The sequence below is a fragment of the Pogoniulus pusillus genome, chromosome 8 (assembly GCF_015220805.1).
Source record: "Pogoniulus pusillus isolate bPogPus1 chromosome 8, bPogPus1.pri, whole genome shotgun sequence".
Lineage (NCBI taxonomy): Eukaryota > Metazoa > Chordata > Aves > Piciformes > Lybiidae > Pogoniulus > Pogoniulus pusillus.
This window is the reverse complement of record NC_087271.1, coordinates 2,390,844-3,544,276: the sequence shown is the minus strand read 5'-3', so window position 1 is coordinate 3,544,276 and position 1,153,433 is coordinate 2,390,844. Positions and strand designations below refer to the sequence as shown.

Sequence of the window (1,153,433 nt, the reverse complement as noted above, 5' to 3'; positions counted from 1 at the left end):
GGTGCAATCTGTCATGGTTTTAGCACGTTATAAACGGCTTAATATTTAAGGAAGTAGTGAAGTGAAGATGGAATTTTGTCCTACTTTCAAAACTGGCAGAAAATAGCAGCTTGATTTTGAAGAAGTGTCTAGCTGCCAAGTGAGAATTGTAGTCAGGATCCTCCCTCTGCTGAGGAGCTCTGCAAGGTTCATTTTCCAAGGTCCCTTATCGTATTTTTGCAGGGAATTTTGCTCCCACACAAAAAGCAGGAGATGTAACCATATAATCATGGAATAGTTTGAGCTGGAAGTGACCTTAAAGTTCATCTAGTTTCAGTTCCCCTGCCATGGGCAGGGACACCCCTACTGGACCATGTTGCTTAAGGACTCATCCATCCTGGCCTTGAACACTTAGGACCATAGAATCAGTCAAGGTTGGAAGGGACCATAAGGATCATCTAATTCCAACCCCCCTGCCATGGGCAGGGACACCCTGTCCTAGGCCACAGCCTCATCCAGCCTGGCCTTAAACACCTCCAGGGATGGGGCCTCAGCCACCTCCCTGGGCAACTCGTTCCAAGCTCTCACCACTCTCATGGTGAAATGGAGTAGTCCTGGGCTGGGGCCTCCACAGCTTCTCTGGACAACTTGTTTCAGTGCCTTACCACCCTCATAGGGAAGAATTTCCACTTAATGTCTCATCTAAGTTGAGCTTCTTTTGGTTTGAAACCATTACCCCTTGTCCTGTCACTCCATGCCTTTGTCAGAAGCCCTTCCCCAGCTCTCCTGTAGCCCCCTTCAAACATTGGCAGGCTCCTCTAGGGTATCCCTGGAGCTTTCTCTTCTCCAGGCTGAACAGCCCCAACTCTTTCAGCCTGTAACCTTTCAATCCTTGATTTCTCATGTTTACAAGGCCCCAAATTGTTCTGTGGCTCTTGGGAATGATGCATCTTGTTTTGGATAAAGGGAAAATTGGTCTTGGGTTATTGGGCCATGAGCAGCTTGGGTTCAGATCTTCGTCCTGATGAATGCATCCTGCCAAGCCATCACGTCACAACTATTTAATGTGCTGTGGTGGCTCCCTGTGAAAATGAGCATTTTAAGAGGTCACAGGTGATGGGAAGGAGAAGGAAATGTGAGGGATGTGGTGCTTGTCATGGTTGTGCTGATATATGCTAGCTGGAAGAGTCTGCAGAATCACAGCTGGCACCTGAGGGTGCTGCTCAGAGCCTGTCCCATGAGACTGCTCCTGATGCTCAGCACCACGTGTGTGAGCCAGGCAGAAAAGTTCTGCACTAGGACCAAGAAATACTCCCTCTGGCCAGCTGTTTGCATAGGGACAGGGTAGGGTTAGAGTCTTTCAGTCAGAAACCTGAATGCCTGTGGACATCAGGGTACACAGCACTGATCTGCACAGGACTTCTGTGCCTCAATGTCTGCGATGGAGATGGTGATGGTCCATTTTTCTGCCCTAGCTGCTATTGTGATGCCTTACTCAGCTTCTCTGCAGCTCCCAGCAGAGCAGACCTTTAGTCTTTAGGTACTGGTGTAGGTGTAACTGGGTCAGCAAGGCAGCAAACTGGAGGGGGAGGCTGTTGAGGCAAGGGCATGTCATGATAGCTAATGAAGTGGCCTGTTAACGAAGTACTACTACTTTGGTCATTTCTGGAGCACGATGGAGAAGTTATCTCTGACACATATCCCATGGCCCTTGTCACCTTGCTCTGCACGCTTCTGCTGCTTGAGCTCCTTCTGAGCATTGCCACTGCCTTCTCAGTCACTTGGGCATAGCTAACTCCTGGTCACTGGGACATATGGCAAGTCCTGCTTGTCAGAGGGCTCCCCTCTCTGTGTGAGGGAGCTGGTTATGACTGAGTGTTCTCAGAAATGCCACAACAAAGCAGGTTTAACACAGATCTGCCCTTTGCATGATGTTTTTTAGCTTCCTTAGCAGTGTGGAATAAGCCACGAGCTTTGCACTGTGGTGTCCCGAATGTAGCCTTCCTTCTGTCTTTGCTGCTGGAGGTCTTAGGTGAGATGCTTGGCCTAGAGTGGATGGGGGTTTGTGTAACCTTCCCTGCAGCCATGCCACATCCTGCCCCTTTAGCCAGGTGCTCCTTCTGTAACTGATGACATTGCTACAGGTGGGTGCTGAAAAGGACATAAATAGGATGGACATATGTTTCAGCTAGCAGTGCACTGAGACTGTAACAAAATACAGTGTTTGCTGTCTGGAGAAGGACAAAGTTGATAGGAAATAGAGTTTCATTTTCAGGCTTTTAAGGGGATGTAACAGTGAAGAATAACAGAGCCTTAAAGGAGAAAGCTTCACTGTCCCTGCTGTAGGAGAGCTGTAAACCTCTGAAGCAGGGTTTCATAATGCAACACCTGAGAGCTGTGGCTGCAACAGCTATGGAGTGTGTGCATTAAATAGTTCAGATAAGCCATATCAGTCAGGCTGCTGTCTTTGTCAAGCTCAAAGTGTGTGTCTGCCATGGGATCATAATCATTGTGGTTGGAAAAGGCCTTCAAAATCAGGGAGCACAACTGCTCTCTAACTCCACCAAGTCTGGTGCTAAGCTGTGTCCCTCAGCACCACATCTCTGTGTCTTTTAAACACCTTTAAGGGGTGGGGATTCAACTGTCTCCATGGGGAGCCTGTTCTACTCTTTGTGAATCCTTTCAGTCAGCAAGTTTCTTCTGAGATGCAACCCAAACTTCCCCTGGTGCAACTGGAGATCATTGCCTCTCCTCCCATCCCTTGTCACTGGGGAGAAGAGACCAATCCTCACCTGGCTCCAGCCTTCATTCAGGAAGATGCAGATTAAGAAGGTCTCCCCTCAGCCTCCCCTTTTCCAAGCCCTGTTCCCACAGCTGCTCACCACAAGACCTGTTCTGCACACCCTCCACCAGCCTCGCTTTTCCTCCTTGGTCCTGTTTCAAGCTCCTCTGTGTCTCTTCTCTAGAAAGGGCCACAAAACCTAACCCAGGACTCGAGGTGTGACACCTTACCCATCAGGCCAACATAGTGACAGGACTAGGGAGCAAAGCTGGAGGTGGGGAGGTTCAGCCTGGCTGTGAGGAGGAAGTTGTTCAGCATGAGAGTGGTGAGAGCCTGGAGCAGGTTGCCCAGGGAGGTGGTTGAGGCCCCATGCCTGGAGGTGTTTAAGGCCAGGCTGGCTGAGGCTGTGGCCAACCTGCTCTAGGGTAGAGTGTCCCTGGGTATGGCAGGAGGGGTTAGAACTAGATGATCCTTATGGTCCCTTCCAACCCTGACTGATTCTATGTGCAGAATTGTTATTTGGAAGCAGAGTACTTTGGCTAAGTGTGGAAAGGAGAGAGTCTTGTTTGATTTCTTCTGTACCTCCAGTTTATCAGCACATTGTGTTTGGTGGTTTTGTTGGCAGGGAGCAGGTTATGCCCCTCTTACTCAGACCCAGTGTCTCCCTGCCTAGCACTGTGTGTGCTTGCTCTGATGGCACTGTGTGACAATTTCAGGTGACTGATGCTTTGGCCCCTTAGCACAGGAATGCCACGTTGGATGCTGTGTCTGTTCTTGGACTCATCCACACCTTCAGAGGGATGCTGGTGCATAAAGCAGGATGGAGGACAGGTTAAACCATCTGCAGTGAGAGCAATCATAGAATGGTTTAGGTTGGAAGGGACCTGAAGAATTATCCAATTCCAACCCTCTGCCATAGGCAGGGACATCTCCCCCTAGAGCAGGTTGCTCAAAGCCTCATTCAATCTGGCCTTGAACACCTGCAGGGAGGGAGCAGTGATATTGAGACTGCCACCACGAGTGCTGAGACACTGGAACAGGTCACTCGGGGAGGTTGTGGGTGCCCTCTCCCTGGAGGTGTCCAAGACCAACCTGTCTGGTGGAGGATTTGAGCTAGATGTTCTTCAAAGTCCCTTTCAACCCAAACCACTCTGTGAGAGGAGCTCTCATGGTTCATTAAGATACTGGAACACCATTTGGGTTCATATTCCTTTTGGTGTGTTTGATCATCCTTACTTCCTCCTCCTCTTTCATCACCTCTTCTCCCACAGGCACCTAAAGCTGAAAAGGATGTGCTCACCTTTCACGTGCCAATAGTCTGACACAATGTAGTTCCTCTTCAGAACCATGAGTTTATGTTGGGCCTGTTTACTCAGGTGCTAGACAGTATTTCTGCCTGCACAGATGGTGAGTCTAATACAGGCTTCTGGGTTTGACTTTTATGTTTGTTCACATCTTCATGGTACAACAGTTAACCAGAGAGACAGCCTGGAAGATTGTCAAGTGTGACCTTGGGCCTAATCCTGAGGTGTACAAAGGGTTTGGAAGCCCTTAGGGCACACACCTGAGACCTGGTGTTGGGTAGCCTCCTAAGCACTGCCAACCTTTCCAAATTAGGTGGTTTTTAACTAGCATAGCCACTTCGTTCATCATTTGTCCAAGACATGGCACTGCTGCTGTCAGAGAAGTGAAGTTGGAGATGTAAAATGCCAGGGGCAGCATCAGTCTCTGCCCTGAGTCTGCTCAGTCCTTCATAGAATCACAGAGGTTGGAAGAGACCTCCAAGCTCATCCAGTCCAACCTAGCACCCAGCCCTGTCCAATTAACCAGACCATGGCACTAAGTGCCTCATCCAGGCTTTGCTTGAACACCTCCAGGGACGGTGACTCCACCTCCCTGGGCAGCCCATTCCAATGCCAATCACTCTCTCTGGCAACAACTTCCTCCTAACATCCAACCAAGACTCTGTCCCCTGGCACAACTTGAGGCTGTGTCCCCTTGTTCTGGAGAAGAGACCAACCCCACCTGGCTACAACCTTCCTTCAGGTAGTTGTAGACAGCAATGAGCTCTGCCCTGAGCTTCCTCTTCTCCAGGCTAAACAACTCCAGCTCCCTCAGCCTATCATGTTCAGCTACTCTCTACCAGCTCTCACACGTCCCTCTCTGCTTGCCTGCTCTCAGCCACTCTGTCCCCAGCCTGTAGTGCTGCTTGGGGTTGTTGTGGCCAAAGTGTAGAACCCTGCACTTGGTCTTGTAAAATCTCATCCCATTGGCCTCTGCCCACCCATCCAGCCTGGCAGGAGCTCTGCTGGGCTCTTCTGCATGTGCCTCTCAACTCTGCAATGTACAAATGCTTTCTTCATCTGGTGGTAATTGTTCTTCTGCTTATCAGAATGAGTGGGTTAGAAAGATGGGAGGCAATGAGGGAAGGTTGCTCTCTGTTAGACTGTGACGATGCACATGGAAATGACTTTGTGCAGATGGAAACACAACACTTGCAAGCTGACTGCTGAATAAGTGCAGCTGAATAAAGCTGATGCTTTGAAGCTGGCAGGGAGGTCATCAGCAGGTGTTAAAATAAGCCTTAAAATGTTAGGATTTAAAAATAGGGTCAGTTAAGCAGCTTTAAGACACTCTTTGAGGCTATCATAACCCTCTGACCTTCTTCCATTGAGGATGCTTTCAGTATCCAGCACAGAGCTGCATCGCTGCATGGATGGGGCAAAGAGGACACCTGAAGGAGGATCTTTTCCCAGCACCTTTGTTGCTGTCCAGGGGCTTTGTGACTTTTGCCTAATGATCTTAACATTTTTAATTTGCAGGGAGACTCCCTTCCTGTGTTCTTGGATTGAGTGCAGCCCCAGTGGCAAGGTGGACAGAAAGAAAGCAGCAGCATTAGTGTTATGCAGCAGCTTGTCTGAAAAGAAAACCCAAACCCTTTTAGCAATTCATAGAATCAACCAGGTTGGAAGAGACCTCCAAGATCATCCAGGCCAACCTATCCCCCAGCCCTATCCAGTCAACTAGACCATGGCACCAAGTGCCTCATCCAGGCTTTTCTTGAAGACCTCCAGGGACGGTGCCTAAATCCTCAGTAATAAACCACGCCACTGGAGTGCTGCACATTGTGTCAGTTAACCTCATGCCAGCTGGAGCTGGTCTGTCTGTATGTCAGGAGCAGACAGTGTGCTGCAGCATCTGCTGTCTACAGTTACCTGAAGGGAGGCTGTAGCCAGGTGGTGTATCCAGCCTAGACCTCCCCTGGCACAACTTGAGACTGTGTCCCCTTCTTCTGTTGCTGCTTGCCTGGCAGAGGAGACCAACCCCACCTGGCTACAGCCTCCCTGCAGGGAGCTGTAGACAGCAATGAGCTCTGCCCTGAGCCTCCTTTTCTGCAGGCTGCACACCCCCAGCTCCCTCAGCCTCTCCTCACAGGGCTCTGCTCCAGGCCCCTCAACAGCTTTGTCGCCCTCTTCTGGACACCTTCCAGTACCTCAACATCTCTCTTGAATGGAGGAGCCCAGAACTGGACACAGCACTCAAGGTGTGGCCTGAGCAGTGCTGAGCACAGGGGCAGAAGAACCTCCCTTGTCCTGCTGGCCACACTGTTCCTGATGCAGGCCAGGATGCCATTGGCTCTGCTGCCCACCTGAGCACACTGCTTGCTCATGTTCAGCTACTATCTACCAGCAGCCCCAGGTCCCTCTCTGCCTGGCTGCTCTCCAGCCACTCAGTCTCCATGCTGTAGCACTGCTTGGGGTAGTTGAGACCAAAGTCCAGCCCCTACCCTACCATTCTGTGGTTCCATGGCTAAGTGTTCTTTTCCAGCAGAAGGCAAGCTACAGGAGAGTTCCCTGTTGCACAGCAGTCACCTGAATGACAGGAAAAAGAAAGGAGTAGGGAAAAATGGCTTAATTTTGGTGTGTGTTTGAGAGTTGTTAACTTGCTGGGCCTCACTGGCATGTGCTGGGGACTCTGTCAGCTGCTGTAGAGACAGGTTTCTCCAAACTTGGTTTTGGTGTTTCCTTTTCTTAATGTCTATGTGTACAGCCTCATAGCATGAAGAGCTCTTCTCAGAATGTATAGATGTCTTTATGTGATATACCAATGCAGAAATAGTCAGCTGTGCAGCGTGATTATGTACCCACTTGATGCAATTCTTCCTTCCCCCACCCCCACCCCCCCCCCCCGAATCTAAAGAGAGCTCCTGGTGTCCCTGCACCTGTGTTTGGTCAGCAGTGCCTTGTGCTTCAGGTGCAGATGCTTTGTAAGAGCAGGGAGGTGCTCATGCCCCTGTACTCAGCACTCATGAGACCACACCTCGGGTACTGTGTCCAGTTTTGGTCACCACAGTCTAGGAGGGACATTGAGGTGCAGAGAAGCACAATGAGGCTGGGGAGAGGTCTGGCAAACATCACCTATGAGGAGTGGCTGAGGGAGCTGGGCTTGTTTAGTCTGGAGAAGAGGAGGCTGAGAGGGGACCTTATTGCCCTCTACAACTACCTAAAAGGAGGTTGTAGTGAGGCTGGAGCTGGTCTCTTCTCCTGAATTACTAATGATAGGACAAGAGGAAATAGCCTCAAGTTGCATCAGGGGAGGTTTAGGTTGGCTGTTGGGAGGAAGTGCTTTCCTGAGCCCTGGGGCAGGCTGCCCAGGGAGGTGCTGGAGCTGGTTTGAAAACCCAAGGGAGACGTGCATGTGATTTTTGCTTTGTTTCTTTAGACTATTCCATCACTTATCTTTGCCCAGGTACCACTTACTGAGGCAGTGGACCCAGTGGAGTTGGAGGACTACCTTATCACACACCCGATTACAGTGGAGTCCAGACCCCTGAGAGACCTGCTCGAGTTCCCTCCCGATGACATCGAGGTTGTGTACACCCCCCGGGAGTGTCGAACGCTTGTGTCAGCTGTGCCTGAGGAGAGGTAGGAGGTGGTGAGCTGACACTGGGCAAAGGGGAGCCTGATGAGGGACAGACAGGGCAAGTGCAGAGCTCTGCACCTAGGGAGGGATAACTCCCAACCTGCACCAGTACAGGTTAGGAGTCGGCCTGCTGGAAAGCAGCTTCATGGGAAGGGATGTAGGAGTCCTGCTGGACAAGGAGATACACATGGGACAGCAATGTGCCCTTGTGGCCAAGGACAGTGGTCTTCTGGGGTGTGTTAAGAAGAGTGTGTAACAGGTTGAGGGAGGTTCTCCTCCCCCTCTGCTCTGTCCTAGTGAGGTCACATCTGGAGTATTGTGTCTAGTTCTGGGCTCCCCCCTTCAAGAGAGACAGGGAACTACTGGAGAGTCTCCAGTGGAGGGCCAGACAGTTGCTGAGGGGCCTGAAGCATCTCTGTGTGTAGGAAAGGCTGGGAGACCTGGGGCTGTTGAGCAGCCTGAGAGGGGATCTTGTTCATGTGTATAGATACCTGAAGGGTGCATGTCAAGAAGAAGGTGCCGGTCTCGTTTCAGTGGTGCCCTGTGATAGCACAAGGGACAGCAGGCATTCCTTCCGTAGGCACTTACAGAATCCACCTGGATGTGTTTCTGCATGGCCTGCACTAAGTGATCCTGCTTTGGCAGACGAGTTGGACTGGAGGCCCAACTCCAGAGGTGCCTTCTAACCCCCACCGTTCTGTGATTCTATGGCACCTTGCTCAAGGGTTCTGTATTTGAGGACCTGCCAGGCTGAAGCCCGGAATTTTTGGCTGTCAGTGCCTGACAGGCTGAGCAGAGGTTTGTCCATTTAAGAGGTTGTCAGCACATCTGTGATTCTGAAGGTGTGTTTTTGTTCTCCTAACAGTGAGATGGACCCTCACGTGAGGGACTGCGTGAGAAGTTACACTGAAGACTGGGCCATTGTCAACAGAAAGTGAGTTCCTCTGTGGCTGATTGGTGTTTTTGATTGTGTAGTTAAATGTTTGCAGGTTGACAGCCTCAAAAATGATTGTTCTGGCTGCTGATTCCGTGTGCCATGGCTTTTAGTCTCCCTGCTCAGCTGAACTGATGCTTTGTGCTTAGCTGAAGTGATGCTTTGAAAATTAGATCTCAAAACCCTTTGGGGCATCTTTGGCAATCTGGGCCACTGTAGTCAACGGTTGCTCCTTTAGAATGGTGGAGAAATTAGGGCATGTGACCAAGTGAAATGGCTGTCAGCTTTTCTTTGGTTGGTTTCTCCATGTGTTTTTAGCTCTTTTTAGAGAGTGGTTGCATTGATTTTTGCAACAATGCAAGATTCAATCTGCAGTCACAACCACCTAATAGATAAGTTGCCCTCTGCAGCTTTTAGTGGCTCCCAAAGAGACTTTGAGGAAGTAATTCAAACAAGTAACTGTCAATATTTGGAATATTTCAACATTTACAGTTCAGACACTGTGCACTCATTGATTAATTTATGCAAATTAGCAGGAAGCTTCCTTGGAGTAGCTTCACTTGGAACCTACACTCTCTCAGATGACTGATGACTTCAAGAGTTACTGTCAAGGAGCAAGTGATCCATGTGATGTGCATCCCCTACAAACGACTTGACTACAGCTCTGCCCTTGTGGCAGCTGCTACAATTCACTGGTTTAATGTTGTCCTGAGAACCACTTCAGGGGATGCTGGAGATAGGTTTTTGCAGTGCTAAGATGACCTAATAAAAATGTGTTTTGTAATCTCATACCAAAAAAAAAATTAACCAACACTCAGAAAGAAACTAGAGACAGAGAGATGCTTTATTAACTCCCAACCTTTGTGGGCACAGTAGACTCGGACAGTGTGAGCTATCTAGCCAGCACACCCCTTGCTTTCTCAAGGTCTTTTCCTAGTACCTGGAATACCTGACTGTGCTTCTTGCGCTGAGGAGGTTTAGTTGGAGGCAGCAGAGCTTTCTGTTGGGGGCAGCAAAGCCTGCTGTCCTATGCATATCAGCTGCAAGTTGCATTCTGTGTCGGGGAAGACACATCAGAGTCACCTGAGTAGGTTGAAGTTGTGATGAGTGGTTCCTGAACTGCAGCCAAAATTTGTCTCGCCCTTCCAGAGGAGGAGATGCACCTCCATAAATACCCATGGGAGTTTTGACTTGGATAAATTCTTGGCAGTGTACTGGGACCCTCCTATTGACTTATGAGGTTCAGAATGGACCCTTTAGCTTTCCAAACTCCTGTTGGACCTTAGATGTGGCTAGGTGCAGTCTTAGTCCCTGACTTGCTCAGTGGCTTAGGTCTAAAGGACTTAGGGAAATGGACTTCTAGTATTGATTCAGTATTCTGTCCATCACTTACCAAGGACCTGATGTGAATAAGGGATCTCACTGCCTTGGGTGAGGAAGGATCTCTTAGTCTCAGGTGATGAATCCCATCCCTTGAGAGGTGTCCCCGCTCAAGGGGTAGGTCACCTGCTGTGCAGTCGAATTGCCACCCAGAGGGAACTCAAACTGGCCTCATCCATCACTCTTGCTGATGAAAGGTCTTGTTGCTTTGAGGAGCAACCCTGAGTGGTGTCTCAGCTCAGAGGGAGATCATCTCCGTGCAGCCACCCTGCTGAGCAAGGAGAGCTCAAAGGAGGCTCACTGAGGCTGTCTCCTTCATGGGATAAAGTGGTTGGCTCTTAGTCAGGTAGCCTACAATGGGAAAGGTGTGCACGAGACTCCTTGTACCTACAGCTTTCTTTGTTCCTTGACAAATGAGTCTTGAAGGAGCCACCCACTATTCATGCAGTAATTGCTTGATGGGTGTTGCAAGCTCCTGTGCATCGGTGCTAACTGGGTCGCTCTGCTCCTTTGCGGGATTCACAGAGGAGTTGTTGGCCCAGCTGCAGCTGGGGTCTTCACCTGCTTTGAAGCCTATACCAAACTACTGTTTGTTTGGTTAAGGGGAGATGGAGCACATGCCATCACTGTGCAGCTCTAGGAGCTCCTTTTCCTCCTCTCTTTTGTTAGTCACTGCTAGCACATCCACAGTTTTCACATGTCTGTGTGTCCTTCTGGGGTAGCTTCAGTAGCAGGGCAGGATAAGAACAATTACTTCTAGATGTGACCCCAGCACTGCTTTAGAAGCTGACTTAGAGCATGTGTAGTGAGGCTCTGGCCATATGTGTGTGTAAATATAGACAGAATGCCAGTTGGTACCCAAACATTTGTTAGTCAAAGAGCTCTGATCTTGTCAGCTACAGCAGACAGACTGTTTACTAGCAAGCACTCTTACACCCTCAAGAGCTCTGAAGGATCCAATTCTGCTTGTAAAGATGTTATTGGAAGATGCTCATTTCAGTTGGCCTTGGAAAGTCCCATGTTTTCTAGAGGTGCTTAGGACTCCTGTACTTCCTGCAGCCCTGTCTCAAGTTTTGGTTTCCAAGCTAGTCATGTTGCCTGCTCCAGGCCTCTCCTCGTGCTCTGGGCCTGTTCTAAGCTTGGCATCACAGTCACACATTTTATGATGACCTTAACTGGCCATTGATAATACTTCTTTTGACATCACCCGTGGTTGCTTTACAGTTGAACAGAGTCACATTGTAATGCTGGTTGTTGGGTTATTACCCAGCTACACTGGAGGGTGACTGCCAATACTGTTTGCAGAGAGCAGCTTACACTTTGAGAGGACCCACACTGATAATACTGGGTTTCTTCTGGGATTTTGCTTCTGGGTGTGGGGTCAAAAAGCATGCTAAGAATGCATTTGAAATACTTCTGTTTTCAGATACCACAGGATGGGAACTGGATTTAATCCCAACACCTCAGACAAACAGAAGGAGAGGCAAAAGGGACTCCCCAAACAGATCTTTGAGTCTGACGAAGCTCCAGATGGCAACAGCTACCAGGATGAACAAGTAATGTGCCTTTAAAACCCTGCTGCATAAAAACTAATTTATAGTTGCCTTTAAAAGTGCAGTCCCTTTCCCACTGTAAGCTGCTTTTAATCTGTTGCATCTCAGGACGACCTTAAGCGCCGCTCGATGTCCATCGATGATACTCCCCGGGGCAGCTGGGCCTGCAGTATTTTTGATCTGAAGAACTCCCTTCCAGATGCCCTTCTCCCAAACTTGCTGGACCGAACCCCAAATGAAGAGATTGACCACCACAATGAGGATCAGAGGAAGTCCAGTAGGCACAAGGAGCTTTTTGCACTGCATCCAGCACCAGATGAGGTATTTATTATATACCTGTCGGTGAGACTTAAACAGCGAAGGGCTCAGGGAGTGTGAAAACTGACAGTCTGCCACGGGCTTAAGAGACTCACACAATGGTTTGGGTTGAAAAGGACCTTAAAGATCATCTAGTTCCAACCCCACTCACCATGGGCAGGGATGCCTTCCACTTGACCAGATTGCTCAAGGCCTCATCCAGCCTGGCTTTCAACACCTCCAGGGAGGGAGTATCCCATCCACAACCTCCCTGGGCAACCTGTGCCAGTGTCTCCCCACCCTCACTGCAAAAAAATCATTTCCTGACATCCACCACTCTCACTGTAAATATGTTTCTTCCTAATAATTTCTTTTCCCACCTGGACTCCCCAGCACAAGAAGGACATGGGACTGTTGGAGCCAGTCCAGAGGAGGGCCACGAAAATGCTCAGAGGGCTGCAGCAGCTCTGCTAAGAGGACAGGCTGCAAGAGTTGGGGCTGTGCAGCCTGGAGAAGAGAAGGCTCTGAGGAGACCTTATAGTGGCTTTCCAGTATCTGAAGTGGGATCTACAGGGGGGCTGGGGAGGGACTACTGACAAGGTCTTGTAATGACAGGATGGGGGGTAATGGATTTAAACTGGCAGAGGGGAGATTCAAGCTAGATGTTAGGAAAGGGTTCTTTGCAATGAGGGCGGTGAGACACTGGCACAGGTTGCCCAGGGAGGTTGTGGAGCACAGAAGCACCCAATGTGATCTTTGATCACATTGGGTGCTTCTGTGCTCCACAATCTCCCTGGAGGTGTCCAAGGCCACATTGAATGAGGCCTTGAGCAGCCTGTTCTAGTGGGAGATGTCCTTTCCTATGGCAGAGGGTTGGAACTGGCTGATCCTTGAGGTCCCTTCCAACCTAAACCATTCTATGATTCTAATACCCAGTCTACATCCTTTCCTCCAGCTTCAATCCATTCCCTGTCTTAAGCTCACCTGTAGTTAATATCCATGAGAACTTGGGCTATTTAGTGAGTTGCCTATTTCTTAGCACATGCTCTTGCCATAGATATTACTTTTGAAGATTGGTTCTCTTATGGTTGTATAATCCCCTATATTGTAGAAACATGAAAGGGATTTAATTTAGCATATTTATAGCTTCTGCTGAGTGCCACATGCTGCTCAGCCTCAGATTGAATTTGTTGTAGTGTCTTGGAGGAAAGAAGTGATGCATGTGTCTGCTTCATCATGCCATGAATGGTTTGTGCAAGTGTTGTGTCTCTAATTTCAGGAGGAGCCTATAGAACGACTTTGTGTCCCTGAAGTACCCAAAGAACACTTTGGCCAAAGACTCCTGGTGAAGTGTTTGTCTCTTAAGTAAGTAACACTCCCAACAGACAGCTGCATTGAAACAAAGAGGTTAAGTCTGCCCTGGTATCCAGATGCATCTGGAATAACTCTGCTGCCTTGCTTATTACCCTTGAAGGGGTGTAGCATGGTTTGGTTTTGTTATTGCCTTAAATGTTAGTTCTGTAAAGGAGAAGGTACACAATGCTGTGCATCAAACACTTGTTCTCAAAGCTCTCTTCATATTGCTGTGACACAGAAAGCATTTGCCTTTTCTGTATGACTTCCTAGCCAGTCTGTAGCTATTACCTGATCCTTGCTGCCAGCACACATGCCTCACTGCACTCATTCAGGGCTCTGAAGTTGGTTACTCATGATGCTCAGCTCTGCAATGAGCATGGTTAAAAGGGAGAAAGGAAAGATGAAAAAGGCTTAAGCCTTACAACATAACCAAAGATTTGCCAAACTTTAGGCTCAACAACCTTGACTGTGTCCCTTTAAGAGCGAAGGCTTTATATACTTAGCAAGCATTAACTGGAGGAATAGAAACCTGTTAAACAAGTTTAATGAAGTGGAGCTCCTGAATATAGGGTTACCTGCAGCTGGTTCATTGCCTATAACTCTTCTCTAATAACACAAGGTAAAATTTTACTGTTACTCCCTTGGAGAAATAAAGTACAAAACTGATTTTCCACACTGCTGTATTCATCTTCTGTGTCCTCAGTTAGGTCAACCCTTCTTATTAGAGAGCTCCAGTTAGACTACATTGTGGCTCATAACTGAGATATATGTGTGGGACATATCTCCTGCTTGTAGAGTACTCCAGGACCTAATATAGCCATAGCCATGAACTGATTTTGCAGCCTTTTATGAACTGGAACAACATAATACGGAGCAGCAGTGGAGCTTCCTCTCCAAAGGATGATGTCTTTCAGCAGAAAGAAGTCAGATGCTGGGAACTGAGGATTTCTGCTATTGAAGCATCTCTTGCTGACTGTAAATTTATAGCAAATCTGCCCAGGTCTGTGCTCAGTTGTGTACCACGGTCATCTCTGAAGCTGTCCTAACAGCTGCAGTAATGAGCATTCAAGATCATGCTGTCTGAAAGGCACAAAAAGAAGCATCTAGTCCCTTCCTTAGGGAGAAGGCTTGAGATGACCTAAGCAAGGTCATTTTCAGGTTCACTTCACCTTTATTGCAAAACTGGAGGAGATATCCATGTAGTCTCTTCTTCCCTTTAAGGAAGCTGTTAGGTTGCTCTGCTTAGCTTTCAAACAACACTTGGAAAAAGATGAAAACCTTTGCAGATGTATGTCATATGTCCTTTAGAAGTGTGTTTTATGTCCTCTGACCCTAATCCAACCTTTCTCTTGGGTCAACAAGTTGAAATGGCTTTAGGAAGGCCCAGGGAGTACCAATGCATGCCCTGGTGGAAGGGAGCAGAAATGATGCAGAGGAAGCAAGACTGGAGGAAAAGCTCCTCAGTTTAAGAGGGACAGGGATCCACTGGAGATGGTCCAGTGGGGGGCTACAAGGATGATGAGGGGACTTGAGGGCACTGCCTGATGAGGAGAGGCTGAGGGACCTGGGGCTGTTTAGTCTGGAGAGGAGAAGACTGAGAGGGGATTTAATAAATGTTTATAAACATCTGAGGGCTGGGGGTCAGAAGTTGGGGGGGACCAGGCTCTGCTCACTTGCTCCCTGGCATAGAACAAGGAGCAATGGGTGTAAGTTGCAGCAAAAGAGCTTCCACCTCAATGCAAGGGGGATCTTCTTTACTATAAGGGTCTCAGAGCACTGGAACAGAGTTGCAGAAGAGGTTGTGGAGTGTCCTGGGTGTAAGTTGCAGCACAAAAAGTTCCACATCAACACAAGGGGAACTTCTTTACTGTAAGGGTCCCAGAGCACTGGAACAGGCTCCCCAAAGAGGTTGCAGAGTCTCCTTCTCTGGAGACTTTCAAGGCCTGTCTGGATGTGCTCCTCTGTGATCTGTGCTAGATTGTGTGGTCCTGCTGTGGCAGGGGAATTGGACTCGATGATCTCCTTGGGTCCCTTCCAACCCCTAACATCCTGTGAGCCTGTGAAGATCCCTTTTCAACAGCAGCAAGCCTTAGGTTGGTTCAGCTCTTCCTGACAGCTGAACAGTGGTCAGCCACCACTTGAGTATTTGGAGAGAGGGTAGCTTATTCCTGCTTAGACAATGCAACCCAACTGATTTGCTGTGTTTTGTTTCTTTCAAGGTTTGAAATAGAGATCGAGCCCATCTTTGCAAGTTTGGCTTTGTACGATGTGAAAGAAAAGAAAAAGGTAGGTGTTTAATCACCTGAGTGATGTCATTGTCCCTAAAAACAGCTACTAGGAAAAGAAAATAGGAGAGGAGAAATAGATCTTTATGAAGGCAGTGATGTACTAGTGGTTGGGAGGATGATGAAGGTGTTTCATGAACTGTCCTGTGTGGTGGTGGTCTACTGCTTAGTAAAACAGTTGAAGTATAACAGTTCTGGAGCCCCCAACACAAGAAGGACATGGAACTGTTGGAGCCAGTCCAGAGGAGGGCCATGAGGATGCTCAGAGGGCTGCAGCAGCTCTGCTAAGAGGACAGGCTACAAGAGTTTGGGCTCTGCAGCCTGGAGAAGAGAAGGCTTTGAGGAGACCTTGGAGTGGCCTTCCAGTGTCTGAAGGGGGCTACAGGGAGGCTGGGGAGGGACTATGGACAAGGTCTTGTACTGACAGGATAGGGGGTAATGGATTTAAACTGGCAGAGGGGAGATTCAAACTAGATGTTAGGAAGAAGTTCTTTGCAGTGAGGGTGGTGAGACACTGGCACAGGTTGCCCAGGGAGGTTGGGGAGCACAGAGTCACCCAATGTGATCAAAGATCACATTGGGTGACTCTGTGTTCTCCAATCTCCCTGGAGGTGTTCAAGGCCAGGTTGGATGAAGCCTTGAACAACCTCTTCTAGTGGGAGATATCCCTGCCTATGGCAGAGGGTTGGAACTGGCTGATCCTTGAGGTCCCTTCCAACCTAAACCATTCTATGATCCTATAACCACTTCTCTGAAAATATTATCCCATATATGAGTGCCTGAAATCAGAACTTACACATATTGTCCAATCTTACCTTTCAAAAGTCTCTTCCCCAGAGAGCACTTAAGTAACTGAAACCTTTCATTTAGATTAAGGTTTTATGACTTTCTTAATCCCTTTTTTTTTTGTGATTCAGCTTGCTGTCTGTCCAAGTCATGTTTTAATAATGCAGAACAAAGCCACACCTGCTGAAATTGCCCAAATCAAAACAAAACCAAGCAGTCTGCTCAAGATCTAAGCGACAGGAAACACAGAATACATTTATGGCCCTCTTTATGTTCTGTAGTTAATATTTGAAGAGCCTCTTGCTTTTTTCCTAATTCAAGATATTAGCAGCAGGAGAGAGAAAAATGGTAAAAATATGCATTTTGACATTTATCTCTTTAAGGCTTGGATTTAATGCATTGAGTTTTAAGTTATGTAGATGAGAGTGTGTGGAATATTATGTGAACTTTGTTTAATATTTAAATCACATTTCATAAGCCAATTTTATCATCTCATTCCTCCAAAAGGGTTTTTTTCCCCCCTCCTTTTCCCTGTGCTCTTAACGTTCTGAGTTCTTTAGTGACCTCTGGTGTTGGTAACCAGCTCACGATGGGAGAAAAGGAAGGCTGGATGCAAAATAAGGCTCCCTCCCTGGAGGTGTTCAAGGCCAGGTTGCAAACAAGAGACACTATGACTCTGCCACCCTCTAACTCTCCAAAAGCAGAGAATATCTGATAAACTTTATAGCAAATCACAGCAGGGAAAAAATGCAAGTGGAAAGAGAAAGCAATCTGGGAAGTATTCAGTTTAGTAGCATTTAATGGGAGAAAAGGAAGGGTGGATGCAAAATTAAAGACTCCCTCCCTGGAGGTGTTCAAGGCCAGGTTGGATGAGACCTTGAGTGACCTGTTCTAGTGGGAGCTGTCCCTGCCTATGGCAGGGGGTTGGAACTGGCTGAGCTTCAAGGTCCTTTCCAACCTAAACCATTCTATGACTAAAGGAGATCTTCTGGAGAGAGTCCCAATGGAGAGCTATGAGGATGACTGGAGGGCTTGATCATCTCTCCTGTGAAGACAGACTGAGCTTTGAGGTCCCTTCCAACCTAAACCATTCTGTAATACTATGATTGTGCTAGTTTGAGGCTAATTGGAATATTTTAATGAGGAAAAAATAGATTCTAGGCTGTGAAAAAGCAACGGTGATGATGTCTGCTGCATTCATTGGCTTGCTGAGATCTTGTGATGGTTTGGGTGTTACCTCCACACACACTTAAGAAATCACCCAGACTAGACTCAGCCTACTGCAAATTAGGATGAAACTTTATGTTTGCAGCTTAGCACAATACACAAGCAGGTATTTACAATCTATAGAGCTGCAGACAGAAATAGACAAGTTAAAAAGTGATACAGAAACACAGCAGCCCTCCCAGAAACCAGAGGCCCCAGGAGGGGCTCCCAACCACCCTTCCACCTTTCTCATACCCCTCTACTTTATCCCAGACTTTGCCTTATGCTCAAGGGGCATTTGGAGAATCAGCCAGGGGGATTAGGAAGCAGAGGGATTAGTTACACAGACAGCAGGTTAGGGAGAGAAGGGAGGCAGCCAAAGCCAGAGAGCAACTCTGTTATCTATATTTATGTCCTTGTTTTTATCATCTCAGCAAGCCTGTGAGTGCAGCAGCCATCACCACTGTTTCCTTTTCACAGCCTAGCAGCTAATTCTTCTCACCAAAATATCCCAGCTAGCACAAGCCTGGAAACTCAATGTCTGCCTTCCAAAACCTGTTTGCTTTTGGTTTGTTTTTCTTTTTCTGTGAATGATCTTAGAGCTAATTTCCTATTTCTACTATTAGGTATTTTCAATTCAGACAGCAATTGCATTTCCTAGTTCTGGGCTGGCACTACTCACTTTGCAGGAGCTGGGGGAGATTTTCTGAGTAGTGTGGATTGCTTGCTCCATTTCCTTTCTGCTTTCCCACTGCCCTGCCTTGATTTCTTAATGACAAAACCTTTGTTCTTTTTCTTTTCATACGTGGCTTGAAAGGAGGCACCGTTGCTAGCTTTTCCCCTTGTGGTTTCAAATTGTCTGTTGTGTTTTGTGAAGAGCTTACCAGAAATAAAAAGTGTAACTAATGCTTGAAACCACTCAACTTCCCCTTCAGATTTCAGAGAATTTCTACTTCGATTTGAACTCTGAACAAATGAAGGGAATGCTGCGTCCACATGTGCCCCCTGCTGCTATATCCACTCTGGCCAGGTCTGCTATCTTCTCAATCACTTATCCCTCTCAAGATGTCTTTCTGGTAATAAAGGTAAGAAACACCAGAGAAGTTTTCATTAACACTCTTTCTTTATAAAAGATAACATATAAATGGCTGATTGACTTCTTAGTTTTCCATTTGAGAGCAGGATTCTAGTCTCAAAAGCTGTAGAATTCTGTTTCATTTCACATTTTCTCAGTGTATATAAAAGATAAAATATAAATGACTGACTGCTTGGTTTTCCATTGGAGAGCAGAATTCTAGTCTCAAAATGTGCAGAATTCTGTTTCATTTCACCTTTCCTCACTGGGTGTATTTAAAGGATAACATATAAATGGCTGATTGACTGCTTGGTTTTCCATTGGAGAGCAGAATTCTAGTCTCAGAAGCTGTAGAATTCTGTTTCATTTCACCTTTCCTCACTGGGTATATTTAAAGGATAACATATAAATGGCTGATTGACTTCTTGGTTTTCCATTGGAGAGCAGAATTCTAGTCTCAAAATGTGCAGAATTCTGTTTCATTTCACCTTTCCTCACTGGGTGCATTAAAAGATAAAATATTAATGACTGATTGACTTCTTGATTTTCCATTTGAGATCAGAAATTTAGCCTCAAAAAGCACCAACACTGTAGAATTCTGTTCCATTTTCACCTTTTCTCACTGAGTGTATTTGGTTCCTTTGTAACAGAAACAGCTCAGTGGAGATCTGCATTATTGTGCTATTGAAAACTTGAAAAGAGCACAAAGTTTTGCTTGATAGAAAGCAGCTTTCTGGGGCTTGACCTTGGTTTTCATGTGAGACAATGTGCTGACTCTATAAGATGATAGATGAGTGATTTAAAACAATATATATTGATCTGGCTCTCATTTCAAGAATGATCTATACCCTTAAGCCAGGTTTTCAAATGTCTTCACAGATTGAAATTGCTAAGAGACCGAGATCCATAGCTGAAATAAAATGCCACATTGGTCACTCCTGGAACAAAGTATACAAAGATAAAAGTGATTTTTGCTCTTTATTCATTGGAGTCAGTGAGTGCACTAATGGTACTAGTTCAGCTTGGCATTGGAATCAGTTTTGTTGGCTGGTCTTAGCATAAAAATCAGCCTGTTGTAAAAAGAGGGTTTGAAGATGTGCTTTCAGTTGGCAGGCAGAGGTGACACAGCCTGCTAGCTGGCAGCTCTGAGTAAGGTTTGCACAGTGAAGAAGTTCAGAGGGCTGCAGCACATCTGCTGTGAGGACAGGCTACAAGATCTGCAACTCTTCAATCTGGAGGAGAAAAGCTTCTAGAAGACTTTAGAGTGGCCTTCCAGTATCTGAAGGGAGCCTACAGGAAGGCTGGGGAGGGACTATTGACAAGGTCTTGTAACCAGGATGAGGAGGAATGGGTTTGAACTGGCAGAGGGGAGATTGCAACTAGATGTTAGGAAAGGGTTCTTTGCAGTGAGGGTGGTGAGACACTGGCACAGGTGGCCCAGGGAGGTTGTGGAACACAGAATGGAGAGATTCAAACTAGATGTTAGGAGAGGGTTCTTTGCAGTGAGGGTGGTGAGACACTGGCACAGGTTGAGGGCGGTGAGACACTGGCACAGGTTGCCCAGGGAGGTTGTGGAGCGCAGAATCGCCCAATGTGATCAGAGATCACATTGGGCGATTCTGCGCTCCACAACCTCCCTGGAGGTGTTCAAGGCCAGGTTGGATGAGGCCTTGAGCAACCTGTGGCATGACAAAACAGGTGAGAATAAGGCTTTCAGTAATGTCAGGGCATCCTTTGATCTCCAGTTTTGGGTATGGCTCTCTGAATTCTTTCTCAACATCGTTCTCTGCCTATGCAGACATTCACCCTTCTGATTTATACAAGATAGGAAGGAGAGAGAATTCCCACTTGGAAATGGGGATCTCTCCAAAAGAGCTTGTGACTGCACACAAGTGCTTATAAAACAGTGAGCCAAGAGCAGCTGCTGGCTTAGGAGGTTTTTCCCCTTTCTACTGCAAAAGACATAGTCAGGAGTAAGTACACAGCATGCCTTGCTGGGTGAGTTCTCACTTGGGTCTGACTCACTGGGAAACCACATTTCAGGCAGCTGGTGTTGCTAGTGTAACTCACCAGGGGGTTCAAGGTTTGATGGAAAGTGGTTTGACTCTTTATATTGTGATAGCCTCGTGGAGTTCTACTTACAGGCAAGGAGGAAAGCACTTTGTAAGCATGGGAGAAGCCTGAAGATATTCTCATCTAATAGCAGCATGTGAAGAGTAGCAGGCATGGGAGGGAGGACTTCTGAAAGAAACAGTGACAGGAATGATATTTCTATCAGAAACTGGGTGTTCAGTAGTTTTGTGTTACCCAGGGACTTGAGAAGCAATCTGCTCTTTGGCTAGCTAGATAGTTAATGATTTCATTATTTGATTTGAAAAGACACTGGTTTAAAGTGGTGCTTGTTGTAACTGAGGGCATCCAAGTCACCTCTTTCTGCTGCTGTAGTGTGACTCTGGGGACAGAGTGGCTGGAGAGCAGCCAGGCAGAGAGGGACCTGGGGGTGCTGGTAGATAGTAGCTGAAGATGAGCAAGCAGTGTGTCCAGGTGGGCAGGAGAGCCAATGGCATCCTGGCCTGGCTCAGGAGCAGTGTGGCCAGCAGGACAAGGGAGGTTATTCTGCCCCTGTGCTCAGCACTGCTCAGGCCACACCTTGAGTGCTGTGTCCAGTTCTGGGCTCCTCAATTAGAGAGATGTTGAGGTGCTGGAAGGTGTCCAGCAGAGGGCGACAAAGCTGGTGAGGGGCCTGGAGCACAGCCCTGTGAGGAGAGGCTGAGGGAGCTGGGGGTGTGCAGCCTGCAGCAGAGGAGGCTCAGGGCAGAGCTCATTGCTGTCTGCAGCTACCTGAAGGGAGGCTGTAGCCAGGTGGGGTTGGTCTCTTCTGCCAGGCAAGCAGCAACAGAAGAAGGGGACACAGTCTTAAGATGTGCTGGGGGCAGCATAGGCTGGATGTTAGGAGGAAGTTGTTGGCAGAGAGAGTGATTGGCATTGGAATGGGCTGCCCAGGGAGGTGGTGGAGTCACCGTCCCTGGAGGTGTTCAGAGGAAGCCTGGCTGGGGCACTTAGTGCCATGGTCTGGTTCATTGTCTAGGGCTGGGTGCTAGGTTGGACTGGATGAGCTTGGAGGTCTCTTCCAACCTGGTTGATTGTATGAAGAACAGTGTTCTGAAAATGCCAACACTGAAGGCAGTGAAAGGTGTCTTAAAGACTTAGAAATGAGCTGAAAGTGACTCTAGACCAGGTCAAACCAAAGCCAAGTGGTATGTGTTCACTTTGAACCTACATTTTACACCAGTGATTCAGTTAGAGCTGGAGATTTGGCACTTCAGAGGCTCTAAGAACTTGAGTGCAGTACTTGTTCTCTGACTCACAAAGCGAAATCAACCTTTGACTCTTTGGAAATAATGCTTTTGCTTCCTAATGTTTGCTTAATTTAACCATCCTGGCTGGATACATGTCCTTACAATGGTTCATTTTCCTTTCTCAGCTGGAAAAGGTGCTACAGCAGGGAGATATTGGGGAGTGTGCAGAGCCTTATATGATTTTTAAAGAATCTGATGCAGCAAAGGTAAGGATTTTGTGGTGTTTTGATTGTGGCTACAAACACTTTAAAGGCATTTTGTTACTAACTGCTCTTTTACCTTGGACTTAACAACCATTGATTGTCTTCTGCTGATTAAAGGCCTCCACTTTTGATTAAGAATCTAGTCAAATTCTAAAGGCAAAAAAAGAGTCAAAGACCTTTGAGTATTGCTGCCTTATTGGGGCAGAGTAGTTAAAAGTCATCAGTTTTTGTGTCTGGCAGGGGAGCTGTGTGGTTATGATCAAACTCAGTCATCTGTGATGCCCTGTCCCAAAGGATCAGCTCTGTGCTTATAGGTCAGGTAGAGGCAGGCTTTGATGTGGATTTGTAGTACAATTTCAACTTCTCTGTTGCTTCTGCAGCTTTACCTCCACCTCAGTAGCTCCACCTTCCTCTAGGAGGGTTATAAAGTGGGCAAATTATGTTGACAGGAGGTTTTCCGTCAGGCCTGCTTTGCATTGCAGTGCATTGCTGGCTCTTCTTTTTCTCTGCTGAGGGCTTTTAACCCCCTCCTAATATTGTAAAGAAGGGCCACTCTTACCAGCAGGATGGACTGGATGAGCTTGGAGCTCTTTTCCAACCTGCTTGATTCTATTCTGTGAATGTGAGAAGTGGAGCTCTCACTGTGGTTATCCAGCTCCCTGCCTGGGGACTTCTTAAAGACCTGTGGCTAACAACCTTTCTGTAGCAAAATACTGCTCTTTAATAAGCAGAATTATGGAAAAGTTCTCTCTTACTCTTTTTTTTTTCCCCTCCCTAACAAAACAAGTATTTGAGGAAGGTTTTCAGTTTCCCATGCAGCTCCGGATAACCTGAGCCATGTAGAATCACATCGCAAAAAGCCACTTCAGACTTGATGGAGTAAAACTCTTCTTTTCTTGAAAGGCAGAGGGCAGATGAACTCAGGGGGATTTGACAGGCTATTTAGGGGACTTAAGAGCTTGAAGCCAACTGCTCTGACCATCAGGCTGCCCTCTCTCTGGTACTGGTGGCCTGCTGGCAGTTTGGTGAAGCAGAGTTCCATGTGGCTAGCACTCAGTGGTCCTCCTCTAGAAGGTGCTATTGAAACACAAAGTCATCTCAGGTTAGAAAAGATACTGTTGTCTCTGTGCTCAATGAACCTTTGTTCCTCTTCCTCTCCTTTTAATCTCTCTTGGATTGAATATTTTCTTCCCAGAACAAGGAAAAGCTGGAGAAACTGAAGTGCCAGGCAGAGCAGTTTTGCCAGAGACTCGGCAAGTATCGGATGCCTTTTGCCTGGACAGCCATTCACCTAATGAACATCGTCAGCAGCGCTGGGAGCTTGGAAAGAGATTCCACAGAAGTGGAAGTTGGCACAGGAGGTACAGTATCTGCCATCTGCATGGAGGGAACGTGGACAAATCCAGAGTTTACTGAAGTCTTGATTCATATCGTTGCTCCTTCTGTCGCTTTCCTCCCCCCTGCCCTAGGCCTTCTGATTGTCTTGGGTCATGGTTGAAATACAACAGCCAAGTCCATGATAACAAATGGATTTATCTTTCAAGGATTTTACAAGCAAACCATCTGTTATATTATTTAAAAGCAGACTCCTAAGACAGGGAGAGCGTTACAGGCTGATGAACATTTTCCAAAGGAGTGGATTAATCTTTGTGAACCACATAGCTCATCTGAAACTGCTCTTCAGCATCCCCAAAACTGCCAACTTCATCATCTTTCAGAGCAAGAGAAATCCATAAATCTCAGCACGATAAAGACTTTTATAATAGCAGTAAGGCACTGGGGTGAGGTTGCTGTGAGAGGAGCAGAAGTAGTCAGCTGTGCTTCATAGCCTCCTGATGCCTCAGGAGTGTGATTGTCTTAGCATAACCACCTCTTCCATCACGCTCATTGCATAATTTCCAAGTGCAGCACCTATCTTCTTGTGTAGAAATCCTGCTTGGAAGAAAAGTAGGCTCTTGGACTATTGTTTTCCCTCCCCCTTCATTGTTTTTGGTTTAATCCTTCCCTCTTTCTGTTCTTTGAAGAACGTAAAGGATCCTGGTCAGAGAGGAGGAATTCCAGCATTGTCGGCAGGCGGTCGTTAGAGAGGACCACGAGTGGAGATGAGGCTTGCAATTTGACCAGCTTTAGGCCAGCCACTCTGACAGTGACAAACTTCTTTAAGCAGGTATTGTATGAAGCTATCCAATTAGAGGAGATTCTAATGAGAAGATTGAGAGGGAATCTTTTGAATGCTAATCAACAGCTAAAGGGTGTGTGTGCGGGGGTGAGAGGATGGAGCCAGGTTCTTTTCAGTGGTGCCAGCAAGAGGACAAGGAGCAACAGGCACAAACTGGAACTCAGGAGGTCCCACCTGAACAGAAGGAGAAAATTCTTTGGTGTTAGGATGCTGGAACGCTGGAGCAGGCTGCCCAGAAAGGTGGTGGAATCTCCTTTGCTGGAGAGGTTTCAAACACACCTGGGCATTCAGATCCTGGGCAACCTGCTGTGGGTGATCCTTAGAATCATAGAATCAGTCAGGGCTGGAAGGGACCACAAGGATCATCTAGTTCCAATCCCCCTGCCATGGGCAGGGGCACCCTACCCTAGAGCAGGCTGGCCACAGCCTCATCCAGCCTGGCCTAAAACACCTCCAGCCATGGGGCCTCAACCACCTCCCTGGGCAACCCATTCCAGCCTCTCACCACTCTCATGCTCAACAACTTCCTCCTCATGTCCAGTCTGAATCTGCCCACCTCCAGCTTTGCTCTGTTACCCCTAGTCCCGTCACTCCCTGAGAGCCTAAAAAGTCCCTCCTCGGCTTTTTTGTAGGCCCCTTCTTTATCAAGGAGTTTGGACTGAATGATTTCTAGAGGTCTCTTCCAAGCCCCCCCCTGCAGGGATCCTGTGACTCTATAATTAAGGAGTTGCTCCTTGAGACAGAGTGATTTGGTGACGTGAAGGAAGTTTAAACCTGAACAACTGATTTGTGGCACTTAGAATGCAGGGAGTGTTTGTTCTCTGCTCACAGGATCTCTGAACAGGGGGAGCTATTACTTGCAGTGGGCCCAGGGGTGGATCCTTTCAGTAAGTTACTGTGAATAATTACATTATGGAATTTGAACTTAGGAGCTGGTTTTGACTTGCTGTGCCACAAAGATGCTTTACGATTCGACTTGGCCACTCCAGCCAACAGAACTGGGGCTCCCCAGAGGAGCACCACTCTGCTTTGCTCCACCTTTTTCTGACATGCACTGGAAAAAAAATCCCTTCCTGACCCTTTGATAAACATGTCTGGGGAAATGCACATAGAAGCAAGTTCACAGAACTTGGGGATAACTTCTTTGGGTTAGTATGTGCCAAAAAAGTATTCCAGGTGTTTGTCCTAGCCTAGGAGTTTCATGGCCTCTATCACGATGGTCTCTTAACTCCTTTTGCTTTCATTGGGTGAAGGATAATCCCATTGAGGCATCAACAGGCTCAGAACCAGGTTCAGCAGTGTGATTTGAGGCTGGCATCACACCTCTGGACACATCCAGGGAATCCTGTGCAAACAGAGCATTTCACTTCTGGTACTATGCTACTGATCTTCTTAGCCACAGCTTTTGGGATTTTCCTGAGAAGCAGTAGAAAATGTGATTAAATGGAATAATTTTTTTTAGTTAAGCTTAGAAAATGGTTTCAGTTCATTAATTTTTGCTAAGGTTTGCTTAATGCCACATCTGGTTAAGGACAATTGTTATTTCAATGTCACCTTTGTGTCTCTAAAAAGTGTGCAACCAGATATTTTTGGAGCTGATTTCTCTGTCATTTGGGATACAGAAATGTTGATTCTATATATTGAAGGTTGGTTAAGCTCTACTTTTTTAACCTGTTTGTTTTGGTTCCATGCCACTCTCACTGTGGGTGGCCAGCCAAAGTCTGCTTTTAAATAGAGTAGTGTAAATAAGGAGAAATGCCATCAAGGGCATCAAGTTGTACCAGTGCAAGCCATGCGAGTGGAGAGTGATTCATTGCTCTGCTGCTCCATGCTTTCCTGAAAACCAGTGTGACTGAAACTCTGTCAATGGGATCCCTGGGGTTTCAGTGACACAGAGCAGCACAGGAAATTCCTTTCACTTGGGAATGTTGATAAAATTCAGCTCTGTAACCATTTCACCCACAATGTGGAAAGAAAAGAGGCATTACGGCATTGTTAATGCAGCCGTTCCACTGACTGCGTTCTGCAGCCCTCTTTGTGTTATGCACCAGACCAAACCTGGTCACTAAGTTAGTTATGAGGTACAGAAGCATCTATTTATTTGCTTGGTTGGGGTTGGTTGAATGCTACTGAAGTGAATACTTCCCAGCTTGTTTTCTCTTTCCACTTGCATTTTTTTCCCTGCTGTGATTGGCTACAAAGATATCAGATATTCTCTGCTTTTGGAGAGTTAGAGGGTGGCAGAGTCATAGTGTCTCTTGTTTCTGAAGTGAATAAAATTCTGAGCTAGAATGTGGCACCAAGAAGACTGTCAGCAGACTCCTTCCCCTTCCCAATGTGTCTTAATGCTTCTACTGCAGGTTAAGGCTCTTTCAGACTCACAGCAAAGACTAGGCAGAGGAGGAGGAGTGAGGATCGCTACCCAAATGACAGATACTTCTTCAAACTATTGCACTTGCTAAAAATTGGCTCTCTTGGAGAGATCTTTCAGCAGTCATTCTCAAGTTTTGAAAAAGATAATATTAATGGAGAGAAAAAAGGTTTTCAGTGAGAAGTTCCTGCAGCTGACATGATGATTAATAAAGGGGGAAAAAAAAAGGGAAGGAAATAGGATGGAGAAATGAACTGCGATTTAGAATGTTAATGTGAACCCCTTGTTCTGGGAGGGGAGGCTTTGAGATCAGAGCAAAGGTGCTGTGGTATGAGATGATGAATTCCTTCTCTTGCAGTCCTGAAGGGTTGTTCCCCATTTTTTGTTCCCCCATCCAACAGGAGGGTGATCGCCTGAGCGATGAAGATCTCTACAAGTTCCTTGCTGACATGAGGCGCCCATCGTCAGTGCTGCGGAGGTTGAGACCTATCACAGGTACTGAGCAAGAGCCTTGTGGCTCATGGCTTAAGGTTGTTGCTTAGTCCTTCCCAGTCGTAGAGTGGTTTGCCTTGAACATTAAAGATCATCTAGTTCCAATGCTCCTGCCATGGGTTGGAGCACCTTCTGCTAGACTTGGTTGCTCAAGGCCTTATCCAGCCCAGCCTTGAATATTTCCAGGGAAGGGACACCCAGTTCATAGAATCATGGAATGGTTTAGGTTGGAAGGGACCTCAAAGCTCATCCAGTTCCAACCCCCTGCTATAGGCAGGGATACCTCCTCCAACCTGGCCTTGAACACCTCCAGGGAGGTTGTGGAGCCCAGAGTCACCCAATATGATCAAAGATCACATTGGGTGCTTCTGTGCTCCACAACCTCCCTGGGCAACCTGTGCCAGTGTCTCACCACCCTCACTGCAAAGAACTTCTTCCTAACATCTAGTTTGAATCTCCCCTCTGCCAGTTTAAACCCATTACCCCCCATCCTGTCAGTACAAGACCTTGTCAATAGTCACTCCCCAGCCTTCCTGTAGGTCCCCTTCAGATACTGGAAGGCCACTATAAGGTCTCCTCAAAGCCTTCTCTTCTGCAGGCTGAGGAATCCAAACTCTTCAGTTCTTGGAAACAGATGAAAAAACACTAAAAAAAACCATCAGCAGCAATCCCTGGTGTAGACCTGCAGCACCAAAGATGGTGTTTGGCAGGTTTCTTACTGGTACGCATGCACATGTAGCTCCTGTCACCCTGGGAGTAGTATCTGTAAGAAGGAGGTTCAAATCCCAAAGCTGCTAAACTCAGCAGGGTCTGGGGAGCCTCTGTTTTCCTTTTTATTCACCATGAGAGTGGTGAAACCCTGGAATGGGCTGCCCAGGGAGGTGGTGGTGTCACTGTCCCTTCAAGTGTTGAAAGAAAGCCTGGATGAGGCACTTAGTGCCATGGTTTGGTTGATTGGCCAGGGCTGGGTGCTAGGTTGGACTGGCTGAGCTTGGAGGTCTCTTCCAACTTGATTGCTTCTGTGATGCTATGAATGAGTTCTTTACCATGAAGGTGGTGGAACAATGGAACAGTTTGCACAGGGAGGTAGTTGAGGTCTCATCCCTGGAGATATTCAAGATGTGGCTCAACAGGACTCTGGGCAACCTGATCTGGTAAAGGAGGTCCCTGCTGACTGCAGGAGGGTTGGACTGGAGGTGGGGAGATGCAGACTGGACATGAGGAGGAAGTTGTTCAGCATGAGAGTGGTGAGAGCCTGGAATGGGTTGCCCAGGGAGGTGTTTGAGGCCCCATGCCTGGAGGTGTTTAAGGCCAGGCTGCATAAGGCTGTGGCTAGGGGAGGGTGTCCCTGGGTACGGCAGGGGATTGGAACTAGATGATCCTTGTGTTGCCTTCCAACCTTGCCTTATTCCATGAGTAAAATGCTGCTCTGACTGAGAGGAGATCTCTTTCCTGGCTCCCACTTGGTTAATAGGAGCAGACTCCACCTCTGTTTGAGAAAGGGAAATCAGAAAGGCTGGCACAGCAGCAGTGAATAGTCACTGGTCCCTGACCTGTGCTCTTCCTGACAGTGTTTACTTAACCTGCTCTTGGAAAGCTCTGCTGACAGCAATCCTGCTGCTTCCCCTCCATCCTCTCTCCCAGCTCTCAGCTGGCCTTGTAGGGAGGTTAGGTATTAAGAAAACTTTGCAAAATTACCTTGCTGCAGATGAATCTGGTTATGGTCTGTCATAGCCTCAGGGCAGTTACCACCACCTTTCAAGTCCTTGAATATTGCTCCTAGTTCACTCTTTCGCCTCACTTTTTGTAACCGAACCAATCTTAGGCTCTGTCAGCCCTCCTCAAAAGCTGTGGTTTTTGATTGCCTGCTACTCTCTGCTGGAGTTTCTTCAGTTTGTCCATGCTTTTCTTCAAGCACAGTGCTCTGAACTGCTTGTGCTGCTCCTCCTCAGGCCTCATGCTGAGCACAGCCAACAAATTTGTCTCCACGTGGCGCTGCGCTAATCTATCTTAGAATGGTTGTAGCTTTCTGCTGGATGCTGGCTTGTTGTCACTGCTGTCACCTAGCCCTCTTCTACAGAGCTGATCCATGCCAGTTGCTACTGTTTTATGTGTTTGGCTTCTCCTTAATGCAAGTCCTTTGCTCTTCCTGATGTTTCACCTTAGTCATTTGAAGTCATTTCTCCAGCTCTCCTGTCCTCCAAGTTTTGACAATCATTTTGGCCTCAGTGCCATCCACCCACACTAAGTGTTCTGCCAGTACTGTGTGCTGACTTACTGAGGTAATAATCAATAATCCTGGTGCAGACTGGCTTGCAGCAACTCCTGATGTATCCTTCCAGTTTTCCTGATGAGAACTTCCAGTGTTGTTTTAAATGGTTGGGGGCTCACAGTAGCATTATCTAGACTCATTTCCCCAGCTTGCCTGTGACAACAACCTTTGGGGCTCGTTGAGATTAATCTTTCCTGTTGATTCTTATTATCTGCTACCCTAATTGCCCTAAAAATCAGTTTGATTCACTGTTAATTGTTTGTAGCAAGTCCACATTGTCTGTAATGTATCATCTGTGTGTTTATGCAATTAATCTGTGGGATATTAACTGAAGAAGCAGAGCATGAATATGCTTCTTCTGATTTAAATCAAGTTCTGCTTATTCTAATAAACTCATTTTCTTCTTGCAGCTCAATTAAAGATAGACATATCTCCAGCTCCAGAGAATCCACATTACTGCCTCACTCCAGAGCTGCTGCAAGTCAAACTTTACCCAGACAGCAGAGTTAGACCTACAAGAGAAATCTTGGAGTTTCCTGCCAGGGATGTCTATGTTCCAAATACCACATACAGGTCAGAGTTTTGAAATCTCTTTCACATTTCAGGGCCTGAGACTGGCAAGTCGAGAAATTCCTACCTTATCTGCCTCATTGCAAAACCTGCTCTGTCAGGAGATCTGCTGTGCCAGGGGCACCAAAAGGGTCCAGACTAACACAGCAGAAAATACACAGTCATGAAGGGACAAGCATAAAACTTGCCTGTGAACCATAATGGGAGAGGTTTCTTCATTTTCTAAAGTTCACAGTGGAGTTTAGGTGAATCCACAGTTTCAGGCTTTTACTTTTTCCTTTGTCTGCTGAAGTCATCATGCTCTTACTGTTTTTGTTCCTTTCTGACACATTTGGTGGCTTATTAAAATGAGGGCTGAAAAGAAAGCAAATGCATAATCCCCTCCTTCCTATTTCTATTTTGATTTTAAAGCAATTTCTTTGTTTACAATGCTTCAGAAAGAAAAAATGCTCTTCTGAGGATGTGGAAGATAAGAACTGTTTGAAGTGTACTGGAAAACCATAGCCTCACTCTAACCAAGCCCAGGCAGGGAGCAGATTTCTTTTCATGATGTACTGCTATTCATTTGATGCTTTCTGACAGTATCAAGAAGAGTGTGACCAGCAGGACCAGGGAAATCGTTCTGTCCCTGTACTTGGCACTGGTTAGGTCATACCTTGAGTGCTGTGTCCAGTTCTGGGCTCCTCAATTTAAGGAAGATGTTGAGGTGCTTGAACATGGCCAGAGAAGGGTGACAAAGCTGGTGAGGGGCCTGGAGCAGAGCCCTGTGAGGAGAGGCTGAGGGAGCTGGGGGTGTGCAGCCTGCAGAAGAGGAGGCTCAAGAGAGACCTCTTTGCTCTCTTCCACTACCTGAAACGAGGCTGTAGCCAGGTGGGGTTGGTCTCTTCTCCCAGGCACCTGGTGATGGAACAAGGGAAAAAAGCTTGAAGCTGTGCCAGGGCAGGTTTAGGCTGGACCTTAGGAAGAAGTTCTTCATGGAAAGAGTGATTTGCATTGGGATGGGCTGCCCAGGGAGGTGGTGGAGTCACCATCCTTGGAGGTAAAAATCATAGAATCAGTCAAGCTTGGAAGGGACCATAAAGATATTTAGTTCCAACATCCTACCCTAGATCAGGCTGCCCACAGCCTCATCCAACCTGGCCTTAAACACCTCCAGCCATGGGGCCTCAACCACCTCCCTGGGCAACCCAGTCCAGGCTCTCACCACTCTCATGCTCAACGACTTCCTCCTCACATCCAGTCTGAATCTCCCCACGTCCAGCTTTGCTCCATTCCCCCATGTCCTGTCACTTCCTGAGAGCCTAAGAAGTCCCTCCCCAGTTTTCTTGTAGCCCCCTTCAGATGCTGAAAGGCCACAAGAAGGTCACCTGGGAGCCTCCTCTTCTCCAGACTGCACAGCCCCAACTCTTTCAGTCTGTGCTCACAGCAGAGCTGCTGCAGCCCTCTGATCATCCTCGTTGCCCTTCTCTGGACATGCTCCCACGTGTCCACATCCCTGTTGTAATAGAGGCTCCGGAACTGATGCAGTGCTCTGGGTGGGGTCTCAGCAGAGCAGAGTAGAGAGGGAGAATCACCTCTCTCGCCCTGCTGGCCACACTTCTCCAGATACAGCCCAGGCTCTGGTTGGCTTTCTGGGCTGCAAGTGCACTCACTGCAGGTGTTTAAGAGGAGGCTGGATGAGGCACTTAGTGCCATGGTTTAGTTAATTAGAAGGCATTAGGTGATAGGTTGGACTCTGATCTTGAAGGTCTTTTCCTACCTGCTTAAGTCTGTGTGATTCTGTCCATCTCTGATCTTCCAAGACATTGCACTGCTGAGTGGAATAGTCTTCTTCAGCTGCATCATTTCAGCCAATCTGTTACTTCTTGTTGTAAAAGTTAGATAAATACAAACCAGATTTTCATAAACCAAAGCTTAGCAGAGTTTAGTCATGTTCCACATCTCCTGTATTTTCAAAAGGTTGCTTTATTTACTCATGTTTTTAAGGGGTTGCCAGGTAATTAAGCATGACAACAGTACAAATAAGCATCTCTTCGTTGTAATAAATCCACAAACAGTAGAAATATTTGTGCAGGTTTTCTATAATTAGCACATTCTGTTCACAGTTGTTTCACTCTGACAACTCACAGTTTAAAACCATTTCCTAGCTGCTTGCAAATGTTGAGATAAAAACAAAACAAAACCCAAAAAGGAGTCTTGGAACTGTACAAGGGTTAAGATAGACAAGTCAATATGACTCAGTCCAACTGTAGAACTGGGGTCTGTGTCAGTCAACAATTCCACACCCAAGCATTTCACTTAGTCCTTCTGCCTTAGAGTATTCTGCAGCTGAAGTTACACAGATGTGAATGTCTTCTCAGGAGCAGGATCAATGCTGTCACCTTGCTTGTATCTACAGGGGTTGTTGCTTTGTGCCACTGACTCCATTGGAGATGCCCCACAGGCATCTTCTCTGTTTGGAAGGTGGTTTGCTGTGTGCTCACTTGATCTTTCATTTCATAGTGAGGTGTACTAACAGATTGCAAAGAGGTGACTCTGATTCCATTTCAGGTGAAAAGAAAAGACCTCTTGTTCATTTCAGCAAGCTTTGACTCTTAGCTCTCAACTTTCAGTAAGAAAGCATAGTCTTAATTCTTCCAAGTGTGGTGTCTAAAAGCTGAGACCTGTGCTGGGGCTGGCTTGATGTATGTGTAGACATCTACAGCTGAGGGAGGGCAGTGCTTCAGTGAAGACTGGCTTGAGCTGCACTGCTGGAAACTTGGCAGATGGCTTATTTACCATTTTAGGGTTCTCTGGATTTCCAGACGTGTGTAGAAACAGTCCACAGCACTAACACCAACATGGCAGTGTATGTGTAGACATCTACAGCTGAGTGAGGGCAGTGCTTCAGTGAAGATTGGCCTGAGCTGCACTGCTGTAAACTTGTCTGAAGTACAGAGAACCCTGAAATGGGAAATGAGCCATCTGCCATCTGTGTAGAAACAGTCCACAGCACTAACACCAACCAAACATCACAAGAGTTACTTTACAACACAGAAATGTATTCCCCCCCCCCATAGGTTGGTACTTGCTTGTCTTCTGTAGCCTTTTGCTAGCCCTCCATTTACTGAAACTCTTCTTGTGTTGCCTGCTACACAACCCTGAAACAAATGCAACAGCCTGAAAATCCATTTCCCCAGGGACTATTGTCTAAGACACAAATTGGTGGTGGACTCCTGGGCATTAGAGTTCTGTCCCTGGGGAGGTAAGAGCTCCATGGAAGTTACAGCACATTGACACTGGGGCTAGAGAGAATGTGGTTACTCACCAAACGTGCATCAAAACCATTGCAAATGCCTTGGGTTTGTGTATTGGAGAAGACACCATACAGTGTATGGATTTAAGGCATGCATCTGCTATTAACCATGAACTTCTGTGGTGTAGTGAAGCTCAGTGGTGCATGTTCTGAATGAAAATGCATCAGGATGAACATTCATTCAAAGCTTTTTAGATCTGTTGGGTGTACCATTATCTTGGTTGACTTGAGCAAGTAGTATCTTCCTTTCTTAGGCTTCCAGTACAAGCCTTTTCTTCTGTCCAGTCTTCCTCTTGACCTTGGTGCAACATATTGCCCATTAAGATTGGTTTCCTCACATTCGCTGTGCCACCAGCCCCCTGAGGAAAAATATGGTAATGTCAGGGAGATATTGTGCTCAGTTTCTGAGTAGACAGCTCCCCTTTGCACTATAAAGCTTCTTTTAACCAGCTCCAGCAGAAGTAGCAATTACCCAGGCTACCCACATGAAATGACCCTTGTACATAGACCCACTTAGACTGGCACCAACAGTTGTGCTCCCTAAATGCTGCCACTCAGTTGGGACACTTCACAGTTAGCTCCACACTTCCATGTACTTAGACTGGCACCAATAGTTGTGCTCCCTAAATGCTGCCACTCAGTTGGGACACTTCAAAGTTAGCTCCACACTTCCATGTACTTGGACTAGCACCAATAGTTGTGCTCCCTAAATGCTGCCACTCAGTTGGGACAATTCAAAGTTAGCTCCACACTTCCATGTACTTAGACTGGCACCAATAGTTGTGCTCCCTAAATGCTGCCACTCAGTTGGGACACTTCAAAGTTAGCTTCCATGTTTCTCATGACCCTCTCCAACCCACTTTTTGCTTCGCTGATCTTTTCTCGGGTGCAAATAAATCTCAGCATCTACAGGAGGCTGAGGAACCTTTAGTAAACAAATTCTCTTGGGGTGTTGTTTTTTGGGGGGCTAATTTCTTTGACCATGAGGTTAAATTGTAAGCCCAGTTCTCCTTCCAAAGGACTGGCAGTGACTCTGTGCTAAAGCTGTAAAGTTCACCTCTCTGGAAGTCATTGGCCATCTCCTTTATGGTCACTAGAGCTGAGTAGCATTGTTTGAGACATTAACAACATTGAAGCCTAGAATGCCCTACAAAACTTCTGTTGCATGAAGCTGGTGTCTGGAGGGCAGTTCTGTATCCTGTAGTTTAATCATTAATTGCTTTTTTGCAGTCCTTTGAGTTTTTATGCTGTACACTGTGGCAAAACAGGAAAGCTTCATAAAAGCAAAGAATTAGGAATTCTAGAACCAAGTTAAAGAGGAATATCTTCAGCCTTACATCCTCAGGCTCTTCTGAGAGTGATTACAGGATGTATGCTTGACAGCAGTTAAAATCTCTCTCTGAATGGCAACTCTCCACCCCTCTTAACTTCTGCTTTATAGTTCAAAAAGAGTTCAGAGTCAGCTTGTCTTCATTTTGGGGCTTTTTTGTTTTGCAGAGAGGGGTTAAACAATCCAACCTAGGGCTAGCACACTAGACCAGGCTTCGGGGGAAGAACTAGCCTTTGCTTTGTAGCAGGTGGTGGAGGCACTGTCCCTTGAGGTCTTCAAGAAGAGACTGGATGAGGTACTCAGTGCCATGGTCTAGTTGACTGGGTAGGGCTTGGTGCTAGGTTGGACTGGATGATCTTGGAGGTCTCTTCCAACCTGGCTGATTCTATGATTCTAAGCTCAGAATCTCATCCTGGGGTTTTATTTCATCTGTTCATAGGACTGTTTGGCTTGGAAGGGGACCTTAAAGATCATCCAGTTCCAACCTCCCTGCCATGGGCAGGGATGCCTTCTGCTAGAGCAGGTTGCTCAAGGCCTCATCCAACCTAATCTTGAACACTTCCAGGGAAGGGCATCCATGACCTCCCTGGGCAACCTGTTCCAGTGCCTCACCCCCCTCACTGTAAAGAGTTTCAACCTGTACTGCTAGTTCTGTTTCATGTTTTGGTCTTTGCACAGCCTCGCCTTGAGACTGCTTGTTGTAGAAGCTGCTGCCAGCTGTCTGTATCTAAAGCCAGGCAAATACCAACAACTACCCACTGAAGATCCCAGCATCACCCTGGGACAGAGCACTCAGCATGCTGATACCTAGGTAGTTCTCTGGGCAGTTGAAGTCGCTGCTGGCGTGCGTGCTGTGGTCCGCGGTGGAGAAGCGCAGCTGCGTCTGCTCGGGCAGGGCGTTGGGGATGCTCCCGGAGACGCGCTGCAGCTGCAGGCTGTAGTCTGTCTCAGGCCCTCCCAGGCTGAAGGCATACTGGACGTAACGTTTGTTCTCTCTCCAGTCCTGCAGCTCAATCCTTAAGATGTAGTCCCCTTGCTGAGTGATGGAGTGGGTCTTGTTCAGGCCTAGCCAGAATTCCTCTGCAGAGGTAGAGGCAACAAACGCTGTTTACGGAGTCACAGATTGCATTAGGTTGGAAGGGACCCTCAAAGATCATCTTGTCTGACCTCCATGCGGTCAGCAGGGACACCTCCAGCTAGATCAGGCTGACCAGGGCCACACTGAGTCTGATCTTCAATGTCTGCAGAGATGGCCAGGCTGGATGGGGCTCTGGCCAGCCTGATCTAGGGTGTAGGGTGTTGCTGCTCATGGCAGGGGAGTTGGAACTAGGTGATCCTTGTGGTCCTTTCCAGCCCTGACTGATTCTGTGGGGCCTCAACCACGTTCCTGGGCAGCCTGTTCCACTATTTTACCACTCTGGTTGTGAATTTCCTCCTGCTGTCCAACCTAAATCTCCCCTGCTCTAGTTTCAAAACCTTGTCCTTTATCCTATCACTAGAAGCTCTTCTAAACAGTCCTTCCCCAGCCTCCCTGTAGGTCCCCTTTAGATACTGAAATGCTGCTATAAAGTATCCCTGGAGTCTTCTTTTCTCCAGGCTTCCTTCAGCCTGTCTTGATAGGAGAGGTGCTCCATCCCTTTGCCATCTTGGCAGCACCTAGCACATTTTTCATGTCTAAGCATAGCTCAGAGAGGTCATCAGTATTTGAAAAGCTATGTTCAAAAACCTGTGCAGTGTCAGGACCTAGAGGTGCCAGAGGTGAGGAGTAGGGGACAGAAGTCACTGGGCAGAGAGTTAGTGGGGAAGGGGTGATGTGATCAACTTTACCTCAACCCCCATATTGCTCACACTGCTGTTGAATTTGTTTTTGCAGATAGCCTGTGGGTAGCATGTGTGAAAATAGAGTGTTTAAAGGGACTTATTCATGGCTTTAATTAAATCAATAATATGAGTCCTGGGGACCGTTGATCTTTCCAGAGGTCTCCTGCTCCATTCCTTTTGTTTACTTCTTCTTAATTGCACACCAGTGATCAATAAAAGCAAGAGATAGAAATGAATTGGAGCTTCTCTCTCAACTTTCCCACCTCTTGTGAAACTCTGGGAGGGAGCCCAAGACATGTAAAACACTCCTAATTGGAACTGTGTGACAGATGAAGCAAATGACATCCATAAAACCTAATTGCATTTGTATTTTTTAAGGAAGGAGCTGCAGAACTAATCTGAGGTTTCAGTACCCTTCTGCATGAAGCAAGTTTGACTTGAGAGTTTTTCTATTGCTAAAATTCCTCATCATTATTGTAATTAGTTTCATATATTGTATTCATGGAGTAGCTTACTGTTGGTGCTGCCAGTAGCAGTGCACAACAGGCAACTGCCACGTGTAGAAATGGTGCCATGGACAGAGGCATGGAGTGCAGCCTCAGCAGGTTTGCTGATGACACCAAGCTGTGTGGTGCAGCAGGCAGGCTGGAGGGCAGGGATCCATCTAGAGAGACCTGGACAGGCTGGAGAGTTGGGCACAAGCCAAGCTCATCAAGTTCGGCAAGACCAAGTGCAGGGTCCTGCATCTGGGTCGAGGCAATCCCGAGCACAAATAGAAGCTGGGCAGTGAGTGGCTGGAGAGCAGCCCTGAGGAGAGGGACTTGGGGGTGCTGATGGTGGAGGAGAAGCTAAACATGAGCCAGCAGTGTACACTTCGCAGCCCAGAAAGCCAAGCAGAGCCTGGGCTGCATCAGGAGAAGTGTGGCCAGCAGGGCGAGGGAGGTGATTCTCCCCCTCTACTCTGCTCTGCTGAGACCCCACCTAGAGTACTGCATCCAGTTCTGGAGCCCCTATGACAAGAGGGATGTGGAGATGCTGGAGTGTGTCCAGAGAAGGGCCATGAGGATGCTCAGAGGCTGCAGCAGCTCTGCTGTGAGCACAGACTGAAAGAGTTAAGGCTGTTCAGTCTGGAGAGGAGAAGGCTCCCAGGTGACCTTCTTGTGGCCTTCCAGCATCTGAAGGGGGCTCCAAAAAAGCTGGGGAGGGACTTTTTAGGCTGTCAGGGAGTGACAGGACTAGGGGGAATGGAGCAAAGCTGGAGGTGGGGAGATTCAGCCTGGCTGTGAGGAGGAAGTTGTTGAGCATGAGAGTGGTGAGAGCCTGGAATGGGTTGCTCAGGGAGGTGGTTGAGGCCTCATGGCTGGAGGTGTTCAAGTCCAGGCTGGATGAGGCTGTGGGCAGGCTGCTCTAGGGTTGGGTGTCCCTGCCCATGGCAGGACGGTTGGAACTGGCTGCTCCTTGTGGTCCCTTCCAACCCTGACTGATTCTATGATTCCAAATGGTGTAGCCTAATGGCACTGCCACACATAGAGGTGGCATCTCAAGCAGCAGAAGATGAGGTGGCTGCATAAAATGTTCCCACAATTTACAGGTAAGGAGCAGCAGCCTGATAGATTTTATCACCTTGGAATGTGCAGCACTGCACTCAGTAGGACATAGCTGGGAGGAGATCCTCTGCCAAGTCTTTCCAACACTGAAAAGGTAGGGTGTCAAATATGGGAACTGGAGACCAAGCATAGAATCAGTCAGGGTTGGAAGGGACCAAAAGGATCACCAAGTTCCAGGGAGGAACTGTAGCATTCACAGGTAAAATTGTACCTCAGTTGTGAGCTACTGTCCCGGAATATGGGAGAGGTTGAGAGATCACAGCTCTTTACTGTAGCTGAGTCCACCTGGGTACTGCTGCCAGCGTGGGTGAGGTTGTGACCTGTGCAGTGCCTGAAGGTCAGAATACTTTGTGAGCCAAGGTAGGCTCAGCTCACTGTATGGAAAACAGGGAAAGTGTTCTGGAAGGGGGGCTGCTGGGCAGCACTTGGTGCTATAAGTTGTTTGGAGTTGAAGATTAACAGGGGAATGCGGGCGTTCCCTCACCCTATCCAGCCATGGAAGGGATTGGCCACTGCTTGGAGAAGCTGGAGGAGTTTGTGCAGGGCAGCACACACAGCCTTGGGCTCTCCAGGGGCTTAAAATACTGATGTGGCCGTTTGAAAGGTAACCAGAGAAAGTGACAGCAGCTTGGTGAGGTTCTGTGTTTGTGTGTGTTTTAAAGGCTATGGGAGGTGCTTTCTTCAATAGTGAAAGTCTCAGTAATTCAAGTGGCATTCAAAGTATTCTGGCCTTGATTCAGCAAATGTTTCTAAAGACACATTTGAAAGTGTCTTGGAGAGTTTTAGTGAGTTATTTTTCCTGGTGTTGTAGGAATTAGCTAAGCTGCTCAGATCTGATAGCAGCTTTTGTCTGCTCTCATAGGAATGCCTTTCAGTAAGATGATTCAGCTTCTCAAATCAACTGATACAAAGAAAATGCACCCAAAAAAAGAGGGATATTTTTACCATTGAGGTCACCAAAGCCATTTGTGTAGGCATCCCAGGTTTGGTTGAAGTCTAGTGATCCATCCACTCTGTTCTGGATTACTGTCCAGGAGCTGCCTGCAAATGTGAAGCAAGTTAGAAGCTTGAGTTGAAGTGTCTAAAGCACTAGAAAGAAGATGGAAAGGATCTGAGCCCATCAGCTGCTGATCCACAGGCTGCACTGCTGTGGCTGCCCTTTGTGGGCTTGCTCTCCTCCACAGTGAAGAGGAAACCAGCTTTGCAGTGAAGGTGGCTCTGTGTGAATCCCACTGCCTCTTTGTTTTGCAGCAGCACAGTGCAAGTGACAGTGTCACAGCTGTACAGACAGCAAATACTCAACACCTTTGGCCTTGGCCTTATTACCTGTCCCTGGGTGTGCTCCTGGGGCTCCAGTTTTAAGGTAAAATGAGTTAGGCTGATGAGCACAAGCCCTGTGAGGAGAGGCTGAGGGAGCTGGGGGTGTTTAGTCTGCAGAAGAGAAGGCTCAGGGGTGACCTCATTGCTGTCTACAACTCCCTGAAGGGAGTCTGTAGCCAGGTGGGGTTGGGCTCTTCTCCCAAGCAAGCAGCAACAGAAGAAGGGGACACAGCCTCAAGTTGTGCCAGGGAGGTCTAGGCTGGATGTTAGGAGGAAGCTGTTGTCAGAGAGAGTGATTGGCATTGGAATGGGCTGCCCAGGGAGGTGGTGGAGTCACTGCCCCTGGAGGTGTTGAGCAAAGCCTGGCTGAGGCACTTAGTGCCATGGTCTGGTTGATTGGCTAGGGCTGGGTGCTAAGTCGGATTGGGTGAGCTTGGAGGTCTCTTCTATCTGGTTGATTCTATGCTTCTATGGTCTAGTTGATTGGATAGGGCTGGGTGACAGTTTGGACTGAATGAGCTTGGAGGTCTTTTCCAACCTGGCTGATTCTATGATTCATTAAAGGTTTCAAATCCCTGGTTTTATGCTGAGCAGGCAGTTTCCAGTGCATTGATTTGTAAGGAGATGATGATGTACAAAGCTGTGGGCTTAGAAATCCTCATCTTCCTGAGGGCAAAACTTTTTACATCATTTTAATCAGTGACTGGATGATCTTGGAGGTCTCTTTCAACCTGCTTGATTCTATGAAAGGTATTCAGGTCAACACAGCTAAACAGACCACTGAAGTGCCCTGTGCCACACTTGAGGTGACTCAGCTCACTGGCCTTGTTTTGTTAAGCTGCCCTAGCTGGGTTCTGTTTGTTTCTGAGGGCTGAGAAACACAAACATAAAGAAAATGATAAGAGATAGGAAAGCTCCCAGCCATTTAATCAGCTTGTCATTACTGATAGTGCCAGTCTGCTGGGAGCAGAGCTCCACAGCAGCCAGGCATTGTTGGAGGCCATGTCCACACTGGAGGTGCTGTGGGGGCTGTTGTGGCCAGGTCATGACACCCTTGTTTTCCCAGTTGCAACAAATGTAAGCAAAGGAGGTTTTTGCACGGGGCAAGCTCGTGCCATTCTGTTTACACATCCCAACAAATGACACAGCCCTGCCACGTGGTGCTGTGGCTGGAGATAACCATGTGGAGAGGCTGAGCAGGACGTGCACAGAGCAGCAGTGTGGGGTGCTGCGTTGCAGGGGGACAGAACAGTGGTAGTGGCACATGGGGTAGTGGCAAAAGGAGCAGACAGATGGGGTTCATACAAAGAAAGAGCTTGGGTAGGTGTTGTGCATGCTGGTCCCTGGCAGTTCTGGACCTGTGTGAGACACAACTGCTCACCTACACATGATAGAAGAGTCCTGTCTGCAGGACTTGCCTCCTTGGGTTGGTTTGGTACATGGAAGAATCAATCAATAACCCTTGTTAATGAAACAAAGTATTTGCTGCTTGCTTTTGTGGATGCACTGTGGTGGCATCTTTAATTGTCCATAACTAAGGGGCTTGAGTGTTTTAAGGTACTTAATTTACGTCACAGGAGTGGAAGTCCTTGCCTCAGTAGCAGTGAGTGAAGGGGTATTGAGGAGACATCAGGACATGGGAAACCTGAGTTGAGAGTAGGCAGACCAGTAGAAGCCATGAGGATACATAAACTGTGTTAGGTTTTCTTGCACTTAGGGAAGAGAGAGATTTTTGGCCTATAAGAAAGTACTTATGTGAAAAGGAGACTGTTGCTAGCACAGCTGCCTTACCAAATTTCATTTCACAGTAGACATCAAAGGCTTCTGAGCCGTTGGGCTTGATAGTGTAGACACCGCTGGAGCGCACGCCGCTGTTGTAGAGAGCAGTGCAGTCAGGAGTGACACCTAGGAGAGCAAAGAGCAGACACTTACAAATCCTGGCCTGCACCTGGTAAGTTCTAATCCAGCTTCCTGACTCAAGCTTCTCGATGGAGCTGGGCCAACCCAAAAACTGGAACAGTCTTTGTGCTGGTTTGGATCTCCAGTGTCAGGAAATGGACTGACCGCGGTGGGCATTGGCTACGGCTGCCAGGTTGTAGGTAGGTTGGACCCAGATACATTTTGAAAGTTAGGCAAGTTTTCAGTTTTGGAAAGATGGGAAGGCCTAAGACTGAACTTTCCAAACCTTTCCCAATACCATTCCCATTGCCACAGTTCAAACGTGCCTTTCAACTCTAAAGAAAGCTCTTCCAAACCTCCTAATTAAGCAGTGTGAAGTAAGTTAGTTCTCTGTTCATACTCTCCAAGGCAGGCATCAGCAATGTGAGAAGTGTCAGTACAAGGATGGTCACAGCATGTGTTAGCAAGAGGGGAGTGGAGAATGAAGATTGAGGGCAGGATTACTGCATTGTTGGGCACTGTTCTTGTGTGCCACCCCAGAGACACCTGCATGCAGAGTGGGGCTAAGGACATGACGACATTTCTGCCATAGCAGAACATGCAAATCTTTGTAGAATCATAGAGTAAACCAGGTTGGAAGAGAGCTCCAAGCTCAGCCAGTCCAACCTAGCACCCAGCCCTAGACAATCAACCAGACCATGGCACTAAGTGCCCCATCCAATCTTTTCTTCAACACCTCCAAGGACGATGACTCCACCACCTCCCTGGGCAGCCCATTCCAATGCCAATCACTCTCTCTGCCAACTTCCTGCTAACATCCAGCCTAGACCTCCCCTGCCACAACTTGAGACTGTGTCCCCTTCTTCTGTTGCTGCTTGCCAGGCAGCAGAGACTAACCCCACCTAGCTTCAACCTCCCTTCAGGTAGTTGTAGACAGCAATGAGCTCTGCCCTGAGCCTCCTCTGCTGCAGGCTGCACACCCCCAGCTCCCTCAGCCTCTCCTCACAGGGCTGTGCTCCAGGCCCCTCCCCAGCTTCGCCGCTGAACATTCTGCACCGTTACACAACACTCTCTATTGATTCATAGAAGAGTTTAGATTGGAAGGCACCTTAAAGGTCATCTAATTCCAACCCCCCTGCCATGATCCACTAGATCAGGCTGCTCAAGGCCTGTTCAAACCTGGCCTTGAACACTTCCAGGGAGGGGGCAACCACAGTCTCCCTGGACAGCCTGTTCCAGTCTTTCCTTGCCCTCACTGTAAAGAATTCCTTTTTAATCTCCAATCTGAATCTCTGCTGCTCAAGCTTCAGCCCATCTGCTCTCATCCTATCACTACCAGCCTTTGTGAAAAGTCCCTTCCTGGCTTTCTGGTAGGTCCACTTCAGGTACTGGAAGGCTGCTGTAAGGTCTCACTGGAGCCCTCTCTTCTCTAGTCCAAACAACCCTAACTGTCCCAGCTTGTCTCCACAGGGGAGGTTCTCCAGCCCTCTGATCATCTTCTCGTCCCTCTTATGCTGGGACAGGTGTATATGTAAGATAGGAATTTTCTGCCTCTCCTCCTTTGCTGTTAAAAACCAGCACAGAAGGCTCAGCAGAGTGAGTGCAGTGTGTTGTGTAGGGCTAAGAGAGGAGGTCTCACCGTGAGGTGCGTGTGATCCAGCTGTGGCGGTGCGCAGAGGTAAGGGGGTGGCCTCTGGTTCGCTTTGCTCCCCCGCGAAGGAGTTCTCTGCCAGTTCCTGCAGCTCTATGTGGTTTAGCTGAAAGAACCATAATTACAGACTGTGAATTGCCCAAGGCTCTGAAGGGAGGGGATCCATGTATCAAGCCAAACAACGTGGTGTAGAGAAGACTCTTTCTTCTCTTGTGAATGGAAATCCTTTACCCAAAAAACACAACTTCAGAACCACAACAGTGGATTCTGCCCCATGAACCCCACCTGTGCCACTGCTGAAAGGAGGTAGGATTCATGAGGTGAGTAAATGACCCATCCTCGTGAGGTGTACCTTACTGGGCAAACAGGTTTAAGTTCTTTCCTCAGGTGACATCACTTAGACAAATAATACCAACATCTGAAGAGCACAGAATTCAGTTCCTTAGGCTGAAATGCGTTTTCCTTTCATAGCCTCCTCTCAGGACTCAATTAAATGTGAGGATGTCTCTTAAGCCCAGTGTTACAATGACATGTTTGAACTTCAGAGTATAGTTCCCCCTTGGAGGAGCATTGGGGGAAAAAAGAAAGAGATAGAAAGCCATCATACCTGGGAGACCAACAGGAGAGCAATAATATGATGGACAGTAAGAGAGGGAAAGCAATTATCAGTCAGAAGATAGAGCAGCCTGGTGTTGATAGACAGTATTTCAAAGCTGTATTCTTGGGCATCATGTGAATCACAGAATCCCAGCATCATAGGGTTTGGAAGGGACCTCTGGAGGTCATCCAATCCAACCCCCCCCACTGCTAAAGCAGGGTCACCTAGAGAGCTGGTTGCCCAGGATAACAGTGTTCAGGCAGGTTTGAAACCTCTCCGGAGAAGGAGACTCCACAACCTCTCTGGGCAGCCTGCTGCAGGGCTCCATCAACCTCATAGAGAAGATTTTGGGCTTTTTTATTGTGTTTAGGTGAAACCTTCCTGGTTTCCAGTTTGTGCCCACTGCTCCTTGTCCTGTTGCTGGGCAACAGTGAGAAAGGGTCTGGCCCCATTCTCCTGACACTTACCCTTGAAATCTGTTGTGCCCTGGCCATAGCCCCCAGCCTGGCGGCACTGCAGTATCTCACCCCAAAAAAGAGATCCTCCCTCTACACCCCAAAAGTCTGAGCAGCAGGGGTGAGTGACCCAGTGAGTGGTTGGGCCATTGGCTCCTTCAGTGTTTCAAGAGACAAGAGATTGTGAGAAAGCAGAGGATGCCTGTACCTTGTCCTCCAGCTCCAGTATCTGACTGTGCTGCCTGTCGAGCTGCATGTGCTGCTCCTCTACAATTCGGAGGAGCTGCTTGATGTGGTTGTCCTGCTCTTCCACAAAAGCCTGAGGGCAGGAAGGGAAGGAAGAGAATGGTGGTTAGAAGCAGCAGAAGACCTTCACAGGGGCACTGCTGCCATAACTCTTGCCCTGAGGCCAGTTTCAAAAGGTATAGACCATGTAGCATTTTTATCCCCCCCAAAGGGGTGAATTTCTTTGCCTCTGATCTGAAGGTTCATTTTTTTGGAGACGAAGCTACTGGCAGCTTTGTAAACCTGTTTTGTTATTGCTCTTTCTGGATGATCTTGGAGGTCACTTACAACCTGATTGATTCTGTGATTTCCCTTCCATTTTCACATCAATTCCACAGTTATCTTCTGCAGAGTTGGCCCTCGATTCAAACTGTCACTGATGGAAAAATGGGACCACTTCCCATCATTTAGGCTGTTTGGGATTGTTGGATTCATCTTTCTGCTTTGACACAAGTGTCTGGTATTTCCTCATACATACTGCTTAGGCTTTTTCTGTTTCGTCAAATTAGTGCTTAGCATGATCAAATCATGAACTGGTTTTGGTTGGAAACAGCCTTTAAGATCATTGAACCCAATTGTTAACCCTGCACTGCCAGCTCACCACTAAACTGCGGCACTCAGCACAACACCATTTCAATCCATCAAGGATGGGGACTCCACCATTGCTCTGGGCAGCCTGCACCAGGGTTTGACAGGATGTTGTGGGGGAGAAATTGTACCTGATGTTCAACCTAAACCTCTCCTGGTGCAACTTGAGGCCTTTTTCTCTGGTCATAGAATCAGAGAATCAACCAGGCTGGGAGAGACTTCCAAGCTCATCCAGTCCAATCTTTCACCCAGCCCTGTCCAGTCAACTAGACCATGGCACTAAGTGCTGCATCCAGGCTTTGCTTGAACACCTCCAGGGATGGTGACTCCACCACCTCCCTGGGCAGCCCATTCCAATGCCAATCACTCTGTCTGGCAAGAACTTAGTCTGGTGAGGAAGGCTGGTGAGGGGTCTGGAGCACAGCCCTGTGGGCAAGGCTAAAGGAGCTGGGGGTGTGCAGCCTGCAGGAGAGGAGGCTCAGGGCAGACCTCATTGCTGTCTACAGCTACCTGAAGGGAGGTTGTAGCCAGGTGGGGTTGGTTTCTTCTGCCAGGCAAGCAGCAACAGAAGAAAGGGACAGAGTCTCAAGTTGTGGCAGGGGAGGTCTAGGCTGGATGTTAGGAGGAAGTTGTTGGCAGAGAGAGTGATTGGCATTGGAATGGGCTGCCCAGGGAGGTGGTGGAGTTGCTGTCCCTGGAGGTGTTGAAGCAAAGCCTGGCTGGGGCACTTAGTGCCATGGTCTGGTTGATTGTCTAGGGCTGGGTGCTAGGTTGGCTTGGCTGAGCTTGGAGGTCTTTTCCAACCTGGTTGATTCTATGCTTCTATTCTATGATACTTTAAAGGTTTCAAATCCCTGGTTTTATGCTGAGCAGGCAGTTTCCAGTGTGTTGATTTCTAAGGAGATGATGACATACAAAGCTGTGGGCTTAGAAATCCTCATTTTCCTGAGGGCAAAACTTTTTACATCATTTTAATCAGTGACTGGATGATCTTGGAGGTCTCTTTCAACCTGCTTGATTCTATGTTACTTTAAAGGTTTCAAATCCCTGGTTTTATGCTGAGCAGGCAGTTTGTAGTGCATTGATTTGTAGGGAGATGATGACGTACAAAGCTGTGGGCTTGGAAATCCTCATTTCCCTGATTGCAAAACTTTTTTAATCATTACTAACAGAATTTTCTAAAATTGTGGAAAAAAAAGCCCAAACCAAAGACATTTGATTCCTTTCATTTCTCTAAGTCCACGGAGATTACAGTGGAGAGGAAGGGAAAACCTCAGCTTCAGTTCCCTAACTGCTGATAACAGCATTACAGTTTGCCTTTATGTGTCAGAGTCTACTTACTTTGAGTGAAGAGATTTCTTTTGTCTCCTGCATTGAAGGCTGGATAATGGCCAGTTTAGTGACTTTGTCCTCCAGTCCCCATACTTTCTCCTGCAGCTGGATTTTGTTCTGGATGAGGTCTTCAATCTTTAAGTTCATTTCCTGCGAGAGATTCTTTATCTCTTCGTTGTTGATTTGCAGTCTGGCTGTGGTTTGTCTGAGTTGTTCTTCTTCTTCTTTGATCTCGCTGGTTTGCTGTGAGAGCTCGTAAAAAGACCTATCAAAAATGTAGAGTTTCTGGAAGATGTCATTCATCTGGCCCTTTGTTTTGTGGACAAAGTCTTTAAGGCCATGGCCAAGCTGGAGGAGTCCGTTGGCCAAGATGCGGACGTCATCTAACATGGCAAATCTGGCTTTCATCTCAGGAGACACAGCAGAATCAAAGGAGGAATAATCCTTCTCAGCCCCAGCTGAAGGAGCAAGTGGGGCAATGAACAGAAAGATGAGAACAATTTTCATGCTTTCTGCTTCTCTGTCAGGATGCTGAAACCTTTCCTACAAGCAGTTTTTGCTGTGTGACTGTGCTGGGCTGAAGAATTTAATCTATTTATACTCCTCTTCATTTTGGCAGAGGCAGAGCAGTGAGTTGATCATTAAGCTGTGTGTGTTTAAACGAAGGTTACCCCTCTCAGATGTGTCACATAGAACCACAGAATCATCCACGTTGGAAAAGCCCTTCAGGATCATAGAATCAGCCACGTTGGGAGAGACCTCCAAGCTCAGCCAGTCCAACCTAGCACCCAGCCCTAGACAATCAACCAGACCATGGCACTAAGTGCCCCACCCAGGCTTGGCTTCAACACCTCCAGGCACAGCGACTCCACCACCTCCCTGGGCAGCCCATTCCAATGCCAATCACTCTCTCTGCCAACAACTTCCTCCTTACATGCAGCCCAGACCTCCCCTGGCACAACCTGAGACTGTGTCCCCATCTTCTGTTGCTGGTTGCCTGGCCGAAGAGACCAACCCCACCTGGCTACAACCTCCCTTCAGGTAGCTGTAGACAGCAATGAGCTCTGCCCTGAGCCTCCTCTGCTCCAGGCTGCACACCCCCAAGCTCCTTCAGCCTTGCTCACAGGGCTGTGCTCCAGGCCCTTCACCAGCCTTGCTGCCCTTCTCTGGACACATTCCAGTATCTCAACATCTCTCTTGAATTGAGGATCACCAAGTTCAACCTATAACCCTACCCTACAAGATTCACCTTAAATTGTATCCCTGAGCACAACATCCAAACGACTCTTAAACACATGCAGGGTTGGTGACTCAACCACCTCCCTGGGCAGCTTGTGTAGGTTGGTATCTGGGAAGATGAAATGGAGAGAGGGGCATGTGGCTGATTAAATGGGTTCTCAACTACCTGAAGGGAGGCTGTAGCCAGGTGAGGTTGGTCTCTTCTGCCAGGCAACCAGCAACAGAAGAAGGGAACATAGCCTCAAGTTGTGTTAGAGGAGGTCTAGGCTGGATGTTGTTAGGAAGTTGTTGGCAGAAAGAGTGATTTGCATTGGAATGGGCTGCCCAGGGAGGTGGTGGAGTCGTCATGCCTGGAGGTGTTGAAGCCAAGCCTGGCTGAGGCACTTAGTGCCGTGGTCTGGTTGATTGTCTAGGCCTGGGTGCTAGGTTGGACTGGCTGAGCTTGGAGGTCTCTCCCAACCTGATTGATTCTGTGGTCTAGTTGATTGTCTAGGGCTGGGTACTAGGTTGGACTAGATGATCTTGGAGGTCTCTTCCAACCTGGTTCATTCTGTGAACTTTTGCATTTACCAGACATTCTGCTATAAAATGCTGTTGATGAGATAGCAGTTTTCATACAGTGCTTTGTAAGAGATTAGTTTTTGGTCACAATCTTGATAAAGGCCTGAACTGCTTCTTGTTCATGTTGTATGATTCCTGTTAGTGCCTTGGGAGTGTAAAAGGGTTTATCCTACTGTAGAGCACTGAATGCTGTTATTTTAGTTGTGCAGCTCCTTGGTAAGCTATGAAGGACAAAGTATTCCCAGGTGATTCACACAGCTTGATTCTCATCTTCTCCCATTTTCTGATGTAACTCATGGTGCTGCAGTGGATTTACTTGTCATCTAGTTCAGATTAAGTGAGAAAGTGGGAATTAGGTCCAGAGGTTGCCTGGATGTGATTGTACTACGTTAAGGTTTGTGCAGTAATTTACACCATATAAAGCTTATATTTTAGGAGCTGCTTTCCAGAGGTGGGTGAGATAAATAACACCTCCCATATATTCCTCATCTTAACCATTCTCTTTCCTGCTTAAGATTCACACTACATAAAGCAAGTTTAGGAGTACTGTGAAATAGATGTCCTGCTGTGCAGTGGATCTCTGCATGGAGGTTTGTGTGCTTTTCAAGTAGTAGTACAGTATTAATGAAAGGTATTTTTCTTCTCTGGAATCATTCATAGCAAGCCAAGAAATCAGTCCCTGCATAATGTAGTCTGTGCTTTGGTGGACTTTCAGGGTTGGGTTTTTAGGTTTGGGTTTTTTTTTGTTATATCTTTTCATGTTTAGTAATTCTTCCACCTGGACTTAAAGGGTTGCAGCAGCTCTGCTATGAGGACAGGCTACAAGAGTTGGGGCTTTTCAACCTGGAGAAGAGAAGGCTTTTAGGTGACCTTAGAGTGGCCTTTCAGTATCTGAAGGGGGCCTACAGGAAGGCTGAGGAGGGACTATTGACAAGGTCTTGTGATGACAGGATGAGAAGTAGTGGATTTAAAGTGGCAGAGGGGAGATTGAAAGTAGATGTTAGGAAAGGGTTCTTTGCAGTGAGGGTGGCGAGACACTGGCACAGGTTGCCCAGGGAGGTGTTCAAGGCCAGGTTGGATGAGGCCTTGAGCAACCTGTTCTTGTGGGGAGGGTGTCCCTGCCTATGGCAGAGGGTTGGAACTGGCTGATCCTTGAGGTCCCTTCCAACTTAAACCACCGTTTCAGACCATTTCCTCTCATTTTATCACCAGGTACAGGGTAGAAGAGACTGGCCCTGACCTGGCTCCAGTGTTCTTCCAGGGAGTTCTAGAGAGCAGTATGGTCTCCCTTCACTCTTCTCCAGACTCCACAAACCCAGTTCCCTCAGCTGCTTCTCACCAGACCCATTCCCTAGACCCTTCACCAGCTTTGGTGCCCTACTCTGGGCCTGTTCCAGTACCTCAGTGTCCTGTAGCGTGGGGCCCAAAAACAAAGCAAAGCAGGACAGAGAAGAGCAGAGAGGAGAAAACCTTCTGTTACATGTAAACTGTAGGAGTCAAGGTCTGTATAAACCCTAAGGAGGGATCCTGCATCAGAGAGCTTACAGCTCAGCCAAGTAAAGATGCATATAACAAACATGAACCTGAAGATTTTTCATGCACCTGGGTGACCCTGGTTAAATGGGCTTTAAATGGTTTTTATAGTGGGGATAAAGCAAAGAAAAAGATCTCTGGGTTTTACTGAAGAGAGAAATGTTCCTCGTGGTTAGACATCCCCTCTAAGAGTTAGGATCAGCTCTTAGTGTTTTAATACACTTATGAAGGCTTTAGCAAAATGTCTTCAATCACATTAAATAAATATTTAGAGGAGAGCCTGGTGCCATTATTGCCCTGGCTTGGGAAGCCTTTGCACTTGAGCAATTTGTGTTATGGAAGTAAAAGTACTTCTGAGATCTGTTTGAGATAATTGGGTAAGCTTTGCATATGTTTTGCATAGCATTTTCATAGAGTCATGGAATCAAGCAGGTTGGAAGAGACCTCCAAGTTCAGCCAGTCCAACCTAGCACCCAGCCCTGGCCAATCAACCAGACCATGGCACTAAGTGCCCCAGCCAGACTTGGCTTCAACACCTTCAGGGACAGCCACTCCACCACCTCCCTGGGCAGCCCATTCCAATGCCAATCACTCTCTCTGCCAACAACTTCCTCCTAACATCCAGCCAAGACCTCCCCTGGCACAACTCCAGACTGTGTCCCCTTGTTCTGTTGCTGGTTGCCTGGCAGAAGAGTCCAACCCCACCTGGCTACAGCCTCCCTTCAGCTACAGCAATGAGGTCACCCCTGAGCCTCCTCTTCTGCAGTCTAAACAACCCCAGCTCCCAGCAGACTAAGCCCTAGCAGAAGAAGTGGTAGGAGAACTGCAAGCTTGGTTTAAAGTCATCTCTGCTGTTCAGCATAAATCAGTCCTAAGCATAAGACTGCCTTTAATATAGGGATCCTGCAGCCTGGCTTCACAAATACATTAAAGCCTTCTCTTAAGCACTAATGCTACTTAATAAGAGTTTTATGAGCAATGTACATTTTAAAGTAAATTTCCATATCCATTTTCCTTTTAAAAAGAACATCAAGGAGCAAATGTATTCATGCCAGAGCAAAGTAATTTACTAGAGTCACAAAACTGGCACAGGCCCCTTCTGAAGTAGGAAGAGAGCCATTGATTAGGCAAGGGGACCAATGGGGATGAGATTCAAAAACTTAATTCACCATGAAGGACTTGAAAGGGAAGAAATTCCCACATGCCAGCTAAGCATATTCCTCTGCCTGGAGGGGTGGAAAAGAGCTGGCTTCATGCTGCTGCCCTGTATAGCCTTCTGGAGCTGTACTCTGTAAGGACTGCCCTGGAGGTGGTACCTTTTCCTTCAAGGACTCTTAGAGAATTCCTTAGGAGCAACATTAGCCTGTGTCTGTTTAGCTGGGAGTACCCTTGGGAGCAAGTGGAAATGCCATCAGAGCCAAGTCCTTGGTGGGATTTGTTTGCCAAAACACTGATACCACAAAATGCATCAGGGTGGACAAGACTGTCGAAGGTCAACTCCCCTGCAGTCACCTCTGACTGGATCAGGCTGCCCAGGGCCATGTCAAGTTTGACCTGGAATGTCTCCAGGGATGGGGCCTCAATCACATCCCTGAGCAACCTATTCCAGTATTTCACCCCCCTCATTGTGAAGAACTGCTTCCTGATGTCCAGCCTAAATGTGCCATGCTGCAATTTCAAACCTTTGTCCCTTGTTACGTTGCTACAGCCCTGTCTAAACAGTCCTTCTCCAGCCTTCCTCTAGGTGCCCTTCAGATGCTGCAATGCAGCTCTCAGTCTCTCTGGAGCCTTCTCTTCTCCAGGCTGAACAGCCCCAGATCTCAGCCTGTCCTCATAGGAGAGGTGCTCCAGCCTTCTGATTGCCTTTATGTCCCTCCCAAGCTGCTTCAGCAGGTCTGTGTCCTCCCTGTGTTGGGAGCCCCAGAGCTGGACATAGGACTCCAGATGAGGTCCCACCAGAGCCAGGTGTCAGACAGCCAAGAGTAGCCCAGCTGCTCTGCCAGGAGAGACACCCACTGCTAGCCCAGTGCAGGTGTTTTGGATACCCACAGCATCCAAAAAGCTACCAGATGCCTTCTTCACTGAGCAACCAAATTACTGCCCTCCTGACAATCAAGAAAAGGAGCCTCTTAGTTTTCAATCTGCTGTTGCCAGAACTCTGGTGGCTGCTTTGTTGTGCTTAAAATGCTGTCCTGCTGTGTTTCTCACGGCAGTTCTCCCTGCCCATCTGTTGTCTCTCTGGGACTAAGAACAGTTGGGAACTACTTACAGATGGTGTTGAGATTCACTGAATAGTTCCCAGAGGGGGACAGAGGGGAAGGGAACCTCCTTCCTCTTGCCTTGCAAGCCAGGGCTTGCTACAGAGTTGGTTGCTTCAGTCTTTCATCCCTAGCAGATAGAAGGCAGCAACATGAGTCTCTCACCTAACCATCAGGCTTGCAGTGAGCATCCCTCTGGGTCCCTCTGGGATGCCCCAGCATCCCCTATGTTGGATCCATAGGAGCTAGGGGGTATCCAAGAGGGAATGATGCTGGTCTGGCAGGCAGGGCTGTGTAGAAGATGGGTAGAGGATTTCCAGGATGACCTTGTAGTGATACATAATAATTGATACACTTCTTTAGGGGCAAACAAAGATATGTTTGCTTTGAATAGTGGGGTCTGTTTGCTGAGTGGAATGGTTCAGGGGCTATGGTCTTTTTTTTTGTCTTGATACAGTGTTGTGTTTTTCTCTGTCTTTTTGTGGTCCTTCTGTCTCAAAGGGACTTTGTGCAGATAGAAATGACATAGGGCAGATGGGGGCTTGGAGTGGACAGTTTTGGTAACAGTGTGTGAATCCAGCCTCTGGTTTGTTAATGGGAGCTCAGCAGGGCTAAGGGGATGGAAACCATTGCAGAACTTTGCATCTTGTCACTGCTTGAGTTAATCATAGACGCAGAGAAGTGGAGCTGGAAGGTACCTCCAAGATGTGCCGCTCCAGGTGAAGGCTGCAGTTGCCTGTAAACCAACCTGGGACAGGTGTTTGCCTCATTGGTCCTCTAAAGCTACCTGAAAATGGGAGATTTCACACCCTCCCCAGGCAATCTGTTCTACTGCTTAACTTCCTTACAGTCAGAACATTTTCCCTCCTATCTAACGTAAATCTCCCATGCTGCAATTTCAGCCCATTACGTCCTGTCACCTTCCTGGGGATGAAAGGATCACTTCATCACTTTGGTCTCTGGAGCAGTTCTTTAGGCACCTGGGAGTGCTGTCATTGCCTATGATCCCAGCCAGTCCCTCAGAACATTCCACTTCTGCTTCAGTTATAGAATCCTAGAATCAGCCAGGTTGTAAGAGACCTCCAAGCTCAGCCAGTCCAACCTAGCACCCAGCCCGGTCCAGTCAACCAGACCATGGCACTAAGTGCCCCATCCAGGCTTTGCTTCAACACCTCCAGGGACAGTGACTCCACCACCTCCCTGGGCAGCCCATTCCAATGCCAATCACTCTCTGTGGCAGCAACTTCCTCCTAACATCCAGCCTAGACCTCCCCTGGCACAACTTGAGACTGTGTCTCCTTCTTGTATTGCTGCTTGCCTGGCAGAAGAGCCCAACCCCACCTGGCTACAGCCTCCCTTCAGGTAGTTGTAGACAGCAATGAGGTCTGCCCTGAGCCTCCTCTGCTGCAGGCTGCACACCCCCAGCTCCCTCAGCCTCTCCACACAGGGCTGTGCTCCAGGCCCCTCCCCAGCTTTGTCGCCCTCTGCTGGACACCTTCCAGCACCTCAACATCTCTCTTGAGCTGAGGAGCCCAGAACTGGACACAGTACTCAAGGTGTGGCCTGAGCAGTGCTGAGCACAGGGGCAGAATAACCTCCCTTGTCCTGCTGGCCACTGTTCCTGATGCAGGCCAGGATGCCATTGGCTCTCCTGCCCACCTGGGCACTCTGCTACTTAATGTTCAGCTCCTCTCTACCAGTACCCGCAGGTCCCTCTCTGCCTGCCTGCTCTCAGCCACTCTGTCCCCAGCCTGTAGCGATGCTTGGGCTTGTTGTGGCCAAAGTGTAGAAGCCTGCACTTGGCCTTGTTAAATCTCATCCCATGATGTGAGTTTCAGTTGATCCTCATCCTTCCCAAAGTGGTGTGAGATTTGAGACACTATTCCATCTGAGGCATTCTGAGTATTTCACATCTGCTGAGGCTACAGAGGTTATAAAACCTTAGAATGGTTTGGCTTGGAAGTGACCTTGGAGATCATGTAGGTCCCACCTACCTGGCATTGACAGGGACACCTTCCCCTAGACCACATTGTTCAGTCTTTTAGTTGAGTCTCGTTTTAGAGGAGATATGTAATCTGAAGTACACTGTGGTGTAATGAGATTTAGGGGGGAAAAAAGAGAGGACTGCTCACCACAAGGAAGGTTTTTAACAGGAGGCAGCCTCTCTGCTGAATGAGTAAGCACTTACCAGTGCTTTTCTGTTCATATTTCCTCCCCATGCGAACTTCTCATGGTGTACAATCACTGGTACAGTTCTGGATGTATTTTTCAAGTGCACTTATAAACAGGAACTACTTCAAAGTCTGATGGCAGTCAAATGGCTATTTTTGGTGTCTGAAATAAGGAGCTTGTGTGAGTGTATCAATTTGCCTGTATGGGTGTGCACTAATGTTGGAGAGAAGCCCATCTGGCTGATGGAAAATGTCAACCCCTTCACTATGACTGTTTCCATAGAGGTAAAGGTGTGAACCCTTTCCTCCTCACACAGAGGTGCTCACTTGATGTCTTTGTCTCTTGCAGGAATCTTCTTTATGTCTATCCTCAGAGCCTTAACTTTGCCAACCGCCAAGGATCTGCCAGGAATATCACTGTCAAAGTCCAGTTCATGTACGGAGAGGACCCAAGCAATGCCATGCAGGTGAGCAAGAGCTTTGTGCTCTCTCTGAATGCTGCTGCTGCTGCTGCTAAGGCAGAGCACATGTTGCAGTTGTGAAATCCCTGTGTTAAAGAAAACCTCCCTGAAACCCAAAGTAACATGTTCAGAGCAATATAAGATCACAGTGCTTCAGTACAAGGAGTATATTGCAGAGACTGCCTAGTAACCATGTAGTAGCTGGTGTTTTAACCTGAGCTGCTGGCAGTGGATGCACTTGTGTTTGGACTGGCATCTTTACTACCACACCAGAACAATTCAAGGTGATGGTAGTATTTGTATTCAGGGGCCTCACCTCAAATACTCCATCCTTTCTGGTGTCCCCATCGTGAGAAGGACACAGCTGTTGCAACAAGTTAAGCAGAGGGTGATAAGGTTGGTCCATGGGCTCGAGCACTTCTGCTATGAGGATAGGCTGAAGGATCTGAGGGCACCTTGTAGCTGCCTTCCACTACTTGAAGGGATTCTATAGGAAGGCTGCAGAGGGACTTTTCATAAGGGTGCCCAGCAGCAGGACAAGGGGGGATGGCTTTAAGCTGAAGATGAGAAGGTTTAGACTTCATCTTATGAAGATATTCTCAGTAGGAAGGTGGTGGGACTCTGGAATGGGCTTCCCAGGGAGGTTGTGGATGTCTCCTCCCTGGAAGTGTTCAAGTCCGGGATGAATGAGGCCTTGTGCAGCCAGCTCTAGTGAAGAGGCATCTCTGCCCCTGGCAGGAGGGTTGGAGTAGATGATCTCTGAGGTCCCTTCCCACCTAAGCCGTTTTGTGACCAGCACTTGGTAAAGATCTGTGCAGGGAGGTGGTTACAGTCGTGGTCTTCAGCCATACCTGTGTGTATATTTGTAGCTGGGCTTGTTAAGATGGTGAACATTTCAGTGCCCAAGTAAAACTTCAGCAGTGAAGAGGCTTGTAACCAGCAGATCTAAATGTGCACAGCTGCACAGATTCATGAGTGGAGCTGTAAATAGCTCTGTGGGATTAGGAAACACATTCTTGGCGTGTATTATAGGGAGATTGTGATGTTTGCTTTCTTTTTTTGCAGGTCATCTTTGGCAAATCTAGCTGTCCTGAATTTTCCAAAGAGGCATACACAGCTGTAGTGTACCACAACAGGTAAAGCACAGGTCATGGCCTCACGTGAGATTGCACCCAAAGGAGGTTTTAGCAATGTGAATGTGGAGCAACTCCCCAGTGACTCTGAGTGTTAATTATTTAGCAATGGATATCTGGATAGCACAGCATCTGCATTGTCAGTTGGAACTGTCCTTAGAGCTCTGCCATGACTAGGAGCTGGAGTCTTTGTTTCACAGGCTCAGAGGATGTTAGGGGTTAGAAGGGACCCAAGGAGATCATCGAGTCCAACCCCCCTGCTAGAGCAGGACAATCCTATCTAACACAGATCATGGAGGAACACATCCAGACAGGCCTTGAAAGGCTCCAGAGAAGGAGACTCCACAGCCTCTCTGAGCAGCCTGTTCCAGTGCTCTGTGACCCTTCCAGTAAAGAAGTTCCCTCTTGTGTTGAGGCAGAACCTCTTTTGCTGCAACTTACACCCATTGCTCCTTGTCCTATCCCAGGGAGCAGTGAGCAGAGCCTGTCCCCCCTCCTGGGCAGCCCTCAGATTATTTATAAACATAGATCAAATCCCCTCCAATTCTTCTCTTCTCCAGACTAAAAAGTCCCAAGCCTCTCAGTCTTTCCTCATAAGCCATGCCCTCCAGTCCCCTCATCATCCTCCTAGCCCTCTGCTGAACTCTCTCCAGCAGATCTCTGCTCTGGTACAAATCAGCATTGTGTCAGGGACTGTGCTCCTCAGCACGTAGGCCAGCTCAGCAGATGCTTTAAGTACAAGCTGCATGTTAATCATGAAGATTTATGATAGAAACTGAGGTTAGCATGTGCTTTGGTGCTTGGCTGGAGCCTTTAGGCTTTAGTTACAAACTGGAAGCACTTGCTCTTGAAAATCCTTCAGTGCAGCTGGAGTACAGAGTGCTGACTCTGGCCTTGATGTGTTGATGGTCTTTGTAGCCATCAAAGGAGAGAATTACTTGTTCTGTAGTTAGGAGTTGTGGCCATCTCCACCTTGAGACAAGAGTTTGTAGCTGATGGGAAGCAGCACAGTTCAGAGTGTCTGTGTGAGGAGGGGGCTGCTGCTGCTTCAATTTTACATAGGCTATAGAAGCGTAACTGAAGTTTTTCCAGCTCTTGGTGTTCAGAAAGTGAAGCTTTAAAATCAATGTCCACATCATTCCTTCCTTTAACTCAAAGGATTCACTCTCAAGCATAGGATAAAATAAGCTGCCCAGAGGGGGTGTGAAGTCTCTGATATGGAGACTTTCCAAACCCACCTGGATGTGTTTCTGGGCAACCTGCAGGGGTGCTGGACTAGATGGTCTCTAGAGGTCCCTTCCAACCCCAACATGCTGTGATTCTCTGATAGTAAACCACATTGTTCATACTGATGACTCAGCTGAGGGTCTGGTCTCTGCACAGGTCACCTGATTTTCATGAGGAGATCAAGATTAAGCTGCCAGCCACTTTAACTGATCACCACCACCTGCTTTTTACTTTCTACCACGTCAGTTGCCAACAGAAACAAAACACTCCCCTGGAGACTCCAGTGGGATACACCGTGAGTATCTTCCACTCTTTCTGTTTTCCAGCAGGGAATACTTCCATAGTGCAGGTGTTTGTAGTTTGGTTAGCATCCCTGTCAGCTCATACTGCCATGGGAGAAGTTGAGAATTTGCCAGCCAAGGCTGCAGAGTTCCAGAAGGCTTTAAGAAGTGTGTGGTTTTGGTTTGTCTCTGTTAATTCCTTGCCCTTGCAGTGGATACCCATGCTTCAAAATGGACGGTTAAAGACTGGTCAGTTCTGCCTCCCTGTCTCACTGGAAAAACCACCACAGGCTTACTCAGTGCTTTCTCCAGAGGTGAGTTGTTCTTTCTGCTGAAAATCACATCTCTTAAAAGGAGAGAGGATGTCTGTCTACATGCATGTGTGGTTCTGTGTGCATGGGGGGCACCTCAGAGCTGCAATCCTGAAGGGAGTGCACAGGAAGGCTTCAGAGGAACTTTTCATAAGGGTGGGTAGCAACAGGACATGGAGGAGTGGTTTGAAGCTGAGGGAGGGAGGTGGTGGAGTTGCCATCCCTGGAGGTGTTCAAGAAAAGACTGGATGTGGCACTTAGTGCCATGGTCTGGTTGACTGAATGGGGCTGGGTGATAGGTTGGACTGGATGAGCTGGAGGACTGGATGACTGGAAGAGACCTTCCAGCCTGCTTGATTCTGTGATTCTGTAACGTGCCCAAATGGCCAAGAGAGCCACTGGCATCCTGGCCTGGCTCAGGAGCAGTGTGGCCAGCAGGACAAGGGAGGTTATTCTGCCCCTGTACTCTGCACTGCTGAGGCCACACCTTGAGTGCTGTGTCCAGTTCTGGGCTCCTCAATTCAAGAGAGATTTTGAGGTGCTGGAAGGTGTCCAGCAGAGGGCGACAAAGCTGGTGAGGGGCCTGGAGCACAGCCCTGTGAGGAGAGGCTGAGGGAGCTGGGGGTGTGCAGCCTGCAGCAGAGGAGGCTCAGGGCAGAGCTCATTGCTGGCTGCAGCTACCTGAAGGGAGGCTGTAGCCAGGTGGGGTTGGTCTCCTGCCAGGCTACCAGCAACAGAAGGGGACACAGTCTCAAGTTGTGCCAGGGGAGGTCTAGGCTGGATATTAGGAGGAAATTGTTGGCAGAGAGAGTGATTGGCATTGGAATGGGCTGCCCAGGGAGGTGGTGGAGTCGCCGTCACTGGAGGTGTTGAAGAACAGACTGGATGAGGCACTTAGTGCCAAGGTCTGGTTGATTGGCCAGGGCTGGGTGCTAGGTTGGACTGGCTGAGCTTGGAGGTCTCTTCCAACCTGTTTGATTCTGTGATCTCTGAGATCCCTTCCCTCAAACCTGAGCCATTTTATGATTCTGTTACCCTGCAGGTTCCACTCCCTGGGATGAAGTGGGTGGATAACCACAAGGGGGTTTTCAATGTAGAAGTTGTGGCTGTGTCATCCCTCCACACTCAGGTAAGTGTTAAGAGCAGTCATGCTAACAGACTTTGATAGTGTCTTCACAATTAAAGCACTGTCAGAGTTGATACCATGAAGAGTGTAATAATTACTGGTAGTGAAATTGCAATCTCATGTTCAGTTCTGAGCCAGCAAACTTGCTAACTCCACATTCTGCTCTGAGTGTGTTTGAGGAGTTCTGCTTAAAAATAGGAGCACTTTGGCCTTTGTTGCCAGGGGGCAAATGGGCAGCAGTGTTTTCAGACCTCACACTCTAGTGTTGAATACAACTGATCTAAAGAGGATGCAGACACATGACATTTGCTTGGTTTTCCTTTTTCCTTTCTCCCTCTTTTGTTTCTCTGGGAGGGAGAAGAAAGGAATTTGGGCTAGCCCAAGTCAATTGGTTGACCTCAGCTGAATTAGAGAAATGGGCAGAGCTCTCAGATCTTGAGTTTCTCCTGATTTTGGAGATTCAGTGGTCAGAGACCGAGGGAAAGAATCCATCCACAAGGTACAAATTCATAGCTCTTGTGAGACTCCACTTTGAATACTGCATCCAGTTCTGGTGCCCTCAGACACACAACTGTTGGGAGTGAGTCCAGAGAAAGGCCACAAGGATGACCCAGGGCAGGAGCACTTCTACTAGGAGGATAGGCTAAAGGAGATGGGATTCTTCAGCCTAGAGAAGAGAAGACTCTGGGGGACCATAGAGCTGTCTTCCAAAACTTGAAGGGATTCTTTAGGAAGACTGGGGAGGGGTTTTTCATAAGGGTGTCTAGTGACAGGACAAAGGGAATGGTTCAAAGCTGAGGGAGCGCAGGTTTAGGCTGGATCATCTTAGGAAGAAGTTCTTCAATCCCAGAGTGGTGAGACTCTGGAATAGGTTGCCCAAAGTTGTTGTGGGTGCCCCTCCCTGGGGGTGTTTAAGGTCAGACTGGATGAGATCTTGGACAGCTAGGTCTAGTTGGGAGCAGATGGTCTCTTGAACCTAGAGGTGTTCAAGAAAAGATGGGATGAGTCACGTAGTGCTGTAGTCTACTTGATGGGGTAGGGCGGATGATAGGTTGGACTGGATGATCTTGGAGATCTCTTCCAACCTGGTTGATGCTATGATTCTATGATCTCTGAAGTCCTGTCCAACCTATGCCATTCTGTGCTTAGTTGGCAGTGTGCTAGGTTGGACTGGATGATCCTGAGCTCTCTTCCAACCTGGTTGATGCTGTCTTTGTATTTGTTCTTTGTCTGTTTGCGTTTTTTTGCCCTTGTGTGCAGGACCCTTATCTTGACAAGTTCTTTGCACTTGTCCATGCTCTGGATGAGCACATGTTCCCTGTACGAATAGGAGACATGAGGATTATGGAGAACAACTTGGAGAGTGAACTGAAGAGCAGCATTTCAGCTTTAAATTCCTCTCAGCTGGAGCCGGTAGTGCGATTTCTTCATCTCCTGCTTGACAAACTGATTCTGCTGGTAGTAAGACCTCCTGTCATTGCAGGCCAAATAGGTATTCCATTTAAGTTTCCTAGAGAATTACATAGCTGAAAGTTTGATATGTCCAGCTTGATCATATTTGTGCAGAAATGACAAAGTCTCTTTTTATGTTGGATTTTAGTGCTGCTAATATACCAGGTGGCTTCAAAATAAAAGGTGCCACTGTCCAGCGCAGGGGTGATGCACACAGGAAAGAACTTGTTACTACAGAGCTGTCTAGGGATGACTGGTCAGTTGGTGTCCCCTTTGAGACCATGGAAAGGGGCCTGACTTTTCATAAGCTGGGTGCTCAGTGTTTTCTTACTACTTGAGCCTGCTGAGATGTGCAATCTCTAGCTACTGTCTGCTTCATCCACTTGACACTAGTGGTGTGCCCCAGGGGTCAGTGCTGGGCCCAGTCCTCTGCAATATCTTTATTGATGATCTGGACCAGGAGATTGAGTCCAGCATCAGTGAGTTTGCAGATGCACCAAGCTAGGAGCAGATGTGGATCTGTTGGAGGGTAGGAGAGTCCTGCAGGGCGACCTGGCCAGGCTGGATGGGTGGGCAGAGGCCAATGGGATGAGATTGAACAAGGCCAAGTGTAGGTTTCTGCACTTTGGCCACAACAACCCCAAGCATCGCTACAGGCTGGGGACAGAGTGGCTGAGAGCAGCCAGGCAGGGAGGGACCTAGGGGTGCTGGGAGAGAGTAGCTGAAGATGAGGCAACAGTGTGCCCAGGTAGCCAAGAGAGCCAATGGCATCCTGGCCTGGCTCAGGAACAGTGTGGCCAGCAGGACAAGGGAGGTTATTCTGCCCCTGTGTTCAGCACTGCTGAGGCCACACCTTGAGTCCTGTGTCTAATTCTGGGCTCCTCAATTCAAGAGAGATTTTGAGGTGCTGGAAGGTGTCCAGAAGAGGGCGACAAAGCTGGGGAGGGGCCTGGAGCACAGCCCTGTGAGGAGAGGCTGAGGGAGCTGCGGGGGTACAGCCTGTAGAAGAGGAGGCTCAGGGCAGAGCTCATTGCTGTCTACAACTACCTGAAGGGAGGCTGTAGCCAGGTGGGGTTGGTCTCTTCTGCCAGGTAAGCAGCATCAGAAGAAGGGGACAGAGTCTCAAGTTGTGCCCTGGGAGGTCTAGGCTGGATGTTAGGAGGAAGTTCCTGGCAGAGACAGTGATTGGCATTGGAATGGGCTGCCCAGGGAGGTGGTGGAGTCACTGTCCCTGGAGGTGTTGAAGCCAAGCCTGGCTGGGGCACTTAGTGCCATGGTCTGGTTGCTTGGCCAGGGCTGGGTGCTAGGTTGGACTGGCTGAGCTTGGAGGTCTCTTCCAGCCTGGCTGATTCTGTGATCACTAATTTGTTTAGAATGTCTGCCTTGGTCTATGGGTGCATTTCTGTACTCATTTCTAGAAAAAAATGGAATTTACAAAGTTTATGTTTTGGGCTATGGCTTAATTGGGGGGGAAATAATTAACTGGGAGAAGTATGATCGATATCCAAAGGATATTATCCATCAGTTAACCAAGGACTTGATCCTTGCGTTCGCTGCAGTCGGCGATCAGAGCTGGGCTGATTCCAGAAATCAGACCTGAATTCATTAAATGTGTTGTTAATAAACATGGAAGCTTATCACTGCAGCACCTGTCCTGCTGTCAGGCTGTTTATTAGACACAACTCAAAGACCATGCTTCCATTTTTCATGAGCAATACTTGCTGTGCACTTAAGCTTCACCATTTATGCTTCAGAAGGTGGATGAAATGCACGTTTGGGACTTGCTCGCAGGTACTGCTGCAGTCTAAAAGCAAACTCCTCCCTTGCTCCTTTCAGTTAACCTGGGCCAAGCATCTTTTGAAGCCATGGCATCCATCATAAACAGACTTCACAAGAACTTGGATGGAAACCAGGACCAGCATGGCAGGAACAGCCTTCTTGCTTCTTATATTTATTATGTCTTTCGCCTACCAAACACCTATCCCAACTCACCGTCGCCAGGTACCTCTTCTTTTTCGTTTCAAGTCACAGTCTGTTGAAAGCAGAGCAGGAATTGCTTGCTGCCAGGTGCTCCTTGAGCTCCAACTGCATGGCTGCTTCCCTGCCAAGCCCTGCTGTTAACTTTCTCTCTGATCCACTGTAGCCATTTACAAGATGAGTTTAATTACAGTTAGTAGTGGCAGAGATTTAACTGTTTGATGATCTTAACAGCAAAATGTCACCACTGAACAGACCATAAGGCTAAACTGTGGCAAAGTGCTGGGCTCTGGGGTTTATTTTCTGTGGCACCTAGGCAGATGTGATGTGCTCTTGGCCTCTTCTGCTTCTCAGTCTCTCTCACTAAAACTTTTGGACTTGGATCTGATTCCAGGAAGAGTTGATATGCTGGCAGAGGAGTGTGAGATTCTTGGAAACACATGTGTAGGTACATGAGGGAAACAAATGAATTCCACCCCTGGTGAGAACAAGGGATAGATCAGCATGGGGAAGTGGTGGTCTGAATGACAGCCACAGAAAACCAGGCTTTGGAAGAGCTGTTGTGAACAGCACTTGCTTCTAGTGTGGAGTGGAGAAGCTCTGGGAGAGATTGGGAAGGTGATGTGGTAGAACCAGGGAAGTGATTGTCCCCCTTGATTCAGCACTGTTAAGCACTAGCTTCAGGTTTTGGGTCCAGGGAAGGGCAAGAGATCTGATGAAAGATCTTGAGAACAGGTATGGTGAAGAGTGACTGAGGGCACTGGAGCTGTGCAGTGTGGAGAAAAGGAGGCTGAGGGAACACCATCTGGCTCTCAACAACTCCCTGAAATGAGGTTTGTGCCATGGTGTTGGTCTCTTCTCCCCCAGTAACAAGGATGAGATGAAATGGCATCAAGTTGCCCCAAGGGAGGTGCAGATTGAACAGGGGAAGAAATTTGTTCACCAAAAGGGTTCTCAAACACTGGAGCAGGCTCCCTAGGGAGATGGTTGAATCACTATCCCTGGAGGTCTTTAGAAGAGACAAAGATGTGGTGCCGAGGGGCACAGCTTAGCAGCAGACTTGGTGGAGTTAGATCATGGTTGGACTAAAAGACCCTAAAGGTCTTTACCATCAGGAACAGTTTTATGATGCTACTTGAAATTTTGTCCCATCCCTCTGTAGTTTGAGAGCCTATCCCTTTAGCTCCAGGCATACGTCACGCTGGCTACCTAAATCCACAGGAAGCTACCTCCTTGCTGCAGATCAGGGAATGAAATAGCTTTGTCATCCCATCCCTTTCTCCCTGCTGCTTGCTTTGGAGAACCAGGCAGGCAAGGGCACAGGGAACATTTCCTTATGGGCCAGACCCTACTGAGGTTTGCTGCGCCAGGCTGCTGTAAAGCAGCGTGGAGTCAAGTCTGTGTTGGTCTAACAAGGGTGATGGGCTAAGAGGCTGTTCTTTCATACACCACCACAGGTCCTGGTGGCTTAGGGGGGTCAGTGCATTACGCCACCATGGCTCGATCTGCTGTCCGACCGGCAAGCCTCAACCTGAACCGCTCGCGGAGCCTCAGCAACAGCAACCCAGACATCTCTGGCACCCCCACCTCTCCCGACGACGAGGTTCGCTCCATCATTGGCAGTAAGGTAGGTGTGCACTCCTGGGGGCCTCACAGCAGCTTCAGCACCTTGTATTTAACCTTTAAAGAAAGAAGAGGGAAGGATTTGGCCTTTTTTTCTCCTGTGTCCCTCCTCAGACGTTCTCTGGCAGTTGCTTGATAACACCACTCAAACTCCTCTCCTTCAGAGTAGTTGCTGATCTCTCTAACTTGCTGGAGACCATTCCTGGCAGTGTTACTTCCACAAGTGTGGTGGCTAGAGTCAAGAGTCCTTCTGGGCTTGTCTTCCCAAGGCCAGTGGGACAAGACTGTTTTTACTGCCTCACTTTTCACATGGCCAGCAGCTGCATCCTCTGACCAGCTCTGTTGTGTCTCCACAAACCTTGCATCCTCTGCCTTGCAACCCCGTGATCCTCCTCTTGCCTCCCAAACCAAACCCTCCTCCTCTGCATTCAGCACTAACAGCTGCTCAGGTGCTTTCTCTGCTACTTATGCCCAGAGCAGGTGTCTTGCACTCAGCAGGAACATTCCCAGCCCCTGCATGGGGCAGAGAGAGCATTTTGGATGGTTAATGAGTGAGCCATGCTCCAGCAAGCTGAGACGCAGTGTGGATCTGTGGTGCCCTGAGCTCTGCGCTCACACTGACTCCCCACACCTGAAAGTGACTTTACAATGTGGGCACCTTAGTGCAGAGCATCTGGCTTGGTTTTACTTTTGACTCTGAAGGGCTCATCGTGTCCTGCAGAAGGTTTGTCCCTCTCTGGTGACTTCCAAGTATGTAGGATTGCCACAATCCTGATGTGAGCACTTCAGTTTTGTGCCTAAAGTAGGTGGCATGAGCCAGGGCGCATCTGCTCTACTGGTGATTCCCTTCCCTGAGAGGATTGCTTAGCTTGTTTGAGAGTCTCCCTTTTAATCTTCAAACTGTGATCATTTACACCAAGGCAGTAAAGTTTGCCACCCATGCCTCTTCATTCTTCCAGCACAGATGAATTCCTGAGCCCCTTCAGGGAGCTTTTCTGTTGGATCCTGTGGGAGCTGAGTGAGCAAGTTTGTTAATCAGTTTGACCAGACAGGCTTGACACTAGTTAGTACTGAGTTTTAGAAGAGCAAGAAAAAACAATATTTGAGAAGGAGATTACCAGTTTCAAATGAGTAACAACATAATTTGCTGAGCAGATAAGAGGCTGAAGAAGTGTGAGTAGGCAAGTCATTATTTTTTACATCAGAGTTGGGGCTTAAAAGTCTTAAAATGCTTTAAAGACCACTTCAGTATCTTGCTAATTACAGCACCCTGACCTTTTGTGAAATGCCATAGGCGCTAATGTGCATGTGGAATTTACACAGGCTATCAGAAGTTCAACACAGCCTGGCTCAGTGAATAATGTCACAATGCAAAATGAAGAGAGATTTGCTTCTAGAGATGTACTCCAGGCTTGAAAGAAAAACCTCTTCTCTGAATACTTACAGAGGGAGAAGTTTCTGAGTATCAGAAATTAAGCTCAGGCTGATTATACAGACTTTTGGAGTAGAATCAATTTTTGCTTGTTAGTATCTGTAGACAGAAGTAAGAACCTTCTTGAGATCTTGAAATGAATAAAACAGACCAAAAATTCCTATTCTGTTCTGCCAAGTAATGGTTTAAGCACATATATACAAGCAGAGAGCCTGCACTTCAAATTCTGTAGTCTCTAGAATGTATTGTCAGAGGCTTTCTGGTTTGAAAAACACCAAACAGTGTTTCGTTGTTTGGTGGAAGTCCTGAAAGAGATTTATACGTGTGGCAAATGTGCTTTAAGTCTCCCTTTTAGCATCTTAATTGTGAAAATTCAATTAGTCATCTCCTTCACAGTGATTTGGAAGATTAGAGGAGGTTTTAGGTCTGTGACTCATTCAGCCTCAATTCAGCCTCAATTCATAGAATCAGTCAGGGTTGGAAGGGACCACAAGGATCGTCTAGTTCCAACCCCCCTGCCATGCCCAGGGACACCCTCCCCTTAGATCAGGCTAGCTAGAGCCCCATCCAGCCTGCCCTTAAACACCTCCAGGGACAAGGCCTCAACCACTTCCCTGGGCAACCCATTTCAGGCTCTCACCACTCTCATGCTGAACAACTTCCTCCTCACGTCCAGCCTGAACCTACCCATCCTCAGTTTTGCTCTATTCTCCCTAGTCCTGTCACTCCCTGAGAGCCTGAAAAGTCCTTCCCCAGCTTTTTTGTAGCCCCCTTTCAGATACTGGAAGGCCAAAAGAAGATCAATTCACCAATGAAGGCAAGATGAAATCACAGAAATTCTATGATTCCTATGATTTTATTTTGCCTTCCTTGGGGCATTGAAATTCTATGACTTCTATGATTTTATTTTGCCTTCCATGGTGAATTAAAGCCACATCATTTTTTCCCCCTCTAGAGTAAAGTTATTAGGTGTCTGAAAAGACCTGTGCTCAGATTTTATGCCTTGTTTGGAGATGTGCTGGGAAAACAAACCAACCAAGCAGAAAAGCTGATGGGTTTTTCACAAACATCTTCAATGCCCCTGCCCAGATCCAGTTGCAAGGTGAACCCCAAAGATAGACCAGAATTTAATGGCAGATTGGTGCACCTCTGAGTGGCTCTCTCGCACTCCTACATTTTCCAAAGAGGGAAGAATCTTTCCCTTTTCAGACTTCTACAGAGTGATTTCTGCTTCTGCAAACACAGTCTACGTTTAAACTTTCTCCTCAGAACCAGAGTGACATGATTAGACAGCCCATGAGCAGAAATGTGAGTGTGATAAAGACCTGGTTTTTACAAACCACCAGCTTAGTTCAGCATTCTGCAAAGGCTTTCGACTTTAATTCACAGGGAGGAAAATAAAGCATGTTTATGGGGCTGAGCAAGGCAGGGAGCTTTGATTTATCTCTCCCCAGAAGTAATTGAGATTAAAACACTCTCCTTATGGGTGTTGGGTATTTTTTTACTTCTTTTATTGGACATCCTGAGCAAAATTACAGCATTTGCTGTACTCTGCATAGAGGATAGCTCAGTGGATTAATGGCTTGCATCGCAGCTTACCGCTCCCACACTGAGTTCAACCTTGGGGTGGGTTTCTCTTTTGCCAAGTGAAACAGACTGTTAGGCTTGGTGGACTTTGCAGCTGATGACAGTGGCTGTGGTGAAAAGAGATGCACCTTGGCTTCATGTAATGGGAAAAAGCCCTAAGCTGGCACAAAAATCTAGGATAAAAGCTACTGAGCAGGTGAGGGTCGAAGCCCATGCGTGGAATTTATAAGGAACTGCTTTGTGGTTGTGGCATTCCAAAACTGTCACCATTAGAGCTGGTTCCTGGGACCCAGGAAGATCCACTGCATGCCACTGAATGTTCCTGACTTAGGAGCAGCCTGGGTGGCAAACACAAGCTTCAATTTTTTTTTTCCCTTTTCTTCTTTTTTGAGCATCTTGAGAGAAAGGAGTGGTGAAAGAGGAGGGATCCACAGTAATTTTGCTTCTATGATCCATTGCAGGAGTAGAATTTGAAGTACAAACTAAATTGAGCTTTTAAAAAGCAGGATGATTTTTCCAGTGTTTTGCTTGGCCAAGCAGGTTGGTTCCAGAAAAGGTATGTGCTCTTTCCTCTCTTTACCACAGTGCCCAGAGAGAATACCCAAGTGTCCATGTGGAGTTCTCTTCACAGGGTTACTCTACCAGTGGTGCTGGACTTCGTTATTCCATGAGGAGGAAGCCCTGTGAGAGCTGACAGGCAGATCTCTGGGGCATCTGTTCACTATTCTACCAGTGGTGCTGGACTTCTTTATTCCATGAGGAGGAAGCCCTGTGAAAGCTGACAGGCAGATCTCTGGAGCATCTCTTAATGAGGAGAGGTTGAGAGACCTGGGGCTGTTTATTGTAGAGAAGAGCAGCCTGAGAGAAGAAAGAGCTTAAGGGTGGAGCCTGAGGGGATGGGGTCAGAGTCTATTCAGTGGTGTCCAGTAATAGGACAGTGGGGACAAACTGGAACTCAGAAGGTTCCACCAACACATAAGGAAAAACTATTTAGAGTATGACAGAGCCCAGGAGTAGGCTGCCCAGGGAGTTTGTGGAGTCTCCTTCTCTGGAGGCATTTCAAACCCTCCTGGACATTGCAGCCGTGGGCTGTAGGTGAGCCTGCTTTAGCAGGGAGGATTGGACTGGATGATCTCCAGATCTTCCAATGCCAACCGTGCTGGGATTCTGTGATTCTTCAAAGTTTCTCAGCATTTCTGTGAGAACTGTAGATCTTCTCAAGCAGTCTGCTCTAGGAGTGCTGGAAACCTCAAAGAGCATCCTTTGTGGTTTTCACATCCGTGCGCCGACCCCGAGCTGACTCCATTGACTGAGGTCAATGGGTTGAAACTGAGCCAAGTAAGAGTGAGTTTTCAGGAAGAGGATGGTTTTTGAACGTGAAGCATTACAGATAGGACAGGTTAGACCATAACTGTCACCAGTATTGATGTGGAGATACAAACCAATCCTAGACGAAAAGGTCTCATCAGACACCTGGGAGTTCAGCCTGCTTTAACAGTACTAACTGATGTGGTGTTTGCAGTGTTCCTGGTTTGATTGCTTTTAAGGACTAAACTTTGACTACTGTATGGCATGCAACATGTAATATTTCTTTCCTTTCCCAACTGCTTTCTATTACATGCCCAGGGTTTAGACCGCTCCAATTCCTGGGTAAACACTGGTGGTCCAAAAGCAGCCCCATGGGGATCCAACCCCAGCCCAAGTGCAGAGTCAACACAGGTGGTGTCTCCGGTAGAGGTTTTTCTGCCTTTGTTTTCCCTGATGTTTCCCTGTAGATTATCTTCCTTTCAGTGTATTCTCTGAGTTTGATGGTTTGGTTTTCTTTATTCCTTGAGAGCTTTATGAGTTTTGTTTTATAAATTATCATCTTCTTCCCCCCCCTCCCCCACCTCACCACGCTGCATGAATAAACCCCAAAGTCTGTGAACCTGTCCCCTTCTTTCATTTCAGTGGTTGCTGGTCTGTGAAATGCAAATGCTGTGACTGCTTTGCTTTTCTTTCTCTCTTCACCTTAGTTTCAGCTTCAGGTGGAGCACATTTCTAAGTGGGAACATTAATCACAGCTTCATAGTTCTGTCCACGTTTGCCATTCCTTTCAGTGTTGTGTACCATTTTGCCATCTCCATCCAGCATTTAGTATTCATCGTCAAGTAATCCTTCATGACTGTTTGAGTGGAATACTGTTAAACCAAAATTGATTACCACATGTAAAATTCTGTCTTTAAAACCTGTAAATTTGAGTGCAGAGATTTGCTAGGGGCAGTTGTACCTGTTCTGTGTTGCAAAGTATGAAAGCTTTACGGCAGCTTCGGTCAGAGTAAATTTATTTAGCCCCCGTTGCCTGCTGCTTACCACTGCATGGTTGCCTTTCAACATAACCTCTCAGCTGTACCTCCTGATCAGCCTTCCAGAAATATTTAGCCTGAGTTCACTTGCACTCATGGCAAATTATCTCCCTCAGAAACAGAACTTCAGTGACTTTCTGATTGCCTGTGCCAGCCTCAGCGTCGCCGTGGGGTACATCCCCACGTGCTTAGTCTCTGGTAGATTGAGAGGTACGGACTGAAATTCCAAGTGTTACCTCCCTGAACTATGCATGTTGATGAAATGCAAGGGTGAAAAAGTTTCATGCTTTGCAGCATTAAGTGTCTGTGTGCCTAAGACCCTGCAGATCCTTCCATAGCCTGTATGTCTTAAGCCAACTGGGGGTCAAAAACCACCGTCCTTTCCTTTCGACCCAATCCGCGAACCATGAAGAGTTTGAGGAGGCTTACAAAAAGGTGTAAAGACAGTCCAAAAAGCCTCCAGTTTGGCAGAGTGTTTTTTGTAAACGTGCCTTGTCCTTGAGCTTGAGCAAAACCCATCCACAGCAAACTTTAATGTCCTGTCATCATTCATTCATCTCCACTCCGTAGGCTACGGATCGAAGTTGTAATCGTATGTCTTCGCACACTGAGACGTCAAGTTTCTTACAAACATTAACAGGAAGATTACCAACTAAAAAGGTAGATTTCAGTGAAGACAATTCATATTGTGGGGCAAGGAGGTCAAGTCGTTCTGAAAACATGATGCAATCTATTCCTTTTATTTATAGCCTGATTTGTTGATTGATTTATTCCCCCCCTCCCCTCCCACGCCTCCCGAAGTTGTTAGAAACTGCTGTTGCTTAGCACCTCTGTAGTGAATGTGAAGTCTTCTTGACAGAGTTGAGTTGGGAAGCAATAAAATGATCAGGAGTCTGATTTAATGTTCATGCTGTTTGCAGCCAGTTTATTACTGGCTTTCAAAAGAGATGAGCAGTACTGTCTAGACATGTAAATGGTACTCTCAGAGAGAGGAGAAGGCTTCAAGGAGACCTTAGAGTGGCCTTCCAGTATCTGAAGGAGGCTACAGGAAGGCTGGGGAGGGACTATTGACAAGGTCTTGTAATGACAGGATGAGGAGGAATGGGTTTAAAGTGGCAGAGGGGAGATTCAAATTAGATGTTAAGGTTCTTACCAGTGAGGGTGATGAGACACTGGCCCAAGTTGCCCAGGCAGGTTGTGGAGCACAGAATCACCCAATGTGATCTTTGATCTGTGATTCTGTGCTCCACAGCATCCCTGGAGATTTTCAAGACCAGGTTGGATGAGGCCTTGAGTGACCTGTTCTAGTGTGAGGTGTCCCTGCCTGTGACAGAGGGTTGGAACTGCAGTAATGGGTTTAAAGTGGCAGAGGGGAGATGCAAACTAGATGTTAGGAAAGAGTTCTTTGCAGTGAGGGTGGTGAGACACTGGCACAGGTTGCCCTGGGAGGTTGTGGAGCACAGAGTCACCCAATGTGATCTTTGGTCACATTCTGTGCTTCTGTGCTCCACTACCTCCCTGGAGGTGTTCAAAGCCAGGTTGGATGAGACCTTGAGTGACCTGTTCTAGTGTGAGGTGTCCCTGCCTATGGCAGAGGGTTGGAACTGAATGATCCTTGAGGTCCCTTCCAATCTAAACCATTCTATGATCCTATTCTTGTATGCAGAACTGTGTTAGGTCATCACCCTTCCAGATGTGTGCTGAGCTCAGTTATGTAGATACTAATCCACAGAGGCTCCAGAAAGTGACTGGGCATTTAAATCTCTCACATGGAGGAGATGAGATCCTCCTAAACAGTGTCAGAAAGGCAAAATGCCTGATTGCTCCTGTCATGACAATGTGAGCACTGACAACATCCAGCCTGTGGGTTGGTCCTCCCAAGAAAAGGCATCAAAAAGCTGTTTCACAGCCCCACCTTTCATTCTTACTGTTTTAAGTCCTTTCTCACAGTAAATATGCATCTTTATACAAATCACTTTATATGTCCACTTTTTTACTCCCTTTTTCCTGCAAAAATCAGACCAGGCAGAAAGGTAGAACTTTAAACTAATTTGAGCACCAAACTTTTTGTTTTTAATCTTTTTTTTTTTTTGAGGGAGAGGGTGGGGGTTGGAGGGGTGGAAAATTCTTTTGCCACTAGAAATTCAAGTTTTGGAGCAAGATGCTGTGAAACATTTCTCACCTCACCTACCATAACATCATCCTTCATTGTTGGCTGGGGATTTCTTTAAGGGATGCCACCACTGCTGTCATGTTCCCAGTGACTTATTTTGCTTAACCTCATTGTTTGCCACACTTCCCATGGACAGTGCTACCATTTCTCATGAGGACTGTTTTGTTGAGCTGATCTTGAGGCTCAGGCTAACTCTGGCTTTGAATCTGTGTAGCTTTTCCACGAAGAGCTGGCCCTGCAGTGGGTTGTGTGCAGCGGGAGCGTGCGAGAGGCAGCCCTCCAGCAGGCCTGGTTCTTCTTCGAGCTGATGGTGAGCAGACACTTTGCTTGTTCCTAGAATCAATCATAGGGCAAATTAGGTTGGGAAAGGCCTTCAAGATCTGAGATGGAGCTGCAAAAGCCTTTGCTGTTGGATGCAATTCTTTCTGTTTCTGAATCAGAACTTTGATGTCTTTTCACATCCATCTCCTAAGAGTCCATTAAGTTGGAAAGACCCTAAAGGCCCTTGAGTGTTTGGGTCCTCCAGTGGTGCTACAGAACCCTTCACTGGTTCTAGTTCTGAATTATAACCTTGATGTGTTTTCACTTCCATCTCTTAAGAGCCCATTAGATTGGGAAAGGCCCTCAAGGTCACTGAGTGTTTGGATCCTACAGTGGTGCTACAGTGAGGGGCCTGCAGCACAGCCCTGTGAGAAGAGGCTGGGGGTGTGCAGCCTGCAGAAGAGTTGGCTCAGGGCAGAGCTCATTGCTGTCTGCAACTACCTAAAGGGAGGCTGTAGCCTGGTGAGGAAGCAACAGAACTCAGGCAACCAGCAACAGAACAAAGGGGACACAGTCTCAAGCTGTGCCAGGAGAGGTCTAGGCTGGATGTTAGGAGGAAGTTGTTGGCAGAGAGAGTGATTGGTATTGGAATGGGCTGCCCAGGGAGGTGATGGAGTCATTGTCCCTAAAGGTGTCCAAGCAAAGCCTGGATGAAGCACTTAGTGCCATGGTCTGGTTGATTGGCTAGGGCTGGGTGCTAGGTTGGACTGGCTGAGCTTGGAGGTCTCTTCCAACCTGGTTGATTCTATGGTTGAGTCCAGTCATTAACTCTACCAAGTCCACCACTAAGCCATATCCCCAAGCACAACATCTACATGGCTTTTAAATACATCTAGAGACAGTGACTCCACTACCTCCTTGAGCAGCCTCTTCCACTGCCTGACAACCCCATTGGTGAATTTTCTTGTCATAATACCCATCCTAAACCTCCCCTGCTGCAGCTTGAAGCCATCCCCTCTTGTTCCATCCCTAGTTACTTGGGAGAGGAGACCAACACCCACCTCACTGTAACCTTCAGGCAGTTGTAGAGAGACTGTATTGTCTTCCAGCTCATAGATTACAGCACAGACAGCCCCAAGTGCAAGTGACTTTGTTGTAATTTATGTCCCTGCAGGTGAAGAGCATGGTGCATCATTTGTATTTTGCTGACAAACTGGATGCTCCCAGAAAGAATCGTTTTCCTGAGCGCTTCATGGACGATGTGAATGCTTTGGTCAGCACAATCGCTGGTGATATAGTCTCTCGCTTTCAGAAGGTAACAGCTAAACAATTAAACCTAACCCCCTTCAGAGCTCGGCCACCAGGCCTCCTGCTCGTTCCTCCTGCCTACAGCAGGGCTTGTTTGAAAGCACAGAGTGCTCTTCATTTCCTTCCCTGTTTTTCTTCTCCTCTCTAGGATACAGAAATGGTGGAAAGGCTCAACACCAGTCTCGCGTTTTTCCTCAACGATCTCTTGTCTATCATGGACAGAGGATTTGTTTTTGGTCTGATTAAGACCTGCTACAAACAGGTGAATGCAGATAAATGTTGTGACTTGACTGAGTGGTAGCATAGGGACACAGTCTCAAGTTGTGCCGGGGGAAGTATAGGCTGGATGTTAGGGGGAAGTTCTTCATGGATAGAGTGAGTGGCATTGGGATGGGCTGCCCAGGGAGGTGGTGGAGTCACCATCTCTGGAGGTGTTCAAGAAAAGCCTGGATGAGGCACTCAGTGCCATGGTCTAGTTGATTGGTTAGGGCTGGGTGCTAGGTTGGACTGGCTGAGCTTGGAGGTCTCTTCCAGCCTGGTTGATTGTATGATTCTATGATAGCCTATTGCTCTAACTTCTTTTGGGCAGATGGCAAAGTATGGATGCAGAATTCAGTTGTTCAGGTCTTTTCAGAGCAAGCAAGGCATCCCCAGAGGTGATTTAGAGTTTATGTCTCTCTGATTACACTCCTAAATGTGAATTAGGAGTTAAGTCCCTTGAGTGTGTGGATGTGCAGCAGGAAGGAAGAGTGATTCCCTCTGCTTACCACGCTGAGAGTGATGGAATCAAAAATTAGTAGGAGATTTTAAACTCAGGCTGTTGTGGTTTGTCAGCTTGTCTCTCAAGGACATATTCACCTTGTATGATCATATTGATCACCAAGCTCACCTTCCATCTTTCTGAGGATGCAAGGTCTCCTTCCTCAGGAGGAGAGCTCTTAAGTGATGTTTTTGGAGGCTTATTTGCAGCTTTGAGGCAAGGAAATCACCTCGAACCACAAAGTTTTGTTTGACTGCAAACATCCATGCTGAGACTGTGTACAAAGGAGTTGAGGAGATATCAGGAGCTTAAGCTGGACTCATGGGTCCAGTTCTGGGCTCCTCAGCTCAAGAGAGATGTTGAGGTGTTGGAACGTGTCCAGAGAAGGGCAACAAGGCTGGTGAGGGCCCTGGAGCACAGCCCTGTGAGGAGAGGCTGAGGGAGCTGGAGGTGTGCAGCCTGCAGAAGAAGAGACTCAGGGCAGACCTCACTGCTGTCTACAACTACCTGAAGGGAGGCTGTAGCCAGGTGGGGTTGGTCTCTTCTGCTAGGCAAGCAGCAACAGAAGAAGGGGACACAGCCTCAAGTTGTGGCAGGGCAGGTCTAGGCTGGATGTTAGGAAGAAGTTCTTGCCAGAGAGTGATTGGCATTGGAATGGGCTGCCCAGGGATGTGGTGGAGTCACTGTGCCTGGAGGTGTTGAAGAGAAGCCTGGATGAGGCACTTAGTGCCATGGTCTGGTTGACTGGACCGGGCTGGGTGCTAGGTTGGGCTGGCTGAGCTTGGAGCTCTCTTCCAACCTGTCTGATTCTATGATTTTTGCTGCAGTCTAAAATACTATAACGAAGGGGCAAGAATAGCAACAGCTTTTGAGTTGCTGCCTACTGTGTATTAGCCAACCTACATCTGACCTGCTAATGCATCACACTGTGTGGTCCTCCTACTCATAACTCCCTCCTGAAATCAGAGGACTGTGGATGTGCTATGTGCAGTACATAGTTGTCCATTTGTCTAAATAGAGATGTCTGTCATAGACACCTTACCCTGATTTCTAAGCCCCTGCCTGGGATAGAGATGCCTCCTGCACACTAGCAGTGTGATCTATAGCACAACAGTGATGTGACCATGAAATGATACCAGTTCTTGCTTTGGAAGTGTCTGTAGGGAGCAGTGGTGGGACAGGGTGGGCTCAGGCTGCATTTACATTCTCTCCTGGTCCTAACTGCAATGTTTTGGGCTTAACTTGCCAGGTCTCCACAAAGCTGTATTCCTTATCAAATCCAAGTAACCTGGCATCTTTGAGGCTGGACTTCCTCCGTATCATCTGCAGCCACGAGCACTACGTCACCTTGAATTTGCCTTGCAGCTTGCTCACACCACCTGCATCTCCATCACCATCTGTGTCTTCAGCAACTTCTCAGGTACTCTGTGACAGGGATCCTTTGTGGAAATGCAAGCTGAGCTTTGTTCTGGGACTTAAATCATAGGAGGCTGTTCTGTCATCTCTCTGTTCAGTCTCTGCTTGCTGTTTGTGAAGTGTTTAATTTTTCCTTCCACATTACTTTTATCTTCTTTTGATCTTTTATGAATGAAATAGGAATCCCTATCCTCATACTGACCACACGCTGTCCTTAAGGCCCTAACCCCCTCCTATATGAACACAAATGAGCCATTAAAGAAAATACTTTGTCCAATGTAACCTTTTTCTCCCAAACTGAGGATCTTTCTCGTGCCCTGCAGCTTATTCCTGCCCTACTCAGAATAATGAATTGCAATTAACCAGTGTGGTGTTGAAGTGGATTAATTAGTGGCAAAACGACCTCAACTAAATCAAATTAAAGCTTTCTTTAGCCTGAATAAGAGCTGCCATGCATGAGTTAGAAAGTGTAAAGTTAGTAGTTACTCTTTTTAACTTTACCCTTTTTAACTTTTAAATAAAACTTTCAAGTTTTAAAGTCTGAAAGTTTAACTTTTAAGTTAAGAAGTTAAAAGTACACCTAATCCACTTTTAGAGGTTACTTGGCTTAAGTTCCATAAGACTTAACCTAGTGAGGTGTGGAGATGATAACAAACACAATTAACAGTAGGCTTAATGAGCACATTAAGTGCAGAGTGAGTAGATGTGGCTAGACCCAAACAAAAAAGGGTAAAGGAAGCTCACCTGAGACTGCCTTTAATTCTCAAAGCTGCTTCCCATGTATTCCATAAGCTTTGCCTCTGCATTCCAAGGCTCCAGCTTCTGAAAGTTGGCTTTCATTTGTTTTTAACTGCACAGAGTTCAGGGTTCTCCACAAACGTCCAAGACCAGAAGATCGCAAACATGTTTGAGCTGTCTGTGCCTTTCCGCCAGCAGCATTACTTGGCTGGGCTGGTGTTAACAGAACTGGCTGTCATCTTGGATCCTGATGCAGAAGGGTAAATCTTTACAGTTATTATTTATTCCTCCCCCCCTCCAAGAGTTATTTGTAGCTCCAAGCAAATGGTGGGTGCAAAACAAGCTCAGCTATGGATAGAATGAAAAGGTTGCATCGAGAAGAGTGCGGCCAGCAGGGCATGAGAAGTGATTCTGTCCCTTTGCTCTGCTCTTGTGAGACCCACCTCAAATATAGTGTCCAGTTCTGGTGTCTCCAGCATAAGAAGGACACAGAACTGTTGGAGTGAGTCCAGTGCTGGCCCACAAGGATGTTTGGAGGGCTGGAGCACCTCTGCTCTGAGGACAGGCTGAGGCAGCTGGGGTTGTTCAGCCCAGAGAAGAGAAGACTCCAGAAGGACCTTGGGGCTGCCTTCCAGTACCTGAAGGGATCCTACAGGAAGGTTGGAGAGGGACTTGTCCTAGGGGTGTCTAGCAACAGGACAAGGGGGAATGGTTTGAAGCCGAGGGAGAGCAGGGTTAGACTGGATCTTAGGAAGAAGTTCCTCGGTAGCAGGGTGGTGAGACTCTGGAATAGGTTGCCTATGGAGGTCGTGGCTGCTTCCTCCCTGGGATGTTCAGGGCCAGAGCTGAATGAGGCTTTAAGCAGCCAAGTCTATTTGTGAGGTGTGTCTGTCTGTGGCAGGGAGGTTGGAGTAGATGATATCTGAGGTCTCTTCCAACTTAAGGGGTTCCATGAAATTGGTGAGCTGAGAAGATAAGAAACCTGTTCTTTAAAACTCTTCTTCTTTCTCCCTATCCCTCATATTTCTTTCTTCCTTCCTTAGCCATGACTCTGTAAAAATGACTTCAATCACACTTTTCCAGCTGAGAGGAAGGGGAAGAAATTCCTGCCTGACCCCCCCAGCTGCCACAGTGGCACTGCTGGAGCTCTAAGAGGAAAATAGCTTTTCTCAGCTGTAACAAGAGAATAACTTTCAACATGTAGGAAATCTCTGTTGCTAGTGGGTTTAAATGCTACAATATATATTTTGCCTGTGGTCCTCCCAGCTCTTTTCAGACATAAATTATGCATTGATGAGGCCCCTGTGACTTGCATCAATAGGCAAAGAGAGTCAAGCAAATAGAGTTTGTTGGTGGCTTGCCTGGCTTCTGCAGCAAATAATTTTCTGAAGTAGGAGTGTAGCTTGCAGCTCTGACATCTACTCTGTTACTGGTTTTATTTAGGGCTATGTTCTGCCTTGCTTCTTTGAAATGGGTTTCAATGGGAATTATTGATGGCTTCCACAGTCCTAAGTTCTCTCATAGGCATTTTTCTCAAGGTGGACTCAGAAATATCAGCCAAGTCAACAAATGCTGATGATTCATGGTTAATGCTGTCCTTTTACCAAGAGGTCTCAAGAGATAAACATTAAGGACAAGGAGCAATGGGTGTAAGTTGCAGCAAAAGAGATTCTGCCTCAACACAGTGGGGAACTTCTTTACTGTAAGGGTCACAGAGCACTGGAATAGGCTTCCCAGGGAGATTGTGGAGTCTCCTTCTCTGGAGCCTTTCAAGGCCTGTCTGGATGTGTTCCTCTGTGATCTGTGTTAGATAGGATTGTCCTGCTCTGGCAGGGAGGTTGGACTCGATGATCTCCTTGGGTCCCTTCCAACCCCTAACATCCTGTGAGCCTGGGATTAATTCTGCTTCCTGTTGGAGAAGAAGGTGATGCCATAAATGAGGTGTTGAAGAAAAGCCTGGATGAGACACTTAGTGCCATGGCCTAGTTGATTGGACAGGGCTGGGTGCTAGGTTGGACTGGATAAGCTTGGAGTTCTCTTCCAACCTGGTCACTTCTATGATTCTACATTTGCCCTGGTAGATCCATCATAAGATGTGTACCAGTCTGTTCAGATCTGTTCTGAGTCCAAGCAGCCAGACCCTGAGCAGATTTGTCTCTGCAAGCAGTGCTGTGGTGCTTTGGTTACTATTTGCACTGCTCCTCTCATGATGTCCATGGTGCCCACATTGATCAACATGAAAGGAAAATCAGGATTTGACCCTCTGGATTCAGTGACAAAATTTGGGTCCCCAGAGTGTGTGGTATTGACACAGACTCAGGCCAGGGCTAACAGAGGGGACATTTGGAGTGTGGAAAGATCAATTCATTGCATTGTCAGACAGAAAGATTAGAGAGCTGTGTTTCCTTCTTTCTCTGTGGATCACTCTACCATGCTACCTGCTCTCTTCTGGATAAGAGGAAAAGTGCAGGAGCATGTCCAAAGGAGAGCAGTGAAGCTAATGAAGGGTCTGATGAGAAGCAGCTGGGGAATTGGGGTCATTCAGCCTGGAGAAAAGGAGACTGAAGGGCGACCTGCTTCTCTACGACTCCCTGAAAGGAGTTTGCAGCCAGGGGGAGGTTGGTCTCTTCTCCCAAGTAACAAGTGATAGGATAGGATGTAACAGCCTCAAGTTGTGCTGTGGTTGGTTCAGTTTGAAGCTAGGAAGAATTTATTCCCTGAAAGAGTTGTCAAGCCCTGGAAGAGGCTGCACAGGGCAGTGGTGGAGTCCCTATCCCTGGAGGGATTGAAAAGCTGTGGAGATGTGGTGCTGAGGGGTATGGTTTAGTGGTCCCCTGGCAGTGCTGGGTTAACAGCTGGACTCAGTGATCATAAAGTTCTCTTCCAAAAAGAAATATCCATGTAGCTGTAGCTTTGAGCTAAGCTACTTTGTTTGGATCTATTTTTTTCTATCTACAGTTCCTTGGCCCACAGGGCAGCTTCCCTTGAACTGTGAGAAACACAACCTAGGTGCCACTCCTTCAAAGGAACAACAGGATGACTTGTATTTAACCTTAATCTGAAGGAACCAGTCACTCCAGCAAGCATTTCCTTCCTAGCTGTTAAGGGTCTCACAAATTACACAAGCAATTGCAGGATCTCATTAGGGCTTGATTAAAAAAGCACAGGAAAGAGGTGTAGCTGCAACTAGCTGAAGTCCTCCTCTTTAGTCATTTTAACCCCCCCAACAATCCAGTCCAAACCTCTTGTCTTTTTTTAACCAGAACTCAACTCTACTTTTCAGGTAAAGTGGATACTGCCTGAAATTCAGCACTTGTTTTAATACCTCAGGTCTGAACATTGAAGCTTATGTTCTGCTAATGCATAATGTATGAGCTTCCTTGGCTGCTTCATGCATGGGGTAAAGTTGCCTTCTTGGCCTGGTTTGCCTACAGAAGCAAATAGCTACTGAGATAGCTGCTATTTGCTCTGAGAGAGTTTTGCCTCTGTGTGGTGCTGAGGGAATGGAAAGGAGCAGAGCGAGTTCTTGAGAGATTTGGGGGACTTGGGGGGGGGTGCACAAGCACTGAGGAGACTCATGTGGGGTGCCCTGTCAAAGGGGATGGTGCTTGGGCCATGCCATTGTTTGGTTTTCAGTAATGAGAAAGGCTGGAGCAGAATTGCTTCTTCTACCTCTCCGTTTCTTTGACACCTTGAATTCAGAATCAAGGCTACATAATCTGCTGCTTTGGTTGAATAATTACACAAAGGGTTGGGAAACTGAAGCAGAAAACTTCCTGACCATGCAGTGACAGGAATGTTCTCTCTTAGGAGGGCTTCTCTCTCTGAGTGATGTTAAATAGAAGCAAGCAAACAAAATAACACAACGAATAGTTTCCCACTAAACACACTGTCCTCTCCAGTTTCTCTCCCTGTTTTCTATATTCCCCAAGTTCTCCTAATGGCCTTTAGCAGACTCAGTACTTCAGTGGAGCAGTAGCTGGGGCCTCAGTGTGTGGAAAAATAGTCTAAGAGTGTTGATAGGATATTGGGTCTGCACCTCCACAAGATATTTTCTGGTACATGTTACATGGCACAGCAAAAAGCCAGACCCAAAAATCCATCTTGTGGTGCTTTAGGTGAAGTTAAAAATAAGAAATGGCTTTTTATTATTTTTGTACCCCTTTTGTGAAGCCCTTTAGTTACAAAGTATAGTTTGCTTTGAAGGTATTCACTAATCTGTGTGACCCAACTCTCTCTTGACAGTTTGTTTGGATTGCATAAGAAGGTCATCAATATGGTACACAACTTGCTGTCCAGCCACGACTCGGATCCGCGGTACACTGACCCCCAGGTAAAGGCCCGGGTGGCAATGCTGTATCTACCTCTGATTGGTGTGATCATGGAGACCGTGCCTCAGCTCTATGACTTCACAGGTATTTGATACTCTCTGCTTTCAATAGATCTTTGGCTGCTCGCAAGACCTGAGTGCTCTGGCTTCTGAAGTGGGGCTGCAAACCCCTTTGCTGTTGGATGCGATTGTTTCTGAATCAGAACCTCGATGTCTTTTCACTTCCATCTCCTAAGAGTCAGTGAGGTTGGGAAAGACCCTCAAGGTCATTGAGTGTTTGGGTTCTCCAGTGGTGCTGCAGAACCCTTCACTGGTTCTAGTTCTGAGTTACGAGGGACCTTGCCAGGCTGGATGGGTGGGCAGAGGCCAATGGGATGAGGTTGAACAAGGCCAAGTGCAGGGTTCTACACTTTGGCCACAACAACCCCAAGCAGCACTACAGGCTGGGGACAGAGTGGCTGAGAGCAGCCAGGCAGAGAGGGACCTGGGGGTGCTGGTAGAAAGTAGCTGAAGATGAGGCAGCAGAGTGCCCAGGTGGGCAGCAGAGCCAATGGCATCCTGGGCTGGCTCAGGAACAGTGTGGCCAGGAGGACAAGGGAGGTTCTTCTGCCCTTGTGCTCAGCACTGGTCAGGCCACCCCTTGAGTGCTGTGTCCAGTTCTGGGCTCCTCAAGTCAAGAGAGATGTTGAGGTGCTGGAAGGTGTCCAGCAGAGGGCGACAAAGCTGGTGAGGGGCCTGGAGCAGAGCCCTATGAGGAGAGGCTGAGGGAGCTGGGGGTGTGCAGCCTGCAGAAGAGGAGGCTCAGGGGTGACCTCATTGCTGTCTACAACTACCTGGAGGGAGGTTGTAGCCAGGTGGGGGTTGGTCTCTTCTGCCTGTCAATCAGCATCAGAAGAAGGGGACACAGTCTAAAGTTGTGCCAGGGGAGGTCTCGGCTGGATGTTAGGAGGAAGTTCCTGGCAGAGAGAGTGATTGGCATTGAAATTGGCTGCCCAGGGAGGTGGTGGAGTCACCATCCCTGGAAGTGTTGAAGAACAGACTGGATGAGGCACTTAGTGCCATGGTCTGGTGGATTGGCCAGGGCTGGGTGCTAGGTTGGGCTGGCTGAGCTTGGAGGTCTCTTCCAACCTGCTTGATTCTGTGATTCTCTATGTCGAGATAGTTACTCTCCGCCTGCCTGTTCCCTGCCTGTTCCCTGCCTGTTCCCTGCCTGTTCCCTGCCTGTTCCCTGCCTGTTCCCTGCCTGTTCCCTGCCTGTTCCCTGCCTGTTCCCTGCCTGTTCCCTGCCTGTTCCCTGCCTGTTCCCCCTTTGCAGTGAATGTTTTTTTCATAATACCCAACCTGAGCCTCCCCTGGTGCAGCCTGAAGCCATTCCCTCTTGTCTGTCACTAGTTACCTGGGAGAAGAGACCAACACCCACCTCACTACAACCTCCCAGAGGGGCAGTCCAATTCTCACAGTAATTTGAAAGGATAATCAGAGTTCCTCATCTTCCTCTTGGTGTGTGCCCTGTCAGCAGGTCATTTCAGGGCTGCTTTCCAAAGTATCCTGAAGAGTAGCAGCAGTGAGTTATGTCAGGTCTGGAATGGTTTGGAATTTGGACTTGTCTTGTACATCCTTTGAGTTTAATGGGGCAGTAGAAGTGCAAGTAAGGATTTGGAGAGAAGTATTCAAGGCTTTACTCTCAGAAGGGTTCTGCAAGTAAGGATTTGGAGAGAAGTATTCATGGCCTTACTCTCAGAAGGGTTCCTGAGACTGAGATTTTGTAGGTTGCATTTGAAATTCTTTGTTGTCTCTGCTCTGCACAACCTCAAGGCCCAGTGCTGCAGGGAGCTGTGTGTGATTTTCAGTGAAAGCAGCACTGTGGGGGGAGGCTGGGGAGAGGAGCTTTACCTGTGGGCATTGACTGGATGGACATCTTTCTCAACAGAGAGTCAGAACCAGCGAGGGAGGCCGAGCTGCGTCGCCGCTGATGACTACGAGAGCGAGGGCAGCAGCATGATCAGCCAGACCGTGGCCATGGCCATCGCGGGAACCTCAGTCCCGCAGCTCACCCGGCCCAGCAGCTTTCTGCTCACCTCGTCGGTACAAACCATCCCTCCCTATTCCCTGACCCTCCAGCTGTGTCAGCAAGCAGAGGTTTACACGTGCAGGTCCTGGAGTGGAAGGGACTCGCATCTGTTTGCAGCTGGGTGTTAGAGAGGCAGAGAGGGGAAAGACAAAAGAGGATCAAATCATCTGTGCGTGGGGTTGTGACTGCTAAGCAGGGGTGGAATTCACAGACCTCAGCAAATGGAAGAATTCTCTTTTCTGATCAAGATTCCTCCTATTTTCTTTTTTCCCTGATACAGCAGCTGGGAAGAAAGGGACCTGGGGGTGCTGGTAGATAGTAGCTGAAGGTGAGGCAGCAGTGTGCCCAGGTGGCCAAGACAGCCAATGGCATCCCGGACTGGATCAGGAATATTGTGGCCAGCAGGACAAGGGAGGTTATTCTTTCCCTGTGCTCAGCACTGCTCAGGCCACACCTTGAGTGCTGTGTCCAGTTCTGGGTCCCTCAATTCAAGAGAGATGTTGAGGTGCTGGAAGGTGTCCAGCAGAGGGCAACAAAGCTGGTGAGGGGCCTGGAGCACAGCCCTGTGAGGAGAGGCTGAGGGAGCTGGGGGTGTGCAGCCTGCAGCAGAGGAGGCTCAGGGCAGAGCTCATTGCTGTCTACAGCTCCCTGAAGGGAGGCTGTAGCCAGGTGGGGTTGGGCTCTTCTGCCAGGCAAGCAGCAACAGAACAAGGGGGACACAGTCTCAAGTTGTGCCAGGGGAGGTCTAGTCTGGATGTTAGGAGGAAGTTGTTGGCAGAGAGAGTGATTGGCATTGGACTCAAATACAGGTAATAGAACCACTACACCTGGAGTAAGGCTCCAACCCACCCCCAGGGAGGAGTCAGGAGGCCCTGGGGTCAGGGTCAAGACCACTCTCCCCGGACAGTTAACCCTTTACACACCTCTAAATCTCATGGGCCATCTTCCCTGCTCTCTGCACAGGGAGGGAATCCTCCTGGTTCCCACAGCAGACAGACCCGTCCTTTTCTGCCTTCTCCTCCCTCTACTCCTGCGTCAGGACTTCAGGGTGGATTTTAAGTGAGGCACTGACCCATGAGATAGTGGAGCTCCTCTGCTTAACTCTTAACCTGCTGGAGATGATTTAAGGCATCTTGAGGGAGGGGATGGTTTGCTGCCTGAACAGAAACCAATTCATGTAATGTGGTTGTTTTGGCTCAGACTTCTGCTTTACTCTTGTGGCTTGACTGACTATCAGCTCCAGTGAGCTCTTGGCTTGGCAAAGGGAAATGTTTCTCTTCCAGCTGTCAGCAAAGAATGCCTGTGCACCTTCTTTTCCTATCTGGTAATGACTTTAGGCTGAGCTAGTAGCTGGTGCAGGTGCTTTGGGTGATGACTGAAGTGTTTGGACCCAAACTGCAGCGTGCCAATGTCTCTTTCAGAGCGGCAGGCAGCACTCCACCTTCTCAACAGAGTCCAGCCGCAGCCTCCTGATCTGCCTCTTGTGGGTGCTGAAGAACGCCGATGAAAGCGTCCTGCAGAAGTGGTTCACAGACCTCTCAGTGCTGCAGCTCAACCGCCTGCTGGACTTGCTTTATCTATGTGTGTCCTGCTTTGAATACAAGGTACTGGGTGCTACTTTGTTCTAGCCTCCTGCAGTTCCTCCTGGGGCTAGCCCAAGGAATGGTACACTCCCATCCTTTACATGGCTGCAGAAAGGCATTTCCTGCTTTCTCCCAAGTATTTCCTGTATCCCAAATCCATGTCTCTGTGGTAGCCTCCAGCCTTTTCCCCTGCCTCCTTTTCAGCCATGCAAGTGCCCATGCCATGTTTCTCAGTTCTCAGGCAGCTTGTGCTGTTGGGAAACGCTGCTGCAGGGAGAAGGGATAGCTCTTGGCCATTTTGCTTGCTGTCAACAAGAAGAGAGTTTTCTGCCAATGGCATCCTGGCCTGCGTCAGGAACAGTGTGGCCAGTAGGACAAGGGAGGTTATTCTGCCCCTGTACTCAGCACTGGTCAGGCCACACCTTGAGTACTGTGTCCAGTTCTGGGCCCCTCAATTCAAGAGAGATGTTGAGATGCTGGAATGTGTCCAGAGAAGGGCAACAAGGCTGGTGAGGGGCCTGGAACACAAACCCTATGAGGAGAGGCTGAGGGAGCTGGGGTTGTTTAGCCTGGAGAAGAGGAGGCTCAGGGGTGACCTCATTACTGTGTACAACTACCTGGAGGGAGGTTGTAGCCAGGTGGGGGGTGGCCTCTTCTCCCAGGCAACCAGCAATAGAACAAGGGGACACAGTCTCAAGTTGTGCCGGGGGAAGTATAGGCTGGATGTTAGGAGGAAGTTCCTGGCAGAGAGAGTGATTGGCATTGGAATGGGCTGCCCAGGGAGGTGGTGGAGGCACCGTTCCTGGAGGTCTTCAAGAGAAGACTGGATGAGGCACTCAGTGCCATGGTCTGGTTGATTGTCTAGGGCTGGGTGCTAGGTTGGACTGGCTGAGCTTGGAGGTCTCTTCCAGCCTGGTAGATTCTATGTAGCCATGCTTATCTAGCTAGCAACTAAATCTGTGTTCCTTTCTTCCTCCATGTCTTTAGACAAGGAAGATATTTTGAGTTGTTAATGATTAGAACACATCCCAGATAGAAAGAATCTTCCCTCAGGCTCTCCTTTGAAACTTGCAGGGCAAGAAAGTGTTTGAAAGAATGAACAGTCTGACATTCAAGAAGTCAAAAGACATGAGAGCCAAACTTGAAGAAGCTATTTTGGGAAGCATAGGGGCAAGGCAGGAAATGGTGCGAAGAAGCAGAGGACAGCTAGGTAAGTAAAGAAGTTCTCTGTACTGTCCCCTGTTCCCCTGTCCCCAGGGTTAGCTACTCCCATCCCCAACAAATACTTGCACCCTTCTGGGGTGTGGGATGCTACCCATCAAGATACTCAGACAGCAAGGCCTCTAGGAAGAGCTGTTTGCTGCATGCTTCAGTGGCTCTGCAAAATCTTTATGCTTGTCCTAAGTTCCATCTCCAGGCAGTTTATTTATTACTTGATCTTTTATTTTTTTGGTGATCAGCTCTCACTTATGGATTGTTTTTGCCTGAACTCCTTCCAGTGGAGCATCTTTCAGAGCCACCTTCTTCTATGTCCTGTGCAAAGATCAGAGTGGAAAACAAACTGCCTGGAAATGCCTGAGTATTTCTGCTGACTTACTGAGGCTTGAAATAATCAGTAGTTGGGGCAGCAAGCACCTTCTGGTGATTCTTGCTGTTCATGTTGTTTGGGAGGAAGTACAACCTAGGGATTAGGACAAGAATCAGAGCTGTGCATCCGGGTGCATGTGAGCCAGTCACTGTCAGCTAAGCTAAGCAAATATTTTGGGGGCATAATTGATGAATCACTTCAGAGAGAAGTTTTTCACCTGAATCTGGCCTGATTGCCTTCATTAGTTGATATTCTCCTGCCCTCCCAGCAGTGAGAATCAAGACAGCAAAGACTGAGATAGGAAGGGTACCTGTCCTATGAAGACAGTCTGAGAGAGTTGGAGTTAGTTGTTCAGCCTGGAGAAAAGTCTCTGGTGAGACCTTGGAACAGCCTTGCAGTATTCCAAGAGAGCTGCAGATCTGGGGAGGGACTTTTGCCAAAGGCATGGAGTGACAGGACAAGGGATAATGGTTTCAAATGGGAAAAAGCTAGATTTAGGTTAGACATTAGGAAGAAATTCTGCTCCATGAGGGTGATGAGGCACCAAAACAAGTTGCCCAGAGAATTTGTGGATGCTCCAAGCCTGGAAGTGTTCAAAGCCAGGCTGGATGAGTCCTTGAGCAACCTGCTTTAGTTGGAGGAAGGAACCTAGTAAGAAGAAATTGGACAGGGCTGGGTGATAGGTTGGACTGGATGAGCTTGGAGAACTCTTCCTACCTGGCTGATTCTGTGAGGTGTTTCTGCACATGGTTGGGGGGCTGGAACAAGATGGTCTTTAAGGTCCATTCTAACCCAGACCATTCCATGATTCTAAGGAGCGTTCAGTCCCACCCTGACAACATGACCATGTGCCATTTGAGGACAGCAGTATCAGGCTGCTGAGGATTGCCACACCCAGTCCAGGGAAGGTGCTTCTCTTCCCAGCTCTGAGAGTTACCTCCCTGATTTGAGTGTCTCAGCTGGCTCTCTCTCAGCTCTGCAGTGAGCTGAAATGTGGCAGCACACAAAGCGCTCTGCATCGCTTATGGCACCCTTGTGCACAAAACCCGCTGCAAGTGAAGCAGCCTCTCATGCCACTCAGCAGAGACAGAATTAGTACCCATGCAAATGTCTTGAGCTCCGGGAAGTCATAGTTTGCTGTCATCTGTCACTTGTAAACAGATTGCTAACCATGCAAAAAAAATTAGCATGAGCTGATTGCTGTTGTCTGGATGCTGTCTTGCAGAGAGAAGCCCTTCTGGGAGCGCGTTTGGAAGTCAGGAGAACCTAAGATGGAGAAAGGATATGACCCACTGGCGTCAAAACACAGAGAAGCTTGACAAGTAACTCTGCCTTCTCCTTCCACATGAGCAATGTGACAGTAGCTGTGATAAGACAGGGTCTCTCTCTCCCCATAGAAGGTCAATGGCAGCAGTCCGCTTAGCTCTTAGCAGCTTTGGGCCCTCAGGTGGAACAGGGCCGGCAGTGTGCAGATGGCTTTTAGTCCAGCACTGCCCTCTCTAATCCTTTGCTTCTCCACTGTCCTCTTGCTTGCTTAGATTTCAAAATGAGATTTAAAGTGACTGATCCAATCCATTACCTTCTCAACCCCCTGTAGTAAGCTGTAATTTAGAGAGAAGATGCATTAGCAGTTTTCACAGGTAGCAAATATATCCCACGTCCGATTTGCTTTATTCCATGAGAGCATTCTGGAGCTGTCAAAGCTCTCTTTCCTTTCCTCTCCTAATCCATCACTTTGATTGTTTTTCCACATGTGCTGTGCTTTTAGAAGCCACAAACCAGCCAGGTACTGTAGCATTGGTGTGCAGTTCTAAATTGCCATTTTGTACATCTGCAGATTCAATCATCACAGCGTTGTTTGTGATGCTTGGCAGAAGTTTTTCAGTGTGTGTGTGTGTATGTGCAGCTGATTGGAATGAGCTCTTTCTGCTTCTTACACCCATTTCTTGTAAAATTCCTTCTCTTGGCGTGGTTTTAATCCAGAGGGCTCAGGAGTTATGATTGAGCTTTGCTGTGCACGTTTTCTGTTTCCTCAAATGGCAACCTCCCAGCAAAAGAATTGTTTCTCATCTTAGGAAAGCAATCTCAACCCAGGTGAAGCTCTGAAGAAGCTGAGGAATGGCATCTTCAGAGCCTAGTTGGAGATCAGGCCAAATTTTACCCTTGGAGACATTGATGATGGTCTAGTTGATTGGATAGGGCTGGGTGCTAGGTTGGAGCTTGGAGGTGTCTTCCAACCTGGTTGATTCTTTGATGCCTGGAGTAGCAAGCAGATCTTCACAGCTTCTGGTTGCTTTGTAACCTCTTGTTATGTCGAGTAGTGGCATCTTGTCCAAGGTCCTAGGTCCTGCTGAGGCACTGGGAAAGCCAAATGACCACTCTGCTTCAATCTACTGTTGAAGTGACCTAGATGGAAATTCCACCATAGCACAGCTGTGCACAGAGTAACACCAGATTAAAATTTGGCCTGAAGGACTCATCAGTTTACTGCTGACACTGGGTTTGAGCCTTTTCCTTCCAAGGAGGACCTTATGTACATGTTGAGCAGCTGTGTGAAACGCTGTGATGGTCAAAGGGCAGTATCCTACCCCACAAACCCATCTGAGTAGATAGCTCTAGAAACCTGCTTTTTTATCCCATATTTGCTCACTGTGACCTGGGTTCATTGCACTGAACTCCTGTGGCACTGCAACTGCATCCTGCTTGCTGAAGTAGAGTCTGGCCCTTTGAAACCTGAAAGCAAGGCTTTCCACACCAAGAATTGTGCAAAGCTAATTGCAGGGAGGTTTATTATATCCAGATGATACTATTTTACATAGGGCCAGGTCCCAGGTCTTCGCATTGTGGAGTCTGAAGAGCAGATAAAGCACGTGTGAGACAGCTCCCAGAGGAAGCAGAGTATGTCTGGGGAGGGTTGCTGCAGTGCAGGTCCAAGACCGAGAGAGCTGCAGTCCCCTTTGGTGTGCATTTTGCTTGGGTTTTGTCAGTTCCCATGGGTCACACTCCTGCCTGGCATGAGTCTGTCACAGATGGCACCTGTGACAGGGCAGGCCATAGCTGAGCTCCTTAGATACACTGCTGGATGGTGGCCAAGCGCAGCCTGTGCCGCTGAGGCTAGGTGCTTGTTGCTGAATTCCTGGAGCCAGTGCGAGTGGGTGTATGAACCTCCTAAGGCTTTCCAGGAAAGTGAGTGCCTGGTGTATAACAGCAAGACTTTGCCACTTGTCTTGGAGAGGAAGACACTCTTCAAGAGCTGCAAAGGACAAGGATTGCACTCTCTGTGCTGCAACCGATGTAGCTGCTGGGACCAACCGTGCAGACAGACCAGCTCGCGTAGCACCACCGTGTGTCCATAGCCTATAACATAACCCCATATGTTCTGTTCCTGGTTGTGCTGTTGCATGCCTAACCATGCTACTAAACCAGTTCTGACTTGGGCTTGGATTCTAAACTGTTGCTGTGTTCTTGGGAGAGTAACCAAGTGTTCAGAGAGCAGTGTGATCTCTCCTAGCATGGTCAACGTCGAGCCTGTGTGAGTTTGTGTATGTCAAAGACTGAGTCTTCCTTCCTGTCCCCTTAACAGATGTACTCAAATATCCTCCTAGTGCTGTCCAGTAATAACTACATGAATTGTGTCTGGGAGCTTCCTGCTAACAAGAGAATATTTTGGACTTTCTTAAACAGAAAGTCATTTTGCTGTTTTCTTTCCCCTGGTTAGGTCAAGGGCAGAGATTGAACACGAGGCACTCATCGATGGAAATCTGGCGACGGAAGCCAATCTGATTATTTTGGATACACTAGAGATAGTTGTACAGGTAAGGGTGCTAAGGAGACAGGGATGTACTGGCACTGTGATCACCTGGCCAGGCAGCAGCTTGGTAAACAAAACCTTCCTGCCACCTCTTAATTGTACAGATGCTGTCAGGTCTGTCTGCGCTACAGCGGGAAGTGGGAGCAGTGCTTCTCCTGATCCTCAGCCCACAATAACCTGCTTAGAAATGTCAGTACTTGCCTTCAGTCTTCCCCTTTTTGTAGTATAAGAAGCAGTTGCTCATAGTACTCAGCAATGAACTGTAAAAATCTCCCAAGTCCTGCTATATTCCAGCCACTTCCCCTGGTTCCTTCCTGGCCTGGATCAGGAACAGTGTGGCCAGCAGGACAAGGGAGGTTATTCTTTCCCTGTGCTCAGCACTGCTCAGGCCACACCTTGAGTGCTGTGTCCAATTCTGGGTCCCTCAATTCAAGAGAGATGTTGAGGTACTGGAAGGTGCCCAGTAGAGGGCGACAAAGCTGGTGAGGGGCCTGGAGCAGAGCCCTGTGAGGAGAGGCTGAGGGAGCTGGGGGTGTGCAGCCTGCAGCAGAGGAGGCTCAGGGGTGACCTCATTGCTGTCTGCAACTACCTGAAGGGAGGCTGTAGCCAGGTAGGGATTGGTCTCTTCTTCCAGACACCCAGCAACAGAACAAGGGGACATAGTCTGGAGTTGTGCCAGGGGAGGTCTAGGCTGAGTGTTAGGAGGAAGTTGTTGTCAGAGAGAGTGATTGGCATTGGAATGGGCTGCCCAGGGAGGTGGTGGAGTCGATGTCCCTGGAGGTGTTCAACAAAAGACTGGAGGAGACATTTAGAGCCATGGTCTGGTTGATTGGCTAGGGCTGGGTGCTAGGTTGGACTGGCTGAGCTTGGAGGTCTCTTCCAACATGTTTGATTCTATGATTCTAAATGTGCCTCAGGTCGCTAGGTGCCAGGTCAGCTTCCTGTACCTGTACTTCCCTTGCACAGTGCAGGAAAGCTTCCAGGCTCCTTGGTCTGTGTGCAGAACCCAGCTGTTTCCTCACTGCCCACAGGTGAGCAAGGACACATGGAAGCCTTGTCCTCTGCTTTTGTGGCAAATCATAGAATCAAATAACTGTTTCAGTTGGAAAAGACTTCTAAGGTCATCAATGTCAACTGTTGACTTAACACTACCATAGCTATTAAGTCATGTCCCAAAGTGCCATGTCCACTCCAAGGACAGTGACTCCACCACCTCCCTGAGCAGCCTGTTCCAGTGCCTGACCTCTCTTTCAGTAAAGGTTTTTTTCTTAATGTCCAGCCTATATCTCCCCTGGTACAGTTTGAGTACATTTCCTTCTGTCCTGTCACACTTTACTGGGGAGAAGAGACCAAACCTCTGCCTGCCTGCAGCCTCCTGTCAGGGAGTTGAGAGAACCAGGTCTCCAACCTAAACAACCCCAGTTCCCTCAGCTGCTCCTCATAAGATTTGTTCTCTAGACCCTTCCTCAGCTGCTTTGCCTTTCTCTGGACCCACTCTAACACTTCAGTGACCTTCTTGGAGTGAGGGGTCCAAAACCAACCCAAACATTTGAGGTGTGGCCTCACCAGCGTCAAGTGCAGGGCAAAACCAACCTAAACATTTGAGGTGTGGCCTCACCACCGTCAAGTGCAGGGCAAAACCAACCCCAGCATTTGAGGTGTGGTTTCACCAGCATAAAGTGCAGGGCAAGACCAACCCCAGCATTTGAGGTGTGGCCTCACCAGCATCAAATGCAGGGCAAAACCAACCCCAACATTTGAGGTGTGGCCTCACCAGTGTCAAGTACAGGGCACAATCCCTTCCTGCTCCTGCTGGCCCTACTATTGCTGATCCAGGCCAGGATGCTGTTGGCCTTCTTGGTGACCTGAGCACACTGCTGGCTCGTCTTTGGATGACTAAGTGGGTAATTTCTCCTTGCAAAGGGCTTTTCAGCAGAATTGCTCTGACTTTGTTCCTTTGTCTCTCTCACACACACAAGACACAAAGAGGTCAATTTTTGCTCATGCAACTCTTGGTTTACTTTTGCCTGCAGACTGTTTCAGTGACGGAGTCCAAAGAGAGTATCCTCGGTGGGGTGCTGAAAGTGCTTCTGCACAGCATGGCCTGCAACCAAAGTGCACTTTATCTCCAGCACTGCTTCGCCACACAGAGGGCTTTGGTTTCAAAGGTGAATTCCCTGCAGATGCTATAACATATCCTGGGCAGCACTGATGGAGGGTGGGACTTCTCTTCTTCTTTTGCACTGGGGTTGCTTCACCAAGCATTTATTTTGTGCAGTATTGGTTTTTGTAGAATCACAGAATCATAGAATGGATCACAGGATGTTAAGGATTGCAAGGGACCTCAGGAGTCCAACCCCATGCCACAGCAGGACCATGTAGTCTAGCACAGGTCACACAGAAACACATCTAGATGGGTCTTGAAAGCCTCTAGAGAAGGAGACTCCACAACCTCTCTGGGCAGGCTGTTGCAGTGCTCTGTGACCCTTAAGGTAAAGAAATTCTTCCTCATGTTGAGATGGACCTTGCTGTGCTGTAGTTTACATCTGCTGCTCCTTGTCCTGTCACAGAGCACGAGTGAGAAGAGGCTGTGCCTTCCTTCTTCACACCCAGCTCTTGTATACTGATAAACATGTATTAAATCCCCTCTCAGCCTTCTCTTCTCCATACTAAAAAGCCTCAGGTCTTTTAACCTTGCCTCACAAGGCAGTGCTCCAGTCCCTTCATCATCCTTTTAGCCCTCCATTGGACTCTCTCAGATACATTTAGGTCCCTCTTGAACTGGGGAGCCCAGAACTGGATGCAGTATTTCAATGGATGCAATGATTTGGGGTGGAAGGGACCTTTAAGGTCATCTAGTCAAACCCCTGTGCCATGAGTAAGGCCATCTATATCAGATTGTTCAGGGCCCCATCCAACCTGACCTGGAATCATAGAATCAGTCAGGGTTGGAAGGGACCACAAGGATCATCTGGTTCCATTCCCCCTGCCATGGGCAGGGACACGCTACCCTAGATCAGCCTGCCCACAGCCTCAGCCAGCCTGGCCTGAAACATCTCCAGCCATGGGGCCTCAACCACCTCGTTGGGCAACCCATTCCAGGCTTTCACCACTCCTGTGCTGAACAACTTCCTCCTCACATCCAGGCTGAATCTCCCCACCTCCAGCTTTGCTCCATTTCCCCCCATGTCCTGTCACTCCCTGAGAGCTTAAGAGGTCCCTCCCCAGCTTTTTTGTAGGCCCCCTTCAGATGCTGAAAGGCCACAAGAAGGTCACCTGGGAGCCTCCTCTGCTCCAGCCTGCACAGCCCCAACTCTTTCAGTCTGTGCTCACAGCAGAGCTGCTGCAGCCCTCTGAGCATCCTCCTGGCCCTTCTCTGGACACACTCCAGCATCTCCACATCCCTCTTGTAATAGGGGCTCCAGAAGTGGGTGCAGTAATGCAGAATGGTTCCAGGGATGGGGCATCTACTAAACTGTTGAATTTTCAGGACATGTGGTGTGGGGGTTAATAAAACCTGTCTGGTTTTCACAATCAGTGTCTGTATTTATATGTTTTGAGTTCGAGAGCTGCGTGCAAAGCTCCAGTTCACACAGCCCAGGTGTGATGTGGGTTCCTGCTAGCTGGTAGGAAGCAGGCAGAAGCACCTAACCAGCAGTAAACACAAAGCACAGGTGGAATTTGAGCTGTATAAATCTCACTTAGAATGGGCCTGTAATTTAAACAGTCTCCCAGCTTCTACAGATGTACCGAGAAAGACTCAAAGTTTTAAGCCTGTGAGTTTGGAACTGATGTAATTTGGTCTAAAGTGTAGATGTTGCAGCAAGCTCTAGAGGTGGGTAAAATGAGTTGCCTTTTAGTGCTGCCAGTGAGGGCTTTACCTTACTGTTAAAAGTGAAGTGATTCCAGCTAGCATCGTTCCCCTCGAAACAGGGCTTTGGACTCCTTGCTGAGGATTGCCCTGGCCTTCTGTCTGAGCATTTCTTCCTGCCTTTCCAAGCACTGATTTTTCTCACATGATGCTTTTCCAGTTCCCTGAGCTGCTGTTTGAAGAAGAGACTGAGCAGTGTGCAGATCTGTGCCTGAGGCTCCTGAGACACTGCAGCAGCAGTATCAGCACGATACGGTCGCACGCGAGCGCCTCCCTCTACCTTCTGATGAGACAGAACTTTGAGATTGGCAATGTGAGTATCCTGCTGCACTCCCTAGGTTTATTACATGTAAGCTGCTGGGTGGAGCTTCCTGTGAGAGAGAAGCTGTTGGAGATGTTACTGTGAAAATCAGCATGACATGCAATGGAAAAGAAGCAGCCACAGCCTCCCTGGGCAACCTGTGCCACTGTCCCACCACCCTCACTGCAAAGAACTTCCTCCTAACTTCTAGTCTAAATCTCCTCTCTGCCAGTTTAAACCCATTCCCCCTCATCCTGTCAGTACAAGACCTTGTCAGTAGTCCCTCCCCAGCCTTCCTATAGGTCCCCTTCAACATACTGGAAGGCCACTCTAAGGTGTCCTCGAAGCCTTCTCTTCTCCAGGCTGCAGAGCCCCAGCTCTTGTAGCCTGTCCTCAAAGCAGAGCTGCTGCAGCCCTCTGAGCATCTTTGTGGCCCTCTGGACTTGCTCCAACAGTTCCATGTCCCTCTTATGTTGGGGGCTCCAGAACTGCACACAGTAGTCCAGGTGGGGTCTGAGGAGAGCAGAGTAAAGAGGCAGAATCCCCTCCCTTGCCCTGCTGGCCACACTGCTCTGGGCTGCGTGTGCACTGTTGGCTCACGTGGAGCTTTTTAAGGTTTGCATGCTCTTCAGTGGACAGCTTGGCCTTGAGGGGCTGTTTGAAGGATCTCCCCTCTGCCTTGCTCTCACACAGCTCTAGGTGAGAGCACTAACAGCCACACAGCCTATTCTGTGGCACAGCTATTACGTGTGTCCCTTCTGAAAAGGCAGTGTTAGTAGAGGTGAGTTAGCAATGCTAGGAGTTTGTTTTCATGCAGGGCTTGCCTCTAGTTTCATCTCAGCTCAACTCACAGGCTCACAGATGTCAGGGGTTGGAAGAGACCCAAAGAGATCATTGAGTCCAACACCACTGCCAGAGCAAGACTATACAATCTAGCTCAGGTCACAGAGGAAAGCATCCAGACAGGCCTTGAAAGTCTCCAGAGAAGGAGACTCCACAACCTCTCTGAGCAGCCTGTTCAGTGCTCTGGGACCCTTACAGTAAAGAAATTTCCCCTTGTGTTGCAGTTTCCATCCATTGCTCCTTGTCCTATCACAGGGAGCAAGTGAGCAGAGCCTGTCCCACTCCTCCTGACCCCCAGCCCTCAGGTATTTAAAAACATTGATTAAATCCCCTCTCAGTCTTCTCCAGAATAAAAAGCCCCAGGACCCTCAGCCTCTCCTCATCAGGCAGTGCTCCAGTCCCCTCATCATTCTCCTAGCCCTCTGTTGGACCTTCTCCAGCAGATCCCTGTCCCTCTTAAACTAGGGAGCCCAAAACTGAAGGCAGGGCTCAAGATGAGTACTCAGCCATGTGCACTTGAAATTGTCAAGTCAGTTCCCGGCCTTAACTCTTCCAGCTGGCACTTTGCAGGCATATGTGTGGCTATGGATCACAGAATGCTTCTTCAGGCATCTTTGTTTATGTTGCTTTGGCTACAGCACCCCACAATGAGTATCACAACTTGAAGAACTCACTGGTTCTGGGCCCAGGGACTGTTAGTCAACTGATAGCAGTGAGTTACAAGTGGCTCTAGTTTTTAGGATAGATCAAAGCAAAAGGAGCTGCCTGGGAAGGAATAATAAACTGCACCAGTACAGGCTGGGAGGTGACTGCTGGAGAGCAGCCCTGTGGAGAGGGAGCTGGCAGTGCTGGTGGCTAACAAGTTAACCATGGCACAGCAATGTGCCCTTGTGGCCAAGAAGGCCACTGGGATCCTGGGGTGTATTAGGAAGAGTGTGTCCAGCAGATCAAGGGAGGTTCTCCTCCCCCTCTACTCTGCCCTGGTGAGACCTCATCTTGAGTGAACTGCATTCACTTTTGGGCTCCCCAGTTGAAGAGGGACAGGGACCTGCTGGAGGCAGTCCAGCAGAGAGCTACAAGGATGATGAGGGGACTGGAGGGCATGGCTTATGAAGAGAGGCTGAGGGACCTGGGGCTGTTTGGTCTGGAGGAGAGAAGATGGAGAGGGGATTTAATAAATGTTTATCATTATCTGAGAGCTGGGGAGGGGGGGGGTGGGGCAGGCTCTGCTCACTGCTCCCTGGGATAGGACAAGGAGCAATGGGTGTAAGTTGCAGCACAGGAGGTTCCACCTCAACACAAGGGGGAACTTCTTTATTGGAAGGGTCCCAGAGCACTGGAACAGGCTCCCCAGAGAGGTTGTGGAGTTTCCTTCCCTGAAGACTTTCAAGGCCTGTCTGGATGTGCTCCTCTGTGATCTATGCTAGAATGTGTGGTCCTGCTCTGGCAGGGGGGTTGGACTCGATCTCCTTGGGTCCCTTCCAACACTAATATCCTGTGAGCCTGTAGCTCAAGAGGGAGGTGAGCATCCTCCTCCTTAAGGTATGTGAGAGGAGAGCATGCAGAAGGAGAGAAAACTGACTCTTCTGCAAGAGAACCTTCTCTTGGAACTAAATAGTGCTGTCATCAGAGCATGCAATTCAGCAGCAGCTGAGGTTTGCTCTGAGGCAGCCACTCTCCCAAAACTCTGTTTTCTATCCGATACCTGCCCAGGGGGTGGGCACAAAGAGCAGAGAACTGCTGTTGCAGTGCCACCAGCTCACAGCAATGCTGTAACAATATCTCTGTTGCAGAACTTTGCCAGAGTGAAAATGCAGGTGACCATGTCTCTGTCATCCCTGGTGGGGACATCCCAGAACTTCAATGAAGAGTTTCTGCGACGCTCCCTGAAGACTATACTGACCTATGCTGAAGAGGATTTGGAACTTAGGGAGACAACATTTCCTGATCAGGTAAAACAAACACCCCAAGAGAAGTAATGTGTAGTTCATTTGCAGGCTGTGCTTTAGCCTCCACCCAGAGCTGCAATGTGCATGCATTCCCTGAAAGAGGTACTCGTTTTGCTGGGCTGTTTTTTGTTGACCTGAGTATGTAATTCTGACCACAGAGGTCAAACAGACAAAGATTTGGAGCAGCTGTGGTCCTAATAGCTTGTTCAATATCTTCAGGGGGATTGTATCCAGCATCAGTAAGTTTGCAGATGACACCAAGCTAGGAGCAGGTGTGGATCTGTTGGAGGGTAGGAGAGCTCTTCAGAGCAACCTTGCCAGGCTGGATGGGTGGGCAGAGGCCAATGGGATGAGACTGAACAAGGCCAAGTGCAGGGTTCTGCGCTTTGGCTGCAACAACCCCAAGCAGCACTACAGGCTGGGGCCAGAGTAGCTGAGAGCAGCCAGGCAGAGAGGGAGCTGGGGGTGCTGGTAGAGAGGAGCTGAAGATGAGGCAGCAGAGTGCCCAGGTGGGCAGGAGACCCAATGGCATCCTGGCCTGCATCAGGAGCAGTGTGGCCAGTAGGACAAGGGAGGTTATTCTGCCCCTGTGCTCAGCACTGCTCAGGACACACCTTGAGTGCTGTGTCCAGTTCTGGGCTCCTCAATTCAAGAGAGATGTTGAGGTGCTGGAAGGTGTCCAGTAGAGGGCGACAAAGCTGGTGAGGGGCCTGGAGCAGAGCCCTGTGAGGAGAGGCTGAGGGAGCTGGGGGTGTGCAGCCTGCAGCAGAGGAGGCTCAGGGCAGAGCTCATTGCTGTCTACAGCTACCTGAAGGGAGGCTGTAGCCAGGTGGGGTTGGGCTCTTCTGCCAGGCTCCTAGCAACAGAATAAGGGGACGCAGTCTCAAGTTGTGGCAGGGGAGGTCTCGGCTGGATGTTAGGAGGAAGTTGTTGGCAGAGAGAGTGATTGGCATTGGAATGGGCTGCCCAGGGAGGTGGTGGAGTCACTGTCCCTGGAGGTGTTCAGGAAAAGCCTGGATGAGACACTTAGTGCCGTGGTCTGGTTGATTGGCCAGGGCTGGGTAACAGGGTGGACTGAATGAGCTTGGAGATCTCTTCCAACCTGTTTGATTCTATGATTCTAACATAGCAGTGTGTAGCTCAATTCCCTTTGCCAGCTCATTACAGCAGCATGCTCTTTACAGGTCCAGGATCTTGTGTTCAACCTGCATATGATCCTCTCAGACACAGTCAAAATGAAGGAGCACCAGGAAGATCCAGAGATGCTGATTGACCTGATGTACAGGTAGAGTTCCTGACCGTTGCACAGTAGGGACAGGAGATGTCACTGCTTCACATGGTGTTTGAACACAGCTTGGTACCCACTGCCTTAAGGAGGTGGTATTGTGTTGCTGTGCTGTGGTTCCTAATTTTCCATTAGCAATTACTTTATTTTAAACTTAATCCTCACATTCCACCTGAAAACCACACAACTACTTGCTGGTTGCTTTTGGGCTGGACTGTTGCACAATCAAGCTTGTTTCTGGAGCAGTTCCAGGGCTCAGTGCTCATGGACCCATATGTACCTGTCTGTTGTGTTTGAATGCAGTGTTGATAGGTTTTGTTTGGTGTTTATGTAGCTTAACTTGGATGAAAATAGTTTCCATTCCCCAGCAGTCTGTGACAATCTCGTCCTCCACACAAGCAAACAACTCTACCTGCTTGCATCAGGGAAAACTTAAGGATCTTCCAGGACCTGCTTGCACAAAAGCCTTTTTGGTCATGGTACCTATCACAGTATCCATGTGCAAAAGATATTCCAGAGCCAGGTTAAGATTCCAGCTACCAAACTGCATGGTGCTGTGTGCACAAATGGTCCTGAAGGCTTCTTGGAATGCAGCAGAGGTTCTGTCATGAGCAGCCAGACAGGTCTGCTCTGATTGTCCAACACCTTTGGCTAATACCAGTCTCCAGATGAAATAGGAGCTTTGGAGAAGAGGTTCAACAGTCACCCATTAAAGCATTCTGCCATCAAGGGGGAGCTGCAGTTGCTTGTCTGGTTCAGGTATCTATAAAGTTAGAGTAACTTTCCCTTCCTATGGATTCTTACCTCCTGTATTTCTAGGTATCCCAGCAACGAAGGTGATTGTTGTTTAAGCAGAAGTAACTTAAACACTGATCACAGTTGTTTTCTTTTCATCCAGGATTGCAAAGGGCTATCAGAACTCCCCTGACCTGCGCCTGACCTGGCTGCAGAACATGGCTGGAAAGCACTCTGAGAGGAGCAACCATGCTGAGTCAGCCCAGTGCCTGGTCCACTCTGCTGCCTTGGTGGCTGAATACCTAAGCATGCTGGAAGACCGAAAATACCTCCCTGTAGGGTGTGTTACATTTCAGGTAGGAGTGACCTTCTGATGTCCTGTGGAGTGTTGTCATCTGCTGCTGAGGTAGAGAGGATCTCAGGTGGCAGGTGTACCTGTGCCTGCATGCTCACACTGCACTACAGCAACTGCTGAATATGCTTGAAGACTATCTTGCTTTCCCCTAAGTGTTTGCATCTGGCTGCATGAATCCAGTTGTTTTTATTTCTCCATGTAAGTCATGGGGTCTCAGCCTCCTAGTTGCAGCCAGTCTGCAGTGGGTGCAGTTCATGAAAGTGGTTTTGAATGTGTGGCTTAACCAGGTGTTGAAGTACCCTGCTTGTTCAGAAGGATGTTAAATGAAAGGCACATGGAAGCTGCCTCTTGGAAGAAAGGAGGATTTGTTTGAAGATCAGCTGGCTCTAAAACCACTCATGGAGTGACAGGACTAGGGGGAATGAAGCAAAGCTGGAGGTGGGGAGATTCAGACTGGATGTGAGGAGGAAGTTGTTCAGCATGAGAGTGGTGAGAGCCTGGAACAGGTTGCCCAGGGAGGTGGTTGAGGCCCCATGGCTGGAGATGTTTCAGGCCAGGCTGGCTGAGGCTGTGGGCAGCCTGATCTAGGGCCCTGGCCATGGCAGGGGGGTTGGAACTAGATGATCCTTGTGGTCCCTTCCCAGCCCTGACTGATTCTATGATTCTGTGACAGTATTGAATGTTTTTTGACCTGACTAAAAATATTTTGTCTACCTTCTATCTCCTTAGAACATATCTTCCAATGTTTTGGAAGAGTCAGCAGTTTCTGATGATGTTGTATCACCAGATGAAGAAGGTATCTGCTCTGGAAAGTATTTCACAGAAGCTGGTCTGGTGGGACTGCTGGAACAGGCTGCAGCATCTTTCTCCATGGTAGAAGACTTTAATTTCTTTCTTTATCTTCTTCAGTAACCTTATGCTGCTGGGCAGTATGAAGGAGAATATTTTCTCTGTGACATAACTCTACTGTAACCACTTTATTTGCATGGAGTGGTTGAAGTTTTAATTGTTCAAGTCAGCCCAGTTTGCCATCTGGAGTAAAGTGGGCAGAGAATGGGAGCTGGGATCAAGAGGCCGTTGTGTGTTTCTGGTGTCTTTCACTAGCTCTGCATGTCTGAGAGTTCACAGTAGTCAAGGAAGGAGGAAATACTTTTCCTCCTCATCAAAAAGAGTGGGCTGAGAGCTGTGTGTGAGAGCTCCTACGAGTGTGTCCATTACAAACCAAAGGAATTATTCCCCACAACACAACAGGAAGTATTATTCAGTGGGTTTGAGTACAAAGCAGCAGTAACTCCAGAGCAAAGACCAAGAGCACCCTGAGGGCTGGCTAAGCCATGCAGTGCAGACACTCTGCCTAAAATGGGTTGGATCCCCTCTGTCCAAAGGAAACCTCACGAACACCATCTCATGAAGTGCCAAAAGGGAATCCAGAAGTCTCTCAGGTTGAAAACACAAGCTTCCAGATGTAATTCCCATAGATTTGGTTAGGATCCTGTTTAGCTTATTGTGCCCAGGTTATTGTAGCCCAGTTTTGCCATCCAAAATCTTGCCATCCAAAATAGCCCAGTTTTGTCATCCCAAGTAGCCCAGTTTTGCCATCCAAAATCTTGCCATCCAAACTAGCCCAGTTTTGTCATCCAAAATCTTGCCATCCAAACTAGCCCAGTTTTGCCATCCAAACTAGCCCAGTTTTGTCATCCAAAATGACCCAGTTTTGCCATCCAACATCTTGACATCCAAACTAGCCCAATTTTGCCATCCAACATCTTGTCATCCAAAGTAGCCCAGTTTTGTCATCCCAAGTAGCCCAGTTTTGCCATCCAAAATCTTGTCATCCAAAGTAGCTCAGTTTTGCCATCCCAAATCTTGCCATCCAAAGTAACCCAGTTTTACCATCCAAACTGGCCCAGTTTTGCCATCCCAAATCTTGCCATCCAAAGTAACCCAGTTTTACCATCCAAACTGGCCCAGTTTTGCCATCCCAAATCTTGCCATCCAAAGTAACCCAGTTTTGCCATCCAAATTCTTGCCATCCAAAGTAACCCAGTTTTGCCATCCAAACTGGCCCAGTTTTGCCATCCAAATTCTTGCCATCCAAAGTAACCCAGTTTTGCCATCCAAAATCTTGCCATCCAAAGTAACCCAGTTTTGCCATCCAAAGTAACCCAGTTTTGCCATCCAAAGTAACCCAGTTTTGCCATCCAAAGTAACCCAGTTTTGCCATCCCAAATCTTGCCATCCAAAGTAGCCCACTTTTGCCATCCAAAATCTCCCAGTTTTAATTCTGTTGATAATCTTATTTACTGGTAGCAATGTGTACTGCAGTAGGCTCCTGATTCCAAGGCTGAGGATTTTATTCCATCCACGTGTAAGAAGCAAATGCCCATTCCATCAGAGTGGTCTCTAAGCCTCCTCTTTATTTTGCTGTGTCGTAATTGAAATGCTGTTAATCTGCCTTAACTCCTGGCGTTGAATTGATGGAGCAATCTGATGGACCTTATTTTTTGTAGGCTGGCATGTATGAAGCCGTTAATGAGGTTTACAAAGTCCTTATTCCTATTCATGAAGCCAATAGAGATGCCAAGAAGCTATCTACTATTCATGGTAAACTCCAAGAAGCATTCAGCAAGATTGTTCACCAGGTAATGATTCAAATTCTCATCTGCAGTGTGGATTGTGAAGAAACTTCAAATGCTGAGCAAATCAAAGTTCCCATTAAGGGAAAACCTTTTAAATCAGGTTACACAGGAGCTGTCAAATGGTCACTCACAGGATTTTCTCTCTGAGCACTTCACATGAGAAACTTGGGAGCAGCTTCCAAGTTTCATTGTGACTTCAGAAGTATCCAAGGGTTACAATTTCCAGTCAAGTTTATCCTTCCAGATGTTGTTTTAAACTGGGGTTTGCATGCTGGGGAAAAGACCAAACCGCTGTCTCTTGCCTTTATCCTGGAAGGTAGCTTTCAGAAATGAGGGGGTTTAGTTTGTATGGTGGGGAAGTTACTGAGGGAACCTTGCTGAACGTAGGTGGTGCACGGACCCCTGCCCGCTCGGGGCGCTGCGCACGGACCCCTGCCCGCTCGGGGCGCTGCGCACGGACCCCTGCCCGCTCGGGGCGCTGCGCACGGACCCCTGCCCGCTCGGGGCGCTGCGCACGGACCCCTGCCCGCTCGGGGCGCTGCGCACGGACCCCTGCCCGCTCGGGGCGCTGCGCACGGACCCCTGCCCGCTCGGGGCGCTGCGCACGGACCCAGGGCCCTGCGCGCAGAGCCTGTCCCCATGGGCCCTGCGCACGGACCCTGCCCGCACGGGCTCTGTCTGCTCGGGGCCCTGCGCGCGGACCCTGCCCGCTCGGGCCCTGTGCACGGGCCCTGCCCGCGCGGACCCTGCCAGCTCGGGGCCCTGTGCGCGGACCCTGCCAGCTCGGGGCCCTGTGCGCGGACCCTGCCCGCTCGGGCCCTGTGCGCGGACCCTGCCCGCTCGGGGCCCTGTGCGCGGACCCTGCGCGCAGACTCTGCCCGCTCGGGGCTCTGCGCGCAGACCCTGCCCGCTCGGGCGCTGTGCATTTGATGAGCCAGCAGAAATCTTCAAAGCTCAGCAGGCCTCAGCTAAGCAGGAGATGAGAAGCACTTGGTAAGTCTCAAGAAGCAGCTTGTCTTCCAGGCAGGGTCTGTTGGGTTTGTGCCTTTCTGTCAAGGCAGGGACTCCTCAGACCCTCCTCCAGTGCTACTCCAAGCCTCCCACCCCAACCTGCTGGGCACATGGTTTGTATGTGGGCATAGTTAGCCTTATGCTGCCATCAGCTCCTTGGTAAATGCTGATTAGTGCATCGATTTCCTAGGATCCAGCTGAGGGTCTGGTGGTGGTCTCTGTGTTCTGGCGTGAAACAAGCCAATGGAGCACAGCTGCTGAGTGTCCTTCAGGGCTAGAGAAGGCTGTTTTGAATGCATGATGACTTGTAAATCGTTGAAAGCATTTCAAGTTGATGATACCTTACACTGATGGTCATGTTTTGGCCTTTGAAACTTTTTTTTTTGTGTTTGTTTGGTTTTTATTACACAGAGTACTGGCTGGGAGGTAGGTAACTCCATTTTAGCTAGCAAAGAACACTAATAGAGTTTTCAGACGACTCACGCCAACGCTTAGCCCACATGTGCTAGCTGTGGGTATTTCTGTTGCTGTCTGCTGTTCAAACAATCCATTAACCAAAGAAACACCAATAAAACCCCATCGTGGTCGTAGCAGGATAAGACTTCACAAGAAGCTGTAGGTAGTGCATGGATGCTGATGTGTGCCACTAATGAGGTTCTTTGGTGAATGAGCCACTGTACCATCACTAGTTTGTTTTGACAATTCATTTATGTTTTCTTTTCATCAACATTGACACAGAATGATCATCATCTTCTCATACCATATTTTCACCCCACCCACAGGGGTCGATTTAAGTGATAATGCTCAGAGGTGCTGAACCACAGCCCTGGTTTGCTGCAGGTGCAGACTGCAGCTCAGAGGCCAGGCTGCTTGGTTCTGTCCATTCCAGAGCAGATGGGTTGTGCCCCAGCTGTTTAGCTGGCAGCAAAAGAGCTCAGTTGTGTCAGCTGCAGCCATTTTTGCTGCTTTCAGTTTTGTGGAGGCTCTTTGCTCTCGTTTCTACAATGTCCACCATGGGAACCAGATGTTTGGTTTATAAATGGGCACAGCACAGTTGAGTTTGCTAACTCAGGCCCTAGCCCAGGTGACAGAGTAGGTACTGGAGCATGAAGAAGTCTCAGAAACCCCTTCAGATGCTTTGTGAAGATGTTACAGTCTTTGTTTAGACTCCAGCTGTCCAGTTTAATCTCTGCTTTTCTCTCAACCAGGCAACTCAGCAGGGACCGTTTCACTCCAGGCTTCCACCACAGAAGAGCATTTAAGCCCACACTTCCCAAACTTCTTCTCCATAGTGTGACACAAGTAATATGGGCTGATGATGCCTGAATGTCAGTTTTACTTCCAGCTTAGCAAGAAATGAAATTCAGTAGATTAAAAATAACCCTTGACACTGAAGGGCTGGCCCTCTAAATCGTTTGCTTGTTCTTAAGAGAAGTCCCTGCAGATGAGGCAGCAAACAGCAATGCAGAGTACACCTTGTCAGGGTGAAAACGATACCTGTTCAGTAGCCAACACATCTGAAAGGCCTGTGAGCATCTACTTTGATTAGTCTGCCCCTAAATCGACCCCTGAAGAAAACCTTGTCATTGGTTATGATTCTAACATCACCCAGTCATGTTTTACTGCATGGTAAAAAGGCACCCATGCTTTCAGTTCTCCTCTGTCATCGTGCTCCTTCATTGCCACACTTCTTCTGACCTTTGTGCTTTGTAGCTTTCAGATTGTTGCATGTTTTGCCCTTCTCCCCCCACCCCGATTTTAAATACCTTAATTGATGCTCACCCTTTTTAATTTTAAAGTTTATTTGCTGCCAATTTGCTGCTTGTTTGTTTTGTGGAATTTCCCTAATTAAATACTTTCTGTTTTCTCCTCTATCGCCCCTGGTTGCTGACCCTCCTCCCCACTCTTACTATTGTCTGTTGTGGTAAGTTCCTACTTGTGGAATTTTGGTGGTTTTTTTTCCTCTTTCTCCTTTTTTTTTCCCCCTTCCCCTTCTTGTTTGTTTTGTTTTATGCTGTGGAACCCACCCCCCCCACCTCCAAGTTGCACTTTACCAAAGAGCTATGCCAACACCAGGACCTCTCCTTCAGGTCACAAGGAATGTAGTATTGCCAACTATAAGAGCTGAAGGATCCCAAGTCTGCCACCACAACATTTCTGAGATCTGTTTGAACACACCAAGTGGTGTTTTGGGGTTTTTTTTTGTTCATTGAATGAGTGTTGGAATTGTTCATTGAATAAATGCTGAATGAATTCCTTTTTTTCCTTGCTTTCCAGTTAGGAAAGTTGTCAGGGGAAAAAAAAAAAACAACAAACCCTTTTCATGTTTTGCCATCAAGATTCCAAAATGCTGTTTTAAAACAGCACAGGGTGAGTTTACCACTGAATAGCAGGGCTCTAGGAGTTGATACCTTACAAATATATCAACACTGGGAGGCTTGTAGTAGTTGGCAACACTGCAGAGGACCTCAGGGTTAAAAATTGAGCAAGAAAAGAACAGTGGCAAAACCAGCTGGATTTTGCATTCCATGCAGTGTGTGTGTGTGTGCGTGGAGGAGATGCTTTTATTCCTGCATTCCTCAGGCTGGCTCTGCCTTCAGGCACCTGCTGCTGTGCTGCTCTTGGTGGGGAAAAAAGCAGATAGCTCCCATTAGTTCCTTCCTATCTTGTTGGCAAAGCTTTTTGTGTGAGTGCAAGAGATAACCCTAAAACTTTACTCCCAGCAACGTTGAAAGGTGTTTACCATGCATAATAACAAATCATGACCCTTCATAATCATGGTGGCTGTGATCTGCTCTGCCAGTTCCGTAACAGCTGTTCAGTGTTCACCTTCATTCTCTTCTCCTCCCCAAGACCTATTATTTTTAATTAAAATAATAGGAGACCAAATGCTTTTAATAATTTCTCCCCTCATAGCTGCATCTTTTAGCTCTTTTCAGAAGCAGTTCCATGGAGTATTTTTGAGTTAATTGTTTTGTCTTCTCGGTTGTGATAAAATTGACTCCTGTTATTGGCTGAATTCCAAAGATCTTAGTGCAAAACCATCCCATATTCTACATGCCAGGTATGGAACTGAATTCTCCTAATGCTAGGGAACTGGCAGCTACTGAATATCTATGTGAGGTGCACCTAGAGTCATAGAATTGTAGACTGGTTTAGGCTGGGAGGGACCTCAAAGCTCAGCCAGTTCCAAGCCCTTGCCATAGGCAGGGGCACCTCCCACTCGAACAGGTTGCTCAAGGCCTCATCCAACCTGGCCTTGAATATCTCCAGGGAGGTTGTGGAGCACAGAATCACCCAATGTGATCAAAGATCACATTGGATGCTTCTGTGCTCCACAACCTCCCTGGGCAACCTGTCCCAGTGTCTTGCCACCCTCTGGGGCAACCTGTCCCAGTGATTCTGTGCTCCACAACCTCCCTGGGCAACCTGTGCCAGTGTCATGCCACTGTCGCTGCAAAGAACCCTTTCCTAACTAGTTTGAATCTCCCCTCTGACAGTTTAAACCCATTCATCCTCATCCTGTCATTACAAGACCTTGTCAGTAGTCCCTCCCCAGCCTTCCTGTAGGTCCCTTTCAACATACTGGAAGGCCACTCTAGGGTCTCCTCAAAGCCTTCTCCGCTCTTCTGCAGAGCCTCAACTCTCTCAGCCTGTCCTCATAGCAGAGCTGCTGCAGCCCTCTGAGCATCTTTGTGGCCCTCCTCTGGACTCACTCCAACACTTCCATGTCCTTCTTGTGTTGGAGGCTCCAGAACTGCACACAGGACTGCAAGTGGGGTCTCAGGAGAGCAGAGCAAAGGGGCAGAATCCCCTCCCTTGCCTTTCTGGCCACACTGCTCTTGCTGCAGTCCTGCACAGGGTTGCTGTCTGGGCTGCACTTACACTGCCAGCTCATATTAAGCTTTTCATCACCCCAGACCTCCAGGTCCTTTTCTTCAGGGATGCTCTCAGCCATTTGACACCCAGCCTGGAGCTGTAGATGTTTGTCCCCCAGTAGTTTGTTTCCATCCCCTTGCTTCCAGGCAGAGCTCCCTCAGCATGAGTCATATGTGTTTCATGGTCAATGTGTGCAGGGTTTTGCAGGAAGATGCTTCTCTTACATTAAGGGCCAGTCAGTGTTCCTCCCTGCTGGCTCTTCTCCCTGGCATCCTTGTGATAACTGAGTTCCAGCAGCTGGCTTTACAAGGAAGAGCCAGCATGCCTGGTCTGCATGACGATAGAACCATGGGATCACTTGGTTGAAAAAGACCTTAATGTCCTTGAGTCCAACCATAACCTAACATCTCCCTCTACACAGCTGTTAGACTCCAAGCACCTCAGCTACATGTCTTTTAAACACCTCAGGAACCAGGGCCTGGGAATGCTTCAAACCTTGGAACTCACTCTCCCAAGTTAGGTAGGAGAAAGCCAAAAGCACACGTGGGCACCTGCCTTGTGGCCATGGATTGGAGCAGGAGCTCACCAGCTTCCATGTGGAGTGTGCCCAGGCTCCATGTAAGTTTTGGGTTGCTGCTTTGCATGGCAGTTTCCCTTTTGCCAGACATGATGCTACCTTGGGAAGAAGTTTGAGAAAGGAGTCCTGGAGTCATAGTCTTCTGCCTGTAACAATGAGGCTGAATTAAAGAAAACAGCACAGGAAAAAACAAATCTTGAGGGTGACAGACACTGCATCAGGCTGCCCTGAGGAGTTGTGGAGAGATTCCAAACCCACCTGGCATTGTCATCCCAGGCAACCTGCTGTGGCTGACCCTGCTTTAGCAGGAGGCTTGGACTGGATGATCTCCAGAGGTCCCTCCTATCCATTACCCTGCTGGGATTCTGTGAGGCTGGAAGTGCTGGGCATTGTAAGATTTTAGCATGGGGAACATTCCAAAGTGGTGGTTTTGAAACTGTAGAGATGAGTAATTAAGAGTTCAGTTGCTCATTTCTGTATGGATTCAGAGGAAAGAGTCCAGGGAAATAGGTCCCAGATGTTGTCCCAAATGGTCCTAATAAAACAGTAATAGCTTTAGAGCTGGAGGGTGCACCCTGGGAGATGCTTCTGAGGATAGCTGTGGTGAATCCCTGTAGTCCATGCTGGCAGGTGGAGGTGAATAAAAATCCTCTCTGGAGAAGAGAGGGATGCTCAGAAGAGACAGACTGGAGCATGGTTCCAAGTTGCTGCCCACACCACATGAAGCATCTGGGCAACTCTTGGTACAACTACTCGCTCTAAAATTGGAGCTTGTGTCTGTACACTCCTGCCAGAGCAGAGCTCTCCACATCCCATAGCAAAGCCAAGATGTGGCCTGTGTCTGTTAAGCAAGACTGCTGCTGGCTGTGGTCAGGCTTCACTTCCACTTCAGAGATGGGCATCAGTGAGCTCTGACATCCTGAAGGTGCTTGGGCTGAGTGGCAGTCCTCACCTCACACAAATACAACACCATGCCTTGAGTTAGGGGAGCCCAACCACACCTGGGCAGCTCTGGCATGGCATCCCAGAGGTTCCTCCATGCCAGGAGAACACATGCCAGTGCCTTTTCCAGGCTGAGGTTTGCCTGAGGGATTTTTTCTGTAGTTTGGCTTGTTTCTCCTCTTTCCCTTCCATAGATCATGTTCAGTAGCACCACAAGAGATCAGTTTTGCCATGGCAAAATACTCAGATGCAGAGCAGGCAGGACATCTGTAAGTGCTGTTTGAAACCAAACACTAGCCCAAGTTCAGAGGCATTGAGCATTCTAAACTACATCAGACTTTCTCAGGAGAGTAAAGGTGAACATTCAGAGTTTCTTGCTGAGAGGCATTTCTGGTTTGTGCATGCAGTGTGAGTTGTTTTAACAAAAGCAAAAGTGCCACTCTGGGTTTTTTAAGCACTTCTTTTTTCCTTCTCTCTGTGTCTCTTAAAGCAGTTGTTTTGTTGCTGTTGCTTTCTCCCCACAAGAGTCTTTCTTGTTTCTCTACTTCTGTTGCATTTCTGGGCCAAATTCACCCCTGGCTGAAATGGAAGCAGGTACATGATAGAATGGCTTGCATCTGCTTTCACCAGGAGTGACTTTGGCCCTTTGCACTAGACATTAGCTACTAGAAGCGAACATAACATCTTCCAGTTGACATGCACTTGTGTGTGTGTGTGAGAGTGAGCTGGACACTGACTTTGGCCCAATCCTGCAACTAAGAGAGAGTGGGGTGTGGGGGCTCTGGTGTGGGTAGTTCTCAGGGGAGTCTGTGTGCAGTGTCAGCCCTGCCAGCAGCTGGGCCTCATCGTGCCTGTGCCTACAGGCTGTGGACCAGGCTAAGGGATGTCTGCACAGGGTCTGGAGAGCCTGAAATGATTACCCAAACAAAGGGACTTGCTTTTGACTGTTCCTCAGAGACATCCAACGCTCCCAGGCTCCTCCTGGGCTGGGAAAGGCCATTGCAGGGTTGGGCTAATGCTCGTAACTGATCCCATGTAATTCCATGTGAGTTTATAATTTCATGGTGGTGTTTGCTGCTAAGTACATTCATGCTGAATTCCAGGTGTTTTTTCCTTTCTTTCTTTCCTTCCTTTCTTTCTTTTCTAATTTTTCCCCATGTATTTTAATTTCATTTTCATTTTGCCTACATTGAGGAACCTGCCTGCAGCCATGCTTGGGGTCATGCATATCTCCACGCTGAAATAACCTCTTGTTTCTCCAAACTTAGGATGGAAAGAGGATGTTTGGTACCTACTTCCGAGTTGGTTTTTATGGAACTAAGTTTGGAGACCTGGATGAGCAAGAGTTTGTTTACAAGGAGCCTGCAATAACAAAGTTAGCTGAGATTTCCCATAGGCTGGAGGTGAGATGCTTGTGGCTGGCCTCAAGCTGTCTGTGAGTCACGGGTTAACTATTTTGCATCAGTTGCTGAAGAGTTGTGCTGCCTTAATAGCCAAAGTGATGGTAATTGTTGTGCAAAACCAGCCCTCTGCCTATGGAAGAGAAACAGTCACTTGACTAAGTGGTTTGCAGAGCCCCATGCAGAAACCCCGGGCTGGGCCTGATGTCTCCTGTCCTCTTGCCAGTGCCACCTCTGCAAGAGGCAGGAGGAATGCAGAGGGAGGAGTCTCGCAGGTTTTCCCTGATCTTGCAGCAAGATCATTTGAGAGTTTGTGGCCTATCATACTGTGCTTCCATTTCTTTTCAGCTGGCTGCTGTAAGTGGGGTGACCTGGCCTTGAAAAAAGGCTGAGCTGCATTTCAGGATCTCACTTTGAGAAAGTATTGCTTTTCCCTGTCGTTCTGTGCCCTTCACATGTAGAGATTGTGCCCTCTAAGGCAGCTGAACTCCAGAGCCCCTGAGGTCTGAAACTGAGAGTGGATTATGTGGGCTCTGAAATTTTGAGGACATCACAGCTCTGGAGTTTGGTTAAGCCATGAACAAGGAAAGACTGCTCTAATCAAACTGGGGCTTGGGTGCAGCTCTGGGTACCACACAGTGATCATGGTAACTGCCCAAACGGTTACTGTGGCCTGGGTTTGTGTCTAGACACTCTATAGGAGGGTAGGAGAGCCCTGCAGAGGGACCTTGTCAGGCTGGATGGGTAGGCAGAGGCCAATGGGATGAGATTTAACAAGGCCAAGTGCAGGGTTCTACACTTTGGCCACAACAACTCCAAGCAGCACTACAGGCTGGGGCCAGAGTGGCTGAGAGCAGCCAGGCAGAGAGGGACCTGAGGCTGCTGGTAGAGAGGAGCTGAACAGGACCCAGCAGTGTGCCCAGGTAGCCAGGAGAGCCAATGGCATTCTGGCCTGGGTCAGGAGCAGTGTGGCCAGCAGGACAAGGGAGGTTTTTCTGCCCTTGTGCTCAGCTCTGCTCAGGCCACACCTTGAGTGCTGTGTCCAGTTCTGGGCTCCTTAATCCAAAAGAGATGTTGAGGTGCTGGAAGGTGTCCAGCAGAGGGTGACAAAGCTGTTGAGGGGCCTGGAGCAGAGCCCTGTGAGGAGAGGCTGAGGGAGCTGGGGGTGTGCAGCCTGCAGCAGAGGAGGCTCAGGGCAGAGCTCATTGCTGTCTACAACTACCTGAAGGGAGGCTGTAGCCAGGTGGGGTTGGTCTCTTCTGCCAGGCAAGCAGCAACAGAACAAGAGGACACAGTCTGTAGTTGTGCCAGGGGAGGTCTAGGCTGGATGTTAGGAGGAATTTCCTGGCAGAGAGAGTGATTGGCATTGGAATGGTCTGCCCAGGGAGGTGGTGGAGTCACTGTCCCTGGAGGTGTTCAGGAAAAGCCTGTCTGAGGCACTTAGTGCCATGGTCTGGTTGATTGGCCAGGGCTGGGTGCTAGGTTGGACTGGCTGAGCTTGGAGGTCTCTTCCAACCTGGTTGTTTGTATTCTGTCCAACGTCCTGTCACAGTCTTGGGGACAGAGTGAGTCAGAGGCTGTTCCCAGTAAGCACTGTGCGCAAGATGAGGCCATGCTCAGTTGGAGAGGAGGGGCACTTAGCTCTAGGCTGTGCCATGCTACCCGTTGGTGGGGCCAGAGGGTCGTTTGCTGGCGAGGGTCTAGTGTCACGTTGCTGCCCGCAGCAGCTCAGCTGTGTCACGCTGCGCTGAAAGCAGCGGCGTCCTCTGGGCTTTAAGCGCTGAAACAGAGCCCAGAGCCCAGCCATTCACCCAGCCCTGCAAAGCCACGCTCTGGCGGAGCTCCTGCTTTCCAGCAGATCCCATATTGACCCCAGCGTTCAGCTGAGCTCACAGCCACACACTGAGCTCAAAAGGCCTGTTCAGAGCCATCAGTGTGTGCGGGCTGTTGGAAGGCTCTCGAGTTCTCCTGCCTTGCAGGGCATCAGGCTTGTTGTTTCCTGTGGCCTCTGGAATGTGGCTGATTTAATTCTCCTAGGTTCAGCAGATCACATTCAGCCCCAGCACAGCTACTGTTGCAGGCATGTGGAGCATCACCCTGCCCTTAATATGCCTTTGTCTCTCCAACCCCCACCTCTGGTGGCTGCATTTGGTGTCTCTTTTCAATGCCTTTGCTCTCAATTGTAGGGGTTTTATGGAGAACGGTTTGGTGAAGATGTGCTGGAAGTGATTAAGGACTCAAACCCTGTGGACAAGTGTAAACTAGATCCTAACAAGGTAAGAACACAAGGACAGGTTTAGAGGGAGAACAGATCCTGAATGTATGCAAATGTAATGGGACAAATCCTGCCCTGAATTCCACCAAGGTGGAAGTGAAATCCATGTGTTATGACTGCTCGAGAGGAGAACTGGGACACAACAGTCCCAGCAAAGAATGCACAGTTAGCCATTTCATTCCTGACCCTGTGGGTCAGAAATCACATTGGGTGATTCTGTGCTCCATAACCACCCTAGAGGTGTCAAAGGCCAGGCTGGATGATGCCTTGAGCAACCTCTTCTAGTGGGAGGTGTCCCTGCCTATGGCAGGGGGTTGGAACTGGATGATCCTTGAGGTCACTTCCAACCTAAACCATCTATGTATTCTATCCAGTCCAGGAACTGCTGAGCAGCTAGCAGCACCCTTAGTCCCTGTCAACACGAGTGTGTTCTTTCTGAGTAAAAGCAAGAACCAGACCTGGTTCTTCCAGAGATGACTTCATAGAGTCAGTCAGGGTTGGAAGGGACCACAAGGATCTGCCAGTTCCAACTGCCCTGCCATGGGCAGGGACACCCTCCCCTAGATCAGGCTGGCCTCAGCCTCATCCAGCCTGGCCTTAAGCACCTCCAGGCATGGGGCCTCAACCACCTCCCTGGGCAGCCCATTGCAGGCTCTCACCACTCTCATGCTGAATTTCTTCCTCACCTCCAGTGAGGCAAGGGAGCAAGCGGAGTCAGCGCACAGCTCACAGTGCCAGCTCTCCTCTCCTGGCCCTGTCCCTCACCGTACCCTCCTGGGCTCCTTCCCACAGGCTTACATCCAGATCACCTACGTGGAGCCTTACTTCGACACGTACGAGATGAAGGACAGGATCACTTACTTCGACAAGAACTACAACCTGCGGCGCTTCATGTACTGCACGCCCTTCACGCTGGACGGCCGCGCGCACGGCGAGCTGCACGAGCAGTTCAAGCGCAAAACCATCCTCACCACCTCCCACGCCTTCCCCTACATCAAAACCAGGATCAACGTCATCCACAAGGAGGAGGTGAGGAGCACACTCCTTTGGCTCAAAGGGAAGCGCCCTCGGGATGGTTTGGGAGTTACCTGCCCCCGCCTTCCCCACTCTTATCACCCAGGCTAGACTCAGCCGGGCTGGGAGGGAAGGAATGAAGCTTTCAAGGCACAGCTTAGCACAAGGTACAAGCAGATAGTTACAATATATACAGCCGTATACAAGTTAATGCAGAACCACAGCAGCCCTCCTAGAGATCAGAGTCCCCAGGAAGGGCTCCCAGCCACCCTTCCACCTTCTTTCCAGCCCTCTACCTTATCCTAGAGTCTGCCTTGCGTGCGAGGTGAGTTTGGAGGATCAGCCAGGGTGAGTTAGAAGCAGAAGGATTAGTTACACAGCAAAACTCAGGAAGAAAAGCACAGGCACTGACTCCAGCAGCTGGAGACTCTCACACACCGTCTTACCTGTGTTTGTGTTCTTCTTTTTATCCATCTCAGCAAGCCTATGAGTGAAGCAGCACAGGCACTGACTTTGATAGCTAGAGACTCTCACACACTGTCTTACCTGTGTTTGTGTTCTTCTTTTTATCCATCTCAGCAAGCCTGTGAGTGAAGCAGCACAGGCACTGACTTTGATAGCTAGAGACTCTCACACACTGTCTTACCTGTGTTTGTATTCTTCTTTTTATCCATCTCAGCAAGCCTGTGAGTGAAGCAGCACAGGCACTGACTTTGATAGCTAGAGACTCTCACACACTGTCTTACCTGTGTTTGTATTCTTCTTTTTATCCATCTCAGCAAGCCTGTGAGTGAAGCAGCACAGGCACTGACTTTGATAGCTAGAGACTCTCACACACTGTCTTACCTGTGTTTGTATTCTTCTTTTTATCCATCTCAGCAAGCCTATGAGTGAAGCAGCACAGGCACTGACTTTGATAGCTAGAGACTCTCACACACTGTCTTACCTGTGTTTGTATTCTTCTTTTTATCCATCTCAGCAAGCCTGTGAGTGAAGCAGCACAGGCACTGACTCCAGTAGCCAGAGACTCTCACACACTGTCTTGCCTATGTTTGTGTTCTTTTTATCCATCTCAGCAAGCCTATGAGTGCAGCAGACATCACCATTGTTTCCTTTTTACAGTCTAGAATCTAATTTCTCTCATTAAAATATTCCATTCATTAAAATATTCCATTAGCCTCAGACTAGCACAGCTGTACAAGACCAAGGGAGGTGGATGTTGTTGGATCTCCTGCTCACTATCTCCAGATGAAAAGATATTGTAGTGAGGGAAAAGTTGGACTCTTCTGCCAAGTAACTAGCAATAGGATGGGAGGAAATGGCCTGAAGTTGCATGAGGGGAAGTTTAGGTTGGGTCTCAGGAACAGTTTCTTTACTGGTTGGCAGTCTCAGCCTTAGCAAACAGTACTCTTAGAATGGTTGGACTTGATGATCTTAAAGGTCTTTCCTGACCAAAACAATTCAATGGTTCTAAATTTCCTCTTTCCTGGCTGCTTGCTTAGATCATTTTGACTCCCATCGAAGTTGCTATAGAGGACATGCAGAAGAAAACACAGGAATTAGCTTTTGCAACCCACCAAGACCCTGCGGACCCAAAGATGCTGCAGATGGTGCTGCAAGGATCAGTAGGTACCACAGTAAATCAGGTGAGGATCGCTGTCTGAGTTGGAGAGCCTGGGGTAGGATGTGTCACTCAGTGCTCAGAGTTGGGCTTCACTTCTCAGTTAGCCTGCATTTTTTTAACCAGTTCAGTCTCTGGGATGTGCTATGGGGCACTGGTAGCTCTAGACCAGCAGCTCTCAGTGACTTGGCCATTTGAATAGGAGTCCTGAAAACGTGGTTGAGGGATGGAAAGTGTCTGAGAAGAGACATCCCTCTCTCAGAACCTGCTCCTTCCTGGGGCTCACTGCTGTGTCTGCCTGCTTCTCCTTCCTAGGAGTTTCAGTGCTTTCCCTTTGATTAGCCAGGCTCTGCTGGGTGGGGGTAGGGTTGTGTCCTTTGTGGGGTTTGAGCAAAATGGAAAGCAAAGGTAATGGGTGGAAGAAAACTGGGGAAAATCTGAGGGAGTTAAGAAAAGCTTTAAAGGACAAGCTGGAAAAAGAAAATCAGCTGGAATGTCAATTCCTGGGTTGAGCTTGCAGCGCTGACAAACGCTTCCCTGGTTCCATCTGCGTTGTTTAAGCTCTGTCTTACTTGAGAGTTGAGCAAACTCTGTCAGGAGCCCTTCTAAGAGAAAACAAATGTGGGATCAGTGGGTTTTCTCACGCTGCTCTCCAGAAGCAGAGCTTGGTTTCAAACAGCCTGGGAGAGATGGCAGCTGTCACCCCCTGTGGCGATGCGTGCCAGGCTCGCCAGCTGCAGCTCTTCAGGATGCCTTCCTGTTGCGTCTTACGAACCTCCCTACGTGCAGTGAGCTTCTTCAGCGATTGGATGTGGCAGAGGGTTCTGAGAAACCTGCCTTTTCCCTCTTCTGCTCCTAAAGGGACCCTTAGAAGTGGCACAAGTGTTCTTGTCTGAAATACCCAACGACCCAAAGCTCTTCAGGCACCATAACAAGCTACGTCTCTGTTTCAAAGACTTCACTAAAAGGTATGGAGCATTCTCTTCAAGCTGCCTGCCAGATGCCACCACATCAGGCAGGAGCATGTACACACAGGGGGTGTCTGGCGGGAGGAGTATTCCCATTCTACCCCATCTGTCCAGTTCCCATATGCAGCTGTGTTCCTCAGCAGCCCAGTTTGTTCCTGCTTCTTAGGTGCTGCTGGTCAGTGGCTTCAGGGGCTGAACTCATTGGGCTTTGCTCTTTCTCAGGAAGGAATTGGTGATCACAGTTCAGTTGTGAACAGATATCCCTGCTTCTGCAAACACAGCTGGCCGTGCTGGCACAGCTGAACTCACAGCTTGGCAGGTCAGGAGGAACTTCTGAACTGCCCAGGAGATCTTATGTTCTTCTGAAGGGAATTTCTCCACGCGAAGTGAAAGCCTGCTGGCAGAATTCACCAGAAACATGCTGGCTGCTCTTAAGCAATGCAAGCTGCAGCCTCAGTCCAGCATCTGCTGCAAGCACCAAGGAGTTAAAGAAAAGGCAAACCTGAAGTATAAATGTTCCAAGTAAATAGCTGCAGTGGCATTTCCCTATGTGGCATAAAATCATAGAACCTGTCAGGGTTGGAAGGGACCACAAGGATCATCTAGTTCCAATCCCCCTGCCATGGGCAGGGACACCCTACTCTATATCAGCATGCCCACAGCCTCATCCAGCCTGGCCTTAAACACCTCCAGCCATGGGGCCTCAGCCACCTCCCTGGGCAACCCATTCCAGCCTCTCAGCACTCTCATACTGAACAACTTCCTCCTCATCTTCAGTCTGAATCTCCCCACCTCCAGCTTTGCTCCATTCCCCCATGTCCTGGCACTCCCTGAGAGCCTAAAAAGTTCCTCCCCAGCTTTTTTGTAGGCCTCCTTCAGATCCTGGAAGGCCATGAGAAGGTCACTTGGGAGCCTCCTCTTCTGCAGTCTGCACAGCCCCAACTCTTTCAGTCTGTCCTCACAGCAGAGCTGCTGCAGCCCTCTGAGCGTCCTCCTGGCCCTGCTCTGGACACACTCCAGCATCTCCACATCCCTCTTGTAATGGGGGCTCCAGAACTGGATGCAGTACTCCAGGTGGGGTCTCAGCAGAGCAGAGTAGAGGGGAAGAATCACCGCCCTCCACCTGCTGGCCACACTTCGCCTGATGCAGCCCAGGCTTTGGTTGGCTTTCTGGGCTGCAAGTGCACACTGCTAGCTCCTGTTGAGCTTCTCCTCCACCACCAGCACCCCTAAGTCCCTCTCCAGCCACTCACTGCCCAGCCTGGAGTTGTGCTTGGGGTTACCTCGGCCCAGATGCAGGACCACGCACTTGGTCTTGTTGGACCTCATGAGGTTGGCTTGTGCCCAGCTCTCCAGCCTGTCATGCACTTAATTTCATACCCTTTGTTTAAGTCACATCTTCACAAGTAGAAATGTTGAGGCCCCATCCTTAGAGGCATTCAAGATCAGACTTGATGAGGTCCTGGGCAGCCTGATCCAGTTGGAGGTGTCTCTGCTGACCATGGTGGAAGTTGGACAAGACGATCTTTAAGGGCCCCTTCCAACATGGTGCAATCTGTGAACATCTCAGCCTGCTAATTACTAATCTTTCCTGTGGAAAGCAGTAGATCTGTGCACCTTTTAAATCTTGGCTGTGGGGAGATCAGTTTTTAACTGCTAAACATAACTGGAAAGTAAATTAAGCTGAAGAAGGAGTTGTCACTTGGAAGTGAAATGGAGATTGGAAATATGACAGCCTCTCCTTTCTCCACGGGCAGCAAGAGTTAAGTGAGCCTTTATTACCCAGAAGACAAGCTAGAGCAGGACATTAGGTGTCATGAATGAATGTTGTTATCAAGCCTGTAGCAGGCAGACTCTTTTTTTACGTGCCCAAGTTTCACAGAGGCTTTTCTTTGCCAGATGTGAAGATGCCCTGCGCAAGAACAAGAGCCTGATAGGCCCGGACCAGAAGGAGTATCAGCGCGAGCTGGAGAGGAATTACCACCGGCTAAAGGAAGCTCTTCAGCCTTTGATAAACAGAAAGATCCCTCAGTTGTATAAGGCAGTGCTGCCAGTCACTTGCCACAGGTGGATATTTGATTTTACTCTTTCAGCAGAGACAAAGAGGGTGTAAAACTGGGCACTGGGGTGTCTGATCTTCTCAGTGAACCCATGGCGTCTGTTTGTTTGCAACTGCTTTTGAGTCTACCCCCTTCCCCTTTTGTCAGAGCACATCCCCATCCCAGCAGTTGTGGTAGGTGGCATTTGCAATGCTTCCGTTTCTCCCTGACCTTTTTTGTTTGTTGTGGGTTTGTTTTTTTTTGTCCTGCATCCCATTCTTTTGTAGATTAAAACCCCCCCTCACTGCGGCAGGATTTTGGCACTCGTTCCTTCTTAGCAAAGCTGAGATGAGAAGCTCTAGGGGCAGGCAGGGTGGAAAAATAGTTGATATCTTCCATGCTGGATGACCAGTAAATGGCAGCCTGGGCTTTTTGTTTGTTTGCAATGAGGCTGGACATAAAAGCCCCACTGGGAATGTGTGTGAAGCAGGTCAGAGCCTGCAGCTCCAGCTGTGGCTGAGCAGAGGGACTTTGTTCTAACAAGGCTGCCAGACTAGGGGCAGAAGTCTTTGAGTAGGTAAGTTCCACCTTATCTGTGCCTTGGCAGCAAGGTAAAACAACTCAGTCCAGCAAGACTGCACTGCCCCTGGCATCATGGTCTCACACCACTCTGTGGGGTGTTTGGAAGCATTTGGAGTGCTTTTAGTTGCAGAGCCTGCAAGAGAACTGAGAGAAATGTAGCCTTCAGCTCATGTGCATGCTGCTGGTTTAGAAAACAGCTCTGGTTTTGCCCCTCTCCTCATGTAAGGGCAGTTCAGAGGGAAAGAGCAATGAGGAGCGCCAAAAATGTTGTGAAAAGAGAAACTTGGCAGATTTTCATTATAAAAAGAGCAAAACTTAGCACTGGGCTCGGGATGCTTTAAGCTCTGCCCCAATCATGTGCAGTGTGCTCCCTGTTCTCTGCTGGAGTCAGCTCTTGCTGGCTGGGGATGCTGGGAGTACCAGTGCTGTCCTCCCCATCCAGGTGGGACCCTCACCAGCTTTTTTGTCATGGTAATTGTTTTCTAACCATGTGAAACTCAGCCTGTGCACGCACATTTTCCACTTAGAGATATATTTGAAAGGGTTAAATAAGTTTTTAGTTGTGCAGCTGGTTTATGCTGCTTCTCTGCATACACATGAACTAAACTTGCTGTCAGCTTTCAGCTCAGTAAGCTTTAGGCAGTTGAGTGATCCCAGATACAGACCCCAAACCAGTTCAGTTGGAAAACAATTGGTAGTGTCAGTGGACTCAGATCTCTGTAGTAGCCAGCCATAGAAAACACTGGAACTCAAGTAGCAGAATCACTCACCTCCTTTGGAGGGAGTCCAGAGGAGGGCCACAAGATAGAGATGTTGTGTGTCCGTCTAAGCTGTTGTGGGTCTGATGCTGAGCAATGAACAATCAGGATGAGTAATCAGTCCCTCCTTTTGCTTCCTATTATGGCCTGTGCTCTGGTAGTATAAAGTCTCAGGTTTAGATCCTTAGTATTTGTACTCTTCCCCTTTACTCTGCTCTTGTGAGACCCCTCCTTGAATACAGCATCCAGTTCTGGTGTCCCCGTTATAAGGAGGACACAGCTGTTGGAATGAGTTGAGAGGAGGGCTCCAAAAGTGAACCGAGGGCTGAAACACCTCTGCTAGGAGGAGGAGGGAGGTGAGGGAGCCGAGAGAGCTCTGCTTGTTCCATCTGGAGAAGAGAAGACTCCAGGGGGACCTTAGAGCTGCCTTCCAATACCTGAAGGGATTCTACAGGAAGGCTGGAGAGGGACTTTACATAAGCATGTCTAGTGACAGGACAAGGGGAAACGGTTTTAAAGCAAGGGAGAGTAGGTTTAGACTGGATCTTAGGAAGAAGTTCTTCTGTACAAGGGTGGTGAGACTCTGGAACAAGTTGCCCAGAGAGGCTGTGGCTGCCTCCTTCCTGGGGATGTTGAATGCCAGGTTGGATGTGGCCTTGAGTAGCTGAGTCTAGCTGAGAGGTGACCCTGCCCGTGGCAGGGAGGTTGAAGTAGATGATCTCTGTGGTCCCTTCCAGCCTAAGCCATTCTGTGATTCTATGATTTTTGTGATTCATGGTGGAAAACTTGAGCTCATCATTGTATTTTCTCTCCCTCAGAGACTCCTTCAGCAGGATGAGCCTTCGCAAAATGGATATCTAAGAGAGTTAAACCCCAAAATTTACAAACAAAACAACCCCCCCCCAAAACCCAAGCACTTAAAATTAAGGTGGTTTTGTTTTTTCTTGCAAAGAAAGAGCCTTGTTATCAGCGCTGGGAATCAAAGAAGTTTTATTGTGAAATAAAACTTGGACTTCATCCTGGACCTCCCACACACCTCTTCCTCCATCAAAGTGTTCAGTGGCCAAAAAAACCCCAACCAACCAAAAACCAAATCATTCTGAATTGTCAAATGTAGACTTATCCATGTTTGAATAAGGAAAGAAAAAAATCATGAGAGTGGTCTGCAGAGGCTTGGTGATAAGCTGTAAACTTAACCTGTTTTTTAAGGCCTTTTTATGACTCAAAGGTACACTAAATGCATTTACCTTTATTTATAGCATTACCTAATGTTAAATTTTCTTTACTTCTAGTGCATTTATTTAATTTATATTAGGACCATAAGCAGAAAATGCATTTTTTGGGAAGTTTTTAATGTAGTGATGATGGTTATTTTGATGGTACTATTAAATATGTGAATGTTTACACTTTAACTCCCTGTGCCTTGGACTTCAGAGCTCGCCGTGCCGGGGGAAAAGGTTGAGAGGAAGGTAAGTCTTACAGTCACACTTCTTAACCAAGTGGTGCTTTGTTTTTGTTATCCTCATCCTTTTTTCTGTGTAACTCTGAGTACAAGAAAAAATAATTCCCACTCTAGTGACAACCAGCAACACAACAAGGTACAGGTAGATAGTAGCTGAAGATGAGGCAGCAGAGTGCCCAGGTGGGCAGGAGACCCAATGGCATCCTGGCCTGGGTCAGGAGCAGTGTGGCCAGCAGGACAAGGGAGGTTATTCTGCCCCTGAACTCAGCACTGCTCAGGCCACACCTTGAGTCCTGTGTCCAGTTCTGGGCTCCTCAATTCAAGAGAGATGTTGAGGTGCTGGAAGGTGTCCAGCAGAGGGCGACAAAGCTGGTGAGGGGCCTGGAGCAGAGCCCTGTGAGGAGAGGCTGAGGGAGCTGGGGGTGTGCAGCCTGCAGCAGAGGAGGCTCAGGGCAGAGCTCATTGCTGTCTACAGCTACCTGAAGGGAGGCTGTAGCCAGGTGGGGTTGGTCTCTTCTGCCAGGCACTCAGCAACAGATCAAGGGGACACAGTCTCAAGTTGTGCCCTGGGAGATCTAGGCTGGATGTTAGGAGGAAGCTGTTGGCAGAGAGAGTGATTGGCATTGGAATGGGCTGCCCAGAGAGGTAGAGTCGCCATGCCTGGAGGTGTTGAAGCAAATCCTGGCTGGGGCACTTAGTGCCATGGTGTGGTTGCTTGGCTAGGGCTGGGTGCTAGGTTGGACTTGATGATCTTTTCCAACCTGGTTGCTTGTATGATTCTAGGAGCAGAGACACATCAGATACTGTTCCAGGAGGTAATGCCAGTGGAGTTTAAGCGTGGCTTCTGTGTCTGCTCAGGCATTTCTTTACTTTGAAAGTGGCAGAGCACTGGAATAGGATGTCCAGAGAGCTTGTGGAGTCTCCATCTGTGGAGACATTCAAAAAGGAGGTGATTCTCCCCCTCTACTCTGCTCTTGTGAGGCCCTGCCTGGAGTACAGCGTCCAGCTCTGATGCCTTCAGCATAAGAGGGACATGGAACTGCTGGAGCAGGTCCAGAGGGGACCATAAAGATGATGAGAGGGCTGGAGAACCTCTCCTATGGCATCAGGCTGTCAGAGTTGGGGCTGTTCAGCCTGGAGAAAAAGCTCTGGGGAGACATTGTAGTGGCCTTCCAGTGCCTGAAAAGGTCCTGCAAGAAATCTGAGGAGGGACTTTGTACCAGGGCTTGTTGTGATGGGATGAGAGACAATGGATTGAAGCTTGAGGAAGGGAGGTTTAGACTGGAGATGAGAGGAATAAATTCTTTCCAGTGAGGGTAGTGAGACACTGGCACAGGTTGCCCAGGGAGGTGGTGGATGTTCCCTCCCTGGAGGTGTTGAAAGCCAGGCTGGATGAGGCCTCAAGCAGTTTGCTGTAGTGGGAGGTGTCCCTGCCCATGGCAGGGGGATTGGACCTGGATGATCTTTGAGGTCCCTTCCAACCCAAACCACTCTGTGACTGTATGAAAATGTGCCTGGCCATGTTCCTGTGTCATTTTCTCTAGTCCCAGTCTTCAGAGGCCCCTTCCAACCCCCACCATGCTGCTGCTTCCCCAAGCTGGGACGTCCAAGCAGCACAGTAACCTCATCCTAACTCGGAGGGTGCAGCACAGCTTAGCAGCATACATGCAGCTGGGCTGCTTCTCGTGTCCCTTTTGCGACACAAAAGCAAATGTCAGGGGGAAAGAGACTATAAAAGCTCCCAGCTGAAGTTAAAAGCTTACCTAGAAAGCATTCTTGGCATTCTTAGTGATGGAAAGCAAAACATCTGCTTTACAGCAGTCACCCTGGAAGCTTAACAAAGCACTTCAAGGACACATTAGAATTGAAGCTGAGTGTAGAATTATTAAAGCTAATCCTTTAGATTCTTCCCCTCTCAGTGTTGAGCAAGGGCATTTGGAAGGAGAAGGTGATTAAACACAAGCTTGTTCTGTCTATAGGAACACCTAAATATATAAAACAACCTCCAAGCCTGATAAATGTACTACTTAGAGCAAAACACAACCCTGAGTTTTACAGGGGAGCTTTTAAGGCAGCAGACAGTTACACATCATCACTTCCCATCTGAGGTTATTTCTCTCTTGAAACCTGAGTAGTTTTAACCTTCAGGTCTAACCTGCACATTTGCTTGTGTGTACACTTGTTATGTTTGCTTGGATATTCACCTGTGTGGAGTGTGAAGTGTTACTGAAGTGATGCTCCCTCCCTGGAGGTGTTCAAGGCCAGGTTAGATGAGGCCTTGAGTGACCTGTTCTAGTGGGAGCTGTCCATGCTTATAGTGGGGGGGTGGAACTGGATGAGGTTTGAGGTCCCTTCCAACCTAAACCATTCTATGACTAAGAGGTGGTGGTGATTTCTTTGGAGTTCACAGATACTCCTAGCAACTGTGGCTGCAGCAAGAGCTCAGCCTTCTGCATCAGCACAGGGGATTTAGGGTGGGGAGGGGCTTTTTTTAACCTTCACACTTGAAGTTAGTGAATGCTTGTACTGTTACTGCTGAGCAGGGCTGGAAAGACTGGTTTGGAGCCACCGTGGGCTGTAGGTGCATGGCCTGCCACATATGGATGGCAACCCAGCAGAGTGGTCTGTACTGGGATGGTGCAGGGCATGGTGCTGGCTGGGGTCAAGGTATGTTGGGGAAGGAAGAGCAGTGCTGCAAATTTTTCCTACTTCCCTGGGCTTTTCTGTTCAAACAGCTTCATAGCAATGATGGCTTTTTTGGTAAGCTACCTGTGGTGCTTCTCTCATTTGCTGGTCTCTGATTAGCTCTCTTGAAAATAAGGAGTCCTGAACCAGTTGTGTGCTTTGGGTTGTTACAGCAGAGCTCCTTGTATAAAGCAAAACTACTCCCCTTAAGTGTTTTTGTATACTTTATACTCTTGCCTAAAGCAAAACTACTCCCCTAACATAGTATTTTTATTTCCCCCCCTTGCCTTAAGACATTTGAAAGGCCTATTGCAAAGCCCAGGAGTGTTGACAGGGCTTTAGGAGCTGCATGGGACTCGAGGACTCTCTCAGTGGAAAATACTAATGGAGTGGAGTAGCTTTGCAGGAGCAAAATATATTAACAAAGAGAAAAAGGGAGTGAGATATCCTGATAGCCATGAAAGAGTGAAAGTGTAATTGACAAGAGTCCTTGTATACTGTTTCTTCAGCTAGGGAAAACAGCTCTTTTGATCCACATCTTGCAGAAATGTCTTTTATGGCCCCATGGCAGCATGAGTTTGTCTTAATCAGTACAGTTGTGTCGAAGTCAAATGTAGGCTCACAGAAAGTGCTCAGTCTGGGCAGCCACACTTTGTGGTTTGCATTGCAGCACACTCCTGGCTGTGTGTGCTACAGGACAGTAGTGCAGTGACTGTTCCAGGGGGGTGACAAGTTGAAGAAGTCTCCAACACCCCATCCCACACTATCTGTCTGTACTCTAGGAGTGTTTTTTTCATTCAGCATATTCCAGCTGATGGTGTTTCTGTTCAGCTGCCTAGAAAGAATGTTTCTCTTGAGCTTTACAGTGTTATGGAAGACAGCTGGGGTATCTTGTGGTGACACCCTCGCCAGTATTTTGTTGGAAGAGAATAGTATTTTGTTTCTGTGGAACATTTCCTGTTCCTGCTGTTGAATGAAAGAGATGGGTGGAAAGTGGGGAGGGGGAGGGGAAACCCAACTTTCATTTACAGGCTGAAATTCAGCAAGGTTCATGCTGCAGGCAGTAAAAACTAGCATTCTGTAAGGTGATTTGGCTACCCTTGCAAGGTAAGATTCTGGTGGGGTTTGGGTTTTAGCTGTGTTCTGGGTTTAGACTATGGAATTATGGTGACAATGCTTTGGCTAAGGGAAAGGTCTGAGTGTATTTGTCATTCCAGACTTTTCTCCTCTGCAGAAGGATGACTGCTACAGACATATGCTCAGCATGAGGATATATAAGCAAATTTAGTCCAGCTTTTAAAGTGATGTTTTCTGTAGACTATACAAGCTTCCTAAACTGAAATGTGTTCCAGCAATTCATGGTCATCTGGGCAATGCTGCCAACTCAAGGCAGAAATCAGAGGTCCACCATACCGTGGAGAAGACAATGAAGGTCTTCTTCATGAGTTAATTCCATGTTTTGTCATAATAGATGATAAAGGTTGCAAAAACCTATGCAGTGCAGAATAAACGAGGTAGATCTCTAAGGCTTTGCTTCTAAAGACCCTTTTGAAGGTGTAGCTACAACAAACACAGCCAGGAAACTAGGGCATACTCACTTCTTGGCTATCTCTCCTTCTCTCTTCATGTCATTCCATCCTATTTTGTGTCTTATTTTATAGGTGTTAAGAGGCTGCAGTTGATAAGATTCACTTAAATGGTTTAGCATCTAACATGATTTGGGCTTTTCATCCCTAGGGCTTAGTGCCAAACATTTGGCTTGCTTTTAACCTTTCCCTTTCCCTCTGAACCTTACCTCTAGTCATCAAGTGCCTCCCAGTCAGGATATGCTGTGCAAGAATCAGGTAAAAACCAGAGAATGCTATTTTTTAAAAGCACTTTTAAAGTTTTCCATTTCCCTTAGGTAGTTTCAAGCCATCAGGTGCCTTCCAGTCAGGATCTGCTGTACAAGAATCAGGTAAAGAAGAGAGAATGCTACTTTTTAAAGCACTTTTAAGTTTTCCCTTTGTCTTAAGACAGTTTCCCAACGACCTTCCCTTTGCACTTTGCCCTCTCCAAAGACAAAAATTCTGCTGTAGTCATCTCAGATGCTTAGCATATTGGGTTTTTTTATTTCATATATACATTCATAACAAAGCATCAAAGCCAACTGCCTTTGTTTTCCCACACTTCAGTGAGCTCCGAGTACAAATTAGCTGTTAGAAGGTCATCAACTAAGCTGCAAACTCACCCAAACAGATATGCATATTAGAGGGCTTTAAAGTACAAAATGCTTTTAATTACACTACACACTCCCTCCCTCTTTCCAAGTATTAATCACACCTATTTACACTTTGCTCATTCAACACCTACGCACCAAGATGCAAACGGTTCTGTTAGGTTCAGTTCCTTCCAACACACTAAACGAGGTTACAAGACCCCCCCCTTGCTTTCTTTGCCTTTGTGCTTTTTGAGTTGCACCAAGCAGTATAGAAGTGGAGGAGAATAAACCACAGCCATTTCCCAAAGACTAAATATGAAGTCATAACTTCCCAAGTTACAAAAATACACAACTTGTGCTGAACTCTGCTAGTTAATATATATTTACTCCAGGGTATGAATACAAATAACTTTTATTTTAAAAAAAAAGGAGCTAATAATACAGGAGAGGCATATCTGAGACCTAGAGTTGTGTTAAAACCACTACTGTGTACTGTAGGCGTCATTTAGGTTCTATACAAACGGGTATGTCTACAAGGGTATTAATAGCACTAGTTCTGCAGCATAGAAGTTGTTGTTACATGAGTTAAGTTCTATGTCAGGCTTTAAGTTGAGCCACTTACACCAAACAAACCAAAACAAAGGAAGAGACCAGGAACATTGTGATCCAGTAGCTTCAAAAACAAAAGAGCTGTTTCTTCCAGGTAGTTTTGATGCAAATCAGATCAAGAGGTGTATGCAAATCCTGACTATTTACAGTTCCAAGTGCAGTCTCACTCTACGATTTTCTTATAAAAGAGCAGGTAAGGAGTTGATGTAGAGGACGATGTCGGAGAAAGAGAATTCAGAAAGTCCTTTTCTTCTGTAACCTTCACTTCAGAATCATCAAAGAGCAACCACTTCCCTTCGTACTCTTTCAGGCTCTGCAGCACGTAGAGAGCTTTGTTTTCGAGTCCGCTGGAAGCAGCAGCGTTCTGCTGGCCGTGTTCTGTGCTGCTCCCCGTGCTGCCGCTACTGCTGCTAGACTCGGGATTCCTGCTTTCAGCAACTAGGTTCAGGAACTTGTCAGGGTTAGCTGGTTTGCTGTAGAGGTCACAGTCAGGCTTGCTCTTCTGCCCCCCGAGAAGCCCGACGGCTTCCATGTTCTTTTTGCTCAGGACTTTAGCCGGCTGCGCGTTTCCGTTGATGCGGAAGGAGACTTCCCCATCGTTGTACACTTCCGCCACAGTTCTCGCCTCCTCCTCCTCCTCCTTCAGGGGTTCTGCTTTAATCACGTCGTACATTTGGTCGGTGATAAAATTCCCCTTGTCTAACTCTAGGCTGTTGAGATCTGTAATTTTGACAGAAGCTGTGTAGTGTCCACTGCTAATTGTAATGCCACTGTGCATGACCACTGCAAACAAGCCGTAGGTGTCGTTGGTGGGCTTTGTGCTCCACTCTTCCAGGGACAGTTTGAGGGGCGTCAGTAAGGGAGTGTTTATCTTGGACAGTCCACCATAGCAATCAAACCTTCAGAAGAAAGAGAACATTAAGACCTCTTGCTGCAACAGCTCACAATAAATCCCTTTTTAAGCAGCCCACCAGATCATCTACATGGGCAATATGAATGTGAGTAGTTCCCATTTACCTGTTGCTTCTGAGGAGCAACATCTGAGCCCCCAGGCATCCCTGCTCAGTAAGGACATTTTTATCCGTGTGTAGAACATTACCCCTCACAGCCTAGTAACTAAGTGTGGGAACTGGTTAAGAGATTCCTTTTTTACTGAAGTACTAAACAGTGATTAACCAAATTATTCAGTTATCTTTTGTGCTTCTATGCACTGACACTTGCAAGTTAAAAGGCAAAACTGAACCCTCTTCAACACCCAAAGCGTTGGGTATTTTTTTTCCCCCAAGCCCTTGAAACAGTCATTTGGTAACTAAAAGCAGCATGATCAGTTGGAGGCATCCCTGCAGAGGGTGGAGTGTTGAACCTGTGAGGGTCCTTTCCAACCCAATGCAAGCTGTGAATCTGTAACTCTCTTCTACTTTCAAGTAGCTTTAATGTCACTCAGTCCTTTTTCTCAGGCCACTTCAGCACACTGCAGAGTACAGCCAACGTAAGCAGTGCTTATCTAAGGATGAGTAAGTTAGTTACTAGCATCTCCTTAAAACGAAGGATTCTTTATTAACTGGTCTCTTAGAGAGGCTTTAAAAACTACTACCTAGCCAATTTACTTTGGGAAAGCATCTGGTACGTCCATCACTTTGCTCACAGGGCACAATTATTGCACAATGAGAACAGTTTGAGTCTTTACACTAAGGATCTTCTAAAGAGCTTGAAAAGAAAGTGTTGGCAGTTTCATATTATTGTGTCTTAGCTTCCTTCAGTGACTCTGATCTTACATCATTTCCACCTTGCGTCAGCCCACTTTAATTAACCCTTTTATTTAACAATGTGTTATAATGTCTTAGTAGATTTCAGTGATGATTCAGTCTTGCTTAACTCTTAGGGGGGAAAAATACTGGGGAATAGATGAACCCTGTAAAACTTAGCTCCAAATTGCTTACTACTGTTCTTCTATTTGTATTTTATCATCAGAAAGAGTAACTTAATTTCTAATCCAGGGCAACTGTAGATATGGCATAACAGTATAAGCATAATTAACAAGAGTTCTGCTTTTGTTGTACTGGGTTTAGTTTTCATTCTGCCGTGCTGTTCTGCTCCTGTGCACAGCTATGAACCCTTAGGAACATCAATACATTTACACACACACACAGATGTCCTCAGTCTCTCAACTCTAACTGAAACCTCATTTTAGACCTAAGCTTACATTTGATTACATTAAAAGAAACACAAAGAGCAAATAGAAATAATAGAAGTTTACATCTTCTGAAAATCCCTATTCTGGGTAGCCAGAAATGGAGATCTTCAGAGGAGAGCAAGAAACAGAGAAACTGCTTGCTGATACTTTGGATCAGAAACCCAGTTCCACTCAAGCACACAGCAACAATCATATTCACATGAAACATTAAGAAATAGGCTCTACCTTTCTTCTGAATGAGATCCAGCACCAGAAAGATTTGGAGAGGAGGAAATAAGGGAGGAAATCTTTTCCTATTAGCTTTTTGTTCTTCTTAATGATAAGAATCAGAAGACAGAAAAATTGCAAGCCAAGTACTCTGTCTCCTCTGACTGATGCACAGCAGTTCATACACAACAAACTCCAGCCCTGCAGCTGCATCTTTGGAGGCCATAAGTTAGTGGAACTTTACCCACTGCACTGAATTAACACCTCAAGTTACTTACAGACCCTTAAAGCCTTCAGCTGTTTCACTGCAACACTCCAAACACAGAAGGATGTAAAACACTCCAGATAAACGATTGGCACAGGCACTGCTGTCACCATACAGCAAATTTTGACTGTAACACCACCCTAAAATAAGCTTGCCTTAAAAAACAAAAGTAGGGCTTGGCCTGCTCTGACCTGATGCCATTTCACAAGACACAAATTGTAGTTTGCTCACCAATTGTTATCTTTACATACTGGAACTGCTTCATTAATAGCTTCCCAGTTTGAGCATACATGGCCTGGCCATTTTTTCCCCCCCTCAAACACACTCTTGCTAAAGTGAATTACTCATCCCCAGGCAAATAGATTTTCACACTGGCTGTTTTAGTTAAATAAAGTCCAAACACTCTGTAAGCCAGCATCTAGGAAAAAAAATGAAGCAAATCCCTGCTAGCTGCAAATATTTACATTACTGTTCCACTCTGCTTCATTTCTCTTCCTTTATTTACAACTCAGTTGTCATAAAACTCAGTAGAGCACAACTGGGAAGCAGACAAGAGTTCCAGTTTTTATGGGAGAGAAGTTGTGTGAAGGTTCTTAGATTAAGGCCAGCAAAACAGTCTGTTTCTACTTTCCAGGCAAATCAGTGCTGTCTCATCTCTGAACAGAGTTTAGTTTCCCACTAAATTATTACAAGTTTACCTAAGCCAAGTGGGGTAAGCTCCATCAAGCCCCTTGTTCAAAAAACACCCTAAGAGGGACTCTGGATACCATGGAGTGAGCCAGTCCTCTGCTTTCCCCACCTTGGCCTCTCCCCTACTTGATTTGCAGCTCTACCCCAAATCAAGATGTTCACTGATGATAAGGTATTGTCCAAGATAAAATGGTGGCCAAGCCAAAAACTGGGAAACCATCTTCTGAGCAGCTTCAGCTTCATCACTAACTCCACTTCTACATTTGGTTTTTCCACTCTTACCTCTTGATCTCTGGCTGCTAGCACTTGCCAGAAAACGTATGACACTATTCAGAAGACACCTAAGAAACACCACAAGAGACTGGATTCAGGCAGACCTGGATACAGGTCCAAGTTATTTGGGAGCAAGACCAGAAGACTGCCAGGACAGAAAAAGAGGTAAGTGTTTCAGGAGATGGCTGGTTAACCTGCAACCTGTAAATAGCCTCCTCGGAGAAGCAAAAAGTAGCAAGTGTAAGAGCAAACTGAAAATAACAATCAGGTTTCCTTTTAGGTGGGCATCTTGAGCTGTACTTTTTGACCAGGCTGTAATCATACCAAGATCCCATCTCAAATCAAAAGCTACTCAACAAAAAGTGCGTGGCTTTTTCTCTGCATTGTGACAGTCAATATTGTGTAGAATGACAAAAAGACAATTTTGTATGTTTTGATCTAGACCTGTACAAAGAGATGTCAGCAGACACTAGAGAGAGAGAGAGGTTGGAGATGACCTCTCCAATCCCTTCCAACCTAAGCCATTCTATGATTTGTAGCTATGTTTCTGACAAAGTATAAATACCAAAGCATAGAAGAGCTCTTGCTCTAAGCAAGAAGTCTAGCTTTAAAATCTCACCAAGCTACCTGTAACAAGATCTTAACCCAATCCTTGACAATAGTTATGTCACAATCTGATTTATACTGCCCACAGTCATCAGCACCTCTTGGAGGTTGTCCTCATCTGATAGCTCACGTCTTGTATCTGTACAGGGTGGCAGGTCCTACATATACCAAGTTCTGAAATATGACCAGTGACACAAAGGCTTCATGTGTTGGACCTCCTGCTGGCAGGGTGGCACTGAAGCTCTAAGCAAACCAACAGGGAAATGCAAACCACAAAGAGCAAAGGCCAAGCTGATCTGTGCCTTAGTAACTTGCTGCATGTCACACACAGCAGCTCTGAACTGCGCCTCAGCCATCAGGTGGTAAAACCCAGGATGCAGTGGCAAGATGTGCCTGGAACAGATGCCAACAGGGGGGTGCTGGAACCAACACAAATTTATCTTCCTCTGCTGCATGTGGCAAATTCAATTGCAGGCAGCAAAAGTTATGGTCTGGTATCAGGGAAAGCTGTGAATACAGGCCAGGTCTGCAAATGGGACCAAAATTGTCCTGGCACTCTCAAACCGGTTCATGGTGCGATCATCTTCTGAAAGACCTGGGGTCCTATTTTATCATGGCAGAGAAGTTTTTCCTGATAAAGCCTTCTGTCCTTTTTCATTAGCTGAAGTTCAGTGGAGAAAGAGTTTACTGCAAAATGTGTAGTGTCATGGCATTGTTTTACCTGTGCACAGTGCTGTAGGGGCAGGGGAGTTTTGGTTGGGTTCATTTTTCTCCCTTCCCAAAGGACATTATGAAATCCTTAGTATGATAAAAGGTAAAGGCCACTCTCATAAGAACAGTCTCTTTGGAAAAAAATAAGGACTCCTACAGCATCAAACCGATTGCTCAGCAGCTGAACATCAAAGACCCTGATACTTTTGTATTTTAAAGGATTTCTGTACTGTTGGATCTTTAAGATGTTTATATCCTGATTTTTCTTCCTGCATTTTAAAACTCACATTCACTTAACAGACCAAAGTCCTCGCTGTGGCCATAAAACTCAGGTTTGTTCTCATTGTTCTGCTGAAATACACCTGCCTCTAAACTCACAGAGGAGTTTCAACTTCTAACAAGCATCAGGCTTTTCCAAGCACACACATAAAACAAGTTTTGAGGAGAACACACTTTCACAAGACTGAACAGAGCCACTTCTCTGCCAGTGCTTCTAGCCACCTTCTGAAATCCCTTAACAGAGCCACTTCTCTGCGCTGCTTCTAACCACCTTCTGAAATCCCTTAACAGAGCCACTTCTCTGCGCTGCTTCTAACCACCTTCTGAAATTCCTTAACAGAGCCACTTCTCTGCGCTGCTTCTAACCACCTTCTGAAATTCCTTAACAGAGCCACTTCTCTGCGCTGCTTCTAACCACCTTCTGAAATTCCTTAACAGAGCCACTTCTCTGCACTGCTTCTAACCACCTTCTGAAATTCCTTAACAGAGCCACTTCTCTGCCAGTGCTTCTAGCCACCTTCTGAAATCCCTTAACAGAGCCACTTCTCTGCGCTGCTTCTAACCACCTTCTGAAATCCCTTAACAGAGCCACTTCTCTGCGCTGCTTCTAACCACCTTCTGAAATCCCTTAACAGAGCCACTTCTCTGCGCTGCTTCTAACCACCTTCTGAAATCCCTTAACAGAGCCACTTCTCTGCGCTGCTTCTAACCACCTTCTGAAATTCCTTAACAGAGCCACTTCTCTGCACTGCTTCTAACCACCTTCTGAAATTCCTTAACAGAGCCACTTCTCTGCCACTGCTTCTAACCACCTTCTGAAATTCCTTAACAGAGCCACTTCTCTGCACTGCTTCTAACCACCTTCTGAAATTCCTTAACAGAGCCACTTCTCTGCCACTGCTTCTAGCCACCTTCTGAAATTCCTTAACAGAGCCACTTCTCTGCACTGCTTCTAACCACCTTCTGAAATTCCTTAACAGTGCCACTTTTCTGCCACTACTTCTAACCACCTTCTGAAATTCCTTAACAGTGCCACTTTTCTGCCACTACTTCTAACCACCTTCTGAAATTCCTTAACAGAGCCACTTCTCTGCCACTGCTTCTAACCACCTTCTGAAATTCCTTAACAGAGCCACTTCTCTGCACTGCTTCTAACCACCTTCTGAAATTCCTTAACAGTGCCACTTTTCTGCCACTACTTCCAACCACCTGAAATTAGGAGCTGTGTGTCCCTGATATAAGTTAACTTCAATCTAGAAATCTGTTGTTTGGGTTTTTTTGGTAGGAGAGCTGTTAGAAAGCATTTTCATCTCTTCTGGTTAGATTCCCTTCCCAAAAGCAGAGTGGTTTGGCAATACAGTGATTGTGCATACTCACTCTAAGCCACTAGCAGCAAAGCACTTCAAGTGAATTGTTATCACTTCAGGCATTTTATCGAATAGAAGGCTGCGTTCTGCTTCTGTGTAATGATGGCAGTTCTCACAGAAATACTTATCCTCTCCCACAATCCTTTCCACTGATGCAAACTGCGAAATGGCCCACTTGAGAGTCTTCATTTCTGTCTTTGGCTCTGGAGAAACTGTAAAAAGAGAATTGTTACATTTGCAGAAGCGTTAATGTTTACGTTTCCAGTGCATCCCCACCAGAAAACAACAAAACAAAACAAGTCACTTTTAGATATGTTCAGAAACTCTATCTATTAAATTCTTCCCCACCAGGATGGCAAGACACTGGAAAAAGGTTGCCAAACGAAGCTGTAGAGCCTCCAAGCCTGGAAAGTGTTCAAAGCCAGGTTTGGGTCAAGCCTTTGAGACCCCTGGTCTAGTGGATAGTGTCCCTGCCCATGGCAGGTGGTTGGAACTAGATGATCTTTAAGGTCCCTTCTAACCCACAGGATGTCAGGGGTTGGAAGGGACCCAAGGAGATCCTGGAGTCCAGCCCCCCTGCCACAGCAGGACCACACAATCTAGCCATTCTATAGAATAGAGCACTGAAGCCTTGATTTCAGAAATGGATGAAAAGATCAGTACTTAAAATCCATGGTTTTCCCAAAGCTTCTCTTTAGGGCACATGTACAAATTCTGCTGCCTCAGGTGAACCTATTTGAGACCAGAATTTCACTCTGCAAGGCAACCCTCCAAAACAAGCAGAAAAGTTCCCTTTCTCTTTCAGCATGTCACCAGCAGCCTTAAGCTGTCATGGAGGCAACAAGATCACCTGGCACTGTTAGCAGCATTTCACACAAGAACGCTGCACACTTTGCTCTGAAGCCCTTCAACTAAACAGGGAAGGGCAAAAGTAGTCAAAGCTGCTTCAAATTAAGTTCTTGGGAACTAGAGTTAACTTCCTTGAACTTCAGCAGGTGTTGTCTTGTGTACTTTGGAAAACAGCTAAAAACTAAGTACAGATCCCTAAAACTGGTGAGAGACACCAGAAGATTAACAGTTACAACTATGAAACAGATGTTGTTAAGGTAAGGGCAGTCTAAAATACTGGAAACAATCTATTCTTCACAGTGAATTAACAAAAAAGAGCTGGTTTCTCATTTCATTTATTTAGGAGGGGAAAAGTGCAGGTATTTGTTATAAAAGGAAGAATAAAGCAGAAGGAATTTCTTATCCAGGAAGAACAGAAAGACCCAAACCAAGGAGAAAATACCTATTCTAAGCAGAAGAGCACCTATGTAAGTGAAGGACTGTGAGCACTCTATGCTAGGTGTCTGGATCTGTCTGTGTTATCAGTGCTATTTCCAAAGTCTAAAGTTAATCAGGACAAGAGATGACAAGCCTCTAATTTTAACCAGCACAAACAGGAGCACTGTTCCCTGTTAACTATGGCATTGCCTTTCTGGAGAGCTGGCTGAAGCAGAAACAGCAGAACTCCCTTCTGGTAACTACTTACTTTCAGAACTCTCTTCAGTTTTAGAAAGCTCATCTTCTTGCACTGGAACACTGATGTCCTGAAAATCTTCTCTCCTCTCAGTAAAACACTCACACTCCAAGCATCTTGTTCTCAGCACCAACTGGCCCTGGAACAGCTTCTCCACTAGTTCAAAAACAGCCAGCTCTGTACCTGGAGAAAGAATATGCCAGACTACTTGTCAGGATGCATTTGATTCAAAAGACACTTCAGAACCTGCTTATCCTTGGAGAGGGGAAAAAAACCATCACTGTGTGACAGATGAGGCCCTCTAAGGAGGCCAGACAGAATTACAATGAATAGCTGCTTATCACATGAAGTTTTGACAGTTTCATCTACTCTTAACTAAGTAGGGAGTCTCTTTCTCTTGGTCCTCAGGCTTTTAATTTCTGTTTTAAGAGTTGGTACTTGTTTTAGACTTTTGAAATGTGACTCAGTCTGGAGAGTATCTGCCAGCAATGCGTTGCCTTGTTAGTACAGACCATCAGCCTCCTCAAGGAGCATCCCACCTGTGATTCTAACCTGCTTTCTATTTATTTTCAGTCCTCTCCAACACTTTCCAAGCTCCTTGGTCACTTCTAATCAAATCTGCTGGAGAAATGCAAATCTCACAAGATTGTGCAGTCCTTCTAATTGTTACCAAAAAAAAAACAGTGGGTGGGTCAGAAAATTCCAAATTACTACCTCATGAATTCACAGCGAGGCCCTTCCCTCAGCAGGCATCTTGTTTCATTGACAGGGACAAAATCCATTGCTGCCAGCAAATTGGCATATATATGATACACCCAGTGTCCTTCCCTAGATCTTGGGAGGGCTGGAAATAGGGAAGGTCTTAAAAATAGAGAGGAGGGAATATTTCTAAAGACTTAGAACTTAGACACTGTTTCTAGACTTAGAACACAAGAGACTGTTTCTAGACTTAGAACACAAACCCAGAGCCAGTGGAGCCTGATTCTGGTTACTTTTGACAGTAATCTCCCTTTACATCTCGAGTCTATTTCTGTGGATGGCCAAAATTAGCAATAATACAAACCTGGGTAATATTCTGCCTTTTTAGAGTTTATGTTGTACAATGATTACATCATGTTAAGAGAAATGCCTCTTAATAGCTAAGCTAAATGGGTCAAGTTATAAAGAAACTGCAACAAAACGTTGTATAAGAATAAATTCTCTTTCATAAAAACATTTAGCAGTTCCTGAGAGTTGTATTTAGAAAGCTTTGGGGGCTCAGCCTGAAGGCTGACTCTCAATACCTAAGTTTCTAGTGGGAGGTGTCCCTGCCTATGGCAGGGGGCGTGGAACTGGCTGACCTTTGAGGTCACTTCCAACCTAAACCATGATCTCTGATTCTTAACCATACTAATTTTAAGCCCATTCACTAACCTTCCTTTCTTGGTTCTTTTTCAGTTCCTTTTCCATCATGGCTTTCCACAAAAGACGCTGGGTCATATTCTTCTTTACTACTGTGACCATTTTCACACTTCACAGAGGACTCCTCCAGCTCACAGTCCTCATATTCTTTCCCTGGGTCTTTGGCCCCCAGGTTTGTGGTTAACTTGCCTAGGCTATAAAATTTAGACAGAATACTAGGCTGCTTGCATGAAGATTTTAACCAGTTTAATCTTAGCCGCGACTTCTTCTGCGTGGGCTTGGCGCTCTCGCTTTCACTGGAACACTTGGCGATGGCATCAGTTGGATTTTCAAGCTTTTCTCCTGTTGCTTTCCTCTTTGACCTGGTCTGTCTTTGATTTTCTTCTGCTGCAATTTGCTCTTTTGATACTTTGGATTTTTTCTTTGCGTTGCCACCCTCCGCATCGCTTTTTCTTTTCCCTTTTCCTTTAAGCATCTTGTCTTCGGTCATCTCTCCAGCGTGGCTACTTGGGGCGTTCTCCTCCTCCTCAGCAAGGCTGCCAGTTCCATTGCTCTCAGGACCTTGATGAAGTTTTTCCTCCAGTTTAGCTGCAGGCTCTTCCACAGGCAGTTTGTTCAATTCTTCCTTCTTCAGGAGCTGACAGGTTTCTTGAATGTTACCCAGGATGCACTGCAGAACTTCCTGGGCGTCATGCTGCAAGTAGCCTTCATACATAGGGTTGAGCTCTCTAGTAAAATAAATGAGCAGAGCAATGAAGATTAATTCTTCTTTGCGACCTGGCTAACGTGATTTGAGATTTAAATAGAGGAGTTCAAGATAGTAGAAAAGCAAGGGAGGATCCCCTCCAGGCCTAGAGACAACTCCTCACTGTCACAGGCACCTGTGGGAACGTAGCTACAACCTTATGCATTTGAACACAAGTTCAGCTGCAACCGGTCCTTCTCAGGTGACAGCAAACACTTAGCATACTTATGGTTACAGAACTGTTCTACCTCCACGGGTGGATTTAAGTTTTACTCCTAGAAAATGAAAATCTGCTTTCAAAGTGTATGGCATCATGAGTAAAAGTAACACCAAAAGCCTATTTCCTGTGTCACCCCAAATTTATGACCGTCTACCTCCTGCCAGTCTCTAACGCTGTACGCTGACTTGGGAAGTTCAGGGGGAGGTTCTGACTATGTTTAAGATAATTTGTACCTAAGGGTATTTAGGAGCCTTCGTGGCTGAGTAGCAAGTTCATCTGTGTATTTCTCTGGATTTAATAGAAAGCTGGCTTGAAGCTGCTCGACTGAGAGAATCAAGGAGTGCAAACTGCAGATCAGCTCGTAACTTGCCAGTGGATCTTCTTTACAGTTTCCCTGCAACATAAAAAGAATAACAACACTTGCAGCTTAATCTGCAACAAGTTAATTTTTTTCCCTCCTGTTAGTTTTCTAACAGGTATTTGACAGACTTTGTCTGCTATGGTGAGTTTCAGATAATTCCTCTCTCTTCTGTCAGTAGGAAACAATTGTAAAAGCTAAACTGCCATCATTTTAAACCCATCTTGGCTCAAACTCCAATTTCCATTCCAGGTATTAGAGCACAATTATGTCAAATCTCAGAGGTATGAGGTTTCTTCCTGAATTTTCACTTTCCATCCAAAGTATCATAACTACTTTAATCTCAGAGGCATGAGATTTCATAGAATCATAGAATGGTTTAGGGTGGAAGGGACCTCAAAGATTATCCAGCCCCAAACCCCTGCCATTGGCAGGGACACCTCCCACAGGAACATTTCTTGTTGAATTTCTTCTGTTAAAACTTGTGCTTACAAGTGTACAAACATCGGATATTCAAGCTTTGACACAAGTTCAGACCAACTCAGATGTATCTTTACCTGAAATAGCAGCAAATGTTTTACAGAAGAAATGAGACTTCCTTGCACTCCTCACTAGCACAAGGAACATGTTGTGAGGTAGGTTACCTTTTCTGCTTTTTGCTCTCCTTCATCCTTCAAAGATTCTTTCTTCTTTGAAATGATATTATATAAGTGCTTCACTCCAGTTTTAAAGCCAGGACAAAAATACAACACCTGAAAGCAACAGTTGAAAACAAGACAATCTGTACAGTAAGAGGTTACTCCATGCACAAATCCACATTTAAGATCAAACCAGCTTTGCATCTACCAAGGCTGCTGCGCTGCAGGTGGGGACGCTGGATTACTTGTGGCAGGGAGGTGCCCAGAGCATGCACACTGAAACATTACCCAACCCAGGCAACCTAAGTGCACCCATTTCCTGCTGTAGCATCTTTTCTCCCCCTACTGTAATTAGATTCCCTTCATAGCATATAGAATCACTGAATCGTCAAGGCTGGAAGGGACCTCGAGGACCATCTAGTTCCAACCCCCCCTGCCATGGGCAGGGACACCTTCCACTAGAACAGGTTGTCCAGAGCCATATCCAGCCTGACTTTAAAAGCCTCCAGAGATGGGGCTTCCACGATCTGCCTGGGCAACCTGTTCCAGTGTCTCACCACCCTTACAGTGAAGAACTTCTTTCTAACATCTAATCTAAATCTGCCCTCCTCTAGCTTGGATCCACTCCCCTAGTGCTGACTATCGCTACCTAACACCCAAGGAATTCCCTCCCTCACATCTAGACATCCACGTCGTATCAAACTGGAAATCTCATGCACTGAAGCAAAAGAAAACCATCTTTTCCAGGCCCTTGAACACCACCTTACCTGAAGGATGCTGTTAAGGTAACAGGTGTTGCCCAGATTGTTCAAGCCCACAAAAGGCAACATGTTGTCTTTTTTCTCACAGCTGATAAGCACAGGAGGCTGTGCTGCAGGAACAACTTGATCACTATTCAACAGAGAAAACAATGTAAGAGGCAGTGTTTGAAAACTAATCCTTCTGGTGTGCACACACATCACTCTCCTGGCCAGCCACCATCTCGCAGCGAGCTCATAAAGACCAATACACACAAATCAAAACCACATCAAAGTGTTTCTGAGAGTGTCTGTGGCTGCTCTGGGCACTCACACACTGCTCCACACTTTTCTTCAGCAACACAAAATAGACAAGATTTACAAGAAGCAGGCCAGTCTGCTGTTAGTCCCAGTTCAATTTTTGCAAAGAGTATCTCAAGAGGTTGCTTTAAGCCATCAAAAAACTCTTTAAAATACTTGTATATGTTCTTTGTTCATTCCTAAAGCAGTGCCAAGAGAGACACATCTAGTACCTATTATCTGTTACTGTCCCCTTGCTCCAGATTCACATCGCTTTATTTCTGGATGCAGAACAAAAGGATAAAACTAGAGAGGGGGGGGGGGGCAAATGAACAACTGCACCTGGCACATTACATACAAGTGATACACAATGTACTGACACGCCAGACCAAGTTTTCATCTTTGACTGGCCATGATTAAGCAATGTTTCCTACTTAAATTTCTTCACTCGCTGCAATGAAATAAGTTCAAAGTGTGAAACATTCCATGAAAAACAAAATGCATTAACTTGCAGCAGAAGTAATCTTTAAAAACTGAGAGGGGAAAAAAAGTATTTTTATTTCAATTCATTCAATTCTTCAACGTATTACAAAGTCTATGCCAGCCAGCCAAACAAATATCCAGAGCCTGGCAAACCCGTTTACTTAAAAATAGTCCTCGCCGCTTGCTCTAGTGGCTAGCTCAGTTTAACTAACCTGGCTTAAAGGGTTTTCAGCACATGTTCATGCACACTTATGCAAGCGCACAGAGCACGAGTGAGCGGCTGCAGCAGCACTGTTTACCCATTGCATCAAACGCAACTCCCGTTCGGCTACGGGACTATTTTCACAACCTAATCTGAAAGGCTTATTCGGAGCAAAACTCTTACGTACATCTCAGAGCCTCTGAATTCTGAACTCTTTTGTTCATTTTCCTGGGACTCTGTGAAATCCAGCGCTCTTTTGGCCTCCTTTTTTTGGAAGAGTTTCAGCGAAAGCCTGTTCTTTTTCGAGGGGCTCCCTCTGGCAGGCCCGGTGCTGTCACTCGGCAAGACCCCGGGCATCTTTCCTGAGGGGCAAGGGAGCGGGAGAGGCGGCCGGCCCGGCCGGGAAGCGGTGCTCGGCGCTCACACCTGCACGCACACACGCGAGTCGCCATTTACTTTAGTGCGGGAAACGGGAACGGGGGCTGAAGCTGAGCGCGGCCCCGCAGTCCCCCGCCCGGACCTCCGCCAGCCTCCTCTCCCCCTCAGCATTCCGGCTCGGCCCGGCCCGGCCCTCCCGCTATCCCGCGCCCCCCGCCCTCAGCGTCCCGCCCGCCCGGGAGGCCGCTCGATCGCTCACCCGCCCAGCCCGGCCCGGCCCCCGGGAGCGGGCCCGGAGCCCGGGGGAACGGACGGCGGCGGCGCCGGGGCCACCTCTCCTCACCGCTACATGTTGCCACGGAGCAGGGCACCGCTGCCGGCCCCGCCGGTTGCTATGGAGACCGCGGGGCACCCCGCGCCGCTCTCGCCACTGCGGGACACTTGGCGCGTTTGCCGCGCCGCCAGGACCCGCGCCCGCACCCCTGCGAGCGCCCAGCCGCTCGCGGTCGGCCCGCTCAGGCGCCTTAGCGCCGGCCGCCGCCGCCGCCCGCCGGAACCGTAGGGCCATGGTGCCGACCGCAGTATCTCTTCCATCAGCTTAGAGCGACCGAGCGACACCCCCAGCACGGCCCCGCCGGCCCCGCCGGCCCGCGCCTTTCGCCCGCTGCTGTCAGGCAAACGCCGGGGGCAGCCCGCGGGGTCCTGCCTGTGCGCGCGCGGGCGCTGCTAACGGCCCGGCCAAAGGGCTCGGTCTGGCGCGGGCGGGGGAGGGGAGGCGACTGGGCCGAACCATTCCGCCGAACGCCCCCCCCGCTCCGGCCACGGTGGATTGGTCCGGCCTAGCCCCGCCTCTGCCCGCCTCCGCCAATCACGGCGACAGGCGCGGAGGCCATGGGAGCGCCGCCCGGGCGGGCGCCGGCTGAAGCTGCGGGGAGGGGCAGGCGCTGCCGTTCCGTCCTCCGCTCTCCCGCTTCCTCCCGTCGGCTCGGACGGCGCGGCGCGGCGCGGCACGGCACGGCACGGCACGGCACGGCACGGCACGGCATCTCGCCTCGGCGGGTCCATCCTGCTAACCGCAGCCGGGCGCCGGACGAGGGCAAGCGAGCGGTAAGCGGGTCTGGCGCGCACTGCGAGGCCGGAGGTGGAGCTGCGCTGCCCTTGAAGCCGCAGCCCCATTGCCTTCACGGCTCTCGCCAGCCTCGGCGCCTCCCGTTCGCCACCGGGGGTTGTAGGAGGGCGTTGCGAGCGGGTCCAGACCTCGACAGCCAGGCTGTGTGTCGCAGCGGGGGGAAGGTAGCTAGCCCTGGAGGGGAGGATACAGGGGTCGGCTTTCACTGGCTGCCAGTGCCGACCAGACCCTGCCCAATACACACTCCGGACGAGTTTAAAGTTCCAACCCATGCTCTAAATACAGAAAATTCTATCTCAAGCTTCCTGTCTTTTTCTTTTTGCACTCTTAAATCAAGAATTAGATTTGTAATTAACGGCAGGTCCAAGGGAAAAAGCTTTCCCAGCACAGCTACGGAGGACGCAACAGCTGTTAACTGCCAGGGATCCTGGCAGTGTGGAGCAGTAGACTCACGAAAGATGCCATGTGGGAGGATAGTAGGTATGGCTCCATCTGCTCTTACAGTGGCCCTTACTGAGAAGGTTTGCTGTACAAGAAGGTCAGCAGAAACCTTTATGTATAAACAGTGCCTTGAGTCACAAGAGTGAGGATCATAGAATCAACCAGGAAGAGACCTCCAAGATCATCCAGTCCAGCAAAATTTGAGACTGTGTCTCCATCTTCTGTTGCTGACTGCCTAGCAGAAGAGCCCAACCCCACCTGGCTACAGCCTCCCTTCAGGTAGTTGTAGGCAGCAATGAGGTCTCCCCTGAGCCTCCTCTTCTGCAGGCTGCACACCCCCAGCTCCCTCAGCCTCTCCTCACAGGGCTCTGCTCCAGGCCCCTCACCAGCTTCTTTGCCAGGATGCCATTGGCTCTGCTGCCCACCTGGGCACACTGCTGCCTCGCCTTCAGCTCCTCTCTACCAGCACCCCCAGACCCCTCTCTGCCTGGCTGCTTTCAGCCACTCTGTCCCTAGCCTGTAGCACTGCTTGGGGTTGTTGTGGCCAAAGTGTAGAACCCTGCACTTGGCCATGTGAAATCTCATTCCATTGGCCTCTGTCCACCCATGCAGCCTGTCAGGGTCCTACAGTACTCTCCTACCCTCCAATAGATCCACACCTGTTCCTAGTTTGGTGTCATCTGCAAACTTACTGATGCTGGACTCAATCCCCTGGTCCAGATCTTCAATAAAGATATTTAAGAGGACTGGGCCCAGCACTGACCCCTGGGGCATACCACTAGTGCCAGCTGCCAACTGGATGTGGCACCATTCACCAGCACTCTCTGATGGTTTGGAGTAGATAAGTTACATGTCACACACATGTGGTAGCTGTATATTCATCACACTTTAGGACTCCTACTCTTAAGACTTTTTCATTTAGCCAGGCTAATGATATCTTTTTGTTTTAAAGGCAAAATCCTTGATGGTCAACATAACAAGTGGTGAAATGCACCTCTGGAAATGCATCAAAACAAATTTGAGGCCCCTGTGGCCCCATCAGTAGATGCTCTCTGTGCTTAACCTAGAGAGAAGTGACTTTTTTGTTTTAATAAATGAACTACTTTAATGTCAGTCATGCAGCAAAGGGAACATCTGCAGAGCACACAGTGCTTCAGTTTATGATGAAAGGCCTCAATAAAATGTTTGTGGCTTCACTTGCTGTGAATTAGGAGATTTTGTCATTCCACATATGATGGTGCCTGTGTTTCACAGATTTCATCTGGCTCTGGAAATTGCTCTTTTTTTACTCCATATAAGGTCTTACATTGTTCACAGCTCTCTCTTGGCAGGGCTTGGACAGTGTAAGATGGGAGAAACAACAGAGGCATTGCTGTAGTAAATATGAATCACGAATTGGCTGCTTGAAGTTTATATGCTGTGATGCCACATCATTTAATATCATAGAATCAACCAGGTTGGAAGAGACCTCCAAGCTCAGCCAGTCCAACCTAGCACCCAGCCCTAGCCACTCAACCAGACCATGGCACTAAGTGCCTCAGCCAGGCTTTACTTGAACACCTCCAGGGACAGTGACTCCACCACCTCCCTGGGCAGCCCATTCCAATGCCAATCACTCTCTCTGCCAGGAACTTCCTCCTAACATTCAGCCTAGACCTCCCCTGACATAGCTTGTGACTGTGTCCCCTTGTTCTGTTGCTGGTTGCCGAGGGAGGTGGTTGAGGCCCCATCCCTGCAGGTGTTTAAGGCCAGGCTGGGTGAGCCTGTGGGCAGCCTGATATAGGGTAGGGTGTCCCTGCCCATGGCAGGGGGATTTGAACTAGATCATAGAATCATATGATTCTATGCTTGGAAGAGACCTCCAAGCTCATCCAGTCTAACCTATCACTCAGCCCTATCCAATCAACTAGACCATGGCACTAAGTGTCTCATCCTGTCTTATCTTGACTTTTCTTTCTCTGAAGAGTCTTCTAGAAACAATTTTCTTTGGGAAAGTTCTTTGCAGTCTTTCTGGATATTTTTTTTAACATGGCAGCATGAATTAATGATTACTGCATACCAATATCCCTAAATGTACATATGAGTAATGGCAGACATTACTCTAACAGTCATGCACAGGCTTATTACCCATGTTTTACTTTTCCTTACAGGGTAAAAATCTATGAAGAAAAAGATTTCTTCACAGAGAGGGTTCTCAAACACTGGAATGGTCTGCCCAGGGCAGTGGTGGAATCACCATCCCTGAAGTTAAGCAGTGCATGGATTTGGTGCTTATGGACACAGTTTAGGAGTGCCCCTCAAGTGGGTCACAGGTTGCACTTGGGTGATCTTTGAGGTCTCTTCCAACCAGATGTTTTCTGTGATTCTCATATGCCTGCACATAAAATCACAGAAACATCCAGGTTGGAAAAGACCCTCAGGATCACCAAGTCTAACCAATAACCCTACTCTACACATCACCCAAGGAGTCAAGATTCAGACTCTTCATGTATATATTGAGCTAAAGATTGATTTGCTTGGCTAGTTGGGTTTGTAGAGCTCTGAAGCTGGCTAAATACTGAGCTCCCATTGAAAGTCACCACATTTTCAGACCTGACTTCTGCAGTATGACATTTAGCTCCACTTGGCAAACCTTGCCTGAAGTTCACTGCAGTTAAAAGACACTCAGGACTACAGAGGTTCTTTTGTGTGAGACCACAAGCTTGTGTAAGGAAGTCTTATCCAGGTGGGTGGTACTCAGAAGTCATGTAACTGCTTGGTTGCTTAATAATGAGTTTCATTAGATCTGCTTTATTCTGCCAGTTTGAGTGAGTGGCTGAGGAGTCGCTTCACTGAGCTGGAAGGTGCTGAGCAATCAAAACCATGGTGGCAACAGTGTGGTATAATGACACAGGAGAAGATTGTTTGGACCTTGAATCAGTAACAGAGTGGCATAAACATCAAGGGCAGGAGTCCAGTTCTGCAGGTAAGCTTGTGTTCAGTATGGCAGATCTCAAGTCAAGTGGCAGGATGTGGGCAGTTTATTACTAGTACTGCATTTTAATAAAAGCTATGGAAACAGAAAATCATTTCCTTTGGAAAAGACCTCTAAGATCATCCAGTCCAACCATCAGCCTAAGACTACCATGTCCTGAATCATAGAATCAACTTCCAACTTCATCCAGCCCAACCTAGCACCCAGCCCTATCCAGGGCTCATCCAGCCTTTTCTTGAACACACATATCAGCTGTAATTACAGTCCAGGTCATCACTGGACCTGAAAGTTTATGGCACATGAAGCTCTCTGTCACCACTTGGCATACTCAAGACAGCTTTTTTATGCAGTTTGTGACTTGGTATTAAAAACCAGCATGGCTTATTCCTAGACAGCAAATACAGGAGAAGCAGAAGATCCCCTCACTGGGAAGCAGCTGCACCCACCAACCTAACATGGCACCATGCTGCCCCAAAGGCACCTGCGTGGCTCCATCTCAAGCTCAGCCATCCAGCAGCCTCCTACCTAGAGAACAAGAGGTGAAATCTCCTCTTTACCAGCCTTTCACACTCTCAGACTCTTCTGCAGTGCAGCCTCTTGAAATGTGGCTCCCTGACACTAGTTAATGCAAGGGACTTTTTCCTGTGAGGAAATGGGGATTGTTTCTTTTCTGTATCTCTCCAGAAATAGAGCAACACCTAATTAAGTATTTATGGTGGCTTAACATGTTCAGTAAAGGAACTGTTGACTGCAAGCCTCAAAAGCTTCAGCTTCATACAGTGAAGTGTTTCAAATACAGACCAAAAGGGGAACAGGTGCAAGAGGCAGTAATTGCATACATTCAGTCCTGAGACACTCCGACAGGCAAGGTTAAGATATGTCTAATACTACAGATCTCACAGCCATATGTTATAAAAATAGCTCTGCTGGGAAACTAGAAATCTCCACAGACATGGCCAAAAATAACCACGTGAAATGCCTGGAAAGAGCAGATTCCCTAGAGGTGGGATCACTGGACTCTTGGAGGAAGTCTCCAGTACCAAGCACCTTCCCCTGCAGGTAAAAAACTCCACAACCTTTAGCTGTTGCTGAATCACATCAATTACAGCAGCTTCCCAAGCCTGCAGCTGCATCAGCCATAGGCTTACAAATCTGTCAGAGTCCTCATACTGTCAGAATTCTTTAGTGAACCTTGTGCAGAGTGTACACAGAGAATGTGCTCTTTCAGCAGGCTCAGATCACCTGAGACCTCCCTGCAGTAAGGTCTGCAGCCCACACTGCGCTCTCTGCTATTCACAGCACCAAAACTGATTTAATTCCTCAGGAATACTATTCTTAGTCAAATGCCCCATGGCAGGAAAGGGAAGAAGCCATCCATAACTAGAGAGGGTAGGAGAGCCCTGCAGAGGGACCTTGTCAGGCTGGGTGGGTGAGCAGAGGCCAATGGGATGAGTTTTAACACGGCCAAGTGCAGGGGTCTACACTTTGGCCACAACAACCCCAAGTAGCACTACAGGCTGGGGCCAGAGTGGCTGAGAGCAGCCAGGCAGAGAGGGACCTGGGGGTACTGGTAGAGAGTAGCTGAACAGGAACCAGCAGTGTGCCCAGGTAGCCAAGACAGCCAATGACATCCTGGCCTGGATCAGGAGCAGTGTGGCCAGCAGGACAAGGGAGGTTCTTCTGTCCCTGTGCTCAGCACTGCTCAGGCCACCCCTTGAGTGCTGTGTCCAGTTCTGGGCTCCTCAATTCAAGAGAGAAGTTGAGGTGCTGGAAGGTGTCCAGCAGAGGGCGACAAAGCTGGGGAGGGGTCTGGAGCACAGCCCTGTGAGGAGAGGCTGAGGGAGCTGGGGGTGTGCAGCCTGCAGCAGAGGAGGCTCAGGGCAGAGCTCATTGCTGCCTGCAACTACCTGAAGGGAGGCTGTAGCCAGGTGGGGTTGGTCTCTTCTGCCTGGCAATCAGCAACAGAAGAAGGGGACACAGTCTGTAGTTGTGCTAGGGCAGGTCTAGGCTGGATGTTAGGAGGAAGTTGTTGGCAGAGAGTGATTGGCATTGGAATGGGCTGCCCAGGGAGGTGGAGGAGTCACCGTGCCTGGAGGTGTCCAAGCAAATCCTGGCTGGGACACTTAGTATCACAGTATCATGATCTGGTTGATTGGCTAGGGCTGGGTGCTAGGTTGGACTGGATGAGCTTGGAGGCCTCTTCCAACCTGTTTGATTCTATGATTCTATGAACTCCCTTGAGGGTTGGCAACCAGCTAGGAAGGTTCAGTTCCTGTCTTAATAATAACAATAATAGTAAATATCTAAGTCAGGTGGTGAAAGCCTGTAGTGAAACCAGATTCTTGTTGCCCTTTCCCCCTCTTACATTGATCTTTGAAACTGAGACCCCTTTAAACTCAAACTATTGGTAGCCCTTGGGTGGGATCCATCTCACAGGGGTTCAGGCAGCAGGGCTGACCTCTTGCCATGGAATTTCACCTAGCAATTTCTGTGGCAGGAAGAAATCCTCTGAGCAGGCTGGCTGGCTTCAGAAGCAAATTAAAGTGCCTGTGGCTTGACAAATAAACATTCTGAAAGTACTTAATGACTCACAACCTCGCCTAAGAACAGTTGAACTCTGCAAGACCAAAATACATAGTGGGGAATATGGCCTCTGACACTGCCCAAGCACAGGGCTGAAGGACACGGGGGGAGAAGTAGAGGGAGAGGCTGTGGCTGCATTCCTGCCATCCCCTCCCAGCTCAGGGTGAGCTGCATCTCGGGGGAGCTTCTTCAACCATGGAAGAATAGAAGCATAGAATGCATCAGATCAAAGTGCAATAGAATCACAGAATGCATGGGGCTGGAAGGGACCCTCGAAGGTCATCTTGTCCAACTCCCCCTCCCCCTTGCAATGAGCAAGGACCTATACAATACATAACAACAGCTTCCCCCCCATAAGTTCACCTAATGTGTTTTTAAACGAGTTCTCATGTTTCATTTAGACACACACAGCAATGTGATCCTTGTTCATCCTGGTTATTTGAAAGGGCTCTTGGATTGAAGAGGAGTCACAGAAGAGTTGTGCATGTCCTAGTTACACTTCTGAGCACCTAGCATTTCACAGGAGAGAGACTCTCTGTCTTCAAGTCACTGAAAAAGTAAAACCTCAGGGCCTGAAGCATCAGAAGTGTGTCCAGCAGGTGGAGGGAGGTGATTCTCCCTCTATACTCTACTCTGCTGAGACCCCACCTGAAGTACTTCATCCAGTTCTGGAGCCTCTATTACAAGAAGGATGTGGAGATGCTGGAGTGTACCCAGAGAAGGACCTCGAGGATGCTCAAAGGGTTGGAGCAGCTCTGCTATGAGGACAGACTGAAAGAGTTGGGGCTGTGCAGTCTGCAGAAGAGGAGGCTCCCAGGTGACCTTCTTGTGGCCTTCCAGGATCTGAAGGGGGCCTACAAAAAAGCTGGGGAGGGACTTTTTAGGCTCTCAGGGAGTGACAGGACTGGGGGGAATGGAGCAACGCTGGAGGTGGGGAGAGACAGCCTGGAGATGAGGAGGAAGCTGTTGAGCATGAGAGTGGTAAGAGGCTGGAATGGGTTGCCCAGGGAGGTGGTTGAGGCCCCATGGCTGGAGGTGTTTAAAGCCAGGCTGGCTGAGGCTGTGGGCAGCCTGCTCTAGGGTAGGGTGTCCCTGCCTGTGGCAGGGGGGTTGGAACTGGCTGATCCTTGTGGTCCCTTCCAACCCTGACTGATTCTATGATTCTAAGCAGAAAACTGCTTTTCATTCTGTTTGCTCCCAAGTGTGGGTTTGGGGTGGTTTTTTTAGGTATCTATTGCTTGCTTTTCTGGGGCAGGCTTGCAGAAGTGTGTTCTGTGAACTGCCATCTCTTTACTTCTCAACCACCCTCCCCCTGGCCCCACGCACACTTCTTACTGCTTTAATCTAACCCCAGGGAAAACAGAACAAGACACAAGCTCAGCTGAGTGCCTGCGACCGCAAGAGCTTCCTGTAGGTGCCTGAAGTTTCTGTCGCAAAGCCTCATTGCTGTCATCGAGGCTCCGGGATTGCCGCGGCTTTGGGGATGAGCCTAAGGGACGGGTAATGGTTTATCTGTGCCCTCCCAGGAGCTGCAGATGTGCTGTGCCTCAGGGGCCATGGCTGCACACCAGAGTAGGTTTGTTGTTCAGGAACAGGAGAAGAAAATAATGTAGGAGTTATGTCCCACCTCCAGTGGTGCCAGAAAAAAAAGTGCTTGCTAATATGATCCCTTGCTTTTAGTCCCTGCCAAAATAACCTGAACATCAGGGCTTGTCCTTCATGGCACAGAGCCCAAAGGCTCCCCTCAGACATGCTACTCTCTTGACTCCTTTATGGCCTGTTAAAATCATCAGGAAATGTCTGCCTCTCGTTCAGCACCTGAGCCCCTCATGGGGAGTGAGGGCAGACCCAGCTGGGTGCCAGCCCTGTCTGTGCAGAGTCCCAGTCACTACACAGGAGACTTCATCCCTCCTTGTTTCACTGGTGCCAGGTTTTACCTGTGGTGTGACTGCCTGGGCATTGCAAGGTCTTTGCTCTTGCCTGGCAGCTGGGCAGCAGCTGCAGCCAAACCTTCAGATCTCCTCCCAAGGCTGCAGGCGAATACCCAGGAGGTGCAAACTGTGGGACCACTAGATCCTGAGGTTTAAAATGTGTTTTGGCTCCTCCCAAAGGAAAAGGGAATCACAGGGGCCCCATTTGTCCCGGGTGGATGCTAAGTTCACAGCCCAGATGGAGGCCACACGGCTGCTTCCAGCACTACTGAAGCTGCTGCTCTCCCACGCTCCAGAGCAGCCAGCAGCAGGGCTGAGGTTTGCCTCTCTGTCTCAAGAAGAGCAAAAGCAACAGCTTCATCCAAGTTTCTGGCTTGTGTTATAAATAGTGTGCTCAGAAGGACTAGGGCAGTGATCATTCCCCTGTATTCAGCTCTGGTGATGCCACACCTCAAACCCTGGGTTCAGTTTCGGGCCCCTCACTTACATGAAGGGCACTGAGGTGTTAGGGCATCCAAAGAAGGGCAGCAAAGCTGGTGAAGGGTCTGGAGAACAAGTGCCTTGAAGGGCAGCTGAGGGGACTGACTGAGCCTGGAGAAAAGAAGGCTCAGAGGAGACCTTCTGGCTCTCTACAACTCCCTGAAAGGAGGCTGGAGCCAGGTGGAGGTCAGTCTCTTCTTCCAATAAACAAGCAATAGGACAATGGGAAAGAGCCTAAAGTTGCACCTGGGGAGGTTTACATTGAACATGAGGAACAATTTCCTCCCCAGAAAGGTTGTCAAGGCCTGGAACTTCCTGCACAAGGCAGTGTAGGAGTCCTCATTCCTGGAGGGATTTAAAAAATCCCTTTAAAATCCCATTAAAAATGGGACTTGATTTGACATTGGAATGGGCTGCTCAGGGAGGTGGTGGAGTCGCTGTGCCTGGAGGTGTTCAAGCAAAGCCTGGATGAGGCACTTAGTGCCATGGTCTGGTTGATTGGCCAGGGCTGGGTGCTAGGTTGGACTGGCTGAGGTTGGAGGTCTCTTCCAACCTGCTTGATTCTATGAAAAGCTGTGTTGGTGTGGCTCTGAGTGACATGGTTTAGTGGTGACTTGGGTTTATGGTTGGACTTGATGCTCTCCAAGAGCTTTTCAAACCAAACCCATTGTATGATTGCAGGACATGAAGCTATTATTGCAGGGCACTGAACTACTGCTATCTGCCTAGAAACAAAAAATGCCGTTACAGTGATTGCTGCAAGTAAGGGAAGAGAATCCCATGGGTTGAGGGGCACATGTCTCAGCTGAGGCACATGAGGAAACCCAACCCCTCAAACTCAGACTGCATTTCCTTTAAGTTCTCCACGCAATGATATGAAGCTGCAAGGGGCCGATATAAAGCAGAGAGCAGCTGGAACAGCACAGATTTTGCAGCCCCCCCCCGCCGCTCTTGATCCGCATCTGTGCAAGCAGGAGGAGCTGCAAAGTGTGAGTAGAGCACGAAACAAGCAGCACCCGCTACGATAGCCCCAAACAACCCCACCCCACCCTCCAAAAATGTCTATTTCTGGCCTCCCAAAGCAGCCGCTCCTCTCCCTTCCACAGCCCGGCCCCGCTGCCCCTGGCCCCCGCCCCGCTCCGCCTCCGCGCCCCGCCCGCGGGAGGCAGCGGGGCCGTCGGTGCCGCCGCGCTGTGCCCGCCGAGTTCCGCTGCTCCCAGGTACTGCCGTGCCGGGACGGGGGTAGGGGCAACAGGGAGAGGGAAGCTCGAGGGGGGTCGGCCTGCGGCGGGGACAGCGGGTCCCGGCAGCTCGGGGCGGGGGACGGGACGCCGCCGCTTCCCCCTCGACGGCCCGGGGACTGTCGCGGAGGGGAGGGATTGTCTGGGAAATGCCCGGGGGATGGTGCGGGGATACCTGGGGAGGTGCACCAGTGGAGCCGCAGAGGTGCTTCAGGAGTGTTCGGGGGTGCTGCAGGCCAGTGCTGGGGATGCGCTGGGCGTGCATCAAAGGGTGCTCAGGGGTGTTCTGGGGGTGCCCCAAAGGGTGCTCAAGGAGTGTACTGGAGGATGATCTGAGGGTGCCTTAAAGGGTCCTCCAGTGGTGCCGTGCAGGGATGCTCCAAGAGTGTGCGCCTGGGAAGCTCAGGAGACACCTGGGAGCACTCTGGAGGGAGCTTGGTGGGTGTTGGAGGGGTGCTCAGAGGTACCTGGGAGCACTCTGGAGGGCGCTTGGTGGGTGTTGGAGGGGTGCTCAGAGGTACCTGGGAGCACTCTGGAGGGCGCTTGGTGGGTGTTGGAGGGGTGCTCAGAGGTACCTGGGAGCACTCTGGAGGGCGCTTGGTGGGTGTTTGAGGGGTGCTCAGAGGTACCTGGGAGCACTCTGGAGGGCGCTTGGTGGGTGTTGGAGGGGTGCTCAGAGGTACCTGGGAGCACTCTGGGGGGCGCTTGGTGGGTGTTTGAGGGGTGCTCAGAGGTACCTGGGAGCACTCTGGAGGGCGCTTGGTGGGTGTTGGAGGGGTGCTCAGAGGTACCTGGGAGCACTCTGGAGGGCGCTTGGTGGGTGTTTGAGGGGTGCTCAGAGGTACCTGGGAGCACTCTGGAGGGCGCTTGGTGGGTGTTTGAGGGGTGCTCAGAGGTACCTGGGAGCACTCTGGAGGGCGCTTGGTGGGTGTTTGAGGGGTGCTCAGAGGTACCTGGGAGCACTCTGGAGGGAGCTTGGTGGGTGTTTGAGGGGTGCTCAGAGGCACCTGGGAGCACTCTGGAGGGCGCTTGGTGGGTGTTTGAGGGGTGCTCAGAGGTACCTGGGAGCACTCTGGAGGGCGCTTGGTGGGTGTTGGAGGGGTGCTCAGAGGTACCTGGGAGCACTCTGGAGGGCGCTTGGTGGGTGTTGGAGGGGTGCTCAGAGGTACCTGGGAGCACTCTGGGGGGCGCTTGGTGGGTGTTTGAGGGGTGCTCAGAGGTACCTGGGAGCACTCTGGAGGGCGCTTGGTGGGTGTTGGAGGGGTGCTCAGAGGTACCTGGGAGCACTCTGGAGGGCGCTTGGTGGGTGTTGGAGGGGTGCTCAGAGGTACCTGGGAGCACTCTGGGGGGCGCTTGGTGGGTGTTTGAGGGGTGCTCAGAGGTACCTGGGAGCACTCTGGGGGGCGCTTGGTGGGTGTTTGAGGGGTGCTCAGAGGCACCTGGGAGCACTCTGGAGGGCGCTTGGTGGGTGTTGGAGGGGTGCTCAGAGGTACCTGGGAGCACTCTGGAGGGCGCTTGGTGGGTGTTTGAGGGGTGCTCAGAGGTACCTGGGAGCACTCTGGAGGGCGCTTGGTGGGTGTTTGAGGGGTGCTCAGAGGTACCTGGGAGCACTCTGGAGGGCGCTTGGTGGGTGTTTGAGGGGTGCTCAGAGGTACCTGGGAGCACTCTGGAGGGAGCTTGGTGGGTGTTTGAGGGGTGCTCAGAGGCACCTGGGAGCACTCTGGAGGGCGCTTGGTGGGTGTTTGAGGGGTGCTCAGAGGCACCTGGGAGCACTCTGGAGGGCGCTTGGTGGGTGTTTGAGGGGTGCTCAGAGGTACCTGGGAGCACTCTGGAGGGCGCTTGGTGGGTGTTGGAGGGGTGCTCAGAGGTACCTGGGAGCACTCTGGAGGGCGCTTGGTGGGTGTTGGAGGGGTGCTCAGAGGTACCTGGGAGCACTCTGGGGGGCGCTTGGTGGGTGTTTGAGGGGTGCTCAGAGGTACCTGGGAGCACTCTGGAGGGCGCTTGGTGGGTGTTGGAGGGGTGCTCAGAGGTACCTGGGAGCACTCTGGAGGGCGCTTGGTGGGTGTTGGAGGGGTGCTCAGAGGTACCTGGGAGCACTCTGGGGGGCGCTTGGTGGGTGTTTGAGGGGTGCTCAGAGGTACCTGGGAGCACTCTGGAGGGCGCTTGGTGGGTGTTTGAGGGGTGCTCAGAGGTACCTGGGAGCACTCTGGGGGGCGCTTGGTGGGTGTTTGAGGGGTGCTCAGAGGCACCTGGGAGCACTCTGGAGGGCGCTTGGTGGGTGTTGGAGGGGTGCTCAGAGGTACCTGGGAGCACTCTGGAGGGCGCTTGGTGGGTGTTTGAGGGGTGCTCAGAGGTACCTGGGAGCACTCTGGAGGGCGCTTGGTGGGTGTTTGAGGGGTGCTCAGAGGTACCTGGGAGCACTCTGGAGGGCGCTTGGTGGGTGTTGGAGGGGTGCTCAGAGGTACCTGGGAGCACTCTGGAGGGCGCTTGGTGGGTGTTTGAGGGGTGCTCAGAGGTACCTGGGAGCACTCTGGAGGGCGCTTGGTGGGTGTTTGAGGGGTGCTCAGAGGTACCTGGGAGCACTCTGAACAGTGTTCTGGGAGATGCTCAGGGCTGCTCGGCCACTCGAGTGAGTGCCAGGTGGCAGGAGCAGCCCTGACTCAGCCGAGACAGGGTTTTCGCAGTGCACCCCGGGTGCGGGATGGGGGCACAGAGTGCGGCCGGGCAGTGGAGAAGGGCGGGAAGGCACCGAGCCCTCGCGGGACTCCAGGTGTCTGCGAGGGCCGGGAAGGGCCTGCAAGCCCTGGGCGACGCAGTGGAAGTCTCTAGGCCCCCAGAGCAGCCAGAGTCGCATTAAGCCTCAAAGCAGAGGCATAAAACTCACCCCAGCTCTGAAGATGTGACTCAGACAAGCCCAAGCCTCCGCAGCCGCTTTCGCCTGTCTCCTCGCTGGCTTTCCAGCCGCCCGAGCTCAGGAACTCTTGGCTCTAAGCGGTGCCTGTCTGTGAGCGCGGCCCGTGCCTGGGCTCCCTCAGCTGCCTGTCCTCCGGGGCTCGGCTGCAGAGCGGGGCCAGCCTCGGCTCCAGACTTCGGCATCCTGGAGAGGCCAAGAGAGGGGCCGCTCCAGCCGCGGGTTTGGCAGCGAGCGGCCGGGCGGGCAGTGCCTCTGGCTCGCCGGCAGCCTCGCCTCGCCTCTCCGCGGCGGTCGCTGCTGCCGGGGCGGCTCCGGGCGGCGCAGCTGTGCCGGGCCGGGCCGGGCGCGCCTCGTGCGGGCGCTCTCGTCAGCTCCAGCTGCGCCGCTCCCGACCCCTGCTGCGCTCCGGCCGCGCTGCGGAGACACCGGAGTGAGCAGGGAGCAGCTGCTCTGGGGTAGACCACTGCCTGAGGCCTGTGCAGGGTGCTGGGTGGTCCACGGGAGGATCAGTGGTGGTAGGAAATGGGTTGGATAATCTGCATCAAGTAAGTTTAGGATGGAGGCAGTTGTGGTCTGGTTGCTCTGGATGTGATGTTCATTGCCCAGACATGGACTGTGCAGGGTTGTCTTGTTTTCCTCCCAGCTCTGGGATGTGGCACCTCTAGGAAGGGTTTCCTTTGTCCAGATGCTAACAGAAATCAAATATTCCCAAATTTGGTGTCCCAGATGATGGTGGTGAGTACCAGAAAACATGGCATGTGCAGGGTAAGCCTGCAGACTGCAGAGAAAAGGGCAGCACTGTGAAAATAACAGCTCTTGTCTTTGCACCCATCTTGTAGTCTTCCTGGTGTTCTGTCTTTGATTTGGGATAAACTCAATGGAAAAAGCTGACCTCTTAGGTGGTCCCAAAACAGTCAGTGAGGGGAGAGAGCACATAACCTGGGGCCTGTGATGGATGATTTGCCTCTTTGACTGTAATGTTTCAGAAGTAAGTATCTGCCAAAACAAACAGCAACCTGGCCAGGAAATCTGTGGTGGAGGGGGTGTGATGGTTTGGGTGTTACCTGACCCCCCACGCTTTAGAAATCACCTAGACTGCACTCAGCCAGCTCTGGAAATTGCATGAAGCTTTTGTATTCCCAGCTTAGCACAATACACAAGCAGATATTTACAGTATATATAGTTATATGCAGAAATAAACAGGTTAAAAAGTCATAGGGAAACACAGCAGCCCTTCCAGAAACCTGAGTCCCCAGGAGGGGCTCCCAACCACCCTTCCACCTTCTTCCCACCCCTCTACCTTATCTCAGGCTTTGCCTTACATTGAAGGTGAGTTTGGAGAATCAGCCAGGGGGGTTAGGAAGCAGGTGGATTAATCAGGTTAGGTTAGAGAGAGAAATGCAGCTCAAAGCCCAGGCAGTGACCAAATGTCTTACCTGTATTTAGAGTCTTGTTCTTATACCTCTCAGCAAGCCTATGAGTGAAGCAGACATCACCATTGTTTCTCTTTCACAGCCTGTAATCTAGCTCTTCTCACCAAAACATTCTAGCTAGCTTCAAACTAGCACAGGGGGGAATCAGTTGATGGATTTGTTAAAACAATCTTGGAACTGGAAGATAAGATGGGGTGGAGCCTGTTGCTGCTGTGGACACTGTCAGTCTCCTGGTGCAGTTTCCAAACCACTTATGAACAGGAAAACCAGGGCCATGTTCAGCTCCCTTCCAGAAACTGGTTTTGGAGGAGGTGTTGTCTGCCAGGCACAGAAATCACCCCCCTCATGCAGTGCTGAGGCTGTCCTGCTCTGACAGGCAATTCAGTGTCCCAAAGTCTCCCTCCGACCTCAGCTAACTGAAATACCCCACTTCATATTTATTCACCACAGAGCAGGAGCACAATGTTGCTTCCCATTAAACAGTCTCTGTGCCCCTCAGCATGGGTGTGTGTTGGGAGGGAGAGGTTTGGTCTCAAAACATCCTTCCCACTAGGAGCAGTTTTGAGATGCTGCAAGCTGGACAGTGCTAGATGGATACAAGCTCGTTCATAAGCTCTTTGCAGGTTCAGGTCCCTCCCACTGCGGTTTTACAGCCTCCAAATACTTTGAGAGTTGCATTTTTCTCACCGAGTGTTGCACACCAAGTCTTGGGGCTTCTCAGGGAAGCTCTGGAGAAGCACTGGGGGTGAATGCAGAAAGTAAGAAAAATAATCATGGACTGAGTTGGGTCGGAAGCGACCTTAAGGATGATCCAGTTCCAACTAGATGTCCCCAGCAGGGACATTTTCAACTGGATCAGGTCGCTCAGACCTCCATCTGACCTGGCCTTGAGCACTTCTATGGATGCAGCATCCACAGATTGTTTGGACAGCCTGTCCTCTGTCCCACCACTCTCAAGGTGATTTGTCCCACAGCTCTCACAGTGAAGAATTTCTTCCTTACCTCTAATCTCCATCTCCCCTCTCTCAGTTTAAAGCTGTTACTGCTTGTCCTGTCACTCGATGCCCTTGTAAGTATGGGCAGTTATTGTATTTTCCATTCAGTGCCCCATATGACAGGGGTTGCATGACTCTGCCTTGCTCAAGAGCAGTGAGATGTGGATTTCGATCAATAAAGCCCTGACCTTGGCTCGAGGGTGCAAAGGAGCCCGTGGCTCAGGGCAGAAAGCTGCAACTGTGCACATTCACATGCTGCTGGTGCACAGGGGGAGAGGGATGGGGAGGAGCTGGCTGCAGAGAGCTTCCTCGGTCCTATTTATTTTAGATCTCAGTGGAATTCACATTTCCAGTGCTGTGCCGCGGGAAGCCTTCAGTTCTGCCCATCCCAGGGTTTAGACAGCACATGAAAAAGCAATTATTATCCTTATTGTCATAATGCAATGTCCAAGTGGACAATTTTGTGGAGAAACATGAAATAAAGTAAAGAACCCACCTGCAGGCAGAGGATCCAGTCTTCCAAAGGTGATTGTCATAGATTCATGGCTGCAGCCAGTTCCTGTGTCCATCAAGGCCAAACGTGAGCCTTGGCGCAAGTGAGAAAGCTGGAAATAACCTAAAGCCTGAGCATGGTTAAAAAATGGAGGAAAAGATCAAAAACAGGCAGGAAACCCTCCCCACAAACTGGGTGAGCAAGTGGGAAACGTGGCTGCAGGTCTCCAGGCTCCCAGCATCCACATAGGAATCACTGGCAGAGGAAGAAGGTGGCACATCCATCCCCTCTGTGATCCTGATCAACACGGGGACTGGTTTCAGGTGGCCTGAACAGTGACTATTCCTGTTTGAAGAGGCTTTTTAAACCTATTATGGGTATGAACAATCTGAGTCTCGTTGTCTTGGGGCATTAATCAGTATAAGGTGACCCTGTGTCTCCATGGGGGTCTGCAGTGGTTGTCCAGGCAAGAGGGGAAAAATAGGAATGCAGAAGTCTTTCCTAAGAACTGCTGTGAGTCCTGCTTTCAGGAGCTGTGTTGAGGATGAGACCTTTTTATCTGGGTCAGACTGGACAGACACTGTATTGCCAGTCAGCTTTCACAACCACAACTGCCCTTTTTGGCAGTTTCTCAGGCTGGTTGCTTTAGGAAGCCCTGCTTGTGTGTCAGGATGGGTTCCTTCAGTTCCACAAGCTCCACTGTTCCGTTCCTCAGTAAGCACCAAGGGGATCAGACCTGGAGCAGTGCCCTTTCTTCCCTGCGCTGCCCTGTCTGTCTCAAGCCTTGGCAAACAGCTGAGCAAGAGCAAGGTGGAAGAGCCTTTCCTAACATGCAGGAGCGACTTGGTTTGATGGTTCTCTTCCACACCCAGCTTCTGAAAACACCCAAAGTGTCCTATTTTTCTTCAAGAAATGGAAGATGTTTAGAGCTCATCTTGTGCCAAACCACTCGTTCCTGGGTGTGGGACGAGCACAGGATGCCTAAGGATGCACCAAACCCTGGCCAAGTCAAGGACATCCCCCGCTTCTTCCTGAGTGTGGGACGAGCACAGGATCCCCAAGGATGCACCAAGCCCTGGCCAAGTCAAGGACATCCCCCACTGTTACAAACTTGCTACCAACTTCTTTGGCCACATGGAAGTTATTTGGTATCGTGGCAGCAAACTTGACCTGTCCCACGGTCAAGGAAATGGAAAACAGCAGCTCGGAAGAGACCAGAAGCCGAAGGAAGGCTTCGCTGGTTTCCGCTCCCGAAACTTGTGGGATTGAGGCAAAAAAGAGTAAACATTAGAAATGAGACACTTTAGATCTTTGTCTGCCTTCTGACCGTGGAGCGCGTTCACATCCTGCCTTCTGCTGGTTTTTCTCATTGCCTGGCTCTGGGAGAGGAGACTTTAGGGGAAATGCCACAGTTTCCAAGGCATAGGATAGAAGCATGAGAATCGACCAAAGCTTTTGTAAGACTATGGCTGGAATGAGCTGAAGGTCAATTGGAAAAGAGGTTATCAGAGGAGGGATTGAATGTGATCGTTCTCCCCTCCTGGTGAGCTATAAAAGGCAGCGAGGGGTTGGATATCTGATACCTTCGGGTCTCATCCTGACCCCTGTCTAATGGAAATGCTGGCAAGGAAGCTGGTGGCATTTATTAAACAGCAATAAGCAGCTTTAATAAAAGCAGCATCTGCAGAAGTTTATTAGTGCCATTTGAAAAGGTGCCTGAAATGGCTGTTTAAAGCCCAGTGGCTGCCGAGGGTTGTCTGCTTACGCTGAAAGCAATCGTTTCCTTTATTGAGTGGCTCTGGGTTCATTATGCAGATTTCTCAGGAGCCCACTGCTCTCTCTAACAGCAGTGAGGCTCCACACGCCTCCAGGGTGCTTTCTGTAGGAGCAGTGCTCCTGTTGCCCAGCCAAGGAGTGATTTGTTGCAGTCCCCATTTTCAGCCCCTCTCTCCAGCTTCACCTACATAATTTTTCACAGAGGATGGTGGCTGGTGGAGGGCTGAGCACATTGATGGGAGGCCAGCACAAACCTCTCCATCAGTGAACCACCAGCTGATGGGTTGAAGAAGGAGCTTGTCCCAACCACTTCCAGCTCCCAGTTCTTGTCTCAAGGAGCTCCAGGCAGGCAGCATCTGTGTGAGCTTCAGCCTTCATTGTGCAAGAAAACATTGGCCCAGTCACTGCAGGGTACCTGTTGCTGTAAGCCTGGCTGTGCTTACAGACACCCTGAGACAGAGGGTGAACTCTAAGCAGGCATCTGGACTGTAGAATCAAAGAATGCTTTTGGTTGGAAAAGACCTTGAAGATGATTGAACCCAACCGTTAACCCAGCACTGCCAGGTCACCACTAAACTATGTCCCTCGACACCACATCTCCATGGCTCCAGGGGTGGGGACTCCACCACTGCCCTGGGCAGCCTGTTCCAGGGCTTGAAAACTCTTTCAGGGAAGAAATTTTTCCTCACGTCCAACTTAAACGTCCCCTGGTGCAGCTTGAGGGTGTGTTCTCTTGTCCTTTTGCTTGTTACTTGGGAGAAGAGACTGACCCCACCTCATTCCAACCTCCATTCGGGGAACTGTAGAGAGCAATGAGGTCTGCCCTCAGCCTCCTTTTCTCCAGACAACCCCAGTTCCCTGAACTGTTCCTCACAAGACTCGTGCTCTAGACTATGCATCATTTTACTCCCAGAGAGGTTAAAGCCTTCTGTCCTTTTGCTCATCGTGCCTTTTCACCTGCTGCCTCTGCTCTCCCCATCAGTGCCTGGGTTTGCATCCCTAGCTCTAGCCCCTGCTGCACTTCTGCACGTGCCATCGGGTAACTCCAGCAGGGAGGGAAGCCTGCCCAGCCGGGCGTGGCTGCCGAGTGCATGCGGACTGGGACTGATCCAGCATGCCAGCTCGCTCCTCTGGGTGCTGAAAGGTTTACAGCAGCAGACTTCCTGGGGCTCAGGCATCGTCTGGCCTCCCCACTTTAATTTTGGGTCTGCTCACCTGCCTTCTGCCCTTTGACAGACAGCATGGAGCAGTGTGCCCATACACACTCTGGTCCCAGGTGCTGTTTCTGAGGATGCCAGGAGGTGCAGGGCTTCTGACAGCGATGGTTGCATGATGCCAAGCGCACTGAGGAGGGAGGCTGATGGGCTCCCAGGATGCCAGATCTCTTACAGCAGAAACCCTCTTTCATAGAATCAACCAGGCGGAAAGAGACCTCCAAGCTCAGACAGTCCAACCTAGCACCCAGCCCTGGCCAATCAACCAGACCATGGCACTAAATGCCCCATACAGGCTTTGCTTGGACACCTCCAGGGATGGCAACTCTACCACCTCCCTGGGCAGCCCATTCCAATGCCAATCTCTCAACGACTTCCTCCTAACATCCAGCCTAGACCTCCCCTGGCACAACTTGAGACTCTGTCCCCTTCTTCTGTTGCTGCTTGCCTGGCAGAAGAGACCAACCCCACCTGGCTACAGCCTCCCTTCAGGTAGTTGTAGACTCTTTGCTCTCTCTTTGGGAGAACCTCCTGACAACTTCTTGCAGTGTGAGCCAGGGCTTTAAACTGCTTCTATTTACTACTTTAATGCCACAAAGTTTCCAAACTCTTTTTTGTTTGGTTTTTTTTCCTTCCTTCTGGAAGGAAGCTCCTTCCCATGCCTGTACCAACCACTCACAGCCCACTGCTGCACCACCGAGATCCCACCCGTGTGGATGTCCCCAGCAGACTGGAAATGAGTTATTTTTCTTCCTTTACAGTGAAAACAGAATTGAAAACTCTGTGCAACAAATATTCCCCGAGAGGCTATACTTATTCCTGGTATGTCCACTTGCAATAACAGCTCGGCTGGTTGTTGTGCAATCCAGCAGACCGCCTGGATGGACCAGGTTTGGGTGTAACCCTTTGGGTACTGGGGATGAGCTCCGTTTGTCTGTGGGTCTGTGTAGCAGAGGGGTGTGGGGAGCTGTGGGGTTAAGACCAAACCTGCTGTCTCACAGCAGTTCTGCTTGGGGAGAGAAGGGAGGCAGCTGCTTTGCCCGTTGGCCCTGTGAGCATCCAAGAGGGCAGTGGTGGTCACGGTGGGAATGGGCCAGGGCCAGTGGGCCAGCTTTTGAGCCGCTTTGTGGCTGTCTGTTTCCTATCATCCATGGGAGCAGACTGCAAAGCAAAATCCCCCCTGACAGCTGTGGTGTTTAACACAAAGCAGCAGCAATTTCAGGCCATGACCTCAGTCCTCGCACTTGTGGGACAATCTCAGGCCACGGCCAGGTAAAACTTTTCCCCATTTCATAGAATCATAGAATGGTCTGGGTTGGAAAGGACCACCAAAGGTCGTCTAGTCCAACCCCCTCTGCAGTAAGAACTAGATCAGGTTGCCCAGAGCCCACTCTGTGCCAGCCCCTTGGTCAAAGCAATCAAAAGCCAGTCATAGCCCCATCAAGCACCAATGCATAATTAATTAGCATTTTTTTCATCCATTCATAGTTACTTATTTAAGGGGCATAGACTCCAAAGACCTTCTTCAGACCCACGAGGATTACATCTGGGAACAACTGTAGCTCTTCTATGCGCAACTGCAATGCAGAAATGCTCCCAGTAGAAGCTTCCTGCTGGGTCTTTCCTGTGGGAACACAAACCAAGTCTTTTAGGCTCACTTGAAGAACAGCACCACATAAAACTATGTCTGTTTTCCCCTCACGGAGAACACAGGCAACAACCCCCTAGGAAGGCGCTTGGGAAGAGGGGCACAAGCGTAACTAAAGCAGAAAATATTTGGAGCAGACCTGAAATAAGCCAGCGTGCTCTCAAGTTCCTCTTGAACCCCCAGCACAGTAATTGCTTGTGAAAGCAGCAAGCTGTCAACATGGAGTCACGTCCCTCTGTGGTGTGGGATGCTGGAGCTGCGTGGGAAAGGCGGCATTTAGGCGGCATTTAATGGGAAAGGCGGCGTTTAACCGGCTGCTGAAAGGAGGGGGTTATTTTTCATTCCCTGGGCAAGAAGTTAACCCGTCTGTGCCTTGGGGAACGTTAGCAAGGCAGAAAGGCTGCTGTTTCTCTTCACATCCAGGCTGTTTTGCTTCCTGCAGAGGCAAAACTCCTCTGCTTTTCTTCAAACTTGATCCGTTAAACTTACACTTCGTAGTTGCACAAGCACAGGGAGCCCTCAAGGGTGCCTGCAGCTCTGCTCTGCAGGCAGAGTCATGAAATGTGTTTTTCCCTGCTAATGTGAGCATTGTGGTTGCCCTGTTTGTTAAGCGATGGGAAAGGTGCTGGTGCTGCTCTGTGATGTGAGTCCTTGGTGAAAGCCCCTGGCAGAACCAGGTTCCAGTGGCAAGCCTCCACTTTCCAGGATTTTCTTTGCCAGCCCTGGAGCAAGTTCACAGGTCAGTGTTTGATCCCCTCTGCCTTTGCAAGCCTGAAGTTGTTGCAAGTTCAGTGCAGACGCTGAGAGTATTCTTTTCCCTGTCGTCAGCCTGGGCGTGCAGCACTGCGGGATGCCCGATGGGAACCCCAGCCCAGGGGCTTGGCATGGGCGCTCTGCCCATCGCGGCGCACAGAACCGCGCCACGGCTGCTCTGCCAGCTGACCCCTGCCCTCCATTTGAAGTTTGCATTGATAACCTTGCTGCAGAGGGCTGGGACGTTTTATTTAGAGTCTCCCACTGGCACCCGCGGGAGTCTGGGGCGGGGGCTGCCTGTCCCCGCTCACAGCAGCACGGAGCGCCGAGCATCCTCCCGCCGTGCTGCGGTTCCGCACGGCCGCGCTCCTGCCATCAGCCTGTCCTGTTCAGCATCTCCTGGGGACGGCGGCTGGCTGGGCGCGACGTGAGGGGCCGTGGTTTCCGTCCCACTGACGGGAGCGAGGCTTCAACAGGATGAATCGGGGACGCTGAGCCCTTCTGCAGCTTCTCAAGACGCTGGCTCCTAATCGCGGCGGGCGCTGGCGCTTCCTTGGGCGAGGCGCGCAGCTGCATAACTAATGAATGCCTTCAGCCCGGGAGGGTGCAGCATGCGGAGGGCGAGCTGCGGCCGCAGCCTGCAGCACCAGGTACAGTCAGAAGCCCATCGTTAATAATTGACTGTCTCGTCAATAGCTCTCCCGATAAAGCAGGCAGCCCGCTGACAGCCCAGCTCGGGGTGGGGGGAGGGTTGCGTTGTATGGAAGAGATAAGTACGCTGCGAGGAGCCACTCGCTGTGTACGGCGGGCTTGAACTGTCCCCGGAAAGGTCGTGGGAAATCGATGGGCTGCTTTATTGGAAAATTAATCCCTCTTTTGTGCTTCTTGTTGGAAACTTGTGCTTGCTTTCTGAGCAAGGTCACTGCGCAGCTGACCAACTTTTTTAGCAACTGGAAGAGGCAGGTTTGCTGCTCCCAAACCCTTCGCTGCCAGCTCTTGGCACGGGAGAAGATGCTTTTGAGGGAGGGAAGCGCTGCTGCTTCCTGGTGGGCTTGCAGGTGGGAGTGCGAGAAGGTAACACGACGAGGTGCTTGTCTAGCCAGAGTTTCTTCCTTCCAGCGTGAAATGCTAAAGCCGTTGCTGCAGTGCAGGAGAACATGACAGGCAGAGCTCAAAAAGCCGTTGTGGTACAGCTAACGAGACTGTGCTAACGTGCGGCTTGGCGAGGGGGGATTGCCACCTTATTTACAGGCACGGGGTTAAACGTTTCCAACTTCAAGTGACTAGTGAGAGCCTCTGGGAGAATGAAATCCATACACGTTGTCTTTGTGGTTGAGTGAATTGTTCTCTAGATCTGCTGGGGTGTGATGGTTCTCTCCTTTCTGCTGGCTGGAGTGGAGGGGGGGAGCAGGTGGGTGCTTACATTGCCTGGTGAGTGGGACAGAGCAAGAGAGGGATTAAATTTGACTGTAACGAGGCAGTGGTGGAGACAGTGCTAGTGAAAAAGGTAAAGTGTTGTCCCTGCAGATGGGCTGCCCTAGGGAGTAAGCCCTAGGGTGCTGGTGCCTTTTGGCTTCTTGATTTCCATTTCTGTCTGTCTTTATTCCTGCTGGTGCCTTTTGGCTTCTTGGTTTCCATTTCTGTTTGCCTTTATTCCTGCCTTGAGAACAGCAACCTAATTCAGGTCTGGATGCATCCTCCTCACAGCCTTTCTGTCTAGGAAAGGTGAAAATCAGCGATGCTGTGCACATGGCCATGTCGCCTGCCCAGAGAGGGACATAAGTGTTCTGCAGTTTTAGTCCAGAGAGGGCAACTCAGCAAATAGAGAACCTGATAGGGGTAGCCAGGTGGGGGTTGGTCTCTTCTCCCAGACATCCAGTGACAGAACAAGAGGACACAATCTCAAACTGTGCCAGGGCAGGTTTGAGGTGGACATTAGGAAGAAGTTCTTCACAGAAATAATGATTGCCCATTGGCATGGGCTGCCCAGAGAGGTGGTGGAGTCATCCTCCCTGGAGGTGTTTAAAAGGAGACTGGATGAGGCTCTTAATGCCATGGTTTGGTTAATTAGAAGGGTTAGGTGATAGGTTGGACTCAAAGATCTCAGAGAACCTTGTTTTTTGGCTCAAAGCCATGCACCCCCAGGCCTGAGCCACCCTGAGGGGGGACAAGAGAACATGAGCAAGCTGGTGGGAAACATTCAGCATCCTTTCACGAGGTGATTTGGAAGTAGATTGGTCAAAAGAGAGAACTTGTAGTATCAATTTGGGCTGCAGAGTTGGGACTCAGCCAGCTCATGAACAAACTTGATTAGATGTAATTATCTAGTTATGAAAAAGCATCCTATTCACTAGCTCCTAAATAAATGCCCTGGAAGAGTGAAGTGTAGCTGTTCAGACTGGAGCTGGGGTCTGTAAGTGCTCCATAATTGACTGTTATTGGAAAATAAACAAACCCCCCAACATTTGAGAAAGAGATCTGTGTTGGTTTTGGCACAGGCTGTTTATTGGCAGGAGGAGAGGGGGAAAAAATCACCCTTTGTAGCACAAGTGCGGTTAACTGGAGAGCACAACAGGAGGCTGCTGGTCAAAGTGTTTCAGAAGTTTCCATGGTGTTCTGTGGGCATCAATGGTGCCATCCAGACATGCAAGCATCAAGGAGGTACCAACCCTGGAGGTGCTTTTGAGAGTTTTCATGTTCTCCCTCCAAAGTTTCTGTCAGGGCTGTGAACTGACAATAAACTTGCCCACCTGAATGACAGAACTCAATGTTTCATTTAACGGTTTTGCTCTCTCAAAACATGTGTCCTGTGATGACGACATGGCAGGACTTGGCTTTGTTTTCCTGCTGGTCTTCATTAGAGTTAAAGCATGTCAGGTCAATGCTTCTAGAAGAGAATGACAGCATCGCCTGTATACCCTCTACCTCTTTGTCTGTACTTCATGTCCTGTTATCTTGCTGTTGCCACAAGAAGAAAGATGAGTTGTACAATGCAAAACCAATTATGTGATAACAGGAGTAGTTAGAAGCTGCAGAATGGAGAAGACTGACAAGACAGAGTTGCTCCTGAGACAGTGAAGCCAGAGGTCTCCAGAGATGGTTCTGCTGGTGGATGTTGCAGAACAAAAAGTAGAAAGATGAACAAGGTGAAGTGAGGGGCTGGAGGCCCTTCAGAGGGGGATCTGCAGGCATGGTCAAGTGCTAAAGCCCTCTTAGGCAAAACACTGCCATCAGAAAGTGAATTCAGAATCTGATGTTTTGATCAAAGAGATGAATGGGAGCAGGGTTCTGGAATAAGTAGTCCTGGACATGTCTCCAGCTGCCTGTGGCTGGCTCAGCACAGGCTTTGAGGTCCTTGGTCTTACGCTTGAGAATCTTGCATAGCAAAGGGATGGATGCACTGAAGAAGCAGAGATGGATTCCCAAGCTGCTGTGGCACCAAGGACCAAATTAGACACTTGAAGGACTAAACAACCCCCGCTCCCTCAGCCCTTCCAACCCTGACTGATTCTATGTCTGTGTCTATGAAGCATGAGTTGTTGTCACTGGAAACAGGAACTATTGATCTAAGCATCTTGAAAGTGCTTAGCAGACACAGTCAGGCTGCAGAATATGAGAAAGATGAAGGGGAGTTGCCTCAGAAGAGTTATGAGGCTTTAAGGAGAGATTAAGTTCAGAACATGGAGCTATTTTACAGGAATTAAAGTGTCTGTTTTTTTCTTTCAAGGGTGAAGTGACTCATCTACCCTAGCTTGTCAGAGGATGTTTCACTGACGGCCCAACTGGACCACACCATGGAGAAGACAGATGGTATGGAAGCTACAGGATGTTTGCTCACTTGTTTCTGGGAAAAAAAAAAAACCAACTCGCCCCCAAAGTAATTTCCTTACCAGAAACACTGTAAATAACCTGCTGTAGGGGCATGGTAAGGCCAGGAGATGAGAAATGCATGGTTCATGTATTATGCAGACCTCCTAAACCACAGCAAAAACATGGTCACGGCAATCGGTGCGGCACATATTCGTCCTCCTGTCCTCTGCAGCGTGTAGGCAGGGCAGATCTCTGCTCCCACCCTGCCTTTGCCCTTGTGCTGTGTTACCCTGTGTGATGTTGCCTCTCTGTTCCTCCTCTGACTTTCACGTGCTGCTGCCCATCAGAATGGTGCCTGCCTCTCTGTGATGAGCAGCACCGAAAGCTGTGCCAAATTCTCCCAGTCCCCACACAGCTGCTGCACTGGGATGGAGACAGAGCAGCTGTGAAACAGTTTTTGTCCTGGTCAGGCTTGGTCGTCTTCATCCTCACCGAGCTGTGGCTGCTTGCTCAGAGGTGGAGGGCAGCCTCAACCATTTTGATTTCAGGGATGTGCTGCATAAAGAAAACAGAGCAGCAGTGCAGAGGTTTAACTATTCAGATCCTGGAGCATCTCTCTTATGAGGAGAGGTATAGAGAAGCAACCTGGGGCTCTGTAGCCTGGAGAAGAGCAGACTGAAAGGGGATCTTCTCAATGCTCAGCAAGAGCTAAAGGGTGGAGGTCATGAGAATGGGGCTGGGCTCTTTCAGTGGTGGGCAGTGACAGGACAAGAGGCAGCAGGCACAATCTAGAACACAGGAGGCTTCACTTGAGCTTAAGGAGAGAATTCTTTGCTGTAAGAGTGCCAGAGCTCTGGAGCAGGCTGCCCAGAGAGGTTGTGGAGTTTCCTTTTCTTCAGAGATTCCAAACCCACCTGGACAAATGTGATCCTGGACAACCTGTTGGGGGTACCTGTGCTATAGCAGGGAGGTTGGACTGGATGATCTCCAGAGACCCCTTCCAACCCCTACCACTCTGTGATTCTTTGATTCAGTGACACAAATTTCGGGTGGGAGGCAGTGGTGAATTTTGGCAGCCTGCATCTGACTGCATGAAGTTGTATCAGTCTGGGAACCTGGTGCTGCTGGAGCCATGCCATTTGCTTCAGACAGCAGGTGGGCAAACATGCTGGCACGCATTTCTGTGGCCATTTTCTTCAGGTAGAAGCTGTGCTGGGTGCCGTGCAGCAGGTCACCTTGGGAGGCACTTGCTTCACCCCAGCTGCTGCTGCCTGCATTTCCAAGGGATGGTTTATGCCCCGGTGTTTGCAGATGAAACAAAGCAATGATTTTGCTGCTTAATGTGCACTGCTTATGCCACTGAAAAGGGAAAACCAAACCCAATGCCTTGAAAAATGCAGTTGTTACAGATTGGTTCCACCTCCTGGTTCTGAGCTGGATCTATTACTCGTCAGGCAGCTTTTCCCACTGAAGCAGGTGCGTAGCTGCACCTGCAAAACCTGCTCTTTGCTTAATTGCCAATCACAGCCACGATTTCAGCAAACTTTCAGCTTCCTCCATGCAACAATTACCTGATCCACCTCTGAGAAACTGGATCGGACCTTTGCATGTGCTGCTGCATCTCTGCACAGCTGCAGAAGCCTCCACAATCATAGAATCATAGAATGGTTTAGGTGGGAAGTGACGTCAAAGCTCAACCAGTTCCAACCCCCCACCATAGGCAGGGACATCTCCCACTAGAACAGGTCATTCAAGGCCACATGCAACATGATGGTGACCTGCAGCCCTTCACCTGCCTGAAGCTGAGGTGAACAAAGCAGGGAACGGTTTCATCCTGCTCTAAACATGCTCTTTGTTCACATGTTTAATTGTCTCCAAGGCTGAAGCATCTCTTGGGTTTGTTTGGGGTTGTTTCAGCAGATGGCCAGCCACCCAAGCCCAACGGGGAGAGGGAGCAGCCCCGCAGCCTCCCCTACTCTGTGGAGACACCCTACGGCTTTCACTTGGACCTGGACTTCCTCAAGTACGTGGATGACATCGAGAAAGGGAACACCATCAGAAGGATTCACGTCCACCGGAAAGCCAAGCAGCCCAAGTTCAGCACCCTGCCCCGAAACTTCAGCCTGCCTGAGAACGGCTCCCGCGGCTGCACGTCCGCTCCCAGCAAGAGCTGGACGGACACCTGCTCCTTCCCCCAGCGCAAGGCATCGCTGGGAGCAGAGGAGACCTCTCGTGCCCTCCTGCCCGGCGAGGCAGCCCTTCCCGCGGCTGATGAGCCGAGTTACCGGAGAAAAGCGCTTCTGGCCGAGACGCGGCGGCAGGTAGAGCTGGGGCGGCCTCAGCTGCTGCGAGCCTCCAGCATGCCGGCTGCATTGCTACCTGGCCAGCCTCTGCCAGGGGATGGGGGGGTGCCCTCGCCTCTCTGCCCACCTCCCCAGCACTGCCATGACCAGAGAGGTTCCGAAAGTGTGCTTCACCCTACAGCCCGTTCACCCAGCTCCAATGGCATCATGTTACATCTCCCCCAGGAGATGAGCTCGGAGCAAAATGTCTCTGTGGGGCAGAAGGAGCATCCTGGTGGAGGGAGCCCAGGGCTGGGACAGATGCAGCCCCACTGGCAGACTCAGCATCCCGCGGCACCACAGCTACAGGTGGTGATGGAGAGCAGAAGTGAGGAGAGCGATGCCGTCGATGACGGTGGTTGCTCCACCTTGGCTAGGAGTGAACAAGCCTCACTGGCTGTCCTCCAGCTTGCAGAGGAGAACATGAGCCCTGGGGAAAAGGAGCTAAGTGTGAGTGAAGTAGCTCCAAAAATGCTGAAGAAAGCAGAGGAGGGGAGTGTCAAGGCTGGAGAGAACAAAGAGGGCTGTGTTGCTCAGCCTCATGATGCTGGAGAGCCTGGTGGGGTCGCCAGGCTGATGCAGCGCATTGCTGCTCTGGAGGACCAGCTGGGCAAGAAGAAGGAAGAGCTAGAGCAGATCAAGGCAGTGCTGGAGCAGCAAGGTCAGGAGATCAAGGATAAGGAAAAAAGCATTAAGTTACTGGCCAGCTCCAAAGCTCAGCTGGAAGAGAAGCTGCTTAGGGAAAGCACCAAAGAGGGCAAGCTGCCACCCAGGCAGAGCAGTGGGGCTTTGCAGTGCCAGGATGCTGCAGTGAACACCGACCTCTCAGAGGTAACCAGGGCCAAGCAAGCCCATGATAAAGGCATCAATGTGAATATCCCAGTCTCCACCAAATCCATAGGGTGCAGCATCCAGAGAACAGACAACGAGAACACACAGACGATGGAGGTGGGCGGTTGGAGAGATCAGGGACTGCCAGATGCCCATGCCAGTGTCAGTGGAGCAGGACCTGGACATTTGGGTGAAGCCGACGTTGAGGCTGGACTTCATGCCCCATGCTCCACCCAGCTGAAGACAGCTGAGCGCTTCGGCGACGCCAATCAGAATCACAGGAGTGACTGCCGTGCCCAGGCTCTCACCGCGTGCGCGGCCACCACGGAAAGCTACCGAGCAACGAGGAACGGCTCCGACGTGGGTGACAAGGAGGCAGGAGATAAACCTCCAGATGGGCTGGAAGAGGAAGGTCCCCCTGGCCACGAGGATCTCCCAGCTGTTGACCCCATTGGCCAATATGTAAAAAAGATCCAGGAGCTTCTGCAGGAGCAGTGGCTGTGTCTGGAGCACGGCTACCCCGAGCTAGCGAGCGCTATCAAGCAGCCGGCCTCCAAGCTCAGCTCCATCCAGAACCAGTTAGTTAATTCCTTAAACTCGCTGCTGTCTGCCTACTCTACCCGAGGGCCTGCCGATAAGGAGAACTCCAACACACACTATCAACAGTTGGGTAAATAATACTGGCATAGGCTCAACGTGGCCAGGCCACAAATCTTCCCATTTCTTCAAGTGTTGAGCAGGAGCGATGAGGTGGGATGATGAGTACCTGTCAGATCAGAAATAGCCTCTCCTCTGAAACGTGTATGAGGAAGGCAAATCTCTGCACTTCATTAGCTATGTGATCTTAAATGATAAAAAGAAAACAAACCCACCTAGGAGCTGATAAAGCTTGCAGCTCGGTTATATGCAGGATCAGCTTCCAAAAGTGGCTGCACTTGTGACTGTTCCACCAATTAAGCTGGTTTTGTAATTGGTTTGAGCAAGAATATGGGTTTCATGCTCATCTGGGGTATATCAGCATGGAGTTTACCAGAACCAAACCTAGTTCAAGCTAACTCAGCAACAAGGCTGGGCAAAGTCCCATCCCCACTTGTAGCTCTTTGTCTCAAATAATTTTAGCTTATATGAAGATGAGGATCCAAAACCAAAGGTTGCCTGTTCGTGGTTTGAGAGGCCTTGCAAACAGATAAGTGACCTATTAAGAAGTTTCATCTAAACAGGAGGAGGAACTTTTTTACTTTGAGAAGCAGAGCACTGGAACAGGCTGCCCAGAGAGGTAGTGGAGTCTCCTCCTCTGGAGTCATTCAAAACCCACCTGGGTGCTGTCCTGTGCAAACTGCTCTAGGCAAACCTGCGCTGGCAGAGTTTGGAGTGGATGGTCTCCAGAGGTTCCTTCCAGCCCTTATAACTCTGTGATTACTTGTAAGCAGTACATAGTGAGACTACTCAAAGCCTCACAGAAAGGAGGTGGTGGAAGCCCCATCCCTAGAGGTCTTTAAGGCCAGGCTAGATGAGCCTCTGAGCAGTCTGATCTAGTGTGAGGTATCCTTGCCCATGGCAGAGGGGGTGGAACTGGATGGTCCTTGAGGTCCCTTCCAGCCCTGACAATTGTATCATTTTGTGAAGGACTGATCCATGTAGTATTTAGAAGGTGTATATAGGAGATTGCCAATATATTACTATTTTAAAAGACAGAACAAAAAATATATTCTCAAATATATCTTATACCTGCAGGGCACATATCTAATTCCCAAGGCCCTGCCTTTATATTCCTAGTCCCTTGGAGGTGTCTGAGATTCACATTTTAAGGGTGGCAGGGCAGGTTCATCCATAGCATTGCAAGACATAAGATGAAGTAAACTGCTTTGTAGTTTGTTGCTAGATGTTGGGAAGGATCACTGACAATCATGGCACACCTGCTTAATTAATCTCTCATTTTGTATTTTGCTAGAAACTTCTCCAACCACAAGTCTTAAATCTATCATGAAAAAGAAAGGTTGTGGTTTCCATGCAGAAGGCAATGAGACCAAAAAGAATCTTCAGTTTGTTGGGGTAAATGGTGGGTAAGCATCTGTTCAGAAGATAAAACTGCCTTTTTAACATGTGATGTCCTCTCTATGGCTGAAGGAGTCATTCTTCTCTTCCCCCTCTTCTCTCCTCCAAACCTCTTGATTAAAAGGCCATTTGAAATGGAGCCTCTTTTCTCTCTTTAATCCAGCACTTGATAACCTGTCAGTAACCCTGCAGAAAAGGTGTTGGTGTGTTCAGAGCAGTGAGGGACACCCTGAAGACTCTCTGCTCAACCATCTTTTGAGGCTTCATCCCATACCCATATGGGTCCATGGGAAGATTCCCACTAACTTTGGTGGGTTTTAGAGGAGGTCAGCATTGCCTGGATGGGCACGCTGCTGCTAACCTGCTTCCATGCTCCAGCCACAGCCAAACAAAAGTTGGTTCAGGGGCTGAAAAAAGACTATTTCAGTCAGTAAGGAATCACCTAGGGGTGAAGCAGACATATTTTAAAGTTGTGCTCCAGCCCCCTGTTCCCTGTGTATCCAGTATCTAACAGTCTTTGGTCTTCGAGCTAACTAGATGCACCAGCCTGTGCTGTAGACACAGCTCTAAGAGCAGCACTGGCACATCTTCTACCAAGCAGTGTGTGTGCTGGCATGAGGAGGGCAGGATGCATTGCACTGCCCTTTCACTCTGCAAACAGCTATGTGTGCAAGTTTGGATGCTGGTTTCTGCTGCCATGCTTCTCCAGCTTCCCAGCTTGATGGCTGCTGCTGTTGGGTTCATCAGGTGTTACTCCTATTGCTTAGACCTTCTTCTGCCAATTGAAATAGGTACAACTTTCAGCAAGCAGAGGACTCTCAACTAGTTCAAGAGCAGCTTTGGGCGGTGCCTCAGAGTGAAACATTCTGATTGTGGAAGATGCTGTTGGCATTAATACTTATGGACAACCAGAAGAGAAGTCTGTCTAGTAGAGCAGCTGAAATGGTGGCCTCAGGTCCATGTTGGAGCTGAAAACCAAGATGTTGTCTAGCGGTCCTCAAGGCTGCTGACAGGCTGCCCTTGCCATAAGGTCCTCGCTTTCCTCAGCATGATGGCAGCTCTCAGCAGGGAGGTGCCACACAACCCTCCACTGGCCATGATGGGTCTTGTGTGATGGACATCCCTCTAAACCAGACGAGTAATCCCTGAAGTAACCTTGCCTGCTGCTAATTAACTGCTTCTGTCACCCTCCAGACTAAACCTCAAGTTTGCTTGTGGCTCTAACCTTTTAACTTTGCATATCACTCTGGGCTTCATCCAAGGCCCATTGGAGTCAGTGGGTGTCTTCAATGAGTCTTGGTCAGGCCCTGCAGTTGCAGCTGGGGAAGGAGTGAATAACATGTGGTGTCCTCAAATAGCTATGAGACAACTTCAAGTGAAGACACAAGCTGTGAGGACAGCCCATCAGATGGTGACATGGAGAGTGAGACGGAGAGAAGATGTGACAATTTGGAGCCCACACAGGTGGAAGATGGAGGTGACAGCAAGGAGGCTTCACCAGGGACCTCCTCACAGGAGAAATGTGAGGATGATGGCCTTCAGGAACCGTCAACAGAAGCAGCACCTTGCACTCAGCAGAAGGCTGACAGGTAACCAGAAAACCAGCCCATGGTTGTGCTGTCCCTCAGACTCACAGCACTGCACTCAGTTGCTCCTACAGGACTGGGGTAGGACTTTGTCTGCTTGGTGGAAAGGCAGCTGCTGACCTCCACAGACTTGGGAAAAGGCTTGAAAGAGTTAAATAATGTTTGAGTTACTACAGAATCTAATGGGGATTGATTTAGGCCCTAGACTTGACTGTGTGAAAGGTGGAGAGAGTCACGTTTGGGGAGAGTTAGCTCATTTCTCCCCCCTCATGGAAAATTCCTCACTGAAGTTCTTTGCAGAGTCAGGAATACAATTTTTTCCCCCACCTTTTTAAGGATTCACCTAACAGGTGAAGTTGAGCATAAAAATCTACAAGTCCAGGCTGAAACACTTCTTGAAGTGCTTAGCACTGTACCTGTGGCGAGTTAGCAGGGCAACCTGTGTCTGTGAAGTTAAGCACTTAAAGAAGTGTTGAATGTATTCTGACCTCGCCTGTGTGTTCTCCTGCCTGCTTCAGTCCCTCCTGCAAGTTCTGCCCCACGGTGGATTTACCAAAGCGTTTTTCCCTTCAGATCCAAACCCTCTGAAGCTTTCCTTGCCGACTGCCAGCTCCTCAGCAAGCACCTCTCAGAAATCAGGACCACAAGTGACAAGCATCTGGTACGGATTGCTGCTTATTTTTCAATCCCATTTCAGATGTGGTTCCCACCCTCTGTTACACTTTAATGGGTAAGATGAGCTTTGTGGCTCTTTGCAGGCTGCGCTCTAGCATGCCACAGCCAGCTTTGTGATGAGAGGGGAGGGAGGTGGCCTCTGAGTCATTCTGAATAGCCAAAAAGAAAGAGAAAGGGGGAAAAAGGCAAAAAAAGAAAATGCTTTCTCTGCTTACTCATTCAAGCCACCACAGGAGATTCCTTTCCCCTTGAGTTGTAGCAGTAATCCCAACCCCACAAGCCATATGGCAGCTGAGTGACGCCAGAGCACAGGAGGCAGTGGCGTGGGGCGAGGAGAAGGGCGGCCCCGGCTGGCTGGATGACTGCCCCAGGGTAACGCTGAGCCCTCGGTGTTTCTAGCGGCACGTCCTGAGCGCTGTCTCCCAGGAGTGGTTCCGGCTGTCGAGCCACAAGAACTCCAGCACGGAGGTGCTCGCAGAGTATCTCCAGGAGCTGGCAGCCATCCAGCCCCAGCTCCTGGAGATGGTGGTGAACCTGGCTGACAGGAACGGCAACACCGCTCTTCACTACAGCGTTTCCCACTCCAACTTCCCAATTGCCAAGCTCCTGCTGGACACAGGTAGGAACAGCCTTTCTGCTCAGCCATGGCGGGGGGGATATGGCAGTTACTTTATGTCACTTTTGCCACTGGACTTTAGATGACCATGGTGTGTAGAGCTAAGTAGTTGATGCCCATCAACAGTCCCATATGTGGCAGGTGGTGAACAAGGTCCGGGGTCCTCTCAAGGAGTTCAGTCATGAGAAAAAGGAGATGGGACAGAGGTGGGCCTGGGCACCAGCTACAGCTTACAGGCATGGGAGTCATCCAGTAGACATGCACCAAGCTGAGGTCCATCCAGGAAACATATGTGGGGCTAAGGTCCACCCAAGATACAGGCATGAGGCCAGGTGCCACCCAGCAGGCACTGTTGGTCTGAAGACCAGCATCCTCCCCCATAGCTTGGCCCTGGGCCCCATGAACACAGGCATGGGAATCCCAGCTGAGGCTCCTCAGGGTCATTAAAGCTCATTGGTGCTCTCAGAACAGCAACATACCCTGAGATCTTTGCAGTCTGATGTTGGGGATGGCTCAGGATCCCCTCTGGTTGAGGGGTGTCTCTCACAGCCACAGTCCAGGTGGGATGGCACGGCTCCACCAGCTTCTTGTAGCAGCAAATGTCACATCATAGCTTGGAACAGGACTCAGCTGGCTGGAAGTTAAAGGAACGAAGCTTTATATTTATAGCTTAGCACAATATACAAGCAGGTATTTACAATACATACAGAAATAGACAAGAAGTAATACAGAAACACAACAGCCCTCACAGAAACCAGAGTTGCCAGGAGGGGCTCCCAACCACCCTTCCACATCTCTACCTTATCCCAGAGCCTGCCTTACATGCAAGGTGAGTTTGGAGGATCGGCCCAGGGGAGGTAGAAGCAGAATTAGTTGGGTTATGCAGCCAAAGCCCAGGAAGAAAAGCAGAGGCACCGACTCCAATAGCTAAAGACTCTCACACACTGTCTTATCTATATTTGTGTTCTTAGTTTTATCCATCTCAGCAGGCCTATGAGTGAAGCAGACATCACCATTGTTTCCTTTTCACAGCCTATAATCTAATTTCTCTCATTAAAATACTCCAATTAGCCTCAAAGCAGCGCAGAGGGTAACAAACTCATCCCCACAGCCCTGCAGAAAAAGGCTGTGTTAAACTATTGAACTTTGGGCTCCCGCTGCAAAGAAAGAAGTCTCAGCTGAGCTTGTGTCCCCCACGCCGAGGAATAAAGGCTCTTTGGCCTTTTCTCATGGGCCAGACAATCTGCTCAATGTTAGGGAAATGGCAGATTATCATACACATCTGTACCCTGATTGTTGCCGTGCGGAGCCGCGGAGGCTTGTCCCCTCCTGCAGCTCAGTGCCCCAGGCGGCCGAGCCCTTGGGACAAGGCTGGCCCTGAGCCCCAGCCTGTTAGACACGGCTCATTCCTCGTGATGGAGTTGGAAATAGACTCTTTGGGGGTGAAAAGTGAGTGAAACTGAGCCAGGGTGGATTTAACCCTCCCATTCGCTGCAGGAATCAAAGCAAACGGCCCAAAGCTCCACAACTCAAGGCACTAATTATCCCCTCCCCTTTTCTTTGTTTTGTGAGATGGTCTTCAAAGTTAATGAAGTTGACCTCCACAACTGCAGTAGTGCACTGAGGGCCCTTTAATGCTGTGCTCACAGACACTAGACACTTAACAGAGCTAAATCTCAGTGCTCAGTGCTGTCTGGTTATGGAAACTCCTGTTGCTGGGTCGAGAAGCTGACATCAATCTGTGTTTGTGGGTGCATCACCCACCAGGTGTGTGCTGCCTGGACCTGCAGAACCGCGCCGGCTACACGGCCGTGATGCTCACCCCGCTGGCAGTTGCTGAGACAGCTGAGGACATGGAGGTGGTGATGAAGCTGCTGAAGGAGGGAGATGTCAACCTGCGAGCAGCCCAGGTGTGTTCCCACAGTTCTGCTGGCGCATGGAAAACTGAGCCTGGCCCCCACACGGGATTGTGCCATGGCTGTGGGCAAAGCCATCCGCAAAGGGACTCCTGCTGAACTCGTAGCCTGAGAATCATAGAATCAGCCAGGTTAGAAGAGACCTCCAAGCTCATCCAGTCCAACCCAGCCCTAGCCAGTCAACTAGACCATGGCACCAAGTGCCTCATCCAAGGAGCAAGCAAACAAAGGCTCAACATTTTGCAAAATCATTTTACTGAGCTAAAAAATGTGAAGTCTGAAGAAGTGATGCCAAGGAGGAGCAGTGTGGGATCTAGGGAGGTTTGCTGGTGAGCAGTGCTTCAGAGTCATGACTTGCAGTCTCAGACATGACAGTGGAATCATCCAGCTCCACTTCCAAGCAACTGTAAAGGTTAGACATGCCAGGAGGACCCAGCTAGGGGCTAGGTGGCTAGGCCATGCTGCTGCTAATAATAATCATATGCACTAAAATGTGCAATATGGAATCATCAGAGGATTTGAGGTGCAGCCTTGCCAGTGCCCAGAACACAAGCATGATTACTGCCCTGGTCCTGCTGGCAACACATAATAATATGGATGATGATGAGGATTTATTTGTCTATTATTGATGATGAGGGTGATGATGTAACAGCCTGGATGTTACAGCTATAGGACTATATAGGGCTATACGAGGCTGGTGTGTTGGAGGTGCTCATCCTCTCCCTTTGTGCTTGCAGGGGGGCCAGACTGCCCTGATGCTGGGGGTCAGCCACGAGCGGGACGACATGGTGCAAGCCCTTCTCTCCTGCCAGGCTGATGTCAACCTGCAGGATGAGGAGGGGACCACGGCGCTGATGGTGGCCTGCAGGCAGGGCAGTGCCGACATTGTCAAGCTGCTCTTGGCCCAGCCTGGCTGCCAGGTCATGCTGACAGACAAAGTAAGGCTCAGACACTCCCCACTTCTCACCAGCTATGTTCTCCAGACCCTTCACCAGCTTTGTTGCCCTTCTCTGGACAGGCTCCAGCACTTTAATGTCCTTTTTGTAATGAGGGGTCCAAAACTGAGCCCAGTAATAATAATAGTAATAATAGTAATAATAATGATAATATATCAACCATGTTGGAAGAGACCTCCAAGCTCATCCAGTCCAATCTAGCACCCAGCCCTGTCCAATCAACCAGACCATGGCACTAAGTGCCTCATCCAGGCTTTGCTTCAACACCTCCAGGCACAGCCACTCCACCACCTCCCTGGGCAGCCCATTCCAATGCCAATCACTCTCTCTGCCAGGAACTTCCTCCTAACATCCAGCCTAGACCTCCTCTGGCACAACTTGAGACTCTGACCCCTTGTTCTGATGCTGACTGCCTGGCAGAGGAGCCCAACCCCACCTGGCTACAGCCTCCCTTCAGGTAGTTGCAGGCAGCAATGAGCTCTGCCCTGAGCCTCCTCTGCTGCAGGCTGCACACCCCCAGCTCCCTCAGCCTCTCCTCACAGGGCTGTGCTCCAGGCCCCTCAACAGCTTTGTCGCCCTCTGCTGGACACCTTCCAGCACCTCAGCATCTCTCTTGAAGGAGAGAAGCCCAGAACTGGACACAGCACTCAAGGTGTGGCCTGAGCAGTGCTGAGTACAGGGGAAGAAGTTGAGCCCAGTATTTGAGGTGCAGCTGAGTGCAGGGACTCAATCACTTCCCTACTCCTGCTGGCCACACTAATGTCTTCATCTCTTCCCTCCCCACAGGATGGTAACTCAGCCTTGTCACTGGCCCAGCAAGCTGCCCATGGGGACATTGTCATGCTGCTGCAAGCCCACATTGAGCAGAGCCCATGACTGAGCTGGGAGAAGAAACAAGGACCGAGAGTGGGAAACAGAGAGGTCCTTCTTGTAACAGCCTCCCTGCTAGGACAATGTTGTAGGTTTCCATTCGTGCAGGGGCATGACCTCTGTCAGCCATCTGCATACATTCCCTGTGCCTAATTCTCCTCATTAAGCCTGCTTACATTCCCCTGATCTCTGACCATTGCCACAAAAGGACTCTGAGCTCTCCTAGATGCTCCTCCTGGTGTAGACTTGGCAGGTGAGTGAGCAATGCAGAGAAAAGCACACTAGAAAAGCAGTATTTAGTCTTTTGTAACCTTAGACTATGGCTGTCTTTTTAATCAACAACTTAACTGTATCTCATTTAACTTGTAAGTTTCTGTCCTGATATTTATTGTGAGCTATTCTGTAGCTGCTGGCAGGCAGCATTGCTCCCTGTGTGTAACAGCAAACACAAGCTGGGTGGATTATGTAAAGTATAAAATCCTGTTTATGTTTGCTCATGTGGGTCTGATGCAAGAATGAAAAACCAGTGCTCTGGGAAAATGTTTGAGCCCAGCAGGCCCAAACACACAGACATTGTTTTGGCTGTGCTCAGCATTACCACATGGCTCTGCTTTCTTCTCATGAAGGCTGAGCTAATGGGGAAGTGCAGCTCCTTGGCATGCACCATGCAGCTGTGCTTGCAACACTGAGGCTCAGCAGATCATAGAATCAGAGAATCAGCCAGGTTGGAAGAGACCTCCAAGCTCAGCCAGCCCAACCAATCACCCAGCCCTAGCCAATCAACCAGACCATGGCACTAAGTGCCCCAGCCAGGTTTTGCTTGGATGGTGAATCCACCACCTCCCTGGGCAGACCATTCCAATGCCAATCACTCTCTCTGCCAGGAACTTCCTCCTAATATCCAGCCTAGACCTCCCCCAACACAAATGGAGACTCTGTCCTTTTGTTCTGTTGCTGGTTGCTTGGCAGCAGAGCCCAGCTCCACCAGACTACAGCCTCCCTTCAGGTAGTTGTAGACAGCAATGAGCTCTGCCCTGAGCCTCCTCTTCTGCAGGCTGCACACCCCCAGCTCCCTCAGCCTCTCCTCACAGGGCTGTGCTCCAGGCCCCTCACCAGCTTTGTCGCCCTCTGCTGGACACCTTCCAGCACCTCAACATCTCTCTTGAATGGAGGAGCCCAGAACTGGACACAGCACTCAAGGGGTGGCCTGAGCAGTGCTGAGTACAGGGGCAGAAGAACCTCCCTTGTCCTGCTGGCCACACTGCTCCTGACCCAGGCCAGGATGCCATTGGCTCTGCTGCCCACCTGGGCACACTGCTGCTTCATTTTCAGCTCCTCTCCACCAGCACACCCAGGCCTCTCTCTGCCTGGCTGCCCTCCTGCCACTCTATCCCGAGCCAGTAGTGCTGCTTGGTGTTGTTGTGGCCAAAGTGTAGAACCCTGCACTTGGCCTTGTTCAATCTCATCCCATTGGCCTCTGCCCACCCATCCAGTCTGGCAGGGTCCCTCTGCAGGGCTCTCCTACCCCCCAACAGTTCCACACCTGCTCCTAGCTTGGTGTCATCTGCAAACTTACTGATGCTGGGCTCAGTCCCCTGGTCTAGATCATCAGTAAGGCTACTGAACAGGCCCAGTCCCAGCACTAATCAGGTTAGCCCAAGCGTGGCATGGTGACACCACAGAGTCCCATCCTGGGATGCATTAGCACTACCTGAGAGCTTTGTGGAAGAACTTTACTGACAGATGCTTCTTGAGCAAGCATCTGCTTTTTGCTTTCCCTCATGCTCAATAGTCAGATGCCCAAAGCAACTCCTCTGTAAAGCCACTGCACGGTTTAGCTGCTGGAGCTGCACCAAGGCGTTCCCCCTCCACAGGGTACCGGTGTGGCTGGCTCAGCATCACCTCAGCTCATACACAGGGCAGGGATTCTTTTTTCCTCTTAAATCCCTTCTCTGCTGACAAAGAGGGAGGTCTCATGTCTTTTCCAAACACCTTTCCCTTGTCATTTAGGCACTATCTGCCAGGAAATGCCCTTTTTGTGAGGCTGTATTGCATCAGAACCCAGTGCATTCTGTCTGTAGGCTCTGGTGGACCTGGATGCCATCCCCAGCTGAGCTGGTGTGTAGGGCACCACTGTAATAACAGATCTACTTGGCATCACTGAAAGCATAGCTCTCTGGTTAAGCAAACTACTTCTCTTTTACCTGTATAAGCAGAAGTTAACCCTGGAATTACTGTGGTTGAAAGTCAGTTCACATTGTGATGAAGTCTCCCTCAAAATGAGTTTTTACCTTTCCTCATACTGCAAAGTCCATACCAAGAGCTTCTGTCCTCACTCTGGTAAGAGGGAGGGCAGGACAGCCCCCTCCCCCCTCCCATGCTCTGTTTCCTTCACATTTTCAGTCAGAAGCATTTCTCATCTCAAGTGTCTCATTTTTGACTCAAAATGCAGTTACCTCCTTTATGTCTAAATAAATCTGATTGGAACCTCACCTGCTGTTTGCTCCTGTGCCTGTCCCCATCACTGCAGTGCTCTCCTAACAGATGGACAGACAGACCATGAACAGCAACAGGGTGGGGAAGGACAACCCTCAGCCCATGGTGGCTGCACATACCTGCACATTACTAAAATCAGTGCTTTCTGAGGGGTTTCTTCAGCTCAGTGACCCTTAGGATGTCCTAGGTCTCAGTTCACCACAGAGAGATCTGCATTCCTGGGTGTTAGCATGCGGCACCCAGAGCCAACACAGGCTCCTATTGCATCACCACCACAGACTCATACAATAGTTTTGGTTGAAGGTCACAGAGTGCAACTGTTGGAAGCCAACACTGCCAGGTCACCACTAAATCATTTCCTTCAGCACCACAGCTACACAGCTTTGAAGTCCCTCCAGAGACTGGAACTCCACCACTGCCCCGGGCTGCCTAGACCAGTGTTTGAGAACCTCTTCAGTGAGGAAGTTTGTTCTAATATCCAACCTAAACCTGCCCTGCTGCACCTCGAGGGTGTTTCCTCTTCTCCTCTTGCTGGTTTCCAACCCTCCACCTGACTCCAGCCTCCTTTCAGGGAGTTGTGGAGAGTGAGAAGGTCTCCCCTCAGCCTCCTTTTAGCCAGGGCAAACAACCCCAGGTCCCTTACAAGGTTTGTGCTCTCTTCACCAGCTTTGTTGTCCTTCTCTGGATGCACTCCATCACTTCAATGGTCTTCTTGTACCGAGGGGTCCAAAGGCCCCAGCTGCAAGCAAAAAGAGCCCAAATACCACTTTGTAAGCATTTGCATTGAAATTTCCCTCCCCCATGTGATGGTTTGAGAGTTACCCACTCCCCACTCTTATGAAATCACCCAGACTAGACTCAGCTGAGCTGGCAATTAGAATGAAACTTTACAGCTTAGCACAATACACAAGCAGGTGTTTGCAATCTACACAGCTGTAGACAGACAAGTTAAAAAGTAATACAGAAACACAGCAGCCCTCCCAGAAACTAGAGGCCCCAGGAGGGGCTCCCAACCACCCTTCTACCTCCTTTTCACCCCTCTACCTTATCCCAGACTTTGCCTTACCCTCAAGGTGCATTTGGAGGATCAGCCAGGGGGGTTAGGAAGCAGAGGGATTAGTTACACAGACAGCAGGTTAGAAAGAGAAGGGAGGCAGCCAGATCCAGAGAGCAACTCTGTTATCCATGTTTCTGTTCTTGTTTTTATCCATCTCAGCAAACCTATGAGTGCAGCAGCCATCACCATTGTTTCCTTTTCACAGCCTAGCATCTAATTCTTCTCACCAAAATATCCCAGCTAGGCTCAAACTAGCACAGCCCTGGCAGCTCTGGAACTGCACTGTCAGAGAGGAATCTCATTCCAACTCTCACTGCTTCCCAGAGAGAGAGATCAACTTTCTGGCTTCAACACACCAAGTGTGGGAGATTTTCTACTAAGGATGAGGGTGGCTTTGGGTGGTGTCTGCCAGATCAGATCTCTTGTGCTGTTGGGCTCACCACAGAAGGATTTGAGGCTATTATTTTGGGGGTACACTACAGCTCTGGACTTTACTATCTCTCCCCCTCCTTTCACATGGCCCTTTCCCACTCCCTGTCCCTGCAACCCAGGCTAGTTAACTACATTCCCAGAATGGTTATTTTCATTCCTTTGCCTCGTAGTTCCTCTTTTCCCCTCAAACCATCTCCCTGGGGAGGAGCAGCTCCTCCGCATGTATGGAACCGGGGGACCATGGATAGTTTGACACTGCCTTTGCCATCTCCCAGTGCCCAGCATCCTGCTGCCAAAGGGCCAGATTCCACAAATCAGAGAGAAAATCCTCTGTGAAGGTCTCAATGCCACAAAGAGCCCCAGGCCAGCTTTAGTTTATGTATTTTGACACCATGGCAGAGATCAAGCTAAATAAAGGCATGCACAAACACATGCACACTGCAAGTGCTCCACGATATAAATGGAGACAGTTCAGTCACAGCAAGGAAAGAAATGAATCTCCTGATCTTTACAGACTCACCATCTTGGAGCTGATAAGAAAAGAATGAGAAACTTCAGCTGAACACGATTTTTCCACTCCTATGGCTTGCTTCTGCTGTAAGAAGGAGAGCAGAGGCTCTGATGGTCTCATTCAAAGCACCTCCATGTATAAGCCTATTTTGGGTCTATCAGGCCTACCACGACAAGGAGAGTGCAGATGACCTCAAGCCCGATGTGCACACAGAGCCCCATGCACCTGGTGGCCACAGCCTCCACAGCTAATTAAAGGAGCAGCTGCTCCAGGTGGTGTGGACATGCCTTGGCTCAGCAACTTGGACATCTGTGGGCAACTCCTGCCCACTGCCCCTGCACAGTGGGTGATGAGCAGGTGCTGGGATGAGCTCTTGAGAATTAGCACTGGGGGGAGAGGCAAAACCAATGATGGGCAGCTTCCTTGGGTCTGACTCAAAACACAGGGCATGAAGCACAATCAGTTCTGCTCCCTGCCTCCTTCCCAGAGTCCTGGAGGAATTGGCTGATAGTTACAAAGCCACTCTCCACCAATAAATCTGCTTTCAGTATTCTCATTACAGAGGGAGAGACAAGTCAGATTGGAAAGTAAGAGCAAAACTGGGCAGGTCAAAGTAAAAGGGAAACTCGTCTATGGAAGGACCACACTGTTTCCCCTGCACCATGACCTGTGCCAGCTTCTGCTGTGGTGACAGTGCTAGCTGTTATCATTTACAGTCCATCTTATGATGGATAAATCAAGCCAGTGATGTTTGAAAAGCCCTGGCAGTCAGCTGGTACCCCTGGAGACTAAAAGAAGGGGAAATTTACACCCATTTTAAATAAGGCTGGAAAGGAAGACTCAAGGAACTAACAACCTGCCAGCCTCACCTCCATGTTGGGAAGATCATGGAATAGATCCCCCCACAGAAGCTCTGCTAAAGCACACTGAGGAACCAGGAAGGTGATTCATGACTTTACTAAGGGCAAGTCTTGCCTGACCAAGCTGATGGCTTTCTGCATCAGCGGACAAAGGGCAGGCAGTGGATGTCATCGATCTGCACTTCTGGAAGGCTTTTGACTTAGTCCCCAGTAACACTCCTCTCTCTAGGTTGGAAAGATACAGATTCAATGGGTGGACTGTTTTGGACTCCCCAGTTCAAGAGAGGCAGGGACCTGCTGGACAGAGTCCAGTGGAGAGCCACAAGGATGCTTGGGGGACTTAAGCATCTCCCCTGTAAAGAGCAGCTGAGAGCCCTGGGGCTGTTTAGTCTGGAGAAGAGAAAAACTGAGAGGAGCTCTGATCAATGTATACAAATATCTGAAGGGTGGGTGCCAAGTGGCTGGGGCCAATCTCTTTTCACTGGTCAGCAGCAATAAGACAAGCAGCAATGGCTAGAAATTGAAACAGAGAAGGTTTCACCCCCAACATGAGGAGAAACTTCGTATAGTAAGGGTGGCACTGGAGCAGACTGCCCAGAGAGGTTGTGGAGTCTCCTTCTCTGGAGACTTTCAAAACCCACCTGGATGCATTCCTGAGTGACCTACCCTAGGGGATCCTGCCTTGGCAGGGAGGTTGGACTGGATGATCTCTGGAGGTCCCTTCCAACATCTAAAGTGCTGTGATTCTGTGTGATCCTCCAGTCTTGCTCATCACCTTTCATCTTATCACCCAGAAGCTGCCTCACTGGTGGTTTGGATGGTGGCAGCTCAGTGACTATCAGCTAATACTTTTAGAAGAGATGAATGTCCCAGCAGGAGAAGCAGACTCATTTGCTGAAGAGGAACGAGCTGCCACAGGGACAGCAGGTTGGGCACACCAACAGCATCTCTGCTTTGGGGGTCAAACTGACCCCTAGCATCGTGCCCCATCCCCACGGCTCAGCGTGGAGAGGTCACTTGGCCTTGCTTTTGCCCAGGGTGGAAGATGGTTATCATGAGGGGAGAGATGTGCTGTGGTTTGATCTCCTAGAAAGCTCTTCTTGGGGTACCCAAGTGTCTCTCTTGTTTATTCACAGGGGGGAAAGCCAGCTCAGAAGTTTGAGAGTCGGCGTTTTCGGCTGAGAGGATGAAGCATCTCAGCGCATCCCTCGGGACAGCCCCTCGCAGGCCGCGGCTGCAGGCAGCAGAAGTGCATTGGTTTGTCAACTGCTCCATCTAGTGCCGCTCCAGCAGAAAAAGCGCTGGGAGAACAGCACCCGGAGCCGCCGCCGCTGGCGCCTGCGCTGCCTTCCCTGCCTGATGGTGGCTGTAGGGGTTCGGCGAGGATGTGCCGGGTCCTTGCCTTGGTCCAGCAGCGGTGACATCCCCTGGTCCAGTGGTGGTGGCAGGCAGGTGTCAGGGTCTCCCCTGTCCCCTGCTAGGTGGGAAGAAAACGAGGAGAACAGAAGCTCTACATGATTTCTTACTAGCATGCAGAGAATACTATGTCTCCAAGGGCAGGGGTTTATCTCGAGAAAAGTGAAGGAAAGGCTCTGCAAGAGTGGATTTTGAAGCTCTATCAGGCTGAACTCAAGCCATGGAGGAGATGAGGACCAGCTGCTCACAGCACTGAGTCTCAGGTGTCACCCAAAGAGCACCTTACTCCCACATCCTAGTTTGAGCTACAACAGCAGCAGTTCTGTTCAGAGGTTTTACTTTCCAGCTCGGTCTCTGCTCAGTGAGGCACCTTCTGCAGTTAAGGACAGGTTTTCACAGCCAGCTGCTGCTTCTAGCTGTGAGAACACGATGGGGAGAGTCCCTGCCAAGAGCTGGGCTGCAGCAAGGCTCAGCCTTGGATTTGCTCCTGTGCAGCCCGGGGGCACTGCCACAGCTTGAGTGCCACATCGGGGTGCAGTTAAGTGAAATGGTCGCACGGGCAGGGAGTAGGCAACACTACAAGTGACCCCAAGCTGACCAAGAAGGGATTCCATTCCACATGAGTCATATTCAATGTAAAGCCAAGGGATCACAAGGATTAAGGCTCTTCTTAAACAGCTGGGACCTCAGAAGAACTCTCTGTTCTCCTGTCTTTCATCCTAATCCATGGGTTTCTGAAACCAGTTACTGAATGCCATTGCCATCTGCTACTGAATCCAGCCTGGACTCTGGGGAACCCTCTGGACTGAGGGTGGTGAGACATATGCCCAAGGTGGTAGATGGGGGCACCTACTAGTCCAGGTTAAGTTTTCCATTTCATAGAATCACAGAATCAAGCAGGTTGCAAGAGACCTCCAATCTTATCCAGTCCAACCTAGCACCCAGCCCTGGCCAATCAACCAGACCATAGCACTAAGTGCCCCAGCCAGGCTTTGCTGCAACACCTCCAGGCACGGCGACTCCACCACCTCCCTGGGCAGCCCATTCCAATGCCAATCACTCTCTCTGCCAACAGCTTCCTCCTAACATCCAGCCTAGACCTCCCCTGCCACAACTTGAGACTGTGTCTCCTTCTTCTGTTGCTGGGTGCCTGGCAGAAGAGCCCAACCCCACCTGGCTACAGCCTCCCTTTAGGGAGCTGCAGACAGCAATGAGCTCTGCCCTGAGCCTCCTCTGCTGCAGGCTGCACATCCCCAGCTCCCTCAGCCTCTCCTCACAGGGCTGTGCCCCAGGCCCCTCACCAGCTTTGTCACCCTCTGCTGGACACCTTCCAGCACCTCAACATCTCTCTTGAAGGAGAGGAGCCCAGAACTGGACACAGCACTCACAGAATCACAGAATGTCAAGGGCTGGGACCTTGAAAGATCACCCAGTCCAACCCCCCTGCAGAGCAGGTGTGGCCTGAGCAGTACTGAGTACAGGGGCAGAAGAACCTCCCTTGTCCTACTAGCCACACTGTTCCTGATCCAGGCCAGGATGCCATTGGCTCTGCTGCCCACCTGGGCACACTGCTGCCTCATCTTCAGCTACTCTCTACCAGCACCCCCAGCTCCCTCTCTGCCTGGCTGCTCTCCAGCCACTCTGTCCCCAGCCTGTAGTGCTGCCTGGGGTTGCCATGGCCAAAGTGTAGAAGCCTGCACTTGGCCTTGTTAAATCTCATCCCATTGGCCTCTGCCCACCCATCCAGCCTGGCAGGGTCCCTCTGGAGGGACCTAGCTTGGTGTCATCTGCAAACTTACTGATGATGGACTCATTCTCCTCATCCATAGGTCATAGGCTGGAGTTGATGATCTCAGAGGTCTGTTCCAGTCTCAATAGTTCTGTGATATCTCTGTCCCTCTGGAACTTGGGAGCCCAGAACCGGACACAACACTCCAGATGTGGTCTCACCAGGGCTGAGCAGAAGGTGAGGAAAACCTCCCTTGACCTAAACTTGTCAAATGAAGACATCTCATGCAACAGATATTAACAGTGACTTAAATCAGAGAACCAAAATCAATAAGCCCACAACTACTTATGCAACCGAGCTTTATTTAGAATAACCTTTGAAGTCATAAAATGTCTGATTTTACTGATATACAGAAACATACAATCAGGAGGCTTCATTGCTTTGTTTTTGTTTTTTTTTTTGTTCCCTTGCACAGAAATCAAAGTTTTAAAGAAACCAGAGCACCTCAGCCCAGAGAAGCACGATGCAGATTGAACTCCTGTGCTCCTGTACATCCAACACACGCTTCTCTGCACGGGCACTGGTTTATCAATTAGTTGCAATATCATTTTTGGCAGTAATATATTCAACACACAAAGTGCAAATTACAAGAAGCAAGAAAATGATTGCTCTTTCTCTCTTTCTCACTCTGAGCAATGGAGAAGTGCAAAATATCCCAGGCCATACACTGTACTCTTGATGGGTATGAAGAGTATGTGCACAACAGGCTAATAAATAGCTCTGTGAAACTTCACAGATGAAACGTGGCAGCATCTTAAAGTAGGAATGCAAGGGTTATAAAAACATCATCAGAGCAATCATTATGTTTGGTCAGGAATTCCAGAGGGTGCCTCTTCCAAGTTTCACCTACCTGCCTTTAACTTCTCATACCTTGGATATTTCTGCAACCAAAGGCAGCCTGTTGAGGATTCTCCAATGTGCTACATCTGGACTGATCCCTGGGCTTCTACGACTGAGGTTCCACTTGGCAAAGCAAATGGTACAGTGGGAGTCCACTGAAAGTGTGAAGTCTTTTCCAGGCACTGGTAATGGAATACCCACCCATGGTTCCAGCAGGCTAAATGCACTTTGTGATTACCTAAAGGAAACTTTGCAATGAAATAAACAAAGCTATTTCAATGAGAGCTAATCACGGCTTGCTTGCTTTGGTGTAGTTTATCCCGCCTCAAAACTTGCTCTTTCAAGGGAAGTGGAGGACTACTCACCTCTGGCTAAGCCATACTGAACAGCACTACCTTTAACAACCCCTGTGCTACTTGTTTATTACTCAGTCATTATTCCCCAGATCTGGAGTCTTAACTTCATTCCAGGGATTGCTGACAGAAAACAAGCAGCCAATTTTGAACCCTGCCCACTCTTCATTTCTCTCAGCAACACGATCGTTATAAACGATACCAACCAGTCCAAATCAGACTGGGCTGCTTCCCCTAAAACCCTACTGCTCCTCTGGATAGGAAAATTAAACCTCAATGACTTGCACTGCCATTAATCTGCCTGCCAAATTAATTTGCTACATCACTAAGGCCACGGTCATATAATCACTGCAGGAATGGCTGTGACATGGAATGGAGTTGCTAACTTTGGGTTGAACGTTCTTGCGTCCCATCTCCCCCATGCAAAGTGGGATAGGCCTTGGGATTGATCCTCATGGGCTTCAGCACACTTGCACCTAACATAGCTTAAACCAAAAGAAATAGCTGGGGGCTTTGACTGAGCTGTCCTGACTTGCTGGAGAACATGAAGGAGCCCTGCCCTGGAGAGGATGGACATGGCAGCCAGCCCCAGGCAGACATCACCTTAATCTGCCACAGCGATCACCTCCCCACTGCCTGGCATTAACCAAATCTGAACTCCAGCAGCCTCAGGAGAGAAGCATCCTCTGTGATCCGTGAAAGCCTCTTCCCCCACTATCTGATGCTGGGGAGAGTCTTGGAAATGCAAAACAGTTTGCTGGTTTGGATTAACTTCATCAAAGCCCTAAAGACGAGGTGCAGAGGGACTGCTCACCACCACTACTGGAATCACGGGATCGCGCCGCCGCAGCTAACTTTTTGTCTTCATTAAAGTTTCAGGCTGAACAATTATGCTGCAGCTTGGCACAACAACAACAACTGCCTTTGTGTGCCACATGCCTGGCATACATCGGCATGGTTCTTCTTCTTTAAAAATATAATTAGAACAGAACCAGAGAGGTTGTTGCTGTTCATGCTGCTGAAAGAGCTGAAAAGGCTCAAATGCTTTCAAAGCCTAAAAAAAGAACCTACCCTTCCCTCTCTCCCCCTAGTTTTTTTCTGATGCTAAAGGCAGCGAATTGACACATCACAGTAATTACCTCTGACTAACTTCCACAGACCTACCCAAAGAGATAAACATGAGAAGTTCACATTTGACTATCAGCCTTACTGTGCCGAGCACAACTAATTTCCCAGAGGAGAGTTTGATATTTCATCATTTGGAACAGTGGTAATTTAATTACGTTGCTAATGTTTTCTGGCATACTTGAAAGGACAATTAGCATAAGTAAATCATGAGTGAGATGACAAGTCACTCGGCATCTCTTTCTGCTCATCAGATGAGATGGGCTGATGAGCTGAATTCTCTTTTGTCTCTGCGAACCGACTGCAGGTTCAGCAGGTGCGAGTGGGGTTCAGACCTAGCGGGGATACACTGCTGGCTCAATCAAGTCAAAGGGGACCTTGCTCTTTGAGGTTTCTTTGTTAAACTGGTCCAGAGAAACCTCAAAAGCCACCAGGCACAGGGGAGGTGGGGGGGGAGAAAGGCTTAAATGAAGCTCGAGACGCACACTACCCTTTCTGGCGATGGGGTGAAGGCTGATTCGGTTTTGCCAGGCTTTGCTTTACATCCTGCCGAGGGCTGCAGGGCAGCATTAGAGCTCTACTGATGGTCTGCAGTAACTGCGTTCAGGACAAGACTGTTAGTGTTACGGTTCCCTTCTGGCGCTTCAGAATGGCCACAGCTTGCTCGTGAGTGACACCTTCCAAAGCCTCCCCGTTCACCGCCACGATCTGGTCGCCGCGCTTTAGTCTGCCGTCGTCCGCAGCTGCTCCCTGCAAAGGGCAGAGCCGTTCGTTAGCGGCCGGAGGCACTGAGGAGCCCTCCTGCCTCTCGTCATGCTGATGGGTGAAATGAGGAGGGATGTGGTGCTGGAAACCCTACCTAACTGGGAGGGGAAGTGACAGTGATGAAGCCTCCTTGACTGCTTAGACTATTGCCCTGCTGGCTGACCCAACCCTGCATGGGCTGGGGCAGCGTGGATGGGTGATGAACCCCTGGGAAGAGGAAAACTGGCTCATCCCTGAAAAAAATGTGGTGTGAAGGCTGGTTCTGGCATTTGGGATTATGGAGAGGCTTGTTAAAGCAGCTCTGAAATGTACACCACAACCAGTGCTCAGAAATGGGTTTACATCTGGGGAGGAGAGGGACACAGAGGTCATGCAGCAGAACAGCCTGGGCACTGCCCCAAGCCCCAGATGGAGCCAGGCTCTGCTGAAGGCCCTGAGAAACTCCCACAGAGCTTTAGAAATAGCTGCTCTTCTGCAGAAGCCTCAGTGTGGCTCTTTTACCTGAATCCTAAGCCCTGCCCTGCCCAGAGGTCAACTCACGGCACTGATTTCTGCCCTCCACAGCCCCACCAGTGACTGCAGTGTTTGCTAGCTAGGATTTCTCAGCTGTTTCTACATCTAGAAACTTGTAAATCTAGGCATCACTTTACAGACACAAAGCCTTACCATAATAACAACTGAAAACTGTAAAAAGACCAGATACTTGTGGAAAAATATCCCTAATTCCCACTGTTTTCCTCCCTCCCCACCCCCTCCCATTTCCAGAAGTCTCTTCAGGTGGCCACCATGCCTGATGCATCTTGTTAGCCCTCACTGAGTGAGGAGATGGGTGGGAAAGAGAGCACTTTCCCCTCCACAGCAGTGACCATTCTGGGGCTGTGCTATGTTTCCTCCTCAGCCTTGGTAAACAGAGCTGCTGTTGCAGCTGCTTGGGACTCTCAAGTCCTCTCCTGACACGAGGCTGGGGTCAGAGATAGGCTGAGACAGCCACGCCGTGAGCAGCTCCAGCACACAGGAGCGGAGCCCTCGTGGAGAGGCATGAGAGAGAAGCTGGAAGCAAGGGAGGACAACTAGAGCCAGGTCTGAGGTGTAAGCAACTCATCTTTGAGCCACCAAGTATAGTGGTTTTGGTGGCTTTTCCTCACTGAGGTAGCTTAACGCTGGTTTTCCACTGAGATGCAGCATCTCTGCAACTGCCTCCAGTCCTGTGGAGTGGGAAAAGTGATGTGTGCATTCCCCCTGAAAAGGCTCTTTGAGATTTACAGATACAAAACTGCCTCATAAATATTTTAATGTGTAAAAGCAAATCTCCCAAGCACGCAGAGCAATTCTGCTGAGATAAAGTATCTTGTTTTGGCCATCGGTGCCATGAAATATAAACTGAGGAGCCAGCTCTGAGATCTGGGTCCACTTACTCACATCAAATGCACTTCCAGAGTACATTTGACTTTCTACTCCATAATATATTCTCCAAGCCAAATCTTAGCTTTAAAGATAATACAGAAAAGGGGGAGAAAACAACAACAACAAAAAAAGAGAGATACCTTGGCAAATATAGTCTTGACATAAATGGGCAGGTCTCCATGGGGACTTCCATACCCCCCTACAATACTAAATCCCAGTCCATCAGAGCCTTTCTCCAAAGTAATAATCTTAGGCTGAGGTGCTCTGAAAACACAACAAATATCACTTAGAATAGCAAGGTTCTGTCTCTGGGGAACACAGAAGGAACACTTACAGAGACACTGATCTGTCGAGAGGGGTTTCAAACAGTCACAAACTGCCACTCTTGCCCTTGCACTGCACCACGGTCCTGCAGAGCTCCCAGTTCAAACACTGCTCTGGGTACTTCAGCTCCTCACTTGGAAAAGCCTTATTTTCACCAAGAGCTCAGCAAGAGCACTAATCTCTGGCACAGCAAGCCAGGCTCTCCTCAGCGGCAGTGGCTGCACGTGCCTAAGGGAGGGTTTGCTTCCTCAGCGGCCATGCTGTCATCTTCAGCCTGCACAAGCACCAACTGCAACAGTCTCCTGGCAGCATGACTTTATTTTATGACTGGAGGGGAATGAGTCTAACAGGGTGCAGCCAGGAACTCTGGAATGGGGCAAGAACGGGCCGGAGGGCCTGGCCCAGGCCCAGAGAGTGGTAGTGAATGGTGCCACATCCAGTTGGCAGCTGGCACTGGTGGTGTGCCCCAAGGATCAGTGCTGGGCCCAGTCCTCTTCAATGTCTTTACTGATGATCTAGAGCAGGGGATTGAGTCCAGCATCAGTAAGTTTGCAGATGACACCAAGCTAGGAGCAGGTGTGAATCTGTTGGAGGGTAGGAGAGCCCTGCAGAGAGACCTGGCCAGGCTGGATGGGTGGGCAGAGGCCAATGGGATGAGACTGAACAAGGCCAAGTGCAGGCTCCTACACTTCGGCCACAAAAAGCACAAGCAGAACTACAGGCTGGGGACAGAGTGGCTGAGAGCAGCCAAGCAGAGAGGGACCTGGGGGTACTGATAGAGAGTAGCTGAAGATGAAGCAGCAGTGTGCCCAGGTGGCCAGGAGAAACAATGGCATCCTGGGCTGGCTCAGGAGCAGTGTGGCCAGCAGGACAAGGGAGGTTCTTCTGCCCCTGTACTCAGCACTACTCAGGCCACACCTTGAGTGCTGTGTCCAGTTCTGGGCTCCTCAATTCAAGAGAGATGTTGAGGTGCTGGAAGGTGTCCAGCAGAGGGCGACAAAGCTGGTGAGGGGCCTGGAGCAGAGCCCTGTGAGGAGAGGCTGAGGGAGCTGGGGGTGTGCAGCCTGCAGCAGAGGAGGCTCAGGACAGACCTCATTGCTGTCTACAACTACCTGAAGGGAGACTGTAGCCAGGTGGGGTTGGGCTCTTCTGCCAGGCACCCAGCAACAGAACAAGGGGACACAGTCTCAAGTTGTGCTGGGGGAGGTCTAGGCTGGATGTTAGGAGGAAGCTGTTGCCAGAGAGAGTGATTGGCATTGGAATGGGCTGCCCAGGGAGGTGGTGGAGTCACTGTCCCTACAGGTGTTGCAGCAAAGCCTGGCTGGGGCACTTAGTGCCATGGTCTAGTTGATTGGCTAGGGCTGGGTGCTAGGTTGGACTGGATGGTGTTGGAGGTCTCTTCCATCCTGGTTGATTCTATGATTCTGACCTCACTGCAGGCCACTGGCTAACAACATCTGACCTACCTCATGCACCATAACTTTGGGGGCTAACTCCAGAAACCCTCTCCACCTTGTACACCACTTAGAGTCTGAATTGCTCTTCAGGGGCTTCTAATATCTACATCAAGCAGAGGGAGAATTCCAGAAGGTTTTTACGGTCTACAATGAACAGAGGAAGAATTTTGGAAGATTCTTTATGGTCCACACTGGACAGAGGAAGAAGTTTGGAAGGTTCTTTATGGTCTACATTGAACAGAGGAAGAAGTTTGGAAGCTTCTTCACGGCCTACATTGAACAGAGGAAGAAGTTTGGAAGGTTCTTTATGGTCCACATTGAATAGAGAAAGAAGTCTGGAAGGTTCTTTATGGTCCACACTGGACAGAGGAAGAAGTCTGGAAGGTTCTTTATGGTCTACATTGAACAGAGGAAGAAGTTTGGAAGGTTCTTTATGGTCCCTATTGAACAGAGGAAAAAGTTTGGAAGATTTTTATCATCTGCACTGGACAGAGGAAGAATTGTGGTGGAATTTAGACCACTCAGCTCTATATCCACCCCAAACTGGAAAACAGAAAAAAAGTCATTCCCATGCACTTAGAAAGAACTATTGTGGAGAAAAGCTGTTTGGCATCTTCCACCTATACAAAGGTGCAGGCTGTGATAACCACCATCTAGCCACTTCTTCAGGACAGAAGGAAAACATACACCTAATTCTGCTTCCTATGTTCACATTCAAATTTCCTTGCTCTTTTGAAATGAGAGTAAAAACTCTTTTGTGAAACAAGCAATTCTCCTTTGAGAGCAGCAACAAAACCAGCATCTCACATTGTAAGGCTTAGAGAATGCAGCACACAAAAAGCTTAACTTTTCGACCCAAAACCCCCTGAGGTAGGGCAGCAACTTGCATCTCAGCTTCTTAAAACAAATAGAATGAATCAAAGGATGAAAATGAAGAACATAATGAAGCTAATGAAGCAGAATGAAGATCAAATGGATTTCAGAATGATAAGCTGGCCGAAAAAGCACAGGATGGGGAATGACACAGGATGGGGAATGATGCACGGCCATGAGAGGGTTGCATCTCTGACTTGCATCACCATAGAGAAGCATTGTGTGTGTGTAAAACTCTTTTTAATCAGACTCTTTGGAAGCACAGAGCTATAAAGATTCCAAAGACAAAGTTTTGGGGCATCTTTTGAAGCATCTGTCTCTGCTATCAGACTTTTTAACACTTCCTGCCTTAGCCTGCCAATGACAAATTATTTCTAATGGCTATGACCACTACTCCTTTCAGGCAAGGAAGCCAACAGACAAGGGCAGAACTATCATGGCAGCACAACATGCTAGCAAAAGAGATCATGTGGGGAGGGGAATGCCTGTAACTAGTGCTTGGCAATGCATTTTGTGCTTGTTTACTCAAGCTCTTTCTACCACTAGGTGAAGATGTACACGAGTGCATAATCAGCTTGGAGAAAGCCAAGGTTTTCATTTTGGAGGTGATGGAAAATCAGAGACAAGCAATGGGAGAGACTTCCTTCACCAGCTCAGGCTTTTCCCTTGTATGGCAGGTAGAAAATCACCTCAGCTGTGCAGACTAAGTACAAACTTACTCGGGATCCTCAGAAGGATGCTCAGAAGAAGAGTTGAGGTTGCACCCTGCAGACATGCTCTCCAGCTGGGTGGCAATGGCACTGATGTTGGTGTCAGCCACAACCTGAAGAGAAAGGATACAATGAAATATTCTGTGTGTTCACTTAATACCAAAGACAACTTGGCTCAGTGTATAGAAAACAGCTGACACTTTAGGAAAATCAATTGCTAAGGATTTTATCCAAGCAGAGTCCAAATACAAGTCCCACTAATTCAATGCTTTCCAACAAAAAGTAGTAGTAGCTTTTGGGCTTTAAAGGAAAGGTCTTCAATCACATTCTGTGCTTCTGTGCTCCACAACCTCCCTGGAGGTGTTCAGGACCAGGTTGGATAAGGCCTTGAGCAACCTGTTCTAGTGGGAGGTGTCCCTGCCTATGGCAGGGGGTTGGAACTGGATGATCCTTGAGGTCCCTTCCAAGCTAAACCATTCTGTGATTGTATGTCTAGAATGGCTTTTCAAGATCCCCTGCCTTGCCCTGCTGGCCACACTGCTCTTGCTGCAGCCCAGGACACAGTTGGCTGTCTCCCTCCTTTTAACTTGAACGCTCACACTTCTTCCATCACAGTGTTTCCCTCTTTATAATCACTTGGAGCCAAGTAGTGGTTTTCCAGGCAAGGAAGATTAGTTCTCATGCAAATTGTGCATCCCAGGGCTCAGGTTGTTGGATGCCCAAAACAAAGGGGTGAATCAGAGAAGATAGTTGCACCTGGCTCAGCCAGCAAAGACACCGTTAAGTTTTTCCTTCCCGTTGCAGTAGGGGAACGAGTGCCAGCCACTATTTCTTGTATTTGGTGGCTGAATAAAACCAGGGCAAAATAAATCTATATTCAAACAAAAAAAAATCTTCAGTTGGCAGTAAGAACATATCAGAGTTCAACAACCTCGTAAAAAAAAAGCTTCCCCTTATCTCATTACTACACCTGCAGAAGAGAAATTAAATTAAACCACAGCATCAAAACAAGCCAAAAGGGATGATTGTTCCCCTGAGACCCTAATCTCCCATTTGCAAACAGCATTTGCAAACTCCTTTAACCATCCTTCCCAGGACGTACTGATAATAAGCCTTTCCACGCCGCTGCACACAATTATCTGACCTTTCAAAGCAGTTTGCCATGAAGTGGTCCAACCTGATAATAAATAGAAGTACTTAATGACACATCACTCATGATTATCACAGCGATAGGATTATGCCATTTAGACTGCTTTTAATCAAAACAAAAAGCAATCTAAGTGATGGAGAAGTACCTGTGGTTAGTTGTGGAAGGCAGCCGCAGCACCGTGCTTTAAGGCAGCCGCAGCATCGTAGAGAGGCTTGGAGTGGTTTGGGGTTGGAAGGGACCTCAAAGATCATCTACTTCCAATCCCCTGGTCATGGGCAGGGACACATCACACTAGAATTGGTTAAGGCCTCATCCAACCTGGCCTTGAACACCTCCGGGGAGGTTGTGGAGCACAGAAGCCAGAAGCACCCAATATGATCAAAGATCACTTTGGGTGCTTCTGTGCTCCACAACCTCCCTGGGCAACCTGTGCCAGTGTCTCACCACCCTCACTCCAAAGAACCCTTTCCTAACATCTAGTTTGAATCTCCCCTCTGCCAGTTTAAACCCATTACCCCTCGTCCTGTCATTACAAGACCTTGTCAATAGTCCCTCAGCCTTCCTTAGGTCCCCTTCAGATACTGGAAGGCTACTCCAAGGTCTCCTCAAAGCCTTCTCTTCTCCAGGCTGCAGAGCCCCAACTCTTGTATCCTGTCCTCATAGCAGAGCTCCAGCTCTCTGATCTCTGATCACATTCTGTGACTCTGTGATCCACAACCTCCCTGGAGGTGTTCAAGGCCAGGTTGGATGAGGCCCCAAGCAACCTATTCTAGTGGGAGGTGCCCCTGCCTATGATAGGGGGTTAAGAACTGGATGAGCTTTGAGGTCCCTTCCAACCTAAACCATTCTATGATTCTACAGTTATGGCTTCAACACTGCTCCCTGCCCACATGAAAAACAGAAGATGCCACCTTCCTTTCAGTGTCTGAAGGGGGCCTACAAAAAAGCTGGAGAGGGACTTTTTAGGCTATCAGGGAGTGACAGGACTGGGGCGAATGGAGCAAAGTAGGAGGTGGGTAGGTTAAGACTGGTTGTGAGTTGTTCAGCATGAGAGTGGTGAAAGCCTGGAATGGGTTGCCCAGGGAGGTGGTTCAGATTCCATGGCTGGAGGTGTTTAAGGCCAGGCTGGATGAGGCTGTGGCCAGCCTGATCCAGGGTAGGGTGTCCCTGCCCATGGCAGGGGGGTTGGAACTAGATGATTCTTGTGGTCCTTTCCAACCCTGACTGATTCTATGATTCTATGATTCCCCTACCAGATCTTTAACAGAGGAAAACAGGCTCTGTTTAAAATATTAAGGCCCTTTGAAGGTAGCCAGCAAATCTGTGGAAGCAACCCTCTTTGTCTGTGTGAGCAGCCAAGTGACAGCCTGCCTCATCAGGAGTATTTTTAACTGCATGAAGAGGTGGAGTTTGCTGTATTACAGCTTTCGAGATGAGCAACTCCAGGGTCTGGAGCAAGCATTCATGTTCTATTCAGGGAGCACTGTTGACATGAGAAGTGGAATTACTCAGCATTAGTAACAATATGATAACTATAATTTAACAGCAAATCCTCAGCTGCTCTGTATCTCTGTATTCCCTTCAACTTCAATGGAACTAGACAAATGCATCATCTGCTCTGGAACTGCCTCATCGCTTTAGCAGGTCAGCAGTGCATGGGCAGAGAAAACAAAGAATAAGCAACTCTAAAACTAAGTTAGAATTTGGACAGAAAGGCAGAGGCCATGGTTTGTATAATAGAACCACAGAATTATTCGGGCTGGAAAAGACCTCTGAGATCATTGAGTCCAGCCTAACACCACATCAGCTAAACCATGCCACCAACTACCACACATCCAGTCTTTCCTTAAAGACTTCCAGGGATGGTGACTCCACCACTTCCCTGGGCAGTCCACTCCAGTGCCCAACCACTCTTGCTCTGAGGAAGTGCTTCCTAATATTCAGCCTGAACCTTCCCTGGCACAGCTTCAGGCCATGCCCTCTTGCCCTGTTACAAGCTGCCTGGGAGCAGAGCCTGACCCCCGCCAGACTACAAGTTCAGGTAGTTGTAGAGAGTGGTAAGGTCCCAGCATCTCCTCATAAGAGTTTCCCTCCAGCTCCTTCACCAGGTGTGAAGAGGAGAGAAATCTCTTAGTTTAATTACTGTGTTTTCTCCCTTCTTGTTCACAGAATCACAGAATTTCTTAGATTGGAAAAGACCTTCAAGATCAGAAACACAGAATCAAGCAGGTTGGAAGAAACCTCCAAGCTCATCCAGTCCAGCCTAGCACCCAGCCCTGGCCAGTCAACCAGACCATGGCACTAAGTGCCTCTGCCAGGCTTGGCTTCAACACCTCCAGGAACGGCCACTCCACCACCTCCCTGGGCAGCCCATTCCAATGCCAATCACTCTCTCTGCCAACAACTTCCTCCTAACATCCAGCCCAGACCTCCTCCAATCATTAGTTTCACACTGACAAGTCCTTGACTAAAACAAAGCCCTCAGCACAATATCTCATCACTGTGAATTGCTGTGGTTGGAAAGGACCACCAGGATCATGCAGTCCAACCTTCATCCCAGCAGCCTTCATCACCAGACCACAGCCTCAAGCGTCACATTCACTCTTCCGTTAAACACCTCCAGGGATGGTGACTCCAGCACCTCCCAGGGCAGCTTGTTCCAGTGCCTGACCAGCCACTCAGGAAAGAACTTCCTCCCAACAGCCAACCTAAACCTCCCCTGATGCAACTTGAGGCCATTTCCTCTTGTCCTATCATTAGTAACTGGGTAGAAGAGACCAGCTCCAGCCGCACTACATCCTCCTTTTAGGTAGTTGTAGAGGGCAATAAAATCCCCTCTCAGCCTCCTCTTCTCCAGACTAAACAAGCCCAGCTCCCTCAGTCACTCCTCACAGGTCATGTTTGCCAGACCTCTCCCCAGCCTCATTGCCCTTCACAGAATCAACCAGCTTGAAAAAGACCTCTAGGATCATTGACTCCAACCTAACCCTTCTAATTAACTAAACCATGGCACTAAGTGCCTCATCCAGCCTCCTTCTAAACACCTCCAGCGATGGTGACTCCGCCACCTGCCCTTCTCTGCACCCACTCCAGCACACACACACACACACAATTTCTTGTTCCTAGTTAGATTGAGAAAAAGCAAACTTGGAAGCTTGTTGCTTTATCATGTGCAGCAACAAGTTATTTTGTTCTCTTTGTTGAGCTTTTATACAATCATGCTCACAGCCTGCATGAATGGCAAGAAAGAATTTCTGAATGGAAATGATTTCTTGCTTTCCCTCTGTGTAATTCCCATCAGCAAGCACCCTGCCATTCTCTGGTGCCTTCTGCCAGTGATGCTTAGGGTTCTTTTTTTGTTGTTGTTCCTTTTCCCTCCTGAACGCCATTTATCTCCCCTCATGCAGCTGCATGTTCAATTTATCACCATACCTGCAGGATAATGCTCCCGTAAGCGTTCTTGAGTAGATTAACCGCATCTGCATGAGACAGCCCATCCAAAGGTTGCCCATTAATACTGACAATCCGATCTCCGACCTGAAAGTACAACAGGAATGGAAAATTACTAGCATTAGGGAAAATTAAAATTAAGGATGCTTAAAAATTCCTCCTGAGCTTGGCACTGCAGAGTCCTGCTTCTCTTTTGCAGGGTCCCCTTTGTGAGAATTGTGTGTTGCTAGCGATCGTTTGCCGTTCTTCAGAGCAAGCACAAAATCCCAACCAACAATGAGCTCAGAGAAAACAAAGGCAGGTTGGGTTTTAGCATTTCCTCTTGCAAGCAGACAGAGGGAGATTTTCACTGTGTGTCCGTCCCCCCATTCAGAAAGGGTTCATCTGTGTCCCTGTCTGCAGAGAGTGCTGCTATCTGCAGAGAGGTTCATATTCTAACAGCCCTTGTTTGCATGTGCTGACTGCAGCACAGGAAAGCTACGCTTCTGATAGGAATCTAATTGATGTAGATGACTTCTTCTGACACATAACAAATGATCCTGCCCCAGGCACTTGGTGCTACTGTGGTAGATACACTAACTGCCCACATCCCATTACACAGGCAGCCTATTGCAAACATCAGCTCTCAGAGACACGGCATGAATGTAGCAGCAGGTACTAATGAATCTCATGGACCAAAGCAATCTTACTTAGCTGATAAATTCTTTTCAATACTAAAGATTCCTTAAAACTCTCTCCAAAACTGGAAGTGTTCACCATGGTTATCCCTGGAAACCCAAATATCCCAGGGCTCTGATAAAAGTGTCTTACTTTGGCACTTCCTTATCACAGAAACATTCCAGGATCACCAACTCCAAACATTATCACTTGAGGGCAGGGATCTATCCAGAGGGACCTGGATGGGCTGGAGAGTTGGGCACAAGCCAACCTCATGGGGTTCAACAAGACCAAGTGCAAGATCCTGCATCTGGGCCAAGGCAATCACAAGCACAAATCCAGGCAGGGCAGTGAGTGGCTGGAGAGCAGCCCTGAGGAGAGGGACTTGGGGGTGCTGGTGGATGAGAAGCTCAACAGGAGCCAGCAGTGTGCACTTGCAGCCCAGAAAGCCAACCAGAGCCTGGGCTGCATCCGGAGAAGTGTGGCCAGCAGGGCGAGGGAGGTGATTCTCCCCCTCTGCTCTGCTCTGCTGAGACCCCACCTGGAGTACTGCATCCAGTTCTGGAGCCCCCATTACAAGAGGGATGTGGAGATGCTGGAGTGTGTCCAGAGAAGGGCCATGAGGATGCTCAGAGGCTGCAGCAGCTCTGCTGTGAGCACAGCCTGAAAGAGTTGGGGCTGTGCAGTCTGCAGAAGAGGAGGCTCCCAGGTGACCTTCTTGTGGCCTTCCAGGATCTGAAGGGGGGCTACAAAAGAGCTGGGGAGGGACATTTTAGGCTCTCAGGGAGTGACAGGACTGGGGGGAATGGAGCAAAGCTGGAGGTGGGGAGGTTCAGGCTGGAGGTGAGGAGGAAGTTGTTCAGCATGGAGTGGTGAGAGCCTGGAATGGGTTGCCCAGGGAGGTGGTTGAGGCCCCATCCCTGGAGATGTTTCAGGCCAGGCTGGCTGAGGCTGTGGCCAGCCTGCTCTAGGGTAGGGTGTCCCTGGGCATGGCAGGGGGGTTGGAATTAGATGATCCCTGTGGTCCCTTCCAGCCCTGACCAATTCTATGATCCCTCATCTACAAAGTTCACCCTTAAGCTACATCCTCAAGCACCTCATCCAAACAACTTTCAAAGACATGCAGGGTTGGTGACTCAACCACCTCCCTGGGGAGCCCATTCCAAAGCCTGACCACTCTTGCTGTGAAAAAAATGCTTTCTAATGTCCATTCTAAACCTACCCAGTTGCAGCTTAAGGCCATTCCCTCTTGGTCTATCATTATTTACTTGTGAGAAGAGACCAGCAGCAGCCTCTCCACAACATCCCTTCAGGTAGCTGTAGACAGTGATGAGGTCTCCACTCCTCCTCCCCAAACTAAACAGCCCCAGCTCCCTCAAGATATTTTCCGGGCCCTTTACTAGCTTTGTTGGCCTCCTCTGCACTCACTCCAGCCAGGGCCTCAAGTTCCAAACTATCAATCCAGATGGCCTTTGGAGATCACTTCTAAACCTCACCAAGCTTGGACTGTGTGATTCTGGTTTCTGTTTGGTGTGAGCCCTAAATGACTCCTACTCTGCAGCTCCCTAAATGCCCATGGATCACACAGAGCATGCTGCTGCTCTCCCTGGGCTCCTCAAGTCAAAAGAGATGTTGAGGTGCTGGAAGGTGTCCAGCAGAGGGCGACAAAGCTGGTGAGGGGCCTGGAGCACAGCCCTGTGAGGAGAGGCTGAGGGAGCTGGGCGTGTGCAGCCTGCAGAAGAGGAGGCTCAGGGCAGAGCTCATTGCTGTCTACAACTACCTGAAGGCAGGCTGTAGCCACGTGGGGTTGGTCTCTTCTGCCAGGCAAGCAGCAACAGAACAAGGGGACACAGCCTCAAGCTGTGCCAGGGGAGGTCTAGGCTGGATATTAGGAGGAAGTTCCTGGCAGAGAGAGTGATTGGCACTGGAATGGGCTGCCCAGGGAGGTGGTGGAGTCGCCGTGCCTGGAGGTGTTGAAGCAAAGCCTGGATGAGGCACTTAGTGCCATGCTCTAGTTGACTGCATGGTGTCTTGGTTGGACTGGCTGAGCTTGGAGGTCTCTTCCAGCCTGGTTGATTCAATGATTCTATACTCACTCTGAGCCTTTGAGTACGTGCTGCCACACCACTGGCTTGAATCATTGCAATGAAGATGGGAATGTCTCCTAATGGACTTCCTTTCCCTCCTGCTATACTGATACCCAGTGCATCATTCGGTCCCTAGAACAAAGCAAAACAAAACATCGTTTGCAACTGGAGCAACTTGCAGCTGACAGCATTCAGGGTATAGCAATGAGCTGTTTGATTCATGGAAGAGGGAGAAAACAGGTTTGACAGGGACATGCATCCTCCCGTGGGCAGGTCCCACTACACAGGCAGGTCCCATTACACAGGCAAGCTACTGCCAACATAAATAATGCCATTTTCTACACTACAAAAAAGGAACAAGTTCAGTTAAAAGTGTCAAGCTTTTTGAATGGATAGAAAATAACTCACTGACCCTTGTTATCTCCACAGTCCTTGGGCCCGTATCTGCTCCTAGGAAGAAAGAAGCAAACAATTAGCTTCTGTAATTAAGAGATAATATAATTAAGAGATAACACTGTCAGGTGACAACGGTCCCTTGCCGTCTAGTCAGAGTTATCACGCAGCAGAAGCAGAGCCTTCCCGTGCCAAGCCAGGCAGCGCTGCTGAGATGAGGAGGAGAGGTCTGTGTGTCACCAAGGCTGAATAGGGCTGGAAGCAGTGGGGCTGGCGGATGCCACCGAGCGCCGCAGCAGCGCTCTGCTGGCCTGGAGAAGAGCCCTGCTGTGCATTTCACTGCCTCGGACACGGCCCTATTGTTCGTGAAGCACCCAGGGGATGGGCTCTGAGGCGGCATTGATTTCCCCTTCCCGTTTGTGTTGTATTAGTAAATAATAGACAGGCAGGGCGTCTGCCTGCCACGGAGCCAGCCACGGGGCCCTGGATGCTAGCGAAGGGACATACCTCACCGTCTGGCACATGACCCTATCACAGATCGATTGATCTGCATCAGACAGAGATAGCAGGCAGTTATAATGGGGTAGAGAGAATTACACAGCTCGAACAGGTATGTACTACTGACCAAAATACCTTCAAACTTAGGGGAAAAAGAGCAAGGGTGGGGGGAGACCAAAGGGGGGCAAAAGAGAGCAAGAGGGGGGAAAAGAGAGCAAGAGGGGGGAAAAGAGAGCAAGAGGGGGGAAAAGAGAGCAAGAGGGGGGAAAAGAGAGCAAGAGGGGGGAAAAGAGAGCAAGAGGGGGGAAAAGAGAGCAAGAGGGGGGAAAAGAGAGCAAGAGGGGGGAAAAGAGAGCAAGAGGGGGGGGAAGAGAGCAAGGAGGGGGGGAAAGAGAGCAAGGGGGGGGAAAGAGAGCAAGGGGGGGGAAAGAGAGCAAGGGGGGGGGAAAGAGAGCAAGAGGGGAGAAAGGAGCAAGAGGGGGGAAAGGGGAAATAAAGAAAAAGGGGAAAAAGGAAAAAAGACAAAGAAACATTTCAAAGGATTGAACTGAACTGGAACTAAACCATTCCTAGACCTCTTTGTGGCCTTTCAGTATTTAAAGGGGCTGGGACAGACTTTTGAGCAGTGCTTGTTGTGACTGGGCAAGGGGGGATGGTCTGAACTAAATGAGATGGATTATGAACTAAATGACTGGATAGAAGGAAGCAATTTTTTACCAGGAGGGTGGTGAGACTCTGGCCCAGGTTGCCCAGAGAGGTGGGAGATGCCACATCCCTGGAACCATTCCAGGTCAGCAGATGTCCCTGCTGACTGCAAGGTAGTTGGACAAGATCACTTTTAAACTCCTCTTCCAACCCAATCCAGGCTGTGATTAAACAGCCTAACAAGCTGATGGGGCAGTCAGGTCCTGGGCTCTGCTTTACCAACCCCTGATTGACAGAATCATAGAGTCAGTCAGGGTTGGACTGATCATCTAGGATCATCTAGTTCCAATCATCTAGTTCCAATCCCCCTGCCATGGGCAGGGACACCTGACCCTAGAGCAGGCTGCCCACAGCCTCAGCCAGCCTGGCCACCAGGCATGGGGCTTCAACCACCTCCCTGGGCAAACCATTCCAGGCTCTCACTACTCTCATGCTGAACAACTTTCTCCTCACGTCCAGTCTGGATCTCCCCACCTCCAGCTTTGCTCCATTCCCCCCAGTCCTGTCACTGCCTGAGAGCCTAAAAAGTCAAAAAGCCTCATGCCTCCTCCACTGCATGCAAATTGGAAGAAGAAATGTCACCTTCTGTCTGTTGTCAGACAGGAGCAAAGGTGACCCAGACAGACTGAGAGCTGGGCGCAGAGGAACCAAATGAGGTTCAACAAGGACAAGTGCAGAGTCCTGCACCTGGGGAGGAATAACAAACTGCACCAGCACAGGCTGGGAGGTGACTGCTGGAGAGCAGCCCTGTGGAGAGGGAGCTGGCAGTGCTGGTGGCTAACAAGTTACCCATGGCACAGCAATGTGTCCTTGTGGCCAAGAAGGCCAAGGGGATCCTGGGGTGTATTAGGAAGAGTGTGTGCAGCAGATCAAGGGAGGTTCTCCTCCCCTTCTACTCTGCCCTGGTGAGACCTCATCTTGAGTACTGCCTTCAGTTTTGGGCTCCCCAGTTGAAGAGGGACAGGGATCTGCTGGAGAGGGTCCAGTAGAGAGCTACAAGGATGATTATGGGACTGGAGGGCACTGCCTGATGAGGAGAGGTTGAGGGACCTGGGGGCTGCTTAGTCTGGAGAAGACTGAGAGGGGGTTTAATAAATGTTTATAACTATGTGAGGACTGGGGGGCAGGAGAGCATCTGAGGGCTGGGGGGCAGGAGAGTGGGACAGGCTCTGCTCACTGTTCCCTGGGATAGGACAAGGAGCAATGGATGGAAGCTGCAGTACAGGAGGTTCTGCCTCAACACAAGGGGGAGATTCTTTACTGTAAGGGTCATAGAGCACTGGCACAGGCTGCCCAGAGAGGTTGTGGAGTCTCTCTGGAGACTTTCAAGGCCTGTCTGGATGTGTTCCTCTGTGATCTATGCTAGATTGTCTGGTCCTGCTCTGGCAAGGGGGGTTGGACTCAATGTTCTCCTTGGGATCTTGTGAGCTTCTGAGGTGGGTCAGAGTACACAAAGATGGAGTCTCTCCACATGCTACTGCAGGGTGTGGATTTGGCACTTGCTAAATCTGCAAACTAGGCACAGAGACCTCATTACGAAACAGGCCTTTATATATTCAAGAGCAACAAAGATATAAATGAAGTGGTGGCAGCTTTATTCCCTGAGAAATCCATTTCTAATGTGAGAACTTTGCCTGTGCTAAGCCTCTGACAAGGACGTCAGGGAATAGCAGGGCACAGGAATTCTGCACTTAAAATAGAGGAGCCATTGCTCTGCTAGCAGATAGAAAAACAATGTCATCTGCTGGGAAGTGTTTGGGCCTTAAAACATCAGTGCTACGTCTCCTGGGAGGCTGAGCAGGCAAATCAGATTCAAGTTTTGCTTTCAAACCGGCACAACTGTAAAGCCAACACCACACAGCTATTCTGACAGCTGCCTGCAGCATACCTGAGTTTCTCTGAGACACATCTGAAGATCTCTTCGTGCTGACAAAATTCTGTAAGGTAGAGAGGACTGGAGCAAGAGCAGGGTGGAAGTGGCTGTGGACATTCTGTTGGTTTGCCTGAAGCCAAAGATAAATCAAAATCTGTGAGTCAAAGTCAAACATTAACCCTGAACCAGCTCCTGCAAGGTATGGGCACAGCTGTGCTCCATGCCAGCCAAGCTGGAAACACCTCATCAGCCACACAAGTGCAAACCCCCTCCAACTTCAGCTCCAAAGGGAGGACCGACCCAAATCTGTCCCTGCATTGTAGGCAACACCCACACCACTGTCCACAGTACTACAAACTGCACTTTGAGTGCACATCTGTCCTGAAAGGCTAATAGGCTTATTAGATGTCCTAGCTTGCCCCACCCTTCTGCTGATGGGGGAAGCAAGGGGGGAAGGAAAACAAGGGCTTGGGCCATTACATCCCCTCCCAAAGTGATAAACAGGTACCCACAGGTGGTTAGGTACTTGTTGGTGTCTTGCCCAAATAAGGGTGAGCAAGCCCTGGGGTCACCTAACATGGTCAATTTGGCAAATGCCTTTCTGATTGGTGAATCTCTGTGGCCAAAGCAGCCTCTGCACTCGTGCAAGGAATAACAATGGAGCTAAGCTGCAAGCAGTTGAGCTGCTTCTGCCTCACTGCTGTGTCTCAGTACGTGCTGCTTCTGCCTTGCTGCCTCTGCCTCACTGCTCTTGGACAACGTGTTCTGCTCTGCCTCATGCTTAGCCCTGATGTTTTGGGCTTGAATTACCTGGAAACTTAACTGCCTCAGGTTTCCCAGGAGAAAGCATTTAAGTGCCTCACGACGTGGCAAGAAGTGCCACTGCCATAGTGCTCTCTGCACAGCTGCAAGAGATGCTGCCTGCACCTCTGCAAACCTCTGTGCCAAGAGGAACCAGGATCAGGTCAGAGATTGTCTGCCCCTTTCCCAGCATCCTGGGAAGATCTAGAAGCATCTGAATGCCTGAGCAGTTCCAACACTGCCACAAAGGAGCCAGGGACTATCTTGAAATGTCTACTCCTCCACATTGAGTAGCACAGACTTTCCCTAGGGCTCCAGGCTGCCTATTTGTAAGTGAGGCAAAGCCATTCTGTGGCTAAACCTTTCCAATTTTCTGATTCTCCTAACTGAATGAATTGCCCAGAAGCATCCTTGTGAAGATTTCCCTGTCCAAATTAGAGCCCAATATTTAACTGATTAGTATCTAGTTGTGGGTGGAGCTTTCCAGAAATAAAATTAATGACATATTTTATGATTCCTGCCTCGTTAATTGCCCCAACCAAATCAACATCTAACATCTAAGTTGTTTGGATCTGCTCTAGAGGAATTAGGATTAAATTCCTTTCCTTATTCCCAGTTTGTCTCAGAATATGAGAGGGGGAGATGATGGTTGCTGCTAAAGCTAGTGGGACTCTTAGAATCACAGAAGAGACCTCCAAGCTCATCCAGTCCAACCTAGCCAATCAACCAGACCATGGCAATAAGTGCCTCAGCCAGGCTTGGCTTCAACACCTACAGGCACAGCCACTCCACCACCTCCCTGGGCAGCCCATTCCAATGCCAATCACTCTCTCTGCTAACAACTTCCTCCTAACATCCAGCCTAGACCTCTCCTGGCACAACTTGAGACTCTGTCCCCTTGCTTTGTTGCTGGGTGCCTGGCAGAATAGCCCAACCCCACCTGGCTACAGTCTCCCTTCTGGTAGCTGTAGACAGCAATGAGCTCTGCCCTGAGCCTCCTCTTCTGCAGGCTGCACACCCCCAGCTCCCTCAGCCCCTCCTCACAGGACTGTGTTCCTTTAGGACAAGCGTGCACGAAGCAGCCAGGACTGCTACCAGCTCTTCTCACGCAAGCTGGGCTAACACTTGCACCCATCTTGTTGCACAGCAGCAATCTACAAGCTCTGTTATTTTATCTGAATGCATTCTCTGATTACAAGGTCCTGGAACTGGCTCTGCTCTTTCACTTGACCAAGAACCTACTCTTATCTCCAGAGTAACATCCTGGGTGCAGGATGAGATGCCTGTGCTGACAAAAGGGAAAGCCTCCAAAGATAGCCGCTTGTGCTGGTTCCCAATGCTTGACCATCCATATACAGCCCTCCTTTTCCCTATCTCCATATCTGACTTTATCTTCAGACTTTGCCCACGGAGGGAACATCATTATCAATTTAGGAAGTGTGTCTGAACAACTGGTTTCACCCAGGGCCAGACCTTTTCAGCTAAGCTGCTTTATACAAAACAAAGATCTGGTCTGTACTTCTGCATCCACAGCAGAGCTTTCTGCCTCTAAATGCATTAAGGCGGCGAATCAAAAGCTCTGGCAGCATTTATCTCGACTGACCAGGGTGCAGCTGTCAGTGACAAACAACAGGCAGAGCACAATTTCCACCTCGAGTTGCCAATTCATGGGTCAGTTAACAGAATTCGCAATGGGCGTGAAAGAAATCACTGTCCTGCACCACAAGGCTTCAATTTCTGCCATCAAAGGTATGCAATGGACCAAGAAAAAAAAAAGCCAAGTGGGGACAAAAGTTCTGGATGCTCTTAGCCAGCAGCTTCTAAAGCACTGCTTGCAGTTGTGCAAATCATTCAGGCTGATTTGCTGCATTATCTGCCAACAGTTTTATAACCCTTGGAAGGGTTTCGCTGAGAAACGTTTCTCCAGTGTTCAAAATCACCAAGTCAGGGAGCTGTGAGATGAAGGCTCTCCAATGACTGGGCATTAAGAGCAGCAATTAAGGTTTCTGGTACTAAATGAATCACTGGTTTCCTGCATGAGCCTCAGTTGCTACACAGAAAAGGGGATGATGTTTGGTTTGGTTTGATTTTCCACCTGGAATCATGTTAGATACTACAGCATTTTCCTTCCTTTTCAGCCACAATTTCAGCCACAGTAAAAGCAGGTGGATAATTTTTAACCATTACTTTTTGGTTACAGTGCTAGTTTGAGCCTAGCTGGGATAGTTTAGTGAGAAGAATTAGATGCTAGGCTGTGAAAAGGAAACAATGGTGATGGCTGCTGCACTCATAGGCTTGCTGAGATGGATAAGAACAAGAATGCAAACATAGATAAGGGAGTTGCTCTTGGGCTCTGGCTGCATGCACTTCTCTCCCTAACCTGCTGTGTGACTAATCCATCTGCTTCCTAACCCCTCTGGCTGATCCTCCAAACTCACTTTGAACATAAGGCAAAGTCTGGGGTAAGGTAGAGGGGTGAGAGGAAGGTGGAAGGGTGGTTGGTAGCCCCTCCTGGGGACTCTGGTTTCTGGGAGGGCTGCTGTGTTTCTCCATTGCTTTTTAACTTGCCTATTTCTGTCTAGAGCTGTATAGACTGTAAACACCTGCTGAGAGACTTGGGACTTTTTTGTCTGGAAAAGAGAAGACTTAGAGGGGATTTGATAAATGTTTATAAACACCTGAGGGCTGGGGGTCAGGAGCAGGGGCACAGGCTCTGCTCTCTTGCTCCCTGAGATAGGACAAGGAGCAATGGGTGTAAGTCGCAGCAAAAGAGGTTCCACCTCAACACAAGGGGGAACTTGTGAGGTGGCTGATCCCACCATAGCCATGGCTCCATAGCCTTTCCCTTAGGCTTTGTGGTGGCTGATCCCACCATAGCCATGGCTCCATAGCCTTTCCCTTAGGCTTTGTGGTGGCTGATCCCATCATAGCCATGGCTCCATAGCCTTTCCCTTAGGCTTTGTGGTGGCTGATCCCATCATAGCCATGGCTCCATAGCCTTTCCCTTAGGCTTTGTGGTGGCTGGTTCCAGCATAGCCATGGCTCCATAGCCTTTCCCTTAGGCTTTGTGGTGGCTGATCCCACTGGTGTGCAGCCTCTCCTGCCTGCTTACACATCAGTGTGAGAAGGAGATGTGCAGGCAACATCTCCCAGGTCCCTGACAGTTGCCCCCAGACAGAGAGGGGTAAAAATACTCCAGAGCAAGAGTGTGGCTGTGAACCACAGCTTGTCTCTCTCAGGGACACTGGCAACTTAAATAAACAGCAAAGCAGTCAGTCTTCAGAAGGAAAATCCATTAAGAAAAGTTTTCTAAGTCATCTTGCCTTGTTTTTCTCCCCTTGCAGTACTCAGCCCTTAATACTACCAGGATCAGTGTAGGAGCTGATTGAGGGGTGCAGGGAGAGGGGGAAAAGCCCTGCACTGATTGAAAAATGAATTGTTGTCCTCGCTTCAGGTAAAAAGCAAGTGAAGCAGGAAATTGCTCTGTGTTTTCTTTGAGAGGAAAGCAGCTCTCATGTGGTTCTGCCACAAGATAGGAGAAGATACAGTTCAGTTTCATTAACTCGTTTTGATTGACAAAACAGCTGCAGAAAAGACAGTCAGCTTTTTTTTTTTTTCCCCAGGTCTAAATAAAACCCTAAATTCTGGGCAGCACTGCTGGAGAAAGATAGGACACAGCTTTGGTGTCTGTGTGCTGGTTTGAGCCTAGTTGGGATATTTTGGCGAGAAGAATTAGATGCTAGGCTGTGAAAAGGAGACAGTGGTGATGGATACTGCACTCATAGGCTTGCTGAGATGGATAAGAACAAGAACATAAACATAGGTAAGAGAGTTGCTCTCTGGCTTTTGGACCTGCACTTCTGTCTCTCTAACCTGTCATCTGTGTGATTAATCCCTCTGCTTCCTAACTCCCCTGGCTGACCTTCCAAACTCACCTTGAATGTAAGGCAAAGTCTGGGGTAAGGTAGAGGGGTGGGAAGAAGGTGGAAGGGTGGTCGGGAGCCCCTCCTGGGGACTCTGGTTTCTGGAAGGGCTGTTGTGGTTCTCTATTACTTTTTAGCTTGTCTATTTCTGTCTATAGCTGTATAGACTGTAAGTATCTGCTTGGATATTGCGCTAAGCTGTTAACAGAAAGCTTCATTCTAATTTCCAGCTTGACTCAGTCTAGTCTGGGTGATTTTAACCAGTGTGGATGGGTGGGTAACACTCAAACCATCACAGTGTGTCAGGAAGACACTCCTTAAACATCAATGACAACAACAAATCCCCTGTTAAACAGCACTTCTGTTTCATCAGCCTTTCAGCATGACGACTGCGCCGCAGTTCAGCACAGAAAATTACTGTGATAGAATATTTTGTTCTGCATTTTCAGCGGAGTCTGTGGAAGGCTGAGCCTTCCTGTGCACTGTCCCCTGTGCCCTGCCCTTCCCAGCTCTGCTTTCTCTACATGAATTTGTCACTAACCTGAGTGGTTTGGGCTGTTTTCCGTGACGACAGCCACGATCCAGCTCGCAATCTCCCAAGCTCGAGATGGACAAGGCCTTGGGCACACTTGGAAAAGAAATCAAAATCAAATGTACAGTATTTAAGTAGACCTAGAATATTTCATGCTCTCCTGGAGAGAATTGTGTTTATATTCAGCACCACGACCCCATGAAGAAAACCACAAGGAATGCTCAAAACATGAACATTTGTATTTAGACAATATGAAAAGAGCCTGTCCTTGGATTAAGGTTTAGTCTGGAGGTTTCTCCCTGTTGCTGAAGCCAGGAGGAATTTTCCTACTGGCAAAGTGTAGATGGACAATTACTCAGTGAAAATAAACACAAAGCTCCCCCCACTCTTAACCAGACATTTGCCACTGAGGCTCACAGAAAACACTTCAGAGTAAAAAGTGCTGCAGAAGAGGGTGAATTTAAGACGTGCATTCAATCCTTGCATCACCAATTTCTAGGTCTTAAACAGGTAAGCTTTTGGCCAGGTATCAGCCCCAACTGGAAAAAGCAAGGAAAGAATTATCTTTTCCCTTCAGAATGAAAGAAATCACATGAAGAAACATCAGTGATGATGGCAGGGGAAAAGCCCTTGCCTCCAGATGTAGTTTTGAACAGAAATAGGTCTGCAGCGTTGCTTCCACCTGGCCTTTCCTCCCTGGTCCGGGCTGAAGTTGCATGGAGGAGCTCACATGAGGCACTGACAGCCAGGTTATCCTTTGCCCTCTCCTCTGAATCAGGCAGCAAGATGCTTTTTATAGTCTGAAAAAGCAACTTCTCCCAAACTGTCCAACTTCAGAGCATAAAATCACTGCTGGAAGAAGCAAAGCTTTGCAGAAACAGAATTCAGCTGCCAGGCTAGTGCAGCAGAGCCAAAGGCATTTTATTTCAGTTCTGCTTTGTATGCCTCTCACCTCTCCAAATATTTTTCTAACCTATGAAATGCACAGTTGCATTTTCAAACGAGTGCCTGAACACTACAGGGGTCTTTGTTTTCCCACTTCATATCATCCTGCTTCTAAATATCCACAGAGAAGTGATTTTAAATGGATCTCCCAAAGTTATTTCAGATGAAATCCCTCTGTCAGTAATCAATTTGAGCTGTCCTGCCTAGGTGTGAATAGCACTCCAGGATAATGACCTTGCATAGTGTCAGCAACTGCAATTCAATCCCTTAAAATGCATTATGTACTCACCTTAAGTATAGTGGCAACAGTCTCTTGTGAGGCATTTCTCATATCCTCTCCATTTACAGACAAAATCTGATCTCCTTGAATTAATCTTCCATCTAAGTCAGCAGCTCCTCCTTTAACAATGTCAGAGATAAACACTCCACTTCCATTTCTAACAATGCAAGAAGCATATGGCTAATTACACAATGCAATATTCTGTGGGAGACCAATTTAGATTACTTGCATTTAACAGACATTAGAAGGAACCTGTGAGCAGAGAAAGGACTACTTTTACACCCCACTCAACTGTTTCGAGTGCAAAGATTCAGTGGGTTCTAAAACCAAGGCGTGTTTTGCTGTCTTTAATGCTGCCTTTCCTCCTCAACTGTTACTTCTGATTGTATGGTCCATAAAGATTCAAGAAAAATATCACTTGGAGAAATAAAAGGTTGGGGATGGGTCTAAGATGGAGTTAAACTATTTCCTGATGTGCCTGATATGAATTATGCAGCCTCGGCTTAGTTTCTTCTGTGCTCTCCCTAAAGATTCAGCTCAATTTCTTTTCTAGAAGCCTGGAGGCCCCCAACAGAAAAGCAGGGAGAAGTCTGCAGAAAAGACTGTTACAGTTTGCACATGAGTTATGCAGTGACAATCCCAGCTCCATGGCTCTTCACCTGCAGCAGGGGCAGCAAGGCTGGTGGAAGAAACAGGCCACACAGACAAGGGAATCAGAAGCGTGGCCAGCAGGGCAAGGGAGGGGATTCTGCCCCTTTGCTCTGCTCTCCTCAGACCCCACCTGGACTACTGTGTGCAGTTCTGGAGCCCCCAGCACAAGAAGGACATGGAACTGTTTGAGCCAGTCCCAAGAAGGGCCACAAAGATGCTCAGAGGGCTGGAGCAGCTCTGCTATGAGGACAGGCTACAAGAGTTGGGGCTCTGCAGGCTGGAGAAGGCTTTGAGGAGACCTTGGAGTCGTCTTCCCAGTATCTGAAAAGGGATACAGGAAGGCTGTGGAGAGACTATTGACAAGGTCTTGTAATGATAGGGTGAGGAGGAATGGGTTTAAACTGGCAGAGGGGAGATTCAAACTAGCTGTTAGAAAAGGGTTCTTTGGAGTGAGGGTGGTGAGACACTGGCACAGGTTGTCCAGGGAGGTTGTGGAGCACAGAAGCACCCAACGTGAACTTTGGCTGCTTCTGTGCTCCACAACCTCCCTGGAGATGTTCAAGGCCAGGTTGGATGAGGCCTTTAGCAACCTGTTCTAGTGGGAGGTGATCCTGCTTATGGCAGTGAATTGGAATTGGATGATCCTTGAGGTCCCTTCCAACCTAAACCACTCTAGGATTTATTTATCAGCTCCAACCTCCTGATCTCCAAAGACTGCAGACACCTCTGTGCTGGTCACAGCAGACTGGGCTGGCTGGTGTGAACTGGTTCCTCTGCAACTCCTAGATTGGATGCTGGGTATCCTTTACCCTGAAGGATGCAACACTTCACAACCTGAACGATAGCCAAGTATCATACAACTAGCTTCAGAAAGCAGGCTACCTCAAAGGTGGAAATCAAAGGCTCGTGGGATGTCAGGGGTTGGAAGGGACCCAAAGAGATCACTGAGTCCAACCCCCCTGCCAGAGCAGGACCACACAATCTAGCTCAGGTCACAGAGGAATGCATTCAGACAGGCCTTGAAAGTCTCCAGAGAAGGAGACTCCACAACCTCTCTAGGCAGCCTGTTCCAGTGCTCTGGGACCCTTACAGTAAAGAAGTTCCCCCTTGTGTTGAGGTAGAACTTCCTGTACTGCAGCTTCCATCCATTGCTGCTTGTCCTATCCCAGGGAGCAAGTGAACAGAGCCTGTGTTCTGCCCCCTTCCTCACACCCAGAAGACAACTCAGTGGCCAGGCTGGATGATCATTATAGGTCTCTTCCAACTGAACTATTCTAATATCAAGGTCGCTTAAAAGGGCAAAGAGAGGGGAAGTTGGGCCTGTGTTGGCTTAGCTGTTATGGCCTGGAGGGCCAACCAGACCCTGGGTTGCAGCAGGAGAAGTGTGGCCAGTAGGTGGAAGGAGGTGATTCTCCCCCATCTACTCTGCTCTGCTGAGACCCCACCTGGAGTACTGCATCCAGTTCTGGAGCCCCTATTACAAGAGGGATGTGGAGATGTTGGAGTGTGTCCAGAGAAGGGCCATGAGGATGCTCAGAGGGCTGCAGCAGCTCTGCTGTGAGCACAGACTGAAAGAGTTGGGGCTGTGCAGTCTGCAGAGGAGGAGGCTCCCAGGTGACCTTCTTGTGGCCTGCCAGGATCTGAAGGGAGCCTACAAAAAAGCTGGGGAGGGACTTTTTAGGCTCTCAGGGAGTGACAGGACTGGGGGGAATGGAGCAAAGCTGGAGGTGGTGAGACTGAGCCTGGACATGAGGAGGAAGTTGTTGAGCATGAGAGTGGTGTGAGGCTGGAATGGGGTGCCCAGGGAGGTGGTTGAGGCCCCATCCCTGGAGGTGTTTAAAGCCAGGCTGGATGAGGCTGTGGGCAGACTGATCTACAGGAGGATGTCCTTGTCCATGGCAGGGAGGTTGGAACTAGGTGATCCCTGTGGTCCCTTCCAACCCTGACTGATTCTATGATTCTATGGTTATCCTCACAAGAGAAGCACTTAGCAATGGCACAGGAAGTTTTGCAAAGGTGGGGGGGCTAGAGAGTTGTGACTGCCATCTGCAGAGTAATTGGCACAAGCTAAATGAATTACTCAGCCCACAATCTGCTCACAACACCTCGGTTAAGCATGGGCACTCTCATTAAAACACTGCTGCAGCAACTTTACTGACCAGGAGCAGTCAGGATAATGATAAGATGATCTGTAATTGGGAAGATGAATTCTTCAGGGCAATAGAGAAGAGGAACCATATGACTCTGACGCACCAACACCCAACGGGTGCTCACCACGGTCAGGCTGTGAATCTCTTCTGGCAGTGCAAGGTTAGCTCTACCAGTGCCCTGCTTCCAGTGATCCAATAGCAATGGCTTAGAAACGCTGCAGCAAAAAAGTCACAGTGTATTAAGCAGCTGCTACCACTGTAGCTCAGATTCTGCTCTGAGCTCGCAGAACTGCTATCTGCAGTGTAGTGCTGTCACTTCGGTGTCATTGAGGATTTGGGTCTAACTCAGCTTCACTGACACTGGCCCCTTTGAACTTGAGGAGCTAAAGCTAACTCACACATCCATTTTTATAGAATGATAGAGTGGTTTGGGTTGGAAGGACCTTTAAAGCTCACCTAATTCAAATCCCCTGCAGTCAGCAGGGACATTTTCACCTACACGAGGTTGCCCAGAGTTCATAAAATCATAGAATCAACCAGGTTGGAAGAGACCTCCAAGATCATCCAATCCAACTTATCACCATCCAGCCCTATCCAGTCAACCAGACCATGGCACTAAGTGCCCCATCCAGGCTTTGCTTCAACACCTCCAGGGACAGTGACTCCACCACCTCCTTGGGCAGCCCATCCATGCAACCTGACCTGAAATGGTTTCCAGGGATGTGGCATCTGCTACTGATCTGGGTAACTTGGGCCAGTGTCTCACCACCCTCACCATAACAAAAATTTTAAAGGCACATGCTGGTACTTGGAAAGAGGAAGGTCTCTCCTCCTATTCTGCAATCAGGAAAGCCTCCAAGTCCTGAGACAAAGCTACACTGAAGCCAGAACAGTGAGATGATGACTCCTGATCTGCACACACAGGGAGCTCTCTGGGGCAACAGCATCCTTTAATGCACACGTGTCATTGCTCTGACCAAGAAGCCAGGACCTGTGCTGTATGGCATGTATGCTCTATGCTCCATGGCATAGTTGAAGACATTTAAACCCAAAATTCTGTTCCTTACAGAGCTGTCCTTGATTCCACAGTCCATGTCATGGCTACGTGGCAAAAAAGCAGCACACTTCTCATTCGAAGAGCAGCCCAAACAGCGAGAGGCTCTTACCGTTTCCCAGCTATGCTGAGCCCTAGTCCTCGGCCTGTTTTCTTCTGGATGTCCACATAGAAAATCTCCAGGTTTTCTTCATCTTTGTAGTGTGCTTCATCTCTATAAACAACCAGCTGCACCTTCTGGGGAGTCTGCCTCAGCGCGGTGATAGCTTCCTCATGGCTGGCATTGCGCAGATCGATCCCGTTCACCTGGAAGAATCAGTGTTTGCTTTCCAAATGACATGTATAAATGATCATCTCATCACGTCCTCCCCTTCTGGGACAGGAGAAATCTGTCACATGGACACCCCCTGGCACTCTGACTTAGTGCTCCCATTTCCAGAGGGCTGAGCTTCTGGATCTCCTACTGAGCACGAGCTCAGTGCTTTGCAGAGTAAATCACAACTACCTGAACACTTTGGCACGTAAGTTTTGTGGGTGTTCATAGAATCAGCCAGGTTGGAAGAGACCTCCAAGCTCAGCCAATCCAACCTAGCACCCAGCCCTAGCCAATCAACCAGACCATGGCACTAAGTGCCTCGTCCAGGCTTTTCTTCAACACCTCCAGGGATGGAGACTCCGCCACCTCCCTGGGCAGCCCATTCCAATGCCAATCACTCTCTCTGACAACAACTTCCTCCTAACATCCAGCCTAGACCTCCCCTGGCACAACTTCAGACTGTGTCCCCTTCTTCTGTTGCTGGGTGCAACAGAGACCAACCCCACCTGGCTATAGCCTCCCTTCAGGTATTTCTTCCTCTCTTTTTAAATGCTGAAACCTCAAACAATGCCTCTTTCTTACAAACAAAGTGGGACATGCTCCTTTGAGCTTCCTAGATCTCTTATTGCTCAGATTCTGTCTCCCCCTGCTTCACCAGGCTGAAGACAGAGAAAGAATCAGAAACGTGAGCAAATGGGAATGGCAGAGGGCAGGCAGGACAGAGGAAGAGGTGATTTTGCTTTGTTCCAATAGATGGCACACAAGACCGCTGCTGCAGCAGCTCTCACTCACACTGCTCTTTAGCAGAAGCTGAGAAGCTTTCAGCATTTCAATTAACTCCAGACAGAACAAGAAGTAGTGGCAGAAACGTTCAAGTCTCTTCTCCCAGGCACCCAGTGACAGAACAAAAGGACACTGTTTAGGCTGGACATTAGGAAGAAACTCTCCACAGAAAAGAGTGATTGCCCATTGGAATGGGCTGCCCTGGAGGTGTTTAAAAGGAAGCTGGATGAGGCACTTTGTGATTTAGTTAATTAGAAGGGTTGGGTGATAGGTTGGACTCGATGATCCTAAAGTTCTCTTCCAACCTAGGTTTAATTCTGTGATCCTATGAAGCATTAAAAACTCCACTATGGCAACTTGCAACCCCATCCCTTCATTTTGTCAAGCATGATCCACAGAGGCCTTTTGAAGTCACTTTGCCAATATTCTGTGGACAAAATAATTTCCAACTTCTTATTTAAAACCAAATAAATAAATAAACAAACCAAACCCAATGCTTAGATACTTCTGGGAAGTCTTTTTAAGGCGGCAGCAGCACCAACTGTAGTAATCAACTAACAAAAGCAATGTCAATCCACTTCATACAATAAGTTTTAAGATAATGGCAATATTTCTTAGGATTTTTAGATATGCAAAGTGATAATCATTCTTGGGTTTACATTAAGATAATTAAGCCTATTCTACAGTAATCACCCCTCTTTCTGTCCTACTTCTGCACACATTTATTTGCGTTCTTTAACACCGACTTTATCGTACTAATCTGAAAGTCAAAGTTGTCTTTTTGATTCATTAGCAGGGCTTTTTAAAAGCTGAAATAAAAACCCCCACAATGTTGTGGCACACAGACATTAGCACTTTCCTGTTTGGCCAGAGAAGCACTCATTAACCTTCCCCATTTTTGCCCCCTAATTACTGTGCTCTGGTAATACACGGTTATTTATGAAACGAAAGCAACGTTCAGCCTTAAACGCTAAAAAAAAACCCCACACACAACCCCACAGCAATATTTTCAGTGCAAGAGCTGTAAAGACAACTCCCCAAGTACCCCTTGCTATTTTTCTAACCCTACACACCAAAGCCTTAATGGCCATACTGGGAATTTGTCCCGATCTGACAGCGAGAGACGCTGCAAGCAGCTGCGCTGAACCCCTGCCTGACGCAAGTTTCATTTGCAGACCGATACTTCCCTCTTAACCCTTTCCCTCCTCCAGTTCCAAGGCTGTTTGTGGGAATAACACAGACATAATTGTCTGTGTTCTCTGGTTTTCTGGGCCACAGCCTGCAGCTCTCCCAGCAATGCCACACGCGGGTGCCGTGAGCTCTGCTGCAGGGATGCTCGCGGTGATGCTGTGGCCACCCTCACCCTCTTGCCCTGTGTTCTGCCAGCTCCATGCTCTGTTCCCAGCAGCACAAAGGTACTGGAGCAGGCCTCAAATGAAAGATTAAACAGATGAATAATACTGAGCTATTGGACATGACAGCTGAACTATGTAATTCGAGGACTGCCTTGCTCAATTAAATTTAATACATTCTCCATTTGTACCTTTCCCTTTATAGGAATATAGAAGGAGATAGGAATGCTCTTGGTGAGAGAAAAGGAGCTTTGGGTACAGGTCCTACCCGACAAGCTCTTTCCCTGGGTTGCACTGAAGCATACACAAGAAGTGTAGAGTCAGGAATATACATGGAGAGAGACTCATTTACCTCCAGAATTTGATCCCCGGCCCAAAGCCTGCCATCTCGGGCTGCTGCCCCTTCTTCATACACTTCATGGATCACTATGGCATCCTGTGGGAAGAAGAGGATGGCGTGAATCCTCCCTTCAAAAACGCCCCAAAATGGGCAGCCACGACCTGCCCCACACAACCCACTGCCCTACTGCAGGAAGGCACAGCGCTGCACGGCAGGAAGAGCAAGGCTGTAACAGAGGAAGGTATTATGTTGGTGTTTGGGGATAAGAAATTAACTGCCATGACCAAAATACAGACAGCTAACGGAAAGGTAAAAAGAATTCAGTTCACCACTTCAGGGTCGCCTTGTCCAAAGCTCCTCAGGCTTCCATCACTTGTATCCACTGGCATTAGCAGGATGTGAACTCCGTGTGAACCACTGTATTAATATCATCTACTTTTTTATGATATTATTTAAAACCAGATTCTTTGGAGCTATGAATATTTTTAGGGACTTGGCAGAGAACTCAGCTTTAAGCAAGAGCCGAATGCCTTGTGGTAAATAGCGCCGGTTCAATCTGTAAGAAATGAAATCCAGAAGAAAGGAACAATGGCAAACATTAGTTTATTACTGAGGTTGGAAAATGTAGGCAGTGGCAGATGTAGCTTCAGGGAAGGTTTCAGTGATTTAATCTTATTGCCAGCAATAGATGTCCCCAAAGAAAAAGCATTACAAAGAACATACTGTTCTCTGGCTGGTGCTTTCCCTTTGCATTGTTCTGGTTCTTTTGGCTTTTTGTTGGGTTTTCTTTTTCTCTCCCCCTGAAACAAATAGGTGAACATCCTGCCGCAGCTCCTCAGCTGCAGGATGGGACGGTGAACTGTGACTTCTCCAGTGCCACCAGCCTCACAGAAGAACCGCCTGTGCTGCACTCTACAGCGGCTCTGGATAAACAGGAGTTGTATCTAATCTTCAGTTAGATACAAAGGTCTTGGATAAGTCATGCTCAGGCAAACAGACCCTCCAAAAACGCTATGATTGTGGTGTTCCTTCACTAGCTTGAAGCATGAGTCAAAGAGGAGCCTTTCCGCAGCGTCTGCAACAAGAGGCAGGGAGGTTAGCAGCGTGCAAGCCCTGCTGTGCACTGCCTTCCTGCAGCAGGAGCAGGAAATAGCTGCTGGGGCAGAACAAAGTACCTTGGTGTTTTGAAAACACTGTTAGATACTACATCTCTCATCACCGAGTTAACTCCCCCCCGTGCTGCCTCACAATCCTTTCCCAGCACACACGGTGCATGTCGAACAGAGAGAAAACTCAAATGCCCTTAAGCTACAGCCTCTGATCAAGACAACATTGAGAGCATTATTCTTTTTCACTCCCACTACACCTTATTTAATGATGTGGACTTGTATCTACAGCCGTCCTGCTGCTGCTGCTGGAGCACAGCACCACTGTCACAGGCTCCTCTCTTTGATTCATAGACACCAGCAAGTGAAAAAAACCAAAAGCCTGGAGGATTCTAATCACAAATGGATTACAGCTGATATAAGTGTCCCAGATGGAGGGGGAAGGAAAAAAAATTACTTTAATCTACATAAATGAAGGCAAAATACTATGAGCTGTGTACCTTTCTCCCCTAAAGGTAGGGGAGAAAATCAAAAGAATGGTTTGATTCAGGAAAAAAGTACTATATGTAGAGAGAATCATGGAATGGTTTAGGTTGGAAAGGACCTCAAAGATCAGCCAGTTCCAAACCACTGCCACAGGCAGGGACAACTCTCATTGCAACAGGTTGCTTGAGGCCTCATCCAACCTGCTCTTGAACACCTCCAGGGAGGTTGTGGAGCACAGAAGCACCCAATGTGATCAAAGATCACTTTGCCTCTGTGCTCCACAACCTCCCTGGACAACCTGCGCCAGTGTCTCACCACTCTCACTGCAAAGAACCCTTTCCTAACAGCTAGATTCAATCTCCCCTCTGCCAGTTTAAACCCATTACCCCTCGTCCTGTCATTACAAGACCTTGTCAGTAGTCCCTCCCCAGCCTTCCTGTAGGTCCCCTTCAAATACTGGAAGGCCACTCTAAGGTCTCCTCAAAGCCTTCTCTTCTCCAGGCTGCAGAGCCCCAGCTCTTGTAGCCTGTCCTCATAGCAGAGCTGCTGCAGCCCTCTGAGCATCTTTGTGGCCCTCTTCTGGGCTTACTCTAACAGTTCCATGTCCTTCTTGTGCTGGGGGCTCCAGAACTGCACAGTGTCCAGGTGGGGTCTGAGGAGAGCAGAGAAAAGGGGCTGAATCCCCTCCCTTGCCCTGCTGGCCACACTGCTCTTAGAACCATAGAATTGTAGAACCACAGAATCAACAAAGCTGGAAGAGACCTCCAAGCTCATCCAGTCCAACCTAGCACCCAGCCCTAGCCAGTCAACCAGACCATGGCACTAAGTGCCTCAGCCAGGCTTTGCTTGAACACCTCCAGGGATGGAAACTCCACCACCTCCCTGGGCAGCCCATTCCAATGCCAATCACTCTCTCTGCCAGGAACTTCCTCCTAACATCCAGCCTAGACCTCCCCTGCCACAACTACAGACTGTGTCCCCTTGTTCTGCTACTGCTTGCCTGGCAGAAGAGCCCAACCCCACCTGGCTACAGCCTCCCTTCAGGTAGTTGCAGACAGCAATGAGCTCTGCCCTGAGCCTCCTCTGCTGCAGGCTGCACACCCCCAGCTCCCTCAGCCTCTTCTCACAGGGCTGTGCTCCAGGCCCCTCACCAGCTTTGTCGCCCTCTGCTGGACACCTTCCAGCACCTCAACATCTCTCTTGAATTGAGGAGCCCAGAACTGGACACAGCACTCAAGGCTGCTGTCTGGGCCGCACTCACACTGCAGGCTCACACACTGCAGGGCTGCACTCACACTGCAGGCTCACACACTGCAGGCTCACACACTGCAGGGCTGCTCACACACTGCAGGGCTGCACTCACACTGCAGGGCTGCACTCACACTGCAGGCTCACACACTGCAGGCTCACACACTGCAGGGCTGCTCACACACTGCAGGGCTGCACTCACACTGCAGGGCTGCACTCACACTGCAGGCTCACACACTGCAGGCTCACACACTGCAGGGCTGCACTCACACTGCAGGCTCACATACTGCAGGGCTGCACTCACACTGCAGGCTCACACACTGCAGGGCTGCACTCACACTGCAGGCTCACACACTGCAGGGCTGCTCACACACTGCAGGGCTGCACTCACACTGCAGGCTCACACACTGCAGGGCTGCTCACACACTGCAGGGCTGCACTCACACTGCAGGCTCACACACTGCAGGGCTGCACTCACACTGCAGGCTCACACACTGCAGGGCTGCACTCACACTGCAGGCTCATGTTTGATTGGTTGGATTAGGAAAAAAAATAGATTTATAGGCAGAGAGACACTAGTGGCAACTGCAGGGTTTTGTGAAATAGCTGAAGCAGCTATTAAGCAGTGGAACAGAGGAACACCTGCATGTCCATCTCAGCAGCACTGCCAAAAATCTCTGCTTCATGTCTTAGATCTTCTCTGGGTTGTGAGGTTTTGGTTGTTGTGGGTTTCTGGTTGTTTGGTGGTTGGGTTTCTTTTAGGTCACCTTTGTTTTAAAGCTGATCATGTAACTCTAAGTCAACAGAAGAGACTTTTGCCTGGGTGAAAGCCAGGATGGTGACAGTGTTTTTTCACCTGAGGCTGATTGTGGGTAACTATGAGGAAGAAAAGCTGAGTCTGCAGTTTTGGACTTCCACAGCACACTTCTAGTTCTTTAAACATTTCACAAAGGAAGGCACTTAATGAGATAGCACAAAATGAGAAGCACCACATGAGCCAGCAGTGTGCACTTGCAGCCCAGAAAGCCAACCAGAGCCTGGGCTGCATCCGGAGAAGTGTGTCCAGCAGGTGGAGTGAGGTGATTCTCCCCCTCTACTCTGCTCTGCTGAGACCCCACCTGGAATACTGCATCCAGTTCTGGAGCCTCTATTACAAGAAGGATGTGGAGATGCTGGAGAGTGTCCAGAGAAGGACCTCGAGGATGCTCAGAGGGCAGGAGCAGCTCTGCTGTGAGCACAGACTGAAAGAGTTGGGGCTGTTCAGTCTGCAGAAGAGGAGGCTCCCAGGTGACCTTCTTGTGGCCTTCCAGTATCTGAAGGGGGCTACAAAAAAGCTGGGGAGGGACTTTTTAGGCTATCAGATAGTGACAGGACTGGGGGGAATGGAGCAAAGCTGGAGGTAGGTATGTTCAGACTGGACATGAGGAGGAAGTTCTTCACCACGAGAGGGGTGAGAGCCTGGAATGGGCTGCCCATGGGTTGTGGCCCCATGGCTGGAGGTATCACAGTATCACAGTATCACCAAGGTTGGAAGAGACCTCACAGATCATCAAGTCCAACCCTTTGTGGTCAGCTTCATCTAGGGCAGGGTGTCCCTGGGCATGGCAGAGAGGTTGGAACTGGATGATCTTTGTGGTCTCTTCCAACCCTGACTAATTCTATGATTCTGTAATTGAAAATACCTGACTAGCTTGTTAAGACAGCATCATTCAACCAGGACAGACCAGGGCAGTGGATGAAGATGGGTTTGGTAGCAAAATGGCAGTGGAACCACGGTAACAGCAGGCTGGGCACACATCCAGGATGGTTAAACCGAGCCCTTCCATACTGTGATGAATCTGGTATTTCCTAACCTCTGAGCAAGGAGCCTTCAATCCTACTTCTTAAAGTTTGTTTTCCATCTGTGGTTGCATTGAAGAGGGTCACCAAACTGGAGTCATCAGCTTTTTGCCAGCACTGCATTATGAAATGTAAACCTGCACATAGCTAAAGCTCAGATTCAGGAACCACCGAATGTTATCGGACTCAACAATCTGCATCATCTGTTTGAAAAGGCAACAATTCAGCACTACCCTGCGGTTCCTGCATGTGTTAGAAGCCAGACCTAGAACTAAAAATACATGTGGCACCAAGAGGTACATTCCTGTTCAGCCTGTGCCTACCCTAAAGAAGGAAACGTCTCCCTGGCCTGCCAAAGCACTGTTTTGCTTAACTAGAGGGTATGTTTCAAAGCAGCGTACTTGAACCGGGCTTATCGAATCGATTAAAACCAGAACGCAGCAAGAGGGCTGTGAGGTTTAAATAGTCCAGAAGCATAAATATGAGGGTCTCACCTTGCCTGGCCTAGAAACTCTGACAAACAGGCATCTTTAATACTTGAGGGATTGGCTCAAAGTACATTTATCTGAGAAGTAATCTTTTTGCACTGGATCTGGATAAGACTCTGATAGTTTTGATCATCCGTGACAAATCACTGCTACCACAGCACTGACATTACTGAACGTTATCCACTCCATCAACATTCTAAAGCACTCTGTGCTGCTTTGAGCCTAGCTGGGATATTTTGGTGAGAAGAATTAGATGCTAGGCTGTGAAAAGGAAACAGTGGTGATGGCTGCTGCACTCATAGGCTTGCTGAGATGGATAAACACAAGAACATAAATACAGATAACAGAGTTGCTCTTTCTGGCTGCCTCCCTTCTCTCTCTAACTTGCTGCCTAACTAATCCTTCTGTTTCCTAACCCCTCTGGACAATTCTCCAAACTCACCTTGAACGTAAGGCAAAGCCTGGGATAAGGTAGAGGGGTGGAGAGGAGGTGGAAGGGTAGTTGGGAGCCCCTCTTGGGGACTATGGTTTCTGGGAGGGCTGTTGTGCTTCTGTATGACTTTCCACTTGTCTATTTCTGCCTGCAGCTGTATAGATTGCAAACATCTGCTTGTGTATTGTGCTAAGCTGTAAATAGAAAGCTTCATTCTAACTTCTAGCTCGTCTGAGTCTAGCCTGGGTGATTTTGACAAGAGTGGGGGGCTGAGTAACACCCAAAGCATCAGACAGTTTAAGCAATAATGAGAGGTAATGTTTCACTCCATCTAAGCCAGCCCTAAACTGGAAGGACTCACACTGAGTCGCTGGAGCATGTCCAGAGAAGGGCAACAAAGCTGGTGAGGGATCTACAGACAACGTCTGGTGAGGAGTGGCTCAGGGTACTGGGGTTGTTGAGTCTGGACAAGAGGAGGATGAGGGAAGACCTCGTTGGTTTCTACAACTACCCGAAAGGAGGTCTCTTCTACTTCCTATCAGGTGACAGAACAAAACAAAATGGCCTGAAATTATGCCAGGGCAGGTTTAGATTTGATACTAGGAAAATTTTCTTTACTGAAAGAGTGGCCAGGCACCAGCCCAGGAGGTGATCAAGAACCATAAAGGTTGGAAAAGACCTTTAAGATCCAGTTCAACTGGAACCCAACTACCATGATTACTAAACCATATCCTGAAGCATCGTATCTACATGCTTCTTGAGTATCTCCAGAGATGGTGACTCTACCACCTCCCTGGGCAGCCTGGCCACTCTTGCAGGAAAGAAATCTTTCCTAACATCCAACCTAATCCTCCTCTGGCACAACTTAAACCAATTTTCTCTCATCCTATCACTAGTTAGTTGGGAGAAGAGAAAACAGTGGCCTCACTACAACCTTCTAGGTGGACATGAAACGCATGGACACGGCACCTCAGGACGTGGTTTAATGGCCATGGTGGTCTTCGGGTGATGGTTGAACTCAATGATCTTAGAAGTCTTTTCCAACTGAAACAATTCCATGAATTGTTTGACACACTCTGTATTCAAACTGTAATGCCTCCTGAAAAGAACAGGACCTATCCTGATGAAAACAATACAAAACATTAATATAAAGGATGAGTTTTGGTGGCTGAATGCCTTCAGTTCCTGCTCACCAGCTTCATATCTAGTTGAGTGCTCAATCTCTCTAGAATTTGAGGCCAAAATAGCTCAAAATCAATTGATCAATCAAGAGGAAGGGAAAATGGCATCAATGTTCAATTAGAGGCTGTGATTTCATAGTGGTTCTATATGCACAAGCCCTGTGAGGAGAGGCTGAGGGAGCTGGGGGTGTGCAGCCTGCAGCAGAGGAGGCTCAGGGCAGAGCTCATTGCTGTCTACAACTACCTGAAGGGAGGCTGTAGCCAGGTGGAGGTTGGGCTCTGCTGCCAGGCACCCAGCAACAGAACAAGGGGATAGAGTCTGAAGTTGTGCCAGGGGAGGTCTAGGCTGGATGTTAGGAGGAAGTTGTTGGCAGAGAGAGTGATTGGCATTGGAATGGGCTGCCCAGGGAGGTGGTGGAGTCTCTGTGCCTGGAGGTGTTGAAGAAAAGCCTGGCTGGGGCACTTAGTGCCATGGTCTGGTTGCTTGGCTAGGGCTGGGTGATAGGTTGGACTGGCTGAGCTTGGAGGTCTCTTCCAAGCTCATTGAGTCTATAATTCCCATCTCTCCCAGTACCAGTTTCATCTAGATTATGGCACTCCACGATATAGCTTGGCAGAGTCACAGAAACTGTTCCTGCAGAAGGTGGGGGGGAAATAAAAATGCTCTCCTATGCAGAACATGGTTGTTTAAAGAAAGATATCCAGCTGCTGAAAGCACATACTTCACAAGGTTTACAAATCCATTCAACAAAACAGAGCTTTAATCTTTGTATATTGTGACAAAGAACAGCCTGGGACCATTACACAAATGGGGAACTAATGCAAAGTTAGAGCATTTCTTGTTTGGGAAGGAAGGATGAGGAATGCAAGCCAGGACATATAAACAGCATTTTCCCATGCCAAACAAAGCCCACATTCCCAGGTGTAACCTCAGACTACCCGATCATGACAACACTGAGAGATGAAAGGGAAGGGAATTTGTCTGCTACAGATGAGGTTGTCATCCTGGGCTGAATGTGCTTGCATTGAAAGGCCTGCAGTCCTGTCAAATGAAGCTGGATGCAGTGATGTTATCAGAGAATCACAGCATCATTCAGGTTGGAAATGACCTCCAAGATCACCAAATCCATCAGTCAGCCCAGCACCACCATGATCACTAAAGCATGTGCCAAAGTGCCACATCTGGATTTTTTTTAAACACCTCCAGGCATGATCATAGAACCATAGAATCAGCCAGGCTGGAAGAGACCTCCAAGCTCAGCCAGGCCAACCTAGCACCCAGCCATAGCCAATCAACCAGACCATGGCACTAAGTGCCTCAGCCAGGCTTGGCTTCAACACCTCTAGGGACAATGACTCCACCATCTCCCTGGGTAGCCCATTCCAATGCCAATCACTCTCTTTGGCAGCAACTTCCTCCTAACATCCAGCCTAGACCTCCCCCAGCATAGCTTGAAACTGTGTCCCCTCTACTGCCTCCCTGGGCAGCCTGACCACTCTTTCAGGAAAAAAATTGCTCCCAATATCCAACCTAAACCTCCTCCTGGTGCAATCTGAGCACCTTTCCTCTTGTCCCATCAGGTGCTGCTTGAGGGAACAAGATCCAACTCACTACAACCTCCTTTCAGTGAGTTGTGGAGAAAAATGAAGTCCTCTCTCAGGCTCTTCTTCTCCAGACTAAACAATGCCAGCTGCCTCAGCTGCTCCTAATAAGAACTGTTCTTCAGGCCCTTCACCAGCTTCCTTATCTATACTGTATGGCTAAAAATAATCACCTGCAAGCCAAGCTGCCAGACATGGCAAGAACAGGCCTGATTTGTCTATAACATACACCAAATCTGCTCTCCAGTGGTAATGCTTATCGAGCCTGCCAAGACATACTCCAGACAGCACTGTGTAAGGATCAGACTTGAGCTGTGCGACAGTTACAGCCCTCACTCTTGCTCTATAAGCAGAATACCACTGTGCCTGCAGCCTTCTTCACCAAGGGGAAGGCACACAAGTGACAACTCTTACACTGACTCTGATAAAGAGAGGTTTTGGCTGTGGAAGTAAAGGTAGACAAGTGGAAGACATCAAGGAGTCTTAGCTGACATCTTAACAAACAAAGCTGGTGAGAAGTTAGGCTAAGTGCAGGGCTCTACACTTTGGCCCCAACAAGCCCAAGCAGCACTATAGGCTGGGGACAGAGTGGCTGAGAGCAGCCAGGAAAAAAGGTACCTGGGGGTGCTGGTAGAGAGTAGCTGAAGATGAGGCAGCAGTGTGCCCAGGTGGGCAGGAGAGACAATAGCATCCTGGCCTCTATCCAGCAGGACAAGGGAGGTTATTTTGCCCCTGGATTCAGCACTGGTCAGGCCACACCTGGAGTGCTGTGTCCAGTTCTGGGCTCCTCAATTCAAGAGAGATGTTGAGGCACTGGAAGACGTCCAGAGAGGGGAGATAAAGCTGTTGAGGGGCCTGGAGCACAGCCCTGTGAGGAGAGGCTGAGGGAGCTGGGGGTGTGCAGCCTGCAGAAGAGGAGGCTCAGGGCAGAGCTCATTGCTGTCTGCAACTACCTGAAGGGAGGCTGTAGCCAGATAGGATTGGTCTCTTCTGCCAGGCAAGCAGCAACAGAACAAGGGGACACAGTCTCAAACTGTATCAGGGGAGGTTCAGGCTGGATGTGAGGAGGAAGTTCCTGGCAGAGAGAGTGATTGGCATTGGAATGGGCTGCCCAGGGAGGTGGTGGAGTTTCCATCCCTGGAGGTGTTGAAGCAAAGCCTGGATGAGGCACTTAGTGCCGTGGTCTGGTTGATTGGCCAGGGTTGGGTGCTAGGTTGGACTGGATGAGCTTGGAGGTCTCTCCCAACCTGATTGGTTCTGTGATTCTAAGTAAATGGCTACTGAGCAGTGAGGGCAAGACAACCTCGCAGAAGTTAGCAGCAATCCAACAATCTGCTTCTGGAAAACACAACTTGCAAAACCTGCACACTGCATTGCCTTCCATCTGAGAGAGGGAAACAGCCCTGAACTCCTGGGAAATCAGATCGCAGCAGCCCCTCGAGCCATGGATATTTTTTTCCACTTGATTTACAAGAACTTCAGAGGGCTGCTAGGGAAAGGATATCACAGTCACCCATCAGCAGAGAGCACACACAGAAATGCAAATGTTAAGAATGAAACTCAGTAAGAGTGACAGTTTAATCTTTGTATCTTCAATGTCAAGAGCTAGCATGGCAGAGACCCCAGGCCATGACCAAATAGGACTGTTCTGATGGAGACTTTGGGGGAGAGGTGCTAAACTCAGTTTCCCATTCAGAAAGATCACTGGCCAAGAGGGCCTTAAAGGCCTGCAGGACCATAAACAGTTGCAAGAGTCTCACAAGCTGTCTGGCTTTAGGCTTGGACTGCTCACAGGTTTTCTGCAAGTTTACAGCTTCTGAGCCAGTCTCTCACTGTTGCTTTTCTTCTATGCAGCTGTTCTTCAGAAAGACAAGCAGTAGCTTGCAACACAGGTGCCCTTTACCATTGAAAATCAGCCCCCAGACTGTTACTGGCAAATGCTAGGAGCAGAGGGTGAGAGAGTAAAAGGACGCAAGAAACGAAGAAGGGTCAGACATTAAGTACCATGGATAGGTTGATGAAGTTCTACCATGACAAAAGGTGGATCACTATCATAGAATCAACCAGGATGGAAGAGATCTCCAAGCTCAGCCAGTCCAACCTAGCACCCAGCCCTAGCCAATCAACCAGACCATGGCACTAAGTGCCCCATACAATCTTTTCCTGAACACCTCCAGGGACGGCAACTCCAGCACCATCCTGGGCAGCCCATTCCAATGCCAATCACTCTCTCTGCCAACAACTTCCTCCTAACATGCAGCCTAGACCTCCCCTGGCACAACTTGAGACTCTGTCCCCTTGTTCTCTTGCTGCTTGCCTGGCACAAGAGACCAACCCCTGAGTTGAGGGTTGGACTGGATAACATTTGAGGTCTCTTCCAAGCGGATGTATTCTGTGACTCAAGATAATCAAGCTCTAAGGGTTTTTGCTGACTGCAGGATTACAGATTTATCTCTTTCCCAGGGCAAGGACAATGTCATTAAGCACTTCCTTTTCAACTTTCATAATATTTTCACCAGTGCAATAAAATTGTCATTTCAGTTTTACACACTGGTTCACAGATGAAGTAGGAACCAAGTAGTTAAAGTAGATAGATAGCACAGATAGTGGATAGTAGCACAGATGAAGTAGGAACCAACTAGTTAAAGTAGATAGCACAGATAGTAGATAGTAGCACAGATGAAGTAGGAACCAACTAGTTAAAGCAGATGGATAGCACAGATAGTGGATAGTAGCACAGATGAAGTAGGAACCAACTAATTAAAGCAGATAGCTAGCACAGATAGTAGCACAGATCAAGTAGGAGCCAACTAGTTAAAGCAGATAGCTAGCACAGAGAGTAGCACAGATCAAGTAGGAGACAACTAGTTAGTTAAAGCAGATAGCTAGCACAGAGAGTAGTACAGATCAAGTAGGAGCCAACTAGTCAAAGCAGATAGCTAGCACAGAGAGTAGCACAGATCAAGTAGGAGCCAACTAGTTAAAGCAGATAGCTAGCACTGAGAGTAGCACAGATCAAGTAGGAGCCAACTAGTTAAAGCAGATAGCTAGCACAGAGAGTAGACAGAACTCAACTGCACAGTGTGTTTTGCTGAAGAATCAGTCCCATATAAGAATCTCCCAGTAGTTAAACTAAACCCATCTGCTGGTTATTACTTGTAGGCAGAGGAAGTTAGAAGACTTCTGTTATGATCTCTGATCTTCCACTTGCAGATCCAAATGGAATGGAAAAGATAAGAGTTCAGCAACAAAAGCTGCAGGTCAGCCCCCAGCAAATCCCTCCACTTCTTAAGAGGGGTTTATCTAATGCATGGTGCTGCACATCCCTCCCCCCCAACTCCAGCCTTCTCACACTCCAGTATTTTGCAACTGCTAGCAGTCAGAAAGCATTAACAGGCCCCCAAAACACCGAGCCAAACACTACTGTTATAAAGCAGGCTCTCCAATGTACAAATGTATTAGTGTGTTAATGTAGAAGTGCTTTACATTGCATGACACTGGAAAACTTCTTTACCTAAGGTCACAACAAAAGGTCTGTTTCCCATTTAAGAACAAGCCCTTCCAAAGAGATGCTGTTCACTTGCCAACTTGCAGAGGTGGTGGGGGGGGAAGATTAATCCACAGCATCAATATGAATATAATTTTTCATACTAAAATACAGATTTATTTTAAGGAAGTGGATAATATTTGTATTACATTTTATAGGCCCCTACAGTTACATCTGGTCCTTATTTATTTAAATTTTATTCAGCTTGCATAATATTTTTGCTTACAGTTATATTCTCCAAGATCAGAACAGCTCAAAACCTGAAAATTCAATGGCACTATTCATTAACATTCCTTTGGTCTGTAGTCATAGACATTTGCAAGCTCTCCTTTGATTCTGAAATAATAAAACTAAGGTAATAAGATGTTTAGTGTAAAAATATATGACTTAAGTCCAAATGATAGAAAGAGCTACGTTCCTGTGAATCACGTGCCAAAGCAAACCTAAGCTCTGCACAAAGCCTATGTGCCCATTTCAGAGGGGATAATAAAACATGGAGCTACATATTAAAATGTTAACTCTCTCCCTCTCATTATTTTGTCCAATTAAAAGAAAAAGATGACAATTTTCAGTGTGCAGGCACAGGAATGCAGGCTAGAAGGAATGCAGGAGACCCTGAAGGCACGGGGACAGGAAGCAATCAGCCAATAGCTTCCACCAGCAGCAAGCAAGATCACAGAATCAGAGAAGCAGGTTGGGAGAGGGGAGGTTCAGGCTGGAAATTAGGAAATATTTCTTCACTGAAATAGTTCTCAAACACTGGAATGGTCTGACCAGGGGAGTGGAGTCACCATCCCTAGAGGTGCTCAAGCAGGGACAGGGTTAGCATTCCTAGAATCAACCAGGTTGGGAGAGGGGAGGTTCAGGCTGGAAATTAGGAAATACATCTTCACTGAAATAGTTCTCAAACACTGGAATGGTCTGACCAGGAGAGTGATGGAGTCACCATCCCTGGAGGTGTTCAAGCAGGGACAGGTATGGCATTCATAGAATCACAGAATCAAGCAGGTTGGAAGAGACTTCCAAGCTCAGCCAGTCCAACCTAGCACCCAGCCCTAGCCAATCAACCAGACCATGGCACTGAGTGCCCCAGCCAGGCTTTTTTTCAGACTATGTCTTAGGTTCAAGGTGAGTTTGGAGGATCAGCCAGGGGGGTTAGGAAGCAGAGGGATTAGTCACACAGACAGCAGGTTAGGGAGAGAAGGGAGGCAGCCAGAGTCAGAGAGCAACTCTGTTATGTGTATTTATGTTCTTGTTTTTATCCATCTCAGCAAGCCTATGAGTGCAGCAGCCATCACCATTGTTTCCTTTTCACAGCCTAGCAGATAATACTTCTCTCCCAGCTATTGCAGCACACCGATGCACAAAGCAGGCTGGTTCTTTTCACGCTGCTCTGAGCTAATGTCCTTCTGGAAGGATGATGAATCCACCAACTTCATTTTACATCATCCCACCAAGAGTCAAAGCAATCCCTCACAATTTCAAGCTAGCTGCCTTCACCACTCTGTCATTAAACTGCCTTCTGCTTTATGAAGGCAGGTGAGGGTTAAGAAGCAATTGCACATTTTTCTCTCTCAACCACAAACTTTTCCTCTACAATACTCAAGCCGTGATTAAAACCTTTGTACTTCTGTTATGGTTTCTTTTCTTTCTTTCTTTCTTTCTTTTTCTGTTTAGGTTGGAAGGGACCTCAAAGATCAGCCAGGTATAACCTCCCTGAAATAGGCAGGGACACCTCCCAAAAGAACAGGTTGTTCGAGGCCTCATCCAACCTGGCCTTGAACACCTCCCTGGGCAACCTGTGCCAGTGTCTCACCACCCTCACTGCAAAGAACCCTTTCCTAACAGCTAGTTTCAATCTCCCCTCTGCCACTTTAAACCTATTCCTCCTCATCCTGTCATTACAAGACCTTGTCAATAGTCCCTCCCCAGCCTTCCTGTAGGCCCCTTCAGATCCTGGAAGGCCACTCCAGGTCTCCTCAAGGCCTTCTCTTCTCCAGGCTACAGATCCCCAACTCTTGTAGCCTGTCCTCATAGCAGAGCTGCTGCAGCCCTCTGAGCATCTTTGTGGCCCCCCTCTGGGCTTGCTCTAACAGTTCCAAGTCCTTCTTGTGTTGGGGGCTCCAGAACTGCACCCAGGACTGCAGGTGGGGTGTGAGGAGAGCATAGCCAAGGGGCAGAATCCCCTCCCTTGCCCTGCTGCCCACACTGCTCTTGCTGCAGCCCAGCACAGGGTTGCTGTCTGGGCTGGACTCACACTGCAGGCTCCTGATGAGCTTTTTATCACCCCACACCCCTAGGGCTTTCTCCTCGAGGCTGCTCTCAGCCATTCCCCACCCAGCCTGTATCTGTGCTTGGGATTGCATCCACCCAGGTGCAGGACCTTCTCATTCTATTGTTCCCCTCTGCAACTAACTTAACAGCATCTATAGCCAATATATTGCTGACACCCTCCTGAGGTCAGTATCTTCCTTTTCATTTGTAGTTACAAAGTAGGCAGATTCCACCAGCATCATTTCAGTCTTAGGTGACCTTCATGACTGTCTACAGCCTTGCTTAGGTCTCAGCTGTCTGCAACTGATGAAGTTACTTTTGCCAGCATCTGAATATAACTGAGGTGAGAAGGGGGAAGAAAGCTCAGCCAGGGGAGAAGCTGTTTATTTAGTGACATGGAAGTCACATTAGCCCTCCTATTTAGCTAGGTTCCCATTGCTGCCTGCAGCACAGCACAAAACAGCTCTCAGCCTTGGCTTTAGTATTACTAACACAGCCTGCTCTTGGCAGCGTGGAGATCCTAGAAGGGTAATTAGCCCTCACAGCTCCAGGGGCAAACATCGAGTCTGGAACAGCTGCAATTTGAAGTCAGTTTTCTTGATTATTCCCTTGCCCTTCCCTAACAGATGGGGTTTATGCAAGGTATGACTCACCTGGACTGAGAGAATGCATCTAAATATTCTTCTGTCAAACTGCATCCCCACCATCACAAAGCTCCCTCTGCTCCTCTGCCAGCTAGAAAACCTTCTGGGCTAACTGAGGTGATTAAAAACCCTTTTTTCCCCTCTGACTCCAGCTTAACCAGCACTCACACCAACCATAGTTAACTGAGTACAGGCATATTCTGTTACACTTTGGAGCATTGCTAAAGTGTTCCAGTTCCCTGGCTTCATGGATCACTTTATTTTACAGATGGAGTACCTGAAGGGTTGTCCATTGCCTTCAAATGCTTTTTATTAAGGTCAGCTGAAAGCAAAACTTAAATAAACAAATTAGTAAAGTCAAAGCAGACTAACCCAGGATAAAAATTCTGCATAAGAGCTCTGTTGTTGTTTTGAATTAAAAAAAAAAGACACAATAAAATATGCTGCTCTCCTTTCTCTCTATGTAAGGTTAGGATAATGGCCACCTCCAGGCTGCTCCATCTCCAAAGACCCTCATGGTTCCTGCTCCTGCAATCTTTTTATGCTTTTATATGGTAGGTGTCTCTTCAGTTCTTAACTGTGGTTTCAAACCCACCCAGGGTTTGCTAACTCTGCCTTGGGGCAAATGCCCCTGTACCAGCCTCCAAGCTGCTGAATCCCCTCCAGCATGTCTGAGCATCTTAACCACTTGGGCAGCAAATACCAAGTCAATAACAAGTAATCAACTCAACCATTGCTAAATTACTCAGCTGGAAGCAAAACAGAGCCCTCACCTACTAAGAAAACGTTTGTGTCTTAGAGTGATGCTTTCTCCATGGACTGCCAAGACTAAAGTCCCTGCAAATAGACAATCCTGGTTGATGGAAAATGGCTTGTTTCAGGTTGCTAACTGGATGAGGCAACACAACATTCACCCACTCCGGGGTGATAATGAGGTCTGGGTGATTTAACCTTACATGCACAGCTGGAGGAGTACCAGCACACCTCTTCTGAAGTGACTCCTTGATGCTCTGTCTGCAGATGATTCATTAAATAAGGAAAACTCAGAGAAACTTTCTAGCAAATCAGTTCCAGAAGAAAAAGCTAAACTAAAATTGAAACTGCCCTTGCCCCAGGGGAGATTTTAGTTGGATACTAGGAAAAACTTTGTTACTGAAAAAGTAGTCAGGCATTGGAACAGGCTGCCCAGGGAGTTGATGGAGTCACTATCCCTAGAAGTGTTCAAAAGACCAGTAAACATGGCACTTCATGCCATGGGTTAGTGGCCATGGTGGTGTTAGGTTGACACTTGGACTTCATCATAGAATCACAGAATCAACCAGGTTGGAAGAGACCTCCAAGGTCATCCAGGCCAACCTAGCACCCAGCCCTAGCCAAGAACCCAGACCACGGCACTAAGTGCCCCAGCCAGGCTTTGCTTCAACACCTCCAGGGATGGAAACTCACCCCCTCCCTGAGCAGCCCATTCCAATGCCAATCACTCTCTCTGCCAGGAACTTCCTCCTCACATCCAGCCTGAACCTCCCCTGATACAGTTTGAGACTGTGTCCCCTTGTTCTGTTGCTGCTTGCCTGGCAGAAGAGACCAATCCTATCTGGCTACAGCCTCCCTTCAGGTAGTTGCAGACAGCAATGAGCTCTGCCCTGAGCCTCCTCTGCTGCAGGCTGCACACCCCCAGCTCCCTCAGCCTCTCCTCACAGGGCTGTGCTCCAGGCCCCTCAACAGCTTTGTCGCCCTCTGCTGGACACCTTCCAGCACCTCAACATTTCTCTTGAATTGAGGAGCCCAGAACTGGACACAGCACTCAAGGTGTGGCCTGAGCAGTGCTGAGTCCAGGGGCAAAATAACCTCCCTTGTCCTGCTGGCCACACTGTTCCTGAGCCAGGCCAGAGGTCTTTCTCCAATCTTAATGATTCTATGGCTCTACAAATGATTTGAAAGAATCAAAAGAGAGTAACTGAGGAATATTGCCTAAGGTTATGGTGAACAACTGGACTACCTGATGATGCCAGTCCTGTATCACACAGGGTCAGTTAAGCATCCCAGACCCATATGGACCCAGTGGGTGTATTCTTGGGCCACTTATCCATGCCACCACTGTCCTACTTTGTGAAATGTAAAAGCTTGAAAGCTGAACTCCATGTCTAACTAAGAGCCACAGCTTGTCCCTGCTCAGAGCTGGCAGCCCAAGCATGCTGGGTTTGCAGTGCCTGTAGCTCTTAGAGCTGTACTGCCCAAACAGGTCTGCAGCATTCACGAAGCCCAAGCATCCTGCAGCTGGAGCAGTTCAGGTGTCCCAGGAGCACTGGCAGCTGCTGAGTGACAATGACAGCCCTGTCAGGTTTATGGCTGCCATTAGTGGTGGTGGAGCTGACAAGCATTTATATACAATTTAGCAAGTGGGAGGACAAGAGGGCAGGATGGTGTCCTGGGGAGCAGAGTCAGAGCCTCCAACCTCGTTTTGGGACGTTTCTGAAAACACTTTGGGTTGGTTGGGTTTTTTTTTTCATTTAAATTCCCACTCTGAGGTTATTTTTACAAGTTTGATTGGACTATAACCAAAACACAAAATTTTCTTCTCACAAATGGAGAGCCCTGTACTTCAGCCAGCTCCACTCTGCAGTTTAATTGCTTTAAAGTAGAGGCCATGTGTTGTGTTCTCTCAGAGGTATGTGGGAAGGGGAAATGAAAGGCAGAGAAGAAAAAAAAAGGTAAAGTTCTAAAAATCGACCCTTCAAATAAAATTAAATAGGATTGCTTAAGGGCTACAGCAGTTAGAAGATAAACAACATGAAGGCAACTCTCAAGGACAATCCTTTCTTCCTCATGTCTTTTGCACAAGTGCTTCTTTCCATCTGATGCTCTCCTGCTGCCTCCCTAAGCACACAGCCACAAGCCTGGCTTAAAGCACAGGTAAGGTTTGGCAGGATTAATGGAGTGGTCATCTTCTCAACAGAAAAACATTTCACTTCCCAACTTCCTGAACAAATTCACCTCCTTATTCAAGGGCTGTGATTATCAAGCCTCTACTTGGTGGTTTCTGATGAGCTTCCTAAGGTTATGAGTTAAAAGTTGCATTCTGTGTTTCATCTTGAAACTGTGTTCTGTCAGAGGGCTGTCAGAGTTAGCATTTCAAAAGCCTGGACTCTACAACAAGTGTAGATCCAAAATACCTGAAGTGAGCCTGAGCCTTCCTGTCACTTATTGACATCAAGTGCATATACTCCTAAAATAGAATCATAGAAGCAACCAGGTTGGAAGAGACCTCCAAGCTCAGCCAGGCCAACCTAGCACCCAGCCCTAGCCAACCAACTACACCATGGCACGAAGTGCCTCATCCAGGCTTTGCTTCAACACCTCTAGGGACAGTGACTCCACCACCTCCCTGGGCAGCCCATTCCAATGCCAATCACTCTGTCTGCCAACAACTTCCTCACATCCAGCCTAGACCTCCCCCAGCACAACTTGAGGCTCTGTCCTCTTGTTCTGTTGCTGGTTGCTTGGCAAGAAGAGCCCAACCCCACCTGGCTACAGCCTCCCTTCAGGCAGCTGCAGACAGCAGTGAGGTCTGCCCTGAGCCTCCTCTTCTGCAGGCTGCACACCCCCAGCTCCCTCAGCCTCTCCTCACAGGGCTCTGCTCCAGGCCCCTCACAGCTTTGTCGCCCTCTGCTGGACACATTCCAGTACCTCAACATCTCTCTGCAATTGAGGAGCCCAGAACTGGACACAGCACTCAAGGTGTGGCCTGAGCAGTGCTGAGCACAGGGGCAGAAGAACCTCCCTTGTCCTGCTGCCCACACTGCTCCTGAGCCAGCCCAGGATGCCATTGGCTCTGATGCCCACCTGGGCACTGCTGCCTCATCTTCAGCTACTTTCTACCAGCACCCCCAGGTCCCTCTCTGCCTGGCTGCTCTCAGCCACTCTGTCCCCAGCCTGTAGTGCTGCTTGGGGTTGTTGTGGCCAAAGCGTAGAACCCTGCATTTGGCCTTGTTCAATCTCATCCCATTGGTCTCTGCCCACCCATCCAGCCTGTCAGGGTCCCTCTGCACTCTCCTACACTCCTACACTCCAACTGATCCACAGCTGCTCCTAGCTTGGTGTCATCTGCAAACTTACTGATGCTGGACTCAATCCCCTCGTCCAGATCATCAATAAAGACATTGAATAAATTCCTAGGAGGAGACTTTAATGAGTAAAGAAAGGAAAGTATAATACCTAACCAAAGCCACTTACTCAGTTTAAGGCAGTAAGCCCTTTGCATTTTTCTCCTCTGCTCTGTAAAGCAGATATTTCTAATTTTCTTTTATTTATATTAATATTTCATGAAAGACATGCACCAGATTGTGTCTGACAGACTGAAATGCATTATCTCCTAATCCCAGTGAAATGAAGTAGGGGGGAAAAAAAAGGCAGAGAGATGACTAATATTGAGATTCTTACTTGGATTTACTAAACACTGGGGAACTTGACAAAAAAAAGTTTGGATACAAAATGGCACATGGTTGGGCAGAGTGAAAACCATGAAGCCTGACTGGAGCCTTCAGCAGAACTCAGATCTCTCTCCACGTCAAACAGAGAAATTCATCCAAACTCAAATGGGAGACTTGGGATAAATGGGACCAAAACCTGACCCTTTTCCAATTTCAGCTTCAATACTACAAAACGAAACCTTCTTTTTCATTTCAACTTCCTTTCCCCCCCACTTTGTTTTCTCTCTTACTTATTGGTCTGGAAAAGGATTTACTGCTTCGCAGCTGTCTGGAGCTGCTGATGTTCTCAGCGCTTCGCTGCATAATGATACAGCACCATATTTTTGGGAACAACTCTATGTAAGAGAGCAGCTCTAATGCCTGAAGCAGGGGATTCAGGAGAACTCAGTGAACACACCTCTGCAGCAGACTTGTTTACTGAAAGAACTGAATTTGACATTTACACTACCCAGTCTGACATTCTGTTGTACTGTGACGCAGCAGCTCTTAAATGTAAAGGGGAATGGAAAGAGAGGCAGAGAAGGGTTTAGCATAACTACCTTGATGACTTCACACTTGATCTGATGCATTTTAATTTAGCTGAAGACATTTTTACTATTAAAAACCAGCATAACCAAGAGTAAGATCAAGCAAAAAGACACAAAGATTACCTTTGGTTTACCTCTGTTCAGGGCTTTCGCAGGCAGGGAGATAAATCACCTTTTAAACAGCTACTAGGCATTTACACTCTCAAGGTAGAAGTCTTAACCTTGCTGAAGTAGCTCTGCCTCTGTGACATTCATTTCTAGTCCAACCACTCTGGTATCTTACCTGCTTGCAACTCTCAATTCACAGTGGTTTAAGAAAGAAAACATAATCTGCAAACCTTTCAATCCGAACAGGAATAGAAAACAACCCCTGTGCCAAAGGCAGAATTATCAGTTTGGAGATTGTAGTTGCTGTTTTCTGCTCCCTGTACTGCACAATTCATTAGAGCAATTAGAGATTAATGGCATCATTAGCTTCTATATTTTCTTTGTCTTTTGTTCTTTTAAGAGACAGTAAGTATTAGTTAAACAGGAACTCACCAGTGGAGTGTCTTTGCCCCCGACGATGCTGAGCCCTAGGCCTGACCGACCCTTCGAAATCTCTATAGGCATCTCCTGCCCTGGAATTATAGGACATGTTGCTGGATCCAAAGGCATTGGAGGTGGAAGGATATCTGAGAACACGAAATGGTAAAGAAATAAGTCACACTATTCAACCAGAAAATGAAAACCATCAACAGAATCGTACAGGAGCAACTACTGAAGTGCTTGTGTTTTGCTCTTCACCTTTACCAGTCTAAACTGAGCTAGAAGACTGCTCTGAGTCACTTCTGAAGCCTCTAAATGAGAAAGGCTCTAGAGGTCTGGGTGTAAATCTTCAGAGTAAATGCCTGGAAGGACACCAAAGGTAAGGTGCAGTCCATTGAGGACAGATAAGCTCATGACTTAGCATCAGACTTGGTAGAGTTAGGCAACGGTTGGATTCTGAGCTTGTAGGTCTTTTCCAACCAAAATGATCCTATGATTCTACATTCCAGCAGCATGGGATGGATGGGATGTCCCAGACTGTCTTTCCTTCTCTTATAATTAAAAAGAGAAACAATCACAGCACTTTAGAGGTTGGAAAGGACCTCCAGAGATCATGGAGTCCAACCTCCCTGCCAAGGCAGGATCCCCTAGGGCAGTTTGCACAGGAATGCATCCCGGTGGCTTTTGAAAGTCTCCAGAGAAGGAGACTCCACAACCTCTCTGGGTAGCTTGCTCCAGGGCTCTGTCACTCTCACTGTAAAGAAGTTTGTCCTTGTCTTACTGCTGCTGACCAGTGAAAAAAGATTGGCCCCATCCATTTGACACTCAGATATTTGTATACATTGATAAGCTCTCCTCTCAGTCTTCTCTTCCCCAGATTAAACAGCTCCAGACTAAACAGCAAAGACAACTTCAAGCTCTCATAGCATAAATTGTAACACTAGAGAAAAAAATACTTTATAAAGTGGAGCAAGTCCAGAGGAGGCCACAAAGATGCTGAGAGGGCTGCAGCAGCTCTGCTATGAGGACAAGCTGCAAGAGTTGGGGCTCTGCAGCCTGGAGAAGAGAAGGCTTTGAGAAGTACTTACAGTGGCCTTCCAGTATTTGAAGGGGGCCCACAGGAGGGCTGGGGAGGGACTATTGACAAGGTCTTGTAATGACAGGATGAGGAGGATTGGGTTTAAATTGGCAGAAGAGAGATTGAAATTAGATGTTAGGAAAGGGTTCTTTGACAGGGAGGGTGGTGAGACACTGGCACAGGCTGCCCAGGGAGGTGGTCATTCTGTGCTCCACAACCTCCCTGGAGGGTGTTCAAGGCCAGGTTGGATGAGGCCTTGAACACCCTGTTCTAGTGGGAGGTGTCCTTGCCTAAGGCAGTGGGTTAGAACTGGCTGATCTTTGAGGTCCTTTCCAACCTAAACCATTCTGTGATTCTACAGTAAACCAAAACAGATTATTGGATGTTCAAAGGAAAAAAAAATCATCTCAGCAAAAGGTATCTGGAAAAAAAAAATCTCAGCAAAGATATCTGGGAAAAAAACAATTAGATCTGTCCTGGGTTAAGGTGCTAAAGACACACTGGATTGGTGGGAAAAGAAGAACTGCTTCATACTATGGCTGGTGACTTCTGCCTCTGGAGAAAGGTAGGTTGGTGCTGGCACCAGGGGGATCTCGTGGAAGTTTCCTGCTACTTTTGTTGAGGACTTGGGTTGTTTGATCTGGTTGAGGCCCTAGATGGAAAGCAGAAGCAAAAGAGATGCATTATCAGTCACAGAGAGTTGTGTTGTGTCAATATTATCATTAGCTGTTGATTATTGCCCCTTACTAAGTCCCCTCTATCCATAGAAGGCAAACAAGTCCTGATCTAGGGTAGGGTGTCCCTGCCCATGACAGGGGGGTTGAAACTAGATGATCCTTGTGGTCCCTTTCAACCCTGACTGATGATTCTATGATTCTAAGTAGTGAGCACAGATGATCTGGGAATGATCCCTTCATACATAAAGGGAAAATCAGGACAACTGTGCTTCCAGAAATGCTCATGAAAGAAACAAAGGCAGGACTTCACCTTGTTTCAGTTGTGCTTCTCCTACCAAATAATGTGCATCTGTGGATGGTTTTGTTTACTTTTAATCAGCAGAGAACATTCTTGACACCTGTGCTGATTTCAGGCAAATTGGAACCAGATGATCCTTGTGGTCCCTTCCAACCCTGACTAATTCTACGGTGTCAAAGGTACCCAGAGATCTCATCTAGTAACTAAAACACTCAAAAGACTCCTCACAGAGTTTAGGTCTGGCATTTGCATGGGCAGAGTACAGCACTAGGACTAGCACAGCATTCCTTACTGTGCTAGTTTGAGCCTAGCTGGGATATTTTAGTGAGAAGAATTAGATTCTAGGCTGTGAAAAGGGAACAATGGTGATAGCTGCTGCACTCATAGGCTTGCTGACATGGATAAAAGCAAGAACACAAAACATAGAGGAGTCAGAGTGTGTGCGTCTCCGTCGCAGTTGGTGCCTGTGCTCTTCTCCCTGGGCTTCTTCTGTCTAACAAATCCTTCTGCTTTCTAACCCCTCTTGCAGATCCTCCAAACTCACCTTGACCATAAGGTATGCTCTGGGAAAAGGCAGAGGGGTGGAAGGAAGGTGGAAGGCTGGCTGGGAGCCCCTCCTGCAGACTCAGGTTTCTGGGAGAGCTGCTATGTTTCTGTATTACTTTTAACTAGTCTATTTCTATCCATAGCTGTATAGATTGTGAACACCTGCTTGGATATTATGCTCAGCTGTGAATATAAAGCTTCAATCCTTCACTGCCAGCTAGCTGAGGCTAGTCTGGGTGATTTCATAAGAGTGGGAGGGCAGGTAACTCCCAAACCACAGTAACTGCCAATCACAGCACCAGCCTGTGGACTATTTTCACATACTTAAGAGAAGAAAGTAATTTTCTAAGTGTCCATCCACAAAATGATTCTCATGGCTCTCCAGTTGACCCCTCCCTTTCATACTGTTCCATTTCTAACCAGAGCAACCCCCCAGACCCCCTCCTTATTGGTTAACATAAGCACACACACACACACACACACACATTTTCTGAGAGCTGCTCCTCTGTATCCTGCTGATCTGCCACCAGTGGTTTGTCAGCTTTAGTCTTCACATCCTAAAAGAGTCAAGAAAGAAAGTGAGGCACATTGAAACTGTCCCAGCAGCTGAAACAAAATATCCTCCACATCTTCAAACCATGATTCTAGACAAACACACTGAGAGCTTTTTTTCACACAAGGACATTTCATAGAATCATAGAATCAACCAGGTTGGAAGAGACCTCCAAGCTCAGCCAGGCCAACCTAGCACCCAACCCTAGCCAAGCAACCAGATCATGGCACTAAGTGCCTCATCCAGGCTTTTCTTCAGCACCTCCAGGGACAGCAATTCCACCACCTCCCTGGGCAGCCCATTCCAATGCCAATCACTCTCTCTTCCAGCAACTTCCTCCTAACATCCAGCCTAGACCTCCCCTGGCACAACTACAGGCTGTGTCCCCTTCTTCTGTTGCTGGTTGCCTGGCAGAAGAGACCTACCCCACCTGGCTACAGCCTCCCTTCAGGTAGTTGCAGACAGCAATGAGCTCTGCCCTGAGCCTCCTCTCCTGCAGGCTGCACACCCCCAGCTCCCTCAGCCTCTCCTCACAGGGCTCTGCTCCAGGCCCCTCACCAGCTTTGTCGCCCTCTGCTGGACACCTTACAGCACCTCAACATCTCTCTTGAATTTGCAGCACAACACAAAGCTAAAGCCCAGAACTCATAAGTGGAAAACCTCCAGTATGAATACAAGGAATAGCAGGAATTAATAAGCCACACCCAACTGTTTTCAAAGCATACAATGTAAGGAAGGGTGTTTTGGGGAGGAGATGATGATGCATGGTCTATGTTGTTCCTATGCAACATGAAGCTTTAAAGTAGAAGGAAGTGTGTCCTCTGGGGCAATCAGGACAGCCTCTAGAAGACAACTGTACAGACCTTTTGGTGCCTACATTAGGGAGGGGCTCAAATTCATCTGCTCTCTTCTTCTCCCTCCCTTTTTTGCTAGCCCTCAGTATGCTGTTAGCACTTAACTGCTTAAAATGCAACATCCAGCTTCATTATAAATGCCTCTAACAATGGCAGTTGAATTACAAGCTCCACGTGTATCACAATTTCTTCCCACATCCTCTACTCTGCTCTGCTGAGACCCCACCTGGAGTACTGCACCCAGTTCTGGAGATCCTATGACAAGAGGGATGTGGAGATGCTGGAGTGTGTCCAGAGAAGGGCCACGAGGATGCTCAGAGGGCTGCAGCAGCTCTGCTGTGAGCACAGACTGAAAGAGTTGGGGCTGTGCAGACTGAAGAAGAGGAAGCTCCCAGGTGACCTTCTTGTGGCCTTCCAGGATATGAAAGGGGACTACAAAAAAGCTGGGGAGGGACTTCTTAAGCTCTCAGGGAGTGACAGGACATGGGGGAATGGAGCAAAGCTGGAGGTGGGGAGAGTCAGACTGGACATAGGGAGGAAATTCTTCAGCATGAGAGTGGTGAGAGGCTGGACTGGGTTTCCCAGGGAGGTGGTTGAGGCCCCATGCCTGGAGGTGTTTAAGGCCAGGCTGGATGAGGCTGTGGCCAGCCTGATCTAGGACAGGGTGTCCCTGCCCATGGCAGGGGGGTTGGAACTGGCTGATCCTTGTGGTCCCTTCCAATCCTGACTGATGATTCTATGATTCTATACTATGATCTTTGCAAGACGTTAATAAAAACCCTTCACTCCCCTCCTCCTACAACTGTTTCTAGGCAGTTACATCATGTCCCACCCTTGTTAGCTCTCAGCCAAAGTTAGGCCACTTTGATCATTGCATTTAGTTATCTTACACCCCGATGAACAAGCCTGATAAACAGCCTGGTTCCCAGAAAAGCTGAGTACCAACTTCAAAAGACAACAGAGAGATTCTGCATCTCAAAAGAATTGCTAATGAAGATGACAAGTCATACACTGTAACAAAAACATAAATCAAATTTTAGGTAACTAAGCTTGAAATACTGGCCCTGGTTCCTGGACTTTTCTGAGGTTAAATCATGCCAGGCCTCACAGGTTGGGTTTGTTTTTTCTTTTTTCTCCCCTGAATTTTCTATTTCTCCCCTTTCCTTTCTCTCTAAGCCTGCTGTAACTATTACCCAAATGGACAGGAAGAGAAAATAAAGATAAAGTGGTGATCTCATTGTATTATCAGAGGTGTCAGGGGAGAAAACAAGAAGACACCGAGCTAGGAGCAGGTGTGGATCTGTTGGAGGGTAGGGAGCCCTGCAGAGGGACCTTGACAGGCTGGGTGGGTGGGCAGAGGCCAATGGGATGAGATTTAACAAGGCTAAATGCAGGGTTCTACACTTTGGCCACAACAACACCAAGCAGCACTGCAGGTTGGGGACAGAGTTGCTGGAGGGCAGCCAGGCAGAAAGGGACCTGAAGGTGCTGGGAGAGAGGAGCTGAAGATGAGGCAGCAGTGTGCCCAGGTAGGCAGCAGAGCCAATGGCATCCTGGCCTGGATCAGGAGCAGTGTGGCCAGCAGGACAAGGGAGGTTCTTCTGCCCCTGTGCTCAGCACTGGTCAGGCCACACCTGGAGTGCTGTGTCCAGTTCTGGGCTCCTCAATTCAAGAGAGATGTTGAGGTACTGGAATGTCTCCAGAGAAGGGCGACAAAGCTGTTGAGGGGCCTGGAGCACAGCCCTGTGAGGAGAGGCTGAGGGAGCTGGGGGTGTGCAGCCTGCAGAAGAGGAGGCTCAGGGCAGACCACACTGTTGTCTGCAGCTCCCTGAAGGGAGGCTGTAGCCAGGTGGGGTTGGGCTCTTCTGCCAGGCAAGCAGTAACAGAACAAAGGGACACAGTCTGCAGTTGTGCCAGGGGAGGTCTAGGCTGGATGTTAGGAGGAATAGGGCTGGGTGCTATGTTGGACTGCATGAGCTTGGAGGTCTCTTCCAACCTGGTGGAGTCTATGACTCTAAGATGAGCAGAACAGCAATAGAACCTGGTGACTTACACCTGTAAATACCTACAGCAAACCCCTGGTTGATTGTATTCCAAAGAAGGATTCTGCACAGAGCTCACATCCATACAAATAATCTCTTTTTTTTTGTGCAATCCATTAGGAACTCAAACCAATCTATTCTACATGGGTGATTAATTCAAGTGATTGAATAGCACAAAACACTTCCTGACTCCTGGAATTCATGGAGGCATTAATTAACTAGAACATTATGTATATTCAATTATTATTTGTAAACCCAGGACACTCTTTGCAGAAGACTTGATGAAGCAGGAAAAAGATGTCTGGGGACAAGCAACCCAGGAATGTCAGGTTTGCTTGGCTGAGGACAGCACACACACACTGTGAGCACACAGCAAGGCCCAGCCACCATGCTCCTTCAAAAAGACTCCTGGACTAAAAGACTGCCTCAGTAAATTTGATGTACCTCTAGGTTAGTCACTTCTCAGCATGCTTAGTACCTTCCCATTCTAAACTTTTAAGACAGAGTCCAGAAAAAAGATCAGAGCTGAGCCCTGCAGGACTTTCAGGTTTCTACTAATGCACAATCTTGACATATTAAGCAACAAAACTCCTCCATCCGTACCAGTGAGCAGTTCACTATTTATTACAGTGCACACTGACAGGGCCACATTAAAGCAGGAGTTATGGGCTTGATGCAGGAATTACTGAGAGTAACTCTATAGCCCTGCTACTCAGGAGGCAAGACTAGATGATGATAATAGAGATTTTGGCCTCAGAATTTATGGACCTATGAATATCAATAAGAATATGATCTACAGGCCCTGTTTACTTCTGAAGCCTGTCACACATGGATGGCAAGAGTGGAAACTCAATCCCCTCACTGGGAAAGAACTCAGGAGGAGGCCAAAATGCCCCATGAACCTCTTATCTCAATCTTTCAACAGGTTATACTAACTGCTTAGTCTGTGACAAGAGGCTATGGATAAAGAGCCTGAGTCCTCTCTTATAGGCACTGGCTATTGTTTGACAAGGGTGCTGTAATACTCCAGTACAATGGTGGAGAGAAAGCAAATAAAGCCAATACTGCATCCAGTTCCGGAGCCCCTGGGACTAGGGGGATGTGGAGATGCTGGAGTGTGTCCAGAGAAGGGCCACGAGGATGCTCAGAGGGCTGCAGCAGCTCTGCTGTGAGCACAGACTGAAAGAGTTGGGGCTGTGCAGTCTGGAGAAGAGGAGGCTCCCAAGTGACCTTCTTGTGCCCTTCCACCATCTGAAGGGGGCCTACAAAAAAGCTGGGGAGGGACTTTTTAGACTATCAGGAAGTGACAGGACTGGGGGGGAATGGAGCAAAGCTGGAGGTGAGGAGATTCAGAGTGGAGGTGAGGAGGAAGTTGTTGAGCATGAGAGTGGTGAGAAGCTGGACTGGGTTTCCCAGGGAGGTGGTTGAGGCCCCATGGCTGGAGGTGTTTAAGGCCAGGCTGGATGAGGCTGTGGCCAGCCTGATGTAGGGTAGGGTGTCCCTGCCCATGGCAGGGGGGTTGGAACTGGCTGATCCTTGTGGTCCCTTCCAATCCTGACTGATGATTCTATGATTCCATAAGCCTCCATTTTCTGAGCTCTAGTCATCATCAAGTATCACTTGAAGTCACTTACAGCTTTGCTGGATATCTCATCAGTCAAGCTCTTCATAAGAACTTCCAAACTTGGGTCCTCTTCGCTGCTGGCAGTTTCTGTGCCACCATGATCCTGGCAGAAAGGATTTATAATAGTTTTTAAACAGAGTTGTGATTCCCTCATAATAGCTAAAGAAAATAAAACCTCAGACAATTTTACCTTTTCCTTTGTTTTTCTAAACAAGTAGCAGCATGAAAAAGTAAAAAGATCCAAGATTAAAACATCCCAACATCAGGAGACAAATAACTGATCTGAGTTTTGAAAGACAGACCTTGTTCTCCACTTGGCTAGCCCAAAGTACCAAGAGGTTGTCCAATACCAGCACTGAGGTGCAGATCTGGGTCACCTTTCAAGGTCAGACTAATTCCTATCACCTGTGAAGACTGCTGAGCTTCTGTTAAGAGGCCTCCTCGTTTTTGTGGCCCTCCTCTGGACTGTTTCAAACACTTCCATGTCCTTCTTGTGTTGGGGGCTCCAGAACTGCACCCAGGACTGCAGGTGGGGTGTGAGGAGAGCAGAGCAAAGGGACAGAATCCCCTCCCTTGCCCTGCTGCCCACACTGCTCTTGCTGCAGCCCAGCACAGGGTTGCTGTCTGGGCTGTGCTCTCACTGCAGGCTCCTGTTGAGCTTTTCATCACCCCAGACCCCCAGGGCCTTTTCCTCAAGGATTACTCTCAGCCATTCTCCACCCAGCCCGGAGTTGTGTTCATGATTGTGCTCACCCAGGTGCAGGACCTTACACTTGGCTTTGTTGAATGTCATGAGGGTGGCCTGGACACAGCTCTGCAGCCTGTCCAGGTGCCACTGGATGGATCCCTGCCCTCTAGCAAGTTGACTGTGCCACACAGCTTGGTGCCATCTGCACACTTGCTGAGGGTGCACTCATTTCTCTGCCCATGTCACTGACAAAGATGTCAAACAGCACTGGTGCCAGCACTGACCTTTGAGGGATGCCACTTGTCTCTGGTCTCCAGGTGGACATTGTGACCTTGATCACCACTCTCTGCATGCCACCATCACACTTATCCTACCCTATTGCTCCATGCAACGAAGCAGGACTCTGTTTATTATTTTCCATGCCAAAATACTGATGATTAATTAAGATAAAGAGTTAAGATAAAGCAAATGATGAGAACAGCACCAGCTAACTATGGCAGCCTGATACTCTCTCACACTAACCAAGCTGTTTAATGTGATCTGACAAGTTTCATGTGCAGTGTAAGACACAATGTCAAATACTCATTTGGTATTGCAAAGATACCTGAAGATATCATTTTGAGACTTAATGCACAGTCAGTTTTGGTTTGCTTTATGTAAAGGCAGGGAGAGCTGTCAAAGGAAAGCAGTGGAGATTCCTGTACAAAACCAGCATCTTTTGGTTACATTTATTCTACAGAATGCAAAGATACTAACTCTAAGTAGAAGCCTGCCCTTACTTACACAACAGACACAATGCAACTAGTAAGAGCTTGCTATTAATGCACGAAATTCAGTTCTCAAGCATCTACCTCTTAAAGGCAGCCACTGAACATTAGGCTGAGCACTTTGGGTTCCACATGCTGAGACACTTGAATTACCATCACAGTGGGATCAAGTGCACTCTCAAGAGAGTTTGCAGATGACACCAGAGGGACCTGCTGCACCTGGGTTGGGCAACCCTTGGGGGACGAAGGGATAGAGAGCAGATGGTAATTTGCACCCACCAGAGGGTCAGGAGGGTGAAGAGTTGGACACAAGCTGACACTGTGCACTCACAGCCCAGAAGCCAACCATATCCTGGGGTATATCCCCAGCAGTATGGGCAGCAGGTGGAGGGAGGGGATTCTGCCCCTCGGCTCTGCTGAGACCCCACCTGCAGTGATGGGGCCAGCTTTGGAGTCTGCAGCACAAGACAGACATGGACCTGTTGCAGCCAGAGGAGGCCACAGCAATGACAAGAAGGCTATAAACCCTCTGCTGTGAGGCCAGGCTGAGAGATTTGGGGGTGTTCAACCTGGAGAAGGCTCTGAGAAATCTTCTGGGAGCCTTTCAGTGCTTAAAGCAGTTGATCAGAAAGCAGGGGACAGACCTCTGAGCAGGGCTTGTTGTGACAGGACAAGGTGGGATGGTTTAAACTAAAAGAGTGAGATCACTCTGCTCTTGTCAGACCCTATCTGGAGTCCTGTGTGCAGTTCTGGAGCCCCCAACACAAGAAGGACATGGAACTGCTGGAGTGAGTATAGATGAGGCCATGAAGATGCTCAGAGGGCTGCAGCAGCTCTGCTATGAGGACAGGCTACAAGAGTTGGGGCTCTGCAGTCTGGAGAAGAGAAGGCTTTGAGGAGACCATACAGTGGCCTTCCAGAATCTGAAAGGGGGCCTACAGTAAGGCTGAGGAGGGACTATTGACAAGGTCTTGTAATGACAGGACAAGGGGGAATGGGCTTAAACTGGCAGAGGGGAGATTCAAACTAGATGTTAGGAAAGGGTTCTTTGCAGTGAGGGTGGTGAGACACTGGCACAGGCTGCCCAGGGAGGTGGTGGAGCACAGAAGCACGCAGTGTGATCAAAGATCCCTGAAGGTGGTCATTCTGTGCTCCACAACCTCCCTGGAGGATGTTCAAGGCCAGGCTGGATGAGACCTTGACTTCTAGTGGGAGGTGTCCCTGCCTATGGCGAGGGGCTGGAACTGGCTGATCTTTGAGATCCCTTCCAACCTAAACCATTCTGTGATTCTATGATTCAGATTAGGGAGAAGGAAGAGATGCCAGTGAGGGTTGTGAGACCCTGGCCCAGGTTGTCACAGAATCACAGAATTTCTTAGATTGGAAAAGACCTTCAAGGTCACTGAGTCCAATCATTAGTTTCAGAGAGTGTCCAGAGAGGTGGTAGATGGCCCATCCCTGGAACCATTCAAGGTCAGGCTGTTTGGGGTTCTGATCTAGCTGCTCAAGTTGAAGATGCCTCTACTAAGGCAAGGGGCTTGAACTACATGAACTTTAAAGGTCCCTTCCAACACAAACCACTCTATATAATGCTGTGCTTTGACCACAGCACAGGATGTGCCTAAACCAAGCTTTGTGGTTCCATCCTGAAGAAACAAACATTAAACAAAGCTGGGAACAAATGCAGGTATTAAAGAGTCAACAAAACTAAAATGAAGTCAGGCTCTGTAAATTGTAGAGTTATTTGCAATCCAGCAGCTGCACCTGGGACAGGCTGCTTTTATGGAGGAGGGAATGAAAAGCCAAAACACCTTACAAAAATGACTCAGAGCCAAACAGAAACTAAGCAGCTCCTGAACTGTACAGCCTTAAGCCTGTATGGAAGTAGCCATCAGTGGTAACACAATCTGGAAAGCAACAGCAAGTGTGCACACAGGAGATGAATCCAGGAGTGTTACCTGGCATGGACTGGTGCTGTGGGACCACTGCAATGCTCATTGAAATATCAGGAGTTTGGTGCACATGAATTTATCAATTCAAGGCAAGAGCAAACCCCAATTCAATTATAAAAGCATCTTTTGCTTTATTAGTTCCAAGAGAAATAGAATTAAAAGGCAACAGTAAGGTCAACCATGTGCTTAATCTAGAAAATGTAGTTACACCACACCAAGATGTCCAAGAGATATCAATGTGGTGACGCTGCAGCGTGACACTGGTCTACACTGGGGCTGAGAATGCAGCCAGAATAAGGACAAACACTGGTAACACTACCACACCAAGGAATTCTTTGCACTAGAACATTCTATGCTACATCATGAGGCAGCAGTGTGCCCAGGTGGGCAGGAAAGCCAGTGGCATCCTGGCCTGGATCAGGAACAGTGTGGCCAGCAGGACAAGGGAGGTTCTTCTGCCCCTGTACTCAGCACTGGTCAGGCCACACCTGGAGTGCTGTGTCCAGTTCTGGGCTCCTCAATTCAAGAGAGATGTTGAGGTGCTGGAAGGTGTCCACAGAAGGGCGATAAAGCTGGTGAGAGGCTGAGGGAGCTGGGGGTGTGCAGCCTGCAGAAGAGGAGGCTCAGGGCTGATCTTACTGCTGTCTACAACTACCTGAAGGGAGGCTGTAGCCAGGTGGGGGTCAGTCTCTTCTGCCAGGCAAGCAGCAACAGAACAAGGGGACAGAGTCTCAAGTTGTGCTGAGGGAAGTGTAGGCTGGATGTTAGGAGGAAGTTGTTGGCAGAGAGAGTGATTGGCACTGGAATGGGCTGCCCAGGGAGGTGGTGGAGTTGCTGTCCCTGGAGGTGTTCAAGCAAAGCCTGGCTGGGGCACTTAGTGCCATGGTCTGGTTGACTGGATAGAGTGAGTGCTAGGTAGGACTGGATGAGCTTGGAGGTCTCTTCCAACCTGGTTGATTCTATGAACACTGAGTAGTAGAGCTCACTGTTTAAGCAGCCCTTGTCTGCTCCTCCAGGGAGAAAGTGAAAAGGAATGGGAGAGTTTGACACTGAAGCACAGGATGAAGTGGTGAACCAGGGCTCTCAGGCTGGGATTGTCTCAAGAGGCTCTTGTGATGCAATCCCTGCACAGAGTGACCACTTTTACCATAGCTAGTTGCTGCTCATCCCTACTTTGTTCCTACAGATGCCAATGGGGAGGTGCCCTGGGGGCAAAGGAACATAGAAGGTGGGGGCTTTCCCCTGAAAAATGCTGACTTCTCTTCTGGAGGAAGATATCAATATCTGAGACAAAAGCTCCTGACCACAAGCACTCTAACCAGCTGAAAAAGGAGTGAGACAGGAGATTACAAGGTTTTCCACTTGGAAATTTTCCTTCCTCCTGTACAGCAGTAACCTGCCATTAACTCCTTCCCAGCCCTTTATTTGATCAGATCAATATAAAAGAGAGAGAGAGAGAGAGAGAGGAAAAGATGCCTATTAGGTCAAGTTCCTACCCAGTGCATTTTATGATTCAGGGATTAATTAGTTGGGGAGCTTGAATTAATAATGAAGTGCTAATTATGATTAATCAATCCAATTTAGCAAGCCCTAATTAAAATAAATAGATAGATAACAGAATAACTCACAATGCTTACCTCAATAGAAGAGTGGGAGCCAGAAGGTAGTGGGAAAGGAGTAACAGCCATCTGATTGACTGCATCTTCACTTCTGTAAAACAAACACCACCACAGAATCACACAACTGTTTTGGCTGGAAAAGACCTCTGAGATCACCAAGTCCAACCATCGAACCAAGACCATCATGGACATTAAATCACATCCTGAAGTGCCACCCCCACAATCTTCTTGAACACCTCCAGGGATGATGACTCCATCACCTCCCTGGTCAGCCTTTTCCTAATATCACAGGTTCACAGGGTACTAGGGGTTAGAAGGGACCCAAGGAGATCATCGAGTCCACCCCCCCTGCCAGAGCAGGACCACACACTCTAGCACAGGTCACAGAGGAGCACATCCAGACAGCAGATGATGCATTTTGATACTCTTTTCAGGAAATCTGGGCTTTTCTTACTCCAGCAGAGCCTTCAGGATGTGTTTTAAGTAGCAGGACATTGGGTAAACCAAGAGCTCATGTTAAACCTATCTGACCTGCTCTGCCTGCTCACATCTCACAGGCCTTGAAAGTTTCCAGAGGAGGAGACTCCACAACATCAAACCTAAATCTTCCCTGGCACAATTTCAGGCCATTTCCTCTCGCTCTATTATCTGATACTAAGGAGGACAGACCAACCCCCACCTCACTATAACCTCCTTTCAGGAAGCTGGAGAGGGCTATGAGGTCTCCCCTCAGCCACAATGGTCAAAGTTTTCTTTTGAGTTGGTTTAGTCCACGATGAAAATACTCTTATGAGCATGAAAAGTAAGTTAGGGCTTACAAGAGCACTTAACTGCTGCTTTCATTCTTTGCTAGCAGACAGATGACATCCCTTCTTGGGGTCACAGCAGTTTCATACAGGACACAGTGACATCAAATCTCTGGGAAATCCTATGCTGTGTAGGTTACCAAAAGCTGCAGTTGGAGTTCATGGTCCCTGCACATCAACAGATGTGCTAAGACTTCAGCAGCCTCTCCTAACACTATCTGTAGGTGTAAATAGGTGGGCATTAAGAAAAGTGTGGCCAGCAGGGCAAAGGTGGTTCTCCTTCCCCTCTACTCTGTCCTATTCAGGTGGCATCTGGAGGACTGGGTCCACTTTTGAGGTGCCCAGGGTAAGAGAGACAGGAAACTACCAAGGAGAGTCCAGCAGATGTTATGAAGATGCTGAGGGGTTCTGTGAAGAGGACAGGCTGAGAGACCTGCAGACTGAGAGGGGATCTGATCAATGCTCAGCAAGAGCTGAAGGGTGGGGGACAAGAAGATAGGGCCAGACTCTTTTCAGTGGTGCCCAGTGATAGGACAAGGTGCAACAGGCACAAATTGGAACCCAGGAGGTTCCAAATGAACAGAAGGAAAAAGCTTCTTTGCTGTGAAGATGCCAGAGCCCTGGAGAGGCTGTAGAGAGACCTCCATACTGAGAGGTCTCTTCTGGAGAGATTCCAGACCCACCTGGACATGGTGATCTTGGGCAACCTGCCACGAGTGACCCTGCTTGAGCAGGGTTTGCTGGACTGGATAAGCTGCAGAGGTCCTTTCCCCACCCCCACCACCCTGGAACCGTGCAAAACTGCTTGCTTATAGTCAAAGGCTCACATGGCTGAAACATAATACCTGCTTTATTACAGCAGATTGCTTTTCTTCTTCTCTGTTCCTATTTGCTGTGGTCTTTTCTAAATGATTCAATATAAAACCAACTTGGAATAGATTCTATAAAATGCATGGAGAAGAAAACAGATGAACATTGATGCCCTCTACATAGAAAGTGTATTATTTTTCCAAGCTGCTTATTATTTATGGCATCTTATTTTCCTTTACCCTCTTTAAAATGCATTCCTAAGCTGACATCTGATTATTCTGTAACTTTCCAAAGCCTCTTTCTAAAAAATATTAAATAGCATTCTGCCTTGCTAATGGTTTTTCTTTGACTGCCATTTCAAATTATCTGGCTTGTGGGGACTGAGCTCTGTGTTTTTTTAGCCTCTGTAAAACTGGACCAAGTAAAATCCTATTTGGGTAACATTGTTTAAGATAAATCAAGAAGAAGAAAAAAAAACAACCCAAATTTTGCTTCAAAACCTCTACTGATGCACCTCTGTATTTTTAGGGTGCACAAGTCACACAGAAGCCAGGAGTGTGATGCAAACTTGGGTTGCTGGAGATGCAGTGTTATCACCCAGGCACTGCTAGCCAAAACATGCCAGAGGAGGAAGCAGTAAGATTGCTACTTTGCAGATAGAGATCTCGAGGCGCAAGGACAGGATTTTCTCCCTGTACTCAGCACTGCTCAGGCCACACCTTGAGTGCTGTGTCCAGTTCTGGGCTCCTCAAGACAAGAGAGATGTTGAGGTGCTGGAAGGTGTCCAGAAGAGGGCGACAAAGCTGTTGAGGGGTCTGGAGCACAGCCCTGTGAGGAGAGGCTGAGGGAGCTGGGGGTGTGCAGCCTGCAGCAGAGGAGGCTCAGGGCAGAGCTCATTGCTGTCTACAACTCCCTGAAGGGAGGCTGTAGCCAGGTGGGGCTGGGCTCTTCTCCCAGGCTCCCAGCAACAGAAGGGGACAGAGTCTCAAGTTGTGCTGGAGGAGGTCTAGGCTGGATGTGAGGAGGAAGTTCCTGTCAGAGAGAGTGATTGGCATTGGAATGGGCTGCCCAAGGAGGTGGTGGAGTCTCCATCCCTGGAGGTGTTCAGGAAAAGCCTGGCTGAGGCACTTAGTGCCATGGTCTGGTTGACTGGACAGGCCTGGGTGCTAGGTTGGACTGGATGAGCTTGGAGGTCTCTTCTAACCTGGTTGATTCTATGACTTCTCATGCAGTGGCTCTTCTGGGTGTGATTTCTGGTCCTATCTCTAACCTTCTAGGTAACAAAAGCAGAATTGTTTCCTTGCTTTAATTTCTGGAATAAAAGATGAGATTAGTCTGTGCTGAAAAACATTTCACAGGAGTGCCTGAAAGAAAGTCTCATTTTATCTCTCAAGAGTTAAGCACATGAAGCTAGCATGTTCTGCTCACTGAAAGGCAGCACTAAATCAACAGCTCTCAGCAGAGCAGCCTATGGGAAATTCAGTCACGGGCATTTGAAATGATAAATCCTGCAGGCAAAGGTTGGTGAATTCATTTACTTATCTTCAACCAAACAGCCACACAATTCAAAGGAACCGGTTCTGAGCCGCTCATTTGTGTACTCGCTCCCAGCCTCTCCCCTTGGCCCCGCTCAAAGCCTTGCAGGAGTCAGAAAGCATGCTAAGATCAGCAGCAGAGTGGCCTGTGATGCAGAAAGACGTGTGCACGGGGCCAGGGCAGAGATCTGAGCAAGCACAGAATCCAGCCAAGAATTTCAGAAGCATTTCACAATTTCCAAGTGCATTTTCCCCGTCAGGCACGTTAGGCAAGGACATCTTTCCTCCTCTTATCTTCACGAGACATCCATCTCATTCTGTTGCTTCCCTAACCTGGAGTAAACCAGCAAATATCAGGTGTCCAAGAGACCTAGCAATTCTTTTCCTTGGCTCTAGAGGGGCTTCTGAAAACAGATTACACAGAGCACAACACCCTGAAAACCAGCACCACCTCTGCAGCTTACCATGCTTGCTGCAGAGCCTGCAATTAGGAACATGCTTGAAAATAACAAGGGATGCAGAAAACTTTCTGAGAAACACAACAGTGTCACATCCAGTGGGCAGCTGGCACTGGTGGTGTGCCCCAGGGATCAGTGCTGGGCACAGTCCTGTTCAATATTTTCATTGATGATCTGGAGGAGGGGATTGAGTCCTGCATCAGTAAGTTTGCAGGTGACACCAAGCTAGGAGCAGGTGTGGAGATGCTGTAGGGTAGGTCCTGCAGAGGGACCTCGCCAGGCTGGATGGGTGGGCAGAGGCCAATGGGATGAGACTGAACATGGCCAAGTGCAGGGTTCTACACTTTGGCCACAACAACCCCAAGCAGCACTACAGGCTGGGGACAGAGTGGCTGAGAGCAGCCAAGCAGAGAGGGACCTGGGGGTACTGATAGAGAGTAGCTGAAGATGAGGCAGCAGTGTGACCAGGTGGCCAGGAGAAACAATGGCATTCTGGGCTGGCTCAGGAGCAGTGTGGCCAGCAGGACAAGGGAGGTTCTTCTGTCCCTGTACTCAGCACTGCTCAGGCCACACCTTGAGTGCTGTGTCCAGTTCTGGGCTCCTCAAGTCAAGAGAGATGTTGAGGTGCTGGAAGGTGTCCAGCAGAGGGCGACAAAGCTGGTGAGGGGCCTGGAGCAGAGCCCTGTGAGGAGAGGCTGAGGGAGCTGGGGGCGTGCAGCCTGCAGCAGAGGAGGCTCAGGGCAGAGCTCATTGCTGTCTGCAGCTACCTGAAGGGAGGCTGTAGACAAGTAGGGGTTGGGCTCTTCTGCCAGGTAGCCAGCAACAGAAGGGGACAGAGTCTCAAGTTGTGCTGAGGGAGGTCTAGGCTGGATGTTAGGAGGAAGTTCCTGGCAGAGAGAGTGATTGACATTGGAATGGGCTGCCCAGGGAGGTGGTGGAGTCTCCATCCCTGGAGGTGTTCAGGAAAAGCCTGGATGAGGCACTTAGTGCCATGGTCTAGCTGACTGGATAGGGCTGGGTGCTAGGTTGGACTGGATGAACTTGGAGATCACTTCTGACCTGGCTGATTCTATGGTTCTATGATTCTGTGACAAAGTGGGGTGCAATGAATTACAAACCCTAGTTTCTCCTTCAGGTACACACTAAACTTGTTTGTTTTCCAGCCACTGGGCAAAGCATCTTTCTGCAGTTTGAAATGGATGCCCATTTTCATGCCCAGCAATTAAAACCCACCACTCCCACTTAAAATAACTCCCTGGGGTGGGGGAAAAAAAAAAGAGGGCAAAAATACCCCCCCCTGCCACCCCGAAGGTTACAAAGTGTCACAACTTGTAATCTCCCCCTGCTAGGACTCGTCCACATTTAAATACTTTAATGCTGCTTCAAAGGAGAATGCTTCAAAGCAGAATCAAAGTGGGAACATATTTTAAAGTGACAGATCTAATAATAAATTGCTCTTTCTGCTCTCCACTTCCGGAAGTGTCCTCAGCTAAGACACGAATTTATTTACAGCTAAAAGGAGCAATCATTTTCTTTTGATGCAGGAGCAGACAGCTCAGAAGTCAGAACTTCACATTCAAACTGCAGCGACTGCAAACGAGCAGTCAGTGCATTTGCCAATAGCTGCTACAGATCCACCTCCAAGAAAGCTGTTCTCAGTTACCAGCACTCAATATTGCTTGAGGTTAAGATGTCTAAACCCTTCACATCCAAGACATAGCTTTAGACTCTGAGAGTCAAAACAACATACAATGCAACTTGTACAGCAGGGAGATTCAGACACTTCCCCTCCATTATCTGACAAAATGGTAAGCTTCCACCACTCCTCTTGCAGCTCCACCACTGGTGTGTGTAAGATGCTGGCTCACCTCTTTGCTGCACTCCTGCACCAGAGAGCTGTTTACATTTCAGCAGTTGCACATCAACTGAACAGGGAAGGAATTCATCACCCCTCCCACAAACATGTTCATTGTTTCTAACTTCTCAGGATGAGTTTCTGAGTGAAAAGGGGAATTAGGTCTGCTTGAAGGTTAGAGTGCCCACTGGTTGTACCAACATCATGACCTAGAGCTCAATACAGAGCAAATAGGAAGCTTGCCTCACTGCAAGAATCAAGATTAAAGAAATAGCATAGAACAGAATCATAGAATCATCCAGGATGGAAGAGACCTCCAACGCCATCCAGGCCAACCTAGCACCCAGCCCTAGCCAACTAGACCATGGCACTAAGTGTCTCATCCAGGCTTTCCTTCAACACCTCCAGGGACAGAGACTCCACCACCTCCCTGGGCAGCCCATTCCAATGCCAATCACTCTCTCTGACAACAACTTCCTCCTAACAGCCAGCCTAGACCTCCCCTAGCACAACTACAGACTGTGTCCCCTTCTTCTGTTGCTGGTTGCCTGGCAGAAGAGACCAACCCCACCTGGCTACAGCCTCCCTTCAGGTAGTTGCAGACAGCAATGAGCTCTGCCCTGAGCCTCCTCTGCTGCAGGCTGCACACCCCCAGCTCCCTCAGCCTCTCCTCACAGGGCTCTGCTCCAGGCCCCTCACCAGCTTTGTCGCCCTCTTGTGGACACCTTCCAGCACCTCAACATCTCTTTTGACTTGAGGAGCCCAGAACTGGACACAGCACTCAAGGGGTGGCTTGAGCAGTGCTGAGTACAGGGGCAGACTAACCTCCCATGCCCCTCTGTCATGTAAGCAGTAAAGACTCTCCAAACTTTAGAGAAGCTCATATCTTGTCAGCTTTACTGGATCACTTACCACACTTTACTACATTTTACTTCCCTCCTGGTCTAAATAGGACCCCTAGATACTCCTTGTCCTTTATCACCAACCAAAGAGAACAACTTCTGATGCTTTGCTCCATCTAACAACCACACCTCTGATGAAGGGGGGAGATGTGCAGCTTAAACAAAGCCAAATCCATTATTACTGACTCATAATTGACTACCACAAACACTTGGCACAAAATAAGCCTAAAGAGAGAAGTATGCAAATACAAATCTAAAGGGATTACTCATTCCACGCTGCATAAAGTAAGCCTGAAGGGAAGTTACGAGTTGTGTGCTGCAAGGCTTCAGCTAAGCTGCCCTGCACTTATCAGAGAGCTGTCTCTGGCACATCAGAGGAATGTCACACACAGCTGGAATGGTCTATGAAGCATTCAAAAAGTTATCTTTCCAGAGATGATAAAGAGAAGTCACAGCCTCAGCCAAATTCAGGTTTGGGGTTTTTTTTGTTTGGTTTTGTTTTTTTATTTGCTCACCAATCTCAGATTTGCAGTTCTTGAGTTCGGGCTCCCTGCTTTTCGTTGAGGATATTTTCTGGTTTCCATTTTACTTCCTCTTAGGTGTCAGGTTTGTGATGGTATAAGCTCACTGTCACAAAACACTAAGAAAATCTTTGCTGAGCACAGTGACTGAGATTCATTACCTGTCTGAAGCAGAGTACCTTGTCCAACCTTCTTCTATGATCAGTACAAAACTCAAGGCAAACCTCAAACCAGATCCACTCAGAAGGGGAATTCAGATCAGCATCTACACCACCTGATTTAGGACAGAATGAACTGATTTGCTCCATTGGAAGTACTTGACAACTGTTCACTAACCAAAGAAGTCCAGATCATAGAATCAACCAGGCTGGAAGAGACCTCTAGATGTCTAAGCCACCAGCCAAACTACCTGCAACTACACAGTCCAGCAACACTAAAAGATGATTTGATAACAGCTTTGTAAGGAGTTAGGGATGCTTTGGGGAGAATAAAAAGTACATCAAGAATCAGAATGAAAAAAAAACAGTAGCTTAGATGCACTTGCACAATACCTTGGTTGGAACAGACCAAGTGAATGAACAACAGAGGCTCTAACCCTTAAGAATCCCACTGGTTCTAAAATCAGGGCATAAAGTCCTGCAGATCACTTAAAACTTCTACTGTCCAGATCCTGCTTGTTGAAAAAAAAGAAAAGATGGAAATCAAGTGAAGATCTCAAATGTTCTCATCTTTGCTCTCCCTCTACAAGTTCCTTTGTCAAAGAGGAACTGAGGGAAACTTTCACACTGAAAAGCTGTGTTGGATTTCTCCTTCATAGAATCAAACAGGTGGAAAGATACCTCCAAGATCATCCAGTCCAACCTAGCACCCAGACTACCCAGTCAACCAGACCATGGGTCTAAGTGCCCCAGCCAGGCTGGGCTTCAACACCTCCAGGCACAGCCACTCCACCACCTCCCTGGGCAGCCCATTCCAATGCCAATCACTCTCTCTGCCAACAACTTCCTCCTAACATCCAGCCTAGATGTCCCCTGGCACAAGTGCAGACTGTGTCACCTTGTTCTGTTGCTGGGAGCCTGGCAGAAGAGACCAACCCCACCTGGCTACAGCATACTTCAAGCATATTTTTAAATCAACAAGAAATGTGCTGTAAAAATCTATATTGCTGTAATGTTTTATGCTGCAGGGCTTCAGAGATGAAACACCTTTTAAAGAAGAACTTGTCGATGAACCAAGTTTGACCTTGGGAAGGTCAAACCCAATCTGGCAAAGACCAATCCCACCTGGCTACAACCTCCCTTCAGGTAGAATAGAATAGAATCATAGAATAGAATCAACCAAGTTGGAAGAGACTTCCAAGATCATCCAGTCCATCCTATCACCCAGTCCTGGTAGTTGTAGACAGCAATGAGCTCTGCCCTGAGCCTCCTCTGCTGCAGGCTGCACACCCCCAGCTCCCTCAGCCTCTCCTCACAGGGCTGTGCTCCAGGCCTCTCACCAGCTTTGTCACCCTCTGCTGGGCACCTTCCAGCACCTCAACATCTCTCTTGAGGAGCTCAGAACTGGACATGGTACTCATGGTGTGTCAAGGCAAGACCTTTGCCTTGTGCATCTCCTTGGAACATCTTTCCTCCCAACAGCAAGAACAGTCTTGTTCTGCATTTCCCCTCCATCCACTTCCAACTATTGGGAGAGCCAAATGCATACAGATATTTTAAATGAGCAACTAATGTTCATATAAACTGCAGCTTAGGTCATCAAAGGTTTGAAAGAGCCCCAATTACTGAACTTCCTCAACTGTGCACTTGTTCCCACATGTGTATGAGAGCAAGGAGGAAAGAGCTCTGGAGAAAACAGGAAAAGTTCAAACTTGCACGCACAGTGTCTGGCAAGGGCTTCATTTTTAAAGCTTTCCCACATGAAAGAATCTAAACAATCAAAGCAAGTAAAAACAGAGTTTACATTATTAAAATATGAGCAATTATGTAAGTTAGAACAAATTTAAAGCAAAAACAATTCCTAAAGCACGACAGCATTTGAGACTCTGGAATATAAAATTTCTTACAGAGGCTCTTCAGCCTGGAGAAGAGAGGACTGTGGGGGGGACCTTAGAGTTGCCTTCCAATACGTAAAGGTAGCCTACAGGAAGGCTAGAAAGGGACTCTTCATAAGGGTGTCTAGAGACAGGACAAGGGGGGAATGTTTTCAAGCTGAGGGAGAGTAGGATTAGACCAGATCTTAGAAAGAAGTTCTTCAGCATGAGGATGCTGAGATACTGGAATAGGTTCCTGGGGAAGTGGTGGCTGCCTCCTCCCTGGCACTGTTAAAGGCCAGGCTGAATGAGGCCTTGAGCAGACGAGTCTGGTTGGGAAGTCATAGAATCAACCAGGTTGGAAGAGATCTCCAAGCTCAGCCAGCCCAACCTAGCACCCAGCCCTGGCCAATCAACCAGACCATGGCACTAAGTGCCTCATCCAGGCTTTGCTTCAACACCTCCAGGGACAGAGACTCCACCACCTCCCTGGGCTGCCCATTCCAATGTCAATCACTCTCTCTGACAACAACTTCCTCCTAACATCCAGCCTAGACCTCCCCTGGCACAACTACAGACTGCGTCCCCTTCTTCTGTTGCTGCTTGCCTGGCAGAAGAGACCAACCCCACCTGGCTACAGCCTCCCTTCAGGTAGCTGCAGACAGAAATGAGCTCTGCCCTGAGCCTCCTCTGCTGCAGGCTGCACACCCCCAGCTCCCTCAGCCTCTCCTCACAGGGCTGTGTTCCAGGCCCCTCACCAGCTTTGTCGTGTCCTGCCCACGGCAGGGATGTTGGAGCAGATGATCTCTGAGGTCCCTTCCAACCTAAGCCAGCCTATGTTTCTATGATAAAAGATAAACAGAGACTCAGTGACAAAGTCATAGCAATGGAAAATGTTAACCACCAAGAAGAACTGGCCAACCTAGTTCTCAGCTCTTGCTTTACCAGTCCTCCGAGTATAAAGATCTCTCTCCTTGGCAGATCATCATGAATATATCAAGAGATCAGTCTTTACACTTACACCTAGAAACAGAAGGAGGGGTTAGGTGACAGAGATTTGTGGGCTTCACTGAGAAGCTATAATCCCATCACCAGAAAGCAATGATAAGGGAACAAATGCCTGCAGTGTGGGAGGATGGCTCTGGACAGCTAACAGATGGTATTGCAATAAGCAAAATCCTACAGCACTTCAGTCTTCAAGCATTTCTCATGTTCCATCACAGCACAAGACAATTTTCTTTTCAGGCATAGAGGTATGCCAAAGAATGAATCACAGAAGGCAAAACAATGGGATGATGGTTTGAAAATCAGTGGCACTCACTTTGATTCAAGAATTCAGACTATATTTGATCAGCTCATTATACAAACACTGAAGCACCAAAGCAGATTAAAGGCAGTTAATTGAGCGTGGATAAAAAAAAACCACAACATTGAAATTGCTGAATCATAAAATTCTCACTGTAAAAGAGCACTCTGATATAAACTGCATCTCCTACCACAGATGGAAAACCCAACTCTGTTGTTTTATTGTACTCAGCACTGCTCAGGCCACACCTTGAGTGCTGTGTCCAGTTCTGGGCCCCTTGATTCAAGAGAGATGTTGAGACACTGGAAGGTGTCCAGACAAAGGCAATGAAGCTGATGAGGGGCCTGGAGCACAGCCCTGTGAGGAGAAGCTGAGGGAGCTGGGGGTGTGCAGCCTGCAGGAGAGGAGGCTCAGGGCAGACCTCATTGCTGTCTGTAACTACCAGGCCTGGGTGATAGGATGGACTGGATGATATTGGAGGTCTCTTCCAACCTGGTTGATTCTATTCTATGATTCTATTCTACCTAAAAGGAGGCTGTAGCCAGGTGGAGTTGGGCTCTTCTGCCAGGCAAGCAGCAACAGAACAAGGGGACACAGTCTCAAGCTGTACCAGGGGAGGTCTAGGCTGGTTTGCTGAAAGGGATAAAAAGCCAAAAAGGAAATAGTTTGTCCCACTGGGTTCATCTTACTTCCAAGCCATCTGAGCTAGTTTGGTAAATTTCAATAGTGGGGAGAGAGCTCCCAAGCCACCACACCTCCCAGCCTGAGTGATTCTAGGATAAGACCTTCAACAGTTCTGGAGCCCCCAACACAAGAAGGACATGGAAGTGTTGGAGCCAATCCAGAGGAGGGCCATGAAGATGTTCAGAGGGCTGCAGCAGCTCTGCTATGAGGACAGGCTACAAGCATTGGGGCTCTGCAGCCTGGAGAAGAGAAGACTATGAGGAGACCATACAGTGGCCTTCCAGTATCTGAAGGGGGGCTACAGGAAGGCTGGGGAGGGACCATTGGCAAGGTCTTGCAATGACAGGATGAGGAGTAATGGGTTTAAATTGGCAGAAGGGAGATTCAAACTAGATGTTAGGAAAGGTTTCTTTGCAGTGAGGGTGGTGAGACACTGGCACAGGTTGCCCAGGGAGGTGGTGGAGTACAGAAGCACCCAATGTGATCTTTGATCACATTGGGTGCTTCTGTGCTCCACCTCCTCCCTGGTGGTGTTCAAAGCCAGGCTGGATGAGGCCTTGAGTGACCTGTTCTATTGGGAGGTGTCCCTGCCTATGGCAGGAGAAGGGAACTAGCTGATCTTTGAGGTCCCTTCCAACCTAAACCACTCTGATTCTGATTCTAAGCCATCTCATCTCAGGATAACCTCACCACGCTGGAGCAATGGGTTTGCTTGTTTGATCAACTGGGGGAGCAGGTTAAATGCCTCTGGATGGCTTACTGTGGAAGGCTACGAAGCACAAGATGCACTGAATCTTAACCAGAAAACATAAAACCAAGTGACACTGTAACTGCAGATCTTTTAGATGGTATTACAAGCTCCTGTAATTAATGAGACCACTGGGAAACTGTGCTGTGTTAAGACCTGTCTCTTGGAACGGGGCCAAAATCAACTGTTTTAAACAATCATCGTCAACTTAATTGAGGAAAAGATGCTCATAAAGCAGAGTGGGAAAGCTTTCAAATGTAAGGGGATGCCTGTGATTCTCACAACACTTAACTGCACTATGTCTCATCAGCAAAAAATTGCAGGAAGGGGTGGGTAGTGCAGCTGTAACCCTACCTGGGTATAAAAAAAGAAGTGTGGACAGATTTTTATGGTGCAGACGCTAAGGTAGGACTTTAGCAGAAAGTCAAAGGCTTGAAGACACATCCTAGGCTTTTTTTTTTTCCCTTTAGAATAAAAAAGAAATCAATGTTGGGTGCAATGAAATCCAAGGTATTTCATGACCATTATTACAGTTCTCACAGAAAAGGCTTTTCTGTGCCCAGAAATTTCTGGCCTTCTTTTGCAACTGATTAAAGAGTTTATGGAAACATCCCCTTGCCCTGCATGTGAACCATAACAGCAGAAAGAGGAAAACCTTGATGCTGTTTCCTGCTTCCAAGCAAAAAGCAGCTTGCTTATAGCTGAGCATCCTTCAGCTGAGAAAAATGAGGCCCCAGGATATCAGAGAGGGCACTTTTATAGCAACAGCCCAAGAATCATAGAATAGAGTCAGTCAGCGTCGGAAGGGACTACAAGGAGCATCTAGTTCTAACCCCACTGCCATGGGCAGGGACACCCTGCTCTAGATCAGGCTGGCCAGAGCCCATTCCAGCCTGGCCTTAAACACCTCCAGTCCCACCAGTTTTGCTTTTACATTCTAGGTCAGCTCAGTGGGGCATGCAGGAGGTTTTTAGGCTGCTGAAAGTTTCTGGAAAACTATAAACCTCCTCAGGCCTTTCATTGGTGAAGGACACATAATGGTGGGGGCTGGAAGGATGGAGTAGGCTAGATATGAGGAGGAAGTTCTTCCCAGAGAGAATGACTGGCATTGGAAAGGGCTGCCCACGAGGATGGTGGAGTTGCCATCCGTGGATGTGTGCCAAAAAATCCTGAATGAGGCACTTAGTGCCATGGTCTAGTTGGTTGGATAGGGCTGAGTGATAGGTTGGGCTGGATGAGCTGGGAAGTCTCTTCCAACCCTGTTGATTCTATGAGATCATCTAGTCCAAAATCCATGCTAAAAGCAGAGTGCCTAGGATCACAATGTCCAGGTCTCCAGTTGGCAGTTGTCACTAGTGGTGTTTCCCAAAGTTCAGTGCTGAGCCCAGTCCTGTTCAATATCTGTATCGATGATCTGGACCAGAGGATCGAGTCCAGCATCAGTAAGTTTGCAAATGACACCAAGCTAGGAGCAGGCTGGTAGGAGAGCCCTGCAGAGGGACCTTGACAGGCTGGTTGGGTGAGCAGAGGCCAACGGGATGAGATGTAACAAGGCTAAGTGCAGGGTTCTACTGGATGAGGCACTCAGTGCCACAGTCTAGTTAACTGGCTAGGGCTGGGTGCTAGGTTGGACTGGCTGAGCTTGGAGGTCTCTGACAATCTGGTTGATTCTATGATTCCAGAGGAGACTCCACAACTTCTCCAGGCAGCCTGGTCCAGTGCTCTGTCACTCTCAAAGGAAAGAATTTTTTCCTCAATGTGTGGATGGAACTTCCTGGGTTCCAGTTTGTGCCTGTTGCTCTTGGTCCCATTGCTTGGTGCCCCTGAAAACGATGTGGCCTCACCTTCAGGTATTGATCAGCGCAGAGAAGATAATTAGAGCATTAATATCTTCATGCACACAAAGACCAAGCCCATTTCTTCCAACGCTCCTGCAGTATGTTATTTTCCCTTGGTGATCCCTGGCCCCCTTCTTCCTCTGTGCTCCAGGATGTGTTCCGGCCACGTTACACTACATGCCTTCCACCTCTAAGAGGACTTGCATGGCTAACAGCGCTTAGGAGGAGGAAAGAAGTATTTCTGCTGCAACCAGTTCCTCCTCGTTTTCAAAGCATAACAAATGTCATGGTATCCTGCTTTTTCCACATCATTAGAGCCCAGAGGAACATATCTGAAACCAGCCAAGCAGCAAACCTACCAGGAGAGCTGAGTCTGCTACACTCAGTGCTTTGTTCTCAGCTGGAAAAGCTATTGCACATGCACGTACCAGAGACGGATGGAGATTCAAGATGCCTGTTGCTGCTCTTATTTACTACAGCTGGCACTGCAGTGCATTAAGCAGTGGCATTTCAATAACCTCAGTTTATATTATAACTATAAAATAGGTTGATAAAGTAAAAAAATAAAGAAATAAACCCAACATTTTCTACCCAACTGCACCACAGAAAAGACTTCTGCGACCAGAACAGTCTTCTGGTTTCTGCCTTTAGTCAATCACATCCCCTGCTTTTGCCATCTGAGGAGTAGGAAGAGGCTAAGTGCAGGCTTCTACACTTTGGCCACAGTAACCCCAAGCAGCATTACAGGCTGGGGACAGAGTTGCAGGAGGGCAGCCAGGCAGAAAGGGACCTGGGGGTGCTGGCAGAGGGGAGCTGAAGATGAGGCAGCAGTGTGGCCAGGAGAGCCAATAGCATCCTGGGCTGGCTCAGGAACAGTGTGGCCAGCAGGACAAGGGAGGTTTGTCTGCCCCTGTACTCAGCACTGCTCAGGCCACACCTTGAGTGCTGTGTCCAGTTCTGGGCTCCTCAGTTCAAGAGAGATGTTGAAGTACTGGAAGGTGTCCAGAGAAGGGCAATAAAGCTGGTGAGGGGCCTGGAGCAGAGCCCTGTGAGGAGAGGCTGAGGGAGCTGGGGGTGTGCAGCCTGCAGAAGGGAAGGCTCAGGGCAGAGCTCATTGCTGTCTGCAGCTACCTGAAGGGAGGCTGTAGCCAGGTGGAGTTGGGCTCTTCTGCCAGGCAAGCAGCAACAGAACAAGGGGACAGAGTCTCAAGTTGTGCTAGGGGAGGTCTAGGCTGGATGTTAGGAGGAAGCTGTTGGCAGAGAGAGTGATTGGCATTGGAATGGGCTGCCCAGGGAGGTGGTGGAGGTGCTCAAGCAAAGCCTGGATGAGGAACTTAGTGCCATGGTCTGGTTGACTGGCTAGGGCTGGGTGCTAGGTTGGGCTGGATGAACTTGGAGGTGTCTTCCAACCTGGCCGATTCTATGACTCTATGGAGCACCCAGACAGAAGGGGCTTATGGAACACAGTCTGCCTGAGAATAGACAATTATTCTCATTTCTCCTTGAAAATCACCATTAAAAGAAAGAGTTTAATCTGACTTCACTACACTATTGATACACCCTTCTTACCATGAGAAGATGACCATATACCAAAGAAAACAGGTGAGGTCTGTTTTCTCCCCATGTTACAGGCAATGTTCCAGTTACTAACATCATCTCAGTGGGAGAATTTCTTTTCACTGCTGCTCAAATGGCTGCCTCGGGTCAAGCCACTGGACCCCAGCAGTTGTCAGGGCACTTTAATGCAAGGTCGAGAGCAGTGACTTGGGAAGTGTGAAGGTAGAGGCTTACAACCTCAGCAGCAGCACTTAGAGAGAGAAACTTTGGTTTTTTTAACACTAGAGAGAAACAAGAATTATCCAGTAATATTCCCAATAGCTACTGGCTATGATCATGAAGACAAACTGTGCCTCAAATCCACTTCCACACAGATGATCCACAAAGAGAAGTTACTCTAGAAAGTTTTGGATTGGAAAGGACCTTTGAAAATCATCTAGCCCAACTTCACTGCAGTCAGCAGGGACACCTTCAACTACAGCAGGTTGTTCAGAGCCCTGTCCAACCTGATCTGGAATGGTTTCAGGGATGGGTCATCAACCCTCTCACATGGGCCAGACTCTTACCACCCTCACTGCAAAAAAAATTTCTTAACAGCCCCTTTAGGTACTGAAAAAGCCACCAGAAGGTCTCCCTGGAGCCATCTCATCTCCAGGCTGAACAACCCCAAGTCTCTCAGCCTCTCCATGTCTCTCCTGTGCTGAAGCCTCCAGAATCAGACTCAGTGCTGTGAGTGAGGCCTCAGCATAGCAGAAGGGCAGAACCCCCTCCCTCCTCCTGCTGCCCATGCTGCTGGGGATCAGCCCAGGACACAGTTTTCTTCTGGCCTGTCAGTGCACAGTGCCAGCTCACATCCAGTTTTTCACCCTCCAGTCCATTACTGCAGAGTCCCTTTCCAGCCCTCCACCCCACAGGTTGTGTTGATACCAAAGGATTACCCTGAAATTAGAACTCAGATGGCCTTTGTCTCAAAGACAATAAAAACCACACACTGAGCATTTCCAGCTCCCAGGTGACCAGAGCTCCCCCACACCCCTCACCACAGCTCTGCAGAACAAGGAGCTTCGCAGCCAGCCGCAGCGCTCAGTGCCGCAGGGCAAGCTGCGAGCAGCCTGCACTCTCCGTGCTGCCTGACAGCACTAAGCTTAGCCTGGGTTTTGGTTTAATAAGCTGTGGTTCTGCCTCCAGAGCTTCCAACCAGTCACATTTTCCACATGCAATTAGGTAATGGTGAGTGAGTTGTTGTACATGACGTTTAATTTTCAATGGCTGGGGAAAGTAACACGGGAGCTGCAGGCAAGATCATTAATCTCCTCTGGATCCTCTGTGCTGCCAAGCATAGCAACTCATTCTTCACTCTGCTAATGCTGCTCTTCCATCATCTCTGGGTATGGTGTACCAGACAGAGCCAGGCAAGGAAATGCACACATTTATATGCATTTGCCCACAGATTATTACAGGGCTCACAGGTAAGTTGTGTGTGCTCAAAGAATATAAACCCATATCAAGTATGATGTATATCTTGGAGGGAAGACTACAGTGTAAAATGGCATGGAATGAAAGTCACACCTGGGATAGCCACACATTTATGAAATATCAATGTATCAGAGCATGTGAGAGTTCTGGGAAAGAGGCAGCTTCTTCCCAGATATCCTGCTCAGGGTCATAAGGGTCACACTTCCTAAACTAGAGAGTGAATGCATGGAGTTGTTCCTAATTCACATAGAAGAGGACAAGTTTTCGTGCTTGGAGTGAAAGAAATTATGCCCATGTGTAATTCTCATGCATCTAAGAGGTTGTTTTAGCTTATTCATAGAATATGATGATTCTCATCATAGAATGATTCTAATCACAGAATCAATCATCTTGGAAGAGACCTCCAACACCATCCAGTCCAAGCTTGCACCCAGCCCTAGGCAATCAACCAGACCATGGCACTAAGTGCCCCAGCCAGGCTTTGCTTCAACACCTCCAGGGACAGCGACTCCACCACCTCCCTGGGCAGCCCATTCCAATGCCACTCTCTCTGCCAACAGCTTCCTCCTAACATCCAGCCTAGACCTGCCCTGGCACAACTTGAGGCTGTGTCCCCTTGTTCTATTGCTGCTTGCCTGGCAGAAGAGCCCAACCCCACCTGGCTACAACCTCCCTTCAGGTAGTTGTAGACAGCAATGAGGTCTGCCTTGAGCCTCCTCTTCTCCAGGCTAAACAACTGCAGCATGGAGTTGTTCTTAATTCACATAGAAGAGGAAAAGTTTTCATGCTTGGACTGAAAGAAATTATGCCCACATGTAATTCTCATGCATGTAAGAGCTTGGTTTAGCATATTCCATCCTACAAAAGCCATCCCTGTGCTCCACAGCAAGGTCAGGTTCCCTCTCTGTACAAGTAAGCCCTAGCTCACATCCATACAAAGGTACCTTTCCCACTACCACAAAGGTACCTTTCCCACTACCACAAAGGTACCTTTCCCACTACCACAAAGGTACCTTTCCCACTACCACAAAGGTACCTTTCCCACTACCACAAAGGTACCTTTCCCACTACCACAAAGGTACCTTTCCCACTACCACAAAGGTACCTTTCCCACTACCACCCAGCCTGTGCTCCATGTACACCATTCCACCCTTGCCTACTCCTCTCACAGCAGCTCCTTTCTCCAGCCTCTGCACCATTTTCACTCTCTTCTGGCAGTCTGGGTAAAACAAGCTGCCCACCTTGTCTTTGTGCTGGCAAAACCAACTTCAAGCACTTCAGTAAGTCATGGGAGAAGGAGCAGGGCAGCTCAGGGTTTCATTTCACAGCTTTCAGCATTCAACTGCTGCAGATTTTTTTTATTTTAATTTTACATTATTAAGGAGAACTCTTCATCTGTTCTGAGAACAGTCAAGGAAAAGGTTTGCTTCAGTTCTAAGAGCACTGAGTAAGTTGAGCATTTTAAGACAGTATATATTGTAAGAGTACAAACAAAAAACTATTCTTACCGTATGAAAACCAGCTTGACCTTTGCTGGGGCAGTCTTAATGATTGCAGAAGCATTCTGATGACTCCTTCCATACAGTATCTGATTGTTTATCTGTTAAAAGACAACGAAGATTCTCATGTAAGTGGAGAAGTATGCATTGGTTTTTATTTCCACCACCACCACCTCCAAATATACTGTGGGATAAAGAGATTAGCGTCACAGAAAATGCAACCCACAAAATATAGAACCACAGAAGCAAGCAGGTTGGAAGAGACCTCCAAGCTCAGCCAGTCCAACTTAGCACCCAGTCCTAACCAATCAACTAGACCATGGCACCAAGTGCCCCATACAGGCTTTTTTTTGTGCACCTCCAGGGACAGCAACTCCACCACTTCCCTGGGCAGCCCATTCCAGGCTCGCTGCAGGGCTCTCCTACCCTCCAACAGCTCCACACCTGCTCCTAGCTTGGTGTCATCTGCAAACTTACTGATGCTGGACTCAATGCACTGGTCCAGCTCATCAATAAAGATCTCAAAGGTTTCTTCCAACCCTGACAACTCCCTGCTTCTGCAATTTAAAAATCCAGTGGCAAGAAGGAAGGCTCAGTTGCATTCTGGCTTCAAGCTGGAGGTGAAACTTCGAGCAAGTTTGTTGACTTAATTTCTCTTACTTTGAAAATGAATGATTCCCTGGGAATGCTGAATGCTTTACAAATTGTTTGGATTTAGTTAAATTAACATCAATTTTTCTAAACATCAGACTTCTTAGATTAAAATTTATAGTCTTTACCCTGGCTAAATTAATCCTATTCACTAGATGGATCAAGCAGTCCAAAATTTAATTAGCTGTGAGCTGGGTCTGTAAGTTATAATTATTTAATTACACCAAAATGAAAGGGTAATCAAAGTAATATATCTCCACAAGGTTTTGGGCTGTCCCACATAGTTACTACAGCCAGTATTAATTTTTCTTTCTGTTAAAAAAAAAGAGTCACTTTCTTTTGCAAGGCAAATTAATGCTCTGTTAAGTTCAGATACCACAGCCATGAGCAAAGCCACTAAAGCCTACTTAAAACAAAGCCAAACTAAAATAGAAGATGTAGGGTTTCATAAGCAACACCACTTTGAAATCTTTCAAATTAAATACAGCAACATGTCAGATTAACCAAATAATACTGCAGGTGTCAAAACCCCACACATCTGTGCTTAAGGGGTTTGTTGGGTGTTTTTCATAGAACCACAGAATCAACCAGGTTGGAAGAGACCTCCAAGCTCAGCCAGTCCAACCTAGCACCCAGCCCTGGCCAATCAACCAGACCATGGCACTAAGTGTCCCATGCAGTCTTCTCTTGAACACCTCTAGGGACAGCGACTCCACCACCTCCCTGGGCAGCCCATTCCAATGCCAATCACTCTCTCTGACAACAACTTCCTCCTAACATCCACCCCAGACCTCTCCTCGCACAATTTGAGGCTGTGTCCCCTTCTTCTGTTGCTCCTTGCCTGGCAGAAGAGCCCAACCCCACCTGGCTACAGCCTCCCTTTAGGTAGTTGTAGACAGCAATGAGGTCTGCCCTGAGCCTCCTCTGCTGCAGGCTGCACACCCCCAGCTCCCTCAGCCTCTCCTCACAGGGCTGTGCTCCAGGCCTCTCACCAGCTTTGTTGACCTTCTCTGGACACCCTCCAGCACCTCAACATCTCTCTTGAATGGAGGAGCCCAGAACTGGACACAGCACTCAAGAGGTGGCCTGAGCAGTGCTGAGCACAGGGGCAGAAGAACCTCCCTTGCCCTGCTGGCCAAACTCCTCCTGATCCGGGCCAGGATGCCATTGTTTCTCCTGGCCACCTGGGCACACTGCTGCCTCATGTTCATTTTCCCATTAGAGAGCAGAAAAGAAAATCCACACTTTGATAAAGAAAAAAAAAAATAGAGAAATAAACTGCTCTAAATCAACCTTAACTTCTTCTCTAAACGTCTCTTTACATAATTTCCTGGATGGAGAACAGAGAAAAGATAAAAACCAGGCTACAGGTATGAGGTCAGGTCAGCACACTTCACTTCAGTCTTTAACATAAGCCTACACTGATTTTATCACCTATCCCCAATGTACTGTTGCATTCACCTACACAAGGTTTAGTTTACAGCTTCATGCCGAAAGTACAAACTCATTGAAATCTGAGCTCTTAAGAGCAAAAAAAAAAGTACATGTGAAGGACTCTTTGCTTCTCAAACTTGAATTTGCTGAAGAGAAACATTAGATATGGAGTTTATGTTTTGTTTTTACTCTGTGGCAGTGGAGTTCCAAATGCTGTGTGGATTTCCAAAGCCATAAAATTAGTATCATCTGATTTTTATGAAAATCAAGTGAAATGATACCCCAAAGCTAGTAAAAGAACTGGCACAGCTTTCTGCAGTAATTATATCCTTGCATTAGGTTCCTTCTAGCCACAGGAATTGTAGCATTTCCAGATCCAACCAGACAATGGGAAAAGTTTCAAGACCATTTTGATCAGTCAAATTATATAGACTGAAACCCCATAAAATACACCAAACCCCCAAATAATAAAGCATAAGGAAAATACTGGAAAGGAAAAAAATAATTAATTAGAATGTGAATAGTTCTCTCCTCACCAAATTTCTTGCCTGGCACATGTTCAAACATGTGCATCATCTAAAATGATCAACAGACCATAAACTCCACAAAGATGTAAAATCTCCTGCCCTGCCTTGCAGCTGAGCTTTGCTGTTGGCTCGGTTGGCAGCTGAGCCTTGTGGTTCCCTACTTAGAGAGTGTGGAAAGGGAAGGAGGACAACAGTCCTGTTCAATATCTTCATTGATGATCTGGATGAGGAGATTGAGTCCAGCATCAGTAAGTTTGCAGATCACACCAACCTAGGAGAAGGTGTGGATCTGTTGGAGGATAGGGAGCCCTGCACAGGGACCTGGACAGGCTGCATGGGTGGGCAGAGACCAATGGGATGAGACTGAACAAGGCCAAGTGCAGGGTTCTACACTTTGGCCTCAACAACCCCAAGCAGCACTACAGGCTGGGGACAGAGTGGATGAGAGCAGCCAGGCAGAGAGGGACCTGGGGGTGCTGGTAGAGAGGAGCTGAAGATGAGGCAGCAGTGCCCAGGTGGCCAGGAGAGCCAATGGCATCCTGGGCTGGCTCAGGAACAGTGTGGCCAGCAGGACAAGGGAGGTTCTTCTGCCCCTGTACTCAGCACTGCTCAGGCCACCCGTTGAGTGCTGTGTCCAGTTCTGGGCTCCTCCATTCAAGAGAGATGTTGAGGTGCTGGAAGGTGTCCAGCAGAGAGCGACAAAGCTGGTGAGGGGCCTGGAGCACAGCCCTGTGAGGAGAGGCTGAGGGAGCTGGGGGTGTGCAGCCTGCAGAAGAGGAGGCTCAGGGCAGAGCTCATTGCTGTCTACAACTACCTGAAGGGAGGTTGTAGCCAGGTGGGGTGGGGCTCTGCTGCCAGGCAAGCAGCAACAGAAGAAGGGGACACAGCCTCAAATTGTGTGAGGGGAGGTCTGGGGTGGATGTTAGGAGGAAGTTCCTGCCAGAGAGAGTGATTGGCATTGGAATGGGCTGCCCAGGGAGGTGGTGGAGTTGCTGTCTCCGGAGGTGTACAAAAAAAAGCCTGGCTGGGGCACTTAGTGCCATGGTCTGGTTGATTGGCCAGGGCTGGATGCTAGGTTGGACTGGATGAGCTTGGAGATCTCTTCCAACCTGGCTCCTTCTATGATTCTACAATTCTTAAAGTCTCTTTAGCACAAGGCTCTCTGGTTTCAATCTATATCCAAAATAGCAAAAATAAAAAGAGAGAGAAGAAAAAAGAATTCCCTCCCATGCAACAGTCCAGAGTGGCCAACAGGCAAATTCAAACAGCAATTCCTGATGACCAAGATTGGCTTTCACTCTCCAGAAAGGCTGTGGCCTCCAAGAGCAAACCATTCAAAGGAGCAGTTTCCTTCCACATCCTGTCCTATATTGCACAAGATAAGCAGGGAGATGGCAGAAAATCCCAACATCAGTAATTCAGCATAACAGGGCTCTGAACAGCTTGTTTATTAATAGAATGTTGACTCTCTTATGGAGAGATGATGATGATAATAACAGGGTGAATTATTCAGCGTGAATAAAACCTACCAAGAGGACAGACTCCTGCAGAGTCCCTGAGCAGCAGGGCAGAACAGCACAGGTACAGCACCTCGGGAACCCGCTGCGGGCCATGCTGGGCACAATCAGCTGCAGGACTAAGCCCAAACTAATAAGATACGAAGCAGGGCAGACACCTGCACTAAACCAGCACGAGTGCGAGGCAGGAGCACCACAGATGGCTTCTGTGCTCGGAAAAAGAACCAAAACAGCACAACTTGCCTCATGTGAAAAATTCATTCTTGAGCACAGGGACCCAATTCTGACCCCAAGGAAATTTTCCACCAAGTGCAAAGGTAGGATGAAAGGACCTTCTCTCCTGAAAAGTTGTTTTCTCCAGCAACATACTCATCCAAAATACATCACAGCAGATGTATTAAAAAAATAATGACCACATATCATTTCTGATGTGGCCTGCATTTCTCTCAGGCTGGGCCAACTTTGGAAACAAGCCAGGATCAAGCCCTCCAAAGCTAAAAGTGAGATGGTATTTCATTAAGTCAGTGACAAAATGATTTTATGAATGAGGAGCTGAGGCAGCATCCCACATCTTTCAAATGAATCCAAGCAAACCCCACTTCAGAAGAAAAATGAGGAGCTAATATCTCTCTATCTCCCTATCTCCCCCTCTCTGACCCTTTAACCTGCAGTCACAGCAAAAATTACCTCAAAAGCTTATGAATGAAGTGGTTGCAAAGTCTAAGAGGATTTTCCCTATGGACTAACTATACAGAGGGACCTTCACAGACAGGATGGGTGGGCAGAGGCCAAGGGGATGAGATTTAACAAGGCCAAGTGCAAGGTCACATTTTGGCCACGTGAATCCCAAGCAGCACTACAGGCTGGGGACAGAGTGGCTGAGAGCAGCCAGGAAGGGACCTGGGGGGACTGGTAGAGAGGAGCCAAAGATGAGGCAGCAGTGTGCCCCAGTGGCCAGGAGAGCCAACGGCATCCTGGCCTGGCTCAGGAGCAGTGTGGCCAGCAGGACAAGGGAGGTTCTTCTGCCCCTGTGCTCAGCACTGCTCAGGCCACACCTTGAGTGCTGTGTCCAGTTCTGGGCTCCTCCATTCAAGGGAGATGTTGAGGTGCTGGAAGGTGTCCACAAGAGGGTGACAAAGCTGGTGAGGGGCCTGGAGCACAGCCCTGTGAGGAGAGGCTGAGGTTCAGGTTGGTCTCTTGTGCCAGGCAAGCAGCAACAGAACAAGGGGACACAGCCTCAAGTTGTGCCAGGGGAAGCATAGGCTGAGTGTTAGGAGAAGTTCTTCACAGAGTGATTGGCACTGGAATGGGCTGCCCAGGGAGGTGGTGAAGGTGTTGAAGCAAAGCCTGGATGAGGCACTTAGTGCCATGGTCTGGTTGACTAGCTAGGGCTGGGTGCTAGGTTGGACTGGATGAGCTTGGAGGTCTCTTCCAAGCTGGTTGATTCTATCTGAGCAGTGCGCAGTGTCCAGCAGCTCAGTCTGCAGGCAGAACATTTTAAACCCCCATATGCACTACCCAAAAGAAGAGAAGTTGAGTTGCTTCATCACTAAAGATTGTCCATTGAGGTCACTGAAGGAGGGAAGGATCCCATGGGTGAGACAAACCACTTCTGCAACTATCTCCCATATTCAGTCTTGAATTCTATGTCTTTTACTGGAGAAAACAAAACAACCTGCATTCTGCCATTTCCTCACTTCTGAGCACTTGGGTGTGCCAATAATGCTCTTTGGACTGATTTTGTTGTAAAAGACACTGTAAGTAAAGCCCTGACCCCTGCATCACTGGCATGGAAGAAGCACAAAAATAATACTGGAGATATTCAAGAGCTATCTGGATGCAGCTGCGAACATCAAGCTTGAGGTTGGCTCTGACTGAGCAAGAGAGATTGGTCCAGATGACCTCCAGAGGTCCCTTCCAGGTCCAACCATTCTGTGATATTGCTACTTTGCTGACCTCTATACTTCTGGGGTATGAGAATTCCTCATGGTTACTGAAACAGTTATCAAACCCAAGCTGCCAATGCAAATGCCCATTAGTTCCACTTCAATGCTCCCCTCATAACACTAAAATGCTTTTAAAGGATAAAAAAACCCAGAGCAGTGAATAATTGACCACTGGTCCGAACATGACTAATGCACAACCCAGTCCTTTGTAATGCAGGATGTTTTGACATCGGATACATACTCACTGGAGACCAGAATGAGGTCACCACGTCCTTTCACAGAAGTAATGGCAGTGGTGACACACCTTTAATTTGCTTGCAAAGGTAAACAAGAGAGGCAGTTACTAAAAGGCCTCTTTGAAATGGAGTTTATTTGGAGTTTGGCATTTTTGAGATGGTGAACACTTTCATTCCATTCACCAACCAGAGCCTGGGCTGCATCAGGAGAAGTGTGGCCAGCAGGGTGAGGGAGGGGATTCTCCCCCTCTACTCTGCTCTGCTGAGACCCCACCTGGAGTACTGCATCCAGTTCTGGAGCCCCCATTACAAGAGGGATGTGGAGATGCTGGAGTGTGTCCAGGGAAGGGCCATGAGGATGCTCAGAGGGCTGCAGCAGCTCTGCTATGAGGATAGGCTACAAGAGTTGGGGCTGTGCAGTCTGGAGAAGAGGAAGCTCTCAGGTGATCTTCTTGTGGCCTTCCAGCACCTGAAGGGAGCTACAAAAAAGCTGGGCAGGGACTTTTCGGCTATCAGAGAGTGACAGGACTGGGGGGGAATGGGGCAAAGCTGGATGTGGGTAGGTTCAGGCTGGACATGAGGAGGAAGTTGTTGAGCATGAGAGTGGTGAGAGCCTGGAATGGGTTGCCCAGGGAAGTGGTTGAGGCCCCATGCCTAGAGGTGTTTAAGGTCAGGCTGGATGAGGCTGTGGCCAGCCTGATCTAGGGTAGGGTGTCCCTGCCCATGGCTGGGGGGCTGGAACTGGATGATCCTTGTGGTCCCTTCCAGCCCCGACTGATTCTATGATTCTAAGATCCAATCTAAACCTACTCCTACTCTCCCCCAGCCTCAAACCATTCCTCTTTGTCCCATCACTAGACAGCCTTGCGAAAAGTCCCTCTGCAGCCTTCCTGTAGGCTTCCTTCAGGTATTAGAAGGCAGCTCTAAGGTCTCCTTAGAGTCTTCCCTTCTCCAGGCTGAACAACCTCAGCTCCCTCAGCCTACCCTCATTGCAGAGGTTATTTATTAGCATTAAAATTTGGTGCTAGGGACAGCAAAAAACCAACATGCATTTGCTGCAGCATGGAATAGGCCTTCATAGCATACATTTAAAAGTAAACCAACAGAGTTCAGCTGGTGTTATTATTACAGTGAAACAAGTCTTTTTTCGTACTCTATCTATTGAGGCCTCACAATTACACAACTCTTACACAGTGACAAATGCTTAGACATTTCTGAGTGCTCCCAAGGTACCCTGAGGCACTCAAATTGCTCTTTCTCAAGTCGAGAAATGCAAGTTAGAAATAGGGGGTCCTCTGATGGCACAGAGAGTTGCTGCAAGATCAAAAAATCACCCCCAGTGGAAAGCTGTAGGTCAGCATATACCTGCTCTTCACCAAAAGCTTCTCTCTAGAGGGAAGGTCTCCAGGGAAGCCTGATTTATTTTAAGTTGCTGAAGCAATCATGTAGTGGAGAACCTCTGCAGGTACTGCAGCTAGAGTGTTACTTTGCAACACTGGCCAAACCCCAGATGAAGTGTAGGAAATCTGTGTTGTCGATCTGAAGGTGAGGAAAGGAGATAGAAGGAAAAGCGAAGGCAAAATAGAATCACAGAATCAACCAGGATGGAAGAGACCTCCAAGCTCAGCCAGTCCAACCTAGCACCCAGCCCTGTCCAAACAACCAGACCATGGCAATAAGTGCCCCAGCCAGGCTTTTTTTTGTATGCCTCCGGAGACAGCAACTCCACCACATCCCTGGGCAGCCCATTCCAGCCAACAGCTTCCTCCTAACATCCAGCCTAGACCTCCCCTGGCACAACTACACCCTGTGTCCCCTTCTTCTGTTGTTGGGTGCCTGGCAGCAGAGCCCAGCCCCACCTGGCTACAGCCTCCCTTCACCTGAAGGGTGTTGCAGACAGCAATGAGCTCTGCCCTGAGCCTCCTCTTCTGCAGGCTGCACACCCCCAGCTCCCTCAGCCTCTCCTCACAGGGCGCTGCTCCAGGCCCCTCAACAGCTTTGTCGCCCTCTGCTGGACACCTTCCAGTACCTCAACTTCTCTCTTCAATTGAGGAGCCCAGAACTGGACACAGCACTCAAGGTGTGGCCTGACCAGTGCTGAGCACAGGGACAGAAGAACCTCCCTTGTCCTGCTGGCCACACTGCTCCCGAGCCAGGCCTGGATGCCACTGGTTCTGCTGCCCACCTGGGCACACTGCTGCCTCATCTCCAGCTACTCTCTACCAGCATCCCCAGGTCCCTCTCTGCCTGGCTGCTCTCAGCGTCTCTGGCCCCAGCCTGTAGTGCTGCTTGGGGTTGTTGTGGTCGAAGTGTAGAATCCCGCACTTGGCCTTGTTCAATCTCATCCCATTGGTCTCTGCCCACCCATGCAGCCTGTCCAGGTTCCTCTGCAGGGCTCTCCTACTCTCCAACAGATCCACATCTGCTCCTAGCTTGGTATCATCTGCAAACTTGCTGATGCTGGACCAAATCTCCTGGTCTAGATCATCAATGAAAATATTGAACAGGACTGTGCCCAGCACTGATCCCTGGGGAACACCACTAGTGCCAGCTGCCAACTGGATGTGGCATCATTCACCAGCACTCTCTGAGCCCAGCCCCCCCAGCCCGTTCTTGACCCACATCAGAGAGAATACTCTGTCTGCTAATGAGCTCTCTTGCCTCACGGGCAAACTTGTGGCAGACACAACTGAAGATAAGAAGTATTTGAAGTTGCAACAGATCAAAACAGATTACAGCCTGAGATTTACTTTCAGGATGGGGAATGTCTCTGTCATCTGTAAAAACACATATGGTAACTCAGGGGGGGATGGGATTTTTTCTAATGCAAGGTGTGAACTTCCCTGTAAAACTACAAATGTACTATGAGGATAGATTTACTATCCCCTTCCTGCCTTTCAGCAGTCCCTCCCAAGCATAGCTTGTGAACATGCTGAGAGCACAGACTTCACTCACAAGACATTAGTTTTCACAGGCCAATGATTTTTGTTTCACTGAAAACACATTTACCTGCCAAAGGCCAAGTTCTCAGTTGGCATAAATCAGTGCAGCTCCTCGCCTCAGTCACCTAATTCCATTTCCAAGCTTTATTTAAGGTTCAAATGATAGCTTCACATATGCCTCTCCCTCTCTCCACATGAATCCTCTTTAGTAGCTAAAGGAAACCCTTACCTCTAGAAGTTCATCACCAATGTGCATCCTTCCATCTCGTCCTGCAGGTCCATCTGGATTGATGCCAACTACAAAGATGCTCATCCGAGAGCGGTCCTTGTTGCCAGCGAGGCTCAGCCCCAGCCCATTTTTGTCCTTCTCGAGCTCAATAATGTGCAACTCTCCTGGTAAGTCTGCATATCTTTGCCTGATTTTTTCTGCAAAGATCAAGAAGCATAACATGAGTTAGAACATAAAGGAACTACCACGCAGATGTTCAAGAACACACAGAAATGCAGTAGCAATGGATGGTTTCTCAGCATTTACTCTTTGTGAACAGAGGGCTTTCTGGCACAGACTCAAACAAGTCATTTGCTGTGCCTCTATCACTCACACAGCAACAGCTGAGCCAGTCACTGCTGGAGTCCCCCAGGGGCCACTGCTGGGCCCAGTCCCATTCAATATCTTCATTGATGATTGGGACCAGGAGATTGAGTCCAGCATCAGTACGTTTGCAGATGACACAAACATAGAAGAAGGTCAATCTGTTAGAGGGTAGAAGAGCCCTGCAGAGGGACCTGGACAGGCTGCATGGGTGGCAGAGACCAATGGGATGAGATTGAACAAGGCCAAGTGCAGGGTTCTACACTTTGGCCTCAACAACCCCAAGCAGCACTACAGGCTGGGGACAGAGTGGCTGACAGCAGCCAGGCAGAGAGGGACCTGGGGGTGCTGGTAGAGAGTAGCTGAAGATGAGGCAGCAGTGTGCCCCAGTGGCCAGGAGAGCCAATGGCATCCAGGCCTGGGTTAGGAACAGTGTGGCCAGCAGGACAAGGGAGGCTCTTCTGCCCCTGTACTCAGCACTGCTCAGGCCACCCCTTGAGTGCTGTGTCCAGTTCTGGGCTCCTCAATTCAAGAGAGATGTTGAAGTACTGGAAGGTGTCCAGCAGAGGGTGAAAAGCTGGTGAGGGGCCTGGAGCAGCGCCCTGTGAGGAGAGGCTGAGGGAGCTGCAGGCGTGCAGCCTGCAGCAGAGGAGGCTCTGGGCAGACCTCATTGCAGTATACAGCTACCTGAAGGGAGGCAGTAGCCAGGTGGGGTTGGTCTCTTCTGCCAGGCACCCAACAACAGAAGAAGGGGACACAGTCTGTAGTTGTGCCAGGGGAGGTCTGGGGTGGATGTTAGGAGGAAGTTCCTGCCAGAGAGAGTGATTGGCATTGGAATGGGCTGCCAGGGAGGTGGTGGAGTCACCATCTCTGGAGGTGTTTAAGAGGAGTCTGGATGAGGCACTTAGTGCCAAGGTTTAGTTAATTAGAAGGGTTAGGTGATAGGTTGAACTCGATGATGCTAGAGATCGTTTCCAACCTGGTTGACTCTCTGATTCCTCAAAGCAGATGTCAGTGACAATGGATATAAATTAGTTCAGTTTCAAATGCAGCCTCACTTGATATTAGAGTAGTTATTTGTCTTTCATCTACCTTTCAAGCATTTCTGTGGCACGGTGCAGTATACTGACAAAGTTATGTGGAGCAAGTTGCATGTTTGTGGATGCTGACAGTTTAATCTGAGTGTCTTCTCACCACTGGCATACAAACATCTAGAATTATCTTTTTCCCCCCTGTCTATTTGTCTTTTCAAAGACAGCTTCATAATGCCACCTGCATCCCCTGCTTCAGCTGGGCCATGCATTAACAAGCAAGTCAAAGTATTTTGCTGTGGCTGGATGTCACCTTTACTACAGAGCCCAAGGTGAAAGAAAGTGCTGCATTATGCATTAAAAAGAGAAATAAGAGATATTTTATGTTCAACTATATCCCTGAGTCAGCAGCAGTAGCTAGATCAATATTAGCTACTACCATTCTACTGGGAAGCATATTTCAGTAGTGTGATTTTTTACCACTGTAGTGAATGTTCCCATGACAACAGAGAAGAGGGGAAAGAGTTGAGGAAGGTGAGAAGGGAGCAACTAAAAGCAAAGAAGAAAAAAAATTGCTGAGAAGACAGACTGTAAAGCAGAGGTGATCCTTCTGCAGTCCCTGTGCAGGCTGACAGGGGGATTTAGCCAAACTTGGGACCACTTCGGTGATTCTCCTCTCCAAGGATCCTTCTTCAGCAGTCTACCAGCTGAAGCAGCCCCTTCTGCTTCAGCAGAGACCACTGGGACATGGGGAGCAGTCTCCTGTCCTCAGCCCCTGACATAGCCCAGAGTGACACAGACAAAAACCAGCTTTCCTGTTGCTGTATTTACAGGCTGGTGTTTTCCTGCCACACTCAAAATCCCCTGTGGCCTGAAGTCTGAGCCTAAAATCCTGAGGGCGTATACAAAGGGCAAGATGTCATCTCTGGAAAGCAGCAAAGCTCTACAGACATCTGCACAAAATCAGAATACCCTAAGAAATGAGAAAGCTTACTTGTTCCTGTCAATTCCATGCCAAAAACGCACATAACCACATTACATGGCAATCCATGTAGCTGTGCAGTGCTTCACTACACTCCTCAGCTAATGGGGTCAAAATGTAATTAGAGGTGTGATTTGCTACTTGAATTTGGAAAGTGGGGGATTTTTTTTTTCCTGTTTAGTATGCAGGATACCTCCTGCTGAAAAACACTAAGCGAGGAAAAGGTCTTGAATATGGTGCTTCTGAAAGTACAGCAGATGCAAGCACACACGCAGCCACACGTGTTTTGTTCACACCACCAAGGTTTAACACTCTCTTCTCATTAAGTGAAGCCCAGAGCTGAAGAGCCCTAAGACATTTTCTGCCCACCACAATCAAACAACTCACTGCAGAGGAGCGAGAAGCTGCCCCAGCTGTAAGAACAGTAAGAGGTCACCAGCAGAAAAGGGAGTTCTTAGTGATTAGACTTTGGTGGATAAAGCAAAGCATTGGTGTTCTGGGGGCTGCTGGTGACTGATTACTGCTGTGCCACTGTTTCTTTCTCTGCTCATTTTACATGGATGAGACATCTCACTTGCTTTTGCTGAGAGCAAAACATGGGTCTAAAGCATGGTTTTAGTGATGGGCACTAAACATACAGAAAAGAAGCGAAGGAGGAAGGAGAACACAAACACTGAAGCATTGGATATCAGGCAGTGACAGGACTGGGGGGAATGGAGCAAAGCTGGAGGTGGGCAGATTCAGACTGGAGGTGAGGAGGAAGTTGTTGAGCATGAGAGTGGTGAGAGCCTGGAATGGGTTGCCCAGGGAGGTGGTTGAGGCCCCATGGCTGGAGGTGTTTAAGGCCAGGCTGGATGAGGCTGTGGCCAGCCTGATATAGGGTAGGGTGTCCCTGCCCATGGCTGGGGGGCTGGAACTGGATGATCCTTGTGGTCCCTTCCAGCCCTGACCGATTCTATGATTGCACAGATGATGCTGCACATCTCCAGAATCTGATTCCAAACTCCTTTCTTGCTTGCCTGTAAATACTCCCTGAAACTCCCAAGACAAGCCTGAGCAGGAGCAGCTCTGTAATACTGCACACACGGACACATGGCTACAGCCTCCATCTGCAGACTACTGCCTGCTGAGCTTGTCAGCAGCAGTACGTCTGAACTCTGCAGTGTTCCCTCTTCCTGGAGAAGCCCAAAATGAGTTTTCTCACCTGGGAAAAATGCTAGCTGTTTGGCAGTACATCTGTGTTCCTGTTCCATGCTGGGCTGAAACTAAAAGCAATTTTTTGTCCTCTAAAAATTAGCACTTAGAGCAATTGCCTGGGATGAGCCCCACCGAAGTTACTGGTTTGCCAGGACTGCAAACCTGGTGAGCCAGTGCCCAGCTCAGCACTCCAGGTGTAGCCAGTAATCCCCCACTGTAGGAACAATCTTTTGGGCAAAGAAAATAATATATGGGTAAAAAAATACCCCAGGGACCTACTCCCTGGGTCATCAAGTTGCTTATTTGTTTCGAGTTGTGTGGTGGCAGGCCTAATAGGCCAAAAATGAGATTATCCATGTCCTGGCTTGCCCAGGCACATTCTTCTGCTCTCCCCCAACTTCTGCTGTGGGGAGAAGCAACCACAGGAAAGAGGACAAATAACCTGGAGCCACTGAGTTTAAGGATTCTGGCTTGTGCCGACATGTCCCTCTGCTCCTCCTCCTTCTGTGCTGGGGGAAGCAACCACAGGAAAGGAAAACAGAAGCCTTAGCTTCACCTACTATGGTCAAGCTTGGCAAAGTGCCATTCTGATTGGCTAATCTATATCCAAAGGTCCAATAGTCTCAGGCTGTATTGGTGCAAAGGGACGAGCAGGTAGCACAATGTGCTACTGCCTCACTGCATCCTGAACTGCCTGAAAACTCCACTGTCTTGAGTGTACCAGGAACAGGCTCTAAATGCCTGCACAGCCAGCATGATACTGTGCCAAGACTGCACAGAGCACTGCATCCTGCCTGCCCCTCTGGAAGGCTTCTGTTGAATCAGGAATCAAGAGGAACCAGGTCAGAGACTATGCTACCTTCCTGAGAAAAGAGCCTGGGAAACTCCAAGGCCTCTAACGGCTTTGAGACCACCCAGAGCAACCCCTCCACTGCCTGAGTGAGTAAACACTTAAAGCCTCCTGCAATTCACTAACTGCCTTCTGCCACAAGCAGAAAGATGCTTCTGTGTCCATCTAGTGGATAAGCAGCACAATTAACCACAAGTGGTATAATTAACCACACCAATCTTCTCTTCCAGTATGATGTTTGCATTTGCTACTTTAAGAAATAACTGCTCTAGATTTGCCTGTTCCCTGCATGTATAAATTTCCAAACCATGCATTTGGAACCTTGAGAATAAGTTTTCTGGTGAGTTTTAATCTTAACAAACCATGTTCATAGTAATTAACAATCTTTGCCTGGATATCAAAATGAATGCAGATAATTCATTTTGCATAATCCATCACGAGTTGCTGTGGGTGTTTTGTTGGGGTTTGGAGTTGATTTTTGGTCTTTTTTTTTTTTCCCTTCTTCTTCCCCAAAAAGCTGTTCCCTGCTGCATGGTTTGAAAAAATTTATACTTACAACAGAAGGAAACCCCTCTCTGTAGACCAAGTCCTTTATTCATAGAATCATAGAATCAACCAGGTTGGAAGACATCTCTGAGCTCAGCCAGTCCAACCTAGCACCCAGCCCTAGACAATCAACCAGACCATGGCACTAAGTGCCCCAGCCAGGCTTTGCTTCAACACCTCCAGGCACAGCCACTCCACCACCTCCCTGGGCAGCCCATTCCAATGCCAATCACTCTCCCTGCCAGGAACTTCCTCCTAACATCCAGCCTAGACCTCCTCTGGCACAACTACAGACTGTGTCCCCTTCTTCTGTTGCTGCTTGCCTGGCAGCAGAGCCCAACCCCACCTGGCTACAACCTCCCTTCAGGTAGTTGCAGACAGCAATGAGCTCTGCCCTGAGCCTCCTCTCCTGCAGGTTTGCACACCCCCAGCTCCCTCAGCCTCTCCTCACAGGGCTGTGCTCCAGGCCCCTCAACAGCTTTGTCACTCTCTTCTGCTGGACACCTTCCAGTACCTCAACATCTCTCTTGAATTGAGGAGCCCAGAACTGGACACAGCACTCAAGGGGTGGCCTGAGCAGTGCTGAGCACAGGGGCAAAATAACTTCCCTTGTCCTGCTGGCCACACTGCTCCTGAGCCAGCCCAGGATGCCATTGGCTCTGCTGCCCACCTGGGCACACTGCTGCCTCATCTTCAGCTACTCTCTACCAGCACCCCCAGGTCCCTTTCTACCTGGCTGCTCTCAGCCACTCTGTCCCCAGCCTGTAGTGCTGCTTGGGGTTGTTGTGGCCAAAGTGCAGGACCCTGAAGCAAATAACTGAAATGGATGGATTAGCAAAATAGAGGAGACTGTGGAGGAAACTGTGAAGATGCTACTTGCTGAGCACCACTCCCACCTGGCAGAAGGGCACTGTTACCAATTTCTGCTGGAGAAGACACAAGAGTGTGTGAACATGTTCATGCACACAGGGACAAGCAGTGACACCCCTGCTTTTAAAACCAAGCCTCCTTTAGCAGAACATGCTGTCTGCTCCCTGAACAACAGAAGGTTCTGGCTCTCACATGCCCCACCTCCTGCAATTAAACACTTCCAAGGGCTGTCCTCACCAGTCAGCCTTGCAGTGTAAATGGTAACGTGCTATTCCCAGTGGTTACTCCTCCAATCTGCATACAAATATCCTTTGGGCATCCAGCTGACTTCCTTTAACACTGGAATTGTATTCTCAGCTCGCCTCTTAATAAGAATCTTCTAAGATTATTTTAAACAAGTATTTACTGCTTAAACAAACATGCAGCTACGGCATCTTCCTTTTAATGCCTTTTTCAGCTGCTTTGGGTGTTGGGTTTTTTCCTCCCCTCCAGCTGGTATCACTTTTCAGTCCTCTGCCTAGCATTGGGGAGCCAGTTAGCATCTGCTTTTGCAAAGAATTCCATTATCTGCCTTCATTACCAGGCACTTTACACAAGGCGATTGTAATTCTGTTGTTGCTGCATTACACACGGGACGTGGCGCTTCTCATTTTGGCACTATGTGGACTTGTTTCCACACTCTCTGACAATATGCCCCTATCACAACTTCTGCAAACAGGGCTCACCAACAATATTTAACCAGCTAAGCTTTCATCCAGTTCCTCTTGAAGACACTATACAGATGTAACATGTAAAAGCATGAGTACACGCTTTAGCAATGGCTCCTGCAATACATTCCCCAGTTATATGAGCAGACAATTACATTGTGAAGAGAAAGCCTGGAAATGGAAGACAAGTGCTTGCAAACAATACGCTGTTATGCTGCTGCATAGGTTTCCCTGCTTCAGCCACTCTCCCCTATTACATTAAACAGAGAGATAAAAGAAATAAATGTGGACAATAAAGCCAGGATATTGGAGTTCGCATGATGGAGCAGCACAACAAATACACAATTTATCTGCGTGAGGAAAAAAAAAACAACCCAGGCACCACTTCTTAGGAAGGCAAGCAGCTCTTGATATCACAAAGATATATAAAGCACTTGCAAAAGGCTTCTGAGAAGCCTTTTTCCCAAACCTGTTGAAATCTCTAGTTAAGTGAGCTGAAAGAGAAGAGGTGTTTCTTTGGGAAATGGTCTCTGCATGTTGCAAATGAGAGTCCATCCAGAAAGGATAAAAGAGGAAAAGAAAAAGCTCTGGATGACTCAGCCAGAGGACAGCATTTAATTCCCAGTGCTCAATATTAAAACTGTCAAGGTAAAACAGAGAGAAAAGAAAGGAGGGGAAAACACCACAGAAAGAGATGACAGATGATATTTGTCTGTAGAAGACGACACTGAGGATCTTACATCTCTCTTGCCTTACTTCAGATAAAGCAACATATGCTGGCTTTTGAAGACCTGACAATGGTCTCATTTATCAGCCTGTGTTCATTTTAATGGTTTCAGCTACCAATTTTTATCACACAGCACATAACATGGTTCCAGCCTTAGCCCTTCCTTAGATTACTGTGCTCAGGCAGCAGTGCTGCATCACAACCAGTTTTTCACTGAGTAATGATAGATATCAGGATGCAGCCAGCATCCACTACACAGAGCCAACCTTGCATATCAAACAAGTAATTCCCTTCTTGATTTCACTAAAAACATTTAAAAACGGGGGGTGGGGTGTGGGGGTGTGGAAAGCAAGAATTCCCATGAAAGCTAACCCTGGAGCTGTGAGGGCAGCATGTCTAATTTACCAATTACAATTTACAAGAACCTAAATAAGCATATTGAAGGGACCATAATTGAACAAATGGGGTTTAGAATTCTCCCACTACTAATAATATAACAAGCTTATTGTTTTAATCTTCCCACTAGCTCTCTATTCAGCTCCAAGGAGGCTGAGAGTTCTTCAGCCCTTATCTCAAAAGCAATGCCCTCGTCTGTTTTCATAAGCTTTAAACTGGAAAAAAAAAAAGAGAGAGAAGAGAATTTCTGTGATGCCTTCTGAAATTGCACAGAATGCTAATTCTGCTCTCAGTGATCAGCAAATACTAGAGAAGCAGGGCTGCTGCATCTGAGACCGGCAAATCGAAACTGAAGAGTAATGAACATGTCATGACCACTCTGCCCCTCAGGAGAAGAGTTTCCTGGGACTCACATCTTTATAAACACTGTTCTCTCCAAACCTGAGGGCAGGGGATCTCTGCAGCAGGATGGGGCATGGTTTCTCCATCCAATCCAGAAACTCAGCATCCCCTCTGACAGCCACATCATCCCTTTGCTTTGCATATGCCTTCTGGAGCCCGCTTACCAAAAGTGAAACAACACTTCTCAGAGACAAGTAAAGCCCCAAGCCCAAGCCTGTCACATATAGGGAAGAAAGACAAAAGAGCTCTAGGGCTGTATCTCTGCCTTTCTTCCTAAAACACTGTGAGCCAAAATACTGTAACATTACCTTTAAATAAAGGAGAGATTGCATGCACAAGGTGCCAGATTGCCAAAGCCTTCTCTAGATGAACAGCTGAACTCTGGGCTTTCACATATAGAACTCACCCAAGCTCAAGAGAAAATCCAGTGTGCATTGAACTGTCCTGAGATAAATGTTCTTACCCTAACTTGAAGCCTGCATCTTTTCTTCAGTTTCATGTGAAGGTTTTGGGCTATTATGTGAGATCTTCAAATTTCTTCTCTTCTAACTGCTTCCTTCAGCTCAGGCTCCCACTCCTTTTTGCTCCTCTCCTGCCATGTTAACACTTGCAGCAGCTTCTCAGCACACACAAGAAAAATTTGGCTCTCCTGCAATGCTTTCCTTAAATCCCACTTGTCCCTCACTCCATTCCTTCTGCAGCGGAAGGTAAAAACCTCTGCTAGTGATTTGCAACCGATCCGTGAAGAAGAGTATAATGAGAGTCTCCACAATTCACTTCAAGTACCATTTCAAGTTTGCTCCTGTGAGCAGGTGACATTTGGAAACAGTTATCACTAATTTTTTCGTCCTATAATCAAGGAATCGTCACACTCGAAGACGACAGCAGAGAGGAAAGCAACGATCAGCCCTGGCTGACAACCAACACGACTGCAGTCGATAACATCAGGGAGCACCCCCAGTGCTTGCACCAGCTCATGTCAACATCTTCAACAAATGCACTCCTTGCCAACAATTTTTTTCCTTATTTCAGGCCCAAAGCTTCGCTCTAAGCCCATGGTTTCATTATACAACATTTATGCCTGTTTTTCCAGTGGGATGGAAGGGACATGGTGAGTCCATTCCGACTGATGTGGACCTGAGGTCTTTTAATGCTTTGAAAAGGAGATCGAATGCAAGTATGGTAAGCAGACATCCTGATGCTAATAATCACTGATTATAAGGAACCTGCCCTCCCTTGCACACAATACTTCCACTCATTTGCCTTTCAAATGATTCATTAACCCTCATCAAAGCACTTGGGTTTCCTCAGCACTGACCTCCTCTGGGTGCTGTGATCTTGCAATCAGACACTCCGGTGGAGCACGGAGCTCAAAGCACCTCTGCTCCAGCTAACAATCCCATAGCTTTACAGGCTTTGGAGGGAAGCACTGGGTAAAGCTGCTCATATGCTTCTTACCTGCTGCTCTGGGACTGATAAACTGGTTGGTTGGCAGAAGACACACCAAATGGGTGCTCCTACTGGAGCATCATACTGCCACTAATTGATTAAATACAGTCAGATAGCAGCAAAGGCAGTTTTCTGTTGGAGAAAATCTCCTATGAGGTTACAAAGAGCTATAGGCAAAAATAAATCACATCATGGAATCAACAAGGTGGGAAGAAACCTCCAAAACCATCCAGCCCAACCTAGCACCCAGCCCTGTCCAATCAACTAGACCAGGGGTCCTCACACTTGTTAAACAGGAGGCCTGTTCACTGTCCCTCAGGCAGGGTCCCTCAGGCACTGCCAGGGCCTGGACTGCAGCTTGGTTCCAGCCCATCAAGGCCATGGGTGCTCAAACCTTTTAAACAGGAGGCCTGGTCGCTGTCCCTCAGGCAGGGTCCCTCAGGCAGGGTCCCTCAGGCAGGGTGCCTCAGGCAGGGTCCCTCAGGCCAGGCTGTAGCTCGGTTCAGCCCAGGGCCGGCGGGTGCCGGGGGCTGCGCAGGCCAGAGGCCAGCGAGCAGATGAAGTGCAGGAAGCAGCTGCTTGGTTTCCCGCCCAAACCCCAGAGGGGGCTTCTGTACCTACCGCCGAGATGAACTGAGGAGCCTGGGGGGCTGTATCCAGCCTGTGGGCTGTAGTTTGAGGACCCCTGAACTAGACCATGGCACTCAGTGCCCCAGCCAGGCTTTGCTGCAACACCTTCAGGGACGGCGACTCCACCACCTCCCTGGGCAGCCCATTCCAATGCCAATCACTCTCTCTGACAACAACTTCCTCCTAACATCCAGCCTAGACCTCCCCGGGCACAACTACAGACTGTGTCCCCTTCTTCTGTTGCTGCTTGCCTGGCAGCAGAGCCCAACCCCACCTGGCTACAGCCTCCCTGCAGGCAGCTGCAGACAGCAATGAGCTCTGCCCTGAGCCTCCTCTGCTGCAGGCTGCACACTCCCAGCTCCCTCAGCCTCTCCTCACAGGGCTCTGCTCCAGGCCCCTCTACAGCTTTGTTGCCCTCCTCTGGACATGTTCCAACACCTCAACATCCCTCTTGAATTGAGCAGCCCAGAACTGGACATCGTGGTTGATGTCTGGAGCCACAAAAGGCCTAACCTAAGGCATCTTGAACTAATTACACCCTTAAAATGTGGGGTAGCCTCAAAAGACAGCTGCTGTAAACCCCATCTTAAAGCTGTTAAAAAGACGAGTGAGAAACCCCTCATTTAAAACACTCTACCATATAACATTGCAGTCTATTTTATTGTGCTGTGTAGCCTAAATCATCTTAGACCAAAATGCTGCAGCCTTCAGACCTTCCCAGCCCACTTGGTGGTGATGGCACCAAGCAGCCCAGAGATAAGGCTGTTATCACAGTAGCCAGGCTCCTGCACACACACCCCAGAGGAAAGCAGTCTTGCTCCTGCTCTGCTGAGGTTTGCCTAACACAGCTCTCGGGGAAGCCAGGAAATGTTAGCAGTGTAAGAACATTGGAAACACTGATTTCCATCTGCAAAGTCTTGAGGAGAAGTGCAATGGCAGTAAGCACACACTGCCTGCACCCCTGGCACGCTGGGTGATGGCTATCACATGGCGTCAACACGGCCACCACGTGTCAGTCATCTGCAGGGATGCAGGAGGTGCAGACACAAACCCACTTTACAGTGCAGTTTGGGAGACCAACCTCACAACTGGGAGAGAAACGCTCCCACTTTTCTAAGCTGCTCTTGCTAGTAGGAGCAGGTTGTCCAGCTTGCTCCTGACCGTACTGCTCTGCTAGGATCTATAATCCATCCCTCTACAGCTGTATTTGAACGCTGCTCATTCATTTGATGGAAGAACAAGAGTGTCTGAGAACAAACAAAGAATGCTGGGGAGCTCTAATCCATTGCTTTTCTGCTTGGTCTCAGCAGAAACAAATGAACAGTGTGAACACTGAAATCCTTCATCCCTTGACAATAACACAGGGTAACTTGATCTGACAGTGTTTCACCTTTAAATAATGATGTTCCCACAAAGCCAGCAGCACAGTCATTATCTTGGACTCTTTCTGCACTGAGTGTGATTACAGACAGCAACATCAGACTATTGTCACAAACTCAAAAGTTTGTTACCTAACAAAGGCTGTTACTGGCTCGAGTGCCAATGTTCCCTGTGATAAGTAATTGTGAAAGGCAGTCCAGAGGTCATCTCACAGAAGTCAGGTTGATGAGACATTTCAGAGAATCATAGAATCAACCAGGTTGGAAGACAGCACCAAGCTCAGCCAGGCCAACCTAGCACCCAGCCCTGGCCAAGCAACCAGACCATGGCACTAAGTGCCTCATCCAGGCTTTGCTTCAACACCTCCAGGGACAGCGACTCCACCGCCTCCCTGGGCAGCCCATTCCAATGCCAATCACTCACATGATTTTTCATTCCTCATTTAAGCAGCTGTGATGAGACCTAACATCCTTTATCTAGATGGGAATGGGATGAGAAAATGGGGAGACTTTTGGACTTAACAACAAAGGCTTTTTGACCAATAAACATAACTCATAGTGATGAGCTCCAAGATCTAAACAAAGCTCGTACAGCCAACTGTGTGCTGGGCTGCAGCAAGAGCAGTGTGGCCAGCAGGGAAAGGGAGAGGATTCTACCCCTTTGCTCTGCTCTCCTCAGACCTCACCTGCAGTCCTGTGTGCAGTTCTGGAGCCCCCAGCACAAGAAGGACATGGAATTGTTGAAAACAGTCCAGAGGAGGGCAGAGAGGGCTGCAGCAGCTCTGCTATGAGGACAGGCCACAAGAACGGGGGCTCTGCAGGCTGGAGAAGTGAAGGCTTTGAGGAGACCTTAGAGTGGCCTTCCAGTATCTGAAAGGAGCCTACGGGAGGGCTGCAGAGGGACTACTGACAAGGTCTTGTAATGACAGGATGAGGGGGAATGGGTTTAAACTGGCAGAGGAGAGATTCAAACTAGCTGTTAGGAAAGGGTTCTTTGGAGTGAGGATGGTGAGACACTGGCACAGGTTGCCCAGGGAGGTTGTGGAATGTGGATTTGGTGCTTCTGTGCTCCACAACTTCCCTGGAGGTGTTCAAGGGCAGGTTGGATGAGACTTTGAGTGACCTGTTCTAGTGAGAGGTGTCTATGCCTATGGCAGGGGATTGGAACTGGATGATCCTTGAGATCCCTTCCAACCTAAACCATTCTATGATAAGGCCTCCAAAGGAATTGCTACCATTTGTGAAACACAGATGAAACCCCATAAAGCTTCCAAAAAAAACCCCAAAGAGTGATACCAACAAGCCATAAATATAAGGAAAGACAAAGAACGTGGTTGTAAAATAGCAGGTGAAGAGGAGGTAATAATACCATGCAGCTGGGCCAAAAGATGGAGAGGAGATGGTAGGAAAACATCCCATACTCCACCATAGCAGCACAGCCTTGTGATGCAATAAAGCTAAGTGAAGTTACTGTGACTTGACCAGGACTGGATGAATTGTTTTGATTAAAAAAGAACCCCACCACAGTAGTTCTAAGTTTGCAGAGTATGTTTTAAATATGCTGTGGCAGCGATTAGAAGAAAAGATTAAAGTTGGATGAGTCATCAGGGACTGTAAAGAAGAGGCAAAACACCACAGAGCTATGCTGGAAGATAGAGTGCAAGTCTTAACAGCCAGAAGAATCAAGGCAGAGAGATTGTGATCAGTTGCTTGAGTTGTGTTTTTAATGATACATTTTAATCCTGCTTAATATGTTAAGTTCTTTGGCTATTTGGCTAAAGACTGATTGTAATCACTACAAACCCACATTTATCTGTGATAAAAGATGGGATTTTTATTGGGAGTTCCTTCTTTAGGCCAACTATGGGGAAAAAATGAAAACAAACTATAAAATCTACTGCAGGTTTGCTGAAAAGCAGAAGATTTATCTCATAGCTCTGGAAGGATGTGATGGAGCAAGTCCAGAGGAGGGCCAGGAAAACGAGGAAGGGGCTGGAACAACTCTGCTATGAGACAGGCGGAGGGAGTTGGGGTTGTTCAGCCTGAAGAAGGCAAAGCTCTATGGAGACCTCATAGAAGCCTTCTAGTATGTGAAGTGTCCTATAGGAAGGCTGCAGAGGGACTGTTAACAAAGGCCTGCAGTGATAGGACAAGAGGTAATGGTTTGTAAGCAGAGAAGAGGAGATTTAGATTGGATGTGAGGATGTCAGCACTGCTCAGGCCACACCTTGAGTGCTGTGTCCAGTTCTGGGCTCCTCAAGTCAAAAGAGATGTTGAGGTGCTAGAAGGTGTCCACAAGAGGGCGACAAAGCTGGTGAGGGGCCTGGAGCACAGCCCTGTGAGGAGAGGCTGAGGGAGCTGGGGGTGTGCAGCCTGCAGAAGAGGAGGCTCAGGGCAGAGCTCATTGCTGTCTGCAAATACCTGAAGGGAGGCTGTAGTCAGGTGGGGATGGTCTCCTCTGCCAGGCAGCCAGCAACAGAACAAGGGTACACAGTCTCAAGTTGTGCCAGGGGAGGTCTAGGCTGGATGTTAGGAGGAAGTTGTTGGCAGAGAGAGTGATTGGCATTGGAATGGGCTGCCCAGGGAGGTGGTGGAGTCACTCTCCCTGGAGGTGTTGAAGCAAAGCCTGGATGGGGCACATAGTGCCATGGTCTGGTTGACTGGACAGGGCTGGGTGCTAGGTTGGACTGGATGAGCTTGGAGGTCTCTTCCAACCTTGTTGGTTCTATGATTCTGTGAATGAGTTCTTCATGGGTAGCTGGTGGAACAATGGAACAGTTTGCACAGGGAGGTAGTTGAGGTCTCATCCCTGGAGATATACAAGACAAGGCTCGAAAGGACTCTGGGCAACCTGATCTAGTAAAGAAGGTCCCTGCTGACTGCAGGAGGGTTGAACTGGGGGTGGGTAGATTCAGAGTGGACATGAGGAGGAAGTTGTTGAGCATGAGAGTGGTAAGAGACTGGAATGGGTTGCCCAGGGAGGTGGTTGAGGCCCCATCCCTGGAGGTGTTTAGGGCCAGGCTGATCTAGGGTTGGAACTAGATGATCCTTGTGGTGCCTTCCAACCCTGACTGATTCTGTGATTCTATGATTATCTAGATGACCTTTGGAGGACCCTTCCAACTCAAACCATTCTATGATATATCAGATCACAGAATGTTTTAAGTCAGAAAAGACCTTTAAAGATCATCTAGTTCAGCTCCCCTCCAGCAACCAGGGCCATTTTCACCTGGAGCAGGTTGCTCAGAGCCCCATTCAACACCACCTGGAATGGTTCCCGTGATTTTGTGACACTGTGAACAACTTCTTCTATGTTCCATATTTTTCATAACATACACACACTGTTCCCTTTTGGACAGGAATTAAAATGCAACTGAAATACAAGCAACAGCTCTGTTAAAAAAGAAACATTGCCTACAAAGATGCCAATTGTGATTAAAAGAAGAAAAAAAAATATGTTCTTATTGCAAAGTTTTCATTCAAAACTGGAAACGTTAAACAAAAGCATTGTTATTCTGGTAGCAGATCGTGGAGGTTCTAGAGTGATCAAAACCATTTTTAAACTGCCTAATTTCCACTTTGTCAAAGCTTTCCTTTTGTTGGTCTTTGGGCCTTCACCAACACCTAGTTAACGATAAACGCTGCGCGGCGACCTCGCAGGAGGTTCTACTGTGGCCACAAACACTTCCATCATTTTCCACCTGACAACTCTCAACTTCACACTCCTAGTTTTTATTCACAGAGCAGAAAAGAAAAAATATCCTTTTCCAGCTCTTAATAAGTTGTTCAAGTTTGATAAGCTATTTCCATTCCCACTGCATTAGTTCAGTAAGGCGTGGAGAGAACAGGTCTTTGTTTCAGGCGGTGGAAGGTAGAAGTACAAAGCTGGTTTTCACTGCAGCCAGTTCTGGGCCCAGCTTGCTCTCAGCTCTCTGGGTGCACACATGCTTGGCCTGAAGTTTTTTCACTTCAGCTATGTTAATAGCTTAGAGTATGCTCAGATCTTTCTGTAGATTGACATTTCATAGAATCAAGCAGGTTGGAAGAGACCTCCAAGATCATCCAATCCAACCCAACACCTAGCCCTGGCCAATCAACCAGATCATGGCACCAAGTGCCTCGGCCAGGCTTTTTTTTAACACCTTCAGGGACAGCAGCTCCACCACCTCCCTGGGCAGCTCATTCCAATGCCAACCACTCTCTCTGGCAGGAACCTCCTCCTAACATCCAGCCTAGACCTCCCCCAGCACAACTTGAGACTCTGTCCTCTTCTTCTGACGCTGGGTGCCTGGCAGAAGAGACCAATCCCTACCCTGAGTTCAGGGGCAGAATGACCTCCCTTGTCCTGCTGGCCACACTGCTCCTGATCTAGGCCAGGATGCCATTGGCTCTGCTGCCCATCTGGGCACTCTGCTGCCTCATCTTCAGCTACTATCTATCACCACTCCCAGGTCTCTTTCTGTCTGGCTGCTCTCAGCCACTCTGTCCTCAGCCTGTAGTGCTGCTTGGGGTTGTTGTGGCCAAAGTGTAGAAGCCTGCACTTGGCCTTGTTAAATCTCATCCCATTGGCCTCTGCCCACCCATCCAGCCTGTCCAGGTCCCTCTGCAGGGCATTAAAGGCAGAAAATGCCTCATTTAAATTAAGTGTAAATGCAATTATATTAAAATTGATGATATCCAGCTTTCAGAGGACATATAGTGACACACTGTACTCTGCTTATAGAACAGACTTGCCCAGCTCCACCACACTTTTTAGGACTGTTCATCTCCCTCAATAGCTTTAATTCAGGCAACGATACAGAATCAGGATCCTGCTAGGTTCACACCCGGTTAGGGTTTCACCAAACCAAATACAACTCCTTGAACACTTACCAACTGCTCTTTGACTTTCAGAATCCTCTCTGCTTTTGCAGTGGACACTGCAGCCACTGCCTCTGACTCCTCAGTGCTGCTGAGAGGTCTGTGAGCTGCTTGAAGGCCATCCCTGCACTGTGGTGCGCTATGCACCCACCTCATCACTGCACATTTCTGTGTAAGCAGTTGAGAAATCAGATACTAGAGAAGAAGCACAGGGCCAGCCCACTCCACACCTCTCCACATCATGCAGTGCTCCTACAGACTCAAAAGATTTCAGAAGAAGTCTAAGTTGGTTCTAGGTCCTGGTTTAAGGGGGTTTTGAGCCATCACTTTGCTCTTGAGTAGTTCTCAAGCTTTTTACATCAGGATTGCTTAGAGGCTTTAAGTACAAATCTGATCTCACGGCTCACTTCTGGCTGCTGAGGAAAAATGACTGCAACATGGGGCAATGCTGCAGTCTACTCATTTCTGTGCCTTGCAACAAACCGAACACATACTTGTCACTTCACTTTAAAGCCTTTTCTCTTAACAACAACGATGCTGCTATAGCTTTCAATATCTTCAGCTGTGATCTTCATATTCCATGCACAATGTCTAATGGATTAGGTGTCAAACAGGTATGCAAGCTAATGGTACAGCCACTACTAGGCAACTGGTGGCTTCCAGTCCAAAAGAGACAAGCAACTCAGAAGACAGAGACCTATTCTCATATTAAGGAGGTTTCTGAAACAGCACTTGCCTCTGCCATGGTTAAGGTAGTACTGACATGAATCCTCAAGATCCCTTTCCCCACCCAGTCACTGAGCTACAAGACATGGCCAAGAGCAAGCACTCATCTTTACCATGGCCCTACATTCCCCTCCCATTTCAGGAGAATCAAAATGCAGCTCCCCTTTACATGCTCTTGTTTCTTGTCAGCCTGGGCAGGTAGTGACAGGATTAGGGGGAATGGAGCACAGCTGGAGGTGGGTAGGTTCAGTCTGGATGTGAGGAGGAAGTTGTTCAGCATGAGAACCCTGCAATGGGTTGCCCATTGAGGTGGTTGAGGCCCCATCCCTGAAGGTGTTTAAGGCCAGCCTGGATGAGTCTCTGGCCAGCCTGATCCAGGGTAGGGTGTCCCTGCCCATGGCAGGGGGGTTGGAACTAGATGATCCTTGTGGTCCCTTCCAACCCTGACTGATTCTGTGATTCTATGAGCTGGCTGGCATTGCTGTGCAGAGCATTATTTGCACAGCCCATGGCTTCTCATCACTTGCTTCAACACTCAGCCTGTGTATTTTGTTGTTAAGATGGCATCTTAGCTCAAGCTGTATCCCAAAGTGAACACCTTTTCTGGCCTGAGAAGAGGATGAAAGAAAGGGACCTAGAGCACTCTAATTTTAGATCAGGGTTTAACTCATGAGAAGTTCCAGGTAAAATGGAGCTGAAGGAGAATGTTACATCCTCCCTCCTCTATTTAAGACCCTCTCATGCTTCTCAGGCCTCTGCATGTGTCATCAACCCACCAGAAACCATTTCTCTTCAATCATGGAGCAGTGTTCTGAGTTGAACAGGCTGAGGAAGGGGAGAGCAACAAGCACCCAAGTACCACAAACAACTGGTGAAGGTGGGAACAAAGATAGGCAAACGGTGCTCCCCATTTCAACTCACAGTTAGATGTCTCATGTTGTGGAGCATCAGCCTGAGAAATAGCAGAGCATTAGAAAAGGATAACAAAGTAAAAACTTCTCATACAGCTGAACAACTAAAATGCAAACTTCCAGGCTAAAGAGAATATCATTTGATTAAAGCTGTTATTCCAAAAGAGAAAGGCACCATTCAAACAAAAAAATAACTTGAATGTATCTCACTAAGATGAGAAAGCAGAAGTTTATTACTTGGTGTAAGTTTAATCTGTCCTATATGATATAAATTGAAAATAAGCTGAATAGGAACACAAAGTCTTCCACTACACCAAGATTCAGTTAGACAGCAGCTTCTGCATTTACACGGCCAACTGCCCTTTTCTTTCTCCATCAGGTGAGACAGGGACATTTGGACAACAACTCTTCCCCCCCCAAAAAATCCTCATGTAGCATCACAAGGCCTATGAGGAGAAGCTGAAGGAGCTGGGGTTGTTTAGCCTGGAGAAGAGGAGGCTCAGGGCAGAGCTCATTGCTGTCTACAACTACCTGAAGGGAGGCTGTAGCCAGGTGGGTTTGAGCCCTTCTGCCAGGCAACCAGCAACAGAACAAGGGGACACAGTCTCAAGTTGTGCCAGGGGAGGTCTAAGCTGGGTATTAGGAGGAAGTTCTTCCCAAACAGAGTGATTGGCATTGGAATGGGCTGCCCAGGGAGGTGGAGTCGCCATCCCTGGAGGTGTTGAAGCAAAGCCTGGCTGAGGCACTTAGTGCCATGGTCTGGTTGATTGGCCAAGGCTGGGTGCTAGGCTGGACTGGATGATCTTGGAGATCTCTTCCAACCTGTTGATTCTATGATTCTATCACCACAGAATCCTTAAAGAGCCGTAGAGTCTCCCTAAACAAGCCATACATCTTATTTAATCAGCTGTCTTCAGACTCCATTCAAGATGCTAATCAGGTTTATGCTGCACTTATGACATCATAACACTTGACAAATTGGATTAAATAAGACAATATTTGTGTATCAGAAATTCTATTCTGATTGGCTTTAATCTCTCCAAAGCCCAGAGTCTGGCAGACCTCCTCTCCACAAAGAGTAAAGAGAAAAGGAGTAGGGTCAGACACCTTTGCTTATCCTACATTTCAAACAAGAGCTGATGAGCAAAGCAGAAGAAAATGACATCACAACCAAGTGAAGAGAGTATTTTAACAGACTTGCTGGGTTTTTTTTTAGTACCAAAAATACGTTATTATAGCAAACAGCTTCTCTTTAATGTATTTAATGAAATAAAGACATTAATGCAATAAGCTTTGGGCATTTTTTAAATGAGCACAATTATAAGCAGGAAATTGATGATGTATGTGAACAGAGGCTTGCAGCACGTCAAGCACTCTCTCCTTTCCTTCTGGCAAAAGAAATTCATCTCCAAGGATTTATCCAAGAGGAAGAGCTAAACAGATAAACTTCACTCTATAGAAGTAGACTTACTTTTTTTCCACTCTGACTGGAGGAGGAAATCAAGTGAGAGAAAGTTAAAAAAACAAATGCTTGAGGGAAAAAACCAAGAGTAGCCTATGGTAGATTTTTTATTGTAATGCTTTTGGGTTGATATCTTTTGTCTCTGGTGGAATGAAGCCGTCAAAAGGGATGACTGAGATGCAGCCACAGCTTGCTCCTCAGGAATAAACACTGTCTTTTGGCTAAGCCAGAACTCCATGGATCCTGCTTTTAATTTTATCTCACTTCTGAATTTAAATGCCCATCTAACCCCTAAAAACTATGGCATGGAGCTTGCTCCAGAAGGCTCATGCTTTGTGTACCTTAATGGCTAACCAAGACATCCATCAGACGGTAACCACGTCAGAAGAGATATCAGATCCTCCAAGCTGCAGTCCAGGGAGTTATGCTCCAGTGTTTATTAATTGTATTTTAATATCTTAATATAAATTAAGTCTAATTCTACTGTGGTAAACCATTTTGTTCTGTTTTCCTATAGGAACAAAGCTTATGCAATCATACTCGGTGCAGTCCAAGCTCCTGCACCAAGACCTTTGAACCTGCTGGCCAACTGGAAGCAAATCTGGTGGTGGAGTGGGGGTCTCAAAGGTACTGTAAAAGGTTCATGAAAACAGGCAGCCAGGCAGAGGAGAGAAACCTGATGAATACCCTGAGTGGGGGAAAGGCTTGGCTGCGAGATCACACTTTATTAAAGCCTCAAAGAACTCCCAGGAGAGAAAGCCCTTAGAAAAGCTCTAGCCACAGGAAAAGCTTAAATCAGAGCTCACACCTTCCCTGACACCCAAAGTCAGTGGAACCGGAGACACGAATCTGTAGGAATCCAGCTTCATTAGCTGCAGTACCCACAGCAGCACTCGTTAAAAGTTTCACAAGCCTGCACTCAAGTCCTGCCTGGAGGCAGTGCGGAGAGCACCCAACCAGCACCTCTGTCCTCCCCTCACCAAGTTCGCTCCGTGCCTCTCCGAGCAGAGCACAGAAAGCAGCCAGGAAGGCACAGGGGAAGGTCTGCCAACACAGGGCTGTGGGGGGACAGGGAGGAGGGGCTGGAGCAGATGTACCCCCTGGCTGCCGTACAGCCCCGGCCGGGGACACTCGAGGGGCAGCTCATCGCTTTGCTCGCTCGCCAGGAGCCAGCCGCTCCCGCTGCCAGCAGCTGGCTCTGCCCTCCCCAGCTGCCGCTCCGCCGCCTGTCACCGGGCAAGTCCGACCCATTTACACCACCACAATATGCCTCCTGCACACACAAAAGGATGACCGCATCCTTCTGTCCCCGAAAGGCTTCGCTGGTCTCCCCATTCCTCACACAAGCCCTTTCAGCCTCTTCCATGGCGCCCGCTCCTAAGCTGCCCGTGCTCAGCCGTGCATGCAGCTCTACTTACTCCCTCGTCCATCATCACATCCCAGTCGCTTCTCATTTCCCCCCTTCCACTCCGCTCCCTCCCCCTTCAGTGACACCTCACTAACACACCATGCTGGCAGGCTTTTCACTTCATAGCTTTCTTCCTTTGCAAACCACTATTTAACAATAACCTTATATCCTTCGATACTTCTAACACAAATCATATCCTTCTCTAGTCCTAACAACTCAATCCTGTAATGAGTACTTGCTGTAAAATTACTGCATTGTCTGTTGAAATGCATTAATGATACACAACAAAATGGGACTGCATTAATCTTCAAACAAGCTGTCATAGCCCTGAGAGAATAACAGGTTCTGAAATGGAGGAGAGACACAGTCAAAACCTCGTGGGGTTTATAACAGATCTCTTTTTTTTTGCCAAACACTTCACAGAAATGCAGCTTCTGGTTCACAACACAGCTCGCATTAAGCTTTACAATCCAGTGCAGAAAACCATCCAGACTCGAAACTCCAAGTGGCAGGTGAACCTAGTGCAGGGTGCAGGAAGGTCCAGCACCACGGGAATCTCATCCCTCCTCCTCCTCCCCTGGGCATCCAGCAGATGAGCCACAGCTGAGCAGCCCCTGATGCCTGTTACTGAACAGTCATGGCTCTACCAGACCAGGCAATTTCAGGACCACTGCACACTGCAGTAGCACAGGATACACTTTGCTGCTGGTTGAAGGTGCAGCTCATGCTGCAGCTTCTTTTGACTCCCAGACCACTTGGAGAGATAAACTTAATAGCACAATATCTCTAAGAACGATTTGGATGGTGTATTCCCTCCCTGCCCTCACAAGCACAGTACAAAGAGCCCTAACTCACTCCACATGGCATCTGTTTGTGTGCATATGCATGTGCCTTCATACTGCCTGCCACTGCCATCCAAGCTCCTTCCAGTTTAGGCCTGTGGCTCAACTCTAAGTAACAGGACACGACGAGAATTTATGCCCAGTATCTTATAACACTGCCAGGAGCATCATCGCGTCATGGCAGTGATGAGTTGCACCTCACTTCAGAGAGGACCTGCTTCAGTCCACTACATAAGCTCAACACTTACAGGTCAGAAAATGCTACTTAACCTTAGGGTTCTGAAATGCCAGATAAAACATTTATAAACACATGATAGCTAACTGCACTTGGCTTTCAGCTGAAATAGTTGAGTAAAACGGTGAAAATGTCTGAAGCATTTAAAAAAACCTCCCCAAACAACTGTTAAAAGCATTTGGTACCTACAAAACAATCACAAAATGGCACAGTGAAGTCAAAGTTTACCAGGCCTGCCTTGAGACATTGTATGCAATTCACCTGTACATCTCTCCACTGGCAGTAGTGCACTCATCATTCCCAAATTTAGGTTGCTGTTGACACAGCAGTGGCTCCTGGCTCTGCACTGGTCTATCTGCATAAAGACATGCAGAAGAGCAAGGTCCTCCTCTGCACATAAGCCTTGTCCTTCTCCCAGACCAAGACCCTAAACAGCCCCCCCTTACCTATCATAGAATAGGTTGGAGGAGACCTCCAAGCTCGCTCAGCCCAACCTAGCACCCAGCCCTAGCCAATCAACCAGACCATGGCACTAAGTGCCCCAGCCAGGCTTTGCTTCAACACCTCCAGGGACAGCAACTCCACCACCTCCCTGGGCAGCCCATTCCAATGCCGATCACTCTCGCTGACAACAACTCCCTCCTAACATCCAGCCTAGACCTCCCCTGGCACAACTTGAGACTGTGTCCCCTTGCTCTGTTGCTGCTTGCCTGGCAGAAGAGACCAAGCCCTATCTGGCTACAGCCTCCCTTCAGGTAGCTGTAGACAGCAATGAGCTCTGCCCTGAGCCTCCTCTGCTGCAGGCTGCACACCCCCGGCTCCCTCAGCCTCTCCTCACAGGGCTCTGCTCCAGGCCCCTCACCATCTTTGTCGCCCTCTGCTGGACACTTTCCAGTACCTCAACATCTCTCTTGAATTGAGGAGCCCAGAACTGGACACAGGACTCAAGCTGTAGCCTGACCAGTGCTACCTATTGTATTCTCCTATTGCACATTTTAACTCACAAACCTCATCACTTCACTTCGCTCCCCCTTCTCCCTTACCTGCTCGAAACAACCCCAGAATAACGATGCCAACATCAACTCTGCTCATGAATCTCAAATTCCAGGTGTGGATCCTGGTAGCAGGTTCCCACAGCACAGGTGGTGTGAAGCTGGGCACATACAGCACTAACCAGATGCCCTTGGTCAGTGGTAACTGAGGTGCCATCTTGCTGCTGAAAACTCACCTGATTCACTGAGATAATCTAGATGGAGATGTTCATCCCTTGCCTTGGGGGACCACACTGAGGGCCCACACAGAATGGGCACAGCAGTTACAGACTGCCTATGCAGACAGCAGAGGGGTGCCAGCACAGTCCAATGTCCTCCACTTTGGAGGGCTGCACTCCTCAGACCTTGACACACATACACTTTTTCTCAAAGACAGCAGTAGAAAGTAGTTGTTTCCTTGCTGATCTCAAACAGCTCAGTGCCTTAATAATCCCTCTAACCACTTTCTGGAGAAGCAGCAACAGAGAAGCACAAGCCACGATCTCTAAGCACTGATGAAGACATGCCCAACCTTACACTAATTATAAAAGGCTCATTATCACTTACAGGGCAGCAGGAAAGAACTACTTCTCCTTTTGCCAGTTGCCACAACATCTCTTCTCATTTCAACGTGGCAAAAGTATTTTGCATTTGCTGATACAATAAAGATGCTTCTCTGATGCAAGCAGCAGGCTTTTCAACAGACATTTATGCATATGTATGCAAATGTGTCTATAGATCTCCTTCCTAAAGTCATTAGTTTGTAATTTCCAGTGAGCATGTGGCCACTACAAGGCAAAAAGGATATTTTTAAAGGTCTACCACCATGTAGTACAGCTAACAAGCCTGCAGACAAAATATTCTGGATGGCTCTTTAAATGCCAGCTATCCTGATAGAGAGCAATTAAATACCTGCTCCAAGCAGGAGGTAAATTGATGACTAGCCCCTACACCACCACACCGACTAAAGGAGAATCAAGTCTTAAGATACAGAAGCAGAAGCTACCTTCAACTTTCTCATCTAGTGAAAGAAGTTATTCTGGACAGCTGCCTGGATTGCTGCAGTGCTGTGCAAAACTGGGTAGCAGCTGTGTAAAGAATAAAATTATTGTCATTTAACATTTTTTACTTTCCCTTCTGTTTAGAGCCTTAATTCCACTACACATTTGGAGCAGCTAGTGTTTAAACCGAGCAGAGCATTTTGGAGCAGAGCTGTTATGCAAATAATCCACTCTCTGGTCTAACTAAAAGCAGTGCTGTGCTGGTCTGGACAAGATACGATGCAGAGTAGTTGCTTTTTAATTTAATTCTCTGTCTCTGTGTGTGTGTGTGTGCAGTGGAGCAACATCATTTGCAATGGCAATGACAAAAGAGAGCTTCCTATCTAACAATCAAGAATCTCAACACAAACCCACCTTTTAAAGGCTGCAGCTTGTCTCTCGTTTATTTAGCATCCGTTTTACATATTTGCAGTTGCAAGTCATTGCAGTGATTGAAGTGATCCTCAATGGGAGCAATAAGCAGAGCTACTCCTCTTACCCTCTCCTAGCAAGTTTGTACCTGTGTATGCAGATTTTGCACCGCAGACATCTTCTATCTGTAAGTTATATGAAATTACTTATCTGTAGCATCTGAGCGAGATCAAAGATCCCAAACAACGTAAGCCACCTGCACCATGCCTTCAACAATGTAATAGCCTTAAACCATCAAGCCAGTGGATTTCATGCCTAGCATTTTAATGCTATTCTCTAGATACCTGGCTTGTGTTGGAGGAAAAGATCATACCTAAGAACAAATGCAGTCTGAAGCAATATTTAAAGATTAGATTATCCTTCATTGCAAAGAGCTCATTTGTTTACTCTCACGTTGCTTTATTCTTGCTTTGCCTCCTTATAGCACGAAAATGCTGAATATTCAGTTTAGGTTCCCCAGCAGCTTTTTTATTTTAGTCTAAAAACATTTACCTAACACATTCTTAACAAGCAAAGTGGAGAAAATTCAGCCATCTGTCTCTACATTACAATAACAGTTATGGAAGAGTCGATTATTCTATACAGCAAGGCATGCAATGCTAGGAACTATCATACTTGAAGCACTGCGTGCTCGCATCAGTTCTGTATATAAGAATGCTGAACACCAGTGCACACAGAAACAATGATTTAGAAAGCAAACACAAGCCAAAATATCTTTAAAAGATAGTAGATGCATTCAATATTCCAATCAGGCTATACATGTCCATGCTTCAAACTGAGAGGAAAAAAAAAAAGCCCACAACGATCCGTGCTGTTATTTTCTTATCTCCAGCACTGCACTGTTCTGAATTAGCACTAAAAAACACTTACAATGACTTGCTGGAAACAAACACAATAGAGAGATAGAGCTGAATCCTTACCTGGGAAACCCCCTTGTACCATTGCTGTACCAGCATGTACTTCAGGATATCTGCATTCCTGACAAACATTCAATGCTGTAAGCAGCTCAAATCCTCATCATACACAGACTCAGTGCCTGTCTTTCTTCTGACGACCTTGGGCCTATTTCCCTGAGATTTTTCTCTCCTTAAGGGCAAACCGTCTGTCTGTTTCTATTATGAGATGCCATCAATTATCTTAATTTCCAGCTACCCACAAGCTAACAGTTACATCTGCCAGCAGATGAAAGTATGCAGGGAGAAGCAGATCTCTGCTTTCCCACATCTGACCCACGGATGCTCCACGGCTGCTGTTTGTGCTCTGGCTTACTCTGCTAGCATTCGAATGACATCTCTATCCCCCAGCACCAGGCACCTCAAAGGGTTGTCTGTATCGCTGTTAGCTGCAGGTACTACCGCGCTTAATGACCCACTGCCTGGCAAAGTAGCAGTTAATAGATGTTATTTATCTGAGCATCCTTTGCATGCAAGCCACAGGGTTAAAAATTAATTTCTCTTAATCAAATGGCTTCATTTAAATGCTGTCTTTGCCAGTGCTGCAAATCTTGCAGTTTCCCCACACTGGTATCTGCTCATGGTGTGGGGTTTGGCTGGGTTTTGTTTCTTTTCTTCTGTTGTCAGAAAACAAAACCAATCTGTCACTATCAGCACGAGAAAGATTCGACTCCATCACAACTTGTATTTTGCTGAAATCTTACCACGAGCAATGTGAGTTTTGCTGCAGTTAAGTGTTGAAATGAAAGGCTGAAAAGACTCAAAACCCTTCATTTAGTCATTAGGGGGGGGCGGGAAATGAAGATGAAATCTCCCCCTACATTTATCAACACACTTTTGGGAAGCCCTTCCTAATTCTCTTATCCAACTGCTGGATTGAAATCGACTCCAAATACTCACTTATTCTGTTAATACCATTCATTTGTTCATTTTTAAAGTTCATTATCCTTGCTATAGAATCTGTACTGCAGCACACACACAAAGCCATCTGTTCAGTGCATTATGTACACAGCTCCAAAAAAAAGAAGTCCCAGCTGCAATTTTACTATTAATTCATCAAAAAGGTAATTTCCTTTCACAGTACTTCAGCAGATGAGGAGAACTCTGTGTGTGATTCACAAATAAAGTGGAGGGAAGCGGGGAAGGAAAGAAGCCAAACCACAGCCCAGTCCGATAACAAAACTAACCCACAACCTCCAACTGCGACGACACCAACATCTTCTACCCTCCTGCAGTACAACAGCTTGCCAGGCTGCACAGCATGCACAGCCCTTCCAGATCTGATGTGGGGGCTGGTTACCAAACTTACAACATATCTGAGCTAATTATGGGTCAGAACAAGAGTGGGAAAAGAAGATTAGCGGCGCAGAGTCGTATTAAATAGAGATTAGCACAATGGAAGTCGTTGCTCTGTTAGGCTAACCCTGCCTCTTGCACCATCTCTGGCAAGCCACTCTGCTACACACACTTGTTACTATGTGTAAGGAAATGGAAGAGTGCAAGTGCTAGCTTTCTCATTATTTCGTGCTCATCATGCCTGAACCATTTTGCCAAGCTACCTCTTCCTCTCTGAGCGTCATCTCTGTTTGCTGTTGGTTGCAGTGACATCTATTGGAGAGGCAGTGTTTGGCCACACAAGCAGCCTCACCTGAAGACTGCTGCTTTTGGCTGCCCACCCCAACAAAGTTAAACTGAAATGAAGAACTGCTTGGCTTTTCTTTTAGCCTGGCTTTGCATGAAGCAGACTCTAAAGAGTCAGGCCCTGGAGAGTCATACTGCATTATCAGTGGGTGTGATGCTGTGGAGTCATTGTTAATAGTTCTGGCACTTGTCCAAAGTGCCAAGGACCTGAGCAGTGCACAGACCCTTCCTGAGGACATATGTAACACTCCAGGTAATCAGGCCATACCTGCTACAAAGTCTCAGCTGAACTCTAGTCCTTTTCTTCACCTTTTGATTTTAAGAGAAGGCACAAAGGCAATGAAGCTGGTGAGGGGCCTGCAGCACAGCCCTGTGAGGAGAGGCTAAGGGAGCTGGGGGTGTGCAGCCTGGAGAAGAGCAGGCTTAGGGCTGACCTTATTGGTGACTACACTACCTGAAGAGAGGCTGTAGCCAGGTGGGGTTGGGCTCTTCTGCCAGGCACCCAGCATCAGAACAAGGGGACAGAGTCTCAAGTTGTGCTGGGGGAGGTCTAGGCTGGACATAAGGAGGAAGTTGTTGGCAGAGAGAGTGATTGGCATTGGAATGGGCTGCCCAGGGAGGTGGTGGAGTCACTGTGCCTGGAGGTGTTGAAGAACAGACTGAATGAGGCACTTAGTGCCATGGTCTAGTTAATTGGCTAGGGCTGGGTGCTAGGTTAGACAGGATGAGCTTGGAGGTCTCTTCCAACCTGTCTGATTCTATGATCCTCCCATGTGAGCAGAGTTCACTGACAGCATGAAAGCTGCTGAAAACCTTAGAATCGCAGAATTTTGCACATGTTTTGGTTGGAAGAGACCTTTAGGACCATCAAGCCCAACCACTAGCACAGCACTGCCAGGTCACCACTAAACCACATCCCTCGGTGTGATGAGGGCAGTCCACTCAGATGCCCATGGGCTTTCTAGCCCAAACTTTACCCAGACAACCAGCAGCATGGGTTTGTCTCCCCTGACCTACCTGCCTGAGTCTCCCCTCTTGCACCCTGCCCAGCTCCAGATTCACCACCAGATGATGAATCAGCAAGAGATTTTAAACCTTCTCCCCAAGAGGAATGCAAAGCTGAAACAACTAGAGGAGGTTTAAAGTCCCTTGCTTTGGTAGGGAAATCACTACTCCTCCAAAAGTGTTTTAGAGAGATAAATCTCTATGCTTTCTTACAGCTTCATTGATTTCTACATTACATGGAGGCAAAACAAAAGGAAGGGGGCATTATTATCCCCTTATTAGATATGGTTAAATATCCTTGCAGACAGGAAGTCTGAGCACAGCCCATTACCTTAGCCACCTTCCACAGTTTTTTCATTATTATCTACTTTTATTGTTTTAAACTTATTAGAAATCAACGAGGTCAATCTCAGTTGAGTCATTTGACTAAGGCTTTTACAACACCACCAAAAAAAAACCACCATAGGAGCTAAAATTAAGGATTTCAGGTTCTTTTGATAGTTGTTTTCATTTTCTCATAGTGATTTTGAAGGTCTTTCTATCAAACTTGCTTCAATCACAAAAGTCTATCTGTATTGCAAAGGCTGTGAATGCCCCAAGGAAATCCTTCCATAACATTCCATTAGGAAACTGCTCTGCCCATCCATTTCCCCTGCTTCTTTTTACTACTGACCCCTCATTACAGCAATGAGCCACAACAGGGTGCACATTAGTCTATTAACAGATTCTTAGTGCACACCTACAGTCATCCACCACTCAGGGAAAACACACCAGTGCCTATTGATGCAGCCTCTAGCACAGCTGCTTCTAAGTACAAACAGCTCCTTTGTATGTTCTCTCCCTCTTGTACTTGTTTTGATTGTTAAAAACAATCCTGTTCCAAACCTGATGTTTTTAAGCTTGGGGGAGCTTAAAAAAAACTCTTAGTGGAGAGTGACTCTTCCTCCACAACCACCTCTGCTGTGGACAAGCATTTCCAGCCTGGGGAAGCAAAAACTCCAGACTTGTATTGTAACATTGTCAGGTCTGGAAGACAAAGCAATTTGAAGGTTTCTTTCATAGGAGAATGCACAACACTTCGTGTTCTACACAGCTGTTATAAAGCATAAACTGGAAGCCTTAAAACAGCAAAGAGTAAACAAGACCCACATCACACAGGGTTAGAGTGGAATACTGATAAAGATGAGTCACGAGAAGAAGAAATAAAACAAGAGGGAATCATAGAATCAGCCAGGTTGGAAGAGACCTCCAAGCTCATCCAGTCCAACCTAGCACCCAGCCCTAGCCAATCAACCAGACCATGGCACTAAGTGCCTCATCCAGGCTTTGCTTCAACACCTCCACGGACAGCAACTCCACCACCTCCCTGGGCAGCCCATCCCAATGCCAACCACTCTCTCAAATAAAACACTATTTTACTGCCTTCAAAGTCTAGCAAAGAAACCTAAGAACTTAGAACATCTTCACTGTGAGAGTGGCGAGAGTGTGGAATGGGTTGCCCAGGGAGGTGGTTGAGGCCCCATCCCTAGAGGTGTTTATGGCCAGGCTGGACGATGCTCTGGACAGCCTGACGTAGGGGAGGGTGTCCCTGCCCAGGTAACCCATTCCAATGGCAAATCACTCTCTCAAATAAAATACTATTCTCAATTTGCCTTCAAGGTCTAGCAAAAAAAATTAAGAACATCTTCACCGTGAGAGTGGTGAGAGCCTGGAATGGGCTGCCCAGGGAGGTGGTTGAGGCCCCATCCCTGGAGGTGTTTAAGGCCAGGCTGGCTGAGGCTGTAGCCAGCCTGATCTAGGGGAGGGTGTCCCTGCCCATGGCAGGGGGGTTGGAACTAGATGATTCTTATGGTCCCTTCCAACTCTGATTGTATGACCTAATAGTGGACTACTGGTTAAAATGAAACTGTAATATAAAGGAGAAACAGGTCTGTAACTAAAGGTCTTGGGTTCAAGAAGACATGTTTAAAAAACACCCAAAACACAGTATCACCAAGGTTGGAAGAGACCTCATAGATCATCAAGTCCAACCCTTTACCACAGAGCTCAAGGCCAGACCATGGCACCAAGTGCCACATCCAATCCTGCCTTGAACAGCTCCAGGGACGGCGACTCCACCACCTCCCCGGGCAGCCCATTCCAGAATGCCACAAAAGCTCCAAACACAAACAAACCACCTGGAACTTCTTCAAACTTCTTACACCACAGAAACACTGAGGACATCTGGAGTTTCTATCTAGCAATTCTATTCCCCAACAAGGACTTAACCCTGTTTGGCTCAAAACCAAGCTTAGACAAGAAAAGGGAGAACACTGACAAGAAATGACTGTTTGTTCCAACAAGTCACCAGTTTCAGTGGTGGAGAAACAGAACTAAAAAGGAGCATTGCCAAAAGGCAAGTGGATTTAGTTCCCACAGGAGAAATTAAATCACTACCAAAATGTTATTCAGCCACTTGAAAGGCAAAACTGACAAAACAAGGAGAGAGTGTGAGGCAGTATGGATGGGACAGAAAGGGAAGAAACATTTTCCAAGTGTGGTAGGAAGATTAACAATACTTTGCTTTCATTTTCAGTATGGGGAATGATGAAGGGCATGGAGACAAAAGATGAGAACATGAGTCAGAAGAAAACAGTGCCCTGGGCTGCAGCAATAGAAGTGTGGCCAGCAGGGCAAGGGAGGGGATGCTCCCACTTTGCTCTCAGCAGGCAAGGAGGGGCTGAGGGAGCTGGGGGTGTGCAGCCTGCAGCAGAGGAGGCTCAGGGCAGAGCTCATTGCTGTCTGCAGCTGCCTGCAGGGAGGCTGTAGCCAGGTGGGGTTGGGCTCTTCTGCCAGGCAAGCAGCAACAGAACAAGGGGACACAGTCTCAAGTTGTGCCAGGGCAGGTCTAGGCTGAATGTCAGGAGGAAGTTGTTGTCAGAGAGAGTGATTGGCATTGGAATGGGCTGCCCAGGGAGGTGGTGGAGTCGCTGTCCCTGGAGGTGTTGAAGCAAAGCCTGGCTGGGGCACTTAGTGTCATGGTCTGGTTGATTGGCCAGGGCTGGATGCTAGGTTGGGCTGGCTGAGGTTGGAGCTCTCTTCCTGCCTGGTTGATTCTATGATTCTATACTGGCCTGGGCTGAGATTTCTGGAAAAGGTGCTCAAGCAACAGGCCAAAGTTCTGAACACACACACACACACAAACACAGACAGACAGAGAGAGAGAGAGTACTGGACTGGAATTTACAGGAAAAAAAGCTTTGTTTTTCAAGTGATCACAGAAAACAGGCTCTATTAAAGCCCCACTCCACAGCTGCCAAGATGCTTAATGTCATTAAGTGCAGTCAGATCATTTCTAACACGCTTTTTACTTCAAGGCCTGAGGTACAAACTAAGTTAAAGCTTCCTGAGCCTGTTTTGGGTCTTTATTTTAGAGAAAGAGAATGAGGTGGGGAAGAATAGAACAGAAAATGCACTCTTGATTCTTGGGAAAGATGGCTACTGCAAAAGCATTCGACTTCAGTCAGTACAAAGGGCAGAGGAGAAGGAGAGTCATCTGAACAGATCTGCTTGCTGCTGCCTAACCTGGTAGGATTGATGAATGCAATATGAGAAGTAGCTTCACCTTTTAGCTATTACACTCAGCTGGAAATACCATTAAGGAGGGCAGAAGAGCTAAAATATGAGCAAGCCCATCAAGAAATGATTTCTGTGCAAAGTATTAACTTTGGTCTAGGAAGCACTCAGATTGAGGCATATCCTAATTAGGTAACTCAGGTCTCAGGCTCCTTATCAAAACTGTCCTTTATCTGGGAATTATAACTTTAATAACAAGCTGAAATCAGTTGGCTGCAGAGGCTTACAGAGTTGGTTTGAAAGCTCAAGATATGTTTAATTAATCATCCAGAGAGTCTGCAATCAAATGCTGCTCCTCACTACCTCTCCCCACAAGAAAACATTTGGAGGTGGCATACTTCAAATAGATGAGATGACAAAACTCAGTACAGGAAAGTTCTGGAAGATGGTTCAAGAACTTGCAGCTTTCCCTTAAAGCAACAGAGGCAGAACTGAACACCCTCTTCTGTGCCTCCATTACTGTTTCCATGAGAACAACCTTCTCAAATCCTTCCCATCTCCACCAAAGCAGCCCCAAAAGTGATGAACCAACCAAACTCATTAATTATCTTGGCTCTAATGGCATATCATTGCCAAGGAAATCAGCGAGAGCAGCTGGAAGAGCTTTCCCACCAGCAGGTCCCAAATTAGGAGCTTCCTTTCTGAATGGAGCCTATGGTCACTTCAAGGTCAAAAGTTATAAAAGGCACCTCTCTGCTTTGGCTTTTCCATAGCTAAGGAAGCAAAAACCTCTCCAAGACAAAAGGTGTTGAGAAAAATCATTGTAGCAAAAAACAACTCACAACCCCTCTCCCCCCAAAAAAAAACCCTCACAAAAACTCCACATGTGTGCTGACTTGGTATAAAGAGGACTCCTAACTGGAGTTTCAGAAGATAAGCTATGGATAACAATATTCCATTTATCCAGAGCTGTAATTAACAAAGGGCAATTTGTAAACCCCCAGAGTACATCTTGTCGTAATTCACTGCAAAACCCACAAGTGGACAATGGCAGAACCTTTCCCATGAAAGGTGCTGCAAGAGAAGGAGATGCTTTTTTTTTTTCCCAGTAGAGTTTTGATAGAACAAATCAGCATATTTTACTTTTTAACTGGAAATATTTATCTTGACCAGCATTGCCTGAAATCAACAGCAAGCTTTTGTGGACAGGGAGCATGCACCAGTGGTTCTCAGCCTACGTCTGCAGTTACAACAGCAAAGCACAACAAAGCAAGCTGCCCCTGCTGACAGCACTGCCAAAGCAAGGACTCTAAACACTATTTAGACATTCTTAGATTGAAAATAAACAGAGTTCTTCCTAGATCTCTTCAGAAGAGCTGAGCTTTATGAGCCTAGCTGAGAAGAGAAGACCTTCTATGTTGCAGAATCACAGAATTTCTTAGATTGGAAAAGACCTGGATGAGGCACTTAGTGCCATGGTCTAGTTGACTGGCTAGGGCTGGGTGCTAGGTTGGACTGGATGAGCTTGGAGGTCTTTTCCAACCAGATTGATTCTATGATTCTATCTTCAAGACCATCAAGCGTAATCATTAGTTTCACACTGACAAGTCCTTGACTAAACCAAATCCCTCAGCACAACATCTAATCACTATGGTTGGAAAGGACCAGCAGGATCAAATCAGCAACCCTCGGTAAGAACATGGTTGAGGATGAGATGCTGCTGCCCCACTGAGCACTACCCAAGCAATACACAGCAGATGCATTTATCACAATCTGATTGTGCTACTCCAACATAATCTGATGGAATGACTGTGGCACTACTCACTCTCTGCACAGGTATCTTCTTCACCCTCCTCTTCATCCATGCTAGCTTCCTCTGTACGTGGTCTTTCAAGTGATCTGTAAGGAGGTGGCAACTTCATGGGAGGTGGAGCCCCATGTTTTCTCTGATGGAATCAAAGACAAAGAGTTACACAGTTTGCATCTTCCATGCAGAACTCTATTTAGTCCCCTGCCCTGCATATGCACATAACACACACAGCACTTGTCAGCAACGCTGAATCCTGCAGCTCCTTTTTTATCCAAGAAGCCAGCACAAAAAGTGCCCCTGAACACCAAAAACCCAAGAAAAGACAATGGTGCATGCATATTTACTTGTTGACAACACACTTGCATGCCACCATCAACGTGGAGGTGTGAACATTAACCAAGGGTTAAAAATCAACACTCAATGATCCCCCATTTCTGATTAGAGGCTCGACAACGGAATTGCCTGGCTACTGATAAATGTCAGGCTTTTAAGTACAAAGCAAGCACTCAATCTCCTAAGTGCATCTACAAACTTCAACCTAACAGTTTATAGATATTTTGGCTTAAATGTGAAAAGAATTTGAGCTATACCTTAACAGTAAAACTCTATTACCTCACATAAATACAGACAGCTCCTATAATGATGCATGTAGCGGCGCATAGCAAGGATGAAGAACAGGCTCTGAATCCAAGGCGCTTCCTCGTCCCAGCCACTGTCTTTATAGCTCCAAGTAACCGGATCGTGCCTCAGTAGGCTACATGATTTCACTCAATTGCATTCAACTCTGTCCCATGCCACCCCACTCCTAATAGCAGGATGCATTTAGAAAGGGAACACCAAGTACGAGAGGCCATTAGAGCAACCAGAATGCCCGTAATTAATTTCTGCTATATCTGGGAAACACAAGTCAACAGCCAACCATCAAACTCTGAATGCATTCTTTTCACTGTGCAGCAGGAAAGCTGAACCTCTGCATGGATTTCTACAGTCTGGAGCCTAGATTTGTATAGAACAGTTGAACAAGCAAACTGCAGTGCAAGCAGCAAGAGAAAACGTGAGACAAGACATTGGGCTGCAGCAAGAGAAGTGTGGGCAGCAGGGCAAGGGAGGGGATTCTGCCCCTTTGCTCTCCTCAGACCCCACCTGGAGAACTGTGTGCAGTTCTGGAGCCCCTAACACAAGAAGGACTTGGAACGAGTCCAGAGGAGGCCACAAAGATGCTCAGAGGGCTGCAGCAGCTCTACTATGAGGACAGGCTACAAGAGTTGGGGCTCTGCAGCCTGGAGAAGAGAAAGCTTCATGGAGACCTTAGAGTGGCCTTTCAGTATCTGAAGAAGACCTACAGGAAGGCTGGGGAGGAACTATTGACAAAGTCTGGTAATGATAGGACGAAGAGGAATGGGTTTAAACTGGCAAAGGGGAGATGGAGATTGCAACTAGACGTTAGGAAAGGGTTCTTTGCAGTGAGGGTGGCGAGACACTGGCACAGGTTGCCCAGGGAGGTTGTGGAGCACAGAAGCACCCAATGTGGTCTTTGATCATATTGGGTGATTTTGTGCTCCATCACCTCCCTGGAGGTGTTCAAGGCCAGGCTGGATGAAGCCTTGAGCAACCTGTTCTACTGGGAGGTGTCCCTGCCTGTGGCGGAGGGTTGGAACTGGATGATCCTTGAGGTCCCTTCCAACCTAAACCATTCTGATTCTATGATTCATCATCCTGTCCATCTAAAACACATCACAAGCAAGTGCTGCATTGAAGACAGCACACCAATAATAAATGAAATTAATCCAATCCAGTAGTAGTAAGAGGTAATAATAAGAGCACTTGGAAACATGGCAGCAGCATCCCTGAGGTACACAACACACCAAATATACCTCCCATTTCTTGCTTGATGTCAGCATAGGTGGAACTGATGAATGAGAAGCTGGACATGAGGCAACAATGCATGACTGTAGCCCAGAAGGACAATGGCATCCTGGGCTGCATCAAAAGAATGTGGCCAGCAGGTTGAGAGAGGTGATTTTGCCACTCTGCTCTGGTGAGACCTCACTTGGAGTACAGTCTCCAGCTATGGGACCTCCAGCACATGAGCAGGTCCAGAGAAGGTCCATAAAGACGATTAGAGAGCTGAAGCACTTCTCCCACTGAAGGCTAAAAGAATTGGGGCCGTATGGGGAAGAGAAGACTCCAGGGAGACCTTTTAGTTACATTTCCCTACCTGAAGGAGACCTAACAGGAAGGCTGTGGAGGGAGTGTTTAGAAAGCTTTGTAGTGACAGGATGAGGAGCAATGCTTTGAAACAGCAGTAGGTTAGATTTAGGTTGGCCATAAGGAGGAATTTCTTTACAGTGAGACACTGGAAGAGGCTGTCCAGGGATGTGGTTGAGGCCCTGGAGACATTCAAAATCCAGAAGATCCAGGAAGCATGGGAGGACTCAAGTTTTACATAACCAAGAAGCGAAAGAGGACAAACCTGCAGCCCCACTTTCAGCTGGACAACTCAGTAGTAGCCCTGCTATTTAGTAGTAACTCTAAATGTTGCCCCTTTGGCTTTTTAAGATGTTTTAAACACTTGTTAGAAGGTCTGTGTGAAATTGCACAAGTCACCTAAGCTTACCCAGCAGCTCAGGACAATCCTCTCCCATTCCTCCTGACTCACTGGAAAGCCAGATGAGTCAGTTGTGCCAGAATACTCCATTACACTCTGGGCTTGTATCAAACACAGCTTCTGCCAGCACAGAGGCAAGAACACAGCTCACAGAGCCAGCCAGCAGAAGAATGTCAATATCTGGTTTGTCCACAGAAAGCTCAATTGTTTTAAGTGGTTTTATATTAATCATTTTCAGTGATAATTTTTCAGACCCCAGAGCAAAAGAGGAGGATAAACACCAACAAATCCGAGAAAACCTCCAGCACTGAGAAGAGAATTCATCACACAAGAAAAGGCAGGTTTTCCAGCAGGATGTGACTGCTTTCAACCCAAAATCTTTTGTGACAATTTGACTAGAAATATCACTGACTCCCCATAGGGACAGGGACTACTAATCCACTAATAGCAACTCTTTCCAACTCAGAGATGCCCCTACTGTAGCACAGTATGGCTGCTTTGTGACTCAAGTGTTCAAAGCTAAAAAGGAGCTCCACATTTACATGCCGAAGCTCTTCTATATTCCACCCACCAGTTTACAGCACCAACAGATGAAAAAGGGCTGAAAAAGGTGAGGCTTCCTCTTTAACCTCCAAATGCTGTAGAATGCCACACGCTGGAGTCCCACAGATTAAAGGCAGCACACTGCAAGAGGCTGAACGCTTTTGAGATGAGAAAGAGACATAACAAAACCACAGCCAGGGGACTGCAACTGCTTCATAATGAGCATTATGCACTGGCATGAAAGCAGGACTCCCACACCTTCCAGCATTTTTTGGAGTAACTGAAGCTCAAGAGGAGGCTCAGGGCTGACCTCATTGCTGTCTACACAGAGCAGACCTCATTGCTGTCTACACCTACCTGAAGGGAGGCTGTAGCCAGGTGGGGTTGGTCTCCTGTCAGGCAACCAGCAAGAGAACAAGGGGACAGAGTCTTAAGTTGTGCCAGGGCAGGTCTAGGCTGGATGTTAGGAGAAAGTTCTTGGCATAGAGAGTGATTGGCATTGGAATGGGCTGCCCAGGGAGGTAGTAGAGTCACTGTCCCTGCAGGAGTTCAAGAGAAGACTGGATGGGGCACTTAGTGCCGTGGTCTGGTTAACTGGACAGGAGTGGGTGCTAGGTTGGCCTGGATGATCTCGGAGGTCTCTCCCAATCTGGTTGATTTTATGACTCTCTGATTGTGCTGTGCAGTAATTGCTTCACAATTAACAGCCCAGCTCCAGACCACTGGGTCATTTCCTTGTTTCACACAGCCACAGGAAGCAGAGGAGACGCAGTGGACTCACTTACTCTCTAACACAATTTCACTGAATTTCAGCCAGCCTCACATTGGAGACATTGTTTGTGTATGTGGTACTATTCCTCTGCTTCTACTAAACAAAGAGAATCAATTTGCCTTTATGTGAAGCAAAGCAAGTGCTTCCAGAAAGATGCCAGGGAGGAGCTGCAGTAAGGACAGGGAGGAGCTGCAGTAAGCAAAGAGTTTCAGCACCCAAGAGAGACCCTCAGAACATTCATCAGAAAGCTGCCTGTAATGACAGGATGAGGAGGAATGGGTTTAAACTGGCAGAGGGGAGATTGAAACTAGCTGTTAGGAAAGGGTTCTTTGCAGTGAGGGTGGTGAGACACTGGCACAGGTTGCCCAGGGTGGTTGTGGAACACAGAAGCACCCAATGTGGTCTTTGATCATATTGGGCAATTCTGTGCTCCATCACCTCCCTGGAGGTGTTCAAGGCCAGGTTGGATGAAGTCTTGAGCAATCTGTTCTACTGGGAGGTGTCCCTGCTTATGGCAGAGGATTGGAACGGGATGATCTTTGAGGTTCCTTCCAACCTAAACCATTCTATTTGGCAGAAAATTGGCAACATTTACTTGACTCAAAGATATTTTGAGTAACACCACACTTCAAATCTCATTTCAGACTTCAGAAGGGGCTTATCACAGATTTATAATGCATGCTAGTATACCACTTGATTTAATAAAACCTGGGTATAGCATTGAAAGGAATAAATACCTTTTCACTCCTGTTGTCCTTCTCTGCATCCTGATCTTTGCTGACTTTGACTCCCTTAGGCTGTAGGGCAGGAACCACCTGAAAAACAATGCACATATTACACATGTTAGAAGGAGCATCAGAGCTGCAAAACAAACATCTGAAACAATAAAGCTACCCAGCTCACACTTCAGTTTGCCTCACAGAGAAAGGCACTGCAGTGCAGATCTTCAATTAGGTATTTACTGCATTCACAAGTGTTCTTTAATCCTTCTAGGGCTCACTGTTTGATACCTGGCCCCATCTCTTCAGTCCATGAAACACTACTCTCAAGTCAACACTGTGGATATCCACCCTGGGTGCAGAGCTCAGCACAGACTCCTGAAATGTCAATTATTCAGAGATCAGCATCACTGAATGGCTTTGGTTGGAAGGACCTTAGAGATCTTCTACCTCTGCTACCTCCTTCTACTCCAGAGATCTTCTACCTCTGCTACCTCCTTCTGCCTCAGAGATCTTCTACCTCTGCTACCTCCTTCTACCCCAGAGATCTTCTGCCTCCACTACCCCAGAGATCTTCTGCCTCCACTACCTCCTTCTACCTCAGAGATCTTCTACCTCTGCTACCTCCTTCTACCTTAGAGATCTTCACCTCTGCTACCTCAGAGATCTTCTACCTCCACTACCTCCTTCTACCTTAGAGATCTTCTACTTCCTTCTACCTCCTTCTGCCTCAGAGATCTTCTACCTCAGAGATCTTCTACCTCCTTCTACCTCTGCTACTTCCTTCTACCTTCCCACTATGGGCAGGGACACCTCGCAGCTAGACTCAGCTGCTCAGTGCCTCATCCAACCTGGCCTTAAACACTCCCCGGGGAGAAGGCATTCACAATCTCCCTGGGCAACCTGTTCCAGTATCTCATCGCCCTCATACTAAAGAACTTCTTCCTAAATCCATTCCCAAAATACTCTCCCTCAGCTTCAAACCATTCCCCCTCATCCTGTCGCTAGACACCCTTATGAAATGTCATACAATCACAAAATCAAGCAGGTTGGAAGAGACCTCCAAGATCAGCCAGTCCAACCTAGCACCCAGCCCTAGACAATCAACTAGGCCATGGCACTAAGTGCTCCATCCAGGCTTATTATGCTAGAGGTACACAGAAATCTGGGGCCTGTTGCATGGACTTCGAGGCAGGTAAAATTGTGTAGCTTTTCTTAATGTGCTTATTAAAAAGTTTCTTGCTTTGGCCTTAAAGATGAGGAAACACCAGAAAGTCTCTTGAAAATCATCTTGCTGCAAACTAACTACAGTCCCTTTGGTGACATTTTCCACAGAGCTGAATCTGACTAATTTTAACTACAGTTTTGCTCATTTGTTCAACAGAGTAGGTATTTAATTATGAAATGTGAACCAATCGAAGTACACAGGGCCAGACTCAATTACACAGATGGCAGAACAGAATGAACACCTAGCCAGCAGATTCACATCTCCTCCATTTCCATCAGAGAAACAAGGCTTCAAATCAAACCAGACAAGTAATTGATCAATCATACGGCCTGGAAGCAGAAGCTCCGACAGAAAAGAAGGGCCATAAAGAAACTGATGGAAGTGACTGAGAAGGACTTCAGCCAAGTTTAAAATAAGATGCATATCATGCAGTGATGGAGTGGTGGAATAATAATGGAAACAAACTTACTTTTGGTAGGCTGGCCAAGCCCTGAACTACAAACACGACAGGATTTCCTGCCTTCTTGATAGCTTCGACTGCTTCCTCGTGCGTGGCGTTTTGAAGGTCTGTCCCAGAAACCTGACAAACAATGGTTGCTTTCATTAGGCAGCCTGTCCGTGGCACTGAGCACTTACATGAGATCACACACACACTTGCAGAAGGTCACAGAAGCATAGAATTGTTTTGGTTGAAAGAGAACTTTAAGATCATCCAATCTTAGCTGTTAACCTACACCTGCCAGGTTCCCCACTAAAGCATGTCCCTCATCCAGGCTGGAAGACACCTCCAAGATCATCCAGTCCAACCTAACACCCAGTCCTGTCCAATCACTAAGTGCCTCATCCAGTCTTGCTTAAACACCTCCAGGGACAGCAACTCCACCACCTCCCTGTGCAGCCCATTCCAATGCCGATCACTCTCGCTGACAACAACTCCCTCCTAACATCCAGCCTAGATCTCCCCTGGCACAACTTGAGACTGTGTCCCCTTGCTCTGTTGCTGGTTGCCTGACAGGAGCCCAACCCCACCTGGCTACAGCCTCCCTTCAGGTAGCTGTAGAAAGCAATCAGGTCTGCCCTGTGTAGACAGCAGTGAGCTCTGCCCTGAGCCTCCTCTGCTGCAGGCTGCACACCCCCAGCTCCCTCAGCCTCTCCTCACAGGGCTGTGCTCCAGGCCCCTCACCAGCTTTGTCGCCCTCTGCTGGACATCTTCCAGCACCTCAACATCTCTCTTGAATGGAGGAGCCCAGAACTGGACACAGCACTCAAGGGGTGGCCTGAGCAGTGTTGAGCACAGGGGCAGAATAACCTCCCTTGTCCTGCTGGCCACACTGTTCCTGACCCAGCCCAGGATGCCACTGGCTCTCCTGCCCACCTGGGCACTCTGCTGCCTCATCTTCAGCTACTATCTACTAGTACCCTCAGCTCCCTCTCTGCCTGGCTGCTCTCAGCTACTCTGTCCCCAGCCTGTAGTGCTGCTTGGGGTTGTTGTGGCCAAAGTGTAGAACCCTGCACTTGGCCTTGTTCAGTCTCATCCCACTGGCCTCTGTCCACCCATCCAGCCCATCCAAGTCCCTCTGCAGGGCTCTCCCACCCTCCAACAGATCAACTCCTGCTTCTAGCTTGGTTACTCCACCTTCACACACACAAAAAGACAGCCCCAATTCCAGTATGAAGAAGTTATGTTCTTCTCTATATTGTAACTTATGCTTATAAAGGTTCACAATAAGTTATTACTTCTGTAGGAAGAGGGCATTTCCCCATTAGATACCAGCCTCTGCTTTCTCTTAAATAGAGAGGAAAATGTTAAAAGAGCTTAAAAGAAAGCAAAAGACAACACCAGGGGTTTCATATGGGTTTTCAATACAGAGTGTTGTCAAGGCTTCATGAAGTGGTGGCAGTGTTTTGTCCTTCTCTCCTCCCAAAGCTGTTTGAGCCCATCTTTGTTTCTTACAATGAAAATGTAGATTATCTGCATTTACCTGAAGTATTTTATCTCCAGTTTTTAAAGCCTTTGTTCGTCCTGCTGGGCTATCTTCCAAAACTTGTTTGATAAAGATCCCTTTAAGTTCTTCTCCATTCTTCAGGCGCTTTATGACTGTTTGTCCACCAACAATACTGATTCCAAGTGATACATGAGGGTCTCTGAAGATCTCAACACTGGGGGGGAAAAAAATCCATGTTGTAGTTTCACAGCTTGAAAAAGGTTTTTTCAACTATAAATGCAAGGCCTTAAATAAATGTAAGCTTCTGCTCTTTAAAAGAAGATTTAATAAAGGAATAGAGCCAGAAGCCTAAGAATGTTCCTGGCAGAGTTTGCTTTTTTTACCTCAAGCAGACCTCACCCCACAAAAAGAGAACTCTGCTGCCTACCCATCCCTACTGGGCAGAGGCTTTTCTTAGGAGAAAGTTCTTCTTCACAGAGAGAGTGATTGACATTGGAATGGGCTGCCCAGGGAGCTGGTGGAGTCATCATCCCTGGAGGTCACAGAATCATAGAATCAACTAGATTGGAAGAGACCTCCAAGCTCGTCCAGTCCAACCTAGCACTCAGCCCTAGCCAGTCAACCAGACCATGGCACCAAGTTCCTCACCCAGTTTTCTCCTGAACACCACTGGATGGGGCACTTGGTCTGGTTGACTGGATAGGGCTGGGTGCTAGGTTGGACTGGATGAGCTTGGAGGTCTCTTCCAATCTGGCTGATTCTATGATTTCAGAGAAAATCTGGGTAAACCAGGCAGATCTTGAAGAAAACACTGATCCTCATGCAGTCTGGAAATGGCAAACACTGCCAAGTGGCACGTTAGACAAATCACAAAGTGTTTCATGCAGCAATCTGAATGCTGACTTCAGCGTTATCAGATGCATATTAATCAGCTTAAGCAGAAATGTTCTGATCATTATTTTACTTGGGACCATAGAAGCAATTCGCCTAAAAATGTTCACAATACAACAAGGATGTGGCTACAACTTGGCTTGGCAACTTGGAATTCTGCCAGGAAGTTTAGGAGAGAACCCCTGGAAAAGGAGACAGCAGCACTATGTGCATTGTTCACACCTAATAGTTATTAAATGAGCAAGAACTTGTAGGTCATCCACAACGTAAACCTGCCAAGCTTTCCCAAGTCAGCTGTATAAATAGAAGGCATAATTCTGTTGAACACCTGTTAAATAGTCACTGTAGCTACAAAAGCCCAAGATACATTAGTACCTTCAAGTTCTTGCCAGAGGAAGGGAGAAAAAAACAACAGGAGAACAAGTCAGGCTCACAGAGGAAAGAAAGACATAGGTAAATGGGAAGAAATAAAGTCATCACATCAACATACGTCCGTGGGGGTCCCCAGTGGCTGAAGTTTGGAGTTTCTTCTCCTTCTCCTTCTTCTCTCTCAGGTAATTCACTAATTGGGGGCAGAGGAAGAGGAGGGATTAAAAAAAATAAACATCACCCATTGCCAGGTCACAATTCCTTCCATAGTTTGTATCTGGCAGCCAGACAGCAATGCCTGCTCACATGGGCCAGCTGAAAGCCAAATGTGCAGAGTCAACACACCAGGCTGGAATTTGGGTATTGAAGTTTAAATGTACTTAAGGAATGCTCTAGAAATAAACATGATGGGCAGGCCAGATTTATAAGCTGCTGTGTGACACACAAATCTTCAGGACATTTACTTCTTCAAAACAACTGTTTGAGCAACTCACATTTAGTTCCTGATAAATATGCTGTGATCCTTAGAGAGGGACATCAATGGGATAAAGCTGGTAGATAAGTAGCTGAAGGTGAGGCAGCAGTGTGCCCAGGAGAGCCAATGGCATCCTGGCCTGGATCAGGAGCAGTGTGGCCAGCAGGACAAGGGAGGTTATTCTGCCCCTGTGCTCAGCATTGATCAGGCCACCCCTTGAGTGCTGTGTCCAGTTCTGGGCTCCCCAATCCACAAGAGATGTTGAGGTGCTGGAATGTGGACCCATTCACCTCAAATACTTGTCCCACCTTGAATACTGTGTCCAGTTCTGGTGTCCCCATCATATGAAGGACACAGAGCTGTTGGACTGAGTCCAGAGGAGAACCATAAAGATGAACTGAGGGCTGGAGCAGCTCCGCTATGGTGATAGACTGAGAGGGCTGGGGTTGTTGAGTCTGGAGAAGAAAAGACAAGACTCCAGGGGAACCTTAGAGCTGTCTTCCAATACCAAATGGATCCTACAGAAAGACTGCAGAGGAGGCTCAGGGCAGACCTCATTGCTGTCTACAACTACCTGAAGAGAGGCTGTAGCCAGGTGGGGTTGGTCTCTTCTGCCAGGCACCCAGCAACAGAACAAGGGGACACAGTCTCAAGTTGTGCCAGGGGAGATCTAGGCTGGATGTTAGGAGGGAGTTGTTGTCAGAGAGAGTGATTGGCATTGGAATGGGCTGCCCAGGGAGGTGGTGGAGTCACCATCCCTGGAGGTGTTGAAGCAAAGCCTCGCTGAGGCACTTAGTGCCATGATCTGGTTGATTAGCCAGGGCTGGGTGCTGGGTTGGACTGGATGAGCTTGGAGGTCTCTCCCAGGCTGGCTGATTCTATGCCAACCAGCCTAGCTGACCAGAAAACACACTGTGACCCATCTAGGAGAAGAGATCCTGTGTGTAGCATTAGAAACTGCAGAGCAGGCTGCTCATGCAACTTTTATACTGTGTGTGACTCACCTATTGACAGAATAAGAATGGATGCATGGAATTCTGTATTCCCCCAGGAAGGCTGAAACAATACATCCCTGCCCACATTTTCCATAGATTCTGAGAGCTGGAAATGCTACTCTTAAACTGTAAAAAGGCAGTAGGATGTTGTGCTGGAGAAATAATCTCCTCTACTGTTGGGCTGCTTTCCCTCTGAGGGAAGATGACAGATCAATTAGGCAAGCAGTGAGGACATGAGTTAACAGGTCCCAAAATCATAATCCACTCCTTCAAAACTGGTGGGGAGAGAAATAGGACACTTGGCAGACGTGGCAAATATCCTCAACCAGCATCAGCTCAAAGTTTCTCAGCACCACTGACAAGACTGATACTTCCTGCACAGGCCTAAGAGCCACGGCTCAACTGCTCTGCTCAAAAGGAAGAACATGGGAAAGAGGAAAATGAAGGGGACAGAGCTATAAAGAGCTATGCAGAGAGCTCCTTGAGCTAGTGGCCAATGCTGTCAGTAAAGCCCACATCCCTCAGCCCCCAGCCACATCCACAGTCTCTTAATTGTGGGCTAAGTGAAGCAGGCAGCAGAGCTGCTTGCACTTTACTCTCTCAGTACTCAGGGGAGGAAGCATGGGAAGTAAATAGAATATAGAATGGTTTAGGTTGGAGGGGACCTCAAAGATGATCCAGTTCCAGTCCCCTGCATTAGGCAGGGACACCTCCCACTAGAACAGGTTGCCCAAAGCCTCATCCAACCTGGCCATGAACATCTCCAGGGAGGTTGTGGAGCACAGTCACCCAATCTGATCACATTGAGTGACTCTGTGCTCCACAACCTCCCTGGGCAACCTGTGCCAGTGTCTCACCACCCTCACTGCAAAGAACCCTTTCCTAACATCTAGTTTGAATCTCCCCTCTGCCAGTTTAAACCCATTCCCCCTCATCCTGTCACTACGAGACCTTGTCAATAGTCCCTCCCCAGCCCTCCTGTAGCACCCTTCAGATCTTGGAAGGCCACTCCAAGGTCTCCTCCAAACCTTCTCTTCTCCAGCCTGCAGAACCCCAACTCTTGTAGCCTGTTCTCACAGCAGAGCTGCTGCAGCCATGTCCTTCTTGTGTTGGGGGCTCCAGAACTGCACACAGGACTCCAGGTGGGGTTTGAGGAGAGCAGAGCCAAGGAACAGAATCCCCTCCCTTGCCCTGCTGACCACACTGCCCTTGCTGCAGCCCAGCACACAGCTGCTGTCTGGGCTGCACTCACACTGCAGGCTCCTGTTGAACTTTTCATCACCCCAGACCCCCAGGTCCTTTTCCTCAGGGCTGCTCTCAGCCATTCACCACCCAGTAATGTTTCAAGGCAAAATTCAGCTCCTGAGGCAAAAGTCACAGTGCTGGCCATCTGGACACATCTTATTCTTTCAAACAGCTTTTGATGATTAGTCAGCTGAGTAAAGCAAAAAGACTGTTAAGATCATTACCTGAAAACCTTCCAAACCCTGCAACCTCTCTCCATACCTGCATGATGCTGTTCTAGGCTGAGCTAATGTGGTTCTTCTCCCAGACTCCAAGTTCTTGGAAAAAGCATCATCTTCCCCTTTTAGTTCTTCCTTGTCAATAGCTTCCAGATCGTCCACAAGCCCAGGTCTCTTGGAGGCTGTCTGAAGCTCTGTACCTGAGGAAGAAAATGTATAGATGGGAACTTTTCCTTCCTCTGCCCCTTCACCTCACAGTCCTCACCCTCAGAAATGGAACTCTTAGCTCACCACGTTCCACAGAGCCCCTCACTGTTTGAATCTCCCCTCTGCCAGTTTAAACCCATTCCCCCTCATCCTGTCATTACAAGACCTTGTCAATAGTCCCTCCCCAGCCTTCCTGTAGGTCCCCTTTAGAGATCCTGGAAGGCCACTCTAAGGTTTCCTCAAGGCCTTCTCTTCTGCAGGTTGCAGAGCCCCAACTCTTGTAGCCTGTCCTCATAGCAGAGCTGCTGCAGCCCTCTGAGCATCTTCATGGCCCTCCTCTGGACTCACTCCAACACTTCCATGTCCTTCTTGTGTTGGGGGCTCCAGAACTGCACACAGGACTCCAGGTGGGGTTTGAGGAGAGCAGAGCTAAGGGGCAGAATCCCCTCCCTTGCCCTGCTCTTGCTGCAGCCCAGGACAAAAGATGTAGGTGACAAAGGATGAAAACCAAACCAGCTTTCTCCTAGCCAGTAAGTGCTGTCTAAGGCAGGTTTTGAAATTCATTTCCCTGATTCTCTACCAAATTTTAACCATCCATCAAAAAGAAGAAACCACACAGACTACAAAGGCAAGATATGGGGCAACTGCATGCCACAGAGTTCACATGCAGAGTGTGGTGGTGGTAGAGTTACCCTCAGAACCTGCCATATTTCTTTGTTTTAAAGTGCAAAAATCTTTATAGTCAGCAGTCAAAAGCGACTGAGAAATTCCTGACATAAACTGCAGCCATTTATGTCTGGAGTCCTGCTGGGCACAGAAGAAAAGGATTCACCACAGGCAGGACAAAGCTGCAGCCACCTCCAGTATCACTTGTGGCAAGTGTAGGTAAAGATTCAGAGAAGAAAGCAAGATCAGGAAGCTGAAGCCTATTTAAACCCAGACTTGCCTTGGGCCTGCAGAAGTATTCATTTGAATAACTTAGCATTTGAAAGAACTTCAATTGGCAAATAAGAAATTACAAGAAATAAATGAAAAGCAAACCCAGAACTTCTTACAAACCTAAATCCATCTTGATTTTTGCTCCTGACTGGGCAGCTTCAATTTCAAATATGTCTTTTTGGTAGCTGCTGTGTGCTGTGGCTCCAGAAAACAGCAAAGCATTTTCTTCACACTACACAAAGGAGGAAAACAATGTCATTAAAGTTAAAAAGCAACAGGATCGACTTATACAGGGCTATGGCATCAACATCTGCTTGTTACAGCAAGCATCCCCATCTTCACAACTACCTCTGCTGTTAGGATAGGCTGAGGCAGATGGAGTTGTTCAGCCTGGAGAAGAGAAGACTCCAGGGGGACCTCAGGGCTGCCTTCCAATACCTGAAAGAAACCTACAGGGTGGCTGGAGAGGGACTCTTAATAAGGATGCCTAGGAACAGAACAAGGAGAAATGGTTTGAAGCTGAGGCAGAGTAGGTTTAGAATGGATCTTAGAAAGAAGTTCCTCAATATGAGGGTGGTGAAACTCTGGAACAGGTCACCCAGGGAGGCTGTGGATGTCTCCTGCCTGGGGGTGTTCAAGGTCAGGTTGGATGAGGCCTTGAGCTACCTGTTCTAGTGGGAGGTGTCCCTGCCTATGGTGAGAGGTTGGAACTGGATGAGCTTTGAGGTCACTTCCAACCTAAACCATTCTATGATTCTGTGATCTTGGACAGCAGACACTGTGTCAGCCACAATGTCAGACTGATGACTCTTGCAAGGAGCTCTGATGGTGCAACTGCTGTTGACACTTGTGTCAGCAAGAGGACATCAGTCTTCCCCAGAGCGAGGGGCTCTGGGAACATGGTGAGATAAGAGTTCCATTTCTGAGGGTGAGGACTGTGAGGTGAAGAGGCAGAGGAAGGAAAAGGTCCCATCTATACCTTTTCTTCTTCAGGTACAGAGCTTCAGACAGGCTCCAAAAGACCTGGGCTTGTGCGAGGGGACTTGCCCCAGCCAAGTCTAGTTGAGAGCCATCCCTGCCCCACCTTAGTTTTTTTCCATATAGAATCATACACCTCAGAAGCTGGGGCACAGACAGCTGAGAGTGTCACTCTCTCTGTGTGTCTGGGAAGTGTATTAACAGAGACTCAGAAAAAAATTAGTTCTCAGAATACTGGAAGAGAACATATTTAATCAGAGTTCCACAGTTTAGCTGGAGCTTTGTCCCCTTCTACTCCTTTGCCCACCAGCAGCTTTGTTACAGTCGCTTCCACTATGTAATTTTTCACTCAGCTGCACAACCAACTGGCTAGAGAACTCATCTGGCTTAAAAATAATGAGGAAAAAAGGGAGCTCCTCTCACTGACACTGCTGCAGAAGCTCCTGAAGTGACACTCTGCGACTACTGACATGCACCATCATAGTGCAGCCTGCAAAAAAAAAGAACTGAGCTGGGAGATGGAAAAGAAGACCCAAGTACAGGACGTTTGGAAATGAAATGCACTAATCACAGAATGTATCTCATTCAAGCAGTTAAATACACAGGCACTAAACAGCCACAAAAACCTTCCAAAAGCTCCAAGAGGACAGACTGGTTCTTCAGCATGAGAGTGGTGAGAGCCTGGAATGGGTTGCCCAGGGAGGTGGTTGAGGCCCCATCCCTGGAGGTGTTCAAGGCCAGGCTGGATGAGGCTCTTTCATAGAATCAACCAGCTGGGAAGAGACCTCCAAGCTCAGCCAGTCCAACCTAGCACCCAGCCCTAGACAAGCAACCAGACCATGGCACTAAGTGCCTCATGCAGGCTTTCTTCAACACCTCCAGGGACAGCAACTCCACCACCTCCCTGGGCAGCCCATTCCAATGCCAATCACTCTCTCTGACAACAACTTCCTCCTAACATCCAGCCTAGACCTCCCTTGGCAAAATCTGAGACTGTGTCCCCTTCTTCTCTTGCTGGTTGCCTGGCAGAAGAGCCCAACCCCTCCTGGCTACAGCCTCCCTTCAGGTAGTTGCAGGCAGCAATGAGCTCTGCCCTGAGCCTCCTCTGCTGCAGGCTGCACACCCCCAGCTCCCTCAGCCTCTCCTCACAGGGCTCTGCTCCAGGCCCCCCACCAGCTTTGTCGCCCTCTTGTGGACACCTTCCAGCACCTCAACTTCTCTCTGCAATGGAGGAGCCCAGAACTGGACACAGTCCCACAGAAATCAAAGTGACAGCCTGTGTGTGACTTGGGAGTGTATCCTTAAAAGCTTTACAGAACTCAACTTCAAGCTGGAATTATTTTGTCATTACCTGTTGCATCATCAGTCTGCTCTTACACCTCACAGGTACTGGACTGCACACCCTTCTCACGCTCTCATCCTATCCCTCCACCACCGCGTGTGGGCAGCCTGATCTAGGGCAGAGTGTCCCTGCCCATGGCACGGGACAGATGATTCTTGTGGTCCCTTCCAACCCTGACTGATTCTATGGTGTCAAAGGTACCCAGAGATCTCATCTAGTAACTAAAACACTCAAAAGACTCCTTACAGAGTTCAGGTCTGGCATTTGCATGGGCAGAATACAGCACTGGGACTAGGCACAGCATTCCTTGCTGTGCTAGTTTGAGCCTAGCTGGGATATTTTGGTGAGAAGAATTAGATTCTAGGCTGTGAAAAGGGAACAATAGTGATAGCTGCTGCACTCATAGGCTTGCTGAGATGGATAAAAGCAAGAACATAAACTTAAGTAAGGGTGCTGCTCTTTGGCTGCCTACCTTCTCTCTCCTTAACCTGCTGTCTAACTAATCCCTCTGCTTCCTAACCCTCCTGGCTGATTCTCCAAACTCACCTTGAATGTTAGACAAAGTCTGGGGTAAGGTAAAGGGGTGGGAGGTGGAAGGGTGGTTGGTAGCCCCTCCTGGGGACTCTGGTTTCTGGGAGGGCTGCTGTGTTTCTCTGTTACCTTTTTAACTTGTCTATTTCTGTCTATAGCTGTAAATATTGTAAATACCTGCTTGGATATTGTGCTAAGCTCTAAATGTAAAGCTTCATTCTAATTTCTGGCCTCTGAGTCTAGCCTGGGTGATTTCTTAAGTGGAGGGGAGCAGGTAACAGCCAAACCATCACACTTACCATTTGATCTTTACTGAATGGATATTCCAGGGACTGTTTCGGACTTAAGTTACCACTGGACCTTAAGTCTGCTATTTCAGTAGTCTCGAGTTGCTTTGCCCATGGTTCTGTGCTGATGCTCCTCTCCAAAGCTGTCTTCTCTCTAACTGATGCTCTGTATTTCAGGAAGTTTGTATCATCTTCATACTCATCATCCACCAACATCTCCCGTTCTTCATCCATTTCTTCTGTTCTGGGTTTCAGAAACTCCTGCATCTCCCAGGACTCCTTCTCACACCCACTGTCATTTTGAGAAAGCTGGAATGACCTTCCCAAGGTCAAACTTGGTTCATCAACAAGTTCTTCCTTAAAAGGTGTTTCATCTCTGAAGCCCTGCAGCATAAAACATTACAGAAAAATAGATTTCTACAGCACATTTCTTGTTAGTTTTAAAATATGCTTGAAGTATGCTGTAGCCAAGTGGGGTTGGTCTCCTCTGCCAGGCAACCAGCAACAGAAGAAGAAGACAGAGTCTCAAGTTGTGCCAGGGGAGGTCTCGGCTGCATGTTAGGAGGAAGTTGTTGGCAGAGAGAGTGATTGGCATTGGAATGGGCTGCCCAGGGAGGTGGTGGAACTGCCATCCCTGGAGGCGTTCAGGCAAAGCCTGGATGAGGCACTTAGTGCCATGGTCTAGTTGATTGTCTAGGGCTGGGTGCTAGGTTGGACTGGATGAGCTTAGAGATCTCTTCCCACCTGGCTGATTCTAAGATTCTAAGTTAGGCCCATATTAAAAGTACACCTTGGTTTTCCAAGTGACAATCTTTTACCTTTCTGTATTTTCTGCAAGAAAACACATCCTCTGACTTACAGCTTTCAAGAGCAGAAGCAAACATCCCAATGTTCCTTCCTTTCTTTTGTTAATTAAAGAAATTGCACAGCTTAGCTTCTGCTGCAGACATTCAGATCAACCAATCTGGACTGAAGATAGGGAAGGAGAATTTCTATGCAACACTAACAAAAATTACATTTTATAGCTATATAAATTTCTAATACATTTACATATATATATAAATATTTTATATTTGTTTGTATAATTTTATATACTTATATAAAATGTAATTAAAATATCTCTGTGCACAGAGTTTATATGTTTTGACTTTATGAATGCAGGGACATTTCTTACCATACCATCAGCCAAACAGCAGATAGCTTTAGTGTAGTTATGCAAGAGTACCAGCAACCAAAGAAAAACCAGAACTCCAACCAAAAGCCACACTTGGTTGTCTCTCCCCTGAGCACACTTGTTTGTCTCTCCCTTGGGTATTCCATACAGTACTTTAACTTGGAGGAAAGGAGAAACAGATGACCCACAGACTCAAAAAGGGGAGGGAAAAGACATAATGAACAGCTCAGTATTTAATTCTCTTATTAGAAGCATAGAATCAGCCAGGTGAGAAAAGACCTCCAAGCTCATCCAGTCCAAACTAGAACCCAGCCCTCTCCAATCAACCAGACCATGGCACTAAGTGCCTCATCCAGGCTTTTCCTGAACACCTCCAGGGATGGCAGCTCCACCACCTCCCTGGGCAGCCCATTCCAATGTCAATCACTCTCTCTGCCAGGAACTTCCTCCTAACATCCAGCCTAGACCTCCCCTGCCACAACTTGAGACTCTGTCCCCTTCTTCTGTTGCTGGGTGCCTGGCAGAAGAGCCCAACCCCACCTGGCTACAACCTCCCTTCAGGTAGTTGCAGACAGCAATGAGCTCTGCCCTGAGCCTCCTCTGCTGCAGGCTGCACACCCCCAGCTCCCTCAGCCTCTCCTCACAGGGCTGTGCTCCAGGCCCCTCACCAGCTTTGTCGCCCTCTGCTGGACACCTTCCAGCACCTCAACATCTCTCTTCAATTGAGGGGCCCAGAACTGGACACAGCACTCAAGGGGTGGCCTGAGCAGTGCTGAGCACAGGGGCAGAAGAACCTCCCTTGTCCTGCTGGCCACACTGCTCCTGATCCAGCCCAGGATGCCATTGGCTCTGCTGCCCACCTGGGCACACTGCTGCCTCATGTTCAGCTACTCTCTACCAGCGCCCCCAGGTCCCTCTCTGCCTGGCTGCTCTGCAGCCACTCTGTCCCCAGCCTGTAGTGCTGCTTGGGGTTGTTGTTTTAGAGACAACTCAACTTTCCACTGATACTTTAAAAAAGTGACAAAATTGAGAGAAAACTTCTTAAAACCCACTTAGGGATCTCACTCAACAGCTTTTTGTTTTGGGTTTTTATCCCTGGAATTTGTCACATGCTTCCCCAGTTTCCAATGCTTTGTGATTCTCCTGAGTTGCTCATGGAGCAAGGCTGCACAGGTGTGCTAATTTCAGCCTAGCTGGGATATTTTGCTGAGAAGAATTAGATTCTAGGCTGTGAAAAGGAAGCAATGGTGATGGTTACTGCACTCAGGCTTGCTGAGATAGATAAGAACAAGAACACATAGATAGATAACAGAGTCTCTCTCTGGCTTTTTGGGCTGCACTTCTGTTTCTATCCTAACTTGCTGCCTGACAAATCCTTTTGCTTCCTAACTCCTCTGGCTGACTCTCCAAACTCACTTTGAATGTAAGGCAAAGTCTATAGTAAGGTAGAGGGGTGGAGAGGAGGTGGAAGTGTGGTTGGGAGCCCCTCCTGGGGACTCTGGTTTCTGGGAGGGCTGCTGTGTTTCCCTATCACTTTTTAACTTGTTTATTTCTGCTAGAGCTGTAGATATATTGTAAATACCTGCTTGGATATTGTGCTAAGCTCTAAGTATAAACCAGAGTCCCCAGGAGGAGCTCCCAACCATCGTTCCACCTTCTTCCCTTACCCCACACTCTGCCCTACGTTTAAGGTGAGTTCAAGGTGAGTTAGGAGGGTCAGCCAGGGAGGTTAGGAAGCAGAAGTATTAGTCAGGCAGCAAGTTAGGTTAGAAAGAGAAGTTCATGCAGCCCCAGAGACAGAGAGCAACTCTGTTATCTACGTTTATGTTCTTGCTCTTGCACATCTCAGCAAGCCTATGAGTGCAGCAGACATCACCACTGATTCATTTTCACAGCCTACAATCTAATTCTTCTCACCAAAATATCCCAGCTAGGCTCAAAGTAGCACAACAGGCATCTCTGAAATGTTCCCCTTGCAGCACTAGCAGAAAGCTTGCCACACACAGAAAGCTTTTTCTCTCTTTTCTTCAGGCCACCAAGTATGAATGCCCAAACCTGATCTTCAAGGCACTGAAAACCCAAACATTGAAACCAGCCTACAGATTCAGGGCTCCTCAATCAAAATGTTTTGCTTTCTGCTTCCTGCCCCTTCCCAGACTCCCCAAGGTACTTCACCATTTCTGACCTCCAGTGTCAGAATCCTGTTTCATTAGATTTGTACATATGCAGAAGGGAAAAAAAAAGCCCACACGCTGCCAGAATGTTCACATAGTTCAAATGAGAGGCAGGACAGAACAAGTGACAGGCAAAGGCATAAGAAAACAATGCAGTAATACTAGCTGGCACGAAGGCAAAACATTAGCAATCTAGAAATTAGCACATTTTTCATAAGCATTAAACATTCCTTTGATCTATTTGACCTCAATCTCAAAAAAGACCCAGCCTGAAGAGATTCTAACTCAAGGCTTCATTTTCCCTTCACTTCCCTTTTGCAGCATCATCCTCCACACACTTCTGTAAGAGGCACCAACTTCGTTGTTGTAGAAAACAGTTGACTTAGCTGAGAAGCACACAGCAATTTGTGTTGCCATCTCCTGATACAGCACTTAGGTCTGGCTAATCACAGACTGCTGCACTGCAGCAGCAGCCGCTACCCAACGGAACAGGGAATACTGCAAACATGACAGTAAAGTCTACTGTTGTAGCATATAAAACCTTCAAGTTCCTTTGTCAGCACCCTGCTAGTGCAGAGGAGTGGAAGCCATCACAACTTACCACTCTTTGCCCTTGTATGAGCAGGCAAGATAATAAAGGACTGGAAATGTTATACTGCTGCTCTAAGCTGCTCATCGATGCTATCCTAAGTAAGGTAAACCAAAATGTAAGCAAATACTTCTGTATTTTGCACAAACTGATTTCAGTTTCTGTATCAGCAGCACTGCAAGAGGAAAATATTATACTGAAGAATACTTAGTACCATTATATTTATTTAGGAAGCAGGGAAAACAATCTGAGCTGGCAGAGGACTAACTGCTCTGCTAGGAACCCTTCCTACGCACCTGGCAAAACAAACAACTCCATTTTACACCAGGAAAATCAGTACATACCATGCCTAAGCTGATCTCCACATGTTACACCTACAGCTACACCATAACACTGCTCCTTTGGCTGGTGCTGGTCACAGAAGATCACAGAATGGGTTGGGTTGGAAGGGACCTTTAAAGATCATCCAGTTCCAAACCCCTGCCATGGTCAGGGACACCTTCCACTAGATCAGGTTGCTCAAGGCCTCATTCAGACTGGCCTCGAACACCTCCAGGGAGGTTGTGGAGCACAGAATCCAACCTGACCTTGAAGACTTACAGGGGTGGAGAATCAGCAACTCCAGGAACTTGTGCCAGTGTCTCACCCCCACCATCATAAAGAATTTCTTCCTACTGCCCAATCTCAATCTGCCCCCTTGGAGCTGAAAATGTCAAGAAGGTCTCCACAAGGTCACTGTTGAAGCACTCAGAGGATTCTAAAGCTGAGAGGGGACCCTTTTCCAGCCTGAGAGATGTTCTTGCAGCCCTTGGGACAAGTTCAGAGGTTTTTCCTCTTGGCTTTCTGTGGTTTGTTTTGCTCCATGTTTGAGATTTGGGTTAGCAGGAAAGGAGGCAACAAGTAACTGCTGGGTTTTATCGTACCCTGCCAGAAGACGTCAGACATGAGGAAATCCTGACGCTGGTGAGGGACCAGGTTGATTTCAGCAGTTTTGCTGTTACAGATTGGTGGTTGGTGAAGCCCCTTCCTGGTTCCTCCTGCAACTGGGGGACCCTGCCCTGGTTAACTGGGGGACCCTGCCCTGGTTAACTGGGGGACCCTGCCCTGGTTAACTGGGGGACCCTGCCCTGGTTAACTGGGGCAGCTCCATCCCCTGCCTCAGGTACTAGAAGAACTGGGTTTGGAGTGGAGGTTTTGCTCCAAGGATTAAGCTGGGCATGCAGGGTGGTGATAGGGAGCACAGAGAGGTGGTAGAGGTGAGGGATGGTGACATTCCTGCCCAGCAAGACCCAGAGGACATGGGGAAATCATGGGAAAAGCCTCTCCATGATGAGGTGTCTGAGTTTTCCAGCATAGCTTTACAATCCAGATGGGATGAATTGGTGGGGGCACACAGGAAAAGAGAACCCCCCTTCCCCAGCAACACAAGACAGAAACAACCTTGCTGCTGGCCTCTCTCCGTTCCCTGGCACCCCCTCAGGAACTCAACATCATCACTTAACTCCTGAATTTTGATACACCATGAAAGCTATCTTTTTGTCCAGAGACAGTCAGGCGAGTTTAACAAGAGGAAAACCTGGAATGTGTCTTTATTACTGTGTTGCAGTACGTATGCACTGCTTGATGCATTGTCCTGTTTTGGTCTAAACCAAATACATTTCCTAGCATGAATTAATAAAAATCTTACAAAGCACTTGAGGAGAGATGAAAATGAAGAAGTATCCATATCTGGCTCACTCTGCACAGGTCAGTGTTGCAATACTATTGCCTGTTGCCCTGCTGTCTCGAGTGTCTCACTACCTTTAGTGCCCTCATCCTCCCACAGCAAGGAGAATTATTTCTCAGAAAAGGAGGAGAATTGAGGAAGAAATTAAACAAATCACTCAAGACCATAGAGGAAGTCTATGAAAAAGAACAGATTTCAAGCTTGCCTTGCACATTAGACTATGTTTCTGCTTTGCTTTATTATAATAAACAGTACTCTGCTTCCATACCTTATTTTCTTTGCAAAGCTGAACCAACTCCTTCTGACTCCTAATAATGTAGCATTCCTGTTTCATATCCAAGGTAACCCAAGGTATTTTAATGACACAGTAAATTTGATAAGGCTGTCTGGGAACTGCACTGGTTAAGTGCTATGCATATGCTTAGTGTTCACAGTACAATCCCTACGCAGTTAGCTCTGAAGAGTCTTTTTCAGAAGGAATCCAGCCTGAAGTCTATCCAATCCTTAAGACTTATCTAAAGGGCACAGAAGTTTTTTACTTTAAAACTGCAAAACCTTAAGCTGACCCAAAAGAGCAGCAAAATACCTGTGGTGCTTCAAGTATTATTGAGAAACTATCTATTGGTTCTGGTGATCCAGGGCTGGTTTGAATGTTGTTGGGATCCAGACCGTGAGCGTTCTTCTCCTCCTCCGTCGCCTCTCCCTACAAAAGGCAGTCAAAATGAGTCTGGGAAACAAAAACTCCCACATTTTCCAACAAGCTAAAAGGGAGATGGGAAGGTTAGAAAATCACATTAAAAAGATGCCATATATGGGGAAAATTAAGACAGTAGCTTTTAATCTTTGAAGAGATTAGTACAGATAGGGAGAAAAATAAGGAGATGTGTAGGAAAGACAGACAAACGCATGGATATGAACAGCAACACACCACATTTTAGGAAAGGAAAGAGTATATTTACAGCTTTGCTACATTTCCATTTCACCACTCCTCTCCCACTCTGAATTACAAGCACTTTCTATTAGATGGTGCTTTGCTTTAATTAATTTTGCCTGGGTGCCCTTGATGAACAATACTGCAGTGTTCTCAAGTAAACGACTGTCTGTTCCCAAGCCCTCATTCTAGAAAAAGGAAATTCTACTTGAATTTACAGTCTTGACTTCAAACAGATTAAGTTTCTTTGATGTCAGTGGAGCTCGAGCAAGCTCTTAGCAGTGTCTTAGAGTGAAATAGTCTTCAGCACATACTTAACTGCTTTGCTTGACCCATGTTACACCTATGCACAGGGTCAGCGGGCACAGGTTAGCCCAGCCCTGTCTTCCACTCCCACATGGATGTTCTTTCAGGAGAAACTTGAGAATGTTGGTTTTCCAGTCAGACCTTTTGGACATTGAGCCAGCTAGAAATTCTGGACATCTCGAGGTGTGTGCATAGCAACTTTGTTGTTTTCCAACTCATACATACTTCTGCCCTGAATTCCTCCCCCGCCAAACACAACGATCCAGTCTACACATGTCACAGAATTAAACAGACAAAAGTTAAATTCAGTCCTTACCACCAAAGGCTTGCAGATTCCAAGAGAAACTGTACCTGGGGGCACAGATTTCAACACTTCCACTGCCTCTGCTAAAGTGGCACTGTCCAAATATTTGTCATTTACAAACACCAAGCGGTCCCCAGGTAAAAGCTCTCCCCCACGTTCAGCCACTCCACCTGCCACCAAAGAGCTGATCACAATGGCTGTTCTTGCTGGATCTAAGGGATCCTGGAGGGGGGAGAGAGGAAAAAAATTCAAGCATTAAAAACAAAGTAGTCAAAGCCCCTAAAAAGATGATGCTTATTTTGAGTTTGTAAACAGTGCTCAAAGCAAGCTCATCGTCTAATGCTACAGAAGTGAAGCTGGCCGAGATGTTCAAAAGCACTGCCCTCTCAGAGTGCCAAACCTTAGAGCTTGTGAAAAGAAAGGCTTGCAGGGGGAAGACAACTCCATCACTTGCCCTATTCATTAGGAAACGTTGAGATCTGAAAGCTGACTGCTACCCTGCCTGCCCTCCTCCTAGACACAGAGAAACGGCCAGGCCAACCTGCAAACAGAAAAACAACACTGGCACTCTTCCACAAGCCTCCATCCAGCCTCTTACGTGCTGATGTTACACACTAACTGCTCTGCCTGCCGCTCAAGAGCTTCAGAGCAGCACAACTGACGGTAGGAGAAATCACTGCAAGATCAGAAACTCAATTAAACATATTACTAAAGGAAAATTAAAAATCAACCCCCCAAAATATAATAATGCTCGCTGTATTCCTGCAGCGCTCCTGCTTTGCCAGACCTGCAGGACTACTTAGAAAAGACATTTTCTCCACCCATGAAGCTTCCTTAACATACAACAGACAGCAACAGAAGGGCAACTACCATAGCAAAGGAACGTTGTAGTGGTGTAGAGACAGGGAGGTGAGGTAGAAAGCATCGTACACATTGGAGGGGCTGTAAATTGATGCAAAGATACTCATTCTCCCCCCTCCCCCCCACCCATTATTAGTGTTTGCCTTCTGCCAGGTACCATCCAAGTAATCCTTGTTGTATTCCTGCAGTGCTCCTGCTTTGCCAGATCTGCCGGACTACTTAGAAAAGACATTTTCTCCACCTATGAAGCTTCCTTAACATACAAGAGACAGCAACAAGGGGCTAACTAAGATTACTACCATAGCAAAGGAACACTGTAATGGCGTAGAGACCAGAAGGTGAGGTAGAAAATACCATACACGTTGGAGGGGCTGTAAATTGACACAAAGATACTAATTTTTTTCCCTCCAGCATAATCTTTTGCCTTCTGCCAGGTACCATTTCTATCATGCAATCAATCAGCCATTGAAAAATTCCTCCTCAATCCAGCCAAACGATCCAGAGCTCTTCCATGGCTAGCAGGAAGACCTGCAACCCGAATTTACAGCTTTTGCTTGTTTGTTTGCTTTTTAAAGATTAGAATTAGCCTTCCTCCCCCTTGCTGAGGGCTAATAAAGTTCAGAAAGGCTCCTTGTATGCGCTAGGTCTTCAGATGCATAATCATGAATTATTTTTCCCTCGGGACTTGCATCTTATTCAGGGCACAGGAGGGATTAAAAACCAACAAAAAGCCCAAAAGGGCAAAACTGAAATCACAAAGACCACCGTGGAGCCAGCACCTCAGTGTTAATCTGAAAACAGGAATGCCTTTTTTAACTCTTTAGTTTTATATACCAACAGACAGCTTTCCAGGGGACCACGTTGGGTTTGGGTTTTTCTTTTTAAGGTATGTGCACTCATGTCAGCAAATGAATCTGTAAAAGGCTGAAATTAGAGAAGTGAAATCTGAGTGCAGCAGGAAGAGCCATGAATTCAAGTAAATACATTACTAATACTTACTCGCCCGTTCCACTGCTTAATCCTGCCATTTTCTAAGCTTCCCAAACACTGGGGATCTGCATGGTTACAGAAGAGCCTTCCTTGTGAGTATCATGTCTTGATAATCAAGCCCAGCAACCTCCCTCTGCTGTGCACTGGTGTTGTGCCTGCTGAACCCCTGCCAACTTGCTTGGGCTGTCCGACTGTTTATGCTCAAACCTGCCTCACACAATGCCGAGGGGAAAGGATTGCGTTTGTTTCAAGCCATCCGTGTTCGGCATATGCTTTGGGTTTGTTTTGTTTCTCAACATTTCCAAGTGCAGGAAGGCCAAAAGAAGAAACAAAAGATGCAAAAATAACTAACTAACTACATAAAGGTTTGGGATTTTCTGCATGTTGAAAATGCAAAGTTGGTGCAGCTCTTTGTGTAGAGATTCGGCTTTGCCTGCCCTTGCCGACAACGCCATGTGAGGAGCCATCCTGATGCCAGCTGATCACAGAACAAACGCTCCATCTGACACAGGCTGTTGAGATGGCTTCAATGGGGGGGGGGGGGGTTACTCTGATGCAAAATGAAAAGAACCTTTTGGACTCCTCTGCAAAAGCAGGACTGTGTTAAGACAGCTATTTTCAAGCAAGTTAGGCACTGCTGACATTAGGGAGGCTTTGCTAATAGAACTAAACTAGCGAGTTCTCCTATCGTGAGCTCATCTTGCCCCGGCAAGCAAGGTTTATGCTGGTTCCCTAAATGGCTGAAAGCTCTCTCAGCAGAACTACACCTTTGCTGACACCACAGCTTTTAGAAGATGACTTTTGCTGGCTTAGCTATATTGATACAAAAAATGAACAAAACTCATCCTTACTGATGCAAATAAGCTGACAGAAATTTGCGAGGGAATGACTGAGCCCCTCATTACGGTGCTGTCGGAGAATGAGGCTCAAACCTTTGCTCTGACTGGCTCAAACCTGCTTTCCAGATGCTAACCACTTAAGAAGGACAAGAGGATTTCACTATTACCTTCTTCTATGCATGTTAGCAGCCTAGCCACCACATTTCTGACGGGTAGCAGTCCTGTTTCCACTCAGGTTTTCACTGAAACAAAATTTTGGCTTCAATAAATCTTCACCTATTGGTAAGAGATCGTTTAGGTGGGAAAAAAGTGTTCTGGCCAGCTTTAACCCTCATGCTAAAAATGAAGGCAGAGTTCCTGCAGGCACAGGCAGCTAAGTTTTGAGAACAGCATGGTTATCTTCACTGCTCTACAACGTGCCCAAGCGTATGCCACGTAACGGAATTGCTTGATGAAGAACAGCAGCAGAAACCATTAGAAAAGGGGCCCATACTGGAAAACGTTGATCAGGCAAAACCAAGCCAGGGCTTAGAATCACACTGCTGTTTTCAAGCAGAGGGAGCTGTTGTACAGGAAGAGAGGAGCAGCATAAACAAGACAGTGAGAGGGCTAAACCAGCAAGGCGAGAGCAGCGCCGTAAGCGCTCGTTAGTAGTGACCACGAATGGCAACGCGATTGCCACGCAGAAGGCAACAAAAGCTGCATGTGAAGACACAGACCTAGGGGATGTCAGGCTACAACTGTGAATAAAGCCATGTTCTCTGTGATTTAACACGAGGCTGAGGGTGACTGTGGGCTGCATTGTGCATTTCTTGCCAAAACAAAAGGCTGCTTTCTGAAACTCTGCCGTACGATTTACACTCAAACCCGAAGGCAGCCTAAAGAACAACACCTGCTAGAGCAAGGCAGCAAACACCGAGCTCACATCCACATCTTGCAGTGCAACTCAACTGTGTGGGTTGTCGCCTTGCCTTTAAAAGAAAGCAGAGCTAGCAGCAGGCAGAAAAGCAGACCCTTACCTTCTATACTAAATGCAGAAGGCAACTTTGCTCCTGCAGTGCCCTGATGGACTTCAGGGCCACCTCCACGTTAACAGCGCAGCTAGAGCTATTTGAGGTTACTAAAGAGTGCTAACTGCTACTGCACACCTACCCTAAGGCTCTTAATTCATTTTACTTGGCTCACATTAAGTCAGATAATAGTGACTTTTAGTCACTAGCAGCCAGGACTGGATTTGAGCCTCTGCTTTAAAGTGAAAGGCTCATTTTCTTGGATGGAGTTAACGTGCTGGGAAGAAACTCCCTCTCCAAACCCAGAGCTAAGATGTTACTGTGATGGGTACTCAGTGACTCAACCTTCAGTAGTTCAAGAACTTATGATATGACTTTGCATTAAAGCAAAGGGAGTATGCACAGTACAGCCCCACACAATTTGGAGAGCTTAAAACCAGCATGAACTGGGCTTGGTACATTTAAAGAAGAACTTTTAACTTCAGTTTACTGCAAGACTCTTTTACACAAATGAATCATTTATGAAGGAGGAAAGGAATCAGACTGCAAACTAAGGCTATCAGGAGACAAAACCTCTTAACTCACAAGCACTGACGGAAACTTTTTATGTGCAAGAAGCTTGCCTCTTGTATAAATGATTAAAGTTGACCACTGCCAGGCACCAGCAGCAGCCCAGTGTGCTGGCCTCCAGGTAACCCTCTGAGGAACTCAAATGTTGTAGCTGTTGTCTTTTCCTTTGTGCTTAAGCCAGCCCTAGAATATATGAACTTGTTTAAAACAGTCACAATTTATTCATACTTAGCACACCATATATTTAACTATGTTAAACCATAGGTTTTTCCCTTCCCCCCTACTGCTCCTCATCAAAAATCCACAAACGTTTCCTGAAGTCCAGGTGTCAAATTTTTCTTCTTATTTTCAGAGCCTCATTTGTTCTGGATTCATTTAGCAGTGCAGAGTCAAGCAGGGGCCACTGCAGTCGCTGCCTCTGGGATGCCTGGATTCAGAGCAGCATGAAGTCTCTTAAAAGAGCCGAGCTCTGCTCAGACCTGAGGAGTCCCAGGAGCAGGTTCGCAGAGCCCTGCGTGCGATGCTGCTGGAGCACGCAACTTCGCGGCGGCTTCGAGAGGGGCACTCAGACCCGCCACGGGCACGGGCGACTCGGGCTGCCAGGGGTCCTCAGCGGGCAAATCGATACAGCTTTCCTCCGCCCCTCACGCTGCAGAATTACAGCGCTAACCACCGACTGCCTCTTTCCCCGTCCTCCCCAAAGCGTGAGGTTTCTGCAGCAGCCAAGAGAGGGCACTCCAGGCCAGCCCAGCTCCCGCACCACCGCAGGCGTTTCATGCTCTGACAAGTCCATCCCCATCTGGCCAGCCCTGGCTGCGTGCGGAGGATGAGGAGCAGCCTCTTCTTGCAGTAGACTGTAGCGATAACTCGATTGGATGTAAGCAGCTACCACGTTTGCTGGGGTTTTGTTTGTGTTTGCCTCTTTTAAAGGCTCATATGAGAATGCAAGACAAAGCTGCGGGTGACTGACATTGACTGCGCAAAGTCACTCTCACTTAGTTACAGGCTATATTAGTTTTGGCATCACTTAAGATCTAAATTCAGCCAGCCTGACTTCCTAGAATATTTCAACTCTCTTCAAGCAACAAACAGCCTGCTGCCACAAAAATACACAGCAAAAATAGCAATGGCAAAAGATCCCAAACGAAACAGTTTGAAACTTTTTTTCCCCCCCTCCACCGATTTTGATTTATCTCAACAATTTTACAAGTGCCAATTTGTATACTGCAGGTTTTTGCAAGAGAGCCAAAACAAACACATGTTAGAGCTCAGAGGTCAGAGCAACCCAGCTTCATTACATTTTGCATGGGACCTCTTCCAGGTCTAACATACATAATCCAGACTTAAAACTCTTCAGTTTGCAAGTGAAGATATCAGACTGAAAGACTCCTAAGCACAGCACTGGAGCAAACTGCAGAAGGATCACACACTCGTCAACAACAAAAAGAGCCAAATGCATTTTATGTTTGTCTTGCTATTATCACAGAATCAAACAGGTTGGAAGAGACCTCCAAGAGCATCCAGTCCAACCTAGCACCCAGCCCTAGACAAGCAACCAGACCATGGCACTAAGTGCCTCATCCAGGCTTTGCTTCAACACCTCCAGGCACAGCAACTCCACCACCTCCCTGGGCAGCCCATTCCAATGCCAATCACTCTCTCTGACAACAACTTCCTCCTAACATCCAGCCTAGACCTCTCCTGACACAACTTGAGACTGTGTCCCCTTGTTCTGTTGCTGCTTGCCTGGCAGAAGAGCCCAACCCCACCTGGCTACAGCCTCCCTTCAGGTAGTTATACACAGCAATGAGCTCTGCCCTGAGCCTCCTCTGCTGCAGGCTGCACACCCCCAGCTCCCTCAGCCTCTCCTCACAGGGCTGTGCTCCAGGCCTCTCACCAGCTTTGTTGCCCTTCTCTGGACACTTTCCAGTATCTCAGCTTCTCTCTTGAATTGTTAAGATACAAATGGAGATTATAAAACTACCTTGTACTATGTAGCACAAAAGCAGAACTGCACATGAAGTCATTTACCTGTGTGCTCAGCATTGTGAAATTACTCAAAACACTCATCCATGCTCTCACCTTGTGAAGTGCCACTCGTTCCCTCTGCAGAGCCACCCTCCACACGCACACCAACAATGCCAACAGGGTGCTAAGTAACCTGCAGCCTTTCCAAAGGCACTAAAATGCTGCCCAACAGAAGGGCAAGAGAAGAGCCAGCTGTGAGCGAGGTGAAATTTCCTCTTTAACAGCCTTCAGTTTTGGATGGGGACTCATGGCCCAAACCTTCTGTTCAATCACTCCACCAAGTGGAGTTGGCCATAGGAAGTGCCAAAAGGTACTCTGAAGCCTGAAAAAAACATCCCTGAGAGACTGCTCCACTAGTTTTTGTTAGATCCACTGCATGGGCAATCAGGCTGAAATGCCAAGATTTGTTTCTGCCTCTTCCACTGCTGTTAGATGGTGGTCAGCAGGAAGAACCCAACACAGAGGCTCTGGCTGTAACAAAGAAATAAACTACAGGTAGTTGTGCTGAAGTCATATAAAATTAAATACAGAACAGCATTCAAGGAGGAAGCTGAACTTTTCTGTGATGGAAGCCAATGCACTGGAAATAAAACATAAGTATTTATTGATCTGCAGTGAGGGAATAAAGCAATGAATTTCAGAAGCTCTAGTGTGCAGCCAGCATTAATCAAAACCTCTGTGGTGGGAAATGTCAGCAAGGAAACAGGAATTCAGAGGGGAAAAAAAACCCACCAAAACACAATACCAAAAACAACATAACAAAACCTCCTGAGCCACACCCAAAGGAGGTGAGAGAACAGCAAAATAAGAGTAGGTGGCAGAATGGGTTTCCCACACTGGGCTTTCAACATCTGTGATCTGAAATCATATCAGTCTCCTACAGCAAGAATGAACACGGTGGCCAGCAATTACTCAAACCCACGTAGGGCTGGCAAGCACTAGGCAGTCAGTGCTCATCTGCTGTGGAACAGGGATACACAGCGGATAGCTGGGACCAAAGTGCCTCCAGGGATGATCAAAAGGGAAAAAAAACAACATCAAGATCTTACACTACTGCTATTCTCAAATAAAAAGATCAAAGGGAGGCACTGAGTGGTGGTTTTGCAAGTGTCACTGAGTGCAGTGGACTCAGGTGCATGTCACTATCTTTTAATTTATCAGACTTCTCAATCAACCTAAGGTTTCAACTGCCTTTCATATTGGCTCTCAACAGAGCTGAAGACACAGGGATTACATTCATTACACTCTCTTAATATCTTCTACTTTCAGACTTTCCAGCTCCAGAAAAAACACACTGAATGCTGACTACAGGGAAAAGCAACAGAGATAAGGGGGAAAAAAAAGCCCAACCCTGAACTCATAAGGAAATGGAGGAAAGCCACTGTGTGATGAGATAAAGGAGTAAGATGTGAGGGAATAAAGAACAAAATACTCAAGAGCTATGGGGGAGATTATACAAGAGATCAGCTCCATAACCTGCACTCAGTTCACATTCTGGGTTTGACCAGCTTTCAAAAAAACAAAATCAAAGAACCCCTGAACTATAAATGCACCAAGGAGCACTTCCACTTTTGAACTGTGCTGATCTCAACACTGCTAACAGGCTGTGGAACTCCAGTATGTGTTCTCAAACAAGCCAGAGCTCTCTGGGTAGAGAGTTTGCATCATGACCAGCAAACACACAGATGATGGGAAGATTTGCTGCAGGAAGAGCTGTAGAAGAAAGCTGGGGAGGTAAACAGGACAGGTTTTGCAACAAGGATCTGCAAACAGTGAGCTGGATCACAGATGACTTGCAGCACTATGGATATGGAGAAGACAGATGGGTAGGCAAAAAGGTGGTTGAGAATTTTAAGGCCACTGTGAAAGGCAGTGAGAACAGACAAAACAACTGTAGCTACAATGCTATTTGGGTTTGAGGAGCAGCATCTTCCAGAAGGGTGAGGTGTTAAGAACACAGAACACCTCACCACTTCCATGAGTTTTCAGAGTTCTTCATGTTTATCCATGGGCACCTCAAATCTCACCACTGCATAACACACTCAGAGCTATCTGGGTTGAGATTTAACAAGGCCAAGTGCAGGGTTCTACATTTTGCCCACAACAACCCCAAGCAGCACTACAGGCTGGGGACAGAGTGGCTGCAGAGCAGCCAGGCAGAAAGGGACCTGGGGGTGCTGGTAGAGAGTAGCTGGAGATGAGGCAGCAGTGCCCAGGTGGGCAGCAGAGCCAGTGGCATCCAGGCCTGGCTCGGGAGCAGTGTGGCCAGCAGGACAAGGGAGGTTCTTCTGCCCCTGTACTCAGCACTGCTCAGGACACCCCTTGAGTGCTGTGTCCAGTTCTGGGCCCCTCAATTCAAGAAAGATGTTGAGGTACTGGAAGGTGTCCAGAAGAGGGCGACAAAGCTGGTGAGGGGCCTGGAGCACAGCCCTGTGAGGAGAGGCTGAGGGAGCTGGGGGTGTGCAGCCTGCAGCAGAGGAGGCTCAGGGCAGAGCTCATTGCTGCCTGCAGCTCCCTGAAGGGAGGCTGTAGCCAGGTGGGGTTGGGCTCTGCTGCCAGGCAAGCAGCAACAGAAGAAGGGGACAGAGTCTCAAATTGTGCTGGGGGAGGTCTAGGCTGGATGTTAGGAGGAAGTTGTTGGCAGAGAGAGTGATTGGCATTGGAATGGGCTGCCCAGGGAGGTGGTGGAGTCACTGTCCCTGGAAGTGTTCAGGGAAAGCCTGGCTGGGGCACTTAGTGCCATGGTCTATTTGACTGGCTAGGGCTGGGTGCTAGGTTGGACTGGAAGATCTTGGAGGTCTCTTCCAGCCTGGTTGATTCTATGATTCTGTCTGGGTTGAGATTTTGCACACCCATTGCCTCACCATCTCTATGTGCTCACTAAAAGACTAAGCACAGCTTTCTCAGATAAGCAGCCCTCAGTTGCAAGGCCTCCTCACATCTCAGCTCTATTATCTTGCCTGTGCTCAGATTTGCCAAGTGTTTAACACAACATCTAGCTACAGTTTTGTCCCTTTAAATTCTCGCCTTCTCTTGCAGGGAGAGGACATCTGTGGAATAATAATGAATTTCTTTGGTTTGGGGTTTTTTGTTTTTATTAAAAGCCATTCTTTCTAGCAGGAAATGAAAAAGAACAAGCAGATTGGAGAATTTGGGGGAATAGGGAAAACATTTCTAAAGGTTAATAATACTACTGCTTAGCATTTATTTCAGGGCTATGCGACAAACCAAAGCAAAACAGATGTTCTCAAGGCTGCTCCAGTTGCCCTGCAAACTCAGGTATTGTCCAGAGCAGCTCACAAAAGACAGGAGAGCCATCCCTGTGATATGCCACTCTGTGCATGAGATTCCTTCTTCAAGATCTCACTGATGACTCCCCCTAAGCCCAGCATCAGGGTATGGACAAACCCTAATGCGACTTTAGAGTCAGAATCATGGAATCAGTCAGGGTTGGAAGGGACCACAAGGATCAATCAGTTCCAACCCCCCTGCCATGGGCAGGGACACCCTACCCTAGAGCAGGCTGCACACAGCCTCAGCCAGCCTGGCCTTAAACACCTCCAGCCATGGGGCCTCAACCACCTCCCTGGGCAACCCATTCCAGCCTCTCACCACTCTCAGGCACAACAACTTCCTCCTCACCTCCACTCTGAATCTCTCCACCTCCAGCTTTGCTCCATCCCCCCCAGTCCTGTCACTACCTGAGAGCCTAAAAAGTCCCTCCCCAGCTTTTTTGTAGCCCATTTCAGATCCTGGAAGGCCACAAGGTGGTCACCTGGGAGCCTCCTCTGCTCCAGCCTGCACAGCCCCAACTCTTTCAGTCTGTGCTCACAGCAGAGCTGCTGCAGCCTTCTGAGCAACCTCATGGCCCTTCTCTGGACACACTCCAGCATCTCCACAGCCCCCTTGTCATAGGGGCTCCAGAACTGGATGCAGTACTCCAGGTGGGGTCTCACCAGAGCAGAGCAGAGGGGGAGAATCACCTCCTTCCACTTGCTGGCCACACTTCTGATGCAGCCCAGGATTTGGTTGGCTTTCTGAGCTGCAAGTGCACACTGCTGGCTCATGCTGAGCTTCTCATCCACCAGCACCCCCAAGTCCCTCTCCTCAGGGCTGCTCTCCAGCCCCTCACTGCCCAGCCTGGATTTGTGCTTGGGATTGCCTCAACCCAGATGCAAGACCTTGCACTTGGTTTTGTTGAACCTTGACGATCTGCATCCAAGTTCTCCAGCCTCTCTATCTACCTCAGCAAGCCTGTGTATCAGTCTATATCTCACGCTGAGATACAGTCTCTTTGATTTCTTATTCAAGTGGTTTCTGGTCTCCCAATGCTTTTAGGATTGCTGCATGAAGGTTTTGGAAACCACCAATCATGGACAGCCTAGAAGCTTCACCAGGAAGGTGCTCAGTTGCATTCAGCACCTCTTCACTCCTGAAAAGTAGCATCTGAGCTGGAATCTAAGAGAACTTTTCAAAAAGCTACACTGAATTCAATTCATGGCAGACTATTAAGAGTTATACTGCAAATGAAGCAGCTTAATATGATTTAAAGGATGCAGAACTTTCCCATAGGGGGAGAGAGGCAAATCCTCCGTGAGATGAGTACCAACGCAGTTGGTACTGAGGCTTACAGAACTTTGATGTTAATGAATGTGGATGGGTTGTAGAGATGGGAGAAAAGCTGCCTTTATCAGTTGTCGCAGTACCAAGCTGATAGCCATTGTCAAACTGCCTTTTAAAACAGCTGTGCAGCTTCTGCCAGTAAGCCACAGGTTTCCATCACATGATCAGGTGAAAATGTGCTTAACAAGGACCTGAATATCCTTCTTTGTTCATAACAGACTTATCACAGGACAGACAAAGCTCAAATTATCACAAGAGGGCAAACGTTTAGGCAGCATCATGTCAAAGCATTCCAGCCCACATCTCACTGCTGAACAATCCAAGCAAAAAAAGAGAATACAACCTAGTTGAACACCACCTTCTACAAGTAAGAAGTCAATTTGCTTTCTTGTAAGTCTACATCTGGAGCCTGTTTGTTTGGGGCATAAAGAGGAAAGATATTTGGAGACACTTAAATTGCTTCACTTCCTGCCGTGCCTGACTATGCAGTGATTCTCTTCTGAAAAAAGAAAACAATTGTTTCCCCTGCTCCCCTGGGAGAAGGACAAAACATAACCTGCTGTATGCACAGCAAAGAAAGCCTTCAGTGCCACAGCCAGAACGAACTGCAAATGATAACAAAGATAAGGCCAGGGAGAAGATGGTTGTGGAGCCTCTATTGCTTGACTACAGCAAGAACCCCTTCAGCACTGACCCAGGCATAATTGATGCTGTTTCATGGAAAGACAGACAGACACAAGCCTGTTAGTGCTGCCATGAATAGGCATTTACACCTCCATTGGTAAGGATGACCTGGACCAGATGAGCCCATGAGCTCCTGCAGCCCCAGAGGTCCATAGGGCAGATGGGTACTGTGCAAACCTTCCCTTTCACACACACAGAGAAAAACACCACCTCACAGGCATTCCTAGCATGTCAAGCCTCTCAGCTCCAACCCTCACCCTCTCCAGTTTCATGCACTTTCAAGCAGCTGCTTTTAAATACCCTGACTTCAAAGCACAGTAAATTAAGCTCCACAGAAAGTCTATTCAGCTTTTTGTTTAATTTGATAAAAGCTCATCAGGCCATTCCAGTTACCTTCTGGTCAATACTGCCCCAAGAAATCTGAAGTTCAGCTACCTGTGGTTTTGCCAGTATTTCTGTAGAGTATTTCTGACAGTATCTGTTGGCCTGCAAGCACCAGGTCTTCAGAGAATGTGGGTTTTCAGGGCTACTTTTGTTCTTTTTCACAGAATCATAAAATCAAGCAAGTTGGAAGAGAGCTCCAAGCTCAGCCAGGCCAACCTATCACTCAGCCCTGTCCAATCAACCAGACCATGGCACTAAGTGCCCCATCCAGGATTTGCTTCAACACCTCCAGGGATGGTGACTCCACCACCTCCCTGGGTAGCCCATTCCAATGCCAATCACTCTCTCTGGAAACAACTTCCTCTCTACAAGACTTGGGGCTCTTCAGCCTGCAGAAGAGAAGGCTTCAAGAAGACCTTATAGTAGCCTTTCAGTATGTGAAGGGGGCCTACAGGAAGGCTGGGGAGGGACTACTGACAAGGTCTTGTAATGACAGGATGAGGGGGAATGGGTTTAAACTGGCAGAGGGGAGACTCAATGTAGATGTTAGGCAAGGGTTCTTTGCAGTGAGGGTGGTGAGACACTGGCACAGGTTGCCCAGGGTGATTGCGGAGCACAGAATCCTCAAACACATTCAGTGCTTCTGTGTTCCACAGCCTCCCTGGAGGTGTTCAAGGCCAGGTTGGATGAGGCCTTGAGTGACCTGTTCTAGTGGAAGGTGTCCCTGCCTACGGCAAGGGGTCAGAACTGGATGATCTTTGAGGTCCCTTCCAACCTAAACCACTCTATGACTCTAACACCCAGCCTATACCTGCCCTGGCGCAACTTCAGACTCTGTCCCCTTGTTCATCCAGACCAACCTATCACCCAGCCCTGTCCTAGCAACTAGATCATGACACTAAGTGCCTCATAGAGACAACCAGGTTAGAAGAGACCTCCAAGCTCATCCAGTCCAACCTAGCACTCAGCCCTGTCCAATCAACCAGATCATGGCAGTAAGTGCCTCATCCAGTCTTTTCTGGATGTCCTGGGACAGGGACAGCAACTCTACCACCCCCCTGGGCAGCCCATTCCAATGCCAATCACTCCTTTTGTGAAGAACATAGACAGGTACAGCAGCAGCCAAAAAAACCCTGACAAAACATTGGTCACATCAGAAAGGATACTGAGAAGAAAAGAAAGGATGTAGTTTTGCTGATACTTCAAACACTGCTGTGCCCACATCTTCACTACCCTCTGCAGACTCTTCTTCACATTCCAGGAAAAATGTAGTGGAATTATAAGAAAAACACAAAGAAGGGCAAAATGATGCAGAGAATGAAGCAATCACCTTTTTTAAGAGAGGATGAAAAGACAGCTCTAGTGCGGGTGGGGAGAAGGTTGAGATTTACAGAATCATGAAGGGAGTAGTAAGTGTAGAACTGCTGTTCACTAAATACCACAATAGTAAGAGAGGTAGGTCCATAAATAGAAGGGTGAGATAGGTCCATAAATGGAACATCAGTAGGATCACACAGTTATACACCATCTCACTTCACCAATACCACAGTTAGAGAGACTAAGAAAGCGAAAGGGGCATGAAAGGCAACAAAAAACAGTCAAAGCAGCATCTCCTCTGTCACTGCTGCAGTTTCATACTACTGGCAGCTTTTTTTTTTCCTCCTGTAGAGGTCTTAATCTTGTGGGATTTTTCCTTCCTCTTGCTCTAACAGCCTAGGATCACCAGCATTTCTCCTGGTTTCACCTGATGCATGCCATGCCCTCTTCCATTATCATTCCTTGCTAAGAGAAAAGATTGGTCTCGGTAAGAACGGTTTCACTCTGACTAGGTTTGACTTTAGGCTAGACAAAGTTACTGTTAAGCTGGATACTTTAATGTCCATTGATGAAGAACAATAAACATGCTCACCAGAGCCCCCTGCATCACAGAGGATCCCAAAGCACTCTACAAACAGGGTACTGGGTCCCTCACTCACCATCAAAACATTCTTGCTGCTAACTGTGCCAGCAACACTACATAAAAGTTAGTTAAGAGGTGAAACAGAGAGCAAATCCTCCAAGTGAAATTACAAGGAAATTAAGGGAGGTAGAGTATATTGCCTCACGGAGAAGTTGGCCAGAAGACTGAACAGCACACCTTTTTAATGGCCAGAAAGGGGGGCAGGCTCCCTTTGCAAGATAGAACCACGAGCAGTGCAAGGGTCTGTGCTGCGCCTGATGCGTTATCAGCTGAAGCAAGCACAGCGCACGCAGGGCCTGTCGGCACAGCTCCTGTGCTCCTCACTCCACAGGCTTTTCATCTAAGCTTTATCAAGAAAAAGCAATGCCCAGCCTAAGAGCTTTGACAAGATCCCAACACAGTGGTAACAATAGAAAAATACACAGAAGATTTCACGTTAAGACCTCTCCAATGTTTCTTATTTAAATAAGCCATCACGCTGGGAGGTGAAAACATATCCAGTGAAAGAGATGGTTCAAAGAACACACAGGATCAGCCTCCCCTCTTGCCAAGTGTTGACCTGGCTAGCAGAGCAGCAGGCTCAGAGATCTGAGATTTCCTAGTACATATCACAAATCAGGATACTCAGTAAAGGGGGAAGAGAAAAAAAAAGATCTTTTTTTTTGATACATCGACTATTAACAAGGTCTTGTAATGACAGGACGAGGAGGAATGGCTTTAAACTGGCAGAGGGGAGACTCAATCTAAATGTTAGGAAAGGGATCTTTCCAGTGAGGGTGGTGAGACACTGGCACAGGTTGCCCACGGAGGCTGTGGAATACAGAAGCACCGAATGTGATCTTCGATCGGTGCTTCTGCGCTCCACCACCTCCCTGGAGGTGTTCAAGGCCAGGTTGGATGAGACCTTGAGCAACCTGTTCTAGCAGGAGGTGGTGCTCCCTGCCGATGGCACAGAGCTGGAACTGGATGATCCTTGAGGTCCCTTCCAACCTAAACCATTCAATGATACTATGAAGCTTGAGGAGGGAAGATTTAGACTGGAGATTAGGAAGAAATTCTTTATAGTGAGGGTGGTGAGACCCTGGCACAGGTTGCCCAGCGAGGTTGTGGAGCACAGAAGCACCCAATGTGATCTTCGATCAGTGCTTCTGTGCTCCACAAGCTCCCTGGAGATGCTCAAGGCCAGGTTGGATGAGGTCTTGAGTGACCTGTTCTAGTGCGAGGTGTCCCTGCCTACAGAAGGGGATTGGACATGGATGATCCTTGAGGTCACTTCCAACCTAAACCATTCTATGACCATAGGAAGCTGAACAATATCCCATATAGATACAGGCCTGTTGGAGTAGTTATTCCTCCCTGCTCTACAAATGTTCCTAAAACTTTGGGATGCCATTAGAGAAAGATTTTTCCCTCTTTGCTCCCAAAGTTTCAGGAATGTGTGTGCATAGCTTGGAGGAGGATCTTATTAAGAAAAAGAAGGCAGCTCTGTTTTAAGCTTCTTAAATCCCTGAAGGCAGACAAAAGAAAACACAGGATGAAGTAGAAATACTATTGATTATGCATAATTGGTATAATTAATTTGTAATTAGTTCATTAAAATATATAGGCATTAGAATTATGCTTGTACATTTCTGGGAATATCCTGCAAGTCACTTGGGATATGCTTATCATTTATTTGATTGATGAAACATTATTAGAAAGACAGCCCATTAAAAATTAATATATGAGAGTAATAATTTCTCAATCTGAGCATTCAGGTTTCTGTGCAGTCAGGTTCCTATTCTTCCTCTCAAAGAGTTTTTTAAGCAAGACTCTCTTTCAGAGTGAGACTTGGGAAGCACAGCACTGCAGACAACAAAGGCACAATACCCTTTATGCAAAGTGTGTAGCCAGTTTGGAGAAAATAAAGTGACAGAGACCTTAAATTTTGTGTCACAAAAGTGTTCAATACATCTAATTCTATAACCAGAAAGATGATGCAAAGGTAAAAAGCCTCAAAACAAAACAGTGTGGCCAGTGAGACAAGGGAGGTTATTGTGCCCCTGTGCTCAGCACTGCTCAGGCCACACCTTGAGTCCTGTGTTCAGCTCTGGGCTCCTCAATTCAAGAGATCTCTCTTGAATTGAGATACTGGAGAATGTCCAGAGAAGGACAACAAAGTTGGTGAGAGGCCTGGAGCACAGCCCTGTGAGGAGAGGCTGAGGGAGCTGGGAGTGTGCAGCCTGCAGAAGAGGACGCTCAGGGCTGACCTCATTGCTGTCAACAGCTACCTGAAGGGAGGCTGTAGCCAGGTGGGGTTGGGCTCTGCTGCCAGGCAAGTGGCAAGAGAATAAGGGGACACAGTCTCAAGTTGTGCCAGGGGAGGTCTAGGCTGGATGTTAGGAGGAAGTTGTTGGCAGAGAGAGTGATTGGCATTGGAATGGGCTGCCCAGGGAGGTGGTGGAGTCACCATCCCTGGAGGTGTTGAAGGAAAGCCTGTCTGGGGCACTTAGTGCCATGGTCTGATTGATTGGCCAGGGCTGGGTGATAGGTTGGGCTGGCTGAGCTTGGAGCTCTCTTCCAACCTGGTTGATTCTATGGTTCCATGCTTCCAACCTAGCACAGACAACTATTTCTTTTCTTTGCCCTGCACTCCAGAGCCTGTTGTATTCACATAAACACACACACTCACAGATATCTCTCTATAAAATTAAGCTGCAGATGATGATGATGAAAAGCGTAAAAGATCTAAGAGGCAAATCCCAGACAAAAGAGCATACTTTCTACATAAATATCTTGAAATTATAAAGATCTGAGATTAAGTGGTTTGCCACTCATTTAGAACTGATTAGAATGCATTTAAATTTAGCTGGAAGTACCACAACATTGCTCATCTCTTTGCATCTGCAAATAAGTAAATAAAAAGCCTGTTATTAAAGCCTTCATTAATTCTGATTATATGAGAACTTAAAAGCAAATCTGTGCATTACTGCTCTGCAAAGACTCCCAGCAACTCTACAGTCAAGCTGGCACTGCTACACAACATGTGTCAGCGAAAATGACTAACGGGATCTATTTTCAGTCATCTTAAATCACACTGGTAAAATATAGAATTAATGGGTTTGCATAATGCTGAGAGTATTTTTTATTCTGATTCATTCCCAATCCCTGCACTATTGTATCCAAAAAAGTGAATTTTGTATCACTTGACATTTATGCACCACAGCTGAAACACATTTTATTAAATGATAATGTTTAGGCAGTGCTCAGATGTGATGTGTATATTATCATGAAGAGAGATCCACCTATTTTATTTCCTCTTAACTATGATGGCTGGAGGTTTACAAAAATAGATCATGTGAGATAGAAACGGAGAATCAACCAGGTTGGAAGAGACCTGCAAGATCATCCAGTCCAACCTATCCCCAGCCCTATCCAATCAACTAGAATCATAGAATCAACCAGGTTGGGAGAGACCTCCAAGATCATCCAGTCCAACCCAGCACCCAGCCCTAGCCAATCAACTAGAATCATAGAATCAACCAGGTTGGGAGAGACCTCCAAGATCATCCAGTTCAACCTAGCACCCAGCCTTATCCAATCAACCAGACCATGGCACTAAGTAACCCATCCAGTGCCCACCTCCAGGGACAGCAACTCCACCACCTCCCTGGGCAGCCCATTCCAATGCCAATCACTCTCTCTGCCAACAACTTCCTCCTAACATCCAGCCTCGACCTCATTGGGTGACTCTGTGCTCCACAACCTCCCTGGGTGATCTTTGATCACACTGGGTGATTCTGTGCTCCACAACCTCCCTGGGTGATCTTTGATCACACTGGGTGATTCTGTGATCACACTGGGTGATTCTGTGCTCCACAACCTCCCTGGAGATGTTCAAGGAGAGATTGGATGAGGCCTTGAGCGACCTGTTCTAGTGGGAGGTGTCCCTGCCTATGGCAGAGGATTGGAACTGGATGAGCTTTGAGTTCTGTTCCAACCAAAGCCATTCTATGATTCTGTAAGTTCTTCAACTGCCATTCTTATACTATTACATTAAATAAACATGTTGAAGCAAATCTGTGTTTACAGGACCCTGAGTGTGCAAGCCTGATGCACTTGTCAGCCCTGATCATCCTGGTAATGCTGCACCTCTAAGTTCTACTTTCCATGCCTTGACTCAAATCCTGACTGAAGCTTTCTATGACCTGAGTGGGATCACAGACCTTAAACCACCAGGTGCCTATGCTTCATTTATTAAACAAAGGTGATGTGGGGCAGTGAGGGGAGAAAAAGCCAAAGACTTGTTAAATTTGGTGCATAGGAAATGATGTTACACTGATTCAGAAAGTTTGCTCACCACACTCACAGCTAAAAAGTCATCCCAAGGTAAAACAAAAGAAAACAAAACTTAGCCTCTCCCCACATTTATCCATTAAACTCAGCTATGAGGAGGAGTTCAATTCAAGATGTTGCTCTTCATCACATTACTTTTCCCTATGCAGTTTCCAGGTCCAAGTGCCAATCTGATTACCCAGTAATCAACATCACAAAACGTTTAAGGCTCTGTACAAGACAAATGATGATAACAACTTTCAGTTTTTAGTTCTACTGAAAAATATACCTGATAGTCCAAAATGCTGAATCCTAAACCAGTTTTGTCTTTCTCCAGTTGAATAACCTTCACATCAGGTGACCACAGTGCTAATTCCCCTTCTTCCTCCTCGGGATTAGTGTCTTCCTCTGTTTTCACCTGAAAGAGAAAAGCTGTAGTTCAAATGCTGTTTTTCTAGTCCTTCAATATTTTGCTTCACATGTGTCCTAAAATACAACCTCACTGAACACCACACATCAAGCTTGCTGCCTTGATACTCCCTTGGGATTATATCCACATGTTTCAAGCTCAACATAGCATACAAATACTCTCCTATTACTCCCATGAACAGTGATAATATTACTAACCTGTTACATCTTGATGAACTTCAGCTGTCCCATGAGATGCATAAAGGAAAAACAGATATCTTAGCATAAAAGATTGAAGCACAGGCAGATCAAAGACCAGATGATCAGGCACATCTGATACTCGTGGCATTAAATATGCAAACAAACAATTCTTATATTACAGCTATTAAAAAAATAGTTTTTAATCTTGAAAAGCAGTTTCTCAGCTTTTCTGCAACCATGGTAAAGAATGAGGAAGAGTTACCTCATTTTGTTGGGAAAGAGCAGCTTCATAAATACATCTTTTGGAAAGGCATATTGTGTTGTCTGACTAAGACGTGTGCTTTGCCAGTACTGCTATCTTCTCAATGTTACCTTTATAAAACAACAGTGTGTGAATCATAGAATTCACCAGGCAGGAAGAGACCTCCAAGCTTAGCCAGCCCAACCTAGCACCCAGCCCTGGCCAAGCAACCAGACCATGGCACCAAGTGCCTCAGCCAGGCTTGGCTTCAACACCTCCAGGGGCAGCGACTCCACCACCTCCCTGGGCAGCCCATTCCAATGCCAACCACTCTCTCTGACAACAACTTCCTCCTAACATCCAGCCTAGACCTCCCCTGGCACAGCTTGAGACTCTGTCCCCTTGTTCTCTTGCTGCTTGCCTGGCAGAAGAGACCAACCCCACCAGGCTACAGCCTCCCTTCAGGTAGCTGCAGACAGCAATGAGCTCTGCCCTGAGCCTCCTCTGCTGCAGGCTGCACACCCCCAGCTCCCTCAGCCTCTCCTCACAGGGCTGTGCTCCAGGCCCCTCACCAGCTTTGTCGCCCTCTGCTGGACACCTTCCAGCACCTCAACATCTCTCTTGAAGGAGAGGAGCCCAGAACTGGACACAGGACTCAAGGTGTGGCCTGAGCAGTGCTGAGTACAGGGGCGGAATAACCTCCCTCGTCCTGCTGGCCACACTGCTCCTGATCCAGCCCAGGATGCCCTTGGCTCTGCTGCCCACCTGGGCACACTGCTGCCTCATCTTCAGCTACTATGTTGCAGTACCCCCAGGTCCCTTTCTGCCTGGCTGCTCTGCAGCCACTCTGACCCCAGCCTATAGTGCTGCTTGGGGTAGTTGTGGCCAAAGTGTAGAACCCTGCACTTGGCCTTGTTAAGACCCCCCAAAAATACTAAAATCTTGCAGCACTAACTTCATCCCAATTTAACTTGATTTCTTTGGAAAAACAGGCCTCTTGCACCTCTAGAGCACTGCTATGAGGCAAAAGGAAGAAACTCTTCTTCCTCACACTCTTCCTCGATACTTTTGACTAAAGAAAGCAGAATTATTGTGAGCTTGCTCTAGCAGAAGGCACCCTCTGCTCACTTCCTATCATTTTCATCATAGAGTCTACCAGGTTGGAAGAAACTCTTCTGGCAGCGATGTGCAAGTGACAGGATGCGTGTGGAAAACCCTCATCATGTAACATCAAACCCCACAGTGGAACAAGTGTTACTGCAACAGAAAGGGCCTTTTACAGAAAGTCTTAATACTGTACACCATATCCATGAAACATTCCTATTTCTTGCCTAACTTTCCACCTTAGAGGAAATGAGATCAGAAAAGATGAGAAGTCAAGGTGTAAATACCTTGTATAAATAGGAACAACCATTACAAGTGTCAAGCTTTAGTCTGGGACTTTAAAGCTTCTGCAATGGAAAGAAACATTAAGTTTCATTTCTTTCCAGTTCTATAAAAACCTACTCAGAACATGGAAGTAATCAGCTAATGGTGGCAAGGATGTGATTTACTCTAATCCAGAGCTCTCACTCACCTATTAAGTGTAAGAATGATGAATGGGATGCTCACAGTCAGCATGCTAGCTTGGTGATTTACCTACCTTGTATTTATAGTACAATGAAGGGTCTCATGACCAGCCTGTACAGCAAAAGCACCACTGTTGCAAAGTGTCTTTCACTGAGAAGCAGCAGCCCTTTACAGACCCAAAGTCACTCACAGAATGCTGCAGGTTGGAAGGGACCTTAAAGATCATGCAGTTCCAACCACTCTGTCATGGGCAGGGACACCTTCCACTGGACCAGACTGCTTGAGGCCACAACCCAACCTGGCCTTGAACATCTCCAGGGAGGAGGCATCCATGACCACTCTGGACAACCTGCTCCAGTGTCTCACCACTCTCACTGTAAATAAACTCTTACTAATGCCCAGTGTAAATATCCCTTCCTCAAGCTTCAATCCACTCCTTCTTGTTCTACCACAGCAAGCTCTTGTAAAAAGTCTCTTAGCTTAGCACAGCCCTGAGGAAAAGGCCCTGGGGGTCTGGGTTGATGAAAACCTCAACATGAGCCTGCAGTGTGAGTGCAGCCCAGACAGCAACCCTGTGCTGGGCTGCAGCAAGAGCAGTGGCCAGCAGGGAAAGGAAGGGGACTCTGCTCCTTTACTCTGCTCTCATCAGACCCCACCAGGAGTATCTGTGCACTTCTGGAGCCCCCAACACAAGAAGGACATGGAACTGTTACAGCCAGTCCAGAGGAGGGCCGTGAAGATGCTCAGAGGGCTGCAGCAGCTCTGCTATGAGGACAGGCTACAAGAGTTGGGGCTTTGCAGCCTGGAGAAGAGAAGGCTTCAGAAGACCTTATAGTGGCCTTCCAGTATGTGAAGGGGGCCTACAGGAAGGCTGGGGAGGGACTATTGACAAGGTCTTGTAATGACAGGATGAGGAGGAATGGATTTGAACTGGCAGAGGGGAGATTCAAACTAGATGTTAGGCAAGGGTTCTTTGCAGTGAGGGTGGTGAGACACTGGCACAGGTTGCCCAGGAAGGTTGTGGAGCACAGAATCACCCAATGTGATCAAAAATCACATTGGGTGATTCTGTGCTCCACAACCTCCCTGCAGTTGTTCAAGGCCAGATTGGATGAGGCCTTGAGTAACCTGTTCTAGTCGGAGGTGTCCCTGCCTATGGCACAAAGGGGTTGGATCTGCATGATCTTTGAGGTCCCTTCCAACCTAAACCATTCCATGACTCTATGATTTATGTGGCAATTTAATACAAACTTGCTCCCTATCACTATATACTTCAGGAAATGTGCATTTAAGACTGAAAAGTGACCTGGATCAGCCAGCAAAGGAAGAGAGAAATGCTGTCCTGATAAGGGTAAATTGCCATATCAGCAGCAATCGGTGTATTTTCCTCAGGAAGGTACTGTCCTCTTCCACAACTGAATGACATGAGAAGCCTACCTTTTGCTCCTGGGGGGAAGCTCCCACGGAGGGTTCATCCACAAGAGACTCTGTGCCATCACCAAACAGCCTCCGGCAGCAAACCAGCGTGAATGGGGGGGGGCACCTCCTTCAGAAACGTGATCGCCTCCCGCCGCGATCTTCCGTACAGCTCAACCCCATTTACCTGCACACCAGAGGAAAGCCACAGCCACACAAAGATCATCCAGAGGTACCAAGCATCACAGAAGTGTTTTCATACACTCACACAATGGGAGGGGTTGGAAGGGACCTCAGAAGATCATCAAGCCCTGTGAGGAGAAGCTGAGGGAACTAGAGGTGTTTAGCCCGGAGAAGAGGAGGTTTGGGGTGACCTCATTGCTGTCTACAACTACCTGAAGGGAGGTTGTAGCCAAGTGAGGTTGGTCTCTTCTGCCAGGCAACCAGCAATAGAACAAGGGGGGACAGTCTCAGGTTGTGCCAGGGGAGGTACAGGCTGGATGTCAGAATCATAGAGTGGTTTAAGTTGGAAAGGACCTCACGGATCACCCAGTTCCAACCCCCTGCCAAAGGCAGGGACACCTCTCACAAGAACAGGTCACTCAAGGCCTCATCCAACCTGGCCTTGAACACCTCCAGGGAGGCTGTGGAGCACAGAAATCTGTGGTGATTCTGTGCTCCACAACCTCCCTGGGCAACCTGTGCCAGTGTCTCACCACCCTCACTGCAAAGAACCCTTGCCTAACATCCAGTTTCAATCTCCCTTCTGCCAGTTTAAACCCATTCCCCCTCATCCTGTCATTACAAGACCTTGTCAGTAGTCCCTCCCCAGCCTTCCTTTAGGTACCTTCCAGATACTGGAAGGCCACTGTAAGGTCTTCTCAAAGCCTTCTCTTCTCCTGGCTAAAGAACCTCAACCCTTGTAGAGAGGAAGTTCTTCACGGAGAGAGTGATTGGCATTGGAATGGGCTGCCCAGGGAGGTGGTGGAGTTGCTGTGCCTGGAGGTGTTGAAGCAAAGCCTGGATGGGGCACTTAGTGCCATGGTCTGGTTGATTGGCTAGGGCTGGGTGCTAGGTTGGACTGAATGAGCTTGGAGGTCTCTTCCAACATGGTTGATTCTATGGTTCTATGTCCCTGTTGACTGTGGGAGGGGGTTGGACTGGATGACCTTTGGAGATCCCTTTCAACCCAAACCATTCTATGATCTCTTTGTTCTTCAGAGGTGCTCAGTCTTGGATGTGACTGCAGAGCAGTTTCACTTTAGCCCCCATTTTCTTCCTGATCACCTCTGCTTTTCCCTTTGTACTCGTTACAGCATAAACACAGCTCCCACTGCTGGGAAACAGAGCTCCTCTTGCACTATAACTCAGCCAAGAAGAAGAATTCAGAGTGGTCTAACTGGCCTCCAAGATGGTAAGAGAAAGCTGCTATGGATATTTTCTCTGTCAGAATTACAGCAACTGCTGAGCTATCAGGCTCATCCATTAGTTAATTATTTAAGCAGAAGTATCTACACGTAAGGATTTTTTAATGCATTGAGAGTGGCAGCATGGTGGAGAGTTACCAGCACTCCTCAGCAAGCTGTGATTGATGGAGAAGAGCTACCACACTCCCAGGCAGACCTGGGGACTCCTGTTTCTTCTTTGGCAGCTGCCAGAAACCAACCTCTTAAAACACACAAGGTGCCCTGCACCCCATTCCTTCACCACAGCACTCTAATTCAGCTGTGCCATCAAGTAGGAGCAAGTCAAATGTTATAACAAAACTAGAAGGACAGAAGGAAGCAATTTACTCCTAAAAACAGAGCACAATGAAATTAGCTAAAATTAGGGTGGGGGAGAAAGGGAAAAAAAAGAACATACCATGCTTTCTATCACAACTCAAACACATCATTAAAAATAATCAACAGCCAACCTCACTCTGTATTAAAAAGAAAAATTCCTTGCTGATCACATTTTAACCCCAACTGTATCAGGCCCAGGTAGAGCTGCTTGTTTGGGGAATGGAGCTGTCACTTTTTCCATTGCAAACCCCTACTTAAAGGGGATTTATAACTTGGCTGCAAAAATCTACTCTGGGCTGAACCTGGCATATATAGTTTTAGCCCCAGAGCACATTTTTATATTGTTGGGTTGGTTTTTTTTTTTCCCCCCAGCTACAGAGTAGGAAAAAAAAAAAGAGAAGTTTATGCTCCCTAGGCCTGGACATATCTGTGAAGTTAATTAAGCACACAGTAATAGCTAAATCTGTTAAAAACATACAATTAAAGTTTCCTAAGTTACTCTGCAGTGCTGCATTATTGCTTTCTGTACAGGTTTTACTTTCTGTTTAGTGGCCAAGGAATTTAAACAACACTTCCAGCATCCCATTAATTCCTTCCTTTAGGAATCAAGTTTTCCTCCATTAAGCAATAACTGAAGAAAACGTTTTGGATCTTAGTGATATTGGTATGAATTTTTGATGTTAAAGGGGGAATGAGAAGTAAAAGCAAGAGAGCTGCATGCCTAACAAATGAATCTTTTAGAAGGCCTCATTCTGTTCCAGTTAAAGTCAATTAAATATGCTTTGCATCCACTATTAAAAAAAGAATGTTCCAGTTAAAAATGTTCCACAAAGAGCAGATATTTAGTAGGAAATCAATGTGTTTTCACTTGCAGGCTCAGATACTGACAGACAGACTTTTACCTACTCACACAAAATCAGCAGTTTATTAATGCTGTCAAATATTTCTCCTGAGCAAAGAGGACTGGGCTGCTCCTGACAACAAAGCTGCCCAAATACCACTTTCTTTATATTTAACCAAACTGATGGACTACTCACACACACAAATGTCTTTCAACACTCAGCAAGCAAGTTATAGTCGTATAGAAACATAGAATCAGCCAGGTTGGAAGAGAGCTCCAAGCTCATCCAATCCAACCTAGCACCCAGCCCTGGCCAATCAATCAGACCATGGCACTAAGTGCCTCATCCAGGCTTTGTCTGAACACCTCCAGGGACAGCAACTCCACCACCTCCCTGGGCAGCCCATTCCAATGCCAATCACTCTCTCTGCCAACAACTTCCTCCTAACATCCAGCCTAGACCTCCCCTGGCACAGCTTGAGGCTGTGTCCCCTTCTTCTGTTGCTGGTTGCCTGGCAGAAGGGACCAACCCCACCTGGCTACAGCCTCCCTGCAGGGAGTTGTAGACAGCAATGAGGTCAGCCCTGAGCGTCCTCTTCTGCAGGCTGCACACCCCCAGCTCCCTCAGCCTCTCCTCATAAGGTTTGTGTTCCAGACCCCTCACCAGGTTCGCTATCCTTCTGTGGACACCTTCCAGTACCTCAACATCTCTCTTGAATCGAGGAGCCCAGAACTGGACACAGCACTCAAGCTGTGGCCTGAGCAGTGCTGAGCACAGGGACAGAAGAACCTCCCTTGTCCTGCTGGCCACACTGTTCCTGATCCAGCCCAGGATGCCATTGGCTCTGCTGCCCACTTGGGCACACTGCTGCCTCATCTTCAGCTCCTCTCTACCAGCACCCCCAGTTCCCTCTCTGCCTGGCTGCTCTCCAGGCACTCTGTCCCCAGCCTGTAGCACTGCTTCATAAGAGGAACTGCTATTCCTCAGATTGTTGGAAATCTTTTCAGGAGTGACAAATAGTAAGAAAGATTAAGCCACCAAAAAGGTTAGTGTCAAATTGCTCCAAACACTGAGCTAAAGGACTAGAGATAGAAATGCCTTCAATACAAATATTATCTGTTAAAACATTTACCTCTGTTAAACATCTATCTAAATATTTATCTAAACATATATCTCTGTTAAAATATCCTGTTAAAACATTCCAATCATGAAGTCACTAAGAGGTCACAGGACTCTGATATTCTGATCATAGAGGAGGAATATAAAACGTGATGAAAAATGAGTGTGGCTTCCAAAGCAGTACTCCCAACTGCTTCCACAACCAACTTGTCCATACAGCCACTGCATACAGAGCAACCAAACTGGAATTTAACTGAAGCATTTGTGAGAAAGATAAGCAAACAACAAGTATATCTACTTGGAGCAAGTCCAGAAGAGGGGCATGAAGATGATCCAAGTACTGGAGCACCTCTGCTCTAAGGACAGGCTGAGGGAGCTGGGGTTGTTCAGCCTGGAGAAGGCTCCAGGGGACCTTTTATAGCTGATTTCCAGTTACTAAAGGGAACCTGTGGGAAGGCTGGAGAGGGACTTTTCACAATGGTGTCTAGAGAGAGGACAAAGGGGAATGGTTTGAAGCTGAGGGAGAGTAAGTTTAGTCTGAATCTGAAGAAGTTCTACAGCATGAAGGTAGTCAGACTGAAATAGATTGCCCAGGTAAGTTGTGGATGTCTGCTCCACAGAGGTGCTCAAGGCCAGGATGGATGAGGCCTTGGGCAACCAAGCGTAGTTGAGAGGTGTCACTGCCTGTGGCAGGGAAGTTGGAGCAGGCAACCTCTAAGGTCCCTTCCAACCTAACCCATTCTATGATTCTGTGATCCCTTTTTTTGTTTGTTTGTTTTGGTGGGTTTTTTTACCTCCAGAAGTTCATCCTCCACTTGCAGAAGACCAAGTGTTGCAGCTGGACCATCCGAAGCAATTGATGATATATAATGATGTCCATCAAATGTGTCAAGCTCAACTCCTAACCTCAAAGTGTGGATAGGTAAGAGCTGCCAAAAGATAGAGACACACATTCTCAGCTGTACTTATCTACCACAACATAAATACAATCAGGACTCAGTAGCTTACCAAGCTAAACAAAGCACATGGAAGGTGATTAAGTCTCCATACTGCCATCATCTGTGTTACAGCACATGCATCCCTATTTCTCCACACAAACTGCCTGCACAAATAAAATCAGCCAGCCTGCCCTTTGGGGGGAAAGGCAATTTGAACTGTATTTTAAATACAGTTACTATAGTGGAAAAAAAAGTGTCTACCCTACCCAACCCAAAAGTTGATTTTTCCACAACACTGAAAGAAATTCCATAATCACCACAAAAATCTCATGACAAGATCTGTCTAATTCCCTTTAGAGCTGCACTACTTCAGAGGTAAGAAAAATATCCACCTAGTGTTCTCTGCAAACAGCCAATAGTACTGGCATCCTTCTTTCTGCAAGGTGAAATCATGGACTTTCTAGGAGCCTCTTTCCTGAGGGTCTCCTTAAATTGGAATTTTTCTCTAAGGAGCCACCAGTGTGTCCTAGGAGTAGTGTCCTGGGTCTGCAGTATGAAACTGATAGGCTAGGCAGGCAAGGCAGCAAAGTCATGGCAAGCTGGGGGGCAGAGATGATCAGCAGTATCTGCTCCTTCAGTGTTGTCATTTTCTGGGGTTTTACCACCGAGGTTGAAACAACCAACTATCCTGGTTTCCACTCAATTCTGGGTGGTCAAGTGAAAGGAACAATCTATTAATCCTCAACATTCCCTCAGACCCAGGTCTGATTTTATGGACTTGCTCAACTGAGACATCCCCACAAATATATAGAATCATAGAATCAAGCAGGTTGGAAGAGACCTCCAAGCTCAGCCAGTCCAACCTAGCACCCAGCCCTAGCCAATCAACCAGAGCATGGCACCAAGTGCCTCAGCCAGGCTTGTCTTGAACACCTCCAGGGATGGTAACTCCACCACCTCCCTGGGCAGCCCATTCCAATGCCAATCACTCTCTTTGGCAACAACTTCCTCCTAACATCCAGCCTAGACTTCCTCCAGCACAACTTGAGACTGTGTCCCCTTATTCTGTTGGTGGTTGCCTAGGAGAAGAGACCAACCCCACCTGGCTACAGCCTCCCTTCATGCAGTTGTAAGACATCAATGAGGTCAGCCCTGAGCCTCCTCTTCTCCAGGCTAAACAACCCCAGCTCCCTCAGCCTCTCCTCATAGGGCTTGTGCTCACCTCCACAGACCTCTTGCACACATCATTAATGTATGTATCTTAGACTGAAATTCATTTCAGCTCTGATCATTTTGATTAAATGGATCTCCCTTTCCCCCAGCCAGGACCACTACAGCAAGCTTCTCTGCAAGAGGATCACATTGTTCAACCTCTGCTCCATTCTGTACTGGCTTCCTGTGATGGTTTGGGAATTCCCTGTCCCTCTACTCTTATGAAATCACCCAGACTAGACTCAGCCAGCTGGAAGTGAAGGAATGAAGCTTTGTATTTACAGCTTAGCACAATATATATTGTGAATATCTGTTTATATACAGCTTTATACAGAAACAGACAAGTTAAAAAGTAACACAGAAACACAACAGCCCTCCCAGAAACCAGAGTCCCCAGGAGGGGCTCTCAACCACCCTTCCACCCTCTACCTTATCCCAGAGTCTGCCTTACATGCGAGGTGAGTTTGGAGGATTGGCAAGGGGGGTCAGAAGCAGAAGGATTAGTTACACAGAAGCAGCCCAGGGAGAACCACAGACTCTGCCAGAGACACACAAACACTCTCTGTCCTGTTTGTGTCCTTGCTTTTATCCATCTCAGCAAGTCTATTAAAGCGCAGCAGCCATCACCATTGCTTCCTTTTCAGAGCCTAGAATCTATTTTTTTGTCATTAAAATATTCCAGTCAGCCTCAAGTTAGCACTCCATATATTGAAAAAAGAGGTACTGGACCACTCCAGAATATTGGCAGCCTTCTCCTGGAAAAGCCAGAGCCACAAACCCTCTAAATCTCTAGAACAAGTAGACCTGGAATTGTGTCCTGCCCTCCTGGTATCACCCTGCCAACATATACTATGAAGGAAATCATGATCTAAGTCATACCTTTGAGTACTTCTGGAGCTCTGAGTCATCTGTAATGGGCATATCCACGTTCACAACCTGAAGAAACACCCAAAGAGTTGTACATCACAACATTTGTTAGCAGCAGGACAATAAAGACTTTACCAGAACAATTAACTCTGGAAAAAAAATGAATGAATAAAGAGAAGCAAAAGAAGCTGTACTTAAGCTAAGTCACATTGGTGCAAAGTAATTTTAAACAGAGGTTAGAAAAACCTCCCAGACAGAGGAATGCAGTGATTATGTTCTATTAGCAGACTCCAATATTATCCTATTCCCAAAGCCCAAGTGCCAATTTCAGTCAAGTTCAGCAATCCTGTATAAACACAAAATGCCATTACACTTGACACAAAGGCCCAAAGTGACTTGCTAGTCAGCATTTGAAAAGCATGACAGCTGAAGTTAGCACTTCAGTCAGCTGACATCCAGACTAAACCACCATCTTCTGCATCAGAGTTTCTAACGTGGCTTGAAATACATGAGCTGAATTGCCAAACGTGAATGCAAAGTGAATCCCAGGCTCACAGGATGTTAGGGCTTGGAAGGGACCCAAGGAGATCACTGAGTCCAACCCCCCTGCCACAGCAGGACCACACAATCTAGCACAGATCACAGAGGAACACATCCAGACAGGCCTTGAAAGGCTCCATAGAAGGAGACTACACAACCTCCCTGGGGAGCCTGTTCCAGTGCTCTGTGACCCTTCCAGTAAAGAAGTTCCCCCTTGTGTTGAGGCAGAACCTCTTTTGCTGCAGCTTACACCCATTGCCCCTTGTCCTATCCCAGGGAGCAGTGAGCAGAGCCTGCCCCCCCTGCTCCTGGCCAGCCTTCAGATGTTTATAAACATTTATCAAATCCCCTCCAAGTCTTCTCTTTTCCAGACTAAGAAGTTCCAAGTCCCTCAGCCTTCCTTCATCAGGCAGTGCCCTCCAGCCCCCTAATCATCCTTGTGGCCCTTTGCTGGACCCTCTCCAGCAGATCCCTGTCATTCTTAAACTGGGAAATCCAAAACTGAAGGTAGTATTCAAGATGAGGTCTCAGCAGGGCAGAGTAGAGGGGGAGGAGAACCTCCCTTGATCTGCTGGACACACTCTTCTTAATACACTCCAGAATCCCGTTGGCCTTCTTGGCCACAAGGGCACATTGCTGTGCCATGGTTAACTTGTTAGCCACCAGCACTGCCAGCTCCCTCTCCACAGGGCTGCTCTCCAGCAGATCACCTCCCAGCCTGTGCTGGTGCAGTTTGTTATTCCTCCCCAGGTGCAGGACTCTGCACTTGTCCTTGTTGAACCTCATTTGGTTCCTCTCTGCCCAGCTCTCCAGGTCTCTCTGGATGGCTACACAGCCTTCAGCTGAATCAGCCAAGCCTCCCAATTAGTGACCAAAAAATCCTCTCAGCAATAACTTCCATTTTTCTAATAGTAGTAAAATAACCATGTTTACAACAGCTCACTTTTTTGTCATGTTGTTCCTTAACATCACTTTTTTATCTTGAAAAGAAACCTTGGAAGGTTATTTACTCCCAATTTTAACTGTATTAAGATGAGATCTTTGGTGATGTACAGATTGGAGTTTGGGGCACTTGAGTATGTTTGGGAGGACTCCTTGCCTTTTTTAACTTTGGAACACAGCTATCCTTAGGGGGAGGGAAATATAAATTCAGGTAACTTGAGGCTCTTTTGGAAATTTCTAGTTTAACAAAGTGTCTACAAAACAACACCAAGCTTCAGCTTTTGGCTTGATTTTAAACAGGGCTTCCAGCATCTTGTTTTCCAGTGCCTAGGGTATTTTTCCCAACAGAGAATCCATTTCATGTCCATTCACTTGTGACTAAATGAATCTGTGACTAATAACTCCTCAGCTCCACTGCCCACGCTCAGGTACCTGGCAACAAACACCACACAGATAGCTCTCTCCTCATGCAGATTTCCAGGGTCCTTTTATATTCTGAGCTGGCAATGTGAGTGCAGCCCAGACAGCAACCCTGTGCTGGGCTGCAGCAAGAGCAGTGTGGGCAGCAGGGCAAGGGAGGGGATTCTGCTCCTTTACTCTGCTCTCCTCAGACCCCACCAGGAGTACTCTCTGCACTTCTAGAGCCCCCAACACAAGAAGGACGTGGAACTGTTGGAGCCAGTCCAAAGGAGGGCCATGAAGATGCTCAGAAGGCTGCAGCAGCTCTGCTATGAGGACAGGCTACAAGAGTTGGGGCTCTGCTGCCTGCAGAAGAGAAGGCCTTGAGGGGCCTTCCAGGATCTGAAGGGGACCTACAGGAAGGGCTGGGGAGGGACTATTGACAAGGTCTTGTAATGACAGGATGAGGAGGAATGGGTTTGAACTGGCAGAGGGGAGATTCAAACTAGATGTTAGGAAAGGGTTCTTTACAGTGAGGGTGGTGAGACACTGGCACAGGTTGCCCAGGGAGGTTGTGGAACACAGAAGCACCCAATGTGATCCTGGAGGTGTTCAAGGCCAGGTTGGATGAGGCTTTGAGAGACCTGTTCTAGCAGAAAGTGTCCCTGCCTATGGCAGGGCACTGGCACTGGATGATCCTTGAGGTCCCTTCCAACCTAAACAGTTCAACGATTTCAGCAGGACCTCAGCTCCTTTCACTGGTGCAACAAAGGATCAGCAACACAGAGGCAGTAAGTGACACCAAACCCTCCCATCCAACACTTACTGCCTCTGGAAAGAAATAATTCTGAGAGAACACCCAAATGCACAGGCACCCTCAGGGTGACTTTCAGGGAGCTGAAGGTAGGAGTGAGGACAGCATGAAGCAGGGATTGCTCTATCAGGCTGAAATCAGACGTTGAGGCGCTGGAGTGTGTCTAGAGAAGAGCAATGAGACTGGTGAGGGGTTTGGAGGGCATCACACGAGGAGCAGCTGAGGGAACTGGGGTTGCTGAGTTTAGAGAAGAGATTTTACTAAGGGGAGAGCTTACTGCTCTCTACAACTACCTGAAAGGAAGCTGTAGTGATGCTGGTGTTGGTTTCTTCTCCCAAGGACAAGAGGAAATGGGTTTAAATTGTGCCAGGGGAGGTTTAGACTAGACATTAGGAAAAACTTCTTTACTGAGAGGTGTTGGAACAGGCTGCCCAGGGAGGTGGTGGTGTTGTCATTCCTGGAGGTGTTCAGGAAGCTGTGGATGTGGTGCTCCAGGAGATGGTTTAGCAGTCATGGGAACTGGGCTATGGTTGGATTTTACAGGTCATTTCCAGCCTTTGTGATTCTAGGATACTAAAGGCAGCTAGACAGGACTATAGGTAGGTACAGAGTACAGTATAGGTAGGTGCAAGAGCCGAAATAACCCAGGAATTACTTTCAAAATGGGATGCTACAACAGTTTTCTTCTATTATTTACAAGGACCAATCGTTAACATTTTCACTCCTGGTATTTCACTGACAGCAGCTGAAGAATTAGAAAGGAATGGTTCCCCCAAGTAAGCAGGTTCTTGGCCTCTGTGGGAAGCGTGATAGCGCTAAGGGAAGTAATATCAGGCCCTTGAAATGCAAGGATGGGAATACCAAGCAACTGAAGTGGGCAGCCAAACAGATTTATTGCATCATGTACATAATCTTACACGAACTCCAGATCTTAAAGGAGTGCTAATGGAAAGAAGAGAAGCGAGTTTCTCAAGGCAATTCTTAAAGCTGCTTTAAATCTTCCAGCGAGTGACTGGAGCGATGGCTACTCCAAGTAGTAAAAATAAGTGTCTCTAAATCAACTGGACAAGCATGTCAAAGACAAACAGGGCATTTTCCTGGTGGTGGTGGTGAGAATTTTTTAAGTCTTCAGGAAGAGCACTGTCTGGAGCCTTTTATCTGTACTCACTGCAGAGCAGCAGTGAATTACAAGTTCAGTCAGCTCCTTAGGACAATTCATCAAAACAATCTTTTGCTTGGCAATTATTTAATGCGAAGTGAAGAAATAGCCAGTAGACTCTGCACCACAAAGCTGCACTACTGTGAATTACTTCCTGTTTTCCCAGCCTGTTTGATAATCATTCTTTCATTCTTCTAATAAAATGTTAAGATACTTTGTGAAACGCAGGAGCTCTCTGCTGAGCCTTTTGGGGTTGTTTTTCTCCCCCACCTCCAGCACTCAATAAAATAAATAGATCATAAATGAAATCATAAAAATACCACATATTTTAAGTGGCTGCTGTGATGCAGATTTAAAAGGTCAGTTTGATTGGCTTAAGTTACTCTTCCTGCCTTGTACCTGTGTAACAATAGCATCTGTATAAACACCATGAAAGAAAAGCCCAACAACTCACCAGAACACGCCTCGGTGTTAAGGGAAACAAGATTTGATGTTACTGTTCTATAAACAGGCTGTAACACTGAGTTCACAGATCTGTAATGTCAAGAAATCACACACATGACTGTAGTTTACTGAAAGATAACATACCATAACTTCATAGTCAGGTCCCAGCAGGTTTTGCCACTTGGCTTTCAGCTCATGTGCTGGAGGGAGTTGGACTCTTCCTGAAAATAAAAGCGAGTATTAAATTGACAAGGATATTGTACTTCCAGAAGTGCATTTACTTCTAAATACTTCAATAAAAACTGAGTGTAAATAAAAGATTAGAGGGAAGCAGCTAAGCTGGGTCTATCAAACAGTGTCTTTCTTGGGAAAACAATGCAACGTGCCAGCTACTGCTAACGTGCGATTTCTTCAGCTGAGAAGCAGAAGAGGCGATGCTTGCACTGATGAGATGCGAGTTCTGCACCATATAGTACTGTAAATAAATCATTCTTTCAGCCTGCAAAAACAAATTTCACATGACTTCCTAATTTGCTGCTATAAAAACGCCTGCCACTCCAGGGAAGCATCATCTCCCACCAGAATGAACCCCCTAAAGAAGTCAAACACCTGACGAGGTATTGCTGTTATCGAGGGGCTGTGTCAGCACAAAGCAGTTGCAGACTTCATTTATACATTTGGCAGGTATAAAGGCTTGTCTAGTTTAATTAGGCCAGTAAGTAACATGAGCTTTAATATAAACTCCAGTTCTAAACCAGTCTTCCGTGGGAACTTGGCTATCTTGACATTTATATCTTTTCAGCTTTCTTACTTATGCAACCAAGGCAGTATTACATTCATGTAAGACAATTTGACAGAGCTAGACAGCATAAAATGACTGGCTGCCCTGCAGTTGACCTCATCCAGAAGCTCAGTGCACATATAAAGTTCCAAGGCAAAGCAATGTTGAGCTGGTAAGAATCAAGCTCTACAGCAAATTCCATCGAGCAGCTACAGCAGCAGCAACTGAGGGCTGAATTACCCAAAACTGGGGCTTTTTTTGTCCCCTACCCTGAATGACTGTGATAGTTTGTCAGATGTCTAGACAAGGCACACCCACTTAGTATTGCTGATGTGTTGCACTGAAACTTAGAATGTAAATCACAACCTCCCATTTTGCACACAAACTGGCGACTCATATCTCAAGGCAGGGAGGGGGGAATTTTAAGGACACCAAGAGAAGCTCAGACCCTACCAACTAGCAAGAGCCAACACAAAAGGGGGTATCAAGCTGCTTCTGCTTTGTAGACAGCAAAGAGGTCCAGAGAAAGGCCACGAGGATGCTCAGAGGGCTGCAGCAGCTCTGCTATGAGGACAGACTGAAAGAGTTGGGGCTGTGCAGTCTGCAGAAGCCCCAACTGCCTCTCAGGCAACTTTCTTGTGGCCTGCCAGTTTCTGAAGGGGGGCTACAAAAAAGCTAAGGAGGCACTTTTTAGGCGTTCAGGGAGTGACAGGACATGGGGGAATGGAGCAAAGATGGAAGTGGGGAGATTCAAACTGGAGGTGAGGAGGAAGTTGTTCAGCATGAGTGGCTGGAATGGGTCGCCCAGGGAGGCGGTTGAGGCCCCATGTCTGGAGGTGTTTCAGGCCAGGCTGGCCGAGGTTGTGGCCAGCCTGATGTAGGGTAGGGTGTCCCTGGGCATGGCAGGGGAGTTGGAACTAGATGATCCTTGTGGTGCCTTCCAACTCTGACTGATTCTATGATTATACAAGCTCTTAAAGACAACCCTCATTACATCATTTCATAACTTTGAAGTTTTCTGCTCATTAAAAGCAAAGATCTAAGATAACTGACACAGCCACATACCCAAGCGTTGTATCTCTTCCCCTCACTTTCTGTCATGCCAGATAGGCAAATTCTATCTGATCTGTACTGAGAAATCACACCCTTCGGAGCCTAACTACTTAATTTCACTTGGAAAATACCCAAAACACCTTTAACCCAGAGGCTCAAGAAGGTGCAGATATTCAAGGATTCCAGCAACTCAGATAACTATTTTCAGTCACCAAAAAGAAACTCCATCAAGAATAAAAACTTGTAAGCACAACCCACCGTTCTATCTGAAATACAACTCCTGAAAACAGGGAAAACAAAATATCCTAAAACTATCAGTTCTGTGTTAAGGCTTTTTTCTCCCTCCACTGAAACGTCTTAAGAAGTTGCCTTTGTGAGCTTTGTGATCAGCCTTGTGGGGCTGATCACTGCCTGTACCTCCCAACTGTAGCAAAATTGTTCTACTCCCACTATTAGCTGAAATACATAGGGACAGACATCTTTTAGCCTTCTTTTCTGCTACTACAGAACTACAGCATGAACACACAGGACCCAAGCACCTAGTCCTCTGAGCAGCCAAACACAGATTTTAAGGTTCACCAGGAGTAACGAATCTCAGGTCAGTGACTGCAAGCTGGGTTCAGTTGGCTGAATACAGATTTTTTTTGTCACTTCCAACATGCATTACCAAAATCTGAGCTCTTCAGAGTAGGCTCATCCCCATTTGAAGCTTCCCCTTTTCCTTCTTTCAAAACACCCTTTGAAGTCTGTGCTGGTAACTTCCCCAGAACTGTGGAAATGGTAGCTGGAGGGATTTGGATTAAACAGATTCAATTCCAACAATATCACTCAATTCACTTTAAATGCTCCTTTTCCCACTCCCCCAGACTAGCTTTTTCCACATGGCAGCTAATAGGAAGTTGCTTTCTAGTCTCTTACCCAGCTGGATTTCTCATGACCTGGGATATATACCACATCTTCCATAAGGTGCAAGGTCCCAGAAGTGAAAACACTTCCCAGGGACAGCTTTCATTAGCAACAGCTTCCAGCCTAGTCTGTCTGTCTGCCAGTTTCATATTTCAAATTAGCAAGTGACAAGAATAAATCACAACTGTATTGCAAAAATAATCCTTCTGGGTCAAAATTCCCAGCATCTTCAAAAACAGGACCTTTTCCTCTTGTCATTTCCTCCTGCTTTCACAAACCCACTCTAGAAAGATGTGTACTGTGCTCTAGTGCACTTCATTAACACACTGCCTTTATCTGCTCTATTGCTGGATATCTTTTCCCAGTCATCTTTAAGTGCCTGACTAGCATCATCCTATCTTTTGGGTTTTGAGTACTGCTGCAAGGCAAAAGAAAGCAGTTCTGCCCAGTCTGCAGTCTTGCAGATGCAGCTGTGAAGTTAATTGCCTCTAGCCTGCTAGCAGAAAGTTTCAGGCCTGGTGCACACTGCATCCCAAACCATGTTGCCTTTGTAACAGAGCTGCTCAATCACAGCTTTGCCTGGCCAGAATTACTATTTAATACCTCTCCAGGAAACACAATTTCATAAGAATTTCACACAACTGGGCTTAAAGGGAAGCAATACATATTTTATAAATCAGACCTTTTCCATTCAACTTCCAAAAGCATTCCCAGAGTTTAGTCAGAGCCTTAAATTAACAGTATTTACTTTAGCACCACCATAATGAAGTGCCAATCACCATGTCCAAAATAAGCACCTATCTCTGGAATTTAAAGTTGGCCATTAAATTCTATGCCAAGGTGAAATCTTAGACCTCCTATTTCAGCAGGAGTAAAATTTGCAGGTATTCTGACTTTTTAACAGAGATACACACACAAAGCTTTTGCAGAACCTTGTAATGCAAAGTTGTTTTCTGACTGTGCAAAGGCTCAGTTTAATCATGCAGTGACAGCTGCATACCACTGCATGCCATCCTGATGAGTTGGTTACTCACTCTCCAAGCCATGCCCCTTGCACTATCCTGCTGGCCCATGGAGGACCAGCAGGGCCAGATGGTATCACAGGCAACACCCAACTGCAAACAAACAACATCTGCACCATGCTCTGAAGAGCTCCAAGGAAGTGGATTATGAGTCACACAATGCTGGAACTGAAGGGGAGCCACTCACAGGTGCAGCTTGGTTATACACTTCTTCTGAAGCTATGGGCTGCAGAGTATTTATGGAGAGGAAGTGCAACCACAAAGCAGCAGACTCCCAAACTATAAAAAGGGCTCCAAAATAGTTTGATTTTCAGCAGAACAAGGATCACTAATGCATATCTAGATAACACATCTTGAAACTAACAGAGTTCGGTAACTTCAAGGCAGGTAAAAGCAATTTTAGTTCCTGGCATAAGCTGATCCTGGCACTGACATCCTGTATTTGTACAGCACTAGGTATTAGCATTATAGAACCAACCAGGTTGAAAGTGACCTTCAAGATTATCCAGTCCAACCTAGCACTCAGACCTAGCCAATCAACCAGACCATGGCACTAAGTGCCCCAGCCAGGCTTTGTCTGAACACCTCCAGGGGCAGTGACTCCACCACCTCCCTGTGCAGCCCATTCCAATGCCAACCACTCTCTCTGACAACAACTTCCTCCTGACATTCAGCCTAGACCTCCCCAGGCACAACTTGAGACTCTGTCCCCTTGTCTTCTCCCAGGCTGGGTGCCTTCAAGTCCCTTCAAGTAGCTGCAAACAGCAATGAGCTCTGCTCTGAGCCTCCTCTGCTGCAGGCTGCACACCCCCAGCTCCCTCAGCCTCTCCTCACAGGGCTGTGCTCCAGGCCCCTCAACAGCTTTGTCGCCCTCTGCTGGACACCTTCCAGCACCTCAACATCTCTCTTGAATTGAGGAGCCCAGAACTGGACACAGCACTCAAGGGGAGGCCTGACCAGTGCTGAGTAGGGGAGAAGAGTAACTGTTCCTGATTTGCCTTCTTTACCACTTCCATCTTTGGAACCAGAGTTTAAGAGGAAGTGTTTCATGGTGTCTCCAGGGTTGAGAGAGTTCAGATTAGGCAAGTGTTTTCGAGAGGAAAGGCAGTTGGACACGGGGACAGTTCACAAAGCTGGCAGGGCTTGCTTTGGGTTTTAGCTGACTTCTGAAGGTTGGAGATCTTTCCAGAAGGCATCCTTCAATTTTCCTACAGATTTCTGGGCTCTCCTACAGGAACTTCTGGGTGAATTGCTACAGCTTGTGTTAAAGTCAGCATAAATTATCCTTATGCCTTGTAGTTTCTAAGAGATGTAGATGTAATAGAGGATTCTAAATTACGGCTGTCAATGAATACCAATTTTTCTGTGATTGTGGAAGATCTGTCAGCATTAAAGACAACCTGGAAACGAGAGAAATGTAGCAGTGCCTGTGTTCCATTCTGGTTTACTTTTCTGTCCAAGCCCTGTAACCAGACATCCTTTGTTGTGACTTTTGCATGTTCCCAGAAAGAGGAAGCCAAAACAGAGGTGATTGAGTAGCTGAGATGTGAGGTTATCAAAGCATTGTTTTAGCTGCATGAGCAGAAAAGATTATACTGATTTATAGTTACAGTGGATGAATAACTTAAGGATTTAGCAGGGGGATGTAGTTAGGGGCAAGAGGACTTACACTTAGAATCACAGAATCAACCAGGTTGGAAGAAACCTCCAAGCTCAGCCAGTCTAACCTAGCACCCAGCCCTGGCCAATCAACCAGACCATGGCACTAAGTGCCCCAGCCAGGCTTTGCTTCAACATCTCCAGTGCCAGTGACTCCACCACCTCCCTGGGGAGCCCATTCCAATGCTAATCACTCTCTGCCAACAACTTCCTCCTAACATCCAGCCTAGACCTTCCTCAGCACAACTTGAGCCTATGTCCCCTTCTTCTGTTGCTGCTTGCCTGGCAGAAGAGACCAACCCCACCTGGTGACAGCCTCCCTTCAGGTAGCTGTAGACAGCAATGAGCTCTGCCCTGAGCCTCCTCTTCTGCAGGCTGCACACCCCCAGCTCCCTCAGCCTCTCCTCACAGCCTTTCTCTGACAGGCTAGGGCACTTGCTGTGGCAGAGACTAGAAAAGGGCAGCACATGCTGTCCCCTGTCACTTGGCCAGCCCTTTTTTACCGTAGGACTTTCTAAGCATGAAGTATTATCACTTTCTACTGAAGCAAACAGCATCTCTGTAGTCAGTTCCTGACTGCTCGTGGTTGGGTTATCTTGTATCACAGACTGCAGATGTCTGCCCTGATGCAAAGAGAACTTTGTGAGGAATTTGGGCTCCTCAATTCAAGAGAGATGTTGAGGTACTGGAAGGTGTCAGAGGAGGGCAACAAAGCTGGTGAGGGGCCTGGAGCACAGCCCTGTGAGGAGAGGCTGAGGGAGCTGGGGGTGTGCAGCCTGCAGAAGAGCAGGCTCAGGGCAGAACTCATTGCTGTCTACAACTACCTGAAGGGAGGCTGTAGCCAGGTGGGGTTGGTCTCTTCTCTCAGCCCTCTGCAGGCTGGATGAGGCACTTAGTGACATGGTCCAGTTGATTGAACGGGGCTGGGTGCGAGGTTGGACTGGATGAGCTTGGAGATCTCTTCCAACCTGGTTGATTCTATGATTCTAAAATTCTAAGTGTAAGCCCTCCTGGCTCTTCTGCCCCTAACTACATCCCCCTGCTAAATCAAACAACTGACCAGTCTGATTGCCAAGACAGACACATGGATGAGGAGTGTAATATACCTCAACTTTACCAAAGCTTTTACACCATTTGTATCAGCATTCTCATTTGGAAACTGAGGAAGTGTGGGTTTGATGGCTCCTAAATAGGCAGAAAACTAGATGGATCACTGGGATCAAAGCCAACAGTAAACTAATGGCTTGACAGCCAGTTATGAGATAGTCAATAGCTACAGGGCCTTACACAATACAGTATCTTCATCAGTCACTTCCATGAGAAGACAGAATGCACTCTCAGCAAACCTGTGGAGAGTGCTAAACTTTGGGGATGAGGTGGGATGGAAGAGTTGACAGGTCCAGCAGAAAGAACTTCACTTCTGAGGAACCCGAATAAAAAGCACTACATTACAAAAGCTAAAGATGGAGTAAACCACAACAGCCCATCAGTACTGAAAAAGCATTAAAGACAACTGTAAAGGCTCCAAAGAGACACTGCAAGATTTCCTATCCACCTGTATTATGTAGAGTCTGCTTCCTGTCATTTTGAAGATTATCCTTCTGTTCTTGGTTTTCCTTGTTCTTAGTGTCCACACTAGTTTCAGGCTCTACAGCTCCAGGGAATGCAAAGGTTGGAACAGTTGGCTGCCCTGTGGAAAGAAATGGAAAAAAAAAAAAATCACATGCTACAAAATACATGAAGTAGGAAGATCAGTAACTACTCTATTTTTTTTGGCTACACTTGAGTTTTGCACTCAATACTCCTGAATCCCTCATTTATGTTTCTTTCCATTTCTCATCAAGTATTTCATTTTCTACAGTGTGCCTTTGCAGAATGCAGGGTTATGTGCCCAGGTGGGCAGCAGAGCCAATGGCATCCTGGCCTGCATCAGGAACAGTGTGGCCAGTAGGACAAGGGAGGTTATTCTGCCCCTGTACTCAGCACTACTCAGGCCACACGTTGAGTACTGTGTCCAGTTCTGGGCTTCTCAATTCAAGAGAGATGTTGAGGTGCTGGAAGGTGTCCAGAGAAGGGCAGCAAGGCTGGTGAGGGGCCTGGAACACAAACCCTATGAGGAGAGGCTGAGGGAGCTGGGGTTGTTTAGCCTGGAGAACAGGAGGCTGAGGGGTGACCTCATTGTTGTCTACAACTACCTGAAGGGAGGCTGTAGCCAGGTGGTGATTGGTCTCTTCTTCCAGACAACCAGCAATAGAACAGGGAGGGACAGTGTCAAGTTGTGCCAGGGGAAGTCTAGGCTGGATGTTAGGAGGAAGTTCTTCACAGAGAGAGTGATTGGCATTGGAATGGGCTGCCCAGGGAGGTGGTGCAGGCACCATCCCTGTGGGTGTTCAAGAAAAGCCTGGATGAGGCACTTAGTGCCATGGTATGGTTGACTGGATAGGGCTGGGTGCTAGGTTGGACTGGTTGAGCTTAGAGGTCTCTTCCAACCTGGTTGATTCTATGATTCTAATTGTTAAGTTAGGTCACTGTAAAAGTAGAGGAAAAATAAAAGTTAGTTGCTGGAAGAAAGGAAAAACCCCAAAACTGTTAAAAAAGGATTACCCCTGTCTGAAGAAGCCGTGGAAGAAGACTTCCTCCTGAGCAAGGTGAGGCGCACAGTCTGTCCCGTGTTACGCAACGCCTCTACCACTTCTTGGTTGGTATAATCCTGTATATTAACTCCATCAACCTAAACCAAGCAAATCACATCACAGGAAAACAATCAGATCAGATTCTCGGGCTGTATCATACACTGTAAGCAACATCCACATCGTTTTGTGTGGAAATTACAGGGTTAGTCACCCAAGACAGCAGCATTTGCAAAACAATCTCATTAAATCAGTCACATCTCACTAATTAGGTAACATCTTCAAAATGGATTTTTAAAAGGGAAACACAACAGTAATTCCTTCTGTCTTCATGGAGCAACAACAAAACAGAATTTACTTCTCTGATATAAATATGCACTGAGTTCCCTCTACACTGGTTTTGCTTCAGGACTATTGTGAATGAAGCTTCCCAGCAAGAGCAGCCAATGTGGAATTCAGTTCATTAGCACTGTTGGTCATCTCCTGGATTTCTCACATGCCTCACACAAGTCCATACACACACACACATATATATAACCATAGAATCAGTCTGAGTTGGAAGGGACCACAAGGATCATCTAGTTCCAACCCCCCTGCCATGCCCAGGGACACCCTACCCTAGAGCAGGCTGGCCACAGCCTCAGCCAGCCTGGCCTCAAACACCTCCAGTCATGGGGCCTCAACCACCTCCCTGAGCAACCCATTCCAGCCTCTCACCACTCTCAGGCACAACAACTTCCTCCTCTCCTCCACTCCGACTTTCCCCACCTCCAGCTTTTCTCCATTCCCCCCAGTCCTGTCACTCCCTGAGAGCCTAAAAAGTCCCTCCCAGCTTTTTTGTAGCCCCCTTCAGATACTGGAAGGCCACAAGGTGGTTACCTGGGAGCCTCCTCTTCTGCAGACTGCACAGCCCCAACTCTTTCAGTCTGTGCTCACAGCAGAGCTGCTGCAGCCCTCTTGAGCATCCTCGTGGCCCTTCTCTGGACACATTCCAGCATCTCCACATCCCTCTTGTCATAGGGGCTCCAGAACTGGATGCAGTACACCAGGTAGGGGCTCAGCAGAGAGGAGTAGAGGGGGAGAATCACCTCCCTCCACCTGCTGGCCACACTTCTCCTGATGCAGCCCAGGCTCTGGTTGGCTTTCTGGGCTGCAAGTGCACACTTGGCTCCTGTTGAGCTTCTTGTCCACCAGCAACCGCAAGTCCCTCTCCTCAGCCAGTCACTGCTCTGCCTGGATTTGTGCTTGGGATTGCCCAATCCTTAAATTAATTCTCATCAGCTCTAATTGAACCCAAAATACTCTGTTCATCTCACTGCTAGATCATGCATCAAGAAGGGCTTTATGTGCAGCTTTCCAGGAGAAAGCACAGGGTTGTATGAATTTTGGCCCTCACAAAAGGAGAAGCTGACTCTGGAAGGTCCGGCACAGCACACATTTGAGAAGCAATTTCAAATCACATCTCTATAAATATTATCTCTTAAAACAAAAAGACTGCATAATTCATTCCTGCTTGAATGCAAAATTGGCCACTACTCAATCACTGTTATGCAATGGGATTTAATTTTCTACACATAAAGCTTCCAGGGTTTTTCAATCTCTATTGTGTCTATTAACATTGTGGTTGTATCCACACTGTGCTAGGCAGGCAGTAAGGAGCATAAACACCATGCCACATCTTGCAAAATAGAATCACAGAATGGTGTTTAGGTTGGAAAAGACCTCAAGGATCATCTAGTTCCAACCCCCTGCCATAGGCAGGGACACTGCCCAATAAAACAGGTTGCTCAAGGCATCATCCAACCTGGCCTTGAACACCTCCAGGGAGGTTGTGGAGCACAGAAGCACCGAATGTGATCTTTGATCACATTCGGTGCTTCTGTGCTGCACAATCTCCCTGGGCAACCTGTGCCAGTGTCTCACCACCCTCACTGCAAAGAACCCTTCCCTAACATCTAGTTGCAATCTCCCCTCTGCCACTTCAAACCCATCATCCTTCATCCTGTCAGTACAAGACTTTGTCAATAGCCCTTCCTGTAGGCCCCATTCAGATACTGGAAGGCCACTCCAAGGTCTCCTCAAAGCCTTCTCTTCTCCAGGCTGAAAAGCCCCAATTCTTGTAGCCTGTCCTCATAAGAGAGCTGCTTAAATCCCATTCAGTTCAAACAGAAGCTGATACTGCTCATCTTTACTTTAGACCAAAAGTCAAGGTTCTCCACTCTGGAACAATCCAAATGCTTCCCCCTCTTTCATAGCTGACTTCTATTTACTGCTTCTTTGAATATAAAAATCATATTTTTAACCACAGCAAGCCAAAGCTCATTCCTGTTACGAACCTACCTAAACAAATAGGAACCACCAAATCATTTCCTCTGCAAAGAAGAGGTTTCATTAGTTTTAGAAAGTTTTCACTCTGCTGTTCTCTCAACTGAGGTGTGTAACAAAATCTTTCTTCTACAACAATATATATAAGCAGACTATTTTACTTACAGCAACAATTTTGTCATAAACATGGATTTGGCCATTGTAGTCTGCAGCACTTCCAGGTATTATATTTTTCACGAAGATCCCTGAAGGTTCTGTTGGCAGGGGGAGGGAAGGAAGAGAAAGAAGTCACTGCATTAACCTCATTTGTTTCTTTTCCTAGTAAGAGTTCTAATTACAGGTTGTTGGAGTTTTTTTCCACACACTACTTCTGGCCAAAGCTGTGATTCTGTAAACCAACAATATTTCAAGTCACCACTCACACAGCTTGACACGGAGGATCTCCAGTGGAAGTAACCCAGCACCACCACCGCCACCTCCACACCGACCTCAATATGTTCCCCTGGAAATGGCTCACAAAAGGCCACCTCCTCAATGCTCCTTGTGCTTACCCAGGCTTTAAACCACAATCACTTAAAGCCATGCTGCATTTGATTTCAGTAGGACTACCTAAGCTAAAAGTAAAGTATGTGCTTAAGTACTTTGATCAGGACTTCAATCACCTTACAGCTAAAGAATGCAGTACTGTAAATCTTAACCAAAAAGGATTTTTTTTCTCTTTAAGAAGATGTTTTTTTTAAGAAGAGAAACGTGGAAATCAGAAAAGCTGTCCTTTGCCATGCTTGATGTTTGGTTATTAATTCCAATTTCTAGCAGGAACAAGGAAATAAAAAGGCAACAGAAGCAGTTAAAAAAATCCAGTTGTGAGCCAAGAGTAACCCTTCCCTTCCACAAACTCCTGCAAGAGATGAGATGCTGCTCTCTAACTCGAGGGAATCTTGACTCCATCCTTCCTTCCCTAAGCCTTCCCCAGACACCTAACCAACACAGCTGGGCCATGCTCAGGAAAAAAATTCTACCTTTCCCCATGGTGTGACACATGCTCCTCTCCAACATTCTCCCAGAGTTCATGGCACTGGCCTGGATTCCTGATTACCAGGACAGGAGGAATGAAGAGGGTTAGAGAGCAACTTCATCCCCCTCACCTTCCCACATCACCTTCTTCTGTCCCATGAGGAAGGGGAGGGGTAAAAAGCACTCCTCTTTTGTGTAAAACTGCATAGTCAACTGAGTCCATTTTAAAGATGCCACTGTTTGTGGAACCAATATTTGAAATGTGAGTAAGCAGCATTAATTTAAAGAGGATTCAGGAAAAACACACAACAGATTCCACATTCCCATATCCTAGCACAGGTACTCTAACCTGTGTGCTCACTCACAGACTTCATCTTATGAGGGTGGCATAGACATCAAGCACAGTAAAGCTGCTTGTTGAGCTGTTTTGTACACACTGAAGGTATCATTTAACAGGCAAAGCAATCTCTGGGGACATCCCATACTGTGATTTTTATATTCTTCTTAAAACATGCTGAACTCTGCCATATGCCAGAGAGGCAAAATGTGGGGACAGAAGAGTCTGATGAGAGACACAGAGAGTGATTGGCACTGGAATGGGCTGCCCAGGGAGGTGGTGGAGTAGTCATCCCTGGAGGTGTTCAAGGAAAGCCTGGATGAGGCACTTAGTGCCATGGTCTAGATGATTGGCTAGGGCTGGGTGCTAGGTTGGACTGGCTGAGCTTGGAGGTCTCTTCCAACCTGGTTAATGATAGGGCTGGGCGATAGGTTGGACTGGATGAGTTTGGAGGTCTCTTCCAACCTAGTTAATGATAGGGCTGGGTGATAGGTTGGACTGGATGAGTTTGGAGGTCTCTTCCAACCTGGTTAATGATAGGGCTGGGTGCTAGGTTGGACTGGATGATCTCGGAGGTGTCTTCCAACCTGGTTGATTCTATGACTGATTCTATGATTCTATATGCAGGAACTGTCTGAACTGCTTCTCTTTCACAGTACCAATGTAAGCAGGTAAAATTCACAAACCAGAAGCTAAATAAAACTCTTGAACAATGTTTGTGGCTGAACTTCACTTCGCAGCAAGTTCTCCAAATACCTTCTTCAGAGATTTTGATGGTTACACTGCTTCAGAGAATCACAGAATCTTAGGGGTTGGAAGGAACCTCCAGAGATCACCAAGTCCAACTTCCCCTGTCAGAGCAGCATCACATAGGGCAGGTCACACATGAGCAGATCCAGGCAGATTTTGAAAGTCTCCAGAAGAGACCCCAGAAGCTCTCTGGGCAGCTTGTTCCAGTGGTGTCTCACCCTCACCATAAAGAAGTGTCGCCTCGTGTTGAGGTGGAACCTTCTGTGTTCCAGCTTGTACCCATTGTTACTTGTCCTATTGCTGGGCACCACCAAAAAGGGCCTGGCACCTTCATCTTGACACCTAACCCTCAGATATTTATAGACATTGGTAAGATACTCTCTCAGTCTTCTCTTGTCCAGACTCAACAGCCCCACTGTCCCTACACACCAAATCCTGCAGAACTCACCCATGTCACTTGTGCCAGCATATCCAACAATTGTTATCCCCAGGCTCTGCCCATTCTTTTTTATAAGTTCCACGTCATAAGTCTCAAAAAGGTTGGTGTCATCCTAGAAATAAAGCACAAGACAGCACAAAACAACTCATCTCCAAATTCTAACATCCTGTGAGCTCTGGTACAATATTAAAGGCTAATTAAAATCTTCAAAAGTGAGCAGGGATTTTGATTTTCCTGTTTTAGAAATGTGGAATCAGTCAGGGTTGGAAGGAACCACAAGGATCATCTAGTTCCAACCCCCCTGCCATGCCCAGGGACACCCTACCCTAGAGCAGGCTGCCCACAGCCTCAGCCAGCCTGGCCTGAAACACCTCCAGTCATGGGGCCACAACCACCTCCCTGGGCAACCTGCTCCAGGCTCTCACCACTTGCATGCACAACAATTTCCTCCTCACCTCCACTCTGAATCTCCCCACCTCCAGCGTTGCTCCATTCCCCCATGTCCTGTCACTCCCTGAGAGCCTAAAAAGTCCCTCACCAGCTTTTTTGTAGGCCCCCTTCAGATACTGGAAGGCCACAAGAAGGTCACCTGGGAGCCTCCTCTTCTCCAGACTGTCTCACCACCCTCACTGCAAAGAACCCTTTCCTAACATCTAGTTGCAATCTCCCCTCTGCCAGTTTAAACCCATTATCCCTCGTCCTGTCATTACAAGGCCTTGTCAATAGTCCCTCCCCAGCCTTCCTGTAGTCCCCTTCAGATACTGGAAAGCCACTCTAAGGTATCCTCACAGCCTTCTCTTCTCCAGACTGAACAACCCCAACTCCTGTAGCCTGTCTTCTTAGCAGAGTTGCTGCAGCCCTCTGAGCGTCCTCGTGGCCCTCCTCTGGACTCTCTCTAGCAGTTCCATGTCCTTCTTGGGTTGGGGCTCCAGAACTGCACACAGGACTGCAGGTGGGGTCTCAGGAGAGCAGAGCCAAGGGGCAGAGTCCCCTCCCTTGCCCTGCTGCCCAAGCTGCTCTTACTGCAGCCCATCACACGATTGCTGTCTGGGCCACACTCACACTGCCAGCTCACGCTGAGCTTCTCCTAACAAACAGCATTTGGAAAGAGAAGGTTCTCCAAAGCCTTTGTCTGTTACAATTACTGTAAAACAATCTGACCTTCAGCTGGGGAAATACAGGGAAAAAAGGTCCCCAGAAAGTTGGCTTCACTACATCTGTGCAACTCTACTCTGGCAAGTCAAAATCACAAGACAGAGATTAGGCAGAATGCACTAAAGCCATTGGTGATACCACAGAGAAAAAACAACCAAGCACATAAGTCTGAGATTGCAAAAGATTAAAGTACATCAAGTTGTTTAGTTTTAGTAATCAGATACAGCCCAAGAGATCAAAAAGAAGGTCTGTTCTCCCTAGTATCAGGTGATATAATGAGAGGAAACTGAATGAAATTGTGCCAGGGAAGGTTTGGGCTGGATATTACTGAAACATTCCTTCCTGCAAGAGCTATCAGGCACTGGAAGAGGCTGCCCAGGGAGGTGGTGGAGTCACCATCCCTGGAGGTGTTCATGAAGTGTGTGGACATGGCACCTGGGGACATGGTTTAATGGCCATGGTAAGTCTCAGTTTGACAGTGGGGCTCAACTGTCTTCTCAAAGTGAAACAGTTCTATGACTCTATGATCAGAGCAAGATCTGTTAAAGTGATGAAATCAAGAGGGATGGTGTCACTGCCAACAGCAAAAAATGGGCCAGGAAACCAGAAAACATTTCGTATGAGTGTGATAAAAAGAGAAGTTTAATCAAATGCTTGCCAAGTACCATCTTTGGAAGGACCTGTATTAAAAGCCAGAGCAAAGTTAACAGCTGTACCCACTTCACTTTTCACTGAAAGAGAAATCGATGGGCAGCTATCTCCCACCTTATCTCACACACACCTCCCTCCACCAGCCAACTCATTAAGCTCATTAAATGCTTCCAACTCTCTTGCACCACAAGACACTGATGGAGATGAAGATAAGTTTTGATGCTCTGTCACTTACCTTTAGTAGAGGGAACTAAACTAGTAAACAAGCCTATAGCAACATCTGAAATGGAGCTATGGCCTTGAGAGTCCTACTGTTCTAACAATCAAAACCCCTTCATAGGCAGGGCTCTGGCACTACACATATTTTCTCTAAGTAATGTTTCTGGTAGAATACAAAACAGTACAAATGGAGTTTGAAAAACCTCAGAAGTAGAGAGTGCCAATACAGTCAGCACCAGTGGGCTGCTAAGATTGCTGCCACTCTATTGCACAGCAGGTATGACTGGGATTTTGTGCCCATACACAGACAAAGCCACTTTTAGATATTCTCTACTACAGCAAATGTAAAGGAAATAAAATACTAATATTAAACTGAAAAGGCACAGACCAAGACCAAAAAAAAAAACCCCAAACACACCCCTCAAAAAAAAAAGCCCAAACCTCCCAACAAAAAAAAGACCCAAATAAACAACAAATGAAACTAAACCCATCTACCAAAAACGCCTTTCTGCTGGTTTGCAAAACAGACAAGGAAAATGTTTCCTATTCCTAAGTTCACAGCTGGTGAAAGCACTCAGGAAACAGAGAGAAATTCAATTATAGGAAGAAGTTCTGTTGTAAATCAGACATGAACTGAAAGGTGGAGCATTAAAATCATCATGAACAGACACATTCAGATTTGCCACTGTTCTTGACTTCAGCAAATGTCTCAACATCAGCAAGAGGAGCATCCTCAAATTTAAACACTATGGCATCATTTAGCTCAGAAAACAATAGCTGACATTCAGAAAGTAGATGAAATTGAAACCTGATTTTTTTCCCCTCTAAACTACATAGCAGGGATAACGAGGACACTGAAAAGACATCCACAAGGAATAACATTTTACAAAGGCTGCGACTTCTACAGTGTCTGGTGTTGATTAGTGACAAACAGGCCTGCCTTTAGAAGCAAGGGAAGGAATCTGTGTAGAGGAAATAAACCATACAGGGCCTTGGAAAATATAGGACATCCAGAAACAAAGTACCATAGAATCATAGAATCAACCAGGTTGGAAGAGACCTCCAAGCTCAGCCAGTCCAACCTAGCACCCAGCCCTGGCCAAGCAACCAGACCATGGCACTAAGTGCCCCAGACAGGCTTTGCTTCAACACCTCCAGGGACAGTGACTCCACCACCTCCCTGCGCAGCCCATTCCAATGCCAATCACTCTCTCTGACAACAACTTCCTCCTAACAGCCAGCCTAGACCTCCCCTGACACAACTTGAGACGCTGTCCCCTTGTTCTGCTGCTTGCCTGGCAGAAGAGACCAACCCCACCTGGCTACAGCCTCCCTTCAGAGAGCTGCAGACAGCAGTGAGCTCTGCCCTGAGCCTCCTCTCCTGCAGGCTGCACATCCCCAGCTCCCTCAGCCTCTCCTCACAGGGCTGTGCTCCAGGCCCCTCACCACCTTTGTCGCCCTCTGCTGGACACCTTCCAGCACCTCAACATCTCTCTTGAACTGAGGAGCCCAGAACTGGACACAGTATTCAAGGTGTGGCCTGAGCAGTGTTGAGTGCAGGGAAAGAATAGCCTCCTCCCTTGTCCTACTGGCCACACAGTACTCATAATCACGATGAGTCTCCAGGAAAGCCTTTTTTTCCCCTGAGTAGATAAGACCACTTTTAGGAGTCTAACCTTAGGTACAACTTGCTCTCTCTCATCCCTTTGCCACTCTTGTTTTCTATTACACCAATCCCCCTACTGAGAGAAGGGCCCATAATACTGACAGCTGCAATCACAGTCATGTTCCTGAGAGATGGAAGATGTGAAGCTGCTGCCTTTGCAATGACTAGGGCCAGCAAGCAAGAAGGTGAGTTTGGAGCTCTATGACTGCTAGTCTGACCTTTAAAAATGCTGCTTCATAACAAAAATTAATAAGATAACTGTCTGCACTCACATTCAAGCAACCAGACAAGAAAGAAAAGGCTACTCAGATTCTACACCTAAATCTAAGCAGCACAGTAGCAGCAGATGGTACACAAGCACAGCTTTGTTTATGTTTCGAGACCTACTGTACACTTAGTGTAGCATTTGTTGATTTTAATTACTCAAAACTGAAGAGAATGACTTCAAAAACAAGAGACTTTGATATGACCATGATAAGATTTGCTAAAACAAGTTTCAAAATTTTTAGCTATATTTCCTATCACAGACAGTAGTGTAGACTATGCAAACATTACACTTCTGTTTCAGGAAAAAAAAGATGACTGTGCTGAATAATTCTGGTGTGGCCACGGCGCTCTGGATTTCAGACTAGGGGAATCCACAGGCAACTCTGAAATCCACTCACAAATGATTGATTAGTAAAAATGTAACAAGCTAAGGAGAACTGAAAGCACCCTTTATTGATAACTGGGATGGAGTTGGTAATTAAATTACCCACACTGAAGTAAAGTCTGCAAAGGTGGCCCTTCCAATCCCAAGATCATTGGTATTAAGAACATACAGGGGGGAAAAAAAGGGCAAATTACAGAAGGAAGGGCTGTAATAATGACCACTTAAATGCACACATGCAATCTCTGGCAACTCAAAAGAGAACTAGGTCTCAACAACACCCTGGTCTCCCCTTTTCTGATCACAGAATTTCTTAGATTTGGAGGAAGTTCTTCACAGAGAGAGTGATTTCCCATTGGAATGGGCTGCCCAGAGAGGTGGTGGAGGCACCGTCCCTGGAGGTCTTCATGAAAAGACTGGATGAGGCACTTAGTGCCATGGTCTAGTTGACTGGATAGGGCTGGGGGATAGGTTGGACTGGATGATCTTGGAGGTCTCTTCCAACCTGGTTGATTCTATGACCTTCAAGATCATCGAGTCAAATAATTGGTTTCACACTGACAAGTCCTCGACTAAACCAAATCACAAGTCACAAACATACTGAAAATGTCATAAAGAGACAGCAGATACTTACATTTCTGTTTTGAAAGGAAGGTAATGCACTGACTGGCCAGCTCACAGGAGTTGGTGGAGTCTCCATAACTTCACACTTCGGGTCTCTTGCAACAATCATCCTAACAGAATTGCCACAGTTCCGCAGCACTTGGGCAACTTGTTCACTGCTCATTCCCTGCACGTTGGTGTCTCCGATCTGCAGGATGTGATCTCCTGTCTGAAGCCTCCCATCCTTCAAAGAGAGAGAGAAAATAAAATCAAAATGTTTCCAGTCTACACAGACAATATCTTTTGCACCACCAAATTGAAACTGTTGACAGGCAACTTCATGGCCATGGCAGCCAGTGCAAGAAAAAAACCACAGAAGCGACCACGATGGCAACATATTAAACAACCTGTTCTAGAGGGAGGTGTCCCTGCTTATGGCAGGGAGTTGGAACTGGATGAGCCTCGAGATCCCTTCCAACCTAAATCATTCTATGATTCTGTAATTCCAGGAAGTGCTTGCACAACCACATACTCTTTTTCCACAGCACTTAACAGTGGTAAATCAACCTTTTCAAGCACCACTATGCTACACCAGTTGAACAAAATCACCCCTAAGAAAGTGGCTATTTCCCTCATTTAGAAGACAATAGCAGCGATGTTTTATGCTCCCACGGGTTAAAGTATTACTGTTTCACAGAACACTCCTCACTGGGGGAGAGTCAGAATAAAAAACATAGCATTTTGATATAGGACTTCAAAAAGCTTTCCTTTGGTCATAAGGAAAACTTTCTTTCCTTTGAGGGTGCCAGAGCCCTGGCCCAGGCTGTTCAGAAAGACTGTGGAGTCTCCTTCTCTGAAGAGATTCTGAACCTGCCTGGGCATTGTGATCCCAGGCAAGCTGCTGTGGACGACCCTGCTTTAGCAAGAGAGTCGAACCAGATTATCTTCAGAGGTCCCTTCCAACCTCTGCCATGCTGGGATTACAGAACCACAGAACACATCCAGTTGGAAGAGACCTCAAAGATCATCCAAGTCCAATGCTCGACCCACCACTGAAGGTTCTGTGGCTTTTTAGAGCTCTTCCTAATGCTTCTATATTAGTCTGTCAACTCTTCTCTCATCTGACTAGCTCCAACTCAAGTGAGCAAATCCACTGAAGGTAATGAGACTCCCTATAAACTATTTTTTAGATGATAATTATGATTCACGACCTACATCATCATTTCTATTATAAGTAAGCATTCATAGGACCAAATCCTCAGCTGGTATCAATCCACACAGCTCCACCACCTTAGGTGCATTGATTTATACAGCAATCATAGCAGAGTTATTCCCAGAACTAACCCAAAGTCATTTACAAACTCATCCAATTTTAGCATATACATGTGCTCATTATTTCACATGTTCTTAACGATGTCTCATTCAGCTGAGAGTGATGTGGTGAGTTCTTAACTTACATGCTTCATTTGTAGCCAAAACACTTCATTCCTTACAGCAAAACAGGTGTTACACAATAATTAAAAAATACTCATTTCTACATGACAGGTTCAGAGGGAGGCAGTCAAGCAAAAGCCAGCATTTTCCAGTGTCTCTGAATCCCCAGTTCTCATTTCCAGCCTATGCTACAGCAATCACCTTAGCCCCTCTCTCTCTTCTTTGTTACTAGAGCCTGCCCACATGGGTTCCAGACCTCAAATATTGTAACTCATCATGACCAAACCCAAGTTAAAAATCCAAATCTGTTTTGCTATTGCATGTGTTCTGCTCCTCAAATGTAGCAGCACTTAGCACTGTGTGTTTAAAGATTAGCAACCAAAGGTTTCAAACTTTACCTGTGCCATTTTGCAAGATACTGGTAAATTCAAAGGGGTTTGCATCAATCCAAATGATCTCCTTGAACTGGTTAGACCACAAAGCAGGGATCAAAACCCACTCAAAAGAGGACATCTTTAATCTAGAAACTAAATTTTGCAATGCAATTACTGCAACAGGGAAGATTCCCTTGCCTGACCAATCATTTGGAGAGCTTGTCCCTATAGATGTTGCCAAATTCTACAGAGGATATGCAAATCCATTAAGAGTATTTGTGTGCCCCCTCAAGGCTGAACAGATCAAAAGTATTGAAGAGCATGAAAAGGTTACAGGCCTGTTTCAGAATTTCTGCCTATGTAGCAATGTACAAGATGCCAAAGAGTGTCTGAGAAACAAGTTAATTCCTATCAGGTGCTGACTTTCTCCTCAATCATACCATCATGATGTATGTTTATCAAGTATGGGCTGGCATTCAGACTCTGATGCTATCAGCTTCCTTTTGTTTCAGTATATTAGTTTATTTTAAGACTTTATTTTTATCCAAACCAGTTAATTATACATTACAATCAAACAAGAAGTGACATAATATAACAAATTACCCGATCTGCTAATCCCCCAGGAACAATTGTTCTTACAACTACTCCACTCGACTTTCCTCCTACGATTCCAAAGCCTAATCCCGAACCATCGTTAATCAGCTCAACGTCTTCAATGTGGCCCCAGTGAATCTGCAATTAATAAAAACAGGAGATTTTCATTTCAGTCAATCTTTGAATGTTCCTCACTTTCACGTGTCCCATGAATGAGCAGAATTAATCAGAGCAATTTTCTCTCTCTCTGCCCCACATAGTGGAGATCTGCTGGATGCGGTTCAGTCGGCTTCATTTCCTTACAAACAGGCAGCAGGATTAATCGTCTGGGTTTTTAAACACATATTTTGTCCTTTGCTTTCAGGTTAACAGGATACTAGGAAAAAGAATGCCTAAGAAAAAGCAACTTCAAAGATTTTCTTGCCAAAATGAAAACTATCCTTTTGTTTTTTCATGAAGCAAGACTACTGCAAACAACAGAGAAAACCAGAGGCAAGGAGCCTGCGCCGGCCTCGTTTTCACTTCACGTCGCCCAAATCCTTACTTCTGCTATTTCAGTTGTATACTCTAAACACCAGCAGTACTCACTGAATTAATAATGTGGCACAATATTCTGCCACACTGAAATGGAAGCATGTTTCTAAGCTATGCTGTACCGTGACCTTATGTTCTACAAGACAATCTGAAAATAACAAAGCTGTTAAGCAACTCAAACCCAGCCAATGTTTCTGTCAGATTAATATCTCATCGAAACCAAAATGGAGCAAAGTAGGCAGATTTAAGCCTTCTGTGAATAAAGGATTTATTAGCATACTGAAAGTCTTTGCCAAAGCCAGTTAAATATCATAAAAAGAAGTTTAAAGATCCCCTGTAGAGATATATATTTGTATTTTATTTTGTTAGTCTGTTCAGTGCAGATCTTTCAATGAAAAAGCAGTTAAAGTTTAATTCTTTCAAGTTTTCAGTGCAATAAACAATATTGATTAGCCACTAAAACCTTCAGATTTCACTACCTCTGTAATAATCATGAGAGAAATAATTACTGACAATAAGGACAAGTGCTGCTCTTTACCAGGTTTTCATCAAAACCTGCTAACATAATAAATTAAGATTCCATGATTGGAAAGCCTGGATTTAGGTGTGCAGTTTGACCAAATTCAGTGAGGCCACCTGGACCATATGCTTTGAACACAGATGGAAGTTTGGTCCCAGCTTATTACATGTCCCAGAGACAATCTCTCCTTGTTCAAGAAAACAAAAGGTTTCCTCAATCAATGAAATTTGCAGGGGAAGGTGGGGGGGGGGGGAATCCCCTGATAAACAAACAGGGATTGAGAGGCTCTCTGACAGACACTTTGTGTTTGTTTTTAAGACAAAGCTTTTTTTTTTGCTTTGAGCAGTTGAAGTTTAAATTGGTTGGGCTATTTCAAGCAGTGCTCACGCTAGGTTATGTTTACACTCTTCTAAGATGTAATCAGAGCACCTTTAATTGCTGAGCACAAGGAGGTTTCAGCTGAGTATACTCATAAAATGCTTTCAGCATAGGCTGGGGTTGGGTGAACAGATCCTGCTGCTAAGAATATGTTGATCTACTAAAGCTTCTGCTATCCCATAAAAACCCAGGATCTATTTTATAACAACTTCATGCAGCTTTGCAACGGAAGCCTTATACTTATTGCACGATCAGTCTAAGTGAAATGTCATCACAGGGAAAATCTGATTAAAGAACAAAATCCCTAGATGTAAAGCTTGCTAACACAAACACTTCCAGCCACAGGGAAGAAAAAAAAATATATACCCAGCATAGGTCAAAAATCTGATTTTTGACAGTATTACAACAACTCACAGTCTCAGGTGGATTTATATCACTTAATAAGACAGACGAAGTTCTGCTGTTTCCTTGAAGTGGCTCCCTAGCAACAACCAGATGTAGAGATCCTGTGGCTTGCTGGAGGAGGGCAATAGCGTGCTGATGGGAAATGTTCTGATCCAATGGGGTGCAATTAATGGCCAGTATGTGGTCATTTTCTTTCAGCCTTTGATCCCTGAACAAAACATGAAAAGCAATTTTCAGATGCAGCGCAGTGACTTCACACCAGGCTGGTGTAATTGAAATATGAACATGCAAAACACAGAGTTATGCAAGGTTAAGTATTTAGATATTAAACCAGCTCTGTTTATCAGGCTCTCTTCACCCACATGCAAACTGCACACAAGCCACACTGTACTGAACTGCAAACAACTCTGTTTATCAGGCTCTCTTCACCCACATGCAAACTGCACACAAGCCACACTGTACTGAGCTGCCCGGCCAGATTTGTTTCCAATTCTATCACGGTACAGAAATCTGCTTTATTGTTTCCTTTGCTTCTATTCAAAGTTCAATTAAACTCCCTCACTTTTTCTTGATGATTCTGAACTGCAGGGCACAAAAAACCCCAAACAATGGGTTTTGTAGGAATACAATGAACTAGAAACTACCTTGATTATGTTTAGCCCAACGTGGTATGATCTCGAAACACCCACAGCTAAGGCTGCAATGTGGGTCTGTGTTCTTCAATCTAAAGATGGACGAGCTGTGTGTTTACACTTGGCTCAAAATGTGCAGCATCAAACTTCAGACAGCAAACCTTCTCCAAGCAATGCACAGTTCAACTTGTACCACGAGAGAACCTAAAGCTCACAGCTAATTCACCCTTAGCGATTAATTTTGGTTTGTGCCAAGAGAGAAGCCATCACTCATCTCCTTTGTTAGATACTCATTCTGAGCACGAGACCAAACTGTTACATAGACAGACACTGCCTGCAAAGCTCTGTAGGAATCCTGAAAAAAAAAAAAAAGCCTCCAGGAGATCTTGTCTCAGAGGCAAAATGGGAGGCATGCTGGGGAAATGTATAAACTCCATGCCAGTAGAACTGCACATCTTAACTGAGGCATCTGAAACTTGCTCTTCGCCATGCCACGTTTAAGGCGTTTCCCAGAAATCACTTTCCCCAAGCACTAACCATATTTCAGATTCTCTCAAAGAAAGTGAGCAGCAGGTCATCAAACCCTAAAGTGAGACATTCACCCTCCTCTGACATCCGGATCAGTCCATCTGTCTCCACTTTGAAAGAGCTTAATATGCTTTTCTTTAAGTGTTCTCTGGTGTGTTCTCTGTGGGCCCATAGCCATTATCATTCCAACCTCTCCCCACTCTTTTTGTCATCCTGTGTTGGCACTTCCTGACATGTGTTATTTAAAAAGTGACACCAGTGACTTGAAATCTAGACACATTTTCTTGAAACATAATTCCAAGCACTGCATTTGTCTCATGCCAGCTCTTGTGGTTTCTACAATCACATTTTATTTTTAAAGGACTGCTCTGTCTTTTGTTGTTGGGTGAAAACCCACAGACAATACAGGGAGAAACTGCCTGAAGCCTTGATTCTATGATGACATCTGTGCAGGGATCTGTCAGGAGGACTGGATCTAAATTTACACAGGAAACAAACAGTAAAACCAACTATAAATAGGGCATTGTCATAGGCACATAAATAAAGAAGCAAGAGAGAGGGAAAAATCTTTCAGGGACACAATGCATAAAAATGCAGACAGAGGCTAATTTTTAATTCCCTTCTATTCTTCTGAGTTTTCTTTTGTTTTTTAATCAGTGCTGAAGAGTCTCTCAAGTGAGTCATGATTTCTGGAAATTCCATTTATGAATGGCTGGGATATTTAAAGCTCTTCTGAAAATCTGATCCTCAAAACAAGAGTCCATTTAGTTGAAAAGCCAGAACTCAAGATACCACTATCAAAATATCCCACCAGCTAACCCAGACAGGGGTGTTAGTCTGACAGCTTGCAGCATGCAAGTTGTGACTTTTCCCTTTGTGGAATCATAGAACTGTTTACGTTGGAAAGGACCTCAAAGCTCAGCCAGTTCCAACTCCCTGCCATAGGCAGGGACACAGCCCACTAGAACAGGTTGCTCAAGGCCTCATCCAACATGGCCTTGAACACCTCCAGGGAGCTTGTGGAGCACAGAAGCACAGAATGTGATCAAAGATCATCATATTGGGTGATTCTGTGCTTCACAACCTGCCTGGGTAATCTTTGATCACATTGGGTATTTCTGTCCTTCACAACCTCCCTGGGCAACCTGTGCCAGTGTCTCACCACCCTCACTGCAAAGAACTCTTTCCTAACATCTAGTTTGAATCTCCCCTCTGCCAGTTTAAACCCATTACCACTCATCCTGTCATTACAAGACCTTGTCAATAGTCCCTTTGCAGCCCTCCTGTAGGCTCCCTTCAGATACTGGAAGGCCACAATAAGGTCTCCTCCTTCTCTTCTGCAGGCTGCAGAGCCCCAACTCTTCTAGCCTGTCCTCATAGTAGAGCTGCTCCAGCTCCCTGAGCATCTTTGTGGCCTCCTCTGGACTCACTCCAATAGTTCCATGTCCTTCTTGTTCTGGAGGCTCCAGAATTGTACACAGGACTCCAGATGGGGTCTAACAGGAGCAGTGTAAAGGGAGACAATCCCCTCCCTTGCCCTGCTGTCCACGCTGCTCTTGCTGCAGCCCAGGACATGGTTGGCTGACTGCAATTTTCCAGTACAATCATAAAGACCTCACCTGTCAGCAATGCTTCCTGGTTGGACTTCCTTGACAAAGATACCAACTTCTCCCAAGGTGGGATTTTTAAGGGCAACCACACTAAATCCAAGACCTCCCACAGAAGGCTTTTCAATTTTTATTGATTCTATTTGTCTCCCCTGATAAAAGAGAAAAAAGAAAAGATTTGCTAATTTTTAATGCAACAGAATGAGCTAGTGTAAAATTTATGAACACTGGGAGAATTATTCTCCTCCTAAGACTAAATAAAGGTGAAACACTGAATATGTTATTTCTATAAAAGCTCCTCCATTTATTATTTTTAATATAGCAGAGTATTGGATATGCAAGCACTCTGAGGTTCTGAAACCTCAGGGAATTTAAGAGCTGCTTTCACACTTCATTCACATTATGAGATGAATTCCAAACTGGATGAAAACTATGAACCCAGTGCTGTCTAGAGCAATATATTTGGGATTTCTGGAAATGCTACATAGCTAAACTAAATTGCTTGTCTTTTGGCTTCCCTTGCTTTTAATGCTGCTTTTTAGGAGTGCATTCAAAAGACTGAAGTTTTTTTAACAGGGAAATTAATTTCCTTCCCCTTCCCTGCAACTTCACACTTCAAGCAACTGCCTGCTTTTCAGTTCCAACACAGGGTTTCTGGGGTTGTTTACTGGGAAATACTACTTAGAGGAGGCGCTGCTACCACAGCTGTCTTAGCCAAAATAATGTGCAGTCTTCGCCACTAAATCTTCTATCTGATGAGTTAATGACACACTAATGAGAAGAATTATGCTCAAAATATTACAGCTACATTAAGGTAGTCAATTAGCAACAGTTACTTAATATAGAAAGGCATGACTAACCAATTAAATTAATGGTTCATAGTCACACAGAACAATGCATTTGTGGTATAAATGCCAATCCCACGTGGGTTGATGTCTACACCTATATGACTTCCATAAGCTTCTGGTACATGCTACATCACATGTTAATGAAATGAGTTTCTGCCTGGCAAAGTTAGGACACACTAAATGAAGAGTTCAATAAAATATCACATGCTAGTTCTTTTAATCATTGTCACTGTTCACATGCTAACGAAGCTGGGACCTTGCCATTTAAAATGTACTTGGTAAAACAAGTCCCTCCATCAAAACAAGCTTCTGCAGAAAATGGCCATTTTCAGTGAACTGTCATCAAACATTTTCTGGCAGTTGAAGAATCTTTTCTGCTTTGTTGTGTTTGGTAGAAAGAAAGACCAAACAAAAAAAAAATTGGCCAAGAATAAAACCCCCAAAAGCCACCAAACCACTGCCTACTGCTGATACTATCTTACACAGGGAAAAGTTATCCTCAGCACTTCCACTCTTTTACAGTCCAGGAAGCACTACTTTCTCAGATCCACAACAAAAGAGGATGTTGGAAAATGTACTCCAAAAGCCTGCAAGAAACACTTTGACATTAAAGGAAAAGCAATTTGTTTCCCTAAACTTGAGAGCCTTACCTTTGCCATCTGTTGGATGATGGTGTTAAATTCATTCACTCCCAGGTTTGGAGAGAAGGTAGATGTTTTGGGTTCAGGTGAACTGCAAGGTGCATAGAGACTCCCAGCAGCAACTGATTTGTCAGCAAACACTAGCAGCCCTCTCTTAGTAAAATCAAACTCTACTGAGCGGTCAGGAGGCATGTAATTGAGCTGTTGAAAATGAACAAAGGTGCAGAAAAGCTATTAAAGCCAAAAGATTTTCACAGAGATCATTTTGTGTGAAGACTGCCAAAGCAAGCAAGCAAGCATACATATGCTCACATGTGCCCATTCACACGAGTATACTCACCTGTATAAATTAGGCCATGTTAAGATGTAAGCTATAACCAAGCTACCATATCAAGTTTAAGTTGTTTTTCAGAAGGGGAGTTCTTTGAATGTTTCAGCTGTGTTTCTACTCTGGTTATTTTCTTCACTTCTTCCATATTTTTCCCTGCCTGTGCCCACTGTCCTTTTTTCACCCTGATATTCCAGAAGCAGCACATGGGAAAACATTAAAGAGGCACTCAAGCACTGTTGCGACTCTCAGGCAAACCTTGACAACTTTGGCAATGAGAATCCAAATTTTTTAAGAGTCACTTAGTCACATGAGAGCCAAAGGCCTGGTCTGCATTATCTCCTCCCCAGGGGGAGTCTAGGGTACAAACTAACTATCACTGAACATGCTATCGCTGATGGAGCTTGCAGTTCAATTTCTCGTCCTGACAGATAAGAAAGGAATGTAGAACTATTCCCAGTGCAACAAAGTAAACTTAAAGATCCTGTCCTGAAGGAGACTGCTCTCAAGAAACACACCTGAAAAGAGTATCAGAAAAAAAAATGTACTTCCAGATAGGATAATTCTGGATATAAAATCCATTATGTCACAGTCAGAAAGTATGGTCTTAGTTATATTTGCATTTTCATACATCTTTAATAGCTTGCAGACACACATCCAGGCTTTGGAAGAAAGCAGCAGATGCAGCACCTACAGAATCATAGAATCAACCTGGTTGGAAGAGAGCTCCAAGCTCCTCCAGCCCAACCTAGTACCCAGCCCTGGCCAAACAACCAGACCATGGCACTAAGTGCCCCAGCCAGGCTTGGCTTCAACACCTCCAGGCACAGCCACTCCACCACCTCCCAGGGCAGCCCATTCCAATGCCAATCACTCTCTCTGACAACAACTTCCTCCTAACAGCCAGCCTAGACCTTGAGACTGGCACAGCTTGAGACTGTGTCCCCTTCTTCTGTTGCTGGTTGCCTGGCAGAAGAGACCAACCCCCATCTGGCTACAGCCTCCCTTCAGGTAGATGTAGACGGCAAAGAGGTCGGTTTGCATCAGTGTCAGTTTGCATTATAAACCAGCCCACACAAGTTCCTTTCACTGCCGAAGCTGAAGCCTGAGTATGTCTGCATCAAGCTTGGTAAACCCTCAAGAGCAGTTTTCTAGATGTTATTTCCCAAGACAGATTAACCATTCTTATGCAAGTCAGCAGGAACTCAGTGATGATGTCTTTTAAGGAGGAAAAGATGTTGCCAGTTAGCTGATAAACTATTTAGCTTCCCTGAAAAACAAAAGATCCCAGTTCCAACTGCGTTCAGAACTCAGAGTACCAAAGCTGATGTCTTTTGCAGATACTTTTTTTTCCCCAACTGATGTAGTTCTCAGCACCCACCTCTTCTTCCACCGTTTCAAAGCACACTGTCCCATGATCTCTTTGTTGCAACCACTCCTCCTTTCAGTACTCTGTAGATACAAGCTTGACCAGAAAAAAAAAAAGCCCAACATTCACTCAGACCAATTTACAGCTTGTTAAGGAGAGCACCATCGTTAACACACGCCCACAGACCCTGGTTTAGATTCCAACATCAGCACAGTTATCATCACACCAACAACGGTAATCCTACACTCACTTGTTCCTTCAGTTGCTTGATGGATTGCTGGAGGGTCAGAATCTGGTTAAACAAAGGGCTCCTGAGTGTGTTTCGTAGAACAGTCAGGTTTTCATTGTGTTGGGAGTCTCTCTTCTCATGCAGTTTTGCTTGCAGACGATCAAGGATCTGCAGCACCTGCTGTTTATCTGCACCAGAAAGTGAAACACGTTAGGAAGGGAGCTTCGTTACTCACTGTTTAACAAGTCACCACTTTCAAACTACATACCTGCAGCAGGGTTTTCAGGCATGTTGAGGGATATTTTTGGAATTACTCAGACGAACCTAGGTGAAGTGGGAAAAAAAATCAGATTAATAAACTATATATCCAAGCAGAATCATAGAATCAACCAGGTTGGAAGGGACCTCCAAGCTCATCCAGGCCAACCTATCCCCCAGCCCTATCCAGTCAACTAGACCATGGCACTAAGTGCTTCACATCCAGTCTTGTCCTGAACACTTCCAGGGACACAGAATCGTTTGGGCTGGAACTGACCATTAAGACTATCAACCCAAAACTACCAAGTTCATTGCTAAACCATGTCCTTCAGCTTCACATCTATATGCTTTTTAAGTCTCACCAGAGATAATGACTCAACCACCTCTCTGGCAGCCTGTTCCAGTGTTTGAGAACCCTTCCAGTGGAGAAGTCCCTTCTAATACCAAACATAAATGGCGTAACTTGAAGCCATTTCCTCCTCTTCCAACCTGGTTGATTGTATGATTCATTCTATCACTTGTTATTAGGGAGGAGAAACCAAGCCTCACCTTGCTACACCTACTTTCAAGTAGCTCTCCCTCTCTCTTATGTCAGCTTGCCTTTTTCTCTTCTATGTCCACGAGGAGCTTTTAAAGAGCAGAATATCCTTTATCACGCTCCTCTGCAGTGCCAAACAACAGGTCTCCAACCGGGTCTGGGGCTGAGGTGGCAGCTTGAAAACAAAAGACATGCAATTAGCAGCAAGATTAAATTTGCACCCTTACTCGCATGTCATTACGGTGAGGTGGAGCCTGTCAGTTTGAAACCTATCAAGGCAGTTAGAGCAAAACATACAGCAGAAACAAGATTTCTTCCCTCAGGAGAAGCTCCTCTGAAAGCAGTCAGCCATTTCGTAGCATGATTTACATAACTTTAACTCTGCCCAGCATACAGCAGTGCAATTTCAGATTGATATGTCTGGAACTATGTTGGAACAAAAATAAGTCATGTGTAGATTAAAAAGCTCTGCATTTACTTTTTAAACCTTGCAGTTTGAGAGTGGAAAGGGTCATAGGAATCTGAATGTAATACCAGGGTAAGCATATCCCAAGGGCTCTTACCCAGCAGCACCTCTGATCCTTTCAGCCCTGCTTCTGACACTGCACTCACACTGAAAACACTGTTGAGGTCTGGCAGGACACTGCTACGTTTAACGAAAGATTCATTATGCAGCTGAACAGCTTCTCTTCTCCTGAACAGTCAGATTAAGCCGATTTATTTAATGAGGAAAAAAAAGTGGAGGTGTGTCACAAACCTCATTTTCAGATTTATGCATCCCTTTACTGTATCTGAGCAGCTTTGGCTCCTGGAAGAATTCCTGCAGAACTTGGTGGGTCTGCGTGGTTTCTACCCAAAGGCCAAGCAAAATGAGTTGGTTTGCAAGAGTATTAACAGATTTAGGAGGTCATTTTAAATCAAACTCCTAGCAAGAGTTGAAGGACCAAACCCATACAAACCCTGAAAGATTTTCAGGAATGCATCTCAACTTTTTTAAAGCGCTGCTGCTTTATTTTCTTTTCCACTTGAAATAAAACACTTCTAAGAGCACAGAAGCCTTTGATTCTGTGCTGAGATCTGATCCTGAAGAACAGATGAAAATATCATTTCCTTATACACTCCTGAGTCTTCAAAAAGATAAAACTTAACCTCTTTGACTAAAAATACTGCAAGAATCTTAACAAAACAGGACAAAAAATATGGAAAAGTGTTCTTTCCTCTCAGTTTAACTTCTCTCAATTCACTTCCCTCCTCTGTTTTTCTACCTCACATCAGCAGTTAAAGAAGGGGGGAAAAAAATAACTGCTAAAGCAAGCAAACCAACATCAGAAAGGGATTCAAAATAACTCCCATAAGGAAAAGTGGTTTGAAACACCTTTAAACCAGCAGCACAGTGAAGAAAAGATTAAACCCAGGGAAGAAATCCAGCATGGCAGGAAACAATATTGAATTGACAGCATCATGCCCATCTAGCAGCTGAAGCCAAGAGGCTGGTCCAGCTCTCCTGCTCTCTTTCATGCATTTTGCTCTCCATCTGCGTTTGCACTCATTCATCTGACCCACAGTGAGCTGGAACACAGAGCTAAACACGCAGATAAAAACCTTCACGTTTTGGTAGGGTGAGCTTTCTGCCCAGTTAGCTCCCGACTGCCAGCACTGCCACACAGGAGGGGGCTGAGATGTGCTGGAGAAGCAGGACCACACCTTGCAGCAGCAGCTGCAGCAATGGGCATTGGTTGCAGCAGCTCAGCTGCACTGACAAACCACACCATGAGAAACAGCCTGCATCGTTCAAACCCTAAGTGCTGTGCTGACAGGCTCAGAGATAGATCTTTTTTTCCAACACAGCAAGTGTAACAATAGCAATGATGATGGGTACAGCTCCAAGACAGATAAATATAAGCAGAAAAATGTAGGTGTGAGATGTAGGCTCCATCCAGGCTAAAAGCCCTCTGGAGAAAGAGGTGCAAAAAGAGGTGGTTGGGGAAAAGATTAAATAAAGTTTCATCTTCCTGCTTGAGTTGCTCCAAGGTGTTGCTAAAAGCCACTGCAGATCACTCTGCCCTGATGGTCACCAAAGTGGACCTCAGGTACAGTTGGTGCAAGAGTTCAAGTGTATACAGTGCTCAGTGCTGGCCCCTGGACAGCTTGTGATGGTTTGTAATTAATTGTGTGTGTGCACAAGAAGTTAAAACCGCCCTCAGCATCTCTTTGTTCTCCTTTCACAAAAATAAGGGGAGTGGGAGTGTTATATTTTAAGTTAAGATCTCCTCCTGGTGTGGAGGAATCCCATTAAATATAAACCAATTTAAAGTTGAGGACAGATCTCTAGGGGTTAGGTTTGGGCACCAGAGAAATACACAACTCCAGGCACTATTCAGCTGCTTCTGTTCAGAGTTTATCATTAAACAATTTTGAAACACTAATGCTAAGTCCAAGCAAAGTGGCAACAGTTACTAAATTAGGAGGTCCATTCCTAGCTGATGATTTTGAAGAATCATCCAAAACACTTTGTTTTGTCTTGTTAAAATCTGTTTCCCCGTTCCAGATTCGACTTCTCCAGCACCAGTCTCAGATTTCTGCAGCGACTTATTTATCTTACTGGCAGACAAAACTGCAAACTTCAGGTCACAACCCCCAACAAAAGTGTAAAATCTTGGGGAAAATAATGCATTTCAGACAGTTGCCTTTTCTAACATCCCAACCTCCACGCACACCCCAGCACAGCATGCAGCAGGATTTTGCGCATCTTCACTTCTGAGAGTTGAACTCAACACATCATAGAGAGCAAGAAAGTTTCACAAGGTTTTGTATGAGATCCTATGACTTGGATCTTCTTCAAAAGCAGACTAAGAAAAAAAGGAATTCCCCCATGCTGATGCCAGCAGAGGTCATCAGAAGAGCTGAAAGGTTTAAGTCTTCCATTGCAATCACCCCACTGCCAGATGCCTGCCACTTGCGCAGAGTGACAAGGGGTGCTCAACCCTGCCACATCCCAGAGCCGGAGGGGAACACAAGGGCCCTGGCAGCAGCCTTGGCAAACCCCTGCCCCCTGCAAAGGGCTGCTGAAAGACAGAGACAAGGGCCTTCCTGCTGGGGGCCGCAGGAGGACACGCTTCAGCCAGCAGATTCTTACACCCATGTCTTCCCATCCACCTAACTACTACAACTGCTTCTGCCCTGTACCCTTCAACTTGGCCTCTGACAACCTCTGTCCTTCCACCAGCAGATGTTCCTGCAAGGAACGTCCTGCCTCACAGTAAGCTCCCGCTGCTCAGCATGGCTGCAGACTTTTGGAACTTAAAATGCCTCTGTGCTAACTACTGCTATTTTTCAAAGGCTTCTAGCACAGCCAGCCTGAGCAGCCTGCCACAGGAACAGCCAAGGGTACATCCCAATCCAAAGTCACCTTTCTGCACTAACGCAGTTGTAATTCTTCCTGGCCCTCTTATCGGGAATGACCGACACAGTGCAGATCATCTTCATCAGAGAGACCTCTGAATAGGAAAATTTCAGTCCAAACAGCTTAAAATTTGGTAAAGGGAAAAGAGCAGTAGCTAGTGTGGTCTTAATCCCAAATTACCCTAACACAGCATCACCTGCAACTCCAGGTATTAAAAACACTATCGTTTGCATGCCATCAAGTGACTACATACTGTGAAACAACGCCACTCTTCAACCACGTATTTTGTTGGCCTAATATTAAGCTCAGTTTTCTACCCTGTAACACACAGAAGAATTCAGTCCCATCAAGCTTAGCAGGCAGACACCTTTGAGAAGAGAGCACCAAGCCCTGCTGTTCCGTGCAGTGCTGCAGTTATTTATAAAATTAGAGCACGGGCTGCCTGCTTCAGGCACTTGAGAGCAGGAAAACAACCAAGCAAATACATCACACATCTGCAGGGCTCTTCAAATCAGCTTCCCCGTTCCAGATTCAACTCTTTCAGCACCATTCTCGGATTTCTGCAGAGACTTATCTTAGTGGCAGACAAAACTGCGAACTTCAGCTCACAACCCCCAACAAAAGTGTAAAATCTTGGGGAAAATAATGCATTTCAGACAGTTGCCTCTTCTAACATCCCAACCCCCACACACACACCAGCACAGCAGCATTTGGCCCATCTTCATTTCTGAGGTCAAAGCTAAGTATTAAGCATCAAAAATCTAGTCCATGGGCAATCTGAGTGTGTCCTGCTGTTACATATGATTAGTGACCACACCAGGAGGAAATAAAAAACCCAAATACCCAAGCTCTGCATCTGTGATGACCAGTCTCCATGCAGATCAAGAGGAGCCTTACTCACTCTCAAGGTATGCTACCTTTTAACAAGCAGAACCTGAGTTCCTACAGACTTCAGCCTGGAGGGAAGCACCAGGTTCTTTGTGGCTTCTCTGATGTCTAAGAGAAGGGTGAGCTTACATAAAAGCCATTCTCCAGAGAGCAGTAACAAACAGGGTCTCAAACTTTCTCTCACAAAGGTCATGGAAAGCTTGTTTCTGATAACTAAATATCATCATGTTCTACTGAAATTAGCCAATAAATCACAGAATGCTTAGGTTGAAAGTGACCTTAAAGGCCATCTAGTTCTGACACTTGTGTTCGTAGAAGTTACTGTAATGACAGTACACGCAACCAACAAATCACTTGACCAGAGCTGTTGGACCTGGAACCATGCTTGCTTCATTTCCCAGCTTCAGAAATTTACAAGCAATGCAAGTGACTCATTTTCCTATTGATTACCCCTAAAAACTCGCTTTGTTAAGAATCTCTGGACAAGCAGTGACGAAAAGCATTGCAAACTGTGCGTAAGTTCCCTAGCACCTCCTCTCCTCGTCATGACACAGCCTCTCCTAGCAAGAGACAGTTCGCATAACAACACGACACACTAAAACGACTCCTGCACCCTGAAGAGCCTTCACCAGCCCTCCCCAGCCTTTACCAGGGGTGTCAGGGAGCTACTGAGACCGTTGGTGCACAAAACCTAAAGGGCTTCGTGGTGGAAGGCTCTGGGTAAGTGCAGGCGGGTGTCCTGCCCATGGCGATGTTCACGTTGAGATACAGGTCAGGTGTGGTGTCCTGCCCATGGCGGTGTTCGCACCGAGATACGGGCTAGGAGCTGAGAGAGCAGGCGATGGCAGGAAACGCTTTTCCCGAAGGTCTAAGCTACAACCAAGCGCTAGCAGAGAGCCTCCGTATCTGAAGAAGGAATTAAACTCCTCCAGAGGAGCCCTCACAAGCAGCTGACTCGACCTGCCAAGGAGAGACGCCCGCTCCCAAACGCCACACCCGCAGCTGCCGGCTCGTCAGGGGCAGCGAGGCCCCCACTCCCGGGCACCCGGCCGGCCGAGAGCAGCCCCCCGCCCTCCCCCGGCCCCGCTGCCTTCACTGCCGGCAGTCACGCCCACCGCCCCAGCCCCAAGGGCCGGAGCCGGGCAGGGAGGAAGGGGCAGCGCCGGGGGGTGCTGAAACGAAGGACTGCGCGGCCGGGCCGCAGGCGGGCAGGGAGCGGCGGGCGGCACTCGGGGCAGGGGCGGCGGGGGCCACCCGCCGCACGGTACCTGCGGGCGGGACGCGCAGCGGTCGGAGCAGAGCGATGGCCGCCGGCTCGCACCTGGGCGGAAGCGGGACGCGGCGGGGCGGGCGCAGCTCACCTGCGGCGCAGGAAGCCGGGCGGCGCGGCGGGGAGCCGCCTCCCGGGGGACGGCCGGGCCAAGGCCTCGGGCGGGGGCGGGAGCGGCCAAACACCGCGTCCGGGGCGCACGTAGCGCCGGTGGCCTTAAATCGGGCCGGCGTCCATTCAGGGCCCGGAGAGAGCCGCACCTCTGGCCGAGTAGTACCGAAGCGCAGGGGCAAGCCCGGAGGTGCTGTGGGGAAAAGCGCACGGCTATGTCCGGGGGCTCCGAAGAGGGGAAGGCCCCAGCATTTCGTTGCTGCTTCTGAAATGGGGACGAGGAGGAGTGGGGTGAGTGCCTGCAGGGTAAGGTTCAGGGCTGAAGCTCACGAACAGGACTTACAGTTTGGCCACACGGACTGCTCGGTGTAGAAGAGCAAAGTTTAAAAGCCAAGTTCACCTGCAGATGAGCCATACCTGCCGGTGTGTTTATAAATCACAGGTATAAATGGTACAGCTGTTAACACAGCCATCAGGCTCCCCAGAGAGGGCAAAGTGTGTGTGTTGACTGGTTTGAGTTGGAGGGATCTTTAAAGTTCATCTAGTCCAGCCCCTCTGCAGTCACCAGCAACTAGAGCAGGTTGCTCAGAGACTGATCCAACCTGACCTGGAATGGTTCCAGAGAGGGGGCATCTACCATCTCTGAGCAACCTGGGCCAGTGTCTCACCACCCTCATTGTAAGCAAGTTTGTGTCTAGTCTACAACTTCCTTTTAGTTTAAAACTGTGACCCCTTTACCCCATCACAACAGCCTCTGTTCAAAAGTCTGTCCTCAGCTTTCTGATCAGCCCCTTTAAGGCCTATAAGGCCTATAAGGCCACAAGGACTCCTTGGAGCCTTCTCTCAACCTGTTGTCACAGCAGAAGGATTCCAGCCCTCAAGATCATTTTCGTGCCTCTGGACCCACTCCAACAGGTCTATGTCCTTATGTTAATATCCTTCCTGCACTGAAGACTTCAGAGCTGGACACAGCACTGCAGGTTGGATCTCACCAGAGTGGAGTAAAAGGAAAGAATCAGATCTTGTAGAGACATTTCTTTTGTATTGGTTTGCAGTAAATTGGTGTCCAAACATGAACTCACAGCTGTTTTGAACTCAAATTCCCACAGAGGCGAGGTAAGCTGTGTGCAACTTCATCAGTACAGCCCCTACCGCTTCCACAGAAGGGAACAGTAAAAGCTGTAGGACAACAGAGCCTTGCGTGGAGTTAAGGGATTGCAACACTTCCTCCATGGAACACCAAACCAGCGATGCAGAACCGCTTCTCGGAGCACACAACCAACACTGCTGCCGGCAGCACTTTGAAACACACACTATGCTACCTGTGGCTTCTCTGAGAAACATGACACGTTGCCTGGGATAGCAATAAAAGCAAAGTTTACCTACTGCCAGTTGAAAAACACAGAGCAGAGGCACTATTTTAGCTGCAATTAATTGCAGGAACTGTGGGGGCTTTCTATGACCAAAACCCATAGGTTAGTCTGCTTTTTTTTCCAAAGATACATATGTACACACATAAAATGGTCAAACTCTCCAAAACCACTTTTCATTCTGCTACACTCTCTGTAGCTCATTTGCAGCACATCTTGCATTAGGATAAGGACTTTAAAAAAATAATCAGAAATTCATTTTCCTTCGTGACTTGGGACCCATTTTGTTTTACTAAGCGACAGCAGTTGCACCAGAGCACGCAAGCTGCTAAGAAGGTACCGTTTTCATCATCCTCTTTCAAACATTCAGGCTCCAAATGCCTAACTTCCCAGCCCTTACTCTCAATTTTAATTAATGTAGCGCTCGTGAGAAGTGACAATTTTCTTGACAGTGATGAACAGCAAGTCGTGTATTTATCCATCCCAGAGATGCACTGGAGACAAAAGAGCCAAGCACTTTTCTAATCAGTGCACCTCAGTCTCGATCTCAGAGGGCTGAGTTCATTACAGAGTGCACTCTGGCCCTGGCCTTTCGCTTCCAGTTGCTGAAAGCAGTATCAATTTTCATTTGCATACTTTGTCTGTTGAACTCTAGACTGCCAATTTAGTTTACGCACATCTCCCAAAAAGCTGTTCCATGGCAATATTTCACATCGCTGGCTGAGCTCTTTGTCAGCCATCCACACATTTCAAATCTATGTTTTTACTGATTCTTGGAATATCTGGGATTGTGACAAACCTTTCCTTGGTACTGACAGACTTATATACGAGTCACCATGCACTTACCAAATTAGTGACCAACAAACCCAAAAGACTGGGTAATGGCAACATTCTCTTTAATACTATCTTGGAGTTGCATTTCGACCTTTTCAATTTCTAGCTCCCTACTTGTTATTCCAGGAAATGCTTCTAGAGTAGATGAAAACTTAAACCAGTAGTGCTGCTTTTCCTGACTATGTCTACCCAGAAAGGTCTCTCCATCTCCTATAATCAATTTGGGATCCCCAGCAGTTCAAAAGTGAAAATTGGCACTTACAAATACTAGAAAAAAAACATGAAATAATTTCCAAGGAAGTGTGAAACAGGAAAGGATGGCACCACAAAGAGCAAATGCTGGTAGAATCACAGAACCATAGAACTGACCACGTTGGAAGACACCTCCAAGCTCATCCAGTCCAACCTAGCACCCAGCCTTAGCCAATCCTCATCCAGTCCAACTTAGCACCCAGCCCTAGCCAATCAACTAGACCATGGCACTAAGAGGCTTTTCTTCAACACCTCCAGGCACAGTGACTCCACCACCTCCCTGGGCAGCCCATTCCAATGCCAACCACTCTCTCTGCCAACAACTTCCTCCTAACATCCAGCCTAGACCTCCCCCAGCACAACTTGAGACTCTGTCCCCTTCTTCTGGTTGCCTGGCAGAAGAGCCCAACCCCACCTGGCTACAGCCTCCCTTCAGGTAGCTGTAGACAGCAATGAGCTCTGCCCTGAGCCTCCTCTGCTGCAGGCTGCACACCCCCAGCTCCCTCAGCCTCTCCTCACAGGGCTGTGCTCCAGGCCTCTCACCAGCTTTGTCGCCCTTCTCTGGCCATGTTCCAGCACCTCAACGTCTCTCTTGAATTGAGGGGCCCAGAACTGGACACAGCACTCAAGGGGTGGCCTGACCAGACCTGAGTACAGGGGCAGAATAACCTCCCTTGTCCTGCTGCCCACACTGCTCCTGGGCCAGGCCAGGATGCCATTGGCTCTGCTGCCCACCTGGGCACTGCTGCCTCATCTTCAGCTACTATCTTCCAGTACCCCCAGGTCCCTCAGCCACTCTATGCTCAGCCTGTAGCACTGCTTGGGGTTGCTGTGGCTGCTTGGGGTTGTTTGAAGAAGCCAAAAGCTTGCCTGCTCCAAGTATCAGTGTTCATTTCAAAAAGAAGGAAAAAACCCAACCAAAGTCACAGCACTGTCCACGATACAATCACAACTTATATGAAAACAAATTCAGGCCATTTCTTTAACCTGGCTGGACACACGGGGCCATCTGACTCACCTAGCTGCCAGGGCATCCTAGTTCAGCAGGCAGGCTTACTGGCAGGTGCTGGCCAGGCGGCACAGGCCATCCCTGTGGACCTCCCCGGTACTTCTGCACACTGGTTTGAAAGCAGCCTGGCCCTGGCCCTCTCACCTCGCCGAATGCGCCATCAGCTCAGCCCGGCCAGCCTAGCCTAGCTGCCCACCGCTCCCAGCGCTCCCTGCCCGTCGTTCTGTCGCAGGGGCCGGGACGACTCGCCTGCCCGTAACGCCAGCATTCAGGGCCAGCCTCAGCTCCCCTCTGCCACCGGGAGAGCGGCTTTACACCTCCCCACGCCGCCTTAAGGCCAAAACTCAAGCAGCGCTCCTCATGCCGACATCTTAAGTAAGGGCAGAGGGGCACCGTTACGTCAGGTGCCAGTAGCAGATGCGGCCATGTTTACTGAGGGCACGACCCCGCCGGTGTCGCCGCCGGGACTGTACGGGCGTCATCTTGAGTGGAGGCACACTGTGCCCGCCGCGCTGCCTGGCAGCTGCCTCAGGAGCCATATTTGCCGAGCTCAACCTCCCCCCCCCCAAAAAAAAACCCAATCCCACCCCAACCGGCCCTCTCAGCAGCCCACGCGTGACCCCCGGGGCCACTAGACCAGGCCCTCCCCGCAGGCAGGGCGACCGATCCCCGCGCCGGGGCCGCTCCTCCCCACGGCGCCACCGGCGCTGGCGGAGTCAGCTGACGGCAGCGGCGGTTTCCATCATGGCTGCCCGGCTGGGGCGGCCGCTGGCGGGACTGGCGAGGGGGAGAGGCGCGGCGGAGGCCTGGATCCTGCTTCTCCTTTGGTTCGCGGGTGCAGCCGTGGAGGGAGCGGCGGGCACGGATCCGCCGCTCAAGTGCGACGAGTTGAGGCTGGGGCAATATCCTGAGCGCGGCCGGGCGGGCGGGCGGCGGGGCTCGGTTGCTATGGCGATGCGGCCTGGGCGGGCGCAGGGGCCGGCGGTGCCTCGCCACGGACCCGGTTTGCCTGAGGGGGTTCGCGTGCCCAGCTGCCTCGGGTGGAGAGGTAGGGGGAAACAGAGGGTGTGAAGCGCTGAGAGGGCAGGGGTGCCCCTCGGGTGGCAGGGAGAGCCTCAGGTCAGGAGCCCGACGGGATCTCAGCTGGACGGGCCGGGACGGGGCACGGTTGCAGCGGCCTAGGTTTATTTGGGGGTTGTACAGTGTGCAGGTTTGGAGCGTCTCTCCGATTATCAGAGACAAACCCATGGGATGAGAGATTTCCCCACCCCTCCACCTTCTTATTTTTGAGAGAAGCGAGTCTGGGTGGCTTTGCACAGCGTTGAGTGCTCCTCCACCGTGCAAGGGGGCAGGACGCAGGTGCTGCCTTGCCTCTGAGTCTCCAGAGGCTCATCAGGCCTTCCCCACAAAATGTCTGTAGATGGTAGCTGACAGTTACTGATGTAACTCCAGATCACAAGTGTCAGGAGAGCAAATCCTGGAAAAGTTAACTTCATCTCCTGTCTTACTTGACCAGGGGAGTTCAGACCTCTGGAAAAGAAGTTCCCGAGTAGTTTTTTCTTCCTAGGCCCAATTCCTGGTGTTTCAGATGCTCATTTTTAGGTGGCCTTTGAATTTTGTGTGTTACTGTGGAGTTCATTTTCTCAACCAAATGCCTCAGTTTAAAGGTACTCTGATGCTGAAATGAGGGAAGAACACTTAGATTGAGCTTGCTACCTTGGTGTCTTGAAGTACAGAGGCAGTGACTGATAAATATTGTAGTACCTTTAGGTAGTGCTGACTGCAGCACTAATTAAACGTGGAGCTTATGCGATATATTGGTGTATTAAATTGGATTAGCAGATTTGCTGTATGGTAATGTGCTGCTCCTATTTGGGGGGATGGGTAGAAACTAACATCAAGGTGCATCTTAAATCCCCAGGGTTTAAAAGGGGTGGAATAAATTACTGTTGAACCTGTTGTAGCGTTTGATATGAGAAATGTTTTCCTCAATTACCTGAACATATATGTGTGATGAGCCTAAAATAGATAATAGCACACAAGAACCAATGAATTGCACAAATCACACAGCATATGGTAAGGATTTCTAACTTAAAACATACATTGACAGTAGCTACATTTTGGAAGTGTTGAATTTATGCATTTGTGTGTCTGCTAGATGAGGTTTATAAAACATGGGATTAGTAATATCATTAGTATGAAAGCCTCAAACACTTGTGTGGATTGGATGCCTTATAAAAATGAATAAATACATTGTCTCCAAGTGGTACTTTTGTAAGTGAGCTTGCTGGTAAATCTCTTCAATGTATGATATTTCCTCTAGGCTCTGTCCTGCACTACTGTGATTAAAACAAACCATTCCTGTCATAGTGATTTTGCATATACTTAGGGCAAGAAATGACATGTGACAGAACAGCCTTCAAAATCTTCTGTTTTTTAGCAATTTTTAAGGAAACATGGTGCCTTCCATCATCAGGCAGTTTTGGTGCCGTGAGGCTCTGTTTTGAAAGCACTGAAGATTTATTTTGATGTTAAGTTCTGATGTACTTTGGAGTTCAACAGAGAGATGCTTAAATTGATCACTTGGTTTACTACATATGTTTAGCTTTTCTGATGTTCTCAGGCATTGAAATAAATAATCTGTGTTTAGCTAATAGTACAACAGTTTCACTTTATCTGCACTCATGTTTAAAGTACATGCATATGCTTCTTGCCTTTCATATTCTGTTTTCCACAAGTGCTGGATAATTTTCTGCACTGGGATGCTCAGGGATAGTGAAGGTTTCCCAAATACTTAAGGATGAAAGTGCTATCCAAAAGGGATCCCGTTTTAAGTTTTCCAGCCCTTTATGTAATTTTTGATGTTATGTCCCTGATTATAAATGGGCAGGTCAGAGAGCAGAAAGCATATTAGATAGTTTGAAGTTGATCGCAACTGACATTGTTATTGACTAACCAGTTACCAGCTTCAGAGTGTGGGAAGCTGCTAAATTAATGGGACAATGGTTGGAAACTGGAGCAGGGTAGATTTAGGTTGGACATCAGGAAGAAGTTTTTTACAGTGAGAGTGGTGAAATACTGAACAGGTTGCCCAGGGATGTGGTTGAGGCTCCATCCCTGGAGACATTCAAGATCAGACTTGGTGTGGCCCTGAGCAGTCTGATCTAGTTGGATGTGTCTCTGATGACTGGGTTGGATAAGATGATTTTTGAGGGCCTCTTCCAACCCAGTGCAGTGTGTGGATCTGTGAATTAATGATTTCTTTGTCTATAGACAGACAATATTTTTACACACAACAGTTTTAGGTTGTGTCTACAATATTTGGAGTTGCTTCCTGTTTCAGTATTATCTAAGTAACAAAAAGTTATTCTTTGGGTCATGCTTGAGGCACTACTGTTTCTGAACACCTTTCTGGATCCATTACCCAAACAAAAAGGGATCTAATTCAATGCCTCCAAGTAGTCTTATTGAACAACAGACTTGGAATCTTATTGGCATGGCATTGACAAGAAAACTGTGGTACTTTCCTACACTCTTACATTTTAACTTCTTTGGATTGCTTTAAGTAAAAGAAACCACTGCTTCCTTACCTCTTTTTTAACAAGAAAAAGTGTAATTTTGGGGGTAATTGTCCTAGATTAGGCACACTGATCAGTAGCATCCTTGTAGGACTTGATAGCAGTTAAATCTAGACATAAATCTATTTTGTTTTAGTCCCTGTGCAATATGGGTAGATAGTTAAAAAAAAAACCTTACAGATCTTAGTCCTTTTGTCTGTGTCTACGGCTGAAAAGTTTGGGAAGAAATGTTGAATGTGGCTTGCAGTCTTGTTGGAAATAACCAACAGGACTCACAAGTACTGAAAACTGTTTGAGTGTAGGTAAAGGACTGGGATTTTTTCCCTTTAAAACAGACTTCATCATTGGAGACTGACTAATATTCTGGTGCTATATTACAGACTTTTAGCAGATGTCACTTTCTGCTGTGATTTCCATTTTGGTTCTCACGGGAGTCAAGCCTCACCTTAGAGTAACAGAATAATTTGGATTGAAAGAGACCTCAGGAAATCATGTAGGCCAACCTTCTGCTCAAAGCAGCATTGGCACTGGCTTCAGACCAGGTTGCTCAGGTCTTTGTGCAGTCAGATCTTGGAAACCTCCAAGGATGATGGTGGCACCACCTCTCTGGGCAACGTATTTCAGTGTTTATTCTCATGATAAAAACGTTTCCTGTACATCAGGTTCAGATTTCCCATTGACTTGTATTGGAGCCAGCATGGAAATCACAACAGAATTAAGACAGCAGTTAGGTTTGTGTATTTTGCTTATTATGTTGCAAGGGAAAAATGAAAGTTAATCATAGGACTGGCTTTAAAAAAAGTAATTTTTAAAAGAAAGTAGTATGCTTTGCATCAAAACTGTTGCACAGTAGAACTTCATTTGTTATTTCACTTGTTTCTTGTTGGAAAACCAGTTACTACCTAATTTCAAATCTTTTTTTTTTGTCTTCAGTTCAATGTCTGCCAGCACCAAATATTACTTGCAAAGATCACCTTGGCATAGAAAGAGTTTTTACGGGACATGAAGTTGGATTTTACAAGCCTATTGCGTGTCGCAATGTGTAAGTACACTGTTGGGGGTTGTAGTCATTTGTTTTCACATTGATGTTTTTCTAAAGCAGTTTGATGTGTTGACAGAAGGAAAAAGGCAAGATAGAACTGTACACATGTTGCCCAGTCCTTAATCCTCTAAGAAACTCTTTTAAGTGATATAAGGATACAACATGCATGCTTATAAGTAAGCCTGTCTCTGCTTTGGGTACATTTAGTTTGTTTAGTTATGTTTGTGCCTTTGTTTTAGCTTATTATTTTATCTTTGCTTTACTTCTTGCTGGCAAAAGAATTGCCCCAATGCTAAGGCTATGTTTCAAATATGCTTAAAATCCACACAGCTGCTGGAAGAAGCTGTCTGAGGACACTTCCCCATCCCTTCCCCTGATACCCCCTTTGTATACCGCATCAAGGAGCTGATCTGGACGTAAACTCGCTTGGATGAGTTCCCCAATTTGAGTCACAGTACAGTTGCTTCAAGTGCTTGTGCCAGCACAAGGATGAGGGCAACTCAAGGATAAGCAAGTGGAGAAAGGAGGACTGGGCTGCTGTCTTCAGTGGCAGTACTGCTTCTTGCTAGTTTAAACTGTGTCTGTAGCTGCAGCTGTAGTATACAGGGATACTGGGGAAATTTAGATCTCCAGTCCCCAAAAATAACTCTTTTAGAGGAACTTTTCTCTATTTTTAAACAACCTTTGTATTTAATCAAATCCTTTGTGAGCCTCTTTCTGCAATGTGAAAATGATGGGCCTAGTTTTTCTAAAGCACATTGTGAGCAGTAGAGAGCTCTGGGTACCAATGAATGTTCCAACTGCCCAGTGCTAATGATCAGTGAACACCTGTCAGTGCCATTTGTTCCTCCTTTTTGTGGGACTCATGTAGGAACCTTATTCTTTTGTCCTACTGGAATCTTTGGAAATTCACACTCCAGTAATATTCACTGGGTGTTCCTTGTCACAGTAGTAGACAAATAACTCTGATGTGATACTTGCTGCTTAATAATTTGCCTAACTCAGAAGTACAGCTCTGCCTCATAGTTTCATAAATATTTTCTCTGTATTTAGCCTGCTCAACAGTCAAAGCTTAGCAAATTGAAGAAAACATATTATTAAATCTAATCAAATTTAAATACTAACAAACTAGACTACAGTCACGTTTTTGTCCACAAACAATTGTGTTTCAGTCCCATCTGTGATGGGGGCTGAGAACAAGATGAGCTACACTGGTTTAATAAGATTTCTTCCTCCTTGAAGTAGGCAGTGATTCTATGTTGGAAGTTATTTTGTGTACATATTTTTGGTTTAATACATTTTCTACAAGTGTTTTTAAATGCAGCTTTTCTCTTCACATGCATGACTCTCAGACATTCCCTCCATGCTTATTCAGTACTTCTCAAAATGCTTCACAGATTTAGTCCTGCCCTTTTTTTTTTATACTTTGACAAGTGAACAGAAAACAGCAGTTAAACACAGGGGAGCTCAGGCTAAATGAGGAGGCCCAGCCAGCACCTGTGGATGGTGTTAGAGCAATCATCAAGCCTATTCCTACATAGCCAGGGGGCCACTAGGCCCCCCGGCCTTTGATCCCCTCCACCACTCACCCACTGTGAATGCACCAGGGTGGGAGACTCACCGGTGGTGACAGAAGGAGGATCCTCTGCCCAGTCAGTCAAGCTTGGGGCAGCTGTTTCTTCTGGGGCTGATTATAAAGGGGAATGAACAAGGAGAGCAAAGTGGTCACACCTGGGGTGGGAAGAGACTGCAACAGCACCCAGGTGCTGTGGGTTTGGGGGAAGATGGGGGAAATGTGGGGTGGGAAAGGAGCAAAGATTACATTCTTCACAGAAAGAGTGATTGGCATTGGAATGGGCTGCCCAGGGAGGTGATGGAGTCACCATCTCTGGAAGTGTTGAAGAGGAAACTGGATGAGGCATTTAGTGCCATGGGTTAGTTAATTAGAAAGGTTAGGTGATAGATTGGGCTTGATGATCCTAGAGGTCTTTTCCAACCTGGTTAATTCTGTGACTCTGTATTCTGTGTAATTTAAAGACCAAATTTATGTGGGCAGAAAAAGTGTCCGTGTTATGCTGTCTGTTACTCGAATGTGACTATTTGAGATGAAATAATCAACCTTTACACTAGCACAAGAGCTGGCCATGGCTCTTCCAGTCTCATGACTGCTAGTATGGCAGAAGGAGAAAAGAATCCTTTGCAGACTTGCTGAAAACTCCAGTAAAATGCAGCTGTGAATGTAAGAGTTCACAGAATCCCACATGGTGGGGGGTTGGAAGGGACCTGTGGAAGTCATCCAGTCCAACCCCTGCTTAAGCAGCCACAGCAGGTTGCCTGGGATCTCAGTGTCCAGGTGGGTTTGGAATCTCCCCAGAGAACGAGATTCCACAACCTCTCCTGGCAGCCTGCTCCAGGTCTCACACCAAAGAATTTTTTCCTCCTGTTCAGGTGGAACCTCCTGGCCTCCAGTTGATCCCCCATGTCCTGTCACTGGGCATCACACAAAGAGTCTGGCCCCATCCTCTTGCCCCCCACAGGTCCTTTATCTGTTGTTGAGCATTGATCAGATCCCCTCTCAGGCTGCTCTTCTCCAGGCTCAACAGCCCCAGGTTTCTCAGCCTTTCCTCAGCATCTTCATAGTCTCTGCTGAACTTTCTACAGCAGTTCCTGTCCCTCTTGAATTGGGGAGCCCTGAGTTACACAGGCATGCCCTTGGTGAAGCCCCAAAGCCAGTTAAAAATGATAGCAAGATTTATATTGCCATCCTTCATATGACCACTTGTTTAAAAAACTAAATCTAATCACTGATCGTTACGTGAGCCTTTCATAAGGCCTTTTCAATGTTATTTTAGTGTTAGAAACATTGCTCTAAGCAGGACAGCTCATAAAACAACATGCCTGCCCTTTCTACTGGTTTTTGGAGATTTTCCAGCATCTTACCTGAGTTTTGATGGAAATTGTAACTTCTGGCAGAAGCAGCTGCACATACCAGGAATGTCCTAGCATGAGTTCATCTCTAGCCTTAGGTTTTGGAAAGAACAAAGCAGCAAATTGCCCTTAGCCAAAACCGTAGTTTAGCAACAGTTCTGGGATCCAGTTACTCTTTTAGAGCAAGTCCAGGAGATGTTACATGTGTCCATAACTAGATGTGTTGAAGTTCATTTGCTCCAAGCATTAGTTCAAGGAAAAGCTTTTACGTACTAATAAAGTTGGTTCAACAAAATACTGGGGGCCAGGATTGCTTTGATTTGCTCTTAAGGTAGATTTATTTGGGGCCAAATTGGCACTGTTATGTCTTTGACATAGGCTGGTCCTGATTGTAACAGCCTTGAGATGTCCATTGTTCAAATACTGCCATTCCAGGCCAGGAAGCCACAAAATGATACTCTGAAAGTGATGAATTCAAGTGTGCACAGTGCATAGAAACCACTGTAACCCACAGCAGTCCCTGCATATTAGCAACTGGTATGGAAGAGCTGGAAGAAAATGCTTTTAACATGGCAGCTGAAAGAAACATGCAGAAAAACAAAGTTAATAGAATGGTTTAGGTTGGAAGGGACTTCAAGGATCATCCAGTTCCAACCGCCCGCCATAGGCAGGGACACTTCCCGCCAGAACAGGTCACTCAAGGCCTCATCCAACCTGGCCTTGAACACCTCCAGGGAGAGAGCAGCTGCAACCTCCCTGGGCAACCTGTGCCAGTGTCTCACCACCCTCACTGCAAAGAACCCTTGCCTAACATCTAGTTAGAATGTCCCCTCTGCCAGTTTAAACCCATTCCCCCTCATCCTGTCGTTACCAGACCTTGTCAGTAGTCCCTCCTCAGCCTTCTTGTAAGTCCCCTTGGGATGCTGGAAGGCCACTATAAGGTCTTCTTAAAGCCTTCTCTTCTCCAGGCTACAGAGCCCCAACTCTTGTAGCCTGTCCTCATAGCAGAGCTGCTGCAGCCCTGTGAGCATCTTCATGGCCCTCCTCTGGACTGGCTCCAACAGGTCCATGTCCTTCTTGTGTTGGGGGCTCCAGAATTGTACACAGGACTGCAGATGGGGTCTGATGAGAGCGGAGTAAAGAGGAAGAGTCACCTCCCTTGCCCTGCTGGCCATGCTGCTCTTGCTGCAGCCCAGGACGTGTTTGTCTGGTTGAATGAGGTTGAGAAGCAAGAAAAAAATCCAAAGAGGAACTGAAAATTGCATCTTTTAGCCAGTTGTAGAAATTCCTTTAGGTAGCTAGGATGTGTTATTTTTCTTTTCAATGGTTTAGCCCATAGTGCATATTTTTGTCTGATAGAGTGAGTAAGAGAATGAAAATATAAGAGTGGATGCAGCCTTTCTACAATACTAACTTGCTTCCACTTCATGGTATATTTCTTCTACCCATCAGTTTGATGTTGCCTAGCTTGCAGGCTGTTCTGTTCTTAAAAGCATCTCAATGCACAGGCAAGTGCTCAGATTAGTACTGGTTTTGATCAGGAGCGTCTCAAATTAAATTGGATTCCTACCTTTTATGTAAGAGTCTTTTTCTACTTTGACTGTCCTTGGAGGGTTGTTGACACTTTGTAGTTCATAAACATTCTCCTCTGGTTTACCTCCACTTTTAAATAAGCCATTGGTGTTCTTTGCAGTGGGAACAAGACAGTTCTAAAGATGATAATTTACATTATATCAGGTTCCAGGAATGCCCTGTACATTCTGTGTTGCTAATAAGCTCTAAGTAACAAATATTGAGGTAGGAGTCATGATTTAATCACTTAATGTTGCCATTAAGTTTTAAGGTCAGTAAATCTAGATAATAAGCAAAAAGGTAGATCTTTATTTGGCATTGCAAGTGCTTAATAAAGGTGCTTGGACCTTTCTCGACTGCTGTCTTTGTGAATCTCTGTTTCAGTCAACTGGCAACCAAGAGTTTAATTTGGGCTTATTAAAAAATTGCTGGCACATAGTAGTGCATGTATCAAAACAGTGAATTATTGAATATTTTAACGTTCTAATTAGGTTTGAAGTTGCTTTTTTTCAAAAGCTAGCAGTTTGTCAATGCAGCAGAGGGTGCAGCAAGTTCTCATATTGAGAGCTGTGTGGTTTTAGTTCTCTTACCAGTATTAAGTTCACAGCAGCAGCAATCAAAAGGTGGTTGGGTGGACACATCAGACAGGTAGCCATTAGTATAAACCACGGAAAGTCTGTTCTATCTGTATTTGGGATGCTTAACTTAAGTTGCACCATCAACAGTTCTTTAGCTTTTGAGTTTGTCCTATTTACTGCCTTTAGAGTGGATACATGGCTTACTTTTTTTGCTGAATCCTTCATGCGGCCTCTTCAACTGGTGGCCATGGTTCATTTCTCCTTCAGATCTCATTGCCTCCTTCAGATCTCATTGCAGTTACTGTCTCTGCTGACATCTCACCTGTCTATGCTGTTCCCCTCGATTTGGCTGCATGTGAAACTAATGTCTACAGACAGGATGCCTGCACCTCTTAGCTTTCTAGGGTTGTCTCAGCAGGGCTAAGCTGTTAGGAAATACTCTGTGAAACTGGGAATGTACCAGCAACTGAATTATGTCTTGACAAGAAATCATGATTCAGTTTCAGAATAATCTGTATTCTGCAAGAGTGTACTGGAGTTGCAACAGCTGAAGTTGCTTTATGGAGGATGTCTACTCAGTTTGAAAGCTTAACATTATGAATTCTGTATCCATTAATTGAAGATAAATAACAAGTCTGTTGTGTATTTTTTTAAACTGAATCAGCAGGCAAATGAGTCACTACTTTAATTCTCAAAAGTGTGAGTGAATGTATTTTTGCAGTCATTGTCTACACTACTTGTTTCTTTTGGCAGAAATGGATACTCCTACAAAGTGGCAGTGGCTCTGTCCTTATTTCTTGGATGGTTGGGAGCAGACAGATTTTATCTAGGCTATCCTGCATTAGGTAAGTTTATTCCTTGTTTTTAATTTGAGGTAAAGCTTATTGTTATGATTGAGTTGTATGTATATGCTTATATTTTGAGTAATAAAGGCTGACAGTCATAGTTTTAATATTTACAACTAGAATTCATGTTTTATTGTCAAGATAAAATCCTGCAGTATCCTCAGCTTGCTCTTCTATTGGAGTGAGTGGTGACACTTGGATAATTGTCCAAAGATAAAATCCTAATAAACAAGCTTGATTAATGCTATTCATAGTTTTCCTTTACATTTGCTTTGCATTGATGTTTACCACAGCATTCTTTGGGAGGCACTGAAACAGAAGTGGTTTTGGCTCCTGTGCCAGCTGCTTGAATGATGCTTAATTTTACCAGAAAGAAATACTGGATAAACTTTACAGAAAACTTTGTCCTTTGGGAGATGAAATTTATTCTGGCACATGCTGCATTCCTTCAGGATAGCTCATAGCATTAAAACAGTTCTGCAGAAGCTGGGACTTTTAATTAGACCTACCTTTGGCCAGTGGTTTTACAAGCTGATTCCTAGGGCGATGGTTATGTTACAACTTAATATGTTGGAACTCTCTTGCTTCTGAAATAGACAAAAGGAGTAAATTCAAGTGCAGATAGCATGGAACAGCGAAATGGACATGTTACTACTACTTCAGCTGGGAACTTTGAGTTTCTGTCCATTGGATGCAAGCCCTTGTGTTTTCAATAGCATTATCTGTCCCTCTCCATAATATCATGATAATATCTCAGTCTTTTTCCCTATAACTCTTATTTTGTGCATCTATTTCACAAAAAGTTACATTTTAGGGAGTGGTCAGTAAGGTGCACCTTTGCATTTCACCACTGGATTGGGAATAATAATTTGCACTAATTATCTTACCATATGTTGTAGTAATTTGGGTTTACAAATCCTCCATTCTCCTATTGAAGTTCTTTATGGCTCATTTGCTTATGCTATTGGAACATGCTGTAGCCAGTAACCAAAGTTAATTCATAAAGTCTTCTTCTAAAGTCAAGTTTTCAAGCTTCTGAGAGATAAAGAAGACAAAAGCAAACAGGTAAGAGCAGAAAAGAAAAAAAATAGTGCAAATCAATACATTGGATTTTTTGACAGTGCTTGGATTGGAATGGGCTGCCCAGGGAGGTAGTGGAGTCGCCATCCCTGGAGGTGTTCAAGAAAAGCCTGGATGGAGCACTTAGTGCCATGGTCTGGTTGATTGGACAGGGCTGGCTGATAGGTTGGATTGCATGATCCTGGAGGTCTCTTCCAATCTGGTTGATTCTATGAATGTGGATTTTTAAGGTCATCCATACCTTGGCAAAAAATGGTTAAGAAAGGTTGATACAAATAAGACCTAAATACACATTGGGTTTTTTTTTCCTTCTGTTTTTGCTTAAAGAGCACACAAACACAACCAAAATATTGAATAGGAAGAACCTGGGAAGGCAATCTCTTCTGCTCCCACACACTGTGAACCAAATCTGAAGTTGTTGCTGCACAAGAACATTACTTTTGCCCAGTTTGTTTTCCCAGTGTGATCTGCTTGTGAAGAAAAGGAAAGTGAAGGGAAAAAAAAATCAACTTTAGTCTACACTCCAGAAATATGTGCTGGGTTCAGCAACAGTTCTACATCCAGCAACGCAATGGAGCAGCCAGTTCCTCATGTAAACTGGAGCTGCTCCTGGAAGCATCAATAGTAAGAGGACTGCTGGGTTCCTAAAATGCCAACTGGCAGTGAGGTTCAGAAACAGAGCTTGAGAGGAGATGGTATAAAAGGCATCACAAATAAATATCTGAAATGGTGACTGCACTCAGTGCAGATAATGACAAAGTAAACTGTTCACCAGAGTTTGACATCATTTATTTGTCTTAACTGCTGTTTCCTAAGGCTAACATTTCTTTAGCTGGCTGTTTCCCTTAAGTTTTGTTCTGCTGTTGCCAGTACTGACACCCAGGCTAAGTCTGGCTGGCTGCTGCAAGGCTCGTGCATCAGGCACTGGGAACAAGTTGTTTTAAACAACCATATACTTCTCCTTTTTGCATGTTTAAGTGGCACCACTTTAGCTGTAATGTGCACATAGGCTTTTCTTCTAATCAGCTGAAAGACCATCCTGCTACTGTAATATATCTTCTTGGTCAGGAGGTATTTTTCCCTGTTCTCTCTGACTACTGTGTTGTTCCATGGAGAGATTATAAACTCCAGGGAGACAGTTTATAAATCAGGCTGGTTTCAGCTTGTCAGCTATGGGAGCAATATCCAGACAGTGGGATGCTCTTCCTGCAGCATGCATGCAGTTATTCCCTGACTCCTCCATACACAGCCTCATAAACAGGGCCTGGGGGAGAGGAGGTGGTATGTGGGACAGATTGCAGCTTCTGAGAGAGGGAGAGCACAGAGGAGAAGGTCAGGAGACCTTGGGATGTTTGACTGAGAACAGACTCATACTTTGGAAAGCAGCTGAGTGGTATTCCTAGCAGGAATTGTGCAGCACAGAACAACTTGAGGCTGTGGGAGGAGGTGCTCCGGGATGCCACGCTGACTGATGTTATCAACGTGCTTTCCTCTTGCCCCAGACGTGTGCCGTCCCCTGTAAGCACAGTAAGGGACATGTTTTTGAGCTGGGAACTCTATTTACCCTGTACACACCATAGCCTACAACTGACTTAAGCGCAGCAAAGCTCCATTCCTTTTCATAATGTCTGTGCCTGGGTGAAGAGGCAAAGCTCTTCACAATGAGTATCTCATTCTCAAAATAAGCTAGGTGTTTGCCTAGGTCAGCTAAAGTGTTACAGTATATATAATACTCATTCTATTATCTGCATTGTACAAGAAAATACTGATATTTAAAAAAAGCCTCATTGTAAGACAGCCTTCTTCTCCTGAAGGCATTTCCCAAATCAAATCTGCCTTGCTTGGCAACTTCCAATCAAACATTTATCTGTTAGTTGCCATTCCTGTATATTTTCTATTAATCTTTCATTTAGTCACATTGGAAAAAAAAAAAACCAAACCCACAAACAAACCCCAAAACAACCCCTCAAAAAAACCTTTTTCAATGCCAGTTAAAAGAGATGTTTCTTTTTATATACAAAGCATATAACCACACAAAATATACAAAGTATATATTTCAGCAAACCTATCAAAGTGATACAAAGGATTGTTCTCCAGAGTAGCACTATCTGCAAATCAGATCAGCATGTGCTACAAGTCATGAGATGGTAGAGAGTTTCTTTCTATTCAGAAATAAATGTTTCATCTCAAGTTGGGATATTTTTTTTTCCTGTCTGTGCCTCAAAGAAATGAAAGTTTCCAGCAATTTACTTAGCAATTTTTGCCTTTCCTTGTTTAAGAATTTTTACCTGCTTCAAAAAAAAAAAAAAAAGGAAGAAATTATCAATGTTTAAAATCTTTAAAGTGTATTCACAGTGGAAATATGAATGTATGATATGAATGTGTGGTTTGGTTTCTACCCCTGATCATTAAAGATCTTCAAGTTTGTTTCTAGATGTGTGTACATATATATATATTTCACAGGATGGGAACAGAGTTGGGATGAGATTTGCAGCAGAAACTTAAGAAGTTCCTAGTAACTGACTTAAAGCTACAGTTCCATTTTATTTTCCCTTTTTTTAGGTTTGTTAAAGTTCTGCACTGTGGGATTCTGTGGCATTGGTAGCCTAATTGATTTCATACTTATTTCGATGCAGGTAAGTCAGGGCTTTCAAAACAAGGTATAAATCTGTGTTTGTTAAAGCTTTGATTTGATTGCTGATTCTGTGTTAGCATTTTAGCCTTGAGAACCTCGATGTATTGAAAAATCAAGGCATTTATTGTAGCTCTGTTTGTAGAATGATGTAATAGAATAGGGATACAAAATAGAAATGCATTTGTTGTTTGAATTAAAAAACAGATTAGCTATCTACAAATACTCCTGAGGAACAGCTTGGAAGCTCTAGCACCATACATTCACTTTGTCAGAACCTGACAAAGCTCTTGATGTGATGCCAAGTGTTGGACTTTGCATGGCAGGTCCCACTCTGCCCAGAATCCTGAAGTTAGGTGTTTCCACGTGCTTTGTACTGATGGAGCCCATCACCCGGGGTGTCCATGCACTGTGCAGGAGGGAAGGCACTGCCACTTTTATTTTCCCCTATCACTTGAGAGCTGTGTCTGTAAGAGCCATGGTGGTTAAATCCCCAGCTGGGCTGACATCTTGTGACATGGCGAAATTGCCAAATTGCCTTATTTTACAGGGAATCCATTTAGGATGAATTCCCCTCTGCCTGTAATGGACTCAGACTGCATTGCAGCTAGAGAAATTGTTTATATGAGTTTCCAGAAAAATATTTGTAAAGTATACATCTTTGTATATACATCTTTTAAAGTATATACAGTCTCAAATTCCTTTCTGCACTATCACAGCGATCTTGCCTCAGATCACTTACAGATCCAGTCGAGAGTATCTTTCATCTCTCCTTATTCAGCTCCCTGGTGACCCCACATCAATTTAGCATTTCCAGAACAAAACAGCCATGATCTTCTCTCCATTCCTTACCTGTGCGCTCTTTCAAAGGTGCTTGTCATCAACCTAATTCTCTCCTGCCAGCTCTCCTTTGTTCAAGGAAAGTGGTTTGGAGCCCCCTCATTTGTTAGCCTGATTTTTGTGACTCAAATCCTCACCAGCTTGACCTAGTACCAGAGCCTGGCTGTGTAATTTAGTTGATTAGAAGCCCTTGGGAAATATTCCTTCTGAGACAGCCCTCACTAAAATAGTTAAACTACAGCATAACTTCAAAATAAATCTAGTTTCTGTTTGACTAATTAAGCATGACTAATTTTATGATGGGAAAATTAGCAGTAATTGAGACATTAGCACAAAGTATATATTTCACTTCATCTTGAAAAGTCTGGGCTCTTTTTCTCTCCTAGATTGTTGGACCTTCCGACGGCTCGAGTTACATTATAGATTACTATGGAGCAAGGCTGACACGGCTCACTATTACCAATGCAACCTTCAGGAAAATGCAGACCTATCCTTAACCCTGGCAGTAAGTGTCACAAATGTGTAGGTGCAGTTTATTTGTACAGGTGGATCCAGTTGTCCACTACACTTGCTGGTGACTTATTAATTACACACACTTCATCAGAACTGAATATTAAATATACATCGAACAAGGATGAGTAAAGATGCACAAATTCCTCAAGCAAATGAGTTTACCTCTAAGGCACCAAGTTCTGACTGCTCTGTTTCTGTGAGCACCTCCTTTGTTGTTAAGCTGTACTGTTTGTGAAATGTGCAGACTTCTGCAAGTTGCACTGATGTTGTTCTGTGTTTGTAAGTTAGTGTTATAGAGAGGCAGAGAAAGAGTTGTTCAAAACAGCTCTGCTGATCTTTACTCTATTGAAATTGATGAGAGTTGTAGCATAGATGGGCCAGGATTACACTTGAGGTCTATTTTCGTAACTGTCAGTGACAGTTGGTGAATGAACTTAAATATTCCAAACCACAGAAACTCTCTTCTCATCCTGTCGAATTAAAATCCTGGTGGCCCTAAATCTTGTGCTTTTGGATCCTGTGGAACTCTGTTAATTGAAATAATTATTCTCATAAAGCTTAAAGACAAATTTTGTGGTCAAGTTGCAAAATACAGTCAGTGCTGATCAGCCATAGAAATATGGATGCATAAAAACCAGAACCATAGGTGACGCGTCACAGAGAAAGGAGGGTGGATGTTGGGATGCCCTGAGGTCAGAATAGGAAATAATCATTCTGCTTATTTTGACAAAAGAATGTAGTGACAGGATGAGGGGTAGTAGCTTCAACCTGGAAGAAGCCAGATTTAGATTAGACATTAGGAAGAAATGCTTCACCACAAAGGTGGTGAGGAACTGGAAAGAGAAGCTGTGGGGGCTCCAAGCCTGGAAGTGTTCAAAGCCAGATTGAGTGGAACCTTGAGCAGCCTGGTCTGGTAGGAGGTGTCTCTGCCCATGGCAGGAGGGTTAGAACCAGATGATCTTGCAGGTCCCTTCCAACCCAAATTGTTCAAATTTTTCCCTCCCTTGCAACTATCCATACCTTCGTTTCCTGAAACTGAAATGGTGCATGTGTTTTACAGCTACAGAATGTCCAAAAAGGGGATTCTTTGTAATAACAGAGCCCTTAAAATGTTCTTATTTTAGATCATTTGCATTTCAGTGAAAAAAAAATTTGGTATTCTTCAAAGTTATTTGACCAAAGTCTTTAACAGCCAAGCCAGGATTTACCTTGACATTCCTTGAAAGAAAAGTATATACACACAGAGGCATAAACCATGTCAACAGAGTCTTCGTGTTATTTGGCCAACTTTAAACATTCCTTTACCTCTTAATGCAAACCACTAGTAACTGAGAAATCCATATGGTAGAAACTTTAGTGTAGATTTTATTCCAAAATTTGGTCTATTCTTTTGTTGTTTGCATGAAACTTCCAATTCTGGGCTCCTCAATTCAAGAGAGATGTTGAGGTACTGGAACATGTCCTGAGGAGGGCAACGAAGCTGGTGAGGGGCCTGGAGCACAGCCCTGTGAGGAGAGGTCGAGGGAGCTGGGGGTGTGCAGCCTGCAGCAGAGAAGGCTCAGGGCAGAGCTCATTGCTGTCTACAACTACCTGAAGGGAGGTTGTAGCCAGGTGGAGTTGGTCTCTTCTGCCAGGCACCCAGCAACAGAAGAAGGAGACACAGTCTCAAGTTGTGCCAGGAGAGGTCTAAGCTGGATGTTAGGAGGAAGTTGTTGGCAGAGAGAGTGATGATTGCCACTGGAATGGGCTGCCCAGGGAGGTGGTGGAATCGCCGTCCCTGGAGGTGTTGAAGCAAAGCCTGGCTGGGGCACTTAGTGCCATGGTCTGGTTGATTGGCCAGGGCTGAGTGATAGGTTGAACTGGCTGAGCTTGGAGGTCTCTTCCAATCTGGTTGCTTCTATGATTCTATGAATGTGTCCTCAAAATGTGTTTTTAAAGGAATGACCAGAAAAATGAGATTCCTAAATAGATTTTTTTTGAAGTGCTGTTTGTGGAGTTTAGTCTCTTCTAAACCTACTTTAAGAGTGGAGCACAGAAAGCTTTGTGAAGAGCTCCTGGTTTTCTTTTTTCCCCAATCAACGTATCACATAACAAGAATAAACCACAAGGAATACTTTGTGCTGAACCTTCATTCTTCCCTTCACACAAGAAAGATGTTTCAGAATACATGCTAATGTGTGTTTTATTTGTGGGTTCAAAGAGACAAGAATGCTCTGTTAGCTTCCTTCCTTCACTTGCCTGATTATTTGTTGCCTCTCCCTTTGGTGTCTCTTTTCACTAAATGCTTTTGTGCTTGTCGGTTTTGTTGTCTGAAAGACTTTCGAAAACAGGAAGTGGCTGCAGAATAAATGTTTGAATCAAATAAAATCTTATGGTTAAGATCATCCTGTGATTTGCCTGCTCTTTGTTTTTTAACCCTGAAGCTGATGATATAGCTGGAAAAATAGAAAGATACCATGGACATTATGATTGAAAAAAAAATGGCCTTGGGCAACTCATCACGGAAGATTTCATTCTAAAATGGATCTCCATGTGTACAAGTAGCAGAGGGCTTGCCTTAATGCTTTCAGCAGTCCATCTTGTGCTTCATTATCTGTAAAAGAATATGGGAGCTATTTTGTGTGAAGCAGATGAAAATATGATTAGTTGTGAGGTCTATCAGATTGTTTGCTAATTCCAGTAACCAAATAGCCGGCAGAGAGAAAGATTTGTTATTTGAAGTTACAGTGTATCTGTAGAGACAGAAGATGTGTGTCAACCAAGCCAGGAAATGAAAATAGCTGTGGGATTCTTTCATCCTGATGATTTCTCTCGAGGTTCTTTAGCCTGGAGAAAAGAAGGCTGATGGGAGACCTTCTCACTCTCTACAACTCCCTGAAAGGAGGCTGGAGCTGGTGGGTTTCGGTCTCTTCTTCTAAGTAGTGAATGATAGGGCAAGACAAAACAGCCTCAAGTTGCACCAGAGGACGTTTATTTTGGACATGAGGACGTTTCTTCCCTGAAAGGGTTGCCAAGCTCTGGAAGAAGCTGCCCAGGATAGTGGTGGAGTCCCCACCCCTGAAGAGGTTTAAAGGCCATGTGGCTGTGGTTTTGAGTGACATAGTTTAGTGGTAGACTTGGCTGTGCTGGGCTAATGGCTGGGCTCAGTGATCTTAAAGGTCTTTTCCCACCAAAATGATTCTCTGATTCTCTGGTTTGTAACAGTAGTGCCTGCTCTCATCAGGACTGCTTTGTCACAGCAATGAGAACAAAGCCACGAGTGACCAGGCAGAGCAATATTTTGAATCTTAGCAAAATGACATTTCTCTAACCTTTAGGTGGTTTTCCACTTGATTCCCTATCTCATACTAGCAACTTTGCAGTCCTTTCACTGCCCCTCCTTTGTCTCTAAGGCCTTTCAGAAACTGGTGCCACAGATGGGGCAACCTTTGGGAACTTGCCTTGGCTGTGTTGGAATGACATTCTCTATCTGAACACACATACCTGCTTTTCTGTGTGCTGATGCTTAGAAAGGGTTAAGTGGACAAGCAGAGAATACTGCAGGGCCAGGAGAGAGTTAGTGAAGACTTTGTTTTCCTCTTGTAATTGTCAGATACAGCATGTTTACCATAAGGGCTGTGAAAAGTGTGATGCAAGATGTAAAGCTCTCCCTCTGTGTTAATAAGAAATTTGCCACAGTAATATTTACCAAAATGTCTGCCCCTTGATGATTTTCTGTGTTGTTGCCTGCTTTAGATTTCTCCTGTCAATCAAGTTGTCCATCCTGGTGTTTCTGTAGTCCTGATTGCTTTGACTGCACTGAAACAATCTCTCTAGATTGTTTTCCCCCAAACAGTTGGAAAGCAATAAGAATAATTAGACAATGGACTGTGTCATCCTCCTGCCTCCTGCCTCCTTCCCTCATAAAATGATATCTGCTGGCCTTGCAGAGCTTCAGGAATCCTTTTAACATTCCAACAAGACAGAAAAGTATTATTCTGTATCTGCAAAAGTAAAGAACATAAAATGTCTGGGCTTCTCAATTCAAGAGAGATGTTGAGATACTGGAACATGTCCAGAGAAGGGTGACAGTGCTGGTGAGAGGCCTCCTGAAGCACAGGCCAATGAGGAGAGGCTCAGGGAGCTGGGGGTGTGCAGCCTGGAGAAGAGGAGGCTCAGAGGTGACCTCATTGCTGTCTATAACTACCTGAAGGGAAATTACAGACAGGTGGGGTTGGTCTCTTCTCCCAGTCAACCAGCAACAGAAGAAGGGGACACAGTCTCAGGTTGTGGCAGGGGAGGTCTAGGCTGGATTTTAGGAGGAAGTTGTTGGCAGAGAGAGTGATTGGCATTGGAATGGGCTGCCCAGGGAGTTGGTGGAGTTGCCATCCCTGGAGGTGTTGAAGCAAAGCCTGGATGAGGCACTTAGCTGATTGTCTAGGGCTGGGTGCTACATTGGACTGGCTGAGCTTGGAGGTCTCTTGCAGTCTGGTTGATTCTATGATTCTATGCTAAGTAAAGGCCAGAGTTTAAAACAAGAATTTGAAGTGCCTAGCCTTTGGAAACCTGCATAAAGCCATTCACTGAAGATGCTGCCACAAGTTAAATCCCAATCTTCCCTAAGCACCAGTGCAGCTCTGTCATTGCAAATACGACTGCATAAACCTGTGTCGTGGTTGTCCCTTCCTCCTCCCTTTTTTTTTTAATGTCAATTTTAGGATTTTCTGCAATCTGCTTAGCCATGATCTGAAAGAGCTGCTGGAAGCCTTCAGCTTTGGGCAGCTGGCATTCACTCACAGAGTGCAAAAGAGGTTGTGCTTAGGTGTGCTTACTGTATGAATAAATTCTTCTGGAGTGTATGTCCAGCCTGGGCATCTTCCTGCAAGAAAGACATCCAGGTGCTGCAGCAGGTCTAGAGAAGGCAGAAGGTTTGGAGAACCAAGTCCTGTGAGGAGCAGCTGAAGTAACTAAGGCTGTTTAGCCTGCAGACAAGTAGGCTGAGGGGAGACCTTCTGGCCCTTATGAACTTCCTAAAAGGAGGTTGGAGCCTGGTAGGGATTGGTTTCTTCTCCCAGGTAGTAAGTGATGGAATGAGATGAAAAGCCTCAAGTTGTGCCAGGGGAGGTTTAGGTTGGATATTAGGAAAAAACCCTTCCTGGAATGGGTTGTCAAGCCTTGGAACAGGCTGCCCAGGGCAGTGGTTGAATCATCATCCCTGGAGGGATTTAAAAGTTGTGTAGATGTGGTGCTAAGGGACATGGTTTAGCAGCAAGCATGGTAGTGTTGGGTTAATGGTTGGCCTTGATGATCTGAAAGGTCTTTTCCAGCCTAAACAATTCTGTGACTCCATGACCTTTCACTAGTGTTTAGAGCTAATTTTCCAGAAGAGAGGATTTAAAGATATTTTAGAAGAAACCCTCTGAGCAGTTATTCCTCCTGTGATATAAATCACAACTATACTATGGCAACTTCCCGTGACAGTATTTGTTCTCCCATTTCCCTCTCCACCACCACCCACCACTCACTACATGAAGATATCACTCCTGCTTTCAGGACCTGATAACACCTTAAATGCTGGGGTTTGTTGTGTTTCCAAAGATATATTACTGTAAGCCTGCCAGTAAAACTTCTCAGCTCCACAGGAAGGTCTTTGTGTTTGAAATGCTCTGTTAGATTTTTTTTGGAGAACATCTGTTGTCACCCCATCAAGAATGGTTTCCTTTGTTCCTCAGGAGTATATTCAGTTATATTTGCTTACACAGCTCTTGTCTGATCACTCTTCGCAGGGTTTTTTTTTGGTTGTTTAGGGTTTTTTTTTTTTGTTTTGTTTAGATTCATTAGGTGTTTAGCCCATTCCTACACTTAAAGCCATTCCTATTGCTTGCTCTGCAGTTTCCAAGCCTGTTTCCTCTAGAAGATGATGTTGAATACAATAAGGTTGGGTGCTTAAGCACCCAGTTGGGGAAATGCCAAAGGCAAGATTTTTGCAAGCCACCATACGTTTGCCTTGCCTCACAGGACTGGCACTAATTGTGTGATTGCCTATTAGTTCACTAATACATCACACAGTCTTTCAAACTCAGTGTCATCTCATCCCTAACTGCTTTCCCATTTTCATCATTATAAATGGTTGCTTCGTGGCTTCTTTGAGAAAGATACATCATTGAAATTAATTTAAATCATGCTTTTTAACCAGCTGCTGGGTTCAAGCCTGCAGCACAGTCTGCTGGGAGGTGAAGAGCAAGAGATCGTAGAATCAATCAACCAGGTTGGAAGAGACCTCCAAGCTCAGCCAGTCCAACCTAACACCCAGCTCTAGCCAATCAAACAGACCATGGCACTAAGTGCCTCAGCCAGGCTTTTCTTGAACACCTCAATGAATGGTGACTCCACCACCTCCCTGGGCAGCCCATTCCAATGCCAATCACTCTCTCTGCCAACAATTTCCTCCTCACATCCAGCCTAGACCTCCCCTGGCACAACAATTGTTCTCTTTGCATCTTCTGTCTGAATCGGGCTAGGGATACCTTAACTTCAGGCATACACCTAAGTGTTTTGCTAGAGTGAAATCTCATCAAGGCTCTTCCCTTCTTGTTCTTCTCAATCCATCTGTGTTACCCAGAGAACCTTCCTGTAGGAGAAAGTTGTGTATGGAAACCTGAGCACTGACAATGTAAATAGTCTATGACATCCCTGTGCCTCAGCTTCTTTACCTCAAAGCTGTGTTCCATTGACTTCCATTCCTATTTCTTCTCAGTTTGTTCATGTATCAGCTACCTTTGGGCATCCTACCACAAGTTCTCAAGTACCTCTAGGAGGAACTGGGTTCTGCAGAGCTGAAGCATGGAGAAATGTGACAGCATGAGGTCAGGGAATCTTGTATGTCTATGAAGTGAAGACATGTTGAGGAGCAGTAGATGTTAGTAAGAAGAGGCTGAAGGCTTTGGTTTCTGCAGAAAGTATGCTTGCAACTTAAAAAAATCAGCTACCTTTGGCCATCCTACCACAAGTTCTCAAGTACCTCTAGGAGGAACTGGGTTCTGCAGAGCTGAATCAAGTATGGAGAAATGTGGCAGCATGAGGTCAGGGAATCTTGTATGTCTATGAAGTGAAGACATGTTGAGGAGCAGCAGTGTCAGTAAGAAGAGACTGAAGGCTTCGGTCTCTGCAGAACGTATGCCTGAAACTTAAACCCGTGTCGCCTCTTTGCCTTCTGCTTCCTGAAGGTGGAGCCAAACCCCCTATCAGATCTCCAAATCTCCTGAAGTTGTTCTTTATCCTACGGCAGAGACTTAGCACTCTGGTATTTTTTGCTTACACAACAGAAAAAAACTCCCCACAGAACTGGAAAGTGGACGTGAGGATTCTGTCTGGCCAAGATGCATTTTGCACCATGCTCACTAGACTAAGACTGTGGCCAAGAAAGAGAAAGGAAACAGAAGAATAAAAAAGGGCAGTCTCAATGCTGTTTGCACCATGTTTGATGAAGCTCTAGTTCCATAAACTGCCAACAAAATACCGTGCTTTAAAAAAAATCCTGCTTGTCTCAAATGCAGACTCTTTTCCCGGGGTTTCTGAGGCTAACCCTTGGTGCTTCATTATCATCTCCAACACCCTCATGCTCCGGTAACTCCCCATTAGACATCTGAATGGCTGCTTTCAAGACTGCAGTGCTCTGAGAAGCACAGTTCTCAGGCTCTGCAGATGCATATGACACAGCAGAATTTTAGGCAGTATAAAAATTATAAAGATCAGTTTCCATTACTGTAATTACTATATAAATCCTGTCTTTAGGAGGCTTAGGACAGGCCTATTTAACCTTGGTTTGAGCTGAGGCTTGGTCCAAGTCTGATAAGTTGAACACCAATTTCTTTTTCTTCTCCCCCCCCTTTTTTTTTCTGTCCTCTGCAGCATCATAACTTAGCAGAGAGCAGGGTGGAAAGGGAGACAGATCCCTCACAGCCTCTGCACTCTGTCTCTGACAGGGTGGTGGCTGTTATTGGGTAGTATACCTGTCCCCAGCCAACATCAGGGCTAAATGAGATGTACATTTTGTTACATCTGCAAAGCACCATTTCTCCCCTTGGAACCTGTGGCTGCTCCTCTTACACAAGCTCTAGTCCAGGACAGGTGTGTGAGATGGCTCGCAGGCAGATGAGCCACAGAGTGCAACGAGAAGCACCTGGGTAAACCCTCAGATCCTACACTCTTTGGAGGGCTGCAGCAGTAATTTGCAACTTTCATGTTGTTTGCACCACCTCGATGAAAGCCAAGGTGTTGGCTGCCCTGGTGCTTCCTCTTCAGGGTAGCTGAGCTGCCTGGGGCTGCGTCCAGCTGCCTTTCAGGTCAAAGCATTCAAAGCTGAGAAAGAAGTTGGCAGCACCATATGCAGAGGTTGGGGATCTCCTGCTCTATTGCTTAAGCATGCCAGACTCTTAGCTGCAGGCCAGACAGAAGCTTTGATATGGATAGCCATTACTTGCTCAAAAGAAAGTCTGGCACAGCACTTTCTATGTCATGAACCTGTTCTGCGGTGGGTGCTTTGCCCTCGAGTAAGTAGAGCCCTAGGAATGAATTTATGCCTGTATTCTGTTTCCTTTACAGAGTCTTCTTCAAAGTTCCTTGGATTTACCGTGGGGAAAACATGGCAAGAACATGTAAGAGGAGGTCGCTGCCTGCAAAGAACTGATGGAGTGTTTCACCTTGAGCCTGACAAGACTGCCCACCATATGGATTGTGTTGGCAGAGGCCTGGAGAATGCAGAGGTGAGGGCTCCGTTTTCGGGCTTTCATTCCGTGGTCCTGTGGGTTACAGCTCTATTAAGAGGATGATGCCTGCAACTTTCAAGTGATTTTGTTAACTAAGTGTAGGCAGTGGCTGTGTCATGCTAACAGCCATAATTGCTGGTGTGTCTAATACACTCTGGAAGTGCAGTATAGTGAATTGAAAAGGTTGTGGTAATCTAAGACTGTTAAAAGGGAAACGTGTGCCTTGTTGAGGGGGGAGGGGTTGGGGGGGTTGGGGAGAAAAACGACTTGCTTGACATTCACTGTCTTCCTCCCAGCTCCTTTGCTAAAGTAGGAACAGAATCGGAACAAAAAAATGTTTGTTTTACAGCTGTACCAAGTTACAGCGTGGACTCGTGCTCCCCCTCCCCTCCTCCTCCTCTCCCACTTGCATCAAGTACATCCTGTACTTTTGGCAACATGTTGACTGGATATTTAAAAGCTGTGAACTGTTCTGAAAGTTTCACATACTGGGTTATGGGCCATGTGTGTTTGATCAAAATTCAATTACTGCACTGTACCATGCTTGGAAACCTATCATCCCAAGTTATGAAGTATGACGAAATAGGCTAATCTAATTGGTTCAGTATGGGAGCAGTATCAACCAAGCTTGTTATGATAAATAGCTTCCTGTGTTAAAGGTTCTCTAGAGCTTAAGTATCTTGGCTCACCTCCCTCTACAAAATAAGAATAGTGTTCCCTGGGAACAGTTACATCACTGTCCCTCTCCTACAGTCACAATTAAAGGTTTGTGGGGTTGCTTTTTTTCATCTTGCTATTGCTAGAAGAGATAAACTGTGGTCATCTCTCCCCTATTGTTTGTTTCCATCTCCTTCCTCTCTCCTGAGGTTAGGTTGTCTTTTGCTCACCACGAGTCTGCCTGTTCTGTTTCAGGGCTAGGTGAGGCAAGCTTGACCAGGAAGCTGATGTGTCAGCACTTCGGTCTGTGTATTTGGAATTTTGGATGTTAAGTTAAACCTGGGAGTACTTTAGTCTTTCTAAGCATCTAATAAGAGAACTTCTGTACATTGAATTTTGTGCTTAGGGATGTGCTATCATCTCCTCAAACCTGGAATTTTAGTTCATCAGTAGTTAAAGACAAATCTAGTGTGCAAGAGCTGGATTAGGACTTGGGGAGGACTACGTTCTAAGCCTGGATTTGTAGTCACTAAATTTGTCACTAAGACAGTGAGCTGTCTCCCATGAGATGATACTGGCTTCGTGCTTTTATCTGGTCCATCTTTGGCAAGAAGTACTTAGCTGGGATTTTGATGTCACAGTAATGGACAGTGTCAAGGGAGGAAAAAAAACCCCAACCCTGGAAAAGTGGCTCCTCATGCTCTGGAGATTCAATTTTTGCCTTTCTTGAGCCACACCCCCCACGTGCCTCCTAACTCAGAAATCCCCTTCAGGCAAAACAATTACGTGATGATCATCTTACAGAGCCATAATGTGGGCCTGATACCACAAGGGCCTTCAATGTCTGTGAAATTTCTCCTGAGAATGAAGTTATTCACTTACTTAAGAGTAGGTAGAAAGAGTCCTTATGTAAGTGAGTCTTCGTATTAGCCCCAGGACTGCCTAATACCTGGATTAAGCCTGTATGGTGATTAATGCCTATTTACTATATCTGTTATCCCACTGCATTTTGCTCTTCAGCCTTGATTAAGCCCTTTGCTTTACCATTTAAAATGTCCTGCTTAACCTTCTGCTTACAAACGTACACAGTGCTGAGGTCTGCATTTTTAACTAGAACAAGTTCTACCATAAATAATAGCATTTAATTTTAAAGTGCAACCGCTTGATTAAATGACAAAGAACAGCCACAGCAAACTGGGCAACGCAGAGTTTTTCCCCAACAAATGTCTGTCTGCAGCCATCTAAGAGAAAAAAGAATATATATATATATACACACCTTCCTGCTGCTGATTAGCACTTTCTGTACACTTCTTCACTTCACATGTGTCTAGAAAATTACTACCCAAAGAGCCTAAGCAGTGACTCTCTGTGATTTCCCCAAATATCTTTTGAAGGAGATAAACTAGATTAATCTCCCTTTATAAAGTTCCCACAAGAAAGCTCACAGACACAGTAGCTTTACCTTCAAAAATAGAATGTGACTGTAGGCACTTATGCTAATCTCTTTTTTGGCAAATCAGCTTTTTTGTATTGAATCTTGCTTGATTGAATAGCACTGGAGCTGCCAGAGTAAATGCTATTATCAATGTACAGTAATTAAGGAAATAGTCCTTGTCACTCCAACAGTGTCCAGGCAGTGCCTCTGTAATAAAGTTAAATGATAAAGAAATCTCTTCAAGCTGTAGGTACTGGACTGGGGGAGCTCTTGATACACGGGAAAATAATGCAGTGTGGCATTCCAGGTGAGGGGGGAAAGCAGAAATGCCCCTGCAATTCAGGCTAACTGCAGGTTTGATGCTGAATGTCTAAAGAGATGCTCAGCACTAAAACACATAATTGTTTAATTTGTTGTGTAATTTCCTGACTCAGGGCAGTTGAGCATCTCCCAGTCTCCACCCTTTAAAAAATGTCTGTGAGGGAGAGAAAAGGGGGGGAGAGACCCTTCCATCATTCAGCAACTTCAAAGACCTTTTTCCCCTTCAGGCAGCAGCCTGCACAAATGATAAACCTTGCTTTATGATCAGCAGAGCTGGGCTCTGCCAAATCCATTCGGGGAGAGAATTTCAGTAAAAAGGACTTGTCATTTCTTCCCCCGCCCTTCCGTTTCACTTTACAGCCTAGCAGGACTTGGGGGGGATCGCAATTGTTCCTGCAGCACCCAAAGAGAGAGATCCCCCAAGGAGAGGCAGAAAAACCTTTGGACATCTCCTGTATTAGAACCTTATCACAGGCAGCAAGCAATGTAAAATGTGGTGAAGCAGGATAACTCTCAGATAGCAGAAATGCCACTTAATAAGCAGAGAACCCTGATGCCTGCTGCCGGAGTTTGAGTTCTCAGAGCTTCTCAGCTGCAGCCACACGTAGAGCTCATTGCAGCAAACTGCTCTGGCCTAAAGACCTGCTGAGGTCTGCAGTTGATAGCAAAGATCTTTTGTCCAACCAAGGTACATGCAGAAAATATGTGGTTTAATGGGCAATAAATAACAAGGGAAGGTATTTAATCAAGTGTGCCGGGAAATAGTGCTCCACGTGAAAATACATTTCAGGAGAGCCAGCCTGAGAAGCAAAGGCTGGGAGGGAGGTGAGGGAAAGGTGAAAGAGTCCATAGCAAGGCTGCTAAGTTTCACCCCACTGCTTGTAAGACACACGCAGAAGGATCCTGTCCCCCGAGCTGCTTTTCCCCAGCAGCCTGTGTCTCATCTCAACTCTGCATCGTAATTTTCATGTTTCCTAAGTCTGGCAGTTTTGCTTGGGTGTATGCAACCAGGGATTTTAACATTCCCTGCGACGCTCTGCTTTAATGCATTGACATTCTGAAGGCTGGGCCTCCTAACCTCTCCATTAAATCTTTGACACAATGAAGTGTCTTCTAAATAAAATAATTCAGAGGGATCGATCCAGTGAACTTCAGGGTGCACCTTTTCAATTATTTTTTAAAGATGGAAGTGGTTCGTGCATATTGAGCTCCAGATTTGTCAGGCTTGGGAGGGAGGGCAGTCACGTCTTGAGAGCAGACCTGAGCTTCACTCCAGCTTGCAGCACCACTCGGAGGGGAGCGAGCACACGAGCTGTTCCCGTGCTTCCAGCACGGCTCCAGACTTGGCTTTGCTGGCTCCTGGGCCTCTTTTCTGCTGCGTGTAAAACGTTCATGTTCTATGTAGCGTTCCAAAGGATTTGGTGGGGTTTTTTTTTACCTACCCCTAGCCTGACCTTCAGAATCATCAGCTTGAATCTGAGCAGAAGTGTTCTGGTCAGAATTCAAATAAAATGATAGCCCAGGCAGCAGGGTTTTTAATTGAGGCATGCCAAATACCAAAGGCAGATGCTTTTTCATTCTGTAGCTCCTGGAGACACGGTCTACTTTTCGGTTTCAAGGACAAAGGAAACACTTATGCAATTAGATGAGGCATGAGATTGTGACATACGGGCTCTTTCCTTAGATAAAAAAGATGTTGGAAAAAGATATTTGACCCCAAGTCCAGAAGCGCTATTAAAATAATGACTGCTCCATAAATCCACCCATAGCCACAGCCCACATTCACTGCCACACTGCCTGTGTCACCCAGAAGGCTAAGAGGATAAAACCCCATGCAACTTACTTGTCCAAATCGTGGTTTGAAGGCCTTACCTTTAAAACAGGATACACCGAAGTGGAAGCCAATTAAGCTGCCAGGTCGACTTCTGCTATCTTCCCTCATTTGACACGTCTGTGGAGTCGGCTCGGATGATATCAAACATGATCTGGCTGTCAGAAGAATTGCATCTCCCCCCCATGCACTCGGCAAAGACAAGGGGATTTCTTGCTCCTCTTCTGAGCCTCACGGGAGCTGATGTTTTAACAGCAACGTGGCTTGCCCAAGGCAACGTGGCTTTTATCTGCTGTCGGGAGGAAACGGTTAATCCCTTGTACATGTCACACCTGAGTCTTCAGCCTTCTAGAAGCACACTTGAACTCCGCAGGAGGAGGCATCACACCTCTTTGTTAGAAGCTGGGTGCACCGGGGGTCTCCCTGTATCTGGAGATGGGGGCAACAGTCAGACTGCAAAGTAATTACAGCTCCTCTGCTTCCAGCCCCAGAGCTGTGATCTGTTTGCTTTGGTCTTAACACTTTACCAAGCAGCTGGAACTGCTGACTGATAATTGCTGTGAGGTCCTGATCCTCCAGAAGAGTGAGGAGCCTCCTCTGTCCTTTGCCTGTTGCTGGCACCATTGCCTTGTAGGAATGATTGTAATTTGGGTTATCAACACCACATGGAGGACCCAAGTCTCAGGTGCTGGTTATTAACATGGCCTATTTAATTACATCCCTTTAAAATATGGTCTGCTATCTGTTCTTCTTCACATAGTGTTGCTTACAGTGAAATGGCAATCTTTTGTCAAACTGGATGATACTGGAACAAATGGAAGGGACTGAAGTGACAGGAAAAATTGCTCTTGTTCTCCCAGCCAGGTCTAGCTGCCATTTTGATTTCTCTCCACCTTGGTGGCTGCCTCTGGAACTTCACAGTGTTCATCCTGCCATACATATTTGCAGAGTCATTAGTTATATGTGACACCTAATGAAGCCCCAAACCACAGTGTTCTTGGTGACATTTCAGGATGCTGGGACCCCTGATGATCCTGGCCAGGCAGCAGCACTCCTCAAACCCTTTCCAGCCCCAGCTGCAGCTCAGATCAATCTGAAGCTGCATCTGTGCCTGTTGGCAAGGTCCCAGCGATGGGCAGTCATAGCACTGAGAGCACCAATGCCAACCCCACCAGTGGAGACACCCCTGAGCTGCAGGAAACAGGGAGCAGCAAGAGGCTGCCTTCGTGGAGATCCTGAAGGTGCAGAACAAGTGATCATAGAATCATAGAGCAGAAGAGACCTTTAAAGGTCATCTAGTCCAACCCTCTTGTAGTAAGCAGAGACAGCAGCAACTAGTCAGAGCCCCAAACAACCTGACCTGGATTGGTTCCAGGGATGAGGCATCCACTACTTCTCTCAGCAACCTGGGCCAGAGTCTCCCCACCCTCCCTGTAAAAAAATGTCTTTGTTCTGTCTCATGTGAATCTCCCTCTTTGAATTCAAACTGTCACCCTGTGTCCTATCCCAACAGGCCCTGCTCTAACGTCTGTTCCCAGCTTTCTGACCAACCCCTTTAAGTATTGAAATGTCACAAGAAGGTCTCCCTGGAGCCTTCTCTTCTTGAGGCTGAACAACCCCAAGTCTCTCAGCCTGGCCTCACAGGAGAGGTGCTCCAGCTCTTGGATCATTTTTGATGCCCTGATAATACTTTCCTTCTTGTCTGCCATAGCAGCAATGTGTCAGAGCACATTATGAAAGAGTTGGGACTGTGCAGTCTGGAGAAGAGGAGGCTCCCAGATGACCTTCTTGTGGCCTGCCAGGATCTGAAGGGGGCCTACAAACAAGCTGGGCAGGGACTTTTTAGGCTATCAGGGAGTGAGAGGACTAGGGGGAATGGAGCAAAGCTGGAGGTGGGCGGATTCAGACTGGATATGAGGAGGAAGTTCTTTACCATGAGAGTGGTGAGAGCCTGGAATGGGCTGCCCAGGGAGGTGGTTGAGGCCCCATCCCTGGAGATGTTTAAGGCCAGGCTGGATGAGGCTGTGGCCAGCCTGATCTAAGGTCAGGTGTCCCTGCCCATGGCAGGGGGGTTGGAACTGGATGATCCTTGTGGTCCCTTCCAACCCTGACTGATTCTGTGATTCTTTTATCAGAGAGATACATCCCAGTGTCCAAAGCAATACAGGGGGCTGATGATCCTTCTGCCACCCACTGAGCCAGCAGCACCCAAAACGCCACTGAGCCTCCCTTGGACTCCTCTTCCCTGGTTCCCAAAGGTCACTGAAAAGCAGAGATTGGTGCCACAGCTTGACTTTAGGCTCTGCTGCCTTGGGCCAGCTCAGCACTCTTGCCAATGAGCTAAAACCTCGTGTAATCACATTACTACCGCTCCCGTTGCTTTTAAGAGAGCTTGTGCAGAACTCTTTTATTTCTGCAGTTTGCACACCCATAAAACCCAGAATACAGTGAGGTGAGGGAGAAACACCATGAATTTTCATCACATCAGTATTTCCTGCACAAATGACGTCGTGACTATGCCCCTGATGAAGAGGAGCAATAAATACCCTCTGCAAAGCTCATATTGCGATGGATGGGAGAGGAAAGAACCATCTGAAAGGTGTCACATTCTGGAAACCTGACCTGGAAAGAAGGCTCCACAATTAACGAGATGGGTAAAGGAGGCTCTGGGTCCTAGCAGAGCCTTTTGATTATCATAAAAAGGGAGTGGGTGCCAAAGAGTTTTAAAGCATCCCACGGATAATCGATGAGTTTTCTGTTGATAGGAAGGACTCCAAGGGGTGCTATTAGCATTCAGGGCAGAGAGGAAGCAGATCTATAGCACAGCTCTCGATAAATACATTGCTGCAGTAAACGTCGTTAGCACTTTGCAATTCACATCTGATCTCTGCTGACCTTTTTTTTTCTTCTCCTAATTAAACCTTTAGCTTGCAAATGAGCCATTTCCTACATCAAACTGGTGTATGGCAAAGGAGGAAATCCAACCCGCAATTTATAGGAGTTGCTGGTGACCTAAGTGTCTATCACAACCTTTCCTAATTGATCTCTCTTTGAATTAAATTTGACCAATTACTTTCTCCTAGGTGAACAATGCTGAAACTATCTTTAAAAGCTGTGGTGCTGCCGGGCGTAGGCAGTGGGTGGAAGATAAGGACCCGATTTGTGCACGCAGGGAGAAAGCTAAAGGCCAACTCCCTCTAGCACCCAAACCCTTTAGTTATCTCAGCCAGCTGCTTTCCCAGAGCACTGTTTGTTTGAAGAAACTGGCTTGAAGGGGTGTGCATGGGAATGACTTTGGATGTTAGGAACAAGTTCTTTACTGTGAGGGTAGTGGAACACTGGAACAGGTTGCCCAGGTTGGTATTTGAGGCCCTATCCCTGGAGATATCCAGGGTGAGGCCTGACAAGGCTCTGGGCAACCTGATCGAGTTGAGAGTGCCCCTGCTTACTGCAGAGAGGGTTGGGCTAGACCTTTCAAGGTCCCTTCCAACCCAGACCATTCTGATTCTGTGATTCTATGACTCTATGATTCTATGATTCTACAACTTGCACTGCTGCTTTTGCAGCCTGTAGCCAGGTGGAGTTGGTCTCTTCTGCCAGGCAAGCAGCAACAGAACAAGGGGACACAGTCTCAATTTGTGCCAGGGGAGGTCTAGGCTGAATGTAAGGAGGAAGTTCTTCACAGAGAGAGTGATTGGCATTGGAATGGACTGCCCAGGGAGGTGGTGGAGTTGCCATCCCTGGAGGTGTTGAAGAAAAGCCTGGATGAGGCACTTAGTGCCATGGTCTAGTTGATTGGCTAGGGCTGGGTGCTAGGTTGGACTGGCTGAGCTTGGAGGTCTCTTCCAGCCTGGTTGATTCTGTGATTCTACATGAAAGCAATGCAAGCCTGCTGTTGCTCCTGCCATCGTCTTGGAGCTTCATGATCAAACCAATCTCTTCCAAGTTGCTTGTGCCCAAGGTCCTCTTCCAGTGGCAGTGATGTAGCAGTCTTTAAAGTCCCTTACAAGTATTCCATCCAACACCATTTCTACCAGCACTGAGGGCTCCAGCAGGACGATGAGGAGAAAGGATGCCCTTGCCCCTGCTGGCCCCTCACAGAGTGGAGAAGTGATGACTTCCTTGCAGCTGGAGCTCCCTCATCCCTGCAACACCCCTCCAGCCCAACTCTGCTGCCCCAGTCCATATTAAAATGAGTTATGTAGGTCCCAGTGTGAAAACAAACAGTGTGTGGATGCATGCAAAGAACAAAAGCAGAACTCAAGGAAAATTTATATCACAGACAGAAGACCGAAGAGGGAGTGCGGAGAATGTCAGCCGCCTCCTACTGCCACCCTGAAGGACCTCAGGGGGGTCTGGCAGGCCTCCTTAGTGCCTCAAAGCACACTGAGATCCTCCCATATGCAAGAAAAATGAGTTACTAGGATCTTTCCTCTGGCAAAGTAATCCACAGGGTTCTGCTTCACCCAGACTGAGTGATGCTCCGGGTAAAAACATCACCTTCTGTGAGATTTACTTTCCAAGCAGAGGTCCTGCTGGCCAGCTGCAGCCCCATCCTGCACCCAGGTGAACTTCAACAACCGCAGATCCTCCAGGCTGAGTGGTTTTTGGCAGCTCCACCACAGTCATGTCCAGGTTTACTTCTGGCTGGTTGAGCAGCCCCCAACACAGCTCCTGAAAATGGACCCTTTGAATCATAGAATCAGTCAGGGTTGAAAGGGATCACAAGGATCATCAAGTTCCAACCCCCCTGCCATGGGCAGGGACACCCTACCCTAGATCAGGCTGGCCACAGCCTCATCCAGCCTGGCCTTAAACACCTCCCTGGGCAACCCATTCCAGCCTCTCACCACTCTCATGCTCAACAACTTCCTCCTCACCTCCACTCTCAATCTCCCCACCTCCAGCTTTGCTCCATTCCCCCATGTTCTGTCACTACCTGAGAGCCTAAAAAGTCCCTCCCCAGCTTGTCTGTAGCCCCCGTCAGATCCTGGCAGGCCACAAGAAGGTCACCTCGCAGCCTCCTCTTCTCCACACTAAACAGCCACAACTCTTTCAGTCTGTCCTTACAGGAGAGATGTTCTGGCCCTCTGATCATCCTCGTGGTCCCTCTCTGGACACGCTCTCTTGAGGTATGGGGGGCTTCAGAAACAACCCAAGAGCCATCCCTGTCCCTCCTCAACCAGAAAACATCAACAACAGTAACAGTAATAGTCCCTATCTCCCTCCATTTTCTCAGGGTCTCAGCACTACAGGACAAGGCCAGCCAGAGTCCCCAGTGCCTCAGGCAATGGCTGGGGAGAGAGGCTGGCCCCACGCCTGGCTCCCACTGCAGATGCACCAAATGCTGCGTGTCCTTCATCTGGCACATTCGAGCTGTAATTGCAACAGCCTGAACTACCACACGGTTTTATGTGCTGATATTTCATGACATTTTATGTACATAATCTGCATATGTTATTTTTAGCAAACTTTCTCCCTGGGACAGCCTCATGTGTGCCACATCTTGTTTCCATGAGCTTGTGCTGCAGTTGGGAGTGGTTTGAGTTTGGGTTTGGTTTCTTTTTTTTTTCTTCTTCTTCCTATTTTTTTCCCTTATTCCCCCTGTCAAGACCAAATTTTGGATAGCAGAAGCAGCAGACACAATAATATTTTTCTTTCTTTTCACAAAGCTGCTTGGGGGGGGGGGGGGAAGAAACCCAAAAATCCAAGGCAAGTGAGATGGTTCAGCTCTCATTTCCAGGCATTTCCTTGCTTGGGATGCCCTGGGGTGAATTACCATCACCCTCAAAAGAAATAACATCCTTCTTGGGTGGAAAAAAGCCTTATTATTGGTGGAAATAGCATCAGGCTTGGTGCTAATGGTATTAGTCTTGGTGGAAGTAGCATTGTTCTTGGTGGTGACACCAGCATTCTTGGTGGAAATAGCATGGTTCTTGGTGGTGACACCAGCATTCTTGGTGGAAATAGCATGGTTCTTGGTGGTGACACCAGCATTCTTGGTGGAAATAGCATTGTTCTTGGTGGTAACACCACATTCTTGGTGGAAATAGCATGGTTCTTGGTGGTGACACCAGCATTCTTGGTGGAAATAGCATTGTTCTTGGTGGTAACACCACATTCTTGGTGGAAATAGCATGGTTCTTGTCGGTGACGCCAACATTCTGGGTGGAAATAGCATCATTCTTGGTGTTAATGGTATCATTCTTGGTGGAAATGCCATTGTTCTTGGTGGCAATAGCATCATTCTTGGTGCTAACACCAGCATTCTTGGTGGAAACAGCATCATGCTTGAATAGTTTTGGAGCAAGGGATATTTTCTTGGTCTTTCCTGGAACTCATTTGTGTGGCTCAGGAGGCTGCAGTAAGTGTTGTGCTCTTGGGTGTTTTTGAGGAACTCTGGCTCCAAGCTGAATGTGCAGTTAGGGAGATGCAGCTCTCACCTGGAGATTCTCAGTCCCTTGTCAGGGAAGACTCCAAACCTTGAAACTTAGGTATGGTGTAAATGTTTGGTGGAGAAAATGTTCCCTGAGAAAATACTGGTTTCTCACACCCAAAGCGTTGGCGGAAACATCTCGGTTGAAACACAAATACAGGCCTTGGGGCACTCCTGCAGTGCTGGGGGTTTGCTGGTCTGTGCATGGAGGAAATGGGTCATGTGGAGTGGAGATGCTCAGGTCACACCTTGAGTGCTGTGTCCAGTTCTGGGCTCCTTGATTCAAGAGAGATGTTGAGATACTGGAATGTGTCCAGAGGAGGGTGACGAAGCTGGTGAGGGACCTGGAGCACAGCCCTGTGAGGAGAGGCTGAGGGAGCTGGGGGTGTGCAGCCTGCAGAAGAAGAGGCTCAGGGCAGAGCTCATTGCTGCCTACAACTACCTGAAGGGAGGCTGTAGCCAGGTGGGGTTGGTCTCTTCTGCCAGACAGCCAGCAACAGAACAAGGGGACAGAGTCTCAAGTTGTGCCAGGGGAGGTCTAAGCTGGATGTTAGGAGGAAGTTGTTGTCAGAGAGAGTGATTGGCATTGGAATGGGCTGCCCAGGGAGGTGGTGGAGTCGCTGACACTGGAGGTGTTGAAGCAAAGCCTGGATGAGGCACTTAGTACCATGGTCTGGTTGATTGGCTAGGGCTGGGTGCTAGGTTGGACTGGCTGATCTTGGAGGTCTCTTCCAACCTGGTTGATTCTATGATTCTGTGACCCAGGGACGAGAGATTCTATGCATGGAAGGGGTGGTCTGTGCAAGGAGGGATGGAGATGAAGGAGTCCACATGAAAACAATGGAGTCTGTTAAGGAAGGAAGGGTCTATGTGGAGTGGAGGAGTCTTTGCAGCGCAGGAGCTCTGCAGTGGAACACAGCTATGCCCAAGCCAATCACACCATTGTGTTGCTTGCAGCAACAAGCTCTTCACCTGAGGAGCAGTCCCCTGGCAATGGTCCCTGAAAGCACCAGTAATGCCCCATGTGCTCAGCCCCTGTGGCTACAGGCAGAACCTGAATGCCCTGAGCAGAGCTTGGCTAAGGTTGTTGCTTTTAGACAGGAGAACACTGCTTCATAAAGTGGCTTTTAGTTCAGAGGCTTTTTGAGCTCCAAAGCTGACCAGGACCTTGGAGTTTCCGCTTGTGCTGGACATCATCATCTCACGGGCTTCATCATCAGGTGGCCGAGTTCTCTGCTCCATCAACCAGAAACTTGTTTGTGCTGCGCTAAACAACAGCTCGTCCCCTGGCCCATCAGATACGGAGAGTTTGTATAACACAGGAGAGGAATTTGTTTAACTTTGGAGTCTCACTTGGCCTGCCTCCTAACGGGGCCGTGGCCAGTGCTCCAGGGTGGGAGGAGCAACACAATCCACAGCCCCAGGACGTGCTGGACATCCCCAGCTGCGGCTGCTGGGGCCGGGGGTGCAACAGGGAGACACGGTGCAGCGGGCGGCGGTGTGAGCACTTCTGGAAGCGCGGTTCAGAGCTCTTCTCAGGCGCTTGGTGCAACAAACCCTCCTCTTTCTGAGGCCTCCTTGTGTACAACTGCAGAAACCAAACAAACATTTGGTAGGACCCCGGCATATGGTTATTGTTTGCTGCAAGGACAGGGGAAAACACAGCTCCCCGACGTGGCAAGAAGGCTGCAGCTGCAAGATCTCATTACAGCGCCGCACTTTATTTAATAAAGCCTCGTCCTGCTGGCCTTAACAACATTTTTCCTTCCCCCCACCCAGCCCCAAGAGGTGGTTTCGGTGCCTTCTGCCGCGATGGCCGCGGCGGGCTCGCGTGTGCCCTTCGTTAGCTGAGGAATCTGCTTCCAATTCCGGCCCTTCAGATTGTATTTTCACAGCCACTCATTAGTCACCCAACGCTGACAAGCCGCTGTAAGCGTGCCATCTCCCTCATTGTTTATATGCAAGTGCAGCCACCAACATGATTTATTTAGGTTTTAATTAAAATCTGTGGATAGGCCAGGGAGTTTTAGCAGGGCCGCTTCTAATTTGTGGTTGCAAGGGGATTAAATAAATAACTAATTGACAGGCATAACCTGATGCCATTTATAGGGTTACCTCGGGTGGGTACCACCTGGTGGTCACCTTGCCACCACCGAGGACCGCGTCTTAGAGCTGAGAGGGATGTAAAAGCTCCACTTCTCACATACAGCCACAGGTCTGGGAGCTCTACAGCAGGGAAATCCATGTCCTGTGGGTCGCACAAGGCCAGCCCCTGCCCCGAGGTGATGGAGAAGTGCAGCAGTGTAAGGGCATGTCTGTAATTGCATGTGCAGCAGCGCTGTGGAGGGAGGTCATAGAATCAGTCAGGGTTGGAAGGGACCAAAAGGGTCATCTAGTTCCAACTCCCCTGCCATGGGCAGGGACACCCTACCCTAGATCAGGCTGGCCAGAGCCTCATCCTGCCTGGCCTTAAACCAGGTGGGTAACACAGGGAGGTGGCCAAGCCTGGCAATTATATAAGCACCAGTCATAGCAACATGGAATCATAGAATGCAAGGTCGGAAGAGCCCTCAAGGATCACCTGCTCCAGCCTCTCCTGGCAAAAGCACAGCCTAGACAAGATGGCTCAGCAGTCTGGATAGCAGGAAAAACTTCTTTACTGCAAGAGTGGTCGAGCACTGGAATAGGCTGCCGAGGGAGGTGGTGGAGTCACCATCTCAGGACATGTCAAGAAATTCATGCAGACGTGGCACTTTGTGACATGGTTTAATTGTCATGGCAGTGGTGGGCTGATGGTTAGACTTGATGATCTTAGAGGTCTTTTCCAACCCAAACAATGTTGTGATTCTCTGATTCTATCTTAACAGGACTGGTGATTTTTTGAAAGCAGATGTTAGGACTTAAAAATGCTTTGGGTGGGGAGGGTCACTTTCTCCAAAACAATCTGGGGTATCTTCCCCAGCTCCAGCATCTTTCATCCCTATGGAGCCTGGGTGCAGAGTTGCACATCTCACAGCAATACTAATTTCTCTTGCCAGTAACTCATGACTTGGAACAACTGGGAGAAAAGGCATGAGGAGATCGTTGGCAGGCTGTGAAAGCTCTGAGAACGTGGCTGCCCTCCATGCTGTGCAGGACCCAGGTACGTGGTGAAGTCCCCATCCCTGGAGGTGTTTAAAAGATGCTTGGTTGAAGAGCTAAGGGACATGGTTTACAAGTTGTGTACAGGAAGAGATTAGGTTAGGGTTGGACTTGATGCTCTTCAGGTCTTTTCTAAGCAGGTGATTCTGTCACCCCCTGTGTGGCTGCCCAGGCAAGGGGCAATGCAGTGCTTGTGCTGGGTGGAGATTTTCTTGCTGCTCATGACATCGAGATGTATTTTTATAAGGTGCAATAGGGCACCAAGACACAAAACTTGTGCCCACTCCTCCCTGAATTACAAATTTTAGGAGCCTCTCTTGGTCTTATACCAGGCTCAGAGCAATTCCTGCTATTACCTGATGTAAATATCTATTAATTAAAGCACTTTGTTAATGCAGAGCATTTACCTAAGGGCCTGTAATGGCTGTTCTTGAGCAATTGCAATCAATCATACAGCTACATATTTTGGGGGGGGGGAGGGTGTATTTTGGAGCTGCATTATTAACCTGAGGACAGTTTCCTGTCCTCAAGCAGACCCTTCCTGCCTCAGAGTTTGCATCCTCCATAAGGAAATTGTTAGGAGGGGGAGTCCCTAAATTATACTAAATAGAATGGATTTCGTCCTGCCCACTCCCCACCACATACCTCTTCTCCCCCTTCTGACTGCCAAGGGCAATTTTGAGACTCCTCACCCACCTGCAGTCCCTGGGAAACACACAGAACAAAATAATTATACATAAAGGAAAAGAAAAACAACAAACCAACCAACTTTGTGCTTTCCAGTGGTGGAAACCCTCCTCAAAGAAAGAATTCATCTTCTGAGACATACACCTTCTAATTTAATTCTCCCCTAAATCAAACAGTGTATTAATCCCCAATAGAAAACACGTTCCAGTTGCACAAACAATATTTAAATGGTATAATAGGGACATCTTTTATAAATACTTCTAACAAATCCTGAACACCTCCCCCCCCCCCACCAATGTGTGGGCTATAATTAATGGAAATGCCAAGTGCCAGCTAACCAGGAAAACTCCAGCATCATAAATCTGCCCTGAGCCTTCTCACACCCACTGATGGATGGGGACTCGCAGCTTAAATATTTAACAATCAATAATTCAAATACCTCTCCTACCCTATTAAATTTGTCACATTTATTTAGAAAGGCAACATCCAGCTGAAGTTTCTCCAAAAGTTGGGCCTCTTCCACCCCATAACAAAAGGCAGCATCTTGGGAGAAGAGGGTTTCTTTAGCTTTGGAAAGGGGAAAAAAAAATGAGGCCCTGGGTTAGGGCATTTCTGGGGGGCAATGAGGGATGGAGGCAGGGGGAAAGAAAGTGAAGCCCCATACAGCAAAACAGTTGGCTACATCTCCTTCCCTCTAATAGGCCTGGATAATGCAGCATGCAGGCAGGTGTTATGTTGTATGAATCACATTTATAGGAACAGTTCCCATTTTCTTCACTGCCCAAGGCAGGGAGCTGCTGTTCAGCCACTGCAGATGAGTATCTCTGTGGCATGGGGTGGGTTGTGGCTCCTGCTCATGCATTGCCTTTCTGGCCTGAGCAAAGAGTGCAAATGACCACCAAGAGTCTGGAGAAAGAGGTGGGTTTGGCTGTGACTTGAGCTGCAAAGATGCGTTGCTTTGCCCAGTGCAAGGGAGCAGTGGGAGACGAAGGCATACATGCTGGTCCAGTGCTGGCAAGCAAGAGGCAATTCACAGAACTACAGAATGTTAGGAGTTGGAAAGGCCTTCTTGACATCGAGTCCAACCTCACTTGCTAAAGCAGGGCCACCCACAGCAGCTTGTCCAGGATTACAATGCCCAGGTAGGTTTGGAATCTCTCCACAAAAGGAGACTCCACAACTTCTCTGGGCAGCCTCCTCCACAGGGCTCCAGCACCCTCAAAGAAAAGAAATGTCTCCATAAGTTCAGGTGAAGTCTCCTGTGCTCTGGTTTGTACCCATTGTCCCTTGTCCTACCACTAGCCACCACTATGAAGAGCCCAGCCCCATCCTCATGACTTCCACCCTTTAGATGTTTATACCCTCTCTGGATATTTAATTTATATCTACCATTCACTGGCTACTGACAGTAACAACAACAACAATAACAGGTCTTCATAGAATCAGTCAGGGTTGGAAGGGACCACAAGGGTCAGCCAGTTCCAACCCTCCTGCCATGCCCAGGGACACCCTACCCTAGATCAGGCTGGCCACAGCCTCATCCAGCCTGACCTTAAACACCTTCAGGGATGGGGCCTCAACCATCTCAGGCAACCTATTCCAGCCTCTCACCACTCTCATACACATCAACTTCCTCCTCACCTTCAGGCTGAATCTCCCCACTTCCAGCTTTGCTCCATTCTCCCCAGTCCTTTCACTCCCTGAAAGCCTAAAAAGTCCCTCCCCAGCTTTTTTATAGCCCCTTTCAGATACTGGAAGGCCACAAGGTGGTCACCTTGCAGCCTCCTCTTCGGCAGACTGCACAGCTCCAACTCTTTCAGTCTGTTCTCATAGAAGAGCTGCTGCAGCACGCTGAGCATCCTCAGGACCCTTCTCTGGACTCACTCCAGCATGTCCACATCCTTCTTGTCATAGAGGTACAGAACTGGATGCAGTACTCCAGGTGGGGTCTCAGCAGAGAGGAGTAGAGGGGGAGAATCACCTCCCTCCACCTGCTGGCCACACTTCTCGTGCTGCAGCCCAGGCTCTGGTTGGCTTTCTGGGCTGCAGGTGCACACTGCTGGCTCATGTTGGGCTTCTTGTCCAGCAGCATTCCCAAGTCCCTCTCCTCAGGGCTGCTCTCCAGCCACTCACTGCCCAGCCTGGATTTGTGCTTGGCATTGCCTCGACCCAGATGCAGGACCTTGCACTTGGTTTTGTTGAACCTCATGAGGTTGGGTTGTGTCCATCTCTCCAGCCTGTCCAGGTCCCTCTGGCTGGCATCCCTGCCTGCCAGCCTGTCTGCTGCACGACACAGCTTGGTGTCATCAGCAAATTTCCTGAGGGTGCACTCAATGCCTCTGTCCATGGCACCCACAAAGATGTTGAACAAGACTGGTCCCAGGACTGATCCCTGAGGGACTCTGCTTGTCACTGGCCTCCACTTGGACATGCACCCATTGGCAGCCACTCTTTGGTTACGGCAATCAAGATCTGACCCTGCATCCAGCCACCCATGGCAAGGAGGGTCACTTTGTCCCCCAAGATCTGCCCATGCATCCAGCCACCCATGGCAAGGAGGGTTCTTTTGTCCCCCAGGATCTGCCCATGCATCCAGCCACCCATGGCAAGGAGGGTCCCTTCGTCCCCCAGGATCTGACCCTGCATCCAGCCACCCATGGCAAGGAGGGTCCCTTTGCCCCTTGGGACATCATTTATTTTAATGGAGCACCAAAACTGACCTGTAAGGTCATGAAACTCCTGGACTCAAATTTCTGGAAGGATTTAAAATAATCATGGAGCTGCCTGTGGGTGAGTGAGGTGGGGAGTGCTAGCCACGGACCCTGTCCTCACCTCCCCCCACCAGCACATGCCTGCAGGCCCCAGCCCAAGTTATGGTGGCATAAATCTCCGTCTCCAATTTATTGCCATAATTTATCAGCTGATGTTGCTGAATGGCCAAGCAGTTAATTTTAAAATGAAGTGGTGCTATTTTCATTAATACCCTTGTGCTAACTACCTAGCAAAACATGCAGAGGCAATTAATGCTGTGTTGCTGAAGTACTGGGCCAATAAATACTTCCAGTCTTGGCTTGTCTTCGGCAGGTAAAAGCCATGGGACAAAGCCACCGCCTTGGTAATGCTGCCCCAGTCCTTTTCTTGCTGCATCTCCATCAACATTTAAATTGAGAGGTTCAGTAGCCAGACTGGCCAGTAGCAGGAATTAAAAGGTCAGTGTTTCACCACATGTGAGCAACTCCATCAGGAGATCTGTGGATCTGTGCAATGACAAGCAGCCTTCACAGAATCAGAGAATCAAAGCTTTGCTAAAGTTGAGGTATATTACACTCTTCATCCATGTGTCTATCTTGGCAACTGGACAGGGCAGTTATTTGGAAAATCATAGAATCACAGAATCAACCAGGCTGGAAGAGAGCTCCAAGCTCAGCCAGCCCAACCTAGCACCCAGCCCTAGCCAATCAACCAGACCATGGCACTAAGTGCCTCATCCAGGCTTTGCTTCAACACCTCCAGGGATGGCGACTCCACCACCTCCCTGGGCAGCCCATTCAAATGCCAACCACTCTCTCTGCCAACAACTTCCACCTAACATCCAGCCTAGACCTCCCTCAGCACAACTTGAGATTCTGTCCCCTTGTTCTGTGCTGGGTGCCTGGCAGAAGAGCCCAACCCCACCTGGCTACTGCCTCCCTTCTGGTAGTTGTAGATAGCAGTGAGGTCAACTCTGAGCCTCCTCTTCTCCAGGCTGCATATGCCCAGCTCCCTCCTCACAGGGCTGTGCTCCAGGCCCCTCACCAGCTTCGTCACCCTTCTCTGGACACCTTCCAGTACCTCAACATCTCTCTTGAATTGAGAAGATGATTGAAAATTTGTGACAGTTGCATATCAGCAAGACAGAAGCCATTCGTTACCTTCTGCATCTAGGGAGAGGGAGATGGAAATATCCAATGTGTCAAAATTCAGTACAAATAATTTGTCATCAACTTGCTTGCTGCAGCTTTGCCCTCTGAGATGCTGGAGTGGGCCCAGAGAAGGGCAGTGAAGCTCTGCAGAGCAAGTCCTATGAGGAGTTGCTGAGGGAACTGGGGTTGTTTAGTCTGGAGAAAAAGAGGCTCAGGGGAGACCTTCTGGCTCTCTACAACTCCCTGACAGAAGACTGGAGCCAGGCAGGTCTTGGTCTCTTCTCCCAAGTAACAAATCATACAGGACAAGTGATTGGCATTGGAATGGGCTGCCCAGGGAGGTGGTGGACCTGCCATCCCTGTGGGTGTTCAAGAAAAAGCCTGAATAAGGCACTTAGTGCCATGGTCTGGTTGATAGGACAGGGCTGGGTGCTAGGCTGGACTGGATGAGCTTGGAGGTTTCTTCCAACCTGGTTGATTCTATGACAAGAGAAAACAGCCTCAAGCTGTGTCAGGAGAGGGTTAGGTTGGACATAAGAAAAAAAATCTTCCCTCAAAAGACTGCCAACCTCTGGAACAGGCTGCCCATGGAAGTGGTGGAGTCCCTGTCCCTGGAGGGGTGTCAAAGCCTTGAAGATGTGTTGATGAGGAACATGGTTTATTGGTGACCTGGCAGTCCTGAGTTAATGGTTGGCTGTAGTGATCTTAAAGGTCTCATCCAATCAAAATGGTTCTATGATTCTAGGAGTGATCACACATCACACTGCAGAGCATCTCTCTGCCAGAACAATGGCTCATGTGCAGGCTTTGGTGTTTATGGCCAGAGTGGAGCTTTCAGGCCATATCTCTTCCCCTGGATGACAACTCAAATGGTGATAAATGAAACCTCACTGAACAAGGGAGTGCCAGGGTGGCAGGCTCCTCATTTTTACACAGCACCTTCATGCTGTGCAGATCTCCCTGGAAGCACATCCCAGTGCTTCTCCTTCTAAGGTGGGCTGCAAAGCACCCACATTTCTCCTCTTACACTTTTTGAACCCAAAGTTTCTAATCTCCTGCCAGTGGGCTATAGTGTGTTCTTCTTGTGTCCCAAGGCAAGCTGACACATTTTGATAGCAATAAATAATAAATGCCATTTATTTCCTTAGGTGCTGATGGAGACCTTTCCTTTGGCAGGAAGAAAGTGAGAAAGAAAAGGTGGAAGAAAAGGAGTGAGAACGCAGGAGATGGTGCCCAAGTCCTAGTCCTCTGGGTACCTGCTCCCAGCATGGCTCTCACCCTGCTTGAGGCAGGGAACTGGATCTCCGTCTGGCTCCTCCACCAAATCCCAGGGAAGCTTCAGCCAAGGGCCTCAGGAATAAAAGGTATAAATAAATAATAGTGAATGACTTTTGCAGGGGGAGGCGATGGATGAGAGCACAGGGGGCAGGAGCCAAGTGTGAGGAAAGGGGAGTGTTAAGGAGAGCTCAGCATCGGCTGCCTAGGGGCTGGTGGGGAGGAACTTTCCTTGTTCAGTGCATCTGCACTGGTTTTAAAGCACATTTTAATTTTCTGGTGTGTATTCATGCAGTGACTGGGGGGGGGGAGGGGATGAGGCTCTCTCCTTCCCTCCCTCCCCTGCATCCCCTACTTGGAGGAAGCATCCAGCTCCTGCTACCCTGTGAGGTAGGTCAGCCCATGCCTGGGCTTGTTTCCAAGCCAAAGAGTCATTGCCACAATTTGGGCTCAGTTTTGCTACCCTGAGATGAGCTTTCTGGCCCACAGTGGGATCCCTGCCCCACTCCTGCCCCCACGCTTCCACAGCTCGCAGAGCACAAGGGGACAAGCACTGCTGCTGGGCCCCTGACTGGAGCACTGCGTTTTCTCCGAGGACACATTTGGCTTTTCCTTCACGTCTAGTCCCTTCATAAGACAAAAAGCTAAATTGAACAGGCTCCAACCTGTCCTCAGCTGCTACAATGTGCACTGGTGCCAGCAGGTGCCACATCTGAGGCAACGACTGGGACGCAGCAAGGGGCACCCCTCCCCCTTTACCCCCCCCCCCCCCCCAAGGACATTAGAGCTGTGCCCAGTCTAATCCTCCCATCCTGGCTGTGTAGCCAAACCCAAAACTACATGGAGGTGTGAGAAAGGAAATAGCAGTGGTTTATGAGTGCTAGAAAACACTCATTTCCTCCCAAATAAAACAGAAGAGCTGGTATGGCAGCTAGTGTTGCCCTGGGAAGGGCTGGGTGTCACAGCGGTCCCTGTCTCCTGCCCCCTGGGGCGGCATGGTGGAGCTGCACCAGCTCTCGGCGCCAAGGCAGAGCGGCTTAAATGCAAGCAGTGCCTGGCTGCAGCTAATACCTGCATGAACCTTCTAAGAAAAAAATGATTGCAGAGTGGAAAACTGCACAGGTTGAAAGGAAATATTTTTTCCAGTTCCACTCAGCCACAGAAACCTTGCAGAGTGATGCAGGACAGCTGGAGTGGAGCAAAGATGCTCTGCCTGCCTGGGCTGCAAGGCCGAGATGGCCAAACTGCTGCCAACATCTGGTACTGGGCCACTTCAGAAATGCCCTAATATTGTCTAAGATTGGTGATTTTTTTATGCTACATTGGAGTAGTTGAAGAATTAATGAATCTCCTCAGGCTTTATCAGATGTGCTTCATGACTTTGGATGATTTAAACTCAGAATGATTATGGTTGGAAGAGACCTTTAATATTTTCATTGATGATCTGGACCAAGGGATTGAGTCCATCATCAGTAAGCTTGCAGATGACACCAAGCTAGGAGCAGATGTTGATCTGTTTGAGGGTAGGAGAGCCCTGCAGAGGAACTTGGGACAGGCTGGATGGGTAGACAGAGGCCAATGGGATGAGATTTAACAAGGCCAAGTGCAGGCTTGTACACTTAGGCCACAACAATCCCAAGCAGTGCTACAGGCTGGGGACAGAGTGGCTGAGAGCAGCCAGGCAGAGTGGGACCTAGGGGTGCTGGTAGAGAGCAGCTGAAGATGAGGCAGCAGTGTGCCCAGGTGGCCAGCAGAGCCAATGGCATCCTGGCCTGCAGCGAGAACAGTGTGGCCAGCAGGACAAGGGAGGTTCTTCTGCCCCTGTACTCAGCACTGCTCAGGACACCCCTTGAGTGCTGTGTCCAGTTCTGGGCTCCACAATTCAAGAGATGCTGAGGTACTGGAAGGTGTCCAGAGGAGGGTGACAAAGCTGGTGAGGGGCCTGGAGCACAGCCCTGTGAGGAGAGGCTGAGGGAGCTGGGGGTGTGCAGCCTGCAGCAGAGGAGGCTCAGGGCAGAGCTCATTGCTGTCTACAACTACCTGAAGAGAGGCTGTAGCCAGGTGGTGCTGGCCTCTTCTCCCAGGCAGCCAGCAACAGAAGAAGGGGACAGAGTCTCAAGTTGTGCGAGGGGAGGTCTAGGCTGGATGTTAGGAGGAAGTTCTTCACAGAGAGAGCAATTTGGCATTGGAAAGGGCTGCCCAGGGAGGCGGTGGAGCTGCCATCCCTGGAGGTGTTGAAGCCAAGCCTGGCTGAGGCACTTAGTGCCATGGTCTGGTTGCTTGGCCAGGGCTGGGTGCTAGGTTGGACTGGCTGAGCTTGGAAGTCTCTTCCAAACTGGTTAATTCTATGATTCTATGAAACTGCTAACACAGCGGTGCCAGGTCACCACTGCACCCTCAGCATGTCCCTCAGCATCACATCTCCAGGGCTTTGAAACCCCTGCAGGGATGGGGACTCCACCACTGCCCTGGGCAGCCTGTTCCAGGGCTTGCCAGCCCTTTTGGGGAAGAAATTGTTCCTAATATCATAGAATCATAGTAACACAGAGAATTTATTGTGTTGCCATGAGATTTGAAATGCCCACTGGTCAGACTAACTCCAACCTAAACTTTCCAAAGTGCCACAAATCTGCAGAGGTTCACTGCAGATTAACTTATCATAGAATCTTAGAATCTAGCAGGTTGGAAGAGACCTCCAAGCTCAGTCAGTCCAACCTAGCACCCAGTCCTATCCAAACAACTAGACCATGGCACTAAGTGCCTCATTGAGGCTTTTCTTGAACACCTGCAGGGGCAGCGACTCCACCACCTCCCTGGGCAGCCCTTTCCAATGGCATTCCATCATTCAAGGATCTGTGCTGAGGTGACACCCAAAGTGATAAGGCACTTTGATGTCTGTGGTGGTGATAGGCTGATGGTTGGACACGATGATTTTAGAAGTCTTTTCCAACTGAAAGAATTCATTGATTCTCTTCTCCTGAATTACTAATGATAGGACAAGAGGAAATGGCCTCAAGTTGCATCAGGGGAGGTTTAGGTTGGATGTTGGGAGGAAGTTCTTTCCTGAGTGAGTGGTCAGGCACTGGAACAGGCTGCCCAGGGAGGTGGTGGAGTTGCCATCCCTGGAGGTGTTTGAGAGTGGATGTGGCGCTTGAGGCTATGGTCTAGTGGGATGAAGGTTGGATTGGATGGTCCTGGTGGTCCTTTCCAACCACAGCGATTCATAGTGATCAGATGTTGTGCTAAGGGATTTGGTTTAGTCAAAGACTTGTTGGTGTGAAACCAATGTTTGGACTCCATGGTCTGGGAAGTCTTTTCCAATCTAAGAAATTCTGTGAGTCTGTGAGTCTGTGATTCCGTTACAGCGACTCAACTTCACCAAACATCCCCAGGATTCGGGATGAAGCTACGGACTGGGAGGCCCTAACCTGACTCAGGTGAGACTGAGAGGTCAGCGCCGTGCCGGGCGGCAATGCCCGCAGCCCTACCACCCGCCCGCCCCGTGCCCCGCTGAAAGTAAGTCACAACACAGCCTTTAGCATTAGCAATTTTTTATTTTCCTTTTTTGTTGCATAGGAAATGCAGTACTTGCTTCCAGTAATTGTATTGTAATGTGAGAAGGTGGTAGCACTAATGGTTGAATACAAGAGTTAAACTAATCCACACCAGCTCAAAAAACCTGCAGAGACTTAGTTGAATAAGAATGGATGCCCACAGTGATTCTCAACCAATTACAATTTTTTTCTCTTTTTCACAGAACACAGTAAAACTAAAATGGTAACTATGAGAGTCAATACAAGTATACTAGAGGCACGAGGGGCCTGACTCATAAAAAGCCAACCGACACAAGATGGTATTAACACGGGGGTCGAGTGAATTTGCAGCAGATCTTTCACACGGCCGGTGGGAATTTTAGCGCCCCCCAAAATTTCCAATTGACGCCGAGGGATTTGGCTGGGCCAGGCTCAGGCAGCGGGGACGGGGCTAGGGCAGGGCTGGGCCGCACGGAGAAACCGTAAGGCCAGCCAAAACCAGGGAGATTTCTCCCGGTCTGTGTTTCCAAAGCACAGAATCTCACAGACCTTTCCCCCAAGGCAGCAGTGGCAGCCGGGCACAGGGCGCCGGCGGCAAGAACAAGCGTTGGCGAATCCCAAGCCGGGTGGCTCTCTTCCTACCATGCTCTGCCTCCAAACTCATCTTTTGTTTATCCCCCCCCCCTCCCCTCTCCATATTAATTTGTGGATGCAGATAAAAAGGGGGGGACTTCACCCCAGACAATTGTTTTTGTTCATGCTCAAGCATAGAAGATTAACTAAGTGGAAAATAGTCTTCCCTAAAAAAAAGGCATACAGAGTACAAAAGTTCACCTTGTGTCCGAGTGTTTGCCGCTACGGAGAATTTCTCTAGAGCTCGGAGGTAGCGATCCAAGGGATTTTTATGGACAAGACCTCTTTTGTAATCAAGCAGCCTTGTCCCACCGTGTCACCACACCCCGGCACAGGCCAGAGTGTGGCACAGGGTCCCCCTCTGCCCTGTCTCCCCTTTTTCTTCCGCCTGCTTGCGCCTGTGGGGTGCGTGGTCCTGCGCTGCCTCACTGCATCCTTCCCATCCAGCCATCCGGCCATCCATGCCTCTCCTCTAGGGTGGTCAGGAGAGGCAGAGAAGGGAAGGAGAGGGAGAGGAGAGCCAGCGCAGGCACACGTGTGTGCCGAGGGAAGCAGGGCTCGCCAAGGCGTGCATTGGCAACGAGAGCCACCCTCAATTTGGGCGAGAAAAGCCCACCAGCCTCCTCCCGTGTTAATAGCAGCGGGGCTTTTATGAATCGGGCCCAAAGTTTGTACAGAGTTTTTGTCTGAAGAAAAAATATTGCAACTGTGCATGAAACTAAACAACCACATGAGGGTTTTTTTTTTTCTTCCTTTTTTTTTTCCTTTTTTTCCTTTTTTTTTCTTTTTTAAAGGTTTTTTTTTTTCTTTCTATATGAGGAAGTCTGGTGTGAAGAAGGGTCAAGCATGGGTACCTGGTTAACCGCTGCCCATTAAGCAATCTCTCGCCACGTGAAGCTCAATCTTGTGTGTGGGTTTGAAAGGACTGTCCCTTAAAATTTGAACTTTATGCATCTGTTCTTCAGAGTAAAACTCTCTGAAATTTTTTAGGGTAGCTTTTTCGAGACGAAAATCTTACCAGGCACGGATTTCTGGTCTCAAAACCACCATGTCCTGCCCTCTAAGGAGAGACAGAAAAGAAATAAAAAGAAGAAAAAGAAAAAAAAAAAGAGAAAGGGGGAAAAAAGGAAAAAGAAAGGGGGAAAAAAGGGGGGAAAAAAAGAAAGGGGGAAAAAAGAAAGGGAAAAAAAGGGGGGGGAAGAAAGGGGAAAAAAGAAAGAGGAAAAATGAAAGGGGAAAAAAGGGGAAAAAAAGAGAAAAAAAGAAAGGGGAAAAATGAAAGGGGAAAAGGAAAGGGGAAAAAAAAGGAAAGGGGAAAAAAAAGGGAGGGGAAGGGGAAAAAAGGAAAAAAAGGGGAAAAAAAGGGGGAAAAAAAGGAGAAAAAAAAAAAAGAGAAAAAAAAGCCCAAAAGACAAGTAATACTGAATTTAAGTAAAATGTATACCTCCAAAATACTGAAAACACCCCAAATGAAGACAGAATTTGCGTTCTCAGTGAAATATCTTTAAACCTATCTGACAAGAACCAAGTCAGGAAAAAAGAGAGAGAGAGAGGGGAAAAAAAAAAAAAAGAGAAAAAAAACAACCAAACAAACAAACAAAAAAAAGAAGACTAACGTAACTTTTTTGAGTAATATTCATACAGCTACTAAGCATTATGGAATAGCATGCAGTAATATTGGTACGGTTATCTTACATCACCTATATCAGAAGGTTCTGACAGACAGCGAAGGCTACCGGTGTAGAAAAAATCTTACTTCAGAAGAGCAATATAATACAGATTTCACAGGCACTACATTTTAATATATCAGGTATTATGCTGGTTTTTTTTTTCTTTTTCTTTTCTTTTTACTTATAATTCTTTCTGTCCTAAAGCTGGCATTATAACAATGACCGAAAAGGCAAGGATCGAAGTAAACGGAAAAGTAGATACCAAAGTTGATATATTCTTTTCTTTTCTCTTTTTTTTTTTTTTGTGTTTTTCCTTTTTTTTTTCTTTTTTTTATCTTTTTTTTTTCTTTTTTATTTCTTCGGATAGATTAGTGCATAGATTTTTTTTTTTTGTTTCTTTTTTTTTTGTGGTTTTTTTTCTTTTTTGTGTTTTTTTTTTTTGTTTTTTTTCTCCCATGCAGATAAAACACTGCTATGCATTTACATCGTTGGAAAGCAGAGTGAATTGAGCCCGAGTTGTCACATTTTTTTTGTGTGTAAATCATTTTGCCAGCCTTGTAATAGCACCATGTAATGGATTTGCATTAAACATTAAATTGATTTCAGAATCGGTGACACAGTATTCACTACAGTTAAGTGCTATGGAATAGCTTCAATGTTACCTGCTATATATCAAAGCAATTTTCATCCCACTGCTTGTTTTTTTATTGGAAAAAAATAAAAAGGAAAGTGTACTCGATACTAATTAGACTTATTGCGCAGCCTTGGACTTGGTGATGGCATCGCTGGGTTTACTGTCAAACAGTAACACATGCATTGACTTCAAGACAAAAATTGGCATTGTAAGCTTGATTTAATGACAAATCCTGCCTAGCAGGCAGTGTGAACTTCACAAGACCTGCCTCCCGACAGACCTCATGAGGTTTGTTGGGGTTTTTGTTGTTGTTGTTGTTGTTGTTTATGCATTGTTTAGGTGCCATTGAAGCTCTCCTTACATTTGTCATGCCGGTTATGGTTTTAGTTTTTTTGTTCGATGGAGGCCTTCTACCAAAGAAAAAAAAAAAAAGAAAAAAAAAAAAGAAAAAAAGGAAAGAAAGGAAAAAAAAAAAAAGATATTTCCAGAGACACAATTTAAAGTACATTAACTGACATCCTTATAAAAAAAAACCCTAACAGATATATTCACCACAAGGAAAAAAAAACAACCTGTTTTAGGCTATGCATCTGGGTTTTTTGTTGTTGTTGTTGTTGTTGTTGTAGTTTTGTACAGTAAATATTTTATAACACTGTTACTACAAAGCTGCAAATAGACGGAACAAAGGGAAAACTAGAGAAAGGCAAAGAAAAACGTTAGAGAGATTTTGCATATTCCTGTGGGCTGACTGAACACTGTGCAGTTGAGAAAACTTGGTGGGTCTGGGTTTTGTTTTTTTTTTTTCCCCTTCGACCTTAAGGGGAAGGGAGGAGAGGGGAGGGGGGGAACAAGCAACAGAGACAAAGTGTACCATGGCTGCCTAAACTCGAAGCCCCAAAGTTCTTTTCTAATCAAGGAGGAAGAATAAATAATAACGGCATTGCCGGGGTGTGCGGCGTGAGGGAAGCAAATGCCCTCGCTCCAGGGGGGGGAAAAAAGTCATCAAACAACCCCAAACCAAACCTGGGGGGAAAAGAAAGGAACTAACTGGAGAAAAAGTCAATTCAGCCTAAGCCATTTCTAGGGCTTTGGATTTGGGTTGGGTGGGGGTTGTGGTGATGCAGGTCAGTGTTTGTGCGCCTGACGCCTTCTGCAGAGCAGGAGCGCAAAAAGTTGTTCGCCTGACTCAAAAGGAACGGGCGGAGCGAGGCGCAGGGCGGCGCGGACCCAACCTGATGCGCGGTCAGGGGGCTGCGGCCGCCGGCCCCAAGCTGCTGCCCCCGTTCTTGCCCGCAGCCTGCACACCCCAAGTAGGGTCCTTCCCCGCCTTGCTTGTCTCCCCAGCTCCTGCCTTGCCTGGGAGGAAGGGATAAAACACTGCTTGCTCCCTACACCTGCACAGAACGGAACTGCTGTGTTTTCTGCGTGAGGGTAAGGTGAAGGACGACTGAATTTAGTGTGTAATACTTTACAACCCCTGTTGGTTAACACCCTTGACCGCCTGCCTCATGTTTTAAAGCCTTTAAAACATTTTTTTCCCTCGCAATTCTGCTCAGAGTTCCCTAACTTTAGCGTCATCAAACTTAATGTGACAAAAATACCTTCAAAAATACAGCATACCTGTAATGTCCATTTACAATGGTTCTTCAGTAGCCTATACTTCTCAAGCATAGGAATATGCTATACCATTGAGAGAAGAAAAATAACTGTATTTAAATACATACCCAAAAAGGGGGGGGGGGGGAAAAGGGGAAACGGGAAAGTTTTGAACTTAAATCCAGTTCCCAAAGGAAAAAAAACCCAAAACAAAACAAAACAAAAATCAAAACAAAACAAAACCCAAAAAAAAAGGGAAAAAAAGGAAAAAAAAAAAAGAAAGCAATTCTATGAACGCTGCCTTTATAACGAACAATCAGAAGTTCCACTAAGCTAATTTGACAGAAGTTTTTTCCTCATTTAAACAACATTACAAAAGTCCTGCGTTATAAAATAGGGTAGAATAAATCAGTGTAATCAATAAAACTATACAACATACAAATTACATTATCTTCTGAGTGGGCAGTTGGATTCTCTCTCTTTTGCAGCCATGACTACAACATGCTCACTAAAAACAACTAACTGCCCAAACTATTGCTTAGTTTGTTTTGTTTAAAAAAGGGTGCAATTTTATTGTATATACAACCAATTTACTGGTAATACCTTGTCTCATAGCAAGGTTCTGACAAAATGTTTGTCTAGGCTTTTTTTCCCTTCACTGTGAAGCACTGAAAGCTGCTATTTTTTTTTTTTAGTGCACATATGTCTTAATAAAGTAATGCCCAGCTAAGTGCTATAGGGAAGGCAAAGGATGCTGGCTAGAGGATGTGATACCATATACTAACAATCACACAATACAATAGAGCAAAATGACTACTCAACCACTTATCAGACACATATGAAAATCCAAAACATTTTATTTTTTTCCTTAAATAGAGAATAACCAGTAAACAATTTTCAGAACTTGGAAGTTTAAAAACGTGCATATAAAAATGGGCATTATATACTTTTATTGAATGTGGATTGATTGCAGTCTGCTAATAAAAATGGGTGTGGGATCTGAAGAAAAAGGAAGTTTGTTGGTTGGGGTTTTTTTTTTTTTTCGTTTTTTTTTTCGTTTTTTTTTTAAGGCTTGCTTGTGAAAGGAACAGTTGTAAAACAACCAAAAGGAAAAAAAAAAATAATAATTGCTTGAAGCAGGGTTCAGCTTAGTGCTTCACAGTTTGACTGCTTCTCTAAGAAGAGCCCTTCCTGCATGTGCATTCAAAAATCACAAAAGTACAAAGACAAACACCTAAAACACACTGCGTCAAGTGCAGCACCAACTTTGGTCAAATAAAAAAAAACAACCCAAAACATAATTAAAAAAAAAAAAAGAAGAAGTAACAAATTGCTAAGCTTTTCTACATGATATAAGCAGGTATTGCATATTTTCATATATCTGGGAGAAAAAACGGGAACGAAATCGGAAAGCGGAAAAATAAAGGGGCGAAAATGAAGGGGGGGGAAGAAAAAAGGGGGGAAAAAGGAGGGGAAAGAGGGGAAAAGGGGGAAAAGGAAAAAAGGAAAAAAGGAAAAAAAAGGGGAAAAAAGGAAAAGGAAAAAATGAAAAAGGAAAAAAAGGAAAAAAGGGGGAAAAAAGGGAAAAAGGGAAAAAAAGAGGGTGAAAAAAAGGGAAAAAAAGAAAAAAAAAGGAGAAAAAAAAAAAGAAAAAAAAGGAAGACTCCAAATAAAATGTAAAATGCAGCAACATCCAAAAATACTGATAATCTAGCATCTACAGATCTCAGAATAGCACTGCCACTGACCATACAGGACAATAAACACTACTCCCTATCTGCGGAACAACTAACAACCCTATTTAGTTCTAGATGTTGAAACTGACGATGGCTGACATAAAAGTCACATTTACAAAAAAAGTGTCTCCAAATGCTTGACTAGGGAAAAACCCCCTTTCAATATAGGAACATGTGCAACAATTCCACAAATAATCGCTATCCAGGGCAAGGCACATTGATATGGAATTTTTTTTTTCTTTTTTTTTCTCTTTTTTTTCTTTTTTTTTTTTTCTCTTCTGTTTCGTGCAAATTAAGAAAACAAAACAACAAAAAAAAAACCCCCCCAAAAAAAAGCCAACAACAAACATTTGGTTTTTGACTTTTTTTTTTGTGTGGGTTTTTTTTTTCTTCAGGGAAAAAAGATGAGGAGCAAAAGTGTCTTCCCAAGAATTTTTTTCAGTTAACTTGATTGTATAGGACAGTAGTAGAAACCCTTCTGAAGGGTCGAACAAACATAGTTTAAAGGCAAGTGCCTGGAATAGGGATTACAATATTGTGTCTTAATGCACTCTACTTTACCCTACATTAACTATATAAAAATTAGTTACTAACACTAGAACATGCAGAGACTTTCTCTGATTAGCAGGACTCGCCAACCAGAACGTATATATATGTATAGTATAGGAAACCTTCTTAAAGTTGCGTGTGAAGCAAAGGGGTGCTCCGCTGTCTGATAGAAAAAATCACTTGCACTCTTTTTTTTATCCTCCTTTTTCTTTTTCCTTTTTTTTTTTTTGTTGTTTTTTTTTTTTTTTTTTGCTTTTTTGTACATAAGATACAGGACGTTTGGGGTCCAAACCTTTCTCTTTTTTTTGTTTTTGTTTTTCCTCCTTTTTTTTTTTTTGTTTCCTTTCTTTCTTTCTTTATTTTTTTTTCTCATCTTCAGCAAGTGCCCTTGCTTTGAACTGGCATTAAGTTTGTTAAGATCAGCATGATTTCGTTTCTGTCAACGATTTCTTCCCAGTCCAGTAAAGGTACCAGTTCAGGGACGTGAAGGTGTTTTACTTTCTGGACTGTTCTCTCTTATTCCCAAGGTGTTTGAGAACTGATAAACCCTTATATTGCCGGAAACACCTCAAATTTGTCAGAATTGGCATAATCCATTACAGTGACTTTTTAGCTTATAAAATTAACAGAGATTATGATTTTTAAGTCTTTTTTTTTTGTTGTTTTTTTCTTTTTTTTTTTTTAAGGTTATGTGCTTTGATAACAGAAAATGATTAATTAGCATTTAATGTAGTTAACATATTGTGGTAAAAGCACCATTAGATTTGTGTGTATTTTTTATGTTTAAGGTTTTTCTGAATTTTCCTTCAGTTTCCAAGGGATACAAGTTTCAACAATTTAAAAAAAAAAAAAAAACAAACATAAAAAGCAAAAAATAGCTCCCCTTTTTTTTTTTCTTTTTTTTTTTTTTTTCCTTGCAAGGCTGTTTTTTTTTTTTGTGTTTTTTTTTTAAAGGTTTTTTTTTTGTGTGGTTTTTTTTTTTTATTATTTTTCTTTTAACCCCAATAATTTAGAGTCCTGGGGCGGAAGGACTTGGAAAACAAAAATAGAATTTTCAACAATCTCTATCTTACAAAGATATTTAGCTATCCAATGAAATTGCACTTTACTCAATTCAAAATTCGATTGTTTTTGATTGATTCCTGTCAGTTTCTGTCAAAGCAGACCAACTTCCCCATTTCTGCGTGAATTTTTTTTTGTGTCATTGTTGAAAATTGTTGAAAAAAATGTTCGCTTTTTTTTTTTTTTCAAATGTAAGTGCAGCATTTCAAACTTTTTTTTTTCCTCTTTTTTTTTCTTTTTTTTTTTTGTGGTTTTTTGTCTTTTTTTTTTTTTTAAGTGAATAGTAGTAGTAGTTCCATGGTGGTTTGGTTTTTTTTTTTTTTCTTTATCTCGCTCTGCAATCGAGTGGAAAAAAAAAAGAATTGTTGACAATGCTCTGATGGTTCATGTTAACGTATCTAAGTGCCGACTGTAAAAAACAAAACCCAACCAAAACAAAAACAAAACAAAAACCCAACAAAAGCCCTGCCCCCACCCTCCAAAAAAAAAACAATGAACCCCAACAGGAAAAAAAAAAAAAAGAAAAAAAAAAAAAAAAAATAAGAAAACCTGCAAATTATTTCTTTTGTTTTTTTTTTTCCCCGATATGTTACAGAAAAACATGCTCTATGTCTGTCTGGTAAGTTATATATTGCAGAATTCAGCTACTACAAAAGTTATAGTTTTAAGTGTGTTTTCATGATTTCTCAAGAAGTCTCACACCTGTATGGGACAAATCGATGAGGATACTGTAAAACAGTTAGGCTCCATATGGAAAGTGTGTTACAACAGCGAGTTGGTAAGCAGCAGCAGAGGCTAGTTCTACTCAGTGTCACCTAATGCTTACACTACCAATGAAACACTTCAAAAGTTATGAAGCCCAACCATTTCCAGCACCATATGAGAAATTACAACAGTCCTAAGTTGTCTAGGAAAAAAAAATAGTGAAATAAAATCTCAAAAAAGTTACGGCCTTTGCCATTCAACCATAACGTTTGCCATTTCCATGTACTAGTTTGCTGTCGGTGTCTGCTCGCCTCCCCTTCCGCCGAGGTGAAGTCGCTGCGCTGCGTTGCTGCTGCTTCCGTGTTACAGAGGTGGGAAGGGGTCTGGTGGTCTGTCCGGTGGGTGGTGGGAAGCGGAGACTTTTATCCCAGGTACCAGGACTGCAAAAGAGAGAAAAGAGCAGAAGCGTCAGCCCCGCTTTTGCTGCTTTCCCAAAGGGCTTCGGGCATCGCCGCCAGCCTCCTCCGCCAAGAGGGGGGCTAATTGAGACCGTGACAAATTGACCTAATTACAAAGCTTAATTAAAAATACTGTACAAATCAATATTTTATTTTTTTTTCCCCTGCTGGACATAGCCACAGATGAACACGGGGGTCATGTCACGTTACAAGTTATCAATCTTTTTAATAGATGATGGCTTGAAGATCCCTCCAGTTCACTTTTGTCTAATCCCCTGAAAAGGCGATACACATTCGCCTCTCTGTGCCATTTATCACCCTGCAGTCGGGGTTTTCTTGGGTATTTAGGCATGTGCCAGCACAAGCATCTGTTGCTTTATGCTGCCCTGCTTCAACTGTCTCACTGGAACAGATGCACAGAAATTCAACAACAGGGCTGTTTTCTTAGGAGAAATGTGGATCGCTAGAGAAAAGCCAGGATAAAGCAAGTCTTGGGCCGGGGCGGGGGGGGGAAGAGTTGATCAGCAGAACTGTCCCACATCTCTGTGCTTCCACACAAAATGTGGATCTCAACTAAGAGCTTTTCTTTGGGGAATTCTTTTTTTTTTTTTTGTTTAATGTAAAATAAGTCTCCTTCCTAACCCGCAAAGAGAGGGAATTCCCTGGAATTTCAGCCCTGTAACAATACCGGCCCTTAACCCAACTGCCCAGATGCCTGGAGAGCAGAAAGCAATTTTGCTCCTCCATAGGAAAATAAACACTGCTGGAAAGCTGGAGTGGGCTCTGCTGGAGTCGGGGCAGTGCCATCGCACCGGGGAGACCCGGCTCGGCCCCGGCGGGGTCAGACCGACCTGAACCCAGGATGAATAAGAGCAGTGTTAGGCCCTGGGACTGTACGCGCCGGGGGATGCCACTTGGCAGTGACATATTGCTGTGGGAATACACCAACAAGCGGCAACTATTTAGCCTGAAGTCAAGTAACACAACCAGAAAGATTCAGGTATTAAAGAGCCGTTGGTGATACCCCAGGTTCTGCCTTGGGCTCCCCTAATATATGAGGTGCCTACGCGTGCGTGCGTCGGCCGATGACAACTTCTACCAACTTCTCCCTCCATTTCTTTTCAGCGTCTGAAGGTGATTGATAGCATCATCAGCCCGAGGAGGATTTATGAGCATTTACAGAAGACTCTGAGGCAAGTTTCATGTGGGACTTGGAGATTATGTGGTCTTGCCATGGAGGTAGGAACCGGTAAAATAAATAGCGCGATTGGAGAAGTTGTCCTGCTTCCAGTACACCTCATTAACTAACTCTTCCTCTGCTCGCCCTTCTGAATGCAAACACAGCCGTCCCCTATCGGCTCCATCTAGTGCCTACAGATTTTATATTTAGACGTACGCAGGCTGCAATTAAGCGAAATAGTTCTCATATGTAAAGTTCATAAACAGAGAGAAGTTCTGGCAGGGTTTGTGAAGCGCTGCCAAGTCCTGTTCCCCTCCCTGATTGCGGGGCCCTACTGATTGGAGGCGGGCGCGGGGAAGCGGAGTGCGGGCCGTGCCGGAGGCACCTCCGACCACCGCAGCCTGCGAACTCTGCCCAACTTTGCCGAGCTGTCCCTTAACGCCTGTCACTTGAGCGTGACTGCCTATAGCCGGGCTGGGACGCGTGGAAGTGCCCAGCAGGGAGGAAAGGGGTTAAAAATTCAGAGCCGATGCTTCAAATCTATATTGCAGATGTCCAATTGGCTCCCATCGCCGCTGGCTGGGCCACATGGCCCACCGGGCCGGGGGTGGCGGGAGCCGCTCCGGCCTCGCCACTCCTCTCCTTTTCGCTTCAAAAGCAGATTGCTTCAAAAAAAAAACGGGGGAGGGGAGGGGGGAAAGGCAGGGGAAAACCAAGCAAAAAGCGAGCGAGCTGCGGTTAACGGAGGTGGGGCTGTCCACGCAGGAGGCCCGGGGCGGCGAAACACCCCCCCGGGGCAGGGGCAGGCGGTGGGACATCGCGGTGGGGCTGCCTTCACCGCCTGTCCGTCCGTCCGTCCGTCCGTCGGTCCGTCCATCCATCCGTCCGTCGGTCCGTCCCCCCGCCGCACCGCGCTCCTTCACGCATCTTGCTATTCAGCCTGTGCCTTGCAGACAAGGTTACCCCAGAGCGGCTCTGTAATCCTTCACTGAAATAGGCTTTATTGATTGCTCTGGTCTATTGTTCCCTTTTCAAGTCCCCCAAGTTCAAGTTCATCCTGGTGTTACATCATGTCTCGTTGCTAGGAGCAACCAGACAGCCCCAGACGTGACTATCATTAGCAAGAGCCGCGCTGCGCCCTCCCACCGCCCGCCAGCCGCTCTGACGTAGCAGCCCCGCTGCAAACACATTGAAGTATTTATTCTGCCTAATTTATGACCTCCACAGCAAGAGAGACCCCCACTCCAAAAACCAACACTGTTGTATATTTAATTAATCTGTCTTTCTCTGGCACTTGGGAAAGTTAGACAAAGGTCTAATTATTGTGCGTCGCTCCCCACACTTTTCTTTTTGGGGTGACTATTTGCATGGGAAAAGAAACGGCGAGGCTGGGCGCGAGTCCCCTCCCTCCAAAACACCTTTTTTTTCTCCCCTGCCCTATTGACATTTCATGAAATACTTTAGCTGCTTAAGGGAATTAGAAAAAAAAAATCTGATGTGAATGTAACTCCTTCTGAGTTGGTATTCAGTAACACAAATCAACTCATGACATGTTTAAATTTAAATGCTAACCACACACTCTGCGAGTTACTTTAAAGGTTAGTTTTTAATCAATAGAAGTTGCTGACTCCGGAGTTTTTAGCGGCGCAGTGCAGCTCTGGGGCCTTTGTCTAGCGCTGGGCTTTCAAACTTTTTTTTTCCTCCCCTTTCCTTGAGATGATTTTAGCAATGATTTGCAGACACAGAGTGCTATTGTGCTCCTGACTAGCAACATGTCAATAAAGGAGTAGAGTTACCATGCACTAGGGTGTCAATATGACTCCTGCAGACACTGCTCAGCCTTAATACCGAGGAAAAAACTTAATTAACCCTTACAGGATCAGCCCGAACCGCACGACTGTTTTCGAAACTTCCCCGGCGGGACTCTGGGTCACCTTTACTGAAAAGCTGCTTTTACGGGACCCACACTCCCAGCACCTCACAAACAGCTGCATCCCGGCAGCCTGTTCTGGCTACCCCACTTCGATGAGATGTTTTATGGACTGAGGCGGTAGAACCAGCAGACAGAGAGTGCATTTACCCACCAGCACCACTCTCAGGATACCGTTTTAATTTAGAGCGTCTTACAGCTGAAACGCACACACAGAATGATCCTCCTTTGCTACTAATCATTTTAATATTAAGATCTCATATCCCTCTCAAGCCTCCTATAGATGTCTAAGTCTTCCCGGATTAGGTCTGAAGAGCACCATTGTCCTTCTGAAGCACCTGTGAAACTTCTTTGCCAGGGGAGAGGAGACGTCTCCTCCGTGCATCAAAAGAAACCATCTAGGCAGCTCATTGTGCATTTGGACCCCGACAGTTTGGATCTGCCAGGGTCTCGGTGCTTTTTTTTTTGCACAGTTAGGGGCTCACGGGGAAAAAAACTGAGCCTGGGTCCCTACGTTTGGATGGCTGAAGTACTTCTTGCCTTCTTTCAGAAGGTGGTGCAGGCTGTGCTCTCACATCTAACCACCTTTTCCTGTTCTGTCCCTTGTTCTGTCTGGCTGCACCCAGATGGAGAAGGGTGTATTGCCTTTCTTAACTTAAAATCTCCATTTACCTCATGGGCACTATCACAGTAGGATGATATTGTCTCCCTGCCTTTTCCTAAAAGGGCCAGTATTTTATTTCCCCTCTATTTACTTTGCAGTACTGTTCTCCCAGCGACTTCAGGGCTAAATGAATGCAGCAGAACTAAAGGTCCTACTCAGTAAAATTACTGCCACGCGGTAGTCGGTGCCACTACGAGTCTGTATTGTCCTGCCCAGCATCTCGTGTCCTTCCCCAGCGCTCAAGGTGAAACATCAGAAAGAATTCTGCAGTCCAGTACGAGATCTTCGCTTCCCTTTCTCCAGTCAAATGAAGAAGTAATCTCATCAGGTTGAAAAGTGCTGACTAAGGATTTAATAAAGTGCCTGCAGATGTGTGTCATCTCTAAGGTATTCAACTCATGTAATGCAAAACAGTTCCACACCGAATGTGCTTATAAAATTCCATTTAACCATTGCAGAGCTCTATTTTACTGTTCTCGGAGGAGTATTATCACACTTCCCACCCACCCACCCCAATTTACAGCACCATGAAAGTTGAAACTCCACGCTGCCAGTATCTGAGAATCCTCACAGTAGTAAGGTTTTATGAACCATAAACAATGTCTACTTGACTGAATCCTAAACAGGAAGTCTGAAATGGCAATTAGGTTTCTTTGATAGCACAAGTCTATTTGTTTCTTCTGCTCTTCTGGAGATAGCAGAGAGACACAAAAATCCTCAAGCCACTTCTGACAATCGGGCCCTTTGTACGGGAAGAACAGCAAGGAAACACTCTGTGATTCAGGATATTTAGATGGAGCAAAGCTGAAAGTGCCTCATTGACTCTGGTAGCAGTTTCTTGCCTGCGTCAGGAGCCCAGAAACAGGCCCATTGTTTATTAAAATCTTCTTAAAGCAGCCTTCCTGCAGGACGGGTTTCACCCCCCGGCTCCCGAGCCTAACTGCGAGCACCGCTCACGTGTTGGAAAACCAGAAAGACAATTAAAGGCAAACTTGGTAAATTGACTTCTACCTGCACATCTCCTGCCCTAACAATGAGACCTTTCAGCTCGCACAAAAAGCGAGGGTTGTAAAGCGGCCCTATCTGTTTTTCAAATTAAGAAGTTAAACAAAAGTCCTCAAGGGCAAAGTTTAACTCTGCGGAAGGAGGTTGTTAATGTGGAATCCAGAACTGGGTGTGACAGTTGGCTCATTTCTCCGGGTGATGTGGGTTATTTAAGGACATTCACACGTTTGAAACTCTGACAAACTCCACACGTAGGAGCTTTTGCTTCACCTAATCCACTTAGGGCTAAGACTGGGTCTGTGCTAGCCATTTTCTTTAGGTTTCAGCCCAGTTTGGCTGCCCAGCGGCGGGATGGGTTGATGCCATCAGGACTTCAAACGCAGCTGCCGCACTGCCATGGCCGTTGCTGCCCCGGGCATGGCTGCGCTTGCAGGAAGCTATCGCTGCACCGGCCCGGGCGGGAAAATCCACCTTTGATAAGAGTCTAAACAAAAAAGCCTTGCAGCTTTAGAGCTCGCCGGCCAAGCGGCTGTTTGAGCGGCAGAGCTGAACCTGAACCACAACCGTTGGGCACCTGAGCGGATTCATCGCGGCGCATCAGTTCAGTCCTATTGCTTGGGGCTGATGTTTCAGTCCCGACAAGAACTTCAAGACAATCAAAAGCATTAACCCTAGGAAAGTGAATTGGGAGGTAACGGGTCCTTCTGTCTGCAAAGATATAATGAGAATAAAGACCTGAGCAGCAAATGGGCCTTTAGTCATCACCTCCTGAGAGCTCTCCAGGAGGCTCTTCCTTGTGGTGGGTCGCTTGAAAGCAAGGGACCAAAAGTAGGGTCTTGATGCAATTTCGAATGGGCTGCCAGGGTCAGTGGAGGCAGTGGCAGCACAGCTTCTGGGGTGAGTGGCTGGAGGGCTCTTGGAGATAAAGCAGCTCCCTTCGGTTTACCTCACATCTGAATTTATCCCACTTTGCTGTTAGTTTCCCCAGAGTTTCTCCAGGCATGAAATGTGATCTTACCCCGCAAACCAAAAGGTGACTATTAGAGACAAGGTCACCTTTGTGCCGATGGAAGTTATTTTCTTGGAGCTGGGATTAATTATTTAGTAATTATATTTTCTAAAATGAAATACCAAAAGGGACATAAGCAGCATGTTGGTCATCCCCGAGGGGACGCAGAACAGTGAGTGAATCTTTTTCTTGTCCAACATCTGCACCCAGGAGAGTCACACTCCCCACTACGAGTGTATTTATGCTGTCTCGAGGAAGATAAAACCCCTCCCGGGAGGGACACAAGTCTCCAGGCGATGTGTACAGTAGCTCTGCATCCAATAGCTTTTGCAAGGATGCCAGTTGTGGCAAACTGCATTAAATTATGTGCAATAATTTTGTAATATGGACTTCTGCCTGCTGACTATTAAAAATGTATAGTAGTCCAAACCACTCCTCTCCCGGGACCAACAAACTCACTTCGGGCAAGATTTCTGCTCGGGTTCAAACCTCAAGTTGGGAACAGCTAATGTTTTGAACTAAATCGCCCCAAACCCTCCCAAACCTATGAAAACACTCTCGTACAGTAACTCCTGCTGTTGTTCCAGACAGCTGAATGTTCCAGCAAAGTGTCCCAGCTGGCCCCAGATGTTTCTTAAGTATAAAGCAATGCTCTGAGCAGTGGACCCCCTGCTGCCCGAACCTGAAGCTCAGCGGATTAAAGATTGACTGTGCTATGACATATTCACATTTAGCCTGAATATAATACAGCAAAGACTTATCAATGGCAAATGTTTGAAATGCAATCCAGCCAGCAGAGTAGGCTGGCACTTTGAATATGATGTATAAATAATGTATGGGAACTTAAGATCTAAATTAGATCTACAGGAAGAAAACTTTCCCTTTTCTCTGACTCTAAAAGGAAAGTTCTCTCACAATGAGGTCATTTTTATGGCCGTCGTCTTGCGGCTTCCAATTTTGCTTTTAGGCAGAGGGTCTTCCTTTTTGCTTTGCGAGTTACAGTTTGCTTCCAGTTTTCCAAAGAGTTAAAGCAGAGAAGTTGGTGTATTTGTTAGCAAACTGACTCTGAAAGCTGCAAACTAACTTCTAAACTTTGCATGGCGTGCTGGAAGCTAACTGCAGTAACGCTAAACCCTAACTCTCGCTGGTTAAAAAAAGATTGGGGGGGGGGGGGGAAGATAGGGGAGTGAAAGAGAGAGAGGAAGAAGAAAGGGAGAAAGAGGGAGAAACAATCCCATTTTGGTTTTTGTTCGAGGACGGCATACTACATAGATCAGAGACTTCTCAAAAAATAAAAACCCCCACTGTACACAAAGCACAGGAAAATGTGAGGAAAAAAGGAAAAACCTAAAAGCAGCTTAGAATGTGTTAACTCTGCCATTCTGTCAGCTTAAAGAGTATTTTATGCTTGATCAACAGCTCTCTTTTATTATGCTTTTCTTTCATTCATTCAAGACATCAAAGACCAGAACCACCAGTGTACCTGATCTACCAGAAGAACTTGTAAGGGTGTTCTAAAGAAACGGGGGTATTGGGAGCCAGACACCCCTGCGGACAAGGCAGTTCAAAGAGAGTATTTCAACAATGATTACATTTTGTAAATCTTTGTACGAGAGACAGCTTATTTCCTGCTTTTTTCATGAAAAATAGATTCTATCCATTAAAGTGAGCCCACAGTATGAAAGTTACTTGAGATCTGAGGTACAGCAAGCGGATTAAGTGGATGGTGAGATGAAATCTTTGAGAGAGGCGATGGCTTTCTCTGATATTTGTCGTTGCCATAAGGTTTTCTGACTGGGATAGAAACTTCTTTTGTTTTTAATCTCTTCCCCCCCCCTCCCCCAATTATTTATTTGTAGGCTTGCTGGTGGCAGCGAAGAGTGTTGTAAAAGCAAACCGAAATGAAATAGAAAGGAAAATTGTAACAAGTAAAGGGAACTAAGAAAACAAATGGCTGCAAAAAGCTTTTGTCACGTTTAAAAGAAAAACTCTCTGTATATATGCGTGTGTGTGTGTGTGTGTGTGTATTTGCCCCCCCTCCAAAGGTTGCAGGCTGGCCATTTAAATCCAGCAGACAACTCTGAAGCGCTTCACGCAGACTCAAGCCAGCTGTTTACTTTTCAAAGCCCATGGTGGTTTCTGCCTTGATAAACTATACAACCTCACACACACACACAGAAGGGATTTTAGCTATGCCAGACCTCATTGCTCTGTCCCAATCTCTTTATGCGCTGTCACAGAATAAAAATGATCCCAACGCAAACCCTGGAAGAATATCTTGCTCCAGAAAGGACATCTTTGTAGATAGTTTCTGAGTTACTGCCAAAAAAGATTTTTGGTGGTTTTTTTTTTCCCCCCATTCATCCTTTCAGAGTTTTGCTATAAACGTAGCCAGAATTGTTCGGGAGTAATCAGAAATGACCAAGATATGACCCACCAGCCAAGTGCAGCTTAGCGGGGGAGGAAGGTGCCCCCACGCCTGCGGCTCGGCCAGCAGCCACTTCTGCCACCACACCTGGGTGACACTCGCTGGCATGGGCACTTCTCCTCCTGCCCTGGTATGCACATTGCCTTTGGCAAGGGAAAAAGGAAATGGCAGTATGGATTTTATCAAAAAAGACAAGTTTAAAACCCGCCTCATGGTTTAGATCTACGGTTGGGATTTAAAAGTAAATATACTGGAAGGAGTTGTTAGATGCTGCACTTTCTGCCTCTCGTTTTACACAGCCTGTGCTTTCCTCTGCTGGAAGCATGGTTACATTTGCTGGAGAGTGCAAGGCTTTGACATTTCCTATGCTGAATCTCACTTCTTTCCTTTTATGAAATAAAGTGTGCATCAGGACTTGACACCGTTTATAACTTCAGGCTGGGCTCTCCCATGGGAACTGGCATGGGACTTTTCAGCAGTTTGCTAGAAAACAGCCATCCTTTTGGGAACAGCCATGAGCCCGCTCCCAAAAACTACAGTGCCTGCATTGTCCTGGGTTTCCCTGTGTCCTGGACATGGCACAAAGCTGGTGGGTGCATGGGGACCCCACAGCCCTGATGCATGAGGACTGCCTAGCCCTGGTGGTGGGTGTATGGGAATCTTCCAGTCCAGCTGGTGGGTGCACAAGGACCCCACAGCTGTGACAATGGGTGCACAAGGACCTCACAGTCCTGACAGTGGAGGTACAGAGACCCCACAGCCCTGAATGTGGGTACTTGAGGAGCCCATGGCCCTGATGGTGGGTGCATGGGGACTCCCTAGCCCTGAATGTGGGTGCGCAGGGAGCCCACAGCCCAGAATATGGGTGCATGGGGACCCCCTAGCCCTGACGGCAGGTGCACAGGGAGCCCAGAGCCCTGAGTGTGGGTGCATGGGGACCCCCTAGTCAGGCGGCGGGTGCACAGGGAGCCCAGAGCCCTGAGTGTGGGTGCATGAGGACCCCCTAGTCAGGCGGCGGGTGCACAGGGAGCCCAGAGCCCTGAGTGTGGGTGCATGAGGAGCCCCTAGTCAGGCGGCGGGTGCACAGGTCGCCCAGAGCCCCGAGTGTGGGTGCATGAGGACCCCCCAGCCCTGGCAGCGGGTGCACAGGGAGCCCAGAGCCCCGAGTGTGGGTGCATGGGGACCCCCCAGCCCTGGCGGCGGGTGCACAGGGAGCCCAGAGCCCCGAGTGTGGGTGCATGAGGACCCCCCAGCCCTGGCGGCGGGTGCACAGGGAGCCCAGAGCCCTGAGTGTGGGTGCATGAGGACCCCCTAGTCAGGCGGCGGGTGCACAGGGAGCCCAGAGCCCTGAGTGTGGGTGCATGAGGACCCCCTAGTCAGGCGGCGGGTGCACAGGGAGCCCAGAGCCCTGAGTGTGGGTGCATGAGGACCCCCTAGTCAGGCGGCGGGTGCACAGGGAGCCCAGAGCCCCGAGTGTGGGTGCATGAGGACCCCCCAGCCCTGGCGGCGGGTGCACAGGGAGCCCAGAGCCCTGAGTGTGGGTGCATGAGGAGCCCCTAGTCAGGCGGCGGGTGCACAGGTCGCCCAGAGCCCCGAGTGTGGGTGCATGAGGACCCCCTAGTCAGGCGGCGGGTGCACAGGGAGCCCAGAGCCCTGAGTGTGGGTGCATGAGGACCCCCCAGCCCTGGCAGCGGGTGCACAGGGAGCCCAGAGCCCTGAGTGTGGGTGCATGAGGAGCCCCTAGTCAGGCGGCGGGTGCACAGGTCGCCCAGAGCCCCGAGTGTGGGTGCATGAGGACCCCCTAGTCAGGCGGCGGGTGCACAGGGAGCCCAGAGCCCTGAGTGTGGGTGCATGAGGACCCCCCAGCCCTGGCAGCGGGTGCACAGGGAGCCCAGAGCCCCGAGTGTGGGTGCATGGGGACCCCCCAGCCCTGGCGGCGGGTGCACAGGGAGCCCAGAGCCCCGAGTGTGGGTGCATGAGGACCCCCCAGCCCTGGCGGCGGGTGCACAGGGAGCCCAGAGCCCTGAGTGTGGGTGCATGGGGACCCCCCAGCCCTGGCGGCGGGTGCACAGGGAGCCCAGAGCCCTGAGTGTGGGTGCATGAGGACCCCCCAGCCCTGGCGGCGGGTGCACAGGGAGCCCAGAGCCCTGAGTGTGGGTGCATGGGGACCCCCCAGCCCTGGCGGCGGGTGCACAGGGAGCCCAGAGCCCTGAGTGTGGGTGCATGAGGACCCCCCAGCCCTGGCGGCGGGTGCACAGGGAGCCCAGAGCCCTGAGTGTGGGTGCATGAGGACCCCCCAGCCCTGGCGGCGGGTGCACAGGGAGCCCAGAGCCCCGAGTGTGGGTGCATGGGGACCCCCCAGCCCTGGCGGCGGGTGCACAGGGAGCCCAGAGCCCTGGCTGCCAGCCGCTGCCGGCCGCGATGTGGCCGTGCGGGCTCCGGCAGCGTGTTGGCAAGTTCAAGTTCAGGTTTAAGCGAAATGAACCGCTCCTCGGGAGCCTGCAGCCAGCCCTCATTTACATGTGATCCCTCTGAACCTCGCCTGCGCCAGCGCGCCCTGTTTCCAGGGCCCGCCGAAGGAATGTTTTACAGTTAGAGCCCGCAGTGCTTTCTCAGGCATTTTAGACCCAGAGGCCCAAGTTTCAAGCTGCAGCATTAAAAGTTTCCACAGAGCTACTGCAGAGAGAGGGAGGAAAAGGGGGGCTGGGGGGCGCTTGGGGGGGGGGGGGGGGGGGGGGGAGGCGGGAAGGAGGGAAATGAGGAGAACAATATCGTCTTAATTGTCTCTCTATAGCTGCACAGTTAAAGTATTACTTTTTAAAGGGACATAATTTATTCTGGAGGCTCGGTGTTATAACAACCAGTGCATACTTTCACCGCGGCGTAACCCGCTCTATTCTTCATTGTGCTCTGGTTTTGTTGCCTCTGCAGAACTCCTCCTTACCCAGTCCCCTGTACTGTACTTACACTTTTAGTCAATTTAAGCCAGCTCCTGCACTCCTCAGGCCAGCAAAACACCCCTAAAACCTCAGCAGTTTTGCCTTGCCCCAGGACTGCAAAAATAATCTCCCTGCGACCACCGTTCTGCCCCCCCCCAGAGGAAAAAAAAAGTTTCTTTAACTTTCCTTGCTTGAAGACAAATCAGGGAAAGTCATCCAAAGAAAACCAACCCCCGGGCTGGGCCTCCCAGGCTGGGTCTGCAGCGAGACAGCCTGGGCGCACACACACACACACACACACACACGCACGTACACTGCCGCTCGGGGGGCTCGCTCCTGGGACTCTCCTTCCCGGTCCCCAGGCTGGCAGGGAGCAGCGCAGCAACTGGAGCTGTGCGAGGGGCCCGCAGGGCTGCGGGGTCCCGGCGGGACGGGCTGCTCGGCCGGCGAGCTGCCGCACAGGCTCTGGCTCTTTGCTTTGCAGTGCGGGGTACGAAAGGAAATTTTCAGCTGCTTTTCCTGACTGCCCCGGGAGTACTTCAGAAGAAGCGAGGGGAGAGAATAACTTGAACTGGAGGGGAAAGTGAATGCTCCCTCCAAAATGCCCCCCGAAGCCTGGTCGGTGCCCACAGTGGGTGTCTGTGCGTGAAGCAGACAAATGAGCAGCCCCGCTGGGAGAGCTAAGGCGGCGTGCACGGCCTGATAAAAACAGGGCAGAAAATAGGGGGCATGAGTTGGCAGAGAGCCGAGAGGGAATGGGGCTGTGGGCAGCAGGAGCAGTGGGGCTGGCAGGGTGCACACCGGGCAGGTGCAGACGGCCAGAGGGATAGCGTGGGAGCTGGGGACTCCAGCAGGAGGAGGCCATCACAACAGAACGGGTTTGGATGTGGGCAGAGGAAAGTTGGGTTTGGAGACCGCAGAAAGGGAAGAGGAATTGGGGGTTTGGCAAGTCCTAGGCGTACTGGGCAAGAAGATCAAAACCAGTCTCCAAATTAACATAGACAGAAATAGGGGCACGAAGGCAGCTCTGGTGTTTTTGCCACATTGACCTCGAAATTGAAGTAGATGCTGAGCTGGAGGAATAATGAATCAGGTCAGCAACGAACCCAAATCTCTCCTTAAAAAAAGAAAGCCAAGAGGCCATTGAGCTGAACAAAAAACCCCTTCTGCACACAAAACCCTTCTGTGTCTGGGTTTCTCCTGATGCTTTGTACCTTGCTAAATGGAACAAACTGCTCTAAGAGAAATGGAAGGCAGTGCACCGTGCCCAGCGCTCAGCCCCCGGAGCGAGCGACTGCAGGCATCAGTGATGGGACCTCTCCCATTACACCGTGGGGAGTCTCCAACCAGGGGCGTGATGGTCAGTGAGTCCCATGCAGGGCCTGTCAGGGTCCTTGGGATTGGCATGACACAGAGCAAGGAAAGGCCACCTCGGGCTTTGGAGATAGCCAGCTTTCCAGAGGAGAAATGGGAAGAGACTTTGCAGCACATGATCTGCCTTTGGATGGGGAAGGATGTATTAGACATGGTTGGCTAAGGGGAGCTGGGTCTTGGCCTAGCTTGGAGTGATTTTCACACATCCTGTGAGATGCCAATGAAAGTCCTGGTGGAGTGTAAAGCCATTAAATGAGAGGAAATTAAACAATTTAGTTACTTCTGCTTCATCATATTTCTGCAGTATGGCAGGCAGAATGAATTACTACTAATGACCGACTTTAGTAATACTAATTAAACTATCTCAATTTAATTAATACTAACAGAGAAAACACAAAATTACTAATGTAAACCTTGAACCGAAAGTCAAAAGGTGCCTCTTTGCTTTTATGACTCACTGAATTTGAGCTTTTGCTCTGAGAACAGACTGGATAGAAGTGGCTCTCTGTACTCAGCAAGCAAACTGCTCCATGGTAGAGAGAATTACAGCTCTCACACACCTACTTCTTCTCTTGTCTTTTTGATGCATTACGACTTTTACTCCTTGTATTCCTGAAAAACCTCCACTACAAGAATCTGAACCCTGCTTTGAGTCATGCAACAGCCAAAGGACCAATAACGCAGCTACCACTGCTGGGACAAATTCTGCCCTTGTTTCTACTGTTAGGAAGACAACGAGGTTATAAAGAGCCCATGGAAAGTCCCTTGCTGGGAATGAAGCAGATGGAATGTAACCTGCCCTATACTATCAGATATAGCCTACAAGACCAGTAAACTGGGGAAAATGCTCAAACTGAACCCATCTCTACACCAAGGAAGATTGCTTTGGAGTCACTGAGAGATAGTATCTGTAGCCACAAATGAAAAGCTCTTGAAATACATGATGGCTGCACTGCAAGCCCTCCCCATGAAGAAACTGTCCATTTTAACCTTTATCTCTTTTGAAACAGACTAGATTTACTCTACTGCACAGAGCTCTAAGCAAAACACCACTATAATTAAACAAAAATGTTGTTGTGTTTCTAAACTCAACTCCTGCCAGGAACAGATTTTCATTGACTTCAACAAACGTCCAGTGGAGTCCAATACCAGGGACTCACAGATGTAATTTTAAGTCAAAAGACTACAAGAAAGTCCTTAAAAAGATTAAGAGCCAAGCAAGGAACTTTATGTGTAAGAGTCGGCAGGCAGGCACTAGTGGTGTTCCTCAGGGATCAGTGCTGGGCCCAGTCCTGGTCAGTATCTTTACTGATGATCTGCACCAGGAGATTGAGTCCAGCATCAGGAAGGTTGCAGATGACATCAAATTAAGAGCAGATGTGGATCTATTGAAGGGTAGGAGAGCCCTGCAGAAGGACCTGGACAGGATGGATGGATGGGCAGCCTGGGATGAGATTGAACAAGGCCAAGTGCAGGATTCTACACTTCGGCCACAACAACCCCAAGCAGCACTACAGGCTGGGGACAGAGTGGCTGAGAGCAGCCAGGCAGAGAGGGACCTGGGGGCGCTGGTAGAGAGTAGCTGAACATAAGGCAGCAGTGTGCCCAGGTGGGCAGCAGAGACAATGGCAACCTGGCCTGGATCAGGAGCAGTGTGGCCAGCAGGACAAGGGAGGCTCTTCTGCCCCTGTGCTCAGCACTGCTCAGGACACACCTTGAGTGCTGTGTCCAGTTCTGGGCTACTCAATCCAAGAGAGATGTTGAGGTGCTGGAAGGTGTCCACAAGAGGGCGACAAAGCTGGTGAGGGGCCTGGAGCAGAGCCCTGTGAGGAGAGGCTGAGGGAGCTGGGGGTGTGCAGCCTGCAGCAGAGGAGGCTCAGGGGTGACCTTATTGCTGGCTGCAACTACCTGCAGGGAGGCTGTAGCCAGGTGGGATTGGGCTCTTCTGCCAGGCAACAAGGCAACAGAAGAAGGAGACACAGCCTCAAGCTGTGCCAGGACAGGTCTAGGCTGGATGTTAGGAGGAAGTTGTTGTCAGAGAGAGTGATTGGCATTGGAATGGGCTGCCCAGGGAGGTGGTGGAGCTGACATCCCTGTAGGTGTTCAGGCAAAGCCTGGATGAGGCACTTAGTGCCATGGTCTGTTTGATTGGCTAGGGCTGGGTGCTAGGTTGGACTGGCTGAGCTCAGAGATGTCTTCTGACCTGGCTGATTTTGTGAGTGTTCCTGCAAAACCTCAAATCTGATTGTTTAGCACAAGCAAGGATGGAAATATCCAATCTCACATAAAAAAATTAATTCCCAATTTCATTCCTTTTTTCTGTTGTTTTAAAAGATGCATTTTTTGTTGTCCTATTCATAAAGATACTGCAGCAAAGCACAAAAGGATGCCTGAAGTTCTCTAGAGCAGCTCCACGCACTGCAGAAATGACAGTGTTCAGCCTCAAAGGTGGTTGCATTTTATTGGTAGTGACTTTGGTTACTCCTAACTCATAATTAAAATTAGGTTCTGTTGGCTTCTGCAATGTATTTAGCTGCATCTCTTCATGTGTAATAACTACTGTTTGCAGAGGTGATGTAAGAGTTGGGTCATGCAAGTGAATATGCCTGCAAATATTATGATTATCGTGGCAGCACTGTTTTCAAAGTTGAATATTAATAACCCAAGGAACTAAAGGCTACCTAGTGAAGCCTACAAGATATGTTCACATTTAGCCTTTGGGATTTTATTAGTTGTTTTTTGTTCACCCTGGTTTTAAATTAAACTTTTCCAGTTCTATCTCTGTTAAAGTAGAATATACCATAAAAACAGACACCTAAACCAAGATGATTTGTTGTTCTAAACTAAAACCAGGTACATTTTGAAAGCTACAGCTCAGCCTGTTGTTAGGAGTCCTTGCTAAGGACAGACACCTTTGTTAAACCTTTCACCAAGTTGCAGTCTTTTTTCTGTTTCTTTTCAAGGCTCAGTCTGTCCATTGTATGCTATTTACATGTCTCTGGGATTATAGAACCACAGAATCAACCAGGTTGGAAGAGACCTCCAAGCTCATCCAGTCCAACCTAGCACCCAGCCCTGGCCAATCAATCAGACCATGGCACTAGGTGCCTCATCCAGGACTTTCCTGAACACCTCCAGGCACAGCGACTCCACCACCTCCCTGGGCAGCCCATTCCAATGCCAATCACTCTCTCCGTGAAGAACTTCTTCTAACATCCAGCCTAGACCTCCCCTGGCACAACTTGAGACTGTGTCCCCTTGTTCTCTTGCTGCTTGCCTGGAAGAAGAGACCAACTCCCACAGCCTCCCTTCAGGTCATAGACAGCAACGGGGTCAGCCCTGAGTCTCCTCCAGGCTAAAGAACCCCAGCTCCCTCAGCCTCTCCTCATAGGGAACACAAAATCTGCTGCAAAATGGAGAGTCCTTCCCTGACCTCTCATCTTTTGGTCCCTTCTTATGAAATTTAGTACCAATTTCAGAGCAAGGTGGTCTGTTTTGTAAGGTGTTCACCTCTGGAGCTTATTTATTCCGTGACCTCTGTGTTAAGGCCATTAAGAAAAGGTGATTCTCAGAACAGAGGTAGCTTAATGTCTATCCACAGAGAAGGATGTAGGGATTGTGGCCTTTAATTTTTGACCTTCATTGCAGATTGTGGTCCTAATCCATTGATTGCAGAATTGTTAAAAAGTATATATGGCAGTTGGCAAAAATCTTAATGTCCCACTAAATGCAAGAGGAATAAATTCAGCTGCTGACCTTTTCCATCCAGGTCACATGTGACACCTACTGGAGTTTGTCAGGCTGGGTGGAATTTATGGAGCTCATCTAGACATCAGCTGCAGAAGCTGAACTTTCATGAAATGTCTTTCAAAGGCACTTCCAAAACCCTTGTAAAAAGTCAGCATGTCTTTTTTTTAAGGGCATATATATGTTCTACTTGCATTTTAAAAGGTCTCATTGTGCCATCTCTGCAAATCTTCAGCACCTGGGAAACCTTGGCTTTTAAATTATTGCTCTTTACAAAACAGAGAAATCAAGCCAGCCATGTAATTATTGTGATTACCAACTTCCAGCAACCCCTTTCCAAGCCTACAGAAGCTGCTGAACCTCTGCACTCTCCTTTCTTAGAATCATAGAATCAACCAAGTTGGAAGAGACCTCCAAGCTCATTCAGTCCAACCTAGCACCCAGCCCTGGCCAATCAACCAGACCATGGCACTAAGTGCCTCAGCCAGGCTTTTCCTGAACACTTCCAGGGATGGCGACTCCACCACCTCCCTGGGCAGCCCATTCCAATGCCAGTCACTCTCTGGCAACAACTTCTCCTAACATCCAGCCCAGACCTTCCCCAGCACAACTTGAGACTGTGTCCCCTTCTTCTGTTGCTGGGTGCCTGGCAGAAGAGACCAACCCCACCAGACTACATCCTCCCTTCAGATAGTTGTAGCCAGCAATAAGGTCAGCCTTGAGCCTGCTTTTCTGCAGGCTGCACACCCCCAGCTCCCTCAGCCTCTCCTCGCAGGGCTGTGCTCCAGGCCCCTCACCAGCATCATCACCCCTCTCTGGATAGGACTCAAGGTGTGGCCTGAGCAGTGCTGAGCACAGGGGCACAAGAACCTCCCTTGTCCTGCTGGCCACACTGCTCCTGATCCAGCCCAGGATGCCATTGGCTCTGCTGCCCACCTGGGCACACTGCTGCCTCATCTTCAGCTACTCCCTACCAGAACCCCCAGGTCCCTTTCTTCCTGGCTGCTCTCAGCCACTCTGTGCCCGGCCTGTAGCGCTGCTTTCTCATGGCCATCTTTCTGCCCCTCTCTGACATCAGCAGCATTGATGGCATGCTGTCAGTCAGGGAAATGTGATGTGATGGTAGCCTAAAGTAGTTGCAAAAGGGGGAAGGAATACAGAGCCTCCTTAGGTGCTGAGCGAGAGCGCGAGATCAATGTTTTCAGTCATCCCTTTGCCGCCATGCAGCACCCTAACTGTCGCAATTAATAATGTAGAAGGAGCTGATTAACTTAAGTAAAGTGCTCTCCAATGTGTAAACACATCAAGATCTATAGGGCCAAAGAGGAAAGAACGAACAAAACGTCATTTTTATATTTTATGTGGACACATTCTTGCTTTCTATTCTGCTCTTGTAACAATTACTGTAGTAGCCACTCTGACAGAGTCAATAAATCGATCTGGGACCTGATGCAGCAGTGAGGCAGACTAATCCAATACAGCATTATCTGCAGTGGAGGCTGGGGGCAGGCGTGGGGTGGTCAGGAAATCAGCCAAGTCAAGTAAAAGCAGCGAGAGGCACATAACTAGAATCTTGCCTTCTGCGTGTTTGATTTGTGTGTGTACGTATGCAGGCTGTGTCTGAACAAATGTGCAGCTCTGCAGGAGGAAGGGGCACTGCCCATGCTGCACCTCCAGTGTCCAAAGATCACAGAATGCTTTGGCTTGTCCAGGACCTAAAAGATCACCTAGTTCAAACCCCCACTGCCACGGGTTGTCATAGAATGGTTTGGCTTGTCCAGGACCTAAAAGATCACCTAGTTCCAACCCCCACTGTCATGGGTTGTCATAGAATGGTTTGGCTTGTCCAGGACCTAAAAGATCACCTAGTTCCAACCCCGTTGTCATGGGTTGTCATGGAATGGTTTGGCTTGTCCAGGACCTAAAAGATCACCTAGTTCCAACCCCCACTGTCATGGGTTGTCATAGAATGGGTTTGGTTGTCCAGGACCTAAAAGATCACCTAGTTCCAACCCCCACTGTCATGGGTTGTCATAGAATGGTTTGGCTTGTCCAGGACCTAAAAGATCACCTAGTTCCAACCCCCACTGTCATGGGTTGTCATAGAATGGGTTTGGTTGTCCAGGACCTAAAAGATCACCTAGTTCCAACCCCCACTGTCATGGGTTGTCATAGAATGGGTTTGGCTTGTCCAGGACCTAAAAGATCACCTAGTTCCAACCCCCACTGTCATGGGTTGTCATAGAATGGTTTGGCTTGTCCAGGACCTAAAAGATCACCTAGTTCCAACCCCCACTGTCATGGGTTGTCATAGAATGGGTTTGGTTGTCCAGGACCTAAAAGATCACCTAGTTCCAACCTCCACTGTCATGGGCAGTGACACCTTTCACTAGACCATGTTGCTCAAAGTCCCACACAACCTGGCCTTGAATGTTGCCAGGGATGAGGCATTCACAGCCTCTCTGGGCAACCTGTGCCAGTGCCTCATCACTCTCACTTTGAAGAACTTCTTCCTTACATCGAACCTAAATCTCCTCTCTTTCAGTTTAAAGCCATTAGTCCTTGTCCTCTCACTACCTGCCCTTGTGGAAAAGCCCCTCTCCAGCTTTTGCACTTCAAATACTCCAGTCACAGGACTCTCTGGTACCACCAGAATCAGCACCCACACAGATTTAAGCGTATTGGCAGCATGAGTGAAGGATTTAAAGATCTGATGACTCTGCCACCGCTCCCAAGTTACAGTATCACAGTATCACAGTATCACCAAGGTTGCTACCCATCCCCTTCTCAACTGCAAATGTCCACTGAAAAACAAACTTAGGAGTGGCCTTCTATCTACTCTGTACCTGAGAACACAGGAGCTGACATTTTTTGTCAGCTTAAGTGGCCACTTGCATCTGGTATTACGTCTCTGAAGGCAGTTGTACTCTTCTTGGAAGGAAGATGCAAGAATCTCTACGGAGAAGATGGACCAAAATGATTTGGCCTGAGGGGAAGCTTCTTCCCAGCCCCATGCAGTAAGTGGAGGGCCTTGCAAATCCATCTTAGCAGGGAATATGAGATCGAAAAAAAATAGAAATGAAAGAAAGTTTCCTGCTGAATGGAAAAAAGAGAGCTGCTTTTTGGCAGAAGTTCTTCAAGAAGGAGAACATAGGCCATTGTTATTATGAAGACTTTTCAATGAAAACACAGAAAATCATTGCCTTTTAGAGTAATTGTTTAGCTAAAGAAAGGTTACACAGCTTGTAGAGAATTTAGTAAGAAATTAAATCTCTCCAGCTCATTCATCATATTTCTGCATTTGCCAACTCTTCCCACCAGGCCCACATTTAGTTCTCCTCTCTCTTCTCCCCTACTGTGGAGCATAAGTAATGGCCATAAAACCCGCAGAAAGGGTGCCTTACGCACAGGCTTCCTGTTTATTGTGAGGAGGGGAGGGAAAAAGAAAAAGCAAGCAATAAGTTTAATTGCTTAGTTTGGGAAATTTGTCTGTGTCCATTGTAAATAGCTGTGTGCTCTATCTGGTGCAAATAAGATGCTTAGTGTTTGCTTCCAAAAAAGCAGGCTGAGCTGCTCACCGGAGCCTGCAAGGAGGAGGAATAAAAAGCAGAGGAAAAAGGATCCTCCCCGCTGAGGACTAACCCAGGCACTTCTCGACTGATTTGGCTCCAGCCCACTTTGAAGATAAGGCCACACAGTGGTACTGGGAAGTTCTCTCTGAATCTTTACCTTTATAGTGCAGTGTGTGCTTTCTTCTTGAGGTGCACTGTTCTCTGCTGCTTTGTAAGAACTGATCTGAGGGGGAAACTTCATACCGCCCCTCTGCACGAAAGCTCAATTAAAGGGGCTTTGTGTGCTGAGCTGAGCAGGCAGAGAAGGGGATGGGAGTTGAGGAGTGACCCTGACTTTGGGGCACCTTTGTATCTCCTGTCTGTGGAGCACACTCTGGACTGTCATTAGCAACTGTGATCAGAGCAGCACGTTCACACTTAGGCTGCACCGGGGACACGTGGCTCCGGAGCTATTATGTGATTAGGGGCACATCAAGAGCACCGCAGCTGCATGTGGGCTCTTTGCTCCCATCATGGTGGAACCATCTCAATTTTAGCTCAGCAAAGGATTCAGCCAACATTTCCTTGACTGATTTTGACAAAAGGGAAGAGTGACTTTAGTATGGGAAAATACAAAGCAAAGGTAGGATCTGAAATCCTCTTTCAGCTTCTCAGGTTCTGAGACCTGCTGATGGCTTGACAGAGATTGACACTACATTTTCTATACAGACTCTCTAGACTCACGTGACGTTTTTAGGGCCATCTCCAGGCCACACACAAGGGTGGAAGGCTGAAGACAGCCCCAACATTCAGGCCACGTATCAGTAGCTTGGTGCCACTGATTCTGCAGCAAAACACTTTTTGCTCAAGGATCAAAACTTCCAGTTGCCATAATAGGGCTGAAGCCCACAACAGTCCCTTCTTCTTCACTGCCCTTCAGCCCAGGCAATTACTATAAATTAAGGGTCAGGTAAACAACTTTCTCTTTTCCTGAGCTCAGCTGTTCATTATAATGATTCTGATTTCCATCGCTGTTTTGGGTCTGTCATTTGCTATGTCTATTGCAAACCTCTAGTAGGAAAGAGACCCATGAGGGAACAGGGTCCATGTATGCCAGGGAGCAATGTAAAAGTCAGATGGGACTTTACGTACTGTGTAACTCTGCTCTGGGTGTTGGAGGAGAGCAGCCCTCACTTCCCATCGTCAGATCTCTGCTAAGCTTGGAAGGAGAGAGATCCCTCTAACTTCAGCAGCTCTAGAAAGCAGCAGTCCCACATCTGTGATTTTGTATCTACTCTGGAAATATCTATTCTTTACCCAGGACAGACATCATTCCGGTGTGGAAATGATGTTCTGAACCTACTACTACATTTGCTGCCACAGGCCAAGGAAAGGAAAGGGACAGTCAAGTCTGCTTAAAAGTGCTTTGCAGTTAAGGTTCTTCCAAAGCCAGGTGTGCTGGCTGAGGGACATTATGGAATATGTAATTCTCAGGAGGCTTAACTGGTTTGAACAAATGCTTCCAAGTTAGTGTTACCTTCACTCATGCTTTGCCTCAGGCTAAGTATTCTTATCCTGGGGAGGAACAGTCATCTAAGCAACACATAGTGCTGGCCTGGTTTATAGTTCTGCTCAGAACTCCAAAATAAAAGGCCTGATCTTGTTCCTGCAGTCTCTCATGTTCCTCTGCACGTCCACTGCAACGTAAGAGGAGCCACAGGCACCCCATGCGCTTCTGAATAGGAACTGCCACACAAAGTGAAGTGGTGGATTAGCTGTTGGCACACTTTGCAGCAGTGCCACCAGATCTTGACCTTGCCCTTCCTCCCTGAGAGCCAGGCCTGTGTGGTCAGAGCCATTCCTGGGAGCTGGGAAAGTGGAGAGAATGAGCAGGGTGCAGAGACAGAGATAGACAGGCAGGCTGTGGTACTCATTAACGAAGCACATCAGCATGGGTGGTGGGGGAGCCCGGCAGTGCTGCGTCCCCTCCTGACGGTGCAAAGGGCAAGGCACTGTGGCAGGAGTTCAGTGAGAAGCAAAGATGGAAAATCCCTGTGAAGCAGGGCACATGTTTCATGTGTCAGAAGCAAAATGTGTGCACTGGTTTCTTTCTTCCATAGGGTGGCAATGGAACCTGGGCACAAAACAGCTACACGGTGTCAGCTGCGGGAGCGGTAGCTCTGGAGAAGCTGCATTAGCTTCTGTGCAAGGTGCTGACTTTGATCTATGAGTCCTGTGTGCTCTGGGGCCGTGCTACCTTCGAGGCTGCTTCCTTGCCTCCCCCCCTGCCTGTGCCACCTCCAGCCGTGGTGAGGGGCATCAACTGCACCACACTCCTCTGAAATAAGCGCCTAGGCAGCAGTAACTGGCTGTTATCACAGAAGGACCATCTACTCTGGAATTTGCCTCCCTCCTTAGTCTGACAGAGCTCACATCTGCTAACCTACAGGACACAGCATCAAGCTCATTTTTTTCTCGTGCCCTTTGTTTTAAAATGCTGCCAGTGAAAAATCGCAGGCTGCAGTTTGCTCTCTAAAAGGACTGTGGACAAGTAAAAACAGTCTCTCCAAAGGCAAACAATTGTACAATTAGATTCGTCTATGCACCTGAGGCAAAGGGTGGGTTTTTGGAGATAAATGCAAGCCTGAAAGAAGCAGCTCTGAAGACACCACTGCCCAATTCAGGGAAGAAGAATCTAAAGAAGTTAGCAATTTCCTTACGCTGTAAACATTTTGCTGAACTGGACCATTTCCCCCTCCTGACTTCCTCTGGATGGGTTTCACAATGTGTATTTTGGTACAGTGCTCTCTAGAAGGCTGGTGGCAAGAGCATGGCTGTGCTTCTGACCTTGCTGGTTTTCATACTTGTTTTTCTGCCTAGATAAGCTTCTTAGACTTTGGGGGTTTGTCTTATACTCTGTTGTGGTGTGCTAGGTACGTTTGAGCCTTTTGTTTCAATTACATCAGTTATATGCTGGGGGGTAGGGATGCCATCCAGAGGCACCTGGACCGGCTGGAGAGGTGGGCCCAGGGCAACCTCATGACATTCAACAAGGCCAAGTGTAAGGTCCTGCACCTGGGTCAGCACAATCCCAAGCACAGATCTGGGCTGGGTGGGAAATGGCTGAGAGCAGCCCTGAGGAAAAGGCCCTGGGGGTCTGGGCTGATGAAAAGCTCAACAGGAGCCTGCAGTGTGAGTGCAGCCCAGACAGCAACCCTGTGCTGGGAAGTATCAAGAGCAGTGTGGCCAGCAAGGCAAGGGAGGGGATTTTGCTTTGCTTTGCTCTCCTGAGACCCCCACCTGAAGTCCTGTGTGTAGTTCTGGAGCCCCCAGCACAAGAAGGACATGGAACTGTTGGAGCCAGTCCCAAGGAGGGCCACAAAGATGCTCAGAGGGCTGCAGCAGCTCTGCTGTGAGGACAGGCTAAAAGAGCTGGGGCTCTTCAGCCTGGAGAAGAGAAGGCTTCAAGGAGACCTTAGAGTGGCCTCCCAGTATCTGAAGGGGACCTACAGGAAGGCTGGGGAGGGACTATTGACAAGGTCTTGTAATGACAGGACAAGAGGTAATGGGTTTAAACTGGCAGAGCAGCAGAGGAGATTTAAGTTGGATATTAGGAAGAAGTTCTTTACAGTGAGGGTGGTGAGACACTGGAACAGGTTACTCAGGGAGGCTGTGGCTGCTCCCTCCCTGAAGGTGTTCAAGGCCAGGTTGGATGAGGCCTTGAGTGACCTGTTCTAGTGGGAGGTGTCCCAGGCTATGGTGGGGAGTTGGACCTGGATGAGCTTTGAGGCCCCTTCCATTCTATGATTGTATGAATTATTTTGTCTTATAAGAGATGAGCTCCACCCTGAGCACTGGTGTAGCAGAGTGGCTCCAGAGCATCACCGGGGAGAGTCTGACAAGGCAAGACCTTGGTTTACTATCCATGATATGATTGCAGCTTTGCAGTCACGTAGTGGCAGAAGCAGGAAGTGCTTCTACTTCTAGAAAACAGTTTCATTGTTTTCTAGAGGAAGGTAAGGGAAATAAAAGATCTGATATTGTGCTCAACTAAGTTTTAGAAAGTATCTGGCCTGGACCTAATACAAAGCATGTTTAGATTAAAGAGTTTTTCAGTAACAGCTGGACAAGAGGGTGCATGATAGACTTTCTCTCTCCCAAGCAGAGAAGAAAACCATACAGTTTCTCAGAGGTTGTAAAGCAGCTGATCCTCTACCTGGGTGCTTGCAGCAGGAGGCAGGTTTTGCTCCGTGCATCCTCGTAACCTCCCAGTAACCTTCCAGCACAGGGCTGCCGGCAGGTAGCGGGGATTAGCTGGAGCGGGCACGTGTTGCTTAGCAGCTGTTTTTAGCATCCAAAGTACAGTTTCCAGGAAGATGTAGGGTAAGTAGGTGGCAAGCAGGACGCAGCCTAGTAAACAAGGTTTAGTGTGAAGTGGAGCTGTAGCACTGTGCGCACAGCACGCTGAGCCCTAAAGGAATTCTGCTCTGCAGAGCAAAGTGACAGCATTAAAGATCAGCAACCACCGTTCAGAGAAGGGAGTGAAGGCAAACTCTGGCCACCAAGAGCAGCTTGCCTCTTTACTGTTACCTGCTCCATGTACTCTGAGCATGTATCATGTGCTTCACAATTACTTTTGTCTCTTGGTTAGGAAAAAAAAACCAACCCAAAACTCAGCAGCCTTTCTTATTGTCGCTGCTGGTGATAGGCTAATCCCTAATTAATGTGATGGGACTTTCCCATTCCTCTGCCACTCTCCTTATTACAAGTCCTTGGCAATACGAGAGAGGTATCTATTACTTAGTCATGAGGTACCTAGACCAGCTTGCTTTTGAAACTAAAGCCTGGGTACCCCAGGCATACTGTATTTCTGATTTGCATGTGGAAAAGGCAGTTAAAAAGCTGATGCCCCCATCTTGCCTGCGAGTCAAGTAGCAAAAGTAAATGATTTATCAAGCAAAGGTTACAACACCTGTGCCTTTTTGTCAACATATACAGAAGATGCCAAGTCAAGTGCTGCTTCTAATAGCTCAAACAGAAATCTAGATTCAAATAACCCCCAGATAGGACAATTATGTGGTGAGCTGCTGGAGTGGCAGCCTGATGGATGGGGTGAGCAGAGGCAGTGCAGGAGAACAAACCAAACCCACTGAAAAGTTCCGGAGCTGCTAAAAGCAGACAAAGCCAACAGCCCTTTGGGGGCTTTTGTTCCTGAGTCAGAACTCCCCCGACTTAAAGCAGGCTATTTCTTGGTCTTTTCTGTTGTGGAGTTTTCATGCTGCTGTAACCGTAGCTGACACAGGAAGATGGCCTTTTCCTAACTAAAATACTATATAAATGCCATAAAATTCCTTTCAGGGATTATGTTGGAAGCAATGTGACAAAATCAGAACATACTGCTAATGGAGACATCTACTGCTAATTTTTCTAATGCCCATTAGGAAAGGCATGTACTGGGTTTAGTTGTTTAAAAGCCACCCAGGACAGAATGCTCCTTGCTCAAATCCAGCCACACTGCTGCACATTTGTCTGTGACTTTATTCCAGTGTTGTGGGAAAGCCTGTGAATGCCCATGTATGGGAAATGTGACTTCTGCTGAATGGTGCTGTCACATCCCTGTGCACGGACTCACTTTTGTGGCATTTGCAAACTAGTAACGATGGTGCGGAGCCAGTGCCTCTAAGTTAAGTGACCTGACCATTTGGAGGACAAAACTGGAGCCACCAAAAGGCTTCCTTAGGGCTTGTAGCTGGGCCATAATTTTTAAAAAGCTGATGCTCAGATACAGTCTCCATTTTTATTTTGTTGTTCCAAGCAGTAAAGGGTTGTTTAACCCTTCTACTTAAGCTCAGCTTTCAGAAGCTCTGAGCGTTCACCGCTTCCTCCTGTCTAAGGGAGCTGTGTGGCCTGGCAGTTAGTGGTCCTCAGGACCCATATCTTAGGCTGACTCCGACTGTACCATAAAAATGCTGATGGAAAGCAGCCACTCCAGCTGCTTTCAATAACACACTTCTATGTGTTTTTTACATTTTCATTTTGGAAGTATCCTCGCTGATGGTCCTGTACACTGATGCCCTGCAAGGGGAGTATAAAAGCATGCCTTTGTTTGCTAAGTAAATCCCAAACCATTGCAGTTAGTAGTTTTTACCTCACTTCTCTGATTTAAAACACAGTCGAGTCCAGAGCAGTTTCATGAATAAGTAGTGAGTTTTGCTGATAAATTATATATTTAGTATCAAGTGGGTTGTGGTGGTGTAATGATGTATAGAAGCAGGGAGATGCAGCTGGAGTCAGAGACTGGAAGTCAGTCTCCTTACCCGCTGCAGCGTGTTTGACTTTAATTGAAAGCTGTGCTTGAGTATTGTTTTTCACTGTACAGCATTGTTATTCGCTATGCTGCATTACATAGAAGCACTTAAAGTAAGGCTAGAGCACTTTAAAATGATTTAAGTCATAAATAAGGAGGGTAAAGGTTTACAGTCAACAAACTTAGCTGGCAAACTTAGGCTGCAGGATGCAAGTTTGAAATATTTTGGGGACTGAATACTGTTGTGCCTTACTACAGAATCAATTTACCAGCCAGAAGTTTTTCAAGTCTTCTGGCAAAGGTAAGTAGCATTCTCCAAAGGGTTTCAAGTTTCCTGAGCTACGAAGAAAAGACCAAATGCTTAAGCAGGATACCTTAACTTTCCTGTTTCCCAGTTTCAGTGTATTTCTGTGCATTCAAGTAGCTTCCAAACTGACGGGAGGAACACGATTAACACGTGAAGGCGGGTGAAAACTTGTCACATACACAAACTGAATGAAGGAAGAGCACTGAAAAGTGGAGTGCAGGCATGGGGAAAAAAGAAAATCAGGCTCTGATGGGTTAAAACAACCCTGCCCTGCTCTGCTAGTGTACTTTCTGTGACCCTATTTAATGCAGAGAAGGTTGGAGATTCGATGTAGTTTAACCTGTGCTGTCGACAGAGCTATAAACTAAAGCCCCTAACAAATGGTACACAAAGACCAGATAGGAAGAAAACACATTGTGTTCACAGGCCTCTGGTTGCAGCCCTGGAAGCTGAAAACTTCCAGCAACGAGCGACTTGCGTGTCATTGGCAGCGCAGGTGTCGAAGTCATCGCAAGGAGGGGTCTGTCTTTGTGCTGAGACTGTGGCATGTGACAGCCATTGATCTGCACACTAATTATTCAGATGCATATAAGCAATTAGAAAGAACTTAGGAGAGCTAAGAGTCCTGCTCCCCAGTTTGCTAGTTATTTGATTGTTAGTCATCACGACCAGCTGAAACCCAACTGACAAATCTCTCTGGCTGCTGACCTTTAGGAGTGTTGTAAGGTAGGCAAGCAATCACCTAGGACGACAAACTCGAGTTGTCCTAAAGCACTCGTTCTGCTGGCTGTTCTCTACCTTCTCTCCCGTGATAACGTGGCATTAGGCACAGACTTAAGTCGTTCTGCTGGCTGTTCTCTACCTTCTCTCCTGTGATAACGTGGCATTAGGCACAGACTTAAGTTGTTCTGCTGGCTGTTCTCTACCTTCTCTCCCGTGATAACGTGGCATTAGGCACAGACTTAAGTTGTTCTGCTGGCTGTTCTCTACCTTCTCTCCCGTGATAACGTGGCATTAGGCACAGACTTAAGTTGTTCTGCTGGCTGTTCTCTACCTTCTCTCCCGTGATAACGTGGCATTAGGCACAGACTTAAGTCGTTCTGCTGGCTGTTCTCTACCTTCTCTCCCGTGATAACGTGGTATTAGGCACAGACTTAATTTTTTCAACATCTGGCTCAAATTAGCTGCTAACAAAACTGCCAACAACTATTTTCTTAATCGACCCTGGGAATTTGATATAGCTTGGAAAAAGCACATTTAAACCTCGTCCTTCTCCTAAGGAAACACAAATGTTTACTCGAGCTCCTGATATGACCATAGCAGGCCTATGGATTCAGTTAACCCAGCTTTATAGGCCTACCTCGACCAGAGTTCTTTTCTCTTTGTGTAAGGAAACAGATGTGCTTGCAATTACAGAACCTCGTGCTCGCTCAAAGCCCACCATGCAGATGGCCAACCAGGAACTGGTTTTTTGACACGGAAGGCGTTGGGGCAGGCTCCAGTTGTATCTGGTGGGGGACTAAGGTGTGCTGTTACTTGAGGGGTCTGTCTGAGCTCTGTTTGTATGTGCAATTAAACGCACTGCCTAGGGAGCAGGCTGGAGCAAAAGTCTTTGAAAACCCAGTCCTAGAGGAACACAAAAACCCCTGTGTGCTAGAAGCCGGTATCTTAGAAAGCAAGAGAGATCTTTCCAGTTACGAAAGCAGCGTTATTGCTACATAAGCCCAAAAAACACAACGGACAAACAAACTGCAAGTGACATTTCGCTGTAGTTACTGAGACCATGTGGGTGAGGTGACAGCAGCAATGCAGCTGGCTCCGCGGGGACACGTTAGAGTACACTGAAGAAGAAGAGGCTGCAGGCATACAGAGAAGTCGAAAGCGGCCCACCTGAGTCTGTTGAGGGATATTTACAAAGCTTGGATCCCGTGGTCCAACACTGACGAATCGGTTTGCGGGGGAGGTGCTGGGTGTCGAGTAGGCTGTGAAGGGAAGGGACACATGCGTTGAGGAAGCGGCACTAGATTGCACACGAACAACACCAAAACACACTGTCTCAGAGCCACCTAAGCAGATGTTTAACATAGAAATGTGCAAACGTTTTAGAGAGCGAGAGTTTGGTTTTAGACACTGGAAAGGCTTGGTCTAAATGATGGGCATATCGACACAGAGGGGACTGGGCTGCTCCTTGGCATATCGACACATGGGGGACTGGGCTGCTCCTTGGCATATCGACACAGAGGGGACTGGGCTGCTCCTTGGCATATCGACACATAGGGGACTGGGCTGCTCCTTGGCATATCGACACATAGGGGACTGGGCTGCTCCTTGGTATATTGACACATAGGGGACTGGGCTGCTCCTTGCCAGGCAGGACGGCAGTGACATGCGCTCAGGAAAAGTGTGCTGGGGCCACCTGCACCGCTCTCCATCCCAGAGAAGGACCCCTCTGAGCACTTCCCTGCTGGGATTGCACTTCTAGCAGTGCTGTCTGACTGATTTCACTCAAACGTGAGGCATCTCTGGCTTTTATGTACAGCTATGAAATTACTGAAGAGCTCGTTAACAGGACCAGACCCTCGTTTCACACTAGTCCAGCATTTTCCTTCGGCCAGAAGTTTTGGTTTTCGTACTGCTGTGGTCTGCACTCTCTAAAATGCTCACTGGATGTGTTTGACAAACTAGGAAGATCCTTTCGGTAAAAAATTAATGGGCTGCAGTTTGACTGGGGTGGTAAGTGCAATCAGTCTGAAGCTGCCTTTAAAAACTGGAATGGCTCCCATAAATGTAAAGCTATTAAATGCAATGCAAGGCAAGAACCCAGATTACTTCCAAACTTGAAGCACTTTAATGATTTTATTGTTGCATTATATTCTCCACTGCAACTGTCCACAATGCCACGTACTTCCAGATCCAAAAGCTTTCAATGCATTTTCAGGCTTCCTCTCATTTGAAAATTCCCCCATGCAATCTTCTCCCTTGTTCAGTTTTCTGCATCTTCAGATCTAAGTTAAATAACCTAAACAGATGCCTTCATGCAAACAGTGATTCTGCCTATTTTGAATATATTTATGGGAATACATTCTGCTGAACAAAATCCCCAGACAACCTAACTATCCAATGAAGAGACAAAAAAACAACGTTAGAAGGAAAAATCACTTGCCAGATTCCAGTCAGGCTAGACATAATGTTCAGGCCTCAATGTTAGAGAAGAATAAAGCAAGGCAAGAGCTGGAGAAGACACTGAGTTGTTGTTGATGTAGGTCAGTTGCCTTTCTGAAGGCAAAAGGTTTGGTGAAGAGGCATGACATTGGAGGAGCCTTTGGTTTAAGGCAGTACTGGATCAGACTAATGCTTCACCCATGTGCCGTCCTCTCTCTTACAGAGGTCATGAGCAGATGCATAGGGAAGAGTCAAAACAGGTCACATATTTACTTTCTCATATTCTTTCCCACCCTCTGGCTATTTTCAGTTCAGGGACTCCCTGTATTTAATGGCCCGCAAGGGATTTCTCTCTGATGAATGCCAAGTCGTGCAAACCTCCATCCCACAGAGCCCTTTGGCGAGGAGTTCCCAAGTCTGTGAGCACACAGGACTGTGTCCTTGCCTCCTCTCTCTTCCCAAGTCTCATGAGCATCTCATGATGCCTACTGATTATAGAATCATAGAATGGTTTAGGTTGGAAGGGACCTCAAAGATCATCCAGTTCCAACCCCCTGCCAGAGGCAGGGACACCTCCCACTAGAACAGATCTCTCAAGGCCTCCTCCAACCTGGCCTTGAACACCTCCAGGGAGGGAGCAGCCACAACCTCCCTGGGCAGCCTGTGCCAGTGTCTCACCACCCTCACTGCAAAGAACCCTTCCCTAACATCTAGTTGCAATCTCCCCTCTGCCAGTTTAAATCCACTACTCCTCATCCTGTCATTACAAGACCTTGTCATTAGTCCCTGCCCAGCCTTCCTGCAGGTCCCCTCCAGATACTGGAAGACCAATATAAGGTCTCCTGGAAGCCTTCTCTTCTGCAGGCTGAAGAGCCCTAGCTCTTTTAGCCTGTCCTCACAGCAGAGGTGCTCCAGCCCTCTGATCATCTTCATGGCATCTTTCAGTAATATCAGACAGCTTCATTTTCTCAAAGGGCATTGCCCTGAAACCACCCCAGGAACTGCCTCTTTTCATTTCCTACTGATCTGAAGAGAGAAATGGCACTGTGGACTTCTAAGAATGAATTCTTCTAAGCTGTTCCCAGTGAGGTGAGCTTTTCTTTCCAAAAAGCTAACACTCTGCTAGTACTTGCAGAAATCATGCAAGGCACACCTTTTCCTTTACAAAGTTTTAAAGGAATCTTGACGTGCACTGATTCATCTTCCTGAGATGATTTTGCAAATTGCAGGGTAGCCTGCGTATTAGAAGTATGAGCAGGTACAGCAGCTGGTGTTCCTATCTGCAAATCAAGGAAGAAGTGAACTGAGTAGATCTGGTGAGATGTTCTCCTGACCTTATTTTACCATGTTCATTTGCTTAGGCATTCATAAAAGCCACAGATTTGCAGAGGGTGCATCTCTGCTGCTAGTGCCAAGTATTGCAGTTCTCCTCTGCTGTTTTCTGGTGAGCTGTGGGGTTTTTCTTAAACTAACAACTGAACTCTTGTGCAAGACTAAAAATTCCCTCTGAAGTGGGGGAAATTAACTTCAAGGTTGAAAATCAAACATCTGTTGTTTGGTTCTTCTTGTCTACTTTCAAGGAAGCAGGATGAGTGGAGAAGCCATTTAATCCCTTAGAACAGGCAAGTTCCACTCAGAAGGGAAGGAACTCAAGATCTTATTTGCAGTTCCCTGTTGGCTGATACTTTAGCTGTGATATCTGGTAGAAAATCAGGGGGAAATCATCAGAACAGTGTCTTAAATGGCTTTTCTGTTCAAACAAAAAATTCTAAAGCATTTGAAAACTATAATAGGCACAGAAGTCTCCTCAAACCTCGCTGGGTGAGTTACTGTGTATTCTTTTCTTCTGTAATGCTCCACACTATGTTTAACTTGCTTTCTGAAAACACTTGGATGTCAGCTTATTTCCTTAAGGTCATAGAACTACACTTCTAGAGCCAAGAAGTGAGGAGTACCCAAGCTACATGTATGTAGAGCAGGCTTTACATTGGACCCTCCCAAGAGGCCATTCCCACGTCACTGTAAAATATCACCAGACCTTTGCAGATTGCAAGGGGCAATTTAGGCTCAGAATACTAAGTTGACAAGGAATCTGGATTAGAAGTGCCTCCTGTTGTGGTGGAAGTTGGTTCAGACAAGGGAACATCACAGAGCACCACCATCAGAGCTTCTAGCCGTATCTGACTGGCTCCATAGAAACACCCTTGCTTGGCATGGAGCTGGGATTCCTGGAAGGCTTGCTACTTCTGGCCCTCTATTCTGACACAGGGACGGGGTGAACTGCTCTCACTGGTGAAAGCTGAGGTATATTACATGTATAGTGTACATACACTTCTGCAGTACACACCCATTACATTATAGTATACAGGCACTGATGACTGGCCTATGATGGAGTCTTCAAGCTCCTTCTTAGGCAAAGGAAAAGCCAAAGCACAGAAAGGAACAGAAGGCAGATCTTTGTCTGATCTCTGTCAGCTTTGCTTCAGGACTGCCTAGATCTATGCTATCTTACACTAGCTGATAGCGGGCCCATTTGGCTTGCACAGAAACATCTTCCTGCCCAGCCTACTCTTTCTGCTACTGGAATTCACTAAGGATTGTTTGCAACATCATAGCCCATAGCCAAGGAAATGAGTGTGATGCCACAAATTTGCTATGATGCCTCACTTCAGGAACAAGCAAAGCAGGAGCTGGCAGAGAAAGAACATTTGCTCACACAGACAGCTTTGATATTTAGCCAAAATGGCAAGAAATTGTATGAAAGACAAGACAAACAAACACTTTTGGGAATGTATTTTAAAGTTGCCTGCAGTAGGAGAATGTTAACTTAAAATATACTTTCCTGAAATAATGTCTGTTAAATGCAGGAGCTGGATTAAAAGGATTAACTGTGGGTGAGGGGTAGGGATGATTTGGCTGAGGGATAACCTAACAGGTTATCTACTACTAGGTCCCACTTTTGCAGACCAAGAGGACATGTGCTTTCCATCTAGCGCAGTACTGGTTTGCAAAGGACTAGGAGTCAGGTCTGCTGCTGTGGAGTTGGAGAGAGAGAACTAACCAGAGGAACGTGGTGCAATACGGCAGCTCCCACCGCAGTGCATTCTGCAGCTGAGCGTCTGAGGAAGAACTGCAAATTCTAACAAATTAAATGATACAGTCATCACCCTCCTTTTTTTATGGATGGGGAAAGGAGGGAGCAGAAAGCTAAAATGGCTTGCCCAGAGGGTGCTCAGGCAATGCATAGCAGAGAAAGGGAGGGAAATCCAATCTGAGTATGAATCTAGCACTACAGCCACAAGATCATTCTTCTCACCCTGACACAAATGCTGTTTAACACGAAAACTCCTTTGTGCAAAGGGACATTAACTGATAATGATCTTGCCCAGCGAGGGAAAAGAGCTAAGTTTCTCCCTGTCTAATGTTGTGAACCTTAGAAAATAACATTTAGCTCAAAAATACACTATAAAAATCACGGTGCACAGGATGGCAGTGTCTTAGGCTCTGCACTGGAATGAGTGCCACGGATTCTAGCACTCGGATTCAGTGGTGATAGTGATAAAGTCCAACTGGCATGTAGTGGAGCTGGTGTTTTCTTTGGGAAATGAGACATTAAACCCAGAAACTGTCAAGTTCAAGGAAATGTTGTGTAGTGTTTGTTCTGGGTTACCAAACAAACAAAACTGAGAAGAGAGCTGAGATAAGATAATTTGGGGACTGCTGCTGATACCACGGATGTGTTCTATTGAAAAGGGTTTTTATAGAGGAAAAATGACCCCTCCCAAAGCTCATTGAATCCAGTCTCCATTGTACCATCTCGCTGGCTGTCCAAAGGGATAGGATTCACAGCTGAAATTTCCAACTCCCAGAGCGTGCCTGGCCACCCAGTAGCAGCAAATCCCCAGTGTGCATCTCCAGGGGCTCTTCCTTCCTTGGACAGCACTAATGTTCGTGTTTTGGTTAATGTCACAGCTGGAGAGTTTCACTATTGCTCTGAGAATCATTAACCACCTTGTGATTTTTAGCTCTCACTCCCAGGAGACCGTGCTGTATTGAACAGCTGCTCCTGGCTCCTGCACCCCTCAGGAGGGCCATATTCCAATTTTTGGTAGGGCCGTAAGTGCATTTTGTTTCTGCAGAGGGCTTTCTGCTAGACCAAAAAAGGGAAGGAGAATGGAGCAAATGCCAACCCCTCTCACTCCGTTTCCTTGGGGGGTGTGTGGGGGCTTCATTCTCCTCTGCACAGCCAAGGAGAGAGTTTGGCCCAAATCTAACATCACTCCTGCCTTTGTTGCATAAGTGACTTTCCAATATCCTCAAGCTCTGTGGGGCAATCAGCCATAACCCAGCGACACTCCCAGAACTGGTGCACTTGAGCGGTTTGTAACCATGGAAAACACCTTTTTTTTGTGTGGCTTTGATGAAACTCTGGTGAATCTGCACTTGCTGTTTGAAGGCTAATATTTAGTTAAGGCAAAAATAAACACAGACAAAAATAGAGGGTTGGGACTGATTGACACGCTCAATGGAGTCCAGCGGGCCCTTCTGGCAAACCCGCACCCTCGCTGCGAGCCTAAGGAGCTTCGGTTTCACTCTTTATGTGGCCAGCCTCTCTTGCTGGCTTTGGTGGATGTATGCAACACTTTGTCTTAGAAAATGTTTCCTATCATCTACTTCTCTGCAAAATGTCTCCCTAAATTAAATTATATGCTTCTTTGCAACTCGAGTCACTGCTATTCAAAGCCGTCACCAAGAAGGAAGATGCATGCCTGAATATGCACGGAGCTATATGTTTAGACATCGGCGTAGCTAATTAACAAACAGTAATTATTTTCCTAATCTTTTGTTTAAATACCATTAACTGGCTGCTCTTGAGAAAACCTCCATTCCCAATTAATGTGGCAGCTGTCTGCTGAGCGCTGAGCCGCAGTGACCAGCCCGAGCCGACACTGATGGCTGGTGTTCTGCAAACTTCAGCTGACAAACACCAGTTTTCCTGCCAGCTCAGAACCAGGCCAGACACACATTTAGCTTGTTTACACGAGTACGGTATCAGAAAAATTAAGTATTAAGATTACTGCTGAAGCCATGTTGGGAATTTTTGTTTTTGCCTTTTAGACACCACACGCTGCCAGTAAACTGAGTCACAACTGTAATGACAAATACACAATGACCTAGTTTCATTTTTCCCGGTTCTGAAGACAAGGAACTAGTAAGGCACCGCTGACTATACTCGCTGACAACTATGACTAAATATTAACCTTTTAGATTCCACTGCTGAATCTCGTTGACAGGACTTAAAAGGCTCTGTCTCCCGCCAGAAAGCATCAAAACTTCCTGAGAGAGCAAGTGTTGGGACTAGGGTCGGAAAGAGTAGCAGGGGGGAGGGAATGAATCAACTCCTTAGCTCACTGAAAATCTGCTGATCAATTCTAGAAGTCCTGGTTCTAGAAGACCATGTTCACAATCTTACCAAACTGTCTCCTACTAAAGCCCATTTTCGTCTCGAAGCGAGCCAGAGCATCTTGCTGAGCTTGCAGTTGTGCGCTGTCGCGCGGCAGAAGGCAAGGCAAAACTCTCCAGAGCTACCAGATTTTAAAGGTGCCCCCCCAGAACCTGTGCAGACCTCCTGAACAGTAGATAAAGCTTTGCAAATGTAGGCTGCGCGTGGTCTGCAGCGTGAATACCTCTTTGCACACCGAGCAGTGGTTGCATATAGCATTTAAATAATAAGCTTGAAAAGCACACAAAGGGATTTGCTCTTTCGATTAGATTGATTTTTGTTTGTGGATGTTATTTGGACTCCCCTCGCTGTGGAACAAGTCCCCTACAGTTGCCATTAAAGCACTGAAAGCTTCCCTTTTGTTTTTAAATGTCAGTTTGAGCATAGCTTCATTAAATCATTTCACAATTAACTCCCTGAACATCCAGACTTTTTTAAAAGCACCAGACCCAGCTGAATCGCATTTGTTTCCCAGAAGAGTGAGTCCAAAGTGGTATCCCCAAGTGTGTATCCAGGAATTTGTATATTTGACTTGTGGCTACACAAAATACATATGGGAGCCGTGTGGGAGGTGGAGAGAGGATTAAAGCTTTCTCCCTGGGCCCATGAAATACCATAGCTTCTTGCCCAAAATGCAGGGCTCGGGAACCAAGTCATAAGGGAAAGATGTCTGGGTAAATCTAGGAAGACTTATTCCCAAAAGAACTATCAATGAAGGGAACTTGAAGGAGTTTGTTAGTTTAGGCCAGTACGTACAAGCAGCAATGTTTTCAGTGAGGCTGTCTGACTTCTATGTAGCATCTAAAGCCCAGCCTGAGGTACCAAAGTGCCTCCTCGTGACCGTCAACAAGATCCCAAAGGTCCGAGGTCTTTGCCACAGCCTAGCTACTGGCCGTGGCTCCTTCCTAGGTGGCTATGTGAAATGCCACCAAAGGCAGAAATGAAACAGTAACCTTCAGCTAACTCTTTTCTCATTAGCAGAGGAGCAGCTGAGAACTTTGTCCGTTATACACAGCAAGCTCTCCTGCTTCCCGAGAGCTGGGCCAAGTCCTCCTCTCTCAACAGCTGACAGCCGGTGACCGCAGCACGTTGCGTGCTGCTGCTAGCCCTTGGTTCCCGCTGCGTCTATACTTACTTGGAGAAGTGGGAGAGGTGGCCCCTCCTTCTGTTGATGTAGTTGGAGGTTTTGTGTCTGGCACTGGCAGAGGCACAGGCCTAGCCATTGGTGGCGGAGGTGGTGGTGGCAACATTGGGGTAGGAAGGAATGGATTGTGCACCTTGCCTTGGCTGCTACCATTGGGCTGCCAAAAAACAAGCAAACAGACAAAAATTATACTAAAAATCAGCTATTTGGAACCTCCAGCAATAACAATCTAGTTGAGAGCTATGTGCAGTACATTTACAATTACTTGAGAGGTGCTGGGTCAAATTCTCCATTGACTTCAACTTGAGCCTGTGATCCTCGTGAAACTATGGACATTCTCTCTTTTAAACATTTGTCCTGCTAGCAGCTGGTCTAAAACAGCCTGGATTAATTCAGCTACTCTTTACATTTCCTGCAGCCACTAACTCGTGCTTAGTGCAAGTCGAGGCAGTATTTTTGACCCCTTTAAATCCCCCAGTTGCATGCCTCTGTTATGCCCTTAGGATATTAGTGCCTAGGACTTGAGTGAGAATTTCTTGAAGATACTGCTCATTAAGAGGAAAAAAACAAGCATTTTTGGTGGTCTTAAAAGTCATGCTGGTATCTTATTACAGGGAAATGAATGAGTGTGTATTAAAGTAACTGCTCTCCCACATCCCTTCTGAGTTAGCAGTAGTGTAGCTCGCAGTTTAGATGCCATTAGGATCGTATGGAGAAATGACTTGAGTTTAGAACTGCTTCATTTTACACATTAGGGAAAAAAAAAACCAAAACCCTGCCTCCATTTAGTCTGGGCTGTGGTCAGTCACAGGCAGATTGGGCCCAGCTATCCAAGTGTGGTCTTTCAATTAATCACCAGAAAAAAAAAAACAACCTAGCCATAAGTAAAAGTGTTTTCAAGTATCACAAAACCAAGAAGCAGGCTTGAGGAAAAAAAAATAAAGAGAGATCCACCCCTTTCCCCCAGCTTCTTCAGTTTACATTTAAAATGTAACCCAGCCTGGACACTTGAAAAACATATAGTTAGATGCCAAATACCATTGCAAAGAGAAAGTAGGGCAGCCTGTGAATCAGGTGTTCCAGTTTAGTGACAAAAATGATGAGATCACTTTCGACAGCACTCTACAAATTGATCTCTCTGCAGTTCTTCTGGCACTGAGCATTGGCTTTTCCACTGATGATAAAAGCTCAGCTTTAAACACAGATCCATATTCTAAGTACTGCTAAAGAAAATAATAGTTTAATTCCTGATAGGGTTTCCATTAGCCTGAATTACTGGGGACAAAACACTCCTACTGGCAAGTGCTTGGGACCTTGTTTTCATTTCACCTGCTTTGGCACTGACAAAAAGGGCCTTAAAGTAGTGTAGGTGCAAATCCCATTTGTGCTAGAGCAAAAAGGGGGTGGGGGCATAAATAAGACTCAGATTCATCTGCGTTTAACTTAACAGCACTCCCACTCGCTTCGAAGACTACAGTTACTGTTGTTTGCAGTAAGGAGCAATCCTTCAGGGACATCTATTTTTCCAACATCCAGTACCTTTAATAAACTAATACATTAGTGACATCTCTCAAACACTATCTTGTCTCACAATTAGGTCCCTTTCCTGCCAAGAAGACCCCTGCTGTATGTTCATTGTGAGTGTGCTAACAGTTCATAATGCTGAATGGTTTGGGATAAATTAAGCAAATGAATACTCAAGGAAAAAGAAAAGCACTATATTGATTTGTTGTCTAGACATAAATGTATCTGCTAACATATTGCAGACATTATTCAAAGCCAGTACTGGCTGCAATAAGTAAAGTCAGGGTTTTTTTTTCCTTCTGCTAGGGAAGGGGAAAGCACTGAGAACAATATAGCTTATTAAATAAGCGTAATAAATTAGATGCTAATAATTAAACTAATGCTCATTAACACTTTCAATCGTATGTATGTCAGGAGGGAAGCAGTAATTTTGCCAGTTATTACTTCATTGGCTGGAAAAGTTACACGCATTACAGTTCATGAAATATTCAGGGCATTATTTTGGATTTGATTTACATAAAATGGATAAATTCTGTAGTTGACCAGAATGCAATTTTAATAATAGCATCAATAACGGCGAAGATGATTCACTTTATTTGATTAAAAAAAAGGGGGGAAAAAAAGGGGGGAAAAAAATGTCATTTGAAGCTTTGGAACTCTGCTTAATTTTTCATAGAGATAAGGGGAAGAGATAACTGCTTACAGAAATAACAAACCATAATAAACTGTACTTTTAACATCTTGAGTTCAAGTACTGGTCAACTTGATCTAAAGTGCTATAAGGCAGTATTTTTTTCTTCTTCTTTTTTTTTTTTCCTTTTTAAAATGAACTTAGCTGATCTGAAACATCTGTTTCTCACCCTCCCTTTTCCTGCTCCTTCTCCCTCCCCCCCCCCTCCCCCTCCCATCCCCAGCTCTCCCCTGAACTTCAAAAAATAATTAATAAAAATGATTCTGCCTTGGTATTTTGTTAACCCTCTTTCCACGAGGGTTACAGCGCATGCAGCAAAGTCATTTGTGGAGGAACCCGAAAGGTCACCGTATCACCAGCTCCTCTGACAGTTTAACTTCATTTCACCACAGTGTGGTTGAGTGGGTGGTTTTGGGTTGTTGGGTTTTTTTTTTTTGGGGGGGAGGGGAGGCTTTTTTTGTTGTGTTTTAAAATATTTGTGCAGTAGAAGCATATTTTTATTCTTTTTTTTTTTCCCTTCCAACGACTGCTGAAGGTGTGTGCCCTGTGTGCAACATGCTGTTAAAATAATCCCATCATCCCATGGTTAATTTTTACATAGGACAAAACACTTCTGAAGAAAGAAAAACGGCTTCCTTACATTTAGGAACCCCACCTGTCCAGCCTGCTGACCAGCGTCGGGGCAGACAAGTTGGACAAACTCTTTCAGAGTCTCCTGAGGATGATAGCGGATTGCTGGGTGTGAGAAGTATGGCCCAGGCTGTTGAATAATGGGTGATGTTGGAAAATGAAGAGTCGATGGTGTTGCATGTGGACTTGCTATAGGAAAGAAAACAAAGAAGTTATAGAGAGTTTTGCCTTTGCAAACAGTTTAAATCTACTGTAGTTGTAGGCTTTGTTTGCACAGTACTGTTTATACATCTGATCTTCACCGTAAATATCTCAGACCACCTTGTGCCCTATGCTCACTTCATCTAGGTCCTGCAAGCAAATGGAGCCAGACGTTTGGAAGGGTTTGCTGTGTTTTTAGTGGACACATATAGAGGAACCAGCAGTCCTTTCTGCAAGTGGAAACTATTCATCACCTTAAGAGCAGTCCTCATCAATCAGGCCATAAAAAACTGTATTTGGGAGATTAGGGTTGATTTAACTGACATTTCATATAACTTGGATTTGCACAGATGAATCCATTTTATATTGTGCTATAAATGGTTGATAGTTTAAAGATGGTCTAACGCTTTCTGTTGTTGGAGGGTTTTTTCCACCTCGGTTTAGGAACATTTCTATTAAGCCATGTGTTTTCATCTAATGAAGATGCACAAAGTGTCGAGATCTTTTTGAAAATTACATGTACATTTCTTCTGAATGACGTGGGGCTGAACTCTTCAGAAAGCCCCCAGTCTGCATTCAGGTGTGTAGTTTAATTTGGTGAGCGCAACGGGCCAGCGAGCCACCTGGAAAATGCACTAGAGTGAAGGTGTAAAGATGTAATGCACACAAGCCTATTGGCAGCTTTTACTCTCAGATGGCTTCTGCAGAGCAACAACTGCAACTGAAGAGCCTTAAGATCTCCTGTTGTATGTCCAGTTCCTTGGCCTTCAAAATCTATTGGGTTGGACCCTTGTTAGTTGTCACCATGAGGTAGCAACTACTGCCACTCGTAGTTCTATGAATTCTTCTTTTCCCCTCTAAAATGAGAATTCACTCCTCTTTTAGAATGGCAAATCAACCCAATGGTGCACAAGCTCGTCTGTAAATCAGAGATTATTTGTCATCATTACATCCCTGTTCCTCCTTAGGCATGCTATCCTAGTCATCTTCCAAGGGTGTCTATGTGCACATACTGCACTTGTACACCACGTAGAACCAATTAGGTAAAAGCTATGCAAGGGAGGTAATATCCTACAGAAACTCACATGCTGGCTTTGAACTAAGTTAAATATACAAGAGGGAAAAAAAAAAGCCTTTGGCACTTCTTGAAAAATTAACTAAAGGTAACTAAAATCAAATACAAATGAGCAAACACTCACTTCATGATGAATGTTATGAGTACCCCTCAGTTAAATAAAAGCTAAAGTCTGCTTCTTCGTCTTGCTCATTGCCAGCTTAATAATAGGACACTTTATCAATATTTTTTTACTTAAGCATTATTAAACCATTAGCAAACTCAGAGCCTGAAGATGTGGATAAGGCATGTACTCAGAGGGAGCGGCAAAGAAACCTCCTGCATTACCCTATAAACGCTCATTAAGGGCTGGCTGGGCAGCAGTTCTATGCACTTCTTTCTCTGTGACTGGGTAGGAACGATTGCTTTGACACCACCACCAAAAAGAGTTGCACTCATGCCTGGGGTGCTGATATGGGATGAACATGAAGCTCTCATCCTTGCTATGAAAAGCTCCCCTTTTAACGTCATTCACCCCACAAATCTTCCCCGCCTTCTCCCCTCACTACTGCTTAAAACATCCACGGCAGAAAGAGAAACATGGGCTGAACGTGTGGTACTGAACAGGAAAACACCCTTGAAAACGCCATGGAGACGAGGAAGCAAAAGGTAGCAGGCAGCCTCCCGTTGTCTCTGGTCAAGGTAGATGTATCCCCAGAGAAGAACCTCCTCTGACAGCGTGGGCTACGTCTATCTTACAGCAGTGAGATACTGTGGCATGTGGGCTGAACTGGAAAACAGCATCTTCCCACAGCTGTGCTGGGCCTGCAAGGCTGCACTTGGGAGAAGGAAACAAGAAGCAGCATATCCCACACTCCTTGTTATGGAAATGTTGACAGTTATTCCATGGCCAAGGCAAACACCTGTGCGCCCTGCCTGCTCAACCTGTCTGCACATCTGGCCTTATCTCTTGGTTTTTTTTTTTCCTTCACAAACCTCGTTAATTATTCCTTAGTCACTTGTAAAACAAATAGTTTTGTCCAGAGTTTGCATCTTAAATTACAGCATCTTTGAAAACTCTTCAGATAAAGAACCCAAATCTTCAAAGGAACAAATGAAGGCTATTTTCCTGTCCCCAGACTCCTGGGAGAGGCTGTAACTTTGAAGTGTGCTATCAAAGGCAGAGATAAGGTAGGATTCACTTTAGTAGTTGTAGGTGTCTAACTTCCAGTCAGTGGAGAACTAAACAGAACTAATGGTGTCTAAGGAGCCATTCACCTCATCCAAACCCAGACCACTGCCTTTAGACTTCACTGGCACTCACACTGGCTCACTGGTGGATGTGAAGGAAGCCCATCAGTACTAGCTCCAAGGCAGATACCTCCAATCCACCCTCAGTTAGGTGAATTCCTCCCTAAGTGTCAGCCTCTAATCTCCCTTACACCACCCCCTAAGGTGTAACTGCTTTCATGACACTTACATCATAGCTGCCTGACAGGTATAAAAGGCATCATCACCTTCTCCAGGAAGCAACAGTCATTTTAGAGCTTGTCAAAATATTTTGCCACGAATATTGATTCAGCTACAGTTGATGGTATGCATTTTGATGACTACAACAAGATTTTCGTTAGCATACAGCACTTCTGTCCTTTTTTAGATATAAAACATAATCTTCCTCGCTTCCCTTGGATCTCCTTTTATAGTTTCCCCTTTCCTTGCATGCCAAATGGAAGATGAAAGATGAAGATAGAATTGAGAAATGAAAATTAATGTGGCAAATATCTAATTAAGGAAAAATTAGATGGAGATGTATTTTTTTAAAAGTGTGCTGTGTGAAAGACATTATTATTATTATTATCAGAAATAATCCTAGGCACATAAGTAGTGGTTCTTTCTCTGTTGCCTTGACTCCTCAGCAAGTCAGGGTGGAAAACAAAGTGGAAAGCATTTGTCGGTGATCTTCCCAAAGAGAGAGAGAGAGAGAGAGAAGAAAAATGAATGCAGAAATGATCAGCAATAATTCAGGAAGGTAAAATGCCACAAGAACATGGTTCTTCTTCAGAGTCTTGGCAAACTTCACAGCACAGCCTTGAAGGAGAAAGACTGGGGGAAGGAAGCGGAGACTGAATAGGCATCGGTCCTCAGTCTGTGCGGACATGAAGGGTTCATTTCTCAGAGCAGATGGATTAGCATCGGAAGTAACGAATGGAATAAGGGTCTCCAAAAGGTTTGTTTCTGCAGTCTCTGACTGGGAAATACCAAATTTCTCAAGTGGAAAAAGGGAGGGCTCTTGGATGAGGGGAAGAATCTACTACTATTACCGATCAACATGACAAGTGTGCCTGTCTTACACTAGAGAGAAGGACTTAAATACTACAGAGCATTACTCTGATGGCTGTGTTGTGGTCACCAACTCTGGTGTATGCAAAAGTGGCCTTGCAAACAATTTCTGAGTGCAGAACACAACTCTGCTTCCCAATATACTGATCCTCACAAACATTCTAATCCGTTAAAGGACACAAGGTAGTGGAGCAGGTTGCTGTTTATCCTGTTTGCCTTTAAAAGGTGCAAGGGACCATGGATGAGCTCCTTCAGTCATGATTTTCAGAGATGCTTCCTGAAAACCATGAAGTCTTTGCTTCCAGAAAGCTACATCTAGGGTGATGCAAACTTTCTTGTGTATGAGGAGGAGCCATGACTGCTGTGCTTCTGGTGGGATATTCCAAATCTCAATCAGCGATTGCAAATTCTTTGGGATTTTCAAATGGAAGATAAAATGGGTCCTGGCCTATTATTTATTTACTTCTTGACTTATTATTTATGTATCCCTAAGCAGCACCGTCCTGCCAAAGCGAATTTCTCTCGGCGTCTTCCAGCCTGTGACATTTATATTTTATTCTTGCCCTCACTCAATGACATAAAAGATAAGTTCTGTGACCTATGAAAACCTGCGTATTCCAGATCAGAACTTTGTTTCTACCTGCTGCAGGTGGGGAGGAGTCGGACTGCTTGGCATTATTAAGCCTGTTCTTTGTGCGCGGGGGTGGGAGGCAGGAAGGATCCCTTCCCTCTCAAGGCAAGCATAAATATTTCAAAGCACACGTGATTCTAATTCCATTGAAGCTCCTCTGAAACATCCCTGACTTTTTATTGAAAGTGAGATGATAATGTATGGTGGCCTGCAACGCAGAGACCAGTGTTTTAAAACTACTGCTCTTGGGCCAAGTGATTATGCAGTGCAGCTGTTGCGTGCTACACTGGATTGCTTCGTGTTTTATGAGTTCGTGGTGCTGTGCAGCACAGAAGTAGGAGGATTTATCAGAAGGCTGAATTCAGCCTTCTGAGTATGCAAGCCTGTCTTGTCTTTTCCCTTCTTGATTTGTAGTAGCCACTAACAAACAAAGCAACCGATAAAGTAAGTTGCACTTATTGATTAGGTTGGCACTGTGCATGTCAGAGGCAGATGAAGATAAGCCATAACTGTGGACTCTCTTCAAGTGCACGATCGGATAAGAAAGAATCAGTTAATCTGAAACAGGTTATCATTTTCTTCAGATATTTAGTACCCTTTTCAGGTCCTTCTCCTGCAACAAAGGAGCAGTCCCACTAAAGACATATGAGATCTTTTCTCCCAGGGACGTTGTGATCACACCTGCAATGCTCAGATAGATTTTTCCAACAGCACAGCCCAACATATGGGTGAGACATATTGAGCACCTTCTATCTCCTCTTCCAAAAAGCCTTGCCAATCCCTTTCATGTCCAGATCATAGAATCATAGAATGCTTCAGGTTGGACTGCTCCAGATGACTGGATAGAATTTCTTTCTTCATAAAGTTGTTTGAAGTCTTTGAAAGGGTCATTTAGTGTTGCTCTTCTCTCACTCAGGAAAAGTCTACCAGCACCCTGCGATCCTCATCTGTCCAAAGAAGCAGTGGTCCAGGGCATCAAAACCCACTGTTCTTTCACAGACATGAGGGTTGGGGCCCATCAGCCCAGGCCAACAGTGGATTGGCTTCATCAGGGCTCAAAACTCAGCTAGCTCCTCTACAAAGTGATAATTACGTTTACTAATAGCTCATTAAACATTGATCAATCTTCCCAGAAATAGTAACGTTCTAATCATAATGCAGTGGGATCACTTTTACCAGCTTGTTTTTGAGGCCATTCTAATTGGCTTCACGACAATTAAGAAAGTATTTTTTTAAAAGTCATTTCCCTGGAAATGTTATAGAACAGTTTGTTCTGCTTAGAGATTCCCACTCCAGGCTTCGAAAAGTCGCTTTAACTCCCTGCGTGCTGTGAGCTTCCTCCTAGCATTTCAGCGATGCAAGTGCCAGTTCAAATTATGCAAGATGTATCCCACCCTTTGTACCCCAAAGGTACTTATTCTGAAAATTGACCATATTAGAGGACTAATTGGCTAAGCCACCATGCTGGCTGATGTGAAACGCTTTCAAACACCGTGAAACAGCTGTGTTTATCGGAAATATGAAGAGCGACTTTTTAATAAGGAGATCTGGCAATAATCCAAATTTGTTGAAAGGAACTTAACACTTCTGTGTATAATACAATACAAGAGGTAAAGAATAGAAGCCTAAAACAATAGCTTTAAGCGCGAAGATTTTTGTGATGAAAGCAGTTACCCAAACAAGGGGGGGGGGGGGGGGGCAGAAAATAATTAAGAAACTTGGGCTGGGATTTGCAGGAGTCCTGAGAGAATTCATTAAGTGCTTTTGAATCTCAATGGGACTCTTTCAAAGATGTCTGAAAGTCCTCGTTTTTCTTACTGCCCAGGAGAGATGGACTTTAGGGTGATAAATGTAGAGCACTCTCTTATTCATGGAGTCAGCCAGACTGGAAGAGACCTCCAAGCTCATCCAGTCCAACCTAGCACCCAGTCAACCAGACCATGGCACTAAGTGCCTCATCAAGTCTTTTTTTGAGCACCTCCACCACCTCCCTGGGCAGCCCGTTCCAATTTAGATTAGCAAGGACTTGCTTCTACTTATATATTGAGCTGCTGAGGGTAAGACTGACCAGTCCTTGGACCAGCCCTTAGAAGGGAACTCAGATGACTGGAAGACTTAAGTATTGCTTAAGCCCCTTAGTGGGCTGTTCAGTAGCATGTCTGTCAGGTCCATGGGTGAGCTAAGTTCAAACTGATCCTGTCTTGGTTTCCCATTTGCAGTGAGAAGGCTGATAAACAATAAGCATAGGTAAAATTTAGGCATTACTGATACTTACTTCCACACTATAGAATCACAGAATCATTTAGGTTGAAATCGACCTTTAAGATCATTGAGTCCAACCATCAAACCCAGCACCACCATGGTCATGAAACCACATCCCAAAGTGCCATATCTACACGGTTTTTGAACGCCTCCAGGACTGCTAACTCCACCACCTCTCTGGACAGCCTGTTCCAATGCCTGACCACTCTCTCAGTCAAGATTATTTCCCCTACTATCCAATCTGAACCTCCCTGGTTTGCGTGAGCAAACACAGATGAAACGCTGACAATGGAATACAAAGAGCTGGGCAATGCAAGAGATAAATAAATACCCTACATATGATGGATGGAGGAGCTGTTCCTGCCCACAGACACCAAAAAGAAGGAATGCATTGCAGAATTATCCATCTCTCAGCTCCAGAAGTCAAATGCAGGTGGTCATCTAAGCACTGCTGAAAAAACAGCCCCATAGTATCTCCAAGTCAGGGCTGCCTATCAGCTGCTTTTTGCTGCTCTGAAGACCAGAGTGGCATAAGGCACCTGGACCCTTTGTTCAGAACCACTCTTTCTGTAAGAGATTTAGCAGCAGCAAGTGGGAGGCAGAAGGATGTTTTGCCAAGGCCCACTGAGTTCCTAGCAAAACGAAAACATGCTTAAAGCTCTGATAGGGTGCAGGGCTTATTGGTGTACTCTGGATTGTTGAGTATTACAGGCTGCTTTTGAGGACCTGTAGAGCTGAACCGAGCACTGTTTCCAGACTCTGGTACAGGCAGGGGGCCAGTTAAGTCAGCTATTTTGAGCAGATTGTTTTAAAACCTTCCTTGGGAGAACAGAATACTACAGAACTGATTGCAGAGGTAGAGAATTCAAAATCATACCTTCAGAAAGCACTCCTCCCTGCCAAGATCATAGCTAGAGGTCAAAAACACCTTAATTTAACCTGTTTGTAGAACTCCTGCTTCGCATCAAGCGCTGGCAACTTTTGCATGTTCTCATTGGTTTTAATACACATGATGTATTCTCACACAGAAGATAAAAACTACTGGTAGAATATATCATGTCTGTCTTATAATGAAATGCAGTTGATAAGTTTACAAGAGAAATGTAAATTCTCTTTAAAAACACAACCTTTATGTGCGTGATGATATAATTCTGCTTTGATACTAAAAAGGGCATGGTAATGGAATCTGTGACTTTGGAGTGATATATTGCTGTTAAGTTAATAGGACTCCACATTCCCACTTCTAATATCAGTGTTTCCCCCCCTCCCCTTTCATTCTGTAGATGGTAAGCTGATACTACATAAACATTGTTAAAGCTATAGTTCTACGCTACAGTAATTCACTTAACTTTAACATGATTTATGGTTCTGTCAATAGGAGGAGGTTGAAAATCCGGAGCTCTGATGCTTAAACATGGGTTCCATATTTAAAGCAATAATGTGCTTTTTGTGTGTGGCTGAAGCTAGAAGAATTTAGCATAAAGCAGAGATAAAAATATTATAGTTCACTGCACTGTTTAAAGCATACAGTTTAACTTCCCATCAAAGAGAGGAAAGGAACTGAACGTGGAATCAGTAAAAGCATGGGCACTTTGTTCCTGCAGCACTTTATTTGTATATGATTTTTTTTTAGGGATGCATGAAATCCTATTAGTATTTTTAACACTCCCCCCCTCCCTTTTTTTTTTTTTCCCATTCTTTTGCTCAGTTAGATCAGCTCCTTTTGTCAGGATGAGTTTAAATCTGGTCCACTGTGTTAATCACCCCCCATTCTTCTTTCTGGCACTTACCCTCCAGGCATTTTGCCTCTTTAGGAGATTAAGCGACCAAGTCATCTTGATGCTCTAACATGTCCTCACTGGAGCAACATATTAACACAACTCCTCTGCAAAAGAGCCCTCTTTAGAAGTTTGCTGCAGGGATGACAAATTAACCCAGCATGGTGTCCCACACATCTATCTCGGTACAAATTATTAGTGTAATAGAGCTTTTAGTTATGCATTTATCTAGTAATTATTGAACGGTTATACAAAACGAAGCTGAGCAATCATGGCCCTTTATGAGGCAATCTCAGTGGGTGGTCTTACAGTTAATTTAGGATAGGACTGTCTAAGCAGTTCACTCACACACAAATTAGCTGAACAGCCTGCTCCTTTAAATATTTCCTATGTCACAGGCTAACTCTTTACAATACAACAAAGGTAGAGTTTTAATTACACGGTTCCTGACTTTTGTTTAGCTGAAGCTTTAACCATTTGCTAGCTTTCCTCTCTGCCTTCCCCTGCATGGGATATAGGAGTGGATGGCAGTTCGGGTAGGGTACCTCCTAATTGCTAAACCCTGACCTTGAGGCCATCTGTTAGGGAACTGTTTTTCCATCAGCATCAAATTATTTCAAAGTGAGGGAGCAAAATCAAAGTCCTCACCTACACCTAGGTTAACAGTTGCCCTCGTTGAGCTTAAAGGTACTTTGCAATCTAAATGATTCTGTGACTCTATTCTGACACTGGAAACTGACTCTATGATTCTACCCTGACACTCTAAACTGATTCTATGATTCTACCCTGACACTCTAAACTGATTCTATGATTCTACCCTGACATTGTAAACTGGTTCTATGATTCTACCCTGACACTCTAAACTGATTCTATGATTCTACCCTGACATTGTAAACTGACTCTATGATTCTACCCTGACACTCTAAACTGATTCTCTGATTCTACCCTGACACTCTAAACTGATTCTATGATTCTACCCTGACACTCTAAACTGATTCTATGATTCTACCCTGACACTCTAAACTGCTTCTATGATTCTACCCTGACACTCTAAACTGATTCTATGATTCTACCCTGACACTCTAAACTGATTCTATGATTCTACCCTGACACTCTAAACTGACTCTGTGATTCTACCCTGACACTCTAAACTGCTTCTGTGATTCTACCCTGACACTCTAAACTGCTTCTATGATTCTACCCTGACATTGTAAACTGATTCTATGATTCTATCCTGATGCTGGAGAACTGATTCTATGATTCTGCCTTGATGTTGTAAACTGATTCTATGGTTCTACTCTGACACTGTAAATTGATTCTATGATTCTACCCTGACATTGTAAACTGGACCCTTGCTTTCTGCTGCCACAACAGCAACGCTTGTCTGTTGGTCAGTTATGCTATTTGTGTTTTCTATTCAACTTTGTTCTCCTTATGCTGTGGCTCTCTTCTCTTTTGGCTGTCTTACATTACCGTCCCATGATCTGAGTTGTCTGTATCAGAACAAAGCTTTGTTTTTGTCAAAATTCAGTGGAACGGAGGATTCCTGTTGACAGAATCGAGGAGCAGCCACGGGTAGTTGTACAGAATAGGCGATTACAGAGCATCCTTTTACACCGTGTAGCTCTGGAGGGAGTTAGTAGGAATTTTCACTTTGATTTGCTGGAAGCTGGCTGACAGGACAGCTAACAGGCACTGATAGCTTGGTGACTCTGCAAAGGATGTTGAGAGAGAAGGGCACAGTGTCTTCCCAGATAGGTGACATAAAGATTTTGCCCCTTTGGCACGAATGGAGAGTACTACCCTGCAGAGTTTCCCTGATAGGCCTCGTCTTGATAGAAATCTCAATGTCAATGCTTGTTATGGAGGAAATTAATATAATGGGAACCACTCCACTAGCTGACTTTCATCCCTTCTTCCCTCTCTGCTCACACACCCATTTGCTTGGGTTCTTGTGCTGTATTTCTTGTTTCTCATAATTGTGTTTCTCCTCCATTTATCTTCCTAACATACCATCTCATTCTTAATTTTCTTTTCTTTCCTTGCCTTTTCTTCCCTGCTTTTTGGCTTGCAGGATCTGTGCTGTCATATTCTGTGGAAATGCTTGAATGCTCTGCAGCACAGGCTGCTGTATATCCTAGGTTTACAAGATCATGGTCAATTTAACGTTTCAGCCAGCTCCAGATATAAAGCCACTAGAGTGTAAGTAGCAGTACATGGAAGCCTAAAACCACTTATGTAAATACTGCTGTCACCCACAGTATTTAAATCCTTCACTGTCTGGTATAGAGTTCAAGTAGGTTAATGCCTGGGAAACTTTGTAAGATGCCAGCAAAATGTGATGGCTTTGCAATACTGGAGTGCTGTGGGGAGCTAAGATGACCACCAAGTAATGTAACTTGCAGGTAACAAAAGCATGCTGCGTAGGAGCTAGAGAGCCAACTGCTTGAATTTCCAATGCTTTGAAAAGAAATTCTAAAACTGATAGTGATGTTAAAGCCACCCTATAGGTGATCAATTTACCATCTGCCAGACACTGAATCCTAACTACCCTGGTCCAGAGAAGACATATGGTGCATTCATAGAGTCATGCCCAAAAAACTGCCATCATCCAGTGCGGCTCCATGAATCACTTTGCTAGCTTATCACCAAAGAAACTTGGATCTTACCACCATCTGTTGGAACTACTGAGGAGTCACGGAAGCATTGGCATCCATGCGCCAGCACTCACTGCACATCTGGTCCTTTGGTCAGCCAGCTCAGATCCTCTCTGCTGGCTATTGCCCAGCTGGGTTGAGTACTGGCAGCAGCACCAATGCAGACAGGAAACTACAGCACAGCCTTCCACACCACGGTACAGTGCAGATAATTTCATGAGGGCAGAGGTTTGCCAACTGGTTCTTTGAATGGAGCACCTTACAGCTAAAAAAACCCTCTCGAGGATCAACTCCTCTTCCAAGCAAGTTTTGTGTCCGAGATGACTCTTCGTGGGGATCACTGGGAAGGGCACCCAGTATCCTGGGATACCCCAGCGTAAGACACGCACTGTGTTTTGAGGACTGTTTGGAAGCATGACAACGATTCAGGAATATTCCTGAGGAGGCATAAATGGCTGGTTGTCAATGACAACACCTGCCATGAATAGTCTGCAGCTTCTTTGCTGCTGTCTGCTTTGCTTGTGCTTTACAAATGCATCTCACAGACACATCCAAGTGATAAACTTGCACATACGAACATCAGAATGAGATTGAACCTTCTTGTTGTTGAAGTTGACTGAGGAGCTCACTCTGATGGAGACCTACTTACTCATGACTTTCTCTGAAATGCCTCTACAGACCAAGGAGTAAGTTCTGCTCTTATTCTTCTTGAAGCCCACTCAGAACGACCTGCCATTGACTATCTACATAATGCCTCTGTACCCAAAGACAGCGCAACATGTCTGCACTGTGTTCCACCTATGGCTTCTGCAGTTACTCATGGTGGACACACTTGGCTTAAAGATGATATCCTCTTACACGATTGCAGTATATTCTTTATGTTGCCACGTTTGATACCTGAAAAGCTTCTCCCTTCTGCTTACTGTCCTAAAGTACACTGGAGGGAATGAGATAAAGAACAAAGCTGGATTTGCAGGAACTAATCCATCCCAGCGTATTGCCCTTTGCTAACAGCGATTGTTGTAGGAGAGAAACAAGCACAGCCAGTGTGCTGTGGAAGAAGAATACTGAAGAGGAATGTTCAAAAAGAACAAAGAACGAAGCCTGGAACAAGATTTTTCCAGGATGATGACACTTAAATCACCCATGGATGGATTCAGAGGGATTTTTCCTGGAAGTCTGCAAGGCTTTGTTTGTGAACAAGCATAAAATAGAAAGAGGCTTTGAAACGATGTTGCCGAAGAACAGTTTTTGCTTAACTTGTTAGGAACCGTGCTGATCAGAAGCTGTGTTACTTCTTCACAGAGTTGGTAAAGACATCTTCTAAACAAACAGAAATTTTGGAACTGTAATCACTGCATTTGCAATTCTGGCTGTCTTTGAGTGTTCTCACACAGCTGATGGATACTCCCCAGTGTAGGGAAAAAGTCTTGTTAAAACAGACTGTAGATGAGATTGAAATAAGACATCACCAGTGATATATTTCCTTTCTCAACCACACAAAAATCCCAAACAGAGAGGGGTCTAAACAGGGGCAGAGGAAAGCATTCAATGATCTTAAAAAGTAAGTGTGAGGTAAAACACAGCTGAATACAGAAAGGCCTATTAAGTAATCAATCAACAACTCAAACCTAAAAGGCTGAACTTCCAGAAGACAGAAATTCAGAGTCAGCTGATGTGCACTGAAAATAATGGTAATGGAACATTCACATTATTCACACTTATATCACCAATTATCAGAGCTTTTAAAAGAAGATATATTTGCCAGATAGCTCAGATCCAAATTTCAAGGGAGATCTGTGTAGAGCTTAAAGATGCCTAAATACCTTCTGAGGATCTAGGTGTGTGTCTAAGGGCAATAAATAATTTTTATGGGACTAACCACAAGGTATCAAACTGCAATAAGTAGATTTAACAAAGCACCAAACCCCACGCAGTGCAGTGCAGTGCAGTGCAGTTCTGACCTTGCTTCAACTCAGTGCAATTCCATCCACTTCTTCACTCCGCACCACCTGGATTGTGCAGACAAAGAGGCTCCTCCTGGTTTGTGCTGCCCTCAGTAAAATCACACCAACGCCAAACAGACATTGCCAAACAACTTCTAGGACAAATTGCTAATGTGCCTTTTTATGCTTCACCATTCCACCAATGCCTTAATAATCTCCTCCAAATGTGACAAAATCTCGTAGCAGAAAAACGTGTCACAACCATTCATTCCTATTTTTGTGTCTTCCAAAGAGGTTCTTAAGAAGTCCATTCATGCCTGTGTGCTACTATGCCCAAGTGAGCTCCTTTTCAAACGTGAGCTGAGCACTGCATTTAGTTTTCTAGGTTAAATGCAAATGCCTCTTTCTAACAACAATGTATAAGCGCATCTCTAGACCCAGAGGACATCTCTTTTACTTGGGAAGACAGAAGGCTACTGTGAAGAAAACCAGCCAAAGCTTTGCAGGAACCAACTTCAAAGGAAGTCCTCTAACAAGGTGGCTCTTCAGCACACTAATACCAACAACACGAGCCCTAAATGACCGGCAGAAACAAAGCCACAGTGCTGGAAGACAGGCGTGGTTCAGAAGTGAGTGATGGATACTTGTCTCAAGTAGCAAGACTCAGTCTACCTTACGGATGGACACAAGCAGAAGACACTCTGAAACACATTCTGTACCTTTCCCCACCCTCATCAGATAAAACCTGAAGCTCCCAGAAACCAGCATCTCCACCGTAGGCACTGTTGAATGGTCATCAGGAGTTCAACCGAACAGCCCAGCCTAGCAAAACCAAACTCAGGTCTTGACAACTACAAGCTCTGGGTGATCAGCTTCTGAAGCACAGCCTGTCCCTGGGTGGGCCACGCGTGGTGAGGACTTTTCCATGTCAAGGCTCTGGGATGGAGACTGAGTGCCGTGGCTAACGTTTAAGCTGCCTGGGGGCTCTTGGGTTAAGCCTCACCTCTGGGTCCTGTAATGACAGGTCGATGGTGCTGTGTGAAAGCCGTTCCAAGGGAGGAGGTCTGCGAAGGCGAGGGACTGCTGAAACCAGACTTCTCTGACTTCTTTAATGTAGTAGGCGATGGCATTCCTGGCAAGAATGATTGATAAGTGCAATTTAATAATGCTAGGTCATGGAACGACAGCCTATGCATTGTGAAAGTGGGTGCAGAAGCAGCTAGATAAACTTAAAGGACAAATGAAATGGAGTACAACAGCGAGCTGGAAGCTCACTTTTTATTTGTGGTCTTTTTTCTTTTCTTTTTGTTTTTGAGGCAAGAGCAGCCATGGTTTGCTCTGAGCAATGAGAACTAAAAGGCAGCCATATCTTTCTTTTAAGTCTGAAATATGGATAAGATGCAGCTTATTATTGCTACTGAAACCTACTCTGCTTTATTTTTAGAAACCTGTAATAGCTGGAGCATTTGGATTTTTACAGGCTTTTTATGAGTTCTGTCTTTCACTCACTGCTTGGGTAGATTATTGCAAATGGGTCTTTAAAATGTGCTGCACGACTCAAGGCACAACTTGAGATTGAAGTTTTCCGAGTTCAAACTTTGCCTCTCCTTACACTGACTTCAAAGGTATTTGAAAGTAATATGTTTGTGTGGTTCCCTTTTGTTTTAATTCTTCTTTTTCTTTTTTCCCCTTTGTTTTTAAAGGGTGAATGGTATTTGTGTCTTGGTATTAGGAATTATTTCAGAGTTGTTATTATGCCCTTGAACTATATCAAAGGCTTCCAATGAAAAGCCAGAGCTAAGTTGCCATTGGGTGAAACCTCTCCTGTGGACAGGAAGAAGTAGTGCAATGGTAATGTGACTAGTTTCTTAGACACCAGGAGAACAGCTCCTGGTGATAGATCACATCAAGCCCATAACACCAAAGAAATTAGCGGGCTGAATATATTGCAATGGGCTCTTAGCATCCAAGCCTCTTCTGCATGTGATTTATGCCCGGTTAAAAGAATATTACAGCATGCAGATGAAGAATATCTATGTGTGTCTTTATTATTCTCTGTATTTTTATAGTTCTAGAGGCATTCTGATTACCTGCACATAATATCCAGTATAGAGAGTACCTCAGACGTTTTGCATCTCCGTAGGGATACAGCAAAACAAAGGTGCAGGATAGTTGAGGTTTCAGGTGCAAAAGCAAACCATCAAATAGTGCAGAAGCTGAGCTTCCACTAGCAAAGTCATTCAACCTTATTTACAACTCTCTGTTTTTTTAATGGAATTTAATTGTTAAAAAGTAAAGAGAGAGGCCTGGATAATATTATCTCTGGACAACATTATTAACTTTATATTTAATAACACTAGTTTTATAGTCCCTGGGAAGTTGATTGTAATATGCAGGAGCCTTCTTGTACTTTATATGCTGCACTGCTGGGGTCTTAATGGTTTCAGTGAGGTTTTGCAGTTTATGTTTCAGAAAGTTAAATAAAGGAAGGGAGTGGTTAGAGTTTCAGTGTTGTACTTGCAGCTTGCTTTCTCAAAACTGCTGTAAGGGTTTGCTCTTGTGTTGGCTTTTTCCTCTTAGCAAGAAAGGTTACTGCTTCATCTTTTAAAAGTAAAAGTGTAGAACTGACTATTGTGCAAGAGAAAAAATACTGGGCAGGGTTTTATTCTTGTTGGTCTTAAGGACTTTGGAGTCAAAAAGGAAAAAGTTTGTTCAGTTCTGGGGGTAAGAGACAAAAGGAGACTGAACTAAGGCATTTGAATGGAATATTCCAGTGCAGCCTGCTGCATGTCTCCTCAAAGGGAATGCTGGGAAGCAGCTTAATTATTGCTCTCTTTGAGTGTCCATATTCAGGACAAGGATACCCTAAAGAAGTAATGGTTCTGTGGACCCAAACTTTCTTATGGTAGAGAAACTGAGGATGAAAGCACTGAATTAGCATCATCCACAAGCTCTAAACACAAAGTCAAGGGTCAGTGGCAGCATTTGTGTTTGGGGAAGGGTAGAAGGACAATGCTGCTGGCAGCAAGGCAATGAGTACATCTCCATGCTGGGCTGTGGAAGGGGCTCAGTTTCCTCCCTAGGATGGTTTAAATGCAGCAGGCTCTATCCCCCTAAGTGCAAGGTATCACAGACAGGACAAGTGACTATTTATGCATGGAGACTAGGGCAGTAAAGTATGCCTGCTGTGAACTGCTCTACCTCTAAAGGTTGGGCAGTACTCTTGTGTGGAGGCACAAAGCCCAGCACACAGCCCATGGCTGTGAGGGCCACGAGCAGAGACTCTGAAGTGGACATGAGTACCTGCACCCTGGGCAAGCTATTTTGGTCCTGGAAGGAGTGAGATCTCCAAACCTACGCAGGACATGGTTTAGCTGGCTCAGGAACACTATGCTTTCCCCATATGCCCCAGCTGCAGGGTTACAGGAAACATCATAAAGCTTCTGAGAGAGTCAAGAAGCTGTTCTTTCACCCCTGTGCTTGACTTATCTAAAGCATGGCCCAGGGAAGGGGTGGAAAGAATGGTAAAATATGGTTTAAGGCTGTAGCAAGTTTATCTGCTCATGTCCAGACACTGGAACTTGAGGGGCTACAGCAAAGCTGATGAATGAGCTTGCACTATGGCAATGATGAGCAGCATCACGTTCCTAAGGGGATGGGTTTTATATGGTCGAGGCAGATGGATCCATGTGAAAACAGAGATTTGAATGCAACACTATGTTGTAAAAATGAGCAGAAAGACAAATTGAAGCACTGATAATTGGTTCCTACTTACATTGATTTGTTATCATCATTCTGATTGCCATTATTGTGGCTACTTTGGTCGCTGTTGTTGTTTCAGAGTATTCTGCAATGTGTTGGTTTGGAACAGCCTACCTCTACCTAATGTTTTTATTTTGTTTGAGGTCTGCAATGACACATTTTATTTTGAGTGATCATATCCATCAGATCTCAGGGAGGAAAAACCCCAATATGGCTGCTTCCTAGTTCAGAAGAATATGCAAACAGGAGCTTAATTACATCACTTAATATTGACCAAGAGAAAGAATAAGATGAGCTTGCCAGCTCATTTCCAAAGCGTGTTTTGTCCTTTAAGAGGGGAGGGTATGACAGAAAGTTAGGCAGTGCAAAGCAATTAGCATCATTCACATTCTATGTTGCGCTAGCATGGTGCTCTAGCAGCAAAATTCAAACATTCTTTGAATGGGTTAATAAAAGAAGAAATACAGTCGGCATGCAAGAAAAAAGGTTTCCAAGAACAAGCCAAAATACGTCCCATTCTTCTAAATTTATCACAGCCATGTCACATTATCCTTGAGACTGCCAGGAATGTCAATTTTTTTTTTTTTCCAATTTAAAAAAAACTCTCTCATTTAGCACCATATGTTTGGTTAATGTGCCTGATATATCCTGCGTATTCTTTAGTCCATCCATTTCTAATACTTGCTTTCTTCTTTCCCCCCTTGCTAAGCCATATGTTACAATGCTGGTTATTCTAGCGACGCTCCTTACAGGAGCTGAGAGCGAGGGAACTCTGCTTTAATCACCCAGAAAATCTGGGATCCAGTGCTACAAGTTTCACTCTCAGGTAAGTGGGCTCAGCCTTTGAGTTAGCTTTGTAGGTGCCCACTGCCTGATGAAAATCAGGCCACCTACAAATAGGAACAACTGGGATGCAGGGGACTAAGATAGGTGACTAAACGTGGAATTAGGTGTTTAATTTTTGGCACCCATGTTTGAGACTCTTGGCTAGTTTTAAAGGTCTTCTCTTTCACACCTAATGAGTTTTAACACATTTAGCGGCCCCCAGTTTGCAGCTTCCCCTCCTGTGTTGCTCAGGAATGCAGGAAATTAAAAAGTTAAAACTGGATGAAAAGGGATGCTGCTGCCTTGCATGGCTTTCCTCAGCATTGTTCCCAAGAGCTAACAGATATTGGGGAGCACTGTGCTCGAGACCAGATTTCAGCTCCTCACCTGGCCCCAAGGAACGGGTAGTGCCAACTCATGAGGACACCTCCGAGTCTCTGCTCTCCTCTGTCTCCTCTCTGGTGCAGGGCAGCAACAAATTACAATCTCCCCCAACCAGTCTCAGCTGTGCTGGCCGGTGAATAGGGAATGGAGCCAAAGATCCTCCCCATTCCCTGCCTCTTTCTATCCATCTGCTCCGAGCAAGGAATAAACAAGAACAGCCAGAACACAACGGCTGGGTAACCCAGGTGGGGTTTAAAAGTGTTTCTAACCACTCTGTGGTTAGACTGTATAGGACTGTTGTCCAAATCACAGCCACACCTGGCACTTCCAGGAAACACAAATTCCATAATTCAGATCTGAGTCTCCTCTGAATGTTATTTAGAGTGCAAGAGAAGAAAATCAGACTTTGCCTATTTTCATCTTATGGCAGCTTTTAACTACAGGGAAAAAAAATGGGGGAAAAGTTAATTGCTAAATAAAAAAGAAAATAAAGGGATTTGTGGCATAAAACACAGATGGAAGTCTGAGTGGGTGTGTTACTTTAAATTACTGTACTCGTGTTCATGTGATTCCAGAAGGAGATGTATGCCAAACATATATGGTCTTAGCCTTGCTCCCATTAAATTGGATTCATGTTATTTTTTTTTCCTCCACTGGACAGAGGGAAGCAGATCAAAGACCATGATGGTGCTAAATGGAACAAGATGTGTACTTCAGTCTTTTTTGTTTTGTTTTGTTTTGTGTTTTTTTTCCCCAAAAGGAAATATTAATTTGACATGGGTTTTTCAGCTGAAAGGAATTTTAATTGCAGTACACAATAAGCAGAAAATTCAGACGACAATAATCTTGAAACTGTTAGCAGCATTATATTTCTATCAAGGAATTTGGGTGCCTTTTCAACATTAGAGCTTTCTGAATTTTCATTAATTTGGCATTTCCCTAAACACACGAGTTATTTTGTTCATTCCACATCATGCATCACACCCTCCTGCTCAATGCAATAATGCAAGCGTAAATGGGGTCCTTGTCCTTGAGAGACTCTGGTTACTGGAGCCATTGCACGGATGTTGAAGTCCCGCAGCAAGACTCTTCCAAAACTCTGCACTTCGCAAACCTCCAGCCCAAGTTTAATCAGGGAACGCACAGGGATACTTCATGTTCCTCATCTTCTAAGGGGCACTGGAGCATTGGGATGGTTTTAATTCCTCTACCTCCTTATGTTTGCCAGTACTAGAAACGCACCGCATAAGAGTCTTCCTTGAGTACAGCTAAAGATCTTCAGATTGTCATGAATGAGGCTGATATATATATTTATATGGACCAGAAAATGATGTGTGAGAATCGAATGCACAAGTCTTTCCCAGAACAAATAAATCACTATGAACCTATTTTCCACACACCTTTGCTCCTTAGCAACCGAAGTACCGAAATCAGGGTTAACTCTGATGGAGGGAATGGAGCCACAGCAGTGTAAGAGGAGAGCAAGCCCCCTCCTCTCCAAATCTACAGCTGTTTATGTATCTCTCTCTGTATGTCCATGCAATTTCACTTCTTGAAGTACTAACATGATTCCAACCACACACATCTAAACAGCAACTCCACCTCAGGACAGCCACAGTGGTAGACCAGCTAACGTTCGTCTCCAAAGGTGACTTTGTATAATTACCCCAATATTCCCAGTAGCTGTCTGCCACTAGACTCTTGATGGAGATTTCATAACAAAAACTATGAATGAAATATGGTCAAGAACTTCATTCTCAAGGGACGCTCTAAGAAGGACTCACAGAAGCTCAGATAGTACCAGGTGGACCATGAATTCAACCACATGCAGAACAAACAGATGATGCAGAAAAAAAACAAAGTTGGCTATTGAAAGAAAAAAACCAAACAAACCCAAACCAACAACCTCTGATATGTGGGAAGAATTTTGCAAGGAATTTTCATCCTTCTGTGCAAATTGTTCCAGCAATCTCACTGAAATCAGTATCAATAGAAATGCTGATCAGCTGCTTTTATGTGTTTTTCTCCTTCACCCCCAGGAAATTCTTAATTTCAGGCTTCTCGAAATTTTGATGGCTACACTGTCAGTCATGGCAAGTCTGTTCTCCTTAGTGCTGAGCAAACTTTATTTGTCATCAGCTGAGATACGATCACACTAACTGCCATCCATCAGTTTGCTGTATTAGTTGCTCCAGTATACACAAAACACAACGCAGATGGAAATTCACTCATCCTAATGAAGTGCTCTTTAGTTTCTACGTTCTGAATGGATGCTTGCTCTCCTGGTCGCATTCTGAGTTACCATCATCGCTGATTAACTACCTGCCAGTGAGTACCTTGCTTCACAGGACTACATCCAGCTTAATAAACTGTGATTTTGCAGCAGGGGAAAAAAAAAATGAAAGCTTCCCCTCTATCCACTTATCAAACTACTGCATATGCATCACCAACACACACAACCTCAAAACTCGACATCTGACAGATCATCAGGAAAACAGAGCTAATCTATCCGTACCCATCAACATCATATCATAGGTGACTGCCAGATACTTAAGAAGCTATCCAAAAGAAATGTCACAACTCTTTTTCAAGACACTACAAAAGGAATGTTCCAAATAAAATAAAGCAAATGCACGTACAAGTAAATGAGCCAAAGAACTTAATAAAAAGAGATTGATTCAAATGAGGACCAGAATGTTCAGAAAGGGCTGAGAGAAAGAGAGGTGCCAAAGGCGCATTAAATGGATTCAGTGGCTTTAGGTTGTAAATGCTTTTGGACTCCTCAGCAGTTTTTAGCCAAAAATGATAATTTTGAGTTAGAATCAAAATTCTGATGTCACTTAGGGAAAAGAAGGTTGCCATTTCTGCTCTGTAGATGAGTAGTGCTTCATTTACAGAGGAGAAATAGCAGGGAAAATCTTGCCTGCACAATCTGAAACCAAGCACTGCAGCATTCACCATTATTTTAAACTCCCCCATTGAAGTCTGCCTGCCCTGGTTTGCTGCCATGTTCATTACCTTCTCTCTTTGTATCTATGTTTACAGCATCATCTGGATTGGTTTAGATCTCTTAAGTCAGCCTTCCATGCCTCTTTGTCACCCAAGTGGTTCTTTCAATAAGTAATAAACCAGTGCTAAACTTATTACCCATTTCTTCCAAATATAATTTAACAAGATTCTCATTTAAAAGCCTTAATGAGAAGTGGGATAAAGAGCAAGGTAAGAGTTTACTTTTCCCTGTGATTTGATGTTATTTTCAGGATCATTTTTTGCATTGTACAAATATATAAAGACTTAATAAGAATACAGACACACACACCCCTTTCTAATGATGTCTTTAGACATCTCATCTAAAATTCATGACTGCATTTGTTTCATTTCAAATGTTATCTGAGAGTTTTTCAGCATACTTAGCAGATCAGATAGAGGAGGCTGGGCCAAACTGCAGCCATCCATAGGAGAATATACCTTTATGTGGGTGCTTTGGGGAGGGAACATCTATAGCTCTAAGGCAAAAAATGCCATCATAAATTTGGATGGCATTTACAAAGCCCTCTAAAAAGTCTTTGCATATGATTATAGCTGAGGTATGATATTTTTGCAAGTAAAAGACCCAGAATAGATTTATGTTTCAACTATATCTTCCTGAGATGCATATGGATGCTAAATTGCAAGCGATACTAAAGGGAATTTTAGTAACTAAAGAGGATGGAGTCAACTTTTCTGGATTTTTATTGGGTGTTTTTTCCCTCCCCCCTCCAAAAAAAAAATCATTTGCTTATTATTTGCATGTCATCAAGAGATCACTGACCACCCAAGCTATATATAACAATGATCTCTGCTGAACGCCGAAGGCATGAGGTGGGAGATGGGTAAATATGGAGATTTTTTCAACCTGTGACCTCAGTTACTGCAAGGTAATGTTTCTAAATGACTTTTACGATGACGAGACTAAGTTTGGCATTAATATTGGGTTTGAAGTCTTAATCGGTCTCCGCTGCCATCGAACATATGCTTTAATTAATAAAAGAGCTGCGGTCAGGATTGAAAATAGCTCAGGTAATTTACCATGGACTGCAAAGTCACCTGATTTCTGCACAATTTGAGGTGGTAGACATTGCTCCGAAGAAAAGGAAGAGTTGCAAACTGAATTCGTGTGCATCCTACCAAAGTGGAATGGGTTTATAATTTGACAGGTCAAGAGTGTGCTCATGGAGCTGTTATGTAGTGCTATCCAGTGGTTCCTGGTATTTTCACCAGATGATTGCCGAGCTTGGGGAGCCACAGGACTGAGCAGTCATCTCATTTCCCCGTGACACAAGAAATAATTTGTAGCTGACCTACAGCTGCTGTGCTCTTTCACTGGAAAGTGTCCATTGCCAGTTGCACGCTGGTGAGCGCCTGCTGGAATGGCACTGGTGACCTGGGGAAGGTTTGGCAGCTCCCATGCAGCAACTGCTTCCCAACAGATCAGCTCTCAGGCAGGTGAGATCAGATAGCTGAAACCAGCCTCATTTTTCTGCTTTCCCAGTGGCTTTAGGATTCTGGGAGGAACAAAGAATTCCCCTGGAAGAAAGGAAATGTTCCCATCACAGAGAAGGCAGAGCACAGCAGTTTGGTGTTGGCAGCGGTTCCAGAGGAGCTGTGTATGACCAGGCTGCCCGCAGGTCTGCTTGCATGATCTGCCCAACACCTCTCTCATCTACTGAGCAATTTAAAAACACATCTGACAGAGAGGCAATGGGCTCGTAGGGGAAACGTCTCTGCAAGTTCCACCAGAACAGGCATGGAAAGGCAGAGGTAACATTTAAGTGCTCCTTCCAGTGCTATCGCTCCGGCAAAGCGCTCAGCACAAGCTCCCTCCTTCCTAGACACCAGAGAACCCACGCGAAGAGGGACAACCTGGTACCTCCCCCCCCAATCCAACACAAAATGTCTATGCACCCAGAACAAGAGCATTGGCATTGTTTGAATAAGCACACCCACCATGTAGTGCTCCGCGGTGGTCGGGGTTTCTTAGATATCCTGATTTTATAAAAGAAAGTAAAAGAAGAAAAAAGAAACAAGGTGAGAGAGAACACTATCATATTTTGTAGCAAGCAGGATACTGTGTGAAATCTTGGCCCAGTGAAGTAATAAAGGGGAAGAAGCTTTTCAGTTTGCTTAAGGGAAGACTTAGGAGCAAATAGTAAAAATTAGCAAAACTCCACATTGCGGGGGGGGGAAAAAGGGAGGCGTTTAGGTTCAATTAGGCTGTGAAAAGGAAAATGGCACTTTAGCTTACTGAAACAAAGGGACAGAGGGAGCTATCAGAAGCAACTTTACAGGATTTGTATGCATGAGGATGCTGCTTCACTGGACCAAGAAAGCTACAGTATGGGACAGGGTTTTTCTTTTTATTAGACACTTTGCTAGGTAGCTTTGTCGAACCTCAGAAACTGCTGCTCTGGCATTACGAAATAATCCTACATAACTTGATCTCATGAGCGTAGGAACACAGAAAAACAGCCATGCCAAATCAGATTACAGGGATCCACCTAGCCCAGTATCCTCACTCTGGCAGGGGTAACTAAGGGATGCCTAGAAAAGAGTCAAAAAGACCAGGGAAAGCATACAGTGCTAACTCTTCAAAATACTCTCCCAGCCTCCAACGATTTGTGAGTCAAGGACTTGTAGGACAGAGTTGAAATCGTAGTAGTAAAGATACTCAAATGCAAATGCATAGATTTACATCCCCTCCCTCCTCCCTCCCCACCCACCCCTCTCCCCCCAACCCCATGGGTTTTTTTTGGCTTTCTACCCCCATGAGATTTCTACCAGTCACACAAAAAGGTTTCACAGTTTGGTGCTGGCAAGTCCAGTGTTCTTGCCACTAACTCTGAGCGAGCTAACAGCTTTCAAGCCCAATGATGTTACGTGCGTAAGAGCATCCAACACTTTTTCCTCCGTAAAAAAACAAGTGACATGTGTGCTGAGGTGCTCTAAGTGAATATACTTTGGGAGATTTGATTAAAAAAAAAAAAAGAGAGAGCAAGACTCTGGCTGCAAATTGATATTAACATTTTTCAGTATATGTGTAAAACACATGTTTCAGAAGAATAGAAGAGAGAAACTGTCACTCACTGGGAAGCTTTAGAGCTATCTGGCTCCCTGGGAAACTGCATGCAACTATTCTGGTGTCCAAGGGTTTGACCAGTGAGTTTCCTCTTCCTGCAAAGAATGAATGCAGAAGTAATAGAAAGTCTGAGGGGGATGATTTTAGCAAATGGCTAAAGATACTCCTGTTCTGCCCACTCCAGCAGGTAGGAAGCAGGTGGTGGTGGTGGTGGAAGAAAAAGGGTGGGAAAGGAGAAACACCTACATTCCCCTCCCAGGAGCTGGCACAGGGGAAGGACAGGAGGCTAACCTAGCAGCACCCTCGCGGCTCAGCCCTCTGAAATCTCTTTGTGATGCTGCATTGACATGCAACGATGCCGACAGGTCACTGCAGTCCCAGCACTGCCACACAATGTCAGGACGTTCTGCTCTGATTCTCCGGGGTCTTGCTGTGAGTCCCTTTCAGGATGGAGCATGGCTCACCGGCACTTGGTGATTGAAACTTAGCACGCTGGGGTGGCTGAGCTTCATTACTGCTGCTCCCAGGAACATAAAAACCTATATGCCCAGACAGCAACAGCAGCTCCTTGAGCTTCCTGCTTTATTTTACTATCCACTTTTCTGGGGAGTTGTTCTGAAGCTTTAGTTTTCTAAGTGAATCGGTGTCTACATGGGAAATCTTTGCTTCATTTATAAAAACATTCAGTAAAAGCAGAGGTCTGGGGAAACAAAACAAAAAAAAAAAAAAGAAAGAGCTTATCCTTACATTTTTGATGGCATATTGACTTGGTGAGAGTCTCAAGGCAGGAGTGATATATTAGGGAGTCCCCTATAACTTTACTTAAAGCAAAAATTAGAAAGTGATCGAAAAAAGTTTTATAGAGGAGAGCAGAAATATAATTTTAAGCCTCTTAAAATTGCCTGAACTGTGAAATCAAGTAATGAACACTAGAAAAGGATCTGTCAGCTGGAATCAAAGCTTAGACTAGTCAGCATTTTCTTCCTAAACCTTATTATGGCAAAGATTTTTCATCTCTGCACTCTGTTCATCCCAACAAATAAAGCGACTTGACCTCCACCTGTTGCTCGGTGAAGTCTGCTGTCATCTCTGACTAAACCCTATTCTTCCCCTTCAAAGCCCTCTGCGCCACTGAGAAGGTGGGAAGACACAGCTGTGCACCGACTCGAGTGGAGACCAGTTCAGAACCAGACAGCGTTTCACAGCACAGATTACAAGCAACAGAGAAGGAAAGGGGAAAAAGAAAATTGGGAAGGGGGGGGGGGAATGCAGTGCCAATGAATTCTGGAAGGGGGCAACATTTTTCATCAATTTAACAATGAGGTTTTCAGGGAAAAGGTCTCCTTTTTCCCCTCTTTTTGTGTGTGTGATATTATGAGCTACTATTTGAAGCAAGAAACATTTTGCTTATGCCATGACAATGAACCTGAGCTGACACCAGAGAGGAAGAAGTGAAGAGCATAATGGAAGCTATTTGTTGTTTCTTTTTGGTTTCATTAAGTTGAAGGCATTAACTGTTTTCAAAGAGGTTCGGCTCCAAATGCACGCAGGTTTTCTGGGCTGAGGAACAAGCTATGGCTATAGGATGTAAGACTGCTTAATAACAATAATATTATGGGACACGGAACAGCAAGGTATGTCATGAGGAAAACCATATAGCTATATAGCAGTCACTTCTTCAAATACACCACCGTGAAAAACCATGTAAGAAGCTTTCTAATACAAAGACATATCAGAAAAAGCCATTTCATATAAAGTTGGACTCCTCTGGGTGATTAATGCTACGTTCAACAAAGGAGACAGTGTCTGTCTAATTACATTAAATACTTATCTTCGAGGGATTGGCAGGGTGTTTCTGCTCAATGTCACTTTTCATGACAATGTAATGATAGATCCGTTTACTTACCAGTGCCATTAGCAAAAATTGTACTGTTTTCTCAACTGCCCTCATATCATGAAAATATTTGATTAACAGACTGTAGCTTATCTAATACTCTAAGCAACATATTCTGCATAGTTTTCTCTCTATTAAAAGAATGCAATTGCAGCTTGTAAAAATTTTATTGCACTCACACGCAAAAAAAATTAGATGAATAATGTGTGATATAGTTCAAGTCTCATTTGTTCACAAAACAGGTTTGTTGGATTTAAAATACTAACTTGCACTTAAAATATGAGTACTTTGGGGGGGGGGGGGGGGGGGGGGGGAAACAAGCAAACAAAGTCAGTACTCTGAGGCACTACTTCCCATCCAGTCTTTAGTTATTATTTCCTTTTCATTTCAGCACATCTTTTGAAACTTTTAATACCTTAGGGGGGAAAAAAAAAAAAGAAAGAAGAAAAAAAGCTTTCATTCCTTTGCTGAAAAATAGATATGGCTATATCCCAAGCCTTTAAAATGCACCACACCACGAACTGGCTCTTCAGAGTCATGCTCTGCGCCAACATACAGAGAACAATAAACCTCTGGAAGAATGTAGAGAGCAAAGACAGTTTATATAGTAACAAGGTAATTCCATAAACCTATATTGAAGAGAAAGGCTGTGATGTAAGGTTCTAGCAGTATGTATCAGCTACCTGATACTTACTAACAAGGTTAAACTGCTATCTGTTTGTCTCAGCACTCTTGGTAATTCACTTTTTAATGGATGGACAGGGAAAGTCAGCAGTGTATGGCACAGATCATTTCAGAAATAGGACAAGACAGCTCACGGCAGTATCTGTTTCTTTCCGTATGATCGCATCAGAAGTCTATCCTTAGCAACTACAATACTTCAAATCTACTCATAAATCCTTTGAGGGGCAGATTTATATTTAAGTAAACCAGGAAATTTGAAAAACAAAGAATCCTGAGGAGGAGGTGTCACTGTCAACTGGTACCACGTATCGTGCATCAGTTCTCCTCTTCTTGGCGTCATACGCCTGTGCAGGAGAAGGCACATGGGAAGCTTCCTTCGGTGAGGAGGTAGGACATCAGCCCCATTTTGTTACAGCTCCTCACGCTGCCATGAAATGGCAGCAGGAACCTACCCAAAATGACTCCTGTTAGGCACAACTCGACACAGCAGCGCAGAATTAACCCAAACCGTCTTCTAAAATCCCTGGCGAGTGACTCTTGCAGCAAGAAGATGACACCGCAGCCAACTGCCACATAGGGCTCTCCAAATTAATAATGGATTTAGGATATTCATTCCCTGAGCTGTGAGGGTTTGGGGTGTGTCTGCAATTATCTAGATATAAGTCTGACACACATTATCCTTCTATCAGTGTCATTTCCCTCAGTAGCCAGCAGATTATCAGCAGCTTTGTGATATTCCAGGTGTCAAAAGAAGAATTAAACCCACAACAATTGCACAAACAAAGGGACAAAAGAGGGGATACGTGGTTCTGAGCCCTGCATATCAATTTAATATGTGCAGCTGACAATGATGCAAATGTCCTCGGGAGAGAGGCAGCAAGAGCTGTGCCCAAACATACACACACCACCGTCAGCAAGATGGCAGGGAACAGAAGCAGTAGGATTCCCAGCCCAGGACACATGCCTCAGCAGGCAAAGCAACCCAACGAAACAATCCTCTGGTTGGGGAGAATTTTGGAAGCACCTGATATGGAAAAAGGCCCTAAACAAGCCAGATGGTACTTTTAGCTGGCAGCAGAAAGTAGGAGACAGCCAAAAACATTACAGCATTTCCCCAAGAGGCCAGCAAATCGATTTTTAACCTTTTTTTTTTTCCTCCCTTTTTAAAGTGACACTATGAATATCAAAATAATGTTTCCCTGCATTTTAAAATTACTAATTTTATGAATAATACACTTAAGAAGGCAACAACTGAAAGAGATGAGAAAGCAATGGATTTTCACTTTCCCAGGCTAGTTGCATATTTGACATCAGGTTTCTATTCAGTCACTGCCGCTGTTTACTCTGCATTAAGTGTCAGGTTTTGTTGAGGGTTTTCCACATAGCATTAAAGAGAAAAATCCTGCAGAAGTAGAAAATCACAGAATAACAGGTTGGAAGGGACCCCAAGGATCATCTGGTCCAACCTTTCTTGGCAAAAGCAAGAGAAATAGCACTGAAAAGAAAAAAAAAAAATCACAATAGCACAACAGTTGAAGGAACATGGGAGAAGAGATGTTTGTAAGGCTGCTTTGCCCTCTTAAAACCTGTCATTTACCCCCTCCCCATTACTTGGTTTCTTAGATGGCAATTTAAAAACAGAGGGCAAACAATTTATTTAATACTTAGAAGTTCCCATTTGGTTAAGGATTTGCATAAGAAATACAGCTGGTTTGGGGCTCTTTTAATTTTTAACATCTCCAAATGGCCAGAATTTGCAATTCCACCTGGATGAAAGGACTCTCTCCAGGAATCAATTTGATGTCACAGCTTCACTTTGACAATCAGAAGCAGCTCCTTGCACAGCATGTTCAGATTAGGTCTGGCCAAGCAGTTTTCACTCAAGGAATGGAAAGAAAAAAAGATGTAGGTTGTAAGGACTGAATGGGGAGAGTGATGCAAAGGAGTCATAAACAAGTGGCAATGACCACAGCTCTTTGCTTCAAAGGGGCACCTCATACCCAAGGCTGGGCAAGTTCAAAAGAAGACTCAGGGTGACGCTTCACTTTCATTTGCTGTTATTTTGGTTAACAGTAAAAGCAAGTCCTACGACAGGGTTAAATCTGGACTCCATCCAAAGTGCTCTCTCCCGCTCAGAGCAAGGTAGTACATTATTGTGCTGCATCACAGATAATACTCCTGGAGATAAACCTGCTGCAATAAAAGGGGACCTTACCCTAAGTGCAAAGAAAGTCCATACATTTCTGTTTTTCAGATCTCATTGGCTGGAAATCCTTACTTTGAAAATTAAGATCTACTTCTCTACTAAACATGGAACTTAAGCCCTTGTCTCTGGCCCTTGCTGATATAAAGTGGCCCCACTCCTTTCAAGACATGAGGACTATGTCTCCCTTTCTTGGCTTTTGGGGGTTCAAAAATCCACACGCACATCCCAGTGAGGCAAATGAAGACTCTGCACAACACAGTAAAACAGCCTATAATTTTCCAGCTAATTTTAGCAACAGGATCTCTTATGTTATGCCTTTTGGTGTGTATCACCCTAAAAATAGCAGCAACCATTGATGTGAGAGAATAGAAGAAAGGATGATCTCACTAGGGCTGTAGGCTGGGCAAGTGGAGGGTGCTGTGGGTTACCTGTTCTCCCTTGAGCAAGAAACCAGAATAAGACTGTAGCCAGTGCACATGCTAGATAAAGATGTGGTGCTCACTTTAAGTCTCTGTAAAGCTGAAAAGTGAAAGAGAACTACTAGAATTTAACTAGCATCCTTTATTTAGGCTGCAGCGTCCTGATTAGAGCCACTCAGCTGTATGGGGTAGCACTGCTCTCATGCTGTGAGCTCTCGGGTTATGGGTCAAGGTTACAGGCTGCTCACTTCGGGTGAACAACATAGCTGCTATCACAGCACATACACATTCCTGCAGGTATAGGATGGCTTTGCAGCCACTCAGCCAAATTGTTACCTGAGCTAAGAGGCTGCGAGACAGATTTCTCTGCTTTCCTATGCTCACTGACTGCTGCGGTCAAAGTGTTGGGGCAGCACTTAACTTGAAAGAAAGTAACCAGGGAATGATTTATTCACTACTTCTAGCAGAAAAGAAAAGGAGAAAAAAGGCAGCCACAAAGGAGCATCAAGCAAAATGATCCGGCAACAGACAGAAGGAGTGGCACTGAGTAAACCTGGAACTTGGCTGCATGGAATGATGTAGAGGTTGAAATAAAGAATGGGATAAAAAACAACTGAGCACATCTCCAGAAGAAAAGTCCACAGAAGGCTGTCAAACACAAAGATGTAAACAGAGCCTTTGACTCATGAAACCAAGCTGTCTGCTGCCAAAATCTATGAGGCTGTGCTCTGAAAAACATCACTAGATGCCTGTCCAGTTGTTGCAGTCTTTCCCTAGGTGTCCACTACCAGCTCTCCTCAAAGATGGCACACTGGGCTAGATGAGCCTTCGGTCAGGCTGTAAGAGCCATTTTTTGCTCTCTGGGGGCAGATCCAGAGTTTTTGTAGGCTGGAATGTGCTGTAGCTGACAGCTGAGAAATAGGAAAACTGCAAAAAAAAAATCCAGCTCAACAGAATTAAGTTCTCAGAATTGTTTCTCACGTGGTGCAGAACCAGGGGAACATCCAGAGTCAGTGTGGTGCACAGTGTGGGAAAGGAGATGAAAAAGAGGTATAATCTGGTCTGCTTCCTGGTGCTGTACCATCTTCTCTGTCCCTCAACACCTCTCACAGCACATTTTACCTTTGGGTGAAGGTATCTCCTTTAAAATAAAGCCTGTTTTTCCCTTCTAAAACAAAGATCAAAATGTGTGCAGACAGTACAGTAGCCTCACTGTGTGCCACGCAGTGGAGCGATGGCTGTACCGGGAATGTTAATAAACAGTGCTGAGAGCAGAACTTCTGCATAGAAAAAAAGGGTGTATGTTACATCTCTCCCCCTCTCCCCTGTCTCATGCAATATTTACACAGCTGTGCTTTGTAAAATGTGTAGGGGAGTTTTTTATTATTATTTTTTGGTAATTTATTTACCTAAGATAGCCCAGCATCTGTTTTGCGGTGAGCTTCCTTCACAAAGTTTCACAGTTGCCTTGACTGAAGCAAAAAGAGGTCATGGTCCCTACTCAGTGATCCTAAAACCATTTGTTTCAACCACTTAGCCATTCCATTTGGCTAATTTGTGTCCTCGCCTGCGTTTTTGGTTTGTCCTCTGCCTGGAAATGGGGGTCCCCTGGGGAGCTGAACTGGCTAGGTGAGTATTTGAGTTATCTGGTTTACAAAATGCAGAGGTGCAGAGGAATTTGCAGTAACATGCATCATTTACTGGCTCTCACTATGTACTGTATATTGGCTCCGAAGACTACTAATATTTTCCAGCTGCCTCCAAAAAAACCCCAAACAAAACAAACCCAAAACCCAAAGCACCCCAGAGTTCAGTGCAGTCTGTGCAGTGGGTCCTTTCCCATGACTGCCTACACAGGTGATGAAGACTTCTCCTGTGTTCTGAAGCCTGAACATTTCTGTACCAGCAGCATACCACGGGAGATAAAATATTGCTTCTGCTTCCCAAACACATTAGAAAAAGCAAGTCTGCTGATCTCAACTGCTAAGACAGCACATGAAAGGAATGCAGCCCATTTCCTAACCAAGATCTAATCTATAGAAGAGTTTATAGATCCAAGTCAACATCCTGAATTGGTCCCAGAAGCAGACAAGAAAACTAGTTCAACTTTTGGAAGACAGGTACAACACTTTCAATGTGTTTTGTCTCATTTTGCAGTTAGACAGTCCCATGCTGCACTATCAGATGATCTTCAAGGAGAACTGCATCAGAAATGTGCCTGGAGCTGACAAAGATTTGTGTTTGACAGACTCCAAGTCAGAGGGGCAAACACAGTCATATTCAAACAGAGGGTGCTTCTGTCCTTCAGAGCTTACCTCTGAAAAACGTGTCTGCTTCTGTCCCAGTACCAAGGAAGCTTACAGATTTCACTAGTGGCAAAAGTGAAGCACATCCCCCAACAGTGTCTCTGCTCTTGTGTGTGTTAAACAGAATGGGTGGCAGAATACAGCTCAGCCAGCAAGGACATCTGAAGAACATTAGATCCGTGCACTGCTAACACAGCTCTTGATGATCTTAGAGGTTTTCCCCCAACCATAACTCTACGGTTAGAGGCATCCCATTATCAGGAAGCACCGTTCCAGCTTTCGCCAGGGAATAGTCTTCCACGCATTAAATCTTTCCTGTCAGTCTGAAAAAAGATCCAGATGATGCTAATTGGGGGTAGAGCCAGAAGCAGCTCAGGTGATCTTATGGCTGTCAACAGCATGCAGAGGACTTGCTCTGAAACTTGGTCATTCAAGTCAGTGCAAATAGTAAATATGGGCAATGATAGCACCAGGCCAGTCAAAACCACAGCTTTAATATCTGAAGCAAAACACTTTCTGCATTTTTAAACTTTGATCTCCTACAGCTCCATACTCCTTTTTAAATGATGCATTTCCTGACATCTGGAGGCAGATGCACAAAGCAGAGCCATAAGATTGACTGGTGGACTCCTCTGGGCCCATACTGAAGGGACGTTTTCCTTGGGGGATTAGAGCAAAGCTGAGGCATGTGCTCTAACACTTGCATGGGATTATTAATTTTATTAAAAATGGAAAGTATGGTTTAAGACTGAACCTCAGGGCCAAGTCTGTTGTGTTGACTGGTGTCTGGGGGGAAAAAAAAGAACCTTTGAGGGATGTGAAAACATCTAGGGCTTTGATCTCAACTGACTTTTCAATCAGTAGTTCTGTTCCCGCCTCAAACATCCTCCCATGGATTGGAGACAGCAATGCCAGCAACATGGCATGCTGTCACAGGTCTCAAGCTCCTGCATGAATTGCCAAAGAAAAGCTGAGCTATGGATCCAGTGGCAATTTGCTGTCAAAATAACCATGTCTGTTACTGCGAACGAGTAGTGCTAATCATTTGACTTGATGAATGCAAAAGACTGACAATGCTGAAGGCACCACCATTGACCTGCTGTGTTTATCCTAGCTCCCATGAGGTTCTTGATCTTTGCTGGCCTTGCCCAATCAGAGCTTGAGTTATCCATGAAGGTGCAGCTCTGGAAAAGTTCTCTTGAAAATAAACAACAACTTGTATTGGTGAGTAACTCATCAGCTATGCAGCAGTCTGATTCTGATTGCCTGGCAGAGAAACACACACATTTTGTGCAGTATCTGATAAAAGATCTATAATGTGCTAACACAAACCTATCATGTAGCACCTGTGACTAACAGATTGTGATATCAAAGTCTTGATGCCTAAGTGCTCCTGTAAATGCATTAAACTTTTAGTGGCAGGAACTGTAGACTGCCAGTGACAAGGAGCTGATATGGTATTTCAGTACAAGTTGATAAGTGTTATTGCTTTTAGAAGAAAAGGGAAAAAATCACGTTCTTGAAAACCACTGGGCAGCTTGTGTTTTGATGGGATACTGTAATGCAGAGAGAGGGATAAGGGAACACATGCACTCTATGAAAGTAATTTGGGAAAAGCTCTGCATTCTACAGTAGTGAGCTCCTGCAGTATGCCCCTGTCGGATGCTTGGCTTCAGCCATCTACCTGCTCACTTGAAAAAAGCTTTGTAAGTGGCAGTGTGCACATGGGGCCATGGTTAACTCCATGCACAAGTGACAGAAGCACAGAAGGTAGCACAGGCCCAAGCAGGCTCTGCTGCTTAGCTACGGATGTTGGAAAGCTCTTACAGAGTGGGGAGAACTGTGTGAAACTATAAAGCCTTGGAGAGGAGAAGAACCATGGGTCTGAGTGGGAACAGGAAAACAGGTGAACAGGAGCAGAAGACCCAGTCACAGTAGACAGTCTAATAAAGGTCAGCAGTTCTTCAGAGAACTTGAACAGTGGAAGATTGCATAAACCCAGGAGGCAACAGTTCCTGTCTGCCACATCTACCGCTCGTGGCATCTCTTCAACTTAACGGCACAAACGAGCCTGACCAAATTCTCTCTGCTGCAGACTAAAATGTTCAGGCCACCCGAGAAACATGATCTGTTTCTGACCTCCCATTCGAACAGCCAAACTATGCCGTGGGCTGGAGGTTTGTCTGGTTGCAAAATGTTCCCACTGTCTTAAGATATTAAGTTCAGTGGAGGAAAACGTGGCAGCGGTGCCTGCTGATACATGTGTCAAGGTACGTAATGAAGCTGCTGCAGAAGGCAGGTCCAACCTCAATGGCTGTGTGAGTGTGCTGCATGACTTTTCTTCACACACTGAGAACTGGAGGGCAAGACAATGTCACATCTGGGAAATACTGAGCAAGTATAATTGGCAGAGATCCTGAATGTAGACCTCCTCTGGTCTAAGGAAGAGACATTTCCTTGGTTTTGTCTTTCTTAAATAGGTCTGTGAGTATTCAAAGTGTTCAACTTAAGGAAATCAATAAAGATCATGAAATTCTAGAGTCTAGTTACAATCCAGTGAAAACTGCCTGCTCCAGCAAGTCACTGAAAAGCAGTGCCAGAGAATGATTTGATATTGAATACACCAGGTCTGAAGTTGAATGTTTTCCCAGGAAAAAGGGATTATTTTTCTATTCCTTATTTTGTATAATACATGGTTCTCATGTTTTTCATCAGAGTTTCTACAGTCAGTCCCTTGAATCATTGGCAGCAACACAGCACAATCATTGGAAAACTCTCTGTGCTCCGAGTTAGTGTGTGGCATCCAGTCTTTTGATGAGCCCATAGACCTTTTGCCTGAGGACAGATCAGATGCACTCTGCATCACGGATGCTGGGTCATACTACACATATTTTATCTTCTAGGAGGTGCCAGGCAACAAATGTATTTAGGACCTAAAGAATGCATAAAGAACACAATCTAGGATCTCCAGTATACCACTCTCTGGCATTTCCAAGATATAATTCCAAACAGACTTTGCAAACAAACTCTTGCGGTCATCTGATCTCTGCCTGAATGAGCCTTTCTGATCTAAGGCATAAATAAAAGTTTCTTAGTAAATATGGGGAAGAATTTTTCTTGCGTGCTGAGAATATGCTAAGAAGAAAGCTCATGCCAGGTTTAAGAAAAGAGTTATTGAAGCGAGAGTTTGGACTGATTGCCTGCGTGTGGTTGTTCCGTAGCCAGCAACGAGAAGAGACTCGGTAGCATTAAATTAGGGGCACTGCCACTCCAGAGTAAGATTTCAGGTCTTCATCTGCATAGAAATTGCTCAGAAATTATTTTCAGACAGTCCCATAGATGGTGACATGAGAACAAGCAGCACTAGCATGAGTGGTGTAGGGAGCAATCATGAGGCTGACTTTAATAGCCTCTTTACTACCAAGGACATGGCCAGCAGTCTAACGGGGAGCTCTCTCCAGCTTGCTGCAGGTTCATATAACATTATCAACCTCATAAGCCCCTGGAACTGTAAATGTGCCTTTCACTCAGTCATGCAGTGCAAGTGGGATTACTAATTCCTTCAGGTTTTTGCACCGAGAGTCTCATTTGATTCATGAGGTTTTCAAGCTGAAGAGAGAGAAAAGCTCAGCACAGAGTGACAGTAGGGGTGCCCCAGGGCCCTGAGGAAAGACTGTGGGTGGATAGTAGGTGCAGCCTGTACTCTTTATGCAGCAGAGACCCTAAAAGTAGGCCCAGGGGAAGCATCCACTGCCCAATCTAAATAGCACACAGCAGCAGAACAGCTAGGGTGGAGCTGAGGCAAGGGAAGGTGGATGATGATGTGGACGGACCATGGAGCTCTATCCATTTTACAGATGGACACAACACTGTAAATTGGGGAAGACTGCAAATGAAGCAGAGCTAATTGTCCCTTCAGATATCTCAGGAATGACAAGGAGGGCCAACATGTACCTTTCCTGGCATTGCTCTCCTCCAAACTAACTTGTACAAAGATCAGGAAGACCTAAGTAAAGAGACTAAAAGGCCACTCTGAATTTGCAGCTTAAGTATTTTTTTCCATGCCACGCTGCAGAAATACAATGGAAGTAAAATTGGCAAATACCACCCATGTGTTACACTACCAAATGACTGACAGAGCACAAGGTGAACATTACTACTGGGCTGAATCAAGAGACTGCATTAAAAACTGTGAAAGCTGAATACTGATATACATTAAACTCCATCTTCTCTTAGTATAGAAATAAAAACCAGACACCTGTAATTATGGCTTACCCTCATTACAAGCAGAGTTGCCACAGTACTGAACACAGGCCAGCTTTGCACAAAGCCAGCCTGGTGCTGCCTTATTTCCTTACTACCATCATCTTTATCCTCTCTTGCCCTTCTTCTCAGTTTACAAGAGTTATGTACTGAAAGTGCTGAGATAAAGTAATGGTAAGGAGGATACTGCAAAAGGTATTTGAAAAGCAGAAGTAATTTACTACATGTCTGCTTTGTTTTACTTCCTAAGCCTTCCTGTTGTGAAAGGAAATTCATCTTTTCTGGCAGACTCCAGCCTTTTTAGGCCTGAGAGCTCCCCAGGAGCTTTTGAGTGCAGGTAAATGGATGCAAGACTCAAGGAGCATAGTACAAGGAACATGGAATTAATGTTGGGTTTTGCTTTGGCTGTCACATCTGACATACAAGGAGAGTGCTACATCCTTGCTTGAAAGAAGTACCTAGATATAAAAAATGCAAGGCTGAGTCTTCTGCTCATTACTAATTGTCTGAAAAGCCAGGAATGGAAGGGTCATACTGCTGGTGGGTGAAGGGTGTAGGATCTACACCCAGCAAAGTCTCCATGCAAGACAGCTGTCAGGGTGCCCCAAGCCCCAGGGCCCCGAGGAAGGACTGTGGCTGGACAATAGGTGCAGCCTGTACTCTGCACACAGCAGAGACCCTAAGAGTAGGCACAGGGGAAGCATCCACTGCCTAATCTAAATAGCACACAGAGTGGTTTTGTCCTCTTCTGTTCTCCTGCCAGTTTGCACATATGTTCCGAGTATACAGCCTGCCCTCCAAAGACCACTTAGAGGGGCAATCACAGGGAAGCAAAGCAGGAAGAAAGTATCCAAAAAGGGAATTTGTTCAAGAGAAAAAAATGGAGACAGATGTAGAGTGACTAGTCACGGCTGGCGGTAAATAACCCTCTGCCTGGAGTGCTCTTTCTCTAAGAGGAGTCCACATATTCCATTCCATATTTCCTTTCTAGGAAGTAAAAGTCTTTGTTTTCCTGGCATTTGTTCATTTTTCCCCCTTTTCTTTCCCCATACACATTTTCATTTCTCTATGGTCTAAAATTGCCTTCTCTTTTCCCTCTTCTCTACCGCAGTGTGCAGCCTGTCAAGAGTGACATTGCTCTACCTCCCCTGCGCTGTCCCAGGCAGCACCTTCCACTACAACCCTCCCATGGTCTCTGTGCCATGAGCACCTCCCTCTGTTTCTACACATGCATAAGCACATGGGTGCTTCACACCTGCTCCTGGGCAATTTTTCTGGGTCAGTCCCCAATTTTTCTCACGTGCCCAGATGAGAATTCAGCAAATGCAACACACAGGGCTAGAATATTCATCCTCTCCCTCCCATAAACCTGTCAAGGCACATAGGCCAAGAAGCTATCTCTGCATAAATCTAAATCTCCTTTGAGGAAGCAATCTACTCAAAGGCAATAAAGCCAAAGGATATATTATTATTTTTGGTGTGGATCCTACTGGGCTGGGAGCTTGGTTGTTGGCTCCTCTCTGAACTTGCCTTCCCAGCCAGAACAGCCATCCCACAGACAAGACTAAGCTTCCTTTCCTTGGTCTGATTTCCTCCTCTCGTCGTTTGGCCAGTAACCCAAAGGACAGGCTTTAATTATGGAGTTTGGAAACCTGGCTTACGCTCCTCTGCCAGCACAGGATAAAACTTCAGTTTGCCTTCTGAACCAGCATCATTCTGCACTGTTGATACCTGCATTATCCCATGCAGCATAAAATGAACCACACGGAAGAAACGCCACGGCAAACAGAAAGACAGGGTCTGTCTTTGAGCTTCTGCCATGAGCTTCACTCAGAAAACCCCCCAACACTGAAGCTCAGAGGGTCTTGTATCCTAAAACTCTGCCATCATTTTGACTGCACATTAAGTAAATGGCAAGGTCTTTTTCTGGACAGGAGAGACTTGGGAAAGGATGGTTCTAAAACAAGTCCAGGTTCCAAAGCTCCCCTCTCATGGAGGAAAGCTGCAGCAAGCCACTGAGTAACAGGGGATGTTAAGATGGTTTGTACAGCTTTTAGATGACCGATATATTTTCTAGGCAGATGCCCCAACCAAGACTCATAAAACATTTTACACTTCTGGAGGAGATAAAGCACCCATGCCAAACACAAAGGGCCAGATGTTAATATCAAATCCAGGTGTGATTCCTGAGCCAAGGCAGGGTACTGTGCACAGATCACAGCAGGATGCGTCCCTCAGCAGAGAGCACCTTGTGCCAGTGACATACCACTCTTGCCCCACCATGGAAGGACACTTCAGTACTGCTTTGTCCTTCACCACTGATGAGCTGTCTCTCTCTAGGTAATCTCTCTGATCATACAGTGACCCTGTTTTACAGGGAAGCTGAGGCAATGAATTTGGAGGACAGGCTGCTGAAAAGCCACAGCAGAAGTCTTGGGGTGGGGCTGCATGGATATAGTGTAAAGGCGGTTTGAAGGTGCATCCCACACAGGCAGGATAAAGCTCTTTTTCTTCATAGCTGTGACAGTGATAGATGGCTGGATGAATTTGAGCTATATCTAGTTGGTACCTGGCTTGAGTCCCTGAAGTTGCAAGGTGATTTTCTGCCATTTTACAAGCAAGACTAAGCAAATTCTGGGCATTTTCTGTAGTAGTGAGGAAGGTCACGAGAACAGAACCACCTTCTCTACTCTGACTTGTTCTTGCTTTTCTAAGCACCTCAGGAAGTTTGATGTGGGCAGCTAGCTGTGCTTCTTTGTGACAGGCACTCAGTGGCACCAAGACTGGCAGAGGTGCTTTGGAGGCACATGGCTCAGCATCTCAGTGCCACCATCTAGTTAGGCCGTGGATGAGACAGAGGTAAGCACCGCATATGGGGAAACCCACCAGAAGTGACAGCAAAATTAATAGCCAACTTCTGGCTGTTGCACAAATGGAGAACATTTGTCATTACAATGAGTACCCCAAACTTTGGGGGGAGCTAGCTGCCAGCCTGACAGTGATGTAGAAGCAGTGACCCAGTCAGCTTTTAGCCATCTGCGTCTGCAGAGGAGGTTGTGATCTCTCCCTTTCAATGGGCGCTGAGCTTTTGTTCGTGTTTTTGCCGCTGCATGAGCAGACTGGTTTAGTGCAAGGTGAAGCTCTGCCTTACATCATCTGGAGCCTGGAGCTGATGGAGGAAACGGCCCCTAGTGTCCTACTGAGCAGCATACCTCACTGAAAACACCAGAGCCCTGGGGACTGTGGCAGCAAGGCAGTCACAGGGAGCCTGGCACTTGTCTGCCTGCAGGTCCACCCTCTCCTCCTGCCAAAGTGCCACATCTGCAGTCAATAAGGGCCCACAAGCTGGCTCCTCCTCATTAGAGGAGAGAGGGCAGCTGGCAGGGGATCCTCCAAGGGCTCCCAGGCACAGGATTCAGTCCCCTCCCAGTCTGGAATAGCCCAAATTTGGTGACTTTCTGGGCATGCTGTAAAGGACAGCTGTTTGACAGGGTCTCCAGAGAAAGCTGTGGGTATGCTTCCTACATGATGAAGGATATAGGTGGCTGGCCAAGTGCCCACAGAACTGATTTTAATGCCATTCAGGTTGAATGTAACTTTTCTGTGCTGTATAGTTCATTATACACAGTGCCCTGGACAATCATGTGCTGTTTCTAAACAACCCAAGCCCGTAGTATTTTAAAGCCAAACAAACATGAAAGAAAGGGAAAAAGCCCATATTGCAAAAGACCCTTTGGGCTGTTCAGAGAGCCTTCTCAAATACTGGGAGGCTGAAGATGAAAGCACTGCTTGCCTCCATCTAACAAATAAGGCTTCTGGTATTTTGTTGGCAATAAATACTTTATTTAGCTGTAAGCAAAAGTGAGGCATTAACTTCATCTCCCCATGTAGCACTGACCCAGAAAAAGATTTCAAATAGTATTCAGCACCCAGGTGATCTCCAGGTAAGTGATCAATGGACAGTTAAGCACGTAACATAACCCAAAAGATGATCAACAGAAGTTCACACACAAAAATTGACTGAAAAAGAGGCAGAGGAGCTGCTTCCTCCACCTCATGAAGTGTCACACTCAGTGATACCTGTTTTGATATGAAGCCTCCAATCACACTTTATAGTATTACAGATTAATAAAACAACTCCTTCTGCAAGTCTCTTAAAAGTCATTACTAAGTGAGCTCAAGTGTTTTATCATGCTTGAAAAGTCCTTCTGCAAGTTTAGGGATATTTAAACAGGATAACTGCAGGGCAGAGCCCTCACAGGTACCGGTTTTTGCTAAGCAATTGTCACCACTATCCCAGAACTGAATCTGGATGTTTCAACAGAAAACAACTGCCTGTCTTCTCTGCATCATTTAAGTACTTGAGCTATTTGGCCAAAACACAGAAGTGACACACTAACAGAAACATTTACAGCTGCAGCAGCAGCAATACTCTACAATACTTTCATCAGAGTGACCTTCTCTCTGAAGAGGTTACAAGCGGTTCAGAACTGGTCACCTCTCTGCAGCATTCAGTGTTCACTGGTAACAAGACAGAGCAACTGGAGATGATGTTCTTGGGCTCTCGGGAGCCATGGCTTACCTGGCTCCACTTCATGCCATCCACTTGACTGGCTGCCACTTCCTGGAGAGCGCCCTTGGCTTGTATAAAACGGCTCCTCACCAGGACTGTCCATCTCATCCTCCACAGACTTGAGACGTTTTGTAGAGCTGAGAAGGCAAAGACACATCATAAGTTCTTCGTGTATGGAAAGGAACAATGGCAATTCTGTTGGAACCCATCTTGCTAGCCCTGCTTTAGATGAACTTGGTTATGCTCTAAGTACATTATCTGTTACAGCTGTAACAGATTTAGGACCTGGAGAAGGGGAAGCACAGCCATCCTGCCTGCCCAGCCTCTCAACACCCACTTGTTTCTGATTTGCTTAATTGCCAACGATTAAGCTTCAGTGAGATACAAACCAACTCTCACACAGTAAAGACTGAAGCCCTAAACACACCTGAGTTTAACACTTTAGCTTTTATAGGAGAACATTCTTCAAAGCACAGCAGAGGTCAATAAAAAGGCAGGAATTAAATTGATATTGTGTGATTTTTGCAATTTGAATGAGTGTGGTAATGACATACTCATTTTAACTGACAGGTTTTTCCACAGCTTATTCTGAATGAGTAATTGTTTATCTTTTAACTAGAGCCATTGAATTAATCCAGACTTCAGTCTTATAAGGAGAGGTGTAAGACAGTGAATTCTTGGTTCAAATGTACCATTCTTGGTACAAATCCTCACATTATCCTACTAGGTATTTTATTCTGCAGCTCTATGCCACTGACTTACTCCCAACACAAAGTTACCTCTGGCTACTGTCAGTAGTGAAGGCTTCCCTTTTGACAGATCACACCTCCCTCTTATAGAATCGACCAAGTTGGAAGAGACCTCCAAGATCATCCAGTCCAACCTAGCACCCAGCCCTAGCGAATCAACTGGACCATGGCACTAAGTGCCGCATCCAATCTTTTCTTGAACACCTCCAGGCACAGTGACTCCACCTCCCTGGGCAGCCCATTCCAATGCCAATCACTCTCTCTGCCAACAACTTCCTCCTAACATCCAGCCTAGACCTCCCCAGCACAACTTGAGACTGTGTCCTCTTCTTTTGCTGCTGCTTGCCTGGCAGAAGAGACCAACCCCACCTGGCTACAGCTTCCCTTCATTCCCAAATGACTGCCTGAAAGACCATTTTGCCAATGGAACATCTCTCTTGAATTGAGGGGCCCAGAACTGGACACAGGACTCAAGCTGTGGCCTGACCAGTGTTAAGTACAAAGGAAGAATCACCTCCCTTGTCCTACTGGCCACACTGTTCCTGACACAGACCAGGATGCCACTGGCTCTCCTGGGCACACTGCTGCCTCATGTTCAGTCTAAAGGCTCAGGAGACAGGAAAGCCCTTTCAGTGGTCTCCGTTGGCCCCTGACTCACACTCTGGGAGTTCTGCAGGGGGAGGATCCTCAAGCCAGAGACACTCAGCTTGGCTCCATTTTCTATAATGAGTTGCACAGATTGCAAGGGGACATTACCGAGAATTCTCTTCTAAGTACTTTTCCAAGGCTGGGCCAGCTTACTTTTTTCACCAAATCTGTATTTTATTAAGACTGAAGCATTCACAAACAGGCTCCTCTGTGTAGGGGAAGAACATATTTAACAGACACAAAATATTCCACTGCCGTTTCTATTGGCTTAAAGCTCCCAGGCTCTCCACCCGAAGTTCTCTGCACAGGTAGGAGCTGGCGGGTATGCGAAATGAGTTTGTGAGGAACAGGAAGAATAAGTCTTGTGGTATGCCTGGAATGCAGGTTTGGCCATTCCTTAAATTAGAGAATTGTTATGTGTCAATAGGGGAAATTGTGTGCATACAATATAATTACCACCTGATAATTCTGCTGACTCTGTATTTAAGAATGTTTTATTTTTTTTTTACTGACTGGGAACAGCCTAATGAGAGGAAAACAAACATATTACCAAGTTATTAACTACCCATGCTGTTTATAATTAGCTCCTTATCAGTGGTAGCTATTTGCAGAAGAATAGAAGAGCAACAACTGAGCTCTTAAGTAACATTAATAACCTCACTTTTTTTGCTTCTGGAGTCACAAGCAAATCCTACCTGAGAAGGGTGCTAATGATTAGCACTGTTGCAGTAGGCAAAAAAAAATCTCCCAAAGCAGAAAGTTTGTAATTGCTGTGTAATGGGAATTGTAGTCACCGAGCTTCATAATGTGCACACTAAGTGCAAGGTGCAGAATGCTCTTCCAATCACTGCAAGCTCTAAGAAGTTACTGCTAAGAGCCTGTGCTAGTTTGAGCCTAGCTGGGATGTTTTAATGAGCAGAATTAGATGCTAGGCTGTGAAGAGGAAACAATGGTGATGGCTGCTGCACTCATAGACTTGCTGAGATATACAAGAACACAAACATAGATAATACAGCTGCTCTTGGGTTCTGGGGGTTGTATGCACTTCTCTCCCTAACCTGCCTGACTAATCCCTCTGCTTCCTAACCCCCTTGGCTGACCCTCCAAACTCACCTTGAACATAAGGCAAAGTCTGGGGTAAGGTAGAAGGGTGGGAAGAAGGTGGAAGTGTGGTTGAGAGCCCCTCCTGGGGCCTCAGGTCTCTGGAAGGGCCGCTGTGTTTCTGTATTACTTTTTAACGTGTCCATTTCTGTCTGTAGCTGCATACATTGTAACTATCTGCTTGTATGTTGTGCTAAGCTGTAAATACAAAGCTTCGTTCTTCAATTTCCAGGAGCTGAGTCTAGTTTGGGTGATTTTCTTAAGCGTGTGAGGGGGCAGGTAACACCCAAACCACCACAGTCTCCTTCTAAAGATATTTTGTTTTAAATAAAACCAACAGCTACATTCAAGTTCCAGAGACTTTGCACGTGTGCACTTGCTTACTGCAAAGCTGGTGGCACTGCAGACCGAGGCAAAAATGTAAGAGGACCCTGGACTGAAGTTAGACTTTCTTGTCATGTCTCTGAAATAAGTGATCTATTTCGGCTGTAGGGGGAAAAAAAGAAATCAATCTTGTTCCTTAATAGTGTTCAAGACTATGAGAGCAACTGGGCTTGTTTATAAATCTGATCTCATGGATGGTTAAAAGTAAATACTGAAAAAACATCCTTGTCTGATAGCTGGCATCTAAGTGAAAATCAAAATCAGACTGGCTAGTCATCTGCATTAACAACCCAGCTTTCCAAAGGCTGAGTCATGAATGCTACATGAAAACTAGAATGCAAAACAGGCTGAGGTCCTAAACCACCTTAGTTTCTCAGACAACACTTTTAACAGTAAGAAAATGAATGTAAGTATATCTTAAGGCTTTTCTGCTAAGACAAAGTGGCACATTTCAATGTGTTTCACATTTTCTTCTGCCACGAGTGAAAGAACCTCCAACAGTTCCAGTGGAACCTCTCCCGGTGCACTGAGATACAAGCCAGAAGTTACACAAGTCAGCAAAGCAGTTTTTCCTAGAAGCCTGTGCATATAAAAAGAACTTTAACAGCAATCCAGCTGAACATTCAGCAATGTGAATCTGAAACTGCTCCACATCTCGAGGCCCCCAAACAGCTTGTCAAAGAATTTAATGGTTACTCTCCCAGATGAGTAATGATGCTAGTCTGGGTTCCTGAGTAACCTGGTAGTAGGCAGAGATTAAATTACCTGGTAGAGGATGTGCTAGGTAAAGACCTCCTCATTGCTCCTGGGCTCATGCTGTAGTATGAAGAACTTTCCAAATCTGAGAGGGAGAAATTAGGGCCTGTTCCTGCAGCTATTGGTGCTGGGGAGACAAAAGAGATTGCAGTCAGTAAGCCATATGAATACACCATGAGCTGCACTTCAAAATCATCATCTTCTTCCTCAGGAGTGTGTTTAGTTTCACAGTGAGAACAGGTGGGACATGGAAATTAGAATGTGCTAATGTTAACTGGCACTGCAATCAAGAGGAGGCAGATTTTATCAAGAATACAACATTCCATGACAGACTCCTCCTTACCTTGCTCCAAAACTACTGCCTTTTTAAAAACAAAACCAAACCATTGCAGCAAGACTCTCTCTAAGCGCTGCTTTTTTATTAGTACCACTTTAACATTTAATGAAACTTGTTGCTTTTAGGACAACATTGCATATATTGGCATAGTTACAAATAGGCTGCCTCATCCCTGTGGTGTGCTTAGCATAATCTATAAGCAGTATCGGCAGAGAAATACACACCTCAGGACCTTTGCTATATATGTGATGTACATCAACAAGTACAGAGGTTACAAATGCTCCTTGGAGAAAGCACACAAACAGATGAGAAACTTGAGTTCTGTTCTGGCTGTGAACATCTGAGCTTTTCTCTGGCCTCTCCCCCAGCTAAAGCAGAGCTAAAGACATCTGTGGTATGCCTCTTGAAAACTTCCATCCAGCAGTCAGCTCCCACTGCTGACCTCTTGTTACCATACCCAGCATCTAAGCTTTACTGCACCCCTGGATCCCACTGGCCCTCTCAGCCACAGGGGCACTATTGTCCCATGGACAGCTTGTTGTCCCACCAGGACTTCCAGGTCATTCTCTACAGGACTGCTGTAATGAAATTAGAACCATAGAACGGTTTAGTTTGGAAGAGACCTCAAGGATCATCCAGTTCCAACTCCCTGCCATAGGCAGGGACACCTCCCACTAGAACAGGTTGCTCAAGGTCTCATCCAACCTGGCCTTGAACACCTCCAGGCTCCAACAGTTCCATGTCCCTCATATGCTGGGGGCTCCAGATAGGGAGTACTCCAGGTGGGGTCTGAGGAGAGCAGAGTAAAGGGGCAGAATCCCCTCCCGTGCCCTGCTGGCCACACTGCTCTTGCTGCAGCCCAGCACAGGGCCACTGTTGCTGCTGTTCAATTGTTTGTTTATATACAATCATCATAAGTGAGCAGAAAAAAGCAGCTAAACAGAGCAGAGTTCAACCTAAGACAAGAAGCCCAACCAGCACCCGTGGGTAATATTAGGAGTAATCATTGAGCTAGTCCTATCGAACCGGGGGGCCACCAGGCCCCCCGGCCTTTGAAATCCCACTCCCAATCACCCGGTGTGCACCATGGGGACTCACCAGTGACGACAGGAAGAGGATCCCTCTGCCCAGTTGGGCAAACTGAAGGCTCAGAGCTTCACAGCACCAATTAAAAAGGGGAGTGGGCAGGGAGGGCAAAGTGGTCACACCTGGGGTGGGAGGAGACTCCAACAGCACCCAGGTGCTCTGAGTTAGGGGAAAAGTGGTGTCAAGTGGAAGAGGGCCAGAGGTCATACAATCAACCAGGTTGGAAGAGACCTACATGATCACCTAGTCCAACCTAGTACCCAGCCCTAGCCAATCAACCAGACCATGGCACTACGTGGAAAATAGGGTGGAAAGGGGGAGGTGGTGCTGAAAGGAGGGAGATGGAAAGAGGAAGATGGGGAAAAGGAAGGAGATGGAGAGGAAAGGAGGAAGATGGAAGGAAAGAGGAAGATGAAAGGAAGGAAATGGAAAGAAAAGAAGGAAAATAGGGGGAAATGGATGGAGAGGAAAGGATGGAGATGGGGGAGAAGTGGGGTAAAAAAATAACGAAAATCAAAACTGGACTGTAAAAAGAAAAAGGTGGTCCTGGTCTGGCAGGGGGGTTGGACTGGATGATCTTTCAAGGTCCCTTCCAGCCCCTCACATTCTGTGTGATTCTGTGTAAGGAATATGCATACCTTTGATTGCCCTTTCCTAGAGCCTTGGCTCTACATCAAGACCTTATGAATTCCTATACACCCTGAAGTTTGAAGGCACAAAGCTACAGACTCCATGTGCCATACTGTGGGAAGAAGAGGCAAGGAATGGAGCAGATTAATGTTAAAGTGAAAAATGCATTTCACCAAAACCAGAAGAACAAAAAACCAAACCAAGGCACTCTAAGGCAAATGGTAGCATACCCACTGCTGCTGTTCCAGTGCTATTTACAGGACAATGCGACTCTGGGAGCTGACAATTGCAGATCATAACATTCTCTCACATTTCAGAGGCACCGGAAAAGGGGACGCACTCGCACAATAAAACGCACAAGTTGGCCTGGAACCTATTGTCTGAGAGCCCTGATTCACAGCAACAAAGGCAAAGCAGTCTCAATGCCACACAAGGATGCTGAGCCAAGTTTAATCTTTGGTCTGAGAATCTGGCCCTTTTTCAAACGTGAAAAAGTCTTTCACTCCAACGGGGCAGGAGTGAGGAAATGAAGACAGGATAGCTCCTATCACCCAGCTAACATGTCTGGGCTCCAACACAGGCTTCTGGGAGTGTTGCCATTGACTGTAATGGGGCCAGTATTTCACCCCAAGTCTTAAGGAGCTCACAATGTCAGATTTGACAGAGGAATAATGTAGCTCTGCAGCTGCCTCATCATCCCCAGAAGACAATTAGTTGTTGTTTGGCAAGGATCTTTTAAGAACGTCATTGAGACAGAAAGGGAACAGCCTGGATAGCCACGGAGCTTGAAAAGCACGGGATGGAAAATGCAGCACGCCATTAAAAGTGGAGAAAATCTGGATCGAGCATTAACAGGAATGAAGTTGGGAAGTACTTTCTGACAAGGACACTCAAGCCCTTTGTTATCTTCTCTTAACTCTCCTGGGCTTCCTGCACACCAGGTATATGAGAGGGTGTGTTAACAGAAAGAAAGAAAAATTAAGCGCGGTAACATTAACTCCTTTTATCAATTTGTGCTTTCTGCAACAGCTTCCTGACAGCAGCTACAAGGGGCTGTAAAACTGATGAATTTGCATGGAAAAAGAAACCGGTGTAAGTAATTTGTGTAAAAGGTAACACGGACATGGACTGCTATAATTTAGACACCCTGCAGATAGCAGACTGCTGCAGTGCGAGCAGTTATGGGTTAGAAAAATGACCACACTGCAGTCAGTCTGACTTGAATGGAAATCAATCATAAAGGTACTCGCTGCAGCATCTACTCCACAGTTTTCAGCAACTTCCTTGCCAAACAGATTTGTGCTCTGTAAACCCTTTGCTGATCAATTCCTCTGCACTCTCTGCATACCCATGCCTAACTTTCAGGTTAAGCACCACTGTTTTCCAAACAGGAACATAAAAAGGCAAGCACTAAATTAAAGCACCGTTTGTTTCTGAGGCATGATGAATTTTCTAGCCACTGCAAGATTTATGAACCAGTTTTATTTCAAACAGATAAGGTATCTAGATAATGCTTCTCTTCTTTCTCTTACTTCCTCCTGTTTATTGCTCTCTCCCCAAATCCTGGACGTTTCTGTTCCAACCCTTGAATTGGTCCTATAGAAAAATGAAATGTATCTCTAGAGCAGGGGTGGAGTAGGAACAACGTACTGCTAACACTGTGTAAACTCAGCACAAAGCAGAAGGGGTTTAATCACACAGTAATTTCCGCCTGGGTAGCTAACATGAAGAATGCTTTGTTTGCCACAGGCCAAACCACCTTGCCAGAGCGAGGAGCCTGTCTGCAATCCGAGGGCTCAGGAACAAAACCCACCTCTAATATAGACCAGCGGATCTAAGAGCAGAGGTCAAAGTGGTTGCCTGGCCCATGCCGGTGAGTACCTAAAAGCCTCTCCACAGGAACCATGATCCTGCCACAACCAGCTCAAGGTCTCTGGCCCTGCAAGAACTGTGGCAAATGTTTCACAGGGCTAAGGTGCTCTGAAATCCCTCCTCTTGCCTGCCTGCAAGGCACATACTTGGTGCCTACCTTTCAGTAAAGGGTAGTTGTACTTTCACTCGCAGTTACCCCACTAACTATCCTAAAACACGGCAATGTGCCAACTTGTAGAGCCCACACTGAGACTGCCAGGAAGAGGTTAACGCTTTTCATCCTCGTGGTGGAAAGTTGCTTCCTGTTCCCGGCTGGAATTTGGTTGAAGCTCTCTGTGCTTTCTGTCTCTGCTTCAGCCTGGGCAAGCTGAGCCCCACCTTGCAGCTCCTGCGTGGGCTTTGGCTGCGGGGAGCTCGCTGCCTGGCATCTGCCTCCTCTCCTCACCCTCATGTTTTGCAGTACAACGCCCCATGGGAGTGGGCACTGGGCAGCCGGCCCAGCCAGGAGGCATCTGAGCCTGCTTCAAATGGCTTTTCATGCTGCCTTTGTGGACTGCCCACCTCACTCAGGCTCAGAAAGCTGCTGGAAGGGAACACTTGCGTTTATTTGCAGGACTCCCTGCCAAAGGCTGCAGCTCCAGAGCAGGCAAAGAGGTCACAGTGGTGCAGATGGTGTCAAAACTCTGTCTAAACGAAACATCTTCATTGTGGCACCTGATAATCCACTGTGCAATCTCCCTGCACCCCTGTTCTTACACCTAGAAATATGCTCTGGCCCCACAAGAAGCAGTGGCATGGTTGGGAAACTCCCCTCCAGCGCAGCTGGCTGTTACATGCTGCAGCCTGCAGAAACTCCAAGCAACAACACTAAACCCACACCATTTCCCCGCTAAGAAATGCTCTGCAGCAAAGTGACCTTCTGATAGCTCAGGAACATCTCTCAAACAGGAAAGGATGTCAGAAGTTGCAGTTGTGAGTCAAAACAATAGTCTCCACCTACGTGCCAGCACCAAGATGTCATCTGACCCAGGGCTCTGACCTGGCGAGGGGTGAGGAGGAAAGACCCCTCTTCCCCTAACGCCCAGCCTGCTGACGTGCACAGGCTCTCTAAGCTCTCAGTTCAGCTGCTGGCATCACACACACACACAAATCCTTCTACAGATGGGACACATTTTGCCTGCTCTCGGGGGCTGCCCAAAAAGAGGAGGAGGAGGGTGGGTGTCCCTGCCTGAGCACCAGCACTGTGCTACTGGTGGGGGCCACCGGGCAGCACTGTCTCTGCCGCCAGCCTGCTCCTTTCACTGCCGGCTTCTTAGCTCAGATCTTCACCCGAAACGTCGGGAAAAATAACAGAGAAATTAACAAAAAGCCCTCTGACTTAACCCAATTGGAATATTTATTTTGAAAAATTTATTGAATTACAGAACAGGAAACCCACTAAATAAAAGCAGCCAGGCTGGCATTTGTCTGCCTTGGAATACAGCTCTCTCTTTTAGCCCTGTTAGTATTTAGTTTCTCTTTTTCTCTCTCCCCCCCCCCAGTTTTTAGGTATTTATTTTTACAAAGGGGCTGGGATGTGACTGAGATGGTTACAAGTATAAGGCTGCAGCAAAGTGATAATGTGTTTAAGGTTAAATGGGAGAAACATGACATTTGACTAATAAACTTTTTCCTGTGTTGTGACTCCATAAACAAAGGGAAACACACTCTGCTGCTGCTGCTGCTGCTGCTGCTGCTGCCGCTGCTGCTGTTGCTGCTGCTGCACCGGGAGGAAAGGGGAGCTGGGTGCCTTTTTTTTCTGCAAAGCTTTTGTTTCCTACACACTGTATGGTTTAGTTTCAGAGGTTCTGCCCAATACAACAGATATGAAATGTGTGATGTTCGTTTTAAAATTACAAGTACAGCCTGCTATTGACCATCTAATTATGCTGAGTTCCATTTATAAACATAGCTAACCACTAAGTTTATAGAGACTTTTTGTGCTGCTTTAATAGGATATTGATCGAGAGCAAGGTTTGAGTGGACTGCCATTGAATTGTGTAATGGCATACAAAAGGCAAGGTCACGGCAACTGTTCACTCTATGCCTGCAGTCTATTTTTTATTATAATCCTTTCTTTATTTTTTTTACCCCTCTTCCTCTCACACCCAGGCCCACACAGTGTGGTTTGGATAGTGGTGCCCTGCTAAGGAATAGAGAGTATCTTTTTAAATGTTAATTTTCATGCTGCTGACTTTACCCTCACTACTGTAGTGCTTAGTATAGCAGAAAACACAGAGGCTGCTGTTTGGAGAGAGCTGCTTTCGCCCAGCCTGGCTTGCACACACATGCTCTGCGTGGAGGAGACTCTTCTCTTCTGGGCTGCAGGAAGGCAGCAGCGTCCTCCCTGCCACTGGCAGCTGTCTGCCTTGCCCAGACCCACCACGGGAGCTGGGGCACCCCACACCTTCCCACAGGCATCCAGCCTGTGCTGGGGCTGGCAGGCCTCTCCTGGCAGTTTGTTTTGGCTGTACCTGGTCACTGGACGGAAGGCGTGAGGAAGTTGTGCTTCCTCTGTCGCACCCACGCTCCGCGCCTGGAGCGGTGGCACACACTTTCATTTCTAGCTTTGCTTCCCAGCGGGGACAGCTTCAGCCCCTGCCTCCATTGCTAAAGCTGCTGCTAACCGAGTCTGGCACCCGCTGCATCCAGCAGCCTCACAACTGCAGGATCCTAAGCTTTCCAAAATGCCTTGGCCACAGAAGTACCTCTTACCTGTGGAGTTACTGTCTCAGGGGTAATTAGCAAGGCCATTCCTGGGTTTGCACAAGGGCATCAAGCAACTACACCTATGCCTCTGTGCTTCTGGTTTCACAGGCTCCTTAGAAGTCACCCTGCTTGCTCCATGCACACAACTGACATCTTGAGACTCAGAGTGTGGCATTTTCAGTCTAGGGTGCAGCCAGAATTCCCTTGTTTATCAGCACGAAGAATGATGTCATTTTGAGAAATAACACAGCACAAAACAAGTATGTTTGATTTGGCTCTAGCCAGTGTGCATAAATCCTAAATCTTTCTTCACATCCTGGGCAGTGCAGTTTATCTGGCTGCTTGAAGGACCTCCAAGGGAGGAGATCTTCCCAGCAGCTCTCTGTGCAGAACAAGCCAAGAGGGTAACAGCTTTCCCCATGCCTCTTTCCCTGCTCTAGCCTGCCACAGCCTCCCAGCCAAGAGGATGGGACTGTACACTTGGCAGTGCCTTGGCCACTGTGGCCACCTTTCTGCTGGCACCTTTTGCAGAGAGTATTCTCCAGTGCCCTGCAGATAGCTGCGCCCAGAGAGCAGAGTATTTTCCTAACAAAGGTGGAGAGGGAGAAGGATTTGCTTGGCCATCCGCTGGCTCACAAACCCATACTTCTCCAATGCTGCTTCTTCTGAGCCTTTTGTTGTCAGCCCAAACCTCTCTAGAGATGGAAGAATGAAGTCTCTATTATCTGAAGGGGTCTGCCCAGTATCTGGAGTGACAGACAACACTTAGAGAGTAGCTGACGCCCTTTGCCTGCTAATGATGTAAGAGAACTGACAGCACGGTCTGCAACACCCACATCAGACGGGGTGGGGAAGGGTCTATCTGTTTTTCATCTGGAACAGTATGCTCTGCTTTCTCTGTTTTACTGGGCTCTGCAAGATTCAGTAGCTGGGGAGCATTTCGAAACAAAATCTGCATCTATCGGAAGCAAGTTTCTGTTACCCAAACAGCCCAGACTTGTTCAATAGCTCCCAGAAACTGTGCTGATCAGCACTGATAGCTAAGACAGATAACGGCAGCAGCTGACCTTTCGTTTGATTAATTCATTGCCCAAATTTGCATGACGGAGACAACCGCCTATTACTTGAGACTCCTTGTCCTGGGGACCTCTGGGAACTTTACCGAGTAAACCTGGCACATCATTGCTACCAACAAGATGAGTTATAGAGAACGCAGCCATGGGCCGATAAACATGTGGCAAAAACACTTCTTTCTGTCATCAGATTATCAAAAGCAAGGATGGAAGGAAAAATGACAGTGGGCATGCACGACGATGACCTCTTTGTAAAGCAAACATGGAGCACACTCAGGGAGGTGTTCAAGGCCAGGCTGGATGAGGCCTTGAGCAACCTGTTCTAGTGGGAGGTGTCCCTGCCTATGGCAGGGGGTTGGAACTGGCTGAGCTTTGAGGCTCCTTCCAACCTAAACCATTCTGTGATTCTGTGAAGAGAGCAGAGACTAAACCTGAGGGCCTCCTACTCACAGATTCACAGAATGGCTTGGGCCTTAAAGACCATTTGGTTCCAAAGCCGCTGCCACAGGCAAGGACACCTTCCGCTAGGCCGGACTGCTCAAGGCCTCCTCCAACCTGGCCTTCAACACCTCCAGGGAGGGAGCATCCACAGCCTCCCTGGGCAACCTGTGCCAGTGTCTCACCACCCTCACTGCAAAGAATTTCTTTCTAATCTCCAGTCCGAGTCTCCCCTCGTCAAGCTTCAATCCATTCCTTCCTGTCATAGAATCATAGAATCAACCAGGTTGGAAGAGACCTCAAAGACCATCCAGTCCAACCTAGCACCCAGCCCTAACCAATCAACCAGACCATGGCACTAAGTGCCTCAGCCAGGCTTTTCTTGAAGACCCCCAGGGACGGTGCCTCCACCACCTCCCTGGGCAGCCCATTCCAATGGGAAATCACTCCCTCTGTGAAGAACTTCTTCCTAATATCCAGCCTATACCTACCCTGGCACAACTTGAGACTGTGTCCCCTTGTTCTATTGCTGCTTGCATGGGAGAAGAGGCCACCCCCCACCTGGCTACAATGCCCCTTCAGGTAGTTGTAGACAGTAATAAGATCACCCCTGAGCCTCCTCTTCTCCAGGCTAAACAGGCCCAGCTCCCTCAACCTCTCCTCATAGGATTTGTGCTCCAGGCCCCTCACCAGCTTTGTTGTCCTATCACAACAAGCCCTTTAAAAAAGTCCTTTAAAGGCTTTCTTGTAGGAGCCCTTCAGGTACTATGTTTAGGCAGGCTTATTAATTCCCTCACTGTGGTGGCCTCTGAAGGAGGTTTTTAGGAAGTGAAAAAAGAAGAGATTGGACTGAGGACATCCTGATGCCTCAAGCTCCAGGCTGTTAATGTGGTGAGCCCGGCTGGTGGCTGCTCATAAGCCGAACTCCCCAGCAGGAAAGTATCCTACAGACTGGTCTCGACTCCAGACGTGGGAACACACAGACAACCCAGTAAGGGTTATATTGAAAAGCACAGTCTTTAACCTTGCCTGCCAGCACAGGCAAACACGCAGCAATTACTTTGTTGCTGTGTTATGTTAAATAGTTCCTTGAATATGAGCATGTGAATTCGTAGTGACTTCACTGGGAACCTGTTGCTAGACTCTACACTAAACATACCCTACTGGGTAGCCACAGCATGTCAGGCTGTGGGCTTCTCAGACCTCATAAAGTAAACAAGGTTACGGCTGGTCAGAACATGTCTGGGGCATCTCCAAGGAAAATCCAGGGTGCTATCAAAAGCAGCATAGCTAAATCAGTTGCTGGCACTCTTCCCTCTGAGTCAGTTCTGAAGTGATATCCCGATATGCTTTGGGGACACTATTTTTGGTAGAGGTGCTGGCTCTTAGACAGGATATAAAACCGAGGTCTTGACCTTTCAGGATTATTAAAGAGCCCATGAAAAGGAGTGCAAACTCCTGTGTCTGGAACAGATAAAAGCTGACTCTCTTTATTTTGCCCACCAACACCTGCTTTCTTACTTCAGATAAAGTTTGTGCCCGTCCTGCTCCCTCCCTGTGTGCAGGTGCCCCACCCTCGGTGCACTTCAACAGCAGCATCTCAGACACAGCTCATGGTTTGCAAGCCATGCTGGATGCTAGGGGTTCTGAGACACAATGTTTTAGTTCAGTTACAATAAAATAGAATGGAAAATTAATAAGCATGAAACATGACGCTGATGAGATCAATGCCAGACTCCCAGGGAGGCTGGGACTGGGGCTGGCTGTGAAGTCTCAAGTCCTGAACGGGGACACTTTCCTAGCAACCCTGTCCTGTGCACACATGAAGCACGGCTGACAGAGTCCAGAGGCAGTTCTGCTGTGTAGGGCTCCTACAGCAAAGATAAGATTGTGGTGAAGTGGGATGCCTTGCAGAGGGGGAGGGTGAATCCTTCTGGATTTCAAAACCCTTACGCTGCCACACTAAAATAAAGTGACATAACATGGGATGTTCCAAGGCTGGTGATAACTTGGTTTTGTCCACCATGGCTGCAAGTACCAGCAACTCAGTGTACCCAGTCCTGTGAGTCAGATGTGAAAGTCTCTGTTTAAACCCTTCAGTAAGTGAATTGATTTCCACATGTGCCGAGCACTCAGCAGCTCCTCTTGACTTCTAAGCCCTCTTAACTGTCCTTCTCACAAAATTCCCACCAGCTGTCAGGAAAGAAAACTTGGGACAAATATCTGCCTCAACCTTTTTCTTTCTGTCTCTCTCTCTGGCACATAGGATTCTGACATTCATGTATCCCCCACTTGCCATGCTTTCCTTGTAGCATCCTATTTTTGAATAGAAAGCCAATTTACTGCTAGCACGAGTGCTTCCAAAAGAGGAAAAACCCCAGGAAGATCCTTACAGAAACTCTGTGTTCTGACTCAAAACCACAGATTCTCCGCTAGATTTGTGCCAGTTAGACTCCAGCACCAGAAGGACTTAAGCTACTTGCTCAGAGTCAGCACACAAACAAATATTCCTGCTGCCTAGGAGCAGAACCATTTTTATCCCTGTCTGTGCTAACCCTAAGGTTTTAAAGTGGCACACAGCTGAGTGGTTCAGCTGGGGCAGAAGTGATGGGTGACAATGGGATGCTGCTGCACAGCTGAAAAAAATCCCCAAAGCACCAGTAGTCTCCCTGCAAGGGACTGTCTATATTCTCTCCTTGGACTATCTGGATTATGTCATAGCAAAATACAATCAATGCACCTTTGATCAATGGAGCAGGGTGGTGACAGGTACTCTTAATTCACTGTTGTTAGTGAGTATTGACAAGCCTGTAATGGTCATGCTGCAGTGTGTCATTCATGCTGGGGGCATTAGCATTCTTTAAAGGTCAAAAAACAAATCCTCCCAGAAGACAAAATTCCATACAGCTAATGGAAAGTGCAGGCTTGGCAAAGCCAAGATGTGCACCTCTGCACAACTGAGATTGTCAGAGCTGAAGCTGGTGCAGTGGTTGGCATTAGTAATCAGTTCATCACTTTGCAGGTGTACAAACACATAGACCCATGGCATTGCTGAACATAATGTGCAAAAGTGGCCTAAGAAAATTTCTAGGCTTCCGTGTGCACAGAGCAGGTCATTTCTAGGGGTCTGGTTGAAGCACAGCCCTGGGTAAACTACTCTTTGTAGGCATTTATCTGCGTTCTGAGCCTGCCCATTCTCAGCTGGGTACCAGACGAGTTTATCAACTGGCAGAATTTAGTTTGTTAATAAATTGATATTGGTTTTATAAATGTATACATTTATTTATATTTTTATTATAGAGAGCTTTAGATTACTGTATAAATATTTATACATTTATAAATGACACTGTTTCGTTTTCCCACATTAAAACACCTGACACATAAACACTGTCTACTGGTAAAAACCATGAGAGTGGTGAGAGCCTGGAATGGGTTGCCCAGGTTTGAGGCCCCATCCCTGGAGGTGTTTAAGGCCAGGCAGGATGAGGCTGTGGCCAGCCTGATACAGAGTAGGGTGTCCCTGCCCAGGGCAGGGGGGTTGGAACTAGATGATCCTTGTGGTCCTTTCCAACCCTGACTGATTCTATGGTAAGTTCTTCACCATGGGGATGTTGAGACCCTGAAATGGGTTGCCCAGGGAGGTGGTTGAGGCCCCATGCCTGGAGGTGTTTAAGGCCAGGCTGGCTGAGGCTGTGGGCAGCCTGGTCTAGGGTAGGGTGTCCCTGCCCATGGCAGGGGGGCTGGAACTAGATGATCCTTGTGATCCCTTTCAACCCTGACTGATTCTACGACTCTATGAACCAGGGAGAGGAGACTCTTCATTTTCAAGATGCTGTATCTGGTTTGGGGATGGGGCACAATAAAAATCAAAGTTAAAAAATAACAAACTAGGATTGCAGAAACCACATAAACCGGTCAGAAAATGACACTTACTTTGTGAGACTCTTACTAGCTCAGTCACACTGAAAACACCTGATGTGACAAAACTGTCCTGGAAGCCCAAATGTCCTGCAAAGCAAACAGAGAGAGAACTGCGATTAGCTTTGAGCAGTTAATGACGGCATTCTCAAATACTTTACTTTCGTTTAGACTTAAAATGTGACATCTAATTTCCCACTTAGCAATAATTATTGTTTATGTAGGTGGGTAACTAGTCATACAGCTATGTAGGCTGCTTTGTGGTTTCTCTCTAGAGGTTAGGAGAGCTAACATGACACATCAGCAGGGAGATTTTTTACATGTTAAAGCATCTCGACAGGAAATCTGAAACAAAAGGGAACTATTTTAATAAACGGTTACCTTGGGTGACCCCTAATGACTTCACAATTGAAATGAAAATACTGTACCTAGGAAACAGATAGGACAGCTAAGTTCCATAATCGTTTTAAACATTATTCTCTAAAGAAACATCTGATCAGGATTATCTACCCATTCATTCAAACAAAACAAGATTTAAAGATGTACTCTTCATTTTGCTAAGGTTACGCTGGGGAAATCTTAAAATAGCTTAAAATTAATTAATGCCTTTCCTACAAAAAAAAAAACCCAAACCAACACCAAAACCATCTCCAAAATATTACAGCATTTACAACTAACTTTCAAAAAGGAAAACAAAATCTCTGCATAAGAAAACTACAGACTTGGAGCTTTGGCCTGTCTTTAGCAACTAGGGCATCTGCTTCCACGCTCGCCTCCCTTGTGCAAGAAATGCCTCCCCACTTGGTATCAGAATGTTATTGCACTTTACATAACAGCATTTTCCTTCTCCTCTGAAAACATGCCTAGCACCAAATGTTCATTTAATTTTCACGGGTATGATCAATTACAAAAGAAGCAGCTTTTGGGCTGTAACCCAGCCGAAGTGCGTGGAGCAGGACACAGCAGTTCACGCGGGATGGGTCTGGGCTTCAATTAGAGGTCTGCAGCTCGTCAGCCAGACTGACCTCCTGCTTCTGAAATCAGGGTCAAAGGAGAAATCTCAGGATAAAGAGATTATGGAAAGAACTGTAAAGTCCTACTTGCTCCCAGGATAAGTGGCATACCTTTTTAGATTGTCCTACTTAGAGTCACTGATTCCAACACACGCACACATGTATTATTGAATGTTTTTGCAGGGGCACCATCTGCTCTGTCATTAATTGTCTGATTCAAAAAGATCTCCCTCCATTTGGGATATCCTGCTGCACCCCATGCTCACCCCAGCAATACCTACACACCTTCCCCTAATGACCACAGCAACAGGACTAACACAGGCTGGCTTTCTTCTCAGGTTATTCAAAAAACCCCCAACATTTGTGGGTGGCTGGGCCCAGGCCAACCTCACGACAAGGCCAACTCTAAGGTCCTGCATCTGAGTTGGAGCAATCCCAAGCACATATCCATGCTGAGCGGGGAATTGCTGAAAGCAGCCCTGAGGAAAAGGCCCTGGGGGTCTGGGCTGATGGAAAGCTGAACAGGAGCCTGCAGTGTGAGTGCAGCCCAGACACAACCCTGTGCTGGGCTGCAGCAAGAGCAGTGTGGGCAGCAGGGCAAGGGAGGGGATTCTGCCCCTTGGCTCTGCTCTCCTCACACCCCACCTGCACTCCTGTGTGCAGTTCTGGAGCCCCCAGCACAAGAATGACATGGAAGTGTTGGAGCCAGTCCAGAGGAGGGCCACAAAGATGCTCAGAGGGCTGCAGCAGCTCTGCTATGAGGACAGGCTACAAGAGTTGGGGCTCTGCAGCCTGGAGAAGAGAAGGCTTTGAGGAGACCTTAGAGTGGCCTTCCAGTATCTGAAGGGGCCTACAGGAAGGCTGGGGAGTGACTGTTGACAAGGTCTTGTAATGACAGGACAAGGAGGAATGGGTTTAAACTGGCAGAGGGGAGAGTCAAACTAGATGTTAGGAAAGGGTTCCTGAGAGCGAGGGTGGTGAGACACTGGCACAGGCTGCCCAGGGAGGTTGTGGAGCACAGAATCACCCAATGTATTGGGTGATTCTGTGCTCCACAACCTCCCTGGAGGTGTTGAAGGCCAGGTTGGATGAGGCATTGAGAAACCTGTTCTAGTGGGAGGTGTCCCTGCCATATTTTGTGACTCTATGATTTCTTCCCACAGGATGGGAAGTAGAAGCAATGTATCTTGAGTGAAGGGTTCCAGAGGGTGACGTGTCAGAGAACGTGCCAGGGACAAAGGTTTGGGAGAGATGTGGAGGAAGGTCAGCCACACATCTCCAGCCAAGATCTCAGCCAATTCTGCTCCTGCACAGTAGAACATCCCTGTTTCTGCGAGCATCCTACAGTGCCAGCTGAACGCAGTTGCTAAGCTAACAGACTCGAGACAAGTTTCTACATCAGGCATGTTTTTATACTTCAGCAATAATGATGAGTTTTCAAACTGTGTATATGTATATCTTTGGGCATCCTTGTGTATGTGTGTATACATATGTATTATGTACACAAACATATAAATATACACAAATCTGTCATGCTCCAGCTGTAGATAAATGTACTATAAAATATTGAAATCGATGCTGAAATTCAACACAAACAAATTCCTCAATCTGCAAACAAGGTTTTTATTTACATCAAGAGAATAAATTTTTCTCTACTTCAAATGAAACAACAAAAAAAAATGTTCTTACAAGCTTTTCATTTTTCCTTATTTTCAAGTTAGAAGTAGCTCTCAGATAACTGTAAACAGCTTTGCCTGCTCTGCTTTGCCTTTTAGCACAGCAAAGGTGATGACTACATCATTCTGCTTTGGAGAGATGGTTGCTGGCCATACACAACGTTTGTTCATTGACAATTTCCCAAGTATTTTTAATAGGAAGAGCTACTTTTCATATGCTGCAGCAGACCTGCCTATTGAATTAAATGATCTGTGAATTAAAAAGAATTCTCTTAGGTCTTCACTGAAACCACTCATGTGCCTAAAATTAAGCATATGCTTAAGTGCCTTGCTGGATCAAGGCCAAGAAGCTTACTACTCCGCAGAGCCCTTGGAAGAGAAGCCAGCCTATGCTATGTAACTTCTCATACTGTGCTCATCATGGCACTATCTGAGCAACTTCCAGAAGTGCATTCAGCAGTGCTAGGAACATCTGTCACGTGTCGGGTTTTTTCCACAGCGCACCATACTGACTCTGCTCTTGGTGTCCACCTCCACCTGCAGTTCTCAGGCAGGTTCCTATCACACGGAGGGCAATGGTGAAATTAAAATAGGGAAGTAAAAACCAAATCACATCTAGGGAAGGAGACTTTGCTGATTTTTAAGGGGAAGTCTAGAGCCCCTTTGTAATCATCCAATAAGACCACGACTGTTGCATGGGTAACCACGTCACCTTAAGCTAGCAAACACAGGTAAAAGCAGAAATCAAACTTCTGCAGGGTGGTTTTAAACACATTCTAGCTCTCAAGGTCCTGCAGGGTGTCAGAGAAGTTGACTACATTCATCCAACCCATATTTTGCTGGGTATGCTTGAAATGTCCAATTCCTGCTGCAGAAGCATTTCTTATGCATGCCCATATAACAGTAATCATTAAACAACAGCACGTCAATGGCAGTGATTAGATTTTCACCCTTCAGTACTGAAAATAAACATTTCACAAATGAAAGGTGAATTTCACAATGCCCCAATTTGTTATTTACTTATGAACATTAGGAAATCAGGGCCTGATCTCGCCAATCACCAGCAATATCTTGATACCCACAAAAGCAACGCCCTTGGCTTAAAGATGTATCTTGAGCTCATCTCGATGCGCGGCTGGGCTGCGAATTGGCAGCTCAGCAGAACCCCATGAAACTTTAAGGGTTTGCCTGGCTGGTTTAGATTGCAAAATCCAGCCCTAAGACTGTAGCTTCTGCTGAGCTATGGCCAGCAGCATGACAAGAAAATGAGAGAAACCAATCAGAGAAGCTGGACATGTGAAAAAGAGAAGGAGTGGGAATAGCAGGCCTGAAAAACACATGAAGCAAACCTTTCATGCCTATTATCAGGGGTCAAAAATGCAAAAATGTGTCAGCTTGGCTGTTCCCCTTAATTCTGAACGAGAGAAAAAAATAGGTAGAGTCAAGCAATTACATATGCAGATGTTAGAATTAACAAGCTCCTTTACTGAAAAGATGATTAAACATCTTGAAAGCTTGCAAGATTTACTTTTCATACAGCACTTTAGGGAAATACATGCACTGTGATGCTCCTGCTAAATATCCCAAAGATAGGACATGGAAATTGCTGTCTATGATCAGGTTATCTCCGCGGCTTTGTGTGACACTCACATTGCAGTAGTAAAGCAGGTGTTCAAAATGAGGATGAGAGAATTTTTACTCACTTGATAGAAAACTAACGGAGCTCATTCACTGAAATTCTGGGTATCAATTAAGACACCTGGTTGGCCGAGGCAGGCCCTGACTCAGCAAAGCAGTTAGAGCACATGTTGAATTTCAATCACATGCCTGACTAAAGCACATGCTGATTTGCCCTGCCAAATAAAGATGGGCTGAGAAAGTTAAGCAGGCATTAAAATACATTGTTGAACCACTCCTTCAGCCCTGGTCTAGGTGCAGCTAGGAGTTAGCTCGTTGCACAGGACCTCACTTCAGCCCATGAGGGTCACTGTCTTTCCCCCAAGGGGGAAAAAAACTCCAGGCTAATAAGGCCAAATTGAACAAAGCAGATCAAGATAGCAACTAATACGTATCATGCCATCGCCCACTGCCAGGTTTGGTATAGACTGTAAAGGCAATGCCACCCTACCATAACAAGCACCACATGAAAATCATCTTTCCATAACTTGACAACTGCTTTAATTGGGGAGAAAACTCATAATGTCATTGGCATATTCTTCCTTTAGATTCCAGCAAAGAAGCCAGAAGAAAAGGCCTGAATTGCTGGAGCCTCATTCTGATCTCAAAGAAGTCTTAAACAAGTCTTTCTACACTTTTCAAATAGAGTTTTACCTAATTTTCTCCTAATTTACACTGGCAGAGGAGAAATCAGGATTAGGACTTGTTGTCTAATGCTATTTGTTTTGAATTATTAAGCAAACATTCCTATTTCAATGAGCAAACGTGTACAAAGGCAACTAACCTTCGTCCTAAAATTGAATTTACAGGGCGAGTATTGTCTGCTTTCCCAATTAATGCTGCAAAAAGGAGTCTCAGATGCTGAGCTACCAATCAAGAGCTTCTGTTGTAGCTTGAGAAAATCATGACTGATGCAATTACTTTTATGTAGAAAGTCTACAGGTTAAAGTTCATCGGGTTATTGTTCCTTAATTGAATATCAGAAGATGTTTTCAAGGTGCTCAAGGTATTATTGTTGTTATTTAATTAGCAGGCTTCCTTGTGTAATCCAACAGAATTAGTTTTAGGGTAAAATAGGTAGATTGCACCATAAATATACAAGGTATTTTCCAAACAGAGAAACAGCTGGGTTCCTGAAATTCAAGCTTAAATAAAACCAGGGAGGAGTTACTCCTTTGAAGATAAAAGAAGTCCAAATCCAGTTATTTCTCTTCCACTACAGTCCAAGGAACAATCTATTAAGCTTTGGAGGACAGCTGTTTTTGGGGGAGACTGTGATTCCTTTTCAGAGTTTTGATCCTTGCTTTCTGATTGCAAGTACCTTCAGCTAGCACCAAAGCCATTTCTGAAGCCTTTTTCGTGTCCAGCATCTCACTATACATAGCCATCTTAAAACCTTAAAATAGTAATAATCAATTAGGGTCTCAAGCCTATTATCTTAACCAAATGCCTGATTAAGTGAAAAGCCCTCTCTGCTCAAAGTGCAACTCGATTCCTTTTGGGTTTATCCTCTATCTAGATAATCCTGTGTTTCACAAACAATGTGGAGCAATAATATTGATTGGAAAATTAATGTCTGTATCACACAGCACACGCAGGCCTTGAGAGAGGGGATGTTATCAGAGGGAATCCAGATCACTCCAAGGACTCCCAAAAGATTACCAATGTCATGCCTGCACTGCCTGAGCAGGATGGGAGCGACAGAGTTAGTCCTAATCCGCATTCCCAGGCAAAACCAGAAAGGACACATTGTGTGTGCTTCAGTCAAGACCTTCAGAACATTTACATTTACACTCTGCTTAAGTGGTAGGCGAGTTTATTAAGCCTGGGCTGACCCAGCTGTGGCAGCCCTATGACTGCATTCCCTCCCAGAAACCATCCCTCTGCCCAGAGACAGGGTCCTGCAGGCAGCCTGGCACAGCAAGTGTGTACCACGCACATGCAAGGGGAGGAAGGTGCACCTCACCTGTGGGAAGTGTACACCTCCAGGCCATGAGTGGGTGGCAAAGGGGAGCACCCTGGGCTGAGACCAGCCACTGCCCAAGCTTTTGTACCAGCTTGCCTTGCCTGGGGCAACAACAGTTAACTATCATCATGAGATACTTGGTCACTATCCACCCAGCCCTATCCAGTCAACTAGAACATGGTGCTAAGTGCCTCGTCTAGTCTTTTCTTGAACACCTCCAGGGGTGGTGACTTCATCACCTCCCTGGGCAGCCTATTCCAATGGCAAATCTCTCTGTGAAGAACTTCCTCCTAACACTGGAAGGTGTCCAGAGAAGGGTGACAAATCTGGTGAGAGGCCTGGAGCACAGCCCTGTGAGAAGAGGCTGAGGGAGCTGGGGGTGTGCAGCCTGCAGAAGAGGAGGCTCAGGGCAGAGATCATTGCTGTCTATAACTACCTGAAGGGAAGTTATAGCCAGGTGGTGGGGTTGGTCTCTTCTGCCAGGCAAGCAGCAACAGAACAAGGGGACAGAGTCTCAAGTTGTGCTGGAGGAGGTCTAGGCTGGATGTTAGGAGGAAGTTGTTGCCAGAGAGAGTGATTGGCATTGGAATGGGCTGCCCAGGGAGGTGGTGGAGTTGCTGTGCCTGGAGGTGTTCAAGCAAAGCCTGGCTGGGGCACTTAGTGCCATGGTCTGGTTGATTGGCTAGGGCTGGGTGCTAGGTTGGGCTGGATGAGCTTGAAGGTCTCTTCCAACCTGGTTTATTCTATGAATTCTATAAATAGTATCAAGCCTATCTAATACAAATGTGGAGATCAAAGAGACCATTTTATCCCAGCTGCAATACCCTGTCCAAGTGAACATCTCTCCCACTCAGATGGAAGACTGCTCAATGGAGCCATATATCACATATAGCTGTTTCAAAATCTCTATTTACCAGCAGATCCCAAATACCCATCCCCTAGAGCTGGCCCAGTGGCTTCATTTTAGCTGCTTTGTCCAAAACACATTCCTCAACATTTTTAAATGATAAGCTTTTAAGTGGTAAATTAGACCACAGTTTTTAATTTGTGGACTTCCTATGGAAGAGCTAAGCAAGATATTAACCATTAGAATTATAGAATCATAGAATGAATCAGGTTGGAAGAGACCTCAAAGACCATCCAGTCCAACCTAGCACCCAGCTAGGTCAATTAGACCATGGCACTAAGTGCCTCATCCAGTCTTTTCTTGAACACCTCCAGGGATGGTGCCTTCACCACCTCCCTGGGCAGCCCATTCCAATGCCAATCACTCTCTCTGCCAGCAACTTCCTCCTAACATCCAGCCTATACTTCTCCCAGCACAACTTGAGACTGTGTCCCCTCATTCTATTGCTGGTTGCCTGGGAGAAGAGGCCACCCCCCACCTGGCTACATTAAGGTGCTAGGGAAACCTCTCTTGCTCCCTGACAAATGCTCCCACTTCTATTTTGGCTTGTTATTTCCAGTTCAATTTGAATGCCAAGGCAATAGCTCACCCCGGACAAATGACACATGTTCTTTGGGAGGAACTGCTGGGCCACACGTCACACACGCCGCTCTTCTCTCCCGCTCGCCTACCTTCGGCTGAGGTTTTAAGAAGCACCAGAACTTTCTTTGTGGCCCATAGCAGGATGGATTAGACCGTCCAGGGCATGTCGTGTTAGTACAATAGAGGAACACTTTTAAGACTTTAAAGTCATGTAATACAATTCTAGGCTGGATCCTTCTTGTTAAAAAAAGTAGAATGGGAGTGATTGAAAGAGAAAAGGGCCAATATTTGACAACAGAAATCAGCATAACCTCCTAACAGCGGCAGTCATGGATGACTGCCCTTTGACCCGGGGAGATTATGTGGGATTTCAATGACAACAGCTGGAAGTGAGCATGTGAGAATAGAGAACACAGATCTGAGGCCTCCTACAAAAGACTGCACAATCCCTGCCCAGATCTGAGTGTTGATTTGAAATTGTTTCCTGGTCCTGGCTTAATAGAGTGTGATAATGAAAGTTTTGTTAACCCTTCACAATATGCAAAACCAGTGGTAAATGATTTGCCTTTTTGGGTTTTAGCTTTAAAAGTCTGTAGCTAGCAGACTGTAAAACTGTGGAGTGCTGCTGGGTTTCATGGGCAGCACTTCTGATACCAGCGCTCGAGTTCAGCTCCGCTCCCCTGCGGTTCAGATACTCTTGGTGGCCATCTAGGATCAATGTCCGAAGGCTCTGGGAGGTGGCTGGGAAAAAAGACTCTCATGCCTTCATGAGGGAATCCACCCAAACCTGCCATGACAGGCGTTCTGCAGGGGTGAATCAGACCAGAAACACAGATGGAACATCTCACTGCACGCTGCCTTTCATAGCCACATCATTAAAAAATCTCTAATAATTACAATGACTAATTATTATCTCAGTATACACAGGGACAATTGTTTGAAACTGGAGCAGAGTTGACTTAGGATGGACATCAGGAAGAAGCTCTTTACTATGAGGGTGGTGAAATACTGGAACGGGTTGCCCAGGGATGTGGTTGAGGCCCCATGCACAGAGACATGCAGTGTGAGACTCGATGTGGCCCTGGGCAGATTGATCTAGTTGGAGGTGTCCTTGCTCACTGGAGGACTGGACAAGAAGACCTTTGAGAGTCTCTTCCAACCCAATGCAATCTGCGAATGTGTCATATGGAGCTCCAGAGTCTGGGTTGTAAATTAGTAAATGTGGAGCAGAGCAAAATGTGACATCAGGCTGGCTGTGTCACCAGCAGCCTCATCCTGCATGGATTCACAGCAGCTTCAGCTCTTGGGAGATTCACCTCATTTTGCATTTAAGTGCAGAGATAGTGGAATTAATGGCAACTTATTACTGCTAATGACCCGATCATCGACTGGAATCAATCATGTCAGGTCCTGTCCAAGTGGAGAGCACGGGGATAGTTCCTCTCTTGAAGGTCTTCTTGAAACATTCAAAGCCCTTCAAGATCATGTTAAAGACCCTGTGCAATGGAAATCATCCCATGATCTAAGGTTTTTGGTACGGTAGTTCATTTCTGATCACTTCTGTACTTTTTGGTACTCATGTGGGTGAGAGATCAGTTAAACTGATGGTTGGACATGGTGATCTTAGAGGTCTTTTTCAGCCTTAATGATTCTGTGATTCTGTGAGATGCTATTTTTGATATAATGATAACAATTTAGACTCTCCCTCTGTATCATATACCAAATTTCATAAAGAAATTGCATTAATATCAATGGGGCCTATAGCTTGAAAAAAAAACCAACAGATGTCTTAAATTAGCATATTTCTGTTTAAAATCCTCAATCCAAAAAGCAAATATTAAAGAAAAGAAGCAAAAAAAAAAAAAACCCAAACAAACAAACAAAAAAAACCCAAACCCCAAACCAAATAATTACAAATGGTCATACTAATTTAGCAGCCTATAAAATAGTGTTCCCCCTCAAAAGCCTTGCAAAGTAAATGAGATGAAATCTAGCCCAGGATAATAATTCTGGAATATTTATGGCATCCAAGAATAAAATGAGTAATAAAGAGAAAAGCCTGCCTCCTTGAAAATAATAATATGAAGGAGTTATTTATCTTCATATTTTCATATCAACCCTGATTCCAAGAGCAATGAGAGCTGAGATCTCTGAGGTTTGCGGTGACATTGCCTGTTGGGCTTCGCAGCTGGAAGCTTGACTCAGTGTCCAAGTGAGCTCAGAGAAACCACCCGGGTTCCCTCAGCCTCCTGGGGATGCTGGCAGCATGTGCTGCTGCAGGGTGCTCCCCAGGCTGCCGGTGACAGGCACCCACCCGCCCACCCTTGCAGGCAAATGGAGGGGGAGACAGGAGAAGGCAGCTACTGCTGTCCTTGTTCATTTCCCCCTGCAAGGCCTTCTTAAAATGAAAGCCCCCAAAGTGATAAGCTAAGCATGGCATTAACCTCAGGACCCCTCAGAAAGCTGTAAAGCCTCCTAGAGAGAATCATGTAAGGACGATTTCTTTACAGCTGGCCATTTTTTGATGTCAGCATTGTGTTTCTGGCACGGCCTGAGAACATCACTTCCTGCTACTCATTTGTCTGAGGCTGATTGTACATGCTTCAACTGCCCTTGCTCCTCTTACTCCTCCTCCTCAAGCAGCAGCTGAAATCTTGCCTCATGAATTTTGTTTGCTTGCTTCTAGGAAGCTGCTGGCAGAAGTAAGGGCTCGTAGGAGCTGACTGTGGGGTTGGATGCTCTTGAGTGTAACATGTAGTCACGTTCAGGTTTTCACACTGATGGAGCACGCCTTGGTGCACGCAGAGTCTACTTGGGTTTACACTACTTCAGATTAGAATTTAGCTCCAGCACTAATGCCCCAAACCTCATCGTCGATGCGGTGTGAAGAACATCAGTGTGAAAATACACGTGAGGGTGTTTGAAAAGCGGCGTGGAGCACTTAGGCATTCAGACTAATGGCGGGCTGAAATAAGCACATTTGTTTCAAATCCTGTTTATAGTTCTGCAGCCCCTCCCTCCTTTAAATCTTCCTCTTAACCATAGTGATGTTTATTGAATACCTGTCATTTCTCCAGCAGCATGTGCCAACAGCGGCTCACCAGTGCCAGGCTGCATGAAAACCCTTCTGTCTCCTATTCTCCAAGGGGCTCCCTTAGATCAACTACTCACCATACCCAATACACTGAAACCCATAAATTTGCAGATACTGCAGTCAAAAATTCTTAACAGGAAAGTGCACCCATTTTGCCCAGTGTAGCATACTGAAATATCACATGGTGAGAAGCATTTCTCACCATGTGTAAACTGTCAATTTGATTTGAAATTAAAATTTTTGATTAACATGAGCATTTCTGAGCCTCCCGCTGGCAGCAGCCCTATTGCTGAAAAGTGACATGATTTGTGACACACATGCTGTACAGAAGCCCCATGCCAGCAATTGTTAAACCCATTTTCATTCTGCTTTAATACGGTATGACACTCAGGAAAATAATTTTAATATTTAGGAGAAAGAGGGTGAAGGCTTAAGGGCTGAAGCCCTTTATGGGTGTAAAGCAGGATTAGAGAAGCAGGAAAGAGAGTCACGGAGGTCTCCCCATCTCGCAAGTCATGTCTCTTTTCAGCAGTAAGGGACCATCTGCAGGAGGCTAAGAAAGGTCCGTGGTGAAGCACAAAGCCTTCTTTTAAATCCAGTTGATATTTCAAACACAGCATGAGGTGCCTTCCACCTATGAATGCCGAGATGCTCATGCACTTCAATAATTAAACCCTTTGGAGTTTCTGCTTTCCGCAGTTAGTTTTTCCTGGCTTTATCATTTCCCTGGAGGTATCAGTGGTCACTGGAGATGCTGACACTTCAGTGGTGACTGACACACGAAAGCGTCAACTTTTCTGACTATTAAAGACTTTTAAGCCCAGAAATCTACCTCTCTTCATGAGGGCAGTGGGAAGATTAAAGATTAAATTGGTTTAAAGAGCTACCAAGTAAACAGAGAAACAGGACACTTTTTGTGGGGACAGACTTTCAGGCTGTGATATATGCAGGCAGAAGACAAAAAAGTTCAGTGGGGATTTTTATAAACGCAAGCCTGTGTCACTGTTGCAAGCTGCTGACTCAACTGTGTCACCTGCACATTTCTCAGAGTGGATTTTTTGGGTTTAATGATTTTTTTCCAGTAACATCATGTTCTGAGGAAGTTTATCATGAAACGAGTATCATGAACAGTCATTCCGAGCAGCAGAACAGCTCTGATAAGTGTCGATGCACATCTGACTTTTCTTTGAGCTCCTAACACATTAAACACTCAGCTCTGCTGGACTCTCTGCTCCTAGTAAACACGGAGTGATTTCTAATTGCCACAACACAACAAGTTGAAAAAGACAATCCCAAACCAAATGGAGTATTTTAAAAATCATTTTAGCTGGTGAAATGAAATACCAGGATAGAACAGAACAGAATAGAACAGAGCAGAATAGAATAGAATAGAATAGAATCAACCAGGTTGGAAGACACCTCCAAACTCATCCAGCCCAACCTATCAAGCAGCCTTGTCCAATCAACTAGACCATGGCACTAAGTGCCTCATCCAGGCTGTTCTTCAACACTGCAGAGACAGCAACTTCATCACCTCCCTGGGCAGCCCATTCCAATGGCAATCACTCTCTCTGCCAACAACTTCCTCCTAACATCCAGCCTATACGATTCAGATGCCCTGGAAGAATTCAGTCCTGAACATAAAGCTGTGGGCTCATTTATGTTAATAACAGAGCTTGAGAATTCAATATGCATGAAAACCATGGTCCTCAATAGAGCTGTGATATGCAGTTATTAGAAGTGTGTATGGGTTCCTTCAAATAAGTTTAAGTAAGCATTGTGTGTAAATATCAACTTTTAATTAGTGTATCACCAAGAAATTTTACAACTAGACTTTAATTATTTTAGGCTCTATAAAACCCTCTCTCAGCTGGTGGTAACTACGTGCACCCTCCAAGGTTACCCTGCAGACACTCTCGGAGCTGAGCAGAGAGAACCTGAAACCCTGTGGACACACAATCAGGGGGCTATAAAAGTTGGTGCTGGGTTGGTTTGATTTTTTTTTTACATTTACAAGTTAGTTTATAGTTACAGGAATAATTCAGAATATGTGGCAGAATTCTCTAGAGAAGCCCAGTGTCCAGGAGAAGCTGGTGGGGCCAGGGTCAGGTGAGGTCAGGCAGCTTTCCCACTCTGCTTTGCTGGGTGATATGGACACAAACCCTGGCAACTTGATCAGCTGTTTCCTCTCATCCTCCCTTTCTGGCACTCCTCTCTCTTCACACCAAGGCACTTTTAAAAGACTGTGGCTGGGCACCACGATAATGGAGGCTACAGAAATGTCTGTTGGAGATTAGATAGTATAAATGCGGCACAAAAATAAGGATCCTGGGCATGGAAGCTAAGTCACAAGGATCAGTCAGCTCCACCTTTCTCCACAGACCTTCCTCTCCCTTCAGAATTGCTGCATTCACTGCCTCTGCTGACATCACCCATGAGCAAACTTCAATACACACTAGACCCCATGCAAACCATGTTACCTATTGCCCTCTCCATTGCAGTGCTTGGCATTTTCTCTCAGGAAGGATGTTACTTCCCTGTTCTTTCTACAGAAATATAATTTCTTGATTTAAATAAGTTTCTGTTCCAAGTAGGCTGACTTCTGCTAGGTTTACATGTTAGTTATCCTTGAGCTGCCTCACCTTGGGCAGCAGGGTACCAAGATAAAACCCTGGAATCAAACTTCGATATACTGGTGGCAGACAAGGCAGATGGGGGTGGGTCTGGAAGCACAATGATACTTGTCTGGGGATGTGTCAAGCTTTCACAAGAGCTTGAGCACAAGACTTGATGCTTATGGATGTAGATCAGGGCACTGTAGGCAAATGCCACATACTCCACAAGTCTGGGCTTGCCCAGAAAGCAGTGACACCCAGTGCAGCATCAGCCTTTCCACAGAGGCACTGCGTACTGACGTCTGCCAACTGAAGGGGTTGTCCGCATTGCCTGCTAGCAGGGAATGAAGAGCCTCCACCAAGCACAGAATCACTGGGTGGCAATCAAGGTCTGCAACAGCTTCCCCTGAGTTACACAGGACACCTCCAGAGAAGAACAAAAGAATGACTAACAAAGGCACTGATGAGTTTCCACAAGGAACATGTCAGCCCCTCATCTGCCTCTGACTGACTGACTCCACTGGGAGCATGAAGACACATGGGCAAAGTACTGCACTCCCCTAAAAGCAACATAACCTCCCCGCAGTGTGATCCAGGCTCCCCTGGCTCATAGCCCAGCCTCTGTCAGGTCTCAGCCTCCTCCATGTATTGAGGAGGAAGCCCCACAGACTTAGCGACTGACTTCCCAAGGACTGATGCACTTGGGGTTAGGCAGGCAACTGCACTTACTGACAGCAGTGGAGAGCCCACAGTGTAGTCGTGGACAATTCCCCCAGCCAAGTCCCAGACTAGCAGCTGAAGTCCAGTGGGAAGAGATTGCTGGATGTGGAGAGCAAGAGCAGACCTCTGCATGATGACTGAGAGTGTTTCATTCTAAGGTTGTGTTTTGTAGGGCAGGATGCCCTGTCTACATTCCTTCACAGACTAAGAATGGACATTTATTAACAAGCGCTCGGGCGGACAGCCCAAAACTGTAGACTCCTGGCCTGGGACAGTACAACAGAGAGGGCCAGTGACCCCCATTTGTGTTTACTGTACTTCTCCAGACACATGTTGGTGTGATGGGGCAGTGGCTCTCTCAGGTTCAGGCCAAGGTCAGGCCACAATACAGACCGAATTCATTTTTTCTGTGTAATCTGCTCAGACTGTAGCCCAAAGAGGCCTCCGAGCTCACCAACTGTAAACAGAAGGGGCAGAGAGGGACTTTCTTACTCCTTATCTAATTTTGTGTGCTCATCCCATGTGTGGCAGATGTGGTGATTCCAGGGGAGGTGCCTCAAAGAACTGAGGAGAGAGTGGTGGGATGTCCTGCTAGAGGAGGCTGCCTCCAGCAACTTAAAGCTCTCTTTCCATACAGAGGTGAGGACCTGAGATGAAACTGTTGCTAGAGGCAGGCTTGATCAGCTGAGCTCACACAGCCTTCTTCCCATGGGAGAAGTTTTGCCTCTCTAGAGCCTCTTCTCTGCAGCAGTCAGCCTTGTGTGGCACAATGCGATACGTAGGGATGCAGAAATGTGGCTGTGAGGTGGAGTACTTGATGTCAGAAGTCCCACCTGTGCGTATCTGGGACACTCTGAAGGTACCACAGGGACTAGAACTTCAAATCTGGACCACTCTCAGATGCCTGGCTCCTCTCCCCAGTGACAGCCACTGGGTTTCTTCTAACAGTACTCTGCATGTGAAGCATGAGACTTTGTACTGTGACTGACTCTACATGAAAGGCAACTTTTCACTGATGGGTGGCAGTTGAGCAGGCAGAAAGAATGAAAATGGAGAAGGAATCCCATTCACAGGGACCTTTACACTAAAGCAACTCAGGTAAAAAGAAAACCCATCCATTATACTTTATAAACCTCCATTTCTTCTCCATTCCTCCTTTGCTTGCATTACTGAAACACAGAAATAAAGGGGGGGGGAAATCATGATGGATGGATTTTGAAAGACTCAGAGTTCAACTCGGGAAGGTTGTGATCCTAACATTTCAGATTCTTATCTCATCGTAATTGGAAGAGCTGAACCTCTCTTGTCTGCAAAATTAGGCAAGGCATCCTGTGAGAATGGGCTCTTTTCCACAGCAGTTTAGTCCCCAGACACATAGAAAGAATGAAAACAAGAAATGGAACAGAACATTTTTACTTTTGAATAATGGCTTCGTTTGGGCAGTTTAGAACATAACTTGACTGGAAGAGTTGAGGAGGAAGTTCTTGCTGCCAGTATGCCCATCCCTAGACACATTCTTCCACAGAGCACATAAACACTTTCCTAAAATGATAATTTATCTAAGAAACTCCCATTCTGTAGAAAGCAAAAGATAAACAGAAAGGGAAGAAAGTACATGTGGGCAGTGTCCACACTGTTCACTCTTCTACCCCAAAGAAATCATACAGTGAAGTCAATGTGCCCTGCTAGATTCACCTTTGCTCTTGCCACAGACTCTTTCTTTGCCTGCTCTGGCTTTTCAGGACGAGCAGGAGAGGGCTGGGTGACTTCCTCTAGCAGCAGACTTTCAGGTCCAGAGCAACTACAGCATTAACTTAAACCATCTCTGTTTTAAACCTCCCTGGGCTCCAACAGAAAGAGATGAATTCCCAGAAGACCCAGTACCTTCACCAAGTACACAGGAAGAGTGAGGACTTCAGGCTTGTGGCTGGCACCTTTATTTTGATGCCCAGTGTTAGGTGGGATGAAATGCAAGTGTTAGTCCATATACTAGCCCATGTTAGCATATACCTGAAAGAAAATCTGCTTTCCTCCCTGGCTCTTGCCACTGGCAATCCGCCTTGACATGCCACGCTGTTCTAGCCTTACCTTTATATCTCGCTACTTTTTGGTGGTCTCTTTGCTTGCTTGCTTTTTAAAACTGAAAAGACTGCAAATTACAAGTACTGCTGAGTTATCCTTGTGCTCCTGTCCTTCCTCTGGTTCATTTGCAGGAGGGAATAATGATCTGTCACCAAGGTAAATTCAGGACCCAGTGAATAATGCCACAGTGTCCCTGCTGCCCATTTCACAGTGAGACATTCTTTTTCAATGATGTTGCATCTCTGTTCTCGTGGGAACAGTTTACGGCTGACATAGCAATAGGGGTAATAACAACTTACATTTATATTGTACCGGGGATGATCTTTTACTTCTCTCTCCTCCTAACACTGGACGACTCTCAGGTCCAGCTGCAAATACACCCTTCGTGGTCATGACAGGCAGCAATCTGGGTTCACTAATGCTGGGCTGCCTCATTCCTCAGCTGTTTGCTCGAGCCTTTTATTACTGCTTTAAATTGAGCTGCAGGCCTCTACCACACCACTGCTCTAAGCTTCCCCTCATGAAAACCTGTGGGGTTCCCCTCCTGCATCAAAACCACAGCCGCCAGAGCCTATCAAGCTGCTGTCCATCCGCTCCTGCTTCTCACCTCTTCCCTTCTTGCTGCAGCCCCAGCTATGGCATGCTCTGCTGTACGCTAAAATTGGTTCCCCTCCGCAAGGCACGGGGGACACGGCCAGCTCTCTGCATTCTGCTTTTGGAAAGTTCCTGAAAGTGAATTCCCTGATTTTTAAGGACCTTGAGGTATATAACATGTGGGAAAATTGCAGGTGGTCTGCACTGCAAAGCTGGTCAGGTGGGGACAACCCCAAACACCAGCAGGTTTTCAGATGGGGATGCAGCTGTCAAAGAGCCTTCTGTTACAGATATGACGTTAAGAGTAAGGAATAGAATTAGAAAAATAACAGGGACAGAGCTCTAGGGTTTCTGTGAGCAAGTTTTACAAGCTACATAAGATGTATTCCTTCCTTCTGATCTTGGGAGAAGGTGGGTTGCCCCACCATGATCTGAAAGATGTTGTTGACATCCTTGTGCCTGGCAAAAGGGTGATAGGAAAATGCTGACACATACTCTGAACCCTGGCTCAGCTTTTAAGACACTGCACCACCCAAGCACCACTTCTCCCTCTGGTGCAGTGGTGCAGTGGACTGGGGGGTGACATGGCGGTGAGCCCAGCGGTTGGGGTGCTGGCCATGAGAGAGCATAGCAAGGCTTTCATTTTCTTGTGCCTCCTTTTGCCAGCAGCAGGAACGAGGTGCCGTCTGCTCATGCCGGAGCGTGGCTTGCAGCAGATCCCCTTGCTTCAAGTACAAGTGAGGGAGGGTGGGAGGTAATGATGAGAGACACTCTAAAGTGATTGCATTAATTGAATCTTATGAAAATGGAAAACAATGGCAGTGTGTAGCAGTGAAACCCCACTAGAACCACGTACATCTCTTGTTTACTAGGAAGTGCTTCACCGACTACAGATTTACTCTGGGGCACAGCAGGAAACTTTTCTCCTTTAAATGTAATCAGCCTTTTTTTTCCCTTTCTTGTTCAGAGAAAAATACCAACTATCAGATCTGTGTTTCCCATCCACTCCTAAGACTCCTCAGCGCAGTGCCTGGAGGTGATAGTGTGAACTCACTCAAGAATGCAAAGACATTTTATAAATCATTTGGTTTCAGCAGGAGGGGGAGAAAGGGAGAAGGCAGAGAGATGATATGGTTTATAGCACATACTCGGCAGTAACTCCCCAACTGTCAAACTTCAGCATTTTCTTCAGTTGCAACAGTGGTTAACAAAAAAATGTTAAGACAGCAGACATGAAATGCACGTAGCAAGCAGCACATTTAATCAACTGGCACCTCTCTACCATCCCATCACCAAAAACTCTCTGGACACTATCAAAACCCAGGCAAAAAAAGTTGTCTAAGTGAAGATATGGCACTGACTGGAGAAAAAGGAGCAGAAACTAATAACATGAAGTGCTGTAAACAGCTTGTGGTGCTCTTTGTGTGCAACATAACAATAGCAGAGCTAAAGGAGCACGTTCACAAGTGTGGCTTGCTCGCCTCACCTTCCTCCTGTCCCCTTTTGCCACGCTCACCAGGCCAATCCTGGGAAAATATTTGTGAGCCATTGCAAATAAAAGTCTCCTTCTCACCTTCCAAGCAATGGATCTGGTATTTTTCCATTTCAGTCACACTATGGCCACGCTTCAGAGGGGATTTTCTTCTCACAGCTTTGTGAGAGTCACTGCAAACTTTCTTTCCACTTCCTATCTAACAACTTTTGCAATTAAAAAGCAATTAAAAAATAGTATCCCATCAAAGTGTCCTGCCTTGACAACAGCAACAGCTCAGCACACAACTTTCAGGAGCTGTGCATTACTCTCCCTGTGCATCACTTTGTTTGTGTACACAACTTCAGCTTTACCAAAGTAAGGCTACTTGGAAAGCACCTGATTAACCCATGGAGCTGCAGTGTATGCAGACACACTGATTTTTTCTGGGTGTGCAAACCAAATATGAGTGTTAAGGCCAGACCCATTTGACTGAAAATCACTCTGTACCTGTAAAGCCAGGTCTGATTCATCCAGGCACTGCACCACACGCAGAAGCCAGAGGAAGGTGTGAATTAACGACTTACATTTCCAGAGTGTAGCTATATATTTGGAAAGGCCCAGAGTCAACAGAATACCTCCTGCCTAGCTCAGGAAGTCAGAACAAAAGAACACATGAGTGCGAGCGAGAAAGCACGATCCCTTATCGCAGCTCTCAGCGGTGGCCCTGAGCTACACTGACATTCACGCCCGAATGAACCAAGCTCTGGCTGAAGCAGCAGAGGTTTTGGTGTTGATGGTCCTAAATATGATGAAGGACAAGTGTGTAAGCAGAAGGAAAAATATGGTTTGTTTTGAAGGTTGAGGCTGGCAGGAGTACAAATTGTGAGAGACTTCTGATGCTCTGGGTGAGCTTGGTGAGCAGCAGAAAGATGTTCCTGATCAGGTGCTGCGGATGGGCAGTTTGCCATCCTTCACCATCACCTTCACCTCCAGTGGGAGAGGAGGATGCTGAGGTGACTGGCAAACACCCTCTTAGTCCCTTCTGTCTCCTGTAGCTTGCACAGCAAGAAAGCCAGCTCTTTGCCAGCTCATCTGCGCAGCACAGCTCCCAGCACACACTTTTAACTTTCAGTGGTTTGACCACAGTGAGCAAAATTTTGGTCAGGGAGCGCTTCCAAATGCATGAGAGCAGCAGCAACAAGCCAGGCTGGATTTTGCTGTTGTGCTCTCTGAGTGGAGGGCTCCCACTCACTTCAGCAGCCGACTGGCACTGCTGCAGAGAGACACTACCTAAATAGATGTGAAGTACTGAATCCTTCGGGTAAGCGACTGATTTCAGAGTGTGCTTTTATCCCCGGGCCCTGTATTTATAGTTCAAGCCTTTTCAATTAATACGCACACCCTAAAAGAATTAAACTACTAATTATCACATTTTACTGTGGTTCACAGAACTTTCATCAGATCTAGTAAATGAAGTCACGGGTTCAGCAGAAGAAGCTCTACTGCGCCAAATTATGTCAAGGCTATATCATGTTGATAATAAAAGATCACTTGGTTGGAAGCCTAACCTAGAAGGTTGGGGAGGCGTAAAAAGTTCACATTTTGGATCATGCTGCTCTGGTGTGGGCGTTTTGTGTTTTTTTTTTTAACTTGGTTATTGTGGAAGGCAATTTTCCTGCAAGTAAGATTTTCCCTTTGTCTTACATTACAGGCGCTAGGAAATTCTTACATAGAAAGACAAACAGATAGGTTTGAGGTCTTATTTTGCAAGTTAGGCCTTGGCATCACATTCTCTTCCCACTAATAAACTTCCTTCTCTACTGGACAGAGAACGAAAGCGATGCCCATACCACAAATAAACTTCTTTCCCTACGTGCTCAGCTTCTTGGTGGGCAAGCACAGCATTCAAAAGCATCTTTCAGCTCGTGGTAGCAATTACTCTGACACAACACAGCTCCTAGCTGTTAATTAAACAGCAAGTCTCTCAAGAAGGCATACCAAAACCCTCTGAAAGCTGGAGATTGCTCAGAGTTTCCCAGCACCTTAGGAGGATTGGTTGAAGGTAGCGCCAAGGCAGCCTGCAAAGGTGAGACATAGATAGATAAGGATGGCATGAGAGCAGAGTGTTGCCACAGCTGCCTGCCATGAGAAGAGGGCACCAATCTGGGTGAGAAAAAGCCTTGGCAGAGCAAGGGAGGGAATCTTGCCTTGCCAAAGCATGGGAGATATCTAGCAGGGGGCTCCTGGCCAGCCCATTTCCAAGCTGCCCTCTAGATGGCCCTTGCTGTTATCTTGCAGATAAATATACACGGGAAGGAACGGAACGGAGCAACAGAGTAAAAACCTACTTTGAAATGACTTAGAATAATGGCAGCTGTATTTATACACCCTGTCTAGTGGAAAGGTTCACTGCCTTTATCCTGTACACACATATGGAGAAATAAAAACATATACTCCAGCCACCTTTGTATTTCTCCTTTCCTTTGCAGCATTCAGCCACTCCAAGCATAATGAACGTTTCATGTCTTTCAAGCACTGCTTTGTCATGCTATAAGCATTCATTTCATGCTTTGAATATTTCCTGTCACACTCGCCTTGGATGAATTTTTTGGTGGAAATGCTTTGCTCGTGAAGGTTAATGGCCAGCAGCAGTTAGAGCTGAGGTCCTCTGGCAACCCTCAAGTCTCTAACACTGCAGGTCACTGACGAGAAAGCCTCTCCACTCGGCCCCAGCAGAGGCTGCAGAACTGCCCCTGAGTGATGACCGTGTATCTTGCCCAAGTGACAGTCAACACCTTCTGCTGTTGCCATCGAAGGGTCCCCTCAGGAGAGTGCCAACTACTGATAAGCAGGCTAAATCCTGAGCCCAGCAGAGGACCTGCTAAATCCTGGAAGCAGTGTAACTGTGCCTCACAATTTGGACCACAAAAATCATTTGACTTTCAGCACGAATCTCAATGAGAATATGGTAATAGAGGGGGAAAAATGTGTTTTCTTTCCTAATCTTTCAGATGCTTTTTCATGATAGTCATGCAACTGGCAGGAAAATACAGCTGGATGCTGTAATGTTCTGGTTCTAGACTGTTATGTTTAAAATAGAGTATTTCTAGTTCTTGTTGGAATCTATCTGTGGTGAAAGAAGATGAAAAAAAATGCAAGACTAAATCACACATAAGTTAAATGTATAACCAGACAGATCTGCTTTTGTTTCTTTTGGGAATGCTGGCTCTCAGAACTGCCTACATGCACTCCCTCCCAGGGGGTGATGAAACACAGGTTGGACCTCATCAGACCTTTGTCATTTGATAGGTCCTGTTAAGGCTGACAGCCGATTCTGCCCAGCCTGTAGGAAGGCAGAAGGAAGCAGTCACACCAGCGCTCTCCTGCTCAGACAGAGCTTTCAAGCCTGGACAAAGTTCCCCGTTGCTGTATCCAGCAGAAAATGATCCATAAGGGTGCAGATTTGCTCAGAATTTGGTCCTGGCAAGTTACAAAGGTGCAAACAAGCTGACATCACCAGGAGCTTTGACTTCAGAACTATCTATGAGATTCCTTATTGAATATGCTAAGTTTTGGGGGTTTTTAAAAGCTTTTCTAAGGAGAGTTAATTTTAGATTAGTCCCTCAGGCTGTGATAACTCCTCAGTGCTACTCTGTAAACAAGAGAGGAGAGTCTTCTTGCATTTATAAGACTCTGATGCAAATGATCCCATGAACGAGGACACCAATAAAACCTTCCAGTACCGTAGTAGCCTGTTTGCAGCTGTGACCGACAGAAAACTTTCTCTGCAAGGCTTGGTTATCTGCTGCAAATGAGGTGTTTCAGGAATGTTAGTCATCTGAGACCATGTGCTTTCAAACCGTACCAGTTTCAGCATTGTGTGTTCAGAGAACTGCTCACGCCCTGCACTCCCCAGCTGGGAATTAAGAGGCCTCTATCCAAGGACAGCTGACCCTCCAGACACCTCAAGTCCTGCTGCACTTGCAGCACATACTTGGTGAGTAAGTGCAAAGCTGGTTGGCATCAAGTTCAGTCACAGCTGAGAGCCTGAAGTGGTGGATGTGTGAGGTTGGGCATGGCCTGAGCAGAAGGGATGCCCTTGGAAGGCAGTCTGGCTTTGCTAAGTTAAAAGCTTGGCTGTCAGAGGAACTGCAGGTCTCTGCTTACAGTGTGGCTGAGTGGTGGGACAACCTCAAAGAACAGTTATGTTTTCTGCCAGTCTCAGCTTGAAAGGAGGGTTTGAAGAGTCAATTCTGCATTCAAGAAGAGTGCCTAACCCTCAGGCCAGGCAGGCACCGCTTTGCACTGGCTGGAGCTACCTCACTGGCACAAACCACAAAAGCCAGGGTCTGGGACCAGGAGGCAAGCATTCAAAACCAGGCTGGACTCTGAAGCCTGTTAACTAAGGCAGAGAGGTCTTTCCACAAGCTGCTTTTGCATTTTACCAGGTTGCACATAATCCCTTCCTTTCTTGCAGCCAAAGCTGTAATAGGCCTGCCATGCCCAGCCTTGCCTGGAGAAGAAGGGAACCTCTCTTTGCATAGGTTCCCACTATTGCTTTCTCTTTCCCTTACAGATTAACGACCAGAATTTCTTCCTTTATGTTTTTAGGCACGGAAAGGTAAGCATACACTTGAACTTCTTTTTTTTTTTTTTTAAATACTCAAGTCCAGCCCTACTTAAGCAAAGAATTCACAGATGATATTTACAAGTCCAGTGTAATTACTGCAGGGTTGAAAAACGAGTTCTGTGAGTTACGGTACATCATTGTTTAGCCTTTCTCTTTTTTTTGAGTGTTACAAAGAACAATATGCCTTTCATTTCCTGCAGTGCTGCTAAGGTACTTGCAGCTCAAAGCAGCGAGAGCACATTAAAACTAAAAAGCATTTGGTTTGGGCATTAAACACTTCTTTAATTTTAGTTTGGTTTTCTTTCTTTTCCCAGATAAATGTCTCTCCCGCTACAGAAATTGTTTTGAGCAGTGGATTTGGCACAGGTTTGTAATCAGCTGTAATAATGAATGCTGTCTTGCTCACTTGAAATGGGAGAATTTACCAACTGGGTTAAAAAGAATTTGCTAATCTACAATTAAAAGTGGCGTGCTACCGCCTCGGAGTTATCAAATCACAGTGTCACACGCTCCAGAGACATCACTTGTCTGTAGGAAATGACACAGCACTCTCCTGCTTTACGCAGCACACTCTGTGTGCACCTTTACGCTGCAGTTATTAATTCACCAGGACCACCACATCAAACGCAAACGTCGCCTGGTGGACGTCTGACATCCATTTGCTGACAGCAGTGACACGGTGCTATGCCACAATAATGAACCAGTTTGTGCTACACCCCTCCTTTGCCCCTCTCCGCCATTAAACTCCGTCTGGAGCAGGGCAGGATTTGACTTTTAATGTTCAACAAATCTCTGAACGCCAGAATCACAAACAGCCCCGCTCTGCAGACTAAAGGGACTGAAAAGTTTTCCTACAAAAGTTGAAAATAATCCTACTTACAAAAAGAAAATCTATCCCATAGCTGTTTCCACAACTGAAAGAGAGAATAAAAGCCCTAGAGAGAGTCCATGGCACTGCTGAGCTGGGAATTCAGTTGTTGCTGATCCCCAGGCATGCAGGCACTTCACTGCGTCAGATTAGCCATTTTGTCATCCTCAGTTCACTGCAAACCAGTTTGTTTATGAAATACAACACCAAACCAGTGCATTTAACAAGCTCTTAAAATCAATAACTCTTCCTTTTTTTTTTTTTTTTGATTGGGTGAATTGCAAAATCACTTTGTGGTGCCAACCGAAATGAAGCTTTTACATACCATTAGGCAACTACAAAAGTGGGGAATTTTCCACACGGGTGTTCCACCCAACTAGTCAGGAAAAAAACCCACCTCATTTGAGCAAAATATCAGGACACTGAACATGCTTCTGCCTTTCGGCTGAAGCTGCTGGCCTCTTTCATCACCCCTCCTGCAAATTCCCTCACCTACATAACAAATAGACAAGTTTTGGGGTTTCTTCCTCTCTCTGAGAAGCTCTTTCCTGTGCTAACAGACCTGAGAGAGCAGCACTGTGCACAACCTTCGGTTACACGTTAGCTTTAACCCCTGGTTCCAGGACAGGACATCTGGACCTTGGACCATGCATGCATGCATGAGTTCCTTCTCACCTGTCTGTCTGCTTTTCATGACCATCATGCTGAGTATCTTTCTCCCTCTCTCTCTAGAAAAAAAAATCAATTTCTGTAAGTTTTTACAGTGGTGATCACCTAAGTGCCTGCCTGAAAACTTATTCTGGCTCAATGAAGGCTGAAGAGAAGGGCAGAGCCGGTGTTAAAAGCCACCACTGAGAAGGGAAGATGTCACCACCAGCTCCTGTCAGTGACAATTCTGCTCCAGAAAATGCAACTGTAAAACTCACTAGAAAGGAAAAAAGATTGCTCCTAAAAAAGAAAAGCTTTCTTTCCCATGAACTTCACTTTAATGAAGGTTAGACATACAGGCTTTCCAAACTAACACACATACAATTGAGGATGACAAATTAAAATCTCTAGCAGGAGGCCTTCTTTTTCAGGGCTGTATAGTTGACCCTTTTGAACCTACATTACTCAAGGTATGCAAAATATATGTGTATAATAAATAGCTCTAGAATTTATGGAGTGGAACAGAAAGGATATTAACAGGCAAGTAGAGAGGCTGTATAACCCTCACAAGGCCTTTAAAGATTTATTCTTTTCAAATGAAGGAATGCATGCATGTAAAAGGTACCACTTAATCGATACACTTCTCTGTGCCTTCCAAACAGGCATGGCAAGCGAGCCCCAATCTGCCCTCGACCTGGTCATTCCCCTTGGCGTCAGTGGGAGTAAGATTATTCACAACACTATTTTTCTTTTCTCCCCCCCCCCCCTTTTTTTTACTTTTAAATAATTCCTCTCTGTGTGGGCTCATTCCTTCTCTCAGTAAAATCAATTATGAGGCTCCCATTGGCTCCGGAGGGATTTGGATCAGGCCCTGTGGAAGTGGGTCTACAGCAAGTGTAGAACAACGCAGTTAATATGATTTATTGTGTCCGTTTCTGTGCGTGCAGTTTTTCATTTTCTGAAGCCTGCAGTTTTGCTTTCATCCTCACGTTCAGTAGATAAGAGCTGCAGATCTGTGTTGATCTACACACTGGGTACACTGCAAGCTAGGGGCTGTGTGTGCTGAGAATGAGCCCAGCGTCTGCCCAGGGGGAGCAACCCCCTTTAGGGCCAACGGTCTGTGTTAGATGCATTTGTAGGAGAGAGAAATCTCCCACACAGGCACTGCAAAAGGTGCAGAATCAGTTCTGCTGGGGTGGGGAAAAATACCCTTGAGTAAAACTGAGAAAAAGAAAAATCCTTTTCCTGTTTATTAAGAAAAAAGAAACAAAACAAAACAAAAAAAGAAGTATCTTTTGCAGGTCACCAGTAAAGTTTCAAGAATTCACTAAAAGCTTGTTTTACAAGGAAGACTGTGGCTCCAAATCAGAGATATTTCATTTCACTAGGCTCTTAGAGATTTTACATTATTAAACACTGGCATTGCTGCTTTTCAGGGCAGTTGTTGAGTAATAGGCTGCCTTAAGACTAAGAAACTGCAGGGTAAGAAGAACTGTGGTTTAATAGCTGCGAAAGAGTATTATCTAAACATGAAAAAATAACATGCTTGCTACCTAATACATTATAAATTAAAACATGATTTAATAAAAACAGGCAACATATTCCCTACCAAAAAAAAAAGAAAAAAGAAAAAAAAAAAAAGGCAGAATTGGCAGAACAAAAATCACAGTTTAGTCAGTTCTTCTCTTAACCTCACAGTCCTTTGGCTACAAATTAGAATTTCTGTGAACAGGATTGATAAGGGAAATTAGGCAGTGTCTTTCAGAAACAACAGAAATGTTTTAAGATGGTATGTTTAGAGAGGAGCAGCACAAAATCTATCAAAACAATGAAATCTTTCATATTTCAGTGGGAGGAAAACACATGAACCCCCAAAAGCCAAATCCTTACCAGCCCCATGAGCCCTATGTTCTATGTCCTATGATACATGCTAGAATTGTAAAGTCGTTTATGTGCCTAAATCTCTTCTTTCCTTAATTCTACCTGCCATTCAAACCCTGATCCAAGCACAGTCTGGCTGTGAATGCAGCCCTTCAACCTCGCTCTCACTTGGAGCTCGTTCAGTTGCTAATGAAGTCCCCAAAACACAGACTGAACACATATCCAGCTGTAGGGATTTGAGGCAAAAGCAGTTAGTTGCTCTGTGAAAGGGCAATCACAATTGTGTTATCATAGGTGCACTACTTCTGTACGATGTGGATTTGCTTATCCCACAAATGGTGACAGGTTCTAGAGACATAAACTCTACACACAGAGTGCCTTTTCCATGTGTGCACAGCAGACTCCAGCACAGTGGACCTCCTATCAACATTTAGGTGTTATTAAAAAAAAAAAAGTCTGATTCTGGAGTAAAAAAAAAAAAAAGAAGAAGAAAAAATATTCACTTTCATTTTGGGAGACATTGTTTCTAAGCCTGAAATATAAGTAGTAAACCCAAACTCAATTGCTGATGGGCCCACAAAAATTGTTGAGGTGTACCTTACTTATACATAGAATCACAGAGTGGTAGGGGTTGAAAAAGGCCTCCGAAGATCATCTAGCCCAACCCTCCTGCCTGAGTAGGATCACTGAAAGGAAGAGAAGCTGTCATCCAGTCCAACCCTCCTGCTTGGGTAGGATCAGTGAAAGCAAGAGAAGCTGTTCCCTTACACACACAATATCCTTTCACACATAGTCCCTGTAAAAATTTGCTAGTCTTGAAGTTTTTTGCTTTACAAAGCAAGCCATTGGCTCAGTAAAAGCTGCTGCTTCTGCTTCAGAATTGCCCCAGTTCCCCAAAGTCACAGTCCTGCTACTGCTTTCAGATGACCCCAAGCCACTGCCACCAAAATAGTGGTATTGCAAACACACAGCGAAGGAGGAGCAACGAGCTGTAGTAGAACCTCCCTGAGCCACTCACTCATAGTAGCTACAACCTTTATAGCGTGTTGATGACACAACACAGACAATACTGACATCCCCTGTGCCAGCTTTGCAGTAGGTGCCTGCCTAAGCAGCAAATACATTTCTAGGTGTGCAGTCCTGGCCTGACACTGCCATCTCTGGGACCACTGCTGCTCACTTCGGTGTAGCAGATTTCTGCAGCACCGGATGGGTCTGCAGAAACACGTTTCAAAGCAACTATTTTGTTTTGCATCACTATCTGAGACCCTGCAGTCTAAAATGATGGCTGGCCACATACTGGAAGTTAGGTACTTCACTGTCTTGTGTGAGAGCATCAATAACCAAAAGGAAGTTTGAAAGCACACAGATAAAAATGAAAGCGATGAAGCCACACATGCCGAGGGAGCCATGACTCATGGCTCCAGGACTGAATGCCTTTGCTATGGAGGAATAAGGATAAGGGTTGCATACAGGAGGCTTTTTAATGGCATCTCCCTAATTAATTTTTTTAAGGGGAAAAAAAAGAAAAAGAAAAAAAGTCTCTCTCCAGGACTGGAGAAACAAATGCTGCCTTAGATTAGTGAAATGGTACCTTTTTAACCATGAGGAGAGTACTTGAGCTATTTGTAGGTATCCCATGTCAATTATTCTAAGTAATCTTTTGATATTAGACACAGGAAAAAAAATCTTCATAAATATGGGCTGTTTTAATATCCCAAAGCAGGAGCAGCAGGTAAGAACTTACCATTTTCTGGCTGGTCCTTAATATCAGCTTCACTTGGCTGGCTGGGACTTTCAGATTGACTTGAATCTGAAAAACATAAAATACAGCCAAAAATTACAGGGTCTGCTGTGGAAAATAGATCAGAGGCGCCAGACTTCCTCAAAAGGCTGAGAGTAGAAACTAAGGACAGGAGTGTTGCACTAGGACGTGCTACAGCGAAAGTCCCGTGCCTAGGTAATATTTTTGCTTGGAAAAAAAGAAAAAAGGAAAAAAAAAAGACAAAAAAAAGGGGGAATCTTGTTTACAGCACTACACAGAGTGCTTGGTGTGTGTGTTAGCATAAATTAAGCTTTGAGAATCCTTCTTTTTAAAGAAGGCATATTTCAACTACTCTCCTACATGTTTTCTTAGAGTGCAGCCTCTCTGTTGTATACAAACCAGAGCCTTAATCCAACACATAGTAAGCCTCCAAACATATTTCCAAGCAGGCATATAAAGGTAACTAAGCAACACTACAGAGTCGTGGTGAGCGTTGTCTACACATTTCTGGGAGGACATCTGCAAAACTGGCAGAAGAGCTGATTTTTGTCCTACTTTGGTGGTGGTTCCGGTACAAGGAGATCACTGCAAAGTATGGAGTTGCCCCTGATTTGAGGTGGTACAAATGAGACCAGATACTTTTAGAGCTTGTGTAAATAGTGTGTCCTACAAGCTCTCAGCCAACACCCTCCAATGAACACAATTTATTTGCCTAAAATAATAAAATGGCCTGTAAAATGGTATGGGTAAATATGAGTGGTTTGCATTTTGCACACATTATTAACTCTACTTTATGTGAAGAGGATCGTTCTTCGCTTCAACAATTATTCTTAGTAGAAGCTTTAGTCAAACAGTAGTTTCCTTCTTAACTATTTCTAGCACTATGAATTGGGGAAAATATCACTTTAAATTGGGAAAAAAGGTGAGGATCTCTAAAGTCCCTTCCAACATTGTTCTTTGCTTCAACAACTATTCTGAGTACAAGCTTTAGTCAAACAGTAGTTTCCTTCTTAACTATTCCTAGCACTATGAACTGGGGAAGAAAGGTGAGGATCTCTAAAGTCCCTTCCAACATTGTTCTTTGCTTCAACAACTATTCTGAGTAGAAGCTTTAGTCAAACAGAAGTTTAATTCTTAACTATTTCTATCACTATGAATTGGGAAAAATGTCACTATGAATTGGGAAAAAAAGTGAGGATCTCTAAAATCCCTTCCAACATTGTTCTTTAGTTCAACAATTATTCTTAGTAGAAGCTTTAGTCAAACAGTATTTTCCTTAACTATTTCTGTCATTATGATTTGGGAAAAAAAGATGAGGATCTCTAAAGTCCCTTCCAACAATCTTCTTTGGTTCAACTATTAGTAGAATCTTTAGTCAAACAGTAGTTCCATTCTTAACAATTTCTAGCACTATGAATTGGGGAAAAAAAGGTGAGGATCTCTAAAGTCCCTTCCAACCCAACCCATTCTATCAATCTATGAACAACCTGCATGAGGAAAATAAAATCTGAAAAAATTCCCTCAAGTTACTGCCTTTTTTTTTTTTGTAATCAATACACATGGAAAAATATTTTGTTGTTGTGCCTCAGGAGTTGTTTTGCACTTTATTTATCCCATTAAAAAAGTTTTTGCTGTGAAACAAAACTTCAGCAACAAACCCACTCGCTCCTGCATCAAAACCACCCCTAACCACGGTAAACCTATCTTCTGACTTCACCTTGACTTTGCCAGAGTTTAGAGTTAGCTTTCTGAAATCTGACCACATTTCAGTGTGAAGTCAGTGCAAGATCAAAAGGTCATGACACTTAACTGTGATTAAATTGAAAATCTTACTTCTGTTGCAACAGAGTGATAACACCACCCCTTCTTTTGCTTTGAGGTATTAATAGCGCTGGAAGAAGCAGTACTACTAATGACCTTGGGTCAAGCAATGCTAATTTATTGCTTTAAAAAGGTTCCTTGGTTTTAAGCAAATGAAGATTTTAATTACCTCAGAGCACTATAAAGAAAATGCCTATTTTAAATATTCAGATTTTTTTTTTTACCTGCTGACTGTATGCATTAGGTAACATTCAGAAGCTTAGAGGACAATCTTGTATAAATTAAAATCTACAAGTGAAAAAAAAAACCCAAACCCAAAACCAAAAAACAACCAAACCTGCTCACAAACCAAATCCTGATCAATTTCAAATGGTGAACATGCCAAATATTTCTCAAAGAAAGCTTCAGCCTCGATATTTCTATTTCATATCAAGAGAAATTCTCCCCAAAAGTGATGCTTCACATTGTGTCCAGAATCCATTTCCTCTTTTGTGTTTATTATTTTTAATAAGTTCTCCAGTGAAGCTCGATGAGAGAAACAAATAAAATAATTTCACTTCTGCAATTTTGTTTTAAATATTGATCTTGTGAGTTCTCTTTAGTCGAAGCTCAGCTCAGCGACAGCAGATTGACCGCTGGGCAATATGCATAGCGCTCTAATATTCTGGACACTAGATTTTGGCAAGAAGTTTTCAGGCTTCTGATACCACAACGGTAGAAACAAAGACAAAATACTAGGAATGCACAATGTTTAGTTAATATTCAAAGTCAACATTCAACAGATTTCATCTTACAGGGCAGGCACGAGGCTTCTGCTTCTCTTTTAGGTGGTTTTTTTCCCACCAGCAAGCCATGGATCAATCAGCACCCAGGCTTTATGTTTAAAGGAGGGTCAGCATTCCATAAAAATTTATATATCTAAAAAAGCTATTGCAGACATATGGGACTCAAAGCATGTTTTTCTTTCAAAATTTAAAACAACCCAGAGCAGCAGCGAGAGGGATGTGAGCTTGGTGGCAGCGGCGGGAGCTGAGCTGAGCGCTGGCAGCCCCTAGCCTGGCACCTTCACTCCACAGCACAGCCCTGCAGCCGGTGGGCAGCGCGCAGCCTCCAGCGCCTGAGCTTGCTCCTGGAGTTTGAGAAACAAAGTACTTTTGTTTGTGTTGAGCGCTGCTTTCCAACACCAAAGCTAGCGGGGCACAAGAGGGACTCTACTGGCCATAGGACATTTGTTTGCAGACTGAATCTTAACCTTCTTCTTTTATCACTCTGGCTACTGTGATAATCTATTTCCTAATTCTCTTTTCCTGCAACCCAACCTTCTGCTGAAATTAAATATCAGTTTCTAAAAGAAAAAAAAAGAGACAACAAAGGCTTCGAGCACTGTGCCTCACGGAGAGGCATGGGGCAAAAAAATCCAGAACAAGGTAGAATTAAAGCCGATCTATACAACAGTAAAGATCACGGGAGGCTACCGAAAACATGCAGTGGGCAAGCGTATGCTCAGCATTGTTATGCAAGGTGGCATCTTGTGGAAACCCTAGATAAGAAAACTGAGTTAAGGCACTTAGCCAAAATGTTTATATGCAGAATTTTGCTTCCCTGATTTTATTCAGATGCCGCAGATGATCTGGTACATATAAATGTGCCGCCACATGGTTAAGGGATTGGCAAAATCAGAGCCGTTGTGTTTTACAGTCTTGCCTGGGACGAGAGAGTCTTGCTCAGCCTCCACCGCTCAGTCTCTGCTTTTTCAGCAGTTGGCAGTAACTCCTGTCGGGGCTTTTTTGTTGGTTTGCACATGGAAACTTTAAAATTCCAGTTTTCAGCATGTTGGTGTTTTGCGGGCTTGGCTTCGAGGGGAGGGGGAGCGTCCTGCTGAGTCAGTTAGCCAAACAGGTGACCAGAGGAATAAATTAATTTTTGCCCATCCATAATTGATATAAATGGAAGATCATTTTCATAAGCATTTGCATTGAATCAATAAAATCACTTAGTATAGAGCGGTTCGACAATTCATTTGATTTTCTCTTTTCTAGATATTTGATAGCCACTCTGCAGAACAGTGTACACTTTATGCCTATTTTCTTTAGCAGCAACACTGCCAGTTAAATTCTACCACCTGCAATAATTAGAGCCATTGGAAAACATACAAAACAAAATATACAGTAGATGCGAGCCCCTCTTGAATCCACGGCCCCCTGCGGCAACGAGTTTCATTGGTGCCTTAAGCTAAGGCTGGTAGGAAGCCAAAGAATCTGTATATTACAATAAAGTGCATGTTATTAAGGGGAGGATTTAAATGATTTCAGATGGAGTTGGAAATATTATGGTGAGGAACCACTCTTAGGATTGCTGATTTAGGAAAAAAAACACCCTTAAAATGAAATAAAAAAGTCACCAAGGAATCTAGTTTTATATTTAAGGAAGCTTAACTTTGAATAGCACAATGGGGTTTATTTGGGGGCTTTTTTAGTTAAAGGAAAGTTAGTGGTTGGAATTTTTAACCCTGCACTAGCCAGAGTTTGCATGAGAATGCACACTGGAGTCCAAGTTACAGGAGGAGAGAAGCTCAAGGGGATCTGGAATCAACCATACTCATGAGGAAACAGGATAAAAAAGCATGTTGAAGCTATTTTGCCCTCTACTTCCAAGAATCAGATATGATTCAGGGATAAAGAAAAAACCTTCCAACAAAACAGACTCATTTTTTCTGAAGTAGCATTTCCTACTACATCTCTGCTCTCTGTTCCTCTCTGGATTTGTCTCTTAAGCGTGTGCTACGCCAGTGTGACCGAGGTGGCTGCACCCAAGACCCAGGTCTGCCTGTTGTGCAGACAAGGACATTCAGCTCCAGCATGGAAGCTCTGGACTTTTCAAGATGCAGTTTTCCCTTTTGAGCTGCAGCTCCAGCCAGGCTGCGCAACGGCTGCATGGAAGCAGGGCTCGCGGCGCTGGAAGGGAGCACTCCATTGTTTGGAAAGAATAAAATCTTCCCAGGAAAGTCTGGCCCGTGGACAGGACCAATGTCAACAGACTGACAATGTTGTTCTTTTTTGTAGACCATGACACCGACGGTGAAGAGTTGTTATGCTCCTCCACCAAAAAAGCCAGCCTTGAGTATAATGGCACTACCCAGTGCTAAACAGCTCTGTGGCTCCCTGACTTTGGAGGAACACTTCCTTGGGCTGTAGCACTTTCTCAACGAGCCTTGTTTTCCAGGGCATGCTGAATCCAGCCTGGGGTGGCAGTGACCAGCAGGGACCAGTCTTATTGTCTGCTGCTCTGCATCAACTGCATTAGTGGGTGTGAAGACTATTTTTTACTTAGGTAGAGACAGACACCACCAGAAACCAAGCTCCCTCCAGCAGCCAGCATGCTAGCTCAGGTGCAGACAAATCTATCCTCTCAACAGTAAAGGTGATCCCCACATCGTGGAGAAAAACAATGACTGGTGATGTCAGATGAGCAAGGCAGCTCTGCCACTGCCCATGCTGAGCCCGCTCTGCAGCTAAATAAAACGGGCTCCCTCTTCTCCCCTGACAGCTCAGCACCTTGCAGAAGCACCAGAGAAGGGCACAAGCTAAATTTTCCATTCATATCAGGTTTGGGAGGTGGTGATGGTGGGGGGATATTGTATAATAAACTGACATATTTTATTCAAGTTTCAGAGTCCTATTTGTAATAAAAAAATTATATGGTTGGGTTGTGTTCATGCAATAAATTTTTCATCTGTAATTTTGGGCACGGATTCTACCAAAGATTTATATACATTAAAAGAAAAAAAATCTAAATCTAAATCATGCCCCCTTTATGTGCAGCCTTACATGGTGAGCTTAAGGCATTTACAAACAGAAAGCAGCACCAGGACCAAGGCTTTTTTTTTGCACTGGCTTTCCCTTCATTATGCATTATAATGTAAACACATAGGGATTGCTCCATATATGCTACAATTATTATTTACAGCTATTTTGGTGGCTACTACTATTTCTTTTAAGGAAGGCCTGGCTCGCTGTTTAACTCCAGCCATGGCTTTCAAGTCAACTTTTATAGGGAGTTCAAAGCGCTTCATTATCATACACCTCACCGTCACACATGCACATATCCCTACCAGATTTCCAGCTTTATTTCATACCCTGCTGTACAGCCCACCCCATCCCTGCAGCTCTCCAGTTAGGTTCTGCAGTGGTAAAATCCCTGTGGTGCCAGCCTGGTTGGGATTGGGTTTTTGTTGTTTTGTGTTTTTTTTTTTTTTATAAGGCGAGGACTCTTAATTCCTGTACACTGGGAAAGAGATTATCTTTGATAATGGAAATGTAAATCAAAGCTTGCTGTTGTTTATTCCAGACAGACATTTGTGTGTTAAGTCTGTTTATCAGGCAACACTTTGTCTAAGCCAGGAAGTAGTCAGCCTTTGTAACAAGATGTATGCAAATGATTTTCCCAGGAGCCCTTGCCACAAAACTTTTGTGGCAAAAAAACCCTCCTTGTTACTCCACCAGTAAGACGCTACTAAGCTACCCCGTAAGTAGACTAGCAACAAAACAGCTAGCTAGACTATGCTGATGAGTTTGAATGAGCCCAAAACATGTGCCCACAGTCTGTTGCTCGGTATTGTAAGCAGACTTTGTGTATTACATCTGTTTATCAGGCAACACTCTGTCTGCTGGGGCAGCTTTGTACCAAGGTAGATGCAAACAAAGATCTCCACAACTCCCTGGCTAACTTTTTTGTTGGATGCTCCATTACTCTCCTCCTCCTAGGAAAGAAGAATGTAAAACTTCACCGACAGGCTGCAAGATGCTAAAGCTGTATCAAAATGTTTTCATTTTAAATCAACTTTCTTTGTTCTCACAAGCCCATAAATGATTTACTGCTATCGTGTGATAGCCTAGAATGTGGGGAATCTGTGTATTCCCATATTTGTTCCTTGATATTACAAACAAGTATTTGATTCACTTCTAACTGTTTGTTTTTAAAACAGTTTACAGCCTTTGATTCCTGCTTACTGATTCATTTCTGGAACATTTTCTATTTATTCCTTTGCAGTAGCAAACGTTAATTTTTACTTAATTCAAATTGTCATCAAAGGCTTCCTTAAGAAATCCCACAGCACAGATTTTATTTGTTATAATAAAATATTCTTAAAGTAAACATCATGCGACTGTGTTGGGTTTTTTTAATTCCAAGAGATACAAAAATCCGTTACCCAAAGGATTCAAATTGGTTCAGCCCTTTTTCCTAGACAAAATAAACACTTTAGGACTTTACTTGTTTGTATTCTCCTCAGTGGTGCTGTATGCATCACCAGCTAAAAACAAAGAAACTTTTAGCTGCTCAGACAAAATGCAGAAGCTCCCCAAACAACGAAGCGGGGGGGGGGGTGGGGAAGCATTCAGAAAGTCTGACAGTCCATTCAATATAGGGATGATGGCCATAATGCATCCAGGGTCCCCTTGCTAATTAAATATGCATTGGCACAGTTTTGATCGATGCAAGCCATGGATCAGATGACACACCTGCAAAATCTTGAGCCCAGAGCTCCCAGGAAAAGGAAAATACAGGCTGTCTCCTTATCTTTGTTTTCAAAGGCTCTCAATTTCTGTGCTTAGATATCTAATTTAATTCTCTCACCCCTCAGCAAACTGGATTAGGAAAGTCAATACTGCCATTGTGCATCGACAGGAACACACAGCTTTCCTTTTATTCAATTTAGCCATGACCTTTAGACAAAGATAATGACAACTGTCTAAAAGTAAGGTAAGGCCTTAAGGAAGACCCTGCAGAGGGGCCCCTCTCGCTTTCTTCGGCTCCTCTGCCTGGGAAGAGCCCGCCAGCCATGGAGCACATTCAAAAAGACGTTTTCTCCCTAGACCACAACAACTATCTTGGCAGAGTTGTATCCTCGGCCACGAAGGGCTCTGTCCCAGCTGGAGGAGCTGGACACCGCGCTGCCCACATGGGACGGCGGCCGGACACTCGTGAGCCATTTACTGGTAGAGGCGGCAACGTCTCCAAAGGAGGTACGCGTGCCAAAGGTGCCGAAGAGAGGCTGCCCTGTCCTGTTTTTCCTGTGGCTGTTAGGGAAACGGTGAAAGGGAAGGGTCAAGCAAGTGTCGGTGGTAACCAGTGCTGATTTCTGATTTCTGCCTGGGATACCTGGGAGGAATTGCAATCCTAGGGCTAAGCGCAACCGCGCTTGGCTGCGGCAGAAGGAGGAAGCGGCAGGTGGATTTTCCTGGAGCTGAGCTGAAGCCAATGGAAAGGACATTATTTTCTGCTAGGTCTTGCATCAATATTTTTACCAGCCTGCCTAGGCCAGAGCATCTTCCTAATACATCTGTACGCAAAGGACAGGGAACATGCTCTAAGCTAACGAACAGCTACCAGGCACTAATCCACTTTGCTACCTACGGATACAGGTTGTACTTGAAGCAGCGACACAGGCATACAAAAATTCATATTCATTGAGCAGCCCAGCTCCACAAAATGTTAGCTGCCATGCTGCACAATGTTTGAATTCTGCAGGAATTTTTTTTTTAGCTGCATTTAAAAATACACTTGGCATTTCTAGCTGTGGACCAATATTTTTCTCATGTCTTTTTATACAGATTTGGAGGGAAAGATATTTGTAATGGGAAAAAAAAATGTGCAAAGTTGGATTGCTAAGTTTCTGTAATCTTGGGAGATGAAATAGAAAAAAAAAAGCAGCCTATGGAAGAGCTACAAGGAACCATATGGATCAACAAGAGCTGCCCTCATATCCCTGGGAAATATAAATTAGCCTACATTTCATCATCATAAACCCCCCCCCCAAAAAAAAAAAAGATCTAATTAGAGTCTCTAGCCTCAGATTCACTTCTTGAAAATTTGCTTATCCCCCTCACAAAATGATTTACAGTACTTCTCTCCATTTCTTCGGAGTGATTTGAATTTATTGAATCATTTCAATTTTTAGAGAGCCTCCATTTGGATCTGTATGGGTTTCTAGACATATGCAGTGCTCAGTTATTTAAAATTAATTGCAGTACAATAATTTTAAATTGCTTCTCACTATAGGAATCTCAAGTGCTTTGAAATATTTGAACCATTCTATTTAGAAGCCATCAAACTTCTAAGCACATGCATCAAAGAGTTGTTTCAAAAGCCAAAGGGCCGTGCTGACGATCCCAAAGTGCAGGTGAGCGCAGCTGCGGGCATGCTCAGTGCGCGCGGATCTGAATTTATAGAACAGTTGCACAAATTCAGCTCCAATGTCAATCTTTAATTAACAAAAACGGATTCTGTAATAATTTCAAAGCACTAAAAGATTTCTGAAACTAGAAAAGCACTGTTATAAAATAATGGCCTGCATTAAAACTATTATTACTTCTAATGTATATTTATAGAACATCCTTTTATCCTGGAAATTAAAACATCTTATTAACATTAAGCTAAGCTTTACAATACCTCTGTGGGAAAGGTGAGCATAACTATGCCCACTTTACGCAGGGATAAAGGAGGCACATAGAGGTTAAGTGATTTACCTTCTGAGGCACAGTTACTAAAAGGAGTAAAAAGCACAGGGCTGAGCTCTCAAGCCGCTGCTCTAGATAATAAAGTCTCATTCCCACCAATACAGCCATTACAATGGCAGCAGCAGTGCCTGCTTAGGAAGCCTTCAACTATATTATGTAGTAAATTACTTGGTAGAGTGGATCCAAAGTCACCTAGAAGGGATATTTCTAGTCACTCTCAGCTTCTGTTTCACTTGCCTATTTTTTTTTCTCATTAAGCATTTTGGAAAACAAGAAATCATTTCTACATTTTTCTCCAGAGTATTTTCCAACTCAGTTTAACAATAACAACAGTATTTAGGGTGACTAAATAGCTGGTTTTGCAATGCCTGACTTCACGTAAAAAGGCAAAGGAAGATGAAATTGCACGATGAGAGGATCTGGGAGCTTTGGTCAAAGACTTCAGGTCTGCTTCTATGCAATTTTACACTGGTGAGTAAACCAACATCAGCAAAGCAGGATTATGTCCACCATATGGTGAGACTCCACTGGCGGTATTACAGTCACCCAATTAATCTCTATCCCCCACCATCCCCTTGTTATTTATTTATTGTGACAAACTCATCCTTATGGGACCCAAGGCAGGGAGCTGCATACTCCCAGGCTATTCTCGTCCATGCCCATCCTCATTCTTTATCCACGCTGCCCAAGTGGTAGCTGGCTGTCTGGTACCTCTCCTCTGGCCAAGACACATGGTGCTACAAGGTCATGACCAAGGAGGCTCTCTACATTTGTCGTAGCAGACAGGAATAAAGTATTTTTCAAACCTGGCCTCCATCAAAAAGCCAAATAAACCCCACTCCCAGACACAACCCTCTTAAACTGCTTTCCACAGCTTGCCTTTCTAACTTCCCACAAATAGCCTGGCTGTTTCTGGAGACCATCAGAGTGCTCGCACATTGCAGCCTGTGCCTCTTGCTAAGGTCCCTCTGCAGCTGGAGCCGTTCAAGACTTTGTCGGCCAGCAAAAACAAAGCAAAACCCTCACCAAATCAACAAACCAGGCAAAAGCCCTCAACAACCTTCTCCTTGTGTTTCAACCTCTCCCACTTCTCTTTCTCCTAAAAGACGGGAGTAAAATTTTCCAGTGATTAAGCAAAAATTGCAGTTGGAGTCCATATATCAAATAGAATGAAGAATACTCAAAAAGAAGTCATATCTCAAAGAATGAACCCACTCTCCCAATTAAGGATTCTTCTATTTCATACAGGAAAAATGGCTGTTGACAACAAAACTGCATGATTATTTAAGTGAACTAATACTCCATGCAAATGTTGCCAATAGCAGGATAATATCAAGTTACCAATGGGACAAAAAATTTAGGTGCTAGGGTTTTTATTAGGGATCTTCACTAGCAGCCTCATTTTCACAATCCTCTTTCATTTTCATGCACCTGACACTTTTCCTCTTTGCTCCCATTTCAGCCCCTGTGAAGTGCATATTTGGTTGTAGTGGCTAATTTTATTTATTTATTTATTCTTTTCTGGCAGATGTCTCTTCCTTGTTCTGTGCACTCTGAGGAGTTCAACGTGGCACATAATTTTTTTCCATTTCAGGTTTTCTTAAGCTTTGAGCAAAATTAAACTGCTGGCAAAAAAAATACATGGATATATAAAATTATACAGCAGTAAAAGCTGCTCAATAGTTCCCTTTCCTCCCTCCCTCTCTTTCTCTTGCCTTTTTTTTTCTGACAATGACTACAGAAATACTGCCACCAGCACAAAGCCTTGCTCCAACTCAGAAGTCAGAGGATTTTGCCCACTAAGAATTGCCACCGATCGCTGCTCTGTGGATATGTTTCTACTCACACAATATTGTAGACTGAGAAGAAGAACAGAGAATTACCATAAAAATCAGGACGTGTTTTGTTGCATCAGTATCATGTTGGCATCAACAACATAGACTTGGGCAAGGGAAAAAAAAAGGCAGCCTTTTGGTAGGCAGCCTACTTGTTCTGTGGATCTGCTCTGTGTGTGTAAGCCACATGAGGTGAAGAGAAAGTTAAAACTGGGAGAGAAGTGACATCCTCCAACTGAGCCACCACAGTAAGCTACAGTGGAATCCAAGATAGAATCCATTGCCAGAAGTCATGGAGGAATGGAACTGTAGCTACATCTTAAAGGACCATTAGGATCATTAGGAATGTACGAAAGAATTGGGCATGCATATATATAAGGTAGGATTCGCTTCCCACACACACACATCAAAAAAGGTTAAGCTTCAAATGTGTTGATTCAGGAAACACAACCTAAAATCCATTTTCACTTGGTCTCAGTGTTGCAGAACTAAATTTTGAGGGAGACAACTGCACCCAGAAAAGTCCAGAGCTCTCAAACCCCATAACCACACTGCGTAGACAAAATTTTAATCAAACTTTTAAAGCCGTGGTTATGATCTGATGAACAGACAGCTTGACTTGATTACATTTTTAAGTTTCAGTTTCTATTTCTGTTTTAAGATGAAAAAGATCATAGAGTGTCAGAAATTTGAATACTGAATAGCAAAAGCTCTTGCAGGTTTAGAAAGCATATAGAAAAGCTGGCAAAAGAAAACGCTATTCCATTGCCACCATCTGCTTTCTGGCATATTGAAGAAACTTTACTAACAGCAACATTTTCTTGCATTAGAATATCTGCTAATTAGTTTTGTTGTAATTTTTTTTGTGTGTTGTGGGTTTGTTGTTTTTTTTTTTTTTTTAGATTACCTTTTACACAGAAGGCAAATAGCCAGGCTTTTTGGCTGGCTACACCTTCCTGATAACATTTTTGGATAAAGATTGGTTTACCTCACTTTTTCAGGGCTCTTTTTTTTTTTCCCCCCCTTCTATCTAAATCCTATCTTTAGCATAGTCAAAAGCCTGCAAAAAACTTTGCCTTGCTGAGACTAAAGAAAAAAACATCAAACATACGAAGTGTTAAAAATCGCTGAATAACTCAAAGGAAAAAAGATAATTTTGAAGGCGTTTTGGCTGAAATCTATTTTCCTTTGAATTGCATGAGTGGTTTAAAATGTTAAAAAACACTACAGAGTGACTAATGAATGTAAAAGAATGATAAAGAGGATGGGTCCAGTTATCAGTGATGTGCCTAAAACAAAATAATTTTGGACAGTCTGCCATGCAAATATTGACTAAAATGTCATAAATAATGTCTGCAACAAAGGGAATCCTGCAAAGGAATATTCTCAGCTACTTAATGCATCGTGGAGTCTGCCTTTCTGCAAGCACTATGTTACAGAGCCTGAGAACTTCAGTTGGACAAAAAGAAAATAAGCTAAAATATCCCAGATAAAAACACTGCTAATGGATTGGGCTGGGGGTTATTTTTTTGTTTGTTTTTTTGTTTTCTTGCTTTTCGGAAACAGACCTTCCTAAAAGTTAAAGGTACAGCATTATATTGGGCAAATGGTTCACTTAAAAGCTGACATTCCAAAGGAAATGAGTTGTCCAACGATTAAAAAGAAACCAAATGATTTGTGGCTCTTCCTTCTGTCATTTTCAACAACATTTTCACCCATTCATTTGCTGGCAGGGCAGAGGCTGCTTGCAGGTCTCTACGATACAGTTGTGAAATAAAACGCAAAGACATAAAGTCTACCATTGGCCTGGGCCAGAGCTGAGAAGATGGAAGAGATTCTGTTCAAGCTGTTCTTAGGACCTAAATCTGTCTCATTTGCAGAGTTCAAATGCAGAAATAGGATTAGAAATAAAAATGCAGTCCTGTGAGAACAATAGCATCAGGCAAGGTATGCAGGAAGGGCTCAGAAGCTACTTCCAAAATCTTGGCGCTTTAGTAATTTTGTTACTTTTTAAATAGTGTTAAAAGATGAACTCAAAATGAGGGATGACATGGAGAGTTGCACTAACTTGCATCTACACGGACATGCCATGCTAGGTGTACTCACAAACACCCCAGTCTCTTCTGAAAGTCTACTCAAAAAATCAATCAAGCAGGGCTACAGCAAAACCTTCTGCATATGTTTTAAAAAATGTAATTTCTAAAGAAAAATTTCACAGCCACAGCGATGACAAATAACAAAGATATTTTACATTTCTAAGGCATCTTTCATCCAAGATCAAAGAACTGCATCGACATTAATTCTCAAAATGCTACTTTGAAATAGGAGTGCTATTAAACCTATTTTATCTTTATCTAGCTTGATCAATTTCCTTTACAAAATGTTAGTTACTGTAGTATTTCTCAAAGAGGAGCTTGATGCTATAGGTTAAGTAACTTGACCAGAAATACTTACTAGAGATCAGTGGCAAAACTGACAACGATTGCTTTGAGGAGTCAAGAATCCTAAACCATTCATCCCTCCTAGACTAATTAAAAATATAGAAGCAAACTGACTCAAAGAGGACAAAAAAAACCTCTACCTTCATGGGACTGAAGCACACCAAAGTAAGTGAGGTATCTGGAATCAGTGGGTACACAAAAGAGCTGGTAGGAAACAGCTGGTGTAGTGTAGGGTAAATGAACAGACAGATAGGTGTGTGTAGGTAACAAACTCCGTATGATGAGTACAAGGATGCATTTGCTACTTTCAGAACCTCTTGGAAAAAAATTAAGTCAAACTTTCTTAACAAAGATGGAAAATGTGCCCACTGAAACATGCAGAGACCAGTGAGAAGGGGCCATGGCAGCAGTCAGAAGCGCTGCCGGCACTTCGGTGCAGGCTGACGCTGCGGAGGGCTGATACCTCCAGCTCAGAGAGAGCCAGAGTTGACCAGCTGCACCCACAAAAAGATTGGTGGGGTATGGGGCAGGGTCTCAGGCCAAGGAATTCTGTTTAGCACTAAACTTAATGATTATTTTAAAATAAATTAAAGGCTGTGTTACAAATAGAATTCAGCCTTTGGGCCAAGCTTCTTCTTGACATAACCCAACCAGAATTAACACCAAGGATAAATTTAGTGCAGTATGTTCATAAGGCTCCTTTTCAAATCATTCCTGCAATCAGGTCGTATGTGGCTATAAATGATATTCTCATGTCTGCTTTGGAACATGGATGAAATGTTATTGACCGTGATCTGGTGCCTCAGAAAGCAACGTGTGCTCTGTGAGTCTGCGCAGTCCCTGCTCCTGATAAAAGCAGCCCCCGTTTGGAGAGATGTGTTTTATAATCCTTTGTGGTTTTGCAGCAGAGGAACTGTTGGACAATGAAGAAAAACATTTCAGCTCCCCTGAAAGTTTGACTGTTCCTTTTCAAACAATACAACACAAGATTTGGGACATACTGCTGACACAGCAACATCAGTGCCTCAAAGAAACTGTGGGAAATGTCAAATTTATGGTCCTATGGGTGATTGGTGGAAGGTTCTCCCCCCCCCTTCAGCAAGCCTCTGTCAAAAACAGAGCCTCTAGAAAGTTTTTGGCTACGTCCCAGCAAAGCAGAAGGAAGCTGTATCCCACACTTCCCTTGGGACTTAATGAAATATACAGCCTCTGGGCTTCTTTCAATTTGGTCTTTCAGATTGCTAAACCAGTGAAAGAAGGATCCTAGCTGTCACAAACGTCACATGTTTGGGGTCACCTGCTGCTCGGGGGTTCTCATGCCAGTTGTTGACATAATAAGCACCCCTTACACTTTAATTACAATTCACAGTGTGCAAACTCTGCAATCTGCTTTAAGGCAGACAGTCTTTTAAATCAACACCAAATTCTACTACTGTTCGAGCAGAAATGGGAGGAAAAAGATGTCCAGCTGACTGAATAATTGTATTCAAATATTTGTGAGCCCAAAGAAAAGTAAGCACCATCCAGTGAAAAGAGCAACTGTATTGCCTGTAACACTTCAGCAAGCCTAGTTAAAACTAGACTTGCTTCTCACAGTCACACAGACAATGCACGTGAGGCATTTTCAGTTGATGAGCTCCTACCACCAGCAGCTCTTCCCAAGGCTCCTGTAACCACAAACCTGAGCACTCAGCTGTGTTTTTCCCCAAGCTCGAAGTGGGATGGACACAATGCCTGACATTGGGATCATCTACGGGAGGGAAATTCTCAAGCCCTCTTAGCACAAATTTCAACAGGACTTGTGCAATGAAAGCCTAAATGGGAAGATGTGTTTGTTTTATTCTGGAACGCTTTATTTAGTCCAGTACAAGAAACATTGTGTCTACTTAAAAATACCTCTTATTTTGAGAAAGAGATGAGAGTGCTCCTGTTTCCCTGACCGCTACCTCTTTTTTAACTGTAACTCTTACTCCTAATAAAGACATATCCAAACCATCAAACTTATATAAATTACACCATCTGCTGAGGAATAAGAGACTCCTCTCCTTATATGTTAGAGAAAGTCCATTTTAGAATTCATGCATCTAAAACTGCCTCCAGGCAATTATATTATTTACAAGGCCTTGGTCAAATCAATCTTTTCCCATGGAAAGAAAAAGAGCCTAAGAGTGGAATGGCACTCTGGGAGTATTCCTGGAAGAAATTCTGTGTCCTCTGTGTTAGAAATTCTGTTGTCTTGTGGGCTCGACAGTTATGGACCAGACTTTCCACCCAGGAAAGTATTCCAGCTTCCTGGTGGCGGCACAAGCTCCAGCAGCTGCGCTCCGCATGCATTCACCCTACGTGCTCTCAGAGAAACAAAGAAGTCAATAGCACAATACGAGGGCCTATTCCTATTGAAATCGACAGGAGCGACTTTGGCCATAGGAGAAGGCTGCTGTTGTCCAACTGACTTCTTAGAGCAAACATCCAATGGGTTTTCACCATATTCAATAGCCAAATGCTGGCAAGCAGCTCTGTTCCCCTCAGCCAAAAGGGACTCAGCCTCCTCCTGCCGCCTTCCTCTCCCTCATCGCTCGCTCTGCTGGTGACCTCAGATAAACCCAAAACGTTTTGAAGTTATCATTAGACTGTGAAGCACTTCAATGAAAATCTATAACCCAAATTTATAGTGTGCATTCAAATGTATTATATATACTCTTAGAACAGGATTTATCATTTAGCTGACCTTTGAAGCACTGATATTTTTAGATCCAAAAAAAATGTGTGTTGATTGTGCTTCAAGCCGGTCCCCTTACAGAGTACCAACTCCTTGATATCCTACTACAGGAAAGATAATTGCAATGAATTTTTATATTTCAGCACATGGGAAGATAAGATTAGACAGTAGGGACATAAAAGCAAACTGCGCCACATAAAAGATAAGTTTCTGAAAGTTACAATTTACACCAAATGTTATAGATGAAAATGTTCAAAGCTATTTATAGGGCCTCGTGCTGGTCCCATTATAAACCACGGGAAGACTGCAAAGAACCAGCACTACCTTTTCCTTAATCACTTTCCCCATACCTATAAACCCTTTGAAATACAGAAATTAAGACTCCTACTAATTCTCATTACTCAGGTGCCTCAGTAACCTCGTCCCAAGGCAGTATGTGCTGCACAGAACTCACTGGCCGAGAGGACTGTTCCTACTCTAATGGGATTATCTGCAATCAAAGGAACTCATCCCACAAGGTGAATGAGCATTTGATTTGCTCCTGCCTCCTCTTTTTGCTCTTGTTTGCCTCTGTCAACAGTGTTTTGTCATATTTTTAAATGATATTTTCCTTCTTTCTTTCCTATGATGAAGCTGCCACCAATAGTAGTTTGGCCAGAGCATGAAATGAGGAATAACAAAAAGACAGAAACATTTACTTGCATATAAAGCATAAAATGATAAAGCTAAAAAGCAAATTGTAAGGAAATACACAAAGCCAAATGATTCATCTCTGTGCCACAGACAACAGACACAGCCATTGCCCACTGAAGGGTACAGGTGCAGCAAAATAAGCCAGTGCAAAGCAAAGTTTCCACCATGGCGGTGAACAAACAACACCCTCTGTAAAGCTGTCCTGGCAGCAGCCAGCACATGGCAGCTGCCCCGTGCGGGTGAGCCCACAGGCTGCTCCCCACTGCCACAGAACCTGAGTGCTGTCAGCACAAGGTAAGGCTCCTATGAACATGCTCAGAAGAGATTTTTTTCTATCAGAGATTAACCATATTTTCTGTTCTCTTTCTCAGACTTAGCCTTCTCTGAGGACTCTTTCTATGAATAGTCTCAAATTTCAGCCACTTCTGATGAAGCCCTTTACAAAAAAAGTGTTGCTAGAAATGTCTGACAAGGGAAAAGTGAGGCTTATTTCCCTACCATACAATTACTAAAAACACATGGTGGAAGAGATTCCGTGCAAACCTGGAGTGTGGTCTGTTTTCCACAAAGACAAGGGAGGAAAAGTTGCGGCCCCAGCCGTGGGATTGGTAAAAGTAGGAGCTAGGAGGGAAGCTGTTTTGAAAGTTTAACTCTATCAGCCAGCGCAGCAAAGAGCAAGCTCTGTACACAACATTACATGTAGACTGAAACAACCCTGCTCTCAGTGTTTGTGGGTGTGAGCTGTGTACAGAGTGTTTGGTGAAGCCCAATTCATGTTCAAAAGAAAATTAAACCAAAGAATAAGTTATTAAAAGGAGCCTTTGAAGCAAAAAAGCAATGATGTGTGAAAGACAGAACCAGAAGAGTTTGTTTAAACACACAGCACAGAAAACAGGAAAAACAGAAATTAGGAAATGAGAAGAACAGTCATGAAGGCACCCAGCAGCCTTTTCCTGGTACCCAGAAGTTCTTATATCTATGAATATTTTATCCAGATTCAACTATCTTTTTCAAGTCCTTCCTATCAAAATTCCAGACATTTCTTCAATAAAATCAGAAAAGTGATTCAGAATGTACTGGTAGAAGACAGAAAATGAGCCGTGTGTGGATATTACAAAGGATCTGTGAACCTTACACCCTTTAGATCTGCTTATTTAACTATTTAGCAGCACCATTTAAAATTTGCATATGACTGGTTTGATGCCAAACCATAAGAATAAAGCAGGAATGTCTCTCTCCTTCTATGAATTCCAAGCTCAGACTTTTTTTACTTACTCCTCAAATGTGAACCATGTCCCCTTCCTAAAATTACTGTGTAGCCCATGATCTTGTTAGAAAAATGTTTGTAAGGCTTTATAAAAGTCTGCCTTTTTGTTCCCTTTGTGAACATGCTCAAAAATGAGATATTTCATGATGGTTCCAAAAGAGGAATTGCTCCATTTAGCAAACCCAAGTCTAAGAATAAGTATCTAAAACTTATATATATATATTGTAAACCCCAGTTCCTACTTGCACTGCAGTGCTCAACAGCACTCAATGAGTAGAAGAATCTGGCCCAGCCTCTTACAACAGTTTTGTCATCCTGAAGAAGTTGTGAAAATAATCTCTTGTGATAAATCCAATCCATGCAAGCCCAGATCCTTCTTCCAAATGTCTCCCAACTTCTCCTCGTGCTGATACATTCTGGTATCGCTCCAGCATCGGGGATGTTCCACGCCCATCCCAGTGAGTAAGGTGGGATTGCTCATCCTATTGACTAACCAAGGTCTCTGCAGTCCTGAGTCAGCAGACAGTTGCAGAGCTCTTGTTTGCTCAGTCTCTGCTAGATACTAATTTTATTATGGCAGGCTAAATAAAACAGGAATAGCAGGGGAGAGCGGGGGCAGCCCACAGGGCAGAGGGAAGGCAGCCAGAGATAGTACAGAAGTTTGCACAGTCGTGGTTTTATATACATGCCCTGAAACTCAAACTTCGGAGTGTGAGTGACAGTGCCATGCAACCCCAGCTATGGCACAGGCGTGTGGTGGTGGACTTTGCCCCTCAAATCCTCCTCCACTTCACACACCAAACATCTACCTTGGAGAAAAGGAGAATGTCTTTCTTGCTAGGTATGCAGTTTGGTCCATAAGCTGAAGAAAAACAGTCGGTTCAAGTGTCACAGCTCAGTTAAATAGAGGCTGAACCCATTAGACACGACAGGCAAGCCTGCAATAAATTATCAGTGTCTTATGCTCCCCCACCAGGCAAAACCCCTTTCAGATTTTTCTCCACTCCTCCTTCAAAAGCAATACCCAGGACATATTCCAGGACAATTTGCTATATGTTGCTGAGATCAAGAAGCAAGGACACTGGAGGGGTGAACGCACCAAATATCTGACTTTGCAGGTTTATCGACTTTAGGCAGGTACCACAATCCAAGCAGAAACCCTCTCCATATCTGAGGCTGTCAAAACACCTGCGGACTGCCCCTGGCTTCATATGATCCAGGAAAAGGCTCTTATCCTTTAACCCTGTTCAGGGACCTCGCTGCCAAGTCCAGCTATCACTAATTGCTGTCAGGACTGCACCTAGGACTGCCACCCTGCAGATCCTCATTTTGCTAAGCACTGTATAAGCAGAGAACAAAGAGAGAGCCCTTGCCTCAAAGAACTAATGATTTACTAGGCCTACCAGGAGAGCAGGACAAGCACAGCATCTTACTCCACTGCCAAGTGTAAATCTTCAGAGCTCTGGCTCCAACTGGTCATAAATAAAAATGGAAAAAAGTACAAAGTAATTCTGTTCACTTTGTTTCATTTCAAACCCTTGAAGGAAAGAATCTATTACATGCATCCAAGTCCTTTAATAGATATAGAAACCCCAGAAATATACAATTTAGACTTAAAATATCACCTTAGATTTAACTACAGTGCCAGTAATGTAATATAAGAAGAAATACAGAGTATTGGCACCCTGTTTTAGGCATAGACAACGGAGTACATCTAAAAAGTGCCTAAAACTAATGCAAAGTGTGAAGAACAGCAAGAATAAAAATTACTGAGCATGTTCATAGTGGGTTGATACTCATGGGTTTGATTAAGCCTTTCCTTTTTTACATCAATCCTAACTGATGCCTACACACTTCAAGCCCATGCTGCTAACAAGCTGCAACACCCTCAGCCAGAGATCTCAGTCGTGCTCTGGCCAGCTGTCCAACTACATATGTGTATCCCAAAAGGTCAAAGAGCTCCAGACACAAAGAGAAGAGCCAACCTTGGTGCTGTGATGGGCTACGTGGACTGGGGGGCTTGTCAGTCCTTGGGGGTCGCATCTCTGAAGAGGGCAGAAAACAGCCTATCCTTCTAGCATCAGCAGGCTGTAGTGCACACACAGACTTGCAGACAAAGAATCAGCCTTTACAGATATTCTCTAGTTGATCCAACCATGATCTTGAAGATGGAGTTTTATTATCCCCCCCTCCCTTTTTTTTTTTTTTTTTTTTTTTTTTTTTTTTTTTTGGTGTGGCTAATTTCTTTATCTATTATGCATTTGAGGAGACTTCATTGTCCAGCTATTTTATTATTGCTACACAAAAAAATATATTTGTGAATGGCTCCATTATTTCAGCAGTTAGCCTTCTGCTGCACAGAAAGTTTCCCTTCTGAACAGGCACTCATTCATTCTGCTGTGCCATTGTACACTTTATGGCTTGCCAGGCAAAAAAAGAAAATAATAAATAAATTAAAAATCTTCTTTAAAAAAGAAAATTTCTTTCAGTGCTCCTATTATTGTAATAGTTTAGAAAGTGGCTTCCACTTTATATCACATCACTTGGGTAAAAGATAGCTACCCATAATAAATCTAGTTATTTTCCAGAGTAGATTGCTCATTAAACACTGTATAGAAAAGAGCCCTCTGAGATTCAGAATAATCCACAAAATGTTTTTAGATATCTCTTTCTACTTAACTAAATAATTGTAGTAATGAATGTGAACCCAGTACTGTGCTTATAAGGTTGAATTAATAAAAACTGAACTTCATGCAAGCCTCAGCTACAGAACATTACACTGCTGAAGAATTTCAGGTGCAAATAATCAGAGATTACTACACCCGAGGGAATTTGCCAGTGGTCATGAATACTCTCAATCTGCTTTTGCCAGGTAAGCAATATATTCTCTAACATGACACAGTGCAGGCCCTGCTGTTTTGTTTCAGAAGTCCTTACTGAACTGGGAAGTTTTCACCCTGTCCTCCTTGCAGTGCTACTTATCTGTAGGTAAAAGAGCCATTGCTTTAAGCAGAGCATTAACAAGATGGAGAATACAGCACATTTTGCTGTTTCCTAGCTTCTGTACTTTGGAATTAGAGCTACAGTAGTCAGCAAACACTTTAAAACAGAGGGGAAAAGGGAATAAATATACATGGTGTCTCTGTGCCTTCCTCAGTCTGGCTGACTCAGTCTGGCTGCTGCTGCTAACAAATACAGATCAGTGAGTGAAAACTCCTAATTTAACTCAGTGGCAAAGTGGTTTTCTGCCTCTTAATTATAATGGGTTCTCCCAGTGATAACTATGCACTAGGTTCCAGAATTTACTGAAACTGTAGTGGCAATTTAAATTGTGGAGTGCTGTGTTACAGAACAGATCTGTAGCTAGATCTGGAATAATTCCATTAAAACCAGTGGAACTACAGAGATTTCTATCAGTTGTGGTATCACTATAACCCTCTTGTAAATAAAGCCTGCATTGTTAATGCTGTCACTGGTGAAGCAAATTCCATAACCCACAGCACTCAGATAACCTAGGCAAGCTGCTGCTAAACTGCACAAATCATCTCTACACTTTTACTTAAAACTGAATTCAGTCACAGTCACCCAGGCTCCACAGAAAGATGAACTGTTGCCTGAGTAAAGGACTTCCTATGTTTTCTAAGCTAAAAAGAACACAGCTCTTAAGAGAAAACTACATTCATTAAAAGCAGGAAAGTTGTCTGAGAGAGGGAATGGCAGAAAACTTGTTCCTGATACCAAATCCAAGGACAAGGATACATTCTGTCCCTGGAAATCCCCCTGCAGCACAGATTCTTTCTTTTTTCCTTCTTTTTTTTTTTTTTCCCTTTTATCCTTTTTCCTACCCTTCCCTTCTGGAGATTGTCTCATGAAGGCAGGTTCCTTAGGATACAAGGCTGATAGCTCTCTTCCACTGCTGAGTAACATGGAAAAAGGAAGGGCCTATTCCCTTTACCACGAGTCTAATTTGAACTGCGAAATAGAGAGTGGCCTCTTCTATCCAATTACAGCATCATTATGAAATCTGCAAGCCCACTGCTAAGAAACTCTGGTCAGGTGTAGCTAGGTTATCCCAGGAGGGATGCAAGCTCACCCTCTCCAAAGGATGTGCAATCTTATCAGTTTTGCAGATAGCAAGTGACCCAACCTGAACGTTCTCTACTAATTGGCAGTGACAAATGGCTTGAGTGAATAAAGTGCCTCCAAGCAGAGGAATTTTATCTGTGTGGACTCCCACTAAGTGAACTTCACCAAGACTCATCATTTTTTTGCCAGTTTCACTCTGTTGAAGCCACTTCAGAGAGGAAGACATAAAGATTTGCTGTCCTGTGCCTGGAGAACAAACTATCCAAAATAAAAGGGGAGAAAGAAGGCCTTGAAATGTACAGCACATGTAGGGTCAGTCTCCACAAAATAAAACCAGGCAGCAGGCACGTGGATATATGAAATAAATAAAAGAGCAGTGCAGAAGAAGTCAAAGGGAGAGTGGCAAAAATGGTAAGAAAAAAAAACAAGCAACTAAGTTAAGAGGTGTTAGGATGAAGGCTAAAATGTTTCCTTGTATGGAGAGAGCATGGGACCTATGCACTGTTAAGGACACAAAAAATTCCTGAGATTCAAGAGTTTTCTGGGTAAAGTTCATCCCAAACTAGACTGCCAGGCAAAGACTTAGATCCTTTGTGAGCTTGAACGGGACTGAGGGCTGCACAGCCTTTGTGCTGATCTCCAAAGATGGGGAGAAGGCAATCAAGAAAGAGTGAACCGCTTAGGAAAAGACACTGAAAAGGAGGGATGAAAATAACTGAATGTTGGAATTGATGATCTAAAAGGTCTCTTCCAAACAAAACAACTGTATCATTCTATTTCTCCTGACGTAGAGGAGCTCTCCACAGCTGTACAAAAGACTGTGCTGTCTGCTAATATCTGCATTTTTTTAACATCAAAAATACATACGTAGAATAATTTGGCTTGCTGGGGTAGCAAGCAGTAGCAAATACTGGGGTTAGGTTACCACATTGATCCTTACGAAAGAAAGAGGTGACATTCAAAATCCTGCAGGATCTCCTCTGTGTACATACAGCCACTTAAGGGCATGATTTTGGGGAACACAGCGATCAATTTCCTTAACTGAGGTACGCACATCAATACTGAAGTACGCAGCCTCCCACCTAGCAGCATAGCACCTTACTGATGAAGAGAAAATCTCTTTGAGAAGCTGCTATTGTTGTTGCTCTTCAGAGTCCCATGTGGTTTTTCCACAGTAATTTTTCTTAACAGTCAACTGAAATCCCCATATTGCTTCCCTCATTCATAGCAAAACCTCACAGCACTGAGAAAACCACAGATACTGTAATAAGTCATGACTCATATCAGCCAACATCACCCAAGTAGGAATTACACATTTTACTGTAAGGCTATCTAGGCCATCTCTACATCTAACATTTTATCTAGGAGAAGGCCAAAACATATCACTTTCAGTATAGCGGGAAAAAGGAAGTTTTTGTGGTTAAAGCAAAGGCCAATGAGTCAGATGATGTGGGTTCTGTTTCCAGGCCTCACACAGACTTCCTATGTGACTTCAGCTGAATCACTCCACTTCTCTGTGCCTCAGTTTTCACATCTGTCTGAAGGATGTCAGAATGTCAGATCCATTCATCTTGGTTTCTCAAATTTTTTGAGACATCTGGGTGGGACATGCAAAGTGTTAGGATAACTACCATGCATCTGTTATTCTGCTGTGAACAGAACAATTATCTGCCTCCCGATGGAGAAGAAAGTCAGTAGAAAGGCCAGCCTCAGGAAAAAAAATAAAAAGAGAGAGAAGAAAGAAGATTTATTCTAGAGGAGCGACTCACCTCTGATTTGACCAGCACAATCACAAGCAAAATAATTCAAAGGATGCAGCAGTACAAAGCCTTGGACAAGTAAACACTGACAGACCTCTGAAATCCCTTGACCTTACTCTAAGTTATTGCATTGTGCTCTATCAGATGCAGCAGTCTTTATTTTAATTCATAATTCATAGGCATATAATTAAATCTTGCACATTCATTTTGAGGGAGCACAATAGCTAAACCACTAACCCTTAAGCACAGTCTAGCAGTGGCATTTGGAGAGTCAGCCACACTCTCTCACCTATGCTGGCAAACACATTACTCTGGCTGTGAAGGAAACCACAATGTGGGAAGGAAAGCCTACAAAAGAATGAAAACAGAAAGTGTCTAAGGCCTTGGCAGAAGGACACTAAATAAAATAGAGAGTGGTGACTCATTTTGGCAGTGAATCCACCTCAACCCCTTCAAAGGCTTTGGCAAGAGTCCTCGGAGGAGACCCCAGGCTTTTGCCAAGCCACAAAACACCACAATTATTATCGCAGCAGTCATCAACAAAACAGATTTTGTAAACTGACTTGTTGGCACATAGATTAAAGAAGCTATAAAAAGGAATAACAGCTGTTTGGGTTGCCCTATGCAGAAAGTTACTATATAAAAAGTACTTTTACACATATCATATATACGTACACATTGACACACACAGATGCACACGATGTGTACATGAGGAATATACAAACAAGCAAAAGTGCCAAGAGCTTCTGCAGGGTTTCATTTCCATCCAAGGGAGATAAATTCACAGGTCTGAAAAGTTGTAAACTAAAAACCTGATCCTCTTCTCTGTCCTACTGGTTTCCACATTTTAGTTTCAATAGAGACCTTTCAATTACACAAAAGTACAACAACATCAGAATCTAGAACTAATAATGGCAACTAAGAGATCTAATTCTCCCCCTACTTAGTGGTGCATAAATCAGAAGGAAATTTTCCAGTGCAGGAGTCATGCTACCACGAGGGGATAAAATGGCTCAGTGAGAATTGAGAGGGGAGCGTCCCACTGGCTCCCAAGTTTTTCACGTTGAAAGGTGATGTTCAGTTTTCATGCAAATAAACAGTTAAGTTTAGATACTCAGTAATGCAGCAGACGATGAGGGTTTGTCTGAGTAGACCTCGAACACAAAGACAAGAATCACACAGCAGATTGAACTCTTCAACTCAAGCAAAAAAGTGGTGATGCACGATTTTGAAGCTGGTGCGTCTGCTGCAGCTAGGTTTAGACTTTCCTAAACACACTGCTTTTTTATTTTGTTTTATTATTATTTCAAGCAGATGAAACATTGCCCTTTAAATTCCTACAGTTTGATTAAAGGAGAGAAAAAAAAAAAAAAGAAAGAGGGATGAAACTGAGAACATAAAATCTGCTCTGATCTTTCTTGAACAGTCTTCACTGAGGACAGCACTGTTCACTTCTAGATTCCACAATGAACTAAAAAAATAAAATGCTATTGATAAGCAAGGCTTTGGGGGGATGTTATTTATTTATGTATTTATTGAACTGCTGTAAATTTTGGTAATGCATGGTATCAAATAACCTGAAAGCAAGTTTCAGGGAATCTGGTATACACATCTCAGTAAATGTGTCTGCCTCAACGAAACTCCATGTGCCCTGACCTGTATCCAATACCTTTTTTAAGAGGCTGTGGGTCTTAATCTCATCTTCTCACCAGTTCAAACTGCATCATCAAAAATAATACTCTGTTCTGCAAAAGTACTATGGGCATAGAAGATGGCTGTGAAAGAGGATGAAACCGAACTAAAGGGATGTTTATAACCCTTACAAAGATATAAAGGCATTGGTTATGGGAGAACTGTGGATATAAACAGCAATATCCCTGGCAAAAGGCATCTGCATCCTTGTGAATTTCCTCAAGGAAACGGATAAGGGCAAAGTACATTTCAGGGTCTTTGCCATTCCTGCAGAAGAAATGATGTGGCCTATTGACCCAGCACTAGTAGAGGATATGCAATAGCAGAGATGAAGCCTTTAGACTTAGGCGTCGATTGTGTTGCTCCTTTAATACCTTCCAAATGCCTGACCGAGGGAAGCTGCTGCATCACCCCTGGAAGACAACACTCGTTCCTCCATTGTTACCTTAAAACGTGAAAAAGTATTCAGGAGGTAATTCAAGACACTGAAAATTCCTAACAGATGGAAATTGACAAGTTGTGGGCTGACAGTGAGACTAGGAGAAACGGAGGTTTTGCTAATATAATCCACCCAAATAAAGGTATTTGCATTGAAAGAGACATTCTATTCAGGCTGTTACTGTAACTACAAATATTTTCCAGCTGCACAAAAGTACCACTTAATATTTTCAGAACTCCTTGTCCTTAGGCAATCTGCTTATTTTCAAGAGCAATTGAACAATTAGCTAGGACTGCCTATATGCACAGGCAAGCATTTAGTATGGGATGGTCAGAATATAAATAAAATTCCATATGCCTTAAGTTCTTAGACCAAACTATTTGCTTTTTACTCTTATCCTTTAGGGTTGTTTTTTGGGTTTTGTTTTCTTTCTTCTCCTTTTTTTAACTGCCACCTTGGACTACATAATGCATTATACAGACACCAAATTAGCTAGCATGCCAGCAGAAGCAGTTAAGTTTCACCTATCCAAGTATTCAAAAAGCTTTCAAGCACACACTGTCTCCTGTGCAGCCCGGAGATCCCTCTTGAGTCTATGCCAAGTCCCTGAAAAGTTGGACACTGCATCCGGTATTTACACTAAGCTAAAATTCTAATCAGCACTAACAGCAGTGTGTTTTAATTCACCCTTATGATTTTATTTCAATCTGCTAAGTAGCACAACTGCCAGAAAGAAACTGCTATAAACTCCAGTAAACAAATGCAGGGGGAAAGGAGGGGAAAAAAAAAATCCCAACAACCACCACCAACAACAAAAACAACACTCAAACTATCTTAAACCTGTTGAAGATAAAGTTTGCACGGCTCTAGACACGCAGCCCAAAAGGAAAGTCTGGCGCTTAGGTCGGAGCTGATCTCTGCTGATTGCTTTACAAATATCTTAGCTTTCACTTTTCTTTTCTTTTCTTTTTTTTTTCCCCCTTCTTAAAACTTTTTGGTTTGTTTTATTTTTTAGCTCCCCTTCCATGTGTTGGGTACTTTTTAGCCAAGGAAGGAAAAGGCTAATGTTATTTTACACCGGCTATTTCACCTCGCGTCCTCCCCTCCACAGCTTTCTGCCAAGTGCTGTGAAAGAAGAACACAGTAACTACTTGAATCTCTGGATGACACTATAAATCCCAGTGCCAAGAGGCCGGTGCCAAGTCCGGCATCTTCCTTATTTTGGGGAGGGGGGAGGAGGAGGGCGGAAATCGTCAGGAAAATTTGGAGAAGTTGGTCACCATTTTGGACCTGTTCAGTGCAGTCAGACCTTGGCAGCCATCTTACAGCTTGGCAACCATTTTGAGAATGTGCCTGGCAAGCTCGCAGAGCTTTGCCGACACTGTTTCAACACAGCGCTGGTTAAATATAGTCCAAACCAAACAATACCGTGCAATATCAGGTACACTCACCCTTCAGAACGCCGCCCGGCACCGCGCTTCGCCAGCACCTCTTTAAAGAGCGAGGGGCAGCGCGCTTGCCGTGGAGGCCGCCCGGGCACCTTAACCCTTTCCCAGGCACAGAGCCGCTGGAGCCTCGGTAGGCCCCCCCTGCCCAGCACCAAGGCTGCCATAAAGCCCTCGCGGAGGAAATACTCCCTCGGGGTGAGCAGTGAAACGGGGAGACCGTGGGCAGCAGGATACAGAAGACATGTTGCCTTTCAGCGCTGTTCAGCGAGGCCCCGGAATCCCCACTGGGGAGCAAAGGCCCCTCCAGAGAAGGAAATGCCATGTCCAGGGATGACAGGGAGACTGTACACAGTGACACGTAAACGTGCAGCTGTTGTGTGAGAAAAACTACTTTCACAGCTTTAATTTCCTGACAAACTTTTCCATGTGCTCCTCTCCCGGAGTCCGAGGAGAAAAAGTCATCCCCGCAGCCAGACCTCTTAACGAAGCCTGTTTCATGAAGAGAGCCCAACGAGAGCTGTAAGCAAACACTTCCCTTTTTCTCCCCACCCCCAAAGACTGGCCTGTTTTTGGGCCAAGCACTTTCCACTCTGGCAGTGCCAGAAGCCCAAGGAGGACTTTGTGCCAGTTGAAGAAAGGCACAGTTGTTAGGAGCCGCTTTGGCCCAAGCAGCATGAAAAGCGTTTTGCAGATAGACGCTCTGGTTGTGAGGAAGACGGAGGAGCTGGGGGGAAGCGTCTCGGCAGCACTCCTCAGGACCTGGGGTACAGCAAGGTACTCTGGCCATATTTCTCTCGCTGTTTTAAACAATCCCTTCTCCGAAGAAGATAATTTTTCATATTTAATGTAGTATAAACACGTTTAATAACTACAGGAGGAATGTGGGGTGAGTGTTTTGACAGAACAAACAGTGCTATCTCCAGGACTGCTTCACTAAAGTTTAGTCTACACAAGCTCTAACTCTTGTCAGCCTATTTGAATAAAACTTACAAGATAATAGATGGGTAAAATTCAACGCTTGGAAAAGAGAGCGTGTGGAGAAAAACAAAAAAGAGGCAAATATTTGAAGGTACCAAACAGTCTCTGAGTATTAAAATGACGTTTTGGGGAAGTATGTAATATCTGAAGACAAATGTCTGTTGGAAATGCTTACTACACACATTACATTCTGCTTCTTATCTTGAAATAATTTAGAGTGGAAGAGAAAAGATCAAGTTTATGCTCTATTAGCATAAAGTTTAAACTATAAGGGGTTTTTGACCTTGAAGTCTGAATTAAATAATGTCTGGGATTTCTATTCTCCTTTCTTTTTTTTTTTCCCTTTTTGAAACTTTAATTTGGGGAGGGGGGGGGGGAATTAAAAGCCAACTAATTAAGTGTAATTTCATAGCGAATGAAATAAATTAATTAAACCATAATTGAAATGACAATATTAAATATGAAAATATTATGCTGGAGTAGATCAGAATAAAGTCTTGACACTGCTGGGTATCTTTTATATTGAAGGACAGTATCCGCAGCCGCATGACGTCAGCCGCGCTGGAATAGTTGGGAATGCATTGATAAATTGCTCCATCGATTCTGTTCTGCTTCACTTACCATAATTATAGCACAGTAATGGATGACATGAGTGATATATTTTTACTTTAGAGAAAAGCCAAGAGTTTGCCTGTTTCTTTATGAGATTAGACCAAATCCTTTCAATTAATACAGCATGATTGATATCTAAAAGTGTACTGGGGTAAGATACTTGCTACATGTGCACATCTTTAAATGTTATTGGTTAAATATTGAAATGGAATTCAAAGAGCAGTTTCAGTGCTTTAAATAACAGTGTCATTTTAGTGATATGAAAGATGTATTGTCACAATATTCAAAGGTTTTTCCAGGCCCACTTGAAGCATTTTGATTTTCTTAGACCTAACAATCACGTTTGCAATTAATATTTGTGCAAGGCAGGACAACTTAAAACATTTGCCTTGAAATCTATAGACACTTTAAAGGATCAGGCACCCTCACTGAAGTCCTACCAACAGTTACATTGAGAGAAGGGCTGAGGGGAGTGGATTATGCTTTTCAAATGATTGTGGTCCAGGCTCAGTTTTCAGCTGCTCCCCATTGAAGTTAACTCCCACTGAAGCCAACTGATGAGGTCCATGTGTACACTCAAGGACAGAACTTCCTTCTGACCACTTGTGTCAAATCCTGCAAACAACTATTCTTAAGGCCAAAGGTGTGAATAAAAAGTAAGCAGAAGGTGGAGAGTAGTCATAGAATCACAGAACGGTTTAGGTTGGAAGGGACCTCAAAGCTCATCCAGTGCCAACCCCCCCCCTCATAGGCAGGGACACCTCCCACTTGAACAAGTTGCTTAAGGCCTTGAACGCCGCCAGGGAGGTTGTGGAGCACAGAATCACCCAACGTGATCAAAGATCACGTTGGGTGATTCTGTGCTCCACAACCTCCCTGGGCAACCTGTGCCAGTGTCTCACCACCCTCACTGCAAAGAACCCTTTCCTAACATCTAGTTTGAGTCTCCCCTCTGCCAGGTTAAACCCATTAGCTCTCATCCTGTCATTACAAGACCTTGTCAATAGTCCCTCCCCAGCCTTCCTGCAGGCCCCCTTCAGATACTGGAAGGTCAGTCTGTGATGTGTTATTGTTGCAGAGGAGTTGCTGCATGGTGCACAGCCATCTCTCCCTTCTCCTAATCTGCCAATCTGTGTGGATTTCCTAATGACAAGACGTAGAGGCATTGGCACTGCTCTGCTCCCAGTATTCCATTAGCACAACCTACTGTACCTCTGAGTGGTCATCCACACAAATAATAGTCCCTTTAAAATCACTTTTTAGAGTATGCCACCAAAGAAAACACATCATAGCCCTAGTGCTTTAGGAATATATAACCAAGTAATCTCACTAAGTAAGGAAGGAAATGCATTCCTAAAGAGGAGATGTGACAGGAGATGAGAGCAGGTGAAGCAGCGAAAACATCAAACCACTGTCACAAAGGACAAATCTGTACTACAGAGATGCATCAGGAGACAACTCTTGCACCAACACTGATAGGACTGCCTCATTAAATGCAGGAAGACCTGCACATTTCTCACAACTCAAGCTTCCATGGATACAGGTCTTTCATGTGAACAGAGGAAATATATGTTGTAAAACACCATACATGCAATATTCTTACAGCTTTAGCTGGTCTGGTTATGGAAGTGCTAACAAAAGAACCCCAAATGGCTGCTTTATAATCAATTAAAACTTTTTTCAGCCAGTCCATTGTACCTTCATGCTGAGCGATTTGTACATAGAGGTGAGCAAAGAATCCCAGTGCTCACAGTTTTGAAGCCAGAAATGTCTGAGAGAGAAAAGGAAGTGACCAAATTGCAGCCATATCTCTCACCACGTTTTTTCAGCAGAGAGTCCAAAAAAGTTCTAAAAATTCTAACCTGTCCCCTCCCTCCAAGCAGTTAGCTGTGGGATTGATCTGTACTTGTAACTGTTGAATTCGCTCCCTTCTCATGTTACAAAGGCTGTCACTGGAAATAAAGTGTAACTTGGGATGGCTGCGGCAGCTATCAAACCTCCTCTGACACATTAGAGCGTCTGAAACCCAGACACCCAAGGTTTGCATCAGAAAACTCCAGCATGTAGCGAACAACTCAAAACCAACTATCGACCATCCTATTGATTTCCAGTGGGGAAACCAAGACAGGAAAAGCTCCAGAAGAGATAGGATTTCTTTTCTTCTCCTCATCGCTAACTTAGTGGCTGCCAAACTCAGGTCTTCTCAGGCTTAAGCCACCAGAGGTTTGTGTTGCAGCTAGCCAGGATGTCTGCCTAAGATAATTCAAGCTGAAAGCAGACAATGTGCAGTGGGAGCTGATTAGCCACTGACTTCCAACGTGACCTGTCTCAGTCTCAAAAGAAGCTTCTTGACAGCGAGATATGGAAGCTACAACACAGAGGAAAAAAAACATGCTTATCTTTTCAGATGGTATATGAAGACATAAGACTTCCATACTTAGGCAATTAAAAGAGACACTTTTTGTGAAGTCCCAGTTTTGGCCTTTCAAACACTTGATCATATACTGCAACAAAAGGTTTCAAATGAGATTAACTCCAAAAACTCTCTAGAGCAAATAGGAAATCCAGTGAGGTTTAAATAAACTTTACAGTAATTCAGAGTATGGAAAGAAGGTGTTAAAAAGGCTGTGTATTTTTCATCTCTTTTTCCTCATCAACAAAATCAATCTGCTGTGTGTTTCAGTTGCTTTGCTGAAAAGTACTCCAGATTTGCACCCGTGCAGCTGAAGGCACTTTTGACCTTACGTGGAGGCTGGGAAAATAATAACTATAGGTGTGATTTTGATCATTCATAATTTAAGAGGAAGTATCTCGTGTTTGCTGCAGATCATCTGTTTCACTCACTGCATTCGCATCTTAGCCAGCGTTTTCAGAACCAGTTCCAAACGAAGGCTTGGTTCTGAATCCCATGGATTTTGCAGCTGAATCCCAGCCACAGGAAGACCCTTTTCCAATTATGAAGTGCATGTTTAGGGTGTAAATACTAGTGCATATTTTATACTGCAAGTCACAATGTTAGCGAAGCACTTGAGAAACCTCTGAAGATCTTCTGTTAAAACCTGATGAGTTTGTTGTAAGCAATCAGAAACAGTTTCTGCCTTTCAAAATGTGACTGTGCTGCAGTATCACTGTAAGACCATCATCTGCTAGTTTTGTTACATTAATGAGCTGCAAGGTCCAAAGTATTTGACATATATGAACTCTTCTGCTGCTCCCCTTTGTAAAGCTCCAGCATTTTTTTACACAGCTCTGCAGGAGCACAGACCATAATGTCTGGAATGTTTTGATCTTATCTTAAGTTTTTAATAACTTTCTTTTTTATATACTACATATTTTACATTTTTTATTGCAAAACTCACTTCGCAGATCTTTACTCTCTCCCAACTTCAGAGAGTTCTGTTCATCTCCAGGTCCCTGGAAGGACAGAAGTGGAAGTGCTGGCCCTCAGCAGCAGCCATTCTGCCCCAAGAAAGCACTGCTGAAGTGCAGGGTACCCCAAGCTCCTTTCCCAGGAGAAGAGGAGCAGAGCTACAGGGCTCTGGTGGGGCCACAGCCAGGACACCAGGGAGGCAGCTGCTCTCTGCGCAGCCCAGCAGACACTCTACAGCTGCTTTCTTTATGGCATTCCCAAGAAAGTGATGTGCCTCTCTCCAGGCAATGAATCCACCTTCTGAGACGCAGGGATCAAATTGCAGTGCACTTGAACAGCCAGGCCGAACCAAGTCCCTGGGACTCCGCTCTTTTTCCTTTTGGTCAGAGCAAGGAGAAAATGGGAGTGCATACATTTAGAGAGCTAGCCAAACTATTATGTAAATACTGCGTGTTGGAGTGGGTATTTTAGTTTTATGGTGGGACAGCAGGAATAAGCTTATAAATCTAAGGCCCAGGGTCAATGCTTAAGAAGAGATTACATCTAAGCTTTACTTACACATTCTATTTTGGATCAACAATTTGCAATGTATTTCTGGAAAAGAGAATAGTCCCTGCTCATTCCTGCTGGCACAGGGCACATGGTAAGAAGCATCTTCCTGAGATGTCAGGGGCTAGCACCTAAGAATGGATGGTAAATTCCCATGGAAGCAGTTGAGACGGCAATCTGACGTGAGCTGCAGCGGGGATAAAACAAAGCTGCTCAGCTTCAGGCCGGCATTTTTCCTGGCTCGTGACACAGGCTTTCATGCAGACTCATCGCCTATCGTACAGCTTGTCATGACCCTTACCCCAACAGCTTCGCCTTAAAGCCAAGAGCTGCGAGGGCTCCTTCCAAAACAAACCCAGACAAAGTTTCTCTGAAGCAATGTTTTTTTCTGAACCGAGCAAGACACAACTTCACTTCCACCCACGTAGTAACCTATGCACAGCCCCTGAGACCTGTGACCAAAGCACATGAAAACACATGCACCAACTACTGCAGCTGCTAAAAGGCAGTCCAGAAGCTGAGACTGGGAAAGAAAAACCATGCAGGAATTTCAAAGAGATCTGAGAGCAAACAGCTAAAGCGAGTCCAGAGGAGGGCCACAAAGATGATCAGAAGGCTGCAGCAGCTCTGCTATGAGGACAGGATCTCAGAGCAAACTGTTAGAGCAAGACCAGAGGAGGGACACCAAGATGCTCAGAGGGCTGCAGCAGCTCTGCTATGAGGACAGGCTACAAGAGCTGAGGCTCTTCAGCCTGCAGAAGAGAAGACTTTGAGGAGACCTTATAGAGGCCTTCCAGTATCTGATGGGGGCCTACAGGAGGACTGGGGAGGGACTATTGACAAGGTCTTGTAATGACAGGATGAGAAGGAATGAGTTTAACCTAGCAGAGGGGAGATTCAAAGTAGATGTTAGGAGAGGGTTCTTTGCAGTGAGGGTGGTGAGACACAGGCACAGGTTGTCCAGGGAGGCTGTGGCTGCTCCCTGCCTGGAGGTGTTCGAGGCCAGGTTGGATGAGGCCTTGAACAACATTTTCTAAGTGGGAGGTGTCCCTGCGTATGGCAGGGGGTTGGAACTGAATGAGCTTTGAGGTCCCTTCCACCCTAAACCATTCTGTGATTCTATGATTCCCAGGAATACCACTAGTTTGTCTGCAAACCTGCACATCCCTGGCTTTTGAGGACGTAAGGTAGAGGTGCCATGACTGCCTAAACCAGGGCCCATATGCTTCCAGCTTTATCACCAACCTCACGAAATGAGGTTGTAAAATAAGAATAACCTTATAACTACACACTCGTACTTGAAGAATGAGATTCTGGGTACACAGACGGTATCAGAAGGGATCATCAAAACATTATGATAGATACTAAAATGGAATTCCTGTTAGGATGTTAACTTACATTTCTACATAAAAGCAGCATATTTAAAGTATGCTTGTTAACACCAGCAGTTATTTCACTGATGGAGAGGCATTCAAAGAGCATTGTAAGGAAGTGATATTGGTAACAAAGAGACTACTTTAAATAACACCAAATGCATTATTTAATAGAAGTTACCAGGAGGGATTAAAAAGCAGTACATGTGGGTTATTTGATTTTGTACTCTAGTGGCAAAGGAAGATATAACAGCATGTTTGGACAGAAGAATCTCAATGTTTGAAACCTTCAGCTGAAGTTCCAGGGCAGAGTTACTGAGTGCAGGCCAGGATTACCCTAACCAGGTTTCCCTCCGGCTTGCAGGGTTTGTCTCCGAGTCTCTCACAAACAGCAGATAACTGCCTGCGATCTCAATGACAAACATTATGCTAAACTCCTTTTTCAGCATGCAAGAGCTTTGCTTTCTCACTCTGCAAACTCCAGACCATTTCCTAGAAGGAAAGGATGTAAGGAGTTTTTGTCAGGAAGCCATTCCTCAGCATACCCCTGCAAGAAAAGGAGGGCGGATACATCTATTTACTTTTTTTCTCCTTGGACTGAGAGGCACATGGCAGAAAACGGAGCGGGATCAAGTCCAAAGAACTATCCTCTTTAAGGATACACTCTGTGGTAGCATCAGCAAGTCTCAGCCAATATTGGCTAACAGTCGCTGTCTGTTTGCCAAGCAGAAGTTTGCCATGTTAAACTGTCACTATAATGCCACCTTGAAGAGGCGTTATCATCACTCTTGCGATGATACACGGCAACCGTGAACGGAAACCGAGGCCGGAGCTCACACAGCTGAACAACAGACAATCCTGGTGCCATGGATAAGCAACCCAACAGACAGTGCTCGCTGCCTGCTTATCTCTGCCACGATCCAGGAGCCCTCTTCAAATGGACATTCCCTGCAGTAGAAATTACACTGTTTTATGACTTTGGGATATGTCAGTTAAAGAATTTTGTTAAAAACACCATGGAAACAGAAATCCATTTTATCATCTCACTAATTTTACTACTTCCTTGCCCTGAGTATAGTATAAAACCACAACAGAAAGCCACAAAATCACTTATGCATCTCTTGGAACTGATACTGACCTTACAAACATTGACAAAAGCTCATGTCAAAAGCATCTTGCCTTAAGAGCTTCACAGGTAAAGGACAGAGAGACAGCCAGTGCATAGTGGCTGCATGGCAGGAGCTGGGTTTCCCCTCTCAATAGACTTCTCCTGATATTGAATTAGGTGTATAAAACCTAGGGAAGAGAGAGCAGCACAGCAGACAAAAGTGCTATGTGCTGCTGCAGCCAAGGCTCTCCATATGGGAAAACACTTAAATAATACTGCTGCATGGCTTAGCTAGGCTTAGCTAGGGTTGCTGCACAAACTCCTCATTAATATGGCAAAGTTATAACCTGAACTTACAGAATGCAGGACCTGAAATTTGATTAGATACAAGGTGGGAACTTTGTTTCAATTTTATTTAATAATGACTGTATAATATTAACCTTGGTAATTGCAGACCAGAAAAGCGAACTTCGCGTTAACGGCACCATATTGATTTTGCAAATGCAAAAGCACAAAAGCACTTTTATGCCTGGGAGATGTTCTAGTTACCACATTTGAACAGTGTCTTGGAGAACTGTATTCTTCATTCAGGAGCACTCCTAAGCACACACCTAACTGCCGGACTCACAAGCCCTGATATCTAACCACCTGATAAAGCCTTCTCTGTAGGGCCCTCAGCTCCCTTCCAATCGAAGCAGCACTCAATACTTCGCAGAGTGGGAGTCAACTCTAAGGGGCCAAATGCAATTTAACTTATTAAAACAGTTTGTTCAATATGTAATCCATCAGTGAATAAATATATTATACACCAATACGTTCTGAACTATTTAGCCAGCTGTATGAAATGTTTCTAATACACTAGCTGACATTTTTTTAATTACACAAATACTTTGGGTAGCAAATAACTGCTTGCTATTTGGCAAGCCCTGCAAATTATGTACAGTTAATTATGTTCAGGTTGGTATATGGGTTATAAATAACTGTGATAAAACTGATACCAATGCTGACAGAATTTTAGTGGAAATCGACATTTTCCAATACTGAAGTAACTGAGAGCTAAGTGCAGAAATACTGCCTCCAGAAAGGCAACTGTAAATGAATAGTGTATGAGCAAGAAAGGACACACTAGCATGCTACATGTTTTTGCCTTCAATTCTTATTCATTTCACATTTTGCCTTAATGTGGACTTTATCTGATGTCATTCCTCTTTTTTGAAGTATCGTTTAAATCACTGACTTTAAAAGTTTCCCGTAGACAGATCCTTTGTAGATTTAGATGTGCATGTGAAACCCAAACTTCAAGTATTAACTCTGAAACCATTGTACAGATCTGTGTGAGCAACCACAGAATCACAGAACTTTAGAGGTTGGAAGGGACCTCCAGAGATCACTGAGTCCAATTCCCCTGCCAAGGCAGGATCCCCTAGGGTAGTTCTCACAGGAATGCATCCAAGCAGGTTTTGAAAGTTTCCAGAGAAGGAGACTCCACAACTTCTCTGGGCAGCCTGTTCCAGAGCTCTGTCACCCTCACTGTAAAGAAGTTTCTCCTCATGTTGAGGTGAAACCTTCTGTGTTCCAATTCATAGCTCTTGCTCCTTGTCTCATTGCTGCTGACTGTGGAAAAGAGCTCGGCCTCATCCACTTGACATTCACCCTTCAGATATTTATATACATTGAGCAGACTCCCTCTCAGTCTTCTATTCTCCAGAATAAACAGCCCCAGGTTTCTCAGTCTCTCTTAGTGGGGAAGATGCTCAAGTCCCTCAGTCATCCTCATGGCTGTCCACAGACTCTTTCCAGCAGGTCCCTGTCTCTCTTGAACTGGGGAGCCCAAAACTGGACACAGTATTCCAGGTGTGTTCCCACCAGGGCAGAGCAGACCACAACCTCTCTAGACCTGCTAGCCACACTTTTCCTGATGCACCTCAGGATACCAGTGGCTCTCTTGGCCACAAGGGCACATTGCTGGCCCATGCAGAACTTGCTGTCCAGCAGGACTCCCAAGGTGTTTCTCCACGGAGCTGCTTTCCAGCAGGGCAGCCCCCAATCTGTACTGATGCCTGTTGTTATTCCTCCCCAGGTGCAGAACCCTGCACTAGTCCTTATTGAACTTCCTAAGATTTGCCTTCACCCAGCTCTCCAGTCTGTCCAGATCTTGTTGGATGGCAGCACAGCCTGAGGGGCTGTCAACAGCTCCCCCCAGTTTTGTATCATCAGCAAACTTGCTGACGGTACACTCAATGCCCTCATCTGGATCACTGATAAAGACTGATAGATTGCAAGCCACATCCTAAGCCAAGCCCTGGGACTAGGGTAGATGGAGAACCTCAGCACACATAAGAGGCTGAACCACAATAGGGCTGTCTAACACGCTGCAGTCATTCGCATTCATTCCAAGGTTCCTGGCTGTGCCATGATACAAAATTCAAACAAAATTTCTAACAAGTTATGGAACTTGAGCTATTCTCCACTGGTTGTAAACCAATCTGTGATGTCAGCCTTGGTTTACCTCAGTCTAACCAAGTCAAAATTTGTTTCAGGCTGTGCCTTATGCAAAGACAAGCCTACCATCTGCTTGGGGTTCAGCTAACCAGCCTCCTTTCCAGACATTCCCTGAAGTAGCAACCTGAATATCACACCTGTTTATCATGACAACTCCCTTTCACAGATCCTTCTGTTTCCCTGTCCTGACTATTATATCACTTAGCATCCTGTAGCAGGCAAGGGGAACATGACCTCTTCCCATACACAAGGGAAGAGGCTGAAATTTTGAGCCATGCTGATGTAGCCTGTCACCAGGTGTGGATTAGCTGTTCCAAGTCAGTGCATGTCACAATGCTTTAAGGATGTGCGGAGGCGTGATGAAATTCAACACAACAACATAGATCCTCAACTTACCACATCCTTGTCTGAAACAGCCATGCCTGGAGGGACCATTTCCCATGTTATGGTATGTAGTAAAATACAAAAACAACCGAAAATAATAACCTCAACAGAACAAAAGAAGACCAAAAAACCCAAAGGAAAATGGATACTTTCTTTGGTGAAAGAACTATTACTAAATGTAAAGCCAAGGGTGAAGGGGAAGAAAGCAAAGGGAAAAAAAATAAAATGAAGAGCACATTCTTCAGCAGGGGAAGTTTCTCCTGTAGATTGGCAGTGAATCACTTAGTAAGTGACATGCCTAAAATCAGGTGGTGGATTATTGGAAATGAAATCTTTGTCCCAGGAAAGCCAACGGCAAAAATCCTATTGATTTCAATGGGGCAGAGTTGTCTCTCCGGACTTAACAGTCAATCATGCAGAATTGGCAACGGTGTCTGAACATCCCTGTTTGTTATTAGACCACGGAAATCCGTATTAGTTTGCTTCAGCTGTGCTTGTGACCAGTGCACCAGCACTCCAGCACTTTTTTTCTTTTTTCTTGGCATGAAGGTGCAAATAAGCAGAGTGGGTTCAATTTTTCAACCCAAGCCACATGAATGAGAGCTTTGCTACTTCTCCCAAGCATTTCAGAGTCCATTTTTCCCCTGAAAGGCATGGGCAGCCTCACCACTAATGGGAGTGCTGTGTTTACAAGCAGAGGGGAACTAAGCCTTTAGTGTTTTTGCATATTGGCAATACAGTATGCGGTTCGGACGGCAGGAAGTGTCACTGGAAAAGGAAGATGGCAAGAAATGGTGGAAGAAAAAAATCTGGTCCTTAGAGGCTAGTACTGCTACAAAGTGTACACAGTCCTCATCTTTCTCAGTCCATCCTGCAGAAAAGCTTTGGCGAGGAACAATCAGCCTAAACTGCGGATACTTAGTATTATAAATATTATACAGCGGTATAATGCTCTCATTTAAACAACTTTTCATGAGCAACCTTTCAAATTTTAAGTGCTTGGAAATTCTTGGATGACAAAGCAGCAGTTTATGACTAATCTTTTTATCTGAAAGCAAAACCGAGTCCAAATAAATAGAAGGACAATAAGAGAGTGACAATGTAGAAAGAATGCGTGTGTGCGTGACGCGCACCCACGCAGAAAAACAATAAACAGATCTACAATAGTGAAGCATGTGATAAGCAAGATACTATTAATATGGTGCCTGGAGCCCATCACTTGGATTAAATATTATATGGAAATCACCACAGATTGATACAAAGCTGAGTAAACAAACGAGACAGAGCGTAGTGGGTATATTTGTCCAGACACGTATTAGTGCAATACACAAAATGGGACCCAGTGAATGTTTAAAGTGAAAATTTGTGATCTGTTAGTATCCCCAAAATGCCCGTAGAACATTATTCTCCCTTTTAACCTTAATTTTTATTCTCTGTCTCAATTTCTGCTCTGCTTCTCCCATCATAGCCCGAGTTACCTACGCTGACAGCCATAGCAGGCCAAGGTAGCACAGATGGGGCGGCTGCAGCTGCATCTCACCTGCCAGACTGCAAAACCCACCGGGACACTTTCCCGCTCCCTTTATGTCTGTCTTTGTGCATTTGCAACAGCGCCTTTCTCTGGGCCTTTATTGAACGTGTCACCGATGCCGCACAGCTACAGCTACCACGCACCACTAATAAGTCACAGATCCACAATCAGTTTCCTAGCGGAGGAAACCCAAGACGGGCCTCCCCAAAAAGCATACCTTGAACATGTCAGTATGGCTTCTGATTTAAAGCAATTCAATATGCCTGGCTCCCCAAAGGCAAGCATGCCCGTAGGGACAAAGAATACCTCAATGCAACTCAACAGCAAACCCTGCTGGATTAAATTGCAGTGCCGGTGGGCTCCACATTTGATCTCGTTTTGCCTTTGTCAGGGAGCGGAGTGGGTGCAGGTGGCGGTGCGGGAGCAGCTTGGCTTCCAGGGCGATGGGAACAATGTGCGGCGAGCCAAGCGCAGCAAAACTTTCCTCATAAAGTTGCTCGTTTTGGGCTTCATGAGAAACTTGGCAAAGTTTCCCTCAGGGCCTGATTTTTTCAAAAGCCTCAACCCCCCTTCCTTTGTTTAAACTTCAATTTTGTGCCTAAAAAATAAGGGGGGGGGGGGGGGAGTCAGTTTTTCCATACTCGGCTTTGCAGGCTGCAAAAAGAGTCCTGCTGCCACCTGAGCGGGGGATTGGCTGGGCAGTGAGATGCCTGCATGCTCTCGCTTACTTCCACAAATAATCCCACCTGCAAATGGAGAAGTTGAGTTTCAAATATCAGGCCTTCAGGTTCACGGATCTTTTGAAATGAAGCTGTGTCAGATTTATGGCTTTGGTGTGCGACCGGAGGAAAGCGTGGCCATTTTGAGCGAGTTCTGCCCAGAGCTTTCCAATCTGAACCGCGGGCTTCACTTCGAGATCAGAGCACAGAAAGTTTTTGCAGCACACGTGTGCGTGCTCACTGAAAAAATATGCCTACCTCCGTAAAGAGAAGCAGACATGGAGCACATGTCTTCAAGAGCCTGCCTTCCCCAGCCTGCAAAGGCAGCTATCACCACCGTATTTATTAAGAGCTATAAAGCGAGGGAAAGTCCCCACGTTACACCGTCCCCAAACTGCTTTCTATTAAAGCAGAAGACAATTACAGCAGACTGCACGCCCTTTACTTTGGATGCAGTTAAAGATTTTGCTGGCTGCTACACCAAAACTTCCCGGGATGTGTTTACTGAATTGAATATAACCAATTTTTTTCCTTCTTCTTTTCTTTCTCTCTTTTTTTTTCTTCCTACCTTAATTTCAATATTTAGAATAGCTTAATTATATCTGATATCTACTAAATGCTAAATTGCTGCCATGGATACTGTACTTGTTTTAAGCTTTGCCCACAACCCAAAATGTAACTAAAGATTAATAGAATGCTGAGATATTTTTGGCTGCAAGTGAAATTTAATGAATAAACATTTAAATAAATTACCCCAATAATGAAACAATATGCCATTAATGCCTCAGCTATGCTAAATGCTTCGCTTCTCTTACAATTCAGGCAAATACTCAGGGAAAGAAATTACAGTGGTGAACTACGTTAAACAAAATCCTTCCTAAACCACACCCATTAAAACAGTGTCTCTACAGTACTGGGAACAAAAACCATGGCTTGTCAGTCAAAGTGTCTAACTGTGGCATATGGGTAAAGGTTTCAGTCTGCTATCTCCAGACTCATCTTATGGCCCGGGTTCAACACTGCTGAACTGCTCTCTAGACAAAAGACGAACTCATTGAAAATGGGTGCTGCGAGCTGTCTGGTCAGCGCGACCACGCAGCCTGCGTCTGGATGCACACAAACTACTGGCATGGGGGAAATGCAATGCACTTTGGAGGGCTTTCGAGTTTCCTAAGAGCTGAAAAAGAAGCAGCCTGAAGGTTAAAGCTGGCTAGTCAGAATGGCATACTTGGCTGCATATATAGCCAGGTGGCCTGGGCATATTGGCAAACAACTGGCAAACTGCCCAATACATATGGCTTAGATTGCTTTGCTCTTCCCATGAAGCCTTCTTAGACTCTTGAGCAAGCATTCATTTTAGAGCAAAACGCATCCAAGTGTTAAATAAAATCTTCCCCCAAATATACTGCATGTAACCTTTTCCTTTAAATAATAAAGAGATAACTATATTAAAACAAACTAATTATATTTTTTAATGAATTCTTACAGAAAACTGACACTCCCCCCAGCCTTTCTCCAAGTGGATTTGCCCTCACTCCTGTTAACTCCTGAAGCACCAAATATGCCCTTTTTCCCCCACACGTACTCCTTTTGAGGGCTAAGCACTCATTACAGCATTTAAGCTCTTAGCACACCATAACTTGCACTCACAGTGAAAAGTCGGGTGCTCGAGAGGCGCTTTAGCAGTGTCCTGCACTGCTGACACCACACAGAAGCTACGGCAGATGTTCAGGGCTTCTCCCAGTCCTGTGGTTACTCTGTGGTTTAGGCAGATAGTTGCTTTTATTAAATGACATTTTATCCATGAAAAGTGCCTTCTCTTAAAAACTTCAAGCCAGGTCCCAACAGAAATTTTAAACTTTAGACAAGTCAAGTGAAGCGCTTGACACACACTCTAGGGCAAGCATATGTTTAAGCATGAATCCTACAGCACAAGTCCTTGTGCTAAGACTAGTGTAAATACTGCATTAAACATTCACAACAGCTTTGGGGAAAGGGCTAAACATATTTAAACAATTAACACATGCTGAACTCCAAGCCAGTGCTTGCATGCCACTGACTCTAAGCAGAGGTTGTGACAAAGGTAAATTCTTCTGAATTAAAAGCATTGGGACTTGTATTGAAAGCTCAGTAAATGCTTAAGTGTTTTGCTGAACTGAAGCCTCAGTTAATGAGAAACAAGAAATAACTCTCCTCAGTTCTAGAGAAAAAGTGCTTGCTTACCCTCATCCCACTGAAACCCCTTTCTGTTTCACAAATGGGACACTGAAGTCTCAAGTACTGTGAGCTAAACTAAGACAATATCCAAAGTTTCATTTTAATGGACTCTTAACTACAGCCCTTCAGCAGCTAAAAAACATCCAAAAAGAGAAAGCAAAAAACTTTTCCAAAAGCTGTTTGAGAGCTAAGAGTGAGTTACCATTCCTGTGCCACCCACAGGTTAATTCTGCATCCCTAATGAATATAAACCTTGATACTAACATGTTTTAATTAAAATTGAGGTCTTGTTAACATTTCCAAGGCAAGTATGTCACCTGCCAGGGAAAGCAAGTTCTAACAACCCAGGCTTCACAGTCTTCATCTCTGAAAGGAAAAATACACACAGCAGATAGGGATTCACAGCTGACTTTGGCCCAAGTCTCCAGACTCTACCTCTGGTCTATCATTTGATCTCCTTGTCATTTTTGGGTTTTGATATGGTTCCCTATCCTCTATTCTTTCCTTGTTTTGTTTATTTGAAGTATGAAATCATCAGGTCAAGGAGCAATTTACTTATATAGATTCTTATTTATACAATGTCTACGTACAAGGAGGACCTGACCTTCACCAGAACCCCTATAAGCCATCATAATATAAATAGCGTACATTATTTACTTAACTTCCTTGCTTCAGTTTCTTTAAGGGGGGAATAATATTTACAGGGATGTTGTGAGGATTAGCTCATTACTTCAAGAGCCTTGAAGATGAAACATGCAATGTAAATGAGAAATATCAAGTATCAGTGACACTGATGAAATTATCATCACCATTGTTAAGAGCGGTGTGCAGGAGTGGAACGGGAAGAGGAACGTGCCTTTCTGTGAAAGCACGCTGCTATAGGCCGAACCATGATGACCTTGGCGCCGTCTTTTCCTTCACCTTCCTCAGCCCCCTCCTCACTGGCAACGAGCATCATTTGGCGCTTTATTAGAACGTCTCCACGCCAAGTTGGACATGCTCCAAGCAGAGCCGTCCTCGGCCAAGGGCAACATGTGAAGTGCTCTCAGACAACTCGGATGGCCTGGATGGAGGAAGAGAGAGGATGGAACAAACAAATCGGGGATTGTTGTTTGTCCTGAGCAGACGTCGTCGCCTGAGCACTTGACAATTATGAATTTCTCTTGACGCCGTAAACTGGAGGCTCTGATGATGGCAGCAAAGGGGAATTTTGTGCCTTGAATCCCCGGCTGCAGCTCGCTATTAGTATGGATTATACGCGCCGCTGCAATTTGTACTGGAGCTGCAGTCCTAACCGTTACGATGGACCAGCGCTAATCTGTTCTTCTTGTACCTTTATCACTTGGGTAAGAAAGATCAAAAGCAACCCAGGCTCTAGGGATATTGAAATTCCGCATCTAGATCTGACTACGTTTGGCAAAGGATCTGTAGGCCAGATCTTTACAGAATTTAGCAGTGTTACTTCATTTAACGCTTCAGGCCTCGTTACTGGGGCAAATCAGAATCCCCCTACCACTGAGTCTGAGCTGGCTGAAATCTGATGATGGTACACTCCAGTACTGCACTGTGAATGTGCTTCCAGTACATAGTGCGAGACACAGGGAGACTGCTGAGCTTTGCAAGGCAAATGAAAGAAAGCCTTTAAGGACAGAGTAGAGTTACCAGTCCTTAGACATAACCCAAGTGTGCTGAATCAAATCAGTGCTTCAGGCTAAAATTTGCTTTTAACCTGGGGAATTGTAACAAACTGACAAGTCAAAGCAAAATGGGAATGGGGCAACGCCATGCAAATCTGAATCAAAGCGTTGCCTGAGCCACTCCAACATGAGTGCAGGCACTGCCCACACCTCAGCCCCCTGCTTGAGCAACACCAATATGCTTGTGTTGCATCATGCCAAGCTGCCCACCAAAGCCCTCCAAAATCAGGCCACTGAGGGTTTGTCCACCTGGCAAACAGCATGAGGTGCTCGAGCAGGGTCTGCTGGAGCCAGCTTTGGGCGCGGGAGCAATCCCACCATACATCCTCCCTTCCCAGCACGGCAGAGGCACATACGAGAGCTGCGGGTGATCTCATTTCCAGTAGTTAAGTGAAGTAAGTGCGTAAGTATGCAGGATTGGGGCCCTGGAAACCATGAAGAAACTGGGTTTCTCTTTTTATTGCAGACAACTGCAGCGCCTGTGGACTATTGCAGCAATGCTTCTTTTCCCCAGAGGAGGACCTGGTCCTGGGATTTTAGGTTTTCTTAATATATAAATGACTTTGTAAGAAACTTTTCATTGAAAATAAAGACGTGGAAAAAAAAGTTTAAAGATATTGCCTAGCTAAGTAAATACACAGATTTAAAGCATATGGATAAAAATGAGTGCTGCTATAAACACAAAGTCTGTTTTTCAGAAGAATTTCACAAAAAAGATAAACTTTTTCTAACTGTATTTTGATTAAAGTTTTGAAGCTGTTTATTGCAAGTAATTGCTTTTCCTCAAAGAAAAACAGATGTATAGATGCAGGGGTTTGTTTCTCCCTCTCCTTTGTGTGAAAACACAAAAGTGTTTCTAGAAAAGAAATACAAGAGCTGAATAGTTTGTGTCATTGTAAAGATAATAAGAAATTAGTGCTTACTGTGCCTGTAAAAGTGCTGGAGACAGTTTCCCCTACCCGTCCTCATGTAGGCAAACTTTCTGAATTCTCTGAGATATAACATCTAGAGAATTATGGGGAGCAAAACTTGCCCTAAGAGCCTCACAAGTTTGGTGTTTGTTACTTTTTCTTCAAAAGAACTTAAAAATCCTTTGAAGTATCACACCAAGTTCTAGGGCTGAAATGTTCTTTGTCTCTATCAGTGCTGGTCTTTACATTGTAAGAAAACTTCTCTGAAAGCAACAGTGCTTCTGGCCCTTGGCTTCAGCAGAATATGGCCCCAGAGCTCATCCACCTTTTTCTCCAAGACAAAAGGTTGTAAAGGAGGCCAAAAGCTCTACGCTTTGATACCGTTCCCAAACATATGGGAACGTACGGCTTCATGCAACTGCATTTAACAGATGTTTAAAGAAAGACAACTAACAGATCCAGAATGTAGTAATGAGGAAAAAAGACAATGTACATAAATTCAGCTGCATGTCTCTTTATAGCGCTACCAATGCCCCGGAGACAAAATGCAAATGAGCCTACTTATTTGCAATATGACACTCTCCATTTTATATTTAATATTTTTGGTCATTACTAAAACTGATTTGCCTCCAAAGTGATTTCTTCTGGCACCTAAATGAAGGAAGATTTACACAGTCTGCAGCGTATTGTACTTTGCCAGTTCAGAGAGTCAGGAAAAAGCCTTGACTATCAATTTCAGATTTCAAAAGTAAGTGAAGAGGCCCCGTGCAGGCTCCACACACAACCTCTGTACCAGGCAGGCAGCCTGGAAACATCTTTCTTTTTTAATTTTGCAACTTCTGAGCCCCAAATTTGAGTTGTAGATAGTTTTGGAGCCCAAAGACCAACTGTTAGGTTTAGCAAACCAACAATGTCTGCTCATTTTGTCCCAATCTTTTCAGCTTAAATATTCACAATGTGCCATTATTACTGAATCATTATCTGCCTTTAGCTCTGACAACAGCATCATAAGGGCTATGAAAGGCTCCTTTCTTCTCATGATTAGTCTCTAAAACATTTCCTCATCTTACAGTGCTTTGCAGCTTCCCAGAATGCACCGCTCAATTACAGTGCTGAAATTAACTGTATGCCACTCTTATTTATTGATAAAAGAATAATCAAGTGCTCCAGCCCATAGCCCGCTTTGGCCACAGGTTTTATATCAAGTTTCAAGTAATGCGTTTTTTAACTCTTTGAATCCTCTTATAAATGGGTGGCATTGTCTGCGGCACGGTGACAACATTGTGCCGCTCGCTGTGGCGCACAAGATAAAGCACCCTTCATTTGCGTGGGGTAATCTTGTTGAAAATAGTCCTGTACGGCTGACACTTTAAAAATTAATCTTGAAAAGGAAGATTTGTTTAGGTTTGGGGTTTTCAGTGGGGCTTTTTCTATCACCAGGACTGATTAGGCTTAAAGAAATCAGATGTAAATAAAAACTAAGATACAGAACTTTGTAAACTTGAGGCTGGAAGTTGCACATGCATGTTAGAAGACGTTGCCATACACGTTGCTGAGAGAGATTACTAAACTGGAGAGGATAATTGGAAGACTTCTTACATCTACCTCTGGGGGGTGTTCCTCGAGTGGCCCGTATTAATTGCTCAGGAATGGAATGCAGAGCTCTGGCTCTCCTACGCGGGCTGTTTTGAAATGTGACATTAAATTGTGATTTAGCAGATAACACGCACAAAGCAAACTGCCCCAGAAACAATGGGCTCGCTTCTCCCGAGCCTGGTGCTGAAATTCCGGTCGACTTCAAAGAGAGTGGACTCGGGCTTCAAGTTCCTATCACTTCTACCAAAGCAGAAAGATTTCTATCCAATACCAAAGAATAATGTGTAATTGGGCGAGAGCTTGGTCCAGTGCAAGAATGAAAATAAAAACACTTTCTAAACCTCAGAGATACTTGCTAAGCCATGTATACATTAATCATTTATACCACATGATTATTGTTCATTATTTGGGCAATAACAAATGGAAGGGTGTGGGGGTTAGTGTGGGTTTTAACAAACCACATTCTATTTAAGCAAAGCCAACTATTAAAGAAAGACCTAACTTGCCAAACCAAGATAAATATGTGCCATTATTATGATCACATAAAAGCTACTACTCTCGGCATTACAGTTTCTCTTATAATTGGTACTATTATAATTAAATGAATGCATATGTTTACAGTTCTTCTTTGAATGGTAAAGTGATTTAGCAATGATGGTGTCTCTAATTTCTTTTAACTGTACTGGCAAACTTCACTTAAACAGTGGTCTAAATACCGCATTGCCACAACAAATTAGGAAAGCATCTAGTAAAGTCTCTATATGTTGTTAGGGAGTTTAAGTGCTTCAGAACAAAACAGCTTCGATATGCCCAGGTGGAAAAAAATAAGTAGTCTTGAGATGCAAGGAGATATGGGAAAAGCCTTACAGAAAGTGTATGCTTAAGCTATGAATACACCATCAGTCACAAATGGCTACAGCCTTTTGTGCAAGACTGATCAAATGTAGAAAATTTTTCCCTAGGAGTATCTGCCCAATCTTAAGTAATACAGTTCAGTAAGACATTTGTAAGCTGTCAGCTCCCATGAAAAGGTGGCAAGACACAAGATATATGTGTAGCTTAAATATTCCAAGCATTTGTTTGCCCTGACACTCTAATCATCATTATACACTAGTGCTAGAAAAGTTATCTGTGGGCTCTTTTGGCTAATCGATTTTGATATCTATCTACCATAAGAATTTGTACGGTACCCATCAGCACGGCGTCCAATGACTTGGGTTACGGAATGAGCCTGAGCCTTGAGTCCGATGAACTGCCGGACTGTTTCCCAGCAAAAGGCAGGAGGACACGTCTCCCGCATGCCAAATGAAGCTTGCAGGGGCTTTTCAAACTCTGCTGTTACAATGGGACTCGCGTTTGGGAGATCTGAAGTGGCTCCCTTGATCCCAAAACCAGGGCAAGTATCATTGGCATTTCCCATTATGGCTGTGGTTGAGAAGGAACTTACCTGGAGGAAAGACTTTTTGAGTTTGTGTTTCTCGTGGTTTGACCCATTTTGGAAAATTTGGGTTAATTTCAGACTCTCCTCTCTCAGTTTTATAGTTCCTGTGGGTTGAGCTGGCACACAAGACTCTGCAGATGTTTTAGTTTGTCTTTGAGATGTTGATCTGGACACCAAAGTTCTCAGGAAAACCCGCATTTGCTGACCCGGAATGAGGGATGGTTGAGAGACAAAAGACAAATGAGCGCAGGCTGAAGCGCAGGGCTGCTCACAAAATGAGGACAGTTTATGGCAGCGTTTCAGCACACGGGCAAACAGATCAGGAGAAAAATCTGTTACATTTCTCTACAAACCAGGTGAATATAACCAGTAGCCCTTGTAAAATCTGCTGGGGTTTTGGGACAGTATGTGTGGGTCATTACTCCAGACGCTTCAGAGAAGGCTAAAGAAAAAAAAACAGGGCTTCTTTTTTTCAACTCTTTCTACTAAGCACAGGCACTAATTCTATTAAGAAAAATAAGGCAAGATGTAATGTTTGAGTTTAATAAGCGAAACACAGCAAATATGTGAACAGAACTTCTGACTTAATATTCTTTAACAGATGTTTTATAAAGCACAGATTTAAAAGATTTGCCTGTCTTATTGTTCTGGCTGTTGCCATATTATGTAGCTAGATTTTCAGTCCCAGATTTTCCCAGCTGTAACGGTTAAATAGTAAGGGGTATAAGCCTGGATACTGTAGGCAAAATGCCCAAAATTAGTCTCTCCCATGGAAAAACACCCCAGTATAAAGGCTGCGGTGACATGGTGGAGTCAATTCTTTTGGCAAAGGAATAATCTCCATACTCTTTAAAATGGCCATGGTCATTTTGATGCACACTATTCTAAGTGTAATGCCAATTAGCAGAGCCTTAAAAATACTTTGCTCCTACAGGCCTGATAACTGTCTTTCTTAACCTTTAACTGACCTTTTTTTTTGGTTTTGCCATGCTCATAAAGTGGCATATGAACTATCAAAGCGAACGACACCAAACATCCATTTGAATGTTATATGTTAAAAAGGAGGAGTGGGACAAAATACCAAATAGAGAGGAAAAAAAAATGAAAGAGGGGAAAAAAAAAAAAAGGAGAAAGGAATGAAACCCAGCTGGTCAGCCAACTTTTAAAAACCATAAGCAGAAAACATGCTCTTCTAATTGGACAGAGAAGACAAGATCTGGAATAGGTGCAATTTTATTACTGCAACAGCGATTCACATAGCCCACGCTCTTTTCAAAGCATGAGCCCCGTGGAGTTTTATCGGACATCTGGAGCGGGGGTCTGGCAAGATGCTGAGGGACTCAGGCTCCCATTGATCTCTGCACTGGCAACAGGCACTCCAGCCTCACAGAGCCGAGCTCTTTCCAAAGGGTAATGGATGAAATATTTTACTCAGAAGTGTGCAGAGAAGGAGATTTTTACTTTGACCCAAGAGGTATAAGGCATGTTTCAGATATTTGGTCTCAAGTCCCTGTGACTTCACAGAAAGTCAGAAATGAAACGGCTGACAAGAGCAGGCTATGGCAGCCAATCTAAAGCTATTGAGTTTTTCAAACACACCTAAAATAGACCATGCTACATTTCATCTAAAACTGTGTGTATTCAAACATATGGCTATGGGAAGAGCTATAGGCAAAGGCTTCTGCGCACACAATGTTTAGCATCTACTTTGAAAATATATCTCACAAGAATTTCAGGAGGCCCCAAAATAGCAAATATTATTTTCTTGATTATTAACATCTTCTCCTTTTATACCAGTCAGTTGAAAAGTATGCAATCTCTGGGTATTTTTGGTGGCCTCTCAATCATGTCAAAGATCATAAGACAAGCAGATGGTGTACATCTGGGCTTACCCAGCAGTAAGGAAAATATCTCCAGCACAGGTAAAATGATAAAGACAGAACTAAACATGTACCATTGTTTTTGGATTTTAGTCCCATCTTTTTGTTTACCTGCTTGGAGCAGGATGACCCAGAGAAGTACAATGGCACACGGCACTTATCACATGGACCAAATAAAGCCTTGCAACACCTCCACTGCAGCTCTTGGCTGCACCACCGGATTAGGCTGCCCCAGCTCATTTAATGCAGAGTCGAGAAAGAAGAAGTTAATGAAAGAGATTTGCAGGGAGGCAATCGGGGTGAGTCTCCCTGGGAATGCAGTGGAGATGTGATGAGGGGCCAAGCCACCCCATAGGCATCAATCACCAGCAGAACGCTGTTTGTCTCTGCAAAGCCACATCTATTTGCACTGAGAACCTGCCACAGCCTCTCAAATATTATTTAGCTTTGTTTTGGCCACATGGTCAGAGTTCACATGAGCAACAAGTTTATGGCCAAAGTCTGCCCTGAAGCACCGTTTTGACCACTTCCATAAGAGCAAAAAATTGCCCTTGGCTTGGCCTGTCCTCATGCTGCTGGGTGAGATTTTAGAAGCCATTTCAAAACCCAGAAGACATTTAAGAAGATTATTAGTAGGGGCCTGTTGCTGTTCTGTGAGGATGGTATATCTGGATACAAGAGATGAAAGTAGCAATATTTATTAAGCACATCAGATGCAGCTATGTGTGCTCTAGCTCCACACTAAACTTGAACCTTTTTTTCCATGAAACTGGCTTCAAAGAGATGGATCACCTTCCTGCTTCAGACATCCAGAGTCTGTCACTAGAAGTCTGACAAGTTAAAGAAGTGTTACTTTCCATCATTAGAACAGAACTATCATTGCACTGAGTGCAAGCCTCTATTGCAAGCACCAGGATGCAGCTAACTTTGCATACAGACTAACTGGGACGCTCTGCAGCTTACAGAGCACTCTGTGCACTGTACCCGGAGTCTAGATGCCACGCATACTTTTGTTTGTTCTTTCTTTTCTTCTTTTTTCTTTTCTTTTCTTTTCTTTTCTTCCCCCCCTCTGAAATACCAAAATATCAGATAGCTGATGACAGGGAAGAAATGTTAACACTGTAGTTTGAAAGTTTTTAACCCTTGCCTTTCATCATCTAACACTTATTCAATCTCATGCCCCTTGCTTCACTGCTTCAAAACCTCCCGTACATACCAAGGCGATGACCACAATGTAAGCTTGTGCACTGACTGATTAGATTTAATTAGATGGATACTTTGTTCGACTGATCTTTCAGCTATAGAAAGTATTGGGTTACTTAACCATATCGGTGAAAACATTGCTTGCACATTTGAATGCGATGGACGTGTGACACTGTTCCGAATTAAAAAAGTGCAATAGTTGGCTCGGTTTTAATGGCTGAAGTGAGATATATAAAGATCTGTTTTAATTGAGCTTGTGGCCCTGGAAGATTGTCTCATTTTTCCCATTAGACCAGTCAGTTGAGAAATGCCTCTGTGTATGATCTCTGTCCTGCCTGTGTTCTTAAACAATTGCCACTACCTTAAACTACTCTCTTCTCCCCCCTCCCCTCCCCTTTTTCTTTTCTTTAAATCTTGCTTCTTTCTAGCTTTTGCCACTGTGTGGTCTTGCTATTCATATCCCACCGTCAGTCCTCATGCAGCACCTCGCAGCGCAGAGCTGGCCGATGTGTTTTCGTGGGACCGGTTCCAGTGGCAAAGCCCCAGTTCATCGATCAGGCGCCGTGCGGCCCGATAGTGCACTGGCACGGAGGGCAGCAGTGGGGCTCTGGCGAGGCAAGGAGCAAAGGATCCCAGCTGAATGCTTTGGCATCGCTGCCTTTCCCCAGTTAAAGTACAATAATGAGCGCAAACCCCGCGCGCTCTGCAAACACAAGGAGCTCTGCTGTTAGCAGGAGCAAAGCAAAGCCGACGTACAACCATTACTTTGAAAAAGTCTACGGGCTAGGTCAGCCTGGCAAAGAAATCCCTCGTACGGCTCTGCTGGCAAACTCCTCTACTGTAACTGTACCTTATACAAATAAAAAATGCTTTTGCCAATAAAGTTCATACTAGGTCCCCCAAAGCAACGGGTTGTTTTGACAGAAATGCCTTTAACACTAAGCCTTTTGCCAGTACACAAATGCTGTACACAAAATGACAAATTTAGAAGTAATACATAATGCTCTTCCTTGAACTAAAGTTTCTGCTGCAGCCACGGTTCTGTTTGAAGGCTAATTTGAAAGATTGTGCTTTTTCTACTTCTCCTTTGGACTGACCTTTTTATTAAAATAAAATATTTTATATTATTTATTGTTTGCTCTTTGCACAGACCTTAGGATGGAGGCAAAGTCTGCACCAAACTTCGGTCTCACTCTGTGGTCAGAGCCATGGAGGACAGTGGTTTAAAAAGCAGCTCTATATAATTATTGTAATCTCAGTGATAGCCAGAGCTCAGCTTCCCCTGGTCAATAATTAGTGTGATTGTGGTTTAATACAGTTTTCTCTGGGTTTTTTTTTTTCCCCCCCTCTTCCCTGAAGCAAATAGAATCTTTTTAGATCAATTTGTAGATTGTTACCCTAGAGGAGCACAACAATGTCAACAAACACTTTTTTTTAATCCCATATTAACTCATTTAATTTGCACACAGATAAAAGCGTGAAAATATTTCGTTTCACAGAGGCAGAGACAGCCTCGTCCCCGGGTGAGCCTCGCTGCTGCTCTGCATCAGGGCTGAGCCTGGACTAGGGAGGCAAAAAAAAAACCCCACGCAAAACCTCTGTGCTGAAAATGAAATCCACATGCAGCCTGAGTTATTTATGCGCTGAAAGGCCCCGATTCTTCGCCGCAGCACCGCTACTTTCTGCTTCAGTGGAACTAAGCTGCTTTAACCTGGCAGCCCCGAGGAAAGGGAATCCCTGCGTGGCATACGGCCACCACCTCCTCCGCTGGCTGGGGGACAGTGGGCACGGCAGGAAGGTCCCAGGGTCCTGGCACGGCCAGGCTGCCAAACCAGCCCTTGGGAAGTGCTGGCAGCCTGCAGTGCAGCCTTGTTACAAACTCATCCCCATCTTGCATAAACTTCTCTGTGGCTGGGCCAGCTCGGTCAGGCAGCTCCTCTGGGTCCCTGGCCATTGCTGGCCCCACACTTGGCTATTCCACAAGTCAAAAGTTCCCCAGGACAGCAGTGCTTGCCAGACCACGTCAGATCTGGAGGAGGTTTCACTCCACAGAGCCCAGCAGAGGACACAGTAGCTGAACACTGAAATACGCTTACTAGGAGGAAAGGGAAGGTGAAAGAAGAGACGAGGAGGAGTGAGGTGAAGCTGAGGATGCCTGGCATGGGCTCTGATACAGGGAATGAGACACAACTGTTAACCACACAGCAATGTGTGTAAGTCACTTTTATCACCAAACTCCACTTGCTCCTCAGATGTATTATGCAACTCAAGTTCCTAAGCCCCATTTCAGACAGGTTACTGCCATCTTACACCAGCATTGTGCAGTAAAGGGGATTACAACCAAGCAAAATTAAGTCTGCCTAACTTGAAGTCTCCTTCAGACAACTGCAGAGGAGCCCAAGAGTTGGCTGCAGCCCACCCCCTGCATTTCCCTGTGCTGCAAGTGTATGGACAAAGGCAGCAATTTAATGAAAATTCAATGTTACAAACCCACTGTATGTGAACAAAGAAGGCAGGGCATGATAGTACTTCAAATACAGTGAGAAATGTGTGGCGCTGACACATTTTCCCTCGGCCACTTCCTCTGCTCTTCTACATACACATTTTTAATGACAGTTCTTAGTTTAATGATTTGGGGTTCTTAGTTTAATGATCTGGGGGAGCGAATAGGCTTTTCATTACTCAACAGGTATAAGAAAACAACGCTGTGATACATGAGGGAGAAAAAAAGGAGATCTCTGAAACCAGACAAGAATTCTGAATCTGAGGGCAGCTAAGCAAAAGATATTAACAAGTCAGTGCTGCAAAAAATTCACTTAATTGAAGAAGGATTCATAAAAGTACCATCTGGGAATACCTAAAGAGCCCTTCTGCAGGATGGAACAAGAGTCTGCAAATGCATCTTTGCCTAGACACCTTGCACATGACAGTACCTTGACTTACAGCATAGATGCACTATAGGAGAACAAATTTGTTTACAACAAAATTGTGGGACTGCTTGCATACAGATAGTTCTCTACATCCTGTTTGAAAAGTAGACTTGGTATTCAATGGCTATTTGAGGAGACACTAGTCATCAGTCAACTGAAGCACATCATCTTGAGTCATGAGTATCTCTGCAGTCGGTAAATAGTTTAAAATCTTGTGCCCACTCCTCCCCAGATTCCATGGGTCTGTAAGCCCTGGGACACCAGCAGGAGAATCTTAGAATCATAGAATCAACCAGGTTGGAAGAGACCTCCAAGCTCAGCCAGTCCAACCTAGCAGCCAGCCCTAGCCAATCAACCAGATCATGGCACCAAGTGCCTCATCCAGGCTCTTCTTGAACATCTCCAGGGACAGTGATTCCACCACCTCCCTGGGCAGCCCATTCTAATGCCAATCACTCTCTCTGGCAACAACTTCCTCCTAACATCCAGCCTGTACCTCCCCTGGCACAACTTGAGACTGTGTCCCCTTGTTCTGTTGCTGCTTGCCTGGGAGAAGAGACTAACTCCCACCTTGGTACAGTGTCCCTTCATTCCCACATGACTGTCTGGAACACCATTTTGCCACAGGGATTTTGCCAATGGAACTTTCTGATCTCAGAATTCAAAGGGAAGGATATGTCATATGCATACACATGCACACACTTACCAGTATAGTAAGTATCAAACCTGGACATCTTGTCTCAGAAATCAATATAACTCCTGCTGCAGGAGGCTGCTGTTATAATTTACTCCCAGTTGCAGGGAGGGAAACAGAGGCACACATATTTGGGATCAGACTCTCAGCTCCAGTCACTGTAAGAGGGGCTTCCCAAGCTCCCAGAGGCCACTCGCACATATTCACGCTACATAACATCAGTCCCAAGTACCAAGATCCTCTTGGAGCAGTGTAGCCAGGACATCTGTGGCCAAGGCATAATCTGAAGCCAACTTTCTGGTGTCCCCAGCCACTGCCTCTACCACAAGGCCACATTTCCGCTACAGATTACACTCAGGCCATTAATCTTTGAAAGAGCAGAATTTGCCACTAATGCAATCGGAAACGCCGGTAAGAAAGGCTCCCATTAACGAAAGGCAGTTTATTGTAACAACTGACTTCTACATTTCTTATCTGAAAATACCTCCCCTGGAAGCTGTGGATACATTACTGGCTTAGAAAGAATTACTAATGCATTAATTCCTGTCAGATTTGTAGTGTCCTAACCCTAAGCTCCTTCACCCACTGACCTGGGCAACATTAGTGAGAACTATATCATTTAATAAATGAGTGCCCGACTGCGCACCGTGCACTTGGGCTGTTATTTGGTCCTGGTGTGAGCAAAGGACACCTGCTCAGGCACTCAGGTTACCACTAAACACATTTCTGGGATCTCTGGTCCGAAAATGAAATGCTTTTCTTTGCCATGTTATGTTTACAGTAAGGCAAAATTACATGTCTACTTTTCTGTAGTAAAAGTAGTTGCCTCCCTTTATCCTCTGTGTGAATCCCGGTGAGTTAATGTTAAAATAGCAAGCATGGAGTGGACTGACTGAAAGTGCAGTCAGGGTTTGGGGATTAAATGCTGTCTTTGGGAATACACTGAAAATTGTCCTGTGTTGTGGCAAAAAATGATTCAGTGGATATTTGCAAATGCGTGGGCTCTCCAGGAGCCAACTGGCTGGGATGAAGGCAGCTATTACATGCGCTCCTGCAGAACCCTGGCATTGCACACGCATGGGAGCTCATTGGCCTGACTGAGTTTGAGAACCTCTGCATGCACGGCCTGCAGCCTCAGGCCCTAAAATAACCAGTCCGTGCACGGGAAGACCATGAAAGCCCAACTCCTTCCCTGCCGCAAGGCAGAAACGGAGTCTCTTCCATCACAGGAAAGGAGAGAACATCCTGACAAATGCCTGCGTTTTGGACGGGTGACAAAGCTGTCATGGGAAAGAGGCAGCAGCTCCCTTCGGAGACGGGAGGTGGGGAGCAGGATCAGGAAACTTCTGAGCTCTTCTGGCAGCCCAGGTCTGGCGCTGGGCCACCGATTCCCCACTCCTCGCAGCAGATCACTGCTTAAACACAAGCAGATTGACACCGAATGCTCAGTGGCTGCTCCACGGTTCCTATGAGACAAATTTAGTATTTGGAGACCTGAGCCTCTTGGAGAGGTTGCACAACCCATATTCACCTCCATAATTAGCACAGCCTGGTACCTCGTGGGTTGTGTCTGCACAGACTGAGCCCCAGCTCATCCTGGCAAGCCACCTCTCCCACCAGCTCCCAGAAAGTCCCTGCAACAGCTTGGAGAAATGCCTCAAGGGGCACACTGCAACACCTACTTGTGGTTGCCGGGCTGGCCCTACGGCGTTCTCCTCAGTTCTCCTCACACACATCATTCACCTTTCTTTATATAGAGATCATATGGGAAAGGGGTTCTGTGTGTATGTAGTGGGTTTGGAGGAAATTAAACTGGAACTGGGACAAAGATGTCTTATAGTGCCATGTTGCACACCCCGTTCTTGGGTTCTGTAAATCATGACCTGCTGTATGTTAACCTGATACAGTCTTCCATGTGCACCTCCCCACTCTTGAAGACAAAGCATTATCCCATGGAGAAATGATCAACTTCTAACGTTCCCAGGTAACTTGTACATTTGAGTTTTGCTCTCCATAAAAAGCATCAGGAATTCATCTTACTTAATTATCCTTTGCTTGGAGCTCCATCAGGTACCTGACCCCCCTGAGAAGCCTCAATGTCAACCATAACCAGGGGAGAGGTGCAAGTACCTCCAGAGAAGAAAGGAGAGCACACAAACACATTGCTTGTACGGAGGCAAGTGCTGCTTACGGCTTGCAGAAGAAGAACTATGCATGCCTGGACTGGGTTATTGATTAAAACCCATACCATTTCTTTAAATTCCTCAGGATTCCAGTATGTTCTTTAAGAGTGCAGTTTGATTTATGATGTTAATGGCTTTCCAGTGCAAACAGTGAATTTCCAGCTTTTAAATATGCATATGGAAATGTTCTAAGAAGAAATCTCTTCATAGATATTAATATGACCAAAATCACCATTGTCAGCAAGTAATGAACTTCAGATGCATGATTTCATGGGCATTTTGTCCTTAATATCTTCTAAAACTTCAGCAGACTCCCACTGCCACCAGCCTGATGCACCACTGTGTCCCTCCACACTTTGGTCGTGCAAACTCCCAAGTTTCACTGGTGTAAGCCTGCAAGAAGCCAGTGAGGGATCAGGCCCTAACACAAAGAGTCGACTGTATACGTTTTTATTATATAATTTATTGTTTTTTCCACTGAGCTGGCTATATTGTTTTATCCATTTGCGTGACAGGATGTCTAGGAAACAGCTGAAAGAATTATTTGCAGTGAATTTAAAACACACTGGATCTGAAAGACGCAGACACAAAACTCTTTGTTGAGCAAATAACAGGGTGCTACCCGTGTGTCAGACTGGGAAACTTAACTCCTTCATATCATAAACTGCACGTATGATAGGTACAACAGCTCTGCCTCCTTGATTGCCTGAGGTGATCTTCCTGACCTGACTTTACCCAGATGGAAGCTAGACACTCACTCAGAGGCCATTCCCAGGACACCAGTGGACAGAGAGCAGGCAAACAGCCTTCCTATCCCAAACACAGCTCCGACCATGGGTTGGAGCTGTCTTCTCCAGCTGCATCCGCCTCTCTCTATGGATGGAAAACACACACACGTGACTTGTTGTGACTAAACACCTACCTCTGAGAAAGCCAAAGGAGGATTTCCCTTTCAAACCTGGAGGTTAAATCTCATTAAACAGTCCGGTAAGAATGAAACCACAAATATTTCCACTGCAAAAAACAAGAGGAGAGGAGCCTAAAGCCTGCAAAAAGGCAGGGATTTCAGAGGTGTGCTCCAAATGCCTGATATCATGACTGCAAGTGTTAACAGTTAGTGCAAGCAGGGGGTACAGATAATGTGATTTTTTTCACCTATCACTGAACATGTGCAAGGAACAAGTCCCCGAGGGTTAGCATGAGGGTGGAGTGGCCTTTTCTTCAGGTTTACATTTTGTGAGTTCAGGGAGGACAATGGGTATTATTTATACATTGTTTCTGGAGGGTTATCATAAGGAAGTGAGCCCTCAAACCAGTTTCGGGTTGCCTCATCACTTAGAGCCAAGACTGAAAGCCACAGCCATGGTTCATTTATTGCTCCTGAGAGCCTTCCTCTGTGACCAGTGATGACCCACTAGAGAGGACATGGGCACGGCAAGTGGTATTTGTGCAGGGCGTAGTCATCTGCATCTAATACTGAGACCTTCAGAGCCACTTGGTGCTTGCATTTCACCTGTGAACATTCCTCACATGTTTAATTAGACCAAGACTTCCACGTACTCAGTTGTCCTGGTCTGGGACGCAAGGAGCAAGATCCCGCCCGAGCTCACTGCTATTGTGCAACAACCAAACTCTGTGCCCTGAAACGACTCACCTGAGCAGTGCATTATTTGGTGGCTGGTGAATACATGCATTTATTGGGAATGCAGACAAGCCATAAGCCTAGAGTTACAGTGTGCTTGTCTTTAAGAAGGTATCTCCACAGTTAATGCTTAATCAAATTTCTTTGAACTGCTGCAAGTTATTGGCCAGCTATTGTATTTACCTTCAACATCCATTTTGATCTTTACAAAAAAAATGAGATCTGCATTTGCGTCACTGAAAAAACATCCAACAACATTGCTTAAGACTTCTATAATCCTTAGGCTCGTTCCCTTTTAACCCAGAAAAGGAAGTTTTTGAAACAGTATCTCCAAATCCAGGGTTTGACAGCCACTGACTAATTAATCTTCACACACTACTGGCATTTCATGGAAGTGGAAACTGAAACAGAGGCAAGTCCCCAAGCTCCTGAGCAGGTCAAAGGCAAAACTAGGATTGGACTTCAGAAAAGCTGATTTCTCCACTAGACACAGACTCCACGTCTAACTTCACGAAAGACATTCACTTTTTGTATTTTTATCAAATTAGAGCAGACTTCATAAAGTGTAAGGAAAGTCATCCTAACAGCTACTTAATTCCCTCCACTGCTACTCACAGCAACCCTGCAAAAAGCCGGCAGTGCATTACACAACAGCCTAAGGTTTAGTGGCAAGGATTTTAAAAGGCTGGACAGACAATATACATTGAAAATAAAACATGCCAGACTCTCAACTATGGAAGGCACAGTGGAGCTGTGTAGTGTTACGCTAGCCAGGAATCTAACTCAATAGCTGGTACAAACATATACTAAATAAAAACCCCAGCAACCAGCTCTGCTGCATAAATAGCATCTCACTGGCTTACTACGCACCAGCAAGTGGCTGCTGAAAGAGAACTGAAAGCAGGCTCTTGGCATTGTCTTGTAAAAAAAAAAACAACAACAAAACAGGGACTGCCCAAAAGAAAGAGACCCAAAATACATCCCTTTCCTTGTGAAAGAGTGGTAAACAATATATTAAAGAAGTTCTGTCTGTTTGGACTTTTTTCTTTCAGGTATATCATCAGTTCTGTAGACAGGTGTGATAGCACCCAACAAAGACTGAGGCTGCACGTTAGAGCTCTGGGACTTGTCTCGTGAACACGAAAATACCATTGGGGTACCTGCTCTGGAAATGCAATGAAACTCACAATAATAGGCAGGGGACCAAGATCATTCCCTATATCCATAATCCCACCTCCCATCCAAGCACTGTCTTTGGGCTCCCCTTTAAAGCAAGGATACTACTGTTTCTGTGAGAGAGACACAAGCTTGGAAGCAAGTGCTTCATGTGGTCCCAGAATGTAGAGCAGGTTAGCACCATCCTTGGCTTCCAAAGCATTGCTTTCCCTCCAAAAGACACTAGAAGGTTCATTCATGTAAGATTCATAACCCACCCTTTAACTTGCAGTGATGTGGGAGCTGGTTCACACAAGCCATGCCTCTGTTTAGAAGATGAACAAACCCAGGCCCCCCTTAGAGACAGGACCAATGTGGTTTTCTTAACAACTCGCCCAAGCTAAACAAGTTCAGATAAGGACAACTGATGTCTGCCACCAACTTCTCACAGCTTCTACAAACTCTGTACCAGGCACTTTAAAACATTTGTATGCCTCACCAGAAGAGAGCTCACAAAATGCCTGTAAGATCCACCACGCTACAAAGATGTGGGAAAAAGCACACATATGTGAAAGAAAATACTTAATAGAAATTATTTCAGCTCCTTTCCCCTCCTCTGTTGTCCCTTTTCTTCTCAGAAAGACAAGCTGTTCCACCACCATCAGATGAAACAAAGCCTTGTTTCCTAGGGATTTCTATTGCATGTCTTCATTCCTCCCAGGACAACATCCTGCGCTTCTCCCCCAACTCCTTTATGATTCATCTTCCCCTTCCCTGCAATGCCTCCCTTCCCGACCTCTGGCCCCCACATCTGGAGGAGCAAGTGGCAGCTTGTGTGTGGTTGCTTCCAAACTCTGTGCGTGCTGATGGACGTGTTGGACAGACAAAGGTAAGGCTCACCCGGCTGACAGTCCTCCTGGGAGGATGTGGATGGGGGTGTCTCTTCCCTGCTCAGCCACCGTTTGCAATAAAGAAAGCAGAATGGTGTCTTTGAGAGCTTTTATCTGTCTGTCACACTGGAATGAAATTAGCCAAAGGGATAAATGTTATGTGAGCTTTACCTACAGACAGAGGGGAAGCTGTTGCAGAAACCAAGCTAAAATATGGAAGAACTGAGAGGCGCAGCTGGGGAAACCACTTCCACTTCACAAATTATCCCAGCCCCCAAACGCCTGACCAAAGCGAGTCCTGGGGCTGAATTTAGCAGCCTGTAGCACGCCTTGTCTCTGCAGCCCACTGGCACCCTCTCTTCAAACAAAGGGAAGAGTATGTCAACTTTTCTATGCAAATACCTTGAAGGACCCAGGAGCTGTGGAGATTCATGGCTTAGGGAAAAGGCTACACCTTAGAGCTTAGTAACCAAGGTTAAGTAAGCTGCATTCACCCCGGGTACAGAACAGCAAGGGCTGGTCTTCAATGCACCGGCAACTTCAAAATGTCTTTCAGTGGCAACCTGACAAGGTTGTGTTTCAACAGGAATATGTTATCTCTCTTTCCAAGGCTGGGCAGGACACTTCCTAACAGACAACTCAACAGGCCCTAACAAGTGATTAAATAAGTTAGGTTTGGGGGCTATGTATTTTTTTCCTTTTCTGTTCCAACACTTAAAGCCCGTCAGTTGAAGCAAAGACCTTGCTCCAGCAGTGCTGATAAGGACAACACGCCCTCACAGGTGGAGCTTGCAGGCACCGAGCTGGATGGGTAGGCAGATATCACCACAGAAGTAATGGCTTTGCCAACACTGATGCCAACAGAGTGTTTCTGCTGGAGAATCAGGGTCGGCATGGAAGGAGCCTTCGCCACGCTGTGGGCCGAGGATGGTTTATGGGGATGGCAGAATGGATGTGGTTAAAATTTTAATCAGGATGACATGTGTTGTTGACATATGGCAACGCACCACCATCTGGATTCAGAAACAGACCTGGGTTTTCAAGCTGTTGCTGGCCAAAGCCAAGAACATTGCTGAGGTGCTAGGTCAGACTGGCTGGGAAGGGTTCTGCCAGCAATCCCTCTTGACACAGTATTGCTTTCATTAAAGCAGCCTGCCTGCCTACCCATCTGAGGTGAAAGAGGGATAAAGTCCATGAAAGGTGGAAGAAACAGCAAGAGGAAAGGTCAAAAAAAGGAGTTGAGCTAATGCACCCACTTTCTGCCCTGCCCCAGCCTCTGCAGTATACTCAGGTTACTCAACTGCAGCCACTTTTTTTGTGGTCTTGTAGGATAAGCAAAGTCTTCGGCTCTCGGCAGGAGCACTGCGGTTCAGTGCGAGGAGTTTCTGCCTGCCTCCCGAGCAGCAGGCATCCAGCACAAGAACAAAGCACCTGAGGTTCAACTCGCTTAACCATTTCATGTCCACTGCAAGCCAAGCATGTGCTGAGTTACCTTTAGTCAAGGCGGAAAGTGAAAGAGAGGGAGGGAAATGGAAGCCAGGTTTCTGTAGACTGATCTAACAAAGTAACAAAAGCAAATGAAAAAGAAAATTCCAAGACAACTCTTGAAAGGTTTAAAATGTCAAAGCAGCTAACATTTTATCCGAGCAGAATTCCTCTGGGATTAGCATGGCTTTCCAGGCATAATGCAGTGTTTTACAGTTCCTCTCTTTTATCCATCCCATTTCTCTTTTTTATTTGCGTAACACTCTCATCAATTAGTGCATCTCTGTTTGCTCTCAAACAAATCCAGTGCTCGTGGCTTAAACTACAGCGCAGGAGAGACACCCAATAAACTCCTGCAGGTTGTGAGCTGCTGCCTCGCTCACATCTGATCTGCCGCTCCTTTGGAAGGGGCTCGACTCTCGGCTTCACTGACCTGAATGCAAGTTGTGGGGGAAAAGAGGGGGGCTCACCATCTCTGAAATTTGGCTCCAAATCATTATGTTGCCATGAAACGTGCCTTAGCCTAACAAAAGCCATGGATTTGGATATACTGGGAAGCATTGCCCTGCGTAACGAGTTGCTTCATAGGCAGACCAAGGAAGCAACTCGTGAGCCAGCATGAGATCAACAGCAGAAATTCCTCTTTCCTTTAGTGAAGCCAGGCTTTCATCCTCTGTCTTCAAAGGGATTACCTATAAAATTCTCAGCTATGAGGGCTTGTGTAATCTCAGCCTAACTCCAGGGAAAAAGTAAAAATTAAATTCTAGAGTCCTCATGTGTGTCTTAATACGACTCCATTCCTCTTACCATGCTTCCCAAGGAAAAAAAAACTGAGATGGCATTGTCATACCTCCACCTTTCTTTTGTTTTGCTTAATGTTTGAAAACTTTGACCCTCGGAGCACAAGAAGATGAGTTCATGAGATAGAGGGCACCTAAGTGCAAGTCCTGAGAAAGGCAATGCAATTAAGAGCTAACGTACGTTTACGTTCCTCCTCTTGCAGTGCAAGGAAGCAGCTATCTTTTAGCATGCAGCTATATTTTAGAATGTATTTTAGCTATACTTTCAAGTTCTTTCAAGCAGCATTATATAGGCCAGATCACACACAGCCCTTTCTATTGTAAATTTCAAAATGAATGGGAATTACATCACATTTTCTTCCACTTTGAGTTCGTTTTTGGAAAGTCGCAAGCAAGTTGGAGATTAACATCAGTCATCCCAGACTTCAGACAACACTGCTACAAGCTGGAAAGTATAGATATTAAAATTTATGTTCACCAGTTGCAAACCTATTAGCTAGTTTGGAATGCACATAGATATTTTGAGCATATCCACCCTAAAAAGCCATAACGTTACGTTCTGCATGTCAATATAAAATTTGCAATGACTGCCTTTTAGATATTAATTTCAGTGAAATAGTCAGCCCTAGTGCCTGCAGAAGGCAATATTAAAAGAAGTATTTTATTTCTCAATCTATATAAAGAAGAGAACTGTTCCCTTGAAAAATGTCCCCTTGATGTGTTTCGTAAATAGGTTAATACAATTCGAAATTAAACTTGATTCTGCAGCATGATATTATGGTGTCAGAAACGCGTTCGGCAGGAAAAGCTGGCATTAATCATGCATTCCAGAACCTAGTTCCTATTTCACCACAAACCAGCAATGCCCACAGAATGCTGCACGGCCCAAATGAAGAGGAAGGAGTTTGTCACCCCAAAGAGCTGCTGTCAATGGCTTAACTGAGCCCTGCACGAAGCCTAGACTGCAGGTTGTCAGAGCAGTGCCATAGACTTCCACCACAGCGCTGGATCCAAGCCGTCTCAAGACTCACAAATTCTCTGGCTGTGCACACTCGGAGCGTGAAAACAAACAAAGCATTGTCAAGGGCTCACACAAAAATTTAGATGAGCTGGAAGAGGGTTAGGCTTTGGGGGTTTGGGCTTGGTTTTTTTTAATGTTCTGTATCCCAACCTTGCACTCTCAAATTTAGTTTGAAGTTGAGGAAAGAGAAAACCTATTGGAAAATTTAGCAAGTGATTCTGACTCTCCTTCAGTCTTCACTTGAACTACCACGGGTTCACCCCTGTGCTAGTTTGAGCTTAGCTGGGATATTTTAGTGAGAGAAATTAGATTCTAGGCTGTGAAAAGGAAACAATGGTGATGTCTACTGCACTCATAGGCTTGCTGAGATGGATAAAACCAAGAACACTAATATAGATAACAGAGTTGCTGTGTGTCACTGGCTGCCTGCACTTTTCTCCCTAACCTGCTGTCTGTGTAACTAATCCCTCTGCTTTCTAACCCCCCTGGCTGAATCTCCAAACTCATCTTGAATGCAAAACAAAGTCTGGGATAAGTTAGAGGGGTGGAAAGGAGATGGAAGGGTGGTTGGGAGCCCCTCCTGGGGACTCAGGTTTCTGGGAGGGCTGTTGTATTTCTGTATTACTTTTTAACTTGTCTATTTCTGTCTATAGCTGTATAGATTGTAAATACCTGCTTGTGTATTGTGCTAACCTGTAAATACAAAGGTTCATTCTTAAATTCCGGCTCAGCTGGGTCTAGTCTGGGTGATTTCATAATGGGGGGGGGGGAAGGTGTGAGTAACACCCAAACCATCACATCCCCAAAGTTAAATGTTTCACATCTCTTATTTTACAAACATAAAAATGCCAAATGAAAAACAACTGGATGCATTATTCACTCAGACCCCAGCCCTTAAATATCATTTTGCCAAGCTATAGCCACCTCACCTTTCTCCTCAGACACCCACACCCCCACTTATCCACTTTTCTCCATTTTAACCTCGTGTCAATGTTTTCTATCTTCTTTTTCCTTTCTCTATTTCTCTCTGCTTCCCTCTCATTCTTACTACCGTTATTACTTAACCTTCAGGTACCCACTTAAGCAACCCACCAAATAGCAGTAATGATCACACAGAGTCAATAGTGTGGTACGTAATCACCTTGCCTACTGTGTTAATGTCAGTTATCTTTTGCTAATGTACATGACATGCTTTATCTTTGCAGAGTGGCAAGAGCCAATTGCACTTTGTTTGCGATCAGCTATTGTCACTGCACCTGGGCTTTTTTTTTTATTCCAATTCTTAAAAGTGCAGTGGTTTTTAAAAAGTGGGGGAAAAAAGAACACATTGAGGTGTTAAAAATAAAAGAAGAGAGAAGAGCAAGATTCTCCTATCACACACAAGCAAACCCATCCCTGAAGATGATGGAGTTACACTGGTCCAGCAATTCTCCTGTGACACCCACGTTGTACAATACCTTTATCTGCCAGCTTACTGCCTGGATGCTACCCAGAGACAGGACACACCACCTAGAGCCCTGTGTTTCCCTACAAGTTCCTTTGTTTACCTTTTTGTTGCCGTTTGAGGATTTTGGTTTGGGTTTTTTGATGGTTTTCTCCTTTTCTTTTCTTTTTTTTTTTTTTTTAGGTACTGGAAGCCAGGTCCTTCCTGAGGAAGAGCAGACTGTGCAAAGGGGATGTATGCCAAAGCTGGACACCGGACAGAGAGGATACATTGCAAAGCTGGATGTTCCCTGAACCTTATGTGCCAAAATGGTAACCCAAGGCAAGCTACATCTCTGGGTGTAAAGCTGATGTAATTTGTATTAACTTCTAATGCTCTGCCGGCAGTAAAGCCGCAGCTCCAGAGCAGGCAGGCAGAGTCCCAGTATTTCCCTGCTTGTTGGGGAAAGAGTTTGTGTTGAAAAGCCAGCTGTGGGGCAGCAGTGGGCTCCGTGGTGCTGCAGTTATCTGTGGGAGGAGGGTGGTTCAGTAATTTACACCGTAACTGCAGTCTGCATAAACAGGTTCTCAGAAACATCCTCTCTGCACTTTAGCTCACTTTTATAATACCACAGGTACACCCAGCCTGCTCCACAGAGAGAAACAATCAAAATATACCCAGGGAAGAACAACTTCTTTTACATTCCTGAAATCTTGTAATAATATTTGCTCTGAAGCTCTCCTGTTCCCTCTACCAGAGACAGAGAAGGCAAGAGAAAGGGATCAAGTGTGTGGATACGTGTACATAGCGAAATAGAGGCTTTTAAACATGTCAAACCCTTATCTGGCCTTGAAAAATCGGCAGAAGAGTTGACTTCTTTATAGCTTTGGGCCATTAAAGCTACAAAATCTCAATTAAAAAGCTGCCAGAAGATTTTTTTTTAAAACTTTGTCCCAGAAGGATATAAATGCAGTTATGAGGGAAAAAAGTCTACTTTTTACATGGAAAGTCCAAACCATAATTACTGCCACGCTTAATGTTACTGCACACCAAGATGACTCTAACTCCCATATCATTATTTTTAATTTACTATTTATTTTGCATTTTCTATTCTGAGCTTGATAAGGCATTAAAAAATCCAAATTAAATAATATAACATATCATTAATACAGTTTATTTCCCCCAAGGCCACGAACACACCAAACCAGTTTGTTTCCCTTTGGTTTATTCTTGCCTGTAAGCAGTTCAGGGCAGGGACAATAGGAAGGAGCGGCGAGCGCACAGCACAACCAGGATCCAACCCAAAATATCACCTTCTGTGGCTACTTGCATCCCTCACGTGAAAAATCTATTAAACCCATTCCTCAGAAGGAAGTTATGGTAGGCTTTTTGAACAGAGTGACAAGAAGACACAAGCCCTTCATTTCTCTCTAGCAGGTCAAACCAGAGATATGGCAGAAGAACCGTGTGTGCTCTTACTGTATTTGCCCTCTTCAGACAGATTTCAAGACATGGTCCAATCAAGGTCTCTGCTTTAGATTTCGGTCTTTATCTCCAACAGCAGTATCTGCCTTAGGAATACACAGGGTTGATAAGAGGGATAAATCCAATTGGAACACTAAGAGGATAGCAATCAGCCTGTGCTCCAATGGATTTTGATCCATTTGGGGGGAGATCAAGCTGTGCCTATGAGGAGGGCAGAAAAAGTCATGAGAGTAGAAAAGGTTTATGCCTGTTACTTTGTGCTCTGGAAAGATGCAGTTCTCAGGGCTGAGGAAGGTTGTTTTCCATTCTTTGCAAGCATGTCCACCATTGCTTGCCAGGGAATGGAAAACAAGGTCTGGCCCATACGGTCCACCAAGAGTATGCTCTGCCCTCCTTCCAGGACTGCTCTCCTGAGATGGTCTCCCCACCAGCAGGAGGACCAGGAGATGTTATTGGACCACTCTGAAACTAGAAAGTTCTCGATACACGTGGGCACATGGTGTTTCTCTGACACCATGGCATACTTGTCCTGGCCAGCTTCCAACTCTTGTAATTACATGCTGCTGACCCAATGACCTCTTGCAGTTTCCATAGGCTGTGTTAGTTTTCACTTCCTATTGTGTTGCTCTGCACTTTCCAGGAGTTGCCATGTGCAGCCCCAGAGACACCTGCATTTTGTGATGAAGCTATGGAATGCTGCTTACCTGCTCGGGGAAGTGTCATTTAACTTATTACCGCAGAGTTGGTTTGGTGCTTGGAGGTGCTACTACAGTGTAAGATGAGTAACAACAACCCCAGGTAATGGTGGTTATTTGAGGAGGAAAGACAGTATTTCACAGTAGGCTCTGCTTCTTTCAGAGACAGACCACGGGAAAAAAGACAAGTTTTTTTCTCTAAAGACCTTTTCTGCGTGGATTCCAGCCCCTCTGATGGCCCCAGTTCAGCAGCATGAAGCTCTGGGTGCTGCCTCTAGCACGCCTTCATTTGTTTTTCGAGGAGACAGGAATTCAAGGAGAAAGTGGGATGCATGAGGCTGGTTGGGGATCTGCTGCAGGGAAGACAGGGTTAAACCAGCCCTCAGCACTATGGGGCATGTTTGAAGGAAGTCTCACAAAAGTAATTTTAACTCCCTCTGTCTTGCTCGCTCCCTCCCTCGCTCTCTCCTCCCCATCTTCTTCCCCCTTTCCTCTTCCCGACCGTACGTTAGTCCCTCACTCTTTGCATTGCACTTATATTTATCCCTTGCTCCATTGAGGCTGTATATTAAAAGTGCCAGTTTCGAGCTCCTGCTGTACAAGAGGAAAGAAAGGAAGGGAAAAAAAAAACCAACCCAGAAAGAAAGGAAAAAAAAAAGTGCTCGTATTCAGTTCCTGTGAGCTCTTGCTCACTTTGAGCACTGTTCCTCTTACACAATAACGTGTTATTTTGTTGAATTTTGGCATCCATCTAGCTTGTCTGGTCAGGAGCCAAAAAATTAGAGTGTGTCAGTCCACCAGTTCCTCTGCAGAGAAGCGCTCCCCTCGCCCAGCGCGTGCTCCGCGGTCCTGGCCCAGGGCCAGCAAGGGAAATCCATTTTACATAAAGAACGCACAGAGCTCAAGTGCTCAGAGACTTTTTACCTACTAAAATAACTTTATGGACAAATGCCAGTCTGCGAGACACACGCGGCAGAGAACATTTGGCACCAAAAAGAAGGTAAAGCGCTCCGCAGAGGTACCAAAGTTTTTCAGAAACGAGGAAATGGCTGTCAGTGCCGTCGTGGCACGCCACGTGACTTGGCACCGCCCGCCCCATTGGCCAGCCCCGCAGCCGAGGCAGCCGCCATGTAAGGAGCGGAGAGCTTCGCCCCTCGCTGCATTCTTAAAATGGCGGACCTGCCGCGCGCCCGGCGAGGCGAGCCAGCCCCAGCCCCAGCCCCAGTCCCAGCCCCAGGGCTTTTTTTTCCTCTTCCCTTCTTTCCCCCCCGTTTTTTTCTTTTTTCCCCCCTCCTTCCCCCTCCACTGAAGTTTTTATAAACCTTTACAGATTTGAGTAGAAACAGATTTCTCACAACTTGCTCTGCGTCTCAATTTCACAGCTCAGCATACACTCAGGCACTGTCAAAAGCTTGACAGCGTTCCAGGGAAAATATTAACTGTAAACTTTCCAACAGGAATTGAAGGCACACACGGCTCCCGTCAGGATGTCCCCTCTGCCAAGCACGGAGAAGGCAATGTTTTCACAGCTTTCCAAAGCTTGCACTGCCGCAAAAGCCACCACGACCCCCAAGATGGTCCCGCTTGGCCGCATCATGGGCACGGTTAAGAGGGATGCCTCCTCTCCAGCAACGAAGCACGCTGCCCGCCTCACACTCGCAGGCCGGACCCGTTGAACACTGCATGCTCTGATGTATAAATATTTGCCTCTGGCTAAAGTTCAAGCAGCCCTCTGTGGCTGCCAGACACAACAGAAAACCAACATCCAAGGGAAAGTGTTTACTGCAGCACTGGCCAAAGCAGTGACTGCCAGCGAGCATGTCACTCGCCTCGGCCCGGCCCGCGGGCGCTTATCGCAGAGTACCTGGCTGGCCGCCATTCTGCGCCTGCCACCCTTCCCGGGAAATGGTTAATTTATTAAAGGCGCCTGTTTGCCCTCGCCTGCACTGAGGCCCTGGCATGAGGGTCCCTGGCATGACAGGAACACATCCTCCCATGCAGCCTCCAGGCATTAACCCTTTGTTAAGTGAACGTCCATAACACAACTAGTTAGCGCGGGTGCTTTCCGCCCAGCTCCACTTCTGGAGTTGAGCTGTTATCTTGGACTCCAACAGGCACGCACACACAAAAGCTTGCAGACAGCTCCTCGGCAGAGCCAACTGCCTGTGCGCGCTGGGAAGAGACAACCAAAAGGCGGTCATGTATGGGATGTCATTTAGCAGTGAAAATACAATACAGAAATACATTTTCTCACTCATCTCCCACCCTCCAAACCAAATGTTACTTGGAGCCTTCACCAAATAAGAGTAGCTAAATCCAAGTTATTCAACTGGTGAATCAGCAGCTTCAGTATTCATAAAAGTAGTAGAGAAAGATAAGGAAAGGAGGGAAGAAAATAAACAAGGGGAACCCTCCAGGAGGCCTGGCTGTGATCAGGGCTGTTGTCATTGCGGTCATCCTTGAAATGGCTTCCCAATGCACCAATAATTCTAGTGTTAAAATGCAGTAAATGAACGCGCCAAGACTTTGCACATCTGACTCGTTTGTGCTGTAAATGAGGCAGATTTTACTAGGAACAAACAGGAAGAAAACGTATTTTGGGAAAACACCTCAGAAAAAGAAAGAAAGTAGGGCCAATAAGGAAGGGAAAAGGAGAAAAAAACCACCAAGCCTGCTTTCATGATATAATTTAACCAAAATGTGAAGAGAGTTATAGAAATAATTATTTCGTTGTTGCCTTTAACAGACACATTTAAACCACTGAAATATTCTACTTCTGCCACAGAGTATATCTACCAAAGTAGATGTTATATAGCAAATTGCATAGTTTGCTGTAGCCCTCAGCTGGAATCAAAATCTTTGCCGCTTATTACATTCTCAATCTAGGTTTAAAAAGTTGCAAATTCACTGTAAGTCCCCACAAATAATCTATCAACTAAGCCTGTTTTCTACTATGAAGTATGAGAGAGTTAACAGACAAAATGTAGTGAAAACTTGAAATTTGAGGAATAACACAGAACATTTCTTAACGAATTTTCCTGTCTAATGAGAGTCCCAACAACTCTGCTTGCCCCATCCAACCTGACAGCAGCCTGCAAGCCGTGAGTGATGTTAGTGCCATCGATCTCCTTTAGACCTAAGAAGCCCAGCACTAATAGTATCAGGACAGACTTCCAGGAGGCCCAAGCAAATCAAGTGAAAGAGGATCACAGAGGAATGTTCTGTTCCTACCGTGAACACGACAGAATTAACTCTGAGATGCTTCCTTCTGCTGCCCTGTTTGTCCGAAAGGTCAAGACGATTAGCTCTTGTGTACTCGGAACCGACCGTCAAAACAAAACCTATGCTAAACCTTCATCCACTTTAGACAGAGAAGAAAGCACACTAAGGAAGGATCATTTAAGACGCATTTAAGGTGTAGTGAGTTATGATTTTTCATTCTGTTTGTTAGCTGCTGTGCAACAACAGCTGCCTGTTAACTTTTTGTTATTTCAAGAAGCTTTTTCTGAAGAGTGATTACCTTCTTCTAGTAAATAGAATGAAAGAAACAAAGAATGTGGATGGAAGAAAGCAAGTCTGATGTTTAAGTCATCAAGCATTTAAAAAAAACGAAACACCACTACACTGGCAAGCCTTATTCATTACAACAATTACTCTATCAGGCAGATTTCTATGGAAATACATCCATTGTTTACAACAGTGAGGATTCCTTTACCAGTTATACCTTTGAAGTCCCAAGATTAAAAAGCAGATACACTGGAAGCATTCAAATTGTCCAAGTGCTTTGATAGGGTGTTTGTCTACATTATGCAGAAGAAAAGGTACTTACCAGATCTTAATTGACTATATATTAAAGAACGATCATAGCAACATATTCAGCATATTACCAACGGGTATGAAATGTTACACCCAATAAATGTTGTGTGACACATACCTAATGGGTATTCTATCACGTTCAAAGAGTATAAAACAAATACAGAAAAAAAACCCATCCAATTGTATCTTTTTCATTGAGCATCAATGTAAATATAGACTGAAGCAATCAAAATGCTGGAAATATAAATATTCCTTTTAAAGCCACTGAATCCATCACTTTACTAGGAAAGGCTTAGCTATGTTATTTGCAATTCCCTCATTGCACAACAATGTACATTACTGTCTGTAAGCTCTAATTTGGCATGGCGCATCATTAATGACCTGAATGGTGGCTGTTTCACACATACATATTTAATTACAACAGCTGAACAAATTACATATTTATGCTTTATAAAGGGGATTGCCAGTCTAATTCATTTGCTATGCATGCAGGTACAGGGCTCCATCTGCAACAGCATCTGCACAACAAGAGCTAACAATTATCCATTGTAAGTGAGTGAGTGTATCTGGTGAAACCTGTAAGAGATGCAATCGTATTAACCACTTCACTGCCTACAAACTAGTATTTTCTCAATGGACCACAATAGTTTAAATAATTTATGAATAATACTATTTTGCATTTTCACAACATCCCTCAGCTGAACATCTCCAAGCACTTTATATGCTATAAAAAATTAAGACTTAAACATTCCGGTGAGGAAAATGCTTCTTATCCCAACAGCGTACGTGGGGAAATGAAGGCACCTAACCCTAAAATGGTTGGTTCCTCAAAAGGCACAATAGGCATCGTTGGACCTGTGCTGGGCTGTGTTATTTTAACCCATGAGCTTGCCCTGTGTGATATGCAAGACAAAAAAATGGTGGCACAAGAAACAGAGTCAGATCTCCATAATATTAATGCAGCAGTTTAAGCCTTAAAAGACTCGGCTTCCATGGGCTTCTGATCATCCTTAACCTACCATCCTGAATTGCACAAAAACTTTTCCTGAACTATTGAAAAAGACCTCCAAAACAGGACTAATGATTTCTAAACTTCATGGAGAAATGGCAAAAGGTGAGAATACTGGAAGAAATATAACTGTGATATAGAGCTTCCAGAAAGAAGGGAAAAGTAGTCCTGACAGGAAGAGTCCATACTAATAATATTTACCAAGTAAAAAATTAACAGAAGAAAACCAAAGCATGTAAGAGAGACAACTGAGCTGCCCGGACCAATTAGTGTTGCTGTGTTGGTGCAGATAGTTTTTGACAAACTAGATAGGTCTATGATGTATATCGAGTAGAATTACAGTGTTAACAGAACAATAGAAGTTGTATATTTAGATTCTGGCAAAGTACTTTAGTGCAAACTCTCCCAAAATTCTGCATGTGCAGCATTATTTTGACTTGGTTCTGAAGTTACGGTGAGGGACTGAAAATTTACTGCAACGTATGAGAATTATGAGCAATCCCCTCCTGAGCCGAACAGACTCATTCAGCGAGGTACTCTGGGAAAAGGAGATAGTCAGAAAGAGTGCCCCCCCCCCTTAGTTAAAAATCTTTGTTAACAGACAAATGGGAAGGGAATGAACATTGTGCATAGCCACCAAACAGATGTTTGATGTACTTCCAGAAGAGCAGAGAAACAAAGAAAGGTGCTAGAAGTTTGGAAGCCGCCTGAGCACAAAATGAATTTAGTTTCAGAGAGATGGGCAAACACAATAAGAAAAGCAAACAATTAACAGGGACTGGATAAAATGAGGAAATATAATGTCAAAAATAAGCATACTAGTGACAGCAAAGAGATGATTATACAAGAGCTTGCAATGCCATATGACGGCAGTGAAACTCAGTCAAACTTCTGGGAGCCCAACATCTTTGAGAGGTGGCAGGTTTCTCATTACTTGGGACATTCAGAAGTGAAGTAGATAATCAGTGCTCTACAGGAAAGGCTATGTACTGAAGAGACAAGATCAAACAAGTCCTTTCCACTTCCAATTTCTCTGGCTTCACAGGAATGTTAAATAGCTCGAGAATTTTCACCTAGCAAATATATAATAAATCTAAGGATCAGCCTGAGTATGGGATTATAGAAAATTATTTCAACTTCAATACCTGAAAGAGGAAGCATTTAGGAGTAAATGAATCAATACTGAAGTTTCCTATTATCATTTACAGGCTGTATTTAGAAATAAATAGGTCTAAATAGGCTACTTGGCATGGGGCAGCTGTAGGTCAACATTCTACATCAGACACTGTAATTTGCCATAAGTGCAGAGGTGCTCATTAATTACAGGGAAATTTGAAAGTATCCCTCAGGCCTGTGCTGTAGCTGCCAAACTGTTCAGTGAAGTGCAGGCACCCTCCAGGAAGTTCTGGTGCTGCTGCTGCTTTAAAGACATGATTGGCCTGTGCAGTACAAAAGATCAGCTGTCCCAGGATGGATATCTCAATTGGAAAAGCTATTTTATCGAATTAACAGCTATGGTGTTCTGTGAGTGCACCAAGTGCCACAGCTGCTTCCATGTCAGCATCCAGCATCATCTGGATCTGCTGGCCCCACTGACTTCCCTGAAACACACTTCTCTGGCTCTCCCTCAGGCAATAGAGAAGAAATATAGGACAGAGCACCACTGGAAAGGAAAAAAAAGAAACCCTCTCTTTTTAGGGCTGTGAATGACAAAATAGGAATTCCAGACATCTCCTTCCCTCAGCAGGGCAGCTCCAACTTCCTCTTGGCCCAACCTGCCCGATATTTCTGGATGCTGGCACCAGTGAGTGACAGAGGGAACTCCACACAGCGCCAAAATCCCAGGCAAGCCAGCATATAAACTCTGCACATCTTTCCTGCTGCATGCAGCTGTATCCTCTGTGATACCTGCCTGAGCAGTGGAGTTCTTCAAAGGTTTTAAACTGCTCCAAAAAGGAACTAAAATATCTTTCTTGTAAAAAAGGGGGGAGGTGCGACTGCTCAGTGGACACATGCCAGGCAACATCTCTGTAATTACATTTTGTTATGTTGCAACGCCTGCTTTTTCTACACCCTTAATTAGGCAAGAAAAATCAGGAGAAAGATCATCCCAATTTCTCCCCAGCTTCCTGGGATAACATTACACAGGATCAACTACTGTACCTAAATGCCCTGTCACAGTACCTCAAGTGACCTTGTCAACTCTGAAAGCTGGTCAACAATCCTCTTAAAGCTGAGGGAACACAAGCCACAGTTTTAACACCACTGCCAGGGAAAGATGCTAGCAAGAAAATAAGATTCATCCATTGTTTATATTCCCCTATTCCCCTTTTAGACATAAGAGTCCAAAAGCAACCCGTCATTAAAGCTACACTTCAAAACAAGGCAGGGGAAGCAAGACTGTCTCCCAAAGAGGCTGCTTACTCCTTGGATTAGATGGGAATGTGCGCAGGGCTGGCAGAGAGACTCCGGGATAAGGCCAGCTCGGCTGCACAGCAGCTGGGTGAGAACACGACATGGCAACAATCTTCAGTCCAGTAAAGTAGTTACTCCTGAAGAGCCCACATTTTAGATATGGATTTTGAGAGCTGATAGTTATTTTTTAAAGTCCTTTACCCCTGAGAATCCAACATTTTAGATAAGGACTTTGATAGCTATTTCATTTTCTTTAAAGTTTTTACTTCTCCAAAGCAATGTTAATTAAAAAACCAATATATACATATATCTACACGGTAGATTTTACTTCTTACTTAATGCTACACATTCAAAACCAGAAGTTTTTTAAACTTAAATATTCTTTCTTTTTTTAAATAATTCTGCCTTTACATAGCAGACAACAGAAGCAGTTCCATTGCTGCATCTATTCTTTGTAAAGATGCAGTTTTCTGCTCTGGAACCATAGAAAAGAATATTCTATTTATAGGAGTAAATCTATTTTTATAATGTATTTTCTGGGACAGTTTGTTTTTGTTTTCTCTTCTTTTGTTTGTTTTGTTTCAGCCAGTTGGAGCGTTTACATGAAAAAAAGATGGGGTCAGTTTGCAACTTGGGATGAGTCTGAATGCTTCCACTGAAAAGCAAAGTGATGGTTTTTACCCCTGTTACGGGACTGAACCATCCTCATGCTTAAGTTGCTCCATTTGCATATCCGATTTTTCCATGCCTCACGCCATAATCAGTCCTCTATGTAACGCTGCAATTTGCAACTGGAGAGATAATAACAGTTTCATAAACAAGATTATAACTCCAGGTATTTAATAAAGCAACAGGAATGCAGGATTACAAAGGAACAACTAAGGTACTGCACTGAAATTCCTCCAGAGGAATTAAAGCTGAACACACACACAGAGACAGAGGAAAAAGAAGTAATTGAAACCAGATTTTTGCACATTTTCCAGCCTTGTTCTTTAGGCAACCATAACTCTTTAGGCTGTCACTGGTAAAATTCCACTCCGATATTCCCCAGACTGTTGCAGCAGGCGCCTGTCACTTCAGTAGCTGCTCCCATGACTGTGATGCTACCATAGCTGCATTCATGCAACACACAATGCTTGAAGTATCAACACAACACACATGTATATATATATATATATATATATATATATATATATATATATATATATATATATATGGGCCTAACGTCAAAGCTAATAATGCATCCAGCTTTGTTGAATTGCCTGGAAATGTGAAGCTACAGAAGCATTTCGTATCTTGCTGTGTACATGTACAGCTGACAAATGTGTTAAGAGCATGGAGTTCAAATGTCAGACGCTGATCCAGACTGGCTGAAGCCTGCTAGGTGCAATGAACTCTCCCCCAAAGAAGTTTACTGTAAGGAGGCCAAGTTGTTCTCCTAAAATAGCCTGTGTTAGCTGGATCCAAGAATTACAGTCCCCTTGGCCAAAGGTGTACAGTTGGGATGACTTCTGCTCCCTCTTGTCAGACCTTCTTGAGCTCAGAACAGTCATGTCTCTCTTAAATTAAGAGAAACTGCTTACAGATCCAGATATTTAATGCCAAACAGGAACAGTGCTGAAAACAAGTCAATATGGGTCAGTCAATGGACTGCGCTGAGCAAGACATGAACTCCTAGCATTTGCCAAGCCTAAGCAGTTGAGAAATGAATCAAAATGTTCCAGGACTCCAAAATATCTTGGAACTTCAAATTTCATCACCACGCTTCATCTCCTGCCCAGGATGGGGTGGGACCAAAGCCCAACTCCAGCCAGTTGATGCTCCACTGGGAGGAGCAACAAGGATCATAGAATAGAATCAAGCAGGTTGGAAGAAACCTCCAAGCTCATCCAGTACAACCTAGCACCCAGCCCTAGCCAATCAACCAGATCATGGCACCAAGTGCCTCATCCAGGCTCTTCTTGAACACCTCCAGGGACAGTGATTCCACCACCTCCCTGGGCAGCCCATTCCAATGCCAATCACTCTCTCTGCCAACAGCTTCCTCCTAACATCGAGCCTAGACCTCCCCTGGCACAGCTTGAGATTCTGTCTCCTTGTTCTGTCGCTGGTTGCCTGTGAGAAGAGCCCAACCCCACCTGGCTACAACCTCCCTTCAGATAGTTGTAGGCAGCAATGAAGTCACCCCTGAGCCGCCTCTTTTCCAGGCTAAACACCCCCAGCTCCCTCAGCTTCTCTTGATAGGGCTGTGCTCCAGGCCCCTCAGCAGAACTTCCAGGCAACACTCTGAGCAAACCCAGAAGAGTCAAGAGGGGGGTAAAAATGTGCAGTCTCTCCCATTTCCCATCTGGTATGCACACCTCACCTCAGGTGACAGACACTATGATTACCAGTGGTTATTTCCCAGCATAACAATTGATTTATTAAATTGATTTGCAGGTAACATTCCTGCTGTGCAGCCTCTTGGTAAAAGCAGCGGAAAGAGCCTCTTAGAAACTGTTTTGCTTTGTTTTGAAAACAATAGAGATGCAGAGCATTGTTTTAGTCTGAATAGTTCATAGCTTAAAAATCTTGTTTCACAAATATATTTGCATTAACCTGTTTGTATTCTACTCCTCCAGAACTTCCCTTCCGCACCCATCTTTGGGGCTCTGCCGTTTTACTGACTTTAGAATCGGGTTCGATGGGAAACTATTATTTTTAATAAAGTTCTAAATGTTCCTTCCTTTCTAAGAAGCACAAATTTGCTGGCAACATACAGCTCTGATTCACAGGAATATTTATTGTGCTGATAATTGAACTCCAGTCATATGACTGAAAGAGGCTAACAACAAAAAAAAAAAAAAAAAAAAAAAAAAAAAAAAAAAAGAAGAGAAGACAAAAAGCTCAACTGTAATTTCTAGACATCTATAAATTTCTTACTCTTTCTGCAGAGAGGAAGCTCCCTGGGGCTTTCTGGATAGCCTCAGTTTTATTTATCACCCACTCTCTTCCAATCTATGAATGCCATAATTCTTCCCCTTGCAAAGAGATGAACATGGCCTCAATCACACGCTCCCCTTGTATCAACCAGACATTGCTAAATAGCAGTTATGGTAATGGAAAATATTGACGACCCAAGGTCTTGCTATCAGTTTCAGTTCCTGTTGGCTAAAACACTCAAATCTGAGGTCCCAACCAGTCTGTGGTTGATTCTAACCACAGCTGCTACCCTTTCACTCAGAGTTTGGAAGACGGACACAGAATCACAGAATTAACCAGGTTGGAAAAGACCTCTGAGATCATCGAGTCCAACCTGTCACCTAACCCCGCTAATTAACTAAACCCTGGCACTGAGTGCTTCATCCAGCCACCTTTTAAACACCTCCAGGGATGGTGATTCCACCACCTCCCTGAGCAGCCCATTCCAATGGGCAATCATTCTTTCTGTGAAGAAAGACACAAGCAAAGGCACTCCTAAAATGACGCTCTAGCAGGACTGCTGGCAGCAGAGGACACGGGAGGGAAAGGACATGGGTCTGACCTCACATTGTTACAGGCAGCCTCTGTGGATCTTAAAACTATTCACTGTGCTGTAAAACTAGTGAGCTTGATCACAGTATCATAGCACTACAGAAATACAAATATTGCATTACTGCAGCTCACACAGAGTGGTAAAACCCAACAGGTTCTGTCTAATCAAAGGTACCTGCATTTCTGAACAAACAAGTGAACATTTGCCCTGTAGCTCATTTCTTACAAGGCACAAAACCGGCTGCTTCCAGGCTCTTAAATGGCTTTTTCAGCTAAATGAGCTCCAATTGGAAAGAGGTCATAAATTTTCAAGAAGACCTCCAAGTAATTTTGAATATACTTTATTATTTTCACTTTACTTTGTCAATGATATTTTTTATTACAAACTTAAAATACTTCTGCAGATTGATTTTATCCTTAGCAGTTTGGAAGATGAAGACTTTTTTTTTTTTCCAGTGCTTTAAAGAGACCTTAATTTAATACCACTATTTTTGGTTCAATCACAATCAAATCTATGTTTATAATGCTTTCCCGTGTCCAAATAGCTTTCTGTGCTCCAGCACACATTGTTTAATATTTCTGCATTAAAAGAAGCTTCTCATTTTGCTCAATCTAGGTGACTCTGCCAAGAAGTATTTCCGAGCATGAATAAACTAGGAAACATATATTCAAATTCAGATTAAAAATATGCATCTTTGAGCTTGGAATGAAGAATAAACACTTGGAATCAAACCCTGGCCCTATTCAGGTCAATGAGAAGAGTTTAAAAGTGAATTGTTTATGATTAAAGAGATGAGGGTTCTAGAATCAGCTTTGCACTCCAAAGATTCCAACCATCGATTGCCCTTTGTTCACCGGTAAAACAGGAACAAAGCCACCCTGCATTGTGGCAGATCATTGTTGGAAATTTCTAAGTGTTGTTTGCATTTTAAAAATCCAAGAGTCACATCAACAATAGGGGACTTGCAATCACTCCTCGGTATTCCCTGGTACCACACCAGGTAGCACCACTGACCTGAAGTTGCACAGCAGCTTGTGAACGTTACAACTGCTAGTTTGGGAAGAACGACCTGTATCTTATTTTTCACACTTTACATGTCTGAACAAACTGGCTTTACCTTTGAAACACCTCTGAGAAGTAAAACTGCCTTGTATCTTCCTGAGTTACAGGTCATACTATGTCTCTTCACCACCACCCTGCACATGCCTTTGACGCAGAGATCTTGACAGCTGTTTGCCTGCTTTAGCTGTGCCAGCTCCCACCGACTGAGCAGCTTTCCCTGCAAGTTAACTTTTCCTTTTACTTGTTCTCAGGCTTTGGGAGGGGGGTTGCATTTTGCCTTTCTTCTCTCCTGCCAAGCAATATGATAAGTTAAACCTTGTTTTCCAAACAAACAGAGAACTTCATGTTAACAAACAAGCCAGTCCTGCTGCAAATGGAAAACATTGATAAGAGAGTATAAAGAATTATTCTTGACTACTGGCCACAACTGAACTTCTTTTCTAGTGAATCATTACAGACGAGTGCACACACTGGAAAATATTGTCATGACAGATACCACCAGACCTTCAGCTGTCACTAGCCTGAAGTGAGCTTGGCTATTAAGGTCCCTTCAAACCTCCCTAAGAACTTTCTGGGGCATCCTAGCTTGGAGCAGTGGTTTCTATCTAAACGGCAGCCCCAAAGAACTGCAGCTGAAGAACATTTCTCACAATTCCTAGTGTGCTTTTTAAAGCCCAGCCTGCAGGTTTTGCCCAAAGCCAGCTCTGACCGGATCTTTACAGCTGCCTAAACAGGAATCCAGAACAAAATGAACTCTTTACTTTGTGGGGGATTCTTTCAGTGTCTTCAGCAATATCCAGCTCCTTTTGTTTTATGTATGTATGTGTATGTGTGCATTTATTACTAGTGAGCAGAATCGGGTGGCCCTGCACAAACACCAAAGCTCGTGAAGGTCCTTTTTAAGTTGAAGTTCCTTTTCAAGTTCCCCTGCACTAAGACACAATTAAAACATCCATGATACAGAAAATCAGTGTCTAGGATGAGAAAGTTGGTTTGCTATGTAATCTCAAAACCACTCTGAGTCCCACTTAAGCCCAGTTTCCCTTTGTGGTCTTTCCATACTGTCACTTAAATGCCAGTTTTGCTATGGTTATTTCAGGGATGTGGATGGATGCTGACATGTTCCAACCACCAGCTTCTCAAAAGCAGTTTAGGAGCCATGCCTGAATCTCACTCCCCTGGGAGCCTGCAAGGTTTCACGAGCTAAGAGTATGCCTTGTTTTGTGCCATTTCATTACCATGCTAGAGAGCCGTTAAAACTGAAATCATTGATACAATAAATTGAATCAAATCTCATAAAGTCCACAGCAGTGTGTACTAGGGCACAATATGGAAATACTAAACCAGCATCATGGATGCAGTACGTTATGCATTATGTAGATCAATCACTGGCCAAATCAGACATGAATCAAAGTGTTGCACGAAGCACAAAGGTAGAAAAGCTCAGTCAGATCGCCCAGCCCACCTCTGTCTCCACAGAATGGTCCCTACAAAGACTTTTTTTTTTTCAGTCCTTTCTCCTGCTTTCAAACAACTCAAACTGAAGGGCATTTAATTTTACCCTTGGGGAGTACTCCACATTTACTAAGCTTCTTTGACGGTATGTTTTTTAGTTGCACTCCCAAGTCCCAACCTAAATTATCCTTCACCCTCCTTAGTGTTCACACCCTTCATATCATCAAAGATCTTTCATATCTTCTCCCTAAGGTGAGCTATACATATTTAGTGCACCAGACTGTGATAACATTATCCTCAGTAAATAGCATATGCATAAGGAACCCATTGACTTAGAGGAAGTCTATCTACAGACCAGGTTGTTAAAGAAATAAGGACAGAGCAATCTGGCCTTAATCTTCACCCATAAATCAATAATGCCAGATACCCTCTGCAATTTCTCTTTGTTCTGACTCTCTGCGGGTATGGTTCCTAGAGCTTCCAGTGGCTGCAAATGGAATATTTTCTGGGTAGTAAAACAGACAAGAGAAAAAGCTGATGAACCCCTTTAAGACAACAGGATGGTGCTGTAAAAGCAATTCAGTTGAGAGGACCTGAGTGGATTCACTGCTGATTTTAGTACGTTTGCTTCTGGTCCTGCTTGGCCATGATGTCTCCATGCCCCTGGAAGGTCACTCAGACCAAAGGTGAGAGCTAGGGAAGGTAACCATGGAGGGAGAACTGTCACTATTGTCCATGGGATAAAAGAAAGGGGGGAATGCAACATTTCTGACCCCAAAATGAGGACTGTCGAGAAGGCCAACATCTAATGGTTAGTGAACAGAGACTCAGAGCTATAAATGCATTGCTTATTCCCACTATAGTCTCTTTCGAACTGGTTCCCCTGATGAATATAAGGAGTATCGATTTTTAAACCCATGTAGGTTCTTAGAGACAATGCAGACTGACTTAATTATAATCAATAAAATTTACAGACAGTGATGCAACCCAGCAGAAGCATTCCTACCAAAAAGTACGGCATGAGAATACTCCAGTTTCCCTATTGCACTGATAGAATATGACCTTAATACATATTTTATTATGTATAGAAGCCTGTCTGTGAATCCATCAGAAGATCACCTACATCTCCAAAGTTACAACTAATTTGGTAGTGTCTACAGTTACCTTTACATATCTTCCATGAGCAAAGGGAGAGGAAAGTTCCATCAGTCTTTACAAGAAGTATCCCACTCCTGCTGGATATTGCCCCTGTTCTTTCAGTCTACTTACTCTCACCATCTCTATCTGAAACTATTTCTATTGCACTGATAAAACACTAAAGGGCAGAGGGGCTGAAGGCGAGATTTATCTCACCTCAATGTGGCTGTTTAATGGCTGGGCACATCTCAAAGCAAGGTGCTGCTGCTGCTCTTTGTGGAGTCAACAGTGACAGGCAGGCGGTTGCGAAAGGATTTTGCTGGGCTGAAATGCCCTCGGGGAGTGCCTCTCCCATCTCACCAAACAACAGAGCCAGCCTAGACAACCACTTTAGACCAAGAACCTAAGATTTAGACAGATAAAACTGAGATGAGATGAACCTAAGAACAAAATATTTGTCTGGATCGCAAAGTCTGTGGCAAAACGAAAGCAGAATTTGACTTGGTTCAGACTAGGACAGAAATTCTTTTCTTGACAAGCTGGCACAAATCAATGGCAGAAGGAGGAACAGGGCAGAAATCTGAATCTAGTGAATCTAGGCTGGTTTTCAAACCTACTTTCTTCTATCCATCTCTCCCCCGTCACCTTGTATCTCTCTGGATGTTTGACCCAGCATTTCCAATATACGGTTACCCTCCAGCCTGTCTGCAGCACACAGTGAAGCGGTCTGTGCAGTGCCAAAATGTCTTAAATGGTGGCAGCCACCCTCACCAGAAGCCATGCAGACACCAGCACAGCACTGTAGCAGGACTATTTATAGATGGGTTTCAGACACACCAGCTCATGCACAGCATTTGGCTAACAAGCTTCCAAAATCCATACTTTGCAATGGCCTACCTTGCAGATACACCACTTTGCACCTCAAGTGTTCAGTGCTCCAAAGTAATGACTCCTACCTTGGCCTACGTAATACCATCAAGCAGAACAAGCTCCTGAGATGACGGCAGCCATCTGAGAGACAGGGGACCAAACACTTCTCTGAGGTTACAGTGCCCAACTAAAAGCTTAGCAGCTGAAGGATGTGGGCTGGGAGAGTAATTCTACAAGAAAACAGTCTGCTCTCTCACACTAACTAATCTCTGCAAAATTGCTGTATTACTAATTACCAGTATTAAATTTGAGAGGAAACAATGAGTACAAACTGTTTGACCACTCATGTGGCCCAAAGCCCACCTTTCTGTTTTCTAAGTGCTTTTGAAACAGTTCTGTACTAATGGTTGTGACTTTCTGTCAGTGATGAATTAGTCTCTGTTGACAGCATAGGCTATCTGTAAGTGTTGAATAAAACCTAAGGAAAAAAAACACAAACAACAAACAAAAAACAAACAAGAAGAAGATACCTTCTTTTGTAAATATCTTTCAGCTGGCACAGTAAATTACATTGATTCAGAAGTGACTCATTTCCAACGCTGCGCACATTAGCAGCCAGTATTATTCAATTTGAGATTTTAATTTATAACATACTCCTGGTAATGTACTCCCAATACATTCCTCACTTCCCTACCCTGTGACTGACAAAAGATGAAAGATCTTTACTGTATAAATATTTTATATTAAACCCTTCACTCTGCTGTATTTCTTCCATTGTCAGTTCCCATTTGCAAATACTACACATTGTCCAAAAAAGTGCTGATGTAGGCAAAGGGCATGCGCTTGTAGGCAGCCCTGCAGCTCCAGGAGCTGCTGCTCAGCTGCCAGGGAGAATGTGAGGGGTGCTCCCTCCCTTTGGGAATGAACTCTGCTGGCCAAGGAAGCAGGTCACCTCAGAGGGCTGGATGTGGCCACACTGCCTGCCAGCCCGGGGGGGCCAAATTCAGGGAGGCTGGCTGGAGTGGGAGCAAGACGCATGTCTGTGGCTTTGCAAGCAGAAATGTCTGCGCATCCTGCTTCCAGCCCTTGACCTGGGTGAGAACGGGAGAGTAAAAATGCCTCTTTGTCAAGTAAACGTTTTACAAACTCTCCTGTCACCTTGTCTCGGGGTGAAACTGTGTCAGCAGGCAAGATTAGATAACTTGACCTAAATCGTACTGGAAATCTGTGGCAGACCTCAGCTCAGATCTCCTAACATCCTGTCTTGCGTATTACTGACAAGACCAACCCTAATCTAGTAGGAGAATCCTTTTCCAAACTGTTACTTAGTAAGGGCTAAATGCCACCACCAGACATCCACGGTAAAACCCTCCTGGCTGAGGTCAGATTTGGCTCTTGTTTCTAACCGGAATCATAGGAGACTTCTAACCACCAGCCACACACACTCCTTCTCCTGACACTTAGTGCTATTCTTGCTTGTTAAGCACTTGCTATCTAATCCAAAAATACTCGCTGTCCCATGAAGTGCACAAACCAGAGGTTATTTATCCTGCTCTGGGCCAGTTCTTTGATGAAATTAATGTTGTTGGTTATTGCTGGGTCTCTGTCAGGCTGCAAAAGGTCCTTTATCCAGCTACTCCTACTTTCTGTGGTGATCCAGAAGAATTATTTTGGGATCCCGCAGCCTGCCCCACACAGGTATTTCATCATTAGATTTAAGGCAGCACGTGTTGAGTGCGTTACCCCACTTAGATACATAAAAAATAATTTCAACTGGGCTAAATTACCTTTTATTATCAACCCTGGTAATTCCACTGCAGCCATTTTCTTGACTGATGTACAGAACACTATGAAATGAATCCTCTGAGAAGAAGATGGAAAAAAACAAGACAGTGATCAATGGATTCAATTAGTTACAGTATAATTCTACCAAGATGGAAAAGATCAAGATGCAATGCAACTTCTCCAGCTCAGCTCACAGAAGTTATGGAGAACCTGCCACCACTTTGGGTTTTTTTTTTTTAAACTGTAAGTACTAATCCACGTAACGCAGAAGGAGAGGAATTACCAACAGTACTCAGCAAAACACTGGCAGTACAGAGAGGCTGTGCCACAGGTGGAGGCTCCGAAAGTGTGTTTTAATGGACTAGATACACATTATGTCTGTATTTCTTCACACATAGAAAGCGTTATAACAACAGAGAGATTTCTCTAATGACAACAAAATAAAACCTTCCCAACAGCACATCCAAGCAAGAAATAACAATGCTGTGGCTACGCTGCAGAGGAACAAATCTCTCCTCTAATAATTCCCTTAACATTTCAAAACTCCTGCTTTCAGCATCTTTCCTGCAGAACGCCAAGAAAGCAGATTCCCTTAATGCGCGGGTCATCTGAATTACACTTTGACTCCGAGGCGCACAAACCTCTCTGCTCTGCGCTATGTGACACCTCCTTGTCACAGGGGGTCACAAAACACAGTCACGTCCCGGCAGCTGATGCCACTTGTGGTAAGTGAGCTGACCGGGAGGCTGTGGTGGGGAAAGGAGGCATGAGGAAGACCATAAAGACACGGTTTAGTTAATCACATTATTAAGATCTTCATCACCGAGAGTACTTAGCACATGGAAATAGGCAGTTTACGGTATCGGAGCGCAGCAATCTGTGTATTACGCCCGGGACATTACAGCGCCGGGAAATATGTAAATGTCATCATCTTAAAAGATAAAGACATGTAGAGAGTAGGGCTTTTTTGCATTTAAAGGAAATAAGATGAATGAATAAAGCTGATCAAATGATTAATAGAATCCATAATCTTAATCTTATTATTTCTAAAGAAGAAAAGGCTGTTCAGTTAAGAGCTGGTTGTCTCCATTTCATTAAGAACAATTATATTCCAACTGATCAAGATCTCCTACACCACACAGCCCTCACAGCAGACCCGGGTTTTATATTTCCTGTCATTTGGGCAAGACAAACAAAGTTGCTGGGGATTTGCAAAGCGAAAGCTCCGGAGATGGGTGTAAACACATTTTAAACAACAGCTCTGAGCAACTCTTCCCCCCACCCCCTGCCCAGCTCCCACCAAGGAACACAATGCAAGGCAACCATGTGCTTGTTTCAAGATGTCTAAATCTCAGCCACGCTATCAATCTGGAAAAAAAAAAAAAAGCGGGGGGGGGAGGGGGGAAGCTTTTATGAAATGTTTTCACACCCTGTTGGGTTAAGAGACAGAGAGACAGTGGGTATTAATCCCATGGATGCTACCCCAAGCTTCCTCTTTGTGGTCAGCAGAGGAGCTGTGTGGCTGGGCAGAAGCAGTCCAAACGTGTGGGTTTTTTCCCCCTTTTACTTTTTTTTCTTAAAAAAAAAAAATCTAAAAATCTGTGTTAAAACAAGAGAAAGTGGACCAGTTACACAGCAAAGCAAAAACCACAGCCAGCCCTCTCTGCTGTTGCTTTCCCCCTAAATGTGGCCTACAGCGATTCTGCTTTCCAAAAAAAGGTTTAATTTAAACCATACAGTGCTACAAGCTGCCACGTTTCCAAATTCCACATTCCTTTCTAATCTGTGCACTTCACAACTGACAAATTCTGCTTCCAGTGGTACCCAGACTAACTGCGACCAAGAAGTTGCTGCTAACCTACCATTCCTCCACTCGACAGAGCACTTGGAACCCCCTCCTCACCTGCCCCCAGTCCTGGGATTTTGCTGAACTTTGACAGTTATCATATTTAAAGGGCCAGATTCCATGTTTGCAGAATCTTCAGCTCAACTTTTCACACAGTGAGGAAAGCATTTCCAGGACTCAGGGCAGGGGGGAATTCCCAGTCTGGTATAAATCCACAAAACTCCCCTGATGACTTTGCAAGAACAATTTGCACCCGCTGAGACTCTGCCCTCAGTTCGCTGTTTGCTCAAGCCCACATGGATAAGGCCATTAGCTCTTCTCCACCAGGCAGCCCAAAGATGTGCAGTGCAGAAAAGTCTTCCCTCATTTGAACTTAAACAAATAACAGTCTTGGAGGGGAGAAGCAGGGCAAAGAATCATAGAACCGCTTTGGTTGGAAGAGACCCTAATTTAAGATCATCGAGCCCAACTGTCAGCCCACCATTGCCAGGTCACCACTAAACCATGTCCCTCAGCACCACATCTACAAAGGGAACATCTTGCATTGTCCCTGAGCCCCTCACTAACACTAGGCAGATGCAAGAAGAGCCCAAAACTTTGCATCCCTGCAGAAGACCTGCTGGGAAGGGATCAAAGGCTTGAAGGACCATCACTGCAGACCCCCTCCAGCTTAGGGACAGTCTGTTGAAGGGTGACTCAAGGGTACCCACCTGGTTAGCAGCAGGTTAGAGGCACACATGGTGCCACATCAGCTGAACTCCAAGCTAGAGAAGGAACAGCCCTGTGGCTGTTTGTGGCTTGTCTGAGGTCCACTGGGAACCCATGTTTCTGTCCAACTTCATGCTTTGTCAGGATAAGGAGCACTCAGGCCACCATCATCATCCTGGAAACTGCTTGCTTACACTTTTTGGCCTGCAGTGCCTAAAAGTTAGCATTTCTAGTTGCCTAGAAGATGTGTTTATTTCTGTCCCAGGATAATTCGGCCCTCCTGCAGCTCTGCGGCACACAACTGTTCCTATGACTTGTCAGTGAAGGACAACAGCCCTTCAGTGACCTCAGGGCTCTCATCTTAACCAACATTAAAGCAACATGATGATTTTAGGGCACATGCACAAGTATTTATTGCACCTCCTGCAGACAACCCGCAGCAATGTGCTGCACGACGAGGCACAGGAGTAAGGAAAAGTGACTGGATGGATCTAACTCTGCTGAAACCAAGGAAGCGCAGCCCGTTTGGGCTCCCACACCTGCTTTCTGGCGGGGCTGCATCCACCATGCAACTCCTCCTGCCAACCCAGAGCACAGGAAAAGCATATGCCATATCTCAAAAATCATGGCATTTTTCAAACTTCTTTTTTTCCCTTTGCCTTCTGCTTTCGGATCCATTGAAGTGCAGGCAATGAACATTTTCAGGCTTTGCTCAGGAGTCAGTAATTCAAGCTTTTCTCTTTTTTCTTCAGCCACCCCTCCTCACCCCCTCTTTAAAAAAAAAAAACAAACAATTTTTTTGGCAACTGAGATGCACATGGACATCTTTGGCTACCTGGAACCTTAAGGAAAACATCAAACCTTTGAGACTCACCCTAAGAGCAACTGCCTGGTAACCGCACGCATCTTAAACCACCATTTAAATCACTGCATAGTTCAGCTCAATGCCTACTTTCAAGTAATGTCAGAAGTTGAGTGTAGAAGGCCAGGTTCTTAGCAAGCATAAATCCATTTAAGTCACAGGCTCTTTCCCTGCTCCAGAATCATTGTGTTTATATTCAGACAATACTCTCGACAGGCACCAGATGAATGTTCTTAGCCTCAGCTCAATGATTTTTCTGGAAATGGAAAGAGCTTAGCTGTGGGATTCCTGCCAGGGTAGAAACTCTGGGATTTTTTTTTCTTTCTTTCTTTTTTTATTGTAGAAGAGCTGGATGCCTATTTCCCTCGTGGCCAAAGTGATCCAAGGGATGTTAAGAAACTCGATCTAGTCCTTCTACAAAAGAGAAATAGTATAAAACTATCTAGCATAGAAGAAACAACCAATATTGATGCAATGCATGCCTTAACCAGTCGGTGAAACAGTCAGATTTACTACTAGCATAAACCCGAATTTTCATCACTTCTGCCAGGGCAGTCCAATAAGGCCTTAATTTTGAGTAAATGTCAGTCATTCTCAGTTGTCCCACAACTAGTCCCATAATGGGATGTGCTAGCCAAAAATGGAAAAGAGGCACAGCATCTGCTTATGTTTAATTTATTTTTGCATTTTGGCGTGTTGTCCCGGGAGAATCAGTGGTTTTAAGTGGTTGTATCTTTTTGAGCCAACTTGCTGTCCTTTGCTAACACATCAAGGACATGTTTCTGGAAATGGAACACACTCCCGTTGAAACCAGAGAGGTGCAGGTATGGCAACCTCAGGTTTTAAAAATTTAATATGTGTTTTTGGAGTGAAATTCCCTCAGTTTCACTCAAACTGAACTCTAGACTCCCCCTCTTCCACAAAACTGTGATTCTCATTAGCAGGAGCTCATGTGCATGGATCGCAGCGAGATGAATAAATCCGCTGAAGGCAGTGGCTAAACCAAAGCCTACTGGGCATCTGTGGCCAGTTACTCTGCATTTACACAGAATCATTGATGACTGAAATCAACCCATTGGTTTTAATAATTGCTACTTTGAGCATGTGTCTGCTGGAGAACTAGCAAGCCTGGCTAAGCCAGGCAGGGCTAAGACCAAACATGAGCCCTGCAGAGCTGCAAGACTCTTAGACCAAGCATGAGATCAGCAGATCTGGAAGACTCTTAGACCAAGCATGAGCCCTGCAGATCTGGAAGACTCTTAGACCAAGCATGAGCCCTGCAGAGCTGGAAGACCCTTGGAAGATGGTGTCTGCAGCAAGCTGCATTGATGGCAATGGTGTGGGTGCCATCAACTCAGCAACACACAGAAGGGAATAATGCATTCACTTTTAAGGCTGGCTAAAGCAAAGAGCAGAGGGGCTCGGTGCACACTTTTGATTTTCAAATGCTAATTTCAATTTAATAGCAAGTCGCTTGTTTAAGAAGTCAAAGTGGTTCTGGAACACAAAGGTGCGTGGATGTTGTTACAACTAAAATGGGGCTGATGGTCGGGTTTTTAACAATTTGGTAACAAGAAAAACTGGTCACATGCTGGGACGTTTTATGCCAAGTCTCAGCCAGAGCAAAATTTTATGGCCAAGTTATAAACCCTTGAAAATAAGGGTTTATAATAGAAATGCTGACAGACCCTTAATTATAGCAGCACTAGCGGGCACTGTTGTAATAAGGCCCACATATTTTCCTCTTTGATCATTATTTATAGGATGCATTGGAAATCATCCCATTTACAACTGTATGCCCGCTCGGCTAGGTGGAGTTTTCTCCATTAAGAAAGGGAAATACAAAGTCGGCTGCTGAAGAAAGCCGGGGGCTTTACCTCCCGGCGTTCCCGCGGCATACCAACCCCGAGCTTCAGGCAGTGACTAATGCCTTTACTCTGCTGGTTTGTATAAGAGGTTGAAGTTCAGGCTGGTGCAGTGCAGCATTCCCCGGGACCTGCTGCCTCTTTAGGCAGGCGATTAATCACTTGATCGATAGACCATATGATTAGGCACTAATAGCTGATAGGAGGAGAGAATAAACAACCATAAATTTGCTTTGTACCGAGTAATCCAAGTGTAAGAGAGGTCAGATAATGGCCACATAAGGTCATGTTGCCTAAGGAGCCCATATGGGAAAGATGGAAGATACATACATTTTTAAATATCTTCAATTATTGTTGTATTGCTGGGCAGGATTTGGGCTGCCGACGAGCCCCTCTGCTTGAGCACAGGCAGTCTGTTGGGCTCCGAAGGAGCCTGATATCAAACAGCCACAGCCGTTTCCACATCCAGAAAGAAAACAACCTCAAAAACCTCAGGGTGTGTGATGATTTCAAACTAAACATCCGTGTCAGCAGAGGTGGGTGTCACTTGACTGACACCAGGAGGTCCAGGTTGTCAGCTCTGAAACTGTGGCGTTGTAGGAAATTGGGGGGACACAGCCGGACCTGCGCCCCCCCACTTAGGTCCTCCTGCCTCTGGGCTCTCCGCAAAGTGCAGGTCCCAGTCCTGGTCCAGCCACCGCCTCAGCTCGAAGCGCCCAGGCAGGATGCTCAGCAAAACAATTTGCCTTCAAAGGGCCATAAATCTCCAGCTCCCCACCCCCCTGCCCTCTGTCCCTGCCTCCTCCTGCCTTTTCTAAGGCTCTCCTCTTCCCCTGCATAAAAAATGGTCTTTTCAGGACTCAAGATGCAAACCAGGTTTACAGCCTTTTTTGTTGTTGTTGGGTTTGTTTTTTTCTGTTACAGTAAACGTACCCTTTGTCTACGGCAACAGATTTGAGAAGAAACAAAAATGGCTGGTTTAAAGGAAGAAAAAAATACTTCAGTCACCCCAACAAAGGCAAGGAGTTTACAAACCTTCCCTGTCAGCGCCTGGACGCAGGCAAAGTACTTACTTCATTAAGTTGAAACAAAAATCAGCCAGTAAAACCGTCAGCTCCGTCTGAGACAACCAGCAGGCCCCTTGCAGCATGTTCCTGATTGACCATCAGCAGACTATGTAAATCGCTTTTTCTGCCAAACAATCGTGGGAATAAATGCCCTCCTTTATCTTTGGGGCTATTTCTAAACTCCCCTTTCTCAATGACTGGACATTCATGGGCTGCAATCTTACTTTGTTGCTTCTCAGTGTTAGTGCATCGCTGCGGGGCTCTGCTGCCTGCACCAATTCCTCCTTTTCCTCTCGCCCCATGTTGTAACGCTGACTCTGTGTAACGACACCTCCCTGGTGTCTGAAACCAGGAGATGAGGATGCTGTTTGCCTCAGTTCTAAAGTGAAGCTGTGCTTCAGATAACGTGGAGGCTCTTGAGTTTCAAAGAGACCGATTGGAGTGCTCGCACAACATCGAGCAATTCAAAATCACTGGAGTGCTGCAAGAACTGTATGTACACTTGACTTTGTGAGAGAGCACATGCCGTGTAGACCTGGGCAAAATCACCACAGAGCTCCCAGTCCCCTTCTTTCCATTTTACATGACACAAGTGCTGCACCACTGCTACCTGCTGTGCACCCAGCTACCTGCTGCACCCACCCAAAGAGCAGCTCCTGATCCGCACGCTGTCACAGAGTTCTTCATGTCCTACCCGCCCCTGCTTTGCTTTGGAAGAAAGGCTTTTACCATTCAACACAAACACACTTTGCTTTGAAGGCCCTAAAGATGATGACTCAATAATTTGGTGGATAACATAAACACCAAGCACCAAGAGAGTCAAGTGCTTGGACAACCAGCTTGGACCTTCATCACAGGGATGGACACTTTCTTTCAGCAAGGACTTTGGAAAACAACTACAGTAATCAGGAAAAAGTGTTCATGTGACCTAACAAGCAGGGGCTTATTTCTTTGCATACTTTTAAAATATAAAGTATCTTCTCTTGCAATATCTATTCTCTTTCCTTTCCAGGTGACACCATAGAGTTGTACCTAGCCAGTCCTGCCATCACTCACATCACTACAGAAGCAAAGGCAACTCCTTTTCCTGAGAAATAGCTACAAGTTTAACTTCAAAAATCTATTTTCTTTTTGTATTCAGCCCTCCTGAAATAATTTGTCCCATCATACCTTAGCTTGGCTCCGTGCTTCAGAAGAGGCACAACTTTTATAACTATAAAGTTATAACTTTTATAACTCCTGCAAATAATATTCATGGGTGTCATTATATTTCAATCCGCCAGTGCAGTTGCCTGCCTTACCCAGCCACTGCATCCTCAGCCATCTGCTCTATGGTTTAATTTTAAACATTAACCTAAGAGTAGAAGGGTGTTTCCCATGATAAATTCATTCAGAACCATCCACTACCTATTTATTTCTCCCATAATCAAAGAAGCAGGAGAACGACCCACAATTATTAGCAAAAATATGAACTATTGGTGATCTGTGCAGCTGGACTCATTTCTCACTAATTAATCTTTTGAGTTTTTCATCAGGAATTGAGTTAAGAGTGAGGGAAAGGAGAGACACACCTATGTGCAGACCTCCCGCTTCCCAACCTTTATTCCCCTTGGTGGTTCAAGCAGCCAGAGCTGCTGCAGAGCTGCTGCTCTGCAGTGTGAGCTCTCCTGTGCTCTTCAAGGATGCTGACATTTATTTAATTAATTCCCCTCCCAAACTGACACAGTGGGCCTGCACTCAAAAAAAAGCAGCACGCATGAATAATGCACAATTTAAACCCACATTATTACAAAGGATGTCAAGTTCACACACTGTCAACACTAATAAACTCCCCAAAGTGCTAAAATCCAGGACACTCGTGTTCTCCCCCCCTCCCGCTTCGTCCCTCCGTCCCTCCTCGAAGGCGGGCAGAGGGAATGCCAGCAGCCTCATGTGGGGCGGCCAGACCGCCCCGCCCCAGGGGAAAACACAACACTTGGGGCTTTCATGCCCTCCTGGACTCACAGATCCCAAACCGATGCTTTATCGCTGTTTGTTATTGCTGTGGTAGGACCCCGCGGGGCCGTGTGGGGGCAGAGGTGGCCCCGTCCCCTTCCCCGGCCACTTGCAATCTAATTTAAGATGTGGAAAAACAAGTGAGTGAGACAAACACTCACAGGAATGGGGTAAGAGTAACAAGGTCACATTGCAACGCTGGCAGCTATTGCCAAACTTGTAAACTATCTGAAAGTTATTTATATATAAAATAATTAAAATCAGCTGTCCCCCTCCTGCTGCCCCCAGCTCACCATCACAGGTTTGCTTGTGCCTTGCACGCCATGCAGTGGGATAATTTTGGAGCTGTGGCAGAGGTGTAGGCTGTAGGGATGACAGCTGGGACCTGACCAGAGAGCAGTGCACACCGCAGCACAGCAGCCAAAACACCTGAGTCAATGAAGTCACCTTCTCTCTGCCCAGGGACTTGGCTGATGGGCACAGGTTTTTTGCAGAGAGCATTTCCAGAGGCACGAAATGGGCACAGAGGCACTGGTAGAACACTGCCCAGTCTAGTGACAACTCAGTCGTTGGACTTGATGATCTTAAAGGCTTCTTTCAAGCAAAATGATTCTATGGTTCTATGACTCAACACTAACTGTTCAGGATTTTCGGAAGTTGAAACTCATCAAAACAACCCAGTGAACAGGATTCAGGAGCTGAACTCAATCCACACCAGTGAAAGAACAAAATATTCTTGGTGCCTGGCAGAACGGAGACTTTTTATGCCTTTTTCCTAACACTATGAAATACTTTCACCCCAGGCATCATTGTGGATGAGAGCAAAGCACAGAGAGAAGTATGAATGCCCCCTAAAGTGTCTGCTAAAGCATTAATAATGTTTAAGACTCGCTATTCTACCAGCATGTCTGAGATGTATTAACATCAGGATGGCAAGAGGTCATCCTCAGAGACATCCCTGATCTCTGCCCTGGGCACGAGGTCATCCTTATCCTACTGCTTCCCTCACATCTTCTCCTGCCCTTACTTGACATGCAGCAGGAGCAGGAGACGCTATGGGCAAATGTGCCAGAAGTGTCCAAACAGCTTTTCAGCATGGAAATGTCCCAACCAGTGGTCTGTGGTCTTTCTGATTTCCATGTCTCGTCCATTCCTAGCCCAACTGCAAGGCTCTGTGCTAGTTAAAGGTGTTTTCCGGAATCACCAGGAGTTAAGGGCTTTGCTGAGTTGACTTGTGAAAACCATCAATGCATTGACCATGTTTGATCCTTCCTACTGCATGTGAGACATTTTGTGATGGAAGAAAGTTTGCAGGTGAAAGCCTGGTCCTTCCTGCCCCCCCAAACAGCAGGCTGGCCCCGTGTGAGACTCTCGATGCAGACACAGAGTGAGACAGGATGTCTTCCCGCAGAAAGACCAACTAAATAGTGTATAATGACAGGATTTCTATTATTGATGCTTCAGCAAATCGTCTTGGATCCTCGGAGGATCAATTAATCATTGGGATTGTCAACACCCAACTCCATGCTTTAAGTTTTTTGCCATCCAACTCTCCCATCCTCCCCTACACACAAATGATGCTGGGGGCACGGTGCCAAACGAAGCGGAAAAAGAAAGAAGGGGAAAGAAAGCACCGAACAGAGAGGCTGTTGTCAGGGCTGGACCCTCGCGTTGGCGAGGAAGATCAAATGCAGCTGCCCCCATGGCTGCATGTGGTTAAGCCCGCAGTGCCTGAGGGCAGGCGGGATGGGGAGCAGCCAGGCAGCCTACGACGGGCACAGATAATTAAATCATCCGATTGCCGGGCAGGCCACATTAAGAAGCTCATCGGTTTGCATGTGGCCCCTTGCTGTGGCCACCCGTGAGCTAAGTCTTGCCTAGATGCTAGTAGACAATTAAGACAAATTGTATGGCTGAAGATCAGACTAGAGCACTGCCAATGCCCTTGCCTGGAAGCTCCGCTGAAGAATGAGGGCACATGTGTGTGGGAACCAAGGCTCGGAAGAGAGCTTTTAATGAACAACGTGCCAGCACTTGTTGCCAGAACACACTCTTCATTTCAGCTCTTGGAGAAAACAAAACCCTTAAAACCAGAGTTTACTACATTTCACTGATCTTCAATATGGCTGGAACTTCAGGATGCTTCTCCTCAAGCTAAGTTTGTATCAGTGAAAATATGCTTCTTGTTAAAGAAACTATTTAAAATGTGGAATCTAAAATCAAGAGAAAATAGCAGACAGTATGTTCAGCTTCAAAATTGGCTTGCACTCAACCAAGTATACCATAAACAGAAGGCAGAACTGACTATTTTTGTCTTAACAGCCCTTGGGTGATTAAAATTTGGGGCCAGAATAAACAATTTTTTTCCCCATTCCTTGCAAGAGAATATGTGACATGGGTTTGGAGTCCGTTCTGATTTTTTTTACTCCCTTCCTAGCTATTAGATGTTTGCATTAGAAATGTTCCCATGTACCTGACAGCAGAAAGGCTGCATTGCACCAGGCACGGTATGAATTATAGGAACACACAGACCACAGTGCCCTGAAGAGATTACTGCACAAGATAAGCCAAAGACAACAACAAAGTACTAAGAGGGAGCAGGTGTAAAGTTAAGAAGGGGAGAAATGCACAAACACAGAATGTATCTTGATGAGGTGTAGTGTCATAGACAATCCATCTGGCCCAAAGACACAGTAATAAGGATGCACCTAGGACAGAAAGGGCCAAATGAGGAGAGGGCAGGTAGCAGGTGAGGAAGACACAGCAGTGCTTCTGAATCAAGGAACACAAAAAGATGGAGGAGAGAGATGAGAGAGGGGGCAGAGCAAAGGAGGTGAACAGAAACACAGTGCTAAGGGAGGCCATGACTGGAGTCAGACATGCTTCACGAGATGGCATTATCAGGGTCAAAAGCCAGGGCTAAAACCAAGCATCCATCTGACAGTGTAGATGGAAGAGACTGATGAGAGCCAGGCCACAGAATGCGCAGCTTTGCAGCAGCTGGGGCTAGTCCACAAGAACAAGCATATGCTGAGGGATGGGCAAGGAAAGAGAGAGGGAGGTACAAATTGTTTGCATGTTTGAGGAGCAAGAAGTTGAAGATGTAGCCCAGATTCTGGCCATCAGTTGGGAGTGGTTCCAGAGATTGAAGGAATGGGAAGAAGCAGTGATGGAAATGGGAGAAAGCAAGAAAGTAACTTTTGATGGTGTTTTGATAGTGTTAAATAATGCTGATGGTTTCACTGCTTCCACAGAAGTAGCTATGGAAAGGGGCTGAGCCATATGACTGAGGGGGGATGAGACAGGGGCAATGGATTGAGCATTATGGGAGCTGAAGCCATGGGAGCACAACTGATGAGAAAGAAAGTGTAAAGAAGGGAGCCTAAATGCGGATTTTGGGATGCCTCCAATACAAGAAGATGAGAGCTTTTGCCATTTACTGAGCTGTCCATAGCATATATGTGAGGTTCATCAGCACACAGATTTATTGGGACACAAACTATTGTCAACCCTCAAAACTTCTTCAGACCTTTTTGAATGTGACTCCCCATCTTTTCACTAAAAACTGCACATGTTAACGTTTGACACATGGACGCCATGGTTCACATTTCACAGTGTAGGAACTGCAGAGCCCTGCTGTGAGGACCACCCCAGCAATACTTATTTATAAATAAGTAAAAATACAGATTTTCTAGAAGCAGCTCTTTAAAGTTACACAGATGTCCAAAATGATGGCAAATAGACGTGATATACAGCGGGTCCAAAGAGCTGTGAAGATCTCAGAAGAGTTCTCAGTCAAGAGAACTCTTCTGTATCAACCTGATACAAAAGACACTTGTGTGTCTAAATAGCATTATATCAAAATAATAATTGAGGGAGAAATTATCTGACAAACTCCCTTCTCCTCATCCCTGTCTTTCTTTCTTTACCCCAAACTGTTCAAATCTGTGTTATTATTTCTGCTTCTTTTAAGAACAACCATTGGTCAGAGCTTCCACTTTCAGCTCAGGGCTATTCTTCCAGGGTAGCATGTTCCCATTCGCAGTGTCAGCAGAAAGGGTTTCTTACTCCAGAAAAGCCACTGCATGTGCAATAAACAAATACCCTTTGACATACTGGTTAATTATATCAGTTAGTGACAATCTCCCATGCATGAATACTGTGCTAATGAAAACACTTTGGCATGCAAAGCAGCATGGATCAAGACATTGAAGTGTCCAAACCTGCAAGCTATAAGCAGTACAACCCATGAAACATAACAGGACTTTGTAGTTATGCTCAGAAGGAGCATGAATGGATGGCAACATGGTGAGGCTGGAGTCTAAACAAGGCACAACATCAGCCTTAGGTGCTGAATGGTTTGATTTCATGTAAAGGAAGCCATAAATTAAGGATGTAATCCTGCATCGCTGGTGACAATGGCAACATAGATTTCGATTGGAGGCATCTGTTCAATACAACCTCTGTATCTTCTATAAAGCACTGGCTTCAGCATTCTGTTGAAGAGCATGGACCCAATCATGCCTCTCAGAGTCCCTATATCAAGTGTGCTCTTAAATCACATTCTCATTCTCTCGTACTCCAACCAAACTAGACACAAAGAAGGGTCTCCATCCTGGGGACTTTTCCCATAGCCCACTTACCTCCCTGTCCCAGTGGTCCACCTCCAAGACTCCCAGCAGCCAAACAGAAGAGCCTCAGGACTTTCCACCGTTAATCCAGGATCCCTCCAGAAAAGGCTCTTCATGTGAGAGTCACTTGCCACATTTCAACCTGCTCCGGAAGAGTGGCTGGGCGGCTGGGCTCCATCTCCCACCCCAGAAGCCAGCGCAGTGCCTCAGCCTCAGCCCTGGCACACATGTGCTGCGCAGATGGACGCAGAGCGTGGGCTGTTGCGGCAAGCCCCATGCATGCTCCCTGCATGCTCCCTGTGCAACTAATTTGTATGTTTACCGCAGCCATTCGTCCAGGACTTCTGAATGTCTGCAGCCAAACACATGGGCAAATGGCTAAAAAGGTGGCAAAAACCTCCTAAGAGGAATGCGCAAGGTAGGCTACACCAATACTGTGGTTGTGATCACCATCTGCACTCAAATGGCCAAAGGCCTTTCTGCTGCTGGATGAGGACCTGCCATTGGAATGGGCTGCCCAGGTAGGTGGTGGAGTCACCACCCCTGAAGGTGTTGAAAAAAAGACTGGAGGAGGCACTTAGTGGCATGGTCTGGTTGACTGGACAGGGCTGGGTGATAGGCTGGATTGGATGATCTCTTCCAACCTGGTTGATTCTATGATTCTCTGCATGGACATGGGGACAAGCTGCCCTTGTCCCCATCAATGCTGACTTCTCAATGCTGTCCTTCATCAGTGCTGACTTCTCTCAATGCCTCCCTCGCTTTGTCCAAACCAGCCCCTTTTTCATTTTCAAAATCTCCTCTTTCAGATACCTGGACTCATCACTCTCACCAACCCCTCGCACGCTCTCCGTGCCTATTGAAACAGAAAACCAATAACCCTCGGAGCCCCAGCCTCCCTCCATCCAGTAACACTATGCAGAGCTAACCACAGCCTTAACGTACTGACAGTTAAACTGCTTTTATCTCTTCTGTTTTCCACCAAGTTCTCACACAATAACCCCCTGTCATATTTTCTACCAATAAAATATAGGAATAGCTAATCTAGTGGCTAACTTTACGGCAATATGAGATCTTCCTTTGTAATGACTTCCACAGTGAAATAACACAATCCCCATCAAAGCCAATCTCTCTGTGGTTGCTAGAAAGGCATCTCTATCTAGACACTTGCCAGCAATTTGGTTTTATCTCCTTTGTCCCCTTGCATCATGGAGAAAAGGACCTTCTTGTGGCCTTTCAGTACTTAAAGGGAGCCTACAAGAAAGATGGAGACAATCCTTTTAGCAAGGCCTAAAAAGACTGAACACCTCCTTATCTGTGGCTAATAGGAGGTGGGGAAGAGCATTCCTTAGCTTTTGCACTTGGATGTCTCTAGGCTAAACAAAGTATTGGAAGTTTTTGGTTGCTAAATGCCTGGTAATCATATGCTTGTTTTCAATGCTGTGCCCTTAAAAAGGGCTAGTCACAGAACCATATGGGTTGGAGGGGGCCTTTAAATGCCATCTAGCCCAACCTCCCTACAGTGAGCACGAACATCTTCAGCCAGACCAGGTTGCTCAGAGCCCTGTCCAATATGATCTGGAATGGTTCCAGGGAAGGAGCATCTACTATCTCTCTGGGCAACCTGGGCCAGTGATTCATCATGCTCAGCGTAAAAAATTTCTTACTTGTATCCAGTCTAAATCTCCCTCTTTTAGTTTCAAACCGTCACCCCTTGTCATGTCACAAGAGGCCCTGATAAAAAAATCTGTCCCTAACTTTCTGATCAGCCTCTTTCTGACCAGCACTGAAGGGCCACAAGAAGTTCTGCCTGGAGCCTTCTCCAGGCTGAACAACTCCAACTCCCTCAGCGTATCCTCATAGCAGATATGTTCCAGCCCTTTGGTCATTTTTATGGCCTCCTCTGGATCTACTGCAACAGATCCACAACGCTCTTGTGCTCATTTGGCCCTTCATCTCCTACATCTTTCCCATTCCCTAGAATCTTTGGAGTCTCATGTAAACCCCAGAGATGCTGCAGGGCTGGAAGGAGCCCGAAGGGGTCTTGGAGAGCCAAGCATGGAGATGTTCCAGTTCATGGAAAGACACTTTTGTGCAAAACCCCTCATAAAAAGTGCTGCACAAACCCCACCCTTGGTTTAGAAAGCTGAAGGCTGATGATGTGAACCTACAGCAAGACAAGAGTCTCAAGGAGAGGTTATCCTCACAATACATACAGAGGGAACTGGTGATAAACAAATATGGATAACAGGAGCTCAGGACTCCCAGCCAGCCCTGGCCCAGGTGCAAGTGGGTTTGCAGGACTCCTACACAGAAAGTTCTTTTGTGAGTTTGCCAATATGGCAAAACCACTGCAGTAAGCTGGGCGAGAAACTGAAACCCCATCAGTGGTCAGCACAGTGCGGCACAGAGCTGAAGGAGGCTGTTGTGCTGTCCTCTGTTTCTGGCCACATCTTTCCAAACCCCTTTCACATGAGACAGATGCTTCTGCTTATGGTTTCGTGGGCAAAACACGAGCCTAAAGCACTTAGGAGGAGGGTGGCTCATTACAGCAGGAACTTGGGTTCTCCAGAGGTAATTTACTGCAGGGAAGGACTTCCCAGTTGTGGCCAGACCAGAAGGACTTTTAAACAACTTTCTTTATGTACCCAGCTTCAGGGACTGGACTGATCATGCCTAACTGCTATGGCTCTTACAGATCGTCAGGTCATCGTGCAGGAAATGCTGCACCACTGTCTCAACAGGGGAACACCTAAGGAAAGTTCATCCTAACTAATTAAAATTGTTAATTTAAAGTGGATTAATTAAACTGCATTAAATCCCTGTGTAAACTCCTCGCTCAGACTTTAAAGTGTCTTTATTAAATTGCTAAAGCAAAATTCAACTAAACCAAATTAAGGCTGTTTCATTTCTAAATGACAGTGTCTACACGAGGACGTAATGCAGTTTAGCTAATCCACTTTAAAGTTATTTCACATCCATTTCAATTGTCCCCATGTAGACAAGCCTGAGGAATCCCGTCACTCACAACAAGCCTGTGTACAAATATGGGTAACAACAAGGCCATTTTTAGATTGCCTTTTTAGGAGATTATTTGCAAATATCCATTTGGACAAGAGAGAAATGAATTGATTTTTGGTGGGACCAGAGCAGGGAAGGACAACACTCGCCTGTGTGGGAGGACAAACGTCCCTGCTTTATCCCCACATTTGAGGAGATAGGGAGGAAAGAGAAGGGACTCACATGGCCACGAAAGCACTTTGCAAACCCAGCTATGTGCCCAAGGTGCCTCTGACCCTATAACAAGAAGACAGTTCTGTTCCCAAGAGGGAAACATGCAGTTTAGGGGTAAATTGTGGAGATGAAGAAAAGAGAGGGTGCATTTGCAGGGAGAGGTTTCACAGAATCACAGAATGCTAGGGGTTGGAAGAGATCTTGAAAGATCATCTAGTCCAACTCCCCTGCTAGAGTAGGATCACTTAGAGCAGGTTACACATAAGCATGTTCAGGGGTGTGAGGGAGTTGGTGGGATAGTAGTACAGGGGATATCTTCTTGACCATCAGAGTCCCCAACCACTCAGCTGTGCAGGGAAGAGTCATCAAAGTGCAGAAATGTATTTTAGTGGAGCTGGGAGAAAGCCTGGGCGGGGGTCGGGGTCGGGTTAGGTTGTGTTCCACCAGGCTGCCAGAGCCAAGGCTATGTGCTTCCAAGAAAACTGCTGAGGACTGAGGTCTCACCGCCCTGGGCCCACAATCCCCCCTGCAACGTCCCAATTTGGGGAGCTGTGCAGAAGGCAAAGGGTTAAGGCAGCCCTGCGGTTTACAATTTAGTAGCAGTCAAGCTCACAGCAGCAGAGACCTTCGCAGGGAGGCTGGAGAGGCTGGAATAACTGCTGGCTGGAGCTGCAGCACGTCCAGAGGCAACGGCAATAAAACCAGAGTGGATTACATCCCTCCAGAAACCCTCCGGAAAAAAAACAGGGAAGGAAAAAAAAAAAAGGAAAACAAAAGAGTGAAGAAAAAAATAAGGGGGACACACACACACACACACATGTGGGGGTGGTGTAAACGAAAGAAAGCAAAAACCACAGATTATGTCTGTTGGCTGTTTTTTGATAAACTGTGCTACAAACACAATGCTAATGAGTGTAAGGGACATCCTCTGTGTGGGGCGGCTGCTTGACCGCATTTTGTCTGCATGTGGCTGATTTCCTCACCCACTGCCAAGCCCCGTGGCATCGCTCCCTGCCGGGGCTTTTCCTTCGCCTCCTCCTCGGCTCGCCGCTCGGCCCTCCGCGGCCGTCAATATTTCACCCAACCTGCGTGAGTCAGCAGTAACTGAAGGAAAGGGCTGCAGGGAGAATAAACACTCCGTCGCCTGGAAACTTTCCCTTCCAAGCGTTTCAGGGTCGCTCTGTGCTGCCCATGTGAGCTCCAGAGCGGGCTTCGGAGCTCTCTTCATATTAAGACCGTTGTGATTTATTTTACCCTGGTTGATCCCAAAGTCCACCCAGCACCTCATGTTAATCTACCTTTTGCTAAAGCCTTAGCTGCCCCCTTTCATCCCGCTGGGTTCTTTGCAAACCCGACGGTGATTGCCTTCCCAAGCCATCTACTGGGTGGTGTATAATTCCTCTAATTAAATCTAAAGGAGAGATGGTTTGGTGGAGCACCATTTCAGCATTTCCCCTCTCGCTTCATGCTGTGGACTTTAATGAGGACCTAAAACACCATCTTGACTTGGCTTTAGTTTCTGGCCAGATGAGCTTTGCTTGTTAAGACGGTCTTCACTTGTCAAGAAAAATAGCTTTATTAAGGTCATGTAAGGCAGAGGGTTTGATTAGAGCTAATCAAGGAAGAAAACCAGACCGAAGTGGTGTGAATCAAACTCACAGCGACATGTTTAACATAACTTCACCTCGCCTATCTGTTGAAAGCAGACAGAAGGAAGATCGAGTTACCCAGAAGAATGCCTGAGCCGGGGGGGAGTACGTACAGCACCGTGCAGCAGTGTATGGCCCCAGAGAGAATCGCACAGCACCGTATGGCACCGTGCAGCACTGTGCAGCGCTGCGCACAGAGCAGCTTAACCCATGTGGGGTTTCCTCAGAGCAAGTTAGGAAACTCCGGCACTGCCACTCTGCTTTTTATGCTGGGGAGCCACCATGCTCGGCACAAGCTAATTGCTGCCTAGCAGCGTGGAGGCAGCCACCGCTGCCCTGGAATCCACATCACACCGGCCTGCTAATCCAGAGCGGTTTCTAAACCGAAATAACAGCGGGTGGCTGCCACTGCCATGTTCCTGACCTAGCAGGTACACTTCAGAACCCTGTCCTGCTTTCCTCTGGGCTGTTTCATCAAGCTTTAGAGAAAATGCAGTGGTGCTTTTCAAATCCCAAGGGCTGTCCTGTCTCCGAGGCTCGCTGTGGCACTGTCTCACTTTTTGGGGGGTTTTATTCGGTATATTTTCCTGTATTTTACCCTAAAGAGCCTGCAGCTGGGAGGCTGCCCTGCTTCCTCCATGCATGCTAACTGCTCTGCTCCTTGCTTTTACTTTTGCTTTGTTTTTACTGCGTGATGTCAACAAATGCAAGCGGGGCCATCTGAGGAGATGGTTTGGGAGAGATAGGACAAAAAACTACAATTATAAAATGTATGTGCTGGTCCCTAAGTTTGAGGAGAAACTTACTGCCCCTGTCAGCAGCCAAACACCACCAGCCAGGCCCTGGAGCTCCATCAACTGCAAAACACCGATGCAAAGCACTTTGGAAAACAAGGGTGAACTCAAGCCTTCAGCACACACAGAGTCCAAGGGATGTTGTCTGATGGGGTCTGGATCCTGCTCAACCATTCCCCAGCTACCAAAAGTAAAACTGCCAACCGAGTCACCTCCACTTTTTGGTTTTGCCTCAGTCCCTGGGTGAAAGGAAAACGCTGACGGATGTTTGAGGCACGGACGGATTAAGCCACAAGGTACAAGCTCTCACAAGCAAAAGCAATTAAACGAGGGCTTTTTGTTGGGTTGGGTTTTTTTAAGAGAGAAGTTAGAAATTCAGGGCTATGGAAGGGGCTTTTTAAGGATAATTTTCTCCAGAGAAGTTCAGGAACTCCAAACATACACAGGGATATCCTGCTTAGGACAAGGCTTAGCATTAAAAAAACACAGTCTAAACAAAAAAGCAGGACTACTCCCCTGCTCCAGCCCCACTGCTCAGGGAAGGATGGACAGGAAATTGCCAGCAGTGGCATGGGGGCTGCTGCCAAGAGGGAGTGTGGAAACAAAAGACCCTCTATTGTGTAGGAAAACCTGACATCCATCCCCTCTGCTATACTCTGAACTCCCATAAACCTTTCCTGTGAGATATGATTTGTGAGAGCTTTCCACATTTGCAGTGCCCTGTGTTCCCCCCCTGCACACGCAAGTGGGATCTGTGCCCACAATGAGCTTCGTACCGTCGATAGCCTTCAGAAGCCCTTATTTCTTCTTCTTCCTCCTCCTCCAGCAGCCTCACCACAAACTGCTATTAAGAAATTAAATATTTGCCCTCACGAGAGGCGGCAGCAGCCCTGTGTTGCACAAAGGGCTGAAGGGGCTCAATTTTCTTCATTACTCTGTTGGTTCGCCTCCAGTGCTAAATAAGGAGCTCTTCTGGTAAAACAGTAATATTTGATATTTCTGTGTTTCTTTTTGAAGCTGTACACTGTAATTGACTGATAGGTCACTCTCAATTAATTACATTTAACAAGTAGAAGACGCAGAGCAACGCTCCCTCCCCCAAATTAATGTCCTTTGGTTATTTAAATAGGTGCAAGTAGAGGGATGGGAGAAGGAACAAGTCGGTAAAGTATCAGCTGTGGAAGTTTGTTGGGAACTTTCCAAAACCCTACATCTGCTTGGCAACAGCTCAGAAAGGGATATGGTTACTCTTTTAACAGCAACACAGCTTTCCCAGGCTACAATATATGAAAAACAGCTTACCCCCAAGCAGGGAAGAGCCAAGCAAGAGCTGCAAAGAACCCCCCCCCGGCCCTGCCGTGAGACCACATCACCTCTCCGAAGCCGGTCGAGGATAAGGGCAAGCATCGATCTCTGTCCCTCAGCCATGGGAGCCCCCCAAGCTTCCCAGGAACCCAGGGGTGGGCCGCACTGCTGTGAGCACCTCAAGGTCCCTCCTAAGACAGCTGGAAAGGTGGCTCCAGGTCCAACTTTTTGGGGAAGGCATGTAACACAACTCTTGTAAGCGTAAGCATCCGTTCACCACAAACAACACATCTAAAGGCACTGTTTTTAATTATAACATTAATTGATCTCTCTCTCATTTATTTTTTTCCAGCTGCTAATTAGAGAGATAATATCTCGGTTGCTTTATGAGCAGTTAGAAGACTCGCGTGGAGATACTTCTGCAGAGGTGGTTGGAGCAAAGAGCAATCGTTGTGCAAAGAGAAGGAATGATTTAGCAGAGTAAATGTTCTATATTTTAATTAATCTCGGGTTAGCCCCCCAAAAAGCATAAAAAAGGAAGGCTTCCTGCAGCCCATTTCGTGAGGGCAGGGAGGCATTAGGAAGATTTAGTGTCTCTGGCAGGTCAGGAAGACACGTTGAAAAATCAGAAGTGAAAACAATAGCCCAAGAGAAAGGGGGAGTGCATTTGGCATGCAATGAGACACTTCTCCATTGCAAGCGGAGCAGGACACATCTGCCCCAGCCCTCCCACACCAGGAGGGATCTGCCGGGAGCATCCCGGCGCCCGACGCCCGTCCCAGAGGCCCTCAGACTCGGCACGTTGCCGTCGCTCTTCCGAAGCCCAGGATCTTTGCCGGAGCAGAGAAAACACGCGTCTAGGAGTAGTTTTACAACTAGGGGAAAGTTCCTGCAGCAGCAGGACACGCGGCTGGCTCTGCCTAGTGTGACCCATTTCTAAAATAATTACAGCCTGAGTCACAAACCTGTTAAGACCCAATTAACAAAAATGTTATGCATCACTGATGCGTGTTTTGTCCAGAACTTTTAATTCCACAGTTTTTCCAAGTAAATTCTCTCTCTTTATTTTCTAGTCATTAAATCCCTTCCCCTGGGTGCGAGTGGTTGCCTTCCCATTGTGTTGCGAAAGGGTTAGCGGGCCAAGAAGTCAGAAGGAAAAGGGTGTCATTACTTGGTGCCACTTTGTGGTGGGGAAAAGAAAAATAAAATTAAAAAAATAAAATTAAAATGAAACTCCTGCCACTCCCAAAACCATCAAGCCCTGAGGATATGAGTGGGTCAGGCTGTGCCCAGCCGTGAGGTGACAGCAGAAAAGGGGCTGGATCTGCCCTGGCCTTTGCAGACAAGAGGAGGCAGTGGAGAGGATTTTATTTGGCAGATGGGTGCAGCTATTGAGCTTATGCAGTAGTGGGTTTTTGGCTGCCCGAGTGGGTAGCCTGTTGTTTACTGTTTATGGATTTGTCAGTTTTAATTATTGTGAAGTGCCCAGATGCTCTGGCGACCAGTGCCATAAGCATTTAGGAGCAAATATATAACGAAATGCACTTGAAAACATCTCCACTTCCTCCTCGTCCCTCTCCTCCCCACCTCCCGGGACACCCCACGGCAGAAACACCATCTCTCTTTGGTGTGGCCATGCCGAACCATTGGACATGGGATGGATGCTCTGCAGAGCATTCCAAACCTGTCCAGTGTCCTCCCACCTTGAAGCTCCATCTCCATCAAAGCCATCCCCATGGTGAACACAGGCTGCCAACAACAGAGGCCCCTTTCACCCCTTGGCTCCACATTTTGCTGTTCCTATCCCCAGCATGGGTCCCGTGCATGTAAATCTGGAAGCAGATCTGCTTCCTTGCACCTTTCTTTTCTTTTTCTTGTGTTTCTTTTTTTTAAGGTTATTGGACTCTGTTTTATATAACAAGGTTACGTGCATGGCCAATAGTATAAATGTGTGCCAGACGCGGCCGTTTCGGAATGCTCCCCCCAGGTTCCACATGCACTTTTCATCTGCGGTGGTAGGGCTGTGAATGGCCGTCTCCGAGCACTCAATAGCCCGCTCTTTCCTGACTCCATTGTAATCCATATTCCTCCTCCCCTACGTGAAACGCTTCACTAGATAAATTCCACTGTATTTCAGAAAGTTTTCCACAGCTCCCTAAGTGTTTCCATATGACACTGTTACTCTACAGGTAACTTGAGTTAGAGCCATTCCTTAAGCAAAAAAACCTCCCTGTAAAATTTTCCACTATCTCAGCAGTACTCTATGTGCTGTCATTAAAGCAGAGCACATATATTTCTGAGCAGGATTTGCAGCGATGTCAGATTGCTCGGTCAGCCTCGGGTTTATAGGTATTTTTTAAAAACCCAGCTTCCTCGCTCAGGTCTTTCGCCTGCTCGTTGACTGAAGGCCTTTTTAAGGGTGGAAGATGCAGCTTTCTAAGCCATGCAGGGCGCAGGCTCAGAGCGTGGCTCGGGCTAGGAGCGGCGCAGATAATGCCAGCCTTGTTCCTGCTGCCTTTTCACTCTGTTCCCAACCCTCCTTTTTTCCACCCATTTCCCTAGGAACGGCAAAATCCCTAAATTGCAAACACCTGCTCCATACATCATCCTCAGGCCTGGCAAGACTGAAACAACAGTAATGGTTGGTGTTCCTACGGGGAACTTCTCCCCAAAACGCTCAGCCCTTTTCCCTGAGGATGGAGGCAACACTGCCGTACGCATAAAAGACTTTAATTTCTGAGTACACTGATGCCAAAAGAGTCACTTCTGTTCTCCAGTTAATCTTTAGCAGTGATGGAGGATCTCCAAAATGAAGGCAAAAATGTGTCATTTCGGAGCAAAGAGCACTAAGGATGGAGGCAAAACCCAAGCTGGGTAAATAGGATCATAGCACCCCGTGCACGCTGCAACAGCAAAACATCTGGCTGGATTCTGGAGAGAGAGAGAGAGAGGCAATCCAAGATGGCAGGAAAGATTAATGATTTTGTAACTTGCTCTGATTTCAATGAACTTTTCTCTGGTTATAATTGAGGTTTTGCATGGCAGATTGGATGCACACTGGGCAGTGGTAAGCTGAGGTGGGGTGCTCTGTCTTTGGAAATGACAGAAGCAATCAGCTCAAAACCCCACCTGTACCCATCCTGCAGAGCCCATTGCACTGAAATAGCTATTTTGCCACTGGTTTAATTAATAACCTATATTATTGGTTAATTTTACACCATCCTGAACTTTTGTCAAGGAAAAAATGGTTAATTTTAGAGTGAATGGATTTGGTGCCACAGAATTAATGAATAAACAACTTTTTTTTTTTAAAGGTATAGGCTCACAGCTCTGCTTTGCTTTGATTAAAGCCCACGGTTTTATTACACAAATAATGTCCATTATTGATAGACTCCCTTACAGACAAAGAATCTCCCCTGTCTTCAAACTGCTTTTTAAAAAGCTATTAAACACTCTGCTCCCATCCCAGGGTTTTACACATGCAAATACACCCCTAAACAGTTTTAATTCTCTTTTTTTCTCCTCATCTATCTCCCTGCTTTCCAGATGGACCACCAGCTTCCCACCATTGCCAGCAACAGCTTGTGTATTGTTTGTTTAAAACAAAGATGACGCATTAAATATCATATACGAGGCGAGGAGAGGAGTTAAGGCTAATACTCCCAAACTGAAAACACTGTGCTAAGCATGTCTCCTGAACACCATTCCAAAGGTTAGGAGAGAGGATCTGGCCACTCTCTGCCTTCACTACACACACCGAGGATCTCCTGCCTCCTGAGAGAGTTAAACTTGTGCGAACGCTCTCCAAATTATACAGGCTAACCAACAATTATGTCATTTCATTCAAACATTCATTCACCCATCATGTGCCCAGATTAAACAGTAACACTTTGTTTGAAACATTCTGCTGAAATTAGCAGAGCAGAATTGCCTTCACCTATATTTAAGCCCTCGGCCCCGCGTCAAACGTAGCCTTGCCTGAACTGGTATAGGTTTAGGCAAGAGTTGAGCACTTTGATATCATTCAAACTCAAATTTCTGTATGCTGCACATACAGATGTGGCTTATTAGATTTGTGCTGGTAGCAACAGCTCTATGCAAGATAGACTCATGGAGATGTGCCCCTGCTAAGATTGAAAGTAAAAAAAATCACAGAATCATAGAACTGTTGAAGTCAGAAGAAGCCTCTGAGATCATGAATCTGAGATAAATGTATAGATGTGAAAAAATGATGAATCTGAGAAGAGATTTACACTGACTTATAGACCCCACAAAAATATTTTCAAGATGTGATAAAAGAAAAACAGTGGACACAAGCTGTAGCTTGGTAGTGTGTTGCAGTGACCAACTTGGAAAAGGCAAAATCCAAGTTTAGGGCTGGCAAGCTTTGTGCCGTTTCCTTCTTCAAGGATGGTGATCCAGGACACAAGCTGGATTTCAATCATAGTCAAGCAGCACAGTAACCAAACCAACATCAGCCCTGTCCTGCACGCTTGTCTGTGATCTCCCAACTACAGGCTGTTGGCAACCCAGCACCCTTTGCCCCAAGCATGAACTGCCACCATGTGCCACAGAAGAGTGCAGAGCTCCAGGATGCCCAAGGCTGGCATTAATGCTAAAATCTGTAGTGCTACCAACATCTCCAAGATGCCAGTTTGCTGCCATCAGCTTTGTGTGACAGGAGAGAATAGCAGGCAGATTGCGTATCTAATGAGCCACACATATTGAAAATCCACAGCAATCTCTGGAATACATGTGGATTTGTCTAAAACTCTCAAATACGGCCTGGATGGTGTCTTGACTGCCAAACCCACAATGAATTCACTGTTGCTGTCACTAATCTCCATGTATGTTACATATGGTTGACATTTTTCTTTAATTCTCATATTTTTTGCATGTGTGTCTATATAAATAGGGTTAAGAGGGAGGCTCAGAGCAGGCAGACAAACAACTGGCTGCCATGCACCGCTTTCCCATTAGGCTCTGGAAAATGAGTGCAAAGTGTGTGATACAAATCTACAGAGGCCCAAACAGCCTATTTTCAAGTGTAGGTGAAGTCTAGGTCCACCCTGGGAACCCAGATGTGCCTTCCTGGCATTGTGTTAAAGCATTCATCCTGAAGTCAGAAGGGCTCCTCCAAGTCCTGCTGAATCCAGTGGGAGTCTCAAAGCATTTCAATACAACAAGAGGCACTTCTCGCACTTTGTCTGTTCTTTCAGGTTATTAATTTAGAACACACAATCTATATGCCTCATCTTAAAGAATTTGGTATTTGCATGATATACATTTGCCTTGACCACTTGATTGGAGTAGGAAGCCTTCCAGAAGCAGGAATAAGCCCCCTTTTATTAGCAATGCAATACTACATGGCGTGCTGGCAGAAAAGTTGCATGTGAACTAAGAAATAATATTTCATGCATTCCTTTTACTTTCTAGGCAAATTTATGCCAGATTTTACTCCACTACAGCATTCTGAGCGGCACTGCTTATCTCTGTTTCAGTGCACTTCTACTAAACAGTAGGTCAGCTGAAAACTTTGTTTACCGCCTGAGGAGAAGCAAATAGTAGTCACGCATGGTTGGCAGGGGCTTGTGGTATGATATATTCACTGCTGTTATATGGCTCATCATATAATTTAAGTCTACTGTAAACAGTCTATTTATGATACACATCCCTTTTGGCCATGTAAATTCCTTGGCTTGTGAGAAGAGTGTTACAGTTATGGGTATGTTCCTCCTACCAAGTGGTGCTCGCCATTCTTAAATGTTCATAGTGAAATGAATATGGGCCCAGAAGAGGAGAAGACCTCTCTTAATTTTCACTTTACATGAACTCAAACTCTTAAGCTAGGTGTTTCTTTGATGGCTCTTTCCCAGGAGATGCACTTGCTCCCTCTGCCTTTTTTTCAGATCTAGGTGTTCCTAAGAGGCTGCTCTCTTGGGACATCCTGTAGCAATTTCCTCCTCTTCTCTGGAAAGGTATAACCTCTCCAATGAGGCTGTGGGGATGGTACCCACAGCAAAATGAAGGTGTCAGTAAGCCTACTGAAACACAGCAACTGGCATGACCAAGGGTTCTAGGGATGGGTGAGAAACTTTGCAGTGAAGAAAAAGTAGCTGTTCCTACCCCACCAGGACTGTTCCACTAGGAACTCTGTTAGAGTTTATCTCTTGTATCACATCATGCCCACAACTAGCTTTTGCTCCAGTTTTGGGAAGAACAAATCTTGAGCCCTGTTACCCTGATGATGTCCAGTGCTGTACACAAGCCCTTCCTAAAGACCATTCATAGTTTTCATTTGTCTCCTTTGTATTTGCCATTCTGATCTTATAGAAGATGATCAAGTAGTCAAGTGGTGTGGACTCAGGAGCAACCTCCTGTTGTGTGCTGCACCTGACTTTGAACAAAGACACTGCAAGTGCATGTGCTGATGCCAAAGATACTGGCCTGTAGTATTGATTTTCTTAACTTCTCAAAGCTCAGGAAGAGCTCTGTGCTGTCTAAAGCCATCGTTTCTCATAAAAAGTCATGTGGTGACTTCCTATGCATCTGCAAATCTCAGAGCATTTCTGAAACCTTACAACAGGGTTGAGTCCTACCACTCGCTCCTCAAAAACTTCCCTTCTCTCAAGGCTTTTATCATAGAATCACAGAATTGGTTAGGTTGGAAGGGGCCTTTAAAGATCACCTAGTCCACCCCCCACTTGCAGCAAGCAAGGACATCTTTAACTAGATCAGGTTGCTCAGAGTCCCATCCAACCTGACCTTTTAACAGACTTCCTTTCTAAAGGGATGTGTGGGTAGCAAAAGGCATTGGAAGTCTCTGGGCTTTTTGCAGGTGCTTGTGGACGTGCAGGCAGGAATAGCCCCAGCCCCGTCCATCAGAGAAAGCACTGCCGTGTTCAGGAGAACAAGAACAGCATTATCCCAGGCACAGTGTCCGTCTGAGCAGATGGCCAGTGGGGGGAGTGGGTGTCATCTACTTTCATTTTTTATATATATGACAGTTTTATAGTTATACTTAAATAAGTTCCTACATCACTGTTACATGGTCTGACCCAAACCAGTAAGTATCTTCTGCAAGGCACGAACAACGGTAACGGTGATAAGATCAGTATCTGCGCTGTGACTGGACTGGGCAATGCCCACATGCTTGGTGTCTGTGCTCTGGAAGCTTTAAACTCTTCAGCAGACAAACAGAAAGAAGAAAAGCAAGAGCGGCACTCCCACTTCAATTCCTGATGAACCGTACTATTACAGAACCAGTTAAACTGTTTGCCCAAGGCCACAAAGAAAGGCTGTGGCAGAGCTGGAAAGGGACCCAACCTCTGCACATTTCCAGCCACGTGCTTTAACCAGTCCAGCGCTTTCTCCTAGCAAAGATTACCATATTCAATACTTTCTTAAGTACTTTTTGAATAATTGTAACCACCACTTACTTTCATCTCAGTGGCTGCGAAAAGCTACATCATCCTTTGGTTTAATTTCTTTCCCTGAGAAGAATTGCATTTGAAAAGAGCACGAGCAAGTCTGAACCTGCTAATTACGCTACAGCACCAGGACGGAAAGAATCATATAAAGGTATTCCTGACGTTGTATATGCTTATGTCAGTCAGGGCCTCTAAAGGGCCAGGAAAAAAATGACTGCAACTTGTTCAAAGTAGACCTTACAAAAACACAGCTGGTCTTTGACTAGTTGTAGGTATTTTGTGCCCATTTTGTGACTACAATAGTGGTTAAAATCTGTCACACTGGAAGTGCAATAAGAACTGCCCTGTTCTTCACAGGATTGGGCTCATCCTCCAAAAAAAAGAAGTGAGCTACAAGAAGAACATGAGGAAGGGACGGATGTGAGAGCCAGGTACCTGCAACAGCTTCTTAGAAATCACAGCACTGATGATCAGTGGTGGATTAAATAAATGCATGTCATAAGAAAGGCTAGATGCAAAACAACAACAACAAAAAGAAAGCAAGAAACAAAACAAGGACCCAGAATGCATCTTTACTTTGCTGAGCCTTGATTGTAACCAACTCACTCAAAGCTTGCTGTGTTCTCCCCATCCATGCTGGGAGCCCACCTGAGAACAAATTGCATCAGCCAGCAAAATGGGTTGCACTCAGTCTCCACTGGCCTGTATGTTCAAACACTCCCAGAGCAGGTCTCAAAGACAACCTGCAGTATTCATTAAATACCAGGAAAGAAAAAAAAAAAAGATGGCAGGTAAATGCCTAATTTACATCATTTAATGTCATGCAGTTTATGCCAAATAACAAAGGAGAATATTGCCTGATGCCAGTTCTTCTGATTAATGTGATCACACTTTATATTTCTTTGGAGCTTCTCCTAATGAAGGGCAAGCAGAAATATCCCCCTGCTAAACACTTTCCAGCTCTGCTTTACTTTCGAGTACTGTCCCTTGTAGCACACATCATTCATTTTGCTGGGCAGCTGCATTTACTTCTATCAGGCGGCTATTAATTATCTAGCCCTAATGGCAAGGTGACAGTGCATAGCACTGCCATCAAGAAGAGCCGATCAGAAAGTTCATGGAGAACCAGAGTTTGAATTAAAATGAGGTTTGTATTTGAATCTTCTCCTCCTTCAGTGAATTTTGTATGTCAGGAAGGGCCTCCATGCCCAAATGGCTGGGACAGAGCTGGAGTGGGAGGGTTGGTCCACAGCCGTTTGGGATAGCTGAAGAAAATGCTTTCTGTGCTTCCTGACCCGCACAGCTGGGTGAGGATTGCTGTTGACAGGCGTCCCAGGGAGAAAGGGAATAAGAAATGAAGAGGCAGGGAAACCCTAAGGTCCTCTGGAAAGGAGGGAAGGACGCGGACTACCCTCTTCTCATTGCATTTAGAGACAGATGTTCTCAATCTTCCCGACTCCGAAGGGTAGGAAGTGGTGAGCACAAGTTGATGAGCTTGGGTAGTCCTGGCAAACAGCACCAGTTTTGTTGTTTGTTTTCTTTCTAACTTTCCGGAGGACTAAAATGAATAGTGGTTTTAGTGGCATTGCAATCTGTCCATGGCATCTTCCTATCAGCTTGAGGGATCTACATCTTCCCAGTGCCCTGGAGGAAAAGCCCAGCTGAAGGAGCAAAGGGCTGGCCTCACAAAGCAGCTCTGGATGAAACTCAGAAGACTCCAAAATCCCACCTCAACCTCAAAACCCCTCACCTCAAATTAGGCCCTTACACACTTCCAGAGCAGATGTTACTGGGACCAGCAGACTCGTATGCCTCTATTAATTCCCTACAAGCACTTTCCTCTTTAAAGGCATCTGGGATCTGCTCTGCCATCACCGCGCGGGGATTTATGTACCTGACTCACATCAGCATTAATGGCAGTTAGACACATACAGCAATTTCTCTCACGCTTCAGGAAGAGAACAGAGCCTTATGGATGAAAAGTTTGCTATTAAGGATTCTTAATACAATGGAAACTTTCTGTCTCTTTTAATTGTAATTTACTTCTAAGTGTAACCGCTCTGGGTTGGGAAAACCAGGATTCAGTCCAATTCAATTATGCAATTCTTGCCACCTGGTAAGCCTTGTTATTTTATAAAGAGTACTGTAGTAGAACTGGCAGATTCATTCATGTTCAGAGCGTAAGCGCCCGTATACTGTGTAATCACCCACTCATAAAAAAAGAGCACGGCGCGAAAGTCAACCGCTCAATTATAATGCAATCTTTAGGGAAGAACACGCAGAACCGGTAGGCAAGATTCATCTTTGGTTCAGATGGTTTGCAATTATAAGTTCACTATGAGCTTAGCTTTTCACAGAGCAGGCTCAACCTCAAGTTAAAACCGAGCTCAAGGCCTGACCTGATTCATGCTGGCACAGTTCAATCGATCAGCACCTACTTGAGAGATACCAGTGGATAATCTCCAGCTGCAGGGCACTGATGAGAGGGGATGCTAAACCACAGGAAGAGTTTTATTGGGCTAATGCACATTCAGTCTGACTTAACTAATGAAGCTGCAACAAGATGGTATAGGAAAGGAAAATACAGCCCTGGCAACTGGGAATGCTTTCACTAGCACCGGTGCATGGGTACATGACAGCTGACCAAAACCTCAGGCCATGCTTTATCCCTGTGGGCTAGCAAGCTTCCCCATGTCCCACTTCAGCTCAAATCTCCGAGCATCACCACCCCTATCGACAGCTCCAGCAGCACCTTACACACACACAGTGGCAGAGGCATGTAAAATGTTGGGTGTTTTTTCCAGCAAATGGGTAGAGAAACAGTTTTACTACCCAGTAGTGAGAGTGTCCAAGGGAAAAACTCTCTTCACCCTCAGCAACTTTGGTCTAAGCCCCAACAAACCTCTTTGTGCACAGGAGGGAGCGACGAGGAGTCAGATGGCCAAAGCATCAGCATGCAGGGCCAGGACTTCCCACAAGCATTGGAAGGTTCTCTAAACCAATTCCCCAAAACCATAACTAGAAGATTAGCTGTGGGTTTACTAAATAAGTAGTATCAACATTTCATTTTGCAACTCTCTTTCTCTGCATTTCTGTATTCCGAGATAAGGGCCAAAACTTGCAGTGGCCTTGGCAAGTCTGAAAGCACTTGGAGAATCCAAGTGGACCAGCCAGCTCTGTCACGGAAGGACAGAGGATCTCTCTACCCATCATCGCTACTGTTACTGCTGTTACCTGGCCTCTTCATATCATTTTACAAACCCTCCCTCCCAGCATAAGAGCTTTCATCCTATAGTGGATGTGATCTCCTCCACAGTTCCCATCCCATCCCGAGCAGAAGGCGATCTCCTCCACAGTCCTCATCCCAGCTGAGGAAACTAAACTGAGGTTTGCCCATGTGTGCAAAGGAGAAGGATGAGGGACACAGAAATGAGTTTTACTAATTCCAGAAGTACTCTATGGACTTCTCAGCTGATAGCTCTGCACCTCCAACAGCAAGAGCAGGATGTTTGGAGATCTTGCACCTTGTAAACAGGAGAAGCACAGCCTCATCATAAAAACGTAGAGTATTAATTAATAGTATAACTTCAGTTTGTATTCTAGCTCTGACATAATGAACCTGCCAATTTTGATTGCAAAGTGAAAACTCATCTCTTTATTTTGGACAAATAGGGTTAAGCTTCTTAAGCAATTCTTTGTTGTTTTGACTTCAACAATTTATGCAAATGAGATGTTAATTAGGGTAATTGTAACTTAAATTATGCTTGTGTAAACCTCTCCATTGGTAGGAAAGTGTGGGAATCCAGACAACTGGTATTTAAAGCAGCTGTACTAACTCACTTCTGAAAGCAAAGCATACCAAGATCACTTTCATGTCTTTACAATTTGTTTTTATGAGGTGATAACATTTTTACAAATACCATCATTTTTGCTTTTTTATATTGTAAGTGACAGTCTGACATTTTACAACTGGCTTATTGAAAACAAGAATTGAGCACTCTCGCTGTAACGGACATTAACTGCTCAATAGAGATTCACATGCTAATGAGGTGAGAGGGGCTCCAGAAAGTTTTGATAAATGCGACACACACTCTAACTAGCAGTGAATGTGAGTTGACAAAGAACATCTACACCAGGGTTCAATAAAATGTAACCCTTTAAATTAATCATACTGGCAGTATTTAATAGAATGCACAACAATCTCTTTTCTGATGGCTATAAAGCAGAAGAAATGCAAAGTCTCGACAAATGAAAGTTCCCACATTTCCCTCTTCACACTGCTACTTTCATTGGAACTTCTGCAATTGTTCAAAAAAGGTAGTTACTGTAAATAACAAAGTAGGAGGTTTAATTGTTTCTTTCTTTTAGAGCAGGATGCTTTTCTTCACATTTATTTGTCTGGATTCTATTGAGCAAATACCCTGACCCCAAAGATTGATCATAAAAAGCATCGCCGATTGTGCTCGGAGGGAAATTTAAGGATACCAGATAGCAAAAAAAGAGGCTTAAAAGACCAGTTTTCTGCCCGTTCTTTTTTTCAACACAACTTGCTATTTCCACACCCCCCCCCCCCCCCCCCCCGCCCCTTTCACTAAATATAGCTTGAAGGAAAACACACTGCATCAGCAGCTAATCAGAATCAGAAAGTGAAGTACAGGGGCTCACTTCATACCTAACTCCACGGACTTTGCTCCAACCAAAGGCAAAATTGGAACTGGACCTCCAGCATCCAAGCAAGGGAGGTGCAAAATTTTCATCCTGGTTGCCTTATAGTTTAATTTTTATTTTCCCATCCTGCCAGTCCTGACCCAAGAACACCGATCATCACATGTGAGATTGTGAGATCTCAGGAAATAAAAGTATGGGAAGGCTGATATTAGCCCCTGCCTCTTTGCATTATGCCATGGCATTATTTCTTCCTAAAGTGACAATCCCCAATACCCTTTTTGGGTTTAGCCCATTTTAATCTTGGCAGGAAGTGTAAATCTGTGTGCTCAGCAGCATCGCAGGCTTGCTGGCTGTCAACATTTTGCCTCCGCCAGTGCTTGAGAAGGTATTCTTGTTATTTCACTGGGGTAGGAGACCTCTCCGTTTGACATCCCCAAGTAGCACATTGTGCCAAACCACCAGCAAATGCACCCTGCTCACTTCAGGTCATCTGAGGAACCAAATCTTTCTCCAGATATGCAACTATATGCAGCTACAAGCAACAGGGGGAGTCCGTTGTAGAGAAAGGGCAAAGAAAGGAAAACATCCATGAATCAACCCTCCTGAAAAATCCTCCATCTGTCTCTCCATCACCTTCGGACTTTCTAAGCTTACTCCTGTACATTTTGAGCTGCTCGGCAGCCCGACAAACCTGCGTTATCCAAACACATGTCTGTGCTCCCCAAGAGGTGTTGGGGGCTGCTCAACTTCTCTCTGTGCAGAAATGGTGAGCCTGGAAAAACGAGCGAGCGGAGGAAGTCGTGCTGCAGCTCAGAAATGGCCATTTAGCCAAATTGCATACCTGTGCTGTGTCAGCTATATGGTAGATTCATCTCATTCCATTGGTCTAATGGATAGCAATTGAATTTAATTAGCAAAACTACTTTGACTTAGTCTCATACTGTGCTGAATGTAATGAAATCTTTCTCCTCTCTCTCTCTCTCTCTCTTTTTTTTCCCCTCAAATAAAGAATGTCCTTAACTGCATTCCACCGTTAGAATATTAAAAGCTATATATGTTACTCCTCAGGACAGACTACAGCCATCCCCTTTCACAGGCTTTAGATTTAGTTATTGTATTACATAACATAAAATAATTAAAAAGATACTTCAATAGTTACACACAGTATAAATTCAATTACCACGATGTCTCCATTAAAAGCACTTTTATAGTATGAATAAAATGCAAATCCTCTTTATGGATCAATACCAGAAACATAATTCTATGCTTCATCCTGAGAAGGAAGTTAGCCTTAATAAATCATCCTCTTAGGTTAAAAAAAAAGAGAGAGAACTTTAAAAGATAAGTATTTGAAGGTAATTCTCTAAAGCAGTCATGATGCTGCCTTTTCTTCTGGGCTCATTTTTCACCAGCAAGGTTCTCAGGCTGCACCTCCTGCTCTTGTGCAAACCCTGCCAAGGAGAAGGATGCTGAGGAGAAGAAAAGCCCCTGCCACGCTCACCGGCACTGCGGCTGCTTGCAGCTCTGTCTGGGTTTATTGATACACCCCAGATCCGGCAGCGAGAAGTTTTGCAGCAACTCATCTCCCTCCCCTGAAATCAAGTGAGATTCCTCCGGATGGGATTGGAGGGAATATCACCACCAAGCCTAACTTTTGCCTGGCCAGGCACAGCAGGACAAGTTCCTATGATTGATTATCGTGGTATCTCTGTATCTCTGACTTTGAACCATAACCTTTTTTGCACACAATGACAGTTGGGACCTACCATTTGCCATCTGTAGAGATGGTGGGGGAGAAAAGGCCTTCACTTACATTAATCAACCAATTAAGAAGAGACTTAAACAAAACACTAAAGCATAATAAAAACCTGACTGCTTAATAAGTTTCTACTTTTAATAGTTGCTTTCCTCTAGTTTTCTGATGGGAGCAGTACTGCTCTGCCCAGCCTCTGCCAGGGACAGAGCTCTGGCTCTGGAGGAGAGGGTCCTCTGTTCCAGACAGGGCCGAGTGCCCTACAGCAAAAAACAACAATAAAAGTTCAGAAACCCGAGTTGAAAACTATAGCTGTGCAACATGGCTGTGCTTTCTCGTCAACTCTGATCATCACAGAATTATTTTCGCAAGGGTAAAATTAGTAACTAATCAAAGCCACAAATCACTGCTTCAGTAAGAATTAACCTTTTCTTTCAAAGCTCAGGGCAGTACCGAGAGACCCCATACATTTCATCTCTGTCCCTTGCCTCGTTGTTGGCAGCACATCCCAAAAGAGAGACCGAAATAGCAGCTGAATAACAGGGGTGGACTCTGCACCCGGCCGCTCCTCTCTCTGGAGGGGATCCATGCACCGAGCCCGAGCAGCTCAGAGACTAATTCTGCTCTCAGGGATGGTGGTAAAATCACTTCTGCACAAGCTGGCAGACAAATCTGGCTTTCCCTTGACGGGTTTGCTAAGTCGGCACCTTGTTCCACACATGCTTTGCAGATGGAACAAGAAGGGAGACCTCAGACCTCCACATTTCTAAAGCACATCCTCATTTGTGTCTCCAGTGGATGAGGGGATGCTGTCAGTGGCTGCTTGCAAGGCCAGGACTGATGTTGGGCTGATACCATCAGGAGGCACCACAGCAACATCTCAAATCACAGCTTGTTTCTATTGCCTCCAGAGTACCCACCAGTGCAGCTCTTGAAAGACCTCTTGACTTGTCTACTTAGTGAAGCTATAGGAGAACACACCTTCATACTGATAAAAGATAAAACATTTATTAGGAGGAATAGTCTTCAACTCACTGCATGTCACACGTGCCTAGATATGCTAAACTATCCCTTCATCATGACGAGCAAATTACAGGACTGTTCTCTGCAAGAGGTGAAGTGTATTTATGGACAAAGCCTCCAAGAACCCCACAAACTACACAAGATCTGATCAGCCAAGGACACATATAGTGTTCCTACAATAAAAACATTTTGGTGATATTTAATTTAGACCAAATCTGTAGAGGCTGGCCAAGATGGTCTCTCTGTCCCCATGCTATGTGTCTCTTTGCCTATTGTTCTTACAATGCACCTGTAAAAAAATAAATTGCAACTTACTTTGTATAATTACTGCAACAAAGTCCCAAGCAATCTATCAATTTGTCATACATTTTCTTCATATTAAGCCTTAAAAAAACCCAACAAACACACACACAAAAAAAAACAATATTTTTTTTTCTTCTACATTTTCAAGGCAATGCAGAAGTAATTTACTTGGCTAAAAAGCAAACAAACAAAAGCATTCCTCAAGACTGCTAACAAGAGGAGTTTGTGGTACCATTTCAGGAGAGCAAATATTCCCCAAAGTGGCAGGTTAAGGTTTTGGAAGGTCTGCAAATCAACAAAATTCAGAGTATCAATAAGCCTGCAATGAATGGGACTTTGGAGAAACTTCCTCTGAGCAGGTTACTCTCATGGAACTTTGCTGAAGCCAAATTCTGCAGCTCGTGAAGCCACCCCTGAAAGAGCGTGCTGTTGCTGGTGGTCTGTCCCCTCCAAGGAAGGGACAAGGACATGGCTGGAGCTCATGGGGTGGCCGGACATTGGGCTGGGTTGTGGAAAAGCGCAGCAGTACCAAAGGCTATTTATTATTAAGGAAAATGCTTTTATCTCTTGATGGCACCCAGAAACAATGAGCAGGAACACAAAGCAACGGGTGGGTGAGAGGGAAGGCGAAGGGAAACCGGGATTATTTCAGCTGGAAACTGGATGAAACGCCAGGAGGAGGGGGATGATTTTGCCTAGTAGTTGAAAAATTCTCCACACTGAGGTCTGCAGCATTTGAGGACCAGCTCTACTTTATAACACTGTGTAGAAACACATAGATATTACCTTCATTTCCATTAGTCCCCAGTAAATGAGCTCCGTGATAAGGCACATGATAAAGCTCTGCTAAGGACTGAAAGATGGAGAAGTCTCTCTTATGAATTACAGGGGGAAATTTTCTCTCTAACTCTCCCCCTTTCCTTCATTGCCTCCTCTGACAGAGGCCCCTGTTTGAGCAAGGGAGCGTCTGCATCCCCCAGATACCAAAGTCAGGTACTGGTCACTGGGTGCCACCACTCTCAGGAAGATAAGTTAATTCAGACGAAGGCAGAATGCTGAGCAATTTCTTTCCATGGTTTTGAAACACCAAAGCCTCGCTCTCCAAGCCCAGCTCATGCTGCCAGTCCTGCTTCTTGCAAAACAAAGACATTGGTTTAGGCTGCAGGAAACCAGGTGTGTTACCATCCCTAATTCAAGCCCAACTGCAGTTGTTGTATTGTCCGGTTTTCAGGATGATCCTGTGTCATTCCCAACATAGGGAAAATCATGTGCTTAATTATCTTCCTGAATAATTCCATGGTATGTGATTTATTAAACAGACTCCTTATTTGTAAACAAAATCAGAGCGGCAAATGTGCGAAGACAGTCTCACTTCCTGGCTAAATAAGAGGCAGACAAAGAGCCCTAATGATGCACCAAAAAAGCTAACCAAAAGTGTACTCTTTAAAAAGATCACCAATTTAATGCTTTTTGTATTTCATTTATCAGCCATGTAGTCATCATTCCCCTCCCTACCACCATCTGTACACACTTTCCCAATAGACCATCACAGCTGTCCCGTTTCTCACACAAACAGTACCTTTTATATGCTTCCCAACTGTTTTTAATAACTGTTCTGTGCACAGCACTGTACTTCCTTTGTTTTCTTTTTTTTTTTTTTAATATGAAAAAGAGATATAATCCAAACAAACAGGTCATCACAGCAATCGGTGTAGGAAGGCAATTAAAATGTTAAATGCTTCCATAGCCATTGACCCATCCTCGAGCCGCACCAGTGGACCCAGCATGGAGCTGGAAAATTCCCTGGAGAAGTTGCTAAGGTGGACAAAGCTCGTCCAAAAAACTATGGATGGGAGCAGGACAGTCTGAGAAATGCTTCATCTCTTTTAACGAGGAAATATTAGTAATATTACATACTGCTTGTGCAACCAGAGAAAGTTTTTTGAGGCTTTGAAAGCACATTTATCAATTCCAATGAGCTGCTGCACATTTCAGAACTGGAGGGAGAGGAACACCCCCCTTTCATTTCACTCTTTCCAAAGAACCTGCGTGCCCTGACTTTGCATCGCCAGCTCTCGTGCCTTCCCTACACCCAGTCCCACTGCTGACAGCAGCACTGCCGAGGCCCCGATTCAGGCTTGCCCACACAAGCTCAGTGGTCCACAGCAGAGATGAAGGCACCAAATGGCCAAGGATAACTCAGTCCCAAGCCCTTGGCAAACAAAGCTACTTGCAAAGGGCAATATCAGGGAGACATCCAGCTGGGGATAGGAAAAGTAGGACTTTCCCATCAATCCATCTCATGGAAAACACCTTACCAACAGGACATTCAATAATGAAAACTCTAAATACTCATTTTCTCCAGGGCAATGTGAACAGCATCCTTCAGGATGGTGCATGGAGCAATACATGTCTCACTCTGCAGTACTCAGTCCTCAGCTAAGTCAGATCACCAAGCTCCATGCTGGGATAGGGATCCTGCTTGCACCATCACCATCCCACAGGCAGAAAGCTTCATGCCCTGGGACTGCTCACTGCTGAGACACATCTCACTTCTGCACAGAAGAGCTTTTATTACTAAAGGTTGTGTGTGGAAAGCAACTGGTCTGCTCTCAGTCCTCATCATGATTTTGACCTCTAGTCAGTCTCCATCATGATTTTGACCTCTAATTTTTGACCAGAAAGAGAACAAAACAGTCCATGTTGAAAGTGGGTGTGGAGTATATTACTCTGCCTACATATTATGCTCGTGCATCCACAGACACCTTGAAGATGCACTTCTGAGATGTAAGCCCTCATCTTCAAATAGCACTGAGCTCCCCAGCTGGGTGTTTATAGATGCATCTGCCTAGGAAGAATCTAAACCAGGTTGCTGAAGATGATGTCCTTCTCTCTGGGAAAAAGACAAAGGTCTTGACCACAAAAAAAACCTGTGCTTTTCCCAATTTCTCCAACAATACCCAACCTACACCCAACAAGGGTTCCAGCTGCTACCGAGGTTGATCCTCCCACAGCCCAGCAAGCCACTTGTGAAGCTTTCACATAAAATGACACAGGCTCAGCCACCACTACTTTCTACTTTTTTAACAGAGAAACAAATGTAAATAGGTTTTTTGGCTATTTTTAATGAAGTCCTCATCATGTCAGGCAAAGTCCTTGTCGTCACACAATAAAAGCATTGCAGTGGCTGTCCTCCCTAGAAGGGATTGCAACAACAACTAGGCTTTAGAAAACCATCCTGATACAAAGAATTCATTCTTCTCTTTTACTTGAAACTACTTTGCCTTAAAAGAAAAAAAAATGAAGAAAAGAAAAGAGAAGAGAAGAGAAGAGAAGAGAAGAGAAGAGAAGAGAAGAGAAGAGAAGAGAAGAGAAGAGAAGAGAAGAGAAGAGAGAAAAACAAAAGAAAAAGAAAATGAAAAGAAGTAATTTAAATTTTACCATAAGTTTCCAGTATCTTTCAGGGATTTGGCCACTTTTTTTCTGTATCAAATTAAATCCATATTGGGTAAAAAGATCAGGCAAAATTTCAAGCAAGTATCCTTAAGATGAAATTTGACTGACAAAGTGTTTTGAAATGAAAATCTCTAGCAAGTGTTCGTATTGACAAGAAATGTAGCAACTACCTAAGCTGCCTTTTGATACCTTAACAAGAGTTCATCCCTGTTCTTTCAGAACATTGCTAAGTATTTTGTACACAGGTACTGGTTTAAACACTGAAAAGGGGAGTTTAACCAGACATGATGTTTATGACAACTGCTCATGTAGCTCGTTACCTGTGCCTTATACACAGGACTAGATTGTAGAATCATAGAATGGTTTAGGATGGAAGGGACCTCAAAGATTATCTACTTTCACACCCCCACCATAGGCAGGGACACCTCCTACTAGAACAGATCTGTAGACAGAGGAAAGTACAATAGAAATGGCACTGCCTTAATACTTTACACTTAGTTTTTGGTCTGTCCTTTCTCCTGAAACCTTCAGCAGACTGTGCACAATGCTTGTGCTCATCCTGCAGCCTTTTCCCCGGCTGAGTACCCCAGTTTAGCACTAGTCCAAGCCCAAGCAGGCTGTCTGAGGATGCTTCCCTATGAAATATCTCTCCCGAGTTTGCAAACATGTATTGCACCTAGTGATGATCCCAGCAGCCATTGGGTGGGTTTCCTGGGCCAAAGAGCACTCCTGCTCTCCCCATCATGTGTTACTTAAGATCATTTAGATTGGAGAAGTCCTTTGAGATCATTGAGTCCAACTGTACTTAACATGAGGCGACAGAGTCTGGGAATAGAAGAGAGATGTGCAGTACAGAGGACGGAGCAGAGCAGGTTTAGAGTTTGGGTAGTAATGCTATGGGTGTGTTATGGCTATGACAAATGGATGCAACCATGGAGCAGGAAAAGCACTGGCTTCAGCACGTCTGTGGCCAGGGCTAAGTGCCACAGTGGCATATCTACAGCTCTCACAGGTGATGTTGCACTACGTTTTATGTCCCATGGAAGGTGTGCTCCATCCCCACACACCCCACAAGCCTTCAGGCAGCGCAAACTCATCAGTGTCACTGTCCAGCTCCTTGCAGTGTCAGTGAGAGGCAGGGATGGACATGACCTCCCACGGCGTGTGTGCACCAGGCAAGTGAGACGGGCAGAAGAAACCCACTGACCTGTGCTACCCAGGTAGTGCCAAAGTCTTCCCACTGCACCCTATGTGGTTCATGCTGGAAAAGACCTCAGTGATATACCCTCTTGTGTTTTCAAACAACCTTTGTACATCACCAAAAAAAAAAAATCAGAGCACCACCAAGTTTTATCTCATTGACCAAATAAACACCAAGCACCATGCTCATGCAATCCTCTCCAGCACAACCAGCTCACCTGGCTGAATAACCCTGCCTTGGACACCCACCAACCCCATGATCATTTTATACTTCACTACAGATATATCTCACCCCAAAACATGAACATGCTGAAATATCCAATCATGTTCTGGCACGCATGCAAAAAAAGAAAAAAAAGCAAGCCCATGGCAACAAAGACGACAGCTTGCCAATGGCAGCTGCTGCACGCACACACAAAATTAAACTATATTCTTCTGGAAAGGGATATTATTATGGCATTTGTTTCCCCTCACCCATCACCCTCACCCATTCCCTCACAAAATAAAGGGCGAAATATCAATACAGATAAAAAATTAGGAGAGATGCATATAAATAATAATAATAAATAATAATAATAATAAAAAAAGAGAGAGAGGTGTTGCCCTGAGGAGGGATAGGATGAAGAATACAGGCTTTAGCAGGACATCCAACTGGGATTGGTGCTGCCCTGAAAATCTGGGCTCACCTGCAGCAGTTTTATGGTACATTGCAAAGAAAACATTCAGCCCTTCAATTGCAGGAGGCCCACAGACGCTGAACGACATCAAGTTTGGTCAAGCTCAGCCCCCAGCTAGAAGACAAATTTCCAAGCACATGCTTATATATGTGTTAAATAGCATCTGAAGATACCTATCTGGGCTGCCTTTCCCTGATGTGGACCTGCTAGATGCCTCCCGTGCTGCTATGCGATGCAGGAGATTGCCATCTCCTCACTTGTGAAGATAAATGTCACATCGGACCTCTGACATCATGTATTCTCCTTGTAATTATTTTTGATATCATAAGAGTTGTACAGGGCACACAATAAAATTAAAAAGTAGAAAGCAAGGTTAATAAGATTATCGTGTTGGTATAATAGGTAATGCATTTTGCAGTCTATCCCTAAATCTGCCCTCTCAAAACGTAATTAAATAACTGTGATTTATATTTTAAAGGAGCGCAGACACGCCGTGTATCCTCCTACCCACGTATGCTAATTGCTTTCAGCCCTTAAAAAAAAAAGCCAAAACCACCACCAAACCAAAATCACACAGTTGTTTGCAGCTTTTTCTTCCTCAAGTGTAAATAACTCAACTCAGGTCCAAGTTACGAACAGCAAAGCCCGGGAAACTTTCAGAATGGCATGCCATTTAAACCCGTCTTGATTTTATCTTACTAAATCTAATGGCACTGATGTGCACCAAAGCCCACGAGGAAGGAGAAATAACTTCCTGGGGCTCTTTGCACCAGCCCAAAGAGCCAACATGCCGGCTGGATGCCACAACGGGATAGCACTCGGACTAGAAGAGTGGATATTAAGAAGCTGGAGAAGAGATCAAGACCCTCATTGGACAAACCTATGGATGTATAGGCTCAGGATACCTCCTCCTGGGCCTCAGCCTGGATCTGCAAGCACTGCAGAGGCGCAGGGACTGCAGGCAACGCACGCCTGCACACTTCACCATAGCCAGAACTCAACTGCGCAGCTCTCCATTTTGCACTTGCAGACGAGAGTCTGGCACACAAAATGGAGGCTCTGGTCTGTTTTACAGACAGCAGCTACGAATCCAGCCCGAACCCACCCGCTCGACGGGAGCCATGTCCTCCTCCTTCATGCCAAGCTGCAATGATGCCACATGGAGGGCTGAGCTCAAGTGCCCACATCCATTGCTGGGTGTGGACATGGACCTATGCTAGCTAGAAACATATCCGAGAAACACAGAATTGCTGTTAGCTCCTCAAAATTAATTAGTGAGTGGATCGGGCAAGGCACTGCCCTTGCAATTGGGCATAAATTACCCCGAAAGAACTTGCTGGGATGAAGTTCACCCCATACACGACAGGCACCATCACGCACACGCTGACCCCAAGTGAGTTTTTTGGTAGCTATCATAATGCAGGTAATAATTAACAATGCTCAAAGAATAAATGAATGAAGAGCATCACATGAAGGGAAAAAACAAAGCAATTTAAATGAATTTTAGCCCACCGACAACCCTCACTGTCATAAGGAAACCTTCAGGGTCGGCTGCTGTTAGGAGGCTAAAATAATTTGCCCTGAATTTACAGCCTGTAATTTAATCAGCGGCTCCAGCCCTTGCCTGCACAGAAGGGAGTGGGGGCAGAGTTGGACCTGTGGTTCCCACAAAGATGCCCCAGAAGCAGTCTCACCAGGGGCAGTCCCCAAGCCCTGGAGGGTCCAACTCTGGGACACGTATCAAAGCACAGGCTTTTGGGCAGAGGTTGAGCAGCAGTCTGGGGTTTGTTTGCTGGTTGCGAAAGTGTTGGCCGGTGCCTGAACCCAAAGCATGCAGGGAAGAAGGAGGAGGAGCTGTGAGGAAGCTCAAGACACGGAAAGCAAGGGATGCCCTTTCCTTTACATCTGAATGGGAAGAAAATACATAATTGTAATAATAAATAGCAGGGTTTAAGAACAATTAGGATTCCACTGTCTCTTTGAAGGGTTTGAAAAGCTGACATGTTTTGGGTTCTCCAGATTCAGCTTTGAGGCCTCAACCAAGAGAAACATTCAGCCCCGCTGTGTACAGCAGTGACCACAACAAAGATTGTGGTTTCTCCCACACTCGACTTAAATAGATCTAAATTAATGCTATTCATCATTGGGTGGAAAAGAAAGGAAATATAAAAGTGCAGTCACTTGTAGACAAGCCAGCACTGGGCAACTTTCTTACCATTCAAAGGCTTCTCCTGCTTCTGCACCTCGAAGCCTGCAGGGGCAGGGAGGTATGGAATAACAGCCCCTATACCGGCCGAGCCCATCACCTGGAAAACATCCTGGGCATACGAAGTACGTCTTTATCCCTTGTTTATTTGTTGTTGCTGCTGTTGTTGTTGTTGGAGAAAGGGGAAAGCTAAACCACATGACTGAACTCCTGCCAGGGGTTCGTGATAGAGCAGACCGTCCTGAGTGCCGCACCAGTTAGTATCTGAATTATCACGGATACTCGCCGGCTCAGTTACAACAGCACCAGAAGAGCAGTTGTCCCACCTAAATCCTGCTTCTGTCAGCTACTGCCCTGCTCATGGCTGCAGAAAGTGCCTGGTCCTGCTCCCCAAAGGGGAGAGCACCAAGAGACTGAGATATCTTTCTGAGCCATGTGGGGTGGATAGATCCCAGAGTTTCATGCATGCCCGTGATACATGGGTGCATGAAATTTGGGGTGTCAAAGATCTTGCAGCTGTCATCTCCCCACCTCTCCTGACTAAGATATAGACCCAAGCTCCCACCACTGACTTATTATAGGCATTTTTAATAAGGCTAAGACAACTTAAAATCTGCCTTCTCCTGGTACAGCTTGAGGGCAGAAACACTGAGAGATATCTCCATTTCACTTTTTTTCTTTTGAACTACAGATGCCTCACTGTGGTAAAAATTAATGGAGAAAAAAAAAAAAAAAACCAACTCTGAACCCCTCTGAACCCCCAAACACTAAAACTCAGCTGAACACTGAACTGAGCAGGGAGACTTATAGAGGGAGAGCGTGTGTAACACCTGCTGGCTGAGCATTTTTTAGTCGGAGCAAAAGTAATTTGTCTGTGTGTAGGGACTATTATCATTGCAAGCAAAACTTTAAGGATCATTTTGGGCATACACTGGACTGACCACATGCTGAAGGTTTTCAGAATCCTTATATATGGAGGGAACATCACAGATGCTTTAAAAGTCTTTAGGTATGTGTAAAAATGGCATAGAGACTACATATTATCTCCACAGAACAAACACTGTTTTGAGTTGTGGTCCTTCTTAACTACCATTATAAGCTGTCTAAACAGCATTTTGGTTGAAACTTGGGAGGAAAGAAGAGGGGGAAAGGAAAAAAAAAAAGAGCCCACTGATCTTACACCTGCTCTTTAGCAGTGGGAAGTGGGTTCTCAATCTGTTAACATGACCATCTGGCCAATCTGCATATCACGGCTATCTGGATTACTGTACGATGGAATGACAATAACATAGCCAAAACAAAAGTAAAATGCATCAAAACCCAACAGTGGTGAGGAGGCCCTTTTGATTTTCAAATTAAATAATAAAGGTGGGATCACAGCAAAGCGAGAAAGTCAGCTGAATAATTAAAAATCAGCCTTCACTACGGCGTAATTAAGTAAACAATATGGTGAGCGTTTCTATAAGAGCCGGCAATAGTTTTCCACCGTTGAACGCTCCACTTTTGCAAAGCAGGGCTGAGGAGTTGAAGACGCTGCGACAGCTCTTTTTGGTGATGTGGAGTATTGTCAGGACACCTCTCACATCCCTGCAACACGCCGAAGCAGCTGCGGCTATTAACAGGATTAATGCAGCAACAATCAATACCAATTGTACTAAAAGATTACAGGCGCACAGCCTGATGTACCTTTCTGACTCCCCCCATACTTCCATGGGCGTTTTGGCTATCTGCGGTCATTTTCCGCATTAGCCGCTCTTTGGGTTATTCCCATGGATGTCTCTTTGCGGTGCCTCGAGTAGAAAGGTCTGAAATCCACTGATGAGAACTTAAAATGAGTCTGCTTAAAGTTCAAGGTCATGTGCTAGATACTACTGCCCAGGCAATTAGCCACAGAGCATATTTAGAGGCTAAGTAAATTCTCACAGTCGCAGAACCAAGGCTGACTTCTTGCATCTTCGCTGGCCTCTACTCTAAACACAAACACAAAAAAGAGCTTGAGAAAATAAACCACTCTCCCTAGATTTTTCTTAAATTTGGGATTTTTTTAAATGCCTTTCTGAAAGATTAAAAGATTTTCTCTGCCACAAATACCTCGCCAGCTTAATTCTCGTCCGGAGCACACAACGATGGCCGTCCGAAAACACAAATCAGGCATTGCAGCATCGCCTCCTGGCCTGCCATCCAGCTTTGTCCACTGGAGAAGTCTCTAAAAACTGTGACCTCTCACAAAATTTAACTACTTCCATTGCAAATCTATTCTCCAATCTGATCACATTAGCAGAAGGGACTCCAAAGCAGTAAAAAACTCCAGAAAGTTCTCGGTTGAGTGCCTACTAATGAACAAAGGTTAACTTTATCTAAAAGGTCAAATGCCTGGTGGCTAAGGTTGTGACCTTAACAACTTAAATTGTGACCTTGCCACGTGCCTAGTATATTGTAGATTCTGATACAGATCATCTGGTAAAGGACCGGTCATAAATTAGCTTTACTGTTCGACTCCCACAAAGAAAACGGTTTGCCACAATGGTTTCCAACTTGTCATTTGATACAAGCTCAGAATAAGTGAAAACTAAAAAGCGAACCCAAGTTCAGGGTATGAAAATGCCACCTGCTTTTAGTTAAGCTGATTAGAAACTGCAAACTGAGAGCAATACTCTAGATTTCAGTAAGTTTTTTGGTAAACCTCTAATCCTCAAATCACCAATCTTCCTTTCCTTGATTTTTTTTTTTAATGAAAATGCCATGTACTTTGCCTATTTGCCTATTTTTATTTTCTCTAGCCAGTTCTTAAAGAGAATAATTTATTTCAGTAGCTTTGTAAGAAGCACTATTTAAATCTGCGCACGTGTTCCCTTACAGATGATAGTGCCCACTGAAGAAAAAGAGTGGATTCAAAGCAATAATTATTGTACATGTTTAGAAGGAAAGGGACATCTCGCTGCTGAAGTCATCTCGAATAAAGGTGACTTGGAAGAGAATACTCTCCCTCTCAAAAAAACCCCAAAACAAACAAACAAAGAAAAAACTCAGAAGAAGAAGAAGAGTGGGAAAAAATACTAAGAAAAAGAGAAGCAAGCACTATGGGTGAAAAGGTCACAATGGTTTTGGCACGTATCTTCGAGCACGTTTCAGAGTCTGTGCCTCCTGCCAATACTGGCAACTTCTCAAAACTTTTAAGGAGGTAAAAACATTGTTTAGTGTTTACAAATCTTCTGTACTATAGCAGATGCTTGTCAAATCCGCTATATGTAAGTTGACCAGCCTACCTAATATTCACGCTGGAGACTTCCTCCTTTATAAATAAGTGGCCCATACATTTGGGGAGCGAGGTCTGATGGAGTTTGAGACAAAGGACCCTTAATATTTTTTTTCCTTTTGTAATTTTCCTGTTGCGCACCCGGCACAAGCTGCCATTACTGCGGGTCTGCGGGAACCAATGGCTGTCAACTTGGCCAATGTTCAGGTGTAACAAAGACTTCTGGGATACATCGGAGGGGAGAAAAAAAAGGGGGAAAAAGGGAGAATAAAAAAAAAAGGTAGCCTATGCATGAGGCGTTTGGTACACCTCTGTGAGGCGATACAGTCGTCGACCGCATTGTGCCACCTCCTCAAAATCATTTTGTCTCCCCTCCCCAGCGAGGTTTAGCAGGGAATGCGCCAGCACACGCTACTGCATTAGGAGCACAATGCGATGCGTGCAATCAGCAAACAACGGCCGAACACGCGAAGCGGTGCGATCTGCACCGTCGCGTTACTGCTTACACAAAACCCCAGATCTACCCAAAAATATAGGTGCCTTGGCCTCACGCTGAGTTTCCACAGTACAACGGACTGTTAGTGCAGTTCCTGCCTGTTGATGATGAAGGTAGAAATAAGAGTTTGCTAACAAGGCTACTGTTTGCCAACAGTGTGCTGATAAGATGGTATATCCCTAATCGCAATATTGAACTTTTACAACGTCTATTACCTGGTGGTTACAACAAGGAGAGAATCCCTTTAAGCTTCCCAGAGTACTTACACCTCTGGGTTTGGTCTCCTTCTCCCCATCCTACATTTTTTGTGACTCTACACATAGGCTAAACCAAGACCGTTGGTTTCTGTTAACAACTTTTGCACTCCGCAGAAGGCTGATTAGGAAACACAATGCGGAGCAGTATTTACTGGCACCGCGCTACATACAAATCTAAACAATAAAAACCTGCATGCTGTACTGTAGAGCAGTAAAAGGCAGCTTTCAGACAGGGATATCAAAGCACTGAGAGTGCATCACCCCGCTCCAATGTGCAGAGGAGGAAACTGAGGCAGACAAAAAGGGATGCGAGTCCCTGGTCTCTTTGGAGCCAGTGATGGAATGAGAGGTGACCTGCAGTGCCCCAGTCCCAACCTCCCTTTGGTTAGCTATTAATTGGTAGTCCTTCCTTTACCATAGCCTGTAATAAATCGCAGAGCAAATAAATAATATTCTACAGTATTTGCCTACCTCCCTTCTGCCATAAACGTGCAGTATGATTTACCAGATCACACCGGAGTGCAAAGTAAATTTTGCAGCTTATCTGTAGGAAATACCATGAGGGTACTCGAAAGTTATTTCCGAACAGGGATTGTACTGTAAAAATCACAGCGGTGACACTGTCTCTCACAACAACCACTGCAGGGACCCAGCAGAGAGAAACTTTGATGTAGCCAAAACTTTCTGCAAGACCCTCCATTGGGTGGGTGGAGGGTCTTGCCAGGTGGCACTGGAAGTGCAAGTTGCCAGCACTGTAATTTCCTTAGCTTTCTTATTGATATATACTTATATAGAAGTGGTTTCCTCTACTGTGATTCCTTTCTCTGCTCTTCGGTTTTTTTTTTTCCAGCCCCTTGCTTGCAAGTCAGGCTGAAGCCCAGGGGGACCTATGCATGCCATACATGAAAAACAGGGCCTAGTACTTCACACATGCACATTTTTCTGCAGTATAATCACTCAGGAGAACTACAATAGCATATTATTTTATCCAGTCACCATAGTACACATCCTCTGAGCACACAGAGTCGCTCTGCGGGCAGGGTGTACTTCGGGCTGGAGTCAGAGACCCCAAGGTTTTCCAATCACCGGCAAAAACCAACTCAGTTCCCCTCCCAATATGCACAATATTACCAAACCAGAAATATGTTTGAAGACCTGCTGCTCTTTGAAGTGTATGAACTGTGATATTTCAGGGGGTGGTTAAATGCCCTTTTTTCCCCATAGGATTACTCAGGGAGTTGTTTCATGGCCGCTTAGACCTCATGACTAGGTTTGCAATTGAGGGGCTGTCTTCTCCTTTCCGTCAGAGCCCAATCCTTCAGGATTTTCACATGCCCACGGCGTGAGGATACCTGCTACTCTTGACCCCCTGGCCTCAGGCACTCCTAGGCCTCCTGGACTACTTTGTGCATAACACATACAAATTTTATTAAATTAAAATAATAAAAAAATATATAATTAAAATCTGCTTTTCCCAAAATCAGGATAAAGGAAGCCGCGGCCGGCTGTGATCCCTCCTAGGACAACATTTAAAGTAACACCTGTGAATGATGCCCGAAACACCGTTAATCCCGGGAAAACAAGAGCCGCTTCTACAGTGCTGCACCTTCAATGCCCACAATAAAAAAAAAAAAAAAAAAGGGGGGGGGGGGGGGGGGCCGAGGGAAAAAGGGGGAGGGAAAAAAAAAAAAACAAGGAGAATTTTGGCACTCTTCTCATTGCCCCGGGAAGTTGAAAACCCACGCTCCCAGCTCCCTCCCCAGCTCATGCAGCCGTTGCCATCAAGGCACGACACCCAGTACAAAGATAAACTGAAAAGTTGTAGAAGGTGGTATAGAAAGGCACTTACCTGCTGCGTGCACAAAGTATGCCAAATATAAATCGAGTTCCTTAACAGAAACTCCTATATGGTGGGGCTGTACGCACAGCCCAGGGTTAGAGCACTGTGGGGACTTTACAAGGCGCTCGCCATCAGTACTTTCGAGCGGAATACCTTTAAATAAAATCACCATAACAAGGTCCAACCTCCAGACCTTATCTGCCTGGCGAAGGCAGTCAATTCTTCTCATCTTGCCCTTCTGGTCTGGATTGGAAAGAACGCAACACGGAGGCTTTTTTCCTGTGACTGTGAGAACAAAATCCTCCCGAAATTCAGGCCTGATATCTTTCCGGAGCTTTGCCAGAAGTCTGGATGCCCATTTTTGCTTTACCTCGGGTTTTTCACTTAGCAGTTCGTCCTTCACGGCTCTCTCTTCCTCTTTTGACATGCGTTTTTCATGTTTTTTGAAGTATTTTCTTTTTCGGGCTTGCAGGTTGAACCACGTGTACGCAAACGCTCGGACGTGAGGCAGAAGTGCTTCGATGAAGGGATGAAATTCATCCTGAAAAAGTTACAGAGAAGGAGTGGTGTCACTGAAATCATCAACAAAAAAGCCTCTAGAAACAGGGCTTTTGCACGAGGCTCTCAGGCTTACTAGGACAGCAAGAAGTAGGAAGGTACTTATGTGTTTTATGGGCCGCAGGACCCGTACGCCTCACCAACAGACCCCAGCCCCGCCACTGCCACTTCCCCACTTCACCTCATACCAACCAAAACTCTCTGCTCCCACTGCCCAAAAGCAAGGTCTGACTTCAGACAAGCACGCAGGAGAAGACGGTGTCATGATTGGGCCCTTTTCCCCATCCCAAGTCTCTTAAAAAAAACAAAAACTGGTAGAATAGGTTAAAAGGTAAAAACCCCTCCGCAAGTCCACTTGCGGAGCGTGTATCTCCCTCTGCTCTCTCCCTGACCCCGCTGCTTGTGGTGTAGCCAGCGTATGCCCGCCAATTTGGCAAATCCTAAACATTTGGATGCCAATCAATGTTTGTATGGGGAAGTCTAAAGTATAGTAAAACTTTCCCTAAGATATATTTGGAAATAGCAGCAGGCAGTACAGTAAAATGCCAATATAGCTGCATACACAAATACAATGAAGGGTGGTTTTCTCCCCACTTCCTTAACAGTGAAGGGAGCAGAAAGTTACGCCGACGATTTCTCCCGCGCACACAATAACTACCCACTAAGATCCTAGGAAAAACAATTCTCAGATTGTAATTTTTTTTTTTAAAGTTTTGTTTATATTTAGCCAAAAAGAAAAAAATTGAGATATGATATTAGCGCAAAACTCTGAACCTTTCTATAAAATAAACAGAAACAGAAAAAATGGGTAATGCGGTAAAGAGAAAACTTTATAACCTGTGCAAATACAGAAAGAATTATTGATTTTTTTTTTCTTCACACATTGTGTTGTACTTTCATATACTTAAAAAGAAAAGCTCTGCTTGGAAAGTTCATTTGGCTATCCAGAGACACTGCTTGCGTTGTGCAATGATAAGTTAAAGATCACCCTTCTTTCCTGGCACAAAAATAATCACCACTAAAATTATGCTGACAATTAAAAAAAGGCAAGACAGAGCCTCTCCAATTTTGTTTTGCAAAAAGAAAAAAAAAAAATACATGTATCTCCTCAAAAAGTACTACATATATCAGTTAAGTATCAAAACATATTACAATATACTGAGGCCAGGCTTCTGTTTTTTCTCCGAATAAATGGATGACCAAACTCCAGGCTACACATTAAAATGTATATAGCCTGTGGGGGCCTGATCCAGCTCTGCATACTGAGGACATCTCTGCTTCCAGAGGCAGAGTTCCTCCTTTCCTCAGGATTGGGCCCTCTAGGAGGGAAAATATAAAGTAATTTCCGCAACACTTTTCCCCTCAGCATAATAAAAGTCACCCCCTGCTTGCCCCTTCAAGACAATACTGGGGGTTTTTCAAATTAACTTTTTTTTTTCCTTTTTAAATTATCCCATGGAGTATGTTTTCTACACAAACCATTTTAGGTTGAGCAAATATTGTTATTAAAACAGACATCTTATTTCCTTTCGACACCTGATTTTAACTTGCATTTTCTTATTGAAAAAAAATAAGAATTGAGAAATCAATAGTAAGAATATCAATCAGCAAAACCCTGTTGTAATTCAAAGCCTTCTGATAACTTACCAAAAGCTTTTACTGCACTTATTGTGCCTAGCCCCTGAATTGTAAATATTTAAATCTATAAGTAATACCACAGCATTTATTTTTATTTTAAACACAAGCAGTTTAAAACTACCCCAAGCCAACACAGTATATTTCATTAGAGTGCAGCAGACAAGTTCTAATCACAAGGACTATGAATGTTTCTAAAATATAAGCAGGTAAAATAAAACAAAATACTCCAGTGATTGGCACATTCCGTTTTTCTTTCCCCCCCCCCCCTCCCCCCTTCTCTACTGGAAAAGATCAGCGTTTCAAATTTCAATAAAGTTAAAAAAAAAAAAAGATTGCTGCAAGTTTGCAGTCGGCAGATTCAAAAAGTGAGAGAAGGCACAATCCCAGCACATGGAGCTGCTCTCACCCACCCGACACGGGCCCGGGGCGGGGGGGGGGGGGAGGTGGGAGGGAATAGATAAAAAGAGATAAAAAATAACAAAAATATAAAAACTACAGGTTCCTACAAGCTATTAAAAATAATAAACCCTCTCTTCTGATCCCTCCTGTCCTTTCCCTTCCCCACTGAGGGAGAGTGAAGGAAAAAAAGGCCTTTTGTCAAGTGGAAGTTTATCTGCGAAGGTACACAGAGAGCAGAGCCTAAACAGACCCACAAAGAGCCAGGGGAAAGCTTCCAGCTTTCCTAGTTTCTAAACATGTCTTGGTACATCCTGAAATATTTTAACTTTTCTGCTTTAAGCAGCACTTCATCCTGCCTGATCTCATGTGCTCGGGACTTTTTTGGCTCCACGTTGGATACTATCCAAGAGAGTCGCTTTAACCTGCGCTGAAGCAGATTTCTACAATGTGAACCTGAAAGGCGAGGTAAAAACAGTGCTCAAAAAACTCCCCAAATCCAACCCAACAAACCACACTTTAAAAGCATTCAGAGAGAGGGAGGAAAAAAATAAAAACAATAAAGAAGTGCTTTTGGGTGCAAAGTCAGGCCCTACGGCTGAAGTAAATGTGGGGCACCGCTGCTCAGCGCGAGAGGTGTGCACGTCCCTGTGTTAGACTCCAATGTGTCTTTTCAAAATGGTGTATGAAGAGAAAAGGTTAATGACTCATAAACAGAGCAACTTTCAAACTGTCTTGGTAAACACAGTGCTCTGCAAAATTGCACCAGTTCAATCTCAGCCGCGAGGTATTAGCAAAGTCAAAGTGGAAATAAAAGCACTCGGGACTGATCAAACAAAATTGGTCTGGAAGCAGAGACCGAGTGGTGGTGGTGGGGGGAGGCAGAGGGTAAGCAGTTTCTGCACAATGCAATTATTTATTTCAGCATTATTACAGTTCACCCTCCCCCAAAAAAAGAAGTTTTGGAAATGTGTCACTGCAAGCGTGCAACCTCGCTACAAAATATCAAGATTTCAAGTAAGTGGTGGGAAAGGAGATGATCTTTGCCTTTCCCCAAGTTAGCTTTAAGGGAAACTTTCAGAGTATTTGATAAAGACATCTGCTTTCACGTCTTGGCGTTGGATGGGTCACCTAAAAATAAAAAGCAGCAGAAAGCTGGGAAAGCGAGAATAAAAAGTTGTTGGTTTGGCTTTTTCCTCATTGCACTCCTCTCCAAAGTTTGAGAATAGAGCTCCTCCGAGAGCAGCCTGTTTCTAAGCAGCACCTACAATCTGGACTGCACGATTCTGCGTGGCTTGCACTGAAATCCCCCTCTGCTCCTCAGTAAGGTGTAAAAAAGATTTCAAAGTGCCAGAAAAGAGAACCCCCAAACCCAGCCCAAAGGCGCCCGCAATAATGTAACGCTGCAAAGGAGTCTTTTGAAACACTGTATTTGTGCTGATCTTTTCAAATTAAGCCAGCGACGAGGACCCTTGTTAATATTTTTACAATCCACTTGCACATAAATCTATAAGGAGATGTACATATGGTTCCCCAACTCTTTCTTAGATCTTCAGCAGATATGTAAAATGCAGCAACGTTTAGCTTTTTTTTTTCCCTGACAGATGATACAAAAATGTTCATGCTCAAAGCTCAGTGCTTGGATACATAACACTCACAAACAGGATTTCTGTTTGTTTTCTTTTTCTAAACCACTTTTGAATGCTTCCCTTTAAATCTGGGACCAAAAGTTTAAAAAAAAAAAAAATTAAAAAAAAAGTCCCCAAACCATAATACTCCATCCCCAAAACTGGTATCAATAAAAGGAAATTGCTTGTGATTGCTCAGGGCTCACCTCTTTTTCCTACAGAAAATGACAGAATCCCCTAATTGATCCTTCGGAGGGAAGAGTTTGTCAGAAGGCCTCTAATCCTTCGATTACTTTTCCAAATGTGCAACAAGAATGTGGGATTTCCACAACTGAGGAAAAGCACCGTGTCTGGCTTTTCCCTCTTTAATATAATATTATATATACACACACATATATATATATATGAGATGAGGGGAGGCACATCAGGACAAGGAGCAACCAGCCCGTGGATTTATTTTCTCTCCTTAATGTGCGACTGGGCCTACCAAACCCGAGCAGCTCCACGTGCGGAGGCAAAGCGATGCGGTGCTGGCTCTGCCAGGAGCCAATTGCTGGCCCTCCTGCAAAAGCAGTGCTAACAAAAACCAGGTATTTTCGCAGAGCTTAATTAAAAGCACAAACTTTGGCCAGGCCACAGCAAGGAGTTGCATCCCGTGTCGTCCGCAAACTCCCTCCATTCTCTGTTTCCTCTCCTTGCCTCTAATCAAGTGTTCGGTTTCTTAAGCCCGGTGTTTCGTGCCCTGCCGGCCTGGCTTCTCCTCACTAGGCACCCAGAAATTTGGGGGGAAGCTGAGGAAGGATGTCGTGAGGCACAAGGGGGATCACGGTGAGGCAAGTGGCTGAAACTTTTGCAGCTCTTCAGACTGCCTGGGAAAGCTGCTTGCTCTCTCTCTGCATTTCCTCGCATTTTTTCTCGACGGAAAGAGCCTGGAGAGGCTTTCTCACCGGGAGAAAAAAAAATATTCAAATTAAATTAATAAGAATAATGTAGTCAAAATCTCCTGCAGGAGGAAATAATCTGGGGTTTGAGTCCACCACAAAGCACTTCCTCGTTAAACCATTATATCCTGCTAATTGAAGGTGTGTAATTTAGCGTCCTGCAGCAGCGAGCGGGGAAAAGGAGGGGGGGGGGGGGGGGGGGGGGAGAGAGGGCGGGGCGGGCAGCGCTACGCGCCGCGCAAGTCGGGGGCCATCGTGGGATGGCCTCCCTTAAACCCCCCTCCGCCTCCTTGCAGCCCCGTCCCACCGCAACCGAGGACCGCAAAAGTTGCGCCGAGTACTGCGGGGTGCCCGAACCGCGGGGAGCGGGATGGGGGCGGGGGGGGGGGCAGCACACAACACATGCGGGGCAAGTTTGCGGGTGTCCCCCCGACCTCCTCCACTCATCTTCGGTCCGGTACCCCAGTTGTAGAGGGCCTGCGCGGGTGCGGAGTCGTGCGGAGCAGAGGCGGCTGCACCGCGGGAGCGTGCCCAGGTGCGGAGGACGGGTCCGCGTCCGCGCCCCAGGGAGGGCGGGAAGGTAGGAGAGAGGAGGGGGGTGACTGAAGTGCAGAGGCAGCGGGGCCGATCTCGCCCGCGTAACCCCGAGTGGGGTGTCCTGCGGCGGTGCGCGGCCGTGCCGTGCCCGGGGCTGCTGGAGGCGCAGCGGCTCACAGCGCTGCCCCGGGGCCGCGGTGCGGGCGGCGGCAGCGGCGGCGGCTGCATCGATCGCGGATGACCAAGCACGGCGGGGCCGTGCGGGGCGTCCCGCAGCACGGCACCCGCCCGGCTATCCCTCCCTCCCATACCCGTCCTTTATTAATTAAACCATTAATAAGTAGACGCCATTAGCCATGTGCCGACACAAATGGCCGTGCGGGAAAGGGGGGGTGGGGGGTGGGATGCAAGCGAAAGGCAACAAAGTTAGTTTTGGGCGAACTGCGTTGGTGCCCCTTCCCCGGCGCGCAGCCCACTGCCAACGACAACCCCCCTCCCGCAGCGCCGGCCCCATCGCGCCCCGGCAGCCGCTTACCTGGGTGAGACAGAGCGGAGAATACATGACTGCTGCGGGGGGCTGCGGTTTGGAGGTGTGCGTGTGCGGGGAGAGAGGGAGAGAGAGAGGGGGAGAGAGAGAGAGGGAGAGGGAGAGAGAGGAGGGGAAAAAAAGAGAGAGAGAGAGAGGAGAGGAGGGGGAGCCCCGAGCCTGCTTCTTGCTTTCACATTTCCAACTCTGCCAAACTGCAGCCAGCGCGGAGCCGCTCCATGAGCTGAACTTTAACCCCGCCTCGACTTTCCCGCACTACGCGCTCGGCATGCCTGCCCTGCGCGCCGTTAAAGGCATAGTCGCCGCACGCTGCGCGCCCCTTTCCGCCGGCCGCGGCCCCCCGTTCCGCGCGCCGCGCTCCGCTTCTGCGCCGCGCCCGCCCCTCCGCGCCCCGCGCTCCGCGCTCCGCGCCGCCCCGCTCCGCGCACCGCCCGCCCGTGGGGGCGGGGAGGGGCGGGGAGGGGGCTGCGGCGCCACCGCCTCCCTCCGCCCCGCCGCCCCGCAGCGCGGGCAAGCCGCGGAGGAGAAGGGAGAGCGGTGCCGGGCTCTCAAAGTTTTGGGGTTGTTTTGTATTTTTTCATGTGTTTGTGGTTTTGTGTTGTGGTTTGGGGTTTCCCCCCACCCTTGTTCTTTTTCACGGCGGTTGCGGATCCGGTCGGCCCTTGGCCGGGGAAGGACGGGGGGAACATACGGGCGCTGCGTTCACAACTTTCCCCATTGCCTTTAGGCACTTGTCATTTTAAATCATGCACTTTATGGTCAGGGGCGCTTATTCCACTTAAAATAAAAATACATAATGTAGCACGTAAACTCATCTGCCCCACTTCCCTTCTCCCCTCTCCCCCATAAAAGCACTCCTTGAAAGTGAAAAAAGCCTAAAATTACAAATGCCCCCCGCGCCTCCTGCCACTTCTGGATCGTACTGTTTTGGCATCGCTTTGGGGTTGGGGTTTGGATGCGCTCCAGCTTGTTCCCGGGGATCTAGGGTGTCCAGGTGTTGTGCGTGGCCGTGTCCCGTCTCACACCTTCCCTCCCCTTGGGAATAGCGTTTCCCATGGATGCGCGACCTCCGCGTCCCTAGGGGGTGGGGACGACACGGGGAAAAATCCGATCCACAGCGGATATAGGGAAAAATCTTTCCATGCAGCTTGTTTAAAAGACGTGGTGGGCTGCTCCGCGGTCCCTTCCGCAACCCACAACTTGCCCCCCCCCCCCTCTCTTCCCCCGCTCTGCACCGTTCGCAGCATTTTGCGGTTTGCACCATTATCTTTAAGTAACTTTTGCCGCCCTTCGGGAAGACTTTTGGCTGCGGGACGGCTGGTTGCGCCCTCTCTAGGCAGGGGCCATGGTCAAGTGCAGCCATTCCGTAGACACGGCACCCTCCCAAAAACAAATGAGGGAGGGGGGCGAAAGCAAAAGCTCCTTCTCCTTCCTACCCTTGGCATTTTTCAGCTCTGAATGGGTTTGAGGGGGGAATAGAGAAGTTGGCTTATTTTCCCAACTCAGCGTTTAGCTTTAAAGAATAAATATTTCTTTGATTTATATATACATATATATATACTTTTATATATAAATAAAAAAGCTTTCTTCGTCTTCTCTCCCCGCTTTTATTGTTGGGGGTCGGGGGGGAGCTAAATCCGGAGGTTTTGGCCGCTTCGTCCCCGCTAGCAGCCCCAACTTCGGCGAAAAAAAGGAAAAAAAAAGAATCCGGAGGGGAAAAAAAAAAGGGAAAAAAAAAAAAAGAAAAAAGCGCGCCCCTCCCCCCCGGGGGAGTTCAAACGTCGCAACACCCACCCCCGCCGCTGATTGGACAGCGCTCGGATACGTCACAGAGCCCCGCCCCACCGATTGGCCCCTGCCGCGGTCCGTCACATCCCGCGTTTCTTTGTGCGCGGCCGCGGGCGCTCCAGACGGCGCGTACGTACGGGGGGAGGGGAGGAGGAGGGAGAAAGGGGCGCAGGAGGAGGGGGGGTAAATCTGTCAAGCTCAGCGGTTTTCACAAATCCCAGTTAAAAAAAAAAAAGAATTAAGAAAAAAAAATAGAGGGGAAAAGAGAAAGAAAAAAAAAAGAGCAACCCCACTGCGGGCATCCGCGCTTCTTCCGCGCCCAGACCCTGCGCAGCGCCCGCCCAGACAATAGCCGCTGCCTTACGCCAAAATGCGGAAATCAGGATAAAAAGCCCCGGAAAATACATGTTTAAGAGGCGCCATGTCCCATGGACAGGTATAAGAGTACGTGAGAAACTTTACGGGGCTCGGACGACTGGCTCCGGTTGGTGACACTTTGGGGGGGCGATTTGTTTTTTTTATTGCTAAAATAAACTTGCAGCCCTTGGGAACCCGGAAGAGAATAAACGCCGCAGCCAATTGCCGCCTGCCGTTAGGTGGATTGTTGGGGTCTTTTTCTTAGGTTTTGGGGGATTTGGGGTTTTCTTTTGGTGTTTCCCAGCCCGGGGGAGGGTTCGCAGTGCGGACTGGGGCGGGCGCTGCCTCTCCCGGCTCTCCCACGCGTGCTCCCAGCGCCTGGGACTTTGCAGAAGTTGGGAGCGATTCGGCAAACGCCCTCCTCCCTTTCCTCTCCATCTTCACACCACCACCACTCCCCTGAACCCCCGCGCCCTCCCAACCCCCGCTTATTTCCGCAATCGCCGCGATTTGCATAGAGACCCGCACCGGAGTGGGGGGAGCGCATGGACATAGCCTACCGCCACTATCCCCGCCCGCCCCAGGACCGGCGGTCCCTGCTGCGGGCCTCCGGGTCTCTCCCGCCCCATCCCCATCCCTGTCAAGCGCCTTCCCAGCCGCGGGGGTCCTCTGCAGGGCTGCTCTGCGGGAGGGCGACGGGGAGTTCTGCGGGCAGCGAGCGCCCCTTGCAAGGGTAACACCTTCTAATCGGGTACCCCCTCCACACCCCCTGCTCAAATAACCCTCTTTTTGCATGGGTAACCCCCCCTTTCCTTCACGGATAACCCCCTCCCTTGCAAGGGTAGTCCCCTCCCCGCAAGCGTTATCCCCCTTCCTTGAAAGGGTAACTCTTGCACGGATGAACCCCTTCTTGCGCGGATAAACCCCCCCCCGCTTCCCACCATGTCCACCCCCCTGCCTGGCAACCCTCCTCGGCGCGGGGAACCCTCACGCCTTGCACCAGCCAAGCTCCTTTGCCCTTTGCTGCAAAGTTACCTGGCACTACCAACACCCCTCTCCCATTGCACGGGCACCAGCGCTGCTTTGCACCCTCCCCCCTGCTTTGGACCCCCCCTCCCGGGTGCGGTGGCGGGTGTAAGCCCCCGCCCCCTCTTCGACCAGGCAAGCCCTCGGCGGGGAGGAACTTTCCTCTCAGCAGCGCGGCCGTGCCTGGCAGCAATGCAGCAGCCGAGAGCCGAGCTGTAAAGTCTCCAACTTACACGGCACCCCTAAAATAGTCCTGATTTCATCCCTGAAAGGATTTCCTGGCTTTGTGTTTCTTAACTAGCCTTGGCCATTTTTGTAGAATAACCCTATTATTCACAGCTCCGAGGGCACAATCTGCTAAAGTCACTTAATAAAAACAACAACAACAACAAACCTCAAACACCCTAAACCTTCAAAGGGCGTGAGAAATAAAAGCAAACAAACAATTGTCTGTAGCGCTCAGCTCCCCTTGATCGTGGATACCCGCTTCATTAACAGCAGAAGCATTATATTCCTTATACTGGAAGCCTCAAGATGCGTGATAATACTGCAAAATTCATTTTGGGAGGAGGGGGGGTGAGTATGTGGATCTGAAGGTTAATTACTACTTTTTTATGACAGAGTGAGACTTTAACTCACACAACTCATAACAAGTGGCATCGTTATCCCTCCCAATTTATTGCTTTTAATCGACCAGAGCAGGTACTTAAAGACACAGAGGGGGGCAGCCCCAACGTATTGAGCAGAGAGACGAAAAAAAGAAATAAGGATGAAAAAGAAATCTCTGATAGTGATTTTCACTTTCAAGTCTGGGAGCCTGAGACCTATGCTGATGACAGCTTAGCTCCCACACTGCAAGTTTCACCTTCTGCACAGCAGCTCTGCTTTCTTGGTCACCTCCTGGTGACCCCTTGGAAGGAGCTCACTGATTCCCAGCAGTCTGGAGACCACAGGTTGGAAACCACTGGGTTTGCATAAACTTGTGCTATTTCGGCGCAGGCTTAAGGTTGTGAGGGTTCCTCTTAGCAAATTGTGGAAGGATGATGTGTACTGCATAAATTAAAACATCATGTCCCCTTGCCACGTGAAAGCATTATTAAAAGAAGCATAATAAGGGATTTCCACCATGTTATCAAGCGTACAAAGAAAACTCCAAATGGGAGGGATGGCTGTCATCGGGGTAGAACAAGCTGGGATTTTGGAGAGCCTTGAGACGCGCTTTGAATAGCCCGTCAGTTGGACAAGGATCAGCGCTGACAATAGCTGGTCTATATGTGGTATGGCCTGTTAACATACAGCAGCAATCATTAAAGGCCTCATCCTGACAATGGGGCTCTTCAGGGCCCTGGGTGATGGTAGTGGCTTTGGGAGAGTCACCACCCTGGCTGCTCGCCTGCCATCAGGGCAGCTTCGTCCTGCTGGGAGCCAGAAGATCTCCAAAATCATGGAGGGCTGAATCCTGATACACTTTACATCAAGGCCTTAGAGCTGCTGACTTTTATCTCTAAAACTACTGAAAGACTCAAATGCCATTTTGGTTGATGGAAATCAATGCCCAGGTGATGTCTCTGTGTCACCTCATGACCCACTATGGAATTAGCTTCAAATCCCAGCAGAAATGTGAAGGAGACATAGGTTAGTGCCATGCCTAACCTGGTCTAACATCCTTCATGTGTATATTCTGAAGCTACTGTAAATGAGAGCAGCCTGAAGACTCTTCAGGGAAGAGGTTGCCTTATTGTTCCACATGTACAAAAAGAACTGAGCATAGCAGGATTTTCCTCCTCAGTCTGAAGGTTCCAAACCCTGATGCAATATAAATAAACACTACGAATGCTGCTGTGTCACCCTTAAACAGAAGGGCAAGTGGGCAGAAGCTTCAATCTCCAGGCTCCAAAGTTCAGGGGGGCAGCTTAAATAGCCAGGCCAATACGTTTGATGGAAAGTCACTTCAGCACCATTAATTTCATGTGAGTAACATTTCTGCATGCAGGATTTTCAGCCCATCACTATGATTCCATCAGGAGAGTGAGAAGGATGGAAAGGTGCTGTAGTCCCCTTCTGAGGGATGAAGGCAGCTGCACCAGAATTTGGGATCTAGGCCATAGGTGCATCTCCAAGGCCGTGTATACATGGAGATGGGAATTAAAGCAGTTGTGCTAAGGGCACATCAGAGTAATGGCACTAAAAAATTGGACAGTCCTCTCCCTTTCTCCTGAAAAATCTCCTGCTTTGAGTTACTGGAGTCATTGCTGCCTGACATGTCCATATGTGGGGCCCTGGCTTTAGAGCCAAGCATACCACAGAAATGCCTGTGGACTTGTAAAGCACTTCCACAGGGTCTCGGGTCTGTTGTGAGATGCACCACAGAGGAAATAACTTCCCTGCAAAAGTGTGCAGAATACAAAAAGGAGGTGAATTGAATGGAGAGAAGGGATAGGCAGCATTTCCCCTCTTGTTTTGCTCTAGATTTTCTGATGGGCAACAAAATAAGTGTTAATACTGTTTTAACATAAATACTGCTTTGCAAGCAGAATCTGTCTGAAAAACCAAATACTGCAAAGTGAAAGTTCTCTGTGGAAGTGAACACGGTTTGATAAGCTCGCTATGATTTACTGACCAGTTTGAACACTGCCCACTGGCCCAACTCTACGGCAGTGCCGGGCTATGCTGTGTGCTAGCATGCATCTAAAAGCCCCTACCCACCATGCTGAGCCCTCCATCCAGATGGATAAACTCCCTGTTCACAACCAGGAAAGAACATGAGTACATAGAGTTGCCCTCAGATACATTTCCTTTGTGCACAGTCCTGTAGTGTTCTCGCTACTGGAAGCTGATGGACACCTCTCACAATGGCACAGAATCATTCTCCGGCAATACCGTGTGATTACAGTATACAGTACGGATACTGCCCTTGTCCTAAATCCAATGTTTTATCAGGCAGTTTGGCAGAAACACTTTGGACCTAATCTTGCACGCCTCAATGAAAGTTTTGCTTGAATAAAGTTTGTGCAAGAGTGGTATAAACATAGTGTGGCAAATAATGTTTATATACCCACACACAACATTTATTTGAGTATATTGTATGTCTGTGCATCAACATTGTGTTTCTCAAAAGGAAAGTGTCTTGTGTAACTGGTATGAGAGCATTTTACACTCAGTTTGGTCATAATGTAAGAGCTGAGACGTAAAAAATGGTGTGAAAAATAAAGCTTAAGAATTTCTAATCAGACTTTGTGAGATTCAGATAACACCAAAAAAGTTGTATCTAAGAGAAAACAGAAATACAGTGCGAAAATGTCAACATTACCTACACTGGTAAAAGCAGCAGTGTGCTTCAGCCCTAACTCACAGGCAGTCCCTCCTGCTTTCCACCGTGGTCTGTAACTTTCAAGATGAGGTGGGCATTATTTCCCCAAATAAATAGCTAACAAAAAATTCTGACAGTGATCTAACTACTTAAGTCATTGCTCAGATTCCCGATCTCTGCTAAAGTTCAAGGAAGAAAAACATAGAACAATCTGAGTGGCCTTTTCAGACAAAAACTCAGGCAACTTTGTACCTCAGTTTAGAGTCAGGCAAGGAGGGCACGGGAACAGGTGCAGGTTTGTTGCTGCTTTTCTGGCACTCTGTGTGTGTGTGGTGCATAATTCATCTGAAAACCTCTTCCGCAACTATGTTTTTCCAAAGTTAAATCTCTGCTGACCCAGAGCACACACCAGGTCTGATTGCTTTCCTCATGGATATGGAGCAGTCAAGTTTTCTATCACAAGTTTTGCCAACTCTGTCTTGTCTCTTTTCTGGTATAAAAATTACCCTTTTCAGTCCTAAATTCATTATACATTAAAACGTGGTGAAGTCTGTACTCTTTGTAGGAAGGACTGGCGCAGTTTAATAAAGCTACTTCAGAAACTCCACTTTTATCCCCTAAGCTTTGACCTAAGTGAACTTCTAGGGAATAAAAAGTAATATTCTTCCATGGTGATTAGTAACTTTTCCCTCCTCTAACTTCTCTAGTTTTCTAGACAACTTCCTAACAAGCAAGGAGTGAGCCATAAAAGTTGTGCTTATCTTGCATGCAAAGGTTGATTGTAAGAACCAACACTTCTGACTAAACCCAACGTTGTTAAAAATCACAGAGCAGAGTGTACCCGGTACATTTTGCTTGCTCTGCCTTTCCCAGTGCCTACAGCTCCTGCAGAACAGCGAAAGAAATGTGTCAGTCTCGGCACGTGAATTTCTTTCTTTCTTTTTTTTTCCCCCCAAGTCTTTATTACTGTAATTCACTGACCTGCCGCATTGTAAACCCTGGCAATATAGATCCCTGGGATGGGCATCCTGTGCTGGTGCTGGATCTCTCTGGACCGGCTGCTTTGTTTTTTTGCAGAAGAGAAGTTTTTCTTTAAAACAAAAAAACCTCCAAAACCCAACAAAACTCCAACAGCCCAGAAGTGTAATCCATGTGGGCTGCCTGTCACAATCACTGCTCTCCTCTCTTAGCAGCAGGGAGAAGGTGAGAGCATCCTCTCCTCACCCGACTGTGGTGTTAACTTCTATACTGGGCTACTGGGATGATTTCCATAGGGTAACCCCGGGAACAGCCAGGCACGATGCACAGGTGGCCTCTACAAAGGGATACACTCAGCTATGGTTTTATTTGGATTGCTGGAAAAACACATAAATCACAACACTATCCCACGTACGTATGCCCAATCTCTTCCCTAACTTCTTGGATGAAAAGGTTATTGCTGAGCCTGTGGAGCAGGTGTACATACGGTCGCAGCGCTGGCAGGGAGAGGCACACAGACTATATTATTCCTCCCTCAGAAAACCGAAAAGCCAATTCTGGAGATCCCCCAGCCCAGCTTCCTCCACCTCCTCCAGAATGAAAAGAAGGAAAAAAAAAAAAAAAAGGCATTTCTTTACAGATATTCTCCCCCCCCCCCCTTTTTTTTAAATCCTCTTCAAATTCAGACTGTCACTAAATATAGAAACTCTTGTAGCCGTACAAAACGTGCATTGCCTCGCAGCTGCTCATTTGCAATTTGTTCTGCACTTAAGAAATAAAAAACAATAATAAAAAAAATCTCTTAATGCTACAAATAAACTTTGGGAAAGTTACATCCCAATAAACAATGAGGTGTTGTTTAAAATTACATGTGCTACTGTATTATTAGGTCTCCACCGACACTACAATTATCTTTTGAAGCTGGCAATAACGTATTAGCTGTTCAGTCAGATGCAGAAATAGACTCGTGTATAAGCCCTCTGCCATTTTATGAATGGAAAATATCTTAAAAGATAGTTTCCACTTTCTTCTTTTGTCTTCTCCTCAGAAGGAGCCCCTGAGCCGAGCCACTTTCCCCCCTTGCTTTAATATTCATCTATATTGTCCATACATTGCGATACATGATTAACTGCCCCCCTTCCCCCAAAAAACACACACACAGCCCCAAACAATACATATACTTATTGGATTAACTACTCAGTCCTCGCTGGTAAGGAAAGCGGTATCCGTGAGCTCTCGCTTTTATTTGCACGTATAGTTGCAGATCTGTGGCATGACAATAAAAATCAACGCGAAAAAAAGGTGAATAAATCCCTATGCGGGCGCGCAGTGTCCGCCGCAGCATCCGCCTGCTCCACGGCAGCATTTTTTACTCGCCGAGGGAGGGAGTTGGCAGCCCCGACGTTTCTGCTCCGCTTTTGCCCCATTTCTGCCCCCGTTTTTCTGCCCGGTCTCCGAGCAGGGACTTCCCGGTGTAGAAGGCAGTGATGGGCGTCGCAGCTCCGTGTCCCCCCCCTTCTCCGGCATCGCATCGCGAGACGGGGCGGGGGGGAGGACAGAAAATAAGGGAAAAACAATAATAAAAACCAAAAACCCTTTAAAGTTTGCTCTTTGATTTTGGTTTGGCTACTGGATTTTAGGTTGATTTTTAAAAAAATATTTTTTGAGGGTGGGAGATAAATAAATAAATTTTTCAACCTGCCATCTCTGCCTTCTCAACCGTTCGCAAAGTCACTGGGAGCCATTTTCATCTAAGGTGCAGGAAAAGGAAAGAAAAAAAAGGCAGAACAGGTTTAAAAAAATTAAAAAGGGGGAAGAAGGAGGGGGGGGGGGGGGGAAGGAAAAATAACCCCCAGGAAAAGCGCAGCCCACACAGGTCAGCACTGTCGCCGCTGCTCCGCGCCCGCGCAACCCCCGCCGCTTGCTCTGGCTTTACCCCCTTCCCCCCCCCCCCCCCCCCATTTTTTTTTCTCCTTGTTTTTCTTTTTTAGGTGGGGGGGGGGTGCTTTTTTTTTTTCCTTCCCCCCCTGCAGTCTCCGTCCGGTGCTGGGGCGAGTCCCGGCAGCACTGCGCCGGCGACCGGCTGATTTATCGCTGCTCCAGCCCCGGCTCGCAATTATGTCACTTTAAATCACGCACATGCGGAGTTTTTGACCCGCTCGGAGCCTCAAGACCCCACTCCCCAGTTCCTCCCCTTCCCCCAAAGAATATATAAAATATATAAATACAAAAAGAAAAGGGTGGGGGAAGAAATCCACGGGAGAAGCGGTACCCCCCGACCCCCGCCGCAAAACAAAGTCTCGACCGAAGTAGCGGAGGCGGCGCGGAGGAAGGGATAGAGGATGGAAGACGGAAGGATAGAGGAGGGGGGGCACCTGGCAGCCGCCGCGCCCCCTCCTCTCCGCGCCCGCCCCCGCCGCTCCCCGCGGTGCCTCCCCGGCCCAGGAGGGGGAAACGGGGGCACCTGCCGAGCCCTCCCGCCCAGCGCGGTCCTGCCTGCCAGCAGCTGCGCTACTGCCGGTGCTTAGCCACACGTATACGGTGTATCCACATATGTGCGTATATATGTATATATATGTGTGTAGCCATACATTTTATGTATGTGTATCTGTGTATATACGGGGGGTTATGAGCTCCAGAGCCCCAGTGGGTCTTTCTCCTGCAGTGGTGGGACACAGACCCTGGGGCAGCAGCCTCCAGCCCTCCCAGATCCACAACAGTGGTGATGTGTACCAAGGCGGGCGCAGTTACTACAGGACTCGACGCCCCAGGGCTGCTCCCACTACGCACATGTCAAACTGGTATAAGTCGAGAGGTCTCTAAGCCCAAAAGGCTTGGGTGAGGGGTCACAGCTTGGCCTCTTCTCACCAGCCTCTTATTTTCCATTTCATCCTTTAACTATAAGCAAAAACCAGAAAATCAGTCTCGGAAATGTTGGTGACATTGCTGACACAGCCTGTGGGGATTTTATCATGGCATGGGCTCCACTAGATCCCCTTGGCTGAACGCAGGGCAGGGCAGGGTGGCAAGAGGGGGAAGTTTTGTGAATGCCTGAATGGCTTCAGCCCACCAGATGTATTTGCAAGTCCCTAAGACTTGCTCTTCTGAGTAAGGGAAGAAGCACTTCTGAGAGTCTGACCTCCAATAGATGCCTAGATGGCTAACCAAGTCTGTGATAAGCCCCTTAACAGTAATGAGGCACACAGAGCAGGACCCTGGTGCTGTTTTCTGCAGTTGTACCTCATCAACAAACTGATTTTAATTATTTCCAAACCCACACTGCTCTCCCTCCCCCACTTCCCACTCCAACTTGTTAAATTCAAGAATTATCGCCAGGTTTTCAGTGTTGCTGAGCTCCAAACCTTGGTGCAAGTGACTTCTGCCCTGTTTGGCGAAGAGAACCCGCCAGCAGGCCTCCTGCCTGTGCAACACAGAAAAAACACTGAATCTCCATGGAGAGTCCTGCCTCTTGCTCAGAGTTTGGAAAGTTGGTAAGTGAAGGAGAAACATACAGAGCAGAGGAGGACCTGGACACCTGAGTGGAAGTGGAGAGTGGCCATGGCCAACTGCCTCCCCTATCCAGTGGAGATTCCAGTAAAGCTCATTTTCTTTCTTTGCAGCAGTGTTCCTATTCCCAAAGACTTCTGAAACACCAGGATGGGATGCTAAAGGGGAAGGACTATAGGGGAAGAAGCCTGCTCCTACGTGGGCCAGCAGTGGTGTGCCCAGTGCCCCCTGGCCATGGGAATGTGAGGGAGGCAACAGCAAGACACCATCTCTCTCTTGCCAGGGAGAGACCCTTTTGCAGTTGCTGCCAGGGTCCCCATTTTTCATCTCATCCTTTGGCAGCTTGGAAGTTTTGGTGGGGATGCACATGTCCCAGCACACAGGGACCCCAGGAAAAAAACACCCCAGAACTTAGATATCCTGGATCACAGGTATTCCTGGGTCACAGGCAGTGCTGTACTAAGGTCTCCTGGCACACAGGTATTCCTAGCTAACATGTACCCCAGCATACAGTTATATCAGTAGTTGCATATCCTAGAACACAGGTATTGTTGGTACACAGGTACACAGATACCCCAGCCCTCAGACACTCCAGGATACAGGAATCCCAGGATAGCACTTTACCTGAACACGGATTTCACAGCACACAAATTGCCAAGTGTACTGTACTTCACAAAGTATTCCACTACACAATTACCCCAGCACACAACTAGCCCATTACCAGGTACCACAGCACACAGCTATGCTGTTACACATGTATCCCATTACACATAGATACTCAGCACACAGTTACCCTGTTACACAGGTATCCCAGCACACAGGTACCCCGTTACACAGGCATCCCATTACACAGGTACCCCAGCACACAGGTGCCCTGTTACATGGGTATCCTGTTACATAGGTACCCGAGCACACAGGTATCCCAGCAGACAGGTACCCTTTTACACAGGCATCCCATTACACAGGTACCTCAGCACACAGGTACCCTGTTATCCAGGTACCCCAACACACAGATAACCTGTTACATAGGTACCCCAGCACACAGGTATCCTGTTACACAGGTACCTCAACACATAGATACCCTGTTACACAGGTACCCTGCTACATAGATACTACAGTACACACATACCCTGTTATATAGGTACCCCAGCACACAGGTATCCCAGCAGACAGATACCCTTCTAACACAGGCATCCGATTACACATGTAGTCTGGTACACAGTTACCCTGTTACACAGGTACCCCAGCACAGACATACCCTGCTACACAGGTAGCCCAGCACACAGGTACTGTTACACAGGTACCCCAGCACCAGAGATACTCTTACACAACACATGTAGCCCAGCACTCAGGGATCCTAGTACCAGTTACTTCAGACCACAGGTACTCAGTGCTCAGACACCCCAATGCACCACTACCTATGCATGTAGGTAGTCCAGCACACAACTGTGCTTGCACACAGATACCCTGAAGTACGTCCCCTAGGACACAGACACTCCAGCAAGTGAGTACCCTGGCACCTAGGTACTCCATCAAGGTCCAGCCCTGGGCAGGACCCCCAGTCATGCCACATGTCCTACTGCAGCACTGAACTGGGCTCATTGGGATTTTTGCTGCTCTCTGGAACAGATGAGGTTGGTGCAATTTGTCTTTAATTACAAACACCATGAGACTGACTCCAAAGGCAATGCCAAAGGCCTTTATAAATTACCAGCTAACTTGATTGAAAAAGCGTGATGGTAGAAAATAACAAAGGTTGCTTCCTTTTGCTGCAACAAATCTGCATTTGGCCCATGAAGGATGGCAGAGGGGCTGAGGCAATGCTGGGTGTCTTCGGAGAAGTTACCAGCAGCCTCTGAGACAGCTGGAATTCATATTAGAATATTTTTAACATGCTCTTACAAATACTTTGGCATACGCCTATTCCACTCCTTTCAATGATGTTGACTTCATTTCCTTTAATATGGGGGGAAAAATGCTACACCAACAAGGCCTCATTAAATTAATAAGGAGAAACAATAATAAATAATTCCAGTTGTGTTACTGCAGGGTTGCAAAACACAGAGCAGGGAATTTGGCTGAGAGAATAGAACAACTCTGCGGATGAGTTTCACCGACCAGTGCATCCATGGGCTCCTCGGCCCGCAGCTCTCCCCTCCTCTCTCCCATCCCATGTTCCATGCCGTGCCGCAGGGGCTCAGGAGCACCTGGGATGATTTGGAAACCGGCCTCACCTACCGCCCCATCGCCCCGCAGCAAACTCAGAGCCCGGGAGGGTGCAGCACCTCCCTGCCCCGGTCTGCTGTGTGCAGGCACGTGTGTACGCGCAGGTAGAGAGCGGGTGCATGCATGCACGTGTTCCGCGTACGCGCACACGCGTGTGTGCGTGCATGTGCCGTGTGTTCCAGCCTGCCCGCGCACACAGGCACGGTGCGCACCTGGCCGCACAGGCCCCGGGCGCGCACCCTCCTGCCTGTGCGCGCACCCCGCCGCGCGCACGCACCCCCGGCCGCCCCGCGCGCCGCTGCTCACGGCGCCCCCTGGAGGCCTGAAGGCGCCGCCCCGCCCCTCCCGCTGCTCTCCACACTCCCCCCCCACCGCCGCCTCCAGCGGCGCAGCGCCCCCTGCCGGCGGGTGAAGTGCAAGGCCCGGCCGTGGCAAGGCGGGAAGCGCGCGGGGGCCTGAGGCGCAAGCCTGAGGCCGGAACGTGAGGCTGGTGGCCCTAGAGGCCCCAGGGCCGCACCGCCTTGACTTTGAGTCTGTGGCAGCCACGGAGGGCATTGCTCAGCCAAGAGTCGCGGCCAGCTTTTGCTTCCAAACCCAGCAAAACCAGGGGGAGTACTTCAGATTAAAGCCTCAAAGTAAAATGTGACTTTAAACAGCTTACCCCTTGCTTTGCCCACCGCTTCCATCAGCCACCGTGTGTGGATGCAATTCTAACAGCGCCAAATTTCCCTGCTCTGCCACAGGTTGGTGCCTCTTGCACTTTCCTCTGGCTCTCTGGTCACCTCCATCATTCCAGAGGGGTTTTGGAGGAGGAGGGAGGAGGCAGACGCCACACTCCCCAGGGAAAGCCGAGCGCAGGCTTCCCGCAGCCCAGCCCCTCCAGGGACACCCTCGGTCTCACCCCTCAGAGCCTGCCTCGAGGGGCACTTCCTGTTCACGGAGGGGTCCTGGAAGGCTACAGTTGGCGCTGAGACACTTCCCTTTATTCACCTAAAGGCAAGGATGCTTCCTCATGTGGCAAAGCAGGTCTCCCATGGGAGACAAAATACTCTCAGTAAAATGGGAGATAGGCAGGTGGCTCCAGCAGCAGGGAACATTAATACACAAGGACCGGCTCTGGCTGCTGCAAATGGATGGCCTTGCAGGGCCTTCACATGCTAATTTGCACCAGCTGTTGGTCTGACCTATCCTGCCAATGGTCCTGGATGTGGATGTGCTTTGTCCTGCTTCCCCGCTCCTAACTGGCCCGGTAAGGGCAGCTCTGGTGCGGTTATTCAGCACTGACCATTAAAAGCAGTAAGGGTTTCAGAGCAAAAAAAGTGTTTATCTGTTCAGCACTACTGTTTTCTGGTATTGGCTCTGAAATGTTGCAAACTCCTGAGTAATCGCTGCCTGCTACCTCAGGTGTTGCCAGGAAGGACATTTCCTGGTGTTCCCATCAGAAACATTGACACATGTACAAGATGATGGAACACTCTGGAGCTATAGACACGTGGATATACCACAGTGTTGGTGTAACTCACAGAAACGTTAACACTGATGCTAGAGAGCAGGCAAATTCTGCACCTGAGTGTGGGCATTTGAGTGATATTTGCCCTGGACGATCTGAGATCAGCTTCCTGAACCTCAACAGAAGTCCAGTTTTAGAGTGTGTAACCTGACAGAGGGCTCCCCAGCGTGCTCCACGGAAAGGTTTTGTGGCTGCTTCTGTGGGTGGCTCACCTTCTGCTATTCACTGCGAGAAAAGAACAGAGTTTTACCCGCTCAGCCCATGTCGGGTTTTAACCCATGTAATAAAATATGACACTAGAGGGCGGCCTGTTAATGTAATTCAATAACGAAGCTGCAGCAGCTGCATATGGAGAGCAGCCCCGCTCCCTGCCTCACGCCAGGACACTGGCTGGAAGCCGTCCTGGGCACGGTGCCTTCTCCTGCTCAGAGACAACCACCACTGCCGCCCCCCACTACCCGAGACGTGGGGAGTATCCAGAGTGTAATACCAGAACCCAGAATAATAAACATTGCTAACAAATCTGACTTGCCAGCAGTCTCGACAGTAGTCCTGCAGTTAGCACTTAGTCCAGCTGGGAGGAGGAGGTGGCAGGAGCTATCTTGTCCCTTCCCCGGTGCCAAACCCTTGTCCAGCCCTAAACCACTGCACCTACGCTTACAGCTAAATGATGGTGCTGTGGTTGCAGTCTGGGTTTAGGTGTCTGCACTGCAGTTCAGTGAATGAAATCCTCACCAATGGATTGCTCTCAGTTTCTGCCCAGCCTTCCTGTGACCGAGGGGGCCCCTTAAAGTGCCAAAGACAGGTTTTCTTGTGTCAAACAAGGTCAGTAGCTGCATGCAATTTAATTAATCAAAGATTGTGAATACTTTTAGAGAACCAGACACAGTGTGCATCAGAAATACCAGATAGTATCAAAGTACCCAGCGCTGTCATTAGTGCTATTTTCATTTTGTAGTGCCTGGATGCTAGGATTTCCTTCTGGCAGGCTACAGAGGGCAATGCCTTTTCTCCCCAGATTTAAAATCTGCCTGTCAGACGTGAGCCAGCAGGCAAAAGTGACGTCAGACTGACTGAGGATAGACCAAGGACGCGGGTCACAGTAGTGTGTGTGCTGGCAGAAACGGGTGATGCTGTAGGCTGTTGTACCACAGGTGGGTTCTAAGGCATCCCTGCAGCTTTCTCTGCAACAGTTTCAAGAAGCATTCAGTGCTGCGAGACTATCAAAGATAATTCAGCAAGTTCAACTTGAAACGAGAGAATGTTTTAAGCTGAACTTCAATGAGACTTTCTTATTGTCTGGAGTAAAAATTGGCCTGAAGTTACAGATGGAAAGAACTTAAATTAGTGGCCGCTGTTCTGAAAACTGATGTTCCTTAGCATTTAGCAATAACATGTCCTCAGTTTTTGCTAAATTGCAAACGAGCAATTAATTTTTCAGCACTTGTGCAGAATACTTTAAAAATGGAAACATGAAAGTCTTCTATTAAAATGAAGCTGATAGTATGCACCTGCCACTAATGTACTGTACACTGTGTCTTCCACTCATTATAGTGATGATTTGGGTTGAGATCAAGAGTCATATAGTGAAAATCACTTCAACACGTGCCTGTTCATATGCATAAACTCCTGTGTACCAGATGGCAAAATATAATGACATCTTAAACAGCTAATTGCATAAACCTTGTAATGCAGATAATTGCTGAACCAAAGTATGAGTTAATAATTTCCCACTGTATTGCCTGGCTTGACACTAATTCTAAAGGAAAGTTGTGACAATTCTAACACACTAAAGTTCACCAAGCGGTAATTAAAACTAGCACTTAAAATCATTCGACTTTCAAACCCTTAATTACAATTCAGTGGAATCACTTTGTAGAAATCTAACATTTATAGATAGTTACATGATAGCCAATATTTCATCATCGTCCCTTTCATGGTGTTCTTCTAAGGCATGCTTCAGGAAGCATGTAGCTCTCTCTGGAAATCCAAGGCTGAAATGATTTCTGCCACTGGGAAACACTTGGAAAGCAGTGGTCAAGGTGAAGAGTGAATGTACTGGTGTTTCTTTTAACAGGTTACATTACAGGCAGCATGACGGGTAGTCGTTTTTAATCACCCCATGATACATAAATGTAAATAAGCAGCAAGCCACTACAATTAAAGGTATCAGCTTTCAAAGAACTATTTGAATTATTTGGGTTGGGTTGATAACAGCCATTCTGACAGGCCTTGAACACACCGGGAGCTGCTACCCTACACAGGGAAAAGCTGCCGTGGGACTGAAATGATGAAGAATGGAAATATAATTAATGATGGTAAATAGAGTTTTAGGAGAAATAAGCCTTATCAGACAAATGCAATTTCTTTCTTTGATGAGGCGAATCAAATGATATGATGAAGGTAAAGACTGAATGATAACGGTCAATGAAGAGATGTGATACTCATTTTTTATGGAGATTAGAATTAACACTCTGTGATATTCTGATCAAAAACCATTAGAAATAGCAACAGAGCATGCACTAATTAGATTAGGAATTGGCTAACAGCCTGTTAAAAAGTAGCAATGAATCAGGAAGCATTATCAAATAGGAGAGTTCTACCACGTTCAGCATCAGGTCAGAAGCTAGTCAACACTATCCCAAATGATTTTGGATATAAACACTGTAAATTCACAGCTGATAAATTTGAGGGTGACAGAAACACTGGTGGAGTGACAGACAATGATGAGAAGGAACACTCCAAGTGATCTCAGTTGCTTGATGAGCTGAGGCCATTCAAACACAATTGTTTTTAATACAGACAGTTTAAGATTATGCAGTTTCAGGTGCTTGCACTTTTAAAAGATTGCTGGAAAACTGGAGAGGGTGCAGAAAAGAGCCACAGAGAGGATTTCAGGGATGAAAAAAGTGCTTGAAAGAGAAAGACTTAAAGCACTCAATCTACCTAGCTTACTGGAAAGAAGACTGAAACATGACATGAGTACAATGTGTAAGTGTGTAAGTAAGTATGAGATCTATCTGGAGGTACCTGCTGGATACCAATGACATTTTTAATCTTTCAGAGAAAAACGGTTAACTGCGACTTGAAGTCAAAGAATCTCAAGTGAGAATTTAGTTTTTATTGAATAGGAAGTGTGGCTGAAGGTCAATGTCTAAGGGACAAAGTGAATACTGCCTTTTTTCTTTCTATTTTCTAAGCAAGACAAGAGACCTGCTGTAACCAATACCAAGTTAATGCATTTAATGCAGTGACGCACAATGAGTTGTAATATATCAAGGGGCTTTCTCTAGCCTTCAGTGCTGTGAGTCTCCATACATCAGCAGAGACATTTCATAAGCATTCGGGAGCAGGGAAATACAGCTGTGCAAAGAAATAATCAAGTAATAACAAGTCTAACACATTTCATGGGCTCTCCAGACCCAGGCCAGGTGTGCCGATATCACACGTTCATATATCTCTAATAATGTTTTGTTTTAAAAGATAGAGACAGAATTTATGTGCTTATGGAGCTGCACAAAAGGCAGCCTCCTACCAGTAGATCTGTCATCTGTGGTCTGCCTCCTGGCATGAAGTAGCAGATTCCTCAGGGCTCTGTGCCTCTGCTCTCCGCTAAAGGAGAAGCAGTAACCTTGGCTTTAGGCATCCTATACCTGGAGATCTGTATATTCACAATATGAACAAGACAGCCCTGAATAAGAGCAGATCATGGTTAGCATACTAAGAGGAAAAATCACCCCAAACCTCTTCTGAAGAGGTTCTCAGCAACTGAATCCCATAGGAAATGCTGGCAATCTCTTGTCTTGCTGCTTACACTGCTTCTTTCCTCTGTGGCCATGTGTACCCGCCACAGCAATTCTCAAACGTGTGTACGTGCTCTTTGCATCCTACAAACCCGTCCCTCTCTCACTCTTCTGCAAAGTTCAACATCTGTCAAAACCATGAGCAAACACAAATGTTTTCAAGACTACAATACCACCACCCAGCGTCTGCAATTACAACTCATTGTAAGGGGACTCACCCCATTGTGTTCAGCTCTGGCATGTTCTCAAGGGTCTCAGATCTAAGTGGTCACAGCAGAGTTCATCCCACTATAATAACCTGTGAGTCCCCAGTGAAAGCTGGGAGCTAAACTCTAGACAATCATATAGCACGGACTGATTCTATGCAGGAGGTCAGAGTAAAGGCTTTCTGCCCTTAAACATATTTATTAGGCCATGAAACATAACTACCAGGTGTCTGTGTTGTTACTAATTTTATGGATGAATGTAATCATATCCAACACAAAATATTTTCATGCTCACATCTCTCTACTGCTCCCTGTGGTCTTTCTAGTCACCCCTGCCGTGGATGGGCAACCCTCTTCCTTTGAGAGAGCAGCACTGGCACATACAGCTGGTGAGGATTAGGCTTTATTTCCCCAGAGAAGGATGCTCCTGGGAAGGGGTGTTCTAGTTGGTTATAACATTTTCACTCTATGCTGAGCATCATCTGTAAAATCTCAGCTCAGGTGACTGAGTCAAGCTCTGCACAGTGACTCCATGCAGTTGAGCTGACATTGCTTCAAGTGCTGCATGAAGAGACAACACAATTTTGTATCTCTATCTCCTAATTACTGACTTGAAGTGGTCTCTCACCTGTCTGTAGTGAGCTGGATTTTACTCCCTAGGGTTTGCCTTTCTCTCACACTAACTGCAAGGTAAATGTGCCTCCAGGTGGTCTTGAGGGCAATTTCAGGACAAGCCTCTATGTAATGCATGAATCTTATTTATCATATATCTATGTCTATATATCTTTTTATATATTGTGAAGGAAGTAATTGATGGTATTTCAGTCTCTGTATCTGCACCATAAGTACTACAACTCATCTATACAGGAGACACTGATAAGTCAATAAGGAGGCACTGATAAGTCAATAACAAGTCAAAGCAAAAAAAAGACACCAAGCAGCATTATTAATAAATAACAAATGGCAGAAGTTTGGGGGACATTCAGATTGTCAGTGGTGACAGAGTCTAGGCAGACAGGGACTTGGTCAGAGATTGATCCAGTGGCTGCTGACCTGCCCTTTGGGCTTGCAGAGGTGCTGGTGACCAACTGTAAGCAGGAAATCGTCCTACTGATCGGCTCAGCGGCTTAAAGACGAGCTGAAGTGATTTGCTGGACAGGATGTAATCTGAGGAACTTCTCTATCTTTGAAATAACTGATAGATCCAGAATGTGGTGGCATGACATGAAGGTGACTTATTTCTCAGTCTGTGAACATACATGGGTCCTCCTTTTTTGTTTTGATAGAAGTCTGATGGGGTTAGGTGATCTTGCAGAAGTGAAAATCTAGAAAATAAGACAGAATATGTTGTCATACATGTTTCCTGCTGTTTGCAGCATAATTTTCTGCTTAGGATTACTGGATACTTACTGTATCAACACACATATAGAGTAAAACAATTTTCTGATCACGGATTATATGGAATCAGAATTCAGTACTGAAAACACAGCATGCATTTTGAGTTTTAACAACAAATACTGCTTAAGCTGAATCTGTCTCCATCTTTCCCTTTCTAACCAGCATTCGCTAACATTCAGATAGTGCTAATGTAATAAATATTCACAAAACATGAACATAACTCAGAGTTCTCCTACCTGGCTGTGGTTGTTTGGTAGTCCTCAGAGGAGGCATCATCTTCTCATCTTCTCTTCAGTTTTTCATCAGAGCGTGAGCCACCACATTTTAGCTTCTCCTAAAACTGCATGCCTGTCTTTGCTATGCATCATATGTGTCCTGATATCCAAAAATATCTGAGACAGACTGAAAGATCTGCTGGGAAGAGTGGGCCTCCGGAATCTGTTCTCTGTGGAGCAGCTGCCCTCTGCCACTAGCCTGATAAAACAGCTTTATAGAATACAGTGTCACCTGGGAAGTGGAATCAGCTCCCAGCACTAGTGAAAGTCATGGGAGGTTTATCACTTTTTCAGATGAACACCTGGAAAGTGAGTTTCTTTATCTTGTCTAATTTGCCTTTGATTTCTAAGACCCTAAGGCATTTAGAGATCAGGAAATTGTTCTGTCTGTATAAAAAAGGCATGCACGTCTCTCCTTAGCATTGGTTCTCAGATTGTTCTTTCACCCACTACGATTGCCATGTGTAAATATTTGCAGGTGCCAGCTGGAACATGGTGTCTTTGTCTTCTCAAGTGCTTTGGCCAGCAGGGGCCCAACAAGCTTTGGTTTACTATGATTAATGTGTTGGCTCTTGGTCTAAATGACCACTGGAAAAAGACATCTTGTAAGACAAGAGGTTTCATTGTCAGTCTTATGGATTGCTTCAGCTCAGGATGTTCCAACACAGTGTTGCTGGAACAGTCTGGACCTGGGTCTGAAGCCAGTGACATACAGGACTGCAATAACTTGCAGTTCAGGTGGTTGAATTCCACTATGGGCACCAGAGCAAGGTAAAGAAACCAGTGATCTTGATCACAGTTAGACCTTATTTAGAAATATTGTTTACTTATCATCCACTTCATATCTCTCCGAGTTTGGTTCTTAATGTGGGCACTTATCACTGTCTTAAAACACTTCAGCAGTGATTGCAGTCTGCTCTGTTAATTGATGATTTCATTGTTCATTACACCTCTTTATCTGTGACTGTCAGGAAAGGTTTTGCTGCTTCAGCTGTATGAGAAAGAACAGTTCTCCAAATCACAACAGGGCTTTGAACTAGACAGTGGCTTCAGGGCAAAACCTGAAGATTGCCTGCAGAAAGAGAACAAACTCTGCAGAGAATTTTGATGTCCATCAGACTGGCTGCTGGAGGCTTTTCAAGTATCAAGAAGCTTCTCAGGAAGTTTCTGCAAGGCTTTGACATTTACAGGGTGGTTGCTCATGTTGCATAACCTCAGGAGCATCATTATCACTGACCTATTGCAGAGCTGCCACTATTTCATGTACTGTGCTCTTCAGCACTGCAACACTTATCAGTGCTTACCTTTGACTGATGTCTTCTCAGTAAGATCTTTTTTTGCTGTCTCTTATTACCATTTAGAATTTAGAATAAAATTAAGACCCAAAAAAAGGCTCTAAAAGTTAGAGAACTCAGTTACAAGCTGTTGTAGATTTTGGGCAAGGTTGATTTCTGAAAGTAACTTCTCATTTACTATTTAGTTCAAAGAATAGATTCTAATCCTGCTTGTATTTTGTGGTTTATTTTCTCAGCTTCATTATCTATCAGTTTCTTTAAATGATTTGGTTTATTCACAGCCTTCCTTAAGTCTTTCCTCCCCCCCAGTTATTTTATCTTGGCGATGGAAGTGATCTCTGTATAGTCAAGCACTACTTTGTGCAGCTCCCATTGGGGCTATTCACATACCCATATGTGCATGCAGTTGCCACTAATGCTCATCAATGAGACTTAACATATGAGAATGGACATGAGAATAGACCCCTTGCTGGGCTCTTGACTACATAGGGGTTTTTTTGGTGTTGATCCACATCACTCACAGCAAACACTGTTATTAGACATCGTTGTACTTAGCGGGACCACTGAACACAACCTTTCGGTCTCACACAGGTGCTCCTTGGTAGGGTACATAGGCTCAAGGGTTTGCAGGTCCAGTTCATAGACATGAACTGGAATCTGAGGTTATTGCACAGCTTTATTCTGTGCATTTCCTTCTGTTTGTTGTCAACAATGTACTTTTCAGCCTCTCCACCGAAGAGAGGACAGAGTTTTTAAAGGTGTGACTTGTGTACTTGGATTCTGTCTGTGACTCCATTTAGGCAGAAGAGACGCAGCTTTAACATTCATACTTGTGAAAAGGTAAAGGTAACTTTGAGCATTTGCAATTGATTTCTGTGTACCTGGTTTCAGCATCTTTAGTGGTTCTCATAGCTGTGGGCTCCCCACTGTGCTGGTATTCATGTGCATTTAAGTTAAGTGATGACAGAACACTTTCCATCACAAAGTTGAAGTCTTCAATATGTTTTGTAAAACTGATGCATCTTGTACCATCTGTAATCCCACTTTGTTGCAATTCAGGGACATGCAAATGTTGAATCATTATTATTTGCTAACCATATGAAAATAATTACTGATTTCAGTGTAATTTGTAATGAACACATGCCCACATCTGAAAGGAGAAAAGACCAAGTCAGATGTGTTCTCCCAGTCTCTTTTCTGCTAGGAAGTTTTTTGCCTTTGAGCCACACGTTGAGATTTTGGAGGGTTATGTTTTTAAAATGTATTATCCTTGGCAATGTTTACTGAGCTATAATTCTGAGTGCACTGGGGACTAGTGAATTCTAACACAGTCAGTCATGGGCAGGAGGAGCTGTGTTTCAATACCCAACCTTTCAGGAATGGAATCATACAATCACCTCACTCTCTGTTTTCAGGCTTTAATGGTGCTAGAAGCATGAACAAGCTGAAAAGAAACTACCATGACATAATGATGTCTGCTTTCCAAAAAATCCAACCCCAACCCCACCAGCTACACTGGGGGGCAGAACCTCATAGCATGGCTGAAATCCTGAATTCAGTCCTTTGGGCACCACGACTCAACTTCTGGCCACATCTCAGGACAGAGCCCAAAGACACATGCCACAACTTCAGCAAGCAGTAACTCTCAGTATGGCCTAAAGCCCAAGGTTGACCAGTGCTTTCTATTTAAAGGGTTGATTTTCAGTGGTCATTACTTTTCCAGGGATTAACCTTTAGAGGACATTTTCCAAAATTCATGATTTTATCAGACCAATTTCTTTCCAGAATGTTTTTATCCAAACAAATTCATCTCTGTCTAAAGAAAGGTGCTAAGAAAAATATACTTGCATTACTGTTCTAGTAGTTTGCCCTTGAAAAGCTCTAGCAATGTTGTGGTTTGAAAGCAACAACCAGGAGAATGGCTGTTTCTTAAGAAATGCTTTGTGATAGCCTCAAAAATCCATCAAATCTGAAGAGCCTCAGGGTTTGCACATGCTCTGCAAAAGTTTTTTAGCATTAAGCTGCTAAACTCAGTGCAGGTTTTATAGTGAACATTTGGTCAGAGTGCACAAAGCCTGTCTCCTTGTGCGGGGGGTCCATGAACACAACCTCCTTTCAAACATTTGCTAACTTTTGAGGACCCAATCTTGTATTCCCAGTCCTGTGAACATCCCTCCTTCACATGCAATTAAAGGCCACTTACAGAGCAAGTAATGAGTTAAAACAACCATGCTGCTGTTGTCTAGTAGGAGGTATGTCTCTTAACTGATACTAATGGATGGCAACTATTAGTTACTCCTACATTAAGGTGCATTCATACTGAAAGTTGGTACTGAGATTACAAAGCATTTGATTAAAATGCAGAAGAATTACACATTAGATATCATGTGGCTGGCTGGAAGTGTAATTTAGCTGAGTCTGCAGATGCAGTCATGCAGGTGCTTCCGTAATTCTGATTCAGTTGGTAAAACTGTCAGTGTTCAGTGGCCCTCAAATGGTGTAACCATCTGTGGTACAGTTCTTTGTGAAAGGAGTTCCTTGTGCTTTTTTTCAGCTACAATCATGGGTTCCTGAACAAAACTTTTACGAGTCAGGCAACACTTAGAAGTCAGGTGTTTTGAGGGGAGGTTACAGGCACCAAGTATTTCAGCCTGCATTTGTTAATCGATGCAAGGAGAGGAGCAAATCTGGGCTCCTTCTGGGGACATTCTCACACTCCAAGGAGGGTTACATTTTCTTATAAAGTCTGGCTTGTGACCGGGTCACACTTTTTGAAACCAGTCTTGCCTTAAGCATCCCCCACAAAACAGACAGGTACTTGGAAAGCAGTGAATTCCCCAGTTTTTATGGGTAGAGTCGTGTTTTCTTAGGCCTATTACTGTTAAATGCAAACGTCACAGCTGCAACTATTGCTACTTCTAGCATTCACAAACAAGAGATGAGGCCAGTTACTTCCAGTGCAGAGCCATAGAGCTAAGCCCAACGTGTAGACGGGTCCACGAGTACCAGCGGAAGCTCCTGCATCCTTAATGACGTGCACAGACACAATTTCTTTGCTCGACTGAGAGCTTCCCGAAGGCAGGAAGCTGTGATTGGAAGCAAAGGACCGTAGACAATAGGCGAGGAAAGCAGGGGCAGAGTTTACAGGGGCAGCGCTGGTTCAGCACAGCGGTAGGGCTGTGGCATGAGAGTTCACAGCGCAACACAGCTGCTGCCCTTCCTACAGCGTTTTCCAGCCCCTAAGTCTCTCCAGCCTGGGAACATCGAGCCCCTCACTGCATTTGGAAGCAGGCTGATGTAACTTTTGGAAGATCACAGACTTCACGTCATCAGAACACAGTGTGAAGCAATCTAGCTAATGTGCAGTTTTGTCTAGAAAATCTTTGAGGGTTGAGCACAATTAAAAAGCAAAAAAAAAAAAGCAAGTCAGAATCAGAGATTGTTTCTTCTTTATCTCCTGGGTCACCATGTTTGCACATTCTGAAAGGGTTACTGAGCTAATTTAGAAAAGATTTTTACTTGCTTTGCATTAAAGAGAAATGAAGACCTCACAAGAATTTTAGTCACAACATATGGAAACAAGAAAAAATCTGTCCTCAGTTGATGAAACATTTATTTATCATTGAAATCCCAGACATTCACATCTAATATGAGGGCAAGGCAAATCTTATGCATAACCTCCTGGAGAATTGAGTTAAAAGCAGTTTTGGATACCTGTAAGCAATTATGCTATCACATTCTCTAACGGATTTAATTTGGGCCAAGTAGCAACTACTGTATGTCCAAAAGATAATGAATTAGAGCAATGCTTTGGCATATCCCCTTTCTGAAATGTTAGCAGCCTCTCGAGTGACTTGAAAAATGGGCTTCAATAAATGGACAGGAAAATATATGCAATTAAATTCAATCAATAAAGCTGTCCTTGACCAAAGTCCAAACATTAAAAACAACTCCAATTGAATTATGAGAAATCCTTTTCTGATTTTAACTAGATTAGTTTAATCACATGTGCACCCAAGTTGTGTGCTGTTCCTCAGGAAGTTTAGGGAAACAATAAGCAATGTACTGCCCCCTCTCTCTCGCCTCAGCCTGGCCCTAGCTTTTCCTGAGGGAAGAGCCATTTTCTTATTAACAAGGTCACTCATTGAGAAGAAAACAGCAGAGGAGGGTCCCAGGTGCCAGCCCTAGCTACCAGCCCTTCTTCTTCTTTTTCCCTTCCACAAAGCTCCTCGCCTGCATAACGACGAAGTTTGAAAACCCTGAAAAGCTACTTAAACTGTGAAAATGCTTTTCAGTCTCAGAGTAACTGGGAGCTTTGTATCCTCCTTCTCTTCCTCTTGAACTTTTCTCTGATATAGCTGAGAATAAATACACTACAAAATCAGAGGTGCTTTAAATTATGGTATGCATACATATAGATAGGTGCAGCCTACAGACATATGCAAACCTGGAAATAGAAATCTTTCAGAAGTAAAAAATAAAGGCAATTAAAAAGTCAGAGGCTTCTGGGGACAAGCTTTTTTCAGCAATCAGATATTGCAAGAACCCTAACACAAGCCACAGTATATATGTATGTGTTCAAATCCCCAGATATCTAACTTGATACACATCAAACAGGGAAAACTTTGAGATTTAACTGTGCTGAACTACCTACCCTAGCACTCTATCACCTCAAAGAGAGCAAGAGATCACCTCTCCATTCCCAGAGGTGTAGGAACAGCTGACAAATAACTTCACAGAAGCCAAACATCCATCAGCTGGGAATCACTACACAAGTCTGCTTGCCTGCAGAAGATCTGATCCAGCCACACCTGTGAGATAACCATTGCTTGGCTGCTTCCCTCAGCTGTCCTGTGCAGTAAAAGTATTCTCTTAAATTCAGAAGGAAAACAGAGTATTAGGTTATTTTAGATCCAACCTTTCGACTGTGAAGCACTTAAGATATGAAATAGGTGGATCTGGGGAAATAATTCATAAGCAGCAAAGTCTTCATGGAATTTTTGCTCTCTGGGGACTTGTGGGTTTTCTGCAGTTCCAAAATCAAGGTTGGATTATCAGATAAGGGTCAGTGGATCTGGAGCTGTTATTTCCTACCCTATAACAAGAGAAGTAAAGAACTACAACCAGGAAGAGGGAGTAAAAGTATTGGTGGCAGTGGCTGCAAGGTCCAAGGCTTGCCTCAGTTTTCTTTCTTCAGCTGCCTGCATGAGCTGAATGGAGAACAGCCATCCCTGTACATGGCTGTGCTCACTCCTGAGACTCTCACAAGGATGTAACTTTGAAACTTGCCTACCTAAGTGACTCTCTCATGGTCAGTTCAAACCCCAACAAAGTGTGGTTCCACACAAGGAAATCTTCATATGGTTGTAGGACTTGCACTGAATGTCACAGCTGCTTGTTTTCTGGCTCCATGGGATGGCTCTTGAAACCTTCCCATGAATGCATCCCCACAAAAGGTGTACCCAGATGTTTAGTGGGATGCAGAGCCAAGGGTGGCAAACCTTACCCATAGAATAATATGAAACATTACAATAAGAGTAATATCACAACTAAACACTCGGCGCTCCATTTACAAGACAGAGGAAATGTGCATCAACTAAGTCACCTACTGACTTCATTTGGACCACGCTGGCTGATGTGCCAAAAGTGTGTCAGAAGATCAAGCCAAGTAGGAAGACAGTGGAAAAAGGCAAATACCTTCCTGCTGACAGCAGAACCTTTGCCTTGGACAATCGTTAGCTGTTTGCACACATACTGTGAAGCCCAAGAAGCTTTGTATTTCCTTAGCAACCAAAGTTGGCACCTGTGATAGTTGTTTTCAGAGACTGACACCAAGAGTTTGAACTTACATCTGTTTCACTGAATCATGGTAAAACAGTATTAGTAACTGCAAAAAGCAGCTCTAATTTGGACAATACCATCCAGATCATTTGCAGCTTGTACTGCCTGTGATTTCATTGCACAGCCCACACGGAAATTACGGGAAGCTGCGCAGCAGCAGAACGTGACAAGTCTTACACAGGCTAGGTCTTGACAGCTTGACCTATTTCCAGCTATAAAACTTGCTTATAGTGAAGTTTTCCTAATGTCTTTTCTAGTTCATTTGTGAAGGATTGTCCACCTGGTGCCTTATCACAGAGTGTGGAATGAGTCCAGGAGATGGCAACAACACGAACTGCTGTGGGGGATAACAAGGACTCTGTTATGACTGGGAACGTTTGCAGTACTATAAATAACTCTATCAATATTGTGATAATGGCACTTTAAAGAGGTCTATTTTACAAGTGTTGAATGTAAGAGAGACCACAGCTGTGCTCATTAATTCTGAAGTGCGCTCCTCTCGCCCTACAATTTGCAGGTGTAACAATAGGAGTGTTGACTCAGTGCAGGTCTAGCTAGTGTTTGGATTGAAAAAAAAAGGTCACAGTAGCATGATTAGTTCTTAACGAGTCTTTATTGTGTTTGGCAGAGGGAAAGCAAATGATGATAGTTTAATTGAAAACAATAAAAGTCGAATGGAACTTTGTTACAGAATTTAGCTATACATAAATAGCTTCTTCCCCCCCAAAGAGCAAGTACCGTAATTGACAGCAGTAGATCTTTTGATAATTAATTGCAGTAAATTATCACTTGGCACAAAGAAGGCATAATTCTAATTAATTTGCAACCTTTCCAGCATAACACTGAATTGAAAATGGCACTGCTGTAGGTTTTTTTTTCTTTCCAAGCTAATATAGAACTGGAGTGCAAACAAAATTGTGATGCTTTCTTGTGTTTTCCTTGTTTGGAGCTGAACCGGGGTGACTTGGTCCTCTCCACACAATTGCTGTACTACACAGAGATGACCCAAATGGGCAGGAGTTCCCTGCACAGTCAGAATTAATCTGCCACAGCATGGGATAATATAATTAGGTACAGAGATCCAGGCAGAGAACTGGTTCAGCTGGGGCTTGTCTGGGACATCAGTGCCTTGATTTGAGGACAGTGAGGGCTGTAAAGTGTCCATTTCATTCTCCTTTAAACCTAGATTTGATTTGAAAAGAATGTATGTGGTAATGCGGACAGGCCAGACTATTTAGGCAGAGCTAAGGACAGCAATATCTGTCAAATCCACCAGCCTCAAACTTGTTAACAGCTTACAAATGGGTCTTCTTCACCTCTGGGAACACAAATCCCTCTTGGCAACTGCAGGGCAGAGCTCTGTGGAAAGTCCTCTGGAGGAGGTATGATGGAGGGAGATCTGTGGAGGCAGCCAGCTAACAGCACAAGTGGCTTTTAACTCTGAAGACTGCCTGTATGCGCTGGCCAACAAATCTATTTTGAGCAGAATACTTCATGAGTGCCTATGGGTGAAGTGCTGCTCCTCTCTCATCATAGCTAGACTTCAAGACAAAGCTCTCCAGCTAATGCTTTGCTAATGGAGTGAAGATCTGGGCCCCAGCCTGTGACTCTGCATGCAGCTCACTGTTCTGTGCCCCAAAACATCTCTGCATCCCTGGGAGATAATATTTACCTCCTGCACATCGGTGTTGTGAGAAGAGATTATCTTTGAGGGAGCACACTGAGGTTCTTGGAGAACGGTTACTAAATGAGGACAAGTATTATCATACATTAAATCAGATCAGCTATTAAAAAGGAGAACAAGTCCTCATATCTGTAGCCCTTGCTACATCAGTTCCTCCCTCCTTTGCTGATTGCTGTTAGCCTTGATAATAATGAACTCAAAGACAACATTAGCAGCCTAACCTATACTATGATTTAATCTTGATTGCCACAGATCAAGGTTTGATTTAATTGCTCTAGAATTAATTACGAAGAGAAACAAGTTATAAAAAAGAATTTTTGCTCTAAATAAAGAAACTGCATTCAACTGGAGTTCATGTTAGAACAAGTCATTAAGCTACAAAAGATTACATCTGGGCTAGAATTAAAGTCAAGCCGATTCATTAACCCAAATGGTAGCCCAGAGATTACCAACATGGTATTTCTGCTTTGGTGATCAAAGGATCAAGGGATACATGACCAGATGACCCTAATTGAAGCAATCTCCACTGAATTTTGTAAATGAACTCCACAGTACTAAGAAGATAGTCTCTAACTTCTGTCAGCGTGGCGAATGAATGTGTCCTGGCAGCTTTGCTTTACACGTGAAGGAAGGAGAAGGAAAGCAAAGGTAATGGCAATCCTTTATGCAGTACAGAAAGCAAGAATATTTTCCTTGAGTTATGGAGGAATCTTACCCAAATTGTTTATAGTTGTCTGTTACAGCTTTTGAAATATAGGGAACTTACAGTCAAAAACTTCATCACTATTGCCCTGTCAATGACCTCATCACACTTGACCTATAGGGAGTATCTTCTGCTGGGTTAACCCATAAATCACCCTGCATGCAAAGCCTTTCTCCCAAAAGCTGAATTAGGTATGATAGTTTTATTGTGTGAGCTACTGTTCACCAGGGACCCAGTAGAAGCTGCTGCCCATATTTCACTCTGGAGTACAGGATGAACTTGAGCTTTAGTCCAAGTGGTGAAAGGCCAAGCCTGTACCTCACTGAACCTAGAGGCTTTTGACTCTGCACTGGGGAGAGCTGCAGTTGCTTTTTTGAGGTAATAGTTGGAAGCATAAACCCAGTTTGTGTTTCAAGTTTTAAATAAGAAAAATACACTTCAGTTCTGGAAAATAATAGGAGTATGACTTCTTTTGAAAGCCTGGTAGAGACATTAGTGAAATTCTTCATATCCCTTTGTGGAAAATCAAGAGCCACTGAGCATAAGAACTTCCTGAAGACAGAGGCTGTAATTCTTGTTATGAAAGAGGAGGAATTGGATGTGATAACTAGTGATGGACAAACTTCAAAAGGTTCAGAGCTTGTGCTTGGTTTGGATAACTGTCCAGGAGCTTTGATGCATGTCCAAAGCTTACGTGGACCTCCTGGGCCTGTAAATATTGGGATGGAAATCTTGCAAGAACAGCTCTCTCAAGAGGCTTTTCTTTTTCAGTATTTTGGGCAAGTATTTTCTTGTCACGCTGGAGATACAACAAAAAAAAAGTAATGACAAGAAATAAGATCTGTTCTTTAAGAGTACTTAATCAAGTCAAAATCAAGAATAAGTAAAAATGCTTCTTTTAAACTGCTTTTCACATCTCCAGACTTTCCTGGGGTTAAGAGGGGCAAATTTTCAAAGTAAATAGGGAGAAATACCTCCTTCTGAAGCTTAATTGTGCTGCAGTCCATGTCAGCTGGGGGCTTTTTCTCATTTTCTCTCTTTCAGTACAATTAAATCTATGTATAGCATACATAAAAGTGCTGTGTAGACTTTGGATAAACAAGATGTAGGTCAAGGTCCCAAGAGTACTGGCATCCTCTGAAATGTGGTTTGTGCATATGGCAATTAACTAAAGTAAACCCCAGCTTCCAAAGGCCAGAAATTCCCACAAACCCTCACCTGTTTGAGGAAGTTCTGGTCTGTGTAAAGTTTTCTAGTTCTTCACAAGGGAGATTGGAGCTGCTGAAACTGTGCCACTTGGGTTCGTAGTAGAGATTGTTTGGTTTATTTGTAGTCATAGAGAATGAAATTTCCTTGAATGGTAAGAAGTGGGCTCCTGGAACTGGTAGAGGTGTATAGCTTCTCTCCCAGGCTGGAGAAACAGAAAGCAGGTACATTTCTGCGAGATGCTTTCATGAATGGCTGGAGATGAATTAGTAGATTCAGTTAGGTTTGTATTTGGAAATGTGCCTGAGCTATTGAAGCCAGGCCTGAGCTTCCTACATATTTGTTTTACCATTGCCAACTAGTTAAAGTGCATGCCATGCCCGAAACACCAGCTTAGGCACTACAGAGTTTCCTGTGACTGAGTAACCCTGGAGTACATGTAAGCTTACTGTCTGTTGTCTTGCCATGCCATGCTCAGGCATGGTGCCAGGGCATGGGGCAGCATCTGCCACTCCTCAGACCTCTGATCACTGAACCTGGCTTTTTAAAACCGTGTGATATTCTTCTGACCTGCAGAGGAAGCTCAGGAGAAGAGATGTATTGATTAAAAGCCCACCACTGTTTCAGGTGTTATCTCCAGGTCTTTTAGGTTCTAGGGGAAGAGGTGTCCTCTGCCCTGCCTCTCAGATGAAAGGTAAAGCCAGTAACACTTTGAAATTGTTAGCAAAGGCTGGTGGGAGAGACTAGAGGAGAAGGTATACCACCATGATGGCTGGGGAAGAGAAATTTGGTTCCTCCAGGGGTGACTTGCAGGGGCAGAAGGGCTAGATGGACTGCTGCCACTCCTGTTTCCTAAAAAACAGTGTGAGAGAGTGCTGGGGAGAGGTGAAGGCTGGAGGAGGGCTTAGCCAGTATACCAGCTCACTTAGGTCCTGGAGATGTGTCAAAAGAAACCACTGGCCTGGACACAGCAGCACATGGCAACTAGTGTGGTTGCAGGATCTGAGGAGGAGCTTCTTTTGAAGTCCAGGATGGTTGGGGCTAAACGGACCTCTTTTAAGAGCCTAATAAAAGGCAGTGTGACTTCCTATGGGCTGAACTTTAAAGAGCTCCTGTGAACACCCCAGAAGGTGGAGTCCACTGATAAGGAGAAGATGATCTACAGGAAGATGAGGATTTGTTCTAGGAAAGAAGCCAAAGCCCTTTGCGACCCATGGTTGATATCTGCCAAGCCTTAGCCCAATATTCTCTCTAAATGGACATGGAATGCTAGGGGTTGGAAGGGACCTCCAGGGATCATCAAGTCCAATGCCACTGCCAAAGCAGGGTCACCTAGAGTAGTCACACAGGAACATATCTGGGTGAGGTTTGAAAGTCTCCAGAGAAGGAGACTCCACGACCTCTCTGGGCAGCCTGTTCCAGTGCTCTGTCACCCTTGCCATAAAGAAGTTTCTTCTCATACTGAGGTGGAACCTCCTTTGTTCTAGCTTGTATCTGTTGTTCTTTGTCCTATGACTGGGCACCACTGAAGAGGATGTCACCTTCATCTTGACACCTACTCCTCAGATATTTATAGATGTTGGTAAGATCCCCTCTCAGCCTTCTCCAAAATAAACAGCCCCTGGACTCTGTTTTCCTTCAGAGGAGAGATGTCCAAGCCCTGCAGTCATCCTTGTAGCTCTCCATTGGACCTAAATCCGCTGGGTTAGTTATTTGAAATGTTAAAGAAGTTGTAGTCTGCTATTTCCATCTACCTCACATGCTGAAGTCATTGCTGCCTGCATTTCTGAGCCAGCAGACCTGGCTGTGCTTTTCTCCCATGGCAGCTCCTGGCCTAATCCAGCTCCAGGTCAATGGGAGTATCTCTGTTGACTTCCGTGGCAGCTGGCTGTGGCTTTGAGGAGCTGGCTGAGCACACAGAGAGCAGCACACGGGGCTCTCCCAATCAGCATTTACAGGTCTTGCATGCTGAAGAAGGTGCTGTAAGCCCAGTAAGCCTGGTTTGGCCTCTTTGCAGTAGCAACACCTAAACTGACTTCCAAATGCTGAGTGTTAAACATCTTTGTTGCTTTAGCATGGGATGATGTCAAGGAACTGAGCACATCCAAACCCAGCCAATGCACACAGCAAGAACTACCATCCGTGTTCAGGAAGCCACAAATCAGATCTCAGGCCACTGTCAGAACCATTTAAATCATCATTGGCCAGGTCACCCTTTCTCTTTCAGCTGCTCACTAGGACACGTTCTGGCATCTTTGTGCTCAGATGGATCTGTATTTTCTCTTCAGTAGTGCATATGAAATCTAATGTATTAATAACTTAGGGAATAAATTTGCATCCAAGCCTCTATTATTTTTGTCTTGTTTTCCTCGTTAACCAAGTCACACCAAGCATACATACGAACCTCCAAATATTGCAGAGCGGTGCAGCAGAATTAGGCAAATCAATTACATATTGGCATAACGGCACTAAGAATAGAGATCTCCACAGAGCTTTGGAAGAGGAGACTTTGCTGCAGATGGAAAAGCTTAGGCACAGAGTTAAAGTTAGCCCTGTGAAAAAAGCACGCGAGGAAAACAAGCATTTCAAATGTCTGCTCATGCACTCAGCCTTGTTTCCCTGGTCGCTTTTTCCAGCGTTGGCCTTTGGCTGCCCTAAAATTGCCAGAGCATTGATTACACACTGCTGAAAAGGAAACTGCTGGAGAGGGTAGAAGATAAACCTCAAAGGGTTTGAGGCATTCAAGAGCTAAGACTGGCTGAGGCGTGCAAATATTGGGTACAACCAAAATGCAACTGGGGCCTTTAATGGGATCAAGGTAGCAGCTCATCACTGCAAAGGCTTCAGTTTCCTGCCATCCAGGAACAGGCACACAACAGAAGACCACCCTTGTCTTCACCAACTCCTAAGCCCAGAGGCAGGTTAATGAAGAAGGAAGAAGTTTTACAGGGCCAAACCTACACATGATGTTTGCTCACGGCGAGATTTGAGAGCTGCTTGTTATCTGTTATCTCACCTTCCCCTGAGGCAGCTGCTGTTTGCATGCGCTGCCTTGAGGACCAAGGTTCCCAGAGAGCAGAGTCTGCAAGTGGGGTGAGCTGCTCACTGCCACTCTCAACTGCTGTGCTGGATGAGGCTACTCATTTTAGCTACTAAACAGGCAAGCTGACTGTAGTTCATGGCTACATAGCATGTGTGGACATACTAGTGGAGATTGGCAGAGAGGCTAGCAAAGCACCCACCAGCTAATGAGGGACACTCAGTGAGGCCTATCATATTTCTTGAGGAACTAACTGTATTGGTAAATATATAGAGAGCAGAGTCAGTGGGAGCACACCACCAGTGAAGCCATACAGAGAACAGGTCTGTAGAGGTGCTCTCTGTATGGAGGAGGAAGGGTCAGTCCCAGTGCTGCTTCAGTTTTGGGCCCCTTGCAGAACTGCAGTGGGTTTTTGTGAGGTGGGAGAGCTATCACCATGCTTCCCACCAGCAACTGACAGCTGCAGAGTGTTGACTCTGTCTTTCACTGCAAGGCAGTGTGCAGCTGGGCAGTATTCCTTACATCTTCCTCAAAAAAATTCAGACTATCTTGGCAGAGGAATCTGCACACATAGCCCTGCAGCCAGAGAGGCAGGGCCTGCTTTGCCCACCTGCCATCTTGCCCAGAGCCACATCTCCACATACAGCTACCTTGTCCCAGCAAGTCTGGGGCTGCTCTGTGGCTTACAGCATTGGTGATGATGCAACTCTGCTCCTGGCAAAGTGTGAAGCTGTAAAGCCCATCTATAGATGGTCTCAGCCAAGTAGCTGATGGCTTACTTATGTTTCAAGTCATGGTGATTCTGGGTGTGATAATGGTGACCCTATTTCCTGCAGAGTCAAAGGCTGAAGAAGGCAGGTGCAAGTTTGGATTGTTAGCGGTGAAGAAAGTCCAGACTTGGAGTTTTGCAGCTGCAAGCCCTTGGATTTTATAGCATGTTAGTAACACAGTCTGAGGGAAATTCACAGCTGAGGGAAACAGCAGGCTTGTCTGTATCTGAAGTGAGATGTGTACACACATACAGTCACTACAGCTGCCTCTAGCAACCAGGCTTAGAGATTTTCCAAAGCACATTGCTTACATATTCTCAAATATTCAGAATTTACTTTTAGTCAATTTTTGGAACCTTTAGTAAATCTTTTATGGTTATTTAGTGACCTGCTCTCCAAAGCTGCTGAGGGTCGATGTGCTGACACCTAGAGAACAGGTAGTAGGAAAAGCAATATGAGCCCTCCAGGAGCTCTGCAAACAAACTTCTTTTAAAGTAGAAGGGAAATAATTTTAAAGGTACTTCAATCAGAACTTTTAAACATGATCATGAGGAACTTGGAAAATCAAGCCTTGTATATTAGTACCCCTAGGAGCTTCTAGACCCCACTTCTAAAAGACCTTTCCTTCATTATGGATATCTGATGAGTCAATATATTTAATCTCTAGTCAAAGGGTCACTCATCTGAGTTCCAAAACATTTCCCCTCCCCCCTGCCCTTTCCTAAGATACACATGGAGTATTGCCATAATAGTTACTCTGCTCTTCTGAATAGTATCAATTGTAATGCTGTAACAATCTGCAGGGGTTGAGGTTTTGCAGCTGGCTGTCTGGTTTCAGCTACTTGGAACCACAAGCATGCAGCCGAGCCAAGTCCACTATCTGCTGCTTGTGGAGGAAGATCTCCCCAGTGGCTTGCCAGCGTGGGGACTGAGCCACCAGATATGGTACAGCTTGGTGTGAAAGAGTAACAGATATCTACAGACAAACTGTAGGTGTCAAAAATAATTGTCTAAACGGATAGCTCCAGTTGGAGAAGGTGAGATAATGTCAGGTGATTGCATTGTACCCCAACTGAGTGATGCTGTGGTGGGCAAGAGGAATTGCTTCCTGGAAATGCCCTCCCCACTCCCTGTTTCTTGTCTGCCGAGGCAGCCTAACAGCTTTTTGAGAGTAGACATGTAGTTTTAAGGCAGTAAAATCTAACTGAGGTGAAGCTACTCTTCATTCCCAGATGTGAGACATGCTCTTTTGGGTAGCTATGGTATGTTTGATGTCAAGACCTTTACAGAGATTTAGAAATGAAGTTGAAGCAGAAACAAATAATCAATAGGATCCTATCTCCCAGGATCTGGATGCTGTGAGTGTCCAGCAAACCTTGGGAGAATCAGCCTAGGCAGGAGTTTTAGGGATACTTTGGTATTAAGCCCTATAACTTTCATGTGATTTGTGCAGATTATAGAAGATAATTCAGGGATCCTTGCCCTGAAATCTCTGTTGCCATTTCCTTGGTGCAACCCAGGGATAATAGCTACCTGTCCACAGTGCTTTGAGATCTCTGGGGGGCTGACGCTGTCGGTGCAAAGTGCAAAGTTGTCACCAATTTCAGACTGTGCTGCAGACAGCACAGCTGCCAGGCCCCTCAGATTTCTGTGACAAAACTCACAGCACAAACTCCTCTGCGAGGTCAGCTGCTGCCTCCCTCCTGCCTTCTGACTGACTTCCCGTGCTGGCACTCAGAGGCTTTCATTTGGAAGCAAGGTAGAGGGTGTGTTTATCCTGGTGCCTGATGTGCTACACTGAGACATGTGCTAGATTCCTTACAGTGCAGCTTCTGAAGAGAGCAGTATCCTGTGTTCCCTGAGTTGCTGGAGTCAGGCTGGGAGCACTGCAGCAGGAGCAGGCTCGCAGGTGCCGCTGGCAGCGTTTTGCGGCTGCTCCAACCTCCCAGTCAGTTGCCCATCTCTCCCAGTAGATGATGCTAAAGCGCGATCGTTTTGAGCAATTTTAAGGAAGCAGGAGATTTTATCAGGGGAAATCCGAGGTGGTAGGAAGGCTTCTGGGGCTTAGTCCTGCAGGAGGAACATGCAGCAAATACCCGTGAAAACCTGGAGGGCAATTTGCTCCTTTGTTGCGTTTGTTAACAGCTTAAAAAGTAACAGGATTAGAACTTTAGCAGGTTTTCAGGATTTGTGAGAAGACCATGATATGCCTACTTTTGGAAGTGTGTTCCTACAGTTCTTACAAGCTGAAGTACAATACCACCATCATTCTGTCCTATGTCATTTCCTGACTCCATTGCCATCACAATGCTCCTCAGCTTTATTTCCACACCGTGGTACTAACCTCTGTTCAGTGCAGCCAGGGTAAATAACTTGGAATGAAATATTCAGTGAAGGTTGTAGCTTTCTAGTTGCTTTGAAACATGCAGAGACATTTCTTTCTAGAAACAAAGCCACATTTTGCCTGTAGATGCTGCCAAAGCTCAGATATGTTTAAGCTCTGGCCATTCTCTGGAGCCAGGAGATGAAGTGGCTCTGGAATGGGAAGTGGAGGCTCAGATGTGCATTTCCCTTGAATTTAGGAAAATTAGAAGGAGTTTGGTCTTGTCTTTCCTGTCATTAGAACTTTGTTGAGGACTTCTGGGGCAGCCAATACAATTGGTTCTGAAGAGAAGTTTTAAAGTTCAAAGATTCATCTGGAGGTTATTAATAAAATCAACAAAAGTAGAAATGCAAACCCAGTATTTTTTAGTGAGGATAAAGTTGCCTGATTTTTTTTCCAGTTGGATACTTTTGTATTCCTATAGCTGGAAAGGAGTTTTTCCCCTTTTAAGAGAAAATGAGAAGTTATTAGTCTCTTTATGAGACTTCTGGCTCTGCTGTAAAGACCCCTTTTAGTTCTTGGCATTCCAGCCATTAGTCCTGGCCTGTTGTGTGGTAGAAAAGGTGCACAAGATCCCTGTCTTCACTGACAATTTAGAACAAAGCATATTTTGGGAAGAGGATGTACAGAAAAACAAACTGATTTCTCTGGATGTCATGTCAGGCATGTGGAGGGGCTCAGAGGAGGAGTACTTGATTCCTCATCAAGTGCCTGGTCTGCTAGACCGTTATTGCTTCTACATTAACAGTCATCAATTATACACTAGGGCTGTATGATATAACACCCCCCACCCCCTTCCTAAATTCCTGTACTCAAACATAATACATGTTGTCAGAGATCCAGCACTGCTGTTGTCGTGTCCCTGACTGAAACACTTCCTTAGCTCAGAATTATATCCTGGGACAGTAAAGAATGCTTCAAGATATATAGATGGGTCTATGAAGCCCTTGGATTAGAATCAAATTGCCTGAAGGAAACTTTTAAGAGCATTTTATCCTCCTTCAAGAAAAAAAGATTCTGCAAATATTTCTGTTTGCAGTTTTCTTGCCACTGTCTGTGTTTGGTTTTCCTGCAATCTCTTGAGTGCACGCTGCTTGCAAGCACCACAGAGGCTGCTTAATAAGTGGAGATGTGTTGCAACCCTTGCTTTCTGGAGATTGTGTTCATCCAAGTGGGCTGCCTTCTTCATCCACCTTGGAAAAAGGTTATCAATGGGGGTGGGACAGATGAAAGTTTTACTGAAGGTAATGAATAGGATAGACTCAGTTCTCTGTGGGCATTTATGGTGATAGATGAGGTGGAGACAAAGCACGGTGGTTATGGAGCAGGAACGTTTACTGACAACAAACTGTAGGAGAGCTGGAAAGCAGCCCGATGGGCTCTTGGATCAAATTCTGAACAGCATTATCCTCCTGGGATTTGGTCACTAGGCAAACAACAACAAGGTATGCATGGGCAGAACGGATGGTGAGATTCAGAGAGAAAGGCTAGGGGAAAGATCAATAATTATATTAAGTGGAGATGAATGTGAGATACAACATCAGACATCTGACACTGATGTGCTCTTTCAGGCAAAATACAAAATTCAATGTATGAGAGCAAAAGGGGATTTCCTTCAGCTGTCTGTGACCCCCAGTATCACTTACAAGTGGAGCTCTAGTGGCCAAAGCTTACTTCATTTGGGGCTTTTTCACTATTTGAGAGTACTTGGAAAAGAAGGATAAATGTGCCTGGTAAAGACTCTGAAGCAGCTAAAAGCAGTTGTGGAATGAATGACTTCAGAGTTTCAGGCTGTTATCAGAGTAAGTGTAAAGTGCTGCCCTTTTAAATATGGCCTGAGAAAATAAAATGAGAGCCTCTGAGCAAAAATATTGACCTCACCAAATGCCTTTGTCTAATTTAGACTGCATTAGCAGTTGTGTTCTTCACAAACTCCTGGGTAGAAGAAGGGAAGGATTTATAGACAGCATTATGTCCTAAAGGGTTCCATACAAAGAAATTACAAAATGCATTTAAAAATACATAATTTGCACTTTTCATCCATAAATTTCCAGAGTGATATTTTTACAAGGAGGACATTACCTAACTCCATGGTAACTAAATAACTTTAAATCAAATGAGACAATTTATGTGTTTGAGAGATGTTTATATTTGAAATAGAACATCATTTAACATCTCTTCGCCTTTCTCTCGCTCTGATTTATCTCCCAGATTTCTGGAGGTCACTCTCATTGGTAGAAGTCAGCATTTGTTGTGTTTTGCAATGCAAAAATTCTTTTCATTCCCTAACACTGGAACAATATTTCATTGAATTGCTCTGGTTTATTAGACTAGTTGCACAGATGTCCTCTCTTCCTGAGCCAGATGTACAGAGCGCTGCTTCCAGCTTAGCCCAAACTGGAACATGTTGACAGAATAACATAACTGAGACCAGACATATTGCATTTTACACTAAAGGTCATGCAAAAAGCACAGGCTGCCTATAGCAGGGGCTGTTTTACATAAACACACATTTGGTTCAGGTTGGGAAGAGGGATTACTGAAAGAATGCTTGGGGAGGACAAGCTATAAAGCAGTTGGGAAGATCTGACAGTTGTGGAGTGAATTGCCCCCAAACTGGTACATCTCCCTAAGAACAAGTGCGAAGAGCCTTGCAAAAGGAAGCAAGAGAAGACTCTCAGAGAGACAAAACTGGAGTTTAGCAGGCAATTTCCCAAGGACTTTTTTTAGTACTGTGGGTTTGATTGAGTGGTGTCCTTCCCTCACTAATACCTTTCACCAACGTAAGAGGAGTAACTGAAAGAGAAAAAGAAATCAAACTGCCTGACAAGGAAGCTGAAGGCAAGGCCAGAATATTTCCAGTGGCTACAGCACGCATCTGGGGAAAAGCTTGAGAAGCAGATATGGATCCAGATGTTACAGATGAGGAAGGATCGTCCTGCACAACACCTACAATTTCAAAGGCTTAAATGACACATTTAGATGAGCTGAAGGAGGAGATGAGGAGCTGGAGATAGATTAATTTCAGGATGAGAGTGCAAACCAGCTTCAGGGCCAAAATTCCCAGTGTTTCTTTGTTAACCAGGTTGGTGTAGGGTGGCAGAAATCTTGGGCCACGGCCATGCTGACCTCAAACTTTGTAAGAGAGGAGTGGGCGCAAAACTCGTCTGAGTTTTGGAATTCACCTGTGACTTGCAGCAAGGTTTGGGGATTTTTACAAGAAACTTAACCCCTCCTAAGGATGCAGCTCAGTTTAATTAATCAGTGTGCAAAAAGTCTTTGAGTGAAAAGTCTGTACAGACTGGAAGTGCCAAGTATTACTGGTGCTATGAACAAATGAACAACAGCAAATGAGTATAAGCATGCTGCAAAGGAGGAATGTCATTAAGGAAAGAGGTCCCATTTCAAGCTGCCAAATACAAAGGAGTGAGTCATTTATTTTCAGTATGAAAAAACATTTCAATGTTGTTCTTTAAGTGATTCTGCTTATGATCATTACTCCTTAGCTAACTGCTATAAATATTTCAGAGTGGTGACATGGCCTTCTATTCCCACCTAGAAATGCAGAAAACGAGGAGAGGAAAACAGAAGAATAAAACCAGTCAGAAAAGACACGTCTGGTTTGCCACACACTAAATACAGTCATCTTTGTCTTCTGCATAGCTTTGCCTTTGCCTCCTGAAGACTTGTGTGTGTGACTCTTCTGTCCCATGCTTTGTCATTACAGCCTGGCCAAGATTTATGAGTTAGTAACTGCCTAAACTGCTGGATCACAAAGCATCATTTTTGTTCTCCCCTGACCTTAGCTATGACCTCTGGGACTGCGGGCAGAGAGAAATGTGTGATTTTGGTACAGGCAGGCAGAGTAACACAATCTGTTGGCACTGCTAAAGCACAGCTTCACGTTTCTGCAACAGAGAGGACATTAAATTGGCCCGCAAAGGAGTTGCAAAGGGTAAGAGAGGTGAAAGGAGTTTCTCTGTCAAACATTTTCAAGCTGTGCCCCAGCGCCCCTGGATATGTTTAGTACTCCCAGTCACAAATGAGAAGATTTGGAGTTAATTATCAGGTTAGTTCAACACACAAGATTCTGAGCATTTTCTGCAGTAGGTGCGATGTGAGTTAAAACCACAGAGATCTATGATACCCGAGGCTTCGGAGCGAAATGCATTTACCTGCTTCCGTTCCTTACAGTGGCTACTGCATTTGCTGTCAGCGTTCTGTGTGATGAGCTGCACAGAACAGGCTGGTCTGCCCCCTCCATGCTCTTACCCATCTGCCAGACCACCCTGCCCTCCTGCACCACAAAGCCTTTTCTCACACACTGCCTTACCTAAACGCCAGCTCTGTCTGCTCCCTGCAGCATAAAATCTTGTCCTATATGCTCACACATGGGGAGTGTTATTACCCAAACAGGTAAGGTTTCCAGAAAGTGGTAAAAGTGATAGCAACTCCATGAAGATGAATCCAAGTACTCCAACATGCCCCTTGCACAGCATGAAGCTTTTCAGCGTGCTCAGCATGTTAAGATGTGGATTTGTCAGGTTCACCTGCATGAAATCTTAGACAAAGAATCTAAAATCCAGTGCAGCACTGTGTCCTGAGGTACAGCAGGATCATGCTACTTCAGATTTTCACTAACCTACATTTACTGACATATCTTAACTCTCTGAAGAAAATATACTTCCAAAGAAGTCAACAAAGAGACACTCATTCAAAACTGGAGCAACACAGTTGCAAACTGGACTCAGATCCTCAGTAGCAGTTGTCTCTGATCCCTCCCCTCCTGTAGGCGATGACAAATGGCAGCCAAAACCTCTGAATGATGCTGCATGAATTGGTTGAGACAGGATCATTAGAAGAACATGAGTTTGCTGAGCAATCTAAGTGACAGGGCTATGTAAGTCGTGTGGCACGCCCACCCAGTGGGCATCACTCTGATAGCAAAGAACATATTTCTTGCTCTTAGAAAGACTGAGATAATGATCTTCCCTTTGGAAAACAAGTTGCAGCTTGTGTCAGGGAAGTAGGGGCTCAAGAAGAGGCAGAAGATGAAGTCTCAGGGCTTGCTGTCTGATTTAGTCTGTTGTTCACTGCACACATAGATTTACCCACCAGGAAAATGGTGAATCACCCACCTAGAGTACGGAGAGTTCTTCATTTGAATTGAGCTATGTGTGTCTACTGCTGGAAACTCCAAGTGTTGTTACGAAAGCCAGCACGTGTCTGATGGGATGTGTGGCCTTTTACCTTGCTGATTCCAGAGAAAAGTTGGCACGGGTTATTGGTGATGAATTTTTCCCAGCTGATGGCTGTTTAGAGAAGAACAAGAAATGACTCAAGGCTCTGAGGAAATTTTTGCCTCTGCTAATTTCAAAGCTGTAATTCTGATTCTGTCTGGAACTGACAGAGGAAACGGATTGTGCAGAGGGTGAGCCTCTTGCAGCACTGGTGTCTTTCTGGCAGGTATGAGGTGAAGATGATTGGTGAGGTCAGTGTGGGATCCCTGCTCCATCTCTACTGACACCTTTAATGCATATAAAAAAGAAAAAAGTTCTGGTCTCCAACTCTGTCACTCAGAGACTTCTTTGCAGATCTATGTTTAATACAAAATAATTATAACTGCAAATTAGGAATGGGGGTGTTCTAGCACCTCCTTACATCTCTCTCCTATGCATCTAAAATAAAAGCAGCATTGCAAAACTATTGTAACCTTCTGCTAGAGGTTCAAGTCAGAAATGAAACTGAGACACGTATTTAGTTAGGCGCAGACATTGTGTGTGTTGGCTTTGCTGCCCCTCTTCTCCTCCCAGCAGGCCTATTTTCTGCACTAAACACTCCAGGGTATTTGTAGCAACTTTAAATAACTGCACGAGTCTAACAAAGCACAGCTGATCTTACTCACACCAGGCTTTTGTAGCACAGCTTTTGGCGCTGCAGAGTACCTGGTCTTCATCTCATTCTGCTGATACTGCTAGTCCTGAGACGAGAGGACATTCAGGGGTGATACCTTACATGAATTGATGGACATTTTTCCATCATTCTCTGTGGATAAATGTTGGCCAGATCAGTGTTTCTCAGGGATTGGTGTGTAGACTGCAAGGGGGCTGCAGCAGAAGCATGCAAGCCAGAGTTCACTGACTTGGATGAACTATGGCTACGTTTGCTAGCTGCAGGAGTTTTAGTTTAGCAAAAGTTTTGCTTCTGTGAGGCCCTCTGATTGCAGCAGGTTCTCAGGCTGGTGGGGATCCAAGGACAAAGAGAGCCTAATCTGCTGAGCTAGCCTTCCCATACAGGCTGCAACTTCTTTCTGGAAAAGCTATTTTCCAGAATTCAGTGGGATTTGCTCTTATTTAAAGGTATTTTGTAACACCCTTTTTATGAGAGCAGTTCTCAAAGATCTAAAATCTCATTTTGGATGTTCAGCTAAGTTATAAAAATGAGGATTTAAAATCAGTGCAACAAACTCTTTCCTAAAACAGTGTTATGAGTCATTCCAAGTAATATCCACATTACGGGAATACTCTCAGTGCCTAAAGCCATAATGGCTGACTGAAGAGCAGGCCAGAGCCTAACTCAGGTCTTGAGATACCATTTAAACATATAATAACATACATGCACATGTATAACATATATACATTGTATATAACATAGATGTGTTATATATCACATGTATATAAAGACTTTAAGCTTGAGGAGGGTGCATTTAGACTGGATATTAGGAAGAAAATCTCTATAGTGAAGGAGGTCAGAAACTGGGAAAGGTTGCGAGGGAGGTCATGGATGCCCCTTCCTTGGAGGTGTTCAAAGCCAGGTTGGATGTGGTCTTGAGCAACCAGGTCTAGTGGAAGGTGTCCCTGCCAATGGGACAGGAGTTTGCAGGGAGTTTGGAACTAGATGATCTTCAAGGTCCCTTCCACTCTAAGCCATTCTATGAATCTATGAATATATGAACGATCTTGATCCTCATTTTTCTAATTATTGGAGTCTTCAGTAAGGGAAAGGAGAGATACAGAATGAAAAATATTACTGCCAGGGCATATTTTACAACCTGAAGTATCTTATTGACTGCTTCAAGGGACTCAATGCACTAAATAAGCATAACTGCATCAGGAAAAGAAGAGAGATTGTTACATGCATTCCTGTGTTTTAAGTTAATGCTGTATGTTTTATGTTACATGTGACTTGTTGAGCTGGTTATGGTTTAGGAAACTCTTGAGAAAGGAAATGGTCTTGACATCTGCAATTTATTTGTAATCAGATCCAGAAACTAAAGGTAAAAAAAACCCAAAAATATAACCCAAAATATTATCTGAGTGTAAGATGGCATTAAACTAGAATAAAATGCTAAATAAATAATAGGGACACAGATGGTAAATAAATATACTAAAATCAATTTAAGATTGTGAAGAATAATTCCAAAGGAGAAAGCAATTGCAAGAGGAGGCAACACAATACATAACATGCATGTGCCTGGGCTCTGTCTGCAGCCACGATGGCTATATCTACCTGTACTGCACTGCAGCGTTCTTCAGAACAAGGACTTGGTCACAAACCTTTAGCACCTCAAACCATTCGTTTTTATGCTGCATGTGTTTTAGAAACCACACAGGAACCTACTGATGTTTGTGCTCTGACTTGGTCACTGTGAATTAGCACATAGACCTACTTATTTCAAACCATGACATAACCAGGATTACACCTTCATAAATGATGCCATGCTTAGCCAAGTATCTCAGGTTAGGTGTATGTGTCTTAAGCACTTCTGGGTCATCATGTGGTCAGCAGGGTATTTCATCCTCTGGTTAATCCCTTGGATACCATGCTATGTTTGCCTTGAGGCTTGTTTCAAGGTCTTGATTAACACCACCACTCCATGCCTAGTTAAGCTGGCAGAAGCCTGTTCTGCCACCAAATTGGGTTTCCTGTCCCCCCTATGCTCTCCAGATGGTTGTTTGTGCTCCCTCCCCCTGTGTCAGCACAGGTGTTTCTCTGACCATGCAGTGAGAGAACAGAAAACTGATCTCAGTGAAAACTGACCTGGTTTAAAGAAGACAAGTCTGTTTTTCAGACAGGCCATTTCCTGGGCTGGGCTCACTGAGTGTCTGTGAGGGGAAGTGATGGTGAAGCAGGAGCAATGTAGGCAGCAAGGGAGAAGGAGGATAGGACTGTCCTCTGCTCAGCTTCTCTGAAGATGGTGAAATGCAGTTTAAAAGTATTTAAGTGGTATCCACCTCTCAGTATCCACTTGGGTCATGGACATCCCTCCAAGACTGCATAAGAAGAGCACTGACACTGCTGAAGAAGCAGCTTCCTCTGGGGTTATCTGCCATATGAGCAAGTCCCTGGGAAATTTGCAGCTGCTGCTTGATAGAAATTGCCCATGTGTATGCCCTTCCCTCACGGTGAGGGAGTTCTTTGTAATTAAAATCAACCCAAACTCTGCTGCTAAATGCATTCTAATTTTAAACCTTTAAAATCTCAAAAGCTTTTACCACTGGTGAGGCTATAGGCTGCAGTAGGAATAACTTGATGCTTGCAAGCTAAACTCCTAAACTCACAGGCTCCTGAGGGGGTGCTGGTAGATAGTAGCTGAACAGATAGTAGCAGTGAGAGCCTATGCCATCCTGGCCTGGATCAGGAGCAGTGTGGCCAGCAGGACAAGGGAGCTTATTCTGCCCCTGTACCCAGCACTGGACAGGCCATACCTTGAGTCCTGTGTCCAGTTCTGGGCCCTTCAAGAGAGATGTTGAGGTACTGGAATGTGTCCAGCAGAGGGCGACAAAGCTGTGAGGGGCCTGGAGCACAGCCCTGTAAGGAGAGGCTGAGGGAGCTGGGGGTGTGCAGCCTGCAGAAGAGGAGGCTCAGGGCAGAGCTCATTGCTGTCTACAACTACCTGAAGGGAGGTCTTAGCCAGGTGGGGTTGGTCTCTTCTGCCAGGCAAGCAGCAACAGAAGAAGGGGACACAGTCTCAAGTTGTGTCAGGGGAGGTCTAGGCTAGGTGTTAGGAGGAAGTTGTTGGCAGAGAGAGTGATTGGCATTGGAATGGGCTGCCCAGGGAGATGGTGGAGTCACCATCCCTGGAGATGTTCACGAACAGACTGGATGAGGCACTTAGTGCCAAGGTTTGGTTGATTGGCTAGGGCTGGATGCTAGGTTGGACTGGCTGAGCTTGGAGGTCCCTTCCAACCTGGTCGATGTTATGAGTCTACGAAATACATCATGAGATGAAATGGGCAGGTTTTAACAAATAATGAGGGAAAAATGAAACTCCTTAAAGTCTTTGAGTGAAGTTCTGTGAAAAAGAATAAAGGCAAAATCCATCATCCAGACCAAGCTAACTTATTTCACTGACAAGTTGGTGTGGAAGAATTTGTTTTTTATTTTGCTCAAACAGCTCATTTGGAATTAAAATTCTTTTTCTTGCCCTGCTGTTTTACCTGCCTTTGAGGTGAAGCATGAAGCTTCCTCTAAATGCCAGCCTGTCATAGCTGGTCCTTAGGATGTTGTTTTAAACATAATTGAATTGCTGGGGTACATTAAACATTGCAGTGTTTTAAGCAGGGGAAATAATTTAATGATGTGGTCTTTAAGACAGTTAATTAGGCTGGCATGTATGAAAGTGTAACAAGAACACCACCTACTGTAAAAGTGAATGTTCTACACTCGGAGCACTAATTCTTCATTGCTTTACCCGGCATGGGAATCGTTAACCCCTTCCTTCTCAAATGATTTTAGCAAAGTTGCTGAGCTGGGAGGCGATGATCACAGCTCTCTCCAGCATTAGCCAGGGGGAAAATCTGAGGGGTAAAATAAATCACAATCGGTTTAAACATCAAGAGCCATCATTTCTGAAAAGATTATTCTGGGGTCTGCTACAAGTCATTTTCATAATGGTGATGGATTTTTTAGTTGGAAATAGTAAGGATTTAAATAAAATTTCTGATACTGTCAGCATGGTTTTTAGAAAATTGCTTGTGGTGACCCTGCTGCAATATTTCTGGCTTGATTTATCCATCATAAGATGGACTGTAAATGATAACAACTAGCACTGTCACCACAGCAGAAAGTGGCGCAGGTCATGGTGCAGGGAAAACAGCATGGTCCTTCCTTAGATCTTTAGCTCTGTGTTTGTGAGAACAGCAAGTGGGATCTGTGTCTCTTGTGCAGCCTTAACTGGGGGCAGCTCAATTCCCCAGATCCCTGGCTTTGGGAGCTCTCAGCACGGGCAGGATTTGCCCATTTGTCAAAGTTTTGCTCGAAACAAGGCAGGACAGAGGTGTCAGAAAGTTGTGCAGGCTTGGATCACCCTGAGACTTCAAACATCATTGCTATCTTTCATCGGGACTCACACAAAGTGTGGTGTATCTTCATCTTTTAATCTTTACTACTTTACCTTGCAGTGGCAAACCCATGATATTTAGTGGCTCTAATAATTGTCCAGGCTGGAAATCCCCAGTCCTCACAGACCTTCTGCCCCTCCTACGGCTAGTTCTAAAACACCACAGAGCTTCTTGTTTGCCATATTGCTGGGTCAGTAGTGAGGCAATTCAATGAGATGACAACCTCTTCCACTGAAAGGATCAGGAAAGGATAAAAGAAATCGGATGGGGAGACAGAGCAAGGTAACTCCTAAGGGAGGAGAGTGTGGTGTTGGCCTGGTTGAAGTCAATAGTGTGCTTGCTCTTCGTTCCACTAACCCCCAGTTTTACTCAAAGTCACTTTCTAGCTTTATGTCTGCTGCTGAAAATGTTTAGCATGGCAAATTTTCTCTTCCAGTCAGAGAGCAGATCTGGTGTTTTGCAAGTGACACCGGGTGCTGGCAGGGACAGGAGCATTCCTGATTAAACAAACTCCCTAATAGACCAAGTCTTGCGCTGCTAAACTCGCATGCATTATTGCACAGGAGGCCAAGCATATTTCAGCCACAATGATGGAGTGGGCAGCACTCTGTCAGATCAATTATGTACAAGGCCCATCTTCCCTATGATTCCCTCGATTTTTCCTCCTGACAGTTCACCTTGTGCCCAACCTTCTGTTCTCGTGGAGGAAAACCTGCAGACAATAGAAAACCTAAGGCTCTTTCTCCTCACTGCAAAATGGCATAAAGTAAACTCTTTCTTGTCAGGTTCCTCATGACTTTTCAGGCAAATTTATCTTCCCCACTTTAGGGGATTTATAGCCTCTCTCTTTCTTTTATTTTTTATGTTCTCTTTGGTAATGTCCTGAAAACAGTGAATGCACATTAGTCTGCTGGTTCCTAGCTACAGTCCCTGTGCCCTTAACAGCATTGCAAGCTGGTGGTAAGGTGCTCCAACCTGCTCCATCTTCATCAGAGAGGAGCTTCTGTGCCCTGCCACTGCCCATTTCTCATGCCAGGGCAGCAGGGGTGGTCTGCACTGGGGAATGGCCCATTCCATACCCTTGCATTGCAAATGGCACTGAATTTGGGCTTTAACAAATGTTTCTTTTCATGGCATAACACACCATTGCCCAGGGCAGATGAGTCCTAGGAGATACTATTCAGTTTCCAGTCAGTTATCTGATGAAAGTGACCTCAGCTATTTGTAATCAGTTCTGCCCTGCAGTATCTGATTTAAAGAATGAGTTTACAAAGTGAGAACCAGTGTCAGTATCCTGGACTAATGCAAAGCTCATTAAACGTGAGTGAAGTGCTGAGTGAAAATGAACTGAGAGGTGTGAGCTGGGGCAACTTCAGAGAACTGTGATGAAGCTGGTGCTACATCTTTTTCCATCCTTTAAGTCCTTTTATACAGCAGGGTCAACAAAATGAGCTTTGTTGGTACCCAGGCTGAAGATGACCAGGAAAACACAGCAAGGAGAGAAGAAACTTTTGAATGGCTCTGGCATTCTGTGAAGAAGATGGAGGTAGTAGAGTACTGGTTTGATTCCTATGAACTGCTTTGCGTGTGAGCAAAAGCAACACAAAGCACAATCGAGCACATTCTTATATGTGGAGTTAGATCCTCCATATGAATAGAAATAGTACCAAACTGAAACAAAGCTCAGACAGATGTGATGTGCAAATTCAAACCAGAAGTGATGGCTATCAGAGACCTCCTGCAATCCTTACAGCAAACTATTGGAGGGAAGCTTGGGATCCTTGGTGGAATTGCTATCCCTACAGATGAGGAGGTTCAGCTTAGCTAAATCATTCCAAGCAGCCAGCGTTTGTGATGTGTGTGAGGGGACAGAGCCTCATGTCTCCCTGCACAAGATAGGAGCTGCCTTGAAGTTGGTGCAAAGAGCATTAAGTGCAGCCAGAGTAGCTCAGAAGTGCTGAGCACAGCCCCTGCTGCAGGGAGCTGAGACTGAAGATGTCACTTCAACTATCAATAAGGACACATATTTTTGGTTCAGACTGATGTCTTCCACCATGCCTTGTCTTCCTACTGACTAACTCCCTTTTCTTACCTCTTCTCTGCTCAAGACTGTTGTCTTTGGACAGGGCAGAAATGAAGTAATTTTTCTACCTGCATCACTTGAACCTGGGGAGAACTCAAGGTCCTTCTAAGGTGGGTTTTCCACACAGTCTTTTTTTACTTCTCCCCATTTTCCCTTTTACTTTGATCTGCCCAGTTCTGCTCGCTCTTTCCAACCTCACTTGTCTCTCCCTCTGTAATGAGGATACTGAAAGCAGCTATATTAGGTCATACATTGTGTCAAGCAGCCACAACGCTCTAGGATCACTGTGTTACGGAGTTAAGACTGCACATTGCAAGTGGCAATATTCATCTGTGAAAAGTCCTTGCATTCTTTGATGAAGGAATAATACTCTCTAAGGCAGACTGAGCAGCTTTGGTCACTGACACCCAAATTGATTTAAAAAGGGTGATCATGCACAATAAAAATCCAGGCTTCCATAGAGAGGAAATCTGCAGTAAAATCTTTTCAAATGTGCACTAGTGCCATGAGGTGGTATGAAATGTTTGCATAACTAATTGCTTCCCCTGTCAATGACTAGAGCAGAACCTTTCTAAAGGAGTGGCTTGGAATGAGCAAGATTTCATCATTAAAGGTACCTTGTGTGTCTTTAGAAACAAAGAGCAATACAATTAATCTTTGCTCTGTGGAAGAAGTCAGCACTTGAGAGATGCAGTCTCTGATATTCAAGGTTTTAGAGATCAACTCTAACGATGGGGCCTGGTGCTGTAGGGCTCTGTGAATTGTTAAGCCTGACTGAACACAACCTAAGGCTTGAATCCTTTTATTTCATACTTAGGCATATTTCAAGTAAATATCTAGAAAAATTTGACTCATAGGTGAAGTCATGACCTCTAACCAGGATCCAGCCCAAGGAGGACAGTGAAAAGATAAATCAGTTAGAAGCTGATGCTTAACCAGAACACAGCCTATGTGACTTTTTGCCTTCATCAGGTGTGATTTGAGAAGATTTAACCCTGTTGCAGAACCTCATAATTCCAGCTCCTACCACTGCTGCCTTTGTGCTGAGTGCACTGGTGGAGGAAGGGGCCAAATAACCTAGATTACTCGTGAATATTTCCATCTGACAGCTCACTCTCTATCTGACAACAGTGCTGTGACAACACGTCTGGGGCAGATTCAACACTATTATGTAAGCCACCAACCAAACCTTTTTTTGAATACATTAAAGGCTGCTTGAGTACAAAACCCACCCATGCAAACCTTAAAATGCAAGGAAATATTTGGCTAAGGAGAGCTTTTGGACACCCCTTTGTGCCCACACATTATAGCAAGCAATCATATTGAGAAACAGCCTCCACAAGGAACTCCTTTGCATTTCCAGCATCCAAGAAATGTAACACAGGCCCAAATTCTTCTGGCAAGAGCAACAAACCTTAACTCTGACCTCAGCTGGAGTTGGCAGTGCCAGCTTTGGAAGGGAAAGCTCTGACTGCCTCTTGTGTGGAAGCAGGCATAGGTGGGAAGTGAGCTCTGAGATAGAGTATTGTCTGCCTGGACAATGTATTGTTATTGAGGTTTTTTGTTTGCTTGTTTTGGTTTGGATTTTTTAAAAAGCAATCTCTATCTACAGCTCAATATCCAACACTTATTGAATCCCTGGCTGTGACCTAGGACTGGTTTTTGGTGCCATCTTTGGTTTCCAGGAAAGGGATGATGATGGTAGGGCTCAAAGATGAAAGACCCCTGTCCTTTTTGGCAGGGCTCTGGTAGGTTTTGGCCTGTGCTACCAGACAGATGGTTGGTGTGAGTGAAAGCCAAACCATTTCTTCCAAGTTGAAATAATTTCTCAGTGCTTCTGGAGCCTTTCAGCATTTCATTTCTGACTTGACCGTTCTGAGCTTGATTTAAATGGAGCACCCATAAGCAGAAGGAATGGTGCTCCCAAAGGGCTCCACAGCACAGTTTGGCACTAGGCTACCTGTGCAGGGAGTGTTTCACAGCTCCCCAGACAACTTTTCCTGTCACTGTTTGGTCCTTTGCTATAGCTGTTTCTACAAGCCAGCCGTCAGTCTGTCTTGGACAGAAGTGGGGACACAGTGGACCTGGGAGAGAAACCACACTTGGAGGTGCAGTCTTCAGAGCTGCAGGATATGGCAGCAGGACTGGATGTTCTTGGGTTTGAATGGCACGTGGCAGGGCTGGCTCCAGGCCAGGCAATGGGATGGCCTGAGACACGTCCCTGCTAGGGCAAGGGCTCTCAGCTTCTGATGAGATATCACTTATGAGGCATATTTCATACTCACAATGGTGGCCTCTCTCACCTGAATGTCATGTCAGTGTCACCAGTTCTTGCTGATTTTGGAGCTCAGCAATTCCTGGGAGCATCTGCCTGGAGGCAGGACAGTGCTTATCAGCATCTTGGTTCTATAGGAGACTGATGCTCCAAACTCCAGCTGAGCTGTTATCCAAAGGCTTTTATCTGAGAAAGGAATGCTTTGCACCCCACTCCTAGAAGACTGCTGATTTTCAGGCCACCAATTCAGACCTAAACCAGACCTAATCAGACTCTGCCTGTGCTTTCTGGAGGCAATAGCAGAGGTCACAAGGTGCAGAAGACTGAGAAGAGACTACTACTCTAGTAGGAAGTACAAAGAGGAAGGGACTTTACACTAATGAAGTGGTTGTGGTACCATTCAGTAGTCATTAACAGGACCATCAATACTGAAAGATAAACCAGTTCCTGTGATGTTAAAAGGACGCAGTGAGAGGGAGCCCCTCACAGAGTGCACAGATGGATGTGTCTATGAATATTGTACCAATTCCTCACGTTAAAACAGAACTTATTTACTTACAGGGCCTGTCCTTCCTTTAATTAAAATGTGACATAGTGACAGAGCTTCCCTAACACCATTAGGGTTAGTGGAGGTACTTTGGATCTGCAGACTTTGCAAATCCAAGCATACTTTACAAATCCAAGCAGGCTTTGGCCTCTCTGGTTTTAAGTGCTTCAGGAAACTTACACTCCTCATACAGGGAAAAAAAAACTGGGCCCAATACTAAATTTCATGATTTCCTCATCAGTCACTGTAAGCAGGCAAAGAAAACATACATTGTGCTGTCAGAGAAAGGAATACTCTCTTTGGGGCTACCAAGTAAGAACATCACATTTCATCTATCTGATATGGGAGGTACTTGATTATTTGTAAAGTCCCTGTGATTCAGCAGTGCTGTGGGCTCTGTGCATCAGAAGCTGATGTGAAGGGATGTTTATTTGAAATTCTTGTCTCTCTTGGCAGCCCACAGTATCTCTGATCCTCAGCAAACTGCTTCCTCTCATCAAGGTCTTTCCTGCATAGCCTGGTTCCTGTAGTCTACCGACCTCCCTGCCTTGGATTGTGAGGAGGTTATACATGAGTGCAGGTGAGATGGAGTTAATTTCAAGCATGAGTCCTCTGAGAGTGGTGTAAATCATCTGAGGTATGACTTACATATGTGAAAATACAGTATTCCTGTGAAATCAGCTGATGGTTAAGAGGAACTTGACCATCATCAAGCATCTGCAGTTAGTGCTGGCTCAGAGACATTAAAGTCTTTCTGCAGGAGACATCTGCAGAGCCACTGATTGTTACGAGAGCAAACAGGACTGATATCTGAACTCCCGTACAACACAAACATCCTCTTTCATGCCTTTTTAACCTCAAGCTTATCTTCTAGGCAATCATTTGCTCCTGGTATGAACCTAGATAGATGAGCTACTTGTAGGCATCTCGTATCTCCTGATAGATCTATGAGGGAAGGGAGACCTCGCTGCTGATTTTTAAATACAGTGTCAGCTTTCATTTTAATGGACATCTGAATCACTGTGCTCTAAGCAAAAGGAGTGGAAATTAGTATAAAAAGAGGGCAAGATGGAAGAAAATAACTTAATTTCTCTTACTTTAGTAGTGCTTTCTAGCCATTGCCCCTGTGCAGTCACACGCTGCTTTCTATTACCCCCTTCCCTGTACTAGCTGCACAAGTAAGAGGCACAGTGGCCCATGACTGGGTAGGTCAGCATTTTTTATTTCCTTTCAGCTCACTCTAATGAAAAGCACATGCATCCAGTAAATCTTGCCTTTTCCCTTATTAAACCAGTCAATGTTCATTACTGAGGTCTGTGCCTGGCTGGGTGGGAATCAATAAGATGATCCTTTTAATCGCCTTAGTAATCAACAAGCTATTTCTTATTTCAATCTCAGCCCAGCAGTCATTGAAATCCAATGATTTATCTGCATTACCCGTGCACTCACGCACATGCTTACAGAGTAGGGAGGTTTTATGTGTGCACCAATGAGAAAGAGAGAGAGAAGCTGAATTTCACAATATAGCTGAAATTATTTGCTTCCTAGTAAGCAATAGGCCCATGCCTGAGATGACTGTGGTGGAGTTGGCTGCTATGGCATTGCCTATAATGCACAGGATGAAGCTGCAGGAAGCAAAGGCATTTTAATGGAGGGACTGACCAAGAGGTTTGTTATACCCGTCCTAAGCCCACCTTCTTTATTTTCCCTTCTTATTCTTATTTCTGCCTCATCCAGGTGGAGAGGGCACTGTGCTGTGAGCTGGTTCAGTACAGCTCTGCTGAGCAACTAGGGGCAAGTTCTGCCCCTCAGTGCCTCATCTTCTGTAAAACAAAGATATTTAGGCTGATTATCTATGTAGAAAATGTGAAGGAATATTGTCTGTGCAACAGCACCTGGATGAATCATGACTGTGTTTCAGGAATAAGTTCTGCTGTCCCCTAGACTCTTCCTGAGCCATACATTCCATCATATGAGCCTCACAATAATGGCATGCTCCAAGCTGGGTGAACCTTGTCTGCACTCCCCTTTACGTGCTTCTACTTCTAACCATAGAAATACTTCAAACTGTCATTTTTGGTTTGATTCATCCTGAACCTGTGTGGAGAAGCCAAGCAAAACAGCCACAAGAAAGCAACAAGGAGAACTGCAGTCTGCAGTTCAAAAATTCCCAGAAGTGGAGGGGTCGCTCACACAAGCCCTTCTTGGCTGGGAAGCTCTGGAGATGTCGTTGGGGCTGGTTGTCTGAGCGCAGATTGTTTGCACAAGGGAGAGAAGCCAAGCACTGCACTGCGGTGATGTTTCTGTATGAAATTTAGTTTGACTGTCCAACCAAAGTATTTGGGCAGGAATGGCAAAACCCTGACCATGTTGACACAGAGATATGGTACTGGGTGACACGGTTTAGCACCAGTCTTGTTAGAGAATGGATTGACTCCATGATCTCGGAGGTCTTCTCCAACTGAAACAATTCTATAGCTGTGTGAAGTGCATAGCAAGTGGTCCCTGGATTTTAGTGATTTTACCCCAGACTTTCTCACTGCTGAAAGATCATTATAGTCTGAATTATGGAGTGTGGTAATAGATGGAAAATTCAACACACAGGGACTTTTTTGTGCTAATTTAGAAACTTTGGGTTGAGGAGAACAAAACCAAAACAAATAAGAGGAAGTAGAGAAAGAAAAAAAAGAAAGAGTCAAAGTGCAAGTGCATCAAGAGCAGGCACTGGAGCATCTTTCAGCTGTGCCTCCTGTTCGGCTGTGCTGTGCTTGGGCTGCAACCCGACACTGCCCTTTTCTCCCCCAAACAGAGCTTTTTCTCATAAAATCCACTCAGGCACTTCTTCTCAAGTTCTTCATACACTTCTCGCAAGAAAAAAGAAATCATTCATATCTCTCTCAGAGAGGCTCGGATTCTTCAGATATTTTCCATTATAAGCTTCTGGCACCATTATTACCCACAGATCGAGTTACTTTTCTGATCTCCCTTCTTTCATCTAGTAAAAATGGATTATTTCATTATTAGCCTGGAACCGTTACTGTTCACAGAGATCAGGTCTGTATATGAACAATGCCCTCCCCAGTATATCACTGAAAGTCCTGTGGCTCTTGTAAGGTTTCCTTTAAACACTAGAACTCTATTTTTTGGTGAGACCAGCGTGGCCGCGCAGTCTCTGAAAGGACATTTCTCTTCTCTGTGTTGTACAAAAGCTTAATATGGTCATTTTGGATAGGTTAGGGAAGATCTTAACTGGTGCTAATCCTATTACTGGCACGTTTGTGTATACAAGGTATATATATGTGTGTATATGAGTATTTCCAGTGCCTAGGCTAACGTTTATTGTAATCTGATTACATTTTCACTTTTCAATTACCTGGGATTTCATATTGCTTCTATGTCAAATCTGTCAGTGTGTTAAGCGAAGTTCAGTGAAAAATACCCACCCTGAGTTGCTCTAAAAATGCCCTGTTTGAATGGTTCAGACAAGGGGAAATAATTTTGGCTGTCATGTTCCTGGTTTCTGTTTTTTCCTGTTCCTCCTCCCCCACTGGATGTGTGTCTGTTCGCATGTAAATCTCAAGAAGGTGTCCAGAAATAAATGCAGGTGGATATTATGAACTGGAAAGAGAATGTTTTCAAGTCAGTGTTAGGAGACACTCCTGCTCTTGTGTTTTCTGCCCTGTTCACTGGTTTCTATGGTGAAAACCATCCCCAGCATCAGAGATCTCAACTGCAGAAATCTATGAAATGGGGCAGAAATCTCCATCTCGCAGGTCCCAGGACTATTCCTCCTCTCCCTCTGGGTCTTTGATGCAGATGGCAGCAGTTGTAAACTCTGATCCCCCTGCCTGCACCTCTGCTTCATCAAATTATCCTTTCATTCCCTCAAAGCACTTTCCTGCAGGAGAATGCCTGTGTGCTGAGAAGTGGCTTAAAGCCACCCATTAATTTTAGCAAGGACCACTAATAATCCCGAGCTGGTGACAACTTCTAGACACCAGCAACATGGACAGCAGCAGAACAGATGGAACGACAGGTAGAGCGCTTGCTTCCCATCCCCACTCCTCTGAGAGAGCTTGAATTCTTTATGTCCTCCATGTGTCTTATCTGTTTAGACTCCATCTGAACCTGTTTTCTACTTAATATGAGACAAATGATTTACCTGAGTCCTGCCTTAGACAGTTCTCACACAAGCAAGTGGTTTCAGCAGATTTAGGCTTTGTTGTATAATGACCTGTTTCCTTCTGCCCTCAACTCATTCAACTGAGCACCTTGCTTCTTTTCACTTTCTCGGTCCCTCTCTTCTACGTGTGCTGTTTCCATCCTCATTCAAACCCATGCCAATGAGGCAAGGGAAGAAAAAAAACCCCACCAGCCACCATGGATGACAGTTGCCTAGGTTAGCTCCTGAATCTGGCATTTCGCAGGGATCCTCCGTTACGCTGCATTACCGCACAGAGGCGAGCGTAACATCTTTGCGGGATGTAGGCTCTTCCAGACTCTTTGTCCTCCATGGTAATGTCCCAATCACGCTGAAGTGCTCCCAAATGTGCGAGGACTATTTAAGCTTTGTAAATGCTGTCCTCCAAAAATCACTCCACATAAATGTTTCATGTCTCTCCTCTGCAATGCACAGGCCCCGAACATTCAGCTGTGAGGGTGTTTATATTTGTGGAACTCTCTTGAACATTTGCTGTGGATTTCAAACAGCTGCTACACTGAAGCACTGGGAATAGTAAGATCATGAATATTCAGGTGAAGCCACTGGAATGAACAGCCGTTAATAGAATAAATGCCTAAACAGTTGTGTAAGGCTTATTAAGACCTATTGGGGCTGAGATAATAAATTCCCTCTTTGACACGTTGCAACTACTGTAGTTTAAACATTTTGGACCACCTCTTCAGAACTGAAAGAAAAAATGATGTTAGTTCTGTGTGATAACACAATGAAACACCTGGAAGGCTTGGCGCTTGGATTGGATTTGGCAGAGGGATTTTTAACATACTAGCTCATCCTCACTTAAAATCGTGGCACTGTATTGTGTTAGTTGTCAAGGTTATCCAGATTACATATGGTCTGGACTGAGCGTGGTTATCTCACTGGAGAACTCATTTTTCCCCCTACATTCCCTTCAAATTTGGAAATAATAACACTCCGGTTTTGCCATGGAGCAGTAAGGTGGACAAAACTCTACTGCACGGAAAGAGAAACTAAAGGAAAAAGAAAGTGCATTCATAGTTGTCTTCTCCCACTGTGGAAACCCAGCAAAGTTCAGGAAACCTGCTGCAGCAGCCTGGCTTTGTGTGTTTACAAAAGATGGGCATTTCTCTGCCTGACATGTCTGCTGTGGGGACACCTCGGTGGCTACAGCAAGCACAAAGCACTGGGTTTGTGCAGCCGCTCGGAGCATCGAGAGCGGTTAATTGTTGCAGGAGAACTGTCTTCTCCTTTGAATTTAGCTGTCACGTTGCATTATGCTGTGCTGTATTGCCTGGTTCTGGCACACTGTGTCACGAAACATAAAATCCAACAGGATGCAGTGTAACTCTTGCAGGTTAAAATTTAAAGGCAAACTCAGTAATATTTGATCAGTTACCTGCTGTCAGTTCAGATAAAGGGCACTTGATCTGCAATAGCAGGGCTAACTTGTTAGGAGCAAACTCGCACACAGCAACACAGGGCTGCTGCCTTCATCCCTGCAGCAGCTGTGAACTGGAAAGTGCTACCAGGGCAGCTCAGGTGCACCTGGAACTTTTAAAAATTAACCCACTTGACTTCTTTTAAAATATTTTAAGAACCTGATGAAACTTCATCCCTACTATCTGTTGGCAATGAGCAGATTCTGGCTAGCTGTTGCAAGAGGAAAATCGCAGGTTACCTGAGAGATCCAAAAGAATGACTTCATGGCACTGAAATTTTTACAACCCCCCCCTGTAACACAGAACACTTTCTGAGGCCTTTCTGCATGCAGTGATTAGCTTTTCTGATCTAGTTGCATGAATGATCTCAGATGTGTTTGTTGACTGCCCTGATGTATGCAGCATACTGTATGAATCAGCCTTCTGCATGAAAGAGAAGCTGGTCAGGATGAAATAAAAGCTAAAATCCCACCATTTCCCCTCATCCTTCTCCCTGCACTCCTGTTTTTCTGTGACCTGTTTATCAATATGAGAACTAAATCTGTTTCGGAAACTTCTGTGTCATGGTTACATTTTGGGAGGAAGGAACAGATGGAATAGATTAATTAGTCAAACTATGTTTAAGTAGAAAGGCATTTCTTTCCATGAGTAGCCAAAGGCTAGACAGAACATATAAGGGACAAGGAGAAGTGCCTCAGGACTTCTTGCCTGCTGGAACTGCTTCACAGTTTAAGACTTTCAGCAGCATAAAGGGCCTTTGATTTCAGCTGCCATTAAGAAGTAGGTCAGGAGGTGGCCGATTTGCAGGAAGGCAACTGCTCCCTCCTGCTTGTTAAAAGTTGTCACTCCAAAACATTTAATACACGTTATTTTATAAGGACTCTGGTGTGTAATGATCCCACTGGCTCGCCCTGCAATATGAAAGGAAGGAGGTGTCCCTGCTGCTAGCATCCATCCACGCACACTCACTCCTGCTCATCAGCAAGTACCTGCCTAATATCATGCACCATCATCTGTCTCCAGTTTTCCAGAGCCTCAGGCGAATGCTCATTTCATCACCTCCCCATTTTCCTGTTTGGAAGATTTGCCACCACACTTCAGGCTCCAGTCTTCCTAGCTGCAGCAAAGCTAGGCCAGACACATCACTGCTTTAGAAACTTCACAAGACTTGGTTTAATGTCAGTGTTATCCTTGCCTGGTGGCACCACCCTATGTGAAAAAAAAGCAGCAACTGGTTTAGAAATCATCTGTCAGCTGGCTTAACAGAGCTAACTCAGGATGGTACCACAGGCTGGCTGTTAGCTGCAAGGCTTTTGGCTTGGGTTCAGTCATGCTACCTAAGAGTAGGTACTTAAGCAAGACACCTACAAGAGGACTGTGGTCATCACAGTAATATCCCTCACTTGCCAGTGGAGAGAAATATGCCTGTTTGAACGTAATTCAGCTACTTTGTGGGCCTGGATTTTGCCACAGACTGCAAAGGGGATCACTGACATAATTGACTTAGCTCCTTGTCAGCTGATCAGCAGGCAGAAGAATTCAGGCCCTTCTTGCTGCTTTGGTTTCAAAGGAGCAGTTCTCACAAGCAATCTTATTTACCAGCTAAAATGTGTCATTCCTCCTCTGACAATCGTTTGGCAATGTGCTTCAGTGCTGTTTCTATTTTTGTTTTCTGTCACGGACAGGAGGGGAAGATGTCAGGAATCTGGGATGGAAACAGTTACTTCAAATAACCGAGTCGGGACAGATTTTGGCCAAGAGGAAGATTTAAATCTAATGCAGATGTAGCTTACTGGTGTCTGGAACAGGAGACATGGTCCCAGTCATAGAGTAGCACCCAAGGCTGGCTCAGGAAGCAAAGGGATGTCTGTCAGTTGGGGAGAAAACTGTTTGCCTAGCCCCCAGCCAGAGGAAATGTCCTGAGACTGCAGCTGGGAGTGTGGGATCAGGGAAAGGATGGAGCTTTGAAAGCAAATCCTGCTGGCTTCTTTTCTTGTTGGCAGAGGAGTAGGGTTGCTAGAAGTACTAGCAGGGTCTGAGAAGGAAGAAGAAAGTATTTTATTTCTTGAGTGGTTTCTGAACATGGGTGTCCGTGCATGGGAGCCAGCAGAGACAGTGCAGCCTCCTTCTCTGGGCCAGGTGGGTGCCCTGGGCTGAGCTGGCATGCCAGCATGCTGCTGGCACAGTGCAGGATAAAACTGGTGTAATCCCTTGCCTCATCACCTCCATCGTCCTGAAACAAGGAGGCAGTTGTGTGCAGACAGGAACTGCCAAATGCCAGAGCCTGTTTCTGAGGTGGCAGTGATAGACACAGCTCTACATCCAGGTGTATAGGTACAGCAGTCCTTGGGCAGAGCTCTGGCCAGTGCTGTTAGCCAGGCATCAAGGCCACAGAAATGAAGCTTTGAATGGAGCTTAGTTCTCCTCAGCATTGCTGGGGAAGCTGACATATGATGGCACAAGCAAGGAAGTGAGAGAAAAACAAAGCTGCTGTGCAGGACTTTCTATAGGCTTGCCTTTCCTTTTCAAGCAGCTTTTGTAGGCTTGCCTTTCCTTTTCAAGCAGCTTTCTCCAAATTTCATCTTAAATATCCCTTGAAATTCACAGTATTGGTCTTGCCTTTTCTACACTTATGAGAAAGAGAAGGCAGAAAAGCAAGGAAGGAAGCAAAAAAGAGGTTGTTTTCCTGGTTATCTTACAGTAAGTCAGGGCACTAAGACCTGGAATAAATCTCACAGAAGAGACTACATGTACTGAAAAAGTGCAGTTTGTGGAGTTTAGTCTCAGTGAGACAGATGGAAGCAGAAAGGAAGAACTCACCAGAGCTCCATTTAGAAAAGCATTATTAAATAGATCAAAGGAACAACATGTAGATTATAGTGATTGCTGTTAGATAATAAGCTAATTTATGGGGGTTGTAAATAATGCTAACACATGCTGAGAAAACCTGGCCTCACAGCTCCCCCTTATCTCACTGCAGGCACCTACTGTTTAAGAAACTCAAAGTGATATTGTTCAAATCCCTTGGCTCTAATTCTTGTGGTTCTTATCAATAAAGCGATATCACACTGCAGGAATGTTGATCTGGGCTCACATCATCTCAAAGCCTTTGAATGCTAAGGCTGAGATGTGGGCCAGATCCATGCACAGGGAATTGAAGCTGATGGAATATAGATCTGCTTTACTGGTGGCCTTTCATAGACTCGTTAGGAACAATCTGGGAACCCTTGGGAGCCTTCATCCCAGAGACTGCAAACCACGGCTGTCTAATTTTAGGATAGGTATGTGGTTATTGGATTCATAATAGCATTAACTCATTTCTCATTGTGTTTTCCTTTCAAGGGAGGAACTAATGGAAGCAGGATTATTTTCAGAAGAGGGTTCTCTGGCCGATAGCAAGTGTGTGCTTGTTGGTTGAGAGTGGGGACACAGGGTCAGGATCCCAGGGGATGTGGTAGCAACATCCTGACAGGAAAGAAGTGGAGATTCTCTAAGTTAAAAATGCTGTTTGCTTGGAAAAGAAAAGTGTCATGACAGGGTATGAGGTTCAGGGAATAAACGTGACTCCTGACTTCAGTACTACCTCTGCACAGTGAATGTGAACCTTTGTGTGGTAGGAAGCACCCTGGGAAATGCCTTGATTGCACAATATCCCCATGATGATGCAGCACACCTGGGTACCTCCTCCCTCTGCTAAGCAGGGTCAGCTAAATGCAGAGGAGTCTGAAAAAGATACTACAGAGCCTGCTGCAGCCATTCTGGAGACACTGTCACGTCTTGAAACCACTGCAATCACCAGTAACCACTGATTTTAACAGTTTGCTACACAGGTGGGTCCACAGCACCTCTTCTAAGTGTGGCACAAAGCCAGCACAAAGAACACCCATAGCTGAAAAACCTGCATGACTGAAATACAGAAGGACATGTCTGTTAAACATACTTGGATCATCATGTAAGTCTGGCTGGTTTGCCTTTCTTTAGTACAGGGGTATCCTTGCTCGTGATCTGGGTTCCATGGATACCCTGAGCAACTCCAACTTTGTGCCTTTAATGCTTGCACTGTAAAAAATGCTGTTTAAATATTCATGCTGACCTTAGAAAGCTATCCACTTGGCCATCTGGAGGACTCCCATCCCCTATCCAGTAGTATTTTATTTTGAAGGATATATTCTGATCACACTGGCTAGGCTAAATAGACTATTGGTCCATTTGTTTTGTAACTGCCATTTAGTTACCCCTCAGGATGTCAGCACAATTTATCTGGGTGGAGGTGAACAAATTCTCTAATAACAGTATGGATAAATAGGGGATGGTTAGGAGGTTACTCATTCCCACTGTCGCTGCTGGGAATGGAAGTGACCTTGTCTGTAACTAGCTAACCTTGCACCTTGCGGCTCGCATGAAAATGCAAAGCAAAGCCCTGCCAGGTCAGAGAGAGAGCCCAGCCTTGTGCTGAAGGGAAAAGAAGTTGCTTGTGTAAGACAGTGCTGGGGCTGTGTGCTGTGCAGGGACGCAGAGTGCACCATGCCCTGGGCTAATGGGAAAATGAAGGGAGAGGCAAGACACTTATTTCAGTAGAAGTGGGGAGGAAAAGGAGCATGTGACCTCAGAGAGGGGCAGGGAGAGGGGGAAATGCTACAACAGACATAGAAGGAGGAGATGTTGCAATCTTGCACCTGGAACTTGCAGGGAAGGACCAGTTCCTCAGGACTGCCTGCCTGTGCTGGCTTGAGAGGGCAACAGAAATGGGGTAAATGAGGGATCACAGTCATCCAAGTTCTCTGAGGGCAATTCTACTGCCCAGGGATCTCCAAAGTCACCTGAAACACCCTCACTAGCAAAAGCCATTTGCTATGCACTGTGTTATGCCTGAGACACTCCAGCAGCATTGCTAACACAAGGTTGGAAGAATTGTTCATGATGAACCATGTTTATTTTGGCCTTTTCTCTCCGGTTTGAGAGTGGGGGCAGCAGCAGTGGTGCAATTTGGTTGATTTATTTATGTTAGGAAGGAGGGTGGAGGAAGGGGGCGTATATCCATGGTCACGCTGACTTTTTCAAGCTGCTTTGGAAGAAAGTGCATGCTTCATTTGCATTCAAACTGCGTCTCTGGTTCCTATCTCTCAGTAATGCTTGAATAGATTGTGGTGTGTACAAACCTGGCAATAACTCCAAGCTGGACTGACAAGAGTTAGGAAACACTGCTTGATTCTTCTATTTTGTTTTACTTTTTTTTAGTCTTGGAGAGGATTTTACTCTTTGCTGCTTGATCATTTTCCCTGTGATTCATCTCCTTTCAGGAAATAGTAATTGACAAAAATAAAGCACTTTGGATGTTATTTAGTGTGCTCCAGCTAAATTCACACAGTCCTGCTTAAGAATCTATGCCCTCCATGCCACATTTGTTTTAAACTCTCAGCCTCCTCTAGACAGATTTTTTTTTTTCTCTCCTGTGCAGGCACAAAAGCACTTTAGTCAGCACAAATTTGGAGGTAGAACAAAAAGCCTGTAATAGCATATCTCATGCTGCTATCAATTTTCCACCAGTGGAGCGCTCCGGTACATGAAGTCCTTTGTCTATATTCAGAAGTCAGCTTCGGTGACATTACACAACCAACTACAACATTATAGTGTGTTCCACACTGTTTTGAATTGTAACTTGAGGGAAAAAAAAAAAAGAAAAGGAGAGAGAATAAAATAAAGAAAAGATGTCTTGGAACATGGCCAGCGCATAATGATTCCAATTTTGAAGAAATCCAACAACCAATTACACTAAATTCAACATTTTCATGTACTATAAGTTTAAAATCTCCCCTAATCAAATAGGGAAACCCTTTTTCCCCATTAAGCTATGGTTTTAGTTACCAGTAGGCCTCTAAAAATCTGTTTCTGCTTAAAAAGAAACCCCTGAAAGGTTATATTTACTATTTGTATGAAAAAGGGTTGAATCATACAATTATAGATTTTAGAATACTGAAGCGAAGTAAAAGAGACTAATCATGATCCCAAATTCAATTTTCAAGCCTTTAATTGATCCCATCCCAAAGGTAACATTCTATCTTAATTGCCAGACTGAAATGGTTGCAATTACATAAAATAAAACTATTCATTGGTAACTGGAAAAAGTCTCCTCATTAAGCACACGACAGCCAGCCTTGAATAGTTGATTGCAAAAGGATGCAACCACTTTGCTCGTATTTCCTTTTCTGGTTAAACTCTCTTCCACATACGTTCACTTGGTTCCAAAAAACCACACACACAAATTGAAGATAGTCCCATGAGGTGTGTCTGTGCTCCCTGCACCTTCTTTGGCAAAGCTACTACCTTGTAGGTGGGGAGAAAGAGCTAGAAGCATCCTGAGTGCTGATCAGTGAGCAGAGCACACTGTGGTGTCTGCAAGGTGTTCTGTGAGAAGTGAGCTCCTCTGGAGATGCTTTAAAGCCTGCTCTGAACAAACTCAGCAAATAATGACTTAACCCCTAGATAAATTGGAAATTGTCCTCTGGGGTGCACACAGGCCCTCCTGCTTTTATAGGTGTCACACAAGGTAGGACTGTGAAAGGCTGGTGTCTTTGCTAGTTTGGAAACCCAAGTAAGAGCAAAGCAAACTAACTCACGGTTTTGGGAGGTGACAGTAGATGTTGGTGAAGCAAGAAGACTGTCAGCTTTTTATCATTGCCAAGAGAGACTGAGCCTCTCTCAATTTGATATCAACACCTGTGTCACTTGGAATGCTGCCTCGCTGGATGCAGAGATCATGTAAATAATTATGAGGTGCTTATTCATTACCAGTCCTCTTATTCTTCACCTTCTGCAAGATAGAACTGTCTAGCAGAGACAAGCACACCCTAGAATCAGGGAGAAGGCATGTGACATTCAGCTGTGGTGGCAGTAGATCAACAGGGCAATCTATGGTGACAAGAAGAACATCTCTTTTTTTCCCTTTGATCTTAACAAGACTGGCTGCCTTTCCAGGAGCTAGTCTCCAGTTGAACACACATCACTTTCCTCCGCTTGGCAAGGAAAGAATCAACATCTGCACTCTGTGGCATACCGGAAGTCAGATGTGATGATCAAAACCTCTGGCCTCAAGTACCTAACAGAAACATCTTCCAAGTAACTTTCCAAAGTAAACCCACCACGTGGAAGTGTTGTAAATAATCTCCTTCTACAACACGGAGAGTTTCCACTCCGAGTGCCATCAGAGTTTGGATTCAGGTTTGGAGCTCTGTTCTACTTGAGACTACATAAAGTCAGCAAAAGGACATTCCCTATCCCAGAGAGCTCACATCGGAGTGGAAGATGAAATATAGAGCAGATACAAACAGATGGAGAAGCACAAGGTAAGACTGAAATGATTATTTGTTTAATAAGCAGCAACTGCAACATGCCAGATGCAGCTTCTCAGTTAAACTTTCCTGTCTACAGGTTAAAGTACTCTGGTTCTACACCAGTGAATTCCAGAATGCAGAACCTGCCACTGGACATGCCCATCCTTTAACATCATATGCATACATCTATCCATGCCACATATATTTCCTGTGGGTACAGAAAACAAATCTTTTAAACATCTAGAAGATGTAGCTAAAGTGATGTAGGAGCCTGAATTTTTGCCACCATAACCTAGGTTTCTGTGTCCCTTTAACAAGAGGACTTAGATCTCCAATGGGACATAGCTGTTCAAGTGCTCTAGGCATGCCAATGCAAGCCAAGTATTGCCTATATATATCTTTAAACATCTGAGCCATTGAATTGCAGTGCTCTGTAGTGATGAATAAATGCCTACTTGGACATAGAACAAAGCTATCTGACTAGCTGAATAGGCAGCATTTGAATTGTACAGAACATACAGGCACTCCGCTAAATGAGTGGCTGTTTGCTAGCTTGATCAATAGGAAAAATTACTCTTTCTCTTTCTGAGCACACAGGATTTGTAGTAAGAAGGACACACATATAAACCCAAAAATCTATTTTTCACAATTGCCTGGGCAGACTTGTGAAAACAGAACCAGGGCATCATTTTGCTAGTGAAATCTCTAAGCAATGATTTAAATGCAGAAATCATTGCTCAGTCCCGCAGACGTTCGAGATCTGTGTTCGTCCTGAAGCATGCAGGCTGGTAAAGCAGGATGCCAAGCCTGACCTACTTTTGTCCCTACCTCATTCCATCAGACCTAAATCCTGGTCCTGTGTTCAGTCTGGAAAACTCTTGTGAATACAAATGACTCCAGGCATGGCTGATAGACTCAGAAGGAGACCGAGTTATGTATTTACTTGAACCCAGCACACTTGGGACTTTCAGGGACTTTGAGGTCGTGCAAAATTGTTCCTCTAGCAAAATCAATGCACTTTTAATGTAAATCAGCTTTGGATCAGCTTCAGGTTTCTGTGGAGGATTGCTTTTCACTCAGTGAGGTGGTGAGACTCGGCAAAAAATACTGGAACCTGAAACTTTCCCAAACTTCACTAAAATAGAAATGAAAGGCCGTGTTCTTAGCTAGCACAGGCGGGTGCAGATCAGCTGTATGACAATTACCATGTAGATCAGCAAGGCTTGCATTTATTTAGCTGGCTGACCCACCTCTCCTATTGATCAGTTTTGCAGCTGAAACCATCACGATAGAGTTTGGCCTGACTGGAGAAGAAAACAAATGAAACGTCAACACCTTCAAACACAACAAACCCACAGATCGTTATTCAGTTTGCTTTCAGAGCACCTCAAAAGCCTCTCCCTTAATGTGGTGGGATCTGAACAAGGCTCAGCTTTGCATTTCTGCCCTAGCATGGAGGAAGCTTCCTTGGGATGGTGTGGAGAAGTCTTTGCCCTTGTTCCTAATGTCACTTAGGGATAAGACAGCTGAGCCAGCACCAAAGGAGGATTGATTGAAGATGTACCCTTGTGAAGACACAGCGGTTGCCTACACTTCTGCTTTTGATGTCTGACTCCAGCTAGTCTAATTTGGGTACCCGGTAATATGCTTGCTTTCTCTGCCAGGTGGAGGTTTGCTGTAACATTTTCATTAGGGACAGACTTCTATGAGAGTTTGTTACCTGATATCAACTGCCACAAACCCGTGCAAAGCTCAGCCTAAACAAGTGAGAGGGAAAACAGGGAATTCTGGTTGTGAATGCAGCAAGGGGCTTGACTTCATTTCCCTTCAAGCCTGGATTTGGTAGGCGATGTCTAATAAATGAGGACCTGCAATGGGAGCAGTTGCTGTGTTGTAACAGAAAGTCCACTGGTGAAGGATGTGTAAACTGGAGACCTTGCAACTGTATTTTTTTGTCACTGAACTACTGTTTGGGTAGATCTAAGAGCTCACACACTGGACAATGACACTGCTTTCATGCTTGACCAATTCTACCTTTCTTCAGCTATCATGAACTAAAATAAAAGAGTAAAATCATAACCCAGGAAAACAGAAGTGATTCAGATTTGCTGAGTAGCCTCAAGTGTACCAGCGCAGGCCTCAAAGAGAGGACCTGTGGTGCAGATGCAGCCTTAAAACCAAAGACAGTGAGTAAAGCTCAGGACTCTGCCAATTACCAAGGAATTCACCACAGAGCTGGGGCAGTACTCAGCTACTCTAATTCTCACTCTCCTTGTCCAGCTGCTGTGTGATGCTGAATCTTTCCTCCTAAACCCTCCTCACCTGTCTTGTATATGCAATCTGATAACGCCACAATGGAAACTTCAGACCTGTGTGGGGTCATTTCATAAAACTCCTTAAAGAAGGTATTTATGTCACATGGAATTGCTGAATCACAGAACACGGTGGAGTTGCCATCCCTGGAGGTGTTCAAGACAAGACTGGATGAGGCACTTAGTGCCCTGGTCTAGTTGATTGGATAGGGCTGGATGATAGGTTGGACTGGATGGTCTTGGAGGTCTCTTCCAACCTGGTTGATTCAATTTGATTCTATTCTATTCTGTTCTATGCTATTTGGGGTTGGAAGGGACATTGAAAGATCACCCAGTCCAACTCCCCTGCCAGAACAAGATCATCTAGGACAGGTCACACAGGAACATGTCCAGGTGGGTTTTGAATATTTCCAGAGAAAGACATTCCACAACCTCTGGGCAGCCTGTTCCAGGGCTCTGTCAACTTCCAAGTGAAAAAGTTTTCCCTTATGTTCCCATGGAACCTCCTCTGCTCCATCTTGCACCCATTGCCCCTTGTCTTCTCATTGGACATCACTGACCAGAGCCTGGTTTTGTCCTCCCGACACTCAACTTTTACCTAATTATCAGCATGAATGAGGTCACCCCTCAGTCTCCTCTTCTCAGAGCTAAAGAGCCCCAGCTCCCTCAGCCTTTCCTCAGAAAGGAGCTGTTCCACTCCCTTAACCATCTTTGATGTCCCTATGCTATAATCAAGTTAATAATCACCATTAGAAACACAGTGCAATGGGAGCACACAAAGCAGAGCAGGTTCCCCTTGGCGTGTAAATTGCATAGCCCTCCACGACGAAGGCATCCTGTATTCTCTTAATGATTATACTTAAATCTCAGCTTTCTTTAATTTAAATCTACTCTATGAAGATTTCAGCAAATGGAAACAAAAGTATCCTTTAAAAAAAAAAAGAAGAGAAAAACCTGACATGATAGCATCCTTCATGCCAGGCTGGCCCTGTTGTGATTTTACATTGAGGGTGCATTTTAATTGATGAAATGTGCTACACAGCACAACTTGAAAAAGTAACAACCTTTAGTTACCATTTGGAAATGTGATGGAGGTGCCAGAAGTTAAACTCTTAGGACTAAATGAAATAACAGAAGCTCCCTATCCTTCCTTGAAGACGCTCATTAGTTTTCACTTTCTCACATTCTGTTTGCCATGGATTTCATCCAAGAATGACGGATGTAGAGTTATTAAGCAAGTGATAGTTTCAAAACTCCAAGTGTCAGTGCTCAATGTGGAAGCTCAGTTACCTTGCAGAGGACAAGAGGCTTAAGCACCAGTAGCCCAGAGCTGGCATAAGTATGGAGGAAATGATCACACGAGAAGGTACTGTCAGAACAGTCTGAGAGACACAAGTCAATTAGAGGAAGAGAAAAATAAACAGAAGAGGAATGTTTGAGGAGTAATCTGGGATTTGAATGCTTCAGCATACACAGGAAACCAGTGAAAAAGAAATAAAAAAAATGACTAAAAGGAAGAGAAAGAAGTACTGGATGGTATGCAGAAGGTAATGAACAAGTACCTGCTCTTAAATCTAGTGCAGGACCAGATGCAGGAGCATCTCAAATACCATAAAGCCTCTTTGAGAGAAGAGGTAACTAATATTTCTGATCAGGTTGTAGCCAGGTGGGGTTTCTCCCAGGCGACCAGCAACAGAACAAGGGGACACAGTCTCAAGTTGTGCCAGGGGAGGTATAGGCTGGATGTTAGGAGGAAGTTCTTCCCAGAGAGAGTAACTGGCATTGGAATGGGCTGCCCAGAGAGGTGGTGGAGTTGCCGTCCCTGGAGGTGTTGAAGCAAAGCCTGGATGAGGCACTTAGTGCCATGGTCTGGTTGATTGGCTAGGGCTGGGTGCTAGGTTGGACTGGATGAGCTTGGAGATCTTTTCCAACCTGGTTGATTCTATGATTCTGTATGTACACTCTTTTCACTTCTGTGGGCCTGCTGACCAGCCATGGCCCGTGGGATGTGCTGTATTGGAAGGGTACACATGAACCTGCTGGAGAACGTAGAGGGCAAAGCAATGCTCAAAGCCTGGCCTTCTCCTACTGGGAAACAGAAAAGCAAAAAGTCTGCATGATCTCTCCCCATTTTGTCTTCCAAGTAACATCACTACCACAGCTCCCTCCTTTTTCATAGATTTATCCACCTCCAGCCCTAGATGAACATTTCATCTGACCCTTTCACTTGTTTCCTACCACACACTGACAAGTCAAGTTCACAGGTCAAGCTATGCACAATTTTGTTCACTTTTTTTGTTGCTTTCCCTGCTTGATGATTTTTCTCACAAACTAAAGTGGAAACAAAAAATAACCTGGAAAGAACTGGTTGTGCAGGGAAATTTTCTGTCCTAGATGCAGTAAAATGCTGATGGGTTCTGAGTGAAAAGACTGTTGGGCAGTTTCTTACTTGATTTCCAGGCTCAAGTGACTTGATGCGTGTCATCTTGAATCACATCCCAGCTCTGGAAGTCTGCCTCACCCAGGCTGGTGGCCTGTTTCCTATTCCACCCCTGAAAGCCAACAGGGTCATATCTAGAACCAAAGCCCTCTGCAAGTGTTTCTCTGTCTAAACCACAAGATTCAGCCTTGTTTGTAAAGAGTGGATTTTACCTTTGCATTGACTTAGACTCATTGTTAACCTCCAGTCTGGTAGTGATTTAGACTGGCAGAAACCTGTCGGAGCATCAACTTCTACTGAGTTCCTGTTGTTGCCAGCTATAGGAATTCAGCTTGGAAGAATTTGGCTTTGTGCAAGCTGAACCTGGTTTTCAGTTTGCTTCAGCCATAGAGCTCAGCTTTAAAACTGTGCCCACTGTACCCCTAAGCCATTTATCTCACCTTTTAATTCTGTTTCATGCAAACAAACCGCACCTGAATTTCTTATACTCAAGCATCCCTTTCAGTTTCCTTTCCCAAGGCAGCTAAAGTGGTGAAAATCTATTTTTGCAGTGCTGCCCTCTGGGGAGTGAGTTTTGGGCACCATAATTCAAGGGATAGAAGCTAGTTGAAGACATGTACTGAGGGGAAATATGAATAATGACTGGAGTGATAGGTAACATGACCTGGTTATGGACAGGAGAAGGATTGATTTCTTCCCTCTCTGTAACTTCCATGTTTGATATTAGCAGGCCGTCCCTGTTTCCTATAGGACACCTTTTGATGAGATCCTATTGGCCAGAGTGGATGAGAAGCAATGGGAGCTGCTAGGAGAGACTTTGGGGTTTGAACATCCCCTGTGAAGCACTGAAAGAGGCTGTCTCATGAGGTCACAGATTATTCATCACTGGAGATTCTGCTAGTATCAGAATGCTGACCATGTTTTTGGACAGCTCAATGTACTAGGTGACCTCTTGGGCTTTTTTCCAGCAAAACTAATGACAAATCCAAGAGGATTTTTTTCCCTGAAAGATAGCATTCTGTTATATTTGCCACCAGGCTGAGCAGAGAAGCCTTTCATGGGTACTTTCTGGAGAGGAAAAAAAAATATCCAAGCCTATTCATTGGTGTCTCACATATGAGTTAGTGGCTGGTCCCTATTCCCATTCCCTGGAGATTTTAAAGCCCTGTTGCAACAGATACTAGGATCTGGCAGTTCTCAGCCTTGGCTTTTGTTGCAGCTTTCCCACTCCCCCTGATCCTGTCTTCTTGATCTGCTTTTTTAGGCACCCACTGCTAGGCCTTTTCTCTTTTTTGGATTCATGCCTGCATCTCAAACTCATCACTATCCTTTCCCATGGGTTTACTGTCAGGTCCTTTGTGTACAGTTATCTGTCAGTGAGGATTTTGTGCAGTCGCAATTTTTCTTGTGCTCTCCAAGCGTATTTTGGGCAGCCCTGGCAGTATTCTCCAAATACATATTTTGCTGGAAGTCCACACATTTATTCTTTACTGGTTTTAGTATCCCTGTAACCTTAATTAGAAGTGTAATTAGATGATGGCTGCTACTCCTTGGGAGCTCCCAAGCATGCACTAATTTATAGCCCACCATTACTCAGTACAAGTCGTAGAAAAATCCATTTGCTGTAACAGCTGTTGCAGGGCATGGATGGGAGACAAGGTGGCAGGCCATTTCTAGAAAGGTCCAGAAGAAAATGAGTGTGATTGAACGTTCTGAATCTAATAGAGTGCCTTCAGAAATGGAGGAGGGCTGATTTATCTCCGCTCTACCAATTAGACCATTATAATCCCTGCCAGTAAGAATTTCTAACATACGGTTTGCTGATGGGTTCATGAAAACAGGGCTGGTCTGAACCCTGAGAAATCCCCTGTGGGATCCTCTGTCCAAAAGCAGGCTTGTTCCTGGCAGAGGTTTGTCTAACATACTCTCTACCATTCTCTGTTACAAGCATCCTGGGCATATTCTAAGGAGGGCATTTTTCTGAACGCATGACAAGGCAGTGAGGTCTGGACCAAGAACGGGGGCAGCAACTATTAAGAAACAAAGTATTTAAAAGCTTACAGTGATACATTCCTGAGAGCTGCAAGAGTGGGGGCAGAGCAGTAAGAGTGGGACTGCACCAGATTTATGGAAACAGAGGTGGAAGAAAGAATTTCTGTCCCAAAGTGCTTGCAGAAATGGGGCTTTTGTCTCCATTTGAACCTGATGGGGTTGTAGGCTTTGTGATTTGGTTTAATTTAACCCAAATCATGTTGTCCATCTCTAATATTGTTCAGGATTACAGGAAGGAAATGCTTTGCAGTGGCAGGTTTTCCTGAAAATCACCAAACATGGGCTGCAGAGTAATGAGCTGCTCTTCCTCGGTCTGTGGTAGGATCGGGTCTGCCTGTTGGGTATGGGTCTGGTACCTTCAGACTGAATGCAGCTGCAGATTCAGTTCTAACTCTATAGGTATGCCTAGTATCTATAGAATAAACTTTCCACCCCTTAGTTAGAATTAAGGTGATATAAATTTCAGAACAGCCCACTAACATTTTCACTACCAGTGTCATTCCCACTGTGCAGGTGAGACAGTGGACGGAAGGAACTCTTTCAGCTTCTGTTGAAATACATGGAAAAACTCACACTGACTTCATAAGAAGTTAGATCAAGTTCCAAGGCTGCATGTCAACATTTTTCTGAGTGGTCCTCCCTCTGCAGAGGGGCCCCTACATCATGTTACATTCCTTCACAGAAAAAAAGGATGTGGGAATTTTTTACCCTTCTAGAGACAGCTCTCTTTGGAAGTCACATTTGTTTTCGCTGTAAGTGCCAGAAAGAAATGGATGTGAAAAGCTCAACAGTCAAACCCTAAACTGCCTTTTATGCTGGCATCATTTTTTTGGAGGGGGGAGGAATGCAGTGTGCATGCACATGCACTCACAGCTAAGGTCTTAATTCTATCTCCAGATGCTGTGCATAATCTAGAGGTTTATCTTAATGAATTATTTCTGTTATTACTGCAGGCAAAGTGAGATTTAATTTGATGTGTGATATATCCCTGGATTAAGTACCCCTTGGTTTTATTTGCTCCATAATGGTGAATTTTTTGTTTATAGACCCATTTTGTAATTACATCTCTGAGCTCTGAAGGGCTACAGCAACACAGCTCCATCCTATAGGAAATCAGGATCCAATTCCCTTCTCCCAGTCCAGTTGTCAGCTGTGACTAGAACAGAAGCTGCACAATATGATGTTCACCATTTTCTCTTGCTTAATAGCAGCTTTGCAGGACAAAGTACATTGAATTGAGAGACTCTCCTTGGCTGAAAAGACTGCTATTAGTACTTGAGAGGTGTTTGCAAAGTCAAAGAGAAGCTTCACCTTGACAAATGACAAGTTTGTGTTATAACAAGCTCCAGGAGCTATCAGTTGAATCCTTCATGGTACCAACACACTGAAAGTGTCACAATACCACAGAGGTTCCAGTGGCTCTACGTGGAGCTGTGGGGCATAGGAGCATGTGGATCAGAAGTTCAGGAATTCTGTATTTCCCAGCTAACCTCTTTTGAGTGGAAGGCTGAAATGCACAGTGCAGGCTGGTGGTAATGGCACTGGGACACTCTCCTGCTAAGTCCATCCTATTCTCTTCTCTCATCTCTTAGCCAAAAGGTCTAGGACCAGCATACCTGCACTGGCTCATGTTCACATCTCTTCAGCACCTGCATTAGAATCATAGACTACTTTTGGTTGAAAGAGACCCTTAAGATCATCGACTCCATACATTAACCCCGCACTGCCAGGTCACCGCTAAACTATTTCTCTCAGCACCACCTCTAAATCTCTCCAGGAATGAAGACTCCACCACTTCCCTGGGCAAAACCCACCAGTTACCAGAAGACAAAAACAACCCTGCCTCAAATCCAACTCATCCACTTCCCTGGTTCTGATGTGGCAAAGCCATAGGGGTACCCAGTCTCCACTATAAGGGGGGTGAAGGGCAGAGGCACAGAGGTCTGAGCTCCCACTGCAGCTCTGTAGAGAAGGGGACAGCACTGCTGTTTCAGAAGCTGTGACAGCTCCAGGACCTAATCCTCTGGTAACATATGGCACTGCACGCAAGCAGAATCGTGTCTCAATGCAATCATGGTGATCTTAATTAGTGCTACTTATAACAACAGAAGTCGGCCTAAGTACCAGGAAAAGTAAGTGGAAGCAAACAAATCCATCTGGGTATTACTGTGCTCCATGGAAGGGGTTGTAGGGGGAGGGGTGTGACCTCTGACTCTTAGCAGCATTGCCTTGTCATGCACACCAGTCTGACCCTTCACTCATAAGCACATAGTAAGCGTTCTGGGAGCATGGACTGACCTCCCTGCCTGGGTGCCCCACGCTGGAGCAGCAAAGCTTTGCTCCCCCCAAAGTCTGGAGTGACGGAGCACTGAACGAGTAACCTGAAGAGGGGATCACCATGGGATAAGGCAGCAGCTATGAAGTTCAAACGGAAGGTCATGCTTGTCTGGGAGGGAGGTGCTGGGTTCAGTGTCTATCCAGAGAGAGTCACACTAAAAAATATGCATGTTTTCTAGAGATACATCACACTGAAGACTAAATGGTTTTGCTTACTGGCAGACAAGAATGTTTGAGGCTGTTAAAGTGCAGAAAGCCTCCAGTTTGTAAAGAGTGCCTGTGGATTTAAGCTGAACAGCAAGTATTTGTAGCTGCTCTTGACGTGTCAGCCATCACACACTTGCACTAAAAGTTTATGTCCACTCCCCCCACCTCCCAGTTAATAAAATTAAATGTTGGAAAGAAAAAAAAAGAAAAAAATAATTCAGTCTTGCCTGGACCAGCACAAGGTGTGGAGTACTCAGGGCTGACACCAAAGCTGTCCTCAAAATCACCTACTGTTTGGAGAGCACTTCAGTAAGATTCAGCTTCCTGCCTTTTCCCAGCTCAGACCAAACCTGTAGTGTTGTTTTACTGCCTTGGGAGTGTGAATTTCAAATGGGCCTTAAGGGTGGAAAGTGATTCTAAAATATTTTTCTAAGAACCCCCAAAACACAAGCAGCAGCTTTGTGAGTGAAAGACTAGGAGTATGCGTCAACATTTGCAAGCATATCTGAGGGATGCAAGGAACATAAATTCTGGGACTTCAAAGTTGTCACAAGGCCAAATTCTTGTTTCCCTTACCCATATGAGCAGTTCTGCTCAAGTCAATGGCTTGAAACTGTTTCTGCAAATAAAATGAGTAAGACTTAGCCTGAAGTCTTCAGAAAATAATATGAGCAATCTTTCTTGCCCCCAGGGAGGAGAAGCCAAGCATTCCTTGGCTTGACCTGTCTCCACACAGCCCATGGAGCAGGATCCACCATACCTACCTACTCAAGTACTGGGTACCCTCATCTCTGCTATCCCTGTGGCTTCTGCTATCCTTGCATCACACTTGGTCCCTTTCCCAGTTGCTTTGCTGGATGAGGGATGCATCACTGGGATCTTTTGCCTATTCATTTTCTGGAAGTGAAGAGGACCATGGACAAGAGGGGAGGGAAGCAGAAGAGCAGAGATCTACCTTTGCCTTTCTCCACAAGTTCAGGTTAGGACTGGGGACAGTCAAGCCCTTCCAGCACTAGTTTTGATTTTAGCTTAGATGTAAGGAAGAAGTTCTTCACTGTGAGAGTGGGGAGACATTAGAACAGGTTGCCTGGAGAAGCTGTGCATGCCCCATCCTTGGAAGTGTTCAAAGTCAGGTTGGATGGGACTTTGAGCAGCCTGGTCTAGTGGAAGGTCATCTTGCTCATGGCAGTGACTTTGGAACTATTGTTAAGGTCCCTTCCAACCCAAACCATTCTGTGATTCTAACAATCCAATCCAGTTTGAGCTCTTCCACTACTGAAGGGGACTGAATAACAGTAACATGCTCAAGAAATTCAACAGAGCTTGCACAGACTTTAAAGGGTCCCATAGAAAATTCATGCAGGTAATTACAGCCCTGATACGAATTTCTGGAGAAAAAAAAATATTGCTGGGTTTTTTGGCAGTTTGGGTTTGGGTTTTTTGTTGTTTCTTTTCCATTCTAGAATCCTTTTCTTTTGCAAGAACTGAATGATAGGTTTGCTACTTGCCTTCTACTGTAGCAAATCATTTACTGCTCCTTTTTTTTCTATGCTAATAAGGTCTAATAAATTTAGCACCACTAAAGAAACTCCAAAGACCATTATTACAGATTTGGTATGTGCAGTGAAAGGCAAATTGTTTGCAGCTATTATTGATCGGAAAAGGCTGAGTTAATGTAATTGCAGAACATAAAAGGAAGAAATATAATAAAAAAGGTAAAATTAATATACCAGTCACAGAATCTGAACTCAGAAAGCCAATAAAAGACGTGTAGTAAAGCACTCCAGAGAAATGAAACTCTTTCACAGTGAATATCAAGCTATCTACTGAAAAGTGCAAATACCAGCGCGGGCGTTCCTCACCCCTCGGACATTTAGCTAAGTCCTCTCTACGCTCTCTGTTTCACAGAAGCAGTGTCTGCAGCTAAAACTACATTTTAGTGCTTGCAAATTGTCAGCAAGGTCTTCACCTGCCTTACCATGGCAGCAGATCTTTGCAGTCTGACACTGGGATGCAGAGTAAGGAACTGGAAAGAAGTTGGTGAAGGAAAATGCTGATTTCATCAGCCTGCGGAGAGGACAGCTAAAAGTGGAACATTTCACGGGGAGCTGGGGTCCAGTTACACAGTGACACAAGGTGTCCTGCAGTGAAATGCCCAACAGGACAGGTACCTTGTTGTGGGAACACTGGTATAATCCAGGTCAAAAATCATGACATTGACCAGAGAATCAAGAGATTAAATAGAAGTAATTCAATATATACCCTTTTAATTTGTTCTGTGGCTGGTTTGGACTTCCCAGAGTTCAGATTTTCAAGTCTTGCTCTATTTCCATGAAGACTCATCCCATAGCTCAGGTTAGTGACATGCTCAACCTCAGGCAATTCTTACTTTTGAGGAACCAAGTCTGGTACATCAGATACTGACTTGCAGCATAGGCAGAACCAGAGGTTTGTGGCAAATCTGCTCTGGTATGAGGACAGGCTACAAGAGTTTGGGCTCTTCAGCCTGGAGAAGAGAAGGCTTTGAGGAGACCTTATAGTGGCCTTCTAGAATGTGAAGGGGGCATACAGGAAGGCAGAGGAAGGACTATTTGACAAGGTCTTGTAACGACAGGATGAGGGGTAATGGGTTTAAACTGGCAGAGGGGAGATTCAAACTAGATGTTAGGAAAGGGTTCTTTGCAGTGAGGGTGGTGAGACACTGGCACAGGTTGCCCAGGGAGGTTTTGGAGCACAGGGGAGGTTTTGGAGCATCAAAGATCACATTGGGTGCTTCTGTGCTCTACACCTCCCTGGAAGTGTTCAAAGCCAGGTGGCATGAGGCCTTGGGCAGCCTGTTTTAGTGAGAGATGTCCCTGCCTGTGGCAGGAGGTTGGAACTGGATGATCTTTGAGGTCCTTTCCAACCTAAACCATTCTATTATTCAATGATTTATCTATAAATCAACTAAAAGCAAGAAAACACCCTCGCTCCTCCAGGTGTAAGGATTAATGAACTTCAGCAACTGACAACCTTGAATCTACTTTTCAGCTGATAGCTTTTGTTAAACATGACATGAAAGAAAACTACAGTTTTTGCTATTTTCCATAATGCCATTTTCTCCCAAAATCCTTGGACAGGCTGAATTTCAGGAAGTGTTCTGGTGGGTGCTGTGGCTTCCAAAGTAGGCTGGAGCTGTAGGTCTTCTTAGAAAGAGAAAAGGAAAGCAAAGCCCTGCAAAGTGTGTGCTCACATTTTCTTCATCAAGAACAGGATTTTCTTGGCCCTTTTAAACCAGGGTGGGAAGCAAGCATATCCTTTTAATGTGTCCATCCAAAAAGAGGTAAAATATAGATCTTTCACAGGCTATATATTAAAAAAAAAAAGAAATGGTGCTCTTAAATGGGATGTCCAATATCTGGTGACTAATGGATGACAAAGAGGTTGCAGGGTACTTTATTAAATGTCCCTAGAGACAAAGCAGTCGATTGCTACTCACCAAGTTGATTTAGAATGATAAAGATTTCTATTTGTAGGAACTGTTCTGGCTTCAGTCAGCCCCTCTTGCAGCTCAGGACACACAGAGATAAAAAGCTTTGCTCTTCCACGGGAAAGTATTTTTCTCTGAACTAGGGCTGACTGTCTTTTTCTGGTTATCATGACAAACCTATCAGAGTAATGGGCTGATGGCCCCAGAACAGCTCTGCTATCTAGGAAGGGAATGATGTGACCTCCAAGAATCATTATGTCATACTTGGTAGCAGCTTTGTTGTTTTATTGGTACTGTTCCTTGTGCTGAAATCATTTGAAAAGGAAATAAAATGCTTCTCTGCATTTATCAGCTGTGAGAGGGAAGAATGCAGTTTCACCTGGACTGCAGCCAAGGGAGGAGAGTGGAAGAGCTAGCCTGGAGAGTGCAGAGGAAATGCTCTGGAATCACTGGCAAGGTGTCCTTGGAAGCCTGAGTCATTGACCAGAGCATGTCTCTGTCAAGAGACCAGAAGCCTCAGATAAGCTAAGCAGAAATTACTTCTTGTTTCTGTGGCCCTGCTTGTTTTGCTTGAGCTTTGCTTTCTCTCCATGATTTCCAGTGGCATAACTTTAAAGCACTAATCTGCAGGCTGTTTTTAAGACACCAACTCCTGTTTGTTCTGCCCTGTCCTGAACTCTCTTAAGCAGTGTGCTTCTCATTTACTGCATCGAGTCCTGTGTCTAGAGCTCAAACCAGACACACTCTAAGTCTACTTCTCTAAACCTGGTATTGTTACCACTGTGATTCCGGTGAGGCTGGGAGTATATCGAAGATAAATTTGTGATAATCAAGGTCAGAAAGAGAACAACAACAGATGAAAGAGATCAGGAATACAGTTGCTGATTAGCAAAGCCCTGTTGTTCCACTCCCTCATGGTGAGCTGACAGCTAAGATTGCAGAGTGACATATTTGCTGGTGCAATACCCAAGGTGGACAAAGCCACCGTGCTTGGGAAGGCTAAATAAAGAGCAATTACAGCTTCAGAGGAAAGTACCTGCAACACGAAAGTTGTGATGGGCTTGAGAGGGTGTCAGAGTAACAGAAGCCCTGGGGTTTCCTACAGGATAGCCACTGATTGAAACAGCAAGGTCAAGATGGATCTCAAGGATCCATCAATCACTGGAGCACAGACTGCAGGCAGGAAATAGCTGGAGCAAAACAGCCACTGCCACAGTGCTGGCTGAGCCAGGCTGCTCGAGCTGGTGTAAGTAAATGAAAGGAAATCATTACAGAAGAAGCTTAGAAATGTTCTAGCATGGCAAAGGCCTGTTAGGACTCATCACACCAGGAGCTGCATAAAAGTTGGTGAAGTAGCTGACTCCCCCTGCCTTTGCCCTGAAGACGGCTAGCAGATTAACGAGAGCAGATATTTGAAGGCCATCACTTTATAGGATGAAGGTATCAATTCTCTGTCTTTCCAGGGATAATCCAGTTATGGGATAACGTGATTTTAGGACAGTCCCTTCTAAAGGACAATCTTTTCAGCCTTGCCTGACTGAAGAGTCTAAGTCCTCCATAAGGACTTATATAAAGAAAGTGGGAAAATCTCAACTTTTACAACCAGTGACCTGCATTTCAGCTGATTTCACCACTCCAATCCAGTTTATTGACATTCTCAGTGCAACCCAGTTATGAAAATATACTGAAAGGTTCACTACCCAAAGAAGTTCACAACCTGCCACGATTGCGTACTACTGTAACACATTTCAGTTCACACTAGCCAGAGGAGAACCTGCTCACACCACTGTTTATCTGTTGCTCTACCTGCTGGTTTTACCTTCAGTGTCTTTACAGAGCAGCAATGTGTCATCACTGAAGTTTCAAATGTGGATAAAGGAAGGAAAAACCAGACTAAATGAGTCCCCCTGAGCCACTGTGAAAAGCAAGCACTGAACTCACAGGAACCAGAGCAATGGTAAAAAAATGGCTTGTCTCCTTAGTTTGCCCTCCTTTCATTTTCACCAAAAACTCCCAAGGAAGGTGCTTATTGAAGAGAAGGTTTTTACACTTCTAACTTCCTAGCAACTCCCCAGGCACTCGTTTTTGGCTTTCTGTATGGAACATTAGCACACTAACAATAAAAATTGTTTCACTCCATGCCAAGAATTAACTAACTGAGGCCTTAGAGGTCAGTGAGGTTCTCCAAAAGCAGACTGTCATTTCCACTTGTTTTGCTTTCTGGACCTAAAAACTCAGTTCTTTAAAAGCAGGCAAATCTTTCTTTCCTTGGGAAGAGGAAATACTTCTGCAACTGATACTGAGCTTCAGTGGTGGCATTTTTGTTTCCTGCAGGAGCACTGAGAAGCCTGAGGACAGTAGAGAAAAAGGAGGCTTTGCAGCACTGAAGCACTGCAAACTTAAGGAATCAGTGTGTTTTCACATGTTAAAAGTTACAAAGTGAGAAAGAAAAGCTGTTTTTATTGAGCTCTGTTTCCACAGTAGTTCAATGCTCCTGTTTGTTCTCACCTTCATCTTTCAAAACACATTTTGTGGTTGCTCACAAAGGGTCCCTCCCACCCTGAAAAAGAAAAACCCTTAATCATTTCCTTCCGTCCCTGTGAACAATTGGTTTGCTGTAGATTCTGCACTCCAGCGAGGTCAAAAATCTGTGTGTGCAGACAGTTTTAACTCAGAGCTAACCAATTCGTGTCCTGCCTGGGGAACACCACTGATATTTTCTGGAATGAAGCGGGAAGTGATTTTTTTTGCCTCGCTTTATGCTTCGAACTATTCCTTTGTATTTAAATGTTCCTTCAGAGGAGAGAGAACTCATTTCCTTCAGAAACTACATCCATCCACCCAAAATTATTTCTACCTGTACATAAGTAATAAGAGATTTCCCAGGTTTTTCCCACTTCTACCCTATAGATTTAATATGTAAACTGGGATCATGTAGAATATATTGCTTGGCACAAGTCAGCAAGGTTTCACCTGTGAGAACACAGTATGAATTCAACCTTTGGCTGCTTGTACTAAACCACAGGGAGAATCTACACTTAAGTGATGTAAAGTTCATAGATTAGACACAAACCCACAAAACCAAACCCGGGGGAGAACATTTAGGCTTGCAGAGCTTGCTGACCTCCTGACCTCATCTTGCTAGAGTCAGTAGGGAAGGAAAGAGCCTTGTCCCAGGGCAAACACAAAGGGAGCACAGTTGTCTCCTCTTGTTACGAGGAGCTCCCAATACTTGGGGGAAGATGCCAAGGCACAAATACCTTTCAAAGGACTGAGTAGTGAAGGGAAATATGATCTATTCTGTGAAGAAGTCAAGGAAAAAGTGGTTGTTGCTCTGGAAAGCAAGTGTGTGGTGCATCAGGAGAGTGTACTTGTTCTCACATTTTACAGTCATACTTGGTTCTGTGTTCCAGAGTTTATATTTAAACATTCATTTAAACTTCATGCACAAAGTACCCAACATCCCTTGCTATCCTCTGCAGTGAATCCTCAGGATTAACTTCATAACCTCAGCATATCACTGATCTCAGCACCACAACAGGTGAGTGAAATTCATACCACACTTTGCCCTTTCAATTTCACACATTTCTCTGTGAACCTTAAGAGATGGGAGGATGTGATTTTGATTTGCTTGGGTTTTCTTTTTTTTGGGTCCGTGGCTTGTTTCTGTGAGTCAGTTTAGGTTCCAGATGATCTGGATCTTACCCTATTATTATGCCTTTGTCAGAGGTCAGCTTGTATCTTACTTCAAACATGAGGTGAGCTATGTTGCTCTGAATGTCAAAACATAGCTCCAAAAAAGCTCTGCTAGGAGCATAGTGACAGCCAAAAGTTCTGATTAACTTCACCTCTTCTGTGGCCTTCTATGATGAAGGCAAATGACTGTGAAATCTTTTCCACAAGGCCAACGGAGGAAGAAGAAGAGTTGGCTGTAACTTTGAGAATTATTATTCCTATAAACCCTTTCACACACTTATCACTTGGGACAAGTGAAGGGCCAAAGACATGCCAAGCAATTACACAGCTACATAGGTCTGTGCACAAGATATTCCACATCACATTGGCTGTAATTCGCGCTCGCTACGTTGGCACCAGCTCCACCTGTGTCAGATGGCAGCAAAGGAAGTAACTTTTCTGGGAGACTGAATCCATCTCAGCTGTGACCAAGCCGTGTTCTTGTTTTGGGAAGTCTGACCAGGAACAGCAACATCTTTCATGCCAAAGTGGAAAATACATTTACAAAACTCAGATTCCTTAGCTGCTGCTTTTCACTTTGCTCCTCAAATTCCCATGCTCAGAGCATGCTGACACCAATGCACCTGGCCACAGCTTCCAGGGGATTTATGCAATAATGCTCAGCCCTAGTTCTGACCTTAGCCAGTTCTTTGTTCCTTGGTGAGAAATTATTTCTAAAAAAGGTTTTTATTTCCCCTCACTACGTATTTGAGTTGAGAGAAACCAGATTAATCTGTGTCCTAGTCTAGCTGCAAAGACAGAAGAATCACCTTCCTCAAATCATTGTTTTCAGTGTTCATGACACAAAGGATCTTGGCAAAGTAGGAAGAGAAGTCAGAATTTTCACCTTTCTTTTACATGTTTGCAGGTCTACAAAAGTGGTGTTGTGGTCATGGGAATGAGTCTTGGCCTTGTGCAGGGCAGGGTTTAATGTTGAACAGATGGATTAACCCCTTTCACCCTGTTGGTGGACTGAAGGCTACTGTTCCCTACTAAGCAGAAGTGGCTCACATCCTCATTTTTCCCAATCTGTTTAGAAGTTTTCCTTCTTTTAGTCTTACAGAGACACAAAGCCTAGTGTTGCCCTAAAAGAGGCCCAGAAAAGGCCACAGCAAGACAGTTGAACCTGTCCTGAAGGGTTCTTGAAGTCTAAAAACATGCAACATTGACTACTAGATAAGTTGGAAGACTTTGATTTTGACAGGACTTTTAGCAATGAGAAAGACAGTTGGTTTTGTTGGTGTGAAATGTGTGTTGACTTGACTCACCAGAAACCATGAGACCAAGTCAGAAGTGCTGAAGATATTGATCAGAGGGCTGGAGCATCTCTGCTATGAGGACAGGCTATAAGAGTTGTGGTTCTTCAGCCTGCAGAGGAGAAGGCTTCAAGGAGACCTTATAGTGGCCTTCCAGTATCTGAAGGGGACCTACAGGAAGCCTGGGAAGGGTCTATTTACAAGGTCTTGTAACGACAGGACAAGAGGTAATGAGTTTAAAGTGGCAGAGGTGAGATTGAAACTAGATGTTAGGAAAGGGTGCTTTACAGTGAGAGTGGTGAGACACTGAAACAGGTTGACCAGGGAGGCTGTAGCTGCTCCCTCCCTAGAGGGAGGCCAGTTTGGATGAGGCCTTGAGCAACCTGTTCTAGTGAGAGGTGTCCCTGCCTATAGCAGGGGATTGGAACTGGATGATTCCTGAGGTCCCTTCCAACCTAAACCACTCTATGATTCTATGTCTCCCTCTCTTTGCAAAGTGTGCCTGTCCAGCTGCGGTGACTGTGTGCTGTCCTCAGCATTAAAAGGTCCAAGGGATTTTAAAGAGCATCTCTATCCTCCCAAAGACTTCCCTATCATTCCATTAACTGCACACAGGCAGGACAGGAAAGCCTCCTCAATTTATCCACATTACATCCAAAGACTGTAACTCCTGTATGCAGATTTGAGTCTGGGACTCTTCTAGCTGTGCCCTTGAAAATCAAGTCTCCCATTGGCCGTGGCTGCACAGACATAGAGCAGCACGAACATGACTACTCTGAGAGTTATTGTAACCACGTTGTCCCAGAGGACTAGTTTGGCACAGCACTGTAGCTGCTTCCTGATATTTGCTTGCCCCAAGAGGACAGAGTACAGAATCACTTCTCCCTCTCCTAGTAATACCACATTTTGTGCTGCTGTTTCTGTGTGTATCTGCCAGTTGCTGCAGGTGCCGAAAAACAAAGGTGAAAACACCCATATGGTGCTTTTAGGTCACAAAACTAACTCCCAGAATCAAAAGCCCCAAAGGACCTGAGTTTTTTCCTTCATAGGAAAACCCAACAACAAATCTATGGAGGTACATCCAAGTGCCAAGGCCTATGAAAGGATTTACTGTGAATGCCTTTTACAAGATTCCTTCCTTATTGGCGATAGCTCCTTTGGGATCCCCTTTACAATATTGCTAATCCCATCTATTCAAAATTTATGATGCACAGTCCCCAGAATACTAAGATGACTTTAAAAGCACAGTGTAGGTTAGGGGCTTGGTGGTTTTATTTTAAGTTATTTGTTTAAGGTTTCAGACAGCAAGCATTTACTGTCCTCACAGGCTTCCTTCTGCAAACAGGAGAGCTGGGAATTCACTTCCATTTGTACGGGGCACTGTGTTTGTGAAAACGTGCACTAGTGCTCTTGTAGAGATCTAGAGGCTAGAGTGAGTCAAGACTCAGGATCAGATGGTAAAAGTGGTTTTGCACAAGGTGTGCCTGCATGCAGGAGTGCGGTCGTGCGTGCAGTGTTTTGCCTGCTCCTTCAGCCAGTGGTGGAGGCACTACGACTGGCTAGGAAATATTACTTCCTTTCTGCACACCAAAGCACACCTGCAAATACAGCTTCTCCCATCTTTGTCATCCTGTGACCCTGGGAACTCCGAAGAGCTGGAGACTATTCTGCAGTTCCCCATTGCACACAGGTAGAAGGAAGAGACTAGGGCACAGCCTAACCACCCAAAACATCCTGCACTGGGAGCAAAAAGCTTTATTTCATATGTGCCAATCCCTCAGCCTCTGACGTCCTTACTACTTAGACCGATACCACACACAGGGCTGCCAGACATATACCTGAGGCAGAAAGGACAGGTCAGTGAGAAACAAGCTTGCTGATTGAGGCAACTAAAAGCTGCTGGTTTAAAAATGTTCTGTTATGGTTTTCCCTATCCTTTTTCTGGATTACTTAATTTGGTGTGCTTAAGACAAAATCCCAAAGAACATGCAAGTTGCACACTGCCTTCCTTCTAACAGATTACTTTTTTTTAAACAAGGTTGGCTTAAAAAAGCTACAAATGCATCAGAAAACCTGCATTTTTTCTCTCTTCTCTTTACCTTCTACTTAAAAGAAGAACACTTTCTCAGTGGAATACGGTCCTGGTTTAGCTTGAAAGCACAGATTTACATCTCATGTCTGAGCCGTGGTGGTGCCTCCTGAGCACAGCAAGAAGTAGTTCACAGGACACTTCCAAACCAGCATTTTAGAAATCTAAACCAAATATCAGCCCTTCTGATGAATAACCCATTCAGTCCCTGGGAATATCAGGAAATACAAGAAAATAGTGGCTCTAATAGTAATAAAAGCAGGAGCTGTCGCTATTAATAGAGGAGCTCTGCACAGTGCACGTTAAATGAAGCTCATTTAAACATGCTCTGGTTTAATTAGATTGAGTTTAGTCACCTAAAAAAATCCCAGCAGAACTTGTGGTGGGGCTTTAGCTGCTGCTCCCTGCTGTGAGCCCACCTGTTTCTGCCAGCCTCGCTGCCCTGGCACTCGTAAAATCCCTACACCGGCTCCATGGGCTGGGGCAGGTCGCAGGGAAGGGTTTCCAGGCTGCCTTGCCACAAGCTTTGGGGGGGGGGGGAGGTTTTTTTTTCAGCAAAAAATGAGATTCATCCAAGATTTGCTGTGCTACGAAAAGAGAGAAGCAAATAGTGCTATGCATCTAACTTTGCTTCGAACAGCGGGGAACAGACTTCTCCTTTTATACTTTACACAAAACCCATCAAAAGAACTACGCTGGTATAAGACAAACCCTCCCCTCAACAGAATAATCTCTCATGTATATATACACACACATATAAAAGCATACACAAACACAGCATATATCAGGAAAAAGGTCTCCGTGCTTTTGGCTGCATATTTGGATGCAGATAAATTCTCCCTCTTGGAACAGTTTCCTTCCCAAGGAGTGCTCAAATCTTGACCCAAATCCCAAGGAAGCAGCATTCACAGGGAGCACCTTTGGAAGCGCAGACCGGGCAGTGAGGAAGCTCCTGTGAGCTACAAACTGGGAGTGTTGGGGACTATTTCTATATAAACAAGCCGGGGATCAGCTGAAGTTGCTGCTCACTGGCAAATGAAAATAAAGAGACAATTCAGAATCAAAGGTGAGTCAGAGAAAAAATATGTCCAATAAGAGGAGGCAGCCCAGACAATCAGTCAGATGCCAAAACATGTGACAGACCCAGAGGCAACTCCAAAACAACCAAACCAACTGCCTGTGGAGTCTGCCAAGGAGCCAGATGCTCCTGCTTAAAAATATCTTCCGCTGCCTCGGCATCTGCATTTTCTGCCTGCCGTCAAAAGAGAGGGGAGGGGAAAACTGGAGAATGGAGCCAGAGTAGGGGCTGGGGGCAGCAACTAATAATACTTTTTGCCATTTTCATTCTTCATTTGCAGTTTGTCATCATGTCAGTGGAGAGCAAAACAAAACCTCAGCCTGGCACAGGCGGGGAAAGGAAAACCAGGCAAAGCCCTCTTTGCAGAGGGAGAAAATACGATGAGGAAGAACTAGTAATTCCACATTGCTGTGGGTGGCACGTTCCTCTTAAGGTGATAAAAAGCTCTAAGCTGCTGGAGTTGGCAGTTACTACCCAAGGAAGAGTCTGCGTGCCTGAAGCCAGATCCCTGGCTGATTGTGCAAGGGCCCTGGAGATGAAGCTGGGCACAGGATACTCCTGCACATAGCTGGGATATCCCTGAGGTGCCTCAAGCTGTTCGGTGGGGATAAACACAGAATGACTTGTGCTGAATGAAAGCATTGCTGCTATCAATCCTAGCTTTTGCTTCAGAGAGGCTGCGGCTGCTCAATAAAGGCTTAAACCCACACTTTTGCAAAGTTAACATTTGTAAAATTACTATTTGTAATTAACTTAGTGAAGACGCAGGATCTTTGTTACTGTAGTTGTTGGTTAAAACCATTTAGTAAAATACACATTCTGAAAACTACCCAGCAGGAAAAGGCCAGGGAAAGAGAGTCAAAAAGGAAAGCATTTGTGCAATTGCTGCCACAGGACAAAGCGAAACGCGAAAAGCATTATCACCTCATTTGTATCGAAAGGCTTTAGCTCTTGCATGAAAGTTTTTCTCAGTGAACGCGCTCCTTAGAAATTCAACTGCAAAACTGTTTTGTGTTTCTTGATTCTTTGAGTGAGGATCACCAGAAATCTCACATGTGGCCTGCCCCTCTGCTGCTGAAGTGATCTCGTGGCCTCGCACCCAAAACCTCCGCGCTTCTGAGTGTTGGATGCATCCCTCCCTGCCCCATCTTGCGCAAAGCCACCGCTGTTGAAGCAGCGAGTACTGAATGAGACTGAGAATACAACACTCTCTGCTGAGGAGTGATCTTGCCTGAAAAGAGTGTTTGTTTTTAAGATAGAAATCAGAACTTGAGCTTCCTTCTGAGCTGCCCAGGTGGGGTTGTTAGTCATGAGGGTTTGGGGCACTAAGTGCACTGAAGACTGCCTCAATCAACACACTTCAAAGCAAGAAACTTGGTACTAAACGACAGGTGTATTCGAGCCCATCGCTGCCTTTTAGGAAGCACACAGCATTGAAAAGTCAGTTCAAGTAGGGCTGGGATAAAATTGTACCCCCAGTCCCAATCTCCTGTAAAAAATAGAAAGATCCTTTTGTGCTGCCTGCCTTGTTTTCCCGCTCGGACGTGTGGTGAGGCTCAGCGATATGGTGTTTGTTTCAGGGCAAGGTTTCACGACGGCTGGTCGCCGGCAGAGAGGGCGAGCTCTGGGCTCGCAGCTTCTCTCTAAGTCCCTCAAGCAATCTGGCAGCCATGGGACTGCCACCACCTTTTCTGCACTGAAGGGCTGAACTCCTCGCTGAAAATCTGTGCTACACCTTGTAGACTAAATTTTGCATCGAGAAGCCATTTGCAGCGAAATGCAATTGCGGTAAATAAATAAGCAAGGGGAGCCAAAGCGGCAGCGTGGTGGATCAGCAAGCTTAGCTCACACCGACGGAAAGAACTTGCGGTGACAAACACATCATGAGAGGCTGGTACTGAAATTGGAAGAATTTTCCTATCTACAGAAACTGACTGATAGCAAAGGAGTTTCTAGTCCCCCTCATGGCACACACAAATGTCTGTTAAAGACATAAATATTTAAAAACAGCAGCTAGACTAAGAGGGTTAGCTTTCATTTCATCTCATTTGGCAAGCATTAGATACACCCACCAGAAATCATTTTATTTGGTGTAATTTAATAGCAGATCTATGGTAGCATCACAGTTTCTGACACGCCGAAACAAAACAATGTGGCCTTTTTTTTCCCTGAAGTTCAGAGTTGCTACAAGGCTGCGTTTCAAATGCTAGATGGAAATCAATAGATTGAGACCTTTCTGTATCAGGCACTTGTTTTCATCCTCTGTCACTATGTTTATTTGCTTTCCTGCACGTAACACAGAGACTTTGATCCTTGTTCAAATATCTGATTTTTCACTTCCCTCCTGTTTGATCTGGTTCTCAGGTGAGAAATATTGGCAAAACCTGTTAAAATTCCACCTGCCAATGGTAGCATCCAGGCTAGCAATATGAAATTACATAAGCTGTGCTATGCCTGCCCTTTGGGTTCTTGCACATCAGAACAAAATTCCCATAGAAATCAATCTGAGATTTTAATTTATTAAAGCCTTTCTCTTCCCCCCCACCATTCCCCACATCCTTAAAGGGGTAAATGGAGATACAGAGGAGTAAGTGAGATAACATCAAACAAAGTAGGTTTTGCCTGGTCACAGATGACCTTCACAATATGCGTTTTGCAATTTTGGGTGGATTAGAGGAAACTAATGATGGCTTTGAAATGAGCTTTTGGATAAAGCTTGGGAAACTCTAATCATTACAAATCCACTACTTAAGAGAACAATTCTGTGTGGCACACTGCAGCTTTAAAGCATACATGCCTTGTTTTCTTTCCTGCTCTCAAGGAGTTTATTTTGCTTTCACTTATTCCAGTCTTCTTATGGGAGCCCAGTGGTTGTTTCCACTTTCTGCCCTTCCTTTTAATTTAAGGGAGCCTATTGTGTTTTTTTTTTTGCCATTGCGTTGCCCTTACAGTGCCTTCTGCATTTGGTTTAGGACTCATAGAGTTAACAGGCTGGGGAAGAGAGAGAGGGGGGGAAAAAAAAAAACACACTTGCATTAAGCCTGAAGCCTGTCACCTTTTCTTGGCAATTACACTGCTAATGGCTGGGTCCCAAGCAAAGTGGCAAAGAATATCTCTTCTCACGTTCCCAACTCACAGTGCATTCCCAAATACCAGATGGTGTTTTTGGAATCCATTTCACTATGTTTGATATGACAATACTTTTGTATAATGTTAAATTATATATAACTATTTCAAATAGCTGATAACAGAACAAGGCAAGAAAAGGAATATTAGATGTAAGGAGGAAAGAGAGAAACCGAAGGTCCTCGTCTCCTGCTGCTGTATCTCTCGTCTCTCAGATTTTTGTGTAATTTGAACAAAAGAGGAAATAAAAATGGTTCAACACACTAGCTCTCACAGTGATACTATACAGAAATGGTGTTGCTTCCTTCCCAGAATCTGGTGTACATCTTAGGACACCTGCCAGCTCTACAGGAGGCAAGTGCAGGATCACAAATAGTGCAGAGAAAGCAGGAAAAAAAATGAAAAAGAGAAAGAAAACCCCAGTCGTGACTAAACAAGCTCCACTGTTCTCTTTACAAAAATTTCCTTCAAATCTTAAGAAAAAGAAATCCTGGAAAATTCAGGAGCACTAAACTGGTGCATCTCCCTTAACTTCAGTGGAGCTACGCCAGGTGACAAGAGCTACACATTTGGCCCAAGATATTTAAGTGGAAGGAACTTGGATCTGTGTAGTAAATCATTTCACCAAAAGTGAAGGCAATCCCTCTTGCCCCAGATTAACTAGTCTGGTTTTGTGTTAACACTGATGGACTTACAGGAGTTGGAAAACATCCACTGGAATCAGGCCTGCAGATTTAGTCGCAATACAATTCATCACTCAAACTGAGGAACAGAAGTAGCTTGGCCATTCCTCAGGAGACAGCCAGGACCTCAGCTTTAGGAGGGACAGAGATTTTCCTTTTGTTGGACACACTACAGACAACTTCTTAAGACTGAGGGGAAAAAACTATTCCAGATAATCTGTGTCCTGTCAGCCTGCCAGTGATGCCACTGTCATCATCAGAATCCCATCCTATAAAGACTGGTTAATTTCATGATTTCTAAACTGAAATTGTTTATTTTCATGCAGACAAAACTTTGTTTTCTTCCTTCTCAGTTGCAGCTCAAGGCACATTTTAACAACCAGCAAGTCTTCAGGATAAATCCTTACCAACAAAAACACTTCCCAAGCTTAACAGCTACATGAATATTGAAGCTATAAGGACACAGCTTCACAAGTAATTTGTCTGGTTCAACCAGTTTGTGTTTTTTTCTCTCCTGCATATGCTGAAAACCTGTGGCACACAATCCAAATGAAGGTTTCATTCATACAGCTATGCATGAGCAACTTACTACATTAGTACATACTTTTTACACAGCAAAATACTGATTTCCCCCCCACCTTGATTACTTATACTACCAGCATACAGTACAGATTATCAAGCCCTAAAAGGATCATACAGATCCAGTGACTACTACATAATTAACAATAACTTGTAGTAATGCAATTTAAGAGTCTTTTTAATGGGCATAGATGGTAGAATGTATAGCCCATCTTTCTTTGTCATCCTAGAAAAGGGGCCCCATGCGGAGCTGCTGGTTGCTGAGTGATGCTTTGTAGTCTGTACCAGACAGTTGCACAGTACCAGCTGCATTGGCAGGTAGCCGAAGTGCAAAGAGATAGCTGCCAAGCTATGCTATACAAAGGAAGCAGTGCCAGAGAGAAAGGGACCTTTGCATGAAATCACCTTTGACCCTGAAGCCAGCATGGATCCCATATTCATCAATTCCAGACAATTGCATCTTTCATTCCACCACAAACTATGATTAGAAAGGGCCCATTTGTGATAGTGATTGTTAGTTTACAGTTCCCAGAGATTGGATTATTTAATCTTTAGTTCTGTTGGCAGCAATATTTTCCCTAACCTTTTGTAATGGCACGCCAGTGATAATCTAACATATGTATATAGGGAGACATACACACGCATACACACAGGCACCTCCCTTCCTCCTGGGTGAGGAGATAAAGATGTGGAGAAAAGGGGAAAGGCACAGTACACAAAACTCACTTTGTTTGGCAGACACTGTACTAATGTAAATTTTCAGAACTGAGTCTGGAAAAGTGCATTTCCCTCCCTGGGCAGCAGTGGCTCAGCTTCTGCCCACGGACCTGACTTTCCTTCCATTCTTTCTGTTTGAGAGGAAAGCTTTTGCTTCGGGACACGTCAGAGGCATTCTTTTCAGGCAACTGCAAATTCCCTCTCTTTTTAACTTCTGTACATTTTAACTGCTTGCAGCACATGCAAAAAAAAAAAAAAAGGGGGAGTGGAATATTAAGCAGACTTTAAATGGACTCATGAGAAAGTGGTTTTGCTTGTCGTTGGTAGCTATCTGAAGGGTGTGGGGGGAGACAGTGCACAGAATAAAAGCAGCAGGGAAGCGTCTAGGCCTGGTTCCTGCCACTGCTCTCCTGGGTGTCTAGCTTTGAAATTGTGAGTCCTATTGAAATCAGTGGCAGAACTCACGAGGTGCACATGCATGGCAGCATTTGCAAGGTTGGGCTTTCAGTAAATGGATCTTCAACAGCAAAGTGCCTCAATATCCTCCCCCCTCCTCCCCCACTCCCCCCTCAACTTCACACAGAGCTTCTCTAAGCAATGAAATCAAGTTGCTGGCACAGTCAACAAGTAGGTAAAGAACATGAGGTATCTGAGACGGTAACTCTTAGCAATGACTTTCCAGAGTGTTCAGAAGAAAAAGAGGTAAAGCTCCCACCAGAATAAAATGAAGGACAAACACTTGCAGTTGGAAGTGGAGAGAAAATGACAAACAAAAAAGGATGGAAGTCTATACAACTTTCATGAAAACCTGTTTTGATCTGATCCTTTGGTCTTATCTCAGAGACGTTAGCTGAAGAGGGAAAAAATCCCTCTACCTGAAGGCTGGCCGTATTGTGCTGCACCTGACTTCTGGCTCACATGCAAGACCGTCTGTTCTTTATTTTCACTCTGTATGAAGCTAATGGAATTTGCAGTTGATTAACCTCAAATCTGGAGTAATGATCCAGCCTGGGACTGCAGCTGGCAATGCTGAGGCTATTTGTACTTCTTAAGTGAGTAAGACAGCAACAAGTATAATGACATGAAGGTAAAGGTTTCAAATAGACAGGCAAATGTCAGAAGTGCATTAAAGTAGTTGAGACGTGACTTGAGAGGGCAGACAATGTCCCCTCTCCCCACAAAGAGGTGTGAGCACCAACTCTTTGAACAATTAATCACAAGGTAATACAATGAGAAGTATAGGGTCACAATTATTCAATATATTCTACAGGGAACACTTAAACCACAAGATTTACCCTTTCTGCACACCGAATCCATGCATTAGCAAAAGGTCATCTATTGAGGAACAGAATCGCAAGAAAATTTAGGAGACACAGGGCCCCTAAAACTTCTCTACAACTTCTGGTTGTTTCCAGGGGGGAGGTAAAGCCTTCATTAGATCAGCAGCACAAAATGGAATTCAGAATAGAATTACACTGCATTATTTGTATTTATTTGTGTCGATTAACTATTCTGTCTGAAGTATGAGAAATGGCAGCTGAATCACTGCACATAAACACCACCAGAAATCAATTCAAGAAGTTTTTGTTTTTCTTAATAGAGACATTTAGGTTTTTCTCTTCAGAATTGTTCAAAGCTTCAATGAACAGAATTACACAAACGTGCACCAAACCTCGGAACTAATTTAGTTTAGCAAGTGCTTCACACATCTTCATTTACTGAACAATGTTACTTCCAAATCATGACAACATTCTTCCTTCCTTTGCTCATGACTAATACAGTGTTACTCAAACCGTTCCTCTTCAGACACTTTAGATCTTTACAAATCCTTTCCTCAGCTTTACCACCTGATTTCTAATTGCAATCAAACTGAGAAAGTTCCTTCCTCCGATGTAAACTCCCCAACCCAAGGCCAATGTCAGGTACTGCTGGAAAAGGCATTGCCCAGCTTTCCTTCCAGGCCATCATTTGGAAGAGGAGCATCTTCAAAGAGGTAGCTGAAATGTGTAAAGAGCTGGGATGAGCTGTGCTTGCTCTCGAGCTCTTGCACTGCTTATCAGATGAAAAAGCCTTCATGTGGTAACTCTTAATGTGGTATCTTGAAAACAGTTTCTCAGTCTGAAGATGATCACCTTTGCCATCCTATAGAAGACTTGTCAAATTAATGACTGCCAGTGGACTTCCCTGATGCTACATTAAGTCTGCATTTTATTTATATATCGTGCATGTAAATATACATGTGCACACACACACACACACTGTGTGTACTATATGTCAACAACTAATCAAAAATTGTTTGCCCACAAGCATATGTGAAAAATTCATCTAAATAATTGTACATTTAATTTTTAATGAAATCCCAGTAATCCATTCAGTCTACCAAACTCCTCTGTAGTATGAAATGATGGTGGGCACAGAGATCTCTGTGTCTTACACAGTGTGAGCGTATGTACCATTTCAGGCATCCTCAGTCAAGTTTTATCACAGCATTATCTTGATTTTGAGATCACTGCTTTTACTTGTGTGCAGAGTGGAGAAGCATATGCTATATGAGCAACCCATAGTGTTTGGCTTAAAGGCAAAATAGAAGTCAGTGATAAATAAACAATAAAAAAACCATCCCAGACTGTAGCTAGGCTGTGGAGTCTTTCTCATCTATCATCACAGAATTATGCAATCGACCAGGTTGAAAGAGACCTCCGAGCTCAGCCAGTCCAATCTAGCACCCAGCCCTACCCAATCAACTAGACCATGGCACTAAGTGCCCCATCCAGGCTTTTCTCAAACACCTCCAGGGATGGCAACTCCACCACCTCCCTGGGCAGCCCATTCCAATGCCAATCACTCTCTCTGGCAACAACTTCCTCCTAACATCCAGCCTAATGCCTCTCCTGGCACAACTTGATACTGTGTCCCCTTGTTCTGTTGCTGGTTGCTTGGAGAAGAGACCAATTCCTATCTGGCTACAACCTCCCTTCAGGTAGCTGTAGACAGCAATGAGGTCATTCCTGAGCCTAGGTCTTTCATAAAATAATTTAGGTTGGGAGGGACCTCAAAGATCATCCAACTCCAACCCCCTGCCATAGGCAGGGACACCTCCCACTGGAACAGGTTGCTCAAGGCCTCATCCAACCTGGCCTTCAACACCTCCAGGGAGGAAACATCCACAACCTCTCTGGGCAACCTGTGCCAGTGTTTTCAGCTCCCTAATTCTCCAAAAAGCTTGTATTCATAAGGAACTTTAAAATAAAGTGCTTCAATTAAACACCTCTCTTCAGATAATGTTGAAAACCCTTTAATTAACATCTAACAGGCTTTTGGAGACAAGTGAGATTTGTTATTCTACTCCATTGATGGAAAGCGTGAGATGTGAAGCAATATAAGTGATAGATATAGCAGACCTCTTCAGACACCAAGGGAAAGATGTTGCATGCCTGCTTGCAAGAACACAAGTTTAAGCAGGCACCTTCATTTTGCAGGTGCAAGCATCTACAGCATCCAAATAATCATACTAAGCCACGCTTGTGCACATTCGTCCTGGAGCATGCACCCAGCAAACTCATTAGACCAAGGAAATTTGCAAGCACGAACACATACATGGAACCACAGGTGTTTGACTATTTCAACCCAAAGCACATGAACAGATGTTCACATCGAATTGAAATTGTCACCATCCTCAAAACTCTGCAGCTCTGTCATTCCACCCTTTTCAGTCTGCCTATTTTTGGAATTCCACAAGGCCTCGTCTCGCACTGATTTGCAGGGTACCACTTCCACTCATTTTGTCTCCAGCCCCTCATCCTGATGAGAGGGAAACCAAAAATTCCACAGCCCATGGATATTTCTGTTCTTAGGCAGCCAGTGGTTCACTTTTTGACTAGATAAACATTTTTCAGTTAAGGTTTTGTGCTTCTCCCCAGTGTTGCTGCACATCATTATTGCAAAGACTTTGCTTTTATGCAGGATCAGTTCCATGACCTTAGAGCAGATCTGAAAACAGTTGTGTTAGACAAGAGACAAAAAGGTAGGCTGTGCCATTCAGAAATGGGAACAACTGGTTCCTGTAAAGGGCTGTGGCTCCCAAGGTTTATATCATGCAAACCCACAGACTGGTCAAGCTGCAAGAGGGAAATGCCACGATGCAAAGCTGTGGGATGCGGCGCACAACGGCGCAGTGCCACAGGGGCACCTTATCAGCCTGGTCTTCAGTTTCTTTTATTTTTTAGAATACATTTGACTTCCCTTTCCTCAGTTTTTGTCAAGGTTTGCTGTAAAGTCTCCTAAAGTATTCCCTCAAATTTTGGAATTGAGCAGATGCAATCAAAAGTGGTTGCACTGCTGCTCACAGGGGACATCTCCTAGGGCTGGCACAGGGCCTTGTTTTGTTCAGCCACGGCTTTTGTCCTATGGCTCTTTGGCTTCCTGCTACGGAGTTGCCTCGGCACAGAGGAGTTTGGGCATCAGAGCTACTAATCTGCAATTCAAACCAACCCTCTGCATGTCAAGAGAGGAAAACGAACCCACAAAGTTATTTGTTTGTGCAGTGGTCCAGTTACTGGAGGACCAGAACAGTTGGTAGCCCATATGTCACTGAATGGGATTTCAAGCAAAGAAAGTGAACCAACTTCAAAGAGAGATTGGGAGACGGAGGAAAAAAGAGAAAAAAAAAATCTTGTGATTCAGTGCCACTACTCAGGTGTAATCTCTTGGCCACAGCATTTCATTATGTCAGAAAACATATTCTCCTATCAAAGCCTGACCTCCTTCCTTCCTCTTTTGCAGTGCCTGTGCCAAATACCCACACCTTGGTCAGTCCCTTCCTTTCTATTCTGCAGACTTTCTCTTCTCAACACCAACTTTAATTAGAAACGAGCAAATGTCATCGCCTGCCAGGCCTTCACCAAGAAAGGGCTCTTTCCAGTGAGGATGGGGAGACACTGGCAAAGGTTGCCCAAGGAGGTTGTGGATGCTCCCTCCCTGGAGGTGTTCAATTCAAGGTTGGATGAGGACTTGAGTGACCTGTTCCGGTGGGAGGTGTCCCTGCCTATGGCAGGGAGTTGGAAATGGATGATCTTTGAGGTCCCTTCCAACCTAACCCATTCTATGAACTTCCCATCATTTCAACCTTCTGTCCTCTTCCCATAGGCCCACATACTTCTGTGGAAGATATTTCCCCTGTTTCTCTGCAGAAGACTTAGCAAGAGCAAAGGGAATGAGTCTCCATAGAAGTGCCATATGCAGAGTTATCAAAACATAGCTCTAGTAAAAAAGTAGTCTCACCTGATTTTACAGGATACAGTCATAATCTTGTAAAAAAAGTTACTACTTTCTTTTAATTTGTTTAAGAACTATTAATGGATTTTTTGAACATGAGGGAATTCCTTGAGTGTGCTAAACGTCTTATGGTATATTTTTTCATTGCACAGGGCACATGGACAGTTGATCTTTTAAGCCTCATTTCCTTAGGAAATCAAGATAAAAGGAGAGGAAGCAACAAGTCCTAAAGCAATGGTTATATGCATTGCAATTTGTCTAAACTTAAGTCCTCATTAGCAGTAGATCATGAGTAATACTTGTGTTGACTTATAATCCTGAGGACTTTTCCTGGTTTCCTTCTTGTAAAAGCTTTGGTGGTTGACTTTCCAGTCACTGCCCTAACTAACCCATATTTAACCTGTTCTTTACCTGTTCTCTAAATTAGCACCACAAAAGAAAATCTCTAGTCCAAAAAAAACCAAACAATCCAATAATTGGCAAGCAGAAGTGAACCTGCATGCATGCTTCTGTTCCTTCAAGAGCAAACAGAAATACTGCCTTGAGTATCAAAGGTTAATTTGAACATAAAAGATTACTTTGGGTCCCTTTGGAATGTTCTTTATGTTTTCTTGATCTAAACCAGTAAGCCATGCTCCACTTCCCATCTTCTTGCTAAAGATGACTACTTTTGAATACCAGCGTATATTCATGCAGAATCAGGTTTGTTTTCTCCAGCTTAGTTGAATTATTGGCTAAAAAAAGGGAAAAAAATCCTTCTAATTTACTCACAAATTCTCTCAGTTGTGTAAGCACTCTGTTAGTGACCACGCACACCCTGTGTGTTCTGAGCTAGTCACAGTCAAAGCAGAAAGGTCTCAGAGCACTATTTGTGCTCTTAATTTCCACGCTGCTCCTATTGACAACCTCAATCCATGTATGCGATTCCAATCGGGTTGTGAAATTAATATGGCTGTTTGCTTACATCAAGGGCAACCTGTACCACTCTGAAAGCAAGGGCACTGCAATTATTGGGAGCAAAAGCCTACAAAGCTTATAGTGCCATCTGTACTACACAACACTTCCACCCAAATCTAGTTGTATTGCTAAACTTTATGTTTCACAGTCTCTGAGAAAAAAAGCACCAAAGAACAACAGATATGCTTAAGTAGGCAAAATATTTTGAACCTCACTCCCTTAGTCAACACATCTATTTCATTTGTTCTAATGATTTTTATCTAATGTAAAATTACTCTTCATTAATCTACTGTATGGAAAATAGATCCAGAAATCTTCATTGTGGTGAACAAAAGTTCTAAAAGCTTTGCACAAAAGAGTTACCGCAGGTTTGGACAACATGTGCTCTCAAGGCACCACCATCAGACCCAGCTCCCATCACTCTGAGATCAGCTGGAGTTGTTGGGAGTGTGGAAGGGCCTCTGCTTTTTGTGTGTGGGGTGAAATCTAAGTGTATTGCATGTGTAAAGTATGAGTATGTCCATGTACAAAGAGCTCCAGCACTCGTGACCAGTTCTGCGATTGCTGCACGCAGTGCTTGTGAAAATGGCATCAGTGGAAATAACAAAGATATTATCAATCCAAACCATGCTCTTGTAAATGAGAAAAATTGTCTTCAGATATCAGCAATGAAAGAGCTTGATTCAGCCTAAAATCATCTTTAAATATTAATTGGTGTCTGTGACCACAGCTGAGGGAGAGGAGCAAAGCAGCACAATGAGATTCTTTCCACATCAGGACTGAAACACGGGGAACCTTTTGGTAAACCAAAACCATTACCTTTTTCCTTTCTTATGAAGGTAGGGAAAACAGATGTTTGCTCCCTTACTTTTAAGAAATTCCAGATTATTTAGGGGTTCCTCATTTGTATGGAAACTGTGGGAATTTGCTGACAGAGTGTCAAGAATATTCTTTTATTTTCATTTCCATTTTCAGTTACCTCCAATATTAGTGGAGGACTTGTCTAATGTAACAGGATTAGACTCCCAGAAGCCTTCACAAGCATCTCAATCAATTTAAAGATCCAGACCTGGTGTGTAAACTGGAGTGTATTATTAGTCCTGCAGCCTTTGGATTCAGACTGAGGTGTCAGACCTTTCAGGCAGTGTCTATCTTTATTGGCTTTCTCTCACCTTGTGGCATTCAATACGCTCTGAACATCATCAGATCTCAATCCAGTGTGTAAAATTAAATGGAGAATGATGAGAAATAGCACGGAGACACCTTAAGTACAGCACAGACTGAGATTAGAAGCCCTCCTATTTCCGCTGCTAAAGACAGGTCCTCCAGATCGTACTACTACTTGCATTGCCCAGCAATCACAATGATTTCATATCCGGAGTCAAGATAAGCTCTAGAAAGAGTAGATGGGAATTAGCAGTGAGAATGAGCTGGCCTGTAAGGGTACAAAGCTGTGCTCTTACTCATACACCTCTTGGTCAGACCATGATCTACACAACATCCTTCTCCCTTGGTAAACAATGGGCAAGGATGCTAGAGCTCCAGTTCCTAGCTCAGAGGGCTGCGCTGGGACTTCAGACAGTTTTTTTGGATGATCTGACTTTCTGGTCCTTTTCTAGGGTGTCCTACAGCTACACCATCGTGTTACAAACAACATGAACATTTGAGGGGAAGAGGGTTGAAAAAGGGTTAACATGGCTCGTTCTCCTCTTACTAAAAATAATGTCATTTCCCTCCCCCTGCCCAAAAGTATCTGTTGCTTGGTTGTTCACATACTGAAGTTAAAATCTATATTGTAGTTCTGTATGATTGAACATGGAATGAATTCTCACATAAAATGACATTGATACAAATTATCTGTAATCCTCCAGTGCTTCGGTGTTATTAAAAAAATATTGGTTTCTAGCCACAAACTACCCTTTTTCTGCAGAAAAGTAAAGGCTAAGAAAACAGAAGTATTGGTACGTTGGAGAAATTGTCCCAATGAGTTTGTAATCCAGTATAAGTTACACAGGACTGATAAGTAAAGGAAGTTCAACCAGACAGTTTAATCCTCCAATTTCCTGTCTTCTAATCAGCCACTGACTCCTCGGGCTTTAAATTAGAAACATTCATGGCAATATTCAGGACAGGTGAAGGAAAAGGAGTAGGAAACAATTGAGGCAAATTCTTGTAGGCAAAAGGAGGCCATGTACAGGAAAATTATACTATGTAGTATGTATAATGATGCACTGAATACATGTGTTGAAGTTACACACGGAGTTTAGCGGCTCTGAGAGCAGGAATTAAGAACATTTATCCAGCAGCTGAACAGTGGATGAACAGACAAGGAGTTACTGTAGAAAACAAAGCAAATCCATGCTACAATGTTACACTCTGTTCACACTTGGCTATTTTTATAGAGACAGGAGCAAGATAATTATTAATACATGTGTGCTTTTCGATATACAGTGAAAGATAAGTTGGAAACACAAACCAGCAAAGCCATGTCTGGTTCAACAGCATGTGAGGATTACCAGGACTAACTTAGATGAAAGTCTATCTGTGCTCATGTAGATATGGTCAGTAATTTAAACAAGAAATGCTACTTTTGAGTGTTTCATACCCCTTGACTTCCTTAGCTTCAACAGTAACAGTTAGCATTCCCTATGATGAAATTAAAGAGTAGATGCACGTTTTTTTTTAATGCCATTTGCCATTAGATACTTAGGGAGGGTTCTATTAGTTCTGAATCGATGGAATTGCTGCTAACATTGGGCAGTTTTCATAAGTGTAAATTACCTGAGTGACTTCAGCTATTCCTCTAGAAATACAGAGCACAGAGGTGTGAAGGAGAACTATCTATCAAAAGATTTAGGGGAAGATTGATGTGGAGTTAGAAACCTTTTGAGTATCAAAATGACCATTTCCAGTCCTGTCCTACTGTCCTGGATAATGTCTCTTTTAACTTCCAGCCTCTCAAGAAAATAAAGGCCGATAGATACACTGCCCTACAGATCGATAGCTGGGTAGTAAAAGTAGAAAACAATTACTTGGGAAGACGACTGGAAGATCTGCTGTAACTGTCATACTCAATAAGAGCAGTTTGCATGCCAACTCATACATGGAGTCATTTCAAATGGCTTCTTAGTTATTAATGAGCCTTTTTTTTTTTTTTTTTTTTTTTTAAAAACCTATTTCACAAAGGAGGATAATTTGGGGTTTTGAAACTGTTTGGACCAAGATAAGACAAATTCTGGTCAAAGTTGGCTCCCAGTCTCTCAGGTAAGTAAACCTGAATCGCTCTGCTCCTCTTAGTGCAGTGACTCCAGGTTGGTGGCAGTGTAAACCTTGAGCAGAATTTGACCCAGGGTCTTGAGTTTGGTATTGTAATTGGGAATTTTCCTTCTTTGCTGCAGATGTATTTCAATAACCCCGTGCAAAGGAATTATGCAGGCAATCTCCTATTAAACACATAAAATAGTCACATCATATTGCCTCGCTAGAGCAAATAATTAAAAAAAATAATCAGCTTGAAATAAATGTTTATAAAAGTAGCACAGCTGCGCATATTTGTCCAAATGCAAGACAGAGAACTGAAACTTTTCCATGACTAACCCTTTAGTGTCTCTGTGACAGCATCAAATTTAAATAAAAAATGGCAATGATTACAAAATAATGACAAATGTTCCAACAAGCTCATTAATCTCACGTCTCCAGGCTGCCATGCCAGTTAAAGTATTTGCTATTACACACATATTGAAAAAGATATAATTCCTTCTTACACCAATTTACAGCCTTTTGGAGGAAACTTTCTGCTCAACTGTCACATTACAATAGTCAAAATAATAACTGTTTCTGCATTTACTTGATTAAGGCATAAGAAAAAATAATTAGGTGTCAGAAGATTGCCTTAAAACTGCGGTGACAAATACAATTATTGCCAAAGTGTACAAAGTCCTCTGGGGTCTACTGGAATAGTTGGAAACATTTGTAACCGCAAGAAAGAAAAATAATGTTTTTCATTTACTTGTGACCCCTTGCTATTTTGGCAAGTAAGAGAAAATATATTAGCCATTCCATCAGATGGCTTGAGAGAAAAACTAGCTGAGATGAAGGAAAGTGAATTAAAGGAGCATTAATAAAGATTATCTATGAAAGAAAATAAGGTCAAAATTAGAACTCTGCATTTTAAAGCCACCTTTCAAAACTGCAAGCTGCTTTGCCCAATGCTAAAATCCATTCATTTTACTAATCATGCAATCAACCAATCTCCATTATCTCCAGCTAGCTAGCTATAAACATGCTACAGACTGGAGTGAAAGAGGGAGAGTGAGAGGTTGAGAGACAGAGACAGGGGGGAAGAGAGAAAGAAAAGAAAGAAAGAGAGAAAGAGAGAGAGCTTACTAGAGCCAGCCTTTTATAGAAAGCCGTTTCTTTCATTATAACAGGTCTTTTCATCAAAGTGACACAGAACCTTTAAATTTGGGCATAATACTCCTGTAAAGTACACAGCCACAGCCTAAAATGGAGTTAGAACCTGCTCTAGAAAGAAAACAAACTCCCTCATTTGACACAAATTGTTTACGATTCATTAAAAAGCAAAATTGCATATCACAGTGCTGGCAGCTGAGTCCATATGGGTGCAAGGGGTATTCACTCATCTCTTTGTATGCTGGCAGTACCAAACCGAAGTTTAGCACTGTGCAGCTGAGATTTTGTGCAGCCAGACGATGCATGAGGTAATTTTAAAAGCTTTATTTGTCTTTAAAATGTTAAAATCTGCTCTCTAGCTTATTTTTGATTAAAAGAGTGTGGTGAATGTGATGAGGTTTGGAGGGGTAGTGGTGGGGGAAGAGGTGTGTGAAAGAAAAATGAGAGATATCTACTTTTTTTTTTGGCTGTATGTTTTAGATTCGCAAGCTGCATGAAAAACTGCTCATTGCTCCATCAATAATTGAAACTTTGTACAAAGATTATTTGCAATTAACACATCTATTGTAAAGATCCTGAATTATTCATATTGATTAAAAATAACATCTCTTTCATTTAGCACAACTTCTACTAAAATAAAAAAGAGGGAGAGGCTGTATTAGTGATTTTTGTTGTTGTTGCTCTCTTAGAAAACAAACGGTGTGACGTTTGAGTTGAAGGAGAACTTTCTGCAATGTTTAAGCTAAACAACAGCATGTGTGGTTATAAAACTGTTTATTTTTAGGCAAGTGCATTACTAGACGTTTCCAGCTTTTTTACATATTATATTCACAGCACTAAAACATCTGTGAAATGGATGTGACCAAAATGAAACTTCCTTGGATGCTTTCTATAGAGCGACAATAACCGCCTAATAACAGTTGAAGGCTACTTAATAAATAATAAACATGGACATACCTCATGGTACAAGCAGCCGATAGACAATAAAAGAGGAGTGGTAATAAAAGAGACAAATGGCTTAGAATAAGGCAAAAATCATAGCGTGATGTAAGTCAGAGGGTTAAAACAGGTCCTTGAAAAGTTTGCTTTAAAAAATTATCCCTAAGAATCAATAGCCTTATTTACAGAGCTTTAACTAGCTGAAGAAAAAAGTCACATGAATAATCAACAGTTTATGTGCATGCAAATACCCCTTCCCCCTCCAACTTCCCCTGGCAGAAAGTCTAATTGGAAAATCAGTACTATAAGTAAAGTGGTTAGCCTTCCCCATTCCCAGTAACCAAAAGCTGCATGTTGCATTTCGCTGGCAACCGCTGGCAAACCTCTAATAGACGGTTAAAAAAAATGAAGAGTTTAGACAAAACAAAAGCAAACGGAAAAACCCCGAGCCCAAACACCTTTAAATACAAGCCACATGATAGACACAATGGCCACCACCAAGCTGCAGAATAAAAACCTTCCGGATCTCACTTTTAAAAGTCTTTCAAGTCCTCAGAGGTCTTAAACTTTCCAAATGATACCAAAATTGGTCCGGGGCGGCGAGGGGGAGGGAAAACCCCCGACTTGTTTCAGCGTATCATACAATGAAAGTGATCATGCCTTGTTTTGTAATTCCACTCGCCAGTCCTTTTTTAACTGATATCTATGTGAAATGAGCTGAGGTTCACGGTCCAGTTAGGAGCGGATAATACATTCATTGTCCTGGCAGCAAACTTTTCCTCTCACTGGAAGAATTCACGCTTGCCACAAGAATAATAATTACAGAAAACTAAAAATGCGCTGCTAACGAATTAATCCCTAACGGACAAGACGCTAACGAGGGCAGTAATGATTTGAGGACTCTCTTCCTCACAACAGGACTTGCATCTTCTGCCACAATGGGCTATTGTACATCCTCCTAACTCACTATACCTCTTATAGATTCAAGATGTCAAAGGTTGTCTGGCCCGGCTGACCATGACATGCTAGTTAACTCATTCTACGGAGCACGTTGGGACTTTATTGAAACTTTAATTGCACCCAAAAGCAGCTAGAGCCAGACTATGTGGGATCTGTAACACATGGCTCCAGGTCAGCACAGCCTGGTAACCTGTTCTAACGTAAACAAGCGGAGGGAAAAGTTAGCTCGGGGTCTCCGACGAAAGGCAGCACCTCGCAAAACACGCTCCTCTCCCATGTGATGATTTTACACCACGACACGACCGCACCGTTCCAGGCTTTTACAGTAATCAACTTGCTTTGTAATGGACTGAACTTTCCACCACCCCTCTTCACAAAATATTGCATGGTAAAAAACACACACAGGCAGGAACGCTCAAAAGCAGCAGATAAAGTAAACCAAACTGAACATCAGGCAGCCGACTGAGAGAAGTTACTCTGCACAAGGGTTTTTCTAACTATTTTTTTGCACACTTTTTTTTTCCCCAAAAAACTTTTTTTTTTTAAAAAAATGTTTGTTTGTTTACTTGTCTTTTCCCCTTAAGGAAAATTGAAAAACTTCCCTCTGGAAACTGCAGTGCACATTAACGGTCTCCAGTTACACAGGGGAAAGCACACAAGTGGGACAAGTGTGAGGCTGCTCTACTGAAGAGTGTGAAAAAAATCAAATGTTAATTTGATAAATGTGAGGTCTGGGACATTTTGTCAAAGAGGGAGGGAAAGTAGAAAAGGGAGAAAAAAAAAAGCAGCCCTGCTGCCAACTCACCATCCACCAAGTTCTGGCCGAGATGTCGTAGCAGAGCTGCCATTTGATGGAGCCGTCGGAGGTTTTCCCTGCCATTATGCTGTCAGCAAGCTTCATCTGATGCTAACTCACGGGAGATAAGACACCTAATTGAGAAAACATTTGCACTGGCATGTTGGGCAACATGTAGCCCGGTCCATACCATATGGAATCATGGGTAAAAAAAAAAAAAATCTCCTTGACAATGAACCAATCTCTCACAGACCCAGTGGCAAGGTGAAGTGGAGATGAAAAGTCATCTGCTCCTAGCACTGTCTTCTCCTCTCTCTCTCTCCCTCTCTCTCCCCCTCTCCTCTCTCACTCACTCTCTCTTTTTTTTTTTTTTTTTTAAATAAGAACCCACTGCTAAACATCAAAGAGAGGCAGTCAAAATTAGGACTTCATCACTCAGATGATTTTGGTCTGCAAGGTTTTTCTTTCCTTTCCCCTTTTCTCTTTTTTAAGAAGAATAAAGAGATTTAATAGGACAAAGGCAGGTAGTGGACTGCGGAGGGAGATCGCCACAGGCTATTAGCCTAAAATTTCTGCTTGACAGATGGAACTGCTTAGAGACTATCATGCAATGTTTTGGGTGTGTGTGTGGGGGGTTTTTTTTTGGTAGAGAAAAAAAAAAAAAGACTTTCAGTCTGATTCAGTATCTGTTTATCGCAACTACTTTTCCCATCTACGTGACTGAGGGGGGGAAAGAAAAAATTACCGATCGGAAAGAAAAAGGAAAAAAGAAACTGCATCTTTTTCTTCCTTGCTTTCATAATTGTGCAGGTAATAATTTAAACAGTGCAAGGCAAAACACGACTAGGAACTGCTTGAGTGAATTTCTCAATTCAGTCACAGAATCTTGCTCTTTCCTTTATTTTTGAAGACATTAAAGTTTTGTCTCTTTATTCCTTCTTGATTTTAGATACTAGATCTTACTGTTCAAGTCAGAGTTCAAATGGCCAAAGTGCTCCCACTGAACAATCACTGAACACTGAAAAATTACTGTCTTTTTTTTTTTTTTTAATGTAGTTTTTCTACCATATATTTTTAAACTGGTTTGTAATGTTACACTTAATACTACCATCAGGTGACAACTATTAAGAGTCAGAGGTTTGTTTCTCCCTCCTGCAAAACTTCCCTGTGACATTCACAATTCACATGAGGATTTATCAGATAGCTTGGAAAAAAGACAACTCCAAAACAAACAGTTTTGAAAAGTTCTGAGATCCTGCTACTGTCCAATAGTAAAATCTCCTCCTGGAAAACCAGAAATATTACATTTTCCCATTTCCATTTCCCACTTCTTCTGGTGCACTGCAAACCCAACAAAAGTATTACTTTTATGACAGCTGACTATTAAATAGCCACTGAATGCTTCCCATTTAAATCACCCTGCTGTATCACAGAGAGAGACAGTTGCTCAGCTATGACCACCACCACCACTTAATAAGAGGGCACTTCACTATGTACAGTAAGAGCCTTTCCTCAAGTGCTCGACAAAATGAACTTCTGAACTGGCAAGCGGACGCTCGCCAGGAAGATTTCCTAGGTCTGTTGAGCTACGGCTAATATAACTTGCTCAAACAGAAACAGCTACACTGCTGCAAATCTCTTCACTGTTTGGACGATGTATTAAAAATATCCACTCTGCTTTAAACAATATCCATTTCTGTTTGTATCAAAAATGGGGAGCTGGTGGGCACACAATTCTCCTTTTGATTGTTTTGTGTACCAACTATTGTTTAACTGTTTGGCTACAGCAAAATGGTAATTCCGGGCTGCATAGATTACAGAACTGTCATTCAGCACAGAACAGAACTAACTTTCATTGAGCTTCAATAATACCTTCAGATTTCTGTGATGTGTGAGATAAGCAAATTATTTAGGGCAAACACAAACCGTTCATGTAATATACAGGGGTTAGTCTGTTTTTACTCCAGCCTTAACAATCTGGACCGCATATATAACTGCCTGATCTCTGCAACTGCTTCACATGCCAGCTTGCTTTTTTGCTGCAGGTAGCAGGTATGATTCCACTGCTATTTATAGGAAAGGATCTGACTAGCATGGGAAGTGTTAAGTTTTAGCCTGAATCCAGGAAGGAGAGGGAAAAAAAAAAAAAGGGACACTGTGCCAGGTACTGTCCTTGCACTGGCTGGCCAAAGCATTTATTGTTGTCTGTTGCTGCAGGTTTGTTAACCTGTCCTTTGTGAGACTTGCTGCTTACTGAAAAATTACCCTCTCTCCAAATAAATATGAGAAATACGAAGTAAAATACCTAAGTAGCAATCAGACTTTGAATCAGTGTCAGGTTCAGCTTTATGCCGCTCTTTCTGCTGCTACCTCCCAAGCCAAGCAACTTACCCACCCTGCTTATTATTTATTTAGTGTTTCATACCCAGCTGTGCTGCATGTCACTCCAACCAAGTTCTGATCAATCTGTTTGGTTCTTCATCACCTCATACAGTTACAGATCAATTGACAAACTTTTGATTGCTGCTTTAATCACTGCTTCGAGACTACTTGGGTCTTCCTACACCAACAGATGACTTTACTTCCTAATATTAATTAAAACCACACTGAATAAGTATTTCTTCAGAAGAGCATCCACGTTTTAGCTTATGAATGACAGAAGCATGAAACCATTTCCTTCCTGATGGTATAGTAGTTATGCCCAAAGAAATGAAGAGAGCTGTTGGTTAACTGCATTTTAAATTCAGAACAATTAGGTGCAGTTAACTTTGCCATTGTTCTTTCTGATGCTGGGGATAGTGGGTTCCTACCCGTAGAGCAATTACTCCTTTCATAAGCGGCTGTTGTTAATAGCATTAAAACAAGATTAAATACAACATGTTAAATATTGCAATTATTGTGGAAAATAAAATTATTTGGTGAGCATAATGGGGAGCAAATCAAGCATTTAACATGATCCAGGAAATGCTACTCCAAACAATTGCATTTGTTTTATGCAATTTTTCCCCTTTGATTGCTGACAGATGCCGTTTTGGAAACAAACATCTAAGTAGTTTTCCTTCAATCAGGAAAAAAAAACCACACACCAGAAAATGGCTACATGTTTTGAATTTAACTCTTGTCAATCAGCATTCTGCACAACACTCCCCGCAAATAGTACTGGGACAAAACGATGCCTTCCAAAGACTAATAAGCCACAAAGATGTTTGCTTCTAAACCAGACTGTTCTGAAGAAACAAAAAGCCTACGTGCAGCATAGACATTTGTGCAGACACAGCTGCAAAATAGAAATGCTTGCAATATGTGAGTGATGTTTCAAGTTAGGAATAAGTTAGGTGTATGTACTTGTGGACTACAGGAGATTTGTTTTCCCAACAGCTTTAGGCTTCGAGCGATAAATGGAAGTACTTTGCCAGTTGCTATTTGACTTCCTGTTGGAGAAGTGGCCAGTTACCCACAAATTATTTGTGTAATTGTTGGGCAGAGTTACCTGCCACAGCACAATGAGCATGAGCATATCCCTCCATCTCCCCTCAGTAGCAGATTTGGATGAGGTCATTGCTGCTATCGAATGTTTGAAACCAAGAATGAATGCTAAAAAAAGGCTAATAAAAGTATATTAATTCAGATGTCTGTACCAAGCTGGCATTTTACAGCCTGCTGGAAACCGAATGCAAGAGAGCATTAGAAGTGTTGGCATAGCATGTGGTTTCTCCAAACGCTGGCTTCTCCTATTCACATCACTAAAAGAAACGTGGCCGAACTGCATGCAGCTCCCGGTGCTAGGCACTTCTGTAGGTTCTTAGTGCTCCTTACTAGATTCATTGTGAGGTGCCCACTGCTCATTAACCCTTCATTCTCTTTGTCTCCCCCTATTTCTTCAGTGGTGATTACAACTGTGTGATTTTTAGATCTGTTCCTAATCTGGGAGGAGTTTTCCTTGGGAAGCCTGCAGTTAGATGAGTTGTGAAGAGGATTTCCTTATCTCCAGCAGTGACAATTAGTTCAAGTGCCACGCGAGAGCCGGCAGTTGATTTTTGGGCAGCCTCTGAACTTGTGCAAAGTTGCTGACAACAAGTGTGTGTTCTAGCTTTTGGAAATCCTATAATCCTGGCTTCAATCAAGAGGATCTGCTGTTGCTGAAGGCATAAACAAGGAGAGAAGCAGCATGTGACCACTGCTCCTGCACCTTCAAGGATTTCTGAGCCAAAATGAGTGCAACAGTAAAGCTTCTATTGGTTACTTAAGACAACACACACATTTTGGATGATCTTGCTAAAGCCAGGAGCCCTTTCTCCTCTGTAGGAAAGTTGTCTTTGCACTCTGCATTTTCCCCTGCAGTTATGTGTATTTCTCCCTGCATCCCTTTCACTCCTCTGATTTTCTTCTTACCATCTGTATTCCCCTTTTGCCTCATCTGAAGCAAGCATCAAGATCTTGTTTCTGACAGAACGGTCTGTCAATATGGAAACACACTGACATCACAGACAGTGCTGTGACTTCATGTCTGAAAGAAACAGGAGGAACAGATGAAAGGAGTGAAAGGGAAAGAATGACACATACAAACATTTAAAAAATATAAGTGAAGATTCTTCTCTACTAGTCCAAAACATAAAGGAACATAAAAACCCAGTTTAAATATAAATATAACCAACTACTTTCTAATCTGTGACCATAACACAACATTTCACCATGCTCTTTACCCTAAGGAGGTACCTGGCCCTGAGGAGCACATGCTTGGTGATGTCCCTGTGACAGCAAATATAACCCCTTGAAAAGAGCTAAATAGAGACTAGTCTGGCAAAAAAGCTAATATCATAGAATCACAGAAACAACCAGGTTGAAAGAGACCTCCAAGATCATCCAATCAAGCACAATGCTCACACATGGGAGAAATCTTTAGATGGAAAGGAGGAGTCTTGCCCTAAACCAATCCAAAACAGCTAAGTAAATGCAGAATTATAGAATTTAAAGTATTCATCAAACTCACAAACTCAATGTTGATGCAGCTGGATCAAAGGTCATATTACTCCACTGTGGTATCCAGAAAATATTGAGTACAGAAAGGGGAAACATCACCTCACTCTCATTTGCTTTGAAAGTTGTTAATATTTCATTCCAGGAAAAGTACCTAACACCAGATTTTTTTTTAAGAATAAGAATTTGGGAGGAGTTAAAAGCCTCCAATTTCCCTTACTATTTGAAATACTTATTTTTGTTTAACATTAGAGGGCATCCAGAAGATAATGCTTTCTTGCCATCTAATAAGGAGATTCATAAGTAGCAGGAGAGGAGCTCAAGAAAACTAAAAGGTTAATATATTCTAACTAGATGTTGGGTATAGAATGTCAGATCTGTCAAATTTCATTACAGTTTGCTGCTCAATGAAAAAGATTTGATTTCTTTTGCCACTGTCCTACTATGTTCAAGTCACACAGTGCCAGCAGCAACCAGCCAACGACCACAGGCTGGCACTGAGCGGGCCCGAGTGGGAAGCCAGCCGCAAGGACCATCTGTTTCCGATTTCTAGCGAAGCCAAGATGTGCAGTGAAGTGCATTCCATTCACCCAGCCAGCCTTCTCCCTGCTCAAGTTATTAGTGTTACAAGTGAAATTATCTCTTCTAAACAGCAGGGGAGCTATAATCCTTATGGAACAAGACTCTAAATAGGGGGGTGGAAAAGAAAGAAAAAAAAAGAGAAGGAAAAAAAAAGGGCAGAATAAAAGCTTCCCCCCACCCCCAAACATCTTTTGTTAGAAGTTGATGATACTGTTTTTAAATGTAATTGCCATGTTCATGAGTTTTGTAATTGTAAATGATGTTTCATTAAGAGCTATATCCTCTGAGGGAAAAAAAAATGTGTATGTTGATTCATGGGATTTAATGTAATAAACCATTCAAACATATTTGGAGTGTTATTTATGAATAAAGTTAAAACTGACAAGATGAATGCTCATTTAAGTCGCTCTAACATTAAGTGCTTCAAAAAACATCATAGGTTTTAAAGCAGAAATTGAAGTGAGAATGCATAAATAGTGCTAATTACATGCTACTTACATTGTTTCAATATGTAATGCATATGTTTAACCTCTCAGAGAAAGGATTGGTCTTGGCAAGGCAATTGGGGGGATTTAAGGGAATGCTAAACTGATAACTGGAGAATGAGCTCTGACATAGGATATTGGTCTCCTACTGTTACCTAAATGCCAGGTGAAACCAAAAGATTTAGAGGAGGGAGGGTGGAAAGGGGGGGGGGGGGGGGGGGGGGGGAAGGGAAAAAAAAAAAGAGGGGAAAAAAAAAAAGAACAAACACAATGAGGTGAAAGTGAGAAGTTTATTTTCAAAGCGGGAAACATTTATCCTTTGACACCATTCCATTCCAGTGACTTTATTTCTAATATACCATGAGATTAATGATGTGGCTACTGTCACCGGGTCTGACGAACACTGGCAGAGCTGGGGAACAGTTGCTCCCTCTGCTATTATTGGACATATTTGTAAATTGGCATTTATAAAATGAACTTGTGCCCTGTGCCAGCCAGTGAGGGGTGGGGGAAGTCTTGTTCATTAGGACAGGGTTTTTGGATATTCTTTCTATTGCATTCTTTATAATGTGCAGTTGGTTTAAGATTGGCTGTTTTAGAAACTTGTTTAAATCAACGTTTGACAGTTTTCATGTCATATAGTAATCTCAATATGACTTTTATGCAAATCAATTGTAGATAATTAAGGAAGCAAATTATCATAATGAAACGGATTCCTGAAATACCAGAGGTGATTCCATACCTAAGCCTTTGCTCAGAGAGGACACAACTACTTAATGTAGCCATAATAATTCACCAGCCTACCCCCATAGAATTTATTCCTTCAAAAGTAATGCTATCATGAAAGAAAACAGAGTTACCTGTTCCATTAGATTTCTTAGCCTGTTTTCATAGGTCTGAAACTACTGTTGTGAGTGGATGATATCACACAAAGAATAACTGTTGAGTCACCTGAAACCTAATTACAAGCTGAGACCCTTCTTCGTTTTTTTTTCCTTTTCTCAGTGGCTTTAGAGAGGCAACTAGACCCTGATTATCTTTGCCCTGGGACATGCCTTGAGCTATGGCAAAGCTGATAACCACAAATGGTAACTTAATTCTAAATGTTCTCTCTGTGTATTCAGAAACATTTGCCATAGCTGCATGCACTGCCTACCTTTAAGATGTCCTGGTTTGCCCTAAGTAAAATATGTTTCAGACTCTCTGGAGCTGTAAGAAACAACTCTTCTGGATCTCTCCATGAAAGCTTAATTGCACATATTGAAGTAGGAAGAGTGTTGCAGAAGGTCCCAAATGACCACAAATGGGAACTTTGTGATTGTAGACCTCAACTACAGAATCTGTGTGGAACACAGCATGGGAAGAAAGGCCAGCAGGTAAAAAACACATAGCGCTGCACATTTCTGTCATTAGCTTGGTGAAATACTGGATGCTGAGTACTGCTTTTTACTCTGTATATTAAGAGGGTGAAATATTAATTCATATAGGCAAAGGCAAGTTTCATATAATTTCATTTGAGTTTGTAGGTTCCTCCACAGAACCAAGAAATACTTTTGGATTCAAAGACTGCAGTGTCACATGGTGTAAGAATTTAATCTCTGGCACTTCTGAATTGTAGTTACCTTTCCAGTTTCTAGACAGGATTTGCTGTGATTTGCTCACAGTAGGAAAAAAAATTTCATGGGGATGGAGAGACAAGACCTCAAAGTCTCCCATGAAATGGCTTTCTTTCATAGGACCTGCTGAGTCCAAGAGTGCTAATGGACTTTCAGGCAGCAGTGCTGTATCAGTTCCTTTTATTGTCTACAGCTACGTAAAAGACTCCTTCATAATGAGACTCTTCTGTGATGCACTCTGCTTAGGGCTGTTCTTGAGGAATGAAGAACCCAAGACAGATGTGGCAGTGACAATGACATTAATCTCAAAGACCAAATCCCTCAAAGCAAAGGAAATATGAACAATTAGAACAATAAATACAGTGAATGAGATGAATTTCTAGGGCCCTCAGTACTCACTTCAGTTCCACACCTGAATTTGTAATTCTTCAGCCATGAATAAGTAAATCCTCTTTCGTTTAGAGAACAAAATTAAAATACTACTAATCTTAAAATCACTCTTGTTTGCTGGCTTGAATGCCAGTAGAAATAGCTTTGCTTCACTTCTTGATTGCCAAACTTGTCCTCTTGATCATATCAGCTGAATGGCAGCCAGAAAGCTGAACACCACAGGTAAATGCCTACAGAGATGTTTTAGCAAAGGCCAAGCTGTGTGCCAGCAAACTGTACAAGCAATTCCAGCATAATCCATTGAAGTAGCTCTAGACTACTGAACAGTTTACAGCAAGATAGGACTTTGATGAACCTAAGTCACTTACACTCTTGTGCAAGCTGTGCCACTGGACATCACATCATGGAAGAGAAACCACAGAATGTAGAAAATTCAGAGCACAACATCCTTTTTTATTGCACTTAACTGGTCAATGACAAAAGAACTTTGGAGGTGAAGTCTGCAGCACTTGTTGTCTCTTCCTATGTGATTCCTTTTATTTTTCAAAACAGGTTATGAAACCCTGCAGGATCAATCAAAAGAGCCAACCCACAAAGAAAAGGAAGAAGAGTTTCAACTAATCAAGATGGAATTTTTTCATGAGTTTACAAGCAATAAACCCCCCCCCCCCCCTACACATTACTTCAGACCCCTGAAAGTCAAATCCAATCCAAAACATGGTGCATTGCAAGCTAAGAGGAGGATGGGTAAAAATACCTGTATATTTTTTCTTGTGCTCACTGGGCATTTCTATCAAAATAAGACAGTATAATCATTATTCATCAGCTCTGATGACCTGACATCATCTTTGTGCTAAGAGATATTCTTTTGCAAAGGATAACTGACTGGCAGGTAAAAAGGCCCCAGTCAGCATTCTAGAACAGAGATTAAAGGATGTAGAAGCAGAGATTACAAAGCACACCTTGATTCACTGCAGTAATTTCCTGATGCAGGGATCCACCATTTAGACAACAACAATTGTTGCCTATGAAGGCTCCTTTAGAGCGTAGAAGTTGCTAACTCAGACTTCATGTTCACACAACAACCTGTGCTGGCCAATGCTGCCAGTTTTTCAGTCTACATGCCATTTGGAATGCCTGTGGGTGAATTGGAGGTGGTTGTCCTCATGCTACTATATCTCTGGTCCCTCACATGTTTTCTTTCAGCTTTGCACTGCCAAAGTTTGCATGATCCCTGAAAGCAGTTTTGATGTCGCACTTCCATCTTCAGAGATTTCAAGTAAGGAATAACTCTGAAGTTGTTCTCCATTCTTGGGATCAGACATGCTTGGTGCCTACCAGCTCAGGAATGCTCTGAAAGTGTTCTTTGAAGCCTAGTTGGTCAGAACAGCTGGAATCTATGCCTGCATTACCAGCAAGCTGCTCTGATACTGTGAACAAAAACACAAGCTGAGTCACAGTAGATGACAATGCTGCTGACAAAATGTTTTAAGCTGCAAACTAAAACAACAATGAGATTATTTATGGACTGCAACTCCTAATGTCAATAAAAGTACTGGATAAATTCCCCTTCATTAGCTGGAAACCTCAGAAGGAAACAGAAATATTCTGGTAAACCACAAGCTTGTTCTTAGCAAATACATGGCTACATTTCCACTGTGAAGGCACATCCAGACTGTTTCTTCACTGGGACAATAAATCTCTTTTATAGACCAGAGTCTATAAAAGCAAGACCTTCAAAGTAAGAGTGTGTGACACATGGCCCTCAAGGCTCCAGAAGATGACATTGGAAAGTACTGAGAGTAGCTTTTTCTTTTTGTGAATGGAAAACAATTTTTTTCTGAGATCTACCACTCCACTCAAACCAAGTGGTTGGAATGAGTCTGCTTCTCTGTGGGAGGTGTTTGCTCTCTTATCTACTGGGCTGCACACATTCCAGAAAGAGCAAGCTTGGTTGCCTGTGGTGTGCTGAAAAAAGAGAAAGAGCACAGAAATAGCATATTACACCTCCCTGATTTCCAAGATTTAGAAAGAGCATGCCTTTCCTTGTCATAGCAAGCTCCAAGGATATCATGCATCAATCCATATGATATGCTGAATACAGGGCACTCCAGTCCTTCCAAACTTCTCACTACAGGCTGGGGACAGAGTGGCTGGAAGGCAGCCAGGCAGAAAGGGAGCTGGGGGTACTGGTAGAAAGTAGCTGAACAGGAGCCAACAGTGTGCCCAGGTGGCCAGAAGAGCCAATGGCATCCTGACCTGGATCAGGAACAGTGTGGCCAGCAGGACAAGGCAGGTTATTCTGCCTCTGTACTCAGCATTGGTCAGTCTACACCTTGAGTACTGTGTCCAGTTCTGGGCTCCTCAATTCAAGAGAGATGTTGAGGTACAGGAAGGTGTCCAGCAGAGGGTGACAAAGCTGGTGAGGGGCCTGGAGCACAGCCCTGTGTGGAGAGGCTGAGGGAGCTGGGGGTGTGCAGCCTGCAGGAGAGGAGGCTCAGGCGAGACCTCATTGCTGTCTACAACTACCTGAAGGGAGGCTGTAGCCAGATATGATTGGTCTCTTCTGCCAGACAATCAGCAACAGAACAAGGGAATACAGTCTCAAACTGTGCCAGGGGAGGTATAGGCTGGATGTTATGTTAGAGAGAGTGACTGGCATTGGAATGGGCAGCCCAGGGAGGTGGTGGAGTCGCCATGCCTGGAGGTGTTGAAGCAAAGCCTGTATGAGGCACTTAATGCCATTTTCTAATTGATTGGCTAGGACTGAGTGATAGATTGGCCTGGATGAGGTTGCAGGTCTCTTCCAAGCTGGTTGATTCTATGATTCTACACTACTAGAAGCTTCATGGAGAGAAAGAAAGGACCCAGAGTTGTCCCATGACAGGAGAAGCACAGTGGCAAACTCCATCAGATCAGCAGGATCAGCATGCAATTCCTTAGAACGATTTTCAAAAGGTGGATAGAGCAGTGAACATGATGCCAAATAATACTGATGTCCCCAGATGTTTCTGGAGGGCATAGTTTCACCTCAGGCTGGAAAATCCAGGCATCACGCTCACAGATTGCCTTTTCCTTCCCCTCAGCACTAATCTGTCTTTACTTTTCCTTTCTAAGGCTGTGGTTCCGTATCTCTCCTGCACCTAATGGCTTGCGAGCTATTTCCAGAACTGAAAATGTGGTACTCTTATCTGTGCAGCATTTTGTTTATAGCATGACACTAATGACATTTTGAATTTGCTTCAGAGAGGGTTTTTTTTTTTAAATGATTGTAAGGACAAGACACACAAACAATTGTGTCTGGGTCTAAGTACCTTCTTAACCCCATTCAATTTATTTCAGATGCCAAGTCCTCAAGAAGGAGGGCCAAGGCCTAATAAATCAGACGTTTCTTCCTTCAGTGTAAGTCACCTACTGGGATCAATAAGAAGCAAAGATAAAAAAGGAAATGTTCTCTTATTTGCATAAATTAATGCAGATAAATAGCTTCATGTAGTAAGGGAGAGCATATTTCAAGCCCTACACTTAGCACAGTAGAAGAGCTTCTTGTATTTGAGCAAGGCTAGAAAAGTATTTGCTAAGCAGGGAATACAGGAATAAGAATCTGGCTTACACCAGAAGGTAAACTACAGAATCCAAGTTCTGCCTTGTCAGGTTCCTGTCAAAGTCTATACAGAAATATTCTCACTTCAGAAATCTTCTTGCAAACTAACAACTATGAACCTGATGCTCAGCTAAGCAGGAACCTGAGCAGATTTCTGGTGCTGGAGCTTTGGTAGCCCTGGTTTGGTGGGACACTCTCCTGCCTGCATTACCTTCCCATTCTCCCAGCTTGAGCAAGGACACTGTTGTGCATGTCCTCAGCCCCCCAAAGCAATGCAAAAGCTATCACAACAGCAGCTTATTTTCTGCTGGATAAAAATTCTCACAGTCTTTAGATTGCAGGCATGAAATAAGCCCTGAATAGAATGCAAAGAGCTACAAGTATACTCACATATAAATGTCTATACAAAGTGTTATTCCAATAATATTATTTACCCACACATTGGCTGGGCAGTCTTGCTTCTGGGTACTTGCCAAGACCAGAAATTTCACCACTACACCATTAAGATTCAATGCAAATAACTGGCACAATATTATGTTGATATGAAACAAAGCAATTAGATGTCTATGAACTGCAGAGACCTTTCAGTAACAGGACAAATCCTAAGTCTTGAAAGTGAATTAATCACAGAAAAGAATTGTTTATCAAAGGATGGGATAATCCCCCACAAACTCGTGCAAGTTCTCAGGTTTCTCTGATGTAACTGAAATAATTATGATATAATAACTAAAGAGAAGCTTGTTGCAAGTATTACAGTGGCAGCTTTAGAAGGAATGGCCTCATTGCAACAAAGAGGTTGCTGGTAGATAGTACACACAACATAGATTTGCTTTTGAATGCAAATATGTGAGCATACATCCATGGCATCTATTCAGATATTCACATAAACCTCACACTGAGTCAGGCTTCCAAATCTACTGTCCTGGCAGGGCACAAATCCTGCCAGGCTGATTTAACCCTTGCTCTCCTCCTCCTATTGCGGTCTGGGAAGTTGAGTAGATAAGCAAACAATAAGGGTTTGAGCTCAGAGAAGCCTTGAGGGCTAGGAGCTTAGCATCACGTGTCAGGTGTCTTGTGCTGCCCCTCAACATGCCTGTGTGGTCACACGAGGCACGAAGCTTTGAATTCTTTGGTGAGAACAAAGATGCTGGTGCCTATTGGCCAGTTTCATTTTCCAAATGATGTATTCAATGGGAGGTGATTCAGAAACTGCCTTTCGGCACTGACCCTTCGCTGGGAACAGCACTTCATTCGTGGCTCATTAACTAGGAATCATGGCAGCCATGTGCCTGCAGCTAGCACTAGCAGCTCAGCAGCAGCAGCTCAGTTCTTCCCTGGACCATTCTGTATTTTCACCCTGGGAACATTATTATGGGTTTTGGAAGAGTCTTTGTAGAGGAAACTTACTCAGGAACCAAACATATTGCTGGAGTTAATGCTGAGACCCCAGAAGCATAGTTAGAATTTTTCCTGGTTTCACATTCCTGTTTTTCCAAGTTCTGATTGTTTAAACTGCTTAATTCTTCATTTACAAATATTCTTTGTGCAATTACTTCTGTCAACTGAAAATCCAAATCACCTCATGGAATTTTACCAGATTTTTGAATATTAATACAAATAATATTAAAACAGAAACTAACAATTCATAACAGATTAATTTCTACCACACCTATGCACCTGAAGATGCTCCAAATGAGGCAGAACAAAGTTCTGTCTGTAGAAAAGCAAAGTGTCACCCCTATGTATTTACCCTGCCAGGAATGGATGTTCTTTTGCCTAGAGCACCTCACTATGTCTTTCAAAAAACCCCAAGCTGTAAGAGGGAAGCATTGGTATGTGTTTGATCAGGAGGTACAACAGGACAATAATCACTAGGTTTCCAGTATGCCTTTCTCTTTATGGTTTTAGTATTTGAGCTATAATAGTGTTGAAACCGCACTCAGCATAGAATCAGCTGGTTTTTAAGGGACCTGCAAGATCATCCAGTCCAACCTACAAACCAACTCTGTCCAATCAACCAGACTATGGCATTAAGTGCCCCAGCCAGGCTTTTCTTCAACACCTCCAGGCACAGTGACTCTACCGCCTCCCTGGGCAGCCCATTCCAATGCCAATCACTCTCTCTGCCAACAACTTCCTAGCAACATCCAGCCTAGACTTCCCCTGGCACAGTTTGAGACTGTGTCCCCTTGTTCTCTTGCTGCTTGCCTGGCAGAAGAGACCAACCCCACCTGGCTACAGACTCCCTTCAGGTAGCTGCAGACAGCAATGAGCTCTGCCCTGAGCCTCCTCTTCTGCAGGCTGCACACCCCCAGCTCCCTCAGCCTCCCCTCACAGGGCTGTGCTCCAGGCCCCTCCCCAGCTTTGTCGCCCTCTGCTGGACACCTTCCAGTACCTCAACATCTCTCTTGAATTGAGGAGCCCAGAACTGGACACAGCACTCAAGCTGTGGCCTGAATAACCTCCCTTGTCCTGCTGGCCACATTGTTCCTGATCCAGGTCAGGATGCCACTGGCATTCCTGCCCACCTGGGCACAATGCTGGCTTCTGTTCAGCTACTCTTTACCAGTACCCCCCAGGTGTCTTTCTTCCTGGCTGCTCTCCAGTCACTCTGTCCCCAGCCTGTAATGCTGCTTGAGATTGTGTCCAAAGTGTAGAACCCTGCACTTGGCCTTGTTCAATCACATCGCATTGACCTCTGCCCCCCATGCAGCCTGTCAAGGTCCCTCTACAGGGCTCTCCTTGCTGGAACACAACCCAATGAAAAAAAACACCCACACACCCTAAAATGACATAGAAACAAGTTGCTTCCTGTAATTGCTTTACCTGAGAATATAGTGATCACCTTTCTCAAAGGGAAAGAGCATTAACTAGAGCTCCCTTGTGCTGGAAGACCAGGGCTCCAGTGAATAATCCAAAAGATTATTCCACTGTGGATTAACCCAGACAATACTTGTCAGAAATGTCACACCACAAACAGGAGCCAAGAACATGTTACTGGGAAAGCTGCCTGGACCACTGTAAAATTAGAGCATTATGTATCAAACAATGCAAACCACTCGTGTAGTCTTCAAGCATACGTTGTTATAGCTGCCTGTATCTTAAACCAAGTAAAACAAACTCTTTTTCCCTGCTCCAGTGTCACATCAGATTGTATTATAATACAATGACAGCTCCACAGGATCTCAGTGGGTCTGGACTGCCCTATTCTTCAGTTATACCTCTGCCAATATTTCACTGACTACCACCTTCCCCAGAGATGAACATAAATGGATGGGACATTTTGCAAGCCCCATCCTCTCATCTCCAAACCTACCCTTGCGCTACCCTTTATCCATTTCATTATCTCTCAAATCTGCAGTCATCAGTTCCCTCAAGTCTGGATCACCTTGCTCAGCAGTCTTAGCCGCATCCAATAGCAACAAACTTATCCCAGAGGTTCTCCCATCTCTCTACATATCCAAGCTTCTGTTCAAACTTCCTTTGCCCCATAACTCTGGCCTCTTTCCTTTCTCAGTGTACTTCTGGTTTCTTTTTCCTCACACTTCATTCTGTTATTCCCTTGACCTGCCCTGGACCTCAGATTATCCTCTGCCTAGCTGCTGTGACCCCCAGTCCAAACCAGCTTTCTCCTTGCATTATTCCCAGGCCTACTCCCATAGGAGTAGAATGGAAATACTTGGTGAGAAATGCTGCTGCTGCATGCAGGGATGCAGCTCAGTGAAAGAAAAACTCAGCTGATAGAAAAAGAGAGCCTGGAAAGCACAGTAATTCACACCAGACTTTAGACCACAGTTCTATCCTGCACCACACATCAGAAAAGTCACCTACACCCTCTGCTTTGAAACTCACCTCTGTGGCAATCTCCAAGTCAGAAATGCTTGAGTCGACCCACTTGGGACATATTGAGACAATGTAACACAAAGATACATAGAGACCAGATCTGCTCACCAGCCTTTACCCTCTCTGCCTTCTAACAGCACTGGTTACTTGGAGTAGAGAAGTTATCTCGATTTATACTGCAGCCAGCACAGAAGGGGCATGAATGTGGATTTGGATTCTGGTCAATTTCATATTACAAAATACATTTTATGCTAAATAAATGCCTACAGAAAAACTTTAACCTACTGTTAAAACCTGTCTCCAAGATTTAATAACAAATGTACTATCTGGTATATAATAGGCAATTCATTCTGCTTTGCATTTACTCTATTTAAAACTTAAAGCACTTAAGGATATTTGGAGACTATCATAAAAATCAATTTCTGCTCTGGTTTATAGTCCAACCACTTAAAGTCTTAATTGCCACAACCCACTTTCTTACATTCAGACTCATAAACGTGGGACCAGCTACCCTAAACTCTGATCATGGGCTTCTCAAGGCTGAACTATTTGATGACCGTCTCCCACATCCACTGTGTCCCCTTGCTTATTTCCTGCACCTACGCATTTACAGCATCAGTTCAGGTTGTTTGCACTTGCTTGAGAACCTGCTGCCTGCCCCCCTGCTGAGGTTGAAGGAGGGACACTTTGGTTTCGCTGAGCGCTATCCCATTTCACTTTACAAATAAACAAACAGCAGAGGAACCGGCAGGAAGTCATGGCCCTTTGGTGAGCAGGGCTCTGTCTCGGCAGAGGGCAAACGAGGCAGCATCATTTTCACCCCAGCACAAAGTCTCTATTCTTAGCTACTTGACCAAAGGAAGAAGCAGAGAGACGACTAGCAAAGCACATCTGCAGGGCTGTATTTCACAGGAAGCAATGCAGCTCCTCTGCAGATAAGTTTCACTGAAGAACAAAGGTTGATTTTGTTCGATGCTTTGCGAGTGATGCCCTGGACCTGCACCTAGCTTTCCAGTGCCTGGAAACAAGGCTTGGAGAATGGAACTTAACTTTCTCTCTCTCCCTTGTTCAAATTAGCCCTATACTAACCATATGAAGAGCACTTAGAAGACACCCAATAATTAAATTCACATTTTTATTTACTGGTTTTGTAAACTACACACAACTCTGAGTTAACTGTCAGGAGAACAGCAGATAAAGCAGTCACACTTAACTTAGTCCCCAGTGCTGAGCTGCCTTCAAAGCTTAAGAAACCAAATGTTTGACAAAGAAGCAAACAAGTGTGCAATAATACATTAGCAGGTGGCATCATCATTGATTGCAAACATATTCAGAGCCTACATAGTTCATGTGTATCGTAACCTCAGAGGCATACTATCACTGGTTTTCCAGCAGCTCAACCTTTCTCATGAGATGAGGTGTGGTTTTGCATGATGCAAGCAGCATTGGATACAGTGGAAAGCAAAAACACGATCATATTAAAATGAAATACTACTGTGTCCAGTTCTGGGCTCCTCAATTCAAGACCGATGTTAGGATACTGGAATGTGTCCAGAAAAGGATGATGAATCTGGTGAGGGGTCTGCAGCACAGCCCTATGAGGAGAGGCTGAGGGAGCTGGTGGTGTGCAGCCTGCAGAAGAGGAGGCTCAGGGCAGAGTTCATTGCTGTCTACAACTACCTGAAGGGAGGCTGTAGCCAGGTGGAGTTGGTCTCTTCTCCCAGGCAACCAGCAATAGAATTAGGGGACACAGTGTGAAGTTGTGCCAGGGGAGGTCTAGGCTGGATGTTAGGAGGAAGTTGTTGCCAGATAGAGTGATTGGCATTGGGATGGGCTGCCCAGAGAGGTGGTGGAGCTACCATCCCTGGAGGTGTTCAGGAAAAGCCTGGATGAGGCACTCAGTGCCATGGTCTAGTTGATTGGCCAGGGCTGGGGGCTAGGTTGGACTGGCTGAGCTTGGAGGTCTCTTCCCATCTGGCTGATTCTATGATTTATGGAATCACAGAACAGGTTACTTCTTGCCCTCTCTTTTAGCCTGAGCAGCATATTCCAGAAGAGATACTGTCAAGTACTTCTTTATAGTTTAATTTTGGTTTAATCTCTATTGTTTGCAATGCTCTTGCCTCATTTAAAGATGCAGAATGAAATTCCTTTCTCTGTCAATTGCGTGCTTTCTTAGGGAAAAATAAAGGACTACTCTAAACTTTATCCTGTAAAAAAGAAATTAGAGATAAAGGTTGAAGATAGGAAGTTTCTAATAAAAATGTACAGGCACTGACACATTTCAAGGAAGGTCAGCTCTCCTCACTATTGCTTGTTTCCACTGTGCCCAGCTCTGCACAAACAGTGCAACGTACTGCAACAGCCTATATCTAATAGTAAGCACAGTCTGAGTTTGCTCCTTAAGGAGACCAGCAGGGTCTTCCCAAAATAGGATTATGGCATTTTGGGAGCAGTTGTGAATCATGATGAGAACAAGGACACTGAGTCTGAGCACTATCACTACAGCAGCTCAGGGAGGTGCATTCTGAGAACTCCCTTGGTGGCTGACTGATTCAGAGTCAGATGGTGACCGGAAGGCAAATGCTGTTTGTGCTGGCTCAGACTTGGTGACTGGGAGCCATGCAGGGCAGATATGATCACCTGGGAAGGTAGGCTGAGGGCTGTATGTTTACTCTGGCTTGGCAGTCTAGAGCTGGAAGCAGTCTTGGTGAAGGAGAAAATATCCAGAACTCCTGGATTTACAGACTGGCAGCCTCTGATTCTTTTTTCCCTAAAGTGCAGTGGGGAAGCTGTCTCTTGGTGGTTATTGAGAGAAATTGTCCTTCAATTTCAGAACTGATAAGATTATTATTACTATTTTTTGTAGCCTAAAATCTCTGCAGACCTCTTTTTAAATGTTTTGCCTTTGGTATGTGCTGTGAATCAGACATAAAAGTGCTCTTTATGATTTAGTCATGTTGTTTAAACATTGCTTTCATGACATTGTATGTTCCTGTGTATAATTTGCATTAGCTGTGGGACTAAATTTGGTTTAACCACTTTCTTTCTGTAAAATAAACAGTAACATGAGAAACAAAGATCTCCTCTCCTCTGTTCCTCTGCCAGTCTTCCAGCCAGTAGAAGCAACTCAAGAGCTAATGGTATGCCATCAGATCTAGTGATTACTAATAGCACAGGGTTACACTGGTGTATTACAGTAGGTTCAGCAGAAGCCATGGTGGCAGTGAGGAGAAGTTCTGCCTGCATCTTTCATAGCTTTCTCTGCAAACCTCAACAACCTCTTTTATCCTTTTCTTTAGGGACCCACAGGGAAGCAGCTGGGCTACTAGATGCATTTGGCAATACCAACTCTTCAGCCTAGCCTCTAGTATATTTAAAATGAATCATGAAAGAATCAGAAACTAATTCATAGCATAGCTAACAACTCCATTGCAACAGACAAACCCCAAGCAGAAACTGAAATGATTCTTTTGCCAAAGGGAATAGCCAACTGCTATTCAGGTAAAATTAACATAACCCACAGAATAAAATGTTTTTCAACTTCCAGGTCATAGCTCATAGAAAGTTCTTAAATTGCTGCTTTTTTTTTTTTTTTTTTTTTTTCCTGCCTATTTCTATCTGAAATGATTCTACTGCACAAATCTGAAGTTTAGGCAGCAACTCTTAGGAGCAATTCAAGTAATATAAGAAAGCAAACCAATTCCCAAAGGTTGGTCTTGTTTTCAGTTTGCAAATGGAAATGCCAACACAGAAGAAGATGGTCTTGGAAGCAAAATTGTAACTTCAAAAAGAAAATAAATAGTCCAAAGAGAATTTGAAGGTGGAAAGACTAAGTCAGAAGATGCAAATCAGAATAACTGGAGTTCCAGATCGGACACATTCAGTCAAGAAAGGCTTACCACCAGGTAGTTAGCACTGCAACCACATCAGTACATTTTTCCTGTAGTATTTCCTGACAGAATATCCAAGATGGGAACCACCTGTGGGATTTTAATGGGACTGGAGGGTCTGCACATCTGCCACAGCATCGGCTAACGCAAGGGTGTAGTGTGCTCTACAGTGCCATCGAATGGAGCTGAAGTCAGAGGCCAAACAAATGACAAGATGTGTCCTCTGTAGGGACATACTTCAATTACACTGCTTGTGGCCTCCTGCTCCTTTTCCATGTCTCTTTCCTCCCTGGAACACAATGGAGGAGGGAAGGAGAATAGCAGGTGACTGCCAACTGGCTCAAGGGAAATTAAATCAAGAATTTCCTCTGAAATAGGACTTTCTAATCCCTGCTCTGATCAGTGCATTGGCCTAAGCAAAGCCACTGTCCTCTGCATTCTGCTCTGCCCCTCTGAAATCCCTAAGGCAGCCATACAGGTAGGCAAATAATCCAATAGCAGGAGCCTGAAGCTAGGAAGTGAAAGCAATGACTCCCACTAGCTGCAAAAGATAGAGTTGTGAGAGAAGGTGTGTTTTTGGAGAGGGGGCTGCTATGGAATGCAATGGAAACAACTGGGAATAGAGCTTTTCCTCTCCCCAGATACCACCCAAACTTTGCTGGTTCAGAAGATATGCAAAGCAGACTGTAATTTATTGTGTCCAGCAAACAAACAAAATATTAAGTGCATTTTTAATGCTGCAGAACCTTTTAAAAGACTTTTAAACCTTTCACCGTGGGACACAATTAAACTTGTTTTGCTATCTGCAACAGGCCTGGCCTCCAAACACATAATTAAGCAGTCACAAATTGCAATATTGGTTTGTTTTGTTCCCACACCACTCAAAAAACTGATAAAAGCTTTCTCCTTTGTCAGTTGTTGCACTGTAATTGACAGGTTCTGGGCAACACAATTATGTGAGTTGGTGCTTGAAGACCACATCCATATCTTCCCATGATTTCTCACCACTGAATATTTCTCAGTGTACTCCATGGTTTCAGTGGTTGTGTGCACTCAGGTAAAGCATCAGCTACAACTTGAAACAGAAAATGTAAAGCTTGTTAAGCATAAAATAATCAGGTTTGTTTCTCTGAGGCAGAGGGCTATGGTTTCCTGTAGCAAATTACTCTAAGCACTGGAAGGACTCATATGCACCAGCATATGCAGAATGACTGGCTAAATTCTGTAGCTCAATTCATATGGACATGGATATGTGTCCTGGAGACCAGAAACACCATATGCTCTAGGAAGCAAGTGCTGAGGCTCCTGTACCATTTTCCATACTCCTCAGACTGCCCAGTGTACTGAACTTCCACAGCTTTTACATGCAAGCAAGAAGTATGCTATTGTGTGTGCCTTGTACAAATCAGAACTTTTTATTCCATGGCAATGTGTGATCTGTATGCAGAAAAATTGCAGAAGATTGTGTACATCATTTAAGAATATTCTTTTCAAGATATCTAGTAGTAGATTTCTGGCACTAGCAATCAACCAGAGAATATTTCCAAGACAATTGTTATTGCTAGAACCTCAATTATTTATTAAAAACCCCTGACATCCCAAGGATGAAAACAGAACTACATCAGAAACACACTTTGAAAGGAAAGAACTGAAGGACACCAACATTCATAGAATGGTTTATGTTGGAAGGGACCTCAAGGATCAACCAGTTCCAACCCCCTGCAATAGGCAGGGACACCTCTCAATAGAACAGGTTGCTCAAGACCTCATCCAACCTGGTCCTGAACACCTTCAGGGAGGTTGTGGAGCACAGAAGCACCCAATGTGATCTTTGATCAGTGTAGAGCACTGGCAACCTGTGACAGTGTCTCACCACCCTCCCTGTAAAAAACCCCTTTCCTAACATCTAGTTTGAATCTCCCGTCTGCCACTTTAAACCCATTACCCCTGTCCTGTTACAAGACCTTGTCAATAGTCCCTCCCCAGCCTTCCTGTAGGCCCCCTTCAGATAGTGGAAGGCCACTATAAGGTCTCCTCAAAGCCTTTCAAATATGATGGACAGTGGTTTAGCAACTTCACTGTCAGTTCCTTCAGGACCCATGAGTCTTCCAAACTACTATCTAGCAAGACTTTAGTACTTAATGTCCCCCAGGACACTTCAAACTACACAGAAAGATTATTTCTGTTAAGCATGCAGCTAAAGAGAGGCTCTTGAATCCCAACTCTGAATAAAGGTCTATGCAAAACATCCAAATCCTTGGAGAATCACCAGAAAGAACATAAGGAAGACACAATACTTCTATGTGCTTTTATGGGTGAGAAGGGGAACCACAGTCTGCTCTTACAAGACTACAGAGACTGTTCACAATCTGGATTTGTACTTATTTTCCAGCAGGAATTCATATGTGCCAAAGACCGAAGGTCCAGACTAACTAATGTCTGGAAAGAGGAAACATCTCAGCTTTGTGTATGTTGTGCCAGGGTGTTTTGCCAGCACTTAGCTCATGAAGTTTAAAGAAAGAAGAATTCAGGGTAGCAAATGAAACTGCTTAAGGAAGCAAGTGATGGGACTCCATGCTGCAGGGTATTCCAAATCATAGACCCAACCAGGTTGGAAGAGATCTCCAAGATCTGCCAGGATAACCTATTACCCAGCCCTATCCAATCAACCAGACTATGCCACTAAGTGCCCCAGCCAGTCTTTTCTTCAACACCTCAAGGGATGGCAACTCCACCACCTCCCTGGGCAGCCCATTCCAATGCCAATCTCTGGAAGAACTTGAAATAGCTTTGTCAGAGCCACAATTCTGCTCTCATCTACAGATGCAAGGCTGCACTTTCAAAAGCAGGAAAAAACAGAGTTTGATTATACTTATATGAAATGACAAGAGATACTTTGCATTCACACCAGCATAAGCTATATTTAGCCCCTAAAATGGATGTTTCAAGGGGTTTAATGCAGTAATAGTTTCATGTGGTTTAAAATAGAGCTAGAACACACTAACAACCTTCCACCCATTTTCCCCCAATATGTAGGTTAGTGTGTCTGTTCCATCAGTGACTGTGCTTTAAATTACCAGCATCTGACTCCTGTGGTTTTGGCAGCCATAGCTTCCTCTAATTAAGAAAGAATTTCTGTGCATTTAAATACAAATCAATAAGGACAGCATTATTCCAGCTACATCCACTAAGGAAGACTGGCTCTAACTGACACTATGGCTGCACTTCCATATGAGCTCTTATTTTCAGGGCAGCACATTGGCCTACATGCAGAAACTCTCTCTTCAGTGAGCGCTGGCATTTGGAGTTATGCAGCTTGCCTGAATGCCAACAGAACAGCCTTCACACCTGAACATCTGACCACATATTTGAGCATTTATTGCACAACTATATGAGGTCTTTGGGAGCTAAACTACAAACTACATGCCACTTGTTAATAATGAGTAATAGGTCACAACCTTTGATTGACATGATCATTTTCAAATAACTAAGTTGTTTTACAGGTTCTGGATCTAATCAAAGAATGAGGAGGCTGTTAACATTATCCCCAAGTGTCTGACAATTAAAAAAGCTTTAAAGCCTTGCTCTGCCACTGCTCAGTGCTTGCAAGTCTGTTCACAATCAAAGAGCATCTTGGCCATCTGTATAAGCAGGCACTGAAACCAGCATGTCTCTGCTGCCACCTTCCTCATGGAGCAACAGTCTTTGAATCTCACAAAGATCCTCTTTTAAATGCTGTTTTTTTTTCCAACTTCACCTTCATTGGGAGTGAGAGCATATTTAGACTTTTCTGCACTTTGATCAAAAGCTAGAAGTCAGGAGAATCACAGAATCACTTAATAGTTTGGGTTGGAAGGAACCTTCAAAGGCCATCTAGCACAGCCTCCCTTGCAGTCAGCAGGGACACCCCAAACTAGATGCTGAGAGCATCTAAGCAACAAGCTGTTTAGAGACCCATCCGACCTGACCCACAATGGTTCCAGGGATGAGACGTGTACTACCCCTTTGGGCAAGCTGGGCAGCTGCCTCACCACCCTCATGGCAAACAATTTCTTTCCTATATCCAGTCCGAGCCTCCTCCCCCCCTTTTTAAGTTTAAAACCATTAGCCCTTGTCCTATCACAACAGGCCCTGCTATAGAAGTCTGTTCCTGTCTAACTGATCCCCCTTTAAGTCCACAAAAGCCAGTATAATGTCTCCAAAACGTGGCTGGTCTGCTCTGGCTGCCTTCCTCCTGTCACTTTATTGTACAGGGACTAGACTATGGCAAACATACTCTGCAGCTAACATCAATCTTTGCTCTCCTTGTCAGCTTCATTTTATCTTTTCAAGGCTCTGTTATAGTGATCAAGGTGGGAGGTACAGGGCAGTGACTGCTGGTGCAGAGGTAATCCCACTCTGCTGCAAAGGATAACTCCCTGCTCCTGGGTACTTTGCTCCCCTCAATCACTTCTGACCTGAAAAGGCAAGTGGTGGCTATGCTTCAGTTCGTCTCTGCATGAAGCTCTGGAGGAGGGTGCAGGCAATTCGAACGGTGTGGGATGGATGTCAGCAAGCTGGGGCATCGCTAGTTAATAGTTCATAAAAATCTCTGGTACCCAGAAGGAGCCTGGTTATGTGACTGCATCAATCTGTTCCAGGGGGTGACCAGAGGCAGCAGAGAGAACCTGCTCTGTGCAACCACTCTCAGTGCTGTGCCTGCTAAGAATGGTGACCAGGCTTCTTCCAGGGCTGCTGTTATGCACTGTAACATCCCCTCATGCAACCAAAACAATTCTATGGTTCTACACTCTAACAATAACAATAAGTGACCCCAAAAATCAAAGGCTTGCAAGAGATAAGAGAGGTTAGGTATCTTAGAGGTATGCTCCTTGGTTTGGGTCAATATTCCTCTCCTGTGCTGAAAAAGAGATGTCAGATTAAACAAAAGAAAAATAAGGCAGTCTCATTCAAATAAGGGGACTGTCATGGAGGTGTGTCCTTGAAGTCAGATTGGACTTGATGACCTCTCGAGGTCCCTTCCAAACTCTAAAGTTCTGTGATTTTCAAAGAAACCCTAGGTCCTGCTGAAGGGATTTTCACAGAAGGGTTTAGGTTGGAAGGGACCTCAAGGATTATTGATTTCCAACACCCTGCCATAGGCAGGGACACCTCCCACTAGAACAGGTTGCTCAAGGCCTCACTCAACCTGGCCTTCAACACCTTCAGGGAGGGAGCAGCCACAACCTCCCTGGGCAGCCTGTGTCAGTGTCTTGCCACCCTCACTGCAAAGGACCCTTTCCTAACATCTAGTTTGAATCTCCCCTCTGCCAGTTTTAAACCCATTACTCCTCGTCCTGTCATTACAAGGCATTGTCAATAGTCCCTCCTCAGCCCTCCTGTATCCCCCTTCAGATACTGGAAGGCCACTATAAAGTCTCCTCAAAGCCTTCTCTTCTTCAGACTGAAGACCCCCAGCTTTTGTAGCCTGTCCTCATAGAGCTGCTGCAGCCCTCTGAGCATCTTCATGGCCCTCCTCTCTACTGGCTCAAACAGTTCAATGTCCTTCTTGTGTTGTGGGCTCCAGAACTACACACAGCAGTCCAGGTGAGGTCTCAGGAGAGCAGAGTTAAAAGAGGTAGAATCCCTTCCCTTGCCCTGCTGGCCACAGGATTGCTGTATGGGCTGCACTCACACTGCAGGTTTATCTTGAGTTTTTCATCAGCCCAGACCCCCAGGGCCTTTCCTCTCAGCCATTCCCTGCCCAAGCCTAGATCTGTGCTTGGGATTGCACCAACACGGTACACTTTGCCAGCTTAACCAATGCATGGGATGTACACAGGCATTCAGACTACTTTGCTGGAAGCCAAATAACAGAGCACTGACTTCTTTTCCATCACTGAATGTTATTTGCTGGTTGACTATAGCAGCAAGCATTGTATGTGGGAGAAATATTTCCTTCATGCAAGGAACACTGGACTTTGTGGGAAGAAACTTCATTCAGAACTGAACTTCTGTCACTCCATTTAGAAACCTACCCCCTTCCTCCTCTTTCTAACCAATATTTAAATTCATTGTTTAACACAAGATGTAAAATATTTCCTGACCTTTGGAAGATGCTTTATTTCTAATAAGGATCCTTTTCAAGAAGGCTTTGAGTACACAAAAGGAAAACTGATTAGACAGCTAAATATCCTCTAATAAGAAAAGTTAATAAGGAAAATAGTTCTGATATTTCTCCCTCTGATAATGGTGCCATTGTTTTGATTTTAGAGGTACAAGTGAAGCCTGCATTCAGCGATGCATTCCCATGACTAAATCACCTGTAAGATTGCATTTTGCATTTGAAAGCTCTTCTACAAGGTTTTTCCCAGAGTAGATGCCCCTACTGCTTCTTTGATGCGGTTAAGCAATTTCACACAATCATGTAATAGATTAAATTAGACTTAGTCTCCCTTGAACGTTTTTATGCGAGGCCTGGGTTATGGATGGAGATCAGCAACATCAGTTCTCATTGAAGGAGCACACTTGAAGGCACTTAGCACTGTGCAGGAAGGGCTTAGATTGAGGAATCAAAAGTGAGAACACAAACCTTGACTTGCACAAAACAAATATGTTCCTCTTTCAGTGATCTTACTCTTTTCCACTGCCAACTATGAGCTGGAATATCAGGTTGTGCAATTTTCTCCTGCTCCCTAAATAACTTTTGAAGATGAGAAAACAAATAAATCCACTCCACTGCACTTAATACCTCATTATAGTACTCTATGAAGGAGACAGAGGATCTGAGTAAAAATAAAAAGGTTGCAAAAGTTCTTTTGTGTAGCCAGTAACAAACTGCCCATTGACATCACTACTGAAGAGTGGAACCAGTAATGGGAAAATTAATACTTAATATTTGCTTTCATCTGTAAAATGTAAGTAGTATTTAATGAAGGCATTAGGTAACCAAAGAAACTGTGGATACTGCCCTGTGAGGAGAGGCTGAGGGAGCTGGACTTGTGCAGCCTGCAAAGAGGAGGCTCAGGGCTGACCCTGCTGTCTACAACTACCTAAAGAGAGGTCATAGCCAGGTGGGGGTTGGTCTCTTCTCCCCAGTAACCACCAATAGAACAAGGGGAGGTCTAGGCTGGATGTTAGGAGGAAGTTGTTGCCAGAGAGAGTGATTGGCATTGGAATGGGCTGCCCAGGGAGGTGGTGGAGTCACTGTCCCTGGAGGTGTTGAAGCAAAGCCTGGATGAGGCACTTAGTGCCATGGTCTGGTTGACTGGGTAGGGCTGGGTGCTAGGTTGGGCTGGCTGAGCTTGGAGGTCTTTTCCAATCTGGTTGATTCTATGATTTTCCTGATTTGTTTATTAGAGATTATAGATTCATAGAGTTCAACTAAGAGGAAAAAAAATCCCACCACCCTTTATCAGACAGTCAGCTCTAAATAACATAATGGAGGACATAAGCATTTCCCAGGAAAGAAACATAATAATGAACCTTGATTTTCTACTACCTGGCTTGTATTTAGAGCCCAGTACAAGGTGCAAACAAAAGCTTCCTTTTGATTTCAGAGGGCTTTGGCTCTATGTTACTTAACAACTTTGGTAATGAAGTGTCTATTGCTTAATGAATGTCCCATTTCACACAGAATGCCAAGTTGGAAGGAACCCCAGGGATCATCTGGTCCAACCTTTCTAGATGATAGTGTAGTTTAAAAGAGCTGGCCTGGCACCCTGGAAAGCAGTCTTAAAACTGATCAGTGTAGGGGAATCCACTACTGAAGAGTTGATTCCAAAATCTGACTGTTCTCAGAGGGAACAGTTCTATGGAGTTCAATGAGACTGTCCCCAGGAGCAGCTTGCACCTGTTGCCCCTTGTCTTTTCTATGTGAATCCTTGTAAAAAGAGAGTCTCCATTGTCCTAGTAGCCACCCTTCATGTACTGGTACATAGTAATAAGGTCTCCACTAGGCCTTCTCTTCTCAGTTTACTAACCCATTCCTCTCAGCCTTTCTCCATATGGCAGGTCTTCCAGTCCTCTCATCATTCTCATGGCCTGTCTCTGAACGCTTTCCCTGCCTGTCTGCATCTTTTTTGTACAAGGAGGACTGAAACTTCTCTGGATATATGGGAAATGTCTATGCTTGGGTTGTCTTCAGAACGAGGACTAAAATAGTCAGATACTGCTTTTTTCAAGAGAAATTAAAATACTTCTCTACTCATAATATGTGCAGGTACAAACATCATTTTAGTGTTGAATTTTGGCTCTTCCCCTGGTGATGACTGCAGGAAGGACTTCCCTTTACTCCCACACTGCCAACCTGCTTGGCCTACATCGCTACTCACATCCTCTTTCCTTCAAGTTACTGTTTGCTTTGTTTTGCTCTGAATGAAACGAAGGAATCTTTAAAGTGAAAGTTATTTGGGTCGAAACAGTAAACCACATGAAACACCCAAAATAACTCTGGTTTGTTTTTTCTTTTCCTAGGCTTACTCAGAATTCTAGCCAAATTGGCAAACGAGATCAGAGCTTCAGGTTGGTGGGTGTGAAACAAAATCCCCCCAAAATCTGAAAAACAAGTCACATGTGCCTAATTTTAAGGACTTCAGTGGAGAACATTAAACAGCTCTGTCTAACAGGATTAAAATAAATTTACCTTCCAGGGGCTGCAACTTCTTCCTCCATGTGCAATGACAGTTTTATTAACATAAGATGATGCAGGATTAGACTGTAAATATTTAAATCCCAATGCTTCCTGGAATTAAATCTGGGAAAGGAAAAATTTCAGACTGTTCCTTACCTAAAATAATCTATTTCACCAATGGGTCTATATGGTCCACTCTTCTGATAGGTGATTTAGGAAATGGGATACTGAGTCACCAGTTAGTTTATGTTTGGTGTAATTTGCCCAGAATACTTCTGAGCAATTAGCACTCTGGTCTGAAGGACAAAATTACTTTGACAAAATCATGCCTAGGGGCTACTCCATGATGGATTCAGAGTCCCAGATTTTCAGTACATGTCTGGGATTGACAGGGCCTCAGTGTGTAAGGATATCCTTTCATGTTCATTTGTGTGATAACCTCACTTTTGTTGGCACAGGGACATGTTGCCTTTTAACCTGACTTAAGGAGCTGGCCCTAGAATTAGTCTTCATCATTTTGGATAGCAAGTTGGAATCAAGATTATTTTGCCAGATGGCATCTAGCCTGTCCAATATGCATTTTACCTGCTCCATAAATATTGATGACTTTAATACATTTGTGTTCTGCCATATGTTTCTTAAAGGTACACTTCCAAAACTTGACTTGGCTGTGTGATTTAGATGAAATTAATCTGCATTCTGTAGTACTATAAACGAGATCAGGATCACATGCATTGTGTTTGTGGATGGAAGACTGAGAATGAGTCTGTGTGTGAGGGCACAAGGGAATAACTCTAGAAGATTTACATTCCTGTTCTGTTCTCAGACTCCTAAGGTCATGGATATTAAAAAGAGACAGTGTGTAGGTGGAAGGTGCTTTCATCATGTAAACCTTATCACACAGAAAGGAGATCTGGTGAGAAGGAACCCCCTGTTCCCAAGACCCTGCCACTTGGACAACGTTGGAAGCATTTTCTCCCTCTCCATGGAGAAACTCTTGTGCTCTGTCAACTCACTGACATACCAAACATCTCCAAGAAAAAAGAAAACAAACTACTGAGAGAGGTTTTTTTAGACCCACAGCTGTGTGAGCACCTCCTAACACACAAGCTGATGTACTCTTCAGATATTCCCCTGTATAAGCACTCTTCCCTACACCTTGCCATTTAAAAGACATACAGCTATATGCTTGCTGATGTTTCTTTGGACTCTGTCATTTCCAAAGCAGATGGGTTGTAGAGTAACAATTTGCCCTCTTCTTGTTTATGCCACTTTCCTGATTCTCCACCAAGGTTACAGACCCATTCACAGCACCGTGACTGAAATGGGAGTGGGGCCAGGGCTGCTGGCAGGAAAAGGAGAGATGTGGGCTAGTGAAAGCCCAAGAACCATTCCCCCAGGCTCTGGTAGCCTTGAAAAAAGCAGCACTGTTTCCAGTGGGAGCAGCCTCATGCCCCACGGCTGGGAGATGTTGGCTTTCACTCACAGCAGTTTTCCCTCTGTTGAATTCACCACCTTGCCTCATCCAGGGTGAGGGGAGGAAAGAAGGCAAGCAGCTTTGCCTCTGCCTCTTTTCACATTACACTTCTGTTACTTCATTTTCCCACTCCAATTAGATATTCTACAATTAATACCTGGATATTCTCTGTGCATTTATTTTTCAAGTTGCTATATTCTGCCATATCATAGAATAATAAGTGCTGCCCTTCAGTGTAAACTGCAGACAATCAGAATGCTACATTTCACTAAATACTAAACAACATACTTAGTGTATTACAACAGTTAGAAATGATAAAGAGATGCCACATTTTATAAAGGAAACCAATATTTTCCATCAACATTTCCCTGGGTTCCCAGTGGAAAAGGGTTTTTTTTCAGAAGTGAAAGTGCTAAGGTCTAAATAATTACAGCTAAGCATCATTGTATTTTGGTAGGAATTTGTGATCATTTCCCACTCAGGTGCACCTTTTTTGGTAGCTACTTTAAAAATACAGAGGTAACTTCAAAAATTATTTAAGACAATATTTGCATACATCAGTATTTTTCCATCTTTAAACAGTTCTGTGTTTTGGTAAAGTTATCTACTCCTCTTTGCACAGGGGAAATAGCACACCAGTGCTCAGCAGCAGCAGAAGGAAAACACAACTAGAAAACTTGCTGAGAATATTTGCAATGTGCTTTGCTTGATAAACAATAACCACTTCAGGGCTGAGCATATAAAAAAGGAGAGCTTAATGGTCTTGCTGATGCATTGGTACATTAAAGGCAGAGGCTCAGTTTGTTGGCACTGAAATCAGACAAAAATCCATCTACAGCACAATAGAAATGTAGGCAGCTAAGTGCTTCAACTTTGCTGCATCAAGTGTAATACCAAATGACTTCAAGCACCAACAAAACTGTCAGGAAGGTCTCTCTGCAAAGTATATTTATGTAAACTCTCTTCAAATTAAACAAATAATTTCCTCATCTTTCTATTTTTATAGCCAGATTCTAAGAGGTTTGGTCTGTGTCTGCTCTCACTACTTAACTGGGCTTTCAACTACATCTGTGAGTAGGGCTATGAATAGAAGTGAGAAGGTTGCTAGGAGAATTCGGAGTCAGAGCCAGGATTAATCCCTGTGCACTAACTAACGACATGGCAGCAGCCACAGAGGTCAGTATTTATCAAAACTTAAACTGACAGTGACAACACTGTCCAGAAATGCAGGCTGCTGGCTGCAAAGAGAGGCTGGGCCATGATGGATGTTTTACATAAGATTTGATTTGCCTGAAGAAACTTGAACTGGTTACATGAAGGTAAAGAGGCAAATGATATTCAGTACTGATGGAAGTGCAGCATCCTTTCTATACATTCAATACACATTAGCTATGCATGTTAAAGCTTGGAAAAATCTCACCTGACCATGTTTAAAAAATATAAATGATCTGGAAGAAAGCCAACAACATCAGCCTGTGAGGGGTTCAAAACCAGGTCAGATCCCTATTAGGTGTAAATCAGCAAAACATCACCAGACTTTACATATCTAAATTAACTTTCACCAAGTAAGAATATATCCTTTCGCTGGTTGGATGAGACAAAGAGAAATCCACATACTACCTTGAAGAGCTGGCATTTCTGAAGCCAACAGTAATTTGTTTTAGCTTGTAATAAGAGCTTTAGAGGTGTTCAGGACTCACTACTGGGTTGGAACAGAATATGCTAATCTGTGCAGGTGCTAAAGCACAGTAACTTGACAGATGTGAATGGGGGAGGGAAAAAAAGTGCTTCTCCATCATTCAGTTCCAATTTGTTGTTTCTAAATGCAGGGAAAGGCTGAAACAGCTCAGAAGGTTTGTTTGACCAAATACCCAACAAGGAATACATAAAATAAAGAAGAAACAAAACAAAACAAAAAAGCATTCTAAGTGTTAGACCAAAACTGCAGTAACATTAGTTGTGGACATGCCATAGCAAATCCGAACTACTGTGGCAGTAGAGCTTAACCAAGCACCTGTAACTCTTTCAGAAGACAGCACGTCAGTCTTATCATTCTTGGGTTTTATTCTTGCTTGAGATGAACAATTTTACCAGTACTCAATTATTTGTTATTTTTTGCAACCATTCAGGTGTGCCTGCAGTTGCTGTGGAACTAAGTCAACAGCTCTGCCTACTGTATGCTGGCACTGTGTTTAAAAACCAATCACTTGTGGAAGGCATCAAGGCCTTGTCCTCAAAAACACCCAAGCATTTGGATAAGTTCACTGCATTCGGATCAGACCTGCACTGGTCACAACAACATAAATGCTGTTGCTTGCTCTGCTCCCAGCAATGTTTTCTTTCTGTTGGTTTGCACCGCAGGCAACAGTTACACAGAAACATCCACAATAGGAAAAAAAAAACAACAATCCCCAGTAATAGGTTAGAGCAAATTGTGGCCAGCAGGGCAAGGTAGGTGATTCTGCCCCTTTACCCAGACCCCACCTGCAGTACTGGGTGCAGTTCTGGAGCCCCAACACAAGAAGGACATGGAACTCTTTGAATCAGTCCAGAGGAGGACCACAAAGATGCACAGAGGGTTGCAGCAGCTCTGCTGTGAGGACAGGCTACAAGAGTTGGGGCTTCCAGGAGAGCTTATAGTGGCCTTCCAGTATCTGAAGGGGGTTACAGGAAGGCTGGGGAGCGACTACTGACAAGGCCTTGTAATGACAGGATGAGGAGGAATGGGTTTTAAGTGGCAGAGGAGAGATTCAAACTAGATGTTAGGAAAGGGTTCTTTTCAGTGAGGGTGGCAAGACACTGACACGGGCTGCCCGTGGAGGTTGTGGCTGCTCCCTCCCTGAAGGTGTTGAAGACCAGGTTGGATAAGGCCTTGAGCAACCTGTTCTAGTGGGAGGTGTCCCTGCCTGTGGCAGGGGGTTAGAACTGAATGATCTTTGAGGTCCCTTCCAACCAAAACCATTCTATGATTCCGCACAGCAGCTCACTTTCCCCCATCATGCATTATTTTGCACTGGTTAACCTGGATTTCCAAGTGTCTTTTTGTCACCTAATGATTTAGTTTTGTCTTTTTATTTTTTTCAAGTTTGCTGTGTTTTTGCACTAGTTATGTACCAAAGACAAGACCTCCTATTTACCTTTTGGAAAGTTAGGTTTCCTTAGCAGTTACACTGTACTGACTGATGTTAAAGCTGTACTCTTGAAGGACACCCATTGGATATTGAATTTCTCCAAATCTTCACCTACTAAACTTTAAGTAATTGTATAGCTTGTTCATTTTCCTCTGTTCTGTGCCTTAGAGCTAAGCAGTCCCTGAATGACCCTGCTCATCCACTTTCTCTGTGACAAGCCCTTTCCTAATTACTCTTCTAGCAAGTTAGAGAATACAACTGGCAACCCCAGAACATCATTTATCTAAAAGAGGTCTTAACAGAAGGAAATATTTATAGGCAGGTGAAACTATCTGTGAGACCAAAATTCTCTCAGGCCTTGCAGAATGGCAAGGGTCACAGTCCCTATCTTTAAGGCTCATGCTAATAGTGTAAAGATGGCTAAAACAACTAGTCTCTGACTTGAGAATGGAAATACACAATCTTTGAAGTGGTTAGAGGAGATATCTAGCCTGAGGGAAGAGAAAAGGTTACACAGGTGTGAGGAGAACATAAGGTATGCTCTGAGAAGACATTATATTTAAGACACACTCAATAACTTAAATGGAAAGTTAGAGAAGTCAGGATTTTATGGTTACATATGATCAAAACAAACGTGTTTGTTGCTTCTAGTTTCAGGTTTAATATGTTCATAGAGTCTCTCCTCTTTGGTGAGACAGTTACACAGATAAGCTAGGGACACATTTCTTTTAAAAAGAGGTTAAGAGCTCTGGAGAAAGAGGACTCTGCAGATAACCAAAGGATCCAACAGCTTTTCAAACATTTTCCTCTAGTCTGACCATAATCAGCTGCCCAAAAATGAAATTAGTTCATCTGGGGCTCAAGGTCAGAAAATTAACTTGGTGAGTATATAAGTTCTCACTGACAGAACTCTGCATCTCCTATTAAAGCCCCTCTAAGGGAAGCAGGCACTGATTTGAGAAGCACATGTACAGTTTTAGTCACCTATGTTCTCATGTTGTCAGTGACTACACTACAGAAGCCAGAGCCTCGACTGTTTCTGACAGACCTAAGCTACTGGGAAGTTGAAACAGTGAAAACACAGTGTTTGTAATTCCTGGGCTGCTGAAGTCTGGAGGAGGCTTAATTCCCATATTTTCTTTTTCCTAATACATATGCAATTTACTTCTAAAGTCACAAGCACTGTGCATTCTGTCACAGAGCTCAGGAGCCCCTTTTATTGTCTGAGGCTTGGATTTATAGTGTTAATATATCATACAATGTCTCCAGAAGAGTAAGGGTATAGAAAATTGATGGGGCAAAACATGTCTTGGTTTGATAACTGAGGTAGCCAACATCAAAACTTTTACTTGCTCCTAAGGTTGTTATTGCTATTGAAAAGCATTTCGTTCTTTGAGGGCTTGTTTCAAATCACTGCCACATCTTCCTTTCGTTCATGTCCCCATAATACAAGTGAATTTTTTTTCTTGATTACCTTCCTCTCTAGACTATTCCAAATCATCCACATTTAAATCACATGCTTCGGACCATCAGCAAAGAACATCTCATATGGGTTTTGTTGCTGAGAATCAGCTTAATTTATAGAATCAACCAGGTTGGAAGGGACCCCCACTTGGCTATGACTTCTCTTTAGGTAGTTGTAGACAGCAAGGTCAGCCCTGAGCCTCCTCTGCTGCAGGCTGCACACCCCCAGCTCCCTCAGCCTCTCCTCACAGGGCTGTGCTCCAGGCCCCTCACCACCTTTGTCGCCCTCTTCTGGACACCTCAACATCTCTCTTGAATTGAGGAGCCCAGAACTGGACACAGGACTCAAGGTGTGGCCTGACCAGAGCAGAGTACAGAGGCAGAATAACCTAACCTCCCGGGTCCTACTGGCCACACAGTTCCTGATTCAGGCCAGGATGGTATTGGCTCTTCTGGCCACACTGCTGGCTCATGTTCAGCTACTCTCTACCAGCACCCCCAGGTCCCTCTCTGCCTGGCTGCTCTCCAGCTGCTCTGTCCTCAGCCTGTAATACTGCTTGGGCTTGTTGTGGCTGAAGTGTAGAACCTGCACTTGGCCTTGAAAAATCTCATCCCATTGGCTTCTGCCCCTCCGTGCGGCCTGTCAAGGTTCCTTTGCAGGGCTCTCCTGCCCTCCAACAGATCTCTCCAATACTGACAGTCCTCCTCCATTTTAGAGTCTGTTACAGTTCTCATAAACAACTTTCTAGAGATCTGAATACATTTTTATTCACAGAGCAACCCACACCATCACCACAATCCTAATAACCTTGTTAACTAAGTAGTTCCACCCAGCACAGCATTTCTTCTTGTCTTCAGAAGTCTTCCTAATAGTGGCACTAATGTGTCTTTCCTGCTGTCTACTTCAAGCAGCAGTTCAGTTTTCCTGTTTTACCTTCTAGGATTGTTTTATATTTGACAGTCAGGTTGAGGAAGTAGGAGAATTGTTTTGTGTTCTATATCCTTCTGCAGATACACTACATGACCCAGACAAATGAAATGGTATTTCTGATTCTAAGGCTATTTCCAAAAGGCAAATCAGAATCTATATGTAAATGTAAAGACAGATAAAAAGAGTCTTAAACCCCTCATATACACTGAAATAGTTTTCAGTACTAGAGTTTCAACCTTCAGTACAGCCATTGTTTAATTTCTCATGTTAAGTCTTCTCTGGTTGAGTACAAAACCAGTGACCTTCACTGAATTATGAGAGCTATTGGGAACACTTTATGCTTCGGTATCTATTTCTTACTCGTGCATTTCCTGACTGATAAAGACAAGGAGGTGAAGACTTAAGTCTGCTGATGATGTTGGGAGGATAAACTGCTGACTTCTGCAAAAGAATGTTGTGTCTTATATTAATCAAAACCCAAAACAAACCAATCCTGAAATAAAAGCAAATGCTCTGTTCCTTGGTTACACAGTATTTCATCTTCCATTTTTGCTTAAAATACTGCCAAAAAGCTAAATAATATGAAAATATTTCCTACAAAACATGGGTAAGTCAAGTTCCTTGATTACATTCTTAGTTCTGGTAAGGAAAGAGATAAAGCTATGCTAATGCACACAAGCAGGATGAGCTGGAAGCCTTGGTGCAGCAGGAAGGCTGCGATGTAGTCACCATCACAGAAAGGTGGTGGGATGCACCACATGACTGGAGAGCTACAATGAACGGATACAGGCTTGTCAGGAAAGACAGGAGAGGGAGAAGGGGTGGCCCTTTATGTTAAGGAAGCTCTTGATGCCTGCGAGCTTGTGACTAATGATGAGCAGATTGAGTGCCTGTGGGTAAAAATCAGAGCACCAATAAGACTGACACACTGGTTGGAGTCTGTTACAGACCACCCGAGCAGGAGGAAGAGATGGATGTGTAATACTACAAACAACTGCAAGATGTTTCAAAACTGTCAGCCCTTGCTTCAGCAGGCAACTTTAACCTGCCAGATACCTGCTGGGAACTCAACACAGCAGAGAGGGGGCAGTCTAGAAGGGTTTTAGAGAGTGTAGAAGATAACTGTGTGACACAGCTGGTGTGCCAGCCTGCTAGGGGTGAGGCTCTGCTCAACCCTCTATTTACAAATAGAGAAGTTGAGCTCAGTTACTGTTATATAGTCTTGCTTGTTCTTTCTAGACCTAGTAATTCCTCTGTAGCACCTTTCCATGACCAAGTGAAGAACTGACTATTATTAAAATTGGTGGTGGTGGTGATGTGACAAGAGTTCTGAATAGCAAAATTAATAAACAATATTAATTTTTGAAAGATAGCACCTTGCATTAATTAATTATCTCTCCATAACACTGCTGGATGTGGTGAAGGCTGTGAATGTCATCTACCTGAACTTCAGCAAGGTCTTTGCCACTGTCTGCCACAGCAAACTTCTGGCAAAATTGGCAGCCCTTGACTTGGGCAGAGATACTCTGTGCTGGGTTAGGAACTTGCTGGATGGTTGGGCCCAGAGAGTGGTGGTGAATGGTGCCACACCCAGCCAGCAGCTGTCACTAGTGGGTGCCCCAGGGATTAGTGCTGGGCCCAGTCCTGTTTAATATCTTCATTGATGGTTTGGATGAGGGGCTTGAGTCCAGCATCAGTAAGTTTGCAGACGACACCAAGCTGGGAGTTTGTGTGGATATGTAGGAGGGCAGGAGGGCTCTGAAGAGGGACCTGGACAGATGGATGCAGCCCAACATCATGAGTTTTAACAAGCCCAAGTGCTGGATTCTACACTTCAGCCGCAACATCCCCATGCAGTGCTATAGGCTGGGGAAAGAATAGCTGGAGAGCAGCTAGGCAGAGAGGGACCTGGGGGTACTGGTCAACAGCTGGCTGAACAGGAGACATCAGTGTGCCCAGGTGGCAAAGAAGGTTGACGGCATCCTGGCCTGCATCAGGAATAGTGTGGTCAGCAGTACCAGGGCAGTCCTTCCGCCCCTGTAATCAGCACTGGTTAGGCCACACCTTGGGTCCTATGTCCAATTCTGGGCCACTCAACTTAAGAAGGATGTTGACATGCTTGAACATGTCCAGAGAACACCAGCGACAAGGCTGGGGGGGCTGGAGCACAGCCCTACAAGGAGCAGCTGAGGGAGCTGGGAATGTTCAGCCTGGAGAAGAGGCAGCTCAAGGCAGGCCACATTGCTCTCTACAGCTACCTGAAAGGAGGCTGCAGCCAGGTGGGGATTGGTTTCCTCTCCCAGGCACCCAGTGACAGCAAGAGAAAACAACCTCAAGCTGTGCCAGGGCAGGTTCTGGGTGAATGTTAGAAGTTCTTTGCAGAGAGAGTGATTGGCATTGGAAGGGACTGCCTGAGGAGGTGGTGGAGTCACCATCCCTGGAAGTGTTTAAGAGGAGGCTGGATGAGGCACTTAGTGCCATGGTTTAGTTAGTTAGAAGGGTTTGGTGATAGGTTGGACTCAATGATTTTAGAGGTCTATTCCAACCTGGTTAATTCTGGGATTCTGTGAAATATTGATGTAAATGGGACAAGTATTTTAACTGAAAGAGGTGCATGATTGTATTGATAGTATTATCAAATGCCTTTTATGCTGGAAATTGAACACTATCATTAATTTTCAAAGCACTGCAGCAGCAGGAAGACTACTTATTAAATCTAAATCACCTTGTGAATGAATTCAATGTTGGAAACACACATGGTTATAGCATTTTGATATAAATGAAGACTCATAACAGTTTCCTCTTCCAGACTCTGTTCCACCATTATGTTTGTTCAAATCAGTTGTTCCCTGTGCAGGTGTACATGCTACAGAAATTTGGCTTGATGCACATTTACCTATTTCATCCAAACACGAGACTTCTTGGGAAGCTCTTAGCTTCCACTTACAGAAAAGGAAAATCACATTATGTAAATGGCAAATCAAAATTCAGCATTAGTAATTGCTAAAAAAATCTCCAAACCCCTGCATATTTAGTGATAGAAGCATCCCAGAACTTCACAGCTCTCATCCTCTCCTGCCGTATGCTGCAGCTCTGCAACAGAAACCCATACCAGTAACTGAAACTGGTGTCAGGCAGAGCCAGAAGGAACAGCTTAAGATCTCAATTTGTAAATATCACTGGACCACTCTGAAATGGGCTCATTCCTGGCTTTGCCTTAAGCATTAGTTGAAGGGCCAGTTCTGTTTCATTTCCCTCTCTTTTCAGCTATTTAGCATAATTAATTTGATCAGCCCAGTGAAAGACTTGCTTCTTTCTCTCATGCTGCAACGATGTAATTTCTTTGACCCCTATTTCAACCTTTCAGATTTAAGAGGTTCACGTAGTTAGCAGTGGTGACTGTTGCACTGTTAGCAGGTATACTGCCAGAATAATTGCTGCAATAGATGGAAAAATGTGTGTATTTCTGTCATGTTGCTCCAATTAAATATCTTTTTAGGCAATTCTATTTAGATAACTTTGGGGAAACAACCTAAGTCCCATAATTTTCAAGACGACAAAGAGCCCACTTATAACAGAATCAACCAGGTTGGAAGAGACCTCCAAGATCATCCAGCCCAACCTAGCACTCAGCCCTGTCCAATCAACTAGACCATAGCACTAAGTGCCTCATCCAGGCTTGGCTTGGACACCTCCAGGCACGGCCACTCCACCACCTCCCCGGTCAGCCCATGCCAATGCCAATCACTCTCTCTGCCAACAACTTCCTAGCAACATCCAGCCCAGACCTCCCCTGGCACAACTTGAGACTGTGTCCCCTTGTTCTCTTGCTGCTTGCCTGGCAGAAGAGACCAACCCCACCTGGCTACAGCCTCCTTTCAGGCAGCTGCAGACAGCAGTGAGCTCTGCCCTGAGCCTCCTCTTCTGCAGGCTGCACACCCCCAGCTCCCTCAGCCTCTCCTCACAGGGCTGTGCTCCAGGCCCCTCACCAGCTTTGTCGCCCTCTTCTGGACACCTTCCAGTACCTCAACAACTCCCTTGAATTGAGGAGCCCAGAACTGGACACAGTACTCAAGGTATGGCCTGATCAGTGTTGAGTAGAGAAGCTGAAAATTGGTCTCCCTGAAAACACTAATGCTGATTTCTGGTGTGCACACTCTGTCCTGGATCAGCAGTACCACAGAATCAACCAGGTTGGAAGAGACTCCAAAATCATCCAGTCCAACCTATCACACAGCCCTAACCAATCAACTAGCACTCACTACACGTAACATGAGGGGATGTACTTTGGACAGCAAGTTGTGTTCTGGCTTATTCTCCTCCACTCTTTAATCATCCTTACTCTTTAAAAAACTACTTTGACTCTCTAGATTGTTTGGGAACAAAAGCTGTGGCAAGTACAGGCTGTATCAGAAGTGCTTCCAGCACTGGCCTGTATTTTTTTTCATACTGAGAATTCAAAGCAGTTTTGGAGGCTATAAATTTATAAGCAACAAGGCAGATGATGGCCCAATAGATCATAGGGTAATAATATACTAATAGGACACACTCTTAGCTGATGTCCATATGATGTCCCAGACAGTCATTGTGGCTTGGGCACATGAGCATCCACCTCAGTTTCATGCTGAGCTCAACCATCCACTTTTTTTAATAGACATGCTCTGATGATAATTGGGGTTTTGTCCAAAGCAGTTGTTCTGTAAGACATGATACTCAAGGTAATACTTTTATTTGTATTTTATGGGCTCTTGTTTTGTTTTGTTTACAATTATCAGTGCCTGCTGTGGGTTCTCTGGAGAGCTTTTTTTTCCTGAAGCAGGTGCATTTTCAGCTCATATAATGGATTTACAGATATTTGGCCATAAATAGATAGTGTTAAATGCTGCTGTAAAAATGAGATAAATGTTTATTACCCAAAAGGTTAATAAAAAAAATCCACCTGGGACCCTCTAGAAAAGAATTAATCCCTTTAAGCCTGTACTGAACCAGTGACAGTTGTGCAAGATTCACAAGCAAATTGCATCCCTAAAACATCCTAAAAGCAGGAAAAAAATCCCAGACTGCATACCACACTAAATGGAGTAAAAGGCATTCATGAGATAAGTGCTGAAATTAGATAATAAATGGTACCTAGTAGCAGCATCTGTTTACACATAACCACTTTCAGCATTAGCTAAGTCCCACGTTAGGGTAGCATTCCTTCCCAACTTTAGTATCAAAAAGTATCATTTTATCACAGTGGTGCAGAAAATCTCAGCTGAAAGACTTCTAGAATAGTCAACAAATAATCCAAAATAGTGAGCAAATAATCCAAAATGTCAGCAGGAAGAGAAAAGAGCTTTTGGCAGGCACAGGGCATTTAATGTATATACAATATTTTCACTGAGTTGCTGAGGTTCTCATGCCTGGTGATAACAGATTACATGCAGTTGCCATTTTACTCCCCTTTTGCCTCCCCTGTCTTGTTTAACAGAGACGTTACATGTAGTGGCTGGGTAGAGATAGAATTTGTTTTCATAGGAGTGTGGATGATAGCAAGGCCATCAGACTCAGCAGTTATCCATAATCAAGGGAAACTAGTATGATATGTTCACACATTACACAGTCCTTTAATGCAAACTCTTCCACACAGCCACCTTTAACAGCCTTTTCTGGGGTGCAGGCAGAACTTAGGTTCTCCCAAAATCAAATTCCTTTTGGCCTCCCCATGTTTTCAAGTGTCCTCGGTCCTTATTTCCAGTCATACTTCACTTCTGATATTTTTTCCTAGCAATAGACAGGGCAGCAATGACCAGATATTCTTGCTAGACGTGATGATTAGAGTTCAGAGTAATTTGGCCCTTTAAGCTCTAAACAACCTGACTGTCATCTCCCTCTTCTGGCTGGCTGATAGAATGAGACAATAAATCTAAATTTGCTTCCCCAAAGGAATTCACCTCCCAAAGGAAGTAGACTTAGGATAGCTATGATAGGTAGATGATTTCCACACCATTTGGCAAGTAAATCCCAGATACTCTTCTCTCATTCTCCTTATTCCAAATGGCTGATGGATTCTATCTGGATGAGGACTGTCTTCTTCAAGGAAGGATGAAGAGCATGCAATAAACTGCATATATCTAAGTGACTGCTTGAAGCACACACTAGAGGTGAACCCAAGGTAAAAGATGCTGACTGAGATGTGAGCTTCCCTACAGCTGCAAACATGCTTCTGGGTGCAGGTTTTTACTCAACATTGCACCATACCTCTATAAAAGGTATTTAATCCACAAACTGCAGCTCCTAAAGTTTTCAAACTCTGTGCAGAAAGGCAACAGTGGTGTGCACCTTCGATGCATTTTGGTAAAAAAAGAATTGCACAAAATCAAAACATGAGTTTCAACACATGGTGCAAACTAAGGAGTTGTGAAAAAAACTTTTGCCAGCTTAACACAAAATACTTTTTTTCTCCATCTCCTAAAGTCAAAGTTACTGGAGCATTTATATGGATGTATTTATTGTTTAGAAGACTGGCTTAGGTTATAGGGATTGTGAGCTTTAAATTCATAGAAGTCCTACAGTCTTTGACTTGTGTATAAGTGGGGATAGCAATGTATCCCCATTAAGGCATGAAAAAAGCCACAGCTAGGAGGTATAATTTGGTCATAGAATGGTTTAGGTTGGAAGGGACCTCAAAGACCATCTACTTCCAACCCCCTGACATAGGCAGAGACACCTCTCACCACAACAGGTTGCTCAAGGCCTTATCCAACTTCGCCTTCGACACCTCCAGGGAGAGAGCTGCCACAACCTCCATGGGCAGCCTGTGCCAATGTCTCACCACCCTCACCGCAAAGAACCCTTTCCTAACATCTAGTTTCAATCTCCCATCTGCCACTTTAAACTCATTATCACTTGTCCTGTCATTACAAGACCTTGTCAGTTGTCCCTCCTCAGCCTTCCTGTACACCTCCTTCAGATATTGGAAGGCCACTATAAGATCTCCTGGAAAGCCCAAGTCTTGTAGCCTGTCCTCATAGCAGAGCTGCTGCAGCCCTCAGATCATCTTCGTGGCCCTCCTCTGGACTGGCTCCAACAGTTCCATGTCCTTCTTGTGTTGGGGGCTCCAGAACTGCACCCAGTACTACAGGTGGGGTCTGAGTAAAGGGGCAGAATCCTCTCCCTTGCCCTGCTGGCCACGCTGGTCTTGCTGCAGCCCAGCACACGGTTGCTGTCTAGGCTGCATTCACACTGCTGGCTCATGTTGAGCTTTTCATCACCCCAGACCCTCAAATCCTTTTCTTCAGGGCTGCTCTCAGCCATTCCCCACCCAGCCAGGATCTGTGCCTGGGATTGCACCAATCAAAACGTTTGATCAAGACTTTGAATCAAAATCTGGCCAGTACCTGAGTAATTTTTTCAGGTCACTGTATTCAAACTCTTTTTATACATGTTCTCCCCAAAAGTCACATACTTGCTTTATGCTGTCTTCTTCCATTTATTATCACTGACAGCTTCCCAACACTACAGAGGTTCCCAGAAAATCACTACTTTATCCTTCCACACAGTAAACCCCCCAAAGACTTTTTCTTTTATTGGATACAAAATGCTTTAAGATCTAACTGTTCCTTTAGACACATCAGTGGTAGTATGTGAGGGAATTTTGAAACTCCAGTTTCTTTTACAGTACTCTGATGCTTGCTGAAATCTATCCTGAATTTAATGAAGTTTCACAGCATATCAGAAGTTTATGGCAGATGCTTCAACCCCCCACAAACTTTGTGATATTTTAAGCTAGTTCATAGCTCCAATTAACTCTGCAATTGTGTATCCCCAGGTTTGGAGTCCTGGGCTGATAAAATAGCCTAATTCCACCCTGAGATTGACAAGTTATTAATTAGGACAGCAGGCCTGTCACAACCTCTAAGCATCACTAGCACTTCCCCTAGCTCCTTGGAGAGATGTATTGTCACCTACTATTGGGATTAAGCTTCTCAGTAGCAAAACACAAGCCTCGGTTATAGCAGTGGATTGAAAATAACTCTATTGGTATTTTTGCAGCCTGCTGGCCTGCATTTCTTCCTGTTTGATTTTATGGCTAAAGTCTCAGACCAGTGAAAACAACAAGAGTTTTGTCTCTCACTGAGGCCAGAATTTCACTCCACATATTCTACAGTGAGTTCTGAGAGAAAGAATGTAATTAAGAAAATAGATTATCAAGTGCAGTGGAACAAAAGAATCCTTAAAATATCCTCAGCTGTCTCAATAATGGAGATAGCAACTTGGATAACTTGGGGCAAGACTTAATCTACATAATCTTGCCATAGTGGCTGAGAAAGCAGCAGCCAAACTTTAATAAACTAATAGTGAGTCATTGTTGTAGGAGAATCATAGAATCAACCAGGCTGGAAGAGACCTCCAGTCCAACCCATCACCCAGCCCTATCCAATCAACCAGAGCATGGCACTAAATGCCTCATCCAATCTTTTCTTGAACACCTCCAGGAGCAGCAACTCCACCACCTCCCTGGGCAGCCCATTCCAAAGCCAATCACTCTCTGTGGCAGGAACTTCCTTCTGACATCAAGCCACAACTTGAGACTGTGTCCTCTTGTTCTGTGCTCAAAGCACTTGTGAAAAACCCACCAGTTAACAGCATTGTGGGAGTCCAAAGTGGAGGGAAGCTTTTACAAAGGACAACTGAAGGGTGACATTCTTGGGACTCCCTGAAAACTGAACCCTTGACACAAAGGGAAAGTGCTTGGGGTTTGGACTCAACAAGAGCTGCATGCTTCCATATTACTGTTTGCATTGTATTACTTCATATTCTCTAATGAGGCTATTATCATACACCGATGATGATTGCGTGCAGCAGCCTCTGTTGACAGCAATGGCAGATTCTGTTTAAGACAGTTCTCAGTTGCATTGTTTGTATCTTCCACCAGCTGCAGAATGCAACAGAATACACACAGCATATGTAGAATCAAGACAAAAAAAATGAGAAAAGACAATTTTTACAGGAAAACAGGCTGGGTTTTCAACAAGAGTACTGTACCCCTTTAGGAACATTCACATTTACTATCATGTACTTTCAAGTCACAGTGCTAAAGTGCTTTTATAACTCTGCTGGTCTAGAGACAGCTGCTTTGTTGGATTAGATGCACCAAAAAAAGCTCTAGCCAATGCCATGTAGGTCACCATGTGGGGTCCTAGCACTTGCCACACTACAAAAGCATTATTTAAGAGCGAATTTTGTGGAGATGCCAAGGGGCCCCTGTAGCATCTGGGTGTGCTGGTTTCTAGTTCATTGCTCAGACAAAAATCCATGGTTTCAAGGCAGAAATTGGAAAGGGTTTAATAGATAGATTTTTGTTCAATGCAGAGCAACATCCAGATTTTAGTCTCCTGTGTATTTATTAATGCCATCAATGTATAGGTTTATAATCACACTTCTCAAAACACATTTAGGCCTGCAGACATCTTGTAGAAATAACACAAGCACATAGAAAAGCAACACCATCAAGAATGTGTACCTAATTGCTTTCCAGCCTGTATAATGCAAATTTTTGCAGTAGAGTTAGTCATAATAATTAAAAAAATCCTACCTTTTCCTGTCAACACTTTATAAGGCTTCTCCATCTTAACACTATTTAACCACTAACTTTGAGCAAAGAAGGACTTAGTCATAAAGTTTCAAGTCATCATTGCAGATTTATGCGTGACCAGTGTAAGATGCATTGATTATCACATATTAGCTAAGATTTCAAGGACTGCCCAAGTGGGGAGATTACACAAAAGCATTTTTCTCTTTTAGGGAAACATTAAGTCTAGGTCATCCTAACAATAGACATGATAGAAAAGTAATGCTATTCATAGCCAGACTGGAAAAACAGAAATCCAACTTCAGCTGGTTCAAGTCCATGAACAGTGTAAGACTCTCCCCTAAACTTCAATTAATACATTGCTATTCTTTACACATTGGTAGACATGTGACATGCTAACTCACACTAACACACCCCAGCAAGACAAGCAACCACATCACAACTCAGATATATATGGTTTTACCTAAATCAAGTAAAACACATAAGCAACTGACTAAAAACCAACAACAGTACAGCATTTGCAAAAAGCTTGAGACACGCGGAGAAAGATCTTTCTTAAGAGGTACACAAGAAGCTTCCATCACCACTTACCCCAAGTTTCCCATTCCATCTTGCTTTAAAAAGGTAAAGAACAATATTTCTTTCCTACCTACCCCATCTGAAGTCTTGCCTCTGCTGAGGAGATAACATGAAGCTCTTCCACACACCACCAAAACCAAAAACTGTTCTGCCATAAAGATATGGCCCTTAGAAACACTTAGGTGCACCTGTGGGCCTTAAAAAGCTTCACCTGGGTATCATTTGGTTCAGTAAGCCCTGTGTTCACCTGCAGAATGTTAAGATCTAATCATGCTCTGTAGGAAAGACTGAGCTCAAAACAGCTTTCGGGTGAAGAAACTTACCAAATGTGGAGACTCAGGTTGTCCCCATAAGCATGAAATGGCAAAATGCCTTTTTTTTTGACACAATCATCTTCCAGAATGGACTTTTATCCTGCAGTGTTTGCAAGGTCTGTGTTTTCTCAGCATTTGAGGCAAAGAAAATGCTCTTGTTGAAATATGAGCTCTTTCTGCGTGCAGAATATGGCATTAAATTCACAGAGCAAAGGAAGAAGTGGTTTACTTGCCTGGAGGGGAATTAAGGAGCAAGAGTAGACACTTAACAGCAAGTTCCAACTACAACTTTTAAGTATAATTGCATACTCTGTGAATCTATGGCAGGGTGGCATCATTTTAATATAGTTATCACAGATTCTTTCTAATATTAAGAGTGATGTGAGTGGAGCTGAGCCTACTGAAAAAGTTCAGTTCCAGGTCTTGATATACTCTCTAATTCTATCGGTCAATTATGCTACAGCAGAGTTCAAATAAAGGTCTGGGGATCTAGAGGATGTAACTACCTTTATTAAAGTATTTCTACTGTAAATACATGTATGGGTCAGGAGACAGTTATCATTTGCTCTTGTTATTTTTTATGAGCCTACTACTATTAGAATAGGCTCTTATGTATAATGATTTAGATGTGTCATGGAATCTTATTTCAGATGGAAACTGTAATGTGAAATAACAAAAAATTACAGCTTAACCTCTGCAAAACTGTTCATTTATGCACTGCCAGTTGTGCATTATACAGAATGTTACAGGACACAACTATAATCCAAGGATCCAAAAGAATTTTGGCTATCCCTTATAAACTCTAAACTCCTTCTTATATAATGGAAGCTGAGGTACACAAAAATGAAGATTCGTGTTTAGTTCAACTTCAAAACTTAACACAGGCATTACCCTTATGGTAATGGTAAAAACATGTGACAGATGATTTCTTCTTGTGTACAGACCTCCTCAGGGTTCTCCTGTCTTCTAGCTCTAACACATCTAGGCCCACATTGGGATTTACTGTCTCCACAGTTGAAATAACACTGATCATATGGCTGCTCTGCAAACTTGACCAGAACATACCCAAGTTAAAAAATACTCCCTTTTGGAGGACTTTTTAGTCCAAGTCACCTCATTGGTCTGGTTTAGAAAGCAGCCCACACAGTTGTGTTATCATAAATATTAGAGTACTGCATTGCAGCTGAGAGTCTGGAATGAATGACTGCAGTAGAAAAGGCAGAGAAATTGTACCACAAAACAGCATAAAAAGCTTCCCAAATTGCTGCCTCCTACTAGAGAGTATTTGAAAAGTCCTTATACAGACACAAACTTCTGATTACGTGCTTCATCAAATATTCTTGATGTTTTCTGGGCTGTGTATATAAAAAGGATTTACTGTAGAAAAGCAGCCACCTCCTTGAAGGAATCCATTAGTTTTATTCTGGTGATGACCATGATCATCCACCAAAATAGAACAAGAAGAAAGCCCCAAACATCAGAAAGCAGAGGATGGAATGACAAGACAGTAATTATCAAACCTTGTTTTTTTCTGCAGATTGTCACTAGATCTTTTACTGGAGTACTGGGTGCAGTTCTGGAGCCCCCAACACAAGAAGGACATGGAACTGCTAGAGTGTGTCCAGAGAAGGGCCACTAGGATGATCAGAGGACTGGAGCATCCCTGCTATGAGGACAAACTACAAGAGCTGGGGCTCTTCAGCCTGCAGAAGAGAAGGCTTCCAGGAGACCTTATAGTGGCCTTCCAGTATCTGAAGGGGGCCTACAGGAAGGCTGGGGAGGAACAAGTGGTAATGGGTTTAAAGTGGCAGAGGTGAGATTGAAACTAGATGTTAGGAAAGGGTTCTCTGCAGTCAGGGTGGTGAGACACTGGCACAGGTTGCCCAGTGAGGCTGTGGGCAACCACAACCTCAGTCAGGCTGGATGAGGCCTTGAGTGACTTGTTCTAGTGGGAGGTGTCCCTGCCTATGGTGGGCAGTTGGAAGTGGATGATCTTTGAGGTCCCTTCTAACATAAACCATTCTATGATTCTGTGAGTCTATAAGTATATGTTTCATATTAAAACACCACTGCCACCAACAGAACTATCCCCTAGCACCATGCTGGCACTGGGGTTGCTGTAATCATGCAAGAAAGAATGCCACTTATTGAATCACTGGATTTTCCTTGGTGGTTTCCCATCCAACACTACATGGCTTGGCTGTGTTTAACTCTCAAGATCAGGCAGGATCTCAGCCAAAGCATATTTTCTTCACCTTCTGACCAGCTGCCATGTTAAAAACACAAGTTGCAAATTCAATTCTACACAATTCTGTAAATTTAAGATGTTCTCTTCTAGCATATTATTGCCCCATTGAGTATCTGAATGATGGTTTCTGGCTAGTTATTTATATTTACCAGTCACCCTATTTTCTCTGTGGTCATTAGTGGAAGCAGAATAATTTTAACATAGATTTGCTTTCATAGAAAGAACCAAAACATTTCAAAATACAGAGTTTCTTCTAAAATGACCTTTGGTGAAGCAAAGGTTGTCCTGAGGGCTTATGAGAAAAGACAAAAAAAGAGATGTACATTTTAGAAATCAGTGAAGCAAGCAAATGCTTGTCCTACGAGCTCTTGGACAACACTGCACAGAGCTACCATATGCTTCCTAGTGCTCCCCTAACTGCCAGCTGTCTCCACCTTGCTCCTTCCAAATGGCAGAGAAGGCAGATGAATTGCCAAAATTGATGTTTTGACCTGCAGTTATAAGCAGCAAAAAGGCTTGGGGTCGGGTTGATGGGAACATAAGCTACATATAAGTGGAGCAAGGACAAAAGAGGGTCATATCATTCAATTGCTGTCGCACAAGGGTAACACAGGGAAAGCAACGTTTCTGCTAAACCAGGGTGACATCAAAACCAAGACTGGATTCTGAGCAATACTTTACAGTCATTTTTCCTTTTCTTTTCATTCATTTTACATTCATTAAAGAAAATGCTAGGCAATAGAAAATCAGATCTCTGCCCTTTGAATTCATGTCGTGTTCTGAATACACATAAGCCTAAACCAAATGAATTGTCAACAAACATACATGCTGAGGAATCCATAGTACAATCACCATACCACAGTCTCCTTCTCAGGATGACACACTTAGCTGTACTCTTCTTGTCCTTTCTTCTACCATTTCTTGCTGCATCAGTGGAGAACCATCATGAGAACACATCATCTTATTTTAGGCTCTATGCCACACTGTGCTGCTTCTCTAAGTGTTGGTACTTCTCTGTAGTGAGATGCACCCCAGTGAATGGCACCCGTCATACAGGAATGGCATGTCCTTACTACCTGTTGGGCTTGGAATGGCTACTACCCAAGCCTACTGACACACAAGGAGTAAATGTACTTGTGTGTATGTGTGTTTCTAAACTTGATAAGGGTCATAGAATCCTAGAAGCATCGAATTGTTTCAGTTGGAAAAGACCTCTAAGATGGAGTCCAACCATCAAGCTGACACCTGCATGGCCATTAAAGCGCCCTTCCACACTTCTATTGACACCTCCAGGGACAGTGACTCTACCATCTCCGTGGGCAAGCCTATTGCAATGCCTGACCAGTTTTGCAGGAAAGAAATATTCAATCTAAATCTCCCCTGCCACAATTTCAGGCCATTTAATCTCCTTCTATTACTTGACACTAGGGAGAAGAGACTAACCTCCACCTCACTCCAACCCTCTTTCAGGAGTTGTAGAGATCAGCCTCTGCTTCTCCAAACTAAACAGTCCCAGTTTCCTCAGCTGCATCTCACAAGATTATTCTCTAGACCTTTCACCAGCTTTGTTGCTGTTCTCTAGACATGCTCCAGCAACAAAACGTCCTTCCTGATGAAAGCCTTTAAATTAAGAGGAAAAAATCCACTAAATAATTTCTCCTTGATTCTGCAACATTGTTAAGGACAGTCTAGAAATCCTCAAGGAACCTCCAATGTCATTAACATTGATTTAATGATTATTTTCCCTGTGCATTGTTATGGTGGTGTATCTGGTGATTTTTTTACTATACCAGCTGGAATCCTAAAGCTTCCTTCCTAGGAAACATTAAATTGGAGAGGTTATGACTGCCTGATTTCAGTTGCTCTCTATGGTATGCATCTCATGGGAGATTTTATGAATTAGAGCTTTTAATAATGAAACACATAATAGGCAGGTGTGAGGCAAAATGTAGGAATACATTCTTATCTCAGTTATAAAATGAAAGCCTGGGAGTAATGCTAACAAACTTTTAAAAGCCTTGAATTTAGTGTGGCCCAGATAAATTGTGTAAGGTTTGGATGTGAACTTAGAGACCATAAAACCTCAGAAACTCTTATGAGTTAGGGCCAATGAAAACCTGGAGACAGTGAATGTGTCACAAACCCTAGGAAAGGCTAAAGACAATTACTTTGGCAGTCTTCATCACCCCCTCAAGGTTTCCTGACCACCAGAACAAAGAGTGAAGGATTCATGTGCTACAACCAGGTCACCTACCAACTGGGCAAGCCCAGACACCAGTATGCAAAAACTTGCTTACCTTACTTTTATCTACTCTTCATACAGAGGCAAGACCTGCAGAACCAGGCTCCTAAGAGGACAGATTTTAGATGGGCCACACTGTGTCTGCATGGTGTCCTTTAATACTTGTTGATTTTCAAACGTGTCATAAAGACAGTTAAACTTCTCAAGTTTTGGTAAAAATCAATATTTGTATATTGAACTGATGAGTACTCTATGGGAGCATTTATCACCCTGCTGACAGCATTAGATATCAGAGAATCTTCAGGAGATTGCTCAAAACCCCTCAGCTGGAGATTTTGTCACTAAAGACTGTTACTCTAAACCACAAATTCACACAGTCCAGTCTTCATTAGGTCCAATTTCCACAGAACTAATTGTTTCAACTTTCTGGTCTTGAAGCTACCCAAAAGCAATTCTAGCCAGACACCATAAATTTCAAGGGGTTGTTCAGGAGTCACAGATCACAATGGCATCAAGTGAATTTCTTCAGCCCTGGAAGACAATCAGGAGTGAAATGTAAGGCTGCATTGCTGAACTGACTCTTCACCAAACAGGATTTTTTTTCACTCTATAGTTTCTTTGCACTGCCAGTTGGATCTGACTTTGTGCTTGGTGCATTTGCTCTTGCATCCTCCAGAACGCTCTGCACTTCTAACACCTCCTTGGTAAAGAGTGGTGCAAAGAACAAAACAGACTTGAATAACAAAATAAGGTAGTGCTCCCTGCGTGTGTTCTGCACACACACACACACACACACACATGCTTATTATTTAAGGCACTCCCCTTCTCCCATCCATATGTTGTTGCTTTTCCCTAATGATGCTTCCACTTTGCCAGTATCTCCTAAAGAGGAGATGCACAACAGCTGGTGAAACAGCACAAAGTCAGGGGAGAGAAGCTATTAGAGGAGTTAACTGGTGAAGCCTGGACACCACTAGGAGACATTTTCCATGTCACTGTGCATTCAGTGTGGAATCTGTGTCATCACATGGTGTGGCAGTCTTGGCAAATCTGTTCCAAAGCTGAGTCTGCTGGCACTTTGCAGCTACCATCATCCCTGCTGTTGTTGCTCTTTGGCTGCCTTGCTGCAAATGTTATTCTCTTGTCACCTCTGCTGCCACACAGACAGAAAGAGCTACGTTCAGCTCTATCTTACATACATAGACTGTCACTAGGCTGAGTGGGATTATTCTGGACTACCTTTGAGATGGCATTTGACAATAATAAGCATTCTGCAAAAACCAGAGGTGTAACTATTCTCTGCTTTCACCCAGGAATAGAGGGAATAGGGAAGGATTTCCCAGTTTTCTTTGGATGTAAATGTGCTCAAGTCACCTCAGTTCAGACGTTATTTTTTTCAGTGAAGATCATCAGATAAAGATTCCCTGAACTTCAGACATTAAACCTGAATTCTTGAAGAGGACAGCAGACCCTGCTGGGAGCAGTAGTTTCTCTTGTGTGTAAATCAGCATAGGAGCTGTCAGAGGCAGTTCCCTCTACATAAAACTGTATTCACTGTGGGTATGCAGTTACAAAAATGGAAAGGCATGAGGACACAGCAGCTCCTGGCTCATTTGTCAAATGTTTGGAACATATCATGCTCCCTGCTCTACCAGACAAACTTGTTTTTCTTACTGTGCTAGGCTTTTTTCTGCATTTCACTGCTTTTCATGTGTCCAATTAAACTGTTCATTATTTTATGTATCTTGAGGACTCCTTCTAGGCAATTACTCTGTTCTGATGCAAACTTTGTACAGACAGTAGGACATTACTTATCAGTCCATCCTGCTGCTCTCATTTACCAGGGAGAGGACACACTTGTTGTTCACTGACCCCTCTGGATTGCAGGCAGCAAATGTTAAAGGGATTTGCTTTATATCCACCCTATGGGAGCCCTTCTCAGTGTGCTAACACATATTTAAACACACCTTGAGGGGTTTTGCTTGTTTTATTTGCTGCTTCTCATTCATCCCCTGAGTTTGCATATAGGCAAAGCCTTGGGCAAGATTCAGGGAGGATGAATTCCTAATTTAGAAAGAAGCTGGTTTGAATGTTCTGAGGCTGGCAGTGAGAGGCCACTTCATACAGCCAGCACACTGACATAGGTTTACAAGCATTCTGAAAAAGCAAGATTCAAAAGCTGGGTTCGCTATCCACATGCCACGTTGTCATGCTAAGACACACAAACTGGGAAGAGTGACAACTGCCTACCAATCTTCAGAGGTTTTCAGAGAAATAGGACTGCTGGGTTTTCACATCTTTTACCCCTTCTGCCTGCTCCTGAATAAAGGCAAACAATAACACCTGTACACCCCCTACCTCTTTTGGGAAATTCCCTGTCTCTGAAAGGTTTCATAAGTTCCATCATTAACCTGAATAACATATATCTGATGCATGCCTTTATTAAAAAACAAACTTAAAAAACCCAAAATTTTAAATCTTTTGCTGTAGAAAATTAAATATTAGTCTTTAAATGTTATTATTTGAGCATCTCTAATTGCAAGGTGCAGCTTTCTCTCCTCTGTCCTGTACAGCTGAATAAACTTCCCAGTTACATTTTTTCCAGCATTGACATCTTTTTAGGTATCTTGCCTACATATTTTACTCTCTTTCTGCTCCTAGCTACTCTATTACTCTGGAAAGCCGGGCCCAGAGAGTGGTGGTGAATGGTGCCACATCCAGTTGGCAGCCAGTCACTAGTGGTGTCCCTCAGGAATCAGTGCTGGGCCTGGTCCTGTTCAATATCTTTACTGATGATATGGACCAGGGGATTGAGTCCAGCATTCAAATGGGCTGCCCAGGGAAGTGGTGGAGTTGCTGTCCCTGGAGGTGTTCACAAAAGGCTGGATGAGGCACTAAGTGTCATGGTCTAGTTGATTGGCTAGGGCTACGTGCTAGATTGGGCTGGATGAGCTTGGAGGTCTCTTCCAACCTGGTTGATTCTATGATTTTCCTGCAACAATGATTCACTATCAGTTTATTAGAGTTTGGCTGCTGCGTTCTCAGCCACTATGGCAAGATTATGTAGATTAAGTCTTGCCCCAAGTTATCCAAGTTGCTATCTCCATTATTGAGACAGCTGAGGATATTTTAAGGATTCTTTTGTTCCACTGCACTTGATGATCTTTTCTGTTAATTACATTCTTTCTATCAGAACTCACTGTAGAATGTGTAGAGTGAAATTCTGGCCTCAGTGAGTGGCAAAACTCTCGTTGTTTTCACTGGTCTGAGACTTTAGCCATAAAATCAAACAGGAAGAAATGCAGGCCAGCAGGCTGCAAAAATACCAATAGAGTCATTTTCAATCCACTGCCATAACTGAGGCTTGTGTTTTGCTACCAAGAAGCTTAATCCCAATAGTAGGCGACAATACATCTCTCCAAGGAGCTAGGGGAAGTGCTGGTCAGGCTGGATGAGCTTGGAGATCTCTTCCAATCTTGTTGATTCTATGCTTCTACGATTCTATGATTACCATTAAGTCTCTGTGGCATTTAGGGATGCTGCAATGTTTTGGAAAACTTGCTCACAGCATAAGAACCAAAGGGACAAAGTTTTCCTTGTCCCAGATACACTGAACATACAGACATGCATAAGCCCCTCTGTACATTCATACAGATTGAAATAATGGTGGTGTTGGCTAAGAGACTCCCTTGAAGCATTTTCTTCTCAAGCAATCAGAAGAGTTCCCTGATACCAATATGAAGTAATTTTTATCTAGTGTGTTTGGACTAACCTAATCAACTTGAAATGACTCTGCATTTTAAATGTACAGCAGCCCAACTAGAACAGTGCAGTACGACTTGGAGCAATTTTACTCTAAACTTTAGCAGACATTGTCTGGTTTAGTTTATCTTTATGGCTGGTTCCTTAGCTTCTGGCAAGGCAAGTATTTAAAAAATGAACATATGTTGCATAAAATGACAATGCATGTAAATTAATTACTTTACTATGACATATACTTCCAGCACAGCCCTCGTTCTGCAGAGCCATCTCTATCGCTAGCAATTCTGATCATGTTCTGCCAAGACTGTGTGGCCACATCTGGCAAAACACAGCTGCATTTCAAAAGTCTTTCATTACCTGCAAGTGTAGGTAAGCAACCTGTGTGAAATAAAGATGAGCTTTCAAATCATCGATCTAATGAGGATGGGGAATATTGTAGCAATTACTGCTCTGGAAGTGGATGCTAGGGTTCATAAACTCTTTTCCTGGGTTATGGAGTGGCTGATTTCTGGGTTCATGTTGCTTGCATGTGGTGCAGGTGCTACTTACTCATCTGCCTCGTTGTAGATACATTTTTTTCTAAGTAACATCACGAAAATACAAAGCATTGTGGTGAACAGCTTAGAAGAGTGCTAATAATAATCATACTTTTCTCTTACTGCTCCCCAAATAACCTTCCTAACTGGATTTTTATTCTTAAAAACTGAAACCAAATGAGAGAGAACAGAATCAGCACTGCCTGAAATGTCAACTCTTAGGAGCACAGCTTGGAGAGCAGACAGATGGACCTAGCAAAAAGCAACTGCACAGAAAAGTGCTATAATCCGTCGGAGCAGCATGTTAGTCGAGAACAATCAGATTCAAAATTGTTCCTCTGAAATTTTCTCGCTGGCAACCAAACATTGTGACTTTTGTCATCGTGCTACGAGGATGAATCAGATGGGTGACAAGAGCCAGGGACTAGAGAGAAAGCAGCAGATGTGAAGACAGAAAAGTGAAGCCAGCACAAAATGCTGCTATCGCTTACGAGGGGAGGCAGTGATTATGGCATTAATCAACATTCCATAATCAATGGCAAAAACCCTGAGGAGTGCCAATATCTATTCATCTTTATTTATGCATATGCCAATCCTTCTTTATAATGTTGTCCCTGAGAGTAGTTTCTAGGTTATAAAGATTGTTGCCATGAAAAGAGATAATTGTAGTTCATGACCTGGAGGCCAAGGTAGTGCATAATAACGCTATTGTACTCTGGGATGTACAGAGGGCTCTATAATGAGGGTGGAATGTAACCAAATACAGCATTCCAGCCTAAAGTCAACAATGCATTTTAAACAGAAAATTCTATCTGTGCTATTAGAAATATGCTTTTGCCAGGATGTAATTACACAGAAAACCAAATTATATCACAGAAGTGATAGTATTCCTGACATCAACAGCCAAAAAAGTACTTTAGCCCAGGAGCTTACTAGACCTGTGAACAATGGAAAGTTGTGCTGGTGAGCCTTTAGCCTGGGACTGAATCCTACCTTTGAATGCATAAGGCTTAACCCTTTCCTTGCCTCTTGGGTAATGTTTTCTGTCTTGTTCACCCCATAATTACAAACATTATCTGCCATAGTTGAAGAGTATTTCCCTGTATAGTACTAAAATACCCTAGTCATAACCCTTAAAATTATCTAAGAGAGAGTCTAGTTCAGCAGCCTTTGAGCCTGCTGTTTCCAGAAGGCTCTGGCTTAGCAAACCAGATAAGGAGGCCTCAGGGATGCCTTGCTGGTTTTGGCAAGGACCATGCTGAAAACCTAAACCAGTTCTGACTCCTCTTTACTGGTTGCCATTTAATTTTGTTTTCAGCATACTTTTAGCATAACACCAGAGTGGGTTTTTTGTACTCAGACATACAGATACTAAGTTGCTTCACACTAAGCTGGAAGCTGACATGCTTTTTTGGAAGACTGGAGCATTAAGAGTTTATGGGAAGTTTTACTTAAAATGATAGACTACTCCCTAGGAGAAAAGACAAGGCCCCTCTAAAGCTTGGAAACTATGCTCCATTTGCATTGCATGGCATCTGAATGTACTAGATTAAGTTGCTTTATGTGATGTTATGTGACTGAATGTAACCAAGTATAACCATATGGTCCATAAAGTAACTTGTGAAATAGACTTGCCTTACTTTGGGAATAGATGTTGCTCATTTATGATCCCCAAAATATTCTGAGTCTGAGTTATTTGCAAGCAGTAGAAGGGAGCTGAGCTGTGTTTTGAGGGCACTGTAGCAGCCAGACAGAATACTGACACCAGTTCAGCTATTAAAAAGTACTTGCAGGTCAAAGATACAGAACAAGGTGTCACGCTGATTGCTGTCTTTGTGTTTGTCAGTGTAGATCTGTTCAGTGTTCCTGACTATGTTGAACTGAGTATTATAAAAATCATCACATCACAGTTCTGGAGCCCCCAACACAAGAAGGACATGGAACTGTTGCAGCCAGTCCAGAGGAGGGCCATGAAAATGCTGAGAGGGCTGCAGCAGCTCTGCTATGAGGACAGGCTACAAAAGTTAGGGCTTCAAAGACACCTTAGAGTGGCCTTCCAGTATCTGAAGGGGACCTACAGGAAGGCTGGGGAGGGACTACTGACAAGATCTTGTAATGACAGGATTAGGAGAAATGGGTTTGAACTGGCAGAGAGAAGATTCAAACTAGATGTCAGGAAAGGGTTCTTTGCAGTGAGGGTGGTGAGACACTGGCACAGGTTGCCCAAGGAGGTTGTGGATGCTCCCTCCCTGAAGGTGTTCAAGGCCAGTTTGGATAAGTCCTTCAGTGACCTGTTCTAGTGAGAGGTGTCTCTGCCTATAGCAGATGCTTGTAGCTGAATGATCTTTGAGGTCCCTTCCAACATAAACCAGTCTATGATTCTATGATTCTGGTGTCTCTCTAAGGAAAAGAATAATCTCAGAATCCAGTTTTCCTGCACATCTACCTGAAGGATAAAATAATGTTTGAAGTGATCTCAATTAATTTCTCTGTAGCCTTAGTCCCTGTCTGCTCTTCATCAGCTAATTCTTTCCCATTATTTTGGTGTGGAGTCTAATCACACAAAACCACAGCAAGATATTTCAGATGCCCACTGTCTCTGATTTGTCTCCAGTAATAATGATTTGTAAACCCTAGAAGCTTTCCTGACAAACCTTGGAAGACTCTATTAGCATTTCCACGCTTGGCATATACAGTGGCATTTGGATGTTATGAAGTCACTACATGTTACTAAAATGGATCCTAATGACAAAGCTAAGACTCAGGTCAGAGTTACTTCAATATTCTGGATTAGCTTGAATTTGGAGCCTGGGACTAGGCCATTATAGAAAGATGCAGGAGTTTGAAACAGAACCTTCCTCAGAATAAAAAAGGCTTGGATTTAGTATTTTTGCTTGAGCCTTTTCCTAATATTTGATTTTGTGGGTTTGTTTGTTGGTTGCTTTTTCAGTTGGTTGGGTTTTTCTATTTTGAAGAAAGGCTGAGCATAGCTGAACACTAGCAACATGCTCCATGAGAACAGAGTTGGAGCCATTGAGCACTTGGTGGTCAGTTGAATCTCTGTTCTTCATTGTCAATAACACTTGTGAAATTAATATTTTAAATACAAGGACAGAGAGAAAAGAATAAACAGTGGATTAATCTGATAATCATAGGGTAATACTGTCAATAACCAGTAACCTCACAGAAAAAAAATGCACTCTCTGGTTCTTAAATATCTTAACAAATATCTTAAATATCTTAAATAATTTAACAAAAATAGTTTAACTATCAGATATATCCTTTCCCAGGTGTCTTTGAGGGAAATAATCATAGAATCATAGAATGGTTTAGGTTGGAAGGGATCTCAAAGCTCATCCAGTTCCAACGCCCTGCCATAGGCAGGGACACCTCCCACTAGAGCAGGTTTGCTCAAGGCCTCATCCAGCCTGGCTTTGAGCACCTCCAGGGAGGCTGTGGAGCACAGAGTCAGATTCTGCACAGATTCTGTGCTCCACAAACTCCCTGGGCAACCTGTGCCAGTGTCTCACCACCCTCACTGCAAAGAACCCTTTCCTGACAGCTAGTTTGAATATCCCCTCTGCCAGTTCAAATCCACTCCTCCTTGTCCTGTCATTACAAGACCTTGTCAATAGTCCCTTCCCAGCCTTCCTCTACCCCCCTTCAGATGCTGGAAGGCCACTGCAAGGTTTCTTTGAAGCCTTCTCTTCTGCAGGCTGCAGAGCCCTAACTCTTATAGCCTGTCCTCATGGCAGCGCTGCTGCAGCCCTCTGATCATCTTTGTGGCCCTCCTCTGGACTCGCTCCAACAGTTCCATGCTTACAGGAAAAAGAGGAATTAAGATTTAAGAAATATAGTCCAATAGTTAGACACTATATGGGGTGGGTGTGGGAATAAAGTTTTTTTGACCTTTGTCCTTTGGACACCAGCTAGATCTTTTTCCTCACTGTAATTGATAAGCATAGCTAAAAGAGAATGACTGATAAGCATAGCTAAAAGAGAATGAGGACATGGCAAGCATGTCCAAATTCTTTATTTACAAGCTTCCTGTTTTCTTTATAGAAAGGGAGAAACCTCCGTGTACTATGCTATTAAGCTACCTAGCACAAATGGTGCCTCCTTTCTGTGACACTTCATGTGGATGTGCAGGCCGTGAGACTATAGATTTATTTTCCCTTACTTCATTGAATGCATATCTGTGAGGCAAGCAGGCACAACCAGGATTAGTCACAGAATAGAACGGTTTAGATTGGAAGTGACCTCAAAGATCATCTAGTTCCAACCCCCTGCCATGGTCAGGGACAATTACTCCCTTAGAAGAATTTCATAAAGAGCATGTGTTTTGCACAGACATTTAGGCATAGACTAAAGATTCATCATTCCTTCCCTAGAATTTTTCTTAGGTCTTTCATGTTATTTTTTTTCTCTTCCCTCTGGTTGGTAAAAAGTTGAACTGTTTCCTCCATAAAATAATGATCTTCCTAAAATAAGAAAATAGAGGCTTCTGACAACTGCATAATGATATTCAAGCTACATAAAATAATCTCAACATCTGTTTCTCTGTCAATTTTCCAAACCCTAACCTACTAATAGTATGCTAGACGGATGCTACAGCCAACTATCACACTATCTGGATCCTTCTGACTAAATCAGTGCAATAGGATGCGAGGCAGCTTTCGTGACAACAGAAAATGAGGAGGGGAGGGGGAAATAGATGCAAAAAAAAATCACAACAACAAAAAAGGAGCATATGCCACCAATAAACATTAGAAGTAAACTCCAGAAAAATAAATGTAAGACCGGTGGTTTGTCAGAACAGATTTGAGATGTGCTGTTTTAGCAGGCAGATCACTTACAAGATGGTTTCTTGTTGATTTTGAATCATAGCTAAGCAATGAAGTGCTAGCTTGGTATAATTCTATTTTTCTGAGTGTGTCTAATCACTGGGAAAATGCTCTCTTCATTGACCTTGACATTTCACCCTGGATCCTGCATCCTGGAACTGCTTTTTATCTGTGGGCAATTATTTTAATGCTAGGAATTCTGCAGTGTGGGCTGCAGAACTAAGCATGTTCTGACATTAAGCATGTTTTATTGCAAGACTATGGCCTTGGTTAATGTTAATAGCTGGGTTTGATAAAATATTTTTTCCTAACTATGTTGGAGTCACAGACAAGATGAGGGAAAAAGAGGCTGCCTTGGCACCAATTTCTATACCAGACTTGAAAAGATCTTCCTTCTGCTAGAAATGTATAATGTAACCAATGATGCTAAGGACCTAAGAATGGCAAACAGAATCACACTGGAGATTCTGCTACTTTCATTTCCTGTCCATAGCAGTATGTATCAGAAAGAAGCATACTCGAATAGAACAAGCAGACAAGTAGACAGTGACAGCTTCTCTCAGGTTCCAATGAGCTGCCCTGTATGAATTTCCAGTGCTAAAGATGTGTTCACACCTTTGTATTGAACAGCCCTTGCTGCACTTTGCTAGTCTCAATTTGAATAATCAGGTTTTGTGTTGCCTTTTCCTTGTTGCCTCCACAGCTGTCTGGATGCTGCCACTTGGAAGAATTAGTTCACTGTCTCTTCCTCTGTGCTATTTAATGTGAAAAGTGAAGTTCATCTGCCTCATACCTCTTCATAGATTCTGCATCTAACTTTGAACTAATTTTAAGTTGCACATTCCCCTGTAGCCCTGATACCTCCCTTTGTCTGTAGCTGCCTTTCTGAATAGAGATGCAGTGATTACATTACAGTGATGACATGCCTGCATTGACTTCTCTGCTGTGCATTGTGCTATATGACAAGGTTTGTTATCTAAAGCCTGTCAGGATATTATTTGTCTGGAAGTGTTTTTTTTTAAAGAAGGAATGTTTTTAATGATAGAAATCTAGGTGTCAAAATGAGACTGAGAAGAGAAAAAAAAGGGAATGAAGTAGCAAACTTTAATGATAGAACACCTTCTAATTACAATAACGCACTCCAGGGCTCAAATTATCAAATGATAATTTACACCTAGGTGATTTGACAGCACTCGGCCTTTGGCCTTCTGCCTAACAACACAATAGGCGTAAATCATTACCAAGTGATTCACACCCTGTCATGCCTTATTGCTTAATTAATTTGTCTAAAAAGCTTTCCATGAGAACTTCTAGCAAACGCCTTTGTTGTACATCTTTTAACACGAGGGTCAGTCCCTGCCCTCTCTGTCATTCTCAGCTCTCATTTCAGCCTCCTGAGCTTTAAAAGCGTCCAGTAAATTTTTGCTTTTACTACACAGTCATTGAAATTTCTGCTTAAATTTTATGCTCTCTTCTTTTAGGTAAGTTCCTCTCTTGTTTTGTGGCTGTCGTATCTGTGGACCCATAGAATCATAGAATGGTTTAAATTGGAAGTGACCTCAAAGATCATCCAGTTCCAATCCCCTGCCATAGGCAGGGAGACCTCCCACTAGAACAGGATGAAGGTTAAACTCATGCCCATGGGAGTGAGGTTGGAATTAGATGATCCTTGTGGTCCCTTCCAACTTTAACTGATTCTATGCTGAGCTTTAGACTGAACAGAGCCTAGAACAAATGATCTTCTGGGTCACTGGAAAATTGCACTTAAGCAGTTAAGATGTTATTTTTGTTAACCAGTAACTGTATGTTTACTCAACCAGGAATAGCAACCTCATATATAATCTCAGAACAAGTAAGGCTCTACTGTTGAGGTAGACATTAAATATTTTGAGTATAAATAATGTATAATGAACTCTTGCAATGATCCAATCCTAAACCCCACCAGTGTTCTGCAGAATAACAAATCTGATGATAGAAAAAAGGAGTTACACGAATTTATGGAAAATACAACTACTTACAGCCATTAGACAGGATGGTCCAGCTGCAGCCCTGAGTGCTTAAGCAACTGATTGCCTCAAATCAGAATATTACACAAGGGGAAGGTCACACTAATGCTATTATTATACTCTACCTTTAGAATTCACTTCTGGCTCCTCCAGTAGAGGAGCCAGAGATGGAACAAACATACAGAAAAGCTTGTTTTATGTTCTTATGAACTTTGATAATCAGAATTCCCCAAGGACTGCCTTCTGCTACAAAATTGAGGAAATATGCCATGAGCCTCTGCAAGGGCAGCATTTGTTCTAGGTGTTTACTCAGGACACTTCATTCCTGTGGGAGTGATAGAGCACTGGCTCAGTTTTCCCAGAGAGGTTGTGAAGTCTCTTTCATTAAGGGATTCAAAACCTGCCTGCATGTGGTCCAGGGCAACCTGCTCTACGTGACCTTGCTTTAGCAGAGGGCTTGGACTGGGTGATCTCCAGAGGTGCCTTCCAACCCACACCATTCTGTGATTCTGCGACATGCAAGCCCTATCCGAGCCCCAAAAATGCTTCCACTGCCAAAATAATTTACTCATCATACAGATTGCCTCTTCTGGGAATGAGGGAACAAACAATGTGTGACCTGTCCTTACATGTGGAATAGTCACTGTTGGAAGATGCCCAGGGTCTGGAATGTTGAGCATGATAGAAAACTGAAGGTAGTGGCCATAAACATGGGAAAAGCTGGAAATCTGAATTACATCTTTGAGTAAGCAACAGTCCCCCAAGGAAAAGCAATTTGGTGGTAATTTTTCTTCTCAATTCTCCTTGTCTGAACATCAGGGTTTTGCACTAATAAGATCGTTGTTCTTTTAAATGTAAAATAAATGGATCACTTTCAGTGAGTGAAGTGGCTCTGACTCAAAAAATTAAGCCCTTTAATGATTCTTGCAACAACAGGCACAATAAGAGGGCCAGAAAGCCACCAATACGTCTCCAATGTCCTTCACTTCATCTAGGACAAATAATGGCCTATTCAAATATTTAGTCTTTCTTGCTTTGACTATCACCTAGAACTAAGCCAAGTGCTTGTTTTGATTTTACTTTACTGATTGTAATTTTCACATGATGAGATGGTTTCTCTCAGACTTCATCTGCTGTCAGAATAGTAACTGGGCTTGGAAGTGTCAGTAAATTATCTCAAGCTATGAAACAGTCATTTTCCATGTGGAGGTTTTGAATGTGTGTACACCTGAATGCAAAATCAAGTTTTGTCCTAGTGTTTATTTTCTTGTATAGATCTGCAATGCTTGTTAGAAACAGACAAAGATTATTTAGGTTGGAAGGGAGCTCAAAGCTCAGCCAGTTCCAACCCCCTGCCATAGGCAGGGACACCTCCCACTAGGACAGGTTGCTCAAGGCCTCATCCAATCTAGCCTTGAACAACACCAGAGAAAAAGCAGCCACAACCTCCCTGGACAGCCTGTGCCAGTGTCTCACCACCCTCACTGCAAAACCCCTTTCCTAATATCTAGTTTAAATCTCCCCTTTGCCAGTTCAAACCCATTCCCTCCTCATCCTGTCATTACAAGACCTTGTCAATAGTCCCTCCCCAGTCTTCCTGTAGGTCCACTTCAGATACTGGAAGGCCACTATAAGGTCTCCCGGAAGCCTTCTCTTCTGCAGGCTGAGGAGCCACAACTCTCTCAGCCCGTCCTCAGAGCAGAGCTGCTGCAGCCCTCTGAGCATCTTGGTAGTCTCCTCAGGACTGGCCCAAACATTTCTGTGTCCTTCTTGTGCTGGGGGCTCCACAACTGCACACAGGACTACAGGGGGGGGTCTCAGGAAAAGAGTGAAGGGGCAGAATTCCCTCCCTTGCCCTGCTGCCCACACTGCTCTTGCTGCAGCCTAGCACAGGGTTGCTGTCTGGGCTGCACTCACACTGCAGGCTCATGTTAAGCTTTTCATCACCCCAGACCCTCAGGTCCTTTTCCTCAGGGCTGCTGTCAGCCATTCCCAACCCAGCCTCTACCTGCTCCTGGGATTGCGCCCACCCATATGTAGGACCTCACACTTGGCCTTGTTGAATTTCATGAGGTGGGCCCCCCTCCAGCCAGCCCAGGTCCCTCTGCATGGATCCCTGCCCTCTAGCAAGTCGACTGTGCCACACAGCTTGGCACAATCTGAAAACTTGCTGAGGGTGCACACAATTCCTCTGTCCATGTCACTGACAAAGAGGTTAAACAGCAGTCAATACATAATACTGGATAGAACAAGCAGGTGAGCTCAGAAGGTAGCTGCACAGAGATCTAGATCCAGCTGTTCCTTTCATTCCTTTTCTTTTGAAAACAGGAAATTCATTCAGTGTCATTTCTTCTCCTACAACTGTTGGAAAATTATCTATGAGTCTGGCTATCAAGTTAAAAAGAAACTTCCTAGGGACCACCCAGAATCCATCCTTGGTTATCCAGGGCAACAGAGCTTTAATGAAAGATTCTATTTTCCCCTTGTTTTCGTCTTAAACTTTAAAAGGCAAGCAGAACCCTTTAAGCACTTAGGCAGCTGCTCAGACAGTAGCTTGCACTGTCAGCCAGCTTGGCCCACACTCTCTGGCTTCCCTTATCTTAATGTTGAGCTCCTTAGTAGCAATGCTGGCTTTTCAGACTCTAAGCCACTTTTGATCTTTTCATTTAAAAAAGCCAGGTCTGAGTGGTTGGATTTTGACAATGCATGTGCCTCCTGCTACTGACTTATTCTTGGCCTTAAAACATGCACTGGAATGCAGCATTAACTGCAGGAAGGAGTTTATTTCTTGGATTTGTGAAACCCTGCTTCTTACATGGATCAGCTTCACAGAATATTCTGAACTTCAAGTAATAAATGCAGCTTTCTCAAGTAAATGAAGCATCTCTACTGTTTGCCAACACTATCTTTAAAACAACAACCAAATGGCAGTTTCCTTTATTCTGTTTCTGAATCCTGATGATCCCAATTTTCTAAGTGTACTGACTCAGACATAGAAAGGGAATTAAACCAGCAGTCTATACTGAAAAGTGGAAGGTGGCAGACAACCTATTTAGGGAGATTTTCCTTCTGATTTTCATTTGAGCACAAGGCTGGGTTTCTACTCGTTAGACCAAATTTAACTGTCACTACACATGGCAAGATAGTCAAAGACAGCGAGACTATAGAAGTGCAGTTGAATTTCATGAGAGTGGCATGGTACAGTCAGAAATAGCTTGCAAATTCTCTGTAAATACTGTATGCAGGAGAGTGAAACAATACTTTAAACAATTTCAAAACAGGATGTCTGAGGGAGAACAGAAACACCAACATTTAATCATTTTGAAAAGAAATTCCAGATTAAAAGTGCCCCTTAAGATTCATCAAACCTTTGGGGCTCATTTCTTGCAATAGCAACCAAAATACTCCACAGCATGCAAGGAAGCCTTGCAGAAAAGAAGGCTCCTGCCGTATGACCCACATGTGACATGGAGCTCAGCCTGACCTTTGAATTGTATCCAGATCTCTGTCGCTAGCACCGCCCTAGCTCTGGCCGCCTTTGCTGAGGAGATTCACCCAAAGATTTATGATATATATTTTTTCCTGCTCTTTGATTCTAATTTGTCTGATAATATAATTGTAGAAATGGAGGTTGAAAGGAGTTTATTCAACTCAAATTCTTTACCAGCACCTTGAAATCATGACCATAGAAATTTGCATGCCTGCCATCTGCACATAAAAACCTTATCTTTGCTCCAGTAATGCTGACTTGGTGAACTTACACTCTCTAGATTTGTTGTCTCTGTGCCACTGCAGGGTACTTGTGTAAACACCAACAATAGGAATAGCAGCAGCTGTGTGTGTCCATCTGAGAGCAGAGTGCACTTGTAATCTCTAATAATAATAGTGACAATATGTAACATTTAAATAAGCCTTTTCATCTTCAAAGTCCTCTGCAAGCACGGGAATTCACCCAACCTCTCTCTGCTATGGATATTATTAGCATCATGGTACAGACACAGGTGACAGAAAAAAAACCAGATTTGCCCAGGGCCAGTTGTGGGATCACTAAAACTTTGTTTAGAGCCCATCAGAAAGAATAACATAAAACTGTGTTCAAAGGGCCACAGAGAGAGCTGTTGCTGTTTGTGTGATGTTGCTCTTTCCTAAGAATTTACAGGGATATATCACAAACATTAACCACTCTAAGAAGAGGAAAAGAGAGAATTTTTAACCAGTGAAAGTCGTTCAGAATTCTCCTGGTGGCAGTTGTGGGTGTTGCTCCAGTGTATTGTGAGGTAGGTTAGATTGATTTGTTGCAGACAAGTGCAGCAGGCTGCAGTGAAAGTGAATTATCACCTGGGTTTTGCTCCACTGCACGTTGATTTAAACCACATTGAATTAAACTGCAACAATCTAGAAGCTTTGGCTCAAGACACCCTCCTATAACTGTATGATCAATCTTTTTATTTGCAAAGGATATTGTTTTCACAAGAACAAACTCCCCTGAAAGACAGAGCTGCAAAAGAGTATCAAAACTGTGCTGCAGTAGCTGAAATACTAAGGCACCACATCTTGGACTGCACCTCTCTCAGAAACATAACGTGGTTTTGATCTAAGCTTTGGGGAATAATGTGGACAAAAAGCCTTTTCAAAAGCAGAGAATAAAAATGGTCTTATTTGAAATTTGAGTATAATAGCTGGAAAAAAATGCCACCCTCATCTTTATTAGCCTGGTATTCAATCCACATGAAGTGAAGACATCATAACACTCCTATTATCACCCCACTGGATGTGGAATGGGTAATAAATGTAAGAAGCACATTACATACTATATGAGAGACCTGATCTTGAGATGCTTATTCCAAGCCACAAGTCCTTTTAACTCTCCTTGACCTCAGTGAGAAACTCATGCTTTCAAGAGCCACTGCACAGTATCCTTTAATTTTACATCTTTGAGTGTGTTGAAAAAAACCTTTAAAAGAAACACTTACAAAATATATTTTCCCACTTTGTTGTTGCTGTCTTATACCTAAACACGATAAATATATATATAGTAGTTGAATACTACATGAAAAATAAAAATGGTGTCTTTTTTTTTGATCTAGGTATTGTAAATGATGTAAGATTAAAGATATTCTGCCAGAAAGAAGCACATTATCATTCCAGAATTGTATTTTTAATTATATTCTGATGTTAAAAAAAATGAAATTAAAAAATTAACTCCCTTACAAGTTCCTAATGTGAGCAAATCCAAACAAGATATTTATTACTGCAGCAGTATAATATTAACTGGAAAAAAAAAGTGGGATCTTTTTCCTAACGAACTACAGCTAATGCTAGAAATCTTCCCATCCAGAGTGCTGTTGATTTTTCTCTTGTTCTTTATTTATAGGAGACAGCTATAAACATACCACTCACTGGCTAATATTCCTACAGAAATGGCAACCATCTGGGTGCTGGGGTGGGTGCACCAAGCCCTAGGGTGCCTTTAGCCAGTTCACTTGAAATCTCGAGTCTGTCCTGTCCTATCACCCAGCAGCAATGGAACATTTGTTCCCGGAAGGGCCGGCACGCTGCCAGCAGCAGGTGTTAGGCTGTCCTCTGGGATGAAGGCAGCAGGCAGGAGCACTGATGTGTGCCTATGACAAGATGTTGCAAATCTGCTCTCATAGCGACGGTGACAGCATCTGGGACAGTGTTGTGAGTCACCATTCTGTAACCATTAAAAACCAGTTGCCAATCCTTTCATAATAATAAATTAAAATATCATTCCAAAATTTGCTGGCCTCAGGAAGAAAAGGAAAGGATTTGTGTACTAATAAACACATGTGTGTGCACTCACACACACAACGCTTTACAGCTCCCATTATCAAACTCTGTGCAAGTGACTGCATATTAAACTAACAGATAGGGTGGACTAATAGGGTGGGTTTGTGGCTACTATTCAGACTGCATTTCAGATTTTCTTAAAGCAGAAGTCAAGAGGAAAATGTTTAAGAGTCAGTAAAAAGTTGAAAACCAGGCATATACAACCTTTGGAATTAATGATTATTGTAATTAATAGATAATTCTATTGATAATAGATAACAGTTGTCCCTATTAAGTCCAGATCCTGAAAGTGTTTTAAGTTTCAGATGCTATTTACGCAGGCTGAAGTTGTGCTTCTTCTGTCTATATTCAAAGCTGAGCAGGGTATTTGGCATTTTACAAGAGGAGGATTTATATAAATATCTGCATGGAAACAGTAATAGATCAGCAGTAGCTGTCTGTTTCCAAAATGTTTGCATAGATCTGTAGGCAGGTGCATAGATATTATTTCCATGCCCTCTTCCCACGGAGATCATACTCTTCTACTTCACTTTATAGTGGATTTGAATAAGGATAAAGCATGTTTTAAAATTTCTTAAACAAGCCATACAGCAAATATTCAAATAATGCAGTGCCTTGATTTCTCTGGAGTCTTGTTTCAGCGAGGCATGCTTATCTTCCTAGTGATCTAAATCCCAATCCTTCCATTTTACTGACCTTTGTTGACTATAACACATGGGATTGACGAATTTAATGACTGAGCCTCCCTTTGACTAGAGGTCTTTTGTCAGCAAGGCTACTGCTTTAATTTGGGCTGATCTTGACCCAGTTCAGATCAATGGCAGAACTGTTAATGATGTCAACAGAGCCAGGGTTTCACCCTTGCCCTTGATACTTACAATGGTTAGCATTATGGTGATGGAGTTTTAAAAGCAGTGCTTATCAACATGAAGGGCTTCAGGAGGAAAATTCAATGCCTCAAGTCATGTTATACCCAACACAATTTAGCCCAAGTAGCTTTTATCATCATGAGCGTTTCCCCTTCATCCATGCTCAGTCTGTGCTTTTCTTAACACCCCATGTGGTTGTTCACTGCTTTTAGTCTACCAATAAGTAATTCACTCACTCACTTCCCTTTACACTTTGCTGCAAGCTCCATTTTTGCAGGTTTTCCTAGTAATATCCCACTCACTGCTGTAGAGCACTTAGCTTGGCCCTTCCACACTTCACATTTTATTTCTTGCCTTTTCTCTCTCTCACTTCACTGTATTTAAATAAAAATTCTATTTTCCCCTCACAAAGGTAATGCTTAAAAGAAAATCAGGTTGCTCTTTTGATAATTTTGAAGACAATAAAATCCTTTCCTACCAGAACAGATTCAGACAATAATTTGACTTAAAAAAAAGAAAATAAAATACTGTAAATGGTAAGACTTTTTTTTTTTCTTAACCTTTTCAGACCACATATTTCTGGTTTCAGGAATGCTAATGCTTTTTTTGTTAATACTTTTAAAGGTTTCTCTCATAAATATTATTCATATAAAACTTGACCTAAACAAGAGTCTCTAGAAATTGTAAGTGATATAGAAAGGGGGAGAGGAAATAATTTGTTTAAATTTGAATGAAAAATTTAGGGGGGAATCAGAGCACTTTTTTCTTTTTATTTTGTGATGGAATTAAAAATCTATTGATCACTCAGTTATTTGTGCAATCTATGGCAAACAGAAAACCAGGGTGCTGCCTGTAGTGGTTAAGATCAAACAACATGCTGCAGCCAAGGTATTCGCACCAGACACTGAGCTAATCTGTTACCTACAATGCTAATGCTGACTTTAAATCAGTCAGACACATAGATATTTACCTCCAGTTATTACAGTGTCTTCAGCATATATACCAGATAAGACAAAACAAACTCTTTTGTGAAAAGAGGACAGACAGAAAAACACAAAAATATTAAGTGCAGCTTTGAACTTCTAATAGTTTTATTTCAGGATTAGCTGCTAGGTGTGTTTTTAGCTACACAACAACATCAAATTCAAAAGGTGCCAATTACCAGTCACCCATTTGACCTCTGCATCTCTAAGTTCTTTTTGGTATTTTTAGCTGAACACTGAAGTTTTCCTTCAGTTTCCCACCCTGTTCACTCACCTGCTCTGTGTTTAAGACCAGATTTTTAAAGCCAGGCATGTACATTTGCACATGTATATCTACACACATCAACATTTGAAAATCCAGCCCCTGGTTGTGCTGGTTTGAGGCTAATTGGAATATTTTACTGAGAGAAATTACATATTTAGCTGTAAGAATAAAAAAAAAAACAACAAAAAAAACAACCACAACACTATCCTATGTCACTCATTCTTCTGCTGACAAATGCAACTAGTCAAAATACAGATAAAATACTCACTTCTCACGCAGATCTCACTTCTCTCTGGTGGTCTGTGTGTGTTTGTATCTGCCTCAACTCTAATCCAACCTAACTCTTTATTTCCCTTAACCTTCTTGTCATCTTTTGACATCTTACCTCAGATCTCTCCAGATTTATCCTGTGAGCTATATGGGGATTGATCTGGTTATTTCTGAATGGAGGGAAAGAGGAGGGATGAGGTTTGGGTCTGGAGCCTCCTGGCAATCTGATTGTTTTGGAGGGGACTTTGTGTTTCTGTATTACTTTTAACTTGTATATAACTGTAAATATTTGTGTATATTGTACATTTATGCTTGTCGACTGTGTTAAGCTGCAAACATAGCTTCATTCCTTAACCTCCAGCTGGCTGAGTCTAGTCTGGGTGATTTCATTGTGTGTAGGGGTTGGTAATTCCCAAACCATCACACTGGTCCACATGAAAAAAAACCCCACACCTCTGCACAACTCTCTTCCAGTGTGAATTCTATAACTAACCCTGAGAAAGCTAAATGATTTATTGAAACCTTCAATAAAGAAACCACATGCTGCATTGTTTTGATGCATTAGATGTGAGTCACCTCTTTTTTTTTTAAGACTATAAATCAGCAGCACAAAGAATTAAAACATGAAAACAAAAGCATATTCTTTAAAGAACAGCCTGTTCTCTAAACTGTTACTCTGCTTGGTGCCAAACCACATTTTGTGATATATCATGTACAACCTCTTATTATGTGTTTTCCTGTTATGCTTTACATGACTTGGAGTGAGAAAACCCGAGTAGTTATGCCCTAGACTTACCACCGACATCAAAGACAGGTCCACTCGTAGATTTGGATCACAGCATGACAGTTTCCTCCAGGGATGATGACTCTGAAAGAGGTGGGAAAGTGTTACAATATTTATCAAAAGAAAGCTGATAAAGCTAGAAATGTGAAATTACAGTGGATCTGTCATCCTTCATGAAACACTTGGTGGACACAGGATGGCAATGACCTTGCTTGCAAAGTGCAACACATACAGAGTAGGGCCACTTCATTCTCATGCAGGCCTAGAATGAAATGACAGTGACCTAAGCTTGAATATGAATATACAATATGAATAACACCTATAATTACTGCTGGTATGCAAATAAGCTTGTAGAAGTAAACATTAAATAGTTCATGTCACACAGGGCTATCTCATATACTGCAATTACTGTGGTGCGGTGTGCGTCCAGCAACTTCCTGCTCAAATCCATGCTGGAATGTTTTGTCTCTAGGCCTCTATCCTTCATCACTAAATGTTCACTAATCCAGCTTTGGAATTCATATTGATGAACTTTCCAAAATGTATCTAGAAGACAAGCCTAACTTTTCAGTACTTTGCTAGAGAGGAAGGTTCAGCAGCCTTTTATACATCTTATTTCTAGTCTTTTGCTGAGCAACAAACTCAGAAACGCTCATAGGTTAGGGAAAAAAACTGGTCTGACAAGTTAGCAATGAAAGGAAGGACTGAACCTGTTTGTACTGAGGGTGATGCTGACAATCAGAAGGTATTTCATCTTTCTGTGCCTTTTAATAAAAAGAACTAAATGAAAATGAAAGTTAGGAATGTTCATTCATTCACCTGTTGCCTAACAACTTTCTCTTTTGATAAAGGCCTCACATTATGCCTGAGCTCAAAGCACAGAAAAATGCTTGAGCCTGCCTCTTGTGAAGCAACTGAGGCAAAGAGCCTGAAGAAACCACAGGCTGCAGCTGCAGACTGGTGTGGGAAAGAATGAGATTTGAGGTGTGAGGAGGTTGACTAGAGAGATGGGGGTTGGACCCAAGAGGTAAAGAGGGCTGAGAGGCAGATTGGAGAATCTGTGGCTAAGCACATGAATGGGCACCACTGTGTGTAAGGAAAGAAGGAAAAGACCAGCTGTGGCAAAGGTGTAAACAAAGCAAGCTGCAATGGGAAGCCAACAGGGAATGCATGTGTAAAATCTGCCACTGCTGTTAACTGTCCCTTTAGCTCAGCTAGAGAGGACCATGCTATGATAAAGAGATCCAGGACTCTAGAGTGACTTGCAGGGATATCAGTGTCACACAAGATCTCTCTTCCATTTTATTTATGAGCCTTTTAGAGCGATGGTAGGCAGGAACTATAATAAAATTATACATATTACAGTGCCAAGAACTCATAGCAAAATAGATTACAGTAGCACTGTTAGTTCTTCAGTTCACGTGCTTTGTATCTTTAATAACTTACAAGTCCTTGCATAGTTCTGAGCTGCTTTGGGATGAATCAGGGTTCTATAGTGAAGTAGGCTCTTCTAGATCTCCACATATTGATAAACTGCAGGTAATAACTAAGGTAGAGATTCCTGGAACTGATAGAAAAGCCAGATCCACTTAAGAGCTGAGATCTGAATTATCTAAGTGCCATTACTAAAGTCATCGTGTGGTGATAGGCAAACCACACAGTCAATGATTTATGGTCACTTACATGTACCTCATTTTCAGGGGGCCCAAGCTGATACTCAAGGGTTAGATGCAGTGAAATGCTGAAGCTGAGGACAAAAGACAGCCATAGTAGTAAGATATAGTTTCACTTGAGTATTTTTATAAAACATTCATAGTAAACCCCAGTATAAATTAAAAAGCAGTATCAGCTATCAGCACTTTTAAAAGATGGATACTATTTTTTTTTGCTACACCAAAACCAGAAAGTAGCCAGAATCAAAAAGTCTCTTTTGTACATATTACTGCTGTGAATTCAGTGGATTTCAAGGAGCAAAGTGACTAACTTCAGTAACTGATTAACATCACTCAGGTGATCCAATTGCTCCAGATATTTAACTTGCTGCCTATTAAGGAAATAATGTCATAAACTCCCAGTTACTGTAGTCAACCTTAATTTAGTGTTTTAATATGAAGATGAAATGGTAAGTATTCTGAAATAATTATAATCATACATCAGGAGACTTTTTTTTCCCTTCTGTATCTCATTTCCCTTCACCTTCTGGTGGTATAACAAAAATAAAGTAAATCTTGATTATCACATAGGTAAATGTTGCTATAAAAAGTGCTATCAAAGAGCTGAAGAGGAAATAATTTACTCTAGGGAGTAAACAGGGCCTGGGACCACACATTGAACTGTGAGGGAAAACAGAAGTATGTCTGTACTACCTGTCTTACCTGCGAATGAAAGAGCAGACAGCCCAGTAAATGTAGCATAATGCACACACAGAAGTTGTACAATCTTACTTTCAGCTTTCTAATGTTTCAATCTTTGAAGTCCCCTGCACTTTTCAACATTCTTTGAATGCTATGTCACTGTAATTACTGTGTTTGCAAAGTGAGATGTGCTTTTTCGGATGGGGTTATTCACTACCAGCTCAGAGCGGGAAGAGAGAGGCTCTGGGAAAGAACAAAAAGCTGCAGGATTGTAGCTTACCTGTTCAGATCTCTTGCACACGTGGCTGGAAGATTTTTCTCCAAAAATGTTCATTCCAGGAGAATATCTTCACCTGTCTGAGAAGAAGAAAAGAGCTGCTGTAACAGCTTATTCCTGAGTAGTTGCCTGTCCAGTTTGTAACCTTGGGCAGGGGCATGGTGAAGGCATACCCAGCTCAAGAGGGAAGCAAATGTGACTTGCACAAGAGTGACCACTGGTGGGAGAAAAAACCCTTATGGTTTTGAGACAGCTTTGGTGCAGTGTGTTTATATCACGGTTAGGCAAAGACGCAGGGTTTGTGCTTGGGTTTTGCAGAAAAAAAAAGAGACAAAACCACAGGAAGAAATGGAGAGGAAAAGGAAACAAGTAAACAAATGCGGTTTTACAGAAAGCAAGGGACAATTTATCCTCAGCACAGCAAGCAAAAACTTGGAAAACATTTGGAAAAGTCAGAAAACAAGTTAAAGTTGGTTGGCAGACTCTGGCAGAGCTGACAGCTAAAACTACCCCTGGCATGCTGACAACAGTGTGGCATCAATCTGTGTGTAACAACCTATCCTTGAAAAGCTCCATCCTGGATTTGAGCTAGCACTTCCTAACCTTTTCTATACCCATCCTCCAAACTGCAGTGCAAAAAAAACAAACCCCAACAAGCTTTCAGATATGGCTTTTAACTCACTGATTTACCTCACAGGAGCACCTCTGAGCACCTTCACGGCAGCAGCCTCCAGCCATGCTCCCTCAGAGGCCTGGCTGCCTCTCAGGCCTTGGCTCCCTCTCTCCGGCCTTATTGGCTGGCAGAGGCCTCCTGTCCCCAGATCCCCACTCATCATAGAATAGTCTGGGTTGGAAGAGACCTCCAGAGGTCATCAAGCCCAATTTCCCTCCCCCAGATCAGCAGGGACATCCTCAGGTTGCCCAGAGCCCTGTCGGACCTCACCTTCATTACCTCCGGGGAACAGGCCTCAGGCACCTCCCTGACAGACCTGTTGCAGTGCTGTCACCCTCACAGCAAAGCATTTGCTCCTAACATCCAATCTAAATCGGATCTGCTCTAGTTTGAAGCCAGTGCCCCTCCTCCTGTCACAGCAGGCCTTTGTAAACAGTTTCTTGGTCCTTCATGTAGGCCCCCTTCAGGGGAGCCCTTCCTCAAGGGCCCTGCCTCAGGGCCGGCAGGCTGGGGAGCGTCTCAGGCAGAAGCTGCTCTGCCTCCGTCGTTCTGGACAGGCAGAGCTGAAGACAGCTGCTTAGCAGTTGCTCATCCCCTCACTCGGGGGTCTCACACCTCACCCGTTGTGCTCGTTTGAGGCTAACTGGAATATTCTAAGGAGAGAAACTGGATGATGGGCTGTGAAAAGGAAGCAATGGTGGTGGTGGCTGCTGCACTCACAGGCTCGGCCGAGGTGTGCACAAGCGAGGGCACAAACACAGGTAAGGCAGAGTGTGTGAGAGCCTCTGTCAGAGCTGGCGTCTGTGGTTTTCTCCCTGGGCTTCTGCTGTGTAAATCAACTAATTCTGCTTCTAACCTCCCTGGCTGAGCCTCCAAACTCACCTTGCATGCAAGGCAGACTCTGGGATAAGGCAGAGGGCTGGAAAGCAGGTGGAAGGGCAGTTGGGAGCCCCTCCTGGGATCTCCGATTTCTGGGAGGGCTGCTGTGTTTCTGTATTGCCTTTAACCTGTATTTTTTTTATATAGCTGTGTATATTTGTAATATATTGTAAATACCTGCTTGTATATTGTGCTAAGCTGTGAATAGAAAGCTTCATTCCTTAATTCCCAGCAGGCTGAGTGATTTCAGAAGAGTGGGGGAGCAGGTAGCTCCCAAACCATCACAGCCATGTTCCCGCTTCTTTAAACCCAGGGCTCCTTTCACAGAAGCACAGAGCTTTAGAGGTTGGAAGGGACTTGCAGAATCATTGAGTCTAACCCCCCTGCCAAAGCAGGATCACCCAGGGTAATTCACACTGGAATGCATCCAGGTGGGGTTTGAACGTCCCCAGAGAAGGAGGCTCCACAACCTCTCTAAGCAGCCTGTTCCAGTGCCCTCCTCACTGTAAAGAAGTTTCTCCTCATGTTGAGGTGAAACCTTCTCTGTTCCAGTTTGTAGCTCTTGCTCCTTGTCTTATTGCTGCTGACCACCAGAAAGAGCTTGGCCCCAGCCACTTGACACCCACCCCTCAGATGTTTGTACACATTGATCAGATCCCCTCTCAGCCCTCTCTTCTCCAGACTAAACAGCCCCAGGTTTCTCACTCTCTCTTCACAGGAGAGACACTTAAGTCCCCCAGTTATCCTTAGGGCACTCTGCTGTATTCTTTCCAGCAGGCCCCTCTCTCTCTTGAGCTGGGGAGCCCAAAATTTCAGTCCCCTAAAGCAATGTTGTGGCAGGAAGATGAGAAGCATTGCGACAACATGCTTATTAATATATCAGACTGATTTAAGCTTCCCAGAGACTCAAAACCTAACAAAACAATAGAATAACAGGATGCCTCCCCCTCTGCTCCACTTTGGAAAGAAAAGAATTAGATGGAGAGAGTGAAAAGGAATAAAACACCCAAAGAACAGTCTTGCTTCGATTTGGGAGTTGAAAGAAAAACTTTAACAATGAATAAAAGGTATTTAAGGTAGTAGAGTTAGAAAAAGGTATAGGGAAGGGGAATCGAGATACAAATATATATACAACCAGACTGATGGCAGATTGAGGAGGAGGAGGTGGTCTCACCATGTGGTAGGATGGCCATATGGAATAAACCAGGAGCAGCAGAAACAAAGGGTGGTGCTATCAGGCAGGCAGGGAGAGCAAAGAGAGAGAGAAAAGAGGAAGTTCCTCTGCCTTTTTAGGGGGTATAGACAGGAAGTGGGAGTGGGCTAATCACTGCACCTGGGGTCAGGTTCAGACCACTCCCAGGAGGGTTAACCCTTTACAATGCTGTAGGGTTACTAATATAAGGAGGGGGATCTCTAATTAATGCTTATAAATATCTAAAGGGTGAGAGTAAGATGGATGGAGATAGGCTCCTCTCAGGGGTGTCCAGTGACAAGGCAAATGGCAGTGGACACAAAGCAGAACATGAGATAGGATTCACAGTATCACAGTATCACCAAGGTTGGAAGAGACCTCACAGATCATCAAGTCCAACCCTTTACCACAGAGCTCAAGGCTAGACCATGGCACCAACTGCCACGTCCAACCTTGCCTTGAACAGCCCCAGGGATGGCGACTCCACCACCTCCCCGGGCAGCCCATTCCAGTGTCCAATGACTCTCTCAGTGAAGAACTTTCTCCTCACCTCCAGCCTAAATCTCCCCTGGCGTAGCTTGAGGCTGTGTCCTCTTGTTCTGGAGCTGGCCACCTGAGAGAAGAGAGCAACCTCCTCCTGGCCACAACCTCCCCTCAGGTAGTTGCAGACAGCAATAAGGTCTCCCCTGAGCCTCCTCTTCTCCAGGCTAACCAATCCCAGCTCCCTCAGCCTCTCCTCGTAGGGCTGTGCTCAAGGCCTCTCCCCAGCCTCGTTGCCCTTCTCTGGACACGCTCAAGCATCTCAATGTCCCTCCTAAACTGAGGGGCCCAGAACTGAACACTGGATAGGCCCCAAAGAAACCTTCTGTCCTTATAAGTCATTAGTGTGATTCTCAGAAGGTCCCCTGTAGTTTTCTGGTGACATGCAGGCTCTTGAATGTTTCTGATGTAGGAAACAGAAGGTTGCCTGAGTAAATCTTAGGCCCAGCAGTAGTCATTTCTACATCACATAGTAGTTCAAGGCACATACCTGCGCACTGTGTTACACTGCTATGTGTTGTTGCATGAAGGCATATACATGAATGCCATGACACTGTCTCTTTGTGAAATTTGCAGCTGCCAAGGCATCCCTACCTCCATACAGCTGTATGGGCTTGCTCTACCTCTTAGCAAATTATAGAATCACAGAATGGTTTAGGTTGGAAGGGACCTCAAAGCTCATTCACTTCCAAATCCCTGCCATAGACAGGGACACCTCCCACTAGAACAGGTCACTCAAGGCCTCATCCAACCTGGCCTTCAACTTTAGCCACAAGAAAAGTGGGTTTAGAAAGTTGTTTTCATACAATGATCTCACATAATGCCACATAAGATGCCATAGAAGTTATACTTTCTGCTTTATTACTAAACCTCCAAAATGGTTTTCTGCTTTGAGACCCTTCAAGTGTACTCAGCTGATGTGTACTTACACAGTTCTTGGGGTTCTAAGACCCCTCTGTGTTTAAATGGCTGATACACAGACAGCCTAAGTTGTCAGTCACTCTCTCCATGTCTGCTATCTATTGCTTGAGAGACTCACCTCCATACACATGTTTACATAATACTTGATGAATGAAAAAACAAACAGAGGCCTTATTTATGCCTGGATTCATTCAAAACAATGAAATGTACAGAGTCAGGAGTCATAGAATCATAGAATGGTTTAGGTTGGAAGGGAACTCAAAGATCATCCAATTTCAAACTCCCACCATAGCCAGGGACACCTCCCATTAGAACAGGTTCCTCCAGGCCTCATCCAACTTAGTCCTGAACACCTCTAGGGAGGTTGTGGAGCACAGAATCACTGAATCTAAGATCGTATTTGGTGATTTTGTGCTCCACAACCTCCCTGGGCAACCTGTGCCAGTGTCTCATCACCCTCACTGCAAAGAACTTCTTCCTAACATCCAGTTTCAACCTCCCCTCTGCCAGTTTAAACCCATTACCCCTCGTCCTGTCATGACAAGACCTTGTCAATAGTCCCTCCACAGCCTTCCTGTAGGCCCCCTTCAGATACTGGAAGGCCACTATAAGGTCTTCTTGAAGCCTTCTCTTCTGCAGGCTGAAGAGCCCCAACTCTTGTAGCCTGTCCTCTTAGCAGAGTTGCTCCATCCCTCTGTGTGTTGCATTTCTAGCAAACAACTTAAATAATTATTTCAGAGATATTGCTTAAAGACAAAAAAACTCTTACATGCTGTCACCAGCCCAGCAGACCACAGCCTTTAGACTCTTAGCTGCTGTGTCTCTAGTCACTGTATTACATGTATTGAAGCATTTATCAGAAAAAAAAGATTACTTTTCTTTCCAGTTTCTCATGTGCTAAAGCCATGTGAATAGTGGGTCTGTTTGGTTCCCAACTGCAAAAACAAATAAAAATTCCATCTTTAACACTTAGGAAACTGCCTATTTTTAGTTTGGTTTCCTATGGAAACAAGGCATCTGTGATCAGGCTGTGTCTGTGCATGTATCTGTCCTTGTGTACCCCCTAATAATTTTTTCATCTTGTGATCTTTTACCATCAAGTGTGACAAAACGACAGAAGTTTCGAGGTAGCTGAATTCTAATGAATTTTATGAGAACAAGTGGCCAGAGAGATGAACAAAAAAAGTGCAGCATTGCCCAGCTGAGGGAAGTCTGCAGCATGAACTTACATTTTATGAGGCTCCAGAGAATCTCTGGAGGTGAGGGCTGCAGTATATAACACTACTATTAAAAAAACCCTTCAATTCAAGGTCACACTTTTATGCACCTCAAATTCAGAAGACACCAGGTTTAATTCATCCCACTGCTCACAGTAGTATTTGTTTAACACTTGCAGAGTCCTCCCTACGACCCTCAGTCAAAAGATTAGAATCCATTCTCTGCTTTCCTGGCACGCAGCAAAGAATCCAGTCCCAGATGCTTTCAAATTTGACATATCATTTGGGTCAGAGGATCAGGGTCATGTGGTACTAATCTGTGGAACCAAAACTCCCCAAATGATGTGGACTTCTGCATCAGAAAGCTTCAGGGAACACCTGGACACAAGATGTCTTTAGGAATTAACCAATGAGTCCTGCAAGAAGAAGATAATGTAGGACTGTACAGGGTTAACCCTCCTGGGGGAGTCATCTTGAATCTTTTGACCTCTCCCCAGGCATGGGTCTGAACACTACCAGGTGATGGTTAATCCACTCCCCCTTCCTGTCTAAGATCCATAAAAGCAGGGGGACTTCCTGGTTGTCTTGCTCCCTTACTGCCTGCCAGCATCACCATTCCTGTTTTTCTGCTGCTCTTTGTATTACCACATGACCATCATTACCACAAGGTGTACAAAATCCATTGCCATCAAATCTGGTTGCATATTTACATATTTTGTATCTTGTTTTCCCTTCCCTATGTTTTTTTGTAGCTTCCCTACTTCATATACCTTGTATTCACTGTTACATTTTTCTTCTTTCACCTTCCAAATTGTAGTGAGATTATTTATTTGGGTCTGCATCCTCTCTCCATCCAATTCCTTTTCTTTTGGGGAAAAAAGGGGGAAGAGGGAAGGGCATCCTAAAAATTATTGGTTCTCTCAACTATGTTTGATTTCTGGGAGATTTAAATTAGAACTGAGACAAGGACTGAGCTCTTCATTTTAAACTGGAATTAAATTAAGTCAGCATATTAAGAAACATATATTAAAGAGTTTGGTTATTGGGAGAACCAAGAGAAGAAATGGAAGCAGTAACAAGATGTGATGCAGGGAAGGGACACTGGTTTAGATTATTGTATTCTTTTCTATTTTATTGTGTTTGTTTTTTGTTTGGTTTTCTTTTCTTTTCTTTTTTTTTTTTTTTTAAATCCATCCCTTGCTATGTCTTCAGCCTTCTTAAAATTGTCCAGAGCTGTAAAACAAGCACCTGAAAGAAGCATCTTTTGGGGCAAGGGATCATACATTACAAGATCTTGTCAATAGTCCCTCCTCAGCCTTCCTGTAGATTCCCTTCAGATATTGAAAGGCTCCTTGAAGCCTTCTCTTCTGCAGGCTGAAGAGTCCCAACTCTTATAGCCTGTCCTCATAGCAGAGGTGCTCCAGTCCTCTAATCATCTTTGTGGCCCTCCTCTGAACTTGCTCTGAAAACTGGAATGGAATAGAGAGTAGTTAGTGCTACATATGCAAAGTTTACTTAGATTGCAGATTAGAGGTGTTCTGGTTGACTTGGTCCAAGCTAACAGTAGAACTGGAGTCATTGAGGTTGAAGGTCAAGATGTTCTTATCTTTCTGAGTGGGATCTGTCTTTACATCTATACTTCTTCAATTTTGGGTCCAAATTAATAAGCTTTATCTGTGAAAGTGCTGCACAGAAAATGTACTGGCCCAAGCTGATGCTTGCCTGGGGCTCGTTGCACTGTTCTCTATTGTTCAATGAAACACATACAAGGCACTTGAAGAGCTGTGACTGTAGATAGGGTGTTACTAGGGAAGCTAGCAAGGCTAGCAAACTGGGGAGAACTGCAGCTTCTACTTTCCCTGGAGACCAAATGTTTTTCAAACCCTGCTAAGGTCTGCAGAAAAATCTCAGCTGATTTGTGTTTTTTTCCACTTTCTAGGCTTATGAAAGCTCAAAATCCCCAGAGACAAATAAGCTTTTCATTATGGAAGTGGTCTTGCTACCAAGAAGACATCCTGGCTGTAGAGATGCTTCCCTACAGTTCTGACAGTAGTCTTGCCTCCTTTTTGTGGTGGACAGAGAACCTTGGGTGAATGGAGATAATGAGAATATTTATCTTCACCAGAGTGTGGTGAGGAGGAGGTCTCATAAAGTAGAGTAATGCTACAGTTGCCACTTTCTACCACATGGCAGTTCTCTTCTAACCCAAACCATTCTATGATTCTATGTTGCTTCATCCCCTTCTAGTAATGTGTTACCAAAACCAGTTACGCTGCTTTTTTTGCTATTGTATGGACATTACAATTAGAGGTTTCCTAAGTTCTGATCTTTATTTGGAGAACTAGTGGAAGCCTTTGGGAAACAAAAATAGGTAGTCATATTTCTGAGACCATTTGCCTGGCACTGAAAGGTAATATCTTTTAGTTGCAGAGTTGCTTTTTCCTTCTAATTTCCACAACAGTTACCGTAATTCATTTTAAAAAGAGTTTGGAAAGCAGTGGATATAATTAATGTATTGATCTAGTTTTCCATTATGTTGTTATCACAGGTGAAAAATGTGCTTTTGATGAAATTGTTGATTAAAACTACCAAAAAAATCCATTATATCTAGCTTACTTTTCCTTACCTAATGAAGCAGATGGATATAAAATGAAGGAATGCCATATTGACCTTTAGGAGAAATATATATGGCATATAACTTGATATCTACAAGATAATTAATACTAATCTGACCTTTTTAGTTTCTGGGCTAGAGTTTTGTTACTAATAGCAGCTACCTAATATGTTGCATGTTTTCACTGAACAGGTCGTGCACTGGCTAAGAGAAGGAAAATGTGGATTAGCTGAAGCTGTTACCAGCATCTCCTTGTTTCCAGCACAAGACAGACACAACTCCATCTTCCTTCTCAACTTTCTCATACACTTTGGTAGGTCAGGAATGTGCATAATGCTTCTTCTCTGGGCAATATGTTTTAAAGAAGGAACAGCAGACTGCTGACCAATGTGAGAAAGTGTAGAAATAGTTAAACTAGCTAAGGCAATTCTGTTACTACATCTGCGACTTACTACTACTATCTCTGCAGCAAAATACTCTCCATGGGAGGATGATACAGACAAACCCTTATCCTTCCCTTGCTCAAAGCATGTCCAGCTTTCCTGCTTATCTGAGCAATAACTACTCTCATTCTACCATGCTGCTTTGTTTTCACATGGCATCGCTCCCCTTTGTGCTGTGAGTGCCACAAGGCTGACCTCAGACTCTTCTGTACGTGCAGAATGCTGCATAACAACACAAGAAGGCTCCACATTTCCAAACCCAAATGTATTCTGCGCTACGAGCACTGGTTGGCGCTGAGCTGTGACTGCAGCCGGCGCTCCAGCCATTCTCATTCAGGCTGAATCCTTGGGTGCCTTCACTCTCTCAACCCCTGCTCCTCCCTTCAAATTTTAGACAGGCTGTTATCAGCAGTTTTCTGCCTGCTATACAGACCAAATGGAAAGGCTCCCCTTTCTCAGGATCACCACCTATAACAAGTTTCTCAGCTTCAGATTTCTTCCCTGTTTCTTTCTTGCCCATACTTCAGAGCATTACCAGGTGCTCCTTTCCAGAGTCTGACTTCTCCCTTAAAGGCCTATTAAATTCTATCTTTTCTCCTCCTCCCATGACTTATCTTATGAATATCCATCCACCCTTTCTCAGTGTCAGTTTCTTGCTTTTTATCATCTACTTATTTCGTACTTTGCCTAATATTCCATCCTAGAGCATTCTGATCCCTTTGGGTTCAAGAGCACTGCCCTTCTCTCAGCTCTTCCAAGCTTATTTATATATACATACACATATATAGATATATATACACATAAATATATACATATATATATTCCCAAGACTAAATCATTATGCAAACTGTGTATGTTCAATCCACAAATTAAATATTATTGAGACTATTTTTATATTTCTTTCTCTTTACAGTCAGCAGCTTAATCATCTCTTCTTCCAAAGCTGCTTGCAACATTTTTTCTAGCTAATATAAATAATGTAAATAATTCATGTATTTAGTAATGATAAATATTCATTTTTCACTTGAACCAGACAGTGGTCGTCTAGATTAAATTAAACTGCTTTGGATTCAACAGCTGGCAATCTACCCATGCCAAATAAAGAATTTTAGTCATACTTAAAGTATGTAACTACCAGAAATGGGAGATGAGGAGGAGAGGAAATGGACTCTCTTACCCAAACATATAACACATCTGTCTATTGACTGTGCTCTCTACAGACTTTGCTACAAGCAAATATATTTATTCCTGGTACAGACTAAATGGGTGCTGAAAGGAAGAATACAGTTTGCATACTTTATGAGCACAGATAGCTATGTCAGAATCTCTTAGTGGTTCTGGAGTTGAATTCTTAGTGAGTCATGCTCCTCTTGCCTGGGGAAGCTCGGTAATTTTGGGTGCCATTGGAAAACAAACCACAGTAAGAAAGGGGTAATGAAAATAGATCCCTTCCCCTGATTAAGCAAGGTCTTTCTATGTAGTTTTAAACTCTGAAATTACAGTTTCATTTGTCCATAATTTTTATTATTAATGAGATCCAGGAGCTTTGTAAGCATGGGAAAGGAGTGAATTTTAAATATGGGAGAGATTCAGGGAGTCTCCTTTGAACATTTGGTGAAATGATTGTTTCCTTCCTCCCTTTTTCATTCAATCATGCAAATATGGTACCAGGGTAGTAGGAAAAGTACAAAACAGCTCATGTTTTCTTTGTTTCCTTGATGTTCAGCTGCCTTCTAGAACCATGAAATAGCTATTGGGCAGAAGGGCTGGGAGCTGGCACATGCTTTCTTGCTCAGGAAATGGGAGTGCACACAGTTATAACTGTTCTGAGGGCTCTGCATAAACCAGAAACATCCAGAAGTCCAAAAACTTACTTCCTGACCAGATGAGGTAGAACCACCAGCCTTTAACAAATCGCAGGCAATGAGCTCTGCAGAACAGGATAGAGAGATGTCTCCAAACAGTTGCTAAAATGCCATTTACATCTTCATGGATAAAGAGGTAATTTTTTAAAATCAATCTGAGATAAAACCATGTTAAAATCCCACTGAAGACAAAGCAGTTGGATTTTAACAAGCATTATGTAGTCAGTGGTAATGAGCTTATTAAGAGTTTCTTAGCCAGGTAACTTGAATTAAATTTATATGAACTGAATTATGGTACTGGTTATTGGGCTAAAGACAGAGTGTGTGTCTTTCTGCTCAGATGAGGCTATTCTGAACTGGACCTGTCAAGTGTGAATGCAAGGTCAAAAGTAAGTGGTTTAGGGAGCCAAATTTTGTAGTGAGTTTTCCCTGATTTTCTAGAGGTAGAGATACAAATAATGTGATGCTTTGGGTTTGGGAGGGCCACAAAGATGATCAGGGGGCTGAAGCAGCTCTACTATGAGGACAGGCTACAAGAGTTGGGGCTCTGCAGTCTGCAGAAGAGAAGGCTTTGAGGAGACCTTAGAGTGGCCTTCCAGTATCTGAAAGGGGTCTACAGGAAGGCTGGGGAGGGACTATAGACAAGGTCTTGTACTGACAGGACAAGGGGTAATGGGTTTAAACTGGAAGATGAGAGAGTCAAACTAGATGTTAGGAAAGGGTTCTTGACAGGGAGGGTGGTGAGACACTGGCACAGGTCACCCAGGGAGGTTTGGCTGCTCCCTCCCTGGAGGTGTTCCAGGCCAGGTGGGCTGAGGTCTTGAGTGAGCTGTTCTAGTGGGAGGTGTCCTTGCCTATGGCAGGGTGTTGGAACCGTCTGATCTCTGAGGTGACTTCAAACCTAAACCATTCTATGATTCTAAGATGGAGGGAATTAAGAGCTTTGGGTCCATGGTTTCCCTGAGAGGCTTCCCCACTTTGCTGGCAGCAGCATCTTAAGTCATAGAAGCATTAATAAAGCCCTTGTACTTTCATCTTTACATGCTTCTGTATTCTTTCCAGCACTGAGCAGAATTTAAGGCAAGTAGGATGTGCCAGCACTGGGAGGCAAACACTGAGATGGCCAGTGGAAATATTCTTCTTATGCATGCTCCCTGTAAGACATAAAACAGTGCTACAGGCTGGTGACAGAGTAGCTGGAGAGCAGCCAGGAAGAAAGGGACCTGGGGGTACTGATACATAGTAGGCTGAACATGAGCTAGCAGTGTGCCCAGGTGGGCAAGAGAGCCAATGGCATCCTGGCCTGTATTGGGAACAGTGTGGCCGGTAGGACGAGGGAGGTTATTCTTCCCCTGTACTCAGCACTGGTCAGGCCACACCTTGAGTACTGTGTCCAGTTCTGGGCTCCTCAATTTGAGAGTGATGTTGAGATGCTGGAATATGTCTAGAAAAGGGTGACAAAGCTGGTGAGGAGCCTGGAACACAAACCCTATGAGGAGAGGCTGAGGGAGCTGGGGGTGTGCAACCTGCAGAAGAGGAGGCTCAGGGCAGACCTCATTGCTGTCTACAACTACCTGAAGTGAGGTTTTAGCCAAGTGGGGTTGTTCTCTTCTGCCAGGCAAGCAGCAACAGAAGAAGGGGACACAGCCTCAAGTTGTGCCAGGGGAAGTCTAGGCTGGATGTTAGGAGGAAGTTGTTGGCAGAGAATGTGATTGGCATTGGAATGGGCTGCCCAGGGAGGTGGAGGAGTCACTGTGCAAGGAGGTGTTCAAGCCAAGCCTGGATGAGGCACTTAATGCCATGGTCTGGTTGATTGGCTAGGGCTGGGTGCTAGGTTGGACTGGCTGAGCTTGGAGGTCTCTTCCAACCTGATTGATTCTATGATTTGCAGATAGGCTGTCTGGAATCACAGCCATGCCTCTGCCTGGTGTTATTTCCTCATTTGTTGTTTTCTCCATCTGCTCATTTATTTTCCTGGTTATGGTTGTCTTCTCTCTGTCTCCATTTCCCCCTGCTCATTTGTTTAAGTAGGAATAGCCTTCCCTCCAGCAACTGTGTAATATTCTTTCTCTTTTATGTATATCTATTTGGTTTGCAAATAGGTAGCTTAAAAAGCTGAGACAAGACCAAGAAACCATTGTGAAAATCCATCATATTCTTCATGTATTTAGACTATATTCCTGCAGATTTTCTCATGCATGGCTGGGAGATAAGGCCTGGCTCACCAATACTGTGTGCCGACTTGTTTTCACCCCAAACATAGATTTTGACAATTATTTCAGGATTCTCCCTTAAAAAAAGGATTCTCAGCCTTTCCATGGACCCACTGTTTGACCTCTGGCCAGCTCAGCTACCTTTCTTCTCCTCTCTCTCATCTGTCCAATCTTTTTGGACTTTAAGCTCTTGAGAGCAGCCATTGTCTCTTAAAGCATATTTGTTTTGTACAGTACCTAGCACTGTGGGGCTCCTGCCTCAGTTGGAACCGCTGGGTGTGACTGTAATGTAAATACTGAGTAATAATAATGGCATATGTGGGGGTGTAGAAACAAGGAGAGAGAGAAAAATATTTCCCCCATTCTTGTCTGCTTTTTGTTGTTGTTCTATTTCCTATTCACAGAAAGCATACAATACTGATTAATGAAAAATTTCTGGCTCCAGTTCAGTATCTGGCTTCAGTACATTTGCTATTTGATATCTGAGATATGTACAACATGTTCACAGTGAATTCTCCAACTGAAAACAGTAGAGTTCAAACCAAGTCAATTAATTCACAGAGTGAATGGATTCAAGCCCAGATTCTCGTGCCTTGTGGAGGCCTCTTTGAGTCTCCTGCCAAAAGATATCTGTTTATAAATGCAGTAAACGTAACTATTTGATACTTATAGCTCCTACAGCCTTATGTGATTTTTTTCCTTGTTATGGCTGATCTCTGATAATTGAGTTACATTTTGCAGACATTTCAGGCATTCTCTGTCTCTCTGTGCTTTCTTCCCCCCCTGGCGCTACAGCTCAGCCAGTGTTTTGGACAGTTTCACATTTCCTTTCTCTTTGTTGCCTTGGATATTCTGGTGAACTGCATCCAAAATCCATACATCCTTCTAGCCAGGCTCTGTCTTAAACCTGCTTTGTGGGTCATGCCTGTGAGCAACCTTACCATTTTTGTGGCAGGAGAGGAGAGAGAAAACCTCACAATGAAAACAACCATTGTGTTCTTCATTGATGATCCGAGAACATTAATAATACATCTTTCTGGAGTACTAACAGTCATGCATTTAGCCAACTGATGTATGCAGTGCAGTAGGCATGCCTGAAAAACATTCATTGCTCATGTGTATGGCAGGTAACTTTATAAACCCAAACAGAAAAAAAGCCATATGTGAGGAACATCTTTATCCATGTGAAAAATTCACTGGTGGGGGGGGAAATTTGGCCATGAGATAAGGGTTAGCTTTAATTTCAGGATATCTATCTTTTATTCTTCAAATTTTATGTTTGTTTTTCATCTCCTTGTGCCCTCTCCTTCCTTTCTGCCTCCCAGTGAGGCTGCCTCAGGGTTCTTCTCACTGTGCCTTCCTCTCTTCTCCTCAGACTCTTTGCCCATTTTTAAATCCAGCCATTCAGCAGATTTGCCTGCTGTCTTTACGCCTGCTATCCTCTGACCTTCTGCTTCTGAACTGTTTTAAATCATCCATCTCAGAGCATGGAATTGTCTTCCTGGCTATTTTGCTGCAACTTAAATGCTTTACAGACAGAAGTTAGCTCCTAACATGTCTTTAATATTTCCCTCATCTCATTTATTCTTTATGATCCTTGGCTGCATCACTCTTTCCTTGCTGCTCAGGTCTGCAGCCTGAGGTGACCAGGTTTGATTCATTCCAGTCTTTGGCCCACAAAATATGGAATTAATTCCTTTCCATCTCATAGACTTCCCATCTATTTGGACCAAAGGAATGACATCAATAAAGATCCTTTTCCTTGCCAATTCCTCAACAAATTCTAATTACTCATCCTATTTTACCTCACCATCCCTACTATTTCATTAATCTTGTGACTCTGTTCTTATCTTTGTCCCTACTGTGTTCTGAAGTCTTCTGCTGCAGCACACATCTATCCCTGCTCCACCATGGCACCTGGACAAGGTGCTCATGAACCAGCATCTCACATGAACAGCTCTGGCTTTTATATTGTTTCTCATCATGCATGGTGCAGTGAGTGTCACAATCTCATTTTGGCTCTCAAATTTCACCTCTGTGAGAACGACAAAATAAAATCAGCAGAAGAGACCTGGAGAGGCAGGATAGCTTAATAATATCCATGTTTTTAAAGTACATTAAAAGTACATACACCATGATGTTACTCCACCACCCCAAGCTCCATGTCTCATTTCTGTTCTAAAAGCCATTACTTGTTTCTTTCTGTGTGTTTCTGCTGCACCCAGCACAATGAAGTCCTGGTCTACTATACAGATGAGTCCAAATCTACTACTACAGATGAGGCACTTAGTGCCATGGTCTAGTTGATTGGATAGGGCTGAGTGCTAGGTTGGACTGGATGATCTTGGAGGTCTCTGCCAATCTGGTTGATTCTATGATTCTCTATCATCATAACTATTGCTGGGAAACAGCTATGATGGGTGAGTGCTCCCTGACACCATGCTGAATCATGACAACTTTTATTTAGCTGCCTGAAGATAAGCAACATGAAGCTGGTACAAATTCAGATTAGAATTATTCTCAGTATTTTCAGACTGGGAATTAGAAGACAGATTGTAGCTGCCAGAAGATCTGGAATGGCCTCACCAAAAGGGTAGTGTTTCAAAAACAACTTAACAGATTAATGAAGAGAAATCATAAACCAGGACATCATGAAGCTTGGTCTGTTTGATTTGCTGATTAATTACTCACAAAAGGGTAATGGAAAGAGATTTGATCAATGAACATGAATTCTGTTCTGTTTATGTGGTATTTAACTAATTCCATCCTTTAGAGCTTCTACTTTCCCCTGAAGCAACAGAACTGGCTTGATAGAAGGTACAGTATGTCACAGACTAGGTGTATCTGGAAGCCTAGTATCTAAATATCTTTTCCTGTTTATAATGGCACATCTTGATTGCTTAGGCAGGACACTGGAACAGGTTGCCCAGAAAGGCTACGGATGCCCCATACCTGGAAAAGTCCAAAGCCAGGTTGAATGGGGCCTTCAGTAACCTTGTCTAGTAGGAGGTGTCCCTGCCCATGGCAGGGGGGTTGAAACTAAATGATCCTTTCCAAACTCAACCATTCTATGATTCTCTGAATGGTGGATTTAGCTCCATAAACTCAGCTAATGGAATCTGGAGTCAGTCCTGCTTCCTCCTGCTCTCACTCGGAGTTAGAGCGGGAGGAAGTTTGCCTGTGGTTTCTGGGAGGCATTTTGTGTCACATAAAATGTGTAACCTGTGATCCATTCTGACTTCAGCACCTGTGCTGGAGTTATCCACATCTGCAGGGACTCTGCAGCAGCCTTGTCACACGACCTTTCCCAGCAGCTTCCACTGCTGTTCACCAGGCATCTCCTGCCTGTGTCTGGAGGCAGTTGGGCTGTGTTTGGCAGATGCTGCTCAGCTGATGGGATCTCTGCAAAGGGTGCTACCACCTTGGGCAGGCAGTAGCACTGCTGTCAGCACTTGCAGGCTGAGCTGTTATTTGTAGTATATTTCGATAAGGAAAGATAGCTGAGGAAATAAGTGTCAAAACTTAAATCATTCCACATTGTAAACTGTTGAACTGCTTTAATCCCACAATAGTTCTGCTTCTTTCAGTTTATTTAAGTTCAGTCACAGCTAGAAAATCAGTTCCTCAGTATTTCTGCAATTGCAAGTAAAACTTGCCAGCAGTCAGAAGGAGGGGAAAAGGTGAAGGTAAAGACTAGAAAATAATGAAATGTCAGCATTACTGTGCTGGTAGCAGATCCCTAGAAAACCATCAAAGAGCAAAAATGATCACGTAAAAGAGGCAGGAATAGCAAATCTAAGAAAGCTCCAGTACTCCCAGGAAGATACAGGAAGAGTTTTGTTAGAAATTCAGAGAAGTCAAGAGCAATTCTTTCTTCCATTTCTCTCTTGAGAACCTTTATTAAGATTATCATTCTAAAGCTGCCACTCCTTGTCTTGAGGAATTCATCTTAAGATAAAACCTTATGTGTACTAATTTAAAGAAAGGCATCCAACAAATTCTTCACTGCATATGTTTTGCATATATATAGGTAGAGTTTCATTCCAGCACTGCTCATGTATAATAGAAAGTGCTTACATAGCAACCTATGATTTCCCTCCTCCAGCTTAGGAAAGCATCAGTATCACGTGGTTGAGGCATCCCACCCCAAAACATGGACATTGAAAAGATGTGAAGCCAAATACCTGGTGGTCAACATCTGACTGAAATGAATGTTCACAAAAACTTCTCAGCAATTTCAAATAAACAAATTGTGGTTTTAGACAAGTTCTGAGCCAGGGGAAGAAAGTTCTACATTCACCCCTTTTTAAGCTGTAAATTAATCATAGCCTCAGAAGCGGCTTCTGTCATGCCACAGGTTTGAAGTCTCCCTCCCCAAATTTTCCTCATACCTTCCCTTCCTTTCATCCTGATGATTAGAGCTTCCCTTGGGATGTCTGCTCCAAGACATGCATATCCAAACAAGCACATTTACTCTAGTTTCTCACAGATCCTCTTTCCTCTCTCAGCCTAGAGCTCCAAAATGCTATTGCTTTAAAAGATCTCCATAAAACCTCTCTGTCCAGCTGCTGCTTTCATGTTTTGCTCATCTCTTTTTCAATACCTTGCTCAGCATTTCTTTTGTCCATTGTTTGATTCTAAAAATTCTCTCTCTGTTAGTGGCTTCTGTCATACTTATGGTAAAGTAATTGCAACTTTGTTCATTGTTGCTCTACTCTCTTCAATGTTTTTAGGGTTCATAAAAGTATGCAGCAACATAAAAAGGAAAAGCTGAAATGAAACAGTCAAATAAAGCTAAGAGTGAGGCTGAGACCTATTTGCAGATGTTCAATAAAGTCAAAAAGAAGCTAATTTGAGAGGATAAATTATTCATAGCTAATTATTTGCTCTTCTTTAATGCTAAATATCCTACTATTCAGCCTCCTGCAGGCAACTCAAGCAGTGATTCCTGAGTTTTTCAACAGCAACCACCACACAGAGTTTTTGAAGTGGTTTAGGTCCCTCCGGGTTGACAGGTGCTACATAAAAAGCAGACAGGATATTGTTATTAAGACTCTTGAGAGTTTGAAGCATAAAGTCCCATAGAATGAGCTGAGATTGTATCTTCAAAACAGACATATTATAGCTTCAATGTGCTCATAGGCTCCAGGCTGTTCTTTTGGCACAGGCTTGAGCAAAGAGGAGTGTGGCAGTTGCTCTGCCCTGGGGCCTTGGTGATTCCAGCTTGGGGCTGCATTGTAGTTCTTCATCTGCACCTAGAGTGCTGTGAGGAGAGAAGCTGAGAACGGATTACTTGTCTGCAGTACACCAAGAGTTTCTGGTTCTCTTATGCACATGCTGACTTTGCTCTTTGCCCAAAGAGCAATGGGTAGGTTTGGGTTCCTGCTCTTTCTCCTTGCTTTCTACCCACCCTAGGGTGCGTGGAAATTGGGCACAAAGCTCTGTTTTCTCACATAAAATGTGAGGTGACAACCTGCAAGATTCTTCTCCAAACACATAGTTCAGTTCTCAAGCTGACCATGGATGGTAATTTTGGCTTTGGATGCTCTGCACTCTGTCCTGTTTTATTCAAGAAATTTTCTACCTCCTTTTTAGCCTGTAATTCAGATCATTCCAAGTCTGGAATATAGTCATCCATTGCTGAACTAAGCTGTATGTATATGTAACATACATTACCAATCCATTAGAATTGTAAATCCAATGTAAAGATTACAGTAGAAAAAGACTTGCTTTCCCTTTTCCTATCCTTTCTTGCCTTTTCTTCCCTCCCCCCCCCTTTTCTCCAAACTGTGTTATTTAAATGAACTCAGACAGCCCAAGTCAGTCCTTTGACAACCTAAGCCCTTCGGTAGTCAGTTCTGCCTGGCACACAGCCACTCACTCCTGCACTTGCCCATAATGAAACCCATTCAAACATATCAGCTCCCTGAGAATGATGTGCCTCAGTCTAAGATTACCATGAAGGAACCTACAAAACAGGCAGCTACAAAATAAGGACTATTTATACATATCATTTTATTTGCATTGTAAAAGGCTCTTCCAACACACAGTGAGTTCCAAGTGATTTCAGGCTGTCTGCTGGAGTGCACTGTACATATTGTATGTGTATTTCTGTGTAGATAGATATGTGCATGCTGCTGGAAGGGTATTAGCTCAGCAACTTCAGAGTCAGAAGAGGCTGTGAGAAGAAGTCGGTGTGTTTATACAGGCAGCGAGTAGTATGTTAAAGGGCTTGTTTTCTGGAAATAAAAGCTTAATTTCATTATCATAATGATGATAACATTCAGGTTTGAATGGTATTAGTTCCTGTTTACATTACTCATGGTGTTGGTCTAAGCTGCATTTGCCATCTAGACATAATGACTATATTTTTTTTTCACAGTTAAGTGGAGCATTTTAGCACAGCTGAATTGCTGCAAGCCTTGGTGGAACAAATCTATTAGTGGTATGGCTTGAAACAATACACGAAAGAGCCCTGTGTGTGGTCTGCTCTACATGCTTTTCACTTCCTTATGTTAAACAATAAATCTCTGAGTCAGCTAGAACTCAGAGACTAACATCCAACGAGAGCCGCATTTTATCTTTTATTCATTGGCAGGAACATAGCTGTAGGAGGTATTCAAATCACACTTTTATTTAAACAAACACAGCTGGATTGCAGCCTCTTAATATAGCAATTCTCTAATGAAAAATAACAACATAGTATTTATCTCTTTTCTTTTGTGCAGCTCTCAATTTGCTAAAATTAGGCAGACTTCAATCCCATACAAAATTGGCATGTTTTCATGACCAGAGCTCATAGCAACTAACTACAAAATTATAATGGGAATGTAATTACAGTAGGGCATGTGAAATACACATCCTTTTGCTGCTGTAAGCTATATGGGGTTATACAATTATGCTGTAATAACATCATTTGTCTTAAAGAAGTCAGACAGCTGATTTCATTTATTTAACTTGAGTTCTCCAGTCATGTGCTGTGTCAGGTTAACTTTGTGCTATACATTAAAGTAACACAGTGTAAGAAGTGAGGGTTTCCCCAAGATGCATTGTTCCCTTGTTGGCACAAGTTAATTTTCTTCTTTGTCCCTGTGAGTGTTTGGAGACAACCAACTTGAGATTCAAGATCTTTGGGAGCCTGAAAAAAGAAAGCAAGGGTTTCTCTCCTGGCTGCTGCACTGCCTGTTTCTGTGGTTGTGATTTGGGGCCAACGGCCTATAATTAACTGCAGAAGGATGCAACAGTATAAAATAGGCCACATGCTGAATGGAAATAATCACCTTTCCCTTTATATGGTGCAATGAATAATATTGGCCAAATGTTCATAGAATCATAGAAAAAGAGACCTCCAAGCTCAGCCAGTCCAACCTAGCACCCAGCCCTAGACAATCAACTAGACCACAGTACTAAGTGCCTCATCTAGGCTTTGCTTGAACACCTCCAGGCACGGTGACTCCACCACATCTCTGGGCAGTCCATTCCAATGCCAGTCACTCTCTCTGGCAACAACTTCCTCCTAACATCCAGCCTAGACCTCCCATGGAACAACTTGAGACTGTGTCCCCTTGTTCTGTTGCTGCTTGCCTGGGAGAAGAAACCAACCCCACCTGGCTACAAACTTCCTTCAGGTAGACAGCAATGAGGTCTGCCCTGAGCCTCCTCTTCTGCAGGTTGCACACCCCCAGCTCCCTCAGCCTCTCCTCATAGGGTTTGTGTTCCAGGCTCCTCACCAGCTTTGTAGCCCTTCTCTGGACACCTTCCAGTACCTCAACATCTCTCTTGAATTGAGGAGCCCAGAACTGGACACAGTACTCAAGGTGTGGCCTGACCAGTGCTGAGTACAGGGGAAGAATAACCTCCCTTGTCCTCCTGGCCACACTGTTCCTGAGCCAGGCCAGGATGCCATTGGCTCTGCTGGCCACCTGGATACACTCTTCCTCCTGTTCATCTACTATCTACCAGTACCCCCAGGTCCCTTTCTGATTGCTGTCCAGCCACTCCATCCCCAGCCTGCAGTGCTGCTTGGGGTTGTTGTGGCCAAAGAGTAGAACCCTGCACTTGGCCTTGTTAAATCTCATCCCATTGGTCTCTGCCCACCCATCCAGCCTATTGCATTTATCCTAGGCAAAGTAAGTACACTGAAATAATCAGGGACTTTGTCAGTCATTCCTATTTCCAGTCTCCTTAGGATCAAGCAGAGTGCCCAGAATATCATATTTCTATGAAAATTAATATTTAGTGACCATTATAAAGATAATTCCAGACAGTTACAGTACACTTGGAGTAGTGGCTTGGAGACAGGAGATTTTCATGAATGGGTCGGGGTCTTGTGATACAAAAAGAGAGGAAAGTGAGCTGCAGTATTCCTGCTCAGATACATTGGGAAGTTGTGTGACTAAGCAGAGAAAGGATGCATAGGGCAGGGAGAATGGCATCTGAGAAATGTCTCCTCTGTGGGAGAGGCTGCTTGTGCATCAGGTGTCTCTTCTAGCTGTTTGCATTTTTTGTAGTAAATATGGATGGGACAATTCAGGCACAAGCCTTAAGGAAAGTCACATGAAGTATTTCACCAAGCACTGAAACATGCACTCCTTTCAAGTCCTGCTTTGTAGCTTGGGACTTGCTCTGGAATATCTCTGGGGAGGTCACTCCACATCCAATTGTGGTTTGAAGAGTTTTAGGGCTGTTCCATGCCTGTCTGAGGAACCAGCACCTCAGACCTGGACCCCTCAGAGGATGCTGTGGCAGAGGACACTGACTTTGCCTCTCTTTTGGACGCAGGGATTTTAAAATATTGGTTTAAATCATGGTTTAACAGCAGATGTGGGTTAATGGGGGACCAAGTGCAAGGTCCTGTATCTGGGTTGAGGCAATCCCAAGCACAAATCCAGGCTGGGCAGTGACTTGCTGGAGAGCAGCCCTGAGCAGAGGGACTTGGGGGTGCTAGTGGACAAGAAGCTCAACATGAGCCAGGAGTGTGCACTTGCAGCCCATAGGGCCAACCAGATCCTGGGCTACAGCAGGAGAGGATGATCAGAGGGCTGCAGCAGCTCTGCTATGAGGACAGACCGAAAGATTTGGGGCTGTTCAGTCTGGAAAAGAGAAGGCTTCCAGGTGACCTTCTTGTGGCCTTCCAGTATCTAGAGTGGCCTACAAAAAAGCTGGGGAGGGACTTTTTAGGTTCTTAGGGAGTGACAGGACTGGGGGGAATGGAGCAAAGCTGGATGTGAGGAGGAAGTTGTTGAGCATAAGAGTGGTGAGAGCCTGGAATGGGTTGCCCAGGAAGGTGGTTGAAGCCCCATCCCTGGAGGTATTTAAGGCCAGGCTGGATGAGCCTGCTCTAGGGTAGGGTGTCGCTGGGCATGGCAGGGGAGTTGGAACTGGCTGATCCTGGTGGTCCCTTCCAACCCTGACTGATTCTCTGATTCTAGAGGTGCTGCTTTAGCTTTCTTTTGTTCCTCACAGTAAATGCTGTCTTTAAGAGCCATGCCATAGTTACAAGCCAGCTAGGATAAAGGGACTTAAGGGTAGATTTGTATAGATTTTATGGTTTTACACCTTGATCCTCTGAATATTTAGGTAACTTCCACTGGTGATAATACCATGAGAGCCTTGGCAATCAGGATATATCAAACCCCAACAGACCAATTTAGTAACAGAATCTGGCAGTGGTGATCTGAACAAGAAGGCATTAATGAAATGTAGCATAGTAGCCAGCTCTGGCCAGCCTGATTTAGGGTAGAGTGTCCCTGCCCGTGGCAGGGTGCTGGTACTAGATGATCCTTGTGGTCCATTCCAACCCTGACTGATCCTATGGTTCTAATAGTTGGACTTGATGATCTTAAAGGTCTTTTTCAGCTTGTGATTCTGTGATCATAACATCATCCTAACCTTCCCTTTGCATCTTCCTATTCAAGCATTGTTAAATAGACATTATGAATTCTTCTTGTTCTTAGTCTATCAAATATCTCTTTATTTGCTTGAAGAAATATGCTGTTCTTGATGAAGGGAGCAAGTTTAGCTTTCCTAAGCAGCCATCAATTCACTGTGCACATGTAATTCCTGATGTAGAGGAGGCTACACAAACTCTCTGTTCATTTCAGAAAGCTGGTGTTTAGCACACTTGCTATAATAGATTCTGAAAAGAGTTCAGCCTGTTTAAAACAACAGCCATATGGTTCTTAACACTGGAGGGCTGGCCAGAAAGTAAATGGATATGACACACATTGTCAATAAGAAGTCATTATAGCATTAAACACACATCTGCAATTTTAAGGACATTTAGGGTCCAAGTCCACATTTGTTCATACATATGGGGCATGGATATCTCATGTGAGCTGAATTTTGACATTATTAGTTTGGATTACAAGCTCCATTACCTAATAAAAACATCCAAATTTTCTCATTTCAATCAAATCCCTTGGGTTTGGTTTTTTTTTAATAATCATAGAATCATGGAATGGTTTAAGTTCAAGGGACCTCAAAGATCAGCCAGTTGCAAACTCCCCCACCATAGGCAGGGACACCTCCCACTAGAACAGGTTGCTCAAGGCTTCATCCAACCTGGCCTTGGACACCTCCAGGGAGGGAGCAGCCACAATCACCCTGGGTAACCTGTGCCAGTGTCTCACCACCCTCACTGCAAAGAAACCTTTCCTAACATCTAGTTTCAATCTCTCCTCTCCCATTACCCTTTGTCCTGTCATTACAAGATCTTGTCAATAGTTCCTCCCCAGCCTTCCTGTAGGTCCCCTCCAAATACTGGAAGGCCACTACAAGGTCTCCTGGAAGCTTTCTCTTCTCTAGGCTGCAGAGCCCCAACTCTTGTAGCCTGTCCTCATAGCAGAGCTGCTGCAGCCCTCTGAGCACCCTTGTGGCCCTCCTCTGGACTCACTCTAACAGTTCACTGTCCTTCTTGTGTTGGGGGCTCTAGGTAGGATTTTACAAGATCTCTGACAAGAGCAAAAGGGGCAGAATCCCCTCCCTTGCCCTGCTGGCCACACTCTTCTTGATGCAGCCCAGGACATGGTTGGCTGCCTGGGCTGCACATGCACACTGCAATATAGGTTTTCTTTATCCCAGACAGCTGTTCTTGAAGGGAGAGAGAACTTTCCTCCACAGTCAGTGTGTGATTCTACTTCCCAAACAGAATGGGGCTCTATTGTTTTTAGTGCTTTCTTTTTTATTTCCCTCCTCTGAAGTTCTCTTGTCTCTCTAAGGTGTTTGTTGGTATGGTTCTTGTTTCCCACATCACCGAGAGTCCAGTTTGCACTATCACAAACCCTGCAAAATTCAACCAGGAGCCACTTGGGTGGAGCAAAACCTTGAGAACAAGCAAAGCTTCTGAACACAGCTTACACTTCTAGAGACGTTTGGCAAGGTGTGGAGGAGAAGAGTAGTCAGTGAGCAAATTCTCCCAGAAAGACATTTGGCAAACACTGTTACTCTTCCAGGGACTGTCCACCCCCAACTCACAGTGAAAAACAAATAAATTAACCTTGGCGTTGTCCTTGAGGAATGAAGCTCAGTCAAAATGATTTCTTGCTATGGATGCCTTGCAGATCATTGTAATGACAAGTAACTTGTCTGGGCACTGTGACAATTTGTGGATTTTGTCTTTGGATGTGAAGTTTCACTGAACACAGCACTCATAAATGCAGATAAATTCCTTTTGGATCTAATTCCACTATGGTCCACTCCACTGTTAGAGATGGGTGTCAAACGTTAAGATGGGATAAAGCACTCAGCTGTTCCAGATGTTTATTCCAATCCATTTGAATAAACTAAGCTGAGGCAGAGCAGCCTCAGGAGAACAAGCTCTCTCACAAGATGTTTGATACTTCCTGTTTCTGATTTTACAAAAAATAAATATTTCTAAGTACTGGTTCAGCTTTTGTGCTTCTATTCCTGATTAAAACCAGGAAATGTGGCATAACATTGAGGAGCCAAACGAAACCAAGGGAGGGAAATCCAGCCACTTCTTGATACTTCACAAGCATCCTAGTTCAGGTTCCCAATTTGCAGAGCTTAAAAAGAAAAGAAGTGGTACCAATTCACAGGTCCAGTAGCATAAGCAAGGAACATAAGGCAAAGGAAACTCATTCCCAAAATGAAGTGTTTAGAAAGTCAGAGTAACTGTACAGTGGCAGTGTGCTGGGGGTTCTGTCATTGTTCTGCAGAAGGAATTTGTGCTAGTTTGAGCCTAGCTGGGATATTTTAGTGAGAGGAATTGCTCTATAGACTGTGAAAAGGAACCAATGGTGATGGTTGCTGCACTCATAGGCTTGCTGAGATATATAAAAACAAGAACACAAACATAGATAACAGAGTTGCTCTCTGGCTTTGGTTGCCTGCCTTCTCTCCCTAACCTGCTGTCTGTGCAACTAATCCTTCTGCTTCCCAACCCCCCTGGCTGATTCTCCAAACTCACCTTGAATGTAAGGCAAAGTCTGGGATAAGGTAGAGGGGTGGAAAGGAGGTCAAAGGGTGGTTGGGAGCCCCTCCTGGGGACTCAGGTTTCTGGGAGGGCTGTTGTGTTTCTGTATTATTTTTTAACTTGCATATTTCTGTCTACAGCTGTATAGATTGTAAATACCTGCTTGTGTAGTGTGCTAACCTGTAAATAATGCTTCATTCTAATTTTCAGCTTGTCTGAGTCTAGTCTGGGTAGTCTTGCTTCACAAGAGCAAGGTGGGGTGGGTAACACCCAAACCATCACAGCATTAAACCAAGCAGGACTTCAAACATGAATGTAAATGGAATTAACAGGGAAGTAGTGCTGGTTTCTAAACAGTGGCCTTCACTTTCAGTGGCCATCAGGAATACCAGTACTGGAACCTGCTGATGGAATTTCACATTTAAGGGACAAAGCTCTGGATGGCCTTAGGAGAAAAAGATTTTTGTATTTGGGTGTGACAGAGTTTGCACTAAATGAAAACTGGAAGAAGCACAATCCTTGCCATTTAGAAGCCTGTCCAAATATGCATATCATGTATCTTTTCTTGCAGGGAGGTCCAGTCTGTCCATTCAGTTTTATGGTGAAATTTGGGATGTCTTGCATATTTTCCATGATGACATGGTGCAGGAAGACTTTTTCTTTGCTCTTATAGATGAACACAGAGTTCATTTGCCAGCACATTGACAGCAAACATAACCACACTCTGTCTGTGTTCCAGTTGGTCAAATTCCATGTGGCTGCATCAATGCAGCACCAAGTTGAAGTTAATGTATTTACTGGCAGGGCTTTCCCATTCAGGCTTGGCATGATGTTAACCATGAGGCTTTGGCCACCTTGGAAAGTGGACAGGTAGAGCCTGTGTCTGTTCACAGTATGTCATATAAGTCCCTGCAACCACTGGAGTACTGGGGCCACTTCCACTTTGAACACCCTTTTTGTATACTTGCTCATTTTCTTAATGCACACTGCTCAGCTGCCTCCCCTCCTCCTTCCTTTCAGCATCACCAGCACAAGGCTAATTTTGATATAAAGCCTGGGGCAACTTGTCAAAAAGTTTAAATTGGATTTTTGATGTATTATATCATCATGCAGAAGACATCAAATGCATTTTATCAGATGCTTTTGCTGAATTGTTAAACTATTAGCTGTGTTTTCCCTCCCAAACTGGATGCAATAACTACTTGTGTTAACGGCTCCTGAGTACCTACACCAACATGGTACTCAGGGCTTACATCCCATCAAGTAATGGTACCTTAGGCAGAGAATATAATGATGGTAGGCAAAGTATTAAACACAGAGCACTAAGAAAGTGTCCTTTTAGAAGTAGGCACAGAGCTGGTTCAAGGTGTAGATCAGCCCTTTAACATGGTTACAGAATGACTGAGCTGTTTGCTTCTGAGAAGTAAAGGTTTTTCTGAGCCTCTTAGTGATACTTTACATCCCAGCTTTCACTGTCAAAACCTGCATTTGATGTCCTGTTTCCATCACCTGGCTTTGCCCCTAACCCCACATTAGCAAGAGGAACGGAGAAGAAAGAATCTAAGTTCTGGGGAGTGGTATGTAGGTTATGTATCCCTGATTACTTCCAGCCACAGTACAAAGAGAAAAACTGAGTAAATACTGACTTAAATTTTTTTTTTGGTGCTTCAGCTTTAAATCACTTAAATCTCACTTTTGAAGACTTCTCTCTATAACCATATTCAACTTTCACAAGCAGCAAAATTCTATAAAGCCTCACATGGGGAGAAGATCTTTTTATTTTAATAAACCTTCCTGAAGTGATTTCTTCTGTGGGGCACTAGGCCAGGAGTGTGTGGAAAGCAAGGAAAGAAAAAGACAGCAGAGCAGACATTGGTCAGCCAGACATAAGCAGCATGTACATACTGCTGAGCTCTCTTCCACAGCACCAGCACGCAGGAGTCTTTGCCTGCAAATATGTTGAGTGCTACCTTACAGATCCAAACAGGCTGCACCTCCAGGGCCTTCCCTTTGAGAGAAAGATGTAAACAAAAAGTGAAGAAGGGTACTCCTTCTTCCCTTCCTTCTTGTTTGCTCTAGACCACATCTGGCAAAATAAAAACCAAACAAATAGAACTGTGGAGACGAAACACTTGTTTTGGTTTCCAAAGACTGCTATTTTCTACATTCCACCTTTAATCAAGGGAACTGTTTGCTCAGAAACCTGCCTTTTCACTCAACCACTTCACTGCCTCATTTGCTGACAATAATAAGATGAAGAGTATGTATTGTTCCTACTTTTCAGTTAGATGTGCTGAACTACACAGCCATGGAAGAGAAGCTCAGGGTTCAGTTCCAGAAGGTACTTCATTAACAAGAATGACATATAACCCCAAACACACTTGGCAGCAACCCGAAAAGGGTTAATGAAGGACCTATTTGCCTCCCCCATCTGTGACAAAGTGCCAATCAAAAAACAGCTGCTATAAAAGCCTGCAGCCCAGCAGGAGGAGGAGTGGTAGGTGGAGAGGTGTTGGAGAGGCAAGCTGGAGGAGGTTAGCCTGCCAAGAAGGGCTGATGGAGCTGGGAAGGGCAGGAAGACTTGATCCTTTGCTTGTTCAGTCCTGGGTTGAAGGAGAAGGTGGGTATGGGGTCCCTGGTCTCCAGTGTGGAGGAAATTTCATCTTTGGGGGCCCTATATATTTGGTCTCTTTGATGGCTGTGTGACCTTCCAGGCTTTGGGGAGCAATTTTGGTGTTAACTGCTATCATAAAAGGTGGGGAAAGGTAGTGGACCCGAAAGAACCTTCCTGAATATTTTCCTGCTCTCAGTAAAGAGGATAAAGCCAAAAGTGCTGAGTAATGTGCTCCCTCACCCCCAAAGTTTAGTTAAAACCCATGAATCTGGCAAGGTATTTGTATCACTTTACCTTCTTACTCCAGAACTTGTATATGGTTCTGCTTACTATGGATGTGCTGCAAATGATTTATGTAGAAAAAGAGACATTCAATGGGTTAGGTTTCAAACCCAGTAACTTCACTTTTCTCTCCACCTTCAGGTGTGCCAGAGACAGAACATAAGCAGAGAACCAGAACTAGCTGGATACCACTGGAGAAGAGGTAGGATTGTGACATCCATACAGTTTTAAGCTTCCTGTGAGGCTTCTCTTCTCTGTGCAATTCCTTACCTCAATCTTTACAGCCTATCTAGATGTGACTGTATCCTGTGCGTGTTGATAAATACAGGAATAATCCTAGGATCTCATTAAACTTAAAAAACAGGTTTGGGGGATGGGTGGAAAGGTCATTTAAATTAATATTAGCACAAAAGTATGCACTGAGGTTGAGAATAGGAAGGCTTAAGGGAGTTTAATGCCTTCAGCAGAATAAGATGTGATAGAAACGATGTGTCAGCTATCAAAGACACTGACTAGGAGCTGAAAATGGCAGTAGGAATACATTAATAAAACTTGAAAACAACAGCTTAAGGTGTTTGGTAGCTTGTTTTCCTTCATATCTGTTGAAGAGATGGAAAGATGGTATGAGAAAATGAAAACTATCCTTCAAGCCTGTTTATGTCATTTATCAGCAAACCTGATCTGGGTTTTGTCAGTGTCACGTTCCTCAGGCATTTAATTTTGTGCTTGTTAGTTTTACCTGCAGAGTACAACAGGAGCCACGTGGCAGATCTGCATATAAGTTAATCAGTGAACTTCACCTGTGTAGTTACTGTTAAGCTTCCCACCCGTGACAGCAATGGAGTGGAGGTTGTAGCTGTCTGCTGAGTGAAAACCAGGCACATCTGCTGCTCATATGAAGTAGGAACTTGTTGAGACTAGAATGGCAAAAGGACTTTAATGCTTCCTGCTGTTGTCCAAAATGTTTACCCACTGCAAGCTCTGCTCACTGTAGTTGGAATGAGACTACTGGAAATGTTGATGTTGGTATAGATTCTTAAATTTTATTTATACTGTGTTATTCTGGTGTCTCTTTGGTACTGTAAGCCAAATCTGCTGCCTTGCGTGGGGTCCTTGTCTGCAACAACCTCCCCTGTGCCAAGCTTACTAAAGCAGTTGGTGTTCAGGATCTTAGCATACCTGCAAGCCACCTTTATTAGTGTGTCTCTGTGGAAAGAGAAAATTACTGGAGGTTATGATCTTGAAGGAAATAGATCATTCTGGGCAAAGCAAGGTTTTATTCTTAAAGAATGGCTCCACTCCATTACTTGAAATTGGAATTCTCAGTCCTTACTAAAACCACACGATATGCTACTCAGGCACCTCTCTGTATACTGTAATTGGGAGCCTTGCACATAGCATAACACAAAACCAGAGCTGTTGATGATGCATACTTGGATGAGTAAATGGGTCCCCCACGTGTATGAGATGTTGGCGGATTCCCCACTGGGATGCTAGGAGACTGGCTCTGTTGAATCTTAGACTGTACCCCCATTTACAACATCTATAGTGCTACTTATGTGTTATTTTCTTAGTCACAAGAACTGTATTTTTTTAAATTGGAAGCTAAGTGTGACTCTAGAAGCAAGGGATGAGTATGCAATAGAAATAATACCTATGACTTAGTGCTGAGTTACTCCATGCTGTTGGTGTCCATGGTGTTGGCCTCCTGTGAATGAGGGTTCTGAGAGAGATCACTAGCTGCTACCCAAGCAATTCTAAGAAGCAGCTCTAGAAAGTAGCTTTGGTTTTCTGTTTGCCATGTCTGCACCTCCACCTCTTCAGTTGCTTAGGAAATATAATTGGGGAAGACATACCTGACAGGTAGCAAAAAAAAAGGGGGGGGGAAAGATCAAGCAAAGCAAAATGCTGATTTCTTCCAAAGATAGAAGTGTTACTACATTGGCTGGGGCTCTCATGTTGCCATGTTAGCCATATAGAAAAATGGCGTGGAAAGGAAAGCTTGAGTGGGGTTGGGAGTTCTCACAGTCCTGTCTTTGTGTTATTTGTGTTTGTGACAGTATCAGCTTTTTCCACATAAATACCCGGAAGGCAAAATTCCATTTTCTTCCCTGCAGAAGCTCCGATAAACAATCGCTTGGTGCCTGCTCTGCAAACTGACCCTCTTCCTGAGATAGAAATGTGAGGGCTTTGCTTGTTGTCAATGAGCCTGTCATGGTTTTCAACATGTTACTTTGCAAGAAATTCATTTCCAGTGATCAGCTTATAAACCTGCCATAAGGAAGTGTGTTTTCACACTAGTCTAGTGTACTTCTTGTTTTCAAACTCTCAGGGACGTAGAAATACACCAGATTTTTGGCAGCACATGGTTTAAAAATCAGCACCAACGTATCTATTGAACATCTCAAATGGGTAAAGGAAAGGGCAGGTTTCATCAGGGGTCAGTAAACAACGAACATCTGCCTTGCCAATCTTTTCCTTTACTACAGTTTTGTGCGGTTCCAAAAATCCTTCAGACATATGTTGAACAGAGTTTCAAAGCACCCAAGCCTCCTGCTTCTGCTGATATTTTGGCCAGTGCTTAACCCTATGTAGTTCAGACAGGATTATTTGCTGACTGCAACCAAATAGGATAGGGTGGATTTTTGCTAGTATTTCAGGCTGGGAAACAGAGGTTTCTGGTTTCCAGAAGGTTAGATGGAGTATGGGCAGAAGCTGTTGAAGTCTCTGGTGCAGTTATCAAGGAGAAACAGATGAGTGAAGTATTAACTGATGTTCTTCACCACTGTTTGTCAGATCTTGGCATGTGACACTTCACGTTAATGTGCTTATTGCAATACATCCATGCCCAGCACAATCTGCCCCAATTGGCCATAATAAATAGTTCCACAGTGGTCTTCAGCCAAGTAAGTGTTTGACCTAATAATGCATCTTATGCTCTGCCTTGGAGCTCAGCACTGCCTTGCTGCGCGGGGCACAACAGAGCTCTCTGAAGGTCAAGCTAAGCTAGTCTGCCAGCAAGGAGTAGCCATCTGGTGACCTCTTGCTTAAAGCATCAGCCTTCATTCCATAAACACTGTCGATGGGTTGCCAGCAGATGCATTTAATTCTGAGCCTGGGCATTGGGAATGGTGTGCAGGGAGAGAAGTGATCCATAATGAAGCTCTGCTCCAGCCCACATGAGGCTTTATTGATAGACTGACACCCAGCAGCAAACAGCAGGTTGGCTCGTGGAGCAGGAGGAGTAACTTACTCATGCTGCTCAGCTCTATCAAAGTGCTGGCAAACTGAAGCTTGTGACTAATCTCCAGGAACAGTCACAAGAAGAATCAGTTGCAACTGTCCAGCATGAACACGATTTGCTTTTAATCTCTCAAACCCAGAAGGCTACAATCTCCTGGCCCAAGTTTGTAGGCAGCAAATGAAAGGGGCCAAAACTAATGTTGGAGAAACTGAGACTAAAGCCTGGTCCCAAGAGCATTTTTTGGCAGTGTGGAGGTGTATGCCACTCTGCTCAATCCTTATTTAATTCGTCTGAAATGTTTATTAGTGTAAATAATGATGCTGATCTTGGAGAGCACAAAAGCCTCACCAAAGACTGAGCAAAAATAAATTGTTCATTGCCCTGTTTATCTTCATCAGGTATTCTGTATCTTAAAATGTTAGTTGGACCTCACAGAGGGCTGTTGGCCTGGCATATTAGTTTAACAATGAAAAGAAAGCATTTCAGGCTGGAGGGGAATTAACTGTATGCAGTTTTGGAGCCCTCAACACGAGAAGGACATCAAACTGCTGAAACGAGTCCAGTGGAGGCCACAAACATGCCCAGAGGGCTGCAGCAGCTCTGGTATGAGGACAGGCTACAGGAATTGGGGTTCTGCAGCCTGGAGAAGAGAAAGCTTTGAGGAGGCTTTGGAGTGGCCTTCCAGTGTCTGAAGAGGACCTGCAGGAAGGCTGGGGAGTGACTATTGGCAAGGTCTTGTAATGACAGGAGAAGGGGTAATAGGTTTGAAGTGGCAGAGGTGAGATTGAAACTAGATGTTAGGAAAGGATTCTTTGCAGTGAGGGTGCTGAGACACTGGCACAGATTGCCCAGGGAGGTTGTGGCTGCTCCCTCCCTGGAGCTGTTCAAGGCCAGTTTGGATGATGCCTTGAGCAACCTGTTGTAGTGGGAGATGTCCCTGCCTATGGTGGGGGTTTGGAATTGGATGATTTTTGAGGTCCTTTCTAGCCTAAACCGTTCCATGGTCTCTTAAAGCACTGTAACAGTGCCATGGAAAGGCCTTTGGCTCACCTCACTAGTGCACACCTCTCATTCTGATTTGGAGAGACGTTTCTCCCAACTCCTCCCTTGACAAAAGGTGGGTTTATTATGGGGTTGATATGTTGCATCTACCACAAAGGACCCTGCTAGCATATAAACCCTCCACCAGTGAACGTGGATTATGCCTGCAAGGCTTTGTAAGAACCAGCAGTTGTGATATCTTTCTCTCTTTTTAACTTTCATTTTAATGTTTCTACTTCTAGTCTCATCTCTCCTCATTTTCCTTCTGTTCCACTCCAGTCTAATGAACCCAACTCATCAGCCATTGGGTGTCAGTTCACCTTAACTTACTCCAAAGGAATTTTTGAATCTTAACAGTAGCCCAAATGCTACCCAGGGTTGGCTTGGGACACAGGGTTGTGACGCTGTCAGAATTGAAAGATGTTTTCCTGTACTAAATGGAAGGGAAAAAAGAAAACCACCCCAAAAAAGGAGGGAAAAAAACCCAGCAAAACAACACTTCCTGTCCCTGGGGAAAAACATAAACAAAAAACCCTGAGCAACCCACACAATAACAAAAAACAAATACAACAAAAAGCACTAAAGAAAAGATAAAGCCCCCAAACCTCTCTCTGAGTTCAATTGAGATCTGCATCAGGTGGGAGAGGTTGTGCTGATAGACTGGGTTTTATCCTGTATGCAGTAGCTCGCTCAAAATCCTCTAGAGGTACAACTGCCCTGAGCTGGTGCTGTTCCTCGCCTACTTTGCATGGTTTTAGGCAATTGCATGTTATAATAAGGTCACAACTTTATGCCTGAGATGTTGCTCTAAATGTTGCTGGAAAAAGAGCTTCAGAATCTGCATCTTTGAAATGGAAAGAGAATTAGAAATGCTGTGGATGTAGTCAAGTAGAATGGCTGATGAGATACTGAGGGAAAATAAAACCCTGAGTAGCTGAACTTTTTGGGTTAGTTTTCCCTAGGAAATGCAGTTCTGTCAGACTGAGAAACTCTGGAAAGCAAGTTGACTGGTGAAATTTCACTCATTTGTATGTTTCTTTCTTGTGTCAAAAGAAAGGTATCTCTTAGCAGTGTTTAAATGTTTCATTTGGACACCATAAAATTGAAGCACTTCAGTTTGCAGCTGCTCATACAATGAACCTCAAGTCATAATGTAAATAGTCTCAAGGAATATTTTGATCCCTTTTTGAAAGTGTTTTTCATGGAGAACCAAGTTTTAGGACTTAGTTTTTATTCTGTGTAAATTAAACAAATGTTCATGATGAAGTCTTGGTCAGATTGCTCTTTGAGATAGGTTATGCAATCATGGAATCATATCATAGAATGGTTTAGGTTGGAAGGCACCTCAATGATCATCCAGTTCCAAACCCCTGCCATAGGCAGGGACACCTCCCACTAGAACAGGTCACTCAAGGCCTCATTCAACATCCAGGGAGGGAGCATCCGCAACCTCCCTGGGCAATCTGTGCCAGTGTCTCAGCACCCTCACTGCAAAGAATCCTTTCCTAATATCTACTTTGAATTTCTCCTCTCTCAGTTTAAACCCATTACCCCTTCTCCTGTCATTACAAGACTTTGTCAATAGTCTCTCCACAGCCTTCCTGTAGGTCCTCGTCAGATACCAAAAGGCCACTCTAAGGTCTCCTGGAAGCCTTCTTTTCTCCAGGCTGCAGAGCCCCAACTCTTGTAGCCTGTCCTCATAGCAGAGCTGCTGCAGCCCTCTGAGCATCTTCGTGGCCCTCCTCTGGGTGTGCTCCAACATTTCCATGTCCTTCTTGTGCTGGGGGCTCCAGAACTGCACACAGGACTCCAGGTGGGGTGTGAGGAGAGCAAGGGGACAGAATCTCCTCCCTTCCCCTGCTGCCCACACTGCTCTTGGTGTGGGTTCTGTCTGGGCTGCATTCACACTGCAGGCTCATTTTGAGATTTTCATCAGCCCAGACCCTCATGTCCTTTTCCTCAGGGCTGCTCTCAGCCTGTATCTGTGGTCTGGGCACACCTCCCTAGCCTGTCCGGGTACCTCTGGATAGGTTCCTGCCCTCTATCAAGTTAACTGTACCACATAGTTTGGTGTCATCTGCATGCTTGCTGAGAGTGCACTCCATTCCTCTGCCCATGTCACTGACAAAGATGTCAAATAGCACTGCTCTGATTTCATTGGGTGAAAAAAACCCTGTAGTTTATTGTGATACTGTTTGAGAAGTATTTGCTTATATTTTAATGTCTATCATGCACAGATTCATCTTTCATGATGAAGCCTTTCTGATAGTGACTTGTGTGTCTTCACCAATGCCAGGGTTAAATATGTAATGACTGAGAGTGTCCAGTATGCCTCTGGTGTCTTGCTGACAGGATTTTTTCACAAACTAGCCACAGAATCATCCACCTTTTGAACAGATAATCATTGAATTTATTTGGCTAATAAGCTGGTTAGGGATTTAGAGACATCAATCAACTTAACTTGGATTTTGCTAACTTTATTGTGATGAGAAACTAAACCAGCACTTCTTACTCCTGCATCCTGGTCCAAAGTAATTCTTTCCCAGCAGTAGCTGGTTATGTTTGAGATAGATGTTCAATGTCTTCAAAGACAGCAGGTGTTGTTTGCTCAAAATCAATCCAAGCTCTTTGAATCACCTTTAGAATCATAGAATCAACCGGGTGGCAAGAGACCTCCAAGATCATCCAGTCCACCTTAGCACGCAGCCCTGTCCAATCAACTAGACCATGGCACTAAATGCCTCATCCAGGCGTTGCTTGAACATCTCCAGGGACAGCGACTCCTCCACCTCCCTGGGCAGCCCATTCCAATGCAAATCACTCTGGCAAGAACTTCCTCCTAATTATTCAGCCTATACCTCCTCTGGCACAACTTGAGACTGTGTCCTGTGTTCTATTGCTGATTGTTTGGGAGAAGAGACCAACCCCACCTGGCTACATCCTCCCTTCAGGTAGTTGTAGATGGCAATAAGATGACCCCTGAGCCTCCTCCAGGTGAAGATGCAGTACTGCATAAACATGATCTGATTGCCTCAGTAGAAAAACAAGGTGGCAAAACATGTATTTCTTTCACACTAAAGCCTCTCTCTGATATCCTTGGTCATACACAATGTACGAGTTTCTTTCAGATGGCATCAAGCAGTAGTGATGTACATAGCCAGTGCAGGTCTCCAGTTCCTGTCTTCTAGTATTGAGTATCCCTTGATGTCTGCCTGGAGAGTTAGAGACTTACTGTTTTGATTCATCTTGGTAACTCGGGTCAGTGAGTAGGGGGAGGGGAGAGAATTTCTCTGTGTGAATCTGGCAGCATTTCTTCCTTGGTTATTTGCAATGCAGAGGTGCACAGGCCAAAACACAGTGTTTTCAGCAGGTCTGTAACACAGCCTTTTCCACAACCAAGATGCAACTGAACTTCAAGTTGGCAGAAAGCTAGACACATGCTTGGGAAGAGCTGCCTACTCCTGGGTTTGGTGTGTGATGTCACCCACAGCCCCTTAGCTGCAGGACGCAAGCACAGTGTCTTTATGATATGCTCTTATCTGGTGATCATGCAAGGAAGTGATGGTGCTGAGCTGAATGACTCTTTCCTAGCTGCCTTGCTCCATACTGAAGCTCTGTTATTACTGATTGCAAGGCATCAGATTGTACTTACAGGGTCAAAGTTCAAGTATCTACTGTATAATTCTCTTGTAGGACTGTAGTGAGGCAAGCTTGTATTAATACCACCTCATCTTGGAAGCCTTCAAAGCCTGTCAGTGCGTCTGATAGTGTTTGGCACTTAGATATGACAGTGAATGGTAATTTGCAAGTGCCTCAAATGGACAGAAAATAGTTTTCATTATTTTTACTTGATGAGGAGTGGTGTCAAGCACTGTGTAAGAGCTTAGATATTATTTAGTCTGTGGTGCTCCCTGACAGGTGGCTGTGAGTGGTACAGCATGTCCCATCCTTGGAGCAGGTCTTGAGAGGTTGGGTTGAGATCCTGGGCTCAGCAGTGACCTTCTGGGTGACCTTGGGTGGAGGAAGCAGCTTGTTTACTGCCTTTCTCAAAATGCTTTGAGAGTTACAGATGGAAATGCTATATAGAGGGAAGGCATGACTGCTGTGTTGATGGGTGTTGGGGAAACATGGGTTACAGGAGGATGAGTGGGCGTAACAAATACAGAAGAGGAGCAGGAAGGCAAGAAGGGGCAGCCTCTCTTCTCTGCTGTTGTGGGACCTGAGTGGCAATGTCTGAGTGCTGATGTACTCATGCCCTTGGCACCAGGACTTCTGACACATCAGACAGTGTACTCTCCTGTTGGCTTTTGCTGCTTCTCTCTGCAGACCAAATGATGTGCTTCTCCTTTGAAGAAGCTGTAATTACAGAAGAGCCCAGCCTGTGGTGGTCATGGATATATCAGCACTTCCACAAACTCCCTTGTGAGGGATTTGCAGCTCTGCTGTTCGTATTAGCCACACAGAGGATGTATAAGCTGCTTGCCCAGAAGTCTTTTTAAAAGTTGAAAAGAGCATAGCAAATCTTAGTAGGCCTTGTCTAGAAGTAAACTTGCACTAATCTGAGAGAGTGATTCTGATGTGGTTTGGTGAGAATATTTCTTATTTGTATGTCCATGCTCCTATTTGGCTTGAGGGTGACTTACCTCAGCCTATCTTGACTTAAATAAACTAGAGGTTATGCAGGAACTTGGTTAGAATTCACTCCTTGTGCTGAACAGATTTGGTATCTATTGGATTAAATAAAAGAAGTTTGGGGGTGTAAGTTGCAGAACAAGAGGTTTCCCCTCAACACAAGGGCGAACTTCTTGAATGTAAAGGTCACACAGCACTGGAACAAGCTCCCCAGAGAGGTTGTGGAGTCTCCTTCTCTGGAGACTTTCAAGGCCTGTCTGGATGTGTTCCTCTGATTTTTGCTAGCTTGTGTAGTCCTGCTCAGGCAGGGAGGTTGGACTCAAACTTCTTAGGTCCCTTCCAATCTCTAACATCCTGTGGTCCTGTGAAGCTTCCAATCATACAGATGAGAGGCAATGTTTAGTCAATCTGTTTTTGAACATGACTGTATTTAAGATGCTACAACTGTGCAGCCACAGCCTAAAAAGACAGGAGAAATACTGAGACTCCAGCTATGTTATTGCTATCATGGTGTTAAAACTCAGAGGAAATAGCAGAACCTCTCAGTTCAGTTTAACACAGAACAGGACAAATATCCTTTTTATCCTCTCCCATCTTCTTTATTGCATTGGGTAGACATAATGAAACATTTGTCTTCTATTTCTGTGAGTTAAGTCACACACACACATACTGAAATAAACAAAAGCTTTGAATGTCAGAGGTAAAGCTGAAGGCTTTTTCCAATGGATGATCTTCAGTATCAGGAATTCATGGTTCAAAAGGCACTTTCCTCTGGTAAGGAGTCTGAGGCACTGTTAATATGTATGGCTTTCCCATTCTAAGAAAATACTTCTGGCAGGAGGAGGGGGGGAGGAGAACAGAAAAGGACACTTCTTTAGAATGGAGATTTCCTTACAGGCAAGGAATACGAAGCAAGATAGGAGGCCTTGCACTGTTATCAAAGGAAGACTTTAATAATCAAGTCAGATTCTGGGATGTCCATAGAATGGTAAACTGACTCTGGGTTCTTGGGCACTTTCCCAGTTCTATTATTTTCTTTTCATGCTTTACAAGCTTTGCAATCCCTTCGTCTAGTCAAGACTTCAGAGTGGAAGTTCTCCTACATAAGAACTTGCCCTTCTGTGCTCCTATAGTGCACAGTGCAGTTGGTTTCATTGATGACTTAGCTCATCGCTAATATTAATATTTATTGCTACTGTTCCTGCCATCACTCAACAAATTGATTAGGAAATGGAGAAGAACATTCTGAGAGAGCCTAACAGAGCCTCTTGATCACCTCTTAATCAAGACCCAACCTGATTTATTACTTTTTTTAAGCCTTTTTTTTCTGTTTCTGAGGACAAGGTAAGTTAGGAGGTTAAGAAAACAGGCAGCTGTCTAAGAAACTATTTTTATGTAGGATATACTTTTATGATGAAAACTGAAATGTATGAATCTGTTTCATAAATCTCTGTTAGCCTATAAAGGGGAGTTTTCCTTCTGAATTGCAAGGATTATTCATAGAATCATAGAATGGTTTGGGTTGGAAGGGACCTCAAAGATCATCCATTTGCAACCCTCCACCATAGACAGGGACACCTCCCACTAGAACAGGTCGCTTGAGGCCTCACCCAACCTGGCCTTGGATACCTCCAGGGAGGGAGCAGCCACAGTCACCCTGGGCAGCCTGTGCCAGTGTCTCACCACCCTCACTGCAAAGAACCCTTCCCTAACATCTTGTTTCAGTCTCTCCTCTGCCAGTTTAAACCCATTCCTCCTTGTCCTGTTGTTACAAGACCTTGTCAACAGTCCCTCCCCAGCCTTCCTGTAGGTCCTCTCTAAATACTGGAAGGTCACTCTAAGGTCTCCTCAAAGCCTTCTCTTCTCCAGGCTGAAGAGCCTCAGTTCTTGTAGCCTGTCCTCATAGCAGAGCTGCTGCAGCCCTCTCAGCATCTTCATGGCCCTCCTGTGGACTCACTGCAACAGTTTGATATCCTTCTTGTGTTGGGGGCTCCAGAACTGCACACAGTACTCCCAGCAAAAAATATGAAGTCTTATGTTAGAATGTTGAATATCCTTAACAATTCTTGTACCTTCATAACCTATAGCTATAGACCTTCTCCTGGCAAGAAGCTCCTCTTGGTGATAGTGCTAATGGAAAGGTGGAGGAGTATTCACCTGATGTTCCTTTGTAATATTGCACAACTGTTGCAATGGAAGCTGAAATTACATTTAAATACAGAACCTGTGGAAGGGGAACTCCAGAACTTCACAGCACTGCTGCTCACACTACTATTACAATAAATATTGGCAGTTTTCAAAGTGCTGTAAAACTTAATAATGTTAGCATCTACATGAGTTCAGTGTGTGTGGACTAGTAACTTTCCAAGAGAGATGCTTAGTAGTGCAACCAAATAGGAGGAATAACTGCTTGTGTGCCCCCAAAGGTGCTCTGAAGGACTAGGGAGGAGAAACTTCAGCACAGAGGTCTTGAAGAAATAAGATGGGGGAAGTGCTGACCCTTTGTGATGATATTCTAATCACCCCATGGCCTCCTCTTCTGCAGGCTGCACACCCCCAGCTCCCTCAGCCTCTCCTCACAGGGCTCTGCTCCAGGCCCCTCAACAGCTTTGTCGCCCTCTTCTGGACACCTTCCAGTAATTCAACATCTCTGAGTTGAGAGGCCCAGAACTGGACACAGCACTCAAGGTGTGGCCTGACCAGTGCTGAGTACAGGGGCAGAAGAAGCTCCCTTGTCCTGCTGGCCACACTGTTCCTGAGCCAGGCCAGGATGCCATTGGCTCTGCTGGCCACCTGGGCACACTGCTGCCTCATCTTCAGCTACTGTCTACCAGCACCCCCAGGTCCCATTCTGGTTGCTGTCCAGCCTCTCCATCCCCAGCCTGTAGTGCTGCTTGGGGTTGTTGTGGCCAAAGAGTAGAACCCTGCACTTGGCCTTGTTCAATCTCATCCCATTGGCAAGGTCCCTCTGCAGGGCTCTCCTACCCTCCAACAGATCCACAGCTGCTCCTAGCTTGATGTTATCTGCAGACTTACTGATGCTGGTCTAGATCATCAGTAAAGATATTGAACGAGACTGGGCCCAGCACTGATCCCTGTCTTCAGAGAAAGATTTAGGTTAGCCAGGGGGCAGGAGACAGTGCACAACAAGCTTCCAAAAAACCAGAGGTTTCTACGTGTTTGATGTGGATCTTGTGCTCTGTGAGGATGCACTTTCCATGCCCATGAAAATAGTCCTGGTTCTTCAGCTTCATCTTGTCAGGCAAAGTGGTAGAGTTCCCCGCAGGGTTTTCTCCTGCAAGACCAGGACTGGAGGTACTGCTTGGCTGAGCTCACACAACTTAATATACAGGAGATAGTTTCTGAAGATTCAGTCAGGTTAACATTGTAGTTATAGCTGAATAATATTGCAGACTTGTTAGACACTCAACCCATTTCATGTTTAATACTTTCAGAACTAATAACTGATTCAGCCTGGGACATGATGAATGTCCATGTCAAAGTCTAATCTTACCTGTTTTTTGTTCCAGCATATTCTGGAGACAAAACATTCTTTTATGACTCTCCTAGCCTATGCATTTTTAAAAACACAGAATAAAAAGTCTTGGCAGCAAGCCACTCACTAGAATGATATTCATTCCAGGAATATTTTTAAGACCACTGCTTGCTGTTCATCCTCCTGGTATTCTTCACTTCACTTTACAATCAAGATATCATTTTCTTATTATCATCTAAAAAGTATATATGGTTTCATCCCATTCTTGTAACAAGACCTAAAATCTATTGATACAAGTTATTTATTTACGTTTATCTATTAAAAAACCATCACAGCCCTTTAAACTTTGCAGAAGAATCACACAATCAACCAGGTTGGAAGAGACCTCCAAATTCATCCATGCCAATCTAACACCCAGCCCTAGCCAATCAACCAGACCATGGCACTAAGTGCCTCAGGCTTTGCTTGAACGCCTCCAGGGATGACAACTCCACCACCTCCCTGGGCAGCCCATTCCAATGCCAATCGCTCTCTCTGCCAACAGCTTCCTCCTCACATCCAGCCTAGACCTCCCCTGCCACAACTCCAGACTGTGTCCCCTTCTTCTGTTGCTGGTTGTCTGGCAGAAGAGACCAACCCCACCTGGCTACAGCCTCCCTTCAAGTAGTTGTAGAGAGCAATGAGCTCTGCCCTGAGCCTCCTCTTCTGCAGGCTGCACACCCCCAGCTCCCTCAGCCTCTCCTCACAGGGCTGTGCTCCAGGCCCCTCCCCAGCTTTGTCGCCCTCTTGTGGACACCTTCCAGCACCTCAACATCTCTCTTGAATTGAGGAGCCCAGAACTGGACACAGCACTCAAGGTGTGGCCTGACCAGTGCCTGAGTACAGGGGCAGAATAACCTCCCTTGTCCTGCTGGCCACACTGTTCCTGATCCAGCCCAGGATGCCATTGGCTCTCCTGCCCATCTGGGCACTGCTGCCTCCTGTTCAGCTACTATCTACCAACACCCCCAGGTCCCTTTCTGGTTGCTGTCCAGCCATTCCATCCCCAGCCTGTAGTGCTGCTTGGTGTTGTTGTGGCCAAAGTGCAGAACTCTGCACTTCAGCCTGGAGAAGAGAAGGCTTTGAGAAGACCTTATAGTGGCATTCAAATATCTGAAGGGGGCCTACAGGATGGGGCCTACAGGATGCTGGAGAGAGACTATTCACAAGGTCTTGTAATGACAGGATGAGGAGGAATGGGTTTAAACTGGCAGAAGAGAGATTCAAACTAGATGTTAGGAAGAAGTTCTTTCCAAGGAGAGTGGCAAGACATTGGCACAGTTGCCTGGGGGATTGGGACTGTGGCTGCTCCCTCCCTGGAGGTGTCCAAGGCCAGGTTGGATGAGGCTTTGAGTGACCTGTTCTAGTGAGAGTGTCCCTGCGTATGGTGGGGGGTTGGAACTGGATGATCTTTAAGGTCCCTTCCAACCTAAACCATTTTGTGTGCACCAGTCAATACTGCCTATACCTAGCATGACTTGGACGTTGGCCTGCAGCAGAAGAGGAATCCTAAAGAATTCCTCTGCTTTGAAGATTTACAGAAATAAGCCCTTGAGGTTACTTTCACTCACAAAATTAATAACATTTGAATAACAATGCTTGGAATAAGAGAATTTGGTCTTAACAAAATGTGCACTTCTTGAAGTGGTTTCAGTTATTGATTGCTGGATTTGCAATAACTCAGATCTTGAAAGCAGCCTTTTCATTTTCATATAGAGACTTTGCAGAGGTGCTTGTTCAGCAGGATGTGCAGATGAACTCTGCATCCAAACATAAATAACTGACTAGGCTCTTTGTTTTTCTGTCATAAAAGTTACCTCACTTGCCTCTCTTGTAGGGGAAAAGCTATTTCGACTTTTTGGATTTGTAAAGACAAAATTACTTTGGCAATCATCGGTGTTGGGAGTGTCTTCCAATAAGAAAGAACCCTTAATTTTGAGGCTGTCATGCAGAGTGGCAAAGATCAAATACCCATACCTGTTCTGAGATTGAATAGTACCTTGTTCAAGGAACATTTCCAAGGTGGCAGCTTGCAAAAATTGTGGGTTATTTTAGGATAGAAAGGAGCCTTATGATCATTTAGCCTTGCTTTGTGGGTCGGAGAAAGGTAGCCATTCCTTTTGGCTGTAAGCCCAAAACTGACATTTCAATGCTCCTATTCTCTTGAAGTGATTTTTCTTTTCAACAGTGTCTTGCTTTGAGAGTACTGCACCTTTTCATGGCTATATGCAGTCCAAAGACAGCTCTGATTTTTTAATTGTTGTGTTTTCATGGGGATAAAGTAAAGCACAGTGACTAATTCTGACCTTTGAACAGCTTATCTAGGAAGGGGACTTCCAGGCTTCATGTCAAGATGTGGTATTATCTGGGGTCAGTATGAAGGCACAAGTACAGACAGTGGACTAACAGAGGGAAAATTGCAGTACAGGTCATGGAGAAGGATCTGACTAGATGCACAAATGATCCCTCCTGGCCTTCAGACTGCTGAATTACTTCATGCATGTTAACCACAGTTTGCAGTAAATGTGTGCAGTGGAAATGACCAACATAATGAAAGAGGCTGTAACACTTTGCTCTATTTCTTTTTTACTTTTCCACACATGAAGAAAATGTCAAAGGAGCTACATAACAAGGCAGCACACCACAAACTGTATCACTGTGCTCTTCTAGGACAGCTTTCCTGCCTCCCTAGCTGTGAAGGACAAAAAGGAGATACTAGTGTGTTTGTACTAGTTAAGGGTTAAGGTATAGAATCAACCAGGTTGGAAGAGACCTCCAAACTCATTCAGTCTAATCTATCTCCCAACCCTATCCAATCAACTAGACTGTGGCACTAATTGCCTCATCCCATCTTTTCTTGAACACCTCCAGGGATGGCAACTCCACCACCTCCCTGGGCAGCCCATTCCAATGGTGAATCACTCTGAGAGGGTTGTTGACACTGCACTTTTGTCTAAAACTGATGAGTTCCCCTTCCAACTGTTGCCTATTGCTAGCTGGCTTGCTAAAACTAATAACATTGCATGCTAGATCCTACTGTGGATCCATCTGCAAACATACCAGGTGCCAATTGCTCTAGGTAGGGTATCTCCTTCCCTGGGGACTTTCAAAGCCTGTCTGGATGCATTCCTCTGTCATCTGTGCTAGATTGTGTGGTACTGCTCTGGCAGGGGAGTTTGACTTGGTGATCTCCTTAGTCTCCTTCCAGCCCCTACTATCCTGTGAGTGTACAGGGAAAGCCTTTTTTTATCTTCCTTTTCCTCGACTGCCCTAATTGTTTCCATGTACTGCAGACTGGAGTTTCTCCCGTTTCATGGACATGAGAGCAATTAGCCAAGAACTTACAAGCTCAGCAAAGTTAGAGGAGTAGTTTATAAACAAATCAAGGTTGCTCCCAAGGCATGTTTTCTCAGTTCCTGTGCAATGGTAAATACAGTCATCTCTCAATTAGCCTGACCAACAAGGGGCAGATGGGACAACCTGGGTAAAGAAAACACAGATACTCCAAAACACATGTAAATGACTCGGGTTCTATGATAAAAAGCCTGAAAGGGAAAAGGTTTGTGGTGTTTTTGGCTTAGGTTCGTGAGTACTAACAAGCTCCCTCACTGGGAAGGTGTACACAGCATGCTGCTGTATCCCTTGGCCTAAGGATGGCAAGTGTGGTGTGAGCATTTCCATGCTGCCACAGCTCTAAGAAATCCCATTTGTTAGTGGGGATGCTGTAAGGGCTGTGAACAAGAGCAATGCCACTGCCATTGCCAGGACTTGTGTTCATGGAGGCACTGCAGGTGCAGCCCCCTCTGCATTTATGGCATTGCTGACCTTCTGCACAGGCATCTTAACTCATTGATGGCAGAGCTCCCTGCATGCAAGGGTTTGCTGGGATCAAATTTGAGTAGCTACTCCTCTACTTGCTCTCAGTACTGTTGTTGCTCTCCCATACTTTAAGAAGCTTCCCTCTGCTATTCTCATATGGTCTACTTGCTAATACTAAAAATGATATTTTCATATGCTTCTCTAAACACACTGCCTGGATCAGGAGCAGTGTGGCCAGGAGGACAAGAGAAGTTATATTTTCCCTGGGCTCCTCAATTCAAGAGAGATGTTGAGGTACTGGAAGGTGTCCACAAGAGGGCAACAAAGCTGGTGAGGGGCCTGGAGCACAGCCCTGTGAGGAGAGGCTGAGGGAGCTGGGGGTGTGCAGCCTGCAGCAGAGGAGGCTCAGGGCAGAGCTCATTGCTGTCTGCAGCTGCCTGAAGGGAGGCTGTAGCCAGGTGGGGTTGGGCTCTGCTGCCAGACAAGCAGCAACAGAACAAGGGGACACAGTCTCAAGTTGTGCCAGGGGAAGTCTAGGTTGGATGTTATGTTAGAGAGAGTGACTGGCATTGGAATGGGCAGCCCAGGGAGGTGGAGGAGTTACCATCCCTGAAGATGTTCAATCAAAGCCTGGATGAGGCACTTAGTGCCATGGTCTGGGTGCTCGGTTGGACTGGATGATCTCGGAGGTCTCTTCCAACCTGGTTGTTTCTATGATAGTATGAAAATTCAGCCTGACTTACCCCAGTGAGCTTTTCTGAGCTTCACAAAGAACATGGTGGAAAGCACCTTGCAAAAAGTTAACTTGTATGGTCTCCCCTAGCCAGACATACTCTGCTGTGTGGTGTTTCAAAAGCTGCTGACCCAGGATTATGCTAGTAAATGGCAGTATGCTAAATCTCTGCAGCCATGGTGTGTGTGTGTGTATAGAAAACAAAAGGATTAAAATAACCTTTAAGGTGGTGTTAGTTAGGTGAAATACTCTGTAGGATTTGCTTTCAAAACTAATATTTATTAGCACATCTGATTTGAAGCATGCAAATATGCTTCAGTGAGACACTAGAATAGGTCGTACTGAGAGGTTGTGGATGCTCCCTCCCTGGATGTGTTCAAGGCCAGGTTGGAAGAGGTCTTGAGCAACCTGTTCTAGTGGGAGGTGTCCCTGCCTGCGGCGTAGGGTTGGAACTGGATGATCCTTGAGGCCCTTTCCAACCTGAACTATTCTATGAATAACTATTCCTGAACACTGAAATGTTCACTCTGAGTTCAAATTCTGAGTTACCACACAACTTGTGGTGTGATTTGTCTTAACTCTGCAGAACTACACAGGCTTGATGCGATAATGTATGCTTACTGTGTTTCAAAATGGACCCTCAAGAAATAAACCCTTCTGATCTAAATGGACTAGAGTATCTCCAGGTTCTCCTTCAAAAGACAAGAGCTTATCTTACACAGCATTTTCTGTTGCTAATGGATGCTGGTTGGTGATAGTTAGGTGGGGATAGTGAAGACATTATGTGTAGGGGTTGCACATAGTTGTAAAGCAACTTGAACCTTTATGATTCTCATGTTATTATGGATGGGAACCTATCTCTATGTCTGGTTACACTGCAGGGCTTCTATCTGGTATCTTAGAATCATAGAATAGTCTGTGTTGGATGGAATCTGTAAAGGTCATCTGCACCAATCACCCTGCAGGGAAACCTTCAACTAGATCAGGTTGCTCAGAGACCTATTGAACCTGACCTGGAATGCTTCCAAGCATGGGGCATCTAGCACATCTCTTGGCAGCCAGTTCCACTGCTTCACCATTTCTGGCCAACTCGTTCCAGAGTTTATTCCTGAGCAGCAGCAACGTTTATGTATATAGCTCCACTGAAGTCCACTGGGCTCCTAGTGAGCACTGTGTGAAAAAGGGCTGGAGAATGAGGCTCTGAATATGCAGCAGGCAGATCACCAGGAGACCAGGTAGATGTGGACAACTTTTCTGCACTGAAACTTTCCATAATCAAGCTTTTGTCTTTTTTGTCACTGCCAAGCCTGGGGAGGATGATGCTGATGCACATCTACTTGGTAACTGTCTAAGGAGTTGGCTGTTTTAAGGAGAGCCAGGTACACGTATAGCAGTTGTCTCCTTAGCACAGAACCTCTTCAGCACTCTAACCCTATACTTTAGTCACTACTGACAGGTAGAGGGCAAATTTGCATAATGAACTGCTTAAATATTCAGTTTTATCAAGGCTTCAAGGCACTATTTGTCCTCCGCATCTTCAATAGCTAGTGACCCTATCGAAATCAACATCATTTGTCAAATCAAATTAGGCTTGTTGTTAATTTCAGACAGTGATGTTCATCTTTTTGATGCTTTCAAACAACTCTGAGGTAAATCCCTGTGACATAATGCTGCTTAGATATGCTAAATGAGTCACTCGTTCAATGCTGCAGTTGTCAGAAAAATATGAAACTTAGCTCTAAGGTAAATATTGTTGGGTCACTTGAAATGTATGCAAATTTGACATTTCTCTGCTGATTAGCATATCTACACATCAAAGTTTCCTATATATCACATCAGATATTTTTGATTCAGGAGAGTTAAGGTCAGTGGCACTTGGCATACACTTTACTTTGCATCAGACAAGATGAGAAATGAAAATCTTCTTAGGGAAACTTTCCAGCTCAGACCTTTGCTGAAACAACATTGCAGAGGAGCTGGGGAAAATAATAGAGGCTTCCATTTTTCAGTGTAAAACTAATAAAGGAATATAAAGACATTATTCACTCAACTGCAAAGCAAAACAAACAAAGGAAAAAAATAGATATTTAGGTGCAGAGAACAAAAAGATTCTCTTAGGCTCTGTAAGGAATTTGCCTTTACAAAGTACATATCTGCACATGTGTATTTTTATTTGCTGTTAAAATGAGTCTAAACTCATTTTAGAAGGTCAGGACATACCTTCTGGTTTTTTTTTTTTTTTCCTTCACTAAAAGCTAATTTTAGAAGTTCCATTTCAATTTGTGGCTCAGATGTGTCAGTAGGAGTTCTGCACTGTCCTTCCACAAACCCACCTGGCCGTGATGGACTGCTGGAGTTCAGAAGTTCATTAGCACAGTAGTTGCTTCCATAGATGTTAATAGAGCTGGTCACAAGAGTTAATTGTTCCCACATTTTGTCATCAGGCCTTTAGAGGTTGTCAGTAAATTGTCAGTGGATTCAGGTCTCCAAAACTCTGAAAATCCATCATGTTCAATGCCAGTCAGGTGTTGGTTTGAGTGGTCCTAGGCTACTGTGCATGTCAGCACGAGAAAGGTTACTGATGTGGCTCCTTTGAAATCCTGATAGCTGGACAGATCTGTGTCCATGAGAGTAAGGAAGTGCAAGCAGGGAGTAGGCACTAAAAATCCCAAGGAACATCTGGTTGGCGAATAAACTTTGTGCATAAGTCCAGGGACTTTCTGCTCTGCTGCATTGGAGTAACTCAGTCATGTAGATAGGAATCTATTTTTTCCTTCCAAAAAGAGTGCAAGTATCTCAGCTGCAGCATCCAGAGAATGCCAGTAAAATTCTGTTTTAAAAATAAAACATTTTTTCAAATTATTGGAGCAGAAAGATGTGTCAGACACCACTAGCATATGTTTATTTTTCTCTTTCTCTCCTGGAACTGAAATATGGCCAGACTCTGTTCCCTCCTCCTTTACATTGTGCATGTCTGTATTAGAGAGACAGACACAAAATTTATACTTGCATGGAGACCTTGCATGCTACATTCCAGAAGTGACCAAATGACTTGAATATTAGAACCCAGAAAATAAGACCCAGGGATGCTGGTTGATCCATTATTACTGCAGGGCATATACCCCCACTCAACCACACCAGTAGTTGATGCTTGATGATAAATCAATAATAGCTTTTACCTTCTAAGTAAAAGATATTTTATTCTCCTCTGCCTTCCCTGTGATGGGCACTAGAAAATCAGGAGCTGTGCTCACATTCTTGAGGCAAGATGTAAAAACTATTTTGGTGTAAGATTCACATTTGCAAGCTGCCCATGCTTCCCATATTGGCAATGATTTTGACGAATGTAAAAAAGTCACTAATATTTTGACACTTTCACTGCCCAACTATGATACCAGCTGGCTGTGAATTCAGTTATTCATTGTTCTGCTGTATTTTAAAGACTGGTCCAGAGCCAATGTACTGGACCAGCTCCATTCATTCATTTTCAAGATTGAAGTTTCAGCTAACTGCAGTGGCCATTTTTCAAATAGATCTGGAAACCTCATCCAATTTAACAGGATCAGGCAGAACAGAAAAAAGTCAAGTGTGCACGGCCATTTAAAGCTCTGCTCTTCCAGGGGAGGAATAGATAGGTTTCAGCAGGACTCAGCCTAGTCTTCATAGGGTTTCTGACTGCTCCCATTTTTTGTTTTAAGCCATGACCAGTGTTTGTTTTTTTTTTCACAGTAAATAAAAAAACACCCAAACCTCCAAACAACAGAAATCACAAACAACCCCACCCCCCCCAAACCCAAAAGCACCTCACCTTTACAATGGTGAGTTGAGAGGAGGGATAACTGTTCTCTGTAAGAAATCACCACACTGGGCTCACACTGCCTGCTATTTACAGGCAGTTCTACAAAAACTAAAACCAAACTCACACGGTTTTGGTTCCTGGTAGGCAAATACACCTTGAAAATGGGCAGAGATGTTGCTGCCTAAGTCCTTAGTGCACTTGCAGTGCAGACCCTTCATAAGTCGAGGCTTTTCCGATCTGAGCAGATACACATCCAAGGTAGCAGGTCCTTTTGAAGTCTCCTTCTTTAACAAATACAATAAAAATGTGCTTACATCTAAGCCTTCTTTATTGTGCCTGCTAACGTTTTACACTCTTGCCCAAAGTCAGCAGCAATATTCATCCCCCTGGCTTGTAACACACTGATTAAAAAACAGATTGCCAGCAGTCATCTGCTATTGTCTGCCTCCTTAAATTCTGTTTCTGGTTTAATTTACTTGATTGTTCCATGCACTATTCATGAGTTCTATAATATTCCAAACTTTAATTTCAACAGATTAATTCTTACTAATTATTCAACATATGAACCTGCACATGAGAATTGTACTGTGTGCACCATCCTGAGGCACCGAATGCAACGTCGAATCGTTTTCTGATTTCAAGTGGAAAACAAACTAATTATGTGGAAATATGATAATATATTGTGCTGCAGGGACCAGCCCTTTGTCTGGCTAGAAATGTTTACTTATGATGGGCTCCCTGTGTTATTTCTTCCAGGAGGAGCTGCCCTTTCTTAATGCATAAACATTATTGACTGGTCCATGATTCTTTACTTCAAGGAAGCTGATTTACATAATTTTGTATTACTTCCGTCTGGTGGAAACAAACAAGACATCCCAGGAAAGTAATCATTGAGCTAGTTGTAGCAATCTTCTGGAAAGAGAAGACACGGAAGTCCTTGGAATTGAAGGATCACTTATTTCCCTTTCGTTTCTCCCAGCTTAGCTTTTTTTTTCTCCTCCTTTTTGAAGCTGTCGTGCAGCTTTACCTCTGCGCTGTTTGATTTGATGCGTATCGGCATCCAGCACTTCAGCACAGCATGGGGGTGCAAATCAGCCAGCAAAAAACTGAAGTAGAGCACACTCTCTCCAGCATTCTGTCAACCTACCCCAGCCCAAGCTAATTGGGTAATGCTGGGACTGTGAAATACTGGGATACTGGATCATTCATTGTTTGGGATAAGTGTGGTGGAGTCCTGCCATGGTCACTGAAGCTTCTGGCCTGTGGAGTTTCAGCCTTACCAGGCTAGAAACTGTGGAAACATGCAATTGTCTGGGTGTTACATGTCCCCCCCTTTAAGAAAATCACCCAGACTAGACTCAGCAGCTGGAAATTCAAGAACGAAGCTTTATATTTACAGTTTAGCACAATATGCAAGCAGGTACTTAACAATATTTACAGCAATAGACAGAAATGTACAAGTAACAAAGGTAATACAGAAACACAGCAGCCCTCCCAGAAACCAGAGTCCCCAGGAGGGGCTCCCAACCACCCTTCCACCCCTCTACCTTATCCCAGAGTTTGCCTAACGTTCAAGGTGAGTTTGGAGAATCGGCCAGGGGGGTTAGGAAGCAGATGGATTAGTTACACAGGCAGCAAGTTTGGGAGAGAAAGGAGGCAGCCAGAGAGGGCAACTCTGTTATCTATGCTTTGTTTCCTTGGTTTTATACATCTCAGCAAGCCTATGAGTGAAGTAGACATCATTGTTTCCTTTTCACAGCCTATAATCTAATTCCTCTCACCAAAATATTCTAGCTAGCTTCAAACTAGCAAAAAACAATAGAACTTAGCTGAAATGCTGCTTGGCTGAAAAAGAAATTTAGTCAAGCATAGAGGGGGGACAGGAATAAGATCTCTGCCCAAAGCAGTGAAATTTTTGCTTCCCATGCCATGTGAAATGTGATACATGCTACAAATTGAAAGGTTGAAATATGTGTTCAGAAATTAATCACCAGAGAAAACTACAAAAATAAAACAGGAGAACCAAATTTCTCAGGGGACCCTGCTCAGTGTGGCTTCATGTGGTGAGTCAGGGCTCTATGAAAACAAACACCAGCAACAAGGGAGAAAGATAAAATCTGGACCCTAGAACTACATTTGAGTAGATCTTGAGTGATGCAAAAAAGTTCATTCCCACTAAAAAGACAACTCTTCAATAACACGAAGGGTATCTTGCTCTCCATCCTTCCATCTTCCCCAGTAACTTTTAGTTTTGAAGTTTAACAGAATCTAATGTATTTCACTTTTTTTTTCTCCATCCCACTTATTTTTTTGCCTCATAGGGTCAGAACAGTTTGCAGATCATTTGGTTTCAGTTTCATTTGTGTATTTGTCGTTATTTCTGCTACTTCTTTTTCTATTATTTCTTGCTGGAGACCCTCAGGGGCAGTTATAGGTACAAATTACTAAAGTAAACAAAATCCTTGTTCAAAAGTTCCCATTATAGGATCCACCTTTTCTGAGGTCCACAAAGAAGCCAGGCATTCATTTGCTCTTTTTGCTCTTCAGTAAATCTAATAGATGGTTACAATTACGTCTAACTTAAAGGGTGAAAAATGAGCTGCTGTGACCAGAAAGTATTTCACTCCTATCTAAATCAATGCCTTTTCTCCTTTGTGGATGATTGGACAAGGCACTTAGTGCTATGATCTAGCTGATTGGATAGGGTTGGGTGCTAGGTTGGACTGGATGATCTTGGAGGTCTCTTCCAACCTGGTTGATTCTATGATTGTGCTGCCTTTACAGCCAGTTAGATACCAGACATCCTCTTATGCCTCCCCAAACCTGATGCCCATTACTGACTGAGAGGAAGGGTGGAAAACAGAACTTTTGTTGTGATGGATTTCTTCATTTGTTCCAAACACTGAGTTTCCAAAGACATGGAACTGTGTCCAGTTCTGGGCTCCTCAATTCAAGAGAGATGTTGTCATACTGGAAATTGTCCAGAGGAGGGCGACAAAGCTGCTGAAGGGCCTGGAGCAGAGCCCTGTGAGGAGAGGCTGAGGGAGCTGGGGGTGTGCAGCCTGCAGAAGAGGAGGCTCAGGGCAGAGCTCATTGCTTTCTACAACTACATGAAGAGAGGTTGCAGCCAGGTGGGGTTGAGCTCTTCTCACAGGCAAACAGAACAATGGGACACAGTCTGGAGTTGTGGCAGGGGAGGTCTAGGCTGGATGTTAGGAGGAAGCTGTTGTCAGAGAGAGTGATTGGCATTGGAATGGGCTGCCCAGGGAGGTGGTGGAGTTGCCATCCCTGGAGATGTTCAAGCAAAGCCTGGCTGGGGCACTTAGTGCCATGGTTTGGTTGCTTGGCTAGGGCTGGGTGCTAGGTTGGACTGGATGATACTGAAGGTCTCTTCCAACCTGGTTGATTTTATGATTCTGTGATTTTTACTTCCACTAAATAAAGAAAAAAAAAAAAAGAGAAAACAAATAGTGAAACCTATTTTCACAATGAAAATGTTCTGAAGGAGACCAGGACAACTCAGGAAGGATTTGCAAATTCAGAGACACAGTGCAGAGGGGAATTTTTAATGTTATTTTTAGGTTTTGTATCCAGGTTTGATACAAATCTACAAAGTATTGTCTTAGGCTCTGGTATGAATTTCCTGGCATCAGATAAAGATGGTTTTGTTCACACTTAATGAAGTGATCAGGGAGGAAAATGGGTCTCTACGGAGGAGATGGTTATTGTCCTCATTTGGGCTCAGACTTGAAGAGTAACTTGCTCCTATGCCCAGAAGTGAAGGCTATGGAAAACTTCCTTGCTGTGGAGTGTCTCTTAATGGTATTTAAATAATTGAAATGTAAATATCTCTGTAACCCAGCAGACTCTTTTCTCTCTGCCACAGCGGTGCTTAGCGTGTTGGAAAGGCAGTGCAAGGAAGCAGAGGGGGAAGGGGGAGGCTTCCCCAATCCCAGAGCATACTACAGATCTTGCTGCAGCCTGCAGCTGTACCACTGGCTCTAGGCTGTGATCTCATCTGATCTCCAGCTCAACCGTGTCAGATCAGGTCAGTCCCTGGCTGAGACATGTTCCTGGGGAAAAACAAAACAAAGCAAAAACCCCAAAACCCAAACAATTGGTGATGTTTCCAGAAGTAAGCAGTGACTGAAGGCAGATAGCTGGCAGTGGATCAGACCTTGCCAGCCAAGGAAAAGATCTTTCTGTCACCTCTGGCTCCACACCTGCAACTGAACCAGCAATGCTTGCTGGCAGTCTGCTGTGGAGTCAGTGGTGCCAACTGTGCAGCACCGTGCACTACTCCATGGAAGTGCTGTTGTTCCATTTTACAGGTTGGGAGTGATGTGATGAAATAGCTTGGTCAGGACAAAGCAAGAACCTTTCTAGCAGTGCAAGAACCTGAAACCTGTCTTCCACGTTCTGAACTGCTTGCTCTGAGGAGGGCAGTCTTCTGCTCTGTGTTCTGAGTCCCTTCAACCCAGCTTTCATAGATCCTCTGCACATTCTTTGCAAGGAGGCAAGGTCCTAATTTATTTGTGTTTTTCCTCAGCACTCTGACTGTGTATGAGTATAAAATGACAAAGGGAAGATCTTCTCACCCCTGCCTGGAGATCTGGGAGCACACTGGGCTGGCCAAAGTGGCTGCCTGAGCAGTGTTCATGTAAAGAGGCAGGACTTGCAGGATGTTGAAGGTTGTTGCAAGGCCTGAAGTCTTTGCCTGGCTGAGGGTACCACTGCTCTTTTCCCCCTTTAGCACTGTTTAAGCCCCAAACTGGGAGCAGCTGGCAGAGTAATGCTTCCTGCACATCTGGGTGCATTACATGATCCCTTTGAGGTCTCTGTGGATGATGGGGTTTAGGGTGCTAATACGTGTGTTGTGGGTTAAAGCTTCTGCACTTGTTAATTCCTGGTGTTTCTGAGCACATGAGTTGATTAAATTTTTATGCCTACTGTAGGGGCTCTTGAAAGCATTGGGAAAGTTTGTTCTGTGGTGCTCTGACTTACCTTGAGCCTCAGATATGCTTTGTTTCTGCAGTTTGGCTGGGGTACTTGATGGTAGGAATTAGGTGGTTTTGCTCAAAGGAGCAATTGGGCAAGAGCCATCCTTGTTGCTGGATACAGGGAGCTTTTTTTCAATCCTGCTCTCTAATAACATTCAAACTCTCCTGGGTTTGCTTTTGGGTTTTTTTTTTCTTCCTGTATGTGAATCCCTTTGGGCTGGAAGGGAGAACTTGTGCTTCCACACTTCTTCCAGGTGATCCCCAGCAATTTTACCTTCCATCTCCTTGACCTGTGCTTTGTTTTTTTCCCTGTATCAGCTCATCTCCACCAGCAGGACAGTGTTTTTTTTCTTTCTATGAAGAACAGGCCCCTTCTCTACTGTGGCTACTTTGGAATAGGTTGCCCAGGGAGATTGTGAATGTTCCCTCCCTGGAGGTGTTCAAGGCTAGGTTGGATGAGGCCTTAAGCAACCTGTTTTAGTTGGAGGTGCCCCTGCCTATGGCAGGGGGTTGGAACTAGATGATCCTTGAGGTTCCTTCCAACTTAAACCATTCTATGATTAACAATCCATAGGAACCACAAGGATGCTAAAAAAAGTATGTCCTCAGCCAGGCTATCTGAATGGAACTATGCCTTGCACCCATGCTGGCTTTGGTGCACAAACCAGCTTCCACAGACTGAGCCTTCTGAAACCACTCTACACCTTGTAGCCATTATTTATGGACATTGGCTGCTCTATTAGAAACTTCTGTAGGTAAGGCTCTGAGCATGAGCAGATTCACCATAGCCACTTTCTGTAGTGTCTTTACAGTGGGTTGACTGGTGCCACCCACACTGCCTTTCACTGGAAAGAAGCCTGCCATGGTTAACAACTGAAGTGATGTATGTTGAGTTGAGGGAGTGACTGATCCAAAGCCTGTTGAAACAAATGCAAAGAATAGCTTTGTCTCCAGCAGGTTTTGGTTCAGGCACAGATTGACACTCATAACATACTGGGGTTTTTCATAATTTTGTGAGAATGCCTTTTTCTTTGGTGCAACAAACTAGCTGAGGGGAGCAGAGAAGAAAGGAAGGAAAAGACAACCATGGAAACTATGCTGAAGGAATTAGAAAATGGATTTAAATTTTAGCTTGTGAGCAAAAGCAGACTACTTTGCTTGGAAAGGGAGGAAAAGTTATTATTTTAATATGTAGCAGGCAAGGACAAGCACAAATCTGACCACGTCTAAGAACAGCAGAGAAGCCTCAGCCTTGACTTGCATTGAAAAGTTCTGGCAAATAGCTGGGTTTAAAAGAAGGTGTGAGAAGGGAAGAGCCAGAACTGGCACAGAAGGCCCTACATGTTTGTGTGAAGCTATACCACACTTAGCTCTGGAGACTTTTTGCCTGATCTGAATGCATATGTTTGATAATAGGAAGTGACATATTTATGTGTCATCCTTACGTTACTTGGGAGGTTTTCAGAGGGTTCAGGGAGTCAATGCAAACAGTTCTGCAAGCTTCTGTGTCCTCCTCACAAAAGCAGCCAGATAATTAAGGGGCTGGCTCTGTAAAGCAGGTGAATCTAACAGCATGGGGAGCTCAGGTGGCATGCAGGCAACCCGGAGATTGCCAATGTATAAAGACAATTCTCTCCTGAGCGGAGTAACTTTGGGTTGTGTTGTGGCAACTGATAGGTTATGAATTATGAATATTAATGTCTGTGTGCATATTAATTTTTATTCTTGGTATTCAAAAAATCAGGGAAATACCCTGAGATTCTTTGGATCTGGGGTCGACAGGAAGTAGTTGCACAGAATTAAACAGCTTAAACAATCAGAACTTGGAAAAATAGGAATGTGAAAACAGGAAAATTCTAGCTATGCTGATGGAGTCTTAGCATTATCTCTAGTATATGTACTCACAGGATCACAAGATTTTAGGGGTTGGAAGGGACTCAAGGAGATCGAGTCCAGCCCCCCACCAGAGCAGGACCACACAATCTAGCACAGATCACTTGTGATGCTTTGGTCCCTGAGTAAGTCTCCTGTACAAAGATGCTTCCAAAAACTCACATGGTCTAGTTGTTTGGATAGGGCTGGGGGATAGGTTGGACTGGATGATCTTGGAGGTCTCTTCCAACCTGGTTGATTCTATGATAATGATCCTGGGGTAAAATACAAAACATTCCAGGCAAAGGGAAGGAGAGAAAAACTGAGATGCTGCTACCGCAAGCTGCGTACAAGTGGCCACTGTGATTCTCAGCGAGCCACTCATGGGGTGCTGCTCCCAGTGGAGAGTCAGGGCAGAAAGACAGTTTCTAAATCACCCCTCATTAAATACATCATTATGGAAATGAAACTGCCCAATAGGCACCAGCATCATTGCTGTGGCCCAGGAATTCAAAGCTTCGTGCCTCGTGTGAGCACACAGGCACATTGAGGGGCAGCACAAGACACATGAGGTGTGGTGCTAAGCTTCCAGCCCTCAAGGCTTTGCTGAGGCCTAACCCTTATTTTTTCTCTTACACCGCTCCTAGACCTGGAACAGGAGAAGGAGAACAAGGGTTAAATCTGCCTAGCAGGATTTATGCCCTACCAGGGCAGGTTGGTCATGCCAAGACTCCCAGTAACATCTGTTTTGTCCTACCTGTTAGTCCTCCTGTGAGAATCACAGCACAATATGAGACTTTTAAGAGCAGTGTTCAGACATCCTCCCAATGATTCTTTGTGTCTTGAGTTTTTCTGATGCTCTCCACTTGAATTGATCATATTTTTTTGTTTGGTTTGGGGGTTTTTTTGTTTATTTTTCTTTGGGGAAAGTTGCCTCTTTTTTTTCATGGGGTAAAGTTGTCTTGGAAGAGGCAAATTGAGAGAAAATTTGGTTGTGCCTTTCAGGGCTCTCTCTATTGAGTTCAGTTTCTTTATAGAATCACAGAACAGTTTAGGTTGGAGGGAACCTCAAAGATCCTCCAGTTTCAACTCTCTGCCATAGGCAGGGACACCTCCCACTAGAACAGGTTGCTCAAGGCCTTAATGAAACTGGATTATGAAACTGGCTGTGCAAGCTAACATTGTCTGTATGGAGACTTCTGGAGCATTGTCATGGAGTCTCTTAGAGAAAATGGCTCTCCTTTGGGTGATTTCTTTCCTTCTAAAAGCTGCTGTGCAGTCAAAAAGGAGATCTATACTTGAACGCAGGGAGATGCAAAGATGCAGGTCTAGGCTGTCCACATTAAAGCACCCTAGAGGGGGAAACAAGCCCCCTCATTTTCCTGCAGGAGTAGACATGAGTAAGGATGTCAGTGCAGCTATGACATCTGTTTACATGGGGATTTTATGCACCTGTTCACTAGGCAATAACAAATGCTTACCATGGTGGTAGCTGTATCACACGGTACATATGCTGCTTCTGACATACATAACACCTCTTTAAGGAAACACATGGCCCCATATGTCATGAGAACTTGTTTACATTCTACAATACAGTAATGGAAAATATGTTTCATAATAAATGTTTTCATCATTTTTGTGTTTCAAGAAAGAATGGGAGTTTTACACCCTAGCTGTCAAGCTGAGTGTCCTCCCTCATTGTTCTCATGGAAAGATGTTTGATTATGGACTGAACTTCCTACAAGATTTCCAAGTTCAGAGAAGCTGGGATCTTAGCTGGTCGGATTGAAGGGCTAACACCAAAGAAATAAGTTAAATTCCAAAAGAAAAAAGAATTAAAAAGTAAGATTAGAACATGGATTTGGAGGAATCAAAGAATTTATTTGGCTTGCTAGCAAGTGACCAATTTCTGGTTCCTTTGGCAAGGGCAAATGCCTCCTATTGCCTTTGTAGAGCTCTTGAGATACTGAAGACACCTCAGAATCCTCATCTTTTAGTTCACTCACCCTGGAATGTGGAAAAAGAATAAATTTACTACATAGCTTTAAAATGAAGCAGGTTCCTGCTCCAAGGTTGTCTTAGTCCTACAACTGATAAAGCTTAAACCTACTAAAATTAATTTGATATGTTTGGTTTTGATCATTCAGATTTTTTATGCCAGTTTAAGGCTTTTCCCTTCTGGTAATTTGTCCATTTTCAATTGTCAGAGTTTTCCACCACAAACACTGCTCATACACAGGTGTCTTTGTCCTCCACTCACTGCTCACTCTTAAGCCAATTTTTTGACCTAAGTTACACTAAAAGTACAGTAAGAACTCAAAAGAAGCAGCTGTGATGTCCTATTGAAGACAGGCTCAAGGGTTTAAAAAAAATCCCTCTAGTGAGAACTATTTTCTTGGGATAGAATCAACCAGGTTGGAAGACACTTCCAGGCTCATCCAGTCCAACCTAGCCCCTAACCCTATCCAATCAACTAGACCATGGCACTAAGTGCCTCATCCAGTCTTGTCTTGAACACCTCCAGGGATGGCAACTCCACCACCTCCCTGGGACTCTTTCCTCTAGCTGTGACTTTCTGGGTTTTACTTTTGTGGAGATGCACCACAAGAGTGAAAATGAGACTCTGTCTTGTAAGGGGAGCCCAACAATTTACAGACAGAACTGAAGTGTGAATGTTGGAGGTTTGTGGACAAACACCTTTTGTTATTTTGCCATCAGGAATGATACATCAATACATTATTCAAATACAGATTTTCTCTGTTTAGTCTTTCTGCAAAGCAGTTTTCATCACTATTTCAGCAGTTCATTTGATATAAAGGAATGGATGAATAACTGATTTATTCCAGAATTTAATAGCCTGAGCTTGGCTCTTTGTGCATAGGTTTAGTATTGGTTAGCAACAAAGAATTTTTCTGAAATTCATAGCATGTCCACCCCAAGTACTCATAGAATCAACCAGGTTGGAAGAGGCCTCCAACACCATCCAGACCAACCTAGCACCCAGCCCTAGCCAATCAACTAGACCATGGCACTAAGTGCCTTGTCCAGTCTGTTCTTGAACATCTCCAGGGACTGACTCCACCACCTCTCTGGGCAGCCCATTCCAATGGCAAATCACTCTCTCTGTGAAGAACTTGTTACCTTTTATCACTTCTATCTCATTCTCCACACGTGTGTATATGAAGAAAACTCAGACATTTGGGGTGTGTTAAGGAGAGTGTCTGGCAGATCGAGGGAGGTTCTCCTGCCCTGGTGAGAACTCATCTTGAATGTTGCATTCACTTTTGGGCTCCCCAGTTTAAGAGGGACAGGGATAAGGGGACTGGAGCACTCCCTGAGAAGAGGCTGAGAGATGTGGGGCTGTTTAGTCTGGAGAAGAAAAGGCTGAGAGGGGATTTAATAAATGTTTGTAAATATCTGAGAGCTGGGGGTCAGGACGGCCAGGAACAGGCTCTGCTCACTGCTCCCTGGGATAAGACAAGGAGCAATGGGTATAAGTTGCAGCACAGGAGGTTCCAGCTCAACACAAGGGGGGGACTTCTTTACTGTAAAGGTCCCAGAACACTGGATCAGGCTCCCCAGAGATGTTGTGGAGTCTCCCTCTCTGGAGACTTTCAAAGCCTGTCTGGATGTGTTCCTCTCTATCTGCGCTACATTGTGTGGTCCTGCTCTGGCAGTGGGATTGGACTCGATGATCTTCTTGGTTCCCTTCCAACCCCTAACATACTGTGAGCCTGGGATCTGATTTTCTTTATTTTAAACTAGCTGTTTGGTAACTCCTTTAAGAGCCTTTAACTGCAGACTTCTGAGAAGTGCATGTTTGTCTGTGTTGGGGTTCTTTTGGGGTTTGCTTAGTTGGGATCTTGTTTGGTTGGTTGGTTGGGTTTTGCATTAGTTTAGATTTAGTTGAGTGCAATATTTATTCCTCTCTCCTAGCCTCCTCCTAGGACTGGTCTGTTTTGGCCAGGCTTGGACAAGTGGTGTAATTTTAGGTGACATAAACAGAAGCCACTGAGCACCTCAAAACCTTATGGAGTGTGTCAATGGTAGAGGGAATATAAAGCTACAAAAAGAGCTCAAACTGCATTTTCAGTGACACTTTGTGGTTTAGGCTTTTTCTGGTTTAGAGTTTCTCAGTGTTAGTCTCTGAGTTCCCTGGGGTTTGTGCAATATCTGCCATGTTACCCATAGGTATTTGAGGACAAATGTTTAGAGTATTGTATGAGCTGAGCATGTTTTTCTGTGTGCTGTTTCAAACAATCTGCTCCAATTTGCTATCACATGAAAGTACCTGTGCTAAAGTAACCTGATGTGCAGAAAGTCAGCAACTGAGCAGCTCTGGCCTGCAGCACTTGCAAGGCAAAACTTAATCTGATTTTTGACTCTGACACTTCAAACTGCAACTCAAAATACAATGAATAAAGTTGGTGAAGGGCCTGGAACACAGCCCTGTGAGAAGAGGCTGGGGGTGTACAGCCTGCAGAAGAGGAGGCTCAGGGCAGAGCTCATTGATGGCTACAACTACCTGAAGGGAGGCTGTAGCCAGGTGGGGTTGGTCTCTTCTGCCAGACAATTGGCAACAGAACAAGGGGGGACAGTTTCAAGTTGTGCCAGAAGAGGTCTAGGCTGGATGTTAGGAGGAAGCTGTTGTCAGAGTGATTGGCATTGGAATGGGCTGCCCAGGGAGGTGGTGGAGTCGCCGTCCCTGGAGGTGTTCAAGAACAGACTGGGTGAGGCACTTAGTGCCATGGTCTGGTTGATTGGATAGGGCTGAGTGCTAGGTTAGACTGGATGATCTTGGAGGTCTCTTCCAACCTCATTGATTCCATGATTCTATGATTTGCCCTATGTTTTTACTCTATTACCACTTCATAAATAGAGCAAGTTTTAAAATATTGGAGTCACATTGAAGTGCTGCATTTTAATCCATACAACTATTTTTTATGTCCTTTAGAAGAGGATGATTTTTAGGCACCAACTGAGAGTACACAAGTATCTTCTAAAACAGTGAGTGTAGTATTGTTTGGGGGAGTTTTGTACAGTAAATATGCTACTGAAATTTGTGGGGAGAGCTCACCTATTACTTTCTCCTATAAACTATACTGTCCTGCCCTATTGCTCCTGTACCTAAGTACAGTCACTAAAAATAGTGACTCTGTACTCACAGCAGAATGCTGACAAGCTTTAAGAATGGGTGAATGGCATCATTTGAAAGAGAAAATGCCCTGAAATCCCTAAGGAAGAACAGTTTCCCAGAACTTTAAGACAGAGCAGAAGATGTATCAGGAGCAGTGTGGCCAGCAGGACGAGAGAGGTTATTCTTCCCCTGTACTCAGGCACTGTTCAGGCCACACCTTGAGTGCTGTGTTCAGTTCTGGGCTCCTCAATTCAAGAGAGAGATGTTGAGGTGCTGGAAGGTGTCCACAAGAGGGCGACAAAGCTGGTGAGGGGCCTGGAGCAGAGCCCTGTGAGGAGAGGCTGAGGGAGCTGGGGGTGTGCAGCCTGCAGCAGAAGAGGCTCAGGGCAGAGCTCATTGCTCTGTACAACTACTTGAAGGGAGGCTGTAGCCAGGTGGGGTTGGTCTCTTCTGCCAGGCACCCAGCAACAGAAGAAAGGGACACAGTCTGGAGTTGTGCCGGGGGAGGTCTAGGCTGGATGTTAGGAGGAAGTTGTTGGCAGAGAGAGTGATTGGCATTGGAATGGGCTGCCCAGGGAGGTGGTGGAGTTGCTGTCCCTGGAGGTGTTGAAGGAAAGCCTGTCTGGGGTACTTAGTGCCATGATCTGGTTGACTGGATAGGGCTGGGTGCTAGGTTGGACTGGCTGAGCTTGGAGGTCTCTTCCAACCTGGTTGATTCTGTGATTCTGAGACTTCATCAATCTGAAGCCAACTTTTTTTTTTTTTTCTTTCCTTCCTTCTCTCTTTCTGACTTATTTTCAAGTCAAGAAACAATATGACAAAAACCTACAGAAACTTGGCAGGGCTGCTAAATAATCATTTCTCTTCCAATGCCTGATCAAGCCGCAAAGAGAAAAATCACCAAGATGAGACAAATTCTGTTTTGCTAAGCGTCCGTGGTGAGCAGCTTCTGAGAAGTCTCATTCCCTCCCTGCAGGGAAGCAGGGCTCACTCAGAGCAGAGCCAAGCAAAAGTTCTGCAAATTGTTATTGTAATGTTTGCATAATGAGATCATATCATTCTCCCCCCACCCCCCTTACGAAGTACAGGTGCAAAATGTAAACACTCTGCTCCCAGAAGTGCAACTTTCCTGAGCAGTCCTTGCAAACTTGACCAGCCAACCATTAATGGGTATTAACAACTTGGGTTGATCTTTTGGGGTTTTGCCTTTAGCAGTCATACCAGTCAAAAATAACCCCCCATCAACTCAAAATCTTGCTGCTCTTTTGCTTTTCGTTCCCTCTTTGTGCAGTGGCTTTTTGCTTTTGTTGGTTTGCTCTGAGGGGTTTTATTTTTGGCTCCTGTTACATTTTTTTGAGGACCATTCAACCTCCAGAAGAGCATCTGCTGGACCCTGAGTGGGGAAGGAAACACGCAGAAGCCTTGCAAATGTAAAAACCATGAGTGGGTCGGACCCCAGATGGTGTTTGCTCTTAACTAGAGGCTCTTTCTCCTTCAAAAGAAGGGAGGTAGCACCCTCTAGCACTGAGCCTTTGCTACCACTCCAATGACAGGCACTGCCAAACATAAATCAGAGGGATAACAGCCTCTGCTGGGGATTCAGACCCACATTTTCCTGCATGGAAGATAAAACCTTTTCTGGTTCTTAATTCAATCACATACCCAACTGGCAATCTTGCATATCAAAATGGGAATCCTGGGAGGCTGCTGGAATATGCAGATCAACAGAAGCTAATTAGCATTTACTTGCAGCCATCCTTAACTGATTGGCAGCACAGCTGTGGGGACCGAGCAGAACATGCTGAGTTGCATATTTGTATGGCCACCTGCCATTTGGTGGGATCCAAAATAGTGTAAACTACCACTTCACAATAACTCAGTGACCTTAGTTTTGAAGTAATATTGAACAGACATATTTGGCTAAGTGTATAATTAGTGCTTATTTCACCTGACATGCAGTTCAACAATAGGCTGTGCAGCAGTACCTTCCTAATTTGACATGTTGATGTCTTAATTGAGATTGACAACTTGTTAGAGAGGTACTATATTTCCAATGCAGACTGAGATCTACCCATCATCACTGACTTTCCTAAGCATATGAACCAATGTGCTCTGCTGCCTTAAAACATATTCCAGCTATTCAAAACTGAACAGTCAAACGCGAGTAGAGCTGGCTGATGTCAGCCCCGAGTCTTGCAGGGCTTTTGTTTGAGTCCTTTTTATTGCTTTGCTCAAAATACTCAGTGGAGTGTGGTGTGACCTAGGAAATAAAAATGTCAGGAAGCATAAAAAAGATAATAAATGGAGAAGGAATGTTTGGGCAGAAGAAATGTCAGCATTGTAGGTCAGTTCAGACAATGGTGGTGAAGTGAAAATGAATGAAATCTGTGCTGGTGATTTACTCTAAACCCCTGAGAGGAGAATGCTGCCTCTACAAGTTAAGCAGAACTCTTTAGCTTGATTTCCTCATCACCCTGTGCTAGTTTGAAGCTAGCTAGAATGTTTTGGTGAGAAGGATTAGATCACAGGCTGTGAAAGAGAAACAAGTGGTGAAGACTGCTTCACTCATAGGCTTGCTGAGAGGTGTAAGAGCAAGAATCCAAACATAGGTAACAGAGTTGCCCTTTGTCTGGGCTGTGGACTGCATTTTTCTCTCTAACCTCACCTTCTATCTCTCTCATTCATCCACTTGCTTCCTAACCCCCTTGGCTGACCTCCATTCTTCCTTAGGGCACAAGGCAACATCTGGGGTAAGGTGGATGGGTGAAAGGGTGGTTGGGAGCCCCTGCTGGGGCCTCAGGTTTCTGGGAAGGCTGCTGTGTTTCTGTATTACCTTTTACCTTGTATATTTCTGTCTGCAACTGCATATACTGTAAATATCTGTTTGTATATTGTGCTAGCTGTAAATATAAGCTTCATTCACATTTCCAGAGCCAGCTGAGTCTAGTCCGGGTGATTTCCAAAGGGTGTGGGGTGTGGGGAACACCCAAACCACCACACATCCTAATCTGGAAATCTGTGTTACCTGTATGTTGGGATATAGAATCATAGAATGGGCTGGGCTGGAAGGGGCCTTTGAAGACCATCTAGTCCAACCCTTCCATGCAGTCAGCAGAGACCTCCTCAAATAGACCTGCTTCCTAGAGCCCTGTCAAGCCTCACCTTGAATAACTCCAGGAATGGGGTCTCAACTACCTCTGCAGGCAAGTTATCTCTTTTTGCAGGCAAAAATAACCAAAACAGATGAAATTTATGTGTCCATGACAGACTATATACTTAAATGACCTCTGTGGATTGGCATGTTTTCTCAGGGTGGCTGGACTGGCTTGTAACAACAAGGAAGGTGATCCTGTTTCAGCCTGCATCCTAGAGAATTGGAAGGAAAAACAACTGAAAAAAAAACCCAAACAAAAAATAATATCTGGGTCTGATGAGTGCTAGAAAGGGCAGAGCTAGGATTTGCTGCTCTGTGTGGATACAGAAGTATAGAGGCAGTGCTGTAAATACATGAACTGATTCTTAGAGTGGTTTAAGTTGGAAGGGACCTAGAAGATCATCTAGTTCTGACCATCTTGCTATGGGCAAGGACACCCTCCACTAGACCAGGTTGCTCAAGGCCCCATCAAACCTGGCTTCTGATACTGAAGGTGTAGTAGTATAGAGAAAAATGATGGAGCTCTTATTTCTGCATTCCCAAAAAGGGGGGCATACCATGTGGGAAAACCCTCAAATCTCTTCAGTCAAACCTATCTCCTTGTTATTCCTATGCCACATTTGGAGAGAAATAAGACCAAAAGTTCATCTGTCATTTCTTAGCTGAGGAATACCATGAACAAAAGGCCTCCTGTGCCTTCATGATCTCCTACTTTTCTTGGTGTCCTTGGGATAAGCACATTTAGAGATACTCTGACGAGAGGCTGAGGGAGCTGGGGTGGTTTAACCTGGAGAAGAGGATGCTCATTGTCTGCAACTACCTGAAGGGAGGTTGTAGCCGGGTGAGGTTGGGCTCTTCTCACAGGCAAACAGTAACAGAACAAGGGGACGCAGTCTCAAGTTGTGCCAGGGTGCAAGGTTGGACTGGATGGTGTTGGAAGTCTCTTCCAACCTGTTTGATTTTATGACCACAAGGCGTTTCTTGATTATTAAAGCCCACACACATATAAAACACATTCCTGACACTGCAAAGGAGTAAGTGGCCAAGTCAAAAAAATCCTTTCCCTGCCCCATCATGAACTATGAGTTGCAATGTGAAGATCCTACCCCAGGCCACTAGGTGCAGATGACCTACTTCTGCAGGAGTGTTTGCTTGATGTTTGCTCTTTGCTATGTTCTCCATTTCACCAATCTTCAAGCTGAAACAGCTGTTGAATGTTACATCAGGAGAGTGATACTGTCCTGGAGGTCTGCTATGAAGGCTTTGCACACATGGCCCTAGAATTGCCTTGGCTCTTTCTGTAGCCACACTGAATCAAACCATCTGCCTTAATCAGCTACTGCAGGAGAAAAAGATCTAAGAACCCCTGCTAGATGAGTACTTCTCAGCTAAGGCTTCATAGGCAATTTGTTGTCATTGCAATCAGCTCTACAATATGTAGTAACTTCTGCAAGGCAATGTAACCTGCTGACCCAAAGGCAACTGTAGGTAACAAGAATTCTCTCTCTGTCCTGGATGTGCTTTGGGTCACACCCACAATTATCACAAAACTGTGTAGTTCTTTCTGGACAGAAAGGTGGATGCCCTCAGGTTGGAGAAGTCATGTGTCAGGAATCTTGCTCCTGCCCAGATGTTGACTTCCCAGAGAGCTGCTTGAACACATTTTGTGAGGATCTGAGCAGGCTTGGTAGCTGGTTGAACATGGAGTGAAAAAGTCAGGGATTTAAGGTGCTGGGCAACTTGACAGCATGTTGGGTATGTTGCTGGGGTAATACATGTAGGAAAAGCCAGGAGCCTAGGGGCATTGGCTGCTGAGCCCCAAGACTCCCATTCATCTGGGACTTCCAAATTCCTGTCTCAGCCAAGTGGAATTTTAATCAGAAACTCATCCAAATGGTTTGATAATTTTTCAAATGTTCTAGATTTCCTTCTTTTCCTTCCAAATCAGAATGAAAACAAACTTGGGAATATTAAAACAATTCCTGTGCCAGAATTGCATATCTTCATCCAACTCTGCTGCTGAATTTGTGTCACAATAGGGTTTGTGACTGAGCTATGTCATGTCACATCATGCTGTGTGAATGACAGCCTGACATTGTAAGTGCTCATCACGGTGCCATATATGTATAAAGATGTTCTACACTCTGCCAACAAACAGACATGGCTGTTAGGGAAAATGTATATTTGCTACAGAAGAGAAGTAGTAGTAAGGGCAAGGCAATGGATTCTTTCTCTATCAGCCTATTGTTGTAGTACTTCAAGAGGGAAAATCTGCTCATGGTATATAGTTACTGAAGGGGCTAATATGCACAATCCACACAAACATCTTCCTGAAGACAGCTGAGCTGGCAGGTGCTGTTAGCTCCATACTGGGCATCTCTGACTTAATGGCTGATGGAATGAGCTGCTAAAGAGTTTCTGATTACCTTTGAGCATGAGCTTCTAGTAAATCACAAAGAAGCAGCCTCATTTGAAATTGAGGCAGGTATTACAAGACTCTGTGGTGAAGATCTCCAGGTGTCCCTGGGGAATACAGCCAACCAGTTCCCAGGCTGCAGCAAGAGCAGTGTGGCCAGCAGGGCAAGGGAGGGGATTCTCCCCTTTACTCTGCTCTCTGGAGACCCCACCTGGAGTCCTGTGTGCAGTTCTGGAACCCCAACACAAAAGGACATTGAAATGTTAGAATGAGTCCAGAGGAGGGCCACAAAGATGCTCAGAGGGCTGCAGCAGCTCTGCTATGAGGACAGGCTACAAGAGTTGGGGCTCTGCAGTCTGCAGAAGAGAAGGCTTTGCGAAGACCTTAGAGTGGCCTTCCCAGCCTTCCTGTAGGCCCCCTTCAGGTAGTGGGAGGGACTATTGACAAGGTCTTGTAATGACAGGATCAGGAGTAATGGGTTCAAACTGGGAGAGGGGAGATACAAGCAGGATGTTAGGATGCTCTTTCCAGTGAGGATGGTGTGACACTGGCACAGGTTGCCCAGAGAGGTTGTGGCTGCTCCTTCCCTGGAAGCGTTCAAGGCCAGGTTGGATGAGGCCTTGAGAGACCTGTTCTAGTGGGAGGTGTCCCTGCCTGCAGCAGGGGGGTGGAACTGGCTGATCTTTGAAGTCCCTTCCAGCCAAAACCATTCTGTATATATATTGACCCTGTGTTGTGTACTCCAGGCAGTGCTGAGTTTTTAACACTTTGACCATGGCACCATACTCTGTCTCCTTTCCAATGAAATAACTTCTTTTAAGAGGCTAGAGAGGCCAAAGTATGCCAAAAAGCTACTGGAACCTGCAGAAGGGTCATTTTGTGCTAAACCTGAGGCTGGGCAGCTTGACTCTGGCAGCATTTAAGCAAATGATCTGCATCTGAGGTTGAAGCTAGTGGAGAAAGCCACTCTACTTCTTTAGGAGCACAGTCTGGAATTTCACATGGTGGAGGTGTCCATCCCTCACATTCAGGTAAGATCCCAGGAGCAGAAGGATAATTCATCAGTCAGGCTGGCTCTGGGACACACCCTTGAGAGACTTTGTCCTGATCTGTGGTGATGCTCGGAGTTAATTGGGGAGCTCCAGTTTGAACACCTGTGCTGCAGGCTGAAGCGGGATGCAGTCCTTGCTAATGACTTTTGCTTCTTTTCCACTATGCAAAACAACAAAAAAGACTAATCTTAAAACTGCTCTTAATGAGTATAACCAGAATATTAACAGTAGTAAACAAGAATACATTTGCTCATAACTTGTCATATCAGTGTAATAAATTAAGCCAGAAACACATTAACATTTGACAGCTTAAACAATGCAGGAAGAAATACAAACCTCCCAGGGACCATGTGAAGCATGTTGGCAGTTTAACAGACATTTGGAGATGCAGATACATATATCAACCTTTCTGAATTTAGTCTTGATAACTCCTTTTCCTCTGTGTGCCAAAACACTGCCGTGTGAAGGCTAATGAGTTCCAGATTTGTTTATTTTTGGTGGCTGAGGCAGATTCATGAGCCCCTTGAACCTCTTTTACCGTGGCCATGTGACGCCAGCGTGCAACACCAGAGGTGGAGACGTCACTTCTATGCTGGTGGATATACGATGTGCTAAGAGATCCTACAAGAAAGATGTGCTTGGCCATCTGATACAAGGGACCAGCTCATATTTCTTTGGGGTGATTTACATGAGTGCATTGTCCTGCTTGTTAGCTTTCATATGTGTTTTATGTTTATGTTCAGAACTGTTACAGTTGCTTAGGGCCACAAAGATGCTAAGAAGCTTTCATTGCAATGTCTGTGCTATATTAAAGAGGAACATCACGAGAATACTCCTCCACCTTTCCATTAGCACCACTACCAAGAGGAGCTTCTTGCCAGGAGAAGGGCTAGAGCTATAGTTCCTGAAGGTACAAGAATTGTTAAGGATATTCAACATTCTAACAATAGACTTCATATTTTTTTGCTTGAAGTACTGTGTGCAGTTCTGGAACTCCCAACACAAGCAGGACAGTGAACTGTTAGAGTGACCCCAGAGGAAGGCCATGAAGATGCTCAGAGGGCTGCTGCAGCTCTGCTATGAGGACAGGCTACAAGAGTTGGGAGTCTGCAGAAGAGAAGGCTTTGAGGAGATCTTATAGTGGCCTTGCAGTATCTGAAGGGGACCTGCAGGAAGGCTGTGAAGGGATTGTTGACGAGGTCTTGTAATGACAGAATGAGGACAGAAAGGCTGGGGAGGGACTATTGACAAGGTCTTGTAATGACAGAGTGAAGAGTAATGGGTTTAAACTGGCAGAGGGGAGATTTAAAGTGGATTTTAGCAAGAAGCTCTTTCCAGTAAGGGTGGTGAGACACTGGCACAGGTTGCCCAGGGAGGTTGTGGAGCACAGAATCATCCAATATGATCTTTGATTACACTGGGTGATTCTGTGCTCCACCATCTCCCTGGAGATGTCTAAAGCCAGGTTGGATGAGGCCTTGAATGACCTGTTCCACTGGGAGGTGTCCCTGCCTATGGCAGGGAGTTAGAACTGGCTGATCCTTGAGGTCCCTTCCAACCTAAAACCATTCTAGGATTGCTTGGAACAAATCTCGCAAATGAAATGAGGATGATTATGTCTCACAGCAAGCCTTCATGTCATTCACTCACCAGCTTTTTCTACAGGAGGTTGCTTTATTCCAAACATTGTTTTGTTGTTTGTTTTTGTTCACATTGTGTGAGCTCTCAGTTAAACACCATAGCTCAGAAAAACCCAAGGCTACCAAAGTAAAACTTCTTCCTTTTGCTTTCCCCAAGCTGAACTCTACTTTTTATTTGGCTCCTTTCTTTTTATTATGCTGCTTTTCCTTTAATTGATGTTTTGGGGGTGTTTATGTTTGCCTTTAAGAGCTCTGGTTATTATTGGTGAAAGGAGGTATTAAATATGCATCTTCATCAAAGGTAACATACTACATTTTGTGTAGACTTTTGTGAGAGCAGAGCATTTCCCTGCCAGAGGTCTGGACAGGTGATTTGTGAACTAATCTTTGCTGTATTTTGAAGGGGATGGTTTGGCTCTATCATGCCCTCAAACCCACAGGTTTGACAGGACAAAGTTAGTGTGAAGACATCTTAACCTAAAGCTATATGAGAGTCCCTGAATGACTATTGTGGACTTGTCTCTCTTGCCATAGCTCTAGAGGTCTGGCCAGGGACAAAAAGGGCAGCCAAGGCACATGCTCAGCAATAGCTAAGCATAGCAAAGTTTAAATAACTGATGAAGACTTTCTGCTCTCAGAGTTCTTTTTCACCATTAGTGGTGTAACAGAGGCTCTGATGTACCTTTTCCTTAGTTATGGTCCAAAAGTAACTTCTTTTTTTTCCCCCTCAAATTGAAATCTGATGTATATGTTTAAGTAACTTTGCCACTTCTTTCCTGTTTTAGGAGATGAATTTGAAATAACTTCTGCAGAAAAATTCCTTCTCCAGCAGAGACTTCTCTGTATCCTTCTGTTTCTTGTAAGTCATAAGTTTTTCATCATTTTTGACAGGTGGGGACAACCTGTATTTTTCAAGTGGGCAGCAAAAGAAGTCAATAATGAATCCTCTCTCCTCTTAGTTTCAGTTAGAGAATGATAATCCAAATGCAGCCAGAAGCACATGTGACTTTCTGTACAAGTCTGATGATACCTGTCCATCCTGGAAGGCTAATAGGCCTATTAGATGTTCTGTCTTGCCCCATCCTTCTGCTGATGGGGAAAGCAAGGGTGGGAGGTGACCAAAGGCCATTATGTCGCCTCCCAGAGTCATAAACAGGTACCCACAGGTGTTTAGGTACTTTTAGGTGTCTTGCCCAAATAAGGGTGTGCAAGCCCAGGAGTCACCTAATATGGTCAGTTTGGTAAGTGCCGCTTTGGTGAATCTCTGCGGCCAAAGGGGCCACAGGCAAGTAACAGAAATGGAGCGAAGCTGTAAGCAGTTGAGCTGCTTCTGCCTGGCTGCCTCTGCCTAACAGAGCTGCCTCTGCCTCACTGCTCTTGGCCAACATGTTCTGCTCTGCCTCATGCTTCAGACCAGCTTAGCACTGATGTTTTGGGGTTAAACTACCTGGAAACGTAAGTTTCCCAGGAAAAGGTATTTAAGCACCTCACGATGCGTGCAAGAGATCTGCCTGCACCTCTGCAGACTTCCATGCCAAGAGGCTTGGGACTGAGATCCTCTGCCTCTTTCCCCACACCCTGGGAAGATCTGGAAGCCTCTCAATGGCCGAGCAGTTCCAACACTGACACAAAGGAAACGAGAACTATCTTGACATTTCTCCTCCACCGCAGTGAGAAGCACAGACTTGCCCTAGGGCTCCAGACTACCTGTTTATAAGTGAGGCAAAACTATTTTTTGGCTAAACTTTTCCAATTCTTCTGATTCTGCTAAATGAATGAATTGCCCAGAAGCATCCTTGGGAAGATTTTCCTGATCAAATTAGAGCCCAAATGGAACTCATTTGTATGTAGTTGTGGGCAGGGCTTTCTGGGAAAAAAACTAACTACATATTTTATGATTCCTGTCTTGTTGATTGCCCCAACTAAATCGGTGTCCCATGAAGAACATGCAATGTATGCATGCCCTTGTAGCCTTTGATTTGGGAAATAGGAGTGAAGACAGGTTTATTAGACAGTCTGACATACATGGAGAAGAGTTTTTGGCATATATGTCCAGAGAAGGGTGGCAAAGCTGGTGAGGGGCCTGGAGCACAGCCCTGTGAGGAGAGGCTGAGGGAGCTGGGAGTGTGCAGCCTGCAGAAGAGGAGGCTCAGGGCAGACCTCATTCCTCTCTACAACTACTTGAAGGGAGGCTGTAGCCAGGTGGGGTTGGTCTCTTCTGCCAGACAACCAGCAACAGAAGAAGGGGACACAGTCTGGAGTTGTGGCAGGGGAGGTCTAGGCTGGATGTGAGGAGGAAGTTGTCGCCAGAGAGAGTGATTGGCATTGGAATGGGCTGCCCAGGGAGGTGGTGGAGTTGCTGTCCCTGGAGGTGTTGAAGAAAAGCCTCTTAGTGCCATGGTCTATTTGATTGGCTAGGGCTGGGTGCTAGGTTGGACTGGATGATCTTGGAGGTCTCTTCCAACCTGGTTGATTCTATGATTCTGTATTAGTAAAACCCCCAAACCTTTACCATTTGATTATTTCATAAGTAATCTAACACCTAGACTCTGGTTTTCTAGGAACTGGCCTTTGGCTCTAGCGATACTAAACCAAAGCCAGAATCTATTGCATAGAAAGAGAGGTACGAAAACAGTTCTGAGTTTCAGTGCTTGTGGCTGGCTGTGTCACTTACTGCATGCCACACACTCCTGTGACAGTCTGATCGAGCTTGGATTCCCCACATACTGTGCATTGTACAAACACACGGTGAGAGACAGTTCCTGGCCCAAAATGTTTGCAATCCAAATAGATGTGGCAGGTGAGAAGTGGATAGTGGGGAGCTTTCTTTTATTATAGATGGGCATCTGAATTGGTGAGAGGTGGAAGTGATTCAGCCCTAGGCAGGAATCTTGCACACTCCAGGTGGTTGCAGATCAGGCTGCTCTCTCCAGTTCTTGTTTCATGACTGCAAAAGCAACTGTTTAATTGTGATTTTTCTGAACTGAACAAGAAGAATATAAAAGGCAAAATGCCACCACACATGGGGATGACAGTCCATTTCTGTACCCTGAGCAATGACTCTTCTTGTTCCAGTAAAAGCTCAACCTCATAACGTACCTTATAACCTGTTAATTATCATTTCTTTCTCTAACACTTGGATCACACTCCTCAATATTTTTAAATATCTATCTATGTGTTTTTTAAGCTGCTGGGTTTGGGTTACACCTTTTCCATATGCCCAACCCACACAATCCCATCAACACTTTCACACACCAGTCAAACACTCTATATTTGTGTGAAACTCACTGAAGGAAAAAAAAATTCCTACTACTACTAATACAAATTCACTGCTCACAACTATTAGTATTTCCCTGAGTGCCACTGAATGAACTTCCCCCAGCTGAATGTCTAACTTTGTTCTGTCGATTCACTAAAGATTTTTGTGGTGTATATTCATAACTACTCCAGTCCCATCACCATGCCTCTGATTTGTTCCTTTTTGCTTGCCAGAGCTCTCTGTGCAAAATGTAATCACTTTCTGTAGGAGCAATCCCATGATACATTTTATCTTCTGTTGTCAGTGAGAATGATGTTCTGAAAGTTGATATACATTGCAACAGCAGGTGTTAAGACAGGCAAGTAGGGAACAAAAGCTCTGAGTGCATGAAAAGGTCTAATAATAGACAATTTGCTCACCTGGCACTGCTGCATGAGCATTCAAGATGAGCTCATTGTTATTTGGCCATGAGCTTTCTGCTGGTGGCATGGATGAAAATATGGAAAATCCAGGTTGTGGAAACAAAGGTTTGCTAATATTAGAACAGCATTAAATGATGCATGACAGAGCTGGGGAGATTGCAGGGTGAGCTGAGGCGTCTAAAGCAGTGAAACAATTCCTTAACTGGGAAAGTGATCGATAAAGACACAGTGGTGTGTATTTCTGCCATAAAACTGTGCATAAACATTTTCAATAACTCTACAACTGGGCAAGCTGTTCAGAGCAGGCTTGCACTCAGAAGAGCACTTCAGGCTTTTTCCAGGCTCGTTGAAAATGGGGCCATTACTTAGGGAGCTCACTGTGAAAAGTAGAGTTATGCAATCTGGTCAAAATGAAATCATCCAGCTATAAAGGCAGTTCTCCAGGTCCTGCCAGCGCTGACAGAACTGTGGAGCAGTGCTGAGAGCGCTGTTACCTTCCACTGGAGTCCCAAGCACAAACTAGGGAGGGATTCATGTCTGCACCCAGAGCAGCTGGTGTGAGGTAGAGGACACATTCCTGGGTGCACATCGAACAACTCTCTTATGTTGGTGATGCTGTGAGCATTTGGGAAGCTCTTTATTCAAGGAGGGGAGCATGCCTGCTCTGGAGGAGAGCAGAGATGGAGTCTATACTTGGCTGTGATTCCCATCCTTCCCCAGAAGATACAGTGAAGCTAGTGCTTCAGTCAACAGGGCAGCACTGCAAGCTGAGAGCCCTCAAAACACCTTCTCCTTAGCACTCATTCTAGGGCCAGGATGCACTCTATATATGCACCTCCAGTACAGACAGCAAAATAGGCATCCTTAATCTTGAGGTGCAATTTCATGTTGCAGTCTGAAGCTGAGGCAATCACATGAGTTATGCCATTATTTGTTATGTCTTTGCTTTCAGAGACCTAAAATCTTTCTGATATTTGTGATTGTCTTCAATTTCTATAGGAAATGTCACAGGACTCTGTGGAGCTTACTCTTGTAAGCCATTTGCCTGGATCCCAGGGAGCTTGAGGATGAGACTGTAAATACCATTGGACCTCTTATGCAGGCTGTGGAGATGAACTCAGATCATCAGTCACAACTGGTGAGATCCCTCTTGGCTTCCATTCTGCTGAAACTTCACTTTATCTTCACGATGTCAGATTGAACTTCTAGTTCTGTAGTTAATCAGAAGTCTAAGTTCCTCAAGATCATGGGTGCAGTTTCCAGGAAACAGTAGACTTATGGTCTTTTCAATTGCCATGTATCAATGAGGCCCTACCAGTGTGCAGCATGCTGGGCTCACTTTTTAAACTGTCTGGGCCAAAGGCCACTTCCTTATTAAGCTTGAACAGTAGTAGATTGACAGTTTTGTTGTCAAGCAGAGCTGGCTTTACACCACTGCTAGCATCAAGTCTGGTATTGCAAACACTTGTGGCAAAGTTAAACTCGTGCAGCCACAGGCCAACATAGCCCTATACCACCCCTCAAAAATCCTCATTAGAATGCTGGGCACTGATAATTTTGCCTACTTGTGAAGTAGTGATTAATGGTTTACAAATCAAGTGCTTAATAACTCCTATTTCAAATAATGAGTATGCTGGAGAAGCATGTTGACACTTATCAACTCCTGTGCTGCTTGAACAGAGCAGTTGTGTGGTGGTGACCTTTGTACTGGTGTGCAGGTTGGTTTGGCCCATATCACAGCATCAATCAGGTTGGAAGAGACCTCCAAGAGCACCCAGGCCAACCTAGCACCCAGCCCTAGCCAGTCAACCAGACCATGGCACTAAGTGTCCCAGCCAGGCTTTTTATTGTACACCTGCAGGGATGGTGACTCCACCACCTCCCTGGGCAGCCCATTCCAATGCCAATCACTCTCTCTGTGAAGAACTTCCTCCTAACATCCAGCCTAGACCTCCCCCCTGCACAACTTGAGACAACATGTCCCCTTGTTCTGTTGCTGGCTGCCTGGGAGAAGAGCTGTGTGTCACTGAAAAGATGAGGACCAACAAGTCAGTTCCTTCATATCATTGGGTTTGTTTTCCACTTCTTTGTGGAAATGTCACCTGAAATTCAGTACCCAAGTATCTAAAGGGAGGTCACAACACCAAGTGCAGATCAGATTGCTTTTCCTTGCAAAACCTCCCTCCCACTTTAGCATTCCAGCCTGACAATATTTTATTGCAGTTACTCAGTACGTAGATAACTAAATGCTTTAAATACTAATTAAAATAGATGATGTTTAACTCTTGGCCTATGTCATTTGTTTATGATGGAAGACAGCAGTAGAGCAGAATCATCCATTTCCATTATCAGCACCATGTTTCTTTACTTCCTCTCTTCCTGTCCAAGCAATACATAAGATCCAGGCAATGGTGTGGGTTTTGTAAACAGCCTTGTTTCCAACAGAATCTTTTCCTCCCCCTTTCCACTGTCTTGACTTTCAATTCACCCTGAATCTACCTTAAAACAATGCATTCTTGAGCCCCCACCACAAGAAGGACATCAAACCATTAGAATGAGTCCAGAGTAGGGCTGCAAAGATGCTGAGAGGGCTGCAGCAGCTCTGCTATGACAGGCTACAAGAGCTGGGACTCTTCAGCCTGGAGAAGAGAAGGCTTTGAGAAGACCTTAGAGTGGCCTTCCAGTATCTGAGGGGGGCCTACAGGAAGGCTGGGGAGGGACTATTGACAAGGTCTGGTAATGACAGGATGAGGGGTAATGGGCTTACAGTGGCAGGGGGGAGATTGAAACTAGATGTTAGGAGAGGGTTCTTTGCAGTGAGGGTGGTGAGACACTGGCACAGGTTGCCCAGGGAGGTTGTGGAGCACAGAATCACCCAGTATGATCTTTGATCACATTGGGTGATTCTGTGCTCCACAACCTCCCTGGAGGTATTCAAGGACAGGTTGGATGAGGCCTTGAGCAACCTGTTCTAGTGGGAGGTGTCCCTGCATATGGCAAGGAGTTGCATCTGGATGACCTTCGAGTTCCCTTCCAACCTAAACCATTCTATAATTCTATGATCCCAACTTCCCTTGTTTTGGCTTGTTTATATTTAATGCTTGCAACTTTGTATTGGAATTGTTTCAGGCCAGACTGCTTGCAGCTCCATTCTCTGTGTACAGCAGTGTGCTCCCATTAATCACAGGAAAAGCTGAGTAAAGTGGTCCAGTCCACATTCTCATTTTGGAAAATTAAAAGGCAATTCTGCTAAATGTTTTCTGATGGAGGGAGAACTGAGATACACACTACATTGTCAGGTACCCTTGCCAAAAATATGACACCGAGAGGCACAATAAATGAATGCATAAATAGAAATTGTTCTGAAAGGGGCAGTCATAAATCACAAAGCCAGTTGCAGGACATTGCTTTCTTGGTGGTACTTGAAATGAGATCTACATGGAATTAAAAAATCAGATTTTCTTGTTTGTTTGCACAGAGATGATATAGAAACTGGAAACAGAATTTCCCTGAAGTAGAATCCTACACAGAACAGCAAACATTAGACTGAGTTTTGCAAAGAGGAGGTTGCCTGTTGAAGAGTGCAAACTAGCAATTTGCTGGAGTAAGAGGTTATTAATCATGCAACACTTAGGGTTTGCAAAGTTCTGGCCTTGGATCAGCGACGCACTACAACAAATTGAATCACTCTGCTAAGAACAGATAAGTCGCTCTGTGAAGTTCTGCAATAGATCTGGAAAGACCTTTTCCCTCACAAAACAGCCTGTGTTGGAATGAAAAACAATCCTATTATTTGCTGTGATCATTTATCAGCAGAATTTGACCTGTCTCATGCTGTCTGTGTAGATATTTTGCCTGGGGTTCATCTACTTGAGTCCTGCGTCCAGTTCTGGGCTCCTCAATTCAAGAGAGATGTTGAGGTACTGGAATGTGACCAGAAGAGGGCGACAAAGGTGAGGAGGGGCCTGGAGCACAGCCCTGTGAGGAGAGGCTGAGGGAGCTGGGGGGGTGCAGCCTGCAGAAGAGGAGGCTCAGGGCAGAGCTCATTGATAGCTAGAACTACCTGAAGGAGGGAGGCTGTAGTCAGGTGGTGTTGGTCTCTTCTCCCATGCAAGCAGCAAGAGAACAAGAGGACAGAGTCTGGAGTTGTGCCAGGGGAGGTCTAGGCTGGATCTTAGGAGGAAGTTCTTCACAGAGAGAGTGATTGGCATTGGAATGGGCTGCCCAGGAAGATGGTGGAGTCACCATCCCTGCAGGTGTACAAAAAAAATCCTGGCTGGGGCACTTAGTGCCATGGTCTGGTTGCTTGGCTAGGGCTGGGTGCTAGGTTTGATCTTGGAGCTCTCTTCCAACCTGGTTGATTCTATGATTCTACTGTGCTTTTGGGTGGAGAAATCACCTGCAGACCACTTCTTTCCTTCTTTTAATCCTAACCATCATTTGCATTAGTAGATGCACAACCTGGGAATCAGAACTAGTGAAAGGATGGGGTCTGCAGAGGTTGTAGGGTGGCTGAAAGCTGGACCTTATTGAAAAAGCCTGTTTTCCTAACAGTGGAGTTCCTGGGGACATGTCCTTGCAGACCTAATCTAGCTCTAGTGTACTTATTACACTAGATACAGGGTGGTCTGTATTCCCAGAAATCTAGCCTAGCCACTCCTCTCTTCTCTTAGAGAATCATAGAATCATTCAGGTCAGAAAAGGCCCCTAGGATCACCATGTCCAACCAGTGACCCTGCTCCAAGAAGTTCACCCTTAAACCGTATCCCTTAGCACCACATCTAAAGGACCTTTAAACACGTTCAGAGATGGTGACTCAAGCACCTCCCTTGGCAGCCTACTAGAAAGAGCAAGTTACAGATTAGTAGTGAAATATGTTTATTGGAAGCACTAATAATTGATGAAAATATAACCCTCCAAAATGATGAGAAGCCAAGTTAAAGGTAATTTTAGGGCAAAGTCTCTAGAAGTGTTTTTAAGTTCTGGATTAAATTTCTGAGTTAAAGAACCAAACATTATTCAGCAGTATGAACATACAGAATCATTCATTAGTGCTGTGGTCACGTTTCACTGCTGTAATTAAAGATTACAGCCACTGGAATTTTTCATTACTATGCTTGTGTGACTTGAGCTAGACTGTATGGTCCTGCTCTGGCAGAGGAGTTGGAGTAGATGATCTCGTTAGGTCCCTTCCAACCCCTGACATCCTGTGATCCTGTGGTGAGGTCAGCATCAAATAAGCCACTCTGTGGAGGTACATCCTTTGGACTCAACTGTGCTATAATATACACTAGCTACAGTAATTCCATGGCCAGCTTTCTGCTGTGCCTATAAGCAGTGGTGTGTAGCTTGGCATCACTATCTATAATTCTTTGTAACTGCATTGGAAAGTACAACCTCGATGAGATTTGGAAACAGGGACCAGCTCATTTATTCAGCTATGGGATCTTAATTCATTTGCTTTGGTTTCACAGTCTGCCTCTTGTCCTGCTTGTTGTTTGTCACACTCACTTCTGCTCTGGCTTTGGTCAAATGAGCTCTTCCTGCTTTCTGTTCATACAGCTTAGGGACAGGCAAGAAAAGTTCCTGGGGCCTTGAAAACACACATTCATTTGGAGAAAGCCAGTTTTGGAAAGGGAGAAGAAATTTGGCAGTCATGAGGGCAATAAAGCAAGAGAGAAATAACCTTCACTTGACAAATCTCACCAGCCCTTTTATCAGGTTGCAAGGAACAATCATAGAACCAACAAGGTTGGAAGAGACCTCCAAGCTCAGCCAGTCCAACCTAGCACCCAGCCCTAGCCAATCAAACAGACCATGGCACTAAGTGCCTCATCTGGCCTTTGCTTGAACATCTCCAGGGACAGCAACTCCACCACTTCCCTGGGCAGCCCATTCCAATGCCAATCACTCTCTCTGACAACAACTTCCTAACAACATCCAGCCTAGACCTGCCCTGCCACAACTTGAGACTGTGTCCCCTTGTTCTGTTGCTGCTTGCCTGGCAGAAGAGCCCAACCCCACATGGCTACAGCCTCCCTGCAGGCAGCTGCAGACAGCAACGAGCTCTGCCCTGAGCCTCCTCTTCTGCAGGCTGCACACCCCCAGCTCCCTCAGCCTCTCCTCACAGGGCTGTGCTCCAGGCCCCTCCCCAGCTTTGATGCCCTTTTCTGGACACCTTCCAGCATCTCAACATTTCTCTTGAATTGAGATCCACATTGAAATCCAAATGTTTCTGAGCAGGATCACTTGCAATCAGCTGCTAGCTGATTATTCAGAGACTAGTCAGAAACTACTGTAACTGTGGTATTCCTAGGTTTTTATTTTGGTGGCCAGATGAGTTTCATTGTTTGTTTCCAAGTATTACTCTGGAAAAGCAGTTTGTGTTATTTGCATTCCTTACCTGAACCACAGCTGCACAATGCAGGCAGCTGAGGTGCTTGGGCAGCCTTTGACCTTCATACACTCACTTTCTGTTCTCATAACTCATTCTCATCCAACAGTGAGTTATTTCCTCAGCAGCAGCAAAGAAGCTAATCTGGTTGCCAGACTGACCAATGTGAGCCAGAGATTTTGAAGCTCAGGAGGTGGAATCAAGAGACTTGGTAATTTTAGGAGTTGACTGAGTTTGTTTCTTTAGTGTAGCCTGCAGGTCTGCCATGACCTGCTAGTAAATAGGTAATAACTAACCACTAACAGTGTCAGCTTCTATTTATTCCCTCTCACTATATTCTGTGTGTGCACTGCAGGAAGAATTCCCTGGTTGGAAAGGCAGAAGGCACAGCCAGCTCCTGCTGCCTGCACAAGTTTCCCTTCCTGTACAAGTCTATGTGGAATTGGTGTCTTGGGCTGCCCCAGTAACTGTGGAACTGCAGGTAAATCACTGTTGCCAGAAGGGAACTTCCAGCCAACCTTTCTCTGTCGCTTGTCCCATGTTTATCTGTGTGACCAACCCGGTCCCTAGCCAGGGATCATTCTCTAGCTGACAAGTTGGCTTTCCTGTAGCAGTCTGGCCTTTCCACAAGGTCACTTAGTGAGGCATGATTGTTGCATATCTCATTCTCTCTCCTGTGTTTCCTTTGGTTTTATCCACCTTGCTAGACTGCCTAAAAGGTAGCTGTCAGAAGATTGAAGCAATAAATTTCATGCTATATCTCCAGTAAGTGCAAGTATTTTCAGCCCATTATTCACCCGACTCCTGGAGTTGGACAGATAGTTTGTATTAATAAAAGATACACTAATATCAAAACATTTTTCAAGCCAAATCTATTAATTACTTTTTCCATTATCTGCTTGGCTCTTCACATGAATAAATGAAGAGAAGCAGAGAAGACAGAGGCATGACACAATCTGTTATGTCAATCACCCTGTGCATCTCAAATTGTTTTCTAGGCCAGTACTAATTTATGGCAGGTCACCCACCATAAATTAATAGTTACTAATAAGTTCTTAAACTGATATAAATTTAATTCAGTGATATTTCTTGAATTAACAATGTCTCGGCCATGAATTGGTCTGTTTATTTTTTGGTGAAAGAGGTAAAAAATCATGGCCAGTTTCAAGATCTATACTCAGAAAACAGAATGAGGGCACATGGTCTCAAGTGATGCTGAGGGAGGTGTGGGCTGGATGTTAGGAGGAAGTTGTTGGCAGAGAGAGTGATTGGCATTGGAATGGGCTGCCCAGGGAAGTGGTGGAGTTGAGTCCTTGGAGGTGCTGAAGAAAAGTCTGGATGAGGCACTTAGTGCCATGGTCCGTTTGATTGTCTAGGGCTGGGAGCTAGGTTGGACTGGCTGAGCTTGGAGGTCTCTTCCAACCTGCTTGATCCTATGATTCTATGAAAACAGCTGTTTTCCTTCATGTGGGTAGATGTTGAATCACTCCTTAATAGCTGGAAAAGAGACAAGATCGCATTTTGTCACCATGCAGTTCATTTCTCCACCTGAAGGGTGAAGAGCTACTTCACACCTCCCACTGGAGTTGCAGAAAGTGTCATAGATCCAGGTTTCTTCTGGCACATCCCAGCAACATTGTGTCCTCTTACAATTCTAGTGGAAGGTGTCCCTGTCCATGGCACGGGGTCCTTGAGGTCCCTTCCAACCTAAACCACTCTATGATTCTGTTTGCTGAGGTCCCTTCCAATCCCCTAATGTGCTATGATTCTGATTCTCTTAAAAGAACTTTAGCCAAGCTTTCTGACTACAGCTCTCCAAAACTGTTTGGATCCATTTTGTCTACTGTGCATTTTGATTCACGTCACCACTGGTCAAAGTTGTTAGTCTCAATGTACATGTTGGTTATTTGCAGTGGCTAAGCTATTAGCATTCTGGTACTGATAGAGCAATGTTGCCAGTGCTGGTGTCATTCACAGAGATGCACAAATGCCCTGTGTCATTTTCACAGAGCAAACTGATGAGAATACTCAGAGCAAAGTGTGACTGATTTCAGCTCTCAGGAATATTTGTATACAGGGTTTTGATTTTACCACTTCAGATACACCTGAGAAATAGTTTAGATTAAGTTAAACCAGCTCCAAGATGGCTTGCAGAGGTACTGAAGCTGTGTGCTAGTTTGAGGCTAACTGGAACATTTTAATGGGAAAAAAAGAGATGCTAGGATGTGAAAAGGAAAGAATGGTGATGGCTGCTGCACTCATAGCCTTGCTGAGATGGATAAAACCAAGAACACAAAAACAGATAAGAGACTCTGTGTGTGTGTGTGTGTGTGTGTGTCTCTGTTGGAGTCTGTGTTTCTCCCTGAGCTGCTTCTGTGTAACTAATCCTTCTGCTTCTAACCTCCCTGGCTGATCCTCCAAACTCACCTTGCATGCAAGGCAGACTCTGGAATAAGGGAGAGGGGTGCAAAGAAGGTGGAAAGGTGGTTGGGAGCCCCTCCTGGAGACTCTGATATCTGGGAGGGCTGATGTGTTTCTGTATTACTTCTAACTTGTCTATTTCTGTCTATAGCTGTAAATATCTGCTTGTATCTTGTGCTAAGCTGTGAATATAAAGACTCAGTCCTTAACTTCCAGCTGGCTGAGTCTAGCCTAGGTGGCTTTATAAGAGTTGGGGGGAGAGTAATTCCCAAACCATCCCAAGCTGGAAGACTGCATGGGTTTAAAGGTGCACACTCATGCCTCTCCAACTGCTAGGAAACCACTCTCCATCACTTTGCATGAGTTCAAGTGCCTGCATGCAGTCACTGATACAGGACTGGGATTACCCCAGTTGAAATGCTCTGAGTGGAGAAGGGCAAGAGCTGCCAACAGCACATTTTGCAGGCATCTGTTGGCTTCAGAGCCTGGCCCTAGCCCCACTGGTGTGAAACAGCCCAAATATTACTGACCCTTCTGGGCATGATGTAAAAAACCATCTGTATGCAACAGCTTTGGAGGAGGCCTGATGGCATGGGCTGTGGAGCTGGATGGAAGGGGCCACATTCTGCCACTTGATTTATTGGCTGGTCACATTAATTTGCTTTGTGCAGGAGGATCATTTTTGTGCCAAGTGGTTATTCCAATTGGACTGTGAATCTAGCTAATTGCCAGAGCACCTAAACCTCATGTTTAACCTCTTATGAAAAGAAAACAAAACAAAAACTTAATCTAAAGCACCTTGCAGAATGACCCTCTTTAGCTATTGACTGGAAGTCATGAAGTGGGACAAGAATTTAGGCCAGGTTAGAATTGTGGGCCCAGCAGTATGTCCTGATATGCAGAGCTTTTGTCCTCAGTGTGCAGACAGGACTTGTCCTAGGCCTGTGTTCAGAGAGGATGCTCATCTTTGGTATTCTCATCTCTGCCTGAGTTTATGGCAGCCCTAGCCCAGGGAGCCCTCTCTTTGCCCTTTGCTCAGTAATTCAGCTGGCAGGGAGAGCATGCTCACAGAGCCAGCTGGAGGAACACGGTCACTCCCAGGTCCTGCTGACCATCCAGCATTAGCACAAGTCCTGTGAGACCCAGCAGGCTCTTCAAACATCCAGTGTGCCTGGCCTTGCTGTTCAGCATCCCCTTGTCATCTGCCTGCTCTCCATGTGAGGTGGGACCGCTTCTGATGGCCAAGCACAAGACAGCTTTGCATCACCTGATGCATCACCCACCCAAGGACCTACTCCCTTGCTGATCTGAAGCACACTATGGCAGGACTTCTGATTTCATTTATTTGTACTGTTATTCACACAGGCTATAGGCAATGTCTCTTTTTTTGCTCCTCACTTTGCTAGAGCAGTTGTTAAACACTTGAAAGCTGCTGGGCACCTGAGATACGTCCTCTTCAGTCTCTTAGGAAGTGATAACTTTGCTCCAGCTTTTTAGCAATGATGCAATAAATTATTCCCCTGCTCTGGAATTTAATTGCACAGTTAAATACGTCATTTACAAGGCTTTTAGCACGCCCTGCTAAACTCTCCAGTTTCTCATCTAATCTCTGTAGGCCATCCTTCCATTTTCAGAGCCTTGCATAGGCTTCATTCCTGTTAAACGTTCCAGTAAATCACAGCAAGGGGGGAAAAAGCCTGACACGTTTCCCTGGAAATGTTCTCTGCAGCCTGAGCTCCCAACCTTGCGGCTTCGCGTTCAATAGGTCAGCCCAGACGCCATTTGTCATTGCTCTTTAATTACCGTGGAACCTCTAATCCAGGCCACAAATTCCTCCCTGCCCAGACTTCTTTTTACTTCAGAATGCGTATCTAATAGCAACCAAGGACTTTTCCTATTTTCTCACTTGGAATCTGTTTTGGGAGCTTGGAATTGCTATCTAACTGAATCAGTAACATCTGTGACTGCGGGGCAACTTGAGTGGGAATAGTTAGAGGGTTAGACAGATTTCCTGCATTTTAAGGCTCTCTTCCTCTGAAGAGACTGCTCTGGGACAATCCAATTGCATTTAATGCTGCTTCTTTCCCTTTCCCCCCATGATGTTTAACCCCATCTTTACTCCTCCTTTTTTCCTCTCTCCCATCCCTCCAAGTTGTTTCAGCTGAAGAAGTAAAAAACAATTTTAAGGAACTATGCCAGCGTTTTGAAGAGTTCCAGTTTCAAACACATGAAAAGGAAAAGTCTGAAGGGATTCCTAGAACTGCATTGCAGCTTGCAGGTATAGCTTTGATTTTCCTTTTGGCAGGCTTTTGCCATTCACTCTTTCATTGCCCTTCCAAGAAGCGCTGCTGGGTGCCTTAAGACAGGTATGCCTCTTACTCTTGGCAGGGGGAGATAACAGGAATGCTACAGTTGGTGCTTTGAAAGATTAAAAGCAACATTTATTCCTTGCAGTACTTTCCAACTTCCTCGAGTGAATTTAAAATCTATTTGGGAGAATGTTTAACTCCTAATGCTGGATTGTAATTTTTGGGGTTGTTTTTAAGTTCTGCACACACCCTACCTGTTATTTAAAGCAACTAAGAGGTGGATGAAAGAGCAGTTCTTTAAAGTGCATTAACTTCCTAGAGCAGTCCTTTCCCTGCCTTGGGAGGAATACCCTCTGCCTCTCTGACTGGTTTCTTTATGATACCTGTAAAAGCTCTGGCAAGAAACGGCCACGCTTTGAGAGCAAGTTTCCATGTCTCAGAAACTTTGTGCTCCTCCCTCCCTTTTTCTCTTAGCAGCAACCATTCTCACTGCTACTCAGGCAGACAACAAAAGTGTCCCTTCCCCACCCTGTGGGGCAGCTGATAAATTATTCATATGACTAATGAGGATTTTGCATTTCCAGGCATTTTTAAAGGCTTGCATCACTTCAGCACCGTTTCTCCCACACCTGCATGCTTCAGGCAGTCAGGTGTTTAAAATTACTGACACTGAGCTTTGCCCCTGCTCCTCCTGCAAGTGCTTTGCTCAACAAGGGAGTCCTGTGGCTATTTTGTCTGTTTGTCTGCATGAGGACTTTTCTGTGCTAATTAGTGTGAGGGGAAAGGGGAATCTGAGAGGGCTGAGCTAATTAGCAGAAAGGATCACATACCTTGCCTTCTATTAATTCTGAAATGACAAGACACAGGTGCACTTTAGTGATGTCTGACTGCAAGATAACATTTAAGGTCCTTTCATATTTACCTTTTTTTTCCTTCCTGTGGATTGATCTTAGTTTAGTATGAGCATATCAGGGGAAAAAATCTCAAAGTAAGGAAGCTCTTGCTGAAATGAAGACCTATATGATGTGAAAGGGCTGATTATGTTTATATTACATCTTCCCCTGTGAAAAAACCCTGAGCCCCCCAGCTAAGCAGGGGAAGAAAGGTCACTGGGACTGAAGAAACAACTGACTCGGTGTCTTAATTCTGAAGGAAATGAGCCCTTTGGAGATGAGAGAGATTTTCTGATCTAGTTCAGTGGAAGGCATGCAACTATGAAAATAACTTTTTCCTGTTATTTGTTTCCTGAATAAAGCAACAAATGAAGTGGTTTAGGGATTTAAAGGCAATAAAAAATAATTTTCCTGTACTTTTGGTTTTGCCTTGAAGTGCTGCAGAGGCAACAGGCAATGCTGTACCATTCTCCTGGGCCATCATCCACAGCATTCTTAAGGGAAAATGAGAGTGAAAGATTAACAAGAAATTAAATGCTTCTGTTATGAGGCAGCCAGACTTCCATGGCTGGGCTGTAAAAGGTTTTACCACCAATGGGGTGCCTGATGGCATTGGTTCCTGAGGTTTTCATCTTTATCCTTTCAAACCATGTCTGCAACCACCTGGATGGAGACTGTAGCCAGGAGGGGGTTGGTGTTTTCTCCCAGAACAGAACAGTCTCAAGCTGAGCCAGGGGAGGTGTAGGCTTGATATTAGGAGGAAGTTGTTGGCAGAGAGAGTGATTGGCATTGGAATGGGCTGCCCAGGGAGGTGGTGGAGTTGCTGTCCCTGGAGATGTTCAAGCAAAGGCCGGATGGGGCACTTAGTGCCATGATCTAGTGGATTGGTCAGGGCTGGGTGCTAGGTTGGACTGGCTGAGCTTGGAGGTCTCTTCCAACCTGGTTAATTCTGTGATACTATATCCACATATTCTTGTCTTGCTGTGATTTTGTCTGTCATTGATATATACAGCAACAGAAGTATGAGCTATGGGCAGCATGAAGAAAGGGTGCTTACACAATTGGGTGGATTCTGCAGCTGAGGTATAAGTGGTGAATTGAGTTTGGCTATAAATGTCCAAAAAAGGACTTCAGTTGGGCTTGTTCCCTAGCACAGGGTCACTGAATTTAGGTCTTTGTGGCCATGAGCAGGTATTCAGGAATGCATGCATAGCTGTGATGGTTTGGGAGTTACCTGCCCCCCCCTTTCTGAAATCACCCAGGCTAGACTCAGCTGACTGGAGGTTAAGGACTGAAGCTTTATATTCACAGCTTAGCACAAGATACAAGCAGATATTTACAGCTATAGACAGAAATAAACAAGTTAAAAGTAATACAGAAACACAACAGCCCTCCCAGATATCAGAGTCTCCAGGAGGGGCTCCCAACCACCCTTCCACCTTCTTTGCACCCTTCTCCCTTATTCCAGAGTCTGCCTTGCATGCAAGGTGAGTTTGGAGAATCAGCCATGGAGGTTAGAAGCAGATGGATTAGTTACACAGAAGCAGCCCAGGGAGAAACACAGACTCTAACAGAGACACACACACACACAGAGTCTCTTATCTGTTTTTGTGTTCTTGGTTTTATCCATCTCAGCCAGGCTATGAGTGCAGCAGCCATCACCATTCTTTCCTTTTCACAGCCTAGCATCTAATTTTTCTCATTAAAACATTCCAGTTAGGCTGAAAGCAGCACAGCAGTGGTAGTCAGTCTTTATCAGAGGTTGTTTTGGTGAAGTCTATGGTCTGGGGACATGGTTTAAGAACCATGGTGGTGTTACTTCAGCGGTTGGACTCAATGATCTTAAGCCGGCTTTTCCAGTCGAAAAACTGGTATCATTCTGTGACTCTTCCTAGGGCTCAGAATGTGCTGAGAAATCTACATCCTCCTATAAACTGCAGTGGTGGTGTGAAGTGTGAGGACTGTAAATCTGTACAGATTATTGGTCACCTGAAACGTCTGTTTCAGAGCTCTGGTGCCTATGCCAGTTCTTCAGTCATTCTTGGACAATAGCTTTGCTCTGAAAGCAAGCCAGCCGAGTAACTTCCTCACACCACAGCAGCAGACACAGAGCATGCTTAATGCCATGCTTACACCAAAAGTCCCTGTTTTGAAGCAGCAGATCCCCGAGGAAGTTGATCAGAAATGCAACAGGGGATTGTTTTTAATGGCTTTTGGGGGAATATTAAGATTTATTCCTCTAAAGACTTACTCAGCATGTTGCACGAACTCCTCTTAGCACACTAATAAGTCAATGTGTTACTGAATGCTTAGCCATTATAATTACAGCCACATGTTGTCCTCTTTACAAATAGGTCTGGCTTAATTGCATCATTTTTCAGCAGGATTTATGTGGCTCTGTTTAATCTAAAATTAGTACATGCACAAATGAAGTACAAACTATTTTCCACCAGTGAACTGTGAAATGTTCTCCAGAATAAAGACATACCAACATGTTCCTGAAAAGATGTAATAAGCAGTCAGGCAACTTTGTGATTTGTGTGTGTCTGCACCTATCCAATTTTGTTAAAAGTAAGAAAAAATAGACTAAAATATACATTCACTGCAAAATGAGCAAAGAAGTCAGTTAAGTGACCTAATTCAAGCAGTCTCTTTTTTTATTATCACCAGTAAAACAAAGGATGGGGGAAAACCATAAATCTATCTCACTCTTGCTACCTTTCAGCACTCATTAAATGCAGTAAGAGCTAATGTGTTTTATATATTGTTTCAATCTGTCACACGTAAATGTCTCACATTTCTAAGATGCTCTCTAGGCCAAGATTGTGTTGGTCTATTCCTTTCAGTTACTGTGATAAATATTCCACATGACCCACGTAGCTATGAAGGGCTAAGGGTGTGCACAGGACATGTTCAACCCGACCTAGGTGAACCTGCTTTGGGAGTGGTGTTCAAGAAAAGATTGGATGAGACATTTAGTGCCATGGTCTAGTTGACTGGATAGGGCTGAGTGATAGGATGGATTGGATGATCTTGGAGGTCTCTTCCAACCTGGTTGATTCTATGATTCTGTTTCTGGAGGTTCCTTCCAACTCCCACAATTCTGTAATTCTGGGATACAGTAGGCAGAAGAGTTTGGGTTAACTGAACCTAGATAAGATACAGTAATTGCAATGCTTCCATATTGATTTAAAGTTTGGAATGTGGTTCCCAAGAGTGGAATTTGGATGCTAAAATATAAATGCATGACCAAAACTCAACTAGACTCAAAAGCTTAATGCTGGCAGCAGATGAAATCCTTTTGCAATTTGTACCTTACAGGGAAGAGTTACTTTGCAAGATCTCCACTCTACTGAAGTCAATGTAGAATGGAGATTGATTTATTGCTTTGAAGAAGTCAAGTAATGCTTTAATCCCCATCCCCCTTTTTCCCTTCCTTCAGAAATAAGCAGATCAGTCCCCGCATATCTCACGTGGTAAATCTGGAGAGATCTGAGGTGAGATGTCAAAAAGACAACATGGGAGGTGGTGGAGTCACTGTCCCTGGAGCTATTCAAGGCCAGCCTAAACCTCCTCTGGCACAACTTGAGACTCTGTCCCCTTCTTCTGTTGCTGCTTGCCTGGCAGAAGAGACCAACTCCACCTGGCTACATCCTTCCTTCAGGTAGCTGCAGGCAGCAATGAGCTCTGTCTTGAGCCTCCTCTTCTGCAGGCTGCACACCCCCAGCTCCCTCAGCCTCTCCTCACAGGGCTGTGCTCCAGGCCCCTCAACAGCTTTGTTGCCCTCCTCTGGATGCTTTCCACCACCTCAACATCTCTGTTGATTTGAGGAGCCCAGAACTGGACACAGCACTTAAGGGGGAGCCCGAGCAGTGCTGAGCACAGGGCCAAAATAACCTCCATTGTCCTGCTGGCCACACTGCTCCTGAGCCAGGCCAGGATGCCATTGGTTCTCCTGGGCACACTGCTGGTTCCTGTTCAGCTACTGTCTGCCAGCACCCCCAGCTCTCTCTCTGCCTGGCTGCTCTCAGCCACTCTGTCCGCAGCCTGTAGTGCTGCTTGGGGTTGTTGTGGCCAGAGGGTAGAATGCTGCACTTGGCCTTGCTCAATCTCATCCCATTGGCCTCTGCCCACCCATCCAGCCTGTCAAGGTCCCTTTGATGTTTGCCTAAGGAGATGTGATGTCCTTTATGGATGTGGCACCACCCTCCTTTCTGGGGCAAATGAGATTTAGGCTACTTTGGTCTCTAGTGCAGAACATGAATCTTGCACAGAGTGGAAACTATCCTGGGACCATGAAGAAAGGGTCTTCAAAGCAATGATCTATTAAACAGAAACAAGGGAAGAAGGGTGTTCTGCCATCTGCTGTGGAGGTTGTTAATTTATGAGGGTCTGTGATTTTTGGTTGCTGCTACAAATCAACAAATGTTTTTGGTGCCATCTGTATGGTTTTGAATGTCTTCAGGTGAAGAGCTTATGATTCTTCTGGTTTTACTGCAGAGCACTGTTTCTCTCCTCACAGAGCAACCTCAGCCTGTCTGCCTGCCAGGGGAGCCATCTCCATCTGCTGAGCACTTGTCAGATGAACTCCTGACCTATGTGAATCTAACACCCTGCAACACCTGTGAGCTGCTCAACCGTGGCCACCAGGCCACTGAGTGACATGGAGCAAGATGCACCCGCAACAGCTTGGAAGAAACTGGGTCACTTTTATATAGGCTTGAATCAAAACTCCTTTTGATAGCAGTGAAGCTGGAAGCAATTTCAAGCCTTTCTTCAGCAGAAAGGCTGCTCTTGACTGTGAATGCCCAGAAATGAACACTGAAATGTTAGCCTGTCATCTGCTGAGCACTTTAACCACATTAATGGAGGCACCTGGACTCAAAAGATTGCAGCTCTGCTCAGGTTTCTCAAGTCAGATATTCTGGTACTTCTGGTACATCTTGAATATGTAGAAGCAGCAAAACTGTCTCAGGAAATAGGGGCATCAGCATGGAACTGGGACAGATGGTGAATGCTACTAGACCAAGCTATGTTTTGATGTTCCCAATGAGAGAGGCTCCTGTAAGACAGTGACACAGAAGGTTGGAAAATGGACGTTTTAAGTGTGGGATCTTTTGGATGCTGAGGACAAGGAGGTTCTCTGCCTCGCCAAGCTGCTGAGGGCAACACCCTGGACATGGGAAATTGTGGGGAAAACTGTTGTCTTGAAAGCTCAGCTTCAGCAGACTCAAGTGGAGCCAGTGGAGAGATCATCACCTGCTTTGAAGACACAGTAAATTACTGCAGACAGAAGTGCAAGTGTTCTTTTAGGTAAGTTCCACATTTTCCTTGTGGAAAGTGGTTTTTTTCCCAACTTGTCCTGCTATCAGTTGATAATTTCCTGTATTGTGAGAGTTTAAAAACATTTCAGAGGACTTTTCTTTGATTTCCAGGCCTTGTTATGGTATGTTGAGATGTTTTCACTTGTCACAAAATCATTCCTGGTGTAACGGCTTTTGCAGTTAGCAAATAATAGAGATAAAATGATTGTTATGGGTTTGAGTTTATTGGGTTCTACAAGATTTACCTTCATATTCTTCCTTCAGGTTCTGCAACTGAAAAGAATTCTTTTATAAACTAGGTGGAGAGTTTCTTTATCATCAATACCTGTAGGCTGTCTGCAGCTAGTTTGGGCTGAGATGAGCTTGCAAAGGATACTTACACCTTCCTGGAACATAAATTAATCTCTAACTTCCCCATGTCAAATTCATGATACACTTCTGCTTTCAGAACAAGGGCAGACATCAGCTAGATTGTCACAAAGGAACACTAAACTGCTGTGAAACAGCATCTGAGCTCCTAGATCGATTCAAAAGGTAGGCCTTCAGACTTCAAAACCTTCTCCTTGTTCTCTGCTCCCCAAATAGCTTTGTGCTGAGATGAAGTGTAGACAAACACACAATTAAACCTAAATATCACTTTCTAATAGGAACTGCTGAGGGGTGTGTGCTATATCCTCTCATAGCAACCACAGGCCACATCTCAGATTTGGAGGCTAAATGGATCCTGTGCAATGGTTTCCATGGTTGCACAGGGTTTCATGTATCAAATAATATTAATATTCCAGTCCTTAATAGAATAACTTGTACAAAGGCAGTGTTTTATTTTTATTGCCTGTCTTAAATTATCACTGTATAAAGGAGTGAATAAAGTTGTAACATGAAAGTGACTAGAAAAAAACCCTCCAAATGTTGTTGAGATTGCTTTAGCATGAACTCAAGCCTCCAGTACCTTATGTAAGCAAAATTGCAAGTGCCTCCTGAGTTGAAATGAGAGGATTTGGATGACAAAATAATGGTTTCTCTTTTTTGCTTTACCAGCTTGTTAGTACCACTTCTCTTAACAAAAGCTGGATTGCCACTTGTTGTCTGACAAAGGTAAATGTGTTGACAGTGGCTGTCTGGTTTTGGAAGAGGTCAGTTATGGCACTGAGACCACACTGGTGGGATCTCTGTCTGGCACTGAGACCACACTGGTGGGATCTCTGTCTGGCACTGAGACCACACTGGTGGGATCTCTGTCTGGCACTGAGACCACACTGGTGGGATCTCTGTCTGGCACTGAGACCACACTGGTGGGATCTCTGTCTGGCACTGAGACCACACTGGTGGGATCTCTGTCTGGCACTGAGACCACACTGGTGGGATCTCTGTTGTAATAACGTGAATTATTTTAAACCCAGTCAATGAAAACTCATTTGAGTGAGTGTCACCTTGTGTGTGTTAATACTGAGTTAGAGATGAGGTGTGGTGCATCAAAAAACTTGTCCAGCAGGTTAAGGGAGGTTCTCCTGCCCCTTTACTTTGCCCCTGTTGAGGTAAGGCTGAGCTTTGGGCTCTCGAGTTCAAGAGAGATGGGCATCTCCTGGAGACAGTTGTTGTGAGGCACTCCAAATCCTTTCTTCCCCTCACCCCCTCCATCTCCAGAGGTGTAAAACTGTTCCACCACCCTTGCCTTGGAGGCTTGAAGGGGAAACAGCACAAGGTGCCCTTTTCCACATGAGTACTGACTTGTGGGAAAATCCATGCTGGAATTGGCTGGGTTCTTCATGCCCGGTATACATATGGCAACAGACACAATGCCTAGGAAGTTCATAATGAGAGTGAGGAAAAAAGCGTGGGTGCAGGTCCCACTTTTCACACCGTTCTGTGCAGTTCTCCTCTAGTCCTGCCCTTGCACAGTTTGTGCCACTCCCCCACGAGTCTGCAAGTTCAGCAACTCGTTAGGTCCACTTAGAATCATAGAATCAAACAGGTTGGAAGAGACTCCCAAGATCATCCAGTCCACCCCTCTCTGCCAGAGCAGGATCACCTATGGCAGATCACACAGGAAGGTGTCCAGGTGGAGTTTGGAATATCTCTAGAGAGGGAGACTCCACAACGCCCCTGGGCAGCCTGTTCCAGTGTTCTGTCACCCTCACAGGGTAAAAATTCCTCCTCATGTTTAAATGAAACTTCCTATGCCTCCAGTTTCCACCCATTGCCCCTTGTTCTGAATAACTCATGGCTGAATGAGGGACAGGATCATGGGAAAACCTTGCTGTGGGGTGTTTGTCCATTTGTTTTACAGGAAGAGACGTGTTCTGGCAGTTCTTTTTGATGTTCCAAGTCTCAGTGGGTATATCCAGCCCTATGCAAACATGGGATGTATCAGTGCCAGTACCACAATATAAAACATGCAGAGGTCTTAAAAGAGTTATTCAGAAATGCAGCAGAGGGCTTAAAGAAATTGTCCAAACCTGTGTGACTTTGATACTTACAATGGTTAGCTGCCACTGAGATGTAATCAGCGCTGACTCCTGGCCTCTGCTCTACAACTGAAAGCCTGTGAGAGTGTGTAGAGCTCTCTAAGCCTCCCAGTGATGTGTTTGTTATCTGGCTCACAGTTGTGCATTAAAATACTGTTTACAAAGAAGAGCTCAGTGGGCAAAAAGGTTAAATTCTTAGCTTGTGTAAAGTGCTGTTTTGCCACTAAAGCCAACAAAGTCTCCTTGTGACGTATCCCAACAGAGGAACTGGTCTCTAACCAATATTCAATGTATTGTTCTTGGCTGTGTCCATGAATATTTCAGGGTGTGCTGAAGCTGAGCTCTGAATGCATTCATTCATAGACCACTGCAAATGATCAAAGGAGAAGCTTCTTGATCTTGTATGTAATAAATCCTCTGCTTTCAGGTTTCCTGAACTGGAGACTATCATAGAAATACTTGTTCCTCACACAGAGATCAGGAAGCTGGACAAATGCCTATGGAAGTCTCTGAATGACTTGGCACGGCTGACAGAGCAGACAGAAGCATCTCAACCTTTGTTCACTGTGGAGCTAGGTATGGGCTGCCTACACAGAACATGTTTTAGAAGATATTGCTTACTGTTTTGGGTCAAACAGCCAGAGGAGAAGAGGTACTCACCTGACTACCTGTCAGACACGAGCAGAGCAGACGTGACAGACAGCTAAACAACCAGTGCGTGTTGGGATAAGCTTATACCTGGATTTCAAACCATTTCTCAGAGAAACATTGCCTAGACTTTTAGCAAGGGTCTCTCTCAGTTTGCAGTTCATCTAGTTTTGGTTTGCTTCCTGCAGGTTTCTTTACAAAACAGTGGAAAATCCTGAGAGTAAAACTGATATGAAAGGAAACTACAGAATCCTCCTTAGACAGAAGAATCCTTTGCCAGGTACACTCACCAAGAATTGCTTACGAGTAATGCTTTCTAAGGTTGCTGTGATGGTTTGGAAGTTACCTGCCCCCCCCACCTCCCACACACACTTATGAAATCACCCAGACTAGACTCAGCCAAGCTGGAAGTTAAAGAAAAGAAGTTATATTTACAGCCTAGCACAATATACAAACAGGTGCTCGCAATACATGCAGGTGTGTACAGAAATAGACAAGGTAAAAAAGTCATACAGAAACACAACACCCTTCCCAAAAAAACTGAGTCCCCAGGAGGGGCTCCCAACCACCTTTCCACCTTGTTTCCACCCCTCTGCCTTATCTCAGACTTTGCCTTGCATGCAAAGTGAGTTGGGAGGATCGGCCAGGGGAGTTAGAAAGCAGAAGGATTAGTTACACAGAAAGCAGGCCAGGGAGAAAAGCACAGACACCAGCTGCAACAGAGAGCCACTGCATCTGTGTTACCTATGTTTATGTTCTTTATACATCTCAGCAAGCCTGTGAGTGCAGTAGACATCACCATTGTGTCCTTTGCACATCCTATAATTTAATTCTTCTCACCAAAATATTCCAGCTAGTCTCAAGTTAACACAGTGGCTTACAATCTGAAGGTACTGGGGAAATCTGGACAAGGAAGACTAATAATGAACATAAAGATCAGGACCTTTTCAGCCTTTGTGTGTGTTTTAAAGGACTATTCCAATGGCATCCTGGGCTGGCTCAGGAGCAGTGTGGCCAGTAGGACAAGGGAGGTTATTCTGCCCCTATACTCAGCACTGCTCAGGCCACACCTTGAGTGCTGTGTCCAGTTCTGGGCTCCTCAAATCAACAGACATGTTGAGGTGCTGGAAGGTGTCCAGCAGAGGGCGACAAAGCTGGTGAGGGGCCTGGAGCACAGCCCTGTGAGGAGAGGCTGAGGGGGCTGGGGGTGTGCAGCCTGCAGGAGAGGAGGCTCAGGGCAGAGCTCATTGCTGTCTGCAGCTACCTGAAGGGAGGCTGTAGCCAGGTGGGGTTGGTCTCTTCTGCCAGGCAAGCAGCAACAGAACAAGGGGACACAGTCTCAGGTTGTGCCAAGGGAGGCACAGAATTGTAGAATCAACAAGGTTGGAAGAGACCTCCAAGGATCTTGGGAGGAAGTTGTTGTCAGAGAGAGTGATTGCCATTGGAATGGGCTGCCCAGGGAGGTGGTGGAGTCACTGTCCTTAGAAGTATTCAAGCAAAGCCTGGATGAAGCACTTGGTGCCATGGTCTAGTTGACTGGCTGGGGCTGGGTGCTAGGTTGGACTGACTGAGCTTGGAGGTCTCTTCAAACCTGGTTGATTCTGTGATTCATTTGCCCTTCAACAACATACAATGCTGGTTTATGGGAGAGGCAGTGCTCAAATCTGATCTCAGCCAAATGAACACTGCCAAATACCATAACAGGGGCATTTCTCTTAGGTACATCACTGTGGATGTTCTCCACAGCATATTGGATTAAATCTTTCAAACCAAAGCTCTCTTCAGTAATGGCTTCAATCTTACAAATCAAAAGCATTTTCAACGAGATCTTCATGATGCAGATCTTTCTTGCACAGGGCAGGAAACCAGTGATAGATGTATTTCTTTCTCCTAAGGGGAACACTTTTCTTGCAGGTTCATTTTTTTTAACTTCTTCCAATGTTTACTATTTTTTTTCTGCAGACCTGCTCACCTTGTCCTGATAATGGTAGGGTTTACCAGAAACCCTCTGCCTGTGTCTGAGCACACATCCACACAACTCTAAAGCCTGTTGATAGGACACTGATGAATAAACTTATTTCCTATTTCAGTTTTGTGTTTAGATGTATATTGCCTGTCCTCCTCCTGTCAGGGAGGGTGATCCAGAGCTCCTGCTATTGCCTAAACAAGAGTGGTCAGTGTGCTCCATCACAGAATGCTTTAGCAGTAGTTAAGATGTAGCTTCTTTAGGTATACAAATCAAGTCCTGTGTGAATTGTTTCCTTTTAATAGGCCAAACCAAACACATTGTCCTGGAAACAGGGCCTGATATCCAGAGGCTAAAGAATTAGGTAGTATGAAAGCCCATAGTAAAGATTGCCTGGGTGTGGGTCTGTGTTACCAGTACCAGTTCCCTGACAGGATCCACATGTATTTACAAATCTCCAGTCAGTTTCTTTTGCTTAGAGCAGCTATTGACTGTTTGACATCTGTTTAATGGTTCTTTACAAAGGCAGTTAAGGTGTTGCCAGCTGTACCTTATTGGCCTGTGTTGTGCTGCTGGGCAGAGAAAGGTTGGAAGGGACCTCAAAGATCAGCCAGTTCCAACCCCCTGCCATAGGCAGGGACACCTCCCACCAGAACAGGTTGCTCAAGGACTCATCCAACCTGGCCTTCAACACCTCCAGGCAGGTTGTGGAGCACAGAATCACCAACTGCGATCCTCACAACCTCCTTGGGCAACCTGTGCCAGTGTCTTACCACCCTCACTGCAAAGAACCCTTTTTGAACACCTAGTTTGAATGTCCCCTCTGTCGGCTTAAACCTGTTACCCCTCGTCCTGTCATTACAAGACCTTGTCAATAGTCCCTCTCCAGCCTTCCTGGAGGCCCCTTCAGATACTGGAAGGCCACTATAAGATCTCCTCAAAGCCTTCTCTTCTGTAGGCTGAAGAGCCACAACTCTCTCAGCCTGTCCTCATAGCAGAGCTGCTGCAGCCCTTTGAGCATCTTCATGGCTCGCTCTGACAGTTTGATGTCCTTCTTGTGTTGGGGGCTCCAGAACTCCAGACAGTACTCCAGGTGGGGTCTGACAAGAGCAAAGAGGGGAGAATCCCCTCTCTTGTCCTGCTGGCCACACTTGCCAGCATGAGCTGGGATGTTGTGGCTTCCTGGTATCTGGACTCATCACATCTCTTTATGATCAGCAGTGTGAAGCACCTTGCCAAGACATAATAAGGAAATAATGGTCAATCACAACCCTTGTCCATTATTTTCTCTACAAAGCACCTGAGATTGTCTGTCTAGATTAAATTTATGCTCTTTATAAAATGTAGAGGGGGCAGGGGGCAGTAGCTTGCTAACATTTTGCCTGCTGGATGGATCTTCGCTAGGAGAAACAATGTCCACCTTGGCATATAGACCAAATCAGTGCTATGAATTCTGAGAAGCCTGCAGGTAGTCTCTCCTCTGGAGGATATACAGGATACATACATGCCTCTCATTCAGAATTCAAGTTGTTTGGATGAATGGGCACAAGCTGAGCTCTTCAGGTTTTCAGTCATGCCTTCCTACACTTAACTGGCCTAACTAATAGAAAAAGTAAAAAAGCAAGTTCCAAAATTGCTCTGTGCATCTGTGCTAAGCTATGGCTCACCCTTCTCTGTGCAGTTGTTCAAGAGGTTAACAGAGAGCCTTGCCCTTTTGAATGGGAATTTTGCCAGCAGCATCAACTGGGACAAGATTATTGACTGTCTGAGGCAAAGCTTAGTTGATAATTGCTGTGTTTAACTGTTAATTCTATAGCATTATCCTGGTTGCTTGTTGATGCATCAAAGAGTTGCTTGATGTCTATATATACACATCCACACATGTGCACACGCTTGCCTTGGGGAATTCACATGCTAATATGGATGCAAAAGACTCCCTAGGCTTGCTTATTTGTAAACAGAAAACGTTGGGACTTATGTCCTTACAAAAGGAGCTGTTACAAACACAACTTGGAGCTGCATTCCTGTCTATATTCATCTTAGAAGCTTATCAGTTCATCCTTGCACAGCCGTTGTTCAAGACACTGCAAAGCTGCAGAAGCCCCAAAGCAGAAGGTAGCACTGCATGTTGGTGACCTCTCACTACAGGCATGTTCACCCACCTGGAGAACTGAACACAGATCATTCCACCCTTCACTTGATAGGACAGTCTTAAGTTGTGCCAGGGGAGCTATAGGCTGGATGTTTAGAGGAAGTTCTTCACAGACAGAATAGGCTGCCTAGGGAGGTGTTCAGGCAAAGCCTGGATGAGGCACTTAGTGGCATGGTCTAGTTGATTGGCTAGGGCTGGGTGCTAGCTTGGACTGGCTGAGCTTGGAGGTCTCTTCCAACCTGGCTGGTTCTATGATTTCTATGTGCTGAGAATTGCTACCTGCCACCCGACATGTCTCCTGCTGGGAAGCAGGTCTATGAAGTAATGGAGCCTGGCTGTCTGCAGCCTGGACTGTTGTACTACATCCAAAGCAAGCTTCCCAGTCAGCAAATCCTGCATTAATCTTTCAGGGTGTGTTTGCTTTGTTTGTTTTGCTAGGCTGAGTTTCAAGCAACTGATAATGTGTTCTCTTGTTGCAGTCCTGTTGCTCAAAGAGAAGTGTGAAGACTGATGCTGCCAAGGTTGGGTGGAATACGAATGTGAAGGGTTATATATGACCTTGCTTCAACATGTGACCTTAAAGTGCTTTCAAGAGCATCTTAATATGTCTGTTCAGGTACGTTTGGGGCAGAGGAGCTGTGGTTCTTCAAAGTCTAATGAGTGCTTTTAAAGATGAACCTTCTCTGTTGGTGTTAATTCTGTTAGTGGAGTTGCCTCACTGTAAATGACAAACATCTTTGCTTAGTAATAATCAAACTTTTAGAAGGTTTGAAGGATAAACTCTGAAGGCTTCTGAGGACTACATAAGACACTTTATTGCTCACAGGCTAACTGCTGAAATGCCTGGAACTTCAGGAGCTAAATGACAGTGTGCCTGGTATGTTCTCACTTGTCCCTGCTGTGCTGCTGCTCTGTCCAGCTGCACCACTGAAGTTACAGCTCTCACAGGCATTTAAAGTCCCCTCCTTCAAAGTGAGGGTTTTTTTTTACATTTCATTTCTCCAAGAAACAGAGAATTTAGATCCCCAAGTATTTTCTGGGATGTGGAAAATTCAAGTGTGATTCTGGAGCTTCTTGAGGGTGTAGGACCTTTAAAAGTAGGAGGCATTTTTCTGGAGTTCTTTTGTGGTTTTGAAGAACTTCTGTGCTATTTGCTGGCTGGCAAAAGAAAATCTAGCAATGTTTCCACCAGTCAAGAGGGTTTTAGTATCTGGGATGAGACCAGAAAGATGCACTGCAATCTTGAGGTCTTTTAGCCTGCTTTTTGTATTCTGAAAGAATGTGACTGGGCAGTCAGTCTGCTAGAAAACAGTGATTTCTATGATGTTGGGATGAGACAAACTCAGTGGATGTTTCATAGAATCAACCAGGTTGGAAGATACCTTCAAGCTCATCCAGTCCAACCTAGCACCCAGCCCTTGCCAATCAACTACACCAGGGGTCCTCAACCTTATTAAATGGGGGACTGCTTCACTGTCCCTCCAACACTGTTGGGGGTCGGACTATAGTTTGGTTCCAGCCCAGTAGTGTCATCCAGGCCAACCTAGCACCCAGCCCTAGCCAAGCAGCCAGACCATGGCAATAAATGCCTCATCCAGGCTTTTCTTGAACATCTCCAGGGATGGTGACTCCACCACCTCCCTGGGCAGCCCATTCCAATGCCAATCACTCCCTCTGGCAACAACTTCCTCCTAATTATCCAGCCTAGACCTCCCCTGGCATTTACTTGCCCCAAAACTTCTGCTGAGAAAGAATCTATAACTTAAAACCTTTTCTGCTGAGAGTACTTCAAATGTAGCAATCCATACAGTGTTAGATGTTTTTAAGTGTATTTTTAAGCAGAGAGTATATATTTTTGTTACATTTAAGGTGGGAATGTACTTGGGCAAAGTGGCTGATGGGGAGAGAGAACAGTTGGAATGGGTTGCCCAGGGAGGTGGTTGAGGCCCCATGCCTGGAGGTGCTTAAGGCCAGGCTGGATGAGGCTCTGGGCAGTCTGATCTAGAGTAAGATGTCCCTGCCCATGGCAGGGGTGTTGGAACTAGATGCTCCTCGTGGTCCCTTCCAACCCTGACTGATTCTATGATTCTATGAACTTCCCTGGCAGCCTGTTCCAGTGTCTCACTACCTTCACTGTAAAGAATTTCCTCTACTCTCCAATCTAAATCTCTCCTCTTGCATCTTAAAGCCATTGCCTTTTGCCCTATCACTATAATCCCTCGTGAAATATCCCTCCCTAGCATATATGTTTGTGCCATAGGGCTGAGCACCGTGGGACAGTTGTGCCCTGTTTTGCAGGTTACTCTCCAGACTGCTGACCGTGATGACCTGAGTGCTGTCCTCCACCTCTTGGTGATGGAAGGTCCCCAACACAGTAGGATATGCTGTGTCAGATGTAAGTTGCACTATGGGATGCACTGCAATGCCTGTAAAATACAAGAGAAAAAATCTCTAGTCAAACTTCTCATATTTGATTCTTTTGCAGATATTCCAAGAAAAAAAAACCAAACATAATTTCTTTGGAAAAGTAGAAGATTTTAATGCAATTTCTATAGCAAGAGCATGCAGACTTCAGACTGGTTACTAAAAGCCATCCCAGTGTATGTCTGAGGTGAAAAAATAATCATGTCACTTCTTTGGAACATGATCTAAAGTTCACTGAAGTGAATGAAAAGGCTCCTGTTGGGTTTCAGTGGCTCCAGCCTTTACACAGTGAACAGAAGACATGTGTCTCATCTGCTTAAATATGAAAATGTTATTGGTAATGTATGTTGATAGAAAGAGCACATGGCAGCTTTCTTCCTGCATTTATGTAACAGGAGGCAAAAGCTACAAAGGTGCAGTTCAGAAACAGCAAGGATGCAGTTGTCTGTTACCAGCATGATCATAGTGACACAATCAAGGTCTAGGAGGTTGTTGAGAGTATTTAATGGATGGCAAAGCAGTAGAAACTGATTTCTGGTTAGAATCACAGAATCAACCAGGTTGGAAGAGACCTCCAAGCTCAGCCAGTCCAACCTAGCACCCAGCCCTAGCCAAGCAACCAGACCATGGCACTAAGTGCCTCATCCAGGCTTTTCTTCAACACCTCCAGGCACAGCGACTCCACCACCTCCCTGGGCAGCCCATTCCAATGCCAATCACTCTCTCTGCCAACAACTTCCTCCTAACATCCAGCCGAGACCTCCCCTGGCACAACTTGAGACTCTGTCCCCTTCTTCTGTTGCTGCTTGCCTGGCAGAAGAGACCAACCCCACTTGGCTACAGCCTCCCTTCAGGTAGCTTTAGACAGCAATGAGCTCTGCCCTGAGCCTCCTCCAGGCTGCACACCTCCGGCTCCCTTAGCCTCTCCTCCAGGTTCATTGCTCTCCATGGGCTTGCCAGAGTGGAAGGAGATTTGTTTGGAGGCTTTTAAACCATTGCTGATTACTACTCAGAATTTCCAAAATAGGAACTGCAGCATTTGGGGTGAAGTTTAAGCCTTTATCTGATCCACAGCTGTGTAACTGTGTCTAATAATACATGTCTTATTTTAAAGGGGGGGATTTTTTAGTGAGGAGAAATCCTAGAAGGGCAGAGCAAAGGAGGTGGAGGGAAGCAGAGATGAGGGGAGACTGTGGCATAAGCTTTCCCTTCTGTTACCTGCAGGCACATTTAAACCAGCTGTTGCTGTATTGAAGAGGTTTTTTTTCCCCTAACATCTAAAATACACATATAAAAATATGATCCATTCATTCTGTCAGCTTAACCAAGTGTTTAGAAACAGCACCCTCTACTTTAAATACTTCTCAAAGGTAGAAATGACAGGAGCTTTGCTCCTGCCATCTCAGCTGGAAGGCAGCCCACATGGTAAGAAAACCTTCTTCAGTAGGACTCGAGCACCTCTGCTATGAGGACAGGCTACAAGAGCTGTGGCTCTGCAGCCTGGAGAAGAGAAAGCTTCCAGGAGACTTATAGTGGCCTTCCAGTATCTGAAGGGGACCTACAGAAAGGCTGGGGAGAGACTATTGACAAGGTCTGGTAATGACAGTATGAGGAGGAATGGGTTTAAACTGGCAGAGGGGAGATTCAAAGTGGATGTTAGGGAAGGGTTCTTTCAAGTGAGGGTGATGAGACACTGGCACAGGTTGCCCAGGGAGGTTTGATCTTCGGTCACATTCAATGATTCTGTGCTCCACAACCTCCCTGGAGGTGTTGAAGGCCATGCTGGATGTTCTAGTGGGAGGTGTCCCTGCCTATGGCATAGTTGGAACTGGATGAGATTTGAGGTCCTTTCCAACCTAAACCATTCTATGAGCACAGCCATTCCTCCTCGTGCAGGGGAGGACTTCCCAAGGTTTGATGTCTTGCTCCAGCAGAAGTGCTGGCTATGGTGTATGATGTTTAGATTTCTGCTGTCTCTACATCTGGAGCAAAGCTGGAGATGGGCAGGTTCAGGCTGGACTTGAGGAGGAAGTTTTTCACTGTGAGAGTGGTGAGAGCCTGGAATGGGTTGCCAGGGAGATGGTTGAGGCCCTGTCCCTGGAGGTGTTTAAGGCCAGGCCAGATGAGGCTGTGGGCAGCCTGCTCTAGGGTAGGGTGTCCCTGCCCACGGCAGGGGTGTTGGAACTAGATGCTCCTTGTGGTCCCTTCCAACCCTGACTGATTCTATGATCTCATGTAGATGCCAGTCATGAGGCCACATGTTTTGCCCACCTCCATCTGGCAGAATAAAGTTGAGGGAGCAGGTCAGCACGGTAGGCGTATGTGAAACCAATGAGGACTGAGGGTAATAAATCCAGAGCAATATTTGAAGTGGGAGCAGCCAAGATGATCAATTGGGAAAGTGGGCAATGCTGCACCTCAGTCCTTCCCTTGCTCCCCTCCCCTCATATTTATAGGTTCCTAATTTCCGCTGGATAATGAATCTCGCTCTTCATTATAATTATGTTAAAAGGTACCAGCATGATGATTCAGAAACCCTTGAAGATATAGTCATATTTTCAGCAACAGATGGATTTAACACTGCAGATGGAGTGTTAAGAGTGCAGGTAATAACAAACTCAGCAATGTACTGTACTGAAATATAATTGGAAAGTATTAATCATCTATTGGTTACTTCAGCTTCACTAAGTAGATGTTTAATTTTCATCAATCTTTTGCCCTGATTCCCGGAAAGTTTTCTTTGTAGACACTGTGGCTTCTAGGTGAAACAATTGCCAGAGTTATTAATGTCTAAGGCCTTGATCTTGCAGGCATGTGCCCGTGGCTTACCCAGGCATGCAGAGTGAAAATCATTTGTGTTAATAAGGCTGTCAGATGGGGGCCTCATTCATATGGCCTAAGTTTCAGCTGGTGACTACTCACTAGTAAAATCGAGACCCTCTCTGAGCTTAGAAACCTACCAACAGGAACAACTGGCTGCAGGATTTGGGGCATTTGAAAAGCACCACTTACTCTGCTCTCCTCAGACACCACCTTGACTACTGTGTGCAGTTCTGGAGCCCCCAACACAAGAAGGACATGAAACTATTTAGAGTGAGTCCAGAGGAGGGCCACGAAGATGCTGAGAGGGCTGCAGCAGCTCTGCTCTGAGGACAGGCTGAGAGAGTTGGGGCTCTGCAGCCTGGAGAAGAGAAGGCTTTGAGGAGACCTTATAGTGGCTTTCCAGCATCTGAAGGGGGCTACAGGAATGCTGGGGAGGGACTACTGACAAGGTCTTGTAATGACAGGATGAGGAGGAATGGGTTTAAACTGGCAGAGGGGAGGTTGAAGCTAGATGCTAGGAAAGGGATCTTTGCAGTGAAGGTGTGAGACAAGCAACCTTGAGTGACAGAATGGTTTAGGTTGAAAAAGACCTCAAAGATCAGCCAGTTCCAACCTCTGGCCATAGGCAGGGACAACTCCCACTAGAACAGGTCACTCAAGGCCTCATCCAACTTGACCTTGAACATCTCCAGGGAGGGAGCAGCCACAGCCTCCCTGGGCAACCTGTGCCAGTGTCTCACCACCCTCACTGGAAGGAACTTCTTCTTAACATCTCATTTGAATCTCTCCTCTGCCAGTTTAAACCCATTCCTCCTCACCCTATCATTACAAGACCTTGTCAACAGGCCCTCCCCAGCCTTCTTGGAGGTCCTCTTCAGGTACTGGAAGGCCACTCCAAGGTCTCCTCAAAGCCTTCTCTTCTCCAGGCTGCAGAGCCCCAACTCTCTCAGCCTGTCCTCAGAGCAGAGCTGCTGCAGACCTCTCAGCATCTTCGTGGCCCTCCTGGGGACTCACTCTAAATATTTCCATGTTCTTCTTGTGCTGGGGGCTCCAGAACTGTACACAGTACTCAAGGTGGGGCCTGAGGAGAGCAGAGCAAGAGCAGAATCCCCTCCCTTGCCCTGCTGGCCACACTGCTCTTGCTGCAGCCCAGCACAGGGCTGCTCTCTGGCTGCACTCACACTGCAGGCTCCTGTTGAGCTTTTCATCAGCCCAGACCCCCAGGGACTTTTCCTCAGGGCTGCTTTCAGCCACTGCCCACACAGCCTGGAGTTGTGCTTGGGATTGTGCTGACTCAGGTGCAGTCCTTTTACACTTGCCCTTGTTGAATCAGGATAATCAGGATATCATTTGTACCATCAGAAAGTTATCCAGGTTTTGGGCATGGAGGGAGTGCTGCTGGGCAAACTTCCACCTCAGGCAGGAAAATATTCATCTGATTTTAGGGCAAGAATAAAACAAAAGTAAGACTCTTCTGGTGAAAACTCAGAAATGTGTTGGGGTTTATGGGGTTTCTTTTTTGGTTGGTTGGTTGGGGTTTTTTTTGCTGATGTGGTAGTTTGTTTCTGGGGGTTTTGGTGGTGGGTTTTTTTGGTGGTCTTAAAATGTATTTCTGTGGGTGGTTTATGTCCATGTTATTCTCTGTAAGCTCAGGCATTAGGTGGAACTCCTGTGGGTGGTTTATGTCCATGTTCTTCTCTGTAAGCTCGGGCTTCTGGTGGAACTCCATCTCTATTGATTTCCTTACAAACCTTCCTTTCCTTGGTAGAGTGCCATGATGGGTATGGACTGATGAGGCTCATAAACAACAGCATTCATTACCTGCATTTAAAGTTTGGCTGAAGGCTTCTGTCCTTTGCTGAATTATTTAGTTGTGTAGTTAGTTGTGGACCTGGAAAATGTAATGAAGAAATGGAATTCTTTCTGGGAAGTTCTCTCACTTGATGACTACAATATCTTCATTTTGGCTTAATGGGGGGAAGAAAGATCAAGTAATGAAATTCAATGTGACTGGAAATAAAATGGAGCATGACTAGAAACCACAGGTGAACGTGCTCAACAATGCCAAACCACTGTGCTGCCTGCTTTCTGACAGGCATTTGTACACCAGGGAGACACAGGCAGGTACTGACCAACGGACCATGATAATCAAATAAAGGCCTTTAACTGGGGTGTCCCTATAAGGGTACTGGTCAGGAATACTTGTTTCTAGCACAAGTCCCATATTGCTGTTGTGCAGAGGGTACAGCTTGTTGCCAGAATGTGAAGATAAAGGATATGGGTTTGGTTAACTTTCACTTACTATCACAAATAGAATCATAGAATGGTTTAGGTAGGAAGGGACCTCAAAGATCCAACCCCTGGCCATAGGCAGGGACACCTCTCACTAGAACAGATTACTCAAGGCCTCATCCAACCTGGCCTTAAACACCTCCAGGGAGGTTGTGAAGCACAGGTTGCTTAGGAGTTCAGTCTCACTGTTCACCAGGAGGACTGGACATTCAGTGCTTGTTTGTGAGGAACAGGGAGAGATGCATTGCATGCTCTCATAATAAGTGAACTTGATACCCATTAAGAAGCTGTCTAGGGTCTGTAAAGGAGGCACTAGAAGGCAAAAAGTGAGGTTCAACAAGGACAAGTGCAGAGTCCTGAACTTGAGAAGGAATAGTAACCTGCAGCAGTCCAGGCTGGGAGGTGACTGCTGGAGAGCAGCCCTGTGGAGAGTGCTGGTGGATAACAAGTAAGCCATGGCACAGCAGTGTGCCCTTGTGGCCAAGAAGGCCAGTGGGATCTTGAGGTGTATTAAGGAGAGTGTGTCCAGCAGATCAAGGGAGGTTCTCCTCCCCCTCTACTCTGCCCTGGTCAGACCTCATCTTGAATACTGCATTCAGTTTTGGGCTCCCCAGTTGAAGAGGGACAGGGATCTGTTGGAGAGGGTCCAGCAGAGGGCTACAAGGATGATGAGGGGACTGGAGCACTGCCTGATGAGGAGAGGCTGAGGGACCTGGGGCTATTTAGTCCGGAGAAGAGAAGACTGAGAGGGGAATGAATCAATGTTTATAAACATCTAAGGGCTGGGGGTCAGGAGAGGGGGGGACAGGCTCTGCTCACTGCTCCCTGTGACAGGACAAGGAGCAATGGGTGTAAGCTGCAGCACAGGAGGTTCCACCTCAATGGGGAACTTCTTTACTGTAAGGGTCACAGAGCACTGTAACAGGCTCCTCAGAGAGGTTGTGGAGTCTCCTTCTTTGGAGACTTTCGAGGCCTGTCTGGATGTGTTCCTCTGTGATCTGTGCTAGATTGTGTGGTCCTGCTCTGGCAGGGGAATTGGATCTCCTTGGGTCCCTTCCAACCCCTAACATCCTGTGAGCCTGTGTAATAAATCCTCTTTAATAAACCCTCCCAGCTCCACCAAAGGAGGCTGAGCAAGGGGGATGCAATTTAAACCACTGGGACCCACAAAAGCAGCAGAGCCTCTGTTATCCCCACATCAACATCAGGACAGTCCCCTTTTACCCAGCCTCATCTTAGGATATGCTGCTTGATCTTTCCAATTACTGTGCTGACTTCCCTCATTTGTGATTCGTGACAAAGTGCTTTTGGATGGAAACTGTAATTCAAGCCAAATCACCAACCACTGCCTTTACTGAGGCCTTTTCTTTGCTAGCTCCAGCTGTGTGAAATATGCTAATGGATCCCCAAATAAAGGTAAATCTCATCCATTTGAAAATTTGATAAATTATTGACACAGGAAAAATGCCCCCAGTTAATCAGTCTGATGGGTTTGTCACCATTTGTCCCTGGAGGATGCAGAAGTAGTGGATCGTGCTTGAATGCTGGTCTGGTCTCACCATTTGGGAGAGAGAAAACAAACATTCCTGCGTCTCAGCTCCTCATCAGTGTCTGAACTGGAATGAATCAGCTATTGAGCTGAAGGAAATGAAATCGAAATTGACATGAAGAAAATGTTCTCCCTGCAGCTGCAGAAGCAGCTATAGTTGTCAAAAGCTGGGGTTTTTTTTGTTCCTTCAGAGACCAGCATTTTGGGTCATATCATCCCATTCAATAGCTGGACTTGATATAAAAATTTGGCCTCTCTCTGCTGCTTTAATATTATTCTTCTTTAAATGTATGGAAGGAAATGTAATGAAGGGTTGTCTTAACTTCAGTTCAGAATCCTGGCACACATTTAGAAAGGAAAACCAGAATACAAGCACTGTTTCTAAATGCTGCTCCTGTTTCTTCCTTGTTCCTTACCACAAGCAGCATTCAGTGGTCTCAGAGCAATTTAAATTTTTAATGAGTTGGGCTTTTTTTTGGTTTTAATTTTGAGTTTTGTACTGAGTAGTTTGTGTGGCAGAAATGCTCCTCTCAGAGTAATGCTGTAACTCAATTGCACAGGCATCCTAAACAACGCTGCTCTTGTGAGACCCCACTTCAAACACTGTGTCCAGGTCTGGTGTCCCCAGCATAAAGACACACAACTGCTGGAGTGAGTCCAGAAGAAGGCCATAAAGATGATCCAAGAGCTGCAATGCCTCTGCTGTGAGTATTGGCTGAGGGAGCTGGGGCTGCTCAGAATAGAGAAGGAAATACACTGTCCCTGCAGGTGTTCAAGAAAAGCCTGGATGAGGCACTTGGTGCCATGGTCTAGTTGATTGGATAGGGCTGGGTGCTAGGTTGGACTGGATGATCTTGGAGGTCTCTTCCAACCTGGTTGATTCTATGATTCTATGAAATACTCCAGGATGACCTTCGTGCTGCTTTCCAGTACGTGAAGTGATCCTAAAGGAAGGCTGGAAGGGGGCCTGTTGTAAGGATGTCTAGCAACAGGACAAGGGGGAATGGTTTGAAGCTGAGGGAGAGTAGGTTTAGACTGGATCCTTAGGAAGAAGTTTTACAGTAGGAGGGTGGTGAGACTCTGAAACAGGCTGCCCGGAAAGATTGTGGATGGCTCCTCCCTGGAGCTGTTCAAGGGCAGGTTAAATGAAGCCTTGAGCAGCCAAGTCTAGTTGAGAGGTGTCCCTGCAGGGAGGTTGGAGTAGGTGATCTCTGAGGTCTCTTCCAACCTAAACCACTCTATGAAGTACTAAGTAGTGTGAGTCATTCTAGAGCATTAAGATTTACAGGACTGCACCCCAGAAGTCTTTGGTTGCTGCACTGAATTACCTGGAATAAATTATTTCCAATTCTCTCATCCAAAGAAGGGTGACGAAGCTGGTGAGGGGCCTGGAGCACAGCCCTGTGAGGAGAGGCTGAGGGATCTGGGGGTGTGCAGCCTGCAGCAGAGGAGGCTCAGGGCAGAGCTCATTGCTGCCTACAACTGCCTGAAGGGAGGCTGTAGCCAGGTGGGGTTGGGCTCTTCTGCCAGGCAAGCAGCAACAGAACAAGGGGACACAGTCTGGAGTTGTGCCAGGGGAGGTCTAGGATGGATGTTAGGAGGAAGTTGTTGTCAGAGAGAGTGAGTGGCATTGGAATGGGCTGCACAGGGAGGTGGTGGTGAGGTCCCTGGAGGTGTTGAAGCCAAGCCTGGCTGGGGCACTTAGTGCCATGGTCTGGTTGCTAGGCTAGGGCTGGGTGCTAGGTTGGACTGGCTGAGCTTGGAGGTCTCTTCCAACCTGGCTGATTCTACTCTTTCAACTACCGTTGCCCTGTTGTCCATGTTGTCTTAAGTGGAGCCTTTATGCAAATGTTGCATTTTTCTGGCCAATTTCTTTGCTGTGCAACTTTGCTAACTTTTCTTTGAAACTGTGCTCAAATGTACAAGGCAACACGACCCAGCTTCTCCCTGCTCCTCTTCTCGTGTATGCTTGGAGAACTAAAAGTGCAATAGAAGGAAATCATCCTGAAAAATGCATTCATAGTACAGGAGAGATCCTGGTATTTGGGAGATGTCTTGCCCAAACCTGATACTCAGTTCTCTACCACAGCAATTACTCTGTAGTGCAGCTATAAAATGTATCAAACTTAGGTTATTGTTGAAGCTGTTCACATGGAGAAGAGCTCTACCTCAACCTGTACTTCAATCTTTCATTCCAGTTCAAGACCTGCTTCTCTTCTTTTCCACCTTTTAGGGTTGTGGTTTGTTTGGTTTGGTTTTAGTTTCCCCATCTGCAATGGCAGCTGCTTCTGAGAAAAGAAAGAGCCTTCCTTGCTGCTTTGCTTTCTCCCAGCAGCACAGTTACTCAGAGTGGACTTTGCCTGATCATCTTCAGTGTTGTGCTGCCTGTCTGAACACCAGTCCTTGTGGGTACATCTTGTGCAAGTAGATGCCTCCTAGTTGCTGTTAAATAATACATATCTGCTTTGACATCAGCTGCATTGACCATTTGTGGAAGTTAAATCTTTGCCCCTTGGAGCTTCTAAAACATTTCCCATAAAAGCCCTTTTGTTTCCTTCAAAGTTTTGTTGTTTTTTTTTTCTTTCTGAATTTTATTTTCTTAAAGATTAAGTTGATTTGGGGCATGACAAAAAAAAGTCACTTTGCCACAGCGCTGAGCCCTGCTCAATCTATAAGACCGAACGTTCCAAGCAAATATCTTTCCTTACATAACTGGTATTTCTTATTTTAATGCAGCACATTTTTAAAGCTGAACTTTGAAGCTCAGCCCTCTCTCATGCTTGGTGGCACTCCCTTATGGAACAGAAGCCTTTTATTCTTTGTAAAGGATTTGTATGCTGTCAGATGAACAGGTGCTAGCACGCACCTGTAGTCTGGCTCCATTGGGAACCAGATTTACTGCCACTCTTTAGAACTGCTTGGAAATTTTTTTTGTACCAACTTCATGATGAAAGAAGAAGGTTTAGTGTAAAAAAGCATCTGCTTTGTATGTCTGGTTTGTTGGGTTGGGCTGTTGTTTTTTTTTTCCCAGAACTAAAAATTGATGTATATCTACTGGCTTGAGAATTTCTGTTCAAAATATCAGCGTTCTGTGGGAAAAGGAGATGGAGAAGATTTATCTGAGGGCTTGTCAAAATTGTGTCCAGACATGGTGATGACAACTTCTGTGTTTTAGCTACTTATCATCATTTGTTGATGTTTTAGGTACTCTTGTTTGATATTTGTACTCATGTTGCTGAAGCAAGTGGCTTATTTAGGGTTTATTCCTGCTTTTGCCGTTGATTTCCTTTGCAATTGCATGAGACGTTGGCTTGGGTTGTGTGCTTGGGTTTAGGAGTTGGTGGGTGAAGGTACAGGGCCGGGAGGATGGTTTGGGAGTTACTTGTCTGTCCCATCCCCCCCATTACAAAATCACCCAGACTAGACTCAGCCAGCTGGAAGTTAAGGAATGAAGCTTTATATTCACAGCTTATCACAATATACAAGCAGGTAGTTACAACACATACTGCTATAGGCAGAAATACACAAGTTAAGAGTGATACAGAAACACAGCAGCCCTCCCAGAAATTAGAGTCCCCAGGAGGGGCTCCCAACCACCCTTCCGCCTTCTTTCCATCCCTCTACCTTACTCCAGAGTTTGCCTTACGTGCAAGGTGAGTTTGGAGGATTGGCAAGGGGGGTTAGAAGCAGAATTAGTTGGGTTACACAGCAAAAGCCCAAGGAGAAAAGCACAGACACTGGCTGGAACAGATAGAGACTTTCGCACTGTCATATCTATGTTTGTGTTCTTGTTTTCATACATCTCAGTGAGCCTACGAGTGAAGCAGATACCACCAGTGTTTTCATTTCATAGCCTATAATCTTATTTTTCTCACCAAAATATTCCAATTAGCCTCAAACTAGCACGGCTGGGGTGAGCAAGGCGACTTGGAGATCTCTTAGCCGTAACTCTGATGTCTCTGGTCAGTGATTATTTTGCAGCGTGAACTGGGTGTTAGCTGCTGCAGAGTACTGCATTACCTGAGCACACAGGATCTGGAAAGGCAAAGTCAGTCCAAAGCCACCACAGAGAGAAACTAAGAAAGGCAGCATATATCATCAGAGAGCAGTAAGAATCTGGCTTTTTGAACTCAGCAAAACAAAGCCTGAGAGGGAGACAGAGTTACCCCCAAGTATCTTGAAGGACTCCACAGAGGGGATAAATAAAACCAAAACTGTTTTGGCTGACAGACTTAAACCAAGCTAGCAATTACAGAATGATCTACCCAGTAGTGGAAGAAGACTCTGAGCAGCCCTCAAAGGGAGGCAAGAAACTTCAAAAGGGGAGCATGGTCTGTCTGTGAAAAGGACTTTGTCCTGACTCTTCATGACTGGAGGGGGGACAGAAGGTGAGAATCAGATCTCAGTGTTCTTTCTTCAAAACTTGAGCTGTCATAATCTCTCCACTGTGGATGAACCACCCTCCAACCCACAGATTTCTAACTCTGTTTTCATCTCTCAGACTGATTTGTGTGTTCCTTCAGTGTGATTTCTGAACCAGTGTTCTCTATTCCTCCCTCAGGTATCATCCTTATGTGGGCACCTTCTCTCTCTGATGGAGAGACACATGCAAATGTTACTGTTCTGATGAAGCTTTTAATAGAATGGTTTAGGTCGGAAGTGACCTCAAAGATTTCCCAGTTCCAACTCCTTGCCATAGGCAGGGACACCTCTCACTACAACAGGTTGCTCGAGGCCTCATCCAAGATAGTCTTGAACACCTCCAGGGAGTTTGTGGAGCACAGAATCACCTAATGTGATCTTTGATCATATTCTGTGACTCCCTGATCCACAACCTCCCTGGCCCACCTGTGCCAGTGTCTCACCACCCTCACTGGAAAGATCCCTTTGCTAACATGTAGTTTGAATCTCCCCTCTGCCAGTTCAAACTGATTCCTCCTCGTCCTGTCATTACAAGATTTTGTCAATAGTCTCTCCCTACCCTTCCTGTAGCCTCCTTCAGATCCTGGAAGGCCACTATGAGGTCTCCTCAAAGCCTTCTCTTCGCCAGGCTGCAGAGCCACAGCTCTTGTAGCCTGTCCTCATAGCAAAGCTGCTACAGCACTCTCAGCATCTTTGTGGCCTCCTCTGGACTTGCTCCTACAGTTCCATGTCCTCGTTGTGTTGGGGGCTCCAGAACTGCACCCAGGACTCCAGGTGGGGTCTGACAAGAGCAAAGGGGGACAATCAGTTCCCTTGCCCCTCATCCACCTCTGCCACCTCATACCACTCGTCCAGTTTAAAACTCAAATGCTGGATTCTTGCCCTTTGACAGTCAGTGTCTCAGAATTCATGTAGCTACCTTGTGTGACATGATTTCACCTTCACATTTACCCTAAATTGCCACTTGCATAGATTTCCTTAAGTCAGTATTTACACCTGCATTGTTTTGCACCAGACAGCAGCGGCAGGACTTACCCTGGGTTGAATCACAGCCACAGTTTCCCCAGTTGTAAAGGCCAACACTCAGCAGGCAGAGGCTGTCACACTGTCACAAACTGGGTTGCATGGGAGCCAGCAGCAACACCTCTGCTCTAGAGATGAGTCACACTGTTTCAAACTCTTTGGCTAATCAAATCGTTTGAGATCTGCTGCTTTACAGACAACATCTAATATTTACTTCGCTTTTGTGCGCTACTTTACTTTTTGGATCCTTTGCCATTAGGATTCAAAGCATATAGACTGCATCTAGTCCAATTTATCCTGTTCATCTTGGCAGTGCTTACAATGCTGACAGCTTCAAGAAAACACTTAATTTGACTAAGTGTTTTCAGTTTACTTCTCAAAATATTTGAAATCATTGAAGCCAGAGTACCCCACACACATAGTTCTGACCTACTTCAGCAAGTTAATTACTATTGGTGTCATCCAGTGCTCTTTGCCTGTGCTGCAGGCTGAAGTAGTTTACCTGCTTAAGGCTGGGCTCAGTGTTTGAGAGTAATTTTCATGGTTTGATGCTTTATAATATATTTTAAAGAAGCTCTTAAAGCAAAACTGAGAAGTTCTGAGGATGTGGTGTGATATGTTCTATTTTGTGCCTTGCTGGGCTGGACAGGGCACTGAGGGGGGCTGAGTGCTGAGCTGCCCATGCAGGTGCTCTCATCTGTATGGTCCCTGTATTTTTATAGCTATTTGTATTCAGTGCTACCCACCAGAGGTGAGGCACAGCAAAGTGGTGTAGAGCAGTCTGATGATTACAGGTGATCATCAAGTTGTGCCAGGGTAGGTATAGGCTGGATATTAGGAAGAAGTTCTTCACAGAGAGAGTGATTTCCCATTGGAATGGGCTGCCCAGGGAGGTGGTGGAGGCACCGTCCCTGGGGGTCTTCAAGAAAAGACTGGATGAGGCACTTAGTGCCATGGTCTAGTTGATTGGATAGGGCTGGGCGATAGGTTGGACTGGATGATCTTGGAGGTCTCTTTCAACCTGGTTGATTCTATGATTCTATGATTAAGAACAGTGGTTCAGTAGCACTGGAGCATGCTGGTGCAGACAGGGTCACCGGCTCCATCTCCATTCTCTGCACAATACACACACAGCTAACTCAGTATTTGTCACAAACCCCTCTGAGAAGGCATCTCACCCTCTGCCTGCTGCAAGCCAACAGGAAGAAATGTAATCTAGGCTTACTGTAATTGCCAAACACAGGTCCTGGATAGGACAAAGTGATTTGATACTGAGGTTTGGTAGCACTGGAGCATCTGTCTGTGATGCTGAGGCAGCCTGAAATTGCCAGTCCTTGCAGGGCAGATGATTGGAACACAAGCCCTATGAGGAGAGGCTGAGGGAGCTGGGGGTGTGCAGCCTGCAGAAGAGGAGGCTCAGGGCAGACTTCATTGCTGTCTACAACTACCTGAAGGGAGGCTGTAGCCAGGTAGATGTTGGTCTCTTCTCCCAGGCAACCAGCAACAGAACAAAGGGACACAGTCTCAAGTCGTGCCAGGGGGAGGTCTAGGCTGGATGTTAGGAGGAAGTAGTTGGCAGAGAGAGTGACTGCCACTGGAATGGGCTGCCCAGGGAGGTGGTGGAGTTGCCATCCCTAGAGGTGTTCAAGAAAAGCCTGGATGAGGCACTTTAGTGCCATGGTCTGGTTAATTGGACAGGGCTGGGTGCTAGGTTGGACTGGATGAGCCTGGAGGTCTCTTCCAAGCTGGTTGATTCTGTGATTCTATGTTACAGCAGCACGAGAGATAGCTTGACTTGGCACATCAATGCCATAATTTTTTTCTCTTAGATTGTTTGTTTTGTTTTGTTTTGTTTTTATATGATTTGCTCAAGACTTCCCTTTCAGAGATGTGTGCTGGCAACTTCCAATCCCACAGAGAAGGGAAGGTCCAGAGCTGCAGTAGGATAAGGAACTTGGGAAAATTCAACTGGTGCGGAAGAGCGAACAAGGTCACTGGTGACAAGGCTCTGCTCCATCTGTGCAGGCACACTCGTGAGCAGAAGCGTTCCAGCAACGTGGCATTTTGTCACAGTATTCCTTTCCTTTTAAATTTCAGTAGCTAGTTATTTGCCTGCCTTTGGTTAGGAGACAAAGGCCCTCTTTGTGCGGCCACACAACGTAGCTATCTCATGTAACCGAGACACGAAATGCAAATTCCTCCAGTAAGACCCCAATGGTGCTTGCATGGTGAAGAAGGAAGCATTGTCTGGCCGCAGGAACAGGAGGTGGTGGTGTGCCCAGTGCCTCTGACAGTCCCAAAAGGTGAAAGAAACCACAGTTTGTGCAGTCTTCTGATAACACTGACATTAAAACTTCTCATGTCCCCATTTTGGATCTCATAGAGCAAGGACCAAAAGCAAAAAATCACTCTGCTGTTTTGTGCAATTCAGCGAAGCATTTTAACCTGCACTTGCTTTGTGCAGCACTCTAGAAGATCCCCCCAAGTGTCTGCGCTGCCCAGGGAGGTGGTGGAGTCACCATCCCTGGAGGTGTTCAAGAGAAGACTGGATGAGGCACTTAGTGCCATGGTCTGTTTGGTTGTCTAGGGCTGGGTGCTAGATTGGACTGGATGATCTTGGAGGTCTCTTCCAACCTGGTTGGTTCTATGATTCTATGGTTTTATATCCATGGTGAAACATTTTGTAATCTTAGGGCTGAGTAATTTGTAAAGGACTTCTACTGGGAGGTGTCCCTGCCTATGGTGGGGAGTTGGAACTGGATGATCTTTGAAGTCCCTTCCAGCCAAAACCATTCTGTGAATATATTGACCCTGTGTTGTGTACTCCAGGCAGTGCTGAGTTTTTCACACTTTGACCATGGCACCATGCTTCATCTCCTTTCCCATTAAATAACTTCTTTTAAGAGGTTAGAGAGGCCAAAGTATGCCAAAAAGCTACTGGAACCTGCAGAAGGGTCATTTTGTGCTAAACCTGAGGCTGGGCAGCTTGACCCTGGCAGCATTTAAGCAAACGATCTGCATCTGAAGTTGAAGCTAGTGGAGAAAGCCACTCTACTTCTTTAGGAGCACAGTCTGGAATTTCACATGGTGGAGGTGTCCATCCCTCACATTGAGGTAAGATCCCAGGAGCAGAAGGATAATTCATCAGTCAGGCTGGCTCTGGGACATGATGATTTTAGGACTTGGAGAAGCTTAAGTGAGTACCATGAAAATTACAAAGAAAGTCTTTTAAGCTCTCTCTCTCTCTCTCTCTTTAAATCTACTTTTCAAAGGAGTGGCAATTTTATTTTTTTTCCTTTTTTTTTTTTTCTGTTGAGGTGAGGTACAGAGTAAATAACTAACTAAAAACCAGTAAAGTTAAAACTAATCCTGCAGCAAAGGCAAAGCTTTTCAGGTATCACTCAGAAATTCATTAGTTCGGAATCAGCGCCCCAACAAGGGCAATAGAAACAGGCATTGTGCAGAGAAACAGCTATTCAGAGCTTAAATTGGTGACACAGTCAGGGGACAGTTTAACCTCTGGCATTAGCTCGAACTGGGCAGTGATACAAGCCAGTGCAGCAGTGCTAATTAATGCACCCTGAGGGGACACAACAAGGCATTGGCCCTGTACACCTGAGACATACTTCTGTCGGCACTGAGGTGCCAATTAGTGTTCTCTCGTAAAAATAACCCATGTTGGAAAAACAAAAAAGGCAAAATTCCAAGTAATACACAGCAAACAAGATTTAGACATAATAAAATGGACTCTAGTGCAGCTCTCTAGTTCATGAATACAGGACAGGACAAGCTCTGTTGTAGCTGCCATTTCAGTAATGAAGAAGCTTCGTTTCTGGTCTGGGCAGCAGCATCTTTGCTAAATTCATCTACCCTGCCTGGCTTGAGAACTGTACTCAAACACATCATTGTGAGGCAAAATCTCCAGTGGAGAACAAGGCCTAAGAGCTCAGGGCCACCCCCTCTGCAACTAGCATGGGGAGATCTGGGAAAGGATCTCTGTCTACACTGATGGTGGACACAAAATAAACCTGTTTCAGACTGGACAAGAAAAGATAAAAGAATTTGATTCTTCTTTTGCTTCTGGCGTAATGTTGTTAGTGCATTGTCCTTTGCAGGCTTTCAGTCTCAATTAACTCAGTAATAAAAATCACCAAACACTCAGCAATCCTCAAGCCCAAAACTGCTGCAGAGAAAATCAAGCTGGTTTGGGAGTATGTCAGGCTCATTTCTTCATTAGGTGACCCACTCTTGATAATCAAGGCAAGGAAGGGTTTTGCACAGCCTAGTTATGTTAATCTGGATTTGCCTCAGTAGGTGTTGTTGGGGTGAATGGAGGATCTTAAATATGTATCTGTGTGAAACATCTCAATGTGTCTGATGAAGATGACCCCAAGGACTTTAACTTCATATCAAAGACAAGCCCTCAGTATGGCTTGCTAAAAAAAGCTCTCTCCTGAGCTGGCTACAAGATCACTGCTGGGATTGCTCTAAGTGAGCACATACCCTACAATGTGCTGCTATTCCTCTACAAAATATTTTATCAGAGTTTCATATGGTTATATTGGGCATGGTTGTATGTGAGACTACTTTATAACTGCCTGGGTGGTAGGAGAAAGGAGCCATTTGGCAAACCAGGCCAGACCAAATGGCATTCCTTGGTTAATCACCAGCTATTAAAATAGCATCAAATCATAGCAACCTATTTGTTTATCATTCAGTGCACAATCTTCTGCACAGTATATTCATAACTGCTGTACCCAAGCTAATTTTAAATGAGCCAACTAAGCTGTTTTCCAGCACTCTCCTGGGGAATGCAACTGTGGACTGATCAATCTCTCTGCTTCTGAGGCTAAGTCCCCACCAAATCAGAGCTGATGACATTGGTGTTTAACTTTGAAATAAGCTGGGTTTGGGTTTAGAGTAATTTTTAAAGCTTGATGTGGTTTTAATCTCTTGCATTAATCTACAAGTCATTCAAACTCCAGTGCTTCCAAGAAGGTTACAGCCACTGCATTCTCTCCAAGTATCTGAATGTTCTGACATCATTGCAGATTCCTTTGGGATTTCTATTAGAGAATACACCTTCAACAGTTCCCTGGTGGTTCCTCTCTTTGTCACCACGAGTTCAGTACATGATGCAATCTTCTTCCTTTTCCTTCTCCCTCTCCCTACTCAGCAATACATCAGTAACTTGGAATTTAGTCATGACATTGCTGATCTTCCATTTCTGAGGCCTGATACCTGCCTGCCAGAGCAAAATTCCTTTATAGCTACGGGGAGCAAAACCACAGAGCTTTGATCTATGAAATGATTAAACAATTTCGGTAGTAAGAGGAAAATGGGAAGAAGGCGTGACAGAAACAGGTACACAATTAAGTTCTTCCTCTGTTTTTATTGCAGTAGAATTTAGGAGCCTTAGAGATGAACCTCTGATCTCAGCATGAGCTGAGGAATTTTAGTGGTACCTGCCCCAAATACAGACAAATAGATGGAGTGTTGAAAATTTGTCTTCTGGCACTGCTGGTGTCCTCCTAATCTAGCTTCATCACCTTTAACATAGCTGCAGAGAAATGAGGACACATTCGTTGGCTTGGCATTTCATTCTGCACGACAGTTGATTGGTCATTTTATCACCAGTGATGAAGTGAAATTAGATAATCTCGATGCCATATGGTACACAGTATTTATAGTTTAGTGTGTTTTCCATATATGTGTGCTAAAGCCTGCTTCAGGGATTTGTTGTGGTCCTTGTGTTTACAGGATTCGGGGCTTGGGTGGAAGAAGAAATTGACAGTTGATAATGTTTGATTTAAACTGATGCATTGGAGACCACATGGGTGATCCCTATTTAAAGTCAATTTACACTTCTCATCCTTCACCAGCAAGGCTGTCAGGAACCAGACCTCATGTCCACCAGCTCTGCTACCTCTGGTAACAACCGGGAGGGAGGGATTCCTGGATATAGAAGGAGAAGCCTGTGAAGGATTGGGGATGCTTAACCTCCACCCCAGCCCCTCTTCCAAATCACCAGCAGCATGAAGTGTCTCCTCCAGGTCTCTGCCACAGGTAGGCTTAACCTGAAAGCTTCCTTCCAAGGCTTACAATCTGTTAAGTTTAACTTTGAGTTTTGTGCTTTCTGTCAAAATGCTTCATTCCCCTTGAAATCCTTATAAATAAGGAGGCACAGTGTTAATTATGTGGGACATGAGTCACTCAATATGTGTCATTATTTTCTCAAAACAAGCCTAAATGAGCACCACAGAAGGGTCTCAGAGACCTGCATTTGGAGCTGACTCAAATGTGATGAAACAGGAGCATGTTCTCAGTCCCAAGTATTAATTGCCTGGTAGCAGTACAAGAGACTTTAGTGAGTTGTACGGTGTGAATACCCTTCATACAGCTTCCTGACTGTTTCTCATCAAAAAGGTCCCCATGCATATCTTCAGCTCCAGAAAAAAGCAGTAGCTGAGCTGTGCTAAGCTTTAGAACAGGCTTGTTGTTCTGCTTGAGACCCACATCCCACTCCTCATCTGTCTCTGCTGCCATGCATTGGTCACTCTGAGTTATAATGGCAAAAACTCTGCCTGGGGCTGGACCAACAATGTTTAAGAAGTGATAAACAGCAATAATGAACAAGAGGGGAGAAGCAATGTTCAATTGTCTTGCAAGAACCTGGCAAGCACTTGAACAAAGAGGAGTTAAATAAGTGTTAATAGCCAGGGTTTTTTTGGATAGGATTCTTGCAGAATATGATTTCATAATCCGCTGTCTCTAGTGAGCAACAAGACCTCTGTAAACACTCAATATTCAAATAGAAAATTGTTTCTTGTAGGCTTCCATGGCACAAAATAAAAGCTCTGTAAATCTGGGCCTCCATATGTGGTTCTCAGCTGGTGCAAGTCCCTGAATGAATTACATGTGAACAGAGAAATTAATGCTACACACATGGTGGCCAAACTTGAAAGCAAAAATTGCAACTGAGAATATACTGCAGTGGGTTGTGAAACATTTGAAGATAAATGGGAGCTTGAGTCCTTGTTGATATAATGCATCATTGATGCATTTCAAGGGGTACACAACTATCACAGTGAGATAGTACAACACTGAGCTCACGTTTGGGAGAACGCGAGGACTCGCTCTTTGAAATCAAAGACTGAACTGAAGCAGAATGCAAACTGCAAAGGCAAATATGCAATGCTGACCTTTCAGCACCACTGTCAACAAAAACTGGGTAAAACGCTTTCCCCTTTTCAAAGCCTGGCACCTTACTTTCACAGTAAATGTATATTCTATCCAGGGTTTGAAATGACTGTGCTCTAAAGCCACTTTTGTTAACCAGTCAACACTGATGATGAATTGCCCAAGAGTTTTGGTACTCCTGAAACGGCTGCGATCTTTTGCTTGTTGGGTTTTTTTCCCCCCCTTTCTCCCCTCAACAGAGGAAGAGGGAAGAATGGGCATGTTAGAGTGAATTCTAAATGAAGACTGTGCCTCCCATTTGCAAAAAGCCAAGCAAAGCAGTAAAAATAATAATAAAACAAATGAAACCCTCTTCAATCCATTCACGAGCTCAAGTGTTTCAAGTAGGCTATAGTACTAAGACAGAGTTCTAAGAGATGGATCAGAGGAAAAGGGCTACTGCTTAAACAATGTCAGCCCATTTAATTGAATGAAGAATTTGTCAGCACTGTATTTTTCCCATGTCCAAGATCGTTACTGTTGATCCAAGGCTTAAGGCCTAAATAGAAAGGGCAACAACTGCTGCGTATTTTGATCCCCCAACAAGCTGTGTCCTCTGAGACGCCAGCGCTCGGCGTTCAGAAGAGTGCTGTGCTGCAAGAGGGCACCAGCAAAAGAGGTAATGAAAATATGTCACCCTTGTGGGTTCGACCTTCCTGCAGCGTGCTGGAGGAGCTGGACTGAGAACTTTTAAGCCCATTGTTATTTCTGTAGCAGTTTATTCGCATTTAACACAAGGACAACTGGGACTGAGATAGTCGACCAAGAATGGGACCCAGAGCCAGGAACTCTCAACCCTTTGAATTGATTTTGCAGAGGTTTTCTTAATATATCTGTTAAGTCTGTAGTTTAGTCCTGGGCAATAGAGAGATGTTCTTTGCTTTATACATCTGGCAAAGAAGTCTTATGAGGAGAGGCTGAGGGAACTGGGGGTCGTTTAGCCTGGAGAAAAGATGGCCAAGGACAGACCTTGTTTTCTACAACTTCCTGAAAGGAGGTTGTGGCAAGGTGGGGATCCATCCTCTCCCTAATAGCAAGTGATAGGACATGAGGAAACGGCCTCAAGACACAGCAGAAGAGGCTCAGGCTGGATATTTGAAGGAACTTCTTGCTGAAAGGGACTAGAATGCTGGAGCAGGCTCCCCAAGGAGGTGGTTGAATCTCCATCCCTGGGGGTGTCTAAAAGGCACACAGATGTGGTGCTGAGGGACATGGCTTAGCACTAGACTTGGTAGAGTGAGTCAGAGAATGGTTAGACTCGATGTTCTTAAAGCTGTTTTTCAACTGAAATGATTCAATTGCTCTATTCTATGATTTTAACTGTTTTCCTCCTCAATTTTTTGTGCCTGTGTTTCCTTTACCTCAGTGGGCAGATTCTGTCTCATACTCCACAACTGGACTGGAAGCAGCCACTGGAATTTGGACAAAACCATTTCAGGTTGGAGCAGGAGGTAAGTAAAACTTGCAAGCTTTAGGCCAGAGTATCTGCTCTATTTTCCCATGCTAGCATGTCCCTCTGTCCCAGCCACCTTGCTACTGCTGCCACCTACATAGAACAAATGGAAATTGGACTGTGTTTTTCTCTCCTGTACCCATACTGGTTTTGTTTATAGATTATTTTGAGGAACTCAAGTGGTCTGTGATTACAAAAGCCACACTTTTTTTTATGACAGCTCTCTTCAGTTTACCTGTTTTCTTGACGAGGGGATGCTGGTGTAGCCAAGCAAGTGACAAGCAGTTTTCTAAACAAATGAATGAAACTAAGTTCTGGAGGGCATAGAGGAGCATTCTTTTTGTTGTTGTTGGATGACAACTGTGATATATCTTGAATAGATAAAATTTTAGTATTATGGTGCCTCAGCTGCAACTGCATCAAGCTCTTGGCTCTGCCCATCTGTTAGAAGATGCTTCCTCGGTAGCAGAAACAGCAGAAGATGATATGTCTGTGCTTCTACTTGCAGTCTGATATTAGCTTAAATTGCTAATCAGTGTCAGCTTGAGTTAGAGGGGCAACTGCTGAGTGGGCTTAGCTGGGATATAAATGCATGTTAACAGGTTTCTACATATGTAGATGCGGTGCTTAGGAACAGGGCTTAGTGACAGACTTGGCAGTGCTGAGTTAACAACTGAACTTCATGATCTTAAAGGCCCCTCCAACCTCAATGGTTCTATGATTGGTCCTTTGACTCTCCGAGTCAGCTTCACCAAAACTTTGGAAGCATGTTCCCACTGGAGTGTCAAACGTAAACCATACCATAACTGCAGCCCTCTGCTGGCAGAGTATTCTCACTTCCATAGACGATGCTAGAAGAAGGATGCTTGAAATTAGTCCTGTCCAGATAGCAAAACTCTTCTGAATCACTACAAAATTCAACCAAATACTGTGTGAATCTTACTGGGTGATAGCTGCTCAACTTACTGAGCACAAACCCTCAATCAGATTTCAGTTACAGCAAGTGTGTAAAGCCTAAGCACCTCCTTTTCCCTGGTGGTGTACTCCAAACACTAAAGTCCATACTTCAGAGGTTGGAACTGCTCTTCCCTCTGATTAGTATGAGTGACACAGAATTTCTGCTTATACTGATGTTGGTGGCATAAAATAAGTTGACTCTGGTGCTGCAGAATCATGTTCTCAATATCCTGAATGCTGAGTGCAGAATCATGAGCACCATGTTCCTTGAAACACACCATACATGAACTAGACCAATTTAGCCACATTTTCATCTGTCAAAATAGGTACGTACAGGACACAGTGTGCACTGGATTTGGTTGAGCTTTCATTTTGGGATTGAGTATTTTACTTGAGGAAATGCCTTAGTGAAATATGTATTACCAGCAATAAGTGGAAGAAATTCTGTGCTTCATGTCCTCTCTCAGCTGATAGATCTTAAAAACCTGCTGTGTTTCAAAGCACCTTTGTCCTTGCTAACAAGCCCACCCATCTCTTTGCCCTGCTTATTAGCTTTTTGCCAGTGATTTTTTTTCAGTTACTAGAAGAAGTGTCTTCATTTTGTCTAAAGTTCAAGGCAAAAGGATATCTTTTTTTCTGTTCCCTCTAGTTCTCCCAAGCTGTGTCAAGGTATGGATTTCCCTCTTGCTGAACACGCGATTTTAGCAGCATTAATTATAGGCAGTTTTTAAGAAGTGTTAAAACAGGTTCCATAAATAGGAGTATTATGACCCAAGGAAATTACTTAGCCAGGTGGAAGGGTCTGCTGCTACTGCATCAACTCAGCTCAGCAAAAAATATCGTAGAATCAACCAGGTTGGAAGAGACCTCCAAGATCAGCCAGTCCAACCTAGCACCCAGCCCTAGCCAATCAACTACACCATGGAACTAAGTACTCCATCCAGTCTTTACTGAACACCTCCAGGGATGGTGACTTCACCACCTCCCTTCACGTAATTGTAGAGAACAATGAGCTCTGTCCTGAGCCTCCTCTTCTGCAGGCTGGACACCCCCAGCTCCCTCAGCCTCTCCTCACAGGGCCTCTGCTCCAGGCCCCTCCCCAGCCTTGCTGCCCTTCTCCAAACACCTTCCAGCACCTCAACATCTCTCTTGAATTGAGGAGCCCGGAACTGGACACAGCACTCAAGGTGTGGCCTGAGCAGTGCTGAGTACAGGGGCAGAATAACCTCCCTTGTCCTGCTGCCCACACTGCTCCTGATACAGTGATAATGTGGCAAAACTCTTCTGGAGTTTTACCCTGGCTGTAGAGTGCCAGCACCTCCACATTTACAGAGGAAGAAGAGAGATGCAAAGAGGTTAGAGACGTGTGTGAGCTGGCTCAGGGATGGCACACTGAAATACAGATGTGGAAGCACAGGGCTCACTAACTCTTCCTTCTGAAACAGGGCAGAGGGACTTCATGACCACACTGAACATTTTAAGGGGTTTTCGTACAATCAGACTGAAAATCTTCTGATTCTTTGACTGACTTCTAAGGCACAAATAGAGCGTAAAGTAGGATCTAGAGATTTCATTTGCCTTCTTGCCTAATTATTTTATGGTGCTTTTACTTAAAATATTATTTCAAGTATTACTTCAAACACTTTATTTTAAATTAGGTGGGCTTGTTTTTTTCCAGGTACTCCAGTTTAACACACTACTTTTTCCAGGTTTGGAGACATTTGCTGCCCAGGGAGGTGGTGGAGGCACCATCACTGGGGGTCTTCAAGAAAAGACTGGATGAGGCACTTAGTGCCATGGTCTAGTTGATTGGATAGGGCTGGGTGATAGGTTGGACTGGATGATCTTGGAGGTCTCTTCCAACCTGGTTGATTCTATGATTCTATGATTTGTGTTTCTTTTGATTGGAGAAATTTACACCCCTCCCCCCCTTCATTGTGCAGTTCAGATGCATTTCAAACTATTTCTGCTCATGCCCAAGCTCTGGTTCTGATATAAGAACCAGAACCAGTCACAAGTTGTGCTGGAGGAGATAAAGGTTGGATGTTAGGAGGAAGTGAGTGACTGGCATTGGAATGGGCTGCCCAGGGAGGTGGTGGAGTTGCCATCCCTGGAGGTGTTCAAGAAAAGACTGGATGGGGCACTTAGTCCTGTGGTCTAGTTGATTGGCTAGGGTTGGGTGCTAGATTGGACTGGATGAGCTTGGAGGTCTCTTCCAACCTGGAAAAAAAACCTAACAAGCAAAGACCCTGTCTGCTCCTACCCCACCACATGTTAAAAGGATGAACATTAATTTTTTTTTCCAAAGTGACTCTTTAATTGAAAAATTAAATATTTAATGAGCTATTTCTGAGGGGCCTGGAGCACACCCCTATGAAGAGAGGCTGAGGGAGCTGGGGGTGTTTAGTCTGCAGCAGAGGAGGCTCAGGGGTGACCTCATTGCTGTCTGCAGCTACCTGAAGGGAGGCTGTAGCTAGGTGGGATTGGGCTCTTCTGCCAGGCAACCAGCAACAGAAGAAGGGGACACAGTCTCAAGTTGTGCCAGGGGAGGTCTAGGCTGGATGTTAGGAGGAAGTTGTTGGCAGAGAGAGTGATTGGCATTGGAATGGGCTGCCCAGGGAGGTGGTGCAGTTGTCGTCCCTGCAGGTGTTCAAAAAAAGCCTGGATGAGGCACTTAGTGCCATGGTTTGGTTGATTGGCCAGGGCTGGGTGCTAGGTTGGACTGGATGATCTTGGAGGTTTCTTCCAACCTGGTTGATTCTATGATTCTATCCAGAATGGAGGGGGGAAATAATCATGATGTTCATTCCCAAGCAGAACTCAGGCAATTGCGTGGTACACTGTCAGTAGTGAGCCTGCACACAGGACACCCTTGAGAGGCGTGCTAGTCTGCATCCCCATCTCTGTTCCCAGCTTTTGGTACCTTATCTGCACCCCTTAACATACAGCCTGTTAAATATCTCTGACACCAGTTCTCCATAGGGGTCCTTTCGGCATCAGTGTGCTTGGGTAAGGTTTGGTTCCGCTCACACAAAGCCTCGTAATCAAAACAAATGGCATTTCTAATTGAGCAAGGCCCTCGTGGTAATGAAGGGCAGCAGCACTGCGGAGATCACTGCTTCGTGTTTCCTCCCCCTGTTCAGGAGACTAAACTAATTTATTTATGAAATCAAAGCAACTCATCAGATCAGCCATCTACCCAGCTAGCTGCCTCGTTTAGCTTCGTGTGTTTGCTGTTTCGTGACACCCAAGTGAACAAGCTATATGTCAATGAAAGCGTTGGCGCTTTATCGTATAGTATAGACTGGTTTGAAGTGCAAAAAAAAAGGATCCTGCAATGGGGCTACAAGCAGTAATTACTTTTTTTTTTCTTCTTTTCTGCTTGTTTTTTTTCCCCAGTGAGCATATGCTGCGGGTGGGAAAGGACCATAGAATGTAAACCGAGGTTTCATTAGCGATGATAAGTGGTAGTCCCCGAGTAAAGGAGGAGAAAGCAAATCTGGGAGCACCTGTAGGCTTCACAGGCTTGTACCCGTGAGGAAGAGGCATGTGCAGAGATGTTCTGAGGGCAACGATGGAATCTGCTCTTCCCCCATAGTCTCCCCTGGGGCCTCTCTGCAAACACAGCGTGTTTGTCAGGCTCAGGCAGTTTGGATGCAGAGTAAATCCCTCTCTCAGCATCTGGCCTCCAGAAACCAGTGGGGTTTTGCAAAGAATCATAGAATCAACCAGGTTGGAAGAGACCTCCAAGCTCAGCCAGTCCAACCTAGCACCCAGCCCTAGACAACCAAACAGACCATGGCACTAAATGCCTCATCCAGGCTTTGCTTGAACACCTAAAGGGACAAAGACTCCACCACCTCCCTGGGCAGCCCATTCCAATGCCAATCACTCTCTCTGGGAAGAATTTCCTTCTAACATCCAGCTTAGACCTCCTCTGGCACAACTTGAGACTGTGTCCCCTTGTTCTGTTGCTGCTTGCCTGCAAGAGCCCAACCCCACCTAGCTACAGCCTCCCTTCAGGTAGCTGCAGACAGCAATGAGATCAGCCCTGAGCCTCCTCCAGGCTAAACACCCCCAGCTCCCTTAGCCTCTTTTCCAGATCAATTGCTCTCCATGGGCTTGCCAGAGTGGAAGGAGCTTTGTTTGGAGGCTTTGAAACCGTTGCTGATTACTACCCATAATTTCCAAAACAGGAACTGTAGCATTGGGGTGTAGCATTTGAGGCTACCTCAGCCTCTCCTCACAGGGCTGTGTTCCAGGCCCCTCAGCAGCTGCAGTGCCCAACTTGTTCCCACTGGAAGCTTTAATATTTCTACCTGAAAGGTAAGAGGGTCTGCTGGGAAACATTTCTGGCCAAATGACTCCCATATACAATTTGTTCTGCCTGTAAAAGTTCTTGTTTTTAACTTTCCAGAACTCTTGATGTGTGACCTGGCTGTGCTTCCTCTCCCCTCACTTCTGCACAGGGGGCAAGGAAATGTGTCCTGTGTGTTACAGACGAGACCAACCACAGCAAACCCTGAGGACTTTGCCGTTCCCACAGGTATACTGAGCATCTCCATCAGCCTCTTTTTCCATCTTAACACAGGGAGAAACCTCTTCCATGTGAGGATGCTGGAGTCCTGGAACAGGCTGTCAAGGGAGGGTGTGGAGTCTCCTTCTCTGGACAGACTGCAAACCCACTTGGACACTGCAATTCTGGGCAGCCTTCTTTCTCTTGGTCACTCTCCTTTAGCAGGGACTAGACGATTTCCAGAGGTGCCTTCCAGCTCCCACCATGCTGGGATTCAGTGATCATCACCCTCCCGTCAGCTTGCAGGCTGATATTAAAGGAACTCGGTGGTGGGAGATGCTGGTGGCGTGAGCTGCTGAGCTCAGCAGTGCTCCATCAGGAGCGCGCAGATTCACAGCCCTGAACTCCAGCAAGGTCTGAGTAATGGCACTTCGGCTGTCCCCGCCGCCTTTTATGGCTGAGCTGCTTTCCGCTGCATCAGGGCTCTGGGGATGATGGAGTGCGGAGCGGGGCCGTAGCCCCCCGCGCGGAGGCCTGGCTGCTGCCGGCTCGGCTCGGCTCGGCTCGGCTCGGCTCGGCTCGGCGCGGCTCGGCTCGGCACGGCTCGGCGCGGCTCGGCTCGGCGCTGAGGGGAGGGCGGGGGCGGAGCACGCGGCAAGCGCGGGCTGCGGATGGCCTCTGCTGGGAGCCGCCGCTCACTGCAGCCGCCGCGGCCCGGGGGCCGGCCGGGCCAGACTGCGCAATCATGCACTCGTTTGGATCGGAAAAGAGCTCCACGATCATCGATTGCAACCAGAGGGAACTGGAGGTACTGCTCGACAGGCGACCGAACATATGTGTGCCCAGGTGGCCGAGGTCAACGTCATCCCGGCCTAGAGCAGAAGCAGTGTGGCCTGTGGCACCAGGGCAGCCCTTCTGGCCCTGTGCTCAGCACTGGTCGGGCCACACTTTGAGTCCTGTGTCCAGTTCTGGGCACCTCAATTCAGGAGAGATGTTGAGGTGCTGGAAGGTGTCCAGAGAAGGGCAGCAAGGCTGGTGAGGGGCCTGGAGCACAGCCCTGTGAGGAGAGGCTGAGGGAGCTGGGGGTGTGCAGCCTGCAGCAGAGGAGGCTCGGGGTAGGCCTCATTGCTGTCTGCAACTACCTGAAGGGAGGCTGTAGCCAGGTGGGGTTGGGCTCTTCTGCCAGGCAGCCAGCACCAGAACAAGAGGACACAGTCTCAAACTGTGCCAGGGGAGGTTCAGACTGGACATTGAAAAGAAATTCTTGCCAGAGAGAGTGATTGGCATTGGAATGGGCTGCCCAGAGAGGTGGTGGAGTCACCATCCCTGGAGGTGTTTAAAAGGAGGCTGGATGAGGCACTTAGTGCCAGGGTTTAGTTAATTAGAAAGGTTAGTGATAGATTGGACTCAATGATCCTAGAGGTCTCTTCCAACCTGGTTAATTCTGTGATTATTTAACTCTGCCAAGCCACTCAGCACCACAGCTATGTCTTTTAAACACCTCTAGGGACAGGGATTCGGGAGCCTCACCTCTCTGGGGAGCCTATTCCAGTGTTTGAAAACTCTGTTTGAGAACCCTTTCTGTGAAGTTTCTTCTAATATCCAACCTGAACCTCCCTTGGTCGAGCCTGAGGCCACTTCCTCTTGTCCTATCACTTGTTACTGTGGAGAAGACACTGACTCCCACCTGGCTCCAGCCTCTTTTCAGGGAGTTGTAGGGCAAGAAAGTCTTCCCTTAACCAGATTTGCCTCCTGGAGGAAGAGGTGAAGCCAGAGCAGTGCCTGGAATGGCAGCTTCTTGCACAAAGCTTTTGCAAGACCTCTGTGGTTTTGCTTTGTTGTACTTGATTTATTTTGCCTATTTTAATCAGCGCTAGCATGCCCAAGAGGAGTAGTGATTGTCCCAATATACTTAGCACTGGGGAGACTGTATCTTGAATAAAGGGTTCACTTTTGGATCCCTTGCTACAAGAAGGACATTGAAGTGCTGGAGTGAGTCCAAGAATAGCAGTGAAGCTGGTGAGGGTTCCCGAGAACAGGTTCTGCAAGAAGCAGCTGAGGACACTAGGGCTGTCTATTTTGGAGAAAAAGGCCTCTGTCTCTCTTAAAACTACCTGAAAGAAGGTTAAAGCAAAGTGGGGATAAATTTGTTTTCTGGTGTAACAAATGAAAGGACGAGAGGAAACCACCTCAAGTTGTACCAGGGAAAGTTTAGGTTGAGCATTAGGGAAAAAAGTCTTCCTGGAAAGGCTTGTCAAACCCTGGAACAGGCTGTCCAGGGCAATGCTGGAGTTACCATCCCTGGAGTGCTTTTAAACATGTCCTGTAAACAGGACTAGGGGGCATGGAGCGAAGCTGGAGGTGGGTAGGTTCAGACTGGATGTGAGGGGGAAGTTGTTCAGCGTGAGAGTGGTGAGAGCCTGGAATGGTTTGCCCATGGCTGGAGGTGTTCAAGGCCGGGCTGGATGAGGCTGTGGCCAGCCTGATCTAGGATAGGGTGTCCCTGCCCATGGCAGGGGGGGTGGAACTGGCTGATCCTTGTGGTCCCTTCCAACCCTGACTGATTTCTATGATTCTAAATGTGATGCTTTGTGACATGTTGTAGTGGTGGACTTGGCTATATTAGGTTTATCATTGGATTCAATGATCCTAAAGATCTTCTTCAAGACAATCTATGATTCTCTTTGCTCCATACGGACAGCATAGGAGCTGCTTCTGCAGTGAACCGCACACTTCCACTGCCCTTGCGCCCTGGCTGTGTTGAAGGCAGGCAGCCACCCAAAGGCATCTGCCAGCACAACTGTGCTCAGATTCCACTGAGGAACCAGATGCAGCAGAGGAGGGGGAAAGAAAAGAAGGGGGAAAAAAAAAAGGAGGAGGGGGGGAAATCCCTTCTGTAGCTTGGCATCTGTGCATCACACGTGCCAAGCAGTGCAGGAGCAGTGGGAGAGGAAGCAGCAGCAGGCTGGGGATTATTTGGCACCCCCACAGCCCACAATCAGTTTGGGTTTGTGCTGAGAAGCAAGGGATGTCCACTAACATGAAGTCTGTATTTCTAAATTTGAACAGCCCATCTTGAAAATAAAAACGTGCCAGTCAGTCAGTTCTGCAGGTTGAGGCCAGCAGAGTTGAAATCCTCCAAACAGAGAGCCTTTCTGCACGCAGGCTAGATGGGGTGTGGTTGTGAGGAGGCGCCTCCACCTCTTGCCTAATTTGGGAGGTGTTGAAGGTGTCCTGGGACCATCCAGCACTGGTGGTCAGCTTGCACAGCTAACAACCCACTCGATTGTTTAATGTTCAAGCAAGTACCAGCTGCTTGAAGCAAGATATAAAGCAGGTGTTAGAACCCTCTGGAAAGTTTGCTGTCGATTACTGTGATTTCCTCTTTCCAACAAAGGCTTAAAAGCTGAACTTTTTTTTTTCAATTACAAATGCATTTTGGCATAAATGCTTGTTTTGCAGCAGGAACCAAACAAAATGCCAGTGGAGGCTGGTGTGTCTAGTTAGAGACTGATCTAATCCCACTCACATTGTTGAAGCTGTAGGGGTATTTGGGCCAGCGGTGGTCTGGGTCAGCTCTGAGTGTGGGTGCCTGAGGCTGCCATTCTGCTGTGGGTATGGGTGCTCCTGAGGTGCTTTGCAGGGCATTTCTGCACCCCCATGCATGCTTTGCTCTCTGGTGGGACAGGATTTAGATAGAAATTGTCTCACTGCTACTGATTTATCAGGAAAAAAAATCTTCCTTCTGCCTTCAAATTTGAGAGAAAGATATTTGTACAAAGTCTATGAAGAGTGTAAACCTTTTCACTTTAAAGGCTGTGTTCTGGGGAATAGTAATGCCTTGGATGAATTTGAGAAGACTGGGATTAAGCTTCACTCTCAAAGTGGTGGATGTTTGGTGCTTCAGTAGATGACAATACCACTGGCAACATGCTTTTGGGAGGGAAATCTGAGGGAAACTGGAGCATGTTGCTTTTACGAGAGGTCTAAAAATCTTATGAGAACAAGTGGCAAAGATTTGCTTTCTGTATTGTCAGTTGCTATGGGTGACTTCTAGTGGATTAAGATTATTTTTTTCTAGGAATGGTTTCTCTTTAATGCAGTCTTTGACATTGAAAAAACATTCAGTTGTGTTTTTTTCTCCCCCTGGTACATTCAAGTACACAGTTTAGCAAACTCTGCGTGTATATACCCAAACATACTCAAAGCGAGGCTTACCCCAGTGCCAATTAAGCTTGTTCCATGAGTAGTTTGATCCCATGTTTCCCCATTACCTTGCCCCAAAATGTGCTGAAGAGTTGCAGATGGGTAGAGAGCCGCACCAGGTCTCCAGGAGCATCATTTCACATCTTCCTGTGGTCACTGACTTTCTAGGTTACTTGTTAAATTTACCTTGTGTCCGCCTGTGTTTTCCTGCCTCATCGAGGGTTTGGCAAGCCAGGGCCACCAACCGAGTGTGAAGCACTTGGATGCTGTGGTGGCAAAGGCTATGTTTGTGCCCAGGGAGCACAACATTTAGGGAGAGCTCTGGCCCTACAAAGCAGACGTGCTGAAAAACACATCATGTATGAGTCTCTTTTAAGTGTTCCCAAAATTTACTGAAGAAATTGCCAGTATCTCACTAGCGATCAGGGCCTCCCATGGGGACTGCTCCAAAGCGTGCCGAGCTTGGCTCGCTCCCTACTCCTTAAGTTAGCCAGGGAATGACTTCCAGAGCCCCACTGTGCTACTTCTGCTCTCGTGTCTGCAGGAATAGCAGCAAGAATAAAGGATCCACCAAGTGGCCTTACCAGGCAGGTCCCACTGCAGAACTGGGCATTGGTATTGCAGTGGGTACAAAGATTTCTCTCAGTGGAAGTAGGATGGGATTTGTGGGACATTGAATCTGTAGTGTATAATGCTCCTAACTGATATTTTAAATTCCAGGGAGTTGGAGAGCTTTATTTTTATTTTTTCTTTTTTGGGGGTGTGGGGATAATATGATTACTGTGGTTTAAGTTTGTAGAAAATCTGGGGTTTTCATTTTGATTTCCCCTTCTTTCCTGTAGGACTGATGCTGCTGTACATGCATAATGACACAGAAAGCCTAGAGGATAGTTTTACCGTGCAGCTGACAGATGGCAAGCGCACAGTCCAAGGGACACTTTACATCTACATCATGCCAGTCAACGATGAAATCCCTCATCTTTCCAGGTTAGCTAAGTGACATTCAGTGCATAAAGGCTTGCAAATAAATAAATAAATGTAAGAAATGGAAGCACCCTATTTCCCCACCAGCATCTCCAAGCCCACCCACAGTGCAGAGGAGACATTGTTTTCATTGCATGTATAATCCCTGAAAATGGGTTTGTAGCAAGGCTGTGCATGCTGCTGCCTGGTGCAGGACCCATGACAAGCCACACAATGCCATCCAGCAACAACTATTCATGCAGAAATAGCTGGTTTGTGGTCTCCAGGCAGAGGCTTGTTTGTATTTAAGTTAGTGGCAAAATTCTGGTTTTCTTCAAATAGGCCACTGCTGCCCCTTTTTCACACTCTACAGCTCTCTCCTGCTTCCTTGATTCCCTTCTGTATGTTTTCTCCATTCTCTTTAATCTATTTTTAACAGGGAATCTTGTTGGGAAGAACATGGTGTGGGTTTTTTTAATATTTAAGGTCCAAAGCCAGTTGAAGGTAGTATTAATGCTCATGTTCCTTTCAAGAGAGCTGAAGTGCCACCTCTGGGAATAAAGCTTCAAACAAAGAGGGGGAAGCTGCACGGGGAGTAATATTAATTAATTGTCTCTGTTCATGAGCAGTAAAGTCCCTCTAACATCCTTTTGCCATAAAATTGTCATAAGGTTTTGCATAGCCTGGCAAGACTAAATGCTGCCATGAGCATACAGGTAAGAGGCTTTTAATTGGTTTGAGGAACGCAGGAAGAAACCTGGTCTGGTGGTGTGCTGTGAGACTAGGATGTGGGAGATGTGGTTTCACTCTATGATCATAACACATGTTTTGCCATAGTTACAGTTTCTAGTCATAAGAATTCACAAGCATTAAGAAAATAATAATCCTGTAGACCTACTGGATCTGTCCACAAATGCCCAATCAAGTCTGAAAAACAGAAGATAAAAATAGTGAGTTTAGGTCTTGTATTATGCAGACCCTTTGAAAGATCTCCATGCACCAGAGGGGGAAAAGCATCAGTAAAGCTAATACTTAGAATCATAAAATCATAGAATGGTTTAAGTTGGAAGGGACCTCAAAGATCATCCAGCTCCAACACCCTGCCACAGGCAGGAACACCTCCCACTAGAATAGGATGCTCAAGGCCTCATCCAGCCTGTCCTTGAACACCTTCAGGGAGGTTGTAGAGCACAGAATCACAGAATCTAAGATCACACTGGGTGATTCTGTGCTCCACAACCTCCTTGGGCAACCTGTGCCAGTGTCTCACCACCCTCACTGCAAAGAACCCTTTCCTGACATCTACTTTGAATCTCCCCTCTGCCAGTTAAAACCCATTACCCCTCATCCTGCCATTACAAGACCTTGTCAATAGTCCCTTCCCCAGTCCTCTTTTAGATACTGGAAGGCCACTATAAGGTCTCCTTGAAGCCTTCTCTTCTCCAGGCTGAATAGCCCCAACTCTCATAGCCTGTCCTCATAGCAGAGGTGCTCCCAGCCCTCTGAGCATCTTCATGGCCCTCTTCTAGACTTACTGAGCAGTTCCATGTCCTCCTTTTGCTGGGGGCTCCAGAACAGTGGAGGAGTCTCTGAGGAGACCTTATAGTGGCAATATAATGGCAAAATGTGACAACATTATAATTTTCCACCAGGTTATGGAGCTGTGAGGGTGCTCCTCTTCTGCACACAGCAACGAGTCTGTCTTGTAGCTTCATCAGAACCCACAAAGCTGAAAGGCAATGTAAGAAAAGCAAAGCACCTGCACATACATGGCAAAGTTTTCTGTCCCCATCCTGTGGGAGCAGATTTGTTGAAATGCTTTTACAAATTCTGTCTTCTCAGTGCTAAGAGAAGCCTGTTCAGGCTTAATAAATTGGAGAAATTGCTCCAAAATACTTCATCCATATGATAGTTCGAGCTCTGTACTGCTGCCAAGAGAAGTGAGACCTGTGGTGTCATACCGAGTAAGTGATGGTCACATGAATTAGAAAAGCTTAGGTACAGATCTCTCACTACTGCAGTCTTCCCCAAGATGTGAAAATGTAGCAGGGAAAATACTAAGCAACATTTGGTTTTTCCAGCCAGATCTGCTTCTTTTGGACACAATCATGGGCTGCGTACCAAGCTGTGTAAGAGAGACCAAAATAACATCTTAAAACAATCTGAGCTTCCTCTTCCATTACTTTGAAATGAGAATCAGAGAATGAATCAGAGAATCAACCAGGTTGGAAGAGACCTCCAAGATCATCCAGTCCAACCTAACACCCAGCCCTGTCCAGTCAACCAGACCATAGCACTGAGTGCCTCGTCCAGGCTTTTTTTTTGAACACCTGCAGGGACAGCAACTCCACCACCTCCCTGGGCAGCCCACTCCAATGCCAGTCACTCTCTCTGGTGAAAACTTCCTCAACTTCCTCCTAACACCCAGCCTAGACCTCCCCTGGCACAAGTTGAGCTTGTGTTCCATTGTTCTGTTGCTGGTTGCCTGGCAGAAGAAACCAACCTCACCTGGCTACACCCTCCCTTCAGGTAGCTGTAGACAGCAATGGGGGCAAATACAGAAATATTATGAGAATCCTTTTAGACTGGAAAAGACCTTTAAGACCATCAAATCCAACCGTTAACCCAATGCTATCAAACTTGCTACTAAACAGAGTACCTTGGCATCAGTTCTAGCCTTAAATACCTCTGAGAATGATGATTCAGCCACTTCTCTATTCAGACTGTTCCAGGGCTTGACAACTCTCTGGGGGAAGAGATTTTTTTCTAGTGTCAAGTCTAAGCCCCCCCCCGGTGCAATTTGAGGTGGTTTCTTCTTGTCTTATCACATGTTTTTGGGGACATCAAACTGATCTAAACTTGCTCCAACCTCCCTTCACAGAGTTGTAGAGAGCAATGAGGTCTCCCCCTCAGCCTCTTTTTCTCCAGAATACACAACCCCACTTCCCTCAGCTGCCCTCAAGATGGTTTGTGCTCTGAAACCATCTTCAACTTCATTCTTCTTCTTGGACTCATTCCAGCACCTCAGTGTCTGTCTTGGAATTAGGGATCCAAAACTGAGCCCAGTATTCAAGGTGTGGCCTCAGCAGTGCCAAGCACAGGGGGACAATCACCTCTCTAGCCCTGCTGGCTATGATATTGCTGATACAAGCCAGGATGATGTTTGCTGCCTTGGCCACCTGGGCACACAAGGTACAGAAGTAACCAAGAAATAGGAAGCTTCAGGAGGAGATGCTGCCCATCTCCCTGTGCTGGGTGCTCTACCAAGGCATCAATGCTGTTGCTGCTATAGGTCATGCAGAAAATCCAGTGAGCTTTTTTTGCAGCACATGCATGTATTTTAATTATCCTTACCTAGCTTTGTTAACTCAGCTAATTTTCTCCTAGCCTCTCTCCTTACTATAGCTGCTTTTCAGCACCAACCTGGAGAATTCTCTTAGTTTGCAGGCACTTCAGCTTCAATCTTAAGGAGAAACGGTGATGCTGGAGGCATTGGGACAAAACTTACACCTTAGGTTTGGACAAGAGAGTTTGTGAAGTGAGCAACCTCTGTGCAAGGTGAAGAGATGCTGAGCTCAAAGTGTGGCTCAAATTGTTAAATCCCCCTCTCTAAATATGTTGTAACTGCTGCAGGGGGGTGGGAGGGTGGGTGTGTGGTGTTGGGGTTTTTTTCACCAATCTCTCCCTTCCTGTGTCTTTCTTTTCTTTATTTTTCTCTCCAGGAATGTAGATTTGCAACTTGAAACAGTTGAGAAAAGATATTTCCAGTGCTGGATTAGAAGCAAACACCGAAGATGCTCCAGGGGATGAGCTTGGCTGAGCTGTCCCTGTGTGCCCACATCTGCAACTGAAGGTAGTGGTGGCTTTATGGCTTTTATTTCTCTGTTTTCCTGGAGGCAAGTGAAATCCCCAGCCAGCTCCTGCAGCAGCAGCAGATTTGTTCTGGAAGCAGTTTAGTTCATGACTTGACTTGGTTGATAGGGAAAGCAGCAAGACCAAACATAAGGTTTTACTGGAAGCTTTGTCCTGTGTGTGGGTGGCTCTGGTAGGTTCCTTCCAGAATTACTTTCTCAGTTCCTCCTTGCCTGTCCTTCAGAGATGCCCACGGCCTCTGCCTGTTTCCCACCTGAAGGTAACATAACTCACCCATGTAACACCAGGGCAAGCTACAAGCCATCCTCCGGTATCACCCTGTAGCATCCCAGCCCTACTGAAGAACAACTAAGGAAAACCTTTGCTTCTTGAGACCAGACCCTAGAAACTGATTCTTGCTACACATCTCCCTCCACTATCCCTCTCCAGAGCAACACATTTTATCTGACTTTTATATCAGTTCACAGAGTCACTATGCCATCTTCTTCCTTTTATAATTAAGCAACTTGAGAAATCCTTTGAGGTCAATAAATTCTGAGGAGGCTTCCATAAAACAGAATATAAAGTGGAGAGCCCTGCCATCAGAAGCCAGTAAAAGTCAGCCTGTATGCGTGACACCTCTGCAAATGGCATTATGTCACTGCCTAATATTAGTAAGAAACAGTAAGATTATGTTTTTTGTTCAGAGCTATAAAAAGTAATGAGTCTCACATAATCTACTGAGGGGAAGGGGAGGGGGAAAAGCATGAGAGGGAAGGAAGGTGACTGTAAAAGTGAACTTCCATTTTTTGTGGGGCATACTGAGTGCATTAGGAAATCTAGCCCGTAACACCCAAACAGACTTTAATGTGCTCTGCCCCATGGCTTTCATTTATTTCGTTTTGCTTTGCTTGCTAGGAACACACACACAAAACCCTTCAGGAGGCAGACAGTCCTGTTTCAGTAAATACAACATAATAATCAGAAGCTGGAAATTATTATGGGGTGGGTGAGGATGGCTTTATTTATCCTGAGTCACAATACAGTGCTGTGAGTGTCAGATGCTGCTGGCCCCAGCTCAGTAAAGCCTACAGCATTATTCCCAATCTTCACAAACAAGGTGGCAGGTTTCCGGCGCTAAATATTTACTTTCTTGCTGTAGGAATGCAGGTGTCCAACCAACAGATCTGTAGAGTCATTCATTTTGGAAGAGGAAGGAAGTGCTCCTCTGAGGGAGGCTTTGTGCTACTGACCTGAATACTCAGGTTGTGTGGGAGTTAAATACGAGCTGTGAGGGCTGGGGATGCAGCAAACCGCTTCCCCGCCACCAGCCAACACGTTCGTCAACAGTAATCTGCTGTAAGGACCAGGCTCTACACGGGCAGCCAAGCACTGTGATTCTGTGATGGTTGGTTGGCTTTTCATCCTGCTTTGTCCTGCAGAAGATGGAAGCACGTTGAAATGGAGTGGGAATAGACTCCTGCAAGCTTTGCTCAGTAAATACCAGTACTAAACCTCAGACTGGGGTGAGGGGGGGAAATATTTTAGCAGTGATATTCTGCAACCAAAGGAGAGGAAGGCGTTTTTTTCACACACCATAACTGTTCACTAATGCATGCATGAACTAACTGTCCTTTCTGTCAAGTGCCTTCATTAGTATTCTTTTTCATTCTGTACAAGAGTTAGTCTGAAAGAGAGATTATACCCAAAGTTGGCTGGCTATCAGTTGGTCCAATTTTATGTGTTTTAAAATCTCTGCTTTTTATAGGGCTAAAAATTCGTTTGAAGCCTCAGTGTAAGCAGCAGTGTGCTAGTTTGAAGCAAGTGAGAATGTTTTGGTAACAGAACTAGATAACGGGCAGTGGAATTAAAAACATGGTGTCAACTTCTCTCACAGTTACGCTGAGAACTCTGGGAAGAAGAAAGACTTTTTCTCCATTTTTGTTTCTCACTCTTGCTTTTGCCTTAGACCTGGTCACATCTCATTAACCCTGCTCCTACTAACCTTGCTCCCTAACCTCTTGGCTGCACATCTATTCTTCCTGAGAACTGGGGTAAGGTTAAGAGGGCCGGGGGGAGGTGTTGGGGTGGTTTGAAAGCCCCTCCTGGGGACTCAGGTTTCCGGGAGGGGAGTTGTGCTTTTGTATTGTTTATCCTTTGTATATTTCTGTATATAATTGTATATAACTGTATATATTGTAAATAGCTGCTTGTAAATTCTGCTAGCTGTAAATAAATTGCTTCATCTATATTCCCAGAGGCCGTCTGAGTTAGCTGGGGCAAATACAAAAGTGTGGGAGGGGCGGGGTAACCCCCAAACCATCACATTTTTTTATTGGCTTTCCCAACGTGGGGCTAGATATTTCAGTGAGTGGAAATTAGCTCTGGGAATTAAGATGAAGCTAATCAAGCAGCTATTGTATTTGGTTGGTGCATTGCTCTGGTCTGGTTTTGTTTTCTTGACATTTAATTGGATAAAAGCTCAAATTGTTGCTTATTTCATTGATCTGGCTTATAATAAGGCTAAAGCTAAGGTTTCAGATATGTTCTGGAGCTGGGGTGATTTTATTCTTGGTTATGCTGGTTTTAATATCTCTGAGAATATTACCAAGGACATTACAGGAGCTCTGGTCAATAATGTGACAATCAATGGAAATTCTGCTTTAAATATGGCTCTAATGAGAGTTATTCAGCCTAAGACAGGAATTCCAACTGTTTGCATAGGTACATGCTCGTGTAAAACTGTTCATCATAGGCAGTACAGAACTAACCGTGACTCTTTGTTGCCCATTCATCAGCTGATTCGTCAACTGGAGAGTCAGGCTGTCATCGAGAAAGCTCATTCACCTTTCAACAGTCCCATCTGGCCTGTGCGCAAACCTACGGGCGACTGGAGACTGACAGTTGACTTTCGTGCCCTCAACGAGGTGACGCCACCCATGAGTGCAGCTGTGCCAGACATGCTGGAACTCCAGTACGAGCTGGAATCGAAGGAGGCTAAATGGTATGCAACCATAGACATTGCTAATGCTTTCTTCTCTATTCCCATAGCAAAGGAGTGCAGGCCTCAGTTTGCATTCACCTGGAGAGGAATCCAGTACCAGTTCAATCGTTTGCCTCAGGGGTGGAAACACAGCTCAACCATCTGTCGCTCAGTCATCCACAATGCACTGGAGAAAGGTAAAGCTCCAGAGCACATCCAGTACATCGACGACATCATTGTGTGGGGCCAAACTGCTGAGGAAGTCTTCGAGAAAGGTAACAAAATCATTGACATTCTGTTGCAAGCAGGTTTTGCCATTAAGAGAGACAAGGTCAAAGGACCTGCCAAAGAAATTCAGTTTCTGGGAGTGCGGTGGCAGGATGGTCGCCGTTACATTCCTCAGGATGTGATCAACAAAGTCTCTACCATGGCTGTTCCCACCAGTAAGAAGGACACACTTTCTTTTCTTGGTGTGGTGGGATTTTGGAGACTACACATTCCTGGTTTCAGTCAGATTGTCAAACCTCTGCATGATGTGACTCGTAAGAGAAACAATTTCGAGTGGGGACCTGAACAACAAGCAGCCTTTGATCAAATCAAACGAGAAGTAGTCCATGCAGTGGGCTTAGGACCTGTGAGATCTGGTCCGGACATTAAAAACATTCTGTACACGGCTGCCAGTGACAATGGTCCAACTTGGAGTCTTTGGCAGAGAGCTCCAAATGAGACACATGGTCGTCCACTTGGTTTCTGGGGACGTTGCTACAGAGGTTCAGAGACATATTACACTGCAACTGAGAAAGAGATTCTAGCAGCCTATGAGGGAGTGAAAGCAGCTTCTGAAGTGATTGGAACTGAGTCACAATTGCTTTTAGCTCCTAGACTGCCAGTTCTTAACTGGATGTTCAAGGGCAAAGGTTCATCACCACATCATGCCACAGATGCAACCTGGTCTAAATGGATGGCTTTGATAACCCAACGAGCACGAATGGGTAATCTTGACCGACCTGGTCTGGTGGAGGTGATCACCAACTGGCCGGAAGGCACAGACTGTTCCAAACCTCCAGAGGAGAAAAGAACTCGTGCTGAGGAAGCTCCTCCCTATGGTGATCTCTCTGATCAGGAAAAGAACTATGCTTTGTTCACAGACGGTTCCTGTCGTCTTGTTGGAAACAAGCGAAGATGGAAGTCAGCGGTTTGGAGTCCAACCAGGAGAGTTATTGAAACGAAAGATGGCGAAGGAGAATCCAGTCAGTTCGCTGAGGTAAAAGCTGTTCAACTTGCTCTTGATGTGGCTGAACGTGAGAATTGGCCTATCCTTTACCTCTACACCGACTCGTGGATGGTAGCCAATGCTCTATGGGGTTGGCTAAAGGACTGGAAGAAGAATGGTTGGCAGAGGAAAGGAAAGCCTATTTGGTGTGCTGATCTATGGCAGGACATTGATGCACGGCTGGAGAAAACTCCAGTGAAGGTGCGGCACGTAGATGCACACATGCCTAAGAGCAGAGCAACTGAGGAACATCAACATAACCAGAAGGCAGACCAAGCTGCTAAGATTGCTCAAGTTGATACCAACTCTGATCTTGACATTGACCTTGATTGGAAACACCGAGGTGAACTGTTCTTAGCTCGGTGGGCCCATGATTCATCTGGACATCAAGGCAGAGATGGAACATACCGATGGGCTCGTGATAGGTCAATTGACTTGTCCATGGACGCTATCACCCAAGTCATCTATGACTGCGACATTTGTGCTGCTATTAAGCAGGCTAAGCGAATCAAGCCCTTATGGTATGGTGAGAGATGGTCAAAGTACAAGTATGGTGAAGCCTGGCAGATTGACTACATCACTTTACCTCGATCTCGTTCTGGCAAGCAGTATGTGCTGACGATGGTAGAAGCCAGCACTGGATGGTTGGAAACCTATCCAGTTCCACATGCTACTGCACGTAACACCATTGTTGGTTTGGAGAGACAGATCTTGTGGAGACATGGAACTCCAGAGAGAATTGAGTCAGACAATGGTACTCATTTCAAGAACAATCTTGTGAAAAATTGGGCCAAAGAGCATGGTATTGAATGGATCTATCACATACCCTACTATGCACCAGCTTCAGGGAAGATTGAGCGCTACAACGGTTTGCTGAAAACCACCCTAAAAGCCATGGGGGGTGGAACTCTGAAAAACTGGGACAAACATTTAGCACACGCTACTTGGTTGGTAAATAGTAGAGGTTCAGTAAACAGAGCAGGACCTGCACAATCAGATTTGGTCCAAACAGTAGACGGTGATAAAGTTCCTGTTGTACATGAGAAGAATCTGTTAGGGAAAACTGTTTGGGTATTTTCTCCTTCGGGTGAAGGGAAACCTGTCCGAGGAGTGGTTTCTGCTGAAGGTCCTGGTCATACATACTGGGTAATGCAGGAGAATGGTGAAATTCAGTGTATTCCACAGAGAAATCTAACCTTAGCTGAGAGAGTTTAAATTCAAGCTGTTAGGAGTTTTCTGTTCTAGGTAACATCGGCGCCCAACACTGAGAGAATCTACGATAGAATCTACAGTATGTGAGCACGAACCCAACATCACCTGGGAGTCCCTGTTCTGAGCTTTTGAATCACCTACATCTGATTGAAGTGTGAACTGAATTGTATATATTGTTTTAATGTAAATATTGGTTTAGATTAGTTTGGATAATTCTCAGCGATACTCTGAGCGAAGTAGACAAGGGGTGGATTGTGCTAGTTTGAAGCAAGTGAGAATGTTTTGGTAACAGAACTAGATAACGGGCAGTGGAATTAAAAACATGGTGTCAACTTCTCTCACAGTTACGCTGAGAACTCTGGGAAGAAGAAAGACTTTTTCTCCATTTTTGTTTCTCACTCTTGCTTTTGCCTTAGACCTGGTCACATCTCATTAACCCTGCTCCTACTAACCTTGCTCCCTAACCTCTTGGCTGCACATCTATTCTTCCTGAGAACTGGGGTAAGGTTAAGAGGGCCGGGGGGAGGTGTTGGGGTGGTTTGAAAGCCCCTCCTGGGGACTCAGGTTTCCGGGAGGGGAGTTGTGCTTTTGTATTGTTTATCCTTTGTATATTTCTGTATATAATTGTATATAACTGTATATATTGTAAATAGCTGCTTGTAAATTCTGCTAGCTGTAAATAAATTGCTTCATCTATATTCCCAGAGGCCGTCTGAGTTAGCTGGGGCAAATACAAAAGTGTGGGAGGGGCGGGGTAACCCCCAAACCATCACAAGCAGCTACTCTTTAGACCCTCAGGTGTGCTGTGGGATATTCATCCCAAATATTTGCAAGTCTCTCAAACGCCACTAAGCTTTTCTGGAGCTCATCAATGCTGGTGGGGAGTGGGGCATAGCACAAGAGCCATCAGCGACAGCTAGCGTCAGGATGAGAAATCATCGGTATTAATGCATGGAAGTGCACCGAACAGATAAACAGAGGCAGCTCTAGAAGGTCCCTCAGCCCTGATGGGTTCTAAGTTGGAAAAGATGCAGTTGTTAATGTACTACGTGATGCCCTGACAGCTTCTATTCCTCCATATTCTAGTGACACCAGGCTCCTGTTCTCCTCAGGCTACTTGCAGTCCTGCTGCCCTTGCATACATCTCAAGTGATCTCTCTAGTTATTTTCAAGAGATCGCTACTATTTTCTAACTTCCTGATACCTCATAATGTTTCTTATCTTGCTATGGATGGCAAATAAAATGGTCAGTAAAGGGCAACTTGCTTATATCCATAAGAGCTGCTCTTGCCTTTTCCTCTTTCCTTTCTGAAATGTTGAGTTTGAAATTTGAAGTGAGAACTTCTGCAGTTACCCAGAGTAGCAAGCTATGAGGTTGCATAGCAAACGCATGTGGGACCAGCACCTCTGATCATGTCAGCAAAGGCTGCCAACCCCTCAGAAATCCTACATGGACCACAGCATAGGTATGGTGCATGGTTTTATAGCCCAGGCACCACCAATCCAAGGCTTTGTGGAGCGAGGCGTTGCTGCACAGTTGCTCTCCACATGTGCTGCAGGTTTGGCACATCTCCGACGCGTTGGACCCTGCTCGTACGTGCTGCTCTGAACGCACCCGCCGCAGACAGCTGGGAAGCCCCCGCCAGCCAGATGGTCGAAAAGCTCCCTGCACCTGAATCCTTAAAAGCATTTGTTCTCCAAAAATTTGTTTGCTCTCCAAGAAGGGTTTAGCCAAGACGTGGGCAGCTTTAACTCTGTTCAGGGGGTTGCTTCATGAAGCTGCACCATGTCCCTGTGCCTGTCCGCTATGAGCGTTACCGTGTCACCTGAGGTGTGAAGCTGCTGCTTGTGGTGTCTAGACTTGTGATTACTGAAAATTAATTAAACTGAAAGAAATTAGGCTGGAAGGGGAGTAGGCTCCTGGGAGGGAAAAATGGAAGAGAAAATAGGATACTGGTGTTAACCCTTTGCAGCTGCTGAAATAGGAGGGGTTCTGAAATGCTCTTAAGGCTGCCTAAACATATTGTTAAGTAGAGAGTTGGTGTGATTTCAGAAGCTTTGATCCTTACACATTCAGACCCTATGCAGGCAGTACATAGCCCAGGTACAATGAGCACATCAGGAACGGGCAGCTTGTTCTCCCTCTGCCCATGTCATTTAAATAAGTCACTTTATTGCTAGCCAGACCTGAAACAACTTGCAGTTCAGCACTGGATTTGAAACAAGCTGGTCTGTCTGTGGATGAGGTCAGGGGTATGGAGGCCCTCAGATGTAATCTCATAGTAAATCGGAGCTTTATGGGAATAGGAGGCTGGGTGGGTGGTAAAGGAAGACTGCTGTTGGTGGACCAGTCTTCTCTTGCTTATGCATAGCTGCTTACCTTTCTTCTCTCTCTTAAAGTCTCTCTTATATAGCTTTTCAGCATGGTATCTGAGTGCTTTGTGCCTTCCCCTTGGCACACAGCCACTGTCTGGCTAGCGAGCAAGTACAAACTGTAACACCTGGGTGTCAGCTATGAACATTAGGGTGTGCTACAATGGACCCATCTGTAGTACTTGGCACATGCCGAAGATTTTTATATGTGGTTGGCTGAAAAGCAGGATCAGAGAGAGAGAGGAGGGAGAGCAGGGGAAGAGGGCTCCACTGGGCACATGGAGAACATCATTTTGGCAAAGGTGCCAGTAGGTTTCCACGGGTTTGTCTGCTTCTTTGCTCAGCTCATGCATTCAATAAAAGTATCCAGGTTGTTTCTGAGAAAAGCAGGAATAGATTTCCCCAAAGAGCAAGCTCAGAAGCTTCACTCTTTGTCTCTGGAGAACAAATCTAATGCTATAACTAAATTTAATAAGAATACATTTAATAGTAATAGATGTAATAAAAACCTAATCTAATAATAACCAGTTTTATTGTTCTTCCAGGTGAACTGGTTTCTCTTGACTGACCTCCCGAACAGAGTTTCTAGCTGGATTTGGAGGAGGGAGCACTGTGATTTCCAGGCTGTGGCACCTTTGAATGGAACAAATTTCAGTCAGGAAGGTATGGACAAGTGCTGCTTTTGGTATTTCACACTTGAGCCCAAAGAGTCAGGGTAGTTTCCAGTTTTACTGAGCGGATAGGAAAAACCTACCTCTATTGGAAAATGTCCATCAGTGAGATATCCCAGCAAAGGTTGGGAATGAGTTTGCAGCAGTAAAAGGAGCTGTAGCATATTACATTGGGTTCACCTAAGTGAAAACTGCAGCACGCTGGAAGGAGGGGAGAAGTGTTTGGTATTTTTTTTCCCCTTTCTGTGGCACTGATGTGTTTTTAAAATGCATGGGCAAAGTTTGTAGTTTATTTCCTTCAAAGAGGCCAAGTCCTCCTGGCATTCTTATGAACAAGCTCATTAGAATAAAATCCATTATGCGCATAACTAATGACACAAATTTACAAATCTGTTGACAATTATGACCACATCCCTCATTGCATTTGCTTGTAGCTCACTGAAGTGACCAGGGGAAGGAGTTCAATCCAGAAGTTTTACAGCTCACGAGCTCTGAGTGCAGCCATGTGAGATTATTTCCCAACTGGATTACAAAGCTGTCATTAGGCAGGGCAACTCGGGAGGACCAGGGCACGAGACCGTAAACTGTTCTCAGGAGACTCAAAGTCATTTTGAAGGCAGGAGATATTCCTGGCTGCAGAGACCATCACTTTTTTCCCCCCTTTTTGGTTGTGTTTTTTTTAGCTAGGAGTGGAGAAAACACATGCGCGCGCGCGGACGAGGGCTGTTCCAAGGAGCGCCTGGCCTCCTCTGGAAATGAATAGAAATCAAATTGAGATGCTGGTGTCCTCAGAGTGTTAAATATTTCCAAGTTCTTGCCAGGCGGGTGTAATTTATTGAATGTAGGGTTTGTGAAATAGTGCTCCTGTCAGGGGGAGATTGGCACCAGAGAAATGAAGGCGGCTAATTCTCAGGGGGTCCTCCCTGGCAAAAACCCTCTATTGAGTCCTCATGCTACTTGTGCTCATAACTGCCGAAAAACCAGGAGTGCCATCTGCAAACTGTGATTCATAAACACTCTGTCAGTCTGCCATCTACCCTGACATCATAAAATAACAAGAAGCAGCATTGTAATAAAGAGAGGAGGTTTGCAGTCGACCAATTAAATGCATCTAATTTATTTCTGTTACAGCTGAGGCTTTATTTATTAGTAAACAGCTGCATTTGTTACACTTCCCCCCCCCTTTTTTTTTTTATCTTTACTAGGAGTGTGCCAACTGGCACTTTTGATAATCCATTAATCCTAAATAATCATCTGGGTACTTCATGGCTGGTAGGGAAGAAAAAAAAAAGCAAAGAAGGTTATTAAAAGTTAAAATGTAACCTTGCAAGGAAGATGGAGAGCGCTTCTCCACCATCCGTGTGCGTGAGTTATGGTGAGCTTAAGTTTGCAGGCCAAGTCCTACATTTAGTTTACACCTGCGAGTAAGTGGCATGGCAGGCAGCTGAAAGGACTATAAATCCCAGAGCAGGATCTGGCCCTGTGGATATTTTTTTACTAAGGCCAGCCCATTTGTGGTACAAGAGGAGCATTTTGCATGCCTTCTCCTTTCTCAGCACTAACTTGATTCTCAGCAAAGCTAAAAATCTGCTAATTGGTTGTCAAAGTCTAATTAGCTGATACCACAAAAAAAAAAAAAAAAAAAAAAAAAAAAAAAAAACAAACCCCTAAAAAAAAAAGAGAGAAAGAAAAAAGAAGATAAGTTTGCCTTTTATAATTGGAGCTGAACCCCCTCTCTCCCTCAGCCTTGAACCCCCTGGTGTGTGTTAATTGAGCTCCAGGACTTTTCAGTGCGTTTTGTTGCTCTCTCCTTTTCAGTGCCCAGGAAGGCTTTGCAGTTAATGAGACAATAATATGTACAATCAAGGAAAAATGTAGAGAATAACTAGACAAAGTCATATGGAATCAGGATGGTGTGAAGGTGTGTGGAGGGAGAGAGTGTTCACCAACCTCCCTCAAATAGCCTCATGGAGTCAGTAATGTCCTGTAATTATTAATTTGCCTTCCTGAGCATTTCTTGCCCCTTACAAGGAGGAGTGAATTTAAGCTCCTGGATGGGAAGGCTGGACTCTGTGCAGGAGTTAAATGAATGTGATGAGGATCCTCAAGAGGCAAACTAGGTGAAACATTGGTCTCTGCTGTGTTTTATTCTCTCTCCGTGTGTGTATAAAGTTATAACACAAAACCTCCATTGTAGCCAAAAGCCAAACGCACCTTGAATTCTATATGGACTCTCACACCTCTATCCTCTCCTGTACCAGCATCTGAGGGAGCTGGGGCTGTTCAGTCTGGAGAAGAGGCGGCTGAGGGAAGACCTCATCACTCTCTACAACTACCTGAAGGGAGGCTGGAATGAGGAGAGGGTCAGCCTCCTCTCCTTGGTGGCAAGTGACAGGGCTAGAGGAAATGGCTTCAAGCTGTGGCTGGATATTAGGAAGTAGTTCTTCACAGAGAGGGTTTTCAAACACTGAAGTGGTCTGCCTGGGACAGTGGTAGACTCACTGTCCCTGGAGGTGTTTAAGCAGCACTTAGGGACACAGTTTAGTTTTGACCCTTCAATGAAGGGTCAAGATTTGGACTGGGTGATCTTTGAGGTCTCTTTCAACTAGATGTTTTCTGTGCCTCCTGTGGCACCCCAGTACCTCCCAGTGGTAAATTAAACAAGGTGGAGAACTCCTGTCCCATACTCATCCCACAGCCGCCTCTGAAGGAGCAGCACACTCTACGCTGTGCCTTGTTTTGGTGGCTCGGTTCTAAAGCCTATTTCTTGTTAAGTATGAAACCCCCAATGTTTAAAAGCAGTGAGCACAGGTGGGTGCTCTATATATGGGTGCTCTTTTTCAATGTGTAGAATAACGTTGAGTTTACTTACTTGGTCATGTTTTCCTCTTTCTCCTCCTCCCATCTTCCTCCTCCACACCTGCTTTCAATCACTCTCCTCTGCCCTGCCTGTCATCCCATCCTCTCTGCTGCTTTTACCACAATCCCACTAATGTTATATTTCAAGTCAAACTTTCAAGCCCACGACATTTAAGCAAAGTGAATACAAAAATCCAAGTGCCTTTGCCAGCCTTGCCAGGCAGGGAGCCGGCACAGCCCTGAGGAACACTCGGGGGATGCTGCCAACCGCTCGAGGTGCAGCCGGTCATGGGGTTTCACCCATCCTAGCAGCTGGAGTCTGTTTTTCCTTTTAAATCTGAAATTTGTCTTTTTTTTTAGCTAAAAAAACTCCAAACCATATTAAGGCCAAATGTTGCTGCTAGATGAACAACTTCAGATGTACGTGTCTGCTTGTCATACATCACTTACATTTAGCAGTGCAAACCCTGACCATGATGGGTATCAGGCTGAGAGAAGGAAAAAAAAAAGATAGAAAAGTGGTGAATCAGAGTACTTAGAAGATGAGATGTGTATTTATTTATTCTTTTGATTAACTTGAGTAGGTTGGTTTAAGTAATACCTGCTTCATGGTAACCAAACTGGTTGATGGCTGACATCCCAGTTCAGCAGTGTACTCAGATCTGTGTGGTTTATGCATGAGTTTGAAAGATTCATCTTTGTGCTCATTAGGGACATAAGGAACCTGTTTTTTTCCCCTGGCATTGAGCAATGGGAGTAGGTAACCTGCTGCTCAATGGAGTAATCAGAAGCATCTTCTCCATGTGATGGGCTTTGGGGGCAACTTCCCATCAGAGCATCTCTCTGGAGTAGATCTGGTGGGGTTAGCAAAGGTCGGGCTCTGTTTTTTTAAGGGCTTGGTATTTTTAAGTTTGACATACTCCTGTTTACAGATCTCTTTAATGGAGCAATGCAGTAGGGTGACATCAGTAACAGGAAGCTTTTCTTAAAGCAAATCACTATCCCTTCCTCAGCATCTCAAAAATGGAAGTATCAAAAGACATCTAAGCAGCTGTGGGAAACCTGGCATCTGACCTTTGTTGCGCATGGGCAAAATGAAATTGGGTTGTCTGCACTTGCCTGTTTCACTGTTGCCTCCATATTTTATTTGTCAGAATTTATTGTAAAGAAGATGAGTCAACACGAGCACTGGATCTCCATAATCGGCTTTAGCATGACTGTGGACTTCTGTAACTCTTGAGCAAAGTGTGTCACCAGCTGATGTTCCATGTCCCTGGCTGGTTCCTAAAGTGTTGTCCCATGCCTTCTCTTTCTAGGTCTGTTATCCTCTACGTTCCTTCTTGATTTCTTTTGGAGACAGTGTGAAAAGGAGTGCTCATTCAATGAGATATCTTAGTCTTCTGCAAAGGTGCAACTAAAAAGGAGCTAGCTGGTGAGAGGCCTGGAACACAAACTCTGTGAAGAGATGCTGAAGGAGCTGGGGTTGTCTAGCCTGGAGAAGAGGAGGCTTAGGGGTGACCTCATTGATGTCTGCAACTACCTGAAGGGAGGTTCTAGCCAGGTGGGGTTGGTCTTTTCTCACAGGCAAGCAGCAACAGAGCAAGGGGACCATCTCAAGTTGTGCCAGGGGAGGTCTAGGCTGGATATTAGGAGGAAGTTCTTGCTGGAGAGAGTGACTGGCATTGGAATGGGCCGCCCAGGGAGGTGGTGGAGGCACTGTCCCTGGAGATGTTGAAGAAAAGCCTGGATGAGGCACTTAGTGCCATGGTCTTGTTGATTGGACAGGGCTGGTTGATAGGTTGAACTGGGTGATCTTGGAGGTCTCTTCCAACCTGGTTGATTCTATGATTCCAACTTCTTCAGCACAGCACTGACAAATTGTTTGATGTTTCATGCTTCAGGATGAGTGAGTCTTGATAATGGTCTTTGCACTGGGTGCAGGTCTGATTATTTTCCTTTCATGGCTTTCCTCATACACAATTAAAATTTGTTGCTCAATGAGGGCAAGCTAACTAATAGTATTTCTGTTCTGAATGACTACAGTGTCCCTGGACTAATTTCCTCAAGTCACTTCTTGAATGCGTCAAGTCACATTCAATTTTTGTTCGCTATGCTAGCTGCAGTGTAGCAGTGGTGTTAAAAGGGTTAACAGTAAAGGTGAGCCAACAAAATGGGGTGGAAACCATGGAAATTCGTGCACATTTTGTTGTGGAAATAAATTTTTAACCCTCCCTAAGTCCTGACAACCACTGTTCTCAGATGTTGCTGGCAGCCCTCTCTATTTAATAGGAACCTGTTGTTTCTGAAAGTCAGTTGGCAGCATAATAAGAATGCAAGAAATAGAAAAAGAAAGCTCCTGCAGAGTCTGGGCTAGAAAAGCCACTATTGTATATTGTTATTAGCAGGTTGACTGACAGTGGAAGCTGATTGACATTCTTCTCTTGGTGTTGTGACATCCTCAGATAAAACCCTGTCTCGGGTCAACTGTTCTGCTGCCACCCTGATACAGATTTGCTTCTAAAAACAAGGAAGGTTATGATAGAGGAGGATAAAGTGGATGTGACCGGGTAAATCATGACTACTCCTCTTCTGTGAAGTCCAGTTGTTCAATTTTCCATCAGCCTCAATTTTCCAGGACTACTCCTTTGTAGATGTTAAATTGTCCTGGCCCTTGGGCGATACGCTGGAGCTCTTCATAAATAAATCTAAATGGAGCCAGAGCCTCTGTTGCTGAGGTTACAGCATCACTATCGGCTTAAAACACAGCGCTTGTGCTTAATGCTTAGTTCATTAACGCATTCTGTCCATTGGCTCGTTTGGGTCTATTAACATAATTGTTCTTTCTAAACAACTGGGTCATTCTCTCTCCCCAAACAGAAAATCAAAGCTGGCTTCAACATTTTGGACAAATCACGCAGGCAGATAAATACATGTGCTCCTCTATAAACTCACCCAGGCTGGGATTAGGTAGAAATGTTGTGATTCCTATTAGCATTGGCCTTGAAGTGAGACTCGCCGTGGGGTGTATTTGAACACAAACAAGACAGCTCTGCAGCTTTTTCTCTCCTAAATGTCTTGTCTGCCTCTCAACTCTCAAGCAAAAATATTTTCACAAGTTATTTTGATTAAAATTTGTATTCATCCTCTGAACTGCAGGGCTGATATTTTTCCTACGCTCTTCTTGTGGCCTGGGATTTAAGTAGGAATGTTCTGTTGGTTTTTTTTTCCCAAATTTCTCTCCCACTGGTTTCCCATTTTACTCTTTTCGTATTTTTTAGGTGACATTGTTCTATTCGCCAAACCTGTAACTTTAACAGAGGGTGACAGGGTGACCTTGACGACAGATGTTCCTCTGGCAACAGATGGCACTAGCAAACCCGAGAAGCTGCTGTATGCCGTCTCCCTGCCACCTGTGCATGGTCAGATTGAGCACATCAATTATCCCAGCGTGCCCATTTCCAGTTACAGCCAGTTGGATGTGATGGCCCAGAAGGTCTCCAACGTCCATGACAATAGCCATGGGGCAGGTAAGGAGTCACTCAGGTGAGAAGACCTCTTCTTTGCTGATCAACGTGCCGGTTGGCCCTCAGCAAGCAAAGGGTTAAGCTTGCATCTCTTTCTCCTTGTACCAGTTGGAACAATGTTTAATGGCCAGTATGGTTGTGGGGAAGAGACTGCTGCAAACAGCAGCGTGATGTCATTTTATCACTACAGCAATTACATACTTTATTAACTGGAATAGTAAAGTCGCATGACCAAAGGCCATAAAGGAATCTCGCAGGCTCAATATTGGGGTGTACCCAGGTAGGCTTTCATGATCAATTAGCAAGCCAAATCAAATGATGGAGGCATACAGAAAGAGTTTGCCATGTTTCTTAAGGCTGCCAGCGGTGGAAAAGGGAAGGCAAAAATTCCCCATCTGCGACTGCTGTTGCTTTCTGGGCAGTTTGTTCTCCTGAAGCAGGGGCGGGGGGAGGAAAAAATAATAATCGTAACATTGTCTGAAATGATCAGGAGAACTTAATCCAGATGGTGGTGTCATTTCTAAGAAAAAGCATATGTTGGCCATTATGATACTTAAATATAATGGTTTTACATTCCTCTAGTGGACACAAAAGGCACACAACAGAGTTGGCAGGGGTTTCTTCATCTTCCAAATGGTGGCGGTGGTGGTGGTGGAGTGGTGGGAGAGTTTTATCTTCCAAATGGTGCATTTCCCAGAAGATGTGGCAGACTCAACTGAGGAGAGCCTGTTGTAAAAGCTGTGCTCCTCTGGAATGTAAATTTGTGTCTTTCTCTAAGTGCTAACAGTGGAGAGGCTTAATTTATTGCCCCCTTCAGATGATCATCATTTTATATTCTTCTGGCTTTTGCTTTTTTCTTCTTCTTCTTTTTTTCCCTCCTCTTTTTTTCTCTTTTGCCTTGCCCTGTTTTTCTTTCTGATTTGCTTTAAAAGTTATTTACGCTCCCTTTGCAGCAAAGTGGGCACTATAACTAATTTTATTCTCACCATGATTAACTATGAATAATTTCCTAAGAAACGAGTCAAATTAACAAGGGGAAGAAGGAATCAATAAATCATGAAAGCGGCCTGTTTCTAAGTGGGGTTAAAACCACCATTAAATAAATCACAGAAAGTAAATGATGACCCACTTGGATACTGGGGGGGGAAATGTCCATTTAAATTGTGGTGAAAGGAAAAAGTGTGGGCTAGCATCTGTGGTCCCCCATGCTGTGAAAGGAGGAGGGTACAAGAGAGGGAAGGAGCTTTGGGGAAGGTCCCTGGGACCAGGCAGAGTAGAGATGTGATTTGCCTGCATTGGTAGTCTACAACTACCTGAGGGGAGGTTGTGGCCAGGAGGAGGTTGCTCTCTTCTCTCAGGCGGCCAGCACCAGAACAAGAGGACACAGCCTCAAGCTATGCCAGGGGAAATTTAGGCTTAAGGTGAGGAGAAAGTTCTTCACTGAGAGAGTCATTGGACACTGGAATGGGCTGCCCGGGGAGGTGGTGGAGTTGCCGTCCCTGGAGCTGTTCAAGGCAGGATTGGACATGGCACTTGGTGCCATGGTCTAGCCTTGAGCTCTGTGGTAAAGGGTTGGACTTGATCTATGAGGTCTCTTCCAACCTTGGTGATACTGTGATACTGTGGTTAGGGAAGGTACCCGGGGCAAGGCAGAGTAGAGATTTTTGCCTGTGTTGGTTGCCACAGCCCACTGTGGGGAGGCAGCCAAACAGGGATCAGAAAAGCTCTGCCTTACGGATGTGGAGGCATAAACGTTGTTATGTGGCACCTTCTGCCTTCATCATCACTCTTTGCAGGAGCTCAGGAATCTAGGGGCTGACCCAGCCTCACCTGAAATACCTGAAATGTTTTCACTCTGCTGTGATTTTTGCCTTTTTCCTGTTGGCTGACTTGGGGCTGGTCACTGTTTAAACTACTTGGAGACAATTCCAGATTTGGGCCCACCACACTGCTTCTCTGGTTTATGTTATAGGCTTTTAATCTTGCATTAGGGATCATACTTTGCCTGATGGCATGCTGAGTGCACTAATGTTACCTAGGGCTAGATTTTCTTCTTCTGCTTTGAGACTTATAAATCTAAATTTTACCCAAGGAAAGCCATCACTTTTGCAGGAGAGTGGCTCATCCATCTTCATGCCAGTATGCAAGACATCTTTCAACTCTAAAAAATTAGAGACCTTCCTGCTTAACTTTCTACAGGAGAGAAGGGGTCAAAAGGCTTAATCCTTAGTTAAAAGAGAGAAAAAAATATGGAAGGGAGAAGCAATACTGCTCTAACCTCCCATTTGCATTTCTTTTTATGATCTTTTCTCCTCCCTGAACACATGCATGAAATGGCACCATCTCCCTGCTTGCTGGGAAAAGGGTACCCATTACCTTACATTATGGGCCAAAGATTGTCAGCTGGTTTAAATCAGCATATCTGTTTGCTCAGACCAGGCTCTAGTCTTTTCAGCTTTGGCTTGTAAAGTTAGTTCATACAGCTGCTAAGAGAGTCTCTTTCCCAATGTGCTTTGTGGTGGTGGGAGCCCATCTCTGTTGTGGGACAGGGAGTATGCCCACTTAGCTGCTATGTGCAGGCTTTGATGCAGGTCTTTTGGCAAAGCTATGCGTGAGATGAGAAGGCCACAAGTCACTGCAGTTGCTCCCTGTCTGCAGCACTCCTGGCCACTGGTGAGAGCAGGCACTTTAGGGCTTCCTCCAAAAATGAACATGAACCAGTGTGTTTAAACCAGGTGTTTAAGGCCAGGCTGGATGGGGCTCTGGCCAGCCTGATCTAGGGTAGGGTGTCCCTGCCCATGGCAAGGGGGTTGGAACTAGATGATCCTTGTGGTTCCTTCCAACCCCAACTGATTCTATGATTCAGTAAAGCCTGATGCCTTCATCCCTTCCCCCAAGCTGGCATAGAACCAGGAGAAGCACACAAACATCTTCACCCTAGTGTCATCTTTGGTGTCCTCAGTGGGTGAATCATGCTTATCTAGTGCTTCTGCACTGGTTTTCTGTCTTGGTCTCTCTCTTTAATAATAAATGCTGCTGAACAGAGCAGTGCTTACAGAGCAACCAAGAATGAAGCCTGTTTTCTTCCCAAGCACTATATAAATACAGCTGAGTACATGTCCCTCAGGCAAATGGAAGTGTGTGGGGAGGAGAGACCCATGTGGTGGCCACAGAGCTCATGTCTTTTTTTCTGGTGTTTATAGGGGACAGAGAGATGGGGGACATAGCTGATGGGTAGGAGCAGAGGAGGAGGAGCAGCAGGGCCAGTGAGGAGTGAGCTGGAAGTTCAAGTAATGGATTGCAAAGGGTAGAACTGGAGTGGATTGGCCAGTTGTACCCACAGGGTAGCTTCCTCTGTCTCCTTGCTTCTTCCATTTCTTCCAAAAAAAAAAAGTTTATGGGCTGGTGTGGGACTGCTTGGCCCGAGGAGATTACCAGTAATCAAGTTGTCTCTGCACAGCCTACAGCCTTGGCCACTCTTAAATATGAGGGAGATGTCCACAGAAGGGATGATCATAAAATCATAGAATCAACCAGGTTGGAAGAGACTTGCATGTTCATCTAGCGCAATCTCTCACCCAGCCCTGTCCAGTTGACTAGACCATGGTACTAAGTGTCCCATCCAGTCTTTTTCTGAACATCTCCAGGGATGGTGACTCCGCCACCTCTCTGGGCAGCCCATTCCAATGCAAATCACTCTCTGGGAAGAGTTTCCTCCTAACATCCAGCCTAGACCTCCCCCAGCACAACTTGAGATGTGTCCCCTTGTTCTGTTGCTGCTTGCCTGGCAAAAGACTGACCCTTACCTGGCTACAACCTCCCTTCAGGTAGTTGTAGAGAGCATTGAGATCACCCCTGAGCCTTCTCTTCTCCAGGCTAAATAAAACCCCATCTCCCTCAGCCTCTCCTCACAGGGCTGTGCTCCAGGCCCCTCACCAGCTTCATCACCGTCCTCGGTACACATTCCAGTATCTCAACATCTCTATTGGATTGAGGAGCCCAGAACTGGACACAGTACTCAAGGTGTGGCCTGACCAGTGTTGAGTACAGGAGCAGAATAAGCTCCTTTGTCCTAGTGGCCACACTGTTCCTGATACAGGCCTGTATCCTGATGTAGGAGAAGCTGAAGGACAGGGCATCAGCTGCCTGCCTCTGCTACAGGGATGTAAAGTGGGTCTAGTAGCTCTGCAGGTAAGGGCTGGTGCTGAGGGAGATGAGTGACTTCTCTTTTGGGCATGAAGGAGTTAAAAGACAGGGTTTAAAAAAAAAATAATCCTTAAACACCCCCCCCCCTCACACACACTGACACACTCTCACAAAACCCTGCACCCTAAATTAATTTCTGCTGGTAATCTATATCGGGTTAAATAACGCCTCATTATTCTGCAACACAGCTGAGGCTTCTCAAAATGTTTATCTTGTTTTGTAACTGGTACCTTCTGGCATATTCCAGTGCCAACTCTCCTAGCTCTTTTGCTATATTTCATTCTCACTATTTTTGGAATGGAGCTGCTGGTTCCAGGTGATTTAATAAATTGCTTTTTTTTGTGTTCCTTTTAACTTACCCATCTGCTCAACACATGCGTAACTTGCAATCTGTCGGCAGTTTGCAGAAAGACAAACTGTCAGAGCTGCATGCATTTGACAACTTTGTTCCCAATTAGATTAGTGGTAATTTTAACAGATTTCAGGGCAATCGAAAAAAGGGATGACATGTTATTAAAGCATCAATTTTGACAGACCCAAGCACATACAATTTCAGTGTAAATTATTTTAAATGCTTTAATTAAAGCTCTGAAAGATTTACCCTTTTAAGCGGTAAGTGATTGCAAGACAAATATAAAGGGAAAGTGGATAACAGAGTTTCCTAAATGGTTTATGCTGTGCATGGCAGTCCACAAGTCACCACCACCATAATCTATGACCGTAATGTTGGAGGCATAGTTAATTATTCATGGCCTCATCTCTGGAGCAGACGTGATTAAGAACATGAGGAGCATTCAGAGATCTAAGCAATACCTATGAAAAGCGGAGTTCAAGCCCCTCTTGGATCAGATGCTGTTAGCAAACAGTTTAGGGGTGTCTCACGTGGTGAATATTTTTATTAAGACACTTTCATTTTTTGCCCCAGTTCTTCTCTGGTTTAGGTAGCCAAAGCCCCCAGTTCTCAGGGTGATTGTAGATTTAGAGCAATTGGAGGTCTTCTATACTTGAAGGCACTTTACAAGCTGTGCAAGTCCTGTAAAAAAAAGGAGAGGGGAAAAAAAACCCCAAACCAACATTTATTATTTAAGCAGAATACAGCACTCTAAATTTGTCACTCCAGGAGCACTCTGCCACATGTGTAGCCCATTTAACCATTTAAATGATTCTGAGAATTATGGCCCTCTTCCAGCAACCTTTGTTCAGGCAAGACCGACCTTGGCTTTGTGGCAAGAGTGCCAGGCTTGGCCCCGCTCATCCAGCCCTTGGGTCCCAGCTGGAGGACCACTGGCTTCCCTGCAGTCACACCTTCATCGAGCACTCAAATGTTGCTCTCAATTGGAGGTGAAAGCTTCCAGGACCATCAGTCCAAGGGTTTTGTTTATTTTCTGTGTGGCTGGCTGTGCAGTGCAGAGCTGTCTCATTTTCAGATTGTTAAATGTGCATATTGCTTTAGTGTATAAACTGTTGCTCCCTCAACCTGCAATGAAAATTTATTTCCTTTTTAATTCAGCCACTGTGGGGCTTTCTAATGCTATCTAAAGTAAAAAGCAACAAGCACACTGTTCCCACCCGTCCCTGTTTCTTAAAACCAAGCTTGCATGCATCTGGTTTGGGGTTTTCTTTTTTCATTTGGGGATGGTTATAACTTGGTAGGACTGAAACTGAAAACTTTTAATTTTTTCTCTTTGGAAGCTGCTGACCCCAACTGCTGCTGTACCAGAATGGAGTGGAGGTGAGAGAAGCTGTGCCAGTGAGCACTGCAGGAAGCTGGTCAGTGCCCCTGATCAGAATGCTGCAGTGAGTTGCATCCGGCACAATGAGTCCACCAAGTAGGACAAAATCCTGATGGAAGTATCTGACCACCTTTGAGACTGTTTTTGATCTTCATGCATGTACTGCCACTCTGCTACTTGGAAGGTCTGTGAATCAAACTTTAAAGGTTTCCATTTGTTGGGACAGCTCCTAAATAATCTCAACCCCCATCCCCTAGTGCTCTTCTCAGCTGGTGTGAATCAACCAGGCTCCATTTAATTCAATCAGCCTACTCAAATGCGCACTGGTTTAAGATCCACCTTACTGTGTGTCGGTCAATGAGCACTGGCCTCTTGGGATGTCTGTGTGCCATGAAAAATCACCTTCCTTCTTAAAAAGTGAAGGAGATGGTGCATCAGACATCAGAGTGTAAGGTCAAGAATCAACCCCCTAATTAATGATGTTAAGAAAGCCAACAAGAGGACAGGACTTCTGTAGTGGGCAATGGGCAAGCACATAAACATGGACAATTGGAGTGGATTGTTTCAATAGTGGTATCAGACCACCCAAACTCATACATATCAAAATGTCTGCATGATGGACAGTGGCCTAAAAATGCTGAGCAGAGGTCCTTCACCTGCACAGCCTCTCAAAACCCCTTTTGTGTATATTTTCTCCTCATCCCGGTGTAGCCATTTCTATTTAAGAGACTGTTGCACATCAGGGCCGATTTAATAAGACAAAAATACTCCCATGGCACAAGGAAGGCAATAGGCTTTTATTTCATTAGTATGAAGTCAATTATGATTTTCCTGCCAGCAGTCCAAGAAATGAGCCAGTAGGACCTGTAATGCAGGTGACTCTACAGTGTCTACCTGATGCACCACCAAATAGTATTGAATAATAAGAATATCATGTAAAAGCTAAGACTTAACGTGAAGGAGGTTGGAGGAAGAAGCCTCTCAAATCTTGTGGTCTTCTCCTTCCTTATTAATGCTTCCCCTTCCAAAGGACTTTAAATAGCTTGGTTCAGAACATGATAGAATGGAGATACTAGAGATCTTTAGGGCGGTAAGGCTGGGGAGAGGTCTGGCAAAGAGGACCTATGAGGAGTGGCTGAGGGAACTGGGCTTGTTTAGTCTGGAGAAGAGGAGGCTGAGAGGGGACCTTATTGCCCTCTACAACTACCTAAAAGGAGGTTGTAGTGAGGCTGGAGCTAGTCTCTTCTCCTGAATTACTGTGATAGGACAAGAAGAAATGGCCTCCAGTTGCATCAGGGGAGGTTTAGGTTGGATGCTGGGAGGAATTTCTTACCTGAGCAGGTGGTCAGGCACTGGAACAGGCTGTCCAGAGGTGGTGGAGTTGCCATCCCTGGAGGTGTTTAAAAGGAGAGTGGATGTAGCGCTTGAGGCTATGGTCTAGTGATTATGCTGAGATGAAGGTTGGACTGGCTGATCCTGGTGGTCCTTTCCAACCACAGTGATTCATAGTGATTAGATGTTGTGCTGAGGGATTTGGTTTACTTAAGGACTTGTCAGTGTGAAACTAATGATTGGACTCGATGATCTTGAAGGTCTTTTCCAACCTAAGAAATTCTGTTATTCTGTGATCTTATTTTCATGATGGATTAGAGTCAAGATGGGGGCTCACAAAGCTTGAAATCTGCAAAACCTCCCAATTTTTTGTGAACTTCTCTAAAGATTGTGGCCCATTGGCATTTCTGAGATCAAATCACTGGTGAAGGTAGTTGTGCAAACTAAGCAGGGCCCTAAAATTGCTTATTTAAACAAGTCACATACAAAACAGAGCAAAACCCCTGCTTGCATGCATATTGAGCTCTGCTGCCTAATCTATTTTATAGTGTTTTGCAATTAACAGGCCAATGTTCATCAGCTGATAAATAATTAACAGCTGTTGTTGTTTCTGGGCCATGACGTAAAAGGCTTACATAGGACAAAAACTAGCTGGAGTTGTTTGCCAGGACTCTAACCAAACACACATGCCCTGCTCACATAAAATAAACCCCACCAAATTTCTCTGAAAAAAATGGCACTTTTTGGTGTGTCTGAGGGGCTCCTCTCTAGGAGCCTGCCAAACATATTAAAAAAGTATGCACCTTCAGCCAGGGGTTGGAAATCTGAGATGAAGGCTTCTCTTTTTTTACTGGCATTATTCAGACAAATGAAGAATTCAAGTGTAAACACGAGGAGGTTTTATGACTCACCTACAACTCGCTAGTATCTAGAGTTTTCCTGGAAGTACACACAGAATTGTTTGATCTTTGCTCAGAATCCTCAGATGTGGGAGGAGAGAGATCTGCGTTTGGTGAGATGAACACATTTAAACAAATGTAATGCTCTGGATGTTATTCATCTGAAATAACTGAAAAATGCCTTGTTGTAAACTCTGGTTACAAATGAGAGGTGCAGAAAACAATGGTTGGGAACACCCTTTCAGTGCATCTTGCTGAACTGTCTCGTGAGCTTGCAACTCTCTTATTTGCCTCCTTACATCTGTTCTGACTGAGGGAAGGGTCTGCACTAGCCATGAATGCCAACGAGAGAAGTACCTGCAACTGCATTTGCCCTGGAGGAGAGCTCAGTGGCTTCCTCCAGAGCTTTTCTGATTTATTTTTATTCTGCATATTCATCAAGCAATTACAAGTGCTCTTGGCTGAGAGGGTGGGATGACTCCTGTTTACAGCACACACAATCATCTATGATTAAGCAAGTTCATACCATGCTCATGAAAAAGTTCACTCTCCCACACAGACAAGTTTTACTTCTGTTGTAAGGGGTTCTACTGCAGCAGAGAAGCACATTGCTGGACCATGTTTTTTATTCACTACTTTCACATAGTTTTTCAGATATCCTAGCTTCAGGCTACGAAGCATCAGAAAGAAAAGGGTCAATAAGTGGAACATGTCTCCAAATTAAAATTGTGAAGTTATTGTAGACAGTTGAGGACAGAAGTGATGTATTTGTGGCAGTGAGTGTCACGGAAGAGGTTTTCAGTCACATCTTGTACTATTTGGAGTTTCCTAAGTGTTGCAGGCTTCATGCCCAGGTATATCGGTTTGCTGTACTACAGCCAAGTGACCAAGGTGTGAAAAACTAAGGCCAGGTCAGTATCTGCCAGGATGGGATGCAGTCTCTCAGCCAGCTGAGGATGGTTGGAAGTGATAATTGTTGCTGTGAGAAAGCAGAGTGTGCTTGTGGATTCTTCTCCTAATTTTTTAAGCAGGGACTCAAATGTGGATGTGTCTTTTAACCACAAACTCTTCCACATTCTCCTCCTGCATGCTGACATCTCCTCTCTCGGGTTCAACTTCACCTGCCTGTTGTGTCTCTCGGATTATGCTGACTCGGCAATGGGTTCTCATCCTGGTATTGGCATGATTGCGTATGGCAAAAAATAGAGATGTTTGCTTTCTGTGCCTTGCCAGCACTGAGACCACTTGCCCTCTGTGGTACATAAATATTGAAAGAGCTGGAGGTCTGTCTTGGCTGTTTTTTTACCCCAGGGCAAAGATACAGATTCAGACTTTGCTCTGGACTCGCATCGCTTCTTGCAGGTTAAATGGCAGTGCCCGGTGTGAGAGATGCTGTATAAATAGAGAGTGACCTGAAAGGCTAACAGTGGGTTGCCTGCCTTCCTGTTGATGGGAGGGGACCCTGGGTGGATAGTGTAAGATTCAGCTCCGGATCTGGTGCATGTCCAATTTGTGCTAGGCTAGACCTTAGGCCAAGCAAAATGAGCATCCGGCTTCCCAGTTAGTCTGACTATTCCCATCAGACATTGGAAGTCCATGGATTTTAGTTTACCAACGTATGCAGAGGGGTGTTCCTTAGAGGTGATTGACTGAAGGGGCTCAGCAACACCGCTGTGCTGCAGTGGGACCATTCGAGTCAAGAGCAAGCACCAGCTACTGTGACTCTTCCTCCAAACCATGGTGCTAAAGTCACAATGGTTAGTGGCTCCTGTTGACTGCTTGTCTCCTATAAAACTCGGCAGCAGTGTGGTCACAGATTGTATTAACTGTACCTGCAGTGACCTCAAAATTTTCAGGAAGGCTGAAAAAGGGGTCAGGAGTGGCTTAGACCAGAAATTACCCGAGTCTTTAGTCAGAGGTGGCCTGTGTACAAGCACAAAATCCGTAGGGTTTTGTCTTTCATTTTTATTCTTTACATTTTTGTTCTTTTTTCCCTTTATCTCTCAGACTTCCCTGAAACCTGTGCATCCCACTGCAGAAAAAGAGCTCTCTTTTAGCAGGGACAGATTTACTTTAAAACCAGGATCACTCTCTCCACTCCAGCAGGGTATGTACCAACACACTGGCAATGGGGTCCCACCACTCTCCCCAGATGTTTGTAAGCCTCCTGGTAGCCATGCAGGCCCTACCACCCACCCACCAAAGGCAAGTCTGTGCCTTTAAATGCCCTCCCCGTGGCGGGTGCAGAGTTTTCTGCTTACTCTGAGCTGACAGGTTTAACATGTCGCCTGCCTGGTCACCGGAGAGAGGCACCTCTGGCAAAAGTTCAGGAGTCAGTGTTTTGGAAAGATTGGTTTGACCAGCTCTCAAGCGAGAGCAAATCCCAGACCAAAGGCAGTCAGATCTTCAACGACATTTAACTGCTGTGGTGCTGTAGCTTGCTGACATCCTTTTAACCTGGAGAGGAGTGCTCAGTGCGTTTAAACCTTCAAGTGTTATTTATTGTTTCTTTTCTACTCTGTTGGCAGGGGCAACCTGGGGTGAAGACAGGTTGTTTTGACTTAATTCTAATGAATTAATTAGGCTTGTGTATGGCTCTGGCCCGAGACCATAGGATGGACTAGCAATTTTGGGTGTTGCCTTGGTATCTAGAGCTCTGTAATATATAGCATTGCAGTAAGGTCATATATTCCCTTATTGCCTCTTCAGGACTTGCTGTTGAAGGGATCTGAAGATTTACTGCCCCTTGCTTTGTAAAACTGCCAGTTCCCAAACTTTTTTCTCATCCTTTGTTATTTACACTGAAGGGTAACATTTTCTTAACAAACCAAACGAGCATGCAAACAGTTAATAGCAAGTGGTGCCCAAATCACATATTTCTTAAACTCGTGGCCTACTTTACTAATCAGTTGTCATAAGATGTCAGATGGGGACCCATCACTGAAGAATTGCAGAATGCAGCCAGTGAAGCAACTAATTGGTTGGACAGTGGTATGGAGGTGTGTGTCCCCAAGGAGCTGAAATGATCAGAGCAGGTGAAGAAAGTTTGGACACATAACCGTCTCTGTAGTATAAAGCCCACACTTGGCTGAATCACAGGGATGCTGAGGGTAAGGGCAGCACAGGCCTTCCATCAGGGACTGTGCATGGCAAGGGACTGCAGTGCCTCTGTTTCCAGAAAGAAAGGCAACTCAGCTGAATGCATGAAGGAACATGACCTGAGATGTGCAGGAATTAGAATAGCTGAGCAGTTGTTGGGTTTCATTTGGGAGAGCTGTAGCTGGCTGGCTTGCTCACTGATGGCTTGTTACTGACTCCTTGAAGCCTTTGCTCCCCAGCCACTGCAAGAGTTGGTGTTGGCTATTCTTTGTTGTCATGTCTACCATCACAGGTAGGTGATGGTCGTTGAGCCAGGAGAGTGGAGAGTCCATTGGCTTCTGCTGTAGATGGGAAGAGGAAGCAGCAGTAAGGGACTCTCAGACCTCTGGAACAAACATTAGAAGCCTCTCTTGTGAGCTAAAAGATACAGAAACACAGAATGGTTTAGGTTGGAAGAGACCTCAAAGATCATCCAGATCCAACACTCCACCACAGGCAGAGACATCTCCTATTAGAACAGGCTGCTCAAGGCCTCATTCAACCTGGCCTTGAACATCTCCAGGGAGATTGTGGAGCACAGAATCACCCAAAGTGATCAAAGATCACTTTGGGTGATTCTGTGCTCCACAACCTCCCTGGGCAACCTGTGCCAGTGTCTCACCACCCTCACTGCAAAGAACCCTTTCCTAACATCTAGTTTGAATCTTCCCTCTGCCGGTTTAAGCCCATTTCCCCTTGTCCTGTCACTACAGGATCTTGTAAATAGTCTCCCCCTGCCTTCCTGTAGGCCCCCTTCAGATACTGGAAGGCCACTATAAGGTCCCCTCAAAGCCTTTTCTTCTCCAGGCTGAAGAGCCTCAGCTCTTGTAGCCTGTATATATAAAATACTAAAGCTTAGAAACATCCATAAGTAGCCTATATGCTCCTTTACCACCAGTTCAGTTCTTTCAAGAGTCCTGTGTGACTTTCTTCCTTTCATCCCACGCCTATGCAATGCACCTCTGCTTCACTCATGGACTTTTGTCTCTCTATACAAACTCCATAGGTGCAGCAGAAAAACAAATCCTCTCCAAAGGGAGAGCTGCACCACCCTGCAAGACCTGAGAGAAGTTCTGCATAGGACACCAGAAAATCTTTCTCAGCAACAACTCACTCTCCCAGCAAAAATGACAGTCTTCCCTTTGGGTACATGGAAAACCCAAACCCAAATATTTAACTTGGAATCTTCACTGCCACAAGTCCTCAGTAGAAAACTAGAAATGCTTTGATACTCAAAATGCTTTTGTATACTGTAGAAGCAATTGCACAAGATGGTAAGAACTGTTTAATAAGTAATATTAAGCTGTGTCATTGTACAGATTAGGGATAACTATGTCCCACATATTACCAGGAGACACAATGCCTGACTTTTGGAGCCTTAGTCTTTTACCTGCTTAATTCAGTGCAGAGGACAACTTGCTCCAAATAGGACAATTCAACACATAGCCTGGATTCATAGTTTCGGGACTGGCCCTGTGCAAAGAACAGGATGACAGAGGACAGTGGTGCTCCTGCCGTTGTGTGGCCAAGGCTAGTGGATGACTAGAGGGCACCTTGGAGAGGTAGCTCACACCACAGGCCCTGGCAGAAAGACGCTCAGCAAGCCCACAGAAATGCTGTCTGGAGGTGCAAATGTAAAAGGACCCCAGTTTGTTTCATCCTATTGAATTCAGGTGAAGTACTTTCATCAAGGGACTGATTCTTAGTTCCAGAAAAGCTGTTTTGACCTTTGAGCTGCCAAATTCCTTCCCTCATTGCCTCTCATCTTTCTTTCCAGTATAGAACAGCTACTCTGAGTCATTGTTTATCTAATTTAATTAACATTTACCAGTGCCTGCAACCTAAAACACTGTCTTAAAACATTTGCTTGAAAAGCCTCCTTGTCCCAGAGCTGTCATTTTTTAGCATGATGGATAATGGATAGAAATAATTATCCTGAACAAGGTTAGACAGCTTAAATGATTTGAGTTTCAAGGAATTAGTAAGCTTAGCTAAACATCTTCTTTTTCAAGATACATTAATAATAAAAACACAGCAATGGCCATAAAGGATTGTAAAATGTCTGCTCTGCTAAAAAGTGCATGGTCTCTCACAGGTGGCTGTGTCCAGCATGCCCTCACCCAGCAAGAATTAAGTCAGCACATCATCAACTCCCCCACTGAAAGGACTCCAGGTAACTCTGAAACCCAGATGCTTCTAGAGATGGTGTCCAGTTCAGCTGGTTCAAGTGGGAAGGCAATGCATACACAGGTTCTTGAGAGGACCTAGGTCTGTAGAAAGCCAGTGCTGCAGCTGCAGCCAGTAGAAATCAGCAAGCAAAGGCTTGGTGCAAGCAGAGTGAGTTATTTCAGGTTTACAAAGGTAGAACGAAGGGTGGAGTTGGGCTTACTGCGTCTGCATTATTTCCCCAGCCCATAATTTGGAGGGAAATAGAAGTTTCAAGTTAATCATTGACCTTTAGCTTTGAAGAAAAACAGAACTTAGGCATGAAATTGCCAAAAAATGAGAGTAACGATTTGTAATTGCTTAATTTCTCTCCTAGAAACCCAGGTGCAGCCAGGCCTCTGCCGCGCTTTGCTCTGCGCAGGAGTGGGCTCTCCTCCAGGGAGTCTCGATCCAAGGCAGACAAAGAAAACATGGAGAAAAGCAGGCACCTGGCAGAGAAGTGCCAAGCCACACACAATAGGACACGAGAGGTGGCCCCTCTGTGCCCTGCATCTTGCACTGTGGCACCCCTCAAATAACAAACCTCTGCCCAGCGAGGTGCACGAACCTGACGTTGTTCCCCTCGGTGTGGAGCCAGCAGTCACATCCTGCTGCCAGGTGGCTGTGGTGAGTGTTCTCCGGAGCTTCTCAGCCATCCTGTGTGGACCCAGCCTCAGGAAGAGTCTGGTTTATAGGTTTTTGTAGTCAAAATTGTTAAATGCATCAATATGATGGAGATTTCCACATAAGGCAGAGTTCTTACTTGTGTTCACCAAGTTTTATGTTTCTGGGGCCTTCAGGCAAATTGAAGAAAAATCCTCATCCAAAAAATGTCTCTTTTCACTTCAGGAAGCAAAGGAAATTTTTCTTTATAAAGATGGAGAATTTTTTTTACAGACTCATTTGGTAAAATCCAAAAGTTTCACTTCACCCCTCACATTTTTATGTTTTTAAATTTGTTTTTTAAAGATCTCTGCATTGGTGTAGAACAGGATTTAAAACTCCTCTGGCAAAGTGCAGTTTTATTGCTCCAGACCTAGCATAAAGCTGAATGGGTGGCTGTATTTCAAGTGAGGAGCTGTGGGAGAGTGCAGCTTGCAAATGGCAGGAGAGCCCAGAAATTGAACTCTACCCTTTCTATTCAGTGCTCTTTTTATTATTAAGTCACAGAATAAGTAAAATATTATGGGGACACTTTAAATCTACACTTGTTTGTACAGCATCCAATGAAGATGTGATGGGGAAAGGAAATGGAAGGTATGGGGATGCTGAAAATAAGGAAAAGATTGGATGTTGGAGAATCGAGTATGGTAAATTATGGGATGCAGTTAAATCCATAATTCTAATCTGAAATAGAGGAACGCAGCTTTGGTGCATTCTCGTGGTTGTGAGGTGTCTTTAGGGTAAGTGGCCTCTGCTTGGTTGCTCAGAGGATGGGACATCTCTGTGGCATGGCAGGGGGCAGCGACTGCCAGAAGCTATCTCAAATGTAGCAAAAAATCATAGAATACAATCATAGAATCAGTTGGGGTTGGAAGGGACCACAAGGATCATCTAGTTCCACCCCTCTGCCATGGGCAGGGACACCCTACCCTAGATCAGGCTGCCCACAGCCTCATCCAGCCTGGCCTTAAACACCTTCAGGCATGAGGCCTCCCCGGACAACCCATTCCAGGCTCTCACCACTCTCATGCTGAACAACTTCCTCCTCACATCCAGTCTGAACCTACCCACCTCCAGCTTTGCTCCATTCCCCCTAGTTCTGTCACTACCTGAGAGCCTAAAAAGTCTCTCCCCAGCTTTTTCATAGGCCCCCTTCAGATACTGAAAGGCCACAAGAAGGTCACCTCAGAGCCTCCTCTTCTCCATTCTGAACAGCCCCAAATCTTTCAGTCTGTCCTCACAGCAGAGCTGCTGTAGCCCTCTGAGCATCCTCGTGGCCCTTCTCTGGACACACTCCAGCATCTCCATATCCCTCTTGTAATAGAGGCTCCAGAATTGGATGCAGCACTCCAGGTGGGGTCTCACCAGAGTGGGGTAGAGGGGGAGACTCACCTCCCTTAACCTGCTGGCCACACTTCTCCTGATGCAACCCAGGCTCTGGTTGGCTTTCTGGGCTGCAGATGCACACTGCTGGCTCATGTTGAGCTTCTGATTCACCAGCACCTCCAGGTCCCTCTGAAGATCCCTTTTGTTTTGACTTCTTTTTCAGACTTGAAATAGAACAATCCAGAACTGAATTGCACAAGTCTTTTTATCATGCTCATGAGAATTCTGGCACAGGTGGCAAAGACAGGTGAGAGCATGGAGCCATCACTCACACCAGTCTCAAGACAGGATATGGAATAGGTTTGAGAGGAAGAAGCCTGCAGGCTGCCATTAGCACCTTTTAAGGATATGAATCCTAAATGTCTAGTTGGTGCATCTAATTTAGATACTGAGTCTTGCTGTGTTTTTAAAGACCAAGATGTTTCAGCTACAGCTGGCTAAGGTTCACTTGCAGGAGTACAGTTCGGTGGCAGTGGATCCTGCTGCTACAATGATTCTATTCTGTTTCATGATGGCTTTTGCAGCCATCATTCTAAAGGCACATACTGGATACAGACTTGGGGATAGATCCATAGATTTGCTGCCCCTGCATATAAGACAGGCCAGGAGGAAGCTCTTATGTATGGACATTCCAAAAACTCCAGATCCCTGGGAAGCTTCCTCTATAGTGATTCTCGTTACCAATGGCTATCATGGCCATGGAGAAATAAGAGGGCACAAACATGTCCATGTTGCTCCCACGCTGGGATGAGACCTCATTGCCTGTTCTTTCCAGTGTAAAACAGGGCAAGTGCCTTTTATCCATTATTTCTTATTTGGATCCGGCCTTACTGAGTGTTTTGGGCAAGTATCCCTGTGCAGACAAGTATGAGTATCTCCCAGCTTGGAGAAAGAAGGAAGAGGCAGGGCAAAGTGGCTGCTTTTCCAGGCAAGGACAATGGACAACCACTCCTAACACTGGCACAAAGGAAGCTGCATTTTTAAGAAGTAGCTTTCGATTTTAGAGTCCTTAGTTGTGCTCTTGTGACCCTGGATAGGAGATACAGTGCCAAAACTGCTCCTATTTCTATGTGCCTGAATGGAGTTGAAGAGAAACCTGAAAAAAACACCACTTTTCTTCTGTGCTCTGAGCTGACAGGGGCCATGAGCTGGTTTCTGTTTCTCATCAGTACTAAACCAATTCTTTAGGGACCAGCACTGGCCGTGGTGCTCCTATCCTCACCTATCCTGCCCTTATAACTGTGCTTCTTGCTTGTCCCAGTAAGAGGAGGTGTGAATTCCCCTGCCAAACATGGTAAAGAGGGGAAAGGACTGATCCTTCCACTGTAGTTTTGAACCTTGTTTTGAATGCAGTTTAAATTTCACAAATCCATTGTATCTATTTTTCACCCTTTTAGCCTGAAAAATTAACCCAGTGTTAAATGTGATTTCCTGATGGTGTTTTTAACATGCAATAGCAGAACCAGTGTGAACACTAAAGAGCTTTTGTCCATGTTTTCTGCAGTCTACATGGGGGAGAAGTGGCCCATGAGCTATCCCATCATGTCTGCTGTTGTAAATAACCACAGTTTGTGTTTTCTGCAGATCACAGATGGATGGCTCAGATGGAAGAGATCACCGAAGCAGACAGTCCTGTGACAAAGAGGGGCCCCCATGGAGGCAGCTGTTTTTCGCCCACAAAAACGAGTTAGCTGAAGAGGGATTTGGATGGGACACCAAAGCTGCCAGTAGCCCAGTTGGGCAGTGGCTTGAGACGTGATGCTGAAAAATGACATGGGGAGTTATTAAGGCTGGGTAAAGGTAAATATGCTGTGGATTAAATCCTGCTGCCTTAAAGGTGATACCAAAGGAACTACTGTCTGGACTTCCGCTCCAGCTCTTGTGGCACCCAGGATCATTGCAGGTCAGGTGATGTCCAGAGAGGAGAAGTAATAAGAAAACCACATCCAAAGGATGAGGGAGGCGAAGTGTACACAAGACCCATGAGTGGCAGAAGTTGTCATCCACAATCCTGCCCTGCAGAGCCAAAGGAAAACCAGCTCTGCCTTTTTGCCAAAACCAGGGAAAGGGACTGTAACACACGATGGGTGTCTGCTCCGTGGGGTTTCCTTTCAGTAGCACAGTTGGGGTTTTGATGCAGTTTGTTTCTCATGCTTGTGGATGTGTGTAATGTGAGGCAGAGCCCTCATTCCTGGGGAGCCACAACTGATAGATGAATAACACAGTTAGGTGCTAGTGTTGGCCTTGGCTCCCTGTAACCATCATGTTAGGAACCTGCATTAATCACTCGTGGCAAAACCAAAGGGTTGTTTTTTTTCTTAGCAACTGCTTTGTAATTACAGAGTGAATCCAACAAAAGCAATAGTAAAGTATAATGATGTTGTTACTTTTTTTACAGCTACCAGGTCATTCCTGGAGATATATATATATATATATACATAAAATTAATGCAGTGCTGCTACATGCTGGGTGGCTGGAAGAAGCCAGGCTTTGGAGCATGAGGTATCTGCAGTTTCCTCTATTGCTGTTGTTTTAGGAGGTGTTGCAGCTTCTGCTCACCCTTCTGGGCTGAGAGGAAGCATCCCTTTGTCCCCCGCCTTTTGGTCGTGGTGCTTTGGCCAGTTCTTGGCAAGCCTCTGTCACCTCCTCCCATCCGATGGTATCTGTGCTTCTTCCCTGCCCCATGTCTGTGTGGCTGAAGCATTTTGGTTGTCCTTGAGGGAATTTAGCCAAATGCTGTGGCAGAAAGTGCTCTTAATCTATGAGGTAGCACTGGGGGAGATGGGTTTGAGCACAGAAAACTGCTGCTAATACAAGGACAGGGTGGTTTTTTAAATGGTGAAATGCAGAACGGATGCAGTGGATCTTCTCTGGTCATGTGCTGACTCTTCTGCATTGTTCATGATGTGTAGAGCAGATTGCTGGGAGCTTTTTAATAGGAGGAGAAGGAAATTTTGGGGTAAGCTGAAATTTACTTTATGAAAATCTCAGGTTTGCCACTGGGTAATCTGATGGGGGGGCAATCAAAAAGCAAAGCTGTGTTCTGAGTTGGTTTGGGATCATACTGATGTGCCAAAGTGTCTCAGCTGGATGCCCTGATCTGAGGACATCACAGTGCTCCATTGTATGTCCCATCAAATATAAACAGTTGTGACTTGATTTTTCTTCTATAACAGAAAAAAGAAAAAAGGCAGTATTTCAGCATTTGGCTGAAAACAAATGCCAGTTAATGTGCTTTATGTCTATTAAATAGGAAATCAGTGAATAAGAATGAGAGTGGGGAAAAGGCTCTTTAATGATTTGGGATTTTGTTAATAATAACACAGATCTTTGTCCCAAAATTTGAAATTCAAGCAACTGGCCAACTAATGCAGTATTTAGAAAACGTGTGATCCTGTGATTATTCTGATGGAAAGCATTTAGGAATTCACAAAGCAATCTCTGTGGTGGGTTTAGATGCAGAGATTCACTCAAGCATCTGCTTAGGTCCCCTTTATGCTGTAAAACCTAAATCCCCTTCCTAAACAGCAGTTCTTTCCCAGGTGAGGAGTCAGGTTGGGTCTGTTTCAAGCCTTTTTTCATCATCCTGCAGTGAGATGGATGTCCAGGGAGGAGGAAGTCATTTCCCCAAGCTTCCCCTGTTCCCTGCAGCTGGATCTGGTCTTGGCTGTGAGTTGGGCACAGCCTTCATGGTTTAGGAGGTGGTTCCTGTAAACCCAGAACAAGGCTAATTTTGGGCTATTAGAGTTTTGGCTCTCAAAGCCTTGGTTCCCCCCTCTTCTGCTCTCTGTTCAAACCCTGTCAGGTGAGTTTGCCTAATGTGAGTTTGCTCCTTGTGCAAATCCAGAGTATTGCTGAATGCTGCAGACCTGCTCCACTGTCTGACCGGGGCGTGCTGGGTAGGACACTTGCTGCTGTCTCTGCAGTGATCTTCAAAGGACTTTTCCTAAATAGAAAGTGTATTTCTATGGAAACTGTGAGGCTAGAAGAATGATCTGAAAAAGTTAAATACCTAATGGCACCCACGATAATAGCAATAGGCAGATGTACCTCACCCTAAACAGCTGAGCTGCAGATGTAGGCAGCTGGAATCTCTGGGGGATTTATCTCCGGTATTCATTGTCCAGTTTGCCTGCCCCCTGCACCCCTTGCACGGTGCTTAGCAGCCTGTCCTGCTCCCTGAGACCATGGCCAATCCTGGTCAGTGCCGAGAGGCAAGTGTGGCAGACTGGAAGTGGGGAATGGAAATGGGATGGGATCAAAGCATAGAGAGCAGTAAAGCCTGCGCAGCTCCCTCGGTGCAAACTGCAGCATGCCCTTGCCTGGGTGCGGAGGTCGGCGGTGGCGCAGCGCTTCACAGCAGTGCCTGCGTGGAGGCTATTTCCGGCTGCCATAAAAATCTTTATGTCTCTGTGATCAGGCTTCGCTGATGCAAATTTGCTGTGTCAAAGGAAGATGCTGCTGTAAATGAATTAGAACAAGAAGAACTTCTTATTTAAGAAGTGCTGACTCTGCACTCTCCCCTGTGCCCTCGCTTTTGAAATTGAAGTCTGGGTTTGCTGCTTGCTAGATGATCTATATTTAGCTACTTGTAAATGAAGTTTTGCAGTCACGTGCCTGCATTCTTGCACGGCTTCATGGAGCTGATTTTTCACGTTACAGAGATTTATATGTTTGCCTTTACATATTGCAGGTGTTTCCATAAAAGCTTGGGGTAGCCACGCTAAGGAGGATGGCCTGAAAGAAAACCAAGAGGTGTTTAATTTTGTACTAGAAACACTGTCCCTGGGCAAAAGAATGGAGTCGCTGCAGAAATGAGAGAGTCACAAACAGGAAAGACAGATGGATTTTGGGAGCACCTCCTCCAAGCAGAAGGTCAGGTCGTGCAAGGGGACAGCGCCCCTTTTGGGATGCATCGCCTGGGATGCATCTTGTGTGATGCTGCCAAGCCCCTAGCAGAATATTTCAAAAATGCCTGGAGAGTGCTGCAGTGCTGAGCTCATGCTATGTAAATGATAGCCTGAGGAATTATGTGCTGTACACACTACACACAAATCCTGTCCCAACCAGCCCTGGAAGAGATCGCATTCTTGCCGGTGTGTCCTCTGCTCCAGGAGCCCTGCCAGGGCGACACGCCATAATTCATGCTCTGCTGATGCTGTGCAAAAGCTGCAGCCTGTACCTTGGCTGCTGTGCTGCTGACCCCAGTGTCACCCACTGGACCCTCTAAACCTGGAGGCTGACCATGTCTCTCAAGACCTATCCTGGGACTCCTGAGGTATCAGCCAGTTCTCTCAGCACCACATCACACACAAGGTCAGGGCTCTCTGTGCTTTCAGGGTGCATCCAGAGCTGGCTTGACCCCAGCTTTGCTCTCCTGACTGCCAAAAGCCCACAGCTCAACATAGAAAACATGGTGGTAATTCATAGGACTTCTCCTTAGCTGAAGAACTTCTTCAATCTTGCTTAGTATGGAATCATGGAATCATTTTGCTTGGAAGAGACCTTTAAGATTATGAAGTCCAACCATTGATCCAGTACTGTCAGGTCACCACTAAACCATGCCCCTCAGCACCACATTTACACGTCTTTTAAATCCCTCCAGGGATGGTGACTCTGCCACTGTCTGGGCAGCCTGTTCCAGGGCTTGACAATCTTTTGGGGAAGAAATATTGCTAATGTCCAACCTAAACCTCCTGTGGGACAACTCGAGGCCATTTCCTCTTGTTCTATCATTTGTTACTTGGAAGGAGAGACTGACCCCCACCTATCTCTAATCTCCAAGCTCTAACCTTCAGGTAGTTGTTGAGTTACCAAAAGCAAGAGATCAACAGAAGTTAATTTAACCTGGTTCAGGTTAAATGAACTGTAATTGAGCCTCTTCCATAAGTCAATGCCTGGGAAACAGGAGGTTTCACAGAGGGAAGGGCTAGGCTGACAGTATTACTTCACAGTAAAGTAAAGCACTTCTGAAAGTAGGGAGGAAAGATGGCAGGATTTTGGGGCAGAATGGTCAGAAAGAGCTTAGCTATGGGGGAAGAGTTTTTTCTTCCCTTGTCTATCCCTTTGTCCATGATGTGCTCTAAGGTTGGCCCAAGGAGACGCAGGCTGCATCCTCTGGGCAAGGCAAGGTGCCACACAGGGTGAGGAGGGCAGTCAGGTGTGTAAGCGCGTCCAGGAGGCACCGAGCAGGTGGCTGTCCAGGTCAGCACACACAGGGGTGCTAATCTGCCTTTTTCTGGAGACTTCTGCCTTCCCCGAGGCTTGTTGGGGAACTAAAGAGCCCCGATTTCCTGCTGCCACAGACCCGGCTGGGCGATGGCCCAAATGTGGGTCAAGAGTGACACCCTGTGGACAAGTTACTCTTTTTCCTAATTCCTCTACAATTCTCTCCTGGGTTTTTTTTTTCTTTCTCTTTTGCTTCTGACTTTATCCGCCCAAGGCGAGCACCCCTCCGCAACCAACAACGCTTTGCTTGCATAACCTTCCCCTAGACCCCAGCTTGCGCAGCGGTTACCGCTGCAAGCCCCGCGGTGCGTGGGGAACAGCATTTCTCACCCACGTGAAAGTGACAGGCTGAGAAGAGGGGACCCAAATCCCCTCCCTTTCCCCTCCTTTTGTTCCTTTTAGCTTTTCCCCCGGGTTATATTGGTTTCACCCGTGCAGCTCAGTCCCAGCCCCAGCGCTGCTGTGCCCCGTCCCGGCTCACCCCGGCTCCTCTTGCCGCACAGCTCTGCAGCTGGAGCCGGGTGCGCTCCCGGGGCTCGTAAATCTACTGGCTGCTCGCAAAATTTGGCAAGTATGAACCCAGGCTGTCTGTTAAACCGGGAGAGAAACTGCGTGGACTTCCCTGCAGCAGCCCCCACGCCCTCCTTGTCCTTCGCAGCTCCCCAGGTGGTGGACTCCAGCCCGAACGTGAAAACTTTTCCATAAAACCCCAAAACTGTGTTATAAGAACTGCTGCTTTTCTGGTCGCTGCCATGTGCCTTTCCCAAACTCAGGTCCGTTGAGGTTCCACTTCAGCACGAGAAACGACTGCTTTCTTGTGAGGGTGACAGAACACTGGACCAGGCTGTCCAGAGAGGTTGTGGAGTCTCCTTTCTCTAGAGACCTTCAAGACCTGTCTGGATGAGTTTCTGTGTGACCTGCCCTGGGTGATCCTGCCTGGGCAGGGAGATTGGGCTCAATGATCTCCAGAGGTCACTTCCAATGCCGACCATTCTATGATTCTGTGCTGTCCTGATGCTCTCCTTGTTATCCCCAACAAGCAAAATTGGGTGTCCCAGGACAGGCACCAGCTGACGACCTGGAGAAGGGTACAGCTCTATTTTAAATGACAATTCAGTTTTATATTGATGAGAAGTTCTTCATCACTCAATTATGCAAGTCTAAAAAAAAAAACCATAACGTTTTGGCATGCCTGAGTGCTGGGAGTTGGAAAGAGCAGGGAGGGTGTCAAAATCCTTCCAAGAGTTTGTCTTTTCTTACCCCCCTGGCAGTTTAAGCCTGCCAAGTCTTCACAAACCTATATAGGTGCATACCTCTAAAAGCAGAGACTGGGTGGAGCTTCCTTGATAGCCTCAAAAGAGGCAAATATAAAAGCAGTAATTTCCCCCAATGCTATTTATGTGACACCATTAACTCTACCTTAACCAGAATAATTTATGGCTTTCAGAAAACATCATTTCAGCTGCATCACCATATGTTTTTTTGCTGCCTGGACAGTTTACACAGGTTCTCTGCCTTCACCATTGTATGCAAAATTCTTTTTTTTTTCTTTTCTTTTCTGGCATTTGCAGCAATTCAGGCCTGAGCATGCATCCATGTCAGATGAAAAGAAAGAGATCAGATATCTCATCCCACCTCTGGGCTGCTGCAGAATAAGATTAGGTCAAAATAATATATTTTTTTTGAAGGGGTGCATATTTTTCCAGCAATTCTCATGAGCTACCATGTGTTGTACTCCAGCCCTTAAAATGAGGTGGCCACATCTGAGCAGGCATTCAAAGTGCTCAGAAGGCACTAGGGAAAGAAAAGAACTTCAGAAACTCTGCATTGCCCTGGGAACTTCCCAGTGGCCATCAGAAGTGGGAAGGTCCACCAGGTAAGAAGGAGGGGGCAAGAAGCTGCTGGTGGGTGAAGAGAAGGTTGGTTGGTTGGGTTGACTTCAACAAGCAAAAAAACATGTTTGTGACAATGCTACTGGGCCGTAGAAAATGGGGGTTAAGGGACCCCAGCATGAGCATAGGAAGCTGTGTACTGTCTCTGTGATGTGGCCAAGCTGAAAATTTCCCTCTTCTCTTTTAAAAGCCAAGGCCATGGCTTGATGGGAAACATTTCACCCCAAGTCCTGCCTCCTCTGTCCAGGTTAGGCTACTCTGTCTACAGGCAGATGTCTTCATGTGTCTCTTGCAGTCTTATGTCATGGTGGGGTGTTATGACTGCGTGTGCCAAAGCAAGTTCTGTGTTTCAGCCCAGAAATGCCTACAATCCACAGGGAATTTATTGCTTGTAATCTTCATCGTTGCACTGGGTGGTCTTGCTAAAGATCTGCAGCTCCAAGTCAGGCTGGCACCAATGGCTCGGGAGAGCTTCACCTCTAGCTGTGCAGCAGCTCATCTACGGCAGCTACTAGCAGAGCCAGAAAAAGGGTCAGGCCATAATGGTCCATGTTGGAAGTTAAATTTGGTGGGTTTGAGGTAAATAACATAGTTGTGCTGCCTGCTTTTCAGAGCACAAGTCGTTTACTTTTGCAGAGAGAGGAGCATGCTGTTTGAAAGCGTACAGGGATCTTTCAGGATGAAGGGCTCCTCATGCAACCATCAAGTTTTTACCTTTTAATTAACAAAGCTTTATAAAGAATTTCAATTCAGAATTACTGAACAAAGAAACTATACAAGCCCCAGATGAGATCTAAACAGTTTCCAAAAGACATTAGGAAAGAGAAAAATACTGGGCCACATGTTTTTTCTTAGGTCTCTCGAGTCCATTTATTCCAGACATCTGACATGCAATTCAAATTTCCATCAGTTTTAGGTAACCATGTCCAATTTGGAAACCACAGCCTTCAGCTAAGCCTCCCTACCTCCCAGCTCAGGCTGGGAAGCCGGAGCACTTGCTGAGACTCTGCGTTTTCAGCTCTGCAGAGCTTTCTTATATGTGTGCCACAGACACTCGAGTGGAGTCTTCTGGCTCCGTGCGACCTGTTTAGCTGTATTTCATAGAGCTGTAGTCAGATAAATTACAGTTCCTAATGGGGAAGCCTCTTTGTGCTTTCAAAGACCAAAACCGCCGTAAAATCCATCTCCTCTTCTGAGCTGCCTTTGATGGCAGTTGTCGTATGGCACTTTGGATGAGACAGAAGCAAAGGGCTCCCCGTGGATGAAGAGCTAACGAGCCTGCTTTCTGGCTCTGAGATGTGGGCTGATTTCTTAACCTTGCAGTGCCTGTTTGTAATCTCGAAGGCAGAGATTAAACAGGGACTTGATCATGGGCAAACTGAGGATGGAAAGCCTCAGTTCAGATATGGCCAGATGATCTTCTGTGTGTCCTTCCCTGTACTCAGCACTGGGCAGGCCACACCTTGAGTCCTGTGGCCAGTTCCAGGATCTTCAATTCAGTAGAGATGTTGAGGTACTGGAACATGTCTAGAAAAGGGCAGCAAGGCTGGTGAGGGGACTGGAGCACAGCCCTGTGAGGAGAGGCTGAGGGAGCTGGGGGTGTGCAGCCTGCAGAAGAGGAGGCTCAGGGGTGATCTCAGTGTTGATCTCAGTGTTGTCCACAACTACCTGAAGGGAGGTTCTAGTCAGGTGGGGTTGATCTCTTCTCCTAGGCAACCATCACAGAACAAGGTGATACAGTGTCAAATTGTGCCAGAGGAGGTATGGGCTGGGTGTTAGGAGGAAGTTGTTATCAGAGAGAGTGATTGGCATTGGAATGGGCTGCCTGGGTGGGGCACTTAGTGCCATGGTTTAGTTGATTGGATAGGGCTGGGTGCTAGGTTGGACTGGATGAGCTTGGAGGTCTCTTCCAACATGACTGATTCTATGATTCCATAATTCCCAGCAGAAACCTCCTTTGTGAGTACTTAGTAATGCTTGGAAGGTGGCAGGTAAGGAAGGGTATACATTGGGTGCTGGTTTCCACACCACCCTTTTTACTTGACTTCCTAAAACCTGGGTCATCTAGCCCAACAGACCTTATGCTTTAGTTGACCTTGCATAGTGCCATTCCTACAGATGTTGTCATCAAAAATCCCTTCTTGCAGGATCCCAAGGAAATACTAGGTGGTAATGTGCTACTTCCAAGAGAGTTTGACTGGACAAAAATTATAGAGTGAAGAATCTGCTAAATGCAGTCAGAAGAGTGACAGTTCAGCAGTGACTCCTGTTTGACTGGTAAGTGGCCATCACTGTCTCCTGAAAGCTCACATTTATCTCATCTATTTTTATCTTCCCAGTCCTTTTTTTCCATTAGTAACAAACTCTGCCATTGGGGGCTAAAAAAAACAGTATTTGAATCAAGTTTTTTGGTGTTAGTTTCTTTTAAATAGATCAGGAACCAGAGAGGGTGACTAGTGGTGGCAAAATGTCTGTTCATCCATAGAATCAGCCAGGTTGGAAGAGACCTCCAAGATCAGCCAGTCCAACCTAGCACCCAGCCCTTTCCAGTCAACCAGATCATGGCACTAAGTGCCTTATCCAGGCTTCACTTGAACACTTCCAGGCATGGCGACTCCACCACCTCCCTGGGCAGCCCATTCCGATGCCAATCACTCTGGGAAGAACTTCCTCCTAACATCCAGCCTATACTTCCCCCAGCACAACTTGAGACTGTATCCCCTTGTTCTATTGCTGCTTGCCTAGGAGAAGAGCCCAACCCCACCTCGCTGCAGCCTCCCTTCAGGTAGTTGTAGACAAGAATGAGCTCTGCCCTGAGCCTCCTCTTCTGCAGGCTGCACACCCCCATCTCCCTCAGCCTCTCCTCACAGGGCTGTGCTCCAGGTCCCTCACCAGCTTCGTTGTCCTTCTCTGGACGTATTCCAGTACCTCAACTTCTCTCTTGAATGGAAGAGCCCAGAACTGGACACAGCACTCAAGGTGTGGCCTGAGCAGTGCTGAGCACAGGGGCAGAATAACCTCCCTTGTTCTGCTGGCCACACTGCTCCTGAGCCAGACCAGGATGCCATTGGCTTTCTTGGCCACCTGGTCACACTGCTGGCTCCTGTTCAGCTACTATCTACCAGTACCCCCAGGTCCCTCTCGGCCTGGCTGCTCTCCAGCCACTCTGTCCTCATAGCAAGAGGTCAAGAGAGGAGCTGGTCTGTGGTAGGGTTTAGGTACTGGGAACATAGGAAAGTGAAAGGGAAGAGTTGGAGAAGTCACCTAAAGCAAATGTTTTTCCTAAGCATCTCCTCCATTTCCCTTCATGCAGAGATGACCCTGAGCAGAATCAATATCCTCCCTTAAAAAATGAAAAGAATTAAAAAAGAGAACAGAATGAACCAAGGCATTCTTAGCTGATGCCTGGTTTGGGGTGATTCTTATGGCCTTCAAAACTACAAGTGCTGATTGTCACAGCCCCACTGACATGGGAGGACTTGTCCCAATTTTAAGGACAGTGTCTGCAGAATGCAGTGCATTTTGAACAGGATACAAGTGGCCAGGCTATGGTCCCGCAGTGAGAACACAGCAACAGACTTTCTTCAGCCTCTTTTTCGATATAAAATGAGGGCTGAGAAGTAAAGAGGGAAAAGCTGAGTCTGCTAAAAACTGTTCAGATTCTTGTGGGTGCTTTGGAGGAGCTGATATACAATTATGAGGCCATTCTCTCTGCTGGCAAATTAACAGCTTAGAAAAATTATGAGGAGGGGGTTGGGCAATGAAAAAAAAAGGAGGACATGGAAATTCTGTTAATGAAACAGAACAATGAAAATCAAAGCTAAAGATGGAAGGAACTGAGTGGGCCCCATCCAGTTCATTGCCTGCTAGGCTGGATTTCTGCCTATAGTAATTTATGCCATAGTCTTGGAAGTGAAAACAGATTTCATTTACTACTGAACAGTACTACTCTGTGTAGACAGAGTTCATGGCCTTGCAGCATTTCTGAGAAGGTATTGTGGGATTATTGCTCCCACTTTGCAGATGGGCATGGTAATGCTGCTTGAATTCTTAAAATAAGGCTCTGGCAACAGGGAATCTGAATTAGGGCTCAAGTGTCTGAGGGCTGTCCCTTTTCTCCCTGCCTGGCCACTCTTGGAAGTGTTGAGATTGTAGAGGTCCCAATTAGTGACTGATGTTCAAGTGTGCCAGGCTCTTGCCCCAGAGATTTATCCTTTAGCGGTCTGACGGCAGAGTTGGACAGAAGATGCTCCTCTGATAGGCAAAAATCAACTTTCATCTTTAACTACACCTTAAGGGAGAAAAGTAAATTGAAACTTGTAGCTTCCTTTTCTTTTTCACTAGTCTAATCTAACTAGTGTCAAGGAGAGCCTAAAGCCACAGCCTGCTTTGCCAACTAACACCAGGATGGTGGGTGACAAGTCCTTACTTGCTCACATCACTGCTCCCACAGGCACAACGCTCCTCTTTCCTCCTAGAACTTTGGTCGTGAGAAATGCAGCCATTCTGATGTAAAGTAGAAGAAAGCAGGTAAAATTAGCATGTGGAGAAAAGTTCCTTTGGAAAAAAACCAAAAACCTCTATGTTCTGTGGGAGCCAAGTGAAAAAGAACCCAACCAACCCACCCTCAAACCTAGGTTTGCAAAGGCTGCTGTAATTTATGATACACCATATGAATCTAACTATAGAACTCCATTTCAAATCTTTATAAAGACTGTAAATCTACAATGAAATCTTCTAGGGACAATCTGCTGGCAGAAACCCACACTGCAGACTGACCTGTGGGAGAACCAGTTCATCAAGGGCTTGAGCTGGAGACAATGGAAATATTCTTCCTGACGTCAGTGGCCTTTAGATCAAAAAGCCCCCAAAGCCTGCCATAAGAAATGAGTAGTAAGGAGAAGCAAAGGGCTGTAATCAATAGATGCTGCTGTATGAAGGTCTTTAACAATAGTTTAATGGAGCATGATGAGCTGCTCTGGACACTTTTATTTTGTGTTGTATGTATCTTAGAATCTTTCTCCTGAAACTTTTAATGGAATTTATCTCGCTGGAGAATTTGGAAGAACATCTGCTGCAAATGATGGGTAAAGACATAAGCTGTTGTGGGTGGGGTGAGCCTCAGGAGGTTCACAGTTTGGGTTTGGCTTCTGCTTCAGATTCTTATCTGAACTCTACAGATCTCCTGTGGCTGCAAAAATTGGACTGGAAATCACAAGAGTACGAGCCTTCTTGTGAGATTTCCAGCACTTTTCTTATGGTTTTGACTGAACACCAGATGTGGAAAAAATATTTAACAAAACTGCATGCAGGGTTTTTTTTTTCATGTCTGGTTCTAAAAAGGGAGGAAGGTTCAGGAATCTAATTTTATCCTTTTCAGTTTCACTTCTTGCTAAGATTCAGTTGTAGCTGTTTCCAAAAGTGCAGTTTAAATCCAAAATGTAGCTATTGCAACTAGTCCCTGAAGAATTGTTCAAGTAGATGAAACTCTAAACATTGCATTGACCATGAATAAAATGAAAACCTTCTGCCTTTGGCAAGTTGGGGGTGAAAAATTAGGAGGGTGAATGGTGGCCATTGGGAAACATTCACTAATATTGCTTCCCTTCAAAGATTGTTTTTATTTGCTTCCCATGCAAGCATTATTTGCATTTTTGGACCTTTTTCTGCCTGCTTCCACCAAACAAACAACTTCAGCACTTTGTCTAGCACAGATCGTTTTAAGGCACGTTTGAGCAATTGTGATTTGCCACATAGAAATTTGATGGTTTACACCTGACCATAACATTTTCTATTCATCTGACAGATTGCCCTCGCTACAAGAAAGATGCTGAGCTGCTGGAGTGGCTTCAGAGAACATCTTCTGAGGAGAGGCTGAGGGAATGTGGGTTATTCGTCCTAGAGGCTGAGGGGAGGCCTTTTGCTCTCTATAACTTCCTGAAAGGTTGAATTCAGGTAAGGAGGCAATTTCTTCTCTCTTCTTGAGCATCTCCAGGGAAGTTCACATTGGGTGATTCTGTGCTCCACAACCTTCCTGGGCAACCTGTGCCAGTGTCTCACCACTCTCACTGGAAGGAACCCATTCCTAACATCTCCCCTCATCCAGTTTAAACCCCTTGTTCTGTCATTGCAAGACCTTGTCAATAGTCCCTCCACAGCCTTCCTGAAGGCCCCCTTCAGATACTGGAAGGCCACTTAAAGGTCTCTTCGAAGCCTGCTCTTCTCCAGGCTGCATAGCCCCAACTCTTGTAGCCTGTCCTCATAGCAGAGCTGCTGCAGCCCTCTCATCTTCGTGGCCCTCCTCTGGACTGTCTCCTACAGTTCCATGTCCTTCGTATACTGGGAGCTCCAGAACTGCCCCCAGGACTGCAGGTGGGGTCTCTGAGCAGAGCCAAGGGGCAGAATCCCCTCCCTTGCCCTGCTGCCCACACTGCTCTTGCTGCAGCCTGACACAGGGTTGCTGTCTGGGCTGCGCTCACACTGCAGGCTCCTGTTGAGCTTTTCATCACCCCAGATCCCCAGGTCCCTTTCCTCAGGGCTGCTCTCAGCCATTCACCACCCAAATGATTCTGTGCTTCGAAGATTTTGACTTTACAGGCTGTTTACCCAACCCTGCATTACCATTTGGGGGTAATGCCAGTACCAATGGCAAGTTCTTCTAATCCATACATTCTACATGTTCTTTGTGGACAACTCACAGCTAGAAAGGATGGTCACTTTATTAGAGGATTTACTCCAATTGTATCGCCTACTCATGCTTGCTTTTAAACTGGTGGTTTTCCATCAGGGAGGAAAAGGAAAGGGGTTTTTGAAGCCAGATAGAGAAGTTAGATTAGGTGAGCTCTTAAGTCACAGAAGATTTCACAACCTGTGTAGGCATCTTTGAGTGATGGAAAGTGGCCTGAAGTGAATGACTTGAAGGATTTGGATCATGATAAAAGCAGAGCAACAGAAAATCAAAGAAATCAAATGAGGAAAACAGAGTTTAGAATTGGCTAGGCTGGTGCTGACCTCACTCACACGAGTATTTTATCACTTGGTCTCAGTTTGGAACAGCAAGTTTGTCCCTGTGGGGTACATAAAGGTCAGGCCAAGTGGAAACTGAGCTGGCCTATCTTTTAAACTCCTTGTTTGGTGTGTAGTCCTACGTACAAATCAAATGCAGCTGATGAAAAGGCAAATTACCATCTCATTCAGAAGCTGTGGTGCAATGAAACATAGATCCAGAGCCTGAGGAGACTCTCTAGAACTCATCATGTCTTGTCATTTCACTCAGCTTTTAATAGAATCAGACAGGTTGGGAGTGACCTCCAAGCTCCTCCAGTTCAACCTAGCACCCAGCCCTGGCCAGGCAACCAGACCATGGCACTAAGTGCCTCATCCAGTCTTGTCTTGAACACCTCCAGGCACGGTGACTCCCTGGGCAGCCCATTCCAATGGCAAATCACTCTCTCTGGGAAGAACTTCCTCTTAATATCAAGCCTATATCTCCCTTGGGCACAACTTGAGACTGTGTCCCCTTGTTCTGTTGCTGCTTGCCTGGCAATATTGGGACATTTCCTTCAAATATCTAGGCCCAAAAGCCTCCTGTGAACCTGCGCTGCCATTTAACAAACAGCAAATAACACAGTTCATATAGCAAGAAACAGCTCCTAAGTGTGGACATCCAGACAAGCCTTCTGTGAACCTGCACTGCCATTTGACAAACAGCAAATAACACAGTTCATAATAGCAAGAAACAGCTCCTAAGTGTGGACATCCAGACTGGAAAAAAGACCAGGAAGAAAACCTCCAGGGTTTGTTTTTAATCCAATTAATCCAAGCAGAAGGAGGAGCTCTAGTGAGCTTTGAAAGATTTTATAGATGTCTCTTTGGGCCCAGGGAAGGAGTGGTTTGGGGAGCAAGATGTGCCAAGACCCTGTCCGTGCCTCTGCTCCCGCTAGAGATGGGGCTCCCAGCCCTGGTGGGTGCAGGGCACAGTTTGAGCACAGCAGCTTTCTTGTGGGCTGCTTTCTGCATGTGCATGGGGAGGTGAAATCATGCTGCTTCTTTCTGGAAGTCTGGGAAATGTCCATTGGGATGGACTCTCCAAGAAAAATACTGGGTTTTGAAATGCACCTTGGAAGAGTGCTAAGAAAGACTGCGGGAAAGGGTAAGGAGAGGAGAGCAGAGCCCTCCCACTGCTCTCCCCATGGCTGCACCTCCAGCCCATGTGGAAATAGTTACCTCCAAATAACACATCCTGTGGGACCATTTCTAGTCATTTCACAGAAGCCTTATTAAAAAAATAGATACTTTATTAACCTGAGATTCAGGGACTTGAATTCATGATAGAGGCTGTAAACTCTCAGCCCATGGTTCACTTTTACAAGAACGATTTGAGAGCTTGGAAATGGAAATCTTGTGGAGAGAGGCTTAAGGAGCTCAATTTGGTGAACTTAGCAAAAAAGCAGATCAGGCCTGACTCTGTGCAGTAAATGCCTTTGGAGGAAAAAATACTGCATACAAAAGGGCTTTATAATCCAATGCGGGAGAACATAATGAGATTCAATGACTGGAAATTTTAGACAGGCAAAATGGAGAGATCAGGAAAGGAGAGGGGGCTGACTGCTGGGACAGACTGTTGAAAGGGGCAGGAGATTTGTCATCCTTTTGCATCTTGAAATCAGAACTGGAGGCCAGCCCAGATGACTTTGGTGAGACACAGAGTAGTAGGCTCAATTAACGAGTGAATGTGTGAAATTACTTTCTTGGGGATTTATACTGAGCGTTAAGCTTAGATGATCTGAATTGTCCCTTCCAGCCTTAAAAACAGGGAGGAGAGGTGCAAGAAAAGAAGCTAGATACCCAAATTCTACCAAATTGCAATTGCTGTGCCCTCTGGGCTACTTTGGAAACCAAGCTGTAAGGGAAAGGAGAAATGGTATCTATTCTGAGTGCTGGCTTTATGGAGGGACAGACAGAATGATGCATGCCATCAGACGCCGCTAGCACAAACCCATTTGTAGCTGGTTTTCCTACTTGGCCCCTCCCCAGCAGGCTTTTCTTTTTTATATTAATTAAAACAAAACAACAACCAAAAAAACCCCAACCCCACACCAAAACCTAAAAATATATCCTCAGAGGCATTAGTCACTCTGCCCACATATTAATAAATTGCATAATGATGCCACCAAGCATCCAAAAACCTTTCAAAGCCTTATATATTATTTCTTTCAATAATACTCTAAAAAGCCAGCGAGGCTTAATGGAGCCACATGGTATTGTATTTAATCCAGCAATCTGGAACTGTCTAAAATCTCATCTATAAATTAAGATAATATACAATATGTTTTTTCATTTAATTTGGTTCTCCCCATTTTGGTAGGCAATAACTCCCTAGGACTGTGTCTTTTGCAAGAGACTTTTGTCTACCGAGCCTTAGATTTGTAATGTTGCTTTTGCTTTTAATTGCTCAGGGCTGTTCTTTGCAATAACTCAGTCGGTTGTTTGCCAGCCAAAGGAAAGTTTAATGGAACCACAGTTTAAATGGGCAAAGTTTAGAAATTATGCAAGTGACAAGAGGCTTCCTGGGGCTTTTCCATGAGTTGCTTCTCTTGTGAGTTGCTGCCCAGAATCTTGCTGCTGTGCAATGAAAATGGTGAGCTTTGCAGAGCATTGAAGGCCCAGGCAACCACCAACACAACAAAAGAACACAGTCTCAAGTTGTGCCAGGGCAGGTCTAGGCTGGATGTTAGGAGGAAGCTCCTGGCAGAGAGAGTGATTGGCATTGGAATGGGCTGCCCAGGGAGGTGGTGGAGTTGCCATCCCTGGAGGTGTTCAAGCAAAGACTGGATGGGGCACTTAGTGCCATGGTCTGGTTGATTGGCCAGGGCTGGGTGCTAGGTTGGACTGGATGATCTTGAAGGTCTCTTCCAACCTGCTTGATTCTATGATTTACAGTTGTCTCCTTGGACTCAGCTGAGTAGTTGGCATTTGCTAGCAAGGCTGTTTAGGTCAAGAGATCTCAAGAATGAAGAACCCCAAATGCAAGTATTTGCCAGGCTGGAGGGGAAAAAAAGGGGCTTTAGTTCAGGGTTTGGGGTGTGAGGCAGGTCTACCTCTGCTGTACAGTGCCTGCAGAAGGCTTTCACATTCTCTGGCAAGTCATGATAGATCATAGAATCACAGAATTTTCAGTACTGGAAGAGACCCCAGGTGGAGTACTGTGTGCACTTTTGGAGCCCAGAGGAGGTCTTTCAGCTGTTATAATTTCTAAATCCAGTAACCCCAAAAAATGCACACCCATTTGTTGGTTTTAGAGCTAAAGTGCTTCAGTAACTGGAGGGAGGAAACTGTATGTTCTCCAGTATATTCTGCTCTGCTGTTTGACATCTTGCAGCAGAAGAAAGCCAGGTGTGGAAACACAGTGAGATGATTTGTTATGGGGTCGGTGAAGTAGATGCAACATAGAGGTGTTGAAATCTGGGGCATACCTTTCTTTTGAGAGAATGTGTAGGAGAATTAAACACATTCTGGAAAGTAAGAGGCCTGTGCATTACGAGTGAACAGCTTTGAATCATAAGAGCTCAGGTTTGGGATGATCACATCAATAAAACTTCTGTCAGGCTGAAATACTTCTGTTCATAATTTCTGGTTTGGTTTTTTTCCTCAGTTGGCTTTGAGTTTTCCTTGGCTTCCTCAAGATTAGACCTGACCTTGGTCAGAAATATTCTCAGGGTTACAATCTAATCTTCACAATTTTTTGGTAGGAGCAGGCTGTATGGAGGCCTCTTGCTCTGCCCATGTCCACAGAACTGGTCCAGTTTTGGAAGGTTTATTTTCCTTTGCTCCCTTCCCAATGCCCCACTCACCAGAAGTGCAATCTACAGCTTTCTCATCCCTCCATGGAGTATGGGCAAAGCTGCTTGGCTTGCATGTCCCAATCCTTCTCCAAACTGTGCTCTGCATCCCTGCAGCTGCACAGGCATCAAGCTACAATTGTAATAAGTATCTCTAGGTGCTTGATTTAACACCAGATTTGTTAGACTGAGTTTCCCCCCTCTGGAAATATCAGGGTGATATAACCAGACTTGCTTTGGTCTTCTTGCAAACACCAACATGGAGAGCAGCTGAGTTCACAGCAGGAAGCATCACATGAGAGGGAAGAGTATTTATTATCCATGACACCACTAAACTTCATAAGCAGCAGCTGTGAAGAGAAAAACAGGTGTGATCATGAGCACTTAAGGCTAGCAGAGCCCCATCACTTCTGTCTAGGATGCACTAAGCTATACCACACCTTCCTCACCACCTCTGCCATCTCCCAAGTCCTTCAGGATCCACAGTGGAAGGCCAAGCTTCCTCCAGAGGCCCTGATCCAGCACTTGTAGGGAGTAGGTGAAAATTTACTCATTTTCGGGTAGGAGGAGGGCAAGGGAATTTTCTTGCAGTCCAGCAATTCTCTTGAGTTTTATTGATATTGTTACAGAGCAGCTTCTCTGAGGTGCTGAGGCTTTGCCTATATTGCATCCTTCTTCTCATCCTGCTCCAGTAACAAACCCCTCATGGGTTTTTGCTCTCTGGCTTTCATGCTTGCTGACACAGGCTGGAAAATGTAAGAAGGGCGCAAGGAATGGGTTAGTCACACTTGTTAGTATTTATCCCATCGCAGAAAGGAGCAGGGCTGACCTCAGAGCTCGGGCTTTGGAGAGTAGTTAGGAGAATGAGTCCACCCAGCTGAAATCTGCATGCAAAGCTCATTTGGTGCCTGGAAAGAGCTAGAAGGAAATAAAGGTCTTAAATGATCTATTTCCGCAGTTAATGTTTTGTCCTGTTTACAGAATCTCACCAGAATACTGAGGGGTTTGTTTTCTTCACGTGTTTGCAATGAGGAGAAATGGCCATGCAGCTCAGTTTCATTAATTCAGACAAGGGGAGGGGGGGGAGGGGGCACGGGGCTATTTTTTTTTCCTTAATTGTTGATTTTTATATATATTTCTAACGGTTCTCAAGAGACTTTAGAAATAAAAAGGCAGGTGAATGGAAGAGATAGGGAAAGGAATCCTCTTTAATGATCCTGGGGGCAATTTTGAGTCGTGTGGACTCAATTAGAATCATAGAATCAGTCAGGGTTGGAAGGGACCACAAGGATCATCTAGTTCTAACTCCCCTGCCATGGGCAGGGACACCCTAGCCTAGATCAGGCTGGCCAGAGCCTTATCCTGAAGGGAGGCTGTAGCCAGGTGGGGTTGGTCTTTTCTCCCAGGCAACCAGCAACAGAATAGGGGACAGAGTCTCAAGTTGTGCTGGGGGAGGTCTAGGTTGGATGTTAGGAGGAAGTTGTTGTCAGAGAAAGTGATTGGCATTGGAATGGGCTGCCCAGGGAGGTGTTCAAAAAAAGCCTGAATGAGGCACTTAGTGCCATGGTCTGGTTGATTGGCCAGGGCTGGGTGCTAGGTTGGCCTGGCTGAGCTTGGAGGTCTCTTCCAACCTGGTTGATTCTATGACCCAGCCTGGCCTTAAACACCTCCCTGGATGGGGCCTCAACCACCTCCCTGGGCAACCCACTCCAGGCTCTCACCACTCTTATGCTTAACAACTTCCTCCTCACCTCCAGCTTTGCTCCATTCCCCCCAGTCCTGTCACTACCTGGGAGCCTAAAAGGTCCCTCCCCAGCTTTTTTGTAGGCCCCCTTCAGATCCTGGCAGGCCACAAGAAGGTCACCTGGGAGCTTCCTCTTCTCCAGCCTGCACAGCCCCAACTCTTTCAGTCTGTCCTCACAGGAGAGCTGCTCCAGCCCTCTGAGCATCCTCCTGGCCCTTCTCTGGACACACTCCAGCATCTCCACATCCCTCTTGTCATAGGGGCTCCAGAACTGGATTAAAGTGGGGGTGGGGGGGAACTACACAAGCAAGCTATTTTGGCTGGAAAGTATGTGTAATGTATGAACAGCAGGGAGAAAAAATAAAAAGCTTTCCTTTCTAAATAGAAAAATCTTTGAAAGTAACAGGGGGAAACTGATGGGAAGGGCTCAAGTCCATATATTCCCACCTCCTCCGCCTTGTGCTCCCTTAAAGGTGAGCTGCAAAATGCAAAAGAGAAATGTGTTAAATTCAGATGACTCGCTAGGGTGTCAGGAAGTGGCTCCAACAACCACACGAAGTTAACTAACACATTCCCAGGTTTTTTGTTCATCTCCTTCCCCTGCTCTTCCCGTGAAATCTGGGGTTTGGTGGGGTTTTTTTGCTGCTGCTGTGGTTTCTGCCTCCAGGCAGCAGTGCAGTCGCTTGTCCACCCGAGCAGCACCTCGCCCCCCCCCTCCCAGGGCTTGCAGGAAGCCAAGACTTTTTGGAAGGATATTCCAGAAAGTAAGAAAGGAGAATTGTAGAAAATGTATTCCTGATCTAAACATCCTGGCTATAGGAGAAAAGAGACAAGCTGTGAGGAACTGTGTGGTGAGATTGCATTGCTTTGCCCTTCATCTTACTATCCATCTTACTATCATTCACCTGCTCTGCTCTGGGCCTCTTGCAGCAGTGTGGTTCCTTGATATCCATGGTGTTGAGCACTGTGGCCACAGTAACCCAAAACGTGAGTAATGCTGTGTTTGCCAGTGACTGCTTTCAGTTGGAGGCACAAAGAGAAGCAGTTGGATGTGGGGAAATGTTTTCTGAGCTGTGAGTGGCAGAATCTGGTTTTCAATTGGAAGTGCAAGGTGAGAGTAAGTCTCATTTGAAACACTTTGACAGTGGATTAGGTCACTGAAAGAAAGTTTGAAAGGCAAGACACCCTGATCCAGCAGGAGCTGTTCCACTGCTCGTTGCAGTATTTCCTGTCCCATGGGCCAAGTGCCCTGCAGAGCCCTGCCCCACGCTGGCAAAAAGGCACAGATACGTGGTTGTTTCTCGTTAGCTCCCACTTTTCCCTTTGGAAACGCTCCCCATGTCTTTCTCCTCCTGCTTGGCAGCAAAGGGGGCTAGGGAGAAGCTTTAAATCTAAATGGAATGGAGTTGTCTGATTTACAGTAAGTAGATTTTTCATTTGAGGTGGCAACACAGAGAGCCCTGTGCATTACCTTGGATTAGTGTGATAGACACATGCACAGATGCCATGCCTTTATGCCTAGGATATAAAAATAGTGTATTGTGGTAGTGCTCTCTGTGTGTCTGCATGCAGCTAATTCATGTAGTACAGCACGCTCATCAAAGGACATTCCTTAATTGCATCCTAGTATCTTTTAATTACTGATGAAGTTGCAAGACTGCTATGAGTCTCTCTGCTGATTTATGTTCTTTTTAGCTACAGTGTGGGTGCAGCAATTCTTGATGTTTAGCTTTCAGTCCCTTAATAATAGACAAGACCTCCAAATTTGGGGGTTTGTTTGTTTGTTTGTTAAAGAATAAATCCAGCTGCACATCTGAGCCTCTATAAGCAAGGAAAGGCAAAGTGGTGTATGAAAGTAAGGGCTGCTCTCCCTCTCAGGGCCACTTTGGTTCTGTTTTCTCCTTTAACAGAAGTGTCAGAACTATTTGCTCTTCTGTTAGGGCCAAAGAAACAAACTGTGTATTTGGAAATATCTCTGCAGCTTAGTGTCTGCAAGAGAAAGTAAATTGAAATAAGAAGAGAAAGTGAATATTAATTTGTGTTCTCTCCTTTGGGAGAAAGATTTAATGAGTTTAAGAAGGAGGTTCTGCTCCTACTTCATGTTCAGTTTGATGAAGTTGCCCAACTTATCACGGCTCGCTGGAGGAGGTACAACGTTTGATAAAGCCATAACAAGAGAAACTCAAGAAGCAAGGAGGGGGGTGAGTCTTGCAGGGAATCACTTCTCCTTCTGTTCTGCTCTTTAATTTTTTTCCCTTTAGTGGAAGCAGTTGTCAGCAATAGAGAAAGTGAAGTTCATGCAGCAGCACAGGGACTTCGGGCCAAAGTCTGTCTGCATGAAATGCCTGTCTCAGAATAGCCTATTGCTGGTAGACAGTAGCTGAGCATGAGTCAGCAGTGTGCCCAGGTGGCCAAGAGAGACAATAGCATCCTGGGCTGGCTCAGGAGCAGTGTGGCCAGCAGAACAAGGGAGGTTATTCTGCCCCTGTGCTCAGCACTGCTCAGGCCACACCTTGAGTGCTATGTCCAGTTCTGGGCTCTTCCATTCAAGAGAGAAGTTGAGGTGCTGGAATGTGTCCAGAGAAGGACAACGAAGCTGGTGAGGGGCCTGGAGCACAGCTCTGTGAGGAGAGGCTGAGGGAGCTGGGGGTGTGCATCCTGCAGAAGAGGAGGCTCAGGGCAGAGCTCATTGCTGTCTACAACTACCTGAAGGAAGGTTGTAGCCAGGTGGGGTTTGTCTCTTCTGTTGAACAAGGGGACACAGTCTCAAGTTGTGCTGGGGGAGATATGAGATGGATGTTAAGAGGAGGTTCTTGACAGAGAGGGTGATTGGCGTTGGAATGGGCTGCCCGGGGAGGTGGTGGAGTCTCTGTGCCTGGAGGTGTTGAAGCGAAGCCTGGATGAGGCACTTAGTGCCATGGTCTGGTTGATTGGCTAGGGCTGGGTGCTAGGTTGGAGTGGATGAGCTTGGAGTTCTCTTCCAACCTTGTTGATTCTATGGTCCGTGAAGGTCTTTAAGATGCATGTCTTCTGTGTTTGCACATGTCCTCTTGCAGGAGCAACGGTGGGCCCAGGGCTGACGAGTGTCTGCTCCCAGCTTCATACCTCAGAGCCCCTAGTGATGACACTGAAACACCCCATCCATGGGACACAGCTGGCTCAAGGCAGATTTGGCAAAGCACAGCCCTGAGCTCCAGGCTAAGGTGCCCAGAGGTCTGTGCACTGTGCTGTTCATGTTGTCTTTGGCACCATAAACCTGCTGCTCTGCATTGCCCTTTTGACAAAGCCAGACAGAAAGCCAAGAATTGGATGATTTTTTTTTCCCTCTGCTCCTTTCTTTTTCAAGGTGTACTAACAACTTCCCCTTCATGTCCTGCTCTGGCAGCACAGTGGAAAGATGATGATCTGTACTCTGCTCTTACTGCACCTGTTAGATGATAACTGAATGCTGCAGGGGATGGGAAGGATGTGATCCAATTGAGTTAAGGGTCTTTCCACTGAAGTGTTAATTGCAAAATGTATTCCTGCAGACAGCAGCAGAAGCAGAGCAGAGCTGCTGCAGGGAAGGGTCGAGGCAGCTGAGTTGCTGCATTATTCTGCATCCCTCCCCAAAACCTGCTACCCAGATAAAAATGCTGATTGTCTGGCACAGCCATGCTGACAACATGACAGTAATTGTCAGGACCCGCTCTTTTCATCCCCACTTAGCTTTTCAGTTCTGCCTGCTTTGCTTGTGGGTGATGTAAGGCTGCTTTCCCTGTTTTTTTGTTTCTTCCTCTATCACTACAGCACAGCCATGCCATGCTTACCTTTTGGCAAGAGGCACTGCGTGGCAGGACTCACGCTTACAGCACATCGCAGGGCAACAAGTGCCTCCAAAGTGTCCATTCCTAGTAGAGCTTTTCACCTTCTCTTTGCAGAGCTTTTTGCCTTCTCTTTGCAGCCTCCCCACTTTATCATATTTAGCACCCCCATAACAAGCAGTCACTGGAAGTTCTGAAACTTTGCAAGATGCAGTGGCTTCAGGCAGGCAGCAAAGCTGTGTATTGAAATATGAATTAGTAGCGTGCGTATCGGCAGGATAGACCATCTGCCGCGCTCAGCACCCGGCTTTGAAGCTGGTTGGCTGGCAGGACAGCATGTGTTTACAGAAAACCCTAACAGTTGTAAAGGAGCCATTTAGGTTTATCGTGTCAACTCGTGTACAACTCCACAAGGAGAGATTCCTTTCACAAACTCTCATAAAAAAGATAGATAGACTAGTTCTGACCTCTCTCGAAACACGTGACGGTTGAGCTCCTTGCGAGGATAAAATACCTAGAAGGTGTGGGGGGGAAGTACCTTGTCATTTTCCCTCCTTAAGCATTAGACTCCTTGAATGCAATATCCATTCAGAGCTGAGTTCTTGCATTATAATTTAACTGCTTTTTATTTTCCTTCTGAGATACAAAGACAGGAGCTGCACACCATTTTCATACCACATTCTGCGAGCCGTTGTGAAAAAGCTGCCCAGAATAATGGCCCCATTTGGAGGTGATGCAGATGCCAAGGTACAGAGATCATTTATTTTCCTTCAAAATTAAATGAGGATAGGATTTAAAATGTTATGTTTTGCCTATATGAGCAATATTCCTCTAATCAAACGTTCCAAATATATTGCCTTGTTGTACCTTCTCTGTAATACAAATTGTCCGAGGGAAAGCACATGGCAGCACACCAGAAGCACATCATCATCCCTCTTACCTGGGTTATCACTTGCAGAGCAGCAGTATACCAAGGACAGGGCAGAATAAACCCATTTTGGCCATGGAGGTACTTAGGGACTAAGCATTCAGTTAGTTTCTTGTGTATGGAAGAATTATTAAACAAATCCTTTAGTGAATCATTGAATCATAGAATGGTTTAGGTTGGAAGGGACCTCAAAGATCAGCCAGTTCCAACCCTCTGCCATAGGCAGGGACACCTCCCACTCATCCAACCTGACCTTGAACACCTCCAGGGAGATTGTGGACCACAGAATCACCCAATGTGATCTTTGATCACATTGGGTGATTCTGTGCTCCACAACCTCCCTGGGCAACCTGTGCCAATGTCTCACTACCCTCACTGCAAAGAACCCTTTCCTGACATCTACTTTGAATCTCCCCTCTGCCAGTTTAAACCCATTCTTCCTCATCCTGTCATTACAAGACCTTGTCAATAGCCCCTCCCCTGCCTTCCTGTAGGTCCCCTTCAGATACTGGAAGGCCACTATAAGGTCTCCTCAAAGCTTTCTCTTCTCCAGGCTGAAGAGTCTCATGTGTTGAAACCTTTGCTACTCTTTGGCAGACATCTTTATGGTCCATGTAATTCCTCTACATAGAGATGCAGAGTGAAAAGGAACTGTTCTATGAAAAGCTAAGCCTAAAACCAAGCCCTCTCATCATGATGTCCCATGCATGATATTTCCTGGCTGTTGGAATGAGAAGATAAATTAAGAAACAACCAGAGTTGATTCATCTCTGAGATAACTCATTCCAATGTGCCTAAAAAAACCTCACAAACAACCCCTCCAACTATCTTAATGTATAGGTCTTAAGACTTCAATCAATTAAAAGAATAAAAAGGAAGGAAGTTGTTTCTTTTTGGTGGAAAAAGCCCTGAAGCAAACTGATGGCTGGCAAGATGAGAGATGGGAGGCTGGTGGAGAAAGCTTGCTCTTGCAAGGCACACCCCAGCCTTCCACTTGTGTTATTAAGCTCTCATGCATGGATGTTTTAGGGTTGGTAACACTGCATTAAAAAATGAGTGGAACTGACACTCTAAATAGAAATCTTGTACATTGGTAGTTCACAAGGAGCCCTGTGGCTTCCATGAGATAGCCAAGCTTGGGTAAGGGCAGGAGGCTGGTGGGATGAAGAGAAAATTATCCTTCCAGATGTTGTGCTCACCAAAATTCTCTATCTAGGCCATGCCTTAGCTGCTTAGATAAGAAATACAGATGTGGGATTGCTTTTTAGTATCACAGAGGTTTAGGTAACTTCTGTTTGCTCTCTCGTGTATCTATGTGCACGTGTGTGTATGCATTTGTGTTTGAAGAAGCTCAAATTCCTTTCACCTGACCAACAGCAGTCTGTGCTGAGAGTCAGGAATTTGGTGCTCAGCTGTGGAGGAGCAGAACAGAGTGAATCAGGACTGTCAGTATTCCATCTCCAGAAAGGCAGCAGATTAATACAAACCCACAAGAACAAGCTCTGTTCTGAGGACTGCATTTCATGCTTAGGGGCACCAGGGAGTGAAAGGTGTCCACAGCCAAGTTGCACAGTGTCACTGCAGAGGAGTTAAGTGCCCAGGATCTGATCATGGGGAGAATTGCAACACATACCTCACCCCTTGGCAACCACAGGTTGCTGTGGGCAGTCCTGGTCCTCTCTGAAAACAAAAAAGCTCTGGAAAGCCATCTGAAAAAGAGATTGGTGAGTCAGCTGTTGATCTACCTCTCCACCTTGGGTGCTCACTTTGACTCTTTGCATTAAGACATTTTTAGGGCAGACCACAGCAATCTTGTTTGGAGAGAAATGATTTGGCCACAGATGTCTGCCTGAAAAGATCTGTTTGGAGGAGGGAAGAAGCTGGTTTAATTTACAGGACATCATAGAATCATAGAATCAACCAGGTTGGAAGAGACCTCCAAAATCATCCAGTCCAACCTAGCACCTAGCCCTAGCCAGTCAACCAGACCATGGCACTAAGTGCTTGAACACCTCCAGGGACAGCAACTCCACCACCTTCCTGGGCAGCCCATTCCAGTGCCAATCACTCTCTCTGCCAACAGCTTCCTCCTAACATCCAGCCTAGACCTCCCCTGTCACAACTCCAGACTGTGTCCCCTTCTTCTGTTGCTGCTTGCCTGGCAGCAGAGACCAACCCCCCTGGCTACAGCCTCCCTGCAGGTAGTTCTAGACAGCAATGAGCTCTGCCCTGAGCCTCCTCTGCTGCAGGCTGCACACCCCCAGCTCCCTCAGCCTCTCCTCACAGGGCTGTGCTCCAGGCCCCTCACCACCTTTATTGCCCTCTTCTAGACAAGTTCCAGCACCTCAACATCTCTCTTGAATTGAGGAGCCCAGAACTGGCCACAGCACTTAAGGTGTGGCCTGAGCAGTGCTGAGCACAGGGGCAGAAGAACCTCCCTTGTCCTGCTGGCCACACTGCTCCTGATCCAGCCCAGGATGCCATTGGCTCTGCTGCCCACCTGGGCACACTGCTGGCTCCTGTTCAGCTGCTCTCTACCAGCACCCCTAGCTCTCTCTCTGCCTGGCTGCTCTCAGCCACTCTGTCCCCAGCCTGTAGTGCTGCTTGGGGTTGTTGTGGCCAGAGGGTAGAACCCTGTACTTGGCCTTGTTCAATCTCATCCCATTGGCCTCTGCCCAGCCATCCAGCTTGGCAAGGTGCTATAGATCTGTAAGTTAGCCTAAGACTGGCCATCCTGTTCTACATTTGTAAATGTTACAGCCTGGAGTGTCATTTTCACATTTAGTGCATATGCCTCCAGTTTCTTACTCTGGTTTTGTTCTTGATTCAGCTTGTGATCCAAGGTAAGGCACAACTGCTTCCCCATGCACTAGAAATGCCATGACCAATTCTACATGGCATCAGTGTTGTTATTATTACTACTCCTTGATTTGGGGAGTATTCTTCTCCTCTGCTTATTTCTGTTAAGTGGTGGAGTATGTTTTGAGGAGCAACACGACACCACCTGTGATGGCAGCGTTATCCTGACTCTTTCTGAGCATCCCTCACGACCGCCTGCGGATGGGATTGGTGAGCCTCCCTGCAAGGAGCAGAGTGGTGCAGCCACCCTACGTCATCTCCCTGCCTATTTTCAAGCTGTGTGCTGTGCCCTCCTGGGTCAAAGCGAAAATGGGAAAGGATCCCAAGCCAAAGTGTGTGGAAGATGACTCACTGGATTATTTTCTGCATTTCAAATATAACCCTTGCATTCTTGCCAATGTATCAATACAGTCAGGACCTCCCTCCTGCAGCAAGCCTCCTGTGTTTATATTTATACATACTACGTAATGTTTCTGTCAATACATTTACCCTTTCCTTTTGTTTGTTTGATTTTTATTTTTTTTTCTCACTCTCTCTTTCTTTTTTTTGCCCAAACAGGCACTGAAAGACCAAAACTGCAACCCACCCAAGGGTTCAGCTAGGGATGTCTTTGGTAACTGTGATCCTCCCCAGTTCGAGGACTTACAGAAACTGCTCAAAATGGCTCTGTGGTACTGGGCAGCTCATGACCTGTCCATCTTTGAGGAATAAAAAAGCAGTTCAGCTGAGGTATGTTCTTACAGAGAGAGAGAGCAAACAGGTGTAAGCAGGGCTGGGAAGGAAAGTATCTTTATTCTCCTTTGTATGCTAGTGATGTTCTGCCCAGCCCTGATCTCTTTACTCTTCTCCCTTGTCTGCTCGTGATGCTCTGCCCAGCCCTGATCTCTTTACTCTTCTCCCTTGTCTGCTAGTGATGCTCTGCACAGCCTAGTCCAGCTCTGATCTCTTTACTCTTCTCCCTTGTCTGCTAGTGATGCTCTACACAGCCCAGCCCAGCCCTGGTCTGCATGTTCTGCTGTTTTGGGAGGGAAGAAAGGGGTGGACGCAGATCTGGGAGGGCTGTCGTTATCGGGAAAATGTGAATGCAGAGTTCCCAGTGAGGAAATGAGGTTGATGCCCCAATGGAAAACTTCATCCTCAGAGCACCTCATCTCAGGCATCATGTCATTCTCAGAAAGTGCAGGATAAATACTGAGTTAATTGTGGCCAGAACCTGCAGCAATAACCTGTTTATGGGCAAGCCCTAGTCCTATTCTAGAAGAGCTGTAATCGTACCCTGCCATATAAATTTGCTGCTTTATTAAGCTTACATTCTCGACAGAAGAAAAAGTAGTGAGTTAGTTTGATATGTTTATTGCCCTTTGTCAGGATGGCAATATTTTTTTCCTGCCTTGAAAATAGATGTTCCTGCTTCTGTGGCTTATATATTTATGCTTTCCCTTAGCTTTTTCATTACTGTTCCCTTTAATCATTTAATGAGGAGCGTTCAGGTTTCTGATGATTTAGAATTATGACTCACAGAGACACTGGCAATATCTTTGCTGGAGTAACGTTGATCCTCTAAGTTTAAGGCTTTAAATTCAAACCACATGTTTTTTGCCACTAACTCTGAAAACAACCCCTGGAGTTGTGTGACTGTCACTAGAATATAAACCATAACTCCCCTGCAAACAAAAGCCGCAGTATTTAAATTGCGGTTAGGCTCCGAGAAGTGACTATTTTAATCTTTGCTCTGCTTTACTTGGGAGATCTGCTCCCTCTGCACATTCCAAATATCTCTGCAGATTTTTATAGACTGAAAGGAGATTTTACTGCTTTCCACTCCTCTTAGCCCCACGGAGGCCAGCCAGTGTGGGGCGAGTGAGCCAGATTTGTTCCAGACTCTCACACCAGCGGGAGTGTGAGCTGAATTCCCGTGGCAGGACCTGCCGAATGGATGATGTGCCAGCCAGGACGAGCAGTCTCACTTCCATGCCCCCCTGAGAGCTCACAGGGTGCAGTGCAGTTAGGGGTGGAAGAAAACCAAACCCACAGTGTTTTTCCTATAAACCAGATGGTTTGTGGGGAGGGAATCCCTGAAAGGCCTCTTGGGCTGGGAAGTTCTTTTGGAGTGCAGCTACCTGGATGCCACACCACTCCAGGGGAAGGGGCTCTGAGTAAAGGAAAAGCAGATGTGATGACACTAGATGTAGAACTAGGAAACTGAAAATAAGAGGATGGAAAAGTCATAGACTCATAGAATGGTTTAGGTTGGGAGGCACCTCAAAGATCATTCAGTTCCAACCCCCTGCCATAGGCTGGGACACCTCTCACTAGAATAGGCTGCCCAAGTCTCAAAGGAATTTTCTTTTCCTGCTGGGTTTGAGGAGATACTTCAGCTCCTTTAACATCTCCATTATGTGAACCCTTTCCTACAGCCTTCTGGGCTGTGCATCAGCCTCTCTGGACTCCTATAAACTCAATCACTGCTTTCCTCTTGACTCTCAGCCCCTTTTACATCAAATCCCATTTAGAGGGTAGCTGCTTTAGCTCACTATCTGCATTTCTGAGATGCAATTTTGTTTCTGAAAGAATCTCCTACTACAGTATTGGGAATGCTCCTCTGATACATGTGTATTCAAAGTAAATGTTGATAGGAGAAGCCCTAATTCATGTGAGATGGTTTTATTAGGCATCTCCTAACAAATCTCAGAGTACCTGAATGAAATATAACTATACCTACATATTCATCAGTCTGTTCTTGGAATTACATGTGAGCTCTCTGACATTTGGTTTTAAGGAATGACTAATTAACATGTGTGCAGGATGTTCTCATCTTCCTTCTTTCTAGTCCCAGAGTCAGGGAAAAGCAGACAAAACATATTTCCACTCTTTCTGTCATAGTTTGCAAAGCAAAAAGCTGCTCATAGCAGCCAAGAACTTCTCAAGATTTTTGGTACCTGTTGGGTGCTGGCATGGAGCCTCTTCTTGAGAGTTTATTGTTCTTAGAATCATAGAATGGTTTAGGTTGGAAGGGACCTCAAAGATCAGCCAGTTCCAACCCCCTGCCATAGGCAGGGACACCTCCCGCTAGAACAGGTCTCTCAAAGCCTGGCCTTGAGTACCTGCAGGGACAGAGCATCCACAACCTCCCTGGGCACCCTGTGCCAGTGTCTCACCACCCTCACTGTAAAAAGCCTTTTCCTAACATCTAGTTTGAATGCCCCCTCTGCCAGTTAAACCCATTACCCCTCGTCCTGTCGTTACAAGATCTTGTCAGTAGTCCCTCCCCAGCCTTCCTGTAGGCCCCCGTCAGATACTGGAAGGCCACTATAAGGTCTCCTCGAAGTCTTCTCCAGGCTGCAGAGCCCCAACTCTTGCCTGTTCTCACAGCAGAGCTGCTGCAGCCCTCTGAGCATCTTTGTGGCCCTCCTCTGGACTCGTTCTAACAGTTTGATGCCCTTCTTGTGTTGGGTGCTCCAGAACTGCATACAGTACTCCACGTGGAGTCTGTCATCTCCTCTGTGCTGGGGCCAGGATGACACTAAAAACCAACAACTCAGTTTTGCATCTAACCTGTTGCATCAGCAAGTCTCAGAGCACAGCAATGAGCAGGACAGCTTCTGGAGTACAGCCACTGCTGCTGGCGATTTACCTCCGTCACACCATGCTGTAAAACTGGGCTGAGCATTCAGCTGCTCCCCATCCCTACCATCCCTCTAAGATAACCCAGGCTGGATCCTGCAGGGTTGTTTGGGGTTTGGCTGCCTCAACACCATGCTCAGGAACAGCAGGATTAACTGTACTGCTAGTGAAAACCCAGGGCAAAACCCACTTTTGTTTTCAGTGAGGCCGACCCGAATCGCTTTCGTACAAGAGCAATGTGTGTGCAGGGTATTGCGCTTCTTGAGGCAGCAAGAAAATCATTCAGTGCCTCCCCTCCACCCTTTCTGAGGGTGCTGGGGGAGGGCAGGCACACCACACTGCCTCCTCTGAACGCCCTGGAGAAGCTGACCAGAACAAATCTCAGCAGGAACACACAAACCTCTATTATACCTTTTAAAAAGCTCCCCATTGAATGCAACCAGGCAGATGGGAAGGGCCCTTTTATTTCCTTCTTCTTTCTTCGCCTGAGTTCATTCTCTCCCTTTTGGGGAGCCAAGTTCAAAGAGATGCCAAATGCATCAAAACCTTCCCAATAAAGTCCCTTTTCACTTCCCAGCAGAGCAGAGACGGGCTGGGAGCGTGCAGGGAGCGCTGGATCTGCCGGTGACTTTCAGGACTGTGTGTGGCAAATCGTGTGCACAGCTCCCACAACAATGCCCTGAATTGGACATCTAATTCCCTGGAAATTAAATCCTTCAGCTGGTCAGAGAAAACAGGAGCCAAAGAGATTAAACAGTGCAGCAAGGAGAATCTTTGGAAGTCGATGGGGAGGGGTTCTTGCGGTTTGCTGTGTTGTTTATTTGGGTTTATATTTGCAGAGGGGTAGCAAAGTGATGGTTTAGCATTGCTTCCATCCCTATTTTAATCTGAACCATACATCCCTCCATTTCCCTCCCAGCAGCCTTCAAATCTCACTGCCAGGGGACAAAAATTACTCGTTCGGCTCTGTACTAATCACCCAACAGGTGAGCTCTGCCCCAGCAAGCACAGCCCCATGGGGATTAGAGTTCATCTTTGTAGCTCTGGGGTGAGCAAAGGGGCGGAGGCAAACCCCCTCCTCTTAGCTCCAGGCACCCCACATCACGCTTAGGTCCCTGGTAGTGCCTGCAGCAGCAGCTAGCATCTCTCAGGCACTGCACTGGCTGATGCAGCCTTTGCTCAGTCCTGAGTTCTTTATCCCACTGCAAACTCAGTGAGGAGTTGGAGCCATTTGGGTGTCAGGAAGGCCAGAAATGGGGCAGAGACGTTCTCATTGATCTTTTGCTGTTGGTTTAACAAATGTGAGGAGGTCCAGCCATGGATGCTCTGGTGCAGCGCAGCAGGTAGCTGGATGCTGGATAAAAGCAAAGCCTCTTCTCCTTAGGAAGCGATCTCCCCACAGGGCTGCTTTTTAAGTGCTACAAGTCAAAACTTAGCAGGCTTAGCAGTGACATTTTTTTCCCCTTAAAAAAAAAAGACAACCCAAAAAAAGGCAGTTTCCTATGTATTTTTACTGACAAAAGCCTGAAGCTTCCTTTATATGCTTTATTTTCTTTCTCCTCTGAAACGATCGTTAGACAAAAGCAGTTTTGCTGCTGGTTAATCAAGAGAGTGATGTGGCCCTGCATTTTAATCCTAAACCAATTAGCAGGATTTGACATCATGCCATTAGACTGCTTGAAACAAAAATCAAGGACAGCCTAATGCAGCTAGAAAAGAACAATAACCATCAGCGCTGCCCTGTCAAAGGGGAAGGAAGAAATTTGGCTGTGTGTGTAATTTCCAAGCAATCTCCCTTCCCTCAAACCTGTGCATTCAAATGAGGGAGCTAAATAATAATGAGAGGAGGGGGGGGGGAACGTTGAATCTCTAATCACATTACCCTAAACTGCACCAGGTTTCAAAGCAGGAATTGCTGTTCTTGCTCCTCAGCCGAAGATCAGCTGGCATTTGCAAACCCTCAGCTCCGGTTTCTGATTTCTTTAGCGGGTGTTTTGTGCCTTGCTTTCCAGGCAGGTCGCAGGCACACCAGGAACGGCAGCATCTCCCATGCAGATGCACAGCAAGGAACCCTGACGTGAACGCATCAGCATTCCTAAGAGACAGCTTCCCAGGCATGTAAATATTTCCTTTTCCCAAACCACCCAAAGATAATTAGTGACCAAACAGCGCCTTTTAGCAACTGTACTTTTTGCTGGCTGAATTGCACCTTCCAGCTGATCCCACAGCGGCCGCTCAGCTCCAAGCCGGTGGCAGGGGCTGGAGCCAGGCTGGCAAGTGTTAGCCCGACCACGGCTGCTGCCCGCAGGCAGAAATAAGCCTGGCAAAGATGTGTGGTGAGAACAAAAAAACGCAGGCATGCCCCGGGGTGCGGTATTGGAGGGATGAATGCCTAAAGCACATCAGGGACTCCACGCCTTGCTGCGCTCTGGAGGCTGGCAGCAGAGAGTTGGAGCAGGAGCGAAACCCAGCGTCTCGTAAAGCAGCATATGGGCAGAGCACAAATGGCTGAGGTTTTATGTCCTGTGCAATATTTTTATTGATATTTATTTTGATTTAATTTGGCTAATGTGCAGGAAAAATGAAAGCACGACGTGCTCCTCGATATCTGATGAGGAGCTGAATGCATTATCAAATTAGTATTCTTACACAGGCAAGGATCTTTAAGGTCTGCCCAGCAACTGTGCTGGAAAATCATGAGTCACTCCATGTAAATCATGGGATGACCTCCTGGAGCAGCAGATTGTTTCTCAAATGCTGAAGTGCTTCTGGAGTGTTGCAGTTTCTAGGCTTTCTTCTTCGGTCTTCATTTTCCTTGTAACAAAAGTGGAGCTCCCCACACCTAGAAACCACTTTCAAATAGAGAGAGGTTAAAATAAAATTAAAGAATTATGAGATTGATGATAAAATGGTGAAAGATGGCAGTGGTCCTTGGTACTGGTAGATAGTAGCTGAACAGGAGCCAGCAGTGTGCCCAGGTAGCCAAGAGAGCCAATGGCATCCTGGTCTGGCTCAGGAGCAGTGTGGCCAGCAGGACAAAGGAGGTTATTCTGCCCCTGTACTCAGCACTGCTCAGGCCACACCTTGAGTGCTGTGTCCACTTCTGGGCTCCTCCATTGCAGAGAGATGTTGAGGTGCTGGAACTTGTCCAGAAGAGGGCAGCAAAGGTGGTTGGGGCTTGGAGCACAGCCCTGTGAGGAGAGGCTGAGGGAGCTGGGGGTGTGCAGCCTGCAGAAGAGGAGGCTCAGGGCAAGCCTCATTGCTGCCTACAGCTACCTGAAGGGAGGCTGTAGTCTGGTGGGGTTGGTCTCTTCTGCCAGGCAAGCAGCAACAGAAGAAGGGGACACAGTCTGGAGTTGTGCCAGGGCAGGTCTAGGCTGGATGTTAGGAGGAAGTCGTTGCCAGAGAGAGTGATTGGCACTGGAATGGGCTGCCCGGGGAGGTGGTGGAGTTGCCGTCCCTGGAGGTGCTCAAGCAAACCTGTCTGAGGCACTTAGTGCCGTGGTCTGGTTGATTGTCTAGGGCTGGGTGCTAGGTTGGACTGAATGATCTTGGAGGTCACTTCCAACCTGGTTGATTCCATGTTTCTATGATTCCTTATCCCTCCTTCGAGAGAAAAGGGGCTGAAGCACAGCAAGAAGGATAAGGAGTGATGTTCACTTGCACCCCAGTCACCAACTGCATGCAAGTCTCTGCCAAACACTCTCAGGGCAAACTTGGGCAAGTGACATAAATCTTCCTCTCTCATAGCTACCATCTGCAATATAAGATAAAAAAGACTATTACCTCCACAGGGTTCTGAAGAAATTAAAGTTTTAAACTGGTGAGGTGCAGTGGCAACAGCAGAGCCATGCACAGGTTGGAGAGGAACAAAACATAATTCCCCAGAGAAGTTAATGGCAGATGAATCCTCTGTCTTCCTGCTGAAGCAGCACTCCCAAAGCTTACAAACTCTCCGTTTTAGGTGAATGAATTTGTGAAAGGAGGTTAGAGTGGGCAGGATGAAGTGGGGCAAAGGGTTAGCTGGGGCATCCCAACAAACTCTCTGTTCACCTTCCCCCCCAAGGCTGCCTCTCACTGCAAATCTGAATTTACTGTCCTGGTTCCCTTGCTTGTTAGTAAAGGAGAAAGAAGTGCATTTGCCCCTCAAGGGTGCTGTGAGACAAAGTTGGTAAGTGTTGAAAAGACACCCAAACTGGAGGAGAAAGCTGGCTTTGTTGCCTTCAAACAGAGACCACCACAGAACTTGCTTAACTTTTGCTTTAACATCTTCTGTTCACTCCCCAAAAAAATCCCATCAAACATGTCCTGACTTGAAATGGCTGCCAAGGGGTAGTGAAAGGAGATGCAGATTACAGATCCTCAGGGCTCTTGTGGCAGCAAAATTGTTTGTCCTGTGGATTTGGGCTGGATCCAGCGAATCAAAAAGTGCTCAGAGTGGACTGTTGAATTCATCCTGTAGGAGAAAAGAGCTAAAAGAACCCAAAACAAAAGGACACCAAAACCCAACAAACAAAAAAGAAGCAGCAGCAAGAAAAGCCCTTTATATTGAAATAATAATAATCTTGAGACACTGGCCAGGATAAAAGGAAATTCAGAGGGTCAAAGGCTAAACTGCAGCCTGAATCTTAAGCTCAATTGGAAAGTAAGGGAAGGAAAATTACATTGAACTGGTCAGACCTTGTAAGCTGGACTTGAAGCTTCACAATTAAAGGAGAAGAGTAGCACCAAATTCCTGGATATTCAGAGCTGGAGAAGGTACTTAAGGTATCGTACAAAATTTTGATCATAGAATCATAGAATCAGTGAGGGTTGGAAGGGACCACAAGGATCAGTCAGTTCCAACCCCCCTGCCATGAGCAAGGACACCCTACCCTAGATCAGACTGCTCGGAGCCCCATCCAGCCTGGCCTTAAACACCTTCAGGGACAGGGCCTCAACCACCTCCCTGGGCAACCCATTCCAGGCTCTCACCACTCTAATGCTGAAGAATTTCCTCCTCACCTCCAGGCTGACTCTCCCCACCTCCAGCTTTGCTCCATTCTCCCCAGTCCTGTCACTCCCTGAGAGCCTAAAAAGTCCCTCCCCAGCTTTGTTGTAGGTCCCCTTCAGATCCTGGAAGGCCACAAGAAGGTTACCTGGGAGCCTCCTCTGCCCCAGCCTGCACAGCCCCAACTCTTTCAGTCTGTGCTCACAGCAGAGCTGCTGCAGCCCTCTGAGCATCCTTGTGGCCCTTCTCTGGACACTCTTCAGCATCTCCACATCCCTCTTGTCTCAGGGGCTCCAGAACTGGATGCAGTACTCCAGGTGGGGCCTCAGCAGGGCACAGTAGAGGGGGAGAATCACCTCCCTGGCCCTGCTGGCCACACTTCTGCTGCTGCAGCCCAGGCTCTGCTTGGCTTTCTGGGCTGCAAGTGCACACTGCTGGCTCCTGTTGAGCTTCTTGTCAATAAAAGATTTTTGATATCATATTTATTTTTTCTACCCTATAACTCACTGAGACCTACAAAAGTAAAAGCTGTGTTTGTGGGGTTTTAGGCTTTGCCTGATATCACAGTGCAGGTGTTGTGGTCCAGCCTCTGACTAGAATGAATTTTTTAACAGGGATAATATCTTTTTTTTATTTTTAAAGCTGTTCTGATCTAGAGAAAAATCTAAACCCATTAAAAAACAACTTCTGTGAACCAAGACTGGCATGAAATTGTCCCAGAAAGGAAGCAGAGTAAACAGAGCACCCACAGTCTGGTAAGTGAAGAATTGATTACTGAAAATAAGGAAAGGAATGGCAGCTCTCACCCTGGTGGAAGTGGTGCCAGAGTGGTGCTTTTCCTGCTTTGTTCTGGGCAGGCCAATAGAGCAAAATGTAGAAAAAGTATTGGAGATGGTAACAGGATGCAGAGAAAAGACTGCAACTGCCTGGTGGTTTCCAGGTGTATATTATATATGTAGAGCCAAAGAGTTTATCCTTAGGCTTCCTGCTTGGAGCTCTTTGGGTTGGTTTGTTTAATCTCTAACCTCAGCAAGCAAAACTTTCTGTTTGTTTAATTATTTGTTCACTTTTGATTTGCAGCTACAAAATCCTTAGGCTTGCATTAGTCTGATGTGCATCCATCTTAATTCAAGTTGATCCATTGCAGTCTTGGCAGCCTCTCGACAGCAAACGGGTAGGAAACGACATTGGGCAGACTCCGCCGCAGCAGCGAAAGCAGGCAGCAAACAGCAAACCTGGGGCCATCTCCTGGAGCCAGTTCCTGGGCTGCAGCTCTGTCCTTGTGTGTGTATGGGTTTATTTTATTTATAGCCAAGCAGTTATCATCATAATTGTATCTGTAATTTCAAGGGTGCATTATCATTCTAATGGATGATGAGCACTCAACAGTCAGAAGGAACATTAATTAAAACAGAAGTTCTCCTGTCCTAGCAGGGAGAGTGTTCCCTAATCCCCATTATGGAAATTGGTTAAGCCAAGAGAATATTTCCTTTATTGTTTCAACTCTTCAGAAAGCCTTTGATGTCCTAAGCCAAAGCAACTACCCATCAGGAACTGAGAGATGTACTTTGGTTCCCCATGCCAGCTTTTTACTTATGTCTGTCATTTCATTTCCCCCATAATATGGGGGAAAGTCTTCGCCAACATCTTCGTTTTCATTCATTAGTGAAATCACAGTAATAAAACCACTTTGCACTTAGCTCCCTCCCAGGGTTTCTGTCACTGTGGTGTGGATATATAGAGAGAAGCCTCCATCCAAGAATGACCAGTCAGTAAAGTTTCTGAATATAAAAAAGGTCATAGCACTACAGGACTCTGTTATTGTCACTTAAAACTCTGCGAGGGACTAAAATTATGAGTGTGGGAAAGGTGTAAAATGTATCTGGCTGCCTTGGTTTCACTGGGGCTGTTGGTGAGCTCTGCCCTCCATCTCTGCCCTGGGCTCAGAATCACAGGACCACAGAATTTCTTAGATTAGAAAATACCTTCAAGCTCATCGAGTCCAATCATTGGTTTCACAGTGACAAGTCCTTGACTAAACCAAATCCCTCAGCACAACATCTCATCACTATGAATTGCTATGGTTGGAAAGGACCACCAGGATCAGCCAGTCCAACTTCACCCCAGCAGCCTTCATCACCAGACCATAGCCTCAAGCACCACATCCACTCTTTTCTTTTTAACACCTCCAGGGATGACATTTCCAGCACCTCCCTGGGCAGCCTGTTCCAGTGCCTGACCCACCTGCTCAGGAAAGAACTTCCTCCCAACATCCAACCCAAACCTCCCCAATGCAACTTGAGGCCATTTCCTCCACACTCACTCTTCTCACTCGCTCTTGCCTTTTTTCCCCCCCCCTCAAACAAGAGGTCATTTTGTGCCAGGCCAAAAGGTGCTCTGCACATCCACTTTTATGCTGTCCTCCATATAGCTTTAATCTGCAGTGGTAAGCTGCATCCCTAAATACTTTAAAAGGCAAAAAATTAAGCAGATACGAAAAAATGCTGCAGCTTCTGTGTTCTAGAAAGGCAGGGGGGGCAAAATGTCCCGAGGAGCTCACTTTATTAATATGAGATGGCAAATATTTTTTCCTGTTTATTAAATCATAGGAAAGGTTAATTATGGTTAGCGACTGTGGGTAGAAAACAATTCTTGGAAGATGCTTTTGTAACAACAGGTTGGCAGTATGCAGAAGCCATCTGCTTCCTGCAAATGTTAAGGTACAATCTCGAACTTGTGAGGTTAAAAATTACAGATTGCAGAGTAGTTTGGTAGAAGGAAAATCCATGTTGTGTTGATGTAAAGTTGCTCGGTCTCCTTGACACACAGCCTGGAAGGAATGCCAAGTTCCCTAAAGGACAGCGTTTGGCTGGAGAGGACCCTCACTGGGGGTATTCTACTCACACTGGCTGGCTGCTGAACTAATTAAGCTGCTTTTGTGCTGCAATGTATTTATATTCATTTTTTTTAAACACAGAAATTCATTTCAAGTTCTGACCCACGAAGAGGAATGGATTGTGGATAAAATATTCTGCTTCCCAGCATGGTATTCAGCTCCTTCCACAAAAGAGAGTAAAACGTTGCCACCATCTTCAAGGTGCCCTGCTCCTGCAACTTGTTACTTCAATCTGCCACGTTGAGACTCAGCTGTGACTGCAAACTCATCATGGTAAGGACTATCTGTTTGAAAAGAAAGAGCTGTCACCCTCATTCTGGAGAGTGTGCTGGGTAAAAGCATGTGATTTGTCCAAGAGCACACAGGGAGGTTGTGGCTAATGGAATTAAATCCAGATTTTTCAGATCACAGTGATGTGCCAGAACCACAAAACCATTCTTCCTCTCTGTGGGTCAGCTACTGTAACTTCAGCATTTGGGCTGGGTTTTCAACCATGTTTAACTTCCTTCAAAGGATCCAGTTTGATTCTGCTGAATTTTCCGCTTCCACAGAAAGCAACTGCTAGTTTATCCTTCCCCTCTACAGATAACATTGCCCCAGTTTACCTGCTCCCCACCAGTGAAACACAGGTTGAACCATCTGTAAGAGCAGGGATGGGGAATTGGCATAAGCAGGTCTGCCTCCTTCACTTATCAGTCACATGGAAAGCTCTGTTCTTTTGCAGGCTCTGGAGCAATGTCATGGAACTTTCAACCCTTTTCCTGCCCTTCTAATTTACTTGCAACCCCTCCCCAGGAGCCAGCTGCTGAAAACTGCTGTGTGAAAGGAGCCCATTTCTAAATTATGTAGGCAACAGAGACATTGAATTGTTTACTGTGCAGTAAAATGATCCAGGGCCCCTTTGCCAGTGTCTTTACCCTAGCAATGTAGTCAAGGCTATGCATGTGAACAGAGGTCTCTCCTCCAGCACTGCCCTGTCTTTTAATAGACACTCTCCAGCCAGACAACTTCTTTTTGAAGCACCCTGTAAAGTGGTTTTATCTTTTCCCTTTGCATGGAGCTGGTGATCCTCTCTGTTACTGATACCTCCAGCCAAGAATATCAGCCTTATGTTAACAGCCCTACAGACAGAGAAGAAAGGGGCTGATCCCTGCGGCAGTGCTGCATAACCTTGTCATTAGCTCCTAGTCATGTGTTACATCCTCCCCGGTGCCCAGAGCAGCAGTGCCCCAGGATTGTTAGCAACAGGACCCGCACAAGTCTGCATCAGCTCTTTCTGCTGCCATCAGTGCTGTGGTCTCTTTGCATGCACAGTCTTGAGCACAGGGCTTTTGGTAGGCTGCAGTTGATGGGATCTTCTATTTCTAGGCTGAAAACACTGATGGGGAAGAAGGGAGCCAGCTCTATTCATCTGCCTGTCATTTTGTCAACAGGCCCAGACCTTTCTTTCTCTTCTTCCTGCTCTCATCTCTCCCTGGGAGTTTAAGATGTTACGGGTAATACCAGTATGGCTTTTATCAGGCTGCCAGGAGCACCCTGCAAGAGTTGGCTGCACGGGAAGGACAGAGGCACACAGAAATCAGGGATGAGATTTTTCATTCCCACCGAAGGGATTTGGATGCCCAGCATCCATTAAAAATGAGTAGCAATTCCTGTCCCACCCTAAATGGCCAGAGCCCAAATTGCTCCATGAGATGGAAACCATCTTGGTTAATACATGGACACTTAAGCCCTCAGCATCTGACTTCACTTATATTTTATTTCCAGCAAACTTAGCTGATCCTGTCCAATGAAGCCCTCATACAGCCCCCTCCCCGCACCCATTACCCGCTCCCCGACAGCTCATCGGGCCGCTGCTTGCCAGCTCCTCTATCAGGGGAAGGTGATGAAGGTAGCTAATTTGTTTGCAAGTTGGTGAATGATGGAAAAGGTTCCTCGTCCATCATCATAAAGGCTCTCAAAAGAAAGGAGACAAATGGGCTTTCCTCCCATTCCGCCTGTGCTAGGCAGGGCCATTTGAAACTGAGGGAAAGTTCAGCATAGCCATATGCAGGGAGGGATGTGCACAAATCACAGCTGCCACTAATTGGATCCAGAAATCTAATTGGTCCCTCATGGTTGGCCAGTGCTGCATATAGGGTCAGCATGGTGGTAATGGGGGGGTCCGTGGGGGCTTGATCTGCTCCACTGGGCAGCCCAGTGGCAGGGGGCCATGCTGGCACTGTAGCCTGGGCTGTGCCAGGGTGCTGCTGTCCAGAACTAAGGGTGCAGAGCAGCTTGGGCTGCTTCAGCTTCCACTGACCTGCCAAGAGGGTTAAATCGTTCTGAGAATTGGCATGGAGCAGACTAAGCATCCAGAGCCTTACCAACTCAGAACAATACAAATAACTGCAGGTGATTGCTCTGCTTAATGCCACATCCAGACAGCACTGAGAAACACCTCTCAAAGTGCTCAGGCCACACCTTGAGTGCTGTGTCCAGTTCTGGGCTCCTCAATTCAAGAGAGATTGAGAGGTGCTGGAACATGTCCAGAGAATGGCAACAAAGCTGGTGAGGGGCCTGGAGCACAGCCCTGTGAGGAGAGGCTGAGGGAGCTGGGGGTGTGCAGCCTGCAGCAGAGGAGGTTCAGGGGTGACCTCATTGCTCTCTACAACTACTTGCAGCGAGGCTGTAGCCAGGTGGAAGTTGGTCTCTTCTGCCAGGCACCCAGCAATAGAACAAGGGACAGTCTCAAGCTGTGCCAGGGGTGTTCTAGGCTGGATGTTAGGAGGAAATTCTTCCCAGAGAGAGTGATTGGCATTGGAATGGGCTGCTCAGGGAGGCAGTGGAGTCACCATCCCTGGAGGTGTTTAAAAAAAGATTTAGTGCCATGGTCTGGTTGATTGGACAGGGCTGGGTGCTAGGTTGGATTTGGATGATCTTGGAGGTCCCTTCCAACCTGGTTGATTCTATTCTAATCCTATGAAAGTGCCAGAAATAGGATGGTTTCCCCACATCCTTTTTATGCTCAAAGTCATTGCGACCTTCTGGTCTATGGTAAGGACTACTGGTCTTTCTTTAACCCTTTTCAGGACTGTTACCACACCATCCACCACCATGCATGAGCCAAATCAGCCACTCTGGGCTGGAATGCTCCCAAGGTACACAGAGCTGGGGAGCCTGGGAAAGCAGAAAGAAAAGCCTCAAAGTTTGATCTTAGGTCCATTTTAGTCCTGGAGATGACTCTGAGTCTTCTTATATTATGCAAATTTCCTCAGCCAACCCTAATTTTAATAAAGTTGATTAATCATTGTGCTGCAGACAAGGACAGTTATTCCCTGACTTATGCTATGGCGTTTATTGAAGCTGTATCCTTAAATGAATTACTGCAGGGATCATTAAATTTTGACTTAAATTGGACATAGTAAGCTCATTTAGAAAAATAAAAAGCTTAGCAAGTTATATATAAACTGGAGGAAAAATGAATCTCCTCAAACCCTCTCCTGTCTCCTTTTCAAGCAGGAACCTAAAGGGCAGATTTGCAAAGGGGAGTTTTAATTTGCAGGGCAAGTTTTCATGAGGGCACTTTGAAGCTGCATTTGTGTAAATCCTAAGTGACTTATGGGCTCAAAATTTGGTGCTTTCTCCTCAGCCAGCTCAACTGGCCCCCAGATATGGTGTTGACAGTAGAAATATTGCTCCCCGGCTAAAAGCTGCCACCCTGTCCTTGCACGGTGCCAAAAGGCTTGATGGGAAGTGAGTGCTGCTCCGTGAACAGGTAAGGTTTGCTTTTAGGGGCAAACAGGGTAAATTGGAAGGGCTGAGTGGCAGCATGTCTCCACCACTGTCATGGTAGCATCAGATGGAGCTGTGCCCTGCACTGTGAGAGCAGGGGGGCAGCAGAGCCACATAGGCAATGTTTTTTTTATGGGATTATGCTGAAAGTTGACATGAAATACCCCACTGCTGCCCATGGCTTTAGGGTTTGAGTGTTTATTCACTGAGGATGGAGATGTTTAGCTTATGTCTTGTCTTCTGCCTTGCAAGCATTTGAAAGCAATTCAGTGCCTGTTGGCTTCATTCCTTGTGATGAAACTGCTGACATTACTTCATGGTGTTGAGAATAATCCCAGGAGCACCATGGGAGCTTGTTGCACCAGGGGAAGATTTTTTTTTTCCAAGCCCCTACCCCATGTGCTGCTATTTGAGATTCCCATCCCTGATAGCAGAGCTACACAGACCTATGGGAGTCAATCTGGCGCTGTAGGGCAGCAAGTACAACACTATTGAGTCCTTCAGGGAGGGATAGTGCCATGTAAAAAACCCAGACCACAGCAACATTGAAGACTGGACGAAGCACTTAGTGCTGTGGTCTGGTTGATTGGCCAGGGCTGGGTGCTAGGTTGGACTGGATGAGCTTGGAGGTCTCTTCCAGCCTGGTTGATTCTATGAATATTCTTTTACTAGATAAGAGAGGACTGCACCTTTGAGTATGGACCATAGAACGATTTGGGTTGGAAGGGACCTTTCAAAGTCATCTAGTCCAGCCCCACCCCTGCAGTAAGCAGAGACACCTTCAAATAAATCAAGTTGCTCACAGCCCCATAGAACCCGGCCTGGAATCTATCACCCCTCTGGGCAACCTGTGCCAGTGTTTCACCACTCTTACTAAAATTTCTTCTTTAAATCCAGTTTTAATGTGGAGATATGTTTTCAGGAAGGGCAAAAGAGTACAAGCAAAAATAAGGTGATAAAATAGAGGGGTTTAAGTAGCAATATTCAGCACCATCTTGACATCCAACTTTTACATTCCAGTCACACTTTTTCATTCCACCTTAGACATCCCGGTCACACCATCCCAGGGGAAGGGGTGAACTCAGAGGGTGAAGGGGTTGCAGCTGCATCAGCTACCCCTCCCCTTGCCAGGCCTCTCTGTATTTTAATTAAAAAACCTTAATTAATTTTTCACTTGATGTCAAAATGCCTTTCAGTGTGACTACCAGTGATGGACACATCTCTTGAGATTGGAGGCATTTTGCAAGAGAAAGCAAAGGTACTTGTTTTTTAATCACCATTAGGCAGCAAACTCTAAAGGGCTGCAGTTCAGTGACCTTTCAAGCAGACTTGCTTGGTCATGGCAAGATCAGGCTGCTGCTCAAGGAGATTTCCAGGCAACTACCTACTATTAGAATCATAGAATCGGCCAGGTTGGAAGAGACCTCCAAGCTCATCCAGTCCACCCTAGCACTCAGCCCTAGACAAGCAACCAGACCATGGCACTAAGTGCCCCAGCCAGGCTTGGCTTCAACACCTCCAGGCACAGCGACTCCACCGCCTCCCTGGGCAGCCCATTCCAATGCCAATCACTCTCTCTGGCAACAACTTCCTCTTAACATGCAGCCTAGACCTGCCCTGGCACAGCTCCAGACTGTGTCGCCTTGTTCTGTTGCTGGGTGTCTGGCAGAAGAGCCCAACCCTACCTGGCTACAGCCTCCCTTCAGGTAGTTGTAGACAGCAATGAGCTCTGCCCTGAGCCTCCTCTGCTGCAGGCTGCACCCCCCCAGCTCCCTCAGCCTCTCCTCACAGGGCTCTGCTCCAGGCCCCTCACCACCTTTGTCGCCCTCTTGTGGACACCTTCCAGCACCTCAACATCTCTCTTGAACTGAGGAGCCCAGAAGTGGACACAGCACTCAAGGTGTGGCCTGAGCAGTGCTGAGTGCAGGGGAAGAATAACCTCCCTTGTCCTGCTGGCCACACTGCTCCTGAGCCAGGCCAGGATGCCACTGTCTTTTTTGCCCACCTGGGCACACTGCTGGCTCCTGTTCAGCTACTGTCTGCCAGCACCCCCAGGTCCCTCTCTGCCTGGCTGCTCTCCAGTCACTCTGTCCCCAGCCTGTAGTGCTGCTTGAGGTTGTTGTGGCTGCAGGGTAGAACCCTGCACTTGGCCTTGTTCAATCTCATCTCATCAAGTCCTTCCAGGTTCAACCTGTGCTATGCTCTGGGTCTTTGGTAACACAGAATAGATACAGATCCAGCATCTATGCACTCCCAGAGCAAGCAAGGGAAATACTGCATGATCTTAGAGGTCTCTTCCCACTTGATTGATTCTATGATTCTATGAAATAATGTAAAGCTTCAACAAACCTTACTCTGTGCTCTCAGGCAGACGGCTCAGCAGCCGGAGGAGGGTCATAGCTTCCCACCTAACCCCAGAGAGGTTTTTCTCCTGGAGGAAATCTCTATTCCATCGCCATCTCGTGGTTCCCCGCAAAACCTGCTGCGGCTGCCGAACGCCTCGCACCGGCAGCGCCTGGTCGCACCGCGGCACCTATTAAAAGCTCAGATCCGCTGGACATGAGCTTCACTGGTAATTGCAATTAACACTGCCCAGCCCTAACAGGGAAGCTTGGGGAGGGAGGAGGCGAGAGCCGAGTCAGTTACGGTTTGTGCACTCGTGGGGTTCAGAGCTGCCTCTCTCAGGCTGCCTGTGTGTGGATCCACGGACACGTTGCACTCTCCTGTGTTACAGGGGCTCGCTGCAGAACGTTGCTCAGAAGATGTGGCTATTGCAAGTGCAAAGGTGAGCTGGACCAGGAACGAAATCCCTTCCGCATCATAGACTGGTAGGGGTTGAGAGAGACCTCTGGAGATCGTTTAGTCCACTTCTCCTCTGCTAAAGAGTCACACAGCAGGTTGATCGGGATCACAATGTCCCGGCAAGTTTGCATTCTCTCCACAACCTCTCTGGGCAGCCTGCTCCAGGGCTCTGTTACTCTCACAGGAAAGTTTATCTCCATGTTCAGATGGGATTCTAATGATGTCAGACACCAGGATTGTTACTTAGAGTAACATATACCTCATACTTACGTCAGCAAGGACCTATAGGAAAGATGGTGACAGTCTTTTTAGCAGGGCAGGAGAAGGGGTGATTCAGACTGGAGAGGAGGAAGATGTTTTGTGACAGTGAGGGTGTCACAGGTTGCCCAAAGAGGTGGTAGAAGTCCCATCTCTGGGAGCATTCCAGGTCAGGTTGGATAGGGCTCTGAGCAACCTGATCTAGTTGAAGATGTCCCTGCTGACTGCAGGGAGGTTGGACTAGGTGAGCTTTAAAGATCTCTTCCAACCCAAACCACTCCTCTATTCTTTGACCAGTAACAGCCCCCTCCTTTGCATTTACAGCCCCTTTTCTGGCTGGAGAGGCAGTGTGCTGGGGGCAAATCACTCCATCCCCGTGTGGAGGATGAGCTGCGGACATTGGGATGAAAATGTCAAGTCCAAGCACACCTGCAACAGATTCCCAATCCAACTCACTCTGTGGTTCTGGTCAAAGTTCCCCTGCCATGGTTTCATCCTGCTGGAAATGGAGTATGTCTTTGCAGGAGGCTGCATGGGTGCCCCTGGTTTTCCTCAGGAAGGCAAGGAGAGTGGGAATGCTGAAGCTCAGCCGGCAGTTGGGAAATTACCTTCCTCTAATACAATCCAGACCTGTGGAAACCCTCCAGGTCTCAAAAGCCCTCATCAGCCCAATCAGGACTTTGATGACAAAAAGAAGAATAAAAGTGAAGAGGAAGAAAGGGAGTTTAAACAGCCCCAGCTGTTTGAGCTGCCCCAGAGAAAGCCAAGAACCATGGAAATTGCCACGTTACAGTGAATGGCACAGAGACCTCCAGGTACCTCCATAGCTATCTGCCAACAACCATGAGCACTGTGGACAAGGGAGGACAACTCATACATCAGTGAGAAGTTTTGCTGGTGAGTCACTAGTGGTGTTTCCAACAGATCAGTGCTGGGCCCAGTCCTGTTCCACATATTATTGATGATCTAGACCAGGGAATTGAGTACAGCATCAGTAAGTGTGCAGATGACACCAAGCTAGGAGCAGGTGTGGATCTGATGGAGGGTAGGAGAACCCTGCAGAGGAACCTTGACAGGCTGGATGGGTGGGCAGAGGCCAATGGGATGAGATTTAACAGGGCTAAGTGCAGGGTTCTACACTTTGGCCACAGCCCCAAGCAGTGCTACAGGCTGGGGACAGAGTGGCTGAGAGCAGCCAGGCAGAGGGACCTGGGGATGCTGATAGATAGTAGCTGTTGTAGCTCATTGTTATCTACAACTACCTGCAGGGAGGCTGTAGCCAGGTGGGGTTGGTCTCTTCTGCCAGGCAAGCAGCAACAGAAGAAGGGGACACAGTCTCAAGCTGTGCCAGTCTCAAGGTCTAGGCTGAATCTTAGGAGGAAGTTGTTGGCAGAGAGTGATTGGCATTGGAATGGGCTGCCCAGGGAGGTGGTGGAGTTGCCATCCCTGGAGGTGTTCAAGAAGAGCCTGGATGAGACACTTAGTGTCATGGTCTGGTGGATTGGCCAGGGCTGGGTGCTAGGTTGGACTGGCTGAGCTTGGAGGTCTCTTCCAACCTGGTTGATTCTGTGATTCCTAACCATGCCAGTTGTGCTGAGTTTGGGGGCTTTCTGATGATAGCTGTCCCATCTTCCTTGTAAGAATAATCACCCAACATGTTGGCTGGTGGCTTCTCACTTCACTCCAGGGCTTTGCTGCCTCATCCCCATCCCCCCTGGATCTTCTCAATACCACCTGTTTTCAGTCCCTCCTTGTCTCCTCTCACTCTGCTAAGCTGCTAACTGAACTTTCTCCTGACATGGTCCTATGGGCTTTGTGCTGCTTCCCTTCAGCCCAAGGAACATCAGGAGCAAAGCATTACAGAGGTCACTTTTGCAGGCTGCTGAGTGGGGCATTGCTGTTGCATTTGGGACTCACTCTTAGGGCAGAGCAAAGGCCATTTTAGCAACGGCAGGGTGTGGGTGTGAGGAGTAAAAAATCCTACAGGAAGACCTGAAGAAGAAGAACTCATGTTTGGTGCACAGCACCTATGGCACTGACATTGCTATTATTAGGCATTTTAAGGCATTTGCAAGGGGCAGTTCCCAGCTTACATTTCACTTCACCATGGAGCAAGTTGAGAAGCAAATGAGAAACTTGTTAATTTGGATCTCCCTGAAATGAATGGCTTCCTTTATAGCACAAAAATGTTCTCAGAAATGTTGAGACTTAATTAATCCCTTGCTGGAAATAATGTACAGTATTACCCTAATCTCTAATGCAGGGTATCAATGCCAATGCGCAGCGTAAAGAGCAAGGCTTGTTAAACCTACAGCTGGAAACACAACTGTGACCCCACTGGTCCAGTGTGAGCAGCTCTGCTGTCTGCTGACCAGTCTCAGCACCCTCACTGCTGGGGTAGATTAAATATTTGCTGCTAGGTCTATTTGGGACTGTATTTTTGTGTTGAAGCAGCTGTGTGAGTCCCAGTTTTCCTGCTCTCCATCTCAATCCTGGCTGTGTAGCCAGTCCAGCTCTTGGTACCATGTTACCCACTGAAGTGGAGCAAATTCATGTGAGAATCATAGAATCAGCCAGGTTGGAAGAGAACTCCAAGATCGTCCAGTCCAACCTAGCACCCAGCCCTGGCCAATCTACCAGACCATGGCACTAAGTGCCTCAGCCAGGCTTGGCTTCAGCACCTCCAGGCATGGCGACTCCACCACCTCCCTGGGCAGCCCATTCCAATGCCAATCACTCTCTCTGGCAGGAACTTCCTCCTAACATCCAGCCTATACCTCCCCTGGCACAACTTGAGACTGTGTCCCCTTGTTCTGTTGCTGCTTGCCTGGCAGCAGAGCCCAACCCCACCTGGCTACAGCCTCTCTTTAGGTAGTTGTAGACAGCAATGAGCTCTGCCCTGAGCCTCCTCTGCTGCAGGCTGCACACCCCCAGCTCCCTCAGCCTCTCCTCACAGGGCTCTGCTCCAGGCCCCTCACCAGCTTTGTCGCCCTCTTCTGGACACCTTCCAGCACCTCAACATCTCCCTTGAATTTAGGAGCCCAGAACTGGCCACAGCACTCAAGGTGTGGCCTGACCAGTGCTGAGCACAGGGGAAGAATAATGTCCCTTGTCCTGCTGGCCACACTGCTCCTGAGCCAGGCCAGGATGCCATTGGCTTTTTTGCCCAACTGGGCACACTGCTGGCCATGTTCAGCTACTACCTGCCAGCACCCCCAGTTCCCTCTCTGCCTGGCTGCTCTCCAGTCACTCTGTCCCCAGCCTGTAGTGCTGCTTGGGGTTGTTGTGGCTAAAGGGCAAAATCCTGTACTTGGCCTTGTTCAATCTCATCAAGTCCTTCCAGGTACTGACAAGAAATGGGTTCCTGTGGTTTTCCTTTAGTTCAGCCTTGCCATAAAACCTGCAGAGAAGACTTCAGGCACAGCCTTCCACCTGGCAGCACCTCCCTGGGAAGCAGCTGCCCTTGTCAAGCTGCTGGAGCTGCTTGGAGGGAAATTGTGCAGCTCTCACTCAGGTGTGTTTGAGCAGGACGGCTGGCACATGTGTGCTCAGACAGCTTTGTACTGTAAGAGGATCTCTTTTTTTAGAGCAACCATCTGAGGTGCAGGAGCATGTGTCTCTTGGGCTGTTTTGGGAGCATTGAGCATTCCTGGTGTAACCCATCCTGGCTCCTCTCGAGCTCCTGCTGCCAGCTCTCCCATCAGCTCTTACACACACATTGGCATCTGCTGCTGACCTCTGCCCCAACCCCACCTGCTTCATTCTTCATCCTCATCTCCTGGAAACCACTCTTCTCCCTCACCCTTTGCCCTAGGCTATATATAAAGGGCTAATCCCAAAGCTAGTAGTGTCAAAGGGCTGCCATTGACTGCAAGGACCTTAGCTCTTCATTTCAGGGTGGATTTTTAAGGGATGAATAAATGACCGGAGGAGAAGAGCACAGGGTCATCACTGGGACACTTCAAATTATGTCATTGACCCTGATCAGGATTTCTTCCCCTCAGGAAGATGCAACATGTAAGCAGTTGGGACAGACTGATGCTCATGTTTGTCCTTTGATTTGTCTTACCTTTGTTTGCATTTTGGGTATCCTGTGATTTGTCTTATCTTCATTTGCATTTCCATAGGTGAGATGTGAAGGAAAACTGCAGCAGTTTCTGTGCAGAACATCAAGACGTGATCTGGATCGTTACACACAGAATCCAGCTGGAAAGGATCAAAGGAAAAGGGCCTATTTTGAGGTTTACATCTACTAATTGCTCTGAACAAATGAGCAGTGCATCTGAGAAGTAATCTTTTTTCAGGTTTCCATCTGGTAAAAGACTTGTAGGTGCCATAACTTCGGAATAATTTCAAGGCTGTACTTTTCATTGAAGACTCCAAAGCTGGAGTCAACTGGTGAGTGAAGGAAAGCAGATTTGCTTGTGTGTCACTCATATCCATTCAGAAAACTACTAAAGCAACGTGTCCAAGGGCTGTGAACACCTACACTCAGTAACACTGGATATGGTGAGGTTTGTAGTTGATGCAGGATCCCCTTTACAGAGCTTTCATAAGAAAAAAAATGTATCAAGGGTTCAGTCCTCTGATCCTCATTTTCCTTCTAACTCTACTGGTAGGTGACCTCCCTCTACAAACCTCAGCTCACACGGGGAGAAGGTTTGTCCTGGCAGTACAGATCAGGGGCCTCCACAGGGCCTCTGTATCTGATATGCTGAGGTCATGCATCCTGTGACCCAGTGGCTTCCTCTTTGCAGCTGTTCTCAATATGAGGTGAACTGGTGTTACCTACACTGCACCTTTCTAGGTCTCTGTCTTCTGAAGACCTGGTAAAGACCTTAAAGCCAATTTTGAAAGGATAGAGGAAGGGACTCAAAATAGAAAAGCTGACCTTGACTTCTCAGAAAGTAGTTGAGTGTTCCTCAGGGCTTCACCCAGTTTTGAGAGGTACAAAGTTGAATGGCTGGGGCATGGCCTGCCCACATCACTGTACATGGCACCTTTACAAGCCTTCAGTGCATTGCAGACAATGACACTGCAAGTCAATAAGATGTTAATGAGACACTCTTGCTTTTGCAGAACATATTTGAAGTCTGTACTTTTATACCAAGGAAAGAAAGGAGGAAACTGAAAGAATGAAACAAGGAATGAAGGAAAAAATGAAGGAAAAGAAAATAAAAAGAAGGAAGGGAAGATTAAAAGGGCCTGACTCAAAGAGATGTTTCCTTTTTATGACCTGTGAAGTTGCACCAAGGTGAGAGTTCCTTTTGCCTCCAAATCCTGTTCTGCAGAGATAATAAAATGGCATAGTGGGGAATGGGGAGGGTTATGGGGAATCATGGAAAAGTCCTAATTGCAAGCTGGGTGTACCACTATCTGAGCCCTACAGAAGGGTTAGTCTTCCTCTACTGCAAGCCAGGAGTGCAGCAGTACTTACAGGTTACAAATCTCCACCTCTTCTCAGTGAGAGCTGGGTGAGTACGCATTTGCAGGCTGGTTCTCTCAGAGAGCAGTGGTGATTCTGAGGTGAATCTCCCAGCTTTTTGTGAAACCAGGGTTTCACATTGTTCGTGAGCGAGTTCCACCCACTGAATCATAGTGTCATGGACCTGTGGAAAGGAGTGGGAGCAGAACAGGAGGCTTCAGAGCTGTTGCTTTTTAGACGCCGATTATTGCAGGGTGTTCTGTGCATCGCTCTGAATTTGGGCTTGTTTTTGTATGAAAGCAATTGGCTGGCAAGATTGCTGTAAGTATTCCTAGTAGAGCTGTGTTGAGGAGGGTGGGGGGGAGAAAGAAATCTCTTTCTTTTCATGGAAAATTTTGACTCAAAACTTGCAAATTTTAGCTGAAAACTGCAGGAGCCTTTCCTGATGTGGCTTCTTGTTTTCCAATGAAAATAGAATAGCGTAGATGGAAATGGAAACTTTCTGCCTTCATTTAGCAGCAAAGTTTCCTTCCAGTTCAAATAACTGGAAGTCTCTAGCCTGGCCTCTCTGCCAGCCTCTCTGTTGCTCACAGAGCAGCGTTTACCAGAAGGCAGTGGAAGTTATACAAAGCTGAGACAAGGTCCATGCTTGGCCACATCTGCTTCTGAGCATGGACAATGTCACTGAAGTAAATGCAGTCATTTTGCTGTGGGTCTCCAGCCATGAGGACATACTCATGGCTGCTTAAAAAATAAAACTCTGATCATAGGATATAGAATATTTTGGATGGGAAAGGACCTTTAAAGGTCATCTAGTCCAATTCCCCTACAGTGAGCAGGGACATCTGCAACTAGATCAGGCCTCTCAGAGCCTCATCCAACCCAACCTTGAATATTTATTTCTAGGGATAGGGAATCTACCACCTCTGAGTGCAACCTGGGCCAGTGTTTCATCACCTTCAGTGTAAAAGATTTCTTCCTTATCTCCCCTTTTTTTAAAGTTTAAAACCATCACCTCTTATCTTATGGCTACAGGCCCCTGTTCCCAGGCTGTGGTCAGTAACAAAGTGGTTTTCAATGAGAAGATGTCTTTCAGGTCGAGAGATACGTAAATAGAAGCTCTTCAGCGCTCTCTTGTTAAAAGCTCTGGTCAGGAGTAGTGATGTGGATGGTGGCAACTGGGGTGGTTCTGCTCACCACTGGCACCTCTTGGAGCTGAGGTGCCCTTGCTTAACCAGCTGTTTGCATTCCTAGGAGGGTTTGGGGCTGGAAATAGACACAGTGCAGAGATTCCATCAGGAAGCTCACTTTGACTTCAAGGCAGAACAACTGATGAATCTGGTATAGGGGCCTGATACTGCAAAGTGCATCTCACCCAGAAACATGAGCCACATGCAAAATGAGGATGCTAAACGGGCCCCATGCAGCAGCCTCCCACCTTCTGCCGGTGCCATGGCCACCCATGCATGCTGCCACCATAGGCAAGGCACTTCCAGTGACCTTCAGAGAAAGAATTCCATTTGCAGGGGATAAACTGTTCCCCACATATCCCCTCTCTGGCTAAAGCCCTAGCTTGTTAAATTGAACCCATTTTGTTGAGGGTTTTTAATGCTGCTTGCCCATATGCAGAATTACGTCTTTAAAGATTAAAAACTCCAATATAAACAAAATAAATCCAGGGAGCTGAATGCATGAATCATTATTTTAGTACATATTGTCCATTCTAATCTGCAGTCCAATTGTGAAGTCATTCAAAACGCTGCTTCTCAGTAATTAGCAGGAATCTAACTCAGAGCCAATTTCTGATTAAATGTGCTTAAAATCAATAAAACATCATGAGTGATTAGAGTCACGTGTGATGAGCCCTGTCGAACAAAGCAGAGCAAGTTATGGCCTCACTTTAACTTGTCAAAAAACAGAACTGGGGGTGGGAATGAGGAGGAGCAGCTGATATTTCTATAAAGGGCTTTTCCAGTTCTCTGCCTTTCTCTTTGCTCCTTTAGAAAAGCGAAAGGATTGGTTTGTTGTCTGAAAATTACAGGCTGGAGGGGAAAGTTTGGGGTGGCTTTGGCTTCTCCTGTGGGTTTGTTTAAGGATATGCTGGGAACAGCATTTTTTTCATCCTGCATCTCAGCTGCAGGAGGGTTACCTGCTTCTCCCGGGGTTGCCTTTGCTCCAGCCCTGTCCTGACTATTTGCAGAAGGGAAAGAGCTGTAAGGTTTCAATTGATTTTATTTTTCTGCTGGAAGAGGCACAAAAATCTCTTCTCCTTCTCTCTGAAAGTGAGCGGTGCAATGTCTTATCCTCTGCCAGTGATAGAAATAAAGAGCAGCAACGGCTCAAAACCAGGTGTGGATTGGAAAGCATTAGAAGGTAAAGCTGCCGGTGAGATGAGCAGCTCGTTGGAACAACTCGCAACACTCCTGCCTTCTGGTCTGCTGGACACACAGCACCACGTCTTTCGTCTCTATGGGCTCCGGCACGAGGTGCTGCCCATGGAAAGTGGATTTTGGGGCAGGCAGCTTTTGGCAGCAGCCCCCTTCCCCACGGCAGCTTGGGGCCGGCGGGCAGAGGTGTGCCAGCAGCCGGCTGGGAGGGAGATGGCTGCGATCTCACGTTGGGTGCGTGGGGGCTGCGTGGGATGGGAGAGCTTCTCTGGAGCTTGGCGCCTGGCAGGGCTTGCCAGCAAAGCTTCCCTTGACGTCAGGAGACGGAGAACAACACTCACTTAGAGCTGCATCTTCTTCACATACAGCTGTGCGACCACATCCCCGCCGGCTGGACCCTCAGGGAAAAATCCAGTTGCATTGCTCAGTGCTGCTTTTGCTTTCCTATCTCAGTTAATCAGGACAGAAACCTCATATCCACAATGTGCACATGGTGGTGGGTAAAGTGACGAGGCTTGGGAGGCATTGTCCCAAGTGTATTTCCAGTGGCAGACTCTATTTAATGATATGTGCCATTTTGAGAGGATATTGTTTATTCCAAGAGAGCATCCACATGCTTGGTTCCTGCTCTCAGCAAGGCTCTGGCTTTCCACCCAGGAAAGCTCAGAAATTTCTGGCAAAATCAGATTATTTTGTCATTTTTCTGTAATCCTGACATGTTGTCTCCTGCAGAAAGAACTTTTTAAGTGGAGCTGCTTGGGACCTCTTATTTCCATGCAACTTCTCATTTGCCTGTTCCCTGGGGTAAGGAGTTTGTTGATCCACGCCATGCCTGGGAGATGCAGTGAGCCATCAGGGAAGGCAAAGGATCTGGAGGCACAGCCAACCTTCTGCTCTGGTAAGACCTCATCTGGAGAGACATGGACCTCTTGAAGTGGGTCCAGATGATGCCACAGAAATGATCCAAGGGTGGAACCCCTCTGCTGTAAGGACAGGCTGAGAGAGTTGGGGTTTTTCAGTCTGAAGAAAAGAAAGGTCCACAGACACCTTTGTGGGCCCTTTCAGGGCATGAAGCAGCTGATCAGAAAGATGAGACACGCATTTTGCCAGGGCCTTTTGTGACCAGGAAAAGGAGTGATGGTTTTAAACTAAGAGAGGGAGATTTAGATTGGACAGGAGAAATGTTTGTGCTGAAGGTGATGAAACACTGGCCCACACTGCCCAGAGAGGTGATAGATGCCCCATCCCTGGAAACAATCAGGTTTAGGTTGACAGGGCTCTGAGCAACCTGATCTAGTTAAAGCTGTCCCTTCTCACTGCAGGGGAGTTGGACTAGATGATCATTGAAGGTCGCTTCCAACCAAAACCACTATATGATTCTTCTAAGAGGGCCCATGCTGTGAGCAACCCCACCATCTCCAAGCACCCAAGCGGAGCTTTGGGTTGTAGTTCCTTCCAAATGCAAAGGTCTTGCAAGAAGGAAAGGCAAAGGAAGGTCATTAAATGGTGCTCTTGAGTCAAAATTAGCAGTCCAGAGTTGGTGAGGGTAGGTTGAGCATCACAACCTGCCATCGGCTGGTCAGCACAATGTGAGGATGTCAGCTTCTCATCAAAAGGCAGCTTGCACCAAGGGGCACAATGTCCTCTCTTTTATAGGTTTTCTCACTGCTGTTCTTGCAAGCTGATGTCTTTAACAACAAAAATAGTCCAGAAACAGAGGAGCAGATCCTCAGCAGATGTCTGTGGTGCTAGCTGGGTCACCCCCAAATTACACCAGCTGAGGCCCAGGGTCTGCAGTGCTCCAAGAGCTAAATCACCCTGCACTGACCTCCTGGATCCAACAGAAACGTGAGACCATCTGCACTAATCCACAGTGCCATGACATGTGGGGAGATGTGCTGCTTGAGATAGTTGGAGCCAGAGCCATCCAACACAGGGTGCTGGCTGGCTCTCTGCACCTCTGGAAATAAAACCCAGAGCTGAATGTGAGAATTCCATAAATCAGCTAATTATTGTGCCCCCTGTGCATAGTTTGCTGTCTGAGTTGGGGTTTCTTGCTTTTCTCCAAAGCAGCTGGAGATGGGATGTTGAACATGATGTGTTATTGCTCCTAATGGTATTAAAGAAAAACATCTAGAGTGCTGGTTGGCATGTTTTGATTATATGTGAGGGTAAAATGAGTGCCAGATTTGGAGCGGGGAAGACTTTTTCCTGCAGATCAGATTAGCAGGAGCTGTTGGAGGAGCGAAGCGGGGAAGAGCGAGGCATTGGGACTGGGGGGAGTGAAGGATATAATCTTCCTCTTAGAATTCATTTGAGAATGTCACTGAATGAATCCCTGCTACAGAAGACCAGAGCCCTTGGTGGTTCCTCTTCTCTCTTCCTTTGGTGTTACTATTTGTGGCTTTATTTATTTATACTGAAAGCCTTAAGCTCGTTAGGGCATTTTTGCCAAGTGTTTCTGCGGCTTTGTGTTGAGTGAGAGTGTGCAGAGCAGTCGTTCCCTGGACCCTCTTGGATTAATGTCTGTCATATGATTGCCTGTGATTTCATGACCTCTGTGGCTGAAGTGAGCCCTGTGGGGGTTTTTTTATGTATGTGCAATTTAGCTTTTAATTAAGGCCTTGTTATCCAGGGAGTTGCAGCTCGGTTGGCTCACATGCCCCAAGGTTCTCCTGGCTGGATACTGGAGTAAGGTAGCCCATATTTGGAAATAATGCATCTCGTTTCTCTCGTTTCAGTTTCCCAAGCTGTTTGAATTAATCTTCAGTCTTCTTTTCCAATGTTTACTGAAGAACAGCAGTTTTTTTTTAACACTCCCTTTTATCACACAGCAGGATCAGCCGAGCTCAGACAATGCGTATTCATGCTGGGGTCTGTTGCTCGTTTAGCAGTCTGCAAGCTACTAACCAAGTGCAGATGCATTGAGGAAGGTCCTTCCTCCATGGATGAACCCTGGACCAGGATGCATCAAGGAGTTGTGTCATGCAAATTCACAGCAGGCATCACGGGCCAGAGAAGTTCCACTGTTTGGTCTTAGAACTACTGACTCCTAAGAGGTATTATGCACTTTGGGCACCCTTGTATCTCGAGAGACCTGGAGCACAGCCCTGTGAGGGGAGGCTGAGGGAGCAAGGATCGTTTAGCCTGGAGAAGAGGAAGCTCAGGGCAGAGCTCATTGCTGTCTACCACTACCTGAAGGGAGGTTGTAGCAAGGTAGAGGTTGGTTTCTTCTTCCACACAAGCAGCCACAGAACGAAGGGACACAGTCTCAACTTGTGCCAGTCTCAAGGTCTAGGCTGGATGTTAGGAGGAAGTTCTTGCCAGAGAGAGTGATTGGCATTGGAATGGGCTGCACAGAGAGGTGGTGGCGTCACCATCCCTGGAGGTGTTGAAGAAAAGCCTGAATGGGGCACATAGTGCCATGGTCTGGTTGATTGCCTAGGGCTGGGTGCTAGGTTGGCCTGGATGAGCTTGGGATCTCTTCCAAACTGGTTGATTCTATGGTTCTATGCCAGTGCAATTAATTCAGCTGGGTTTGACCTTTGTTTTTCTTCTTCTTTCCTCATTTCCTGGCTAACAGAGGTCATCAGATTTAGGTTGGACATAAGGAAGAATTTCTTTGCAAGGAGAGTTGTAAAATACAGTAACAGGCTGCCCAGGGATGTGGTTCAGGCCCCATCCCTGGAGATATTCAAGATCAGCCTTGATGTGGGGCTAGGCAGCCTGATCTAGTTGGAGGTGTCCCTGCTGCCTGCAGGGGAGTTGGACAAGTTGACCTTGGAGGGCCCCTTCCAACCAACCCAATGCAGTCTGTGAATCGTGAATGAGGTTCTTGAGTTCAGATCCATATTATCCATGGACATGAGGTCTGTCTTTTTGCAGGAAAGGGAAGAGTTTCTCCTGCCATGGGGGAAGGTGCTCCAAACATCAGAATTTCAGCACTGGGACAAATTTTGAGGAAAAAAGAAGTCTTGAGGTGCTTGTAACCAGTGCTGTTCTTGATCAAATGAGCATCTGTAAAATCAGGAACCAGATTTGAGCTCAGATTTGGTACATGTTACAGTTTCCTTGTCTATTAGGTGGGCCTCAGCATCTCTGTTCTGATCTGGTTGTAACAGCTCAGTGTCTCATTCTTAGAGGCTTTTTAAACTGGCTTTGTTTTAAAGCTGTTCATTTCTGCTTCCCATTTCTCCAAGCCCAGTGTTGAGATGTTGAGCTGGGTACTACACTAATGTCACAATCTTTAGAAATCATTCAGGAGTGTTTAATACTCACATGGTGGCCAAACTCTGAGCTCAGTCAGTCGTAATCATCACACTGGAGCATGGTCAAGATGCAAAGTTTGGCCTGGACCCTGTGGCCAGATGGCCACAGGGAACCCAGCTGCCTCTTGAGCTGAGAATGTCCTTCATCCATCATGATAAATCCCCTCTTCTACCAACAAACCTTCATTCTGCAGCTTACCATAAATGACTGCACTCTTTAAATAGGGTCATTGATGGTCATTGATGGCCCCTGGAGACATTGACTTCTCCATTGGCTGCTAACTGGACAAAAGAGATGTTTGCAGTGCAAGGTTGTGGCTGCTCCCTCCCTGGAGGTGTTCAAGGCCAGGTTAGATGCGGTCTTGAGTGACCTGTTCTAGTGGAGAAGAGAAGGCTTCAAGGAGACCTTATAGTGGCCTTCCAGTATCTGAAAAGGACCTACAGGAAGGCTGGAGAGGGAATATTGACAAGGCCTTGTAATGATAGGATGAGGAGAAATGAGTTTAAACTGGCAGAGGGGAGATTCAAAGTGGATGTTAGGAAAGGGTTCTTTGCAGTGAAGGTGGTGAGACACTGGCACAGGTTGCCCAGGGAGGTTGTGGAGCACAGAATCACCCAATGTGATCTTTGATTGGGTGATTCTGTGCTCTACAACCTCCTTGGAAGTGTTCAAGGCCAGGTTGAATGAGGCCTTGAGTGACCTGTTCTAGTGGGAGGTGTCCCTGCCTATGGCAGGGGGATAGAACTGGCTGATCTTTGAGGTCCCTTCCAACCTAAACCATTCTATGAATTACATCCTGGTAAGTCCAGCTGCCTCAAGTAGGTGAAAAAAAAATCGTGTTTTAGTCATTAATTTCTCTCTATTGGTTGTAAAACAAAGCTACACCACTAGCTCCAATGTAGACATCAACCACAGACACATCCAATGTACATGGAGACATCATTCTCAGCTGGATTGTCTCTGCCTCTAAGCTTGAATATGAGAAAAGGGGTGTCAGGCTGAAGGCAAAGTCAGTGTAGAACTACAAGACTGGATGTTAGGAGGAAGTTCTTTACAGAGAGAGTGATTGGCATTGGAATGGGCTGCCCAGGGAGGTGGTGGAGTTGCCATCCCTGGAGGTGTTGAAGCAAAGCCTGGATGAGGCACTTAGTGCCATGGTCTGGTTGATTGGCTAGGGCTGGGTGCTAGGTTGGACTGGATGAGCTTGGAGGTCTCTTCAAACCTGGCTGATTCTATGATATAATCCAGATAGAAAATGTCAAGAAAGACAAAAGCTAAGAGATGCTCCCTAGCCCTGGGAAGCTAAAAGCACCTATCTAAAAATGAAGCAGCAGAACAAGAGAGCGGCAGAGAAAAAGGCAGTGTTGGACCAGTGCAGGGAGACGGAAATTTCATATCAGCACTGAAAGTAACAGTTTCTGAAATCCACCTTCTCTGTCCCTCCCAACATGTAAATGCTAGCAGTTACCCCTGTGAAAATCTGGAGCAGTTCTGTGGTAGTAAGTAGCAGATTCTTGGCTGGTGGAGCCTCTCTGTGGCAGATGGGCTTTTTGGAAAGCGCCGCTCGCAGAGCCCAGCTGGTAACCACAGCTGAGATCTCCCTCTCGCAGATCTTAGCAGGCAGTGGCTGTGTCGGCCCTGATTTCACTGGCCACAGCCCCTGGGCTGCTGGAAATTACAGCCAGGTGTTAGGTGGAGAGGTCAGCCTTGGCCAGTGCTTCCCAGAATGATAACTGACCTGTTGCAGGCAATTCTCCACCTTTCCCATGAGAAACAGCTGCGTTAACTGTGCTGTGGCCACAGCCTTTGCCAGTCCTTTTGCCTTTAAGGTGAGCTATTAAAGATTTCCTCCCCCGTGGGTTTGGGTGATATTTATTTAGGTCTATTTTGGCTGAGGATTGGGCATCTCTTCCTATCACTGCCCAAGGCACCTTGCTTTGGAGCAGCTAATCTGCCTCCAGCCTGCTGCTGAGGCAAGCCAGGAACAGGCATTTTCCACCACCCCCCAGCCAGAAAGGCTGGCATGTAGACACAGTTGCGTTCTGAATCACACAAGAGGCTCAGAATATTAAAGGGTTTTATTGAATAAAAGGATAGTAGAGTGTTTTATCTCACATGTGGCAAGATGAAAATCAGTCAACAATTTCCCTCAAGAGTAAACAACGCAGCATATGGGGAACTCTGTTGGTGCTGCTGTTGTTGTTGTTGAAGGCTTCGTGCTCCCAGGAAAGTCTGAAGAAGTGTTATTTTCAGATGGAGGAGGTGGAAACCGTGGCATGCCTGGCCAGTTGCACTTGCTTTCAACTGAGAAACATCAGCTAGGTGTTGGACTTTATCTCTGCTGAGGGCTGGATATTGTTTCTCCAGCACCAATGACTTGGTATTTTGTTCTTTTGTTTCTTTTCTTGCACCAGGTCTCCCTGTACCAAATAACAAAGGAAGGGACTTGTAAGGCTTTTCAGTGGCACCTGCAAACTGGCTCTAGTACTGTAACCTCTCCTGAGATCCAGAAGATGCAGCTTTCTCCATACCATCTGATCTGAACGCTATTGAACCCTCCTTCTCCAGTAGTTTCTCTGTCCTCAAACTTTGTCTCTCAAACTTACTTTCTGTGCCCATGCCATATGCACACCCACCTGGATGTGTTATGTGCGATGTTATGTTTTATGCTGTGTTAAGTGCTATGCACACACACCTTAGCGTGATGTGTTACAAGTAGAGATAGCTGTGGATTTTCCATCCTGTCATTTTCCAGCAGAAAAAGACTCAAAAACATCCAATCCTGCTGTTGGAAAAGTAGGAGTCGTTTCCCCCACACACACCCTGTGTGTACAGCCCCCAGGCAAGGCCACCCTTGGAAAAACTGAACTGAAATGTTTCATTTGGGGATGGGTTGATGGTGATTAGAGTAAATACAATGTTTCAGTTAAATGTTTTGAATAGAATAGAATCAACCAACCAGCTTGGAAGAGACCTCCAAGATCATCCAGTCCAACCTAGCACCCAGCCCTCGCCAGTCAACCAGACCACAGAATCAACCAGGTTGGAAGAGACCTCCAAGATCATCCACTCCAACCTAGCACCCAGTCCTATGCAATCAACCAGACCATGGCACTAAGTGCCTCAGCCAGGCTTTGCTTCAACACCTCCAGGGATGGTGACTCCACCACCTCCCTGTGCAGCCCATTCCAATGCCAATCACTCTCTCTGGCAACAACTTCCTCCTAACATCCAGCCTTGACCTCCCCTGGCACAACTCCAGACTGTGTCCCCTTGTTCTGTTGCTGCTTGTCTGGCAGAAGAGAGCAACCCCACCTGGCTACAGCCTCCCTTCAGGCAGTTGTAGACAGCAATGAGGTCTGCCCTGAGCTTCATCTTCTGCAGGGTGTACACCCCCAGCTCCCTCAGCCTCTCCTAAGTGCCTCATCCAGTCTTTTCTTGAACACCTTGCTTTACATTGTTTTAACCAAATGTTGAAATTGCTTTTGCCAACAGTGAAAACATGAAACACAAAAGCTGTGGTCCAGCCTTGGATGATCCTGGAGGCAATGACCTCACCCGCCGCATGAGGTGCAGCCGTCATCACACTGTTATGAGCAATGGGAAGTGGCCACAGACCTATGGAAAAGGAGGAAGTCCTGACTTCAAGACTGGGATTTAATGCTTCACACCATTGCTTCCAGAAAAGGGACATTGCTGGGATGCTCCTGAAGGTAAGTTTGAGTGTATGAGATACATCCTGTCACCTGCAGAGAGCACTGGAGAAGGACTTCCATTTGCTAAACTTGCCTTCGTTAGCGCTTTTAGTGAGGAAAGAGGTTGCAAGGCCTTCCCATGGCCATTTCTGCTTTAGGAAACAACAGAGAAGGACTTTGCACTGACTTTGGTACCTGCTGGGGAGGTCTAGGCTGGGTGTTAGGAGGAAGTTCTTTACAGAGAGAGTGATTGGCATTGGAATGGACTGCCCAGAGAGGTGGTGGAGTCACCATCCCTGGAGGTGTTCAAGCAAAGCCTAGGTGGGGCACTTAAAGCCATGGTCTGGTTGGACAGGGCTGGGTGCTAGGTTGGACTGGCTGAGCTTGGAGGTCTCTTCCAACCTGGTTGATTCTATGATTCAGTGGAAGGGATGGAGTCAAGCAGCCATGAAGCAGCTTGTTGGTTTCCATTTCTGTTGATCTACAGACAAGGGGGGCATGGACTTGTTCTTTCAAGAAAATAGTTATAGGAATTTTTGCTATGCAGTCATCAAGTAGAGGTGGACAGCAGTGGTGGTTTTGCTCTGCTTTGCATCTCCCAGTTTCTCCCTTTGCCAGGAAACCCAAAAGAGTGGAGCATTTGTTCTCACAAGGCTTGAAGTGCAAAATGATGTGGCCAGGAGGGAGAGAAAGTGAAGTAACTCTGGATGTAGTTTAGTCAGACTGATGAGTTGTCTCCACCAGGAGACACCAACGCAGAGAGCTGGAGAGAACACTCTATTTGTGCAACATGTTAAACAAAAATTACAGAAAGAAAGTAAAACACAACTATCAGACAGGCTCTGCTCAGGGCTCTGCTTACATAATGTAGGGTTTGGGACTAGATCTTCTGCATCTGGGTCAGCGCAACCCAAGCACAGCTCCAGGCTGGGTTGTGAATAGCTGAGAGCAGCCCTGAGGAAAAGGCCCTGGGGGTCTGGGCTGAAGAAAAGCTCAACAGGACCCTGCACTGTGAGTGCAGCCCAGACAGCAACCTTGTGCTGGGCTGCAGCAAGAGCAGTGTGGCCAGCAGGGCAAGGGAGGGGATTCTGCCCCTTGGCTCTGCTCTCCTGAGATCCCACCTGGAGTCCTGTGTGCAGGTCTGGAGCCCCCAGCACAAGAAGGACATGGAACTGTTGGAGCCAGTCCAGAGGAGGGCCACAAGGTTGCTCAGAGGGCTGCAGCAGCTCTGCTATGAGAACAGGCTACAAGAGCTGGGGCTCTGCAGCCTGGAGAAGAGAAGGCTTGGAGGAGACCTTATAGTGGCCTTGCAGCCATCTGAAAGGGGCTAGAGGAAGGCTGGGGAGGAACTATTGACAAGGCCTTGTAATGACAGGATGAGGAGGAATGGGTTTAACTGGCAGAGGTGAGATTCAAACTAGATGTCAGGAAAGGGTTCTTTGCAGTGAGGGTGGTGAGATACTGGCACAGGTTGCCCAGGGAGGTTGTGGCTGCTCCCTTCCGGGAGGTGCTCAAGGCCAGGTTGGATGAGGCCTTGGGCAGCCTGTTCTAGTGGGAGGTGTCCCTGCCTATGGCAGGGGGTTGGAACTGGCTGATCCTTGAGGTCCCTTCCAACCTAAACCATTCTATGATTCTCTCTGAAAGCAAACAGTTTTAAATCCACTTTTAGCACAGTTGCATTTTCTGAGACAAAACACCTTATGAACTTCACCAGAGAGGTTCTTTGAAGGTTAAATGATAGTGCTGTGGGTAAAGAAAACAATTCTCAAAGCCAAGAAATAGAGGTTCCCAACTCAGCTCCATGGAGATATTGCTGCATGACCATGAACAAGTAACCACATTTATGTGTTCATTTCTCCTGTTGTCTTCCACTTGGCTTCATAGCCCTCCAAACCAACTAGCGAGCAGCTAACCAGCTTCATAGCCCCTCAAACCAGCTAGTGAGCAGCTAACCAGCTTCATAGCCACCCAAACCAGCTAGTGAGCCGCTAACCAGCTTCATAGCCCTCCAAACCAGCTAGTGAGCAGCTGACCAGCTTCATAGCCCTCCAAACCAGCTAGTGAGCAGCTAACCAGCTTCATAGCCACCCAGACCAGCTAGTGAGCCACTAACCAGCTTCACAGCCCTCCAAACCAGCTAGTGAGCAGCTAACCAGTGCTGGCCAAGGTGTGGATGTTAAAGCTCATGCCATGCACACTGGCTTTGATGAGGCTGGTTTTATATAGCCAGGGGTACACATGGCTCCTAAAACCGTGGGGCCTGAGCTCTCTTCTGGCTTTGTGCAGCTCCCCTTGTTTGCTGCTCTTGGGTTTTTAGGCAGATCAGAGTGCCTGCTAAGTATGCACTAATGCACAGGCTGAATGACAATATCCCATCACAGATTATTTCACTCCTTCCTCACCCTCCATGTTATGGGAGATGGAGGCTGTACACTAACCAAGGCAAGAGCTGCTTAGCTTGTTTGATTTTCACAAGGGAAATCAGTTGCTTGGTTTAGGGGAGGGGGATGTTTGCTTTGCTGGCCTTTTTCTCCTATAAATAATTTCATTTTTGCACTTAGTCACACTGGAAAAATACAATTATCTATTCTGTAACTATAGCCTTAGCTGTGATCCAGTTATGTCCTCTGAAAATTGCCTCAGCTTTCAGGAGTGTCTCTGGTACAGCAAGCATACCCCTACAGCTGGTTTGCAGTGTTTAAAGGGCAGAAGCACCTAAGCTATTGCTCCCCTGACTTCTCTTTCCAATGAGTGAAAATTATCTCACAGCAAGAATGTTGCTGATCACCAACCACGGCGTGGAATTGTTGCTCTCTTCCTATTCTCTACCAGGGATGGATGCAAGCAAAAATAGAAACAGCTGCATCTTTCAATTGGGTGAGATTTGAGTGGTGTTGCTGTGCTGGAAATAAACAGGCAAAACCAGCGTGGAGCAAAGGGGTTCAGCTGGTCACTGCAAATGAGACCAAAGCTCAGGATTCTGTGGCAGATATAATCCCAGATTTTCCAAAACTAAAGAATATTTGAATCTAGCATTCTAGGTTTGGGGGTTTTGGTTTGTTTGGTTTTTTGGGGGGGGATTTGTGGGGTTTGGGTTTGTTTTGTTTTTCTCATAGATAGCAACAGCAGCTGAGTTCAGTTTTGGCCTCCCCAGTTTAGGAGGGACAGGGGTCTGTTGGAGAGGGTCCAGCAGAGGGCTACAAGGATAATGAGGGGACTGGAGGGCATGGCTTAGGAGAAGAGGCTGAGACACCTGAGGCTGTTTAGTCTGGAGAAGATTGAGAGGACATTTAATCAATGTTTACAAACATCTGAGGGCTGGTCAGGAGGAGGGGGGACAGACTCTGCTCACTTGCTCCCTGGGATAGGACAAGGAGCAATGGGTCTAAGTTGCAGCACAGTAGGTTCCACCTCAAACAAGGGGGAACTTCTTGACTGTAAGGGTCACAGAGCACTGGAACAGGCTCCCCAGAGAGGTTGTGGAGTCTCCTTCTCTGGAGACTTTCAAGGCCTGTCTGGATGTGTTCCTCTGTGCTAGATTGTTCTGTCCTGCTCTGGCAGGGGGTTGGACTTGATGATCTCCTTGGTTCCCTTCCAACCCCTGACATCTTGTGAGCCTGTGATCAAAACAAAAGTTTGCAGTAGACTGCTGAGGGGGTGCTCTCACCAGCAGATGGACAGATGTAGCAACCCAGTGACTGCCAGATGATTTCAGTGAGATTTTAGGTCAAGAAAAGTAAGAGAGATGCTTTTCTTCCTTAACTTTGTTCATGTGAATGATTTCACAGCTTCTAACAGCATTTCTAATAGAAATGAACTGAATTTGGTAGCAAAAATGAGTTGAAGTATGGAAGTGCCAGCCACTCAAGAACACCAGCAGACTTTGAATACACAGGAAAGAAGCCCATGTTTCCAGGAGCCTCCATGATGCTAACTCCTGTAGTCCTTGCCTTTAAGGCTGAACCTGCAGGTGTTACTTAGCGTGAGTGTTGGAACAGATACAAGTCTTTGGCATCCAGCAAAGCTGTTATTTAGTAGAACACTTCTGAAACAGTAAAACTGAAAGTGATTTCTGCAGATGAAATCAATCAACTGTCAAAGCAGTTTAGGTCTTGCAGTACCTAAGCATCTTCAAAGACCCAGGTCCCGATGTAGGACTGAGCTGTCACCAGGATCACCCAACATGGTGTCATTACATCCCAGTGAGAGAAAAACAGCATGGATGGGAAATCATAGAATCATAGAATCAACCAGGTTAGAGAGACATCCAATCTCATCCAGTCCAACCTAGCACCCAGCCCTAGCCAAGCAACCAGACCATGGCACTAAGTGCCCCAGACAGGCTTTTTTCTAACACCTCCAGGGATGGCAACTCCACCACCTCCCTGGGCAGCCCATTCCAATGCCAGTCACTCTCCCTGACAACAACTTCCTCCTAACAGCCAGCCTAGACCTTGAGACTGGCACAACTTGAGAATGTGTCCCCTTGTTCTGTTGCTGGCTGCCTGCAAGAAGATACCAACCCCACCTGGCTACAACCTCCCTTCAGGTAGTTGTAGACAGCAATGAGCTCTGCCCTGAGCTGCCTCTGCTGCAGGCTGCACACCCCCAGCTCCCTCAGCCTCTCCTCACAGGGCTGTGTTTCAGGCCCCTCAACAGCTTTGTTGCGCTCCTCTGGACACCTTCCAGTACCTCAGCATCTCTCTTGAATTGAGAAGCCCAGAAATGGACACAGTACTTGAGGTGTGCTCTGACCAGTGTTGAGTACAATGGGCTTGCAGTGCTGTGCAGTGCTACATCAGTGTGAGTTTGTTCTCCCAGGTATGCCCAGGAATATCTGAAAGGCTTTGAAGGATCCTTTTTGCTAGGTTTGTTGTCCCACCTGCCTTGCACCCATCCTCCCAATTCTCTTAGTCTCTGTGGGTCCCCAAGGCCTCCCAAAGGCTGTCCCTCTGTGACATTTCCATCTCTCACATACTTGGGCTCATTTGTCACGTCCCCCAGTTCACTCATTGCACGGTGATGCATATTTACTAATTCTAACATTTCCTCGTTAGTCATTCCCTCCAGGCCCATTAATCACTCCAAATTCCCAACCGAGAGGCTGCAGTACATGGTTCCTTCTAACAGACAGCTGACACGTAGTAATTAGGCAGCTGAACACAAAAATAATGAGGCTGAGGCTCCCACAGATCTCCTTCCCCCTCTTGGCACCTCGGGGGCAGCCCCTCTGTAGCACGCACAGCCCCACAGGGCGCCGCTCACGCTGCGGCTGCACAAGCTGCCTCCCTGTTCCTCCCTTCACCCCCCAAAACCTGCTCTCTGATCCGTGGAAGAGGGACTCAAGCGTTTAGCTTCATGACTTCTGGCAGTACTCTCCCGTGCATCACATCGACCTAGCCACTGAATTATTGAGTCTCTCTGCCTGCCCTTGTTTCCCCATCATGCGGGGACTGGTCCAGCTCCCATTGTTCATCTCTACCTGCTGCTCCAGAAAAGCTTCGTGCCAAGCTGCCCTGCCAGTTTGCTGCAGACTCTCTAACTCAGAGCACACTCTTGGAAATAATGCCTCTTTTCACAATGGCTTTACACCCTGAAATAAAGAGCATGATTCAGGCAGCAGTTTGACTGCCATGTGCAGCGCAGAAATGGTCTGAGAGACCAAAAGGCTCTTTGTGTCCAGCCTAATTTTCCTCTTTCCTTGTATTCTCCCTCCTCTGCACAGCTAGGGAGCAGTTCTACAGTCTTTTTTTTTCCCCCTTTCTTTCTTTTTTTCTCTTTTTTTTTGGCCAGGAAGCTTTGTGGTGATCACTTTTGTTTGCCACAGAAATACCCTGGAAACAGAGTGCCCACAGAGAGGGACACAACACCACCCACTCCAAACTACACTGCTGTGTCCGGCCAGCATCACTCGCCAAACTGGAGTTAATGGGAGGTAGGAAGAAACTTCCCCTGTAGCTCTGTTTTTTTCCCTGCTGCTCCCTTCTGAAACAATGTGTCTTGGCTGCATTTGGGTTAAACCAGACCCCTGATCTGCTTTGTTTATGGTAATTTCTGTATTCCTGTGAGAGCGAAAGGGAAGGCAGCAGCGAACTGATATTGTTCTGGGACTGCAGATGGGCAGATGGTTGGAAAAAACGATTGCAAGATTTTCGCTTGCACTCTGGGCCTGTCTTTCACATTTGGGTGCAAAGACCAAGTTTTGTCTTCTGTCACAGGGAGCCTAATTTAGACTGCCTAAAACTTGAAATCAGTTTGAAGACAAATCCCCAAGGTCAACGACTGCACAGATTTGGAGGTTAAGGAATTGAGGTTAAGAACTGACAAATGAGGATGTCGAGGCAAGATTATGGAAATGAGGATCTGTAGCAAATTCTCTCTTGTTTCCCCCTTGTAACCTCCTAATGACATTAGCGCCTGTCTTTGACAGTCCCTCCTCAAAGGGGAACTTGCTTGAGCGCTAAAGATGCTTTTAGGAGTCCCAGAGACACAGACAGGAAAACATGTGGGCAAAGCTGCTAAGACCCAGATATGGGACACAGTCCTTAAAAGCCCTGCAACGACTTAAAAGAAATGACCTGAAATAAGGAAGAGAGCAAAATACAGTTGGCAGGTGGGTCCTCGCTGCTGTATTCTCACCCCAGGCCCTGTGCTGAAAGCCAGTGTCCTTTTTTATCCCTCATGCTGCTAAATGCACTCAGTTAAAAATTCAATCCTCACCTCTCCCCAGTGAGCTGGAGCACTTCTGCTGTCCCTTCCTGCAGCTGCAAAGCTGCGATTCGAAGGGATTAAAGCCAATATCATAAACCAGTGCCTATTAACACTGCCTGGCCAGCTCCAGCCACCCATCTCCCAAGTCCTCAGAGTAAGTTAGCATTTTGTGTAATGTGGTTTTCGTGTTGCTAATGCAAGTAACTGCTCAGAGGTTGTCAAACTCATTTACCCCAGGGAGAGGTTCTGGACGCTTGGTTCTTGGCTGAAATTTGTGCTCTAAGTATCAAAACCATCCTCAGTGAGAAGCACTGTGTGGCTGGATTTATTTCTCCAGGATGGTGGCTCTTTGATTAACACACAAGATCCACTCTTTCATGCAAGGTTGTGTCTCATCTCATGCATTACAGCTTGGTTGCTGCAAGTGAAGTTCCCTCCTGAAGTCAGTGTAACACCAGAGCTTTCCTCCCTGATTTACTCCTGATCTCCATTGTGTCCATACAAAGAGCCAACCAAGAGCAGCTGGACAGATAGGTGGCATTCAGTGGATATTCCTTCACTTCCCCATTAGGTTGGTGGATTGAGTCATGGGTCCTCTACATAGAGTGCTCCATGTAGACTCAACCAGGTTGGAAGAGACCTCCAAGATCATCCAGTCCAACCTAGCACCCAGCCCTGTCCAACCAGACCATGGCTTTAAGTGTGCCATCCATTCTTTGCTTCAACACCTCCAGGCACAGTGACTCCACCACCTCCCTGGGCAGCCCATTCCAATGCCAATCACTCTCTCTGGCAGGAACTTCCTCCTAACATCCAGCCTAGACCTCCCCTGGCACAACTACAGACTGTGTCCCCTTGTTCTGTTGCTGCTTGCCTGGCAGAAGAGACCAACCCCACCTGGCTACAGCCTCCCTGCAGGTAGTTGTAGACAGCAATAAGCTCTGCCCTGAGCCTCCTCTCCTGCAGGCTGCACACCCCCAGCTCCCTCAGCTTCTCCTCACAGGGCTGTGCTCTAGGCCCCTCCCCAGCTTTGTTGCCCTCTGCTGGACACCTTCCTGTACCTCAACGTCTCTCTTCAATTGAGGAGCCCAGAACTGGACACAACACTCAAGGTTTAGCTTTGTGGCCTCACTCCTTCTCCCCTTCTTGTCTGTAGGACTACTGGTGTTGGTTGAGATCAGGCCCATTTCTTTCCTGTGATTAGATGACAGAAAGCAAAGTAAGTGTGGTCCTTTTAATATATTAGCCAGTGATGGCTAATCACAGTATCATCAGGGTTGGAAGAGACCTCACAGATCATCAAGTCCAACCCTTTACCACAGAGCTCAAGGCTAGACCATGGCACCAAGTGCCACGTCCAATCCTGCCTTGAACAGCTCCAGGGACGGCGACTCCACCACCTCCCCGGGCAGCCCATTCCAGTGTCCAATGACTCTCTCAGGGAAGAACTTTCTCCTCACCTCCAGCCTAAATCTCCCCTGGCACAGCTTGAGGCTGTGTCCTCTCGTTCTGGTGTTGGCCACCTGAGAGAAGAGAGCAACCTCCTCCTGGCCACAACCACCCCTCAGGTAGTTGTAGACAGCAATAAGGTCTGCCCTGAGCCTCCTCTTCTCCAGGCTAACCAATCCCAGCTCCCTCAGCCTCTCCTCGTAGGGCTGCGCTCAAGGCCTCTCCCCAGCCTCGTTGCCCTTCTCTGGACACACTCAAGCATCTCAATGTCCCTCCTAAACTGGGGGGCCCAGAACTGAACGCAGTACTCAAGGTGTGGTCTAACCAGTGCAGAATACAGGGGCAGAATGACCTCCCTGCTCCTGCTGGCCACACCATTCCTGATGCAGGCCAGGATGCCACTGGCTCTCTTGGCCACCTGGGCACACTGCTGGCTCATGTTCAGGCGGGTATCAATCAGTACCCCCAGATCCCTCTCTGTCTGGCTGCTCTCAGCCACTCTGACCCTAGCCTGTATCTCTGCATGGGGTTGTTGTGGCCAAAGTGCAGCACCCTGCACTTGGAGCTATTGAATCCCGTCCCACTGGACTCTGCCCATCTGTCCAGGCGGTCAAGGTCCCGCTGCAGAGCCCTTCTGCCTTCCAACTCAGTCACATCTGCCCCCAGCTTAGTGTCATCTGCAAACTTGCTGATGACTGACTCCATGCCCTCATCCAGATCATCTATAAAGATGTTAAAGCTGAGAGAGATTTTTTAACTGTAAAGTGAGAAAGATATACCTCATGTGGGCAGCAAATATCCCTGTTGATGGGGGCATAAAGTATGGATAAATAATGTACACAGCTGTCTAAGAAGCACCTTCTTCACCTGTCTAAAAGACCTGCCACCCTACTGATCTCAGATGTCTGAATTTATGGCCTTGTTACAAATTTCCTCATGCCTCAGCTCCCTAAAGTTGGAGCCCTTCCTTCAAAGTAGCTATAGCTTTACAAATAGATTATTTTTTTCCCAGAGATCGAGTTTTTCCATCTGTTTGTTCCATTTCCCCATCTGTTCCTCCAGCCTCATCGCCTTGTTCAAACTGTTTATGAAGACTGTCTTTAAGTGAATATAGATGTGGGCTGGTTTGGGTCTTCTTCCCCCTGCCATTCCAGGACAATTGTTTTTCTGCCAGTGGTTTGATCTGTTCTGAAGCTGCCTCTCTGAACTACCCTGGGCAATTTTCTTTCTAACCCATTTACTTTTCCAGTATGCCTTTTTGTCCATTGATATGATCCTGTGATTTAAGACCACAAGGAGTTCTTGTTTGATGCACAGTGAACACCACAGCAGGGCTAAACTGTGACCTCCAGCTAGATCTCAGGGAGAAAGCCAGCATGCCCAGAGGTTGACATTGTGGTGTCTACCTGGGTGCTAGAGGTAAGCCACACCAGGGCATTTCCAAGAGTGCTGCTTTTGTTTACTTGAGGAAAAGGACCTGAGGGTCTGGGCTGATGAAAAGCTCAACATGAGCCTGCAGTATGGGTGCAGCCCAGACAGCAGCTGTGTGCTGGGCTGCAGCAAGAACAGTGTGACCAGCAGGGACAAGGAGGGGATTCTTCCCCTTGGCTCTGCTCTCCTCAGACCCCACCTGGAATACTCTCTGTGGTTTTGAAGCCCCCAGCACAGAAGGATATGGAACTGTTGGAGTCAGTCCAGAGGAGGGCCACAAGGATGCTCAGAGGGCTGCAGCAGCTCTGCTGTGAGGACAGAGTACAGGAGTTGGGGCTCTTCAGCCTGGAGAAGAGAAGGCTTGGAGGAGACCTTATCAAATCCAAAGATCATCAAATCCAGCTGTTAATTCAATGCAGTCAAGGTCACCACTAACCCATGTTCTGCAGCACAACATCTACACATCTTTTAAATCCCTTTGGGGATGGTGACTCCACCATTTCCCTGAACAACATGCTCCAGGGCTTGACAACCATTTCAGGGAAGATTTTGTTTTTCTTGATGTCCAGCCTAAACCTCTCTTGTTACAACATGAGGCCATTTTGTGTCCTACTGTTCCTTGGGAAAACAGACCGACTCCCACCTTACTGCAGCCTGCCTTCAGGGAGCTGTAGAGAGCAAGGAGGTCTCCCTCCAGCCTCCTTTTCTCCAGGCTAAAGAGCCCCAGTTGCCTGAGCCACTCCTTACCAGATCTGTTCTCCAGCTTTATTGCCCTTCTCTGGACAAGTTTCAGCACCTCAATGTCCTCCTTGGAGTGAGTGGTCCAAAACTGAATGCAGTACTCAGTGCAGCCTCACCTGCTGAGGAGCATTTTCTGCACTCATCTAGTGTGACCCAGGTGCTTCTCAGTGGACAGACATCTTTGTAAATAGAATTATCATGCAGTTTAGAAAACAAAGGAGCTTGTGAGAAGCAGGAGATAAGAATGAATTTCATATAAATAAAGTGCCTGGTATCAGTAGAGACCTCCACTGAAGATTGTCTTGGAGGACCTTCCAAGGAGCACCTTCCTCACTGAAGAACCGCTAGTAGCTACTAAGAAGAAGTTACTAGATAGAAGTTGAGGTACCCAAAGCCATTCCTGTGTTTGACCAACCTGGAAAGCTTTGACAGAAATCACCAGCCAGCAATTTGTGACAGTTAGATCAGAAGGTGGACTGGCTTCATCCTTGGAATTGTCTGAGACACACAAGTAAGCCCTCTTTGGGAAGCTATCGTTTCTGCTACAAAGAGAGCACAAATTTGCATCTCTCCAGGCCACCCAAAAAGTCATCTTTGATTTGTCAAAATAATCCTTTATGCAGAGGAATTGAGAGCTTGGGAGTTAGCCAAAAATGTGTTAATCTACACTTCTTACATTTCTCTTTTTATGTAAGGAGGAAGGGGTGGGGGGTGGGGGGGGAACAACTAATAATAAGCATGTAAATCATGTGTTTGAGTTTAAAGAAGAATGCTTTGGGAAAGTTTTCTAGCCTTCTGCAAGACATTTTGTTCTTATTCCTTCTGTCTCCAAAAGACTTTTGCCTTCTACTGTTTGCCAGCAGGAGGAAGATTGAAAAAAATTCTGCTGGTCCTGTCATCGCATGGGATGGCTGTGGAGTGGTTTGATTGTAACCCTGCTCCTTCTGGAAGGATGAGATCAGACCCTCCTTTTAGCTGAGGACAAGGCGCCTGCTTTTGCATTCCAGATGTGCTAAGCTGTTGTGAAGAATGAGGGCTTTTGTGGGTGCCAGGTTGGACTGGATGATCTTGGAGGTCTCTTCTAACCTGGTTGATTCTACGATTCTCGTAGAGTCACAGAATCACAGACTCGGTCAGGGTTGGAAGGGACCACAAGGATCAGCCACTTCCAACCTCCCTGCCATGGGCAGGGACACCCTACCCTAGATCAGGCTGGCCAGAGTCTCATCTAGCATGGCCTTAAATACCTCCAGGGATGGGGCCTCAACCACCTCCCTGAGCAACCCATTCCAGCCTCACACCACTTTCATGCTAAACAACTTCCTCCTCACGTCCACTCTTAATCTCCCCACCTCCAGCTTTGCTCTGTTCTCCCTAGTTCTGCCACTACCTGAGAGCCTAAGAAGTCCTCCCCAGTTTTTTTGTAGGCCCCCTTCAGATCCTATGAGTCTTCACTTTGTTGGGATACCCTTGAGCCCTTGAAGATTGGTGTGCTCCACCTTTCAGGCAGAAAGGGCTCACAGACAGTCTCTGGGTCAAAGAGAAGCTCAATTCTTGGTTTCCATACAGTGGGGACTTCCCTAGAAGGACTCATAGAAAGCAATGTCCTGCAAGACCAAATCCATAGAATCATAGAATGGTTTAGGTTGGAAGGGACCTCAGAGATCAGCCAGTTCCAACTCCCTGCCATAGGCAGGGACACCTCCCACCGGAACAGGTCGCTCAAGGCCTCATCCAACCTTGAACATCCTGAACACCTGCAGGGAGGTTGCAGAGCACAGAATCACCCAAAGTGATTCACATTAGGTGATTCTGTGCTCCACAACCTCCCTGGGCAACCTGGGCCAGTGTCTCACCACCCTCACTATGAGGAATCCTTTCCTAATATCTAGTTTGAATCTCACCTCTGCCACTTTAAACCCATTCCTCCTCATTCTGTCATTACAAGACCTTGTCAATAGTTCCTCCCCAGCCTTCCTCTAGCTCCCTTCAGGTACTGGAAGGCCACTTTAAGGTCTCCTCAAAGCCTTCTCTTCTCCAGGCTGCAGAGCCCCAGCTCTTGTAGCCTGTTCTCATAGCAGAGCTGCTGCAGCCCTCTGATTAACTTCATGGCCCTCCTCTGGACTGGCCCCAACAGTTCCATATCCTTCTTGTGTTGGGGGCTCCAGAAGTACACACAGTCGTCCAGGTGGGGTCTCATGACAGCAAAGGGGAGAATGCCCTCCCTTGCCCTGCTGGCCACACTGCTCTTGCTGCAGCTTTCTTTTCAAGGTTTATATTTAACTAGAGCAAACTGCAAAGACAAGTGCATGATGGGGAGGAGCAGCCTTTGCCAGTAACCTTCCTCTTGGTCTTGTTAGTGGATTCATTTTAGGCTGGTCTTCTGGCCTCTTGGAGTTAAGCAGAAATGAGCTATACATTTCCTTCTAAGGCCATGGGATTTTAGGCACAAGAGGCCAGTCCTGCATGTTTCACAGCAAATCCAAGGTTGGACCTTCCAGCTCAGTGTAAATTGATAGGAAGTTTCCTCATTACCAACCTGTGTGGGTTTGGTTCCCTTTGTTCCCAGAAAACAGGCTCTGTGTTCCCAGCTAAATCGCCCCACACAAGCCTTGCCTTTAGCTAAACAAAAAGCCACTAAGTAAGAACATTTCTCCCTTTGGGTAAGGATGCATTCCCCTGGCTCATGGTACAGCACATTCCCCGAGGTCACTCCTTTTGTTACTTTTTACAGCTGGGTTCCCATAGGCTGCTGCTCGTGTGCGGTGCCAGTGCTGGTGGTGATGAATTTCTTGCAGAGCTGGCTTGAGCAATGTCTCTCTGAAGTAATCATTTTCTGTCTCCCCAGTGTGTAGCTCACTACGTCGTCTCCAAGACCTTTCACCACGCATCCATCAGCAGCGAGCTCAGGCTAAGCAAGACACTACCCTGTTCCAGAGGGTGAGCAAATCACATGCCTATGTTGTAACTAATTATTTCTGTTGGCTGATTGGTTTTTAATGGGCCTGTTTTACAGGTAAACAGATTTGTCTTAGAAAGGCAAAGGTATTAATGAGGCTGGGGTTTATTCGTTGCCTTCTTCCACAGACAGAAAAGCTGAATGCTGAAATAGCTGTACAGAAAAGTCACTTGATAGTGTAGCCAGCAGTGTGCCCAGGTGGCCAGGAGAGCCAATGGCATCCTGGCCTGGCTCAGGAACAGTGTGGCCAGGAGGACAAGGGAGGTTCTTCTGCCCCTGTACTCAGCACTGCTCAGGCCACACCTTGAGTGCTGTGTCCAGTTCTGGGCCCCTCAATTCAAGAGAGATGTTGAGGTGCTGGAAGGTGTCCAGAAGAGGGCGACAAAGCTGGGGAGGGGCCTGGAGCACAGCCCTGTGAGGAGAGGCTGAGGGAGCTGGGGGTGTGCATCCTGCAGCAGAGGAGGCTCAGGGCAGAGCTCATCACTCTCTACAACTACCTGAAGGGAGGCTGTAGCCAGGTGGGGGTTGGTCTCTTCTGCCAGGCAAGCAGCAACAGAACAAGGGGACACAGTCTGGAGTTGTGGCAGGGGAGGTCTAGGCTGGATGTTAGGAGGAAGTTCCTGCCAGAGAGAGTGATTGGCATTAGAATGGGCTGCTCAGGGAGGTGGTGGAGTTGCTGTCCCTGGAAGTGTTCAAGAAAAAGCCTGTCTGGGGCACTTAGTGCCAAGGTCTGGTTGATTGAACAGGGCTGGGTGCTAGGTTGGACTGGCTGATCTTGGAGGTCTCTTCCAACTTGGCTGCTTCTATGATTCTATGATATTCTTACCAAGGCAGGACAGCTGGAAAAGATTGGGAAAGCCTGGGAAAAAAATCGTGGAGCCTCCTAACAGGACTCCATAAATGGATGACATTAGCCATATAGTTTCCAGCCTCCAACTCCCTTTGTACTCCCCATTTAAAATGGAATGTTTTCTAATAGAAAAAAATGTTGTGGAGAATCTGATTTCTGGTGCAAGGAGCCCAGCACACAGACCCCACGTTCAGACAGCTCCAGAGCATCAGCCGCTTGTGATGTTCAATGTGTAAACCTAGGTGCAAATCTGAGCATGGGCATCTAACAGACATCTCAACAGCTGCTCTGGCATCTGTGGTGCTGTTTGTACCTCGCTTGTATTGCAGAAGCACTCAGAGCTGTCTCAGAGTACACCACCCGTGGATCAAGGAGAGCCAAAAAAACAGTGCTTGATCCAAAACACTCATTTCTGAAACACGAGAAGGGTGGATGGAAGCACAAGAGACAAAAAAGCAAGGCTCACAATCTAGGGGACTGCAGGAGTGGGAATGGGCCCTGAGAAGCTCTTTCAGGTTTACAAAATCAGGGAAGGAAAGAAACTCACCAAGTTAAAGTTCTTGAGGGAGATGTCATGTAAAGCTGTGGGCAGATAGCATTGGCTGTCCTTACCTGTGACACTCCTGCACACTTGTTGAGTTTGTTGTTAAAGAATGCTGCATCTCAACAAAAATCTATGCCTAGAGAGCATAGAATCAACCAGGTTGGAAGAGACCTTCAAGATCATCCAGTCCGACCTAGCACCCAGCTCTAGCCAATCAACTAAGTGCCCCATCCAGGCTTTTTTTTGAGCACCTCCTGGCACGGCGACTCCACCACCTCCTTGGGCAGCCCATTCCAATGGCAAATCACTCTCTCTGGGAACAGCTTCCTCCTATCATCCAGCCTAGACCTCTCCCAGCACAACTTGAGACTGTGGTTGCCTTCAATTTAGCATGGCCAGCCTAGGAGGCCTGAAGCAATGTGAGTAGCACCAAGTAGTGTCCTTACATAGTGGTACTGGTGAAACTTTGCATCCTCCTTTCCTGGAGTTTCCTGCTTTGAAAGGCCCCTTCTCAGTTTGTGGGTTTTTTAATATATATATAAATGCCACAAACCTGCTTTCAGTGAAGATGTTACCAGGGCCAGATTTTCCTGCCTGCTTTCCTTGGGCTGGGACGAGGAGGGAGACCTTTACCTGCTGCTCACTACTGGGTGGGGGGCACCGTGAAGGAAGCAGAACTCAGCTGTCTGACGGTGGTGTTTTGGGCTGGATTTCAGTTTGCCTGCCGGGCTGGGGTTGCAGCTGGCTGGCCTGATCTCCTTCCCTCCCACCGGCTCTCACTGAGAGCAGAACATGCCTTCTCCTGCTGATTTCTGTTTGCCATATTGATTGCAGCAGGGTATAATGGAGACAAGTCAGGCAGAAAGCCAGCCACCCTTGGGAATGATTAAAGAGCAAGCAGAAAAGGATAGAAGTGAAGAAAACCAGGCTGACACTTAGGACAGGGTGGGTTTGGAACAAATCATGCCCCATCCTCCCCCTCACCCCAGAGCAGTGCCCAGGACAGGGTAGCAGCACCTCTTTTTCAGCTCTGCCCAAAAGCAGCATCATACGGACCCCAGTGTAAGCGGGGAACAAAATCCCCAGAACGTGTACAATATCCCTATTGTGCACGGATTTGCAGACTGATTATTCCGAGCGTAGCCAAGGAAAGGTAAGGCTATGACCCATTGTTTTCCTGCGATCAATTGAATGCTGTCATTTGCATTTAAAACGCTCCGAATTCGCACTGTCAATATGCCAAACAGCTGCTCGGGCTTTTCAGCATTCCGTGGTGACAATCACACTATCGTACATCATTGGCACCAGGATTTGCAATACTCTCAGTGTCATTTTTTTTTTTTTTTAGGGGGAAGAAAAAAAAAAAATCCACCCCCACCCCTCCCAAATACCCAAACCTGTGAAACAAATCCGCTGTTAAAACGATGCCTTTCGCTGCTGCTAAAGCAGCCCTTCGCAGATGCCACCATATCAAAATTCATCTCTTTTCTTCCTCTCCTACAATTAAAAGGTAGTTAAGAAAGAGGCTGTTCCTGATAGATCCACCTTCTGTTTTCTCCTTTGTATGCCTATTATTCATTAGCAGCCTAATAAGAGTTTCAGAATGCTCTGTGCCTCTGCCAGCAGGGCATATGTATGTAGACATGTGCTTGTGACAGATAAGTACATAAACAGCATATTGGCACCAGAAAGACATCTGTGCCTAGAAAAACGCTTGTGATATGTACATAAATGACATTTTAACTCCAGGCAAGTCCTTGTGGCTTTGAGAGGAATATGTGACTGTACTCTTCTCTGTGCATACTGAAAAGGTGCGTCGAGGAAAGGAGAGGATTTCAGAGGTTCGCGGAGCGCCGGAGGAAGAGCTCGGGCTGCGGGAAGCCGCTCCGTGCGAACAGCCGGGGTTGCAGCCCCAGCTCTGCCAGGTTGCGGCAGACGGCGGCGGAGTCTTGCCAAGGGGATCGTGGGCGGTTGCCGGCGGCGGTGCCTTGAGCATGGCCCCCTCAGGGGGAAGCACCCGGCACCCCCCAGATCGGATTCGATAGGTCCGTATGGGGTCTGCCGTGAGGGGCTGGCGGAGGCGATGCAGCTCCTGGCTGCGAAGGGAAAAAAGTCTTGGCGCAAAGATCAAAAGAGTCAGGGGGTGATCTGGGGTCTTGGAGTACTCCCTGCTGCACTTTCTGCTACCTACATTTAATTATCTGGCTGAAAATCCCTTTGTCACAACTGTCCTGTACAGTTTGTGACAGAAGGGGATGGAGCATCCCAACTTCATAGAGTCATGCTTTGGGTTGCAAGGGACCTTTCAGAGGTCATCTGGTCCAAACTCCCTGTAGGGAGCAGAGGCATTTTCAGCTAGACCAGGTTGCTAAGAGGTCTGTCCAACCCAAACTAGAGTGTTTCCAGGGATGGGGCATCCACCACTGCTAAGGATCTTTTGAGATCCTTTCTGACTTGCACAATGGGACACTTTATAGGTCTACCCACACTGCTTGGTTTGGGCTCATAATGCCTCAGTTTATCCATTCATGGTGATAATTGCCTTATAGCTTTAATTGGACCTGGAAACATTTGTTGTGACCAGGAGGCTATAGGTGAAAGGTGCATGGGAGTCCCAGGAAAATCCAGAGAGTATTTGGATCTAGTCTGAGATAGAAGAAAGAGGAGATGCCAAAATGAAGGCACTTTAGTATTCACCAGACAGGTACAGCAGTAAATATGGATGCGGCTCCATGATTTGGGGGGTCACAGAAACAAGTGAGCCCTGAGCTCCCAAGGGAGCACTTATGTCCTAGTGAAATCACCCAAAGGGGGAAACTTTAGTTTAAGGACTGTGTTCAAGCTTGCTTTGGGAGGTACAGGTGCCCCAGCACTCTCTGTCCCTTGCCTTCTGCAGTGACAAACTTCCTGCAGATTTGATTTGATGCAGTAAAGCAAATCCTAACATGAAATGAGTGTCCAGAGCAAGCACTGCCTCCAGGCCCATTAGGACTCACCTGGGCCAGATCATGAAACAGCAACTACACGTGCATGAAAGCATCTGGCACATGGCCCTCACATGCAGCCCAGGGTGCTCACTGCTTGCCCATGGTGAAAATGGCATCACTCTTTTGGGTCTGACATAAGAAGGAAAGAAGCAGCAAAATATTCCTGGTTGTAAATCAGGATGTGTCCTTGGACTTTGCTGGAGCCTGTCAGTTGGCACAACCTGGAACAGACTCCCCAGAGAGGTTGTGGGGTCTCCTTCTCTGGAGACTTTCAAGGCCTGTCTGGATGTGTTCCTCTGTGATCTGTGCTGTGTAGTCTTGCTCTGGCAAGGGGGTTGGACTCAATGGTCTCCTTGGGTCCCTTCCAACCCCTAACATCCTATGATCCTGTGACCTGAGCGCGTGGCTCCACAGGTTGGACACAGTCTCACACCTTCAGCGTGGCGGATGGAACTGCAGGGGTGGATGAGCTGTTACGTGCCTGAAAAGAAGTGTTTGGGGGGGGGGAAATTGTCTCCAGTCATTCTGATTTTGCGTGTGATTTTCCCCACATATGTTTCTAATCATTAAGAAATTCTGTAACTTAAATAATGCTCTGAAAGTACAGTAACTGTTGGACTACATTCTGCTGTAACCTTATTGAATTTCACTTCTCTGGAAAAAATAATGGGATACTCTATCTTGAAAAACAAATGGTAATTGCATTTTTAACAGAATGTTTCTCTTTGTGTTTCAAAACCTTCTGCACACAGTTAGACATCTAGCCAGGGAAGAAGGTACAAAGCATATGGGCCAATCTCTGTCTGTTGGCTGTTCAAGATGCCTTAATATTCAAGCAGCGATATGTGTGTGCGTGCGTCCGTGCAGTATGGCACTACTTAGCTACACCCTACCCAGCAGCTCAGGTAAGGTGGTCAAAAAGTTGTCTTTTGGGGTCAGAAGAGGTATTCAAGGGGGAATTCAGGAAGGAATTTGGAGGATGATCAGAGAGCTGGAGCTGATCTGCTTTGAGGAGAGACTGAGAAAGTTGGGGCTGTTTGGTCTGGAGAGGAGAAGGCTCTGAGGTGACCTCATTGTGGCCTTTCAGTATATTAAAGGGGCCTACAAGAAAGCTGGGGAGAGAGTTTTTAGGATGCCAGGTAGTGATGGGACTGAGGGGAATGGAACAAAGCTAGAAATGGATAGATTCAGGCTGGATGTTAGGAAGACGTTCTTCAGCATGAGGGTGGTGAGAGCCTGGAATGGGTTGCTCAGGGAAGTGTTCACAGAATATTAGGGGTTGGAAGGGACACAAGGAGGTCATCACATATAACCCACATGCCCTGGGCAAGGACACCCTACCCTGGCCACAGCCTCATCCAGCATGGCCCTAAACACCTCCAGCCATGGGGCCTCAACCACCTCCCTGAGTAACCCATTCCAGGCTCTCACCACTCTCATGCTCAACAACTTCCTCCTCACGGCCACTCTGAATCTCCCCACCTCCAGCTTTGTTCCATTCCCCCTAGTCCTGTCACGCCCTGAGAGCCTAAAAAGTCTCTCTCCAGCTTTTTCTGTAGCCCCCTTCAGATACTGGAAGGCCACAAGAAGGTCACCTCAGAACCTCCTCCTGGTAGCCTCATCCCTGGAGATGTTTAAGGCTAGGCTGGATGAGGCCCTGGACAGCCTCATCTAGTGTGAGGTATCCCTGCCCATGGCAGGGGGCTTGGAAATAGATGATCTCTGTAGTCCCAACTGTGACTGATTCTGTGATTTTTCTAAGATTCTATAAGGTAGGTTCACATCCTGCTCCCTAACAGATGTGTGGGTTCATATCTTTATCCTTAATTCACATTTTGGCTGCTTGGACCATGTTCCTGTGTGCATGGTGCTGGCCGAAAGCACAGGTTCATCTTTCAGGTGTCCAGGGTCTTACAGCTAAAGACTGCAACATTTTAGGAACTGTCCACATGTTTGTACTGCCCATGTGCTGCACTGACAGGACTTCCTTGGTGCTCTGGGGATGTGCCCATCACCACGTGGTTAGAACTGACTTAGTTAAAGCCTGGCAGGACCCAAAATAGCATCATGACAACGTAGTTTGGTAACATGCCGGTGTCACCGTCTACCAAGGTTAGGAGAGCCCTGGTAATACCAGAATGCTCTTCCCTAATTTTTAGTAAATCTGGTGTGTTAAGAACTTTGTGAAGAGATGCATTTGGACATGTGAAGCTTCAAGGCAAAGTAATAGGCTTGAGGTTTCTGACTGACAAGACACATGTGAGTACATGCAAAATGTGCTCCTCCTGCTAAAAATAACATTTCTCCTGTCAACCACGATGCATCCACCCCCACAACACCACCCAGAAGAACACATTAACACCTTGGCTTTGCACGTAGTCCAATTCACAGCAGCCACAAGTGGTAGAGGGATCTGCACTCTGTGTGCATGCTGACAAATCATATGGCAGAGCGAAGAACAGAGGAGTGAAACTGGGCTAGCAGAAGTTGACGCCTTAGCATCACAGTCCCTTTGAGCATGCTGTAGGCTGACACCTCCACCAACCCAGTCATCTCCCCGATGCCAGGATGAAGAGCATGAGCCCACTATCCTGATTTAGCCTCTGGTAAGCGAGGCAAGGCTTGCAACACCAGAAAGGGTGGAATAGGTGCATTGACGGGTACAGGAGCACCATGGGTGCACTGGCACGGGGACAAGCCACGTCCAACCTCTGCTCTTCACAGCTGTGCTATGGTAGGATGCTAAATATACAGGATAGACCTGTGACAGCAGATGTTGCTGTCATTGCTGCACCCGCCATGGTGTCTAATACTATCCAGAAACCTGCAACTAGTACTTCAGACCATGCAGCCTTTGATTTCAGATAGATGTTAGCCTTAAAAAGGATTCCTGCAGTAACTAAGGTGCAGGTGTCTCACACAGCCTGCATGTGCATCACCTGGCACTGAAAGTCTAACCCCAGGGTCACAACTATGACCTGGTACAGAGCAGGGCTTTGACTGAAACTCGGGAAGAAAAACAGAAAGCTGCCTTCTGTTTCCTTTCCTCCAGGACAACCATTTGACCCTCATTACAAGATTAACGGCGCTGTTTCCAACATCATCTGCTCCCTAACTTTTGGGAACCGCTTTGACTACCATGACAGCTGCTTCCAGGAACTGCTGCACTCGCTGGCCGAAACGCCGCTGCTCATGGGAAGCTTCTGGGGCCAGGTAAAGACACTTGGATGCTTTTCTCGCTTCAGGTGCCCTAAGTGTGCACAACCTGGAGCTGCAGCCTGCTTTCCTCTGCAGAAAAAGAGTCGTGTCAGAGAGGAAATGGCCCTGAGCATTGTTTTACACGAGCCTGGGTTTATACACCACATCTGTCAGGAAAGCAAGGAGCAAGTGAAAGTTACCGAGGCACATGGGCAAACAACACTACAGGATTGGAAACACAAAATGTCCTAACCAGAGAACAATGGAGAAGCACTGAAGAGAGCCATGGGTGTACAAAACCAGTCAGTAACACTCTGAAAATTCCCCTTCTGCTCTCCCCACCTTTCCCAACCAGTTTCTCACATAGAATCATACTTTTTATTGACGACAAAGCTCTCTGAGAGTCCAGGCTAAAAGCAAAAGAGGTGCACCTGGGGACACAGCTCCTGCACGGCCACACACCCCTGGGCAGACCTGCCCTCCAGCCTCTCCATGCGCAGCAGCACTAAGGGCCTCCTCTGTATCCACCCTGGTTTCTGGCCACTTTAGCTCGGGGCACAGCTTTGGCCACCCACTATCAGGCATATCAGCAGAAAATATCTGCTTGAGTCTTATCTTCTTTGTTGTAATTCTCGTCTGTGTAACTAAACTGACCTTTGTAGCAGACCTGATACTTTTCCTAGTAGCAAGCAGAGATAATAAAGTATGCAGACCTCTCAACTATCACCCCTGCTATTTTCTAACTCAAGAAATGCCCTTCTGCTCTGTTTGGTTTCTCACCAGCTATATAATGCTTTCCCTCTCATAATGAGGTGGCTGCCAGGACCCTATAGGAAAATCTTCAGGCACTGGGAGAAACTCGAGCGTTTTGTGAAGGGAGTGATTGCAAAGCACAAGGAGGATTTGGAGCAGTCTGAGGCAGGAGACTATATTGACTGTTACCTGAAGGAGATAGAAAAGGTAAGAGGGAAATACCTAAAGCCACCTAAATCTTAATCCACAAGACGAGAATATGAGACTCATTGCTGTCTACAACTACCTGAAGGGAGGCTGCAGCCAGGTGGGGTTGGGCTCTGCTGCCAGACAACCAGCAACAGAACAAAGGGACACAGTCTCAATTTGTGCCAGGGGAGGTCTAGGCTGGATGTTAGGAGGAAGTTCTTGCTAGAGAGAGTGATTGGCATTGGAATGGGCTGCCCAGGGAGGTGGTGGAGATGCTTTCCCTGGAGGTGTTCAAGGAAAGTGCCATAGTCTGATTGATTGGACAGGGCTGGGTTCTAGGTTGGAGTGGATGATCTTGGAGGTCTCTTCCAACCTGGCTGATACTATCGTTAGAGCAACTTGGGTCTCTTGCATTGCCTTCCCCTCTCTCCCTCTTCCAACTCAGATTTTTTCTCCACAGCAGGAGCCTAATCACTCTGACAACACACATATTACTTCTTTTTTTGTTTTCATTTCAAAATGTTTCCACTTTTTCCTCCTTCCATTTTCCATTCCGTCACAAGGCGTCACAAGGAGGGCTCCTGGGCAATGCGTTCACCTTTCTCTGAGAGCTCACAGGCCTGAGTTTGCTGTTGTGAAACCTCACATCCAAAAATGCTCCCTGCTCTCAAAAGGGACAGCATGAAGCTTTATTCCAAGGCGATTTTCAGGAAATCCTGGAGACTTAAATGCATAAATTCCAAT

General features: G+C 45.8%; 7 protein-coding genes and 8 long non-coding RNA genes across 58 annotated transcripts in view; 6 read left to right on the top strand and 9 right to left on the bottom strand.

Moving 5' to 3' along the window:
* DOCK7 (dedicator of cytokinesis 7) overlaps positions 1-119,395 on the top strand; it is a 143,911-nt gene extending 24,516 nt beyond the window's left edge. The window contains exons 3-51 of one of the 17 annotated variants that reach the window (XM_064146980.1): positions 7,511-7,686; positions 8,550-8,618; positions 11,425-11,554; positions 11,660-11,872; positions 13,128-13,213; positions 15,424-15,490; positions 18,417-18,566; positions 22,041-22,121; positions 23,314-23,479; positions 24,143-24,285; positions 27,070-27,163; positions 29,843-30,005; positions 54,295-54,412; positions 55,472-55,542; positions 56,923-57,061; positions 57,260-57,361; positions 58,401-58,487; positions 59,745-59,976; positions 61,773-61,937; positions 63,371-63,540; positions 68,182-68,274; positions 69,471-69,560; positions 71,288-71,383; positions 72,509-72,649; positions 72,791-72,904; positions 74,652-74,822; positions 75,677-75,816; positions 79,802-79,971; positions 81,817-81,971; positions 83,379-83,561; positions 84,615-84,750; positions 86,354-86,450; positions 86,897-86,914; positions 88,847-88,943; positions 90,973-91,107; positions 92,971-93,123; positions 95,748-95,906; positions 97,088-97,188; positions 98,087-98,279; positions 99,008-99,151; positions 100,789-100,920; positions 102,340-102,354; positions 108,604-108,729; positions 110,913-111,002; positions 111,794-112,030; positions 113,518-113,661; positions 114,498-114,604; positions 116,504-116,671; positions 118,802-119,395. In XM_064146980.1, coding sequence (XP_064003050.1) covers positions 7,511-7,686; positions 8,550-8,618; positions 11,425-11,554; positions 11,660-11,872; positions 13,128-13,213; positions 15,424-15,490; positions 18,417-18,566; positions 22,041-22,121; positions 23,314-23,479; positions 24,143-24,285; positions 27,070-27,163; positions 29,843-30,005; positions 54,295-54,412; positions 55,472-55,542; positions 56,923-57,061; positions 57,260-57,361; positions 58,401-58,487; positions 59,745-59,976; positions 61,773-61,937; positions 63,371-63,540; positions 68,182-68,274; positions 69,471-69,560; positions 71,288-71,383; positions 72,509-72,649; positions 72,791-72,904; positions 74,652-74,822; positions 75,677-75,816; positions 79,802-79,971; positions 81,817-81,971; positions 83,379-83,561; positions 84,615-84,750; positions 86,354-86,450; positions 86,897-86,914; positions 88,847-88,943; positions 90,973-91,107; positions 92,971-93,123; positions 95,748-95,906; positions 97,088-97,188; positions 98,087-98,279; positions 99,008-99,151; positions 100,789-100,920; positions 102,340-102,354; positions 108,604-108,729; positions 110,913-111,002; positions 111,794-112,030; positions 113,518-113,661; positions 114,498-114,604; positions 116,504-116,671; positions 118,802-118,844 — 6,270 coding nt within the window. In that variant the 3' untranslated portion in view covers positions 118,845-119,395. Of the gene's footprint in view, positions 1-7,510; positions 7,687-8,549; positions 8,619-11,424; positions 11,555-11,659; positions 11,873-13,127; positions 13,214-15,423; positions 15,491-18,416; positions 18,567-22,040; positions 22,122-23,313; positions 23,480-24,142; positions 24,286-27,069; positions 27,164-29,842; positions 30,006-54,294; positions 54,413-55,471; positions 55,543-56,922; positions 57,062-57,259; positions 57,362-58,400; positions 58,488-59,744; positions 59,977-61,772; positions 61,938-63,370; positions 63,541-68,181; positions 68,287-69,470; positions 69,561-71,287; positions 71,384-72,508; positions 72,650-72,790; positions 72,905-74,651; positions 74,823-75,676; positions 75,817-78,839; positions 78,887-79,801; positions 79,972-81,816; positions 81,972-83,378; positions 83,562-84,614; positions 84,751-86,353; positions 86,451-86,896; positions 86,915-88,846; positions 88,944-90,972; positions 91,108-92,970; positions 93,124-95,747; positions 95,907-97,087; positions 97,189-98,086; positions 98,280-99,007; positions 99,152-100,788; positions 100,921-102,339; positions 102,355-108,594; positions 108,730-110,912; positions 111,003-111,793; positions 112,031-113,517; positions 113,662-114,497; positions 114,605-116,503; positions 116,672-118,801 lie in introns of those variants that run through there. The other 16 variants (XM_064146978.1, XM_064146988.1, XM_064146986.1 and 13 more) reach the window with 16 other exon arrangements.
* ANGPTL3 (angiopoietin like 3) lies at positions 33,475-46,690 on the bottom strand. The gene is made up of 7 exons (XM_064148273.1): positions 46,193-46,690; positions 44,187-44,297; positions 42,914-43,031; positions 41,167-41,280; positions 39,001-39,096; positions 35,435-35,707; positions 33,475-33,656 (listed from the first exon to the last, which is right to left on the bottom strand). The coding sequence occupies exons 1-7, from the start codon at positions 46,688-46,690 to the stop codon at positions 33,475-33,477; spliced, it is 1,392 nt and encodes a 463-aa protein (XP_064004343.1).
* A 4,818-nt stretch (positions 119,396-124,213) lies between the features above and the next one.
* Positions 124,214-152,457, bottom strand: USP1 (ubiquitin specific peptidase 1). 3 transcript variants are annotated; one of them, XM_064147000.1, is made up of 9 exons: positions 152,179-152,457; positions 138,325-138,563; positions 137,183-137,306; positions 136,422-136,529; positions 135,653-135,813; positions 134,467-135,182; positions 133,066-133,236; positions 131,542-131,743; positions 124,214-125,838 (listed from the first exon to the last, which is right to left on the bottom strand). In XM_064147000.1, the coding sequence occupies exons 2-9, from the start codon at positions 138,492-138,494 to the stop codon at positions 125,103-125,105; spliced, it is 2,388 nt and encodes a 795-aa protein (XP_064003070.1). In that variant the 5' UTR covers positions 138,495-138,563; positions 152,179-152,457; the 3' UTR covers positions 124,214-125,102. The 3 variants fall into 3 exon arrangements, with proteins under 3 accessions (XP_064003070.1, XP_064003068.1, XP_064003069.1); XM_064146998.1 differs by lacking the exon at positions 152,179-152,457 and adding an exon at positions 138,859-138,998; XM_064146999.1 differs by lacking the exon at positions 152,179-152,457 and adding an exon at positions 138,775-138,859.
* On the top strand, positions 149,197-177,245 carry KANK4 (KN motif and ankyrin repeat domains 4). Its single transcript, XM_064146996.1, has 10 exons — positions 149,197-149,273; positions 164,248-164,330; positions 166,248-168,173; positions 169,455-169,566; positions 170,917-171,147; positions 171,718-171,805; positions 172,219-172,438; positions 174,203-174,345; positions 175,089-175,289; positions 176,094-177,245. Exons 2-10 carry the CDS (start codon positions 164,315-164,317, stop codon positions 176,181-176,183), a joined length of 3,027 nt encoding a protein of 1,008 aa, XP_064003066.1. The 5' UTR covers positions 149,197-149,273; positions 164,248-164,314; the 3' UTR covers positions 176,184-177,245.
* On the bottom strand, positions 156,757-180,885 carry LOC135177277 (uncharacterized). The gene is made up of 6 exons (XR_010303007.1): positions 180,683-180,885; positions 179,317-179,412; positions 174,258-174,459; positions 172,915-173,069; positions 159,907-161,948; positions 156,757-159,743 (listed from the first exon to the last, which is right to left on the bottom strand). It is a non-coding gene; the product is annotated as an uncharacterized LOC135177277 (long non-coding RNA).
* A 4,135-nt stretch (positions 180,886-185,020) lies between these two features.
* Positions 185,021-401,926, bottom strand: PATJ (PATJ crumbs cell polarity complex component). The gene is given in 47 exon segments (XM_064147032.1): positions 185,021-187,806; positions 189,366-189,489; positions 192,599-192,702; positions 197,172-197,276; positions 199,943-200,065; positions 200,346-200,383; positions 203,418-203,532; positions 208,668-208,754; positions 209,893-210,040; positions 213,851-214,044; positions 216,542-216,625; positions 236,935-237,068; positions 238,535-238,652; positions 240,007-240,078; positions 244,605-244,697; positions 249,639-249,711; positions 267,657-267,748; positions 277,130-277,326; positions 310,585-310,705; positions 315,230-315,307; positions 316,909-317,019; positions 318,422-318,599; positions 319,767-319,838; positions 322,622-322,778; positions 323,845-323,956; positions 326,875-327,246; positions 333,112-333,228; positions 334,079-334,288; positions 352,619-352,747; positions 356,186-356,287; positions 356,289-356,351; positions 360,704-360,838; positions 362,939-362,995; positions 367,369-367,445; positions 374,201-374,335; positions 375,250-375,376; positions 377,766-377,854; positions 380,150-380,252; positions 385,115-385,327; positions 387,495-387,623; positions 389,332-389,530; positions 392,102-392,241; positions 393,588-393,779; positions 395,526-395,692; positions 395,773-395,828; positions 396,312-396,475; positions 401,860-401,926. Coding segments are annotated over 45 exon segments (5,655 nt in total). The 5' UTR covers positions 395,795-395,828; positions 396,312-396,475; positions 401,860-401,926; the 3' UTR covers positions 185,021-187,659.
* A 4,055-nt stretch (positions 401,927-405,981) lies between these two features.
* TM2D1 (TM2 domain containing 1) lies at positions 405,982-469,842 on the top strand. Of its 6 annotated transcripts, XM_064147031.1 has the most exons (14): positions 405,982-406,343; positions 407,444-407,513; positions 409,949-410,057; positions 415,889-415,980; positions 419,623-419,696; positions 420,919-421,037; positions 429,629-429,789; positions 443,511-443,614; positions 449,351-449,566; positions 452,843-452,993; positions 457,292-457,378; positions 461,885-461,966; positions 463,179-463,246; positions 465,926-469,842. In XM_064147031.1, exons 1-6 carry the CDS (start codon positions 406,182-406,184, stop codon positions 421,027-421,029), a joined length of 618 nt encoding a protein of 205 aa, XP_064003101.1. In that variant the 5' UTR covers positions 405,982-406,181; the 3' UTR covers positions 421,030-421,037; positions 429,629-429,789; positions 443,511-443,614; positions 449,351-449,566; positions 452,843-452,993; positions 457,292-457,378; positions 461,885-461,966; positions 463,179-463,246; positions 465,926-469,842. The 6 variants fall into 6 exon arrangements, with proteins under 6 accessions (XP_064003101.1, XP_064003097.1, XP_064003095.1 ...); XM_064147027.1 differs by lacking the exon at positions 407,444-407,513 and having other exon boundaries at positions 405,982-406,485; positions 452,870-452,993; XM_064147025.1 differs by lacking the exon at positions 407,444-407,513 and having other exon boundaries at positions 405,982-406,485.
* LOC135177278 (uncharacterized) lies at positions 417,828-434,605 on the bottom strand. Of its 2 annotated transcripts, XR_010303009.1 has the most exons (3): positions 434,425-434,605; positions 434,078-434,325; positions 417,828-418,576 (listed from the first exon to the last, which is right to left on the bottom strand). It is a non-coding gene; the product is annotated as an uncharacterized LOC135177278 (long non-coding RNA). The 2 variants fall into 2 exon arrangements; XR_010303008.1 differs by having other exon boundaries at positions 434,078-434,605.
* Positions 453,012-875,669, bottom strand: NFIA (nuclear factor I A). Of its 19 annotated transcripts, XM_064147011.1 has the most exons (14): positions 875,580-875,669; positions 830,355-830,479; positions 719,166-719,697; positions 585,363-585,428; positions 557,204-557,278; positions 545,096-545,213; positions 541,458-541,585; positions 525,112-525,198; positions 523,975-524,013; positions 515,021-515,149; positions 501,159-501,337; positions 498,295-498,460; positions 490,385-490,476; positions 453,012-462,035 (listed from the first exon to the last, which is right to left on the bottom strand). In XM_064147011.1, exons 2-14 carry the CDS (start codon positions 830,448-830,450, stop codon positions 462,018-462,020), a joined length of 1,725 nt encoding a protein of 574 aa, XP_064003081.1. In that variant the 5' UTR covers positions 830,451-830,479; positions 875,580-875,669; the 3' UTR covers positions 453,012-462,017. The 19 variants fall into 19 exon arrangements, with proteins under 19 accessions (XP_064003081.1, XP_064003083.1, XP_064003088.1 ...); XM_064147013.1 differs by lacking the exon at positions 490,385-490,476; XM_064147002.1 differs by lacking the exon at positions 453,012-462,035 and having other exon boundaries at positions 488,069-490,476; positions 501,174-501,337.
* On the bottom strand, positions 743,345-745,917 carry LOC135177281 (uncharacterized). The gene is made up of 2 exons (XR_010303013.1): positions 745,747-745,917; positions 743,345-745,437 (listed from the first exon to the last, which is right to left on the bottom strand). It is a non-coding gene; the product is annotated as an uncharacterized LOC135177281 (long non-coding RNA).
* Positions 827,550-836,251, top strand: LOC135177279 (uncharacterized). Its single transcript, XR_010303010.1, has 2 exons — positions 827,550-827,958; positions 834,230-836,251. It is a non-coding gene; the product is annotated as an uncharacterized LOC135177279 (long non-coding RNA).
* A 20,358-nt stretch (positions 875,670-896,027) lies between the features above and the next one.
* On the bottom strand, positions 896,028-900,529 carry LOC135177821 (uncharacterized). Its single transcript, XR_010303170.1, has 2 exons — positions 900,452-900,529; positions 896,028-897,152 (listed from the first exon to the last, which is right to left on the bottom strand). It is a non-coding gene; the product is annotated as an uncharacterized LOC135177821 (long non-coding RNA).
* A 1,592-nt stretch (positions 900,530-902,121) lies between these two features.
* Positions 902,122-905,872, bottom strand: LOC135177820 (uncharacterized). The gene is made up of 3 exons (XR_010303169.1): positions 905,797-905,872; positions 903,074-903,150; positions 902,122-902,186 (listed from the first exon to the last, which is right to left on the bottom strand). It is a non-coding gene; the product is annotated as an uncharacterized LOC135177820 (long non-coding RNA).
* A 176,532-nt stretch (positions 905,873-1,082,404) lies between these two features.
* On the top strand, positions 1,082,405-1,107,070 carry LOC135177819 (uncharacterized). 2 transcript variants are annotated; one of them, XR_010303166.1, is made up of 6 exons: positions 1,082,405-1,082,537; positions 1,093,612-1,093,717; positions 1,097,316-1,097,486; positions 1,102,394-1,102,495; positions 1,106,014-1,106,126; positions 1,106,452-1,107,070. It is a non-coding gene; the product is annotated as an uncharacterized LOC135177819 (long non-coding RNA). The 2 variants fall into 2 exon arrangements; XR_010303165.1 differs by lacking the exon at positions 1,082,405-1,082,537 and adding an exon at positions 1,087,858-1,087,957.
* An 8,868-nt stretch (positions 1,107,071-1,115,938) lies between these two features.
* Positions 1,115,939-1,120,345, top strand: LOC135177818 (uncharacterized). The gene is made up of 3 exons (XR_010303164.1): positions 1,115,939-1,115,998; positions 1,119,229-1,119,499; positions 1,120,181-1,120,345. It is a non-coding gene; the product is annotated as an uncharacterized LOC135177818 (long non-coding RNA).
* The last annotated feature ends 33,088 nt before the right edge of the window (positions 1,120,346-1,153,433 follow it).

Coding starts and splice junctions, on each gene's coding strand:
- ANGPTL3 (XM_064148273.1), bottom strand. CDS start 46,690: ATGAAAATTGTTCTCATCTTTCTGTTCATTGCCCCACTTGCTCCTTCA. Junction 41,281..42,913: donor TGGATCACACGCACCTCACG/GTGAGACCTCCT, acceptor TTGCTCTCCTAG/GTGTCACTCCTGACTGCACT. Junction 33,657..35,434: donor CTGCCCAGAGAACTACCTAG/GTATCAGCATGC, acceptor ATTTTTCCTCAG/GGGGCTGGTGGCACAGCGAA.
- USP1 (XM_064147000.1), bottom strand. CDS start 138,494: ATGCCCGGGGTCTTGCCGAGTGACAGCACCGGGCCTGCCAGAGGGAGC. Junction 136,530..137,182: donor ACCTTAACAGCATCCTTCAG/GTAAGGTGGTGT, acceptor TGTTGCTTTCAG/GTGTTGTATTTTTGTCCTGG. Junction 131,744..133,065: donor AACTGAAGAGAGTTCTGAAA/GTAAGTAGTTAC, acceptor CTCTTTTTACAG/TTTCTCCAGAGCCAAAGACA.
- KANK4 (XM_064146996.1), top strand. Junction 169,567..170,916: donor TTTGTTGGGGTAAATGGTGG/GTAAGCATCTGT, acceptor GTCCTCAAATAG/CTATGAGACAACTTCAAGTG. Junction 171,806..172,218: donor CCACAAGTGACAAGCATCTG/GTACGGATTGCT, acceptor CGGTGTTTCTAG/CGGCACGTCCTGAGCGCTGT.
- TM2D1 (XM_064147027.1), top strand. CDS start 406,182: ATGGCTGCCCGGCTGGGGCGGCCGCTGGCGGGACTGGCGAGGGGGAGA. Junction 410,058..415,888: donor CCTATTGCGTGTCGCAATGT/GTAAGTACACTG, acceptor TTCTTTTGGCAG/AAATGGATACTCCTACAAAG. Junction 415,981..419,622: donor TCTAGGCTATCCTGCATTAG/GTAAGTTTATTC, acceptor CCCTTTTTTTAG/GTTTGTTAAAGTTCTGCACT.
- NFIA (XM_064147001.1), bottom strand. CDS start 830,450: ATGAAGCTTGCTGACAGCATAATGGCAGGGAAAACCTCCGACGGCTCC. Junction 557,279..585,362: donor TAAGGACCAGCCAGAAAATG/GTAAGTTCTTAC, acceptor TTTGCTTTGCAG/GACATTTGGGCTTCCAGGAC. Junction 498,461..501,158: donor GACAGGTGGGGTTCCTAAAT/GTAAGGAAGCCG, acceptor GTTTTTTGGCAG/CCCAATGGTAGCAGCCAAGG.